Source organism: Natator depressus, chromosome 7, assembly GCF_965152275.1.
Source record: "Natator depressus isolate rNatDep1 chromosome 7, rNatDep2.hap1, whole genome shotgun sequence".
NCBI lineage: Eukaryota > Metazoa > Chordata > Testudines > Cheloniidae > Natator > Natator depressus.
Genome location: NC_134240.1, coordinates 81,751,560 through 82,783,873, shown reverse-complemented (window position 1 = coordinate 82,783,873; position 1,032,314 = coordinate 81,751,560). Strand labels below are relative to the sequence as shown.

The 1,032,314-nt window shown below is 44.6% G+C and overlaps 10 protein-coding genes across 20 annotated transcripts in view; 5 read left to right on the top strand and 5 right to left on the bottom strand.

Annotated features, from left to right (window-relative positions):
* The window catches only part of UNC5B (unc-5 netrin receptor B), a 151,138-nt gene extending 66,278 nt beyond the window's left edge, over window positions 1–84,860 (top strand). The window contains exons 2-17 of one of the 3 annotated variants that reach the window (XM_074958936.1): window positions 40,315–40,536; window positions 50,206–50,349; window positions 54,061–54,164; window positions 57,486–57,666; window positions 58,713–58,880; window positions 59,602–59,763; window positions 64,029–64,061; window positions 66,158–66,358; window positions 67,397–67,786; window positions 68,607–68,694; window positions 69,844–70,012; window positions 70,399–70,632; window positions 73,499–73,648; window positions 74,918–75,082; window positions 76,961–77,139; window positions 78,976–84,860. In XM_074958936.1, coding sequence (XP_074815037.1) covers window positions 40,315–40,536; window positions 50,206–50,349; window positions 54,061–54,164; window positions 57,486–57,666; window positions 58,713–58,880; window positions 59,602–59,763; window positions 64,029–64,061; window positions 66,158–66,358; window positions 67,397–67,786; window positions 68,607–68,694; window positions 69,844–70,012; window positions 70,399–70,632; window positions 73,499–73,648; window positions 74,918–75,082; window positions 76,961–77,139; window positions 78,976–79,141 — 2,756 coding nt within the window. In that variant the 3' untranslated portion in view covers window positions 79,142–84,860. Of the gene's footprint in view, window positions 1–40,314; window positions 40,537–50,205; window positions 50,350–54,060; window positions 54,165–57,485; window positions 57,667–58,712; window positions 58,881–59,598; window positions 59,764–64,028; window positions 64,062–66,157; window positions 66,359–67,396; window positions 67,787–68,606; window positions 68,695–69,843; window positions 70,013–70,398; window positions 70,633–73,498; window positions 73,649–74,917; window positions 75,083–76,960; window positions 77,140–78,975 lie in introns of all 3 variants that reach the window. The other 2 variants (XM_074958935.1, XM_074958937.1) reach the window with 2 other exon arrangements.
* A 13,813-nt stretch (window positions 84,861–98,673) lies between these two features.
* Window positions 98,674–126,356, top strand: SLC29A3 (solute carrier family 29 member 3). Its single transcript, XM_074958930.1, has 6 exons — window positions 98,674–98,794; window positions 100,491–100,792; window positions 116,461–116,543; window positions 120,303–120,529; window positions 122,295–122,457; window positions 124,496–126,356. Coding segments are annotated over exons 1-6 (1,455 nt in total). The 5' UTR covers window positions 98,674–98,793; the 3' UTR covers window positions 125,175–126,356.
* On the top strand, window positions 125,975–678,511 carry CDH23 (cadherin related 23). Of its 2 annotated transcripts, XM_074958929.1 has the most exons (69): window positions 125,975–126,088; window positions 158,051–158,177; window positions 187,936–188,007; window positions 201,801–201,878; window positions 287,132–287,274; window positions 295,422–295,469; window positions 296,043–296,135; window positions 374,215–374,409; window positions 381,513–381,641; window positions 390,327–390,405; window positions 415,799–415,911; window positions 420,625–420,813; window positions 440,876–441,025; window positions 443,277–443,435; window positions 488,797–488,861; window positions 490,424–490,661; window positions 493,435–493,540; window positions 494,431–494,558; window positions 504,087–504,159; window positions 506,492–506,608; window positions 508,774–508,886; window positions 514,155–514,262; window positions 517,924–518,113; window positions 521,786–521,931; window positions 522,832–523,051; window positions 527,172–527,324; window positions 529,959–530,072; window positions 531,597–531,745; window positions 550,557–550,617; window positions 551,632–551,780; window positions 553,374–553,509; window positions 554,167–554,555; window positions 554,657–554,758; window positions 560,880–561,029; window positions 562,485–562,613; window positions 563,650–563,778; window positions 565,765–565,992; window positions 633,610–633,831; window positions 633,936–634,055; window positions 637,651–637,831; window positions 639,855–639,988; window positions 641,161–641,370; window positions 644,041–644,148; window positions 645,607–645,709; window positions 647,009–647,134; window positions 647,349–647,552; window positions 648,612–649,070; window positions 650,281–650,397; window positions 652,777–653,001; window positions 653,597–653,766; window positions 654,525–654,662; window positions 654,982–655,101; window positions 656,624–656,801; window positions 657,843–658,054; window positions 659,576–659,770; window positions 661,813–661,923; window positions 662,540–662,669; window positions 664,871–665,134; window positions 665,846–666,007; window positions 666,582–666,838; window positions 668,088–668,185; window positions 668,901–669,021; window positions 669,463–669,542; window positions 670,145–670,185; window positions 670,639–670,699; window positions 672,701–672,830; window positions 673,473–673,595; window positions 674,122–674,235; window positions 677,124–678,511. In XM_074958929.1, exons 3-69 carry the CDS (start codon window positions 187,941–187,943, stop codon window positions 677,445–677,447), a joined length of 10,074 nt encoding a protein of 3,357 aa, XP_074815030.1. In that variant the 5' UTR covers window positions 125,975–126,088; window positions 158,051–158,177; window positions 187,936–187,940; the 3' UTR covers window positions 677,448–678,511. The 2 variants fall into 2 exon arrangements, with proteins under 2 accessions (XP_074815030.1, XP_074815029.1); XM_074958928.1 differs by lacking the exons at window positions 125,975–126,088; window positions 158,051–158,177; window positions 187,936–188,007; ... (41 more) ...; window positions 647,009–647,134; window positions 674,122–674,235 and having other exon boundaries at window positions 647,435–647,552; window positions 648,629–649,070; window positions 677,124–678,510.
* On the bottom strand, window positions 534,997–545,050 carry C7H10orf105 (chromosome 7 C10orf105 homolog). 4 transcript variants are annotated; one of them, XM_074958927.1, is made up of 4 exons: window positions 544,703–545,050; window positions 544,110–544,268; window positions 541,910–542,009; window positions 534,997–538,136 (listed from the first exon to the last, which is right to left on the bottom strand). In XM_074958927.1, exon 4 carries the CDS (start codon window positions 538,129–538,131, stop codon window positions 537,712–537,714), a length of 420 nt encoding a protein of 139 aa, XP_074815028.1. In that variant the 5' UTR covers window positions 538,132–538,136; window positions 541,910–542,009; window positions 544,110–544,268; window positions 544,703–545,050; the 3' UTR covers window positions 534,997–537,711. The 4 variants fall into 4 exon arrangements, with proteins under 4 accessions (XP_074815028.1, XP_074815026.1, XP_074815023.1 ...); XM_074958925.1 differs by having other exon boundaries at window positions 534,999–538,136; window positions 541,819–542,009; window positions 544,048–544,268; XM_074958922.1 differs by having other exon boundaries at window positions 534,999–538,136; window positions 541,819–542,009.
* VSIR (V-set immunoregulatory receptor) lies at window positions 570,989–623,662 on the bottom strand. Of its 3 annotated transcripts, none has more exons than XM_074958932.1 (7): window positions 623,362–623,662; window positions 608,725–609,180; window positions 607,192–607,248; window positions 602,143–602,250; window positions 585,977–586,004; window positions 578,388–578,575; window positions 570,989–577,213 (listed from the first exon to the last, which is right to left on the bottom strand). In XM_074958932.1, the coding sequence occupies exons 1-7, from the start codon at window positions 623,444–623,446 to the stop codon at window positions 577,176–577,178; spliced, it is 960 nt and encodes a 319-aa protein (XP_074815033.1). In that variant the 5' UTR covers window positions 623,447–623,662; the 3' UTR covers window positions 570,989–577,175. The 3 variants fall into 3 exon arrangements, with proteins under 3 accessions (XP_074815033.1, XP_074815035.1, XP_074815032.1); XM_074958934.1 differs by having other exon boundaries at window positions 570,989–572,765; XM_074958931.1 differs by lacking the exon at window positions 570,989–577,213 and adding an exon at window positions 577,278–577,818.
* A 7,868-nt stretch (window positions 678,512–686,379) lies between the features above and the next one.
* Window positions 686,380–730,576, bottom strand: LOC141991633 (prosaposin-like). The gene is made up of 14 exons (XM_074959964.1): window positions 730,448–730,576; window positions 708,210–708,343; window positions 704,884–704,958; window positions 703,185–703,310; window positions 700,094–700,288; window positions 698,585–698,728; window positions 697,387–697,443; window positions 693,656–693,772; window positions 691,876–691,971; window positions 691,265–691,448; window positions 690,862–691,031; window positions 689,007–689,087; window positions 688,316–688,423; window positions 686,380–686,504 (listed from the first exon to the last, which is right to left on the bottom strand). The coding sequence occupies exons 1-14, from the start codon at window positions 730,506–730,508 to the stop codon at window positions 686,469–686,471; spliced, it is 1,584 nt and encodes a 527-aa protein (XP_074816065.1). The 5' UTR covers window positions 730,509–730,576; the 3' UTR covers window positions 686,380–686,468.
* A 4,098-nt stretch (window positions 730,577–734,674) lies between these two features.
* LOC141990981 (prosaposin-like) lies at window positions 734,675–771,456 on the bottom strand. 2 transcript variants are annotated; one of them, XM_074958921.1, is made up of 14 exons: window positions 771,317–771,456; window positions 754,652–754,785; window positions 753,245–753,319; window positions 752,835–752,960; window positions 752,061–752,255; window positions 750,624–750,767; window positions 749,946–750,002; window positions 745,593–745,709; window positions 743,009–743,110; window positions 742,533–742,716; window positions 742,159–742,322; window positions 738,424–738,504; window positions 737,671–737,778; window positions 734,675–736,971 (listed from the first exon to the last, which is right to left on the bottom strand). In XM_074958921.1, exons 1-14 carry the CDS (start codon window positions 771,351–771,353, stop codon window positions 736,936–736,938), a joined length of 1,560 nt encoding a protein of 519 aa, XP_074815022.1. In that variant the 5' UTR covers window positions 771,354–771,456; the 3' UTR covers window positions 734,675–736,935. The 2 variants fall into 2 exon arrangements, with proteins under 2 accessions (XP_074815022.1, XP_074815021.1); XM_074958920.1 differs by having other exon boundaries at window positions 754,652–754,788; window positions 771,317–771,441.
* Window positions 771,457–825,131: 53,675 nt separating this feature from the next.
* On the top strand, window positions 825,132–870,417 carry CHST3 (carbohydrate sulfotransferase 3). 2 transcript variants are annotated; one of them, XM_074958918.1, is made up of 3 exons: window positions 825,132–825,246; window positions 859,384–859,679; window positions 860,897–870,417. In XM_074958918.1, the coding sequence occupies exons 2-3, from the start codon at window positions 859,543–859,545 to the stop codon at window positions 862,137–862,139; spliced, it is 1,380 nt and encodes a 459-aa protein (XP_074815019.1). In that variant the 5' UTR covers window positions 825,132–825,246; window positions 859,384–859,542; the 3' UTR covers window positions 862,140–870,417. The 2 variants fall into 2 exon arrangements, with proteins under 2 accessions (XP_074815019.1, XP_074815020.1); XM_074958919.1 differs by lacking the exon at window positions 825,132–825,246 and adding an exon at window positions 825,875–826,199.
* A 59,923-nt stretch (window positions 870,418–930,340) lies between these two features.
* AIFM2 (AIF family member 2) lies at window positions 930,341–955,956 on the top strand. Its single transcript, XM_074958914.1, has 9 exons — window positions 930,341–930,433; window positions 931,812–932,006; window positions 934,057–934,172; window positions 936,828–936,947; window positions 947,877–947,969; window positions 948,440–948,548; window positions 950,745–950,897; window positions 953,078–953,278; window positions 954,970–955,956. Exons 2-9 carry the CDS (start codon window positions 931,832–931,834, stop codon window positions 955,122–955,124), a joined length of 1,122 nt encoding a protein of 373 aa, XP_074815015.1. The 5' UTR covers window positions 930,341–930,433; window positions 931,812–931,831; the 3' UTR covers window positions 955,125–955,956.
* A 59-nt stretch (window positions 955,957–956,015) lies between these two features.
* MACROH2A2 (macroH2A.2 histone) lies at window positions 956,016–991,966 on the bottom strand. Its single transcript, XM_074958915.1, has 9 exons — window positions 991,830–991,966; window positions 982,801–983,037; window positions 976,488–976,594; window positions 975,530–975,727; window positions 972,642–972,752; window positions 970,455–970,554; window positions 964,571–964,660; window positions 960,974–961,148; window positions 956,016–956,653 (listed from the first exon to the last, which is right to left on the bottom strand). Exons 2-9 carry the CDS (start codon window positions 982,970–982,972, stop codon window positions 956,488–956,490), a joined length of 1,119 nt encoding a protein of 372 aa, XP_074815016.1. The 5' UTR covers window positions 982,973–983,037; window positions 991,830–991,966; the 3' UTR covers window positions 956,016–956,487.
* Window positions 991,967–1,032,314: the final 40,348 nt, after the last annotated feature.

Sequence of the window (1,032,314 nt, the reverse complement as noted above, 5' to 3'; positions counted from 1 at the left end):
TTTTCAATCTTCCCTCATAGGTCATGTTTTCTAGACCTTTAATCATTTTTTCTTGCTCTTCTCTAGACTCTCCAATTTGTCCACATCCTTCCTGAAATATGGACTCAGAACTGGACACAATACTCCAGTTCAGGCCTAATCAGAGCAGAGTAGAGCGGAAGAATTGCTTCTTGTGTCTTGCTTACAATGCTCCTGCTAATACATCCCAGAATGATGTTCACTTTTTTTGCAACAGTGTTACACTGTTGACTCAGAACTGATCCCTGCAGGACCCCACTCATTATGCCCTTCCAGCATGACTGTGAACCACTGATAACTACTCTCTAGGAATGGTTTTCCAACCAGTTTTGCTCCCACCTTATAGTAGCTCCATCTAGGTTGCATTTCCGTAGTTTGTTTATGAGAAGGTCATGATAGACAGTATCAAAAGCTCTACAAAAGTCAAGATATGCCTCGTCTACCGCTTCCCCCCTATCCACAGGGCTTGTTACCTTGTCAAAGAAAGCTATCCGGTTGGTTTGACATGATTTGTTCTTGACAAATCCATGCTGACTGTTATTTATCACCTTATTGCCTTCTAGATGTTTTCAAATTGATTGCTTAATTATTTGCTCCATTATCTTTCCGGGTATAGAAGTTAAGATGACTGGTCTGTAATTCCCCGGATTGTCCTTATTTCCCTTTTTATAGATGGGCACTATATTGCCCTTTTCCAGTCTTCTGGAATCTCTCCTGTCTTCCATGACTTTTCAAAGATAATCACTAATGGCTCAGATACCTTCTCAGTCAGCTCCTTGAGTATTCTTGGGTGCATTTCATTGGGCCCTGGTGACTTGAAGACATTTAATTTGTCCAAATAAATTTTAACTTGTTCTTTCCCTATTTTAGCCTCTTCTGATCCTACCTCATTTTCACTGGTATTCACTATGTTAGACATCCAATCACCACCAACCTTCTTGATAAAAACCGAAACAAAGACGTCATTAAGCACCTCTGCCATTTCCACATTTTCTTTCTTATTTCCCCCCCTCCCCCCCCCGTCATTGAGTAACTGGCCTACCTTGTCCTTGGTCTTCCTCTTGCTTCTAAAGTATTTGTAGAATGTTTTCTTGTTACCCTTTATGTCTCTAGCTAATTTGAACTTGTTTTGTGCCTTGACCTTTCTAATTTTGTCCATGCATATTTGTGTTTATATTCATCCTTTGTAATTTGACCTAATTTCCACTATTTGTAGGACTGTTTTTTGATTTTTAGATCATTGAAGATCTCCTGGTTAAGCCAGGGTGGTCTCTTGCCATACTTCATATCTTTCCTACACAGTGGGATAGTTTCCTCTTGTGCCCTTAATAATGTCTCTTTGAAAAACTGCCAACTGTCTTCAATTGTTTTTCCCCTCAGAGTTGCTTCCCATGGGATCTTACCTACCAACTCCCTGAGTTTGCTAAAGTCTGCCTTCTTGAAATCCATTGTCTTTATTTTGCTGTTCTCCCTCCTACCATTCCTTCAAATCATAAACTCTATATTTCATGATCACTTTCACCCAGGCTGACTTCCACTTTCAAATTATCAACCAGTTCCTCCCTATTTGTCAAAATCAAATCTAGAACAGCCTCTTCCCTAGTAGCTGTCTCTACCTTCTGAAATAAAAAATGGTCTCCAGTACATTCCAATAAACTTATTGCAGGTGTGAACAAACTACGGCCCACGAGCCGCGTCTAGCCCATCAGGCCTTTTAATCCAGCCCTCAAGCTCCTGCTAGGGAGCAGGGTCGGGGCTTGCCTCACTCCAGCCAGGGAGCAGGGTCAGGGGTTTGCCGCGCAGCTCCCGGAAGCAATGGCATGTCCCCCCTTCAGCTCCTACACGTAGAGGCAGCCAGAGGGCTCTCCACATGCTGCCCCCGCCCCAAGTGCCACCCCCCACAGCTCCCATTGGTCGGAAACTGCGGCCAATGGGAGCTGCAGGGGCGGCGCCTGCGGATGGGGTAGCACGCAGAGCCGCCTGGCTGCACCTCTGCATAGGAGGGAAATGCCGCTGCTTCCGTGAGCTGCTTGAGGTAAGCGCCACCCAGAGCCTGCACCCCTGAGCCACCCCCCTGCGCCCCAATCCCTTAGTCCCAGCCCAGAGCACCCTCCTGCACCCCAAATTCCTCATCCATACCCCAGAGCCCACACCCCCAGCCGTAGCCCTTGCGCGCACAATAACCGCACTTGCTCCACCCTCCTCCCCAGCCTGGGGCCTCCTCCTACACCCTGAACTCCTCATTTCTGGCCCCACCCCAGAGCCGGGATGCCCAGCTGGAGCCCTCACCCCCTCCTGCACCCAAACCCCCAATTTCATGAGCATTCGTGGCCCACCATATAATTTTTATACTCAGATGTGGCCATCAGGCCAAAAAGTTTGCCCACCCCTGATTTATTGGATAATCTGTGCCCTGCTGTGTTTTTTCCCCAACAGATGTCTGGGTAATTGAAGTTCCCCATCACCACCAAGTCCTGTGCTTTGGATGATTTTGTTAGCTGTTTAAAAAAAGCCTCATCCACCTTCTTCCTGGTTAGGTGGTTGGCAGTAGACCCCTACCATGACATCACCCTGGTTTTTGACCCCTTTTATCCTTACCGAGAGACTTTCAACAAGTCTGTCTCCTATTTCCATCTCAATCTCAGTCTAAGTGTATACATTTTTAATATAGAAGGCAACACCTCCTCCCTTTTTTTCCCTGCCGGTCCTTCCTGAGCAAGTTGTACCTTTCTATACCAGTATTCCAGTCATGTGTATTATCCCACCAGGTCTCTGTGATGCCAGCTGTGTCATAGTTGTTTTGCTGTTCTCCTTCCTACCATTCTAATTTACTAATATTTTGAGTTCTTCCTGCTTTATTCCCCATACTTCTTGCATTAGTATACAGACATCTAAAATACTGATTTGATTTCCAACCCCCAGTTCTGTCTTGTCACTCCTTTATCCCTGCTATAACAGCCCATGCTCCCTGCAAATTCCGAACCTTCTCCCAGGTCCCCATGTTCTTGACTTACCTGTGGGCTTTTGTCTCCTGCTCCCTTCGAATCAAGTTTAAAGCCCTCCTCACTATGTTAGCCAGTCTGTATCCAAATATGCTCTTCACCTTCTTCGATAGGTGGACCCCATCTCTGCTTAGTAGTCCTTCCTCCTGGAACATCATCCCGTGGTCAAGGAAGCCGAAGCCCTCCTGGCGTCACCATCCTCGCAACCTGGCATTCACCTCCAGGATGCATTTGTCTCTGCCTGGGCCCCTACCCTTGACCGGAAGGATGGAAGAGAACACCATCTGTGCTCCGACCTCCTTCACACACACTCCCAGAGCCCGGTAGTCACTTCTGATCTGCTGAGGGTCACTAATGTGGGCACTAATGATCCTCACAGTATCATTAGTGCCCACATGGATGAGTAGCATGGGGTAGTAGTCACAGGGTCAGATGATCCTCGACAATCCCTCCGTAACGTCTTGGATACGGGCCCCTGGCAGGCAGCATACCTCCTGAGATGCCATGTCAGGGCAACAGATGGGTGCCTCTGTCCCCCTCAGAAGAGAGTCATCAACCACGTTTCCTCCTGGGAGTGGTGGCTGCAATCCTCCCAGCCTTGGGGGTACATGGCTTCTCCTCCTCTGGGGGTGATTCCTCATCGTTCATTGCCAGGGCAGCATATCTGTTTTCCATCTCCATGGTGGGTGGGTTGGGAGTAGCGATGGAGCACTGCCTGCTGCCAGAAGTAACCAGCTGCCAGTGTCCTCCCTGTGACAGAGCTATATCCTCCTCCTCCGGTGGTCTGACTGCAATCCTCTGTAGTTAGATAGCTTCCTCAGCCTTGGATGTCTCCATGTGAATACTCTCAAGGAATTCCTCATGGGCACAGATGCTCCTCAGCCTAGCCACCTTCTTTTGTAGCTCTCCCACCTGGTTCCTGAGAGATTCCACCAGTAGGTACCTTTAACACTGGATGGTCCCCCTAGCCTGGCTTTCTGAGAGTGGGAAATGCAGGTCACAGTCTCTGCAAATCCACACTAGGATCTAGGTAGAGGCATACATAGTTAGATTGGCTGTCTGGATACAGGCGCAAGTGGAGGGGACAGGAGCAGGGTTGGCACAGGCGATGCAGCCCTTCCTAACCATAGTGATTATATTACGACTCCCTCTTACAAACTCCCCTTCTTTGCTAGCTCCCCTTGGTTGCTTAGCATCTGGCTTTTAAGGCCTTCTCTCCTAGGTCAGCCCTACCCCCTCATTAATCACACAGGGAGAGGGTGGTCACAAGGCTCACTGAGGATGATCAAGGATGATCCTGGAAACAAAGCGGTGTGTGAGCAGAGAATGGGGAGGGAGGTAAGTAAGATGTTGCTCAGATGGCAAAAAGCAATGATTACCTTTCTTTAGTGAAGGTTATAAAATGACTGTTCCCACCCTTGGGCTAGATAAAATGCACACATTTAAAGTTATCCATGCTGTATATGGTATGAAGCACACAGTTGTTCTGCCTCCTGTCTCTCTCAAAATCATTTCAGAGGGGTATTGATTTCTGAAGACTCAAATGCAGATTGTCTCTGGGCCTCACTTTCTAAATATGAATGATCTTCCTCCTCCTCTTCAGCATAACGTTGTTGTCCCAGGGGAACTAACGGACAAGCTCTTCAAGAGTTTTATAAAAAAAGGTGATCTGAATGGGGCTGACTCGTGATTGGAAGCTGAGGTAGAGCAAGTAGGGGATGATAGAACTGCAAGACTTGTATGGTAATGAGAGCAATTACTCAGTGTCTGTGTATTGTACTGTACAGCAGCAGCGTCCTCTCTGGCTATTGGTACATGCCAAATGTCATGCAAATGAGCAGAGTCAGGAAGAGAGGTAGAGATTGAGCTCCATTACTGAAAAAGGGATCTGTTTAGGCAGAGCCTTGCACCTGCGCCAAGTCACACTTGTAGTCAGTAGGGCTCTGCACAGGGAGTGGGGGAAGAGTTTGCTTGATTAGATCACTTTGTAGGATAGGGACATGGTAGATCTTCAGGCTTGGTCATAGCCACTGAATATCACTGTGTGTTAACAGTACAATCTATATGTTTGTGTGCTACAAATGAAGAGAGAGGATCTCCATGATGGCATCTCTTCTAAGGGGAAATGTAAAACTTCTCTAGCACAGCACTAGTCAGCTACACAAGTGAGGCAGAAAGGGCATTTAAAAGGGAGCAGGCTAATGGTAAAGGTAGCAGTTGAACCAGGCTTATTACTAAGGGGTGGTCAGATACTATGGTAATGATAGCCATATATGTTTCTAGACAGACAGGAAGAACCTGGTTGAGTTTCTAGAAAGTTCTAGCAGTTGCACAACATTCAAAATGGCTCCAGGTTGTTTTTGGTTCTCCAGAGCTTTTAGAATAGTTCTAGAGATCTCAAAAGTAACACCCTCCCCCCTTCCTAAATGGAATTCTAGAGCCCAAAGAGCTTTGAATTATGGGTTCCAGGTTGCCCCTCATTTCTGTGTGTAATCGGCTTTATTTGATATTGGATAGGGTACAGCCCACCTTTTGCTCTCTTTGTGTCACAGTAATGCAATCTGATCCTTTGCCATTTGGATCTTGAGCCACTTTCAGCAGGATGCAGAACCCTGACAAGTCTTGAAGCTGTGGGCAAGGTAGGGTGCTGAATTGAGGTTCCTGGAGAAGTGTTGCTAACTTTGGTCTCCCTAGTTTTTCAGCTGAGATCTACAATTCAGATCTACAAGCCTCAGCTTGTAGCGAGATCTACAATTCAGTATCCATCCCCTTTACACATGAAACATTTTTGTTTCAGGTGGTTTAAAAGCATTGGTTACAGCTTTTTAAGACACCTTCCATGCCTTAAACAAAACATGACTGCTGCCTGATTTCCATGTTGAGACAATGCATTGCAAAATAATTGCTTTAAATTATAAACTCAACTGAATGTTTGGGAATTTCAGTTTTTTAATATATGTGTAATTTCCATTAATGTGAGACCACTTTATGTGTATAAAATGGTTCCTTTATTTCCCACATAGTATTTTTAAAAGGTGTTGCTCTTTTGAAAAGAAACCCATTCCTTTTGTCTGAATCATTTACTTCAATGAGATTTCATATTGTGCTTAATTTACTGTATGTTGGACGATAATTAATAATAATGCTTTGGACTTTCTGACATTAACTAGAGCAGTCACTTCCCTTTCTTCTCCTCTTTTTTGTTTTAAAACTGTCATTCATTTCACAACAGAAGTGCAATACCAGTGATGCATGTGAAGAAAGCAGAATATAACTGCATTAGTTACTGCTGGATTTTTTTATATGGCGTAAAGCCCATATAATTATTATATACATTAAAATAATGTTGGGGAGCAATAAACAGAACAAAATATACAAAAGTAAAATGACAATGGAATTAAAACAACACAAAGAGAAGTTTCTTTGTCCATAATAAGAACCAGCGCTAGATTAAATTTTGAGATAGTTTTCAAACATAACTGCCTCCCTAAAGGAAATGTGTAAAATAGTACAAAAGAATCTAGCACAATAGCAAAGTATAATATGGATTTGCTACATATTATTTTTAGTCTCCCTTCACTTGGTATTTATGGAGATTCACAAGGCTCATAGATATGCCCTGTTAAAACCAGAAATAAGGAATGATTTGCTCCAATCTGCCTGTGATGTGTTATAAATCTGTGTAATGAAAAATGAGCAGGTTCATGCCATGACAAATCTCATCTGTTTACACTTCTCTGTCAGTTTCCCCTTTGATTATCATAATCATAAAGATAAACCAAAGAATAGTACTAATAGCTCTATAAATACTAAGACCTAATACATAATAAACAGGCAGTCTTCTCCTAACTCGGAATAGGGCATGGCTCTGGCAATATCTTGTTTTTGTCCTCAGTGCGGGGGTTGGTTTTCCTGATCTCTATCCTTTTGGGGGACAACTTGTATTTGTGGCTATTTAGAGTTGTTCCCTTTTTCATGGTTGAGGTTTTGACTTGTGCACTGGGAGCTTTTGGATTATATGTAGAAGATGGAACTGAAAGGTTGTCACTGAGAATCTTTCTCCCCCTCCTCCATGTGGAGAGCACATGATTAATCATTTTAGTCATACTCTTGGTATTGTCCTTCATTGTAGTTTGGCAGCCCCAGAACAAGAAGCTGCAGACCCAGTGTTGGTAAAGGGTTACCCAAAGAAGCGATTTTTTTTCTTAGGTAATGTGACTTCTCACTTGGGCCATGCCGAGAGGCCATAAAGCCAATCACAGAGATTTTGAAGCAGAAGTAAATTCCAGGTGGTTCCGTTCAGCCTTAGGAGGAGTTAGTGTTAGATACATCAGAACCCTCAAAATGTCTGACTCCTGAGATACTGTTCAAATTCTTGTCACGATCCCTCCTAAGGACCTGTCCATGGATGCTGTTGGGGAGCTAAAGCTCATGTCCCCTCAGAATCCAGAGTGTCATGTTAGAATGGGGCCTCAGAATATGTTGAGGCGCTTGGATGCCATTTTTTTGCAATGAGAGTAAGGGAATTTCTTGGACAAGCCTATTAGCAAGTCCCATATCTGTTGTTATGTGTGCCAGAGGAATCTCTGAGCAGCTGAAAACGCCCTACAGCAGTGTTTCCCAAACTTGGGATGCCGCTTGTGCAGGGAAAGCCCCTGGCGGGCCCGGCCTGTTTGTTTACCTGCCGCTTCCGCAGGTTCGGCCGATTGCCGCTCCCACTGGCCGCGGTTCGCTGTGTCTGGCCAGTGGGGGCTGCGGGAAATGGCGTGGGCCGAGGGACGTACTGGCCACTGCTTCCTGCAGCTCCCATTGGCCGGGCACAGCGAATTGTGGCCAGTGGGAGCCGCGATCGGCCAAACCTGCAGACTCGGCTGGTAAACAAACCGGCCGGGCCCGCCAGGGGCTTTCCCTGCACAAGTGGCGTCCCAAGTTTGTGAAACACTGCCCTAGAGCATCCCCATTGGGCTAATCCTTGAGAGAAGCTGGGCACCTGCAACTCCAGTTGATTTCCAGGAGAATTGCAGGAGCTCAACACCTCGCAGGGTTTGGTCCTCTGTGTGTGTGTGTGTGTGTGTGTGTGTGTGCGCGCGCGCGCACTAAACTTAGTTTTGGAGCAGATTCCTCTGAACTGTTCAGCCGAGGCCCCTTGCTATACCTGACCCATGTGATCAGTGCATGGCATATATAGTGCACATGGTGAATGGTGAGCTCCCTTCTCATGGTAGCCAACTTGTGATTCCTGCTGCAGCTGAAAGTTTATGGACCTCGCCAGAGGTTAATGAGCCAAAGCGTACCATGTTGTAAGTCTGCCAGTGATGTATATTGAACACACAGCTCCAGCATGACGGATGGTGCCGGCTCGAACCTTTAAAATATAAAATAAAATGAATCTGGGCTGCCCCAGTCCTATAGTGCTCCCCAAAGAGATGGAGTGTTGTTTAAAGAGGATGGTGTGACCAGACTGGAGCCCGAACGGAAATTGCCAGGTAGGTGGGGGTGGCACATCCCCATTGGTGTCAGGATGAGTCGTTAGATCCCTTGCTAGAGAGGCTAATAGCTAATGACTTGAGGTGGGAGGGGGAAGGTGAGAGGAAAGGGCATGATGATACCAATCAATATACACCATTCATTAACACAGAGGCTTTCAGGCAGTTTGTCCCCATTCTTCCTGCCTAGGAGAGCAACGCAAGGTCAGTTTCAGCAGATGCTGTTCACCTATTTTATTTTAGTTTTAGAGTGAATGTAGAACTCATAAAAGTGAGAGAATAGCAACATTGGCTAGTGCTGACATACTTCTTGCCGGATTCCCATGCACACAACTCTTCCCTCCCCCCCCCCCGCCACGCCCCAACCCACAACATCTTCAGTTCGTCCAGTCCTGGGACCCACTCCTACCTTTGCTTGTGCACTTTACCATTGCCAGTCATGCTGGGCTGTTCTTGGGCCAGGTTTCTTCCACACAGAATGGCGTTGATGCCGAATTTTGCAATGGTTTATGATATTCGTATAACAGTGGCACCTTCGCCGCAGCTGAAAGCAGGCTCTCATTGTGCTGTACAAACATAGCAAGAGGCAGTCCCTTCCCAAAGTGTTTACACTCTATAGATGACAGGAGAAAGGTGGGGAAGAGGAAGAGTGAACCCTCTTTCACAGATGGAACAAGGCCCAAAGTCACACAGGAAGTCCATACCAGAGCCATTAATTGAACCCAGATCTCCTGAGTCCCTTTCCAGTAGCCTTAACCACAAAACCCTCCTTATTCATTAAGAAGCTGATGTATGTTAACTGTTCTGGAAGACCATCAAAACAATTTTATTTGTGTCCTGAGGCAGGATTTGCATCCAAAGGTGAATGACCATTGCTGTAACTCTCCTTCCAGAAGCAGTAACAAAGCTCTGATTCAGCCAGTCAGAGAAGCAAGGGGCTTTGCATGGAACCTCCACTTAACCTAGTACCTGATGCAGTGGTTTTTGTTTTGTGCTTTATCTTGACAGCGTTAGATTTTAAGTTGTTCAGGGCAGAGGCTGTCTTCTTAATTTTTTTTTTTTTTTTTTTAAGCGTCATGGACATGAACATCATGGACATTTACGGTGCTATAGAAATACTTACTAACACACAGTACATCTGCTCTCCTGTGGGTTGTAATACTTTGGTCGAAGTTCGCTTGTGGGTTTAGTGTGAACTTGATGGGTGTCGTCGGTGGCCTGAAAGACATAGGAGGTCAGACAAGATGATCCTGTGGTCTTTTCTGGTCTTAAACTCTATGACTATTTCCTGTAGAAAGATACTTTTCCCTGCCCCATCAAATGCCTCTGTTATCCTTCCTTCCATCCTCTACCGCCAGATGTGCAGCACCTTGGGAGAAAGTACAGGAGGAAGCAGAATTCCTCCCAAAGTGTAAAGCATTGTACTTACTTTGCCCAGAGGTACATGGCAGAAGTTCAGCCAGCAATGTGGTGAGGAGTCCAGGAGGAAGGGGGTGGAGAGCATAAAGGGGAAAATGCAGGCCTAAGGCAAAGGAGCAGGATGTTGGGGTCACAGCAGTGTTATTGGTTCTTCTCATTAACCGGGCGAAAGTGACATATGCTGGAGGCAGTTACTTAGGAAGAAATCCTGTGCTCTGCCAATCAAGCTGTCACACTGAATGTGGAAGATGGAGAAGAGGAGACAGAGAGGCAAGAAGAAGTGGGTGAATCACTGTAGGGGCTATTTTTGCAAAAGGGCATCAGGCAGCTGAAGCTGGGTCGGGGAAGGACATGCATTGGTAAAGTGTGACAGTGGGGGAGACAGGGATTGCAGCAAACTGTCAGCTAGACCTCTCCTTAGCTCAGCGTTGAACTCTTAAAGTGAAAGGGACCAGTGGGGGAAAGAACTCAACCCAATAAAACAAGAGGCTATTCAGCCAGCACTCCTGAGCGCCAGCACCTCCCTATTTGGTTGCCAGATTTTTTTTTCTCTTTCTTTGTATAAGACATCCCTCTCCTTTTCTCTCGGTGTCCAATCCCCATTTAATAAAGGTGCACAGCAAGGGAGTTCATCTGCAGACTTTTAATTTTGCTTGGAGAAGAATCTGCTTATTTTAAAACTGTATAATTACTGCTGGCTTAAAGCACCCCCTCATTACCGGAGTCTGGAAGGAATGCTCTGTAATTACAGCATTCATCTACTGCAGGGAGAGAAGGAGGGAGGGGGAGAGGAAGGGATCTGCTAACAGGTCTCAGAAGCTGGAGACAATTCATGTGTGGAAAGTGTGTGAGAGCGCACTCTGTTCTCAGCCAATCAGTCAAAGGGAGAGGCTCAGTCAGCCCATGCCTAATACTAGGGAAGTGTTCATATAGATTTATAGATACCAAGGTCAGAAGGGACCATTAAGATCATCTAGTCCGACGACCTGCACAACTCAGGCCACAGAATCTCACCCACCCACTCCTGCAAAAAACCTCTCACCTATGTCTGAGCTATTGAAGTCCTCAAATCGTGGTTTAAAGACTTCAAGAAGCAGAGAATCCTCCAGCATGTGACCCGTGCCCCATGCTACAGAGGAAGGCGAAAAACCTCCAGGGCCTCTTCCAATCTGCCCTGGAGGAAAATTCCTTCCTGACTCCAAATATGGCGATCAGCTAAACCCTAAGCAAGACTCACCAGCCAGATACCCAGGAAAGAATTTTCTGTAGTAACTCAGATCCCACCCCATCTAACATCCCATCACAGGCCATTGGGCCTATTTACCATGAATATATAAAGATCAATTAATTACCAAAATCATGTTATCCCATCAAATCATCTCCTCCATAAACTTATCGAGTTTAATCTTAAAGCCAGAGAGGTCTTTTGCCCCCACTGCTTCCCTTGGAAGGCTATTCCAAAACTTCACTCCTCGGATGGTTAGAAACCTTTGTCTAATTACAAGTCTAAACTTCCCAATGAAGTTTATATCCATTTGTTCTTGTGTCCACATTGGTACTGAGCTTAAATAATTCCTCTCCCTCTCTGGTATTTATCCCTCTGATATATTTATAGAGAGCAATCATATCTCCCCTCAACCTTCTTTTAGTTAGGCTAAACAATCCAAGCTCCTTGAGTCTCCTTTCATAAGACAGGTTTCCATTCCTCGGCTCATCCTAGTAGCCCTTCTCTGTACCTGTTCCAGTTTGAATTCATCCTTCTTAAACATGGGAGACCAGAACTGCACACAGTATTCCAGGTGAGGTCTCACGAGTGCCTTGTATAACGGTACTAAAACCTCGTTATCTCTACTGGAAATACCTCGCCTGATGCATCCCAAGACCGCATTAGCTTTTTTCATGGCCATATCACATTGGCCGCTCATAGTCATCCTATGATCAACCAATACTCCAAGGTCCTTCTCCTCCTCCATTACTTCTAATTGTTCACAGGTTCAGGCTAGCTGGAGGCCCTTGTTGCCCATGAATCTGGTGTAAAATCCTGGCCCTGTTGAAGTCCAGTGGAAGTTTTGCCATTGACTCCGTGGGGACAGGATTTCACCCTTGAAAGTACAGAAAACTCTTGGAATCAAGTAGTACAACAACAGTTGATACTTAGCACTTGTATAATGCTTTCACCTGATGATCTCAAAGCATCTTACCAAGGAGAGCAAGCATTATAATAACCGTGTTACTGGAGCATGGAGGAGTGGAGCGTCTTGCATTCATGGAAAGTGAGTCAGTGTCAGAGCTGGGAATAGAAACCAGGTCTTTTGGCAGTAAGGGGCTGGTGACACAACTCCCCACCTGGCAGGTGGAGGAAGCTACAAGGTTGTGAAATTGAAGGAATTGGGAGGGGAGGTGTTTCTTAAGAGAGATCCTCAGGTTGGAGCTTCCTCATAGTGCGGCGGTGGCTGTGTCAAGACACCATGAGGAAATGGAGAGATGTGACTGCAGTCATCCTCAAGAGGAGGCCCACGTTAAGTGAGGTTCTTTGGGAACCAGCTGACGAACCCTCTGGGTGGCTGGTATCACCTGTTTAATGCGGGCGTTTAAATGGGCTCTAGCCAAAGGAAGAGAAAGGAGGATCACCAAAATGTTTAGGCAAAACAAGTTGCAAGGTGATACACCTTGGGAAACAGGATCTCCCAGGCGCCCCCTAGTCATGAGGGAGACTGTGTGCCTCCTTGCTTAAAGAAAAGAGAAGACTAGGTCGGATGCAGAGGGATTTCACCCTAGCAAGTGATTCCAAGTTTGACAGGAAGGGACACAAAAGGGACTATGAAACTCCAGGAAAAGTGCAATTGGTGGAGGAAAATGAGCCTGTTACTCAGACAGAAATCCTTCTGGGAAAAGGTTAAGTGTTTTTCCTAAAATTAGTTATTAAATAAAAGATTATGTAGAATAGAAAATGTTGTCCATTGTTTTGCATGAGCTAACCTTCGGGAGGAGGGAAAAGTGATATTTTTGGAAAGTGCACTTAGTGTAACAGTGGGTGTGAGACCACAATGCCAAGTGTGTTATACAGAACTACTCATGCTTATGGTTAGCATTACCTTCTGCAATACTAGCTGCTTTTTGTCATATTTAGTATGCACACAATCAAAGGAGTAACAGTGCAAACTGCATTATATTTTGGGGCAGGCTGGAGGGGCATTGGTAACGCTGAGGGGGTCCAAGTGCTATCGTAACAGAGCGTGCCGTAGGCCAGCACTGCCAGAGCTGGCTTGGAGGCCTAAGACTTGACTAGCCAGGACTGTGGCTGGCAAAGAGGGAGATGTGCTGGCAGAGTGCTGTAGGGAGAGGGGAGCTGCGGGTGAAAATGAAACGAATAATAATTGTAGCAGTCTTGCATTTGTATAGCACCATTTGTCTACGGCTCTCAAGGCTTTACAAACAATTCGTCCTCGCAGATATGCTTTGGTCTCTGCAGGCTAAGAGCTGCCAGGGTAAGGAGTGCTGCAGGACAGGGTTGAGGTACGTTGGCAGCGCTGTGTGTAGTAAACCTTCTGCATTAGGACTGTCTCTGCCTAGTGTCACTAATCTTTTATTTCCTAAGCACTGAATTTTACCCCCTGCTCCCCCCCCCCCCCCCCCCCGCACTGCCCCAAATCAATCTAGACAGAAAAAGGGATTTAAATCTGTTTGGCTTCCTGGTACAATTGGTGTGTCACACGGCCTTGGGGGTTCCTAGCTGTCTGCCTAGTTGCGTTTGAAATACCTATCACTTTGGGGGATTGGAGGGATACACAAGAGGGTCATGCCCTGCTTCAAGGCATAAGACCTCACTCCAGTGGTGTTCCCTGGGTCTCTGGCAGTCTGAGAGCAAAGGTACAGTAGATATAGGGCAGGGGTGGGCAAACTACGGCCCGGCTCGCGAGCTGTTTTAAGCCGGCCCAAAAGCTCCCACTGGGGAGCTGGGTCAGGGGCCGCACCATGCAGCTCCCGGAAGCCTCAGCATGGCCCTGCTCTGAGGGTCGGGGGCCACTCCATGCACAGGAGCCAGAGAAGGGACATGCCACTGCTTCCGGGAGCCACTTGAGGTAAGCGCCGCTCGGAGCCTGCACCCCTGAGCCTCTCCCCACGACCTGCCCCAGCCCTGCTCCCCCTCCTGCTCCCCAAACCCCTTGATCCCAGCATGGAGTACCCTCCTGCATCCCAAACCTCTCATCCCCAGCCCCACGCCAGTGCCCGCGCCCCCAGTCAGAACGTGCACCCCTTCACACCCCTGCCCCAGCCCTGATCCTCCTCCTGCTCTCCAAACCCCTCGATCCCAGCACGGAGCACCCTCCTACACCCCAAATTCCTCAGCCCCACCTCAGAGCCCACACCCCCAGCCAGAGCCCTCACACCCTCCCGTGCCCCAACCCCAATTTTGTGAGCATTCATGGCCCATCATACAATTTCTATTCCCCGATGTGGCCCTCAGGCCAAAAAGTTTGCCCACCCCTGATAAAGTGGGTTCCTTCTTCCTTGTGTTTTAGGGCCAGGCTGTGATCTGCCCTTGCACGGGTGCCCAGGAGGAAGGGGGGCTGCAGACGAAAGCTTCCTGCGCTATGCATGGCTAAGCAAGATCTGATCACACTAGCAACCCCTGAGCAGAGACTGCCCAGTCATTGCTCCCAGAGCCAGGTGTGGATGACACAGATTACCCAAGATCTTGCTGGTGCTCCCCCTGGGCAGGGAGGCTCTGCACCACGCCCTGCATAGGGCTCTGTGCGAATCCCTTAGAAAATTCAGGTATGGCTGTGAGCTGAACTAGAGAAATGAATCCCCCTCTCCCTTTGCCAAATCAGTGGGTCATTGGCTCCTAGCTCAGTGGCTTGAGACACACTGTACTCCCTTGGTGCCCGTTCATACATGCTAACAATAAAACAGCAGAAACTGTGGCTCCATATAGACTGATCCTTTTTGTAGAAAGAAATGCAGTATAGCCATATCCAGACAGCCAAAAATCATGAGTCAGTCCTCAGAAATCCATGGGAATTTTAAACATAATAAATGTAGGGGTTCTCTTTATTTCCCTGCTGATTTTTGAGTCTTCAGGGTGCTTTCAGCCAGAAGGGCTAGAAACTTGAGGTGTGTTTTTTGGGAGGGTGGGGTGTTAAGTGACAGTGGGGATTCCCATGTGATAACATGACCTCGGAAGTTGGTGCATCAGGGAAAACACCAAATGCATTAAAGACTAATAGATTTATTTGGGCATAAGCTTTTGTGGGTAAAAAAACACTTCTTCTTGCATCTGAAGAAGTGGCTTTTTACCCACAAAAGCTTATGCCCAAATAAATGTTAGCCTTTAAGGTGCCACCGGACTCCTTGTTGTTTTTGTGGACACAGACGAACATGGCTACCCCTCTGATGCTTGACCCCAAATACATTGAGACTTGGCAACAATGCAACTATGTAGAGCAGCACATTGTATGACTGACCTTTTCAATTTTAGGAACAGATTATGATTTCAGTTATAGGTGTATAGGCCTAGTAACTGTACTGCAATCGGGAGCATTACTCTGCATTTGCACCAGTGTAACTGAGATCAGAATCTGGCCTTTAATGTATAGTGTACCATTTCTTTGTTGCAATTGAAATAACTAAATCATCTTATTACCTCCCTAATACACCCAGATCATAATGTCTCTGATTTTCTTCCTCTCAGTACTTATTTCCTTCTCTACTGAACCCCATTACAAAGCCTATATGCCCTTGAGAGAGAGAGAACTGTCCTGGGGAATGCATTCCTGGTCCAGTCTCCACTGAACTGCCTCTCTGTGACCTAGCTGTCACTATGGCGGTCTCGTGAGCATTGGGAATTTAATTGGCACTTATATAGTGTGTACCAGCATGAGATGTCGGATGCCAAGGGGATAGGAGCCTTGTATAAATACATAGATGGGTAGACATGCACCATGCTTCCAGGTTTCTTACTCATAATTTCAGTCTGTAGCTGAGATGTAAGGTATAAATATTTCCCAACTGTCCTTCCTTCTCTAACTTCTCATCCCTGGGGATCTGCTTCTCCTCCTCAGATTCTCTCCCTCACAGCTCTTTCCTTCAGATGCAGTCTCACATCCCCCACTTGTAATCACATTCCTTTTTTTCCCCTGTCACACAGACACATTTGTTTACCCTGTTGCACTGTCAGTCCTCCATGCCCTCCCACTCCTCACTTAGAAGGAGAGGTTAATGTACTCAGCACTGAGTTAATGAGGACTAGGGATTACATCAGCAAACTGCAAACAACGGCGAGAAAGTAACAGCAGCTCTCCCGGGAGGGTGGTGACAAGGCCCCATTATATCCTCTGTCTCTCTATTTCATCGACTGTTTCCAACTTGCATCAGCCTTTTGCAGCTTCTTGTCGTCAGTGGGTAGGGGAAAGCACATTGCTCACAAACAGCCATGTAGCCATGTCCTGGAAGTTTGACGCAGTCACAGACCCTTAACTTTGCCAAGCAGGATTTCTTAGTATGCAGGCATGGCCTTACCCATAAGCAACCCTAGCAATCGATTGAGGCTCCCCTGTCGGGTGGCACCATGGTCCTGCCCAGCTCAGCTCACAGACTACTCTGGCCACTAGACCAGAGTGAGGCAACTCCCCACACACTCTCCCTGAACCTCAGGGTAGTGGGACCGCAGAGGGAGACAATTTCCAGGCCATTATTTCCCCTGGCATCTTAGAGCTCTGGTCTTGCTTGGATCCCTGCAAATTGCAAAGCCAGCCTTGAAGAAGAGTCTGCAGCTTGCTGTACAAAGGGGTAACAGGCTAGACAAGCGATCTCTGAGCTGGGGCTGTGATGCACAGACTTTATAAGGTGGGGAGATCCCCACAGAATTCTGCTATGGACAAATAGGAGATTCTTGCCTTATAGAGATTTTAAGGAATCAATTGAGCATTGAAGTAGCATTGGAAATGGGCACGGAAGGAGGAATTAGTTTAGCTGATTCAGGTGCTGACACTGCAGGTATCCAAAATAACCACATGCCTTCTACAGACATACACAGACAGAGAAACCGGAAGGAAAGAGTCTTACGCTGCTGCCGACTGCCTGCTTGTTTAGTTAAGGCAGCATGGTATAATGTGGAGATTGTCAGAGCAGCATCTTGCATATATGTCTCTGATTATTACATATAAATATATACACCACCAATGTGGAGATGATAGCCAGGTGATGAATTGGAGAGCCATGTAATAAATAGATTTTATCATGCACTCTTTGAGCACCTCTCCTGCCTTCTGCCCATTAATCCATCTTCCCCCAGAACTTCTCTGACATCCCAAAATCTGACCAGCTCCCTGTCCTTCGCCCCACCCCACCAAATGTGCCACTTTCTCCCTAGAATGACCATCAAGGCCAAGGACCATCAGGATTCATTCCTGCACCATGATTTATTTATGGACCAATACCTTACAGTCCTGCACAGCTAGAAAAAGGTACTTCATACCATTGGGAAGGGGAGAGTCCCAATATCCAGATGGGATCCAGAATTCACTCCCAAGTCATGGCATACATGGAAAAGCTATTTTTAGTCTACCTTTTGGAAACATTTTACAGGCGTTAGTTTTAATTTTAATTCCTCTCTGAGATGCACAGTTGGACTCCTGGTAACCAAGGCAGTTGGATTCATGGGCAGAGGGATACAAAAATAGTCCAAGTACTGTGTAATAACTCTCTAACTCATTGGTAAGAGGTTTTACTAGAGCACATGTGACATGCATTGTTCATGGTGGTGCAATATGGTATGAAAGTTTTAATTACACATACTTGGGAGACCTGCAGAACTCATCTGTAACTTTGCCACATACGAGAAATGTGACCATCCCAAACTCATGCTGGTAAGACCTTTTTACCATGCCACATCAACATGAATTTTCTCTCTCTGTATGTATGTATAAAATCAGCCTTACAAAATTGTCATGAGAATTTACCAGCCTAGGGACAAAATCCACCTATTTCCCCATACAATGTGGAATTGATTTGGGGGTGGGGGTGGGGGAAGGGGAAGGTTCTGGTGAGTGGGTGAGTAGAACTTTACCAGGCTGATATTGTAGGTATGTATGGCTAAGGACTTACAGCACAGAATTTTTCTGTTTGTCCCACTGGATCAATGCAATACAAGATGTTAAAGAGCTCAATTTCCCATACTGGTTACTTTAATGCTGACCTGCAATTCCATTCTCTTGCATCCTCTTTCCCTCCCCTTTCTCCTTCTCTGTGTCTGCAAGTGAGAGTTCCTGGACATCTGTCTCATTTGCCAGCAGAGACTTGTGATTCCTCAGAAAAAAAAGTAATCAGTGCTAGAATATATACTGCTCTGTCTGCTTGTGGGTTATAAAATGCTACCCCTTTTAGGGGCAAGATTTCCCTTGCCACTTATAATCAGCTCAAGAAGGAGAGGAGAGCTGAGGGCAACCAGATCTAAAAGAACGGAAACTAATGGAATAATTACAAATATAATAGTTCCATAAAACCAAACTCAGTAATTGATGATCCTGTAACAGTGAAAGCTGAGACAGAGAGAAGTATGGCTTGAAGTATTTGAGCGCCATGCCAGTTTCAAATCTCCTGTTTGCATGTACCTGTTGTTACATTCCGGGGTGCAATCCAGACCAGTGAGGGGCTGTGTCACCGCTTGCCCTGCAACCTTCAGTGCCTCACAGTGTTGGTAGTGCCCTGGTCCATGGAGTGAAAGGACTCTTTCCTGTCCACACATGTACCTGCACCCCACAAAATCCTGAAGACTGGGCAAGAGTGTAGTTCAAATCCCAGCAATTGCACTTGGCCACAGAAGAAATGAACATGTCCCGATCTTGAAGCTGAGATGGAGCGGGAGAGAAGTTCTCGGGCCTGTGCTATGCAGGAGGTCAGACTAGATGATCACAATGATCCTTTCTGGGCTTGGAATCTATGACTCTATCAGGTCTCATGGAGCAGACTCAGGGGACTTGCTGTCCGTGCTTTATGCCACTAACTGTGCATGCTTTGTTGTCTGCTAGAACCCCATGCCTTGGGGATGCTGTGAGTCACAAGGTCCAAGAGAGTTTCCTTCCGTTGTCCTCTCATATTGGTGACAGAGGCAAGATATGGGGGTGTTCTATGTGTTTACTTCATTTTCAAAGCCTTGCAGGTAAACTAGATCAGTTGCATCATGTGATATAATACAGACATAGCAAAGGGAGGGCAAGGATGTCCTGGAGCCCAGCACTGGGGAGGGAGAACTCCCAAAAGCTGCTACCCTTTCCCTATTCCCTCCTCTTTACCTCTCCATCTAAAACCTGGAAATTTCAGTAGTGGGGATTCTGAAACAACCAGTCCCCCAGCGACTAGATGGCTGTGGCATCACAGGGCAGGAGCATTCTGAGTGGCATCATCTAATAAGAACACTGCAATTCTATAAGGCCTTTCATCTGAGGATTTCAAAGCACGTTCTTACTCATTAAGCCTCACAACATCCCTGTGAGCTAGGTAAGAGATAAGGGGGGAAGCTTCATTAATTAGTTACTGTTTGTAAAGCACTGTAAAGATGAAAACGTGAGTGCTGAGTAGAGATGGGCCAGAACCAGAGCTTCAGATGTAAACATCATCCCGCTATGGGGAAGTTCACATCTGGATCTGATCTTAACAGCTAACTCCTAAGGCTCCGATCCTCAAAGACACTTGGGTGTCTATCTCAATATGAGTTTGGCGCCTAACTACTTTTTAGGATCTGGGCCCTAGCTCTTAAATGGACCAAATCAAAACCTAAGAGCCCAACAACAACCCAGGCTTTAGGGAACTCTGAAGTCAAAATTTGTGTTGCAGGGCCTTCTTACAGTATTACACAGTTTTTTCACTCTTTACTGAAATTCAGCTATCCTTCAGGTGGGACATGGCATTTGCTCATAATAGTGCCTGGTAATACTATAATAATACAACACTGGGCATGAAGGAAGGATACTGTCTCCATTAAAATTTCAGGTAAAATTTAGATTGCCAGCGGTGTGTGGGTGATTTATTAGAGTTAGAATTTGGCCAGTACACCAAGAATTAGATCTCTGCTCTTGTAAAGAGTACCATGAGATTTCAAAATAGGCACAAGGGATCCAGACCTCATATACAGAAGACAGTATGTCTAAAATAAAGTGGAGCATTGATTGAGTACTGAATCCCAAAGAACAGTGCCTCAGCACCTCTTCCCATAGCACCTAGATGGCCCTTGGGGGGGTGGAGGGGACGGGACCAAATGTGTCAGGAGTGCTGATCTGGCCAGAGTTTGCTTAGTGTGTGAGAGCTGATAGGTTCGTGGCAGATGGCAGTGTGACAGCAGGCTGAGAGTCACCTGAATGGAAGAGTAGAATGGGGCTTTCCAGAAAGGGCCACAGAGTTTAGTACAATATCAGTGGCTCGGGCGAAATGATTTGAACAAAGATTGTGCACTGATGCACTGGATCTGAAATGTGTCAGAGCATCAGCCTTCAAACACCTACAATCAGGGACAATCTAAAGCTTCCTTGGAGGTTGCGGTATAGATTTGTCAATCAGAGCATCCGATGGCTGCGCACGTGTCATGTAACAAAGCCTGGTGTGATGCAGAGCTTGATGTCAGTGACTGTTTTGTTTCCATGCTATGTATGTCCCTCATGTATTCCCTCCCCTAGCACTCCTCCGTATCCACTATCCACCTAAGTTCCCTCTAAGCTGCGTGGTCATGCAGACACTCAGGGAACCCGCCCGGGGACTTGCCACGGCCAGGGGAGGGACACCCCTCTGTCCCAGTCCCAACCTAGCCCGGCCACCAACCTGCTGCGGCTGGGGAGCCCCACCCCTGGCCCCAACTCTGCTGTGGCCTGGACCTGCCATGGCTGGGATGCCAGAACCCAGCAGTGGCCAGGGCACCCCAGACCCAGCCTGAACCCTGCTCCAGCCTGGACCTGCTGGGGCCGGGGGAGGGGCACCTATCCTGCAGTCCCAGCCCCGGAGCTGCCCCGGCAGGGAGAGGCACCTCTCCCCCTTCCCCCCAGCCCAGGTACTGCTGTGGGGAATCCTCTCGCCCACCTGTAGCCCCGGAGCACCCTCCTGCATCCCAAACCCCTCATCCACAGCCTGCACCCCTAGCCAGAGCCCTCACACCACTGCAACCCAACCCTCTGCCCTAGCCCTGAACCCCTCATCCCCAGCCACAGCCCTGAGCCCTTCAGCCCCAGCTCTCACCCCGGAACCTGTACTCCCAACCAGAGCTTTCACACCCCTGCATCCTAACCCTCTGTCCCAGCCCTGAGCCCCATTCCACCACATGAATTTTGTTATGTGCACCAATATGGAAGTGATGTGTGACACATCAGCTTCATATTGGTGCACATAACAAAATTCATTCTGCACATGGGAAAAAATAGAGGGAACACTGCTGTCCACCATCTTTTTTTAAAAGGTAACAGGCTTGATTCACCCTAATTTGCATTGGAAGGTGCAAATTGTTTCTCTCATTAAGGGGTTGTGCTGGAGCACCACTTCAGATTACAGTCATTGGGCCATAAGAGGCTGCACTGAAGGTATGCTTGCTCAGCATATATCCAGCTGCCCTAATAACCCCCGGGCCTGGCACCAGCCACTGTCATGGGTGTGACAGCTAAATCAGGGACCTCTTGCAGAGGGGAGTTTGTGGGCCTCTTGCAGACCTTGATGTAATCCAGCAGTGAATTGAGGTCAAATAATTTATTTTAATCACTCACCTCAACTATTAAACTGTACCTGGGGGTCATGGGAGGAAGAAGGGACATTGTCTCTCGTTCCTCTGATTCAGAGACCAGTCTCTGTCCTGCAAGGTTAATTCTGGCCTGGTATAACTGATGGGTTTTGCTGTTTCCTCTCCCCCAACAGTTCATTCATCTCATGCACAGAATAGGGACAGCATCACCAGTTGATACATTAGCTAGGAGGAGGAATCTCTCTCTTCTGTCCTCTGGTAACAGTGGTCTAGCTTGGATGGGGAGAGGGAATGTGAGATGTGTTGTTTTTGCAATGTAATTTGCTTGAGCTGAAATGGCAACAGTACTAATCCTTAAATGTGTGTTTGTTTCCCTGGAGGCAAGAGGGAGGATAGTGGGGAGAAAAAAATTAGGGCTAGAGAGCCAGAGAGTCAGAGTCCTGCTCCGGACTTTCCACAGGTGCCTGGAGGTGCCTTTAGGGTGACCAGATGTCCTGATTTTATTGGGACAGTCCCGATTTTTGGGTCTTTTTCTTATATTGGGTCCTATTACCGCCCCCCCCCCCCGCACCTCCCACCCCAATTTTTCACACTTTGCTGTCTGGTCACCCTAGCTGCCTTCTAAAATAAAACCAATAGCTGAAACAGCGCTAGAAGTCTGGCCTTAAAGAGATAGCGGCCCTGTCAACTGGTACGCAGGGTTTTGAGAGCAAGGTGCCTCTGGTCTCTGTGGTCACACTCAAGTGACATAAGCTATAATAATACTGTAAATTTCTATGACAAATCTGTGTGAGAATCTCAAAGTGCTTTACAGCAATGAGTGAATTTAGCCACTGCCTCACTGGGTACAGTGAGGAATATTGTTATGGTACATGTGGGGAAACTGAGGCACGGCGTTTACATGTCCAAGGCCACATAGGCGATTTAGCGGAGCAGGCCATAGATTTCCTGACTCTTGGCCATGTGCTTAATCCTTAGAGGATGTTCCTTTTCTCCCTGTATGTCTGCATCTGGTGCAGTTGGGGAGGAGAAGAGAGGAAGTTGGGGATGGGCACTGGGTTTCTCAGCCATTAATGCTCCCATAATCTCCCAAATGTTTTGATGGATAACAATTGCAGGAGAGAGGATTTTAACACTTTCCTGCTGATGTTGGCATGTGAGGAGGATGCAATGAACTGTGGGACAACAAGCAGACAGGTGTGGGGAAGTTGTCTTCTGAATCTCTCTTGTTTTGTTTGTTTAAACTGCTTTCCCTTCAGACCCTCCGCCAAAATGCCACCCCCCACGAAAGACTCATTGTGGTATCTCTCCTTGTTGGAGGTTGTCAATCTTTTACAAGTTGAGAGAGCTGGCTGCAAACATCTCCACATAAGTCACTGAGGAACAGATGTTGCGGGTAATCCGGATCAAGTCTGTCAGATTAAAATGTGTGACATGCATCCCATCAAATATGCTGTGTGACAACAGTTCACCTACTGTCAGAGAGAGAGAGAGAGAGAGAGGAATCATCTTCCTGGCTAAAGGAGAAGTCTGTGCTCCTCCCTCTCTCAATCTCTCAGATTCAGTTTACTCATTCTCTGGGCTGTGGTTTTCTGTCTCATACAGTCAGTACGCAGCCACTTTTGTCTCAAAATTCCACTCCCAGGTCATCCTTTTGCATGCAATAATTTCTGTCAACAAGACAGCAGCAAAATGCTTGAGAAAGAGGTAGTGTCCCCTGCCTGGGATTGCCTCCGATTGATCCACGTATAGCAAAGCAGTACACATCAAGTAGAGGGTGGAGTGTCTCATTGCACACCATGCCCCTGACAGGTAATAGCAATTTGATGGATGCAGTGGCCATGGGAAATACGGCAGTGGGTGTGAAACTGACTGGAAGAATGTCCATGGCAAACTGGGCAAAGAGTGAGAGAGAACATGTGGCTAAGAATGCAGTGTTTTACCCAAGGAGCAGTCAGAGCATGGTATGGTGTTGGCGCACACTAAGGCTCCAGTGTCAGTAGATAAGCAAGCTCCCATACGAATATGGTCAAGGGTGCTGATACTCAGGTGAGTGAAAATGACACCTCCTGTTCACATGGTGATTGGATAACAGTAAACAAGCAATGGTGCAGGAAAAGCAGAATCGGAGGCGGATTAAGGTTTTGTGAGGCCCTGGGCCAGAGCAGATGGGGGCCCCTCCCCACCCCTTCCGCCTGCAGTTCCCCCCCCTTCCTCCCAGCGCTCCCACTGGGGAGTGGGGTCAGAGTGCGGGGGCTTCCCCCGCTCCCGGGCAGAGCAGGCCAAGCCCCCGCCTTGACCCCACTCCCTGGCAGGAGCGCTGGGCAGGCAGAGTGGGGCAAGCCCCCAAGCCCCGACCTGCTCCCCAGCAGGAGCACCAGGTAGGCGAAGCGGATCAGGCACCGGGGTGCCCATTTTTTTCAGGGCCCCCCCAGTTGGCTGAGTCCCCTGGGCATGGACCCCTTTGGCCCAGTGACTAATCTACCACTGTCCAGAATGGTTCTGAGTTGGCCTGTTTGTGGCTGCCATGTGCTAACCATGACTGCTGTGCAGCTCTCTGACATTGCAGGGATGGACAGGGTGAGGTGGCTTGTGAACAAGCCATCTTGCATCTGGTATGTTCGTAATGGCTGTCCCCGTCCATCTATGACATAGTGCTCTTCCATAGGTAAGTCCCATGTTGAACGACTGTATTAGCTCTGTGTTGGCTGGTATGCATTTGCGTTTACCCTGATCTGTTTCCTCGTTAGCCTCCAGGTGGCAAGGGGCCTGGCTGTAGTTATAGATACATATTCCAAAATATGTTTGTCCATATACTGCCTGTCTGTCATAGATTGAGCAGCATTAGCAGAGTTGTGTGGAGGACCAGGGCTGGTGTAGCACTGGGGGCCAGTGGTCAGCATTAAGGTTCCTGGACAGAGCAGTACAGAGAAGCCTGCTAACACAATGCCGGGCTCTGTCTGAAATCAGTTTCTCACTTTGGTTACCACCAAATAGGGAAGTTTAATGAACTGTGTAAACCGGTGCAGTGAAACGTTTCTCAGGCTGTGTCTACACGATGCACCTTTCAGCAAAACAGCTGAGCCGCTACAGCCATGCTGCTAAAAGGGGCACGCAGCATAGCTGCTGTTTGTCAGCAGGAGAGAGCTTTCCCGCTGACAAAAAACTTCCACCCCCGGTGAGCAGCAATAGCTTTGTCGGCAGGAAAGCTATCCCCACCCACACTTTTCGTCAGTAAAACTGTTCACACCAGCGCTTTTCATCGGTAAAACTTTTGTCGTTTGGAGGGGGAGGGTGTTTTTTCACACCCCTGAACGACAAAAGTTTTACCGATGAAAGTCCAGTGTAGACAAAGCCTCAATTACCACTTGCTGCTTATCAAGCCATCAGCTGGAGCTCCTTGCACGGGCTACTGCAGTCTTGCAGTAAATGTTGCCTTCTGTTCTGGAGGTTGCGTGGCTCTGAATCGAATCACGGAGTCGACATAATGCTCATCGGGTGGGGCAGAAGTACAGGAGAAATTGCTGGGGTATGTGGGGTTTTGTGGCTCTCATCCTCTTCCATGCTGCCCATCTAGAGCTCTTGAGGATTGCTTGCTCGAGTGAGGTCAGCGAGGTAAAAGGGACTTTGTTTACAGAAGCCAGCCGGCCTTTTGTTGCCACTCAGAAAAAGCCCGCAAATTGCCAAATGTAGCAGAAAGTGCTGAGCGGTGTCTATTGATACGTGTCACGTTCTGAAGCCTTTTCTTCTTTCCTCACTCCCTGCCATCCCCTTCTTTTCTTTCCTTTATTTTGGTTTTTCTCCTCCCCTCTCCTCAAAAATGTCCCATGACAGGACAAAACCCAGCCCCTCCCCTTTTCTCAGTGCCCCTTGCTGAGGGAATTGTCCTGTGGGGTTGAATAGGCTGAAGCAGGCGAAGGGGGAAGGAGGCCTTGACCTGCTGGTACTAGCAAAGCAAAAACACAGTGTAGGGCAAAACAATCAAAACTCCGCCAATACAGAGGACCTTTGTAATCTTTAGTCCCAGCTCAATAGCTTGTGTGTGTGTGTGTGTTCTGTTTTCCTTTCAGAAAAGGGGATGAAGAGACTCTTCCTTTTTTTTTTTTTTTAAACCCACTACCCCTTCACAAAATAAATAAACCTGAAATGGGGGGGGGGGGGAGGATAAATTATTGCACTGTTTGCAAACTTGGAGAAAGGAAATCATTTGGAGTTGGGGGTGTTTGGAAAGCAGAGCATCATTAAGTTCTATATGTTGTTAAGTCCTGGTCAGGGAGACTATAATTGTTTTTCTCTTGAAGGAGGACATGAGGCGAGAACACTCTCCCTTTGATTTAGTTAACACTTTGTTGTCTTGTCAGCTATGATGATTAGCTGTGGTGCCTTATTTCAGGACAGACACAGGAAGAAACTCCTTTGCAGGTGTTGAATGCAGCTGTTTGATTTATTCCTTATACTGATTTTTGCTGGTAAAAGATTTGTTGTAATTAAAGTCAGGATTTAGTTGGAAATCTTTGTCCAAACAAGGAAGAGAAGGGCATTTTCTTTTTTCTAGCTGCACTTTCCGTAACTACTTCAAGTCAAATGTCCTGCTTGGAAACATCATGTACTTATAGCTTGAAAAAAGCAGCCTTCAAAGTACTCCTGCCCCCGCTCCTGCCCCGCCAAATAGAAATGTAGGTGCTGTAGCACCAGACGTATGTGTTTTGAAATGCACCCTTTTTCCTACATGCTGGATTACTTTGGTTTATGATGACTGTCATTTATATAGTACCTTTCATCAAGATCCCAAAGCACTTTGTACACATGAAGAACTTTGTACACATGGTTCTTCACACTCAGTGCTAAATTCAGCCTGACAAAACATTATTTGGCTGGGAGGGTCAGAGGGATCATTTAAAATCCTGTGGCTCTTTCCTTTTTGAAAGCACTGCAAACGTAACCCTTTCACATTATGCCTATGTCCCAATGGTAGCTAGCAACAGAGGGCTTGGACTTGATCCTGTGCTGCCTTGTGTGATGGCCACTGACACACTGGGGATTGAACCATGGACCTCCAGACCTGAAAGGAGGAGTCTCCACAGTTTGAGCTGAAGAGCCAGGCTCTGCATCTTGCACTGTAACTGACTCTCATCCTCTGTGGATCGGGAACAGAGGAGAATGCGTAACACACACTGACCAGGGGGTAACACTTGCACCCTCTGTAATAATCACTTAGAGGTGTGCACCTATTTTGAACAAATGTAACTGCCTACATAGGTGGAAGACTATAGTATAGAGTATCTCAGTTGTTTCTTAGAGCTGGGATATTTTAAAAGGAATTGAGGGAGTTAGGCACCTGGTTCCCATTGAAAGTCACTGACATCAGAACAATGACATCCTCTTTAAAGATCTCAGCCTGAGACAGAGAAATGGACCCCCCACTATAAATGTGTGCAGGAAGTAGTGTGATCACAGTCGGTGCACTACACTCCCAAATATTATTGGTTTTGTTTGTTCAAGTTTTGTTGCCTGTGTGTACGGTATAGTAAATCCACTGCATGTATATGTAGGAGAATCTTTCCCATTCTTACATACGTGTGTGTATCTCTCCCGTGTGTGTGTATGTTTCTGCCATAAGAGAATGTCTCTCTCTCCTTTTATTCTAAGAGCCATAATCTGTTTTCAGTTCCGTAACAGTGGAAATTAGTGAGGTATACACAAGTTGTAACTGAGAGCAGAATTTGGGGTATCTATGTTTTTTAAGTATCTAAATGACTTGGTAGCAAAACTCTCATTGAAAATCAATGGGACTTGTGTTTCTATGTCACTTAGGCACATTTGAAAGTCTCTCCCTTTGTCAGGTTTATTATAATTACTTTTTACCTGCTAATAGCATTAAAAAACTTGTGAGAAAGCGAGAGAGAGAGAGGTGCTTGTATGTTTCACCCTGAAAACAACATAAGTGCCTGGGTTCAGAAAACATCACATTTCTTGTGGGTAACCAAGCCAACCCTGTGCTGCCATGTTTTCCATCTCTCTTTACTTCCACAAACGTTTATAACCTGAATGGATTGTAAAATGACCTGGGATTGTAGTGGAGTTTTCGCAGGGTTAAGGGACACTGTTAAACTACAGTTCTTCCCCTCTATAGTGCAAGACCAACACTCATTTTGACCATGGTTGGAGCTACTGTGCTGTAACCAGGTCCCCCCATAGATTTGAAACCGTATAGACAGGATCTTTAAAACTCCCAGTACCTCTGTGGGGACCATAGTTTGATAAGGGGCAGGAGACACCCTGTGTTAACTTTCAGTCCGCTCTGTTCCAAAGGCCTGGGTTTCAGTGTAGCTAAAAGGTATGTGTGAATTTGCTGGCCTCTGTTTGGCAGATGTTTATTTAAAAGACCAGCATGTAGTTTGATGTGACTGGCAGCGTGGCCTTGGGAGGCCAGAAGGTTGGAATAGCAGGGATATTCCAGGTCCAGACGGAGGTGTGTTGGCATCACTGGGAAGGAGGAGGAGTGCACAGTGCTGGCTTTTCTGCTTGCATCTTGCCAGTGCAATTAGTGCCTCAATACTAGGAGCAATATGAAGCTGATTAAATGGCAAAAGGTTTAAATCTTAACCAAAATTGCATCCAGTTTTGTTTTTGACAAGGCAGAGCAACACATTTGCCTGATGTGCCCGAGGAGAAATTACGGCTCGCATTACGGCTCGCAGGGGGATTGTTAAGAAGGAAGCTGTCCGCTCTGTGTTGTCTGCCATGCTTTGAGAATGACTTTTAAGCTGTGTCTTTGAATTAGTTCAGTAAACTCACCTGGTGAGTGGGGCATGGTGCTGACTGGCCTGGCTCTCTAATAGCCACATTCATTGCCTTGTATCTCTGGACTTTGGGGGACTAGATCTATCCCTGGTGTAACACCTTTGACTTCAGGTCCAAATTCATCCCTGGTGTAATTACACTGTGTTCACAGCAAATATTTCTTCTCTAGAGATGGAAAAGGGGGAGTCAGGAACCCACAGCAATTCAGATATGGAGAGAGGGGGTCTTTCCCAGGCATCACCCTCTGTCATTCTTCACCAGCTTCTTCAGCCATCATTCAGGAGAATGTCCCCTCTACCCCTCCCCCCCCCCCGCCCAACCTTTCTGCCTCCAAGCAGAGGGAGAGGCTCTCTCCTCAACTCTGCTTCCATATTCTGCTAAGTAGCCTTTCTTGGGACCCCTGGCTGCCCAGCAGCAAACTGAGCTTTGCTCAGGATTCCAGCAGGGGAAGTAAAGGCAAAGAGAACAATGGACACTCTTGTTCTCCAGCAGCACTTTCCCCCCACTCCCAGTAATCATGGCTTCCAAGGCAGGTTGTGGAATCCCCACCATTGGAGGTTTTTAAAAACAAATTGTATAAACACCAGTCATGGATGGTCACTGTTTTCTATGCCCTGCTTCAGCACAGGGGGCTGGACTTGGTGGCCTCTTGAGGTCCCTTCCAGCCATAGATTTCTATAATTCTGTGGCTTCTCTGCCTGCATCTGTGGCTGGGTCCTTGTTCCCCTTCCAAGCAGTCTGTTCCCTCTGTAGTCCTCCCTGCCCTTTTACCCTCCCTTTTCTTACTAACACCTCCTTTTTATTTGACCTTTCTTGAAAGGCTAGGGAAGTGACTACTTCGTGCTATGCCAGGTGGAAGTGACAGATCAGGTAAAGGAGCGATAGAAAACTTTTCCTAGGGGAATTTGCCTGTACCAGGAAGAGGGTGCTTCTCCATTGCAAGTAACCCTGCTTTTCCCATACCAGTCAGCTTCTATTTAACAGGTGGTTTTTTTTTTTTAAATTAATGCTCTTAGTGTTTCCCTTTTTATATTAAGAAGAACCAGGATCATCCATCTATTCATCCACAATGAAGCTGGTGTAAAAGGAAAGGGGTTGTTTTGTGTGTGTGCTCTCCCCCCGCAATGGATTTTTTTCCCCATGGAGAGAATGTAAGAGATTTCCCATGCAGTGGGTGGCCAGGGCTGGCTGGAATTAGAAAGTGTCAGGAGGGGATATGAAAAGCTGTTTTGATTGCTTATGATAAACGCGCCCAGCATGGTACTCTTCCTTTTTCCCAACAAAATACCTCACCCTCTCCCCGCATTCGCCGCTGCCATCCCAAGCTCCCATTCTCCCCCTCACCATAGCTGGCTGAAACACCAACTTTTGCAACCTGCCGAAGAAGCAAATGTGCTCTATCCAGCTGTGGGGTCCTTTCTTTACTTATGGCTTCCTTCTCTTTCATCCACTCTGTTTGGGCCACATCCACAGACACAGCAGAGTTGTGCTTGGCACAGCTGGGCAGGCAAGGATGGGAAAGGTAGCCTAAAGCACTTCTCCAATAGCTGGGGCTCACCGGAACCAGTTTGACCTCTGGTGTAAATCAGGGCTGCTAAATTCCACCAGCTGCAATGGCTTCCAAGGGGCTGTAACAGGCTGTGCATCACTGGGCATCAGCCATGCCACGGTGCTGGTGGAAGGAGGTGGCCTTAGGGCAGCTTTATGGCCTGCGTGCGCTGCTAGAGTGGGGCAAAGGGGCAGGAGCCAGGGAGCACTGTGGGGACTGATTTCAACAGACCAGTCCTATGCGAATATGCCACCCAGATCCTGTGCTGCTCATTAGGGCTTCATTTCTGAGCCCAGTCCCCATGGCTCTCCCTGGCCTACATAGGATTCTTCCAGCCATCCCCACTACAGGGGCAAATTCTCAGGTTTGAAACCTGCCCATCTGAGCCAGTGGCAGATGTTATCCATTTTGATATTCACCTTTTTAAAGGTTTTTAGATCTTTCAGTACAAATGTAAAACCAAACAGGATTTGAAAGCCATTAAAACCTAGACTGATTCTCGGTGTGGCCATGGGGAATATACACATGAGAAGTGGCAATGAAAGGGGTTCAAGTAGGGAAAAATGAGGAGTCAGTGCTCCAGAAGGGGCCCTGAGGACCACAGCCACCACATCCTGAGCAAAGAGCCACTAAACTTTTAACAGGGACCATACAGTTGATAGTAACAGCCCAGCTGTTACCTATGGGAAAGTAAGGCCGAAAGAATCCACTCCCAGCTGAGACTTGTTGTTTCACATCTTTTGGTGCTGCAGTGAAATGACTGGAAGCTTCACGTCCGTGCCCAGGCAGGGACAGCCTATTAGATTTGTGGCAGTGAAAGAGGGAAGGTGGAGGTTAATAACACACTCTCCCTTCCTCTGAATTGTGGGCTGACTGGGGGCTGGAGCACTCTGCTGCTTGATGGTTATAAAGATTGCTAGCAGTTATTTCTTTCTTCTCTTCCCCGGCCCCCTCCTTCACTCACTTCAAGTCGGGGAGAAATAAGAGGCACATTACAGGGCCAGGATGCCTGGCTTGAGCTGCTACTTTGTGTATTCTGTCTCTTCACTACTGGCTGCAAGCAACAGCTGAAATGGAGAGAGAGAAAGGGAGCTGTCTACCTGGGAGCTGAACTGATGGTTTATTTTCTCTTCCCTTCTCCTTTTCAGAGGAAAGAGAGGAGCAGTCTCTTAGGGCAAAGTTCAGTCCTGGTGGAAGTAGGTACAGACACGTCAGTGGAGCTGTGCTTTGCTGACACCATGGCTGCTGGTGTCCCTCACGCTTGGGTGGTCTCTCTGGTGAAGAGTTAGTTTGCTGGGTTTAGTGCTGTGCAGGTATTTATGTAAATGAACAAAATGTATGGGAGAACAGGCCGGGAGGGGTGAGGAAATGTAGCTGAAGGGTGAGCACTGCCAGACTCTGGGTGCTGGTGATACTTTGGTGGGGAAACGGCTCTTTGCCTCTTCACATGAGTGATGTACACATGCTTTGTATAAGGAGTGGAGAACTGGCTGCTTTCCCATTGTCCCGTCCTCAGCAGATACTGGGGTTGGATCTGGATGGGGGCTGGACATGCAGGAATCTTTTGCCCCTTTTCCCATGCCGCCTGGTGACAACAGCTGCTTGGAACTCACTGGTATTTCCATGGGGCAGGTTATTCCATATAAGGCTAGTGCGGATAAGAAAGAGGGTTGTGAGATAATATGCTGCTGTCCACATCCCCAACATCAGGAGCCTCTCCTTTTCCCCCCCACAGAAACAAAGGAAGGCCAGCCACCTCAGTAATATCGCTACGGGGCTGGTTCACAGAAGTGAAAGGAGATTTAGGGAATCATGTGATCAAGCGATTAGAACAAAAGACAAGGATAGAGATGGTCCTGTGTTCTAATCCCAGTTGAACTGCCAGCTCTCTACGTGACCCCACTGGGCACGTCACTCAGATTCCCTCCTTGTGCTGTATAACTGGGGTGAGGGGCCTTCCGGAAAATGCTGCCTCTAGGTGGAGCTTCCTGAAGGACATATTTCTTACATCCCAATATTGTGGACTTGTGCCTTAGGCACTATTGGAATTCTGTAAGTACATTAGAAAGGGGAATATGTGTTTTGGACTGTAAGTAGGGCTGTGGTTTTGTCACAGGAGGTCCTGGGAGTCACAGACTCTGACTCTCTGGTTTTGAGGGCTCTTCTTGCTGCTGAGCCCCGTGCCGGGGGCTGATGGGCTATCTGTGCTCTGCTCGTGGGCAGGGATAGTACAGATCATTTTGCAGATAATCAAGGATGAGTCAAATCTGTGATTTTTTTTTTTTTATCCACTTTTGCCGTGACTCATCTGTAACTTCCCCCCCTCCTCCAAAATCCTCTCTGATGACCCAAAGCCCCAGTTATAATCAACAGAGAAGCAAAGTGTCTACTGTGGTAGGGAAAATGTCTGGATTTTGTTTTGGTTAATGCTGAGCCCTCTCACGCACATGAGAAGGATTTGCATGTTATTCTGTAGTATGGAAGAGGGCCTGCCGTTGTACCTAGCCTGGGTTCTGGGACAAAGCAATCACATGGCAGTGCCACAACAGAACATAGAGATGTTTGCATTTGGGGTATTGCCTTGGCATATGGTGATGTGATGTAGCAGCATCCTGTCATGACACAATGTCACTGTGTGAAGATGAAAGGTCTCCAAGCTGTGATGTGTCTCAGCCCCATGGCACTTGAAGTCAATTCATGCCTCTCTGGTCACTGTATGAGCTGGGTTTATATGACATGGGGCGGGCTGGTGAGCATCAGAATACTCCCATGAATTTTGGGTGGGACGTGATGCTATATGTAAGGTCACGAGGCAAGAATGTTATAAACTAGAAGGCAAAGGTCCATTTCCTTCTGCAAGTCAGTGCCCTGCTTGGAGGAAGTTTGTGCTTGTACAGCTTGTAAATCGCAGTGCTGTTAGCCCATGGCATAGGGTTTTAAATCTGACTTAAAAAAAAAAAGTGAAATAAAAAACTAACTGGCACATATGCAGCGGAGAGAAACTTAATCGGTAGCTTCAGGCCTGCATTATAACTCTGGCCAGGGATAATATATCTTTAAGTACTTGTAATCCTTTGAAATTCCCTTCAGCCATGCCTGGGAGAGGACTGGAGATTACCGGGAGGGCCAGGGTGGGGGAGAACTCTGCCAGACGCACTTTAAGAGACTAATGGGTTTCTAATGTTTACATTCGGTATATACAAACCTACTTTATAAATGATCCTGGCATTAGAGTTGTAAAACAAAGTCATAAAAATGGCCTGCAGCTCAGGCAAAGAGCATAAATGGCTCTTTCCGCAGGCAGATGAGGGGGAAGCAGAGCACGTCCCAATCAATATTTATGTGTGTCTCTGCGTTTCTGCAGTACAGGAAGGAGGTGGAGCATATGCACGCTATACGTCGTGAGCCATTATGGTGGGGCTCTGGGATTACTGTTTTTTCCTGGGTGAATGCCGGGTCTCAGGAAAATGAGGGACAGGAAATGCTGTTGGTAGAATCAGTCAGGTGCTGTGCAAGCTTCTCCCACAATGCTGACCTTCAATCTTCTTTTCCTGCCCCCAGCTGTTCCAGTGTTGGTCCAGCTCCACCAGTGCGCCTCGTTCCTGACCTGTAACATACCCAGTCACTCCAGTTTCTTGCTTCTGCTGGGCAGTGGCTGTTAGTGGGGGTGAACTGAGATACCAGCAGCTGTACTGTAGAGACTTGATTGAGGACACCAAATTCATTACACCTGTGATCAAGACTTCTTGTTAGGTCTCTGAGTGAACAGTCAGTGCATCCGTTCTGGGATCAACCACTTCTCTGAGCATAGATGAGTTAGCAGAGGAGACTGGGAGTCTGGAAATCTGGGTTTTCTATTCCTCCCTGTCCACAAGCCAGCTGCTCTGGCACCATGACAAAGTCACTCTCCCACTGTGTGCCTCAATTTCCCCATCTGTATGGGGGCTGGGGGGAGATAACAGCAAGTTATCATTGCAGAGATAGACACTTCGTTAATTTTTTAGTAAGACAGTTTTCAATCCTGGTAGGAGAGTGCTGTCGGAATGCAAAATATTATTTTGAGAGGTTTTCACACTTCATTGGCTGATGCTGGAAAAAGATACTCTTACTCCTCAGCCTCCTTTGCCAGAAAATCTAGATTTGTGGAATCAAAGAGGTTACATTATTTTGCAAAAAAGCCTGGTGATTGAACAGTGGGTAAAACAGGTGAGATTCCCTGTGATCCAGGAGCTCGTAGTGTGTATGAAAGGTGTCCGTTTAAGGAGAGGTGATGTAGCGCTACGGCAGCCACTGTATTGCCACCCCAGAGGTATAGGAGGAAGAAATAACTAGAGGCAATGGTGGCTGAGCACTTAGGCCTGGGAGAGCCTCATGTGAACTCATTAGTGACGATGGCACCTAAATAAGGGTGTGGTGACACGGTGATACATAATGGCATTTTTGCAGCATGCATTGGCTTTTTACGCATGTGCATGTGGTTAAGAATATATTAATTTATGGGACATACTGGAAGCACCCAGGAGTCAGTGGGAATTCAGTCATGAATAACCTGGCACTTCCCATCTGTTTGTATCAGCTGCTCTTACCTGCTGCTTTGCAAAGGTCTCTGCAGTGCTGCACCTGACCATCCCTCTGAATCTCCAGAAAACATGCAGGTTCTGCAATAGGTAGTGTTGGCGATTCAGCGAGAAAGTAATGCTCTTCCTCCTGGGACGGTACTGAATCAATACCACAGCATGGCACTAGGCATGCTGCGGTTTTCAGATGTGAGGTAAACTAGAGGTCTTGACCTCCACTTGAGCTGTTAAGGATTCCACCCCACAAAGTCTCATGCTTAGATTGTGAGGAAGTACAGTGCCCTATGGATTTTATACTCAAAGCCAGGCTCACAGATCTGCTCTTCTCTGTAAACCAGTAAGAGTGTGTTACCAGCGGCACCTGGTCTGGAGAGCACTGAATATGGTGACTAGGGAGGGTGATTATAGTCAAGTAAGTGGTTTGTAACATGGTCGTTTATTTCATACCTTGTATCTTAGGTACAGTGTATGTTCCATTTCACCTGGTTTCTGTTGATCTAATGCACTTCAAATATTCGAAAGTGACACTTTTTGCGATATGAACAGTTTTTAGCCTTGGCGTCTTGGCTAAAATTTCAACTCTAATATAGGGTCTGCTGTTGTGTTGTGTTGCTGTGTAATAGTTGTTTTGTTTCACCCCAGAGGTAGCAGCATTTCAGTGATGTGAGATATAAGATGATGTCTATCTGATGAAAGGTGAAGACTTCTCCTGTACTGCTTCTTTCTGTCCATCTGTATCAGCTGGTCTCTACTCACTGCAGGGCAGAAGCCATTTTGGTCTTGCTCCTGTCCATCATGCTCCATAGTTGGCCAGAACCTTGCTATGTCTATCAATTGTGTTTGGTGTTGTTCGCAAAAGACAATGGTCTAATGCACTCCATTGACAATGTCACCTGCAACATTATCACGGTCAACAGTTTTTACTGTGATTCTTCCCATACCTATTTCCCCCAGTTCTGATAGGCTCTCTCCACTCCCTTGCTCCTTATCTTTGTAACTGGTGGGGTGCTTATGTCACCCCTCAGTGCTGGTTGTCCTCTCAGAAATCCTGCTGAGCTTTGTACTACTGTCTTCTTTTTAAAGGCCAAAACCAGAAAGCTGTGAAAATGCATGTTCTTTAGTCATCACTCCCTGGTGTTTATCTGTGGGATCTTCACTAAAGGACACTTATTCATTAAATCCTTCAATCCTCAAGTATTTGAATGTTCATTGCACTGTGTTCAGTTCTTCACAAAAACATAATGCTCTCCTGCCTGTTTCTTCCCCTCCTACTCTGTGATGGCTTAGAGCACCAGTCAGCAGCCTGGTGTTTGAGTTGGGCCACAGCTCGCAATAGCTCTCCAGGAGGGCATTGTACAGCCTAATTATTCTGTGTCCCAGTGCAATTGGTAGGGTGCTGAGAAAATTACAGACCTGCAAATGAAATTACGGAGGGAATGGCTGGTGGAAGCAGCAGAGAGGGGAAGAGCCCGAAAGAGAGACAGAGAAGCTAGCCTGGAGTTTAATTCATTGTTTCCAAAAGAGCAGTTAATGGATTATGACAAATGTCTTACTGTTCTCCCTTAGTGTTGTGTTAAAATGGAAATGGAAGGTCAATTTTCCTAAATGGATTTTAAATGACTGACCTCCTGTGTTTTTTCACTCACTGCTTTTCACTCAGGAGGCAACTTGGTCATTTTGCTTTCTTGGTCTGCTTGGCTTTTGTTTTCTTTTTACTTCCTATAACACTTTCAGTGTTCTGTGGTCCTATTTTATACCATAGCTTTTTGCTACGGGTGACTGGGGAGTGGGATCACTTCAGCATTGCCAGCTCTCAAGATTTTATCACCAATCTGGCAACATTTACTGTGAAAGTCCTAGTGCCTGGAGCTGAGAATCTCAAATTCCACTCCCCAGTTAAAAAAGGATAAGCTTATAGCCCTCAGGGTTGCAGAGAAAAGCCTGAAAACTTGACCTGAGAGTTACCTAAAGGCTCTGAAACCCAAAAGTCAAATAAAAGAACCTTTGCATTTTAAAATTTCATGATTTTTGCAGGGCCAGATTTCGTGATTCATGAATGCTAGGGGTTTAGTGACTCTTAGTTTAAATGTTAGGGCTCATGAAGGTGAAGGAGTAGACAGCATTGGTTAGAGCTGGACACAGGGCACGCAGACAACTCTGCTCAAGCATCTCAAGCCCAACCTGCTACGTCTTGTGCTGTTTCCTGGGTACATACAGCTCTGCTGTGGTAACTCAGTACTCCCCTACATCACCTCTGTTCTGTGTCACCCCTTGGCCTTGCCTGAACACGAGCTACCAATTGTCCCTTTGTGTCAACTTTTGGTATGTGTATAAATATTCACTAAGATCAAACCTGAGAAACTCACTACACTTGTAACCAGAATGGCATACTGAACTCAGGTTTCTAGAGAGGAGACTAGTGTATTAGATCCTTGCTCTGCTGTCAAGTGATCTAAGATCTTGCTTTCTTTATAGCTTTTGATTCCTAAAGCAAATGGCCTGGCTGGAATAGAAGTAGTCATGTTTATGTGCCAGGGAGATTGTGAGTGTGTGGTGTCCAAGTCCATTACCAATTCAGTGGTTTTAGTCATGGAAAAAAAGTCACTGGTACTTTAGATTATATTTGCAGCTGCTGCAAAACCTCTATTGTTGATCACTCATGAAATATTGTGATCTCTGTGTTGGGGTGTATAATCTTCTGAGAGGGATGAGCAGGGCATGGGCAGGGGTAGTGGAATGTGAGTATAATGTGAAAGAAGCGGGAGAGTTGGCTGGTATGGGGACCACTGGAATCCAAAAAAGAGCTGTGCCTAAAATCTGAAAAGACAGGTCTGTGTGATTTATGTTGTGGTCATGGTCAGCTTTCCCAATGCAAGCCCTGCTGGGGTTTTGTTTGGATCATACCAATGCATTCCTTTAGGCTGTGGGATCGGAGGCCCTGGGGCAGTGCCAGACCCTCTGCTCATTCTCACAGAAGGGAACCTGTGAAAAGAGCTGACATGGAGCAGGAGACTGGGAGGAAGATGCTGTGAACAGCCTCCTTTCCATTTCTACAGCTTGATTTTCTTTAACCCCTTTGGTTCTGATCCATGCTTTGTAGGTACATCCTCCAAGCATCCCCCTTCAGAGCAACCTCAAGTGCCTCACATGTCCTGATAATGCATTCACATTGCTGTTTGGGGAAGTGATGAGGCAGCTCTGACATGAAGTGCGTGCCCCAAGTCCTGGATTTATTGTGTGTTTTCCCTATTGCAAGTACTGCCACCCAGCAAGAACCGCAGGATTAGTGTGATTTTGGAGTGCTAGGGTGCCAGTGACACGCTATGGATGCCCTGGGTCTGGTTAGCAGCAGCACAGCTGTGGGTCAGAGGCACTTGGTGGAGTCATTCATAGGTTGCTCATGGCTTCAGTGAAGGGTGAAAGAGCAGTCTTCTGTTGGAGCACAGAACATGGCAGAAGTACATTTAATTTATAATCTAGTGACGAATGTTCTCTGGATTCTTAATATTTGTTTTTCTTCTCTGACGGCCTCCAATCTCTTTCATAACCCGAGAGATATTCCTCATCCCCTTCCCTTAAGGTCCCACATTGTAGCAGCCTTGCTCCCGGGGGATGAGGTGAATATATACAACTGCTCCTGAGCCCATAAATGTCCCTCTGTGTATTAGCCAGAGGACCTCACTGTAGAGTGATTAAAAGGGCTCCCTTCCCATATAGGCACTCGCCCTCTGTAAGGCTCACAATCTTGAACTGGTCCAGGAGCGAGGCACCCAAGCTTGGGTCTCCTTTGTTGTCTCACAGCTAGTAGGCTGTTGGATTCTGTTTCCACCATTTGTATGTGGCACTGAACATTACTGAGAGCTGCCCCTGTTGTCAGCAGTGAAAATGAGTACTTCCCCACTCACATCATTGCAGGGGAAGGTGTCTGAGAGAGAAGAAAGGGAAAGGCTGCCCAAGAGCAGAGACGCATGAGAGATAAGCAGGGGAAGGACAAAATCTGGAAGAAAATAATCATTTTCAGGCTTCTAAGAGGGTATGGCAAACTGGGTGGAGTGGAAGTAATGGCAGTGAAGTAAAAGCAGCAAAGAGTAAAAGCAGTAAATGTGGCACCTTATAGACTAACAGACATATTGGTGCATAAGCTTTCGTGGGTGTATACCCACTTCGTCAGATGCATGTGAAGTAGCTGGCAGTGATTTTTTTTTACATAAGAACGGCCACACTGGGTCAGACTAATGGTCCGTCTAGCCCAGTATCCTGTGTTCCGACAGTGGTTGGTGCCAGATACTTCAGAGGGAATGAATAGAACAGGGAAATTATCTAGTGGTCCATCCCCGGTTTTCGCTTCTGGCAGTCAGAGGCTTAGAGACACCCAGATCATGGGGTTGCATCCCTGACCATCTTGGCTAATAGCCACTATGAACTTATCTAGTTCTTTTTTAAACCCACTTATACTTTTGGCTTCACAGCATCCTCTGACGATGAATTCCACAGGTTGACTATGCATTATGTGAAAAAGTACTTCCTTATGTTTGTTTTATACCTGTTGCCTTTTAATTTCCTTGGGTGACCCTGGGTTCTTTTGTTATGTGAAGGGGCAAATAACACTTCCTTATTCACTTGTTCCAAACCATTCATGATTTTATAGGCCTCTACCATATCCCCTCTTAGTCATCTCTTTTCAAAGCCAAACTATCCCAGTCTTTTTAATCTCTTCTCACATGGAAGCTGATCCAAACCCCTAATCATTTTTGTTGCCCTTCTCTGTACTTTTTCCAGTTCTAATAAACCTTTTTTGAGATGGAGCGACGAGAACTGCATGTGGTATTTAAGATGTGGGCACACCATAGATTTATATAGTGGCATTATGATATTTTATGTCTTATTATCTATCCCCTTCCTAATGGTTCCTATCCTTCTGTTAGTGGTTTTCGTTTGTTTGTTCATTTGTTTTTACTGCTGCTGCACAATGAGCAGATGTTTTCAGAGAACTATCCACAATGACTGCAAGATCTTCCATGAGTGGAAACAGCTAATTTAGACCTCATCATTTTGTGTGTATAGTTGAGATTATGTTTTCCAATGTGCATTACTTTGCATTTATCAACGTTGAATTTTATCCGTCATTTTCTTGCCCAATCACCCAGTTTTGAGAGATCCTTTTGTAACCTTTCCAGTCTGCTTTGGGCTTAACTACCTTAAGTAATTTTGTATCATCTGCAAACTTTGCCACCTTGCTGTTTTCCCCTTTTTCCAGATCATTTATGAATATGTCGAACAGCACTGGTCCTACTACAGATCCTTGGGGGATCCCACTATTTGCCTCTCTCAGTGTGAAAACTGACGATATATTCCTACACTTTGTTTCCTATCTTTTAGCTTGTTACTGAGCTGTGAGAGGACCTTCCCTCTGATCCCATGACTGCTTACTTTGCTTAAGAGCCTTTGGTGTGGGACCTTGTCAAAGGCTTTCTGAAAGTCCAAGTACACTATATCCACTGGATTACCCTTATCCACATGCTTCTTGACACCCTTAAAGAATTCTCATAGATTGGTGAGCCACGATTTCCCTTTACAAAAGGCATGTTGACTCTTCCCCAACATATTGTGTGTATATATGTGTCTGATAATTCTTCAATAAAAAACTAATTGGTTTAAACTCTGGTTACACTTATGGAAGCATTTGTGGAGCATGCTCAGTAGGAGTAACTGATTCCTGACTCTCTGCCTTTCTTTGCAGGAATTGAGTATGGCGATGTGCTTCCAGATTCCTTCCCGTCAGCCCCTGCAGAGACCCTCCCCCATTTCCTACTGGAGCCACAAGATGCATACATTGTAAAGAACAAACCTGTGGAGCTGATCTGCAGAGCCAACCCAGCCACTCAGATTTACTTCAAGTGCAATGGCGAGTGGGTGAATCAGAATGACCATCTCACTAAGGAGAGCCTGGATGAGGTGACTGGTAAGAAACCACTGCAGACCTGACTCTCATTTTACCCCATTCCTCCCGCCCAATTCTCTTTGCTGACTTTCTCTCTCCTCTGCTACTTCATCTGTCTACTCCCTCTCTCTTTTAAAGGCTCTGTAGTGTGCAACAGAGTGGTATTTAAAGCACATTACTGTGCAGGCATGCCTGAAATGGAGGAATAACTGGATCCCTTTCTGCTCTGGATGAGGAACAGTATTACCGCCTCCTTTCAGCATCGCCTGACAGGATGGATCCCCTTTAAAAGTGTTTTGTAAGCCCCTTCTCTGGTTCCACAGTGAGATTTTGCAAGTTCAAGGAAGACCTTCCCACCACTTAAGAATGAATTTCCTTTCTCTTCTTGTTGCCTACCCCATCCATATATTGGTAAACTGATATAATGCCTCCTCAGTACACCCTATGAGCATTTTACTTTGTCTAATTTTCCTTCAGGCCGTTGATGATTTTTGTTGGTCTTTAGTGAAGTCTGAGACTGAAGTGTCCATGTGTGAATGCAATATTGGAGGAGCATTCACACCAGAGCCAAAGAGAACAGGAGTGTGATCACCCTTCTCTGTGCTGTGAAGTGTCTGCATGTGCCACACAAAATCAGATTGATCTTTTCTGCTGCTAGATCCTCCTGCAAGCTCATGGCTAATTTGTTGTATACTATTGCCCAGAAGTCTGTCTCAGAATTTACCACTTTCTAGTTTTCCTCCTCCCATTGTATATCTGTAATTTGACATTATTTCCCCCCAGATATATTAGCTTGTATTTTTCCAATTCATATGATTATTTCCTGTCCATGTGTCCAAACGGTCTAGGTCACTTTGTGTGATTTCTCTGTCTTCACTGCTATTCACAGCTCCTCTCAATTTTGTATTATTTGTGACTTTCAGTAGAAGAGCTGCCCCTCCAACTTCAGTAGATGAAGATATTAAATAAGACTTTACCTATCAAACTCCCTTGCTGTACCCCACTGAGAAGCAATTTATCAACATGTTAAAACAGTTGCTTTTTGGAACAGCTATTTCTAGAGAACACAAAAGGAGACCGTGTTCCTAACTTAGTTGTAAGTAACCCACAGGAGTTTCAGTCAAGAAGTAGCTATAGTTGAGCCACTTAATAATAGTGACCACAATGTAATTAAGTTCAGTACCCTTGTGGGAGGAATCATACCAGCATGGCTTTTTTAGATGAAAATTGTTCCTCTCCAAGCTACAAAACAGTGTTGATAAAGGAGAACTCTTAGATATAATTTAGTTGGACTTTCAGAAAGCACTTCACAGGAGGTGGTTGAGAAAACTAAGTAGTCAGGCTAAGGTGTAAAATACTGACATGGATTAGAAAGTGGCTGAGACAGAAAACCAAGAGCAGGAATAAATGGTCAGTTTTTAGCACGGCAAAAGGTTAGCAGGATCCATACATGGACCTATTCTGTTTGATCAGAGCAGGATGGAAGATTTTTGGTTGGGATTTTTCAGGGAGCCTCAGAGAAGGCTGCAATGCCCATTCAGTTTCAATGGGATTTGGGTGCTTAACTCCCTTAGTCTCTTTTGAAAATTTCAGCCTTTGGCAAAATGCTTTTCTGATAGAAAAGTAGTGCAAAATTCTCAGCAAAAATGTTTGACAAATGGTTCGTCTTTCTTTATCCAGCTCTATTTAAAGTCTGTCCTAGGTACTTGTATCACGCCATTTCTGTGGTATCTGAGTGCCATACAATCTTTCATATGTTTATCCTCACAATATCCTCTAAAGTAGGGAAGTGCTATTAACCCCATTTGATAGATGGGGAAGTGAGGTACTAAGGGACTTGTCTAAAGTCCGAGAAAGTCTGTGGCAGAGCAGGGAACTGAACCCTGGTCTCCCAAGTCCTGGTCTAATGCTCTAGCCACCAGACATTCCTTCCTCTCTAATTGAATATATCCACTAATGGTCTGGAACAGGCTGAACAAGTAGGTGGCAAACTTTGCAGATGACACAACTTTATTTGCAATAGTCAATCTAGAGAGCTCTGAGGAACTTCAGAAGGACCTAACAAAGCTGAGTGAATGGATGGCATAATGTCCGATGAAATTCACTGTTGACAGAGACAGGGTAATACACATTGGAAGCAACAATGTGAATTACTCACACACTTTGCTGAGCTCTAAATTAAGAGGAATCATACAGGGAAAAGAGCTAGGGGTCAGCTCATTGAAAAGCTTTGTTCCGTGTACAGTGGCAACCAAAAAAGCAAACAGGATGCTTAGAGAATAGGATAGAAAAGAATATTGAGACTTTTCTAATGCCATTATATAAATCCTTGGTATCACCCTCACCTGGAATACTCTATTCAGTTTTGCCAACCCTATATCAAAAAGGGTAAAGCAGAAGTACAAAGGGGTTCAGAGGCTGTCAATGAAAATGACTACAGGCAGGGAAAAAAATTGGATGAGGAGAGATTGGAAAGATCAAGATTTTTGTTTAGAGAGAAAATGAACAAGAAAGGGAGATTATACAAAATGATGGCTCGTCTAAAGAAGGTAGGTCAGGCACTGGCATTTATCTTTCTCATAATCCAGGAATGAGGGGACATTTAATGAAATTGAAAAGCATTTAAAACTGATAAAAAGAAAATACACAACACATAATCATTCCACAGGACTCATTGGTAAAGGGCACCAGAGGCCAAGAGCGTAGTCAGATTCAAAAAACAATTAGATATTTAATGGATAGTGAGAATGGTGACAGGTAGAATTTAAAATATAGATAAGCGATATCATGTCTCTCATGCTCAGAGCATAAATCAACCAGTAGCTGCCTGGACTAGGAAAAATGTATTTTATGGGCATATTATTCTATAATTGTCCATTACAGGATTTCTTGCACTTTTTTCTCTGAAACCCTCATGGTTCTGGTCACTGTCGGAGGTAGGATAATGGACTGGTTGAATCATTGGTCTGATGTAATTAAATGGTTTGCTAAAATGTAAATATTTTACATCTACCCTCTCTATCACTAATTTTGTAACTGTGTCCTAAACAAAAAAGACCAATCAAGTTTCTCTTATAAGTTATGGTTCTGTATAAGCCCATGGATGTGGTGAATTGTTCATCACTTGAAGTCTTTAAATCAAGACGGAATATCTATCTCAAACAGAGGTTATGGTGTTGATGCAGAAGTTATAGGTTGGGGTTCTTTGGCCTGTGTTGTGCAGAGGGTCAGACTAGATGACCATAATGGTCCCTTCTGGCCTTAAAATCTATTAATATTGTCTATTGTTCATGATCCCATTAGCCCCTAGATAATGATTTTCCCCCAATGTTTTTACCAGTACTTTACTAACAGCACAGCAATTACCAGGCTCACTCTTCTTTGCTTTTTAAAATATCAGCATTATAGTTTCTCATCTCCAGGTAATCAGTACCTCCCAAGGTTTCCATCAGTTTTCAGAATCAAATGTCAGTGGTACATGACATCTGGGTCAGCTGATTTGTGCATGTTCACATTTATAAGTATTCATTCACCTGCCTGTTATGAAGAGCTTCCTAATTGTGTCAATGTCTTCCCGTTCCGTCATCCTCATAGCATCACCATCGAGTTTTAACTGGGAGTTCACTCCGTTCTGTGAGTTCTTGCTTGGTTGCCTTTCCAAAACTCTGTAAAGGGAAAACTGTTTATTTAAACCTGAGATATTTGAGCAGTCCCGCATGAAACCACTTTTCCTGTTCTTTGCATTTTTCTTTTCCAGAGGATTTGCAGTCTACTATTCCCTATTTACACTCTTCCTTCAGGATTCCCAAGTCACTTTTCATTCTAGTGAATTTGAATACTCCTTCCAGTCGCACCTTATTCACTGTGTCCCAGATTTTAAAAGGTATTGAGGCATTGCTGCAGTCAGTGCTGTAATGCCTAACTGATTTAGGAGCCTAAATCTCATTTTCAAAAGTGATTTTAGGCACTTAGGAGCCAAAATTCCATTGATAGGCAATGGGATTAGGATACCTAAGGGTGTAAATCACAGTTAGGCATTACAACGCTGCAAGCAAGAATACGCAAATACCTTTAAAAATCTGGGCCTAGATTTCCTAATAAATGCACTCAAGATTCCTTAATTACCTTGCATGCTGAGTTTACAAGTTGCAGGTCAGACCCATAAAAATGAGGATAGTTGTGCAAATTTTGGGATGGGTGGCTGCTCTGAAGGGAGGTACATCACAAGTCAGGCATCTCGTTTAACCCCTCTCCTTCTGGATTCATGCAGGGCAGCTATCTCCCCCAGCTGGGGAGTACCAGGAGAAGGGTGTATGGGGATGAAGTAGAGTTGTTATTCTATCATAGGTGATGAGTGATTGTAGGAAGGAAAAATGTTTGTTCCTGAGCAGTTAGTTTTTGTTCTTGTTTGCGGGGTTCAGTTTTCTATGTAGAATGAATGTATAATTAAAATGTCCATTAAAGAAATGTGTACTGCACTGTTGAACTTCTGCAAAAGTCCATATGAAATGGGTAAATTTATTTAATTACTATCTAAATTACCAGTATGAATATCAAATGAATTCAGGATGGCAGGAGGCTTTACGGTCCCAGGAGGCTAGTTGCTGCGTACTGCTGTAATCCCAGCTGTGTGACCATCATACCAGCTAAAGGAGCCAAATGTCAGGTCAGATGTGATTCAAAGGTGGTGGAGCCAAGGTGAAATGCAAAGGAGTTTAGTGAAGGTAGGGAGATGGGCACCTTATGTGAGCCAGGGTGCGATAATAAAATAAGCCTTCTAATAAAGGTAGCAGTGCATGGGGCTATGTGCAACATTATAGAGCAGCGAATGCTGTAGTAACTATGTGTTTTATACCTGTAACTAGCTGGCAGTGCTTTCTGGGGTTTATAATTCCATCATGGATCTTTGCTCAGAGTTGGAACTCTACATACTACAGAAAATAGAGAAGCTGGTTGTCTCCAGTGATTCTTCTGTGCTCTGCAGTTCAAAAAGGGCTTCGTTTTCTCAAGTGGAAATGTGCAGAGTCTTTAGTTTAGAACGTGGGTGGTTACCTTGGAGAGAAAAATGCAGCTAAAAGGCCCACCAAGAGTGATTTCATTGTAATAAGGTGGTGACTTGTTGTGGCTTCTTGTACCTGCTGGAAGTAATGACACGTGGTGGCTGCATTTAATGGGTACTCCCCACATGTTGCTGAAGTGTAGTGGCCACCTTTACTGAGGACATGAGCAGCTTTCCACAGTTACTGCCAGACTGCACCTTTGACTGCTCCTGGTCTCTCTGAGTGCACTCCCTCTAAATGTCAGGTCTGTAGCAGTCACCTGTCCCTGGGAATGGAATGAACGTGGGGAGCTGGACTAGAGCTCTCGAGGTCCTGTCGACCCCTGTATTTCTCAAAAAGAAAAGGAGTACTTGTGGCACCTTAGAGACTAACCAATTTATTTGAACATAAGCTTTCATGAGCTACAGCTCACTTCATCGGATGCATACTGTGGAAAGTACAGAAGATCCTAATTGGTTAGTCTCTAAGGTGCCACAAGTACTCCTTTTCTTTTTGCGAATACAGACTAACACGGCTGTTACTCTGAACCCTGTATTTCTCTCATTCTCCCACTCTGACTGGGCCCTGGATTGCATTCCCCTGTGCATCAACCGTGAGTTGCCTCAGCAAATCTGACATGTATCCAGACCCTGCAGCTCTATTCCCTCCGGGACAATGACAGTGGTAACCAGTGACCAAACAACCTCCTTAAATCCATATATTTATTTAGAACAAAAGCGTTTTGGAGAAAACCTATCTTAAAAATGATATAGTGGACTATACATATGTCCTAAGCTTACCAGGTGTATAACCATCTTCCACAGGGGGACCTTGGTTGGACTCACTCCATGCAGACTTCTCCCTAGAGCCTCTCAGTTTCAGCCCTATGCCCTGTCAGAGCTCACTGACAACTCCCTGGATAGCCCCTGATAACTTACCCTCCCGCCCCCACTTGGCAGGAATCAAGTCACTTTAACTCTTTATAGCCCTTTGATCTGGTAATTCTGTGCTATGGCAAAACAAGGTTTGCAGCTGGTTGAGACAGGATCTTGAAGTTAACACTTTTCCCCATTGTCTTGCAAGTATGTGCTTAGGCATTCTTATCTGGGAAGCCATTACATGGCCTTCATGCATTGGACCCTATTGAATTTGAGCATTATGGATATATAGTAAACAGTCCACTGCCCCCAATGAAAATTAGATTGATCTGTTACATAGGAAATTCAAATAATGGCCAATATACAATAACTTCCCCCTACTGACTGGTTACCTATAGTGTTCATAAAATTGTTATATCTCAATGTTCGTAACATGGGAAATAGTGGCCATTTTGAGTAAGGGAGTGCTGTTGATATAATGGAAAACGTAGGGAAACATTGCTAATAACTTTGCTTAATTAGAACCTAATTTCTTCAAAGACATATTTGAAGGCGTTTGACAATGAGTTTTCACTATATGAAAAGTCTGAAGGATAAAAATCTTCCATGTATGAGCAAAAGGGGTCTGGAAAATGTTCTCACTTTGGGGAAAAATTTCTTAAAGGCCCCACTTGTAATTAATTTTAACTCCTAAACGCAGTAACAGATTTAGTTGACCGTCCTCAGAAGATTCAGTCTTCACTCACAGATTGTGCTGTAAACTTGGAGAGGAAACATTTTGTTCTTCACTGAGGTTGAATTGCAACTGTAGGTGAAAAACTGAATCCAACTTTCATATAGAGGCAATACTGCACCTCTGTAATAAAACTATAGGCAGCTGGCTTACCTGACCAGCAGCCATACTGAGAAAAGAAGCTAGAATCAAGATGGCCTACTATGCTAACAGTATTCATATCAGGTCCACTATGCATTGATAGAACAACTGCAAAGGGGAGAGGGGTCACAAAATTGCCCATTTCAACTTAACATAGTAAAGTTTGATTCTCTTAACACAATGTCCTTAGCTACAGATCAGAAATATGAGCTTTGAATAATAACTTTTATGGTGAATTTTGTTAAAGTAAACATACTTTATAATGTTTTGTAGCGTATCTTAGTATATTTTATGTGGAAAAAATGAAAATTAGCCAAATCAGAGAATAATAATTCAGACATAAAAACAGCTAACATCTGTACTAGCAGCCGTGCTAGAAAGTAGCTCTCCATTTAAGTGGCCATGGGGAGCAAGACATATGAGTGTTAACTTTACACTGCTAAGATGCATAATGTTCTAACATGGCAGTTTAAAGCTATAACCCCTCTTTATGTGGTTAAACAATTCAGCCAAGATTTTCACAAATGACTAGTGATTTGGGGCTATCTGACTTCTTGGGTGCCCAACTGAGATACTTTGAAGGGCTGATTTTACAGAAAACGCTGAGCACCTCCCTCTGAAAATAAGATCCCTTTAAAATGTGTAAAGACTCTTGACATCCAAAACATGAATCATTGCTGGAAATCTTGGGTGTTTTTTGTTTTTTTTCTTCCCTAAACTTTTTTTTCCATGGGAAATCTTTTTTTGTTTGTTTCAGGTATCTCATTTTTTTCTATAGAAAGGTGATTAAAAATAAAGTAATTTCTAATTGCATTGATGGAAATAAATTAACCAAAATTTGAATTAACAAAATATACAGCTGCACATGGTTTTGAAGTCTGTGCCTTTAAAATGCAAGGCCAGCACATGATCTATTAAGTTACACAGACTTTGATAGATCGCTAAGCAACCCTTCAGGTTTCCATCGTGTTCTGTCAATGCAATAGTAATGTATTAAAAAACAGGGAAAGAGTTATAAAAAGAAGGGCACTGTACATTTTGAACAAAGCATGTTCTTCAGTTCATACTAAAGCCATGTCTACACTACTACTTATGTTGCCAAAACGTATGGCGCTCAGATATATGGAAAAAAACAACAACAATCCCTGAGTGATGTAAGTTTTTGCCAACATAAGCACTCGTGTGCATGGCGCTATTTTGGCAGGAGACACTCTCCTGCCGATATAGTTACCGTCGCTCATTTAGGTGGTTTTATTATGTTGACAGGAGAGCGCTCTCACCTTGGCACAGAGTGGCTACACGAGTGATCTCACAGTGGCACAGCTGTACTGGTACTGGTACAGTTGTGCCGCTGTAAGCTTGCTAATGTAGACATGGCCTGAGCGAGGGATACATGTCTGGAATATGTCGTGAAAATAGGAAATCATTCCCCGTTTTGTTTCTTCAACAATAAATATGAGGACGAGAATGTTCTATATTTTTCTCCATGGGTGGGGCACCTACTAAAATAACACTTTTCCTTTATTTTTTTAATGTGATGTAGATGTGACTAGGTTTGTACAAAAACACAGAAAGGCTAAGGTATCAGTGCCTGGTATTGTTGGGGCAATAAAACAGATTCCTTAGTGTATACAGATAGTAACTGGGGCTTTATTTTAAACAAGACAGAGTCCTGATAGCGGCTCCTCATATAAGTTATCACACCCTGGGATGGCTAAACACAGTCCAGCTGGCTAAGGCATGTTCAGGAAACCAGAAATAGTCTCAGAAGTTGACCCACTTGACCACTTGCCATGACCCTGTTCAATTCAGCTAGATTGTGTTTCTCAGTTTAAGAGACGGAGTCCTCACCTTCTTCTTTCATCTCCTCTCAGCGGCCACTTCTCTCTCGCAGACTGTGAGGGGCTGGCATACTGTTCGTGCCACCTCACTTCACTACCAAATGTGAGCAGTCACGTGATTTATTTCCAAACCATTTTGTGCCTTCAGGGCCTCTCTGCTGGGTGCAGTGGCACCATGTGCATCATCGGAGCTTTAATATGTCCAAGGGTCCTTGTCAGCTGCAGATAGGCACTTTAAAGGGATGTTGTCAGGCTGATTTTGACACAACATTTAGTCTATGTAGAAACAAGATTTAATGGGGCCTAAAGTGAGATCAATAGAAATGTGTATAGATTTAAAAAAAAAAAATTCCAGTGGAAAAAGATTTTTTGTTTGGATTTAAACATTCCCCTGCCTTGTTTTGGAACCCAAACTTTTCAGCATTGTGGTAGTGAATAAAACCCTCGAAGGATACCTGACATGAACCTGGCTAGAAAGAAAAGTGAAATTGACTACTTTACTTTCATTGCCCCGCCTGGGCGAAATGTAAAAAGTAAACAATCAAGAGAGTGGTAAAAAGCAAATGTGATGTTTTTAAATCCTTCAGTTTTAATAGGGTATGGTGGTATTAAGAACTCAGGATATTCAGCTTATTTGTTTTTGAGATGAGATTTTTTTTAAAACCCTCTTAAATGGCAATGCAGCAGTACCACCTGCATATCCAGAAACATGGTGTCATCTTTAAAACACTGTGTGTGGGTGGAGGGGATCCTGGCATGGATCAGAATTTGGATCAAGCCCTTAAAAAGAAGATGGATGGGACAAGAGAAGAAGTGGTTGCAGAGGAAGAGAGGAGATGACTATCTCATGAAGAAGGGTTGTTTCTCTCATCAAATGCATCCCTCTGTCAAGTTCCTTTTTTGAGCTGCAGGACCATCATTTTCCTCCCCTTCAATCAGTGCATGTGTGTGTGAGTACACACATGCGCACACACAGTATACTTCCATATGCAGCTTATTTCATAAAGGTTCAGCATTCTGGCCTCCTTAACCCTCTGTTTTGTTGTCTCTCCTTCCAGGGATCCTGGTGCGGGAGGTCCAGATCGAGGTCTCCCGGCTGCAGGTGGAGGAGCTCTTTGGTTTAGAAGATTACTGGTGTCAGTGTGTGGCATGGAGTTCTGCTGGGACCACGAAAAGCCGAAGGGCCTACGTCCGGATAGCGTGTAGGTGTAATACACACTTATCATTCATCACAGCCCCTGTCCCTATCTCTGTCACTTGCTCCTTCTTGCCAGCCTGTCCCCGCACCCTGCATGGGAAATCCTTTTCATCTGTCCTCATGGGGAATTTTGTGGAGAGGGGTTCTTAACAGGTTTATGCATTTGACAATCTGTGTAGGGTTTTATAATTACTTAAGTTGGCAGGAGCTCCTACTCCCATTCCAGGCATCAGAGCAGGGACAGAATCTCTCCTCCCTTATTCTAGAGCCGGATGGTTTCCTCCCAATATAGTTCCATGACTCCTCCTTTCCCACTGCCTGCCAAGCTCACCCAGGATAACCACTGCAGTAGATGGTAACCCCACTCCCATTTAATGAGCCAGTGGGGTTCACGCAGTGTGGCAGAGCCACATTCCTCCATTACACCACCCTAGCCATGCCTGCTGGATTTAGTGGATAGGATCAGTGCTGTCTAGTGGTTACAAGATTAGGGCCAGGAACTCCTGAGAACTGTTCTCAGCTCTACCATTGACTCACGATGTGACCTTGGGTTAGTCATATACCCTCTCTGTATCTGAGTGTTCACACCTGTAAATGGGGATAAACTTACCTGCCTCACTAGGGTGTTGTGGTAATTAGCTAGTTAATGTTTGTACAGCGCTTTCAACATGCTCAGGACTTACATGGTGCTTCATTATTTTTAAAAAAAGAAAAGGAGTACTTGTGGCACCTTAGAGACTAACAAGTAAGGTGCCACAAGTACTTCTTTTCTTTTTGCAAATACAGACTAACACGGCTGCTACTCTGAAACCTGTCATTATTTTTAGCAGCCTGACAAGTTAGCACCTCAGCCACAGAGGTGATTTGCCTGATTCAGCAACTTTAAATCCTGCATCCTGGATTGACCTCCTGTGTTGTTTCCTTTAGCAAGTGAATAGCTCATGCATTCGTAGGGTGGGAGAAGTCAACAACTGGGCTATTCTGCCACCCAAAGGATGTAAGAGGTGATTCTCTTGACAAGGAGAGAGCTGGGGAAACAGTGCATTGCAGTTCTGCCAATAGGGAAGTTGTTCTGTGATTAAAGATGCTTCCCTATAGAAGCATCATGCTGAACATGGAAAGTCCATAAGGAAACCTACTTTAAGAATATGTTACAGTTGCACTCTGTACAGCTTGCACGAGGGAGCCCCCTTCCCTGTATGCACTAGCTACACAGCTGAGCAAGGCAATATGCACCTTCCCTTTCTGCAGAGCTACTAGGTGCATCTTAGACCATATCTACACTATATGAGAACTATAATGTCCTAGCTATAGCGCCGTAGATCTGCCAGCATAGCCCCATAATGTAGACACAGCCTACACCAATGGAGGGGGTTTTCCGTCGCTATAGGCACACCACCTCCTTGCACGCTGGTAGCTAGGTCGGTGGAAGAATTCTTCCACCGACCTAGCCACATCTATGCTCCGGGTTAGGTCGGCATAGCTGCACCACTCGGGGGTGTGGACATCTCACCCGCTGAGTGCCATAGATATGTCGACCTAAGTTTTAAGTTTAGACCAATCTTAGTGGGCCTCCCTCTTGCACACCTTACAAAGGGCGCAGTAGCCCCTTTGTACCTTTCCACGAGGCAGCTGCGTTAGCTGTGTGTGCACCTGCAGTGCTGCCTTCCCTCCAGAAGACTCGGAGGGACTGAGAGGAGGGTTATTTAGGGTGGAAACTGTTACGTTGTTTTATCTGTAGCAGTTGCTTTTCCCCTGCTACAGCAGCTGAAATGTTCTCAGCCTTCAAGGCTGTTTTGACACGAAGTGATGCTTCCTGCTCTCAGTTGACAGTAAGGCCACAGCTAGGAATAAAGCTGTCTGTTTTCTTAGGAACACAGAGCACTTTTTCTTTAATTTGCCTGCTTTGAGGCTACATAAAAAGCCTTCTCTTTTCTCCTTTCCAAAATGGTTCCCAGCTCAGTGACATTTGCTACTGGACCGCTGAGTTTCACGAAGTCGCCCTGTGGCTTGTCACACACCCCATAAAAGCAGGGGGGGAGGGGGGAGAGAGAGAGAAGAATAGCACAAAAAAAGGTTGGTGCCCAATCGCACTTCGCTCAAGTTGGAGCAATGCTTATTGGAAGCAATTCTTATGGATTGCAGCGCCATCTAGTGACGAAGGGAAGGACTAGTATCAGTTGCTCCTTTTTCCCTGCTAAGTGTGGCCCACGAATGTACAGTAGGCCTGCACGTGGTGGTGTATTGGACTGCTTGTCCTCTTTCTTTTAACATCCCATGTGATCATGAGTAAAGACATATGTGTTCCATGTACATAAGGCCCAGTTCTGCCATCCTTATTCACAATGAGTGGTTCCTTACTATGCAGCTGGTGCCAATGACTTCAGTGGGATTATTCCTGAAGTAAGGTACTGCTTAATGTAATGACGGCAGAATTTGGCCCATGGATAGCATGCTACTTATAGTACATAGTATGAGCACTGTAATATATGGCCACTTTCATATTAGATCCTATATGACTTACTATGTCATTTGCATATTCTGTAATTCCAAATGTTAACACACAATATTTATGTATAATTCACTTAGAATAAGATAAATGCAGTTTACGTGTGATGAAGGCACAGTGCCAGATTTTCAAAAGTGCCCAGCTCCTGGGAGTTACTGGGCAATGGGCCTTTTGAAAATCTGACCACTTCATTTAGGGGCCTAACTGGAAGCAGAGCCCTTCTGAAAATGTTGTCTCATTTAGAATCATAGAATATCAGGGTTGGAAGGGACCTCAGGAGGTCATCTAGTCCAACCCCCTGCTCAAAGCAGGACCAATCCCCAATTTTTGCCCCAGATCCCTAAATGGTCCCCTCAAGGGTTGAGCTCACAACCCTGGGTTTAGCAGGCCAATGCTCAAACCACTGAGCTATTCCCTCCCCCAGGTGCCTCAGATGGAGCTTTTGGGGGCTGAGCTCTTTTGAGAATCTGGCCCATGGATTTCCTTGAAATGCATAGTGCTACTTAATAGACAGCATGAATTCCAGTTCATAATGGTACATCCCCACCCTGACCTAAGCTGCTCCAGCATGCTCTGCCAGATGCTCTGTCTCTCTTTTCACTAGTGCGGCAAAGCAGCAAGCCCATACTTCAGTGGTCCCCTTTCAGAAACACAAGACTTCTTAATTTTGGATGGATTTTGATGAAACAATATGAAGTTTCTAGGCAGGAACATGAAACTCTGGCAACAGCAGACTAGCACATCCCCCCTTCTGCCTGCTCTGAACAGTTCATTTAAGGGAAGGCGAGTGAATCCCATTTCAGGAATGGGAGAGCACTCAAAATCATGTTTTATCCATGGGCAAGTGGATGTCAGCCCTTGTTCTGAGACATCTTTTGGCAGACTTGGCCTTTTTCTGCTGGAATATGATTCCATCCAGAAGACAAGTAAGCACCTGGGAACAATAGTTCTTACATTGGCAAGGATAAACTGGGGTACAAAGAGCCCAGCTAGGTGGGTGGGGCAGGAAAGACGGGTGGAGGTGGTAGACAGGAAATCTCTGGGGATTCTGAGTGGGCTGGTCAGCAGGCCATGTTACACTAAACTCCTGATAGATTTTATCTCGCTGCAGGCTCCTCTGTCCATATATGGTACCCCCAAGGTTTTTTGGGTTGCTCCATTCGAGTCACTGGCTGATAACACTTGGGGCTCATTTTTCTTTCCCAGACCTGAGGAAGAACTTTGACCAGGAGCCTCTAGGGAAAGAGGTTCCGCTGGAACATGAGGTGTTACTGCAGTGCCGCCCCCCAGAGGGGGTGCCAACGGCAGAGGTAAGCCATGCTATCTCTCTCACACCTCCCAACAGCAGAGCTGGCCTGAGGGGCCGCACCAGGTAGCAGGTGCCAGCATGCTGGGGACATATTTTACTCCCACAAGAAAAACTCTGCTCATACATTTTAGCACAGCTATTTTCCCCCTGCGTCTTTGCCCAAATAAATCAGATTTTCTATTGACACTGACCCTGGCAGATGACCCTCAGCATCATAAAGCCCTCTTCATGGTGAGGGATTACTACAGGGAAGACTGCACCATCTCCAGTCCCCTGGGAGCCTTCAGTCGAGCAGCAGCATCCCCAAAATGGGCAAAACGGGCAGGGGATGGGACATGTTCAGATCAGCAGAGGGATGTGCTGATTTACCACAGCCTGTGGCAGTCTGGCTCTTAGGCATCCCTCCACAGATGACTAGAGCTGCTCTCCCTTGGCAGAAAACCCTAGGGAACGCTGCTTGCCCTCGGTTGGCTGTATCCCCCCAGGGATGTAATGGGCTAGACTGGCCCAATAAAGCCGACTTCCCTGCCCCATCGGGAGCGACACCATTTCAGTGCCCAGCTGCCAGCCCCCTCACTATACAGGCTGATGCATGAAAACACTCCTGCAGTCCAGTGGGAAGGAAGGAATGTGAAGCACATTTCCTCTCCCACCTGCAGTCTCTGTTTATGGCTGTCCTGATGGGTGTTAGTCTGGAGAGACTCCACCCTCTTAGATTTGCGGGAGTTGCTGGTTTGTTTCTGAGAGCACCTGTAACTGTTGGAAATTACTTTCCACCTGCCAGAGGCAGATGCTAGAATAGCTTTTACAAGGCTCCTGGCATAGCTTGTATTTTGCCGGTTTTAGCAGACACGCAGCTTTCTGTTATGGATTTTACTGCCCTGCCCCTTTTCCTGCTGTGGTTTTTGTTTATCTTTAATCAGAGGTTATGGGAATTTACTGGTAACCAGCCCCTCCCACCTGCCCTCCCTGCCTCCCTCAGCTGGACGCAGCTGTGGCTTCAATGAGGCCTGATCATGAAGGTGAATAATTGCTAGCCAGCCTTCTACATTCACCATCGTGATCCATTAATAAAACAGCACAAGCTATTTCCAAGCCACCTTTGGGGATGCGGCCTCCCCCAAACTCCGGTCAGCCCCCAGCGCTCGCATCTTATCCATTGTCCCTTGCAACACTTTTACCGTTCCAGCTGGGATTGCTAACACCTCAGCAGTGCGCCAGTTAAGTTCCAGCGAGGAGCAAGGGAGAGAGCATATGAGATAGATTGGGCACATCTTTGCAGATGGATTGGGGCCATGATGGATAGCCTCTTGTAGGCCGTCAGCTTCCATTATTCAGCAAAACTGTTTATTTTGGGCAGTGGAACTGTTATTCTGACATCTAATAACACACTTAACCTCAACACCTGTTCAGCCCACGCCTCCCTCCTGTACATGCTCATCGGCCATTAACCCCTTGCAGGAGTGATCTGGAAGAAAAGAAAGCACAGAATGATTTGTTTAAATGCTATGGGTAAAAACGAGTGAGTGAGGCCTGGAAAGAGCAAAGTTCATGGACTCTCCTAGCAAGGCAGGGCCTTTCCCCAAGGCCAGTCGCCTTTCCTCCTTGCTCCAGTAACTCAGTGCAGTACCATTAGCATCACTGTGAGTGTGCTCTGTGTGTGATAAGCTTCTGACCTGTCATCTCTCATAGAAAAAGCAATTAGATGGACAAACCAGGCTAGTGCCAGCCCAGCTTGTAGGGGAGGTGAGAACAGTTGGGGAGGGGTGGGCTTCTGTCCCCGTTCTTGAGTGGTAAACAAAACTCACATGCCTCATGTTGTCAGCATCTCTCCAAGCAACGCAAGCCTCATTCTTGTATGGAATTTGTTGACCGTTGCAACTTTTTTGATAGTGTGTAAATAAGCTACACCTAAAAGCTGCAGGAAAGGTTATTTTAAATCTTTGGTTTTTTTCTTTTCTCTTTCACACCTGCATCTACTTTAACAAGCCCCTGCACGCTGACTGACACAGAAATACGTACACACATTAGAGAGGCAGTGTTCTCCAGTGGGCAGAGCACTGGACTGGGACTTGGGAGAGATAGGTTCTATTCCTGGTTCCTGGCTCCATCACTGTGCCAGTGACCTGATGTATGGCTATGGGCATGTCACTTTACCACTCTGTGCCTACCTTTTCCCTCCAGCGGTGTTTTGTCAACTTAAATTGGCAGGACATCCGAGTACAGGGAGATGTGCCAACTCATGCTTGGAGTGTGACCACCATGGATGCACAGTCCCAGCAATGGACACACCAAGGAGCTGCATGATGACATCATGCCTCATAGGGCTATATCTTGCTCACTCCTAGTTCTGACTCATAGATTCCAAGGCCAGAAGGGACCATTGTGATCATCTGGTGTGACTTACTGTGTAGCACAGGCCATAGAGCTTCCTCAAAATAACTCCTAGAGCAGATCTTTCAGGCAAACAGCCAATCTTGATGTAAAGATGGTCAGCGATGGAGAATCCACTGTGACCCTTGGTAAATGGGTCCAGTGATTAATTACCCTCACTGTTAACAATGTAGATCTTATTTCCAGTCTGAATATGTCTGCTTCAACTTCAGAGCCCATTTTCCCCTCTTCTTTGAGTCCTATTCCTGCTCATCTCCTTCTGTGTGTCAATCAAATTGCCTTCTACTCTGTAGTTTTTCTTACCACCCCAGTGCAAGGTTCTTCCAGTATAATTAAAGCAACTGGGCCCTGATTTGGTTTACACCCTCCTTACACCATTTGTAAGCCAGCATTGTGGTGGGGACCATATGGCGTTCGGATTTCTTTCCTAGCCCTGGCCCGCACTCCCATTAGCCACATCCCATGTTAATTGTCTCTTCATCCCTGCACCCACTGACCAGCATTCCTTGTGTGCTAGGGGAGCACAGTAGCTCAGGAAAGAGCCAGCATGCGTCACACCTCTTTGGCCACCTGTTAGTATAGCTTCCCCTTCTCTCATCCTGTGCAATGAGCGGGATGGTTAAGGCCACCTTCTCACTCACTCACTCTCAGCTATTTATCGTTTCTTTTCCTGGGAGTGCAATGATGGATTTTGAGTGGTGCTCTCAGAGATTTAGCCAGGTGATTTCTGGTAGTGACAATGTGCGCTGGATTTTTAACTCTGTAATCTTGCTTTCTCGTGATGATACCTAATTGCCTCTGGGTCTTTTTCTCTTTTTTCCTCCTTTCTCTGTTTTCTTTTACTAACTTTCCCAACCCTGTCATCTCTTTCATTCTTCTGTCTTTCCTTTCCTTCCTTTCTTTCTCCCCTTTTTTTCTGCCTATCTAGGTGGAGTGGCTGAGGAACGAGGATGTTATTGACACCACCCGAGACACCAACTTCCTGATAACCATAGATCATAACCTCATAATCAAGCAGGCCAGGCTTTCGGACACCGCCAACTATACCTGCGTGGCCAAGAACATTGTGGCTAAGCGCCGGAGCACCACAGCCACTGTCATCGTCTATGGTACTGACCCTTTGTTCTTAGGAACGCAGGGATTAGCCAAAGTGTGTCCACAAGCCCAGGGGAACCTAATGTGGTTATCTGTGGCTTTATCTGTAGAAGTATCAGCTAACGCACATGCCTGACCTGAGGCATAGAACTCATGCCATACCACACCAGAAACGGACCTCTTGAGCTGAAAGAGACTCTCCATCGGCTTATACCAGTACTAAAGTTTATTCTTAGGCTTTTGAAAGCAAACCTGAAACTAGGGGGAAAAAAACCTTGCCTGGTTGCTAGTTTTGATACAAACCTGGCTGCTTTACTGAAATATATACATGGTGCCTCAAGTGAAGCTGGGCTGCATCGTTTGAGCAAACCTAGACAAGTTTTGCAGGGAAACCAGGTGAAATGCTGGATTTGGCTGAGTTTTCCTTTGAGTTTCACATATGAGAAAGAAAAAGCAAAATTCGGAGGCTGCAAACCACAGTGAACCAACATGAAAGGATAAAAGTCCAAGCAAAACCCACAAATCTGTCTTTGTTCGATTTCTGGAGCAAAATAGTGGCCGTTTTCTGCTCTGTCCCACTAAAAAGCTCTCCAAGTCAATAATATTTGTGAAGTTAAAACTCCTAGGCCAGCAGAGCTGGGATAAATCAGTGCAGCTCCAGTGAGGTGAGAAACCAGGAACATTTCAAAAACGTTCAGGGTTTTTCAACCAGCTGGAGTTGGGAGGTGCTCACTTAGAAGGCGCATGTTTATTTGTTGGAGAGCGTTGTGAATGGGGGTGGTGTCAGATTAAAGGAGCCTGGTGATTGGCTGGTATGGATCAGTCTAGGGAGCTGGAAAAGAGTAGGTACAACCCTGACCTTGTTTAGTGACCCCTCCTGGCGGGTCCATGAAACTGTAGTGTTCACTCCACCAGCAGCTTTCCCTGTTGGCTGTAGTGACGGCCAGGGAGGGAGAGGACGAAAGTGGCTGGACTGGTGCCGGGACACGAATATGATGTTATTCCTGGGCTCTGAGTTTTTAAGCAGCATGTTTTTTCCTGTTTCCTTCTCTGTACACAGTGAATGGTGGCTGGTCCACCTGGTCAGAATGGTCTCAATGCAACAACCGCTGTGGCCGTGGCTGGCAGAAGCGCACCCGGACCTGCACCAACCCAGCACCTCTCAATGGTGGCTCCTTCTGTGAAGGGCAACCCTTCCAGAAAATGGCCTGTACCACGATGTGCCCAGGTAATGGCAATTCATGCAAGAGCCTGAGGCCAGCTGTAATCATGGGTGTGTGCTCCCCTCTTTGGATTGTCCAGTTCAGCACTATCTCTAGCGCTGCCCACGGGCTTGTGGAGATGGTGTGTGTTGTGGAGGGGGATCTGCAGGAGGTCAGGGGGCATGTGTCTCAGAGTAGCCTCCTTCCAACTCGTATGAAGTGACTTTTCCCTGTTGAAAACTCTCGTTGTGGGCTGTGAAAACTGAATGTCCTAGACCTGAGAGCAGCCATGCACCTTACATTCCCCAAGCCACTGCAGGACTGGGCTTGACATACAATGGACCTCCATAAGGACTCCCTCGAGTACCTAGGCTGGTGGAGCTGTCTCTTTTTCCAGATCACCCTTCTCCCAAATGATCTGCCAAAACCCTTCTTTGCCTGCCCTGTCATCTAGAGAACAAGCCACCAGTATGACCTTCCAGTTCTCAGCTGTTTGGGCTTCTAAAGCCAATTCACATCTGCATTTCTGTAATGGCTTAACCTCCCAATTCAGAGGTTGTGCAGCAGCTGCCTCCTCCTAAGGTTTCTTTTGATTGTTATCTGTTAGATTAGAGAAGCCAAATGACTGCTGTGTACACAGTACTGATTCAAATCTCTCTGCTCCTTCCTCCAAGCCTTCAATGAATTTTTTTCTCTGTGTGTGTGCGTGCGTGTGTCTGTGTCTGTGTTTTTCCTGGAACGCAGTAGATGGAGCCTGGACAGAGTGGAGCAAGTGGTCAGCGTGCAGTACGGAGTGCACCCACTGGAGGAGCCGGGAATGCACTTCCCCATCCCCAAAAAACGGAGGCAAGGACTGCAGCGGAGTGTTGCTGGATTCCAAAAACTGCACTGATGGGCTGTGCATGCAAAGTGAGTGAGCCAGTGTGGGGGACAGCGTGGGAGGGAGGGAGAGGGAGGAAAAGGACAACCAGGGGCTAAAAGGGTTTATTAGAAGGGAAGGCATTGCAAGCTGAAGGGTTTATTCTGCCTTTGTCTAGGCAGCAGGCACTATACATGGTCTCCCATTCCAGGTGGGCACAGAACTCCAGCTCAAGATCATTTCTTCCCAGGGGTTGCCCCCACAGCTCATTCCAGTTAGCCCCAGAAGCCCAAACCCACTTTAGAGTTCCTCTTACTGCAAGTGACATTATAGACCAGGGTTGCTGTCTGCCTCTCTGACAATATTGCCAACTTCATAAACTTTTTACATCAGACAACCGCTGGGAAATTCCAGACTGGATATCCAAGCCGATCTAGAATGGATTCTGATTGCAGTGATGTACAGCACACAGCTAACGTGGAGAGGCAGTGACAGCAAGATGCACAAAGCCCTTTAACTATAGGAAATGAAGGTTATTCATGCTCATTTAGGTGGATGTGAGATATGTTCTTAAGCACCATTACTGGACTCCCCACCTGTTGGCGATGCTAGCATAGAATTCTGACACAGCCCCTTCTAGGCCAGTTGGAGCCTTGCTAGACTACTTGCAAACCTGAAGGTTAGATGTTGTTAGGGTGGGCAATTGATTACAGCTCTGAAAGGTTGATGGAAGTTGACTGCATGGGTCACTGGGTGAAGCTCCAGCCTCTTATCTGTGGCACCTGGCTTCAAATCTAGTTGACACCCTAAACCTCATGGTAGCATTATCATTCAGAACACTTGGCAGTCTGCTCCCTGCTATGGAAGGACCTAGGAATGAGTTGTTAAAAGAAAGCAAAATGTTTGTCATCCCTGGCACAGGTGACCTTGCCAGGGCAGGGTGGAGGTCACTGGCTGCATCAAACAGGGTGAATGTGCACAGCGGGTTCCTGGCCTATGCATGATCAATTTCCATCACATCACTACCAAGTCCATTAACCTTAAAAAAGCATGCATGCTCCGTGTATGTTGCCAGAGAAAAGGAAACTGTGGTAGGAGGGATGAAGGAAGGGGAACAGAGGGCCAGCCACTTCTTTTAAATATGCCTCTTCAGGGATAGTTATAGTCCTAAATTTCCCTAGTGACTCCTCTGTATATTTTTCCACTATGTACGCCCACACACCACCTCTTGAGGTACAAGTGTTTAAACACAGGCCTCTCCTGAGCAGACTGAGTGCTGCCTGTCACCCCCAGGCCTGGGAAGGGTTGAATATGCAGCTTGACTTCCCACAGGAGGAAAGTTCCATTTAGTGCCACGGAAAAGGGGACCATTCGGCAGCTGTGAGAGGTTATTTCACCTCTGATCACTGTAATTCACTGACGTGACAGGGCGTGGCAGAGCTCCTGGGTGTTCCCATCCTGAACCTGCCTCTTGCTCTAGCAGAAATTGTCACCCACTCCAAACACTGATCCAGTCCCACAAAGTACGGAGTGCTGAGCACCTGCATCTCTCTTCGGACTTCATTTAAGTTGCAGGTGCTCAGTACCGGATCAGGCTCTGTGCAATGTTTGTGTCATAATGGTGAACGAGACCCAGCAAACTCATTTAATTTATGACCTAAATCCCCAATGAGAAAATTTTAATTATTGTTTTATTTTTTTCTTTAAATCAATTGTTATTAAAAAATCTGTCTCAGGGTCTGGAGTGAAGCCAAAAACCTGAAGTCTTTAAAACACCTCTGCTTTAAACCTTCTCCTCTAGAATTCAGACGGAGTTGAGAAGCGCTTGGATGTTTCCCATTCCCCATTTGGGATCTAAAAAGATCTAGAAAATATTCTGAAATACCAAGCCTAGTCTAGGTCTGAGTGGAAATGAGTGTGATACATTTCATGGGACAATCCAGGTGGAATTGCTTGACCTTAGTTTGGAATTCCTTGGACTCACCTCATTCCTTGGTGTCACTCCTGACCAGCAGCCATGGAATGGTCCCAGTTACAAACATGGGGCTGTGCTACAAGAAAAACCCTCTTTAGAGAGTATTAAAGTGTCCTCCTTACTCTGCTTAACAGCAAGGAATAGTGCCAGTGCTTGTTCTGTAGCAATATCTGCCCTGGTGCCTTGCAGCTCGTTTGCTTAGCATAACCCTGAATGCCCCCTGTGCTGTAATCTGCTTAAAAGAATGAGTTAGGAGTGCATCATAACCCCTACCTCGCTGTATAACTGCCTTCATGTCATGTTAAATAAACTCACCATGTCGATCCATGTTGGCAGTGAGTGGGGGGGGGGGGGGTTGAACCACAGAAGTGGTTTCAAAGGAACATCTTGTAAGCCAGTGCCTTCTGGGCCTGGTAGAAGCTCATGGTTGGGAAAATTAAGGCATCGTGACAGCAGAGGTCGGGTCCAGCTCACAGGCAGAATCAAGCTACGTGTGGTGCCAGCCTGGTGCTGGGTGTTAACACTTAGCAGGCGGAAAGCGCCTCACAGAGAAAAAGGAAATAGTGGAGTATTGAGACCGGCTTCCTGCAGCAGCTAACCTGCAGGGTGTGGAAAGGAGTGGGGAGGGTTGTTTTATATCAACGGCTACAAATAACTGTTCCCATGCTCGGAACTTCCATGCTTTAGACCAAAAACAAAGGAGTGGCCTTACAGAGGGACTTCCATCTTGGATCAGACTTGGACAGTCCAGACATGAAGGAAAAGTATCTGGTGGGTTCCCATGTGAATCTGTCTGATTATTTGCCAACCTTGGCTCTGAACAAGAGCCCTTCTTCCTGACACAGGCCAGCTTGACAGTGGCCATCGCCGTCCACAGTCGCTGAAACTGTTGTGCTGTCCCATCTTGTGCCTCAAGGCTTCAGTCCAAGCTGGAGTTAAATGGGAGGATGGGCCAGGAGGAAGAAGGCTGTTATTACATAAGGCTAATAGCTTTGATAATCAGCAAACCAGACACAGGATAATTTTGACAAAGCCTAACGTAACCAGACAATGCTTTTATGTTTCAACCACTGATTTCCGGGGGGGGCACAAGCCTAGTGTGGGAGAGGAGGGAAGGAGAGAAGTGAAGCAGGAGGGGAGTGTGGGGGGGGAGAGGTTTCAAGAACCCAAATCCTCCTCATTGTGAATGTCCTGCAAGTTGCTCCCCCCTCCCACATGCTCCTTTGGTGGTCCCTAATGCAGATTCCATGAGACAAGCTCACATGTACAGGCTCAGACAGTAGCCTGGCAACCAAGCTTCTCTCTTCTGCACACTCAGCGAACCCCTGAAAGTTCACATGGTGGCTCCCCTGCGCTGCTAGGAATGTGTAGCCATCTGATGAGTGAGAGAAAGGGGTATACTGGGAGTAAAAAAAAACCCCAAGGGAACAAGCAGAAGAATTAGAGTAGAAACCAAACAAAGAGGGAGAAAGTGGGATGAGAGAGAGAGAACAGAGATGGGAGAGAAGGAGAGGTGGCATCACTATGCTAGGGGCATGGTAAGTGGGGAGATGGGCAGAGAATGGGGGCACTCATCTCTCAGCCCATCACAAGGGAGTGCTAACTAAAAGAACAACAGTGGGTGGGAACCACTGGTTTTAACAGAATGAATGGTTCTCCCTGCTGCACTGTACTCATTCAAATAGCACTGAAATTCAGTGGGGCTTTCTCAAGGCTGGGCTGAGCCTAGGGGGATCCTTCCCACTCTCCACCACACCTAAAAGAGGCAGAGGCTGGCCCTGAGAACTGGGCACCGCTTTGTCACTGGGGCCTGAAGTGCCTGGGGCTTTGTCTATTGAACCCCTTGGGAGGTGAGTGAATTTCATTGTCAGACCAGGAAGCTGGGCAGAAGAGAAGCAGATTCTGCTCCCCTAAAACCTCAGGTGAGCAGTGGGTGAAGGGGCTTGGGAAGCTGTCTTCCCCACTCATCCCTTTGAAGTAAATGATTTAGTGGGAAGGGGTCACTGTGCTCTCAGTCTCCGGCAGCCTATTGGAAATGTGGATCAAAATTTGCCATTCTGGTTGTGCAGCTTAGGTCCCTTTGGATGGGCAGCAAGGCCAGCCAGGGTGGGAGAGTGGTCACAAGCCTGCTTCCCTAAAACTACCACAAGGGCAAGGCTTCTGCATGGCTTCAAGGAGCCCAAGGCTCCTTGTTCTCTCTAAACCATTTGCTGTTTTTTATGTCTCATGAAATCCTTCCCCTTGGTGTGCTGGGGCTGATGACTGTGTTTCTTTCCTTCCATTAGCATCATCACCATCATCATTTTCACCTTTTGTTTTTAACTTTGTTTTTCCTAACAGATAAAAGAGTTCTAAGCGAACCCAAAAGTCACTGTAAGTCCTCATTTCATGGCCACTTTATTTCATTGTGATACCTTATTTTGTTTTTAATTTTGTTTGGTCATTGGCACCACTGGTGTCAGGCTGGAACTAGAAAGCTCCATCTCCAAGGCTTCTCTATGGAGTTGCTCCAGTGAGCAAGGGAGGAGAGAGCTGAAATACACCACAAAGGGTTAGCAGATGTTAAAGGGACAGTTACTCCATCAAGCTTGAGAGACCTAAATTTAACTTTTATTCTGCACATCAGTTTCTCTATTTAAATGGGCTAAACTTTATTCTCAGTTACAACAGAATATATCCAAAGTCACCGAAGTCCATGAAGTTATTCCAAATGAATGAGAACAGAATTTGTATGTATACATATAAAAAAAGTTGGAATTTTTGGTTTGTTTTTTTTGCTTCAGAACAAGTGCTTAGATTCCCCCACCCTGAATTAAAACCAGTGCCACCAGTTTGTTCGTTTCCTAGCCCTGTTGTTAATGCACCCAGAGCAACTTAGGAAATAACATAAAGTGCATCCGATGAAGTGAGCTGTAGCTCACGAAAGCTTATGCTCAAATAAATTGATTAGTCTCTAAGGTGCCACAAGTACTCCTTTTCTTTTTAAGAATTTTGGAGTACACTATAGCTCTGAAATACTTGTGTTCTGTGAACATTTTTCAGCTGGGAGACAGATACGAATCATTTCAACTGTAGCTAGTGCTGGGTGGTGTCCTATCTCCCTTGGCAATCTCTGTGAAATCATGCCCCTTCTACAAAAGTTGGAATTGCAAACACTTTGGATCTTTCAGGTTTTTTGTGACTGTAAGTTCCCAGCTATTCCCCTACCATCAAAGTGGAATGTTTTAGCAATCCCCCTGCAGAAGGAATTCCCCTGAGGGCAACTCCTGCTCCCGCGCTCCCCCACACAAATATACCCCAGAAATAAAAACTGGCCTTGGTTCTGATCCATATACCTGGCACAGGCCCTGTACAAGTTAGAAACTATGAAGCTAAATTAAACATAATCTTAGAGCACCTGGAAATCAGGAAAGGAAAGGGGAAAAAAAAGAGGGGGTAAGGTAGAGAGCATGAGTGTTCAGGCCCAGCTGTTTGATGTATCTGGAATAATTTTCCTGGAGGCAATGTTCAAATAAGACACGTGTATGTCTCAGAAACAGCAGCATCTAATTCTCTAATATGGCCTGACTCCAAGCACTTGACACCAGTCAATGGTGGGTGGAGATCCTGTCTTTGACACTAAAATATGCTGGAGGAAAGACACTGATGCTGCAGGATCCTTGAGGAGTTGGAATTCCTTCCCTTGGCAGAGGGGTGTAATCTGAGCTCATGTGAAATCAAGGGAGCAATTACCCTGGATAAAATAGGGTTTAATTTGCTATTGAAGAATGAAAGGAAGGGAGTGAGGGATTTTAACAGCAGTCAGTGACAGAGGCAGAGATTCATGGGCCTGGTTCAAGCTTCCTCAATCCTAACATTTGACATTCCCAGGCTAACGTGACACACATTGTCTTAGGTGTCCTTGTAGGCAGCACCAGCTGACCAAATCACCAGAGCAGCCATTCCAGAGCAGTTGGTACTTTCCTTCTCTGAGCTGACACATCTGCTGGTTTGAGATGGGAGCAGATGGAAGGATGCCCAGTGATCGCTTTATGGCATCTCTCTGTGCACTATCCTATTAGCTCATTGTCATCTCTTCCATGTGCATGCGTATCTTCTTTCAAAGCAGATTTCTTCCTTCTCCCTGGACAGAGGATCCCAAAGATCAAGAGTCACGCTGGGTGTGGGTATGTCTACACACACACACACTGTGACTCTTGATTTTGGGGATACAGATATGTATATGCAACATGTTGCTCTCACTTTTGGACAACACTTTGAGCCCATCTGTTACCTAGTTGTGCCAGCCCAGCCTCCCCTGCCCAGCATTTGCCAAAAGCTTGGGTTAATCCTAGAATTAGTGGTGTCTTTTGTGCAAAGATAGTGGGTTGATCATGCAGGGATCCAGCTGTGGGTGGCACAATTCTGACTGCAGATTCGTGCAAAGCCCCCCTTTCTTCAGTTTCCCTTTTCTCATTTCCTTCTTCTAGTGTTGGAAACCACGGGGGATGTGGCCCTGTACGCCGGTCTGGTTGTAGCCATCTTTGTTTTCATCGTCATCCTGATGGCCATCGGAGTGGTTGTGTACCGGCGCAGCTGCCGGGATTTCGACACTGACATCACAGACTCCTCAGCTGCCCTGACTGGAGGCTTTCACCCAGTCAACTTCAAGACCTCCAGGCCACATCTGGGTATGGAAATTGTATGGCAGGCCATGAATGCTCACAAAATTGGGAGTTGGGGTGCGGGAGAGGGTGAGGGCTCCGGCTGGGGGTACGGGCTCTGAGGTAGGGCTGGAGATGAGGGGATGGGGATGCAGGAAGGTACCCGGGCTGGGACCAAGGGGTTCGGAGGGTGGGAGGGGGATCAGGGTTGGGGCAGGGGTTTGGGGCGTGGGAGGGGGTCAGGGGTGCAGGCTCCAGGCGGTGCTTACCTCAAGCAGCTCCCAGAAGCAGCAGCATGTCCCCTCTCCAGCTCCTATGTGGAGGCACAGCCGGGTGGCTCGGCGCGCTGCCCCATCCGCAGATGCTGCCACTGCAGCTCCCATTGGCCGTGGTTCCAAAGGGAGCTGCGGGGGCAGCTCTTGGGGTGGAGGCAGCGTGCAGAGCCCCCTGGCTGCCCCTACGTGCTTACCTCAGCAGCTGTCCCCCCTCCAGCTCCTATGTGGAGGTACAGCCGGGCGGCTTGGCGCGCTGCCCCATCCGCAAATCAAGCAAGATAATGAGCTCATGTTTATACAGTACCTAGCACAGGAAGGCCTTGACCTTGATTGGGGCCTCTAGGCACAACAGGAAAACAAATAATAAATAATAAGGAAAGGGAACTGGTAGACAGTATAAAGAACACAAAGCATTTCAGCTATTCAGCACGGAATGAAATACCAACTCCTTTGTGAGAGTTACAGGAGAGTCAAACTACTTTCAGATTCTTGTTAAACTTTCTGTACATACACTATGATGCAGCTTGTCCTTCATTCTTGAGGTAGTTTTGATCCTGATTCTCAGTCCAGGCAGTCTCCTTTCAAGTAATTGATAAAAGGGAGACAGGTGTGTTCAAAGTGCATGCTCCAGTCTCTTGCTTTATAACCTGCTTCTCCCAGGGACATGTCTTACACATTCTGAGCCCATTGTTTCACTAAGGCTAGGTTTCCATGTAGGTCTCTTTTGATTTATGTTTAAATTCACACGCTACTGAAGTTTTTGCCTTTTTCATCTTTGTTCATCTTGCAGACAATCCCCAGTTGTTGCACCCTTCAATGCAGCCTGACCTAACAGCCAATGCCGGTGTATATCGTGGCCCAATGTATGCCCTGCAGGACTCCTCTGACAAGATCCCAATGACCAACTCCCCACTGCTTGACCCACTCCCAAACCTAAAGATCAAAGTGTACAACTCCTCCACAGCATCCTCCTCCCCCAGGCTGAATGACGGGGCAGACCTGCTTGGGGCAGTGCCCACGGGCACCTACCCAGGGGACATTGCCAGGGACAATCACTTTATGAACATAAGGAACAAGGCCATGGGCTCTCAGCATCTCCTCACCCTGCCCCGGGAGCATGGGAACAGTGCCACTGGCACATTTGGCTGCTTGGGAGGAAGGCTCACTATCCCGGACACAGGTAAGCGCCAGAGTGAGAGGTGCAGCTGTGGTTGCTGCTGTCCCAGTTGCTCTCTAATGTCAGCTAACTTACAGTTGAGTAGTGAGGCCTTGTGGTGATGGCCTCTGGTTTTGAAGACAGTGTGGTGCTGATTAGAAATGAAAAATGGATCTGAATATCCCTTTCTATAATCACGTCCCCATTAAGCTGCCAGCCTGTGTATCTCCCTAAGATAGAGTTGATGGGAATCAGTCATCATGAGGTGACCATCATTTTGTATTTTTGTTACTCCAGTTATAACCTGTTGGAGAGCACTGGAGGAAAACAAGCACCGCACTTCTTGTGCTAAGGGTTATCCTGTCTCTGAATGCTGCCTGACTGCACAGAGTCTGGCGTGATTTCCATCTTGGCAGGCTAGAAAGTCTCTTAGGCCCTACCACAAATTCAAGGGTGGCTGCTTTCAAATCATATTGGTGAAAGCATCTGTGCCAGTAGCTGAAATAAACCCAACACATGATCATTTCACTGCACTTGCCAAATTACAGCTCATAGACCTTACCCAGCTGCCTATGAAGGTACCCACTTCTGATACAGACAGTTCAGCACAATGATATCTGACTTCCAGCAGCAGCGGTCCCAGATCCTGGGAAGCTTTGGGTTAGAACACCAGGAGGCCGCAAGCTCTCACACCACTGTCTGCACCCAAGGGAGGCCCCCAGTTCAGTTTGCACAGTGTTCCCACCATTTGAAATTAACCGCTGAGGAAACTGGCTGTTCTCAGTGGGGTTTCACTCATTATTTCCTCACTGTGAAGAATCCCCCCCCCTTTTTTCCCCCCCAGGAGTGAGTCTGCTGGTGCCTCATGGAGCAATCCCACAGGGGAAGTTCTACGAAATGTACCTGATCATCAACAAGGCAGAAAACACACTGTAAGTAGAATGTACTGTACAGTGTGCTGCAGTCTGCCATCACTGTAACTACCACTGTAACTACCAAGGAGAAAGCATATCTGAATTCCCTCTGCACCGTCCTGCATCTCAGCTCTCATTTCCTGCTACTCTCTCCCAGGCCCCATGCCTAACCACACTCCATCTGTCTCTTTTCCTATTCTCCTCTTCACAGCTTCTTCAACTATGCCTTTTACACCTTGGACACCCTCCCTTCCTTCCTTTCTTTCTGGGACAAGCATCTACCTTTGCTTCATTCAAATCCGTCCTTAAAGCATTTCTTTCACTAATCTTCTCAATTCTAGCTGCCAAAGAAAGAAGAATTTATTTTTCCCATCATTAACAATTAAAAAGCAGTGCTTCCTTGTGGTAAATTTCACCTGGTGCATTCTGTGTCTGAACTGGATTGATGCGTATATGTGATTGTGAGCACTTGGAGTCAGCTACTATATCTTCCTCTGTGCTTTATAGATCATTGAGCATTTTCTCCGGTGCTCAGTAAATAACAAATAAGGGGTTTTTACTCCGGCACCCAAAAATGCAGAGACTATTGCTGGCGACATAGGGAAGAGGAGAGAAAGCAGTGTGTCTTGCTGTGCAGTTTGCTGATGCTGTGCAGAATGAGTTCTTTTGCCACTTGTATTTGTTTTGTGACCCATTGTCAGGGGATTTCTGTGCACCACCTGGGCCTCTCATGAAGGCCCAGAAGCAGTGGCTACACTACAAACTTGGAATCTTTTAGACACTTGTCTGTCCACTGTTCAGTGTGCGTCCTCTGTCAGACAACTCCCTGGCTAGCTCTTCTACAGTATTTCCATAGGCCAGCCGAACTCCTGGTAATAAACACAGTAGTTCGATTGCCAGTAATTGCTCATTGTCATCTACAGAGGGACCACAGTGTCTTTAACCACAGTAGAGCTGATTCTCCACTCCATGACATGTGGTTGTAACTCTGCTGGTTTCACAGTGTGGGAATCAGGCCCGTTAAGTTTAGGGGATGCCAGGTTGCCCCTCTTCTCAGTTATGAGCAGCACATGTCAGCACTGTGCAGGCTGGCCTTCTTTCTTCAGGTGCATGACTTGGCTGGCATAGGCTAAATATTTCCTGTATGTGTTTATTCATCCCCTCCAGCTTACCTTCAGAAGGCACACAGACAGTATTGAGTCCCATGGTGACCTGCGGACCCACTGGGTTGCTCTTGTGTCGTCCAGTCATTCTCAGCATCCCCCATTGTGCGGACATCAACTCCTCAGACTGGATTTTCCAGCTGAAAACACAATCCCACCAAGGAAACTGGGAGGTAATGTGCACTTTTAATAATACAATGGAAACAAAATGTCGTCACAGAGCTCCTCCTCAGTCAGCAGAAGACCCTGGAGGATATGTGGGAATGCAGGCTGCAGAGCAGGTCACAGCAATTCCAGTCATAGCCTTTTGGGGAATCTTCACTGTCAGGGAAAGGATAGGAGTTCAGATTGGGTGAGGGGGTTGGTTGTCAGGTTTACTGCAGGGATGGAGTGCTGTGTGCGTGGAAATCTCACAGCTGTTCTCATGCTAGCTTGCTGCAGCACTACAAAAAGTGCCACAGTGAATGATGAGCGGAAGCTTTTCAGTGCCTGTGCTGAACAAATTACTTTGGAGCAAAAGGGCTGACCAGGAACCTTCGTTTTTAATCCCTCCCTTTAGGAAGTTGTGACCCTGGATGAGGAGACCCTGAACACTCCCTGCTACTGCCAGCTTGAGCCGAAGTCTTGCCATGTTTTATTAGACCAGCTTGGCACCTACGTTTTTGTGGGAGAGTCCTACTCCAGGTCAGCCATCAAGAGACTCCAGCTGGCTATCTTTGCCCCTACCGCCTGCACCTCATTAGAATACAGCCTCAAAGTGTACTGCTTGGAGGACACACCAGATGCACTGAAGGTAATGCTGCCTGAGAGCTTGGGGTCACGAGTAAGCAACCCCCCACTGTCACATTTTTCTGTCTCCAGCCCCTTTTTAGTACCTGTGGATTCATAAGATTGTATCACCATAGAGCAAATAATGAATAATCACTAAGCTATAAAAATGTTTCTTTTTTGAACACTGACCATCTTGTCACTCTCCAGCTCTTTCTCATCCTAAGACTGCAGGGAAAAAACACTGATTAACTGTGAGCATATTCTGCTCCATGACAGGGGAAAGCAAACTAGCTTAGAGCCTGGCAGTGTCAATGGGCAACAGGCATAAATCCATTTTCATTAGCCTGGCTCTAACGTTAGCCAATATATTCATCAGAGATTTTCAGGTAGGTTTATCTACTGCACTTGATCCAGAGCTGGTATAATCCTGAGGGCTTTGGAATCTTTCCATGAAGCGATCTGTAGCCTGAACTATGCTTTGAGTAGGTCACCAGCCCACAGGTTTGTTAGTCCTTGCACAAATTTCTAATTATGTAGGGCCAGACCACCAGCTGGTATAAATCAGCATGGCTCCATTGACTGTGGTGGTTTATACCAGTTGTGACTCTGTTTCACAGTAGCTGGTTAATATCAACCTTGCTCTGCATGTAAGTTTACTTATGAATACTGCTCTTCCAGCTGCCTCAGTCTCTGTATTTGGGCTACAAATTGCTTCAGCCTGCTCCCGCCATTGCTTCCAAATGTGGTCATGCTGGCACGCAAGATGCTGTGTGGTGTCTCTCGGAAAGATCTGGCTCCAGGGAGCAAACAACCTGATGCAACCCTGTGAAAAATGACCAAAGTTAAATAATAAGCATGTTTACTGTGTTCCCCAGAGATCAGCCATAACATTTTCCATGGCCCTTGGAGGAAATAGCAAGGGGAAGGGAGGATGTTTCATAACCTATATTGTGTGCCGCCTTTCTGCAGAGATTACCCAAGGGCTTATGTCGTTGTCACTGCTGGAAGATTTTTCTCTTCTTCCTGTGCTAATCAACCCTAAGTTGATATACCATGATAATACTCAGTTCACCACAGCTCCCACTGTCCCTGGCTTAGACACATTTCCTTATTCCTACCTGAGGATTCCTTGTCTGTCTGTCTGTCTGGTATATAATAATAATTAATAATATTAAACTTAGTTCTTGTAAATCATCTCTCATTGTGGGTGCCTTGGGACCTTTGTGCTTGTTCCATTTATTTCCTGTTACTTACTTGCCCTTGTTGTGATCTCTCTAGATGGAGTTCCACACTTGACAATCTTATTGGATCTTATTTTTATTATAAAAACAACATTGTCTTACACTGGTAAAATAAAGTTTAAAGTGGTGATGAAAAAAGAACATGGTAGAAACCAGCAGGTTTCTCTTGAACTGAAAATAACTCTTGTGATTTGGGTTGTTGTTGAAGCAGAGCAGTGGTATTAACATTGACAGGCACACACATACTTGTTAAAATGGCCCGCCTGTACATATTAATGAAAAAAGACCTTCAGATTACCTGAAAAACACAGTAGGTTCCAATGTCCAAAGCCAAAACAGAGTTTCTGGCCTCACTGTATTGTGTGCTGTCTTGTTAACTCTTATATTGCAATCAGCATCATTCTGTTTTCAAAAAAGAAAAGGAGGACTTGGGCACCTTAGAGACTAACCATTTTATTTGAGCATAAGCTTTCGTGAGCTACAGCTCACTTCATTGGATGCATTCAGTGGAAAATACAGTGGGGAGGTATGTTTTCCACTGAATGCATCCGATGAAGTGAGCTGTAGCTCACGAAAGCTTATGCTCAAATAAATTGGTTAGTCTCTAAGGTGCCACAAGTCCTCCTTTTCTTTTTGCGAATACAGACTAACACGGCTGCTACTCTGAAACCTGTCATTCTGTTTTCAGTTTCTAAAATATCCACGGGATGATTTATGAGGTTGCACAGACCTTCACATCTAGGTTACTCAAATCCAAATCAGGATGATAATGACTGAAAGTCGTTCCCATCTGATGACTATTTGATGGCCTCTATGAAATGAGTTGGTGGACTCAGTCCAGTTTCTGGTGAACAGGTGTCAGCATCACACAATGTACTATCATAGCTCCTTAGCAGATAGGCTAAGAATGGAATGAGGGAGAAAACTGCATTCCCATCTCTCCCTTAGAGGTGATCCTTTGAGTCAGGGTTTAGTTATATTGCCCAGGCAGTAGCTGGAAGCTTGCACTGTTGTTTTTCTTCTTTGGATAAGTGGAAGAATTTATTCTCCAGGGCTGTCAATATGGCACGTTTCACCAGCAAAAAAATTCATTTTTTAAAAATGTTTATTTATTGGGGTCTAGCTTAGAGAGCATGTGTTCTGTAGAATCCGAGTAACTTTCAAATGATCAGCCCTTCATCAGGGAAGTAACTGACCCTGAAGAAAGCCCTGTGGAAGCACAGCAAGGGCTGTAAGCATTGCCTAGTCTGTTGTGTGTTAAAATATCACTTTAGTGCAGGATGCTGTACTCTTATTTTATCATTGTGCAACTGTTGTAATTCTTAAGAGACATGTCACACCATGAATTTGAATTTCCCTGTGTTTTGCTGATTAATGGGGCTAAACTTGGTGTCATTCTTCTTGTCATTTCAACTCTGGTTGGTTGGCTTGCATTGTGGCACCAACCACTATCCATTATGTCAATATCTTCAGAACATACTAAACTTGAATGTAGTTGTTGTTGTTTTTGTATTTTGTAGTTTTTTGGCAGAGTTCATTGAACAGTGGACCCTGCATTGACATATCTCTGCCTTAAAAACTGACGTGCTCCACTTGATAGCAGTGACCTTTGGTGTCATGGCTTCCCATCCTCTGTCTGCCCCATAGGAAGTGTTCGAACTGGAAAAGACACTGGGTGGCTACCTGATAGAGGAACCCAAGCCACTACTCTTTAAGGACAGTTATCACAACCTACGCCTCTCCATCCATGATATCCCCCACTCGCTGTGGAAGAGCAAGCTGCTGGCTAAATACCAGGTGGGTGGCCAAGTGGTAATACGAGTCGTATGGAATTTTTGTGTGTAGCAGTCCACTGGAACTTTACCTACTAGTGCAGAGGTTACGGGGGGGGGGGGGGGGGGGGGAGAGGACGGACAGGGCGGAGTGATCCAAAGGTGCCCCCAAAAGGGAAACTTTACTAAAATGGTCCCTATAGAAACAACAGCTATGAAGCAATTATTCATCCATCTGTTTGTAGAAAAGAACACCCATTCACACAGGGACCCATGTGTCATGGTCACTCATGCATAATTAAGCAATAACACATGAATGACAGTGTATGTATATTGTGTGTGTAATATATATATGTTTTAAAAAATATTTGAATGCCAGCAGCAATCCAGGCGCTAAAGTACGTTTATGTTTGGATTATGCTTTAAGTGATCTGATATAGATCTGTGATGATGCCTTTGATGGTGATAAGTAAGCAATGTTCACACTGTTGTGATCCAGTAATCCAGCACCTTGCCTACTCACTCTCTAATCTAGTCAAGATTTAGGGCTCACCCATCTACCCGCCATTATCTGCTAAGAGAGTGATATATCTCTCTGCTCTCTCCGGCTGTCTTCTAAGGCAGTGGCTCTCAACCTTTCCAGACTAATATACCCCTTTCAGGAGTCTGATTTGTCGTGTGTACCCCAAGTTTCACCTCACTTAGAAACTACTTGCTTACAAAACCAGACATAACAATATAGTTTGTACTGACTTCGCTCGTGGTTTTTATGTAGTCTGTTGTAAAACTAGACAAATATCTAGATGAGTTGATGTACCCCCTGGAAGACCTCTATGTACCCCCCAGGGGTACACGTACCCCAGGTTGAGAACCACTCTTCTAAGGGAAGGAGAAGGCAGCAGGGGAATTTTCACTCACCATATTTGACTCAGGGTCCCAGAATGACAGCTGGGTCACTGTCTGTTAGCTTTCCCTGTCCCACCCTGCACAGAATGATTCCCATCTCCTGCCAGTCGAAGTAGAAGCTGGGAAACCTAGAATATGACTTAAAAGCAAATCTATATGGTATTTACTGGGCTGCATGGTCATTGTTATGGTTGTTGTACAATTAATTGTCAGGCACCTAGAACCTTTTGGGGAGGCATTTTAAAAATTTACCACTTAAAGAAATAATAAAATAAATAATTTCAAATATGAAAAAAACCAATGGGTTTTAGTCAGGAAGCCCTTCCTGTATTTATGAAAGGTTCTTGCGGTTTGTGTAACATTCTACTGAACTAATCTGCTGTGACAGGAAATCCCCTTTTATCACATCTGGAGTGGCAGCCAGAGGGCTCTGCACTGCACCTTCACTCTTGAGAGATACAGCCTGGCTTCCACAGAGCTCACCTGCAAGATCTGCGTCCGGCAGGTGGAAGGGGAAGGGCAGATATTCCAGCTGCACACTACACTCGGAGAGGTGAGCAAAGAGAAGGGGAAGAGAGCAGGGAGGCTGTGCCACTCATAGTTATAGCTGGGAGGACAGAGGAAGGAGCAGGGTCTGATGATAGCTCTTCTGAGGGTATTGACCTGAACTCCCAGGGCCTGATTCTGAGCTGAGTTTTACACCAGTGTAATTCTGTTGACGTCAATGGAGTTACTCCTTATATGTGTGATGTAAGTGAGACTGGCATCAGGCTCTCAACTGGCTCAAAGAAAGCTGGTGCTGTTGCCTCAGGGGTACACTTCTCTTTTTGCCACTCTTGTTAAATAAAAGAATAATAGCACGCTATTTCTTTAAATGTCCCTTGCCGTGCTGCTGCTGTTGCCATAGATAATAACCTGGGATCACTGAGGCTCAGCTTCAGCCATCTGTGGATGTGTCCACTAGGCTCGTTACCAAGGAGGAAGTCCTCCATCCTCTCTAGTAACAGAGAAGACTAGAAATGGTCCTCAGATGTCCTCCATGAATCCCTGTATTCAGAGAAGGGAGATTTTCTCTATCTAACGTATCTAATTAATATATCTATTTTATCTAATGTAGAGGTTGCCCATCACCAGGGTATCTGAGCCCTGCTCAGTACCCCTCAGTGTTTTACCACTATGGATGCCATGCTACATTAACATCTGTGTTGGCCATGGCCTCCTGTTTCTTAAGTTGGTGGTTCAATCAGAGATTTGTCTCACAGTTGGTGGTAACTAGCTCCCTTTGTGATTCTCAGGACAATGACCAAGGCCTGTAAATTGAACTACCCATTTCTACTCAGCGGTGGCCCCTGGAGAGTCAGTTTGTGGAATGGCAAGGCAGTGTGGGGAAACTGGCACTTTTGCTCTCCCTGCCAGGACTAGATAAATAGTGAACTTTCAGTATCTAGGTCTGTCAACCTGCCACCTTCCAGCACTGCATTCACTTAGAGAGAGAGAAAGAGAGAGAGGTACAGAGAAAAGCCCATTGAACTGAATGACCATCCAGTTACAGCTATTGGTGAGATACCAGTAGACTGTGGCAGTGACAGCAAAGGGACTAAGTTGTGATAAGAATTTGTTACCCTGCTTTTGAAAATATTGATGAGACCTTGATTTTTGGTACATGAGCAACCTCTAGAATATTCACCTGTGGATCACGAAATAATAGCACATAACCTCTATTGTGTACGAGTTCTGTTTCCCAGAGTCTGTTTTGGGGATGGTACTAAAATGCCACTCGGCACTTTCCCCTCTCACAGCCAGGTGAAAGTGTGCGCTAACCAATGAGATGGGAGTGAATGAAGAGGCTGAGGGCTGGGCTTTGGTAGCCAGTGCAGTTGGAAGAGTCACTGGGAATTTCAAGGCTTTAATATTTGTGCAGCCCTGAAAATGTGCTGTGATGCTTCTGGCTCTGCTTCAAATTGTTTAGCCACATGCACTGATATTTGGAGGTTGCTTCCGACTGGGTTCACTGAAGGGACCCTCAGGGGAAGAGCTTGGTGTCACTAAGAACTAGCTGCTTCACTGTTATTCTTTGTGGCATGTTGTCCACCTCTCTCTCTTTTTTTGTTTCTGTTCTTAGGCAACCGTGCCTAATGCATTTTAGTGAATGTTACCATCTTATCTCTCTCTCTCTCTCTCTCTCTTTTTTTTTTTTAATTTGGTCTCTCTGTGATCCCAAGTTATCTTTGCTGCTGGATAGTTTTTGAAAGCACTGCTGAAATTCCACATAAAGAAACACAATCATCCCTGCTCTTGGGCAGGAATGTACAGACCCTCAATTGTGGGCAGGGTATGGCGACAAGGGGACACACAGTGCAGGCTGATAAGGGAGGAGTTCTCCATTGAAATATTTTTTTCTGAAAGCATTCTGAAATGTTTTTTCTCCCAGAATGCCAGCTCCTTTGATGCCTTCTCCTTGCACCATGGCAGTGCTGTGACTACCCAGCTGGGACCCTATGCCTTCAAGATTCCGCTATCCATCCGGCAGAAAATCTGCAACAGCCTTGATGCCCCCAATTCAAGAGGAAATGACTGGAGACTTCTTGCTCAGAAACTTTCCATGGATCGGTGGGTTTCAGTTCATTGTATGGCACTAGATTCTCTGCTCCACCTTCCTGCCTCAAACCTGTCTTTTGGGAAAACAGAGTTTTATATTTCCTTGTTACTCTCTACTCTCCCCACACTCTTGCAGCATTGCTAAGTCTCAAGGGGCAGTTACTGACTCACGGGGCCAGCCTTGGAAAGTGATCAGTTTGCACAAGCCTTGAGGAGAGTGTCTGACTAACAACACAGAAACCTATCAGGGCTTTGCAGCCCACAAGTACAGCACTTCGGGAATCCAGCACTGTGTCTCTGATGACACGAAGCCGGCAAGCATCGAGAATGATAGTGGGCTTATAAGGGAAGGGAGAGGGAAGGAATAGTGTGTGAAAGAAGACGCAAAAATGAAGCACTGGTGACTCAGAAATAACACTGTGTAGCACTAGATATACGGTCAGGAACTACTTTATCTTCGCAACCCCTTTGTGAGGTAGGGCTGTGCTATTATCCCTGCTTTACAGACGGGGAGCTGAGACACAGAGACTGTGAAATGATTTCTATAAGGGCACACAGTGATTCAGTACTTGAGAGAGAATTAGAGCTCATGAGTTTCTGATTCCCAACCCTGTGCTCCTTCTGCTCAGCCACGATGCCTTGAGACCTGGAGGGTGGGGAAGTTGATATTCTCTGATGGGTTTGAATGGTGCTTCCCCCCTTTGATTTGTATTATAGAGCCCTGCGTGACGTGCATCCAGTTAGATCCTGGACTGGCAGAACATTCCTAAAATTCTGTCATGATTGTGCAAAGCAAGTGCCTCAGGCCAGGGACCTTTGATGGCTCTTGAGCTGTTCTGTTTTAGGATCTCACTTTGGGGGCAGGGGTAAAGACAGCATTTGTAATTTTAATAAAATAAAATGTGCCTTGCTTTTCCATGAATGTTTTCTGCATCAGTGCTGTATAATAAATGTAGATGATGCCCTGAGGGGCCCTGCATTTCAATTATGGCATTTCCATCCCAGTGCACATCAGAGAGAATTACCCAGATTTGCTCCAGAGTCTAATACCCTTGCCTCCTTTCCCAACACTCCCTTCTGCTGCCCTCAGACCATACCAATAGGGTAAATATCTTATTGCCCTTATATAAATCCATGGTACGCCCACATCTTGAATACTGCATACAGATGTGGTCCCCTTATCTCAAAAAAAGATATACTGGCATTAGAAAAGGTTCAGAAAAGGGCAACTAAAATGATTAGGGGTTTGGAACGGGTCCCATATGAGGAGAGATTAGAGAGGCTAGGACTTTTCAGCTTGGAAAAGAGGAGGCTAAGGAGGATATGATAGAGGTATATGAAATCATGAGTGGTATGGAGAAAGTGAATAAGGAAAAGTTATTTCCTTGTTCCCATAATATAAGAACTAGGGGCCACCAAATGAAATTAATGGGTAGCAGGTTTAAAACAAATAAAAGGAAGTTCTTCTTCACTCAGCGCACAGTCAACCTGTGGAACTCCTTGCCTGAGGAGGTTGTGAAGGCTAGGACTATAACAGGGTTTAAAAGAGAAATGGATAAATGCATGGAGGTTAAGTCCATTAATGGCTATTAGCTAGGATGGGTAAGGAATGGTGTCCCTAGCCTCTGTTTGTCAGAGGGTGGAGATGGATGTCAGGAGAGAGATTACTTGATCATTACCTGTTAGCTTCACTCCCTCTGGGGCACATGGTATGGGCCACTGTCGGTAGACAGCATACTGGGCTGGATGGACCTTTGGTCTGACCCAATATGGCCTTTCTTATGATGTTCTTATGTTAAATGTGTAAAGTTAGACATCAACTCTCTCTCTCTCTCTCTTCGTTCACAGGTATCTGAACTACTTTGCCACCAAAGCCAGCCCAACAGGGGTGATCCTGGACTTATGGGAAGCCCAGCACCAAGATGATGGTGATCTCAATACCCTGGCTAGTGCCTTGGAAGAGATGGGCAAGAGCGAGATGCTGGTTGTCATGGCAACAGAGGGGGACTGCTGATGTTACTTTCAAGTAGCTGGTAGTCTTCAAGCAATGGATGAGAAGGACAGAGTGGAGGGGGGAGAGAAGGAGGAGGAAGAAAACTAGTGAACAGCCTTTCCTGAACTGGTGGGGAAGGGTTGTGGGGACGGGGCCAATTTCTACTTTGTGTCTGGTGGGTTGCTGATCTGTAGCTAACAAGGAGGCGTAAAGGTAAACTCCTTCTCCCACTCCTCCCTCACCAAGTCACTATCCGCCTTAGAGATCCAACCACACCGTTTACAAGCAATCCAAGTGTTAAACAGGCTCTCTCCTCCTCCTCCTAGCCATCCTCCGGAGTGCGTCACAAGAGCAGTGCATCTTTGTTGACCATGATGACAGCCATTGGTGGAAGTGGGCAGCTGCTTCTGCCACAGCATGCAGGAATATAGGGCTTCTAGAGTCTGGGTTGAGGTTTATTTTTGTTTCATTTATTTGGGTTTTCTTCTCTCCTTTCCCCTCCCCCCCTCCCCTCCCCCCCCGGTTCTTCTACTTTTATGGCATTTATGCTTAGAAGACTCAAGTACAATCTAGCCAAACTGCTTACTTCTCTCAAATGCTTCAGACAGCTTATTAAGGGGAAAAAAGGGAAAAAAACCACAGTTTCTTAGGAAACGCAAATAATTTATTATCCAGATCTTTGGATGAGTCCTTTTTAAAAAAACAAAAACATTAAGTCTTTTGTGTGTGAGCAACAGCATCAGTCCGCTTTGCGTGAGAATGAGAGAGAGAGAGAGAGAGAGAGAGAGAGCTTTAAAGTAAAACACTTGCGAAAATTAGTAATGAAAACACACACACAAAAAGTCAAGAACAACTTGTTTCCATATCTCTGGACCCTTGCTGAAGTCAGATTGGTTCAGTGCCTATAGACCCATGTGGCACAGAAAGGGCAAGCTGAGCCCTCTTTGTAACATCTTGTTTGCAAATTCTCCCTTATGGCTGCAGCACAATGTAAGGAGGCCACTTAAGCAACCAGCTCACAGAAGAACAAACCCATTTCTGGGAACAAGGTTAAAGGGACATTGTCGCTGTTTTCATGGTTTTCTTCAAATGGCAACTGAAGTCCTCAGCATTGTTACAGAAGCTGAAACCTCACACAGCCGTCTCCCCCCCTCTCTTTTCAGGGATGGTTCCCTCCCAACCCCGTCTCATCTCTGTTTGAATCAGAGAGAAGAACGTGGCTTCAGAGCGTTAGCTTCTTTTTGGGTGCACCAGTGTCATCGTTTCAATGGAATGATAATGAACAAAGGAAACTTTCAGCTGCATATCAGGGGAAAATGTGTTCATTGTTGGAGTGTGGAAGTCTCTCCCAGAAGAAGCAGTAGACACCCTCAAATATGAGATGTTTAAAACTAGACTGAAAGGAATACTCCTGCACTGGCAGGAAACTGGACAAGATGAGCACTACTGGCAATAGTGGTAATGGGCCTTTTCCTAGTTCCTATGCAAGCAGTACAGCTCTGGGAGTTTCCTTTGTTAGAAAATTCACTAAACGCACAGCCAGTAAGGGGAGGACAAGAGGCTACAGTAGCGGTTTGTTTGGTTGGTTTTTCTTCTCCTGAGTTAAACCAACCTATGGTTTATGTGGGTTGTTTAGGAGGGAAGGTTAATGCTTTGACACAGTGGTGAATTAATTGAAAGCAAGTTAGGATCTATGGGACAGCCTCCATCAGATTATTACAATTACGGGGTGGGTCACATTTTGGAGCCCAAAGTATTTAAGATCTGTATTTTTAGGGGGAAATTCTTTTAGGACATTTGGGAAAGAATGAAACTTGTTAGGATAAATAGACCTTCATATCAACAATGTAAATACACACACTCACTGATACAGTCGTGCACTAACACACAGCAACATGCCACTATCCATAAGCCAAGACTGTAAAAAATGGGAGCCTAAAGTTAGGCTTCTAAATCTATATTTTGGCACTTTAAACAAGTGGTTCCCACTGGGAGGAGTGTTGAGTAAGAAGGGGTTATTTTTACAAAGCAAGGTCCAGTGGCCTGGGATATAGAGGGCTAGTTTGAGGACCACATCATTTTAAAGTCCTCATAATCAAATCCATCTTTTGACTCAATCTTACTTTGATAAATGGATTGAAATATTCTTGGGCTGAACCCTGGCTGAGAGACCATCACAGTAGTGCAGCAAGTGGGAGAGGAGTTTGGCATGGTCATGCAGTGGTCAATGATCTATAAGAGAGAGTAAACAGCACATTAATGAAATTCACAGATGATACCAAACTAGAATGTGTTGCAAATACCAATGAAGAAAGAACTAATACAAAGAGAACCCAGTGAGATTAGAAACACTGTCTGAAGATAGCAATATGAGATTAAAATTGGAAAATGTAGCTGTTTTATCTGCAGAAAAAGATAGTCTGAAACGCAAACTCATTGGGAAAGAGAAACCTGGCAGGCACTAATGCTAAATGAAATTGTGGGATGGGGGAGATAGGAGAACACTGCAAATTCGACATTTGCAGCACTATGTGGCAGCAAAAATTATCAATGCAACACAATGGCATATGCAGTCAGTATTGAGTCATGAGGTCATAGTGCTTTTTACAGCTTCTGCTGTGGCATATTGCATGCAGTCCTCAGTGTAACAGTTCCAGAAATACATTGACCCAACTGTAAGGAGATAGGAGAAGGGCAATAAAAATGATTAGGCGTTTGATGGAGAGACTGACTGAGAAAAGATTGAGAACTAAGAATCGACTCCTCAGGGCTTCTCTACACTTAATAAAATGAATTTGGAGTAAAGCAGGGTGTGAATTTAAAGTGCAGTAACGATTCCTGAATAACTCCATGTGTAGACAAGCTGGTGTAAATTACCATAACTCCATTGACTGCAGTGGAGCTACATCGATTGAGGATCTGGCCCATAATATGTCAAACTTGACTGAAGGGTGTATACGTCTACACATATTTGAGGGGTGTAATCACCAAGGAGGGGAAGATGAACTATTGAGGGTGGCACAAGCAGATGTAAGTAGGAGTAATGGAGAAATTGAGAAAAGGTGAGGAAAATTCCTAACTAATATCTATTAGGCTGGGGAATTTGTGGATCATTTAAAATTACACTGGACAAATATTAGAATATGTATAGTAGAAAACAGTCTCTCACTGATCTGTGTGGGTAACCTAATTTGTTCTGGAAGGATGGCATGGAGCTCAGTGGTTCTCCCTCTTCAAACTTAGCAGTTCCTTTCTTTCCTTCTTTTCTACATTAAAAGGGCTCTGTTGAAGTGAAGGTTGGTTACATAACAAAGCTGATTTTAATTAAGGGGTATCCATGAACACAACATAAGTTTCATCTCCAGGATGTGGTATTTTAATGAAGGGAAAATATTCTGAAGGGTACTTTGAATAGCCACAAATGGAAATATTTTACTCTGGTTGCTGCCTCTTAAAAGTTTCTCCTCCAGGATAAACACGTTGTGACACAAACAACAACACAGCATCATATTGGTGAAGCTACTGCATCTGCTCTGAAATCCCCAATGCACTTACCACAAGATCTTTGTGGCCAGTAATTTAAAACTGTACAGAATACAGTGAGCTTCCCATCATGCATTACCCCATTCTCCTCCCTCCAGTCCACCATCTGTGGTATGGCTATGTAGCTAAAGAAAAAGTAAACACAAACTCAGGGAGCCAGCGCATAATAAAAGAAGACATTGCCCTTACAAAGTAATTTGGTATTTCCTCAGGATCTAAACCTCCAGTTGCCTCATTCTTTGGCACACAAGTACTTGGAAGCCTGTTTCCATCTCTAATGCTTCCAAATTGACAGCAGACAGTAGGAAAAGGGACCCAGAGGGGAGAACACTGGCAATGTTTGTTCATCTACTTAAACAACCACATTGGGAGTGGATGGGTTCATTGTACAAAGGTACCATACAGTGGCAGAACAAATTAACCCCAGTCTTGAAACTTGCTTGAAAAGGACAGTCTCAGAGCTTGGATGCTGGCCTACATGTAGGAGAGGCTGTACCTTCTTGCCTGATTTGTCAGATGGAAGCAATTCTGGGTTTTTTGTTTTAAAATACTGGGACCATTTTTATGGTGAAAACACAATCTGTTTTCTTCAGAAGTCCTTGTATAAAGAGTTTTTTTTGCCAGCACTTCAGCCATTTTCTCCTAGGTATACACTTGTGTTGTGAATTTGTGTCATTCATGTAATTCAAAAACAGAAACATCTTTTGTTTCACACCCAAAATGTGCATTAAATATTATGTATATTAAATGTCACTTTCCCCTTTTTTAATTGCAAAAAGCCTTTAAAACCTGGAAATCTGTGTATATCTGTAGGTAATATACAGATCTGGATATGTATCCAAAGTTTTGGATGTGTATCTTAATGAAACTTTTAAATCGTCTGAGTCTCAAAACTGACTGCTTGGATAGATCAAATGCTCCAGTGTAGCTGAAAATATTTTTGTGTGGCTGTTTTAAAAAACTTACAAACCAAAAAAACTTCTTAAAGCAAACAGTGTGACTACACGGTACTCAGGAAGTTTGACAAACATGACCTTTCTCTATCACAATCCCATTTCACAATGCTGGGGTCCGTGTTGGGAGGAGAGCTCCAAGCTTATCTGACATTTCATTGTGTTATTACGTCAACAGGGTTTTCAGTGTGTTGTGTTGACTTGGCTAGAAACTGAGGGCCTGATCCAGTTCCCCTTAAAGTCAGTGAATAGACTCCCATTGATTTTGGTGGGAGTTCAATATGGTTGTAATATAGAGAGAGTTCTACCAGTCTGTGTGACTCCATTTCATAATCTGATTTCTTGAAATCTTGCTTGTAATCTGAACAAAATAAGCAAATATGGGAAGTAATGTAGGAGGTGATAAAGCACTCAGCTAATACACGGACATTTTAACATTTTCAAAGCTACCGTAAATAACCTGCCATTGTTTATTTTCTTAGAAATTCAGTGATACCCATGAAATGTATCCTAAATGCTCTGCTCTTGGAAGACAGTTGAAGATTGTCAGTGTGTCTGACCCTCTCTCTCTCTCTCTCTCTGGTTAAAGGATCACAGTGTGTCTGTCTCACTCTCAGCTCAGCATGTGGGTGAGATCAGGAGATCAATGTGTGTTTGTGTCCCCTTTTCTCTGAGTACAGAACCAGAATGTCTGTGTATGTGCTTTTCTCTCTCTCAGATCACTGTGTGTGTGTATATGTGCGTGCGTGTGTTTCTTAGCCTTTCTGATCAAGGGAGCTCTGTGTGTGTGTGTGTATGTATGTATGTATGTATGTGAGGGAGGGGAAGGGAAGGTATTTGCTTCTCTCTGATCAGTGTGTGTTGTGGCCTCCTCTCTGACTTCGTCTCTCTTGGATCATGGGATTATAGTGTATGTGGCGCTCAGATCACTGGGTCAGAGTGTCCAAGTACTGTACATGCTGCCTTCTCCTTTGGTCATCTGTGTGTGTATCTCTATCCCTTGGAGATGACTACACTATGATCACACAAAGCAGGGTAGAAGCTTTGTGATACTGGGCAGGCATTTCATAGTTTCATTGAAAAAAATCAGCTGTTGTTTCTCTTGTTGAGAGCGTCCATTCTCTTGCTCTGCATTCTATTTGCATATTTATATGTCCAGGGGATGAGTTTGACAGTATCCTCAAAACACACATCTGTTTATTCTGTAAACTAAGAACTGTAAATAAAGTTTAGCATTCCTATTGTAACAAAGTAATTTTTATGCAATAAATTATATTTCCTAGTCTAATAAAAAATGAAATGTGGTTTGCTTCTTTATTCCTGTTTCAATTCCAGGTGGGTTTGGCTCCAGCAGGTCTTATTTCTAGGAAAATTTAATCTTGGTTTCACTGCCCAGCACTCTCTTCCTGCCATCTCTACAGCCCCTTTCCAGCCCGCTACTTGGCAATGGCCTTTCCAACACTCCTTCTATCCATCCCCATCTGCAGTTGTCAGTCACTGCTGGGAGAAGACCTCCTCAGGGCTGTTCCAGCTATTAGATGGAAGGGAGAGTTGGACTGGAACTTAACTGTGGGTGGCCAGTGTGGGCTGGTGAGAGCCTGCTACTCAATATCAGTCCAACTCCCTCACTCACCTTCCCTTGTGGTTGAAGCTCTGAGAAGCCGGCTTTATCAGTCTCCTCATTGTCACAGATGGGCAAACTGACTTCTTTCAATTCTGGTTCTAGCGTTCCCCTTGCCATCACACACCATAACCAGACCCTGGCCACCTTACCAATCATTCAACACCCAGGTGCATCCCTGCTCCCCATACCTTTTACAAGGTCCAGTGCTTCACTGGAGCCACTTCCACTTTGTTTCCTTGAACTCTCCACCTTGCCCAGGCTGTATTGCACACCAGATTTGACCCTGAAGGCATCTGGTTCCCAGCAGAGACCTAGCTGGACACAACAGTGCCTTTGAAAAGGGAAATGGCCCATGAAGACCTAGAAAGCAGGGGTTAGCACTGGAACTGGTCAGGATTTTGTTTATTTTTCATCAAAAAATGCCAGTTTATTGAAACCGAAACTGTACATGAAACAGCGTCGGATTTGACAAATTTCCCAACTCAGAAAAAATGTCAGAAAAGTTTTTAAATTATTGAAGCATTTTCTTTTGACATTTTAAAAATGGGGGGAAAATTCATTTTCTGGTTTGAAAATATTTTTGTCTTGAAATGTAAGCTGCTAATTAGACTGGAAATGTTAAAAAGTTTGAAATCAAAACAAGCCATTTCAAAATTATTGTGAAACATTTTGATTGTCCAGAAAGGGGGGGGAAAGGGTTTTGTTTTGTGAGTGCTTTTGACTTTTTGTCCTGAATCAGGATGGAAAAATATTTCAAACTCTCAAATATTCGCAAGAGGGAAAACCGGTAACCAGGAAAACCATCTCTAGTTATCACAAGCCGTGAACTGAGCAGCTTCTCTCCACTTGAGACCTTGACTGAGTGAATGACTGATCTTTGATAAGCGGGTCATCTTACCCACAATTCTCACTGTTAAAGAGAAAACCCATCGTCTACCTTCATTTCAGCCCAAGGCAAAATAATATTTTGCTCTTGAACAACATGCCTTCAGCTGAGATGGAGATAGTGCCTCCCTGAGAAGATTGCATCCTAAACCAGCAGGTAAGATGCCGTACCAACTCCCAGACACAGCACTCCAACTAAGCTTTTTCTATAGGAATATAGTCTCTTGGCAACATTTAGCCTTTTCAACTTCTCCTCTAGCCCAAGGTATATAAGGGACCTGTGTATCCAAGGGGAGGTTTTAGTGGTTATTCCCTGTTGCTCTGTCCTTGCTATCCATAGCCTTTCTGCCATGGAGGAGTAAGTAGGTGACTGTGGGGAGTGTGTTAAACTGTACTTTGGGGTAGAAGTCTCTTAATTTGCCACTAAGTTCTGACCTAAAGAGAGGGAGCTATTCCTAATTTATTTGTATAGAACACTGAACCCTGTGCTTTGGCTGGCTGTGTTCAGGAAGAATTAGCCTACATGGCTTCAATGCTCTGGATTTTTGCACAGGTTCAACTCAACCAGTGGTAGCACCATAGGAAGTGCTTGTGTAGACAAGACGCTGGTGCTCATCAGTGCTTTTCCCACTGGGTCATTTAGACCCCCACTTAGAAGGATTAGATGACACAGTATTTAAAAATGTGGGCAGATGCAGGAACATTGTCTACGTTAGTGCTCCTAATTTTGCTGTCACGCATGGAGGTGAACTAGAGGGAATCTTTGCAAAAAGTCTAGTGTAGACACAGCTCATGGGCCAATATGCTGGTTCATTATTTCACTAACCATTTTAATGCAGCCATCTCAAGGTGGAAAGTGGCAGCTGTTCAACAGTGCAGAGCAACACTATGAATAATTTTGGGCAGGAAGTGAAGGAAGGATTACATAAGGAGGTTGTGCAACACTGGAGATTATTAAGAAGAGGTTAGACAAATAGCTGTCAGGAATGGTGTAAGTATACATAAGCCTGCCTTAGCATGGGGGCTGGATTAGGTGACCGTTTAAGGTATGTTCCAGCCCTACACTTCTATGATTATGTGGATTAATACTGTATCAGATTGAAGGTAAAAGAGAAGGTGCAGATAGGTAGAAGTTATTTAACGGAACTAAAACGTAACCAGGACATCAAGGCCAACATCCCTGGCGGCTGGCTCTACACACAGAGTTAGTGCCTTCCCTATAAACTTTTCACATTTCTGAAGGGGAAGAATGAGATTCTTCTGCATATTTTTGTCAGGGGAGAGAACACAGTGAGCTGCAGAAACTCCAAGGAACGCATCCCACATAATATCCTCACAGAACTGCTTGCCCTTTGAAACATGTGCCCAGTCCAGTGGGCATCATTTCAAATTGCTTATACTCTGTTTCTCCAGGATGCTGCTGGTAAGAGGAGGATTCCTCAATTGGTTAAAGATGCATGCTGCATCCTAGGCTTTCTTTAGGCAGGTACATCAGAGGCTGGATCTTTTTGCTTTCCTCTCCACCTGAGCTGAGAATAGTGTATGTGTCATCTGTGCTCTTACTAAAGCTGTCTGGGTGGTTGTGTGTAGGGGGCATGTTGATTGTTCTGGGCTCACAGGCCACAAGCAAGTGGTGGTGTGTTTTTCTCAAATAAAGTGCAGTTTTCAGTTTGAAAGATCCCAACCACCAAAGAGAGAGAGAGAGAATTGGGGACAGGTGACCACCCCCACCCCCCCATTACCTTTACCGTGTCTATCTTGCGAGGATCCATTTTGTGAATAGAGCTGTGGAAGGTTCATCTGGTGGCTGCTGCTTCCGCCTGGAGCCCTTATGCTAACGTTTTGATTAGTATTTAAAAGAAAAAATGCTGGATCCCAAAGCCTTTCAGAGCGACCAAATGCAATGCGTTTTTAAAAACTTTTCAATTTGCATCATTTTATTCTTTCCACGCTATGGTAATGAGATCTGTTCTGCTCCTTGCCTCAAAGTCTTCCTGTTCACTTTAGCCTATGATTCATTTAAAATCCCACTCCCCCTTCCCTCTCTCCAGATCTTCCTCCTTCCCCTATCCCCTCACTGTCACTAGCCTTCAAGAATATTTAAGTGCATACTTGCTTCTTGTAAATTTCCTCTATTTTTTTTTCTTCTCCGTATCTTATGATGCTTCATAGAAAGGATGGTATGAGAATAAACAGAATGTCCTAATGGGCATCCATTATCTGGAAAGGCACAGGTGCCCTGCTTGCAATGACATAAATGTTCCCTTAGATGGCAACATTGCTCCTCCACCCTGGAGCCAGCGTCTGAAACAGCAAGTCTGATGTTTAGTTAGAGGGATGGGAGATGCATCTATTTTTCCATCACTCTCATATGCTTGATGAAAGGCCAATGTAATAACTAAAACATGGTTATGAAAAATATAGTAAATATGACAAAATGGCCTAATAAGGGATGAACTGATCACCGTTACTACCTGATCAGGCAGGTGCTGCACATTGTCGTCTTAAAGGCAAACGCTGAGAACGGTGCTCCCTTTTTCTTCTTTTAAATCAACTCAAAAAACCCCAGGTGGCCTGGGGCTGAGCGGGAGACCTGCTCACATACAGGCAGGTGCTTTAGTACCATGCATCTAATTATCCAGGCTTCTGGGGAAGAGGAAAACAATAACTCATACTTTTTAAAATGTCCAGATGTGACCTAAACCAGTTTTTCTAAATATAAGAGTGCCTTGCTTTAAAGGTCTAATGCCCTGGGGGTCTTCCAGGACTAGTGCCGTTTGCCCATTGGAAGTCTGGGAATCTCTTTCCAGCAATGTACAGCTCTTGCTTTTAGCACTTAATGCTCATAAAATGTCCAGCTTAAACCTGATGCTGTTTGAGTTCTGTACATTGCCTGTGTAAGGCTTTGGGACAGTGTGATTTTTAGATGGACATCTGACCTGGGAGAGGTGACAGTGTCACCCATGTACATGACCTAAAGTCATGTTAACTGTGTTGAAGGATCAACAGACACACACCTCGTGCCTCCCTTCTCCTCAACCCACCATTCCCTGCCTTCAGATGGGCTGCAGGTCTTTTTTGGGGGGGGGGGGACGGACGAATATGTCAGCCCCCACACTTCTGAGCACGATTGTGTATTGGGTGCCTCCCAGCAGACCAGCTGAGGGTTCTTCTGGCTTCCACCTTGACATCCCCATAGAGAGTCCTGTGTGGACCCCTGCTCCAGGGAATCAGGGTACCCTCTCCTGGGAACTGTTGTTCCTGGAGTTGGGCTGTTGACCCCATCTCCAGCTGCCAGATGATATGTGGTAGCTGCTGGGCCCCCTCCTCCCCGACCACAGGTGGAGAATGACAGTGGCAACCAGCAAGTTCCCCTCCAGCCCCAAGTGCTTAACTGAGCACCTGCGCAGCTGGGGCTTCCCTCCACAGAACAAACTGCCCATGATGCAGCCAGTCTGAGCAACATGTGCTCCTCAGCTGCACAAATGACATTTCCAAGTACAGTGCGAGGGCTTGAAATGATAAACAGAAGGAGTGATAGTCTTCTGAGCACAACCCACAAACCAAGCTCCACCCACTGGGGATGACAAAATGAGACACCGCTCATAGAAGATATGCAGGTGTACAAATTTGGTTCCATCTGCTCCACTGGCCTTCTCAGACTAGGCTCCCTTTCGATGGGGTCAAACACACTCGTGGGCAATTTGGGTTTGGCTCTCCCTTGGTGGAATCTGGAAGCTTCACTGGACTCCTTTCTTCTCCTCCTGATTTCTTGGTTCTATGGATCAGTTTGGGGGATGAGGAGAGGAGGGAAAATAGGTGGTATTCTCCCAAATGCCACCCACTCTTGGCACCAAAATGAATCATTCAATAGTTCATGCAGATCTCCATAATATGATCTTCCTCTTTCTCCCTTACATGCTTTGTTCAGCAGTGAAATATTTCATGTTGATATCATAATTGGACATCTGAGTTTACACCCCATTGGGATGAACAGGGCTGTTCATTCTTCTCAGAGCTATTATTTCAAGATGTTTGCAAACTCACGTAGACATCACTCCATCAGCTTATACGTGGTTCAGCGTTTTTTTTCTTCACAACAATACAGGACAGGGACTTACCTTTGGAAAAGAAAGCTCAGCTTCTGGACCACAAGATGAGACCCAAAACTGGGGGCTGTATGCACAGGCCCAATAGTTAAGATTGCCCTTGCAATATTCCGTCCCAGTTCCCAAATCACTTTAACCTGGTGCTAGAGCAATTATCACCAGAGCTGAGCGTGAAATCCCATAATACCATATATATGGTGGTGATATCCATATGCGAAACTCTTTTATCATGCACCTTTGACCATTTCACCTGCCTTCTGCCCAGACATGCAAAATCCGTAGAAAAAAAAAACGCAGAAATTGGGCTTGTTTTTGGCTTAATTGCCTTATGAGTTGCTTGTTGGCTAGTTTTTGACTTGTTGCTTGTTGGCTTAGAGCTTGTTGCTTCTTTTTTTTGATGGGCTCCCAGCAAGCAGGGGCAAGGGGCAAAGGGGGGAGAGATTCGGGGTGCACAGTGGGCCCACAACAGTCCCAGACCGCTCGCCAGAGGGATCTAGGCACATAGAGTGTTGGGGTTCTTAGGGACTGGCTTGTTTTGGCCTTGATTTTTGGCTTATTGTGAAAGTCGGAGTGTTTGTTTACTGCGTGAAAGTTGGCAACTGAGCTTCTGCCCACTAATCCATCTTCCTCGGGGCTTAGTGTAAAATCCCAAACTTCTGAGCAGCTTCAAATGGCTGGCTATTAATTTCATTTTATTTGGTACCAAAAATAAATGTTTCCTTCTTGGGCCCTACACAGGCAATACACAGAACTCAAACATGGTCAGGTTTAAGTTGGACATTTTTATGAGTCTTAAGTGCTAAAAGCAAGAGCTTTACACCACTAGAAAGAGGAGATTCCCAGACTTCCAATGGACTAACTGTACTAGCCCTGGAAGACCCCCCCAGGACAGTAGACCATTGAGCAAGGCACACTTACATTTACAAAATGTGTTTTAGGTCACATCTAGTGGTTTTTAAATGTATGAGTTATTGTTTTCCTCTCCCTCAGAAGCCTGGACAATTAGATGCAGAGTATTAAGGCGCCTGCCTGTGTAAGAGCAGGGATTTTTAAAAAGTCCCAGTAAACTTATTTCAATCTCTTAAAAATTATATGTATTTTTCTGTGAAATGCATAGCACATACAGAATAGCCAAACGTGTGATACAAAGGTTTTACAAGCATGAGTTTGGGCTGGCTGCATTACAAATGGCATGGCAGCTATGGAGGTTATCCTACAAAAATACCAGTAAAACCTTTGTACCACGTCACAGAGCAATGTACATAAGACCGGCCATACTGGGTCAGACCAATCGGCCATCTAGCCCAGTGTTCTGTCTTCCGATGGTGGCCAATGCCAGGTGCTTCAGAGGGAATGATCAGAACATGTAATCATCAAGTGATCCATCCTCTGTTGCCCATTCCCCACTTCTGGCAAAATGTAGTTTCTATTCATTATGAATATTATTTTACTTTTTATTGGCATTGAGGTAGCACCTGGGATTCCCAGGACCCTATTGTACCCGGTGATGTACAAACAGAACAAAAAAAATGTAGTTATGTCCCAAGAATTCTTTAACTGTCCTCCCCTTTTCTTCTTTGCTTAGAGCTGAACAAAGTTTATTCTCCCATTGCCTTCAGTATCTTTTCATTTCTTTTGCCATCTCCAATAGACTTTGGCAAGTCTGGCGGAAAATCCAACAGGACCTCCTCATATAAGTCCTGACCCAAAGTCCACTGAAGCCAATAGAAAGACTCCCTACTCCGCTGGGCTTTGGAATGTGGCCACAGCTCCTGGGGAAGGCAAGTGATGGGGCTGGAGGAATAGCTGTAGAAAAAACATGTCACAAGAGTAGGAGAGTCTGCAAAATCTGTTCTGGTCCAACATGTAACTGTATTACTGATGGATGTGTCCAATCTTTTGGCTTTTTAAACACTTTAATGGGTACTGTTTACTTGATAGACCACAACAGCTTCAGTTAAATACAGATTTTGTTACCAATACTAATTGTACTGTTTACCCTGGTAGACTGTCACGGTCTCTTGTGCTAATCTGATCAGAGGCACTTTTTAAACAGTGGATTGTTTGACATAGACCATAGCATCTTGGAAATATAAGGCAAATCCTTCTGAGTTGATGGATTACAGATCCAGATAGGCTGTAAGAGCTTCTCGGGTGCTTTCATGGTCTGTCAATGCAGATGAAAATCCCAAGGAAAACTAGGGAGAGAAAGAACAACACTCACAGAGAGTCATTCAGTCTTAGGTACATTCCATTTAGTACGGCACCTCAGGGGTGGCCACATTTCTTTTTCGTTTGCTGGGGAAAAAAATAGAGCCCGGGCTTAATTTTACATCTCGATGACCAAGCCAGTCTGATTTATTTCCCTAAAACGCTATGAAGAAGGTGGTGCAGTTGTGTTAAGGACAACACACTTGTTTCCAGACGGCTGTGGGTTGTTTAATGTATGCATGCAGTGCTGCTGTGGGTAGCTGAGGTGTCTGCATAATATCTATTTTGCAGTAATTGTTTTATTTCTGCCAAAAAACAAAAAATACTAGAATTTCTCAAATCTTTCTGCATGTATGCAGTCCAAGTGGAGGGCTCTGCTGTTTCTTTGCCGGTTTTGATGTGGATGGTGACCTTCAAACTCTGTAGACAGGTAGGAAGTGGCAGGAGCCGTTTGGACCTAGAGACAAGGCAATCATGTGCAGGCTCCTGTGCTCCTGCAGAGACAGGATACTGAACAAGATGGACAATAGGCCTGATCCAATATGATAATTCCTGTGTTCCTCTCCATCCTTACCTGTTTCCATACAGAGACACTCCCTGCCACTAGGGAAAGGAGGCAAAGTGTCTCCCTGCTCCCTCTTCTTCCCGGCCAAGCCTGAACCAGAGGACATAGAGACAGATTCTCAGCTGGTGTAAACTGATGTAGCTCTATTGAAGTCAAGGAGGATATGGGTCTGATTTTCAGAAGTGCTGCTAAGCACCTGCAAGTCCCACAGTGCAGTCAATGAGAGCTGTAGGTTCCCAGCACCTCTGAAAACCAGACACTTTAGAACTTGTGACAGGGTTGAGCCGGATGGCCACAGGAGAGTAATAGAAGGCAGATATATTAGCCCCAGGTTAAGTAGGTCCCTTTTCCCTGGGTAAGGTAACAGGGAAGTTCAAGAACAATCAGGAACCTTCTGGAGACAATTAAGACAGACAGGCTGATTAGAACACCTGCAGCCAATCAAGAAGCTGCGAGAATCAATTAAGGCAGGCTAATCAGGGCACCTGGGTTTAAAAAAGGAGCTCACTTCAGTTTGTGATGCGCATGTAAGGAGCTGGGAGCAAGAGGCGCTAGGAGCTGAGAGTGAGAACGCAGACTGTTGGAGGACCAAGGAGTACAAGCATTATCAGACACCAGGAGGAAGGTCCTATGGTGAGGATAAGGTAGGTGTTGGGAGGAGGCCATGGGGAAGTAGCTCAGGGAGTTGTAGCTGTCACACAGCTGTTCCAGGAGGCACTCTAGACAGCTGCATTCCACACGGCCCTGGGCTGGAACCCGGAGTAGAGGGCAGGCCCAGGTTCCCCCCAAACCTCCCAACTCCTGGTCAGACAAAGTAGGAGTTGACCTGGACTGTGGGTTCACAAAAACGACCAAACTGAGGGCTGCCGTGAAGCTCCAAGGAGAGCAAATCCGCCAATAAGCACAAGACCCACCAAGGTAGAGGAGGAACTTTGTCACAAACTGTAAAGGTTACATGTGATGGGCTGCAATTTTTACTTTCAGTCTAGGACTCTGGTAGGAAGGGGAGCAGCAGGGGAGTAGGAATGCACGGGATGAAAGGACAGTGAATTAACATAGGTTGGTTAGCATGAACAGCTGGAATGGTAGTTGGGAGTAGTCTGTATTTAAATTAATTCAATTTTTAAAAAAATGAAGCTCACAACGAGGTAGAGAAGCATTTGGGCATAGATCTTGTTTTGTTTTTTTAAAGGTGGGCAAGCCTTTAATCTCATATATTTTTAAAAGGCTATGATATAAAAAATAGAAAGAGGCCAGTGTTAAAACAAATATTTTAAACTATGCACATATATATGAGGCAAAGGTTAAGCCAAACCTGAAAAGGGTCGTGTTTACTATAAGCAAAAATAGGACTAAAATTAACACAAAAATATTCAGTAAAATCAACAGTTAAAATTATTTTAGAGATTAAAATATAGGAAATGATCAAATTAATACATAAACAGAAAAAAGGGAAAAAATGAGATGTGTGCCTGATCACTTTGGGCCCGACATTGCAAACATTTACAAACATTAGTAAAAGTACTCACCTGTGTAGTCCCATTAACTTCAGGAGGACTACTCATGCATACAATTAACTATATGTGTAAGAGCTTTAAAGAATCAGGGCTCTGAGAGTCCCACTGACTTCATGTGGGCAAAGTCATTCATCTGCTTAAGTCTTTGCAAAATTGTCCCCCTAGACCAGTGGTTCCCAAACTTGTTCCTCCGCTTGTGCAGGGAAAGCCCCTGGTGGGCTGGTTTGTTTACCTGCCACGTAAGCAGGTTCAGCTGATCGCGGCTTCCATTGGACACGATTCGCTGTTCCAGGCCAATGGGAACCGCTGGAAGCTGCAGCCAGGTGAACCGCGGCCAGTGGGATCCGCGATCCACCGAAACTGTGGATGCGGCAGGTAAACAAACCGGCCCGGCAGGGGCTTTCCCCGCACAAGCGGCGGAACAAGTTCGGGAACCACTGACCTAGATGATAAACTTTTTGAGGCAGGAACCTTTTCTTCTGTATTTTTTCACTACCTTGTACAGTGGGACTCCAATCTTGACTGGTTTGGCTTTTGAGCATTACCACAACAAAAGCTAATAATAATAATAATTAATTAATAATAAATAATGTCTTCAAGTTTTTTTTTTACAGCAGTGGGTGATCTCATAAAACTCACAATCCATTTTTCTGGTGAAGCGTGAAAAACAAATGTGATAATGCTACTGTGACAGACTATGCCCCTATGTTTACACCCTACACACTACTGTAATAATGTTTAGACAAGGTATGCCCGACAGGAGCTTGCAGCCCCACTTCCCAGAGCACTGGTGGCACGGCGATCTGAGGCTGCAGGGGAGGGGGACAGCAAGGGAGGGGCCAGGGTCTAGCCTCCCCAGCCGGGAGCTCAAGGGCTGGGCAGGACGGTCCCTGGGGCCAGATGTGGCCCGAGGGCCGTAATTTGCCCACCTCTGGTGTAGTGAGAAAACCTTGCTTTGAATCGAATATAGTTTGTTAAAGTGGGCACCAGTAAGCATTTTATCTTTATTTTTCTTGTAACCATTTATGACTTTTATGTCTCATTACTTATACTCACTTAAAATCTATCTCTTTGTAGTTAATCAACTTGTTTTACTATTTTATCTAATCCAGTGTGTTTAAATTGAAGTGGCTGGATAGCTATTTAAGGGAATAATATGCCAGATTATTATTTTAAACTAAGGAACAATGGATGTAATATATTTGTATTGTTCAGAAGTAGGCTGGGCAGTACAGGACATACATTTCTGTGAGAAGTTCTATGATGGGGCTGTATTGGGGTCACCCTGCAGCATAACTAAGGCTGGTAAGAGCCAAGGTGTGGCTGGCTGCAGCACACAGAGATACATAGCCGGGAATGACTTGCATGCTGGAGGCTGTTTGTGAGCTGTCCAGGTTGGAAGCTACAGCAGCAAGGCATTGTAAAAGGCACCCCAGGTTAGACGGTAGGGATGACACAGCTCCCCATTAGTCTGGATTGTGCCCCCAGTATGTCATAGCTACCAAGTTACAGTGTTATAGCTTTATGATTTTTAGATGTATTTATTTTCAGGTAAATATGCATTCCAGAGATGAAGGCGAAAAGCTCCCTATAAAAAGAGGAGAGAGAGAGAGAGAGAGGGAATAAAAAAGATAAATTGTGCTTTTATAACTATTTCTCTTTTAAAATTTTTTTTATTGTGTGCACTTTTATTTGACCTGGTCTTAAGTCATTGTAAAGGTAGCCCCTCTCTCCCCCACATACTGGCATCACTTCTCATTGGACTCTCAAGGGGCACTGTAAAGCCTTCATTCACATCTATAATTGGGGAACATGGCCCATTTGCTTGACAAAAATCAAAGAATTGCCTTAAGTGTCTGGCTTAAATTTAATTTAGAGGTAAATCAGTAACTTTACCAAGAAATTTAACTCTCTTATGTGTTCCAGGAAGTGAAGTGAATAACGAGCAGACTCCTAAAACAGAACAGAATACCTTTTCAGCTCACCAGTGTTTGGTAAGTCAGTCTGACAATGAGACTGAACATGGCTTTTTTGGAAACTACAACACAGATTTTTGTAGCTATTCTGCTAGAGCTTATTAATTGCAAATAAAACAGCTGACACATTTAGTTGGGTTTTTTCTGTTCTTGATTTGTTTGTGAGCCAATGTTCCTTTCTGCAAATGTATCCATAAATATTCACCAAAAAGCTGGACCAAAAAAAATCAGTCTTTGCAGACTTCACTTTGATTCTTCATAGTGCAGGGTCACTTATGTCACGATATTGTTTCTGTACTGATTCCTAGTTAGATGGCTGAAACTTTAAACAGAAGACCAACAATAAATGGCAAAAAGTGGATAATAACTAGAGACTACTCTTGCATATGCACAAGTATCCTTGTTAACAAATCTTCATTTTGTCCAGCTCTCGCTTAACAGGAGTGAGTAAAGACTAGCTGAAATTGCTAAGTTCAAAGACAGAAATTTCAGGAAATGGGGAGCAAGATGGGGGAGTTTCACATTGAGTAAGCTTAAAGATTCTTCTTCGAGTGTTTCCTTTGTTGGCTTTGTGTGTGAGTAGTAACAATAAGTAAAGGCAAGCATGTATATAAATTTTTGCAAGCTCATCTCCGTAGAGTGTAAGATCTTTGGGGCAGGGGACTTTCTCATGCTCTGTCTGTATAGTGTTTAGCACACATGAGGCCTTTAAGTGTTAAAGTAAATAAATAATAATGCTCTCTTCCACAAGCAAGGGGGAAGTTCTGCACTGGACAATTATCTTTCTGTAGTTCCCAGCTGTGTGGACAGCAAGTGAAATTTGAAAGAAATAAGATGCTTACCCTGAAAGAGGAAGAAGTAGAAAACTGAAGTAGCAGCAGGAAACAATAACTGGAAATAGGGAAGAAAGTAATAGAAGAAAATGGGAATTTTATTTTTACAAATAATGTTTTTACACTTCTACAGTGCCTTTCCTCTTGAATGAGTCCAAAGAGCACTGTATGATGTACAAACTACCAAGGGATCACTTTGTCCACAACCCTGTGGTGGAATGTAGAATTTCAACCGTTGTGAATAAACAACACTGCACAGTTGGTTAGGCCAGAAAGTGACTAATACCCTGAAATTTCAGTTAGATAGGGTATTCAGAGAGGCAGAATGTAATTACACACACTAGAATTTGGTCAGGACATTAAGGTGAACACCACTATTTTTGCACAAAGTATCCCAGGCATTTTGATGACCACAAGCAATCAGAACTCTGGTTTCCCATTTCACCTGTAAGAGGGTGCTTTGGGTGTTCCCTAACATTGGTTCAGTACCAAGGTATCTACCTACTTTTTGTGGTTATAAAGGACCACTATGAATAGCATAGGACAATGCCTAATTTTAAAGGCCAGCACCACAACATGTTTTATTTGTGGCACAAAAGCATGTGTTCCCCCAGGGTAGAAACCCTGCAAACAAATATTATGATCCCACGCTTATGAATGGCTCTTCAGGGGATAGTGGGTGTCAGGCACCAGATACAAGCATTAAAATACAGGATGGGTAGATACCTTATTTGGGGCTGAATCTGAGGGATGCGTGTCACCTGAGGCTTGTTACACATGGTGTTATTCAGGAATCACTTTTCCGGAATAACTATTCCTGCATAACTCCAGGTGGATGCTCTTATTGCAGGCTGGTTGCACCATGTTCCCATTGGCTTTAATCCAGTAGATTGAACTAAACTGGACAAAACTCAGTCTGCCACATCCACCCAGGGAGTTATTCAGGAACAAGCACTGTGTTGAATCTAGATTCACAATCTACCTTAATCCGAATTGCCTTTCAAGGGTAGACCCCACGGGGCAATGCGCCCCCCCCCCCAGTTTTTAAATAGCGTTGCCCCCTCCCCCAACTACGCCATTGTTAAAAGTGGGGGGCATGGCCCCCTGCTGGCTCCCTCCTCCCCCGGTTTCGGCGCCGGTGGCCCCCACTTCGCCGCTGCGGCCTATCTGCCCGCGGGGCCGGGGGTGAGCGGGGCCGGGCACGGCAAGAGGAAGGAAGGCCAGCCCAGAGCCAGCCAGCCTGCCTGCCTGCGAACCCGCCCCGGGGCAGGGCCCAGCGCCGCATCCCCCGGCCGGGGCGGTGCTGGAGGCCGGGCCTGGGAAGCACGGCCGGGGAGGGGGCGGGCTGTGAGGCGTAGACCCGGCGCGGTGGAGCCGAGCCGGGCCAGGCCCCGCTGCAAACCCCGGTCTCGGAGTCGTTGCTGCCCCGAGCGGGGCTGGAGCCTCACAGCGGCAACAGTGAGTGGCTGCTGCCGGTGACTTCCCTGGGGCCGCCGGGGACCCTGCCCCGCCTCCCCGCTCTCCCTCCCCGCTGCGGCGCCCGGTTCTCGCTGCCGGCCGGTGCGGTTGTCCGGGCGCCGCGGGCAGGAGCGTGGCTGAACGCGGGGAGGGGGCGCAAGTTTGGCGGACAGGCTCAGGGCTGAAAGCAACGTTCGTCGAGCTGAGCAGGCCTCTGCCCCACGCAAGGCGGCTGCTGGAGCTGGCGCGGGGGCGGGGCCGGGGCCGGGGCCGGGGCGGGGGGGGCCAGCCCTAGGGGCCGTTTGCCTTGTGGCGACCTGCGAGGAGCGGTGCCAAACGGGGCCTGGGTCTGTTGAAGGTCTTGGGACTGAAGAGCTATGCCGCACAAAGGCGACTGAAATGCTATGGTCTGGTCTACATTACTGCCGTACATTGGTGTGATGACATCGCTCAGGGGTGTGAAAAATCCACCCTCCTGAGCATCGTAGTTATACCGACCTAACCTCCTGTGTAGACAGCGCTGTGTCGGTGGGAGAGCGTCTCCCACCTCCATAGCTACAGCCTCTCGGGGAGGTGGATTAACTGTGCTGATGGGAGAGTTCTCTCCCGTCAGTGTAGGAGCGTCTTCATTAAAGCGCTACAGGTGCATCAGTGCGGATGCAGCGTTTTAAGTGTAGGATTGCCCTGAGCTACTTTCTTTGTTATCTTTCACTTAAAATGGCCCATCAGATTTCATTTTGAACTTGGTGTAAGAATAGATAGGCGCAGGCTGATACTTTCCTTGTGTAGGGCATGAAAGATGTTTGAGTTACTGTTCTGTGTGATGAGGGTTTATAATGGAAACACTGATGTTAAAGCAATGGGCGTTAAAGCATTGACATTAAAGTAATTATTTATTGGGGCTCCACCCCATTAGAATAAGTACAGTGTTGTACAATCAGACATGCCCCACATACTGCAGTGGGTAGACCTGTCTGACTGCATGACAGTTCGTTAGATACTTCTGTTTGCAGTTAGTGTCATTGGCCCAGTGCTTTTTGTGACTTCCTTTAGCCCTAGGAGGGATCCATCTGCTATTGTGCCAGTGAGCAGAGCATCGTGCCTGTAGCCCCTCGTGCACTGCATCATATCGCTCAGTGTCTCATCTCATTCTTTGCCCCCTTGTTTCCATCATCATCTCACCCTACGTTAAACTCTTCTCGGTCGTGGTGTCTCCATCTTTCGTTGTAGCTCCTGTTCATTGTGTGTGGTCAGTGACTATGTCTCCTCTGTTTCATACTGCCTGACTCTGGAATAACATCTTTGTTCTTTGCAAGCAGTGTACAAACTAACCCGTTAATCCTCAACATCCCTGTGAGGTACGTTTCCCCACTGTATGGGTGGGGAAGTGAACACAGAAATCAAGTGTTTTGCCCAACGCCACTCAGTGAATTTATTGTTGGCTAAACTAAACTGGGATTAGTACTCAGGTGTTCCCAATTCCCAGTCTCATCCTGCTTTCTCTTTGGACCACACTCTGGACCTCTTTCTCTATGGGCTGAAAGAGAACACTGGGATATCTTCCTCTACAAGCTGACAGGAAATGTGTGCCTTGTGTTTCTTGGCTTCCTGAGATATTTCATCCAGCTGGCATATAATTTATGATTACTTTGATCATACACAATAATCTCTCTCTTTTTTTGCTTTACCCTGGAAGTGGCTGTTGATTTGGAAGATGGAGATGACAGATTTCAGCCCAGTGCTAACTCCGCATACAAACCAGTGAATACCTCTTTCCAAGAAGAAGAGCCTCTGATTGAGGAGCCAGTGGGGAACAGATACAGTCTGCAAAAGCCTAAGGATCACTTAAATGGTGCCTATGTTATTTTCTTCATCCTGGGTATTGGCTCTCTGTTGCCTTGGAACTTTTTTATCACAGCAAAACAATACTGGATATATAAACTTCAGAACTGCTCCAATCAGCAGGATCCAAATGGACATGGAGTCTCTGATCTCCGTGTGAGTATGATGGGTTCCCACTTAATGTCAGTGTGTTAGCACTTGTGTCAGCCACTAAGCCCAATGTGTCTGGGTTCTCTGTTCATCTTAGCAATGGTTAACGGGAATACTAGGCACCGGGGTCGAGGCAGCTGACTTCTGATTTCATATTGCTTAAACAGCAGTGGTGTTCTCTAAAATGGGTGTGTTAGTCACTCAGAACGAGAGAGTGACAATAACTCTTCTATAACTAAAGGATGGAACTACCTGTCATTATAAACTTGATTTCTTCCCCTCCATCCCCTTAGCACTTCTGAAAAAAAGAAACAAATCCCTCTGAAGTTTTACATGTTGTACCTCTTGGGATAGAGAGGTTGTTGTTTGTTTTTTAATTTGCTATAAACATAACTTTCAAAACCTTTTTATTTTAGAACTTTTACCTGAAGTTCACTTATGATTTTTTCCTCCTACTTTAAAAGTAATTTTTTGTTTCTTATTCAAGGAATCTATCTCCAATTTTGGCCTACGAATTTAATATGTTTTGACTTTTTCATATATTTTTGTAAATTTTAAGGTGAAGTTAAGGTTGGGAATGTGGTGTAATTCTGATGAGGAAAGAGTTAATGAGAGACAGATCGATATGACATTGGAAAACTCTGGATTTCATAACTATTCCTTTTCAGACCACCCTTTTTAAAAAAAATTTATTAAGGTTAGAATTTTTGTAAAGTGAGTCTAATACTATTTTGGGGTTTTAGCTGGATTCAGATAAAATACACTTTTAGCCTTTACTCTTTTTTAGCTATGCCTTTCATTCACAAATATGTTTTAATATAAACAGAGTTGATTGTGTGCTTCAGCTTCAGTGCAAAAGCTCACATCATAAATTCTGATAGGCACTGATTGTTGTTGGATCTGGAGTTATTCACTACATTGCTCCATTTCCTCCTAAAAGTGAACTTTCATTTCCCTTCTCCTGTAATTTCACTGTGTGTTGCTTTCCAAAAGACAGTTCAGCACAGAAACAATTAAATATAGAACTGGAGGACACCACTTTAGCAATAGTCATGTTCAAAGTTAGGTGCATAGGTCAGACAGGACCTAATAATGCAGCGTTCAGCTACCATTATTTGTTGCTGTACATGGGTCCTACTGAATGGTTGCTGCATCTGTGGACGGTTGCCTTATGGAAACATGTGCGCGCATGCACACACACCACTCCTGTCCAGAAACCAATTTTCATAAATGGTTTCAAAGTGTAAAATAGAAGCTTTCTGGCCAGTCTGTTAGGTTACAAAATACTACCAAAAGGTATGTGTGGAAAAAGAACTCTTGCAGCTGGTGGACTGTAACAAAAAAAGTAAAAATAATTCTTAGTTGTGCGAGGAGACATGGTGGATTATAGAGTTAACTTCCTGCTCTTCTTAAATTCCAGAATCAGGAATGCTGGTGACAGTCTCTTTCCTGATTAGGATGTCACCACAAAATAATGGCACATAAAAGTTGGGAGTATATCTCTCTGATTCACTGACCGGGGGAGGGGTGGGGAATTCCTTTGTACTGGACAGTTTCTTTTCAATGTAGCAAAATCTTTTTGTATGTTGTATTCAGAAATCCAAGGCCAGCTGGCCTTCCTCAGATCAACTTCATCAGATAAAATTACCATCTGTTTGGGCTGCAGTTTGGAGCAGGATTGCTGGTGCACTATGTAGCTTCTGGCCATGTTCAGAATAGACACTTTATAGTCAGTTTGGCTATATCAGATGCTTCACCATGCACAGGGAAGACGGGAGGCACATGGTGTCTGTCTGCTTTGCCAGAGACCAGATAAGTACTAACATGGCCCTCTAAAGAGGCGTTGTGCTGTTTTCGGCATCTTCCCTCTGTGCACCTAGTGATGAAGCATGTACCTTAGAGGCAAAAGGAATCATGACAGCAGGACTTTGCAAATGACAATTATAGCTGAATTTCTATGACACTAAGCCTATTCCAGGTCCCGTTGTTTACAATTCTGCAGGCCAACTTATGATGCAGTACAGCTTTTTTCCAAGTGCTGGCAGTTGTGTACCTGCTCCCATGTAGTACCTACAGCATTAAGCCTCTGGCTTTTGGCGTGTAAGATGAGAAACTTGTCACCTCTCGATTCATGGTCCAAACCTTCAAAAGCAAACTTGCCGTTGGAAGAAGTGGTTTTGTGTTTTACATTGCATTTTTCTTCTCTTCTCATTGCTGCTGGATTCTTGAGTTCCCTGCAAGAGGTGCTACTCTGATGCCTCTATCTGAAAGCTCCTGTGGGTGAACACAAACACACCTGGTATCACAAGCACCTGCAGTCAGATCATTTCTTTACACTAAAAATAATTCATGCCAATTCTGTTTTTGAGTGTTGCTTTCCAAAGTCAATGTTGGCAAGAGAAGCTTCCCTGAGACACAACAATCCTGACAATCTGAAAGTCTTCGTAACCCACTTAAGCAGTTCAGCTTGTAATGGCTTGGGAACTCTTAGGCTGGATGTATTTTGCTGTTCCTTGGTTGCTTCAGGTAGAAAACACATTTCTGTCTACTCCCATTAGTATTTCCATCAATCGCTAAATGTCCTTTAATCATAATGATTTATATGACTTCCATCCCAAAGGGTCACAAACCACTGCCTAAATTTAGCAAACTCATGTAAAAAATTATACATGGATCACCTCACTAACTGCTCAAAGGTAGCAACCTCTAGTTTGAACCATAATTATTTAACAGTGCACAGGAACTCTATGTGACAGTTCCGAGCAGGAAGTGTATATTACCTTTCTAAGGAATTTAGTTGGGTAGAATATAACTTGAGCCTGAAATTTGACCAGGGCACTGAGAGTTAACATTCCCATGGCTTTTAACTCTAGTCCAGCGGTGCTCAAACTTCATTGCACCTTCTGACAACAAAAATTACTACATGACCCCAGGAGGAGGGGACCGAAGACTGGGCCCGTCCGAGCTCCTTCCTCTTATTGTTTGTTGCACTTCATTTTAAATTAGGTCCTGATTCTGCAATCCGATCTATGTGGCCACAGCCCCATTGACTTCATTGGGATTCAATGCAGGAATAAGCTTACTGCATTCAGAAACAAAAAAGACCTATCTCTGTCATGCTTTATTTTCCTACAGTAGTACCCTTATTCATTCATTTGGTCATTTTAAAACACCCTAAGCCTGCTTCTTAGTGGCAGGGAAGTGTTGGGAAAGAGAGAACACTGTCATTTTTAAGTAATGAGAGGTATTTGGTTACAGTGGTTGTGAGGGCCATAGAAGTATCCAGATACTTAGGAAGATCGGGGGATGTCTGTGTAAATCAGATTGCAGGATGAGGGCCTTGGACTGTAAACTCTGAGACAGGGGCTGAGGCTTCCTATGTGGTTTCACAGCACCTAGCACCAACTGGCAGATATATTAGCCTGCATTTGCCCAAGTGAAATCCCATTTTGTTATCTTCTGCCCATGTTTCTAATCTAAAGCCTCCTTTCTAATCTCTCTCCTCAGTAGTATTCGCAACATCTCCCAACTTGGTGTTATCTGTGAATTTCATTAACATGCTGTTTATTCTTGTCTTGCCGTGCATTAATCAAGATGTTAAAAAAAAGATCTGATGTAATATGATCACTATGGTGGCACTCTATATACCTCCCCCCAGCTTATCACATTGCCAATTATTATTAATCTTTGATTATGGTCACTTAGCCAGTTTTCATTCCACATGAGAGTTCCTATCCAAGCCAATTTTAATTAATTTTTCAAGTAAAAAAATATTGCTATATGTTGTGTCTACCTTCCCTCCTTTGCGCTGGAGTTTAGTATTGTGCTGCCGCATGAGGCCCTCGCACACTCCTGTCACTTGGCAAGAGAAGAAATGGATTGAGTAGATGGGGCATTTCAGAAAGTCGATGCTAGGACTTCCCCAAAGGAGAAAAAATGCATTCTGTATTTGTAGCATGGCTCAGAACTTTTCAGCTGAACATCTGTGAGTTCATTTTGGGATACACACCCTTCCGTACTGCCTGTCTTCTCATTTTGGGTGGGTTAGGACAGTGGTTTTCAACCAGGGATACGTGTACTTCTGGGGGGTATGCAGAGGTCTTCCAGGGGATATGTCAGCTCATCTATTCTCAACCTGGGGGTCACGAACCTGAGGGCGGGGGCTGGGGGTAGAGTCACAAGTGCATGGCCGGTGTTAGGGGGTGGCAAACAGGGCAATTGCTATGGGGCCCCCACAAAGCTAAGTTACATGGTTCAGCCCCAGGTGACAAGGCTCGGACTTCAGACTCCTGAAAAGGGTACAGTAATCTGGAAAGGCTGAGAACCACTGGGTTAGGATTTCTCTCAAACTGTTTGGTCTTCTTCCCTACTTTTAAGGGAAGGCTCATCCCTAGAGCACTATTGATTAACTAGTGTCTTTTAATCTTAACTGGAATTATCTTTCTCTCTTTTATACATTTAGTACTCATGAAAAGTGTTATCTTGCCAAGCTTGAAGCCTCTACTTACTCAGACACCAGCTATAGCAAAAGCAGGAGCAGTAGACGCTTTCTCTAGTCTGTGCCCCACCCATAAGATCATATCTTTACCCCTGATTTGGAGGGAAGGGATGAGAGGGTAATGCATATCCATCTGACCCTTGATCTCCCTGCCAATGAAAGAGTAGTTGCATTTTTTCTGAAGTGGACCTCTATCCACTAGGAAATGACTGAAATCACCAACTTATTACCTAGGCCTCTAAATATCCTGAAGTGGAGTCTGGTCATTTTTCCTTACATGGCTTTGGGAAGGGGAAATTGTATCAGTGCTTATGCAGTAGTCAGCCAGTGGCATTCACAGCTTCTCCAATAGAGTCCTCTGCTGATGCCTTCTTGCCCCCAGAAGATGCTGATGCAATGAACTCTCATGGTAAGGCATTCTCATGGAGAGCAGGGATGGAAGGAGAAGCTGAGAGAGGAAATAAAATCACCTTTGGCTTCTTTATAGATATCGATTCATTGGAAATGTAAAGAAAGTAATTCGTCAGAATGAGGAAATGGCCTTGTTTTCTTCTTCCTGAAAACTGTTACCCAGCACTTTTAAGGACCAGAGCATTCCTAATTGAAGGGCACAGCCCACTATTTAGCTTGAAGATCATGTTTTTTGTTTCATATTTACTTTGTTCTTCATATAGGAAATATTGGGTTCCTTCCTCACTCCTGTGTATTCCCTGGTGCAGAAATGAACCTGGTTTTGTTTTGTTTACTTCCTTGATGATGCACCAATATCAGAATTTATATCCTACATTGTGGGGGTCAGAGGTTTTAGTTAACTTGCTGCAGAAGCAATGGGATGCTTAATGCCATTGGGATTCACAAGAACATGAAAAAAAGTCAATTTGTATAATTTCTTTGCAGTGGAGAGATGGGTTCCCAAGCCTTCACATCACAAAGTTGTGCTGCTTCATCACCATGTGTTGGAAATTGAGTCCATTCAAAAATGAATTTCAGACTCACTCCACATTCTGCATTTGTGGAACGTGACACTGACGTTGAGAATTGTGATGGCAGTCAGCTCTTACGTCTTCATCCTCCAAATTAATTTCAGTATTTAAGTCTATAATCTAAATTTAATTTCCAGAAAAACAAATGCCTTTCTTCGTTTTGTACAGCCATTGTACTGAAATGACTTAACATGTTCACACCAGAATAGCAACATTTTTCTCCCTTTCATTCTGTGAACCCATGGGTGCTTGGACACTGTGGGATTAGTGCTATAGATATGCCTATAAGTAAATAAATTAATGTTCAGTCATTTGCAGCTGGCTTTCCTCTGATTCACCCCAGAATACTTTGCACTAGTCCTTGCAGCACTTCAGGAAATAGTGCAGCAATTATGGCGAGTTCTTATGGTGTCTGAGGAGGACCAGTTGCAAAGAGGCTGAGCAAATCCATCTCAGCAGATGCCTGTGCTTAAGGAATGGGAGCAAGTTTGCCACTCACCAATGATGGCTAGCAACCTCTTGGTGTTACAACCTATGTGCTGAGAAGTGGAGCTGAGCTTTGAAAATAGCAGAAAAGACTCCAACCAGTTCTCATGGAAATCTAGCTCTTGCCAGTTTGACTAATTTAATTTTGGTTTTAAGTCCCTGTGTGGTAATTGTTTCGGTTCCTAAAGCTCCTTAAATAACAAACCTTGGGGATCAGAGTGAAGTGCTATGTCATGGTTTATTAGAAGCTCATGGGTGACTAACTCATTCATGTGGGTGTGGATATTTAAGCAAACAGAAATAACTAGGGTCTGATGGTTGCAATACAGTTGCTGACGGCTTGATATTTGCCTGGAAAACCTTCCTCTCTGCTGCATTCAACCACACCAGACTGCAGGAGCATCGAATTCAAACAAGGAAATGGATTTTCTTTTTGAACACGAGTGAGATTTTCAAAACCTCCTAAGTGAATTTGGAGCACAGATTCCCTTTATTCATACACCTAAATCATTTGCCCCCTTGATAAGCAACTGGATTTGTGCTCCTTAGTCACTTTTGAAAATCCCACTCTGAGTGAATTTTGTTAACTGTGAAAAGGTGGTGGCTTGCTAGACCTGAAGGATGAAATCCTCTATCTACAGAATAAATACAGCATAGTCGGCAACAATGCAGGCTTCCAGTATCCCACCTTGTGCTGTTCTCATGACTTGGAGGAGATATCTCTAGGTGTGGAAGGGGTAGTCCAGTCTCCATGCCCATTCTATTCTTGTGTGTCTGCTGAGACTGTAAATGGTGCAAAATATGGTTGCCAGTCCTTGTTGACTATGGAACTAGATTGAGACCATAAAATCTGCCCTACCAAACCACCAACCATCCTCAGATAGTAGTAGCCTTTGGCTACTACCAATCTGCAGCCCTGGAACCTTAATATCCCACCTCTCTTGCAGGAAGGATGTGCCTTTTTACAACTGTCAGGGAGGAATCCCCCTTCTGGACATTTGGGCCAACGTTTTCAAAACTTGGGTGCCTAACGTTAGGCTGCTAAATTTGTATGTAGGCACCTAAACAAATGGGCTGATTTTCAAAAGCACTGAGAATCCAACAATTCCTATAGTTGTCATTTGGGCATCAGAAAATCTTGGCCATTGAATTTTAAGGCACCAAGATTATGGGCTGGAGTCAAGCCGGTAACCCAGAGATAAAAGGCTCTGTTTGGAGTTTAGTGTAAAATATGATGAATTACACTGACCTCCATCTGAGGATTTCAAAGTACTGTGGAAACCTAAATTAAGCCTTTCAACATGCCTGAGAGAGAAGGGAGTATTGTTTTATAGGTGGAGGGACTACGGCACAGAGAGGTTACCTAATTTGCTCAGGAAGTCAGTGGAAAAGATGGGAGGAGAACCCAAGTTTTGTTGACTCCCAGTCTTGTGCTTTAGTCTGAGGACCATCATTGCTTTTTATTAGGATGCTCATTTCTGTATGTCATATTTGAAAGGAGTCTGGTTCTGGTCTCTAGGGGCATGAATCCTCCTCCTGTCAGGCAAGTGGCATGGTGTTGACTCCCTTGCTACAGAGTTTTCCAGTGTTTCCTGCTTTGGAGCTGATACTACCCAGGCTTTTGGGGTAGGAGTAGTGTGCTACTCCTGCAGAGTCATCAGAAACACAACTCTGCTATAGAAAGATGAGTTTACAACTGCAAACTATTCTTGGCTCCAACCTGCTTGCTGCTGCTAATTTCATGCCCTGTGATCCAGGTAACGCTCTAGTGCCTTGAGCTGCCACCCTGGGCCTGAATTGCTTTTCTAGCTCAGCAGGAGCCAGCTGCCTCTGCTGCCAAGTTTAGGCTGTAGCTGAATAAAAACTACTTTGCAGAAGCATTTTGGCAGTACAGAGCAGAGTCTGCTGAAGCTAGTGACTAATTTGCTACTTTGTTTTGTTTTAAAGTAGCCAGTATGCTGTTTGAATAACATCACGCATATGCAGAGATCACAGTATTGTGTTTGAAGATGCTGTAATTAATATTGGTCATCCTCTCCATTATAAACCTCAGTTCTCATAGATTTTAGAATGCGCTGGCGATTGAATTCCTTCTGGGTTGATGTGTACTATATAGGAGATTGGAGAAAAGTTCCCCCACCCCACCCCCCCTTTTATAAATGTGATTGAAATCAGCCCAGCTGGCTGCTTGGCATTCACATTTTGCTTTGAAGAGGAAAAAGCTTGTTTTGTGCTGCATACGTAGTCATTGCGTCATAGAATGGAGAGGTGACAGCCCTCCCCTCCCTCCCCATTCTGGTGACACCATGACTAGAATATTGTATTGGGCTCTGATGTAGACAAACTGAGGGAAGCTCAGAGAAGAGAAACATATATATGGAGGTAACCAGGAAACAATAAGAACTAAATGTATACAGTGTAGCTAAACTAGAAAGCTGGGCAGGGGTGGAGGGACAGAATAGAAGTCTACAGATATGTGAAGAATATAAACATCAATGCTGGGGGAAGGCTTATTTAAGAGTAGAAGCAATCATGACATTTAGAAAAGGAAAATATTAGACTGAATTCTGGGTCATAGAAGATGGTAATTTCCCGACAGCAAAATTTAATAGTCTGGGAAATAGTCTTCTATGGAAAGTCATGGAAGATCCATCCCTGAAGATATTTAACACGAGGCTGGTCAGGGTACTAGCAAATGTTCTGTGAGGTACCATCCTCGTCCTTGGAGCTTGTAATGATGTAATGCTGTAGATCTTTTCTTCTCTAACTTCTGTGATGCTATAGTTTATTATAAGGAGTACTTGTGGCACCTTAGAGACTAACAAATTTATTTGAGCAAAAGCTTTTGTGAGCTACAGCTCACTTCATCGGATGCATCCGATGAAGTGAGCTGTAGCTCACAAAAGCTTTTGCTCAAATAAATTTGTTAGTCTCTAAGGTGCCACAAGTACTCCTTTTTGCAAATACAGACTAACATGGCTGCTACTCTGAAACCTATAGTTTATTATAGTATATTATGTTTTAAATTAACACAGTCAACAATTATGTTAATAACCCCTTAGATTATTCAAAGTGAAAGAATTTGAAGAATTCAATGCACAGTACTTGGTAGTGTTTGTACTCTGCTTTATGTACTTTTTTGGCATGGATGCTAGCAATCAAATTTCTTTTACTATCAGGTTTTTAGGGCCTTGAACAGCACGATCTGGCCCTTAGATGCTTTTGAAAATTTTACTCCACAGCACTAAGTCAATGGCACTTAAGATCCTAAGTCACTTAGGCACTTTGAAAATGTTACCGTGTGTGTGTGTGTGTGTAAAACAGATGAGCGCTTCCCTACAGTGTTGAAATCCAGCTACTTTAATTGGATTTTCTAAAATGTGGAAACATTTCTACTGGTCAAAAGTTTAATAAAGGCTTGTTTTCACAAAACTGAATATGAGAGTGATCGTTATGATGACAGCATCCCTTTAAAAAAATCCACAAATAAGGCTAAATTTTAACAAGTTTACATTTTTCTTGTAATTGTACTCTCTTGTACCACATCCCATTTCCCACAGCTTTGTGTTCGGAGTCTGTTCATTCATACTACAGCTATAGTAGATTCATGTATTTGTGTCTTGCTCTCTGTGTGAAATCGTAAGCAGTGATTATTAGGTTCTTTGCTGCTTACAGTAAAACTCTTTATGGGAAAAAGTAAATGAACATGCACATAAATTGAGTAAAAGACGATGGTTCAAACTCACAGAAATAAGGAGCATTTCAGGTAAAGGGAAAATATGCCAAGTACCTTCTAATTCTTGGCCACCATATGACACCATCTCTGTACATAGGTAACAAAGAATTATATAACCATTTCCACTTCCTGTATATACTTCTCTGTGTGATGACCTACACATAAGACTGTCTATTAACAGAGATGGCAAAGCTGTCAAAATAAAACAATTCTGCGCCCTAAAAAAGGGGAAAGTAATGAATATTTTAACAGCATAGTAACATATAAAATGAATTCAAAATATAAATACTGATGTGTCATGTTGGCACAAAAATCATTGCCTTCATTGTTGTCATTGCTTTCTGTGTCTCTTCTCATTGACATTGTTGCCTGGTATGACCTCTGTATGTCAGACTTGAAAATATTGACCTAAATGTCAGCCAAGTTACTCAGGGCATATCTGCACCAAAAACTTAAGTCAACCTGTATTAGGTTGACTTACAGCCACCACAGTAATTACTGCAGTGGTTCATGTTCACACTACCCTCCTTTGGTTGTTGGTGAGTGTCCTCACCAAGAGCGCTTCCACTGGCCTCAGAGGGGGAATGTGGGGAGCCGAGAGCCCAGGCTGCCTCTGTGTAATGTAGATGAGGGCTTAGGGCGTGAGCAAATATAGTAAAGGTACATTTGAGTCTGAGTCTTTGGCCCTTTCATATAGAGTACATGTGTGTGTGGTGTGTTCTACATGCCTTCTTTCTAGCTGCAGACGCTTTGTGTTGCAGGGTATGTCTTCTGCAGGGCCTAAATAACTGTGGATAGAGAGGGAAGAAACAGGTTTGATTGATCATTACAAACTTTCAGTTTAGTTATTTAACAATAATGCTTTTCTGTAGTACTTCCATATAAACAAATCCTCCAATACACCTGTGAGTCAAGTAAGCGTCATTATTCCCATTTGATAGGTGGGAAAACTGAGGCAAAGTGGTTAAGGATTTGCCCAAGGCCAAAGACATCAGAGGATTAGAAACTCTACAGATTGTGGCTACCAGTCATGTGCTCCAGACAACAGGCCTCATTCGCATCAGTGTTCCTTATTTATTCCCTCATTTGCATCAGTGTTTGTGACAGGAAGGAAGGTAGGTCCAGTGGTTAGTCTAGGACTAAGGATACCCACTTAGTCTCTCTGTGTCTCAGTTCTCCATGTATAAAATAGGGCTAACAGCACTTCCCTACTCACAGGGATGTTGTGGGGATAAATATATTAAAGATGGTAAGGTGCTATGGTAATGGGGGCCACATATGTAGCTGAGATAAATGTCAGATTAGTTCTGAGCTGGGCATGTGTGCTCTCCATGGAGGCCAGTGTGAATAGGTGCAGTGTTGTTGAAAGAAACAATATTTTGATAGATGGCAACCAGCATTCTTTTGGGGATAGAACCAAAGGGGTACATCTGTGACACACTTTAGTTTTTGGGTGAAGACACTTCTTAAACATCCAAGGTTTTAAAAAATGAAGGAATCCCAAGAAAAGGCATCCACTGCTCTTAGGAGAAGGGGGAGAAGGAATGGAAAGTTGAAATTAATTGGGGTCTTGTGTCTGTTTCCACATACTCTTCATTCTGCCTTGAGAATTCTTGCAGTGGAAGTTCAAAGGTCTCCAATTAAAAGCTTAATTTTCTTTCCTATCCACCTTGTCCTTGCCCCTGTCCCCCCGCCGGCAAATAATACAATCCCAGATTAATAGCTGCTAATTCTCATGGATGTGAAAATATACTAGACTATAGACAAGGCTGGACTGAAACACAAAGTGACCTCTGGCAGCCCAGCGTATAATAACAGCTCTGTAAATTGCTCCATACCATAGCTTTGTAGTATTAGCAGGGGAATTGGGGTGGGAGGAAAGTACTTATTGTCCAGGGTTGGATAAAATCAGTGATTTAAAAGAAAAATTAAAAATACACATTTTTAATTTAAATTAAATACAGATTTTTTTAAATTATTTAAAATTAAATTTGAAGTGATGACAACCTAAGTTAAGCCTATGATCTATTAAAATAATTTATATTAAAAACAAAAAATAATATTAAGCGGTATTATATTTGCTACCAAGTTTTAAAGAAAATCACAGCACTGAAGTGGTAGTGTTACCCGGGGTTCTTTCAACCCAAAGCTCCTGGTAACTTTTACTCTGTGCGAGGTGGTGTCAGGAAATAAATCAGGGGAGACACGGCCATCCAACCAACAGATGGCTGGCACAAACCGGACAACACAAGAGTGCTTTCACTTAAAGCTAAAGTTTACTTAGTCTCAAGCACTTATACACGTCCGCAAGAGGTTAGTAAAACACCCCCAACCCTCGATAATTACCGAAGCTGAGTGTGGCTCTCAAGTGACACAGCAGCAGCGTGTCTGCCGGTGGGGAACCCAAGACGCATCCAGAGGGAGAGTCCAGTCCCGAAGAGTCCCACTACCTCTAACATTTCCCCCTTATTTATACATTAGTAATAGAATGACACGTCCCTTAAAGAAAACTTGTTAAGCAAGCAGTTTCAATGGTCAAGTAAGAGGTTCCTTCTATTATTGATTAACCAGGTGTGGGTTTTTCCAGAGTTTGCAGCCTTGAGGCCCCAATAGACATTCCTGGGGCACCTCCTGCTCTTCTAAAATGCATGTAATCAGCAACTTCAACATAATTCTTATCAGGAAGGTCAAGTGGCCCTTTCTGTGGCAACCCCTTCCTCTCCTTCGTTGGTCAAGCTGAGTTTGCTACATGGCACTTTATGGCCTGCTGACACGGCTGCTTTTAGCAATAAGCCATAGTGGTTTCAGGCACTTTACTGGTTTGCTGACATCTCCCTGTACAGTAGAAGTCACTGGCTAAGCACCTGGAACCAGAGTTTGTTGAAGTGCTAAACCAGCTTTGGACAGCAATAACCTCTTCTATAAGTGCAGAGAGAATAATTTCTTCATTTCAATATATTCAACTAGTTCAGTTCAGTGACTAACAATTCTTTTTAAGTTAAGAAACCAATTGGATGTTGAAAAAGCAGGAAAGCTTGTTTTCCTCTTCCAGTTTATGAATAAAAACTAGGTGTGAAAGGATGAGATCTGCTCATTTTAAAATCTTGGAGGACATGGTAACCAGAAACAATCACTTCACTTTGCTAAGTACAGATAATACTTTCTTTGTTTAATAAATCAGTTAGTTTTAAATACACAACATGTTTTAGAAAATTTTTGATAAACTTTTTTTCTGCTGTATCTACCACATTTAAGGTAGTTTTATTGAACTAGTAAAAAAATTAAAATACTGTTTTTGTGCAGTTTAATTGAATTTAAATTTCTATCCAAATAGAGATTGTGACAAATCATAGTAAAAAAGTAGTCACCTAGTCACTAAGAAGTGCATCATTCACCATTTTCTAACATGATAAAATGAAGAATCTGAATAAATGTGTGTTAAGCTCTATATTTTTAAAGTAAATATTTGTATAGCTATAGTATATGGTCCTGTTTATCAAAAAGAACCACCACGTGTAGTGTAAAGCCTATATTTATTTGCAAATCAACACATTTTAATGGTTCCCAACTAATGAGAAGTAAGCTATAGGAAAATAACTAAAAGTACCAGTGCAAAGTATGATTAAAATCAATTTTTTTAAATCAAGGTTTCTTGCTTGGTGATTTTAAACATTATTAAAATTAGTGATTTAAAGCACTTCCGTTTAAAGCAATCCACCCTGTCCTCGTCAGTCCCATTTATGTTCCTGGCCATGGGATTGGAGGATCTGACAAATCACTGCCTGATTGTCTGCATACACACAGGCTTTCCACACAAATACAGAGGTGCTCTAAATCACTAAGACCTCTTAATGAGATGCCCTTGCTGGCTGCTCAGTCAATTAGTCATTCCATTTGCAGTGCAGGAACATTTGGGAATTCCCATACTGGATCAGACCAGTGGTCCATCTAATCCAGTGTCCTGTTCCTGCTGCAGGGGAGAGAGTATAGGAAACTGTGTACTAGGCAGATATGGGATTAATTGCCCAGGAAAACCTTTAGTTTCCTCCTAACCCCCTCTAGTTAGAGGTTGGCTTACGCCCTGAAGCTTGGGGTGTTATAGCTCTTCCACAGCTTTTGTTTGTTTTTATGCGTGATATTATTGTTAGTCACATAAATATCTAATCTTTTTCTGACTCCTACTAAACTCTTGGCCTCAGTAGCATTGGGTGGCAATGAGTTCCACAGCTTCACTGTGTATGTATGTTATATAAACAAGTATTTTTTCAGTTTTGAATTTGCCATCTTTCAGTTTCATTAAATGTCCCCTTGCTCTTGAGTTATGAGACCAGGGAAATGAAAGTTTCCAATCTGCATTTACCATCTAATTTATAAAATGCTTTGGAGCACGTGCTATGATGGAGAGAGAAGTGTATTTGGTGGTTAAATGCCATGCCATATTGTAAGTAATAGAGAGGACATCTATGTTCTGAGTGAACTTTCTTGGGCAGTATATAGTGACAAAGTTGGGATGGAGGAATACAACAGCCATTGCTTGGCCCACCAGGGCTTGGAATGCAGAGTCTAGCCTGTTTAATATACTAGAGGTCAGTGATCAGTTGAGCCATTCTGGAATCTGCCACTCTGTCTTAAAGAATATGAATCTATGTAGTCACTTGTGCTCTGTTTCAGCCTTTGATTAAACCCTTGTTAGATTAGGGGGATCTGACCTGTTGTTTCACTTCCCCAGATGCACCTACCCTGCCAGGGTTGAACAAATCATACAACACACATTCCAGAGGGATACTGTGATAAATGAGAGGGGGGATAGCTCCCTTTTGTGGACACCCAGCCAGCTAGTTGGCTATGGAATCCCTCTTGGTGGTTGTTCTCTACTTGCCTTATCTGTAAAGGATTAACAAGCCCACAGGTAAAAGGAAAGGAGTGGGCACCTGACCAAAAGAGCCAATGGGAGGGCTAGAACTTTTTAAAATTGGGAAAAAACTTCCCTTTGTCTGTCTGTCTGCTCTCAAGGAAAGATGGGAACAGGGAGCAGTTATGCTGTGAGAAGCTTTAAACCAGATATGAAAATTATCAGATCATATCTAGAACTGCTTTTAACAACCCAAATATTTAAGTAGATCAGGAATGTTTAGAAAGATGCGATTAGGTTTATTTCTGTTTATTTCTTATGGCTAGTGGACTCCTCTGTGCTAACCCCAGATGCTTTTTTTGCTTGTAACCTTTAAGCGGAACCCCTAAGAAACCTATTTGGGGTCCTTAATTTTTGGAATTGCTCTTTTAAAATCTAGCAAAAGCCTAAGTTCCAGATGTATTTTCTTTCTTTTTGCTTTTAATAAAATGTACCTTTCTTAAGAAAAGGATTGGATTTTTGGTGTCCTAAGAGGTCTGTGCATATGCTGTTTAATTAGCTGGGGGCAACAGCCAATTTCCTTTGTTTTCTTTCTCAGCTCTTCCCCGGGGGGGGAGGGTGTGAAAGGGCTTGAGGGTACCCCAGAGGAAGGAATTCCCAAGTGCTTCTTCATGGGTTCCAAGGGGTTTGCATTTGGGTGGTGGCATCATCAACCCATCCAAGGTCAGAGAGAAGCTGTAACCTTGGGAGTTTAATACAAGCCTGGAGTGGCCATAACTACTCTTTTGAATCCTTGCGGGCCCCCACTTTCTGCACTCGAAGTGCCAGAGTGGGGAATCAGCCTGGACAGATACTAATGCAGTAATTATTTTAGTAGCTCATACTATTTATGGTACCCAACACAGTAACTAGCTGGAAGATTAAGACAAGTGCATTAGAAATAAGTTTGGTAAATTGCAGCTCAGTCTGTAGGCCCACATTATGATGGTATGGCAGCTGAGAGCTTTATCTTGGTGTTCTTGATTTGCTCACTGCTGCTTGTATAGGAGGTTTCTGAGGTAGTGCGTAGCTAGATTTGTTTCTGATTTTGGTTTTAAATGCCTTTGTTGCTTTTTGCAGGACTATTTTGAAAGTTACATTTCCATTGCCTCAACTGTGCCTTCGGTGCTCTGCCTGATTGGAAACTTTGTGCTAGTCAACAGGTAAGTGCAGTTACATCTCCAGTCTAGGTTGCATTAAGCACCACCATTTCCAGGCTTGCCTGCCCCCTCTGCAGTCCAATCACTCCACTTTTCTCTACTCTTTAGTGCTAGCACAGCAGTGGATTTGAAGTCAAGCTGAAACATCTAATGGGGAACTACATTTAACCAGAAAAAAATGTTAGCTAAAACTGCTTATGAAAGAGACTCACTTGGCTATTCTGTCTCCACAGCAAAGCCCACTCGAGACACCTCTTAGGTATTAGACCAGGCACAAATACATTTCTGTGCACAAACTCATGTATATGTTCTCTTGTGTGATGATAGTTTTTCAGAGAAGTAACAGCCCACTGTAGAAAAAGGTCAAATACAGTATTAAGTTCCTTGTTACATTTCCCTGTGAAATCTGTGTTCTGAATGCTACTGTAGTTTACAACGTAGTACAGGTCCCTGGAATCAGTGATTCTTCTTCGAATGATGGTCCCTATATGTATTCCAAATGTGGGGTGCGCACGCAGGCCATGCACCGGAGCCAGGTGGTTTTCTTAGCAGTGCCCATTGGCCCGCACGTGTGTCGTGCATCCCCTTGTGCTCGCACCCGAGGGTATACTAGGCTGTGTGGTCGATGCCTCTCCAGTCCTTCTTACCGCCACATGGCCTGAGTCAGAACCCTTGTTCTTTCACGCTCTTAGTTTTTACGAAATCTGTGTTCTGAATGCTACCATAGTTTATAACTAGGGCCCTACCAAATTCATGGTCTATTCTGGTCAATTTCATGGCCATAAGATTTGAAAATTAGTCAATTTCACATTTGCAGATGTTTACAGCCAAAATGTCACAGTGTTGTAACCACGGGGGTCCTGACCAAAAAGGAGTTATGGGAAGGTTGCAAAACAGTTGTAGGGGGGTTGTGGGATTGCCACCCTCACTTCTGTGCTGCATTCAGACCTGCCTCTGGGTACCTCTCCCTGCTGCATTGACCAGGTTACCCCCTGCCAAGAGAATCTGAGACACAGGGGGAAGGTTTCCCCACCCACAAGGAGAAAATCTTTTAGCGGGAACTATAGCACTGTACTTGCCTTGACTCCCTGTTGACTGGCAATGATAGCTCTATTTTCTGTACCTGCGGTATTTGCCTGTGTGCCAGTCCCTTTTATCTGCCTTGTTCTGCAAGTTCTAATCACTGAAGAAAGAATGGAAATTAGTCTGAAGATGAGCCATTTCAGTGCACAATGGCAGGAGGTGTGTGTGTGTGTGTGTGTGTGTGTGTGTGTGTGTGTGTGTGTACAGTATATACTTCATATTGAGCAGGTACTTTAATGTTCACCATTAATACCATAGTAATTATTAGCCAAGTGATAAATTCCTAAAATAAGTGCTCAGTTGTTATCTATTTTTGCACGTTGTATGCAAACAGGGGAAAGGGAAAGAAAGCAAAGGAGAACTTCATAAAATAGCTCTTGTTTTTCTTGCATATCCTCCAGACTGCTAATGTATCCATTTCACTAAACTATTATGTATTTAATGCATTACATTTAAATGTAGCATCTATCTCCTGCATATCACAGATTCTTCTGACTGGTGCATCTATAATCAATAAGTGTTTTATTATGTTAAATTTTCAACATCATAAATACTCATGAGGCAGATTAACATTATGAAGAATTCTGAGCAAATCGGTTCCCTGTGGTTCAAATATTATGCAGCATGTCTGGCTAGAACAGCATCTTTGAGAGCTAACCATTATCGCTGTTTTAAAGTAGTGGCACTGTCTGTGGATACCAACACACATGAGATCATGAAAGTTTTTCTTGTACATCATTTGGGAGAGAACAACAGAACCAGGTAGTGCTGACTCCTTGTGGGTGCGCGAATACACTTGTATTCATATCAGTGCTCCTGTTTGACTAGATATCATTTTTGGGGTTTTTAATTGCTTTTCAAAAAGGTGTTCCATGCACACAAGGCATATTTGTCAGGAGTCCTTCCTCCTCCTAAAAATGGGCTAGTCAGACGACAGTATTTGTAGTTTGGATAACTATGTGGCATGATGCACCATATTGTGATCCCTGGGAGACCTGCCTAGAAGAATAAGGTTTAGTACAGGAGACCTTGGATCTGAGGATGAAGGGAATATATTTCAACACTTCATCTCTAGATCTTGATTGCTAGCTTAGCTTTCCTTTTTCTTCCTTTTTCCTTTATCCCTTCTCTGCCCTAAAGGTGAACTGATAAAGTCTTGTGTGTCTGTAATAAGTAACCTTCCTGTTCAAGCAACTAACTATCTTGTAGTGACAAGCATGTGATTGCTTTCACCCAGCCTGCAGTATTCCCCAAGCAGACTTTGTTGCTGCCGCCAGTTGCTCTTCCGAGGGGAATATCTCCTGTTTCTGCTAGAAATAGATATTTACAGGTTGGTCGGGTTTATAGACTTATTGAGTTGAATAAGCACTGATGGAAGATGTGGAAGTCATCAATTTGATATCAAAACGCTTTAAAATAATTACTTTTTATTTCCCCTCTTTTTCTTGGTCCTTCCCGCCCCAGAGGAATTAGTTCATAGCAACTTCTACACTGGCTTCATTCCTCTAGCCACCTGGCTTCCTTTGTGCTCTTGTATTATCTCCCAGCTGGCTGACACATCAGCAGCCTGCCTTAGCCAGAATATGCATTTCTAGGCTGCCGTTTGTGCTTCCAAAGCAACTCCATTGTCAGTCCCCAAGTTCCCATGTTGTGGTGTGGCATCTTGAGTGTGTGCTCTAAAAAGTGGGACAGGGTGGCAGCTACACACTTGCACGCTGCATTTTGACAGCAGTCAGTACTACTAAGCACATGGCACTTCTTAGCTACCTCTAAAGGAAAGGTCCTGAGGTTGGGTTGTGCAGATTACTTAGTTTGTAAAGTACTTTGAAACTCTTGGGTGGAAAAGGGTACAGAAATACAAAGTTACAAAATGATAGCCGTTATTGTATTTGTCTGGAAACTTTTTGTGACTAGGGTTTTTAAAAATGAAATATGTAGAATAGAGTAGATCGTGCCAGCCTGTAGGCATTTAAAGATGAGTCACATGTAAGGAGAGGCAGAGGCAGTATGGTCTAGTCCAGTGGTTCTTAACCTGGGGTCCATGCACCCCCTGGGGGTGCGAGATGCCCTTTTTGGGGGTGCGAGACATGCCAGATTTTTTTAGAAGGTAAATCATCGAAAACACAAACTAAGCACAGGCACATAAGTACAACTACTTTGTTTCATCAGACCTATGTATTTATTAACATTATACATTTTTAAACTATTACTGTAATATACAAACAAAAAAATATATCTAGGTTTAAAGAACTGACCTACTTCAACGATTTTTGATAAGGGGTGCGAGAACAGATTTTGAGAACCAAAGGGGTGCAGGCTGCAGTAAAGGTTAAGAACCACTGGTCTAGTGCATAGGGCACTATACTGGGAGCCAAGAGACCTGGGTTCTTCTGCCAGTTTGTTAACTTGGGGCAAATCACTTCACCTCCCCCAGCTCTGTTTCCCCTCCCTTTCCCCCTAGTCTGTCTGTTTAGATTGTGAGCTCCTCAGGGACTGTCTCTTACTATGTGTGTATACAGCACGTAGTACAATGGGACCCTGATCTCAGCTGGAGCATCTAGGCACTACTGTAATAGAAGTAATGAATAATAATAGATTTTGTGACTAAAATGTGTGTGTGTGTGTGGGAGGGTCTCATTTTAAAAAAAAAAAACCCAAACCATTGCATTTCTTCTCTAGGGTATCTGCCAGCATCCGCATTCTGTCCTCCTTGGCTGTCATGCTGGCTGTCTTCGTGGTGATCACTGTGCTGGTGAAAATGGACACATCCACATGGACACAGTGTTTTTTTGTCGTAACCATAGTTTGCGTAGTCATAGTCAGCAGCGCCTCGACCATCCTCTCCAGCAGCATCTTTGGCCTGACAGGCTGTTTCCCCATGAAGAATTCGCAGGCTTTGATTTCAGGTTAATCTCTCTCTGATATTCAAAATGGAATCGGTGGCAGTAAGTAAATGATTAGCTTTTTCAATGGAAAACTACCCACTCGCTGAGAAACAGACTGACGAGAGAACTTAGAAACTCCTTAGACTCATGGATTTTAGTTTTGTGACCCATGCTTTTGCTTCTGTAGCACATGCTCCATCTTGGTGGAGGTTTTGCTGCATCTTGCATTTAGACATGTGATAATGAGGTCTGCATGTTGGCTGAAGTAACGTGACCTTTCCTTTATTTAAAAAAAAAAAAAAAATCTGTAGACTGAGATAAAGGGAAGTTGCCAAGGAAGAAAAACAGCCAGTCATGTGAGCTGACTCTCTAGCTTCTGTAAATGTTTTGTAGACTGCCATACTTCACTGTATAAAACAGCATTTGTTCTGTCAAAAGAGACCAGGAGAATACCAGATCTTTGTATCCATATCCTGTGGGTGAATTTCCCCTAAAGCAATGTGAGACAAAGGACCACAGACTTGATTTTTCTATAGGGGGAAGAACATTCCTTAGTTCCACATTTGTTTATATCTCAGGAAATATTAAACTTTGCATTGTCTCTCTTTTTATATTCCACGTTTATGCTCATTTCCATAACTGACTAGGGACATGCTGAGAGTTATGAGTGATGAGGTCCCTGGAGGTTTGGATGTTGTTGATACCTACCCTGCAGTGCATTTAGCATGTTAAGAGAGAGATGAGGGGAAGAAATCAAGACAGTGACTTCAGAAATACTTCCTTGGGCCAATGCAGGAATGTTTTAATGATTTTTTTTTTCTCATTGAGGGAAATCAGCTTCTCTCAGATGTGGCTGTTCCTGTTGTAAAAAATGTGTATGTGGTATTAGCAACTTGATTTGCATTTTGGGAGGTAAAAGAGAGAGACTATCAAACTCCCAATTTTAGAAAACCAAGTTTGGGTTTCTGATCTGGTAACTAACACTGTCCTCTGAAACTAGGCATAGGAAATCCTCATTAAAGTCCAGCACGCCAGACCCACCTGGCCCCCACAGTGTGATGTATTTGTATACCCTTGCTGGAGGGCGGAGAAGGATGGATGGAAAGTGCGGCTCCCATTTCACTACACAACTAGTACACAGCAGGGGTTGTGATCCAATAAATAACTGATTTGTAGACCAACATAGAAGTATAGGCAATACCAAACATGCAGATGGGCTTTCCCTTTCAAGGCTGTTGGCTTTGAAGCCTTGTATCTGGGGTAACTAGATGATCCAAAGTGTTAATGCACTGGCTTTTCACCTCTGGAGCCCTAGACTACATGAGGCTTGGGTCAGACGAGATGTGTTTAGAGGTTTCCAGCTAGTCAAATATTTGGTTTTTTCCACATCCCAAAACTACCACACAACTTGCAGCGATTGGCTGCCTTGTGTCGAGAGACCTGGAGCTGGAATTCAAGCCATGTTCATAGGTTAGGATTGAAGTGCGTTGACTAAGCTGTGTGTGAGCACTTGCACAGCACTTTCCAGCTCTGTGTCTGGCTCTGGCCAATGCTATCAGTGGCTCTGTTCCAAGAGCACTGAAGTTTGCCTATACATTCAGTTAAAAATGGTTTCTGAAATTCCTAGATGCAAACCTCTTACCCTCACCTCTTTAATTCCTGCCCTCTATTTCGGCTTTGAAGCTGCTGTCTACCCAAGTGTCTGGGCCTGGCTGATCCAGTATAAACTGGGCATTATTACATGCTTCTTTGACACTGAAGTCTTGCTTTTTCTCCCTCCATGTAGGTCAGGCCATGGGGGGCACAGTCAGTGCTGTGGCATCGGTGGTGGACCTGGCAGCAGCAGCTGATGTTACAGACAGCGCCCTGGCCTACTTCCTGACAGCAGATGTCTTCATCATTGTCTGCATTGTGGTATACCTGATTCTTCCCAAGTTGGAATACTCCAGGTAAAGCCTGTCAAGCCAGCAGGCCATTGACTATGCCAGGGGTTCTCAAACTGGAGGTCGGGACCCGTCAGGGGGTCACAAGGTTATTACATGGCAGGGTTGTGAGCTGTCAACCTCCACCCCAACCTTGCTTTGCCTCCAGCATTTATAATGGTGTTAAATATATTTAAAAGTGTTTTTAATTTATAAGGGGGGGTCGCACTCAGAGGCTTGCTGTGTGAAAGGGGTCACCAGTACAAAAGTTTGAGAACCACTGGACTGTGCAAATACCCTAAGCAGGGTTCACCTGATACAGACTTTGGACATGGTAAATATGCCTCAGGTGCAGGTAGAGAGGTATTTTTCTGCCTAATAAGAGCTACAGAGTACATGACTGTAGTATGTTGAGGTATGAAAAGCCAGCAGTAAGAGCAGCAATGAAAAGGGGTAGCTGGGGACCTACTTTCTCTTTCATTGTGAAGCGTAAAGGGTCAGGAAAATCATAGTCTTATGTGATGCCCATTTCTCCTGTCTCCTGCCATTCGGCAGTCTTGCCTTTTATGTTGTTTGCTCCCATGCTTGTCTGATTGTTGCAAAAATCCCCCTTCTCTCCTACCCTGCTCGGAGGGCCATGCAACGCACCCTGTGCTTTGCTGTCCTGCTGCTTGTGTTCAGTTCCTTTGCTGGGTCTCTTTCATCTGATCTTCCTGATTTGACAGAAACCACAGACAGAAACTGTGGGATTTGCAGCTTGTCTTGAGTTTCTGAAAAGCTACCTCTGTGGGGAAGAGTGGGGGGATGACTGAAACCACATAAGCAGCTCTAGAATTGCTTAATCAGAAGTTAAACTAACTGTTATTCAGATTAACCCCTGAAACATACAGATAACAACCAAACAGGTCCCAGGTTTCAGAGTAGCAGCCGTGTTAGTCTGTATTCGCAAAAAGAAAAGGAGTACTTGTGGCACCTTAGAGACTAACCAATTTATTTGAGCATGAGCTTTCGTGAGCTACAGCTCACTTCATCGGATGCATAAAAGTGGAAGATGCAGTGAGGATGTTTTTATACACACAGATCATGAAAAAATGCGTGTTTATCACATCAAAAGGTTTTCTCTCCCCCCACCCCACTCTCCTGCTGGTAATAGCTTATCTAAAGTGATCACTCTCCTTACAATGTGTATGATAATCAAGGTGGGCCATTTCCAACACAAATCCAGGGTTTAACAAGAACGTCTGAGGAACGGCACGGGGGCGGCGGGGGGTGGGGGGGGATGTAGGAAAAAACAGGTCCCAGTGGTTCATACCAGTATTTTGGACTCCTAAACATCTGGATTCTCCAAGCCTGATCGGTTTGGAGATGTCTGTCGAGCCCTCCTGTGAATAGCTGGGCATCTCTGTGCATCAGAGGCATTTCTTGTTTAATTAGAACACATTCAGGTTGGGAGAAGGGAGTTGGAAAGTCCATGGGATTTGAGTAAATCCTATAGGAAGCAGTAGTTAGAGTGCATTTGTGGTGATGTAGGTAGGTTCATGTGGGAGCAGGAGATAATGTTTTTGTTTTGTTCACAGCCCTCTTTTATTTTGCAATGAAGAGCACAGGAAACTGAAGTGTTTTGTACACGCCCCCATAATATGATTGACATGGGCCCATATTTTGTAGGGAGTGGGATCTTGGCAAGGAGGAGGAATGTGATCTTATGTGTCTTAAATCCTGAGGGCATTGAAGTAGTCTCTGTGTGTAGCCCTTTATTACAGTAGAATCCACTAACAGAAACTGTGGGGATTGCCACAGCTTGTGCTGAATTTCTGTCCTCTGTTTCCCTGTTGACAGGGTTTCAGGGAGTTTGCAGAGATCAATATTCTCTCTGGATTCTGGGCTGGGGAGGGGATCCGTTTCTGATGAGGTGGGCAGTACAAGCTATATAATCTAAATATCGAATTCTTTATTTGTTGGGTGCCAGCGAATTTTCCTGCGCAGCCGACTTCTGTTCTCATTGCAGCTGTTCATGTTGATTTCATTGGGTTGTTGATAGTTTTCCTTCTTCTCTTCCTTTCAGGTACTACATGAGAAGCCACAAGGGTAGCACACACCCAGCTGGTGTGTTGCCTAGCAGTTATTTAGAGGAAGTGGATGAGTCACAAGGCATCACCAACAGCTCATTTCCAGCCAAAGGGACCAGTGACCAAAACATCCCACCCTTACGTCCTATCCTGAAGAAGACCGCTGTCCTGGGCTTCTGTGTCTTCTATGTCTTTTTCATCTCTATCATCATATTTCCTTCCATCTCCTCCAGCATAGAGTCTGTCAACAAGGACTCGGGGAGTTTATGGAGCAATAAGTACTTCATCCCCCTCACCAGTTTCCTTTTGTACAATTTTGCTGACTGGTGTGGACGGCAAATCACTGCCTGGATCCAGGCCCCTGGCCCAAAGAGCAAACTGCTCCCTGCTCTGGTCGTCCTGAGGACTTTGTCACTACCTCTATTCATGTTATGTAACTATCAGCCTCGGAGTCATATCAAAATGGTAATCTTCAACAAAGATGTCTACCCAGCTGTCTTCATTGCACTCTTAGGACTCAGCAATGGTTACCTGGGTACCTTAGCTATCATCTATGGCCCCAAGATCTTGCCAAAAGAGTTGGCAGAGGCAACAGGGGTGGTGATGACATTTTACCTGACATTAGGGTTGGCGCTGGGATCTGCCTGCTCAATTCTTTTGGTCCATCTAATATAGAAGAGAGGTGGAAGGGTGAGGGTGTTACCATCAGCTTGGGCAGCACTAGGTTGAGGCCACCAGCAGTTGGTTGAAGAACCAGCTCCTTTCGCTAGGAAATCTATGAAGTTACATTCCTGAACCTCTGATCCTGATCAGGTCTAGTGGGGCTTGGAAATCGAGCTCCTGAAAAGCAGATGGGCAGGAAAGTTGAGGGAAAGCAGCGGAGTTACTTGCTGAACCTGAAAGTCAGGTGAAATGCATCCCTCATTAAGAAGCTCATAAAAGGGGTGCCTAGCTAGTATGGGGAGAAACAAAGCATCTGCAGAGATTCTCTCGGCTCAAAAAGGAACTTGATATTTACCCTGTTCATTGCTGTCACCGTGTCTGTTATCATTTTGGTCTTATATTAACTATTTGCTGGCTTCCCAAGCATGAAGGCTGACTAAACTGGTTCAAGTTATTGCTAACTCCAGAGGTGAACTAATAATGAGTTTTGTTAAAAAAAAAAAAAAAAAAAAAAAAAAAAACCATGTGGTTTGTGGGGAAGTTCCCACAGGCCGTGCCAAAGGGGGTTCGTCCAGAATGACAGTTTTGATGCTGTGAAAGCTTCATCTCCAGGAACAACGCATTAGGTCAGGTGGATGTGCACCAAATGTTGCTCTTTTCCTTCCACCCACAATTATGTTTTCTTTCTTAGATCTGTCGAACCTAACATTGCTGAACCTAACATTTTCAGATGCTTCAGTAAGCCCCACTATTTTCTGCAGGACAATTTAAAAGGACACTCTTGAAGGATTTATAATTGTTTTATTACTGGATTAATGCTGTGGGACCTTGAAACGGAAATCTGTTTCCCTGTGGAATACTTCCCTCGTATGATGTACATAAACACTGCTTTGTTATTTAGGATTGCTTATTAGAGCTGACCTTGGGTAAGTGTATCCCTTGTAATGTTGTTTGTATGTGTATGATATGGAACGGAGCACTGAAGGGTTATTCTTGGGGGAAAAACCACAGAAAAGTACAATACTTAGATTTTATCCACTTTATTCTAAGACCAGGAAAAACCCTGAATATTGGGCATAACTTCCTAACAATGAGATCTGTCAGACTGGAATAGTTTCCTTAGGGATGGAGTGGAAGCACTGCTGCCTGCATCATTCCAAATTAGACTGGGCAAAACATTGGCAGGGGGATGTCCTCTAGATCTCCTTGCTCTTAACGGCTGATACTATTGGAGAGTGGGGTAATACTTCGTGCTGCACTAGACTTGACAACATCCCTTTACTCTGACTAGCATAGTAGAATGATTAGCGGCTTTGTTGTTGTTGTTGTTGTTGTTAAACTTCCTGTGCTGCTGTTTTTATCTCAGTCTTTGAACTGGGTCATGTTGTGGCAACTTTCACAAATTAAAGTGAATGGGCACTAATGTCTTTTCTCAAACCTACCAATAGCTGGCCCAATTAAATCTTAAACTGAAAAGGATCTAGTGATGATAAATTTTGCTGCTATTTTAAAAGTTCTACAGTGTGTGTTGAAAGGAGGAAATTTTATTAAAAAAAGATTTATTAGCGGGAGCACTTTATGATGTTTACTAAATTCACTGTATGAAAAACATTGAGACCCCGGTTAATTCAAGTGGACTGGCTGTGAGGGAAGGGAAAGATTACACTGGTGATCTGGCATTAGATAAATTTGGCCTATACTGTTATCGGAATGAGGAGATGTTATAAAGCAAAAAGATTGTCTCCAAAGGGGATGGCTTTTTAAATGTATATATGAAATTTAGATGAAGCACAAACTAAACTAAATATGGTTCTGATTATATTTTTACTCTAAAATTGGATGGATAAATGCTGTAAAAGGAGATTAACTGGCAGCCTAATTTTATAATTTGTCATTACAATTGAATGCCTCTGGGGAAAATAACTATGGGAAAATGTTTCCGTCGGGATTTGTTGTCCCAAAGAATTGAAAGAGGAATATCGAAACTTTTGCTGGTAACTCACCCTTAGCTGGTAACTTCTTTAGATTTCAGTCTGTCCTTTGAGTTCCTGATGTGCCGGCGTTCATGTGCCAAAAAAATGCCACCACAACTAGTACTCATGGTGGAGATGCTATGGGATGAATAGTCTTGGGAGTTAGAACTTGCCTAGAGTTAGTGCCAGTAAGTCAAAAGGTTTTGTCAGGATGGCGTGGCCAGATGCCATGCTGCTGCCAATGCAGTGCCTTCTGCGATGATTATTTAAAGGCTTTCAGGATTTGGTATGAATAGTTAGGAATTAAAACTTGAAAGATATATTTTAGTTTTTTACTATTTAACACTGGACAGAATATTAATTGGAAAGTAATCTTGACTAGTTGCTGAAGCCAGTGCCCTGTGTTCTGGAGTCTCTTCCTTTTTTGTGGTCTGTGTGGGCAATAACAGTAGATAAGGTTTTAAAAATTGAAGTTCAGTTTTGATAGCTGAGAGTTTCACAAAGTGTCTACCTACTGCTGGCTTTCATTACTTTATATAGAGAATAATACATGGCTAGCATATAACCTACCATGACTGACAGCAGTTATTGAGACTGAACTAAGTGTTTTTTCAGTATTTAGTCTGGGATCATTGGTAACACACATACAGTTCAGCTTTATAGGTAATTTTAAAACATAAAATCCAGACATGAGTGGAAAATTCACAGGGCATGTGATGCAGAAGGAGAAGCTTTACAGCATGTGACTTTGCATGGCATAGGCATTAAAAAATTGAAATGAATACTGTCATTTCACGAGGAACTAATCCTTTGGCCTTCATTGCGTGGAAATATAGTACAGCCTGGCCAACGCTGCTACATGTTAAATTCCATTTTTGTTTAGATTCTAAAGGGTAGCTAAATGACTAGGTGGTATGGTTTAAATGCACCTCTACCACTGACAACCATTCTGCAGAAGCCCAAGGCGTGGGTGTGTGTGTGTAATATTGTTTTAAACCAAAATAGGACTTGATTCGTACTGGTGCCTGTCACCTCTGCAATGTTGTGAAGATTTAGGAGCCTTTGTGTGGTGTAGCAGGGTACTGCACTAGTCTGTCATCTCGGGAGAGCTGAACTCAAATTCCCTTTAACAGATAAAGGCATAAAGGTGACATTTGTGGTCTTAACTATTTCCCACTAAAATTTTTGCCTATTTCACATAAGCCCCATGCAATATCAGATAATTTTCATTCTCTTTGCAGGAAAAACCGGAGCCTGGAATAAAACTGTGTTGGAATATATATGTATATAACTTCCATTCGGGGTTAGATATTTTTAAAAAGAGACTTAAACCCGGCATCCAGTTTTATACCTGCAGTCAATCGTACAGACACAAACAATGGCATTAGATTTTCTAATTAGCTGATTGCAACTGCAAATCATGTAGATGCCTAAATACAATCTCTTGTGTCTGCAAATTTAGAGCCATAAGTAAAATATTGCCTGTTGACAGCTCTGGGCGGGGCTGAATGTAACTGTGACAAAGTGGGTTTTTTTACGTTGTTATGTTGCATGTGAGTCTTACTGTCCTGTACTAATACTGTGTGTACCTCAGTTTCCCTGTGTACTGCACCAGTGCCTACATGATTGGAATTGGGGGTGTGGCTTTTGCGGAGGCCCTCGGGGCAGATGGCCGATACCTCTCGTAACCTGAGAACCAGGAGGGGGATGCAACCAGGTGACATTTTGCCCAGGAAGCAGGACAAAGAGCGGAGGAGGAGCAACAGGCGTGTCGAAAGGCAGGGTCCAGGGCAGTCTGCTGTGGGGTACTGAAAGAGGGGGAGTCCAAGCCATCTGGCCTGGGGTTCCCCCAAGATAGACTTGGCTAAAACTCACTGATTTCTGTGCTAACAAGTTCTGTTCTATGCTGTGTACCTGTCAACTAATAAACCTTCTGTTTTACAACGCTGGCTGAGAGTCATGGCTGACTGCAGAGTTGGGGTGCAGGGCCCTTTGGTTTCCCCAGGATCCCCGTTCAGGTGGACTCGCTGCGGGGAGCACATGGATGTTGAATGTTCTGAATTTCAGACACAGGAAGGCCGAAGCCATGTAGGCTTCTTGCCCTGGCAACAGTGGCATGCTTTGCCAGAGTCCTGACTGGCTCTTACAGAGCAGTTCCAGAGCATCGGCGCGGTGACTCTGTGACAGTAACAAGGCGCTCTTCCTAATGCTAAAATTTATTTCAGATGCTTAAGACTGAAAGGACTTCAGCTCAAGGGTTGCTTTGCAGTTCTCTGATGTACTTGCTATTGGTGTCTAAAAGTGTTCTCAATGCGTTTTTAAAATATGAAGCCACCTGCTCCATGTTCCTTCTTTTAAATCTTCCTAATTGTGAGTAGGATATATAGTATTAAGAGAGAACATGATCCTTGAGAGGGATTGCTTATTAACTGACTATTTTGCACTTACTCTGATTCTGTCCACAGTTAAAAAGGGAAATGAGTTATTACCTCTTGAAACAGAACCCTAATTGTCTCATAGCATTACTAATAAAATTAATTTGGTACTGGCTAAATGCTGGAGTCTGAAGTACATGAATTTTACTTTGACATAGAGTCTAAGCAAGCTTTCCACTTCCAAGACTGATCAACGGAATGCATTTTCAGCCACGTCTTGTGATTGGTTTCCCCCATTACTACTTATGCATTTGGTGATATCTTTACTGAACCAGAGGATGAGAAGCCAAGAACAAGGATTTATATACACACACAGCCCAAATGTATACTGAACTCTGATTTGAACCCGAGTATTGTCATTGTTTTGTCCTGAGAGAGCTTTTGAAATGCGATTGCTGACCTCTGTAAAGTCTTGGCACTCTCTTACCGTGATTCTCCTGTATCCACTCTCAATTTATCTTCCTTACTATATGTTTATTTTAATGCCTTTATACTTCCATAGCAACTTTTTATAGAAGGATCTCTAAGCTAGAGAGGTTCTACAAGCACTGTTAGCCTTACAAGCATGTTAAGTATTACACCAACAATATATAATTATTATATTGTATTGTATTTATTGTATAATTATATTATCCTTATAATATTGTAATTATTACAATATTGTATAATTATATTGTAATTATAATATATAATTACTACAACTCCTGAGGAAGCTCGTAGAAGGAAGGTAATATGGATGGGGGGTGTTCAGCTGTTGTGACCTGCACTGGATGTGCTATGTTTGTGTTTCTTCCACAGAACAGGTGCGACTTTGTCTGTACAAAGTGCAAGCTGGTCTCCATACTGGAAGAGAAGGTTCAAGGTCTGGAGCAACAGGTATCGACCCTGCGTTGCATAAGAGAAACTGAAGATTTCCTGGACGGATGTCAGGATAGGCTTCTACGGGCACAAGGTTCTGAAGATTCAGAGCAGGCTGCACATCGGGGACAGAAGGATGGTGAAGAAATTTGGCATCATGTGACCTCCAGAAGAAAAAAGGGTAATGTCCATGTACCAGCAGGGCAGATACAGGTAAGTAACCATTTTCATGTTCTCTCCACAGGTACTAATGTGGAGAGTGGACCAGATGATACATCTGAGGGAAGAGAGCAGAAGGAGACTCCACCGATTGGAAGGCATGGGATGCACTGTCCTAGGGTTGGGGGTTCCATGACCACCACTCCCAAGAGAAGGAGGCGGGTGGTGGTGGTCGGGGACTCTCTCCTCAGGGGGACTGAGTCATCTATCTGCCGCCCCGACCGGGAAAACCGAGAAGTCTGCTGCTTGCCAGGAGCTAAGATTCGCAATGTGACGGAGAGACTGCCAAGACTCATCAATTCCTCAGATCGCTACCCCTTCCTGCTTCTTCACGTGGGCACCAATGATACTGCCAAGAATGACCTTGAGCAGATCACTGCGGACTACGTGGCTCTGGGAAGAAGGAAAAAGGAGTTTGAGGTGCAAATGGTGTTCTCGTCCATCCTCCCCGTGGAAGGAAAAGGCCTGGGTAGAGACCGTCGAATCGTGGAAGTCAACGAATGGCTATGCAGGTGGTGTCGGAGAGAAGGCTTTGGATTCTTTGACCATGGGATGGTGTTCCAAGAAGGAGTGCTAGGCAGAGACGGGCTCCACCTAATGAAGAGAGGGAAGAGCATCTTCGCAAGCAGGCTGGCTAACCTAGTAAGGAGGGCTTTAAACTAGGTTCACCGGGGGAAGGAGACCAAAGCCCTGAGGTAAGTGGGAAAACGGGATACCGGGAGGAAGGACAGGCAGGAACGTCGGTGAGGGGAGGGCTCCTGCCTCATACTGAGAAAGAGGGGCGATCAGCAGGTTACCTCAAGTGCCTATATACAAATGCACGAAGCCTGGGAAACAAGCAGAGAGAACTGGAAGTCCTGGCACAGTCAAGGAATTATGATGTGATTGGAATAACAGAGACTTGGTGGGATAACTCACATGACTGGAGTACTGTCATGGATGGATATAAGCTGTTCAGGAAGGACAGGAAGGGCAGAAAAGGTGGGGGAGTTGCACTGTATGTAAGAGAGCAGCATGACTGCTCAGAGCTCAAGTATGAAACTGCAGAAAAACCTGAGAGTCTCTGGATTAAGTTTAGAAGTGTGAGCAACAAGGGTGATGTCGTGGTGGGAGTCTACTATAGACCACCAGACCAGGGGGATGAGGTGGATGAGGCTTTCTTCCGGCAACTTGCAGAAGTTACTAGATCGCAGGCCCTGGTTCTCATGGGAGACTTCAATCACCCTGATATCTGCTGGGAGAGCAATACAGCGGTGCACAGGCAATCCAGGAAGTTTTTGGAAAATGTAGGGGACAATTTCCTGGTGCAAGTGCTGGAGGAACCAACTAGGGGCAGAGCTCTTCTTGACCTGCTGCTCACAAACTGGGAAGAATTAGTAGGGGAAGCAAAAGTGGATGGGAACCTGGGAGGCAGTGACCATGAAATGGTCGAGTTCAGGATCCTAACACAAGGAAGAAAGGAGAGCAGCAGAATACAGACCCTGGACTTCAGAAAAGCAGACTTTGACTCCCTCAGGGAATTGATGGGCAAGATCCCCTGGGAGAATAACATGAGGGGGAAAGGAGTCCAGGAGAGCTGGCTGTATTTTAAAGAATCCTTATTGCGGTTACAGGGACAAACCATCCCGGTGTGTAGAAAGAATAGTAAATATGGCAGGCGACCAGCTTGGCTTAACAGTGAAATCCTTGCTGCTCTTAATTACAAAAAAGAAGCTTACAAGAAGTGGAGGATTGGACAAATGACCAGGGATGAGTATAAAAATATTGCTCGGGCTTGCAGGAGTGAAATCAGGAAGGCCAAATCACACCTGGAGTTGCAGCTAGCAAGAGATGTTAAGAGTAACAAGAAGGGTTTCTTCAGGTATGTTAGCAACAAGAAGAAAGTCAAGGAAAGTGTGGGCCCCTTACTGAGTGAGGGAGGCAACCTAGGGACAGAGGATGTGGAAAAAGCTAATGTACTCAGTGCTTTTTTTGCTTCTGTCTTCACGAACAAGGTCAGTTCCCAGACTACTGCACTGGGCAGCACAGCATGGGGAGAAGGTGACCAGCCCTCTATGGAGAAAGAAGTGGTTCGGGACTATTTAGAAAAACTGGACAAGCACAAGTCCATGGGGCCGGATGCATTGCATCCGAGAGTGCTAAAGGAGTTGGCGGATGTGATTGCAGAGCCATTGGCCATTATCTTTGAAAACTCATGGCGATCAGGGGAGGTCCCAGATTACTGGAAAAAGGCTAATGTAGTGCCCATCTTTAAAAAAGGGAAGAAGGAGGATCCTGGGAACTACAGACCAGTCAGCCTCACCTCAGTCCCTGGAAAAATCATGGAGCAGATCCTCAAGGAATCAATTCTGAAGCACTTAGAGGAGAGGAAAGTGATGAGGAACAGTCAGCAGGGATTCACCAAGGGCAAGTCATGCCTGACTAATCTAATTGCCTTCTATGACGAGATCCATCCATTCTCTGTGGATGAAGGGAAAGCAGTGGACGTGTTGTTCCTTGACTTTAGCAAAGCTTTTGACACGGTCTCCCACAGTATTCTTGCCAGCAAGTTAAAGAAGTATGGGCTGGATGAATGGACTATAAGGTGGATAGAAAGCTGGCTAGATTGTCGGGCTCAACGGGTAGTGATCAATGACTCCATGTCTAGTTGGCAGCCGGTATCAAGTGGAGTGCCCCAGGGGTCGGTCCTGGGTCCAGTTTTGTTCAATATCTTCATAAATGATTTGGAGGATGGTGTGGATTGCACCCTCAGCAAGTTTGCAGATGACACTAAACTGGGAGGAGTGGTAGATACGCTGGAGGGTAGGGATAGGATACAGAGGGACCTAGACAAATCGGAGGATTGGGCCAAAAGAAATCTGATGAGGTTCAACAAGGACAAGTGCAGAGTCCTGCACTTAGGACGGAAGAATCCCATGCACCGCTACAGACTAGGGACCGAATGGCTCGGCAGCAGTTCTGCAGAAAAGGACCTAGGGGTTACAGTGGACAAGAAGTTGGATATGAGTCAACAGTGTGCCCTTGTTGCCATGAAGGCCAATGGCATTTTGGGCTGTATAAGTAGGGGCATTGCCAGCAGATCGAGGGACGTGATCGTTCCCCTCTATTCGACATTGGTGAGGCCTCATCTGGAGTACTGTGTCCAGTTTGGGGCCCCACACTACAAGAAGGATGTGGAAAAATTGGAAAGAGTCCAGCGTAGGGCAACAAAAATTATTAGGGGACTGGAACACATGACTTATGAGGAGAGGCTGAGGGAACTGGGGATGTTTAGTCTTCAGAAGAGAAGAATGAGGGGGGATTTGATAGCTGCTTTCAGCTACCTGAAAGGGGGTTCCAAAGAGAATGGCTCTAGACTGTTCTCAGTAGTAGCAGGTGACAGAACAAGGAGTAATGGTCTCAAGTTGCAGTGGGGGAGATTTAGGTTGGATATTAGGAAAAACTTTTTCACTATGAGGGTGGTGAAACACTGGAATGCGTTACCTAGGGAGGTGGTGGAATCCCCTTCCTTAGAAGTTTTTAAGGTCAGGCTTGACAAAGCCCTGGCTGGGATGATTTAGTCGGGGATTGGTCCTGCTTTGAGCAGGGGGTTGGACTAGATGACCTCCTGAGGTCCCTTCCAACCCTGATATTCTATGATTCCATGATATCAGAGAGATGGAGGGAAAAAATAAGAAGCTTAAACCTGGCCTCTGCTTTTATGCCAGCAATTAATGAGTAGTGTAACTGACATCATTTGCCTGGCTGTTGCAATCAAAACTGTGCTCACAAAATTTGAAGGCAATGTCTGATGGAGTAAAAGAACAGTAAGTAGTAATGGAATCCACAACTTCTGACTATGCCAATCCTCTTCTGATTATTAGACCAGACTGCATCTCAGATAAACACATTGTTGGAGGCTCAGAGTAATTATAGGAAGGGTAGTGAGGTAGGCTCAAAGAGTTTTGGAGCCAGTTATAATGCAATACCTTCACATGAGCTGGAGGAAGATGCAGAGAGACTGCTTACTGAACTTACAGGTGATGCAAACAAGGAGGGATTTCTCTCTTACCTTTTACAGTGTTATTAATCTAAGAGAGTTAGATAAATGAGGGGAGAGGGGAAATCAATAAAGGTTCAGCGTAGGAGACTGAATCAGACATAAATATAAAATGGAAGAATCCTGGTCAGAATATAACACCCCAGAAGATCTAAGGCAATGACAATTTGAGCATGTGCTGTGATGCTGCTGCAAAGAGAGACACATAATTTATAGGGTATTGCAAATAACAGCTGGGAAGTAATTCTTTATGTATACAACATGGGCAAAGCCATGTGATGCATTGTGTGCATTGCTGTGCTGTGCAAGAGAGATCAAACTGAGGAGTATAGAAGAATGGCAACAGAAATACTAAGCAAAAAGTGCCTTTGAAGAAAGGTGGCTTTGCAGAGCAATGCAATGACCTGGCAAACATATTTATACAGCCACTGTTGTTGAAGATATTCCAGGCTAGGCCTGACACCCAGCTCTCAGAAGGAATAATTAGTGAGGGGGCTAGAGGTTCCTTCCAACGCAAATGAATCCAGCGTTGGTAGCACAAACCAAAAGGCTGCAGTTTACTTCAGTTCCTTTAGACGCTCTGAGATGGGGAAAAAGGAATTCATGCTTGTCAAGCGGGGTAGAGAGATTATTTTCAAGCTTCTAAACTGCAAATAACTGAGCATGGAAATCATTACATAAAGAAGATTGCCCTTTTAACAGAAAGATAGAAAAGCTCTGATGAAGAATCCAAGCAAAACCCAAAGCTATATGCATTAAGAGAGGCAGGACAGGGTAGTGGTTAGGGCACCAGCCTGGGACTTGGGAAACCCAAGTTCTGCCACAGACTTCCCGTGTGATCTTGAGCCAAGGCACTTAATTGCTCTGTTCTTCAGTTCTTCACCTGTAAAATGGGGACAATAGCAGTTCCTTACCTTCCAGGGGTGTTGTATCTTAAAAATTAGGAGGTATTCAAATACCATGGTGATACGGGTAGAGGTGGGGCATATAAATTCCAAATATAGAATAATTATGTTCTGTAATGCCAAAGTCATTCTTACAGATGCCTTGGTGGAAATAGTAGTAACAACAATTATGTTCTTGATTTTGTTTAAACAATTTTTTGGCACTTATATATGTGTTTAATGGGGAATTAAATTGTTAAGCCTGGTTTAAAATTCAAGAATTATATTCTCATTGCAATCTACCAGAATAAAGACGAGCGAGCAAATGAACTATCCTGCTTCAATTTAGCATTGATCAGTACTCCAGAAATACTGAGGAAAATTTACCACCTTCAAGTGATTGCTCATGTCCATTCAACTTAGGTGTGTGTGCGCTTGCCACATGCACCCATGCCAGAAGTTTTTCCCTCAGCAGTATCTGTAGGGGACTGGCTCTGGCACCCCCTGGAGTGGCACACGTATGCTGCAGCATATAGGGCACTGCCAGCTCCCTCCACCCTCAGTTCCTTCTTGCCACCAGTGACTGGTGCTGCTTCAGCTAGATGTGTTACTTCTCGTTCATTCAAACTCATTTGCCTCTTGCAAATATTATTGTATATAGTTTCCCTCTAGTTTAGTTCAACCTATTTGTTAAGTTAGAGACCTAGTAGGTCCCTAAAGGGACTTTGCCTCAGGATGGGGCATGCCCCAGTCCCCAGGCTTTAAACCCTGCGATCGCTGTAAAAGGCCCATGCCCATTAGCGAGCCCCATAATAGTTGTTTATTACGGTGCTTGGTCGAAGGTCACATTAGTGAGAAGTGGAAAATCTGCAAGTCCTTCAAGCCCAGGACAAAGAAGGAGCGTGACCTTCGTTTGAAGGTGCTCCTGCTGGAGTCTGCCCTTACCCCGATGCTGGAGCAGCGCTCTGATTCGGCACCGAGCACCGTGATCTCCGTGCACGGCGCCCTGCCAGTCCCATCTATGAGCCGGCACTGGTCTCCAGCCAAGAAGCCCAGGAAGACGGGACAAGGAAGGTCTCCAGCTTCCCGTAAGAAAAAAAACAAGTCTGGGGTGGACCAAGGCCCTGTTTCGGGCACCTTTTCACCCCCTTCAGGATTCGGGGCCCCAGCTCAGGTTGAGCAGTGTAGCCCAGCCCACTCCCCACCGGCTACCCCCGATAGTGGCGGAGGTCCTCCTCAGCTCCAGGTGCTGTCCACACCAGAGGCCTTGCAAGCAGCACAAGACATTATGTGCCTCTCACTCCGCCCCCTGCGGGGTCCCGGGCCCAGGGTAAACCCACGTTGGGATCACCACAGTCTCCACCTCTTTGGCAGCACTTCCCGTCGCAGAAAACGTCCCACCAACGGTCACCCTCTCACAACTGACACGCTTCGGAATATGATAGGCAGAAGCTTCGCAGCCCCATCTGGTCTCTGGACCTCAGACAAGGGTAGAAAGGCTCAAGGCGTGGCTCGCTGGTAACCAGGCACAGACCTCTGGAGACATGCACCCCCCAGCAGGAGTTTCGGAGTCTGCACCCAGAATCTCTGTGGCACTGAGGGACCGCTCTAGGGACAGGTCGAGGGACTGACAGTACCATTCCCCGGATCATCACCGATCCCCCAGGGCAGCATCACCACGTGTGGCTACATCTTCATGACGCCAGGCCCACTCTAGTTCCTGATCCTGCTCCACATCCCAGTACTGCTCATTCAGTGCCATCACGGATCTGCTGAGCGCCACTGGTCACCGAGGCCCTGAGCCAGGTGCTGGTTGAGGTCAGCCAGATCAAATTCTGGGAGGGGGGGGGACCCGTACCAATCGGGACAGAGCCACCAATCAACCCCATCTCGGTCACAGGGACACTACCGCTCGGGCTCTGACTCAGGTTCAGAGCAAGGTTCTCTCGCGGCTGGACAGCCTCTGGCACCTACGGTGCAGACTACATTGGCAGGCCCGTGGCCTCAGACTTTGTGGTCGGCACAGTGGTACCCATGGGGGTTCACTCAGCCCTCTCAGGCTGCCTGCTCGGTATCCGGAGCTTTGGAGAGACCAGCTACTGCCCTTTCCTGCCCCTGTCCAGCCCAAGAGGCCTTGGCTGCCGGGACCCCGCAGGCACAGGAGGAAGTGGGTGGGCGAGCAAGCCACTGGACCACCTATGGTTGCGGAGTACGCCGTGGTACCAGTTTCCTCCTCCTCGTCACCAGACAGGGCCACATTGGGGCCCCTTCCACCGGTGCCCCAGGATGATACTAAGGTGCATCAGGAGCTGTTAAAGAGGATTGCTATCAACCTCGGCCTGCAGGTGGAGGAGTTAGAGGAACCCACAGACTCCCTCTTTAATGTTCTCTGCCCCGTGGCAGCTTTGCCCCTAACATGAGGTGGTTGCTAAAATTACAAATGCCCTCTGGCAAACCCCCTCCTCCTTGTCTCTGATTTCCAAGAGGGGGGAGCACAAGTACTTTGTGCCATCCAAGGGCCATGAGTACCTTTATACCCACCCTGCTCCCAAATCCCTAGTGGTAGAGGCAGTCAACCACAGGGAGAGAGAGGGTCAACGGGGGACTACACCTAAGAATAAAGACTCAAGGAGACTAGACTTGGTTGTGCGTAAAGTTTATTCGTCCTCTAGTCTACAGTTGTGGGTTGCCAATCATCAGGCCTTACTAGGCCACTATGTTTCTAATATGTGGCAGGCCACGACCAAGTTCGAGGGCGCCCTCCCTGAGGCTTCTAGGAAGGAGTTGCGGGTGATCCTGGACGAGGGCACGACTGCAGCCAGAGCAGCTCTCCAGGCAGCATTGGACACTACGGACACCATCACCCATACCATGGCATCAGCCATCTCATTGCGCAGAGCTTCATGGCTGCTCCTTTCTGGTCTTTCCTCGAAGGCTCAATGAAAGACTTCCCTTTTGATGGGCATGCCCTGTTCACAGGACAGACAGACATTAAACTCCATGGCCTGAAAGATTCCCACACGACCCTAAAAATACTGGGCCTGTACATCCCCGGCCCTGCCTGCAAGTGGTTTAAGCCACAGCAGCCTCAGAGCCAGGGGTGCCACCCTCTCCAGGAGCCTCCCCTCAAAAGATCCAGGGGCTACAAAAGGTGTCCTGGCCACGAACCCCCATCTACATCTCAGGCAGGCTCAACCTGCAGTAAGCTGACGGGCAAGCGCCCTTTTTGAGGGTACTCCCAATGGCAACATACCGGACTGTTCCCCGGATCCTTCCTCCCCTCTGTTTGCCAATCACCTTTCTTCCTTCCTCCCTGTATGGGTGTCTATAATATCAGACCAATGGGCCCTCAATACGGGGGTGCAGGATTACACTCTTCAGTTACTTCCAACCCCCCATCCCTCTTCAGGGACTCCTCTCACAAGAATCTTCTCATACAGGAGGTAGAGGGTCTACTACGGTTGGATACAGTGGAGGTAGTTCCTGTGGAGGTTCTATTCCTGATACTTTTTAATCCCCAAATCCAAGGGCGGTCTGCGGCCCATACTAGACCTGCAGGGCTTGAACAGCTACTTATTGAAACTGAAGTTCTGCCTGGTCTCCCTGGCTTCCATCATCCCATCCCTGGATCTGGGAGACTGGTATGCTGCCCTCAATCTGAAAGATGCGTACTTCCACATTGCCATCTTCTAGGGACACAGACGCTTCCTCCAGTTCACGGTAGGTCCTGACCACTATCAGTTTGCGGTCCTTCGTTTGGCCTAGCGACAGCACCACGGGTATTTCCCAAGTGCATGTCGGCGATGGCGGCTTACCTCAGACGTGAGTTATCCAGATCTTCCCGTACTGCAATGACTAGCTTGTCAAGGACAACTCCTGGTTCAAGGGGACATCGTCATGCTGCTAGCCGTGTGCTGACACCTTGGCCTGTTGGTGAATGACAAAAAAATCCACTAATACAGAGGATAGAGTTCATTGGCGCGGTGCTCGACTCGACCACACCAAGGCATTCTTGCTGGTGGAGAAATTCAGGGCACTGACGGACCTCATCGTGGAAGTCTCCACATTGCCCCTGACCACGGCCAGGGTTTGCCTATGCCTACTAGGTGCTCCATGCCGGATGCGACCCCTACAGCAACGGCTGGCGACAGTCTACTTCCAGTCCAGGGACTACCTGGAGAAGGTTGTCACCATCCCTGTGATGGTACTTACCTCGCTGAGATGGTGGACCGACCCCGGGAAAGTTCTGGAAGGAGTTCCCTTTGTCAGCACTCCTCACTCAGTCGACTTAGTTTCTGATGCCTTGGACCTCAGCTGCAGGGTGCACCTCGGCACCCTCCAGACCTAAGGTATGTGGTCCCCAGAGGAATCGACATTATACATAAATGTCAAAGAGCTCAGGGCAGTGTGCAGAGCATGCACGGTCTTCCTACCTCGCCTGTTGGGCAGAGTGATCAGAGTCCTCACTGACAACACAGCCTCGATATTCTATATCAACAGGCAAGGTGGAGCATGATCCTCAGCTCTTTGCCAAGGGGCACTCCATCTCTGGGACTTCTGGATCAACCACAGAATCCTCCCCAAGTGGATTTGTTCGCCACCAGGCAAAACAGGTGGTGCCACAGGTTTTGCTCCAAGCCAAGGCATGGGCTCCCTCTCCAACACCTTCCTCCTGCCATGGGCAGGAAGCCTGATGTATGCATTCCCTCCGATTCCACTCATCAGCAAGGTCCTAGTGAAAATCAGGAGGGACAAAATGCAGGTTATCAAGATTTCCCTGGTGTGGCCTTGCCAGCACTGGTTTGGGACGCTATCAAGCTTGTCAGCGATCCCTCCCTGGCCCCTGCCGAACTGACCGGACCTCCTGGTCCGACAGGATCACGGCCGACTCTTGCACCCCAACCTCGCATCCTTCCACCTCACGGTGTGGATGTTGTGTGGCTGAACCTGGATGAACAGGCCTGTTTGGACAGGCTCTAGAAGGTCCTCCTTGAGAGTAGAAAGCCCTCGACTATGCAGACCTACCTGGCAAAGTGGACGAGGTTCTCCCACTGGGCAGCCGAACGGGGTATCTTGGACTACCTGCTTCATTTAAGGAACTAGGGCCAGGTGCACTCCTATCAGGATACATCTGGCTATTTCAGCCTTTCATCCGCCAATCCAGGGTAGACTGTGTTCTCCCATGACATGACTGTCAGGTTCCTTAGAGGCCTCGAGAGGCTCTTTCTTCAAGTGCAGTCCCCGGCCCCTTAGTGGGATCTCAACTTGGTTCTGTCCAGGCTCCCGGGCCTACCCTTTGAGCCTTTGGCCTCTTGCTCCCTATCTCACCTATCATGAAAGGTACTTTCCTGGTGATGTCAGCGAGGCAAGTCTCCGAGCTGCGACCCCTGACCTCAGAACCGCCGTACATGGTCTTCTATAAGGACAAGGTCCAGCTCCGGCCCCACCCGGCCTTCCTCCCCAAGGTGGTGTCCACTTTCCACATGAACCAGGACAATTTCTTCCGGTCTTCTGCCCTAAGCCCCATGAGATTCATGAAGAGAGGCGCTTTCACGCTTTGGACATAAGAAGGGCTCTGGCTTTCTACCTAGATTGGACAAAACCCTTTCTGTAAGTTGACTTAGCTTTTCATCTCTACAGCTGATGGAATGAAGGGCCTCCCAGTGTCCACACAAAGGATTTCTAACTGGATCACCTCTTGCATTCGGACCTGCTATGAGTTAGCAGGAGTCCCTTTGCCACCAAGCATCAGAGCCCACTCAACTAGAGCACAGGCATCCTCTGTGGCCTTCCTGGTACACATTCCGATCCAGGACATGTGTAAAGCCATGACGCGGTCCTCGGTACACACGTTCATGGCCCACTACGCCATCACTCGGCAGGCCAGGGAGGATGCTGGGTTTGGCAGAGCTATATTGCAATCTACATGTCTGAACTCCTTACCTACCTCCAGGGGTACTGCTGGGAGTCACCTAAGTTTAATGGACATGAGCAATCACTCGAAGAAGAAAAGACAGTTACCTTTTTCCGTAACTGGTGTTCTTTGAGATGCATTACTCATCTCCATTCCATGACCCGCCCTCCTCCCCCGCTGGAGTTTCTGGCAAGAAGGAACTGAGAGTGGAGGGGGCCAGGGGCACCCCTTATACCATGGCATATGCGCACCACTCCAGGGGGCACCAGAGCCAGTTCCCTATGGAAACTGCTGAGGGAAAAACTTCCAGCACCAGAGCATGTGGCAAGCACACACACCTAAGTTGAATGGACACGAGCAACACATCTTGAAGAATACCAGTTATGGAAAAAGGTAACTTTTCCACCATTACCTGTCTTTCCCTGCAAGCAGCAGCCAACAGTACGTTTAACATAGCCATTCCCAGTAAATCTAAGTCTACCACAAAGCAGTTGTAGACTAGTGTCTTTCTAAATAACCTTATCCTTTAGTCATTTAATAAGGACCAGCAGGGGAATTTATCATGTATTGGTTAATCTTTTGTCCACTGCCCTCCTCTGAGGGCAGGCTTATAACAGATTTGCGCAAACTTTTGTCACAAAATCAGATTTTCAAATTTCTAAAATTCCTTTGAATTTTTTTAATGAAACACCCCCCTCATTTTTTGTTTTGGACTAGCTCTATCCCAAATCATATGATGCTATTCCGATGATTGTGTTTCTTTGCCATCTGTGAGCTCAGCCTAGGTTCTTTGTGAGGGTTCAGAATCATGACCCTGTGTCAATTTATGATTTCACAGTGCAACTGGGAAAAGCTGGTCATTTCACATCGTTTTGAGGCAAAACCAGCTGAAGTGCTAGAGTGTTTTGATTTGTTTCACTAACGGATGTAAGACTGGTGAAGGATTCTTACAAAATTCAAGAGTGCGAACCCATGTGAAATGAAACCAAATAAAAGATTCACGTGAACCTTTCCAAACTTCCAGGTGATATAGGCCAGTTTTTGCACAGCACTTATATACGGTGTGGCCAGAGGATACAAGACAAAACAAAGATAAAACTGAAGCTTCTCCACTCCTCTCTGGTGAGGACAAGCCTGGAATGGTAAGGATGCTGAAATAGAAATGGCCTGTCTTTTCAGTTGTGCCCAGCCAGGCAAAAATAAAGGCTTTTACCAGAAAAGTGAAGAGGCTAGTGGGGTACCTGCACTGGGAAGGAAGTTGGCTGAGGTGCTGGTGGGGAGTGGAGGAGACAGACCCACTTACAGCATAATATGCAGGCATATGCCCCAAGCAATGTGCCCCTGTTCCCCTCCCCGACAATTTCCCTACCACTATACTGCCACTCCCAAATGTTCACAAGTCACAAATCATTTCTCTCCTCCCCTCCAAAAAGTAAGATGGTAAAAATAATTTGGTTTTTTTTTATATGCCATCTGTTTTTTGAAGTAGCTTAGGTCCCACTCTGCTCATGTGTTCAAGTATTTCTCTGCAACCATGAGAGCTAAAACTTTTACATGAAAGATGTCTGGTAACTACATGACTCCAGGAGCTGGGGCTCCACATCCATGAGACTGGGCCAGCCTGTTGGAATGGAGTAGAGGGGCGATTTGTCAGAGTTAGTCCTGTGACTTTAGAATAAGGCAAACGTGCAGGGTTGTGCATGTTGTGGCAATTCCTGTTTTGTCTGTGCAGCCTAACCCTAAAGCCAATCTGCAAAGTTCACATGCTGCCTAATGAGCTGTATGTATATTTCTCTCCATCTAGGTCCACAGGCCAGCCAGTCTGACTTCACTCCTAATTACCACTGTCCTGTCAGTTTGATTTGTATGGGAAGGGAGCCCCAAGGGGGAAGCATCAGTGTTTTTCTATCACCACACTGATTCCAGCAGAATGTTAAGAGATTTCCCTATTACAGGTGGGTCTCTCAAGTCATTGCTCTCTGACCTTACTTCAGCAGCTCATCAGTAGCTGCATTTAGAGACTTTGCTACCTTGACCTCTACAGTCAAGGGCAATGCATGCTCCTGGGACAGTCCTACTTGTTTTGGACTATTTAAAACATTGGCCCTATGGTTTTTTGTCCCACTTTTTTAAAGCTATAGTTGCTTGGTAGTTGCACTCCCCCACTGCCACGCCTCAAATTAACTACCTGCTTCCCCCATCCATATATAAACATGCACCTAAACTAAATGTTCTAAAATGCTGCTGGTCTCTTACATGGGCTGAGGGAGCACCAAGACCTGGAAGTGGAGCTTCAACTGTGAAATTAGACTCTCTCAAGGCCTAATCCAAAGCCCACCGAAGACTCCCAGTGTCTTGAATAGGCTTTGCATCAGCCCCCAGCGATGCAGCATTCCAGGGCAGCTGGTCTGATCCCATACCCACTCAGACAGGATCCTTGTATCTTGTAGCATTTCACTCTGGAGAAAAAAAAAAATCGTGCTTTGAAATATAGACTGCCAGCTGCAGGCTCACCCTCTGATTCTCTGCTCCTCCCCTTTTGCAAGTTTTATGGAGTGATTTGTACTCTCTTTACACAATGGTGAGAAACAGTTTTTAAAATGGAACTGAAGAAAATGCAGTTGAATGAATTGCTACAAAAAAGCCCTGTTTACCATTTAAAAAAGAAAAAGTATAAAGATCACCATTATAGGGACATTCTGTCAGTCAGATTTGGGTACTTTTCCGTTGATTTGTGTCTCTAATGTGATGAGAAGAAGCCACAGATGCATGTTGAATTCTGCAGGGAACATATGCATGCATTTAAATCATTTACAGCTTTTTACTGGTGCAATTGTAAAGCACATGGGGTTTTTTTTGCATTTGTAATTAGGTTCTAAACAGATGGTGAAGGACTATAGCTCCCAGTAAGATGGGCTTGTGCTCTGTTGGATTGCATTGGAAGAACTAACTGAGCTAGGAAAGTTTTCTAATTTATTACACCATATTGGGAGGGAGAATATAACTATGTAACGGGTTGGCTAAGTACGAATTCCAGTGTGAGTATATCTATCTGGACAAAATTGAACTAGTCCACCTATAATGTAATCAGTGCATTTCTATGAATACAAACAGTCTTCACCCCCAAGATTTAGCATAGATTCCAGATTTCATAAATATGAGTGATACCCAGTAGCTACTGCATGATTTGTTCTGCACAGCATAGTTATTATGCAACAGCGTAAGACCCAATATCTGCTTTGACAAATGTTTTTAATATAAAGCAGAAGGTTTTGATTTGGAGAGAGACTTTAGAATTAGTGCAAACTTGAAACATGGGATCACATACAAAGGCCAACTGTCCTGTTTATGGTTTTCAGTTTGCTTTTCAACACTACCTTTCCCCTTCAAGCCCAACTTCCCATTCTGTTTGAAGATATGGTGTAAAGTCCTTTTAATCCTCTTCCGAGGACAGCCTTGTAAGCTGCAGCAATATCACAAACTCAGTCTATGGCTTTCATTGCAGGATTAAGAAGAAAGAATACAATGAGCAGTAAGGGAGAAAACCCTGCTTTAAACATCTCTCACTAAGGGCTGAGAAAGATGGTTCTGAAAAAACACATCACATAAGCAGTTAAACCAGGGGTGGGCAAACTTTTTGGCCTGAGGGCCACATCGGGTTTAGAAAATTTTATGGAGGGCCGGTTAGGGGAGGCTGTGCATCCCCAAACAGCCAGGCATGGCCCGGCCCCCAAACCCTATCCAACCCCCTGAGGACTCCTATCCCAACGAACCACCCTTGTCCCTGTCCCCTGACTGGCCCCCACCACCCCATCCAACCACCCCCCTCCTTCCTGACTGCTCCCCCCAGGACCCCTGCCCCCATTCAAACCCCCTGTTCCCCACCCTCTGACTGCCCCCAACCCCTATCCACACCCCCACCCCCTGACCACCACCCCCAAACTCCCCTGTCCTCTATCCAAAGCCCCTGCCCCCGCCCCCTTACTGCGCTTCCTGGAGTGCCGGTGGCTGGTGCTGCCCAGCTGGAGCCAGCCACGCACTGTGCAGCACAGAGCACAGAGTCAGGCCAGGCTCTGCAGCTGCACTACCTCAGGAGCTCACAGCCCCACCACCCAGAGCATTGCGCCGGCGGCACAGTGAGCTGAGGCTGTGGGGGAGAGGGAAGAACAGCAGGGGAGGGGCCGGGAGCTCAGCAGAAGGGTCCCACAGGCCAGATGTGGCCTGCAGTTTGCCCACCTCGGAGTTAAAGGGTTGTGTGTGTAAGCGTAGCGAGGCGAGACTCACCGGCACGGCGCCTCCTGCTAGTTGTCTCGGGAATTAGCTCTTCCAGCCCAGAGCACCCTCTGCAGACCGGTGTCTCACCTCCCGCTGGCCCCCCCCATGTCCCTCCCAGACCCCCATGCCCCTTTACCTTGGGGGTGCTGCCCCGTGGCAGTGCCCCGCACACTCTGGGTCTCACCTCCCAGGGGAACCCACTATCCCCACCTTGCCTCGGGGCTACTTCCAGTCACCCTCTAGCCCCTGCTCACTGGGGCATTCTGCAGTCTGTAAACCACTCATCATCGGCAAGGGGGTTGGACCAGCTGCCGCTGCCCATCTCTGGGCTGTGCCTCCCAGCCCCAATACCTTCATAGGCCTTTAGCAAGGCCTCAGGCTGGAGCTCCCCAGCTCCTCTGGCCTTTCCCCAGCCCTGCTCCACTCCAGGTACCCTTTTCTCCCAGGCAGCCCAGTCCTTCTCTCTCCACAGCTAGAGAGAGTCTGTCTGAGCTCCTGGCTCTCAGCCCTTTTATAGGGCCAGCTGTGGCCTGATGGGGCATGGCCTCAGCTGTGGCTGTTTCCCCAGTCAGCCTAGCCTTTTCTCTCAGCCCTTGCCCTCTCCAAGGGCTGGCTTTTAACCCCTTCTGAGCCCCACTACAGTAAGTATGATCCATTTTAACCTTGCTCCCAGAACTGTACTCCTGCACTAAGTTAATCACAAAGGGTATGTCTACATAGGGATAAAAACCCCACAGCTGGCCTGGGTCAGCTGACTCAGGCTCGTGAGGGTCAAGCTCTGGAGCTGAAAAACTGCTGTGTAGACATTCTAGATCAGGTTGGAGCCTAAGTTCTGGGGCCCTGTGAGGGTGCAGGTCCTAGAGCTTGGGTTCCAGCCCAAGCCTGAACATCTACACAGCAGTGTTTAGTCCTGAAGCCCAAGCCTGTGAGCCCAGTTCAGCGGACCTGGGCCAGCCGCGGCCCTGTTGCAGGGCTTTCGTCCCTGTGTAGACATACTCTTAGAGATAAACTAGCTGGATCTGTAGATATTTGCCTTTATGGAGCAGCAACTGCTCTTTATGGGCTAAGTAAGCATGGGTACCAACCGGATCATTCCGCACCTTATGATTTGCCTCATTTTCATAGATGCTGTTGCTGCCAGGTGACCTCGATGGCCCAGCTGTTGTGTAAAGCAGGCATTCTTAAGATGCATTTCCTTGTATTATGAATATATACAGCTCTATACTTCTGCTGCATCTGGCCTGGTTTATTTTTTGTGGGGAAGAGAAGGAAGGGGAATTAGATGTACACATAGCTAGGACAGCGTGAAAATAGACAAGTGGAAATGCAAGGAAGCAAGAACAAAATAGAACCAGCCTATATCAAGAGCATGCATCAAGGCTGAACCACTAAAATAGACGTGAATGGCTTTATAGGTAAGGCACTGGACTGGGATTCTGGGTTCCATTCCCAGTTCTACCCCAAAGTCCCTGTGTGACCTTGGACAGGTTTTTTAATTTTGCTGCCTGTCACTTCCCCACATGTAAAATGGCAATAATGATACTTCCTTTCTTCCACCCTTGGCCTGGCTTGTATATTTGGATTGTAAACTCTTTGGGGCAAGAGTTGTTGCTGATTATGTGTATGCACCCAGTCTATCTCCGTGGTGCCCTGTGCTTGGTTGGGCCCTCTAGCGCAGCGGGAGCTCTAGTGGAGACAAAGTGCTGGCCGTTTTACCACCATGTCATCTCACCCTGCTCAGAGCATGTCTAAATGACAGTGACAGAAATGCCATTGGCCACCAGCAAGTTATCTACACTCGAGCTTACACTGTTGCTACCCCTGGCAGTAGCGGGAAATCTTAAAGTGCTCAATGTGCCCTGAGTCTGTGGAACATGAGAGGTGCCCAGCTTCTGCTTAGCTCTGTGCTGCTCATTCCCTTTGTCCTTCGCTCCACAGCCAGCTCCTTGGTTGGTGACTCATGGAGGTTCCACTTTCAGTTTGTAGGGCAGCCAAGCAGGCTGAGCCATCACAGCAAGGGAGGATGAGAGAATAGCTAGAAGCAAAGATGCAGGATGCTCTGAACTTGTGAACAGTTCAGCTCCTTGCTGTGGCAGAGGCACTTACTAGTCAAACATTTTAGCATTTAGAGCACACCTCTGGGTCAGGTGTTGCTGGTGCCATTTTAAGCCAGGTGTTTTTGTTCTCCAGTGGTGCCAGTTACTCTTCTCTGTGTTTCTCTCCCTTACCTTCAGCTTAAGAGGCCAATGGTGCCAGTGCAGGTGTTCCGTTACCAAAAGGACTTGCTGGTGGTGAGCCACTTATCTGCCATTCTTTTGTGCAGGAAGCTGGGCTTTATCTTGGTGGCTTTCTGCCTGCTAGAGAGCAGAAGTTGGGATGGGAAAGTGGCAGTTATAGCTTCCAAATGGCAGCCGTGCTCTGGTGACTGGCAAAGAAAGTCTGAGAATTCTGCCCTGGGTCTTGGAGCTCCTGTGGCCCTTATAGGACTAGATTGTACAGCCATGTAGGGACTGTGAGAGGCGAGCGACAGAGATCCAGGCTCCCTCCTGCACCATGCTCACCTGGATGGGAGAGCAGGGGCTACTTGTCCAGTTCTCCCCACTATGGACAAGGGAGGAGGAAGGGGGTGGAGAGGAGAGCAGAGGAGAATGAGGGGAGCCCTGGCCCCATCCTCTTACTTACCAGCCACAGTAGCTGGCTGGGCACACAAAGGGAGGTGTAGCGAAGAGATGACTCACTGTCACAGCACCTCCTGCTGGTCATCTTGGGAATTAGCTCAATTCCAGCCCAGAGCACCCTCTGCAGGCCAATGTCTTGCCTGCCACTGCCCCCATGTCCCTCCCAGACCCCAGTGCCCCTTACCCTGGGGTTCTGCCCTCTGCAGTACCCCCACTCCCAGAGGAGCCCCCAATCCTCTAAACCCACCTTGCCCCAGTGGCTACTGCCAGTCATCATCTAGCCCCCGCTCACTGGGGCAGACTGTAGTGTAATGGCCACTCATCACTGGCAAAAGGTTAGGACCTGCTGCCTTTGCCTATCTCTGAGCTGCCCCTCTGCAGCTCCAGTACTTTTCATAGACCTTCACCAAGGCCTGCAGTCTGAGGGTTTACCAGGCTGGAGCTCTCCAGCTCCCTTTGCCCTTCCCAAGCAGTGCTCCAGTTCAGGGACCTCCTCTCAGGCAGCTAGCCCTTCTCCCTCCAGGGCTGCAGACAGACTCCCCCAGCTCCTGGCCCCCAACCCTCTTATCAGGGCCAGCTGGGCCCTAATTGAGCTGGCCACACCTGTGGTCAGCTACTCACACAGGTGCTTTCACTCCTTTTCCCACCTGCAGCCCTCTCCAAGGCTGCTTTTAACCCCTCTTCTCCAGGAGTGGTGCAGCCACTCCTATACAGGAGGGGAGTAATTTACTTCCCTACCCAGCCCCAGAAAGGGGGGAACAGGGGAGGAAATTGAGACAGTTCATTCTCTGCAAGGCTCCTTAGCTTCATGGGGAACAAATATTTATTAATGGGCTCTTCAATCTAGGAGAGAAAGGTATGACATGATCCAACGACTGAAAGATGAAGCCAGACCGGAATTCAGATTCGGACCAGAATTAACCATGAATGTAATTAACCATTCGAACAATCTACCAAGGGTTGTGGTAGATCCTCTGTCACTGGCGATTTTTGAATTGGACTGAATGTTTTTTTCTAAAAGATCTACTCTAGGAATTATTTTGGGAAAGTTCTTTGGCCCATGTTACACAGGTGGTCAGACTAGATGATCACAAAAACTGGAGGGCAGGTTGTCAAATTCCAGTCTAGCCCACAGCCATCATCTCAGCCACAGTTCCTCACTGATTTCTGGAAGCATGCCCCAACTGCAGATCTCCCCGCCCCCCCGTCTCTGCCTGACGCATCCAGGACAGAGAAATGGCATCAGATGAGCAAATGATCATGACTTTATAATCTGATGCTCCTTTTGGATTCCACTCTCCCGTTCAGAAAGAGAAACTGAACTAGGGACTAAAAGAAACACATTCCTGGTGTTTATGACAGAAAGCCCAGCATACTATATACAATAGGGGCAGTTCTGTTGTGCATGTTAGGCACATACTAAGTGGAATCTAATCTCTCCCTGGCAGGGAATGCTTCATGGACAACTTCAGAAATGAGTCAGAGAAGTCCTGCGCAGGCAGCCCCTGCCAGTGCAGGATGGTTCCCTAAGGTATGTAACCTAGTGTTCTAACCCACCCCTCCATTCTAGGCTGTCCTTTGCCCTGCCCTGGAACCCATCTACCCAGGGGCGACCCGTCCATATAGGCAAACTAGGCGGTCGCCTAGGGTGTCAAGTTAAATGGGGCACCAAATTTGAGGAAAAAAAATAAAATAAAAAAAAAATAAAATGGAAAAAAATGAAAAAGATGAAAAAAATAACAAAGATGTCATTATTTCAATTGCTGTGCATGTATGGCGGGAATATGAATTATAATTAATTTCTCTACATTTCTGAGAATTTATCAATATGTCAGATCTTTTACTTACTACAAAAATAAATAATATTTTAGCAAAAAAAAATTTCAGTTTGCAACGTAGGGTCAATATGACCCACTCCACAATTTTGATAAGCAATAACTCGGCCACAATGAAACACATCCACCAGCGGCAAGAACTGCAATGCTAGTGACACCTAACTCAAATATACATCAAGGTCGCATAGCCGGAAATTCATGTAGAGCAGAGATATTATGAGTTGATACATGTCAAACATTCATTTTAACACACGTTGCAGGTATATGGTTAAGAATCGAGCAAATACTGTGGAAAATTATGTTTCTTGGTGCCAAAGAATAAAGAACATCTTTCAGCATTATAAATCCAAAATGTGAGTATCTTCAAACATTAATAAACCTTAGTGTTATTATCGGGCTATATAATTATGAACTTTTCTTTGTTATAACTGGTTCACATGTAATAAATAAGGTCCATAAAAGAAAAGTAACAGCGTTAACGCTTAATAGACTATGAAAGTGATGACGTCACACTCCAAGCAGGTAACCGTGAGGAAGGGGATTACTTTCCAAACAACTCGTGTTGGGTTATAACGTCGAAAAAGGTCATTTTGTTTCTGTGTAAATGCTGTAACTGTTTTAATAGGGAAGTGAGTGTATGTTACTAATCATTGAACCTTTAAGCAGCGAAAAGACGCATTGGGATGGCTGCAATGTGGTTTAAATTGCCAACCATGTGGTGGGTGTGTCAGCCATCCTTAACGCTATAATGCTTGCAGTCGGGAGCACAGTACATAACAATATTCAAATGCCCCATGGCAGAAAGCAAAGAATAAAACCCTCAGGAGCTGAGTATTGTAAACGAAAGGCTGAGAAGGAAAAGAACCAAGCAAAACAGCAGGGATCCTTCCTGAAATATCTTCTCTTTAATCCAAATAAAGATGGAAACAGTTCACAGCATCCAGATGAAGGAATTTTACTTGGAGAGGAGGGTAGCTCACATCCACAAAAAAGCACTTTGGAAACTCAAGATGATGGACACTTACTTCTAGATGAAGGCAGCTCACAGCATCAGACTGATATGGAAGTGGAGAAAATGTATTCACCTTCAGAGACACATGCAGAAATTGAAGTAAATGAAGTAGAAGGAAAAGAGGATGAGGAAGTTACAAACAAGTTACAGTATGGGGAACCAGATTCATGGCCCAGATGTGATGACAGTATGCGGCAAATTCTTGTGAAACATGGACCCGAACAAGTTCATGAATTTCCCTTCCCTAAGGATGGAAATAAAAGAAAATTCTCTGTTCAGCATTACAAGAGGAAACTCATTAATGGGGAAGAAATTAATTGAAACTGGTTACAGTATTCATGGTCAAAGGACTCTTTTTGCTTTGCTTTTGCTGCAAGTTGTTTAGAAATCAAGCAATTGGTATATCACTTACTGAAAATGGCTCGAAGGACTGGAAAAACATATCTTCAATTCTCTCTTCACATGAAAGAAGTACAGAACATTTGGAATGTTTTTTCAAAATTGGAAAGAACTTGAATTATGATTGAAACAAGGAAAAACTATTGATGAAGAAAATTTACTTGTGATCAAGGAAAAAGAAGAATATTAGCAACAAATATTAGAGCATATGATTGCTTTAGTGAGAGTTCTCGGTGGGCAAAATTTAGCATTCTGCGGCAGAAATGAAAAATTATACACTCCAGGTAATGGAAACTTTTTAAAATTTGTTGAATACCTAGCTTTGTTTGATCCAGTCATGAAGGAGCATTTACGTAAAATAACTGATCATGAAACACACGTTCATTACTTAGGAAAAAATATGCAGAATGACCTGATTCAAATCCTAGCAAATGCCATTAAAAAGAAAATTGTAGAAACTGCCCATTCTGCAAAATACTTTTCAATAATACTGGACTGTACACCAGATGCGAGTCATGTTGAACAAATGACGATGATCATTCGTTTTGTGGATATGGAAAAGTCTGCAGATGAAGATAATGCTGAAGTGCTCGTAAAGGAACATTTTTTGGGTTTCATACCACTGAAGGAGACGACTGGAGCATTTATCACTGAAACTATTCTACAAGAGCTTGAAACATTCCACTCCTGAAGAAGTACTGAAGTTTGTTTGTGAAAATAAACTCACAGACAGTTTTCCAAACATTTTTATAGCTCTATGCATTCTTTTAACTTTGCCAGTTTCTGTAGCTAATGGGGAACATAGCTTCTCAAAGTTAAAATTGATAAAAACATATCTGCATTCAACAATGGTGCAAGAGAGACTTGTTGGACTTGCCACAATGTCAATAGAGCATGAAATAGCTGGAAAACTGGATCTAAAAGAACTAGTGTCTGAATTTTCAAAACTAAAAGCAAAAAAAGTCATGTTTTAAGAGCACAGAGTGTTTTCTGAGTGTTTTGTAAATACAGGTTAAAGTTCATTGAAGAGTTTTCTTATTTCTTTCTATATTGGATGTGGTGGTAATGGCAGTTAAAGCAGGATAGTATAATGGATGATTTTGGATTTGTAATAATTAAAATTATAATTAACATTTTAATGCATTTTTATTTGAAATCGGACTGAAATATCATCTAGTTGTCGTGTACAAATCTATTCAGATAAAATAGAGACATGAAATGTTCAGATCTCAGAAACATTGGTTGGACAGATGGACGGACAAACCGAATAATTAAGCCTCTGTTTTTAAAAAAACTCTTAAACATTAAAAGGAAAAAAGGGGCAAAATGTTTCCTAGTTTACCAAAAACCTCAGCCTAGATGCGCCCTTGCAGTTTGGGGGTGGGGGGGCGCCGATTGCATGGTTTGCCAAGGTGCCAGTTGCTGGCAGCTAGTCTAGGGCCTCCCCTGCATCTACCCCTCAGCTGCTTACTCTAGTCACTTAGCACCTGACTGCACAGACAAGTACTTCGACTGTGAGCTCTTTGGGACAAGGACATCTCTTTGCTATGTTTGTACAGTGCCTAGCACAATGGGGTTGGGGCTGCTAGGAGCTACCACAACACAAATAATAATAATTATTCATAATAATAAGCAATTTATGAGAAGACCTAACTAACCTCCCCCTGGAAATGCTTCTCCTAGTCACTTCCATCACATGCATTTATTATTAGTTAATATTTACATTATTGCTGTGCGTAGAGAGCCCAGTCAGGGTTAGGGCTCCATTGTGATAGGCACTGTGCAAACACATGGAGTCATGGCTTACGAACAATCTGTGCAGTGGAGGATATTCCCATGCTCTGGTATCCAAGTTGTGAGCATCCTTAGATAACAGGGCAGCTCACAGAACTAGGACCTATTATAGGGGGGAAGCTAAAGAGCTAAAAGGCTGTAGTGTCTACAGTCAGCCTGTAGATGGCGCTTTTTACTGTGTCTGTGGTGATGCTGGAAATAAATGGTGAAAAGAACATTGTGCTCTCACAATGTAAGGCTCAAAACTGAGAGGGAGAAGGGAAATGTTAGGACTGTCCTAACGTGGCATGTAATCTAAACTGGAGCAATGGCTCCAGATTCCTGCCATCCAGATCCAAATAAAGGGACTTGGACTCCAAGTCTGCCTTTCCCTGCCCATAACTCCTTCCTCACTTGAGACTTTGAATCATTCAATAGTTGCCTTTCTGTCAATCTCCTAACACTCCCCTTTATAGGAAATTACTACAACTGCTATTTCAGAGGCTAGAGAAAAAAGTCTCTAGCTACTTGGATTGGAGTTGTAAAATTATGCTGGACATAATGTTCTTTAACCCCTCATGTGTTAGTGTATGAGAAATAGACGCTTTTAAACCTAGGAAATTTCTTTAGCTCTATGGAAATGAATGTATCTAATGTAAAGAATGCTGTACAAACCAGCAAAATGTGATAAATGGCTAAAATGGAGATATTATAATCTAAATTAGAGTGTAAACAAAGATTATTCCTTCAGCTTCTCTTCAATTTAGATAAACTGCAGTTAGCCAAATGTTCTCCACTGTCTACTTGGACAAACACCCTTCAGTCTTTGGAGTAAAGTTATGCTTTTGGGTCTGCAGTGGCAGAATGTTCCGAGCTGTACCTGCAAGCACATCCCATGGGGGCCTAGACCTCCTGTCCTAATGCTTATTCCCAGTCAGTTAACGTCTCTATGCCTCTGGTTGCATGACATCATGCTCTGTTACTGATAATGAGGCACATTCCAGAACATCTAACTCCTGTTACCAAGAGACTCTGAGGGATCCCTAAAGCAGTGCAATGCAGATTGTACCATCTGTAGAATGCAAGCCATCCAATCGCTGCCCAAGAATTATGGGATCCATGAGAACAGATAGATATCCCAGCACGAAGGTCTTTTGTGTACCCAGCCTTTAATCTTTCCATTATGTTTAAATAGGTGTAATTTTCACAATGGATACTTTATAAAATTTTAAAGATAGTTATTTTCCTAAAGAATAAAAATATGATCTTTTTCAGTGCAGAAAGATCAGCTTATATATAAGGAATATATACTCCATCTCTTTAATCACCAGAGTGGAGTATCCCTTAACTTTGCACAGGCTTCTTCTTTGCCTCATTCATTTATAATTTCCCAAATAAATAGCATGATTCTAATACTGGTCTTAAAATGCTGCATAAAATTAACCTAGAAATTCATTTCACGCAGGAAGAATGGGTCACTGTCAACCATAACATTCAGATATATTGCATGGACTACCAAATCAAACAAGTTCAATACAAAGTCGTTCACAGCATTTAGTGAACCTGACTTGATTGTATTAAATGGGTTGTCCCAGACATGAGAGGCTGGAGCTGGGGTGGGAAAGATGCCATCACGCACATGCTATCCCCATTTTAAAGTGGTGTTGAATGAAGAATAGCATTAATGCTGGGAATTTCTGTGGATTTTGATCTATCGGCTTTTCTACTGGGTAATGCCAGTTCTGTGCTTTGCTTGACAAGTTGGAAGTAGCTTTCTGGTGCCCTGTGTGGTCTTCAAATGATAGTTCTGATGAACCTGAATGGGTTAATGACCATTTGTGTAGCAGCATGAAATGATGCTTAATTCCATGTTGCTGAGCGCAATGCCCTCCCTTTGTCACCAAAATGAGGGATTATGATGATTACAGATGGTGGAATTATTAATAGCAAATAATTAACTGATCAGTTTCGCTCTTTTCTCTGCTCCTTTTCAAATAGTTCATTCATATACATTTTCACCTATGGCTTTTCTTTACTAACTGGTTGCTTACGAAGTGTTGTTGTTTGTATTGCAGTGGTGCCTAAAAGCCCGAATCAGGACCAAGGCCCCCTTTGTGCTGGGTGTAGTAAAACACATAGGAAGAGACAGTCCCTGAAATGTTTGCAGTTTAAAAAGACAAATACAGATGAAAGGTGGGGGAAAGGGCTACACCATACAAGCAAAAGGATCAGGGAAATGGCAAGGCATGACAGGTGTCCTTAGTTTCACGGCTTTAGTTTCATAGGTTTTATTGATTGAACAAAAACATTTTTGGGGGGATGGGGAGGTGAGTGCTCTGGGTTGGAGAGTGGGTGAGTAAGGGATTGTTGGAGTAAGAGAAATGGGTGGGCAGAAGCGAGGTAAGAAGAATAAAGGAAAAGTGTAGTTGCAGTGTTTTTCAGCAATTATATGTCTCTGTATGCTGCACAGGATTCCAGACAGGATGTCCGGAAACAAGGAAGACAAAGTTGGAACTCCAGCTGTGTGGGAGCATGTTTGTATTTGTAGCTGTTTTCTTTAATATATTCCTCCTGGTAAATACAGACTATGATACCACATTTTATGGCAGGAAGAAGGATGAGAAGCAGGGATAATGAGTTTGGACAGCTGAAGCGTTGCAATGGTAGGAGAGAGGCGATATGAAATGGGCGAGAACCAACTTCAATGCCTAGACAGCAAATGAGAAAAAAATTAGAGTTCAAATTTCAGGGTTGACTGAGTGATTTCAGGAGGCTGTGAAGGTTTTTATTAGCTGCTGCTCTTCTCCATACTGAGGGGAAGCTACTGGGACCATTGCTACCAGGGTCCAGAATGTGGTGGGACATCTGGAAGGTTCCGGTCTATCCCCCTGTACCCTTGGCTGTAGCTTGTGCTCGCTGCTTTGCTTATTTACACTGTAAGACTGGTCACCTAGGTCTCATGGTATAGTTTCTGTTCCCTGTTTGAATGACACGACCAGATGGCATCTCTTCTTTTTTTATTTGCAAATTTTTTTACAAATATTCCATAATTTCAGTGTCTCTCTCATGCCAATAATAAAGAATTTTTCAAAATGGCCATGATGGCACATCCTCCACAAATATTCTGGTGGACATTTTTTCATTATAACATTCACAACGCCTTTGTTTTCTTCAAACCAGAGCTCAAGAACATCAAAAAAGCAAATCAGTCTGATTTGCAAGAATAATGCCAAAATTCCTCTCCCCCCCCATTTTCCTCAGACAGTATGAAGAATTAATTTAGGGTTCATGGTGGGATCTGAACCATGGATAATTATTTCAACTTGGGCCCATACAATCACCTTGGTTACAGTGATGGCATCTGGAGATATAGTTGATCTGAATATGCTTTTATACATAGCAATGCGTTTTTAACAAAATCCCAATGTTAGGCTGTTTAGCAAAAGAAGAGTTGCAGAAAAACAAGGTAAAGGAGCTGTGCATATGATGCAATATTTAGTCATACCACAGTATTGTGGAGTTCCTTAGGATAGTGTTTCCCAAACGGTGGGTCGCAATCCACCACTGGGTTATGGGAAGTCTAGATGGATTGTTGGCCAGTGTGGAGGAGAAGCCTTGTTGGCCAGTGTGGAGGAGAAGCCTTGGGGGAAGTTGGAGAGCAAACCTGCCCTGCACTCACCCAACAGCAGCGGCACCCATCTCACAGGCCTCGGCCAGAGTCCCTAACCCAGCCACTGCAACCTATGCGTGGGGTCACATTACCACATCGTCATGGAGGGGCAGCCTGGCCAATTTTGAATGAGTGGTGCTGTGATCTGGTGCCAAACTTAATTGGCACCGTGACTCTGTACGCCTGGTCGGAATGCGCAGAGCAGGGATCTGGGCTCAGTCCCTCTGTCACTGCACTGTGAGTATGGGTGGGTTTGCTATCCAATACCCCTTCTCCTCAGGCCTCCCCACCACACCTGGCTGGGATTCGGGTTGCGATGCCAGGGTGGAGGGTGCTGCTGCAGGTGGTTGATGGCCTTTTGATGGGGCAAGGAAGAGGCCACTGGTGGAGAAGGACGACACTGCCTCGGAGATGCACCCTCCCTCAAACTGTACCCTGCGTGGGTCACAACAAAATGCAGTTGGCGGGTCACCTTAGGACAAAGTTTGGGAACCACTGACTTTGGAGGATAGTTTAAAAAAAAAAAAAAAAAGACCTGCTGGCTGGCTTAAACAGACCACAGCTCTGCAAACTGGTGTGTATATGACCTGAAACAAGCCAGTCAAGGTTATATGGTGAATGGTGCTCTGTGGTACTGTAGAATACGAACGAGAGGAATACGACAATGATTCTTAAGTGTGAGAGAGCTGCACTTTAAATAGAAACACTGGCCTGAATTTATCATGGCGAGTCATTAAGTGAGCCATCATCTGTGTGAAGTCAGAATGACTGCAAATGGCCAATCCTGAGCCTGGTCTTCAAATAGCTTTGTGTGCATTTTTTTTCTTGATTATTTTGTCTCTTGCTGTTCTCTACTTTAATTATTTGTCTGTGTTCTATGGATGTGACTGAAATCTATCTGTACTGTTTATTTGTATATTCCAGCAGCACTTACCTCGTGTTAAGGGCTGGACCACTCCTGCCCCAAAGAGCTCCTAACCTAAGAGAACAAGCAACATGTGAAGGGTGCAGGAGAGAGACACAATCCAGCATGCAGTTTATGTATATTAAAGTAAGTATCAGCGAGGCCTAAAAGCACCTCACTATATTCATTATTAGTGGGCATTTCTGTTTATTCCAAGTGAATTAAACTCCTCCCTGGTTCTGTGCATGCCCGGCCCCTTTCACAATCAGAGTCTCCACCTTCCAACGTTAAGGGCAAGTAGATGCTTCTCTCTTGGTCCAATCCTAGTGCAGGCTTTGAGTGACCACTTGTCAGCAGCATCACTTCTGGAGTAAGGGACTCTTCCACCTGCTGAACACTAAATGACGCACGAACATCATAACATTACTCCAATCCAAGATGGGCAGTTCTCCCTATGACAAATCTCCTGCTCCTCCCTGCAGTGCATGGTTATAATCTGCTGTTGCAGTACATCTCCTTCTACCAAGGGAGTGACGACTACTACTGCCTCCAACACTACGTTTGTGCTCCAAGCCAAGCACAAAGGAGGTCGATGGGGGTGGGGGGGTTGGGTGAATAATACAAACACCCTTTACTTTCCCCATATCTAAGAGAAGAGGGGACAATCTCCATCCCATTCAGCTTGCCCAGTGCTCCTATAGCCGCTTTTAGGCCTAGTCTACACTTGAAACACTACAGTGGCGCTTCTGTGTAGCTACTCGCTACAGCAGTGGGAGGGGCTGTCCCATCAGCAGAGGTAATCCATCTCCCCAAGGTATAGAGTTTCCCCAGTGTGATACTGTAAGTATTTAAACCCTGAAACCACTGATTGGGGCTAGATCAATGGTGTTTGTTTTGCCCATTAAAATGGATTAGATGATTGTATAGTTATCACTGTAGGGGAGGATCACGAGGGAGGAAGGGAAGCTGGATGGGATGAGCCAGGAAGTCTTGTTCAACCCTGTCACCACTCCTTACCATTGGTGCAAAGAGGAACTTTCTTGCTGCAGACAACTGCTCTTGAGAGGGTGTTTTATAATGCTGTTTTCGTAATTCAAGGTCTAACAGGTCTGGCAACAGAGAGAAGCTTAGATTTACAGTGTGGCTTGCTCTAAGGTACAACACTGGACTCGGAAGGAGTCTGAGAATGGAAGGTTATATATAGGCTCCCCTGTTCACTTCTCCTTCACTTGAACTAATAACACTGGCCACAGAGTCTGAGCCTTCAAGAACCTGCGGAGCCAACAGTTGCATCACAGCAGAGAAGCAGGTTAACCAGAGGCCATTGTAAACAATGGCTTGTGTGATTTCCCTATTAGAGCAGGTATTTCACACATGCACTGTGAAGGCTAAACTGCACAATTAGAGATTATCTAAGTGAATCGCCTTTGATATTTTATACCAGACCTGTTTGAATGGTTGTTGGTGTCAAGCAAACTCTTACTTCATTTACAGTTCTTGGGGGGCTTTGTGATATGCAGATTGCCAAAATCAAACTGGCTTGTGGATTTCAGAGAGTAAATAGTTGATTACTTCTAGTCAGATGCACCATTATTTTGTGCTTTTGAAAAGCATGATTATTCAAAATGCTTAATTAAAAAGATCTCCATGTTGTAGCAAATGAAGGCTCTAGTCTAACCTTTCACCTTCAGTTCAAATTGCTCACAGGCAAAATGATTTACTCACATCAGTTTAGACCACAGTAGCTATTTGTCCACTCCAAATCAATAAACACCACAGAGTTTGGTAATGATATAATTGTCCACAGATGTTCAGGAGAGTCCTAGGATTAATCAATGCTACCAGACCGACTACAATCATCTGTATGAGTCACTCATCCAAAGACGTTCTTAAAGGGTGAGGGTGTGTTTGAGTAACAAAGCATCCAGGAAGAATTCCGTAACAGTATAAAGCTGAATACAGATGTAGATTTACAAAAATTACTCGGGTTTATTGGGTGCTCCACTTGAGACACATGAAAGGTGGGTTGGTGCTCATTGCTTTGTGAAAATCAGTTGTCTTCAAGCTGGGCCCCCCAAAATCACTATTCACTTTTGAAAAATTAGGACATCCTTTTTAGAAAGGAAAGTTAGAATTCTTCTGAATTTAACTAAAAGGCTATGCTATTCCAGGTTTGCTTCCATGATTCTTGAGCCTCTCATGAGCCCAAGTGTGGGGTCAAAGAGATTGAGCTGACAGTCTCTACTGAAAAGAAACTCAGGGCTAGTGCAGTGAGGACATTAAAGGTTCAGACTGAAGTGTGCTAGTAGAGCTTCAAGGTGTGGGAATTCAGTACTGGAATAAAAGAGGCCACACAGAGTTAATAGCAGGCCTAGCTGTTGTGCATTAGGATGGAAGTATATTGTCAGCATGGAGTGGGGAAGGTTGCACTTAAGTGATTAGAGACCTTATCATGGGAAACAAATGAATTCATGGCTGCATTAATTGCATCCAGAAATGCTCCTTCCAGCTTGAGTCCCTTTAGTCACCTGTTGCTTTAGCTTGTGTGATTTAAATTTGGTCCTATGTGCAAGCAGACTGAAAATCCTGTTGTCACATTGTATCCTCGCTCTGCCAACATGCAAGAAAACACATTGATTGAGATGGTTTTACTGTATATTTGGCTAGTCCTCAGACAAGCCATGTTTAGTGGATGCAATTTAGCATCGTTAAGGGAGTAACTTGTCATTAAATGTAAAACTAAATCTCTCTCCATTACTTGTATTGAGAGTTACTGGAAATAACTATCTTTGTGGCATTCATGGAGCAAAACAGGTGCAGAGAAGATTTAATTGCCCTCTTCCTTAGTGGAAGTCAGATGCCAAACTCAAAGTGCCAGTAACAGGCCAGATAGAAATAACAGCCTGTCACAAACGGGGGAGGCATTGCCTATAGAAGCCAGAACCTCAGGCACCAGAGAGCAAGGAGGAGGTGAACTGTACTCTTGCAACATTCCAACTGCATGCCACTGTATGCTAAGTGATGCCAATCCATGCCAGGATCTTCTATTTCATGTTCATCTCTGATTCATGTCAGTCCCAATAATCCAAGTCATTCTATGCCCACTTTCATTTGCTTTTAATATTATGGTTGTAGCAGGGCTTATAAATAGATAATAGTATAAAGGCCAAGACCAACTTTACCTACACGCACAATGACTAGTTTAGAATTATAGGAAGAAGGGTGGTGGCGTGTTAGAGATAATTGTTTTCCAATGCAGTTTATGCTGCTAACAAAACCTAGCCCTTTTCTAGGCGGTTTTTGTTTTAAATGCTGAGCTCTCAGCCAGAGGCCAACCCTAATTATTTTTTTTTAAAAATGTTGGATGCTTTACATTTTCCAGCCTCCATAATTGAAAAACCAAATTTCTATTCAAACATGGTAGTTTAATGGAGACAGAGCTGATTGAGGGAGAAGGAGCCAAGGAAATAGGAAATGACTCTAGAAGCTGATGTTTTTTTAAAATCAGTGTATAGGGCTTAAAAAAAAAATATCCAAAACCTGGGGAAATTTTGCATGTACTCTTCAGACACCAGAGTGACTAAAGTGTTCTAGCGGGAAGGGTGGTCACACTGAAGAGAAGCGGAGTACGGCTGAGAATAGAGGCGGATGCGAGGCAAGGTTGAATTTCATACATGTAGCTCCTCTCCCTGCTAAAATGTGAACTTTGAACCCCACCAGAAAGGCAGCGGCAGCTCGTCTCTTTATTTCTCCCCAAGCATGTTGGGGGATTCTTCAGCCCCGTTTACCAACTGCACGTATGGCCAGGTGCTTTGGGCCAGAGCCTGCTCTCCCTTACAGCCGTGTAAACCCGGAATAGCCCGCGTGGCATTGATGGCGTTGCTCTGGCTTTACCCCGGCCTCTGGAGGGATCCGCACCTGCCCCTTGGGTACCTGGGTTAGTCTCAGGGCTTTGCTCTGCCAGCTGCCTCCGTCGTCCTGCAAACTCCCAGAGCGGCCAGGGGCTCGAGGAAGGGACGGTCGCTTTACAGCGAGCAGCCTTATTTAAATAGCGCCATGCCTGCTCCCTGGGCAGGTAAAAAGCAGCCGCTGCCCGGTGAGTGAGTGAGAGCGGAGACAGCCCGCGCTGCGTCCTTCTCCTTGCGAGGGGAGGCTCAGAGAGGCGGGGAACTCACTGGCAAACAGCCGCCGCAGCCGCCGCTGCACCTGAGTCTGGTTTCTGCGCTCCGCTCGGCTTCCTCTCTGGGGGATTTGTAGAGTCACCAAAGCAGCCACTACCATGACATCAGCGGAGGGCAGTTTAACGCGCACTGAAATATTCATTGCCTGGCACTGAGGCGCTGCCTCCTTGCAAAGTGATCAGCAGCAGCTGTGCTGCCTGCACTCATTCGCGCCCCCCCCCACCCCCTCTCTCGTTTGCATCCGAGGGGCTCAGTTTACTCCTATTGTTTCCAAAGCCGGGGTGCGGTCGAATCCCCGGGAGTCCCTGATGGCGCTGCCCCCGCTGCACCCCCGCCCTCTGCTCCGCGGCTCTCGCAGAGGGAAGCAGTGTAAACGGACCTAAGGGGGAGAGAAAGAAGCTAAAGTTGCCCGCGGACGCCATGGCCTCGGACGGAGGAGTCAGCGAGGCGCTGGGCTACAGCAGGACTCCTCCAGGGTGCGCTGGGCTGTGAGGGCATCGCTCTGCCGCGGCTTGGCTTGCTCCGAATCAAGCCGTGTGAACGTTCCGTACGCGCAGCGGAGACGCTGTCGTTGGTGGGCAATGGAAACGGGCTGGAAGTGGCGGGGAAGGGCTCCGAGCTGGAGTTGATGACGGTTCTCTCCCTGCCGGCCCTGAACTTTCCACCCTTTGCAAGGGACTCGTTAGCCCGGAGGAGGGAAGAATTTCCACCCTTGTAGCCCCCGAAGGGGCAGAGTGAGCCTCCTCCCGCGTCGTTACAGAGCAAGCGGTCCCCAGACGCGGTGCGCTCCCGGGCGTCAGGTAAGGCAAAGTTTTACAGTCTCTATCTCATCCTCCGCTCGGTGGCTGTCGGTGTGATCGTGTCTAATCCGGAGCAGCCGGAGAAACACTTGTTACCTCGCAGCCTGTTTCTCTGGATCGCATCCCTCAGCCCCTCTGTGAAGAGACAAACCCCCCCATTTCGTGTCTTTGTGTTGCGCTGTGTTTTGGTGCGGGGTGGGAGGGAGGCCGCCAGCCTAGCTTGGAAGATCAATATTTTAAATACAAAGTGAAAGCAACAGTCGAACTAATTCCCCACTGTCTCCCCCGCCCCCATCTCGTTTCTCTTCTGTTTTGGGAGGAAACTTTTTTTTTTTTTAATTCTCCCTGTCAAATTGCCCCGGGGATTTCGGGAGGGGTTTTTCCGGAGGGGTTGCCCCTATTTAATTTCTGTGCCTGTGATCATTTAAAAATATCTGTTAAGCCCCCCCCCCCCAGCCCTTCCGGTGCCCTGGTGCCCCGGCAGTATGCTGAGATGGGGCATCCCTCAATGGTTGTAAGTTTCTGACAACTTGTAGCTACCTTCCCAATGCAGCTATCGCTATGGGCATGATCGATATCGCGGCGTGCGGGGTGTGCCAGTCTGGTGCCACGCGGGAGAGCTGCATGAGTTTGGATAGGGATTAGAGGGCCTGGCATTCCTCCTCCCTCCCCCGCTTATGCATGCGGTCCTTCTAGGTAATGGGCAGAAGAAACCCGCTTCCCCCCAAGGACAAGCTGAATCTTGTGTATCTGGTGCCATGGATGCGCATCGCTCTTCAGGTGCCGGGTTCATTCACAACATTGGCAATGCAGAGGCTGTGCGTAGTAACACCCCCGCTCTGGCGAGGGATCACAGCACAGACACCGCCTGTCTGTCCACACACGGGGTGTCTCTGGCCAGCGCCTCGGTTTCCCGCCGAACCTCTCGGCGTGCCAGAGCAGGGGAAATCTTTGCCCGCTCCGCTGGGCTCCCGGCTCTGACGAGCTGAACCGGCGAGCCGCAGGGCAGGGGAAGGGGCGAGCCAGGCGCTGTCAGCTGGCCGAGCGGAGTGTCCCCGGGGCCCGGCGCTGCACAGCCCCTCGCCGGGCGGGCGGGGTTCGCTCGCACGGCGGGCAGCTTGGGGGCACGTTCAGTCTCGGCGGCTCGGCCTCCAAACACCACACGGGGAAGCCTCGACTTACAGACCAGGGATCCTGTAGCGCCTTGCTGCCTGTCCTGCGCTTGAACTAGCTGAAGGGGTGGCTACCTGTTGCAGGCTCGTCTGTGTCCTGGCGTGCGTGTGTTGGACGCAGGGGGTGGTTGGGGTCCCTTTCTTCAGCTCGGGGGTGCTAACGGGGCGCTGCGTGTAGGAGCGGCATCAAACTGGCACCACTCTTCCCCTAGCGCAAACCAGTGGGTGACCCCCCCAGAACCCGCGAGCGGGTCTGTTTAAAAAAAGAATAAGCCATACAGAGGGAAGGCTCTTTGCAAGGCTAGTTTGATAACTGGATTTTATTGCTTAACCTACCACTAGTTCCCGTGTCAATTTCTCCTGTACAAAAAGATTAATATTTATTATTTCTATAGTGCCTGAGGGGTGCATGATGATTTACAGACAGACTCTGTCCTGAGGACAATCTAAGCTAGACAATGGAGGGCAAAGATTAAAACGAAGATGGATGAGGACCAGGAGAGAGGCTCTCATTGTGTATACATTTGGGCCCTGATTCTGCAATGAGAACCACGAAGTGGCCTTCTGCCTGCATGGAACTCATGACAGGATCAGGACCTTGGATGGTTCCTGTTTGTTTGGAGTATCTTTTTTGAGTGGGGGGAGTGAATTTGAATTAATAGGTTAACATACTAACAAATCAAAATAGAAACGATCAATCTGTGAGCACAGTAGGGTAATAAGTAATAGCCACCATGGATTTATTAAGAATAAGTCATGCCAAACCAACCTACTTTCCTTATTTGACAGGGTTGACAGCCTACGGCATAGTAGGGGAGCCATAGTTGTGGTATATCTTTATTTTAGTAAGGCTTTTGACACCATCCCATATGACATTCTCTTAACATTCTCATAAGTATGCAAACTAGTGAAATTACCCAAAGCTGGGTGCATAACTGGTTGAAAGAGCATACTCAAAGAGTATTTATCAATGATTCACTTTCAGACCGGGAGGCTGTATCTAGTGGGGTCCCCATGGGTCTGTCCGGTGTCCACTACTAGTCAATATTTTCATTAATGACTTGGATAATGGAATATAAAGTGTCCTTAAAATTTGCAGATAAGTCCCAAATGGGAGGGTTGCAAGCTCTTTGGAGGACAGGATTAGAATTCAAAATGATCTTGACAGAGTGGAGAAATGGTCTGAGACAAACAAGATGAAATTCAATAAAGAAAATTGCAAAGTACTACAATTAAGAAGGGGAGAAAAATGCACAACTACGAAATAGGGAATAAGTGGCTAGGTAGCAGTACTGCAGTATAGCGGATCACACACTGAATATCAGCCAACAATGTGATGCAGTTGCGAAAAAGGCTAATATCATTCTGGGGTGTATTAACAAGTGTGTCATCTATAAGACAGGCAGGAACTGTCCTGCTCTATTTGGCACTGGTGAAGCCATGGCTGGAGTACTGTGTCCAGTTCTGGAAGCCGCACTTTAAGAAAGATATCGACAAAGTGGAGACAGTCCAGAGGAGAGCGACAAAAACGATAAAAGATTTAGAAAACCGGACCCGTGAGGAAAGATTTAAAAAGAAGTGGGCATGTTTAGTCTTGAGAAAGAAGGCTATGGGTGGGGGGAGTGGAGGGGAACCTGATAGCAGTCTTCAAATATGTTAACGGCTGTTTATAAAGAAGACAGTGATTGATTGTTCTCTGTGTTCACTGAAGATAGGACAAGAAGTAATGGGTTTAATCTACAGTGAGGTAGATTGTGGTTAGATAGTTGGAAAAAACTTTCTAACTATAAGGATAATTAAGTTCTGGAATAGACTTCCAAGCGAGGCTGTGGAATCCCCATCATTTGGAGTTTTTAAAGAACAGGTTAGACAAACAACTGTTAGGGAAGATCCAAATGTACTTAGTCCTGCCTTAGGGCAGGGGACTGGACTAGCTGACCTCTCAAAATCCCTTTCAGTTCAAAATGTCTATGATTCTATTTTTGCTTATATGTTGTATCCACATCCTCCATCCTTTGCTTGTTTGTATCTTTAGACTGTAAATTCTCCAGGACGGGGATTATCTCTTCTTTCTTTGTGCAGCACAATGGGGTCTTGCTCCTCCTCTGAATCTATGGGCACTACCATAACATAAGTACTTACTACTAATAATTAATATTTGAGAGAGAAGCAGGGTCTGGCAAGAGGTCAGCCATGAAAGGATATCTGAATGGAGACCTGTTTGCAAGCTGTGTGGTATGTAGACTCTTGGAGGGTATTCCAGTTCTGAGGGCTCATAATCACCTCTTTAATGTGGTGTTCTCTGCCAGGAGCGGAGTTTCCACAAAGAGCTGCTTCGTGCCACAGGGTCTTACTGAAGTGGAGCTATCATTATTTGTAGATGCACCCAGCGTAGCTGTACCATCACATGAAAAATTCAGGAAGACCAAAATGATCACAAGACAAAGAAGAGTATTTCTTCTTGCCTTGAGATCACCATGACAAAGATGAAGCCATTAAAGCACCTGGAGAAGTTTTAAATTGCAGTATAGAAAAGGAAAAGGAAAGGAGTACTGCCTTCAGGCAGTGGTAGTAATGGAACCATCAATCTATTGTTACTGTTGCATGAGACAACTTCTTTTCTCCTTTAGAAAGACATCAGATAGTTGATTCACTCAAACGGAGGTCCTATAGAGGCCAGTGTTTTCCCAGGACTCAACATCCCTGGTTGGGTGCCAAAAGACATAGCTATAGATTTTTATTTTTAACTGTGAGCTTTTCCTGGGGATTTTCATTATAATGATAAAGGCTAAGTAAAGAAGTCTGTCCTAGTGAGACAGGGTAAGTGCCACCCTCAATCCTTCCTGTGCCATGCGGGTGTAAAACACTACTGCCGGTATGAGAACCAAATTCTGATTTGGGAGAGTCTTACATCCACTTTACACAGTTGTAAATGGCTATACTAGGTGCAGAGAGACTGGCGAATCAGGCCCATAATAGTCAGCTGTGGAATACGAGAAGGCAAACTGAAGTATCTGGGATGTGCATGAGGAAGAGGACAGTCAAGAATCTGGCATGTCTAGTGATTGATATGCCCAGTTCCAGTAATACCTGCTTAGTGAAAGTCTTCAGGAAAGGGACAGAGACTAGGAAGAACACACCTGTCCCAAGGCTGCAGCAAGCTGCCTGGGCCACCACTGAGCAACAGTGACATATTGGTGAGTGGAAGGGATGTTTAGGAAGTACAAGAGCAATAACTTAGTGGAAATGTCAGTGTGAGAACTGCTGTGCATGCCAAGAAATCAGCTGCTCTGATTGCTGGAGTACGTGTTTGCATTTCTTATTACTTAACATTGTGTTTTTTACATATATATTTGCTTCCATATATTTGCTATTGGGAGTGCACGTTTCTTCTGGAGTGAGAATTGAGGTGAGCAAGGCTGCCACTTGAGTAGATGACAGAGACCAAGTTGAAGGGGAGGATGCATAGTGATTACAGAAGAAATGACACAGTGGTTTTGATTTTGACAAATGTTGTTGTCATGTAAATTTTCTTGCATCCACGACTTTGCAAATCAAAGGCCAAATGACTCCTGGTTTTGATTTTGGATGCCAGGCAGGAAGCAGGGAAAGGCTGCTAGTAGAAAAAGGAAGAAGACTGAACGTCCAAAAAAGAGTAAGGTACAGGAATGTGAATGTACCACAGGAGCAAGGGTTTGAATTAGACCTCATCTGCAGTGGTTCCTAAGAACAGTTTAAAAAAATTATAACCAGGCAGAACTGCTTTATAGCTAACGAGAGTTGGGGGTATCTTAAAATGAATAAAATACAACACTGAAATGGAAAATGGCTTTTTTAACAAAGCAATTTTTTACAAATGAGTTTATCAAAAATTATTGGGTTTTCAGGTTGTTTTTTTTTAAATTAGAAACAAACAAACAAATGGACCAAAACAAACAAAAATAATCTTTCACTGAAGTCCTTCAGTGGAAAACAAATCCTTTTCTGACCAGCGCGATTTGTCTGGCCAATGTGGATGGCCCCAAATTATATAAGAACAGTGGCTCTCACTATTTGGTTAGTTTGTTCTTAGTCGGATGGGGACCCGGGTAGGAGCTTTTGTTAGAGTGTCCTCTAGTCTCAAGAGCATTGTTTTGACAAACTCTTGTAACACAATTTGGTCCCTGTTCATACTGGCCAGTCAAAATGTGTTAGCCTCCCATTTGGCTACAGTGGAGTTCAGGCCTAATTTAGATGGTAAACTCATGGGGGCTCTTTGTCTCTTTGCTCTGTGTTTGTACAGCACCCAGCACAATGGGGTCTTGGTCCATGTCAAGGGGTCCTAGGTGCTACCGTAATACAAATAATTAGTAGACCATGCTTAACTGCCATTTTAAACATGGCTGAGGAAAAACAGTTTAGTTATTAACATTCAATTAAAAAATAACCAGAATTCTTGACAGTGTAAGTTTTATTCTTCCTAAGTGTGAAGCAAGAAGGTGATGGGCTGAGGCAGCCTGGTTGATGAGACGAACTAAGAGATGTGAAACAATTTACGGCCTGTGTTAGATTAACAACTGAGCTATCAGAGTAAAAAACAGCAACTTAGAGTTAGCTCTGTGGATACTGAGGGACGAGAGCCCAGAGATGGGTAAAGGCCATTGCATTAATTAGCTCTACCAAGACTCCTTGGGAGTCTGGTGCTGAACAATAAAGAAGGGACAATGTAGCTGAACTCCAAACTGTGTGCAGTGCCTGGGGACTTCCCCGTCTAACTCTTGGGTTCTCTGGCACAACGCAGCATCCCATGTAAACTCTCCAGTTACGTAGTTAGACACAGATTTCTCAATGCAAAATGACAGATTCAGACTCTTCAGAGAAGTCCCAAGTTAAGTGGAGAGGAGAATCCCTTTCTCTTTCTCTCTCACATCCCTCTTATCTCTCCCCTTATCCCCATCTGCCTCCAATTTGTCTGGTGCTGGTGCTCCTCGCCACGCCTTAGCGATGCTGCAGATTTCATGAGTTTTCAGGCCCATGTAAATCAGTTGTTTCTGATCTGGAACCATAACTGTATTTGAGGGGAAGAGGGCGCTTTGGATCTGGGGTCCTCAAAATTAGGATATGGGGAGGTTTGGAGGACCTGCTCTCTAGTAGTGCTGCAGGTAGAGCTTGAGAGGTCATGTGTGTCAGAGAGCGGCCTAGATTTCACTCCAAGTGTAAAATGGGGTGAAATGTCAGGGCCCGTAGCTCCCTGTCATCTGCTCTGTTCCTCAGTTATTCTGGCAGAGGATGTCACCTGCTCTGTTCCTTCCCAACAGATCCCACCTGACATGTTGCCCAGTAACAAGGAGGCTGTGAAGGCAGCATAGTGTAATGAGTAACTACAGCTGGCTGAAAATTTTCCAGTGGCACGTTTTTCCATCAGAAAATGCTGATTCATCTAATCAAAATGTTCTGCTAAGTAACAGTGTGTCCTGCTCCTTTAAGGAGGCCTTGGGTCAGGCAGCCCTATCTAATTATCCCTGCCCCACTACACCTGTGTTGGGTGTAGGATTTAAAAGGGGCCAGAGTAGAAGCCAAGGAAACTCTAGCTAGGTGGGACCAGATGTTCAACACAGGACAGAAGCCTGACAAGCTGCAGCTGGGCTGAGGAAACAACTGTCGGTGCATGCTGTGGGGAGCAGGACTAGCTCCTGCATGGAGGAAAGGAACTGAAACCAGCTCTGAGAAGGAGGACTGGAGGTCTCCTGACTCAAGTATGGGGGAGATGCACTAAACTGGGGCTGGGACCTGGAGGGAAAGAGTGTAAGGACTAAGTAAATTAAACCTCAGAGGGGAGAGTTTTAATTACCATTGGACTGTGAGGTGGAGTCTTGTGAGAGAGGGAAACGGAGGCAAGATGCTGCAGTGTCACCTCTGGCCAGAAGGGGGCATGTGGGAGGCAGCCTGTGGGAATGTGTTGGTTTAGAAGAAATTTTGTTTAGAAAAAAGTATCAGAACATTCCGTTCTGGAACCATTAAAAGGAAAAAAAAAAAGTTGAAATGACTTTTTCATTTTTAAATGTTGTTACCCATTATAATATAAAATAAAGACAACATTGAAATGAAATGTTTTTATTGTAATGAAATGGTTTGTTTTCAATGATTTTTTTCCCCCAAAAAATCATTTTGTGGGAAATGTCAAAATTTGATGTTTCATTCCTATTTGGAATTAAAACAAATTTCAAAAACATGGAATTTCCCATGAAATGGAAATTCTGGTTCCCACACAGCTCTGAGAGTAACTGTGGGGCTTGTTGGATTTGCCCTACATGCCACTAGCCCTGAATGATTTTGGGGAGAGCTGTGTTCAATTGGTTAACAAGGGACCCAAGGCACCGATTGTATTCGGCCACCTTTCTGCTCATGGGAATCCCATTAAAGGGTAAGATTGCTTCACAACACTACACTTCATGTATATTGCTTTTTAAAAAAAATAAAAGCAATGAGATGTTTTGTATATTTTCCCCCCCCCGTCCCCCCCAGCCATGGCCTTAAAGGAGTCCTGAGAACTGTATATCTTAAAATTGATTTAATATGTCAAGTTTTTTAAATGTATTGGCTGCCCTCTGTGCAGATGACTTTAAACACAGATCCCTTTTAAATTTAAATAGTTTAGGATACAAGATTTGCTTGATCCGTGGCTGTGCCTTTCTCTTTCTTTAGAACATAAAGAGTCCCAGCTGTTGCTGCTCCTATTGTCATGAGCATATATGTGCAGGGACAACATATGTCTTGACATCATCACTGTAGAATTTTAAACGTAGTGCTTGCTCTCTGATTACATGTCCTTTTATGCTCGTTGGGCAAACTGACCCCAATTGTTCACAACAGCCACTGGAATTTTTCTCCTGTAAAATTCCCTTCACTGAACTAGTGGCAACTACTATAATAATGCTACTTTGTGTGTTTAGGCCCTGGCCTTGCAAGCATGCAGACCCATGCTTAACTTCAAACACATGTTTGTACAGCACCTAGCACACTGGGATCCTGGTCCATGACCTGTATTTATTTCCCCATTTTTGTTTGTTTAGCATCCAACATGTGCTAGGGGCTTCTCAAACACAGGGTCAAGATTCCTGCTCTAAGGACCTACAGTCCAGATATAATGGGCAGACAAGAGATGGGACTCAGATAAAGCAAAGGACTGAGGAAGTGGTAATTCTCCCCTCTCCCCACACCACCACTTCTGTCTTAGTGTTTAAGTGTTTGTTTTTCTCTATTCTTCTCCCCTCCCCCCTTCCTTACTGATTATCCAGAGGCTGGTGTTGTAACATGATCTTGTGCAGATCCTCTCCCAATTCCTGACCAGGGGTCTGGAACAAGTGAAGAAGAAGGCTATCCCTCTTTTTAAAAAACACAAATGATCCCAAGTTTCATACTGGACCCATTGTATATGGGGTTAGGACTTGGGTAGTCCTTTGCATTGCTTATTGGATGTCCAAAGCTGATCAGACAAGGCAATGGAAATAACGCAGCGTCTGAGACTCATCTTGGGCAAGCACCCGAAGGCTCCGACGTTCATGCAGACTATCAAAATCTCCTCTTGAACCTGAAGAATTGAACAGAAACAAGAATAGCTTTTCTTTTGATTGGAAGGACAGAGCCAGGAATGTAGTGAAAAGCTACCCAATGGCCTTCAAATCTCAACAAAGGCTGAAGTTTCAGGTGTTCTGTTTTTAATCCACATTGATTTGCCCCATTCCTCATCACAGTCTGAGGGTATGACATCACCACCACTTCTGAGAAGTGAATTGTAGTCTCACCTGAGAGTATCATAAATGAAAGAATTGAGGAAGGAATGAGGCTGAGGAGGAAGGGAAAATAATATTTTATACATAAATCTTGGTAAATTGTAATGACGGGAAAGGAAACATGGGGAAAAAATGACTGGACAGCTTAATGGGACCTCAGCAACTGATCAGGAATGATCAGGAATGTTTGCATGAGTGTGTTTGTTGTGGCTGTTAACTACTGAACATCTAATAAGTTGCAAAATAGTTTGTTTCATGGTAGGTATTTTGTTTTTCATTTTGTATCTATCCTCCTTTGAGCAAATGAGGTGTAAGTTTTGGTCTGACTGTTCTAAGTAGCTCCTTCTTCCCTTCCTCTTACTACCCCCAATTTCTAAAAGGTTTCAACAAGCAGGTGATTAGCCGCAGCGTGCCCACAGTGCTACTATCTCAGGCAAAGTGTCAGTTTCATTAGCTTGAACAGCTAGTGGGCCTTGGAAAGGTCTGTAGCAGAAAAGTGCCTCTCCCTGAGAGTTAAGTGAGCTTTGTGCAAAATCAGCAAGGACACTCTCTCTCTTGATTTGGATGAAGAGAAAAATGGGTCGAAAGCTTTTGCAGCTGAGACTGCTTAGAGCGACCTGTGCTTCTGGAGCACCCTTTGGGGTTTTTTGAGATTTGCCCTTTCAGCCCCCCGCTCCACAGTTGCGGGAATGGACAATAGCCACACCGGTTGTTTATTGCAAACACCGGAACTGGAGTAGTTAGAGATGGAAAAGAATGATGAAATCCATGGAGTCTGGTTCATATACCGATACTGAAATGGATTTTAGATGGAGTCTGGGTATTTGGGGTGGGCAGGGAGGAACAGAAATTTGGAAGGGCTTTAAAATATAGCTTGATTTCTGATATTTGTGAATGTCCAGCTTTTAAATCAGTAAGCTTTTTTACTGAACTTGCTGTGTTTAGCTTTTGCATCCAGAATTCTTCACAGGGGAAAGCACAACTTAAGGAAAATAGAGGAGGCTTTTCTTTTTGCTGGGAGAGGGGAAATGTTAAATGTTTGGGCCGAAACAACAGAAAGATGTACTCCAGGCTAGTGTTTCTCAATGTCTGGTGCCAGTCCCTGAGATCTCCCTGACACAGTTTAGGACAGCAGCAAGCTGGCCCCTGGTATCGAAAAGGTTGAGGAACACTGCTCTAGGCAAACGCAGGGCAAATTCACCCCACACAGTGCTGTCAATGCACAGCAATCCTGGCCTGCAGCTCCCTGCTGCTCTTCCAGTGCTGCACCTCAGGCCAGTAACCTACAGACTACAATCCTGAGCGATTAGTGATCTGACTCGTGCATTTGAAACTAAGACAACATTCTTATTCAGTACATAAAAAGTGAAGCTGCTGCCTCTGAATCAAGTCTCCTCTGGGGATGCCTTTGAAAGTTGCAAAATAAATTGTTGTGAGTAGCCAGAATTTCCCAGCCTGGAAAGCTTCCGTGCAGGATATGTGAATGTACAAATACACTGCCACAGGGTGGCAGATTCTCGGCCAATATATGAGCATTCAGGGCTCCTCTTTGAGTCATTCTGATGATCGCTGCTGGAAAGCAGCATGAAAGTGCAGCGTAATTACTGATGAGTCACACTAGCAGGTGGATCTTGTTAGGTCCCACCAGGGTATAAGAGGAAAGGCTGTAGGGTCTGGAACAGAGAAGTCCTGCAGGGAAAATGCTAGGAACAGCTCAGTATAGGGAAGAAATTAGGCTGAAGTCTGTGTGACCTAGTGGATGGGACACTGGACTGGGACTTGAAATCGGAGTCACGGTTGTGTCTCCATTTCCCCAGCTGTGAAAGGGGATGATGATACTGACCTCTTTTTTGTAAAACAATTTGAGCGCTGTGGGGAATTGTGGGTGCACACAGAGCCCGGGCATGGGTGGTGGGGGGAGTGAAGGACAGTGGTATGGAGGCACATGGCGCAGACAGAGTGGCAGAGGAGTGAATGGGAAGGCACAGATGCTGGGGAGAGGCCGCAGGAAAGTCCCTGAGGGATAGAGAGGGATAGGAGAGTGACCCACAGGGAGCTTATGTGGAGGGAATGGAGGGATGCAAAAAGCCGATGGTGTGTGCAATTAGCTTGGTCTACACATGCAACCAAGTGTGTGACACTGTAGTGAAGCCAAAGCCCAGGAAGAGGTGAGTTTGGACTACATGCAGTGTGTGTAAGTATCCAGTTCAGAGCAGGAGGGGGAATCCATGTCCTTACAAACTGCTGTTCAGGTCGGGTTGGATCTTGCTGTCTGTGAGGAAAATAATGAAACTCCCATTGACTTTTATCAGAGCAGATTTAAGCTCTAGGAGCCTGGAGAGTCTCCCATTGACTTCAGCAGCCTTTGGATCTGGATCAGGCCTCAAATGCCTAGCCTTTCCTGAAGCGGTTTGCACCTCATGGGCACTGTGCTGCTGCCATATTTGTGTGTTTTAAATACAGCCCCCTCTGCTGAGTAGAGTCCGCCCGCCATTCAAAACACAAACCAACTCAAACCGCACACACTGACTTCATGTGTGTGTTCATCTTCTGTGTTGCCTGAAGGAAATGTTTGCCTTCCGGAGAGAGTGTGGCCCCCCAAGTGGAGGGTGATTGCTAATGACAGTGGAATTAGATGGTAATTAGCAAATCAACTGCAGAGACACTGTGCAGGCAACTTTGGACTTTAACCAAGGAATTGATCTCCTTTCCCTCTGTATATTGTGCTTGTGTTCACAGCATACACACAAAGACAGAGATGAAAAACAGGAATACTCTTGCTGGAAGGTTGTAACATGACACACTTATTTCTTAGAATTCAAAATCGCACAAGAACCCGCAAGCAGAGAGGGAAAACTGGCTGCTCCCTAGGCTATGAGGCACAACTCACCCCACCTGGCATGAAGAGGGTTCTTTACAGACTGACTCTGCAGGGGCCCTATAGCCTGCAAGCAGGACCAGGACTGTCCCCCTCCCCTTGTCTGCCCCCCCCCCCGACTCCCCCACCCCGACCTCTGCTCTTACAGTGATAGTTTATGATTCCAACAGTCCTCAATACACCACATACTGGGGCAGGGTTGCTCTTTTTTCGTGGTGTGTGTGTGTGTGTGTGTGTGTGTGTGTACAGTGCCTGACACAGTGCAGCTCAGACCCCTGAGTGGGGTCTCTAGCCACTACCACGGTACAAATAATAAATAGCAGTAATAATATCCAATATGGCTGAATGGATGCCTATTAGCAGCCCCTAGCCCAGCAAGGAGGTGGATCTTTCTTACCTCCCTCAGTCTCACATTGTAAATGGGAGGTGGGGTGGGGTGGGGTGGGGGGAAGGAGATGAATCTTACATTTGGCAACTGAGTGTTACAGGAAAAATGGCTTTCTGAACAGACACTGTGCTTCTCAGTGTTAGTACAGTGTTGCAGTTGATTGCATGCCCATCATTGAAGCAGGAGGTCATACACTGCAGATTATACTGAGGACACCCTCTTTTCCCCTTTCTCTTCTGCCAAGATGGGCAGGGGAAAAGTGCAAATGTTGTTTTCCCTCTGCCCACTTTAGTGCATTGGTCAGAAGTAGGGTGACCACGTTTCCCTATGCTGAATGTGGGACACCTGGTAAAATTAATCGTATTCGAGTGAGTTCAGTGGCAATGAATCAGAACTATGCAGTACAAATGTTCAAATTAACGCCAAGTTGACCGAGCCCCTGTTAAAAAGAAATACTGTGTAGCTGGATTCTTTTTATTTGCCACCTTATCTTTAAGGCTTTAGGGAGGGATGACAAACACACACTACCATACACCTCTCTCATACGGGGAGGCAGGGGGTGACCAACTGACCCGACCCTCCCTACCCGGCCCTCTCCACCCTCCATGACTGGCTGGGCCCCTGGGACAAACCCGCCTCTCCTGGTACCTGCCACCATGCCTTCCCAAGTCAACGCGTTGGGCGGGGGCGGCATGCCAGGTCACATGACCCGTCCCGAGATTTCTGCCAGGGTTCACACCAGAATGTGGCCAGCAACAGCCTTTCAGCACTGTGCGGAAGGGAAGGGAGGAGCTTCGAGCCACAGCAGCCGCAGGAGGAGGGACGACCTCGCCTGTGTCTTTGCAGAACTCATCTCTTCCTGCCCCCCGACCCTCTCCTGTGGCTTGAAGCAGCTTGTCCTTTCCTGCCTGCACAGTGTAGAAAGGCAGCTAACACCTCCAGGCTGCTGCTGGTCACCAACATAACCCAGCCTTCTCTTGTAGCCCGGCTACACCGAGGGCAGGAAGGGGTTAAGCCCTAAACCCTAAGGATGCATTGTGTACCAGGGCCCAGGGAACCTGACTGTAGGGGCTTCAGCAAACTGGGCCAGAGAGGTGGGTCAGCAGAGGAGGGTGCCTAGAGAACAGAGCAGCCCTGTGCTCCCTGGGGCAGGAGCCAGGGGGTGGTGGTGAAGAGGGTGTTATGCTCCTGCCCAGGGGGCTGCTGTGGAGCCTGCAGGGTTGGGGCGTGAACAGGCTAGAAATTGCTTCCCCCCACCCCCACACACACACACTCCAGAGCTTAGCTGAGGGGCAAAGAGGCTTCCCCGGGCCAGCCCTGAGTGCGCCAAAGCCCCACACAGCGCTGGGCTCCTCCTGGCCAGTGCCCTGGGCCGGAGGGTTTTGGGCTTTCCTGGGGCACTGGCTCAGCCAGAGGCAGTGGGAGAAGGAAGGAGCCTGCTGGCCAGGCTGTCCGTGAGCTGAGCGCTCCGACCAGGGGCTGGTTCTCTGCTCAGCGCTGGGAGTGGGACGCGCCCTGCTGGGGCGGGATATGGTGAAGTAGAGGGGCCGGGGGTGAAGGGGCAAAGCAGGGAGAGGACAGTGAGAGGGGAAGCACGTAAAGGGCCAATTGGTGGGCAGCAGAGGCAACACACAACCTGCTGGTTCCTGCCCGCACTCACCAAGGGGAGCAGCCGGCCCTGCATGTTGAAGATTTGCCCTGCCACCAGCTTTGCACACCCTCCCCCATCGTCGGCCACTGGATTTCCCCCCCCACCCGCCCAACTGCTGGTGGGTGGGCGGCTGGTGAGCAGGGATCTGGCCGGCAGCAGAGCCCACCAGTAGTGATGTGTGTGTGTTTGTGTGGAGGATGTGTGGGGGGGGGGAGAAGACAGAAAATACGGGACAATTTACCCTTTTTTAAGAAAAGTCAGGACACCTGCAGGAGGGCTTTAATATGGGACTGTCCCTTTAAAAATGGGCCATCTGGTCACCCTAGTCAGGAGGGAAGGAGAGGGAGTTGATTTCATGGAAGGTTTTCAAATGTGCTTTTTCTCCTATGATGCATGGGACTATCTGTCATAGCTACTTGCTCTGACTCTGTTTGGGATATAGATCTTGGGGGTGTGTTTTGTTGTAAGATTTAAGGGTAGATTGCTGCGGCTCTGTTTTGCCAGATACAGTTCAGGAGGGGACTTATTGCAGTATCACCCCCTGGATCAGCTATTCTTTCCCTCCTTTCTTCCCTAGTCATCAGCCATGTTGTGATAATTTTAGAAGCGGGTGTATCTTGGCCATTCAGCCCATGGGGTAACCGGAGGATCCCAATTCTTCTGTGAAATTGCTTGCCTTGTCTTGCTATCCAAGGGAGAGAGATGTTGTGGTGAAGGGTACATAGATGGGAGACAAGACTCTGTATATTAAGCATCCCCCAGCCCCGCCATGGCATTCACAAAAAAATTGTTGTGTTCTTGCCTCCCAAAACACACTGGCCATATTCATGCTCCCTTCTCTCGCATCCCTGTGCCTTGCACCTCCACCAAATGTCTACAGATATGTTGGCCCATATTTATTTAACAAGGGAAGTTTTGTTTTTGTTTTTTTGTTCCCCCCCACCACCACCATCATGGGGTGGGGGGTGGAGAAAGAGGGCAAAATTCTTCACTGGGAACAAATCTCATTTTCAAGAGTCCTGACAAAATGAGCCATAAAATTACAATATTTCAAAGCGCTCTGTAATTCCAGTGCAGATGGCTCTTCATCATGGAATCTGAAAGCTCAGAAAATTTAAAACTCATTAGATTAAAATAAACCACCTACTGCGAGGAAGAAAAGCTTATTTATCAATATCAATTTACTTCTGATTACCTCGCTCTGCGATCTGTTATTTTCAGGAATTATGATTTGTGCATTGCTCATGCCAATGTAATTTTTTTTAAACTTTGGTTTACTTTTCTGTAAAATGTATTTATTTTAAACACCTAGCTAGAAACTAGTGGTAGATTCCTGAGCAGGAGGAGCTACTGGCAAATTGTGACAAAAAGTGAACCATTTGTGTTGCAAAAGAGCCACAAGTTATTGGAGGAAAGGGTGTGTGTGAGTGTGAGTAAGAGCTAGGGCTCTGATGCAAAGTAGTATAATGGGGCAAGGATTTGATCAGGGAGCTGTGAAAGATACATAGTAGAGGTGTGAGAAACATTCCATTCATAGAATTGGTCTTGGTTGGAGCTGGACCTGCATTTATGCAGCAGCAGTGGTTTGTACAAACTTTGCACAAGTTTCTTGTCAAGTTGAATCCAAATGTGTTTGCAGTCTGTAGATACTAGCGAATGTTTGCAAGCTGCAATTTGCTGGTGCTTTTTGGAACACAGCTTGCATTCACAATTAGAGGTCACATGGGGAAACTGGTGTCTTTCAGTCGGACCACTTCTTGGCTCTGTCAAAGCTGACAGGTTCTGTCCCACATGTTCTCACCATGAGGTTAATTCAAAGACTAACAGTTTTAAAAAAAAAAGGAGAACTTGTGGCACCTTAGAGACTAACCAATTTATCTGAGCATAAGCTTTCGTGAGCTACAGCTCACAATTCCCAGCTGGACTTGGTCATGGTTGCATGGTTTTAGTATGCACAGATCTCTGAATTGAGATTCATTATGAGGCCATGTCTACACTGCATAACTATGCTGGCATAGAGTATGTCTACATTGCAGCGGCGGCAGCAGCAGAGCCGTGGCATGTATGTATGTAGCATCCTACGTCAATGGAAGGGTTCTCTCCGTCAGTGTAGGTAATCCACCTCTCTGAGGGCTGGTAGCTAGGTTGATAGAAGAATTCTTCTGTCAACCTCGCTGCATTTATATTGGGGGTTAGGTTGACCTAACTAAGTTGTGTACACAGCATGAAATTGTTCACAGCCTTCAGCAATGTAGTGAGGTCATCTAAGTTTTAGGTGTAGACTAGGCCTTTGATGCAGCCTGTGCCAACATAAAGAGGAGTTCTGCCGATGTAGCTACACTACTTCCCTAGGCAATGTTAGATATGCCAACAAAAGCACTCTTCTGTTGGCATAGGTGTGCCTATGCTGGGGTTTTGCTAGCATAGCAATTCAGCTGGGCCTGGGTGTGCTAGCCAACACAGCTATGCTGGCATAAATTTGTAGTGTAGACATAGCCTGAGGTGCCGTGGGATCACTTGGGATCCAAATTTAGCTCTGCCCTGATTAAACCTGGCAGTATCTTAAGTATTTGTCTTAATGCACTTGATGATTTCCCAGTGATCATCGAGCTCTGGACAAACATTAACTAAGACAAATGTCCACAGAATTGATAGAGATCAAGGGACATCCTTCATTTATGTCTGAAAGAGGTGCTTGAAGTTCAGAACTGGAATCTGATTTGAATCCAAACTTCTCCCAAGTTTGAAGATGTTGAGGTTAATTGTTTTGGCTCAAACCCATTATAGAGAAGCTTGAGTAGCAAGGCAGATTCAAAGCTTGGGGACCAGAGTGAGGGGCTTGTCCTCTCTAAGAGAAGACAGGAGAATAGTACATGCGTACTGAAGATCAGAATTTGGCCTTAAGTGTTTAAATATGGGTTAGAAAGTGTTGAGAAGCTCAATTTAAAGTTGTCTTTTGTCTGTCCATGAGTCCCATGCCGTGGTTCTGTATGTGGCTATCTAATAACAGAGTTTTACAAAAGAAGTTCTCCTCTCATAGCCTACTGATGTCTTTGTATGTGTGTGGGGGTTTTTTTTGGTTCATTTGTTTTTTTTTTAAATCCCTGCTTCATACCATGATTCCCCTGTGGATATTTTGTTGTTGTCATTGCTTATGTGTTTCCCCATTTAGGGGTCTTGCTGTCTACATTTTAAAGACCATAGTCATGTTGAAGTCTCCATGGGTTAGGAAGAGAGACGTGTGTTTTCCACTCCCTTTGTTCCTGAATAATTGGGAGCAGAAGGAAGAGAGAGAGTCAGGTGTGATGGGGAAATCATTGCAATGGTGGCAGTCAGAATGCCACCGCAGAAGAAGCCTCCTTGACAGGTGGATGAATGCCACATGCGTGCACGTGCGCACACACTCATACACACACACAGAGATCCCTATGGGATTGCCAGTGATCTTTTTTATCTTTTCTAAAAGAAGCAAATACCATTAGTGGGTAGCCCCAGCTGTTGTTTTCCAGCTGCAATTATTCTGTGAATGTGGGGAGGGGGAAAGGGCATGGGGCGGAGGCTCGTTAATTGCTTGATGTGTGTCTAGAGAGGTGGTTTGGGGAAGGGGGCTGAGATGGGCTGTGTAGTGAGCAGTTCCTCACACAAAAGCCGTTTGGGAGACACTTTTGATTTATACTTTCATTTCTTCTTTATGCTCTTGGAACAGCATGCAGCAAATAGAAAGACTGACACTGTAAATTAAAGACACAAATATTGTGGTGGTGTTTGGGAAAGAGAAGACCAGGTGGGGGAAAGGGAGGAGGGGATTGTAGGTTTGGGATTATAAAAATGCCAGCAGCAGCCCAAATGTTTCTGCATGGCTGCCAACAGGGCACAGGCAATGCAGAAGCTGCTGCTGTTCTGACGGAGGCAATTAAGGGTACTTTGTATGTATAACAACTCCTTTCGCACGGAAGTGTCCCAACAGTGCATTTAAAATAACCAATACAGGTGCACAGCCCTATAAACTGCCACTTCCCAGCCTGATAACAATACACAGAACATCAAATCCAGACGTGGCGTAAGCGGGTGCATCAAGTCCATAATTCTTCTAGATGAAACGCTGGCAGCTTCTCCACCACTTGTTGCCAATTTCACCTTGATTAATTTACAGTGAGGGCATGGAATGAGGAACTGGAGCGTGCGCCTCCTGGGGTGACTGCAACTTAACATAACAAAGTGAAGACTGAGTCCCTTGAAAGAGCATTTTTATCATTGCAGTCTCTGCCCCATAACGACAGGCTTCTGAACCAAAGGCAGAGGTGACCTATAGTGATTTCTAGGGAGGAACTGAGCCAAGACCATAAACGCAGAAGATGTACTACTACTAATTGCAGCCCCACTCCTGCAGTCTGGTCCATATGGGCAGAAAGTCAGTGCAGCTCTACACTGTGTGAATGCAGATCTGATTACAGGATTGGGGCCTGTTATCTAAAGTGCTGCCCCCACTTCTAGCCAAGGTCATCAGGGTGTTGCATATGTCATGGTAAAACACTCACATTTCTCTATGAAAATATGCAGCACAGAGTCACCACTGTAGACCTAGGAAAGACTAAAAGGAAAAAAGGCTATGTGTAAGGGGCCAATATTGTCTCACTAAAAGTCCCTGTGGGAGCACAGATGAACATGTGTAGCGAAATGGGTGTCACTGGGGAGCGAGTTGTACATCTTCGAAGCACACCATAGTTGGGTGGTCAGAGCACCAAAGTCTGAGCAGAAGTTTCAAGTAGTATGCTGAGCAGGTGTTTCTGTGTCACCCTTTAGTGGCTGGATAGCTTAGCGGCTCGAGGCTGCTACTGCCCCTAAGCTAATAGAGCTTGTCATTTAACTTAAACAGTAGCACCTCATGCTTTAGATCCAGAGGTCCCAGGTTCAGTTCCCTCAGGTGACCCATCCTGAGCCCTTACTAGATTTATATATAAAATAAACTATATTTCTACAGTGAATCCTTTTAGCAAAGAATCTCTTTCAGGGACAAGGCACAATTAAATTTCTCTCCAATGCAGAATTTTAAAGTTTCCCTTGACATTCCGAAATCCACAATATCAAAACAAAACCATCTCTGGAAACCAGTGTGGAGAAATGCAATATTAATGAAGACAGACAATCAAAATGGCATTTCAAGCAATTACTTATGTAATGAAAAAATGACTTAGAATATACAACATTCAGATTATCATTCAATTTAAAAGGGAGGCTGTCAACTGTCTTTATTTCTAAATAATTTGAATGGTTTTTCCACTGCCAGTTGTTTTAGAAACACAGTCTGAGAAGCTGGAAAATAACATTTCACCCTCCCTGGCTTGTGGTGGCCCCAGGTCAAAACCACAAATGCAGTTTTCTCTTCTCGTGAGTCTCATGCAGCAGACAGCAGCAGAACGGGATGTTTTGTTGATGTCTCTGTTTGGGCCACAGCAGCATCCTCTCTGGTGCCAGCAAAACGTGCGCCACTCTGGAATTCGGGTTACTTGATTGTGTGCTGGAAGGGGACACTCATACTTCGGTTATGATGTGTCACCCACAATGGCAATGCTTTAAAGGGGACCTGCAATGGAAGAAAATGGGTTTGTGGGCTTTTTGGATTTTCCTCAGCCCCATAACGTACAGCCTGATAGGTTGTGGGGGGAGGGAGGGAGTAAGAAGGCAATAAGAGGGGCTTGTGACAGAGTGCTGGGCAACAGCAGCTGAGCCAGCACTCTGATCACTGCAGTGCTAATTAATCACTGCAGAGCAGATCTCACTGTGAGCTGTGCTTAACTAATGGGTGAGGAGAACTAAGTGGCTAATTAAGCCATCAGGCAGATGGTACAAAAGGCACAGGAAGGAAGTGGAATGGGAAGAAGCAGATTGCTTTCCCCTGCTTGTCTCAGGAGCTGAGGACTCCCGGGGGCTGTAGGTATAAAGCTCTATAGTGTACCAGGGTCATGGGAATCCACACGGTAAACAAACTGCATGGGGTGTTTTACCAGAAAAAAGGTCTCTGAGCTGTGTGTGTGGACTTGAGCAGAGGCAGGAGTGAGCAGGCCCTGCCACGTGGTTTAAGACTTGTGTGTCGTGGGGTGGTTTGTTATAGGTCTTGTCTAGCTTGTTTTTTTCTGGTTGACTCCATGGGGGCTGCACTGGTAAGAAATACCATGTAAGTGAAACCTGATGAATTGAGAGAAGGAATTTATTTATATTCGAACACTTCAGACTTTTGTTAATATCTATAACTCAGATGACTGAAACATTTGGGGAAAATACTAGTTTATTTAAGATTCAACATCCCTACTCCTTCAGTTAAAGGCTGAGAACTCTCAATTCACATCTGAGACCTCCACCGAGGTTCATGATTTCAAAAGGTTACATTTTAGAAAATAAAAAAGGCAGAATTTACCACAGTTTTTTCCTGAAGAAACCTTTCAGATTTACTTTAAATATCATAACTAAGCACCAATCTCCCCTCCCCCCCCAAACACACATGGATATATCAGTTTCTTTTTCTTTGCAAATCACCTTTAAATATTTCTTAATGATGAAGGAGTTCGGAGATCAAGAGGGCCTCTCCACCAAGAGTATAACAACTTTAATTTTAAGTTCATTCTGACACCTCCCTTACATAAAATAAATAAATAAAATCTAGTTAGTGATTACTGTGAAGAAATATTTGCCTTGTTACCATCAACATAAAATGATCTCCCAACACCGGGCATCTGCCCCCTTCTGCAGAGGTAAGTTTAGAATTGAGATTTATCCCCACAAGGAACGAACAAGGCTATGAGCACACTACCATTATGTCGGTATAACTTGCGTCACTCAGGGGGGTGAATAAGTCTGAGCAGTGTAAGTTACGCTGACCTAAGCACCGGCGTGGACAGCGCTATGGTGGTGAGAGAGCTTCTATCACTGTCCTAGCAACTGCCGCGTGCAGGGGCTGGAGTCATTAAGTCGACAGGAGAGCTCTCTCCTGTCAGTTTACAGCGTCTACATTAGCAGCTCTACAGCACCACAGCTGCGCTGCTGTAAGCTCTGTCGCATCGCCATAGCCTGAGTGGGCCACCCTGGAGAATGTCTAAGGGCTTGATCCCAGTCGGGGCAGTGAAGTTAACAGAGGTCTTTCCATTGACTTTGATGGGATTTGGATCAGGCCCTAATTCTCTTGGGTCATCTGGTCTGGTGCCCAGGAGTCAGTGCAGTGTTGCTGCCTATAGAATATCCTTGAGTGATCTAGTTTTATGAATCAGATAATGGTGTATCCATCACTTCCCTTGGAGGGGAGCTATTCCACTCATTTGTCTGATAGGGAGCACTTCCAGTTCTAATAGTGCTGAGTTGGCCTCACAAGTTTTGGCTTTTCAGATTAGGTTGGATCCTGTAGCAAACTATCTGGACCCTTTTAGTTCTGTTCTGGTGGGCTGGAAATTTCCAAACAATAGCCTCCCAATGGTTTCTCAGCTTCCATTCCCAGCTGGACAGGTGAATGAAAAATGGGAAAATCAATAAATGAATGCTTACATACCTTTCCATTTTTAAATTAATGTTGGTGCCCAAACCTTCCTTCCTACTGGGCGCAAACCATCTCTTGCTCGTTTTCATTGTGTTATTTCTAGTCTCCTTTGGTCTCTGTTGTGATGCAACTTTAGAGAAGGAGAAGGGAGGATGCTCTTTGGCTGAGGGTGTGTGAATATTATCCTGGAAACTTTCATCACAGATGAGGGAAAAGAGCATAAAGGTTGCTCCACAATCAAGAGAGAGCCCCGAGTATGTTCATAACTCTGACTGCTTACAACCTGGGTTGAAGGTGCTGACCATGGAGCTGTTCCTGGCTGAGCTTTAGCAGGTGGCAATTGACAAAGGAGCACATAAGCACATGCTTAACTTTTATGCACACGAGCAGCCCTTGGGAAGTGAGGCATGTGCTTAAGTGAGTTCTTGTACCATGCAGGATTGACTTCAATGACTTGTTGTGTAGGAAATCTTCCCAGAATTCAAGTAGGACGGAGTCTTTTAGGGCCCTCACAGCTTGAGGCACAAGTTATGTCAATTTTGGCAAGAAGGTGGAACCCCCCCCCATAGCAAGTAACTTGATGATGATAATATAGATTCATTTGCACATACACTGAGCTGTTGTTATGAGGTGAGGTGGCACAAACCAAATGCTGATATACAGTCCTGGAGCGAGGTGCGGGGGGGAGAGAGAGAGCGCCTCTATATGATAAGAGGTGCCATCTTACAGATAAGTCATTAAAGTAAGGTCCTGTCTGCCTGTTTGTGGTGGTTGCAGTCCAAGTGGGAGTTCCCCATATCAAAGCACTTCATCCAGGATCCACTGCGTTATTAATCTGCCCCCTGAGCACAACAGGTGTTACACGAAATGAAGTTTAGCGCATTTTAGTAGCTGTATACATGCTTTTGTGTCAAGCTCCAATTATTGGACCAGATCCTCTGCTAGCATAAGCCAGTGTAGCTCTGTTGAAGACAGTGGGGAATGCTGATTTACAACAGCTGAGGATCTTGGCCTTAATTTTACAGCATCAGAAATGTGGTCAGTGATTTACAGATAGTCCCCATATCTGACTGATCTATCCCCAACCACTTAGACTAAGGCCCCCAGTCCCTTTGAGGAGAATCCTACCCATGCTGAATCAGCGGGACTCCATGGAGGCTTGAGTCTGCCTGATCAGATTGTTTGCAGGATGTAAGATACAAGACAAGACACAACAAGAGATCATAACAAAGGAAGGAGTGGTCACCTGGGATGGAGATGAGAATGGTTACAAATAAGATCACTTGATTGTTACATGTACATTTTGTTTTTTTTCTGTTTAAATGTCTATACATACACACATACTCTCTCTGTGTGCATAATACCTGCATAATGTATACTTGCCTCCAGGACAGTATATATTTTACCATCAATCGTATAATTTGATTTTATTTTGATTTCATTTTAAAATACAAATTTTCTGTGGTTTGGAGGTTTTTGAGTTTTTTTTCTCCTTGTCTCTTTTTTATTTAATCATCCAAAAACAATGTAAGCATCTGACTGTTCTAACCATTTCTGTTTGCATTTTTAATTCTGTGGCTTCATTGTAAGAAGCCATGTGCTCTGTTAATACTAGCCTGGGAAATTCTAGAAGCTAAGTGGGGTGCTAGAGTGCTTATTTGCATGCTAATGTATTCAATGTTCTTCCAGCTCATAACTATTTCACAGCAGTGCTGGTGTTTGAGAGCTTTGGATGTGCTCATGTGTTTTCAGTTATTTTCTACATTGTACTTCTAAATTCCTAGTGAATTTTTAGCGATTCCAGTCCTGATCTCCCACGCGGTTCTGCCAGTACAACTTGATAATTCACTGCTATACCAATCCTGGGTTCCCATACCACACTGCCAACACAACTTTAATCCTGACCTCCAGCATTTCACTGCTATCCCAATCATCTCCCTCCTAACAACGTGTCCTGTGCATCTCAGCCCAGACATGCAGCACCCCTGCTGCGCCAGTCCGGAGTCTGGAGAGCTGTCTTCTGAGTAGACACTGCTGATCATGCTGAACTGTGTCATGATTCTTATGATCTGAGTAAACATCCACTGGAGAGTAAGAATAAAACATTGCTCTTGTTTTGATTTGTGACATGAGCAGTCATTTGACCCTGGTTTCCAGCTACGATGGGACAAATTCATCCCTGGTGTAACTCCATTGACTTCATGGAATTAAATTAGGGATGACTCTGACCCAATTATTTTAACCCTTTGATTCCCACACTTGGTTTGTATGTCGATGTGCGAGGCGGGGGAGGAATGAGGTCTGCCATAGACACAGTTGTATGGCATACAGTCATAAGACTACATACCTGTAATACTTCTAGACGTACCCTGATTGGATCAAGACAATTAAGAGTAGTAAAGACATTCTTTTTGTCCTAATGCTATTCAGATGCAGATTGTCAACTGAAATTTGGAATTTGAAAAGTAATGGCTTGTCAATCACAGTGGAATTTTGTAAAGAATGCAGGTTTTGGACTACCTGGAGCAGGAAGGTGCTAATCGCTCTCTTTGGCTCTAGCGAGCCTGTCCCTGGAATACAGGGTTTTGTTCAGGTCACCTCAGTAAACGCTAGAGAGATTCCAATAATTATTATGAATAACTAATGAAGCAAGGTTAAAAGAGCTAAATATAGTTTGGGATACTGAAGGGAGACATGATGACTGTATGTGAAGAATTTAAAACCAAAGAGGGAGAGGAGTGGTTTAGAATAATCCAAAGGGCTATAAATAGGAGTAATGAAATTTAAAATGGGCAAACGAAAATTGTCTGGGCATCAGGAAAGATTTTCCTAACAGCGAGATATCAGATTGGGGGCAGGGGTTGGGGAGAGGGAATCTCCCAAAGGAAATAGCTAAAGTCCCATCTCTTGGGACATGTACAGTTGCTTTTAATGAAATATTAAACTGTAGGGTCCAATCCTGTATAGCCAGAGTTATGGACTAGATAATTTGGCGTAGGTCTCTTGTATCTCTAATTTCCATGAAGCTGTGTAATTTAGCATTATGGACCTGATCAGTACTTACTGTGGCTTATAGATATCTCTGTTCACATCATCTGAATGCCCACCAAGAGGCATCCTTCTGCTTCCTGTGCCCAAACAACATGTCACCACGCAATGCCAGCTTTAACCAGTTTCTTGGGTGAGGTTGGTGATGGCTGCAGGCTGGGCAGCAGTAACTGTCACATGGTATTTTTCATGGACTGACTGTATTTCTCTCTCTGTCTCCCCATACTTGTTGCATGGGGTGAAGGCTGAGGCTTTCAGGGGTTTCCCATCTCCTAATAGAATGACCCTGGTTTATCTCCTTCAGACAATATGTTTTGGACTTGCTGCCTGGGTGTGTGATAATTGTGTTTGCCATGTCATTGCTGTAACCCATGTTGGGAAGGGATTTTGCCCCCCACCTTAGCTGCACAAGTGTGCTTTGGGGGAAAGATGTCACGCACAGAATTGACGAACTTGAAATATTAAATTTGCCTCTCCTCTTCTTTGTCAGCAACCATGAAGTGTCGCTTTGCGGCCAGCAACTTTCTGCACTCCCTCTTGGTCTTGGAGCTCATCTGTTTGAGTAAGTAAAGTTTCTCTCTGTTCAGTTATCCTTTCCTTTTCCCTGACCCATATTTCTATTTCAAGCTTTGTGGTAGCACTGAAACAGCTTAACAGTTGCATGTCTGGGGGTTTATCTCTGGGGGTACAAAGGCTTCATCTTTCTACTGAGTATGTGCTCTCTCTAGCCAGCTATACTGTGATTGAAACTATTGTTAGATAGATGCCTTTGAGAAAAGTCACAGAAGAAACCAGCCACCACTCCAGAAAATGGGGGCTGGGCAGTACGTAGATGCTAAGCGCTGTGGGGCAGGGACTGTCTTATGTGTTTATATGCATAGTATGATGGGGCCCGGCTCTGTGACTGGGGTCCCTAGGCACTACCATAGGAATATAATTGTTATATTGGTGGAGATCAGTTCTGATTGAGTCTGTCAGTTGTTGATAGTTGATGCTTATCTGCCAACAGGGTCTGCTGTCACAGTAGTCCTAAAAGAGAATCAGGACCTCAGTTTCACACTGTGATATGTTAGATTGAGAGAAGGAAATATGTTCCCTTATGTTCCCTTCTCAGTTTCACACTGTGATATGTTAGATTGAGAGAAGGAAATATGTTCCCTTATGAAAATAAGACCTACTTAGAAACTACATGCAGTGTGTACCTTGTTTGTTGCTTATTGTTCTGCTGGAAGGTTTTGGATGAGGGGTCAAAATCCTTGCAGACTTTCACGCATTACAGATGCACGGAGCCCTGAGCAGATGCAAAATTTGTATCCACATCCGATCCGCAAAAATGGTCCATGGCTATAAAGTGGCTACCTGTGGATTTGCAGGGCTCTACAGGTACGTGCCAAACCAGCTGGCAGCTCCTGGGGGCAGTTTTTTGTACCAGTGTTGGTAGTGGGTGTTTTCTCTCTGTTCATGCACTGTGGACCAACTACATCCCAAATACTGTATGCTATTCTGTCACAGCCTCCCGCTGACCCGTTTTCAGATTTAGAGGGCAGCACTAAGGATATGTCTGCACAGGGATAAACAACCTGCGGCCGGCCTGTCTGCTGACTCTGGCTCGTGGGGCTGAAAAATTGCCGTGTGGCTGTTTGGGCTCAGGCTGGAGTCTGAGCTCAGAGATCCTGCCAGGGTGGAGGGGCCCAGAGCTCAGGCTCCAGCAATTTTTAGGCCCTGTGAGCCCGAGTTTACTGTGGGGCTTTAACGCCTAAATGGCACTTGAAAGAACTGTAGGTTAAATCCTTCATCATCTGGCATGTGGGAGGGTGTTAAGTGTATTATACCCATTGCCTGCCAGCGTGAGGCATGATGCAAGACAATCAGCTGAGCTGTTGAACATGGCCATTCATGCTTAAGGAGAGAACTTTGGCTAGGGTGGTGAGAGCTCCCCCATAGATTTCAGTCTGTTTTACCCAGGGGCTGTCGTGCTTCAGCGGGCACACCCTCACTCCGCAGTGGTTCTCCTTGGACACGCCACACACGCTTGGTAGCCAGAGTGTGCTGGCAGCAGAACTCAGGCTGGATGCAGAGCACCTGAGGATCTGGCCCGCTGACTTCCTCTTTTGTGAAACAAACTTGCAAGCGGTTTTACATCTCTAACATTCAACAAACCAAAGTGCTGAGACAAATAAGCGAGGTGACACCCTGCCACAGGGTGATTGGCCCTTTTAAGAGGGAGCAGGGCCTACTGCCCTTGTGGTTCATCCTGACTGTCCCCCAACTAGGCTGACGAGAGTGCACCTAGGTTCTGTCGGAGGAGACTAGGAGAGTCCGAGTCCGAGAGGAGTCCGAGGTAGGAGAGAGCTGTCTGAGTGCAGACCTAGAGAATCAGGAAGTGGTAGGTGAGAGCTGCTGGCGTAGGAAAGGACAGAAGAGCAGCAGAGAGCTGTCAAGAGGTGCTTGGGAGAAAGCTCCAAGGGACCCGAGAGAGGATTTCTGATGAGACCTGGAAAAGAGCTGCTGTTTGCAACTGACCAAACTTGGAACCTGACAAGCAGCAGGCTTGGGCAGTGGCCCTCTGGGAAAAGGAAGATTCAGCTTGGCCAGGAGAAGCTGAGCCCAGAAGCAAGAGGGTTGTTGCTGGAGGATGGATCCCCAGTGCAGGCACAGAAATGACAGGCAGGGAGGCCAGGGTAGTGCAACACTGCAGGAGGGGGAGCCCTCTGGGCGAAGACCTAAGTGGGTACCTGCAGGAAGAGCCTGGGAACAAGAGCTTGGTCTACTAGGGATGTTCCCTGAGCCAGGGTTGGAGACTCAGGCCGGGAGGCCTGGGGAGTGGAGCACTAGGGAGAGCTCATTGCAGGGAGGTAGTGGTAGAAGAGTCAGGCGATTGGTCCCTCTCAGCAGGAAGCCTGGAGCGTGGGGCCCGGGAACAAAGTACTGCTATTGACTCTTGGATGGGCGATTTGGAGGCCATGACTGGGGCGAGGAATGGAAAATCTGCCATGTTTGTATCTGCTTACTGTGGGAGTTGGAGAGTGGTTTTACTATAAGGGAATTACTGCACTCGTGTATCTGAATAAATTATGCCCAGAAGCAGGCTTTGTGTCAAACACAGAGAGACTATGTTCCTTCTGTGGACAGACAAAAAGGGAAACTGAGGCTGGGTGCACATGTCATTCTGCAGCCTGCCTCTATAGGGTGCCCCCAGCAGGGCTGCCCTCCTTAAGGACCCAGACTATAAGATCATGTCCCTCTGACTGCTGTCTTGTTTTTCTCCTGCACTTCAACTCCAGCATGATTTTAGTAGCTCCTCGCCTCACGATTTCCTAGAGTTGGGATTAAAGGGATTACAAACTTTCGGATTGTGCACAGCATGAGTTCTAGCTCTCCATTCTCAAAAGAGTGCCCACTAAAAGCTTCTGAGACCTGAAGGAGCAGTGAGACAAGGAATGTGGAGGAGGAGGCTCAAGAAATACAGGAACTGCTCTCCTACCTCAACCAATTTGAGGAATCTGGAGGTGCACCTCTGGGAGCCTCTCGTTCTGTCCAGTAGAGGGCAGTGGTACACACACCTAGACCTAGAGGGACTGGGCTTTCTCTGGTCTTCTCTTTAATCCCAATGCAGCCAGTTGTGCTAGAATGGTTATCAGTATGATAAGTATCCCTTTAGCCTTGTGTCTCTCAAAAGTTAATATCACTGACTGTGTAGTACATATCTAATACTAAAGCAATATTATCAGGATGGAGGGGCGGCAATACCATTGGCACTGATCACTAAATTGCCTTTCATTTCAGTGTATAGTCTCTGAACATCACATCTTCTACCTTCCTGAATAGCCACATGATCTACCTGCATGCTCCTGCACCGCAGGGTTTGTTAACAATACTGTAAGAAACACATCTCAAAAGGGAGCACGCACAATATGGGAGATTCCCCCATCACCTCCCCCCCCAAATTAAATTCAAGACCATTAATGCTCCCCCACCCTGCTTTTTCGGAAGGGGGCTGGTGGGAGTGGAGGATGATTTAAGTGAGGGAAGGGACGTCTAGCTGAAGCCAGCAGTGGTGGAAATCTCTAACATACTCAAGTAGGAAGGTTAGCTCAAACGTTTCAAATGTGGATACCTAAATACAGGCACTTACCCCTATATGTAAAGACTTAAATATGTGGCATGATTACCAGAGGTGCCCAGCCCCCACAAATTGTCCTAGCAGACAAGCGTTCACATCACAAAAAGACGCTCCTAAAAGGACCAATAAACAGGTTTCCGCCCAGCAAAATTCTCAGCCCCCTTTCCCAGTTTCCTACTGTGACAACCGTCACCTTAATCGTAACTGGGAACCTCCAGAGAAACAAGCAGAACCCTCTACAGCCTGAAGTAACGCACTAAGCCCCAAAGCTGGGACTGTAACAGAGTCCTGTCCTCTGTGGATCAGACCCAGAGGGGAATGTGTGATGCCCAGTGAACATTAGCATGCCTGCTAACTTCTAGAAATTCCAGACTGTCCCTTAGCAGGGCAGAAATGGGAGAGGTTTGGGGGTAGCATTGGCTTTCTCACTTCTGGTCCAGACTGAGAGTTTCTAGCCAGGAAGCCTTTCTTTAATGGTGTTACAAATGGTGTTGTCCCATCTAAACTAGGAAATAATTCATCTTCAACCCCAGTGGAGGAGGGGCTGGAGGAAATCACTCTCCAGTAACAACACTTGTTAGCAACAGAGGAGCGTTTTCCTTGGGTAGATAGAGTCAAAAGCCTTTTCCAGTAAGAGGGGCACAGGGCCTCTCAGTTAGCCATTAGTTCTCATCTGTCCCTGATGATCTTGCGGTAGGTAAACACTGTGCTGAGGGAGTGTGGGTGGAAGGGAAAATACTGTTTCTTCCTTATGATGTTTCTTTGTCTGTACAGCAGGATTAAACGGTGAGTAAATAAAACTTAAAGGAAATTAAAACAAGCAGACAAAAGGCTAATATGTAAAATGGAAGTCAACAGTAGCTACACAAGAGTGGGACCATTACCACTGCGCGTGGCAGCACTTTCTCCTCACTTCAGCAAGAAGATTATTAAACTAATTGTTTAATATATTCCATGCAGTAACATCCATTCCTTAACTGTGAAACAGCTTTATAATCCCAACGGGATATTTACAGGTTGATGTAAACCTCACAGCAAGTAAAGGAGACTGCTCTGCTGTGGACCCCCCTGAAATCCTCCTGTCGCCTGCTAGGCTAATGACGTTAGCAGCAGTTTGGCTCATTTCTCACATGCACAAGAACAGTTAGTGATAAAGTGTCGACAAGATCAGCAGCCGCCCTCTAAAATACCCACCTGGCAAAACTCCCACGTGGCAAGGTAACAATGTAACACAATGCAGATCCCAGGCAACGTGAGAAGGATCCCAAGCGTCACACCAAGGCTTAGCTTTTCAAGCGAGTTATTTTTGTCTGTACTTAAACAGGGCCCATGTGGTAGCCATAAAAGCAGAGTGGTAGTGTCCAACTTTTTGGGAACGCTGATGTGTCGTCAATGCTGGGGATATAGGAGAAGCAGCTCCCTTTCCTCCCTAGTGTAGTGTTGTGTCTGGAGGCTCAGTGGCTCTAATGTTGCTGCCTAGAATAAGCTTGTTGTGATCTCTGTATCGTCATGTCAGGCATGGGTACTGGAACTAGGGGAGCCGAAGGTGCTACTGCACCCCCTGGCTTGTAGTGGTTTCCATTATATACAGCGTTTACAGTTTGGTTCAATGGCTCTCAGCACCCCCACAATACAAATTGTCCCAGCACCTCTGTTGTCATGAGCCTGCTGCAAATGGTACAGGGTCATGTCAGACTCAGATAAGTTTCAAATGGCTGCTTATCTGTTGTAAAAGCGTATCGTGCCACCCCAGAAAAATTGGGATTGGTGCAGGAATAATTGGTGGGGTGGAAACTTTTTGTATGGGGGTTTGTTTGCCTGTATGTGACTCTGAGAAACAACAGCAAGCATGTCTCCCTTTGATAACACTGCACACTTAAAGTAACTGTTGTTTCCCCACTAAGACATAGTAGCAAAAATATGAGCTACATACTTGGCCCAGATTAAGTCCCCTTTGTGCCACTCCAGTGAGGATTTAAAGCTGACCTAAAGGGAAAGACCAGGTTTCCCTCAGGAGCATAAAGCCTGCATAGTTGCCTGACACCTGCTTCCTTTCACATTGGGGACAGGCAAGGGCATGGCCAGGGAAGGGAGAAGGGATGGTCAGGAGTGCAGTCCCTGCCAGCCATCCCTGCTAAGTAGAATGCTCCCTAGATCAGGGGTTCTCAATCTTTTTCTTTCTGAGGCCTCCAACATGCTAGAAAAACTCCACAGCCCACCCATGGCACAACAATTGTTTTTCTGCCTATAAAAACCAGGGCCGACGTTACGGGGTAGCAAGCAGGGCAACTGTCGGTGGCCCCATGCCACAGAGGGCCCCATGAAGTTAAATTCGTCAGGCTTTGGCTTCAGCCCCTGGTGGTGGGGCTTGGGGCCCTGGGCTTCTGCCCCACAAGCAGGGCTTCGACTTTCCACCCTGGGCCCCAGCATGTCTAATGCTGGCCCTGCTTGGCAGACCCCCTGAAATGTGCTCACAGCCGTCCAGAGGCCCGGGAACCCTGGTTGAGAACTGCTGCCCTAGATGGCTCTAACATGCCCTGGGGGCCTGTTTATCTTCTGGCTGGCCCCAGTATTTAGGGGAATGGAAAGGTGCTTTACAGCCACCTTTGTTGCCTTCTCCTGAGCGCTGTGCCTACCATGAGCATCTGAGAATAGTGCCTATATGTATATATTTAAATTGATTCCAAATGGTTTCCAGATGACTCCTGTTCCTCAGGCTCTGTATCTCTGACCTACATTTATTTGTATTCCAAATCCGCCCCCGCCCCTCCCAGCACTTCTTTTTCCTTCTCATCTGAATTTTGACAGCCCATCTTCTTGGGGACAGCCATCATGTCAGAGACACAACTCGCTCTTTACACTGGGATGCACAGAAGAAGAGAGAAGTCATGTTTCAGGACCCCACCTCCTTGCCCCGTCCTGTCTATCCCAGGTGCCTATCCCTGGGGTATCTAAGCACCATAGCTGGATCACGGATGGTCTGTGATCTGACAGATCAAATACATCAAACATCCTGATACAGCTGGTTTAGAAGCTGTAACCATGATTTCTAATGTACTGTATAATATAAATAAGGCATTATGAGAATCAAGACGAATCTGCTCTACAAAGCCAAGGCCGCTCAGTCTTTAGAAAAAACTGCCCACTAGGGGCTTGAAATGAAACGCCTGTTATTCAGAGGTCTGCTTTGTATGTGGCAGGTGATCTCAGAAAGCTGCTGCCCAGCAGGGCGTGCAGAGACTTTAGTGGTCGATTATCGGCAAGTACTTTCAACTACTATTTTAAAAAATTGCCTGGCCACAGAGAAGGTCTTTTTGGTCTTGTCAATTTTATCTTCCACCTCGTAACCTCCCACCCTGGAACACCAATCAGTGCACGCTGACTTCCAACCCTCCGGAAGAGTAATTAGCATTGAATGAACCATTTTGTCTGTGTGTGTTGTTATTTTTCCAGGTGCTTAGTACTGGAGTCCTCAAGGCACTTCACAAGTACTGATCCTGTAACCCTCCCTATGCTCCTGTGAGGTAGCCATGGGAAAAGCATTATCCCTATTTTAGGGAGAGGGTAAGTGACACAGGAGGTGTCTGTGGGAGCCCAGATGAGTGAGTACGTAGGTTTCCCAACTCCATTCCTGTATGCTAAATGCTTGATGCCCCTTAGGTTACTTTTGTTTCCGTATTTCTAGAGGGTGAATTTTGGCACTTTGGAAAGTGTGCATCCAAAAGCACCAGCTAGGACCAGGCACATCAAAGCTTCCAACACAGATCTCTGAGCTGCTGGAACAATTTTTGTAACAGGGGTACTGAGAGCCTTTGGACTAAACTGTAAACCCTGTATATAATGCAAACTACTTCAAGCACCTGTAAGCACCTATAAGATCTCTGCCCCTTCACTTCATTGCAGCCCTTGGCTGGGAGCCTCTCCCAAGCTGTCTGTCTGTCATGCTCACTTGTGCGGGGATGTCAGACACTTGGTAAAAAGAAAAGGAGTACTTGTGGCACCTTAGAGACTAACCAATTTATTTGAGCATGAGCTTTCGTGAGCTACAGCTCACTTCATCGGATGCATACTGTGGAAATTGCAGAAGACATTATTATATACACAGACACCATGAACCAATACCTCCTCCCACCCCACTCTTCTGCTGGGAATAGACTGAAAGCACCAAACTTGTTTTGGCTGGTGTGACAACCTGACTTTGAATCCAGTCTTCAAAGAGGTAAAACACTGATGTTAGCTATTGCCCCCAATCCCTTCTCCACTCTGTATCTTTAATCTGCGAGTGCTAAATCCTCCTCTTTGCCCATTTTTCTTCCCTGTTATAAGTTTGTGACCTTAAGGCTGCTAAGGCTTTTTGTTTTCCTGCCAGTTCTCTCTCACTACAGGTTTTGGCAGCTTGGCAATACATCACTTTCCTGCAGACACATGATTGTGAGCTTTTCTCACTCCAGTTGCCCCTTTGCCCTTTACTTCCAATGCTAGCAATTCACCATTCACTGCTATAAACATCCCCAAACTCAGAAACTGAAATCAGTGCACCTTGTTCAAGCTACTTGGTCCTTCCCAGAATCATTATTTCTGGCTTTCTTTTCCTTTTAGTTTTTGCTGTGTAATGAACCAACAGCAGAAGGCAACAAAAATGATTAGGGGGCTGGAGCACATGATTTATGAGGAGAGGCTGGGGGAACTGGGATTATTTAGTCTGCAGAAGAGAAGAGTGAGCGGGGATTTGATAGCTGCTTTCAACTACCTGAAAGGGGGTTCCAAAGAGGATGGATCTAGACTGTTCTCAGTGGTAGCAGATGACAGAACAAGGAGCAATGGTTTCAAGTTACAGTGCGGGAGGTTTAGGTTGGATATTAGGAAAAACTTTTTCACTAGGAGGGTGGTGAAGCACTGGAATGGGTTACCTAGGGAGGTGATGGAATCTCCTTCCTTAGAGGTTTTTAAGGTCAGGTTGACAAAGCCTTGGCTGGGATGATTTAGTTGGAGATTGGTCCTGCTTTGAGCAGGGGGTTGGACTAGATGACCTCCTGAGGTCCCTTCCAACCCTGATATTCTATGATTCTATGAAACCAGTACTTCTCTCTGGTTAAGTGGCAACCCTTCCCTGCTCCTTCCTATCTTCTCCACCAGGCTAAGGCCAGCATCTGTGTCAGTCAGCCAACCTCTTCTACTGGCAGGACAGAGTACCCAGTGTTTATACCTCCTACTCCTATCAACACTTCATGGATGTTGTTGTAAGCTCACAAACTATGACATCACAACTGATCAGCCAATGGAAAGACTTGATCTAGGGTAGCCACCTGAGGTGAGAACCAAGATACTAGTTGGGGAGAGATAAATGTTTCCTTGTAACTGGTTTCACAGGTATTTTGGGAGCGTGTAGGAGCAGTGTAATGAGGATCCTGTCTCCCTCTGGTGGCTGGCCCTAGTGACTCTATAGTTGCTACTCATAGCTAACGGAGTTCTCAGTGGTAGAGCCCTGTGAGGTGGTGGTTTATTTTGTTTGTTTTTTGGAGTGAGAATGCAGTGCTGATGATCCTAGGTTCAGTCCCCACTGACTGTGGTGGCTGTCAGTGTAGCAGGCATTGTTTGTTGCGAGAGCACCAGGGAACAACAGATACTTCAGCTGTAGAATGTCTCTAGTACAGATCAGCCATCGAGAGGTGGGCCTGTGGAGATAAGGAGCTGGGGTGGTTGGGGGAAATGGAGGCCATGAGCCTTCAAGTTCAGAGGCATGCAAATGTATAAGGGATCTAAGCACACAGCTCTCCTTTCATCCTGTGTGTGCAGGTAGCATAGAGCCTGGAGGTTTCTCCCTTAAGAATGAGTCCTATCAAATTTGAGATGAAATGAATACATTTCTACAGAAACTTATTCGGGTTCCATGGAAAATACTTACAGTAAGGATATTCTTCTCTGTTACTTACATAGGGTTTTTGTAACTGTCCTGTAGAATTTTATAGCAGAGTCACTTCTCTACAGAGTTGTTCAAAAACCCTATAGAAAAGGTATAATTGTTTTATTACCTTCTACTTTTCCCTAAGGGACATCCAGGAGGAAGGTGAAACCAAGAAAAGTGCAGAAAGGTGAATTTGGTGCACAAGCAGGATGCTCTTGTCTCAAAATGAGTGTGGCCTTGCTAGTCCATGCAACTAGAGGGCATTAATGATCCTTGGGTGGCAACTGAGTGTGTTGAAACGTCCCCTGCTGCCAGGATGCTGGGATGCTAGTGAACAGAGTGTTGAGGAAGCAGGCAAGAGCTAGGAAAGCAAGTGTAAGCTGTTGCTAAGCTTTGCAGGAAGACGGTTCTTCACAGCCATTCTCTGCTGAATTAGCAGTTGGCTTGTTGGAGAGTGGAAGTTCTGTTCCTCTTCTCAATTTCATTGTCACTATCACCTGACAATGAAATGCCCAGAATTTCATGGTTTTCTCTCTTGAGTTTTCCAGCAAAGAAATATCAATCCCCAAAGTTGAACTCTCCAGGCCTGGCTTTTTTGGGTGCCTGATGGCTAGGCTCTAGTCTGCAGGCTCCAACATGCTCCTGAGACGTATGCTTCTGTCTATCCACCTGTCTCAGATATACACAGCCAGGATTTGATGGGCTCAGCATGGCTGTCAAGGCACCTCCCTGTTGGTTTCTCTTTAGCCAGCTAGCCCTATGTTCTTCTGAATGCAAGCTCCTGCCTGTGGGGTCCTCCCTAGGAAGGCATGGAGAGCTTGTATTTAACAATACAAAATTATTTTTAGTTAAACCTGATATAAGTTTAACACAGCAGCCACCAGGGCCTGGTGTTTACTGCAGCACCCTGCATTCCAGATCCCTGCCTTGCAGCTCCTTACAGGGTTGCCAACTCTTGTGGTTTTGTCACAAGACTTACCTTCCTTAAAGCCTCAGCTCCTGGAGTCATGTCACTAGTGAGAATTTCAGCTTTCCTTTTTTAAGCCCCCTCCTCCCGCAAAACAACAACAAAAAAAACTTTCTAGCCCTCATGGTCAAGGAGGAGAGTTTGAAAATGTGGACCCCTAAAGGCTCAAACACCAGAAGGCAAATAAAACATCCTTAAATATATTATTTACAAAAATCTCATGATTTTGGGGTGTCTGACTCATGATTTTTGAATACCTGGCATTAGCAATACTGCTTACGCAATGTGGCTACTTCACACATTCACAAATTCATATTTCAGCATGGAATTGACTGGGACCATGCAAAACTAATGGGCCATGGAGCAGAGGACAGTGCAGGAAATTCAAAGGCAGGGGAACTATTCAAAGGCACTATGACCCATCCTCCAGCACTTCCTCACCAGCCTTTAGCTGCTGTTTGATAAGACCTAGTTTCAGTGTGTAAAGTGACTTTGAGGGAAATCTCTATTACTTTGTTTTCCAATAGTGCCTGAAGACCCTAACCAAGAGACAGGCCCTGGTGTGCTAGGTGGCCCTGAAGAGCTTTCAGAATAAACAGGCAAAGTAGTAGAACGAAAGTATAATTGTTCCCGTTTTTAAAGATGGGGAGCTGAGGCACAGAGAGAGTGATGGATAGGAGGTTATACAGGCAGTCTGTGCACAGCCAGGAAATTGAACCCAAACCTGTTCTGTCTCAATCCTGGGCCATGCTCATCCTTCCCCCTGGATGGCATCTGTGGCATTTCCTTGGCTTTTCTAATAGGGTTGGGCTAACACTTGAGGCAATGATCTGAACTGGCTGAGTTGACCCCTGCTGGTTTGGTAATTGCCTCCGGTCAGACTGCACTGTGCTCCAAGAGGCAGCCGGACATTGTATACAGAACCTGACTCCTGCAGTCACTCACCCCTGCTTTCTAGGTGAGCCAGAAACTGGAACCCACAGAAATCAGATGCAAAACACTTCTGACAGGCCAATTAAAATCTCCACTTCCCTTGTTCAATAGTGTTTGCTGTCTGGCAGTTAAACTGCATCTTTTAATAAGTGAGTGTACTGGCTATTTCAGCCCTGGCTGGAAATCAAGGGAAACCCATCTGTCAAATGCACTAGGCCCTCTTGGAAACCTGCTGCACTTCTCTCCTGCCACCTTGCATCCCAACTCTGCCCTTGCTCCCATGATAAATCCGCAATAGTTAATCTTTCCCACTGCTCGGGCAGCAGTTGTTGGTCCACATGGTTTGGCCTGAACTTTCTCAGAGCTAATGAGCCTCAGCCCATGGGGTGGCAACCACTATGGTTCTGGGGACGGGCGCACGGGCTCTCAGCCTCGCTCTCACAAAGTAAACAGGGAGTTGAAATAACTGAGCTTCGTTATTAAAGGCGAAAGAAGGCAGTTATAACGGTGCGAAGGGGGAAAAGTGGTGCTTTGGCAGCATTAAGGCTGACGAGGCAAAAGGCTCTCAGCCATGGGAACAATGTGAGACGTTAATCATGCTCGAAAACAATAATTGCTGTCTCCCACCCCTGTGCTACTGCTCGCGCCGCCTTCACCCTGCAGAAAGGCCCTGGTCACTGGCTGCATTCTGAGTCTCGGCCTCTGCGCCCCTCTTAAAGCAATCTGGTCTGAGTCAGCAGCAGCGCAGTGACAGGTTTGGGCTGCAAGGGTGTTCTTCCCTCTGTTTTGTTCCGGGCTGCTTTAGTGCTTTATCTACTCTGCATCCTCATCCGAGCCCCCGGGGCAGGGGAGAGACGCAACTGAATCAAAAGACTCCTGGCCCACTTCATGTCCTTACCATCCCTACCTCTCCTGTCATTAATTTCCTCTGCATGGTGTCTCAGGTCTATCTACACTCCAAATACTACAACTTCAGCTACATGGCTACAGTGTAGACGCTACAGCGACGGAAGGGTTTTCTCTGCGGCTGTAATAAATCCACCTCTCCGAGAGGCGGCAACTAGGTCTAAGGAAGAATTCTTCCATCGACCTAGCTGCTTCTACAGCAGGAGTTAGGTTGACCTAATTACATTGCACAGGGCATTGACATTTTTCACAGCCCTGAGCAATGTAGCTAGGTCAACGTAAGTTTTAGGTGTAGACTAGGCTTAAGTATCTCTGCAGTTCCCCCTGTTGGGATAGCTGAACGCCCTGTGTGTAAAATGAAGCTTCCCACGTTGTTCAGCAGCTTCTGGTTCAGACATGGAACCATGAAAACTAATTTGTTTCTCAGGAATGAGACAGCGTAACCCTAGAGAGACATGGTGGGTGAGGTCGTGTCTTTTATTGGACCAATTTCTGTTGGTTGAGCTTACACAGGTAGAGTACCCTGTTAATGCCTCTGCAGTCATAGGACAAAACCCATAAATCCAGTGCCTCTGTTCAGCCCATGATTTTTTGTGCCTAGCAGAATAATAAATGTAACCTCCCAGGCTCATCTTTTGAAAGTGTTGTGTCGGTTTCCTTTGAGGATGGGGACTGAGAGGTCAGATATAGAGTGATCTGTGTCCTATGACTGCAGAGGTGTTAACGGGGCACTCTACCATGAATGGTCCCTTACAGTATGTGCTAACTACTTATGCTAAAAGAACAGGAGTATTTGTGGCACCTTAGAGACTAACAAATTTATTTGAGCATAAGCTTTCGTGAGCTACAGCTTATGCTCAAATAAATTTGTTAGTCTCTAAGGTGCCACAAGTACTCCTGTTCTTTTTGCGAATACAGACTAACACGGCTGCTACTCTGAAACCTGTACTTATGCTAAACAATCTGCTTCCCCTTGCATTTAGCATCCGATGAAGTGAGCTGTAGCTCACAAAAGCTTATGCTCAAATAAATTTGCATTTAGCTGTGACTCTGGGGGTACCTTTCCCAGACCTGACCAGAGAGCTCGGCGTAAGCTTGAAAGCTTGTCTCTCTCACCAACAGAAGTTGGTCCAATAAAAGATATTACCTCACCCACCTTTCCTTTCTAATATCCTGGGGCCACCACGGCTACAGCTACACTGCAAATTTGTTAGTCTCTAAGGTACCACAAGTACTCCTCGTTCTTTTTACTGCATACAGTGTGACCCTGTCTGCTATCCAGGCAGTTGGGTGAGGAATGGGACTGGGTGAGGAATGGGACCAGGTGAGTCCCTCAAGCTGTGCTGATTTAAGGCACAGGAAGACTGAATGACTTGCTGCCAGCCTCGAGGAGAGTTAGGGCTGACCCCAGGGCACTGCCAGCTGTTTGTTCCGAGCACTCCTCTACCACAACCTCCTTCCAATCAAATGAAATAGGATAAAATAAATTAAAAACCTTATTTTTCTTCTTCATCCTTTCAGGTCTGAGCAATCGGCTGCCGTATTTCATCAACTATTTCTTTGACACGTACCTGCTGATCAATGAGGATACCCCCGTGGGTGAGTGCGCCTCACTTACGTTAATGAGTAGATTGCATTGTGTTTCCAGGCCTGTTTGGGGTGTGTGAAAGCGACGGGGGAGGGAGGAGGAGGAGGAGCACAGAATGGCTAACAGGCACCCATCACATGGGCTATGAAGTTGCCCAACTGGGGAAAAGATCCAGACCACCTGAGACAATGGAAATTTTTTCAAAAGAAGTGGGGGAAAATATGCAACATTCCCTTGGGAAGTGTGTGATGTCTGTTTGATTAAGCTATCGATGCAGGATACCAAACTGTGTGGCTCATCCTCCACCAGATCCTGTGTGCCTTCTCTCCTGTAGGGAAGCTGGATTGGCTTTATATGCAAACAAGGGAGGAGGGGGATGCCTTTCTGCCCTGAAATCTTCCAGAGCAAGGAACTGATCTTGGAAAAAGTGCTGAATGCCTTCCACTCTCAAAGTGGCATCGCCTAGGGAGAGCTCAGCGCAGCACTCTGACAGGCCAAGCCGCAGCAGCGAGCTCGGGACACTTGGGGGCCCAGTTCTTCGTTGCCCAGCAACATGTTTAGTCACTTGCACCCGTGCACAGTGTAAACTGTTACCAGACCAGAAGGGTAGTGTCTGACACCCACTTTGCACCAGCTTAGGTGGAGGGCAACAGAGGATCGGAGTCCTGGGTGCTAGTGGGAGTTATCTAAAGGCATTAGGGGATGGAAATAGACTCTTAAATAAAATTGTAGCTCATAACTAGAACCGCTCTGAGAGGGGCCAGAGGAGGAAAAATTACCCACGGAAATGGGTTGTAGCCCAGTTGCACTTTATACTAAAATAATGTCGTGTACTATACAAACTGCATGTGTGGTCTCAGATTGCCTCAGTCTCTCTCTCTTATTTTGGCTGGCTTTCCATAAATAGTACAGTAAAATAAATGTGAGTGCCTAGCACAATGGGGTCCTGGTTCATGAGTAAGGATTCTAGGTGTTGTTGTAATACAATCAATTTAAAATTTTTAAGATGATGTTTAAAAAAAGTGAACTGTACAGAGTTTAAGCATAGAAGTTTCTGGTAATCGGGGAATAATGTACAGATTATCAAGGGGTGCAAAGTTTGGTTTAAGATTGGATGGCATAAGGAATACATAGTCTGCAGTATCCCCAATTGGGGGTAAAAAGTTAACGGGTCAAAGTACAGACATTGAGATTTGAGGGTATGTTGTTCATATAATGGCTATGTTCAGGTGTGGAGTATAATGAGTGGATACGATGATGAGGATGGATCTACCCTCATTTGGTGAGATTTAACGTTCAGTGAGTTTATGGTTCCAGTTCATATGGTCCAAAGGAAAAAGTCTCTCGGTCCTTTTCTCATAGTGGATGCACGATGTCGCTCTGGCTCATGCCTCCTGATACTGTTGGTGGCCGGTGATGTGTTCGATGTAGATGTCCCTGGACCACTGGATGGTGTCTGAGACCATGAGGCACCACATGAGCCTTGCGTAGCGTCGACCGATCCTGCAGGTCCGCAGCACACGCTCGTTGCAGGGGTCCCAAGCGCCCAGGGCTCCGACGATCAGGGCATCCATCTGCACCTCGTAGCCCTTCGCTCTCAGGGTGTCGGCCAGGGGGGTGTACTTTTCCAGCTTACGAGCTCGGGCTTCGCAAAAGGCCGGGGTCCTGTTCTCAAAGGAGATTGTGATGTCGACGAGGATGATCTTTTTCTGAGCCTTGTCAGTGACGACGATGTGAGGTTGCAGCTGGCTGTCGGTACTAATAAGCCAATACTTCCCCTGGGCTTCTTGTCACTTGCTGCCTACTTCCCTCTCCTTTCCTGCTTCCCATTGCAGCAAGTAAACAAATCCTAGAAGCTTTCACAGAAGCAGTTACAAGAAATTGAGGTGGGGGAATGAGAGAGACAGACATTAGTTAGGTCAGGGAGGTTAGAAGAAGTGTAAAGTCTGTGAGAGGCTTTTGTTGGACAGTAGTAACTCCCTTCCCCCACTCCCCAAATGTGCACGTGCACACCCAGTCACTCAATCCGGCTGCCAGAGTCAGTCACGAAAGAGGTGAGAGTTTGGGTAGAGAAGAGATTTTTTTTTGTATAGTGCCCTTGGAAAAAACTGGCAATTTTTTGATTGACAGATGTAGCTTTTTATTTTATTTATTTGTTTTGCTAGTGATCAGTTTTAGTAAATGTAGAAATTGATCGGGGCTTTCTTGGCCTCTTTCCAGGCTCTCAGTCCATTAAACTTGTGCTCTTCAATCAGGGCTGGTGGCTGGCTTTTAATGCTGAAGAAATTGATTGTAAGCCCAGTGTGTGCATGACTGTGGGTCTGGGCCTGCATCTGCAGGCTAATAGCTGTGATCTTATCGGGGCCCCATTTACACTGCCTCCTTCCCCTGCCTGTTCCACCCTTCCTTTCACTTATACACTGCAGATTCATGCAGCAGGAACCTAGCAGCTACTGAAACATCAGCAGGGCTTTCAAAATTTATGGGGGACCCCAGTCAAGGGTGCTTGTGTGAAGAGATTAAAACAGCACAGATCACCAGAATCAGGTCTTTCCAACCACCTCAGGGAGAGACATCAGTTTTGTATTCAGTTGTTCTGAGGACCTGTCACGAAGTGGGAATTTTCTGTAATATTTTTACGAATCCTGTGTGCCTCAGTTTCCCTCTGCGCTTTGCACAGTTAAGAGTGTGAGGTCTGCTCTTCAGGGCAGAGCAGGACATGAGGTGAGTGAGGGTGTCACCTTGCTGTTTGGGCCTCAGCGAATAGGGCTGTTCAGGGACTGGCTGGAACATGCTGAAAGTGGCCCATATCGATGCAGAATCCCCAAAAGACAATGGAAAAGTCCCAGTGACGAAAGAGTGACATCTAAAACCCACGGAGCAAGAGGAAGGAGGTTTGCCCCCCACCTCTCAGCAGGAAAACTGAGCAGAGACTCCAGCTTGAGAACAAAAGACTGAGACACAGGCAGGGAATAAGGAGTTGTCTCCTGGAGGAAGCTGGCTGCAAAGGAATCAGAGAGAGAGAGGCAGAGCTGTCAAGTTTCCTTCCCCACTCTGAACTCTAGGGTACAGATGTGGGGACCCGCATGAAAGACCCCGTAAGCTTATTCTTACCAGCTTAGGTTAAAAACTTCCCCACGGCACAAACTTTGCCTTGTCCTTGAACCGTATGCTGCCACCACCAAGCATTTTAAACAAAGAACAGGGAAAGAGCCCACTTGGAGATGTCTTCCCCCAAAATATCCCCCCAAGCCCTACACACCCCCTTTCCTGGGGAGGCTTGAGAATAATATCCTAACCAATTGGTTCCAAAATCATCAAAGACCCAAACCCCTGGATCTTGAAACAATGGAAAAATCAGTCCAGTTCTTAAAAGGAGAATTTTATTTAAAAAAAAAGAAAGGTAAAAATCATCTCTGTAAAATCAGGATGGAAAATACTTTACAGGGTACTCAGATTCAAAACACAGAGGATTTCCCTCTGGGCAAAACCTTAAAGTTACAGAAAACAGGAATAAACCTCCCTCTTAACACAGAGAAAATTCACATAAAACAAAAGATAAACTAATCCCCCTTGCCTGGCTTACCTATACTGGTTGCAATATTGGAGACTTGGATTAGGATGGGTTGGAGGAGATGGATTTCTGTCTGGCCTCTCTCAGTCCCAAGAGAGAACAACCATGTAAACAAAGAGCACAAATAAAAACCTCCCCCACCCCCTCCAAGATTTGAAAGTACTTGTCCCCTTATTGGTCTTTTGGGTCAGGTGCCAGCCAGGTTAGCTGAGCTTCTTAACCCTTTACAGGTAAACTGGATGTTGCCTCTGGCCAGGAGGGATTTTATAGCACTGTATACAGAAAGGTGGTTACCCTTCCCTTTATATTTATGACAGAGCCAAAGACGCGATCCAGTGTAACCTGGCTGGTAGTTTGTGCTGGTTCGGCCAGAATGGACTATACTTCAACCTTTATTTCTCTGTGCTAACCTAGGGACTTCCAGTGCTGTGTGCCAGCTGTCTAATAAATCCTACTCTGTTTTGAAAACACTGCTTGAGTGTCACTGTAAATACCTGCTGAGGTGCATTAGTCACGGAAGAGTGTACAAGTCTCTATCAAGAGTCTATTTCATCTGGACTCGCTGAGCAGAAATCACAGCATGAAACAGAAGTGCTGGAGCCCAGATGCTCACCTGCAAGGCGGTGAGGCTGCCTGGCCTATGCTGAGGGAAGGAGTGGGACCCCTTGGAGGTCTTCCACACTAAAGTGTTTGCTCCAAGAGACTGTTTAAAAGATGGGGAATAGCACAGATCCTGTGGGTCCATGACAGGCCCCTCAAATTGAGTCTTGCCCACAGCCTATGGTGTTGCACTTCATTTATAAATTTTCTGGGACAGTGGCAAAGCCCTCCTGGAATATGCCTAGAGAGCCTATGGACCTGGGACAACCTTGCTTGAGAAGCTCTAAGACAGTGGTGCGCAAACTTTTCCAGTTGCACCCCCCCATTACCATTAACAGAATCTGTCTGCCATGCACCCCTGAACCCTCCCCAATTCTGCACAGCCAAGGTTTCCTCAGCAGCCGAGCTTGGGCTGAAGGCAGAGCTGGACCTGGGGCAGTGTGTGACTTGGCACTGAAGGGGATTGAATGGGGTTGGGGGCAGACCAGGGTTAGAAGCATGGTGCGTCTTCCTTGCCCCCAGTGGGGGCTGGCCCAGGCCTTTCACACACCTCCTCCTAAAGTTCCTTTGTGCCCCTCACAGTTTGGAGACCACTGCTCTAAGATGATCCTTCCCCAAATTCACAGAGGACTGGCCGGATCCAAGTAAAGATGGTCACTTGACTTTTAGCGAATCAGAGCTATGTATTTTAGCAGCAGTTTTAATTTGGTGATGGTCCAGACAAAAGCATGCAGTGGGTGTTGTAGTCTGTCTGAAACATAGCACCTCATGAAACAGAATAGCTGCCTGCTCCCACTGAATGAGGCCTATTTCCAGTCCTCCGTCCGCTCATATATTCGGGTGGAATTCCTGTGGGCAGTGTTCGCTGGCTCCCTTGACACCTTCGAGGAGCAGTGGGCGCTGTCTGGGGTTCTCTGCTCGGTGTCCCTGTCAGGTTCTGTGACCTCACACCCATCCCTGTTATATCTTTAGTTGTCCTCTGTAATTACTTGAGATTCTGGACCTTGTGGATCCTCCCCTTATGCTGGGGGAGGTCCTTTCACAGTGGGTGGGCTTCTGCCTGCCCACTTCCAGGATCCCAACAGGACCACTGAACGAGTCAATACCGTGGAGGAATGTGAGCCCTAGGTGTGATGGTTAGCATCGTCAGTAGCCGTGCCTATCAGTGGTTTGTAATGCAGTGCAACAGAACAGAATTTGGTCTTTGTGATTCTTGGTCTGCCATGAATCTCAAACTTCTTCATATAGTGGATGACCTCTTAAAATGGATATTAATGGGCACCTCCTTTCACAACCTGTGAAAAAGCTAGATGAAGATGGTATAAAGGAAACAAGAAAAAAATCCTTTAAATATGATGATGTCCTGCTGTTTTGTATCTGTGCAGTTCTACTTGCTCTTCTTGTGTAGGACTTGGTTTATTTGCATGTACTTTATCTTCAGCTTCTACTGAAGCACTAATATCTGTAGATCACTTTACAGATTATTTCTATCTTCCTGTGTATTTGCTACCCCTCTAATTTTTATCCCCTTCAAATACAATCACTATGGAATTTGCCCCAGAGAAACTTCTGATGAAGAAAGCAGCTACATGGAGTAAATGGAGCTGGTAGGTGGAGCTGACTGGAAAAACGTTGATGGAATGTTTTCTGATGGAGAATATGGTTCTACTGAAGTTGAAACAGTTTACGAGATTGTGTAGATTTTGCCCAAATTTGTCAGAACTTTTTTCATGTTTTTTCTTCTAATATCAAAACAAGATGTCTTGACAACATCGAAATGAAACATTTTTTCTTCATTTTGAAATGATTTTTCACATCTAAATTTTTATTTTGCATGGTTTTGCAAAGCAAAATCAAAATGAAATTTTTTAATCGGTCCAAAACAACATTTTTTTTTAAATTCTTTTATGGAGAATTTTTTGAAAATTTCAAGTTTTGTTCCTGACTGGAATGAAGACAAATATCTCAATCCTTCATAAAACAGAATTTTGGTTGTCCTCCCTGGTCTAGCAGTTGTTTTCTTTTTTCTCTCACCCCCCCCCACCCCCCCAGCATTCATTTCTCAAATTAAAAAACGTTGTCTGGAAACCATAAACCTCCTGGACTGGGGCACAACTAGCTGGAAGCAGATACTTCACCACAGTGTCAGAAGCACAGCCCCCCAGTAGTGAATGATAAAGTGCACATTATACTCATGGACTCCCAAATGCTATACAAGGAGCTACATAAATAGGGTCTGCAGTGACTATAGACAAACACAGCTGTCATTATATACTTGGCAAGTGTTGACACACCATCTTGGATATTGGAACCTCTATTTCCTGTGGGAATTTTGATCATGGTTACCCCAGCTACTTACTCAGCACTGTCATGGTATCTTTAAATTCTACCAGCAGTGGGCATGAGGGACCTTGCTTTAATGTTGTATGCAAAAGACAGCATAGCAGTGCTGCAATATCCTCTTCTCCCACATTGAGGTGTTACTACTAGACATGAAATTACGGTGTGGGGGATTTGAACCTGTGACGTTGTGACACTCTCAGGCAAGAATGCTACTGATGGAGACTTACTAAAGAATACAGTAATCATTCCAATACCTGCACTCGTGCAACAGAAACCGAACTGTAGGCTGAATCTTTGAATGGATACTTTCTCAGATGTTCAGTTGATTCCAAAGGTAACCCTCTGTCATCAGGACAGTGAATTCAGTCATCCAGAGGCAGGACAAATGTCCGCCAAACTGCACCCAACTTGGAATACCCTAGATGGGGGAGGGAGTGGGGAGGAAGTGCCAAAATATCTGCATCATTCCCTTCTCTTTGTTAACCTCTTCCCTCCCAAAAAAGCCCCCTGTATTCTCGCTTACTTGACTAGAAATTAACAGCCTCCTCTTCCCTCATGTGATGCCTAAAAGAGTCTTAAGCAACAATTAAAGAGATCATTCCCTCTCTAATCACTTACATGAGTAAATTAGTCTTGTCAGGAGCTATTAAGACAGAGAGCTTGGAATTCATTAGGCTAGATTGGGCCTATGGAGCTCCTGGCACTGCCGCCAGTCCAGGCTGATTAATTTCTCTGAAAACACCATCAATGCCCATCTGTTTCATTTAAGTCCAGGGAGAGCAATTTTCAGGTGGACTGATCCCCCTCGTCAGTTATTTCACCCAGAAGTAATGAAACACACACACACGCACTGCAGAACTAGGGAGGGGGAGAATTGGAGGGGGAATATAAAACACAAATATGAAGAATACAAAAGCAATTGCATTTGCTAGGCAGCGGAGAAGAAATTGAAGGACAATAGAGAAATGAGTGAAGTGCAGGAATATTAGGTACTCTATGATGTGCATGACAAGAGGCTGGTTTAAAAAGAGGAAAGGAGGGGGGATCACCCAGCCACAGGGCTGCCGGCCTAAAGCCATGGCAGAGACTTCTTACTGGCAAACAAGAAGTGGGTAGTGGCAGCACAGGGGACAAGGAAGGTCTGTTTTGAAATGGGTGAAGTTGCAGGGGCTATGAACTAGCTGGAGGGACTGGTTGCAGATGTTTGGGCCCCTCAATCCCTGTGATGGAAAGCAGGGAAGACAAAGTAGAAGACAAAACTATGGGGCATAAACCTGGACTCAGATGTTTAATCCTGGTCTCATTGGTTTTACTTTGTGGAAGGCAAGTTGTGGAGAACCAGAATTTCCTGTTCACTGTTCTTATACCCTTTAATGCAAAGTCAGTAGCTAATGAGGTTATCACCATCTATGAATTGATGAAGGACAAGGCCCCTGACTTTGCAAGTATAACTGAGATCCGGTTCAATGATAATGCAGGACAAATATTTGTGCAGCTGTCTGTGATTAGATGTATGGTTCAGCATGAGATTAGGGAGGATTGGGTAGGAGGGGCTGCTGTGTTTGCATCTGCCTCAAAGTGGAATGGAGTTTGTCATACTATGAGTATCCACAAATATAGTGACAATAGTTAGCAGTTGCTTTTACTCTTAAAATCACTTCCAAAACATTTTGCTAATTAATCCTCACAAGAAATAGGTAAGTGGTGTCATCATCCCCATTTTATAGAAGGGAACATGGGGGAATGAGGGCAAGAGGTTAAGGCCAGATTATTAAAGGTACTTAGGTGCCCAAAGCCCCAGATAGACCCTCTTGAAAACCCTCTCAGTAACTGTCTGCAACTTTAGGTGCTTTTAATCCCCCACCACAAAATACTGGCCCTTAAGTGTCTTGCTCAGAACTCCAGAGGGAATCAATGTTATGATGGGATTAGGATCTGGCAGTTCTTGACTCCTTTTTCTCCCATTTTATACAATGAAAAACAAAATGCACAACCCCTGAACCTTCCTTTGCTGTAAGAAATGGGGAACATCACCTCCTGGTATGACATTTGAGGGACCAAATAATCACATGATGCTGCAGCCTGATTATATGACATCTGTGTTTTCACATCATCCTGGAATATCATCACACACTGTCATGCATGATGTGTTCACCTGGTTACAATGTCATCACTGAGAATCAAGACATGACTCTCTAATTGCCCTGCAGGATGGATTTACAGGATGTGAGACAGACCTGAGAAAACTGAGATTGCCTAGCAAATTTCAGGACAGGGAGCAACCTTGTAATTAGCTGTATTGCCTTTGCACACGTTTCTGGGAAAGTTGCATGCTTTGGAGCCTTGCAAATACCCAATGGAAGAGGTAACTCAGGAAAAGAATGTGGTGGTAATACTTTAAATGACTCTGGTTCTGAGTTCTCTTCATCTTGGCTTCTGCATTTAAATGTTATTGGGGATAGTGCCATCTTCAAGTAGTAGTAACTGTTTGCTTATGCTGTCAGGATGGACTCCAACAACATACTTTAGGACTGTTCCATTTTCAGGGTGAAAATGATGAACGTATATTGTGTGTGGGTAACTACAACGTTTGGTATAGGAGCAGAGGATGGGAGGGTTGGCCAAGCAGTGCTACCTGTTGGGTACTCTAGTTTTACACACTCCTTTCACAGGTTGGGAGGGCCTATTCCAAACACAGCTATAAAAACTATGGTTGACGCTGCTACAATTGAATGGCAAATATAGATGAATACTCCAGAGTTTCACTGTGCAGTCTATCTATGGGTAACTTCAACATGAAAAGAGGCCAGGTAACAAAAAAGTATTTTTGTTGTTCTTGCTGGAACTCTCTCTTCAGTTGTGTTTGGCTCTGGATGAGAAACCTGTCTGTTGCTGGGAGATTTGCCCAGGAGAATATAGCACACTTGCTGGCATTTCATACAGGTGGAGAGACCGAGCTTGCCACTGGGGCATCAGCAAAAGGCAGCTCCTACCTAGATATCTGAGTTCATCATATATTTCTGGGCAGGGAAAATGAACACAGCTGATGTTCCCCAGTCCTAGCTTGCTGCATTCATGACGAGACATTGGCTCAATACCTCTAGCTTTACACATCAAGGCTCAGGCCCCTGTGCACTGTTCAGGAGCAAACTAGCTAAGCTGCTTGAGTGTGGTCTGCTGATCTCAAGGGAGAGACAGCTGTGAGGACAGTGGCTCAGCACTTCTAGCTTTCTGGGCAGATTTAGGGGAACAGATATCTAAGAGGCGTCTGCTTCAACATCTGTAGCTTGCTGGGCTGATGTCAGGGCACAGGTCTCTCTGAGCTCACTGACTCGGCATCTCTAGCTTTCTGATCTGATGGGAAAGCATAAGTCTCCACAAAGTTATTGGTTCAACAGTTTTTCAGTGCTGGGCTTGTATCCAAGTAAGAGTCTCTGTGAGATCACTGGAACAGACACACTAGTTTGTTGGAATTATGTGGTGGCCTGGACCTCTATGAACTCTCTGGCTCAGCACCTCTTGCTGGGAAAATGCCAAGGCACTAGACTTTCTATGGGGACTTGTTCAGCACTGCTGGCTTACTGGAATGACCTGAAGCCATGATAGCTTGCTGGTATATGGTTCAGCATCTCTCTGCATGTGAACTGATGGCAAGTTACAGGCCTCTCTGAGTTCACTGGTTCAGCACCTCTAGCTTACTGGTCTGATGTGAAGGCCCAGGTCTCTAGAGGAACTTGGGCATTCAAGTCGCAGTTCTTGAACATTAGTAGCTCAGCATTTGTAGAGTAATGGACCAGTGCAGAGGTGATCTGGCCCAGTAGTCACGTCTGGGCTGAGGTCTGTCCACCAGTGGACAGTAGTAGCTGGGCAGGAGCTGTAGGAATAGCAAGAGACAGGTTCTGTAAGCAAGAGTCAGGGGCATGCGATGGTCAAAGACTGGAGATCAGAGGCAGTACCAGGTATGACGGGTTGGATCACAGAAACCACCCTGGGGTTGCCAACTGATGTGCCAAGACTACTCCTGCCCCTGCTTTCCTGCCCTGGCAGCTTGGGCCTTCAGTGCCCTGCCTGGTTTGAGCCAGACCCACTAGCCTGCTGCAAACCCAGACCCAGGTCTGAACCACGTCCCCTAACAGCTGTAGGCTTAAACTGAAAGCAGCTTAAAAGGTGTTCCTGTCTTTTACACTCAGATGCCCAACTCCCTGTGGGGTCCAAACTCCAAATAAATCTGTTTTACCCTATATAAAGCTTATACGGGTTAAACTCATAAATTGTTCGCCTTCTATAACACCGATAGAGAAATATGCAAAGCTGTTTTCCTCCCCTCCCCCCACAGGTATTAATACATACTCTGGGTTAATTAATAAGTAAAAAGTGATTTTATTAAGTACAGAAAGTAGGATTTAAGTGGTTCCAAGTAGTAACAGACAGAACAAAGTGAATTACCAAGCAAAATAAAATAGAACACGCAAGTCTATGTCTAATACAGTAAGAAAACTGAATGCAGATAAAAACCTCACCCTCAGAAGAATTCCAGTAAGCTTCCTTTTACAGACTAGTCTCCTTCTAGTCTGGGTCCAGTAATCACTCACACCCCCTATAGTTACTGTCCTTTGTTCCAGTTTCTTTCAGGTATCCTTATGGGTGGAGAGGCTATCTCTTGAGCCAGCTGAAGACAAAATGGAGGGGTCTCCCAGGGGTTTAAATAGACTTTCTCTTGTGGGTGGATACCCCCTCCTCTCTCCTACGCAAAGTCCAGCTCCAAGATGGAGTTTTGGAGTCACATGGGCAAGTCACATGTCCATGCATGACTCAGTTTTCACAGGTAGCAGCCATTGTTCACATGCTACCTTGAACGTCCTCATGTAGACTTCTTATGTGGATTAGAGCCTTCCAAGATCCATTGTCCGTTAAGTGCTTCTTGACTGGGCACTTAACTTGCAAGTTCCTTTCTAAAGAAGCTGACCAAATGGCTTTCTAAGGTTATTTAAAATCAAACAAGTATACAGCCAATATTCATAACTCTGAATACAATAATGACACATGCATACAAATAGGACGAATAGATCCAGTGGATCATAACCTTTACAGAGATATGTTACATGGTATGTAGCATAAAACATATTCCAGTTATGTCATATATACACTCATAAGCATGTTTCCATAAAGCCTTATGGGGGCACTGTCACACCAGGTTAGAATTGAGAGGCAGGAATCCGGGTCAGAGTCAGGCTGGGGTCGGATGCTGGAGATCAGGAGCTCAAGCAGGGTCTGGTGTTACAAACAACTTCCTGTGGCAACCCCTGGGATTAAATAGCGCACTTGGCTAATCAGCAGGCTGCAGGGTACTGTCAATCTAAGTCTTTTGGGCAGCACTTCCTGCAGCGCCTACTCTCCATAGTACTCCTTGGCTGTGCCTCTGTATGGCCTCCCAGTGGCATGGTAGGACTACCAGCTGTCCCAGGCTCTACAGACCTGGGTTCTTGTCACAGAGTCCTTGCATGTAGCTTGCTGGATGTCTGACATCTGGGCAAAGCCCTTGTGAGCTCACTAACTCGGCAACTCCAGCTGGCTGGCCTGAAGTTCAGGGATAGGCAACTGTGAGGCCACTAGCTCAGACCCTCAGCTTCACTTAGCTGATGTTGAGGCACAGGCCTTTGTAAGGTTATTGGCTCATCATCTCTAATTTTCTGAGCTTGTCAAGGTATAGGCCTCTGTGAGATCATTGGATCAGCACACGGCTTGCAGGGCTTATGTGAAGGCACAGGCCTGTGGGGTTACTACATCATCAACTTTAGCATGATGTTCTGATGTCAAGGTGTCCGCCTGTGTGAGGTTATTGGCTCAGTAACTATGGTTAAAGTAGATCAAAACTCGAGGATGAGCTCATACATTTTGATATTTACAAGTTTAGATGTTTTTCCAGATAACCTAGAAACCTTCCATCGGACACTGTGACACAAGGACCAGCTACTGATCTTATGGATACATCCCATGGAATTTGAGAGAATTTTAACTTTTCTACAAAAATTTTAAACCAACCTATAGAACTCAATAGTGCAGAGATAATTCTCTACTAAATTCTGTGGGCCAGATCCTGGTCTCCATGATGTCTGCTTTGCACTGCTTGGGCTGCACAAAGGAGACTTTAAAACATACCTAAATGGACATTTGGGGATTCCCCTTGCATAGAGGAATCTTCCTGCTTATGCTGTAAAGCTGGCACAGCCTGACATATAGTGCTTGTTGGTGGCCAGCTGTGACAGCATGAACAGAATGCTGGTGGACTCTGGTGAGCCTTGGCTGCCAGAATAGCTCTTGGGTGGCATTGCATTTCAGCGTAACGTTAGAACTTTATGGGAACCCTGAGTGTTCCCATAAGGAAGGGAATTAGGATTTAAGGTTCCAATCCCACTTTAAGAATAACAGGGACACACTCCTGCACCCACAGAGCCCCATTCAAGCCAATAGCATGCTGCAAAGCAAAGAACTGGGGTCTATGTGTATCCAATTCCACGTCCTGTTCAGGACATGCAAAGGACCCAAAGGTCACATTATTTTACTTTGTTGCTGCCTGTATCACCAGGATTCCTGGCCTAAGACACTATTTCTTCTGGATTCCAACACCTATCTCCACTGCGTCAGGTAGAACAAATGGAATAGGAAACATCATTTGAACCATTTTGATGAGTTTTCAAATTTACCTTAAGAGGTTCTGTTATATGTAAGCTCAGAGAAGAACTGTACAAAATGGAGACCCTGATGCAGTGGGATGGGGTAGGCACCGACCTTCACAGACTGGTTGGTCAGTCAGTCCTCCATGAACACCAGAAGGAGAATGGGCCTACTGCCTGCCCAAGACTCCAGAGCAAGGGAGTAGGCCACTCTATTCTTAAGGGGGTGAGTAGAAAAGAACAATGCCAAACAGGAATGGTGGTAACTATCTGGCCTGATGGAGTCTTTCATAGTTTTGGATAAAGGAGGTATCCAGAACTTTGGAGGCCTAGCTATGTGAACTGAACTCTCAGTCTTTGAAGTTCGCAAAACTTCACTCAGCCTTATCTACGGAGCTGCAACTGTGGCTCCACAACTTAGTAGTGCTATGATGAGGCTACTTTGCTGTGTGTGCTTATGTTTATTTTGGCTAGGTTACTACGAGAGTTGCCAGTTTTGGTTAGATGTATTGTTGGAGATTTTATCACATGACATAATCTTTAATTCCTGGAGACTCCAGGACAATCTTTGGGGGCTGGCAACCCTAGCTGCTGCTTGGTTTTGTAGGATTTTTACTGTATTCCCCTCTTATAGTACAAGAATCAAGGCAAGAATTATTTAATGTGGGAAAAGAGATCAGTTTAGGATTCACAAAGGAGGATGGGAAAACCACAACTAGTGGCTGTGTGGAGTAATGTACCTGACCCTCAGTTTGTACTCTCAATGTGTGTTCAATGCAGCATGTGGCGCTCAGATTTAGCAATGCGTTGGCTACACACCTATGACAATGAGGAGAGATCCTGGATATGGAGCAGACCCAAAGGTCTATGCAGTACAGGGGCAGCTGCCACTGCATTATCCTGAATTTAGTATCTATCTTCCTGTCCATTGTTCGTTAATGGATCATCACTGCTGTGATTCTTTTTGTGCAGAGTTCAGGTCACAAGAGTCATTGGTGCTCCGGGAGCCATGTGGGATCCAGGGGAGCAACAGGCCACTTTATCTGCTGCTTCTGGTGATATCTCCATGTAGTTGTGCATACACTTTCTCATCTACAGTCAGCCTATTTTGTTTCCTTCCCTCCCCCTGTTCTGCCGGCATTTTTTGCTGAGTAATACTGATCTTGGTGTCTGGTCCCACCATGGTGCTCTGCTTAATGCAAAGCTGGGGAAAAACTGGTGGTATTCCGTATTCAGGTGCTATTCCCATTTGTTGACTTTTGGAATCTCTGTGGTAAAACAACTCTCCTCACAATAGACACTTATGAACTAGTTGTTGGACCCTTAGCTACTGTAGGTGTGTGAATGCCCAATGGCAGGGGGGTGGAGCTTTGTGCGATGAAACTTGGAGAGGAGAAAGGGGATCATTAGCAGCATACTTCTTCTTTCTTCTGTCTCTCCCTGCCTCCCTTCTCATCTTCGAGTGCAAAAGTAACATGGCATGTGGCCACTGATATTTCACGAGCACAAAGTTGTAAGTCAAAGGTGTTTTATCTGAATTTTCTCATGTTATTTTGTTTTAGCAGGTATCATATTGAAAAAAGCCAGTGCTCTGAGAGAAGAAAAGCAAAGCTACCTGTTCCTAACACCACCCAAAACAAGATGATGGAAATCAAAGTGAAATTTTGTGAAATGGGTTCCCTGCTGCATAGGTCTAGTCCATAATATCCCAAGTCACCCAATGTAATAGATGCTTTAGGTGAAATACTAGTGACATAACAGGGGAAATCATTATTTGTTTAACTCTTCAGTGACAAAGATGTAGCTTGTACTCCAAGACCTAGCTGTTCTCACCTATAAATCATGGCCTTCTTGCAGGGTATGAGGCTGTAAGAGCTATGGGAACTGTGCCAGTGAGAGGATTTGAATAATAACAACGGATGCACATAGGGGCCTGGGCAAAGTATCCCACAAGGTACTTGCTGAACTGGGTAGATTTCCCTGGAACAGCTGAGGTGTTTAGTAAAGGAAGGTAGTTGTTGGACCTGAAATTGTTTTATAATTGTACAGTGCTGATAAGTAGTAACTGCATGATTGGGCCTAATCCTGCCATGGGATGCCTTCAGATCGCATTGGTGTGGCGGGGAGTTGACAGTGCTCTGCCAGTCGCAGCAACAGGACCAGACTGCACAGTCTTAGAATAAGGTATGTATATGTGGCTGTTGCTAATGGTGCCTAATAAATGTGTGAAAAGGGCTAAAAGCCGCAGCGTAAAGAAAGAAAAAAGAAAAGGAGTACTTGTGGCACCTTAGAGACTAACCAGTTTATTTGAGCATGAGCTTTCGTGAGCTACAGCTCACTTCATCGGATGCATAGCTGTAGCTCACGAAAGCTCATGCTCAAATAAACTGGTTAGTCTCTAAGGTGCCACAAGTACTCCTTTTCTTTTTTCTTTTTACGAATACAGACTAACACGGCTGTTACTCTGAAACCAGCGTAAAGAAAGTGCTTCAGGCACACTGTTAATGAGATACTAATTGGGTACTAACCAGGTGTGAATTAAATGAAGCACAGAGGATGGTTGCAAAGCTGTTGTAAACTCATTGTTGAGACAAGCTGAACTTTTATGTTGGCTGCAGTTCTTGTTACTGTGTGTATTTGTGGGCATGGTGCACACCAAGACCACCCATTTGTGGGCCAGCCAAGTTATGTTCTCCGTACTGTTTCTTTGGTACTTGCTAGGAGGGGCGGAGGGTTTGCTTTGTTAAAAAGAAATGTTTAGCAAAATTTCACAAAATAATTTTGAATTTGCAAAATTTGATGAAACTGGAAGAAAAATTGAGAAGCTTTAGAAAATATGCTTGTTTGTAAGAGGAAATATATAGACGATAATTACCACACAACTTCCATGTACATCAAAGGGCACTTCCTCCATGAGCCTAAATACCTGCATACTGCATTTAAATATTCTCCATTAAGGGACCCAATTGCACTACAAAACAAGCAGATCAGAGGACCCAGTTATTATAGTGTTAAATATGTTGTGTGGACAGGTCCGAAATGAGTTGTAACTTGTTTACAATGTAACTGGGGCAGTTTCACCAGTGCTAACAATTGTGAGAGCCCTAATGTAGACCATCTCCGCTGTTTTCTCTACCCTTGCCCACGGCCGGTCTAGATGACAAGGTGGCTAAAACGTTGCCAGCTGCCAGCGCCTTGGCTGCACTGACAATTTTGTCCCAGCTGCAGCAATTGGTGGCCAGCCACTGGTATAGCTGCACCAGAGCAAGCTCCAACTGTAGATCAGGAAAGCTGTGATTGGCACTGGTGCAGTTTACGCCACTTTCAGCCATGAGGAAAGCAAGCGGCTCTAGATGTTAGGTGTAGGGGGATGGAACTCTCTGCTCCCTCTACACAAGAAAAGGGGAAAGAAAAGCCAGCTGTGGCCAGCCCCAATGCTCCCCTCTGACTACTATGGAGTGTAACTAGACTCGTGAGTAGGGATTTAGGTGAGTGGGGATTGTTGTGCGACTGAGAAAGCTGAAGCTCAACAAGCTGAATGGTGAAGCTGGACTGTGGGGTCAGTGTTCCCTGTCCAAACCCCGTATTTGTTCATTTGGTTGTATGTAAAAATATAGGTTTCTTTTGTTTTTGTTTCTAAGTTTCTTTTGTTTTTTTCCTCTCTTAGCCCTAATATTCCTAGACTCCTGAATGCTTGCAAGGAGGAATGAACCACCTAGAAGAGTGACCAGGGAAGTTACAGTTTAATTGCCATAGACAGAAATAGGAGTGCAGCTCTGGGTGAAACCTTGAGCCATGCTTTTATTTACTGTAGAAAAGGACCACGGAGAGATGGAACCTGGCCCTTGGCTGCTGCCATTGGCACCTAGGAGAAGGGTTACATAGAGCTATAGAATATAAAGTATCTAATGTATATCAGGCCTTTGTGCAAAGTGGTTTGGCTGCCTCAAGTTCTGAGGTTCTCCTTGGGGCTGAGCCAGAAGGCAGAAATGAGCAGTCTGTGCTCCAGTCAAAGGATATGGCTTTCCTATTCCTGAGAAGTGATACCAGTTATGCCAGAGCGTGTATATATGTTCATCACCCCCCACACATGTGTGCCATTACTCTGATTGTGTGTGTATGCATTTAGCAGAATTGATTTGGCATTTACAAAGGGTAATTCAAGATGAATCGGCTGGTCTCTGACTGTGAGAGAGATTGAGGTATTACTGAATATGAAATCTGCTTGGATAGTTTCACAAAATGCTTTTTAGGTATGTCTGAAAAAAGTTATCAATAAGCTGGTGTTTAGCAGGGAATTAGAAGGAACTTAATCCCCCCCTTAGTATTTGTTGTTAGGTCACAGTATTGCCCTCAACCATTATGTTCTGTCTAAAACTACACTGCAAACTCTTTGGGGCAGGGACAGTGCCCTCTTATTTGTTCTGTGAAGTGTCAGGCACACTTGTGAGTGCTATAATGATAATGTATGTGAATACAGTACTATGTAATAGCGTAATACAAGGATATTTCATTTCTGTTCTTGTGACACGAGCTCTTTTCTCATGGTTTCTGATATCATTAGTGGGTTCCTTGATGGCATTGCATTCTTGTTCTTCTATATTTAAAAAAAATCCCTATAGTGTGTACAATATTAAGGTTATGATCAAATATTCAAAAGTCAGGCAATTAAAAATTAATCTTTAAATTTTTGAAATCAGCAATTATGCGTGTGCAGTCTATTTTATAGTCTACTAACAGAGTAATACATTCGTGTTTACATGTAACAAGGAAGAGTGGAATAAAAAATACTATATATGCAACCTGGACCAAATATCAGACTGGAGTAACCTTTATATTTGTAATTCCTGATCTTTGAGTGTTAGATCTTACAACTTCTCACGTTACACTGTGAAATTTTTATATTTATTTTGTCTTTTAAATAAAAATTGAAATAGTTGATTGATAGTAACTGGCTTTTATGCCTTACAAACTCTGCTGACTTCACCAGTTAAACCCTGGAGCCAGCTGCTTGGGTGGCCCGGGGGCCAGCCACCCTGACCGCTGCAGAAGCCATGGAGGTTGCGGAAAGTCATGGAATCCATGACTTCTGCGATCTCTGTGACAGACACAGAGCCCTACGTATAACCTCATTTGTGTACTCTTCCTTCCCCCATCTCTGTGTACTCCTCCTTCCCCCCACTGCTCTTCACGGAAATTGCAGTTGAAATGACAGGTGTGGAAAATGAAAAGTGCTAGGAATAGAAGGTTCAGAGTTGTGCTGATAAATAGTAATTCACAAGATTATAAATTTATCAATGAAATAATGCAAAAATGTGCATCGAGCTTTTTTTGTTACAGTGCAGGAGCGGTAGTGAAAACTACCATTAAGGCTGCAAACTAGTTTTAATTGCACTCATTTTTACACAGTTTTCACGCTCTTAACCTTCTAAAAATTAGTCTTTTAATGAAACTTTTTAATGCTTGTGCTCAGTTGAAATGTGGGTTTTTTTCTTCAATAGCTTAAGCAAAATCCTTTCAGTTGCCTTTTAAGCTGTTTCCTGCTGTTTTAATATATAAAGATCACACTTCTTTTAACACAACTTAAAGATGGCTGAGCTTGAAAACTGGAATGTTACTAGTCCTTGTTGAGGAGAATGGGCTTAATCAGGTAGGAAAATAATTGGGTGAAAATGAACAGTTATGAACACTTGAAATTGTTTTGTACTGAGCCTGTCCACAAAATTTCATGTCTGGGAGTTTATACTCATAAAGACCGGTTTCAGAGTAGCAGCCGTGTTAGTCTGTATCCACAAAAAGAAAAGGAGGACTTGTGGCACCTTAGAGACTAACAAATTTATTTGAGCGTAAGCTTTCGTGAGCTACAGCCGATGAAGTGAGCTGTAGCTCATGAAAGCTTATGCTCAAATACATTTGTTAGTCTCTAAGGAGCCACAAGTCCTTTTCATTATACTCATAAAGTAAACCACAGACATGATTAGTGCATATCTGTAGATATGGACATTATATTCTTAATTCCTTATAGCTGTTAAAGGGTTTATGCTACCTTCAATGCTTAAAGTAGCCTAATGATAAAATATAATCCCTTCCTTGTTTTAAAGAAATAGGGAAATGTAAACTTTTTAATATATGAAAATTTCACAATGTTATTGTACGACCTGGAAATACAGTAAGTGCAATGTGTCCAAGCTAATATTGCTGTATGAGTCATCACTTCCTAACGTTTTAACTGTGCAACCTTAACACAAAACTAACATACTCTTGCATTTAACAGATGAATACGTTTGATTGGCCGTATAAGTTAAAAAATTGGTTCCTTATGTCAGACTACTCATACACACTGATGGCTTTTGCATTAGCTGTAACCATTTGTGGGGAAAGATTGAGACAGAATTGTGAACAATGCAGTAAAAACATCTCCTCAGTTTGCAGCAGCTGTAAAAAAAAAAAAAAAAAAGGTGTGTGGGGGAGTGAATAATCGGTGTATCCATTTCTTAAAGATGTATTAATATTGCATTTTACACAAGGGGAAAAGATTTCAAACACTTGACCTTTAGTGGTTAGTAATTCAATTTTATTCCATTCATCTGTATTGCTTTGTCAAATTATTGCTCTTTTGAGTCTCATGTATTATACTGTGTAGGTTGTCTTTCCGTGTGTGTGCAATTAGGAAGGTAATTCAGTCTTATTTTTCTCTTGTTTGTTTACTACTTGAATATGATCTATTTAAAAAAAAGAATATTCAGCTAAAGGAATATGATGGGATGTGCTCCCCACACAGGCCCTGAAGGGGTTAATGTGGGCCTGAAAGGCCAATTATGGTGCCTGGCTGCACCTGGAGGAGGAGCCAGGCTTAACTGAACATGAAGCCAAGCTGGGCAGGAGCAGGCTGGTTAGTATAAAGCCAGGAAGTTGACAGCAGAAGGAGGCTGCAGGGGCCCAGGGGAGAAGCTGAAGTCACTCTCTGGGAGCGGGGAGGGGGAGGGGAGATGAAAACCCAACAGGGAAAAGAAGCCCTGTAATCCTAACCCTGGAAGAAGGGTTAACCCCAGAGGAGTTGTGGGGAAAGAGAGCCTGATAAGGCAAGGTAGGAAGAAGCCAAAGGAAACAGCAGCAAGGAAAGGGGACTGCATAGACCGCGGCTGCTTGTTATAGGGTCCCTGGTCTGGAATCCAGTGTAGAGAGCAGACCTGGGTTCCTCTGCCACCCACTGGGAAGTGGCACAGTGTTGTTGAAGATGTCAACTGGACAGCTGCCCTGGAAGGAGTTTGATTCCCCAGAAGGAGAGGACCATACAGTGACCTGGCCAAAGGACCGAGTCACAAAGAGGGAGCACCCTGAGTTCAGAGAGCGAGAGAGACCATGGGGTGCAAAACTGAAGGAGGGAGCACCAGATGGGAGAGAGCTAATCCCCAACCCCAGATGAAGCCACAAGGTGGCACCCTGTAGTGGGTGAACAAGGAGATATAGAATATTATGGATTATGCCATAATGCCATTATATAAATCTGCTACAGGCTCATCTTGAATACTGTTGATAAATTTTGGTCAGGTAATTTAAAACAAAACAAAAAACAAAAACAAAAAAACCCCCAGACCTAGCAGAAATGTAAAAGGCTCAGAGGAGGATAACAAATGATCCAGGCCCTGGAAGGGCAGGGCTTTCATACAGGTAGAGACTAATGAGTTTGGAAAGGAGAGGAGAAGGAATAGGTATAGCAGAGAAATATAAAATGACCAGGGGTATACAGAAAATCAATCTGCTTTCTGGAATTTACCTTTTACCGTAATACAAGAGCAATGAAATTTAATTAAATTTTAAACAGTTAAAAATAAGCACTTCTGTTTGCAGAGTTTTAACATGTGGAATTCAATGCGGCAGGATATTAAGGCAAATAGCTGAAAAAAGTAAGCAGTGAGCCTTAAAAAGTATCAAATGTTCCTGACCCTGATTTCAGCAGGGTGTATGGGCATATCATATGCTTAACTTGAAGCATGTGGGTAGTCGTATTGACTTCAAAGCAATCATGTGCTTGTTAATCTTGCTGAGGTTTGGGCATAACAGTATAATAACAACATGCATTTAGCTACACTTTAATGGTTGTTAGTGCATATCCTTCAGAGAATAAACTATTTAGGAAGAAATAGGAAACCAGGACAAAATTTCCTGTTGTACAGTGAGATGCATTATGGGATTTAGACCTTCTTTCGAAATTCCTGACATTGGCTGAAGTCTTGGGCAGTTCCATGTAGCTAAGATCCCTGAGACCTAGCTCCTCAGCTGGTGTAAGTAGGCCTAGTTCCATTGAAGTCACCCATCCAGACAATTAGAAAGTCCATGGACTTTGCAAGACTTCAGTCACTCGGTGTCGCTGACAGTAAGCTGGCAACACACAAAGGAGAAGGTGGTCTATCACTTCTATCTTGGGGTCCAAGATGTTCCCCCTTTTATGCCACTGCTAGCATCTGTGGATCTAACCAGTGAAAGACAAAGATCAGCTTAGAATCGTCTTCCCACCACAATGCCCCATTAAAGCAGCCTGTGTTGTCTGCAAGAGACACTTCTCTTGGCAGATGACTGAGCACAGCTCCCATAGGCCTAGACTAGAAGGGGTGCTCTCTTAAATTCCCCATACAGAGCTGCAATTGGTAGGACCATGAAAGTCAGAGTCTTGGACATGCTGTTGCGCAAACATACAGAGCAAGTTCATCTAGGAGCTGGAGGGACTCAACTCACCAGTGAAACCCATCTGGATTTTCTGCTTGTCCAAATGGTGCATGCAGTAGAGCATGTCAGACTTGAGGTCTGATAATCTTCATAATATCTCAGCTTGACTCTGCTGAATTGCTTAAGGATGCAACTATGCAAGAGATTCCCCATGCAGACAGCACAGTCCTTCTGGTTATCAATTTTTACAACTGTTTACTTGCAGTTTTGCTGGCATGAAAAGAGGGGAAAAATCTCCATGGCAGATATGAATTCTTCACTTTTCTGGAGAAATTGTCCCTGTGATTGGGACATTGTCTGCAGTCCTGTCAGGCACATAGCTGAGAAAGGCAGGTTATAGAAAGCAAATTGGCTAAAAGCTATTACCTTTTTACTTCTGTGGAATTCGAAAAATAGTCATAAATTAATCTTCCATTCCAAAGAGGAGAAGAAAAATAAAACTCCCAAACTGGTAAAGTCATAGCTTCAGAGGGGTAGCCATGTTAGTCTGGATCTGTAAAAGCGGCAAAGAGTCCTGTGGCACCTTATAGACAAATAGACGTATTAGAGCATGAGCTTTCGTGGGTGAATACCCACTTCGTCAGATGCATGTAATGGAAATTTCCAGAGTAAATCTGCTATTGTGAACCGGTGATGGTGTGGCTGATCTGGTTAGGTCCTGTGATGGTGTCGCTGGTGTAGATAGCAGATTTAAAGGTTGCCATCCTGGGAGGCTTCTGGGTACATGTCTGTTGATCAGATCAACAGAGCCAGGCGTGTACCCAGAAGCCTCCTGCTGCAAGACAAGCCCAAGAAAGAAACCAACAGAACTCCACTGGCCATCACATACAGTCCTCAGCTAAAACCACTCCAATGCATCATCACTGATCTACAACCCATCCTGGACAACAGTCCCTCACTTTCACAGGCCTTGGGAGGCAGGCAGGTCCTCGCCCACAGACAACCTGACAACCTGAGGCATATTCTCACCAGCAACTACACACCGTACCATAGTAATTCTAACTCAGGAACCAATCCATGCAACAAACCTCGATGCCAACTCTGCCCACATATCTACGCCAGCGACACCACCACAGGACCTAACCAGATCAGCCACACCATCACCGGTTCATTCACCTGCATGTCCACCAATGTAATATATGCCATCACGTGCCAGCAATGCCCCTCTGCTATGTACATCAGCCAAACTGGACAGTCCCTACGTAAAAGGATAAATGGACACAAATCAGATATTAGAAATGGCAATATACAAAAACCTGTAGGAGAACACTTCAACCTCCCTGGACACACAACAGCAGATTTAAAGGTAACCATCCTGCAGCAAAAAAACTCCCAGGACCAAACTTCAAAGAGAAACTGCTGAGCTTCCGTTCATTTGCAAAGTTGACACCATCAGCTCAGGATTAAACAAAGGCTGTGAATGGCTAGCCAACTACAAAAGCAGTTTCTCCTCCCTTGGTGTTCACACCTCAACTGTTAGAAGAGGGCTTCATCCTCCCTGGTTGAACTAACCTCATTATCCCTAGCCTGATTCTTGCTTGCATATTTATACCTGCCTCTGGAAATTTCCATTACATGCATCCGACAAAGTGGGTATTCAGCCACGAAAGCCTATGCTCCAATACGTCTGTTAGCCTATAAGGTGCCACAGGACTCTTTGCCCCTAGTAAAGTCATAGTTTTCTTTGGGGGAGGAATAGGATGCTCTGATAATAGCTTTAAACTTCTGATGCCTCTTCCAAATTTACATACAGTCCTCTCCATGGGAGGCAGAAAAGGGTGGGGTAGGGATCTACAGAGCATGGGCCACTTCACAGCAGTCTGGCAGACAGCAATGGTGAGAAGAGGTTTCTCCTGGCAGATGGCAAGGGTGTTGTTGATATCTCAATTTTTTTAATAGGTGCTTTGTATTTAAGATTTTTTTCCTCCCCCTTATACCGCCCTTCACATTGCTTGCTTTACACCTAACGGAAGAAGAGAGAATGTATTTTAGTCTGTTGCAGAGCAAGCATTTGACTTATCTTAAATACTTTTTGCTGGTTTGTGTTTCTTGAATAAGAGATGGTATCACAGTTCTGTCAGGTGGATTGTATGAATCTTAAAAGCTTTGGACTGTGGGCAGGTGTTCTAGGCCTGGTCTAATCAAGTGGTGCCAGAATTTATGGTACTTTTTGTGACAATCAGGCCTCAAAAAATCTGGCACTTTTTCTGTTAGGAAAATCTTAATTTGTGCAGATATCCACTGTGTGTGAGAAAGGTGGTAAGTCCTACAGCTTTGCCATTAACCTGCTGTGTGACGTCATCTCTCTATGCTTCTGTTTCCCTTCTCACCCTTTGTCTATCCCATCTGCATAGACTGGAAAACTCTTCATGACAGGGACTGTCTTTTGTTACATGTGTCTGTTGTATGGTGCCTAGTACAATGCGCCCTGATCTTGCCTGGAGTCTATGTGCTACTTGTAACAACTGGGGAAGTTGTTTTTATGACTGTGCAGGCCTTTATGTGTTTGGTTATGATGGGTTATTTGAAATGGAGTTAAATCAAAGAAGGTTGTAGATGGGGAAATCACAGGAATTGGAACAATGGCCAAGATAAGACAGCCTCCGGTATAGTCCTTCAAAGCAACTAAGGGTATGTCTACACTGCAATTAAAAACCTGTAGCTTGTCCATGCCAGTTGACTCAGGCTTGTGGGGCATGGGCTAAAAGGGCTGTTTAAGTGCAGTGTAGACATTTGGGCTTGGGCTGTAGCCTGGATGCTAGGACCCTGTGAGATGGGAGGGTCCCAGAGCTCAGGCTGCAGCCTGAGCCTGATCGTGTACACTACAATTAAACAGCCCATTAGCCTGAGCCCCATGAGCCCGAGCCCGAGCCCGATGGCATGGGGCTAGCTGCGGGTTTTTAATTGCAGCATAGACATACCCTTGTATAACAATGGCTGAGCCACCAATGGGGAAGAAGCTACCTGACAGACTCCAACCAGGCTAGAATAGTTTACTCTTCCCAGGGCTTAGGCCTGATATACACCTAAAACATAGGTTGACCTAGGTACATCATGCAGGGGTGTGAGTGATGTCGTTAAGCTGACCTAAGCCCTGGTGTCGACATTGCTAAGCTGACAGAAGAATTGTTCCATGGACCTAGGGATAACGAGGTTAGTTCAACCAGGGAGGATGGTCCTCCTGAGGTGGTGAATTTACTAATGTGATGGAAAACTCTTCCATTGCTGTAGTGAGTGTCTGCACTACAGTGGTGTAGCTGTGCTGCTGTAGTGCTTGTAATATAGACATACCTAAGCCTGGGATCAAAGGAGACCTACACCTCATAGACCATGTATCGGGGACGAGACATAGGTGTCTGTGTTTAGTGGCTTGAGTAACAGTCTGAGTCAGAGAGTCAAGCCAAGAGTCAGAAACAGATTTGAGGACTAGGGGCCAGGAGCAGGAACTGGGGGCAAGGCAAGAAGGCAGGGACCAGTGTAGCAGCCCAGCAGAGTCCAGTTGTGTGGACAACTTCCTGTGCCTCTCTTTTTAGCTTTAAATAGGAAGTCCTGACCAATCAGAGTTCACAGTGTTCCTCCAGTCAGGCCCAGGGAAGCTCTACTTGATGTAACTTCAGCTTTCATGGTCTCTCCTGCTCAGTTGGTTAGTAACAAGCTGCTGGGTGAGAGCAGGGAGGCAAAAGTCAGCTGGGAACCCTGCAGACCCAGTTTCAAGATCTGCAGGGTCATGCCACAGTGGAAAAGGGAGGGGCTTTGAGTGAGCAAGGAGAGGCTGCCCAGTGTGTGTTGTTAAAACACGGACAGGCTGGCAAAACTCACGTGGACCTAGAGATACAGATGTTGTGAGCAGGGGCAGTCTGTTTCTCCCTGTTAGAGATGGAGTTGGCTGGGCTGAGTGGAATTTACAAAGGTGTAAATAATATCAACACAAGTAGACTGTCTATTGTTTTTACCCTTTGCTCGATATGCTTGTACCTTTTGAGGAAGCAATAAATAATGCTTTGCACGGGCACAGAAACAGCATCTTCGTAACAAACATATGCTGTCACAGGCTGCCAAAGGGAAACTCTTACAACCAAGTTAGACCTGTGTTGTTCACATGGTTGGGAACCATGGCACTGCCGCCCAGAGATCTAGTCTGCGTTCCACCCAGAGCGAAGTGCAGGCAGACAGGCTTATCACATGAGTCATGCACTTAAGAGGGACTAAAAGGGGTCTAAGGCACAGTCCTCCCTGAAGCCATGAAACTACTGTAATACAAATAACTGGCTACTATCCTCTCTTTCTCACTCTTTACTGGTAGTTCAATATAAAACAATATCATTATGAGCCTGAAATAACAGGGATCTGCACAGGCTGCATTTTAGAAGAATACCATCATATGAGAGAAAACTTTGGGGAAACTGCATGGGAACTATTGTGAGAGAAATGGCAATTTCTTGAAAAATCCCTGAAAACCCCTTTTTAATTAAGGTTAAGTAACTTGGAAGTCCATTTATTAAAAATGCAAAGTTTTTATATATTATTGTGGAATTGTGTGTAAGGTCTCTAGGAGGGAGACTTGACCACTATAAACCCAGGTAAGTGTTATGAGCTTCAAGGGACTATTTGAAACAAGGTGCCAGACAAGAATGGACTTCTGGGACAAAGTTAAGTGGGTTTCCCAGGAAATCTGTAGGGGAAGGTGAATGGAAATGTACCACCCAAAGTTGTACAAAAACCCAGCTTTTTGAAGCTACAGCTTGAGGAGAGAACCATTGTCTGGCTGGTTACCTGTTCATGGTCTCTGAAGATCAAAGACCCAGACTGTATAAAGGAAAGGCTAACGTATGCATAGAGGTGCTTGTTCTGAGCTAAACACTGTTACGAACTTATAAACCACAGAAAAAATCCTTGGTGGGAGAGAACTGACTCCTACCAGAGCCCTTGTTGAAGTTGCGTGATCTCTGGTAAGCTTATTAGAATGTGTGTACATTCTTTTATTATTTTTAACGTGTTTTCTCTGTAATGCTTTCACCTTTAAGAATAAATGTGCTTGCTTAGAGAGGGCTGTGTGGTACCATATAACTGTGGCAAATTAAGCTGTTTATAGCCCCTGAAAAGCAAGCAAAGCAGGCCTGCTTTTGCAGTCAGACTTGCTAGGGGAACTCACAATATAGGCAGGGAACTGTGCAGCCTGGAAAAACCCTGGTCTGGAGGGGGAGAGGCACAGGTCTCTGCCCAAGAGATGTGACTACTGAGAATCTGGGACCCTAGCGTGGGTGCCTTTGCTGGACCACAAGAGGGAAATACAGGTGCAGTTGCCCTGAACTGGAACAACTACTTCAGATAACCAAGATACTGTGACAAAGTTCCTCCTCTACCTTGGTGGGTCTTGTGCTTATTGCTGGATTTGCTCGCCTTGGAGCTTCATGGCAGCCCTTAGTTTGGCCGTTTTCGTGAACCCACAGTCCAGGTCAACTCCTCCTGTGTCTGACCAGGAGTTGGGAGGTTTGGGGGGAATCCGGGCCCGCTCTCTACTCCGGGTTCCAGCCCAGGGCTGTGTGGAATGCAGCTGTCTAGAGTGCCTCCTGGAACAGCTGTGTGACAACTACAACTCCCTGAGCTACTTCCCCATAGCCTCCTCCCAACGCTTTCTTTATCCTCACCATAGGACCTGCCTCCTGGTGTCTGATAATGCTTGTACTCCTCAGTCCTCCAACAGTATGCTTTCTTACTCTCAGCTCCTAGCGCCTCTTGCTCCCAGCTTCTCACACGCACATCACAAACTGAAGTGAGCTCCTTTTTAAAACCCAGGTGCCCTGATTAGCCTGCCTTAATTGATTCTCGCAGCTTCTTGATTGGCTACAGGTGTTCTAATCAGCCTGTCTGTCTTAATTGTCTCCAGAAGGTTCCTGATTATTCTGGAACGTTCCCTGTTACCTTACCCAGGGAAAAGGGACCTACTTAGGCTGGGGCTAATATATCTGCCTTCTATTACTCTCCTGTAGCCATCCGGCCCGACCCTGTCACATATCCCCCCGCTCTGCTCAACACTACGGGGTTGGGCAACTTGGGACATCAGGCAGTGTACTAGTGACAAGCCATCTGCATTGCCATGGTGGCTTCCAGCCCGGTGTTGTATGGTGAATTGGAAAGGTTGTAGGAACAGGAACCATCTGGTCATCCTTGCGTTCTTCTCTTTATTTTGCTGCATCCACTGGAGGGGTGCATGGTCGGTCACAAGGGTAAACCGTCGTCCCAGAAGGTAATAACGTAGTGTTTCCATGGCCCATTTCACAGCGAGGCACTCTCTTTCAACCACGGCATACTTTTGCTCTCTTGGGAGGAGTTTCCTGCTGTGGTAGAGGATTAGGTGCTCTTCATCTCCGACCATCTGCGATAGGACAGCTCCCAATCCTACTTCAGATGCATCTGTTTGTAAAATGAATTCTTTGTTGAAGTCTGGGGCTATAAGCATGGGGTTAATGCAGAGGGCTGTCCGTAGATCCATGAATGCTTTCTCTGCAGCATCTGTCCACTTCACCATGTCTGGACCCAGGGCTTTTATCAGGTCTGTCAGGGGACTTGCTCTGGTAGCAAAATGGGGAATAAATCGTTAGTAGTACCCCACCACACCCAGGAATGCCTGGACTTCCTTTTTCCGATTCGGCTGGGGCCAATTTTGGACAGCCTCTAGTTTGTTTAGTTGGGGCTTGACCATGCCCTTTCCTACAATATAGCCAAGGTATTTAGCCTCGGCAAGCCCTATAGCACACTTGGCTGGGTTGGCTGTGAGGCCAGCCCGTCTTAGCGTGTCCAGAACCGCTTCCACCTTTTCTAAGTGGGTTTCCCAGTCGGGGGTGTGAATAATCACATCATCCAGGTATGCCGCTGCATAACTGGTATGGTGCCTTAGGAGCTTGTCCATAAGACGCTGGAAGGTGGCAGGTGCCCCATGCAGTCCAAAAGGAAGAACAGTATATTGAAACAGACCCTCTGGTGTAGAGAATACCGTCTTTTCTTTCGCATCTTTGGCAAGGGGAATCTGCCAGTATCCCTTTGTTAAATCAAGGGTGGTCAAAAATCGGGCATTGCCCAGGCGGTCAACTAACTCATCGATACGGGGTATGGGGTATGCATCGAATTTGGATATCTCATTCAGCCGGCGAAAGTCATTACAAAACTTAGTGGTGCCATCGGGTTTGGGCACCAACACAAGCGGGCTTGACCATTGACTGTGGGACTCTTTGATGACTCCCAGCTCCAACATCCTTTTTACCTCTGCCTTGATCTCCTCCCTTTTTGCCGCTGGGACACAATAGGGCCTCAAAGTTACCTTTGCCCCAGGGTCTGTGATAATGTGGTGATATGCTTTGGTGGTCCGACCTGGTTTGATTGAAAACACATCCTGGTTTTGGTTGATCATCTCAGTTACCTCCTTCTTCTGGTTTGGTGTCAGATCAGTGGATATCCTGATCTCCTCCTGCATGTTATTTCCCTGGATTGAGGTCTCTTGGGCCACTACACATGCTTCTCGTTGGTGCCAAGGCTTTAAGAGGTTAATGTGATAAATTTGTTCTTTTTTCCAGTGTCCTGGCTGCTGCACCTTGTAGGTTACTTCCCCCATGGGTTCAACCACCTCATAGGGCCCCTGCCATTGGGCCAAAAGCTTGCTTTCTGCCATGGGTATCAACACCATCACCCAATCTCCTGGTTGGAACTGTCGGACTTTTGCCTGGTGATTGTAATGGGTTCGCTGGGCCTCCTGCGCCTTTTCCAAATGTTCCCGTACAATAGGGGTGACCCAGGCTCTCCGTTCTCACATCTGCAACACATGGTCAATTATATTTCTCCCCTCATTGGGTTCCTCTTCCCAGATTTCTTTTGCATATCTAGTATACGGGGGTGGCGTCCGTATAATAATTCAAAGGGGGAAAACCCAGTTGAGGCCTGAGGTACCTCCTGGATTGCAAACATAAGGTAGGGTAGTAGGGTGTCCCAATTCTTCCCATCCCGACTTACCACTTTCCTTATCATTGCCTTGAGGGTTCGGTTAAACCTTTCTACCAGCCCATCGGTCTGCGGATGATAGACTGAAATTCTCAGGGTATGTATATGGAGCAGCGTACAGATGTCCTTCCTTAGCTTCGACATAAATGGGGTACCTTGGTCTGTTAATATCTCCTTTGGTAGCCCCACTCGGGCAAAGATCCCCACCAACTCTTTAGCTATCGTTTTAGAGGCCGTGTTCCGCAGGGGGATGGCTTCTGGGTAGCGAGTAGCATAATCCAGAATGACAAGTATATATTGGTGGCCCTGGGCTGTCTTCTCCAGGGGTCCCACTAGGTCCATGGCTATTTGCTCGAAGGGGACCTCTATGATGGAAGGGGTACTAACGGTGCCCTCAAGTGGGGACGGGGACTGTGCAGCTGACACTCCGGGCAGGACGCACAGTACCTCCGCACTTCTTCATGTACTCCGGGCCAGAAGAATTGTCGCAGGACCCGTGCCAGGGCCTTCTCTACCCCCAAATGCCCCCCAAAAAGATGACTATGGGCCAGACTTAACACAGCATTCTGGTGTTTTTGAGGTACTAGGACCTGCTGTACCTTCTGTCCCTGTACTGGTGCAACCCAGTATAAGAGATTCTTCTTCATTATGAAGTAGGGTCCTGGTCCCTGGGCTTTCCCTTCCACGGGGACCCCATCTATTTTGGTCACCTCCTTCCTAATGTTGTCGTACCTTGGGTCTTCAGCCTGGTCCCGTCCAAAATTTCCTCTCCCGGAGCTAATCTGCCCGAGATCTAGGGGGCCAGTCTCTGTTGCCTCTACTGGTTCAGAGGCGTTAGGGTGTGGGTCAGACTCGGGTGCTTCTCCCTCCTGGGTGGCCTCCTTTTCAGCTGCTCGGGTCCGCCTACCTATGAGAGCGACCCTCTGGCTTTGGGCCAGTATTCGGGTTCCCAAGGCCTTAGTGGCCCTTCTTTCCCTTTTCATCTTTCTACGCTGTCTGGGAGTGGAGAACAAATCTGGGGATATTTCAGAGAAGGTTGGGGGTTGACAGTCTACTGTGGATGCCTCACTACTTTCAGGGCTTCCCCCTTTCTCCAATTCCCCTACTGGGAGTAAGTCTCCAAACCCTGGGAAGTCCCTCCCTATGAGAACCGGGTATGGGAGTTAAGGGACTACACCTGCTGCTACCTCAGTAGTGTTCCCCTGAATCTTGATTTTTACTGGGATGGTGGGGTAATAACCAACTGTCCCATGGATGCATGTTATCCCCGTATGCTTAGCCCACAGCAGCTGACTACCCTTCATGAGCTTCCCCGAGACAAGCATGAGAGCACTCCCTGAATCAACCAGTGGTGTGGTCTCTACCCCATTTAGCTTCACTGGTCTGGTGTACATATGTGGGGTTAGTGAGACCCCCACAAGGTGGATTAGGGAGCATGGGTCTGCCCAGTTCCCCAGGTTACACTGCATAGGCTCCTCGGCATTGGGTCACTGTGCAGCTGTATGTCCCCACTCCCCGCAGGCGTAACATCTGTATGGAGCCCTAGGCATTCCCCGGTCTCTTGGTTTGGGCAGTCTAACATCACGATCCTCTTTCCCCTCAGTGCTCCGACACTTTGTGGCTTCTGGTGGGCCTTCAGCCCCTCTCTTTTTCCACCTGGGCTCTCCTGGTGGCCCAGTCACCTGAGCTCTAGGGCTTGGTGCTGCTAGTTTAACCCAGGGTGCTTCTTCCTTAAGTGTTCGGGTCAGCTCCCTCGCCGTCCTTCGCCTTTCTACTAGCGCGACAACCTCGTCGTCGGTGGAGGGTTCGTTCTGGCTTACCCAGGCGCAAAGGTCTGGCGGTAGTCCTCTCATGTACCGGTTGATGACCAGAACCTCTAGTACCTCCTCCGGACTCCAGGACTCAGTTCGTAACCACTTTCATGCGAGATGGATGAGGTCATATAATTGGGACCGCGGGGTTTTGTTTTCCTGGTACCTCCACTCATGATATCGCTGGGCCTGCACTGCAGTTGTTACCCCAGATCTGGCCAGGATCTCTACTTTCAGCTGGGGGTAGTCTGCCGCAGCTCAGGCAAATCATCGTAGGCCTTCTGGGCCTCCCCACACAGGAATGGAGTGAGGATGCCAGACCACTGTTCTCGGGGCCAAGCCTCCCGCAGGGCTGTCCTCTCAAAGGCCAGGAAGTATGCCTCTACATCATCCTCCCGCGTCATTTTCTGCAGCCAATTGCTGGCCCGCATGATCTGCGTCCCATCATGGCTGCGGTTCAGCTCTGTAAGGGCCTTTACCTGGTTTACCAGTTCCCGCAATATAGCCCGGTCTTGAGCAGCCTGGTCCATCAGCAGGCGATTAGTCTCTTGCTGCAGCTGCACTGCCTCCTGTTGGGTAGCTGCCTGGACACGGGTAGCCTCCTGTTGGGCAGCCATGGCTTGTATCAGTGCCCGCACTACCTCCTCCATTGTGGTGAAAAAAAAATAAAAATAGACCCTCTCCTCCCTTTCCCCCCCCCAACACCCTCCTTCTTCCGCCGCGCTGTGGACACCAAATCCCACTTCTTACACCAGTTGTGACAAAGTTCCTCTACCTTGGTGGATCTTGTGCTTATTGCTGGATTTGCTCGCCTTGGAGCTTCACGGCAGCCCTTCGTTTGGCCGTTTTCGTGAACCCACAGTCCAGGTCAACTCCTCCTGTGTCTGACCAGGAGTTGGGAGGTTTGGGGGGAACCCGGGCCTGCCCTCTACTCCGGGTTCCAGCCCAGGGCTGTGTGGAATGCAGCTGTCTAGAGTGCCTCCTGGAACAGCTGTGCGACAGTTACAACTCCCTGAGCTACTTCCCCATGGCCTCCTCCCAACACCTTCTTTATCCTCACCATAGGACCTTCCTCCTGGTGTCTAACAATACTTGTACTCCTCAGTCCTCCAACAGTATGCTTTCTCACTCTCAACTCCTAGCGCTTCTTGCTCCCAGCTTCTCACACGCACACCACAAACTGAAGTGAGCTCCTTTTTAAAACCCAGGTGCCCTGATTAGCCTGCCTTAATTGATTCTTGGAGCTGCTTGATTGGCTGCAGGTGTTCTTATCTGCCTGTCTGTCTTAATTGTCTCCAGAAGGTTCCTGATTGTTCTGGAACCTTCCCTGTTACCTTACCCAGGGAAAAGGGACCTACTTAGGCTGGGGCTAATATATCTGCCTTCTATTACTCTCCTGTAGCCATCTGGCCCGACCCTGTCACAATACTTACTGCTGCATCTTGTCTTGCTGTCGAGTGTGGGAGTACTAGACTGAGTACACCCTATCCTCCTTGTGGAGATAGGATGCAGTGTCTTTGTTTGCTGTATAAATGGTAATTAAATATTAATATGGGGATGCTTCCCATAAACTCCCAGCATAATGTTGGCCCCCCCTTCCAGGGAATTTAAGCAGATCATGTTTCCCTGGAGCCCTCGATTAGCTGGGACAGTGCCAAGTGAGGGGACTGTTTCTTGAACAGGAACACATCTTCCAGCACTTCCTCCTGGGTTCCACTTCCCCTGGCAGCACAGGAGCAGTTGTCCAGAGCCACTGGGGTGATATAATCAGGCACAGCTCCTCAAGAATTCTCCACAAATTATAGGTGTGTTGGATGGAACAGCAGCGGTATTGCTATCTTGATAGGTCACCAATTTAATTTTCTAGGGACTCTTCGACACTGCACAGTAAAACACTAAGGGTTGCCATTTGCTCAGAACTTTAACCCTCCTCCTCTCCATTGTTTGACAGATTTGTGAACAAAGGCACTGTTCCAGTCACCCTGATCTAGAAGAGACTCTTCCTTCCCAAGATTTATCTGATTCTTTCTGTACTTTGCAGCACCCTTTTCACAGGGAATACCAAGATAATCAAATCATCCAGAATTTAGTCCTTGTGGTTTGCATTTTCATGTACTCTCTTATTGAGACTGAGCTGAGAACACCAAACTCTGCCAGCTCAGTGCTTCTGTTGGTTTAATTAGCAATCCAGAGGAGAGAGCTTGCTGTCCAGGTCTTCTCTACAAAATGCCTATTATTTTGGTATCCAAGCACTAAAACCACTATTCTCAGTGGGCACCTGGATGTAAAGCTGACCTGAGAGAATCTCTAAAAATGGATGTTTTTTTGGTTCTCAGAAACTTATGATGACTCTAGATACAGTGATTTAACAATGGCACAAGTGGTTTGATGATTTTCATAGTTATCCACAATGCCTCTTATCGCTGATAATCTCTGAGTCATCCAAACCAAACGAAGAGCCATAAATGGCCTTCAGCCCAACCAGAGCCCCTCCTCCCGACATCAGCTGGAATTCCACATGTAAACAGAGGGTCAGATTGTGTTCCTTGCTGTCTAAAGCAGGCATCTGCTTAGAGACACTTTCCTTAAGTCACTCTCTGAACATCCTCTTAGCTGTGTAATTAAATGTTTTAGTAGTGTGACTCTTTGTGGGAATTGTTTTGAGAAATAACAAAATAAATATTTTGCTGAATTGGCTGGAGAGCGGCAGTTATGATTACAAGTGATGGTTACAAGGGGCTCGGCTGTGCAATCCGCTTCTCCAGTCGTGTTCTCGTCTCTTTATCTATTAAACCCGCTGTGTTATAAAGGCAGAAGTGGCCCCAGGTGGCAGGATAATAGCATCTTTAATTGTGCTCTGAATGAGATTAACTTCTTATCTGGCAGTTTGACATCTTTATTATTATTATTAATGTGTGAATAACATGTTGGTATTTTGATAAACTCTGCGCTGGCAAATATTTTCTCTTTGTTTCAATGTATCAGTTACTTCCTTAGTTATCCCAAGCTGGATTCTAAGCCTGCCTCAGGGAATAGAACTGGGCTTAGCTAACACTTCTCTTTTTCTTTCCTTTTTTTATCTCATGGCTCCTATTGCTCCTGCCATTGTTCCTCAGAGAGGTGGAGGTGCTGGCGTTGAGAGCCCCAGTGGTTGTAGCATAGCAAGGCTAGAATTTCTGAGCCTAAGAAAAGGAAGTCATGGTAAATGTGCTCCTGACTGGCTGAAACATCAGAGAGAGGCGTTAACGCTCCCTGCCGTTAGAGCTGGCTGATCGTTTTAGAACAGTGACGCTGGTGGGACAGCGGATTCAGGGCACCACTGTGGTGGTGACTTGAATGGGATACTGGCTGCAGATCTCCACAGTCACCAGTGGTACAGACGATGCTGGCTGAATCATCACGGCTATCATACATGGTACTTTGGCAGAAATGTGGATAGAACAGCGGAGACTGCAACATCAGCACAATAGCGAATGTCCGAGAAGGGACTGGATAGAGGGAAAGGGGATTGTGCTGTGGCTTGCAATGGGTGGCCAGGCAAGGGCCGTTGGCGTGTGTGCATCCTACTCAAACCAGTGTTGCTACTTAACTAGCTGTTTAATAGAATGACAAGGTCAATAATGCCTTTGCCTCTGTGAGCTTTAGCCAATATCTCAATCAAAACCAACATTAATTTTCAGTAATTAGGAGCTGCTGCTAATGAATGTCACAACTAATTAACTCCTCTGTAACTCAGGCAAGGAGCAGATCACATGCCCAGCATCTGAGAATGAGAATCTGGCTCTTATCTGCGTTTCCTTCATCTCTGCCATGCTTTCATTTATCACTTGCCTGCTCTCTGCGTCCATTCATTCTATGAAGTCAATTCTGTGCCCACGTGTGAACTCTCTGCTCTGTGTATGTGTGCGTGCATTTCTACGTTGCTTCAGTGGCAGGTTTGGGAAAGGTGGGGAGGAACTTCATTGAACCGCTGCATGCTGCAGACTGCAGATGTTGCCTGGTTCAATCTGAAAAGAATTAGTGATTTTGCAGTTGATCAGGTGAAGCAAGAATGGCTGGAGGGCGGAAGGAGCGGGGGAAGCTGTAAAAAGGACTTCATATGTTGCTGCATTTAAGAGAGAGCTGGCCAGCTGTGAATCAACAGTGCTTGACAAAACAAAATTAATGCAAAGGAGATGAGGACAGGCAAGCCTGCTGGATGTCACTGTAACTATAGAGCTAAAAAGTTAGCTCTCTGCAAGTGGTTCAGGGAAGCTTCTCCCCAAAACTGCTACTGCAATAAGAACCATATGGGATGGGGAAAGGATTGGGAGTTCTCAGCAAAAAGCATGGGGGAAAGGTGGAAATGGCTCTGAAGGGGAGTTTTGGCAAAGTAATTTATTCTTCTCCTCACTGGGAGCTCTTGAGGAATATTTTGAAGTCCTGCACTATATATTCTGTGTTGCCCTCCCTAACCTGTGCTCAAACTAGTGTCTGATGAAAAGGCAGAGAAACTGGTTTGGAAAATGTTCAAAGCAGGAGATGACAAAACAGCCTGCCTGTACCTGGGCACATTAGGTGATGGTGGCTTTTACAGGGACTCCTTTTCTCCTTCTAACTCCTTACAATGGCATCTCTATCATGAAATTATATGGCTGGGCTTTTATCTTCTGACAAGAGCAGGGCAACCATTGGCAAGCCATGATGTGGGAATTTTGGATATATTTTTATGATTCCAGTAGGCACCTCAAGTTTCCCTCAGTGCTTGGTGTTGCTGTGCACACGGAGTGTAAAGAGCACCTCATGTTTCCTGCTTTGTCATATAATTGCGTGGGGTGATCTGACTAGATTATTAAGGGCCAACTGGGACCCTACAGTCAATGGAAACCCCAAAGACTGAATAAGTGATACCTATCAATGTGAGGTTCCCAGCTTACCTGGGTGGAGCACACATGAACACTGGCTATGTCTATGCTACAGAGTTTACAGTGGCACAGCTGGGGATTAGGGTTGATATAACTGTATCTTTCAAGGATGTGGATTTTTCACACCCCTGAGAGATGCAGCTATGTTGAGGTAAGTTCCCAGTGTAGATGAGCCCTAAGCCAAGGGGACGGAGACAGAGAAAGAAATCCAAGATGGTCCCTACAGCATCATGACTCAAGGGAATCCATACAGGTCTATGCCGGGGCTACATCTTAACCTTTGCTTCTCTATGATAACCTAAGGACTTCCCGATGATGTACTCTAATTGACTGTGTTAAACCCTACTCTGTTTTGAAAAGGCTGCATGGAGTTGCTGCAAATACTTTCCGACGTTCATTGATCCCTAAAGAGGGTAAAAGACTGTACAGGAGCCTATCTCAGTTGGACTTGCTGGCACAACTCCTGGGGAGAAACAAGAGTGCTGGATCTCAGAGGCTCCGTCTTGGAGGTGCTGAAGCCGTGAGATCTGGCACACTGAAGCACAGGCTGTTAAATAGCACAGATTCTGTAGATCCAAACACACATCCACAAATAGTCTTTGGAATTTGTAGTGAACGAGCTCAACCAGTGTCTGCACCCCGTTTGTGTTTCCTTTCTGCTGAGTATGCTGGCAGGGCCAGTCCATGAATACTGCAGAATATTCATGGAAAGCACATTTCAAATTGATAGTCATAACTATTTGCACTGGAAATCAGTCTCTCTGGTTCATCCACTCAGGGAACAGGACCATACCATATGAATGAATGGTACCAAATTTTGAAATCAACTGCTCCCCAAAGAGATACAGGGGTCAAGAATTATTCAGAGAGTATTTGACAAATAATTCTGACAATATGGTTGAGACAGTTGTAGTCTGTTTGCAGACAGTTTGCCAACAGAGAGACAGAGTCAAAATGAATTGAGTAAATTATTTGTTACAGTTTATTTACCTTGTTCTAACCACTGTACTGCTTCTTAGTCCTCTCCTGTGTCTGAAGGAGGCTGTCCTGGAGCAGAAGGGTGAGCAATACTTGCATTGCCATTACAGTTTGAAATTTACTTTGAGAAGGTTAGCAGAGCTGTACATTGAGTTGTCTGATGAATTTCTGTAACTGACGTCCTTGTACTTGTGCCTCCTCAAAAGCTGGAAAATAGATAGATTTTTCAGTGTGCCTATGCCCTGAATATCACCACATTCAGGCCGTTTTGGACCAAAATGGGGAATGAGTTCTAAACGCAAGAGCCCCTCATGGAAAATGGCCTGCCAAAAGTGGCTTTCTTTTTGCAATCCTAGCCCTTGGGCTCTGGTGGTTTTGTTGGAGTGCTGTGGTCAACGATCTTGGTCCTTGGTATCATGTCACATGTACTTAACCTTGGAATGTGCAGTAGGTTGCTAGGTCCCAAGAAGCAGTATGCCAGTTGCCTCCAACCATCACACTCCTTGTAAGGCCCCCAGACACCTGGCCTTCTTGACCTACTCCTCATCAGCTATCATGCTCCCAGTGACCTAAAACTCTCCTCAGCAGGGAGAAAAGAGCAGCCGCAGGCTGACCTGTAGCAGATCTATCACATTATGCTCTGCTGCCCTAAGACAGCCTCTGAAAACATGAGGCTAATTGCTCTACTGTTCAACACAAATGATGTGATATTGTCTAGGGAGAGAGGCAGGTTCTCACCTGGGCAGGTTCCAAACCATTTAGGCTTTTATAGGTTGAAAGCAACACACTAAATCCACATGAAAATTAAGGTTTCCCTCGAGGGTTGGCCATGGCCAGCGAACATGTTTTTAAATGTGTTCAGTTCTGTCTATGCCTGCCTGTGAAATGTTAGTTAAAATATGTTGACTAACACTTTGAAAACACTGTTTTTCCTTGTCTAGATACGGTCTATGGAGGTGATTAGGAAGCTCAGAGAGCAGCCTAGAATTATGGAGGCATGTCCCTGACTGCTGGGCTTGTGGGTATAAGCTCATGTTTCACAAGCCTGTTCCTTTCCAGAATAAAATCCGCAGGGGTGCCATACTATGGTCTCAGTCCTGAGTGCAAGTGTGTAACCATGTTGCCTGGAGACTAGTGTGAGTCAAACTTGAGTTAGACATGTGCATAGTCTAGGAGCAGAGGGTTTGCCTTACCAGAACAAATCACGGGTCCATCAAGTCTGGGGTCTGCTCTGGCAGAGTCCAACACTGCTTCTTTTAGAAGAAGAAAACCCACTAAAATGCACTTAGCGGATTGTGCTGATCTCTGCAGGTGATCAGCTTCAAGCTCTCAAGTATGAAATCTGAACGCTCTTATCTAGATCAGTTGTTGACCGTGTGATTATGCAGCTTTTTTTTTAAAAAAAGGCAAAAAGAAATCCAGCCACAGGCTGCATCAACACCAAGATTTGTTCCCTAAAATGTCACACTGCTACAGTCACAGTCAGTAGTGATAGCAATAGTGAGGCTACTAATATAGACTGGGCTCCAGGTCACTGCATGTGTTTTAACTACCATGTTGATACACCTTACTTAGAGCAGGTCTAGACAACTTAGTAATTAAAACCCTGCCATCTTGTCTAATCTAGAGCTCCCACTAATGGGAAAATGTAGGAAAAAAAGGCCTAGTGCAGGTCAGGCCACAGTGTGTGATTTGGGGCACAGTTCGGACTATGGGGTGTGTGCAGAGCAGGTACTGTAACTCCCATGTGTGGACACTGAGCACAATCTAAAAGGCACTGACTTTGCATTAATGTAGTCCCGTTTGAAGGGGACCACACTAATGCGAACTAGGAACCTTATAAAAAGAACAGGAGTACTTGTGGCACCTTAGAGACTAACAGATTTATTAGAGCATAAGCTTTCGTGAGCTACAGCTCGTGCCCACAGTGTCCACATGGGGGAGTCACAGCACAGCATGTTAGTGTGTACTGCTATGGGTGCCCCCATAGTCTGACCTGTGGGGCAATGTAGACATGGCTTTGGTTTCCTTTCATGGTGAATTCCTTAGGATGATGTCTTTCCAAAATTCACCTAAGCTTCTATTGCATCTCTTGGTTTTGGGAATCTCAGTGCCAGTCACAAATGCAAAAATTCTGAGATTACAGAGGTGGCAAATAACTAACTACAAGCACCCAATGGTTATGCCATAAAGCTTATGCTCTAATAAATTTGTTAGTCTCTAAGGTGCCAGTCTCCTGTAAATAGTAGCATGTGTGAGCATCCTGCCTGATGCATCAAATGCCCTGTGGAAATCAGTGTCTCATCCCTGGAAATACAGAGTTTGTGAGAACTTACACCAACAGAAGGCAGAGCACAGTAGCTGGCAGCATGCCCCTGCCTTTCCTCCAGCATGCTGACACTCTCTTTGCTTGGGGGAGTGGTGGATGAGAAAGTTTCTTTGCACTTAGTACCCAGGAAAAGTGACCTTCAGGCAGAGTAGTTCTTTGGAAAAACTTCCCCATCCGTGACAGATTTGACTATAAATCTCTAGTATTAATGCCCCGGTTCCCAAGGTCTGTCATCCTGCATGCCAGCTAGGCACGCAAGTTGCTCGAAAACAACATACTGATTCATCAGTCATTTCTGAGATATGTCGGATCCTGTTGCTGCTACCAGGAGGTTGAAGGAAGACTGCAAGCTGTGTTTATCTGTGTGTGCAGGTGAGGTAGAAGGCTGCCTTGGGGTTGCAACCCCAGAGAGAAGAAATAACAAGGTGTACCTGTGCACTGGGAAAATTATAACTGTAAAGCAATAAAATCTGCCTTAATATAAGAAAAGCCAATTTGTACAAGGTTTTGATGCACTCATCTTTCACCTTTGGAGTCCTAGCTCCTCATAATAAGAGGCTAAGGTTTGAAACATTGGAGGAGAGCTTTGTGTGTCTTTCAGAATTGAAGTGGCAGGACTGAGGCACAGCAGTTCTGACGTACACATGCATAACTGCCTGAAGGAAGTTTGTACACCACTTCACGCTATACCCGGCTCTAATCAGTGCTAGTGTCAATCTCTCCCTTTTCAGAGTAACAGCCGTGTTAGTCTGTATTTGCAAAAAGAAAAGGAGTACTTGTGGCACCTTAGAGACTAACCAATTTATTTGAGCATGAGCTTTCGTGAGTTGTTAAAACACTTCAATCTCTCACTTTTGATTTGTCCTCAGAACTTCCAAACCACAGGGATGCTGCTGCTTCCATACATTTGTCTTTTTCTTTGTTGTGTGGTCAATAGGATGCTACATGGGTTTCCTCTTGTGAGGGTCACCATGTTGCATTAGAGGCAGTCATGGGCTGAGTAGCCAGCCAGGCTCCTTCAGTTAAGACTCAATTGTATTTGAACCAGAAAGCTTTTTTTTTTCTTTCAAAAAATGCCTTTGTGAAGAATTTCTCTAAAAAGGAAGAGAGGAATGGAAGCATTTTCCTGTTGAAGATGGAAAGAATAAGGTTGATTGCAAAACAGATGCAGTGAGGGTATCTGTTTTATTTGTACAGGCATTAAGAAAGTTATGAATCTCTTGCAGTTCTTTCTGCTAAGAAAATCCTTTCTTTATTCCCTTCTCATTCACTGCTGGTTAATAGAGCTTATTACTAGTCTTTAATAATGATAGTGATAATCTCAGGCTTCACACCAAATCTGAGAAAATTTCGGAGGTGCCGAGGCAATAGTGCTCTCTTCATTCTCACAAGGACAAGGGCCAGAATCAAGAGGTTTCAACCATTCACCTTTTTGCAGTGCTCCATACCTTAGCTACCTCATACTAAAGTGACTGTCCTTTAATGGCAGGGAGGAAGGAAAAGGGGTGTGTTTCATGTTGATGAAAAGGGAGCGATAACTGGCTAGAATGAGGCACTGTACAGGCAGGCAATGGGTAAGCTTCTTTTACAGTGGGTGAGGCCAATATGCCTCAATCTTCCCTGTTGCGGGGCGACGACTCACTGCTGCGGCGTCTCCTGTTGGTTGTCCAGGGAATTAGCTCTTTTCAGCCAGGAGCGCCCTCCATTGGTCGGTGTCTCGCCTGCCTCTGGCCCTGTGTCCGTCCCGGGCCCCGGTGCCCTTCCAGCTTAGGGCTCTGCCCCCTGGCAGTACCACCTCAGTCTGGGTCCCCCCTTCCCAGGGGAACCCCCAACCCCCTATCCTTCCCTTGCCTCAGTGGCTACTGTCAGTCATCGTCTAGCCCCCGCTCTCTGGCAGAGACTGTAGTCTGTACCACTCATCATCGGCAAGGGGGGTCGGACCAGCTGCCTCTGTCTAAGTCTGGGCTGCTCCTCTGCAGCCTTAGTACCCTTTTGTGGGCCTTTACCTTGGCCTGCAGCCTGGGACTCTGCTAGGCTGGAGCTCCCCAGCTCCCTCTGCCCTTCCCCAGCACCGCTCTGTCCTAGATACCCTCCTCAGCTTCCCAGGCAGCCAGGTCCTCCTCTCTCCATGCAGCTAGAGAGAGTGTCTCTCCTTCTGGCCCACTACCCTCTTATAAGGGCCAGCTGGGCCCTAATTACACAGGCTACAGGTGTGGCTGTTTTCCCAAACAGCCCAGCTTTTTCCCTCTCAGCCCTCTCCCAGGGCTGTTTTAAACCCTTCAAGGCATGGTGGGGGGACCACCCCGCCACACTCCCATGAAGTAGTAACATAAACAGAATACCAGCAGGGGCTATGGACAGGCTGAGCCTCCCATGTTTATTTCACTTGTGATCCTGTCACAATCGTAAGCCCAGGTCTCCAGAGGTGAAAGGTTAGTGCATTAATTTACTGCACCATTTAGTCTCCTGCCAGTGCTTCCTGCCTCCAGCAATAAAAATCCTGAAGGGGACCTGATAACAGTCTTCAAATATGTTGAGGACTGTGATCAATTGTTCTCTATGTCCACTGGAGGTAGGACAAGAAATAGTGGGCTTGGTCTGCAGCAAGGGATATTTAAATTTGATATTAGGAAAAACTTTCTAACTATAAGGGTGGTGGTTGTTGTCCTTTGTGACTGAAGATGGTGCTGATGATGGTATTCCATCTAGAGAATAGTGTGGTTGTTGTGGCTAAAAAGACTGATGCACGAGTGGCGGTCCCTCCCACATGAAGTGTGTAGGTAGCTTGATGCCGAGGAAGGGAGTACGGTCTATGCCTGCTGAGTCTGACACTGTGCCTCAAGATCCATACGGCAGTTAATCTTGAACTGGGTAATCCCAATGTTGACTACTGCTCACCAGCCTGATCTATCTGTGGCTGACTCCCCGCCAGCTGTCAACGTCAAGGTTGCACTCTTTCACATTCTGTTTCAGTGTGTCCTTGAAACATTTCTTCTGACTGCCTCGTATGCAGCTGACCACTTTCAGATCGCCATACAGCAACTGCCATGGTGATCTGATGTTGTCTCTCATGCCTGGAATGAAGTCAGATAGACCTAGTGGCCAGAGCAGGAGTTGGGAGTCAGGCCGAGTCAGGTACTGGGAGGTCAGAGTCCAAGACAGTCCAGAGGGCAAACAGAGAATCAGGCAACAGGAGACAGGCAAGGTCAGTTTACCAGGAGATCAGGGTCAGGCGCTAGGTTGCAGACAGAAATTGAAGAGCAAAGCCAAGGACAAACCGGGGTCAGAAGCTGGAGTCTAGGGTCTGTTGTGAGCAGGGTCTGGAGTGGACACAGGCAGGCAGTCTGTGTTGCTCAGACAGCTTCCCGTCAAGGCTTCCTAGTCTAAGTACTGGTACCAGCCCTACAAGGGCCCACCACTCAGGTCTTGCTGGGCTGTACTTCCTTCCAAGCTGAGCCTCATAGGGTCCTCTCATGGGAATCCAGTCTAAGCCTCTAATAACGATGTGGTGGCATCAGCAGCACAGAATTCCCATGGTCCCAGGTTCTAGCCCTGCAGGTTCTTACATCATCCATCCTCAACACATGACCAGCCTAGCGTAACTGTGATGCGATAAGAATGGTTTCAATCTCTGTGGCATGACTACATTCCAGAACCTCATTATTGGTACTTTTATCCTGCCATTTGATGCAGAGTATGGCATGCAGGTGTCACAAGGGGTAGTTAAGCTCTGGAATAGACTTCCAAAGTAGTCTGTGGAGTTCCCATTACTGGAGGCTTGTAAGCACATGTTGGAAAAACACCTGTTAAGAATGGTCTAGGTTTACTTGGTCCTTCCCCAGCACAGGGAACTAGACTTGATGATTTCTCTAGATCTCTTCCAGCCCTGTGTTTCTATGAACCCCATGCAAACAAAGATTCAGTCCAGTGGAGTATTGTGACATGAACAGGCAAAAACATGAAAATCAACAAACCTTCCCTCCTTCCCCAAGAACTGTGTCCATTTGAGAGAAGTTGTGTGGTTGTTCCTTGGCATGGTACTAGGTAGCTGTGCTTCTAGTTGGAAACTAACTGTTGAATGATGCAGAAAATGTAAAGATGGAATTGAGCCACGTTCTGAGCTGTACCAGATGTGATGTTTCCTGTATGACAGTGCTTGTCTCAGGACAATGCCATGGCCCCATACCACACAGTCCTAGGGCTCCACCTTTAGCCTTAAAATGTTTACTAGGTTCCTTCATCTTATCACTGACTGATTTTTATCTAGGGACAGACAGTCAAGCCAGACCCAGGTCAGGGTTTTATACCAGACTTCAGCTTCTGAGCTCAACTCTATCTTCCAGTTGTTGGGGCTTTTTAACACCTCTGATAACTACGTGAGCAAAATCCCAGAATGCCTATTGGATTGATATTCCCTTCAGTGACCACTTCTACGAACTACTGCAGCCAGTATTCCTGCACTGGAAATCATCATAGGCAATTGTGAAAGAAGCTAGGGCTGGATAGAGTCAGTGAGCTTCTCCATAAGGAATGTGGGCACTGAGTAGGAAAGGACAAAATACTAAATACGGATTTGCACTCTGCAAACCTAGTTGTTAGATTTTTCTCTGAGCTTCAGGAATGGCTAAATAGCATAGGAAGGGTTCAGTTTCCAGCAAACGCATGAGTTTTCAGAATTAAAATCTGTACTCAATAACTTTTCCCTTCCTTTCTGCTCATGTGTCATATAGGAGAACTCATTAATTCAAGTTCCATCTTAAACCTTTTACGGTCGGGAATGGGGCTGGAACATAGCCAGTACAGGGAGTTCATATGGACCCTAGTCCAGGATTCTCACCTCTGTTGGCAATGTACGTGTTGTGCAGTGTTCGTAGTGTGTTAAGGAATTGGCCTTTAGGAGTTCATGAAACAAGACTGGCTTAGCTGAGGGGCACTTCAAGATACAGTAGACTTAGGAGGTGCTGGGAGTGAGCTGGTTTGACACATGAGTCAGCAGTGTTATGGAAGCTGATAGTATTGAATGAGATGGAAAAATACTGAACACAATAGCTATCAGCATGCAGGCTGCTGTGTCTTGCACTTTTCTCCTCTCTGATGTTTACAAGTAGTTGTTGGCAAGCATATGCTGAATTTAGTGGTCAACACCCATCTCTCTCTCTTAACGACAAGCAATTAGGGCTTCAAGGGGGGAAAAAGCTTTACTCTGAGAAACTGAAGAAAAAAAAGTCTAAAACGGTGACTTATTGGATCATTTCCCCCTCCATAGATTTCTACTTTTAGAACAGTCCATGAAACCAGTGTGATTACTCCCCTCCCTCCCCCCCGCCGCCTCCTTCAAACATCTAGACAGCTGGAATTTCATGTGGGTTTTGTTTTTTTACTTTGGGTTTTTAAAATTTTTGGCTGAGGCAGTTTTTATGCGGTGGCTGGGTTGGGCACAGGGGAGAGACACATGCGTAGAATCAAAGCCACCCATTGGAGCTGCAAACCTGAGTGCAGTAGAAGCTGCATGACTGGCTTCTTATCAGTCTGGCTTTTCTAGGTCACCTTGGCCATTCGTTGGTCTGAAGTATCTCACCTTTTCCCAGGCTCGGGATTCCACTGCATGACACATCATTAGTTTATTTCACATTTCGGGCTCGTCTACACTTACAATGCCGTAGCTGCAGCACTTAGTGAAGATGCTACTTACGCTGACAAGAGAGCTTCTCCCATCAGCGTAGGTACAACACCTCCACGCGAGGCGGTGGCTGTGTTGACAGGAGAAGCTCTCCCATTGACGTAATGCTGTCTGCACCGGTTAGTCTAACTATGCTGTTCAGAGGTTTGGAAAATCCACACCCCTGAGTGACATAGTTATACCAGCAGGAGTTTGTAGTGTAGACCAAGCCTCAGTATCATTACAGTCAAACGGCACCAGAGTGTAGTGACTCCTTTACTCCATCCTCTCTGTCTCAACAGGGCTGAGAGAGAACCAGGCAGAGGAAGGTCTAACTAAACCCATAGCTCCTAAGCCCCTATTTCCCCTACATTTAAATGGCTACTTCTCTTCATTCTATAATAGTCACATTCCTACATGGTCTTGGAGGTTTATGTGAACTATGAGATGTTGAGTATGTCCCTAGACATGCTGTTTTGTGAGAAGAAGAACCTGACTGGGTAATACCTATATCCTCCAGGAGGAAAAAGGAATGGAAATGCAAAGTATAGTAGCTCCTGCACTAATGTCTCTAGGGACTGAGCACTGTCCTACTTTTCAAGCCATCTGTCCACCCCCTAACAGTTATTTTTAATGAACTGTTGATGTGCAGCACAGATTTGCTACTTCTAAGTGCTGGACTAGAAAGCTGTGAGCTCCAGTATTGTCAGAGCTTCTCCTGTATTCTCTACAGCTGCTTCTGCAGTGCCTGAAGAAGTAGTAAACTTTCCCTGCAGATGGAGGACACTCCCTAAAAATATTAGGGAAAATTCTGGACCTACTGATGTCAATGGGGCAGGATTTTGCCCACTATCTTTCACTTCCGTAACCCCTTTCTTTCTGAGGTATCTCTACCTCAAGCTTGCAATATTATGCAAATTTACCAGTCCTTGCACAAATCTTTCTCCACCTTTTGCCACAGTGATGAAGATAATGAAAAAGCAAATGATTTCACTTGTGTGTCCTAAAAATAAAACTTACTTGCTCCAGAATAATAATGTTTTTCCAAATCTACTTAGAATGCTTTACAAGCCATACAGGAATAACTTCACCTCCTACTGAAATGCAACTGCATCTGGGGTGAAGCCTGGTAATCAGTTGGGCAGCTGCCACAGAGCAACAACGTACAAAAGGTGCCATGGGTTTAGTTAATATCCAGGTAGAGCTGACACGTAGTCCTATGCACATTACTATAATTTATCTGCTTCGGAGAGTTGAAGGGTTGAGTCAGTCCTGCAGGGGTTAAAACCTGTGGTTTCAATGGAATTAGGTGTTTCAAACCTGATGTTTGTACCATGTAACCATAATACCTAGCAGCAATCTAGCTGGGGGTGGCTGGGACTAGTGTAACTCTCTCCAGGGAGAGTTGGCACATAGATTACTTTACATGGAGATTTGATTACTGTAGAGTTGATGGGGTTCTTCCATGGAGAATCTCTTGGTGTTTTGAGGTTTCTCTTCTGAGTCTTTATTGTTTGCATTCCTGATTTCCTTTCCTATCCCATTGTTGTGCGGTAAATGTATGTTGGGTTGTTGAGACAAAGAGCTGAGAGAACAAGATAGGGAAATCAGAAATGTGTAGCTGGGGTGCTGGGTAAGGAACCACAGATGGAACCAGAGTTGGGTGAATACTTTAGTGAGAAGTTCATGAATGCTCTTCTGAATACAACGAGGAGACTTCATTTTGGTATTTCACAGCTCCTCTTACTCACTTTGTATTCACATTCATGTAAATGACATTTTGTTTTCAAGGAAATTCACAGAAAGACAGTGTTGTTAATACTCCCCATGTTTGCATAGGTGTTCACGTGGCCATCTTGAAAGTTGTTTCTGGATTTAGACATCGTTCAATCCAGAGGCAGAAACAATCCCATGTGCTTTAGCTGACCAATTGTGCAATGTGAATTGCAAATTGCCAGTACTCAGAACAATAGTCATAATGAGCAGTTAGCAAGAAATCCATAGACTGAAATATGTTTTTAATAAACCACTCATTGAATACACTCAGATAACAAATACATTCGTAAGAATCCAAGTCTATTTGCAGATAGCCCTTCTGACTGTTTGTGAGTTAAATTCACTGAGTAAATCATTCACTAGGGATAGTGGCCCAGCTGTAACAAGGACCTCCAGATGTTTGTCTGCAGTAGTATACTCTTTCATGAATAAAATACTTCTGGGTACATTAACTTAGAAGCAGACTTCTGGTGCATACTTGTATGTTCCCACACCCTCACCCGCACCTGAGAAGTTCTACTGTAAGAGAGCCTGTTCCAGCAAAAACTCTTTATTTCCTACTCATCGTTCTTCTGGCCACCTTTGGCATCTGACACATGCAAACTGATGGAAGAGTCCTGTGTAAGCCTTCAATGCTTCAGCTAATTCAGCCCTCCATGGCACATCTCACATTATTAGTACATCAGGAAGGCTTGCTCCCCTAGTGCAGGCCAACTGTTGGGTCTTGACTTTTGTGTTATGTGGTTGGGTTTTCTCGATATAACTGTAGGAGAGAGGGATGATGAACTCCCCAGTCTCTCGGCTTTGAGAGGGCTTGTGTTTGTCCTGCTCTTATGCGTTGAATTTATGAGTGGAATTGTGGTTTCTTATGGGATGTGGGAAGAGGGCTTGAATATGACGTTGTTAGAAAGGTGGAATGTCCAGACTTGAGGTCAGCTGGAGACCAGAACTCTGACCAGCCCCCTCTAAATGAGGAAGGATTTATCAGTTCATTAGTGAATCATCAGTACACTGTAATCCATTCATTTCCCCCAGTTTTATTTTGTTTCTGTTGTTAAGCATCCCAAGCTGGTTTTTAAAGTCCTGTAACTGAACTGCCCCATTACTCACATGTGAGAGGACAATAGAACACCAGGCCGCTCTTAAATGTCTCTCCACATCGGTGTCATTAATAACCGTAATGTTGGCATCACTCGCTCCTAAATAGCCTCATTTATCAACAAGCAATTTACCGTGGAGTGGTGGCAGGGACACAGATAAGCAGTCGTGGCTGAGATACCATGCGCCACCTGCAAAGTCTCTCTCCCCACCTTCTCTTTTTGCACCTCTGTGCTGGAGAGGGGAAGAAAGAGAGAAACGCTGGAAAAAACCGAAAACGTGACTTCCATTGTTGTGAGCAGCCATCTGCTCCCAGCAGCCTTGGAACTAGCTTCTGCTCTGCGCGAGGCCATTTCAGAGCTAGACTTGATAGCTTAGGTGTTCCTGAGTTCCATATGCCACACGCAATAGTAGCATAGAAGCATCCACATGCAAGGTGTGTTTTTTGTTAAAGATGGTGTATGTGCATCTCCCTAGTCCTGTAATGTCCTCAGCCCCTCTTGCCACTGTCTTTGTTAGGTATTCATCTACACTCCAATTTGTTAAATTAACTGTCGAGTGGCTGGTTATTTCTGTTGTTTTTTTGGTGGTTTTGTTTTTGTGGTAGGGGAGGAGAAGGGGATATGGAGAGTATGTAGCTGATTAACCAAGAAGTAACTCTTTAAAAGTGAGTCCTGCCAGCTCCTGGTCTGTTCCCATGGGTCCCACTCATACAACAGCTGTAGCTTGAGGATCGTGGGTTGTAAACTCTCATCTGTGCAGTGGGTAGAGGAAGGATGCAAAGCAGTAAGGTTTTTGTTGTATCTTAAATACATATATACTTATACTTATACTTCATAATAAGTGGATTGAATCATCTAGTGTAAGTTCGGGCCCTGAAACCAGTTCAGTAATGGTCACTACTTGTAAAAGCCCACTTTGGTTAAGGACTCATATAGGACAGCTTTGGCCATTGACCCCATGCTCTTTTGACTTCATAGAATCATAGAATATCAGGGTTGGAAGGGACCTCAGGAGGTCATCTAGTCCAACCCCCTGCTCAAAGCAGGACCAATCCCCAATCAAATCATCAAATCAATCATCATCATCAGACAACCAGCATGACTTTGATTTCTCTAGAGAGCTTTTCCTTCCCCCCAGTGCACTTCACTATTGCACTAGAGTACACTCTGGCCACCAAACCACCATATTGGCAAGCCTAATGATGATGATGCTGATTTTGCTCTAAAATATGGATTTGTAGCTGCCAGTTGAACAGCAGCCACCGGTTGTGGGCAGAAGGGACCTTGTCCAAAGGATAGTATTTCTAACACTATGCCATATGCCTAATAGTAGACTACATCATCCACACTGGATAGGAACCAACATCCTGATTGGGAACACACCACACAGCTTTCTGGCCAGTGGAGCCCCTTTTGAGGCACTCTGACAAATGCCAGGGCATGCCTGTATTGGAGCAGAATATCACAATCTAGACAGAATACACAAGCAGGGTGAAAATGCCACCAGCTAGGTGTGCACTATACTTGTGTGTATGTGTATAAACCAAAGCCCCTTCTCTTGAGCAGTTTGAAGTAGCATAGTGGAGAGGCAGGGCTACAGGTAAGCTCTGCAGCACTGTGACTTTTGGTCTTCTTCCTTCTGGCAGAAGTAGGAACCTTAAGGCCATTTCATCTTCTTGCCAGGCAAAAAATAAGATTTCTGGGAGAGCCCTTGCTTTGGAGCATGTGTAATAAGAGCTGTACACTGCCTCCAGCCAAAGCATCTCCAGAAGGGATCAGCTCGCTTCCTCTTCTTCAGCTCAGGTCACCAGAGTCAAATCTTGGTCAATATTAGGTGAACCTGAGGGTGCCAGATCAGTCTGCTCTTTCCAGAGTCCATTTCACATTGAATGGAAGATTTCAGTGACTGTGACATCCCCCTCCCCTTTTTTTCTCCTTATGCACAGTACTCAAAGCATTGTGATACGAGAGAGGTGACCTCCAGTGAGGAGAACCGGTGTGCCATGCCTGCTGGTTCAGTATGCCAATGGATAGAGTGGGGGATTGGGAATTATATCTCCTGGATTCTACTCCCAATGCTGTCCCTCACTTGTTTGTGTTACAGCAGCACACAGTGTGCTGCTCTGTGTTGTGTAAACAATAGAAAGACAGAGTCCCGGCCCTGAAAAGTTCTGTGCTCAGTTTCTAGGAGGGATAATCACGTACTTACTTTGCAGGAACATTGAAGATAAATTATTTGACTGTAATGCACTTTGAAATGCTCAGGTAGAAGATGCTGTAAACCTGCAAATGATTAATATTCTCCATTGGTTCACCTGGTAAAGCTGCTACCTCCAGTCTGTGAGGATCCTGACTTTGAGTCTTGTTTGCAGATCTTGTAATCAGGAGCCTTTGGGTCCAAGGTCCTCAATTTGCCCCTGAGCGCTTGCTAGTTGGCAATTACAATAATGAGGACAATCTTCCCAGTCTGAATCTAGAAAACCTGTGTCTCACCTCTCCAGTTTCCTCCCTGTACTTTCAAGCTGGAACCCTTCATAAGTACTGCAGTTCTGCCTATTAATAATCTCTGTGATTCCTTGTACAACTAGCCTTGTGGCAATCTGAATAACTTATACAAATCATTCTTGTTTCTGGAAGTTGGTGCATAATGAATCCAAAATAACATCAGCCACTACAAAACCCAAGCCAGTTTGGAAATCCTACTGAGAAATAATCATTTTGCAGTTGCTATTTGATATGAGTTTTTCCAAAGGCAAAACTTGGTGACTGCAAGATGACTTTCTGACATAGTTGGCAAAGCCATGCCATTTAAACACTTGGGGGACTGGATAGCTCAGAGAACCTCCAGTTCAATATGGAAACTCTGTTGAGGCCTGTCACAGGTGGGTTAGGAATGAAAGTCATTTGCTGTCTGGTGCTTGGGAGTGCAAAGTTAGTCTGTGGACTCAATCCAGTTCTCAATGGATTGGTGTGCTTCTTCTGCCTTTGTCTGGCCACCCCACATTTTCCCTCCTTCTTAGTTTTCTTCTCCTCCTACCTACCTACCCTCCAAAGGACAACAAACTCAATAGACCTCCTCCTCCTACCCATTCCTCAACTCTCCAGCCTTCTGCCTTCCTTCCTTTCCTCTCTTCCTCCCGCTCCAGACTTTTGGGTCTGGGCCCAGCTGGCGCTGCTGACCTTCCCACACCTCTCTTCCTGCTGCTGCTCCTTCCCTTCCTTCTGTTGGTGCTGGTGCTTATATTCCTGTGCTGTGTCCACATGTGCCACCCCCATCTCTGCCAGCCACCATCAGCTCTAGAATTAGTTTACCATATGGAAACTATGGGATGTGCATATCCTTAATGGGTAACATGACCTAATTTAGAGAGGAAGAAATGGCTGGCCATGAATACATGATTATGCTAGGACCCAGGACAGAGATCCCCAAGGAAGGAAATAAGGAAGTATGAGGGCTTCTGCAGTGGGAGGGGAGTTGAAACAGTGAGAAGTGCACTTGTTGCATGTTGTGAGCTGCCCTCCGTTGTGTATAAGCAGGAGTAAACCACAAGATCTAATCCTTGCCAATATGGAGAGCCGTCAGTAAGTGCTGGTATGCTGTTCCACACACTGCCCTTTAATGTCCCACTTCAGATCAGGGTTGAGGCACGTTGGTCGGAAAGATCATTCTACCTGTCTTGTAAGCAAATGGGACTTTGTCAGTTTCCAAAGCCGTTCAGTACTCTTCACAAGCACTTTTCACTGATAATTCACCCAATGAGATTAAAATCACCCTAGGCACAGCTTTATGCAAATGATAAAATTGGAATTGGTGCTCTGTGTAACTGCCACAGGGAGATTGTGTGAAAATGAAGATTTTATACAAGTATTTTCTCTTCCCAGTGTTTTGCCCTCCATTGTTTGTAACTTCGACTTAGAAGTCCTGCCCCCCTTTCTCCCACACCCCACACACCCCACGTGGAACAGAAGAAAACTTGATTGAGGATCTGTGTGAAGGAAAGTATAATAGCACGTTTGAGACTCTTCTCTTGGTCTTCCACTCTGTTCCTGGAACTGTCAGCAGTTGGTCACCGCTGCCATTCAGTTTCTTCCTCTTCTTTCAGGTCTCCACTCATCCCCATGAAACTTCACTGAGTAAGTAGAAAGACAAGTTAGTTGTGGAACCAGCCAAGAAAACTGGTGATTAGGCGAAAAACCGTAAATTGGCCCGGATTCCTAATTGAAGTGGGAGAACAAAGAGGACAGCTGTTCAATTCCCTTACCCACCACCTGCTAAATAGCTTATTGAGAAATGTCTATAATTGATTATGTTGCCCTTTGAAGAACTGTTGGTAACAGGAGCTCTCTATCTCCTGCTCATTAAAGAACTGACTAGACAGAATGATGGAGGAAGAGTGTGATGGTTGAAATTTGTGTTCCAAAGGATTGGTAGGGCTTGCTCTCCTGATGCCGTACCTGTATGTCAATAGTAGGGTTGGGGCTTTGATAACTATGCCTGTATCTGTGGTTCTGTTGCTGCTGTGTTTGATATTATGCAAAATAAAGCTCCTAGGAATGATGTCCTGTGTGGTGCTTGAAGATGTATCACTGCTCAGAGGTGCAGGTACTGCATTCTGGGGGCTGTGCAGCTCATAGCTGCTGCCCAGTTCTGTTATGGCAGCAACATCTGATGCCACTTGTCAGTCTGACAGACACTTTTCTTTCAAGCAAAGCTTGTACTTACTGTTCAGGAAAGCCCAGCGTTTCTCCACAGCACTGTCAGCGATACTGTAATGGACTCTGAAGGGGACATTAGTGTCTTTCCAGCAGGGGATCAAGCTGTTATCCTTGGATTGGTCAGGATGTTTTGATAGACCACTAAATCCCTCCATTATCGGAGTCCCATCCCAGAGTAAGGTCCCACCTACACAGAGATGATTCACCGGTCATTGCCCCCTTGTAGCTGGGTATGGGGTTGTTCTGTCTTCCCCTTGGTTTCGTCCTCTTGTTGGTCAGTCATCTGGGTCTACCATAGCCTAATCCTTCGGCCAAGTCACTTAAAAGTTCAGTCGACCTCTGGGATACTCGTACTCCCAAAATAAACACCACCTTCCACAATAATCCCAAGTTAACATAGGTCTTGCACCCCTCCTGTGCTCAACTTGCAGTTCTTCTCAGTCTTATCAGAGCACAGGCTCTGTGGGCTTTTGCTCTGTGGGAGTCCAAGTACAACATAAACCACAATGGTCTTCTGCCCCTCCTGGGCTTCTCTTCAGTTCCCTGTTCCTCTTGCGGAACACTGTGTTACAGTTCAGGGCAACCACACCTGCATTTCCCCTCAGTGGTCCAGCAAGGGTACCCACTTTCAGACCTCCAGCTCCCCAGCCGTTGTCTTGCTTGGGTAAAGACCCGCATCTTGCTCCCTTGTGACCGGGATATTTCCAGGCTGGACTGTTCCTTGCCTTCACTGTGGTGTTCCCAGCAGAGACAGGCTGCCTAAGCACACCTGCTTGCTTTCTCTTCTGAGACTGCTGACCTGGTAATTGTCAACAGTTAGAAGTACCACACAGCACTTCCTATGTACGCCCATTTTATTCTGAAGGTAAAAAGCACTATAGAGAAAATGTATTAAAACCAAGAACCTACATGCATCCTAATAAGCTTGCCAGAGATCACCCCAACCCTATCATGGATTCTGCCAGAGAAGTCCCTCAGACCTCCACCCAAGAGGATTCCTTGTGGTTACTGCTTCAGCTCAGAATAAGTGCCCTCACAACACATTTAGAACACACTTATATGGTTTGGGGTGGGGTAGGGGGCTGATCTGGAGTTTTCCAGCAGTAGGTAACTCACAGACACCCTGAGGAGAAAAACCCTTTGAATCTACCCTTCTGAAGATACAAGTGGGTTATTTGCATTCCCCTTACCCCCGTGTACTTCCTAGGAAATTCCCTTCATGGGTATTGTTCCAAAAAGCCCTTTGAAGTTCCTAATACCTTGCAGAGATTGCATTAGTCAGTCTCCAAGAGCAAGTATATACAATTCCACAATAACACCTACACAATTACATTTTTAATACAATGCACCCCCAAAGGTATTAAAACTAATTCAACAAGGTTTAACTTAATTCAATAAAGCTCATTCAGGTCACTGCAGGATGTTGTTAGTCTGTCGCATACTGGCCTGAGGATTGCTTCTGTGGATCCCACCCCATGTCCAAGGGGACATTCTCAAGTTAGCTCCACTCCTGTAGCTCAGCTCTCCAGCCACAATCTAGGTCAACTCCTCTCCTCCACAACCAGCCCCTAACTGGTGGACTTCCTCCTTTTTTAAGCCCTATGCCCAACATAGGTATGCAGGACACAGCCAATTAAACAGGACTGGCTAGCCCTGGACCACCTGGTCCTTAAAGGGGCAGGCTATCCTGTTATGCCCTCCCTTGCAGCTCCCAGTCAGATTATTTCAGAGGGTGGAACCAGTATCTATCCAGCATTTACAAGGAAAGACCTGAGTTAAACCTGTTTAAGGAGCTTCCTTTCTTGAAAAGTAGGGCAAGCACAAAAAGGATGCTTACAGAACTCCTGTATGAGGTAGTTTTTCCTGGAAGTCTCTGGAGCATCTTAGAGTTAGAATTCAGAGGCAGCTAGAGAGCTGGATTAAGGCTCAGGACTAGAGGAAGGAAGTTTTAGCCCAGGAATGTCAGCAAGTGTTGTTTCAAAGTTCCAGCCTGCAGGAAGCATTGGAAGACCCAGCCCAGAGAATAAGAAGGACAAGGGTAGAATGACATCTGCCTGTTACAGATAAGCCTTGATTTCAGAAGGATGCTTATAACCAACAGCCATGGGTTTTTTTTTTTTTTTTTTCCCCCGGAGGAGCATGTGTTAACAATCAACATTGAATGGACACTGGGGATTAGAACTGATCTGGTCCACAAATGGCCACTGTGAGCCTTTCGTTGTTAGAATTGTGTTTTAAATTTGTTGAGTGTAACCCCTTGAACTACCCTGCATTCTCTCTAACCATGCTGGAGGCACCAATCACCAGCCTGGGACAAACAATCTGCCATACCCAGTTCAGTTTATAGCCCTTGCCTCAAGGCTCAGTTTATTATTATTTATTTATTATTCACTGCATCCGATGAAGTGAGCTGTAGCTCACGAAAGCATATGCTCAAATAAATTGGTTAGTCTCTAAGGTGCCACAAGTACTCCTTTTCTTTTTGCGAATACAGACTAACACGGCTGTTACTCTGAAACCAGTTTATTATTGTCTCTTTACAATCCTCTGCTGTAGCTACAAGAGTGTGCTCATACCTTTCTTTGGGTCCTAGACTTTCGCATGGACCTGGGAGCCTCCTTTATATCCCACACCTGGGACTCATCTGTCCCAATCGCTAGATGCTCTACAGCTGGGTTGGCTGATGCCCAGCACTTGACTGTTGGATTCCTCTCCTTGCTCTTAAAGGGAAAGACCACCCTGTTACATATGACTTTACTGAGTCTCTGTTGGTCTGAGAGTAAAGGTTAATTAAATTACATGACATGGAAGAAAGAGAGAGAGAGATCCCCTCCAGTGATTAGCTGTCCACATAGTGATCAACAGCTCGATGTCTAGTTGGCCGCCGGTATCAAGCGGAGTGCCCCAGGGGTCGGTCCTAGGGCTGGTTTTGTTCAACATCTTTATTAATGATCTGGATAATGGGATGGATTTCACCCTCAGCACGTTCGCAGATATCACTAAGCTGGGGGGAGTGGTAGATATGCTGGAGAGTAGGGATAGGGTTCAGAGTGACCTAGACAAATTGGGCCAAAATAAATCTGATGCGGTTCAACAAGGACAAGTGCAGAGTCCTGCACTTAGGACGGAAGAATCCCATTCATCACTACAGGCGGGGGACTGACTAGCTAAGCAGATGTTCTGCAGAATAGGACCGGGGGATTACAGTGGATGAGAAGCTGGATATGAGTCAGCAGTGTGCCCTTGTTGCCAAGAAGACTAACGGCATATTGGGCTGCATTAGTAGGAGCATTGCCAGCAGATTGGGGGAAGTGATTATTCCCCTCTATTCGGCACTGGTGAGGCCACACCTGGAGTATTGCGTCCAGTTTTGCCCCCCTCTCCTCACTATAGAAGGGATGTGGACAAATTGGAGAGAGTCCAGTGGAGGGCAATGAAAATTATTAGGGGGCTGGGGCAGATGACTTATGAAGAGAGGCTGAGGGAACTGGGCTTATTTAGTCTGCAGAAGAGAAGAGTGAGTGGGGATTTGATAGCAGCTTTCAACTACCTGAAGGGGGGTTCCAAAGAGGATGGAGCTTGGCTGTTCTCAGTGATGGCAGATGATAGAAGCAGCAGCAATGGTCTCAAGTTGCAGTGGGGGAGGTCTAGGTTGGATATTACGAAACACTATTGCACTGGGAGGGTGGTGAAGCAGTGGAATGGGTTACCTAGGCAGGTGGTGAAATCTCCATCCTTGGAGGTTTTTAAGGCCAGGCTTGACAAAGCCCTGGCTGGGATAATTTAGTTGGTGTTGGTCCTGCTTTGAGCAGGGGGTTGGACTAGATGACCTCCTGAGGTCCCTTCCAACCCTGATATTCTATGATTCTATAGCTCTAACAGAAGCAACCATAGTGCTTGCCCTCTGGGGTTGTGATGTGGTTGTCATGGTTACCAGCAGTAGCGTAGCTGGAGGGGAGCGGGGCAGCAGCTGCTCCCTCACCGAGCACAAGTGGCGCCTTTTTAATTTTTACTCACCCGGCGGTCTTCGGTGGCGGGTCAGGCGGCGCTCTGGGTCTTCAGCATCAGGTCCTTCACTCGCTCCGGTCTTCAGTGGCATTTCAGTGGCGAGGGGGGGGGGTCCTTCACTGCCACCGAAGACCGGAGTGAAGGACCCGACGCCCAAGTGCCGCTGAAGACCCGGAGCGCTGCCAGGTGAGTACAAGCGGATGGCGCCTTTTTTATCTCTGCTCCCCTGGTTACCAGCACTCCAAAACAATATATATATTCTGGGAGGAATCTTTTAAATCTCCCTCCTCTGAAGTTTTAGAGATGGCCATGGCTGGAGATGGGACATTGGATGGCGAGGGCCAGGGCTCTGAGGTGGCACTGAGCATTCTGTCTCTTAGGTGCTTGGCTGGCTGGTTCTTACTCATGTGTTATGTTTGGTTGTGAAGTAGTTTCCCCCCAGGGTCAGATTGGCAGTGACCAGGTTTTTGCCTTCCTCTGTAGCGTATCAGTGCAGGTCAGTTGCCAGGATTATCCGGGTATTTCTCACTTAATTAATTCCCTGCCATTGCAGGGGCCTCAGGAATTGGTGCACCTTGGTCCCTCTGTTAGCTACTGGGGGCACATAATAGTCTAGTCTCCTGTGGGCTATAATATTTTGGTCTAATTTGGGTTTAGTGTGTGGGTGCTATACAGGAGGTCAGGCGAGATGATCTGGTGGTCCTTTCTGGCCTTGAACTCTGACTCTCTCTAATAAATCATTCTTTAGATGCTTCCCTCCTGCCCTTATTTATATGCTCCTATCTGACAGTTTCATGCAGGGGGTTACCCCTCATCCATCTATAATCCTGGTTAGCTCCAGCCCAATAAGTCTTTTAAAGGCAGTTTACCTTATCTCTATCTCTGCTCACTCTGAACAGCAAGAAGTCCATGTTGTCCCTGCCTACTGCAGCAAAATGCTCCCTTTTCGTCCAAGCTCTATTTCAAATGTTCTTCCAAGGTACTGTGGATGGACCTTCCCTTGCTGGCTCCCATCCACTCTCCCAAGTTCCCTGTTCCAACAGGCTTTGGACATGAGAAAAATGCATATGACACGCACTTCACATGGATTGACTAATGGAAAAAGGACAGAATAAGACTGTAGAGACTCTGAAAGGACTTGTGCATCTGTTGTCTGCCTGGCTAATGCTCCCCATCCCATAAGTGGTTACATTTCAGCGGTAAAGTAAAATGGGACCATCTCCTAAGGTATTGGTTCAGACTACACTTGGTCAAAACTCCGAATACTATAAAATCTGAGTACTGATGTCAGGCCAAAAAGCTCCCTACAAAAGTAGGTGACTGTTCCTGGTGTTGCCATTCCAGGTGTCCACTTTTCTACATCCTTTTCTGTTGGCCAGGAATCAGCTGCTTTCATGGCACCCAAAGTTTTCTGTATGTTTTAGAGAGACCTTTTGGATCTGCACACCCTCTGACACATGGATCAATTTATCCGAGAATTAGCTGGACACATGTGCATGCTTGTGCACACAAGTGCATGTTTTAAGAGATGACCATGAAGTGTAGTGTTGGAACTTCAGAGAGATGTCACAGAACTTGAGAGGTTTGGAGAGGAAAAATGGCAGGTGCAATTCAGAGGTGCAAACACACAAAGTCTTATAATAATAATTATTAATAATGCCTTGCTCTTCTGTTACACTTTTCATCAGCAGATCTCAAAGTGCTTTACAAAGGAAGTCAATATCATTAACCTCATTTTACAGCTGGGGAAACCGAGGCACAGAATGGGGACCAGAAGTGAAAATGCATGAGCCTTGCAGTAATTCTGAGAGAACATCAACAGGATTGAAAAAGTTGAGGACATGTACCCCCTCTGTCCCTTTCCATGGTTATACCTCTGGGTTCAGTTAATATTTCACCAGCCATCTTGTGTTCTGATTTCCCAATTCACAAAGCATTCTTCTCTGGTTTAGAGATTACAGTCAGACTTCCATAATGTTTGGCAACTGAGTGCACACACTGACAGTAACAATTTATAACCCCTAACATTTGTTTTCCTATATATTTCCACATGGTCTGTGACATTTAAGTGAGGAGAGGGGTGTGTGGTTTTTCCTCTCCACAGTAGCACTTACAGTAAGATTCCCTCATTATATGTTATAAAGCAACTATATACTTAGCGAATTGGATTGCTTGATTAGTTGGAAATTGAAACCTTTTTTGGGGGCGGGGGAAATATTCCTCATCCTTTCTAGCCTATTTTCTTATCTGCAAAATTAAATTTAAAAAAAGGATATTCTGTGGATTTAGGGTTCAAACTTTGAGTCAGAAATGTTAGTCAAGACTTCAAGTAGCTTTGCCAAGAGGAGTGAATGGATGTGTATATCGTGCACTTAAGTAGGCTGTTTATAAGGTTCTGTTGATGTAGGTGCAGGAATATATGTACATATATGTATGTACACATGTACAGAGCTGGGGGAAGGGGAGGGTTGTGTATTCAGAGGAGTAGGATTTGATCTCTGAACCTCTTTTCTTGGCCAGCTGGCCAAAGCCATCTCAAGTAATGCAAATTAGCCCTAAAATTCAATAAATTTCTTTTCCTCCAAAAGAGCATCCAGAGTCAGAGGATTCTCCCCACCATGCTGCGAACAGCCATAGATCACTTGGTTTGAGTCTCTGGTCTGGAGGGTTCAACCAAAAAACAGTGCAAAGTGGCCACTCCATGCCAGGCAAGTTTTCTGATTTGATATTTCCAACAGTAAATAGGGATTTCCACTTCCATGTTAAGTCAGTCCTAGGATTACCAACACCACCCTAACACCTATTCCATAAAGAGGGTGCTGCCACATCTTGAAAAACACACAATCTACTTCAGGCTTGAAACCAGAGGGATTACACTCTCCATACTCATTCAGTCCCCAGGCAAACCCTTCTTTCCCACTGTTTCTTCTCTGGGCACCCCCCCCCCGCCCTCCCACCTTGAGCTGGAGGGGAGGGGACCTCTACTCTCTTAGTATGAGAAAGGGATTTCAATCTCCATGTTGATTTCATTCCTGGATTGTCATTTCTCTCTCTGTCATCCCATCTTCACTGCAATGTTCATAGCATAATAGATATTAGAGATGGAAAAGACGATGCGTCTAATCCATGCATGTGGGGCCAGATCAGGATTGTTCCCAGTGGTGTATACTCGAGATTTTGTCTTTTTTGTTTACGTCCCCCTGCCCCGTTTAGTTTTAAAAGTTCCAAGTGAATAGGGCTTTTCCCACTGCTTCCTGGAGACCCTTCAGCACCCGAATAGATCTTGTTGTGAGGGACTTTCTGCTAATATCCCATCCACATTTTTCCCTTTACTTCTAGTCACTCTTCTCTCCCCAACCTAAATAATTCCTCTTCATGCTTGGTGGAAACACCTTGCAAATAGTTGTATATGGCCATGGTATATCAATAGGATGGCCCCACTGAAGCCAAGCTACATGTACTTGACTGATTTTTTTTTAAAAAAAAAAGAAGACTCTCCCGCCCAGCCCTCTAATCACTTTTGATACTCTTCTCTGCACACTCTCAGTGTTTAATTTGTGCGGGGGCTTGCCAGGGCTGAGGCCAGCAGCTCTGGGCTTGCCACATCAGCTCTGAAAGTAAAAAAATTGCTTGAGCCTTGGCACTTCTTTCATTGCAAATTAAGCACTGTACACTGTCCAATTTGAGATGCCCAGAAACAAATGCAGTCGTCCAACTACAGTTGAATTAGAGATTATCACACCCCCGCTTCGTGGCATGGCACCTTGTCTATGCCCTTCAAAATCACATTTGCCTTTAAGAAACCTTAGGAACTGCTAGAGGTGGGGAGAAGAAGCTTGTGTCCTGTCGTTGTTTGAGTTACCAGTTAAGGTAACCCAAGCTGGGGAGTACATTTGATTTTATACAGCGTGACCAGATTTTACCCAGAACAGAGTGGGAATATCGCCCGCGCACAATGTCCTTCAGTGAGTTTTCATAACTGAGCCACTTTGAATTAATTTTGTAAGACTTTGTAAGACAGTACAACTGATGGTACATCTTGTACATTCCTTTCCTCCACTCATTTTATAGTTCTGTCATAAAAATCAAATTTATCTGGTGTGATTTCTTCCTTTATAACTCCATGATGCTCATTGCTCATGTTTCTTGATACGTTTACATCTTTTTCTCATAATATTTATTCTATTACTTTACCGGGGACTGACTTTAGACTTTCCAGAGGGTAAATATTTGTTTTTTTCCAATTCTCTGGTACCTCTATAGTTCTCCAGCCCTTCTCAAAAGTGGTTTGCTAGCTAATTTCCTTCCGATTAGTTTAAAATGTTCTCTTGAAGTCCCTTGAAATGTTGTTTTTATTAAGGGATCCCAACCTTATCCTAGATGAGCCATCATCCACTTATATGGGGATAGAATTTTTTATGGTTGTTTTGATAGCTAATTTGGGAACTATATGATCACTCTGTGGTGCATACGGAGGTCTAAACTATAGCCACCCTTTGATCCATCATCTTTGCAAGAGACTAAAGGGGCAAGGATGGATATCCATAAAAGTGAATGAGATTGTTTGACGGTGCAGCTTCTGAGACGGAACTTTTTATGGCACAAACAATGGATGGAGCAATATTTGCATAAATCTCATTAGAAAATGTGCAAGTTTCATAAATCTTGTGATAAATTAGTGTGATATCATTCCAAATGTGATGTATTAATTTAAAGGTAAAATATATGGTTCTGTGATCATTGTTGGTAATTAGGCTTCCAGGCAGTATGGAGAGGAAATGATTTTTTTTTTTAAAGGGGCTTTTTAGCATAGGAACTTCTATCGATCTGGAGATGGCCAAATAGACACTGAGACCATCCTTTTACAGTGTTTCATTTTTTCTACTCCTTATTGTTCTGTAATTTGATCTTATTGTTTGTCATACTGTGACAGGTTCCCCCCAGGGTGCTACTTGGAACTGGGGTACAACTGAGCCGTCTGACTCACCAGCCTGGGCTCCCTCTCACGCTGTGCTGCCGTGACAAGCAGTAGACCGCTCCCAGTCCTACCCTCCCACCAACATTCACACAGGCAGAAACACACCCAGCTGCAGTTACATGCAGGTTTTGGTCAGCCACTGCATGGACCAACAATAGAGAGGCTATCATAGGTGCCAACTTCGTGGGTGCTCTGGGGCTAGAGCACCCATGGGGAAAAAATGGTGAGTGCTGAGCAGCCACCAGCAGCCCCCCAATCAGCTCCTCCCTGTCCCCCCAGTGCCTCCCACCCACTGGCGGTCCCCGCCGAACAGTGCCTCCCCCTCACTCCCTGCACCTTCCGCCCGCCACAATCTGCTGTTTTGTGGCGTGCAGGAGGCTGGGAGGGAGGGGGGAGGAGGGAGGCCGCGGCGCGCTCGGGGGAGGGGGCAAAACTGGGTGGGAAGAAGTGGGGTGGGGGTGGAGCGGGGGCAGGAAGAGGTGGGGCATGCGTGGGGCTTTGAGGGAAGGATTGGAATTGGAGTGGGAGTGGGGGTGGGGCCTGGGGCAGAGCCGGGTTGAGCACTCCTCGGCACTTTGGAAAGTTGGCACCTGTGGAAGCTATAGCTAAAATAATCCCCAGCTCCCCAGGCACACCCTACCCACTGGAGTATAAACCCAGAATTATACTGCTGTACATTGCACAGGGATCTGTACAAAGTAAGATAATTAATATACAGTTCGCCCTCCCCTCAATGTGGGAAGGGTATGAAACAGCCTTTGCTCACAGAGCTGAGATTTTTCCCTAGACACTTCACTTAAAGGCATACGGTTTAGATTAAAACATAAAACAAGTTTATTAACTACAAAAATAGATTTTAAGTGATTATAAGTGATAGCAAACTGATCAAACAGATTACTTGGTAAATAAACAAAACCTCAAACTAAGCCTAAAATACTAGAAAGATTGGACATGAATTAGCAATCTCTCATCCTGACTGATGATACAAGCAGGCTTGCAGATTCTCAAGGCACAAGCTGCACTGGTTTTGCAGCTTGGGATCCCCATCCCCATTCCAAGTCCTTTTCGTTTGGCGCTTCTCTCAGGTGTTGAGTTGTGGGGGAGTGAAGAACAACAGATGATGCCACTCCCTGCCTTTTAAAGCTTTTCCATATGGCGGGAACCCTTTGTTTAAAAAACAGTTCCTAGCCCAGTTTATGGAAAAATACAGGTACCCAAAATGGAGTCCAGAGTCATGTGGTCTGGTCAAATGCCCTTGCAGAATCATAGCAGCCATGACTTACAGGCTGTCTGGAGCATTCTCAGGGAGACTCACCAGGTGGGGGATAAGCTTCTCCTAAGGCCTATTGTTTTTTCTAATGGCCCATTACCCTGAATAGGCCCTTCACCACTAGCTGTCTAAGCTGAAAGCACTTTGCCTAGTAGGTGTTACCCAGGTGTACCCACATTTGAAATACAGATACAGTCAATATTCATAACTTCAGATACAAAAATGATACATGAATACAAATAGGATAATCCTATTGAGCAAATCATAACTTTCCAATGACCCCTTACATGATCCATCTTGTACAAAATGCATCATAATTATGCCATAATTATATCATGTAATATTTCTGTGATGAATATGGGTGTAGTTTCACAGTGCCTTCTTTAAAGCTAATAGGTCTTCCAATTTTTTTAAACTTTTTTCAATTTAGCAAAGTGTTTATATTCTCCCGCATCCCACTCCAGCACTCCAGGGTGTTTCTAGTGGAACTGGAATCAATAATGCTACCTCTTACTTACTTCCTTATTTGTGCATCCACATCATTGATAATCTCAGCAGGAATGTGCCAGTTTGGGAAAAGGTTTCAGAGGGGTAGCTGTGTTAGTCTGTATCAGCAAAAACAATGAGGAGTCCTTGTGGCACCCTAGAGACTAACAAATTTATTGGGCATAAGCTTTTGTGGGTTAAAACCCACTTCATCAGATGCATGGAGTAAAAAATACAGTAGGCAGGTATATATATTACAGCCCATGAAAAGATGGGAGTTGCCTTAACAAGTCGGGGGTCAGTGCTAACGAGGCAAATTCAAACAGGGTGGGTGTAGCCTATTCCCTAAAGTTGACAAGAAGGTGTGAATATCAACAAAGGGAAAATTACTTTTTGTAGTGATCCAGCCACTCCCAGTCTTTATTCAGGCCTGATTTGATGGTGTAGAGTTTGCAAATTAATTCCAGTTCTTCAGTTTCTCATTGAAGTCTGTTTTTGAATTTTGTTGTTGTTGAAGAACTACCACTTTTAAGTCTGTTATTGAGTGTCTAGGGAGATTGAAGTGTTCTCCAACTGGTTTTTGAATGTTACAGTTCTTGATGTCTGATTTGTGTCCATTTATTCTTTTGTGTAGAGACTGTCCGGTTTGGCCAATGTACATGGCAGAGGGGCATGGCTGGCATCGGGAAAAGGGTTTCTTAACAAACTGGTACTGCACAACCAGGAAAATGTTAAGGGTTGATTATAAAAAGGACTGTGATCCATTGTTCTTCATGTCCACTGGACCTGGGCTTAATCTGCAGAAAAGGAGATTTAGGTTTGATATTAGGAAATACTTTCTAACTATAATGGTAGCAAAACTCTGGAATAGGTTTCTGAGGGAGGTTGTGGAATCCCCATCATTGGAGGTTTTTAAAAACAGGTTAGACAAACACCTGTCAGGGATGATCTAGGTGTGCTCGGTCCTGCCTTGGAGCAGGGGGCTGGACTTGCTGACTTCTCAAGGTCCCTTCCAACACAATACTTTGATGATTCTATGAAAGGGGGAGCTGACTCGGAGAGAGGACGAATCCATGCAGTTAAAAAAAATGGCAACTTTAGTAAGATTTTTTAGGAAGGGGGGGAGAGATTTTTCCATTTGCTCAGATGTCTGGACCCAGAACAGGAAACGCAATGAAAATAAGAAACTACATAATTCCTCAGTGATATATCTTTTAAACTGAGATAGTCAGTGTAAATAAGGAATCCAGTCTGAAAATGTTTAACATAAGTTTTCATTATGACAATGTCATGGGGGACTGTCAGGTTTTGTTATTAAATATATCAATATCCTTTACCTAGATTTTACCACCCAGTTTATTCAGTTGCATTTGCCTATCTAGTGTATATATTGGGGTGCTAGTTTTTTGTGAGCCTGCTGTGCTGATCCCATATTCCTGATATATTTTTTTCATCTAGAAGGGCAACTCCCATTCTCCATGTATCTGTATCTTCTAGCACCATGCCATTCATCTCTGTGAGCCTCACAAAGAGTAGAATAAATCAATGTACAAATTGTGGGAACATTTCTTGCTTGCTCTGTCATTAGCTGGAAACCAGATTTTTTTCCCCTAAGAGAATTGTTGTCCCCTCCATCCCTCATGGGCACACAGGTTGGCTGTCGTAGAATTGCCCAGTGATGCAGAAATGTTGGCATTAAATTATCTTTAGGGAAAACATCAAAGAAACATTTTTCTTAAATGTGAGGGGAGGAAGCCTTTTTTTTAAAAGGTGTGCTGCGGGGAGGGGGATCAATTACATGGATTTTGCAAACATAGAAGGAAAACGGAACAGGTGAAGAATTAGGAACATAGGATTTGCCTTTCACGATTAGATCCTGCAAACTCAGTCTCCAGGTGTATTAGGAGCCTCCCTGCTATAATGAAGTGGGCTGCTTGTGGAATGGGGATTGCTTCTTTGCCCCTGCAATGATCATCTTATGTCCTAACACCTGAGGTGTGTTTGTCCTGACCACAGCATGCATAACTCATATCTCAGTCCTGCAATCAGAGTCACTCAAGTGAGGGCTCTCATGCCAGGCCTGGATTGCTACTGAAGTCAATGGGGCTCTGCATCAATACACAGGCCCTAAATGATGTTGTTCATTATCTAGTCTAAAAAAAGAAATGTAGAAAAGCCAGCACCAGTGTTTGACTTGCTGATCACCTCCAGCAGAGAATTTCGCTGACTGTGCCACCCCCTTTTAGCTTTGTTTTGACAGGAAGCTTTTACTGGAGCAAGATATTTTATAATAAAATGAAGCCCTGAGACCTGGTGCTGTATGTATTGAGTGCTCCTCAGGATTGCCCTTTGCTGGGGAGGGCCACATAGTGATATTATGTATGTCATGTGTAACACTCTGCAAAAAGATCTGAAGTATCTTGAACTTACACTTACGCTTATCCAGAGTACTCTAATAGCTGTTGTCTTAAAGAGCTCTCAGACAGCCCCCTTGGAAAGCAAATATGGGCAAAGGCCTTGGTACAAAGAGCTTCTTCTGCCTTCTGTCCCCTCCCTCAATGTGCTTTATGCAGTTTGGGAATGAAGTGCTGGTTCCTTCTTTCCCACCCCTCCATTTGGGAGTAGACAGTTTTATTTAGTAAATCATCTTCTCCGTAAGCTGAAGCTTTGCTGAGTTATCTCCAGATTCTGGCGTGCCCATGGTATAAATGACAAGAAGCAGCGGTGTAAAGAAACTATACAGAGACTGTGCTAAAACATTCAGTCATAAGGCCAGGTGGAATGAGACCAATGAAGAAGCCAAGGCTAGGGAAACAAAGTGCCTTTTTAAAATGAGATTTTAAAACATAAATATTAAATGTACTTGGGGTGAGAAGACCTGACCCAAAGCCCACTGAAGTCAGTAGAGAGTCTTACACTGACTCCAATGAGCTTTGGAACAGGCTCGTTGAGAGTGTTTTTTAAACCAAATAACTAAAAATCCAATCTTTGGTATTGGTTCCCAGCATCCTCCCCCGTCTCCATACCAGTGCCCTGTCCCACCTCTTGTACCAGTCCCCAGCATCCTCTCCAGTCTCCATACCAATGCCCAGTGCCCTGTCCCACCTCTTGTACCAGTTCCCAGCATCTTGGTCCTCTCTCTGGTGTAATTCTCCATGTTGTAACCTCTGGTTCTTTCCAGCTTCTGAGGTCCAATGTTTTTGAAAACTCTGCTGCATTTTGAGGATCTTTATTCTTCTCAGGGAATTCACTGTCTCTTCTTTCAAATCACTTTCCTTTTTAAAAAAACAAGTTGTTAATGATGATGCTAGAAAGTCCACTCCAGCAATGTTCCCTCTAATTTTTGACAGGCCATGTGCGCAAAAAATGTGTTCTGTGCAAATTTTTGTGTGCGCAGTGTTTCGCCGTGTGCACGGGGTTTAGGATTGGTGTGCATGCGCAGACGCGCACAGCTTAGAGGGAACAGTGCACTCCAGGCAATTGGACACAAAGCAGCACCTTTTCCTCAAACCTCTGCAGCTCTGATGCAGGTGGAGGGAGGGGAAGTTATAAAAGCATTGAGTTACCAAGCAACCCTCTCTGAAGAGATTCTTAGTTTCCAGGGGGAAGGGGGAGGCAAACTTGGCAACCTTTGAAAGGTCATTCTGTCAATCCCAGCGCTCTGTGGTCCATGATAATCGGTATTTGCTGTGCTAGAAAACCCTAGATTTAGAGATGAAAACAAGACATTGAGATAGGAGTTTTCTACTTGAAAAATTAAAAATCCCCAGAAAAAAAAAATCCCCTGAGGTCAGTGTAAGTTCAAGAATCCGAGAAGAAGAAAGTGAGAGAGAAGCAGCCATGATTGAAAGAAGGAAAGCAAAAGACGACAAGATAAATTGTGATTATCTGGAGAAATCAAGACACTTAACTGCCCTGTCTGATTCCTGAGGGGAAACAAATGGAGCCTATAACTTTTGCACTACAAAAAGATCATTTGTCCTGGTTTCCTTTGTCCTTCTGCTAAAGCAGCTGACACATGTAGACTACTCCGTTCTTCTCAATGTCCAGCACATTACTGGTGAGATGTCATGTTCCTTTTCCTCTCTAGCCCCTGAAAAGTGGGCTCTGCACAGTATTCACCTGTGCACACATGGAGCTGTGTTCAGTCCCTGCGTAGCCCATCTAAGAGGAAATACGGCTCCTTGTAATGAATCCATGTTAAAATTTTCCAGTGATACAGGAACCTTTATCTGATGATCTTGAGCCCTTTCTTAAATATTCATGAATTATGCCTCACAATGCCTCTGTCCAGCAAGGAAATATTAATATCCCTGTATTACAGATGAGGGCTCAGAGGCAGTGCGCATCTTGCCCATAGCCAGACTGGAAGTCTGTGGCACAGTCAGCAGTAACAGCTAGGTTTCCTGAATGGCAGTCCTTTGCCTTGCTTCCCATGGTGGTCCTTCCTCCTCGTATGTAGCACTGATGACTAGTAACCAAACTGGTGGGGTTTGGGGGTTAACTAGGACTTTTTCAGACTGGACAGTGTGTATTATTTGGCATTTGAGCTCACTTACAAAGTGCCAACCTTTGCATTGCTGGTAACGTTCCTGTACTGGGCAGCCTGAGAGTGAACATACCAGCAGGCTAGAGAAGTCCCTACCAGGTATACCAAGGGATGAGTTACAATGATTCCATAATTCAGCTAGAAAAATCCCAGGTTCAGCAGCAGCTCAGAAGGCCTAGAGCTGAGCAGGATTAGATGTTGGGATGGGTGAGAAGACTACCCAGAGTTGATATAGTAATTGTTTTAAAATGCAGCCCCCTTCAGGAACACCCTTGGATAGCAGGAGGGTTAGTATCCCTGATCTTGGCTCTGTGGCCCACCTTGGGACCAGTGGGCCCTGGGTTCTCTGTGCCTTCCTTCCAAGAGCAAGTGAAGGGCTGTCTCTCCCCCCAGTTTTTGGAAGCTGCCTCCTTGAAACCAACTCCTGTCTCCCAAACACTACGTTGATCCGGGCTCAGTTCATGAGTACTAGGTGATCCTATTCTCATGCAGATAATCCAGGGCCTGTAGTTGGCTGGTATGGTATGTCAATCAAGCTCTTTGTCTCACCCCCACAGGCTGGCTGTTTATAACTCGGGAACCTGGGTAGGCATATTTTTGGGGTCCTGGAGGTCTGTCTTCTCCCTGGAGTCTCCACAATAGCAGAAAGTTAGCTTTGGAAAGGAAATGAATTCTCACGCTTCAGGGCATAAATCTATCTCTGGGGTTGGGGATCAGGAGGAAATGTTCCAGGGGGCTGGTTATCCTATTACTGTCAATTGCAGGGTTTCTTGCACATTCACCTGAAGTATCCAGTGGTGGCCACTGTTGGAGACAGAATACTGGATTAGATTGTCCACTGGTCTGATCCCATTTGGCAATTCCTATGTTGTTCCTAAAAAGGAGAGGTGCACAGTGCGCTCTGCAGGCTTGGGGACCATTGGAGGGGAAAAGAGAGGAGTGGTACCTGGTGAGGACAGGAGTGCTGTGTGGCTAATAGAGAGCCCAGAGGAGCACAGCTTTCCATGGGGAAGTTTGCCATGTGATGTGCATTCGTGAGCAAAAAAGTGCGGGCCATGAGAAGCTGTACTGGGAAGAGGAGCAACAAGGGTTCAGAAAGATTATATCTACATTAGCTTAATTTGATCTGGACCCTGTCACCACAGTATCTAGCAGCAGGGGCAAAGGAGTGCAAAAGACTATTGCTTTGCATTCTTGTTTCCTGTGGTCTACAAAGGCAAAAAATGGGGGGAAAATCTCAAGTTACAACTACTGTAGTACAACTGTGCTGAGGGGAGAGGAGGGAGCCCATTGCTAGCATCCCCTCCACCTCAGACCTCGCATGCAGGAGGCAGTGATAATTTGGCTGCATGTGTTCCAGGATGGTACTGGGGTGGCTAATTCATGCTGCTAGGGAAGGTGTGAATTGTGGCAAGGCCATAGCCTTAGTTTTGCCTTCTTGTGCACAAACTGGTAGCTGTGCTAGTGGGAGCATGGACTACACCTGTAGAACAGTTGTCACAGAGGCAGCTGGCGAGTGCCCCTGGAGGTGTTATGACTGCACCTTGCTCTCACAGGCATGATGACCCCAGAGGCAATACCTCCTTCCCCTCTCAGCATAGCTTCCCCTTGTAGCATCCTTTATCTGGCCCTATGCAAAGGAATGGAGCAGGCAGTGTCCTTGTCCACGGGTGACCTTTGATTAGATGAAGTCATTCTCTAGTCTCAGTTGCGGTGAGGATAAGTGCAGCACTATCTCTCTGCAGCTGTCAGAGGCAGTGACTGAGGCAACACTGAGACCGATTTTCATTTGGTGAAACCAAAATGTGAAACCGCTATCTCCACGGACTCTCATATAAAACCAATAAATGCTCTGGGATAGACCTTGCTCTGTAAGAACTGTCCAGGGGTAGCTCAGAATGACAGAGTCTGAGCTTCTTCAGGAAACAGAAATCTTCTGGAGCATTGGTGGGGGTGGGCAGGGGAGTTAGTTTAAAGCTTTTATGTAGATAAAGTTTTTTCCTCCTTTGCTGTATACCACCTCTGTATTCCACACATGCATAACTGTGTAACAGGCTCCTTGCCACCTTGAAGGCCTAGAGGCCTTGGGCTAACCAACCTTGGTTACTATGGAGTCACAGGTGATCAAATGATTTCCCCTATGAGAACAGCAGCAAGCTGGAGAAAGGGGGCTATGATATCCAGGATATTATCCAGACCAGTGAGGGACTGTATTATCACCTGCCCTATAACACCTTGCTGCTGTAGCTCCCAACCTGGAGCGCTGACAAACTGCCACCAGCATGCAGGCGCCCCTCAGTGTCTGTGTATAACTGCAGCCTGTCAGTCATGCTCTTGTCATACTCTGGCTCTCACCTGCCTGGGTTACTACTAAAAGATGACCCCAGCACTCCCCCAGTCCTGGATTCCCGCTCTCCCCATCCCCAGCAAAATGTGCGTTCTGTACTGTCCATCCCTTTCCTGGACAGTCCAGAGACATTAGGTCTATTATCCTTATAAGTGAACAATACACAACAACTTGCCACCTTAAATGGAGCTACCCAGACAATTTAACTTAAACACACTGGATTGGATTAAACAATAAAACAAGTTTATTAACAAAAAAGATGGGTTTGTAAGTGAGTATAAGCATAGGCAATAAGGTCAGAAATGGTTACAAGGGAAATAAAAAGAAAATGCTTTCTGATACTAAAACTTGACAAACTAGAGTTGGATGAAGGTAAGGTTCTTACCACATGCTTCCAACACCATTACTGACCAAACTCTTTAGGTCAGGATCTCTTCCACAAAGTCCAAAGGCTGTTTCTTTTGTCATCTTAGATGCAGAGAGAGAGTGAGAGACAGGGAGAAAGACTTGGGATGTTTCCCCTCACTCTTATAGTTCATTCCCCCTTTGAAATGCAAGCTCTTTCTCTTTTTCTTTTTTTTCTTCCTCCACTCCAAACTGGTTTATTGAGAGATACAGCACTGCAGGCTGCCCAGTAGGTGGAGCCACCACCAGGGCCTTTAATCCTCTTCTTACTCATCCGCCCTGCCGGTGCCGCCCTGCCCCTTCTTGGCGTTCTTCCTCTTGAGAGTGACTCCTAGGTAAAAATTCTTTCCGGCTGAGAGAAAGACAGCATGCAGTCTCCCAGTGAAAGAAATCCCATGCTGTTTTCCCTCCCCTGTTTGCTGATATGCAGATTTTCTTTATCTCCTGCCTTCCCCCTTTCCTTGCCTGCGGACTCTGTTTACAGTTGATATGCAAATATGAGGTGAACACATCCCTTTAAGACCTGCTTGGCCCATTTTGCCTTAATTGGTGCTATGGGAGTTTGAACATGTGCCTTTAATGTTATACAGGGGGGATATTGTAACTTTACACACATTGTTGCTACATACATTTCACCATGATATTGTTGACCAGTGAGTTATTAGGTTTCAAATGATACCTCACAAGGCATGTTTTATACTAAGATTACTACAATAGTGTGCAGGGTGTGAATACAGGAGTGCTTAGCATCACAGGGACCCAGGGAGAGAGAACCAGAGGAAACTGTGGCAGAGATTGCAGAACAGCTGCAGTGAGCAGGAGGCTCTTGCAGGAGACCCTTGACCAAGAAGAAGGGTTTGGACCTAGGAGCCAGAGCCAGAGGGCTGAAGAAGGCTGAGGGCCAGGGAGAGAAGACTCCGTGGGAGTAGAAAAACACTCCCACCAGGACAGGATGGAGTGTCAAGGCAGGGAAGTGCTGCAACGAGCCGATTCGGGGAGAAGAGAAGCCCCCAGACTGAGTTTTGTTTGTGGTCAATAAATTAGACCTGGGACGAAGGGACGTTATTGGACAAAAAACAACTGTGTGAATTTTATTTAAGGAGCCCCTTGAATGGGGAAACCAAGGCTGGCAGCCTGTAGCGTGACCTCAGAACATGTGGGGGCATGCAGGAGGTGGCCAAGCAAATGACACAGTTCTACCATTACAAACAGCTGTAGAGTTACTAACGTTGGGAGGAGGGAAACCTAACTTGGTAGGCCTCATTAGTTCTATCTGAACCAGGCTCCCCTCTTGCAGAACCACTGCTGCTAACTCTCACAATTTTATCAGACTCTCGCTACATTTGGTGTTTTTTCTTAAAGCCCAACCTTCTGGAGTCTTGGGATTACATGAGAAGCTCAGCTTTGAAAGTAAATTTCTAGCTCTCCTGGTTGCAGAGAAGAGTTGGAAACATGACCTCTAGAGGCTCAAAATCAAAAAGTCAAATAAAAAGAACCCTAAAAAATTTTTAAACACAGATGATCATTTGGTGGGTTCTGGCTCAAGATTTTTCTATGCTTGGGGCTGGCAAGGGGCATTTATACATCAAAATAATTTAAATTTTTTGCATGCACTCAAAAAGGGAAAAGGGGAATTAACAAAAAGTTGGATTAAAAAAGAATTAAGGTTGAGTTAGTCTCGTTGGAGTCTAGCTCAAACCTAGGGCCTAATATAACACTTTCTTTAGAAAAAGTTCCATAACTTTTAAAAGAGCAAAATGTGAGAAGGTCTGACAGTAAGCAGTGAAGTTCCCCACCACTCTCTAATCGGTCTTCACTCATTCTTGCCACACCTGATTGACACTGCATACCCAAACTTAACACGGATTCCTAGTAATATTTGCAAAAATATATGCAGAGGTCAAAATAACGACTAAGAATTTATAAAATCCCATTTTTTTATTCAAGGGATCTATTTCTAATAATCTCCTAGTCATTTGTTGTTTTGCCTTTTGTGCAGTTGTGTGTGTGTATGTATATTTGTATGTATGTATTGTGGCAAATTGCTGGTACTACTATGATGGGTCTCGCGCTTTCTCTTCTTGCTGGGGGTGGAGAGGGCGGTTTTCAGGGTACCATTTCTTGCCCCTGAACTGGGGTATTAACTGCCCCACTAGTGTCCTAGACGAGGGGAGTGGAGAGGGAGGGACCCAGGCCCACCCTCTACTCCGGGTCCCAGCCCAGGGGCCCTAGGGATAGCGGTAAACTACGTGAACTAGCAGTTCCTTCCCCTGGGCTACTTCCCTCTCCTGCCCTTCAGCTTGTGGGGCTTCCTGCCCTCTCTCTGCACAAACCAGGTGTCCCTTTACCTAGGGTCTTGGTCGTGTTAGCCCACTGCAGCACTTCTCCAAACTCTCCTCTGCTTCCCTCCAAACTGCTCTCTACTCCAATATTAATCCACTTTGCTTCAACTCCTCCAACTGCTCTCTGCTCCAACACCAAACCACTCTGCTTCAACTCCTCCTCTTGCCTGATTGAAGCAGGGTTTTTTTTTATCAGGTGACTAGCTTCAGGTGCTTTAATTAATCTATAGCAAACTTTCTTCCCTCTACAGGAAATAAGGTTCCCTTCTAACACTCTCCTTGTACTTCCCCATTTACGTCACCCCCCCAAACTGCCCACCCCGCAGCCGTGCCCATCTTGTCGGGCACTCTCAGGAGAGGAATAATCGGTGACACTGGGCGTGGCACTAGGTAACTTGAGAGGGTGCAAGACCATGAGTGTCGAGGAAGCCCCCCCCCCGCTCTAGGCCACCTGGTAACTCAGGAGGGTGGAAGACCACGAGTGTCGAGGAAGCCCCCCCGCTCTGGGCCCAGGCTAGCCTGAACACTTCTCCCTCCTGAAGGCTGCTGTGTTATACCTTGTGTTTGCTTTTGTTTTGTTGCATAGTTTTGCTTTATCCTTTTTGGTGATTCTTTGTAAGTGTTACACAAATAAAATTCTTTTCTGCTTCAAAAAAAAAAAAACCACTCTCCTCGTACTTCTCCATTTACGTCCGCCCCCCCCCAAACTGCCCACCCTGCAGCCGTGCCCATCTTGTCGGGCACTCTCAGGAGAGGAATAATCGGTGACACTGGGCGTGGCACTAGGTAACTCGAGAGGGTGGAAGACCATGAGTGTCGAGGAAGGCCCCCCGCTCTAGGCCACCAGGTAACTCAGGAGGGTGGAAGACCATGAGTGTCGAGGAAGCCCCCCTGCTCTGGGCCCAGGCTAACCTGAACACTTCTCCCTCCTGAAGGCTGCTGTGTTATACCTTGTGTTTGCTTTTGTTTTGTTCCATAGTTTTGTTTTTTCCTTTTTGGTGACTCTTTGTAAGTGTTATGCAAATAAAATTCTTTTCTGCTTTAAAAAAAAAAATTACTCTCCTGTAGCCATCTGGCCCGACCCTGTCACAGCACCTAAATATCTTTAAAAATCTGGTCCCAAATGACTACAGTGACAATAACAATTTATTCTCTTTGAATTTTTTTTAAAGTAGCTATTTCTGCATAAGGCCCAAGTCAAAGGTAACTTATATTTGATGTTTGGTTAATTAAGATTGTTCATGATAAAAATAAGCTTTGCACTTAACTGTTTATTTTATTACTAAATGATAAATGCAGCTTAATTTTTTTTTATTTTAAAAAAGAAGCAATTCATTTATAGGTTTCAGAGTAACAGCCGTGTTAGTCTGTGTTCGCAAAAAGAAAAGGAGTACTTGTGGCACCTTAGAGACTAGCCAATTTATTTGAGCATAAGCTTTCGTGAGCTACAGCTCACTTCATCGGATGCATACTGTGGAAAGTGTAGAAGATCTTTTTATACACACAAAGCATGAAAAAATACCTCCCCCCACCCCACTCTCCTGCTGGTAATAGCTTATCTAAAGTGATCACTCTCCTTACAATGTGTATGATAATCAAGGTGGGCCATTTCCAGCACAAATCCAGGGTTTAACAAGAACGTCTGGGGGTGGTGGGGAGATAGGAAAAAACAAGAGGAAATAGGTTACCTTGCATAATGACTTAGCCACTCCCAGTCTCTATTCAAGCCTAAGTTAATTGTATCCAATTTGCAAATGAATTCCAATTCAACAGTTTCTCGCTGGAGTCTGGATTTGAAGTTTTTTTGTTGTAATATCGCAACTTTCATGTCTGTAATCGCGTGACCAGAGAGATTGACGTGTTCCCCAACCTGAAGCAAATACTCACCAACAGCCACACACCACACAACAGAACCACTAACCCAGGAACCTATCCTTGCAACAAAGCCCGTTGCCAACTGTGCTCACATATCTATTCAGGGGACACCATCACAGGCCTAATAACATCAGCCACACTATCAGAGGCTCGTTCACCTGCACATCCACCAATGTGGTATATGCCATCATGTGCCAGCAATGCCCCTCTGCCATGTACATTGGTCAAACTGGACAGTCTCCACGTAAAAGAATAAATGGACACAAATCAGATGTCAAGAATTATAACATTCATAAACCAGTCGGAGAACACTTCAATCTCTCTGGTCACGCGATTACAGACATGAAAGTTGCGATATTACAACAAAAAAACTTCAAATCCAGACTCCAGCGAGAAACTGTGGAATTGGAATTCATTTGCAAATTGGATACAATTAACTTAGGCTTGAATAGAGATTGGGTGTGGCTAAGTCATTATGCAAGGTAACCTATTTCCCCTTGTTTTTTCCTACCCCCCTCCCCAGACATTCTTGTTAAACCCTGGATTTGTGTTGGAAATGGCCCACCTTGATTATCATACACATTGTAAGGAGAGTGATCACTTTAGATAAGCTATTACCAGCAGGAGAGTGGGGTGGAGGGAGGTATTTTTTCATGCTTTGTGTGTATAAAAAGATCTTCTACACTTTCCACAGTATGCATCTGATGAAGTGAGCTGTAGCTCACGAAAGCTTATGCTCAAATAAATTGGTTAGTCTCTAAGGTGCCACAAGTACTCCTTTTCTTTTTGTGAATTCATTTATAGTCACCTCTGAGATTAGTTCAGTTACAGAACATAGTGCTAGGTGAGCATAGAACTGTATTATTGAGTTCTTTCTTTTTCCCTATCTTATCTTCTTCACAAGAAAATACCAAACAGTCATACTTGTTTATTAACATAATTCCAAGAACCCATGACTCCAGTCCCAAATAAAATGTATTAAATTATAAAACAAAACAAAACAAAACAAAACACTCTCCTGCTACCCTCTGGCCTGCTGTATAACCGTATATATAATTGGGAGAGTTTGTGAAGTTTGGGTGGGTGGTGTGGTGGTGCCCACTGATGAAAGACTTTGGCAGTGGAGTAGGGTGACCAGATGTCCCAATTTTTATAGGGACAGTCCCGGTATTTGGGGCTTTTTCTTATATAGGCTCCTATTACACCCTATACTCTGTCCTGATTTTTCACACTTGCTATCTGGTCACCCTACACTGGGGAAATGGTTCTGCCCCTTAGCTGTTCATTTCCAGGATCTCCCTTTTGAGAGTTTGTCTTTGAGGTAGAATTCTCCTATGGAAACTGACACTGTAATGCATTTTCTGTATTAGGTAGACTTTGAACCTTAACTATTTGTTAATGATGCCTTTTGTTTTCTAGTGCATTTAGAAAAATGAAGAGGGTGTGAATATTGAATTCTCTGCATGTGTTTCTCTATTTTATTTCCCCTGAAAAATCTCTCCCTGTTGCTGAAGATATGCAGGCCCAAGGGCAGACTGAGTTACGCAGGCTGGCGGGCAATTTAGCACAACATGATGCTTTGCAGGGATCTGAGCTTGTCTTCCAGTGGCAGGGGCTAGGAACGCTGAGGAAGCAGCATGTTCAGCCCCTGCAGGGCAAGGAGTGCCTCCTGTTGATCTCCAGGGAATCTCTGGTGGTTTTCAGGACTAAGCAGAATGACAAGCTATGGAAAGAATTGCATCCAGTCTCCTCCTTGTGGAGCAGGGATGTTTGCTCGCAGCTGATATCTCAATCCTGAGGTTAACCAAGGCTGCAAGGGTCCAGCCCCTGCATGCATGTGGCTGCAGACAGAGACTGTATGCTGCTGCCATGGGTGCTGCTATGGTCCCGGCTGAAGTAATTGCTGAGTTACGTGGCAAAGTTTCCTACCGAGGGGAAGAAACAAAGCAGCCCTCCCAAGAAACCTTTGGCAGAGGATTGCAGGTTAATTTTCCTAGAGATCTCTATGGAGGATTCATGGGACATCCCATTCTGCATAAACCAACTTTTCTGCAGAGCCCCCTCTGCCTAGCTGTACAAGGAAATGAGAAGCAGATAGAAACTGTTCCTGTGTTGGTTATTTCACTACCTCTTGTCCCCAGTTAAAAAAAGCAGTACATGACCAGATGTGTCCCTGCAGTACTGAAGCAGAGTAATTACCAGGTTCCCTCCCTTGCACCAGGCTTTGCAGAGCTGGGCTGCTGCTCAAGACTCATAAAGAAGTCCTGGCTTGCCATTCCACTGGATCTCCCTGTTGCCTATCTACCATCCTCCTCTGCCTGCACTTCCTCGTCTAGCACAGCATCCCCTGGGTTCACTCCAGTAGCCAGCGACTCCAGCCCCACCCCACAGTATCCAGGGGGCTCTTGGCAGTAGAAGTGGGGTTGCCTGTATGGATTTTGTGTAGCTCCTTGTAGAAGCAGCACGTCTGCGCTCCGCACCAGAGCATCTATTTGCCTCTCTTGCCTTCTGGTATGCCTGCCTCAGCCCCTTGATTTCCACATGGCACTGCTGGGTGTCCCTGTCATAGCCCTTCTCCACCAGTTCTCAAGGGATCTGGCCATAGATCTCAAAGTTCCTGTTGTTGGAGTGGAGCTGTGACTGCACAGCCTTCTCTCCTCACAGACCCAGGAGATCCACCAGCTCCCCTGTGCTCCGGGCAAGCGCGTTTTTGCCGTGTGGAACTGGCATCATCAACTGGGCAGTTGCTCTCCACGCTGCGCAAACAGGAAAAGCAATTTTAAAACTTCCTGGGGCTTTAAAGAGGGAGGGGCATTCAGCTGTGTACTGGCTGCAGGGCAGCAGAGTTCAAAGCGGTGACCAGAGTGGTCCTGATGGTCATTGTGGGACACCTCCTGGAAGCCACTTAGGGCGATCTAAGCAATGCAGTGTCTACACTGACACTGCACTGCTCTAAGTACGTCACAAAAAGCTCTATGCTTCTCGTCCAGGTGGTTTTATTAAGTCGGTGTAGCAGGTGAGTTATGCGGTGGAAGGAGCATTGCAGTGTGTACACCTCCATAGTTAGGCCAGCGTAAGCTGCCTTACACCAACTTTGTAATGTAGACACGCCCTAAGACTTACCAATGTGTTTAGATTTGTACCAGGAATAGGTAGGAATGGCCTTGCTGTGATACCAAGGAATTTTTGTCCCTCACACTGTACTGCTGGCCAGCTGCGCATTGTTATCAGAATGATTAAAAACTGGCTGTCACTTGTGCTACCTTTCTTTCATATTTAAAAGATAGGTCTGTTAGGGGGCTTATTCCTTCACCCACTTACTTCCCTGGTCCTCCTTGCATGAACAGAGAGCAACAATACCCGAACTCCAAAGGTGCAAACGATTCAATGTTTATTGGGGTGAACTTCCAGCAAGCATGATTCCAGTTTCCTTTCTTAGTGTCCCCCTTCCCAGCTCTGACAACACAGAGCCTTACCTGTGGCCCTGTTCCCATTCCTGCCCTTAGCAGGACATGATTCCAATTCCCCCGCGCCCCCCTCCCCACTTCCTGATTGACTGCAGACTACATAGTAAAACTTGAGTTCTGCTTTGCTATACCTTAACCAATCATTTTACTGAAATTTAACTAACCAATCCTAACATATTGTAACATGATTATTTAACCAGTTATATGCCACCACCTTAATTAGTTTACACCCAGCAAAATTAATTATACAGCAGACAGAAACAATCACAGAACCAGACAGAGATTATACAGACAAACAATAGGGAAATGGGGACTACAGTGATAGAACACCAAAGAAATGAGGATTTCACATCCCCGCTATTGATAAGTGAGTTCTTGCCAGACGGGATGCTATCAAACTAAGTTTCCTTTTACATCTTCTAGGCACTTCCCTTTCTCTGGAGGCGATAGGCATTATCAGGACAGGATTGTATTCCTAACAGCCCAATAGCACCTTATTTCAATGTGACTAGTTTGGAATGTGAGGATGTGACCGTTCGCTTCCCAGTTTATGGCTGCCTCTGCTGCTTAGCCAAAGGCCTTAGCCCAAGAACAAGGCCTCAGACTGTCACAGTAAGAGAAGGCTCTTACACCGGCAGACAGTGATTTTGCTTTTTTCTTTTATACCTCTATAACTAGCTAAGAGATAAGAATACACCTAAATTCTTAGAGTATAGGCCTTTACAGACAGGCCTGAATATCTATATCCTAACAAGGTCCAACTCTTGTAGGTGCTACTATCAGCTCTGATTATTCCTTAGATACACACCCACTAATGCCATTGGCTTCACTGGCAGTTGCAAACAAGCTTCTGAGGGGGCAATCAGGTCCATTAACTATACTCTGAGGTTGTCTTGAGCCATAAGAACATTACTGCTGTGTTCTCTCCTTTTCTGCCTTCCTTGTGTTTACTTGCCTTAATGTCACTCTATGCATATGACTTCCACTCTAGAAACCAAGTTTCACCCCTCCATTGCCTCAAAATCCAGCTCTCCTGAGTGCCAGTACAGAGTGCCAGTGGAGGTGAGCCAAAGAGTACCAGCCTCATGTAGGATCAGGTACTTGCTTTATACAGTGTTGTAAATAGATGTACAGTTTAGGGGAGAAGCAACATCTAAAACCTCACTAGGAAGCAGAGATCTTTCTGCAATGCCTTATGCTAGGGAGGGAGTTTTCTATGCAGGCAAGAATTAGCAAACTCAGCACGTTGGGCACCGGCGGTGCTTGGAGCGTCAGCCTCCACTGAGATATGACCTTCCTGACCTTTCTTCCCATGACTGTGAGGGGGAATCTAAGCTCCCATTTGCACACACAACCCCCACTCTGCTTTCCTTTGGCTGAGAAATGGCCTCTGGCAATATAGGGGGCTTTATGTATGTCACATGGTCTGACTGAGGGCTGGAATTCCTCAGGGCTTCCCTGACTTTGATACAGAAACATACTGTGCATTTTGATCCATTTCATTCCTGCTCCTGATGTTTTCGCTTTCTCTTCACCAAGCATCTGCGGAGGTTTTCTCTCTTGCAGTGATGAAATCAAAGTCATAGCTCTCTTCCTCTTGCTTCCACTCTTTTTTTTGTAAGACTGCTTTATACAAAGCATACCAAACTTTTTTTTTATTCCTAGTTCAGCATCTTGCCTCGAATGCATGAGGAAAAAGGTTTGTAACCCTTCAGCCACACACATGCACACAACTCATATGGATGGTAAAACCATGCACACTTATACTCATATGTGCATTGCACAAGCAACCTTCTATCACACACCTCTGCCCTCAAAAGCAGATATGTACAGACTTTCATACATGACACATTCATGGTGCAAGCGTAAACTCATATGTGCCTGGTGCATGTATAACACTTATGACTCTCTCAGCCATGTTGCCTGCACACACACAAATATCAATAACATTTGACCATAGAGCAAATGCTGGACATTTTTGTTTTTAAGGTGAGGTAGGGTTTTGGCCGGGGGCCAGAGGGTAGGGTATGTTTTTTTTAATAGCGTAAATGAGAAATAAACTCTGTTGCATTCTGTGGAATTACTTTTGTGTACATTTAGTGCAAATAAGGGGCGAATCAGGCCTATTCTCTTTAATTGGTTTTTAAATGTAGGGCATGGGGTTGCACAACTATAACTCAAGGCAGGATTTAGGCCATGTTGTTTGTATTGTACAATATCAACAATATTGATAGGCAAAGTTCTGCGCTAGCAACTGCAGCGTTCCTAGAAAGTGAGTCGTTTGATGGTTACAGAGACTGACATAAAGGGAATCTAGTGAATGAAACTGTAAATTATGTGGAGTGCTTGTTAGCACTTTTGGATAATGCCTCACCAAAGGAACATGATGAGCCTTTCACTGCGCAAGATCTGGGTTATGTGTTGTAGGGGAAAAAATAAAGTCCTGGGTCTAATTCTTAACTTGTCCACATCACAAAACCGCTGCATGATTTGGTCTGACTTCCAGTTCAGAAGGTGACCAAGTCTGGAACAGCAGACCGTACTGAAGTTTGGGATGGAGATGCAATGCAGAAGCTCAGATATAGCTAAGGTCTCGCTCTAACCAGGACTAATTGTCTCTCACGCCGGGCACTAGAATTCCCTCACACTGCCCAGATCTCCCCTCTATTCAACAAAAACACCTCTGTTGCTCTGCTGCTCGCTCACAAACACAATTATGTTATTACCAATGTACCTGAGGAGGAGAAAAGGGCCTGAACGCTCCAGTGCTAACATTTCTGATCCTGTTTGTCTGCACTGGTTCCTGACTCTAGCACTTCCTGTGTGTGGCACTGTTGAGTAACTGTGACATTCCCCAGGGTACAGGGTGGACTGCTGTGTCCTGTTAGGGGCTTTGCCTTCGCCCCTCCCCTGGTTCTTGTCATGCAGACAGAAAGCAGAAGACCAGAAGTCCAAAATGCAGGCAATGCAATGTTTATTGGGGTTAATCAAGCAAGCATATTCATAGCTCTGCATGCCAGTAGAGCCTTTTTCCCAGTGTCCCAGTTTCCCTTTCCTTAGCAGGCATAATTATAACTGTCGTGCATGCCTTTGATCCTACCCCTTACAAATTATAGTCATATTCCGTTTTGGAGGGTCTTGGGTCTGGGGGGCTTCGGTACCACCTCTTTTATACCTTATGGGAGGGGTAGGGAGTGAGGTTGTGTACTGGCCAAAGCCAGGCTTTTCTTTGGCTTGTAGTGTTTCTTATACCTTCCCCCTCCATCCTCCTTGCCCTTCCCAACTGGTTGCTTGACCTTGTCTTGAAATAAGAGTCGAGACAGTCTTCAAGTGTACGTCCATATATTATATTCCCATGCTACCCAGCAACACTTTAACTCTCTTCCTTCTCTCCTTTCATTGTACTAAACCCCTCATCTGGTTGTGGGAAATGCAACACACAGTGTCTTTGTTCTTTGTTCACATGTATTAGTAAGGACATAAGAGTATCAAAAATCAAACCCAAAATGCTATCTCAGACTAACAAACAAGCCTGTATACTAACCTGCCCCCTCAGCTCTCCAGCCTGTGATGCCTTTTACACTGATTTGCTGGTGAACAGCAACCCGTCCGGGCTCTGCTCATTCACATCCACTAGCATGTAAAATCAATCCCAGCTGAATACATGAATGCTATGCCCAGCCATCCCTGAGTTAAATACAGGGTAACACCCGCATATCCCCAGTCCTAGCCTTACTCCCCAGAAATGTGTGGCTTACACTGCTTACTCGCCCCCTGGACAGTACAAACTCATAGATAGTTTGTCATTCGAACACTGGTAATGATTATGCATCAGCCGTGTTTATCAAGTAGAGGTTCCCAACACACTTTAATCGAAACACACATTGGTTAAGATAAAACAATAAGATAAATTTATTAACTATGGAAAGATAGATTTTAAGTGATTACAAGTGATAAGGCATAAAAGTCAGAACTGGTTATAAAAGAAGTAAAAAGATAAAAACATGAGCTAGTCCCTAACTTTACCGAGCCTAATAGGTTTAAAAACAAAAAAGGAGTTTTTCCTCACCAAAAGCTTACAGTTTTCTTTACTAGCTGGAAAATCTTCAGGCCAGGACCACTCCCCCAGTTCAATGATGCTGCTTCTGTCTTTTAAGTGATCCATCTGCCATGAGTACAGATGGAGGGGAAGAGGTGAGGTGGAAGTCACTGTCTTTCATTCTTATATCCCACTACCTTCTTTGAGGATTACTCTCCACTAGGGTACAGACAAACAGTCTCCGGTGTAAGTGAGGGTTGAACCCTTTCTGGGAGGAAATGTAAAAATTTTGTTTATCCGCCATCCTGGCTGGCAAATGGCCGATTAAACAGGTAATGTCCCTTTAGCATCTTGCTGGTGTGCTAGGGTGTCTTTGTCATTGAGAAATTGGTTTGTGGGTATTACACAGAACTATAACATATTTCACTAACAATCATACAGTAAAATCTCATAGCTTTACACACAGCGTTGTTATACACATCTTAACAGGTCAGTCATGTTCAGCAGATTATGAGTTTTCAAATGATATCTCACAAGGCATACTTTGTACAAAATATATCATAACCTTATAAAAGTAGTGAACATGGGGTACAGGGTGTCACAATAGGATATTATATACTTGATGGATGAGGAGACATGCAGGAAGAGCTTGTGTTCCCAACATCCTATGTATCTAACATCAGCAGGAAGTCAGCAGCAACTCCAGGCAGTTAGACCATTTAAAATCTTAAATATAATATTAAACGTCCACCTTCAATTAATGTACTCAGGAAAGGTCACTTGCAATTACATGCACAAAGAGAGGTGTGAGCGGAGGCTCTGAATACTATGCTAAGCTATTCAAGATGCTGAAAAGGATGGCTTCTGTAAGTGGATAATTGCTGGAAAATGGATAAAAGTAATAAAAATTACAGGTTTGGTGACAACTGATGATGGCTCTGTCCTATCTCCCTTCACACTACTGAGGTACCTGGGGTCTAAGTTCTCAAGGAAGATCTGCTCACATTCTGATCATTCCAACAGATGTTTGCATTTATCCCTCTCTAGCCTCCTGTATAAAAACGACGCGCTGTATGCTCATGCTGCAGTGACTAGCGAAGCACCTGAGAAGTGGTTGTGTGTGTACCCCTTGTTTTGTGGTGGTGCTCTTAGTGTGGAATTGTTAACATGTTATCTGTTCTTGTGCTGCTTTCCTTGCAGCCCATGGCAGGGAGGGAGGGAGGGATGGAAGGAGGAGGTGTGTCGGGTGTGGGAGGAATTGTCTCCCTACCGTTGAATGTTAGAGATGCTGGGCTGGTCTGAGCTGTGAGGCAGCCTATGTAAGGCTACTGTAAATTAGAATAGCCCCTAAGGCTGCTGTAGTTTTTTGTGGGGACCACTCTATGTGCTCAGCCAGCCCAGAATCTGAGTGGCACAAAAGTGGTTTAAAAACACCTTTGCTGCCTAACCTCCTGAGCTCCACATTCAGTTTCTTGAGTACTAATTCTGTCTCAAGCATAGTGAAAGTTAGTCTGGTATCCCCATAATCCCTAGTGGCTGTCTGTCCACAAAAAGCACCCTGCAACTACAATTTAGTTGTAGCACAAGTACAATTTAGTGTTATTGGCAGTCTCTGCTCAAGGCCCAGAAATGCCGTGAGAGCATGTTGCCAGTGAAGACTGAGAGAGACATTGGCAGATGGGTGAAATGGGGCTCTAGGATTGAAATGAGAGTGGATGCACTGGTAGAACTGTGTGAAGGAAGCATGCATAGTAGCTGTTCAGTTGTCAGAGTCTAGATATTATTATTATTCCTATCACTTCCATAAGCACTAAAACTCAGTAGCAACAACTTAAACAACATGAAAGTAAAGTGCCTGACAGCTCTGAGGATGGATGTTGTTGGCAGATTTTTACCAAAAAAGATGCATGGATTATCTCTGTTTCTAGTGATTGGCACAGTTGGATGCTGCCACTTTTACTGAACTAATTCGACTTTCCCATATGCAACAATTCCTTCCCTACAAGGGGTGCAGCTTTAGGAAATGTACACTCAGCATGGCAGTAGTAGCTTTGCTGAAGAGAGCAGTAAAGCCATCCTCAATTCCACCCCTGCTACTTAGAGCATGGATTGTTTGTTTGAAAAATTGCAACATACTTAAATATCTTTTGAGGGTAAATTTTTAAAGTGAGCAGAGATGGGGCCATGACACAGACTTTCTAAAGACGAATAATGCCATTTGGCAATAAGAAGCGGATTAGTTCCATGAGTCTGACATTTCCTCCTTTTCTTCCTCTCATCCACTCATCCTTTTTTTCTTGCTTATGTTGTTCTAGGCTCGTCAGTGACCCAGTTGCTTGCCCGGGACCTAGACAATGACCATCTTGTGTTTGGTGTGGTCGGGGAGGAGGCCAGCAGGTTCTTTGCAGTGGAAAGCGTGACTGGAGTTGTATGGCTCAGGCAGCCCTTGGACAGAGAGGTAATGTCATTTGCTGCTAGAAGACAAGCTGCTACACCTTGATGTGTTTTTTGTCAGAAATATTCCCTTTCGAAGGCACCTGGTAACCGGAGGGAAGGGGCAAATGGAGAGGACCTTAACCAAATATCAGAATGGAAATTATTGCTCATTTTTCTGTCTGCCTCTTGTATGGGGTGATCAGGAGCCTTCTCAAAGCCGTACCTGTGAAGAGTGAGCTCTCCCTGTGTGGTAACTTTTGAAGTTTAGGCATTCGGTTTTTTTTTAAATGATCAATTGAAATTTTCCACAGAAAGCCAATGCTGTGTGTGTTGAAAATTCATTGAATTGAAAATCCAATTTTCTGTTGGAAAAAGTTTCAGTGCACAATTTTTGTCCAGCCCTAAATGAGCCTTTCCATAGCAAGGTGGGCACACATCCCCTTCTGGTACTCTGAACCCTTGATCCAGACTTCATGGTAGTGTAAGGAGCTATGTTGATACCCAATTCTGCAAATGTGTGTGTGGACTGGGCTGTGGTTTATATACCAGCATAAGCCAATCAGTGGGCAGTGGGGAGCCACCACTCAGGCCCTGCGTTCTGGTACTTTCTGCAGTGCCTAACTTCACAGGGTTCTCCAGCAGAAACCCAGCCTACGCTTTCAATGGTAATGCAGACGTGTCAGTGGCTCAGAATCCACATGGTCCCAGGTTTTAGTCCCGCAGGTTCTTACATCTACCACTTCAAGTCCCCCTTTGGGGTGGTGCTGGTCCAGGCTTGTCTGGGTGAATCCTGTGGAATTTCTCCAGCAGGTCAAGGGCATGGACATAGGAAGCAGGCTCCCAAGTGTGCTCCTTGGGGCCATAGCGATCAGGTAGTGCAGGTGGCCATGCATCCATTGGAAATCGAGGACAGCATGCACTTTGTACTCTTTATTACTCTGGATTTCAGCTGGTGGAGGCAGTGTGTGCTTTGATTAAGGAAGGGCTTCAAAAAGGAAACATAAAAAATTGGGTGTATTTTGGGAGACTGGGGAAGCTATAGTTTAAAGGTAACTGAGTTAATCTGCTGGCATATCAGGAAAGGTTCCAGGAACTGGTAGACCAATTTCCAGAAGGGTCAACTGGTGTGGAGATGTTTGGTGGTGTGCCACACCTTCTGGCCTAATGCAAATGTTGTAGCTTCTTGTCGCTGATGGTCTGCATGCCTCTTGCAAGCCTTCTGTGCCTCTTCTAGATGGTTCCTGAGCTCCTCCTGAATGACGTGGATCTGTTGGACCCATTGGTGGCAGCTGGATTCAGGGAGGCTGCTGGTAGTGTCTGGTGAAAAAGGGGGTGGAACCTCTAATTAGCCAAGAAGGAGCTCCGACCTGTAGAGGCATGGTCAGTGTTATATGAAAACTCAGCACATGGCAGGAGTCTCCAGGTGCTGAGGGGCTTGGTCCAGGGCATCTTGGTATGTGCACAGGAGTGTATTATAAGCTTGGACTTTGGCCTGCATGTGGGGCCATCATTAAAAAGAGGCAACCATGAGGGAAATCTTAAGGTAGCCAAAGTGACCTGCCAATGAAGCAAAAGGGAAAGGCCATAGCACCTTCAGTTGGGGATGTCCCTGGGGGACATATATGTACTTGTTGAAGTATGTTCTCCTGTCCTGCATGGAACAATGCATCTTAGCCCCTAATGGCATAGACTGTGTTCCTTGGGCAAGCAGGGTCTTCTTTTGAGTAGACCGGATGAGGGAGGGTACATCTTGCTGAATTGTGACTTTGACAAAATTACTCTGTTTGAGGAGGTAGGGAGGTTGAAATGGAGGTTCCTTGTTTTCCAAGTAGTCAGTGTCAGCGATCCCTCAAGGTCGAGGATGATCTCTTTCACAGGTTTTATTTTTCATGGGTCCTTTGGTGACTGAGGCGTCCAGTTCTTGAGCCACAGGCTCATTGGCAGACATTGCAGATGGTGTTGGAAAACAGGGTTGGGCCATGATTGCTGCATGACAGTTGTCTTTCCTTTCTTTTCTGGCATTTTTCTGCAACCAGGGGAAGACGATTTTCCTCTAAAGTGGACGTTGCCTCTCTGACAAGTCTTCACCAGTTATCCCTATCCTGGTCTGCTGTCTTTCAGTGCGTTGTGTTGATGCCACATCTCTTGATGTTTATCTTGAGGGTGTCTTTAAAGTGTTTCTTTTGGCCTCCCCTTTTCCTTTCTCCTTTGGTAAGTTGGGCATACAGCAATTGATGGCAACCTCTTCAACCTTTCTCGTCTCCATTCCAGAACGAAAGTAATATCAGCAACAATAACTGAACTCCAGTACACAAATGATTGTGCTGTAGTTGCACATTCAAAGGAGGATCTTCAAACAGCCCTTAATTGCTTCTCGGAAGCTTACAACAGCTTAGGTTAACTCTGAACATAAGCAAAACAAAAGTTCTCCACCAGCTGGTCCCCGGTCAATCATCAGATCCAGCAAGGAAGATCTACGTTGACAACGAAGAACTGGAAAATGTAGAATACTTTGCCTATCTGGGCATCCATCTCTCACAGAGGGCAGACATAGACGTCGAGATTCAGCACAGAATTCACTATGCCAGCCTAGCCTTTGGCAGACTGTCTTGCTGGGTGTTCAACAATCACAACATCAGAACACATACTAGACTTTTAATTTATAAACCGGTGGTAATCCCACTCTCCTCTATGGCTGTGAGACTCAGGTGACTTACAGAAAACACCTGAAAAACCTGCAATGCCAGCACCAGCACTTTCTTCGATAGATCCTCAACATAAAGTGGGAGGATCATTGCGCTAATGTCAGTTTCCAAGTAGTATTCCTCCTTTCCTAATAGTGTTAGTTTTCCCATTTCAGTTACCCAGGCAGTAGGTAGTTGTAAACTTGAATTGAGAGAACATCAAGGCTCATTTTAACTGCCTCTGGTTCAAAGCGTGGGCCTTATGAAGGTACTCAAGGTACTTGTGCTCTGTAAAAACCTGTACTGGGTGCTGAGTTCCCTCAAAGTGATGACTCCATTCTTCAAATACGGTTTTGATTACAAGCAGCTCCTAGTCCAGTATTTCATAGTCCATCTCTCTGGGGGTGAGTTTTTGAGAGTAGAATGCACAAGAGTACAGAACTGACTGTGGTCCAAATAGCTGTGAGAGTGCTGCCCCAAGACCTAAGTTGGATGCGTCTGCTTCCACTGTAAAAGGGCACATTGGGTCAGGGTGTGCCAGAATCAGGGCCATGGTGAAGGTGATCCAAAAGCAAGCTGGACTTCAGGCAGCCACATGAATTGAATGGCTGTACGAAGGAGGGAAGTCAGTGGGGCTATTTGTTCAGAGAAGTTGGCGATGAATTGCCTAGAAAAATTCAGAAAGCACTGAAATCCTTGGAGGGTCCACCTCTGCTGTCTGGTTGTGGATGGCTTTCACCTTCTTCAGGTCCATTTGAATGCCCTACGAGGAGATGATGTTGCATAGAAATTCAATGGTGGTCTGGTCGAAGGTGGACTTCTGTAGTTTGGCTTACAAACGATGCTTCCATAGTCTCTCAAGGACAGAACAGACATGATGTCCGTGCTGCTCAGGGTTCTCAGAAAACACCATCAAGGTAGATGATCACACACTGGTCCAGGATGTCCCTGAACACGTCACTTAGGAAATGTTGAAATGTTGCAGGGCGGGGTATTGGTTAATCCAAACGGCATTCCTAAGTATTCAAAGTGCCCATATTGGATATGAAAAGCGGTTTTCCATTCATCCCTAGGTCTTATTCACAGTAGATTATATATCCCTCAAATATCTAGTTTAGTGACGATCCTGGTAGTCTTCAGGTGGTCCAACAATTCTGGGATGAGGGGCAGGGAGTTCCGGTTTCAAATAGTCACCTGTGTCAGTGGATGACAGTCTACACAGAGGTATGGTGACCTATCCTTTTTTTTGCACAAAGAGGACTGGTGTCCCCGCTGGAGTGGTGGGTCTCTGAATAAAGCCCCTGAAGAGACTTTCCTGGTTATACGCACATGGTGTCTCTAGCTCTGGTTTAGACACGGTGTATATCTATCCATAGGGCACCTTTCCCCTGGGTTATGGGTCTATTGGACAGTCATAGTCCCTGTGAGGAAATAACAAATCCACATTTTTCTTTCCAAACACATCCAGGTAGTTTTGATACTTGGGGAGCCCGAGGTTCTGGTTTAGAGCTGCTCCCTTCTGGTTAGCCCCTGTTGTCCAGGGTTTCACTTCTGTCATCTGTGGAGGGGCTGGATGGGGTTGGGAGTGGGCAAAGCTGATCTAAGCAAACTTTTAGGACAAGGTAGTGAGTGGCCTAAGTGTCAGTTACCAAGTTGCAGGCAGGAGAATAGTAGAGGGGTTGGGATTGAGTCAGGTCAGGATACCAGGAAGTCAGGGTCAGGGACCAAGTTGCAGACAGCAGGCAGATAGCAGTGTCAGGGCCAAACTATGGTCAGAAGCTGGACTATAGAATCCTCAGCAAGGCAAGGTCTGGAGCAGAAGTCACTGGTTAGTTCTGCCTCATTACCTACCCTGGATTTCACAATCGTGATCTACTGTAATGTTAACAAAAAATTAAATTAACACTAACTGCCAGAGAGCACAGCACTCAGAGGCTCAGGGAAGATTATGTGCTCAGCCTGTCCCCTTTTAAGCCTACACTTCAAGTTCAATTTTCACTTCTAAAGAAAATCTGAACCTGCATTTAGGATCTTATTTAAAGATCAGGATATCACTACTCATATTGACTTCTGCTGTGTGTACACGGCTTCTTCTCTCAAGATCAGGCACTTGGATACTAAAATTGGCATGATCTCATACATAAATGACCATTTTACATACCCCCAGGCAATGCCTATTTGAGTGTCTAAATGCAAGGGATAGATGTCTTATTTAGGTGCCCAATTTATGTGCCCATCTTTGAAAGTTGAGCTTTGCTGGTTCCTTGGCTGCTGCATCTCCCCTGTTTCTGATGAGAGGGAGGATGGTTTCATATGATGAAGTCACTGGTGGAACTCTGGGGATTTTGGATCTCTTCCCGCTCTGCCACAGATTTCCTGTGTGACCTGGGGCGAAGGACTTAATCTTCCCTGTGCCTCATTTCCCTATCTATAAAACAGAGAAAGTACTTCCCTACCTCACAGAGGCATGTGAGGCTAAAATCCACTCATGCTGGTGAGCTGCTCAGATACCATGACCTCACAACTGTTGGCATCAAACTCCCAAATCTTCCCGTATTCAAAGTAGTCACCATCTTCCATTACTTTCAATAGGCCTGAAACCAAACAGTCTTTAGTCAAGGTGGCCATTATTCCATATGGTAAATAGGCCCAATGGCCTGTGATGGGATGTTAGATGGGGTGGGATCTGAGTTACTACCGAGAATTCTTTCCTGGGTATCTGGCTGGTGAATCTTGCCCACATGCTCAGGGTTCAGCTGATCGCCATATTTGGGGTCGGGAAGGAATTTTCCTTCAGGGCAGATTGGAAGAGGCCCTGGAGGTTTTTCGCCTTCCTCTGTAGCATGGGGCACGGGTCACTTTCTGGAGGATTCTCTGCACCTTGAAGTCTTTAAACCATCATCTGAGGACTTCAATAGCTCAGACATAGGTGAGAGGTTTATTGCAGGAGTCGGTGGGTGAGATTCTGTGGCCTGCATTGTGCAGGAGGTCAGACTAGATGATCATAATGGTCCCTTCTGACCTTAATATCTATGAATCTATATGCAAAACTGCAGGGAAAGCAAGGCTGCCCTTAGTGAAGATGACTATCCTCTGCCATTGTCTTCAGTGGAACTGAAGTCAAGGTGCCCTCAGGAAGATGTCTGACATTCTGTGAGTGAGGGGTTGACCAGGAGTTATGAGGAGATGGGGGAATGTGAGAAGCAGGAGGGGACTGAGAAGGTGCAGGGGAGAGTCTAGAAAGTTCAGGGAGATGTGGGGTGCATGAAGGTTTTGAAGAGACCAGGGAAATCCGTGTGCAAGGAGGGAAACTGAGGGCTTGCAGAGGACTGTAAAATGCAGGTGGAGACTGGGAGGAGGGGAGGCTACTTGTGTCAAGGAGTCGGAGTGTTTGTGAATTTTTTGAATTAGCCTTGTAACAAATCCCACGTGGGTTGTGGTTGGGGAGAGCCTGTATGACTGTGTGACTGGATCTGGGGGGAGAGGAGTCTGCATATATGAACTGATCCTGGGGGGGGGGTGTCAACAAGTGTTTATGTATTGGCTTGATTGTGAGGGCAAATCTAGTGTGTGTGTGTGTATGTGAGAGAGAGAGAGAGAGAGAGATTTTGGGGGGTGCAGGCAGGAGTGTGTTTGATTTCTGTAGGCAGGGAAAAAGTGTGTGAGGGTGTTTCTGGTGGGGTAAGCAGGAGTACGTAAGCAGGTGGGGTAAGAGTGTGTAAGAAGATGAAGGTGGGAAGAGTATACAGAACGAGGAAGCATGAGAAAGGAAAAGAGTGTTAGAGGGAGAAAGGAAGAGAGATTACTAAGTGGGAAGAAGAGAAAATCACATAAGAAAAGCAAAGTGGAGGGGCGCAAAGGAAATATATCAATTCTTGCACAATGTAGGAAAATGAGATGGAGGGGCAAAAAGAGGGCAAACTCATACAATAAATAGCAGTAGAAAGGGAACGAACAGTGAGAGGGAAAAGAACAAATGAAAGGGAGACAAAGTAAGCTTTAAAAGATTTACTGAATAGAAAGAATTAGATGCAAAATGATGGACTGAATAACCCAGTCTAAAAAGGGATGTGATTGAAGTGAGCTGTGGGGACAGAAAGTAGGCTGGGGGAAGCCCTGTCTGTCTGTCCTGTCTCTTCCCTGGCTTATCTTTTTTTATGTTCAATGAAATCTGGACTTGGTCACCATTCCCCAACTTTTTTTTCCTGTGGTTGCACTTGTGGGTGGAGAGGGTGGGAGAAGTGGTGATGAAAAAACTGATATGCGAGAGTCTTGCAGCAAGGAAAATGGATCTCTCTCCTGTGTCCTTGGCATTTGGGCTGCTCAGACTGGCTACAGGCATTGCCCTGAGGCCTTCTCAGATTGCATTACCTGAGCCTTCATGGAGGGGAATGTATGCTTTGGTAAACCATCCCTGAAACCCCCTCCAAGGTAAACAACTATCCTGGCATAAGAGAGGTTAAGTTGCAGTTTGGGGAACCAGAGCCTGCTGGCTGTCCCTGAGCTTCCTAACTAAGAATAAATCAACCAAGTCTGTAGCACATAGAATCATTCCAAACTTGCTTTCAGATCGTTCCTATGCAATGCTTCCAGAACACGTGTCACTCCACTCGCGCAGCAGTAGTGGTTAGGGGGGCAGTGAAGTTGTAAAAGGAGGAATCAGAGAAGGAAAGGAATTGTTTGATGGCTGGATGGGACTTGGTTTAAATTAAACCAGATGGTACCCAGGTAACAGACAGTTCTGTTGTAATATTTTATGTCACGCTCCCCAGCCCCACATGATTTCTTTGTCAAGATTTTATGGCCCTCAAATGGGACAGTCCCTGGTGGAAAAGAGGTGGTCTGGAAGGAAAGTTCTTCCCCACCTTCTTCTTAAGCATCCAATGCCAGCCATTGTTTGGAGGCAGGGCACTAGATTGTCCCCCTCACATCTGTGCTGTATCTCTCAGCTGGAACCAAAGAGGACAGGCAGCTCTCTGCAGACCACTAGTGGTCCATGTGCTACAGCCTGGGAACCCCTGTCCTAGAGGAGGTCTGTGTCTCCCTCACTTACTCATCCTCACTGCCATTGCAAACAGCCTTTGTTGCCAGGGTCACATTATATGCTGGAGGGGGTGGGCACAACGAAGGAGGTCAAACAGCAGATTCCTTCGATCTGTATGGCTTTCGTGAAGTGCCCGCCTCTGGTTAGAGTACTCGGCTGCCAGTTGGCAAGCTGGCTGCTTCAGTACCTGCCACCTGTTGACACGGGAAGAGCTGCCTCGTGTGTGCAGATAATGTACAGGAGTCCTATGTGGTTAATATTTCTGAGCAATTGTACTCATATACAGTGTATGTAAGTGGGCTTGGGACCCTTCCCTGTTCTCTTCAAGGCCATGGCAGTATTTTGCATGTAATAATACTCGGCTAAAGTTCAAAGCCTGCCATCCACAGATAAATGTTACAGTACCTGTAATTATATGTTTTTCTTCTCTTTTTATTTCAGACTAAGTCAGAATTCACAGTTGAATTTTCTGTCAGTGACAGCCAGGGGGTAAGTATGACTTTTTTCATTTCATGATCTGAGACCGGAGAAGCATGGAGTGGGACTGGGAGAGCACTGGCTGTTGAGGAGTTCACAGCCACTGCAATCCCAGCCTCTCCCTGAAAGGGGCATTAGAGAGTGAACAGGAGAGCACTGTAGGTCATGATGTAGAAATGCAGATGCAAGTCTTTTTACCATTATATAAAAGCTGTGGAGCTGCAGGGAGTAGTGGAGAAGCACTGGCTCAGGAGATCTTGCAGCTACAATGCTACCATCTCTTAGAAGGAGAGCTGTAAAGAGTGGAGTGGCTGCACTGGTTACTGGGGAATGGAGAAGTACTTTAGTCCCAGCATCTACCAGCAGGGGGCATTGTAAATCCCATTGGACCTCTGGCTGTTGGGGATCTAAAGAGAATGATGTACAGTAGCTGTGGCTCTAGGGGAGTGACAGCTGCTGAAATTTTAGTCTCTTCCTGCCTGGATCTTCAATTCTGCATCTGTCCCTTCTCTGAAATCCTTTGAAAATGAAGAATATACGCAGTAGCCGCATGCCAGCTGTATGTTTTTATTCTTCTGGCCACAGGTGATCAAGGGGACAGTGAATATCCAAGTGGGAGATGTGAATGACAATGCTCCAAGGTTTCACAATCAGCCCTACAGTGTTCGCATTGCAGAGGTAGGAGCCTGGATTTCCTCTGGAGAGACCTTTTTCCTGGACACTTTTTCTTCTTCTGGGCAGAGCTTGCCCATTTGTTTCAGTTAATTGTAAAAAGAGCAGAGCTCTCTATCCAGCTCTATGGTGATGGTAGTGGCCCTCTGGGGTGTTTGGTCTCTTCCACCTGTCCTGTCATTGGGGTTCAGTGAAGGATGAAATCCCTGAAAGTCTAGGCCATTTGTTCCAATGGGTAGTAGCGGAGTGATAACGCTCCATAGGCAGAGTATATCTGTTGGGAAAAGGCAGGTGGAGGAGTGGGCTGTGAGCTCAAAGAAATGTAACACACACTCCATATGGGGCTTTAACTCAGGAGCAAGCTTTGGGAGAGAGTGAAGATTGAAAGCAGCCCAAAATAGGAATCTGTTTTTTGCTTCTGCTTTCTTTTGGGGACAAAGGAAGAGGCGTCTCCATGGAGGATATTTTGTGTAGAAGTAAATGTTCCCTCAAGCCTTTTTAGATTAGTGGCAAACTCTGGGAATGCTCTGCCTGAATGTCTCTGCCCTCTCAGCTATTTGGTCTCCTTGTAGACCTCTCTGTAGTGATGAGATTCTTTTCCCCGGGAGAAGACTGTCGTGCTCCTTCCAGGGTGGCTTGGCCATGCTGACTGCCGGGAAGAAGATAGCTCCTATATATGTCGCTAAACTTGTGTAAAGTTGTGTCAACTCAGTCAAGTAGCATGGTCAAGGAACTTCTCACTCTGGAGATTTCGGGTTGATTTCAGGGTTGTGGGGTACAGCTGAGCAGCCAGTCTTTAGTGAGGGAGAGGATGGAGACCGACAAGCTGCACCATGGCTGGTACTAGTCTTAATCAAATGATTAACAGTTTTGAAATGGAGAAATGACTGATGGAGCCTTCTCCCTGTCTGATTCTGGGCCCTGCTATTCCCAGACTAGGGGAGCCCTCTCCCTGTCTGACCCTGGGCAGGCTCTTGTTATTCCTGAAGCATGCTTCTGTGTGCAGATAAGGGAGTTCATCAGTGTATGTGAAACTGAGCAGTCTTTGATAATTGAGAAGTACAAATTATTGGATTACAAATGGTTGGTTAATATGCTGGCTGCAGGCTCCCTGCTGTGCTGGAGTTTGGATCTTTCACTGTCCCTCTCCTGTGTGGGTGAGTTTCCTTCAGTAGACTGTTCGTGATAAATTGGCCTGGAGTTTGTCTCCTATTTGCTTTGTCTGCTTCTATGTGAAGCAAATAATCTGAAACACCCCGTTGAGAATGACAGTGTGTCAGAGGCATTTCTTTTCCTTTTTAAGTGTAAACTTAAAAAAAAAAAAGTCAGCAATAGTTGTATAACCCATTCGCTGCTCCCTTTTTATGCCCAGACCTCTTGAAATGAATGAGGAGTGACTGGAACTCCGTCCTGCAGATCCTCTGTACGGTGATATGTCTGAAGGGGAGGGTATTTTAGTAGGTCTGCGAAGTGTACTGGCAATCCGTGTGAGAACTTCATGTCCTGTCTCCACAAAGCCACTCTAGGATATGGGAAAGGAGGAAATTGACTTTTAGGTGACTTCACCTAAATCCTTGAACACACAGACCCTTGTTTTCTATTGCTCTCCTTCTCTTTTCAAACTATTTCCCGATCTACAGAAGCAATGTACTTCCCCCTGGAACACAGGTAAGACTAGAAGAGAATGTTCCCTCCTCCTTCTCCATTCCAACGTCACCCCATAAAACCTGTTAAAATATTTTATGATGTGTATTAGAAAGAGGGCTCCCTCCTGGTCATGGAGAAATGAATGGAAACTACATTTCTGTACCCATCTGGAATTGATGCTAGATTAAGCTTCTATATTTATATAATTGGAGCTACCATGCCATTTCTCCTCTCCCTTGTCACCTCCATCTTGAGAACTCAGATCATAAATTCAGATATATGGAAGGCTGGAGATTTAACTTACTGGCATCGAGTATGGGGAGGAAGGAGGGCCAAGGTTCAGGAATGGATGTGAACGTTAAACTTGGTTGGGAAAAAGGCATTGTGGCAGCAGTGCTGGAAGAGACAAAAAAAATAATCTGTCACACTCTTTCTTTGCTGTCCTCTTCTGGATATGAGTCACCTGCTCTGTAGTGAGGTGTCTTTCAGCCCATCTTGCTGGTTTTGGTTGTAGTTAGCATCATGTTACTCACAACAGACCAACATTGAAACTTAGTTTTCAGAGCTCATGCTTTTTTGGAAATTGGCCTAATGTAATTAAGTGTGTTCATGTGCCAATTTGTAATCTCTGTCCATGATCTTTAAGCAAGGACATGGATCAAAGGTAATGAGCCACATACTCATCATCCAGCCAGTGTCCTGAAAGCACTTCTGTTCTTCTATCAGGAGATAATATTTCCATGGTGCCTTTTTAATGTGTGGTAAAGTACTGAGAAAAAGGGAGGGCGTGCTTCTTTGGATCCAATAGGGCCTTCTAAAGTTATCAGTACGCTAGAAAAGTCATCGCTATTGTTTTTCTCTTTTCCTCCATCACACTGCTGGTGGAGTCATTTCTAGCTTATTATACTACAGGTTCTGGTGCCCCTGGGAAGCCACAGTCTGGCTTCAAGCTTACACTTTTTTGTTGAGGGTGTTTTCATTTTGTAGTAACTTTGGGTTGGCAAGAACATGTCCTTCTTCCCACCACAGTATCACTTTACATTTTCTGAAGCCTGTCAGTTCATCCCTGTTCATGTGGGAATCCTGGGGGGAGGAGTCGCATGCCCACCTACTGGCCAGAATAGAGCAAGCAAGAGAGATGATGCCTTCTCCTTTTTAAAGCAGACAGTTGAGTGTGTTGATTAGCTGTGTGCTGCTACAATCACCGGGTGCTTAGTACCTAGAGTTGCCATTGACTTCACAGGGAGGTGTAAGTTCTGTTCACCTTGGAAAATCAGGCCCCTGGCACAAAAAGGTGGCTTTGCTTCATGCAAGGTACATTGCTTTGAAGTGCCCAATGTTCTACTGAAACAACGGTAGTTCCAAGGAATGTGGACACATAGTTGCTATGGGACACAGCTGTGGAGGGTATTAGCAAACTCCTCTCTGTGATAATGCTTTTGATAAACAGTGAGGTTACTACTAGTCAGAGACGAGCCCTGCCCTAAAGAGCTTATGATCCAAGTTTAAGACCAGACATGAACAGACACAATGTACAAATGGGACTGGGAAGTTGGGGAGGAAGACTGGGCTAACAAATGCGAATGCGATTTCCCCTAGATTAGCTATTGGCACACTTCATAGATATTGAGGGTTTTCCCTGGTTCTATTCCTGTATTTATTTTGAGATAAATGAACATCTGGGTAGCAGTAGTCCTAGCTAAGAGATGGAGCAGCAGGGGAAGGGCTATTTAAGCCTACTACCATTGTATGGCAATAGAGAATTCAAAAATAATGTGCATAAATAAATGGAATATGAAAAAAACACCCTTTAAAGGTACTGCTTCTGAATAGGTATACCAGTGCCTTAGAAAGCCCATTTGTTTCAAGAATGTAAATTATTTGGGCATGAGCCATGTAGTGCAGTTTGTGAGTGCATGTGAGTGAGGGAATGTGTGAGTGGGATTAGTGGGGAAGCAAATGCACCCCTTAACATTAAGCTCCGTGTGTTGCTCTGATTATTGGACCGGCAATCACGCCTCTTTGCCTTATGCTTCGGTACGGTGCCTGTGGCATGGTGGTCTTCAGTGCCTGTCATGTCTTAATTACAACACAGTCACCTGTTTGTAATAGCAGAGCAGGTGTGTGTGTTTGTGGAAGAAGGGGGGTCTCTCCCCCAACCCCTAACTATGCTGTTCCAGTGCAATTATCCATTTTATCTGGGCAAAAGGGCCTACAATTCACTTGTCAAACTCTAATGAGGCAGCACGGATGCTTTCAAGTCTGTAAAGAAAGGGGAATCCAGCTAGAATTGGCAACTTAATTCACCAAGCTGGCCTTGACAGACCTCATTAAGTTCCCATGTATTCATTTCAGGCTAATGGCTGTCATGCTGACTGCTGTTTGATTTGCTATAATAGACTTTTATGGTTTTCCAATTTGCTAAAACGTGTTTGCCCATGTCTGTGCCCCGCAGTGCTTTGGTAGTACATTAGTTAGGCACCCACGTGCATGCCACACTGACCTTCAGGGTTTGTTCTCTAAGATGCATTTTTTCACTGTGTTCTCCTTGCCCCTCCTACAGAGAATCATAGGGCTGGAAGGGACCTTGAGAAGTCATCAAGGCCAGCCCATTGTATTGAGGCAGGACCGAATAAACCTAGACTATCCCTGTTAGGTGCTTGTCCAGCTTGTTCATAAAAATCTCCAGTGACAGGGGTTCCGCAACCTCCCCATGAAGCCTATTTCAGAGCTTAGCTACCCTTATAGTTGGAAAGTCTGTCCTAATATCTAACCTAAATCTTCCTTGCTGCAGATTAAGCCCCTTACTTCTTGTCCAACCTTCAGTGGTCATGGAGAACAACTGATCATTGTAGTTTTTTAACAGCTCTGACCATATTTGAAGACTGTTATCAGGTCCCCCTTCCATCGTCTTTTTTCAAGACTAAACATGTGCAGTTTTTTAATCTTTCCTCATAGCTCAGGTTTTCTAAACTTTTTATCATGTTTGCTGCTCTCCTCTGGACTCTCTCCAATTTGTCCAATAATTGTGGCTCCTAGAGTCGGACACAGTACTCCAGATGAGATCTCACTAGTGCTAAGTAGAGCAGGACAGTTACCATCTGTATTTTACATACAACACTCTTGTTAATACACCCCAGAATGATATGAGCCTTTTTCGCAGCTGTGTCACATTATTGATTCATATTAAGTTTGTGATCCTGTATAACCCCCAGATCCTTTTCAACAATACTACTACCAATCAGTTATTCCCTTTTTGTAGTTGTGCATTAGTTTTCCTTCCTAAGTGTAGTACTTTTTACTTGTTTTTATTGAATTTCATCTTGTTGAATTCAGACCAATTATCCAATTTATGAAGATCATTTTGAATTCTAACCTTGTCCTCCAAAGTGCTTGCAACCCCTCCCACTTGGTGTCATGGGCAGATTTTATAAGCATCCTCTCCACTCCATTATTCAAGTCATTAATGAAAATATTGAATAGTACCACCTGCCCCAGGACTGACCCCTGTGGGATCCCATTAGATGCGTCATCCCAGTGAACCATTGATAACTACTCTTTGAGTATGGTCTTTCAACCAGTTGTGCACGCACTTTAGAGAAGTTTCATAATCTCTTCCTTCCCCCCTCTCTGTATTTCTGTTTCCACTTTTCCCAAAATCTGGATTTTAAATAAAAAATGTATAATGCTGAGATCTTCCTCTGCCTATTCTGTGTTGTCTGGAAATAGACGTGGAGCATCAGTAAATGCCAGAAACCCAGTTTCATGCGTGAGATCTAGCCAAGCTTTGGGATTGTCCAGACTCTGGTGGGGAATAGTGGATGTTCCTGGATCTGAAAACTCTTGTGTATCTTTAAATGTAAGCTAGCCATCTATCTCTTCATTGTACATAACATGTAGGAAAATAAGTCTGGTCAGCCAGCCTGACATGGTATAATGATTCTATGTAAAACAAGCTAACAAAGACAGAACAGAACCAACACTTATTTCTAGAGTCTGGTCTAGGTATGGTACAAGGCTAGACACAGAATATTTCCTGTAGGTACATCAAAGTCTCTCCAGTTCAGTCTGCATATACGTAACTTTCAGGGGCAGGTGCCTCCCCATTCACTGGGTTATTTATCACATTCATGATGGGAGCCTCTGGCTTTATAAAATAGTGTGGTTCTGCACACTCAGATTTTGTGGCTATTAGCTCCATATGTATTCATAATCAACAGGATTAAGTCTTCGGTCCTGCAGGTTCCATTCATAACATCTGTAGCTGGTGAGCTAACTGGTTCAGTGGGGAGCATGGTTAAACCACAGTAGGTCTGGTAGCCCTTAGCAGAAGGCATTGGCCTATATTCTGATTTCCTGTAGAGCCAATCAGTGCTCTTAATTTCCCACTGTCCTGAACCACTCTTACCTTGCTAAGCGTGCCATGGCTCTCTATAATCACTGGGGAACTGAGAGTCCTGATTGGATGACAGAAATGTCAGTTGACTGTTTCCTTCCTGGCTGAACCTTCCATGAGGACTTTTCCAACAGGGATTTTCTCTTCTGTAGCAGCAGTTTCCCCATCTTCTTCTTTAACATAAAAACATAAGAATGGCCATACTGGGTCAGACCAAAGGCCCATCTAGCCCAGTATCCTGTCTTCTGACAGTGGCCAGTGTCAGGTGCCCCAGATGGAATGAACAGAGCAGCCATTCCTTGTCGCCCATTCCCTGCTTCTGGCAAACAGAGGCTAGGGACATCATCACTGCCCATCCTAGCTAATAGCCTTTGATGAACCTATCCTCCATGAATTTATCTAGTTCTTTTTTGAACTCTGTTATAGTCTTGGCCTTCACAACATCCTCTAGCAGAGAGTTCCACAGGTTGACTGTGTGTTGTGTGAAAAAAATACTTTCTTTTGTTTGTTTTAAACCTGCTGCCTATTAATTTCATTTGGTGACCCCTAGTTCTTGTGTTATGAGAAGGAGCAAATAACACTTCCTTATTTACTTTCTCCTCACCAGTCATGATTTTATAGACCTCTTTCATATCCCCTCTTAGTCGTCTTTTTTCCAAGCTGAAAAGTCCCAGTCTTATTAATCTCTCTTTATATGGCAGCCGTTCCATACCCATAATCATTGTTGTTGCCCTTTTCTGAACCTTTTCCAATTCTAATATATCTTTTTGAGATGGGGGCAACCACATCTGCATGCAGTAGTCAAGTTGTGGGTGTATCATGGATTTATATAGAGGCAATATAATATTTTCTGTCTTATTACCTATCCCTTTCTTAATGATTCCCAACATTCAGTTCGCTTTTTTGACTGCTGCTGCACATTGAGTGGATGTTTTCAGAGAACTTATCCACAATGACTCCAAGATCTCTTTCTTGAGTGGTAACTGCTAATTTAGACCCCATCATTTTATATGTATAGTTGGGATTATGTTTTCCAATGTGCATTTCTTTGCATTTATTAACATTGAATTTCATCTGCCATTTTGTTGCCCAGTCACCCAGTTTTGAGAAATCCTCTTGTAGCTCTTCACAATCTGCCTGGGACTTAACTATCTTGAGTAGTTTTGTATCATCTTCAAATTTTGCCACCTCACTGTTTACCCCTTTTTCCAGATTATTTATGATATGTTGACTAGGACTGGGCCCAGTACAGACCCTTGGGGGACACCACTAGTTACCTCTCTCCATTCTGAAAACTGACCATTTATTCCTACCCTTTGTTTCTTATCTTTTAACCAGTTACCAATCCATGAGAGGACTTTCCCTCTTATCCCATGACTGCTTACTTTGCTTAAGAGCCTTTGGTGAGGGACTTTGTCAGAGGCTTTCTGAAAATCTAAATACACTATATCCACTGGATCCCCCTTGTCCACGTGCCTGTTGACCCCCTCAAAGAATTCTAGTAGATTGGTGAGGCATGATTTCCCTTTACAAAAAATACGTTGACTCTTCCCCAACAAATTATGTTCATCTATGTGTCTGACAATTTTGTTCTTTACTATAGTTTCAACCAGTTTGCCCAGTACTGAAATCAGGCTTACCAGCCTGTAATTGCCGGAGTCACTTCTGAAGCCCTTTTTAAACATTGGTGCCACATTAGCTATCCTCCAGTAATTTTGGTACAAGGCTGATTTAAGTGATAGGTTACAGACCACAGTTAGTAGCCCTGCAATTTCACATTTGAGTTCCTTCAGAACTCTTAGGTGAATACCATCTATCTGTTCCTGGTGACTTATTACTGTTTAGTTTATCAATTTGTTACAAAACCTCCTCTAATGACACCTCAATCTGGGACATTTCCTCAGATTTGTCACCTAAAAAGAATGGCTCAGGTTTGGGAATCTCTCTCACATCCACAACTGGAAAGACAGATGCAAAGAATTCATTTAGTTTCTCCGTAATGGCCTTATCTTCCTTGAGTGCTCCGTTAGCATCTCGATTGTCCAGTGGCCCTACTGGTTGTTTAGCAGGTGTCAGTCCTTTGTCCATCCCCTCCCACTAATCAAAATTCCTAGAGATTTTGGCCGAGTCTCTCAATGTTGCTAATGGTACCAGCCTCTCTCTCTCTCTCTCTCTCTCTCTCTGTGTGAGCGTGTGTACGTGTGTATGTATGCATAAGTTTATTGTGATGTCATGTGTGACAACAGCAAAGAATGTTCTGCTGCAACATTCTTGCCTTACCTTCTGTCTGCCAACTTGCTTGATTGACAATGGCTGATGAACCAAGGAGCTACTGATAGACGCATACTAACCATCTGTCAACAACTTCTTGAATCAGCTATTTCCACAGGTTTTAGAAAAGAGGATGGGTTTTTATAAAAGGAAATCTGCAGATTCATTTCTTGCTCATTAGATCACACATTATAGGTTGGTGCCTCCTTGTTCTAGAGATTGGTGGGGACTAGCATTGCAACAGTCAGTTCTCAACGTTCCATTTTGATTTGACTGTGGGCATCTTTCAGTTCTTCTTCTGCTTCAGGATTTTAAGTTCCTTAGAGGCAGATGTAGATTATTTTATCTTTTTGCAGACTACTATAAGTCTGCTGTATTCTGTTATATTTAACACAATGGATAATTTTTAGAGTAATGTGTATTATTGGGTTACATCTTCTGGCATAAGACCATCTTCTCGGTCACGCTTTCGGTGCCAGACTGCCACTTAGTACCTCAACCACCCATGAGATGACACACCAAAAGAAGTACCTGTAACTTGACAGGGCATATTAATTTATACTAGGGCTTTGTTTGCAGCACAAGACTGAGGCTTCCACTGCATCTATAACCATCTGCCTATTGATCTGTGAGAGAGAGGAGCAGAGGCCAATAAATCATCTCCACTGCTGGATTGAGCCATTCAGTTGCCAGTGCCTCTGGGCTACAGAATCCAAATATCTCTCATCCACTCCAAAGGGCATTTTGTGGGCTAAGGTTCTTTGACCTTTCCTTCCTGTTAGTATGGTGAGGAGGTAATGAGAAAACTCCTCTAAACATCAGATAGGTGGCATCATTTAGAAATCTGCCACCTTTGGCTTTGTAGCCCCGTGACTTTTGTCTGCAGCAGTTTAGCATATTAAAAAGCATCAGGCATAAGAAGGGATGTGTGTATGTGGTGTGAGCCTGCATGCATATGTGGTTTCCAGTAAAAAAATCCAACAACCCAGTATCTGCATTGTAAGCAGCAAGTCCTTCCACTATCAACTCGCTAGTCTGTATTCTAGCCTTAACTGTACAGACATCTTTGCAGACTTGAACCATCTACTGTATCTGTCTCATTCAAAGCAAATAAATAAGAACAAACTCCAGTATGAGACAGGGCTGGAAGAAAAGGAAAACTCTAGCCTGCTTTTACAGATAGAAACATAGCCGAAGGAAGTTTCTGCAAAGCAGAGCCCTGCCTCTGCAGCCACGGTCCATCTTGTCAGTGTTGTGTCCCCTGACCGTGGTTTTGATTGCCATTTATTTTAGTTGGGAATGTGGTGAGGATACAATCACTTGCCATTTACGGCAGTTATTTCTGTTCAAGCAAAAGCCTCTGGGAATGAAACGTCACAAGCCTGGGGTTACCATTTTCTTTTTTCATGTACTGATGCTGCTGAAGTAGCTCTCTCTCTCTCTCTCTCTCTCTCTTTCTTTTAAAATTGGGTGGAAAGGTGTGCTGCTGCCCAGAGTGGGGGCTGCAGGAAAGGGTCGTCATCACACTGCCTTACCTGGAATGCGATAGTGGTAGGAGCGGGTGGGGAGCAAAAAAAACAAAGCCCCAGATGTAATTAAAATGATTATTTTGTTTTAATGGTAATAATGTTAGTAATTACATCAGTTTCCCAGCCAGTCCTGCCCAGGAGTCTTTGGAGACCCATACAATTCTATTGCAATGGCAACAAAGCCTGATGCTGTGAATATGAAGCAGTTGGACTGAGTGTGAACTTCTAGTTCAGACACATTAGTAATTCTCTTACACACTCCAGGCCACCTTTGATTATTTTTTTCTTTAAATAAAAAACCTTTAAATTGAAGGAGATGATAAAGCTGTGATAGGACAGATATTCCTGCTACTCTTCCAGAGCAGTCAGTAATCAGTGCTGGCCGTTTTCCTCTCTCTTTTCCGTTTTTATCCCTGCTTGCCTTCTTTTTCTCTATCCATTCTTTTGCTTCTGTGTGTTTTTTAGAGCTGCACAAATAACTGGCAGTGAATAATTTATCTGGCAAATCTATCCTCCTCCCCCTGGCCCTGCCCCCCTCACAGGATACCTGTAAGCAGATCAAGATTTCCTTAGATGTACTTAGTATACAAAATTATCTGACGGAGGTTTTTAAAACTTTCTGGATTGATCACCAACAGTGCTGTGGAATATTCACTATTCAGACTGTGAGGGTTAATTACGATTGGTCAGAAATCATATAGTTCTGTTTCTCAGATTAGTATGCAAGCACTTCCAGCACAAATACTCCCTTATGTGAATGTAAACTTTGGTTTATTCAATTACTCATCTTGTAACTTTGTAATTCACTTTCTGCAAACACCAATCCCAGTAACAGTCAATGGCACAAATGTCCATGGGAAGTGAACACCAAAGAAGGATGCAAGCACAGCCTGAGAGAATGAGTTTAAACATTCAAAAAAATTGTCATTGGAAAATATTTTTTGTAGCATCCACCCAACTCTAGCATATTATTTAAAATATAATAATAATCACTGCTCAATCACACAGGGATTTAAAAGCCCAAAGATGAGGGAAAGACATTTGTTCACTGGTCAGGCACGTGAATCTCTCTGTTTTCGTGTCACTTTCTTTATGGGAGAGTGAATTTAGTTCTGGTAATAAGTGCCAGAGTGAAAGCCCTAAAAATTGATTTCCTCCATGACAGCATGTTCTTCAACCCTGACTAGTGCTGAGAGAGGAGGCCTGTTGGTTTACTGCTGAGATTGCAGTTGCAGTGTTGTCTTGTTGGGTATGGACACCTCTCCCCTAGGAACTAAACTGAGCCCTTTGGTTCATTTTACACAAAGGCTACTGAACAGGGGCTGGAAGGTGACAACTTTTGAACTTCAGAACTAGTGCCATCCCACTGAAAGAGCTTGTATCCCTTTACGAGCCCCTGTACCATGCACAAATCCTTGGTGGTCTAGAGACTTGATGAGTTTTTGTATCATTAGCTCTGTTGTGTCATATAACGTACTGAGTCCCTGTATCACTAGAAATTCCAGGTTCAGAGGTTCTGTGACTTGCTAACATTATTGACCAAAAATGTGTCCTCACTGTTGCCTTTAAAATGTTGTTTGAATTTTTAGTGCCCATGGAAATGAGGAACCGCATTAGCTGGACATCCTCTATGCAGGCTTTAGTTTTGACAGCACTTTTTAATCCTGGCCTGCAATTCTTCACACTATTTTAGTTCTAGGAACTCTCAGAGCTCTACAAAAATAGTTCAGTTCTGACCGGCAACACCTCACCACGGTTACTTCAGTCATAAATCTCTCTTTAGCCAAGACCGCCAGCCCTGCCAGATTTTGTCACTGTGAAATGTTTTTGGGATGCAAACATGGGAAAAGTTATAATTTGAGAGGATAATTCTGCATAATAAATACTAGAAAGCGGGACAGTTTGGAGTTTTATAAACTTTACACAGAGAGATGTTGGCACAGGTTGTTATGGAATCATTTATACAGCACGCAGTCTGACACACAAAGTCCCAGAGAGGGCTGGAAGAAATCGGATTGCATGCAGAAATCTAGGGAGATCAGCCACTAGTTCTTGTTCCTTGTGATGGGGTGTTCACCCCACACCAACCCTGAAGGGGTTAAGGTCGTTCACAAGGGGCCAATTAACCTTACAGGCTGCACCTGTGCGGGGTGGGGAGGAGTCAGGCTTGATTGATAAAGTTAATTAATGATGAAGCCCAGATGGGCAACAGCTGGCTGAGCTTGTATAAAACCAGGAAGTTTGCAGCAGAAAGGGGCTGTCGGGAGAGAGTCTGCAGTCACTGTCTTGATCCAGACAGATGGATAGGAATAAACCCAAGGGGGAGCAAAATTCCTGGAATCCTAGCTCTGTGGGAAGGGTTTACTCAGAGGAGTTTGGGGAAGAAAGCCTATGGAAGGCAGAGTCGGAAAAAGCCCAGGGAAAAAGCAGAAAGGTTTGAGACTGTTTAGACCTTGGTTGCTGCTGATCAGGTCCCAGGACTAGAAGTAGCGGGTGTGCCTGGGATCCTTTACCAGCCACTGAGAAAGTGGCACAGACCAGGAAATGCCAAGGAGGACTGCCTGGAATGGCATACAGACAGTTGGTCTGGAGGGACTTTGGTACCCCAAAAGGGAAAACTATATATTGACTAGGCTGGAGGGCTGAGTCAAAAACAGAAAGCACCCCGAATTCTGGAGAGTGAGAGGGCCGTGGGGCAAGCAAGCATTGGAAGGAGGTACTAGACCAGATGAGGGCAGAAATATTTGTGAGCTGCCAGTGCTGTGACACTTGCTCATTGAATCCACTTGTACTGCTGTGTGGGAGCTTTAAGAGTGCAGTCAGCAGAATTTCCCTCTTGTGCCAGAAATGAAGGTAATAGAGCATCCTCTAGGAAGATACTGGATCCCACTAGACCTCCCCATCCCCAGTGCACACTCTAGATATGCGTGTCTTGCAGGGACCTTAAGGGTAACAGTTTGTGCTGCCCCATACAACCACACCTAGAGTCCCCGGGCTTGAGTGCTGAACTCTTATGCTAGTTTTATGCTGGTGAAATGTGAACAATTCCAGTGTGCGTACTCTGGAATAAAGCTCACATAGTGAAGCGAAGAGTAAGACTCTCTAAACTGGATTCAAACTGCTGTCAGTGGGAGAGTCCTTCAACCTAAGTACTGCTCCCTTCCAACTCACAGATTTAGCTTCCAAAAATGTCCTGACACTCTGGTAGGCAGTTTGTAGTTCTGCAGTCTGCTGTGTAGTTCAGATTCATGGTTGACTCCATTTTTGATATTGTCTGACTCCCCTGACACAGCTGGTTTTTGACACTCTAGGCGATTGCCCGTGCCATCCATAGACTGGCCTTAAAGCTCTGTCAGACAGAGTGAGCCTAAAGGAGGCATTGTCTTTAGATGATTTACAGTGCACACCTACAGTGTTAGGGGAATAATTTACTATGTCTGAGGTGTGTGGACTGTATGTGAGAGAGCAAACTGGGAGCTGTGTGCACACAATGTCAGGACAAGGAGTTTATTTAGATTTTAGTGCCCTCAAACCCTCTAGAAAATGCTATTGGTTTGGAAAGTATCTGTTAGTCTTAGTTTTGTGATTGCTGCACTTGGGCTACAGCCCATGGAAAGAATCTCTGCTTATATTTTGTGAAAGGAGGTGGAGAGCACAAAGTATGGCTAAAAGTATATCACACTGTATTGACATACTTTGGGTGTGCTGGGAGGCAAGAGGTTGACTGTTGAGTACACTTGATGGACGTGCGTGTGTGTGAGACAGACAGACAATGTAATTACATGCCCTGGTCCAGCATTATTGTTTTGATAAAATATTTCCACATCTTGCCTAAAGTTCCCTGACCCATGTAGGCTTTTGTGCTTCACAGCTTGGAAACCCTCATCGAGCAGTGCTGCTTCAATCTGGCCAGTTCTGGAAACCCATGGAAGTATCCCACTCTTGGTTGCCTGGGACGCATGTAGGAAGACAGGACAGTGATGGATTCCACTCGTCCTCACAGGAGCTCCACATTGTGCCATGTCCCCATTTCACAGAAGTGTAACAATCCCCTGCAGCAAGTGAATGTTAGACATTGCCAGTGCCATGTGCCATCCATTCAGAATGCGTGTGAATTTTAGACATTTCATGGGTTTAGATTCATTTGAGTATTTTGTTTACACCAGGCCTTGGGGCTTTTTTTATTCTATATACTGCTGCTGTGTTGCTTTTAATTTGTATTTATTTTTGCTGGGTTTAAATTTCAGCTCCTATTAGCTCTGACAGGTTAATTTGGGGGCAAAACAACAGGCTAGATTTACATCTTTTCTCTCAGGCACTGGAAGAGCTGGTCACAATGGGCTCACTTTGATGTGTTTTTTGGGCACCAAGCTCTCCTCCTTCCTAGCTGGTGGAATGGTAATCATTTATTTAATTTCTTAGCAACCTTTAATTACTTCCCAACTTTGTACAGCAAACTAGTGGCAGTGTGAGGCATGCCATGAGAAGGATGCACTTTCCTTTAATAATCTGAAATGGAAGCATCATGTCCATCTGTAAAAAAGCCATCTCTTAGCTAGATAATGTCTTTGAGAGGGTTTCATTTGATCTGTAATCACTAGGTAGAATATAATATCCCAGAAAGAAGCAACATTCACAGCTCCCCTCACCCCACCAGATTGTGTATGATTCATGGAGACTGGTCAATTTCTGTACTGCCCTGATTGTTTGAACACTAAAATGTGTCTTTACATTTGAAAAATTGTAAAAGTCAGAGTTCTGCCAGTCAAGGCAAGGCAAGGTCCCTTTCATAGGTTATTGAGAGATTGTGCTATTGACCATATCCTAGCCCCACTTCTTCCAGGTCTCACAGGCACGCGCACACACACACACTGAAAAAAAGAGCAAACAGAATCCAGCAAGTATAAATAGGGAGCACAGAACCTGAATACTGCAGAAATCAGCAGGCTGAGTTTACTCTGATGTACCTCCTGATTTGGGAAAGGTGTTATACTGAGTGTGCTGGCAGAAAGGGTGACACTTGGCTGTGGAGTTGAACCTTAAATATTCACAAATATCCATTTTCACAACAAACAAATTTCACTGTTAGCATAAGCAAAGAGAAGTTCGTGAGGTGCTTTGGGTTTGCTGACCTCAGGTTGATGGAGGTTCTCCGAGATGAAAGGCTATTGTTCTAAGACCAAATGCTAGCTTTGGCCTTCAATTTCTTCTCCCCTGGCAGATGAACATAAGTAAAAGGGGTTACACAGGTGTAAACAAATGCAGAATTTGGCCCAAAGGATTCTGCCCTGTTCTTGTCAGACACATGTGCACACGCTCAGTTTGCAGTAGGATCCAAATGTCAAAACCTCTGAACTGGGTAAGCAGTTTATTAAAAATGTGGTGAGTTGTGCCACACAGAGAAAAGAATAAATGGGGGAATTTTAGTGATGGGGACAGATACTGGAGGGCAGAAAGATCTTTCACAAGATTCAGAGGTTATCAAATATCCCTGCTCCATCGCTTGAGTCCTGTAGTCTGTATAAGAAGCTCTGGCAAGGCAGAGTGCCTGGCAAGCCTGAGAATTTCTGGCCCCTGAATATTGTTGCCATATAGGTTTTCTGGTCTCTCTTGGTGGTGCATGCTCTAATAAATCATAGCAGAAACTTCAAAACCTTTCTGGAAACTTACCCCTCCCCGAATGAACTATTTCCTCAAAATCAGAGGATAAATATTCTCCACCTCTGGGAGTCCTGCCATTTGTCCCAGTTCACTGGCATATACAAGATCCTGAGTCTTTAAAACATGTGCCCAAGAAGTGAAATGAGAAATGCAACAGAAACTACTGGGGCGGAAAACTCCAAATGGCGTGGAAGTAATGTCTAAAGTGCGCTGGAGATTACAGTCATTTCCATGAGACAACGCTTTGGGTGGGGAGGGATACTGCAGCAAAAGAGGAGGGAAAAACAAGCTAAAAATTAAAAATAATCATTCCATTCCAACCAACGTAGTTCCTCTGGGGTGGATTAAGGGGGACAGAGAAAGAAAGGGGAGAAAACGGCAGATTTGGACGTCAAGGAGAGAAGTATGTGGGGCAGCAGATAATTCTATGCATCTGCGTTGAAGCTGTCACCTTGGGAAAATAAGATTCCTAGAGCCAAAGGAATCATTTCAGGGCAGAATAAGAAAACCTGTACCCAGAAGAATTCTTCAAACAATGCACACCTGAAAGAGAGAGGGGAAAGGTGAGAGCAGAACCTGGATAAACAGGCAGTCATCCATCTAGCATTAGCACAGTGAAGATAAACACACTTTCCAAGCCCCTCATCCCCAGTACATATATAGTCCATATTAATCATTGCACATGAAGCTAGCCCCAATTCTTCCCTCTTATTGGCTTCCAAAGTTGTGACCATTCTTCTTCTCCACTTAATCTTCTTGAGTCATTGCTCACGACTCTGAACACTTTTTTGTTTTTTGGGGGTTGCAGTAAGCAAGAGAGAGGGGAAAAAAGTAGTAGAAAGTTACCCAAAAAAGTCACCCAAAGTATAACTCCTTTCGGTTCCTGGGAAAAACAATGCCTGTCTTTTCAAGACCCACCTGAATTCATGGGAAACCTGTGAGCTTGGCATCACCACTTATTTCTAGCAATGATGGCTTCTCAGTAGCCCTCAGCCCAACTGGAAGCAAAGCATTCTTGTTAAGACCTTGGTTTTGGAGCCTGGTGATAGCCTGTGGTATTGACACTTTCCATGAGTGAATACAGGCTAGTTCAAGCCCATGAGTGAATACAGGCTAGTTCAAGATGTTGCAGACCACACAGCGCCAAGGAGGACGTCTCTAGTCTAGAAAAGGATGGAGATGGAGTGACTAAGTAACGGAGAAGTGCTGTTGGCTGTTAGTTTTGGTTTTACATTTTTGCTCTGCACTGTTTATAGCATGCACCTAGTAGCTTGAAAAATGAAATATCTTTTGCAACCAGTTGTCCTTTTTTTCTAGTCAGTAATCATTAATTCCTTGCACTGCAGTTTCTAATGGACTAGAAATGACATGGTTCCTTTTTGGTTACTTCTCTTTTTGTGTATTGGCATCAGCATTTATGTCCATAGGTGTGTGGCTCCCTCTGGAAATAGGTTTGCTTGTTAACGGTTTGTTGCAAATCAGGCAGCAGGGGGAGCTCTACGCATGGGGTAACTACATGGCGTGGAACACCAAAGAACATTACCAAAAAAAAATCTTTTCCCAGTTATATGATTTATTCTGACAGAAACAGATACTTTGGGGATATCTTTTCAGGCTTGGGGCCTAGATTGGTTGCACATGATATGCATGTGCATACACTCTGACACAGAACTCTGTGAATTAAACAGACACTTGGATATGGAGATCAGTACCTGGTCTATGTACATGCAGATATATGGTTGTCATGGGTCTGTATTTTGCAGGCATAACTTAGGTATCAAGTTTTGAACATTCAACCTTTGAATGAAAAGGACACTTGAAACCATTATTATTAGGCAGATCAAATTTGGGACCATATTGCTTTGAGTGCCCATTCAGCATGCTTTACAGAAGATCCACCACCACCCCTTAAATATGCATCCATCTCCTTTTAAAGCTTTACGTTGTGGTGATCTTCCTTAGGCAAGAGGAGCAAGGTGACTCCTTTTTGTCAACATCACACCTACAAGGGGAAGGAGATTTATTGCAGCACAGCAGCAGGTGATCCCCATCATTTCCAGGGTGAAGTATGATTGATTGTGTGGCGCTCCCATTTGGCTGTCTGAAAAGATGGAGATCTGACCTGAAAACCAAACCTTGAACTAGATTTGCTTGGGCCTGCCCCTCTTTAACACATTTTTACTTAAACTGTTGATTTTGTTTTTAAACACTCCACCTTCTGCTACTTGTCCCTTCAATATTCCCACTATCTAGAGTTCTACCCCTTTAATTATGAATTTTGTGAACATATGTACAGTGCCTTCCATCTTAGGATATCAAAGTTCATTACAAATATTAATGAATTGAGCCTCACAACAGTCTTTTGAGGTGAGTACATATTATCCCCATTATATAGATAGTGAAGTTAAGGCACAGTGAGGTAAAGGACAAAAACTTCTAAAGGACCTATAATTTCAGGGTGCCATAATTCTTAGGTGCCTGACTTGGCACACTTTCCTCACTTTCAGTGGGGCTTAAGCACTCACAACTTAAATTGACTTTAACCAGAGTTGTGGTCAAAATCAGGCTGTGGATCTTTCTGGTTGAGCACCTAAAATTAGAAGTCACATTTGAAAATGTTTGACCTTTAGCCTTGGAGAGGCCAGTCTTGTATGTCCATTTCTCACACATGTGAAACTGTCCTCAGCACTCGTGTTCCCAAATGCCCTCTCACAAATCGCACAGTCACCAGGGAACTTGGTTGGTTGTTACCTATTGCTGCATGTGAAGAATCATTTACTGCCCAGTTCAATCCTGGCCTGTTTGGGTCTCATTTGGCTGAATAATTTGCTGCCTGCACTTAAGGATGAGTAGTCCTGTAATGATATTCAGTGTCACATGAATACTGGACAAAATCTCAAACAGAACCTGGACTTAGAAGCAGAAAACATTTTTTGGACTGGATTCTTTAGATTTGATCTGCCTAGTCTCATCTTATCCGCCCTAGACCCCTAGCCCGGTTCATGCAGCCTCCTCTAGTTTGTGATTCCCTATGCCTCATCTAACTCATCTGTCCTTCCTATTTATAACTAACTAAATAAAAATGACAATGTCAGTCAGTGCCCAGACCAAACCAAAGTGACTGTTCAAGCTTTACCTAAACTGGGTTGCATCTAAGTTCAGGTATTTTGTTTCCTACAAGAAGGCCTGTCTTCATATCACCCCATCCATGGCTTCAAGAAAATTTGATGCTGAGCAGCAGTGCACACACCTCTTTGATCATCTCCAGTGCTGTGGTGCTGATCTCAGACCCATTCCCTTCTGAGCAACAGAACTGGGCAAATGAGCTTTGTAAATATGCTTTTTCAGTTTTCTTTTTTCCCTGTCTCTTTGTTCCTGCTGTGTCTCCCCCACTCTGCCTTGCTCTCCAAATGTCAGACTCTCTTCTTATTTTTCAGCTCCAGTGGTTCCCATTCTATTGGCTCAGTCGCCAGCACCAGCTCTCCCCCCCTTTTGGCTTTTTGCTCTTAGTTTAATAATACACAATGGGCTTTAAAGGTAGCCTTCCACACACACACACACACACACAAAATCTGGCCAAATGGCTATAAGCGAGAGAGACTCAAGACACCAAAAAAGTGCACCTGCACACAAGCTTTGTGTTTTAATACAATCCAAGTAACTGCAGACAGGATTAATGTGTCCTGGTGACATGGGCAGAAGAAGAGAGATGAGGAGCTGGGTCCCTAGTTTATTGCCACTGAAACAAATCCATTATGCCATGTTGAGGTGATAATGGGTTTTTGACTCTAACTTGCAAAATCAGATCACAGGATGGTATTTGGTCCTTTCTGTGCCAGGTGCTTCTGTTCCTTCCTCTAGATGGCATTGAGCAGCACTTCATGGTCTATAGATTGGAGGCTCTGCTTCTGGAGGTAGACCAGAGCAGGGGGATTGTAGTCCGTGGGAACTCTGTAGGACCTGCTGCAAGGATAGTATAAAATGCTGTTGTAAATCAAACTGAGGGAAGCATGGGAGCTAGGGAAGAGAAGCAGAGGTGTAATTAAGTTGGCCACCTTCTGTTCAGTCAGTGTATGAGTGGCTTTTGCTACCTGTACATACTTGCATGCATACTCCATATTGCTAGTGCTCGAGCCTAGACATACTACGTCTAGCTTAAGCCAGTGTTACCATGAGCACTAAATTGACTTTCAGTTTTAGGAAGGGAATAAGAGTTGGTAATGAATGTGCTGATAAACCTATCAGATTAGTGACTCCAGTTCCTGTTTCTCTGCCAGAGTAGACCGTGTGCTAGTAGAAAACACTCGCGTCTTTCTGTTTGGGACGGGTCCAGGATGAAACCCCAGGATCCAAGCCCCTCTGAACTTTGGAAAAGTGTGGCTCCAGAGCAGAATTTTGCAGCTTGGGCCTATCTCTGCTTCATACGATGGCTTGGAATAAGTGAACAAACTGAGTGGCTAACAAAAATTCTGATCTGTGTAATTGTGGGATCTAAGCCCAACATGGGGCAGGAACTACTGAGCCAACACATAAAAATAACTATTATATATGCTAAAGACACATGGCCAGATGTGCGGTTACAGAGTCTCATTTGCTCTTATGTCTCCCTGGAGTGAATGTTACCCACCCTGAGAACTGCATGCCCGTCCTTATTTCTGACAATTGGTGAAGGGAGAACGAGAATGTTAAAGCATAAAGCTGTTCCAGTGCAGTGGCTAGTTTATAGTCCGTGAAGTGTCTCCCCCAGTTTGCAGTTTGCTGGTAGGCTGGGAGGACAGGTGGTTATTCTTTTGCTATGTGTATTTTATGCTTTTGATGAGGGAGATTTTGTAAAAAGGCTGCTACCACAATTAATGAATTCCCAAGGCAATAGGAGATCAAGGAAATTGGTGCAGCTGCATCTCAGAACATCAGAAACGCTGCAATTTATGCGGGGTCTTAGTGGCCCCTAACCATTTAGAAATGTATTATAATGGCTCAGGGCCAGATTATGTCTGCATGGGTGGGTGGGGGGGAGGGAAGGTGAGAGAGAGGAAGCAGAAGGAACCTACCCTCTTCCTTTGTGCCCCTGTGCAGATACAATCTCAGTCCTTGACTGTTGGTGGTTTGTGCCGATAGAAATGCAAGCCTCCTCAGAGAGAGTCCCAGCTCTCAGTGCCAGGAATTGGAGCTGTCCCCATCTCTGGGGAGTAGATACTGCAGTCTTTAGCAGGGTGTAGCAGGAGCTCCCTCAGCCCTTCTGGAGATGCAGCGCCTTCCTTCAGTACAAGGCCTCTAGGATCTCCTTGGGCTGTGCCTTACTGGCTTGACTTCAGTAGGCTCTGGATCAGGCCCTAAAAGCACAGTCTATCTCTAACTGCTCTGAAAATTCTACATTTTTCAACCAGCTTGCACCGCAAGGCTTGTCACACTGGGCATGAATCCTTGTCATGTACTGTTCCGTACGCTGGCTTGTATTTGACCTAGTGTAGGTTTTTAATAAGGACACTTGAAGCTGCCAGTAGGGGGTTAGCACTCATTTAGAAGATGGCAGATCCATTTCCTAGTCGTGCTGTACTTTTCTGAAGCTTTGCCAAGGAGTGAAGGGTCCATGGTGTGTTGGGTTTCCTGGCCAACCCCTTCTGCCAAGGTCTCCACAGTAGAGCATGAGTGGCCGTGCCCTGCTGGAGGGAGCATCCTTGAAACATCCCAGTTGGGGATATAAATCTCTCTGGGATATACGGCCTGTTCAGTGTCAGACGTGTTACCAATACAGTGGGGATAGTGCTTCCTCCTGGCCCTAATCACATGACTTTAACACGTGTTTCTAGAACCTGGTTTTCCCTAGATGGGGTTGGGATCAGGTGGAGGAGCAAAGGCTGGAGTGTAAGTGAAATGATTCCATTCTGGACTCCCCCTGGGGAAGGACAGCTAGCGGGTGGAGGGGAAGAGAAGGGTGAAACTGAGGCAAGAGGGCAAGCTAAAATCTCAGGGCCAGGGAGCAGGCTTGGCGAGCTGGGAGGTCTATTAGTCACGTCCATTCTGCACGTTTGCGCTTCAGTCTGGGCTGCGACAGACATGCTTTTTTTGTTTTTGGTTAAAAAGCCTCATCGGAGCGTTATGGAATTGGAATGTGAAGGGTAATTGAGCTGAAAGTCATTCTCTTCCTGCAGTCGGCGTGATAGGAGTGATTGAAGCTCCCTCAAACACCAGCCTGGGAATCCTGATGGAAGAGCGCGTGGCAGCTGGAGAAGAGGGGAAGGGAGGAGTAGGAACTAGGGAGAGGGAAGCACAGTTCTTTCTGTATAGTGACTGTCTCTGGTTCATCACTGCAGAATGCCACCCAGGGTTTTATGTTACAGTCTATCCTGTCCCCCAAGGTCATGCTGAGTCCCTGGACCCCAAGCTTTTAATTGCACAAGAGATGACCTTTAAGGGAACAGAATTTGGGAGAAGCTGGGTTAGTGACAGATGAAAGTTTTGTGTATAATAAGCACACAAAGGTAAATAGACTCCCTGGACCGTAATCTCCATTTCTGCAGCCACAAGCTTCACAGCATTCTCTGAATTAGTCCCTTCTCCTCTCACTGCATCTTCCTTTGTTCTCTTTTCGGTGATGGTGTCATTGATTCATGATTAAACCCTCCTGTTGTACCCTCTCACCATTTCCAGAGCCTCCCCTTGACATCCTAGTGCTGGTCACACATCCCTTTGGCCACGTACATTCTGTAAAAGGCTGCATAATATTGACTAGATCAGCCAGGTACATTGTATTTTAAATGATTTGAAAGGGTGGAAAAAAAGATGGAATCTGACTGGCCAGGATGGGTGCTGTTATCAGGTATAACTCGTTGAGAATGAATGCGGTAGTCACGTTCCCTGCCTTTAATGCAGGTGAGTAACATGCTGCAGCAAATGAGGTTACGCAGCTACCTGCACTACATCAGAAAACTCCTCTCCTTCAAGCCCACCCACTGATGGGCAAATGCTTGATATGACTGTGCACCTTGCCAGGTGTTATTGATTGCAAAACAGGCAGCATTAAATGTATCTCATTAATATTTGTTTTGGTCCCTTCCCTAAACTCCGATGTGTGGAGAAGATGCTTCTTATCTCTCTCTTGCAGGTTTTCTTTCTAGAGGATTCCACTTGCTGGTGACAAACCCGGTCTTAGTAACAGTTGGGGCACTTTCCCTGATTTCAGAAGGAAGAGTTGTTTCAGAGTAACAGCCGTGTTAGTCTGTATTCGCAAAAAGAAAAGGAGTACTTGTGGCACCTTAGAGACTAACCAATTTATTTGAGCATGAGCTTTCGTGAGCTACAGCTCACTTCAAGTGAGCTGTAGCTCACGAAAGCTCATGCTCAAATAAATTGGTTAGTCTCTAAGGTGCCACAAGTACTCCTTTTCTTTTTAGAAGGAAGAGTGAGCTTGAGAAGCTGACCCAAAATCACAGAAATTCAGTTGAAAGGCCATTAAGGCTATTTTTTAAAGCAATGTTCAATAATGTGCAGCTGAAATATTGACTGCCTTGCTCAGCTAGATTAATAAACCTATCAAAATGGACAATTTGCATGTGCAGTTAACTTGGGGTAAACTTTTGAATCATCATCATCTTAGCATATGCGCACGTGAGCAGGATCCATCACCCAGTTTGGTCCGCTGGTTGGATTATTAGCTTGTCCAGGCCAGGTATTGATGGGGAGTGTGACATCCATGCCCCCCAACTTTTGAATGTATGTGCATGAGCTGGATAGTGGGATATCTGATTACTCAGTCACTCTCTTTCGGTCTGACTTTTTAGACCTGCAGACAGCATTAAGGGACAGTGTTAAGGGTTTTGAAACCCTATGGTCATCCATTTTCTATCTTGTGCCATGGCCAGGCCACTGTCACTTCCAGTTTGCTCTCATTCATTTTTGTTCTCCTATTGTATCTATCTGCAGGAGGCTCAGCTGACCTTTTTACGTACTTCGATGGCCACTGCCTAGCTCCCATTCTGACTTTCTAGTGAGGTCCTTGTCATAGTTACTGAGGTAACTGCACCTCTGACCCATTTGTGGTCTCCTTTAGGGCACCTGCCCAAGTCTCAGGTCTCTGGCCCTCGCTTTCTTGGGGCAGAAACCTGTGTTCCTCTCCCTCTAGACTAGGGAGGGATCCAGCCTGCAATTCTTCCTGCCATTAATTCACTGTGCTCATCTTGGCAGGCCTGACTTGAGTTCAGCCCCCGTAGTCCTGTTTTCTCCTGGGCAATGACAGGGTTAACCAGTGACCAGCCAGGCTTCACAAAGCGGAGGACTATTTATTCAGAACAAAAACATTGCAGAGAAAACATATCATAAACAAGAAACAGCTGATACACATGTTCACCAGGTAGTACTTGTCTACCACATAGGAACCTCATGGGGTTCATAGAATCATAGAATATCAGGGTTGGAAGGGACCCCAGGAGGTCATCTAGTCCAACCCCCTGCTCAAAGCAGGACCAATCCCTGATTAAATCATCTCAGCCAGGGCTTTGTCAAGCCTGACCTTAAAAACCTCTAAGGAAGGAGATTCCACCACTTCTCTATGTAATCCATTCCAGTGCTTCACCACCCTCCTAGTGAAAAAGTTTTTCCTAATATCCAGCCTAAACCTCCCCCACTGTAACTTGAGACCATTACTCCTTGTTCTGTCATCTGCTACCACTGAGAACAGCCTAGCTCCATCCTCTCTGGAACCCCATTTCATCCCCCCTCATTCTTCTCTTCTGCAGACTAAATAATCCCAGTTCCCTCAGCCTCTCCTCATAAATCATGTGCTCCAGCCCCCTAATCATTGTTGTTGCCCTCCGCTGGATGCTTTCCAATTTTTCCACATTCTCCTTGTAGTGTGGGGCCCAAAACTGGACACAGTACTCCAGATGAGGCCTCACCAATGCCGAATAGAGGGGAATGATCACGTCCCTCGATCTGCTGGAAATGTTCCTAGTTATACTGCTCAAAATGCCGTTAGCCTTCTTGGCAACAAGGGCACACTGTTGACTCATATCCAGCTTTTTGTCCACTGTAACCCCTAGGTCCTTTTCTGCAGAACTGCTGCCTAGCCACTCGGTCCCTAGTCTGTAGCGGTGCATGGGATTCTTCTTTCCTAAGTGCAGGACTCTGCACTTGTCCTTGTTGAACCTCATCAGATTTCTTTTGGCCCAATCCTCTAATTTGTCTAGGTCCCTCTGTATCCTATCCCTACCCTCCAGCGTATGTACCACTCCTCCCAGTTTAGAGTCATCTGCAAACTTGCTGAGGGTTCAATCCACGCCATCCTCCGGATCATTAATGAAGCTATTGAACAAAACCAGCCCCAGGACCGACCCTTGGGGCACTCCGCTTGATACCAGCTGCCAGCTAGACATGGAGCCATTGATCACTACCCGTTGAGCCCGATGATCTAGCCAGCTTTCAAAATACCTCAGGCTTTTTCTGTAGAGCCTTACCCTGTAGTCACAGTCTCGTGTCAGCTCTTGCATCAGGTGAGAGCAACCCCATCTCCTGTATCAGGCTAGTCACTTTTTACAGCTTTTCAGTCCTTTGCCAAGTTTCTCTCGCCAGGTAAAACTAGTTTGTGCAATTTCCCCCAGCTGAGTGATGCTTCTCCAGACTTGTTTACCTGCCTAGGGATTTGCATTAATTATCCCCCTAGTCCATACAGACACACACAACACTTTTATCAAGTTGATACAATGATCTTTGGATATAAATTGATACAATGATCCTTGTGTATAATGTGATTCTCTAGTTCATTCATGGTTTACCTGATTTCCCCCAGGCACTGCGTTGCTTGTCTTGTTTTAATCTCTTCATGCCTGGCAGATAACAATACAAGGTGAGAGGGGAAACTAAGTCACACTTTTTACATATGTAACTCTTCTGCCTGTCAGAGTTGGCAGCAACAAGGGCCGGGTTCAGTATCTAGGGGTTCCATTCCAATAACACAGTGCAAAACCGGCTCGAGCCCCCACCCAGTGACCTGGGACAAATATATACTACCCCCGCTGGGCGCCTCCAAGAGGCAATACTTCCCCTCTCGCAAGCACATAGTCTGAGTGTAACAAAAAGCCTTTTAATAACAGAGAGAAACAATGTGGCATTATATTGGGGAAACACCATGAACAGGATTCATAACACAACCCATGAGCAAAAAACCCACCCCAAACAAATTGGGGCATGTCCTTTCCCTTTAGTTCTTGAGTCCAGCAACCCAAAATCACCCAATGACCCAAAAGTCTCTGTCCCTGGTCAGGGCAGCCCCAGAGTCCAAAAGTTTATCTGCAGAGTTTTGCTCCCCAGTCTGGGTAAAAATGTGCCTGTGGAGGGGGGAAAGAGGTGAGGGGCACGTTATGTGACCTGAAGCTGACTACCCCACAGCTCCACAGGGCTCCGCTCCGCTTGCCATCTCACGAATGCCTCCGCTCTGCTCCGCTCCGCTGTCTCACGAACAGCTCCGCTCCACACCGCACTGCTCCGCTCTGCTCCCTCACGAACAGCTCTGCTCGCCGTCCCGCAAACTGCTCCACCATATATTTTCAGGCTCCCCCACTACTTAACACAACACTCAGTGATTTCAGCTCTTAGTAATGGTGCACCATTAGCCCAAAGTGAATTCAGCTCAGTAGCCTGTAACTAGACTCCTAATGGAATCAAAATTAGCTCTGACATTCTACAGAATGGAGAAAGTGCAATTAGCATGTAAGGCCCTTACCAGGGGGCCCATGCCACCAAGTATTAATACCTGTTCCCAGCCTCTCTCAATTAACAGAGTTTTGGAGCCCATGTCCCTTGCCTAGCGAGTGCTACTTAGTGATGGTGAGTCCCTCCATCATAACAAAAGGCCAAGTGCAGTTCCACTGTCCTTGATTCCCATAATCAGGGTAATAACAATTTATTCTTCCTGCCCCAATAACAGAGACACTGGGGATCCCACAGCAGCCAAAGTGACCATTTGGGCAGCTATGGCCTCATTCTAGGCGGGGTGGGTGTGCCTATGCAAATGAGATCAGCCCCTGAAGTTCTTTTCCACAACTTGCCACACCTCACCACCAGATGTCAGGGTGGAGCTCATCCTGACTCTGCTTACACATAAAAATAAATCCAAAGTTTCCCAGTTCTCTCCACAGGCTCATGTTTCAATTTCTTGGCATGGCTAGTTGGATGCATGTCAAGGATATAGATGTGTCAGAAATCACTTGTGTCAATTGTTTCTTATTGTAATGCACCACGATATATTAAATTGTTGGAAATCTTTGTTCAAAGACTTTCACCCCATTTGTTTAGTTTGCATCTTTTAGATGCTAAATAAGAAGTAAAAGAAATGGTTCTACCCGCTGTATCACATTCTATTTCTATGGAAGCTGGTTTATCACATAAACAATAGGTCTACATTTTTCCCTTCCATGCCTACATCTGATCTTCAATGCAGACCCTTTGCTGTACTGCTTGAAGGTGGCTCTGCCATGGTGTCTATAGGAGAAATGCAAAACTAAGCTGCTGTTATAGGCATTGTCACATGGTAACCCCATGTCTCCCTCTTCCCATTTGATGAGGGAGCAAGTACAGTGTTGTATGCAAAAAATTTGCTTTACCACACCTTTTCTGTGTAAACCAAACCCATAAACCTTTCAACCTTGACTGCAGTTTTAACAGGCAAGGTACTAGTCCACCTCTTTATATGTCTTGTGAAACCATGCTTTGTTGTTGGGCTGGAGATGCCTATAGTAACCAAGCAGTCAGCAGAGGGCTGCGTAAACAATTTGCTGTGTGGAACAGTTGTTGATGTCATGAGTGTGAAGTATTTTCAGATATTCTCTAGCTAGGTCAGAATCATTGGTGGTATATCAATAGGATCTTATTTCCCTCTAAGTGTTATCCAATAAGTTTGCTGCATCCACTCCCAGGCTTGGAAATGGTTTCTGAAATGAAAGATGTCCAAAAGCAATGAAAAAAGCTGTTGTAACACAGTTACTTTTCTGGTATTTGAATGGTATTTTGGGTTCAAATTTGCTGTGAAGTGATGTATAGGCTGTGGAGCATGAAAACTGCTTTTTTTCCCCATAGTTTACATTTGAATACCTGTCAAAAACCCTTTTAAGCAGAGTCAGAACTTACTTTTCATGATACATTGAACCTTTCAAAGGCTTCCCATCAAGTCTCAGTTCCTCTCTTCACCCTACTCCCCCTCACACCCCAACTTTACTTCAGTTCTTCCTGGTTTGGAAGGCTATGATCTGGCCTAGGTAGTTATCCCCATTCTCAGCTTCTATGTCTTCCTGTCCACTAGGATCTTTTCCTTATTTGGCATTTATTTTGTGGGCAAGGTTGATATTCACTATGTTTGATCCTGAGTGCACATTCCTCCAAAGCACGTGAAAGTGGGGAAGGAGAGGAATGTGGATAGGAAGGAAACCTGAACCACCCAGACATTAGCAATTTGAGCAACCATTTTGTCATCTGGATCCACAGCTTCCTTTAGGAAAAGATTTGGTTAGCCAATTGGGATCTGGAATTTTTTCTAAGGGTGTATGTGTGTACAAACTCACACTCCATCTCAGAGAGAGACGCACCTCTCTGTCAGAAATAATAGGACATCATTCCTGGACAGAGTCGTTTGCCTAATCAGCATTTCTGATGCCACTGCTTTATTCCTAGAAGTGTTATGAAAACAATGTTAGAAATATGGTGACAGCCTCAGTGGTTAGCTAAACCTGTGCCTTGATTAACCATAGGAATCCACCACAGGTTAGGAAGCTGTGGTGTATACCCTTTCCTCCACACGCATGCCTCTGAAATGTGTTTGTTGCTATGTCTTGTGCAGTTGAAACGTTACTATCTGGCCACCTGTGAGCTCTGATGCATGGCACAGCCTGTCACAAACTACAGAAAGTTGAATGTAGCTACTTTGTCAGAGTTGGTGGGATTGTTTGTTCCTTTTCTCCAATAACTCATCAAATTCCAGATCAGGTATTTTGTTCTCAAAGCGTTTAGGAAAAATTAAAAGTAAGAAATTGTGTCAAATTGTAAAAGGTGCCAGACTGAGAGACCTGGACGCTGACTATACTCCTTTGCCTATTCACACAGTAGGTACAGAAGGTGCCATGGCAAAGAGTCCCAATCTTGATCTGGAGGGACCGCATCTAGTTCAGGCTCAGTGCCCCATCTGATTAGCGTTCTCCATGTGGGGACTGCCTACAAGAGCACCAATTAGGATGGTGATATTAGTTATGTGAGCCCTTGTCCACTGAGAACCAGACTGACACCAGCCAAATAGCCAGCAAGTAATAACAACTTTCCATCACTACCTACCTGAGGGAAATTCAACCTCTCAATCTTCAGTGAAATTTCTACATCTCATTACCAATCCCTCCCATTCCCCCATCTGGAGAAATAAGTAACGACTCCCACTTTAACTGCCAGACACATAAGAAGTTAAGATATAGTGTCATCTTACAAATAACAAGCATACATTTTATTGAAAGAGGAAATGTTCAGTTCCTGCTCCCCCTGCTGCGCAAGATACCCAGAAAAAGAAAAATTCTTCAACTTAAAATTCCCGTGTCCCACTTGGACAAACTGATATTATTTCACCATTCTTCAATTGAACCTTTGTTCTTTTTTTAATTTCTTTGTTTATTGGTGCTAATTGGCAAGGTATATTTGTTACTAGTGTTTTATTGCATCTAACAGTCAGCCTGCTCCTCAGCCATGGGCCAGTGCTTTGATTGTGACACTGCAATTACTTCAGATGATTTCACAAATGCTTGGCTGTGACATCACTGAATGATTCAGGCTTGAGCATGAGACTGAGGAGAGCTAGTCTGTACACAAATACCCTGGCAATTAGCAAGAATGATGATGAAAATACAGGGAAAAGGAAAGGGCAGTTTACTGAAATGTTGGTATTTATTTTAAGTTTGCCTGACTATTGCAATGGAGGAGGAGATGTGGTATGATTGCTCAGGCTTTCTAACACACCAGTGGGAATCTGTTGAATGGAAATTGTTTTGATGACAAGTGCATGTGGTGGCAGAATGCAGACCCCTAAAGATCTGAAGAAAGGATGCCTTAATTCAGTGGTTCTCACCATTGGTACGTACGCAGAGGTCTTCCAGGGGGTACATCAACTCATCTAGATATTTCCCTAGTTTTACAACAGACTACATAAAAAACACTAGCAAAGTCAGCCCAAACTAAAATTTCATACAGACAATGACTTGTTTATACTGGTCTATATTCTATACACTGAAATTTAAGTACAATATTTATATTCCAATTGATTTATTTTATAATTATATGGTAAAAATGACAAAGTAAGCAATTTTTCTGTAATAGTGTGACACTGTTGTATTTTTATAGCAAGTAGCTATAAAAGTGTAGCAAGTATTTGTAAGTAAGTAGTTTTTAAGTGAGGTGAAACTTGCGGGTACGCAAGAGAAATCAGACTCCTGAAAGGGTTACAGTAGTCTGGAAAGGTTGAGAAATACAGCCTTAATTAATTGACCTGTTCTTTTATAAATGTCACACATGTTCAGTTTGCTACAGATTCATCTTGTTCTGGGTATTTTTTTTTTATGCCCTGTTTCCAAATATACAAGAGAAGAGAGCTAATGGGATGTTGCACTTGGTGTGATTGCCTTAGAGAGTATAGTCACAAGAATGGAAAGTCTCCCACCCCTCTTTGTGAGGATGGCGTTTGAGGGAATTAACTTGGTCGTGGATGAGCCAACCTGGTAAAGATAATAGATTATCTATGAGCCTTTCACTACGATAAGCCAGGGTTCAAATATTGCTTTGGCCACAAATAATTTGACTTTTCTGTGGCTGCTGTATACTACACAACCAACATACAGTTAATCCCAATTGCACTTAGAGTTGCTCAGGAGAACTCCAGGACTGAAACTGCAGGAGCTGAATATAAAGCAGAAATGGATGATTATCTGAGCACTTTAACACCACTATATACATGTGCAGACAGGTGAGCTGGGCCTGCCAAAATAGAGAGGACCTAGATGAAATAATGGTAGTTTCGTCTTTGAGATGTGTGTCCCTATGGGTGCTCTGCTGTAGGTGCGCTTGCATCCCTGTGCTGCTGATCTGAGAACTTCGGTAGCAGTGTCCATTTAGCCCACACATAGAATTATAGAACTGGAAGGGAGCTCGAGAGGTCATCTAGTTCAGTTCCCTGCACTCGTCGCGGGACTAGGTATTATCTAGACCATTCCTGACAGGTGTTTGTCTAACCTGCTCTTAAAAATCTCCAAGGATGGAGATTCCACAACCTCCCTAGGCAATTTATTCCAGTGACTAACCACCCTGACAGTTAGGAAGTTTTTCCTAATGTCCAACCTAAACCTCCCTTGCTGCAATTTAAGCCCATTGCTTCTTGTCCTATCCTCAGAGGTTAAGAAAAACGATTGTTCTTCCTTCTCCTTGTAACAACCTTTTACATACTTGAAAACTGTTATCATGTCCCCTCTGTCTTCTCTTTTCCAGACTAAACGAACCCATTTTTTTAAATCTTCTGTCATAGGACATGTTTTCTAGACCTTTAATCATTTTTGTTGCTCTTCTCTGGACTTTCTCCAATTTGTCCACATCTTTCCTGAAATGTGGTGCCCAGACACAATACTCCAGTTGAGACTTAATCAGAGTGGAGTAGAGCAGAAGAATTACTTCTCATGTCTTGCTTACAACACTCCTGCTAATACATCCCAGAACGATGTTTGCTTTTTTTGCAACAGTGTTACACTGTTGACTCATATTTAGTTTGTGGACCCCCAGATCGCTTTCCGCAATACTCCTTCCTAGGCAGTCATTTTCCATTTTGTATGTGTGCGACTGATTTTTCCTTCCTAAATGGAGTACTTTGCATTTGTCCTTATTGAATTTCATCTTATTTACTTCAGACCATTTCTCCAGTTTGTCCAGATCATTTTGAATTTTAATCCTATTCTCCAAAGCACTTGCAACCCCTTCCATCTTCGTATTGTCCACAAACTTACAAAAGTGTACTCTTTATGCGACTATCTAAATCATTGATGAAATTATTGAACAGAACCGGACCCAGAACTGATCCCTGCGGGACCCCACTCGTTATGCCCTTCCAGCATGACTGTGAGCCACTGATAACTGCTTTCTGGGAATGGTTTTCCAACTAGTTTTGCACCCACCTTATAGTAGCTCCATCTAGGTTGCATTTCCCTAGTTTGTTTAGGAGAAGGTCATGTGAGACAGTGTCAAAAGCTCTACAAAAGTCAAGATATGCCATATCTACCGCTTCCCCCTATCCACAAGGCTTGTTACCCTGTCAAAGAAAGCTATCAGGTTGGTTTGACATGATTTGTTTTTGACAAATCTATGCTGACTGTTACTTATCACCTTATTATCTTCTAAATGTTTGCAAATTGATTGCTTAATTATTTGCTCCATTATCTTTCCGGGTACAGAAGTTAAGCTGACTGGTCTGTAATTCCTTGGGTTGTCCTTATTTCCCTTTTTAATAGATTGGCACTATATTTTCCCTTTTCCAGTCTTCTGGAATCTCTCCCGTCTTCCATAACTTCTCAAAGATAATCGCTAATGGCTCAGATATCTCCTCAGTCAGCTCTAGGAGTATTCTAGGATGCAATTCATCAGGCCCTGGTGACTTGAAGACACCTAATTTGTCCAAGTAATTTTTAACTTGTTCTTTCCCTATTTTAGCCTCTTCTGATCCTACCTCATTTTCACTGGCATTCACTACATTAGACGTCCAATCATCACCAACCTTCTTGGTAAAAACCGAAACAAAGAAGTCATTAAGCACCTCTGCCATTTCCACATTTTCTGTAATTATTCCCCTTCACCCCCCTTGAGTAACAGGCCTACCCTGTCCTTGGTCTTCCTCTTGCTTCTAATGTATTTGTAGAATGTTTTCTTGTTACCCTTTATGTCTCTAGCTAGTTTGATCTTATTTTGTGCCTTGGCCTTTCTAATTTTGTCCCTACATACTTGTGTTATTTGTTTATATTCAACCTTTGTAATTTGACCTAGTTTCCACTTTTTGTAGGACATTTTTGATTTTTAGATTATTGAAGATCTCCTGGTTAAGCCAGCGTGGTCTCTTGCCGTACTTTGTACTTTCCTACACAGTGGGATAGTTTCCTCTTGTGCCCTTAATAATGTCTCTTTGAAAAACTGCCAACTGTCTTCAATTGTTTTTTCCCTTAGACTTGCTTCCCATGGGATCTTACCTACCAACTTCCTGAGTTTGCTAAAGTCTGCCTTCTTGAAATCCATTGTCTTTATTTTGCTGTTCTTCCTCCCACCATTCCTTAGAATCATGAACTCTATCATTTCATGATCACTTCCACTTTCAAATTCTCAACCAGTTTTCCTCCCTATTTGTCAAAATCAAATCTAGAACAGCCTCTCCCCTAGTAGTTTTCTCCACCTTCTGAAATAAAAAATTATCTCCAGTACATTCCAAGAACTTATTGGATAATCTGTGCCCTGCTGTGTTATTTTCCCAAGAGATGTCTGGGTAGTTGAAGTCCCCCATACACCCCCCTTTCTTGTGGTGACTAGACAGTGAGCAAGAGGAGAGGTCATCTCACACCAGTCCTCCTATGCTTCCTATGGTGCCTGTTATCAAGAGGCTCATCAGCCATACCCTCAACCTGCTTCTCCATCACCATGGTACAGCCAGCCAGGGGCAACACCACTGGGATCCCTGGGCGGCATATCACCCCCACACTTTTCGGGCTTCCAGCCTGATTCACAGTGAGCCACGAGACATTCTCCCTCAGCTACAGCATCCAGAACCTCAGAACCTCTAGAGGAGATCATGTAGGAACAGGAGGGTGGATTAGAGAAGGAAGTGAAACTGAGAACCAACATCTCTTCATCTCCAAACGAGGCAGGGATGTCCCCGCCACCATCCTTGGCCGACAATTTTTCCAAGACTTGGCTAAGAGGGAAGAAGGCACCCCACAGATACCCTTGGAGGAGGTAAAAGATATCTATCACAAGCTCCTTGACAAATTACATTCTTCCTCGTCCTCCAGAATAGCCCTCCCCATCAATAAAGTCCTTCTGGACCTGGGCAATACTATGTGGCAAACCCCAGTATCGGTGACACCTTTTGCAAACAGGCCGATTAAAAATATTGTGTCTTGGCTAGGGAGACAGAATTCCTTTTTTATGACCCTCCCCATAACTCTATCATTGTGGATGCAGTAAGCTCCCGGGGCTGCCAGTACCAAATGAAATCCATCCCGTATGATAGGGATTGGAAACAACTGGAGCCCTTTGGGAGAAAGGCCTCCATTTGCCACATTGCAATTTAGAATTGCAAATTATCAAGTATTAATAGCAAAATATGACTGTCAATTAGTCAAAGCTCAACACCTTTATTGAGCAGCTCCCAGAGTCACACCATGGCCAGTTCTGATCTATTATTCAAGAGGGACAACTAGTAGCCAAAACAGTGCTCCAGTCAGCCCTCAATGCAGCCAACCCAGCAGCCCAATCTATCTCCTTGGTGGTGATTATGCATTGTGGTTTCACCTATCTGGCTTCCCTAAAGAGGTGCAGAAGACCTTCCCCTTGAAGGCACCAAGTTGTTTGCTGGAAAGACTGACGCACTCCTCCATACCCTTAAAGATTCCAAGGCCACTCCTTCCCTTTTTAAAAACCCCTGCCATCCCCAACAAATATAAAAGAATAGCTTTTACCTAATTCCCATTTGATGGCCTGTACTGGCACACGCTCTCTGCATTTCTTATCCCATTGCCGTTTATTTCCCCTTAAGAGGTGAATTTCTTGCTGTCTCCATGTTCTAATACCAACTTCTTGAACTATTGAAGAATCTCCATAATTGATTACTAAGCTACTGATGTGTTTATATTGATTTCTTCTTTCTGATTACTCTGTCCCAGTTCCTTCAGTGATGTCAAGGTCCACTGTTCGTAATATCACGTTCTCTGCTATAGTGATAAATTGAGATGTCCCAAAGAATGATCTGAGATCTCATTAACTGACCAAGGCAGGAGGAGACAGCTGATGAGAAAAGAGAGAGTTACCCATCAATGCTCTTTATGAACAGGTATGGGGAATTGCACACCACTTGTAATGGTTTTCTTGTGGTAAAATGATTGGAGTTTGCCCATTTTTTTATCCAAGCATTACCAAGAGACTCGTAAAGATGTGATGGAAAAGCCCTGATGAGAGCAGGTCTGTTGGCTCCTCAAGGGGTTGTAGTTGGCCGGTCTGTGAATAGAAGTCTTTGTGCAACAGAACAACAGGTCATCTTTTAAAAGCATCTCTCTGCTCCCCACCACCTTTTACTGCTTGTTATACATTTTACAGCATGAATATCTGGGTTTTTTGAGTCAGAAGAAAGACAGCCATGGTAGTGAGGGAAGGGCAGGCATGTTTTATTGACCTCTCAACGGGATGGAGACACTGTGTAAATTACACCATTTGTGTATGCTTTGTGAGGTCAGAAATGGCAATGTTGCAAGTGCCATCAAGAACCACACTAAACAGATAACCTTGCTGCCCCAAAATACTTTCTTAACTATTTTTTCAGCAGGGGTGTCTCTCAGAGGGCTTCGTTGTTTCATGTCATATATTTTAGTTTGGCGCTTGGAAAGTGCTTTCATTTAACAGATCTTTTATTGGGTCGATTTCCTGTTGCTTTTTTCCTTTGGGCACACTTGGGGGAATGTATTTGTTTAACACGTTTATTCCGGTGTCAGGTATTTTATTTTAAAGGGCGTCTCTGTATTTCTGTGGACAGTTTGATTTTCTGTGTGGAAAATTTATTCTGTTACTGGCTTGCTTCTGTGACAAGGGTACATCTAAGTGGGTTCCATTGTGCTACTAGGCAGCTTGGTGAGTATTTTACAAACCTGCTGACATCGGAAATGGAAGACAATGATGACCTTACATTAGGGCTTTACAGCCTCAGTATTCTCTCCCTAATCACCGGTCGGGTTTGTTCAGTTTGGATAGTTGCAGTGATACCATATATAGGAGAAAGAGTTTAAAGGGACACTGCTAAGTACCTTTTAGACAGCTTTGTAACTGTTATAAAATCACTGGAGAAGCTGGAAAATGCCATTTATTTGTTTTTCTGATTTTTTTCCTCCTTGTGTTTTGCACAGAGTAAATGGCTAATATGTTTGATACATTTCCTTTATTTGGGCATAGAGAAGCAACACCTCATGTGTGGAATTAGGAATCTTCTATGTTCCCCAGGATCTACACTTTTTTTTTTTTTTTTTTACAAAACAAGTTTTTATCCCTTCTGGTTGCAGGGAAGAGGCTTTTGGGGGTGAATGACTCTACTGAGCTTTTATGTCCCAAATTTCCCTCCATTGTTTCTACAGTTCAGCTCTGCTGGTGGCACTAATGCTGGGAACTCTAGTGTAGACAGGGCATCCGATGGCTGCTTTGCACTTTAAGCACTGTGTTCTCCATCTCTGTGCAGAGCAGATCTATATGACCAGGTGGTTTCAGAGTATCAGGAGCTGCTGGTACTGGCTTGTAACTCACATTGTTACCACCAGGGTGGAGCTGAACTGGTGTTATCGACAACGAGCATTGGTGTAGAGATAAACTTAGAGTGGACAAGGCTTTGCAGATGTTTTCTGAATCTGCAGACCGAAAACCGAATATCATCGAGAGAACTTGCCCTTTTCACCTAAACATGGTGTTTACATTGTAAGTTCGTTATCAAGGAAAATGTAAGTAGCAGAGGTGCAGTGTCTTCACATTAGCCATCTTGTTTGGGGTGTAATTTTGTCCCTCATTCAAACTGTATTACACCACTGCAGTTGCATTGCTCTCTGAGTATGTATTCCACAGTTCGTGATAAGCTCCCTAATGCAGTGGCTTGTGGGAGATTTTAAACAGCTTTCTAGGAGCCCAAGAGGACTGTAGGGTAAAAAATCAAATTCCCACAGTTCTCTCAGACACTCCCCTAAATGCCTGTAAACCAGTGTTACTTCCAGGTTGTCTTCTCAAATTGAAGGCCAGGGTGAACACCAACCTACTCCTTGATGAGGAAGAAGTTTGCTGTCTGACCTTTTGAAAAGCAGTCACCAAGTGGCAGAGGTGGTTCTGCGAGGCACCTCAGTTCTGCTACTCAGCACACGGAGTGGGTGCTGCAATGGCCACACACGTCCTCCCCCTGAAGGGTAGCCTGCTTTCTGCAGTACCTGAGGGTGAAGTTCACTAGCTGGAGTGCCACTTTGGGGTCTGGATAACAATGACAAACATGTTGCATTGAGTTCCTCTGAAGACTGAGGATGAGCAGCAATGAATGCAGAACTTCAGAATGAGGAAAGAGTCTCTTTTCCAGTCAGCTAACCCTGACTTTGCAGTGCTAGATTACCAGGATGAGAGGTCTGCTTACTGCCCCCGCCCCCTTTTTTTTTTTGTAATGTGGCAGTTGCTCTGTGGAAGCGGGCTACCCTGAGTTACTTATTGGTTGGGAAGTCCACAGTGGATGGGGGTTGCTGGGGAGGTGTGAAGGACAATATGCAGTATGTTGCAGGGACATGCAGTCAAGGTGGGCAAGAGATAATTGAAGGATTCATACAATTGGGATCTCTTAATTTGTCTAGGAGCTATTGATGGAAACGGTGTCCAGCTCTGTGCCCTTACTCCTCCTCAATAAGTTCTAGAGGACATTAACAGGAAGAGATATTAGCCAACAGTGACAAAGGCCCTAGTGGAGCTTTCTGACAGGTTCATGAAGGGTGGCCAGGTAAAGTACTTGATACTAGAATTTAAATAAAGCTCTTGACTTTTCAAGAGCAGTAGAAGGAAGACTCTCTTCCCACTGCCTGACATTGACATTAATGGCATTTCAGCTCCCACTGTGATTCCCAGAGACCTCTCATACGTGCTTTTGCCATAACTAATGAATCAGAATTACACAGACATGAAGAAACATCTATTCATCTGCCACTCAGCGGGTTCTGGATTAGTGGTGTTCCTTACATAGTGGAGGGAGGAAGCAGCAGGATGTGAAGCAACTTAAAACCTAGCCAAACAGACAACCTGTTGCACCTGAGGTTGGTCTGATTATTAGCAGTCTGAAGGTGTCGTGCTTTGTGCTCATACTCTCAGAATTATGGTGGGGAAATGGGTGATGAATCCTGGGAGGTAATTGTTGCTGTTTCAAAGCATCTCAAAATTATGCAAATGAGCTCCATGGCTTAAACTGTGCTTTTGTTACAGGTAAGTGGCTTCTGGCAGTGGAGTGCAGCAGAGCACAGAAACCAGAGCAGACAGGCCACTTGAGTAGTGACTGGTGCACTGTGGGTTGGTGGTGGGAGGACTGTTTGTATTGTTGGGGCTATTAGATCAGTGATTCCTGTCCAGGATGGCTTTGTGCAATGTAAAATTGGCATGGTGGTAGACAACACTAGGGTTAACCTTTCTTGAAGCAAGTCTTGTGCGAGTGATGACATGATTGACTCCGTGCGCTGTTGGGAACATCTTTGTGCTTGGATGTGGATGGCTTTTTACAGGGGTCTAGGACACCAAGCAGTGATTATTAGGTATTTTTTCCAGTGCCCAGCTTGATGGGTTCCCACTATTGATTGGAGCATGTAGGTGCTGCTGCAATACATAATAATAACTAATAGTGAATTTTGGGTCCCAATTTTGCTAATGTAGACAAGAGCAGACAGAATCCAGCTAGCTAGGCAGGGCATGAATTATGCACCATGGTGCATATGGATTTCCCATTTGGTGCTTTCCTTTTGTTAGGTTACTTACCCTTGGATCAGAAACAGACTGTTTAAAACATCATTGCCAATGAAGCTGCCTGCACTAAGAGGGGATTCGCCCGTGCGATAGAACAAGCAGTATTTACACTTCCACTCTCCCTCAGGAGCTGTGCCATGGGAAGGCAGCTTTTGTTTCCTTCTAGGGTGCCACCAGAGCCTTTCTGGCGGCATGCTGCAATAGGGATGCTGAACTAGGAGCTGCGCTGCCACAGAGTTATCTGTTGCCTGATGTCTCTGGAACTACTTGGAGGGGGGTCCACACAGTGGGAGATGTGCGGCAGTAGAGCTGTGCCGAGATAGAGGAAACCCAGGTTACTTAATGCTGTTGGGGATTTAGATGTGATAAGGTTAAGTGAGGAGGAGGAGGATGCCTGCACAAGAACGTCTGTTTCCAGCTCTGCCATGAACTCAGTGGAGTCTCCCATCTAGAGTTACGGGGCAGTGGAGACAGCAGTTCCTTTTCTGGGCTGTGTTGTCCCTGGTTCCCCCCCCCCCATTATGTTCTTTAGTCTTGGGTTCCTGTGCATGGGAATAGATGGACCTAGGTTTTGGCTTGGTGATTTGGCTAAATGACCAGTGGGGTAAACTGAGACCCATTCTACTCATCTCCCCAGAGACTGAAGGTCAATTTAACCTCTGATTCTAGTGCTTCTTGAAGCTGCTGTGTCTGAAAATGAATTTTGGCACCCAGAAGTTCAGACATTTGTCCTGAGCCAGAAATATACACAGATTTGCTCTCTAATTTAATAAAGTCATCCAAATAATATGATTTCTCCCCTAACCATCGTTTGTTTCAGAGCAAAATGATAATGAGAAAGTCATTAGAAGTAATAAACGAAACAAAACCCACACAGCATTAATCCTTCACTGAGCCTGACTGATGGGGAGAAGGAGAAGAGCACTTGAATCTTAGTTAGCCAGTACAATGTTGGCTGGCTACTGCTGTTTTTTACGCAAATGTAAAATGATGCTTCTAGAAAAAAAAATTTTTTAAGGAATTTTTGGTGCCTCCGCAGATGGAGACAGTGGGGCCAATACTAACTTTCCCTCTTGCAACTAGGTTTTTATTTTTATTTAATACTGTATTGTCACGGCAGTTTCAACATCCCTTCTTTCCCCCTATACGTGTACTGGTACAATAGATAACAAGCTATCATCTGTCACTCCCCAGAAAGCTTTCCTTCTCAGCATTATTTTGTTGACTAGTTTTTTTTCCCAGTTGTGCCAACAACCAGTGCTTTAAGAACCACCCCTGCAGGAATGCCCGGGGGTGTGTACATGCACATGCTTCTCTCATTATCTCTCAGTCTGATTGTGTTAATAAATCCTTGTTTAAGGCTCACTCCTCTTTCCTTTGCTTGACCCATATAACTGTAAAATGACTCTTCCTGTAAGAGTTTGATTTTTTTTCTCTGTAGATATTTAAGGGGGGAAAAATAAATAATACAACAGAAATACAGGAAAACCCCTTGAAGGGGAAGCTGTGTCTCCAAATCTCCAAAAGGTTTTCTCTCTTGCGCACACACTCTTGCCACTCGTGGCTCTGTTTGTTAGACACTTATCAGGCCCGATGAACGAAATGATGCAAAACCAGAGATATAACAGCTCCTTATATCTCCCTCTGAAAAACGCAATTTGTCCCTGCCATCTTTGGGGCAAGCCACTGTAAACTCCTGCCCCCCCCCCCTTTTGTGGCATTTCAAGTATTGCTCTATTTTTCGCTCCTTCCCTAATAGGGGGGACATTTTATCTGTTTTGCACTTCCACTAAATGGTGAACAAGCAGGTGTGCATGCAGCGCAGCTGCTGGCATGGTTGCAGAGAGTTTACCTAACCATCTGGGATTTTTATTTTTAACCCTTCTTCCTCCCAGATGTGCCCTGAGCATATGAGATTCTCAGGTTTAATCCGCTGAGTGGAGAGAACATCCTGTGAGAAAATGTTGTTCTCTACACCCACACCCTCCCTGCCACTTTCTTTCCCTGGAGAAATTGTGATGAAAATACTTAATGCTAAGTTGAACAAAGATTTTCTTCAATGCAAAGGAAAAGCTCTTTGGGTCAAATTTTCCAAAATACCTTTTGTGAGACAGATGACTGCAAGATGCTTAAATCCATGCAAAAGGGATGTACCTTGCTAAGTCTTCCCAGCTCTTTGGGAGCATGGTCTCAAACACTTTGTGGGCCTGATCCTCAGTGGAACTATGCAGACTTCATCAGCTGAGGCTCTGAACCTCAGCCCCCACTTTGAAGTCTGTGCACCTGACACATCTGGAGAGAGAAGGCAACTGTTCTGATCATTAGAGACACTGTAGAAGTGTAGCAGTCAGGATATATTATCAATACATTTTCTATTTATTTTTAAAGATATATTTTAAAGCCACCTGCTGCAGTCCTGAAGGACTGTCTTGGAAGAAGACATTTTTCCTCATGGTGCTTTTTTTCCTCCTTCTGGGACATTTATTTCTTTGATACTAGGTTTCTGGTGGCACCAGAACCCCAGTACTTCACTCAAGGATAATTGGGAAAAGCATGATCTTGTAATTAGTTGTCTTTAAAGTGTATTGTAACATCTCTGTGCCAGACTGAAAGGCTGGAGGCACTACAGTCCCTGGAGAACAGGGGGAAGTGCCTTGTGTGGGCACCAATGACCAGTTGTTGGCCAAAAAAAAAAAAAAAAGAAAGGGGGGGACATCTTTTTATAGATGGAAAGGAGTCCTATGCTGTCTTCCTGAACCAGGATTATGGTGGCTGCAGTATGGGGTTTAAGGACTGAGGGGAAAGTGAGGCGATATGGGGAGATACTCATTCTTCTGTAGGGATATAGAAAGTCCCTGCTCCCTGAACAAAGTGCTTCTTGTACAGTTACCACTTTTGTGATATAAAGAAAATTACGTCTCCAGATAATTCTAAGAGGTTGACCAAACATAAATGGGTCCTTTCAAAGATAATGAACACAGACTATGAATAAGATTTGTTAATGCTTGTATGAAAAATTCAAGTATGTTAATAATGACAAAATAAAAAATATAAAATGTCAACACCACCATCAACAAAAGGGCTCCTTTGGGCACATCTGGGATGATTCCTAACATGCATGCCAGAAAGAGAGCCTAGTTGGATAAGACAAATAGAACTCACAGGGAGGTGTTTTAAGTTGGGGAAAATAGTTTGTTCTATGGAGGGTTAATGTTCTCCAGTGCGCTGAGGTCCTGCAGCAGGGCCGAGGCCTACACCAGTACCGAAGGCGTTAAAGAGCTCCTCTGGGAATCAGCCCCAATCCAGCACCCCAGTGAGGCTTGTCAAGCCTGGAGTCCTTAAAAGGGAGGATCCCTGCACAGCTTGGGGTGGCACTCTGGAGGAGTAGGGCTCCAGAGCTCCCTAGCCCCTGGAAGCAGGGGTTGCTGACTGGGGAAACCACTTGGCAGCCTGTCAGAAAGGAGAGGAGCCTGTTCTTTTTACTTTTCTAAAAGCCCTGGACTCTGCCTTTTGTGGGCCATAGAGGCATCCTGACTTTTTTTGTTTGGACTGCTTTACCCTCTGTACAGGGGCAGGTGCCCTGAGCAGCGCAGCTTGAGGGCTGTGCCCCAGACTCCAAGACAATTGGACACCTATGCTGTGGTGAGGGGAGGGATCTCCAAGATGGCAGGACTGCTCACCTTGTCCCCAAGGGGGTGCCAGAAAGGTCTAACCTACTACAGGCCCACAGTGGGACATTACTTGGCATTGTGGGACATTACTTGGCATCCTTTCAGAGGGTGAGAGAGTAAGAGTTCAATAGTGGTGGTGGCCCAGCTCCTTTTCCACCCAGCTTTTCCAGTACGGCACGGAAATGTGATGGTGGCAGTCATTAGATCTAAAGCCTCAGGAAAGGGCATGCTGGGGAGGGGGACGGTGGCTCCTGTTCTTTTCTCTAGAGATGTGTGACACAGTTCAGCTGTCTTGTCCTGCCTCCTTTACCCAGGAAGGGCTCTGGCACAGCTCTGAAGGCACTTATCATTCAGCTGATGGCTTTTTGGAAATAGTCGGTCATCAGACACTTATGGATCTCTCAAGCCCCTTTTTCTCGCTAATAATCCCACCCCTTGGGAGGTATTGATTCCCCACTGTTGGCTGTCTCTTGGTATTCCATGGCCCATTTTTATCTGTATAAATTGCTGTGCTATTATTTTCATGAAGCAATTACCTGCTTTGATTTCTTTCATCCTGAGTCCTTTGCCAGAAATCTAAACTCTGTGTTGACAAATCACAGTAGCAAAAGAAGGAGGTGGAAGGTGGGAAGAAGTTTAAAGAACAAACTTTGAGAAGAGTTTCCTCCCATGTAAAAGAAGTACATAAAAATTTAAAAATATGTATTCCGTGGATCGGAGTCACAGTGCAGTTCAGTCATGTCACTTTCTCCTTTCACCACTGTGTGGAACCTACATGACCAGTGAAAGAGGAACAGAGAATTGCATGGGGAACAGAGCTCTGGAGAGGCCTGTGAATCAGATTATTGAAACTTTCCTGTTTCCTCTCTGTTCATACTGCAAACATAAGAGATTCTTAACCTCCATGATCACACCATTCTGCACAGGATCTGCCTGGAGACTTTGAGACTGGGATTCTTTGGGGGGTACTCCCAAACTTAATTGACTTATTTTATACTAAAATATGGGGGGAGACTGATCAACGGCAGCCTCCAGCTGCAGAAGGAATGGAACCTGCCTGCTTGTGGTCTGTGCATTGCTGCCACCATCTTGAAATGTTACTCAAGGGGCAGTTATCCAAGCTGTGGTTTTGTGGGTTGCTAGAAGAGCACTTGGAAGATACGTCCCAGAATTCTAGCACATTGCAAACAATCAATCAAAACACCCCTTCAGTGATGGTCTACACTAGGCTTTTTGGCCAACATTTTCCCATCCTTGCTCATGCTGGGTCAGCTCCACAAGAGTAGAAACAGCAGGCTAGTGCGGACAGGACTTCAAGCTGCCACTGGTGTTTTCACCATATCGTCTCACCTTGCTCAGAGAATTCCAGAGATCACATTGGTTGGACTTCTGGGTTTTGCTGGCATGTAGGTAGGAATAGAGGTAGGTTTCTGGTATAGGGTGGTGTTTATGTGCTTCACAGATGGGGAAATAAAGGCAGAAAGATTATGTGACCTGACTATCTCCACAGAGGGTGTCTGTATCAGAGCTGGGATTAGTCTCTTGCTTGAGCCTCTAAACATGCTATTAAGCTACAATACTTTGTGGTTTGAGGTCATACTGGCTGCTCTCAAAGGTGCCAACTTAGCTGCAAGCGGTCTGAGGGAGCTTGCAGCCACCTGGGCAACACTGCCCCCAACAGCTGCAAACTGAAATGAGTTCCAAAGTCAAAAGGACCTCTGAATATGGCTTTTTCAGGCAGGAAGGCCAGCCGTGGGTGTGTGGTTGTGTGGGTGGGAGAGAGGTTAGGAATTTGAATAATCTCTGATAATGAGGAAAATATACTGATATACTTTCAAGCCTTGTGATCTGTTCACGTTGTTACTTCGATTACAAGGAAAAAGGGCTAGAAACTTAACTTCAAAAATAAAAGAAAACTGAGATTAATACTGACTCTTCCAGGTCCCTAAAATCTTGCATGAGAGTGGGGTGGCACAGTCCAGGTTTCATGGGCTTCAGAGGCCTTTTCTGAGGGAAATCATTTGCCCAGGGAAATGAATGCACTTCTAGTCCAAGTCAAAAGATGTACGTGGTTGTGACCAGGAAGAGTTCAGCGTCAGGCCCTTGCACAGCAGATTTGAACTCTTAACCCTTATTGGTAACTGGTATCGAAAGAAGAAAGGAGTTCATGGGGTGTCCTTCCTTTTGTTTCCCAGGAGAGGATGGTCCCTTTTGAGCCGGATTAGCGTCCGGGGGAGAGACTTGAAAGCCTGAGAGAGAATTAATTTGGAATAACTACTATACAGCTCCTATTGAGATGCATCTGTTCAAGATAAATGTAATGGAGGATAGTGAAGTAAATGGAGAAATAAGGCAATGGGTTTTCCTTTATTCTTTGGATTTCCATTCCTGTACTCTGTACTGTATAACTTGCAGCCTTCCAGAAGTGAGAAGAATTTTCCCTAACATGGCACAAAGTTCCACTTCCAAACTTGAAGGCATTTTGTTATTAAAACGGTACGCCTGACCAGTGAGAGTTCTCACTTGAACAGAATCCCCATCCTAGCAGAGAATAAATTAAAACGCCAACTGGCCGAGTCTGCCTCAGGAGTGCAGGGAGCAGAGATAGGGCCAGAAGTCAGATAACAAACAGCGTCCAGAGTTGTGACACCTGGTGCAAGGCGTGAAATTAAAACCTTTTCTCCCTCCCCCTTCTCCCTGTAATAAAACAGTTCCTTCCACAGTCTGGCGATACTGAGAGCAAAGAGGAGAATATTTAAATAATTGGAGATTTTGTTTCTGAAGGAAGGTCTTCCAGGGAAATGTTCCTCCTTCTTGGTCTCTGCTTTGGACACCTGCTGCTAATTTTGCAGCATATCCCTGTGTTACTGCCCCTCTACATAGTATCTTTAATTCAGGCACTAGCCTGTGACAGGATCTGTTTTGCCTCTCAACACAGGGTAGAGAGTGCTCTTAAAGCAGGTAAGCACCTATTTGAGCTCTGCACTTAGTTAACAGGTGTGTTTCTACAGATAGAGGTGCAGGGTACACCAAGCTTTGGAAACAAGGTCCCAAACTCTCCTAAAACAAGCCCAAAGATGTGCACGCATTTTATCAGACTTCATTTCCAAAACCTTTAAGCCTTTTTTCAGAGCTCTGAAAGGACGAACTCCTGTTGCTTCTCTGGGGTTACCACAGAGAAGCAATGAAGCAGGCAGCGCTTTTTAATCAAAGTTACATTAGGTGAAGCCTTATATTAGTCACCCTGCTTTATTACAGCTATTTTTACACAGGGGTTAGAAGTTAAGACTATTCTACAACCCTGGTTTTACTGAACTCTGGCAGCCACTGAAATCCATCAGCAAATCAAGACAGTGGAGGAAAGAGCCAAAGTGGGAAAATAAATTCACCAACTGAACTGAAAGAGCTGTTAAAAACAAACTTTAAAAGACCCTTTAATAATAGAGGGTAGGGACTGAAGTGGCAGGAACAAACTAGTGACATCAGTTCTAATCAGCAGAACTAAGAGGAGCTGCAATCACTGCGGTGTGGGAAACAGGGACTATAATGGGAGTGGTGAAGGGGAGGAGAGGAGAGGGGTTTTCAGTGCTGTTCTGCAGGCAGGTTGCTTTTCATGGGCTGAAAAATGAATCAGAACTCTATTATGGTCCTCAGCTACGCACCTGGTTGAAATGATAAGGTTTCCGCCTGATATTGGCCGTACATCAGAACTCAGGAGACTGAGATGTTGGCTGCAGTTAACTGCTTCGTGCCGGGCATTTTTAGCAAATAAAATATGATGGGGTATATTTTCAAAGCGATGCATAGGATTTCAGCTGTACAACTTCCTTTGACTTCAGTAGGGTACTAACTGGGCTAAGAGCTGCACCATCTTTGGAAAATGAAGGAATCCTTGGGCTGGGAGTGGGAACTGGAAACCCCTCTATATTTTAATAGAGGATCAGAATGCGGCATCCCTTAAACCCAGAGAGCTCTTCCTGGAGCACTTATACTTCCCAAGTCAGTGCTTCAATGCCATCAGTTACAGCCCAGACGCTCCTAGCAGGAGGGGCTATAGCAGTGCTAGAGAATTTTACTTGCCCAGGGTCCAGACTGATTTCTTGGGAAGTTCTGGTGTCCACGTATGTTTTACAGGGAGGGGGGCCACTGTTGCAAATTGAGCACTGTGTAAAAAGAGCCCCAGCCTCACTGTGTCATCAACTGACTGCTTGATGTCCACCTTCAAAATCCGTTCAAAATTAGCTTTTTGGTCTTTTAAAGAACAATCCCTTTAATAACTTGCTAAATGCTTCTGCCCCCATTTTTTTAAAAAAGACCGCTGCTCCCATTTTAAGCCAACTATTTTGTAATAGGTAGCAACGTACATTTGCCAAGGCCTCAGTCAGTCTCCAGCCTTCACTCCCAGAGCTAACTGCTCACTAGGCAGCAGCTCAGGAAGGGTGGGATAATATAGTAACTCCTCGCTTAACATTGTAGTTATGTTCCTGAAAAATGCGACTTTAAGCGAAACGATGTTAAGTGAATCCAATTTCCCATAAGAATTAATGTAAATAGTGGGGGTTAGGTTTCAGGGAAATTTTTTTCTCCAGACAAAAGACTTTATATACATATACAGTATAAGTTTTAAATAATTGTAAACAAACAATGTGATACTGTACTCACCAATGATGATTGTGAAGCTTGGTTGAGGCAGGGGCATAGCGGGGTCGGGGCAAAGGGGCTTGCCCCGTTCCGCCCGCCCGGCACCCCTACCAGGGAGCGGGATCAGGTCAGAGCGGAACAAGCCAAACAACCTTAAAAGGGAACATTGGGCAACTTTAAACAAGTATGTTCTCTAATAGATCAGCAACCTAATAACGAAACGATGTTAACTGGGATGACTTTAAGTGAGGAGTTACTGTATGCTACAATAGCGACACAGAACGGTGGGGAGAGGAAAAAAGGAATGGGTGATTCCAAGGGGGAGCATAGAGGGGACATTATGTGGTGACTATTGGAAAATGTGCTTCCTGGGGGAAGAAATGTGAAGGTGGGTTTCTGGGAGCATGGAACTATGTGGTTTCTGAGGTTCCCTTCTCCCCATCTCATGGCCTTGTCACTCCAACCTGTGTGTACCAAATGGTAAGTGCAGATCTGTAGAAAGATCATGGAGTTGCCCAAGAGAAGTGGAACTCATTAAATTCTGTGGCAGCTAATGCTGCTGCCAAGGCTTTGGAGGGTCTATATCAGCTGACATCAAAGAACAATGAGAGAATATGGCAGTCTGTACCTACTGACAGTCCATATTTGGTGTGCAGTCCACCATTGCAGCAACTTGTTGCTATAGGAACTCTGGCTGCAAAAGTGATCGTAGCTATCACTGCCTCAGCCTCTCGCGGTAGCGTACATTTATAAGAATGCTGCCTGGTTCAAGAATTCATGATTTATTATTAGTATTGCTGCAGCACCTACAAGCCCTAGTCAAGGACCAGGCCATCATGGTGCTAGGGGCACTGTACAAACACAGAACAAACAGATGGTCCCTGACCCCAAAGAGCTTACAATTTAAGTATAAGACAAGAGACAGTTGATGGGTACAGACAGATGGGGGAGTGCAAAGAAAGAATGAGACAGTATTGGTCAGTGTGATAGGCAGTGGTCTCAGCACTCCAAAAGCCTAACTGTGGTCAAGTTTCTGGAGGCATCACAACAAAGGAGAGTCTAAGGAGGGTTTTGAAGAAGGATAATGAGGTAGCTTTGCAGATTTTTGGGGGAAGCTCCTCCCAAGCATGAGAGGTAGCATGGGAGAAAGAACAGAGGTACTTGCTTGAAAGTTTAATGAATGGGCAATGGAAGCTGGCATCATGGACTAATCAGAGGCAGGAGTCGACATCTTGATAATGAATGAAAGGCGATAGGTGTAGTGGGGACAGACTGCTCCAGTACCATCCTCTCCCAGCAGGAGTCAATGGATTGGAATAGGGAGTGGTGTAGGGTTGCTGGCTGTGAGGGAGTTCACAATTACTGTACTCTGGTCCAACTGGTCAGGCCAAGAGTAATGTATAGGGGAGGGTGAGTGTTTGAAGCCCTTAGCTACAAGACTCTACCATCTTCAGTCAGGGATGAGCCTGTACAGAAAGTCCTCTTACTGTAGGTGGAACTGAAAGAGAAATGAATAATTCAAGCTGTTTGTTTGGTTAGGAGCTCGTGCTCATGGCCGTGGCCTGGAAAAGGATAATATGAAAGAGAAAGTGGCTACTTCTTGCTGCTTGTCATTGGCTTTATGAAGAAGTGTCTCTCTCACATGTAATAGATTTTTTCTTAACAGTAGGTGCTAAGTGTCTTGTGCCTGGCATTCAGAACAGAGCAGTGGGCAATGGCAGGCGAGATAAATGCAGGTTGAGATGAGGAGAATCTTTATTTCCTCATTTTAGTCAATGTCTTGGCTTCCAGCTAGCCTGAATAAATACATGTTTACCTGAATCATTACTACTGAAAGCCTGCACAGTCACCTCACCCAGTCCTTGTATTTCATGCCGCTTCATTCTCTCTTGAGGTGGAGACCCTGGGGGGAAAGAGAAATGGTGGGATTGGAAGGAGGAAACTAAGGTATGTTAGCTGGGTGTTGAGAAATGAAATCAAGAAGAAAAGTTTTTCTGCTGTGTGTGTGCAAGCCAAGCCCTACACATTATATTTCAGGTTTCCCTCTGATAAACTAAGATTTTAAATACTGTGGCAGGTTTTGGTGATAGTTACTTAACAAACCAAAATTCAAGCCTTGGAAAGTCCCCAGTATCCAACCATCGTGATTCTGATGTTTCTGGACACTCTCTCCACACTCCTGGTGTGGCTACAGCTGCTTTATTTTAGCTTTAAACTTCCCTAAGGCTTAAAAATTCTCCCAAGCTTCTGGATGGTTTGTGCTCCCGGGACTTGGGATCAATAATAAAAAATCGCTGCTGCTGTTGCTGTAGAAGATGAAGCAGTGCCGCTTTCCTCTGCTGCTCTGAGAGGCAGGGAGGGTGGATTCAGGCGTCCTGTTGTAACAACCCAGAGCTAGACTTTTTCCTTTTAACGTCATTTCTCAGCTCTATAAAACCAAGTACAGCTCACGTTCCTTATTTTCTCTTTCACACCTCATCCCACCCCATAACATTTCCTTCACAGCAGGCACCCGCTCCAATGCGCAGTGAAGGGCCTATGGCAAAGCTCACTTACTTGAACTGTGGGGAAGAACTGAGGAAAATATAATATTTGTAAAGATCAGTTCTCTATGTCCATGTTCACTACTAGATCCAACACCAGTCATCAGTGGGTTACTTGTTTCTCAGTGTAGCGGTGAGAGGGACAGTCAGAGTCTGTGAAGGTGACAATGCACAGCACTACTTTTCTATGAGTTGGGGCAGGTATATGAGGCAAGCATATGGCTGTGAAACTTAGTTTCTCCAGAAATCAGGTTGGCACAGGAACTTCCTACATTCAGGATCAAATGGGCTGAGCACCCAGCAGCTCACATTGAAGTGAGTGAGCCTCAGGGCTTTTTAAAAATAAAGCCACCTATACAAATCCCTGAGTATGGACTTAAGCACCTAACGTTTGTCTCCCATTTTTAAGAAATTATTTCATTCAGTAATAGCCTGTGGTGGGAATTAGCAGCCCCACATGCTCAGTTCAACATTGTTTTGAGAGTAAATGCCCAGAAATATGCTTAATTTGGTCAATGCTCATTAATTGTACCTGCTGCCAACCACAGGACAGACTGCAGGGGGTTGCTGGAATCCTGTCTTGCTCCTCTTGGCAGTATTCTGTTGAAGACTGAGAGGAGTGGGTGAAGACAAGCTTTTATAAACTTTGGCTGGCTTTACTGTTGCATCCACACACACAACATTCCCATCAGACATCAAGAACAATTTTTGACAGTTATGGGAAAGAAAGGGAGAGGGTGGGAGGGGGAAGAGAAAGCAGAGGGGGAAGGTGTGATTTATTTATAATTGTTGTGCCTCTAGGTTTTGTTCCGTTTATAACCTACAATGGGTTTTTTATAGGGCTGTCAAGTGGTTAAAAAAGTAATTGTCATTAATTGCACTGTTAAATAATAATAGAATACCATTTATTTAAATATTTTTGGATATTTTCTACATTTTCAAATATATTGATTTCAATTACAACACAGAATACAGTGTACAGTGCTCACTTTGTATTTATTTTTCATTACAAATATTTGCACTGTAAAAAACAAAAGAAATAGTATATTTCAATTTACCTAATACAAATACTTTAGTGCAATCTCCTTATCATGAAAGTTGAACTTACAAATGTAGAATTATGTACAAAAATAACTGCATTCAAAAATAAAACAATGTAAAACTTTAGAACCTACAAGTCCACTCAGTCCTACTTCAGCCCATCGCTCGGACAAACAAGTTTGGTTACAATTTGCAGGAGATAATGCTGCCCACGTCTTGTTTACAATGGCATTTGCATGGCATTGTTGTAGCTGGCGTCACAAGATATTTACGTGTCAGATGTGCTAAAGATTCATATGTCCCTTCATGCTTCAACCACCATTCCAGAAGACATGCGTCCATGCTGATGGTGGGTTCTGCTCGATAACGATCCAAAGCAGAGCAGACTGACGCATGTTCATTTTCATCATCTGAGTCAGATGCCACCAGCAGAACGTTGATTTTCTTTTTTGGTGATTCGGGTTCTGTAGTTTTCGCATCGGAGTGTTGCTCCTTTAAGACTTCTGAAAGCGTTCTCCACACCTCATCCCTCTCAGATTTTGGAAGGCACTTCAGATTCTTAAACCTTGGGTCGAGTGCTGTATCTATCGTTAGAAATCTCACATTGGTATCTTCTTTGCGTTTTGTCAAATCTGCTGTGAAAGTGTTCTTAAAATGAACATGTGCTGGGTCATCATCCGAGACTTCTATAACATGAAATATATGCAAAAAGAAAAGGAGTACTTGTGGCACCTTAGAGACTAACCAATGTATTTGAGCATAAGCTTTCGTGAGCTACAGCTCACTTCATCGGATGCATACTGTGGGCCACAGTATGCATCCGATGAAGTGAGCTGTAGCTCACGAAAGCTTATGCTCAAATAAATTGGTTAGTCTCTAAGGTGCCACAAGTACTCCTTTTCTTTTTGCAAATACAGACTAACACGGCTGTTACTATGAAATATATGGCAGAATGTGGGTAAAACAGAGCAGGAGACATACAATTCTCCTACAAGGAATTCAGTCAGAAATTTAATTAACACATTATTTATTTAACAAGCATCATCAGCATGGAAGCATGTCCTCTGGAATGGTGGCCGAAGCATGAAGGGGCATATGAATGTTTAGCATATCTGGCACATAAATACCTTGTAGCGCCGGCTCCAAAAGTGCCATGTGAACGCCTGTTCTCACTTTCAGGTAACATTGTAGATAAGAAGCAGTCAGCTTTATCTCCCGTAAATGTAAACAAACTTGTTTGTCTTAGCAATTCGCTGAACAAGAAATAGGACTGAGTGGACTTGTAGGCTCTAAAGTTTTGCATTGTTTTGTTTTTGAGTGCAGTTATGTTACCAAAAAAATCTATATTTGTAAGTTACACTTTTACGATAAAGAGATTGCACTACAGTACTTGTATGAGGTGAATTGAAAAATATTTATTTTGTTTATCATTTTTACGGTGCAAATATTTGTAATAAAAAATAATAATATAAAGTGAGAACTGTACACTTTGTATTCTGTGTTGTAATAGAAATAAATATATTTGAAAATGTAGAAAAACATCCACAAATATTTAATAAATTTCAATTGTTATTCTATTGTTTAACAGTGCAATTAATCGCAATTTTTTTTTAATCTCAGTTAATTTTTTTGTGTTAATCACGTGAGCTAACCGTGATTAATCGACAGCCCTAGTTTTTTGCCTTTTTCACTATCTCTAATGATGAATTATTCTCTGGAGGAATCCCATGTACATTTGACATACAGGTGTCAGCAGGAGCACATCTGGGTAAAGAGGAGAACCTAAATTACCTATCCAAAAAGAGTAGTGTTCACCCTATTTCCTAAATGGGTGCCAGAAGGGATGACACTTAAAACATACCTATTTCCAGCCAGAGACACCCTCCTGAGTCTGGATTTTATTGTTTAAAATGAAATATAGGAATTCCAAAACATTGCTGCTTTAATTCACATATAGGCAGAAATCAATGATTAAGGTTAGAATTCTGTCACAGTTATTTTTGTAAAAGTCAGGGATAGGTCGCAGGCAATAAACAAAAATTCACGGAAGCTTGTGACCTGTCCCTTTTAGTAAAAATACCACCGGGGGGGGGGAGGGGAGGCAAACAGAGCACTTCCAGGACTTTCAGCTGTTCCAGCCCCGCCGCTGCTGCTCATGTAACGGGTTGACTGCTGCTGCTCCATCCCCGGGGCGGCTGATCCAACCCCAGCCACTGCTCCATTAAGCCCGGGACTGCTGCTCTGCTGGGCCCAGGGCTGGCTGCCGGTCAGCTGTTCTGGTGGGCCTGGGGCTGGCTGCCAGTCAGCTGTTCTGGCAGCCCCAGGGCTGGCAGCTGCTCCAGATCTGCTACAGAAGAAGTCACGGAGGTCCCTGAAAGTCACGGAATCTATCATCTCTTTGACAGAATCGTATCCTTCTCAGTAATGTTTAGGCATAAATCAATATGTTGGATCCTCTGGGAAATCCTTTTAAACAGGAATTATGTTAGAGAAATAAGGTCAAATGAACACAAATATCTAAGGTGGTATGTAAGATCCTATTTATGTACTGTTGTTGTACCTGTGTTGGTCCCAAGTTATTGGAGAGACAGGGTGGGTAATATCTTTTATTGGACCAAATTCTGTTGGTGAGAGAGACAACTTTTGAGCTTACACAGAGCTCTTCTTTAGGTCTGGAAAATGTACTGAGTGTCACAGCAAAATACAAGGTGGAATGGATTTTTTTAGCATAAGTAGTTAAGGTGTGGTGGTTAATTAACACATCTCAAGTCAGAGTGGGGAAAGGAGAAAAAAAACTGGGGGTGCTGGTTCGTGGCTGGGTTATAGATTGATGTAATAAGCCATACATCCAGTATCTCTATTCAGTCCATGATTTTTAGTGTCTAGCCAAATTGTGATCTTAAGCTTTCAGGCTCATCTTTTGAAGGTGTTGTGCAGATTTTCGTTGAGGAGGACTGAGAGATCAGTGATTGTTTTGTGAAAAGTGTTCACACACAGTGACATGGTGTTTGTTTTTAATCATTTTTTTCTGTGTGAGTTCATTTGAGAGAGTAGTGATTGTCTCATTTCATCCACTTCATAGTTGTTGGGGCATTTAGTATCCTGGTCTGTGGGGAGCTTGCTTCTGATGGTGAACTTGGAGAGGTTGGGGGTGGTTTGAATGCCAGAAGAGGGGATTCAGGAAAGATTTTTTTCAGAATGTGGTCCCCATTGAGTATGGATTGTAATTGTTTAATGATACCCCATATTGGTTCCAGTGTGGGGTGATAGGTAACAACTGGGGTGGGATCTGAGTTACTGCAGAGAATTCTTTCCTGGGTATCTGGCTGGTGAATCTTGCCCATATGCTCAGGGTTCAGCTGATCGCCAAATTTGGGGTTGGGAAGGAATTTTCCTCCAGGGCAGATTGGAAGAGGCCCTGGGGTTTTTTTTGCCTTCCTCTGTAGCATGGGGCACAGGTCACTTGCTGGAGGATTCTCTGCACCTTGAAGTCTTTAAACCATGATTTGAGGATTTCAATAACTCAACATAGGTGAGAGGTTTTTCGCAGGAGTGGGTGGGTGAGATTCTGTGGACTGCATTGTGCAGGAGGTCAGACTAGATTATCATAATGGTCCCTTCTGACCTTAATATCTATGAATCTATGAACTATGGGTGTGTGGTTGTAAAGGGTTTTATTTTTGTGTTGAAGCAGGTTCTCTTGGAATATTTGGGTGGCCTGTTCCATGGCGTGATCTACTTCTCTGGTGGAGTGTCCTAGCTTGGTGAAGGCAGTTTTAAGTATATTAAGGTGTATATCCTGGACTTTCTCTTTGGAATATATTCTGTGGTATCTGAGTGTCTGGCTGTAGAGAACAGATCTCTTGGTGTGTTTGGGGTGGTCACTGGATCTCTGAAGTAGGTGTGGTGATCTGTCATATGTAGCAGTTGGTAAGGTTTCATTGTTGAAGCTGATCATGGTGTCCAGGAAGCTGATACTTGTGTTTGAGTGTTCTAGAGAGAATATAATGAATGGGTGATGGTTGTTGAAGTTGTGGTGGAAATCTATGCGGGAGTTTAGGTTGTCTGTCCAGAGGATGAAAATATCATTGATGTATCTGAGGTATATAATTGGTTTTGTGGTAAGACCCTAGCCTAGTTAAAAGCCAGAGGTTTGAATCATTCAAAGAGCTTTGTGACCATGAAGGAACTTTCCACTTTCCAAAGAACTGTCAGTCTCAGCCTGAAGGGTTTGGCATTGACCAGGCTGAGGGGAAAAGTCCCAGATGGATTACTTGCCCAGAGGCAGTTAAGATTAGGTGGTCTGATAAGGAAACCTACCCACACCTATTTTCAGGCTGTTGTATTACACACTCAAATGAAAAGGAAACGATGTTCCTGCTGTGGTTGCCTGAGGCATTTCTCTGCATTTTACTTGTTCTGTTGGGCCAGAATCTGGCCTAGTTTGAGGCTCAGCTGGTCACTTTTCCCAAGGCATAATTTATGTGGCTGACATCAATTAGGATGATGAATTTCCCCTCCCCTCTGACTAGCTGCTCAGCTGTGTTGCTCTCTTCAGTCGCTTTTTCTCTCTCACTACTTCTGAGACAGCTCAGGTCCCTTTGCTCCACTTCCACGCAGTCCCTCCGACCACCCTCCTCTTTGACTGATAGCTCATTGTTGTTGTCCCTGATGTCACAAGCCTATGCCCAGTCTTGCCTGGCAGTGGTGTTATCTGAGGTCTTTGACTCTGGCCTTCACAGATGTATGCAGTGCATATCATCTATGGAGCTATATGTTAAGGGGGGAATTTTGTACTCAAATACCCTGGCTGGACACTGGGGATCTCTGTGAAGAAACCTTGCTTCCATGCTGGCTCATCTTCAGCACTGACATGCAGCCCCACCAATCTTCAAGTCCTCTCTTTTGATCCGAATATTTGCTACTCCGATAAATCTGGATATTGGGCACTGAGACGCTGATATACACATGGTAATGTTGTAGTAAAGAGGCTGAAGTCCATGGGCTGCATGGCAGAACTTCCTGAGCCATGCTTTAGTTACGCCTTTTTAGACTGTGTGTATTGCTATTCATAGTGCCATAATTCTCCTTTATATGAACAATTTCTTTGCTTTGTACTGCTGTTTGCGTTATTCTGAATATTAAAGTCCTCCTCCTTTGCACTGACTATATGCTCATTTTTATTCCCCAGTCATCAGTGCCCTATCTTCCTTTCCCTAGATCACCTAAAGACAGTGCCATTAATTAAACATGTGTTTTATAACACTTATTTAAACAAAGCTTGCTAAGGCTCTTGGCAAAACTGGTGGATGTTGTGAATTGGAGTGCATTGGGTGCCAACTCTGTCTCATGCAGACCACTGGCGAGAAGGAACTTATAGAACCCACCTGCTAGTCTGTCAGGATATCCGGAATTTACAAATCTGACAAGGAGTGGGTGTGAAAGTTTGTGAAAGTGTTTACCTGAAATACCCCCTCCTGTCAGTAGGTTTTGAATTTTGATCCTGCTGGGACAGGGTTACGTGTGTGTGTGTGTGTGTGTGTGTGTGTGGCTGAGCTATTGAGGCAGGTGGCTCATTACTCCCTTTAGATATAAGGAGTAGGTAGGAATGTGTCTATTGGAGTAGAGAGAAGGAATAGCCTAGGGTTGACCCTTTCTGAGACAGGCATCTTAGAGCAGCCAAGCCTGGTGAGAAGGCCTGAGCTGAACTTTATTGATAACTTCTTTGTTAATAAAGCCATCCCCAGGAATCTGAGTTTTTTGGCTCTACCCAATGTATGGCTTTTGTTTTAGTTAGAGCATCTTGGAATTGTACCTCTTCACAGTCTTCCAAAGATTTCTCAATTTAAGAGGTTTTCTTCAGACTGGTTTATCAGAATGTACAGGTCCTAAACTTCAAAAAGATTTTCCATCTCTGATCAGAGGTGGAACAGATATTTTGTGCTCATGAAGGTGGAACATTTTTGCACAGCTCTTTGCTAAGGTGAAAGGAAGTTTTAGCCTATGCTACCAGAGCAAAAAATTTATTGGCGGGGGTATGGTTTTTCACTTTTGTGGGTCTGGCAGAAACTTTGGTGAAAGAGAGATGGAAATCATAACTCATCTCCTGCAGTGTTGCTTGTTACGCTCCTTAGTCACTTCTCCTGTTTAGAAAGCTCTTTTAGGAGCCCTCTGGCTTCATTAATCAAGGTACTGCTTTGTCACCTGACCCTTGGAGTATAGCAGCCATTCGGATCTGACAATTCTTCTTGTCCCCTTACACACAGGAACGTATCAGCAAAGTTAGGGCGGCTGCTGGGGTTTGGGGAGGAGGACCTGGGATCCTGTCAGAGGGGCAGCAGTGTGGGGCCTTTGCAGTTTAAGGTCTGGAAAAAAAGAAGTGCAGGTGTTGAGGAGTAATAAAGGCCGTTAGAGGGCTATAACATAGGAATTGTGGGTAGGGAATCCTCATGGGCACTTCCCCTGGAAGGAGACTTTTTTTCTTTTTCTTGTGGATTTGCATTGTGAATAAAATGTATTGTCTGGTCCTATTTTTTAGTTACTACTTCGAGAGTCATGCTCTGCAGGAGACCAGGGTTCAATTTCTCGTCCCAGTCTCTCTCAGCACAGGTTGAAATGTGCCAGGAGTGCTTCAAAGCTTTCAGTGTGCAATCCTTGGTGAAGAGGGAGAAGTACCTTCAGGTTTATTGAGGATGAACTCCGAAGGGAGTCCAAATGCTCCTCAGCCAGGATGGACGGTGGTTGGATCCTTAGGAGTGGGAGGGGGGAAAAGAGGGAATATCCTTTGCTGTCAGAGGCATACAGAGGCACTTTTTCAGGGAAAGCAAATGAGATACCAAACTACTGTGCAAAGGAAAATGTGTTCACAGACAAACATCCTTAGATTTTATGTATATATTTGCAATATGTTGCATAAATGAATGCAGTACCTAATGATTCGTGATTGTTATTTGAAGGGTCCCACTGTTTCAGATTTATTTGTCATTTCTTGTAATAACACAGATGATAATGAATTCATTTGTATTAATGTTAGGTGTCATGTGGACTTCCGCTGAAATTCTGCATTAATTAATGTACCATTAAAATAAAGTGTCACCCAATTAATATCAAGTAGAGGTAATACTTCTAGTGTCCTATCATTAGCGATTCATATGTAAGTTATTGTATTAACACTTTGCTTAATGAAAGACATTTGCAATCCAGAGTATCACCGCATAGGCTTCCATGGGAGTGCCAACATTGAACATGAGCTAATGGACCTATCCAGAAAGGGTTACCCAGATGAATTGATAATGACAGAACACTGTTAAAAGTTATACTCATTATTGCCTCACCTCAAGTCCATGTCAGATTGCTCAGAATTCCAATTCTGTCCTTCTTCCAGCTCAAGAGCTATGCTGAGTGTCCATTTCAGGTGATTAGAGAAAGATGGTCTTGGGTTTGTTTTTTAATTGTCCTTCATTCCTGACCTGTAGCATCTCTGCTTTTTGAGTCCCTGAACTTCACCCATTCTTGCTGAATTGTGCAGCAATATTGGGATTTGTTTACATATCCACTAGTGGCTAGGAATGGGTCTATTCTTTATTTTTTATTTGTGTTGCAGTAGCATCCAGGGCCCCAATCAAGAAACATGGCCCCGCTTGTGCTAGGCGCTGTACAAATGAGTAATAAAGACAGTCCCTGCCACGGAGAACTCACAATCTAGGTATCTGACAACATGCAACAGAGGGAATGGAAAAGACAAAAGAGTGGGGGATGGGACTGTAGGAAGTTGAGCTAACTGTAAAGTGATAAGCAGTAGTTTCACTGGTGTCCTAAATCAACATTTACATTCTGGTCAGATACATTGACGTTACCCACTTTACAGCCAGTAGCCCTTTTCCCTGCCCCATTTTCATAAGGTGCATGTATTCATGAATGTAAGCAGCCACTGTATATAAAATATTACCTAACAAATAGGATCTAGCTGATCATGACACAAAGCCTAGTGCAGGGATCAGTGAAGAAGTTTGTCCTAAAAGCGCTTTGGTCTGTAGGGGGAAATCTTACTGAAGACTTCTTGCCTTTGCTTATTGAATTATGATATTAGAGGAAGGACCGTAGTGAAATTTCATCTGTTGGTACAGGAGGATAGCAGTATCATCCAGTGGTTAGAGCACAATACCAGGCATCAAGAGACCTGGGTTCTATTCCCAGCCCTGCCACTGATTCATTGGGGAAGTCACATTCCTATCTCTCTGTGTCAGTCTTCTGCATCCAAAAACCCAGGTTAATAGTACCTGGGCATGATTCGATTTCAGTGGGAGCTGCAGGTGTTCGTCACCCCAAGTGAACAGGGGTGGGGTAGGGGGAGAATGTGATGCTGCTAGACCAGCCCGTCTTACCACTGACTTTGCCACAGAGCTGACTCTGGGACCTGGTGGTATTACTCAAAGGTTCTTTGTCAGACATTTTATGGCCACACACCGTCTGACTCTGAGGTAGGTTGTCTATGAGGTTAGAAGCTAAACCAGAGACAGGCTCTCTCAAATCTTTCTCTCTCTCAGAACAGCATTCTACCTAGGAAGGGGGGTTGGTTTGTGCATGATTGCATGAATGAGATAAAGCTGTTGTGACATGACTGGAAACCTAAATCTGGAGGCAGAAGCTGAAGGAGGGAGGAGGGCTCCCTTCCCCCATCTGAGCGGAGGGCTTGCTGGGACAGTCAGCATGAGCTCTCAACCAGAGCTCCCTGAAACTGAAAATCCACTACCTCGCTTATAGTAGGGGACAAGAAAGAGCAAATGAATTGCCATTGTGAGGCCCTGAGCTTTGTGACTGACAGGTTTTCACATTCTCAGCATTTGCTTCTGACTTTCAAATGTCTCATTAGGCCAGCCTGGGTTCCCATCTGTCCTGTCCTAAATCAGGGCTGACATTATAGCAACTCAGAACATTAGAACAGGCTACCCTCATAGTCCTTCCGCAGCCCCGCTTCCAGCTTCTCAAGGGCTAGAACCTGTTTATGGACTTCACCTCAGAAAGGATATGCTTCCTCAAATATGCTAAAGATGAGGGCACCGGGAGAGACAGTGAATTAATGAACTTTCCTTTAATCTGTGGAGACTTTGGTCCAACTGAAATGAATCTGGAGACTTCCACCTAGTCCAGAGTGCAGGCTGGCTGCACCAGAATTTCTTGCATCATGTACATCTCTACTGATTATTCAATCCGTCTTCTGGAAAGAAGTCAGACATAGAATAGCAGGGGTTGCTCCCTGTCAGTATTAAGGCTGGCGAAGGCTGGAGTTGGTGAGGCAATATAGAGACTGACACAGAGGGGCATGCAGCAGAGAACTGTATTGGAGGTTGCGGCCTATCCTCCTAGGCCTTCTTCAGTCTGTCACTTTTACTATCCTGAGAATGCATCTTTAATTACAGAAAAATGCTTAAAATTATACCGGTGGGGATGGAGAAAAGGGCATGAAGATTTGATTTAGTAGTTTGATCAAGCATTCTGGATAGCTCCTTTGTAGTATATCTGTAATGTGCTAATTTCTTGTCAAGGGTGCCTGATTACTTACTTTCCAAGGAATCCCACCTGGACTTTGTTCATTCACAAATGTGTCTGATGCTATATCTGCAGATAACCAGAACTATACTGACACTCCAGACAAGTGCCCAGGCCATCCCGATGTACAGTATGTGAGGGGCTTTGTGAGGGTTAATTTCAGATGAGGCTGCCAGTCCAGAATTTTCCTGTGACTATTACAGGTGAGAAATGCTACCAGTGGAAGGCTGTCCTGCTGTCAGAAAGGAGTGGGATCCCCTGGTCTGTTTGCGTGGGGAAAAAGCTAATGTGCTATCTTCACAACTGTCTTAGAAAGAAGAGCTCTTCGCCTCACCTGCTGATGTGAACTCTGCTGATATGCTGTAGACTTATACAGAGACAGCTACAGGGGAAGAGTGTGTTGCGGGGGGGCTGTGGGTAGACTGCGGGAGAGAACAAAAATTCAATTTCATGGGGGATTTTGAGATTTTGAAATTTGTATTCTAATTTGAAACAAAGCCTGAAAATTTTAAAATTCTCCATGAGAGAAAATTCTGGGGAAAAATTATTTTGAGGTAGATCAAAATATTTCTTTTGGACAAAATGAAAACTTTTAGTTGTGATTTTGACTTTTTAAAGTTTATATTATAATACAAAATTTAAACATTTTGAAATGAAAAGTTGTTTTTAAAGGAAAAACTGAAACTTAAAGGAGAAACTGAAACTTTTCAATCTGACATTGTCAAAATGGGACATTTCAAGTCCTCTTTTGACATTGTCGGAACGTCCCCGTTTTTTTCTCCAAAACTAAATTTCAGCAAAATCAACATGATCTTAGATTTTGATGGAACTGTGTTTTCTGATGGAACACTCTTCCATTGAAAGTTTTTTGACGCAGCTCTAACTGTGGGTGTGTTTGTATGTGCTCATGTCTGTTTCTGTGCACAGGTTTATAGGCTCGTGTAAATAGTCAGAGAGCTCTGAGCAACACATTTAGTTTCTGCATAATGGCGGGGGAAAATGAACTTTGACAGACTAAACTGACTGGTCTGCTTAAATGCCCAGGTACAGTGCAGAGGGAGGATATTTTAAAAAGCTGGTACATCACTTTTGACCTTTTCCATTTGATCACAACCAATCATTTTCCCTTTTGTTTCTTATGGTGCTAACACAGCTGCCTTTTGTTTACTTCTTTGTCTTTGCATCAGTTGTTAAACAATGTGTTGTTCATGTTATAGAGCCATCTTGCTCGGGTGCAGAGAGAGATCCAAACACCAAGGAGCAACAAGATTTCAGTGAGAGAGAGGCACACACAAACAAAATAAGTGCTCCTTTTCTCTTTGCTTTGGTTTTTAATGCAAAGAATCTTTAGGGATAAATTTGGTGGTTTGGAAAACTTGTTTGTAGCAGTGACTAGAACCCATATAGGAAGATAATGGGAAATGCTGCAAAACTCTGCGAGCATACTCAGTTTTCACCTCAAACATCCACTGCTATTGGAATCCATCTGGTTCTCCTCTTGCATCCCAGCTCTGCTAATGCACCTTATCCCTTCAGTCATGACCTGCAGCATTCTAGCTACCCCAGTCCTGGGCTCCCACATGTATCTGTCAATGCATCTCTGTCCTGACCTGCAGCACCCTAGCTATTCTGTTCTCTAGCCTGGCTTGAGCAGAGTCTGCCAGTGATGCTGAATTGTTCTTAATAGTGTGAGGTTTGTGTGATGTGGGTGAATTGTGGATGAGACTGAGACTACCATAAGATGCATTTCTTTTGTGACTCAGGCTAGACTTGAACCCAGGCCAGACTTGAACCCAGGCCTATGATGTTGCAAAGCTGATGCATCAACTCACTTCATCTTCTCCCCCACTCTCTCCTTTTCACTTTTAGAATTGTAACTGATCCTGTTACTTTTCCAGACCTCACAAGACTTAAAGCTGGAACTGGCAGGTGCCACGCTTTGTGCCTGGCTGGCAAACTTGCTGCAATCTTGGTCAAACAGAGCCCCTCTTTGAAGTTGCATTGTTGGCAGAGATTTACTTTGCTCCTCCTTCCCCTGGATATCTTTTAAAAATGTAAATAGATTCCAGAGGCGTGCCTGAGCCTCCATGCAGCTTTGATGCTCCCAAGGGTGGAGAGTGGGCAAGTGACAGGTTCCACTTATCATGTCACTTCCTGGGAGGGACGGCAGTGGGAGTTATAAATAAGAGAGACATTTTTATTTCTTTCTCTTCCATCTGCCCTCTTTCTTCTCCCTCTCCTGCACCTATAATATGCCAGACAAACAAATAGATGATGGGTATGGTGTTTGGAGTAGTATTTAACTGCCTTCCCCACAACTAAACCAGTGAGGTGCCAGCAATGGAGACCCACCAGCTACTTGGTGTCATGTGCCTTGTGTACAATAGTGTGGCTTGACAGAGATTACTGTTGCTATATTGGACTTGGTTTATGAAGGATTGCACAGCAGGCTAAGCACTGGAAGTTGTGCCATCAGGGACAAAGATAACTTCCTTTTCCTCCAGGAGAGGATGTGAAGGGGCTGCATAGGATTGAAGAAGAGGGATGTTCTGCCCACACAATAATGGAGCAGTGACCCAAACTAGCTTTCCCCCTGCTTGCCTTTAGTCGCCTACCCTACCTGCTAGGTCCTGCTGCTGTTGGTATCTATGAAGTGTGTGGCAGAGCAGTGCGCAGTTAATGTATTGAGAAGTGCTTTGAGAGTGTTGGGAGACCATTTATCATACTACAGCAATTTTTCCTTTGCCACCCCTTCCACAATGGGATGCCTGTGAGAAGTTATGTGCATGTTACAATATTTCACTGCCTAGGGGACCATTATATCCTTGTAATCCATGACTAATTGCCAGCATGCAGTCAGACGTTCTAGTAATTGCTCTGACCAGTGCACCATAAGCAGCGTTCCCTGACACCAGATGCAGAACAAACTGGCTTCCAGTGTGTCAGATTCCTGCTAAGGCCTGCTCATTATCATGTCTGTTTCTTTAACATTTTGCATTGAATTGGACTGTTTATGTTTTGAATAACAGCACACTGAGATGAGAGCAGTTAACCGGGCTGTAATTCAACCTCGAGTTTTGCTAACGTGTATACTCCAGCTGTGTTTATTATGTTTTCAGAAGCTCCTCAATTGAATTATTGCTCTGTAATGGCTGTTTGCCAATGTCACCCTATAAAGAGAGAGGTCACTTAGCAGAGATAACAGGAGATACATATTAAATAGAGCTGGTGTGAAAAAAGGGGGAAAATTGTCACCAAAATATCTGTCCATTTTCTAAATCAATTTTGTTTTTGAAATTTTGAATTTCTTTGACCAGGTCTACTATTAATGCATGTGGAATAATAATAATAATACAAAAAATCCTTAACAAGTAGATTGGAAATCTCGGAGAAGGTAGGGGAGTGTGTGTGTGTGTGCGCGCGTGCGTACTTTTAATGTACTGTACCTGTATAATGCGTGAGGCAAGAGGCTGCTTCAGTGTGGCAGGCAGGTGCCCTCCAAGACAGAACCAAGGAAGGGAGATGAATCTTCAGATCAGGACTCATTTTTCCTGTCTGCGGAGTTTAGAGAGATGGATCTCAAGGTAGAGGTGATTCAGATTCACAATAAGGCTCTCCCTCTGCTTTTGTTTGCTAAGCCCACCAGGACCAGGGGAAATAGAGATACAGAATGAACGAAATCTGCAAATCTGGGAGCTGGGGTGGATTCTAACATCTCACCAGTCAGCTGGTGTCTTATGTCATATGTCTTGCATCATGAAGCTCTTAAGAAATAAACTAATAATCCCTCTTCCTCCCTCTCTCATCTTCTCTTTGCTTCCCCCACCTTTGCTTCCTTTGCTTTTTTTTTCCTTGCCCCCTCTTTCTCTCTCTCTCTCCCTACTCCAGCTAGTCATCTTAAATTTCTGTTTGGCATGACTGGGGGTGGGTAGGTAGGATTCTGTTGATGATGGAGCAGGAGTGGAGTACCAGGTCACAGTAGAGCACTTGAATTTGGTTATCTGTTGCACCTCATACTGTGCCTTCTAGGAACATGGCCTGTGGTTAAAAGACTCCCTCCTGCCTTGTGATCTGAGATGAGAGAGACTCAACAAGAAAGCCCCCCAGCTGAGCACTGGGAGGCCCAAAGAGTCTTTAAAAATGGTCTATGTCTCCTCCATCCTCTCTGCTCCATAGGAGTCTGGTAAGAAAAGGAAAGGAGTGAAAAGGGATAGTAGGACCAAGAGACGTAAGAAAGGGAAGCTAATCCCCTTTAATTTTAGAAATACAATATTAATAAGTGTGAAATTTATAATCTTTTATAGGAGAGACAGACCCTGGCGAGTGTTTTGAATCAGAGGAACGATCAGCTATCCACCTGATATGTGGGATTGGTCTGGGAGGGGAGAGGAATCCAGTATATGGTGGAACCTGTCTGGCTGAAAGCCTCAGCTGGGCAGAAGCCTGCTTTTGGAAAGAGCAGAGCAAGGCCTGCTTCGTAAGCTGCCTGTTGTCCTAACCCCAATGCCCGTCAGTATGCACCCATCAGTCCGTTTCTATTACTTCCTCTAATTTCATTGACCTTCAGGCAGCTGTTTGGCCAGATTGCCTGCTGTTTTTACACATTATTTGCATTGGAACATTCAATAAATGTTGTGCATTCGCATCCTAATAAATTTTGCCAGCTTCTGTTTCCTCCATGGTTGGGTGACTTTGCCCTGGGTGGTCATATGGTGGTCCTCTGAGTTCCTCTGGTTGCTGGTGGGTGAGGCAAGCCACATTTTACTGGATCCGATTCCTGCTGGCGCGGTAGGCTGAATAAAACACCTGCAGTGACTCTACCACAGGAAGATGGCCATTCTCTTACCCAGTCAGGGAGCTGGCCATTGACCTTGCCATTCACTTTTCAACCTGGTACACATGCAGGTCCTCGCTCCATTCATCAGTCTCCAGAGGAGTCGTGGACATGACCCACAGTTGTGCTAGCAATGAAACCCCCAACCACAGCTGCAGACATCTCCATTTGGGAGGCAGAACAAGGGAATAACATGTCTGAACAGGAGACTGATCTTGAGCAGAACTCTCTCTCCTCCCCAGAGTATATACATGGCATTAAGTATCTTCTCCCTTTCAGCTGCTACATGAACCTGGATCTCATACTGCTTAGGAACTAGATGAGGTACAATTATGCCTCTTCAGAATATGGGTCTGCCTTTCGGGCTCAGTGAGGCAGGGTTGATGCCTGGCCATATGTCTTTACAGACCTGGTGGAAACAAATTTGGTTTTCTTAGTCAACAAGGCACAAGTAGATACCTGCCGGTATGTCAAAACCCCACCACTGTGAGGCACAATAGGGTGTTCTTGTTCAGGAAATATCCAGGATTGGAATAGCACAATACCAGAGCTCCAATAAATATTTTTAAACCCGTGGGGCAGAAGCCCTGAGCCCTGGCGCCTCCTGCAGGACTGGAGCCCTGAAACTCCCCACCCCACAGCTGAAGTCCAGAGCACCGAATGGGGTGAGGAGGGGAGCTCCGGGAAATACTATATTAGAATTTAAGCCCTGTGCAATACAGAGTGCTGAAGTGCAGGATTATGGTACAATCGCAGAGCTGTGTGAGGCACATGACTCCAACAGCAACGAGGTTTTTGAGATCAGGATTCTGGGGCATTAGCAGAGCTGTGTGGAAGAATTTGCAGAATAGTTTCCTGGCATTCTACTTACTTCAAATCGGAACTGCCTCTTCCTCATCTTCATGAACACTATATTTGAATAGAAAAATTATTTTGTGTGTGCGCGTGTTCATGTTTCACAGGGTTGTGGGTTTGTTAGTTCCAAAGCTCTTTCTCTACCCAGAGCTAGAATGCCCTAAAGAGTTTTCAAATGGCTGGCCAAAATTTGCAAGAATTAATTTAAAGCAAAATCTGATTCATATAATCAAGGGGGCAACTGGGAAATATACTTTTCAAAGTCTACCTCCTCTTCCCCTACCTTTATTTGTATCAAATACTGATCCTGTTATAAAAGAATCAACTCTCTCTTTCTCTCCTCTTCACATAGATGGGCAATAGGCCAGTTGGATGAGACCTGGTTGGATCAAGTCACGTTCTAGGTGTTTGTGACTTGTGGCCCGTGAAATGGTTTTGATACGCTGGAAAGATCTTAAAAGCATAGTGTGAATCTATTCCTTTAACATGTTTATTCATTTAGCTGGGCTTCCCTTGTACCTCTCTATCTACCTTAGGTTTTTATAGAGAGTTGGAGCTTTGCCCCTGAGAATGTCTTGGGCCTTGTGAAGGGCTCTTGATGCCAGGTTTATATTGTGAAAGGGTCTCTTGATTTAACCCAGTACCTGCCTGTTGTCAATACACAGCATATGGAATGTTCAGAAGTGGGGGTGGCGGACGCTCAGGACGGAAATTCTGACTCCTCATTCATTTAGTTTGTTTCAGGCTTTCATAACAGAAGAATTCAGCTTCAGCACTAAAGGTGACAAGGTATCTTAAGTATGGTACCCCCATTACCAGAACATCTGAGCACCTCACAGTCTGAAAGCCTGTGTTGTTACATGCGTATAATTTTTAAAGTCATGTGTGTATAAAAAAAAAGACTGAAAATGGCTGAGAACTTAAAAATTGGACAGTAACAGACTGCAAATCCTAGCGATGATTGAACCTGGTGATATTCTGAACAAAAAAGAGCCCTCAATCATGTTTCCACTGCTTCACACTGACTCTGACATTACAGTCTTCAGAGTGATGTTTGGGGTTATTGCATGCACTGGTTTTCTTGTTGGGAGTGGTTGTGTTGATTTGCATGTGGGCTGTTGTGCTGGGAGATTTGTGTTGATACGTATTGGTGATGAATGAGAGGTGTGTGCTGCCATGAGGGGGGCAGTGTGCGTTTGGGGTTATTGTATGTGGTGACTGTGTTGTTGTGTGGGTGGTTTTGAAGAACTGTGGCAGTTAGGCCAAGTAATCCATGATCTGTGTAGTCTCCCTGTAACGGGGTGGCTACCTGGCTCCTAAAATAGAAGCGGTTAAAAGCAGCCCTGGAGAGGGCTGTGGCTGGGGATGGCTGATTGGGGAAGCAGCCACAGCTGGGCCATGCCCCAATCAGGCCCCAGCTGGTCTGTATAAAAAGTCTGTGAGTCAGAGGCCCAATGAGTCTTTGTCCAGGCTGGGAAAGAGCAGGACCAGCCTGCTTGCTAGGGTACTGAGTGTGGTGCAGTGCTGGGGAAGAAGCAGGCTGAGTGGGGGTGCTCCAGGCTGGCAACTCCCCAGGCTGTAGGGCCTGGTCCAAGGCCCATAGAGGTACTGGGAGGCAGAGGAAGGCAACAGGTCCGAACCCCCTTGCCTATGATGAGTGGCCTTTACGCTGCAGTCTGCCCCAGGGAGTGGGGGCTTGGTGATGACTGGCAGTAGCCCAGACTGAGGCAAGGTGGGGACAGTGGGTTGGGGGTTCCCCAGGAAGGGGAGACCCAGAGGCAGAGTGTGGGGGTACTTCCAGGGGGCAGAACCCCACAGAAAGGGGCACTGGGGTCTGTGAGGGACATGGGGGCCAGAGCTGTGCGGATCACAGGCCTGCAGAGGGTGCTCCAGGCTGGAAAAGAGCTAATTCCTAACAACCAGCAGGAGGTGCTGCAGGGGTGAGTCTGGCTCTTTTACACTCCCTTATGCAACCAGTGAAATGATTGCATGTAAATTAGTTGTAGAATAAGGGTGGTGACTGGTTGAGTTACCTCTGATATCACAATGTCTAGGATTCTTTTCATGGCATTTGCTGTTGCATGTGTATAATTTGTAAAGTCAAAATGGCTGAGAACTTAAAAATCGGACAGTGACAGACTGAATCCCAGTGATGACTGAACCTGGTGATATGCTGAACAACAAAAGTTCTCAATCGTGCTTGTACATGTTTCCATCACTTTGCGCTGTGTCTACAGATATTCAGGCTTCAGAGTGACAATCCTGGGATCTTATTATGTAGATCCTCCCTTTTATCCTTATTTTACAGATGGGAAAAACTAAGGCACAGAGAGGCTATGTGACTTGCGCAAGGTCTCACACACAGTCTGTTCTGGAGCAGAGAAACAAGTCCATAGAGAAATGTAAATGGAACTGTTCCTCAAAAAAGACCCAAATTAGTTGCGTTTAGACTGAGTGAGAAGTTAGCTCAACAGACTTAGTGATGCCTTGGGAGAATTGACCTCTGAATTTTCCTTATATTTGCAGTTTCCTCTTTGAAGAATTATTGGCATATTTTGGTGTCCATTTTAGAGTATTCTGGGCTGTTTTTGGAAGGTGGATTTCCCCCTCCCCCTTTTCGCTTTCACCTTTTTCTGAAAAGTGAATTTGTGACACATGATGCTAGGGCTGTCCAGGATAGATCAAAATGTCCCATTGCTGACTTCTCCAGACTTGCCAGATCACTAGGCAGTTTAGCTGTCAGCAAAGATGTCCACTTGGAATGATCTACAGATACAATAAAGCACAACATGGATCAGAGGTGTGTACTGAAGAAAGCTCTGACAGGTGATAGGATGGTGCATGTAGAACAAGAATCCATTCCAGGAAGTCCAGCTCTTCCTCTAGCTTATTTTGAAGGCTGTGCATAATGTGCAAAGCCATATCCTGGTATCTATTCAGTCAGAGGCTGTGAATATTGTAACTTAATATTTGTTAACTCAATGCGTATCTCAGCTTTTGTTGCATTGTAACAGAATCTATGATTAGCCTTTGAGAGATGAGTCAACTTTCAACTTATCTGTGCTTCTAAGTGGTTCGGTGTGCATCATTTCATAATATTCTTGGGCCACTCCAGTCATGGCGTGTCACGTTACACTGCATAGGCGCAGGAACTTCAAGAAAACCCTTATGATCTATCTACATACCCATCCCCGCCAGTTCATCGGCAGACTCAATATAGCTGGTACTTCAGAATGCAAACCACTTATTACTCCTGAATGAATTAGCTCTGGGCAGCTCGGAGATCATAAAGGTAAGTTTTGAGTAAGAAATGATGGATAAAACTTTAGACAGAAATATTGTAAAGATTACCCTGAATCTATTAAATCTGAATTATGTAATCTATCTGGTATTATGGCACATGCATGTTGAAAGGATACCTTTTGTACATGTAGTAACCTGCTATATATTGTTACACCTTGTCAGAATAGCTTCTGTCAAATATTAATTACTAATGCATTTTATAGGAGGCTTTATAATAAGATATTAAACACTGTAGCTGTGTCTCCTGAATGTATCATAAATATTTTAAAAAGGTCTTTATATGTAGTACCTTCATTGAATGTTAGTTTGCAGGTGCCTTTTGTTTAGGATATTGTATAGGGCTTTCATATCCCAGATATTAACATACCTGTGTGTCTGTATGCCTTACAAAATTCAATTTGCTTATTCAAGATATAGATGTACATAAGGGGTGAAATCCTGCCCCAATTGAAGTCAATAGGAGTGGGTCCAGCAGGATTTCGTTTTATATATCTGAGCTTGAGCACGTCACCTAAGCTCTGTCTGTTTCCTCAATTGTAAAATGAGGCTTTATGTCAATTTAGTTTGTTAAAACTTTATTGGCAGTACAAGCTATAATCTGTATTGCTGAAGTGTAAGAGACAAAGCCCAAACCCTGTGCTCTGCCAAAGGAAGGTACAGTCTGCTTGGGATGGGGCTTCACACTGCGTTTGGGATTTGATCTCCTGTGTCCATTTGTCTTTGTAGTCCATTTCTGGTACAGGTGAAGGCTGCTACACAGTGTAATGCCATCTCTGCTGGGCCTCCCCTTTCCCTCAAGGCTAGACACAGCTCTTCCTTATAGCTTCTTGATGAAAACTCTTATTTCTGATCGTTTGAAGGAAAATTATTTTCCTTGTATTTGCAATGTACCCCTGTTGTGTTGGAATGGAAAATCCCAATCTCTCCTGAGTCAAATTTTGTTCCATCACTCTTCTCTGGGTTTGGACTGTTTATGTATGTCTCCCTAGTTCCAGCTCTAGTTTGTGGTCATGGATTCTGTGCTTAATGAGAGTCTATCCTTGCTTTGCATATTTCACTGCAGTGAGGTAGACTGCTAGTGTGATAGTTCTGTTCAGAGATCTGTAGTAGTGTAGCTTGTTGTTTTTGATAGGCCTTCCCAGTGACTTGTCTATTCATGTGTTTCAGTGTGGTTCTAGTCTCTTGATCATTTTTCAGTGTGGAGTGGATTGTGTGCTCTGCTGCCCGGGAGGTTAGGGTTGTTGATGACCGACAAATGGAGCATGCTTTCATCTGTATTTAGTTTTTGATCCTTTAGTGCTCTGCTGTGGAGTGTTTTGCTGCTCCGGTTGAGATGACACCGGAAGGTCAGTGTTCTCTTCTTTGTGTTGATGAAGATGGGGAATGAACCCAGTTTGGCTCTGCAGCCATTGCTGCTGCAGTACCTGTATAAACACAGTTGTGTAAATACTGCAGGTATAGGCTTTCTACTGGGATTTTGTCCTAACTGGTGTAATTGTCGATTACAATCGGACCCCCAGATTTTACTCCCGTGTAGTAAAAGCATTTGAAATATGGCTAAACTATTCTCCGCTGTATGGGTTCAGTGGAAGACTCTCTTCTAGTGGCCCACATAGCTCGCTCTTGTAGTGTGTTCTAGCCATTCTGAAACTCTTGATGTATTTATTCTAAGGCTCAGGCATGTTCAATATAGGTGTGTTCAATTTTGGGCTTTGTACTAAGTTTTGAGTTGGTGGTGGTTAGGGGGCTTTTTCTGCAATACTGTGGTGTGTGGTTTTTTTTTGTTCTTTCCGGGCTGTCCTGTTGCCCTATGTACGGCGATATGGTCCTAGCAGGTGTATGTTTCTTTGGTGACTGTCTTATGTAGGTGAGAATATTGCAAAGAACCTGGTGGCTCATTACTAGGCACAGTATTAACCCCCAGTGCAACATCTAGCCTGTAAAGGACTCCATGACCTCCAGAGCACAGAAGAGGGAAGTACCACTAGAGGCCAGGGGAGACCTGGCTCAGGAGGTTGCTGGAAGCTGAGTGGGAACAAGAGTTGTTGTTACCTGAGGCAAGGGTCTGGGAGCTGGCAGTGGAGAGAAGGTCAGGCAGCTTGGGATCTGGGATTGAAAGGCTGACAGCTGCCCTGGGAAGCAGCTTTTACTGGCAAGGAAGGGAGCTGTAGCTATAGCAGGTGGATCCTCAGAAATAGCCGACAGATGAGGGTTGTGCAGACTGTTCCAAACAATATGGACAAAATTACTGAACTCTGGCCAGGGATCGACAAGCCAGTGTCTGATTGCCTCCAGGATGGAGCATCCCTGGCATTAGGCCAGAGAGACTGCCCTGAGGGGCTCAGTTCGAAGCTGTTCGTTCATCTTCTGCTTGTAACTTAGTCGTTGTGCTCAGGGTTGTTGCAGTGTTTTTCTGACAGCCCTAATAAAACAACCCTTTGTTATTCATCAGACTAAGTGTTCATGGGAGGGCTAAAGCCAATGCTAGATGTGCCTAGTGCACTTGCTTCTAGGTGTTCAGTACACACACCTCTTCCAGACATCTAGGGACTGGTATACCACAGCACTCGGCAACCCTCTTGCAATGGCTCAGTTCAGCAATGACCAGGTCACCAGCATAGAAGAGACATTTTATCTCCAGGTTGTTTAGTGGAAGTCCTAGATTAGGATATTGATGATGTATATGTTGAGGAGGGTCAAGTATAGGATACATTCCCGTTTACACCTCTTAATTGCCCGGAGGAACTGGTTTGCATGTTTGTTTCTATCCTGCATCTGGGGGAATGGTATGTGGTTTTGATGATGATTAATTCCATTTGGTGGTCATTTTAAGGTTCAGTTATCAGTGATGGACTGAGTGGAATTTTTTTTTTTTTAATTTTGTGAAGCAGGCAAATATTGCACCTGTTTTCAGTGAGCATCTGTAGGGTCTAGACTTGGTCAGTGATTCGATTCTTTTTGGAATGCATTTGACATTTTTGCATTTACTTTGAGTTGAGATAAACAACTCTTAAATCAGTGCTGAGGAGGCCAAAAGTTACAAGGGAAACCATGTGAGTGTTTTGTAATGGGGCAGGCACTCAAATGTAGAAACATGACTCATCTCATGTGATTTGCTGATTACAGATACTCTTGTGCCTTCAGCCAGCTAGCTATGGAAAAAATACTAAATCCAGAAAAATACTCCAGAATGTTTACCCAAATGCATCACACCATTGTTTAAACATTGGGATGCCTTTTTGTAGACATAATATGCCATCTCTTGCTGTGGAATATTCCAGTGACCTGTTCCTTTGTCGCTCTTGGGAGGGAACGGAAGAGGATTTTTAACGTTTTGTTTATTTTAAGAAATACTAATGGAAATACCTCGATCTGCCGACATCTCCTTTCTTAGTGGAGTGTTGTCATGTTCTCAGTCTATGCCTCCTAACTGTTTTGGTGTCACCAGAACTGCTCGCTTCAACACACTCTAATATGAAAAGAGACTTTTCCAGGAACATTTATTGCTATAGGTCCAAATCCTTGACCTGCATGCAAGCCTGAGTAAATAGGCTTAGGGCAGGCATTCTCGGCAAAGCATGGGGTGATTTGGAATCATCCTCGAGACTCATGGCCATGGAGTCTTAATAGAGATGCTCCATAATTTCTCTACAATCTCAACAGAAGTAGTAGTGGTGGCTCATATGCTCCCCTTTCCATGAGTTGTTTGGGTCAGTTGGTTCATGTAGTCGTGGACTGTTGGCCATTCTATTGCCCCTACCTTGCTCCCAATAAACATCTCTGTTAGTGTGGCGCACGGTTTTAGGGTTGGCAGGGGCACAGAGTGCCCGGAGGGAAATTTTTTAAAATCTGCCCTCTGCAGCAGAACTTTAATGCTTCTGCTGAACTTTGGGCCAAATCAACATGTTCAGAGGGGAAAGCAGGATTTTACATAACCCTATCCATACCTCTACCCCTTGCATCAAATATGTGGCTGTGTCTGCCTACATCTTAGCAGGTTTCAGAGTAGCAGCTGTGTTAGTCTGTATTCGCAAAAAGAAAAGGAGGACTTGTGGCACCTTAGAGGCTAACCAATTTATTTGAGCATAAGCTTTCGTGAGCTACAGCTCACTTCATTGGATGCATACTGTGGAAAGTGTAGAAGATCTTTTTATACACACAAAGCATGAAAAAAATGGGTGTTTACCATTACAAAAGGTTCTCTCCCCCCACCCCACTCTCCTGCTGGTAATAGCTTATGTAAAGTGATCACTCTCCTTACAATGTGTATGATAAACACCCATTTTTTTCATGCTTTGTGTGTATAAAAAGATCTTCTACACTTTCCACAGTAAGAAAAGGAGTACTTGTGGCACCTTAGAGACTAACCAATTTATTTGAGCATGAGCTTTTGTGAGCTACAGCTCACTTCATCGTATGCATACAATGAAGTGAGCTGTAGCTCACGAAAGCTCATGCTCAAATAAATTGGTTAGTCTCTAAGGTGCCACAAGTACTCCTTTTCTTTTTACATCTTAACAAAGATTTAATAGCACAGCCAGCACCTTAGTACTCAGATTTCGTGCTACTAACATTTTGTTGCTTAACCAAATATTCTGCAGCAAGCCTGTTTTTTATTAGCCTGCACTATGGTATGTAATCAATGGTTAAAATGGCACTAAAAATGTCAAACACAGCATTATCTTCTAATGCCGCATCCTTGACATTTTAAGGATGTGTTCTCGTTCTTTCATAAAATTCATTGATTTGCATTGGGTCTCCAGTCAGTAGTTCTACACTTGAACTGTAGCTGTCCTTCCTGCCCATGAAGGAAGCAGATGCAGAATAGGAAAGCTAACAGAGGTCATATACCAAGGAGAGTGGCTGTACTTTAGCAACAGGATAGTTAGATTTGTAGAGGTTTGATGCCCATCACACTTTCTACAGCATTATCAACTTTTTGGCTTCACAATCCCACATCCTTCCTGCTGCCTAGCTTGAACAATAAGGCATATGAAATAACTTGAGGAGCCTGAGTAATGAATGACATTGTGATGCGAGGCCACGATTAGAACTGGGCAATTCATGTTGGATTCAGAGAATTGTCTCAGTAGTACACGCCTTCATCCAAAAAACAAACAAGCCCAAGACGTTTGGTTTCAGCTTTTTTTTTTAAACAAAACATTTCAAATCAAAACAACTTTTTGTGTCAAAATATACTTCAATTTTTTTAAATGTGAAGCTTTTTTGTTTTAAAATTTTGGGTCACTTTTTTTGGTTCACAAAAAATTTTGAGAAAATTTTCTTTCTGATTGACCCAAAACAATTTCCTCCAGATATGGAGTGGCCAGCAAACAAAAAAATATTTTCACAGCTCTAGTCATCATGTGGTGGTGGTTTGTGCAATGTGATATTTTGACACCATCGTTGCAGTGCAACATGTGGTGGTGATAAATGTCAATGCAACTTGAAGCAAATTGCAGAAACTGAATAAGCAGCATTGTTGGTCTGTTTCAGTCTGCAGCTCTGCTATTCCACTTGTCTTTTAGTCCTATATATCTCTTTCTAAAACTTCACCAGCACGGTTTACCTCTCTCCTACCTGTAGCTGCATGTCTCCTTGAAGTATTTATAGCTTTAGCACAGATGCACAGGGCCCCCTTCCTTGTGGGTAACATCAAATAAAAATACAAACTCTGAAGCCCTGTTCATGTGTCTCTTTCTATAGAGACCAAGTACAAGAGGGAGAGCTGGCCAGTGAATTTCTGAGATAAGGGAAATTTTTTTTTTTATCCCTAACCAGAATCCAGGCTTCATAGCTGTCTTGATTCCAAACTCCTTTTCATGTCGTCTGGTGCTTTAGATGACAAGACCAAAACTTATCACTCCCATAACCCTGAATCCTCAGTGTGGGTTGTCTTTTGGAGCAACTGTGCTGCCTTGGGGGCTAGAGAATGAATTCTCTTCAAAGCCTGTTTTTGGCTATTGTATGAAATACAATACTGGCTAAATCAAACTCTCCTTTTTCACAGCCAGCCATGCAGCCCGATAATTATTGGTGACCAGAGCAGATTTGCATGTTAAAAGGAGTGACTGGAGACACTCAAAGAGGAAACCTATTCATCAAGGCTAGCTTAATCCTTATGAATATTATTATTCCCAGGGACTATACCCCCAGACCTCATCAGAGCAGGCCTGCGTTTAGACTCTTTTTTTTTTTCCATTAATGATTAATTTGTAATGGTTTGAGTCTTAACCCTAATACTGTGCAGCTCACCAGAAGGAATTAAAGAAGGAGCCTGTAAGGCGCGCTCTGACAGTAGCATACTGCATCGGAAGGGTAGCTGGCTTTGAAAGGATGCTGTTAAGGGGAGGAGCAGGTGGTGGGATAATGTATTGGAGTGCTGCTGTTTGGAAGCTCATAATATGAGAATTATTAAGGACCCTGTTCTTGGGAAGTGTATAATATTGGAGTCGCAGCTGATGCAGCTATGACTCTATTGAACCGATGGAATCCTAGGTGGTGGCGGTTAGGCATTGCTAGCAGGCAGCTTACACTGCTGGAGTCCCACCTGGTACTAATTTAAGGGGACTAGATTCCCAAAATAGAAAGTGGGGGCACTCTGACTCCCTGTCAAAGGGGGTGGTGCAGCAGGGTTTTGGTAGGTGGGAGGGTGGGGTTGGAATGGAGGCTCTTTTTATGATGGTGAGTGAGCGGTTCCTGCTTAATAATCATTGCTCCCCACCCTTTTCCCAGTCTGTGCATCCAGCAATTTCTTCTTCTCTTACACTGCAACTCTCATTCCTGCATTCAGGGATAAATCTGGGGCCTAGGTATACCAGTGTTTGGGGGTAACATGGGATCTCCTCCCTGAGTTGCTGCACACTCAGGTACTAGCAAAAAAAAAAGGAGGACTTGTGGCACCTTAGAGACTAACCAATTTATTTGAGCATAAGCTTTCGTGAGCTACAGCTCACTTCATCGGATGTATACTATGGAAAATACAGAAGATGGTTTTTATACACACAGACCATGAAAAAATGGGTGTTATCACTAAAAAGGTTTTCTCTTCCCCCCCCCCACACCCCACTCTCCTCTGGTACTAAGGTTGCCACCCATCCAGTTTTCACCCAGACAGTTTGGGTTTCAGCTTTTGTGTATGGGTGCCATTTGACAAGCCTTGATGTGTGGTGGGTTTTTTTTTTTTTTTTAAATCTATGGAAAAGGTGGTAACCTTAAGCGGAAGGAAGGAGGCAGAACAGCAGCAGCTGCCACCTCTGGGGCCAGACTGCTCATGCAGCTCCTAGTGGCCTCAGCTGTGCTGGTGAAGACCCTGCGAGCGACAGAGGCAGGGCCTTGTGGAGAAGAAGCAGATCGGGGGCAGGGGGAGGGGAGCCTTGGGGAGGGGGGGGGGGTGTCTCCTTACCAGCCATTAGAAAGGTAGCTACACAGTATGGTACAGAAAGGAGTTGGGAAAGCTGCAAATCCCAGAATGCATGGGACCATGATACAGAGTATATGTTCCAGAGGCACAACACTGTCCAGACATATCTGGGCCCAAAATTCATGTTGATGGATGGGTCTCTGGCCAAAGGAAACTAGCTGATCTGGCTGATTCATACTGCAGTTATGATGAAACACCATTCAATCAGCCAGGATTGCCTTCACAAATCCTGGATGGTCCCAGAAAACCAGGCCATGACTTATAAGACCACCTTCTTTGGTATTTTGATATTAAAGAAAATAGATTTTTATTTTTTTTGCTTTTATCTGCAACTCCTCTCACCTCCAGAAGTGAGACTGTAGCAGAAAACTCTAGCATTTTGTTTGAACCTGAGGCAAATTAATGTGTCAAGACACTTACTGTAATGTTGTTGTATTACCTTTTTATGCTTATCCTCCCGACCCTCCAAAAAAAGCAGATATGGTGTATTTGTGTTAGCACCTTGCTAACTGACATTGTGTTTCTTGCTCATGTAACAAGAGCCCACGCTCCCAATGTAAATGATAGGTAGTGTCCTAAAGTACCACTCTCAACTGACCAGGTCTGTATGAAACTTTGTGGGTTTTGATGGGTATGAATTCACATGCCTGAATTCTTTTTTCCTGAGTTGTTGTTCTGAACCCACCCAAGAACTAAAGTAAAGCTCAGCTGAACCTCTCAGTTTTGCCTGATTTAGGGCAAATCAGAATTACTGTTATGTGCAATCTGGTATGTGAAAATGTCTCATGTTTTCAGTCAAAACATATGACTCTAACCAGGGTTGCTGGAAACTTTTTGGCTCTGATTCATTGGGTGGCTTGTGAACATAAATCCTGGCCTGAGGAGGAGATTTGACATGGAATGTGACCATGGGCAGGCTTGTTACAAAGCTCTTGCAAATCTGCACGTGAACAAAGGACCAGTATCAACTCGGGTTCAGAATTAAACCCCAGACTCTGCAGTCATTTGTACTTTGCAGTACCTACATTAAATCATTCCTCCTCCATCCAAATGCAAGTGAGGTAACAGTAAAATAGGGAGCCTTTAGAAGGGTTTTGAAGTAATTTGTATTATCCAAGCTGGTCATAATCAGCCACTAATAAGCCTGTTTATGTTATGACCTTTGCTGTCCCCTTTCAAGTGTTAGATCAATGTTAATCCTGCCCATTGTTCATTTCCTAACACAGTTAAGAATGCTGTATAAATATGTGCCTACCTCACTTGGATTCTGTGGTCTCAAAGTAGCTTTAAATTAGCCCTCTTGCACGTATATAGCATTTTTGATTGCTGCATATTGTATAACTTTTCTGCCTTTAAAGATCCACTTTCAAGAATGTGCATCTAAGTTGCATGTGTACAAAATGCAGTAGTTCTGCCCAAAATGGATAATTGTGCTCCTACTGCTAATTAACAAAAGGAAATACCAAACTGTGTTTGCTGATTTTGTATGCTCAGCTGTATATATGCAGATTAGTTACTCATTTATAAAAATGAAGACTTTAATACACATGTAATCTGGCCAGGTTTCAGTTGCTGTGGGAACTATAACTCTGAATTTCATGTAAAATTCCAACTATAGTGTTACATTTAATACAATTCTTTTGGCTTTTTTTAAAATGCCAGAGGTGAAAAATAGAGTGGTTTAATGTTGAAATAAATGTGCCTTTTAGCTGAAACTTCTCTCGTTTCTTCTCAGCCCAAAAGAGTGACTTTTCTGGAAAGTCATAAGTGTCTGAAAATAGGCGTTTTTAGAATGAAAGTGTCTTTTCGACCACAACTGTATAATTATTATTATAACTATATTTGAACTATTATAGCTACGGCAATGCTGTAATAAAAGTAAGCAACTGTATACCATATAAACATTCTGAAAACAGAGCTTGTTTATTGTATTCACTTTCTTTCTTTCCAGAACACACCAGTGGGAACTCCAATTTTCATAGTGAATGCCACAGACCCAGACCAGGGGGCAGGAGGCAGTGTGCTTTACTCCTTTCAGCCTCCATCCAGCTTCTTTGCCATTGACAGTGGCCGCGGCATTGTGTCGGTAATACGAGGGCTGGATTATGAAATCACTCAAGCCTACCAGCTCCAGGTCAATGCAACGGTGAGTCAGGCCATCTGCTTCATTTAATTCTTTGCTTGGCATTTAAGACTCGTCAGCTGCAGGGGAAAGAATCTATTATTGCCTTGTTTTATCTCTCCTCATTCTACTTTCCCTTTGGAATCCTAGTTTCCTGTGGATTGCAACAGTCTAAAATAGAATTTGAATATTTTTGGTGGTCCCATAGGCATGGGCTTGACTGCCAAGTGCCTGCAGTATTTTCAGTGTGTACATAACACTAAAAGCATACATTTCTTTCAAATATTTTATGTTGTAAATTCATTATTTTACCAATTGACTGATGGCTTCCAACTCATGTTGGACTTGAGTCTCCAAATAGTGTCTTTCAGAATCTTTTGCTTGCACTTAGATAACTCTCTTAATCCAGGAAACCCTGTATCAAGGTGGTTTGTCACCTTTGGGTATGTCTACAGTGCAGTTAGACGCCCATGGCTGGCCTATGCCATGGGACTCTGGCCAAGTGGCTGTTTAATTGTGGTGCGAACTTTCAGGTGAGGCCCTGTTTTCATGGGAGACTTCAATCACCCTGATATCTGCTGGGAGAGCAATACAGTGATGCACAGACAATCCAAGCACTTTTTGGAAAGTGTAGGGGACAATTTCCTGGTGCAAGTGCTGAAGGAACCAAATAGGGGCAGAGCTCCTCTTGAGCTGTTGCTCACAAACTGGGAAGAACTAGTAGGGGAAGCAAAATGGAGGGGAACCTGGGAGGCAGTGACCATGAGATGGTAGAGGTCAGGATCCTGACACAAGGAAGAAAGGGGAGCAGCAGAATATGGACCCTGGACTTCAGTTTCCCTGAGGGAGTCAAAGTCTGCTTTTCTGATCGGCAGGATCCCCTGGGAGAATAACATGAGGGGGAAAGGAGTCCAGGAGAGTGGCTGTATTTTAAAGAATCCTTATTGTTTTTTACAGGAACAAACCATCCCACTGTATAGAAAGAATAGTAAATATGGCAGGTGACCAGATTGGCTTAACAGTGAAATCCTTGCTGATCTTAAACACATGACCAGGGAGGAGTAAAAAATATTGCTCAGGCATGCAGGAGTGAAATCAGGAAGGCCAAATAATACCTGGAGTTGCAGCTAGCAAGAGATGTTAAGAGTAACAAGAAGGGTTTCTTCAGGTATCTTAGCAACAAGAAGGAAGTCAAGGAAAGTGTGGGCCCCTTACTGAATGAAGGAGGCAACCTAGTGACTGAGGATGTGGAAAAAGCTAATATACTCAGTGCGTGTGGTTTTTCTTCTTCCCCTCTGTCCTCACGAACAAGGTCAGCTCCCAGGCTACTGCACTGGGCAGCACAGCATGGGGAGGAGGCAACCAGCCCTCTGTGGAGAAAAGTGGTTCGGGACGATTTAGAAAAGATGGACAAGTCCATGGGGCCAGATGCGCTGCATCTGGGAGTGCTAAAGGAGTTGGCGGATGTGATTGCAGAGCCATTGGCCATTATCTCTGAAAACTCATGGCGATCGGGGGAGGTCCCGGATGACTGGAAAAAGGCTAATGTAGTGCCCATCTTTAAAAAAGGGAAGAAGGAGGATCCTGGGAACTACAGGCCAGTCAGCCTCACCTCAGTCCCTGGAAAAATCATGGAGCAGATCCTCAAGGAATCAATTCTGAAGCACTTAGAGGAGAGGAAAGTGATCAGGAACAGTCAGCATGGATTCACCAAGTGCAAGTCATGCCTGACTAATCTACTTGCCTTCTATGATGATTGGCTCTGTGGATGAGGGGAAAGCAGTGGACATGTTCCTTGACTTTAGCAGAGCTTTTGATACAGTCTCCCACAGTATTCTTGTCAGCAAGTTAAAGAAGTATGGGCTGGATGAATGGACTATAAGGTGGATAGAAAGCTGGCTAGATCGTCGGGCTCAACGGGTAGTGATCAATGGCTCCATGTCCAGTTGGCAGCCGGTATCAAGCAGAGTGCCCCAAGTCCTGGGGCCAGTTTTGTTCAATATCTTCATTAATGATCTGGAGGAAGGCGTGGACTGCACCCTCAGCAAGCTTGCAGATGACACTAAACTGGGAGGAGTGGTAGATACGTGGAGGGTAGGGATAGGATACAGAGGGACCTAGACAAATTAGAGGATTGGGCCAAAAGAAATCTGAGGTTCAACAAGGACAAGTGCAGAGTCCTGCACTTAGGACAGAAGAATCCCATGCACCGCTACAGACGAGGGACCGAATGGCTCGGCAGCAGTCCTGCAGAGAAGGACCTAGGGGTTACAGTGGACAAGAAGCTGGATATGAGTCAGCAGTGTGCCCTTGTTGCCAAGAAGGCTAACAGCATTTTGGGCTGTATAAGTAGGGGCATTGCCAGCAGATTGAGGAACATGATTATTCCCCTCTATTCAACATTGGTGAGGCCTCATCTGGAGTACTGTCTAGTTTTGGGCCCCACACTACAAGAAGGATGTGGAAAAATTGGAAAGCATCTAGTGGAGGGCAACAAATTATTAGGGGACTGGAACACATGATTTATGAGGATGTTTAATCTGCAGAAGAGAAGAATGAGGGGGGATTTGATAGCTGCTTTCAACTACCTGAAAGGGGGTTCCAAAGAGGATGGATCTAGACTGTTCTCAGTGGTAGCAGATGACAGAACAAGGAGTAATGGTCTCAAGTTGCAGTGGGGGAGGTTTAGGTTGGATATTAAGAAACTTTTTCACTAGGAGGGTGGTGATACACTGAAATGGATTACCTAGAGGCTTTTAAGGTCAAGCTTGACAAAACGCTGGCTGGGATGATTTAGTTAGGGATTGGTCCTGCTTTGAGCAGGGGGTTCAACTACATGACCTCCTGAGGTCCCTTCCAAGCCTGATATTCTATGGAGCCAGGCTCTGGGATACCTGCAAGGAGGGAGGGTCCCTGAGCCTGAATGTCTAGGCTGCAATTAAACAGCCCATTTGCCTGAGTCAGCTGGCATGGGCCAGCCATGTGTGGTGTATGTTTGTGGGGTTTTTTTTAAATTGCAGTGAAGACATATTCTTTAAGGGCAGTGGGGCCCAGACCAGCCAATCCTTGGTCCAAGGCATGATCCTTTAAAGAAAGGTGTTCCATGAGAGGATCAGTGGTCCAGCTGGGAATGGGGACCAGGTGTCTTAGTCAGGGGACTATAGTACTCCACAGGTAAAGAGACTGTGGAGCTCAGTGAGGGGAACCTACAGTCTGGAGAGGAGTGGAGGGGGAAGACTTGCTGAAGCAGAATATGAACCCTGACGAGGGAGAGCTAGGGATGTTAGTGAGGACTATAGCACAATCAAAGAAAGCAGGGCTGTGGGTACCCTGTCCCAAGGGAGAAGATGTTTGAGCCCCAGAGTGAAGGCAGCAAGCAGTGGAAGAGGCCCTAGAAAGAGAAGCAGGGTAGTTTGCAGCTATGTGGGGCAGAGGTTTTTTTGCCAAGAGCAGTTCATCTAAGCTGGATGTCTGGGAGCCATCAGCTTCCCCCTCTCCCTCCCCCTCCCCCCCCACAAGCTGCTGGAGAGTTATGTGCAGGAGCTAGTTGTTTTCCTGGAGGGGAAGGGACTGAAGAGACATTGACCAGTTCCCCAAGACAAGTGTTGAATACCTGGGACCATTTCAGCTAAACTGGGACTGTTAGCAGGTATGGAAGAGTTGAGCTGCTTGGGTCCTCCCAGCAGGTACCCATAGCTGGAGGGAGGGCAGAGAAGGGAAGAGTTGCAGAGACACTAAATAATTAGTTTGGCATCCTGATTCTGTCTCGATCTCTGCCTTGGGATGTGTCAATCAATGATGCTGCAAGTCATGAGGATACAATGCCATGAAGTAAACATTGCAATTCAATGTCAAAGTCCTGCTTTGATTCCATTGTGACTTCTTACAACTCCATTCATTAATGACTTGGCTTTCCAACTCCTTAAGGACAAAAAGAAAAGGAATACTTGTGGCACCTTAGAGACTAACCAATTTATTTGTGCATGAGCTTTCGTGAGCTACAGCTCACTTCATTGGATGCATAGCATATCGTGGAAACTGCAGAAGACATTATATACACACAGAGACCATGAAACACAACTTCCTCCCACCCCACTCTCCTGCTGGTAATAGCTTATCTAAAGTGATCATCAAGTAGGGCCTCTACTTAAAAATGAACAGTCAGTTATTTTTAGAAGACCTTCTTCACTTGGAAATCTTTGAAGGAGATGCATCCGATGAAGTGAGCTGTAGCTCACGAAAGCTCATGCTCAGATAAATTGGTTAGTCTCTAAGGTGCCACAAGTACTCCTTTTCTTTTTGCGAATACAGACTAACACAGCTGTTACTCTGAAACCTGTCCTTAAGGACAGGTGCCACTGCCCACACATCCCATATCTAGACACAAGTGAAGTGAGTTCGGTGATCTCATCCTCAGTTTGAGTGCCTATTTGCCATATTACAAAACCACATGTGCTACAACAGAATTGTCTGTGTGTGCTCAGGAGAGGCCCAGAACTTCAGTACAACAATGCTGTAGATTCACTTTGAGCTGTACAGGCAGAGCTGTGTGTAAGTCAAGGTTTGGGATAGACAGGAGCACTGAGGTGGGGGTCTGGGCTTCTGTTTGACAGAACTGAGGTTGCACAGGCAGAGTCCGTTCAGATGCAGACACCTGGGCCATGCCAGCCTGCACTGTGCAGGCCACCAGGCCTTAGTATCAGTCCAACTTCACCAGACTTAAAAGCAAAACCAAAAAAGTTTTTATCTGAAGAAAATAAAATCCTCAAGCCCAGTAGTGATGATGCCAGAGTAGCAAGAGAGTGTGAGTCAGAAACAAGCATCTAGCAAAGCCGTAAACACTGAGGCCTGTGTGTTGAGGGTAATGTGCAAGCTGTGTTGAATGAAGTTTAAATTAACACGAATCTCCTGGCAATCAGCCCTTGCTGCTGCTCAAAACCATTTGCGGAAGCGTGTAGTAACCTCTGTTTGCCTTTCACCACTGTGCCTGATGGTAGGGTATCAAGAGACTTGTTTATCTCCCTTCATATGTCACTATGCTGCTTCTCTTTTTGGTAGAATATGTAACACGGCATTAGTACTTTATCTGGCAAAGGGCTACATGAGCTAGCACAGCCTTGGGGCTCCCGTTGTGGAGGGACTAGTGCAAGAGAGCTCCCAGTACAGCAGACTTCACCTGATGCAGAGCAGTGCTGTGAGGAAGCTCAGATGGATGTAGTCCCAACTATTGCTCACAAGACACTGTAGCTAGGAAGTTCACATTTGTGGCATTTCAGGCACTGCAGCTGTAATAAAGTGCATACTGTGGCAGTCCTGGTTGGCAGTAAGAGGACTCGGTAGTAAAGGTGCCTACTTCACTATCTTGAGACCATTGAGGTTATTTCTCTTGCAAGCTAAGCCATGTTTGAACCCAGACTTCCAGTAGAGAAAAGCATACAATAGCCCAATCACCCTCCAGCCCCCTGGCTTGAAATATTCCAAGGTTGTTGCTTTAAAAGGCTTTCATAATAATACCTCCTGCATACTTGTTCCAAGCACTCACCTCACGACAACACAGGAAGCAATTTGCCTTACATAGAGAGCTGCAGTTGAACTAATCTTGCCCAACTTTTTTTTAATATAGAATAAAGGTGGGTGACTTGACTTATTTAGGCTAAAAGTGTAACCTACTTGCAAATGATTTTAATATCATGAGGGTATGTTCTTCCATGGTTAAATGTTTTGTGTTTATTTTTAACCATTATTCCAATTGTAGAAATTTAAAATCAAGGGTTGCTATTTGTGGAGCCCAATAAATGACTGTTTCAGAGTAACAGCCATGTTAGTCTGTATTCGCAAAAAGAAAAGGAGGACTTGTGGCACCTTAGAGACTAACCAATTTATTTGAGCATAAGCTTTCGTGAGCTACAGCTCACTTCATCAGATGCATACTGTGGAAAGTGTAGAAGATCTTATTATATACACAGAAAGCATGAAAAAATACCTCCTCCCACCCCACTCTCCTGCTGGTAGTAGCTTATCTAAAGTGATCACTCTCCTTAAAATGTGTATGATAATCGAGGTGGGCCATTTCCAGCACAAATCCAGGGTTTAACAAGAACGTCTGAGGAAGGGGGGGGGGGTGGTGTAGGAAAAAACAAGTAGAAATAGGCTACCTTGCATAATGACTAAGCCACTCCCAGTCTCTATTCAAGCCTAAGTTAATTGTATCCAATTTGCAAATGAATTCCAATTCAGCAGTTTCTTGCTGGAGTCTGGATTTGAAGTTTTTTTGTTGTAAAATAGCGACTTTCATGTCTGTAATCGCGTGACCAGAGAGATTGAAGTGTTCTCCGACTGGTTTATGAATGTTATAATTGACATCTGATTTGTGTCCATTTATTCTTTTACGTAGAGACTGTCCAGTTTGACCAATGTACATGGCAGAGGGGCAGGAGAGCGAGTTTGTGTGTGTGGGGCGGGGGGGCAGGGTGTGAGAGAACCTGGATTTGTTGGAAATGGCCCACCTTGATTATCATACACATTGTAAGGAGAGTGGTCACTTTAGATAAGCTATTACCAGCAGGAGAGTGGGGTGGGAGGAGGTATTTTTTCATGCTTTCTGTGTATAAAAAGATCTTCTACACTTTCCACAGTATGCATCCAATGAAGTGAGCTGTAGCTCACGAAAGCTTATGCTCAAATAAATTGGTTAGTCTCTAAGGTGCCACAAGTACTCCATTTCTTTTTATAAATGACTGTTATGAGCCCTTGTTAGCCACTGGCTGGCGCTGCAGCAGCAGTTAACAAAATATATAGCCTTAGTTTTAACTAAGACATTTCAATATAAGAAAACAAACTATGGATTGAAATATTTGTCAAACAAAGACTCAAAACACAGTGAAAAATACATGATGCCTACTAAACTGTAAAAGGGCGAATCTTGGAGAAACATATTTTCCAGCTCAGAGATATGTAGTTCAGGAAATCACTTTTTCTTAAAACTGTCTTGTGAAATTGTCTGGAGTATTTATAGATCCTGACCCGATGGTGGGTGAGATCTGAGACACTTGACCATTGTGTGGGATGAACTATTCTGGGTATTTCTCTTCCTGTCATAAATGATTTTTTCCTCTCTGGGTTTCAAGGACCAAGATAAAAGCAAGCCCCTGTCCACTTTGGCTAACCTGGCAATCACCATCACAGATGTGCAAGACATGGATCCAGTCTTCATCAACCTGCCTTACAGCACAAACATCTATGAGAACTCACCTCCGGTAAGGGCCTCTCTTTCTTGCAGTGGGAAGGGAAGGGAGGTATGGCTAAGGGGAATAAAGAACACTACACATCTTAATGCTAGGGATGGAGAATCCTCTCCTGTCAAGTACCGTGGCTTCCTCCTCTCAGGATGGTTTCTTTGGTTCCTCTGTCCCAGTTTTCAGGTGTTGAATCCAGGCTGGGAAGGAACACTGTCTTCTTTGCAGCTTCATGATATCCAAATGCAAACACCATAGCATAGTGTTTGTTCTGCAGGAAAAAAATAGGGGAAATGGCAGATAGCCCTTGGTCTGAGGTTTGGTAAAGGTGTGAGTTATGACAGTAGCAAGGTATTTGCTCACTCTGGGGAAGGGTAGCTTGACATATGGTAACATTTTCAAAAACCTCTATACTCTAAATACCACTGAGAGTCAATGGTACTTACATTCCAAAGTAACTTCTGAAGATTTTACCCGTAGAGCATGTGTTCTCTACACTTGGAAAACTACATTCTGTCCTAAAATCATCATGTGCTAGAGTTCCATGCACTCACACATCACTTCTGGAATCCTGCATTCAAATACCTGATTAGATCACAGTTTAATTCATTCATCTCATCCAGCTACACAAGTTAACATAAACATGCTCAAGAACGACCAAGGACTAGAATAAAATGTAGTGCAGGATTGGAGTGCAATGTCCAAGCTGTATAAGGGCTCATTACTGGAATAGGAGCAGTGGCTGCAAATCAAAGTTAAAGTGGATTGGTGATATTGGAGGAGGTTCATCCAATGCCAGGCTCCACTCTCCTTAACTGAGGCTTGGGTCACATGTGCCTCACTTTCATCATTCTACATTCATCTACATATGTTCTCAATCCTCCCCACTCCCAAGTAATTTTCTTCTGCATTCATTGTATGCTCATACTGAGGAATTTCCAAAATACTACATACTAACTAGAACATTTCAAGTCTGTATGGATGGGCCTTGTAGTCCTGCACACTGGGCAGGAAATGCAGAGTGGACACATTTTTTTGCATTCTCTGAGTGGATGGTGGGATTGTCTAATGCCATCGGAAAAAGCACAGAGGAAAGGCTGAGAAGTGATTCAAGAGGGAAGATGCAGTTGATAGATACAAATCGCTACATGAATTACACTCCCAGGAAATCCTGTCTTGTTTATATTAAGCATTTCCCCAGCACTTGACAGTGAGCACAGTGAAGAAGAATAATTCCTACTTAGAGTGTTGGCAAAAAAAGAATGAAATGAAAATTCCCACTATTCTCAAAGATTATAGACCGAATCATCCTCAGAGTGACCTTGTATCCATGAAAGGAGACTCTCTCTTAAATTAAATGACAGTATAGTAAGACTGGAGCTAAATGGTCCCTTCATGTTGTTCCTTACTCTAACGTACATAACAATTACTTTCTGAAAGTATAGTATGCAGCCTGGATAAAATAACCAAAAAATCCATGTCTAAGGTGAAATATGAAATCACCCCCAAACTACTAAGCCATAATCTATAAACAAACTGGAAATCTGTTAGATTTAGTTTCTCTTCTATTGCATCTGAAAAAAGCATATAATAGAATTAAAGAGTAAAAGTGGGGGAAACAAAATTCTGATTCATCAAACTGTCCTCATGCTCCATAGAAAATGTGAGTGTATTGTGTGATTTCCCCCTTCGCTTTCTCCATCACTGGGGTTTGTGCAATAGATGGGAGTTTGGAGAGGATCCGTATTTGATTGAATGATGGAGTGTAAAGACAGGTGTGTTTCGCTTCAGGGAACAACTTCTGAAGCCTGTAAAGAGCATAAGAACACAAATCTTTGTGCACATGCTGAAGTTTGGCTGTGCCACTTTTGCAAGACAAGAAAATGGCTCCTCAAAGCACCAGCCAGGCGCTGCTGTTGTTGACACCACCTCTGACTATATTTTTCTTTTCCTTTCACATCTCCAAGCTGTCTCCCTGTAGGTCTGGTTTGGAGATTTTGTGACCTAGTCTCCCTGTATATGTGATCAGGAGACTAGTGTGAAGTGAATTCTGATGTAATCATGGAAAAACTCTAGAGGTTCCACTAGAATTTTCTCTTGCAAGAATGGTGATTATGGTTAACAGTGAAGTGATTTTAAAAAAAAAAAAGTACCAGTACAATAGCTTGCCACTTACTTCTACTTAGTCACTTTTGAACCTCATGAAATCCAGCACCAATATAGTGTCGAACAATGGTTCTCAACCTGCAGCCCAATCAGCACACAGCTGTGGCCCACGTGACATCCTCAGTGTAATACAGGTGGTACTAGATGTAGCCCACAGTGGTAAATAGATTCTAGAGAGGTGGTTCTCAACCTATTATGGTGTGTACATGGACTGTGACAGCCTCCCAAACGCACCTCCGTCCTGACCTAGAACACCCTTTGTTTTTGTTCGGCACATCCATAACTGAATACCGTCAAACTGTGTGGTGGTTTTGTTATGTGAAAAAAGAAGTTGACTAGGGATTTTGATGAGACATCTGGGCTTATTTCATTTCTGCCACAAAGTAGGCTTCAATTTGACCTGGACACTGGTCTCTGTACCATGCAAACTGACCTGATATAGCCATCCCTCTTCAGGCACATTGGGCTAATATATGCACAAGCTGTTTCTGCTGTTGTAGACATACGGGTGCATACGAGGTTTGGACAAGGTTCCTGATAGTTCCTCAGCCTCTCTGCCTCTGTCTGTCTCTCTTGCTTTCTTTTTATCTGTGGTGCACAGCATGACTGTGTTTCTGTATCTACGTATCGGGCAAGAGTAACTAGTCTAAAGTGTATGTGTTACCTAATAAAATCTTATTTGGTATTACTGCAACAAATTTTAATTTCCTCATTCAAGTAACAGCATGTCAGCCAGCCTGTCGGTGAAGAGCCGATAGAAGGTGAAAAGAGTGGATAAACTGCAGCAAATTACTGAAAACAGATCCCTATCAGCCCTTTGACTAGAATTGACTGGAAATAAGGAGAAATAGGGTTGTGGGGTTTTTTGTGGTGGTTTTTTTTCCCCCTCCCCTCCCTCAGATTCTGCCATGGCAGCTTTCTGAAGTGCTCCCCCTGGCTCCTCCTATCTTGACATGGGGTTAAGGTTCACCTTTCAAGTCCTTAATCCTGTGACAGAAGAAGGAAGAGAGGAGAAGAGTTCTGCTGTGGTTCTTATTTTTCTGAGCTCAGGATGCTGTACCAGAATTCAAAATCATTTTACAAATGCTTATTCAGACTCAGGGAAGAAAGAAATCCCATCCTCCCCCTGCCTCCACCTCCACTTAGAATTCATTAGCGGGCAAAGAGGGGGAGAGCATTTGTCTTCTCGTTAAGCATTGCATAATCTTTCTTGATGCAGTGTGTATTCTCAAAGGGGATAGTACAAATTTCCCCTGGTTCCTGGACAAACCAAAACAGAATACTTGCAGTTACAGTAATGCTCAGCACTTGTGGTATAGAGTTCTTCTTCCAAATGCTTTGTAGATGTTAATCCTCACAGCCTGTATCAGTTGGTAAGTATTGTGGCCGTTTTACAGACAGGTAAATGGTGGCATAGAGGCATTTACCCCCAGTCATAAAGAGGACTGACTCACTGTCTGATAACCCAGGACTTCCAGGCTCCTAGTTTTGTGTTCAGACCATAGCTCACTTTTGTCCAAGAACTTTAAATCAAGAAACCATCAGCTTCTTTTCCAGAGGGGACATGGGAACGATCCACCCAGCAAAAGGTAAGCCGAGGCACACCTGAATGCATTCCATGCTGGCATCCCAGACAGGAAACTGCAACAGTGAGAGATGCTGAGGCCCAGTAATTTTCAGTCCCTGACTGGGTTTTCCAAGGTGAGTGAATGTGTTCCTTATTGCAGCGTGGCATTTATTTCCCCCCCCCCTTAAAATAGAATTAAAATACTTTCTTTGTCACCTCCAAACTCCCTCCCACCCCCAAATCAGTAAGTCGAAGAAATAATGCAGAAGCAGTACCACCTTGGCTCCAGAGTATCAATAGCACTCAGTTAATTCCTTCTTAGAATACCTCCAGCCCATCAGTGGGAACACTTGATTAAAAGCTCAGGGTTTTATTAAAAAAGGATTTATTTACCCTCCCCCAAACCCCTCAAACTTTATTTGGCTAATGTAAAATCTCCTCCTTTTTTCTGGTTTTTAAGCAAGGGGCTGTTTCAGATTATTGCTTTTTAAATCTTCTCCTCCCATCCATGTGGGAGTGGGTTATTCTGTATTCCAGCACTCTGCTTCCCTCTATGTTGGGGCCTTACGTTATGGCCTCACCCCTCCTTGACAGTCAGATGAGGAGGTGTTAATCCCTGTAAGAATATTGGGAGCTTTCAGGAGTAGCTGCAGCCACCAGTTTACTTGACAGATACATGGATGATTACCACCTGTAGACATGAACTTCATGATTCACCTTAGGAACCTCACTAGTATATAACAACAAGGACTTCTCCCAGGTGACAGTGGCAGAGTTACCTCTGATTTAGAGATGGAGGTAACTGCCTGCCTGCTATTGGAGTTTCCTGGACAGTAGGCTTTCATCTTGTGGTGATCCAACAGACCAAGTTAGGGTGTCTTGTAAGAAGAGCCAGGGAAGAAACTAGCTGCCAATCCAAGAGGAGTTAAGAGAGACAGAGTAAGTGAGGAGGAAGCTTACGAATTACTTAGTTTCTTCATATGAGGGAGCACTTAACAAGGATGGAGCTGTCAGGACTTTCACTTTCACTCTGTACAGCTACCCTGGATTGCCTTTGTATTTAACATACTGAGGATGTTTCTGCATGGGGGCCCCAAAAGTATTTTTTGATTTCCCATTTGATCTTTGCAGTAAGTGGAGAAATTGCATCAATTTGCATTTCTACTCCCGCTACATGCACTCTGAGACACAGCAGAACATAGACTGGCATAAACAGAACCTGCTTCAAGTTGGTGCCAAGTTTCTATTGGAGCATCAGAAATTGGCTATCGTGATTTCAGATGTCTGTCATTCCTGAAACTTGCCCACTAAACATGGGACAGATTAGGGCACGTTTTGGGGGGGATGGATTTCTTGGCTTTTTCAGGACATCACAATATGTAATAAGCCTGGTACATGAGGATGCCTAAAGAAAATATAGGGTGTAAAGAGGCCTTTCTTAGGTCCACATAGATCCAGCTCTCTTCCAACCCTCTGCTGCTTGGCTCTGTAAGTGCTTTTCTGCGGATAGTGGATAAGTGCTCTGCATTTGAGTCTGTTATCCAGGCTCTCAGCTATGAGAGTAGGTCATGACTATATTGTCATATTTCATTTCACACGAAGCAATTAATTGAAGATGGACATTTAGGACCTGATACTTTGAATTCAGTGGAAAGACTTTCATGACTTTGGGTTTTGGATCAGGCTGTTAGTGGGAGACCTACAAACTGCTGGGAGTTTCATTCCACTAGTCACATTAGGATGCTCCAACATCATAAACAGGACTGCACGAATGATAGTCACAGCCTGGTAGGCCATAAAGGGAAGTGTAGCGGGTAGCAATTGCTGTCTGTTCTGTGCTTTCAGGCAATGGATGTCTGAGCAGTGGAGGTGAGGCACTCATATCCACTATACTGTGTGTTTCACTGCCATGGATAAAGTGTGAATCATTTTCAGCAGGGCATGAGGAAGGGCTTGTAAACGGGAGTGGGGAGATGTAGAGAGGATTGACCCGCAGTTGCAAAAACAACTCTCCAGAGCCAGCCAAAGCCCTAGTTTCCAGTGCTGCCAGTCCTTTAATCCTCATGACCAGATGGTGAAATACCATCTATCTTGTGGGTTACCCCCTGTCTCTTGCAGGTGGGTTTTCTTAAAAAATCTCTAAACCCTGATAGCAGCATCACTACTCTTAGCTTCTGCCTCTGGCCACAATCATCCCACTTGGCACCCACAGAAGATGGCTTTTCATAGGATAAACCTGCCCCAACATAAACGGCCATTACTATTCCTGTACCATCACTAGCGCCCCTTCCCCAGCAGTTGCTTTCCCTTTGAAATGTACGGCACAGCTTGTGACACTTATCATTCTGAGTGGCTCCTTCTCTTTTGACAGGCGATGAGTGAACTGTCAGATAGGCCAGTGCCGAACCCAGTGTCTTTGGAATGGAGAAGCACTTTAGTTTGCCGTTGAGCAACTGGAGGCTCCTCTCCCATGGGAATAGTAAATTGAAGTGTACCATATTTGGGAAGTGAGCACTGAATTGTGTGCATTAAAGTCTCTCTCCCTTCCTCTTTTCTACTTTCTTCCCTCTCCTCTCTAAATCCCAGCTCTTAGCTCCCACCTGCCTCAGTTTCCCTCCCCCCCCCCTCCCCCCCCCCCAGCTGCTAAATACCCTTTTTGTTGTTGTTGTGTTGTACTTGCTGATTTGGAAATCACAATTACTCCTGGTGATTTAAAGGTGCTCTAATGGCTGCTGGATCCCAGCAGCTGAGTGCTGCTCAAAGGTCAGTGACCTAGGAGTTATGCTTAATGATATCAAATTGCAGATTTACATGGAGTTTGTTGAAATGCCATGGGAGGTTGAGGAGAGAAATATACATGGCCCAAAGAACTTCACTTTTATTACAGCCGGTTCCATATATTCTCCACTGAGTCCCTCTGTGCTTCATTGAGTCAGACTGCTGCCCTGAAAGGGGGGGACTGAAAGTCTGAATTTCTGTGGGAGACGCGCTCTAAGTGGTTTCTCCAAGGTAGCTCAAGGCTGTTTTTAATTTCTAAATGAGATTATTTTGATGTCATGGGATCACTTCCATCTCCTGCTCTGTCAACGAGGTTCCCCTCTGTTTGGCTTGTGTACTTTGATTTGTGCACACACACAGACGCTGACAGGTATTGCATTTTTCCATGCTTAAATATTTTCACATGCTTAGGCAGGCATGCACAGAAACTCTCATATATGTAAGCACATACACAGGACCAAGTATGCATACACCTAGACACCTCACACCTGGGGACCTCATTATACCAATAGGGATCCAAATATGCGTGCACATATACTGCGCACACACTGTCATGCATGCACAGGGGCAAGATTTTTTTATATATTCAGCGCAGTTCATAAAAAAAAAAAGCTGTAGTTGTAAAGAAAAACTGAACCAGTAAGGTTAGTTAAATAAATGGTGGAAACTCAAGGGCTCCAACCTTCGGCCTTCAGCTGATGAATTGTGACATTGGAGGAATGCAGCCAATGCCAGTGTGTTGCGCTTCCTCATTAGACATGCAAATGTCACTGACATTTTCTCTCAGGGTGAAATAAATGCCTCTTTTCCTGCTCTCAATAAACGAATGAAAATGGAGCAGCTTAAAGTCATAAATGTGTTCACACTACATTAATTACTGTTTTGTGCATATGCGATGTGCCCATGCATGGACTCACTGCAGCCTCATAAGTGAAGCCAAAGCTAGAGAAGCCAGATAGCGAATTCACATACATGAATAACATTTCTGGTCCTAAAACTAATCCTTGGTCAGTCTTTGTCCATTTACTGTTTACTTGGGGCTCTTAGGCTTGTCCATGCTTTTGGCTTTTCACGGGACTGCCTGTCATGTGACATTTCTGAAGGAGCTTGTGTAAGTGGCTGTCTGACAGAGGCAGGCAACCATCCATAGACTGACCCCTGTTCTGAGCTTTGTTCTGACCCTCGTTCTGTCTATAGCTTTCAAATAAAATGTAACAAATCTTTGACTGGAAGAACTACAATCAGATAGCTGGCCAGCCCTGATTAGTATCTCTGTTTGCCAAGAGAGCCTCATTCAAAAAACAATGAAGTAAAAAACCAAAAGAAATCCGAACTGAAAATCTCAGGGCAGGTAGAATCCATGTATCAACCATTGTTGAGATGTAGGGTGGAAGAACAATTCTCTTCTGGGATGTGAGGCCTGAAGCCCCAAGCTGAGGAAGTTATTGCTCAATGGAAGCTATTTTTCTAAAATTAAAGTCTGTTTCATTATAAACTAAAAACTCCAGTTCGTGTATCTGTTATAGTTGTAGTCTTTTTGCCTTGAATGTGCCACAGCTTCTTTTACCCTCTGCTGAGATTTCTCTGTTTTGGCTCCCAATGTTAAGTGACCCTCTCAGCTCAAGCATTTAATTGCAACATTCACCTTGGTGACCTAGCTTCAAATTTGTCTACTATAGGTAGGTGGCAAGTGACAGTGAAATGAGTTTGTTGGTGTCATAGTTCCTGGTGGACATTTGCTCACTTCACAAAACTACCACATGATTTGTCTCAATCTGCTCAGATGACCTTGTGTGTTACAGATCTAGTTCTGCCTTGGGTATTACAGGTCAAGACCAAGGTATGTTGGCACGGTTTTGTTGGGGGGGCACAGGATTTGAATGGCAAAGGGTGTTGCAGGACAGAAATAAGCTGCTTTGGTGGAGCTGTGTGCAGGAAACTTTTATAGGGCCTTTCTGCACCGTGCCTTGTCCTGTTCATGGGCAGCTCCTGATTCTCACAAATACTTAGAACGCTATTTAAAAAAAAAAAAATTACATTAGCAATGTACTTACTTGCTTTGTCATGAAGTTCTTCTCATCCCCTCAGTGCATATGAGAAGTCTTGCACATCCTGCAGCCTAATAAAACACAGGAAAACGATGCAATGGAAAGTCTACAGGGCCTGGAATGTTGACATCTTCCTTTCCTTCCTAGGGTACAACTGTGCGTATGATAACGGCAATTGACCAGGACAAAGGACGGCCCAGGGGTATTGGGTACACCATTGTCTCGGGTAAGTCATATGGAGACCGCATCATGAGCCCATGGTTGGCATATGTTGGAGGTGAGGGAAGAATTGGCCTTTTAAAGCGCTGTCACCTACTCTGTCCAAACTTGAAAAACTATTTTTATTTAACTACTTACTTGTGATTTTATTGGTCTGTAGTCAGTTCTTTAATGCCAAACATGCTGATTACCAAAGTCTACTGGAATAACTAAAATCTCTCAGTTTTCTGATGAGCCTCTTTTGCCTTCAGTGACGTCACAATCCATTGTTAGTGACGTCTCAATTCTCTTGAGTGGAAATGGTTATTTTACCTACTTTTTTGCCACTGTTCTATATTGTGACCTTTCAGAGTTTAGTAACATGCAAGGTACATGCAGCATGACTGCTATATGCATGTCCCCAGCACCAACTGTGCATTGCTTGCTTTGTGCACATTTGGATGCATCTAGCTCGGGTGGGCCGCATCAGCTTTCTGAAATTGTATGAAGGGCCGGTTAGGGGAGGCGCTGCCTCCCCAAACAGCCAGGCATGACTACCCCTATCCAACCCCCTTCCTGACTGCCCCTCCCCCCCGGGACTCCTGCCCTCTATTTCCCTTCCCCCTTACCGTGCTGCTTGGAGCACCAGTGGCTGGCAGCGCGGCTGCACCAGGATGGGCAGCCTCGCCCTGCAGCACAGAGCACTGGGTCAGGCTGGGCTCTGCAGCCCTTCTGCTCGCTGTGTTGCACTGCATGGCAGCATGGCTGCAGGGGATGGGGAGCAGCCTCCCAGGCCAGGAGCTCAGGGGCAGGACAGTCCTATGGGCCAGATGTGGCCCGTGGGCCGTAGTTTGCCCACCTCTGGTCTAGCTCATATCGGAATGCTTTGGATGTATTCCACTGGCTCAAGGCTGTATGCAGTTCACCTTATATAAAGTAGCAGGTCTGCAAGGGGATTAGGAGAGCCTTTAGGCATTTGGCCATGATAGTGTTGCTTTTAGAAAAAGAATATATGTAATGGTGGACAATATATAGTACACGGTTATTTTCATGAGTTAAGGATCACGGCATAACTTACAAGTGGTGGAGTAAAACAAAAGTTTAAGTATGGTCATCACTAAGGAATAGTTCCATTTCATACTGCACCAAAGAGGATGTCTGCAGATGGCTAGGCATAAGCATTTTGTTGATACAGTTGTCATGTTATTGATATAGTTATGGAAATAGTGTGATTTACTACCTGCTGAATTACTGAGACCATTTTCTGTAGCTCCTAAGTGTTCCCTACTTATCTCCCATTAACGTATTGGCCTGGCCTGACTCTGCTTAACTTGTGAGATTACAGCACAAGTTGGTATGGCTACATGCTATTTTTTTAATGAATTTTTAGTTCTGGTGAAAAGCTGAATTAATTGTGTAAGAACTGGCTTTCACCTCCCATCACCAGTCTCTCTTAACCCTACCTGCATGTACCACCTCAAAGAGTGAGGGAGTAATTCACTCCCTTGTACGTATTCTTCCTTTTCCTGGGGCTGCCATCACATTATGCCCTCAGTTCTTCTTGGTCAGTAGGCATTTCCCATGCTCCACTGGGACAATGGGCCAGAAAACAACTCCTTGTGGGAGAGGTTTGCTTAGTCTATGCCCTTTAATTGCTTCTTTGGAGTGATCTGTGTGAAATTCCCAAGCACCCGAGTTATAAAACCAAAACCACCCGAGTTATAGTAAAACTTGATTAAGATAGAATCTGACTTCAGAAAAAACCTGAATGCAATTCTCCTCCTTTTTGCATGGATTCCACTAGCTCAAGGCTAAGATACATAGAAATAAGATAGATACCATGCTGGTCGTTACAAGGAAATAAGCATTATCTTCTATTTCCCATACATACATCCTTTCTCTTCAGCTTGACACTGACCCCTTTTGCAGGCCTCTATTTGAGGGACATGGCCTTGCATCTCAGGTGTCCCATGTTGCCCTTCCTTTCTCTTGTTCTCTGGGATCCCAGCCATTCAAAGTTTGTGATGCCTCTTACTAATGGTGGTTTGGACAGAATCCAGTGGCATATCAAGTATGCAGAGCTAGGTTACAGCGGCATTTCAGCAATGGAGTGTTTGAGCAGGTGTCTCCTCTTTGAAGTGTAACAATCTGTGTCCTCCATGCAATGACTATTGTACCCTGTGTCTGCTCACTATTCCCACCCTCTCCTCCACATCTCACTCTGGAGTTACTTCAGAGCTTTCTGTTTCAAATATGTCTTTGATATTGCCTGCACCTCAATAAGCCTGAAGTGTCAGAGCAGCTTGATCCTGGCTTTCACGTCCATTGTCCCTGGCTGGAAGTTTTAGTCTGAATCCAGCTCAATCTGTCTTTAAAAATACTGAGATTATACATTTGTATAATTCCCTTTTAACGTTTTTTTTCTGATATACATACAGTATGTATTAAGTGACCGATTTGCTGACCTGTTACACAGGGATATCAATCAGAGCAAATTGCAGTGGTGGGTTTTTTGTGATGTAGACACTGATTCACTGGGAACTAGACATGGACCATAATCCGTTTCACAGAGGCCGTCAAGCAACCTTCAGATGGTAAAGACTTTCTGCAACTGCTGACCTGTGCTGCATTCAAACCCATGACCTAGAAGTGAAAGGCTCTGTTATCCAATTACTCCTCTCCCAAGATCCATTCTGTAGGCTAATCCTCTGGAATGTCCTTTTCTGAGTGCTGCTCAGTATATAGCTATCACCTTTACATTTCTGCATTGGCATGGCTGTTGAATTTGTCTTGGGATAAATGTGTATTCCCATTAATAATGACACTTGCAAAATTGTAGCTTTTGCCTGTGTTCCTAAATGATGGCTTTGCTGCTCCTATCCCTTTCATCCGTTCCTATGTGGCCGGCATGAGGCCCGGAGATGTCAGGGAAAGGGGCAGGTTCCTCCTCGGCCTTCTATGCACTAGACTTTTAGGGAAAATTTCCCCCTAGTGTTGGCAATGCTGGGAACATAAGAGTAAACAAAGCGCCAATGATCACAAGCATTTTTACCCATTTGATCTGTAGGCCTAATCTAAGGAGAATTAGACTATGCGGTAGTAATATCCCTGATGCCCTGCCTACATTAGTGCTACTGCCTACATTAGGAGTCTCAATGGTAATAATGGAACAGTAGGAGATTTCCCAATAAATCGAGTGTAGATTCAGCCCTTATGTGATACTGCATGTTTTCATTGCTTTCAGCAACCTGTTAAGCTCAGCTACCTCATGCGTGAGCAGAATGTCCAACAACATTTCTCTCTCAACACAGGTTGCCTTGTGCTTCTAAAATCAAGTTCCCTGAAGCATAGCCCTGGATTGGCCTTGAAAAATGTTTAGGGTTGAGGGAAATTTTGTGGTGTGAACATGGCCTTTCTCATCCCTTTGACTTTTGGGGAGTATTCTGTAATTGCTGTCAGCTTAGAGGTCACCCTTCTTGCCAAAAGGCTGTACACTGGAACATTTTAGCCATGAACCCCACTTGGCCTGTTCCCTCTGCTCCTACAGATTCCCAAGTGATCTCAAGTTCTTTGTTGTGGCCTGATTGTCTCACCTCCATTCTTTACTTTGAATTTTGATTTTTTTTATGTCACAGAAGAATTCTTAATAGCTTATTCCCCCACCCCCTCAAGTGGATGATCCTTTTAAAACAATACCACATGATATTAAAACACTGATTTAATTGTTAACCAATCTAAGTTATTAACCAGTTAGGATGCTTTAACTATGTTGTTGGCCAATTGCTGTTGATAAAATAATACTTAGTCAGTTATTTTGCTGTGAGAATTATATAAATAAATATTTCCCCTGTTATACTGTTTAAATATGAATCTACAGTAAATGGAAAAATGAATTCACACTACTGTGGCTCTTTTGGGTAATCACTAATTTGGCTCCTCAACCACTGAGGTCTCAGTATCACTGCTCTAGTTGGTGCGAAAGGGAACTAAGAACAGTATTACAGATCTATATGGGAAGTCTAAGTTTTAGCTTCTAAGAAATGTGATTTTTTTTTTTTCTTTTAGGTATTTTCTTTTAGCTTGTCAACTGCTATACAAAACAGACTGTGGCTAGACTTGAAATATTTTTGTCTGCTGGCCCAAATCTGCAAAACAAATGAGCGTGCATGCATTTTACAGGTCAGCTCAGTTTGCTCATGTTCATATCAGGCTCTCTACTCTATTAAAACCCCATGGCTGATTTTTAAAAGCAAACAGCCCCCAAATTTCAGCTTAACGTATGCTATGTTTATACTTTTTGTTTTGTTCCTTTCTTACAAAGTAGCCATTAACCTGTTTTGTGAATGTGTCCCATGACCTGGCTAGCATCAGTCTTGTCTGTGCTGGTCCAACCCTTACCCAGTCAAGATATAGTGGGGAATAAACCAAAAATGTGTGTTTTGCCGGGGGGGGAGAGGAGAAGTGTTGTGAATTGACAGTCACAGTCAGACATACACAAAGACACTTGGATTTGCTTGACTATGCCAATAACTTAATCACTACCCCTGGATCTAGCCTTGTGGGGTGAGGGGGTGGGCAGCTATTGTAGGAGACAGTCAATCCTTAAGAACACATCAAAGCCACAAGCAATTAAACTGTTTTGCATTTTTTGGGAAAGCCAAAAACACAAGAAGTTAAAAAGAAAAGGAGGACTTGTGGCACCTTAGAGACTGACCAATTTATTTGAGCATAAGCTTTCGTGAGCTACAGCTCACTTCATCAGATGCATACTGTGGAAAGTATAGAAGATCTTATTATATACACACAAAGCATGGAAAAAGTACCTCCTCCCACCCCACTCTCCTGCTGGTAATAGCTTATCTAAAGTGATCACTCTCCTTACAATGTGTATGACAACCTGGATTTGTGCTGGAAATGGCCCAACTTGATCATCATACACATTGTAAGGAGAGTGGTCACTTTCCTGCTGGTAATAGCTTATCTAAAGTGACCACTCTCCTTACAATGTGTATGATGATCAAGTTGGGCCATTTCCAGCACAAATCCAGGTTGTCATACACATTGTAAGGAGAGTGATCACTTTAGATAAGCTATTACCAGCAGGAGAGTGGGATGGGAGGAGGTACTTTTTATATACACACAAAGCATGAAAAAGATCTTCTATACTTTCCACAGAATGCATCCGATGAAGTGAGCTGTAGCTCACGAAAGCTTATGCTCAAATTGGTCAGTCTCTAAGGTGCCACAAGTCCTCCTTTTCTTTTTGCGAATACAGACTAACACGGCTGTTACTCAGGAAGTTAAAAAATTTTTTGAAACTGTCCATCTGTCATCCCTCCTGATAACCTAACTACTTTCCAGTATGGTAGTGTTGCTGAGGTCTGAGGAGTAGCACATTCATGGACAGATTTAAGTGTCCAGAAAAAGAGAAGGATTTGAATTTAAAGGTAGGTATGGAGCACCGAGTGAATGGACTGCCTAATGTATGCCAGAGTGTAAATTTGAAGCATATTGGGCCTAATTCTAATCTCATTTATGCCAGTTTCAAATAGCATAACTTTAATTTTTGCTCCTCATTTACCCCAGCACAAGAGCAGAATCAGGTGTACCAGGTTGAAACACAAAGCAGTGAAGACTTACAGTAATCTGTGTCCTGAGATGGGATAAAGGAATGTTGCTCCCTCACGGAGTCCCTCACTCTGCCTTTGGCTTACACCAAAAGTTTCCTGTAAACTCTATTCTGGGATAAAACCTCCTGGTTCCCAGCTTCTGCTTTTAACAGAGTTGTAACCCATTATTGACATGGTTTTGTGTCCACAAACAACATCATGACTGAAGCTTGGTTAGTAACCTCATCTGCTAAGTGTTTCAGTCGTCATACCAGGGACCAAGGTTAAGCTCATGGGAATCTATATTACCAGCACAGCATGCTCTAGTTGTGGACATCCTAACAGTGCCTATGGAATGGGATTGGCCAGATTGTGACACCCCAGAGTGCATCGCCCACTGTGTTGCTGGTACTGCTCTACAGTCATGTCTTTGGGGCACTCTATCCACTGCTGAAACATGTAAGGGGTAGTTCCCTGTTATGTCTGCAGGATGCACTAATACAAATCTAGTCAGGAAGTATGGCATGTGGGGATGCACACGTTCAGTTTTAATGGCAGAAAAGTGATGTGTCCACAGTCTGAACAGTTACTTGTAACTTGTTAAGAGGATGCTTCCTTGAGTCAGTTACAAAATCCCTGTTGCAGATGACTAGCCCTCTGTCTGTTCTGCTTAAGAGAAAGGTGCTTTAAATTCATGATTCATTAAACTCATGCTGGCAGGTCAATTTAGGCTCAAAATTTAAATGTTATAAAAATAAGCATGAACAGAAATGACTGACTTCTTTGAATCAAGTCTCTTTTAAAATTTCCATGCCGTGTGTGTGTGTTGGGTTGTGTGTTGTGTGTTTGTTTTTTTTGTGTGTGTTTTTTTTTAAGGAATACATTACCGTCTCATGTGTTATATTCCAAACATTGAAACATTCTGTTAATGCAGCCTTGCAAAATTCTACTCACACAAGGCGAATAGTTTTCTGGCAGTCAAATAAAACATCATTAATTTGTCATTATCCTTAATCATTATAGTAAAAGTCAATGAGTAGATTTTGTGCCTAGGCAGGTAACTTTTCATGACCATTTTGCAAAGCTGTATAACATATGGGTATCAGGAAGTTAATTGAATTAGCAAGTGACTGTAAGCAACAGTGAAAATGAAGAATAAGAATAATAATAGCTAGCTAGCTCTTATACAGCACATCTCATCAGTAGATCTCAAGGTGCTTTACAAAGGAAGATAAACCTCGCTATCTCCACTTGACAGATGGGGAAACCAAGGCAAAGGGATGAGAAGTGACCTGTCCCAGGTCAACCAGAAGACCACTGGCAGAGCTGGGAATAGAACCCAGGTCTCCAGAGTTTGCCAGTGCTAGTGTCTAGGCAACGCTATCTTTTATCTACTAATTTAGTCTATTTTGTATTGTCCACTGTGAAAGTACAACAACAAGTAAATTGGATGTTTATCATTCTTTCCATTTTAATAAGTTATGGTGTTAATATCACTGGGAAGGACATTTTAAAAAAAAATTCTGAATCATATGTTGACATTGTCCATTTCAGCCCCCCACCTCTCTTAGATGTGCATTAGATTGTGTCTTCAGGATATACTGCAGACGTTCTTATTTATGCAGCTATCTACAAGCACAAGGTTCTCATGACAGAAAAACAATAACACTACAAGATTAACCATATAAAATAAGTCTTAAGGTATAATCACATACTGTTTTGGTTACAAAGATATTGCAGTCTGAAATCATACAGAATCCAATGTTCTCATCCGGAGGCTTGCTTTTTTTTTTTTTTTGGTTGGCATAGCTGAGGAGTCCACTGTTTCCAGCTATCTGGCTGGCTTGTCTACATGCTAACTTAAAGATTTCTTCCCTCAATGAAGAAATCCTTTTTTAAATTTTGTTTTTCCTGAGTTAATTAATATGCTTCTCTCCATGTAAACATTTAACTATTTTGACAATTTTTTTGAAATTTGAATTTTAATGAGTAATTTCATTGAAAAATCCACACTTTAAAACTTTCTCTAAACTCTACACTTAACCGGTATGGAGATAGTAATATCAGAAGCCACCAGAGGCTTGTCTACACTAGGGCTTCCATTAGTGCAGCAGAACTATTGATAGCAATGATGGGAATTTTTTCTGCAAGTTTCCCTAGAGAGGTCGTGTCTGTAGAAGCAATATAATGAAAAAAAATGTTGGAGAGGGGTAAGGAGGCAGGCTGTTTTCCTTGAATTTCTGAATTCTGCATGTGGGGCTACACCTGTGCAGTATAAGCTTTACTGATGATTTTTGGTTATAGCCAACGTTGTTCAAGGTAATAGGGATCCCTGTGCATACTGTAAGTGAAATTCAATTAGGAAAAGACTGTCCTTGATCTAAGTCCACTCATTTCTCACCTAACAAGCAATTAACATACTCAAACTCCGTCAAAACCTTCCTTGATTCCTCACAAAGCGGGTCAGCAATACTAAAAGAAAGAGAAAATAAATAACATCTGAGCCTGAAAGAACAAGAGCAAGGCCCTAGTAGGGAGCAGTAGTGAAAATAATGATGGTTGTGGGGGTACATGCTAGTTAATACTGAACACCATCCAAAAATCAGACTGCAAGCAGCCTTCTCTCACACTGCTGTACAGAATCATCGAAGTTCACTAGCTGCCTTGGCAGGTTGGTGATGCTCAGCCGTTGAGGTCAGGGCTCCATTTGAAGGACAGATCATTAATTCAGCAAAGTAATCCACGACTCTTTTTGTGGCAGATTTATGGAGATAGCCTCTGTCCCGAGGACTCTGCCTCATCATCTTTCATTTTCCAGGCAAAGCAAGTGACTTGTTATATAACATGACATGTTCTAGATAAGACTTTTCATTTAGGGGAGCTCTCTGGGCTAAGGGAGATTGATTTCCTGGAACCATCCAGGGTGCACCAGGTGATGGGAAGACAGCAAAACTAGTGTTGGGTGTTCAGGACCTCATTAGCCTCAAGAAAGAGAGAAACTAAAGCTGGCTGGACGTTAGCTGCTACATTTTACAACTCTCAGAACCCCTTTGTGCCATTTTAACTATTGTTCCTCCCCTCCTCACCCTGTTTACAGCATCCTGCCCCCTTGGGGGAAGTGGGAGCAAGCAGCCCCAGTGTTCCAGACTGCAAGGCACGCAGTGACTGCTGCTGTCCATGGCTGTGCAAGGGCCATACAAGTTGGGGAAAGCTTTTTACTTGCCCCCCTGTCTCAGGCACAGAGTGACCACCGATGTATTAGGGGAAATGCTACTAGTGTGTGAGAACCAGAGCTTTCATTGTTTGGGTAACCTGAGGCATGTGGTGGGCAAGGTGAGAGATTCAGGATATGCCAGCTGAGGATCTGGCCCTATATTCTTGGTGTTTGACTCCAGGCTGTTCTACATCTTTACCCCGGTACCTATCACGAGCTGACTACTTTTTCCCTAATGTTTCACATTGGCTTCTCTCTCCCACTGCCCCGGTAACTGGACTCAGCTTTCACCCATAGAACTTACCCCTCTTACCCCTGCCCCCCCACCCTGGGGATTGGTTGAGAGTTTCTGCTCATTCAATTCTGAGCTTCCTCATTTGCTGTTCCGCCAATGGGGGGAGTCCCTTAACCTGCAGCTCCTGGAAGGACACAGTAACTCAGGTGACATATTGAGATGAAAAATGTCTATGGGTTTGCTAATGAGAAACTGGGGCTGTTAGCAGAGCTGTGTAAGGAAATGCTCAGCACTGACGCAGCTGGAGAATAATCCTGGGGTTTGGGACTTTAACAAAAAGCCAAACACTTTCATTTTCACCCAGTGTCCTTCTGGAAAAGGAAAGGCAGATTTTGCAGGTGGAGAACTATCATCTTGCCTCAGAAAATGGTTTTTGCTATGGAAATAGTGAAATTTCTCCGAAAAAAGTGGTTTCACGCAACTCTGACTTTATGTACTTGTACAGAACACTGAAAACTGAAGCTCAGGGAAAGAGGAGCTGCATTTCGAACAGAACCTCACCTACCAGTTCCTTAGCTGGGAACCAATTGTATGGTGCTGGGCACCCCTTGTTAGATATGGAGTACCTTTAACTCCTCTTGAAGTCCGTGGGAATTGAGGTTGCTTAGTACTTTGCAGGAACAGGTCATTGGAGAGCAGCATGTTTTCATACTAGCAGCTACCGAATCTACCTAAGATACAGTGATTTTAATGGCATTTTAACAGCAGGATTTTCATAATTAAGTAGACACCAAAGGAACTTTGATGGTAGTCAAGCCATGATAGGGCAAACTTAATAGTGCCCCGATATGTAAAACCCAAATCCAATGACTTACCCATCAGTGGGCGTCTGTTTCAAATCGGGGTTTTTCCCCACATCCCCTGGCCTGCCATGTGATGCCATGTGTATTTACAAGGGGTGAGAACTACAAAATGGTTCCATTCTGCTACCCTAAAAGCCTGTGGGATGGTAAATGCAAAAGTGCAGAGGCACAAGCATGTGTATGCTTGAACACCGTAAATCAGAACTAGGAAAGCATGTTCCTTCACCTGTATAGAATAACTTCCAGCGATTGTGGGGGTAATATCTAAATGGTGTATTTGATAAAAGTGCCACTAGTTTTTTGTGAAATCAGGTAAAGTGAAAAACGTACAGAACTGGGGACTAATCCATATCCAATGGAGAAAGACTTGGACAGTTGTGGTTTGGTGTATGCAAAACTCAATCACGTTTCACTTTTTCAAGAGGCATAAACAAATCATTCTGGTTTCGATGTTTCATTCATGGGCCTGCATCCTGAGTTGTGACTTGGAACAACTGAGGAGGATGTGGGTGCTCCCCTGGGGCTGTTCTGTGCTGGGCCAGTCCCCCACCACAGATGAGAGCAGCCTGTGGACTGCTGTAGCTTACATTGGTTGCCAGGGACCCCAAATAGTTGTTACAGCAATCTGGGGTGCAGGGATGAGTCGGCCAAGTCGCTCTTTCCCCCAGCCACATCCCCTGTATTGGCTGTAGGGGAAAGGGTAGCATAGAAGCCAGTATGGCAGCTCAGTGCTACCTGAGAATCCTTTTATACAGGGCAGATCCTCCTCTGGCTGGTGAAGTGGGCTTTAGGGCAGCTTTGTGCTGGTAGAACAGTTGAGGGGAGGATCCAGTCTATGGTCTGTAGTGATATGATATGTTTTGTTCTTCATCCTCCTTTGTAACATTATTAAGCTAAAATAATAACCTCCTTTTTCCCTTTAAATTTGCTTGTGTTCTAAAGTGGAGGGGTATGAAATAAATATGCAGAACACAGACTGCTAATGTTCATAGTGCATAGAAGAATGCAGTAAACCAGCTCTCACCCCTCCAACATCTGCCTTTCAGCTAGCCAGCCTCCCGGCTTGCTAAAATCAGGGATGGGTCCAGGTGACAATGTTTTGGCTCTAGACACTCCCTGCAAAAGGTTAATATTCAGGATTTGGGTCCCCCTCTGAGACATAGCCCTATTCAGGATCTGGATTGGAGCATCAGATCCAAACTGGTAGAAATCTCACAAGAATATTTCCCTCTCTTCTCTACATGCTTGGGTTCCTCCCTCACATCGTCCCATTTACCAGCTCCTTATACATTCCCTCTTCTCCTGAGATCTTCTGGGATATCACATAACTGCTCTAGAACTTCATGAGGTCTTTGGGAGTGGGGGTTGTAAGGTGCTCCTGACCCCTCCTCAAATTGGCTGGATGTGATTGTGATTGCTAAGAAATTATAGAAGAGATGGGGGTGGGGGAGCTGTAATAGGAATTGGGACTGTGCCAATCTCTGCTGGACTATTGGGAGGACACCTACCACACACTCAGGAAACAGCTTGGAATGGTGCCCCTGTTTAGTAGTCTCCCCCTGTTTGGTAGTCTCAAAGGAGTAGCCAATTGTCTCCCCACATCAGAGAGTAGAAGGAGGGGCAGAGGAATAAAGACTTCTATACCCCATCTCACTGATGATTATGTGGCGTGGAGGAAATCCAGGTCTGTGGTGTGATGGCAGAGGGAGGTGGCCTTAGGGGCAAAGGAAGGATATGTTGGGAACCAAAAAAATTGAACCTGCCCAGTTGAGACTTGGTTTTAAACAGAGTCAAAGCCTTACAGTTGGGCTTGATTCCAATTACCCAAATCAAACTCCTTTTCACAGGTTACTCAAGGCTTGAGTTTTTACCCAGGTCTCCACAGGTGAAAGTAAGTCCAACCCTGTCTGTTCCTAATTAATCCATCCCTTTTGCTCCTCCCTAGAAAAAAACCCTTTCACTTTGTTTTCAAGTTGATCTTAAAATAAAAAAAACCTGCACAAAACTTTCCCCTTAATATTGTATAGAGATGCAGGATTCTTGATGCACATACATGGGACTAGCTTGTACCATAAGCATGGACACCAAAGAGTTAAATCAGACAGAAGGATTCATAGGCTCTGGAAAAGCAGCGGCTACCACTGATGTCAAAATGTCAATCTCCATGTGATTGACAAATTTCAGGTTCAGTGATGGATGGACAGCAGGGAGATTACACAAGGACAATCAATATGCCTTTTCCTGTACTTGAAGAGCCTTTGTAAAAGACAGTAGAAGAACGAGGCCCGGGGCTGCAGGGAGCTGGAGGGGCTCAGAGGTTTTGTGAAACCTCTAGAACACTTTTTTTAAATGATTTTTTTTGTGAAACTTGCTAAATTTTGAAGAGGTGGGGAAAAAAATTCCTCCCTCCCACCCCTCCCCCCTTAATTAAAGCCGTTGTACTCCAAGGGAAATGTGAATTAAAAAATGTGATGTTGTGTTTGTCCAACTAAATAGGAGCCTTTGATACAGAAGCAGTGTGAATATTGCTTGAAAGTAGTGCTTCCCCTGCTGCTTGTACTATGGGAGAATAATAGTTTTAAAATCCTGCAGTAGCTCCTGGAGCACCTTTCTCCAAAGGCAAATGGAACTCATGCCCCCTTATTTTCCAGTTGTTTAAGTCAGTCATTTGGCCAAATGAGATCTCACATCCCCAAATTAGGAGGTTGTTTAGCCTTCCCTTGGTAAATCCCACGAGGCACCCATCTGCATCTTTCGGTGTCTCAATACCTTTAAAAATCTGCCCCCACGTCCCTAAACTGGACTTTAGAAGAGACAGCATGTCCTGGAAATAAGACCAATTAGTTTAATATATCCATTGCTGGTTGGCCTAAATTGTGCTGGCTTTTTCCCCATATACAAATCACTCCGAACTACCAGTGTGTTAAAGTCTTCTCAAATTCTACCCGCTGGGGGAGGACTTCCTATGTGATTTGTGTGATCAGAGCAGAACCTTTTTGTAGGAAGACCTGCTGATGGGTAGAAATACACCTCAGACCAAATTATTGATGGAAGGCTGTTTTTCCACACTGCCAAAGCAAGGGAATGCGAGTGAGGGTGAGGTGGCGGCAGATGCTCTGGCTCTAGTTTACTAGGCAGCTTGGGTGTTTCTCTGGTGCTGTGAACCAACAGGCTGTGTTGTTACTTTGGCATCTTGCTTTGGCCTGCTGTCAATCCAGGAACAATCATAGTAAATACAGCTTCTATAATAGCTGCTTTCATTTCAAAGTGCTTCCCTGGCAAATGGGCTTCAGTAATTAAAACTATAAGTCAGCATCAGTTTGGGAAATGACTGAAAAGTGTGTGAAAGAGGCTGGCAGGCTTTTCTGGAGGGAGAAGTGGGGCTGAAGTCTGCATCTAGAAAGGGGTTTGGTGTTCGTATGGGGCCAGTTGAGTACAAGTTTAGTGGGAAATAATACCAATCTGGATTGGAGAGAGATTGCACTTTTTCAGTAACCAAGGCAGAGAGCTACATTAAAGTGTTTGTTTTTTCCCCTTCCCTAAAGAATTTTGAGTCTAAATTGTGTGAAGTTATATTGTACTGGGTGGGCAAGATGCAAATAATTATACAGTGACCCAAATAGAAATAATCATCATTCCATCTGACGTTTTAAAAGTCAGATCCCTCAGTAGAGAGTTTTTCTTTAAAAACAATACACATGCAGGAAAAAAAATTTAAATATTGAAGACTGAATCATAGTGGGATTGCAATGTCTGTCTGTGTTTCAGGGGACTAGGAAAAATAGAAGAGTTCTTATGTTTTTACTCAGGCCTTGACTGGAAGAGTTTCCAGAAAGGTAGGAAGGAAGAGGATTTATTTATGTTAAAAATGTATCAAAGAAGCAATGACAAAGGTAGAAATGCCATTTGGGGGTTATGTTGAGTCAGATGGCCCCCTGTATGGCTTCTGATGTCAGCAGGAAACAGCTGTTGGATATGTGGAAGCGCAACCCATCCATAAGTCCCTGTATGAGTATGTTTGCTGCCAGAGGAGGGGAATGAGGGATATTTTGTGAACCTCAGAAGTCCAGTGCAGAAACAATCTGCATAAAAATCCCCTTAGCAGTTTAATGTGTGTGTTTCTTTTGTATGCGGGGTTGTGAAAATTCATTCTATAAACTCCAGTCGAGCAATAAATGCATGAAAATCCAAATGTACAAGGAACATACTCTCTTTGGGACTATATTTGCCTTCTGCTCCCTGTTTACTTGGATGAAGCCCTCTGCAAGTTAAACAGGAGGCTAAATAAAAGGGTGAAATGAACATTTAGGAGTTATGTCATCCTTTGGGAATGAGAGAAAATAGTGTTGTACTGAGAGGGAAACAGAACTGAATGGAATCTTGTGTTGTATCACAATGAATTGGTGTGAATATTTCTCATTACATTTTTTTCTTCCTGTTAAAATGTGGTTGAAACGGGTTCGGTCTGGTTAATACGTTCTTATACCACACTGGTGTACTCATTCATAATCCCTTATATTAGTGTCACACACATCATGGTGACTGCCACCGGCAGAAGACACAAACTGCCCATTGTAAAAGGTAATATTTTATTTGTACATGAATTCTGCAAGTTTATTCATGATGATAATTTCTCAGGGAACTTTCAGGCTTCTGGGTTGAGCAAACGAGTATAGTTTTCCGGCAATAGGTTTTCATTGCATTCAGTTCATGGAATCATGGAGAAGAAAGACCTATTGGTCTTGATTCTTAAAATCTTTTAGGTGCATATAAGCCTACCACATTGAACTATGCATCTAATGAAATGCTACCCATTAAGGTGTTGTTTCAAAACAATGATGTCACAACCATAGTCAATCCATGACTGCAATGTCGTTATCTCTCCCAGAAGTACCACTTTGAGGGGTTGTACCATACTTATCATGCTGTTATGTGTACCCATGTTGGGGAGGAAGAGTGGATACCTCCATATAGAGTTGTCCAGAAATGTCACAAACCTATCTCCAGATAAAGCAAAAGTGACTACAGGAAAAGGCAAAAAAGCAGGTCCAGGGTCCAAAGCTGTGCTGGTTATTTACTTTCAATTTTAGACATCTGCTGAATTCTAAACTGTGCTTGTAAAAGAATATTGTGGTTTGGGATTCAGAATCCTTGAATATGATTGCCACAGGGTGGCTGGCCTGTTTAAATGAAGTAGCTCCTGTGCAAGAACAGGTGCTCTCAGTTTTGCCAATTAAGAGAGCGGGGAAACACATGGGACTATAAAGAGCCAGACTGTCAATAAAGGAGGGGGGGGGAGCAACAGGAGCTTCCTAGGAGAGGCCGTGAGAGTTCCCAGGGAGGCAAGACAGTGGGAACCCACTGAGGAAAAAGGGCCTCCAGGGATAAAACCCTGGGATGTGATGTTTAGTGAAAAAGGCAAGGAAGAACCTGCACCAGGCCCTGAAGCAGGAAGGACTGAGAGAGGCAAAGGGGAAAATTCCCTGAGAGCTGTAGCTTAAGGAGGGTTGTTTTTTTTCCCTACATTTTGGAAAATAAAACTCTGCCTGAAACGAGACCCTGGGTGAGTCACTAGGCCCTTTGTGGGCTATGGAACACCCAGCACCTTACAGTGATAAACTAGGGTTGGGACTACAATTTTGTCACAGAGGTTATAGTGGTCATGGAAATTTGTAAATTTGAATAAAGTCCATGAAATTGGACTCCCACTGCCTTGGAAATGGCTGGGAAAATGCGTTTGATTAGGATTCCAAACTGAGTGTAATTGCAACCTTGTGAATGGGGTCACAGTGCCACTCAGGCTTGGCCCTTTGTCTCCATCTATGGAGTGATGGCAGGCCCAATCTGAGTGGCACTGTGACCTTGTGTGCCAGGTTGCAATGCCCAGAGTGGGGAGCTGCTGCTGCTGGGTGAGTGTGGGGGTGGGCTCACTCTCCCTCCACATCCCTGGACTCACCTTTCAGCACCCCCACTCGTCTCTTGTGTATGTTGAGGTAGTGAAAACTACATTATTTGGTGATTTTTCTGTGACTTAGGTTTTTTCCTCCACACCTCTGCTGTGAAATTTGTTTAAAACGTCCATGCCAAAATCATAGCCTCAACTATGATTAGCTCAGAAATCCAATATCTTTAGAATCTGTGGACTTTATCCTTCTCTCCAATACATGACTGCATCTCCTATTAACTTTAATGGGAATTGTGTCAGTATATCAGATGGTAGAATTGGTCCTTGTGTGTACCCGTGACTCTGCACAAGGTAAATTTTACATGTGCTTGTTGCAAGGAAGGGTTATTCTTTTTAGAAACCATAAGAGTAGAAATTATGGATCTGTTGTGCTAAACAGGTGAGTTAACTCTTTCTCAGACAAGGTACCAAAATTCCTGGTTCTAGAAATGTGTGTGTCGCGGGGGGTTCTACAGAATTCCCAATCTAGATTTGAGTGCCATGGCAGGAATCAGTGTTTCTAGAAACAAGCAGTAATCTGATTCTAGATCAGGGAGAACACATGCCTTTTTTCTAGAACTGGAGATGATGAACTTGTAATCTCTGTTCCTGAGGGTGTAGTTTATGAAATAAAGAACATGATGTAATCCTCTGCCCTTCGGAAATGTCTTGTTCCCTTCAAAACTGAGTAGGGGTAGAGACTGAGGAATGCTCTTACTGATCAGTTATGGATGTGTTGATGAATACAGAAGAGAAGCTGCCCTGAAACACTTGTCTCCATATTGCGTGGGGGCAAAAACTCAAGGTGAAAACCAGCGAGGTGGTCAAAGCAACTGATGGACTATTTATATAATAACTGTATCTGTTGCCGACTCTATGAACCACGTCCAACAGCATCTATTTCAGTGCAGAGGAGCCCTGACGGAGCACATTTTGATTAATAAATTATCCAGCACAAGGAGTGTGATGGGTTCCCCTTTCACATCTCATGAAAGTCATTCACAGCCAAGTTCAGTGGCTCGGCAAGTCCCCACCATTCTGACAATGCATCTCTCAGCCACAAACGTCCCTTCACAGGGGGACTATTGGAGCGTTCACCTAGGCATAGAGGGTTGGACAGTGCTGGCTGAGAGACAGTCCTTAATTAAAGATGGAGAGTAGCCAAATCTTTCTCTTTGTGCATAATTTGAAAAGTAATGAGCTACCAATAGCAAAGGAGGCAGGGAGGAGATTTCAATATCTATCTTCCTTTTCTGGAGTCAGTCCAGTACTTTTAAATAGCATCTTTAAACTGAGAGAGTCAGCAGAAGGTATTAAGAATGATGGTCCTACAAAATCCCACTTTATATCTTTGTTTCTCCAAAATGGCATCTCCACCAAGACCCATTCTTCACAATGAGACTAGAAGAAAACTGAAATTTTGCTATTGTGATATAGCCCTACTGCTCCTGATCTGGCTTCCTTTCTGCTCTTTTCCCTTCATCTTACTTTTCTTCACCCCAGCTGATAAAAGGAACTCATGAGTTGGACAGATTTATAACTGACAGTTCCCAAAGGTGACTTATATTTTAGCCAGATTGACCTGATCCTTGTTCTTGTTGCTGACTTTTTAAATCTCAATACCCTACTGAAAAAATCCTTATAGACCAAGAAAAACAAAATGGTACATGAAGGATTTAGCAGAAATGGTGCTGATTACATATATCTGTCTAAGGTATTATGTGTTGTAGCTGTGTTGGTCCCAGGATATCAGAGAGACAAGGAGGGTGAGGTAATATCTTTTATTGGACCAACTTCTGTTGGTGAGGGAGACAAGCTTTTGAGCTACACAGTCCTGAAGAGGAGTTCTGTTGGTGAAAGAGACAAGCTTTTAAGCTACACAGAAGTTGGTCCAATAAAAGATATTACCTCACCCACCTTGCCTCTCTAAGGTACTATATGGCTCCCATTACCATTGTATTTGTGTGCCTCTTAGTCTTTTAATGTATTTATCCTCACATCTGCCTGGTGAGGTAGGGAAGTACTATCCTCCCCATTGTACAGATGGGGAACCGATGCAGAGAGAGAATAAATGACTTGCTCCAGATCACACAGGAAGTCGGTGCCAGAGCAGGGGGCTGAACTGGTTCTTGTGAAGATCATTCGAACTAAAATGTGTATGTTACAAAGTTAGCATGTGGTCTGGGTTTTGGAAAAGTGGGCAGGGATCACCCTAGGTTTTGAAGGTCCTCTTGTTAAATGTTGTGTCATGCCTCAGACAGACTGCCACGAAATCCATGGAGAGATTTAGTACGGTTTTATTTGCTGTGGATGTCTGTCTCTTGTATTCACACACTTCCCTTTTTCTTCTATAACTTAGTGCATCTTTTCTTCCCTGTCTTTCAGTGTCTCTATTTGCCTATTTTACTCTTTTCAAATTTAATATATTATTTTCTGTAACCATTTTATTTTTCAGATTCTTCCTTCCACCCTGAGCTATTTTACCATCACTTTTTCCTCTGTTTTTTAAAATATATATATTTTAAATCTTGCACTCCATTTTAATTCTTGCTCCAAGCTCTTTGACCACCCTGTCTTTTCCTGCTATGATTCCTCTTTGCCTCTTACCTCAACTGGATCTCCTAGGTTTCCTCTCACTGCTCTGCTCTCCCCTCGGAGCCATTCAGTCTGCCCTCCAGGGCTGTACTCTGCTCCACCCCGGACCTCTTCCAGGTCAGCGGGTTTTCATTTGTGTTTCAGTGTAGGGGAGGAAGAAAGGGAGATGCCCTTCCCAGGAGAGGTAAGGATCTCTGTTGCCCACCAGGAGTATAAGAATCCCTTTCAGTCGTTGGCTGAAGGACCCATCAGTTCCTGAAATTTGCCTGCTCAGTCTGACTGAGCCGGAAGAGCTCCTGCCTATGATAGATGCTCTGCTCACAGGCAGAATGAGCAGTTTCTTATTACAGTCATGAGCTCTCCAGGCGCTTTGCAGGGAAAGCAGCTGGGTGGCTGTCTGGCTCGTTTCAAAGTGCTCATGGTACAGGGATTTTTGGTCCTTCTCAGGTTTCATTTCCTCCTGTTTCTGTTTAGTCCAGAGTTAGACCGAGGCCAGCACTCCTGATTCATTCCTAGGTGGAGCCATGGGAGAGCACAAGGCCCTGGCATAGCACAAGTCAGAGTGTGGGTTTGAAGACCCCTTGCAGAACTGATGTGTCAGAGATTAGATAAAAAGAACAGGAGTATTTGTGGCACCTTAGAGACTAACGAATTTATTAGAGCATAAGCTTCCATGGGCTACAGCCCACTTCATCGGATGCATAGAATGGAACATATAGTAAGAAGAAATATATATACATACAGATAAGTTGGAAGTTGCCATACAAACTGTGAGAGGCTAATTAGTTAAGAGAAAAGGAGGACTTGTGGCACCTTCGAGACTAACAAATTTATTTGAGCATAAGCTACAGCTCACTTCATCAGATGCATTCAGGTATTTACCACTGAATGCATCTGATGAAGTGAGCTGTAGCTCACGAAAGTTTATGCTCAAATAAATTTGTTCGTCTCTAAGGTGCCACAAGTACTCCTTTTCTTTTTGCAGATACAGACTAACAGGCAGCTACTCTGAAATCTATGCAAACTAGATACCATTAACTTGGGTTTGAAGAGAGACTGGGAGTGGCTGGGTCATTACACATATTGAATCTATTTCCCCATGTTAAGTATCCTCACACCTTCTTGTCAACTGTCTCAATGGGCCATCTTGATTATCACTACAAAAGTTTTTTTCTCCTGTTGATAATAGCTCATCTTAACTAATTAGCGTCTCAGTTTGTATGGCAACTTCCAACTTATCTGTATGAATATATATTTCTTCTTACTATATGTCCCATTCTATGCATCCAATGAAGTGGGCTGTAGCCCACGAAAGCTTATGCTCTAATAAATTTGTTGGTCTCTAAGGTGCCACAAGTACTCCTGTTCTTTTTGCGGATACAGACTAACACGGCTGCTACTCTGAAACCAGGTTTATTCTGTTGCTTGGAGACTGTAAGATGGAGCAGGCTTTTCACTCTGTGTTATTGCTATCTTAGAGTGCAGTACACAAAGCCTTTGTGACCCAGACAGAGAATATCAGCACCTAAAACTGAAACCTGATACAGAATGATCATATGAATATTTGACAGCAAAGTGTTCAAAGTGGACTTCCCTTCAGGGGGAAATTGTACCATTCAAAGCCTCTCTTCACAGCCCTCTCTGCTATATTTCTCTTAACATTTTGTGCTACAACCATCACACAACACACTCACTTCTAAACAAAAATTCCAGTACCATTTAATGTACCAGCCAGAGCTAGCTTTTCCCTACTCCAACCAGGTAATTAAGTCCTCGCAAATAGGTTCAGGAATCACTAACAGGCAGCAGGTTCACTATTAACACATTTCCACGAGCTACGAGAGAGTCTGTTCCAAAGCTATGAGGAACTTTTGGAAAAAGAGCTGCTATCTAATCTCTGGTTTCAGAGTAGCAGCCGTGTGAGTCTGTATCCGCAAAAAGAACAGGAGTACTTGTGGCACCTTAGAGACTAACAAGTGAGCTGTAGCTCACGAAAGCTTATGCTCAAATAAATTTGTTAGTCTCTAAGATGCCACAAGTCCTCCTTTTCTTTTTGAGAATAAACTTGGTAGATCTGCTCCGTTTAAAATACACCAGAGAGGAGTCTGTGTATCCACTATGTTCTCTCTCATGTCTGGGTATTACAGTGCTGCTTCAACAATACAGTCATCAGAGGAACAGCAATTCATTGTATTGGCACACCCATTAGACAGGGTCAGGGAGGCAGGATAGGATGAGTAGCACTAGCAGCATCAGTCAGACAATACCAGGGTCAGAAGGGCGTGACGGTACAGGTAGCATAATATGGGTAGCTAACACTGGTCTGAGCAGCAAGGCAGGGCCAAAAGAACCAGGGATCTTTGGACAGGCAGGCAGCACTGAGAGCAGCAGACAGGATCAGAGTTCAGAAACAGGCTCCGGATGTCTCTGTCAGGCATTGTTAGATTGAGATAGTGGGATAGAGCAACGCAAAGAACACTGGCACCAGATCTACAACTGTGTCTGAATATGGCACTATATATATGAGTCACTTGCCAGCTTTATGTAACAGAGAGAAAACCCTTACTAACTCATAAGATTTCATTGGCTAGTAGTTATCTGCTTCAGAGGCCATTGGAGTAACAGACTTATCTGCGGGTGAATGTCCAGCAGCTAGTGATCGGAGTCCGAGCAGCAACATGCCAGACTGTCATCCATGCTCCTCAGCATCTCCACATTGTGTGGCTCTGTTGCATCCATGGAATCCCTCTGCCTCTGAGTGGGTTGATGCAGAGACCTAGTGGTTTGGAATGGTTTCTTTGTCTTTCCAGACAGAGGGAAAGGAGAAAGAGGAGTGAAAGTAATTGCTGTTAGAGCAGTGGAGCAGACAAACCAATTGAAAGCCATCAGCCTGTGTTGCAGTACGCACAGTCAGCCACACACTAAACTGCAGTTAACCCAGGCTGGGACTTTTTACTGGGTCAAAAGACTGACAGATAACGAGAGGACAAAGGATGAAGGAGAGATTTTATAGCGAGAAGGGGTGGAGAGAGTGGAAGGCTGAGTGACAGCAAATGGGGAGTGAAAAGCAAAGATGGCTATTTTCCCCCCATGAAAAAGATGAAGAAATTGAAAATATAAAGATAACAAGAGAGCTTCCAAAGAGAAGCACCGAGCAGGAATTTGCATTGTTCAATAGTGCAGTACTTCATGGAGGACCATTGGTCAGAGGACGAATGAATTGGTGGTTGAAGAGGCTTTGTAGAGAAAATTATGAAAAGACTTCGAATGACAGATTTGGAGACATGTCTTTCCTATTCAAAGGCTGTTTTTAGAGCCAACCAACTCTGTGTAAGCAAAAAGGCTCTCAAAAGTACATCAGATGCATGTCTTTAGCTCAGCCTCCCAAATATTGTTCACACTAAAGGAAAACCTCTGATGTGCACAGCTGAAGAGCATTTGGGTCCTTAAGTTGTTCCCTTTCTTCTTAAAAATCACCTTACATTTGCTCAGATTCTGGTTGTGAGCCGAATTCATGGTGACTCTTAGAATGAGGGGTCCAGTGCTCAAACTGTAGGGCTTTGTTAGGTCCTTCATGCTCTGGCCAAATTCAGAATAAGCCCCATCGACCCACTTCCACTAGCACATATTGGTCTGAGGTTGAAGTTGGCAATAGCACCGGTTGGCAGATTTGTTAGTGGCAGGACAATGTTTTTTTATTAAAATATATATTTATGGCATGTAATGTTGGAGGACTGTACAAAGGCTGCCCCAAAATATAATTTACCAAGGCAATATGCAGCCAAGGAAATGGCTGGCATCTTAGGACAGTTAAACTTGTTGCAGTACGATACAATATATTTTTATACATTGTTCTTCAAATGTGGAATCACAAAATGACTTTAGTTATGTCTGACTCAAAGAGAAAAAACTTGACAATATAATTTCAAAGAGAGGAAATGATTCTGTGTCTGGGGAAGAAGGTCAAAATGTTCCTTGGGGGGCAGTACAAAGTGAAAACATGAGCGCTCCTGACTTAACCTCCTTACCCTGCTGTTAGAGAGGGAATGGGGGAGGAACCGCAGACTGGAGAAGCATAGTGAGTGCAGGGAGTTGGTGGATATGAAATTGGAGAGGTAGCATGAAGTATGTGAAGACCTTGAAAATCAGGAGGAAAGTTTTGGATTAGATTTGGAGATGAATAGGAATCCATGATGAGGGGGGCCACTGGCATGGACAAGATGACTTAATAATGTAGGTCTTTTCTATCTATAATTATGATTGGTTGATCCTGGTGAGCAGGGAGAAATTTGAAGATTTCCAAGGCTCCCAAAACATTAGAGAGAGAGAAATCTAGGAAGGTAGGTGGTGTGTTACTTCAGTAGTTCTAGATAGGAAGTGATTTAAGGCATGAAGAAGGATTTCAACAGTGCTAAGGACAAATTTAGAAATGTTTTGAAATGTGTGCTGTAATATTTCATGATCCTGAACTTTTTCTCCTCCCACATCTTTCTTGGCTAAAATTATAACATTTCTAGCCTAGGTAACAAAGTTCTGGCTTGACATAGGAGGTCAGTGAGTTAAGTAGGTCATAGTTTAAATAGGATCAATGATGTGGGGCAAGGGTGTTTTCTCTCTCCGTCAATTCTGAAAGAGGATTTAATCAACCATGCAGTAGCCAGGAACTGACAATCAAGACAGACAAGTAGATGTTAGTTAGAAAGGTCTGAGAATAAGCTCCAAAAGAAAGATTGTAGAGTTGGGTGACCACCACATCGAGGTAAAGTCCAAGGTGGAAACTATTGGTACCTTTTATGATTTGCTACTGAACATCACTTAATATTGGTAAGTAGATCCTTAACAGTTCATTAAGCTGTGAACTCTGTCACTGAAGCAATCAATGGGCCATTTCAGATGGAATAGAGAAGAGGACCCAAGGACAAAATCATAAGGCACTCTGTAATTGGAGGCCTGAGGGAAAATATAAGCCCTCCGCTATAAAGGAGAAATGTACAAGTATAGAGTTAGGACTCTGTCCAGGACAAGGAGGGGAGACCCTGGTTTCTCTTCGCTCCTGGTGCTCCTGGAGGGTAAAATGTCTGAGAGGATTGAAAGCTACACTGCAACCAAGTCACATGAGAAGACAGCTGTAACTAGAAGCAAGAAATGGGTCATTAATCACCCAATGTAAGGGAATATCAATATGATGAAAGTGGCTAAGTCAGGCAGGCAGAGGTACAGGATCAGAATAGAGCAAATTGGTCAAGAGCTAAGGAAAGTATACTTTTGTAATGGCAAATTTTCTTGAAATGCATTTCCAGAAAATTGGCAAATAGTTTTTAACATAAAAGACACCCAACTTCTCAGTATCTTTCTCTCTTCTCTCCCCTGCCCCCCCTCAGCTGGATGGAATGTAACAATCCCCCACCTCCTCCTTTGTCTTGGTGTTTGGGATCAGGAATTCTTACACACTGTGAGAGTGTAGGGTGTAGAGTGTAAGGGTGTGTGTGTGTTTGCAGGAGTGTATGTATGTGCAAGCCCCTGATCATTAATTCAGTAGCCTCCTTCTTGGATATCACACAAGGCAAGCATCAGATTGCCAAGGCTCCAAGTGACAACTGGTTTCTTTGTCTCAGTTGACAAAGGTAAAGGAGATGAGATTATTATGAGGGTAGCCCCAGTCCCGTGAGATTCAGCTTATTAATATCTGCTGGCAAATAGGCTGTACGACTCAGCAATACCGAGTTAACCTTCTGCCAGTGTCTATTTCTAAAGAAGGAGAAAACTGACCCAGGTTGCCATGAGAGCAGGACCGGCTCTTCTGGATGAAGCACAAAATAGTGAGGCATTGAGGACGGCATCGCGTGTGGCTGGTCGCACATGTAACCTTTGGGGATATCAGATTTACAAGCTCATAGAAAGGCACCCAAAGGCACGGAATAAAGAGCATCTACAAACTAGATGGGAGCAAATGAGAGGGTCCAGCCCACTCCCAAAGGGCAGTGGGGACTCTTAGAAGGGGCAGTCTGCCATCCAGGGGACATAGCGGCAATGGCAGCGTTCAGTCGAGGGGATGTGGAGGAAATGAGAATGCTGAAGGCAGCCGTCTAAACCAAAGCCTGTTCAGTTTAGGAACTGGATTTTGCCTTTTTGTTGTGCTGCTTTAGCTCTGTCCTAAAACCACATGGGGCTAGACCATGAAGATACTATATCACAAGCCTTAAGTCAAGGGCAGCATGAAATGTGTTCTTGTTCTAGGAGCAGGCCAGGTCCCAGTTGGGTCCCTGCTTCCCCTTCGCTTCAGGGGAGAAACAACCTGCACCAGCTCAGCATACTTCCCATTCTGCACCACCTTAGCTCTGCAGCTGGTGCATGAGGGTGGGGATGGAGCTAAGGCTCTGCTTACTCCCAGCCCAGTCCAACCATTTCCCTCCCACCTTCATGTGATGGGAGTAGCTGCCCCACTACGGCTGCTCTCTCTTTGTGCTCAGACTTCAACACTTGCTAAGAGGTAAACTGCAAGGTGGCGGTCTGTATACGCTGTCTGAGATCCCAAGTCAGTAACAGAGTAGATGTGGAGATAAAAACGATGAATGCGTTTACATTTTAGCAGAAACTCTTTGAAATTCCTACACTGCCTGAAGTGTTTGTGATGCTATCAGCTCTTGCAAGGAAAGCACGGTTCTGAGCCCGGTATTGGGTAGGTAAGTGAAGGAGGAACTGATTTACAGCCATTTAATTTTAAAATGCATTTATAATGCTTTAAGTCTGCACATACTAGTATAATCTGTTACCCGGCTGGGGGTCTTAAACCAGACTACAGTTCTGAATTCTAAAATCGCTTTTTGCCTGACCTGGTCATGCATGGAGGGTAGGGAGAAGAGGCTTGTCTCATCAGGCTTTCCTCTGTGTTAAGTCCATAGTTTCTGTGTCTTCAGCAATATGGGCTGCTTGTGCTCATCCTGTTTGTTTTCATTGCCAGGTAACACCAACAGCATCTTTGCACTGGACTACATCAGTGGAGCTTTAACCCTGAATGGGCCACTGGACCGTGAAAACCCTTTCTACAGCACTGGATTCATTCTCACAGTGAAGGTGAGACACTGAGAGCAATATCCCCTTGGGGAGACAAGGGGAAGGATCAGCATAGCTGAAGGGACAGGAAAGGCACTTCAGTCAGAGGATCATCTGTGAATGTGTTGCTGCTCTGTGCTGCTTAATACTGACTTATTTCAAGTGAAGAAGCACACTGGCAGTACTCTTTCCCTATCTGGCACCAGGGCAGACCTCTGCTATTCCCAGTGCAGGACCCCTCTCTCTCCCCCTGTCTGGCATCAGGGACAGACCCCATTATCCCTAGATTGGGGAGTGGGCTGTAGAATTAACCTATTCTATTTCTTGTGATTCACCCTGACTGCTGCTAGCTCAGTTAGCTCTTCCAAAGCTCTGTGAACTTCTGCTCTGGGGTACTCCTCTTTTGGTGGTTTCTATCTTCTGTAGTGTATGTGCTGCTCTGTTCTGGCTCAGTGGTACTCCTCGGGGTGGGAGGAGGCTAGACACACATGCTGCATGCCAGAACCCCTTTGAGCAGCAGGATGAACAGTGTCCTGTGGATTAATGAAGGGGGAACGTACTGGTGGAGCTAGTAGGGACTGTGAGATGCAACAGAATTAGAAGGGCAGAGACAGATGCTGCCATGACAAAAATGGGTCTTCCCCCCCCACCCCACCCCCAATCTCACTGGGCACCTGTATTTTTGGTGTCCAGCAGATCCTTCAGCTGCATCTATGTCTGTGTTGCATGGTACAAGGATTAAAAAGAAAAGGCTAAAAGTCACTTCATCATGAAAATACATCGAAGCATAACGTTCCGACGCCATGAGGCCCCACCAGAGAACTGCTCTCCCAACTCCGATTTCCGCTCTTTAATCAAAATCAATACCAAGCCAGCCAGTGGGTTGGAAACACATTTAGAAGTGTGGATTCCACTGGGCTGGAGGAAAGAATCAGCATGTTAGAGAAGTCATTGACTGGGAGGATGGCAGCCAGCACTGGAAGAGTAGAATCATAGAATATCAGGGTTGGAAGGGACCTCAGGAGGTCATCTAGTCCAACCCCCTGCTCAAAGCAGGAACGATCCCCAATTAAATCATCCCAGCCAGGGCTTTGTCAAGCCTGACCTTAAAAACGTCTAAGGAAGGAGATTCCACCACCTCCCTAGGTAACGCATTCCAGTGTTTCACCACCCTCCTAGTGAAAAAGTTTTTCCTAAGATCCAACCTAAATCTCCCCCACTGCAACTTGAGACCATTACGCCTTGTTCTGTCATCTGCTACCACTGAGAACAGTCTAGAGCCATCCTCTTTGGAACCCCCTTTCAGGTAGTTGAAAGCAGCTATCAAATCCCCCCTCACTCTTCTCTTCTGCAGACTAAACAATCCCAGTTCCCTCAGCCTCTCCTCATAAGTCATGTGTTCCAGTCCCCAAATAATTTTTGTTGCCCTCCGCTGGACGCTTTCCAATTTTTCCACATCCTTCTTGTAGCGTGGGGCCCAAAACTGGACACAGTACTCCAGATGGCACCTTAGAGACTAACCAATTTACTTGAGCATAAGCTTTCGTGAGCTACAGCTCACTTCATCGGATGCATACTGTGGAAAGTTTAGAAGATCTTATTATATAAACACAAAGCATGAAAAAATACCTCCTCCCACACCACTCTCCTGCTGGTAATAGCTTATCTAAAGTGATCACTCTCCTTACAATGTGTATGATAATCAAGTTGGGCCATTTCCAGCACAAATCCAGGGTTTAACAAGAACGTCTGGGCGGGGGGGGGGGTAGGAAAAAACAAGGGGAAACAGGCTACCTTGCATAATGACTAAGCCACTCCCAGGCTCTATTCAAGCCTAAGTTAATTGTATCCAATTTGCAAATGAATTCCAATTCAGCAGTTTCTCGCTGGAGTCTGGATTTGAAGTTTTTTTGTTGTAAAATAGCGACTTTCATGTCTGTAATCGCGTGACCAGAGAGATTGAAGTGTTCTCCGACTGGTTTATGAATGTTATAATTCTTGACATCTGATTTGTGTCCATTTACTCTTTTACGTAGAGACTGTCCAGTTTGACCAATGTACATGGCAGAGGGGCATTGCTGGCACATGATGGCATATATCACATTGGTGGATGTGCAGGTGAACGAGCCTCTGATAGTGTGGCTGATGTTATTAGGGCCTGTGATGGTGTCCCCTGAATAGATATGTGGGCACAGTTGGCCACGGGCTTTGTTGCAAGGATAGGTTCCTGGGTTAGTGATTCTGTTGTGTGGTATGTGGTTGCTGGTGAGTATTTGCTTCAGGTTGGGGGGCTGTCTGTAAGCAAGGACTGGCCTGTCTCCCAAGATTTGTGAGAGTGTTGGGTCATCCTTCAGGATAGGTTGTAGATCCTTAATAATGCGTTGGAGGGGTTTTAGTTGGGGGCTGAAGGTGACGGCTAGTGGCGTTCTGTTATTGTCTTTGTTAGGCCTGTCCTGTAGTAGGTGACTTCTGGGAACTCTTCTGGCTCTATCAATCTGTTTCTTCACTTCCGCAGGTGGGTATTGTAGTTGTAAGAATGTTTGATAGAGATCTTGTAGGTGTTTGTCTCTGTCTGAGGGGTTGGAGCAAATGCGGTTGTATCGCAGAGCTTGGCTGTAGACGATGGATCGTGTGGTGTAGTCAGGGTGAAAGCTGGAGGCATGTAGGTAGGACTAGCGGTCAGTAGGTTTCCGGTATAGGGTGGTGTTTATGTGACCATCGTTTATTAGCACTGTAGTGTCCAGGAAGTGGATCTCTTGTGTGGACTGGACCAGGCTGAGGTTGATGGTGGGATGGAAATTGTTGAAATCATGGTGGAATTCCTCAAGGGCTTCTTTTCCATGGGTCCAGATGATGAAGATGTCATCAATATAGCACAAGTAGTTTAGGGGCGTTAGGGGACGAGAGCTGAGGAAGCGTTGTTCTAAATCAGCCATAAAAATGTTGGCATACTGTGGGGCCATGCGGGTACCCATAGCAGTGCCGCTGATCTGAAGGTATACATTTACTTTACATACATATACATATACACTTTAGATAAGTTATTGCCAGCAGGAGAGTGGGGTGGGAGGAGGTATTTTTTCATGCTTTGTGTGTATATAATAAGATCTTCTAAACTTTCCACAGTATGCATCCGATGAAGTGAGCTGTAGCTCGCGAAAGCTTATGCTCAAATAAATTGGTTAGTCTCTAAGGTGCCACAAGTACTCCTTTTCTTTTTGCGAATACAGACTAACACGGCTGTTACTCTGAAAGTACTCCAGATGAGGCCTCACCAGTGTCGAATAGAGGGGAACGATCACGTCCCTCAATCTGCTGGCAATACCCCTGAGTACAGCTCACCTCCTTGCTGTGGTAGGGGCAGCGCTTTGTCAGGGAGAGAAAATGACATGTAATTACTCGGCTTGACCTGTGGTGTGGGTCTTTCTGTGGAGTTCTACACGGTCAATATACTATTATCATCCCTTGGAATCCTGCTTCTTTCCCTTGATTCTCGGCGGGGAGGGAGCAGGGTTGATTTTGGGGTCAAAAACGTGTGTGTGTGTGTGTGTGTGTGTGTGTGTGTGTAAGTAAAATAGATTAGGCCCAAATGCGAACCTGTGGAAATGCTGAATTTTACGAACTCCACAATCAGCCTCAGGGTGATCTTTAGCAGCCCCATCTGCCTGCCCTCCAGTGTTCCATGGAGCTGCAGGGGGCTCTTTCCTCCCCTTGTGGTCTTGTTTCCATTTTTTTAGATTATACAAAATACAAGAGGAAGAACTCTATTTTCAAATGTCCTTCACCACCCTCGTTTCTGTGACAATAAGGTTCATCCTCCAGCCACCCACCTCCCTTCTCTCCTCCTTCCCCCCACCAAAAAACCCTGTATAAGTTAAGATGTCTGGTGGGAATTTATCACATAGAGTGCCAGTGCACTGGCCCTTCATGTCTAGTAATTTGCAGCCAAACCTATTTTAAGTCCCAAGTAAAATGAGTTTGCTGGTCTTGTCTTATTTTTCTAGTGGATGTTTGTCTCCATCACATCACAGCATGATTTTCACTGCTGCTAATCTCAGTTCAGGCAAGGCCCAGGAGTAAACCTGATGTCACCACCTCCCTCAGATGTCCTGGGAAAACCCTGGTTTTGAGGAGTGTCTCCCATGTCCTGCCAGGCTATTTTGCAAGATGTTAACAATCTTGACATTAATGCTAGTGGAGAAAACCGTCTCCTGTATGCATCATACTGTTATGAGTTTGTGTCATTACAGTGCATAGTATCATAATGAGAGACAACAGTTTTGGTCCCACAAGGCAAATCTCTAAAGGTGGCAGTCCAGATGACAGGCAGATTTGTAGGTCAGTAGTAACGAGTATAATCAGAGCGATAGGTACTGGAGTAGTAGAGGTGGTGTAGGTAAAAATTCAGTGTGCCCATCCTTGGCAGACCTAAGAGGTGAGGGAGCTTGCATAGCTCCTAACTATGTTGTGCTGGACTAAAGCCACAGTTATCAGTCTTTCACTTTGAACACTAAACTTGCACCACAAATGCACATTTAAAGCCTCGGTCAAATCATGCTGCATCCATGATGTAAACGACAAGGGAAGGCTATTACTGTGCCATTGACTTTGTCTCAATGACAGCAGTCAACTGCACTGCCTGTATGCAATTTCTGTATGATGGGCCGCAATCTTCTGCATTTCTCTTATGCTTGTTCTTTGAAATAAAGGCCACACTGATATTTTCTCTTGCAGGGTACGGAGTTGAATGATGACCGCACTCCCTCCAACGCTACAGTGATCACCACTTTCAACATCCTTGTCATAGACCTAAATGACAATGCCCCCGAGTTCAATAGTTCTGAGTACAGTGTTGGAATCCCGGAGCTGGCCCAGGTGGGCTTTGCCCTTCCCCTTTTCATCCAGGTGCAGGATAAAGACGAGGTAAGACATCAGAATAAATATCAATGGCCACTTGCTGCAGATACACCCTCCGGGCACTCCAGGTGATTTCATGAATCCTCTGTCTTGTACCTCTGATGCCTTCTGTTTCTGTATATTGCACATTCTACTTAGAATAATACATGGACCATGGAGAGAGAAGTGAGCACTAATATGTGCATGGTTATACCCATGATACCTGTATGCCTTGGGTATTGTTCAGTACCTTCTACAGCCATCACTCTAGCCCATCAGTCTCTGAAGTACAGACACTTTCATGAGGTCTCTTGTTGCTTTTGTAAAATAAGGATAATGTGACTGATGAGTTCCAACAAATATGGCTGTGCCACATACCAGTTCTTGTGTACTTCAGAGCACCTGTCAGGTAATCAGATAGCTTCCTTTCTCCAACCTGTCTTATAAATGGAGAAGATTCCAGGGAGGGATTCTGGTGGTGACATAAACTGCGATGGGGGGAGAGAGACACAACTCTGTCATCAGAACCCTACCGAACAGTTATCTGTGCATAAAAGATCTACTAATACAGTATGATCAATGAACATTTAAATGAACAAGAATTGTGAAAGTTGAAGATATGCTTCCTATGGCAATATGTACTCATCCCCATGTGTCCGTCTGGTCTTTTTTTTTTTTATTTTTTAAATAAATAGACAAGTAAAGGGCCTATTTTGTATCAGTGCAGGGAAGAGTCTAACCCCTGTAATATGGAACAAGTCTTGTGACAGTAGTACAGTCTCTGTTGGAAGAAAAAGGGAGAAGAAGTCCCACTAGGTGCTGTTGTAGGAGGTGTATGGATAGAGGTAGTGATTCTCAGAATATTACTAAAAAATTTAGAGTTAGAATTTCAGCCAAGATACACGGGCTCTTCTAGAAATGATAATGAACAGACAAGCTTCCAACCCCTTTATCAAACCTCTTTCAGTTCCCATTGTAAAGAAGAGGTGAAGTTAAAATAAATATGGAGCAAAGAAAGTTCATCAGTAACCAGAGAACTTCAACAAATGAATAGTTATAGAAGGAAATCAGTGCAGACCCTCTGACTCTTGTTTCGTTTCGTGCATCCCACCTGCCCTGTGTAAGCAGCTTTATCCAGGAGAGAGACCACAGACTTTAACAACAGAGATTCCAGAAGCAGCTACAAGCAGGTATCTGTGTACCCCATCCTCCACCCTATTAAACCTTTAATCCTAAATGACGATTACTTGATGATTTGACAGCAAGGGGGATTGGGATACTTATTTTCTTACTACTCTTCAGTGGCTGCAGTTACCCCTCGTAACATTTGCCTGCAGCATCAGTGGCTTGTTCTTTGCTGCTGTTAATGGACCTTCTATTTATTATAGCACTGAACCATTTCACTTAGGAATTCCATTAGGTTTTCCAGCCCTAGGGTTACACTCTTCAATTACTCCTCATATTTGACTCATGCAATTCAATTCTTTTTTTTTCTTTACTATCCTAACCTACAACCATGCCACAGTCTACAATGCCTCCTTAAAAGAAAAAAAAAAAAAAAAAAGAAAAAAAACTGCTGGCACCACACAGAGAAATTTCTAAAATATCTAAAAACAATCCTGCTGCTGTAGTCATAGGGTATCTATATTTTTCTTCTCTTGTTTTTTGTTTGGTCACAGTATAAAGAATTTCAGGAAAATGGGATCTTTATTTCTTTGAAATTATTCTGTTCCTAGCATTTATTCCATTTACTATATTAGAGTATTGGAGGGGGGGAAATTAGATGACTGCTTAAAATGTACAATGTCTCTTTAAAAATAGAAAATTTTCACTTGTGGCAAAAGGATGGAGATTTAAACTTTTTTTTGTTCTGAGGACGTAACTCCAGCATTGTTTATCTCAAAAACTGTGTTTGCTGGTAGAAATGGAAGATTCTCTCCCGCCCCCTCCTCCCCCCCCACTCCCCCGAGCCTTCATGAAATTCACAGGTTCTTTCAAGACCTTGCCAAAATATTTGTTTTCATGTGTGAAACAATTATGACAAAGCACTAATCAGAATAGTCTACGTGTGACGTAAATCGCAAACAGAGTTATGACTTCAGCTGGGAGACATGCAGGTGAGAACTTAAACAGCTAACAAGAGCATGTTTTCTTGCAAATGTCCTTAGCAAACAAAGAACAGAATTACAAATAAGATGACAGGTAGTCAGGATTGTTTCTAAATTGAATATTTGTCATAGTGTTCCATGAAGTGTCAGCAGCTCTTTAATTGAAGGACATTATGGTAAGGCTGTTTGTGTCAATAGAGTGAAGGCTCTGTCATTGTTTCTGCTTCAAAGCTCTGTTTATAGGAGTCCCAAAATTCACTCCAGTCTTTCAACCTCACTAATTTAAAAAAAAAAAAAAGGGGGGGGGGGAGATTCATGCATCCATTTAAGTAATGAGAGCAGAAAATAAACTAGTTTTGCGGTTTGCAATGAAGTTTCTTTAAGCTTCTGTAACTCCCAAACAGATTGGTTGCAGTTGTCAAAATCATTTGGCCCTGGCCTAACTCTTCTTCCATTGAAGCTGGTGAGATTCTTACCATTGATTTTAATAAAACCAGTGGAGTTTCTGTGTGTAGAAATGGCATGATATGTCTCTGCACTCATCACGTTTTCCAAAAGTAGTCACTCACATGCTTACCTGCACATATGCAGCAACTAGATAGATTAACCAGGAAGTTGGTGCTCTAAAAATCTATTGGGGCAACAGTCTGGGAAGTGAGATGGCTTTAAACGGTGTGGAGACTGTGTGGAACACTCAGGTCAGTTCATGCTTTCTAACATGGCCGTAAATAGGTGCTTGAACTGGGTGAACATGTGACCAACCTGCGCAAGATGGGGGCACCCAAATATGGGATGGCAGAATACCTCTTTGACAAGCACACCCTGGGGGACAGTGACAGTGAGACCTAAAGCCTCAGCATAGGCCACCCATGGGTTTCAGTAGGTCTCCTCGCCTGCTGCCCAGCAGTGCATGCATCTACTGTTGGATAATGTCATTCTGTACCAAAAAATCACACCTTTGTTTCTTTGTGTTTGTAACACCTTACATCCAATAAAGTGACCTGCAGTACTGCAGTGTTGTAAAGGGTAAATTACACAGGCTTTCATCTATGATTCTATGCTTCTATGATGGGCATGCATTTGAAATGGCAAGATTACTCATCTGAACAGCCTTCTTGGGGAATTAGACTCATTTTAGACTCTTTCATGAACAGTTTGTTTACTCTGCTAAAAAGCCCCCAAACCCCCAAACCTTTTTTTTGCATTAAAAGTCGAATATTTAAAGTTCTGATTTATATGAACACAATATTCTTGCCAGCAGGTTAAAGAAGTATGGGCTGGATGAATGGATTATAAAATGGATAGAAAGCTGGCTAGATCGTCGGGCTCAACGGGTAGTGATCAATGGCTCCATGTCTAGTTGGCAGCCGGTATCAAGCGGAGTGCCCCAAGGGTCGGTCCTGGGGCCGGTTTTATTCAATATCTTCATTAATGATCTGGAGGATGGTGTGGACTGCACCCTCAGCAAGTTTGCAGATGACACTAAACTGGGAGGAATGGTAGATACGTGGAGGGTAGGGATAGGATACAGAGGGACCTAGACAAATTAGAGGATTGAGCCAAAAGAAATCTGATGAGGTTCAACAAGGACAAGTGCAGAGTCCTGCACTTAGGATGGAAGTATCCCATGCACCGCTACAGACTAGGGACTGAATGGCTAGGCAGCAGTTCTGCAGAAAAGGACCTAGGGGTTACAGTGGACGAGAAGTTGGATATGAGTCAACAGTGTGCCCTTGTTGCCAAGAAGGCCAATGGCATTTTGGGATGTATAAGTAGGAGCATTGCCAGCAGATCGAGGAACATGATCATTCCCCTCTATTCAACATTGGTGAGGCCTCATCTGGAGTACTGTGTCCAGTTTTGGGCCCCACACTACAAGAAGGATGTGGACAAATTGGAAAGCATCCAGCGGAGGGCAACAAAAATGATTAGGGGCCTGGAACACATGACTTATGAGGAGAGGCTGAGGGAACTGGGATTGTTTAGTCTGCAGAGGAGAAGAATGAGGGGGGATTTGATAGCTGCTTTCAACTACCTGAAAGGGGGTTCCAAAGAGGATGGATCTAGACAGTTCTCAGTGGTAGCTGATGACAGAACAAGGAGTAATGGTCTCAAGTTGCAGTGGGGGAGGTTTAGGTTGGATATTAGGAAAAACTTTTTCACTAGGAGGGTGGTGACACACTGGAATGTGTTACCTGGGTGGGGTGGGGGGTGGAATCTCCTTCCTTAGAGGTTTTTAAGGTCAGGCTTGACAAAGCCTTGGCTGGGATGATTTAGTTGGGGATTGATCCTGCTTTGAGCAGGGGATTGGACTAGATGGCCGCCTGAAATCCCTTCCAACCCTGACATTCTGTGATTCTATGAGTATTTTCAAGGTACTGTACCAATAAACCTGCTGGCTTTGAGTATTTCCCCCCACATAAGTCTGTGAGTTCAGAGCCTTAGCTTTGTCTTACAGAGTGAAATTCTGGCCCTGTTGAAGTCAACGGAAAATTTCCCATTGCTTTCAAGGGTCAGGATTTTACCCCCAGTCTCTTGGCCTGTGACAATTCTGTCACAGCTATAATGATAGCGAAATGTAATTGTTTGCAAAATATTAAGGTCCAAATCATGACTTTCTCCTGTCTCTTCTTGTTTTCTTGTTAATTCTTTCTTTCCATTTCCCTTTTTTCTTCTCCTGTGTTTGCCTCCTTACTGTCTGAATATGTCCACACGTGTCCTCTTTGGGAGCTTCTGATGGAGAAATGGAGTACCCTTCTTTTAGCTGGTCAGATGGCTCCTAGACATGACTGAACTACATGCCCCATAACCAAGGGTAGGGACAGTAGTTTCCACTAAGGGCTTATCAACACAAACGTTTACTTCCTAGCAAGCAGGGCCATGAATCTACTCCACGCTAGCATGCTGTGCACTAACTGTCCAGATGGACCCTGCTGATGTGCATTAACAGTTTGTTAATGTGCTTTCATCCAGAGCCATTTCAAGGAGGACTAGATCAAAGCATAGTAACAAACTGTTAATGCGTGTCAGCAGGGTCCACACAGACAATTAGTGCTAAGCGATTTAGTGTGGGGTAGATTCACACCCCAGCTTGCCAGCAACTCATTGTCAACAAGCCCTAAGAGAGCCCCACTGTCCCTTGTCTCCGATGTTATCATTAGCAATGGGGATTTCAAATGGGAATGGGGGGAGCAGGAGGGGAAGAGATCTTTAGGCACAGAGGTGAATGAGTGCATCTGACAGAAGCTATTGTAGCACCGTGACCTTCATGCAGGAGATGACACGCTTCATTTGTATGAGAAGCAAAGGGAAATGAAAAGAGAATTCTTCAACTCACTGGGGAAAGTGTCTAAATAAATAAGTATAGACAGAGACAGACAAAATCAAGGCAAGATTTTTTTAACAGATTTAGAAAGACCAATTCTACCCCTTATTTTATGCCCCATTACCTACCCCACGTTATAATTCCAGTCCCTTAATTGTTGTTTAAATAAACTATAGATAGGTGGATTTTTTCATTCTTTTCTCACATCTCTGGCCCCTTTGTGATTTTTGTTCCGGGTCTTGGAATTCCCTGCAGTTTGTTGGCATCTTTCTGTCACTGAGGTGCCCAGAGATGTGTCATCAAGTTGCAGTCTCACTAGAGTATGTAGAGGGGAGGGAGAATTACCCTCTGATCTGTGACGTGGCCGTGTAGGCAGCTCTAAATCACATTGGCTCATTTTTATTTTATTTTTTTTTGGTGCCACGCTGGTACTTACTCTGAGCAAGGCTAGGCAGCATCATAATAAAAACTCCAGGAATCCATCCCACCATTGCTAATGCCAGTGCAACTATACTAATACTGGACCACTGGTGAGAGAATTGTCTATTATTCTACATCTCTCTTCCCCTATCCTACAGAAAGACAGGGACAACCAGTGCTATTTCTCCCCCTACATGGAAGTAAGGACACAAAGGACTGATGAAAGAAAGAGCTCCCTATCTCCTAGTCAGCCCCTTCCTTCTTCCATTTTAAAAACAAACCCCAACCCTGTCACTGAAACCAAACTGGGTCATTGCTGTCTGCAAACACATTTAGCCCTTGATTCAAATCAGTCCCACACTCCTGCTTGTAGGCTCCCTCGCTTTGTGTGCGGCCTTTGAGCACTTGTAGAAGGGGCGGTTCTGGGTGGGGGTTGCCCCTTTTAAAATGTTTTAGGTGCTATTATAAGCAAGAAAGATTTTAATATGTTGTCGTATTTCATAACTAGAACTGTGTGACATTTTAAAAAAATTGGTGGAATTTTGCTTGTTCCACTCCTTCCATCTGATTTTGCACACATAATGTTGATAAAATGATTATGATCCTAATTCAACAAAACACTTACGTGTGTGCCTAAGTTCTACTGAAGTTAGGGACTTAAGCATGTGCATAAAAGTTAAGCACGTGCTTAAGTGCTTTGCTGAATTGGGGTTTCCATTAGCACCAAAAACACAAACAAAGAGAAAATCTGGATGTTTTGAATCCAAAACCACCTCCATTAAAACATCAGCACCTTGCCATATTGAAAATCCATCTACTATCACTCAAAAATATGGGCACAGTTTAGCTTGAAAAAAGCTTGTTCCTTAGCAAAATTTTCACAAGTGGCCTCTTTGCATGTGCACAACTCCACATGGAGGATAGGATTAAAATGATCTGGACAAACTGGAAAAATGGTCTGAAGTAATAGGATGAAACTCAAGAAGGACAAATGCAAAGTATTCTGTTTAGGAAGGAACAATCAGTTGCACACGTACAAAATGGGAAATGACTGCCTACGAAACAGTACTGAAGAGAGAGATCTGGGGGTCATAGTGACTAAAACCTCTCCAACGCATCATCTAGTTGGGGGCTGAAGGTGATGGCTAGTGCCGTTCTGTTATTTTCTTTGTTGGGCCTGTCCTGTAGTAGGTAACTTCTGGGTACTCTTCTGGCTCTGTCAATCTGTCTCTACGTAAAAGAATAAATGGACACAAATCAGACGTCAAGAATTATAACATTCAAAAACCAGTCCGAGAATACTTCAATCTCTTTGGTCACTCGATTACAGACCTAAAAGTGGCAATTCTTCAACAAAAAATACTTCAAAAACAGACTCCAACGAAAGACTGCTGAATTGGAATTAATTTGCAAAGTGGATACAATTAACTTAGGCTTGAATAAAGACTGGGAGTGTCATTACACAAAGTAAAACTATTTCCCCATGTTTATTCTCCCCCTCCCCCACTGTTCCTCACACATTCTGTTCAACTGCTGGAAGTGGCCCACTTTGATTATCACTACAAAAGGTTCCCCGCTCTCCTGCTGGTAATAGCTCACCTTACCTGATCACTCTTGTTACAGTGTGTATGGTAACACCCATTGTTTCATGTTCTCTGTGTATATAAAATCTCCCCATTGTATTTTCCACTGCATGCAACCGATGAAGTGAGCTGTAGCTCACGAAAGCTTATGCTTAAATAAATTTGTTAGTCTCTAAGGTGCCACAAGTACTCCTTTTCCTTTTGCGGATACAGACTAACACGGCTGCTACTTTGAAACCTGTCAGAGAGGAAAATCTGTTAGAGAATTGAGAATGACCTCAGACATGGATTCCGGGTACAGCCATGTGGTGTTAATTGAGTTGGCCTGTTTTCACTGCACAAAGCAAAGGCGGGAAGGAGATTGGCATCTGATGAGATTCCTGTAGTAGCATGGCTCAACCTCTGCCCATACGATGGATTTTTCTTCTGGAGGAGTAATTAGCTAGGGGTTTCCATGTGTGTTAACACTCCCCTGTGCTATCTTAATTCAATTGGCCCTTTTTGCTTTTCCACTGATAGTGCAAGTTCAGCCATCAAATCATTTATGCAGCCTCCAGTGTGGTCTAGCAGTTAGAATAGGGGCCTAAGCATCAGGAGACCTGTATTTTGTTCTTGACTTTGCCACTTGCTCACTAAGGGCCAGATCCAAAGCACATTAAATTTAATTGCAGTCTTTTCACTGACTTCAGTTTTCTTTGGGTCAAGCCTATGTGAACTTGGGAAAATGAGTTAACCTATCTGTGACTCAGTTTCTCCATCTGCAAAACGGGGAATGATCTATTTGAATATGTTTTCTAAAGCTGACTGAGTGCCTCTTCTGAAGGACAATGGAAGTCATTCCCACCAGCACTGTACTACGCACTTTACAGAAGAGTAATCATTATATACATCAAATATAAGCCTTCGGCTGGCTTCTCCTGTCACATACTGCTGTAGATCAGGATTGATTCACCGAAAGAGTAAAACCTGTGTGAATGAGAGGGGATTCAGGCCTAATATTATTTATTATTACAGAAAGGTTTGTTTCAGTTCTGAGACCAGGAATCATTCTGGGTGGATCAGGTTCCAGTTAGTTTATAGAGTCATTCAGCCAGCCACTAGTCCCTGGTGAAGATGAGAAGGAAGAAGACACCTTTTAATACTGTATCGTTCGTATTAAAGAGTATCATTTTGTGTGACACTTTACAGAGATTAAAAAGGTAAAATCACTGCCTCAAAGAACTTTGTCTAAACTAGGCAAACCTAAAATGTGACAATAACAGAAAAAAGAGGGGGTTAGGGAAAGAGAGATGAGGGTTACAATACATGGAATAAAGAGAGGCTTGTAGCATGTAAAGTTCTGATATTGTAAAACTGAGGTAAGACAGAAGGGGGATGAGTACAGAGCAAAGGGGTGGGAGTCAATTTTGGAAAGAAAGATGAAGTTGGTTTTGAGGAAGGTGCCCCCAGGACTTCTCGTTGTTTTTGCTGATACAGATGTACACGGCTACCCCTCTGAAAGAAGAAGAGTGAGGATGTTTGGCACATTGGAAGAGGGATGTTGTTCCAGGTGTAGGGAGCAGTGTGAAAGAGTGGGCAGAGGAAACAGAAGGGCAGAGGGTGAGCAAAGAGATTGGCAGGGCTGAGCTGTGAGACAATGTGGACAAAGGGCTCAAACTTTTATGTGGGGAGAAAGAGGGAGGCAAGTAAAAATGCTTGAGATGGGGAAGGGACCCAGGCAGACCAAGGGGGCAAAGGGGATTATTTTAGCTGCTGAATGCTGGCTAGGTTGAAGAAAGGAGTATGCACAATTAGGGAAGCTAGAGATGAGGGAGTCTCAGTGGTCTGGATGAGAGGAACTGAACTATGGCTTTGGCAGTGAGGATGTAAACAACAAGATTTGGCCAGAATCCAGCGTGAGGAGAGAAGGGAAAGGAGGAGAAAGGCATGTAATCTTTGACGGTGTAATAATTGGCAGGTATAACCCAATCTTTATATCTAGCCATTTCCCCCATGTATTTTGTACAACATTTATTTGAACTACACATTTTTCTTATTGTTTTTCTTATGAAGTGGTAGCTCAGGGGACTTCTGAGGAGATTTTGCTGACTGAAGTAACTGAAATTCTTATTAAACAGATAGGGTGGGATTTTCAAAAATTGGCTTAACTTTGCCCCATCAAAGTGTTCCAGTTGCATTACCAACTCCCGTAATAATCTGTTTGACACTTGCAGCATCCCTCATCTAGCTGTAAACCCTTCTTCCCAGCAAATTTTATTCTGTCCAGATTCTTAAACTGCCTTCATCACCCTAGTATCTGCAGAAGTACATTAAGTAAAACAGAGGATGTCCTAAACAGAAGGTGGAATCAGGTATGAAGAGAAACAAACTTTTCTATTCTGGCTTTGATTTTATTTACTGATCATGGTTGAGTGCAGAGGGAGGGGGAGAGAGAGAATGTATCTAGCACATGAACCACTGCAAGTATGTTGATTTGATATTTTTAAATATTCCTTATTTAAAAGATTGAAAAAAACCTATCGGAATCTAAAAATATACAATGCATAAAGTAGCCTCAGACACCATTGTGTTATGTGTATGTGGATATGAATATATGCATGTAATGTATGAATCTTATATATACTGTATATGTGCATATAGGCAGACACACACTATAAATATGATATACATATTGCATAATTATAAAGGAAAATTGACAGCTCTCCAGTATTCCTTCCCAAAAGTGCCAGCTGCCAATTGGATTGAATTAGATTTCATAGGGTTTTTTGCAATACATGGAATTCACCAGCAAATTACCCTTAAAGAGGGAGAATCAATCATTTGGAGCAGAGATAAAGTGAAGGCGAGTCAGTCTCAGATTGATCCCGTCTGTGCAAGCGTGTGTGGAATTCAGCAGATAACTGGGGGAAAGCAGGAAAGGAGGGAGGGAAGAAAGGCAAGGAGTGTGGAAAGAGGCACTTGAAGCAAGCAAAAGGCTACAGAAAAAGGTGTGTGGGAGTGTTGAGCAGCTGGAAGGATTAGCAGGGGCTCAGAGTGAGGGGAGCGGAAGTAAAAGGCTGAGTGAAGCCCAATGCACGCCGGATGTGGGGAATGTTCCCTTTTGGGAACTTTGGGCTCTGGGAATAAATGCGGATTCTTTTGGTCTCTGACAACAGCCAGATGACTACAGGTACCAGCCAGTGCAGACTGTTTTTCTTCCAAACCTCAGGCTGACCAGCCTTTGGAGAGATAGTCTCCATTCCCTTCTTATTGGCCTCTGTGGTCAGGACAGTGACTGGGAGGGAGAAATGTGAAAATGCCTTTCTGGTGCTGAGGGGAAAGCAATGAACTTAATTTGTAATGTTTGTTGGAAAACTGGAAGAGAAGACGAGGGCAGTGGAGGGGAGGAGCTCTAAATAGGAGAGCGAGGGTGAGGAGAAATGAAGGAGAGTGTGGAAATACTGGATTGAATAGGACATGGTGGTAGAAGAAGGGAGTGGGGGAGAGTGGAGGGAAAGCGGGAGACTACAGTATGACAGGGAATTGAAAAGGCACCAAAATGTGCTTTGGCCACCCACTCTGGTTAGTTGTGAGAGGCACTGTGATACAATGCTGGGTGCCACAGGAATGCCTATGGAAACTAAAAAAGCAAACCATGAAGTGCTACGCTGGAGGATGGGCATTTTCTGTGGGGGAAGAGGGAATGTCCTGTTCTGTCAAAGGAAAGGGTTGTGATGATATTCCAGAGCCCCTTCTCTGCCTCCTGTGATGCTGACTGAGAAGGGGTTTTGCAAAGACATACATGCAGGGCAAAAAGAGATGAAGGCAGCAGAGCAAGAGAAATGTAGGTGTATGCAAAAAGCCACATAAGCACAAGAGAGTGGTAGTGATGGCAAGAAGAGAGGAACCTAAATGATACACTCCCCTGAAAAATTCACCACCTCTGGAACTGCATCACCACCAACCCTACCCTTTACCCCCCATCCTCTCCAGTCAGAGACATCAGACAAATAGATTAACAGCTTTTCCCAGCTTGTGCCCCTCTCTCTCTCTGGCACACAGCTATACAGAGGTTAATAGACCATCTCCCTTCCTCATCGCCATCTCTCCCTCTCAATCCTGACTCTTAGTGCCTTCACCTATGCCCTGTCTGTAGTTCAGTGCGGATGCACTGCCATTGTTGCTTGGGAAGGCTAGTTCAAGAAGACACTCAGGTCGGGTGTAGCTGTCCTGCCATCCGCTACTGGATGAACACTGAGTGAATAGGCCAAATTGTTGCCAGCAGCCCTTCCTGTAAGCCAGTCAGTCACATTTCCGGTGTTAACCCTTTGTGGTCTAAATATACCTTGAAGGAGTGCCAAAGGATTTGAATATTAGGAGGGGGAGGGATATTCTCACGCAGAGGGGCAGCTGTTTTCTTAAACATTTTGTTCAGAGGTCTAATCATCTTTCTCCCTTACCAAAATATCCTTAGCAAACTCGTAAAGACAGCTAGACAATTTGTTTGCGAGCCTTGGCATCTCCTCTGCCTCTTGCTGGAGACTGCCCTCCTTGCAATTGTCTTGTGCCTATGATATGCACATCACCATCATAAGGCTGTGATAGGATGAGGAGTATGAACTGACCTTGGGCTCCGAAGACTTGGGGCTCTGACCCTGTGAGCTGAAGTGACAGCTTAGTTAGTGTAGAAAGAACTTAAGAGAGTTACACTGAATCAGTATGTGTGTGTACGTCTTTTGAAGGAAATGTAAACCTGAGTCCTGATTATGGTAATTAAAGATCCCATGCTGTTTTCCCCAAGAGCGGGGTGCTGCTCCTGTGTCCTGGCCATATTTTGGTGTGGTTGATTAGTCTGCCTCCCTAAATTTCCCAGTAATTTCAGTTGGATACAGGGTGGTTGTATTATTTTTTTATTTACATTAAATTCTTGTGTAGCAATTGCTATGTGCTGTTAGTCTGCTGCATTTTACCCAGAAGTGGCTGCATTTTGCTGGCAAATAATCAGTTTGTAAATCATTTCCCAATCCTTTGGAGAAGTATAAGATATCATATAGGCTTTGTTCAACATGCACTGGGATGCTGAAGCAGGGTATGGGTAGCAATTGGAGCACAAGGGTTATCTCCTACTTATGCGTTAAAGACAGAATTAAGTTAGCAAGCAAATTTTGAACACATTCAGTGTTCAAGGGCAATCTGTACAAAAACGGTCAGAGCAATATTCCCTTCTCAGATCAAAATGGAATGGTGGAACACGACTGACTTTCTGTGCTGCCTTCTTGAGCACAGGCCCTGTTGTCAGGGGAAGTTCCATGCACTGAGAGAGTGGAATACTAGAGCCAGGATCTATCTAGAGCAGAAATTTGTCCATGACTCATAGTGGGAACAGTTATATTAACTAGTCTCTCATTCTGCTACAGAGCACTTGTGTACACTTGTATACACACATGCACATGTCAATGTGTCACAGCCGGAGTGCCTGATCTGAATCCCTTCCTCTCTTTTTCTTAGGAACAACAGGGACTTTCTATAAGCTAATCACCTCTGCTTTGTTATTGAACAAAAGGAAAAAATAGCTAGTCAGTAGTTTTTGGAGAATAAAATGCTGCTTATGCAATGAAGTGCTCTAAAATGTCGTCTAATCCATTCTTTGTTTGCCTAAGATCCCTCTCACCTCCTCTTCCAAGGCAAGATGGCTTCTTATTTTTCAACTCTGTGTGTGGTCACTCTGGGTGTTTGATTGGGCTTTAATTAAATGAAGCAGAGATTGGAGTGATGAAGAGCAGAAATACTGTATAGTTTGATTTTTCTGTCACTCTGCACAATAGATTAGGAAGGTAGAAAGTTGTTAAGCAAGTAATGAGCACCATACAGATACATAAAAAGAAAAGGAGTACTTGTGGCACCTTAGAGACTAACAAATTTATTTGAGCATAAGCTTTTGTGAGCTACAGCTCACTTCATCAGATACATGTAGACATCCTTACTCCCCCCCAGCACACTCACATTTTAGACACTCAGGGCTTGTCTACACTGGCACTTTACAGTGCTGCAACTTTCTCATTCAGGGGTGTGAAAAACCACACCCCTGAGTGCTGCAAGTTTCAGCGCTGTAAAACACCTGTATAGACAGTGCACTAGCGCTGGGAGCCATTCTGGTAGCTACGGCCCTCATGGAGGTGGATTTTTAGAGCGCTGGGAGAGCTCTCTCCCCTCGCTGTGCCACAATTACACAAGCCATGTTAAAGTGCTGCCATGGCAGTGTAGACAAGCCCTTAGAGGTGGCCGCTGCATTCCTGGTCATTTGTGATCTAGGCCCAGAATTTTGAACCCAAGGCTCACGTTCAGAGACAGCATGTAGCTTAGACCCCCTTGTGTTCAATTAGACTTCTAGATTTACTTGTGCCCACACTACACATGTCTAAGGGAGGCTGTGTTGGCATAATGTACACACTGAGGGGAGCACAAGAAAGAGTAAGCCCCCAGTATGCCAGCTAGACTCACCTCTGGATTTAGTGCAAGGCCTCCAGAGTGACAAGGCCCATTCATTGTTCCCTGGCCTAGTGGAGCCCTAAGTGGTTTGAGTTGTCTCCCTTCATGCCATACTGCAAGAGAGGCAGTCAAGTTGGACCCTCTTGCTGTAAGAGGGAGGGGGCTGCTGGTGGATGTTCTCTATGAAGGTGTATCTGACGCTGGAACTCATTTGCCCCATTGGTCCACCAGAGTCTTGTTCTCTTACTGTCTGCACACATGGCAAAGCTCATCTTTCCCCCCCAGGAATTTGAGGAGCGGACTTTCTGAGGGGGATTTTTCATTGGTTATTGGCATAGGGTAGCTAGTTATCTCTTTTGATGGAAAGAGTGGTTAATTTTTGGATACAGATACGAGACTGATAACTGTAACTATTGCAAAGGCCCCTAGAGTACAAGGTGGCTACAATATAATGCTCAGATGAATCCTCACCAAAAGAATGAACTAATGCAGGGTCCCCAACCTGTAGTTCTTAAGCTTGACGATCTTCCATTCCCTTCACAACAACTTTGAAGAGGGTGGTATGTGAATCAAGAAAGTTTGGTAGCCACTGTACTAATAAATATGCACTACTAAAGCTATGTACATTTTACTTAAATAAATAGGAAGATCTTACTACAGCTGGATTTATGCAAAGGGAATGCTAATTGCTGCAACAGCTGCTGCAGCCCTTGGATGCCCATTGTGCTCCTTGACCCCAATGAATTTCAATCGGAGGTGGCAAGTTCAGGTACCAGGTTGTGACAGAAAAAGTCTATGCAAGAGGAAAGTCTATGAGGCAGTTGTTTGTAGCTGCTTCCCTGGCTTGTACCTATCCTATTGCCTTTTTCAATTTTTAACATTCTTTAGTGGGGGAAAGGGAGTACCGAGAATGACCTCTGTCTTCTATGAATGGTTGGTATCTTGAATTAGGCGGTCCAGGGACAGATACCCTGCCTCCTTGTTTGTTCAGGGCATGTGAAAGTCATGGTCTTCCTAGAGCAGGACAAGAAAGCCCAAGAACCCTGTGCTCTGTATAGTGAGTGGAGTGCTTCACAGTTTAAACTAATTGTAATTCTTAATTTTGCATTAGAACCTACCACAGATACTAAAGTGGTTGAGTGCATTATTAAAATAAATACTAATTGCATTTTCTAGCTTTTTATTGTTAATAATAAGCTCATTTCTGAGCTCTGTTTCTTTCTGGAATGATTTGTTTCCTCCATAGAATGTACACAGGCTGGTTTATTATTATAGGGTTACACGCAAGTGCTGGGCTATGCACGCTGGTTCATTATTTTACAGTCGTTTATGAGCTGACCTCGACTTCTTTTTTTCTTTAAGCATTTACTTTGCAGGAGTGAAAAAAAATCTAAAGCATTGGTCTTTGAAAACAGATCAAGTACAAAGAAGGGAAAATGGCAGAAAGAGGTTGGGCCTCCAATGTAAACAGCATTCCTTTACAGCCAGAGGCATGGGCTAAACCCAAGTGTATGCAGGTCACAAGCAATTGATGCTTCTAATACCCATGTATCCTTTACTGATCTTATCAAGCATAAGTAAGTTTGTCTGCCAGAGCTGATTCATTTGTGAACCTGCCTTTATGAGAGAGAATCTTTACACAGTCCAAAGAGACCGTGTTTATTTCTGCTCGTCTCCCCACGTTTCGCAGGTCCTCTCTTTGCTTCATATGTAGGATGGGGTAGGGAAGGAGGAAGAGGTCTTTTTTTAAAAACACAATAGAGAAAAATCTCCCTCTTTTCCTGTAGGGTAATGTGTGTACTGGGAGGAGACAGCTGTGTGCCAGTCTAAGCCCTCCCCTTCTGGTGGGCAGCTGATAGTAAATCCAAAATATTCAAATTGTTATCAGCCATCTGCAGGGGGTTCAAAGGCTCCAGTAACTAGGAGCAAGGAAAGCAGCATGGGGGCAGAAACAAAAAATAAATAACTAAATAAATAAATAATTGAAAATTATAGCAACTTTCCCAAAAGGCAGATGAATTCCAGTCCTCAAGACTTCATGTGGGGAGGCTCAGGCATTGGAGTGGTTGGTAATTAGGGATGGCAAATATCAACAGACTGATCTGCTTTCCCAGCTGGAGGGGAACTAATCCACCCAGCTCCTTTTCACACATGCTGGGATTCCTTTTGATGTTCAACTTTATCTCGCATCCCAACAAAATCACTCTTCTTCAGTTCCAAGAAAATCCACAGCATTTTACAGTGATGAAAGGTATCTTGGCACACAAGGATGCTGGTACAAGATACCAGAGAGAGGCTCCAGCTAGGTGTGGGGAGAGGGCTTTCTTTGACACTGTCCTGGCTGCCATGGCCTCCACATTAAAGGACAGCTGCAGAGTTTAGAGGGAAAATTGGAGGATGCAGATCTGGATCCTCTTGATTTCTCCAAGTCTCCAGGTTGGGACACTGCAGACTCGGGTATGGCTTGTTTGTAGGTACTCAGTTGCTATGCTGCTAAGCACTATAGAATTGCCAATAAATAAATACACTCTTTATGTAAGTGTTCAGGGCAAATGAGGGGTTACTGCGAAAAACATCTGAGAGCCCGATTCGGATACCCTAGCCCGTGCTGGATGGTACACAGCTCCACATGTAGCTCTACTAAAGGTAAGGGAACCACTTGTGGAATAAGGTGCCACTAAGTGTAAGGCAGGATATCAAAATCTAGCTCTCTGAGTCATGCTGGGGTAGGCAAATCATGGCTGTTGCTCTGGGTTAGTAATCCCTTTCTGACCTGAAAAAAGGACCTTTGCTCAAATGTGTTAAGACTGAATGTGCTCTAATGCAGAGAATATAAACTGACATAACATATATGTATCTTCTTAAACAGGTGCCCACTTTTACTGCTTCATTACTAACCTTCTACCTGTCTCGACCACCTCCTCTAAAAAGCTGTCCTGAAAGGCAGGGTTCAGAACCAGTGTGTCTAGAATGTCCTAGCTGTGTTGGTAGGTGTATATTCAGCATTCACTATGCGGGGATGAGTGTCTGCAGGAGCACCTCCAGACATTCACTTACCTGCACTGGCACAATTTAGAAGTTGGTCGTGGTTGTTAATGTGTTTGTTTCACAGTAAGTATGGAAATTAATCCCTTGTCTGCCCCTGGCAGGCTGCACAGTCTATTCGGTGAGATGCTAGAATGTGACAAATGGTATGCAAGGAGGCGTATGTGATGTATGAGTTTGCTGGGCATGTGCCCTCTGTGCCAGGGATGCTGAAGGGGTTAAAGGCAAACAAGCAAAGGGTATTAAGCACTAAATTCCTATATTAAGATAGGATTGAAAATTGCATGGAGGGGCAGAAAAAAAGCCCCTCGGCATTTGTCAGGAAGCTATAGAAATAGGAAAAGTACTCTTATTTAAATGTAACCTGCAAAGGAATTGTTTGGTTTTTTTTCAGTTTGTGCCCTTTTTGCTGCTTTATGATGTATCTAGAAGGCTGAAAGAAAGGTATCAACATACCCATACATTCTTCGTAAGCTGCCTGCGCAAAGGAAACCGCAGAAGCCAAGCAAATCTTGTTTTACGCTAGTCACTCTTGCTGCAAGAGTTAGTGTCTGATTTGGTCTCCCTTCCTTGTCTTCATCTCCCTTCCTGCCTCCCCCTCAACTCCCCAGAGTGGGAAATATAAAGCTCATCATATGGAGGCACATTGCAGATTCCTTCTTAGGACTCAATAGAATCAATAAGCCCATCGAATGAGACTAGTGATGCTTGTGTTTTACTGAGAACTGACAGCGGACACCATACATACCATAGCTGCCACAGAAGTGGGCAGCTCCCGATGATCCAACTCCATGTGCTTTCAAAACATTTTCAAATTCCTAGGCCAACAGAAAAGGAGGGGTCAGTCACCTGTTGGGTTACACTGCAGCCTCTCTCATTCTGAAGTATCCGTTCCCCTCCAACGTAATTGCACAGTTGTCTTCACCTTATGTAGGGGCAGAGATGCTGTAGGCGTAGCTGCATTAGTAGAATTGACTCTGATACGAGGTCTGCAAGGCATCTCTTTTCTGGATGCAGCTTCCAACTCAAGTGAGAAGACCTCGGAGCAAGGAATCTGTTAATAACTTTTCTTTGTTCTTGCTAAAAGCCTGGCCTCCATTTGGGTTATACATGAACTTCTTCCTACTTCTCCCCACTTCCTCCATATAATCCAGTTCTGCCAAACCCAGTTTTGGGGGCCTTTACCTCATCGTCCTCATTCTAAGGAAGTCCAGTGGCATTCAGTTGTTCCAGCCAGTGAAAAATGCTCTCTCATCCTCACTTCTTCCAGCTCACCATCCTTCACTAATCTGTACTCCAGCACAATCACATCTCCTCTCCCTGAGAATGTATTCTAAAAAAATTCCAATGGGGCATCTCTAGTGTACGTGAAAGTAGGAGCACTCGAAAGTGCAGTACTACAACCTCTAACCAGAGCTTTGCTAAGAGCAGACTGCCTCATGTTTTCTTTATTGTTGTGTACATTCCCATCAACTGTCATAGTTTTTGGTCTCATTTAGCTTGTTGGCTCCTTGGGGCAGAGAGCTTGTCTTCTTAATTTGTCCATGAAGTGCCATGCATGGCACGCATACCTCTGGTACTATAGAAGTATCAGGAATACTCAGCTCTCTCCCCCCTTCTTCATGGGAATATCTTTTATTTTTTTGGTAGGGGGAGGGGAAAACAGAGAGGGGACTTTCTGGCATGTCACCTGCTTTCAGCAGTCACGCTCAGCCAGCTTTTGCTATTAGTGCCCCTTCGTGCATTTAATTGGTCCCTCCTTCTAACATCCCGGAGACCATGCGGGGGAAAATTGGAAATTCGGCTCTGGCAGTTTCTGAACTTTATTGTAATGTGCTCTGCTGGGTTGCACCGAGGGAAGGAGCTTGTTGCTTGGTTGGAAGGGCCTGAAGTGTCACTATCAGTATTTGGGAAAAGGCTCCTGCTTGCCTCCCAAGAAAGCTTGGGGAGAGGGGAGCCCTTGAGTCCCCAGTTTCAGCTGTGCCTGAGGAAAGTGCAGCTTTGTCTATAGAAATAACTGTTTAGAATCAATATTTGCGTTTCTGGAGGTTAAAGGATCCCCTCAGTGATGTAGTTGGCGGTGTTTTGAGGTGCAGCATGCAGGCTCTGCACTGGATATGTGTAGGCAGCAGTCTGGACATGTGACATCTATGATCTCTGCATGCATGTAGTATGTTGGACATGTGGTGTCTGTGGGCCTGGCACACGAGTGGTATACTAGATGTGTGCCATCTATGGGTTTATCCTGAGCACAGCATACTGTACATGCACTGTCTGTGGCTCAGCATACGGGTGGCACACTTTAATGTGTGCTGTCTATTTGCCATCAGGCTTGTATTTTCCCTGGCATCCTGCCACCATGGCAGTAAAGGGTAGGACTGGTAATGCAGATCCAGGCTGAAATGATGAAGGCTGGTCGGATCATGCAGAGGCTGAGTCGTGGAGAACAGTAGTGTTCCTTGGAAGGGCGCACAAGTCTCCAACTACAGATAAAACATGTGGGGAAGCACATCTGCTATACTTACCATAACATGGTGTATGTAGGCAAAATATGTGTGGTGTGTACAGAATCATCCTGTATCTTTAAATATGGCAAACTTCATTTCTTACATGTATATACTGTGCAATAAGGTCAGGATTATACCAACCACATATTTTGCATCCTGCATATGTACAATGGGACTGATGAAATATTATTATTTTAATGTGTATTACCAAAGGGGCTAGTCATGGATCAGGACCCCATTGTGCTAATTGCTGTACAAATGCAGAACAAAAAGACACAGGAAAATAGAGAGGAAATGGTATGTTTCTTCCAGGTAGACATACCTTTCTCTGGCTGTGTGACTTCTCCCCATTAACTGTGTCTTTCCATTCTCCTCTCTTGTGTCTGGCAGGCTCCTCCATGCCTCTCTTCCTATTTGTCTGTCTGTCTCTTCTCTCTACCTGTCTCTTGATTTCATTTCCCTTCACCTTTTATTCATATGTATTGTTGGATTTGCCAGCACTGGATTATTTTTCAGCCTATCATGCATTTAGCCTGGGCTGTTTATCCCTGCATTGAGCTGGTGACCTAGGTACATCTTGCATTTATCATTGTTAATGTTTCTCTCTTTATTATTTTGAAATGTTGTTCTTAGGGACTCAACAGTGTTTTTGAGGTCTACCTGGTGGGAAACAACTCCAGTCACTTCATCATCTCTCCAACCTCGATCCAGGGAAAGGCAGACATCCGCATTCGAGTTGCAGTGCCGCTGGACTTTGAGACAATTCCTCGCTATGAATTTTCTGTAAGAACTCTCCCAAATATGAAGTGAATGGGCAGTGGGAAGAGAGGCTGGAGATGGGAGGACCCCAGGGCTACATTATGCAGTAAGATAATGCATTAGCCCACAAGTGGCATACTCACTCAGTGAGAAACCATCAGCCTAAAGTACAAAGCTCACTGGCAAGAGTGTAATTTGCAGTTGTGTCCAATTGCAGAATAGGCCTCTTCATCCAGCAAAGTTAAATACTGCATTTAAAGACGATTTAAGACATCTTATTTCTCCCTCTGAGCATCCTCCCATGACCAGTCACACACCCCATCACTCTTTTGTGTGTCTGTCACCCGCTCACACACACTCACTCTCTCTCACACACATACACACACTTGGACCTTCATCCCTTTCATTGCATCCCTCCCTTTGGATAGCCCCTTCCTCCCACTTCTCCTACTGCCCCCCACTTTGGGGAATTCTCTCCACTTGGGGACTGTCCCTGCTCTCCTTTTTTTCCCTTCCACCCTTGGAGAGCTATCCCTTTTCCCTTCTCTTTTTCTTCCCCCATCTCTGTTTTCTCTTCCCCCTTGGCGATTCCCACCCTCCATTGTGGGGATTCTTTCTACGGGTCTTGTTCTCTGGAAGAGGAGAGGAAGTGGAGAAGGAGCTGCTTCCCTGAAGCTGGTCCTGTGAGGTTAACAGCAGAGTGGGGAAGGGAGCTCTTCTGAGCACAGGGCATGGATCACTGAGGGCTCTACAAAGGGCTGCTGTGGGGTAAGGAGGAGGAAGGGGAGGGATGAGGGCCTCCATTGCGTGTCCCCAAGCAGGCATAATTTCCCACCTCTCACTCTGTCTCCAGGGCCTTCCTGCCTTCTTTGAGCAGCATTATCCAGCAGCTGCCAACTCTGTATCTTGTAGAGGAATCTGTGGGCCAGACAAACTGGTCCTGAGAATGAGATCCTGCCTACAGGCTGTATATTTGACACCCCTGCCTTGCCTGTCACCTCTGGGGAGCCAAGTCTGACACCTGACTTAAGTGATATGATTTTGATTGTGTCAGTCGTTCTGGCTGGTAGTGGACATTGGTTGATCTCACAAACCTACCATACTGTTTGGCAGCATAGAGATGGAGTGGCCGGGCTGTGGAGGCAGCCCAGGATTAGACCGTCAGACCTGCCAAAACTCAGGGATGGAGGGCCCTAGTAGAGTTGCGTATGCAAGCTTTTATAATACCTGCCCAATCTGCTCCTGCCTCTAGTCAGAGCTGTCGGATTCAAAAGCATTAAAATTTACCCGGCCACCTCCCAAAAAGGGAAGAAGAAAAATATATTTGCTCTGAGTCTTCCCTCTTCTTTCAAAATTTAGAGCCTCAGCTACTAGAGCTTAAACAAAACATGTGTTTTCCCCCACCACCACCCTCGCGCTGTGGGACCATAAAAGCTTTATAGAGCATAAAACTTTGTTTTAAATGCACCTATCAGCCAGCAAAACTCTTTCCAGCAGCCTGCTTGAGCTGCATCCCACTGTCTGGTTCAGCTATAAATTCTGGCAGGAAAAGCAGCTTCCTGATCATGTCAGCAGCTCCTCTTGCTATTAGTCCTGGCAGAGGGGCTTTCATACACCAGTAAAGAAGCATAAATAAAAACTTGCCTTCCTTGAGCAGTGCAAAGTGTAAACCAGAAACTCCAATGCTCCAGTCCCATTCAGCTCACTGGTTCGATGGTGAAATAGTGGCAGCTCCTAATGCCATGACCCTGGGGCTTGAAGCTTAGATATATCACGCTCAGGGTGTCTTTAGAGGGCGGAGGAGACAGTAGCGGTGCTATCATGCCCATAGAACAGATGTTTGCCACAACTTGTGTGCATACCACTACTGTATTCTGTGGTACGTGACTGGTTATTCTAAACTCCTTACCATTGGTCTCACCTGCAGTGGAGCTTGGTGTATTCTCAGGATTGCAAGACTGAGGCTTGGGTTGTGCACTCTAATTGCTAGTTAGAGTGCACAAAAGAATGTGGGGAGAGTATTTGACTCTGACTAGTATAACAAAGATCTTCCAGTCTGGTAAACGGGCATGGTTGCCTGGAATGGTTGGGAGCAATTTGCCTTGAACCCCCTCCAGCATCATGTTTAGCATTGAGTTAGCTGCGTGGCCTACCACCAGAGACATGCTGCTGTAGTAACAGAGCATCAGAGGAGATCACTGATGCTTTTTTTGCTTTTAAAAAGAGACACAAATGAAGCCGCCGACTGTGTTGCTTGCCTCCTGTCTCTGCTCAGCTGTTCGCAAACGAGAGCGTGCCAGACCACGTTGGCTTTGCTCGTGTGAAGATTAACCTCATCAATGAGAATGACAACCGCCCCATTTTCAGCCAAGTCCTGTACAACATCAGCCTGTTTGAGAACGTCACAGTGGGAACCACAGTCTTGAGGGTCCATGTAAGTAGAAACAACCTTGAATTTTCTGAAGTTACAATATGCATTTTATTACACCTTGTCCTCAAAGCTGTGATACGTTGACCCCACCGAATGCATCGCCAATGAAAATGAAAGCTCTGTGCATTGTACCATCAGAACAAATGGGTCATGGACTGGTCACATCCTGGGTGCAGGATGCTTTTTATCTAGCTATTCCTGAGAATTGATTATCCCCATTGTGGGTGCCACATTCACAACAAGGCAGTCTGAAAAACTGCCTAAACATAGTAGGCCTGGCTGTCACAAAGGAGCCACAGGGCAGGCACAAGGGCCCCTAGGGAACAGCCCTGCCAGCTCTGCAGAAACCCCAGGCACAAGAGTAGTTTGGGGGCACGCTATTGGTAGAGCAAGGGTGGGGATAGGTGGGCCAGATGAGGGGTGGGCATATCAAAGCCTGGAGGGGGAGCAGGGAGGGCTGAGATAGACCTGAAATTATATGGCCCTACAAAGCCCTGTAGGGGCCTTTGTGGCAGAACCAGCTATTCTAGCCTGTGCTAAATCAGGAGAGGTGCAAGATGCCTTCCGTCATCCCTACCCGGACACCTGCGTCATTGTAGAGATGAGTCTGGTTCCTGCTCCCCAGTGTGTGGTGCAATACCTAGACAAAACAGGTGAAGCTAGAGACTGAGAGAAAAGGTATGTGTATGCCCCTCCTGTTGGGTTTCAGAACTAGCTAACAAATATCATTGCCAGAGCAAGGCATGTTCCGAATGACCTCTTGGCTGGTGCTGGTGCACAAAGGATATGTCTACGTTTTGAGCCAGGGGTGAGATTCCCAGCTTGAGGAGACTTTTTGGGCTAGCTCCTACCAATGTAGTGTGCTAAACAAGAGTGTAGCCACAGCAGTGTGGGGAGTGGGTAGGGCTAGCCACCCCACATATATGCGTAGGATGTGCGGTGGGCACGTCCTTGGGGTGGCTAGCCCTTCCCATTCCTTGAACTGTCGCAGCTACCTTCTATTTTTAGCACACTAGATTGATGTGAGCTAGTGCGAGTATGTCTCCTCAAGCTAGAAATCAGACTCCCAGCCAGAAGGGCAGATGTACCCAAGCAGAAAAGTAACTGAAAGGCAGGGAACTGGGTTCTATGCTTCATTTCACCAAATGGGCAATGAGAAAATTAGAAAAGCAAGAAAATGCATTTTCTAGCTTCTAAGAAGGAATTATTGATGGCACAGAGTAAATCGGCAAACCAGAAACCAAACCCCATCTTAAAAATTATTTGAAACAGATGTTAATTGCCATTTAGGAAGAATAACTTCACTGGAAACTCAAAGTATTTCTGGTTGGTGAGTGCTCCTGTGCTGCTTTAGTTAAATATACGTGAATTCATTCTCTCACATGTGTTGAGTTCTCCCTCATTCCACAATACATGTTCTCTCCCATCAGCCCCTGAACAGACATACTCCCCGAACACACACACGCACAGAGATAAGAGAATGAAAGCTTCAACAAAATGATTTGGGGTGTGTAAGTGTGTTTACTCTACAAACAGATGGTGTGAAACTGTACAGAGCCCCTGAGCAGTTCCCATCTGACAGTTATTAATATTTCAAACAGATGTTTAGCTAGTCAGGCCATCAGACACTAAACAATGAGATTGTTACAGCATCTTTTTTCCAACTTCCAGCTATGCCAGCATTTTGGAGCAAACACAAAATGCCAGGAGTTGAATCTTCTATGATAAATCATAGAATGTATGCAATTAGCGTTGAAATCCAGATTGTCCTCCCAGCTGATCCCCAAACTTCTAACAACCCTCATAAAATACTACTACTTCTTGTATATGAGATGCAGCGCTCTGTATGTGTCAGAAATACTGTTCGCTTAACATGATTGTTCCACCAACTGTCCCACGCTCCACAAACAAAATGAACCACGCAAGGAGGGCTGCCTTTGGTAATGATAAACTAAGTTTTTTCAAAGAGTTTCCTGGGTACCTGAAGTGGGTGATTATTAAGGACAAATTTTTAAAAACTAGCCATCTAAATTTAGTGCACATTCTTTACACCTCCCCCAAAAGTGCAGAAAGTGGATTAAATGTGCAAAAGGCCACTTATGTCTATTATTCCCCATTCTGTGTTGAAAAATGCTCTTTTGCACAAATGAGACACTATTCTATGCAGTAAAATACCTTGTTCACCTCAGCAGGCTCAGTCCTTTTTAGCCTTGGAGACTCAGATTTGGGGCAAGGCAAATCCTTATAGGTGGCACAGGGTCCTGCTACTCCTCTCCTCTCCTCTCCTCTCCTCAGTCAGTCCCTTGTTCTTGTTCGCCTTCCCTTCTGGGGAGGGAGTGCAGCCTCCCTACTGGGAAGGTTTGGTGTCTTGCTGCAAACAACCTACTGGCAGCTTCCCTGCTCCCCTCTCTCCCCACCTCCTTCCAGGCGGGGCTGGGGGGGGGGGTGTTAAAAAGGTCTCAAGTAGTTGGAGTCAGCTGAACCTCATTGGTTCCCTAGCAACCCCTTTTCCAGCTGAACCTTATTGCCCTGTGGTTATTTCTCCTCAGTGGATAGGGAGGGGCCTTTTAACCTTGGAGCTAATTACTAACCCCACCTTTGTAGCTGTTTGTCTTGGGTTTACCACATCTATATTTGCAGTGGATGTGTGCTCAGATTTTGTGGGTGCATTTTAGACAGCTACTTTGAAGATGTAATTTCTCTAAACTTAAACTCCCCTGTACTTGGAAAGGTAGAGGGAAAACACTTATAAAAATGTTCTGGAGAGTAGAAAAAACTGGTCTCCAGGGGATTAGCCCTATAGCAGAGATAGATGCTGGGACTGAGTTTCCAAAGGGATTACCTTCCATCCCAGATACAGCAGCACTGAGCAGTGGTTTCTGGAGGATTAATCTTCAATCATAGATGGTCTTTCACTGAGGGTAATAGTCCCATTGGCATTATCCCACTGTCACAGACAGTCCAGCACCAGGACAGTGGTTTCAGAGGGCTTGGCCGTTTGTCACAGAGGCCTTGTCTACACTAGCATTTTCCCCTCACGTTCTCCACCTTTGCACTACCACTACTGCAGCTGGTAGCAAGAGCGGGAACACTAGTGTAGATCAGCCACCAGAATTTAAACCACCGAGCTATCTAACCCTGCTCAGCTGAGATTTGGTTCAGGGTGTCGAGGGAGCAGAAAGGGATGATTTCAAAATTAGCCCTCATCCCATCAGAGAGCAGAACATTCATACATTTCAGAGGAATAACAGAAGTCTAGACGGATACAAACCTAATACAGAAAGCAAGCCACATGTTAAAGAATCAATGTGAACAAGAATTCTTTGTCTCTCCTCCTATCCTCCCAAATTCTGAGGTGATCACCTGATTCAAATAGCTCTGTGTGTCCTCTGTGTATGGGCTTCTAAGAGTGAACATAGTAACAGTTCCTCTGTTCACTGCAGCATCCATTGTGTTTGGTGAGTGCATATTCCCTGCCTTGAATAATGGAGGGCAGTCTCCAGGACCCCAGCGTACGTGTGTCAGCCTTTTTCTGGAGACGGCAGAATGGCAGCTGGCACTGCAGCGCCTAAAGCTTGTTCCAGGCAGAGACATGGATGGCTCAAAAATAGGGGAGGTCTGGGGAACAGGAAATCTCTGATCTTCTGCATGATATAATAGTGATTAAAAGCCACTTTTCTCTACTGCATGATATAATAGTGATTAAAAGCCACTTTTCTCTACTTCCTGAGGAGGGGAAGTGTTTACTCCCAACTGCCCTGAAATTCTGGGCTTTCAGCCCACTTTCCCAAGTCCCCAGCCTGACACACCTCCCATCACTGTTATTTAGCTATTTGGGAGTAGGGGAGGGAAAAGAGGAGTCCCTAGTGAGCCAGTAAGAAAATTGAGCCTTCCAATCAAAATGTGCACATGCACAAGTTCCCTACCGCAATTCCCCCTTTCCCTGTAACTCCTCCCTAGGCTTGAACATCTGAAAATGGAGAAGAAAGAGACTTCACTTGTGATGACAGATGGCCATTCGGTGCTGCAGCGTTTGACCTCCTACTGTCCCTGACAGCGGGGTAACACTGTCTATTACCCTTATAAATCACCAGTAGGTACAAGCAGCAGAGTCAGAGCCTCCTTTTATTCCCGCTCCCTGCTTTCCTCCATCCCTTTCCTGCACAGAGTATGTGCAGGTTCAAATACACGTCTCCACATAAGGCTCTTGGTGAAAGTCTAGCTGCTTTTGCAGAGCGCCCAACCTCCTCCCCAGTCACCATGTAACGTTGTGTGGTCTTCTAATATTTTGTTCACGTGTGCTGCACTCTTTCTATTTCACGTTCTCGGACTTCCCTTCCTTCTCCCATCCATCTGTTTAATTCTGTCCATATGATACACGTAGCATATAAATTCAGGGAATGATTTGCCTGCATGTGAACAGCTGGAAAATACAGGCTTCCTGGAAGCACAGTGTGCACACGAACCTTAAACATGCTGGAAGGCATGTCCCTCGGGGCACGAAAAAGATTTTCTTTCAAGAGACCCATTCATTTATGGAGCTATATTTAAGCATGGAGAGAGATTGGGCCAAATTCAGCCCTGATGGAGCGTGTTGCAACCCACTTAAGTCAAGGGAGTTTGTTTCCTCTTACAGTAGGGCTGAATTTAGCCTATCTTATGAATAGTGCCTGGCTTGAAGGGCAATAATAATAATTATATATAGTGATTTTCATCCAAAGGTTTAAAAGTGCTTTTAAAAAGTTGGAGAAGAAGTATGGTCCAAGAAGAAGGCACTGGACTGGGAACCAGGGATTCTATTCCACACTCGGCCACTGGCTTGCTGTGCAACCTTGGCCAAGCCATTCCATCTCTGTGCCAGTTTCCCCTGTTGCCCTTTGTCTTGTCTGTTTAGACTGTAAACCTATTGGGTGAGGGATTATCTCTCACTATGTATTTGTACAGTTCCCACTACGAAGGGGCCCTGATTTTAGTTGAGGGTTTAGATGCTATTGTAATAGAACACCAAAGTATTGTTTATATTTGTAACTGTGCTTCAGTGGGGATCACAACTGAGAATGCCAAATTCAGGATGAACTGCAGAGAAAGAGGGCAGATACATCCCAAGACTGGTGGCTAATCTCCCCTGGGATATACCAAACCAGCAACAAAGGTAAACTTCTGTTTCACCACACTGGCTAACAAGAAGACATAAAGGCAGTTTTCTCAGGCATTGCAGTTCTTATATCACCACCACCAAAAACACTGGATTCAGAGATGAGTGGTTCTTTACAACCGCTCTCATGAAATAATATGTTCTTCTGATACCAAAGGACCAGCCACACACCCAGGTCAATATATAACTTAGATCTTACCCAAAAATCTCACTGATGCTAATCCTTTAGTATCTAAAATCTAAAGGTTTATTCATAAAAAGAAAGGAAGGTGAGAGTTAAAATTGGTTAAAGGAATTAATTACACACAGTAATGGCAAAGTTCTTGGTTCAGGCTTGTAGCAGTGATGGAATAAACTGCTGGCTTAAGTAAAGTCTCTGGAGTACATCCACAGCTTGGATGGGTCCTTCAGTGCTTTGTTCAGAGCTTCAGTTTGTTGCAAAGTTCCTCCAGAGGTAAGAAGCAGGATTGAATACCAACTGGAGGTGTTTCCAGGGCCTTTTATAGCGTTTGCCATGTGGAGGGCATCCCCTTGTTCTTACTATGGAAAATTACAGCAAGAAGATGGAGTTTGGCATCACATGGGAAGTCACATGTTCATGCCCAATTTCGCTCAGTCATTGCAGGAAGCCATTACCTATATTCCAGACAGCACAGGACAGCCCACTCAGTGTAGATGGGCGTCTCCCATCGTCCATTATGAGTTGTGCCCTTTTGATGGGCCACTCAATTTGAATAATCCCTCCAAGATGTGCTGGCTAACTACCTCATGGATGTTACCCCAGGAGCAAACATTTGAAATCCAGGTATAGAGCCAATATTCATAACTTCAAATACAAAAATGTTACGTGCATATACATAGCATAATCATAACCAGCAAATCATAATCTTTTCATAGACACCTCACTTGACAACCTTTGTACAAGATTTGTTACAAATATATAACAGTGGTTGCAACAAAGATCAACATGGTTATATTTTAATTAGATAACGTCACAATATTCATTATACAAATGGGGAAACTGAGGCACAAAAAAGTTAAGTGTGTTGGCCAAGGCTACAAAGTGGCAGAGCGAGGAAGAGAGCCCAGTGAATTATCAGGGAATTATCCCCTGGACCATGCTGCCTCTTACAAACTTGGGAGACTGAGCCTCAGCCATTTACAATAATAATGTATTTTTGAACTAGACCTACTTTGAGCATGTAATTTTTCATCTGCACATTTGTTCTTGCATCTTCTTGGCCATTCAATACATGTGTAAATTTATTGCAAGTAACAGATTGCACTTGCAAAAATGGAGGCTTTGCTTGAAAGAGAAACTCAAAATCTCCTTAGCCCTTTTGCATTAAAATATTTAACAAAGGGCACAATTTGCTGTGATGAGCTATGTTGTAAGAGATGAGACTGGAAGCCAAAGTGTTCTGCTCTCCCCACTGAGGGCTGCAATTATTCCTGTCCATCCTTCCCACTAACTAAAAGTTTGGAGACCAGTTTTCTTCAGAGGTTCTGAGCACCCAGAGCTCTTATTGACTTCAACTAAACTGCTCAGCCCTTCTGAAAATAAGACTCTCAGGGTTTCAGAGGTTAGTGGGACAACAGAGACTGCCCTGGCATGGTTTCTCAGGATACCTGCATGATGAACGTGTACATGTGTATGAGAGAGAGAAAGTAAAATCCATTTCCCACTCCATCGTTTTTCCATTTTAAACTCTATTCTTTTTAAAAATCTATTTTTAAAGGTCTCCGTGTTTGAAAAGAAAATTAGTTTCCTTTGTTACAGTAGATTTAGCTTTTTTGTTTGTTTGTTTTGGTAACTCCCCTGCCAGGCTCTGCTCAAACAGCCCTACCTCTGGGGAGAAGTTTACAGCTGAAAATGTCAACAGTGCAGAAATAGCAATGTGCCCTGTCTCATTTGCACATGATTTCTGAGTGTATATCTTCCCTCCTTACCACCTTCATAACACCTGAAATACTTTACAAACACCAGCCACAAAACAAAGCGGGAGATTGGCCAAACAATTCCTAGCACTTGGTCCTGGGTGTGAAAGGACCCCCACTGATTTAGGGAACTGTATGTGTTCTCCGCACCTCTTGCTTCTTGAGGGCATGAAGTTATACCAGACCAGCTTGCTCAAGATGTGTGAAATTCCTGCTCTGACCTTTTCTGTTATGTTATTAAAAGGTTTCACGGCTAGTTGTTTCAGAAAAAAAAACACTTCAATATCTGCTGGTAGCTGGGGCAGAACCTACCAATCCCTCCAGCCTAGGGCCCGGACAGCCGACTCTGCTCACACCCTTTGCTTTGCTCCTTCATCGCTGGATGTAGCATTGCATTTCAGTCTAACTCATTGTCCCCATGGACCACCTTTCACAAAGGGGCACAGTTCAGGGGCAGACAGACAAAGAAGTCTGTATGCTGGGTAGAGAGACTTCCTGGAACGTGCAGTGGGAGAAACCATCCCGGTGGGATGAATGGAAGCATGCACTTTAAAATAGGTTTCAGAGTAGCAAAATAGTGGCTGAGAGTGAGCCTGGTGACTCTGCTGTGAATGAGTGAGAGCACCAGGTTACAGGCATTAGACAGCACCAGCTTGGGAATAGTTTTGCTCCATATAGAGGGTTCTGCAGAAGCAGTGAAGAAAGCTCTCTAGTTGTAGTCCTCCTGTGAGGTAAGGACAAGGGGAAACAGACTGAGCTACTGGTTTCTGCTTGCTCTATGTCATGTGAGAACCAGCTGTATAGGCTATGTGAATATCATAAGATAGGCTTGTACAATGACCAGAAGTTGCATGTGGGTCTATGTCCCTCAGGCTGCAAACAGGGTATTACCTATAGTCCAGGGACCAAATCATTGAAATATCCCCAGAACAACTACAAGGCCCATAGCCATCAATGCAGAAGAGGGCATGTGTGAGTACTGTACTGCTATTGTGACCACCCTCAAAGCAATTCCCAGTCTTTTGTTGTCTTTACCGCTGTGCGTGTGTATAGCAAGAAGCAGGGCAGGGGAATCTCTTCCAAGCCCTGCCTTTCCCAGCTATGAATCTGTGAATGGATAGACTAGAGGGGGTGGGAGGAGATGAATTGATAGGCTAGAAAAAATTCCCAAGACATGAGCAGCTGTAACATCAAAGAGAGGCACATAGATAGACCTTAGACCAGACAGGAGGATAAATCCACTGAAGAGAGGAACAGCTCAATAGACAGAGGAAAGAGGGGTAGGTAAAACTGAATGTCCAAAAATCCAAAACTCCATCAAATATCAGCCCAAGCCCTACAGAAAACAAGTTTTATAGCACAAATGGCAAATTTCCCCCATCATATACTGTATGTAGTAGAGGACCCCCAGTGTATGGAAGAAGGGAGAGAATCAGAATCAGCAGATGATGGAGCACAGCAGCCCTTAGAGGAGCAGAATGACAAGTCTTGGTAGTATGGAATGTAAGATCCCAGAATCCTTGATGGGCTCCCAGTGGGAAGAGAAGTGACACTGTGAACATATTCCTACCTACATGCCTCCAGCTTTCACCCTGACCACACCACACGATCCATCGTCTACAGCCAAGCTCTGCGATACAACCGCATTTGCTCCAACCCCTCAGACAGAGACAAACACCTACAAGATCTCTATCAAGCATTCTTACAACTACAATACCCACCTGCAGAAGTGAAGAAACAGATTGATAGAGCCAGAAGAGTTCCCAGAAGTCACCTACTACAGGACAGGCCTAACAAAGAAAATAACAGAACGCCACTAGCCGTCACCTTCAGCCCCCAACTAAAACCCCTCCATAGTCTCTAAGGTGCCACAAGTACTCCTTTTCTTTTTACTGTGAACATGGGCATTAGATGAGAATTGAGCTCTTGTCCCTTGATGCTCCTCCCTCTGCCTTTTGTAGAAGCTACCTCCAGAAGGTGCAGTGAAGGGGCTGTTTAGGATAAACTATGGAGTAAAGTGTCTGGAGGTATCTAATGGTAAAGCACAGATCCCTTTCTGATCCATCCAGGATTTGGGGAAGGGGGGAGGAGAAGTGTTTTGCCACCAGATGGCATTATCTGAAGGAGGCCCTTTTCAGTGGGGAAAGGGGGAACTAGAGCTTCTGGCAAAGATGAGGATATGGTGAGGGGAAGTCATAGAAGAAAATGACATATCTCTGTTTCAATTAACCCACACTGTCTAGACAATTCCTACAGACAATTCTCTTGCATGTAAGCAAAAATAAAATATGTGAAAGAGCAGAGGAGGGTGGTAACAGTGCGGGACTGTCAGACTGGTGCTGCTGGATGCAAAGTCCAGGAGTTCAAACAGCAGCCAGCAATCCATTGCCAATCTGATCAGACTGCAGTGCTGTCATGTTGTGCTAAGTGGCAGAGCTGTCTAGGTCTCAGCGAAGGACACTGATAAATTGCTCCTGCCATTGTGTGAGGGTCCGAGTGTATGTCCACACTTAAAACATGACCGTGGCACACCTGCAGCGTTGCAACTGTGCCACTGTCACACTTCCCTGTCGACACTACAGAGACGGGAACGGTTCTCCCACAGCTGTAGTTAATCCACTCCCTGAGAGGCTGTAGCTAGGCCAACAGAAGAATTATTCCATTGACCTAGCCCTGTCTACACTGGGACTTACGTCAGCATAGCTTCGTCTCTGAGAGGTGTGGATTTTTTACACCCTGGAGCGATGTAGCTATGCTGATGTAAGTTTTCCACGTAGACCAGCCCAGATCACTATTCCAGCATAGCAGGAGTACAGTGCCCCTCAGAGTTTCTTTTCCTTTTTGTTTTTTTCACTCCTATTGCTGATCTTTTTGAGCTTGAAGCTGCAGATCCAAATTTTAGTGTGAAGAAAAACTAGGCAGTTTTAATCCGTTCTGCTCAGAAACTGGATCGTACCACTAGTGCCCTGCTGTATGGATAGTGCTGCTCTCGGAGGCTGAGAGCCTGATTCCTGGTATGTGAATGCTTCCAAGTTTCTATCCAGCTGCCTAGACCTTTGCCTTGCTGTACCACTGCTTTCAGTCACTGAGGTTGTTTGCAGTAGCCTTTGTCCCGACAATTTTCCTCTGTTGCTCCCACTGGTTCAGCTCTGCACATGGGAGCAATGATGGGAGTGCTAGTGTAGCACACCCACTGGCATTTTAACCACCATATGGTCCCAGAGCACGTCTAGATGAGACAGGTTTCAGAGTAACAGCCGTGTTAGTCTGTATTCGCAAAAAGAAAAGGAGTACTTGTGGCACCTTAGAGACTAACCAATTTATTTGAGCATGAGCTTTCGTGAGCTACAGCTCACTTCATCGAAAGCTCATGCTCAAATAAATTGGTTAGTCTCTAAGGTGCCACAAGTACTCCTTTTCTTTCTAGATGAGACAGTAGCTAGAGTTCCAGTCACCAATCTGTATTAGTGCTATCCCTGTTGCTACCATTGTTGGAGCTGCACAGGTAGCAACAGTGGGGAGTAAGGGGTTTGTGTATACAAGCCCCGTCCCAGCACTAGTACCCTGGTGTGAATAGGAGTACGAACCTTCCTCTGTATGATTATTTCTACTTTAATGGATTTCCTATTCTTCTCTCTCATTGAGGCCACAGTTGTCCCTTTTGTATGATCAAGAACTCTAGGCCATTCCTCTCTGGTCCATGGCTCTTATACATGGGACAGAGAAAGTGGAAACACAGATAAAATTCCAGTCCTGGTAAGTGCAGTTTCACTACATCCATCCTGTCCCTCTTGTTTCATGAATGAGAAGAGCTTTGGGCAGAAAATAGTCACGCAACAAACCTGTCTTCGGTGCACTCATGTAGGACATCATTATTCAGTCAGTCAGGGTTGCCAGGAGCTGGGGCCAATCAGGCATTTCCTCTCTAAGGGTATCTCTACACTACACACCAGATTGGCAGGCAGCAATCGATCCAGCAGGGGTCAATTTATCGCATCTAGACTAGACTAGGCGCAATAAATCGATGCCCAAGCGTTCTCCTGTCAACTCCTGTACTCCACCGCTGCGAGAGATGCAGGTGGAGTCGACGGGGGAGCGTTAGCAGTCAACTCACCACGGTGAAGACACCACAGTAAGTCGATCTAAGTACGTTGACGTCAGCTACGTTATTTACGTAGCTGAAGTCGCATAACTTAGATCGACCCCCTCCCTCCCGCCAGTGTAGACCAGGGCTAAGATTAGGGATGTACAGAATGGCCTAATTAGCATCTTGTTAGGGTTTGGCAATAGCATTAGCAAAGCCTACAGGGATGGGGAATGGATGTAAGAAAGCCTATAGGAGATGAGAATTAATGGGTAGGGAGGTGGTCTTAAGACTCTCATTTCTTTAAGGTCTGCACAGTTGAATCTATCTGAAAAATGCTGATAACTGAAATATTTAAAACTGAGATGAACCAATGAAGTTTTGTTTTTAACTCAACATACATTCAATTTGCCTAGCCTTAAAGAGTCTGCAGAGAAATGATTCCACAGGAAAGCGTTATTTTATATGGTAGCATTGACTCCAGGATCTCTCGCTACGATTTTTAGGCTGTTTAGGCTCAGATCAGTTGCTTTAGGATGCCTGAATCAGCTGATACCAGAGTAAGTCAGCTGACTTGCTCTTTAAGCCTCCAGGAACTCTGCTGTGTATTCCCCACTGAGCCCATATTTTCTTCTTAGTCAAAAAATAATGACAAGTAGAGAGAAATTACTCTGGAAAAAAGTCAGAAGATATGTTTCAGTTACAGATAAGGAGCTTCAGTGCCCCTCCTCCTTCACTTCAGTTCGGTACTGCTCTTGTTGAAACAATACACAAGAGTCTTACAGTCACGGCCCAAAACTGTACATTTTACAATAGAGACACTACGGTGTTTTGGACTATTCCTATAGAGAAAACTAATATATAGAAACATAGGAATTGCCATACCAGATCAGACCAGCATTCAGACCAGTAATCCATCCGATCATTTAGGTTGTCTCTGACACTGGCCAGAACCAGATGCTTCAGAGGAAGATGCAAGTCACTTCACAGAGAATAATTATGGAATGATCTGTCCTTGGGGAAAGTTTAGTTTTAGTCCTTTCAGTTAGAGGTTGGTTTATGTCCCGAAGCATGAAAGCTCACCCTTCCAAACTTTTAGGGATTTTTTTACAATGAGGCTTCACTAATGTAACATTTATCCATATAAATGACCAGTAACTTTTTGAATTCTGCTAATGTCTTGGCCTCAAGGATATCTTGTGGCAATGAATTCCAAAGGCTAATTCTCAGAGATGTTTTAGTTATTGGACTTGATGTATAAAAGACATTTTGTAGCCTGTGTTAAACAGGAAGTCAGACTTAATGATCATAATGGTCCCTTCTGGTCTTAAAACCTATGAATCTAGAATAATGTTTTATGTTTAACCAAAAAAAGTCATTCCTTTTTTCAGTTTTAAATGTACTGTCTTTCAGTATAAACTGTTGCCTTGCTCTTGTATTACGACAATGGATAAACAGAAATGCCAGATAAACCTTCTTTATTCCATTCATTATTTTGTATACTTTCATCATAGCCCTTCAGATTCAATCCTTCTCCAAATAGTCCCAAGTTTTTAAATCTCTCTTCATGAAAAAGTTTTCCATGTATCCAATTATTCTTCCACTTATCACCGGAACCATTCTATTTCAGTTCTATCTCATTTGAAGCACAGTGGCCAGAATGGAACTTTAGTGCTCCATGGGAGGGCATCTATTGATTCATAGAATGGCATTCTAATATTTTCAGTATTCTTTTCTGACCCATTCCTCCTGCGTCCCAACATTTCACTGATTTTTGACAGCTACTGCACGTCCAGCAGAGGTTTTCATTGAGCTGTCCCCAGTGATGCCCAGATCCTTTCTTGAGTCTTGCAGTTAATAGAAGCCAATGAAGCGTATGAACAGTTCAAGGTATTCTCTTCAATTCACATTGCCTTGAATTTGCCAACATTGAACTTCCTTGGCCATTATGCTGCTTATTCACACCATCTTCCTCTGAAAGTTCCTCACCGTCCTTCCGACTCAGAGAAACCTAAATAATTTTGTGCTACCTGAAACTTTTGCTACCTCACTGCTCAAATTAATAACTGCATTAAACAGCTCTGGTCCTAGTGCAGAGCTTTGCGGTACCTCAGTCTTGTTATTTTACTCCTTGCTTAGACCCACCTCCCTTAATGTGCTCCAGATCCTTCTAGCACGCAGGCATGTAATCTGCTACACCCTCCCTCATACCAGTGTCTGAATGTACACACGATTACACAGTACCTGGACTCATGTTTACATATACACCTTTCTCCATGTTCACACTCCTATTCGCTCTCTCATACGTGTATGTTCCCCCATACTTGAAATACACAACTGCTCAGCTGCCCATATCTCTCATTTCGCCCCCCCCCCCGCCCCACACAAACACAACCCTCTCCCAATATCTGTGTATAGTTGGGAGACGCCTTGTTAGAAAGATCCTAGTGCAGTAAATGTGCTAATTAACCTTTAATTGCTTCTCTCATTATGGCATCTTTAATTCAGTTGATAAAGTCTCTCCCTTTTACCATTTCGGCCATCACTTTTCTTCTGCCTCTTCGATCTCCCCTTGGCCTCCCACCAGGGACAAGGAAATTGATCCCAGTCCAATTTTTTTCTGTTCTTTCCAGCCAGCCGTAAAAGCCAGTCAACAAAAAAGTAATAATGTAGTTGTCCCACACTGGGAAAGAGAGCACCAGACATCAATAAACTCATATTTAAAATGCAAATCACTTTCTCAATCAGCTGTCAGTCTGCTATCGGCTCTTACTTCCTGACAGCTGCATAAGGGGCTTCTGTGACTTGGTGCTGGGGTCTGCAGGGGGCAGGCACAGTCTTAAACCCCTGTAAATACCTTCCCCAGGGATTTGTTCTGTCCAGCAATCTCAGCTTGGTGACTGAAAAGTAAATAAGGCATAGTTTAGCAAATGGGAACATGTCTGCTGGATGTCAGCTATTCCTGCAAGTGGGCTTGTTACAATGGACTTTTCTTGTTATGTTTTTGCTGCTACTCCATCTCCTGTCATCCCAGATTCTGATCCAGGGTTTCATCTGTTCTCAAGCAAACACAGGAACATAGACTTCCAGGGCTACTGCCAGTCCCACTCTGCACTCCAAACCTGAGGCCTTTGCTAATCAGGTTCACCACCCTTAATCTCCCTTTGCCTACACTGGTTCTCTCCAGCTTCCTTTCATTCAGGGAGGGGGAATCACACCTCCCTTTCTGATATCACATGCATCTCCACTGTCTTTGTTCAACATGACTCCCAAAAACGCATGTAAGGACAATCCCTGGTTGGTATGAGCTGGCGATTATATCTTAAGAAGTTGTGAGTTATAGCAGGTAGAAATAGTATAGGATGCTAAGTACTAAACATAACAATACCATTCTGCAGGTAAAAGTCTTAGCAGGTGGGCTAGGTGTAGTCTGTCTGCTTCTGAGTTGAGCCTGTGGTCTGGGGTGTCGCTAAGGTTTCATTGAAAGAAAAGGAGTACTTGTGGCACCTTAGAGACTAACAAATTTATTAGAGCATAAGCTTTCGTGAGCTACAGCTCACTTCATCGGATGCATACAGTGGAAAATATAGTGGGGAGGTTTTATATACACAGAGAACATGAAACAATGGGTGTTACCATACAGACAGGGTTTCATTGGATCCTTTCCACTGTGCTGTTCTTCCCTCGTTTTTTTTTCCCCTCATCAAGGTTTGCTCCTGTCTCACAGGACAATAATGTGGCGTATTGGTCCTTTGAGACCTTAAGAAAAGCTTCAGGGGCCAGCACTACTCCATTCCATGATTTTGTGAAAGATTACTGTGGAATGAAGAATATGTCACTGAGGGAGAAGTGTTTTCAGGAGGGCAGTGGGAATTTGGGAAGAAATCCCGCACGGCTGTTTCTCTTCAGGGCCTGAGACCGCAGTTCTCATGCACAGAGTGGTGGGCTGGAGTTCTTTTCACTGCTGAGGGCCTTCTGGGAGCTGTAGTTCCTAGGCCTGCTGGGACTGTAATTAAGTGTTTGGCAAAGCATGCTGGGAAAGGGCGGAGTATTTAAGAAGCTCCCTCTGCTCAGAATAGGGAGAGACTTGCAGAGAGCTTAGAGGTTTCTCCCAAAAGAAGGGAATGTAACTCGTTTGGTTTTCTTGTTTGATGTATTATTATTCTTGTTTGGGGAGAAAGGAACTGTTCAGCAAACCCTTTAGGGCAAGACCTGCCAACTCAGAAGGGCTAGAATAGAAAAACCTTGACAGGGAAGTTCTGTTTTATCTTTGGGAGACAACCCCGGGGATATGGTCTCTTTGTTTGCTTGGGCCTGCTTGACTCTCCAGCAAGGAACAGCCTCAGCCTTTTTCACAGCAGCTTGTGCCTCCACAGCATCTTGTCACCAGGGGGCCGGATGCTGTTCCTTGCTACTTCCACTTGTGTGCTACTCTCTGCTGCTGTTGACTCAGCACTGAGCTTGAGATGAAACTTGGCTCTCTTGCTCATAGCCATCAGGGAGCGAGGCTCCCCCATATCCAGTGCTGTTGATAAGATCACTGCATTGAGTACGTTTTGGGAAGTTGCTTGGCATACTCTGTTTCCAGGCTATGGAACTTCCACTCCTTTTTTGTGTTCACCAATTTTTTTTTGCCTAAAAACCAGGTTATTTGTGCCTCTTGGGTGCATCACAGCTTCAAGACTCTTAATCTCTGGGTACCTGAGCACTAGGATTACTGAAGTGACTGAGTCATTCTCTGGGAGGATAGCTAGCTCGCCTTTCCTAGAGTTTGCAGGTGAATATTCAACTCTAGAAGTTACAGAAAGTAGAGAGAATCAGTAGTATGATGGAAAAAAACCTCACTCAGTAAATGGGTGGGTGAAAAACAAAGGAAAGTGCAGAAAGGCTTTGTAATCGTGAGTCTCTGCTTTAGGGAAATGAGTGCTCTTTTGGCATTTGTGTGGAAGAATGGAAATTGGGATGGGAGAGAACCTATTGTCTGACTCCCCTACCACTTAGGAGCAGAGCCGTCCTTACCCATACGCAAAGTACACAGCTGCGCAGGGCACCAGGAAATTTGGGGCAATTTCCTGATGCCCTGCGCAGCTGTGTGCTGCTCCAGCCCCTGCCCTGCCCCGCCCCTTCTCTGCCCCAGCCCCACCCCCCCTCCCCTGAGGGGTGCAGCAGGGCTGGGCCTGCACTCACCGGTGGTGGGAAGTGCAGCGACCCGGCCGCAGCCGTGCCGCCAGTGAGTGCTGGGGGGTGATTTTTCCCTGCCCCCCAAGCCAGCCCCCCCTCCTGTGGAGGCTTGGGGCCAACCCCCCCCCCGCTCCTCCCCCGCAGAGGCCTGGGGCCAGCCCCCTGCTCCCACCCTGCAGAGGCCTGCCCCTCCCCCCCAGGGGGGGCTGCATAGGGCCCCAGAATTCCTGGAGACGGCCCTGCCAAGGAGGCTTTCTTAATATTTAGAACTGAAGTGTAGTACAACCCCTCCTATCCACAAAGGTAATGGTATCTATTTGCGCAGCATTCCCTGACACCATGATAGCATGTAAGATGGTGATGCTGATGAAAGATCAGGTATAAGGGATGGCACCTTCAGCTGTATAGTGACCCAAACATCATGCCTAAGAGTTGGAAGACGGAATTTGTCTTGTTCCTTTTTTTACTATAGGCAAACAAGGAATTTATTCATATTCAGTGGGAATTGGTAGGGGGTGTGGATGTGAAGAACATGATTGGTAAGGGGATGGGAGACTAACTATCAGGGGTGAGGGTGGGTGCTTTAGGTGTGAAGCTTGGGGTAGCCAGGACTGGGGTGAAGGGGTGTGTGATTAGGGACCGTAGCATATAATTTAGAACCCAATGGGGGATGATAAAGAAATCCTGATATGTTATGGAAGGTGGCTGGATTACCTGTAACAGGATAGAGAGGAGAAGGATGAGGATGTGTGATTGCAGACTAGAGATAGGGTGCAATGGGTATAATAGACTAGCTTTCAGGTAGCATCTGAAGGCTCAGGTATGTAAACTGGTTGTAAATGTTTTTCTCCTGTCAGAGTGAACCCCTGGAAACCTCTTGGATAGGGCAGCGTGACTCCTCTGCTGCAAACAGGAAAAATGGAGGTGTGGGAATGGTCGGGAGGAGCTGTTCTGTTCAGATGTCCTCTGAGCCCTGTTCTTCCCCCTCCCACCACCTCTTCTATCCTTTCTGCCCAGCTCTCTTCTCCACTGGCATCTTAATTGATCTCATTGTTCTCAATCCCCCTGAGTCCTGAGACTCCAGCTGTGCTTAAACAGAACAAAATCTCTTCCAATTTCCCCACCATTTAAAAGAAAATTGAATTCTTTATCTGCGATAGGAGAGAGAAACCGCAAACACGTGAAACAGTAAATAGTTAAATAATCAAAGAAGAGATTCCAAATTGTCTGGAAAGTTAAATGCAATTTTTTTTAATTGTTATTTGGTCAAGCCCCTTGTTCTTTTAAAATATTCTTATCAATTCATCTTGGTAAATAAAGCGAAAGGGGGGAGAGAGAGAGAGGGAAAAAGAGGAATTACTAGGTAGCAAGATGATTGACGGATCTGAAGTTCTCGTCTGTCTGTCAGGGCCCAGTGCTCTTTGGTTGTGTTTATCTCTTTAATCTAAATATCAATCCGTAAAACCGAAATGGGATGGAATAGGAATCATGACAGCCCAAGCGCTAAAGAGAGAGACGCTTATTGCAGCCTTTGCAGCCGCCGTGTGTCCTGATGGAGCTGTCAGGATAAATACACATTTTCACAGTGCATAGGCAGAAAAAAAATGAGAAGGGAAAAGGAATGAAACAAACCAACAAACACACATTTGTACCTGTCCAAATTATATCCTTTAAAAAACAAACAAGTGAACAGGAGTCACTCATTGAGTATTGTGATTTGGAGTTTGCTCCCCATTATTATTTTTTGCTGTGCTGGTAGTTTGGGAGTGACTGAGAGTTGAAAGGAGTTCTTGTTCAAGGAGAGGTGTTGCTCTGTTTTAGGCTGTTGGTGGGCTAAAAGTTTCCAAAAGCCAGGCTTCACAAATACAAGTAACAGTCCTATATGGCAGTAATAATCTTTCAATAGATTTTCCTCATCCAGACTTATCTGTCCCTTTGCCCTGCACCAGGCCTACTGTATGATCCCCAACACACACACACACACACGGCCCCAAAAATACCAGTCATTATTCATGTATTGTTTGTATTGGTTCAAAGGGCAGGCAGCTCTCCTTAGAGGCAGGCACAATGCAGGGTTTTGCAGGATTTCCCCTTCACTCTGCCAGTGCATCTTAGTTCTGACCTGCAACAACTCTTTGCTATGAGACCTCCCATAGGCAGTCTACCAGGTGTGCTGTGTATTTGTGATGTGGACAGGTGCTCACTACTGAGAAGGCTGATCCCACAAAACTCATTTACATTGGACAGGGCCGGCTCTACAGTTTTTGCTGCCCCAAGCAGTGAAGAAAACTGCTGCCGCAGCCGGCAAAGGGGAGAAGCTGCCGCCGCGGCCGGCAGGATTGAGGGGCTGCTGTCGAATTGCCGCCACCGCGGAAACACTGCTGCCCCTTGCTAACTGCCTCCCCGATCACCTGCTTGGAACGCCAGTGCCTGGAGCCGGCCCTGACATTGGAGGCCTAATCATAACTTGCATCCAAATCTCTATGGGTTCAGTTAGTACATTTAATATCCTTGAGAGAAACAGATTTATTCAGTAATCCATGGCGCACCATGCCCCCAGACGCAATTTTTTTCTGTTTCTGGATTCTGCTGCTCTTGTCCACTAGTAGAAAAGCAAATCGTATCTTTGTTTTAAATGAGTTCCTTCAGATAAACACACTGAGAAGTCCTGAGGCTACTGCATGTTGTGTTCAGTTAACAACATTGAGATGCGCCAACTACCAGCACAAATAACCACCTGCCCCATTGGACTTGGGAAAGGAGGTTTTTCCCTCCAAAGATTAAAAGTACTCAGGGACCCTATCTCTCTTTCCCTGGGATTTAGACCCTTCCCTGCCCAAAAATCCCATCCGGAATTCCTCCACAGCGCCCGATGTAAGTGTGTTGTAGGGCAAGACTGACTTAATTGGCCTCAAGTGAAAAAGTCACCTGTGAAACTGATCTCCAGGAATAGATCACATACAAATGCAGAAGTGATGCCAAAGGTGCTGTAACTTAGGCCTTGTCTACACTACAAAGTCTTGTTGACAAAAGGCAGCTTTTGTCGACAAAACAGTGAATGCATACACACTGCAATGTGACTTTTGGCAGCAAAAATGCCCTGTTTTGGCAACAAAATAATACCACCCTGACAAGAGACATAAGGCTTTTTGCACAACATTTTTGTCCACAAAGTGCCAGTATAAACACTGCACTTGATTTCATCGCTTTAATTGGCCTCCAGGAGGTATCCCACAATGCCCATCGTGACCACTCTGTTCAGCTGTTTGAACTCCACAGCCCTGCAGCCAGGTAAACCACCATCTGTCCCTGCCCCTTAGAAGCCACAGACATTTTTAAAATTCCATTTCCTGTTTGCTTGGCATGGAGAGATCTCATTGCATCTTCCCAGGTGACCATGGCAGGTTATCGCAGCAACGTTCTCCTACTTGGACCACTGTGGAACTGTTGGATCTGCTCAGTATATGGGGAGAGGAGGCTGTACAGTCCCAGCTGCACTTGAGCCATAGGAATTGGGATGCTTATGGGCAGATTTCTCAAGGCTTGTGCAAAAAGGGCTATGATCAGGACATGCTGCAGTGCAGAGCGAAGATAAAAGAGCCAAGGCAGGAATACCATAAGGCGAGGGAGGCAAACCGTCACTCTGGTGTTGCACCTAAGACCTGCCAGTTCTATAAGGAGCTGGACACTATCCTCTGTGGTGACCACACCACCACCACCAAGAGCCTCGTGGATACTTTGGTGGGCCTAGAGGTGGCAGAAAGAGGTATCTAACCCGGAGGACAAAGTTATTGATGAAGAGGTGGAGTTAGATGATGTGGAGCTCCCAGTGGGGTCGCCTGGTGGGGCAGGCAGCCAGGATCTGTTCACCACTCCAGAGGTGTCTAGCCATTCTCAGCAGTTGCTGTCTGGCGAGCAGGAAGCAGGAGAGGAGACGCCTGGTAAGTGGCTGTGGTTTGTGTAGTGCAGAGGTGGGTTCAGGGTATAGAAATGTACAAGGGTGGCTGTGTTTCTGTGTGCTGGACATTTCCCTGTGTAGCTAATCAGTACAGTGGAACAGGGTGTTGATGCACAGTGAGATCTCTAGGAAAGTTTCCTGGAGGTACTCGGTAATCTTCTGCCGAAGGTTCCTTGGCAGAGCTGCTTTGTTCCTTCTCCCATTGTACGAAACTTTCCATGTCATTCGGCAGTCACTTGTGTGGGGGCAAAAGCGGCACAGAGGCAAGTAGCATAGGCACCAGGGCAGAAGCCACAAGCGTGTAGTAGATATACCCTCAGTTCATCAGCATATCATCAGCAGTGAGATATCTGCTACAATGACCCCCTCCTGTGGAAAAGTGCAGGAGAATTTTAGAATTTTTTCCCTAGTCTGCTACACTGCAACCCTTATAAAATGCTCTTTTCCCCATGTAGAGCACACACACACACCCCCAAGCCAACACTCGTCATGCTTTGGGTGTTCGCAGAGATGTGCGCTTGCCAAGGGTCAGTGAGAAAGAGATTATGTTACAAAAGGTGTATTTTACTGAAATGTTTCAATGCTGTGTGTGAATTTAGCATCAGTGCATTGTTCCTTCTGCTTCGGCAGATGTGGCCTTCAGGAACACCACATGTACCTCGGCTAAGCATCTCTGCCAGATAAGAAAGCGCCCAAGACAGAGCAAAGAGGACACGTTCCGGGAGGTACTGCCCTTCTCCAATCAGAGAAAAGGGAATGTAAGGAGTAGAGGGAAGCCAAAAGGCAGGCCAGAAAAGAAAATCAAGAGTTTATTAAGGACAACACTGAGCGGATGATTAAAGTCATGGAGGAGCAAATGCAGATGCTGAAGTCCTTAATAATGCTGCAGTACGAGCAGATTTGTGCCTGTCCTCTCCTGCAGCACATTCAGAACTCTTTTCCATGCCCCCCCCCCAAAAAAAAACTCCACCCGCACATTCCTTTCCACTCTCTGGGACTTCTCAGTTTCCCCTTCACTCCACCCCCTTGGACAACTTTCAAAATGATAGCTGGACCCTCACACAGCAGTGAAAGTCTGCCCTTCCCTGATACCTCCTTTCCCACCAAGCATCTTTGTGTGTGTTGTTTCTTGTGCAATAAAAGCAAAGGTTTTGAATGGTAACTCATCTTTATTTGTTTCCTACAAATTGAGATAGCCGGCACTACCAATACCTACACAGGCAGTTTAATCATTTGCTTACTGGAATATAAGGCCCCAAATGTCACCCTTGCTTCCTAGGAAAACTACATGTAATGTAACATTGCAGCACCAATCACACAGGTATACATTACTGGTTCTCATTTTCAGAGTGTTGCCTCAAAGCCTCCCTGATTTGAATTGCCCCCCTCTGGCCCCCTCTGATAGCCCTGGTATCTGGCTGTTCAAAATCAGCAACCAAGCAGTCTGCCTCAACACTCCACCCCTAAACAAACCTTTCACCCTTAGCTTCACAAAGATTATGCAACATACAGCACACGGCTATGACCATTGGAATATTATCCTCATTGAGGTCTCACCTGCCATAAAAGCATCACCAGCGCGCCTTTAATCTGCCAAACACACATTCAACTGTCATCTGGCACCTACTCAGCCTGTTGTTGAACCGCTCCTTACTGCTGTCCAGGTTTGCCTTTTAAGGTTTCATGAGCCACAGCTGTAAGGGGTACGCCAGATCTCCCAGGATAACTATGGGCATTTCAACATCCCCCACTGTAATCTTCTGGTTTGGAAAGAAAGTCCCCACTTATAGCTTTCTATACAGGCCAGTGTTCCTGAAGATGCAGGCGTCATGCACCTTCCTGGACACCCCACGTTGATATCAGTGAAATGCCCATGGTGATCCACAAGCGCCTGCAACACCATGGAGAAGCACCCCTTCCTATTGATGTACTCCATTGAAAGGTGGTCTGGTGCCAAAATTGGAATGTGTGTGCCATATATTGCCCCTCCACAGTTAGGGAAACCCATTTCTGCCAAGCTGTCCACTATTTTATGCACATTTCCCAGAGTCACAGTCCTTCGTAGCAGGATGCGATTTATTGCCCTGCACACTTGCATTAACACAACCCCAATGGTCGAATTCCTGACCCTAAATTGATTTGCGACTGACCAATAGCAGTCTGGAGTTGCCAGCTTCCACAGAGTGATTGCCACATGCTTCTCTACTAATAGGGCAGCTCTTGTTCTGGTGTCCTTGCACCACAGTGCTGGGGCAAGCTCCGCACGCAGTTCCAGGGAGGTGGCTTTCCGCATACAAAAGGTTCTGTAGCCACTGCTCGTCATCCCACACCTGCATGACGTACGCTCCCACCATTCAGTGCTTGTTTCCCAAGCCCAAAAGCAATGATCTACCCTATGCAGCTGTTCAGTGAATGCCAAAAGCCATCTAAAGTTGCTCATATCCATATCACACAGCATGTCAGGCAACTTCTTCAGTTAGGAACTTTGCAATTAACTGCACTGTCGTCCGTGATGTCTTCATGACAGTTATCAGAGCATAGGAGAGCAGTGTGGGATCCATCCCTTCTCACAAAGATGCCGGAGTGCACGCAAAAAAGGGCCGTTGAACAGTGCAGCAAGTCCATGGAATGCTGGGACAGAAAGCAGTGCAGCATGGGACATTGAGCCCAGTCCCAAGATGTGCCGCGATTTGCTCCACCTTCCCACAAGACCTAGTGGCAGAAGGTGTCGAGTTCGACTGTGGGATAGGTACCCACAGTGCACTGCTCACATTGTCGATGCTAGTGCCCCAAGTGTGGACGTGCTCTGCTGACAGAGGGAGTGAGTGTGAACATGCAATACTGATTTTTATTATAGCACTTTTTGAGTTTCGACATAACTTCTGTTGACAAAACTCTGTACTGTAGACAAGGCCTTAGACACCACCCCCAACCCCCACATGCTTGCTCACCTACTCTCTGAGACCTGCTACACACTCTGTGGTTGTGTAAGGGAATCTAAATTAGTGCACACTGAGGAACTCAGAAGAAGCATTCATTAAGGGGGGGTGGGGGTGGGGAGACGCACTATAACTTGCACCTTCTTCCAGCTCCTCGATGTAGAAGTTACACCTACTTAAACTACTTTATACTTCTGAGATTGATTCAAGGACATTATCCACCTGTCAGTTCCAGGTTGGTATGTCCAATAACTAGGCTCAGGCTGCTTTTTGGGGAGGTGCCCAATCATGGGAACAAACCTGAAACTGACCCCACACCTGAGTGACACTGAAAAGTGTTGGGGGGAGAGAGGGGCAACAGGAAGTCTGTTCCCTTCCCTCCATTCTCTTCCTCTCAGAGAGTTTGATACTGCCTCCTCTGCTGCTTCTGCCGTTTCTCCATCTCCGCGAGTGCAATGAGCTGTGCCTGGCCTTGCCTGCTCCATACACCCGACCCGCCATCGGGGCCAGCTCAGACAATGCTGGCAAATCTACAACTGCTGGTGCCCCCACCCCACCACTGAGAGGTTGAAATGTCTATGGTGAAGTTGATCCTTACTGTGCATACTCCAGTGCTGCTTGGTGTGCAGTTCAGGCTGCTCGTGTACAACTGAGACCTCTGTGTGGGTAGTAATTTCAGGCCCTTGGGGAATCAGGGGATGTCACCTCAGTGCATTAGCTGGATGAAATCACAAGTGCCTCCTCACCCCTTCCTGTTTATCGTTAAACTTCCATCCATTGTCTCTCTAACTCCAGAAATGCACACTCCAGTTCTGAACATACTTCCTGTTGCCCCTCTCTCCACTCCCTATGCAGTTGGCTTGGCGGGTGGCTGCCCATTGACTCTTGGGCTTCCTCATCTATGTCTGTGCAGGGAAATTGAATTGCTTTGTAAGAACCCCTAGCTTTGCGTGAAGCAGCCCTGGCCATAATATCACTTTTTCTGCTTCTCTGACAGCAGAACCTTAAATGATAAAATTCCTGTCACAAATTATACCTACGTGCTGCTTAACATTAAGAGGGATTATTAGTTGTAGATGATACCAGGCTGAATTACCTTCATTCCTTTTGGACAACGATTGGGCCATGCTGTCCCATTCCTCCCCACTGGGATCTGACCTGTTCACACCCACCTTCAGATTAGGACTGGTTCTAGGTCTCTGCTCCTCTAGGTGGGATCTTGTTGTAATTTCACTCCTGCTCCAAAATGGGTTGCCTCTCCCACTCCTCAGGCCAAGACAAAACTCCTGATTCTTAGTGCTTTATCAGCTCTGTTCTTTGGATAAGGTGGAGTTGCTAATGGCGGCAAAGGGGAGAGAGGCAAGTGAAGAATTATATGTATGAGCGCTTGTGAATATCTCAAAGATTGTTGGTGATTTATATTTCCTGCATCGGACTTTGACCTTAATTTCTTTCGTTTTGCTGGGCTGTAAAATTCATTAGAGACCTAACAGCAGAGTGATTGAGATGTCAGCCAGGCAATTGTGTGGTTATTTAATCTATCAGATGTGCTGCTTGCCATTTAGGTGGACAACAAGAGAATATGAAATCAATACGGTTCATTAGCAGAGAACTTGTGCCTGGCCCAATCACAGAGCTCCAATAAAACCTGGTGAGGCGAATGTCTAAATTGTATTGGTGTCACCTTGGGGAATAAAATAAAAGGGGGGGGAGAATGAGTGTATGTGGAACCCCATAGTAAATGTCTACTTCTCTACGAAACGGCTGCCTTCATATAGCACGACTATTGAATAAATTTTAGACCATAATCTCCAACTGCTAACAGCCTGACTGCAGTAAATTACTCCGTGCTAAATCGAGGCGGCTCCTGCATGGATAACAGTACTAACTGGTCTAGTGGCTGGCTGATGTTGAGGGGACTGCTGTTATAAAATACAATCAAGGGAAGCTGTTGTTTTTTCTAACAGCTGGGAGAGGAGGTGGAAGAAGCTTTGTAATTCCCAGGGTGGTTGATTGGCCTTTTTCCCCATGCCAGTCTCAGCAAGAGGTCTCTGGGGTTGTTAGTTTACTTTTAACCCCCCACATCCTTTCAGACTCTGCACTCTCAGGCTGCTCAAGTACCACTTTAAATTTTCACAGTGTCCTGCTCTTAGCAGCCTTCCATCTCCTCGATTCCCTGCTTCTTTCCTCTCCTCCTCCCTCTCCCCCAACCAATCACCTTTACACTTCTCCAGCTCACTAATTCTGATCAGCAGGTCATCTCTGGTAGCTCCTGATTATAATCTCCTGCCCAGGTTCCACTCTTTAGATGACACAGAGAGAGAGAGGTTCCTGAAAGTGATACTGGGGAAGATGTCGTTTTCATTTGCGGAATTTATAATAGTTTAAGTGGAATTCCTACCAGATATTGATCTGTTTGTGTATCCAAATGATTATTCCCCCGGTTAACTATTCAGTCTCTCTCTTTCCAAATATCCAGTTGTGTTACAATCAGTGTGTATGCTGCTTTTCAGGGAGTACAATATTCAGTGAATATCACTAGAGCTATTTGCTAGTACACCAACTTCCGACAGATATTTTACGGAAGAGCTATTTGTTCGCTAACATTCTAGAAACAGTGATGAAGTTTGGGTGATGCTGGAGCCTGGTAGCAGTACATAGAAGAACTAACCATCACTAGATCCTGGTTCAGCTGTGGCCAAGATGGGGGAAATGGGTGTCTGGGGAACAAACGGTGACATCTGTAACCTTTTTAACTCTAGGATGTTGGTCTGAGTCTGGTCAGTTATGATCATAAGTTGCCACGTAAAATGTTTCACCTCTCGAATATTGCTTTGAAGTTGCCCAGTGGTGTGGGATTGGATGGCTTGGCAAGCTCATATGGGAATTCAGAGCTTTTCATTTCTAAGTCACTTTCATGAATTTGGCTTTGATCAGTAATGCAAGGTATTACTACCTGATGATGGGTCATTCATTGGTCAGTGTGACTCTCAAATCTAGTTCCTAGTGGAAAAATGTCCACGAAACTCCTGTTGGAACTGGTACTGATTGCCCCTTTGTCAGCAGTCTGAAGAGAGTTAACTACTCTTTCATCTCTGGAAATGGTTCCTCAGATCAGTATTGAGGCACAGAGCAAAGTGGCTGTGGTACAGAGCACAGCTAACTGTGTTGTACAACTGAGTGAATATAAGACAATGCCTTTGCCCAAATTACTTCCTAAAAAAGCCTACAAAAGGGGCGAGGGGGAATCTTCCTTTTGCTGCCTCCTTTTCATGGCTAAGGCCCAACATTCCATGTTAAAGATTAAGACTCTGTGAGAGGTGGACTGGAGTATTTTCAGCCAGGCAGGCAATTTGGCATACTGTAGACAGACCTCGTTCCTTTTTCATGGTCCCATTTCGCTGCTGCTCACCCCACAGAGTATCACCAGGAGGCTGGCAGGGCACACTGATGCTTTGACAGGTTTTTGACGTTAGGTAATTGCTTTCTTGCTACAACTCTTTTAAGCAGAGAGCTTCTGGCCAAAGCAATTTGCTCCCCATCAATTTTTATTTCCTGGTTTTTAAATAAAAAAGAGACTAAAACCCCCCCAACAATAACAAACAAACCTGGGAACTCCTTTATCTAACAGCCCTAGTGTCAGGCTTCATTCCTTTTGCCTGGGCAGGCCTGCAGAGTGACATCTTAAATGGAAAAGGAGGACTTGTGGCACCTTAGAGACTAACCAATTTATTTGAGCATAAGCTTTCGTGAGCTACAGTTCACTTCATCGGAGCTGTAGCTCATGAAAGCTTATGCTCAAATAAATTGGTTAGTCTCTAAGGTGCCACAAGTCCTCCTTTTCTTTTTGCGAATACAGACTAACACGGCTGTTACTCTGAAACCTATCTTAAATGGAATTCTCTCATCAGCTGGGGTTGTTGTGGCTGCTGTCTCATTCCTTTCTCTCCCTAGCCCTACTCCTTGTAGCCTCCAGTTGTAGCATGAACAGAATCCCCCTTTTTTTAAACAAATATCATGGCCATACTCTCAGCAGCTGTGGACTTTCATGGGAAGGGTTATTTTTAGTTGATATGTATTGCTTAGAATTGCTATTGATTAGGAGGTTTCAGAGTAGCAGTCGTGTTAGTCTGTATTCGCAAAAAGAACAGGAGGACTTGTGGCACCTTAGAGACTAATAAATTTATTTGAGCATAAGCTTTCGTGAGCTACAGCTCACTTCATCGGATGCAACCAATGATGAGGAGGAGAGGCAGGAAGGAGAATAAAGACACACACACACACACACACACTGTAAAGATCACCCCTGCCAGGGTCATTTGTCACGCCTGCAATGCGGGCTGCACAGGAGAGGCCACAAGTGTCATTAATTTGTTGTCTGTGTCTAGCAGGGTTCACCAGGTATGACAGTGCCGGCTTTTCCTCCTCCATGCAGACTCTCTGTCTCTCTTGCTCCCTGGACAAAGCTTGAACCAAGCCTCCCCAAAGGCAGTGACAAAAGAGTAGATTTTCTTTGACTGTCAATGGGACATAGGCTCCTGAGTAACTCATGCCCTTTTGAAAATTTTACCCTTAACATTTCTCGGTGATATACCTAAGGCTTTATGCACCTCATTCCTCTTGGGACATCTTTTCCCCAGATAATCCAGCCCCTCCTCCACATCTGCCTAGCAGCTGTGATCATCATTTCAACCTTCTTATTATGACATTCTTGATGTATCGTTTATTATTAGTTGGTTTGTTTGTTTGAGTATTCCAGTAGCACTCAGAGTCCCAGACTGAGTCCCCATCATGCTGGACAGAACACTGATCTGGAGTCAACCAGCAGGCACTAGCCATGCTGACAGGCAAATCTCTGTGTTTTGCAATTAGAAGTGAGAGTCCTCACGTGATTACTCAGACGTGGTTTTTCCTGTGCAACATTTTCTGATGTGTATAACCCGATAATGTCAACGTGAAGGGAGACTCCAAGATGATTTCAGAAGTGGAAAGGTTGGGAGATCCTCACCCCCCAAAAAAGATGCCCAAACCCTTTTCCTCCAGTCTCAGTATTTTTCTGTCATCTTTCTTCCAGCAGTTTCTGAAAGGCAAATGAACAGAGGGCTGGTGTAAGGATGCCAAGTCACAATGTCAAAGGACTATGCTCTTCTATAACAACAGCCTGTGTCAGGCGACGTGGTAGGCTACAAAAGGTTATACCCTACTAGGTTACATGATCCATATCCATTGACTGGTGGCTACTGTTACATCTGGTGGGTGAAGCCCGTGTGGGTTATGCTCAGGTAGCAGGCAGTGGAGGAGAAGTGCGAGGGAGGGATTGGGGTTTGACTTTTGTCATTCAGCCTTCCCCATTTCCTTAAGCTAGAGTCAGCTATGACCATGCCCCATGCGGTGACAGAGAAGAGAGACACCAAACTCCTCATACTTTCAAACATGAGAGATTCAGTTGGTGGGAAGGGGGTTTTCCCATCGGACGGAGCTGCAATGAATGAAGGTAATTCATTCCTCTGAGTCTCCCAGTCCATCCTGTCTTTTCCGTGTCTCTCTGCTAGATTGCAAGCTCTCCAGGGTGCAGACTGACGTGATATCTGTCTCTTGTACAGCACTGAGCACTTTGACAGCAATTATTAATAACAATAATATCTGAAACTGGACCCTTTCCCTCAAGAGTGTGTGCGCCACAAAGGGAAAGGGTGGGCTGGTCACCTTCCCTCTCAGAAAAACATGCATTCTTTTTTTAAATGACCTGGTCAAGGAACTGCATGTGAGGGGTTAAATTTCATTTGATTTGCTGAATTAAATCTCCCCAAGGGATGATTTTATTTATGGCTTCATTATACAGTATGTGCTGTGTTCCAGATTTGGTGAGATGGTTTTTAGGATTAAATTGCAAACCCGCAGCAACTCCCTCCCACTTCTATTCCCTGGCATTTCTTCTCTCACTGTCCCATCCTCTCTGTCTTCCTTTCCTTCCTCTCCTCTCACCTCTTCCGTTTCCTCCCATTAGTCCATCCTTTGCCCTCTCCTACTCCTTACCCTACCCCACACACTTCCAGCTTGTGGCTATCCTTCTCCCCAGTCCCAATAATGGGGATTCAATAGGAATGGGAACATTATTGTCCTAGATAACAACATTTTCTCCTTCCACCTCTTCAGGGCTTTTTTCATTTCTAATTATGAGAACATCTTGTAGCAGGATCCTACAAGTTCACATCCACTCCATAGTGTGTTCCTCCAAGTCAAAGGGAATTAATTATTCTTCCACTGTGTTTTTGCTAGCCAATCACCTCAAAGATCCATTTCCATGGCAAACCATGTTTAACTTGGGGTGGGGGAGGGAAGAGTTTCCATCTCATTCCAGAAAAAGTGAGCTGGGGAAGGTTTCCCTCTAGGTTATAGGTGAAATCTATCAGCAGAAATGGGGAGCCCAGACCAAATGAGCAGTGAGGCTGAATTCTCTCACTTTGGGGCAGGTTGGTTCAGGTAGATCATCTGTTAGATCAATGAAGTTATCACAGGAGGTTCAGCAAAGCTGCAAGGAAGTATCTGCCCAGTATGCCTCAAACACAGTGGTACTCACAAGCACAGTGTGCCCTCTGGGACTCGAACCCCTACGAGGGGGTAGGGTCCCAGAACGCAGGCTCCAACCTGAGCCCAAATGACGACATTGCAATTTTACAGCCTGAGCCCCAAAACCTGAGCCCCAGTCAGCTGACAAAGGCCAGCCGCAGGTATTTAATCAGTGTAGACCAGGGGTCGGCAACCTGTGGCACGCGTGCCAAAGGCAGCAGGTGAGCTGAATTTTAGTGGCACTCTGCTGCCAGCCGGGGTCCTGGCCGCTGGCCCCGCTCATCCCGCTGCCGGCCTGGATGGACAGAACCCCGGGCCGGCAGCAGGCTGAGCAGGGCTGGTGGCCGGGACCCCGGCTGGCAGGGGCCAGCAGACGGAAGCCCAGACTGGCAGCACGGGCGGCAGAGGGAACCTCAGACCAGCAGCACTCAGCCCGCTACCAGTCTGGGGTTCCGTTGGGGGGCCCCTGTAAATGTAAAATTTATTTCTGGCATGTGAAACCTTTAATTAACGAAGACTTGGCATGCCACTTCTCAAAGGTTGCCGACCCCTGGTGTAGACATTGTGATGCACACTACACTGGTTGCAGCAGAGGATTGTGCATACGTGTGTCTGTCTGCATTTTTGTTTCTTATACTGAGGTACGTTCAGTGTTCCACCCCTCCCCTTCCCCATGCAGGCATGTTTCTGAGGATTGGGGGACCTCAGGATATAGATGTTCCATAAGAGATCCTGCAGATGTCTTTAGAGAGTTGGTCACAGGAGATTCAGTCAGGGGCAGCGAATAGAAGGCCGCGTAGTCTAGCGGATTCAACATAGGGCAATCCTGGGTTTTAATCCCCACTCTGTGGCCTTGGGTACATTACTTGAGCTTTTTTCCTGAGCTATAAAGTGGGTGTGGGGTAATATTCCCTCTCTCACAGGGATGCAGCGAAGATGAATTGATATCTGGGCAGTACTTCGAAAACATCCAGTGCTGCACATTATGACCACATAAGGGTTAAGTGTTCATTAGAAGACTGCTAGTCTAACCTTTTAATTGGGAGGGTCCCTCCATATTGATGATGGGTGAACATGGCAGTGGAGGAAGCATTCAAGAAGCACTGTCAGAGCTTAGAAGGTGTATTTTAAAGGGCTCTCACAGTCTAGACATTCTTCTGCTCCCATTGTTTGTAGAAAATGCTTCTGTATCTTTAAATTCTTTCCTTCCTCATCTCTTTGTGCCTCCCTGAAGCTTCTGTGAGTAGAGTTAATCTTATGTCCTTTAAGGAGTTAGTGGGGCTCAGTGAATGATGAATGTTGAAACCATTACCGGCAAAACACCAGGGCTCCGTGGAGCTGTTTAAAAATGCATTCTCCCATGTAAATTTCTGCTCCATCAATCCTTATGAGATGTCAAACATTGCTATTGTTTCCTGAACAAATTGTACGACATGCCTTTTTCTGCAGATTTGCGCACAAGAGCAGAACTGCTCTACAGCTTTGGCTTCCACTTTTGTCTTGTAGCAGGTCTAGAGTAGCAGCTGCTCTCATGCTGATTCCCATCACAAGCTTCCTGCTGGTGTGTATGGGTGATAGGTGCCTAGGAATGGAGGGGGGAAAGTATATGCATGTGTGACAGGTGTAAGGTGTTGCGAGAACGCACATGTGTGCAAGATAGGTATGTTTGTTTGTGCATTGGCTGGGGGGTGTGAATGTGTGAGGAGGTATTTTTGAATATGTGTATCACTGTGTGTGTGGTCTGTGGGAGAGTACAAGAGATATTTATATATTTATAAAACTACCCAGAAGAGAAGGGGATGTGCCTCTGTGTGTATATTTGTATAGATGTATGCTTTATACACATATACATGTAAAATGTGTTTGTATTATGGTAGCACCCACAATATGCTAGTCTCTATCCACAAATATAACTCACAGTACACACATGTAACACAGTGTAGCTGCACAGTGTCTCATGAGCATATTAATTCACTGCAGTGTGGTTCAGGGAATTACTCCTTTGTCTTCTTTAGATCTTGTCTTTCTGGCACTCTTCTGGAGTTTGACTGTACATAAATGGTCTCTAGAAATGGACTGCAGCGGTGACAGCTCATAAAAGTACAGATATAGACCCATGTTTTCAGTTTGACCTTTGCAGGTGACACTGGGCAGACCCTACAGTGGAGTCGCATCTTATGCGGGGGTTAGGTTCTAAAGTCAGTGTGTAAGGTGAAAATCACGTATAGTCAAAATTACCCTTGAAAATCCCTTAAATCGCCCATAAAGTACAGTATACTGTACATTGTTTTGTGTATACAACCCTGTACAGTAATATGTATAAATGTATAATGTATACAGCAATGTACAGTATATAATAAAGAGTACATATGCAAACTATAATTTTACAGTACTGTATTTTTAATTACAGGGGGGTAATTACAGGGGGTCGTCAGGGCTTGATGTCGATCCAGGAGATGGAGGTGACAGAGAGCTTGGGTGATGGAGAGTGAGTCATAGACAAAGTGGTTGACTCTGGTTCAGCTCGAGAAGTTGATTGCATACGCTTATCTGCTGCTGGTTGTTTTTCCTTGAAAAACATGGTGATCAGCAGCTATCACTGTTGTCTCTTGAGCCGCTCAAACATTTCTTGATACGGTCTCAAATCGTCCATAAGACTACGTGTGATTTTGAGGCTTCATTCCATAGAGGGATCGTATTCAGAAATTAAATCATTCAAGTGTTTTGCTGCTTGGAACACTTCAGCAAATTTATGAAGATTCCAATTTGCTGGTTCTTCCTGTTCGTCGTTGTCATCTTTGTCTTCTGTAGACAATTTTATCAGTTCCTCTAACTCTTCGTTAGTCAGTGTTTCTCTGTGGCTCTCAATTAATTCTTCAATTTCTTCCTCAAGGATGTTGACGAAGCCATCACCACCCACTTGCCTGGCCACCTGAACAATGCGTTTCACTTGCGTTTCACTTCTTTGTCAATGGTTGGGAAACCCTTTAAATCATTCACACATTCTTTCCATAGGGTTCGCCAACATGCATTGACTGTTTCCGGCTTGATTGCATCCATTTCCTGTTTAACATAAGTGATGTCATCAGCAATGTTGAAGGACTTCCAACACTCCATCATATTAAGATTGGGATCAGCATCCATAGCGCTACGTATCCATGAGAACGTAAGCCTCATGTATGTGGCCTTGAAACAGCGAATCATGCCTTGGTCGAGAGGTTGGAGGATGGAGGTGGTATTTGGGGGGAGAAAGACGATTTCAACATTGGTATGCGCAAACTGGAGTGCCGCAGGGTGGCCAGGAACATTGTCTATGATCAGCAACACTTTAAAGTCAAGCCCTTTCTCTTCGAGGTACTGCTTGACCTCCGGAATGAAACACTTGTGGAACCAATCCAGAAATAATGCTGCTGTCACCCAAGCCTTTTTATTTGATTGCCAGAATACAGGCAGGAGATTTTTGTTCTTGCCTTTTAGGGCACGGGGATTTGCAGCCCTGTAGAGCAAGCCCATCTTTATTAAATGCCCAGCCACATTGCCACAAAATAACACAGTCACACAGTCTTTAGCTGCTTTGAAGCCAGGGGCTTGTCTTTCTGATTTCGAAGTGTAAGTGTGGTTGGGCATTTTTTTCCAGAAGAGCCCAGTCTCGTCAGCATTAAAAACTTGTTCCAGAAGATAGCGCTTTTCTTCTATGATTTTCTTTAATTGTTCGGGGCAGGCTTTTGCTGCCTCTTCATTGGCAGATGCAGCTTCACCAGTAGTCTGCACGTTTTTGAGGTTGAAGCAGTTCCTAAAACTATGAAGCCAACCTTGGCTGGCTTTGAATTCCTTCTCAACAGAAGGCTGTCCCTCTTTGGCGGGAGGTTTGAACAGCGCTTAGAGGCTAAGAGCCTTTTCTCGCAATGTGTTGCCATCGATAGGCACACGTTTTTCGATTCATGTCTTCCAGCCATAAGTTTAATCCCTTTTCAGTCTTCACTAAAGTCTTATCACACACCTGGCTCGTCACCTTAGCAGTTATTGGAGCACTTGATGCCACGGCTTGACGAATTTCTCTCTCTCAAATCTTGATGGCATGGATGCTAGATTCTTTGCGGCCATATTTACGCACCACGTTGAAGACTGACATACTGTCTCTCAATAAGTCTAACACAGCCAGTTTTTCCTCCAGCATTGGAACAGATCGCTATTTCTTCAGTTGAGCACCAGATGAAGTAGTTGGCTTGCGTTTAGGGGCCATGTTGTACGAAAAATATGTATCTTTAAACACTAGAATCACATTCAGTGAGGCAAGATGCTCACACTATGAGAGGCACGCGGGAACTGAGACCAACTGAGGAAACAGCAGATTCACGTCTCCCATCTCACGCTCACTCTGGGGCATCCTCTCACTGAGTGGAATGGTGAGTGGAACCGCCTGCACTATTTACAGGTATCTTCTTGTTTTTTCTTTTTTTTTTTTTTTTGTCAAGCACGTGTAGTTGAATTCATGTACATTAAATGTGCGTATGATGCAACTCGCCTGTATTTGAATATTTTGTGCAGGAAATGAACAGTCATAAAAACATTTGATTGATTCTTGATGTGGACCCCCTAGAATCATCCACCCAGCTGCTTTTCTTTTCCTCTTGTATCTGGCATCCGATTGTTAGGGCTGTGTGTGTGTTGGGAGGTGCGGGGGAGGCAGGGGAAATGGGGCAGAGCTGAAGCCCAGGAATCATGTAGGGGTATGTAAACCCAGTAAGTGGTTCTCTGTGTGTTTGCATGTCCTCCAGTGTGAGTGTGTGGGTTTCTTATTCAGTCCTTGTGGTAACTTTGCTAATCAGATTTAGAATCCCCAGTAGTTCTGTGTCCTTCCCTGTGGGTTAGGAACCACTAAGGAACTTCATCCTTAAAACTAAAAGGTTCTGTAAGGTAAACATTATGACAACAACAAAAATTAAATATGTCCAAAGTGTGTGTTCTTCCTTTTCATGTCTCCTGTCACACACAGCAGGAACCTGTATTATTTCCCTGGTTGCCTCTGTGTGAGATAGGAGTGTGCACACCACATGACATGGGCCTATCATCACCAGAACATCCACTGAGCCTGATTCTCCTCTCATTTACACTGGTGTAAATCAGAAGTAATGCTACTGACGTTACTCTGGAAAACTCGTTTAAGGGAAAAGAGAATTGGGCTCATTGTATCCATTAGAAACAATTACAACTGAAAGTGCCAAGTGTTGTTTACCTCAGCAGCTTGCTGGTATTTTAGCATGGCAATAACATGCTAGCACTGTCCTGGAGTAGCTAGCACATGTAACATAAGCCGTTTCTGAGCCAGCAGGCTGGGTGCATCAGAGCTACTACCTGGCCTTGCATTTCTGCCACTCAAGTGTGTGGAAAATGCTGGAGAAGGAGAAGGGTTTTTTTCAGAAGGAAGGAAATCAGCCATGAAAATTGCCAACGACTCTTTCTGTGCAATTTGTTAGTAGTTTTGTTTTACATGCTGGGAAATCACAGAATTAAGCTCTGCACAGAGCATGGTTTTGATATCTCTAGGGGCTGCCAAAGTTCACATTCAACATGCCGCGGCCCCGTGGAGCAGCTCTTCTCACCTTGTACTACACTAACCTTCTTTTAACCTTCTTTTTTCCCCTGGTTGGTTTTTTGTCAGCAGAAAAAAATTACACTTCCCCAGCATTGTCCATCACTGAAATAAGCACTTACAAATGCAATTATAAAGGGCCAAATGAGGGAATTAGTTTTGCTGGTAATGCCAGCCCTCAGTAGCATTGTCAAGCCTGTTATAAATCATTACCTCATCACCGGCCAATCCAAGCATTCTGAAAAGCCTTCTTATCTGACTGTTACTGTCCTTTTACGCTGCACTTGGGGTTTAGGAAACAAAGTGATGGTTGGTTAAACACTGGGCTCCGACAGGCAAAAAAAAACCCTCCTCTTTCATTGTTTTTAAGAGTTTATGGAATGTTCCATTTCCTAATTCCTGAGGGGAAGCTCTGGGGAAAAAGAAATGGTCTATACTTTATTTTTTGAAAGATTTTATCATAGCAAGTTGTAAATAAAGAACACCTTGTAAATTAATATCTAAAAGTTCATGCCCCCTCATATCAGACTTCAGTGTCACTTGATTGGCAGGCTGGATGTCAGGGCTGTTCAGCTTGGTTCTGTAATTTTCTCACCTAAACAGCTGCCAAGATGACTCTCACACATCTGATGAGTCTCCCACAAAGCAAGTCATTAATGAATATAATACATCTAAAGATCATGGCAGGATGAGGGGAACACACCAAGCATTGCAACTGGAGAGCAAAAGTATTTGAAGAAGATGGGCACCCACAGTGAATATCCTTTGAAAATCCTTGGCATGGCATACATAGGGAAAATCCTTTTCCTGGATAGGCATGATCAAGGGTGAAAGTAAGTTAGAGGACTTACCGGTACGCTGGAGTCCTGAGCAGGGAGGTGTGGCCTCAACTGGAAGAGGCGTGGCCTTAACCAGAAGAGTCAGGGCCTTAAATCCCCGGGCCCTTTAAATCTTGATTTAAAGGGCCTGGGGCTCCAGCTGCGGTAGTGGTGGCTGGGAACCTGGGGCCCTTTAAATCACGCCCAGGTTACCAGCTCGGGGCGATTTAAAGGGCCCAGGGCTCCAGATGCTCCTACCGCAGCTGGAGCCCCAGGCCATTTAAATCACTGAGGAGCTCTGGGGGCTCCCGGCTGCCACCGCTACCCTGGGGTTCTGGCGGAGTTTTAAAGGGCCTGGGGCTGCCACCGCTACCCCAGGGCTTCAGCAGCAGGGCTCTGGCGGGGATTTAAAGGGCCGGGGCGATAGCGGCGGCTGGAGCTCCAGGGCCCTTTAAATCCCTGCCAGAACCCTGCTGCAGTTACCCCAGGTCTTTAAATTGCTGTCTGGGAAAGCCAGTCCCGGTACGGCCCACCGGCTCTTACCAGTACAGTACCGGGATGTACCGGCTTACTTTCACCTCTGGGCATGATATTATTGATGTGCACATGGAAAACTAGAGTGGATCAGGTTTTCAGACCCTGTAAAGTCAAAGAGTGTTCAGATCCTAGGCTTTGGTGTAATCTCATGTCTGTTGAAAATGACAAGCAGTACCTATGTGTATATGGTAACTTTTTAATAATAATGGTCTGATCTTTTCACAGTAAAATATAGATGTTGTTATAGCAATGATAATATTTGTCCTATAGATGTCAGAGTGCAAAGATTCAGTTGCATCAAGCTGTTTTATTACTAACAAAAAAATGTTTGATACCAAAATGTTTTTAAGAGTGTGATTTTTCTAAAGCACCTGAAACTAACAGGAACACAGGTCCTATTAGGTGCTTTTGAAAATTCCACCCTTAAAAGCATTTTGGTACCTAATATAACTGTGTTTAAAAGGACCCTTTTCATTATGCAGCTAAATTAGCCCCCCCCCATACATAAACAAACTGCTGTCTAGGTTGGTTCACCTGACAAGTTGAGTGACAAAATCCCATTCTAATGGTGCTTCACATGTGCAAAGTGTGAGTTGTCACTGGATCCTAATGTGGTGAATTTAAACCCTGTTGTCACAAGAAACGCTCCCAAGGCATTCATGCTTAGCACTGAATTTTATTTCCCAAATTTAATCTTTCTACCCCATCATTTCAGCTGTAGAGCTCTTAAAAACAAAACAAAGCAAAAAATTTAACAGCAAGATTTGAATTTGCTGGGGGGGGCGGGGGCAGAAAAAAAACGAGGAGTCCTTGTGGCACCTTAGAGACTAACAAATTTATTTGGGCATAAGCTTTTGTGGGCTAGAACCCACTTCATCAGATGTATGAAGTAAAAGATACAGGAGCAGGTATAAATACATGAAAGGATGTGGGTTGCTTTAGCAAGTGTTAGGTCGGTCTAACAAGACAATTCAATTAACAGCAGGATACCAAGGGAGGAAAAAATCACTTTTGTAGTGGTAATGAGTGTGGCCCATTACAGACAGTTGACAAGAAGGTGTGAGTAACAGTAGGCAGAAATTAGTATTGGGGAAATTAAGTTTATGTTTTGTAATGACCCAACCACTCCCAGTCTTTATTCAGGCCTAATCTGATGGTATCTAGTTTGCAAATTAATTCCAGTTCTGCAGCTTCACGTTGGAGTCTGTTTTTGAAGTTATTTTTGTTGAAGAATTGCCACTTTGAGATCTGTTTATTGAGTGACCAGAGAGATTGAAGTGTTCTCCTACTGGTTTTTGAATGTTATGATTGCTGATGTCAGATTTATGTCCATTTATTTTTTTGTGAAGAGACTGTCCGGTTTGGCTAATGTACATGGCAGAGGGGCACTGCTGACACATGATGGCATATATCACATTGGTAGATGTGCAAGTGAACGAGCCCTGGATGGTGTGGTTGATGTGGTTAGGTCCTATGATGGTGTCCCTTTTTGTTAAGAATGAGTAAAGGGTAATTTTTCACTCTTTGTTTTTAAATAAAGGGTAACTGATTTTTGTGCAGATTTATCTTTGAGCAGTGACAACCCTTAGAAAATTTCAGTGTATTATGTGGAAGTTTGGGAAAGTAATAAGCAAATGGAAGATGGTGCAATTAAAATGGAAAAGAACATGCAACTTAGCTGTAGCAGTCTCTACCACTTAAAATGAAGACTTGAACATGCATGGTAAAAATGTATAGATGTGTGCATGCATTATAAAGTGCAGTTTTCCCCAGAAGGGATCTGATTCTGATCTCAGTTTCACCAGTGTAACTCCATTTACTTCAATTAAGTTACTCCTGATTTACATCAGTGTAAGATAAGAATTGCGCCCCATGAATCCACTCTACAAGTGTAGTATGATTGGCGGTCTCTGCTCAGGAGAGGCCTAGGGCGGGACTATTAGAGTGCTAAAGATTGATGTGCACTGGCAGAGCTGTGTGGGAGCCCAGGACTGAAATAATAAGGGGTATTGCATGTCAAAATTGAGGTGTAATATCCGAGCAATGTGTGTGAAGCTTGCACAACATTTGCCTGCTCTCTATGCTTAGTGCTATTACTTTTTCACGCTCAACAGCAGTAAAAATCCTCCAACCTAACCCCAGAAAGAGAAGAGAAATAATGAAGATTTCTGCTGAACATGTGCAATTTCAGATGTACTCTTTTCCTTTTCTTAACACCAGCAGAGTGATATTTTTCCTGACCCAGGAACTAGAGCTGGTGCCTCAAACTGAATTGCACTGTTTATCAAAACGGGGGACTGTGTCTGCGATAATGGGGATCTTGAGGGCCTAACATAAAAGATGAACTCTCTCTGAGTCGGATGGCTGCTGTGTGGTTATAGAGTCACCATAACACAGGATGTTTTCAGTAACTGTACAACATGCAGATTTCTGAGGTCTGCATTGATTCATCCTGAATTCACCATCCGTGGGCCCACAACAAATATGGCTGGATCACCTTCCCATTTAATCCAATTTAGCAAAAATAGATCCACTGAGGCACATGGTATGCTGCTGAAACTCCATTGTTTTCAGTGGCATGAATTGATACAATAGGCATGAATTTAGCTTTTATTTTTAACTTATTTTAAGTTTTGAAAATATTTATTTATTAGACACTTTGTAACAGCAACGACCAAAGTGTGCCTGGCATTTACAAGCTTGGCCTAAATAAACTCTGAAACTGAAAGCAACATAATAATTCATGGAGAATTTCTTGTCCCTGGAGTTACAGAAGCCTGTGTTTTTGGAGCAGAAGGTCCAGGTTCTGTTCATTCCCCATGCCACATTTGTGTAATATAGCTAGCAATCATGGTGGATTTGTTAGAGAAACTGACCGGAAATGAATTTGAACAGAGCAAGAGACAGGAGCAACAAGAACTGAAGAAGGGATCTTTGATTAAAACAATAATACTAATAGTATATAAAGGGAACCTGGAATGCACAGAATTTGTCACCTTGTGCTATTTCATTTGTGAACAGCCTGCTAAAGTGGGTATTAATGTGCTGTATAAAGGTGTAGCCAAAAATCCATTCCCTCTCAGTGAACAGTTGGGGCTCTGAGAACCATTTGGCTGAAGGGCCATCTGGACACATGTGGATAGATGTACTGGCCACATTAACTCAGGGCAGCCTGAAAGCTCTCTGTGCAAAGATGAGGTTGGATCAAAAATGAGGAATCTGCTGTTTGTGTGACTGCTCATTAGCCTTCTCCCTAATGGGGTGGAATGCATTTGGTCTGAGGCTTTAGGGAACCCTTTCTCAAAGCCAAGTTCTGAGCCAAGAAAAACTGAAGCCTGAGGCTGAAAGACCATGCGGGACGATTACCCCAGCAGGAAATTGCAACCTCTCAGCTTCCAGCTGGCAGAGGAGGATAAACACCTGGAAGGCTTGCTGGGGGGAGCTGAGCTGTCACAAATTGATAGGTATGTGGGTTTCCTACTGGGCAATCCGGGCCAGACCAAACAGCAGTTCTACTGAATGCAGTAACTCCTCACTTAGTCGTCCTGGTTAACATTGTTTAGTTATTAGGTTGCTGATCTCTTAGAGAACATACTCGTGTAAAGTCGCGCAATGTTCTGTTATAAGGTTGTTTGGCTTGCCCTGCTCCGCCCAGCAGGCCCCCAACCCCGCTCCCTGGCTGGAATGCCGGGCGGGCGAAGCGGGGCAAGCTCCCACGCCCCCACCCTGCTACGCCCCTGCCTCAACCAAGCTTCATAATCATCATTGGTGAGTATAGTATTAAATTGTTTGTTTAAAATTATTTAAAATGTATACTGTATATGTATATAATGTCTTTTGTCTGGCGAAAAAAAAATTCTTGGAACCTAACCCTACCCCCCTACCCCCCGTTTACATTAATTCTTATGGGGAAATTGGATTCACTTAACATTGTTTTGCTTAAAGTAGCATTTTTCAGGAACATAACTACGTTAAGTGAGGAGTTACTGTAGATGGATGGGAGGTTGAATGAAGAAAAGGGAAAGAAGGAACAGGGAGTCAAGAAGTAATTACTTTTGTTTGTCCTCCTTCCTGTCTGACAAAGCTCTGATCCTCTGCATTGAGGGTGCCTCTTTAATGCAGAATGATTAGGGACATGGATGGAGCACTGTGATGTGCCCTTCAAGAAGGGTGCTGTGAATTAGAACAAAACCAGAGACATTTCCTGCAAAGGTTTCCCTTTTGTTTCTTCATACTCCTCCTCTAGGACTTTCATTCATAGGAGGGAAAAATATGTAGGTAGTCTGGTAAGGAACCTCTCCTTGCTTATTGTGGCGGGAGCTGTGCTTGTAAGAGAAATAAATGTTTTGTGTCAGCTACTCCCCACTGTGAGGGGAAAATGAAGTGAGACATGTGCTTGGACTAAGGAAGGGGAGAATGATTGCAACACCGTCCCCTGTTACATTTAGGGGTCTGGTTCCCTTGCCTCAACTAAGTGGAACTTAATGCAACAAAGAACCCACTTCAGAGGCATTTTCCATCACAGCTTCAGTGTAAATGCTACATCTTGCAGCACCAACTGCAAACAAAGCAGCCAGGACCGCACAGTTCCCCAGGACATCCAGTTCCCCATGCAGTATTTGCTGAGTGCAATTGAAAGCTTCCCGCTTCTTTCTAGAGGCAGGCTCTGTGTGTAGTAAGAGGCCTCCTCAGTGATTTCAGCCTGAATTGAGAGAGAGAGACCCTTTCAGAATCATCAGTCTCCTGGTGGGATTCTCCCTGGCTACTGGGTGGTAATTAAAGGCAGGGGGTGGTTTGCTTAATGAAATTATAATGTACAGAATAAATAAATCAAACATTACAGCATTTAGTAGGCAGAAGGCTGTTCAGCTAAATGTACTAGCAGGTGTTAAAGGTGTGCACTGCTGGAGTGTCACTCAACTAGCATTAGGCATTAAGAACTTACTGGCTGAGTTGGGAAGGCATTTGAGAAATATATGATTTCTCTCCAGTTAATTTTCACACTTTCTCCTCCTCTTCCTTCTCTCTCTCTCTGTTCATACCCCTTTCTTCCTCCCCACTCCCATAACTGTTAGGCAAGCTAAGCACCGTTAAAGGGGTTTCCTCCTTCTGTGATACTCTTGGACATCTGTTCTATCAAGGATAATCAAGGGCATATAAATCATGAAGGTTGCAGGAGAGGGTTCTATTCCATGCCAGCCCTAAAATACAGCCCTTTGATGGCATTATGAAATGAAATGTGTTTCTGCCCCTGCCTTTCCCCGTTCCAGTGGAACCAAAGAAACCCAGACAAGGGCTCAATTTAGAAAAGACATTAAAAAAAAAAAGATAGTTTGGGATTTTTATTCCACTTTTCTCATTTTAAAATAAAATTTTCTGGTCCTTTTCCTTTGCTGCCATTCATACATATTTTATATATTCATTAGAGAAAAGACTTTAAAACATCCACAAATCTTGCCTTGCTCACCCAGAGTGACACTTTGAGTTTTACACATTTTGCTGGGAAGGTTGTTATTATTTTGCCATGGTCAGCCTGCAAAACCTGTCACAGCTCCAAACGATTTACCTGGATGGGCTGCTGATGGTGAAAGGCCTCAGATTCTGCTAGCAGCTAAAAGTACAGTAACAGCGGCTCAGCCCCTCTTTCCCCCTTGTGTCCTAACCAAACTGCTTCTTACATAAAGAAAATTTACCTTTCTAAACAAAGAGGCATTTGCAACATTGCATAATTTTCCTTTCAGAACACTGTGTGGCTCTAAAAGAGGTTGTGTTGATGTGTGTCTCTCATACAGCCAGTATCCCTCTCTCTCAAGGAATGTGTCAGAATTCCAGGATAATTAAAAACTATGTTTTTTGGGTAGTTGGTGCATGCACTTCATAGTGACATTTTACATTTTGTCCCCATATATCTTCTTATGTATTTATGAGCTACCATATGCATGAGCATGATTGCAGTGCAGATCCCTCTGGGGGCACTTGGCACATCAGTGGAAAAGGGGAGACTTTGGAATAAGGACAACAGGGCATATCCCTCCTCTTACTAAAAGTACTTTGGGATCTTTAATATCCAGGGTGAGGTTTTTTTATTGTTAAGGTTTCACTTGACGGGCCCCACACACAAAGAATTACATGTCACTCGTGTTAGCTACCTTGGAAGGGTAAAGAGCTGAGTTGACCCTACTGTGATTTGAATCTTTTGTTGTAACGAGATTGAGTTTTCCAACCTGACCTATAGACCATGAAGCTGTCCGTTTCAGAGTCTGCATTTTATTGTTATGGTGAAATATTGACAGTGAATGGTGTCTACTGTTGTTTGGATAATTCAGGAACATAAGAGTGCAGAAAAAGTGATCATGGGGGTATTGAAGTAGGACAGTTTTTGCAAAGGTTTTCTTATTACGTGTCTGTTGCTACTACAAAAAGGGAACCTTAAGTATCCAGTTAGGATTCTATCTGTGCACCTTTGATACTTACTTGGCTCCCATTATCATGGTATCTCAGTGCTTTTGATGTATTTATCCTCACAACACTCCAGTGAGGTAGGTGAGTGCTAATAGTGTCTTTTCAGAGAAGGGGAACTGAGGCAGTGAGAGACTAAGTGGTTTGCCCAACATCTCATGGTTCCTTGCTCTGCCACAGAATTCCTGCGTGTAGAGTGTGCAGAGTCCCAGGCCCTAACCATTGGAGCCATCCTTTTTTTCCAGGAAAATACTTTTCAGAATTGGGTTCTTACTTATCTGAGAACTGGTATTTTGGATCCTCTAATTTAAAAAAACCAACACCATGAAAATTGTGGGCTGGGGTGAGTATCTAGCATTGACCACTGGTGACTTGTCCAGAAGTTTAAGGGAGAAAATTGACTGTCTAATCCTCCTCAGTCATGGAGAGAGAGATTGGTTGTTAAGGGAGTGTGGAGGGTAAGCGTGGAAGTTACAATTATGGGAGCTTTCTCTGGCCTCCAGCAGGAATCAGAAGAGCCCCTGAGTGGGAAAGCAGGATATGATTTCATATTTCAGATGAATGAATAGGTTTTGTTTCTTTCCTTCATACTGCAGCATGTTCTACTAGATATTTGTATTGAATGATAAACCGCAGTGACTCCACTTGCTATCAAGGAAAAATAAAACAATGTGACAATGGACTAGTCCCAAAAGACATTGAGTGCCAGATCTGTTGTGAAGATCCAGGATGAGTGAAAACCAGTTTTCATGTGTTTGACCTATCTCCCAGGTCACATTTGAACAGGGAATAGAAAATGTAAATGAGATTATACAAAATGATGCAATCTGCTGTGGAACATGCCTGTTGGTATTTTCCCTCTACTTTTGTCCTTGTAAGGCCACATAAAGTGAGTTGGCATAAAAATCAAAGCTTTAAATTGTTCCCTTCTCTGGCTTGCCTAGAGTATCTGTATTTTGGACTGGAAGAGCTTTGGGGCAGGATCTGTCTCCATGTCTGTGTTTTGTAAGGCCCCAAGTACATTGTCAACACTGAGTAAATAATAAAAATGTGCCTCACTCTCAGTTTCAGTACTTCTGCATCTTCACGTAATTGAGACTGGCATCAATGTGTGTTGCCATTGAACATGAGAAATGAGAACAGTAAATGGCCCAATCTATGGGAATGCCCTTTTACCTACTTTTAATTGAGGATTACTTGACCCCAGTTACATGGACTATGACTCCCCTCTGTAAACACCATACTTTTATGTCTTATTTCCTTTCCTTGGCAAATCAGGCCTTGCAATATTCTCTGGAATCATCACCCACCCCCACCGCATGTTAGTGTAACTGCCCCTCATTATTGTGTGGATTTTTGTAATGCTTTTTTTCTGCAGGATTTTATCATGGACCATTCAAGCAGTTTGTCTTTCATAATTATTGTATTAATGTTCTTTTCAATTTTCTGTGTCTTTTATTATGTCCCATTGTTCACAGGTATATTTTTGTGTGTACTGTTTACTCTGCCAGCTGCTCTTCGTATGTAAGTTAGAGTATATGAAAAGTTTCCTACTGCTAAAGTTTTGTGGAAGTGGTGTAAAGAGGATTTGATGGAATGTTGTTGTCTAGGGCAGACTATGAATCAGGGACATGCACAGAATACGTTTCAGGAAAGCAAAAACATCTGAGTCCCAGATTTACCAGATGAAAAATGTCAGCTAACAAAACCTGCACTGGTGTTAGCCTATTAATTCACTTGTAAGGAGAAGGGGCAGAAAGCAGCACTGGATTTGTATACTCACTTTGAATGGATTTTGGGTGCAGCTCATGCTGTAGGTAGTCATGGCAGGTTGGAGGATCAGAAAAGCAGAGATAAATAGTTATCCCCTCAGAGGAAGTCCTGAGGGAAGTGTAACAACCCCGTACCCCCACCCTTTCTGCAAGAAATCCTAGACAACAGGGAGCACATAGGTAACCTAGAAGGATGTCAAAGGAACCATCTGACCAATGCAGCAGCCATAGGAAGGAGAGGTTGAATTAAAATTCCTATAGATTTTTTAATGTTTTCCTAATCAAGAATTTACTTTTTAAGTTGAAATTCTTATAAACATCTTTCTTATTAATATTCCCTTTGTACTTAAACTTTTTTAGGCAACTGACAATGATGTGGGCACTTATGGGAAAGTCAGCTATTTTTTCAGTGATGATCCTGACAGGTAAGTGCGACAAACCTTCTCAGATAGTTTCATTTCCTTAAAATCCCCTTTCAATCTTGCCATGAATTTACAAAATTGGAATGTTGGTAACTTTAATCTGTGAAGTCTCTCTTGAGAGAAAGGCTACCATAAACTGTCTCAGGGAGGGCAAATTGACCCCAATAGAAGGCCTAGTCCAGTTTTTACATGGCTTGTTTTCTATTTAAATTTCTTGTGTGATTTGGGTGCTCATAAATTGAGGGACAGACAGGGCTGGATCACACCAGAAGGCTTAATCCTACTCCTATTGAGGTGAATAGCAAAACTTCCATTGACTTCAATGGGATCAGCCCTATACTAAGTGCAGATACTGTTCAAGCCACCCCCAGCCATCTCTGCCAGTTCATAACAGTCCAGATCTGTATCTGGTTTTGGTGTCCATACTTGGAAAAAGGATAGTGAAAAATTGGAGAGGGTTCAGAAAAAAACTACAAGAACGGTTTCAGGTTTGGCAGGCACAGCTTAAAATGAGAGATTTATAGAACTCAATCTACTTAATTTATCAAAGAGAAGACTCAAGCAGTCTATAAGTACCTGCACAGAGAGAAATTTTCTGATACTAGACTGAGCTTTAATATATCAGAGAAAGGTGTAATATCATCTATGGCTTGACATATTCAAACTGGAAATAAAGTGCAAATTTTAACAGTGAGGATAGTTAACTTTTGGAACAATTTACCAAGGGATGTGCGGGATCATTCCATCACTTGGAGTCTTTAAATCTGGGCTGGGTGTTTTTTGAAAGATAGGCTCTTGTTCAGCCACAAGTTATTGGGCTCAGTACAGGAATTACTAGATGAAGGTTTTTATGGCTTGCTAAAGCAACAGGACTTAAACCTGTGCTTAAACAGAAACATGCTTAATTGCTTTGCTTAATCAGGACCTAGCTGCACAAATATGTAACTTGAGGCCAACACCTACACTTAATAACAACTTCTATGATAGTATTAGAGCTACACATGGGACTCACTTCTGCTGTGGGTGAGTGACCGGGAGTCCTTTGCTACAATGGAAGGAATATGGTATTGACAATAAGGCTTAAAAGGGGCAAAATTTATCCTGGGTGTGATTCCATTGACTTCAATGGGAGCTGCAGCTGCTCAGCCCCTTTGAAAATCAGGTTGCTTATTTAAGTGTTTAAATGTGGATTTGGGTGGCAGAGTTAGAAAATTTTGTCTTTGACCTCTTCGTGCCTCAGTTTCTTCAGGAGTTTGGCTTTAACTTTCCTGGTGCCTCATTTGCTCTGTCTGTAAAATGGGGTAAATAACACCTACCACCCAGAGGTTGAGGGTGCATCAGTGTCTGAAAAGTACAATGAGATCCTCAGTTGGAAGAGGCTATAGAACTGTGAAATGTTACGGTCAGGAGGAACCTATGACATGATTTGCACAGCATCAAACCTTTTCCAGTTTCCCTCTATGCCTCTTTCTTATGGTGTTGTTTCAGGCTGCTGTTTCCTGTCTGCCTGAAAAGAGGGTTTGACTTGGTAACTCCTCTGCTCCCCCTCTTTTTTTGCTTGGCAGGTTCTCCCTGGATAAAGACACAGGCATGATCACGCTGATCGCCCGGTTAGACTTTGAAACGATGCAGCGCTACACGCTGACTGTGATTGCCAGGGACGGGGGTGGGGAAGAGACTACAGGGCGAGTGAGGATTAACGTTCTGGATGTCAACGATAATGTCCCCACCTTCCAGAAAGAATCCTATTTGGGGGCTCTCCGGGAAAATGAGCCTTCAGTCACTCAAGTGGTCCGTCTCAGGGTAAGAAATGGGAGCCCCAATTCACTTTCTACTATACTTCCCTTTCTCCGGATCCACAATGGTCAGTGTTATTAGGGGGACCCGTGATCCAGGATTTCTCCAGCTAGGGTAAGTCTCAGATGAGCCGGGAAGAGGAGAGAAACAGCATAAAGTGCATTTTAAGTCTTTTTTTTCCTCTTCACTCTTTTAATTTCTCTTTTACTTGTCATTGCTCCCTGTCATCCCCTCCTGTTTGAAAGCAGTCTGAAGCCAGGGTGATGCTACTGTACCTCAGTGAAGCCCCATGGAGAGAGCTAGCCACTGTAATTAAACCCTTTATGGATGCAATTAAACAGGAGTATTACTGGTCAGGAATATGGGTGGGGGGGAAGAAGGAGAAGGAATTGCAGACCATCTGCTCCTTTGAATGCTTTAATTACTCCTTATTGTGAAATGCAACTGACTCTGCTTCTCTAGCTGCCTAGACTTTCACCATGTCCCTTTCCTCCCCTCCTCCCCCCCGGCTTTCTTGGATGTGTTCAGGATTTACTGTATCAGACTTTATTACACTGAGTGATTGGGACTTCCCTGAAGGTGCTCTGGATTTTGTGACAGGATTGGAAAGATGCTAATGAATTCAGCTAAGTAAAGAGAAGAAAGTGTGTGAGGTTGGGAGAGATGAATTTCCATTATGAGTGTCTGTATAATCATTGCTCAGGAGTTCCTGTGAAATGCAGGGCTATAGAAGGACAAGAATGTACTGTTAAAGGGAAATATAGAATTACTGAAGGCAGTGGAATTTCCATTTTGATAGGTTTGAAATTCGAGACAAGCTTATTCAATTTCAAAATTCATCATTGGCATGACAAGCTGTACACAGGTGGACAAGCTCCACCAATGTAGACAAGCCATGCTTAGCAAAGAGGAGGAGAGTCACAAGAATTTCCCATCCCAGCTGTATCATTGCCAGAGCTACCTCTGGAGTGTACCATACCCACTAGCAAAGCTTTCTCCAGAATGCAAACTCATCTTCATTATCATCGGATCCCTTCCTGATGAAATCAGTGTTTACCTGTGGGAGTTGAGCAGTTTGTTGCTGATCAAATTGTAAGCTTTTTCTGTTTGAAAAAAGAGATGATGGAACCCACTTGTCTCCTTGAGCATGACAATAATAAACTAGGCCTTTTGCAGTTTTCTTCAAGCTGGTATCTGTCTTCAGTAAACTCAGGCTGTGTGAGTACTGTAAGAGTAATGTGGTCATCTCTTAGATATTTTAGATCTAAGTTTCTATTCTTTATAGGTGTGAGGGACTGGAGAGCAGGCGTTTAAGACACAGTGACTCTTCTCTCTGAGGTGGGATGTGAAGAGAGATGATGATTCCAAAACCCTGTCAGCTATTGCTGCTCACCAATTCACAGAGCAAGGTGGTGTCTATCATTAGTGAATATTTCTGTCTTGCCCTCACAAACTCTGTCAAGCAATCCAGAAGGAAGGAAGACGCCTTATCCAAGGCACACATAAGTGAGAGGAGGAAAAGATATTTGGCATAAGCATGAGGATGAAAGGGTAGTCCAGAAGAAACCAGCAAGTGGAAACCAAGCCTTTCTGTTCCTTACAATGTAAGGGATCCTCTGATGCAGTATATAAACTCCTCCCTAGCATGGAAGGGGTTAAGAAGCTGCTTTGGGCTGGAGGGGCCCTGTCTTGCCACACTTGCAAATCATGCCAGGACTGGAGGAAGAGTTAAAAAGAGGGAACTCCACTTAGACTGGGCAGGCCTGGAGAGAGCACTGACAGCTGCGGAGCCCTGCCCTTGAAGAAGGAGGGTGCAGAACCCCTGAGTTGAAGGGGAAAAGAACTGAGGCTTGCACGCCCAGAGAACTCTGAAGTGGACATTGATTTTCCCAGGCCCCTCTGAAGTAAGAGAGGTCCCACTCCTGGAGGGAGCTGCCTGCAGGTTTTTCTTTGCCTTTCTTTTGTTTAACCCCATTTGCTGACTACGGGCTGTTTGGTGGCATCACTGCAGACACAGAGAAGGAATGAGGGACCCCAGCCTGAAGGTGAGCACCAGCCTGCTGAAAGACATCCTGCAGCACCCGCTGGGGTGAAGATGGAATAATTGGACATGTGCATGCACTTTCCACGTAGCCTAAAGGGGGTACCCTGCCACAGACCGCCACACTCACCACCTAGAGCAGAGATCGGCAATGTTTGGCATGCAGCCCGCCAGGGTAAGCCCTCCGGTGGGCCGGGCCAGTTTGTTTACCTGCTGCATCCGCAGGTTCGGCCGATTGCGGCTCCCATTGGCCACGGTTCACCAATGCAGGCCAATGGGGGCTGCGGGAAGCGGCGCGGGCTGTGGGATGTGCTGTCTGCTGCTTCCTGCAGCCCCCACTGGCCTGCATCGGCGAACTGCGGTCAGTGGGAGCCACGATCGGCGGAACCTGTGAACACGGCAGGTAAACAAACAGGCCTGGCCCGCTAGGGGGCTTACCCTGGCGCGCTGCAGGCCAAACGTTGCCGATCCCTGCTCGATAGTTAGTTATGACCATATTTAGGCTAGGGCAAAGGCTGGTATAAACTGTAGGAATGTCCATTTACAGATATCCATTCCCTTACCACTACTGCCTCCCCCCATCCCGCGACTGTTCATTTTCCCCCTAGCCTCTTTCCCTCCCATCTTTTCCCCAAAATTGTTTGCCTTCTTTTCTCTGCTTATTAGGCTGCAGCATTTCTCAGAGATGGCGTCTGTGTTTATATGGTAACACTGGGGCTTTTTTCCGCTTCAACCTAGGCAGCTGACGAAGATTCCTCTCCAAATAACCAGATCACTTACAGCATCGTGCAAGCGTCAGCCTTCCGCCGTTCGTTTGACATTAGTGTCTCTGAAGGGTATGGAGGTAAGCGCTGTTGGGGCACTGGTAGGGTGCTCCATGAGTGGAGGGGCAAGGGGCCGAGTGGCACTCATGGGGGAGTGGTGGCTTGGTTATCCACATTACACTTCTGCTTGGGTGTGGGCTAGAGCCTGCAGCAGTGGCTGCATTCGGAAGGTGGTGTGTGGAAATGCCATTCGGCGCTGGTCTCCTGACTCCTGGGATCAGGAGAGGAATCAACCAAGATTTTCAAAAGTGACTAGTGATTTTGAGTGCTTCAGGTGTTGGGTTCCCAACTCGGGCCACTTTACTGGGAGCTGATTTTCAGAAAAGTTTGGGTCCCTGCCTCCCCCAAAAGGTGCAAATCAGGCCCCTTTAAGGTGTCTCAGTTTGGGCGTTCAAAATTGAGACCTCCCCCCAACATTTGTTACTTTTGAAAATCTTGGCCTTAATCAAGGCAATTCTGCTAAGAAATGCAATTGCTTTACTGGGAGGGGTGGGAACTGGTGCTCGCTCTGAAGAGTGGCTGGCTATAACTCCACTGAGTGACAGAGGCTGACTCAGAGTAAATGCTTCTGTAGATTACTAAGGGTGCATCGACCCTGGAAACATTTGTGGTTATCTGCACTGGAGCAACTGCCCCAGTGCTAGCCATGGTGGGTTCTCTCATTGTAAGCACTGTGACCAGCTGCTGCCAGTGGTAGCACAAGTGCAGTTATATCAGTGAGGAATAAAAACTCACAGATTTTCCTAGTATAGATAAGATCTCAATGGGTTGTTCCAGGAGTGTACCAGACAGATTTGTTCTGCTGCTGTTCAATGCGTGCATGCATATGTGTGCGCGTTTGGGTATGTGTGTTAGCTGTTAAGTGGGCTAGTACCAGCTGCATTTACTCCAATGCTTTATGCCATTTCAGTGATAAGTGTGACTCGTCCTCTGGATTATGAGCAAGTCTCCAATGGAGTTATTTATCTGACTGTGATGGCCAAGGATGCCGGTGTCCCATCACTTAACAGCACTGTTCCCATCACCATCGAGGTGTTTGTAAGTACCAGCCGTGCCTGCCATTGCAGTCTTCCCCTCCCCACAAAGTCCTACCCCAAGCAGGAAATTCTCATCATGGCGTACTAATGGCTAGTAGCATAGGCACTGCCAGATGAGTATGTCCGCATGCTTGATGTCAGTGCCCCAGCCGTTTTTCTACTTTAGTAAAAATATTTACTCCTGAGGGCATTCTGCACCAAAAAAATAAAAATTCTGCACACAATATTTTAAAATTCTGAAAAAATTCTTCAAATTTTATTTGTCAAATAAATGTGGAGGCTCCAGCATGGCATTGGGGAGCACAGGCCACTGGCTGCACGGAGGTGGGAGATCGCTGTGCAGCTTCCCCCTGCGACACAGACTCAGCGATGAGGCTGCATCCAACCCTGTCACAGAGCAAGGACATGACCTGCCCCAGAAACACCCCAGGGCCCTGCCCTCCATGCCAGGTACACCAGATGTGGGCAGGCAGGCTTAGCAAGGCAGGATCCAAGTGTGGAGGGGCTTATTGTGGGGAGATCCAAGTGTGGTTGAGAGGGTTCTGTGTGGGGCAATCTGGGTGCAGGTGGCTCAGAGGGGGATCTGGATGCAGGGTGGATCTGGATGCACAGGGGCTTGTTGGGAGGTTCTGGGTGCAACAGTAATGGGACTCTGCAGGGGGGGGTCCAGGTGAAGGTGGTGGGGCTTGGGGGGGTGGGGAGATAAAGTTTGGCAGGGAGGTCTTGGTGTGGGGGACTCAGTGTGGGGTCCAGATGCTGGGGGAGTGGGAATTAGGTGTAGCTGCTTGGAGCTCAGTAGGATGGGGATCCAGGTGCAGCTGGCTCACTGGGGTGGTCCAGGTGCAGGGTGAGTGGGCTTGTCGGGTGGGTTCTGGATGCAAGGGAGGTGAGGCTCGGCAGGAATGTCTGAGCATGAGGGTGTCTGGATGCATGGGGGTTGGGCAGATAGGGGAGCAGCTCCCTGTACAGTGATCCCTCCCCTTGCAGCTGAGGAGCGATGGGTGCAGGAAGCGTGAGGGGTGGGAGAGTTTGCAGAGCTTCTTACAGCTGGGGGAGAAATCTGGGGGTGGGTCTGAAATGGCCCTGGATGCCGTGCAGGGGAAGAGGAAGTCCTGTCCTCCCCAGGCCAGCTGGGACTAGCAGCTGAGCCTGGCGCAGAGTAGGAGCTACCAGCTGGGTCTTCCCCAGTCCCATCCCCTGCCCCAAAGTGATTTACCTCTGCCGGCTGCCCTGGGCACACAAAAAATACTGCTGGAAGGGTCACATGTGGCTTCCCTTTGCTTCCCCATCAGAAAGTCATTTTTCTGTAGGGAAGCAAAGAAATCTGCAGGGGACATATATTCTGCACGTGCGCAGTGGCACAGAATTCCTCCAGGAGTAAATACTGCTTTGCATTTACATAGCACCTTTCATCCAAGGATCTTAAAGAGCTTTACAAGCCCTGTGAGGTAGATAGGTACCATTCTGCTCATGCTTTAGATATGTAAAATAATACACAGAGAAGTTAAGTGACCTGCCAAAGCCAACGGACTATATAAGTGGCAGAACCAGAGTAACGCTCCTGTTTTGCAGTTTCCTGTTGTAAACATCAGATGTTGCCTTTGCATCATAGAGGGAGATCACCCAGCACCTGTGGGTATATACGTAATATATCGTGTGCAACGATATGGTACATGTGTTGTATTTATATGTACAAACGTAAATATATATGCACGCACATACACTCTTCTCTCCATTATTTTGAAATTCCCTCTTAATAGCAACCTAAAGAAATAGCATTCCTTTCCCTCTCAAATGAGGGGTTTTTTTAAAATAAAACCCACCTTACCCCACTCTGTGTGTTTCTAATTGAGAATTAGCTTTGTATGAGTACTGGCATCATCGGTGATGTTAACAGGTACATGCACATCTCAGGAATAATTTTTGTTCATAATCTTCTCTGCAGAGCTAGCGGAAGCAGCTCATAAACTGATTTTGGTGTGAGCCTCAAGCAGAGTGAAAAAAATTCTTGTGGAGAGTTCCTTTACAAAAATAAAATTAGTAATTTAGGGCTGGATTTACAAAGTGTCTAAAGGAGTTAGGAATCCTGTTCATTGAAAGGTAGAGCACCTAACTCCCTTAGATGCTTTGCAAACCCAAGCCTTTGGGGCCTACAAGATACTGTCCAATACATTATAGTAGTTTTGAGGAGAGAGTTGAAATCTGGTGGCTAAATAAACTCAGGCTGTCTCTAACATTTGTTATGTCTGAGCGACAGAGGGTGATTCAGTCGAGAGACCTAGCTGCTCTCTGAGGTCTCATGGAAACAGTCAAACAGAACAGTCAATCATCAGGACCCCATTCCCCTGTTCTCCTCTCCTTTCACTGTGTGAAAGCCATTGGAAACCAGGCATGCAAATCTAATTGTAAAGGGCTTGAGCTTATAGCAGGGTGAGGAGCACAATAGGCAGGGGTGGTTAGGGATGTAAGGATAATACTTAGCAGTTATAAAGTGCTTTCTGTCTTCAGACAGCTGAACAACAAGAATTACTATGTATATTTTACAAAAAGAGAAACTAAACATTTAAGTAAACTAGCCCAAGTCTACAGAAAGAGTCTGTGATCACTCAGGGTTAGACCATAGTTCCTGCTCGGAGTCTGTTCTCCGCCCACTAGACTCCTGGCATAGTCTCTATAGGTTATGTGTATTCAGCACCTGATAACGATTGCTTTGGGAATCTGACTCTTCTTCATGGAAACTGCTAGGTCTCCCCAAGGTGTTATCAGCTCATCATCCTGGATCTTACTGTAACTCTCTTAACTCATGCTGTGGGCACTTGGTGTCACAAAGGAACAGAAGATGTACGTTCAGCAGAGTGTAGTATAGATGGATTCACCTGATATGGAATTGATATTGGTAATACCCCAGGAGCTGACTGGTAAGAGTGATGTCATCCTTTTCTCCTTCTTATGCCAACTAACCTGACAGGAAGCCTTGGGAGATTCCTCCACTGAGTTGCTTGCAAAGCAGTGGAACACGGGGATCAGAATGGGGTGAAGAGAGCAGATGCCTGACAGGAGAGTGACTTCATTCATTTCCATCTTTGCAAAGTTCAAGAGGATTAATAGAGGCTCTTTTCCTTTTTCTTCCCCCCATTTTCCTCATTTTTAAAGAGCTAAAGGTTCCTGAAACCAAACAGCACAGAGTCTGACATGAATATCAAATGCACATTAGCACTTCCAGTGTCTGAAATTATCAGTCACTGAATCAGTCACAGCCAGTTGTTTATTTTTTCAAATGCTAGCTGTCCTGGCTGGATAAGGTTTGGGTTGCTGCATTGTACCAGATGCTTTCCTTTGCCTTCTGCACCCTGATACAGGTGTTCTTATCAGAGATGGTATGTGTGTGCTGATGGGGAAATTAGCTTGTAAATGTTGCTCCGCAGGATTAGATCAGATTGTCCATTTGCAACATACTGTGATTTGACAAAGGCTCAAGGAAGGTATCAGCAATGGAGTCTGTTTACTTGATAACCTTTCAGTCTTATGATCTGATCTGATCTTGCTTGTAAGTGGCATCAGTGCACGGACCAGAAGATGGAAGAACTCATTGCTATAAGAATTGAGTGATTTCTTCTTCCCTCTTCCCCCTCCCCCCATCTCTTTTTATAATATTATGGGGGGAATAAGAGGAAGAAATAAGGGAATTTAGTAGTGGCTGAACACTTCCTCCCCTGGCTGTTCTATGGACAGTGTAATCACATCTGTCTAAAGACCACACTTGAAAAGGTCATCTCCTTCTGGCTGATTTTGTACATTGGTGATTTTTAAGTAGCTGTCACTTTCTCCACTTGCAACCAAAGGGATTTTCTCTCAACTGAAAAAAAGAAAAAAAAGAAAAAAAAAAGATGATGATGATGATGAAGTGGCTCACAATGGCACTTAAAGCAAAAAAAGACAGAACAAGAGAGTGACTGAGAGTGTGGAGGGAGGTGATTTTTTTTCATCCTTTGCTTGTTGGTTTTTAATAAAGAAGTCAAACTCGCTTTGTAGATTTCCCATTAGGGGACAATAAGCTTTTGTAGAGGGAGCCGCTGAATTAGAACTAATAGCAAGTATGATGCCAGGATCCCAGGAAATATCACCACTAATAAGTTTCTGCCTAGCTTTCCGTCACTGACATTCTAGACGCTATTTTGTGCAGTGAGCCAGTAACTGTAACTATATAGAAGTATATAATAAAAGAGGTGCTGGTGATTGACAAAGTCTCCCCTTAAGAGAGGATGCTAGCACTGGCTGTTTGCTTTGAGAAAGGGATTAGAGCCTTTGGCGAGGAAGGTGGAGTGGTGGGGAAACATTTTAAATCAGTTTCTCTGAAGCCAATGAGTCAAATATAATGAGCCTGGGAGCAGGGTTGGTGGTGGGCAGAAAGTGAGGCTCTTACTACTCCGTTTGGGTGAATCAATTCTCTTGAAGGAGCTTAGGTGTTGCCATACTGCTCAAACCAGTGGCTATCTAGGCCAGTATCCTGTCTCCAACAGTGGCCAGCACTAGACGATTTGGGGAAAAGTGAAAAAAAAACCTAGTAGTGAAAAATGACAGAATAAATTTTACCAGAGTTGGTGGGAATTTATTCCATAATCTCTCATTTATTCACTTGTTTTCACCATCCTCAGACATCCTCCCGCCACCTCACAATATGCAAGTTTGTTCCGGAGTTCCCATAATTAAACACTAAATGCAACACTAATAAGTTTGATACGGTTTCCCAATAGCCATGCCCTCCAAGAATGAGAGTATAAATCAGAGGTACAAAGTGGAGGGGATTTCCACATTTAGGTTCATACGCTGTGTGGAGGACAATGTGCAAAACTGAGCATCACAGAAGTGATGCAAAGGCGGATTAAAGATCACCTGCTGCCAGCAAAGCAGCGCATGGCAATTTAATTAGAGTGTGATGAGCATCACTGGCATGTGAAATGGCCTCAAATATCAAGTTCAATGGCAAAAGCATCAGTCAAGGCTACAGGGCTATCAGAGGCCTCTGGAAGCTCATCCTTGACATAGGGACTCAAGCAAATGGGGTATTTTATTTTCTGGCAGTTTCCATCTTTAACTCCTTTGTGTTGTTGGGTTTGGTCAGTTTAACATTATTTGAATGGCATTTAAAACACCTTTAAGCTGATCCTTCCATTTTTAGGAATATTTTAAACCAAGTGTTGTTGATCTAGTTCACCAGGACAGCAGTTGTCTCTGTCTCCCAGCAGAGACAAGCTTAAAAGGACACCATCAACAAGAAAATCACATTTCTTGTCTGAACCTTTTTGTATCTACTAGTAGAGATAGGATCGCTTAACATTATCATAGGTGAACATGGTGGTGGCAATCGTCTGTCTTGAAAGACTATGGTGTAAGCGCAAAAGCTGTTCACTTACTGTATGTCATGCTGCAGCATCACAAGTGGCTAAAAAGTCCAGTTCTCGTGTGACAGTCCTTGCCACCAGTAGTGTAGGCATATGGTGCAGGGTCAGAGGATGAAACTAGTGTACTACTAGCACTTGGGGCCTGCTGTTCTTCCCTCTTCTCTCTCTCTGCTTTTCTTTCTCTCAGCCACCTCTCTTCAGCCTCTTTTGGAGGGCTGCACTGCACCAGGGAGTCAATGTAGCCTGTTACTAGCTGCTTCTCCCCAGCTTGTGGTGTTGATGTTGACAGTTTTCAAGTCCCTTTTGCAGACATCCTTGAACCTGAACCAAGGTCGTACCGGTGGCCGTGGAGCATCTGCAGGTTCTCTGTACAGAAGATCCTTCATACATCTGATGCAGATGACTGAGCCAACGGAGACATCTGTGTTTGAGCATAGATTAAATTGGACAATTTTGCTTTCTCAAATGCTTCAGTGTCGGGAACTCTGGTTTCCCACTTGATGTTTAGAGTACAACAAAAACAGCAGGTGTCGAAGGTGTTTAGCCTTCCATCATGCCTGCTGTATGGGGTCCAGATCTTGCCACCATATAGCAACATGCTGAAAACATACATCTGGTAGCCCAGTATCTTGGTGTTCAGTGTTAGTTTCCTGTTATCCCACACATTCTTGGCTAGTTGGCCAAATGCAGTAGCTGCCTTTCGGATGTGAGAATCAGTTGAAGAAAATGAGCAAAAAACCTGTTTTTTTGAGTTTATTTATTAGGTATATTTGCTAGCACTTTGTGTGAAGTAAGCTTCTCTGCTTCTCCTGCAGAGTCAGCTAGTTGGGTTCTCTCTTGCTTAATGCCCCCCCCATCTCATAACCACCAAGAAATGAGCAGAAATTCCTTTATGAAAATGTTTATAGGGATTTTGTGTTTAATTTGGTTCCATTATGTATAGGGGGCTCACTGAGAAATGGAAATCTTTTAAAATTAGTCAGTTTAAAGCTGTCAGTAGACTGTGCTGGCTGCCTCTTACTGCATCTGGCAAAGTCATCGCTTGTGAATCATGAACCCAATTCACCGTTGTCCAGTGGCCCCTTTATGGTGGCTGAGATGGCTCTAACTTGCAACTGCCATCGAACCACTCCCTGGTTGGACCCAGAATAAGGGAATCACAAAGGCTGTAAAAGAACAGGAGGACTTGTGGCACCTTAAAGACTAACAAATTTATTTGAGCATAAGCTTTCGTGGGCTACAGCCCACTTCATCAGATGCATAGAATGGAACATATAGTAAGAAGCTACATATATACATACAGAGAACATGAAAAGGTGGAAGTTGCCATACCAACTCTAAGAGGCTAATTAATTAAGATGAGCTATTATCAGCAGGAGAAATAAAACAAACTTCTGTAGTGATAATCAAGGTGGTCCATTTCAGACAGTTGACAAGAAGGTGTGAGGATACTTAACGTGGGGAAATAGATTCAATTTTTGTAATGACCCAGCCACTCCCAGTCTCTATTCAAGCCCAAGTTAATGGTATCTAGTTTGCAAATTAATTCCAGTTCAGCAATTTCTTGTTGGAGTCTGTTTTTGAAGCTTTTCTGTTGCAAAATTGCCACCTTTAAGTCTGTTACTGAGTGACCAGAGAGGTTGAAGTGTTCTCCTACCGGTTTTTTAGTGTTATGATTCCTGATGTCAGATTTGTGTCCATTTATTTTTTTGGTTAGAGACTGTCTGGTTTGGCCAATGTACAGGGCAGAGAGGCATTGCTGGCACATGATGGCATATATCACATTGGTAGATGTGCAGGTGAATAAGCCCCTGATGGTGTGGCTGATATGATTAGGCCCTATGATGGTGTCCCTTGAATAGATATGTGGACAGAGTTGGCTTCGGGCTTTGTTGCAAGAATAGGTTCCTGGGTTAGTGTTTTTGTTCTGTGGTGTGGGTTGCTGGTGAGTACTTGCTTCAGTTTGGGGGTCTGTCTGTAAGCGAGGACTGGCTTGCCTCCCAAAGCTGTATAAAGTCACTTCCCCTCATCCCCTCTGCTGTAGGCCCTGCACTGAGCAGAGCTCATGCACATCAGTATCACATCTTGTCTATGCTGGAAGCCCTACATCCACACAGCTGCAGCCTCACAGCAGAATTCTTCTGTCAACAGGGCACAGTCCACAATGGGGGTTAGGTCAGCTTAACTGTGTCACTCAGCGGCGTGCATGTTTCGGGTGGAGGGGAAGGTAATTTAATTTAAATACATTGCAAAATGTATACAGGATTGAATGACACAACTATACATTGCAAGAAATATTGGTAGTCATTAAATGTGTATTGCTCACATCCATTTTATTTCAAAAAGACATCAGCAGGATGGGCACCTTAGATACTGTGACTTCCAGGATCATGTGTCATTGGCCAGTGTGATCCTGAATGATAAAATCTCTGTGTGCAGCTCTGAGGAAGAAGAGGGAGGAGGAGATGTTGCTTGTATTTGGTTCTGGCTTTTGTAATGTTTTGCTTTCTTCTAAAACTGTGTGCTGGAGGAGGAGGAGGAGATGCTCACAAGACATTCTCTGATGAATACCAGAAAGAAAGCAGTTTATAGTACCAGACTTAATTAATTGAAAATGTTTAAATCAGAGAAGGAATCTCCTTGGGATTCTGTACATCAGTTTCCCACTCCATCCCTCCCAGAAACTGTAAGCTCGATCAGTAGCAAAACAAAAGAGAGAATCCACCACTTTTCTAGAATTATAGTGGCTCTGCAGAGGCAGATAAGTAATAGACATTCCTGTTAACATCTTTACTGGTACTTGGGGACATGCAGAGAAGCTAACGAAAGGAAGCCACTATGGCTTCTGCTCCATTTGAAATGTCTATAGATGAAGGATGTGAGTGATGGAGGCACAGGAGCTGGCTTTCTCATTTCCCTGGGAGTGCTCGATCCCTGCTCTGCCCCAGGCCCCACCTCCACTCAACCTCCCCGCAAGGTCCCGCCTCTTCCTGCCCTCGCCCCATGTCTTCCCACCCTGTTCTGCCCCCTCCCCGAGCATGCCCTGCCCTCACTCGCCCCCTCCCCCCAGTGCCTCCTGCACACTGCTGAACAGCTGAGCCACGGTAGGCGCTGGGAGGGAGAGGAGGAGCTGATCATGGGGCCCACCAATGGGTGCTGAGCACCCACTATTTTTTTCCCGTGGGTGTTCCAGTCCCCAAACACCCATGGAGTCAGTGCCTATGGGTGGAGGGAATTGGTGTTTATCAGATGTGTTTATTTTAAAAAATTAGTAGGGAAAGACACTTTTGGCCAGAGTCTCATTTCCACTCCAGCCACTTTGAACCATTGAGTCAGAGTGGACAGATCAGGCCAAAGTGGCAAGAAGAAATTCCCTTCGGGGGAGGTAAGCTGTCTGCAGGCATAAAGCTGGGAAAGCTGGCTCCTTTGCCAGCTGTGCACTCCCTACTCATAGTGCGAAGAACCTGGGGAGGGAAGGAGCATTGTTGGAGCTATGTTTTGCCATGTCGATGCTTTTTGTTTGACTGGCATACGGTCCCAAACAAAACAGAATCAGGGCGCCGTAAGTGGCTCCCTTATGCCTGCCCGCTCCTTTTGTGCTGACCACAATTTGGAAACAGAGAGGAGGTGAGCCCTTTGTTTTCAAGCTTTCAAGAGAGTAGTAGAGAAAATGGAGTAGAAAAGAAATGTACAAAATAAGGTGCCTTTCCTTTCCCAGTGTTTGCATGACCCCTAGACAGTGTTAGCAGGTAATAATGCCTACCCTTTACATAGCACTCTCATCTCCAAACAACTTTCCTATTGTAGCTAATTAACCTTCACAACACCCCCAGGGAGAGAGATGTTATTGTTCCCATCCTATGGATTAAAAAACTAAGGCACTGAAAGACAAAGTATCATAACTTGACCAGAGTTGCAGTGGAAGTCTGCGAACAGATCTTCCCGGTTGTAGACTTGTGTCTTAACCACAAGACAATCCTCCCCCTTTTTGTACTGTTCTCGTCCAAATGGGGCAGCAAGTCAATAGGAAGTAGACATTTCCATGTCCTATCATACCAGAGTTTTGTCATTATTCTGTTGTCTTTTTCCAAGTCAGTGTCTTCCAACGTCTCTTATTTTTTCTTTAGGATGAAAATGATAATCCACCCACGTTCAGCCGGCCATCCTATGTCATTACTGTCATGGAGGACATCATGGCAGGTATGGACAAGTGTGCTCCCACTCTCTTTATGTAGCTTCCCATTTGTGGTGTCTTACTTGTAATATTTTATATGGCCGCCTACTCAGCCAATAGGGAGGTGGCACTAGATTCCAAAAGAGCCCAACTACCTGGCAGAGGGTGTCAGCATCCGAAGAGAAGCAAGTCTGCACAGAGAGAGAATTAACTGCCTAATGCCCAGACCTCCTGATTTCAATACATACATAATGCATTGTACACACATGAGATGTGTACAGTCATGCACATTGCCTCTCTCCACACATACCATTGTAGCAGCTTAACCCGCTTGGGTGTTTTAGCATCAGACAGGGATGGAGGGAGTTGAAGGAAGGGCATTCTGAGGAAAAGCCATTGGTTCTGGGTCTTGTTTGCCCTGCTGATTCAACAGATTCAAACTGTTAGGCCTTCCACTGAGCCATGAAGAGTATCTTTTTGCTCTGGCATTTGCCTAGTGGGTGAGATTTGGGACGGCGTATAGCTCAATGATGGATGACACTTATGAGCACATTACCAAGTGTATATGTGACAGCCTCCATCTCAGCCAGCACTGGGGATTGAACCAGAGAGCTCCAGAGCTGAAAGCTTGCATCTCAACAGCTTGAGCTAAAGAGCCAGCCTCTGCAGCTGGAACTGTAATGCTCACATCCTCTGGACCAGGCACAAAGGGGGAGACACAACACATGCTGACCAGTGGGTTACATATATTTGTTCACGTTGTTCGCCATCCAGAGTTTGTGTGATGGTCCCTTTTTTAAGTTGAAAATTAAAATACATCCCTTGCATATAACTCAGACAAAACTATTGCAAATCCCACCCTGTGCATGTCTAAAGCGCTCTCTGGTGGTGGTGTTATTTATTATTTGTTTTGCTGTAGTGTCTAGGAGCCCTAGACTAGGAGTCAGGGACCAGGGCTCCCCATTGTGCTAGCACTGTTCAAAGACAGTCCCTGTTGGCCTAACTCTGCTCCCACTGGAGTCAATGGTAAAACTCCCATAGAGTTCACTGGAAGCAGATATAGGCAACTCTGAGTGCTTTTGAAATCCCACTCACAAATAGATTATGTACTTACATCCATACAGGGTTCAATGAAGGTGCCTATAGGTAGAGTGGCATAAGGGTTGGGAGAGGAGCTGTGCTATCCAAGCAGTGCCATTGTGCCTGCCTAGGGCAGAATCTGTGATCATACCTCCAGGAACACTGGTAGGGGGGCACATGTTTACTGACCTACATTGCTGCATTGTTGGAAAAAAGCATTGCTTGTATTTCTCCCAGTGCCTTCCCAGGCTGGCCAATGCATGGGTAGGGGCAGTCTATCCACACGTTTCCTCTTGGATGCTCAGCCATGCTACTGGGCCTCCATCCTTATAACTGGTGAATATTGAATGCAGAATTATTGCTCCCGCCTGCATGGTAGCATGAGGCTGACAAGCTCCCAAAGCACCTGTGCTTGGTACAATCCTAATTTTCCACACTGTGTGTCCGTGCGTACTGTACCCAGGGGGTAACAGGGCTTCTGCTCTCACCAGGCAGTTGCATTAGGAAGCAGCATCACCCTGTTCGTAGCTCTGCTGGTAAATATCAAGTAAAGCATGTACGTGATTTGTGCTTATATGGTGAAAACCAGAAGAGCTAGAGTAAACCTGTAAAAGGCAAAAATGACTTTCTATCCAATTAGAGCTCAAGCTCCCGCACTCTCCACCTTCCCATACAGTTCACACCCTCGTCTTACTGAGAAAGAAACTTGTGAAAGAAACAGCCTCCCAGCTTCCTCCTAGCTATGCAACCAAAGGTCCTCACCGTGGCACTTAAATTCCTTCAACATTAAATACCTTTTTGTTAAAGAGTTTATCCTTGTCAGCTTTCCTGGGGCATGTAAGTAGCAAACCCATCGTGAACTGCTCGCTGGTCATGACCGAGCTGGTGGTGGTAGTGATTACACATCCGACCAGAGCTGGCTCATGCAGCCTCATTCCCCTGGATTAACATTAAAATGCCACTAACATGGCACTTAAAATCCCTGAGGGCCTGTGTACTTTCTTTAAGAGTTGCCAAGTGATTGTCTCTCACTTTGGGATTCCTGGACACAGTGACAAGTTTGAATTGGGTGTTAGAGCTGCTGATAATACAGCAGTCAGTTTGGAGGGATGGACCAGTTAGCAGGATAGAAGACCATAGACCTATTAAAAGAACAGCCGGCAATAGATATGAAAGTGCTTCCTGGTTTGGGGGTGCTGTGCTTTCTGACCCAGCCCTTGTCCATCAGTTTGCTAACAAATATGCATCTTTGATTCCTCATTTCTGGTGTTTTCCAAGGAGCCACAGTGCTATTTTTAAATGCCACTGATTTGGACCGGTCCAGAGAATATGGTCAAGAGTCAATTATCTACTCCCTGGAAGGTTCCTCTCACTTCCGGATCAACGCTCGCTCAGGTGACCTTGCCCATGTGATCTTTCTCTTTCCCCTCACCTCTCTTCCTCCTTCCAGCATCTTTCATATTCTCTCCTTTTCTACCTCTCTCGCGTCTTTCTTTCTTCCTTCCATCCATCCTTTTATTCTTGTCATTTTCCTCCCTCCATTCCTCCCCCTCTCCACGATCTTTCTCGTGTTCCCCACTGTGTTTATTGTAGGAGAAACTCAGCCTAAGGGAGTATAAAGTGCCCCTGGTCCCAGGACTTCAGGCACAATTACCCGTCCTGCCACTATAGTACAGGGTTCCCAAATCCACAGCCATTTTCAAGAAGGAAGTGAGAGAGTGACTAGCAAACAAAGGGCCCTGGTCCAAGGGGAAATCTAATCAACATTCTACTCTGTTATCCAGTCTAGGAGAAGAGAAAGGGGGTTATTTCCCAGGGCTGCTTTGGGATTAGTGTAGATGGCATAACTGGCCATGATTATGAAGAAGCTCACATCACATTGTTCTAAGCTGTTGCTGACCTAGCAATGCTGGGAGGAAGCTCTCTGGAAAAATCTGAGTATCCAGTGCAATCCAAGACCTCCTTTCACTCACAGCCTCACTGCAAATCAAGGTACATTGTAGCGTATATTGGTACATAAGGGCATTTAAGAAACAGTGGAAAAGAAAGATACTGCAGAACTGTGTCTGCCTGCTCAGTGCCTTCAAGGTGTATGCACTTTCTAGAGATGTTCCTGATTCAAATGAGCTGAACCTGCTCTGTAAAGGTGCGCTTAATTAGATGCAATTTTGTGGACAGGCGGAATGATCCATCATTGCGACACATTCATATTTAAAACTTTTTTACTGATTAATTTTTTCAGCCCGTGAATTAATTGATGCCACAAAACTTTTGAAGCAAATATATTTTAAGAAGACCTTTTAACTTTTTAAATTTCTCTCATCTAGATTAATATTTCCTCTCCTCCTGCTTCCTTCTATTGCTGCCCTGGACAGCCCCTCACATAAAATCTCCTCCATAGTGGAGCACAGTCCTCCGTGCTGAGCTCCTTTCAACAACTGGAATGCGGAGTAGAGGAAGAAGAGGAGGTGATGGGCAGGAAGGTGACTTGGTATTGAAAGGCGATTACAGATGGTTGAGGAGATAACAGAAATAATGTCATTGTGATCTGACACAGCGTGGAAAATGCTGTCCAAATCAAACTAAGGCTTGGCTCCTTCCCGTGAGCTGCTATTACCTTGGTAATATCAGCTGTCAGATTCCTGTGTTATTTTTTCTACATGTTCGTTAAGAGACAGTGATGTCCTCACAAGGCTGTGAAGTCACTGAGCTCAAGCCAGGTAACATTACAGTGATGTCACAGATTACCTGTCATCTAGGTTAATATATCTGAACTTTGAGAGCAACAAAGCAGAGCCTGAATTCATCCAGATTATTTCCAGACTTTGCTGAAGCTGTTTCACAAGCTTTGCACAGCCTGAGTCTGCAATCCCAGCAAAAAGACGGACAAGTGCATTGCAGAGTGGATCTGTTTGTACAAGTGTTCCATCACAGAACACACTACTACACAACCACATCACTGATCTGGTCCTCACCACGGCTGTTTCAAGGGGATCGTTAGTGTCACCATGACACATTGTCCCTAGGTCATGGCTGGAATCTCAAGTTCCAATAGCTAATTACAAATATAGACAGGTCACTCATCTAGTGTCACTGAAGTGACCGAGTACTCTAATGCCCTCACACAAATCTTAAAACATGGCCTTTACTAGGAATACTTAAATGTATCGAGAGTGGGAGGATACCAGTCCTCTTAAGTACCCTGACATTGCTGGGGGAAGGGATGGAGTGGACCCCTCTGAGGATTTACAAAGATTGCCCTAGAAAATTATAGGTGTCTGTTTTAAACAGAATCATGGAATTGACATTGCTTCTCTTTCAGTGTCCATGTCTCTCAGCTCTCTGCGTGTGCTCATTTGTGGAAGACACTGATCACGTTTCCAAATGGGAACTTTTCACCCCTTCACAATGATCTCTCTCTTTGTACTCATATATTCAGGCTTGTGTACGCTTTTGTGCTTTAGTATTTCCAAATGCTCATGCCACTCTCTTCATCCCATCTGGGCAAGTGCCCAGGAATCACTATTATCCTATGTCTCTCCCATTTCCCCTTTCTGCAGGTGAAATCACCACAACCTCTTTGCTGGACCGGGAGGCCAAATCAGAATACATACTCATTGTCCGGGCCGTGGATGGTGGCGTGGGTCACAACCAGAAAACAGGCATTGCCACTGTGAGTTCAAATGCTTTTGTCTCAGCCAAACTGCTCCTTGCTCTGATAGTACAAGAGATGTTATGAGCAGCCGGTACTAATATAAGGATGACAGTCCTTCTTGAATCTGTTCTTCCACTTGCGAGTCGCTGGAAGTGTCTTTGCAGTGCTAAAGGGGAGAGCTCTCTGAGGTAGTTCTCGCTGGTGCTGGGTACAGTGGCCCCTTGATAGCTTGATGTTTCCTGTTAAATCTGGGGCAGGCAGGTTACAGTCCTGCTGAGTCTAAGGGTATGTCTACACTACGAAATTAGGTCGAATTTATAGAAGTCGGTTTTTTAGAAATCTGTTTTATATATTCGAGTGTGTGTGTCCCCACAGAAAATGCTCTAAGTGCATTAAGTGCATTAACTCGGCGGAGTGCTTCCACAGTACCGAGGCTAGAGTCGGCTTCCGGAGTGTTGCACTGTGGGTAGCTATCCCACAGTTCCCGCAGTCTCCGCTGCCCATTGGAATTCTGGGTTGAGATCCCAATGCCTGATGGGGCTAAAACATTGTCGCGGGTGGTTCTGGGTACATATCGTCAGGCCCCCGTTCCCTCCCTCCCTCCGTGAAAGCAAGGGCAGACAATCGTTTCGTGCCTTTTTTCCTGAGTTACCTGTGCAGACACCATACCACGGCAAGCATAGAGCCCGCTCAGTTCACTGTCACCGTATGTCTCCTGGGTGCTGGCAGACGCGGTACTGCATTGCTACACAGCAGCAGCAACCCATTCCCTTGTGGCAGCAGACGGTGCAATAGGACTGGTAGCCGTCATCGTCATGTCCGAGGTGCTCCTGGTCGCCTCTGTGAGGTCGATCAGGAGCGCCTGGGCAGACATGGGCACAGGGACTAAATCTGGAGTGACTTGATCAGGTCATTCTCTTTAGTCCTGCAGTCAGTGCTATTGAACCATCTTATGGTGAGCAGGCAGGTGATACGGATTGCTAGCAGTCCTATTGCATCATCTTCTGCCGGGCAGGCAAAAGATGAGGATGGCTAGCAGTCCTATTGTACCATCTTCTGCCGAGCAGCCATGAGATGTGGATGGCATGCAGTCCTTCTGCACCATCTGCTGCCAGCCAAAGATGTAAAAGATAGATGGAGTGGATCAAAACAAGAAATAGACCAGATTTGTTTTGTACTCATTTGCAAACCCCCTCCCCCCCCCCCCGGCCCCCGTCTAGGGGACTCATTCCTCTAGGTCACACTGCAGTCACTCACAGAGAAGGTGCAGCGAGGTAGATCTAGCCCTGTATCAATTAGAGCCAGACTAACCTCCTTGTTCCAATAAGAATAATAACTTAGGTGCACCATTTCTTATTGGAACCCTCCGCGAAGTCCTGCCTGAAATACTCCTTGATGTAAAGCCACCCCCTTTGTTGATTTTAACTCCCTGTAAGCTGTGTCGTCAGTCGCCCCTCCCTGCGTCAGAGCAATGGCAAACAGTCGTGTATCTGAATTGAGAGTGCTCTCCAGAGCAGTCACAATGGAGCACTCTTGGATAGCTCCCAGAGGCCAATACCCTCGAATTGTGTCCACAGTACCCCAAATTCGACCCGGCAAGGCTGATTTAAGCGCTAATCCACTTGTCAGGGGTGGAGTAAGGAAATCGATTTTAAGAGCCCTTTAAGTCGAAATAAAGGGCTTCATCATGTGGACGGGTGCAGGTTTACATCGATTTAACGCTGCTAAATTCGACCTAAAGTCCTAGTGTAGACCAGGGCTCAGTGGCTGGCATGTCTGCTGCTGTGTCCTCTTTGAGGCTACATGGGAGAGGACCAGTCTCCTAATAAATTCATTAAAAGGCAAAGACAGTTTCTGGAATGGAATACCTTAACGTATTTCCTAAAAGTATCTGTAATTAGAGAACCTGAAAACTTAGTGGGAAGTTGGTGTCTGATTAAAGTTTGACTATTGCATTTAGCTGGAATATGCAGCCAGGATTCACCAGCCACTGCAGCACCTTTTGAATAGGAAAGAAGAGCCCAAAAACCCAGTGCTCCTGGGATCTTCATAGGACATACATGCCTGGGGTTCCCTAACAAACCATGCTAATGCCCTTTAAATAGCAAACATTGCCTGTGATAACCCTAGAGAATGAACACGTTGGGATTCACACCAGCTGACCAGCAGCTACTGCCCCACCTTTACACGCCCGCAGAAATCCACACAGTGAATGCATGCACACCCCGGAATAAGTTGACATGCCACTCCAGTGTCTTGAAATAGAACAGCACCTGGGAGAAAGGGAACAGTTTAGCTGTGGGTTAATATTCCAAGGGAAGCAGTGTAAGCTTGGGGCCTTAAAATGGGACTGGAAAGCACATGAAAGAGAGAGACTGTGCTGTAGAGAACAATCCTGCATCTGCCCCTAGGTAATGGAGCAGTTGATCTGCTAGGTCTTTTCTTTCTCAGATGTTATGAAACAGCCCTAAAGAGCCTATGCTTGTGATTCAGCATACCATCAGCAGGCCCTATGTGCAAATCCTCCGGGATATCCATTGGGAATACACATCTGAGCTTCACCTAATAAACCTCTTCTGTGCCTTAAATAGAAAACAGTGCCTGGGATAGCCCGGGAGACCACAAACTTGAGAGTCTCCTGACCTACCACTGGATGGCACCCATGTTCCACCTGCATGTGGCTGAACGAATGTGCATCTCTCTGAATTGCGTGATCTGACCCTCAGTCTCCTTTTGAGCTAAATAGACACATGCACGGTTTGCTTTGGTTTGTTTTAGGAGAATAGTTGCTAATCTTAAAACCCTGATCTTGACTTAGCGTCTCTTCGAGCTTTGGAGTGATATTGTAGAAGCAACCAGCAGCTGGGGACAGCTATCTGAGCCCCGAATGCTGGGACAGGCATGATAGGGTTCCTGCATCCCCACTGTGCATTCTCTTGCACATGAACGATAATAGAGCTTGTAAGAGCTGGTTAAAACTCTTAAAGCTGTTACAGTCAACAGCTGGTTTACAGTCAGTGTATATGTATGTATGCTTGCTTTAGGTGTGCGTGAGGACTAAAAGAGTGGGATTTGGCATTAAGGAAAAATGTACTGGAAATGTTAGGAGGGTTTGTGTTTAAAAAGAAAGGTGCCCCATGAACCAGGGCTTGAAATTCAATAAAAGTGGTTACCTGACAGTGTTTTGCTCTGTGCCTGCCCAGTTAGCCTAGTCACCCTCCCAAAGCTAAACTACACTTTGATTCAGATTTCCTCAGCAGCAACCTTCTGCCATCACCTCCATCCCTCACAGATTAGCAGAAACATGAGACCTTTCCACACAGCCCCAGGGTGAAGCTGGAAGCAGAACGTTCACATAAATGTATAGATGTACTTTCACTAACCCAAGCGCTGGGCAGGCCTTTTCTTGTCATCCCTCCTCCCCTTTTATTTATTCTTCCCCTCTGAGACTTTTTATTTTGATCGCTCTTGACTTGGCCTGGATTTAAACCGGAGAGCTAGCGTGTGAAAGGCTCTGCATCCCACCGCCAATCCCATGAGCCATCTGGACCCTGTGGACCCACCCCCAGCCACCTCCTTTTCTTACATTGGAAAAAAAAGTTAACACTTCAGAGTGCCATTCTCTTCCTGCTTTGTATTCTGTACCCTTTTCTGCTTCTCTGTTGCTCCCTGCTCTGCACCCACCATCCATGTTCTCTTACCCCTTGCCTATCCCTTGCTCATTCCCTTCTTGCTTCTTTCACTTAATGGTCTTGTTCTTTGCTTTTTCCTCCCTTTCCTAACATTCTTCCCCTGTGATCCCTACATCCTGCCACAATGACTGAGTTAGGTGCCTTGCTGGAAAGAGAACTTTCAGAAATACAGTAAAATGCCCTGTTCAATAAGCAGCAGCCCCAGGCCGCTAAATTAATGGGAATTTCAAACTCTGTAAATAATTTATCAGGGTAGTGAGAGATCAAGGAAATTGCTCAGACTGCATCTTGTAGTGTCTCTGATTAGAGTTTATGAGGGAAGCAGCTGCTCTCAGCCCTGCCAAAACTTTTTCAAATGGAGAATGGCTAACTTTGCTACAATGCAACTCTAATAGGGCAGTTGTAATGAACAATGGCACCCCAGCTACAGCCCTTACCAGCATTGGCTATCTTGCATTGCACTGCCTGCCATGGGAAATCAGGCAGCTCCCCTTGGCCTCCCGCAAACTGCAACATCTGGAGGTCCAGTTTAGGTTTACATCCTGTTGGCCTTACTTGTGGAATTAGTGCCATTGATTTACTGGGGCTGTTCATGTAAGGTGACCAGGATTTGTTTGGTTCTGGGCCATAGCAGGGAGTATGTGGACCAGAGCCCAGGAAAGGCTGAGAATTTGGGGAAGAGTGTAGAAAATGTCCTGCAAATATTTGTTTGCATGTTCAAACAAATTCCCTTTCCCTGTGCCTTCAGTGTCCATTTTCCATGAGTCTGCTTGTGTGTGGTTCTTAACCCAACGATCACAAGAACCCTCCCTTTATGACTAGGCATTAGAAATTCTGCAGTTTTCTTCTGTTGTAACATGGGGTCCCAGTATGGAAAATGCCCAAACTACTGTCCTACTCAGTGAGTTCACAGATAGGAATGTTTGTGGAAACAGCAACTTTTAAGGGAATGTAGAAGAATATTCATGTAAAACTCACTCTGAATTCATCAGTGCAAGGATTCTCTCTAAACCTGAATCAAAGTGTTATGCTTGTCCAGTCAAGGAAAGGAAACCGCGCCATTCGACCTATATATCCATACAGAACGAACCAACTTTCTTCAGATTTCAGATATGGAACATGCCACCCAACATACAGACTGAGACTATTCAGCAAATAAGTTCAAATAATGAAAACATCAGAGATTGGCCGAATTGGTCAAATTTCTGTATTTGTGGTGACTGTTTCACTTGGCTCTAGACAGCAGTGTTTATGGAGAAGCTCTCATGGCACTCAGCACAGTGCTCCTGAAACGGTGCATGGTGAGAAGCACCTTCTCGTCTGGTAGAGACAATGAATTGGCTTTAAGAAGATATCCTTTTAATTACACTCATCATTTCGGAGCCACCCACAGGGACAGCCATCTTGCTAAAATGACCTCATTTGTGACACTGGCTCAGAGGGAAAGGTGAAGGGACCAGGGTCAGATATTGTAAGCCCAACCCTATCTGACATGAATATGCAGAAGCAGTGAGGTAGATTTGCTGCTACTCTAGGGTCATACCGTGCTGCTTACTGGATAGGAGAGTCCATATTCACACTTATCATTTTGCAGGTGAACATCACTTTGCTGGACATTAACGATAACTATCCCGTGTGGAAAGATGATCCGTACTTCATTAACCTGGTGGAAATGACCCCTCCAGACTCCGATGTCACAACGGTATGTGCCATGACAGCCAACAGAATGCACCCTCTGAATCCAGAAGCACAAAGAAACTAGTTTTAATCTTTGTGCTGTCTGGACTGACTTTTAGCATATGTACTATTGAAGGGCTGATGCCTTTAACTGGAGACAAAGATCTGTGCATGCTTCTGCCTCGCAGAGCTGCCAGGGTACCTCAGTCCTGCTATACCAGCCCTGAGCCCTGCAGCACCATTGTGTATATATATCTCTCCATCCTGACCTGCCATCTCCGGTCCCCTCCATCATGCCAGCCCTGGCACTCTCCCAGGCAGGATTTGGCACACTGTGCCAAATTCATTTTCGCCACATTCACTGTGTTTGGCACAATGCAGAGAATAGTTATTCTAAGAAGTCTGTTCCTTTAATCCAGTGGTGTTCACATGGCCAGAAAGTGGGATACAGGAAGGCAATCCTGGTGCTTAAAGTCATGGAGTTAACAGGCCTTTGTTGAAAGAAAAACTGCACATTGATTGTAAAAATGCAATAACCACATCATCTGGTTGGATAAATCACCAATAAGGTTAAATTGTTATTAACTATAATAAATGAAACAGCCACCATCTTGCACATCTGCTGAGAAAGTTTGTACTGCTGTTTAGCAGATGAATACAGGAACAAGGCTAGAGGCTTTCCTGGCTGATTAAAGCCAAATTCTGCTGTCTATTAAAGGATTTTCTTGTTTAATTTAACAATGGTTTAAATGTCTCCACAATGTTTTGTACCATTTTCTAATAAATATCATTATTGACCTTAAAACAGAAGTCCCCAGCCATTTCACTCATTTATCTACTAAATAGCAGTTGCTTTGTCTCAAGCTACTTGACGTCAGTGGGACTCCATGTGGGCGAGAGGGTCTGCGTGAGTAGATTCCACTGCAGAAGAGATTGGCTGATTGGCTTTCCTGCTGCAAAGTGCCAGTGAAATGGCAGCTCCCATTCAGGGACCCCAGCGCGGTTTAAAATTATGAAGATCTCAGCACCATGGCAGATACTTCTCATTTTAAAAAAATGAAAATTGAAAAGTGGGTCCTTAGCTGGTATAAATCAGTGTAACTCCACTGCCCTAGGTGGATTTGTCCATTTGCACCAGCTGAGGATCTAGCCTAGAGTTATCCCATGTACCTGCTTCCTCTAGTAAATATTAATTTAGCAATCTAAAGCCCTGATTTTGCCAAGACTTATACACGTGCTTAGCTTTATGTTCAGTAGGTAATCTCATTGAAGCTAATAGGACTGTTGTTACAGTGCAGAAAGTTAAGTCTTTGAAGGATCAGAGTTTAACATGTTGAGACTACAGCAATCACTGCAGTTTCCTTAGAGATACTGCAGGCTCTCTACAGCATGAGACTGGAATCTGATCCATGTGCAATATGGGACTTGAACTTTGTGTCCTCCACTGTGCATCTGGGCCCTGATATGATTATAAAGGCATGAAAGTCCATTTGGAGAACACAGTCCTTGAACTGCAGCCATGCTTCCCACCCCAAGCATGTTGCAGTCTTTCCTCTGTGTGTGTGTGTGTGTGTGTCTTTAAAACAATGTTTTTGGCTAACTTCTGCTTTCCTAGCCTCGCCTGTGACCTCCCTCAAGGACCTCTCTGAAAGGCATTGATTTAAAGTCTTTCAAATCTCTTCAGCAAAATAAAAGAAAGGAGGAGAGAGAATTATTTTCCATCACGCTGGGAGAAAAATGATGGGCGTGAAACAGAAAATAAATGAGGGAAAAGTGAAGAGAATCCACAAAATCATCAAACAGGAAAGACTGGGGAAAAAATCCTGTAGTGAAACATTAATCTTGGAGCGGGAGGGGGAATAGACTCCATTCCAAGCCCACCTTGCAGAAATTAACTCTGCATCACCTTAGCTGGCCTATCTGCTTCCCCTTCCCCATGGGGGAGCAAGCTATGCTTTCTGAGTGCACGATTCACTTGGACACATGGCTGTGGCTCCTTCTGCATCTGTTCCTATTGGGAAGAATGTGTCGGCAGCAGGATAAGGGAAAGCAGAGGGGATTAATAATGTGTTAAATTATTATTATTTATGCTGAGCAAATATAATTTATTCCTGTGTAATTAAAATGAAGCACTGTGGCTGATAAAGGCAAACGGAGGTGGTGATTCCTATGGCATATTGCTTTGTAACCCTTTGCTCTGCCACTGGATCTCTGCACTTGTAAGTACACGCCTGAAGGAGTTAGAACAGACACTTAGATCACGTGGACAGACATTAACTGGGCAGGGGCTGGATGGGCTTCCTTCCATCTCTAAATATTCTTGTGCTCTTTGTTACTATGAAGCTTCCATCAGTGGTGATCCTCAGAGACAGGGTACTGGACTTGTTGACCATTGGTCTATTTGGGTGCGGCAGTTTGTATGGAGCTTGAGGCCTGGTAAAAGCTATGATGTTCAGAGTTGCAATTTCCACTCTGCCCATAATCCCACCTATTTTACCTACATTGTATAGTATAGTACAGTACTAAGGTACACTTCATTACTATTTGCATACATATTTTGGTGCATTACAGTGGTGCTCAGGAGCCCCAATCAGGGCCTTATTGTGCTAGGTGCACCATTGTAAAGCACCTAGCATGTTTTGGGGCACAATACAAATAATAAATCTCTGCCATTGCTATTGCTGTGGTATCCGGGCAATGTTATCTGCCATTTGTGCGATGATTTCTGTGTAAAATGGGGTGAGTTGAGCAGAAAGATTCAGGGTTTAGAGGTTTCAGGGCTGGGCCACTGGTTCCTAAAGATCAACTGTTGCCAGTTGGCAAATGCTCCAGCTTCTATATCCCAACACAGATGAGCTGTAAGACCAAGGCCCTGCTCCCTTGTGGCAATTAAAACTCTGATGGAACTCTTTGTAAATTAGCCCCAGTGTCCATATCAAATTCTGTGGGGGTAATTTGTCTGTCTGAATTCCCCTTGCAGTTTGAGTTGGATGCTGTATTCTTCTCTATTTACTCTCCTAAATTGTTGTATGAGGTTGCTGTTACAGCACCCACCATCCACCCAAGAAAGAGGCTGCACTTAAGTACTGGGCAAATAATCCTCGTCTACTTCACAGGGATACTGTGCAGGTTGATTAGTCTCAGTAAAATGCTGTGATGGAAGGTGCCATATAAGGGTTCCATATTTCTCTTCCATTATTTTTGATCTGTAGGGATGTCTTGTATGAAACACAATCTGTATTTCTTCAGCATGCCACTGCTCCTGCTGCTTATTCCCCACTGAAAGTCATCTTGCATTTGACATCACAATTAGTTGCTGGAAAAATAATAATTATATCACCAACATAATACTAATTCAGGTGAGGGACAAGCCACAGGAGCAGTGAAGTCCTAAGTAACAAAGTTCTTATTTTTATGTAAGTATCCCTGAGAATTAAAAACTCCAAGGGAGAAAAATAAAACAGAAAATGTATGACACAGAAGAGAATGATGCTTAAAGAGGGTGATTTTTGAAATCATGTGGCAACACAAGCTCTTTAGTGCACTTAATTTTTTATTCCTTTTTGGTTTGCTTTAATTTCCTTTTCAGTTTTTCATCTCAGATCCAAGAGTTGGCTGCGTGGATGCACTGCACTGAACAGGGTTCCCCGATTTAGCAAACTGACATCTGCACTTGGTCTCTTCAGGTGGTTGCTATTGACCCTGACCTGGCTGAGAATGGCTCCCTTGTGTACAGCATCAGGCCACCGAATAAATTCTACAGTCTCAACAGCACCACGGGGAAGATCCGGACCACGGGGGTCGTGTTGGATAGAGAGAACCCAAACCCCCAAGAAGCTGAACTGATGAGAAAGATCGTGGTCTCCGTCACTGACCGTAAGCTCCAGCTCAGTTATTCTGCGCCATGCTGCTTCTCTTCGCTTACTGTATGCCTTTGCCATTTGTCTCTCCTGTTGCTCCAAATATAGGATCTATCTATTTTTGCATTCTGTTTTTTTCTCTTTGTACCGTTATCAAGCAGAGTGTAAGGTACTGGAGTGGCATGATAGAATTCCCTTAAATTATCATGTTGCATAATTGTTTTTGACATAGCAGGACTGGTAGCAACCACTGTGGCTAAGGTTACATAAACATTTCCATTCTAACCTTCTGTTTTCACTTGCATGTACTTTTCTGAAACTTTCTCATATCAGGCTAAAATTTTCCAAGTCTGGTCTCTGCTTAAAGGCAATTTAGGGTTTTTTGTTTTTTGTTGTTTTTTTTTTTTTGAACAAAATAGATGAGTCATTTCTGAGGAGAAGAATGGGGAGGGAGGGGAAATACTTGCCCAATTATATAAAAAAAATACAATTTTTGTGATTTCGTTTAATAGCGCAGACAGATTAGATGAGAGAGGTGAAATTGGCCTAAAATTAACCCTTCCTGAGGAGAAGTGCTTTTGAGTGTTATGGTGAAAACTGAGTTTGCTTTCATTGAGTTATGACCAGATTGCACTTTGTGCATGTACAGTGTGTTTCGGAAGGATTTGCTCACTCAGCGTGTAGAGTGTGCAGCTGGCGAAGGCTGTGGTGTTTGCACACGTGGTTAATTTAACTGGGTCCTACAAAGTAAAAGTTAGGGAAACTTTAAGAGCCTTTGCCCCAACCCAGGCATTCTCTGTAAGGGTTTGCAGCAGGGCTTTTACAAACCTCCTCCCACCCATAAGAAGGATATGAGAGGAGCTCCTCTTCTGCAGACTGAAGGAGGTCAGCAGGAGGGGACCTCTGCTACTGCACGCCATTCAAGGGGAGCTGCTGTCATGTGCAAGAGGGAAACCCTGCTTCTGTGTTCTATATCACGAGGGCTGCAGCCCCAGGCTGGTGTCTCTTCTGTGAGGCTTGTAAGGTCCCTGGGGCACAGGGGACTGCTCTGAAGTCAAGCATACCACAGCACGTAAGGTCTGCAGGAGAGGGGGCTCCCTCCTGCAGGATTTGCAGGATACATGGGGCATGACATTCCAGTGATATCTAGCTAAATAGTCATTTAGGGGAAAAGGGCTGCTGAGTGATTAAAAATAAATAAATCTTTTTCTCTGAAAAGAAGATCCTATGAGGACCGTTGTTTTTTTAGTTGCACAGCTAAGTACTCAAAAGTCAGGAAATGACAAAGTAAGGTTGTATGTAAGCCTTAATCCTGTCCCTTCCATGTTTGCATTACTACTGCACAGTGTTAATTTCACCAGCACACATTTTTCAGGTGCGCTGTATGATGGGGATCATTTAAGAACATAAAAGTGGCAAAGAGTCCTGTGGCACCTTATAGACTAACAGTGGTATTGGAGCATAAGCTTTCATGGGTGAATACCCACTTCATCGGATGCATGTGAACATAGACATTTTTTGTTCTGCAACCACATACACATATTGTCATCATGTTGTCCTCTTCTCAGGGGATTATTTTAAACTGTCAACTAGCTCTGACATTAGTTTCCAGCATGGAGACCCAGTATCTGAAGTCTGGATGATCGAGATGCTAAAGGAGCTCTCAAAGATAAGGACATTGTGGAGAAACTAAATGAATTCTTTTCATCAGTCTTCACTGTTGAGGATGTGAGGGAGATTCCCAAACCTGAACCATTCTTTTTGGGTAACGGATCTGAGGAACTGTCCATAATTGAGGTGTCATTAGAGGAGGTTTTTGGAACAAATTGATAAACTAAACAGTAATAAGTCTCCAGGACCTGATGGTATTCACCCAAGAGTTCTGAAGGAACTCAAATGTGAAATTGCAGGACTACTAACTGTCATCTGTAACCTATCATTTAAATCAGCTTCTGTACCAAATGAATGGAGGATAGCTAATGTGATGTCAATTTTTAAAAAGGGCTCCAGAGGTGACCCTGGCAACTACAGGCCAGTAAGCCTCACTTCAGTACCGGGCAAATTGGTTGAAACTATAGGTAAGAACAAAATTGTCAGACACATAGATGAACATAATGTGTTGGGGAAGAGTCAACATGGTTTTTGTAAAGGAAAATCATGCCTCACCAATCTACTAGAATTCTTTGAAGGGGTCAACAAGCATGTGGACAAAGGAGATCCAGTGGATATAGTGTATTTAGATTTTCAGAAAGCCTTTGACAAAGTCCCTCACCAAAGTCTCTTATCCCATGACTGCTTATTTTGCTTAAGAGGGAACGTTCTCACATGGATTGGTAACTGGTTAAAAGATAGGAAACAAAGGATAGGAGTAAATGGTCAGTTTTCAGAATGGGGAGAGGTAAATAGTGGTGTCCCCCAGGGATTTGTACTAGGTCCAGTACTATTTAACATATTCATAAACGATCTGGAAAAAGGGGTAAACAGTGAGGTGGCAAAATTTGTAGATGATACAAAACTACTCAAGATAGTTAAATCCCAGGCAGACTGCGAAGAGCTACAAAAGGATCTCACAAAAATGGGTGACTGGGCAACAAAATGGCAGATGAAATTTAATGTTGATAAATGCAAAGTAATGCACATCGGAAAACATAATCCTAACTATACATATACAATGATGGGGTCTAAATTAGCTGTTACCACTCAAGAAAGAGATCTTGGAGTCATTGTGGATAGTTCTCTGAAATCATCCACTCAATGTGCAGCAGCAGTCAAAAAAGTGAACAGAATTTTGGGAATCATTAAGAAAGGGATAAATAATAAGACAGAAAATATCATATTGCCTCTATATAAATCCATGGTATGCCCACACCTTGAATACTGCGTGCAGATGTGGTCACCCATCTCAAAAAAGATATATTGGAATTGGAAAAGGTTCAGAAAAGGGCAACAAAAATGATTAGGGGTATAGAACGGCTTCCGTATGAGGAGAGATTAATAAGACTGGGACTTTTCAGCTTGGAAAAGAGGCAGCTAAGGGGGGATATGATAGAGGTCCATAAAATCATGAGTGGTATAGAGAAAGTAAATAAGGAAGTGTTATTTACTCCTTCTCATAATACAAGAACAAGGGGCCACCAAAGGAAATTAATAGGTAGCAGGTTTAAAACAAACACAAGAAAGTATTTTTTCACACAGCGTACTGTCAACTTCTGGAGCTCCTTGCCAGAGGGTGTTGTGAAGGCCAGTACTATAATGGGGTTCAAAAGGGAGCTAGATAGATTCATGGAAGATAGGTCCATCAATGGCTATTAGCCAGGATGGGCAGGAATGGTGTCCCTAGCCTCTGTTTGCCAGAAGCTGGGATTGGGTGACAGGGCATGGATCACTTGATGATAACCTGTCTGTTCATTCCCTTTCGGGCACCTGCCATTGGCCACGGTCAGAGGACAGGATACTGGGCTTGATGGACCTTTGGTCTGACCCAATATGGCCGTTCTTATGCTCTTATGTGTGGCCTGCCAATTCTAGTCCTAGTGGTATCTCTGCTAGATCCAGCCAGGGGAGAATCATCCTACATCACTCTCCTTCTAGAAAGAAAGGTGACCCTGTAGAACTGTCAGTGACATTTGTTCTGGAGGATTTCTGCCATTAACCTTGCTTGTCGATTGAAGTTGTGCCTTTCCTGCAGGTGGGAGACCGCCTTTACGGGCTACTGGTAGTGCCACGGTTTTTGTGAATTTGCTGGACCTCAATGACAATGATCCCACCTTCCAGAACCTGCCTTTCGTTGCTGAGATTCCTGAAGGCCTTCCAGCAGGTTCCTCTGTCTTCCAGGTGAATCTGCTGCTTTCATCATTTCTGTTTCAACCTGTATTTTGCAGTGGTGGTGTAGCCATGTTAACCTGTATTAACCACCACCGTTTGTAAAAGTGCTATGGAAGTGCCAGTGCTATGGAACTGTTTAGTATGATTATCGTCGCTATATTTTGGTGAGAGCCTTCTGTGAAGTCAGTACTCTCCCGCAGATAAATATGGCCAGAGTCAACAGCCAGCATTGTATAAAATGGGGATACAGTAAATGATTGTTCATTTCTGAGCCCCAGACTCCATAAGACAGGCAATATTAGGGACCTAACCAAATGCCAGGAACCTGGCTCAGGTTAATTTACATACGATTGTGATGGTGATAAAGGGGTTGTTTTCTCCTCACCCAACCTCTGTCTCTCACTAACCCCTTTCTCTGTGAGAGAGGTGTGTGTACAGTTGTTTAAGCACAGGGCTAAAAATGGGGAACTCCTGAGCTCAGGTCCTGGCTCTGTCACTGACTCATGCTGTGGCTTGGGGCAGGTCACTTGCCGTCTCTGTACTTTCATTTCTCCACCTGCAGAAATGAAATGTCAGTACTGGCCATCTAAGAGCTGTGCAGGGGTTAAGTAATGTTTGCCAAGCACTCTCTGTAAGTACTAAGTAGCAGAACTCCCACTCCTGAAACCTCTCCCCACAGATGTGACACACCATGGGTTCTGTGTACTGTAACCACTAGCAGATGTGACAGTCAAAGTACCCTTTGTGTTTAACTCGAAGACTGTGGGAAATGGACTCTCTCGCTCTCTGGGTCTAAAGTTTATGTATATTTATTTTATTTTGACCAAGGCAACACATTCAGGGCTCTAATATGAGAAGTGTGATGTCAGTTTCTTTCTCATGCTCGCTTTTCCCCTCCATCCTCACTAGGTGGTGGCCATAGACCTGGATGAGGGTCTGAATGGGCAGGTGACCTACCTCATGCAGGTGGGCATGCCCCGAATGGACTTCCTCATCAACAGCAGCAGTGGGCTCATCAACTCCACGGCAGTGCTGGACAGGGAGAGGATCTCCGAGTATTACCTCAGGGTGGTAGCAAGTGATGCTGGAGTGCCGTCCAAGAGCTCCACCAGCACCCTGACTGTCAGAGGTGACTGCAGGGCTGGGCATCCCAAGGCCGTTACACTCACGCCAACACTTGGCATTCTTTCCTAGACCTGACTGGCAGGGCAGGACTTGTTTTCATACCCCTAGTCCCAGAATCCCCACTGCCATGCATCGGGAGGGGGCTATCCTCGTACTGCTGTCCCCACACGGTTTGGGAGTATGTCTTCCTCATAAGTGAGATCAGCTGGGGTGCTCATGCTAGCAGTGCCCAGACATGAGCACTGAGAAAATGAAGGCATGGCACTGTCAGTGGAGGTGGGGAGAACCTAGATTTGTGGATTTGTTTCCTCCATTGCTCTGACTGCCCTGGCATTTCTGTTCCTTTCAGGGTGTGTTGCAAGGACAGTCTGTCTACCTGGATCTTTGCCTGAAGGGGACTGAGTTTCTGTGTTGCTTGGGGGTTGGGTTCTCAGAGCTGACCTTTTGTTCTCAGAGCTGACCTAGTGTTTTAATTCATGTAAGTTTACTTAATAGCCATACATAAGCCTAAGAACAGCCATATTGGGTCAGACCAATAGTCCATCTAGCCCCATATCCTGTCTCTGACAGTGGCCAGTGCCAGGTGCTTCAGCAGGAATGAGCAGAACAGGGCAATTATCGACTGATTCATCCCCTGTCATTCAGTCCCAGCTTCTGGCAGTTGGAGGTTTAGACATACCCTGAGCATGAGATTGCAACCCTGATCGTCCTAGCTAATTGCCATTGCTGGACATATCCTCCATGAACTTATCTAATTCTTTTTTTAACCCAGTTATGTTTTTGGCCTGCACAACATCCTATGGCAATGAGTTCCACAGGTGGACTGTGCATTATGTGAAGAACTACTTCCTTTTGTGTGTGTGTTTTAAACCTTCTGCCTATTAATTTCATTGGGTGACCCCTAGTTCTTATGTTATATAAGGGGGGGAAATAACACTTCCCAATTCACTTTCGTCACACCATTTATGATTTTATAGACATCTATCATATCCCCCCTTAGTCCTCTCTTCTCTAAAATGAACAGTTCCAACCTTTTTAATCTCTTCTCACATGGAAGTTGTTCCTACTCCTAATCATTTTCATTGCCCATCTTTGTACCTTTGTCAGTTCTAATATATCTTTTTTGAGATGGGGCAACCAGAACTGCATGCAGTATTTAAGGTGTGGTTGTACCATGGATTTATATAGCGGCATTATGATGTTTATTATCTATCCCTTTCCTACTAGTTCCTAACATTCTGTTAGCTTCTTTGACTGCTGCACATTGAGTGGATGTTCGCAGGGTGTTCTCCCACAGTGACACCAAGATCTCTTTCTTGAGTGGTAACAGCTAATTTAGATCCCTTTATTTTGTATTGTGACAAAGTTCCTGCTCTACCTTGGTAGGTCTTGCGCTTATTGGAGGATTTGCTCGCCTTGGAGCTTCACGGCAGCCCTCAGCTTGGCCGTTTTTCTGAACCCATAGTCCAGGTCTACGACTCCTGTGTCTGACCAGGAGTTGAGAGGATCTGGGGGGAACCTGGGCCCGCCCTCTACTCCGGGTTCCAGCCCAGGGCCCTGTGGAATGCAGCTGTCTAGAGTGCCTCCTGGAACAGCTGTGCGACAGCTACAACTCCCTGGGCTACTTCCCCATGGCCTCCTCCCAACACCTTCTTTATCCTATCCATAGGACCTTCCTCCTGGTGTCTGATAATGCTTGTACGCCTCAGTCCTCCAACAGTCCGCGTTCTCACTCTCAGCTCCTAGTGCCTCTTGCTCCCAGCTCCTCACACGCACACCACAAACTGAAGTGAGCTCCTTTGTAAAACCCAGGTGCCCTGATTAGCCTTCCTTAATTGATTCTAGGAGCTTCTTGATTGGCTGCAGGTGTTCTAATCAGCCTGTCTTAATTGTCTCCAGAAGGTTCCTGATTGTTCTGGAACTTCCCTGTTACCTTACCCAGGGAAAAGGGACCTACTTAGGCTGGGGCTAATATATCTGCCTTCTATTACTCTCCTGTAGCCATCTGGCCCGACCCTGTCACAGTATGTATAATTGGGGTTATGTTTTCCAATGTGCACTATTTTCCACTTACCACCATTGAATTTCATCTTCCATTTTGTCACCAAGTGACCCAGTTTTGTGAGATCCCTTTCTAGCTCTTCACAATCTGCTCTGGACTTAACAATCTTGAGTTATTTTGTATCATCTGCAAATTCTGCCACCTCACTGTTCCACCACTTTTTTCGAATCATTTATGAATATGTTGAACAGCACTGATCCCAGTACAGATCCTTGGGAACCCTGCTATTTACTTCTCTTCATTGTGGAAATTGTCCATTTATTCATATCCTTTATTTCCTACTTTTTAACCAGTTACTGATCCATGAGAGGACCTTCCCTCTTATATCATGACTGCTTGGTTTCCTTAGAAGCCTTTGGTGCAAGACCCTGTTAAAGGCTTTCTAAAAGTCCAAGTACGCTATATCTACTGGATAACTCTTGTCCACATATTTGTGGTCTCCTTCAAAGAATTCTAATAGATTCGTGAGGCATGATTTCCCTTTACAAAAGCAGTGTTGACTCTTCCCCAGCATATTGTGTTTGTCTCTATGTCTGATAATTCTGATCTTTACTATAGTTTCAACCAATTTGTCTGGTTGACAAAAGTTAGGCTTAACAGGCTGAAATTGCCAGGATCGCCTATGGAGCCTTTTTTAAAAACAAGTGTTACATTAGCTACCCTCCAGTCATCTGGCACAGAGGCTGATTTAAGTGATAGGTTACATTCAACACTTAGCAGTTCTGCAGTTTCATATCTGAGGTCCTTGAAAACTCTTGGGTGAATACCATCTGGTCCTCGTGACTTATTACTGTTTAATGTATCAGTTTGTTCCAAAACCACCTCTGTTGCCACCTCGGTATGGAACAGTTCCTCAGATTTGTCACCTAAAAAGAATAGCTCACCTGTGGGAATCTCCCCCATATCCTCTGCAGGGAAAACCGATGCAAAGAATTAGTTTAGCTTCTCTTCAATTACCTTGTCTTCTTTGAGTGCTCGCTTAGCACCTCGAGCATCCAGTGGCCCCACTGACGGTTCAGCAGCCTTTCTGCTGCAGATGTACCTTAAAAACAAAATTGCTGTTAGTTGTTGTGTCCTTAGATAGTTGCTCTTCAAATTCTTTCTTGGCCTTCCTCGTTATACTTCTGACTTGCCAGAGTTTATGCTCCTTTCTATTTTCCTTACTAGTATTTGACTTCCAATTTTTAAAGGATGCCTTTTTACCTCTAACTGCCTGGTTCACTCTGCTGTTTCGCCATGGTGGCATTTTTAGTTTTTTTAGTTTTTTGGTCCTCTTACAGTTTGATGTATTTTTGCTTGTTTATTTTAATCTGGTGCATAGGTTTAGTATGAACCTCTATTAAGGTGTTTTTAAATAGTCTCCATGTAATTTGCAGACATTTCACCCTTGTGACTCTTCCTTCTCATTTCCATTTAACTAGCCTCCTCATTTTTGTATGGCTCCCCTTTTTGAAGTTAAATTCTATGGTGGTGAGTCTATTTGGCATTTTTCTCCCTACAAGGATGTTACATTTAATTACATTGTGGTGCCTAGAGCCTACGATAAACATGATTAAGAGATGAGAAAAGAAATAACCCCACAGTTCCTCCAGTCCAGTGTGTGGCAGGATCTTTGTCTGCACCTATAGCCCCAGCATCCTCTCTGCCATGCACCAGGAGCTGGCTAGGCCATCTACCTCTAGGCCCCAGATTCTCTTCCCTCCTGCCCTGGGAAGCAATGGGGACTGTCTCTGTATGTCTGTCCCTCAGAATGTCTCCTGCCCTGTGCTGATTGAGAATCTACTTGTACTGTAAACTCTTGTATGCCTTTCAGGGCAGGAATGGTATTTTCATTCTGTGTTTGTACAGCACCTAACACAATGGGGCCCTGATCCTGAGTGGCACCTCTAGGCAACCCCTCAATACAAATAATAAATAACAATAAAGGAATTGTAAAAATGGAAAGTTCAGGACAATCACCAGTGAAGGGATGAGTTTGAGAGGTTGGTAGTTGGCAGTGGCCAACAGACTCGACTGGGTGCATAGGCAAGGGGCATACTTGACCCTCCGCTGTCTGTTACAGTTCTGGATGTGAATGACGAGAACCCCACCTTCTTCCCAGCTGTCTACAACGTCTCCCTACCTGAGAACATACGCCGGGACTTCAAAGTGGTCCGTCTGAACTGCACTGATGCTGATGTGGGTCTGAATGCTGAGCTCAGTTACTTCATCACTGGTACCAAATATTTCTACGCTTTCTTATCTCTGATATATCTTGGCTGTGCCGTTAATCTCTGTGCAGTGGAGAACACCAGTCCATCCTTAGACCTGTTCCAGAGTCATGATGCAAAGCACTGTGGGTAAAACATATGCAAATCAGTCACCCAAAAGGGCTTTTCATCCTGCTGTTGCTTTGCAAGGCTGATTTGCTTACATTTTCCTATGATGCTTTGCAAATGACTGAAAAACTGTTTGAGGCTGAGAATTATCTATGCTTCATCAACCTGAAAGCGTAATCAGCTGTGTGTGTCTGCGCAACATGAGCATGAGGGCTTGAAGCAGGAATTGTTGGTCTCCTTTGCAAGGTCAGGTAAAGCATTGCCAAGGGAGCTGTATTCAGGCAGGCATGGAAGATGACATCTCTTACTCCACCTTTTCATGTTCTCTGTATGTATATATATTTCTTCTTACTATATGTTCCATTCTATGCATCCGATGAAGTGAGCTGTAGGCTACGAAAGCTTATCCTCTAATAAATTTGTTAGTCTCTAAGGTGCCACAAGTCCTCCTGTTCTTTTTGACATGAAAATGTGCCGCCTCCTATCTCGTAGGGCACGGTTGATATAGCTGTTAGATTCAGGTCCCTTTCCACTCCCATTTTTCTGGAATACTCCGGTCATAACTCCAACTATACCTAGCACAGAGTAGACCCAACCCTCTGGAGGGGAGGCACAAGCTGCAGCTGGTCACAACATCCAGTGACACCCAGGGATGGGGAAATAGACATTTGAGACTCCTTATTAAGATGGCTCCACCCCCATGGAGTAGTGGGAATGCTGGCAATGGCATGGGGACAGAGGAGCTAGAGGGAGTGTGAATGTGCTGATGTGTTCTGTATGGGAGAGGTGGAGAAGGATGTTTTGGTTTGCAGAGGTGGCACGTGTCTATTTGATGGCAATGTTTTTGTGGTGTTTGTAGATGTTATTGGAGATGGTGCTCTCTGAGGAGTTTGCTGTGTGGTTTTGATATACAAGACAGAAAGTTTGTTGTTCATGCTTCTGAAAAGCTTTGGAATGATGTTCCACACATAAGCTCTGCTCTCTCCAGAGGTTCCAAACGTTGTGCATTATCGCCCTCTTCTGTACAGAAGTGAGGATGATGCCCCAAATTTGTATTAGCTTTAGCTGTTAAGTAGTCCCATCCTCTAGCTGGGATAGAAGTGCTGTACCTGCATTACTTCTCTACATTCTTCTTATACATTCTGATTCTCACTCATATGTTTTTGGTTGAAATCAGAACCAGAACTCTTTCCAGGTCTCCCCCGCCACATCTTGCCTCTCAGCATCATGAAAGCAAGAGGATTGGCTGAGTGCAGCTGTGAGATATGCGACTAAGTCATAAGGCACAATTCATTTAAAGTGCATTTATGGTTGGAAGCATGTCTGTAAAAATAGCACTTTCTTATACAAAATACCGTATCCCCCCCTCTGAGGCTGTATCCACTCCCATTACTGAAACACATGCTTTTGTTTCTGTTAATACTGCAGAGCCAACAGTGTGATGGGAGAGCAAACTGGATTCATCACCAAAATAGTCAGTTGAGTTCTAGTTGCAGAATCTCTAATACTGAAAGTGAAGAAAAAGGCCAAAAATAAACTCCACAACTTGGTCTTCACATCCCAAGCTGAGTTTTCTGCACCTGCAGTTAAAAAAAAAATCCCTTCCAGTACTTTGACTTGCAAAGTGAGCACATGTGACTTGGACATGAAGAGGGAAACACAGAGAAACCAGTAACATCACATTATGATCACTCTTCTTACTATAGCTGCACTGTGTTTTGTCCCACAGTCCCTATGGTCCAGCAAGAAAAAAAAATACATATGTATTTCCCCATGGACACTATGAAAATTGTATGAAATGACCCACTTTTCTTCAGAGGCAGAAAGTGTCCATTTGGGCTTTCTTTACTTAGCACAGCATTTCCCATAACCTGTGTTGGGCTGTAACCTGTCTAATAAAGGCCCTGGGCCAGTAGTTGGAGGGATGGGGAAAAGGGAGCCATTTACTTCAGCAGTCATTGGCCTGTTCATTCTTTACCATGTAAAACATTCCCATCCTCTTCGAAAGAGTGCAGATATGGAGTTGTTCTGGTGTATCTGACTGAGTTGCAGATCAGGACATGCTATGTTGGTTTGCACTGATTAACCCATAGCATTGTGACATTTGGTTTGTTACTTGGGTAGCAATGTTTTGCGCTGAGTAGTGTGAGGGATTGAGCTAATTGCATTACATTGGGCAGTCGTGAGGGTTGTGGGAAACGTGCTATGTTTCTTTCAGTTGACATAATTTGGTTGTGTTACCTTATCCAGTATCCTGGAGATTGCTTTCTTCATGTGATCTGGCAGAGCAGGTACAAGACAATGTTGTGCAATAATGATTTTAAAAACATGTCTTCCCAACAGCTCTCAAGAGCCAAACAGCATAATAATTGTGTTGTCATCCATTAGATGGAGCCATAACTAGAAAGCCCTTCTTGGTTTTACTGTGGTGTTTTCCCAATAGAATATACTGGTTAGGTTTCCAGTCACTGTTTAATTTGTATCTGTTTTCTCGCTCTGTCTTTGAAACGTTTTCATTTGCTTTTCTGCAGGTGGAAATCAGGATGGTAAGTTCAGTGTTGGCTTCAGAGATGGTGTGGTCAGAACAGTAGTGAATCTCGACAGAGAAACTATGGCATCATATACCCTAGTCCTGGAGGCCATAGGTAAGGATTTCCCTCAGTTTTTGTTATTCAAGCAATCAATTTAGGTTATATACAAGCCTTCCTTGGGGTGCATTGGAGAGAGAGAGAACTGTCTGTAAGCACCGTGTAAATCAATGTCAGTAGATGTGTTTTAATAATAATGATTCCTGTCCCACTTCTGTTAATATATCTCAGCCCCAGTGTGGAGGGACCTGCCTTTACTGGGTGGCAGGGGGATTCTTTATTTGTGTTCATTCAGTCCAGGGCTTTCCCTGCACTGCTCTACTGTGATCTGGGGGGGAAAGCCCTCCTTCGAGTAAGGAAGCAGTTCAGTCTCTTGTTACTGTATATCCCACTATGAAAATATTCACTATGGAATTATGGTGAAAAAAGATCAGTCTGAAAGTGCCATGCCAAAACCTGATTCACTTACTGCCAGTTAACACTGTGGAGCCAGCTGGCATGATCAAAGGAACTCAGTGCCAACTATTTTCTGGCCATTATCACCAAGGGCTTACAGTGCTGTGTTAGTTTATAGGAGCCTTGGCATTCTTTGGAAGGGGAGATAAATGGCAAGGTAGGAATTTTCTATAGACCACAAAACTGTTGGAATGCATGTGAAAACCAGATGATATAGGGGGCGGAACAATATTGGGAGACCAGCAGTTCCCAGTGTTTGCAGCTATGGATAATATTATCTCCCTCTTAAGGATTTTGGCCCTCTTTTAGCTACAGAAGCAGAGGGAACTCCTCTGTCTCCTTCCATCTCCAAAGAACCCCATGCAGGGTTACGTTGGCATTTGGTAATACAAGTCAGCTGGATATTTGGTGACCATTTTTGAAATAACAAAGGATAAGCACTGATCCTCAGGCAGTTATCAGAATGTCTGTCTTTCTAAGTTGCCAGGTCTCCTGGCCCCCAGTTTGCTGTATTTAAAACTGATAAGTGTTAAGGTATGTTTTTAAAAATATGTTAAATTCTTATTTCTCATTGCTCATGGTAACCCCTTGGAGTCTTGAAACCAAACTGCATTTTCATGCCATCATTTTGTTTCCTGCATTGTCATGCATATTGATTTATGCTGCTGCATCAGAGCTGGGCATCTGATGCTGTTTTCCTATTTTTCTTTTGGTTAATTGAAAAAGAACATTTGCTTTAAAAAGGAAAAATAATTGCATGGATTTTGAAATTGCACAGAAGATGAAGAAGAAAAGAGAGTTTGGGGGCAGAGAGAGAGAAAATGTGGGCCTCTTTCTCTTCACAGTTTCTGTTTAATGGATGATTAATTGGCCATTCCGTGTAGAATATAGGTGTGCATGCATTTTTTATGATGCCATAGTCTGTTTCCCTGTGGAAGGTGTGGCAGAACTGGAGCTCCCTCATTTGTGGCCCACCTCTTGGCGTAAGAAGAGGAAAGGCCTTTTCATCTTGTAGAAATGTAATCCTCAATGAATAGTCAACAGCCAACAAGAGAAGTATGTGCTTCCTATCTGTGAGAAGGAAAGAGGTGAGATGGATCACCTTGTGTTTTCTATTCTTCACAGACAATGGCCCCACAGGGAACAGGCGGACTGGGACAGCCACCGTGCATATCACTGTACTAGATGTCAATGACAATCGGCCTATCTTCCTTCAGAGCAGTTACGAGGCCAGTGTACCTGAGAACATCCCAGACTCCAGCAGCATAGTGCAGGCATGTATCCCTCCTGCCCTCAGGCTCCAAAGGAAGAGTGTTACTGTGTGAAAGAGAATCTCACCTCCCTTCCCTCTTGCCACGTTCTGACTGTTAGCTGGAAAGACAAAGATTTACAGAACTTAACAGGTCTTTCCACCTCTGGCTATGATCCATCTCCCTGCTAGTCTAGGGTTATTCCATACTGTACACTCACTAGCCAGACCTTCCTCTCCTTTGATGGACTAAAAACACCAGAGAGAGGTTGGGAGAGAGTAAGCTGGGCAAGTGAAGTCATTCATTTTTTGGATGCTGAGCAAGGCAGGGAATGGAAGGGTACCCTGGAAGAGAAAAAACAGGAAACTGCTTTACCCCACTTCTTGAGGGGAAAAAAAAACTCTGCTTGTGAAAGCCTCTTCTTTTCTCTTTCTTTGGCCTTTCTTCTCTTTCCCGCCCAGCTGGTATATGTGGCTACGGACATAGCAGCAGTAGAGCTGCACTCTGCAAGTTTCCATTCTGCTTGGGTAAAGTAACATTTTCCATGGTGAGATAGGAAATGAGACAGGCCTCAATAGCAGGCAGCTAGTGCCACAGTACAGAGCCGCTTTCATTGCAACACTGGCTGAGGCTGCAGTGTCTTTTCTCTCCTCCCAGTGAGCTAACAGGCTGAGAGGATATAGAAATCTTCAGAGAGAGAGAGAGAGAAGGGTTTGGAGTCTCATTTTTATTTTTGTTTCCCCTTTGGAACTAGCCATCAGTAGAGCTGAATGGCTGAATGAGCTGGGGAATGAATGCATGTATTCACTCAGCCTCTGAGGGTTTCCAACCTCACTTCAAATCCAAATGTTTTCTGGAGCGGGCACCAAGGAGCCTTTGCAGTATGCTCTTTGAGGCCTTCTTATGCCTTTAACGCATCTCTTAGTGCTGGAAAAGGGGCAGTGAGGTGACAGGGCTTTGTCCCTGTCACGTGGAGGAGAAGGAGATGGCAAATTGATTCACTGGGGAAAAAAATAGTGGAGCCTTTCACCTGTTGGTCACTAGTTGAATCCCACCCAGGTTGGTAGTAACTGAAAGTCACTATCATCTGATGGCCCTTATCAAAGGTGCCATCTGTGAAAGGAGTTCCGTCTGAGTAGTTCCTAGTGGACATGTAACCCTACAGAAAAAAAAATCACCACAAATGGTGCTCTTGTTTGTCTGAATTTTAGCTTTTTATGTGCCTGGTTCTGGGTTATGCTGAATGGCTTTGCTGTGCCTTAGCTATGCTGCAGTATTATTTCTGATGTGTGGGTCGTTTTTAAATTATGCCAGTGTGTTCAGAGCATAACAGTTGGTTCCCTTTTTATTCTGTGCATATACATCTAAATACATAGGTAGAGAATCCGAGGGTTGAATAGGCCTGGAGACTAAGTTGCTCTTTTACCCGAGAGCTGATCCCTCTAGATCAGTGCCAAGTCACGTTACCAGGGCAGCGTGGGAAGAAGTACTGGGCTCTGTTGCTGCCCATGTTGTGCCTGATCTCTGAATTCATATGGGACCCTGCTCTCTAGGCTGTCAATTCAGCTCCACATCCAGAAGCAAACTATTTTAAAAGATATAATCAGTAAAAAATGGATGACTCCAGCCTTTACCCCCCGTGGACAAAGGGGAAGAGATTGCAAAGCATGTCTGATTGCCTTGAGGGAATAATGAAGACACCCTTAGTTATGGGGCTGGTAACCAGTCTGTACTTGGACACCTGTAACACCCAGGTTCTTATGGGTAAGGGTGGAAACATCCCTCTCTCAAGTGTGTGTTCACATACACCTGCAGACTCCTCTTCGACCTCCCATTTCCAGGCAAAGGCCAAGAATTATAATGCTGCACTCAAGCCCCATGAAGCTCTCTCGTAATGCATTTTCTTTCCACCTGTCCTGATCTTAGGGTTGGCTAGGAGGCAAACCAGCTCCGGTGAAGTTAGAGCAGCCTCTAACTTCCAGGGACTGCGGACTGTTCTGCTGGCCCAGGATTGCTGAAGTACATTGTACTCCATCTCTGCCCCTGCTGCACTGGCCACACCCTCTGTACCAGGAAGTGAGGAGCAAGTGGTGTAAAGCTCCCTGTGCAAGTTTTTCAGGGCTGAGCGTTCTCCCATACAAGGGGAATCCTCAGTTTCCCACATAGACCTGACTACAGGCTTCTTTTGTGCCACTCTGGAAGCACAAAGGAATCTTGGTGGGTGCCAAGGACTTTCCCCCCATCTTTGTAACCAGCCCTCTCCCTTCTAGAGGAGCAGCCACAGCATTAACTTTCTGCTTTGGGGTAATGTAGTGATGCTGTTCAGACCCCCTACGGGAATTCATGTAGTCTGCGCAATCCCATAGCTTAACCCTATTTTCATTCATTTGATGGATTTGATCTGGATGAGCATAGACTGGCCATACTTTACCTTCAAAATGTGTTTTACTTTGTTTTTCCTTATCAAACTTGCCAGGCCCCTGTCTCATCACGCAGATTAGCCCCTTTTGATGAGTTTGAAACAAAAAAATGATTGCAAATCAAAAGATGTTTTTAAACAGAAAGAACATACATGCTTGACAATTGCCCTGTGTTTATGCAGAAACTGTTCTGATTGCCTGTCTTTTGATAATAACATATTGTGGAGCAACGCAATAATAACTAGGAGATGAAACTGAACCTGGTAGTCACGGCTTTCCTACAGAAGACAATACAATGTTTTCTAAAATACTCCCTGAAATGAAATGCACATAAAAGTCTGGAAAGGAAAGAAGGTGGTAATCCCAGAGAATTTGCCTGTAAAACAGGCTTTAATGACCTTCCAGGAAAGCTTGTTTTCCCTGAAACAAAACCAAAGGGAAATGAAATACATTAAACTGGGTTTAAATGATGTCAGAGTGATGATATAAACAAACCCAGGAAACAAATAATTTTGTGGGTTTAGTTTAAAATAAATGTTCACAGCTGAGTAAGTTAAAGAAGATGCATTCTCCTTTCCCTTAATGTTTCCCCGTGTTTTAAATTGTGTGTCATGAACCCTTCGGGCTAAATGAGAACCTAGCAGTTCTCATTGTTCTCAAGATGCTAGGTAGAAAGAGCGCGTCTCCATTGCTAGGCACTGAGCACTTTTGAAAATATGGCCACTTCATTTAAGTAGCTAAATGGGAGCTGCCGGGTGTGGAGCTTTTTGGAAAACCTGTCCCTAAGATACAAACGTGCTATTTTTATTTATACTGCTCTTTTTAGAGAGCTTCTTTGGGAAAGGGAAGGTAGATTACCGTGCTAGTCATATGTCCTTTACAGCAGAAATGAGGGGCTCATCCTTGCACAGCCAACTTGCCAGTGGTTGAAACCCTCCAGAGTCCCTTTTAATGCATTCACAAGCATGTTTACCTGAACCTGCTGCTTATTTATTGAAGCGGTTTTTCAGTAGACATTTGTGGAGTCCATGATTACATATAAACGTATAACAACCTACAGATTGTATCACGGGGATGAGTACATAGACATTACATGGTGAACAGAGAGTGAGTACAGTGGAGCTTATTTAGCACACACCTGCTTAGGAATAGGCCAGCTGAGAGAAGACGTTTTCCATGCACAAACTCCAAACCATTACAGAATTATAATGAGGCCCCAGTTCCAGAATAAACCAGCTAAAAGAATAAGCTTATAAGGACACAAAAATGTAAAATACAATAGAAAACATAAAGGAAAACATCTGCTTAAAAGGACTACACGTCAATTCAGGAAATACACTTCTGTAATAGATTTACCCTGGGTCACTCATCTTAGACGCAGTGTTTGTTAGCCAGTGAGATTGTTGCTCTCTTGCCCAAGTCATTTGATACAGATGTTACATGACTTACCCAATGTTCTTCAAAAGAAACCAAGCAGCACCTTCTAACCAGGGAGGGATAGCTCAGTGGTTTGACCATTGGCCCGCTAAACCCAGGGTTGTGAGTTCAATTCTTGAGGGGGCCATTTAGGGATCTGAGGCAAAAATTGGGGATTGGTCCTGCTTTGAGCAGGGGGTTGGACTACATTACCTCCTGAGGTCCCTTCTAACGCTGATATTCTATGATTCTAAGCTATCTGTGAAATCTTCCCATGGGTGTCATTTGGACCTACCCCTTTCAGACCAGAAAACAGCAACCCTGAATATTTTAATTGCAATATTCAAGACACATATTAAAACTGAAGTAACACCATTTCACATCCTCTTCCACCCATCCTCAAGCTCCATTTCTCAGTGCGTCCCAGAAAGGGGCATCGTTAGTGGTTAAAAGACAAAAGATCCCAGAGACACCCGTGTTAGAAATTCTCAAGGCTTCCAGCAGAAATGCTTAGAATAGCATGTATTTCACTTTCCTTACTAGTATTAAAGGCTAGTGCTTAATGCAGATGATGCAAATAAGTGAGCCCTCAAGAAAATGTTTGAATTTGGTGACTATGGGGGGAGGATGGGGGTTAATGAACTCCCTATTCTCTGTGACCTAGAGAGGGATCCAGTATCCCCACTAGTTTTTTCCCTTCGTCTTCTCCCTCACAACGCGCAGGGGCCCTCCACCACAAAGTGTGCTCAAACAGCACCATTTGGAGCCCAGCTTGTATGTCCTTGTTTTAAAATGGCACACGTGTTGCAAGTGAGGATTGAAGGACATTATTGTTTCCTAGAAAACATCCAGACTGACACAATGTCAGCATGTTATGTTTTTACGCAAGGTGGCAGTGATGTATCACAGCATTGTGGGGTGGCATGGGTGGGGGGATGTGACACGGTGGCTCAGCATCAGGCCATGACCTGTTTGTCCCAGAGAACAAACTTTAAAATGGTGGCAGCCCAAGTGCCACTCCTGAATCAGCCATTGCTGAATATTTGAAGGGAGATCTGGTCTGAATGCAACACCTGCAAGGCACTTCCTCCCATCACCTCCTTGCAAATTCAACACAGTGCCTTGCACTGGGTCTGCTTCCCTCCACCTGTACTGGCTCAGGGTATATACAGTGAACTGAACAGGGCCACTTAGCCACAGTCCCACACCTGACTTACAGGACCATGTGCTGCTTCATAAGTAAAAGAGTTGTGTTTGGGGTCTTTATCTGACTTTGGCAAAACCTTTGAGAGCTTCTATTCTCCATGAACTAAGAGCTGTAACGGCTAAGGCCTGGTCTGCACTAGGAAATTAGGTCGTTATAACTATGTTGCTCAGGGGTGTGAAAAATCCATACCCCTGAGTGACACAGTTAAGCCGATATATAAGCCGATATACCCACCCTGACTCTAGACAGCACTGGGTCAATGGGAGAATTCTCCCATCGACCTAGCTACTGCCACTCTGGGAGGCATAGTACCTATGCCAATGGGAGAACCCCTCCTGTTGTTGTATGTTGTGTCTTCACTGAAGCCCTATAGGAATGCAACTGCAGAGGTGCAGCTGTGCCACTGTTGTGGTTTACATGTAGACATACCCTAATGCTTCTGTTAGTGAACAGAGGGCAGATATTTTAACATCAGCATGTGCACCCCTGGGTCTTTATAGTAAAGGAGATGGAGGAAAAACTTCAAACTACCAAAACTTGGAGAAATAGACTCCTTAACCCCAGGGAGACACTTTGCAAGGAGCCTTAGAATTAGTGATGCCTTCTGTCAAATGCTTTCCCTAGCAGATGTTGCTGGTCTTATGTCGCTCACTGCTGGTTAGTTCCAGATTGTAGGGTCCCAAGAAACAGTACCACATTGGTGTAATCTGGTTCCATCAGCTGGTCTTTACAAACTTCATGCTCCCACATTGTGGGCTGTGGGACTCCTTTAGAGATTTCCATAGGTACGGGAATTGCTGCCACTCTGCTCTCCCAAGGTCTCTGCCCTGACTCTGTGCTCTGCAAAGTGGTATTGGATGATTTGAGATCTCATTGATAGCAGTGAATGGGGTGTTTGTGTAATGAGATGAGTTGGTGTTTGCAGCAGAATGGTGGAGAAACAGCTGTCACATTTTAGTGGACTCCATGAAGTCCCAGTCCTGGGTGGCTGGTGGCATTCTTGAGCAGGTCTGATGGTGCTGAGAGACAGGCTGGGTTCGCCTGAAGCTGTTTATGGAACGCCTTAGGGAGCCCAGTCGCTTCCAGAACCTTAGCTGTGGTTCACTGGCATCCTCTGGGTGATAGGGCATGCACTCATGTGGCCCATAGCGGGCCTGGTCGAGTGCTGCTGGTTTGCAGAGAGTGACAAAGATAAGACAGGTAGCCAGGAGGAGAAAGATGCAGATGAGTGCGATGATAATAGGCAAAGGGTCTGGCTTCTCCCCTGGGGGCACGGGACTTAGTGGGACCAACTTGGTGGTGGTTACAAGGAATCCAAGGATACTAGGTGTTGGAGAGGTCTCATTCCCAACATCCTCTGTGTTCATCTTTCCTGCAATGCAGAACATGAACAGAAATTAGGTGATTTAAACTATTACCATCTAGAAGCGGTTCCATAGCTGTTGTAAAATTGACTGATGGCCTCAGGCCACAGAGGTGTGCACATCACCAACACCACCCTCATGACTGGTGCCAGTTGGCACTGACATGGGTAACGTCAGCAAGGAGGACTACGACGACTTGGGATTAGAAGTGGAATGACCTTCTTATCCTTAGAGGATGGTTCCTCCAGAACTGGGCTGAGGCACATCAGTACGCCAGTGTGTGAGATTCATGTCATATATGTGTTCCTTGGATAAAGAGAAGACTTCAGTTTGCCAGGCTGCCAGCCCAGCACCTTTCATCAGTACTAAAATGCACCTAAAAACATGATGCAGGAAGCTTCCACTGGCCCCAGTAAAAGTGAGGGTAGGTGAAGTTTCCATGAGGCCCATCATCACACGGGCAAAGTGCACGTCTTCTCATTCCACTCGTAACTCTGACACCTTCTAACAAGCAGCTGGCTTTTTATTTTTAGTCAATTAAATGACCCTGGCTGATAGTCCAGAGTTTGGACTCTCTAGAAATGGAAGTACAGGGCTGCAAGCCTGTGTCATAAGGTTATGGAACTGTTTGTTCCAAGACACCAGTAAGGACAGTGCAACAAAAGGTGGGATTTAGATCTATTAAATACAGTTTCTGTGCACTGAACTAAAATACAGATCTATAAAACAACAGAGCCCCCTGACAGGAATATCTGTTAAAGGGAATATATAGCCACATATTGGTACGTGGAGCAAAACACACCCCTCCCGCATTGCCCTGGGTAATTAGCGTGTCACATCTCTAGTGCTGCTATTCCAGTGGAACTCCATTATATAAAGCTCAGCAGCGAAGTGTAAGTAAGGGAATACTAGAGCTGGTCGAAACATTTCCATCAAAACATTTTTAAACAGAGAATGTCTTTTTGATTCATCAGAATTTTTCACCAAATATAGTTGGGGGGAGGTTTGGACAATTTTGGGATTTTTTTCAGTGAAACTCCAGAAAATGTTGCTACCAAGGCCATTCTAAAGGCATTTAGTACAACCATGCAGCTATGTGAACTCATTCTCAAACACTCATTTTAACATTCAGATGTATTTCTTTTCATCACTGAGCTGCTTGGATTTTCAAGAAATATAAGGGCTGGGTAAATATTTTTTAAATTATTATTAATTGGTTTATTATAATTATATTACAGAAGCCCTGAGAAGCCCCAACACAGTCAGTAATACATGAGGCCACATGGTGAACAAGGAGGAGAAAACAAAATCTTGAATAAGCAGTTCATTAAGTGAGGACTGTCTATCCTGTGCACTGAATGGGGCAGGGTTGCTGTGGAAAAAAAAAGTTTGTGATCATGTCATTTAAGACTCTCAATAATGCATATACACAGGCAACCTTAATTCTGGCATTTCTTGATTTTGAGTGCTAGACTTTGCAAACTTAGTAATGTTATTTTAATGTAGTTTTATGGATAATGTCCTTGTTTTTTTAAAAAAAAACCACAAACTGAAAAAACAGAAATTCCATCATGTGGCATCAAAATGACACCCACATGCATTGTCAGCAGGGGTGGATCAACCGTGTGGACCTGAAGTAACTGATAGCAATAGTAGGTTGTCATTCAATATGTGGACGAGCAGAAGAGGGAGATGGGACTCTTTGACAGGGGGTTTCATCGCTATTACTGCGATTTTTTGAAAGGCTTATAACATGGCCAAATCAAGACAGATTTCCATAGGGATGGCATGGCACAATCCCTGACAGAAAGGCCATCTCCTGCCAAATTTCAAGTCCCTGCTCCAAACGGGAGCTAGAGCTTTTCAAAGAAAAGGTCTCAAGAATTTAACATGAGCAAAACAATGTACTTTTCCATAGCCTCATTCCCAGAAATGGCTGATCCATTTTGGCTGAAATTTTCCAAACAAATTCAGTCTGAGGCAGACATCCAGTATGGAAAATGTCAGCCCAGATGGTTGAAGTTTGACAAAGTTATAAGTAAGTGAAAACAGCAACTTATAATGCAAAATGCCTGGTACACTTAATAATAGGCAATGCTGCCCCCTGCCTATAATAAGCAAGACAGACAAAGGAAGTACTGTTATCCCCATTTTACAGATGGGGAACTGAGGGACAGAGAGATTCTGTGGTTGTCCAAGGTCACACAGGAAATCTGTGGCAGAGTAAGGAATTGTACCTAGATCTCCTGATCCCGTTCAATGCCTTAGCCACAAGACTATCTTTTTCTCTCTTTATCTTTAGCCTGATATGAAAAACAGGGTTCTAATGAGTTAGTTTCCTTCAAAATTTTTACACCTTAGCCAGCTTATAAAAAAAAAAAAAAAATTTCCCCAGTCATGCCCCCTACACTGAGGACCAGTAAAGAAGTTAGCTTAGGGGCAACTACAGCAGCTCGGTATCACTCAGGAAATCCCCCATGCTAGTGGGATCCTTCACCAGCCATCTAAGCCAGCATTATTGTGGCGTTGCATTGCCAGAGCAGTGCAAAGCAGGCAAAACTGGGCCAACGTCTGACCCACAGCTAAGAGTTAGGCTGCAGTTGGTGGTTTTCAGTGGAATTGCTGGTATCCATTGATAAAGAGGCAACTCCCAGGTGTACAAGTCAGTGGAGAAACTTAACTATATAATGAATTTATTCAAATGAAAGCTGAATCAAGCAACATGCACAGAATGATATAGGATATTTCCCACATATATCCTTGATGGTTTATCTATGAAGCTAACATTTAAATGGCTGTTTTTATAGAAGCTTGAGGCTTGTACTGTTGAAACAATCATGGTGGACAGTTATCAAGGTGGCTGTAGAGGAGCTATCCAACTCACAGTCTAACTCCCCATTTCTATGAGAGAAGCAGGAAAAGGTGACTATGCTAAGTCATGCTTACTTGCAGCTTTTAGCTTAATCCCTACATCCAATATAGCAAATCCATTCTGCGTGTGAACTACACTATATCCTGACACCAGTGACACTGAGAGTTGGAAAAATATTCTGCTGCATATTTCTACAAAGATTAAATCACGATTGCAGAATGTTTGCTATGCAAATACTCTAGAATGGCACAATATGCAGTCCTAACATTTTTAAACATGTGAAAATATAAAAATCCACAATTTTTTAAATTTTCTATAAAGTTTTAAGGCATATCTATTAATTATAATAAAAAGACAACAGCATTTTACATACATACACTCTCTCTCTCTCTCAATCATTAAGCAATCACATCATATTCCAGCATTAATAATGACTTAACCAACCAGTCCCTCCCTAAAAATACTTGTGGCTGACGGTGTCTATTTAGTATGATGAAGAACATATGGAGAGTGACCAGACTTAAGATTCAATGTACACAGCTATAATGCAGTCCCCCTGTGACACTGTCAGAATCTCATTCCCCTGGATCGCTTCTTAGGCCCATTTATCTTACTAAATGTCATGTCAGATCTGAGGCGGTCCCTTCCCCCATCAATGGAATCCTTTTTTCAGGTTGGTAAGATATGTGTTTGCTTTTGTTTCAGCCTCTGCCCTTCCCGCACCTTCTGGTGGTGGTTCTCATGAAAGGGGTTTATTCACAATTATTTCAGATGGAGAAACTGCCCTCAGTACATGTAGGGAAAAGCCACCACATTACCTGTAGTTTCCAAAGCTGCCCTGCTGCAGCCAAAACAGCTCAGACTTCACTTGGAGAGCTCCAAGAAAACCACATGAACCGAATTACCTACACAAGATCAGATTATTTCCTTTAGCACGCGGCAAAGTTGAAAGGTCAGAAGTCCTCTTCACAAAGTTCAGATGTGCTTCTGGAGGTTTCCAGCTGCCTACCTTCAGTGGAAAGATTTTTCATGTTAAAAAAATGCAAACTTTCCAGACTTCACACCCCCTCACCCTGGCATCACTGCAGTGCTACCACAACTCCATTGGAGAAGTGGCTGAGGGCTCCCCAGGGATACCACCAGCATTATTGTCAGTGTTCACCGGAGAGTGACCCAAAGCACTCCTTTCACATGGCCTCAGTGGCAATTCCATTCCCAGCCATCCACGGGGGTGAGGGAGGTTTTGAGTCATGTCCTCCTTCCACTGACTGAGTCAGTTGGGAATCCTTTTGATTTCCAGAGTGGTATTCTCAGCATGATTCACAGGGTTCTGGCTCACGTGAACACTACCAGAGATTAGTCTTGCCAGCTCTTGTGATTCTGTTTCAAATCTTGCAATATTTGCTATTTTTTCTTAAGGACCCAGTCCCTGGATTCAAGTCATTACATGAGAATCTCAGCTTTCAAAAGGAAGGAAGGAAGAAAAAGAAAATTCCTAGCCTTCACGGTTGCAGAGCCAAGCTTGAAAACATGAACCCTTGTACAGCACAGAGGTTCAAAAACCAGAAGGCAAAGAAAAAGAAACCAAAATGTTTTAGATTTTAAGCCAATTTCATTTGTGGAGACCTGTCTCAAGAGCTTTGAATTCTTGCGCTTGACAGTATAGAGTGCTGCACAGCCAATATCCAGTACCTCAGGCTGAGAATACCCGAAGAGATTTGCAAACATAAGTCACTTGTGCTAGCAGCTGTAGGCCATATCTGCTCATGGTTACAACCAGTGTCCTTGCAACTCCACTGACTTAAATGGAGATGCTCCAAATTTACACTGCTGTAATTGAGTGCATTTGGCCCCTGAGCTCTGAACTGAAGAATGGAATCTCTCTGATAAATCGGACAACTTTGTGCACAGTCTGTATTGCCATTATGTCTGTTTTCCTCCACTTTAATGTCCACTCCCAATTTAATGTCCACTGTTATTTTCCTGAGACGGTGTATTGATTTCCCTTCTCCCATCAAAGCCTGCTGAGTGTTCATCCTAATCCACAGGTAAACTAAAACAGACTCGCAGGTATGGGAAGAAATATTCCTGCTCTCTTTCTGCAGATCCTTCCTATATCTCATCGCTTCCTCCCTTAGTTGCTTGTACCTCTCTCATCCCTTCCCCAGTTGCATGCCCTTCTCTCTCTCTCTCTCTCTCTCTCTCTCTCTCTGAGATGGTGTTGCCAGAGCCTGGACCCCAAAGCAAGCTAGTGCTGGGAACTGTTGTGTGGTACTCACTAGTGTGAAGGACTTTCCATATTAATGGCTTTCAGAGCAGGAAGGGGAACCTCCCCCATATACCACATACTAAGCGGGACACTTTGCTACCACACAAAGTCAAAGGCCTTCATCAGTTCACTGTTCCGTACAGGAGGAAATGGCTGCTCTGGGTAACAGACAGATTCAGGCCAGCGCTGCAGCTAGCAATTTGAAATTAGTTTTGTACTACTGCTGAGCAACTTGTGCCTGGTATATATAAAATTGGCATGTATTCATTTGAATTGAAAGTGGAATTCAATCCAGCCACTTATGCAACTAGAGGTGGCAAATAATTTAGAATTTAATTTCTTTTTTGTAAAATCTCATGGAAATTAATTGGATAAATTATTCTGTAAATATGTTAACAACGTATTTGCCCAGCAGTATTTTTAAAAATACTAGCCACTCCATTTCCTCCCAGCCCTGCCTACACACCAGAGTTGCCATTCTGTGATTGCTCCCACAGCAGGCACAATTAGCTAGTGAAATCCAGCAGTATTAATAAAAGGCCTGTTGAAGAGCAAACAATCTGCCAGTCACCATACAAAACATTGCCCCTATCTGATTAAATATAGTATGAAGTGACTGGCATATGCCCATGATTCAGATTCAGATCACATCTTTGTAGCACGCAGATGAAGGTTGTGAAGGGTTTCATTTTGTAAAATGTTCGCAACAAAAGTGAAAAAGTCATAGTTTTGGAACATCATAAAAAATGGAACAAAAAGTTCCTCTCCTCGGTCTCACCAAATAGCAGGTCTGGGGTGGGTTTGTGCATTTTTGCAGTCGTTTTCACAAGTTCTCATCACCTTTTCTGATCTTTTGCTAGAAGAAAGTCGTTTTCAGTGGCTTGTGCACTTGTGACACAGTGCTGATGGAAAAGGGCTTTCCTCTTCCCTTCTCATTGTATCTTGAAATTGGTGAACGCTAGGAAAGTGTCCCCGGCTCTCCTTAATATGGAAAAGAAACTGCAAAAAACCCAAACAAAAAACCACCTTTTACCTATCTGGAGAAGGATGTAAAATTCAGTGGCTCAGTTTTATACTACCAAATACAAAGTTTCAGAAAACTCAGTATTTTAGTACCTAATCAATGCAGCACAATCACTTAAAATATGTTTCCCTTTGACTAATCTCCTCAGCCCACTGCCCCAAAACCCTACCTGCAGACCAGTAAGTGATACATTCACAGAGCTGTTTCCCTCCCGGACGGAGACCGTGATCATGAATGATCAGGTTTGACTGTGATCACCTTATTTTAGCAGCATCCGAGACCATCTCACATCCTCATGCCCTGGCTGCTTTAAAGCCTTTTGCTTTTCTCCAGATCTTTGTGAAATCAAACTTGAAAGACTGGAAGAGGGGATAGGCTGCCCAGATTAGAAGGACCTGAGAGCACTGACCTTTCCCTTAGAAGCTGTCAAGAAATGCTGCAAAACACAGGCTGCAGGATAGCTCTTCAGAGTTAGCGCAGATCATTGATTGATCATTTTCCCCCTTGTGTGCTCCTACAGCTGCTGTTATCTTTTCAGGACAATCCCATGAGGCTGCAGCCGGTCCCCTGGCTTTGTACTAATACTCTCACTAATACTCAAGCTGCACAGGGGTGTCTACCTTCTCCTGTCTTTTCCCTCTTGCTGCTTGCCCTTCCATAGCTCTCTGTTGTCTTCCAGTCCCTTACTTCTTGGGGGAGGGAAGAAGGGGGTAAGGTAGGATGCGGGGAGAGATGGCAGCTAGGATGGGAATAGCAGGAACAGACAAAGCCAAAACAACTTAAATGAACCAGCCAAACCTACAGAGCTCCGCACTTTAGAATCAACAAACTCGTTTGGTCATTCCTTAGGATTGTATTGTTTTTGGAGGTTTGGATGTAGTCCCTTTAGGGAAGGGATATCAGACTAAATTGTAATTCTTTGAGCAGCTCTCACCTTCCCCTGTGGAAAGTTTGAATGGTACAGTCTGGTGGCTAGATGCTATTCACTGAATGTCAGTTAGGTTACTCTGGGAGCCAATTTGGGATCAGCAGCTGGGGGAGGGGGAGGAGTGGAAGCAGGCCTCTTTCCTTTGCACTCTCTTCTTCTCTCTCAAACACACTTTCTCTTCTACTCTTTTCATTCTTCTATTTTCCTTTCCTCAAAATAATTCCCTAATCTTTCTTTGCTTTTTCTTTCTCCTGCTTAGCTCTCTCTCCTTTTACTACCTGTTTTTGGCCTTTCTCTTCTGTCCTGTATCTATTGGTCCCTCTTTTAAAGGTAACCTGCAAAAGGGAAATTCTTTGTGTATTCTTTCTGCTTTTTGATATACAAAGAAGCCCTGACAGTTTTTTTTTAAAGGCGTTTTTTTAAAGGTTTTTTTTTCCCTGCTATCTACTTTAGAAATACCGAGAGTATCTCATCTTGTCTTGTCAGTTTGTTCTGGAGCACTCACCACAGAACTGGCTGCAAAAGAAGGAATGTTGTATCTTTCAAAAGAGATCATTTCTCCCAAGTGTTTCCACCCTTTTGAATTAAATGGATTTTAACATTTAAGCAGTCCAACTAAATAGCCCTGCCCCTCTCAGCTTTGTATGTTGTGACTTGTGATGTCCTAATCCTGCTGCTTCTCCAGTCAGCAACAGAATCTTTCAGGAGAGAACAGGGAAGACTAGATCTAAATTTCTCATGTAGAAAACAGGCAGAAAAAGTCACAAATAGTTGTTGGCAAGTTCCCTTTAACAGCTTTAAAGCAGGATTTTCATACTGTAGAAAATTTTAAAAATCTATCATATTAGGAAAGTGGATTTTGGTTTGTGCCTTTCCTACATTTTGAGAAGTATCAAATTTATTTGGGCCAGATTGTTCCACCTTCACTCCCTAGGAGTAGTAGCTTACTGCACAAGTAGCTTTTGTTGAAATCAATGGGACTATTTGAAGAGTAAGTTACTACTCACCATGAATAAGGATATTTGAATCTGACTCTTTGTTTAACCAAATATTTCCCCCTGCCCACCTTCCATTCTCCTTATTCCTCTGCTTAAAGTCCATAATGCTGGATTTGTTGCTTCACAGTCATTTTAGTGGCATTGCAAGCACCTGATTGCGATTTCACCAGAAGTTCCAGCAGAGGGAGAAGCTGGGCAGTGCAGCCGAACAAGTTTATTGAAAACAAATAGCTTAACAAATGCAGATGGAAGCCAATCACTGTAGAGCCAAAACTGTCTCTTTTCACCTGCTGACCCATTTTGCACATCTCCCAGCAGGGCATACCTGCCCTTGTGGCTTTATCAAATAACCTGGGATGAGCTGTGAAAAAACATCCTGTGCAGAAGGTGGATGAAGAAATCTTTCTGGGTGGGATTTTCACCTTGGCCTAGGAGATCTGGATGCCCAATTCCCCTTAATTTCTATGGGCTCTGAAAATCCCTCCTTTTTGTCTTCGCTGTAAAACTGAAATCTTTTTCTCGTTAAACACACCCACTGCATGGCAGCCAAGGAACTGCATTAAACTCTGCTAAGAATCTTTCTCTTCTTCCCTTTCCTCTGGTTTTCCTCACCACTGCCTCTTCTGACTCCTCTCCTTCGGTCAGCTTTTCTGAGAAGGGAGCTCCAGCATCTTAGAAGGCAAGTTGATATCACCACATAGACATTCTGGATATGCTTAAGAATTATCAGCCAGCGGACATAGATCTCTGATCCATACTGCCCTCTATTTTATCTGGTTTGTAATATCCAGGCATGGTAACAGAGAGCCAATGCAATCCTGTCCCAGAAATGAGCTCACAGACTCAAAGCCTGATGGCACAGGCATGTTAAATAGTTTGCTTGGCAGGAACGTCAAAGCTGCTTGAAATGTGAGCTTTTCCCCCATGTCATTACTAATTTGAAAATAGTTTCAGGTCACCCCAAAGTATGCTATATTTTACACACTTTTCACTAGAAAATAGGTCCCCTTTTCAGACCAAATGAGCTCAGGGGTAAGTAAAAATGGACCCAGACCAAGCTAAGGTGTGCTTTGAAAATTAGACCATGCAAGGGGAGCTGAAAAGGCAGCAGAGTGCATTGGCCAGCCCTTTGCCAGCAGAAAAACTAGCTTTGTGCTTGCAGCTAGAAATGTCTAATAATCGTATTTTTCTCGGCATGGAGGAGAGGGAATGGGGGCACTTTGAGTTGTGCTATAAGGTGCGTGTCTGTGGGATATTGACTGGACAGGCGCTGAAGAGGAGACATGGGTCTGAGTGTGACACAGGAAGGATGCTGGATGATTTGAGGTTGTGGGGTCAACATTTGCAAAAGTGACCACTAACTTGGGCTGTCTTCACTTTTTGGATGTCCCATTGAAGGCACCTAGGACCCAACTTTCAGAGGTTCTGAGCCTGTGCTTCCCATTAATGTCATTTAGAATTGGGGCTGCTTTGAAAGCCAGCCCAAAGGTGTCTGAAGATGGACACCCATGAATTGAGGCACCCCAGTGCAGTGACTGCTTCTGATCATTTGGGCCTTACATCTGTTTTGCAACAAGGCAAAATAAAGCCCTTTGTGTAATGCCATTTTTGGAGTTTTTGTTGCAAATCCCCTTTCTGCTTTGTTAAACCAGAATATTCAGTAACATTTTCAGCCAAAACATACAGTCTTGGCAGAATAAAACCTTTATACCTACATGGCAAAACAGCCCATGAAAAATACTTGAGAAATTCCCCAAATTCCTGTGCATTCATGCATTTTTTTCACTTCAGTCATTTTGCAAAGCAATAGCCACAATTTACATTTGTTTTTCCTCTGCATTTTGGGAGAAGAGGGGCATTTGTTTCTCTTCTTGAAAGGAAATTAGAAAATTTTGATTCATCTGGGGCATTAGACAATCATGCACTCCACCCCCTCAGTATCCTGCTTGAAGGCTGCGAATAGCTGTGGTGTGGGCAGATTTGCTGTAGCAGCTCTGCAGGTCAGGCAGAGGCGGGGCAAGAAGGATGCTTGGGGGTGGGTTCCTGGAAAGTGCTCATGAGGAGGGGAAACCCTGCAGTGTTCCATAGAAACACCAGGTGGACCCATTATGTAAAGTCTCCCCAAGTGCTTGGCAACATTTCATTCAATACTGTATATCTAGGACATAGGAATTATCCTCCCGTGATACATCCAGTCCAGTAACTTGTCTCCGATACTGGCCAGAGCCAGATGCTTCAGAGCATGATGCGAAAAAACCCCATAATGGACAATTATGGAATAACCTGCCAAAAAAGGACATTTCTTCACAATCCCCTCAACTAGGGTTTGTTTTTGCCCTAAACCATAAAGGTTTAGGGCAAACTATTTAACATATAGCATAATATATATAATATATCCTACCTAATGTAACTGTGGATGGTCTCATCATCTACATGAAGCTTTAATGATAGCTCTATGATTTGAGTCCAAAGGTTGCTGGCTCTATTGCATAAATAATATTTCTTTCTATCAGTTTTAAATTTTCTGCCATTTAAGTTAATTTAATGTCACCTTTATTTTGCATTATGGGAAAGGTCAGGTGAGTGCTCCTATTTACCCTTTTCTATACCATTCACTGCTGTATACTTCATTCATTCCCCCTCTTATTCATCCCCAGTCTAAACTAAGCAGCCCCGGTCTCTCTCCATCTGGAAGTCATTCTATGCTGATTGTCATTTTTGTCACCCACCTGAGCACCTTCTCTGTTTCTGCTGTATCTGTTTAGAGATAGGTTGACCAGAACTGAACTCAGTACTGCAGGTGATGGCATACCATAGCCATATATTATGTCATTATAACATTTTCAGTGTTATCTTCTATCCTATTGTTTATGTATATCCTAACATTCTGTCTGTTCCTTGACAGCAGCTGCTGCACATTGAGCAGAGGTTTTCATTGCGCTGTCTGTAGTGACACTCAGGTCTTTTTCCCAAATCATTAGAGCAATGTGTTGGAGAAATTCAACTTATTTCTTCCAGTGTGCATTTCCTCGCATGTGTCAAGAATAAATTTCATCTGTTGTCATGCTGCCAGTTCCCCAAGCTTTATTAGGTCCCTCTGAAGTTCTTTGGCATCTTCCCTAGTCTTAGCTAACCTAAATTACTTTGTGTTATCTATAGATGTTTACCCCTTTTCCAGATAATTAACAAATGTGTTAATGAACATCAGTCGTGTGGAACCTTGGGGTATCCAATTAGCTTAGGCTAATTATATATATCCTAGGACTGGAAGGGACCTCCAGGGGTCATCTAGTCCAGTCTTCTGCACTCATGGCAGGACTAAGTATTAGATCATCCCTGACAGGTGTTTGTCTAACCTGCTCATAAAAATCTCCAATGATGGAGATTCCACAACCTCCCTTCTCAATTTATTCCAGTACTTAACCACCTTGACGGTTGGGAAGATTTTCCTAAGGTTCAACTAAACCTGCAGTTTAGCCCACTGCTTCTTGTCCTGTCCTCAGAGGTTAAGAACAATTTTTCTCCCTCCTCCTTGTAACAACCTTTTATGTACTTGAAAACTTATCATGTCCCCTCTGTTTTCTCTTTTCCAGACTAAACAAACCCAATTTTTTCAATCTTCCCTTATAGGTCATGTTTTCTAGACCTTTAATCATTTCTGTTGCTCTTCTCTGGACTTTCTCCAATTTGTCCACATCTTTCCTGAAATGTGGCTCCCAGAACTGGACACAATACTCCAGTTGAGGCCTAATCAGCGTGGAGTAAAGAGGAAGAATTACTTCTCGTGTCTTGCTTATCACACTCCTGCTGATACATCCCAGAATGATTGCTTTTTTTGCAACAGTGTTACACTGTTGAGTCATTTACCTTGTGATCCACTAGGACACCCAGATTCCTTTCTGCAGTATTCCTTCTTAGGCAGTCATTTCCCATTTTGTATGTGTGCAGCTGAATGTTCCTTCCTAAGTGCAGTACTTTGCATTTGTCCTTATTGAATTTCATATATTTACTTTCTGCCGCAGGCAGAGCAGACCAAGGAGCAATGCTTCCTCACTGCCAGTACAGAGCAACAGAAAAGTCTATCCATACACTTAAAACTTAAACCATAGTTGAGCTGAGATTTGTAGATGGGACGGGCACCTCTGATTCTGAACCCATTGGGAAACAGGGACATTTAAAGATGTGCCCCTGTGACCCAGAGGATTTGGGGAAACAAGACAATCCTGTGTATCTGAGGACTTTTGCTTTTGGCCTTGCATAAGAGCAGGAGAAGGAGAGAGCTTCTGGTACAATCTGAAAATCACTGGCCTTTACTGGCTTCTTTTTTCTTTTTGAAGGTGAAAGCCACAGATGCGGATGAAGGTGTTAATGGGAGAGTGTGGTACAGGATTGTCAGGGGTAAGTCTAGGTGCCTGTTTGCAACAGGGAATTGTGTGTCCATGTGATTTGGTTAACTGAAGTTTTGCTATCACCTTTTGGCCAGATAAGCACACTGGCAAACTTGCATGATGTAACTATTTCATCACATTTTGGCCTTCTTTGGCCTGCCCTACAACTACAGAAACATCTCTTTCCCTATGTATTAAACTTCATCATTCTCTCCCCCATCCATTTTAATACTTATGGTTGGAAGAGATAAGTCCTTGACAATTTGGACTATGCTATGGTAACTGTAGTTAGACTGCAATTACACTCTAGTTGCATTGTCGTTTTGGTTTTTGATACCTGCAATAGCTATAAGATAGACATTTTTACCTATATCACTGAGATGGGTGACCACATAATAATGTAATTAATGCACCTAAATTCTAACAACATGTGTTTTAAATATGAATCCAAAGGAGTAAGGATAAGTAATTGCATGTTGATGTAAAACTTCCCGATATATGAATTAGTGGGAGTTAGCTCTCAAAAAGCACTACTCCAGTATAATTACCCTGCATTTACACTGACCCATTACAGCCTGCTCCACATTACTACCTCTTAAGCCGTTTTAGGGAATTACTGTGATATGCAGCCACACAACATATTTTTTTTAACTTGTCACAACCACATTTTAGAGCCTTGATTGGGCCCTGCAAAGGGAAAGGAAGTCTCCTGAGCACATTTTGTTGAAAATGGTTTCATTAGTACAGTTTCTCTGTAGTGTGGATGGGGATTAAATTCTTCTCGTTAAACCAGCTTTAAAAGTTGTTCTGAGTTGTGCTTAGTATGGATGAGGCTTGGTTATCAAGGGCAATGAACAAATGCTATGGGGATGTATGCCCATTCCAGTAATTAACTACACAAGTATCACCACTGAGTCACTTTTCCACAATTCTACTTTGCTGTGTGTGGGGATCCCATGATGTTTGTTCCACTTGGAGAACTGATTGATATGTACTTTGTTATGTTTTGTTTGTTTACTGATAGGAAACAATTACAACCACTTTCGGATCAACCCCAGCAGTGGGCTGGTCATGCGGGGCTTACGGCACCTGGACAGAGAGAACAATTCCTCCCATGTCCTTGAGGTGGAAGCCTACAACAGTGAACAAGGATCAATGAGGAGCTCCGTTAGGGTAAGGACATCACTGAGGTTAAGGTGGAGGGGTGCTGCAGAACCAGTGAGGAGCTACATCAGAGTAAGGTTGGCACTGGGTGAGTGTGGGGGATCAGCAGAATTGATGAAGAGCTCATGCCTGGGCCTAGAGTAACAAGAGGGTAAAGGTAAAACCAGACAAAACTTTGTGAAACGTTTTTTAGTGCAAAATATTACAGTGGTTTCATCAAATGTTGGTAATTTCCACTCATTGCGGTGCAATGTCAGCAGAGGTGGAAACGTCAGCAAAGTGCTGCAGAAATGACTGATGGAAATTCTATGGGTACTGCTTTTGGGTGGAGGATATTTTTCTGTGCCATTTCATAACGTAATTAGGCTGAAAATTGACAAGAGAATCCTCAGCAAAGGGAATTTTTTTCAAGCAATTAGAAATGTGTTATGCTGAATTTATTTAGTTACAAGTTAAATAAAAGAAGATACATAATCACTTCAGAACACAATATGCATACACAGACAACATGATATTGAAAAAGTGTTTAACTGTATGGTTACATTTGCCCAATATTTGTCCAGGTATGGAAATTTCCCTCCTCCTTTTTGAATGTACAGTCTTGCTTACTTAGCTTCCTTTTTCTATTTTCACATTGTAGCTTTGTAAGGTAGCTGTACTCTTGATCTGTCTGAAAATACAGGTGTGTGGCCAGTGACATATTTAAATAAAACAGACCTCAGTAGTAGTAATATTCGTTATTGGTACAACTCCATTCTTCTTGAAGGATCCCAAAGAACTTCATGATCCAAGCCCCAATCCTGCAGTCGGATCCATGAAGGTGAACCTCTGTAGCATGCAGACCCACTGACTTCAGCAGAGTTCTGCATGGATGCAGGAATCTGCCTATGTGGATGCAATTATAGGATTGAGGCCTATATACAAACACCACCATTCAGCTGTGGAAGAGGAGGCCAGGAACAAGCTATCAGATAGCGAGTCTGCAGCACACCTTTCGTGGAGAAAGTATATTTTGGTCTACACACTGGAGTGGACCGCAACACTTACAAAATTTAACACAGGATCATTAATGCCTATGTGGCACAAACAGGATCTCACTTTTTAAGGTCTCGTCCCGCTGACTCTCACACAGTAAAGTGCCTAGAATTGAAATTGTGTCTACCTCAGAAGGAGGCAGGGCCGAGTCAACTCTACCAGGGTTTGAACTAGTGGTTGCCATCTCCCCAGCAAATAAAGTAAACTCACGTAATTCACAAATGTGGCAACGAGTTGGCGAAAAAACCCACAAAATTGGGCAACCACTTTATTGCTATTATTAACTTCCCAGCTATATTTTATTTCTTTTTATTGGAATTACGTGAGATGGACTCATGGGGGAATGTCACGATTTGTATTTGTAACTTCTCCGAGTGGTGCCCACTGAAGCGGGGAGTGCTTGTGTATCTATGTTCTAATAGTACTGGTCTGTGGAGAGGCTCACAGTCCTTGAAATGCAAGAGAGCAGCTCCTTCTGCCAGGGAAGCGTCTTCCTCATTGTTTTCTTCAGGACAAATTCCAGGCAGTGTGCAGTACACTAATGGTTTGTTTTGGGGATTCCCCCAGGTGATAGTGTATGTGGAAGATGTAAACGATGAGGTGCCTGTGTTTACCCAACGGCAGTACAACCGTCTGGGGCTGCGAGAGACGGCAGGGATTGGAACTTCTGTCGCAGTTGTCCGGGCAACAGATCGAGACACAGGTAAGGACATTGTGGTGAGCTGCAAAAATCTGCCACCACGGCTCCCCAGCCTCTTGTGGGATCACACCATCTGTCTCTGGTTGTGTGAGTGGATTCTTGCCTCTCTTTCCCCACTCTTGATGTGGGAGTGCAAAGGATGCAGATTAGTGCCTGAAATAAGAGAGAGGTTAGGGAGACTAAAGCCTGCAGCTTCTGACCAGTCCAGTTCCTCTGATTTGGGATTCTTTTACTCCAGACAGCAGAGAGGCCAGTCCATTGATAGATGGACATTTAGCCATTGCTTTGTCCCAAGCCTTCTCAGGAAAGGGAGGAGGTCTGTCATACCATCTCATTAGTACCTTTGGGCAGCTTAGAGGGAAAAGTCACTGAAACAGTAAAAGAAATGATAAAACCAGCTGTGCTGTGTGTGGGGTTAACCTGTCTTGGCTTAAAGTGCTTTGGCTAACTCAGATTAAGATGGAACATTACATTCTGGGACTCAGGCTGCACTTGCATATTAGATATAAGAATATCTGTAACCTCTTTCATTTTAAATAGATTAGGGGCACCCCTCAGGCTTTCAGCAAGTTGACCTGCTGGGCAAAGTTAGGGGTCCTGTGGCCTTGTCTGCTTCTCTGTGAAGTCCAGTCTAACTATGATCATTTGTTCCTCCCCCAGGGAATGGAGGTCTGGTGAATTATAAAATCCTGTCTGGCTCTGAGGGGAAGTTTGAAATTGATGAGAGCACTGGCCTCATCACCACCATCGACTACCTGGACTATGAGACAAAAACCAGTTACCTGATGAATGTCTCTGCCACAGACCAGGCACCCCCCAACAACCAAGGTTTCTGCAGCATCTATGTCAGCCTGTTGAATGAAATGGATGAGGCTGTGCAGTTCTCAAACCTCACCTATGAGGCAGTGATCACAGAGAACATTCCCCCAGGCTCAGAGGTGCTGCGCGTCCTCGCACGCTCCATTGACAACCTGAACCAGATCACCTACAAGTTTGACCCCAACACCAATACTCAGGCACTATCCCTGTTCAAGATCAATGGAATCACTGTACGTAGCTAACAATGGCCGATCCGGCCAAGGCTTTAGGTGCTTGAGCAGTAAGCACGACATGGGTATTCATGATCTTTGTCGTTGTTTGTCCCTGGTAGGGTGTCATCACAGTCAAAAGCCAGGTGGATCGAGAGAAGGGGGATTTCTACACTTTAACAGTAGTGGCAGATGATGGGGGACCAAAGGTTGACTCTACTGTGGTGAGTGGATTTTAGCTGTTTTCTCAGTAGTCCTTTATCCTAGACCTGCTACAAGCCAAACAAGAGCTGGCTACACGAGAACATCCTCTTATTTCTCTTGTTTGGGAGGGAATACCCCAGCCAGCCATCACCACCTCTTCTTTTGAAGGGTTTCCTTTTGTTTCTTACTTCTGACCCGCTTAATCTTTATCCATCTCCCCAGAGTGCAGCTGCCCTGCTGGGCAGGGCCGCCCAGAAGGGGTGGGGGCAATTTGCCCCAGGCCCCGCAGACAGAGCGGGGGCAATTTTGGCAACAATTTGGTAGTAGGTCTTTCAGTCCCTCTCTTCCTCGTCAGCAGCACTTCGGCAGCAACTCAATCGCTCCGCTTCAGTCTTCTGCAGCAATTCAGCGGCGGGTCCTCCTGTCCTCTGCTTTCTTCGGCGGCACGACTTGGGTTTTTCTTTTTTTCTTCACCGCTTGGGGTGGCAAAACGAACTTTTTTTATGGAAGGGGGCCCCCGAATTTGCTTTGCCTCAGGCCCCCTGAATCCTCTGGGCGGCGCTGCTGGGAGGACAGACTACAGTGGCTTCCTTGGAGGCTTGCAACTACAGCTCCCTGAGGAGCTAGCACTCTAGTAGTTTTGCAACTCACAATCTCACCTCTCTTCCTCTCCACTTCCCCAAGGGCCAGGTGAATCTCCACTGTAATGTGCCTGGTCTGCATCCACCCAGGTACTTTCAGATGTGCATTTTCTACTAAACACGAATCATTTTTGTGGTCGTGCCCCTCTTCTAACAGTACTAAGACTGGGGGCTCTGCCGTGGCAGCATCATGCCCACCACACCACCATAATTGGGGTCTCCACCATGCCAGCACAGTGCTCACCACGCTTCATGCCCACCACACCACCATAATTGAGGTCTCCACCATGCCAGCACAGTGCTCACCACGCTTCCAAGAGTTTTCCCCCATATCAACAGAATGCCCACAAACTATAAGGATGGTCACAGAACCTTCTTTTTTTCCCTTTTCTCTTTGCACACGCCTTCCTCTCTCTCTCTTCCTGGCAACTCTCTGCAGTGCTATCTCCTGAACTCCTAACTCATGGGGTGTATGGTGAGGTGATTGTCAACCTGAAGTTTCCTTGAATAACCTCCGTGAGGTCTCTTGGTTGGGACCTAGGCATATGGTTTTGATCTCACTCCCAAACCAAGCAATGCACTCTTGCCAAGCCCTCCAGAAAATTAGCGAGTGCAAGAGCCCTGTATTATAGGGCCTTGTACATAAACATGGGATGTGGTGTTTTAATTTCTACATAACAGAGTGCTGGGCTTTTCAAAAAGGAAATATTTAGAGTTTGGAGGAGATTCCTCACCAGATTAAAACAGTTTTCAGGTAGGTAAAATTTGGGGTCTAAAATATTTGATAGTATAACTGTGTAGTTGGCACTCCTTCCTGAATACCACCATTGTCCTTGGGGTTGCAAAGATTTATGATCTGCGAGCAACTTGTAGGTCATATATGCTACAACATCTGACACAAAAGGTCTACTAAGGATTGGAACTACAGGTCAGATCCTTAGTGTAAAGGTAATGGAGTTATACTGATTTACACCAGCTAAGGATCTGATCTAGAGATTTTAACTCTTAATTTTCTTCTTTTTGATTTAAATCAGACACTGAATGTCATTTGAGGATAGTATGCTGTGGTTTAAAGGACTCCAATAGCTTGAATTTTGGTACATCTGTTGCCTTTAAAAATTATGTGTGCTCAGGCAATTGATACTGGCCTCCAGCAGTCAGGGTGCCAGCTTCTTTTCTCTCTTGACACTCTCATGGTAATTTCTGGGTTAATTCTGTAGTCCAAAGATTGAGGTTTTAGAGCAGGTGGCCAGGGGTGGGGTGAAGCGAATTACCTATGGAATGTGCATTGGCTTGCAGAAAGTGTTGGGGGCAGGGGAGGGAGGGTTCACACCAATAAAATCATCTGAATTTTGATAGAAGTGTTTGCCTTTCCCCTCGGGGGTCCTGCCTCCACATCACAAAGCTGCTCAAGAAAAAGGAACCTCACACAGCGCAATCTGCCTGGCAGTGCCTGCTCAGGAGAGGCTCCGAGCTGGAATAGCAATTGGGTGCTCTGGGCGTGGATTAAGGTGCACTTGCAAAGCTATGGAGGGGAAGTTTGCACAGCACCTGCCTGCACTGTCCTGGTTCCACCAACCTCCCCTTCCCTTCCCTTTCTAAAGCACTTAACTTATGCCATGTTTTTAAAAGAGAAGGGAAAGATCTGTTAACTGTATTTTTTTCTTTTTCTTTCCCATTCTGCTCCCCTCCAACAGAAGGTAAGAGTGTTTGTTCCTAGTTCTGTATACCTCCCTTCCTTCCTCCTGCCTGCCTTCCCCTCTGATAGTCACTGCATAGGTAGCTGTGCAAAACTTGTGTCTGGTCCTGAATAGGGGGCAGCTCCAGGAGAACTGGGCACCACACAGAGTGGTAGCATCTACTCTATCTTTTAGCAGGGCACAGCATGCACTCCCCAGTGCCCTTGCCCAGCTCCACCAGCCAAGGCTGGGGTGAAGGAGAGCTAGAGCTTTGGCCCTTTTGTCTCCACTCCTGTGAGGTTTCTAGTGCTGCTGCTGGTAGTAGGGTTCCCCAGTCCTTGTGCTTTGGGAATTCAAGGACTATAATCAATCCTGGCCTCTGTGCAGAGGTGGGGGAGGCTCTTTGAACCCTCTTTACTCTTCCCCCACCCTTGTAGCCTCAACTTTGCTGTCTCCTGACTCATGACTACTCAGCAACACAGCCTTCGTGTTCACTTCATCTGGGTTTTTTGATGGAGTATTTTAAAAAAACACATCTGGGGCCGGATTCTCAGCTGGCATAAATCAGCATTGCTGCACTGAAGTCCAGGAACTCTCCTGATTTCTACCAGCTGAGCATCTGGCCCCTCTGTGGCCATCCAAGTAGGTGTACCAGGAAGGTAGACTGAGTTTACTACAGGGTCTGGAAAGAAGGTAAGCCCGCTTCCAAGAAACATACCCTCCCTTGTGTAGTGGCACTCATTCCAAACCGAAAGGTTTGGCTGCTGTGAGTGGCAGTTTGCCTCAGCAGCTGCAGATTTTCTTCTTGGGCTGACTGCGTTTTCCCCTCTCCTGCCTTCTTTTTTAGCTACAACAATAGCAGTCACCCAAACTCAAAAAAAAAACCCTACAGGTTTCCTCCAGGACGTAATCACATTGACGAGCTCTGCACCTGGGGACTGTTAGCACCCATAAATAGAGCCTCGAGAACAAAAATGTTCTTCCTCTCTTTCTCTCCGATTATATATAGTGAATATGTTTTTAATTTTGAACATGATGACAGCATTTCCTCTGGCTCGTCACAGAAGAGGCAGACGCTTGTCTCCTCTTTGAGTCGTTGACCACAGCTGAGCAACATCTGTATCTAACACTTCTCTTTCTTGCTGGTGTTGCTACTACTGTTGCATCTTAGTGCTGTATCTATAATTATGAATGCTGAATCACAACTGATTTTATTTTTGGAGCTCTGTGTATTTGGTTTCTCTGTATCCATCCCTCCTGCCTCTCTGCATTGCCATTTACCTGGCACAGCTGAATGGTACACAGATTGCAGCTTAGGCATGGAACCCATCTGTCCATAGAATTTTGGATCCATCCTGTGTGGACCAGAGTATCATCCCCTCTAACTGGGAAGAAATGTATCCATCATTCTGGGAAGAAACTCTGGGCTTGTTCACACCCAAAACTTGCCCAGGTTGCAGCAGTTTAGTTAAATGGATGCAGACTTGTGTGTGAAAACTCAGGCCAGTTTATAAATGGCTTCTGTCGATTTAGTCTATAGCAAATCCTTCCCAATGTAAATGAAATCAAAATAAGCCAGTGCAAGCTTGTGTGTAGACAAGGCCTATGAATTCTCATGAGTTTAATAGCAAAGGCCTGGGCCTGCACAATACTAGCAGAGCATCCCCTGCCGGGATGGGTCTGTACCAGGGGTGGGCAAACTTTTTGGCCCAAGGGCCACATTGGGGTTGCAAAATTGTATGGAGGGCCGGGTAGGGCAGGCTGTGCCTCCCTAAACCGCCTGGCCCCCGCCCCCTATCCTCCCCCTATCCAGTGATGAACTACCAAAATCTTAACAACCGGTTCCCTCCTCACCCCACGAGGGGGTCGTGGCCCACCCCACCCCCCCGTGGACTCCTGCCCCATCCAACCCCCCACGTTCCTTGAGGTCCCCCTCCCGACCCCTGACCCATCCACCCCCCTCCCCTGTCCCCTGACTGGGCAGGAGGGTCTTGTGGGCCACCGTAGTGGGTGCCCACCTCTCTCCTAAGAGCCAGAGGGACCTGCCGGGGGTCGAGATGGGGAGTTCCGGCGGTGCTTACCTAGGGCAGCTCCCAGGAAGCATCCGGCAGGTCCCTCTGGCTCCTAGGGGCGGGGGAGCGTAGCTGGGGGGAAGCAGGAGGAGCAGCCGCTTCCCACACGAATCACATCAAAAGTGGCGCCTTAGGTGCTGACTCCATGGGTGCTCCGGGGCTGAAGCACCCACGGGGAAAATTTGGTGGGTGCAGAGCACCCACTGGCAGCTCCCCGCCCCGAGCCCGGCCCCAGCTCACCTCACCTTTGCTCTGCCTCCTCCCCTCGCAAGACAACCAGTTCTAAAAGGGCTTTTAAATTTAACAACCGGGTCTAACGAACCAGTGCGAACCGGCTCCAGCTCACCACTGCCCCTATCCGCCCCCTCCCACTTCCCACCCCCTGACTGCCCCCCTCAGAATCCCTGACCCATCCAACCCCCCCTGCTCCTTGTCCCCTGACCGCCCTATCCTGGGACCCCCCACCCCTAACCAACCCCCCATGTTCCCTGTCCCCTAACTACTCAGACCTCCTATCCACACCCCCGCCCCCTGACAGGCCCCATGGGACTCCCACGTCTATCCAACCCCACCTGGTCCCCATCCCCTGATCGCCCCCCACCCAGAACTTCCACCCCATCCAACCGCTTCCTGCTCCCTGTCCCCTGACTGCTCCCTGGACCCCCTGCCCCTTATCCAACCCTCCTACCCCCCCCACTCCCCACACCCTTACCATGCCAGAGCCAGACACGCCGCCGCGCTGCCTGGCAGGAGCAGCAGGCCAGAGCGCTGACAGTACAGCAAGGTGAGGCTGCAGGGGAGGGGGGACAGCGGGGGAAGGGCCGGGGGCTAGCCTCCTAGGCCGGGAGCTCAAGACGATCCCGCAGGTCGCAGTTTGCCCACCTCTGGTCTATACAATTTCTAATTAGCCAGTTAAAACTGAGAACTCTGAGTGGAGGGGACCCCCTCAAGTGCCACACTGTCTTCCCCTCTCACGCCAGTCTTCACCCCTCCCTTGTCTACCTTACATGCATATGCAGAAGAGTCCTACATTATAGGTTATAAGGCCAGAAGGGACCAGCGTAATCCTCTAATTTGACCTCCAGTATAACACAGGCCATAGGACTTCCCTCAATTAATTCCTGTTTGAATTAGACATCTTCACTAAGTTTGGAGGAGTTAGTGCAGCAGCCATTCAACTCTTGAGACCTTGGCCTCAAAAAATAAAGTGAGCGTCCTTCGTCCCATCCTTATCCCTCACGACGCGGACGTGTGTCCAGACTCCTCAATAACAGTGACGTGATCACGGTTGTTCATCCCTTCTCAGGTGAGTCCCTGAACTGCAGCAGCCCCCTCAGTGAGTCAAGCCTGAGATCCATCAGCAGCACCAAGTGAGGAAGGCGTGCATATGGCCTGCTGTCACCAGTGCGCCTGTCCCTCCCTTCCAGGAGCTCTCAAATGCGCTTAACACTAACCGCATGCCAAAGATTGTGAAAAGGGAGTCCCCAGCCACTCAGCAGGACCTGGGTTTCCAAGCCTTTCATTGAAATCTTTGGTTCTTCTGACATTGTCAGCACACCTGGGCCTGAGTTGTGAGATTTAATACAACAGGATGGGAAGGCAACACTGAAATGATCTTTAAGATATTCTACATGTATCTCAGTTTCACCTGAAAGGCTATCCCATCCAGCATGGTTGCCTTCAGGAAAATTAGCAAGAGCCATGCTCCTGATAAAGCCTCTTGTTAATCTCTACACTCACTTTCAACAGGTAACCATCACCGTTCTGGATGAGAATGACAACAGCCCACAGTTTGACATCACCTCCGATTCTGCGGTGAACGTAGCAGAGGACAGTGCCATTGGAAGGCGAATTGCTGTAGTCTTGGCCAGAGACCCAGATGCAGGAAGCAATGGGCAGGTACCAATGCTTTTGCAGCTACAAACTATACTGGGACCTACAAAAAGGAAGATGGGTGAGTGGGTGGGATGGAGGAGACAGATTTTGCTTATTCCAATTTATGAGGGAATATGTCCATTCAAGCTATGAGGCACTGTGAGCTGTTGGTCTGAGCACATGACTGACAGACAGGAACTCCTGAATTCAGATATGTGCTTTGACACTGACTCAGGCCCAACCGTGGAACAAGCTTCATGAAGAGAGGGGGAGGATGGAATTCCTAATTTATACCTCAGCATGTCTGCTTCCTGCACACCTTGCCCATATTCCCAAAGAGCAAAACCTTCTTATGGCAATCCTACAAGGCCCCACTAGTGTTTCTCAAGCCAGATTTATCTAGAGCCTCAGCAAGCTCCTTTCCAGTTACTCCCTGCTCTGGGTCTCTAAAATCAGGGTCTTGAACTCTGATCCTTATGAACACGAACACCGTAATCTTTGGCAATAGGGCTGCTCTTTAGTGTGGGATGGATAGTGCCAAAAATACTAGCGGTAGGGGCTGGTTTGGTGACTGAAGGGTGTCAGAGGAAGGACATATTAAACATTCCCTTCAGAGCCAAGACGCTGTGACAGCTGCCGTGTGCAACAGTGGGCCTAAAAATGGGGGTGGCGGAGAAGATGTTGTTTTTTCTACCTTCACAATGGACAGCAGGGGATTTCTAGCCAGATTAAAACAGGAAGCTCTGTCCTCTTCGTTACTTCCTTTAATCTGCTGGAAGAATTAATTAGATGCTGTGAGATTCCAGTGAGTTTCTTACTCAAAATGAATCAGCCCATATCCTTCGCAGTGTATTTCCAGAATAACTCTGCTGAATTCAGATGTTACTTCACATTTACCACATTCTAAGCCTACTGAAGTCAGAGAGTTCCTTTCCTGAGACTGAGGTCTTCCAAGGAGTGACCATCTTTCTTTAGTGTTTGGAAAACATGTAGCACACACTGGGTGCTACTGTTAATAAATAAATAAATGTATTTATTATTATCATTACCTAATAATATCAATTTGGTCCTGTGTCTGTATGCCTCAGTGACAGCCTCAATTATACAGAAACCTGGAACATCTGGTCAAACAGAATAGAGATGAGCAAATCAATTCACATAGAATAAAAACTTTCCCAAATTGAGAACTCTCACAGCATCTGAACTGGAACCTGGATTGGAGTTAGAAGTTTGGTTAATGTTTTTAAGAGCTATTTTTCTGAACTTTTTCTGGTTCCACCCGAAACCAGCAGCGCGTGTACGAAATACTCTGAGAGAGACTGTTGTGTTGGATTTTCAGCACAAGGGCAAGAAGGAGCCAGGTTTAATAAGAACTGGTCACTTTGTAATGACTGTTTCTCTCTCCCTTTTCTTCCCCCTTCCCTAACCTCACTGCTCCTCACTTCCCCACACTTCCCATTATTTATTTCCTTCTTGCAGGTGACGTTTTCTCTGACATCAGGAAATATAGGCACTGTCTTTGAGATCCGCACCACAAACAATACCTATGGAGAGGTGTTTGTGGGAAGGCCATTGGATAGAGAACTGCTGGACCACTACACCTTAAAGGTAACCTGGAGTTTTCCACCATCCTAGCTGCATTTTCTGCAACATGCACCATTCACTGGGCAAGGCAAACAGTCAAGATGCAGAAACTCATTACCCATCTAGATGGTACTCCAAATGTTGCCTTTAGTGGGTGAAATTTGACTGTCTAAAACTGTAGTTTCTGACTGTCATTCATGTGGTGCTGCAGGTATTTTTGTGGCTGGTTGAACTAATCATTGGGAAGTTTTCCACACCAAAAATATTATAGTTTTCCTGTATGTGCTGCTTATTTCATGCAAAGTATTGCACATCTGTGTCTGTGTGTATGTAAGTGTAATGACATAATGCTGTGCATTGCTGAATAGCTGGTGTTATGGCACATATTTTAATTTGTCACAAAATTGGATGGTTTGTAATATATAGTTATTTGCAGCTCAGTGTTTTAACAGCTGATGCTCCAGGTAGAGGTGCAAAATTGTACTGCAGCAGCAATTTTAACATTCTATTCTCATTTGTATGGGTTCTTATAATGCCCGTATCATCACAATATCTGAGTGCCTTCCAGTGCATTAAGAAATGACATCTGTCATGCGTTTGTTCTCTCATCCTCTCCCCAGGTGATAGCCATGGTACCTCTGCTCGGACCTAGCTAGAGAGGGCTGTACATTAGAAACAAAAATATATAGACACATTTGATAGCCTTTCAAGGTGGCTCTCAAAGTATTTTAAGGAGCATTTTTTTTATGCTGAACAGAGACAGCCGTAATGGTTTGTTGGTTTGTTTGTTGGTGGAATGGAAGAAGAGTTCTTAAAAATTGTATAATTTTAAAAATTCAGTTTCTTTTTCATTGGTTACACTGTTTTTATTGCTGTTAGATTTTGTTAAAACTTTTTCTTTTAATGCAAAACTTAAATTTTGGATCTGACCTATTGGGCAGTTTCTATTTATGGAATATTTTTTGGTTTTGTAGCACTATAGGTGTCTGGTTTTTTTTCAACGAGATTTGACCAAAACAAAAAGCTTCTGCCCAGATGTAACCATTATGCTTCACTGCAGATCCAGGCATCTGACAGCGGAGTCCCGCCTCGGAGAAAGGAACACACTCTAAGAGTCAATATCCTGGATGTCAACGATAACCCACCAATCATTGGGAATCCCTTTGGATACAATGTTAGTGTTAATGAGGTAAGTAGTTCTGCTGCCTTATATAACAAAGTCTCAGTTGTCCCCCAAAATGAAACATGCGTGCACATAGGACCCGCTGCAGCGCTGTATGCTGATTTCCTGGGAATCCAGCCTAGGGGCTGTAAAGCCAGTGGATCTTCTCACTGGGGAATATTGTCCGTATCAGTAGGATTCCTCAGTGGTATAGGGCCAGCTGTATGGCTCTACCTCTCTTGAAATCCTCAGCATAGGTACTTATCAGAGGAGACATGGTCCCAGCACAATGCACTCTTCTTGTTCTGGGCTAATGGACAGCTCCACAGGGAGCCATTTGGGGGCAGCATAAATTATAGAGCAGTCTTTGGGGTGGCTCTAACTTACCACAGGAACTTGTCAGTCCCTAGCCAAATCCAGGAGGCAAAAAGGTCTTCACAGCCTTCTTCACTCCTCTCAGATGTAACTCTGAGCTTAGCCATAGCCTGGAATCGGACTCTCAGACTCTCGTCCTGGTGTATGCTGAGATCCATGCTGATCTGCCAAGAGCGACCATGTTTTCAAACAATTTCCTCCAGAAAACAGCATGCCAATTCCTGATTCCTCTGAACAAGAGACATGGATAACTTCATTTGGAACACAATTCTTTGGAGGATGTTTTGAATCCATTGTTCTGCTCATTAAATAGCATCATACAACTGCCAGGAAAAAGTGAATGTCCTAATGGGCTGATGAAACTTCCAGAAAATCACATGTAATTAAAGAGAATTGCCTCCTCAGAATATGAATTGCTATTGGGAAACAGTCTCTGAAAGTTTGGTAATTAAGCAGTATATCACAACCAAGCAGGAAAAAGGAAACTTTTATTTCCTGAACTGGGATCTCTCAATGTGATAATGAAAAATAAAATACAAATAATGTGTGTGTAGCCTGTGACACCTTGTTATATCTGCATGGTGTATATGATTGATAGCTTTGAATTAAACATAATAGCTTATCCAAACACTCTTCTCTATTTAATTTGTATCTGAATCATTTGTACCACTGGCCCTGGGAAATCAGCTGCTTGGCTTTGCCTTTTGTTTGGCTTGAGCTACACTAGAAGAGTTACCCATTGCTGACCACAGGCTCAACATCTGTTCAGCTGCACATGGCTTCAGTGCAAGTGTGGGCCAGAACAAAATGCATTCAGCACTATTCCAGCCAGCTGAAGCCATTCTGTGTGATTGGTGGGACGCTCCTAGGCTGTCCTCTATGCACTGTCCTTACAGGCTGGTTTGTTTTGTAAGTGGCGCAAGTTATGAAATGACACCGTGTGAAATTTCATTTTAAAAGTTACTTTTTAGTTAGAATCGTACAAAGGTGAGGATTTGTAACAAGGTACGAAGCTTTCCCTGCCAGCTCAGCGGTTTAACTCTCACCTGAACAGATAGTGGCAAAATGTTGTTTCCATCTGACAGCTCTTCAGGCCTGTGAGAAATGAGCTGGTAGTCTTGGTCTCACTTCCTAAAATAACGGTGTCTACACTGGAAAAACCACAATCATGAGTGGCGGTAAAGTAATTATCACCTTTGCTGGCATGTCTCAGCAGCAGGCCTGGATTGATCTGGTAACTGAACTAATCTTTCAGCCCTAGAGATAATCCTTGCAAGTTGAGGTTGAAGCACATAGGCAGAGTGGTGTTGGGAGGACTGTACTTCACCTGCTCATGCTCTATCTTCCCCAGAGAGCTTTGAGCTCCAGGCCTGGTAGGTGCCATGGAAAAATACTGAGAGCATTGTCCAATTTCCCTCAAGCTGACTCTCTGTTGGTCAAGTTTTCACCTAGCGTAGAGCTGTGCAGCTGAGGTACCTGGAGATTTATAATGAAAATGCTGGAGGAGCCTTCCCCCATTCACTGTGTTGGAGGGCACTGCTGAGAGCTGTTTTGCTGTGAACCTTTTTGTTCAGATGAGTCTGTGCCAGAAGCTGACTTTTCTTTCTTTCCGTTCTCTTTCCCCCCATGGATCTCCAGAATGTTGGTGGAGGCAGTGCTGTGGCTCAGGTGCGGGCAACTGACAGGGACGTTGGGCTCAACAGCGTCCTTTCCTACTACATCACTCAGGGGAATGAAGATCTCATCTTCCGCATGGACCGAGTCACTGGGGAAATCGCCACCCGCCCGTCTCCCCCAGACCGTGAGCAGCAGAAGTTCTACCGGCTGGTTGTCACTGTGGAGGATGAGGGAAACCCATCCCTTTCAGTAAGTGCTGGTGGAGGGGCTCTTACAGTTGTGTATGGAAATGCGCTTGGAATTGATTGGGAAGTGCTGTTTGTTCACAAGGTTACCCCTGAGAAGCTGTATGGGTAAGAGGGTGCATATCTGTATTCAGGTCTGAAAACAGGAGCTTATTTTGTGGATATTGATCAGTGTGGGTAAATCCAAGTTTAAGTGTAAATAGTCCTTCCATACCTAATAGCTGGCTACCCCTAATAGCCCACAGCGCACCCACTTCATGGTGGTTATTTTCATTTCCGTGATTTACCCAGTCAATATACAGGGAGTTAAAGCGTTCAGTAAAGATTCACTTCACCAGTAATGATATGCATATTAGAACTCAGGCCAGGAGCAAAATGAGGTCTCCCTCCTACGCAGGCCTGAGTCACAACAACCTTTTGTTTCCTATATGTGTGACTATTAGAGAAGGGGTGGAGTGTGGGGGGGTGTGAGTTGACGTTATTATTCAAGCTCAGGATCTGCCAGGTGAGCCGTCTGACTCAGAGACCCCAAAAGCCCTCTAGGTGTCCTTTCTGGAGAAGCACAATGATGAACCTCTTGACAAAGGTAAATGCTTTCTGCACTGTATTTGCAGTGGGGAGTTTCAGCTCATCTCATCTCGGGGAGAGCAGCAGTTCTGTGTGTGTGTTCAGGGTCCTCATGCAAGTTACTCCTCATTTGGAGCTTTCAAAACCGAATCTAAGACTACTGTCAGCACACAGCTGCAACATCATTATTCAGTCTCCCAGCATGCCCTGGTGTCGCTGCTTTTTACCTTTTATAAATCTGTTCTGCATGGTACCAGAATAAGCCTTGAATAGTTTACCTCATCCTTGTGAGTACTAAAAACACAAGCAAAGTCCCCGACTTGCCAGCCGCTACAGGGGTCATCCTGCTCCACAAGCACTGTTTGTGTTCTGTCAGACATGCAGGGCTCTATCTACCTAGAGCTTTTTGCCTTGCTTGTCTCCACTGTGCAGAACCACTAGGGACAGGCGTGGGCATTGGAGACTCTTAAAAAACATATAGTTTGTCTGCCTCACAGACTGCAACACATAATTCAGAATCAGTAACCCAGCAGCTGACAGCCGTGATCTATTAGCAGAGCTATCCTGATGCCATTTTGTTCATAAGTCTCATTTTTGCCTGGTAGTAGGAAGCAAGTTACCAAGTCTGGAGACCACCATAAGCAGTGGGAGTGGAACAACAGCCGTTTGCAGCTGCTGTCCCATTTTTATAGCAACGTGAGAATCAAGAGCAGGAGAGAGTTAAGAACTGTTATTTTATTTATTTCAGTTTAGACGTACAGGGTATTTCCCTACCTCCAGGTGCTTGTATGGTGGTTAAAATACATGCAGAATAATAATCATCCTGATGCAAATAAATATACATTAAGTTTCCCAAGCTATCATAACCCCAACCCAGGAGGCACTCTCTAAAGGATTAACACACACTAGCTGTGGTTATTCTACATGCCAAGTCATATTTTTACATTCCAGTGTCCAGATTGTTGCAGAATGTTTACATGTCTGTCTCATACCTGTCCATTCCCAGAGCACATATATAAGAGTACTCATTGGTGGCTTGTAAGAAAATCTAATTCCATTTGTTTCTAGCAAAAGGGAGGCTGCCAGGTTGTGGGAATCAAGAAAATATACTACCGGTGACAAATTTTAAATCCCAAAGCCACTTTTACCATTTGCAGCTCCTGAAGTTTTGATTGGTGCATGCCCAGTTGTGTGTTTGTATGCGTGTGTGCGCATGCATGTATCTGATACTTCCCCCTTGTGGAAGAAACATTAGATGAGCCCAGATTGTTAGACCACAATATCAAATGGACATACTAAAACACATTGATAAACTAATATTTGTCAATTGGAAATAAAAACATGATTTTACTGTAAATATTTTCCCTTTCCTTCCTTCTCTGGACCTGATCATTAAGAGTGGGCTGTCACATGGTATCTCTTCCTCTGGCTGATCACTCTGGTTTTTAGCTGTTTATACTGAAATCATTCACTCAGACACTTTTAATAAACAAGTATTCCTCAGGATCACACCTTCAAACCCACAGAGGAAAAGCTGACAAGCTTTTTGCTTTCTGTGGCCGCATCTCCTGCTATCTCATACCATCTCTCTCAGGTATTTGTGAAGCTCTTGGAGGTGCAGAAGCCTGTTCTACTTTTGGAGGAAATGTTGTAACAAGCATGAACATTGTGAATTTGCAACACTTGCACAGTGACTTGCATTTACACCAGCTATCAATCCCAGGCATTTGAAAAGTCAGTCAATCTATCAAACCCATTATCAAATATCTGAGCTGCTAATGAGGGCTGTATCAAATGGTTGCAATGTCTGGAAGAAGGTCGTTAGCTTAAGTTCAGGTGAATTTGTACTTTGTGAAGAAGGGACAGGATGCCTAAAGCACTGCATGCCAAAGCACAGCAACTATGTTGAGCCCTGTGGGATAGATGCTTCAGGAGTCCCAGAATGCACTGGTACACGCATTTATAATGAGGAATGCTGTGCATGGAGGTACCAAAACAGTTCTGGCAGAAACAGTGTTGCTATGGGGATGTGCTAAGGACAAGTGAGACAACAAATTATTTCACACAGTAAGGGCTTCCCAGGACATACCCAAGGAGAATAATCACAGCAGCCATCCGTCTCTTTGTATAGCATTGGATGATGATTTTGACTGGTGACCCTAGGGCATGGGACAGCAGTGGCCTTAATTTAACCTTCTGAATGCGTAAAAAAATAGAAATAAAAAGATCTTGTGAGGCCAAGGATCTGCCTGCTCGAGTTTTCATTCTCTGCCCAACCTACACCCTTTCCTGGTCAAGTCGGAGATAAAATAATGAGTGGAGCTGTACTTCTTTCACTTTTCATTTCAGTAGCTTCAATTTCAGAAGCCAACTTGCAGCAAGTCTCCAGTGAATCTGGGTTAGAATCTTGGCTTGGAACCTAGTAAACGTGTTCAGGCAACAAAGTAAAGAAACCTTGTGGATCCGAGTCAGATGATTTGTATGTGGATGGTCGGGGGGTTGGGCTGAAACTGAGTCTGAGCCCAGGTTTACAATGCAATGTAGACATACCTGTAGAGGCCAAGGACTGTGATAGCAAACATCGCTGCAAGGCATACTGGACAGCAAGAGCTGTTGCATGTGACCAATTTTTCCCCTTCTTTATTTCTCATTTGCCCCCTTTCTATTTGCAAGTGCATTGTTTGTTCCCATGGGGATGGTGGACTGTGTAAGCAACTTCCTGCTGCCCCTTTCTGGGTGGATTTTCCTTACAATCACGGAGTGCAGAAATCAGAGAGTCAAACTTCTATCCTATCCCATGCTTCCACTTTCTTAAATTGCCGAGTAACAGCTTCATTTTTTAAAAATGCCTTGAAAGCAACCTTTGATATCAAATCACATCTAGTGCTTTAGCGCTGGTATTAATAACTTAATGCCTCATTCATGTTCTCTATAATCTGCTTGCTCCTTTTATTTGTGTGGAGAAGCAGCCTCTATTTGTTTGCACAGTTTTCCCAGGTCATTGCTTATGCTGCTAATGTCCTGAAAGTAGAATGTGTGCAAGCAATGGTTAAAGTGTAGTTGGTGCTGGTGGAAGCAGGAACCTGGTGTGGGGAAAGCAGGGACTCAGAGGGGCAAGTAGGTGGATGGGGGACGAAGCAGAAACCTGTAATGTAATGGAGGTATAGGGCAGTGGTGGTGATGAGGGAGGCAGGAACCAGGGGGCGGGGAGTGGGTGGATTGGTGGACATGGAAGCAGGGACCTGGAGTGGGGGCAGGGGAAAACAGGGACCAGGGGGAGGGGGAGATCAGGGACCCATAGCAGGGGAAAGTGGTGCTGGGAAAGAGGGAATTACAGAGGGGGAGGGAGAACTGATACCATGCCATAGAAGGGAGTAGGGGTAACACAGAGCCCCTGCCATGGGAGGGTTAGGGAGACACGGGGGACAAATGGGAAGCTCTTTCTTTGATGTCATTTCCCACATTGGGAAAGTGAGGTGTTCGTATCTATGCTCCATTGCCACTCGGATGGAGGGGCACAGTGCTGGTGCCATCTTAATGCAATACCACTTGCTAGAAGTACAGGATCTCTGTGCCCCAGCAACAGTCGCGGGAAGGGCTCATGGCTGTTGCCACTTTCATTAGTCTCCCTTACTACAAAAATGGGCTGTGCCCTTTGCCAGTCACAGGAAGAGCACATTGCTGTTGCCATTGTGCTGAAGTCTTCCTTAGTGGAGCATTGAGATATTGCCAGCCATGCAGGGCTGGCCTTAGGGGAAGATGGTGCCCTGGACAAACTTGGTGCCCTTTCTTTGAGTTTGATAACAGCAATGCGGGGCGCAGGGTGCAAGGACCAGCTCCTGGCTCCGGAGCCTGGTCAGGCTGCACAGGGAGGAGTTTCTGAGCCTGCGGGCTCCCCCAATCATACAACCCCTGATCACCTCGCAGGAGGAGAGTGGGTATGCAGCCACCACCCATGCCCGTGGGAAGGGGGGAACTAGGGGCTGGCTCACTGGCTCTGCAGGGGTGAACCCTGCTGCCTGAGACTCCCTGACAGGCTGGCAGCTCCAGGCGGCATCACTTGCCCTCTTCCCACTGGCCAGGAGCTCCAGCCCCGGGCTCACCCACACTCACCCCTGCTCCAGCAGCCCAAGCCAACCATTTTGCGGCACTCGGATGGCGCCCCCCCGGATGGTTGCCCACCCGTAAGGCCAGTCCTGAGGCCATGTCCCTGTGCAGCAGAGAGAAGGGGATACTGTCGGTGCCACCTTTCTGAAGTCTCCACTCCTCGTCCGAGTGATCGCAGAAGGGAAAATGGCTGGAGACTAGTCAGGGCTACAAAGAAGACGTAGCAGGCTGAAAACAGGAAAACCACAATGCAAAAACATGTTCAAAGACAAAAGAGGAAACAGAATAAAGGAAGTATGGCAGCACTTCTCTTCCGCTCTCCTCCCTAAACACTTAACACGGTAGTTGCAGAATCAGGGCAGTGGATGTTTAAGTTAAAACAGATGTCGGTTGAGGTGTGGTGTGGAAAGGGGTGGTTCCATTAGAGGAGATTATTCCACTTACTCTGCTGTCCTGGTTGTAACATGGTTTGTAGCACCCCAGCACAAGTCTGCAACAGAACCCCATACAGATTCAGAAAGTAGGGGACAGTCTTGTACAGTTCTGGCTAAAGATTTGTCATTTCTGGAAATGATCTAAGATGATAAAGAAAAACTATTCCAGCAAAAGAATTCTGGTTTTGCCATGCAGACCACTGTGCCCTGGCAACTTGGAGCTTGTCTCTTCATGGTTCCCCACTCCATTCTTCCTTCTGCTTGCCCAGCTTACATAGCATCATCCTAGTGCTGTTAATAACCTCGCCATTATCTTCATAGCCACTGATATTTGATGTCATTAGCCCCTTCTTCCCTGTAGCTGGCTAGATTTTGAGCTATTGTTTGTGGATTCCTTTCTGTTACATAAGAGAATAATATTTCCAATAAAACTTTATTGTATCATCAATCAGTATTTTTATAAACAAATGCATACAAATCTGGAGAAAATGTCACAGCAATCAGAATGTACAAATAGTCCAAAGCAGTTGATTATCTCCTATACCATTCCCGTAGTTTTACTCGCGTCACCGCCCTTCAATCTCTAAACATGCCACCCTGCTGTCAGTGGTCTCAGGAGACACACAATGTGAGCATTTTATGCTGGCCATGGAGAGAAGGTGGTTGGGGGGGTTTTTTGTTTGTTTTTTTAAAATAGAATATCAACATTAAAACTAAAAAGCAGTATCGAGAGCCACTTTTCCAGATCTGATACATAGTTCTTTAGTCGTGCATCGTTCCCATCAGGTTCATGTCTTCCTTTTGAAGGCAGAGACATTATCATGCCTTTGCACGCTTCCCACATGCTCAGGGAGGAGAGTTGGGAATTTAGATAGCTAGTGAAGCCTTTGAACAGAAACTTGAGTGGGAGCAAGTCAGTGGGTGGAAGCACACAGCTGGGTACCTTCTGCAACCAGGAGGTTATTTTGTAACTTTTGGGACCAGTGGTAGCTGGTTTGTGCAAGGCCTCCATGCTCCCAAGGCTTCTCATTTGCTTCTTTTTTAAATCTCTAGCCATGCAAGGGCTTGTTTCTCAGAATTATCCAGTGCACTGCTCAGCAGGGAAGCAGTTAACAGCTGACACAGGAATGGACCCATTAAACAAATAGATCCCCGAATCAGATATTTAAACACTTGTCATGCTGATGTCCCCATGCTGTGGGATCCACAAGACTGGTAACGATCATGCAGAGAATTTTGCTAATCAACAGAAGATTTCAGCTTTCACACAGATTTTCAGGTTTTCTCAATGGGCATCTTTATATGAGGTACCTCTAAAACGAGCCCACTAAAGGAATTAGCAGATTTTGCCCCTAGCCATGTACCATCAAGTATCACCCTGTTAACAAAGAGAAGGACTGTGGAAGTTCTGAAAGGCTGCAGCTTCTCAGATGGACACAGACAGACAATGTGATTCAGGAGCATCTTTTTGCTGTGGTGTACCATGATGTACTAGTAACAGGCCTTATAGTTTCAGTCTATTTAAATAATCTGAGATTTTTTTCCTGAAATTAATCAAACCCTTAGGTAGCAGTTTCTGCCGCAAGATTTTATCCTGTCATCTGTTTGGAGTGTTGAAGAGTCGTTTTGCTCATCCCAGGTTGTTATGATGACTGCCAGGCTGTGATGGCTGCATAGATAAGGTAGTCAGTTACACGGGGTGCTAGTCGGGATCATCTCAGGATGGTTATCTAACATAAGGTGAGATAAAACACAGCTGGCACAGTAGCTGGATTCCTAATGGCCTGAAGCCAGCCCACACACGATGACAACCAATGAGTCACAATAATGACACAATCATCACAACAAGTAGCTTTCAGGTCTAAACTTTTCCAGACTTGTCAGTAGGCTGGAAATCTACCCAGGAGCATATTTCTCTTCTCTGACTTTTTAGATTTTTTTTATTTTTAACGTCTGCTGGTAAGCCGTAGCTGTGCGACTCTGACATGGCAGTCAGCTGGGCATGACATCAGACACTGTGGGAGTCATGTTGCTGATTTTGGAATCATTTCAGGAACACTATTTGTGTTCTGTGTTTTGGTGGTGGTTTGTGTAAGTTACATGTTACGATCTTACTGGAACTCCATTTTCCCTCTGGTCATCTTCAGCCCAGCCTATAGATGGCACCTGAGGGTGTCAGGGAGCAGAGACTCCTAGAAAGTTTCCCTCCTGTGACTTGCTTCTCTGTGCTAGGTGGCAGGGAGGATAGCGTCTAGGTGGGAGACGGAGACTCGCTGGCATTCCTCTGGACTGGGGAACACTGAGGAAACCTGCTGAGGGGAATCTCTTGGCAACAAAATGTAAAATATGCTTTTAAACAGATGGTTCCCACTCTACTTTTCCACCTTCCTCATAGTATGAAAGGTATAGGGGGCAGCTCAGATCCAAGCTGCATGTCCTTCTCCACAGTTGAAAGAAGTTTCTAAACTTTACAAAGTACCAAATGGGCCCCTTCTCGCCTCCCATCAGCCTTTGCCATGAGACCTATCACCTGGAAAGGGTTCTTTTTTTTTTTTTTTTAATGTTTTTATATTACAGCTGGGGGGGGTGTTTTTTAAAGCATCAAAATCTTGATTATTTTTCATCAATGCCTATGATTTTTTTTAAAAAGTAGGAAAATGAAATATTCTGCTCCCAGGCTGAGACTGAAGCTGCCAGCTGGAATGACTCTCTAATAGAGATGGATGGGTTCTAATCCAGCTTAAAAACTGGCCACAGAATGAAAGCATCAAAAGTTCTTGGCTACACTGAAAAAGTGTTGGTGTGATTCCCACAGTAGGACGAGACCCTTTTCCGTTCCCTTCTGCCCACCCCTCCCCTGCTGCCTCAATCTACTGATGGTGTGACTCTTTGGTTGCATAGTTCCAGGCTGGCATCATTAACATGTGATAGAATAACTGACATGCCGTCCCATCTGAGGGAATATGAGAGGGACAATGGGAGAGGATTGGATCAGGATCTGTCCCTTATCTGTGAGCCATCATGGCCCAGCACTCAAACTCAGGTCTTCATTCATGCTTGGCAGTGTATATTTTTTTCCATGACCAGTCTATACCACACCTGAAACTCTCACAAAGCTGGGTCATTTACAGAAAGGTTATGTTATGGTTTCGTTGAGACTCATGCATTCCTATTGTACATCTACGCCAAACAGGGTAGGTGACCCTTAGACAAAAACCGTTTTCTCCGTAGTGTTCTCTCTGTTTCTCAAATCTCCTTAGCCCTTTCCACGTTGCACCTTTTTCAGCCATGTTAAGGAACTCAGAGTAACAAATCTGAAAATGGTTATCACCATGATCATGACTGCAGCTTTTAAAATTATTTTATGACCTGCCAATAGTCATCTGACCCCCTCCATGAGACCTCTGCTGAACACACATTACTTTAATTCAAGCTGGTTCTCATGTGTGCGCCTCTAACTGGAGTCTATTATTGAACAGTGTGTGTTAGTTCTCCTAGCAATCCCAGAGGAGACAATTCCAAAACATTAAATGCTTGCAGAGTTTCTGAGGTACTCTGCCTATGAGTATTTGGTGTGGTCACTCACATAGTCCCAGATGAAAACAGAGGAACATAACACAGATTAAACCATGCTAATAAGTTAAACCACTTGAAATGTTTACTGGTGTGGTTGGTCTCTCTCTGACTCAGGCTGTCTGTGAGATGTTTGCCACATTTCTAATCGAGATGGGCTCAGACTGGAAAACCAGATTCCTACCCACTTGGACTTCAGGCAAGTTGGAATCTGAATCTAGGTCCAAACTCCACAGCTCAGGTCCATCTCTACAATAGGATTGAATCAGAGCAGTGATTCCCCACGCACTCCTGAACTTTTGAAAAATTTGGATCTCGATTTGAATCCAGATCCAAACTCCATGACTTAAGCCAGTCTTTTATTTCTGAATGACTTCTTATCCTTTAGATATTGTAGCTGGCAGCTGATATCATTTTTCTTACAAATCTTCCTGTCATACATCTTTTCAGACAGGGACACAAGTTATAAACACACCATACAGTTTCTATGCAATGGCATCACACACACACACACACACACATCTCTAAGGAAGTAGGTAGCAAAAATCTAAACCCATTGAAGAAGGACTTGTTTTCCTCTTCAGAAATTTCCATTGGGGTGGGGCATATAGAACGTGGAGAGTGGTTCTCACACTCCAGTTCAGTTTGTAAGGCTTCTTTTTTTGTTCAGCCTCTCCCTCCAGTTTAATAAGTTATCTTCTTATTTCTGCTCTAGGTGCCAGTGTTGTAAGTAAGCATGGTGTGGGGAACTGCACATCAACAGTGAGTTTAGCAATGTATTGGTTATTAAATTGTAAGCTTCCTTGTGCAGTGAAGAAAAAACAGCAAGAGTTTCAATAGTTGTGGTGATCTTTTTTTCTTTCTTTCTTGTTTTTTTTCTTAAGAAACTTTCTAAGGAAGAAGAAAAGGAGTACTTGTGGCACCTTAGAGACTAACAAATTTATTTGAGCATAAGCTTTCGTGAGCTACAGCTCACTTCATCGGATGCATTCAGTGGAAAATACAGTAGGGAGATTTATATACATAGAGAACATGAAACAATGGGTGTTACCATACACACTGTAACAAGAGAGTGATCACTTAAGGTGAGCTATTACCAGCAGGAGGAAAAAAACCTTTTGTAGTGATAATCAAGGTGGGCCATTTCCAGCAGTTGACAAGAATGTCTGAGGAACAGTGGTGGATGGAGGGGGGGAATAAACATGGGGAAATAGTTTTACTTTGTATAATGACCCATCCACTCCCAGTCTCTATTCAAGCCTAAGTTAATTGTATCCAGTTTGCAAATTAATTCCAATTCAGCAGTCTCTTGTTGGATTCTGTTTTTGAAGTTTCCATCCCACCATCAACCTCAGCCTGGACCAGTCCACACAAAAGATCCACTTCCTGGACGCTATGGTGCTAATAAGCGATGGTCACATAAACACCACCCTATACCGCTATTCCTACCTACATTCCTCCAGCTTTCATCCAGACCACACCACAGGATCCATTGTGTACAGCCAAGCTCTACGATACAACGACATTTGCTCCAACCCCTCAGACAGAGACAAACACCTACAAGATCTCTATCAAGCATTCTTACAACTACAATACCTACCTGCTGAAATGAAGAAACAGATTGACAGAGCCAGAAGAGTACCCAGCAGTCACCTACTACAGGACAGGCCCAACAAAGAAAATAACAGAACGCCACTAGCCATCACCTTCAGCCCCCAACTAAAACCAACGCATCATCAAGGATCTACAACCTATCCTGAAGGACGACCCATCACTCTCACAGATCTTGGGAGACAGGCCAGTCCTTGCTTACAGACAGCCCCCCAACCTGAAGCAAATACTCACCAGAAACCACACACCACACAACAGAACCACTAACCCAGGAACCTATCCTTGCAACAAAGCCCATTGCCAACGGCATCCACATATCTATTCAGGGGACACCATCATAGGGCCTAATCACATCAGCCACACTATCAGAGGCTCGTTCACCTGCACATCTACCAATGTGATATATACCATCATGTGCCAGCAATGCCCCTCTATCATGTACATTGGTCAAACTGGACAGTCTCTACATAAAAGAATAAATGGACACAAATCAGACATCAAGAATTATAACATTCAAAAACCAGTTGGAGAACACTTCAATCTCTTTGGTCACTCGATTACAGACGTAAAAGTTGCAATTCTTCAACAAAAAAACTTCAAAAACAGACTCCAACGAGAGACTTATGCTCAAATGAATTTGTTAGGTGCCACAAGTACTCCTATTCTTTTTGCGAATACAGACTAACACGGCTGCTACTCTGAAACCTTTCTAAGGAAGATGAGCGCAGCGATGAATTTGAGGTGCCAGGGGAAGCAGTGAATGCTAGAGAAAGTGTCTGTCATTTTTCCCCCTCAAAAGTGGCCTTGCCTTTAAAGCCTTTGCTTCAGCAATAGCCAAAGCTTCTTCCATATTGCTGACAACAAATTCAGTGAAAGTTGTTGTTCTTCAGTAATTTTATACTTTCATGGAATTTGGAGAATCAGGAACAGGCTCTGAAAAGGAGAGACAAGTCTGTTAATTTTTGGAGGTTATTTATGGATGTGGAGCTCACTGGGCACTTCTGTAGCTGTGGTTTTATGTGCTTAACAGAAAATTCTTCCCCCATTATAGACAAGTCTCTAGAAGATCCAAGTTGCTGGGGGTATACATTGCCGTTTGCAGGCACCTTTAGCAGAATGATTCAGCCAAATGTCACCAGGTGCAAAGGTGGCAGGGAAAGGGAACTAAGGACCTGACCCAAAGCACATTGTTGGAGTTAATGGAAAGACTTCCATTGACTCCACTGGGCTTTGGGTCAGTCCCTAATGTTCCATGGCTCACAATTTAAAATCTCCTAGAGGCAACATTTCTTAGGGAAACTGGCAGGATTTTTTTTTCTCTAGCAGGTATTGAGTTGAGTTAGCTTTCCCTATGTGTAACAGCATCTACTATATTGTTAGTAACAGGGTGTGAAATGTCAGGCCGGCTCTGGGAGATTAATATGGGGATACTCTGGGGGCAGGGATAATGGACTGACGAGTATGTCCACCAGTTTGACATTGCTAGTCCACACCTGGAACTCGAGCACTGCAGAGACTCACTGGCTGGTGAGAACCCCCTGTATGAAAGAAGAGCAAACCTCATCATTACCCCATGCTGCAGGACAAACAAAAAGAGCCAATTGTGCCACAGCTGTGTTTCTTTCCCCAAAAACCTGAGATCTTGTCAAGTTCCCCTGTTTACCTCCAAGCCATAGATTTATTATTTTTTGGTTTGTATCAGAATTTCTCTTGAGACACCAAATAACTATGAGTAAAGGTCAGTGGGCCAAATTCAGGTTTCATTGACATCAGCGTAAATCTGGAATAACTTCATTGGATTAAGTGGAATCACTCCAGGTCTATGCTTGTGTAACTGAGACCAAAATTAGGCGCAGTAGGTCTAAAATGAGACACTACGGCAGAGATGCAGTGTTTTTTCCCCTCCCCAAAGTCACAAGAGTGTACATTTCATGTTAAGAGAGAGGTTAGATTCAAACTGAATATTTAACAGGTGATCACTCCCCTCCCTTTCTGCCTCTTTTTCCTTTCTAATGTCCCTCTTCAATGGCTGGCTGCTTGGTGCCTCTGTCACGACAGCTTTAGCCCGGGTTAACCAAGGAAATCATTTTGTAAAATGGACACTTACCCAGTGTTGGGAAGAAACAATCCCCTGTGCCTGGAGGAGACAGCGGAGTGTTTGGTTCTGAGAGAAGGTGCCGGCCTGATTCTGACTGCTGGCGGCTGGCAATGTATGTCATCTGCGGCTTGGGCCTGGACTCTGTATTTGTGGATGAAACAGCCTCAAAGACAGGGTTTTCGATGCCTTGAGCATTACTGCAGGAGAAAATACAGTGTCAGTCCTCACTCTCCCTCTTTCTCTCTCACCCATGGAGAACTCCAGAATTATAGACTTTCTTCCATTCTAACAGTAGCACTTATTGTTCTTAGTATGGAAGTTCCTATGTATCTGACTTAAACATAAGCTGGTGGGTCTCTCTTGTGTTTGTCCTTTATCGTTTTTCTAGGGCTTGCTTCCTAGCACCTGGTCTTTCCCCTGTAATGCCACCATTGTTTTGTACAGCAAACAACTCTGATGTGATACAAGCACAGGCATGGGATCTTGCTGGTGGAAAACACAGATTCTGAAGGAGGCAGGATCTCAGTAAAAACATTATAATGAGAAGTGGTATAACCCTTGTCATGGGATCACTGGCCCCTTTAAGGGGAATCCGGGTCCAGGTTACCATGATAATCAAATTTAAAGGAAACGAGTCCATATAGGAATTTAATTGAATAATGAGCACCTGGGCCTGATAAAAGGCTATCAGGGCTCAGTTCCAGTGAGGTGCTTTTAGAGAAATTCTCTGAATGGACAGGAGCTTCCAGAGACCACAAGTCCCAAGGAGGAGGGCTGTGTACACACCCCTGAGTCCAAAGAGAGAGACAAGGGGCCAGGACTGATGCAATGAGTACTTGCAGCACTAGGTCAGCAGGGGGTGCTACAGGGCAGGCCCTACAACAATAGGCGCCAGAGTGGGATTCCGAGACATCCTTCCTTCCCCCTCCTTCTCCCCCCCAATCAATGAGGGATGACTGAGCAGCACGGTGTAAACATCTGCCTTGGCTGTGAGATTTTGATCCTCCCATGTCAGCATATAGAGGGGCTGCCACAGCTGTTCCAGATCCAGTTTTTGGGAGTGCTCAAGCAGCAGCAGAGGCCTGTCAAGGAGGTTCCATGATGGGAAAGAGTCAATCATCCTAAACACCAAAAGGGACGGAGGCACAGGCTCGACCGGCTATATGTTTTGACTGCAGGATGAGTTTTCTCCTATATGAACAATGATTATAAGGCTGGCGTGGTTGCTCTGAGCACCAGAGGAACCAGGGAGAGCCAGGCTATCAAAGATACCCTGACAGGAACTGCTGGGACCAGGACTATTGTGGCATCTGAACAAAGGACTGTGGGGACCCAGTTGGGGCAAGGAAGAGTAATGCCCCAGGGTCAGTCTGTTTTGGCTGTGGGGAGAACAGGCACACAGAATGGTGTTGCCCTGCTAAAAATGTCTACTTTGGGTAGATGGACTATAATTCTGAGGAAGCAAGACCCTATAAAAATAGGCAAATGGATGTAAAATTAAAGGTGGGAGGCTGTGGGTTTCACCGTTACCCATTAGTTAGGGGAAATACCCTTACATGACTCTTAGCCCCAGAGTATTAGAGCTTGAGGAACTTGAATAAAAGAACCAGGGCAGACCCAGGAAGCCGAAGGAGATCCAATCAAGGGCGGGTCCACCAGCTGCCCTAAAGGATGACAGGATTCTGGGTTTGAGCAGGCCAGAAAAAATATGGAACTTGACTCAAATGATCGGGAGGGCCAGGGAAATGGAGGCACAAGAGCCATGATGTGACCGTTAAACAATTCAATAAACTACAGGTGCAGCTGGTAGATTTCTACCAGGAATTGGATGGCTGTACAAAGAGTTAGGAGGCCCAAATTCAAGAAATGAGGTGGGAAACACTCTCAAGCTACAGATGGGGTTGATCATACAGTAGAAACAAACCAGGCCAATAGAAGCAGAGTTTGAAAGGGCAAAGCAACCGTGGCAGAGCAAATGGGAATGGCTGACCAGTGAGAGAAAGATTCCTCTCCCTGGCAAAGGAAACACTTGGCACTCGCGGAAGGAAGTAACAGGGTTCTAAGTCATCTTGAAAAGTGACTCTGGACAGCCAAACCCATTGGAGAGCAAGTAATTTAAGCCAGTGGATAAACTGGCAGACCTGGGAGCTCAACTATGTATTATGTAGGAGTTACTGCAGGAAGCCAAACACCAGAAACTGAGTCTCCATATCCAGGTGGAACAGATGGAGGATGAGAAGATATGTGAAGGTGCCGAGCTAAATCAAAACCTTGAAAAAGAGGTCTTCAACCTAAAAGACAGAACAACAGGAGCTGGAAGATCTGCTTGTTTTGGAGAAGGAATGCTCTATGTACTACAGAGACAAGTGGAAAACATATTGAAATAGAAATACAGGAACAGGTGAGACCGACCCTCTCTTTGAGCAGAGCAATGGGCGAACACTTGAAACAGAAGCTGGAGCTAGAGAATGGCAAGCATACCTTGGAGCAGCAGGTTACTAAGATGGAAAAGGAGCTGGAGACTGACTAGTGAGCTCCAGGAACTGGCCATTGAGGAAGTAGCCTTACACACCCTGGCAGCTGGTTTGCAAGGAAAACTGGCTGGGGATTGTGTAGGAGTGCAGGACCAGGGTGCTGAAGCCCATATAGAGACATGCAATAGGACGCAGAGCTCAGAAATCAATTCTAGGGAGACTTGTGTTGATACAAAGGGCCTGACTGAGAAGCAGGGCCTCCAGAAAGACCTTCCAAGAGGAGCAGTCAACTGTTTGACAATGGATTGGGTGTTCTGTGGCACAAACCCTGAGATCCAAAACACAACAGAAGCTTCAGTAATGCCAGTTGCCCTCTCAGCTACACAGCAGACCTCTCTAGTAGAGGACTGGAGTGAGCTGGAGGAGAAGGCTGCTACTGCTGATAGGAATCCTCAAACTGCAGGTGCAGAGAGCTGAAGAATGGGAGGCACTGGAACAGATGTGCTCCTCGGGGGGAAGGATCATAGTGCAAGCTGTGAAGCGGGAGCAGCAGCAGCTGATCTGCCTCAAAGTTGAAAACAAGACTACCAAGCAGCAGTGTTTGCTGCTGCAGAGGCAGTTGACTAAGCTCCAGAACCTGCTTAAGATCCAGCTGGGGTTGAGCTCCAACTTGACTAAGGATAAAGAGCTGGAATCCTGTGGCGTGAGGCCACTACTAGAGGAAAATGTATTGAGCAAGAAGGTACAGCAGCCTTCTGAAGCTAAGAACTGCCCTGTCATGGCATGACGAAGCTGCAAGGCCAACTCCCAGCCAAACCCCTGCTTAAAAAAAAAAAGAGTCCACCCCAAGAAAAAAGGGAGACCCAGATAGTGCTAGGGTTCAGAACATCATTCAAAAGGTACTGTAAGTCCAGGAATATCAGAAATGCGTGCTGCTGAATGGATTGTTAAGAATGGTAGGAAAAAGGGTCCAGTCCTTAGAGGCTGGAAGCCCTGAAAGGAAGACAGGCTTGGATAGGGCTATTTTTAATCCCGATGGCTATGCTTATGTTTGTATCCAGGGAGGCTCCTCCCCCAGAGACCAAGTAGTAGCCTTAAGTCAGTTCAACTGTGGTGAAAGCTTTGTGGTGTTGACCATACCAGAAGTAGCTGGGGAACTAGGCTTTCAGGGGATACAGCATGTGGTGAACTATGACATGCCGAGAACTATGAAGGAATATGATCACCGCATGAGGTGCTTACAAGATAGTGGGACCCAAGTCCTGATCATGTCATATTTTACAGAGGGGGACAAAAATATTGTCAAGGATTTAATAGGTTTCCTAGTTGCTCCTAAACAGGAAGTTTCCCCTGGCTTGAGAACATGACAAAACATTAGCCATTGTTGAGCCTACATTTCGGTATAGGTTGGCTTTGCTGGGGGGAAGGTATGTCACAGGGTTGCTGACCCCCTGTTTGCTGGTGCCTATAGAGAAAGAAACTCTCCTAAGGGAGAGGATCTTCCAGAGATACAGGCTGAGCATGCCCCTGAGACCAATGGGAAAGACTTTATTTCAAGTTTATTTGTATTTAATAAAGTAGAACCCCAGCAGGAGAATGTTGTCTTACCCTTTTTTGGACTGTGTGGAATTGTGACCTTGAGAGAAGGGAAACTGAGGCAGGGAGTGCCTGTAGCGCCACACTAGTTAGCAGGCAGTGCTACAGTGTAGGTACATCCTGAGATAGCCTACCCCGGCTGGCTGGAATTTAAACACTATTTTGTGTGTGTCATGGACCCAACACTGCTAATAGGTAAAGGAGATTTTTCTTTAGCTCAAGTTGTGGGACCCTGAGTCTTTGGAGCACCAGGATATGAATTCTAATTCCACTGATAATGAAAAGTTCCAAATGACCATAGCATGCAGCATAATCACAATCACGAAGCTCTAGTTGGCCCTAGATTAGGTATAATATATTTATAAGTGCTCAGGTGCCTCTTTCTAGCAATATAAAGTGCTAACACAAGCTACCTGAACACCATCCACAACCAGGAAATGCAATTGAGCAGTTCTTGCAATTACTGGTATTATAAATGAGGGGAGTTTATAATACCTGAAAGAGAGAGGCAGGGGAGCCCCTACAAATACAGTGTAATAAAGCACTGAAACACGGGGAGAAATTTTGTAAATAAATTAATTTTCTTTTGCAGACCAGTAGAGAAGGAAAATAGTAATTTTAACCCTCCCTTGCAGTTACTGACCAAATGGAATGTCACATTTCGTCAGTTCCAATTTGCATCTCTTTTCATCACGCTTGTGATTGCTAAAAGTACCCCCAATATCAACCTCAACCCTAAGCTGCTTTTCAGTTCCTTCCGCATGAGATGCTATCCCTTTGGAAGAAAGAAAGCATGTAGCTCCCTAGAGTGTCTTGTGCTGTGATCAGCTGACTGAATTTCAGCACTTATTAACAATCAAGACAGCTGCAGAGGATTACAGGCCAACTAAGTATAACACCAACAGATCCCGATTGTCAGCGGGCGGGATCGAACCTGGGAATTCTGGAGCTTAGTGCATGAGCCCCTACCAAGTGAGCTAAAAGTCAACTGGCTGTTAGCCAAGGCTGTCAAGCAGACTTTTTTCTTGCTTTCTTTCTCTGTCTCTTGTCTTGGTGCCACTAGATAGGACAGAACACCACACCCAGGAGGTGTGTGGGTTACATACGTGTTTAATTTTTGTTTAACTGTTTCTTCCTGATGTTTCCTCCACTATGAGAGGTGTTGTTTATTTTAAGGCCAAAGTGGCCAGATGTCCTTTGAGGTTCCATCAATGTCAATAAACAAAACCAAGGTTAATTTGCATTCTCATTTCAGTTTCTGTTTTATCCTGCCAGTTTCAGTTACTGCTTGAAACAGCTCAATAGGGCAGGCAACAGGTTTAGCCTTTTAGTCAAGGCCTGTCTGACCCAAGTTGATGAGATTTTAAAATGAAAAAGTAGGAAATCTGTCACAGGGCCAGATGAGGGGTAGTTGGAGAGTTATGCATGTAGGAGAGTGGGGATGGAGAATGCCGTCCGCAGGCTACCAGAGTTCAAAATGAAAAGCCAGGAAGCAAGCATTAAAATAAAAGGTAGTGTGGGTGGATACTGTATTTACTCCTCTTGTAGATCAAGACATCAACCACACTTTCTATAATAGGTGATGAATATAGTTTGGCTTAGTCTGTATTAACAGATCAAGAGGAAGACACAACTGATATCTGTTGTCAACAATGCCTCTGATTAGTCACTGTGACCCCAGGTCCTTGTCCTTCTTTCTTCCCACAGCCTAATGCAGTATTGCCAAACACAAGAGATAAAAAATCTCAAGTCGGAGCACCCAAAACCATGATTTTTTTTTTAAATCAAATAATATTTTAGAGTTTGTCTTTTTAATTCCTCTGCCAGTGTGTGTGTGTTGTTATTTCAGGTTGAAAAGTCAACCTTTGATGAACACACAAATGGACTCCTATCCCCATTGCTCAGATGTACTCCCCTCACTCGCTCCTCACCCCTAAGACAGGGGAACTGCTATCAAATTCCTATTGCTGATCCAGCAGCAATGCTTCCCTGACTCCTGCTGCCCCAGACTTCTCCAGCTAGGACTCAGCAGTACCTGACTGCTCTCCTCCCCTGCCCCTTGGTTTCTCCTCTGCCTGGTTCCCAGCAGCACTACTTCCCTGCCTCCCACTGCCCCAGGTCCCTCACTCTGCTATAAGGCCATACCTGAAGGCAGGTCCCAGTGGTGGAGCAGATCCGTGTCCCCAGTCCTGAGGCTCTTGCACAGAGCTCTGCCCACATGCCCAGCCCTGAAAATTGAAGGATTGGGGGGGAGGAGGGGGCCTTCTCGGGTCACTGCAAGAGCTCCTCCTGCAGGTGCCAAAATCCTATGACTCCAGATCAGTCCACAAGACTTGGCAACACTGCCTTCCCCTGGCTGCTCGATGGGACTCCCCTTCCCCACCACTGCCCCCAGGCTGGGGAGCTGCAAGTCTATCCCCTCCATTCCCATGCCCATCACTATCCTCTGCATCTCCAAGGCTTCCCTCCTGCCCCTCGCATCCTCCTGCATCCCCTAAATCCGCTTACTGCTCCCCCAGCACCTTGCTCCTCCTCACTTTCCCCATTCACCTTTCACAGGGTCTTTTCTGCTCCTTATATTCCCTGTGTCCTGGCCAGCTCCCTGAACTAGGGAGTGGTAGCCATTTTGCCTGTGGGCATGGCTTAAGTTCAGTCTCACTGGAAGAAACAATGGGAGTAGAGTGACCAGATGTCCCGATTTTTATAGGGACAGTCCCAATTTTGGGGTCTTTTTCTCACATAGGCACCTATTACCCCCCCACCACCACCACCTGCTGTCCCGATTTGTGACACTTGCTATCAGGTCAGCCTAAATGGGAGGTGGAAGCCAATGTTATGAAGGGCAGCCTAGCTGCCACATGCAGATAGACTGTAGGGAAATGGTGGTCATCTTGCTGGCTTCAGCAATAGGAAATGGGGGCCATTTTGAGCAAGGGAAAATAAGTCAGTTGGCAGCCTTGTTTAAAAAGAAAAAACAAAACCCCAAAATCATCAGAGACTCGATGAAATTGTGAGAGTCAGCACTACTTCTAATGCTGTTCACATGCTGTGGCTCCCCCTCTGTCCTCATTTCCCCCCTCCCGCCCCCCGCCTCCTCCTTTTCTCCCTTCTGTTTGGTCCAGGAGCCAAGCCATTGTACCATTCTAGAGCCTGGAGGCCTCACACATGTCCTTGACATCTCATTCTCATACCTTGAAGCCTTAGCAGTGGGGATTTGGGAGCCTCCATGGTGCAGGGAGATTCTGACTCTCACATGACAGGGTTACAAAAGAAGTAGGTAGTTTCCATTTGGGAAGAGGGAGGAGAAGTTTGTGGTAGTGGGGCAGTTATCTAAATGTGGATTCTCCATCATCCCTACCACTATGCTAAGGATGTCAGTACAACCCAGTGTCACCGGCAGTCTGCCAACCTAGAGTTTAGGTCATTATCAGAGGAAGCAGAGGAAAAGCAGGACATTTCCAGGGTCACAAGGAGGGAAGGGAGCATGAACAGGCTAGTGGAAAATGGAAAGACTTAAGATTTCCTCACCTCTCCATTCTTACAAGTTCATGAGCACCTGCAAAAAGACAAAAAAATGCTTTTATTATAGTAATAAAAAACAACTGTTGCTATTTACAATCAGATTTCACGGCAAAAATGTTAACGCTGCAAATTCAGAAATCTGTCTGCATAGTTTCCTTCTAAAGGTGAGCACTCTTGCTGCTTTGTAACTGAGACAGTTGCCCAGGGCTCTCATGTAAGGTGTCAGATATACAGTTCTATGTTACACACAAAAGGCTGGGACATGGGCACGTTCCATCAGCAGTGAAAGGATTATGTGTGGGGACGTATTCCAGCCCTAGCCATGGTGACCAGAATGCATTGCTGAAACTGAAGCACTAGGCAATGCAATACAATAGAAATGAGGTGCTCCCAAGTGCAGCACATGAGTGGTTAAGTCCTCAAGTTCCTTTCCTTTCCTCTTCACTGATTAGCTTGTTTTTTGTTTTCCTGCGCAACTTTTACTGTTCTCATAAATCTGTGATTTGGTGGTTTGGACTAGGGGAACGGAAACTGCCAGTTCATCTGGAAAATGGATACCAAATCGAGTGCTCTGGAGCTTGCCAGGAGCTGTTTCCTGTTTCCTCTTTCATTTCCTTCTTCATTAAAATGTTTTAAAGATGAATAAAAGTGGAAGCAGTCATAGCACTAGCCTTTTTATCCCACTGACACAACACTGACCTGCAGCTCCTCCTGCATCCTCCTACAGCTGTACTAATGGACCTTGAGTCTGACTTGCAGAGCTCTCTTGGATTTCAACTCTGCATTGTCATGAGGTGGAGGAACCCTGTCAACTTGTAAAAGCAACAGATACTTGCTATGGAGCAGCCTGAGATCGCCAAGCTCTCATTCTGCTTCTGATCTCATTCATGTTTTGAACATGCGACTCCAGAGGAGAAGAGGGGCTCATAATGCATGAACCCTGTCTCCAAAGCTTGCTGGTGCCCTTTTCAGAAGGCATGAACTCTCTGCTATCCAGGCACAGACAGGTATAAACAGCTGAGTTTCTTTGGTGTTAACCTTTGAACACAGCACTTTCTATGGGCAGTGTAACAAGGTTGTCCTAATGGAAAGCATCCAGATAAGGAGAGTGACCCCCGTGATGATTCTTGTGTGGACGTTCTAAGTAGTGGGGGGCTTTCTGGCATTTTGTTTTGGATTTGATTTCTGTAGTATGCTCATATTTCTTTGGGTGGGTGTATGCAGTTCATGCTCCGTGCAAACACAACACAGCTGCTGATTTCCTTAGGAAAACTAAATCAAAGCAAATTCTGATTCAGCGGCACTGGCACTCAACTGTACCAATTAGAGCCATCTTTTCAAGGAAATTGCATTTTACAGTATTCTTCCATTAGGGCTTATTGGTGAGAGAGTCTCACAATTTGGCCATGCTCTCAACAGGCTCATGGCATCAACAGGAATTTTGTCTGAGCTTGGACTACAGGATTGACCCAATTTTAGTAATGTCAGTATTAGTGTTAATAAAGTTGACTTCAACATCAATTATTTCAGCACCATCCCTATTAATAGTAGTAATATTAGGACTAGTGACATCACTATTACTACTGTTTAGTCTCCAGATCATAGTAACATCAACAGAGCAGATGCTTGGCCTACTCTGCCAGTTTTATGGGAGAATTCACACTCTGTGCCCCTTGCGTGTCACATCTGTATAGGCTCTGTGCATTGTGGCCATGTAGGTGTGCAAGGCAAGCTGTACAAACTCTGCAGAGAGCTCCCTTGGGACTGAGGGGAACGTTCACTTCACTGACACACAGCTGCCTTCTGAAGCAGCATTCACTCCCTCAGAAGGTTTTTGTCACAAATGTACTGCTGCTTTTGGACATTACTTTCAATCCCTGTGTCAAAGCCCCAACAAAAGGTCTCTTTTCCATAAAGACATGAGTAGAGGAGCTCCTCTGTTTTAAACTAGCATGACCTTTACACCTGGTTAATTGTCCGCAATAAATATAGAGCAGGAGTGATGTTTGGCTGTTCTGCAGATTATTTCATGACTGGAATTTCTTAGTGCAATGAAAATGGAGTGGATATCATTATACATCAAGTGTAACAACTATACTACTTTGTCATAAGAGCAATCAGTATTTCTCTCAGTTTCTCCTCTTGAGTTTCTCTCTCTTACTATGTCTCCTTTTGTCTACCTTTCTGTGCCTCTTCCCTGTTCATTTCTCATTGCTCTTATCCTTCCCTTTCTCCCATCTGTCGATCCATTCTTCCCTCTCTCAGTTTAAGTGGGCTGAGTCCTGAGCCCCATCCTGCCCATTCCATTTCAGTCCCTGATCTTCCATTCAGTGAGCGTTCTGCAGGCTTGTAGGATTGGATTGTGGCAGGCATATTTCCTAGTATTAACCCTGAAAGTTTTGTGCTCTAATTCCATGATGCAAGATTCATCACATTAACTATTGTTTTCACCAGCTCTCAAGAATCCCAACTCCAGTGGGTTAATTTAAAGTGCAGCTGTTGCCGTATTTTCACCTGCTAGAACAATAGCATGACTCTGCAGCAGTGCCATTGATGGGAAGATCTATGTTCAGGAGTGACCTGAAACATCTACCACTCCCCCTCACCTTGCCCTAGCATAGAGGAGTGTACTCATTGCTGACGTGTGACCCCTTCTGGCTCTGGGATTAGTGGCAGCTTTGTAAGAGAATTTGAGCCACACTTGTTGAGAAAGACACGATGCTGTGCTAAGTATCAATCTGGCTAGAAGGAAACCCTGCTCAATGAAAGCCTGGAATAAAGAGAGTGATAGGAAGGGACAAGTTGAAATGCAGGTCCAAGAATGAAGGAGTAGATTACATTTGCTAGGATCCAATTTAATATCCTGATTTTCTGCACTGAGGTGGAGGGGGAATCTTTGCATACAGAATGGGTTGGAGGTGTGTGGAACGGGCCTTGCACACACTTTACGCACAAATAAACAAACTGCTTGGAGCACTGCCCAGCCTTGCAGATTCTTCCCCTCCGAGGAAGGCAACTCATGTCCTGATCTTCCTCCCCTCACTCAGTAACCTGGAGTCTCAAATTGCTTGGAGCTCCACAGGACATAAAACCAGCTTAGGAGGGGGAGAAGAGGAGGGATATTCTGCATTATAGTATTCGTGGGTTTTTTTGTTTTTTTTTTTGTTTTGTTCATTGATATCTTCAGATGTTAAAGTCTCCAGTGTTCAACTGCCACCTCTTGAACTCAAAGGAAATGAGAGGCCCTGATGTTTGTGGTTTACTGTGTTGTTAGTTCTGAAGAGTGGGGCCTTCTGTTTCTGAAGTTAGCACAGTGTGAAACAAGATTGCAGCTGGGCTACTGCAGTCTTGTTTGTACCTGGGTGCATGCTCTATACCAGCAGTTCTCAAACTTTAGCAACTCGAGGACCCCCATTTTTATATACAATTTTTCACAGACCCTCAAGTCCTCTGCTCAGCCCCAGACCCCACCCAAACTCCACCCCTTCCCCCAAGGCCCTACCCCACCTCTTCCTGCCACTGCTCCACCCCTGCTCCTCCTCTTTCCTACCTCTTTCCACCCTCTCCCCCAAGCACGCCCCGTCCCCGCTCCTCCCCCTCCCTCACAGCGCCTCCTGCACGCCACTGAACAACTGTTCCCCAGCATGCAGGAGGCGCTGGGAGGAAAGGGGAGGAGTTGGTCAGCAGGGCCTGCAGACCCCCTGGAGTACTCTCGCAGACCCCAGTTTGAGAAATAATGCTCTATATAATGTATTTATCCACGGCCAACTTTACAGGTGGGCGATAGGGCCGGGGGTGCCTTCCAAGTGCCACAAGCTGGCAGGCCTGGGCTGCTGGGGCAGGGGTGAGTGCAGGCGGGCCAGGAGCTGGAGCCAAGGGCCAGCTGGGCAAGGGGCAGGCGATGCTACCTGCAGTTGCCAGCCTGGTGGGAAGGGGCAGGCAGCAGGGCTTGCCCCTGGGGAGGCAGCGGGCCAGACACTGGTCCCCCTGCCCTTGCCCACGCACCTGCTCTCCTCCTGTTAGGTGACCGGGGGTGTATGACCAGGGCAGCCCCCAGGCTCAGAAATTCCTCCCTGTGCAGCCTGGCCGAGCTCCGGGGCCAGGAGCTGATCCTTGCTCCCTGTGCTCCACACTGCTGTTCTCAAACTCAAAGAAATGGCACCAAAATATAAATTCTTCCAGAGTGCCATTTTCCCTAAGAAAAGGAGTACTTGTGGCACCTTAGAGACTAACCAATTTATTTGAGCATAAGCTTTCGTGAGCTACAGCTCACTTCATCCAATGAAGTGAGCTGTAGCTCACGAAAGCTTATGCTCAAATAAATTGGTTAGTCTCTAAGGTGCCACAAGTACTCCTTTTCTTTTTGCGAATACAGACTAACACGGCTGTTACTCTGAAACCTGTCATTTTCCCTAAGGCCAGCCATGCATTTATCTGTGCACATGCAGGTAATATTTTAATAAGGGGGGCCCTAAAATATTTATGCCCTTAGCCTGTGGTAAACTTCATGTCCCCTGGTTGCATGGCCATGCAAAAAATAGTGGTGCCAGACAGGGAACTCTATTTGTTTTCCCATTTTAAAAAAAACACAAAACACTTCCTCATGACCACATTGAAAATGCAATACCTCTTGACAAGCACACTTTATATTAAATGCACATACTACAAATATTCGTATTCTGCTCCTGAGCAATGTATTCGTAATAAAGGTGGGACTAAAGGCCTAATGAGATATCAGGGGGCTATCATCTCTGAGATTAAAAAAAAAATTAAAAAAAATATTTGAGACTTGGTGCAGTCTGGTGTATTCCAGTTTCAAAATACTTGCTCTTCAGAAGTACTTTTATAACCCCCAGGAATTAGTGACCTCTGGCAGGGATGGTGAACTCATTCACAGACAGCGAAATCATCTCACTCTTCCCTTTAAATGGGCAGGGGGGAGGATTTTAACAAAGGTTTCCAGAGAGCCTCATCCAGTAAAACTCTTTGTTCAGACACTTGTATATATGCACAAGTTCATACAACTCCAGTAGGTATTGTGCATACAAGTATGTACATAATTATTGCATGTGTGAACTGGCTGTGTATGAGTACAGATGTATATGCTGCACATGCACGTGTGAAGGTCTGTGTGCAAATGTTTTCATGCCTGTAGGCATGCGATCATGTATGTTCAGTGTGTTTTGTGTAAGAGTGTGGTGGAGGTGGAAAAAGCTGGGCAAATACTGTGATAACAATTCCAGATGACTCATTTGGATTTTAGAACATTTGGCTTTGGCTCTATGTACACACCCCTCTGTGCTCTCTTCTCACGAGTATTCCCGCAATGAAACTCACTGGCAGGAGCTGCCTGAGTCATTCTTTCTATCTATTTGTTGTGGCACCATTGCTAGCTACAGGAGAGCAGCATTGAGGCTGTGTGGTAGCCATGGCATGCACCTTAACTTTGTTGGATGAAATATTTTCTTTTATTTCCAGAGTTTCAGTATAGGTGCATTTGATGTTCTGGAAGGGTACAAGATATTGCCAGTCAAACTTAAGTCTGTATTAATGAAGCTTTTGGGCAGTGAATTTCTGTTGTTTTTGTTTTGGGTTTTTTAAGAAAGTGGTGCTAGTGAAGGGGTGTAATTGTGGGTCACCTGTGTATAGAGCTATGAGATTTTTTTCAATTTGTCAACCATACTGAAAAATAGTTTCAGGCTGACCCAAAATGATTTTTTTTTGACATTTTTAGCAAACTGAAAAGTTGGGGGGCAAATATTGTTTTGAGTCAAACAAAATATTCTCAGAATGCTGCCAAAGGCATGATTCATCCTTACAGTACATGAATGCAGTTCAGGTTCAGTGGCCACAGCACATCACCTTCAGCCACCAACAGAGCACCAGACCTGCTGCATATGCACAAATGACTTTCTCTGGCTCTTCAGCTTGACTTGAGCCACACTGTTGAGCCAACTTTTACCTTGAATAACTTTTATAATTTTGTGGGGCAGTGGGCCCCAGGCACTAATTGAGATCAAACCTGAACAGGAGATATCATTTTGGGAGCCATAGTTTGAGCTCCAGGTGTGTGCAAGCTGTAATAACTGTAAATTTTTGATGCCTTTATTTTTCTTTTTAAAGAAGAGCTGTATCTCTGGAGCCCCTTGCCCAAATGACCCCAAACTTTGAACACTAACTCTACCCAAAACCCTGAAGAAGCATAGCAAATTTCAAAGAAATCTGGGTGTGCATGTGGATTTTAGGCCACTGAAAAAAATTGTCTGTCAGACAGTAAATAGTCTCACCCTTAACTAGAGTGGCGCTACCACCTTGATATAATCCCATAGGGCCTGTCATCCTGGTATCGGTGCCCCTACGTATTAATTCAAAACAAAAAGGATTTTGAACAACAAATTCTCACAGAACATACTTGAGAACAAGAGCTAAGTTTTACCATTTCGGGGAAAACTGCCATGCATGGGGGACTGTGCGGAGCCACACTCTCTCAAAGGACAGTTGCGGAGGCATGTTTCTACTCCAGACTCATAGGTGCACAGAGGGACCTTGTAGGCAACTATCTCCCTTTAGCATGGTGCTAGTCTGAAGTTTTTTGATATAGCATCTTAGCTGTAGGCCATTGGCTATAATACAATGAATAATAAAAATTTTAAATTGGCGCAGCTCCAAAAAAGATACAAATTTTAAAAACACAAGATTAACACTTCCTTAAAATCAATTACACCTTTAAAATCACCAGCCCTAAAACGATATACAAAAGTAAGATTTAAATTAATATTAGGACTGGAGTACATTACTTCATTGAGGTCAAAAGTAGCCTTTCATCGATATACCTTCTTATTTTTATGGCCAACCAGGCAAATAGAGTAACAGCATGTATGATTGAAACACTTGCACTACATAGGAAGAATTCTAATATCTGAGGTGATGTTGTAGAAGGCATCTGGGCCAGGAGTAGAGATAACCATTTGTTTCTCAGGTAGCAGTATAGGTTACAAGTCAATAAATAGTGTGGTAAGTCTTCGACGTGGACAGACCCACATGGACAAAGACAATTATGTCTCTCAGTGTCAACATACCTCCCTTCCAAATAGGCTATCTGCATAGTTTGGAAACAGAAAACTGTAAGGCCCTCCTTAACTTACTGTAGTTCCAAATATTCCTCAAAACTATGGCTACGGGGGAGGGATAGCTCAGTGGTTTGAGCATTGGCCTGCTAAACCCAGCATTGTGAGTTCAATCCTTGATGGGTCCATTTAGGGATCTGGGCCAAAAATTGGTGATTAGTCCTGTTTTGAGCAGGGGGTTGGACTAGATGACCTCCTGAGGTCCCTTCCAACCCTGATATTCTATGATTCATTAAGTGAGAATGCCAAGAAAACATATTTGCTGTATGAACAACTGCCATGTCCAGTTGTTGGCAGATATCTTCTGCTCTGAGCTTAATTAAGGTGTTCATGCTTTTGCTTACAGTCCTAACTCCAAGTCAGGTTCAGGAAAGTCCAAAGAATGGAAGGAACAGTGAATTTGCAAAACCCAAGAGAACTTTAGAGAATTTATCTTGTTGAACTGTTCCTCCAGACATGACTTGGGAAGCTGCTGTTGTGGATTCACATTCCCCTACCCCTGCCCTGAGTAAGACGCTGATATGTTATTTGGGAGGCAGAGCATTCTCCTTATTAATTTGTTTTGTACAACCTCTAACTTGCTAAGATTCTTTCAGCCCCAAATTTCCTCAAGATGGTAGTAGCTAGTTTTCGCAGTTCAGTGAGAGTGCACGTTCCTGGCCCTGCCTCCTTTCTGCCTTCCCGTGCTCCCTTTGGGATGCTGCATCTCCCTGGGAGCACACAGAAGACGCAGTCCTTCTGATTCCTGCCAAAGGCAGGGACTGTAATTGTGTGGGAGTGGGAAGGATCCAGGTGCCCTCCCCCTGTCATGCACCCACACAAGGGCAATGGGCTATCGGGCCCTGAGAATTCTGTTCACTAATGTTGAGTAATTGGGAGATTGCACTGCGTTTTGTGGACAATACGCATACAGGAAAGGGGGCAACATTTGTCTAGTGACCAGTTATGAAATGTTTGCCCCTCTTTAGCCTGCAGCATACATGCATGTCCATTACATTCTGCCTTTGTATGCTACATGTGTGGATGAGCATTCATACTACCTTGTTTTGTGAGGGGTGTTTATGCTGCACCCATCACAAGACCCCTTCCCCAGTCAGTTTGTTCTGTCATTGCTTCATACCCTTTCTCCTGGACCTCTGCTTAAAGGTGGCTTGCAAAGCAAAAGTTGACCCAAATTAAATTCAGATTTCAGTCCCAAATGGAGCAGAGTTGTGGGGGAGCATTCAGCAAAGAAATAAATTTAAGCAGGGATTTGGCGCAATCAAATTTTTGAATTGCTCCGCTCCAGCTCCGCTCCGGCACGAATAGTGCCTGCTCCAGCTCCACTCCAATTCCACTCCGCGCTCTGACTCAAATTAATTTTTAACTAAATAAAAAAGTGCATACTGTAATTTTGAAAAAACATTATTTTTATTCAGACTTTTAAAACAATTTAAATGTCAGCAACAATTATACAAACTAGAATCATTCATAATTCATTCTGTAAAAAATTATTGCAGGAATCAAGTAATCTTTCATAGCCTGCTGCAAATCATTTAAAATTAACTTTAAAGCCGAAAATAGTCGCTCTACACTAGCTTGAGTTGTTGGCATGCTCAAAGCAATTCTACAGGCAGCCTGAATGCTGGGTGGGTAGCTGTGAATGGCCTCAAAAACAGACTTAACTTTTAGCCTACCAATAGACTCCATCGCCTCACAATCTTCCCGAAAGTTTCTCTTGAATAATGCTTCATTACAATTATGAATCGTAGAAACTCGCCGATGTCTTTCTTGTTTATCCAATTCCTTTTCAAAGGCATCATCTCCTGAAGAATTGGTGCTTGAATTATCTCCATTTCCCTGTGATGGTTGAAGACATCTCAGGGATGGACGCTCGAACAAGTTCAGAGTGGAGACGAAAGTTTGAGAACAGCCTGCTATTTCTGAAGGATGTGAACTTTCTGATACCGCATATTCGATTGTTGATGACTCCTTTTGTTGTGTTTTGTTTTCTTCAACCTCTTTCACCGAGTTCAAATGTAGCAATAGATTTTGTTTTTCGAGTCGTTGAGCAATATCAAGGAGCCCTTCCTTTGCCTTTGGTATTTCCTTTGAGGTAAAAAGAATCTGATACCGTGGGTCAACATAAATTCCAGCAAGGAAATTAATATTGTCAAAAAGCTTCTCTTTGCGTTTCTGCATGGAGGATAGAATTCCTTCTGCAATTTGTCCACCATTTTCTTGCAAGAATTTTGACAGTTTTCGCCATTCCTTCATTAAAACTCTTGGGGTTACATTGACAGTTTGAAGATTCACAGTTGTTTGATTTGGCTTTGCCAAGAGGTCTCGCAGGTTCTTCACTTCGTCCCATTCAGCTTTTGTTAACTTGAGTTCTCTTGTTCCAGCAGCAGCCACTTGTTCACAGTCAGATTGAAAAACGAGAAGCCGATCAATCATTGCAAATGTTGAACCCCAGCAAGTCACAGTGTCCAATGATTGAGTTACCCCATGTAGATCAAGCGGAACATTTCAAATACTTGGGGTTCGTAGTTTGACAACGACTTGTCGAATTTTTGCCAGAAATTTCTTCGCATATTCTTTGTTCAGTCCATCCCAGATTGCCAACTGAAGAGTGGGAATACCACACCTCATCAGTTGGACTTTTGAGTCGTCCTCATGAAGCCATGTTGGAAGTATGAGGCTAGGATCATTAACCCATTGCGCAGCAGTATCCATGTTGAGTTCGATTTCATCCATTCCTTTAGTTCCTTCGTCAGGCAAAATAGCTTCAGTTCTGTCCACATCCCTGTTCTCAGAGGTAGAAATGGTTTCATTGTCCTCGCTGAAATTTTTGACAGCACACGTCATGTTTGCTGCATTGTCAACGCAGATGCTCAGCACTTGCATTTCACTGATCCCAATTTTTTCTAAAATAGCTTTTACTTGACTTTTCATGCATGAAGAATTGTGACGCTTCAGTGTCAGTTATGTCCAAGGTTTTTACCACAGCTTTATCTTTTCCTTCTTCGTAGTACTGAGCATTGATTGCAAGGAAATTTCTGTTTCCACGGGTTGCCGCATCCATTTTCAGGTAGCACAGTTTTTGCTCCAAAGCTTTCTTTGAGCTCTTCGCGACCAGACTCAGCTGTGCTGACAACTAAATGACGAACCACATCGTGCCCTGTTGAAATGCCAAGCTGCCGACCCATTTCACCTGCAATTTTTTGGAATCCTTTGTTCTTTAGCCTGAAGGTAGTGAGCGGTGTTGAACTCAAGCAAACCATTTCCATCAGCCCTTCACGGAAAATATTGGCATCCATGGTGAATGTAACCTTTGAGGACTTCAAATACGAGTCAAGTTTTGTTTGCTCAATTTTGGGTTTCTTTTCAGACGAAGCTCCGCAAAAAAATCTTTTCTCCAGGAGTTTTCAAAGAGCCAGATGAATGTCGTTTAGCCGCATCAGCTTTCTGTTTCGCCTCATCTTCCTGGTCCTTTTTTGTAACAGAGCCGCATAGTTTTCAGGATGGTTATCTTTTACATGCCGCCAAAGGTTGAAACTTTTCATGGCACTTGTTTCACTTGTCTTGAAGCTACATGGTTTGAGCTCGCCATTCACTTCCTTTTCCACCTTGCACGTTGCCAATTTCTTCTTTGCTTTTCCCAAAAGCCCAAATTTGGGCTTTTCAAATGCAAAATTCATTGAGATCCTTTTCCGTAAATCAGCTATCAATCATGGGGAGCAGATTTGATTTTTTTGTTGAAGCCGTAGCCAAATCTTCTTGTGCTGCTACCGCGTCCAAATGTTTCTTGTTATGATCTTCGAACAGCAATGAACAAAAGCATTACATTTTTTTATAATGTACCTGCTTGTGATATCTTAACCACTTAAGGTACTTAGAATTTATTTTGGATTTTCTGGACAAAAATGATCGCATTTTCTTTTTACACAAAATTATTATTAAAGTATATTTTAATATTTTAACATGTTTCTTGCTGTTTTAATGAAGTAAGAAGTATTTTTAATATACATAATTAATATAAATTTTTATTTATAAATTACAAATTAGTTTTTCTTATGAAATTTTGCAGTAAAAATATTTGAAATATTTTCCAAGTTTTTAATTAATATCTCAAAAACGCTTTACTATAGATATATCAATGAAATGTGGTATGTGCCGTAGTGTTAGTACGTGCTATCGCTGTTCTACAACATTAATTGTTGGGAAGTAACGAGGCTACACGTTACAAGGTTGAAAATAAACTTTAACGGGAAAGCGGATTCAAATTGCAAGCACAGTCCTTTTAGTAAAGAGAGCAAATTTTCGGAAATATGTTTTTGCTTCATCAGCCTGAATAGATTATACAAGACAGAGCAAATAACAGGTTCTGTCTTGTATAATGTTTCCAGCCTGATGAAGGAAAAACATATTTCCGAAAATTTGCTCTCTTTACTAAAAGGACTGTGATTGCAATTTGAATCCACTTTCCCGTTAAAGTTTATTTGCAAAGTTTTATCATACAACATCATTCAAATAAAATTATTTAAACTACAGGCGTCATGAACTGGGGCGCCTGGGCCAATTTTATTTAATATTTTTTAAATCTTCGACTATTTAACAGATACGGCCCTGGAATATGATTTAATGCTAAAATATACATTAAAATGGTACTCTTAATTTATTTGTATAATTAACTGTTTCCAAGAAAACTGTTTAAAAATTTTAATCTGCTTAGATGCTTAGAATGATACAAACAATTTTACTTATTACTTATTTTTCAACTTTGGAACTATAAATTTTAAACATAATAAGCCAAAATTATCAACTTATTATGGAACATAATCATAGAATCATAGAATCATAGAATATCAGGGTTGGAAGGGACCCCAGAAGGTCATCTAGTCCAACCCCCTGCTCGAAGCAGGACCAATTCCCAGTTAAATCATCCCAGCCAGGGCTTTGTCAAGCCTGACCTTAAAAACCTCTAAGGAAGGAGATTCTACCACCTCCCTAGGTAACGCATTCCAGTGTTTCACCACCCTCTTAGTGAAAAAGTTTTTCCTAATATCCAATCTAAACCTCCCCCATTGCAACTTGAGACCATTACTCCTCGTTCTGTCATCTGCTACCATTGAGAACAGTCTAGAGCCATCCTCTTTGGAACCCCCTTTCAGGTAGTTGAAAGCAGCTATCAAATCCCCCCTCATTCTTCTCTTCTGCAGACTAAACAATCCCAGCTCCCTCAGCCTCTCCTCATAAGTCATGTGCTCTAGACCCCTAATCATTTTTGTTGCCCTTCGCTGGACTCTCTCCAATTTATCCACATCCTTCTTGTAGTGTGGGGCCCAAAACTGGACACAGTACTCCAGATGAGGCCTCACCAGTGTCGAATAGAGGGGAACGATCACATCCCTCGATCTGCTGGCTATGCCCCTACTTATACATCCCAAAATGCCATTGGCCTTCTTGGCAACAAGGGCACACTGTTGACTCATATCCAGCTTCTCGTCCACTGTCACCCCTAGGTCCTTTTCCGCAGAACTGCTGCCTAGCCATTCGGTCCCTAGTCTGTAGCGGTGCATTGGATTCTTCCATCCTAAGTGCAGGACCCTGCACTTATCCTTATTGAACCTCATCAGATTTCTTTTGGCCCAATCCTCCAATTTGTCTAGGTCCTTCTGTATCCTATCCCTCCCCTCCAGCGTATCTACCACTCCTCCCAGTTTAGTATCATCTGCAAATGATGATAATATTACTGCTCGTAGCCAGGGGCAGTCAACGACAAGCCTTTCTTGAAATATGAAATAAAAATGACCAACCGCCAGTTTGGGACGCCTATGGTTTAAATAATTTTGGATAATGTAATATGGTAGCACATACTAACACTAAGACACAGACATAATTTCATTACTTTATATTAAAGCGTTTTTGAGATATTAATCAGAAATTAACTTTTCATCACCTCCTTGAAGGGACTGTAGCTCCCTTAGGAAGAATTTTAGGACACGTGTTCACAGAAACGTTCTTTCTTAAAATGACCTAAGGATTCACCCCCAAAGTTGTGTTGGACATTTTCCAGTCACTCTGGATATATCACAAAAATCATGCCTAATTTATGCAAAAATGTTTACTGTATATTTATATGCCTGCTGCACGCAACTTTTTCAGTAAATTTAAAATTACAAACAACACTACCAAAAGACCATTGAACAGATGACATATAAAATAAGTCTGCCAGAGTGATACAGGAGCATGTACAAATGAACAAATGTACTGGTAACAGGAGCCCATGTGAGGAATGAGCTTAAGTGGTTAATATCTCTTGCGAAATCTTAATATATCAATAAACAAGAACATTATTTTTTTGCAATATACCAGTTTGTGATATCTTAAATGTTCCATCTTGCGTCACACTTTTCCGTAATCGCAGCACTCAGTGCGTCTCGTTGATCAACCCTTACAAAAGAAGTATCAACACATACTAATCTATCTAACTAATCTACGCGAGTACATACTCACCTAACCTTGGCACAAGGGTGGGAGCAGTCTGCAGTGTTGCCGGATGTCTGAGAATTATCTGATTCTTTAATAAAACATATCTCCAAAAAACTTTGTAATTTTGTATCTGTACATTAAATTTTGATTTCGGCCGAAGTGAGAATAACTGTGACATATTGCGTAAAGTGGTAAAGTAGACGTTAATGTCAATTGTTATACAATCTGAAGCTTTTTGGCACCTTTAGGACTTTCTTGCTAAATATCATTCATTTTGGATTGAAAATTTAAAAAAACAACTGGAGCAGTGGAGCAGTCAAGATTTTCTGTGCTCCGGCTCCGCTCCATTCCAGGCAAAAACCTGCAGCTCCACTGCTCCGCGCTCCAGCTCTGGGCTCCGCTCCAAAGCCCTGAATTTAAGCTAATCTTTTCAAATTCATTTCTTCCCCATCCCACCCCTATCAAATCCTAATAATATTTCTTGATTCAATGACTATATCCCCGAATGCATTGTTCTGTGACATCATAACAACCATGGCTGGCGTCGATTTCAGTCAGACTTCTGGTATTTGTTGATGTCACATTTTGGGGCATATGTCCAGTGACTCAGGATCTTTCAGAAACAGGAGAAAAGATACTGAAATAGATAAAACTTACTTCTATACCGAACACTCCCTACAGCCTGGTTAGCTGGGACATCCAGCAAGTCAGTCTCTGTTAACTCAATGTTAATTTTTGCTTTGCCATTCACTTTAAAACAACCCCAAGTTGTGCACAGGGCAGTATTCCGTGTGGCAGGCAGTAACTCCTGTACCCAGGGTTATTGACGTAGTGGCACAGAAGCACCAAGACAGGCCCTTCCTTTCAGCTGGAGATCGATGTTGAAACTCGCTGCTATATTTCACTAATTACAGTTCACCAGATTGTGCAACATAAATCACTTCTCTAATTTATTGTAGTCAGAGCTACATAGTTACCCACTGGCTCAGTCAGAGAAACTATACAGCTTCGCAGCTTGCCAAGGACTGATGAAATGTCACCACAACCAGGGTTTAAATTCTCATAAACTATTTCTCAAAGTCCCCACCCCCCTCTCACACCTTTTGGGGCTCAGGGCTTCAGCCTTCAGGTTGAATTTAAGCCTGGACCACTACAAAAGGTGATGTCTCTTTCTGTTCGCTCATTAAAATGAGTGATAGCCCTAGAAGAGTCTGAGCAAGGTCCTGCCTGGTCCCAACTCCCCCCTGGAGCTACATGCTTTCCTAGGGCTGGAGGGGGCGAGAGGGAGGAAGCATTCCTCTAGGATTCTGTTGCCATAGAAATGTGGAATATAGGGAGTGTTTTTTTAAAAAGAAAGTTAAAGTAGTAACTAATTTTTTCAATCACTTGAGTAGAAGAAAAGCAGAATAGAAAAGCTATTTCTGTCACATAATGAAAGTCAAATTAGGTAGTAAGAAGATGAACACTATATTTCAGCAAATGTTGATGCAAAAGTGTGAGAGATCTGATGTGATCAAGAATTGGTGTCATGTAATCAAAATACCCCGCCACACCCAGGCACACTTTAAAACATGCTGTTGCATATTTAGTTTTATTAAACTGCCCTGCCCTCAATCTTTGTTCCCCACCCCATCACTAATCCCCAAGAGATTTACATAAACTAGTTGTTTTCTCCATGCTAGACAGCCGCCACCTCATATCTGTTAGCTTGCTAAGACCCAGATGTGAAATGCTGGCCTTTAGGATGCTTAACAAAGTTACATAATGAAGGCCACAGCATAGAGCTGTAAAGGAGAAAGCTGAAACTGATGAGCTGTAGTTCTTTAATATACAGTATGTGCAGCTTTCCATAACCACAGTTGCAAATTAGCATTTCTTTTGCACAAATGCAACCACTGGGAGATGTGAGGATGTGTTCCCCTCCCCCAGGTTTTATTGGTTTCCCATCATTTTTAATTTGCTTCCGCTTACATTCTGATGTAAAATTACAGTAAGAAGCAGTAAGAATACACAAGCCTGTATGGAACAGAGATAAATATGGGTCTAGGATGAGTGACATCCATTGCGAATAACGTAGTGACCAGAATTATCTTCCTGATGCCCAAGTGATTCGGTGTGTCACAGTCAGCATCTCAGTACATCACTGTGGAGTTGGTAATGAGCCTTTGCCTGTTCTAGCCCTGCATGCCTCCTATGGGCAATACAAAAATGGTTTCAGAAGGCCTGGTTGTGTATGCACACAGGTGGCTAATGGATACATTTTCACTGGGGGGAGAAGGGGGTGTTTAGCCACACAGCACACTTTAATATTGACAGGGATCATTCGGCTAACTTCAGTTCAACCCCTGACAGGCTCAGTGACAGAGCAGACTTATTTCTGCATTGGTGCAGATATTAGGGCTTTCAGAGTGTAGTGTCCTCTTCATGAAAGGTCCTAGTAATAACCAATTAAGAGAGAGAACCGAGGAAGACATAATCCCAACATCAGTTAATGCTAATCCTGTCAGTGAGATATTGAAATAAAAGTGACAAAGGGAAGGAGTGAGAGAACGGGAACATTTTGATACATACGCCTGCTGTTGACTGCTTGTCTCTGCTTGTAAATGAGAATCAGGATGAGGGGCAAGCAGAGAATGCCCACAATGCATGCCCCTGTTGCCAGCGCAGCTGCTGTGATGTCTGAAACAGAACAAAGAAGCCAGAGGTGAAATACATGAGCCAGTGAGAGCTGTTTCAAACTGCATGGCCTAAAGTCAGACCCTCTTCTCAATGAACAATTAAAAACTCCTAGGTCTAATTCTCAGGAATCTCTCATCTGCTGAGGCATTCAGAAGTAAAAAGGAAAAGGTTCTGTGGGTTCAGGCCTCCCTTCATACATGAAGTGCAAAGCGAGAATGAAAAGCAAGCAATGTGCAAAACATTGTACTGAATACCCATTAAACAGGCCAATGAGGGAATTCAGCACTGAAATAAGATTTAACTTACCGTTTCCTGTCAGTGAAATCCTCCAGAATTTACTGGTTTTCTCTAGATACCCCAGAAACATTCTGTAATACTGATGCTCCCAGAAGTCTCATGCAAGCGTGCTACCATTACTCCTGTGAAACCTGGGTAACCCATCAAACTTCTCATAACAGAAGGCTTGACATTGCTTTGGAGGAGTAGAGAGTGGCATTATTTCTTCTGCCTATAGAATTGAGCTGGGTCTAAGCCATGAAGTTCGGTTCCCAAACCAAGCTTCTCCAAGTTCTGGGAGTGCTTAGATACATGGGTTTTGTTCAGTCCCAGCTGTGCTACAGATACAAGTAGAAAATTATTTAACAAGTGATAAGACACCTGATCCAAAGTCCACTGACGCCTGTGGAAAGACTCCCATTGACTTCAATGAGCATGGGATCATACCCCCAGTCAGCTAATAAAAATTAGTCACTCTTTGTCTTCACTAGCCAGATCATCCTAGGGCTATCGTTTTCAGTGACGACTTCATTTTTCAGACAAAATTCTGAGCCCACAAATAACTGCACCAGCAATGAATTCTGAGCACAGATATTACTAATTAGACACCTACTTACAAAGTTGTAGTTGCAAATCAGATAGGTACACATACAAATATTAGTATTTGCTTGTGGGATCACAATTGTGGTATAATTACTTACAGACAAATAACTGTGCCTGCAAAATCAAAGGCCAGGTTCAGACTTGCCTACAATGGGTGTCTTCCTGTGTACCTAGAGAAGAAAACTTCTTGGATAACTTAACTCTCTGAACAAAAAGGGAAAATTTTATCATTCAACTGGATTAGGAAGGAAATTGTATGTACAGTATGTCAACATATTGTGGTGGAAAAATTTCTTCAGTCATATAGCTTGGTGCTGTTTTTAATATGGAGAAGAGGTTCAGGACCACGAGCAATAGTTACAATTATGGGCAGTAATAAGTAAACTGACTATGTACTGGAAAGAACTTTATAACTCAGATCCAGCTAAGGAATTTTCTTGATTATCTGTGGAAAGCTAAAGATTTGATCTCTGGCCTTTGTAATTTTTTAATGAAATTTACTGTAAGTTCAGCAAATGTAATGGGAGTAAGTCAGGACAGACATGTGAGCTGCAGAATTGATAGGCAGAGATTGTGCAAAAATATTAAGTAATTAGATTGGGATGTGGGTTTGGAGTTAATTCAGCAAAAGATTCTTTCAGGACTGGCTAGTGACCCAGCAAGTTGCATATGATTCAGAATCAGTCAGTGTCTGATTGGACCTGCAGAAAAGTGAGAGCAGATTTGATGCATCTTCTCTGGGAATGCCCAGAGATTCAGAAGAAGGGAGGAGGATCATGCTGATGGTGATATTCCAAGTGATCTACAGTGTGGGAGGCTAGCTGCAGAAAACAATGTATTGCAAGATGTAGAAAGCAATGCATTTTCAAGCTGTGCAGACCATTCTTGCTAAGAACATCTCTTATAACAAAGAGGAACATATTGAGCAAGTGAACATCAGCATTTGGGCTAAATATACCTGAGTGATATAGTGGTATGAATGCTCTGGCAAATTTAGAACTGATTTCGTGCAGTGTGACAGACAGGAAATTTTTGATGAAGTTGGTGTATATTTTTGAGCTTTCTTGATTATGTTATCCTTATTTATAATACAGAATATATTTAATTCTAAATGTACCATATTCAGCTCTTGTGCAAGGGTAAAAGTTCTACTGAAATCAGTAGATTTCCTTCCATTTTCTCTAGGTCTGAATTTGGCTCATGATCTTTGAGCCTGACTCATGGTTTTTGAATGCCTGGAGTTGGCAGTACTCTAAATTCATAGAATATTATATAATATATTCTGTGAATTTACAGTACTGCCGACTCCCAGCATTCAAAAACCATGAGTCAGGCCCAAAGATCATGAGTGTGGCTTAAAAATAAAAAATGAAGTTATTTTTATTAGCATTCTGGTTCTTGAGCCTTTACGGGTCAGGTTTGAAAACCATTCTCCACAATCATGAGGGCTAGAAATTAATTAATTTCAAAAAAAATGAAAAAAGGATCTCATATTGTCACTGGGGTCCCTTCCCTGACTCCTCTTCCTGAGAAGTCAGGTTTATTTTAAAATGGGTCAGAACAGGATTTTGATAGACGATATTATCAATATGCGGCCAAATGTATTACTGGTGCATGATTCGTTGAATTCAGTGTAAACAGATTTTCAGTAGGACAGTGATTTCCCCAATTTCTTTCTATAGCATCTGGTTCAGAATTAGCATCATCTTGCAGATTTAAGAATTCTGGGTGGGGGCGGGGGTGGTGCTGCAGAATACAGTTTAGTTTTACATAGCATCTTCCAGTCTCAAGGTATCTTCAAAAAAAAAAAAAAAAAAAGTTAGATACCTGGAGTTCAGTGTCTGCATGGACAAACAGATGAACTATTTTGGGCCCAGCAACAGCTCAAACCCACAGGACATTAGATCCCTGTTGAGAGAGAGAATGTTGGCTAGGGTGCATTGGTGCTTATTCCCCATCTCTTCTGGAAAGTGCCATGAGATATTTTATATCCATTTCCACAACCACTAGAGACAAGTAGCAGAGACTTTTATTTGCAATCTCTCAATCTAAAGGATGACAGGTGAAGGCATCAGGCCTGTTACTGAAGTAATTGCAAGGCACATGGTGGCTCAACCCCGAGAATGACATGATAGCATGAAAAAAAAGGTCTGAAAAGTACAAGGAGTAAGTGAAGCTTTCCTTGGAACTGCTCTATGCATCCAACTTGATGCTTTTTCCCCCTGCAGGATGCTGGACTGTGCTTGAATGCATTCTGCCTGATAGTGGGGTTTTAAAGTCAAATTCAAACAGGTAGTCCCTTGGCTGCCATTAGCCTTTTGATGCTTGATATTGGAATTTGCCCAGTGTTAAACACTGCAGCAAAGTCTGATGGTGTCCTTTAGCATAAGAGCCAGTTCCGCAATGTTCTAGGGCACGAGACTAAAACAGGAAGGAGAAGTAACTTGTACCAGAGGGGGAAGCCATCTGTATTAACACAGAGGCTTCATTTTTGAATGTGGATATCCTTTTTAGGACACCACATTTGAGGGTTCAAATTGGCATTTAGGTGCATAAATAAGTTATTTACTAATGTGAGGTATTGGTCTGATCACTCATGTGAGATTTGGATTTCCTCTTTAGATACTTATGTTTTCAAATTAAAATAGTTTCTGTGTCAGAAAGGAGATGACTCAGTCTCAGAATAGTAACAGAGTTTTCGTGGTGTCACACAGGAAAAGGTTTCTCTTTGACTCTCTAAATTAATTCGCTGCTCAATTCTCTGCTTGTGTCAGTAGCAGTTAAATCTCAGACTGGTGTTCTGTGTTTCCCTGAACTGGACTCTCGTATTTACTCCATCCAGGCCTTTTGTGTGTTTGCGCTGCATAGGATGGTTCACAGGGTAGCACGCTGCAGAATTCCTCTTTCTAATGGCTCACTTCCTATTTTCACGGCTTGCACAGTTTGGGATCTGGACCAGCAATCACAGATCACTGGGTTATGGTAAACCAGTCTAGCAAGTCACCACAATGAGTTACTCCCAAGATGGTTCCAGCTCTTTTGTATCATAAGCTCCTCAATAAAGGGCCTTTGTATTTTATTTCTCTGTAAAGCACCATGTACATCTCTGGTGCTGCAGAAATACTAACCACTACGCATGAATAAGTGAGCATCTAAAAAACACTCCATAATACACTGATGTGGAGGAAGGGGCAAAACAGAAAATAGCTGGAGGGCCACCAAGTAGAATAGCTACAGCATTTTCACATTCGACTCAACTAGCCATGTGGGGCCTTACCCTGCCATTGATCCACAGACAGAAATCTCCATGAAATAAATGAGGGAGTTCTGTGTGAAAATAAATGGCTGGATATGGCTTCAGGTGTGGGGTTAGGGAATGCCGACCAGGGGTTAGAATAGACATGATGGGATACTGACAGGAACACAGCAAAGGGGGAAAGCGCAGCTGTCCTATCTGTTGTTCTGGGAAGACCCCTCTCCACATTCTTCACTAGGACTTTGCAACAACAGGCAAGACCACCCCCAAATAATTTATCCCAGGTTTTATGTGCGTGCTGGGACACAGCTTTGAGAGATTAGTTAGCACTGTGTGTAAAATCATACAGTGAAAGCCAGCAATTGTATACTGCCACAATAAAGCCTCAGGGCAAAATGCTCAGTTAGTGTAGATTGGTGTAGTCAATGGAATTATACTTAGTTACACCAGCAGAGAATTTGGCACAGCATGCTTTGTTTCTTAACCCTAATTCTCTCGGTATGTGCTATGAGTAATTTCCATTGAGTTCAGTGGGAATTATTTGTAGTCTGCATGGAGAGTCTGGGCCTGACGAGATTCCAGGAACCTATGACACAACTGTCCTGTAGATTACACAATGTCCCAATAGCTATTACTGTGTAGAAGCTAGGGAATAAACCTCCCAGGAATTTAACTGGAGTTTGTTTCTTGCAGGCGGATTATTTTGTCCAGGTTTTGACTGAAATGCAAATGTGTAAAACGAACACCTGTGCCTAGGAAAATACATAGAACAGAATAATAAGCAGGGCATCATAGAGAACACTTACTTTCTTTCTGTTTGCTGGCACCAGGATGAACTGTGCAGTTTGGAAATGCTTCTCTGGCTGTGGAATTAAAGAGAAGAATTGGTTAAATCTCCTGGGATTCAGTTCTCATTCAGTAATTAGTCAGATAGAAAATCCTACTTAAAATTTAAACAAGGAATTTCATTTAACTTTGCTTCAATTGTCTTTCTTTTTGACATAAAGAAAATCAGCTAGGGTTTAAAAATGGCAATGACAATTAGTTATGGCTGCTATTTCTGACCTGCCCTCCATCTAATCCACCTACAGCGCAGAGAGAAGATGTGGTCTAAAGGATTTATTGACACACATTTGGAATATGACATTACAAATTGCTAGTGGCAAAGGTACCAATGTGTCATTTGCAACTAGCACTACACATTTGCCACTAGCAATGTGTACAAGTGCCAGTTAAACTAATTGTACCAGGGATTCTCAAATGATTTTGCCATGAGGCCCACATCTTAATGCAGGGATTGTCTAGTGACAGCCAGCTTCCCTCTCAGTTGTGATCACATGGATCATTGCACCCATTCTTGACCACCCAGACCTCTTAACCGCCCATTTGCACTTGCGTAACGTCCCTGCGGCAATGACAGTAATTGTTTGCATGGAAAAGTAATACTGATATTTAGTTTTCTCTGAAAGCAGTTACATAAGTGATAAAGAGAACGCGCACCATGGGCCCAGCCAGTTCTCTGCATACCTAAAGCATAGTATTCCACGGACCACTGTTTGAGACTTGCTTTTTTTATGCTCCACCACTCTCACTCCTATTGTGCTTATAAACCCAAATTATTTCAGTTGCCAGGAATCACAGTAATTAAAGCAAACGGTTAACTATTTTTTTCTTAAATCCAAAAAGAAATGATAAATCCATTATTGCAATTCTAAAGATGGCGATGCTTTCTACCATTGGAATGTTAGGCCTTCTAGCTGTCCAATAAGATACAGCTTTAATTTCTAGGTCTTGATGCTTGCAAGATATTGGACAATCAAACTGTCACTGGTCCAGGACTAAAAATAAATTTTGCATCCAAAAACTGTCTGGTATTTCTGTTATTTTTGGCCTGAAAGTAAACTTTTTTTTCCAGAAAGAGGTTGAAGAAAATCATTGTAACTATGTAATTTTGTTTTTATTATCTAAGCGTGGGGGAAAAGTGTTTTCCAGCTGCTTATTTTTTTTTAAAGTTATGATCTTTTTTTCCTTTAACATCTGTTGCTCTTCCAGGCTTGGGCCCCAAATAGTTTTGCAAATGCACCTGGATTCTGATTACAGCACCCCCTGGCCTGCCAGCCCTGAATGCTAAATAAACTGAGCCTGTGCTCTTCAATTCTGACCTACAGCACCATCTTTATCTATTGACTTTGAGCCCAGTCCAGTTCCCACTAAAGTCAGTGGGAGTCTTTCTACTGATTTCAGTGTGAGTTGAAGTTGCACAGGAATTTAGCTGCTATTTTTTCTTTGTAAAGGCCTCTCCCACACATATTCTGCGCATGTTTCCCAGTTACATCTACCTTTCTGTATGCGGAGTTCCATGAAGCCATGAGCCACTTGCTTGGTATACTGTTTGCCATGTTCCTTTTTAGTCTCTACCACGTAACAGCAGTAATTGCCACTGTCCTGCAGAGTCAGATTCATCATGATGATATGAAATGTCCCGTGGTGGTCCGAGGTGGTCTCCAGCCCATGGTGGTTTGCTTGTTCTCCATGGAAGTACCTTTCTGTGACATTGCTGTGTGTCCCATGATGCTTCCCTGGCTCATGATGCAGGTCCCTTTCGGTTACATTGCGGATATGTTGCTTCTCAGAGCAGCTTTGGTCTCCGTTGCTGCTGAAGTACCAAATTTTGTAAAGTAAGTCATGCTGAGCAGAGAGTGGCCCAGAGAGCTTGCATGTCAAGGTAACATTCTGTCCTTCTGGGCAGACGTAGAGTGAGTAAGGAGTGGTGATCATGAAAGCTGTTGTCTGTTCTACATGGAGAAAAGAAACACTAGGCAATTAAAATGTAAGATAAATGGCAAGGTGTTTAAGAATAACAACTCTTTGTGCTGCTTTGAAGATAGAATTAAACAAACACCTGCAACAGCCCTGTGTGGTAGATAAGCACTATAACCATTTTACAGATGAGTAAACTGAAACACACAGCGGTTAGTTAAGCAATTCACACAAGGTTACACAGGGTGTCATTGCAGCTGATCTATTAGAATCTAGGAGTCCTGATTCCCAGTCCTGTGCTCTAACCACTAGTTTTAAGTGCATTAGATTGGGAAAACATTGCCTTTGGTCAGGCAAACACGCTATACAGGACATCACCAATGTTTGAAAATCATCTTTCCCCTAAGAATTAGTCCTGAGGTCTCACTGTGTATCTTGTCGTTCCACTGTGCTGTAATCCCTTTATATGAGTGACCAAACTATTCCACATTATAGCCTCCCTCATTCCATGCAGCTACTACTGCTCTTTGGTTGAAACTATTAAAGAAGTTCTTTTAAAAAAAAAAACTCACAAGACAAATTTCACCAAGAGGAGCTAAAACTTTAAGGTATCTTCAATGCTGGCTAACTCTACTCTGTTACCCGCCTGATTGTTTAGGATATTTTTTCTCCATATTAATGCTGGCAAGTTAATATGCTTTATACATTTCTCTGTGTGTGTGTGTGTGTATGTATCCTTTATACATTTGGAGAAGGGAGGTAGAGAGAGAGTGTTATGCAGGTCACTCATTTACTGGAACTAGGGCTGTGGGATGCAGTTGTGTGATGTCTTAGCACTGTAAAATTTGCTGCGAGAGATCAAAGTGGATCAGCAGCCTCTATGTTTGTGAAGGAAGGATGATGGGAGGGGGAGTACATGGTTCTCAAATGAGGAAATTTCACAATGCCTATGATTCAGTTACAAATCCTCATCATTGGCATTATATTCAGTTCCTTCTACCCCTCAACCAAGGCTCTGTTAATGCCTGTTAAAAAAAAGAAATAGCAACAGTTTATGTCCCCACCCCCACCCAAAGATCAGACTGGTTTTTAACCCCACCCTGTTTACACAAGACTGCTTGTGTTTTTCATTTTCTCTAAAGGCAGAGGTGGCACCAGCTGACACTCAAATTCCGTAATGGGAGAAGTTGTTCTCTGCAGAGTTTGGAAATCCCTCATCATTGTTTACTGAAAATTGTGCTCAGAAGAGGCCCAGCAAAGGAACAGCAGGAAATGTTTGTAGCTCCAAACTGAGGTGTATAAGCAGAGCTTCTTTCTGGGGCTTGCAAGGTGATACAAATCAGGATTAAGGTATATGAGCAAAGTTGGGTGGGGACCCAGGACTGGAATATCTGGGGTGCTGCCGGTCAGGTAGTGGTAAACTGGCAAATCTGTGAGGTACCAGGACTGACATGGCGAGGCTGGGTACTGCAGGTCAATACTGCAGTGCGTGTGCAAATGTTTGGAGGAAGACTGGAACAGTGTCCACCTAGGTTCTGCCTAACTGAGCCTCTAGCCAGCCTACTGTCCCAGAAGCACTAATATCCCCAGGAGCTCCTTCAAAAACTGGAGAGAGGAAAAAGAGGGGATTTCTTTATTGTATTTTTGAAACTATAGATAAAGGGGGACCACTTGGTGAGATGTCTCTGGGGTTTAATTTGTTACAACTATGATGGTGTTGTGTGGACAAGATGTTCTCTCACTGCAGTTACATCCTGTTGTTCTGTTGGTTCCACCTTTATTTGATTTGAGGTTTTTCATTTGATGTACTTCGCAGGAGCCAACGAAACACATTGCTCCGAACTACCACAAAAGTATTTCAGGATTGAAACAGGCTCAAGTTCACTTGGTTTACATACTACCTAGTCCCCCAGAAGACAGACAAACCTTGTTCAAATAGTTTGAAAATTATGTTCTAGACTAGGCCCTTACATTGACAAGAACTTAATTTCTAATGCAGAACTAATGTTAACCTATGCAGGGTCATGTGACTTTCTTAGCCAATAACAGACCTCCAGCTCAAATAGCAGAGTTGATTTTGGACAAATGGAAGTGAAAAATGTCCTTAAAGTCTTTCAGTTTCTGTCCTTTACTTGTTGTATTTAGAACATTGTTGGACTAGGAACCTCCTGGTGCATCTGAATCATTGAAGTGTATTATTTACTTTTATTTTCATACTGTTTTTTCTAAATTTCAGCAGACAATGCAGGGAATGGGGGAAATAAAGTTAGAAGGGCTCTGATACAGTGAAATTCCTGGGTTGGTCTCTGCATGCCGATCTCAGTACCTTGGGCACCCTGGATATTTTTGTGCAAACATCAAAGAGTGGTTCTTAATCCTGATTCCATGAGGTCTGAATACAAAAAGGGGCCTTCAGGGAATGAGGGGAAGGTAAGGTAGGAATCTATTGGAGGAAACTGCATTTGCAACACCTTTGACAAGTGTCCATGGGATTCTTTGTGTTTCTTACCTCCCTAATGAGGTCCCCTGAAAATCAGAGGAGTCTCGCACATCCCCACCAATTTTCCCCCTTTAAAGCTGGACCATCAAACTGAAGCCCCACATCAGAGGGACTCGTGTCATGGCTTTCTCTCTTTGCACACAGTGGATACAGCCATAATATCATGATTGGGTTTGCACTGAACAGCAGTTCCTAGAGGCTGAGAAATGGATGGCCATTCCACATAGAAGGGTCAGCCCTGTGACAGAGCACTCTGCATTGCCAGAATGTGGAATGGACTGGATGACGGCCTAGCAAGGATTTTCCGTCCTTCTCCCTGTGAATCTGTGATCACAGTTGCAATCTTTGGTGTGAGTAGCTCTCACCTCTGGACTGGGAAGCTGAGTCCAGCAGCTGGGCTTATATCTCATATGGACATTGCATTACAGCACTACTGGGGTGCTGCACTGTTTGAGGTTCCATCCTGTAGATGAGGCAATATCTCGTCTGCCTATCTGTTAATCTAGGTGGGCATTACAGATCTTGTGGCATTTTATTTTAAGGAGTGGATGTTTGCCCCAGTGCCCTGCCCAAGGCTCCCTTACCGAATAAGAAAAGTTATAATGTCCAAGGCTAGGTCTGAGCTATTGTTGAGTATGTTTAAGTTGATGTTTTTACCTATACAGTCACTGCACTGCTAGGATCTGCCTAACCACTTTGACACTTGTAGGGAAGTCCACGTAGTGTGTGGGGGGGGAGGTTGGTTTGTTTATTTTTAAATACGGAAAAGAAAGTACATACTTTTGCCTACTCTGCATCTTAAAACAGCTCTTGCTTCACCCACAGGATTTCATGGAACCCATCTACAGTGGAAAATAAACACAACCCACATATTTGGTAAGCGATCCTATGCCAGCAGTCATGCGGGGCAAAGGTTACCATATATGTGAAGTGTTTGGCATGGGTGGTGGGTATAATAGGCCTTCCCTGGCTGCAGGAGCTGCCACAGGACGCTGGGCTGAAGCTGGTCTGGTCGACCAGAGGCTAGGGCTGCTGCTCTGGCCCTCCAGCCTGGGGCTGGGGCTGGGGCTGGGGCTGCTTGGGCCAACCTGCCAGCATGACTGGGGTCGGCTGGCTGGCCCAGGGGTCCTCTGGTGGCGGGGTGGGGTGGGGTGGGGTGGCGTGGGGGCTCAGGGCTCCTGCCACAGAGGGCGTGGCTCATGCAAAAAGGGTGGGGCTGCGGAGCTAGTCTCTTCTAAGGGGGGGTTCAACTGCCGCCCACGGTGTTTGGCTTTATGTGTTTTCCTTCTGTTTTCTAAGCTCAAAGGGGAGTTCTTTAAAGCTATCTAATAGTTGTGTGCCTTCTGTAGATAAGACTTGGGGAGGGGAAAATGGCAGCTGGTAGCACTGATACTCTTTGCATTCTGCTTGTACCAGTAGCACAAGGCGTAGTCTTTGGGAAACTCTACTGTGAATTGGTGTCCTCTCCCCAAAATGATGCCTGGCCTCGCTAATGAGGTGAATTCCCTTTACAATTCAACTGATTAACAAATGTCATCCCCACTGTACAGATAAACAGTCTTTTATCACACTTCTCTCTTCCATGTGGCATCAAAGGTTCATGTATATTCAAACATCCAATCACTCTCCCCTTCTGTCTCTATTATAGCCCCCTATAAGTGTATATTTGGTACCTTAATATTTCAGACAATCCTAAGTGACTGGTGGAACAATTCCTGTTTGCCTCCATCCAAGGCAAGCGCTTCTCATTGCCCTGACTCTTCTCCTGCCTTTCCCCCCTCATTTGGAGTTAAAGGCCCCATGCAAACACAAAGGACGTAGCCTAGCACCTGAAAGTATATATACATCCACAGTCGTATCCATCACACTGAACAGATTAGACAGTGAAAAGACACCAAGGGAGCCACTGCTCAAATTTTTTCGTACAAAAAGGGTTTTTATTTAAAATTGTCTTTTCTAAAATTAATTTTTCACAAAAAAGTTTATCAATGTTATAAAATGTTCCATTTTGTCAATGTTTTAAACAATTTTTTAAATTAAAATAATTTTAAAATGTTTTGTTTACTAAAAACTGTGTTTTCTCACTGAAAAATGGGGTTTTGGTAAACAAAGCTATAAAGATTTTGATTAAAATGCCAGTAAAATAAAATCATGCACAATTTTCACAAAATGGAAAATTGGTCCATTTTTAACTTTATAACATGGAAATAACTTGGAAATTTCAACTTTTTTTGATAAATCATTTTACTGTTTTTCAACTGTTCTTGTTGACTGAACGAATAGAAAAATCTACAAATAGAAACTAGTCCCACCTTGGTGGCCTGCCACTTATCAGACATCATCCTTCTGAACTAAATTGTCTTGACATAGATTTCATAGATTCCAAGGCCAGAAAAGACTATTGTAATCATCTAGTCCGACCTCCTGTATAGCACAGGCCATTTAACTTCTCCAAAATAATTCCTAGAACATATATTTGAGAAAAACATCCAATCTTGATTTAAAAATTGTCAGTGATGTAGAATCCACCACAACCCTTGGTAAATTGTTTCAAAAGTTAATTACTCTCACCATTAAAAATGTATGCCTTACTTCCCAGTCTGAATTTGTCTAGCTTCAACTTCCAGCCATTGGATCTTGTTGTACCTTTTTCTGCTCGACTGAACAGCCCATAGTTAAATAGGTTTCCTCATGTAGATTCTTATAGTCTTTAATCAAGTTACCCCTTAACCTTCTTTTTGTTAAATTAAATATATTGAGCTCTTTGAGTCCATCACTAATCTTCTAATCATTTAATCATTCTTGTGGCTCTTCTTTGAACCCTCTCCAGTTTGTCAACATTCTCCTTTAACTGTGGGCACCAGAACTGAACACAGTATTCCCACAGCAGTTGCACCCGTGGCAAATTTAGAGCTAAAATAACCTATCTATCCCTACTCGAGATTCTCCTGTTTGTGAATCCAAGGATTGCATTAGTTCTTTGGGGCACAAAATAAAACTGGGATCTCTTGTTCATCTGATTATCCCACACACAAATCATTTTCAGAGTCACTGCTTCCCAAGATAGAATCCCTTATCCTGTAAGTATGGCCTGCATTCTTTGTTACTAGATGTATACATTTACATTTAGCCATATTAAAACACACATTGTTGGCTTGCACCCCGTTTACCAAGCGATCCAGATTGCTCTGAGTCAGTGACCTATCCTTTTCATTATTTACCTCTCTCCCAATTTTTGTGTCATCTGCAAACCTTATCAGTGATGGTTTTATGTTTTCTTCCAGGTCATCGATAAAAATATTGAATAGTGTAGGGTCAAGAATCAATCCTGCAAACCCCTCTGGAAACACACCCGCTCGATGAGAATTCTCCGTTTGCAATTACATTTTGAGACCTATCAGTTAGCCAGTTTTTAATCCATCTAATATGTGCCATGTTAATTTTATATTGTTCTAGTTTTTCCTAATCAAAGTGTCATGTGGTACCAAATCATGTTGTGACATCTTGACATGGTATTGGCCTCTCAGCAATTTCAGGAGGTTTTCATGGCGCAGAGGGCCTGACTGACAGAGTGTTGTGCTGCCCCATCCTAATCAGGACTTTCCCACCGGAATCAGTGCAGGTGGTAGATCTGACACAAACATAGTGAGGCAGATCTGTGGCTTTCACTAACCCCTACTCAGACCTAGTTTTAGAAGTAAGGGCACAAAATGACCTTTGCTTTTGTATACCCTCAGGGAGCCCTTCTCTTAGCAGATAACTAGCCCAATACAAATCTGGAAAAAACAGCTTGTAGAGTAAGTATGCGAGTAGTGTCTAGCTGAGAGAAATATCCTGCTAGCTTAGACAGTAATGTGGGGGTCCTTCTGCACAGTTGACAGAGCTGCTGCCTAGAATTCACAGTAGCCCTTGTTCTCAGAGGGAGGGGTGCAGGTCATATATTGAGCCTGTTTAGCCCTGGGAATACAGTGAGGCTGCTGGAGTCTCTGGTAGCTGGTTGGGGGTATTCAGGAGCATCTGGCCTACAGTTGGAAGAGACGAGTGTCTCAGTGCATCCCACCTCACCTCTAGCATTTCGGTCCAAACAGTTTTGCCTCAGCCCAACCAACACACAGCTTTGTGGCATTGGTTGTGAAATCCAGTTCTATGATCCTGCAATCTGTGGTGAGCCCGTGCAACAGAGAATGATGCAAGCAGGGCCGGCTCTAGGTTTTTTGCCTCCCCAAGCAAAAAATTGGCCGCTCCCAGAGCACAACTGCCCAAGCAAAAAAATGGCCGGAATGCCGCACCTGGAATTGTGCCACCCCAAGCATGTGCTTGCTTTGCTGGTGCCTAGAGCCGGTCCTGGATGCAAACATCCTGGGGACATCAAGGAAGGCATGATTTCTCATCACCATTGAGGTCTAAATTTTCAGAATGCTTTTAAGACAATAAGCAAAATGCAGAGGAAAACACTAAGGTCACTTAATTAACTTTGTATCACCATTGAATTTCTTAAAATAAAATTTCATCTAGAATTTTGTTTAAACAAATGAAAGCTCCTCCCCTCATTTATCTGAGAATTTCTGTGCCCTCTGAGAAATCTTTCAAAGCTCTTCCCTTTTCAGTCCCCCTTGTTTTTTGTTATTCCCTTCTCTCCCAGTATCGGCATAGCAACATTCTGCTCACTCACTTTCCGAGGGCGGGTAAATACAATATTTTATTTATTTATTTTTGTAACAATTGAGTAAAACATCAGTTTTTTCATTATCATCTTCTCCATGACCAGTGGTTGAAGTAGATGTTAACAAGAGGATCGAGATCCCTTAGCCCACCAGCCATGGAGGAGGGGGAACCGTGAGGAAGCAGTGCTTCGCCTCACCAGGGAGAGGAGAGGTGCTCTCTCTCTGCTGTTAGTGGGGGAGGGGAAACTATTATGGGCCTCCTGATCATAACAGTAAGGGTAGGCAGGTAGATTTTGTCCCCAGGCTGTACATTTTCATGAATGTTGCAAGACTGTCTTAATTTGTTATCACTGGGCTTCAGAGTTTTCACCCTGGTTAGATAAATGTGGGGAGTTCATACTTCTGTTAGGACACATCTACATTGGGAAAAGCATCTTGTATTGACAGTGCCTCTCCTGGCCTCCTCTCAGTTGTGTTGAATACAGATCAGCTGCCAGTGTAGATTGGCTCAAATCATTACAGCAAGTGAGATTGTGTTGATAGGCTTAACCCACCTACACTAGCAGCCAAACGGTTTTCAAAATTGGTTGGAAGGGCCAGGGAGGAACCATTGTTGACACCATTGTCAACTATTAGTCATTTTCACAATGCAGATGGTCACTTTAGATCTATTCTTTCAAACTGTCTATTGATTCATAGGCTTTAAGACCAGAAGAGGCCAACATGATCACCTAGTCTGACCTCCTGCACATTGCAGGCCACAGAACCTCACTCACCACTCCTGTAGAATCTTACCCATACATTCCTTCACTGCATCAATCCAATTTCAGAAGAAACCCTGCAACCAAAACTTAGAATCCTGTTTAAATTCTTCAATGGAAATACACCAAATCCACAAAGATGCTCTCTGTGACCTAGCATAGAATTTTCCAGGGGCTGTCTCTCTGGTGGCCTCGTCTTTTAGTTTTGCTTTGTTTCAGGTTCCAAGAAAAAATTCAGAGCGAAACTCTGCTGAAACTACATGTGAAACCACTCACTTTCTCATTTGTTTCTACCTGAAGTGCTGCCTTCACTCACAATGCTGCCCAGGCTTGGCCTGCTGAAAGGTTAATGAGCCATAGCAAACGTGACCTGATGTTCAAGCCTGTGAAGACATATTTAGAAATCACGTGTTGCTTCTTTTGGGGTTTCACAAAGAAAATCACGTGAGCTCTAGATGGAATCTAATTGACTTTGTGTGACAGAAAAAGAGATGGGCAAAATTTTGTGACCAACCCTATTTTTTCAGCAAAAAGTGCAGATTCAGTTACATGAAAATGTTTTGTGAATTTCATGTTGGCTTTACCAAATTATTCAAGTAAAAAACCCTAAAAAAGATCCCCCAAAATCTAAATGTCTCGTTTTGAAATTTTTGAAACAAACCTGTAATTTTTTGGTTTGACACTAGCTTTTCTTTCAAAATTTCCAGTAATTTTATTTTTTTAAATGTCAAACATTTAAAAATCTCTAAAATGAAACAAAATATTTCATTTCAGGCAGACAAAATGTTCCATTTCATCTGAATTACATTTTTAAAACTTTTCAATTAATTTCATTTTCTGTCCACCCTGAAATTTTTTGGACATTTTTAAATTGCCAGCAAACCAAAAAAATATATTCTTTGCTTGGCTCTAGACAGAGATTCCTTTTCCATTAGAATATAAGAATGGCCAGGCTGGGTCAGACCAGTGGTTCACTGAGCCCAGTATTCTGTCTCTGACAGTGGCCAGTGCTAGACGCTTCAGAGAGAAGGAACAGAACAGGCCAATTTTGAGTGATCCATCCCTTGTCGTCCACTCCCATTTTCTGGCAGTTGGAGGTTTAGGGACACCCGGAGCATAGGGTTGCATCGCTGGCCATCTTGGCCCTTCCTCTAAGCTCTGTCTGTTCTTATGGCTTGTCTGTATGAAATTAAGGCACAGCAAACTAGGGTGTAAATCTACCTTGTTCTAGCATACCGTGCACTGACTGCCTTTGGGAATTCTGCTGCCACACACTAAAAGTTCTGTCGTGTGCTTTAATCTATCCCACTTTGAAACACGAGTCAAATAAAGTGCACTATGGAAGTTTTAGTGCATGGCAGCAGAGTCCACAAGGGCACTCACTTACTGTGTGGCAGGCTGGGTCAGGGTAGATTGCTGCTTGCTGTGCACTGTTTGTATAAACAAGTAAAGCCCTGCACAGATACAAAATTTGTATCCACATGTGATCTGCAAATATGGTCCACAGATATCTGCAGATTTGCAGGGCTCTATAAACAAGCCCTTAGACTGGCATCCCCTCAGGACAGGGACTGTCTCTTCTCATCTGTCTGAAAAGCATCCAGCCCATCATGAGCACTACCAAAGACAAATAATAATAAACTTGAATTAGCATATTACCTTAAACGCAACCTGATGTTTAGCTCCAATATCCTAGATGGCTAACAAAAGTGAATCCCTCACTTAGAGCTTAATCCAAAACCCACTGAAGACATTTGAAATATTCTCCTTGATTTCAGTGAGCTTTGGACCAGGCCCACAGTAAAGTGCATTTTAATCTACACAAGACACTATAAGCAGAGCTTCACTACCCTGGAGACCCTCCCACTCTTTGCCCCTTGTGTAGTGCTATCTTCACCCCCTTTAGTAGCACAGGGTACCATCAGTTGGGTGGTCTCTCTCGGTTCCCCCTATTCTCACCCACAGAGCGATGGACACTCCAGGTCCATTCCTGTCCCAACCAATGCTCTGCAACCTGCCCTTCCACTAATCTGTTCTGTGCAGAATGCCTGAATGCCTGGCAGGGCGCTACTAATACTGGATTGCAGGAGGCCTGACTGTTGGCATGACACACCTTTGAAAGAACAGTGTTTGCAGGGGCCTCCCAAGCACCTGAGCCCAAGATAGGATGTCTGTGCTCTGAAGGGCCATGCCCAGGGTGTGAACAGCAGAAAGGTTGCCTTAGAGCCGTGGTTTTCAACCTGTGGCCTAATCAGCACACAGCTGTGGCCCATGTGACATCCTCAGGGCCATACAGATAGTATATAAATATTGTATGGATGTGGCCCACATATCACGGAGAGAGCTACATATGCAGCCCACAATGGTAATTAGGTTGAGAACCACTGCCTTAGGGGTACAGGTAAGAAATGTTATGTTGGAATCAAGGGCTAGTTTTAATTTTTGTTGAGCTTTGAAAATCTTTGTTTGATTGCTTAACTATCCATGTAAATGTGTTCAGAGGAAGGTGCAATTGGCAATTTGCACAAGGGCAACCATCCCTCTTTCACCAGGGTAACATTATTACTGGTACTATATTAACACCCAGAATCCCCAATCAGAAACAGGTCCCAAGCATGCTGGGCACTGTACAGACTGCTCAGCTTATTGGCTGAGCAAAGGGAGGTCTAACACTCAACTCAGTGGCACTTGTCTGTCTGTAATGAGAAAAGTTTTAAAGGAAAAGTCCCATTAATTCCAAAATGTCAGGGAACATTCTAGGTGTCATTGGGGGAGAAGCCCATTGATTTTTGGTAACAATGAGGAAACCGGAACACGGAAAACATCTGATTTCCACACAGTGCCCATTTGGTGCTGCGTTGTGACCTCGATGGTAACTCAGTCTGTCATTAAGCACTCCTTCCAGGTTATTTACATGCTTCAGTCCCATTAGTTGAAATGAGTCAGCAAATGAAACTGCAGGCCAGGACTGAAGTGCTTTGACATGAGTGTTGGAGAGCGCAGGTCCTGAAGACTGAACTAGCTTTTGGCTGCTTCAAATCAGGAGCAATATTGGCTGAGTTGGAGTGAGGATGGAGATTTCCACACCATTCTTGGCTGGCTCCGACAAATTCTTTTATCTTTGCCCAGTCAAAAATGTTTTATTTCATCTATAGAGATTCCTCTGCCTGCAGCACTAGGGGTTGCCAGGCATCCAGTTTTCAACCGGAACGCCTAGTCGAAAAGAGACCCCGGCTGCTTCGATCAGCACCACTGATCGGGCCATTTAAAGTCCGGTCGTCGCCACAGCAGGGCTAAGGCAGGCTCCCTGCCTGCCCTGGCCCTGCATAGCTCCCTGGAAGCAGCCAGCATGTCCAGCCCCTAGGCACAGGGAAAATCAGGGAAGTGCTGCATGCTGCCCCCACCCGCAGCACCAGGAACTGCAGCCAATGGGAGCTGCGGGGGTGGGCCATGGGCAGCGCGTACCGCGCAGAGCCACCTGGCCGTGCCTCCAGCCAAGGGGCCGGACATGCCGGCTGCTTCCAAGAGCCAGGGCAGGCAGGGAGCCTGCCTTAACCCTGCTGTGCCACCAACCGGGAGTTGGCTGAGGTAAGCGCTGCCCAGCCGGAGCCCGCACCCTGAACCCCCTGCCCCAGGTCAGAACCCCCTCCCGCACCCTAACTCCCTCCCAAACCCTGCACCCTGAACCCCCTGCCCCAGATCAGAACCCCCTCCCACACCCAAACTCCCTCCCAGACCTCGCACCCACACCCCAACCCTGTGCCCCAGGTCGGAATCCCCCTCGCACTCAAATTTTCTCCCACACCCTGCACTCTCTCCTGCTCCCCAACCCCCTGCCCCAGCCTGGAGTCCCTTCCCATACTCTAAACCCCTTGGCCACATCCCAGAGCCCCCTCCTGCACCCCTAACCCATCATCCCCAGCCCATCCCAGAGCCCACACTCCCAGCCAGAGCCTGCACCCCGTCCCACATGACAACCCCCTGCCCCAATGTGGAGCCCCCTCCTGAATCCCTAATTTCTGGCCCTACCCCAGAGCCCGCACCCACTGCTGGAGCCCTCACCCCCTCCCATACCACAACCCCCTGCCCCAGCCCAATGAAAGTGAGTGAGGGTTGGGGGGAGCAAGCGATGGAGGGAGTGGGGCAGGAGTGAGTCAGGGCAGGGCATCAGGGAAGGAGTGGGGCATGGGGGAGGGGCAAGGGTGTTCAGTTTTGTGCAATTAGAAAGTTGGCTAGAGATCGTGTTCCTGACCTTTCTGACATCTGCCAGCTCTACTCCTGAATCCCAGTCTCCTGCATGTTCTGTGTTACACTCCCATCCACATCCCAGCACTCCACTGGTCTGACTGGCATAGTTTGGAGCTAAAAAGCATGGCAACTCTGTGGCCTGATCTTGCATTTACTGATGTGTGCCAGTATCTGATCAATTTCCAGCCAGCTGCATGAAGTTTCTGGATTTTGACATTTTTGGCTGAGCAAAGCAAAGTCTTGCACTCAACTCAGTGTCATTTCTCAGTTTGTCTGTAGATCAAAGAACCAGCTGATGGCAGATTTTAACACCTCCCAGCATAAAAGTACCCCATCTCAGCTCTGCCCTTCTTTCCAATACAGTTTTAAAATGTTGACTCTCTGAATGACTTATCTCCCAGAAAGAAAGAAAAGAAATAAGGGGGTGGGGGGAAGAGAATACACACAGAGTTCCTGGAAGGAAAATTGGGGACCCTGGTATGGCAGGGAGAGGAGAATTGGGGGACAGACAGAGTCCCTAGCATAAGAGAAGGGGTGACAGTGCAGAGATCCCTTGAAATAGAGGGGGATGGGAGGGTGGCACAGAGAGTTTACAGAGGGGTATGAGAGGGATACAAGGGGGCTCTGGTGTGTGGCATGCAGAAACAACAATAACAGTTATTTATCATCCTAAACCATAGGAGTTTTTCTTAGCAATTATTGTCTGACTAAAAAGACCTATTTTGTGGCAGATTTCTCCCTTCACACACCACAGCCATCAGTCAATCTGCTAACCAGTAACCAGGAAATGGGAGATGAGCTGTGTGTTGCGGGGGGAACACGAGGTTTTTTTCTTCTTTATATTAAACAAACATTTGTGGCTGCCCAGTGTTAAGCTGATTGCCAGATTTGGAGTCAGGATGGATTTTTCCTTAGGTTACATTGGCAGCAACAGACCAGGGAGCGTGTGTTAGGATCAGAGCATCATGTCCCACATAATCATTTCCCCGCAGTTTCAGGCATCATTATAGAACCCCACTCCTTCCCACTTTCAGCTTCTAGCCCTTTATTTGTTAACCTGTTCTGTCTTTAATTTTCACTGACCAACTTTTACTTGCCAACATCAGAAGCCCCAATTACAAAACTCTTCTCTGTATTCAGCAAAGGCCGTGAGACATCACGCATGAGATAAGTGACCCTGATTCGAGGCCAGCTGAGGGCACCAAAGCACCAGCTGAAGGCTGGCAGCTTGGCTGGTAACCAACTTATCTGGAAATACTCAAGACTATTGGAGTAGGGAAAACTTCAGAGCCCGAGAGTGATCTCTCGACAGCTCAGTTTCTGAAAACTGGGGAGCACCCAGTTAATAGATCAATGCAAAGTCTATCCTGGTTGGTGTCCTATATGCCCAGAGAAGCAGGCAGAAGTGACAGCTTCGTAGTGTGTGCACACAAACACATGCACAGTCTTGACAGCAAAGATGAGCATCTCTATAGACTACAAAGATGGTCTTCTTTGAACTCAAACAAACTGCCTCTATCTGCCACTCTGTTAATAATGAAAGACTCTATTCACCTAGAACCCAGGACAAATGTGCTGTGCTTACACCTCCAAAAGAGCTGGGGTTAAGCAGCAAATAGAAAATAATCTAGCCCTGCATCTCTGCACATTCTCGATATCCCTTTATGGGACCAGTGCTGCTGTTTCGTTTATGACTTGGCTTTGTTCTGACGCACAAATTAGTTCACAGTGAAGGAAAAGGGAGGACAATAATTGCAGGAAAGCAGAATTTAAAAAACACAGCAGGTCCTCTTCTTACTCCCACACAAACAGCACTCTTTAGCCATCCCCAGAAGAGAGCCCCTTCCTTAAGAGTCTTTGAGAAATCTCCCTTGAACCTTAACGCAGGGAGGAAGGTGAGAAAGTAAATAACACATATCTACCTAAGCTGAAATTCTTTTGACTTCTGATCAAACAAAAAGAGGGTGAATACAAAAAGTGGATAGCAAATTAGGTTTTCCTTTCCTCTCCTTTTTGGGGAGAGAAAAACCAACCTGACTTTACCTTGGTAGAAAGCCAAGTAGAGAGCGATTGGCAGCACCCAGCCCTTCCACACACTGTCCGTTGAATGACTGTGGTAAACATCCATCTTCACTCACTGAAATTGGAGCTAGCCCTTCTCCAGGATTTTTCTCTCCTGTGTCTTACACGCGTACTCAGAGCAACCCTGAGACAGAAGGAGCAAAAGAGTTGCATACACAGGAAATTTCACTGAGATAATGCCTACTGTAATTTGAGAGAGAGGAGCTGAGAGCACCCCCATGAGGTTAGAGAAAGAAAAAAGAAAAGGAGCACCTTAGAGACTAACCAGTTTATTTGAGCATAAGCTTTCGTGAGCTACAGCTCACTTCATCGGATGCATCTGATGAAGTGAGCTGTAGCTCACAAAAGCTTATGCTCAAATAAATTGGTTAGTCTCTAAGGTGCCACAAGTACTCCTTTTCTTTTTGCGAATACAGACTAACACGGCTGCTACTCTGAAACCTGAGAGAAAGAAAAGAAACTTTGTGCTGCTCAACACAATGGTCCAATCCCTGCAGGTTTCCTGAAATCAGCAGAGGACTGTGACTGGGTGGGACTGCCAAAGTCAGCTGTCTACTTCCATGGCACACAAAACACATGCACTGAGATTAGGTGGCCACATGCGCACACACACAATTGTGAAATGCAGCAGTTCATTCTGTTTTCCATTTATAGGTTACTAGTTTTAAAATAAGTGGATTAGGGTGGCAGGAGGCTGATTTGTTACATTTGGAGGTAGCCAGTTAGACACTTCAAATTATGCTTTTCCTCACAAGAAAGTACAACTCAGATGCACTATCCAGGTTTCAGTGACGTTTGTGCTTTTTTAAAAAACCCAATTTCTAGTTGGGTTGATCGCAGCACAAGTTGTGTGAGGGGCTCATTCAGGATCAGAATCCAGAGTCCACCATTTTTCCTGGTACGTGACTCTTTCCTAGCATAATCATGTTTTTTTCCCCTCAGGAGATACTGTATGATCCTGTAAGGGTCCTGTGTCTCAGGGTTAGGGATGGCCCCCTTTGGCAGCCGTGGAGAATCGTGCCAGGTTGGTCTATCAGGCACCCGTGCTTGCAGTCAAGTCACTGAGCAAGTGGTAGCTCAGGTTACATGGATAGGGGAGAGGGGGACACGCAGAGCAGACAGTCAGTGGATCAGTCCTTCAGGCTTAAGGATTGAGTATTCGAGCAGTCAATGGCTCAGGCCTTTGGGCCTAGGGTTAGTGCTCATCCAGCTCCGAGTGGGGGGCCAGAGGTAGGGAGACCCAGGCCACCCTGCTCCACTGCGACCCACCCCAGTGCCCTGGAAGTGACAGGTTATCCCATCACAGGGTTGGCACGGAAGTGTGGGGTCCCTGCCTTGCTTCCAAGCACCACAGCTGAGTCAATGTCTCGTTTCCCTGTGTTACTTCTTACCGTCGTCTGGTGGGCCTGTTCCGCCGCATCAGGGGCCTTGTTCCTTGTCTCTGCACCAAGCAGCTCACTCTCCACTTCCTCTCTGGGTCTCTCCATCTCTTGGGGCAGCAGCTGGCTCAAAGGAGTCATCACGCGTCACAGCCGGTCATGGGCTGTGGTGGTGGTTCGGCTCCCTGAGAAGGACATCTGGCTCCAACAGAACTGCAGGGCCCTGCTCTTATACTTCTGTCCCCATCCCCATGTTTCCAGCGAGGGTTTAGCTAAGCCCAACAGGGTGAGTTAGCCCCCTCTGTGTGAGAATGAGGCCATTTCGCCTCATTATACACACACACACACACCCATAAGTCCATCTCCGAGGAACTGAGATTCACCTTCTCCCACCCGGGAAAGGAAATCCATGTTTGTGTGCCTTAATGGCTCACTGTTGAACTCAGAAGACATATGGTAAGAGAATCAGATGCCACCTCATTAACCACGGTTTGGTCTTCTTTGCAGTATGCAGTGATCAGTCACTAGAGGAAAGGGGGCTCTATTGCAGGGCTTCTGCGGTCCACTTGATAGTGAGGGCCTCCTTTTCAATAATGGAGTAGTTGCGCTTGTGTGGAAACAGCTTCCAACTGATGTAAATCACGGGGTGCTATTCTCCCTTGACTTCTCAGGGGAGGACTGCTCCCAGAGACACTTCTGAGGCATTAGTTTGAAGGATGAACTCCTGAGAGAAGTCAGTGCTGAACAGCATGGGTTGTTGGCACAGGAGGCCCATAAGTGTCTGGAAGGCTCGAGCGCAGTCTGCTGTCCAGCGAACTCATCAGGGTTGTCCTTCAGAAGTTCTGTCAAAGGGGCCAGGATCAATGAGAAGTTGGGTACAAAGTGGCAGTAATAGCCTGCTAACCCCAGGAACCTTTCTTGGTTGCAGCAGTGGATAGGTCTGAAGGGCCTGGACTTTACCCACAAGGGGTGGACTTGACCATGCTCCAGAATGTATCCTAGATAGGTGGCCTCCTCCCAGCCTAGTCTGCATTTGCTGGGATTCACCATGAGTCCGGCTGTGTGTAAGGCTCGAAAGATGGCCGCCACTTGTTGAGATGGTCCTCCAAATTACTGCTATACATGACCACGTTGTCCAAGTAGATGGTGGCAGAGGTGCCATGGAGCCATAAGATGTGGTCCATCAACTGCTGGAAGGTGGAGGGAGCCCCATGGAGCCAGAAGGGCATCCTGATAAATTAGTATAGTCTCACTGGGTTGGCAAAGGCTCTCTTCTCCTTGGAAGCTGGAGCCAGCGGAATGTGCCAGTACCCTTTTGTGAGGGTCTAGCAAGATTTGCTGAGCTAGTCAAGCAATTCATTGACTTGGGGCATTGGGTATGTATCGAACTTTGATATGGCATTCACCCTCCTAAAGTCTCTACAGAACCTGAGGGACCAGAACACTGGAGCTACGCCACTCAGTCTGGGACTCCGCAATCACCCCCAGTTCTATCATTGCTCGGACCTCTTTCTCCACCGTCTCTCACATTCACCACGTCAGGGGCCAAGTGTTCTCTCGGACGATCTCCCCCGGGGTTCTCAGGATCACGTGCTGCACAAGGGTGGTTTGTCCTGGCCGAGCCATAAAGGTCTTGGGGAATGCTTTGAATAGACTCCTGACTTGCTTCCTTTGTTTGGGAATCAGGGTGTCACCAATTTGAGGTTCCTCAGAGACTGTCAGGACTGGGGCCTGTGGGCCCAACTCTGGCTCAGGGTTATACTGAGCAATCAGCGACCCCTCTCGATCCCATCAGGGCTTCAAATGATACATCTTTAGTTTCTTTCTCTTGTCTGGCTGCCAGATTTTGTAGTTAACAGGCCCCACTTGGGCGATAACATTGTAGGGCCCCGCTCTCAGGCAAGCAGTTTTGATGCTTCAGAGGGAAGCAACAGGAGAATCCTACTCTGGGTTCAAAGGCCCTTTCCCCAGGCTTCCTGGTTATAAGCCTGCTCCTGTGACTTTTGTGCATTGTGGAGATTCTCGCATGCTAAGGTTCACACCTTCTCAAGTTGATCCCACAGTCAGAGGACATACTGCAGGAGACCTTGCGACAGGGAAGGTGCCTTCTCCCACTTCTCACAAACCAGGTTCAGGATTCCCCATGGCTGCTTCCCATAAAGCAGCTCAAATGAAGAGCGCTTGGTTAACAATTGGGGAACTCCCTGGACTGTGAGTAGCAGAGGGGGGATGAACTGGTCCCAGTAGTGGAGCTCCCTTGGGGAGAATCTCCAAAGCATGCCCTTGAGGGTTTGATTGAGTGTTTGACTAAGCCATCCATCTGAGAGTGATAAACAGATATCCAAATCATCTCAATGCCCAACAGGTTGCAGATTTATTTAAGCAGCTTTCATGTGAAGTTCATCCCCTGGTCTGTCAAGATTTCTCAAGGAAGGCCCACTCAAGCAAAGACCTTGAGTATCTTCACAGCAATGGTCCAGGCTGTGGTGTTAGAGTGGCATTGCTTCAGGGAAGCAGGTAGCATACTCCAGGATCATCAGAATGAACCTGAAACCGACCATGCTTCTCTCACGGATTCCCACCACCTCCATGGCAAGCCTCTCAAAGGGAACTCCCACTATGGGTAGTGGGAGAAGCAGAGCCTTCAGTGCTCCCTGTGGAGTGACAAGCTGGCACTCTGGGCAGGAGCTGCAAAAGTCTTTGACTTCCCAATGGATTCCTGGCCAAAAAAAACAGGCCAAAATTTGGACCAACATCCTTTTGTGGCCCAAATGCCCAGCAGTGGGGATGTCATGGGCGAGCTTCAAGACAGTTTGCCTGTGGCATCAGGGTAGTACCAGCTGCGTCTGGGCCTCTTGCATCTGCGGGTCGTGGTCCACTCGGTATAGGCAGGTCCCTTTTAGCTCAACCTAGGGGTACTGCATTTCTCATTGGGGCTCCATGACCCTCCCATTTACACTAGCCAGTTGCTCATACTCCCAACTGAGCATAGGGTCTTCTCACTGATCTCAGCCAAAGTCAGCTCCCGGGTTTGGTGGATCCTCCCCATGCTGGTGAACAGGGCCTGCCTTCTTGTCAGGGATGTCAAGCTTACCATCCCAGGCTCCCTCGATGTCAGTGTCTGGATTACTGGATGTCTCCCCTGTTTCCTTGAGGAGGTCCCCCTTGAATGTGGGCTCCAATGTGCCTGGTTTGAGGTTCACAGTGCACAGAACCTTCATAAATCCCGTCCAGCTCCAGACGAGGATGACCAGGTAGGCCAGTCTCAAGGCCAGGCCTACTGTCATGGTTCTGGTCTCACCGTTCAATGTCATGATGGCCCAGACACTGGGGTACAGCTTCACATCCTGATGGATATATTGTAAGCAGATGACTTCCCACTGCAGATTTGGGGTGGTGAGGAGGTCTCGTCGGATGAGTCTCGGCACCCCAAGTCCACGAGCCTGGGGACCCATACCCCATCGATTTCCACAAGGATCGTCAGTTTGCTGGAGGGCTGTTTCCAAGCACGAGCCTCACTGGTCCAGACTTGCCCGAAGTCACAGTCCATCACGGGGCACTCTCAGCAGAGACGGTCGAGGCAGCTGCAGGTGAAACATGGGCTGATTTCTGACCTCTTGGGCCGGTCTCTGGGACTAGTCGAGAAGGTGGGGCTTCCAGGTATCCAGGTTTCCCTTACTAGGTCAGTGGACCCTGTGGCCTTCCTTGACACTCCAGGTGACCGCCGCCAATACCTGGGATCCTGTCTGTTGGTATGACTCTCACTCAATCTTAGCCAACAGCTTGGGAGGTTCCTTGATTTGGGGGTTGTTCCTCTTTTGGCTGCAAAGTCTGTGGGTTGGGCTCTCAGAGTAAGGGCAGACTGGGCTTTCGGTGGCCACATAGTTTTCCATTAAGATGATTGCTTTGCTCAGGGTCTCTAGCTGGAGGCAGAGGACCAGTGCCCTTCCTTGTGGCAGTAGGATGTGATTGATTGCTCCAGGACCACCCGTTTGGTGACCTTGACCCTGGTGTGCTGCTCGGGCTAGACCCACCACCAACAGGTGTCCTTCAGCTGCTGCGTGACCATCTGCAGTCTGGCCCCCAGTGAGTATATCTATCCACAGAACTGTTGCCAGAATGTATCAGATGTAATGTCAAGGGTGGCGAGGATTGTGATTTTCAGTTGCCTGTCAAATACGGTGCTAGGAGGCTGGCTCACTGTTCAGGGAGCCACTGAGGCAACCCACTCAAATGTGACCAGAAAGGCATCCGGGTCATCATCAGGCCCCATTTTGGTCAGGCACACAAGAATGGGGAGGGCTGTCTGGATTGCCCGTCCCACAGGGCCTGGTCTCACAGCTAGGAGCATGGCAGCCATCTGTTGCAGGCATTGCTGCTGTTGATCTCGATGCTGGGCCCCCAATTCCCGAATCAGCTGTTGCTGTTGGTTGCCCAGCTGTTGGAGGAGCTGCTGTTGCTGCTGGAGCTGGACTGCCTGTTGCTGTTGCTAGCTCTTGGAGAGCCACTTTATCAACTTCTCCATTTCCATCAGACTGGGAGGGGAACTGAGGCCTACACAAATAAGCAGTCAATGACCCAGGCCTCCCAAACAGCAGTCAATGGGTCAGGCCTTAGGGTCTAGGGGTTAGTGCTCATTCAGCCCCAAGGAGAGCTGGACAGTGAAAGTCAATGGAGGCTCTGGCAGGAGACATTGGGCAAAGACTCTATGAGTGCGGCATTGCAATACTGATGTTGTCTCATCACACTGTAATGCATCATATGGCACTATTCCAAAAGCAGGCCCATAGTGCCGATTGTGGGTGATGTTACAATGCAGATGTCACCCTGCTCAGTTTAGGAGATATGACTGGGCTGTGTGACACAGTGAACTGGTGAGTGGTAAAGGAGAGATCATCCCCCATGCCAGGCAAGCTTCTAAATGCATTTGGAATGAAACTGTGCCAAGATGCTGGGGGGTTGGGGGGGGAATATAATGAATCCTGTCCCTTGTTTTTTGCCTGGAGAGAAATCTTGTACCCTACTGAGAATGGGCCTAACTCATGCATGGTTTGAGATGGCGAGCAGAAATGGGAAAATATACACAACAGCAGATGAATCTTGACTAATCAACCTCCCCTTCCTCCTCCTCCAACCTTCACTACTTTTAACAGTAGTGTCAAGAACACATGTCCTATTATGTGTAGTATTTGCATTTAAAAATCTCTGTTGTCCAACCACTTACAGAATCCCCCCTTCAGTGTAGATAACTTGAGTTTTGTAGATGTTGTGAGGGTCAGAGAGGGTCAGTTTCTTTTCTCCCCCTTCCCACTCCAAGAGTTCTGTAAGGTTTCTCTTTAGCTGTCTGAAAACAGTAGCTGCACAGTCACTGTGTGCTGGTGCGCAGCACTTTATAACCTAATTCTCCCCTCAAAGAACTACTTCTATATCACATCCCCCAGTGGTAGCAAAGTACTCATAACAGGAAGCACCATCCTCCCAGCTCTGCCTGGGATCCTGATCTGCTGGGTTGGTTGGTATGTTTGGAATGTTTGTTTGTTTGTTTTTTCTTTAGACTGTTCATGACGTACCCTTGTGAAGAGCCTTACACAGGCAGAGCAAATCTCTGCTTCAAAGGACAGAGCATCCTAAATCCTTCTCTTTTATTAGAATTTTTGTATTCCACATGTTGACTTATCCATCAGATAAAAGCTATATTATTACAGGCCATGGCTTCAGTTCCTACCTCATCCTACAAGGTGGAGATTGGGGAAACTGCCTTCTTTGCACATCATTGCATACGCAAGTCACATTTTCACTTTTTTTTTAACCTAATGTCTTCTTTCTGTTTAAGTATATGGAGTAAGATAAAGTGATCTCTCTGAGGGGCCCTGCTGTTTTTCCCCTCACCCAGTTACCATTCCATTTTTGTAGAGTAAAAAGGGCCTGCACCTTGTTCCCAGTCTGAGCAAAAGTTTTGCACTCGCTGCTTTTGCTTCACGGCGTGTCAAGAAAACATTTGATTTTGATCCACTTAAATTTGCAATTTCCCCATCTATTGTCTGAGTTTCATTTTGAATTACAGGTTCAAACAAGCTCAAAATCTCAAAGTAAAATATAGCCAAAATTGATGAGTTCCACTTGTTTCATATCAAAATTATGTCTAGAGTAATCAGCTGGAGTTACCTAGAAACTGGGCCCAAGGATCAAACAAGGTTAGCGAAGCTAATTGGCCAAGCAAAGTGGAGCCTAACACTTAATTCCTTGGCATTTCTCCCTTAGTCTGTCTGTAATGCAATAACTTTAGAAGACCAGGGATGACTCAACTCTAAAATGCCAGGGAATGCAGTCTAGGCATCAGTGGGAAGAATCCCTTTGATTTTGGTGGCAAGTCAGAAAACTGGAAGAGCAGAAAAGCCTGCTTTCCACACACTGTTAGTTGGGGCTCCAGGCAGAGGAACACTATGGCATCAGAGCTACTTGTCTCTCACTCCTTCCAGTTACTTTGTATACTTCAATCCCATTTGGTTGAAATGAGTCAGCAAATGACAGTTCAGGTCAGGGCCGAGGTGCTTTGAGAAAGTTGGGGATATGTAGCGGGTCAGGACTGGAATGGTAGGGGCTGCTTCTGATCAGAAGCAATATTGGCTGGAGATTTGCACTGTGGCTCTCTCCACACAATGGCTTCCTCAGGCAAGATCATTTACCTATGCCTGGTCAAAACGGGTTAGGTTCATCTAAACAGTGCCTACCTGGCTACAGCACCGAACGGGCTCTGTCAAGAGGAGAGGTGACCAAGGCAGGCAGTAGGGTTGGGGCTTAAGGTTAGTGTTTGTGCAGCATTAGGGTCACTGGAGGAAGAGAGTAATGACTCGCTGAGGCCTTGTCTACACTAAAGGGAAAAGTCGATCTAGGCTACACAATTTGAGTTACGTGAATAGCGTAACTCAAATCGATATAGCTTAGATCTACTTACCGCGGGGTCCACACTACGCGACGTCGATGGGAGATGGTCTCCCGTCGACTCCCCTTACTCTTCTCAATCAGGTGGAGTACAGGAGTCGACGGAAGAGCGATTGGCGGTCGATTTAGCGGGTCTTCACGAGACCCACTAAATCAATCACCGATGCATCGATCGCCACAGCATCGATCCTCTGGTAAGTGTAGACAAGCCCTTAGTCACAGAGCTCCTCTGCCTGCAGCACCAGACAGGCACTGTCAAGGGGAAGTTGTTTATGAACCTGCTGAAAGAACAAAGAGAAGAGGAGGAGTGGTTGAGATATCTTAACAATAAAATGTAGGTTTAGTGGCAGTGTCCTGTAAAACTGCAACAGGTTATTGGGTAGAGACTGTGTTCCTGCCCCTCCCGCTGCCTGCCAGCTCGGTGTGCATAACCAACAAAGTGTAAAAAGAAAAGGAGTACATGTGTGACCCAGTAGAGAAACTCTCCAACTCACTTGCTCCGAATTTTGAGTCTGTAATGGAAAGAGGAAACCACCTGACTATTGTGTGGTTTGAGGTTTTGTTGCAAAATTTTTGCAGAGCTCTTGTGAAAACTATTCCCTTAGAGGCTTCTGATTAGAGAGAGATTTAGTACAAAGTCAAGTGTTTTTTGCAACTAAAATCTGGTCAGAGGGACCCACAACTATCCCATTTTAATTTACCCTAACTCCTTCCTGTGTCACGTGCACAGCTGGGGTGCTAATGTCACTGCGCCCACCCTCTCATTGACCTGTGCCAGGGTGAGATTGGCATGTTCCGCTTTCATGCCTTTCTTACAGAGTGAGATTTCCTGTGGCAGGTGACAAGACAGAGTAAAAATGTCTCTCCAGCCTTCTCCTCTCGCTCAGAGAACTGGGACCGGTGAGGACAGGAGCATTCCATTGAGACGTAGGAGAAAAGTCAGCCACCCTGCCAGGTGTCCCACCTGAGAAATGTTTTTGTCCATCACCAGCCAATGGAATAAGAGAAACTCATCTCTGCATGACTTACGGTGCATTTGCCATTTGTCGAATGTTTCTCCTGTTAAAAGAGGAAAGGGCATAATTAAGAAGACTGATGGATTTACAGTTCTTATCCTGACAGTCCTTGTGCACTTCAGTTATCATCTACCATTGAGATGCGACTGGAAGAACTTGCAGTGATTCACTGACCACAAAGACTATGCAATAAAAATTTCCAGACACTTGGTCACTGTTATTAGAAGTTGGAAGGGTTCTAAAAACACTCTGTTTAAACAGTGGACGACTATGGCTTAGTGGTTAGAACATGTGACTGGAAATCCATCATCCTGTTTCTAGCTCTTCCCCTGATTTGCTCTGGCAGTGCCAACATTAGACTTTTTTTTTCTATCTATTGTTGCTGCCATCCCTGGTAACAACAATAGAAGCTCTGGTGCAGAGTCAGGGCCTCCTTTTTAACCACAGTGTCCTGTAGGCCTGTTCTGAGCAGGGTTAGGCAGCAGCCAGTTTCCAGTACAACTCCCAGTGTTGCTACCAGCAACAGTAAAACAGTAGAAGAAACCAAACTAGGCAAGGTCTGTGCGACAACAGGCATGTCACTTAGCCTCTTTGGCCTCAGTTTACCGATTTGTTAAATGCTTATCTATTGTGAGACTTACTTAGCTACTGTTTGTAGGGTGCTTTGAGATCCTCAGATGAAAAGTGCAACAGATATGAAAAGCATAGTTTTTTGTTGGCAATAATTCACATGTACCATTATTATCTCTAGAAGAAGTCTCCATCCTGTGATCATTGCACCACCAACCCCTAGCCAGATCATTGATCTGCAGCCAGAACTTGTACATTTCTTTTAGCACATGACGCTAACTGTGTTAGTTCTTTGCCTGCAGGCCACTACCACAGTGTGCGTCACTATCCTGGATGAGAATGATAACGCTCCAGTGTTCCAGCAACAGCAGTATGAAGTCACGCTGGATGAGGGCCCTGCCACCCTCAACGCCACCCTCATTACCATCAAGGCACTGGATCGGGATGAAGGGCCCAACGGCACAGTTGCATACGCCATCACAGAGGGGAATATCGTGGGCACCTTTCACATAAACAGCACCACAGTTAGTAACAACTTCATCTCTTCATGCCGTTACCCTATTTCTCCCATTTGTTTGGTTAGTTTCCCTCACACTAGACAACCCACCGCTCTTGTGCGTCTTTTCAGGGGCAGATCTGCACTGTGAAGGAGCTGGACTATGAGATCAGCCATGGACGCTACACCCTGGTTGTCACTGCCACAGACCAGTGTCCAATCCCATCACGCCGTCTCACAACCACTACAACGGTATGTAGCTGCTATGGGAGCAGTGTTCCACAATTACTCTAGACCATTAGAGAGAGGGATGTTGTGGGAAGCTGGAGGGGTGGGGCTTGCAACATTCTGTGCAGTAGTGCCCCTTTAAGAAGTTTCATATCCCCCTTCTATGGAGTGCAAATAGTTCTACACATCGGGGGTGATTAGGTCATTTTGTCGAGTAGTCCTTGCTCAACAATGTGTGGCAGCTGCACGCTATTATCCTAAATGTTGTTGCAAAATATGGAAGAGAACAGGAAGGGGGTGAGTTCATTGCGATGATCCCCCCCCAAAGGGAGCAGCAGATTCACACTGAATAAATGGGCTGAGACATGAGCCATTTCTGTTCCATCATCAGAGCACCCCACATTTTCTAATATTATCCGCCACCCATATTACTTTGTAGCCCCTGGTTATAGCCATCAAAATTCCCCCAGACTTTTCAACTAACACGCTCATTCTCCATCACTTCCTGATCTAAGCTGTTGTGCAGGATTGTTGTGTCCTGTTAAACAGCTGCTGTGTTTCCTTAATGAAAGGAAGAATGTTTTTACATGTCTAATTAACCTGATTATATGTGTGTTGTTGTGTTTAGAAAAAAAACGATTTCCTTTGATCCTTTTTAAATTGCTCCTTTTCTTTTCTTTGGGTGTCCCCTTATTCTTGTATTTGGGGAGGAGAAATAGCAGAGCCTGGCTGAGCTTTTCTACATCATCTGTTACTTTACATACCTCTATCAAGTCACCTTTTTATTCATCTCCTTTCTAAACCTACCATTCCCATTCCTTCTAATCTCCCCATGTGAAAGTCTGTCCAGGCCTCCAATCATTTGTTGCCTTTGTCTGGATCGTTTCCATTTGTGCTATATCCTTATTGACCGAAATTGGACACGGTTGTCAAGGTGAGGGTATAAAGGGGCAACTTAAGGTGAGAATGTTTCTTTACTGGAATTGAATAGACCAGTGGTTCTCAAAGGTAGTTGTTTGTACCCCCCTTCTTTGTGTCTGTAGTCGTTTGTACCCTGCCTCCACAAGTACATATGCTGTCCCCAGGTCTGAAGGCAGAGCAGAGAGCAGCGACTGCTGCCTGGGCACCCAGCTCTAAAGGCAGCACCACACCAGCAGCAGCACAGAAGTAATGATGGTGATGTGAAAAGTGAAATTCGTCCATATTGCTTTTCACAGGAGACTTAGTGCCCCATTGCCACCCTTACTTCTACCAGAGGGCTGACAGCTGGAGCCCCGCCACCTCCAGGTGAAGGATTGTTGGGAGGGGAGAGGAAAGCCCAAGCTCGGGGGTGGGGCTCCGGCTGTCCCCTTGATCCTCGCCTCTCGGATATGCACAGCCCTTCTGCACGATCCCCAACCACCCGGGGCTGACAGCCAGAGTTCTTTAATTAAAAAAATTAAAACACAAAGCTCATGCCTCCCTTAACACATTCCCACTCGTCCCTTGGGATGCCTGCTCCATAGTTTGAGAACCACTGGAATAGTCTATCCAACTTTCTTTTGCAACTTAAAACAAAACTCAAGGAGTCAAATGGCAACATCTCTCCATGTCCAGAATGATATCACATCTCCGAACTTCAACCATAATTCTTAAACTGGCTTCATCGCTGTTTTTACCTTGTGCAATTGGAATATCTGTTTATGTATATTTCAGTATGTACTAAATTATAAGCTGTTTGGGGCAGAGGCCATCTTTTTGCTTTGCCTTTGTACAGTGCCTAACACAGTCCTGATCCATGTCTATGGCTCCTAAGTGCTACCACAATGGAAGTAATAAATCACAATAATAAGTAATAGCAATGGGAAAGCCCAGCCATCCAGTCTCAGACTTCCATTTCCCTAATACTATGTTAAAGTGCTAGAACATTGTTAGGCTTTGAATCTAACAAGGGCTGAGTATCTACTGTGAACGACTTTGTATAAATATTCACCTGTAGTTTGTAAATCTCTTGTCTTCAGCTATGTTCCCTCGCCCATAGGGTTCACTTTCTGTGAATATTCTGGTGAATAATTTACTGGCAAGAAGGTTTGTGCAAACAGTGAATTTTAAGTGTATTCTTTGCCAAATATTTGTAGAAAGTGAATCTCAAATTTGTTACCTTGAACTTTCGCACGAGAAACCTGATTGTAAGAATAAGGGTGGGCTTCTGGTGAAGGCACTGGACTGAGACTAGGGAAATCTGGGCTCCACTACCAGCCCTGCCTACAAGCTCCCTGTGTGAGCACAGACAAGTCATTTAATCTCTCTGTGCATTGGTCATCTGTTTAAAAAAAAAAAAATCCAACAGGGATAATAATACTTCCTTTCTGCAATCCTTTGCAAGTCTTGTCTGTAAGTTCTTCATGGCAGAAACTCCCTCTTGCTATACCACTTAGCACAATGGCGGCTGATCTTGGCTGAGGCCCATAGACTCTGCTGTAATATTAGTAAATAAGAATAATAAAAATAATTCATCTAGTCAGGAAAAAGGAAATGCACAGCACCAAGAGATTTCACGTAGTGAGATACGCTTCAGCAAAGTATCCATGCCTTTCGGTTTGTTTTGGATAAGCACCCAAACTCCAGAGGTTTTAAGGTTTGCACACTGCTAGAAACAACTCTTGAGTGTATGATGCATAAAGGAGAAGTAAAGCAACGGGCTACTAAAAAGACAGCTGCATGCAAACTCATATGGGGACCTGGTCTTCCACATCAAGCTGATGATTGTTGTGGTCAGAGGAGTTTTTGAGATTGTTACTGTCTGTCTGTAAGGCCTAGGATTCCGCATTACACATCCATTTCTCAGCATAACTCAGGTAGTCAGTTTGTCCAGCTTTATATCTGTATATGTTGCAGAAAACGTGTAAATCATCTGATTTTTGCTTTAATTTGCTCCAACATTTACAATGGAATAGTGGTGTCTGTTTTTAAAGTACCAGAATAACGTCAGTGATCAGAAGGAGGTTGGTGCTGTTTTTCTCTCAGCCTGTCAAGCTGCAGAGCCAATCAGACAGCAGGGCAATGATTTACTTGGACTTTGCTAAACAGCAAAAGCTTCAGGGACATCACAAATCTGTGAGATCCACAGATTCTTTGCCTATCCATACAAACTTTGTTTTCTTCATACTATATTTAGTTTGGCTAAGAACACAGCCATAATATGACCAGCATGCTCAGGGTCAAACCACCATGTTAATTTTAAACTTAGTGACTCTGCTGAATTTTGGATGGTTCAGTAAACCAGAAAGAGAGGAAGATAATTTGCTGTCTCCTTGGTCAGTATGTTCTGAAAACAGCAAATCCAGAAGTGTTTTGCTTATGCTTCAGACTGAATATGACCTAGACAACCTGGAGTGTTTTAAACAAACATACAGAGACCTTTAATAAAGTGAGAAGACAAAGGAGATGCCACCACTTTAGTCTAAGAAAACAATTTGGGGAAGAATGTTCCCTGACTCCTCTGTCACGGTGCCTGCTTCACACCCTCTGCCCAGGATATTAGATACCACAGGCTGGGACTGAGGAAAAAAGGTGGGCTCTGCTTCCACTGTTCTCCCTGGTTTCTCCTTCACTGTATACATTCTTGTCTTAACTGCAGGTGTTGGTGAACCTGAATGATATCAATGACAACCAGCCGACTTTTCCAAGAGCCTACGAGGGACCCTTTGACATCACAGAAGGTCAGCCTGGCCCAAGGGTGTGGACTTTCCTGGCCCATGATGGGGACTCAGGGCCCAGTGGACAAGTGGAGTACAGCATCATAGGAGGGGACCCTCTTGGTGAGTTGGGATGGAGGGGAGAAGCAGAAGCTAATATCCGGGATTCCTTTGGATTACTCCCACACCCATCGAACACACATGCCTTTGCACTACTTCTTGCCCACATATGCACAAACAGGTAAGTACAGGTTGAGGAAGAAGGATGCTCTTGCGGGTAAGGGGCAGGATGGGTACTCAGAAACTGTCTGGATTTTATACCTGGCTCTGCCTCAGACTTCCTTAGGCAGGTCACTTCAAGTGTCCTTGCCTCAGTATATAAATGAATAACATTTCCCTACTTCCCAGGGGTGTTATGAGGGGGACGTCATTATTATGTGTGAAGTGCTCAGCTACTGATAAGTGCTGTAGACATGCCTGTAAGTAAATGAAATGCATATACACACTTCTTGTTGCATACGCCCATTTGTGTATATCCCTGGGTCCACTCACACAGCTCCCTGTGTATACACAACTGTTTGCTGACAAACACCTCTCTGCACATACACTCTCTCTTGTCCACTGAACCTGCACCTATATGTTTGGATACAGGCCCAACTCCATGTATAAGACCAGTAGAGAGTCCAGCTGCACAATCTGATCATTGAATAAAGGGGGTCAGGCTAAAAGTCCAGATCACAGCTTTGTGTGGACAGATGCAGGCAAAGGGAGGGTGTAAAGGAGAATGACTTTTCCTAGAGATCCAGATCAGACCAAGTGCAATAGGCGAAAGCATCCATGATTTCTTCCCCCTCCTCATTCAGATGACCCCGTTACCCTGGAAAGAGAGAGCCCCACACTAGCACTTTCATTAAAAATATACTTTTTTTTTTTCCAAACACAGACCTTTCAGAGAGCAGGGAAGAGAGTGGAAAAGGTTGCAATGGTTTAGGAAAGCTCAGGAAGCATTTCAAAAACTGTCTTCTCAACTTGTTTCTCTGAGAAATTGGAGTTTCTACATCAGGAAATCCTGTTACGAGAAGCATCCGCTTTGCAAGGAACCATTTCAACCTGTTATTGCCTATTCATAGGGGACTTGGGCTTGGGTTTAATCCAGGGAACAAAAAGAGGGAAAATGAGAGTCTGTTGGCCCTGGCTCCAACCAGGCCTGCTGCAAGCTGCCTTTGTGCAGGTTTCCCACAGATATACACAGTTCTGCCGATACACCTCAAACCAGAACTGCAGGACCCCTGGTATCCCAGTCCTGGGCCGTTGCTCAGCACAGACTCCTAATCAAGCCAGACTGTGTGTGCAGCAATATGTACTAACAAACATCAGGGAATAGATTTACACCACCATTTTCATGGTTACTTAAGTCAGGTTTCTGGAAGGCAGGACAGCCCGAGTGCCAGCTGGCCCACATTTCAGAGTCCCCTAAATAGCCTGGGCACAGTACACTTGCCCTGAGAGGTGATTGTGCCACTTGCTAATCTCTTGGGAAATGTCCTATAGATCAGAACACAATAACTAAGTCATTGTCACAGAAATGGCTTTGATTCATGAAAGGCTCAGGAGACTGGTATTGACACCTCTTGCTCACCCCAGTATCTACACAAGTCCTGGAGGGGGGTACCTAGCACATCAGAGTGCCCAGCCACTCCCACAATCAGGTTCACTGTCTGGGGAGAGTCACAGCAGTAGCCATTGCCCAAAGTGACCACTTGGGGAAAGAGTATGGTGTCTGCTCGCTGCCTGCAGAGATCAGTGTGGATAGGAGGTTGCTGGGAAGTGACCCTCTCCCCTTTATTGACGCTTTCGTTGGCTGAAATAAAATAGGACAAGGGAGGCAATATTTTCTTTAATTTCACAGACCCAACCCAACTGTGTGTGTGGTTGAAACCCTTTCATGGCCAGAGCCTAAACTGACTGGTGATAATCAAGGGAGCTACATGCCCCAGAGCCCTACCCACTCCCACTAGAGAAGCCAATGCAAGGCCTTGCCTTTTTGTCTTGATGTGAGTGCCTCATTCCTCACTGCTTGGTGCTAGCAAACCTCCTTTGGAAAATATCCTGAACCCCCTTTTTCTCCCCCCTCTCTCTCTTATAGGAGAATTTGTGATCTCTCCAGTGGAGGGGGAGCTGCGAGTTCGGAAGGACGCCGAGCTAGATCGAGAGAACATTGTATTCTATAATCTCACCATTGCTGCCAAGGATAGAGGGACACCTCCTCTCAGCTCCACAGTGAGTCCCGTTGGCAGGTCATGAGGCTGGAATAGTTGGGCCTCCCTGACATATCTCACTCCCAGCATGCTTTGTACACCAAATAGGAAAAGTGAGGGGCCAGAGAACAAAAAGGAATCCCTGATCCTCTCTCCTGTCCCTCCTTTCCCCCCCTCCCACCTTTTCCATTCTTTTCCTGTTATGTAAGAACCACCACCCCTTTCTTTTCCTCCGCTAGGCCTCAAATTGGAGCTTGAAGAGGTTCTTCCTCCTTGAACCTACGTCACCTAATAAAGTGCTGACGTGTAGTGAAGTCAGGCACAGGAAGCCCACCAGTCAGTGAACTAGAGGTTGTTGAGGCTTGTGTTTCGGGGCATGCCAGTAGCTTCATAATTATGGCATCAGTCTTGTCATTGCATTGCAGGAGACCGCTCCTCCCACATCACAAGAGACATGCCCTGTCCCAAGCAGGACTCAGGAGGCCACATTTGTAGAGCTGGGTTCACCACCTGATTACTCTCTTCCTATTTAGGTTTAGCCTTTGGTGCTCTGCTGTTTCTATTATATGTCATTAGGCCAAATCCCAGGTCCTCAGCTACAGTCCAGGAGTATACGAAGGAGATGAAGGAAGCTATCAGGAGAGAACCTTAGACAGAGTCTGAGATGGAAGAGTTTTGAAGGAGATTAGAACAGAGATGTTGGTGGGGCAGAGTTATGGATGCTTTCAAATGGAGGAGAAGCAGTTTTGTCATTATTTATTGAATGCCCTCCATGTACTAGGCAAAAATAGATAAATATGGAGGCAAGGTCGCTGATCCGAAGAGCTTGCAATCCAACTAGCGAAAGGGTTAAGGGGATGTGCTACCGCTATGACTAAGTGGTAGGGTTAGCACATTCCTTGTAAATTCTATGATTTTTATTTAGAGATTGATTTCTGTTTTATTTATTTGTGTATTCCATTTTCTCTCACTGTCCTTGTGTGTTAAGGAGTGACTTGAAGCAGGTGAGGGAGGAGATCATGGCAGGTCATGTAGCAAATTTCTGTCATATGAGACTACGTGGAAGGAAGCACAAAGCTTGAATGTGATATGGAAGAAGAATGAGAGTCCATTCAGGAATTCAAAGAGTGAGGAGACTTTGAAATGCAGATGGTGTTTGCCTTGCTACCCAGAATCCTCTTCTCCATATTTCAGGTCATGGTGGGAGTGTGTGTTTTGGACATTAACGATAATGATCCTGTGCTTGTCAACCTGCCGATGAATCTCACACTCAGCGAGAACACCCCCGTCTCCAGTTTTGTGACCCGCATTCTTGCCCACGATGCCGACAGTGGGCGGAACGCTCTCCTGACCTTTAACATAACAGCTGGCAATGCAGAAAACACCTTTTACATCAATGGCACTGTAAGTCTCCTGGTCTCATTCAATCTACACATAGCAACACACATGACTGTGTATAGGCCTTCCCACACTACGTGTTCGGGTACAAACATGAACTATGCAAAGGGCTTTATTCACTACATACAGTGACAGGTGTTCCCACATGCTGTGACATACGCCCTACGGGCAGCGGTGCAAACATAACTGCATACAGAATACAGATGCAGATACTGCCACGCATTGGCTAAAGAAACATGTACCAACCCAAATCATGCAGATCTACATGTTAACTGCATGACACACCAGCAGTTCATTCAGAGCTTGATTCTGCATAGCACGGGGTTTGAGTGTTGCCTGTATGAGTGCAAGGCAAAAAGTGATTAGCAAGACAGGGTGTGTGAGTGACCCAGGTCCTGTGTTCCTGAGAGTGACACTACACATACACCAAGGAAGGTACTCCTTCCCAGTAGCAGCTGAGAGGCCTAGGAGGGGAGAGAATAGCTAAACAACTCATCTGCATGCCAATGATGGCACTTCCTCTAGTTTCTCCCCAGAAATGCTCACACCTGTTTCTTTTTTACCTTGACCTCTTCTAAGTAAGGGAGTTAGTGAGCAAGGGCTTGAGACTGACTTCCACTCTGTGCAGGGGACTGGCACATTATCTGCACCAATTTGCACTGGAGCACAACAAACTGGTGCTTCCTGCTTTGCACTGCACAAGAAGTGGCATGTTTTAAACATTAACAAGCTACAGATTACACTCATAGTGTGCACTGCATGCCAGTCATCACATGCTGTGGCTGGAGAGAGACACAACTCTCTGACACAGGCCTCCATCTCTTAATTATTTATAACAAGAATATTTAAGAGGCACATCACATAATAATGCCCTCCCAAATAGGAAACAAACTACTTCTCTAGACCAGTGATTCTCAACCTTTCCAGATTACTGTACCCCTCTCGGGAGTCTGATTTGCCTTGCATACCCCAATTTTCACCTCACCTAAAAACTCAGACTTCGGCTTCAGCCCTGTGCAGCGAGGCTCGGGCTTTGGATTTCTGCCCTGGGCCCCAGCGAGTCCAAAGCTGGCTCTGGCGACCCCATTAAAATGAAATCACGGTTTGAGAACCACTGATATAGTATATAGAACAGTATAAACAGGCCATGTTTACACTAGCACTTATGTCGGCAAAACTTTTGTCACTCCGGTGTGAAAAAACACCCCCCTGAGCGGCATAAGTACTCATGTGTGCCATGCTGTGTCAGCGGGAGACACTCTCCAGCTGACATAGCAACCGCCACTCATTGAGCTGCTTTTATTATGTTGATGAGAGAACTCTCTCCCGTGTCAGTATAGCTGTGCTGCTGAAAGCTTGTAAGTGTAGACGTGGCCTTCATTTGTACTGACTTAGCTAGTGCTTTTTATGTGCCTATTGTAAAACTAGGCAAATATCTGGATGAGTGGATGTACCCCCTGGAAGACTTCTGTGTACCCTCAGAAGTACATGTCCCCCTGGTTGAGGACCACTACTCTAGAGTCGAGACCATACCCTACCCTCCCTGCAGAAAAATTCCTCAAAAGACTGTCAGTATGAAAATGCCCAAAGGGGGGAGAGAAAGCATGTACCCACCATGGTAACAGTAGCAACACACACAATCAGGGCAAGGCCTGACCACAGAGAAACTTACTGCATGAAAATTCAAACCTTGCATGGTCATTTACGGCTAGGGTTGCCAACAGTCCCTTATTTCTTCATCTCTGTACAACAAGATCGGGAGTTGCTGAGTGCTGCAAAAAGCAGCAAGAAATACCCCTGATGAATGCAGGTGAGTACTGCTTATTATTAATAATAATAATTAATAATTTCGAGAGGAGGGATGGGTCGGGGGTGCTAAGAAGAAAGTCCCTTATTTTTGAAATACAATGTTGGCAACCCTATTAAGGGCCAAATTTTCCAAGCCTCTCATCATTCAGGGTGCCTCAATTATTGGTCTTAAGGCATGGTTTTCCCAAGGCAACGAGCATCCACAATTCTAGCTTCAGTCAGTGCAAGTGGCAGTGTTCAGTACCTCTGAAAATAAGGCTCTGTTGGGACCCAAAAGTAGAGTGTTTCATGAAAATGTTGGCCTTGTTACCATTCACACACAAACAGTTCCACTTTTGCACCTGCATTATTTACAAAGGGCCAGATTCCAGCTTGTGTGGGTGCACAACAGGGGGTAGACAGAGCATAGAGCAGTTTTCCCCATCTCTTGCTGCTGCATAGGCCAGCTCTAGTCACACTAGAGGGTGCAGGACAGTGTGACTGTCTAGCACCACTGCTGGCAGTAGATTCCTGCTCCTGAGAGGGGCAGTGCTGAAGTCATGATACATCAAACCTCTGTGCACACTGGTCAGCACAGCTGGACTGGTATGGAGGGGAGCGTGCATTGTGTCTTTTCAAAAGGTGACACAGCTCCAGCACTCCTCTTGTGGAATTTCAGCTGAGTCAGCCAGAAGTCCTCTGGGGAGTCCCACTAACTGCTCTGTGGCCTGACCATGCGGCAAGTCACTTAGAGACTCACTGTGGCCCACGTACTGAGCCTGTGGAGCGCCAGGTTCTCTGCTCCTCACCAGTAGCTGGTTCTTCTCATCATTTGGCATGGGGAGGCCCATTTCTATTTGAACTTTCTCCTTCCTTTTTTCTCACCAGACTGGCATCGTCTATGTAAGCCGTCCCTTGGACAGGGAGCAGGTGGCTGAGTACAGGCTGACTGTCACAGTGAAGGACAATCCTGAGAACACGCGCAATGCCAGGCGGGTAATTATGGACAATGCTGGGGTTCTCCATTGAAGCAGCAGGGGTGGAGGCTTCTTTTTTTATCAGGGGATGGGGTGGACTGTTCACTGAAAACACTTCTAGGGCAACCTTCTCCCCCAAATTAACTTCTGAATTCCAGAGGCGGATGACCCAAGCCCAAGCATTTCTCTGTCAGTTCCCACCCGGGTCAGAAAACCATTCCAACATTTTTTTCATGCAGGTTAGAATTTTCTTAATAGATCTTTACCCAGCCTTTACTTTAGTAATGGTCTCCCAGCGACAACTCGCTTCACCTGGCCTTTCTGAAATACAGTGAGATACAGCAGTACAAGAGAGAACAAGGTGGTGTGTTGCTAGAAGAGATAATGCAGCATTTCTGTGCTATGAATTCCTGGGCATCATTCTGGAACATGGGGCAGATGATATACTAGCGTGTGGCTCTATAGTTCTAGGATTCTGTGTTGTAACATACTGGGGGTATTGCAATTGTGGCTGAGTAACATGGTTTACTGGACCCACTATTGTGTTATAACAGAACAGACATGCTATGGCCTGTGTGTCCAGGTTCTCCTGTAGAGAACCTGGAGGCTTCTGGGGGCCAGCCCCCTCTCCTTTCTAGAGATAGAAGGAGTAGAAACTGCAAGTGGCCTGCTGCCATCTCTGGAAGCAGCACTTCTTCCACCTGATTGACTTCACAATCTCCCAGCCGCCCTTAAAGAGGCACAATGTATAATTCTGCTCTGATTGTTTAAGTGGAGGAATATATTGTTACATAAGAGTATCTGTCTGAAGGTAGCAAGGCTGTGTCTTTGCATTGTATGTAGACTACGTTATGCAGTACTGCAGTACGGCAGCAGTAATGCAGTCAGACCAAATGGAGTGGTCTAATAGGATTGCAGATGGCATCCATTTGCTGCCTGCAGAGCTGAGTGTGGGTAGGAGGTTGCTGGGAAGTCACACTTTCCCCTTTATTAACTCTTTAACTGCCTGAAATAAAACAGGACATGGGAGACAATATTTTCTTTAATTCCTCAGACTCTGTGTGTATGGTTTCAACCCTTTCATGGTGAAAGCCTAAATTCCCTGGTGCAAAGCCTATATTCCAAATGGCATGGTATAATAGTAATGCAGCATCTGGCCTGGCCATGTTCAGCCCTGGAACTGCATTTACAGAATGATACCCAAGGATGTGTAATTCCCCTAATTCTGTAATTCTGCTGTCCCAGACCTCATATTGCTATATGATATTGGGAATGAAGCCCAGGCATCCGGGTAGAGGCATTACAGATCCTATGTTATGTTCTGATGATGCAGTTCCATGGTTGCACATGGCCTAGGTTCTCCATGGTGCTGAACTGAATGAGGTGGTACATGTCAGACACTGATTCAGGAAGTGAGTTGAGGAGCAGGTATCGTAGTCACTATCCCCTTTTCTTTGTTTTATTCATACACCCTTAGGATTTTGACCTGCTGGTGATTTCAATAGCAGATGAAAATGATAACCGGCCACTTTTCACTCAGAGCTCTTATCAGGCAGAGGTGATGGAGAACTCCCCAGCAGGTGCGTCTGTCCTCCCTTTAATATATGATTCTAAACTTGCAGGAATTTTCTTTGATTCCCAACCCATCCCAGTTACCTCCAGCCAGATGAAGGGGATGGCCACTGGGGAAGAAAGTCCCTCCTCCATGGGCTGTCCTATAGAACCGCGTTAACTGAATCCCGACAATGTCAGTGAGCAATGAAACGTTTTAGATTGTTCAGAGGGGGTATTGATGTGGGCTAGGATGATGGTACAGGGTGATAAAGATAAACATGGAGAGAAGGCTGGCTCAATTTATGCAAGTGGATGTTTTTTCGACCAAAGTAACACTCTAGCCAGCTGCTTGTCCCACAACAAGACAATCCCTTTAGAAATAAAACATCTGGGTGGCATTAGGCAAATGTGCTGTTCTGTTATCTAGCCGATGAACAACATGTCCTGAAGTCATAGACTGTGGTGCAAAGCCTGCTGTGTGATCTGAACTGAAGCTAATTGCTCTAGGACAACCGAACTGCCCAACTGTCTATTGTCATGTTTTGCTGAAATATGGCAGCATTTTGTTGTTGTTATTTCAGACTAAGTGAGTTCTGTCTGCCATAAAGCAGGACAAGTCGAGCAGCTATATGTTTCATTAGTGTAGGGAATAGCCTTCGGTAACTCTCGCTGCTGGAACTGTTTGCTTTTAGAGGTAGTATAGTAAAATGTCTGGCTTCTGCACTCTATACCAGATAACTACTTTGTTCAGCTCCCCCAGTCACGAGTAATATTCCCCCTTTTTCCCCTTAAAATAACTCCCACTCTGAGATCACAAGTGTCTTTGTTTGGCTTGGAACATAAACTCCTTAAAGGCTCTCGGACACTGGTAACAACTTGGCTGATCAGTGCATTTGCAAAAATACTCTTTGAGACTAACGTGCATCCAAAATAGCTAGCAAACTCCCACACACCCTGATCCATGTCCCTGCCACACATGCTCACACACAGACATACATATTAGGGTGAGTTCAGGGACAAATCAGGAAAGCAAGACTCTGCTGCAAAGCATGCTGGGAAGTACCTTTCACGTCACCATGGTTGGTTCAAAGGGTCTGATGGCTCTGTTTGTTTGTTTTTAGCAGGGTGTTAGAATTCTCCCTACGGGCTTCCTGAGTCAGTCTGCCAAGGCTGCAACAGCCATTATTTCACTGTCTCATGTCACCTCACTCTGTTTGCCTCATTCATTTGTTGCTGTCAGTCACAGGTCACTGGGCGGGGGAGGAATAGAGGAGGTGTCCATGAAGGTCTTGCCATCAGTTGCTAACACTTCTTGTTTGATTCAGGAACTCCCATCACAGTGCTCAATGGTCCAGTTCTAGCTTTGGACAATGATCAGGGCATCAATGCACTGGTGAGGTACCAGCTGCTGGGGATGCCAATGGACCTCTTCATTGTCAACAACAGAACAGGTAAGCTAGCCACGCTCACCCTGGTTATAAGGCGCCCTGTCAAAACAGGCTCTGCCTGAAATATAGAGCTACAGGGTAGCATTGTCCCTTCCAAGGCATCGATGTTTCCAGCGCTTGAAAGCTGTTGGATTGCACCTGAATCCAGTCTGCACCCTCTCTTGAAGTTGCCTCTTGGTGGTTGTTTTTTCACTGGCTGACTTTTACTATCCTCCAGGTGTCATTTTGGTAAAACCTGGCAGAGTGATTGACAGGGAAGCCTTCCTGAACCCACACCTTGAGCTCACACTGGTGGCAGAGGATGTTGGCAAGCTGAACAGCACAGCTAGGCTCACTGTGACCATCCTGGATGATAATGACAACAGGCCATCATTTAACCCGGCAGTGGTGACAGTGCAACTGCAGGAAAACAGCCCCCCAGGTCAGGCTGATACCACTGTATGGGAAGGAAATGGGACAGAGATGGAGACGGGGACTGGGATGGAGAAACCACCCGTGGGGAAAGCAAAAGGACAGAAGATATCAGGGCTGGGAGGATCCGGGGTTTCAGTTAGTGAGGATGAAGGCATTTTGCATAAAGGGAGTTTGGGGACTTGGGGGCTATGTTTGCAGTGCCCTGCCAGTAGCATGACAGCTTATAGGTGAGGGAGCAGGTGGCTGAGGAAGTCTCTTCTGTCCATAGGAATAATCATGGGCTACAACTCCATCAAGGAGCTAACCTACCGGAGTGAAGCTCAATTTCATTTTTTTCACAGGGTTGCACGTTTCCTCTTTTCATAATGTAGGTGTGATGTGTTTGCATTGTGCACAGTCTGATTTCACAGTCCAGACCACTGATGTCGCCATTGGCATAGTGCGGTTGTGCACAGTAGGGCACTTCTCCATACTTCCAGTGACACCGAGAACATGATGTTCCTGTTGCCATCTGGCTAATGTGGATTTGTACAGATAGTTCTGGTACTGCATATCAAATGTGTACGTACATGTATGTTGCTCAGTTTTCTCTCAATTTCATGGGTCGGACTCAGTAAAGAGAATTTGCCAATCATCTTTACAAAGTTGTCTGGGTTTTTCTCTTGTTTGAATTACACCAGAAAACTGTGATTTCCCCTCTGCACTTTCCTCTGACGCCTGATGAATAAGCCAGACACCAGTTTGATTTTATCTATGCCTTTATTTGCTTTGCTTGCAGCTGTCTGTTGGTTTTCATCTGTGTGCTTGCAAGGGCTGTCACTCCCCATGCTTAGGGCATAGCTTGGGGAGGCGGAAATTTCCGTGTGTTGTAAAGTGTTACACAGTTAGTTTAGTTATAGAGGTACTAGAGCTTCATTTGCAGCCTCCAACATTGGCCACTCGCAGCGAGAGGATGGTGGACTAGATGAACCACTGGACTGTTCCAGCCTGGCGGTTCACTTGCTGAAAGTGACCTAGGGGAATGAAAAAGCCTCAAATGTCAGAGTATGGGTTTCCTCCCCCCCAGGTTTTTCTGTCCTTCAGGTAATGGCTACAGATGCAGACAGCGGCCTCAACCAGCAGTTGAGCTACCGGATCGAGGGTGGAGCTCAGGATAAGTTCCTGATCAGTGCCAACTCCGGAGTAATCCGTGTGGCCAACATCACCATAGATAGGGAAGAAAGGGACACCTACAGGCTGACAGTGGTGGCTGTGGATCGAGGCATGCCCCCTCTCTCTGGCACTGCCACCGTCAACATCCTTGTTGATGACGTCAATGATTATCGGCCAGAGTTCATCAGCCCAATCCAGACGGTCAGCGTGCTCGAGTCAGCAGTGCCTGGCACCGTCATCGCTGAGGTCACAGCAATAGACAGAGATCTCAACCCCCGTCTAGAATATTACATCATTGAGATTCTGGCCAAGGATGACACCAATGCTCTAGTGCTGGGCCAGCAAGGAGCATTTGCTGTGGATTTTAAAACAGGTACAAGAACAAGAGAAACTGTTTGTATGGCTGGGCCTTTCTCTTCCCCCTTCTACTTCTTCCCATCCCTGTCTGCTCTCTGTCTCTCTCCCTCCCCTCCCTTTGTCATGCTTTCTCTCTCTTTGTCTTTCTTTAGCCCTTTCTTGCTCTTGCCACCCTTCTTTGTCTGTTTCTTCCTTTCTCTTAAGTCTTCCTCACTCTCCTTGTCCGCTCTCTCAGCTGCACTTTGACAGCACTACACTGCCAACTAACTAACTAACTAACTAACTAATCCTTTTCTTTTCCTTATGGCTCTCAGCCTGGCAGGTTTGATCTCTCTGTTTTTGTGTCAATCTCAATCAGTCCTCTGTCCGCTTCATCCATTGTCTCCCTTCCATCTCAGTCATAACCATGATCACTCTCATCACTGGCTGGGTGCTTGGCTGCCTCACGCTATGAGGGAGCAGCCCTGACACGTGCAGCTGGCTGTTGTTTAGCCTTCGCAGACTGAATGCAGACACCCCCTCAGCAGCGTCTCACTGGTGGGTGGGGGGAATCTTTCGGGTAAGTGATCTCTTGCTCTCCATGTTTTGGTGTATGGAGAGGTGGGCGTAAGGAACATATCACTTGCCGGGGAGACCGCAGTCCCAGATCGCATGCCTCCGGTCTCTTTGTGATGCAGGGCCTTGTGCTGTGGAACAACAGGACTGATTTAGTGCAAGCTCAGGTGTGGAAAGCTGACTCATAAAAAAAGGCTGAAGAGACCTGCACGTCTCACCCCCATGGCTATGACGAGGACTTCGAGTGAAATAAAAGGCTAGATCCCCATCAGTGTGAAGCAGTTGCTCTGATGGCTTCAGTGGAGCTACACAGTTAACACCAGCTGAAGATCTGGCCCCAAAGTTCAGAATTCACTTCCTGTCCCCAGCACAAACACAGACAGTTGCTAAAGCAGACTGATGTCTACTTAGCTCCGTCATGAGGCAGGGTGGTGTGGGGGTGCTTTTAGCTGAGAGCTGAATTTTTGCCCGTTGACTTTTTTCCTTTTAATCTATAAATGACATAGGGAAAGGCAGGAGGCCACCACACAGGGGCAGAGAGGCTTATGGGGTAATAGAGGGGTTCCTGGGGTTGGTGCTCTGTGCCCCTCTGTCTAGAGGAATCAGGCAGGGCAGCTGTGGAGTTTACAATCTATGTAAGTGGTGGTTTTCTTTCCTTTTCTGCTTTGCAGGAGCTGTGAAGGTTAAGTCCTCCCTAAACAGGGAGCAAGTGGCAACATATGAAGTCACCATCTCTGTCCATGATAATGCCAGCGATGTTGTTGACCGTTCCGTCAGCGTGCCAAATGGTAAGAGAGCTCCTGCTGCAGACAAGCCCAGACAGCTCACATTCCAGTGTGAGAGTCAGGCTTGGGCCGCAGATCAGTTGGGGCTGTGGCATTTTATGGCTAAGGATCTGGCTTCAAACCCTGTTGGTGGTTACACCTGAAGGAAGTGATGAATTCTCAGGCAAGGCCCCCAATGGCTGTATTTTCACATTATCAAACCATGCTGCAGTTTGACATGATTGCAGCCTCTGCTAAGGGGGATGCCAGGAATAGAGTAAAAGCGGGTGTGGAGGTCAGGACAAAGCAGGGACCCAGAACTAGAAAAGCAGTGAATGCTGCATGAAGGAGATGATCTGATGGAGAGCAGGATGGGGACCAAAACCTGGAATAGCAGGGATGCTTCCTCCACTTTATAGCTGCATTATTCCTCCTGCTGATCCCCGTGGGTTTATTTTTAAAATCTATTTTTTTCCCTAACAAAACAGCCCCCTGCTATATTGCAGGCCCCGGGCCGAAAGAAAGCTCATATGTGCTGTAACAGCAGTAGGTGTTTTGTGACTAAGAGAAAAGTGCTGTTAGGCACGAGGGTATATTGTGACCCGAGGGTATGCTTCATTGCGTCTCTATTTCTACAGGCTGCTGGTAGGTCTGCAACTGGAAAGATATGTGCTTATAACTGACCAAGCCGGGTATCCTACCCCATTCTAGCACCGCCTTAACCATGGCATTCTTAGATTTTGCGTAGGACTGAACTGATATTTAATTTTGTATAAATAATGTATTCCAGCTAGTAATGCCCATTACTGAGGTCACTGGTCCTGAGTTCTTGGATGCCTTGATAACTTACTACCTGTCAAGTAGGAAGAGTCAGGCTCACTAACGTGGGGGGGGGGGAAAGGGGGGCAATTGCCCAGTGGACCAGGTGATTTTAAAGGGTCTGGGGGCCCCTGGCCACCGCAGGCAGCACAGCAGGGCTAAGGCAGGCTTCCTGCCCACCCTGGCTCTGCGCTGCTCACAGAAGCGGCCGGCACGGCATGTCCCTGCAGCCCCTGGTGGGGGGGTTTTCCACGCACTGCCCCCACCCCAAGTACCCACTCTGCAGCTCCCATTGGCCAGGAACTGTTGCCAATGGGAGCTGCAGGAGCAGTGTCTGTGGGCAGCAGCACATGGAGCCCTCCTGTCCCCCCACCTAGGAGCTGCTGCCAGAGGGGTGTGCCAGTCACTTTCGGGAACCGCCCGAGGTAAGCGCCAACCCCCTGACTCCCTTCTGCACCCCAGCCTAGAGTCTGCACCCTGCACCCCCTATCGCATCCCAGCCCAGAGCCCGTACCCCCCACCCAAACTCCCTCCCAGAGCCCAACCCCTCACCCCCCTCCCACACCCAAACTCCCTCCTAGAGCCTGCACCCCCTCCCAACCCCCTGCCCCAGCCTGGTGAAAGTGAGTGAGGGTGGGGGAGAGCGAGCAACAGAGGGAGGGGGGTTGGAGTGAGTAGGAGTGGGGTCTCGGAGAAGGGGCAGAACAGGGCATGGCCTCAGGGAAGGGGCAGGGCAGGGGCGGGGCAAGGGTCTTTGGGTTTGCACAATTAGACAGTTGGCAACCATACCGGGCAGGCATGTGGAAAACCTGGCCGTACCAGCAGCTCACTGGTCACCAGCAGCGCAGCCGGCAGCTCACTGGGCACCAGCCAACGCAGGTGCAGCACCGCCCAAATATCAGGCGGCCCACGTTGACTGGCCCATTGACTGTTCTGACCTGGGGCCTGGAATTGCGGTGAGAGGGCCTGGGAAGACTCCAGTGTTCTGTCTAACTGACTACAGCTCTTTGAGAAAGCTATAAGTGGTGGCAGCCTTGCAAAACTCCTGCAAGAGTTCACCAGCCCAGGCCCAGGTGCCTTTACCAGGATCAAGGTGATGGAAAAACTACTCATCTTTTATTTTCCCATCAGAGAAAATGACTTGCCCTGTGGGCATGTGAATGACTAGAATTTTTCAAGTCTGCTGGAGGGTCATTGAATAAGTCAGGCCTATCTTAGTTCTGGAAGCAGCTGGTGGAACTTCACTTCCCTTCTCCCAGCAATGAGCTAGGCATCAAAACCAGACAAAGCGAGGGCTTCAGGCTGTGGGTAGAGCAGCTTCTGCACAAGCCCAGAGCTCTCCTTGAAGGAATGAAAATAAACTTAAACTTTCCGGCCAGATCCTCAAATCAACTGAGCTCCGTTGACTTTAGTGGAGCTGCATAATTCCATCAGCTGAGGATCTGACACACCTCTTACTTACCTTCTCTCCTTTCTTTCTCTCTCTCCCATTCTCCACTTGCATCTCTTTCATCCTGTCTCTTTTTCATCTGGTCCCCATCCATCTACTCTCACCCTCCATCTCCGCCTCCCCTGCCCTGACAGCTAAGCTGACAGTGAACGTGCTGGACGTCAATGACAACACTCCCCGATTCCGTCCATTTGGGGCCACCTATTTCACTGAGAGGATTGTGGAAGGGGCCACGCCGGGGACCACCCTGATTTCTGTGTCTGCAGTGGACCCAGACAAAGGTGCCAATGGACACATCACCTATGAGTTGCTGAACCTTTCACCTGAAGGGTATGCCCGACTTGAAGACCTCCAAGCAGGTAGGTGGGGGAATTTAGGAGTTCCTGTTCTCACCTGTGAACCTCTAAATCCTATCAAAGGGACAGTGGGGAGGGGATGAATGCAGATGCTGAGGTGAGGACTAATCTGTTGGTGACCTTTGTACAATCCTTACACAGCCCGATTCACAGAGGAGCAGATCACAGCCATCCTTACTCACATTGAACGGTTCCTTATTTCACATGCCAAGAGATCACTGAAGGCATGATGCTGATCACCAAGGCTGTCTCCTTACAGCTGTCAGCACCAGCATTGAACAGCTAGCACATTCTTAGACCAACTCTCCCTGTTCTCCCCCACCCCGGCCCCCACAGCGGCACTGCTCAGAGAGTCCTGGTCAACTTTGTTGATCCTGATCCCAGTGGTGTTGAGGAAGTGATTGTCTCAAGCAGTGGAACCCATCCTATGGAAGTTTTCATGATCCATGCATATGTAGAACTATAAGAACGTCCTCTCCCTCCCTCCATAATGGACATTATAGAAATGAGATGACCGTTATCGGCCTGTGTCTTGTATGGCAAGGCCAGCGGTGAAAGGGCTCAGAGGGGTTCTCATTTCAGAGTCTGCTCTCTCTAGGGAAGATCATTGCAAATAGCACTGTGGACTATGAAGAGGTGCAATGGCTGAACTTCACTGTCCGGGCTTCAGACAATGGCTCTCCCCGGAGATCAGCTGAGATCCCAGTGTATCTCCAGATTGTGGATATTAATGACAACAATCCCATTTTCAGCCAGACGTCTTACCAGGTGAATGGGATTTAACAGTCAGAATGTGTAGCTGACGTGATGGGAGGGACACATACCTGGCCACTGTGGCAGGCTGGATGTGTGCAGGCCAAAATATTGTGTACTACACAGTGCTTACTAGTTAAAATCCCATGAGAACCATACACAGGGGAGATCAAAACACTGATAAAACCAAGGGCAAAGCTGCTGATTTGACACTTCTTAAGGGGTCTTGGTGCAAATGACAACCAGGCCCTGAATGTTTAGCTAAGATTCGATTGCAAGAATGTTAACTGTATGCTTCTGCTAAAATGGTAAGCAGTGAGGTAGATAATAATGTTGATATTTACCTTGTCATCATTAGGTTCCAGAGTGAGCACCCAGTGTGGTGTGTATTCCATTTCCCACCTATCTCAGAGCCATTATTTCAGGCTCTCTCTCTGCAGAGTCAGGATTAATAGGAGCTACACTGAGTTCAGTTCTGGGGATATTGTTCCCATCCAGAAGGGTTAAATGTTCATAGAATTTAAATGAAAGCTTAAAATTTTAAATGAAAGCTTTAAATTTGCAGAATCTGGTGGTTAAAATTTGGAGAGCGTTTTAGTCCCCACCCTCATGCCCCAGAGCAAAACCTCCCCTGCATAAAAAGAGTAGAGACCACTCACTCATCCTCCAAACACAATTTTTTCTGAATGCTTTGTTGGTTCTAGTGGTGGGTGGGTGGGTCAAACCCTCAACCACCTGCCCTCTCTCTCTTCCTTTTCTTTCTGCACTTGCAGAAGCCAGTCTTTGAGGATGTCCCACTGGGTATGGTCATCCTGAGGGTCAGGGCCACTGATGCGGACTCCGGGCGCTTTGCTCTCATCCAGTACAGCCTGGGAGATGGAGAGGGCAAGTTTGGGATAAACCCCAACACGGTAAGAGGTGAAGAATGGAGCTGTACTGCACTAACAACAGGGATATGGGACAGGAGTACTTTAAATGGGAGGGGACTGCTGCTGACAGAATGCCCTCTGGGGTCAAAATCTCATTATATGTTGTGGGAAATTGTGGGGGAGGAGAAGGAACTCTTAAAGTCCCCCTCCCCTTTCAAGCCTGAAGAAGGGGATTCTCCCCCTCCCTTCTGACCTTCTCCTATTTCTGTTACACTAATCACCTGATACTAGCCAGCAGTCAATTTACCACAGAAATGGCATGCCAACAGCCACTCGCTTTCTGAAGGTCTGTGTGTTGCAGGGTGATATCTATGTCCTGTCGGCCCTGGACCGAGAGAAGAAGGATCACTACACGCTGACTGCTGTAGCAAGGGACAACCCTGGGGACATGTCTAGTAACCGTCGAGAGAACTCTGTGCAGGTACCATGCCACAACACTGGGGTGGGTTTAAGACACATCTTTATGCCATGGGTATAAAGCTCCATGGGTTTGTGAGCATTCTTCGGACTGTAGAAAGGCCTTTGCAGAGTACAGAGTATAGGAAAAGAGAGCAGCAATGTGTATGTGAGAGAGAGAGAGAGAGAGAGAGAGCAAGCATCTGAGTCCAAGAAGGAAGTGGCAAAAGAAAATTCAGAGAGCAAGTGAATGAGGGAAATAGCAGAGAAGCCCGAGAAAAAAACCAGTATAAAAAAGGGAGCGCCCACAAGAACGTGCCAGCAGTTCAAGATGAAATCTCTTGGTGTTACCTTGGGGGAGAGTCATTGGTATGTTATGCTGTAAGGGGACAATGTAGTATTTGAAGTGGTTACATGCCAGTGTCCAGACAACCCAACAGTGCAACTGTGGGATTAATGGATGCAGCTGTGATCATATCACATCTATTCTCTAGCAATATGACTTTGCAAGTTTACTGCACTCTTTATTTTAAACAACCCCAGAAAATACAGTGTGGCCAAGAGATAGGAGCATGCAGAGTGCAGATCCCACTGGGCTATGTAGTGAGTGTAGTAAGATACAGGTCTCGGCTGTAATGAATATAAAGAGGATTTATTTATTTTTTTGAGGCTACTGGACACTGACAGACCCTGTAGTTCTCTCTGGATCTCTAGCTCCCAGAACTGAACACAGCCAGAGCTGCCTAGAGTCACTGCACAGACTATCTCTAAGTCCTGACCTGGATCATGGAAGGGACGGCTGAACATGCTACAGCTTCGTGGAAGTCAGGCTTGGTAGAAAAGAAACTCAGTGGCTCTGAGCTCTCCGTTCTGTCCTTTCACGCCAGTGCCAGAGCACTTGCCACAATATGTGGCTCTAGCTTCTTTACCCTCTCCTGCTCACATGTCTGCCTGCAAATCAGTGTTATGTGCAGCAGTTTCAGCTGGTTATAGGGACAAGGCAGTTTCTGAAGAACCTGTAAGGAGCAATGGATTTCGAGTTTTCTGGGCAGGGACGTCTGACAAGGCCCCCTGCTTTTCTATGAACTAGTAAAATTATCTCGCCTGGTTGTCCCTGAGCAATAACCACCTGACCCCCACCACTGGAGAAGTCTGTCATGCCTCCTACACCATTGCCAAAGCCCAGGTTTCCATAGTGCGAGTAGAGAGGCTGCTGCTCAGCTTGGGGAGAAGTCCCTGATGTGGGGCTGGGCTGTCTGGTAACTAGCAGGGAGCTTCTGTTGAAACAGCTATTTCCCTTCCTGCTAGGTGCGGGCTGCTGTAGTCATTGTTCCTAGTGGTGCTTGGAGACATGGCAATGGCCATTGTTATTGCTGGAGTCAGTCAGCATTTTGTTTACCAAAATTAAAGAGAGAGCAAGAAGGGGGATAAAAGTATTATGGAAGAGGAGCCAATTGTCTGATAGGATCACTGCAGCCGTCTGGTTCTCTGGCCCCTGTAGGATCACCTCTGCCTTTATCCACATGACCAGTTTGCTTTTGCTTAAGGTGTTGATTACAGTTCTGGACATCAATGACTTCAGGCCCCAGTTTGCCAAGCGACAGTTCAGCACCAGTATGTATGAAAATGAGCCAGCAGGGACGTCTGTGATCACCATGACAGCCATGGACCTCGATGAGGGTGACAACGGAGTGGTGACCTACAGCATTGAGGGTCCTGGAGTGGGTATGTGTCCCCACTAGCAAAGCTAGGCATTTAGGGGATGGGAGAGACACACAGGATGTTTCCAGAGAGATATGGAAAACACAGAAACAGAGTTAAAACTGGAGAGATCTAAGAGGACACAAAGTCCAAATCATTTTTCCCATTTCACATGCTAATAAGTTAGCATTGGGGCCATATGCACACACAATGGCTGCACCACAGAATATTCTGTTCCCTTCTAGGTCATGCATTGCAGCCCTGCAGACCTTTCCACTTCTGCTCAGTCTCCGATTCTCTCTTGACTACCACACCCAAGGCTGCCACTTCCCAGACTTCCTAGTTACACAAATGTAAACTGTTTCCTGAGTTCCTGCTCCTGGAATGGGCCCGCTACACATCCTCTTACATAAATAAAAGCCAGGAAAGGGTGGAGGGCAGGTTGTTTTTTGAGGTGGATACTGACAGTGCATGAATTACAGAGTATTAAGTCACACTGAGGGGTGGTAGGGACAAGGTCAGAGCCCACATATGTATATAGAAAAGGGAGGGAAAACCCCACTTTTCTGAAACCTGTGAGTTCACCTCCAATTTGCCACAATATCAAGAGGGCTGCAGGTGGAATAGAGGAAGAACTGAAAATAACATGAGAACACCTGTGAGCTTTAAATCATTCAGTGAGATCAGCCACAGCCTCTCTGTGGCTTTAAGGAATTCTCTGAAACTCCAGTATGCCACTGGGATATCAGCACTTCAGAGAATATGTACCTGGAACAGGGATAGCAGTGGGAAGTGTGTTGTGCCCCATAAACAATATACTCATGGTTGTAGGGTCCTGAATCCTACAGCGATTCAGATTTAGTGTGTTGATATGACCGAGGGTGCTGCATCCAATGATTTTCAACCAGTGAATTATGGTGTATTCAGCTGTCTGCCAGAATCCCTTAGCTGGCTAGACTGCTCCATTCTCTCAGCCTGGTTTCTAATTTATACCATACAATAATTTATAATACTCTCTTTCCTGCAGAGGGCCCAGAGTGATAGATTTGTCTCTTCTGTCCCCAGAGGCCTTCAAGATTGATAAAGACTCCGGGCTCATCACATCCCGAAGACACCTGCAGTCTTACGAAAGGTTCAACCTGACAGTGGTAGCAACAGACAAAGGCAGGCCACCTCTGTGGGGAACCACCATGCTCCAGGTGGAGGTCATTGACATCAATGATAACCGACCAGTGTTTGTCCGGCCACCCAATGGCACCATCCTGCATATTAAAGAGGTAAACTCTGCTAATATGGTGCAGTGGTGTAGATGCCTGAACGGGTGATTACTGCCCTGTGTCATTAAGGTGTCAACAGAACGGCTTGTACTGGAAGATGCTAAACCAGGAGAAGCCATCTGTGTCCCCACTAACTTGGACAGCAATGTCATGTTACAAACCAGATTTCCAAAGGAGGAATCTATTAGCTATTGTGGTCCTACTTTTGACTGACTCTTTGATCAAATATCTCACTCCCTGGTCTGGCTAGCACTGGGCATGATGCCAAGGTAGCTCTCTAGCCCAGATGAGGCACTGGAAAAAAAAATTGGAGAGAATCCACTCACCTCACTCAGCAACACCCCCAAAGGCTAATCAGTGCACAGCATAAACAGGTTTTCAAGGAAGCCCTGCCCCGTCCTTCTTAGCCTGGAATTGGTGTCTATGTCTGTGTCTGTGGCACTCCTGGATTGTACTTTTGAAAGTTGCAGTTTTGCACAATAGACAAAGGAATGAGAGAGGGAGATGATGGCTGCCAGCCTAAGGAAAAGAGGAGACTGAAAAGTCCTGTTTGTCAACACCAGGATGCCCTTCTCTACCTCAGGCTGTTAGTCACTGCTGTGGGGGTGGCCTCATGCAAGAGCACCCAGAAGCACTGGAGCACTGCCAAGCCTTCATTCTTGCCCCTGATGAACTGCTGGTACTCACCTTAAGCAAAGGGGCTTCTTCCTTTAGTCAGAAGAAGTCTACACTCAGCCATCTTGAGAGGCTCCACTGTTAATGACCCAAACGTGCCTTTGGCCTATACCTCCCCTAAGAATGGGGTCCTCCTTTCTTTAAAGACCTTTACTTGAAATATTGGGAAAATACATCACTGTAGCCTGCTAGAACCTGTCCCTATCACAGGATCTCATGAGGAGTTCAAGGAGAGCAAATTAATGGGGACTCTCAGGGTAGCTTTAGGGAACAGAAACTTCAGGAGACAAGCAAAATAAGGAAACCACTGATCAGTCGGTGCCAAGTGTATTTATAAATGAGGTCTTCAATCTGGGGACTGAAACACTGATATTTTAAACAGTTTCTTGTCTACGTGAAGCTCTGCTTAGCTCATACAGAGCCCAGATAGGCAATGAGGCTGTTTTTCAGGTATAGAAAATGATGCCTTTGTTTGTGTTTCTTTGGAAGCTGTCCCATATACTCCTGCATGTCTGAAGCTGTAACAGCAGCCGTGGCCACCAGATAGCAGCATTGCAAACAGACAAGAGACCTAGGGACATTGTCAGCAGTGCAGCTGTACAGTGGAGATGTGCATGAATTTTACTGATGTGATTTAAGTCAGTATTTTGTCCTGGATCACCTTACAGGACATAGCAGGGACACTCTTGAAATGTTTGTGGGTGCTTACAGAAACGGACAGGGCTCCCATTAAGTACTTTGCAGGTCACTTTTCTTGTCATAGTCTGTAGAGAGGGGAGTTGGGAGATTAATTGGTGTGTGTTCCCCCTGTATGTGGATTGATATTCTGCTTGTGTGTGTGAATAGGAAATACCTCTCCGGTCCAATGTGTATGAAGTCTACGCCACAGACAAGGATGATGGTCTCAATGGAGCTGTACAGTACAACTTATTGAAAACCGGAGCAGGGAATAAAGACTGGGAGTACTTCAGCATTGACTCCAGCAGTGGACTCATCCAGACAGCAAGGAGGCTCGATCGAGAGAAACAAGCAGTGTACAGTGTAAGTCTGGGAAAAGGAGTGGTGGCTGGGACTTGGATTTAGTCCACATGCTTGTTTGTCCATATCACAAAACTGTTACCAAGTTTGTCCTTCTCTGTCTCAGACCTGGCATCACAGGGAATGAAACATATTATGATTGAGGGGGAGTTGTATGGAGGCTCAGGACTGGTCATGCAGCAGAAAAGGACGGGGTACACTGGCAGATCTGTGGGTGGAGACAGGACTACAATAGCTGGGGTTGTTAGCAGGTCAGGATTGAAACCTTGCCCCAGAGTGGTATGGCTGAGTCCTGCACAGTGGCTGATCTCACTGTGTTAGGCTCTGTCCCTGCATTTCCCACTTTCATGATTAAAACCTCACCTCTCAAATAATAAGAATAGCAGGAAGCAGTAACTCAGAAACTGCAAGTCCTGATGATTAACTGTTTCTCTTACACTTTGGTGTATTCCTCCCAATCCTAGTCCCTGTCCAACTGTGGTCATGAGCTGCTGTTTGCCATTGCAACTTCCCCCAAAGAAATCATCTGTCCCAGAGCAATCCAGCTACCTTTAGGGTGATACGCACGCTGAACTCAGACCTTGGGGGATGGGGTGTAAATGTTGGGGCTGTATGTTTTTCAACTTGTAGTAATTTTAGGCCTTCAGCTCACCCCAGGCTGCTGAGCACAAACCTCCCTAGTTTATCAAATGTATCAAAAGATTTACCAGCCTGACGGCTGAGGGGAACATGATATTAATACATTCTCCGATTCTACTCCGTTTGCTCTAAGACATAGGGTCACAGTTATCTTTCATACCTAACCCAGAAAAAAAACGCTTCTATCAGCCTTCACCCTTTTCTCAATCCCTAACTGTCACCATGCCTCAGTGGGTAACAGCTGGGAAAGCCAAATTCAGGACAAAGTGCTGAGAAACAGGGCAGACTCATCCCAAAGTGGTGGCTATTCTATCATGGGGTTACACCAAGCCAGTAACAAAAATGAACTTCTGTCTCACCACACTGGTTAGCAAGAAGCCAAAGATGCAGTCTTCTTAGGCATTCCAGCCCTTGTTTCACCACACAGACACTGGACTCTATGAGTAGTAGTTACTGAAAACGAATTTCATCAAATATAGGGTCCTTCTAATCCCAAGAGATCAGCCACTTAACCAGGTCAATATATAACTCAGATCTTACTCAGTAATCATGCTGATGCCAATCCTTTTAGTAACTAAAACTAAAGGTTTAATAATAAAAGAAAAGAAGGAGAGTTAATAATGGCTCACAGATCATCTACATACAAATAGTTGCAAAGTCCTTACATCAGGTTTGTAGCAGTGATGGAATAAATTGCTGGCTTGTAAAGTCTGTCTGGTAATTTCCAGAAGATTGGAAGATCCTCAGTCCATAGTTCAAAATGCTCCTTTTAGTTGTAAGTCCACAGAATCAGGGAAGGAAAGAGGCAAAATGGAGATATCTCAGAGATCTTTTATACCATGTGCCTGGAAATTTATTGTCTCAAGATGGAGTCCAGGGTCACCTGACCATACCACATGTCCTTACAGGGCTTGATGACTCACAGGGTGTAGCCATTGCCCGTACTCTTGCTGAGGCGTCCACAGGAAGATCTGTCTGGGCAGAATGAGTTTCTTTTATGGCCCATTGTGAGGGTCAAGTGTCTTTGATGGGCCATCAATACATTACTCTCTGGCCTTAATATAAATTTTACCTGGTGGGTGTTACCCAGGAATACAACACATATATATGATGCCACTACATAGCCAATATTCATAACTTCAGATACAAAAATGATACATATAAACAGGATAATCATACTTCACAAACCATAACTTTTCCATTGACACCTTACATGACATACTTTGTACAAGATTTGTTGCAATTGTCTAACAGTGACAATATCAATGATATAAATGTTCATATTCAATCATACAGCATAACACTAACCTCTTGGCTTGCAGTAGGGCCCACCCATTTGCTAGTGTTTTGCAGAGTCTTAAAAGGTAAGTTGTGTGACTAAAGTTGCGTGTGTGTTTCTCCTGCAGCTGATCATCGTGGCATGTGACCAGGGCCAGCCCGCATATGAGACCATGCAGCCTCTCCAGGTGGCACTGGATGACATTGATGACAATGAACCCATCTTCCTGAGACCACCTGTAAGCAGAGCTATCTTGTCCCCTTGCAGTGGACAGTTCTAGGTGAAGGGATATGGACTATCAGAGTACGTCTACACAGGGATAAAAGACCGGCAGCACAGCCTCGGCTGGCCTGGGTCAGCTGACTTGGGCTCGGGCTGCAGAGCTAAAAATTGCTATGTAGACATTCAGGATCAGGCTGGAGCCCAAGCTCTAAGACTCTCCACTTCAAAGGGTCCCAGAGCTCAGGCTCCACCCCAAGCCTGAGCATCTACACAGCGGTTTTTCACCCCCGGAGCCCAAGTCCCGCAAGCCCAAGTCAGCTGACTCAGGCCAGCCGTGGGTTTTTAATCCCTGTGTAGACATAGGACACACTGGAGTTAGTGAGACAGCAGACAGTTAATGTGCTAAGTGAAAATGAACATTAGCCACAAAAACAAAAATTCTCATCTCAATCCAGCTGCCAATCCTGAGCCTTCCCTGTGGTGCCTTTAGCATTTTAAAGCAAAGAGAGAAAAAGTCTCCCATTCGTGAGGTCAGAGTGAGCTCTATAACCTTGTGATCATTGTTTATTCTTACTACTCTACTGCTTTCCCCTGTAACCCTCCTTCTCTTCTCCCTGGGCCCACACTGGCAGAGAGGTAGCCCTCAGTATCAAGCTCTGTCTGTTCCTGAACATTCCCGCCCTGGTACCATTGTGGGGAATGTCACTGGTGCTATGGATGCAGATGAGGGATCCAATGCTATCGTCTATTACTTCATAGCAGGTAGGGTTGCTTCCCTTCTCAGTTTCTCTGCGGGGTTGTTTGTTTTGTGCTGCTGCTTTAATTTTGGATGAATTAAGGGTGTCTACACGTAAAATGCTATCATGGCATAGCTGCACCACTGCAGCAGTTCAGTGTAGATGTTACTTATACCGATAGGAGGGGTTCTCCCATCTGCGTAGGTAATTCATCTCCCCAAGAGGCGATAGCTAGGTCAATGGAAAAATTGTTCTGTTGACCTAGCACTGCCTACACGGGGACTTAGGTCGGTTTAACAAGGCTGCTCAGGGGTGTGGATTTTTTACACCCCGACCGACATAGTTAAACCGACCAAATTTTCTAGTGTAGACCAGGCCTCAGTGTTGGTGAAGGTGCAGGACAGAGAGCAATGCCTAGAGCCAGGTATAATGACAGCTGCTGTGCAAGCTTCCTCAACACATCTCTGTCCCAGCACCTAAATCCTGACCTTCATCAGTCCCTGGCTATTCCAGCCTTGCGCCCCCTAAACTCTGCTATTGCATCTCAATCTTGGCTGGGAGCAAAGCTGCTATTCTAGCCCTTGGACCATCACACAGCCCTGAAGATACTCCTTGATCTTAACTTGCAACCTGCTGCTATTCCAGGGGTGACTTAAAATGGCTTAAAATCCAGGTGGATGGGCAATCATGTCAACTCACTGCCTTTAGAAACTTACAGCATGTGTGTCCATTTTTCTTCCTAGAACTCTTCAGATGTCCCCCACAGACTCCCCTCCAAGCCCATCTCCTGCCTGAGGGGGCTGTGCTGTTATTTTAGCTATTGCAGAGGGCATCCATTGTCCTAAAATAAAATCCATAAGGTATTGCTTTACCCTGGCATGAACACAATATTGCTTCTGTAAATGCAGTAGTGGCAGTGCCTGCTCTCCGCACCCTGTGAAAAATGCAGCTGTCACACAGAGCAGGTTGCTAGCGGCAGAATCACATTCCATCTGGCAATGTGACACGCCGTATCAAGGACCCCAACACATCTTACCAGGCATGAAGTATGAAGCTACATCGCTAAGCCAGAGAAACACCATCCAGCTGTTACACAGGTTAATTAGGAGCTGAAAAAAAGGGATGTCAGGAAAGTTGCTTGTAGCAGGGTGCCATAATAAGGCAACCGGCGTGTGTTTGTGCATTGACAGCTGTTTAAACCTTTGGTAGGGAGATGTCAGTCCTTACATGAACTCAGTGATGTTTCACACAGTGACAACCTATTCTGGTGAGCACACTTCTTGGTGGATAATTTTTAAACCTCTTTCATAACATGAGAAACTCAGCTCATGAGTTGAATTAAAGAAAATGAAACAATTAAACTGAAAGGCCAGTTCAGCTGGGAGGAAGGAGAAGAAAGGGACAGGGAAAGTCAGGTGGGAGAAAGAGACACAGACATCCACTTTGTAGGCTTGGCATTCATGGAATAGACACAGACACACACACACACTTGCACAGCTTGTGAGCCCTTACCCAGTACCCTCCATGCCACACAGGAGCATCCCAGGTGAGAGCTGTGATATCAGTTGTGTGGCTTTCATGTGTGCATCCCATGGGGGACTTGTTCACCCCTCCCATCTGCTTTTTCCTAGCAGGTTTAGAGGTATATATGCAGAGGACTATTCATACATAAAAGGCTATCCAAAGAGGGGAGTTACCAGTGGATGTGAGGTCGCATGGTAAGGGGACTGTGAGGAGCCATTGTCATGGCATCAGTGGGGCTAATTCTAGGAGATACCGAAATGGATCCAGAGTGTTCTATTTATAGCCTGTCGTGTGTTTAAAATATCACATGATTTCTCAAGAACTGGTGATGTTATAGAGCTCATGATTCCCTGGTGGTAGCAGAACCAGAATCAGGATTCATGAGCAGACTCAGTGAGCTGTTCAGGGCAGGGAATGTATCTTACTTGGTGTTTGTAAAAGATCTGTAAATGTATGGAACTAGATATATTATTTTGAAATGTTTTTCTGTGAGGACAAGGAGACCTGGACACCATTTCTGGGCCTGCCTGGAGTAGACCCAATGTAATCCTGTGGGAAGGGAGGACAATCGGGAGAAAGGCCAGGTTTAGGGTCTGAACTGGAGTTCTGTGCCCATCTGTTCTCCTCATCCATGTTCCAGATCCAGAAGGGAAATTTTAGGGCACAGGTAAGACTGACTTGCATTCCATTTACCTTTCCTAGCTGGTAACAGGGAGAACAATTTCAAGTTAAGCCAGGATGGGAAGCTGCAGGTGCTACGAGACCTGGATCGAGAGACAGAGACCTATTACTCCATCATTGTCAAAGCCTCCAGTAACAGGAACTGGACACCTCCTCGGGGTCACAGGGCAGCCAGAATCCAGGCCTTGGACCCCAGCACAGACACCACTCTGCAAGAAGTCCGGATCTTTCTGGATGATATTAATGATCAGCCTCCCCGGTTCTCTAAGTCAGACTACACGGCAGGTAAAGGGTGGTGTTACTAGAAGTTGGCCAGCTGGTTGGGTGACTGTTTTCCCTGGGGTAAAAACAGAGGCTGCCATTCAGGGATACAAGTTCAGGTCCTGAGCATCCTGGGCTGACGAGGGCTGAGATCACCGTGGCCTGGGATGGGGACTATTGAAAGGAAAACTGTACGAGAGGAGAAACCCAAACTTCTCCAAGGAGATAGTGGAGGGGACTTGGATTAACCCACCAAGCTAAGATCCATTCCCAAGAACTGCCATATTGCACAGCCAATCACAATCTACCAGCAAAGCCCTGGACAGCCGCAGGCAGTTACACAGTCAGCTGCAAGCTTCCCAGGGAGGTTCACTTGCTGATGAAGACTATTTGACACAGGAGTCAGGCTGTACAGCTCCATAATAGCCCTGGCTTCTCTCCCTCTTTGAGAAGGGTTACTGGCAAAGCTAGGCAAACTGAATTGGCTCGGGGTCAAATGGGCATATTGTCCGTTCTTCCATATGGGACATACAGGACTGGTAAGGAAACTTCCTGGTGAGGAGTTATTTTGGGGGGTGGCAGGGGTGGAGGATCCCTCTTTGCCACAATGGCAATTGGCATTTTCAGGGGAAACTCTTCCTTACAGTACTTCCTCACTCTGGGGTGTGTGGCCCGAGATTCATGTTACATACCCTACTCCATTTCCTTCTCTTCCTTTCTTGCCACCCCCAAAAGGGGTTGCGACGGATGCCAAGGTGGGTTCAGAGCTGATCAAGGTAGTGGCACTGGACTCCGATGTGGGGAACAATAGCCTGGTCTTGTACAACATCCTGGGGATCCATTACATCAAGCAGCACTCCAACGACTCAGAGGAGGTGGCCAGTGTCTTCAGTATTGGTAAGTACCCATGTGTCACCACACGAGCCTCTAGCAGAGATGTCTCATTAGACAGCACAGAGATCCAAAGGTTCTCATTCCCCTCCTTCCCACCCATAGGCAGGGACCGAAATTACAGTTAGCTAGTCCGAGTGGGAAAGTTTAAGGGTGCCATATGTTTACAGCCAGACCTCCATTCTCAGATTTCTTTGGTCCCATGTGTGATCCTCCCATAGCAGTGGCTGAAATTGATGCACTGTTTCTGTGGCTCAGAGTGGGTATGCAGTGCTGTCCACCACACAGATGAGGAGCACCTTTTCCTTTATTCTCATTTCTTCTGCTATGGCTTCAACAGTCCCTTGCTGGGGAACCATTTGAAGTAGGAGTGGGTTTGTGTGAGGAGGCAATAGCCTTCAAGGCACGAGGAGAGGAATAACGTTCACACCGGAGATGACGATAGGGGCCAGGTTGTCTGCTATGGATAAATCCCCACCCAGCCTGAACAGCACAAAGGAAGCTGGGAGTCTGTTTATTTACTGATGGTCATCTAAAATTATTGGGCTAATTCTTGACTTGTAACTGGCTCTCCCCAAAGGTAACTTGGATGGGATCCTGCGAACCTTTGACCTTTTCACAGCCTACAACCCTGGCTACTTTGTGGTGGACATCATGGCTTCAGACCTAGCAGGGCATAATGACACTGCCGTTGTCGGAATCTACATTTTGCGGGATGACCAGCGGGTGAAAATCATCATCAACGAGATCCCAGACAAGGTGCGGCAGTTTGAGGAAGAGTTCATCAGTCTGTTGTCCAACATCACAGGAGCCATTGTCAACTCAGATGATGTGCAGGTAATAACAGCTCCTGGGCCATGCACACACCCTGATGTGCCATAGCATGGCTCACACGGCTCAGAATCTGGGACTAGATGATGGGGGATGGGTCACTTGAAATTGCCCTGTTCTGTTCATTCCCTCTGAGGAATCTGGCCAGTGTCGAAAGACAGGATACTGGGCTAGATGGACCATTGGTCTGACCCAGTGTGGCTGTTCTTATGACTTACAACAGAAATCCAGCCACAAAATGATTGATCTACCACAGATGGTTCAAGACCCCCCCTCCCCCTTATTTTATTTTTAACTGGTCTCCCCTGAAACAGGAGCAAAATATGTGCATCTAATGTCTCTGTATAGACAAGTTAGCATGTTGGGATATAGCCAGACTGGAGACATTGTGATTTTTTAGAATGTATCAGCTCAGTGGGAACACTGCAGGATAGAGCCAACAAAAATATCATCTTATCATTGTTCTGGAAAGAGGAGAGTGCTTATGTGAGAGGTTACATGTTTCCCCTCCCCCACACACACACACTTCTCTGCTGGTCTATTATATGAATAATTCTTCGCAGTTACATAAAGTATGGGCATCTTCAAAGTGCCTTACAGACTAATTCAGTCTCCTAGCACAGCTGTATGGGAAGTAAGTAATATTGTCCCCATTTTACACATGGAGAAACTGATACGCGGAGGGGTTGTGACTAGTCCAAGCTCACACAAGAAGTCAGTGGAAGATCTGGGATTAGAACTCAACAGCTCCTGGCTTCCTCCTCAACCCAAATGTCTGTGCTGCCCCTGCATGCATGGGCAATGACAGCAGCCCTTTCTGGGACAGCAGTTTGTCTCTTTGTGGAGCAGGAAAGGAGGCATAACAGCTGAATCAAGGAAGAGGGCCTCAGCCATTTATTTCAAACCCAGAATGGCCTTAATTTGCTGGCTAATGGTGTAGGACCGCCTGACTGAGGTGAATGGTCAAAGCAGTAGGCGAGCAAACTGCAGAGGTGGGCCCAAAATGAAAATTTTAAAAAGACTAATGGGGCATCGCAAGAAGCCCTGGCTTACAATCTCCTATTAGTGAGAACCTTTCTGGAATGTGTTCTGAACTGGGGTTTCAGCCCCATCTCTGAATTCCTGACGAACTGTGCCATGAAAGAACAGATAGCATGCACAAAGTCCTTTGGTGTGCTAGAACCTGGGGTGGCTGCCCTAGAAGGTGACATGTTCCCTGTGGCTATATCATGAGCATCTGTTTTCTCTCTCTTAGTTCCATGTGGACAAAAAGGGCCGCGTGAACTCTGCCCAGACAGAGTTGCTGATTCACGTGGTGAATAGAGAAACCAATAGGATTCTGGATGTAGAGCGGTAAGCCACTGCCTCTCTGTATGCATAGATGGGAGAGGGAAGGAAGCAGGAGGAGGGGAATTCATGCTTTTGGAATCAATAAGGAAGTTTTATACCTCAGCGTGCTTCATTTCAATGCATCAGAAGGTTGATGCCAGTAACACTGGGTCTAATGCATTTTTCTGTATGGATGGGCTTGTCCTCCCAAGGAAATCTTACTGTGTTTAAACATGCATTAGTGACACAAGTCTGATCATGACTGACTGGTCAGTGTAAACAAGGTGAAGTCGTATTTGGCATTGTTCCCAACTTAGGCATCCTGTCCCCATCTCTAGAGCAGTGAGGGCAGTGAAATAACACCTGCACATACCCCACTTTGCCCCAACTGTTCATGACTGCTGCTTCAGCTCCACCAGCAAAGCTTATTGCCAGCACCAGAACAAGTGGCCATCAGACTCCAATACTGACTTTTTAAGAAACATCTGCTAGCCCTGAAATCTGGTTAGCTTGCTACACAGCCAGGCACTTGCTGATCACCTCATTTTTAAAGACTCTTCTGGTACCATCCAAGCTGCCCAAAGCAACATGCACTTCTGCCTCCCAATGCCATTGTGCCCTGGACTATATGGAGGAGGTTTCAGGATCTCCTGGGATAAACTCTTAAAGGGTATTTTTGGTGGTCAGGAAATGAGAGGAGCCCCTATTCAAACTTCTGCTCTCTTTTCTTTCTTCCTAGAGTGATCCAGATGATTGATGATAATAAGGAGCAGCTGCGGAATCTCTTCAGGAATTACAACGTGTTGGACGTGCAGCCTGCCATCACTGCCAGGGCCCCAGATGACCTCTCAGCGCTGCAGGTAAAGGAGAGGGGCATCCTTGATTCCTTGCCTGCCTGTGCCATCCACCATTTCACATCCCTGCAAATCACTTGGCATGGCTGTCCAGCCCACCCACTGGGTGACACTAAAGGAAAGTGCCTCTTGCACTTGCAAATTGCCTCCAAATTGCCTTTTTTTTAAAAAGAGGAAAGTGGTATTTACAGCTGCTGACATGTAGCAGAAGGAATTATTTCTCCAGGAATTATGTCACCCAGTGGAGTGGGATGGGTTGTTGCTTTACTGCATCCACTAGCAGGTGATGGACTGTCCCTTCTCTACAGTATGTACTTTCTTCCTTTGGGCTGCTAGTGGGCCTAAAACTTGGAAATATTTCTTCTTGTATTAATATCCTGCTTGTTTGCTCGCCATCTGCAGGTTTAAAATTGCTCACATCTGTTACAAATAATTTATCTTTTCTAGATGGCAATTATCATCCTGGCTATTCTCCTCTTCCTGGCTGCCATGCTCTTCATCCTCATGAACTGGTACTACAGAACAGTGTGAGTAACCCTAAGCACCTGGGACTGCAGGACAATGCAAGTATATGAATAAACCTAAATGTTTGGATATTATAGAGCAGAATAAATGACAACAATAACCTGAAATGACAGAACATCATGAGTAACCCATGCAACCTGGGAATGATAGGCCAGAATGACTAATTTAAGACCCTTGGTAATGCAGGGTGAAATGATGGGCACCAATTTTAAATGCACCTAGTCTTTCAATGGAATTCAGGCTCCTAGCTCACATATTGCTGAAAATATTACCTAGGAGCCCAAGAAGCACAATCCTTTGAGTAATCCTGATGTAAAGGATCTTTCTGCAGTGACTGGAATAATATACCTACAGCGAGAGACTACAAATGTTAGAGCTCCAGCCAAGAGAAGAAGGCACCATCTGAGCTAATAGATTGTTTTTGAGAACGTCCTGAAACCATAGGCCATGTCCTTGCTGTCTAGCAACCTATGACTGTACGTGGGAAGAGAATTGCAAGCACTGTCCCATTTCACATGATTGTTCCTCACACTTCTCTCCATTAAGTCTTTCTTTCTTTCTTTCTTTCATCAATTGACTTAATTTTTTTCCTTTTTTTCCCCAGACATAAAAGGAAATTAAAAGCTATCGTGGCTGGCTCAACAGGTGGGAGACTTTGGGGTTTTTTTGTTGATATAACAATATGAGATTCTTCCTGAAGACATGCAGGCTAATAAATATGCGGGAAATAGTGTGAAACATAGATATTGGGCAGTGGGGAGAAACCCAGGAATCTGTTGAGAGAGACTTTGGGCTGCTAGTGGGCAATAAATTAGAAATGAGTTTGCCTCTTTATTGGTAATAGATGGATAGATATGACATTGGGAGAATTTTTTTAGTTGCCAGAGCTTTGTGTTATCAGCCCCATAATATCTCCCCCATTGGCATTGTTGTTTCCTTCAAGATCTAGGGTGCTGGGTGTTGTTTTCTTCACGATCTAGGGTGCTTTCCCATCTCTCCCTCAAAATAGAAGTGTGGATTTGTGCCCACAGCCATGCTGTTTTCTTTTAATTAGCCTACATAAAAGTCAGTCTAACCTATACCTGCTGCCTTCCACAGGGAACCGAGGCTTCATGGACATCATGGACATGCCAAACACAAATAAATATTCCTTTGATGGGTGAGTTCACAATACTTTTCTTGCTTTTCACAGTTCACTCCACATGACACAGCAGGAGGAATCTCTGGAATTCCATGGGCAGAACAAGTGTTTTAGTACCACCACTGGCTTCTGCTAGCACAGAGGTCGGCAACCTATGGCACGCCTGCCAAAGGCAGCACGCGGAGCCGATTTTTACTGGCACGGAACCCCAGACTGGCAGCAGGCTGAGCGGGGCTGGCGGCCGGGACCCAGGCTGGCAGGAGCTGGCGGACGGAACCCCAGACCGGCAACGGGCTGAGCCGCTCAGCCTACCGCTGGTCTGGGGCTCTGTCCGCAGGTGTAGTGTATTAAATTTCCCCCCGTAGGAATGTGCTACTTGCAGAGCACCAGGACTGGCAGCTGTAAGTAGTACACTGTAAGTAGCACATTCCTACGGGGAGAAATTTAATACATTACACCATGGTAGGGAAGGCTGTGCTTCCCCAAACAGCTGGTCCACTTCCCACCCCCCTCATAACTCCTGACCCATCCAACCCCCTCCCCCACACACACACACCCCCTCGTCCCCTGACCACCCCCTCCAGGGACCCCCTACCTGCCCCCTCTCGAACCCTCCACTCATCCAACCCCCCCTGCTCCTTGTCTCCTGACCACCCCCTCCCGGGACCCCCCCGCCCTTTACCACCCCCCCGTGACCCCACCCCCCATCCAAGTCCCTTGACTGTCCTGACCCCTATCCACACCCCCGACCCCTGACAGGCCCCCTGGGACTCCCACGCCTATCCAACCACCTCTGTTCCCCGTCCCCTGACCGTGCCGCTCAGAGCACTGGGACTGGCAGCCATAAGTAGTACACTGGAAGTAGCATACTCCTATGGGGAGCAATTTAATACACTACACCTGGCCCCGCTCAGCCCGCTGATGGTCTGGAATTCTCAAAATGTGTTCTCTCACCCCGTATCAAAAATTACACTACAATTAGCTTAAAAACTTGAAAACTTAAAAACTTTGTATATTACAGTAATCGTTAAAAAATGTATAATGTTAATAAAAACATAGGTCTGATGCAACAAAGTAGTTGTACTTATGTGCCTGTGCTTAGTTTGTGTTTTCGATGACTTACCTTCTAAAAAAATCTCGCATGTCTCGCACCCCCAGAAACGGCATCTCACACCCCCAAGGGGTGCATGCACCCCAGGTTAAGAACGACTGCACTAAACTGATAAGATCTGCATTTTAATTTAATTTTAAATGAAGCTTCATAAACATTTTTAAAACCTTGTTTACTTTACATACAACAATAGTTTAGTTACATAATATAGACTTATAGAGAGAGCCCTTCTACAAACGTTCAAATGTATTTCTGGCACGCGAAACCTTAAATTAGAGTGAATAAATGAAGACTCGGCACACCACTTCTGAAAGGGTGCCGACCCCTGTGCTACCACTTTCAACACAAATCATCTCACTTGCCACTGAAAGCTAGGATTCCACAGCCTGGTAGTATCAGGAAACACCGTAACATTACTTAGACCTGGACCTCTCTTGCAAGTCATCCTTCGTATTAATCCAGCACCATCAGCACCAAAGCAGTGCAGACTTGTGGCACCTACTGATGAACGGCAGACACAACGGAACTTTGAAAATCACTTGCAGGCAGATGTTACAATTCTACAGTTTATCACCTATAGATTCTTACAGGAAGGGGTCTGGGCCAGGTGGTTTTTGCTTGAAGTTGTTGTTTAAATGCCTAATCCAGGCTTTTAGAATTAATCGTACAGAAATGCCTCCTAATTTAACTACAGCTTGAAGGCAAATGGAGGATTGAAGCGAATTCATATTTTGTGTGTGATGGAAGGAGGAAATATGACCTTGTCAGAATCTGTTTTTTGGAAGGGGTGATTACAGTGCATAAAACCCCTAGAGTAGAGCAATGTGTTATTTTCAGAGAAGCAGCAATAGTGGGCCCCATCTCAATGTCTCCCTTCATTCACCTCGGCCCTTTGTGTGCCTGTGTAGGGCTAACCCTGTGTGGCTAGATCCTTTCTGCAGGAATATGGAGCTAGCCGCGCAGGCAGAGCATGAAGACAACCTGCCTGAGAACCTGAGTGAAATCACAGACCTATGGAACAGCCCAGCCAGGACTCACGTGAGATACTGCCAGCTTATTCTTACTTTCGGCAGGGGAGTGACAGCTCAGTCAGATTCAGATGGCCTGAGTTCGCATCTCACTAATACCAGTGCAAATCAGGAGTAATTCCATTGTAGTTAATAGAGCTACCCCAGCCCGCCCCTTCTGCCTGTGGCCCCGCCCCTTCTGCCCGAGGCCCTGCCCTTCCTGCCCCTCTTCCCCCACCACAGCCCAGAGGGCACACACACCCCTAGGCCGCCCGAGCATCCCTGGCCCTGACTGTGCGGTGTGGCCCCCCAGCCCCGGAGCGCAGGGAGAGTGGGCAGCGTGGCCCCCAGCCCCGGAGCGCAGGGAGGGTGGGCAGTGTGGCCCCCAGCCCCGGAGCGCAGGGAGGGCGGGTGGGCGGCGCGAGCACGGCTCCAGCCGCCCGGAGTCCCTGACCATAGGCCGGCCCCAGCCCACGGCTCTGGGGGAAAGAGCCGGCCCACAGCCCCGCAGAGCACCAGTGGGAAGCAGGAGGGGGCCTGAGGGTGGAGTGTGGGCAGGACCACACAGGGCTGTTTGGGAAGGCACAGACTCCCCAGCCTTTGATACCCACCGCCTATGGTTCTGGCCCATTTTTGCTGAGGTTTTGTTTTCAGAAACTCCTGTCCATTGTAGGGAACATTTGGAAGAGAGCCCTCTGCTGCCAAACCTGATGATGACCGTTACCTGCGAGCAGCCATCCAGGAATATGACAACATTGCCAAACTAGGTCAGATCATGCGGGAAGGACCCATCAAGGTGAGTGGTGTTGTCTTCCTCCATTTTCGTCCAATAGCCTTCACATTTCAGTCCTATGCCATCTTAGTCATTGTCCTTCTTTGTGAAAGGAGCAGGAGACAGTAAGGTTTCCAAATAGCTCCAGATTCGCCACAGCTGAGAGGAACGTTGCCCTGACACAATCCAGTGCAGACTAGTCTTTGCTGCATGTACCTATTGGGAAACTAACAGGAACGCAGCTCTGAAATTCACCCATCTAGACACAGCACAATCTTTGAGCAGAAAACCAGCCTTGGCATCTAACTGTTGTGACAGCCATAGCAAATGCACTATGGCAAATCCCATGTTTAAAACGTGATGGCACTGGATTGACGTAAAGCACATAGTTTCTTTTGAGATCATTTTTTGTTTAGGGGAAAGTGCCTGCCTGGTTCCTCTTGGATGGAGTTAGGTTCACACCTGGACTTCCTCACTGAGATTGTTTCAGAGTTTGGGGCTGGCAGGGAGGAGCCCCTGTATAATCTCTCCTGTTGCCCCCTCCATCCAGGGCTCTCTCTTGAAGGTGGTCTTGGACGACTACATGCGGCTGAAAAAACTGCTTGCCCAGAGGATGGTGCATAAAGCCACCACCAGTCAGGGGGACCAGTCCTCGGTTACCGAGGTAGAAAGTGTGTGCATGGACATGAGAGGAAATGCTTGCTGTGCCCTCTGGAATGGAGTGTCTGTTTCCATGCCTTTGACCTGCTCTAAACTCTGCTGGGTGACCCTTTTGCCCCCTAAAGTTGTGTGAGCTCATGGCTGCCAGTTTAACCAGATGCAGGGGAGGGGGCTCCCTCCTCCTTTTACTGGAGACCATACTCACAAAAACACTCTGACTTGGCACAAAGAGAGATTCCAGCCACAGCCACATTCCTGCCCATGTCATCACCAAGGTGCAGAATGGAATGGTGCTGGAATACAGTGGAGTTGATGGCATGCCACTCACCAGAGTGTGTTTCCCCCAGGATGGGTCTGACAGCGAGACAGTGTCTTTCTTTCCTCTCTAAATGTCCACACTGACCCTTCTTTTCATCCCCCGGTTAATGTGACATCCCACCATTAACCAGTTCCCCTTTATCCTGTTTGCTTGGACCATTTGCTCTTTGGAACAAGCCTTTAGAATATATCATTCCAATAATAATAGTTAGCTGATCAGCCTCTCCGTTTCTACAGCGCTCTGTTCTCCTGGTTCTCTGACATTGCTGCCTGCTCATTCAGCATCTCATTTGGCGGCTCTCCTCCTCTTGGCCCCACACATACTAGTGTGAATCAGAATTTTGTCCTCTTCTCTCGTGGCAGCATCTTCTACTCTCTCAACTTCAAGCTCTGTCTCTGTGAGGGATTCCCAGGCCAGCGTCTCTCTGGGTCCAGTCTCACATCTTCTCCTGCACTTCCAACCAAAATCTCAAACTCTCTCTCCAAAGCACAGGTTTTTATTTTTCCTCCCCATTCATGGCCATTTCATTTCCTGTGCCCCCTATGCTCCCGTCTTCCAGGCTTGCCACCTCTCTCATTCAGCTCCTCTTCTTCCACCCTCAGGCCAGATTTCTACTCCTCCCTGGTGTTTGTTCTGTAGAATATTGTCAAATATCCATCCTTCCTTCTTTATGCTCACAGCTAAACCGCGGACAGTGGCAGCTAGTGCCTCCTGTTAATGCTGGGGCTGCAGGGAGCAGAGCCCACTCCCCTGCTTTTTTCTATCCCCTCACCAGCCCCCCACCATTGTAGGTTAAGCAGGTTTTCAAAGTGGAAAAGCTGAGACCTGGCTGTGGAGGTTATGGGGAAGGGTTTGGCAGATGGGGGTTGATGGAGAGGTGAGAGGAAAAAAGGCGCCTCTTCTACCACCTTCCCCCTTTCAGAATGAAAATCTGAGAGACCTTACTATACAGGGCGAGGTGGGAGACAACAGGAGTTAGCCTCCTGCTCTCCCTCCCCACAAACCCCCAGCTCAGAGCCAGTTCTTACTTTCCTAGCTCCCTTTAATCTCTTTCCCCACAACTCTGAACCCTCATTCACACACAGCCCCATTCCCTCCACTCACCTTCCCTCAGAATCCCACTCACTTGTCCTCAGTCATGCTGGCAAACCCACCCGTCCCACTTAAGCCTCCTCCATTCCCAAAGTCTCCTCAGCTCCCTTCAACCCAACCCCAGATTGTGCAAAAAGCTCCTTCCTCCTGGCCTCTCCTGCCTACGTTGGCCTTCGCTCCCACCGTCTGCCCCAGAACCCCCAGCCCTGGCACTCAAAAACCAGTGGAGTCTCTTTCAGGCCTGTCAGAAGGAAAAGTGTCTGAAAATCTACTGTTGAAATCTCCCACTTGAACTCACCCCATTTGCACTCTCCACTGCACAGTATTTTGCTCCAAGACCAACACAGCTCAGAAACCAATTCCATGAGCCTACTGTAATACAAATAATAAATACTTCATCATTTAGATTGCAAGCTCCTTGGGGGCAGGGACAGTCTCAGTCTATATTTCTGTACAGCCTCTAGCACAACTTAGCCCTGGTCCCAGCTGAGGCCTCTGGGTGCCACTGAGGAGGAGTGGAGGAGTTCATAGTTACAGATTTTGTGTTAATGCTCATAGACCATATAAGATCTACCTCGGATTCCAGTTTAGCTTTAAGACGTAGCAAAGAAAACACTCCCTACAAATATAGCTAGTGGAACCTGCTCCTCCTGCGGACCCATAGAATCATAGAATCATAGAATATCAGGGTTGGAAGGGACCCCAGAAGGTCATCTAGTCCAACCCCCTGCTCAAAGCAGGACCAATTCCCAGTTAAATCATCCCAGCCAGGGCTTTGTCAAGCCTGACCTTAAAAACCTCTAAGGAAGGAGATTCTACCACCTCCCTAGGTAACGCATTCCAGTGTTTCACCACCCTCTTAGTGAAAAAGTTTTTCCTAATATCCAATCTAAACCTCCCCCATTGCAACTTGAGACCATTACTCCTCGTTCTGTCATCTGCTACCATTGAGAACAGTCTAGAGCCATCCTCTTTGGAACCCCCTTTCAGGTAGTTGAAAGCAGCTATCAAATCCCCCCTCATTCTTCTCTTCTGCAGACTAAACAATCCCAGCTCCCTCAGCCTCTCTTCATAAGTCATGTGCTCTAGACCCCTAATCATTTTTGTTGCCCTTCGCTGGACTCTCTCCAATTTATCCACATCCTTCTTGTAGTGGGGGGCCCAAAACTGGACACAGTACTCCAGATGAGGCCTCACCAGTGTCGAATGGAGGGGAACGATCACATCCCTCGATCTGCTCGCTATGCCCCTACTTATACATCCCAAAATGCCATTGGCCTTCTTGGCAACAAGGGCACACTGTTGACTCATATCCAGCTTCTCGTCCACTGTCACCCCATGTTTCCATGCTTCAGGAAAAGTGGTCTAGGGCCTTCAGGGAGACAACTGGTAACCAGCAATGATGCTAAGGGAGGCAGGGGAGGGAAAGGGACACAAGTATTGGAACCCATGTTGTTGATTTGTGCTTGGGCTTCTTACAGCTGATCCAGAATGACCTGGATGAAGAGGAGGAGCAGAGCCCGAGCCAGGGGAGCCTTCGGTTCCGGCACAAGCAACCTGTTGAGCTCAAAGGCCCAGATGGTATCCATGTGGTGCATGGCAGCACGGGCACTCTGCTAACTTCTGATCTCAACAGCCTGCCGGAGGATGACCAGAAAGTGCTGGGTCGGTCCCTGGAGACACTGAACACGGACTGTGGAAGCTATAACGACCGCAATGCTCGCACCGAGTCTGCCAAATCCACCCCCATGCACAAGATGAGGGAGGTGATTATGGAGAGCCCACTGGAGATCACAGAGTTATGACTAGAAGTGTCGTCACTCGTCTAGCATTCCAAGAAAGTGTGGCCAAGCAGACCGTCACTGCAAAAAGAAAACACAGACTCGGGGCAAGAGAGTAAAAGAGAACCTGGTGGCCTAATCACTGCCCCCGTAGTCCCCAAAACTAATCCCACAGAGATCGCCAACTGTTTTGTTTTGATACAGCAGCCTTGGGGAGCCTTACCGTGGTGGAGGGCTCTCGGGACTGTGCTTTACTAGACGCGCACATCATTTGATCATTAAATTCATATTTTTTTATTTTTTTTTAAAATATGAAAGATTAAAAGTTTCAAAACAGAAGAAGGGAAGCCCTGTGGAATCAAGACATGAACTACAAATGTTTAGGGTTGCAAAAAGACCTGCACCCAGTGGGTACAAAGACTCAAGACATGCATGTTTCCTAGCTCCTCAACTCGCCCATGGCTGCATCCTCCTACTATGCATGGGACAGGAGCACATCACACCAGGGTGGGAGAAGAAGGTTCTGGGGCTGGTGTGGCATTCCAGGAAGCCTATAAAGGGAGTCTGAATCTGTTTGTGTCATCACCTTTACAGGAAGAGAAAACAAACCGAAGACATTTCTCCATTTTGCTGGCTTACCAAATCGTATATGACGTCAACCGGAAACAGACTGACATTAACTTGGGTTTTGAATGTAGAGTGTTCGTGTGTAATTTTTTTTTGTTTGTTTGTTTGTTCCGTTTCTAATAGTAACTTGTTGAGAGTTTTGGGAATGGTCTGTTAAATGAACCAGAAATACAATATGGATTTGGTTAACCTGTCCATTGTTATTTCTTTCTCACTACCAAGGGGCACTTCACTGGGGAAGGTGTTGAGTTTACATACCTCTGAGTGCTCACTCATCTGTGTATATCAGCAGAGAACTATTATGACTGAATTTCTTGTTGTGGATTAAACACAGAATAGTGTGTGGCCTCACTCCGTTACTCTGCTCACACTTATATAGTGTCTAAATTCCCAATCTGCAACCCTACAGGAAGTGGCAAGAATACTTTAATCTCTACCCCCACAGAACCCTAACAATACTACCCAAAAGAGACTCCTTTCTAACAGACTTCTAGCAAAGGAATGTAATCCCTTTGTTATTCCACAGTCCTGCAGGCATGCTGCTGAGCAATAGCATGCACCTGGTACACACAGGAGCCAGCAGTGTAGCATGGCATTGGGTTTGATGTGGGAATCACCTGGTGAAGTTCTATGGCCCATGTTATGCAGGAGGTCAGACTCGATTATCATAATGGTCCTTTCTGACCGTCAAAATCTCTGAACACATTATTAATCTGTAGGACACATGATAAGATTCAGCTTTAGCTGAAGTCAGGCCATAATGGGGACATCTAGCAGAAGAATATGGTGATCACAGTAGATGCAAGCCAGAAAGAACTTCAACTACTACTGCGTGTGCCTTGGAGGGGAACGCAAAGCTTGTCCCACTTGTAGGAAGTTTTTATTATTAGAGAAGTTTTAGTGCAAAATCAAAACACTGTAGAAAGCAACTGCATCTCCTTCTCCACTTCCAGGCCCCCCATATCTACAGCTGGGCAGCAGCAACTGTAAATGGCTGATCTTGAAGGGTCCTGACTTTTGAGTTAAAGTGCATCAGCTCACAAATAAGTTCTGAATCCACCTAAGGTGCACCTCACTGTAGCATCTGAGCGCCACGGGTGTGGTACCCCGGCACAAAGCGAATGTCATTCAAAGAAGGCAGGAAAATTGAAACCTCCCCTCAGGATGTAGGGTCCCTTACAAAATGGCTATTTGATATGACTGACCATTGGCATGGATTGGTCACAGCTGCCCAATCTCTCTCTGTTACACGGATTCTGCATTGTCATATGGCGCTCCTCTTCCCCAACTTCTCTGCTAATACAGCACCTCCTCCCAGGAAGCAGGAGATGAGTTGTTAGCCCTAAAGAGATTGAGGCTGAGCTCACTATCTTTCACCCTGGGTAGCATGGCTGCAGCATGCGCTTTTTCTTTCTGTTTCTCTGCATAAAGAACGAAAGAGACATGAGGACAGGAACACAGCAAAACCCTTAGAAAAGGCCAGGGGAGCTTGCAAGCCTGGGGACAATTAGCTGCTTCATCGCAGGGCTAAGTGATGCTCCATCAGCCTTGCTTTCCTGTCCACATAGGATAAGGAGCTGTCACTAGTGCTGTCTGTCTGGCCTCATAGGTTCCTCCTTGCCTCACAGTGGGGCCTCTTTTATGTACACGCCGAGAGGCCTTCCTCCTGGCCCCCCCCGAGCAGATTGTCCTATTTTCCAGCCATCCTTTTGACCACTCAGAGACTGCGTTTTCCCTCAGGAGAACACGCATCTACTGTACTTTTTGTGTCCTGAGTGGACCTTGTCTTTCATAGACTATCAGGGTTGGAAGGGACCTCAGGAGGTCATCTAGTCCAACCCACTGCTCAAAGCAGGACCAATCCCCAATTTTTGCCTCAGATCCCTAAAGGATTGAACTCACAATCCTGGGTTTAGCAGGCCAATGCTCAAACCCCTGAGCTATCCCTCCCCGTTTAGAAGGTGCTGCTTGGTTTCTTTTGAAGAACATTGGGTAAGTCATGTAACATCTGTATCAAATGACTTGGGCAAGAGAGCAACTGGTTTACAAAAGCCCTGGGCCCTTTAAAGCGTCCCGGGTGCTCCCCGCAGCGGCTGGAGCCTCCAGGCCCTTTAAAGCGTCCCCCTGAGCCTTACTGCTGGAGCCCTGGGGTAGCGGCGGCAGGGCTCCAGGGCTGATTTAAAGGGTCAGGGGCTCCGGCCGCTGCAGGGAGCCCCGTGCCCCTTACAGCACCCCTCCCCCAAACCCCTGGGGCTCCCCACAGCAGCCAGAGCCCCAAGGTATCGGCAGCAGGGCTCCAGCGGTGATTTAAAGGGCCTGGAGCTCCATTGCAGTAACAGCGGCCAGAGCCCGGGGCCCTATAAATCGCCCGTGAGCCCCATGGCTCCTAGCTGCCTCTGCAGCTGGTAGCTCTAGGGGTGATTTAAAGGCCCCAGGGCTCCCATCCTCAAATGCGATTCACCCATCCAGGGGTGCACTGGCCACCTCCTGCATGTGCCTCCAGCCTCAGTGTTCACTGTCTGGCTGAGACACATTTATTGTTCTTTGAGACCTTTTAAAAATGGACACTGTAATATTGAAACATGAGGTTATGTTCTCCAGCAGGCTGGGTGTGAACACTGCAGACACCTCATGGGTAAAGCAGAGCAGGGCATCAGAGAGTAAAAGAGATGGCGCGGGACGTCAGAGAGGAAAAGAAGTTCAGAGGGCTGACTGGGAAGCTGAAAATACTGTGTTAAGCACTGGAATAAAATTGTGACCTAGAGCGTGATTTGAGTGGTTAGTCCTGTCTAAGGCCAGATAGGACAGGTTTAAGGCGAGCTCTGGGAGGCATAGCCACTGTTATGGTTAAATCTAAGCACATGGATGAGTCTTCTTTGTGACATGGGTGATTGGTATGTCCTGTTATTAGCCGGTTTAAGCAACACTTCTGGCATGGGTGCCAAGGTGAAGGATTCGGCCATGGGGGTGGGTGTGTGAACCACAGCCAAGCCCTTTACAAACTCCAAGATGCTGAAGTCATTCATATTATAAATAGAACTTGTCAAAAAAATGGGGTGGCCCTCTCCCCCAGACAAGGTCAATTTTCAGCAAAAATTCAAAAATATTAAGGCTGAAAAGCAACCGCATTTGATTTGGAAAGGCTGGTGTGGTGCCCCGTGTTCCTAGTCTCTTCTGGAGGCAGGGCTCCCTTGTTAGACTACATCACCTATGACCAAACATGATTTCCTCTGTTTGTGAGGGGATGCAGTTCATCAGCAGAGACCCTTGCCCCAGTGCATTATGGGAGAACTAGTCCATCCAGGACCCCCCCCCATAGAGGAAAATGAGGCTACAAGACAACTGAACGATACTTCTCAAGGAACTGCAGCAGCCATGGTTTTGGCCAAAATATTTTGACCAAAAAATTGAATTGTTCTGTGGGAAGCAGATATTTTTGTAAAAAGTTTAAATGAATCAAAAACCCCAGTTCTCCACGAAAAAACATCCCGGAATATAAACCTCTTGGGACCCCAGCACCTCAGACCTCATGTGGGAGTGAGTCTACCACTCAGTGGGAATAACCTGCTTCAGCAGAATAAAGGCTGCAAGAGGAAATGGCCAACAGCAGGTTTTCACTGTAATGAGGCAGGCGTGACAGCCCCTTCCCTACCACGGACAGGCCCACAGAAGCTCCTTGAAATGGAACAAAAAAAAAAAAAATGATTTTTTCAAGTTGCAAACCTATATCTAGGTCTTGCAGTGTCAGGGCCTGGACCACTAGCATTAGGGACATTGGCAAGATGCTCCTCACCAGAATAGTCATACTGGGGCAGATCAGTGGTCCATCTAGCCCAATATTCTGTCTTCTAACAGTGGCCAATGCTAGATGCCTCGTAGGGAATGAGCAGAACAGGACAATTATCAAGTCATCCATCCCCTGTCATCCACTCCCAGCTTCTGGCAGTCAGCAGTTTAGGAACACACACCCCACCCCCAGAGAATGAGGTTGCATCCTTGATCATCTTGGCTAATAGCCATCGGTGGACCTGTCCTCCATGAATGTATTTAATTCTTTTTTGAAACCAGTATGGCCTTCACAACACCCCCTGGCTGATTGTTGACTGTTCAGAAAACTTTTCACGATGACACCAAGATCTTTTTTTTTTCCAGTGGTAACAGCTAATTTAGATCCCATCGTTTGGTATGTACAGTGGGGGATTATGTTTTCCAATGTGCATTACTTTGCATTTAGCAACACTGAATTTCATCTGCCAGCCTCATCGCTGCCTCCTATAGGAGGCCAGGGTGAGGGAGAGGCCACTAGAGCAGGTGTCGGCAACCTATGGCACACGTGCCAAACACGGCACACGAGCCAATTTTTAATGGCACGCTGCTGCCTGCCGGACCTGGGCAGACAGCAGCGTGCCATTAAAATTCCTGCCCAGCCCGGCCTGCTCTTTTCCGCCCCCCCCCCCCCGCCCACTCCTTGCAGGGTAGGCAAGCTTCACCCTCCCCCCGCCTCTTCCACCAGCATGCTGGGTTCCTGCCCCTCCCTGCGGCCGATCAGCTGACAGCCCTTGCTACGGAGGGGGAGAGGGAAAAGCAGAACCGCAGCACCTCTCTCTGCTCTGGGGACCTTGGGGAGGGGGGCGGAATCAGGGCACATCCCCTCCAGCCCCCTGCTGTGAGCCTCTCAGGGCTGGGAGCACCCCCACAACCCCAACCCACACCCCCAGCCCTCTGCCCTGACTCCTGAACCCTCCTCACACACACCCAGCCCTCTGCCCTCACCCCTGCACCCTCCCTCACACCCCAGCCCCTGCACACCCTATGACCTGACTCTTGCACCCCCCACATCCCCACTCCCAGCCTGAGCACCAAACGGGAGCTCCTGCACCCCTCGCACCAAATGGGAGCTGCCCAGGTAAATGCTCCACACCCAAACCTCTTGCCCCAACCCTAAGCCCCCTCCCTCATTCTAGCTCCTGGGCAGACCCTACACCCCAACCCCCAGCCTGCTCCTTTACCCCCAGCCCTGTGCTCAGCACACTCCCGCCCTCATCTCAGTGCAGCAAGAGAGGAAGAGAATGGCTAGAACCAGGGAGAAGGTAGGTACCCACTCTATGTGGGCAGGGCCGGGATCCCAGACCGGCAGCAGGCTGAGCGTGGCCGGCAGCCAGGACCCTGGCTGGCAGGAGCTGGAGACTGGCAGCGGGCTGAGCCGCTCAGCCCGCTGTTGGTCTGGGGTCCCCGCCACCGGCCCCGCTCAGCCTGCTGCCGGTGAACGGAACCCCAGGCCGGCAACGGGCTGAGCGGGCTGGTGGCATAAGATCAGCATTTTAATTTAATTTTAAATGAAGCTTCTTAAACATTTTGAAAACCTTGTTTACTTTACATACGACAATAGTTTAGTTATATAATATATAGACTTATAGAGAGAGACCTTCTAAAAAGGTTAAAATGTATTACTGGCACGCGAAATCCTTGCCATGTAAATATCAAAACTGAAACAAGAGTCATTACAACACTTGGCTTCTGTTTAAAGAGCCATTATACAGGAATATAATCATTAGATCTCTCTATTTAACAGGGTGTAACCATTTAACAGAGTAAGCATCATCACAACACCTGTTGCGTGTCACTTCTAGTGATCTTATTAAATTGAGTGAAATCTCAGATTACACATTTAACAGACCAGACATGTCAATCAAATGTTAATATTCAAAAAAAAAATGACCAGGTGAATGTATTTTGAGTATTGACTAAAAGGTAACCAAATATCTATGTATTTGTTTGTCCTTTGTCCATTTTGCTATTAATTTTTCCATAGCAATAATCTCCAATATTTTTAACCATTCCTCTACAGCTGGATTATTTTTCTTTTTTCCAGCAAGAGGTTACCAATAACCAAGAAGTTACTACCAGGTGAGGAACTAATTCTTTATTTCACTTTGTGTGACAATTTCCTCAAGGAACCCCTAGGAGGATTACCAAAGGGTCATTTGGTAATAACTGTCCAACAATTTATGGTATTTGGTTACAAATTGCATCCCAATGCTTTCTAATGACTGAACATGTCTACCATATATGCACAAAATCTCCTCTTTCATCCGATGAAGTGAGCTGTAGCTCACGAAAGCTTACGCTCCAATAAATGTGTTAGTCTCTAAGGTGCCACAAGTCCTCCTTTTCTTCTTTCACCACAGTTTCTCCAACTTTTATTCCCATTCAGTCTCTCTTTATATACTGTATGTTTAATCTGACTGCTATGAGACACCAGTGAAACAGTTGCTGGTCCTCTTTTCCAGATCAAACCCCATTCCTCTGGGATAATTTGTCTATCCAGGACATTTTCCCAGCATGCCATGTATGGACATGTCTTGGTTAAGAAAGTTGTCTGCAAAGATTGATAGCAATTAGTTATAAGTTTTTTGTTTCCTAATTGCCAAGACGCCATCACTTCTATTCAAGTTAGCTTTCGGTATGAAACCAGTTTTTCTAGAAAGTTGAGAAACATAATGCCTGACTTGAACATACTGGTACCATAGCTGAGTGGGCCAGTTAAAGTTAGTTTTGATCTCTAAATAAATTAGAAAAGTTTCTTTACTGAATTGCTGGCCAACTGTATGTATTCAACAGTCTACCCTTTTCTGAGCAACACCCTGGGGTCAGGGCTACCCTATGTTCATGCAGATTTGCTGCCAAGCAGTAGAAAACACACCCTTCATGTTCAAGCCACCTCTATAACATGTTCAGCTCTTCAGAGTTTATCTAAATTCAGGCGATAATGAGGACTTGCAGCAGAAAGTGTATAATGGATGGATCACCCACACATGAAAGCCAGTGAGAGGCTTCAAGAACCACTATGTACAAAGGGAAAGAGCACAAAGATGTCAGGTTTACAGGAAGTCTTTATTTTTAATTACAGACGCTTTTGTGCACCATTAAGACATGTTCTATTGAAAGCAGCTGCCCGTTTCCCCCTCACATCTATAGCAGGGCCGAAGGGATGATCAAGAGTTCTGCCTGCTGAGTTAAAATGGCTCCTCTCACAAATAAGCTCTACATAGGTATTTATACTGAGCTTGCATAATAGAATCTGAATTACTTGAAGGAGCATCCTTGCCCAAGTTTTTTATGCCAATCATTCCTGACAAGAAGGAGGAACATTTTAAAAACTCACTAGGATTGGGGCTTGGATCTAGTTTAATAGACATGGGGCTGCGCTATCAGGATAAATGTCATGCAGCCAGTAAGGCTAAGGGAAAGATGCTACAGCTAAGGAGAGCTGGATGTTCTCCTCACTGATGCACAGGGAAAAACCTCATATAAGGCATATCCTTTGATAGCCACTACACAAACTTTCATCACATGGAGTGAAAAACTGCAGCTGCTTTGTATCTTTCTATGCTTTTGAACATGAAGTACTTTCAGATCCTGTACTAATTCCAACAGAAAAGCTATACGTCATGGTTTTGTATCTCATTCAACTTAAAAAACCCCCAGTATTGAGGCTGTACTACTGGAGAAAGTAATGGAAAGGTAAGAATTACAGTTAAATTTAATCAAGTTAGTTTCCTAAGATGTCTACCCAAAAGCATCCCCAACAAAACACGAACATGTCCACATTGAGACAGCTCCCGCAGCTCTTGCCACACAAGCTGTGCTTTTAGATTGCCCTTTTCTTTGCTACAATGACGAGGCACTTAGGACCAGATCCTCAGCTGGTATAAATCAACATCACTCCACTAACTTCAGCTGAGCGATACTGATTTACACCAGATGAGGATCTGGCTCTTAAAAAACTTACTTCCAGTTGTAAGTGGAGTCAAACCCCAAACCTTCCTTCTTTGGATTATACAAGAAACATTTCAAAAAGGTAGTTTTACTCTTCACTTACAAGTCAGTAAAATTTAGGATGGGATGTTTAAATAAACCCAAGGGATTGAGAGGCGCAGGTCACATTCACTTGCAATCCCTAAATCTCTCAGACGGCTTTAAGAATCTGAGCCTTTATTGTCTTGTCCCAAGTAAGGGCAGAGTGCTCAAGAACACTGCAGTAAAGTCAAAACCAACCAACCATGGAATTTCAATTTAGTCAGCCTATTCTGGTTTATTTATTTTACAAGTAGACACAAGGCTGTTAATTCACAATGGAACAAACTCCACGCTACACCACTCCCCACCCAACAACCCCTCTGCTCCAAATGCACAAAGAACAGTACAGTTTTAAGGCTTTTGTTGAGTCACCATTGCAGAGGAGTTCCCTAAATGGCAGCAGCACTGTGAACAAACCTGAAGTCACAGGACCTTCAGAAGGGAGAGGAGAGAGAGAGTTCTTGAACCGACCTGGACATCTCCCCCGTCCCCACCCAAACAAATCTCAGGATGCTTAATCAAAACCATGGCAAATATTTTCAGCTGGAAAGGTTTCTTCTAGTACCATATATGACGTTTGCAGTGCTCAACGGCCTAGGAGAAAGAGGAAGAGAGGTGTGAAAGAGAGGCCTGCATTGACATATTATAACATAGCCAGTGTCAATTTGCACGAATAGCTTGGAGCACCAGCACCATTCAGGATTTCAGAGCAAACTGATATTAAATCAAACTCTCCTGCTTTTCTTTAGTGGTCCTAATTAGCACTGTATGAGATGCTTCACCAGGAAAGACTGGGGCAAAGGAAGCCATAAATACAGGAAAGCCCTGGTTTGATGTATGATTCTGACCACTCCATTGCCACGGGCTAAGGAGGACTGCATCCCACCACAGGAAACAACTCACAGCTCATTGACCTGCTCTGGTTCTTGCACTGCTCTTGTCACCATGGTACCTGAGCATCTCTTATCAGTTAACAACAATCCCTTCAGCTCATCAACTGGCTCCATCAGCTGGAAGGACAGATAGCCAAACAAGCTAAGGCTCCATTTATACCTTAAATAGGGAACCTGAACTATTGACAAAGGGATCCGGGAGTGGGAAATTAAGGCCTCTCCCATATGAACACAGTTAAATGTTAACAGAGCTAAAATTGGGTATTGTTTATTCCCAAGCTGAACTTCTGCTTTACGCAACTCACCCCTCTGTACTACTGGGTAAAAGCCACTAAGTGCTTATGTTGCTGTGCTAACCCTTTGTGCTGGTATTAGTGAGTCAATGGAGTTTTCTACAGGAAGCTGTGTTGAAATTAGCAGCTTGTATACACATCTGTATATGCACCAGCAACCATTCTGTGACTGAAACAGTCATCCAATATGAGGATGGAGCATGGGAAAAGAGTAAAGAGACTTGATCATACAAGTATTCAGCAACTGAAAGATTTTCTACCTAGCTAGTGAAGAAGAGAGGCTCATGGATCTGCAGCATTAACTTGCCATGTTATCTCACCCAGTACTCCTGACCCTGGTTGGGGCAGGGCAAATATTTGTTCTCCATAAAACCTCCACCCTTGCTTTTTCCTGGGCAGAGCCAGACAATTGTCACAGGTCATGAAGATGCTTTGTACTATGGTAACTTTGGACAGGTAAGAGTGCAAGGTCCAGAGGAAATGGCCAAGCCAGATGTGGGCTAAGGTAGCTCCTTCTATTTCATCTATCGATGTGACCAACCTTTTTCCCAGATGATCTCATTCCTTTAGGATGTATTTTTAGTCCCATAGTCAAAACTTTAATCTAACTCCTCTGTATTAGCATTTGTGGATTTCTCCAAAATAATCTCAGATTCCTGGCACCCAAGGGGTTAAAAAGCATTCGAGTGAGCTGGTTACACCTTCTGAGCCTCTCAGCTCTGAGTCAACTGTTCAAAATTGCACCAGTGAATTATTGACAGTGAAGCCTCAGGTTTTAGAAGCAGAAGAGTCCCATTAGGTCAATCCCACTGCCAGCACAGGATGGTCACTCCAACAGAACATCTAATCCTTTGGCCAGCGTAATAGGAAGTGTTCTAGGAGTGGCACATTTACACTTCTTCTGAAAGGGCCTGAGCAGTAAGCAAGAGCTGACAAGCCTCTAGTCTATTCCCACCAGGTGAACCTCCCTTTCCCGACAACCAGAGACCAGGCATTTGTAGTTCTCTCTCACAAATGTGGCCTCATTCTCCTCTCATTTACACCAACATTACAATGATGATAATCCATTTAATTCAATGGAGTTACTCCTCATTTAGGCCAGTGTACGTGAAAGGAGAATCAGGTTCAATATTTTTAAAGTACTGGTACTTTAGTTTGTTGCCCATTAATTTAACGGCATCTCAGACTCTCCCCTCTGGGGGAATCTCTGGTGACTTACATTGCATTTAGCTGCAGTCTCCATGTTCTTACACCAGTAGCTTGGGCCCCACACACATGGATCTTCACCCAGGAGATCCTCTTTGGATGATACACAAGCTCCTATTTTCTGTGCAGTGAAAGGAGAGAGAGAATGAAAGGTGCAGTTATGTCTTCCTGTTACCATGGGCATCAGTGATCTCACTTCTTCCCCGCCATGATTCAGTGCCGCCTGCACAGTAATGACTATTTCCAGTGGGGGTTCGAGTGTGTAGACAAAGCAGAGGCAGTGCCAGGAGTTTCCAACACCATAGTGCTAGACTGCTATAGCCAGTTGGGTCTGTAGCTGAATGAACAGACTTGTGAGAAGCCCCTTGAGAGGACACCAAATTTCAGACTTTAGATAATTTCAGCTTCTATGCTGGCTGCAGATTTGTTGATCTAATATTGAAGATTGCATTTGAAGCAGGGACATGCACTTCACACTGCATTACATGACCGTTACATTTCCTGCAATTGAATCACAGGGCAGGGAGGAGAATAACGATTTGCATGTTTAATCTTTGCAAAAGGTAAATACTGTAAATCTATTTCTTCTTTCCTGGCAAAAAAACAATAGTCTATGAACAGCTGCCCCTTCACGAGTCCATGCAATTGGACAGCTAAACTTATAGTGTACTTCCCCCAGAGCATATGCCAGCGGAACTACTTACAGTGCACACAAAAGAAGGATCCATTATCTGTACCAGGAGTCGTAGGGCTTCTGGTTCATACTGCAGCACAATCTCATCACACTGTAACAAGAAGAGATGGCATGAGGCTGAATGCTCTGCTAGACCATGACGAGATGAAGACAAAGTACCCTGATTCAAACAGAGGAACCCCAGATTGTCTTGTGATTTACAGATGAACACGTTTCCATTGCGATTGGGGAGGAAGTGCTTAGGGAGAGTCGTTCAGCCCTTTAGAAGTGTGCAGTGCATCACTACAGATCAGGAAGATTGTACAGGCTATTGCTTTCCTTCCTTCCTCACCCCACACTCTGTATGCAGTGAGGCAGGTAGGAGAAAGGGAGGAAGAGAGGGAGCTCTTATGACCCTCTGTTGAAACACAAAACTTGCACTCCTGTGCAGGAGCTGGCCAGAAGGTGGCCCTGCCCTGCACTCACATGCTATAAATGTGTCAGTTATTTTCAGCAGCCCAGTGCCAAAGTACTGAGACAACCAAATGCTCTTAGGCAGCTAGTCTGTAGTTCTGTTATGACCTTTTCCCCCCCAAGATGCAAAAGTGCGGCACCAAGACTGCAGCCATGACAGCTTTTACCTAGACAGCAAAAGGATCCACAAACTCATATTGCTACATAAAGGTGGATTTTTAGACTGACAGCTCAGGATAGGTGCCAACTCCTTTTACCCTCCTCCACACGTCCCTCTGACTGTTATTGCAATGACTGAACAGCTCAGATACGGTGCAATGACAATAAAGGACAGTGTAGGATACATTTCCTGGGCATGACGATGTACACCCGAGTTACCACATGAGGCACCTATCTCTAGAACAGTTCTGCAGTGATGCTGGACTAGGTGGCTTTATACATTTGTCCATTTTGTATTGTGCTCAGATTCTGATTGGGAGGCAGGCTGCCACATATCTAGGGACAGGTGCTGCCATCTGATCTGCCAGAGATCAACTTGCTCTGTACCCACGCAGTTTATTTTGAACAAAAAGAAAGTCTATATTATTTGGTGCTGAGTAAGAGGAGAGAGATCCCAGCAGGGATTTAGAACTAATACACATTCCAGAGTCTCAGCTGCACTGTGGCCAGTTTCAAAGCAGAGTCACCAGCCCATGAACCTTTTCATGATTCTCCAAATTATCATCTGCTGGAGATGGAGGCAGTCAGCCATTTCAAGCACAGAAGCCACTGCGAAGACTGTGATCTTAATGCCCAGCCTCAGTGCACGTGAATTTGTTCTCAGTTGGATTTTACAAAGGATAATCTAAAATATATAGGTGTAAAGCATTAAGAGGCGGGGGAAGCAGCAGGTAGGTGACAGGCACTGTGGATGGGGTACAACAGTGGTTCTCAACCAGCGGTACAAGTACTCCTGAGGGTATGCAAAGGTCTTCCAGGGGGTACATCAACTCATCGAGATATTTGCCTAGTGTTACAACAGGCTACATAAAAAGCACGAGCCAAGTCAGTACACACTAAAATTTCATGCAGACAATGACTAGTTTATACTGCTCTATATACCATACACTGAAACGTAAATACAAAATTTATATTCCAATTGATTTATTTTATAATTATATGGCAAAAAATGAGAAAGGAAGCAATTTTTCAGTCACAGCGTGCTGTGACACTTCTGTATTTTTATGCCCATAGTTTTTTGCAAACAGGTTTAAGTGAGGTGAACCTTAGGGATACACAAGACAAATCAGACTCCTGAAAGGGGTACAGTAGTCTGGAAAGGTTAAGAGCCACTGGGGTACAAGACATATGTTTTAGCCAGATGGGTAGGGGACATCAGATCTTCCATCCCCACAATAGCTACTTGCAGTTACCTTGTCTGTCAAGGGTTTTGGCAGTAAATGACAGCCCTTCACAAGCAGAGTCCCAATTTCAGCCTGTGTCTCATTCTCCTCCAGCTCATTGTCAATATAAGTTACAACAATCTGACACACATTGCAGAACTCGCCAGCATTTACCGGTAACGGCTCCAGAGCACTTCTCTCTAGCAGACACACAGAACATTAGAATGTTAGATATCCACCTTTCTAGTGAGAGTTCTCAGCAGCTTAGTGTGCTCTAGGCCTAGATCTAGGAACCAGTGAAAGGCTCCTTTCCTCCAACCCCAGCAAGGGGCCTCAGATGAATACCGCACTAGTGCCATATATATCCGGAGATTGGACTCTTCACAAGTAAACAAGCATGCTTTGGACAGGATACTGGTCACCCAGTGCTTACCAATGTATGAAGGGCTACTCTTGGGGCAGCATTTCAGCATGATGCATACAACTTCGGGATTAGTCGCTTCCAACAACATGACGACGACAGCCTTGCCATAGGAGTCCACAAAGTCCTTACACTGCCCTAAGACACCATGAGGTAGCATGTAGCAGACCTTCTCCATTTCTTGGACTATTTGCTTCTGGAACACAAAAGCAGCAGGTGTCAGGAGAAGAGAGAATAAATCTATGCAATCTATCCTCTATAGTACCTCTGTAAGGGGCAGATAGATCTCAATCGTCTGTGCAATTCTTCCCTCTGCTGCAGACAAAAGTTTTACTGTGTTGATTCACCCACTAAGCCTAAAAAGTGTCCAAGCCAAGGCCTCTCCTGCACCAAGCCTTGGGAGGAGCTTGCAAGGAGCATTTAGCCTTTCACACAATTCCCTCTCCCCCTAAAAACCCCTAAGCGACGGAAATGAGAATACAGGACACAGCTAGGGCTATTGCCAGGGCTACATACCAGCTTTCTTACACCCCCATAGCAGCAGCAGGACATACTCTAAGCTGGGAGCTGCACCCATAATTAGCCTCTGCAAGTTCTGCATCACTGAACAAAAGGCCACATACCTCGGTCATGTTGTTGCTCAGCAGGCTCTCTGCTGCCTTTACTGCAATCTCACATATACCGCACAGGGGAGTTTTATTTTCTGGTCCCAGGTTTTCCTGCTTATTACAGCACAACAGAAAGTTCATGTAAAACAATAATCACATGGGGTAGGGGATACAGTCGTTTCTAGAGAACCCTATTGCTTTCATCCCTATTAAAGTCCATGTGGTGTTTTCCCCAGTGATCTGAAAGACACTGCTTTTGCACTGAAATCTCTCAAAAGATAAATTGGAGAACTGGTCTTGCATCAATGGGATGAAATTCAATACAGACAAGTGCAAAGTACTACATGTAGGAGGGAAAAATCAAATGTACAACTACAAAGTGGGAAACAACTGGGTAGGCGGTACAGCTGAAACGGATCGGGGATGACAGTTGATCACAAACTGAATATGATTCAACAATGTGATGCAGCTGTGAAAAAGGCTAATAGCATACTGGGGTGTGTTAACAGGAGTGTCATCTCTAAGACATGGGAGGTAATTGTCCTACTCTACTCAGCCCTAGTGAGGTCTCAGGGGGAGTACTGTGTCCAGTTTTGGGCCCCACAGTTCAGGAAAGATGTGGACAAATAGGCGAGAGTCCAGAGGACAGTAACAAAAATGATAAAAGCTTTAGAAAACCTGGTCAATGAGGAAAGGTTAAAAAAACTGGGAACTTTTAATCTAGAGAAGAGAAGGCTCAGGAGATGTGATAACAATCTTCAATTATGTTAAGGGCTGTTACAAAGAGAACTGTGATCAATTGTTCTCCATGTTGACTAAGGGTAGAACAAGAAGTAATGGGCTTAATCTTCAAGGGAGATTTAGGTTAGATATTAGGGAAAACTTTCTAGCTATAAGGATAGTTAAGTACTGGAAGAGTCTTCCAAGGGAGGTTATGGAATCCCCGTCATTGGGATGTCAGGGATGGTTTAGGTTACTTGGCCATGCCTCATTGCAGGGGCCTGGGCCAGAGGACTTCTCAAGGTTCCTTCCAGCCCTATTTTTCTATTATTCTAAAATATAAGCTGATCTGACTGAGTTATGTGCATGTGAACACTGTACATTTCAAAAAAGGCGCTTTTGGGATTCTGACAACTGAAAACTCAGACTAAACTTCAACCGTACAAGAGATTAGCCCTCACTAAGGGCTAGTTCCTCTGATGAGGAGATAGAATTGTGTATCACAGATAACGTTTGAAGCAACTGAAAGCGATGTCCTGACTAGAGCTGGGGAAGGAGGGGTGGGGGAGGGGTTAAGTGAAAACATTTTGGCAAAACAAATCAAAGATCAAAATTTGAAAGTTTTGATCAGTGCTAATCCTGACCAGGCCCTAGTTCTGTACTGCATTTCATACCACCTCTACGAAGGGAAGCCGTTTCACAATCTAACCCCAGAATAGTGAGATCGGTACTTTATACCAGAGATTCAGGCTGTTCAGTACACAAGGAAGTCTGTATTTATTGCCTGACTTTGACCCTTCCTCCAGCTCAGTGGCTCTCAATTTTTTTGTATTGGTGACCCCTTTCACACCGCAAACGTTTTTTATATTTAACACTATTACAAATGCTGGAGTTAAAGCAGGATTTGGGGGTGGAGGCTGACAGATTGTGAGCCCCCACATAATAACCTCACGACCTCCTGAGAGGTCAGGACCCCCCCCAGCTTGAGAACCCCTGCTCCAGCTCATGTGAGTAATATGCAAGCCTTGCTCTTTCTTCAGCAAAACAACAGAGGGTGCTGAAAGACTCATTTTACCTCCACAGGCTTCTTCATATTGGACATATGCATCACTTTAGCTGGACTCAGAGACTGGAGGGGCACAGATTTCAGGGAAGGACAGAATCCAACTCTGCCACAAATATCCTTCGGGTGCTGGAGAGAGATACACAAATCAAGTAAGGACAAGCTCTATGCAGTTATATCCGCTCTATGAAGAATTCCCTAAAGAGGGAGGAGACAACCCAAACCAGTGTTATAAAGGTTTCAATACACCTGGCAACTGTAGTTTCTATACATTCTTGGAGGAATTGGGTGGTTGAAGGTAGGTTACCAGGCCAGTGGTCTGATCAGATTTCCTTTGTAATATACTGTCAAGATGACACTGGATCTGTAGATAGTCTGGATTTAAGGCTAGCTCTTAGGTACTATGTGCAGCTTTGTAAAATGTCTTGTTTTCAGTACCCCACACGAGTGCACCAGCAGAGCTGTGTAATCCCTGCTGCATCCTCCCAATTAATACCTTATTTCTCAAAGTATAAGACATCCTTGACATAGAGAAGCTTGTGCAACCTCAGATAAATAATAGACAAGTTACCCAGACTCCATAGACTGTGCATAGAGAGAAGCAATGCCTCCAAGATGTAGCCAAATTTCTGACTACATGGCCACACGCTGTCTTTCCCTGGGTCACACACTGGGATAAGCATTTCAAGAATTAATTCTGCAACAGCCGCACCATGTCCCTGCAACATGATCTCACGCTGCACCATGACAGACACAGGATGCATAATGCTAATCTCACCCTGGTTTTACCCTAGTGTAACCCCATTAATTTCCATGGAGTTATTCCTCATTTAGTCATTGTAAGTGAGAGCAGAACAAGCCCAAGGTCTCCCAGGAAATGACTAGTTATAAAACAGAAAGGTACTGGGAAAGCTGGAACCTGAAGGCCCCATTTTTAATTCCCAATTCAGATTCTCATGCTACCCATTTTAGTGCTCTGACCCATAAAAGTTACCCTAGAGGAGAGCTGGTCAGAGCTTTCAAACATGAAAATAAAACAAAAATGTCAACTCCAAACCAAACAAAAAATCATGTTTCATTTCAAATATTTTTCACTGAAAAGTCAAAGTAGAACTGTATTTGCAAAACATTTCAGTTTCAGGAAAACAGCACTTTTCATCCAAAAAAAAAAAAAAAAAAAAAAAAAAAGAGTGAGTTGGAAAATTTCAATCAGATATAGTTTAGGCCCTTCTTGACTTCAGAGTTAAAGCAAGGAACTGATAGGGTAATCTCCCTGCTGGCTCCAATGTCCTCACCTTTATCATAGGAAGGCCTTCATACCTGCTTCCCAGCTCACCTCCTCACCATTAGGTTGAAATCTTAACTGACATCTGAGCTAGGAGCAGACGCTGGGAGCAGGAACCAAGATCTACTCATAGGAGATCTCTCCCTAACCTCCAAACATCCCTTGTATCTGTCAAAGCTGACTGCAAGCCACACCACACCTACAACTAATTAGCAAGAGTTGAACTACACTTAGGAAGGAAAAATCAAATGCACAACTACAAAATGGGGAATAACTGGCTAGGTGGTCGTACTGCTGGAGAGGATCTAGGGTTTAATAGTGGGCCATAAATTGAGTCTGAGTCAACAATGTGATGCAGTTGCGAAAAAAGGTAATATCATTCTGGGGTGTATTAACAGCAATGTTCTATGTAAGACACAGGAGGTAATTGTCTTCCTCTACTCAGCACTGCTGAGGCCTCATTTGGAGTACTGTGTCCTATCCTCGGCGGCACACTTTCAGAAAGATGTGGACAAGTTGGTGAGAGTCCAGAGGACAGCAATAAAACTGATAAAAGGTTTAGAAAACCTGACCTGTGAGGAAAGGTTAAAAAACTGGGTATATGTTTAGTGTTGAGAAAAGAAGATGGTGGGGGACCTGATAAGTCTTCAAATATGTTGAGAGGTGTTATAAACAGGATGGGGATCAATTGTTCTCCATGTCCGCTGAAGGTAGGACAAGAAGTAATGGGCTTATTTTGCAGCAAGAGCAATTTAGGTTAGATATTAGGAAAAGTTTTCTAACTATAAGGGGTAGTTAAGCTCTGGAATAGGGGGGTTGTGGAATCCCCCTCATTGGAGGTTTTTAGAATAGGTTGGACAAACCCCTGTCAGGGATGGTCTAGGTTTATTTGGTCCTGCCTCAGCACAGGGGGCTGCACTTCATGACCTCTCCAGGTCCCTTCCAATCCTACATTTCTATGAATCTTTTAGATGAAAAGCAAAAGAAATGCACCACTGCCGGCAAGTTTAATAAATAACTTATTGTTCTGCTGGTGAAGAAGCAGGGTTGTTGAAAGAAAAGATGAAACAACAATTAGAATTAAGAAGAAACCAATCAAGTAGTCACAATATTAACAGAAATTCCATAAATAAAATGGGAACCTGCTAAGGAAGACACCCCCTCACCACCAGTCCACCTCGATCCCAGTCATCTTTATTAGAAACATAAAGCAATGGTTTCATTGGCATTGTCCATTCCAGATTAGTGCCCAACACGCTAACAGCCAATTTTCATGCGATTAAAACAGGGACATCCCTCAGTCAGACTAACTCAGGACAGAAGTTGAGCACTGCCAAGGGCAAACCCAAAATTTTCCGTGTGTTCTTTTCCTCACCTTAAAATATTACCCCCAAGTACTAGCTACAACCCACATTTAATTAGATCAAATATATAAATATTTGAATGTTCTTGTTACTATATAAAATAATGTTTCCACATCCCCAAATGGCACTGAAAGAACAAATCCCAAACAGGACCTCATAACATCCCTTCGAATTTGAAAAGGGTTATGTTCAAGTAAATTTAAAATCTGGATTATTCTTTAAAAAAAATAAGATTCGTTACTTTAAAGGCAGCATTGCTGTCTAGCAGTTAGAGCTGGAATGAAAGTCAAAGTGGGATTTTGTTCCCCACTGATTCAAAGTGACACTGGGCAAGTCAACCACCGTGCCTCAGTTTCCCCAAGTCTACAATGGGTATAATAATGCTTAGCCACCTTTCTGGAGCGCTTTGAGACGTTGGATGAAAAGTGCTGTGTAAGTGCAAAGTGCTACTTTGAACAATGATTTTCATCTCGCAGCAGACGGCAGGGCCTCACCATCACTGCCATGGACATGTTTCTCTTCTTTTCTCCATAGCTTTCAATCCAACCCACACCACCCACATACAAATTTCAGCTGCCTCAAAGCCTCCACAGCTGTGAAGTATTTTTGGGGATGTACCACAGCAGCTCCATTTTTCATTTGTTCCATTGGGAGGGACTTACTCAGGGACTTGTGTGAAACTCTCTGTTTGCCTAGAGAGCTGAAAGTGTGTAAAATATAGGAGAAGAAATCTACAGAGTGGGAAAATTTAAGAGCCACACTAGATGGAACTCTGACAGGGCCTTCTGCACCCAGAGTGACAGAGCTACCTAGAATTGAGACCATGGCAAAACTAGACTTTTTTTTAAAAAAGCCTAAATAAAAAACTTTCAGCTGTTATTCTTTCCAAAATTCACTATCATTCCTGCATGGCCTAAAAGGATCTGTAGGACATTAACCATGTAGTTTTCACACTGCCTTAGGATTCCTCAAGGTTCATTCTGAAGGCTTAAAGGTAATAAGGTAACTTTTTCCAGAACGAGCTCTGATGAAGAACCAGCACCAAGAATAGAAAAGATCGAAAGAAGATGTATTTAACATCATATTCAGCTTACCATGTGCTTCATAAACTGGATGGCAAACTCTGAATATTCAAAAACATAGCTTTTGCACTGTGGGAGAGACAAACATCCCAGTAAATACCAACAAACCATTTTTGCCACACATCACTGTTAATGCCACATTAGGAAGGTGATTATACCAGTGTCAGAAAATTCAAAGCAATGGTTCCCACAGATGTTAGCATGACCTCAGTGCACATTTTTTTGAATTATTCTATGTGTTACCTTTCAAACCTTATCAGAAGTGTGCAGTGTGGAAGACGCACAGTCACCGGGGGGGGGGAGGAATCAGAAATGAAGTGCTGGACTTCTGCATATAATGTTGCATTTTTGGGCCTAGCTTTTTAAAGAATCCCTAGCGTTACCTCACCTGGCTCTGGAATTAATTGCCACTCCCCTCTAAAAGGTATCCAGCATTTTGGATGCTTTCCATGTACAGAAATTATGATAAATTAGGAGTGGGGAGAGAGAAGGAAGAAGAAATTAAGACCTCTAAGAGCCTACGGGAGTCAGGTGACCAAAACTGACAGTGTTGACCTCTTACCAAGGACCAAAGGAGTTGGGCACTAGCTCCCCCAGATGCCTTTGAAGAGCCCAGTCTTACCCATTTAGAACCCAAAGCCTTGTGTTTGATAAGTTGGCTCAGTAAATAAAATGGTATCATGTTACCTACACTCTCAACAGCATTATTATTTATTTGTATTTCAGTAGGACCTTGTGCAAGGCACTGTCCTCACCCACGAAGACACAGCCTCTACCCCAGAGAGCCCCAATCTATGAACATAAGCAAGTAGGCAGGACAGTGGAGAGGGATAACACACAGTGTATCCACAATTTCTTTAAAACCAATCATTTTTGTCTCTCCCCAGTTCGTCTTCAGCCTAGCTAACGTTAATTGGTGAACTTCTTGTCAGGATCTTGGCAGAAGTGGGTGGAGGAAGAATTTGAAGGAGGAGAGGACAGAGGCCTTACAGACGTTTCATCAGGAACACTGTTCAGCATTTTCATTAAGGACAAATCCAGCCACAAACATTCTGTCCACATGGAAGAGCAGGAAGCGAATGGATGCAGACTGTGAAGAAAGATTCCACAGCAGAGCACTTATGGCCTCTACCAAGCAAACAACTGTTCAGTACCCTGAACCACCCTGGCCACCAGTTCAATTATCTTAGTTAAATCAAAATTCTGTTACCCCATCAGCCATGTTAGGTCCCAGGTGTTCACACAGCTGCTTGGCGGTAGCAACTAAGGACTCAGTGAAGAAAGGCCCGGTTCTCACTTTTTCCTGAATGTCAACGACCAGCTGAACACAGTCTCCACACAAGTGTCCTCCCTCCTGATGAAAGATAAGGGGAGAGCCAAAAATTAAAATACACGGCCATACACTAGTGGTGCTGCTATGTCCTCACTACTAACAGAGGAAGCATTCACAGCAGCTCTGTCATCAACACTCTTTCTAACGTAGCTAATCTTCACAGCACTACAAGGAGGCAGGTATTATCCCATTTGACAAGTGAAGAAAGCCAGGCAGAGAGGTTAAGTCATTTGTCCAGGAAACAGAGAGAGGCCCTGTCAGAGCATTAAGGCTGTGTCTACACTGCCACTTTCAGTGCTAAAACTTTAGTGGTTCAGGGGTGTGAAAAAAAACACCCCCGAGTGACAAATGAAAAGCGCCAGCATAGACAGCGCTTTATTGCTGGGAGCCGCGCTCCCGTCGATAAAAAAATAGAGGTATGTGCAACACAAAAGAGCTAGTAAAAGGTACTGTGTAATTGTACACTGGGAGGGAATAAAAGTCAGAGACAGAAAGCAGGGTACAAGTTCTAGCAGTGGAGGAGAAAGAATAAAAACACATTAGCATAAGCCAGGAATGGTCCCATATCTAATCAAACTGTCCCTTGTTACTTGCTAATCTGTACATGGTTACTGTTTAACATTGATATCGTGGCAGCACGTAGAGACCAACTATTGTGCTAGGCCCTGCATAAACATATAGTAAATGACAATCCCCGCTCCAGTGAACATTACTCTCCCAAATATAAAGCTGTTTCACTTAATGATGTAATCCGCTCATACACACGACACTTTGAATTTTATTGCCAAGGTCTTAATATTGGTTGTTTGCCACTGCTTCTCACTTAGCTCTACTAGACTCTTAGATAATTCTTGTTGTTTACATGTGATGAAAAATTCAGAAACAATCCAAATTATTGTATGACCAACAATGTTAATTTTCTCTATTATTGACACCACCTTAGTTGTTGATTTTATTTATTTTTAAATACCCATTAACATGCGTTTTAAAGTGTATTTACCATACTCTACCGCTGGTCACCGCAAAGGGAAGGGAAGAGACCCCATTAATTCAAAGGGCTGCCGTTCATTCTAAATGGAAACTGGAACAGTATTTCAGCCAATGTCAATCAGTGTGGCTCCACTGCCTTCAGTGAGACTATGCCAATGTACAGCAGCTCAGGAACTGGCCCAATATATTTCTGAAGTCCAATTGGCAACTTGAAACCTGAGTGGGCTTCCTGCTGTCTTGCATTCTAAAGCCATGTGTTTGTGCTCCCAAGTGTAATCAGATTGGTATGTGTTATTGAGAAGCATTGTGACACTGAAACAGACCAGAACACAGCATGCTTCCTTTGTGTGCAGCTGATTAACTGAGGAAGGTAATCTGCCCATATTGCATCCTCACCAAGCTCTCTTGCTGGGGTTTGTCCTGGGGGTAAAGGAGAAGAGGGACATTAGCAAGGAAGGGAGACATCATTTCAGGGAAGTCCATCACAGGTATCTCATTGGACTGCACTGGCTTCTGAATCTTCAGAGCATCCTCATGAGTCTCCATGGATTTGCACAAGGTGATGGCACGGCATACCACGTCAGGGTTGGACTAAAAAGAACAAAGGAAGGCCAAGTCATCGCTCTGTTGACATCCTCAGTCCTAATCAAAGTTACACCTTGGGGGAGGAGATAGATACAAATAAAAAGCAGCACCCATCCCAGCTACTTAGTGCCCTCAGAGCAGCGAAGTGAACAAAGCAACAGTTGCTAAGATACCCAGCAAGGAAATTGTTTACAGAATGGAAAGGTTTATTTTCCCCTGGCAATCCTCCTCCCCCCACCCCACTTTTGTACACTGGAACCTGTGTCATTATTCCATTGTAGTGCTGGTGCAGTCCCATACAACCCTCTAGCTTTCTTCTGTATAAAAAGTGACAACTAGAAGATATGCAGCCAGCCAAGCTAAGTGCTTTAAAGATGAACGGAAATGAAATTTTAAACACCATACAATGGGAGAAGGCTGGTGCAAGCATCAAATTGCTGTGCAGAAACAAACATTGGAGACAGAGGGAAAATTAAGTTAAAGACTTATCACTAGACCCTGAGTCAGGATATCTGGTCTCTGTGTTGCTCTTGCAGTGGGCTGGTAGAAAAATGGCAAGTATTTTCTATGGAAATTTTTGAACCAAAAAATTGATTTCAACTGAAACTTTACTAAACGTTCTAGTGGCTTTTTGTTTAACTAAACAAAATGAAAATGTTAATTATGTTTCATATTGAATTTTTTTGTTTCTGGGGTTTTTGTTTTGGGTTTTTTGGGGCGGGCAGGCTGGGAAATAAAAAAAGAAAATTTTCAAATTGAAATTAAACTAAACAAACATTTTTGTTTCACTGGAGAAAAAAAATGAAGGATTTTGAAGGAATCAGAAATATCCATTTCCTACGAAAGGTCATTTTTCATCACAAAACTTTTTGACCAGCTCTAATGGTAAGTAACCTCACTAACACATAAAGGGAACCTGCAAGGAGGGAAAGGAGGCATTTGTGCCCCTTTTTGCTTCATTATAACTTATGAAGAGGCCTGGGAAGTTTGTTTTTTAATATTAGAAATGCTGGTGTTGTCTACCCTGGAAGTCTCCATGGTAGCTGGAGAACATAGTGATATCAGAAGTAACGAGGACATGAAACCTGACTAACTGAGAGGGGGAGTTTCTTCAGAGTGTTAAAAAATTTAAATGACTGAGAAGCCCTTTGAGAAGGAAGTTTGGAAAACTCAAAACCCCCCTACCCTCCAGCTAAGGTCCAAGAGAGTTCTACATCTACACAGGGCCGGCTCTAGGATTTTTGCCGCCCCAAGCTCTGAGAGTGCAACTGCCCAAGCAATAAAAAATAAAATAAAATAAAATAAAAAAAGGTGGCCGGAATGCCGCCCCTGGAATTGTGCACCCCAAGCATGTGCTTGCTTTGCTGGTGCCTAGAGCTGGTCCTGCATCTACATTCCTGAGACCTCCAACATGTCTTCCTGCAAAATCAGAGAAGGCCTTGACACTCCTCATATTTCTAGTGTTAAAAAAAGCAGAAATTATTTTGTTTTAAGGCTCCATTCCTTAAATAATTTTGGTTTTAATGGTGTCATCAATTGCTGCAGGTCAAATAGGGCCCTGAATTCAAATCTTGGCAGGTAAATGAAGAATTTGTTTATCAGCTATCTAAAGATTTTGGTTTTTTATTACAGAAATTAATGTATTGGTCTGGAATCTGCTTATATGCTCTTTCAGAAGCCTATTACCGTATTATACATTATTATTGTCCGAAAAGGGACAAAAAATGCAGAAAGTCAACCTAGAATAGAATATCAGGGTTGGAAGGGACCTCAGGAGGTCATCTAGTCCAACCCCCTGCTCAAAGCAGGGCCAATCCCCAACTAAATCATCCCAACCAGGGCTTTGTCAAGCCTGACCTTAACAATATCTAAGGAAGGAGATTCCACCACCTCCCTAGGTAACGCATTCCAGTGTTTCACCACCCTCCTAGTGAAAAAGTTTTTCCTAATATCCAACCAAAACCACCCCCACTGCAACATGAGACCATTACTCATTGTTCTATCATCAGCTACCACTGACAACAGTCTAGATCCATCCTCTTTGGAACCCCCTTTCAGGTAGTTGAAAGCAGCTATCAAATCCCCCCTCATTCTTCTCTTCTGCAGACTAAACAATCCCAGTTCCCTCAGCCTCTCCTCATAAAAGTCATGTGTTCTAATCCCCTAATCATTTTTGTTGCCCTCCTCTGGACTCTTTCCAATTTTTCCACATCCTTCTTGTAGTGTGGGGCCCAAAACTGGACACAGCACTCCAGATGAGGCCTTACCAATGTCTAATAGAGGGGAATGATCACGTCCCTCAATCTGCTGGCAATGCCCCTACATATACATCCCAAAATGCCATTGACCTTTTTGGCAACAAGGGCACACTGTTGACTCATATCCAGCTTCTCGTCCACTGTAACCCCTAGGTCCTTTTCTGCAGAACTGCTGCCGAGCCATTCGGTCCCTAGTCTGTAGCGGTGCATGGGATTCTTCCTTCCTAAGTGCAGGACTCTGCACTTGTCCTTGTTGAACCTCATCAGATTTCTTTTGGCCCAACCCTCCAATTTGTCTAGGGCCCTCTGTATCCTATCCTTACCCTCCAGCGTATCTACCTCTCCTCCCAGTTTAGTGTCATCTGCAAACTTGCTGAGGGTGCAATCCACACCATCCTCCAGATCATTAATGAAGATATTGAACAAAACCGGCCCGAGGACCGACCCTTGGGGCACTCCACTTGATACCGGCTACCAGCTAGACATGAAGCCATTGATCACTACCCGTTGAGCCCGACAATCTAGCCAACTATCTATCCACCTTATAGTCCATTCATCCAGCCCATACTTCTTTAACTTGCTGTAACTTAACTAGTAGTTTTACATCATAAATCTGTATCATTGTTTTTCCCCCAAACAATTACCAATACTTGTTTGCTCAGCTCTACGATCATTATCATGCCAGTGTCCACCATCTTCTTGCATTTGACTGACCAGTCCTGGAAAGGAAGGTGCTGGCATGACTTATCCAAGAAAGCACGGATCCTTTCCTAGGAGACAAGAGAAGAGGGGAGTGTTATGGGTTGTGTTCACATACACCATGACAAAAAGATGTGTAAGTTCTTCACATTCTTAGGAGAAAATCTGGGCAAATTCTTAAGCTCCACAGTGGGGGAAGACAGACTTTCAGCGGAACTGGAGTATGGATGGATGAAATATGTTTATTTCTCCAGTCCCAAATTTAAAAACAGACAATCCCAGATCTTCTGGGGGATGAAAGAATACCAGTGCTGGCACCTACTACATTGTGGTAAGAGAAAGATTTCTTGCAAGACCTGTCACTGTGAGAAAGAATTCCTATAGGTTTAAAGGCTTCATAAGAAGTAAGCTCTCTAGCTTATAAAATACAATCCAGGAGATCCACTATCTGTTCTCTCTGTTTCATAGACACCCAAATTCCAAATAGAGATAAGAAAGGAGGCTAAAAAAACCTGACTACGTGGATGGACTGCTGACCAGATGGAATGGCACTTGCATCAAAGGGAAAGAGGGGAGAGAGATGCATAGCTGCTCCAGAATCCCCTTGCCATATCACACACCAGATCTTTGCAGCTTCTTCAGAGACTGCATGGTAACCCACTTTCCTACCCAAGAGGGTAAGGGAGGAAAGCACAAAAACATTCAAATGACAGTGTTTTACAGCAGGTCAGTGGCATATCAGAAGTAAGTAGGAGCTCTGAATCTCCCCATGGGAGAGGCAGGGAAAGAGACCCCCTTTGCTAGAGATGCTGAAGCCCAACCCCTCCCCGTATCCCATGATTCTCACTTACACCAATTCCCTTTTTAGGCACCTTTGCACTGCAGGTAACCATTTGCACTGCCAGAGACAGCACAGTGTAAAAGGGCCTTAACGTACATGACACTCTCGACCAACCTCTGCAAGGAAATTCCTGACTAGCAGGTAGGTAATAATAGTGTTAATCTACTTCCAAACCCCAAGTCAGTCTCAGGTTTTGTGAACATCCTGATCTTACACCAGACAGAAGATCTTACAGTTGCTTTCCTTTTCCTCCCTTTGTGAAACTCAGGTAACAGAAAGAACAGGAGTACCTGTGGCACCTTAGAGACTAACAAATTTATTTGAGCATAAGCTTTCGTGGGCTACAGCCCACTTCATCGGATGCATGCAGTGAAAAATACAGTAGGACGATTTTATATACACAGAGAACATGAAACGATGGATATTACCATACACACTATAACGAGAGTGGTCAGTTAAGGTGAGTTATTACCAGCAGGAGAGGAAAAAAAACCTTTTCTAGTGATAATCAAGATGGGCCATTTCCAGCAGTTGACGAGAACATGTGAGGAACAGTAAGGGGTGGAAATAAACAAGGGGAAATAGTTTTCCTTTGTGTAATGACACATCCATTCCCAGTCTTTATTCAAGCCATATTTAATGGTGTCCAGTTTGCAAATTAATTCCAATTCAGCAGTCTTTCATAACAAAAGCCACTCATGATATTCTCCCCCTTCCTTGCCCCTCCCTGGGTCACCACTATAGTTGTAAAGGCATCTGGTGCCCAAAGCCCAAAAGGTTGCTGGGTTCTTCAAGCTACTTACAGCTGTGCGATTGTCCTGCAAGATCTTCCCAACCATTGATACCACCATTTTACACATAGAGCAAGGGATGCTTTTCTGGGGGATAGAAAAGAGAAAAAAAAGTTACTTGAGAGGGACCTAAATGTTGGTATATAAATGAAAAATTTCCCTTCCCTTTCTTGTCTCTGTATCATATAGTGAAGGAGGAAACTAGCTTCATATAAGCCCAAGTTTCAACCTCTGTTCCCCCAAACTTCTAAAAAACCCCATTCCCCTGAAATCTCACATGCCCCATCTCATCCCAGGATAGAATTATTCTGGGAAGGTTTGTTTTGTGGGTATGTGGGGGGGGACGGGACGGGGGGGACGGACAGAAAAGGAGTTTTAAAGCTACTGTGCTTCCAAAAATTCCTGTTATCATTTATTCCAAGAAAGTTTTCTTAACACTTTTTTGTCCTCCAATCTCCAAACTCATGTTTACTTTGCCTGTTAGTGGGGTCTTTGGAGTAGGGGTCCAGTGGGTGGGCAGGGGGGAAGAAATGACAAGAACTGGTTTTTGAACAGAGATGAATGTTATATAACATGAAAATTTATAAATATAAAACCCTTTACAGTACACTCACCTGCTGCTGCTGGCAGAGGTAGGCATGGGGAGAGGAGAAAGGGTAAATAAGAAGGGGCAGGAGATTGGCTGGGGTAATGAGATGGAAGCACAGAGTAGGGAGATTGGGGACTGGAGATAGATGGGTGGCATGTGGAGCCATGTTTCTCGATCTCAGAATGGGGTATGGGCGGGGAAGAGGAGCTTCGTGGAGATGGGACAGAAGACTGAAAGGGGGGAAATATAAGGGGGTATAAGGTACCTGGTGATGGGGCTAGGAGAGGGAGCATGAAACAAAGGCAGAAAACAAGTGGCATGGAGTGGTCCTAGGTGACTGCAGGAGACAGAATGATGGAGTCTTATCCCGTTAAACACTTTGAATTCCTAGACATTTTAGCAAAAAGAAAAGGAGTGCTTGTGGCACCTTTGAGACTAACAAATTTATTTGAGCATAAGCTTTCCTGAGCTACAGCTCACTTCATCGGTTGCAAGCAGTGGAAAACGCAGTGGGGAGATTTTATATACACAGAGAACATGAAACAATAGGTGTTACCATACACACTGTAACAAGAGTGATCAGGTAAGGTGAGCTATTACCAGCAGGAGAGCGGGGGGGGGGGGGGGGGGGGCAGGGAAACCTTTTGTAGTGATAATCAAGGTGGGCCATTTCCAGCAGTTGACAAGAACATGTGAGGAACAGTGGGGGGGGGGGGGGGGAATAAACATGGGGAAATAGTTTTACTTTGTGTAATGTCTTGCTTGCATCTGATGAAGTGAGCTGTAGCTCATGAAAGCTTATGCTCAAATAAATTTGTTAGTCTCTAAGGTACCACAAGTCTTCCTTTTCTTTTTGCGGATACAGCTACTCTGAAACTAGACATTTTAGATGTAGAAAACTTAAGTTTTATAGAATGGATCTCATCTCATCTGCCATCTCAATGCTCCCAGCTTTCTACCACTCCCAGACCCCACCCAGGTGTCACACCACCACCACCCCTCTCCACATAACTTCCCGGGACCAGCTAACACCTGCAAGGGGGAGCCTCTCTAATGGGCCTTGTGAAATCTGTCAGAACAGGGATCCTGCCGGCAGACTTTATACACCAACCTTACTTGCACTTCTGGCACTAATACAAAAAACCCCCAACACACAGAGAAACTCTGAATCAAAAAGGCTCATTATTTAAAAAGAGCAAAGGACGAAAGCGCACCTCAAAAGAAGCATGCTAACCCTCCAAAATGGTATCAGACTTCTTTTACTAAAGTCCTACACCTTCACAAAATACAGCCCAATACGTTAACAAGTCTAGCAATGACCAGGTAAGGGCTCCAGCCAGTGCTAACTGCGTCTATGGGAGAATTTGGGGGGGGTAGTGCATTTCCCATTTAGGAAGGAAGTGGAAAAGAAATTGTCTCTTGGCCTGACTGATTGGTGTGCAACGTGACATAGGGCATGGAAAGAGGAAGGAGGGAATTAAACACAAGGTCGGGATGAGTCATGAGGTCATAGAAAAGCAGATTTTCCCCACACCAGGCTGAGGGAAGAGAACACCTGGTGTGGGAGGGTCATCATTCTTTGCAAACCAGTTTTTATAGTTCAAAGTGACCTTTACACTTGTTGCCTGTTTCCCCATCCTTAGCCAGCTGGTGTCCCCCTTCCTCTTTAACCGGCTGACGTACACAGGGCCCAATTCCCACTTACACCAAGGCCTCTCGACACTACTCTAGCAGCAGAAAGAGACTTTAAAGGAGTCAGGAGACTGACAGACAGGGGCTCCCCACTGACAGAACTGGTCTAACGACTCTTTGCCAGCCCTGTTCCCAGCCCCCAGTGTAGGGGAACTTTGGGGGCATGTCAGTGCAGGCCGGGGGAATGACTGGAGTGTACTGCTTTTCAGATAATCTTTGGGAGGCAGAGAAAAGGGGCCATGGGAAGCAGAGTGTAACTTAGAGCAGCCCCAAGGCTAACTCTAGCTTACACCAGAGACTGAGCAGTGCCCTGAACATCCCCACAATATGGAGGACATACAAGTAGCTTAAAAGACACCTTAACCATCCACCCTGTTCCTGTCCCAAGTGCAAGGATGGAGCAACGGAGAATCAGACCCCCACTCGTTATGTGCACAGAAGCCAATAAGTTTTATTGGCCATAGCAAGTTGCAGTTTTCCAGTACACACAGTGATAATTGTGTAGTTAGAGAGATCTAGGCAAGTCCAACAATTATCTTCAGTTTCTACAGAAAAGTTCTATACAGGGGAACTCTTGGGAAAATGCATAGGCATCTATACATACTCACAAGCTTTTTATTTTTATTGGAAGGCCTGCAAATTCTCCAGCATAAGTTTTACAGTGGCCTAATGTGACCTCTGGAATTATGCATTGTTTCTGATAGGTGTGAGAGTTACATGTTCATTCCTGTAAACTTCAAAGAAATAGGGCTGTCTGTTAGATTGGTGGCAGCCTGTCGTAGAAAGGGTATGAACCATGCAAGGCAAAGGGACTGAAAGAGAGAGAAGTCAGCCAGTCACTCTCTCCCTTTAGTTCATTCACCTCGTGCAGTCCTATTGGTATCAAAGAAAGACATGATACAAAATTTTTGGAGGACACAAACAAACAGTTACAGAAAAGTGCAATTCAGATTTCAGCTCATTCCTGTAAGTAGGGCCTGAACTTTCCAGAGAGCTGCACGTGAGAATACAAGGGCTATGGCAGAAGATAACAAGCCTATTCAGACTACACACTCACCACGGGAAGCTTGTTCCAAACAGTCTGCTGGCAGTGCTCCACAGCCCCACACCGCAAAGCCGTCTGCAAATCCTGACACCAGTTCTCAGGACCCTCTGTGCACTCTTTCTGCCAGGAGACGGGGCTCGCCACAGCTGCCAATGAGAGAGAGTGTCCATTTTCAAACTGCATAATTAAGAGGATATTCAACCTTTGAAGAGGAGTTACCACACATTGTTCCATGTGGCGGCCTTGCCCATATGTCTCCATTCTAAGACATCTGTATTACATTTTACCCTGAGGTGTTAGACGGCAGTATAGGCCAATTCAGCATGTATTACATAGGCTGCCCCACATAACTCTGTAGGTCCTATTAACCCCCCACCCCAAACACTGATTTGTTTCCTTCTCCAATTACTATGTTAAATTATACCTCCAGCATACAAGAAACCCCTGGTTCTAATATGCTAAAAACCATGTAAGAGTCTACCCAAAAGAATTTGGAAGCATCAAAGATAAATTAGATGAACTTTAGGAAGAGGATTCCAGAAACTTAAGTCCCAACATTCCTCCATTAGATCTGAGTTTCCCAGAATTCCCTGCCACTGCCTTCCTTCACGCAAAGTATGCCTTGAAAAGGAAGAATATTAAAGTGTTTTCACTATTATTGAAGGGCTAACATTCCTGGCTGGTATGCATTTCAGCACTGAACTAGCTAACTAGAGTACTAGTACTAGAGTAACTTCAGGGAAGTTTCCCTGATATTTTCCTGTGCGATGTAGAATATTCTCATAAGGGGAGAATTAAATCAATGCAGGCTAGTTCATTTCAGGACAAAGTGCACATTGCACGTGGATAGCATCTGAACAGCAGTGTGTGAAACTCAGCCATTGTATAAGATACAAATTTGAGCACTTGCCTTCAGAAACTGCTCTTTAACCTCTTTAGGGTTTAGCCAAAGCCCATGAGCAATCAAACCCTACCAGACAAGACTTCCACTCCCTCAGGGTGACTTGAAATCAAGTTTTGCTGTGGGAAGCAGTTCAGGACTCTGGATAAGCATGTTAGCAGGAAGTTTCACATACGCGATCAGCGGTGAAACTGTGACAAAATTTCATTTAAATAGGCATCTTTAAGCTTCTGGGCGATCACCCTCTCGGAGCTCTTGGTTCAGACTTTCTGCAGACTCGGGAAGACATAACCAGAACAAAGGCCTCATTTACTGCAGTAAGATGTTTCCCCTGTACGCAGAATCTTAACCTCTGAGTCCTACCTGCTAAGGAAAACCCGCACTTTGATGCGTCAAACTTACTTCTTACCTTCCCTTCTAGTTAAAAAAACCCACCTCCTCTCACTCACAATTAGTACCTTAATGTGTTATTCACAAAAGGCTAGTGAGGAATGTTTATTAACAATTGGCCCATTTAGGGTGTCTCTCATTAAGTCTGCTGAGGAATTACCAAACCAGTTTTAACACAAATACCAAAAGTGTGTACCAAATGCTGTGGTGGGATCTCTAGGTCCTACGCACTCTGCTGCAGCACACTGGCAAATCTATTAAAGTTTCATTTTAAAAAGGAGTTTTTTAATTAAATTAAATGAATAATGAGATCCAGGCCACGGTCCCTGAGTTATTCATTTGATTGCATCTAGCATACTTTATGCTCTCCAGACATTTTTGTATTGGCAATCTATAGCTGCATTGCAGAAGTTGTTGGGGAGAGACAGAAGATTTTCACAGCTAGGTAGAGGACAGAACAGTTGGAGCTTTTTGCAGCCAAGATGCAGTGGGAAGCAGTTCAGGACAGTGGAATAAGTCTGTGAGCTGGAAGTTTTGGATAAGTGATCAGCAGTGAAACCGTGAATAATTTTTCATTTAAATAGTCATCTTGAAGCTTCAGGGTGATCATCTTCTCGGAGCTCTTGGTTCAGACTTTCTGCAGACACAGGAAGACATCACGGCATCCAGTTTTGCAAATTTTTACCTTAATCTCACTGTGCCTCAGGTCCCAATCTGTAAATTGAGAATAACAACTCCTAGCTCGCAGGAGTGTTGTGAAGATAAATCCATTAATGTTTGTGAAGTATTCCTGGACAACGGTGATCAAACACCACAGAAAAGCCCATGAAGAAATTAATAATTACATATTCAGTGTATCCTGTGGATAGTGTCTAGTAAGTAACACATGGGGCCATTCATTGAATGAGGATAAAAGAAAATATTTAAACTACCTCATTTTCTGAGCACTGTCCATCCTGTGCACTGAATTAGGCAGGGCTCCTGTAGGTAAAAACACTATATGATCATGAAGACTCTTATAATATATATACGCAAGGGGGCAGAACTAAGGTTGTGTAGGCAACCACAAATCTGGCAATTCCTAACTTGAGTGATTGCCTTTCCAACCTTAAAAATGTTCTTGTAATATACTTTATTTGTATGGAACATGTGCATAGAACAATGGAAGTGCTCGGTAGATGAGCTGTACTAAGTCGGTAGCATAGGCTTTGATCTAGGCTTTGCCACAGGCAAAGAACAGGAACTGGAAAATCAGAAGTGACAGGAAATTGGAGAATTTAAGCACATTTGCTACTATGCTTCCCAGACTCTCCCATACTCCAAGAAGAGGAGGTGATGGAGGACAGAAGACACCTCCCATCCTGCCTCTTAGCTCTTCTGGGGTGGTATAATAAATAATTGTCAAATAAACTACTCAACTAGCTTGTTACTCCTCTTAGTCACATCTTGTTTTCCTGGGCCCTCTCAACATTCATGACATGTTTTAATATTTCAACTCAACCTATGCTGTTGGCGAAGAACAGGAAGTCCAGAATATACAAAGTGAGGTTTGCTAAAGCCAGAGTGGGACTGGCACATAGCAAATTTCATGTTAAACACAACAGTGACAACAAGTCAAGAAGAAAATTCCACTTGACCCAAATATATGCTAGAGTTCAATTACCAGGGTTTAGTCCACACCGCACCTTCCTTGAGGAAAGCGAAGAGGGTCAGAGCTATTGACACATTAGTGAGCCCTGACCAGAGCAGTAATTCATACAGGTGAGTTCTAGATGAGCTAGGTATTATTATTATAACTACTACTCCTGCTTTTATTAGATATAATGGGAGGAACAGAATTGTGAGTTTATTCCAAAATGGAGGGTATGATAAGCTATAAATCTTCCAGGCTAGAGTGAATGACAGTCTAGTTATTGTTTTATTCCTTTATTTTAGGAGTGCAGGACAATGACTTAAATCCTTAGGTACCAGATTTTGTAGGTATCTAATGGAGAGTCTTCTTGATCTACTGTGACAGTAGCTGTAGCACGAGTCCCTGTTCCCCAGATCAGTCCAGGTATGGTAGACATACAAGATACCCCATTGCACATCACTGAATAATCTGTTCAGAGGGCATTGCTGTCTAAAGCAAGATTAAGTGGACTGTGGAGAACCAAGTTAAAAATCCTGGCCCCACTGAAGTCAAGGGCAAAACTCCCAGTGACTTCATTTGGCCTAGACTGTCACACCAAATGTGCTGCTGGTTACTTCTGGTTTCAGTCTCATACTTATACCAACTCCACCCTCTCTAGTTTGTCTGCCCAAGTACCAGTGATGTTTGCTGGTTAGCTTCCTATCTTAGAGACTGGATGCTGAATCTACTTTAAAAGCCAAAGTAAGTGTTAACTTCTGCCTAGAAATAGCCCGATTCATTTAGGCCCAGTGAGAAAGTTAAATGCGAGTTGGGACAAAGACAAAAAATTAGGTACAGAAGGAAGATTTAGAGAGTGAAACTGAGAGGAAACAAATTGATATCACAAGCCAACACAACCAGGTCCAGGGTTCAGAGAACTATGGGAAGCAAGTCGTGTTTAATGTCGATAATGGGCATCAGTCACTGGTTCACCCCATTGGAATTGCTGCCAGTTTAGCACCATCCCTAGGGATTCCTCTGTGTCCTACCCACATTCACATAAACAAGACAGAAATTGAAAACATGGCATGAAGTCCCGGGCCCATTGAAAACAATGGGAATTTTGTCATTGACTTCGTAGTGGCCAAGAATTTATTTCATTGGGGCCAGAATTTCACCCCTTGTACTGTATTTGCTCTGACAGGGTGCTCAGTGCTGTACAGAATGGGAAGGAGACAAAGACCCTGCCCTCAGAGTTTACAATCCAGTGAGCACGTAAAAGGTTCTGTGTGAAGAAAACATACTTCCCGCATCTAGCTTTAATTAAATCCACCCAATGTGCATTACTATCCCAGGCAGTGGAAAGTCAGGAGACAAGTAGTGGGGGGGGGAGGGGGGCAATCCCACAATTTTAATGTCTGCAGCAATTTTTGCTTCTTTCCACAGGATCTATTCTAAGTTATTAAAATCTCTGCTCTCCAGAGATCACCTTCCCAGTTTAAGCCATTACCGTGCTAACATAGCCTACAATAAAACCATATTGATCTGCACAGCAGCAGGAAAAGCATCAGTTCTACTCCCTACACTCAGCAGGTCCTTTGCCTCAATAAGGTGTCACCTCACAGGCCTAGTTAGGACCCTTGCAACGTGCTACTGCATGGAACTTTAACGGCCTCCCGGCTCTTTTCCATACCCTTGTGTTTTGCTCAGCGGGAGGCATTTTTTTGGTGACTCATTCTCCGTAGTAAATCATTTCCTTTCACAATGGCAATGCTGGCAAAGAGATTACAGGCCTGCGCCTGTTTATGTCATTTGCCCCACCTCAGTTTTCCAATCTCCTGTGTAGCAACTGGAGTGAAGGCTGGGCACACAGCCAGCCCCTGCATCTGAACCCAAAGACTCAGTGAAATTGGTACTGCTTCCCAGGTCTTCAGGAATGGACATAGCGGGGCCTCACTCTTTACGGCCTGATGACGCTTCCTCTAACTGCTGCTTGTGCTGATCTGATGTAGGGACTGCATATGCCATTTTGAAGAGAGAGGGTCATGGAAGTAACCCTCATAAGGCCAAATTCATCCCTGGTTTCACTCTGCTGACTCCAATGGGCTTCCACGAAGGATAAATTTGGCCTGCAACATTTAACCTGCCTCCTTAGTTATTCCACTGGCACCAGCAACACAAGCACCTGAAACAGCGGCACCAACTGCCTGAGAAGACGACTCAGAGCAGAGACGTAACAGAGCATTTGGAAAGTAGCTCCAGTACTCTTTGCAGAACCCAGCTCTCCACAGTGTCAGGAAAAGAGAGATTCGGGAATTCAGGTCAGAGCTAGTCCCAGGCTGTCTCCTTTGCTGTGATCTCTACAAAAGACTTGACAATGGTTAAGGCAGCTGGTGTGCTGAGACCACTGCCCATCATGCTGATCAGTAACGTCTCATTGTTTTCCTTGGCTCCCCACATCTGCCTGCTGTATCCACTCAATGCCTCGTATCTTTTACTTAGTTGGTAAGCTTGTTGGGACAGGGACTCTCTTTTTGCTCTGTGTTTGTGCATCGCCTAACACAATGATGCCCCTGTCTCTGGCTGGGTCCCTAGGTGCTACCACATTACAAGTAAATAAATAGTAAGTATAGCTGTGCGCTAAATTCTCTCTGACAGCACGGGGCAGAACGCACTGAGCATATGATTGTAAACTGACCTTTAAGAAGGTCATGTCACATTCCCAACCAAATCTCACCAGCCGGCTCTGTTGTGATAGCCCATAGGCATTTTTGTGATGCCAGGCTACTGTGAAGTCTAATGCAGCAGTAGTTGACCAAAGGGGCCAGAGGTGGTTTTTAGTTTACAGTGTAGTTTGAAAAAGAGATTTAATTATGTTGTTCCCATGAGTGAAATATGAAAAAAAAAAAAATCTTAAAACAAAAACTCCTGTGAAATGAACCTTTTCCCTGGAGCCTCTGTGGGCCATTACCATGGCTCCAGCAGAGTTCCTAGTAATTGCGACAACAGCAACAGACGGCCAAGCCAGTGCATAGGGTGACAAAATTTACTTATTTGTTTACTTATTTACTCGGTGACCTCCACCTTTTGCTTTCAGGGGCTCTCAGCATACAATTCACAGCTGTCATTTCTCCACCAAGACATTATGGAGATCCCCTGTTGTGTACCATACACAGTTAACTGTCTATAACTAGATCAAAAGCTACACAAGTCAGTGAGCCTGTTCACAAAGATCTCAGGGAATCAACTGTGCTGTGTACACAACACATGCCTCTGTGTAGAACAACCAGCCTGTTCCTGGGAAACATTTACTCTCCTGAGACTTCAGCATCAAGTGGTCAATTGCCTATTATCGATGCCATCCCCATAAACCTCTCAGAAAGATGAGGCTCAGATCAACCAATAATTGGAAACAAAAATGCTGTGAAGTAAAGACTATGTCCTTCCATAGGTCTTGAAATTAAAGCATGCTAAAAGTAATCTAAAAGGAATGCTGTAAGAATGCTACCATAGGCCTCCAGGTCTCTCCCAATAGCTTCCTTATAAAATATGTGCAATGTATAGTAAATATATATTGTTTCTGTTGGTCTTGCCAACTCATGCTGGGCTCTGAAAGTCAAGCTGGGTTCTTCTCATCGCTCACATTTTATCTATCACCATTACTAAAAGAGTCTGCAGGCCAAGCAATACCGGCAGTTACACTTATGCAAACCTATTGCCTGCATTTGGTTTACACAGGTTGGCCCTGTAACTGGTACTTAGTAAATAATTCTGTTGATGACACACAAAGATGAGAAAAGTCCAGATCACTCTGCATTAGGTGGGCTGATAGCAGATATGTTGAGTCAGATGGTGGTGTTTTTATATGGCCACTTCTCATAGTAAACTGCAGTAAAGTGCCATTAACACTCTGCCATCACCTCCTCTCTCCCCCACAGGGTTGCCAAGAATTTGCCAGAAATGCTGTTTGATTCATTTTAGGACCTGATTTTCATTTACAGACACTGCCTTGGTTTAAGTTTCATTCATCTCTTGCTCACTCCTATAAGTCTCCCTCAGTCTCTTACTGAGGGAGCAGCAACCCCTCCTGTTTGTTTCTCTCCTGAATGCCCCTCTTCTCTTCCATGATCCCCCATAGCTCCCCTTCCATTCCTGTGATTTTCATCTGTGTCCTCCACTGCTCTCTCTGCTCTGTCACCTCTCAATCTGTTCTGCTTTTTGGATACTTCAAAGAGAAACCTACCACTGACATTCATAAAGCAGAACAGGGGCAGGAGAGAGAGCAGAAGAAAATCTCAGCAGAGCTGCAAGAGTAATTCTGTACATGAGGTAGAGGACAAATGTACTGAGTTAGGTACCCTACTGATAATATTTTAAGAGCATCAATATTTGCATTGCAGACCTGCCCTGGGACATGCAATAGGAATTTCAAGCCTTGCTCTAATTTTATTTGGTTCTCTTTAAAATGGCTGGTGTGCACCCAGGGATTGCAGTATGTGTAGTTCAGTCTGCCCGATTACTTTACAGTCCACCACCAGGGTCATTAAATAATCTTCCAAGTAAACAGCAGATGCAACATTTTTTAAAAGCCATCACCCAACACCACCCAGAGGAGTAGGCAGACTGTCAGGGACTGCCTATCAGATGTTGCAACAATGAACTAAGCCCAGAGGGATCTATCCAGGACAGGATGGTGCAGATTGCAATTAATGGCTTCAGCAAGACTCATGTGTTAGCCTAGAGCTCTGACTGATACTGACATGCTACAACCTGGAGAAAAACAGGTTTAGCAACAAGACTCCCTTGCTGTCCTAGATGGGAGCATACGCCCTGAGCTTTTAGAGTCAGCCACTGGTCTAGTTACAAAGGGGCACCATACAAACATGGATTTATCTGTAGTTGTCTGAGGGCTGCAAAGTGACAGAAACCCTCAAAAATGAGTTTCAGAGGGGTAGCTGTGTTAGTCTCTAATGTACCACAAGGACTCCTCATTTTTGCTGATGCAGACTAACAAATTTATTAGGGCATAAGCTTTTGTGGACCCACTCCATCCGATGCATGGAGTGGAAAATACAGTAGCAGGTATGACAGGTTTCAGAGTAACAGCCGTGTTAGTCTGTATTCGCAAAAAGAAAAGGAGTACTTGTGGCACCTTAGAGACTAACCAATTTATTTGAGCATAAGCTTTCGTGAGCTACGGCTTATGCTCAAATATATTGGTTAGTCTCTAAGGTGCCACAAGTACTCCTTTTCTAGTAGCAGGTATAAATACACAGCACATGAAAAGATGCTAGTCGCCTTGACAAGTGTTAGGTCAGTCTAACGAGACAATTCAATTAACAGCAGGATACCAAGGGAGGAAAAAAATCACTTCTGTAGTGGTAATGAGAGTGGCCCATTTCAAACAGTTGACAAGAAGGTGTGAGTAACAGTAGGGGGAAATTAGGTTTTGTAACGACCTAATCACTCCCAGTCTTTATTCAGGCCTAATTTGATGGTGTCCGGTTTGCAAATTAATTTCAGTTCTGCAGTTTCACGTTGGAGTCTGTTTTTGAAGTTTTTTGTTGAAGAATTGCCACTTTTCAGTCTGTTATTGTGTACACATCTACCAATGTGATGTATGCCATTATGTGCCAGCGATGCCCCTCTGCCATGTACATTGGCCAAACCAGACAGTCTCTATACAAAAGAATAAAAATGTACACATCTGACATCAGGAATTTTAACATTCAAAAACCAGTAGGAGAACCCCTCAATCTCTCTGGATTTCAAATATTCATGCCGCCTATAATTTTTTACACACACAAAAGATATAAAAAAGTTTCCTTAGAAATAGCTCTCTTCTGCTCTTAATGTATTATTTAGCTTCTCAAAAACAAATCAGAAGACAAATCCAAAAACAGAAAAAGTCAAGAGTGGAGAAGGAGGGAGAAAAAACTCCCAATAGCAATTTAAAAGCTTCCCAGTGTTTATGTTCAAAATGCTGCATTGTGGAAATTGGCTTTGGATTAGTTTTAACAATGCCTAGCACAATGAGACCTGGGTTCTGGGATGAAGCCTCAAGATACTACTGTAAATACAATTAAAATAGTTTGATATTAACAATAAACCACAAGCTACAAATTCTAGCCAAAATGTTCAGGCTTCGGATGCCAAAAGTGAGGTGCCCTGAATCCAGATTTAGGAATCTACATTTGTGACTTGATCTTTAAGAGGTGCTGAACACCCACAAGCCCTATAGAAGTCAGATTTGTAGTCAGTGAGCACCTTTGAAAAACCAAGCCATTTACCAGGCCTGTAAGCACCTAACTTTAGTACCCATGTTGTAAATTGTTTCTTCACTACTTTTATTCTCTAACCTCTGGTAGATTTTAAATCAGAATGAATTGCACCATAGCTCATACTGAAGCATCAATGGTAGGATTAAGGCTCCAGGCTGGAATTAGTAATTCAGGTTTCCCACAGAAAGCCTCCCACACACTTTTCCTAAGAGTGGTGTATTTAAGACTAATCAACTGAGCCTTCTGCCAGGGCCCTAGTGCTGGGGTGGAAAATCGGCAGTAACAGTGAAAAGGTTAACTATTTTAGAACACCTGGACGAAAAAAAAGTAAACAGCAGGAGGGAGGAGAGGGGAAAGAGCCACCATTCATTTTTTAATTGAGGTCTCAGACTGATCAGTGAACTATACCACTGTTCAGTCTGGTTACAAATATTCATCTGCAAGGTTGACACCCTTATTCATCTCTTTCTCCATCAGTTATACAAGAGAAGGGCAAAGCAGCTAATCATTGTTGTCCATTTGTTTTCAGCCCAGCCAGTCCTACAAGCTGGGTGCTGCAATCTGTCCCATGATCAAGTTGTCCTCCTTAAAAAGCCTAATCACAAGTCTGCCCTGGGTTACCTAAGCAGTCCATGTTTTCAAAATGCACTCAGTCACCTGCTCACTGTGTATTCTTAGTGGGGCTCATTTTCCCTACAACAGCCAAGGTTTCTAGCTGGGATGGAGACAGTAATCCAGGTCTAGTCCTATGGTCATAGGCTCAGACTTTAAGGCCAGAATGGACCACCATGATCATCTAGTCTGACTTCCTGCACATCACAGGCCACAGAACCTCACCCACTCACTCTGGTCATAGACCCCTAGCCTCTGGCTCTCATCTTGTATTTTGTCTGGAAGTACCTGTGCCATTTGACAGTTCCACAACAGATAATACAACAAGCTCTGTATTAGTACCAATGGTCTGTTACTTTTACAGATGGAGGGCCAGACCCTTAGCCGTGTCAGAGCCACGGTTGGGGGAAGAGGGTTGAGCAAAGGCCAGTTTAAGCCACCTTTGTGCTTTCTTGGTCACCAGGGCCAGTTTGGCCTCCGAGTTACTTAGAGCAACTCTACAGGCCCTTAAGCCAGCTGAGTATCGCCAGAGCACTGCACTCTCCAGGCACATCCCCTTTGCTTTGGGTTGGGGTCAGGAGGAAGCTGAGGGGTGGCTTTATAGCAGCTGGGATTCCCGCACACCAGGGGAATCCTCAACCTGCCCTGCTAGGGCACTTTTCCAGCCATCCTTGCATTAGCAAAGTAGCAGCCAGAATCTGGCCTTAGATCATGCTTTTGTTACACTTCTATGGAGCATCCATGTCTGCCTTTGTGGGAGTGAGTCATTTTTAAGATCTGTAGGGTGGTATTCTGATTCCACTGAGGTCAGTGACAAAACTCCAATGGACTTTAAAGGGGCTATTATTTCACCCATACTATGTATGTTCTATGGCTTCTAATGGTTTAGGGCTTCGTGCTTCAAACGCTGCTCTGATTGTTGTGCTTCCTACCTGTCAGAGGTCCTAGACCTGGAAATGCCTTACTCATGGGGGCAACCCTGAGTAAATTTAGTAGGAAGTGTCTGCAGGAAGGGGCGGTTATTTCCATTCCATTTGTTAAAGACACAGGTTAATGTTAGAGCTAGTCAAAATACAGAAGAACCTTTCTGCAAAAGTTTTAGAAACAAGCAGCTCCAATTTCACAGGCTATGGAATGGACCCATTTTTCATGAAATTTTCCGAGATTGATTTGTTTAAAATTTCTCTTTTACTTGGAAACTCAATTTTTGTGAGAAAATGCAGCTGTTGGTAAACAAAATATTGAGCATGAATGCAGTAAAAATGATAGAAGAATTCCCAAAACACATTTCACTAGTGCTGGCAATTTTCCCCACAAAGAGTTGTATTGGAAAAGGCAGGTTTCTACGAAAATCCTGTGCAAAAAAAACCTGACCAGCTCTCGTTAATATTCTGCAAGAGGCTGAAAGATGGCTCACGATGGATACGGACATGATCCTTGTCAATCTAGTGCCCAGGGGAAGGCCCTGAGCTACACAGCAGAGACACTGGGGAAACTTCGCTGTGGAGCAGGATCCAAAATATGGAGGCTGGGGAGTAACCGAAACCTCAGGGTGAGGGAGGCAATGAGAACAGAGAGAAATAGTCCAGTGGCCAAATGCAAGTTTTCAACAATATCTTGTTTTAGCGTTCACAGAATTTTCTTTGTAGATTCTGAATGTCAAGACCATAAATTCAGAGAAACTGCCCGACACCTTGTTACTGCTGAACATTTTGAAATATGTGCCAATTACCAACCCCATTCAGATTTTTAAGTGAAGTGACAGTGAAAGCAATTTCACTGAATTTCAATTATATTTTAATGAAAGCTTTATGCTAATATTTTGTTAGGGAACATAACTAGCTAGGAAGTATATATGTTAGGTTTGTATTAGCAGTATACCCTGCTAGTACCCCCTCTCATCTTCCCCTCCCACCTCTCCCAAACCAAGACACACGGTATATTTTTCTTATACTCTCAGAGCATGCTTATGACAAATTCTTACATATTCACTCATGAGAATTAATTTTCAAATATTGGACAATTATAGACAGTAACAGATTATAAACCACATACATGGACAACAGTGTTTTTACCTTTTATTTTCTTTTTATGCTTCTCATTGCTTACTTTCCATGCCAGCTATCACTACCTGCTTGCAGTTTGCAGCTTGTTTACGCCTCACTTGGTATGTGTGTTTGGTTTATCTTTGACAAGAATTTGATTAGCATAATACGGGCATGTTGAATCTGTTTTTGATATATTTTTACAAAAATATGATCTAGTGTGTACGGAGATGCGCTTTCAAATCCTGTGATTGATTTTTTTCCGAAACATAGAAGAGTGGTTTTCCAAATGGATATTCAACTGCCAGCCTGATCCACAAAACATGACTGACACCGGTACGGTGAGAAGAAAGACAATCATCAAATGTAAGGACTTTGGTGATGGTATATGTGAGCAACTCCAAGCATGACTTGATGCAGAAAGAGATCACTCTCACAATATGAGGTCACAGAAAACGGGTCTACTGACACATCTCCCTTAAAAGTAGAGAGACACCTCAAAAGACAGGGACAAGAAGAGTCCCATTCCACCAAACAAGCAATGACGTTCTGTCATTTCTGACTTCATCTTCCTACAGCACTGCCTCTTGACATCAAGAATATTTTGGTTGACATCAAGAATACTGGTAGTCTGATAAGTTGACATCAAAAATATTTTGCCACACGTTGGCTCTTGTACCAGCCACAGTGTTCACTGACTCTGGTGACATGAGGATTGCCAAGGCAACAGCTGCAGACAGAGGTATCAACTCGAGATACTTCACAGAAAGTCATCTGCACAGTCATTGATGGTTCCACAGTTCTTTGGGTAGTACGCTAGCCAACAAATGATAAAGGACTTTGTGACCAATTTCAGAGAGTCTACACGGAACACAAGTTAGCAGCACGTGATGTATTCCTTGTCAGACAGGTACAAAGCCTTAGCACAAAGAGTGCCACAATATCTAGCAGAGCTACAATGGCAAGCAGAGTGCATCAGTTGAAGATATCTTGTAATAGATACGTACACAAAACAGTTTTACGATTGATGTCATTTGTCCAGCACTCATTCAAGGCAAGAAGTTTCCCTATCAGACACTAAAGCACTGACCACACACAGACAACACCCCAGCTGAAACAAACCTGAGAGATGTGGTGATCAAAGATATGGCCACCTCGCATGAGCAAGCCAACATCCTTGTACCGTAAATGGTGATGGTTACAAAATAGAAACCGGTCGGAGTATCAGTATTATCAGACAACACTGACATTAGTCTTACTCTTGCACCATTACCTTGAACACGGCTTAACATCTTTAGCGATTATAGAAGCCTCAGTGCGAGAGAGAATTGTAATAGACATCACGCTGCTGCAGAGCAGCACAAGAACCGTGTACCAGGACCGTTAGCTGCCCCTGGACTCTCAGGCTGGGATACAGTAGCCTCCCATTTTGGCCTCCGCAAAGACACAGTGTTGAGGATTCTGTTAGCTGGAAACTGCCTCTCTGCCAGGTGACATCAATGCAGCAATGCCTGATGTCACTGAAAAGGCAACCAAATTCATGGCTGCATCGATGAACAATTTTTAATTGTTCCACCAAGTCAGAAGCACAGCAGAAATCATAGCCAGCAAAAAATGGCAAAGGGGCCACATCAACACCAAAGGTCAGTTCTTACCACCACCAGCTGAAGCACTTCTAGCAAATGTAAAATGAGCACATCTTCAGATGCGTGTGTGGAAAAAGTGCTTTGGATCCAGACACACCCCCAGTTGATCAACTGCAGTATGAATGGATACACAATGACAGTTCCAAGTCTCCCTTTCCAAAAAATTTACCAGACAATGTCATACTTGCTCCTCCAGATATTTGGAAGTTAATCAAGTGCTCTTGCAATACACCTTGTAAATCTATGAGCTGTGAATGTAAGACTGTATTACAAGAGTGCCAAACTGCCATGTACCATATTGTGTGCATGCTAAGGTGTGGTGTTGCAATGACGTGACAAAAATCAGCTTTAGCATTTGCAGATGAAAACAGCAATGACAAGCAGTAACTTGTATTACTCATATAGTAAGACACTCAACTGAGTTTGAATGGAAAAAAAAACACTAGTAATCATTTATAATGATTCCAGAATGAAGCATTTTGTTAAAAATTATATCTTTGTTGAATACATATACTTATGATTTGTTGAATTATTTCACATTAAAAATAATGGTCACTATCAAATAAAAATTGAGGTCCATGCTGTACCCCAAACCCCCCTCCTCATATACCCCTATTCAAATATGTATCATTTTGATTGATTGATGTTGCAAACCTTTAATACATGCATTTCATGTATTAGAACTCTTATGCCTTGATTTTGGTTGCCCCAAATCATGCAAACTCTTACTGATTATGGGTGGGAGTGGTGAAGGTGCAATGAAATTTCAACATGCTCAACAGTGGTAACGTGATCAGGCTGATTTTTAAAGTATATGGCCTTGCAATACAGAATCCACACAAAAAATACAACCTCACATGGACTCTAAAGCAAGGTTGATCTGAGTAGCTGCTGAACTAAAAGCCCCTTGTCCCTTACAGTAGGCAGGGTGAAGTCTTACATCGATCAGATATCTAGTAGCCAGAGATGGATATGAAAGATTGAATCTGATCTGGGGATAAGGACAGCACCATTGCTGGAATGCCAGTATCCTCACCTTCCAGCAGATGGAGAAGGTAGTGGAGATGGGATTCTCACCACAGCATTACTAGTGGGGCCTTTTCCTCATCTTTTACCTTGACCTCAGCAGAGTTACCCCTCAGTTTTGTAGGTGTCATACCTTTTTTGAAGCCTTGGCTTTGAATTTCATGCTGTACACCCACTCTCTCAATAAAGCAATTGTCCGTGTTGCTACATTACAGGGAAGGATGTATTGCATCTTACACGTAGGGAAGCTATACAAGTCTCATTCTAAAACTGATGCCTTTGTTCTAGTTTCAAAGCCTTGTCCTGGCATCAAGCTATCACATACTAGCCTACGGCAAGGCCATAGAAATTCAGGGCCATTTCCTTGATGAGAAACCTGCCCCTCAACCCACTTCAGCTGCTGGGAAGGATGAGGGTGCTGGGATTCCTGCCAGGCAGGGTGGATAAAAATCCATGATTTAAAAAAACAAAAAATTGGATGTTTTATTTAAATGGGTTTTATTTAAATTAAACTTTAAAAATAAAAATATTTAAAATTAAATTCAAAATGACAACCTATGTTAAAGCCTAAACTTACTACAATCCATTAAAATCACTTAAATGCAAAAACTAATATTGAGAAGAACAGGTTTCAGAGTAACAGCCGTGTTAGTCTGTGTTCGCAAAAAGAAAAGGAGGACTTGTGGCACCTTAGAGACTAACCAATTTATTTGAGCATAAGCTTTCGTGAGCTACGATGAAGTGAGCTGTAGCTCACGAAAGCTTATGCTCAAATAAATTGGTTAGTCTCTAAGGTGCCACAAGTCCTCCTTTTCTTTTTACTGAGAAGAACATTTGGCACCAAGTTTTAAAGCTAGTCAGACCACTGAACTGGCGGAAGTCACTGGCTAAGCTCCTGGAATCAGAGTTTGTTGAAGTGCTAACCAAGCTTTGGACAGCAGTAGCCTCTTCTGTAGATGCAGAGAGAATATTTCCTTCGTTTGAGTTTATTTAATTAGTTCAGTGACTTCTTAGTTCAATGATAAGACCCCAATTGGGAGCTGAAAAAGCTGCAAAGCTTGTTTTCCTCTTCCAGTCTAGGAATAAAAACTAGGTAAAAGGATGAGATCTGCTCGTTCTAAAATCTTGAAGGACAGTGACCAGAAATAATCAGTTCAATTCACTAACTACAGATAATATTCCTTTTGTCTAGTAAATGTTAATTTTAAATGCTGAACCGGTTTTGGGGAACTATTTGATAAACTTTTTTCTTATGTATCCAGCACATTTAAGATAGTTTTAATAAAAAATTAAAATGCTGGTTTTGTGCATTTTAACAATTTAAATTTCTACCCAAATAGAGCTTGACAGAAATCACAAGTAAAAATTAATCTAGTAAATAAGTCTCATTCACCATTTTCTCACATAAGAGAAAACAAAAAATTAGGTTAAACTATATAATTGCTTAAGTAAATGCATATAGCTGTGGTGTATCCTCATGGTTAAAAAGCAGCACCACATTTAGTGTAAAGATTATATTTAGTTGCAAATCAACAATAAGAATCAACCACCTTTCTTTAGGAAAATAAGGAGAAAGTATGAATGCAACACACCATTAAAACTGCTGATTTTAATCAATGTTTCCTGCTTGCTGATTTAAATTGCTTTGATTCAAATTAATCCACCCTCCTGCCTGGGTAATGATCCTGACACCTGCTAAAGAGCTAACATCTTGCACATCAGCCTCTTGTTGGTGAGTGACACTTGATTTCCCTTCTCTTCCAAGCTGCCAGGAAGGAAGGACTGATCTCTCTCTCGCACACCCTTTACTCCTACTTCCTTACCTAGAGTCCCCTGGCAGTTCACAGGTCTTTGCTACTCTACCCCTTCTGCTACCAGAGGGGAATCTCCAGTGCTCTATCCCTCGCCTCTATTTGTTGGGACTTCCTCTGCTATGACTAGGTCCAGCACTGGAAGAGAGTATAGCCTCAGTTACACAGCTAAGTGTGCTGAGTCCACTGCTTATAATGCTACTCATAACCCTCTCCCTGTTCCCGTGTGCTCCCTGTTTATCATATCCACCTGTTGTCTCTCCGTGTAACTTTATTACACACAAACAAGAGATACGGCTCTTGGTCAGGAACCATTTTTTCCATTATTTAGGTGCATAGCACCTAGCACAAGGAGGCCCTGCCGCTTAGCGGCCCCAGTACAAATAATGCTGAAGTTCCCATTGGGAAGGTTCTCTTTGCGGTCATAAAGCCTATATACCTTTTTTTTTTTTAAATGAAATTTCAATTCCTCAGTTCAGCAGTTTTCCCTGCACTCACCAGGGAAAGTTCCCACTCGTGAATGGATTTTCCAGGCCTTGTCTATAGATTTGTTATAAAGCCAATGGTCTGTAGTCAAAATGTGGAAGTAGCAAGTACCAACTTTTTTGTGTGTGTGGTTTTTTGAAAAAAAAAAAAGGGGGGGGGTGAGAAAACCTGGATTTGTGCTTGAAATGGCCCAACTTGATTATCACACACATTGTAAGGAAAGTGTAAGCTTTCGTGAGCTACAGCTCACTTCTGCAAGTTTCCACAGTATGCATCCGATGAAGTGAGCTGTAGCTCATGAAAGCTTATGCTCAAATAAATTGGTTAGTCTCTAAGGTGCCACAAGTCCTCCTTTTCTTTTTGCGAATACAGACTAACACGGCTGTTACTCTGAAGCATATCATTGTATTCCTCCCCATGTACTGTGGGGAGATCTAATACACTGTTCCTATCCTAACCAGGCCTAATACATGGTGCCTAGCATAAGCCTAACTTTCCTTTAATAGTGGAGATTCCAGTCTCCACTGGCAGTTTGTTCCTTTGTTTAACTGTCCTCACAACATATCCCCCTGGTATTTAACACTACATGCCAAGGAGGATTTAGGCAGACAGCCGACCTCCTTAGTCATTCCCAGATTTCTGGGCACTGACTTTCAGATTTGCCAGCTATTCATAGCTGCCATTCACGTCCAGTGGAGTCGTAGGTACTCAGTAATTCTGAAAGTCAGGCCCATGGCTCCTCCTTGCCTGTTGGAGATAGGCAATCACTGTAGCCTTAGCCAACAAAGCCTTAACCACTGTCTCTTCAATGGAGACAAACACCATGAACAACCTGGTAATTTATTTTATCCAGTGGAAACTGTAGTTAATAGCAACTGGGTGTGTGCTATTACAGATTTAATCATGTGATTGGTGAGCAAACCAAGCCTCCTTACCCTAGTTCAAATAAATTGAGCACTCCCCTACTCTGATATTACTGTGCATTTAAGTGGGATGCCTTAAGCAACACCCTGCTTCTTCAGTATTAGCCAACATGGACAAATTGGTCGTACACCAACAACAGAGCACAGCCCAGTTTGTCAGGCTACATGATCCATCAGCAACATTATTGGGGAGAACATGCTCTGCCACCAGGAATTTGTATTGCCCCCCTCCCACATCATCCTCCCACCAGTCTGTGGGTTCATCGGTACTTTTTTCCTCCCCTCCCACCACACCTATGACACTTAGGCCTAGTCTGCACTTGAAAGACTTACCCTGTAACAAATAAAAAAAAAAATCACACCAGTAAAAAATTTTTTTAAAACCAAAAATAGTTATATTGGTACAAGTCCTAGTGTGGACGCAGTTAGATCAGTATGAAGACGACATACTAGTGTAGCTTATTCTCACATGGGACCAGCTATACCAGTATTAGAACCTTTATGCTGGCCAGGGGCACCGGGCAGCATGGCCCTAACTTTTCACAGGCCATAAAGATGAGTGACAGGAGGGAGGGGGCGGAGAGGAGCAAGTGGAGGGTGGGGTCTTGGGCCGGGGGGGGGGGGGGGGGGAAGGAGGGGAGAAAAGCAGCAGCATGGCAAGGGCAGGGCCACAATTCAGGCGCCATTGACACCCCCACTTTTAGGGAGCTTCCGGCCACTCCTGCTGCAGGCATAAACTGCATCCACATTAGTAGTTAAAGCAGTGTAGCTTTCTAGAGTCGCTTAGACAAGCCCTTAGCATTTGGTAGCCAAAGTAGTTTTACAATCCTGCATCAGTCCTAGCAGTGAGTCTGCATTTTGTTGTCAGTAAATCAATGGAGCTGTGTCAATTTACATCAGCCAAGGATCTGGCCCTTCCAAAAAAAAGTATTTGCTATGAAAGATTTGAGAAGGTGACTAATACAATCCACAACCACCCTCAAACTAAGGGATCCGAAATAAAGCATTTCAGAGGGATGACAAAAGCCAAAGCTATTTTCAGTCAAAGCAGTGAGGGCAAAATTCAGCTCCCTGAATAAGACAGGCGCTCAGAGCAGCATTCAGACATGACTAAGGCTGTGTCCGCACCAGGACTGCTTTACCAGGATAGGAATGCCAGTAGTCCATACCAGCAAAGTGTTCCTAGTGTGGGCATAGCAAGACCAGCAAAGCTATGCTTTGTACTGGTCTAGCAAAACCTCAGCTCACGAGCAGAGTAAGCTACATTGGGAAAGGTGCAGTTTTGCTATTATAGCTGCATCTACACTAGGGACGTCTGCCCGCACAGCTATGACGGTTGGGGATCACACCCATTCACACCCCTGACCCACATACCTATGCTGGCAGAAGTCTGTAGTGCAGACCTGACCCGAGTCTATGCTTCCGCCACACACCATGGGTGCCTGGAACAACACTGCAGTTATATCAACCCATACAATTGTGCTTTGAGAGCAGTTTTGATTAGTGAGGTCTCAACACTGCTCTTTTGATCTTGTGTTTGGTGTTGTATTTGACTAAATAATACTAGGTTCCTGGAGGCAAGGACGCGTCTGTTCAGCTTGCAAAATCGTGGGCATGTATGATGCAATCTCGTGTAAGAGGTGGTGTGGTTTATGCAGTTCGGAATCTTCAGCTAATCTCAAAACGAACCTTCAGCCTTATAGACTCAAGGAGCTCAATATATTTAGCTTTTCCAAGAGATGTTCAAGGGGTGGCTTAATTACAGTCTAAACCAGGGGTCTCAAACTCAGTTTACGTTAGGGCCAGTGCCAGTCCTCAAATCCTCCCCGTGGGCTAATAATGTCACTGAAGATGGTGTTCAGAAGAGAAAAATGTTTATAGTGTCTAAGAAATAAAACTGTCATACAACTTTATACAATTTTTCACCTGCCAGAGAGTTTTCAGTGTTTGCCGGCACCTGGCAATGCTTCAGTTCTGTCAGTTTGTTGATGTTTTGCCTCAGTGACTGAGCAGTTGAAACCTTCAGGATTGCAGCAAGGTGGGCATCAGATAGTTGTGTTCAGTGTTTTGACTTGTTTATATTCATTGTGGAAAAAAGTGATGCTGTCTCCGTGGCTGACTCTGCCCAGCAACTAATGATGCTGTCTCCGTGGCTGACTCTGCCCAGCAACTAATGATGGTATCTCTGTCCCTCTCCCCCAGCCAATGCGGGGGAAGAGTCCTAAGGGCTGTGTAACACAGGAGGTCAGACTAGATGATCACAGTGGTTCCCTCTGGCCTTAGAATCTATGCATATGGATAATCAGATCACACCCCACAGATAGCTCTGTATAAACTCCCTCCACAGACACCCATCCCAAATCAATCTGTGCACCTTGAGCCATGCTTCCCGTTATCCCAGCTACATGTTGTAAAAATGATCCCAAAATAGCCCCATATGGGGGTGATGTTGGGGGCAAAGATGGGAGGTTTAGGTTCTCTCACCTAACAGGAGTAAGCCTGACTCCCTGCTACAAGAGCTAGGTGGGAGGGCGCAGCTGATCAGGCTATCAGACCTCAAACTACAGAGAACTCAAAGTTCATCTATCTTACCTTAAATGGCAGATCAGTGCAAATTCCTACAGTACTGAATAAACCTGTGAGCTCAGATTTCTTTGGGTTACAGACCTGATGCTTAGGATCTAATAGAGACACCAGGTACCCAAACATAAGGTATACCCAATACCTTGTCTGACCTACCACTATCTCATAGTCTGACATTTACCCAGTATATGGAGGTGGGAGCTCAAGAGCACAGATAAATCCACAAGGAGTTCCAGGGGAATCAAACACCTCCCTCTTTCCTTAATTCCATGTCTGGCATTTACACTGCACCAAGTGCCTAGCTCCCCAATCTTCTTTATGTCAGCACTCAGAAAGAGCTGCACATGCAGATAACCTAATCTACCTATGAGTTTGTAAAGGTGCCAGCTAAGTCTTGTCCACACAAATTCTTGAGTAAGATAGGGTGTAAATTCAAAGTGCAATAGCTATTGTGCAATATCTTCCTGTGAGAACTTATGGAACTGGTCTTCACATGGACAACCAAAAAAATAAAAAAAAACTAACTAAAATGAGTGATTTTAAAGTGGATTAGTTAAACTGAATTAAAACACCTGTGTAGATCCTCTCATTCAGAATTAGAATGGCCTTAATTTGGTTTAGCTTAACTCACTTCCTGATTCAGCATATCCTGCATAGTTGTGCATTACACATCCTGCCGCCTTGCATCACCTCACTGGCCAGACTAGCACAGGAGGTTGAACAGCACTCTAGCTCTGGCTGTTGGCTTTGCAGGCGCTGACATGCTAGCTGCTGACAAACTTTCCTGAATTTCCCAGCTAGCTACTTCTCAGTCTGCTTTGGATATTTTTAGTCCCGGTTCTTCAAACCAGGGGGAGGTGCTCTTGGCACTTGTCCTGCTCTAAAGGTCAGTGTTTTGGCAGATCACCACGCCCAACAGCACACCCCAGAGACCAGGCAAACTGACAGGCAGAAACAAGGTAGTTGGAGGTGGGCTGGGAAAGGATTTTCATCTCCATTTTAAACAAGTATTTCTGCCTACACAGAGTAAAACCGATTGCCAGCTTTGGGACTGCATGCGATTTTCCCTTGGGGAATTTGGTGTTTCTTTGCCTCTCCCTAATGCTGCAACAGGGATCACACTTATCTGATCTGAACATCTCACAATCAGTTTTCTAGTATTACAAGGGGTATGGTGGACTTGGGGTTCTCATAGTCCAAATCTATTTACTGGTAAGTCACAGCTTTAATTTTCAGTGCATGACTTGACTAGCAAATATCCAAAGCTGCAGTTGTGAGATTTCTCTATAGCCAGTGAAGTTCTGGAGATGCTACATGAGACAGTAACCCTAACAAGAACTCACCCAAAGACCCGCTGAAGTTTGGCACCATGACCAGCATTAGCGTATATGCAAGTATTCAGAACCTGATCAGAAAAGCTTCAGAGCTGATCATTCAGCATCTTTTGTTTTTTTTAAAATAAAAACTAGGGAGCAGACTGTTCACAGATCAAGGCACAGGCAACTCTAAATGGTGTTCTACCCACTCACAGAATCAATCTAAACACTCCTATGTACACACCACCTCTGCAGGAAAGAGGTACAAATCGAGCATCTCTCTAGACTGCAGGGAAAGTCTGCTATGACCTCAGATGCAATTGTCCCTGCTCTGCTGCATGGGAACAAACCAAGTACATCCTTCCCCTAGAACGCAGGGCAAATGTGCTGTGCTCACTTCCTAGCTGGGCAAGGGTTAACCCACAAATAAAAGCTATAGAATATTGCACATCCTCAATATCTCAGCACATGATTGGCGGGGGGCGGGGGGGGGGCTGGGGAGGGGCCAGAAAGCAAACAAACACTCTTCTTCTAAGAGCTGACAACAGCAGATACAAAAAGAGGGGAGGTTGTTTTGGTGCTCTCTTTTAAGGAGAGGAAAAACCAGCCTGACCTTACCTTGGTAGGAAGCCAAGTAGAGAGCGATTAGCAGCACCCAGCCCTTCCACATGCGGTCCATGCTGTTTCTTGGTTAAGAATCCTTCAGTGGCTGGAAATCAGAGCTAACTCTTCTCCAGGGCTTTACCCTCTGCTGTGCCTCTCCAACACTGAGCAACTCCGAGACAGGCAGCGAGGAGTGAGCTGACACCCACAAGATCATTGCCACACCCATCGCCCTGTACATCATTGTAATAATTACCAAAATTATGCTGAGGAAGGAGCGAGAACTGAGCGCATCCCCAGGAGACCTGAAGAACAACCTGATGCTGCTCAGCACAATGGCCTGTTCCCAGCAGGTGGAAGGAGACAGTCCTACTCCTGTCTTGGTTCCTGCAATCAGTGGGGGTGTGGAGGAGTGGTGGCTAAAACCAACTGGCTATTTCATACTGAACACAGCAGCACACAAGCCTCCCCTCACATTGATATGTCACTTTCCATACTATTTTTGTTGTGGGTATAGAGCAAGCAGATTCTTGGTGGTGAAATGTTATGCTTAGAGGCAGCCAACTTGCTACTTCCCAGATGACTAAAGACATTTCCCCTCCCCCACCACCTATGAAAACCCAGTTCAAATGTTTGAGACTAAGATCATCCCTCTGACCAGGACACATCCAGGTAAGAGACAGCAAGGGTGGAGAACAGAGAGGGAAGTCATTTGAAATGCAAGTCAAGCTTGTAGATGGATATTGCCTTGTATCTCCAGCAGACTCCCCCACTCCACCCCCAGAGCATAGCAATAGCATTGCACCACCTTAATGTTGCTTTGGGGTCCTGTGACACAACATGCACTAGCCCAGAGAGGGGGCCTGTGTTGGCAATAATGGTTGAGCCTGCTAATCTACAGGCTTCTCCTGCTCAGTACGGAAGAGCTGACTGAGCCATGTGACACAGTGGACTCCTGCCAGCCGATTGCAATGCCTGGAATCCTGGAGCACAGAGGAAAGGCCAGCATATATGGACTCCTCACTACTTTTGTCCCTGGAGAATAGGTTCAAAGTTCGAGATCTCAAGAACATGATTTATACCAAGGGGTTGGCAACCTGCGGCAGGTGTGCTGCTGATTTTTACTGGCACGCTGCTGCCAGCCGGGGGGCTGGCCACTGCCCCCACTCAACCTGCTACTAGCCTGAGTGAACAGAACCCCAGGCTAGCAGCAGGTTGAACGGGGCTGGTGGCTGGGACCCCGGCTGGCAGGAGCCGGACAGAACCCCAGACCGGCAGCAGGCTGGCCTGCTGCCAGTCTGGGGTTCTGTCTGCTGGTGTAGTGTATTAAATCCCCCCCCCACACACACACACACACACACACACCCCCCGTAGGAATGTGCTACTTGCAGAGCACCAGGACTGGCAGCAGTAAGTAGCACATCTCTACAGGGAGAAATTTAACACACTACACCATGGTAGGGAAGGCTGTGCTTCTCCAAACAGCTGGTCCACTTCCCACCCCCCTCATAACCCCTGACCCATCCAACCCTCCCCCCCACACACACCCCCCTCGTCCCCTGACCACCCCCTCCCGGGACACCCCTACCTGCCCCCTCTCAGAACCCTCCACTCAGCCAACCCTCCCTGCTCCTTGTCTCCTGACTGCCCCCTCCTGGGATCCCCCCACCCCTATCTGCTCCCCCAGAACTCCACCTCCCCTATCCAAGCCCCCCTGCTCCCTGTCCCAACTGCCCTAACCCCTATCCACACCCACAACCGGCCCCCTGGGACTCCCACGCCTATCCAATCACCCCTGTTCCCTGACCATGCCACTCAGAGCATCAGGACTGGCAGCGGCCCATTCCTATGGGGAGCAATTTTATACACTACACCCAACCCTGCTCTGCCCACTGACTATCTGGAGTTCTCAAAATATGTTCTCTCCCCTTATCAAAAATTACACTACAATTAGCTTTAAAACTTTGTATATTACAGTAATCGTTAAAAAAACCACAAGTACAGCTACTTTGTTTCATCAAGCCCATATGCCCATGCTCAATTTGCATTTTCGATATTTACCTTCTAAAAAAAATAAAGACTTGCATGTCTCACACCCCCAGAAAGGGCATCTCACACCCCCCCAGGGGTGCATGCACTCCAGGTTAAGAACCACTGCACTAAACTGATAAGATCTGCATTTTAATTTTAAAATGAAGCTTCTTAAACCATTTAAAAACCTTGTTTACTTTACATACAATAGTTTAGTTACATAATAGACTTGTAGAGAGAGACCTTCTAAAAATGTTAAAATGTATTACTGGCATGTGAAACCTTAAATTAGAGTGAATAAATGAAGACTTGGCACACCACTTCTGAAACACTGCTGACCCAATTTATACCATAAATACATCCCACCCAAGATTTGGGCTCAGTTTCTGTCCTTCCTCTCCCTACCTCAGTGCCCTATGTCTCTCAAGCTGAATTAAGACAGTGACTGGATAGTTGGCAATTGTACTGGTGCACATCAGTTACTGTGTCAGGTCTCCTCTTAGAAAATACTTCTATCACTGGGAGATGTGACCTCTGTAGCTGTGCTCTACATCACAACAGGAAGCATCATGCCCCCAGGTCTGATTGCTCACTGGCATGGTAGATATGCTTGGAATAGTTAAGCTACCATGGCCATGTGACCTTTCTTTAATATTGCCACATGGTACTCCAGCAGGGAAGGTGTGGAATTTACATGGCTCTCAATCCTTTGTTGTCCAAGTATACGATGCTTAGTTACTAAAGAACCAGACTCAGTGGCTTTAAGGTCCAAGGTATTAGGTAATCAGTTGAAACAAAGTCCAGCCACACTGAATTCCTCCACTCACAGTGCATAAATTCCCATTCCACAGGCCTTGTGTTCCACATCAAGTCACAAGAAAACTTTGATCTCTAAACCATGAGACCACTCAAATAGGTCGATATGTATCCTCCTTCTGACAAGGATGGAAACCCCATCAAAAAGTCAATGCTGTTCTATGTTCCAACAGTTTTGTGAGAAGCTATTGCATGAAGGGGAGTACATGCTAAGGGAGCTCTAGCAAGACATCTAACCCTTAGGGGCATATGTGAAGATCTCTAAATCCAGGCCCTCCTGGAAACTGCCAGCAGAGGAACATGCACAATGTTTGGATCATCAACAGACCAAAGCTAGTAAAAGATTTCAGGAACTACTATGTACTAGGAAAGCAAAAAAGCACAAAGATGTCAGGTTTTCAGGAAGTCTTTATTGTTAATTACAGAAGCTTTAGTGCAAAATCAAGACAATGTTCTACAGAAAGCAACTGCATGTTTTTCTCCTCTAGACTAGAGGAAGACAATGCTATTGTTCTACAGGAGAAAGAAAAAAGTAAGTTCTGAACACCAGTATTGAAACACTACACAGAACAGCTCCCAATTCACCTTGCACCAAATGTGACTATGTTAATCATTTGCTTCCCCAAAAAAGCAAGACAATTAAAACCTTGTCACCTATAGAAAACTAACATGTTATCCCCCCGCCACAATAAAAAGGATGCCATGTAGTTTAAAAGATTTAAGGTTGCAGTATCACACATCCTATAGTTCTAGGGCAGAGATACTACCGTTAAGGAGAGCTCACTATTTCCTGAAAACATCTCTCCCCCAGTTCTGGGTAGGGAACCCCCCTGATGAGAGAGAAGCCACTGCACAAACCTGCAATCACGTAGAAAAACTGCAAATGCTTAGTATTTGTACAGTTTTTTTTTTTAAATAAGAACTTCCAGAGTTGTATACAAACAAAAATACATAAAATCACTGATCTCAGTCAACTAGGATGTACAGCTAGAGAAAGTAAAGCTGCAACTGAGTGGTTTTAAGTCAAGTCAAAAGCATTAGTTTGCTTGTTCCTGAAGTGTGCTGCTCGAACTGCCCTCCACTCCACACTCCCACCCCAAAAGAGTGCCCAGACAGAGAAGCAGACTACCACGGGCAGCTCTCTCAATAAGCGGAAACTGGAATTTTCAAAGTTCTAGCTATGCCTACTTTGAGAGTTATGTGCTCAGCAGTACATATTCTCTTCTCCAGACATTTTTAATGTTTATTTTAGGTGCTTTTTTTCCCCCCCCCCTCTTTTAACAAATTCTGTTCAGAACTATGCACTCAAATCTGGTAATTAGTTGTGTGGTACAAAGCCAGTTTGGGGAGCCAGTCGATGTCCATGTAAGTGGGATTTTGCCAATGGTTTGACAGCTTTCTAGTCTCTAGAAAGACAGAAGGCTGAGGTGTTCTGTGCCTGTTTGTTCCTCACTGCGTGCTAAGGGAGCGTATGCCATTGGGTTTATGTGCTCTGAAGAAATGAATATGAAAAAATGCTCATGAAAGGTTACAAATAAAGGAATGTATTACCACATTTTGCTAGGGTTTAATGTACCTTGACATTCTTGAAATGTCTTTTCCATTATTCTAATGCTCAGGCTATAGAAAGGACCCCATTTCTTTAGTGTGCAAAGAACCACTACTCTAATATGGTACTATGAGATTATCCAGGCTTGGTGTTGCATGAATCCAGGCAGGGATGTGGTCTGCTGCATAGGCTCAGCATTAAACACAAGATTTCCGCCCCCCCTCCCCTTGCAGGCTAACACAGCTGCCAGAAACAGATCTCTAGTACAAGCAGCTATTATTTTCAGTGTGCCTTCCACAAGCAGAGCACTTCTGTATATTAACGGGTGTCCTGCAGGGTTTCTCCTGAAGCACTGGTGATGTGACAGATTGAGGGGTGGATGAAAGTGGGTGGCAGCTCTGGGCAAAGCCAGGGAGCCTGGTGGCTCTTCTGGAGTCCTGGATCACTGAAGAACATATCTTAACACCAGCTGTCTGGGTGAACCTCAAAACAAGATCAGTGCCCTTCTGAAATAAAACACCTTGAGCCACTCTGTTCCCACCCTTTAGATTAATCACTGCCCTCTTTCACACACTCCCTTGACCAAAATGTGCTAGATCCACTGATTTAGCTTACTGGGACCATTTTGTACCTCGATATGGGTGCTATGAGGCTGGTGAAAAGCAGCTGCAGCAAACTAGTTTAGGGTCTTTCAGTGGGAGTGGGATGACCTGTGCCTTAAATGTTTGCCTATTGCCTGTGGCGTGGGACACTCTGGACTGGATCCTCTAGAATGAGGTCCAGAGGAAATGGCCAGGATGCTCCAAGCTCCTGCAGTGTGGATTTTCCACCCACACAGGGGCCAGCACCTCACCATCAGGCAGCTTGGAGGGGATACAAAGGAGGCAGACATGTACGTGCTCCTGAGTAGGGCAGCAAGTCCTCCTCTTGGTAGTGATGGCACCACAATGCTCCAGATCATTACCATTTCCAGACTTCATGGAGGTGAGCAGACACCTCTGGTTGCCCAGCAGATGAGGAGAGCTTCTTAGGTCACCAAGGCCCACATCATGGATCCAAGGAAGCAAACGTGAGCACTGCTCATCCACAGGGCATTTGTGTGTGTGGAGACCTAACCTCAATCCCTCCTCTTTCTTCCCTCACACATTTTTAGCTAGAGCTCACTTTCATAGCACACAGCTTTGCTTTTGTTGTCTCACATTAACCCTCCCCCAACAGATAAGATATATTTGAAATTCCCCACAGGTAGTCTCTTTAGCACTGGCCAGGTCCAAGGAGAACCCACTGCCCAGGCATGCTCTGGGATTTCTAACTTTTCACTTCATAAAGCCTTTTATGTGGCCCATCCCACTCCCACAACTTGTTTGGATCAGGCCCAAAGTCTACTGAAATCAACGATCTATTTACACTGGATCACATCTTTAAATCTTGGCCATGAGCTCAACACAAAAGCTGCCCCATCCCACACAAAGACCTTTACACACACACACACACACACACCCACCCCCCTCTAAATATTTTTTAGGTGCATATTCTTTACATAACTATAAAGCTTTGAAAATTCCAGCCCAAGGGATTTGTGGACTTATTTACCTTAACACTGTTCCATCTGCAGACTACACAAGGAAAAAAAAACAACTTTACAATTACTGTACAATTTAATATTCTTGCCAGATGTTTATGCAGAGCACTCGAGAGCATAGGGAGGTCTTCCCAACCAGTGACTATAAAAACATTTAAAGTTTAGACACTATCCTGATCCTTTTTAGAATTGACACAAGAAGGTTGTGTCTTCATTTCACTTTCACTGTATGCCACTCCTTCCAGGACTGTAATACTCCACCCTACTGGTCAAAATCCACAGTATAATGCATATTCTTTTAGCGTAAAATCAACTAAACTGTATGATCAGAAATAGCCTGTTATGTCAATGTTGCAGATCAGAACCTTCTGCAGCACTACTATAAAAGAATGACAACAAAGGAACTTCAGGATTGGGAAGTTAAGAAGGCAAGGAGAGGAGGGAGATTCAGCTCTCCCGCCAACTGTACCCCACAATTTAAAAACACACAAACACCCTGCACATTTTCAGAATTAAAGATTTCTTCTAGTTCCACACGTGACGTTTGCAGTGCTCGACAGCCTAGGAGAGAGAGAAAGGAGTAGTAGTAGAAGGGCAAAAGACAGCTTGCTAGCTTTAAGTGAAACCACCACCAGCGTGCACTTGCATGAACAGCTTGTGGCCTCTCCACAACCCCCAGGACTCCGTGGGCAAAGATGGCTTTTTATTGAATCAAATTCATTGTGAGGGGCTTCACAAGGAAAGACGAGGGGACAGGAACTCAAACATCAGAAGCCTCTGAATCAGCAGCTGAAATCTGTCATTTTCTCATCAGGGCCTAGAGATTGCACCCTGCCAGAGGAAACTCCCCCCACCAATTAACTGCAATTCCTCCCGCCTGTTTTTGTTGCCAGTTGAATTCATCCATTAAGGAGCCATGTTAAATCCTCCTTGGCTAAAAGAATACATGGCTAAATACAAGGCTTGTTTTGTACCATATGAAGGGTTGGGGGTGAGAAATTAAGGTGATGGAAACATTCCTGCTGTAAGTCAACAGGTAAGAAAGAGCCTATAATTAATCCCAGGACACCCTTGTCTAATGGGACCCACTTGTTTGCTTTCTGAAACTGGAATTTAAGATTTGAAGGACGTTACAGAAGCCAGCACATAGTATTTGTAGGAGTTCTAACAAAAGCTGTTGTATTTCTCTTCAACTTTGAGCATTAGTTTTGCAGCACCACCTCAGAGTGGTTATTGAAGAGGAAATCCCTAGTGACTTACATTGCACTGAGCTGCAGTCTCCATGTTCTTACACCAGTAGCCTGGGCCCCACACACATTCTTCTGACCCTAAGAGATGCTGTTTAGTCGACACACAGACTCCTAGTTTCTGAGCAGTGAAAGAGGGGAGAGAAAGGTGAGTGGTGTCTTCCATTTACATTCAGTGATCTCACTTCCTCCCTCGTGATTCAGTCCCTCCTGTACAGCTATGACTGTTGCCAACAGGGGTTGGAAGATGTAGCCAAAGCAGAGGCAGTGCTAGGAGCTTCCACACCTGCAGTGCCAGACTGCTACTGACAATTCAGTCTGTAGCTGAATTAACAGACTTCTGAGACACCCCTTGAGAGGACACCAGGTCTCAGACATTAGACAATTTCAGCTTCTATGCTCTTTTCTGGTCTCTTGACTTAATACACAAGATCCTACCAGAAGCAGGAGACCTCACATGAGAGAGTCTGAGTCAGTCACTAAAGGTAAAAATTCTTGTACTTAAGATTTTGGAAACATAGATCTGATCATTTCACTTATGCAAAGGAAAGATACCGTAAACCCCCTGCTCTTCAGCCTTGCCGAAGACCAGACGACTAGTCTTGCAAGGCCCAGTGCACTCTGCTGATTGTATACTTATTACGTGTATTAGAGCGGAGCCTGTGCACGCTCGGCACTGTGTACATACACACGAAGCTCCAGCCCAGTCCCTGTCTTGAAGAGCTTATTCCACACAGAAATTTTGTTCGCTGCATGCATTACTTACAGTGCATACAAAAGTTGGGTCCATTATCTCTGTCAAGATTGTCAGAAGCATTGGCTCATATTGGTCCACAAACTGAACACACTGTAACAAGACACAGGTGATTGAGACATTTTGTATTAGTTTAGATGGAATATGTGGGCTAAAGGTGTTAAGACCCTGTCACTGTAACCTTCAGTTGTGTTAAACAAGATCTGGGGTTTGATATAGAGACTTTAGCCCAATGGTTCTCAAACTTTTGTACTGGTGACCCCTTTCACATAGCAAGCCTCTAAGTATGACCACCCCTTATCAATTAAAAGCACTTTTTATATATAATACCATGATAACTGCTGGAGGCAAAGCAGGGTTTGGGGTGGAGGCTGACAGCTCACAACCCCCTCCCCCCCGGCAATGTAAGAACCTCAACCCCCAGTTTGAGAACCCTTGTTTTAGCCTGTTTAGTACCATGGTAAATAACTTAAGTTACAGAAAAGAAGGAAAAAATGCTTAAAGCATTTGAAATGCAAAGTATTAAAGTAAGGCTTTTATTGTAACATTGCTGGTTGTTCCCTTTCCCTTCAGCTGGAGAGAGTTTACAGAAGGAAGACTCCACTTAGTACTCTAAACGATAGTCGAACAAGATGGCAATAACTGTCCTTTTGAGGAAAGGGGAAAAAATTAGCAACAGCTCCAGCCCATCTTGACTAAAGTCCAATCCACTCCCTTTAAGACAAAGCCAAAAGGGGAGAGAAAAGAACAAAGAAAATGCAGCTTGTATCTGATGTTAACCTTCAGCCTCACTGCTGAAAGACACATACAGCAGTCTTATCAGTCACCCTGAGACCTGACAAACTCATACCGGCATCAGGCTGTTTGGGGCATTGCATTTTATCTTTTTTGTTTAGAGGCCTAAAGCCAGACTTATTAGACAGAAGGAAAAAAGGAGAGAGACAGGAAACAGAAGAAACAAGGCAGGGAAGGAAAAGGATACATGGGGACAGTGGAAAGACACAAAAGGTTACATCTACATTACAAAGATAAGTTGACCTATTTACAGCCACTGCATTAATTACTGCAGTAGCTGATGTGCACTCTACCCTCCAAGGGTCAGTGGTGTGCGTCCTCACCAGGAGCGCTTCAACTGACCCAAGAGGGGCAGTGTGGGAGCCTGGTCTCAGCTCTGCTGGCAGCTCCTTACCAGGAGCTTGGCTGCTCTTCCAGAGCCACAAAATTGACAAGACAACCAACATCCCCCTCTAGGGGCGGGATCCAGCAACCCTGGGGCTCCCCATTGGGAGCAGAGGGCTGCTGGACTCTAGCCGCCCGGCTTTCTTGTCAATTTCACAGTGAGCAGTGGAACTGACAAGAATGACAGCCAACAGCCAATGTAGGGAACATTGTGTCTACACAGACACTGCATTGCCCTAACTATACAGACATAAGCCCTATGCCTATTATTGAGGGCGTTTTAGGATGTTGGCATAACAGGGGAGTTACATCGGCATTTCAGCATGTACACCTCCACTGTTTTGCCAATGAAAGCTGACCTGTCGATAAAAAACAAACAGCGCAGTTGAGACAAAGCCAAAAGTGTCATATCCCAGGTGGCATTCATGAGCCAGCCACAGTTGGTGGAGGCAGCAATGTGATCTGGTCCCTCACTTTGACCTGGTCTGGGCAGGACACCTCTTGGGATTGGAGCAACAAATGCTGGGGGTCTAGGAGACAGTGGCAGAGGCAACCAGGATGGTGAAGCTTGCACCTGTAGCCAAATTTTCCTCCCAAAAGCTTTTTCTTTAGGACCCAAATGTGGAGTGATGTGCAGATTAGCTCATCCTTTTGGCATTCTGTCTACCAATCAGGCCTCATTTGACACACCAATGTTAGTGTGTTAATTTCTGCTTGATTTTTATTAATTGTGATTTTAACACAGTCCTTGTGTTATATTAACAGGCCTTTATTTTTGGTCTAATTTAAAATCTTCCCCCACCCCCAACCTCTTTTTTTTTTTTTACACTAACATTTGTTATCTTAGATTGTGATATGTGAAGGGATTTATTGAAAAAAATTTAAGACACTCCTTCCCCTCCTCCAAACAGTATTCACTGAGGCAATAAGTTTTACCATCATAGTGTTTGCCATTAGATATCTGTTATTTCGAAGGAGCACCAAATCAGACCCGCCACTGAAGCCAAAACTCAGAGCAGTAGCTTAGAAGACAATCACAAGCATGAGAGAACTGAGCGGGGTGGAGGAGAGGCAGAGTACATACAAGTATTCTAAGGACAATCACAGCACTATGGAGAGGAAAAAAGTCCACTCAACATTTTTAAAAGCGAAGTTTAGTGAAATTGATGAGATTATGCCAGTATCTGAAATGGAAACTCAACAGCTTGAACACAGGCAGCAGCAGGGCAAATACCCCTCAGCCCTCTACTGGAGAGAGTATCTTTAAAGGAGAGAAGATGGTCAGTCTCCATGACCATTAAGTCTAGGATTTCCGCTGAGGAATTCCAACAAGATTGCCAATTGTGACATGGGCTGATTACCAGCTCACTTTACAGGCTGTCCAGTGACTCCAACTTATAACTGCTTTTAGTTGGGTTACCAGTCTAAATCCAATACAGGGTCTATGCATTGGAAGTGGGGTTTTTTTTACCCACAAAAGCTTATGGCCAAATAAATCTGTTAGTCTTTAAGGTGCCATCAGACTCCTTGTTTTTATAGCCCATTACCACTCTTCAGCCACCCAATCAAGGTTTACCAGAATATCTTCAGCTGTGTACTACCACATTGCCTTTTGCTAACTCACGAGCCAGTATACTACAGACAGCTTTGTTAATCCCCTAAACCGTACCAAAGGGCTGCAGCAGTCTAACATGTGATCTGTTCCAACCCCTCCACCTCAGATATGGGGCATCACAAGTTTCCCAAGAAAGCTAAGAGAAACAATCCAGCAACTTGTGCCTCAATATAAAAGGTGGATTTTTAAACTGCGCTCAGTTCAGGATGGGACAGCAGCCCAGCTCCTTTACTGTCCAGAAAAAGGGACAAATTCCTTCACTGTGACCATTATACTTACTGCAATTGACTGATCAATAATTGCTTTAGCATGACAATGGACAGTATTTTCATACTAGTCAATGTGTGAATTCTGTCTTTCTACTGTTTTGCTAGGCAAGTTGGTTTTATACATTTATCCAATTTGTATTGCTCTCTTTCTGATTGTAAGGCAGGCTGCCACACATGCAGAGGCAGGTGCTGCCATCTGATCTTCCAGAGATCAAGTTTCCTCCTCACTCGTGCAGTTTACTGTGAACAAAAAGGAAGCTTATATCCTTTGAACCAAGCATCAGAGAAATCCCAACAAGGATCAGGCTGCCAATTTGGGGCAATTTAGAACCACACACACTCACTCCAGAGTCTCAGTTGTACTGTGGCTAGTTTCAAAGTAGTCAGCAGCCCATGAGCCCTTCCATAATACTTTAAATATCACCTGCCACAGATGGAGGCATCTCAAGCACAGAAGAAGTCACTGTGAAGACTTGGATGTTAATATCCAGGCACAGGGCACAAGTATTTGGTCCCAGCTAGGTTTTAGAAAGGATAATCTATTGAAGGGTAAAGGATCAGGGTAGAGAAAAAGCACTCTGATAGGTGACAGGGTATAGATTTTAGCCCTCAGATCTTCTAGCCTCATAATGGCTAAATCACCACTTTTATGTCTATTCACCCTCCCCGCATGAGGTACTTTACCTCCTCCTGGATAGATTTTGGTAGGAAGTGACAGACTTTTTCAAGTACAGCCTCAATTTCAGCTCCTGTAGCATTCGTCTCCAGGTGCTTCTCTAAGTAATCTACAACCAGCTTGCACGCGTCACAGAAGCCACCAGCCTGTAACGGCTCCGGAGCAATTCTCACTGATCAAAAATAGAGAGACTGACAATTAGCATTTTTTGTTAGAGTGATTATGTTGAAAACCTCTATCTTGCAGCTGGTCCAGTTCTTAGACTAAAGAGTAGCCAAGAGGCTAACAATTAAAGTCCAGGTAAATAGTCCCTACAGGGGAATCCGATCACACATTAAACAAGTGTGTGTTTTATACTCAATACTGGTTACCCAGTGCTTACCTTCATGAGAAGGCTTGCGGCTTATGCAGCATTTCAGCATGATGCATACAGTTTTGGGACTAGTTGCCTCCAACAACATATCAATGACAGCTTTGCCATAGGTTTCCACAAAGTCCTTACACTGGTCTTTGATACTTTGAGGGAACACAGAGCAGATCTTCTCCATTTCATACACCATTTCCTCCTGGAATGAGGGAGTGGGAGACATGGGGAGAAGGAAGAATGCATGGAATCAATCCCATTAGTACCCATTTATGCCCGTGATCCCACTTAGGAGGGGGACAGATCTCACTGTTCCAGGAGCATGAGGAACCCAGAGAGTACTATTAGGGCAATACAAAGTTACCACATATCAACTCTCCCTCCACCCCTAACACAGCAGTGGTACATGTTCCAAGCAAGGAGCTGCATCATTCCAGCAAATTCTATTTCAAAACGTCACAGTACAAGAGTTGTCCTTTGGACCAAATCCACACCTCTGTCCTGTTGTTCTCCAGCAGGTTGGTCACCTCTTTCACCATTGTCTCACATATATCGCAGACAGATATGTGTTCCGCTTGCACCAGGTTTTTCTGCATCTGAGTTAAGGCAATATTTATAAAAGATGATTATGGTATCAATATTTTAAAGTTAAATGGATCCAGAAAAGACTAACATCACCCACCAAATATGAAATTTGTTCAGGTGCAGCATGACAGCTTGCTTCCCACATTAGACTTAGAATCATAGAATATGAGGGTTGGAAGGGACCTCGGGAGGTCATCTAGTACAGCGCCCTGCTCAAAGCAGGACCAATCCCCAACTAAATCATCCCAGCCAGGGCTTTGTCAAGCCTGACCTTAAAAACCTCAAAGGAAGGAGATTCCACCACCTCCCTAGGTAATGCATTCCAGTGCTTCACCACCCTCCTAGTGAAAGTTTTTCCTAATATCCAACCCTAAACCTGCCCCACTGCAACTTGAGACCATTGCTCCTTGTTCTGTCATCTGCTACCACTGAGAACAGTCTAGATCAGGGGTCAGCAACCTTTCAGAAGTGGTGTGCTGTTTTCATTTAAGGTTTCGTGTACCAGTAATACATTGCAACATTTTTAGAAGGTCTCTTTCTAGAAGTCTAATATATAACTAAACTATTGTATGTAAACTAAATAAGCTTCATTTAAAGTTAAAATGCAGAGCCCCCTGGACCGATGGCAAGGACCCAGGCAGTGTGAGTGCCACTGAAAAAAATCAGCTCGTGTGCTGCCTTTGGCATGTGCGCCATAGGTTGCCTACCCCTGGTCTAGATCCATCCTCTTTGGAACCCCCTTTCAGGTAGCTGAAAGCGGCTATCAAATCCCCCCTCATTCTCTTCTGCAGACTAAATAATCCCAGTTCCCTCAGACTCTCCTCACAAGTCATGTGTTTCAGCCCCTAATCATTTTTGCTGCCCTCCACTGGACGCTTTCCAATTTTTCCACATCCTTCTTGTAGTGTGGGGCCCAAAACTGGACATAGTACTCCAGATGAGGCCTCACCAGTGTCGAACAGAGAGGAAGGATCACGTCCCTCAATCTGCTGGCAATGCTCCTACTTATACAGCCCAAAATGCTGTTAGCCTTCTTGGCAACAAGGGCACACTGCTGACTCATGAGCTGACAAAGTAAATCACTACAAATGGAAGTTAACACTAATTATCACTGTAAATTGCTGGAAAGTGAGTTGCATATGATGGAGCTAGTATGGACAAAGAGCCATGGGTGAACTGAAATTAAAGTCTATTCGTAAGTCCCAAAAAGGTCTTCAAAAAGAAAGGAATGGCTCTTGGAAAGGTCACTTCTTGCCCAGTTTAACACTGGATGAAAAGCTTATGTGAAGTGGACAGACTTGCAAAGGCAGGGGAATATATGTCTGTATCTAGTGATGGGGTTCTCAAACTTAATCGCGCTGTGATCCCCTCTTCCTGAGGACAAAACTACTACTACATTACCGGGGGGGGGGGGGGGGGGGAGCCTGAGCTGATCCAAGCCCTGCTGCCCTTCGGGGGGGGGGGGGCAAAGCCAGAGCCCCACTGCTCCAGTGTGTGGGGGGGTGGCACAGGCATGGGCAGGAGGGCTATAACCTGAGCCCTGCCAACCAGGGCTGAGGACCTCAGGCTTCAGCCCTGGGCAGTGGGGCTGGGGCTTCAGCCTGGGGCACCAGCAAGTCTAAGCCAGTCCAGGCAACCCCATTAAAATGTGGTCCTGACCCACTTTGGGGTCCTGACCCACAGTTTGAGAACCACTGATTGGAATGGGGAAAAATCGCCTCAATTACTTGGATTCTATTATCTGCATTGATTTTTAAAAAGCTACAGAGCTCACTAGGATCTTCAGGACCAAATCAATTTGAGCTACAAGCATCCTCCAGTTTCCTGTACCAGAGAGAGAGTCTACTGTAAAAAGACATTCTTCTTAAAGTGCCTATTTCCAGTGCATTGTAACTATCTGAAAAGACTTCTCTTTTGGGCTAAAGTTTCTCATCCTTCACCTCAGACAAAATGTGATGGGGAACTGATTTTCAGGAAGTTTGAACAAAATAAATATAAACTGAGCTGATTGAGTTACATGTATGAATACGGTCTTTTTAAAAAAAGGTAAAAACATCAAAAGCATCCAACACCAAACACAGGCTAAACTTCAGTTTTATCAAAGATTTAGCCCTCAATACGGCCTAGTGCCTCTAATAATGCTTGAAAAAAGTTGTTCAAAATTTGAGCTATGAGCAACTGAAAGACGTCCTGGCCATAGTCTAGTACTGGACTACAATTCATACTTGACTGAAGATTAAAATGGTTCCTCAGAGTTTTGTTCTGTGCCTGCCCCAAAATGCAACTCTCCAAAAGGAAGCAGCTTCTTAAACTAAACACACTAACCAGTGATGGTCAATAGTTTAATATGCTAGGAGACGCGTTATTCTGTGCACTGAAATGGAAATCTGAAAGTCTGCATTCATCTATATAGCTTTACTTCATCATCTAGCTCAAGTAGCCTTGGTCCTTTTACAAAAAAAAGCAGCAGGTGTGTTGAAAGCCATATCTTACCTCCTCCACAGACTCCATCTTCACTTCATGCATCACTTTTGCCGGCACCAGAGTCAGGAGGGGCACAGATTTCAGGGAAGGACAGAATCCAACCAAGACACAGATATCCTTTGGTTGCTGGGAGAGAGAGACAGACACATCAGCTAAAGAGAGAATTTAAGAGATTCCACATAGATTCTATTTAACCTCAGACTCCATAAAAGGGGGGGGGAAAAAAAAAAAAAAAGATAGGCCAGAATTGAAAAACCAGTAATACAACAAAAGGAGCTTTAAAAGTGCAAGAAGATTGTTCTCAAAATTCAAGTACTGTGGAAGGAAACGAAAGTTTTGGCCATTACTGTTAGTCAGGACAAACAGATCAGGCTTAGTAATTTTTAATCTGAAACTACTGGGGTTTTAGGGCTTCTTGGGCATTTGAAAATGCCTAACCCCTTAAAAAGACATGCATCTTCTTCAGTGGCCAATGTGACCACAGTAGAGAGGATATTCTTATTTCCCCATTATCTTATGAAGGTTTGAGTGAAGAACATATTTTATCTGGACTCTGGAGTTTGTGCAAGATCCAAGAAATGCTGGGAAGCTCAATATTGATTGACATCCAGGAAAATCAACTATTTTCTGTAAAAGTATCTGTCACTTTCACTAGATGCCATGTTATGCGATTAATTCTGTAAATAAAGTGTTGGCATGAAGAGATGCTTCCAACAAGATCACTTTTATGCAGTTATAATATACTATCCCTACAGTAGAAGGGAACTTAGCCCATACTTCTCTAATTTATCAAGAAACGCAAAAGACAAAAAAGCGAGGCAGAAACCAGTTATTTGTACATAAGGCTTTGAGTATCTGCAAGATTATACTATAAAACCCAAGTTACTAATCAAATCATAAAGAGGAAGGAGCAAACCAAATAGAAGCAAAAGCTCTTGATCATTGGCAAACATGGCTCTGCAAATGTAGGTTCTCGTATTGAGCCCCTCCCTGTGGTACAAGAGGCATTCTGCTACAGCTCTTTGCAACAGTGCAACTATTCCAGCTCAGCAATCCCTATGACGGTGAATGGATTACAGCAATCTGCTCCAGTCTTGCTGCAGCACAGGGCAGCAAAGGTATTCAGATGGGTACACCAACAACTCCCCTACCTAAACGTTAGTTAGGTATTATAGTGGACACTTAATATTCCTACACCAAAGATTGGGGGGGGGGGGGGGGGATTTCTTCTGTTTATTTTGTGCATTTTACAACTCTTACCAACATCCCATTTGTGTTGATTCTTCACAAAGCAATAAAGGACAACATTCTCTCTTTACACTGACTAAATTTCAAAGTGATGCTGCCCGCTTAAGCACTTGTGCCTACATGACAGTAACCAAGTGAATGAACATAGTTTAGCTGATTCTGTGATCTTCGTGCTCAGACCACCACTGGTGGAGAACAAGTCAGCAAGACTGGAGCTATTGTATCTGTAGTTCTACCCACCACGGGCAATGAACTAATACACACCAGAACTGGAGAGCTTACTGTGTAAAAGGGACTGCATTCTCTCCCACCCACACCCTTCATGGGCATTTCCCACATACCTGGAATCCAGAAAGAAGAGTTTGTGAAGGGTTGGGAGAGGGAGCAGTGAGATGAGAGGGGAAGAAGGATGGAGGGGGCCTCTTAGGCCGATGTCCATAATGATCTGGGCTGAAATTCTTAAAGACTAGTTTATTCTCTGAACTAAGACACCTCCTGCCCCACTCTTCTCCCAAGTTAGGTTTACTACTGTTTGCTCCATCCTGTGTATGGTTAAGAGGACTAGAGAAGGGTCGGAGGAAGTGCTATCTAAACTTTAGTAGAACCCAGGACCCTACAACCTGCAGTACTCGAACACTCATAGCCGTAAATGCACTTTATGATGCCATAAGTGTTTAGAAACATGTCCAAAATATTTTCTCCCTTTAGAACGGGAGGTTTTTATAAGCTAATTTCCTGTTTGACACCCACAGATGTCACTAGAAGTCCTTTGAAACAGGCGGTACTACTAACTATTAAAAAAGACTAAGGCCAGACATGTGAAACAGGGAACAATTGTTCAAATAGGATACCTCATGCCAACACAGTGAAAACAGAGCACTTACAACAACAACATAGGGTACTAAGCGAGAGGGTTTTGTTTCCAAATAGGTTTTTGGCAAACTCTCATCAGCACTATAGGCTTGCAGAAAAAGCAGCAGATGTGGTCACACTCACAGACTGCCCCTCTTCCCCCCGCTACACAGGCAGTCTGACTATCAAGTAGTAATAGAAAGGGAGATAAAGTGTTTTGCCATCTTTATCCTCTAACAAGAGAAACAACTTCAGACAAGGGAGGTTTACTGCTTCAATGCCATACAGTTTTATTTATCATGCCCCTCGCCCATAAGACGTCCATGCATGGGTAGAAGCAATACCTCAGACAGAGAGCACCACTTCAGATTGCACAGATTCAGGTCAGCCCAGCACTGCTTTTAGTTGAGTTCCCTGGTTCATGCACTGTAAGCAGCGTTTCAAGGTATTAATGCTACAGCATCACCACATACATGCAACATGTTCTCGTTGAAACATGACAGACACAAGGTCTCCACCAGGACTTTTCTAAATAGGAAACTAAGGCACTGGAGGAGTGGAAATATGAAGGCCCCCCGTATCTTCTTCCCAATGCACATACTGTGGCTCTCTTCAACTATTGCCCTGACCTATAAAGGTTATCGTAGAAGAAAACCAGTCACAGCGCTGACTTCATCTTAGCGCTCAAGGACTCTAGAGTGAAACCAGAAACTGATTAGAGGCAGCATCAAGATTTTCCTGCATCTTCACCTCTACCCCAGGAAAAGCAATCCACTCCACTGGTGGTTCCACCATTAGGTTGGAATCTTAATGAAGAGCTGATATCAGAAGCAGGAACCATGACCTATTCATTGGCTCTCTCTCCCCCTTCTCTTTTTCACTCCACCCCCAAACATCCCTTGTATCTGTCAAAGCTGACTGCAGTCACACCACATATACAACTAATTAGCAAGAGGAACTACAGCCCTATAGCTGAAAAGCAAGGAAACACCATAGGCAAGTTTCTCACATACCTGGTCCTGCTGTTGATAGAGATTGGAGACAGAAAAAAAAGAAATGAAAGACATAACAGTTTGATTAAAGCAGTTGAGCAGTGTATATGGTTTTTTACAAAATCTTGCTAGTGCCCCTACCTCTACGCATGAGGTAGGCGGTGCAAGGACGACCCTTCATTTAGTTAATTGCTCACTCCAGAATAGCTTGTAGCACATTGACTTTCAAGCTATCACATTTATAAAGCACCCTGGGAAAGACTACATCCAGACAAAATGTAAACACTGCTCTGGGCAAACCAGAATGTTAAATGCATTCATGTTCCAATTTTGAATTGAAAATTTGAAGCCAACTCTAATTGGAACGAGCATTTTAATTTTCTTTCTTGCATAGAGTGTGTGCGCCCTTAACTCCTGAAAGTCACTTTTAACTGACAAACTCCAAAATAAGAGGCCCACAATATATACTCTTGAGACACGCTGAACACAATTTAAGGTTATTTAAAGCGAGATAGCATGTCTATTGCTTAGAACAAGTGTTCAAGTCAGTCATGGGCTCCATTTAGAGATCTACTTTGCCAGTGAATGTATCACTTTGGACACATCCCAGTATGTCGGTTCCTCTATTTTTAAAACAGAGATAATAAGGCTTACCACTCTTTGTAAAGTGCTATGTAAGCTGTTGCAAACAAAAAAAAATGTGTTTTTGTACACAATACCCATATCAACAACAAATTTCTTCTCCACTGCACACACCCCAATCTCAGATGCATTAGAACTTCAGCTATCTGAAGCCCCACTCTTCTCACAATGCTTACTACTGTGTAGATGTGCCACATCCATTCCAACCACCAGGTTTTGTTATCGAGTCAGGCCCCTGGGAAGGACCAGCTCTGGTATCGGTAAGAAGCATTTTTGGCATAGAGGAGAAAAGAGTATACACAATGGAAGATTTAAAAGCCACTTATTACATGCACTCTGAGGTCTGCAAGAACAAAGATGTCTATGTATCCTGAGAATGGCCGAGACAGATACATAGGGGAAACAGCTAAAGAATGAATTCAGACTTTAGTCACCAAGTATACTAATATGCCTTGATTAAGGATCTCAAGACATCAGCTATGATGTTTATGCACTTCAGAATGAATCTGGAGTCCTGATGACATTTAGCAGGCTTAGGGTATTAACATTCTCCAGAATAATGTAAGTGGAAGCTACACAAAACAGAAGAAGTTATACCAAGAGGAGGTTTGAGGTCATATGCTCTTACCATGTGCATCATCATTTGAATAGCCAAGTCTGAATACTGGGAGATGTAGTCCTTGCACTGTGGGAGAGAAATACAGGCTAGTAAACAAAACCACTTTACCCATGCATGCAACTGTAATGCCACATTAGGGTGAGATGACATACATCTTGGAAAATCCAAAGCAATGTTTCCGACAAAAATTAATTTGTCCCCAACATATTTTGCCACATGTTAAGTAAGCAGTTGTCTTTCAAGAAACTGTAAGCACACAATGTGGCACTTTTGGACATAGTCAAACAAAATTTCTTGACTTGTGTACATCACGTGTTCCCCATCACCCCATTTTGTTATTTAAATGAAAGAAAAATATATTTACTATTGCAGCATTACCTCACCTGGTAATTGCTATTAGCTCCGAGATTACTTGCCACAGTCCTCTAGGCTTTTCAAAACATTAAGATGCTTACCTTAGTGAGGATTTAATTTTGGGAGGAGGAAGGAAGTAAAGCTTTTTTGGATCAGAAAGCTTATGGTTTGTAAGTGCTGGGCCAGCAAATTAAATCCAAGAGCTGCACCTAACATTATCTACCTTGTTTCTACCAAATATAAATCCCATTGAAAACTGACATTTACAGAGGCCATTTCATGTCTCCACTATGGACAGTTTCCTTAAATCAACCAACAAGATTATTTTGTTACCAGGTCAGCTGCGGCAGGTCCCAAGCGTTCACACTCCTGCTTGGCATGAGCAATTAAGGAATTCACAAAGGATGAGTTGGTCCTCACAGCTTCCTGAACATCAGTGACTAGCTGAACACAGTCTTTGCACACATCCCCAGCCCCCTGAAAAGGGAGAAAAGGAAAATACTACCTTAAAGCTGGTTATGCAGGAACATCTGCCAGACTTGTGTTGCTGGTATCAATTATCACTTCTATGATAAGAACTTTAACACTTCTTCTAGAAAGTACTTTATAAAATCATAAATTCTACTAATACACTTCAGCTAATGGAGTAACTGACAGGAATAGTCTGTCATCACTGTGTGTGCCAGCCATTTGAGGAGAGATAAGGTATACACTGTCAGCAGGTGTCATAGCTATTTGCTGACAGCACAGGAATATTGACACTCTTGGCTCTGGAGGGGAATGTTTGGATAGTCACAGGCCATTCTGCCTCAGGTCCTTCCAGTCTGTCCTCTGCAGCAACTTGTCTTGGTCTACTCCCTATACAACATACCTCGTTCCTTCGCTGCAAGCCAGTTCTTGTTGCCCCAGCACTGGACTGAGATTGCTTCCTCTTCCACAAGAGATCAGCAGGGAGATTCTCTCCTGGGGTCTAAGTAATCTCCTTCCTTTCAGGTCTAGTGCCACTTGGAGAAGCAGTTGCAGGGAAAGTCCTGCTCAGCCCCTCCAGCCCTAGGCTGCAGCATGCTCAGTACAGACAGAACCTTCAGCAAATTTAGTTGCTAAACTCTAATGAGTTTCTACTGAGCATTGCAAACTTAAGATTTTTCAGGGGCTTATAACTTGGCCAGGTATGGGTGTTTTTTCACTAACAGCAAAAAAGCACTTCCCTGCCAAATTTCGAGCTTTTGTTTGAAAACCTGAAGAGGTACTAAAACTTCAAAAAAAAAAAAAAAAAAAAAAAAAGCCTCCAAACTTTCAATTTTTAGTGGTTTGTGTTTTTTAAAGTGGGCAAAACGTTTTTCCCCCTCATCCCATTCTCTGAAACAGCTGGGCCTTTTTTGTTGAAATTTTCAAAGAACAATTCTGCTGGAGGCAGACACCTGGCCTGGAAGAGTTTCATCTCAAAGTTCAGCAAAGTTATAAGCAGCTACAAAGCAGGATCCTATAATGGAAAGTGTCAGGCAATCCTAATTATAGGCAGTATCATTACCTCGGACTATAACAATGCAGAAGACAAATCATAACAAATATTGCATAGCCAGCAAAAGGGCTATTTCACCCTCATATGTATAACAGAATTTGTAGTGTGGCATCCACTTAGTTAAATGCATGTTGGTTTCCAAACTCCTAAAGTTGCCTGTTAACCCAAATCAACAAACTGTTAAAGACCACTGATACTTGAATGGAACATTCACTTTTCCTGTGCCTAGAGATACTCTGCATCCTTACCTGAGATTCTTGCTTGGGCTTGTCTTGAGGGTAAAGGAGAAGAGGCACATTAGCCATGAAGGGAGATGCCAGTTCTGAGAAGTCCAGTTCAGGTATCTTGTTGGACTGGAGTGATTTCTGAAGTTTCATTGCAGCAAGGTGCTTCTGAAGGGATTGGCACAAGCAGAGGGCACTGCACACTACTTCAGGATTATCCTGAATATGAGAGAGAAAAAACTTAGAAAGACAAAGCACCAGTCTGATGCCATATTCAATCTCACTGGTTGCATGCACCTCAAAAGTGAGCTAAGATTCACTGCAAGAAAGTGGTTTTAGGATTTAAACCTGTTTCCTTGTAATCCCTAATCTGCACCTTCATGAAATGGAAACTCTTCCATTGGATTATAATGCGACATTGTCTAGGCAAGTGAATACAGCCGGAAAAGTTCTAATTTCTATTATTGTATTAACCCAATTTATATCAGACATTTCAGAACATTGGGAACATTTATATTATCAGCAGCAGCGAAATTATGAGATATTGAGCACAAAATTTAAGAACAGGGAGTTTTGGATAACAGGGGTTCAAAGACAAGATCTGAACCTACACCACTACTTAGATTTATTTTCTTTTATTGTAATGACTTAACTGTCTGCACATTTGGGGAGTCCATAAATCTCATTCATATTTGCTTAAAGGATTAAACCCACTCACCCTACAAGGGACAAAACACTCAGGGACATGGCATAATTTTTCAATTTAAGGTTTTCAAAAATTATTTACAGTCAACTTACTAACTCTTCTTTGATCAGGTCCATGACAGTTGGTAGGTAGGCATCCACGGTCTCCTTGCACTCAGATACCAGGCCTTGGTCAGGAAGGAACTCACATATCTTCTCGATATAAGAACGGATCTCACCCTATGAGATAAGAGGAGGGTTATTGGCTATGTTCATGCATGCAGCAGAGAGTGAGCCAGTTCTTCATTCTCTGAGAATGACTATACACGATCTGGAAACACTTGAACTCCAAAGTGGGGTGGGGTGTGATGGTAGAGGTCTTAGAGATGCCAGTGTTGACACTCACTGCACTAACTTCTTTCAACACTAGTCTTTAAAAGCGTTAAGTCCCATTTGGAGATCACTCCCCCTCCCTGGAGCATCACCTCTACTAAAAGGAAGTCACATAGTGCCCTTAAGCTTACCTCTGTGCTATTGTCCTTCAAGAGATTCCCAGCCACTGTTACAACGTCTTTACATAAGTCACATGGGATGCTTTTCTGAGGAAGAGTAAACAAAATATACTAAGCTTTCCTTGCACATCACATTTTTCAAGCCTTTTGTGCTTTATTTCCTCTTCCAAAAACCGTCCAATTCTCTTTGTTTGATCCCAAAGTTAAGGCCATTTCAAAATGTGTCAAGTTCCAGTTTCTAGGATAGACTGATGTCAGATACAAAACCAACATACATGGGTGGAAGAAAGCAAAACAATAGCACATCTACTGCAGTAAGAAATATCACTAATACAACATGTTCTCTTTCACAGACGATTGTGTGAAAATTTGCTTTTGATATGCCCATCTTAGAGGGACTTTCCTGTTCCACCTTCTCCTTCAAGACATTCAGTCTCTTGAGATTGTTTTTGACTGCTCTGTTTAGGAATTAGGTGGAAAGCGTAACATCATTTGATTTTAATGCTTTGTGTTGAGGAAGGAGACTAGAAATAAGATCAGGGGGACACAAAAACTGTAGGCCAAAACTAGTGAGAGTGGGGATCAGATGGACAAATTTTCCCATATCCATTTTTTTTTTAATCAACCTAATATGCTGCCTCTGGGGGCACGGTAGTCAATCAATTTTTGGTCCTGTCTGTAGCAATGAGTAAAACAAGTGGGTAGGAGGTGGGAACATATGGTCTAGTAAAACTAGACCGTCTTGTACCCAACACATTTCCTGATGCATTTATACACAAATATTAACCAATTAAGACACTCTCTCAAGCATACAGATTTGGAAGCATACTGATTGTGCCATTATGAAGATGAAGGCCATGGCCACAATATAAGATTCCACAGAAAATGCAGTACATGGTAAGTTTTAGGACACACTGCAGGCATATATACAATTATACTTATTTTTCCATTGTGACAGCATTAAATTTAGTGTGGCTCAAGGTGATCTCTGCAGCCATATTGGATGTTAGACAGGCGTTAAGTTTATAGGATTCACTCCTGGAAGCATAAAAGGAATTAAGTTTACATAGCTCATTTGGTCTCTGTCCCAGGATGGTCTCTAGGTTATTCTTCCCCATCCTGCTACCTTACAAAACAGTGATTGGACTGACATAGGCAGAAGTTAGCAGAGTGGTCTTCCTTTCCCTCCATAGCTTTCATAAAAGACAATCCTATTTCTTTTTAAGATCTGAGTTAACACATTGTAACCAAGTCTTTGATGCAACAATTTTGGATGGCCTGAACATCTGGAAAAAAAAGTGTGATTCAAATGGCACCTTCCTCCTTCAAGTCAGACACAAACTTTAGAAACAGTTAAGCAGCACATGAAAATACCGATGAACTGAACAGTAGAGTGGAACAAGTCTCAATTACACTCACCACAGAAGGCTTGTTCCAGACAGTTTGCTGACAGTGTTTCACAGCTCCACATTGTGACGCAGTCCGCAAATTCTGACACCATATCTCAGGACCCTTCACGCAGTTTTTCTCCCACAAGAGGGGGCTTGCCACAGCTGCTGAAGAGAAGTAAATTTTCAAAATTGCACATCTGAAGGTCTCTCATACCCTAAGTAAATAGTTACTCCACATGAACTTCTAGAGAAGTTCAATTTGCTTTTTAAAATAGATTTAAGACACTGATACCCTTACATTTTAGGGTAGGAACTTATGCAGATTATAGTCAGGTTTATACACAGATATCACCCCCCACTTCCCACCTACTACCAATCCCTACCCATACCTTCAACACAAAATAAATGCCAAGTTCTAATGCATACATATTTTTGTATGTTTAATATGCCATCAGATCAAACAAACACTTCTTGAACCAGCTTTCTAAAGTGTGGGTTTCTGAAGAACCACAATGCTCTGACTGGGCTGCTTTATTTCCCCTACCTTTCCTCAAAGTGAATTAAACTTGGAAAACTGGTATGGAAAAGCGATGATCCTTTTGAACACTGAACTAGTTAGGGGCAGTATTAACATTTGGGCAGCTGCCCCAATACTTAACCTGTGAGATTATAGTCTTCCCATCAGGAGACCATGACACCAATGCAAACAAGCTAGTTTCATACTAAGGCAATGGCTACATTACCACTTACGATGGCAAAACTTAGGTCACTCAGCAGTGTGAAAACACCATTTCCCGCCCAAACGACAGTTTTGCCGGCATAAGGGATACGGTGCACAGTGCTGGGTCGGTAGGAGAGCTTCTGCCACCCACATAAAGTGGCGGCTACATGAGGAATGTTACAGAATCTCAGCTGCATCTGTACCACAGTGCTGCTGTAAGGTCTCTAGTGTAGACATAGCCTAAGACAGTGTTTCTCAAATGGTGCCACAGTGCCATCAGGGACTAGAATTTGTGGACTTTTCTTGCGGCCACAGCCTTTTGGGCTGTGATATTGCAACTGTGATTTTTTAACACAATGTTTGCATTAGATTTCAGAATGGACATTCCCTTGAGTAGAATGGGGAACAGTTCACACTATCAGCTATAGTTTGAGGCTCTCTACAGACTCAGAAAAACAATTTTAAATAACTTTACACCAATGACTGTCTGGAAGATTACGTTTACAACCATAAAATCTTTAAAAAAAAACAAGTTTTTGGAAAAACAAAAGCTTATATTCAGAGTATGATTCTGCAGAATTTCATAGCACTATGTAATCCATCCACAGGCCCTTGCTTATAGGCAAAGTATTTGGATCAGAGCATCTTTAAGACCAGTAAGAAAGTCTTGTGAAGCTGCTTGCTCCACATGTCAGGAGATTCATATTGTTGAGATTTGGGAATAAGAGTGGATTACGTTTTTGGTTGGAATTTACTTTGATTCACTAGTGGATAGTTACTGATGTTTACAGATGAGATATCAGAAGCTGAATGTTCTTTTCTGCCCACTGATTAGTAAAGGAAGTGGTCCTCATTTTGCTCTGGAGTCATTGTTTCTAAAGCCCCTGTGTATATTTGTTTATAGAATGCTACGTGTCAAATTTCTATTTGCGTTTAGTCAAATTGGCATAATGGGCTATTAAAACTCAGGCCCCGGACTGCTCCCATCTAGTCAAACTATACTCTCAAATAGATACAACCTTCTGCTAAAGCTCCAGCCTTTTCTTTGACACAGACCTGACTAGTTTTCCCTGTAATGATTTTATGAACAGTCAGATGTTCCCGTATTCATTTATTATGAGTCAGGTTTAGCATATGGTGTCCAATTTACGTGTCTAATGAAATTTTGATTGAACTTTACTGACTGACAAAAAGAAAATCATTCAACTGCAGTATACTTCTACTAAGCATGTTTCCTTGGGAGACCATCTCAGGTGGTTTATAGGATAATCTACGGAGGCATTTTTTCTCCTCCCATTTGCTTAGTAAAACCTTTGATTTGGCAGCTGCTTTGGTAGAGGCATCAGCTCCTGAATGTGGATATATTGCAAGGGAATGGTTAATTATGACATCCCTCTTCCTTTCTTGTGCTGTTTATGTTTGAGGAAGTCAGTCTTAGTACAAGGTAAAGCATAGCAACTGCTGCTATGGAGCATGACAAGACAAGTGATATCTGTTACAGATATTTTACTAATTCTTCATTTTGATGGATGTAGGTTTTGTGAGGAAAATATGAGGAGGGTAGTATGAAGATGGGTAGGAGACCAGCACCCTTCAGAGTAGCTTCAGGAACTATTAGATGGCATGCTATTTTAATGGCAGAATCACCTTTTGCGATATTATAAAGTTATTACTAGATACATTAATGGACGATAGGTCCATCAATGGCTATCAGCCAGGATGGGTAGGGACAGCGTCATTAGCCTCTGTTTGCCAGAAGCTGGGAATAGGCAACAGGGGATGGATCACTTGACGATTACCTGTTCTGTTCATCCCCTCTGGGACACCTGCCATTGGCCACTGTTGGAAGACAGGACACTGGGCTTGATGGACCTTTGGTCTGACCCAGTACGGCTGTTTTTATTCTTTTCTGACAATCCTGATTCCCTAAGCTTTAGCTGGCCCTAACCATTATTGCATTTACCAAGTCTCAGCCACAGACATTGCAAAAAGCCTCCCCTAATCCTATGGAACTGAAGTACAACTTGTATCTGGGGATCCTTTCATAGCAAGAAAAACCCAGTTCAAGCAGAAGCTGGGTGACAAACAAGGCCGTCTACTGGCCCATACTACTGAAATGTTTGAAGTAATGAATTCAGAAGTTTTTTGAAAAAGCACAAGTGTAGCAGTGGATCAGTTTAACTAGATAGGGATGATGGCAATACAGTGAATAAGAGCACTAGATTAAGGGGGGTATTAAACCTATTGTGTTATGTCAGTGCAATCTTCTGTGCAGATTTATATTTAAAACCAGGCTTTTGATTTTTTTTTTATTTTTAAACTGAAGTGCAATGAGCCTGCTTTAAACCAAAAATAAGTCAGAGGGGTTTGCACTGGTTTAACAGGTTTGTTTTTTTAAAGCCACCTTTTGTTAAACCAGGATAATTGTGTTTAGATAAGAACTTAAGCATAACTCAGAGAGAAGTCCATCAGCTCTTTTCCACAAACTTCTTTCTACAGGATGGTTAAGAGTCAGTCCTATTCTTTTTGTGCCTAGTTGTTTATGTGGCCACTACAACCTTTTGACAGAACAAACATTTGTTAACCACACACGAATCATCAGCTTTCAGCTGCATGCCTTTAATACAAATTTCTGCTCCTTGGCTCTATATTTGGACAAGGATTCATAAAACAGGAGCAGCCATGGATTGCTCTATTTGCCAGCAAGGCATGCAAGTAATGAGCATCCTTTGATTAGAAAGAGTGCGAACAAGCAGCTTTTTTCAGGTTACCAGGCTGATATAAAGAATGCTAACAGAGTGATGCAAGTCTCTCATACTTCTTACAGTAAGCAAGACCCAGTTGTAATAAGATTTAAGGAACACCATCCAATAATTTTATGGTGCAAGTAAAAACGGAAGACTTACACTGAAAACCATATTTTCTATTATTGTATCCCTATGCATTTGACAGCACTACTTCCTTTTTAGCGAGTTCCCCTGTTTGCTTGGAAAGGCCCAAAATTTGGAAATATGATCGTAAAAACCACAGAAACTGGTTGGTAAAGTACCCAAAAATACATTTAGCTCATTTTCGGAAGTTGTGTAGATTATGAGTTTGCTGCAGTGCTTTTAACAATAGTCTGTATGGACACTCAGATTGAGCCTCTGGGTCACAAAGCATCCCCACGCAGCTTTTCACCAGTAGCTTTAAAAGAAGTGAACTTGGTTTAGTATCTGCTCTTCACTCCTGAATTCAGCAGCAGAGCAATGCAATGCAAGAGGGGGTATATCAAGTGCCCATCAAGTCAATCATGGCACACAGGACTTTTCTGCTGAGGATTGTTCTTCTGTCAGGTATCAGGAGAAGCCACAAGCTTTAGAAGGTGAATGAACAAGACATTCATGTGGGGAAGCTGAGGCAGGCGGACAGTCAGCTGCCAACAGTATCCTTTCAGCTGTAAAGAACCAAGAAACAGGAAAGCACAGGATGGGAGGCAAGATTAATAATGAAGATATGAACTATAGAATCAGTTGCTCGCAGTGGCTATAGTGATGGTGACTAACCAAATGAGTTTTGTGGGCACAGGTCATTGGTTTATTCTAGTTCTACCAATCAGCCTTTAGCTGGTAGCAATGACTACCTCATCTAGCCAAACTCACATTCCCCAACTCTACACTACAGAATAGCCATCTGCAGAATTTCTGTGCTTGGACGTACATTCTATATACTCATACCATCCCTTGCAGAACAACCTGAAATGTTAACTATTACCTTCATCATCACCAGCCATCATCCTGGCACCTCCCAAGGGCTACATCTCTCTCCCCTCCTGCCCACAAGCAGGGATGCAACTTTTATAATACGTTCCGCTGACACCACTATGTCTAATGCCTATTCAGTAGGGGGTTTCTCCCCTCTTCCTTATTTATATTTCCTCACCTTACTAATGTTGGGGGTGCCCTTCTCCTTTAGATAAGTTGAAATAATTAATATACTAATCATATATGTCAATTTGTTGCCATGGCACTCTTGCCGTCAGACATCTGCAGATGTTCCCATCCTAAAATGTCCAAAAGCTGGTGTTAGCTCACGTTCCTGTGGTTGCCTGGTGTCGTTATGGACAAACTTCCCCCTTAAACATTCTATTCCCAATTCCCCAAAAGTCAGGGGTGGCCATTGCACCATTTAAGTGTGGCAAAGTTCAGCCTCAAGCCTTATGCCAACAGCTGAAGTCAATGTCTTACAGGATACAGGCCTGTAGGTTTCCTTGCATTATTGCTAATATAAATGCTACAGCTAGCTCGATGAGCTACAAGTTCCCCCACTGTACTTCTGTTTCTACAGCTACCAGTTTCAGGATTTTTCTCCCTCTATGTAAGTCTTGTGTTGTAATTGACTATTATATAAAATGCAAGAAGGAAACCCCCAACAGCAAGATCTCTGCGCCTTTTAAGACTTATTTAATTGGGGATGATAGCCAGGAGAAATTTAAAGTTTGTAGTTTATAGCCCTGAAAAGAGTTGCCCCTCTCAAATCCCTATTCTCTCATAATAGCATCTTTCACATGAAAGGAGGAGTGAATCCTCATGGTGACAGCACTAGGTTTGTTACCAGCACTGGACAGGACTGGGGAGAAGTGAGGACAAAGTGCTGTCTGTTACAATCACACAGCTTTTAGTACTTGCTGGATAAACCAAATGAAATTAACCTTTTAGTTATCCAGTGTATTATTTTTGTCGTCATCCACTTTTAGATTTTAATTTTATTTTTTTTTACAGCTTTCATTCTTCTCTTTACAAGAGCTCCTACAACAGTTCCCCTTCCCCACCTGAAACTTTTACAATCTGCTACTTTTTACAACCAGTGGTTTACAGCAAAGCTGTGAGGGATTATGAACTGGGTCAATAAGTAGGTATTATATTTAATTTTGTGTGGACTGGCTCTTCTCTCCTCTGTCTGCACAGGAGGCCTAGGTGCCATATTTAAGCTCTGCTTTTAAAAGGCAGTTCCCTGCTCTCTCAATTGCTTCAGATAGATAGATATGGAACAGAGGGAGCAGCAGGTGTGGACAGGAAAGAGTTCAAGCCTTATGAGATTCCACATCTGAGGTCTTTGGAAGTTGAGGAACAGCTACACATCATCTTGGATCAAACCCCAACGGTTAAGGTCCAGAGCCATTTCAGGGTATTTCCATTTACACCTGCAGGTTCCTAAAGCTACTACGGAAGTGTTAGAGGTCAGCCAGGTGAAGTATGGAAGAACTTCCTTTGTTGATGGACAAAAGGTCATCTACCAGAACAAGTTCAGTTTTAGTACCACACACTGCAGCTTGACTGGAAAGAATCTAGAACTCTGGAAGAGGTGCAGGGGGTTGGCTTTGGGAGGGTGTTTGGGTGTAGGCTCTGGGGTGGGGGCCAGGGATGATGAGCTTGGGGTACAGACAGGCTGCCCTGGGGTTAGGGCCAGAGAGAACTCTTCCCTCCTCCTCAGTCCTCTCCCCACCAGCAGCAGCAAGCTCCAGGGGAGGGGCCCCCCTCCTTCCAGCAGCACACTCACCCTGCACCACTGTCACTGCATGTGCTCCTCCTCAGGCCCCCCTCAGGTCCAGGAAGCCCCCTAGCCTCTCCTGTGGTGGGTGCCAGGGGAAGGGGGGGCTGCCACCACATGTGGCTTCCTCCCCTGCTGCCCCTCACCATAGCCTCATGGGGGATAGGGCTGCCCCTTGCCCAGCGTGGGGCAGGAGCGGTGACTGCAGGCGTGGATCACAGGGTCAGACACTCATCGAAGCCCCAGCAGCTGCTTAGGTGAGTGAGGCCCAGAGGTATCCCGCCGGAAGCCCCCTTGGCATCACCTCCCAATCATGTGTGCACCTCCTCCCCTCCTCTGGTGCAGAGGTAACCAGCTGCCTCAGCCTGCTCTTGTGCTGTAGCCTAGCCTTCAGCAGCAGCAGCCGGCAGACCTGGCTCCAAAACACTGGTGGAGCCAGGCCCCAGCCCTGAATATTCCTGGAGCCCGGGCAACACGGGCCCATATAACTCGCCACCCCTGGGTCCAGACACAGGAATGTTAGTGAAACATTACCACTTCAACTTTACCACCCAACCACCATCTTCCACCTTATTGCCCAGGAGCACTGTTTTGTATTACCTGATCACCATGTTCTAGCACTCTTATTTCCATCCTTCAAAACATACCAGACTGCATCTCAGGAGTCAGTGTCCTCCATTCGGTTTTGAAAGGTTACAGGACACAGAGCAAGCAGAAGTGACTGCTGAAATGTCTAACTAGAATATGTTGCACTTTGGCCATGCCTCCTTCTTCCCCCACTCCACCTCCCCAAAAAGCAGAGGCTGCAGGAGAAAGATATTTGAACACAAAGCATTTGGATTTCCCTTGCATCAAGACTAGTCACCGATTCACAGGAGAGCGGATATTTTAGGCCAGTAACTGCAGACTAAGAGAGTCCTAGTGTGGCAAGTTGAGCACTAGGGATCCACCACCTCTGTGTTCCCAGAACCACAGAGCAGGGCACATACTCTAGCTATGAGCACAGAAAGAAGGGAGAGCAGATGGAACCCCAGTAGTGCAGCTCCCCTTTTCACACTGCCACCACAAGAGCAGCTTCCCCCTACACGGTAGGCAGACACGCTGAAACCTGCCATAGGGGAAGAATAGCAGAGGCCTGGGAGCAGGGTCAGGAATACAGCATGCCAAGGGAAGAGGAAAAGACTGGAGAGGGGAGTAGTGGGGTGGGGGAGAAAATACCTATAGGAAGAGGAATGAGACTAGGGCAAATTGCTGGAGACTACCAAGTAATGTGGACTAAGGAGTGAGAATGAGAGAATGTTATGCCATGGGAGTGGGGAGAGGGTAGGTGAAGTATCCCATAACAGGAGGAAGGAAATTTGTGTGCACATTTAAGAGAGTTTTCATCCTAACTCTGAAAGCGTCAGGAGACTTACAATGATAAAAGTTTTTCTCTCTTTTAAAAGAAAAAGAAATGGACTCCCAAAAATCTGAGGCTGGTAGTTCTCCAAGCCTGCTAGTTCTCCAGTTATGCATGATCTTCTAGAGAAGATGTGGGTATCAGAGACCAGAATTCCTAATGCAAAACAAAAATCAGGAAGAGATTTAAAAAAGTTAAAGGAGCAAAAAGCGCAAACACTCAAGTGTCCCTTCATACTGGGATGAAAGGATGTTACCTTTAAGCTGCTATCTGATGCAGAAAGTTAAGCTTCGCTCTTTGGCCTTACCTACACATAAGAACTGCTTCAATTTAGCAATGTTTAGAAACTCTTTACTACACTGGTTTCTAAACAGATAGTTAACTACAAAAATGTTCTGGAAGAATCAACCCTCACAGTAAAATGATGAGGCAAACTACACCCCATCACCTATGGGGGAACGCTTTCCACAAGGTGACCACTCCACGTCTCACCTCAGTCCTCCGCCTCAAAGGAAACACCACCTTCAAAACATGAGCTTGGGACCTTCAATTCAGAGCTCTGTCTGTCAGACACCAAATATCAGGGCCTTAATAAAGACTAGATTTATGAATCATTAGAACCATCTGTCCTCAGATGGTAGAGGTGTTAACTGCTGCTTCACCCTGAATGGTCTCCTGCAATGTGTGTTAACTCCTTATCTGTTCCACCTTGTACTGAGCAGTGACATTCATAGGCCTGGTCTACACCACAGAGCGAGGCTGACATAAGGCAGCTTACGTTGACCTAATGGTGTGAGCATCTACACTATAATGTTCCTCCCACACATTTAATTTGTGATGGCTGTAGGTTGAACTAACTTACGTTGACTTGATTTTGTCATGTAGACATGCCCTGGGTACGTTTCCCAGACCTGAAGAAGAGCTCTGTGTAAGTTTGAAAAATCATCTTTTATTGGCCCAACTTTTGTTAGTAAAAGAGACATCACCTCACCCACCTTGTCTCTAGAAGAAAAAAAAGACAGTTGTACAGTAATGTGTTAACTGTTCCCTAACCAGGAAGGAGCAGAATGGACTGAGAAACTAATTGTAAATTGACCTTTTCAGAATTCCTGTCCATCATACCCTCTGATTCTACTGCAAGTGTTCAAAATATATATATATAGTGTGTCACAGCTAGTATAAAATTTGCTGAAGCAGGAACAGCCCATGGGACCAAAGACAGGCTGTAGCACCAGTTCATCTATCCCAATGGGTAAAGCAAGAACTTTCAACATACACATGCTAAAAACCCTCATTATCTGAGCCACCACAGACCAGACTCCACTGTTCTTAGAGAGTTCTTGCTAACTATAATATCAAAGAGGTCAACGCTACCTGATGGAGGAAGACAAGCTTTTTGTTAAGCTTCTAATCAGTTGTTTGCTTAATGCTCCCGCCCCTTGTGCTTTAGGAGTACTCAGCACAAGTTTATAAAACTGTTATTTTAATTCAATGTACACAACTTCAGCTGGCTTTTGTATAAACCAAGCATTAGAGCCTAGAGAGTCAAGTAGCTCTGTACAAATGGCAACTGTTTACTACACATAAGCAGCCAACAAGTTGCAGGGCAACTTTGCTCTCCAGGAACTCAACACGTATTGTTTAATTTCATATTTCTGAGCTACCCTCAGAAAGAACAGTTCTTTAGCCCTAGACCTACCATTTTAAGAGACATTTTGAAGGCTTGTCTACACACAAGTTGTACCATTTTAATTATGCCAGTATGAATTGAGTACATCCCCTCCCTGCACAGATGCTGTTATCCTGGTATAAGGTGCTTATACCAGTACAGTTTACTCCCCTTTCCCTTATGGAACTATGTGACACATTAGGTATATGACATCTTTTTAAGAAGATAACTGCATCTAGCCTAAGGGGCGGGATTGTATCAGTACAACTATTTTGTTAAAAGAAGTCACACCCTGACCAAAATAGAGGAATCTGTACAAAAGCCTGTTTATACCAGGCCTAAGTACCTGAAGTGTGACTTAAGAGCAACACCCTCCAACAGATTATTACTAGGGCCCTAACAAATTCACAACCATGAAAAACAGGTCATGGACCATGAAATCTCTCTTATGTGCATTTACCTATACTATACAGATGTCGGGGGGGGAAAGAGATCAGTGTTTCTCAAATTGGGGATCCTTACCCAAAAAAGTTGCAGGGGGTCACAAGGTTTGGGGGGGGGGTCACAGTATTCCCACCCTTACTTCTGTGCTGCCTTCAGAGCTGGGCAGCTGAGAGTGGTGGCTATTGGCCAGGCACTCAGCTGCGAAGGCCGCGCCCTGCCAGCAGCAGCGCAGAAGTAAGGGTGGCAATACCATCCCATGCCACCCTTAATTCTGCGCTGCTGCCTTCAGAGCCGGGCAGCTAGAGAGTGGCAGCTGCTAACTGAGGGCCCGGCTCTGCAGGCAGCAGTGGAGAAGTAAGGGTGCAATGCCATCCCATCCCGGCCTTACTTCTGTGCTGCCGCTGGTGGTGGTTCTGCCTTCAGAGCTGGACTCCTGGGCAGCAGCCACCGCTCTCCAGCTCCGAAGGCTGGGCCGCCACCGAAGGCTGGGCCGCCACCAGCAGAAGAACAGAAGTAAGGGTAGCTGTACCCCAATCCCCCCTACAATAACCTTGTGATACCCCCCCCCCACACACACACACGTGTCCTTTTTGTGTCAGGACCCCTACAATCACAACATGTGAAATTTCAGATTTAAGTAGCTGAAATCATAAAATTTGCAATTTTTAAAATCCTAGGACCATGAAATTGACCAAAATAGACCATGCATTTGGTAGAGTCCTAATTATTACATTGGAAAGAATGCTCAGGACCCATTATGTTGTCTTCAACTATTGCCCCTTTCCTTCCTCCCACAAATGAATTCACTTGTACTGTTTGATAATTCATGTATTACGTGAGAATCTAGAGGAAGTACAGCCTGTGTAGACCAGGGATGGGCAAACTATAGCCTGTGGGCCACATCCAGCCCATCAGCCAATTTAATATGGCCCCCGAGCTCCTGCTGGGGAGTGGGATCTGGGGCTTGCCCTGCTTCCATGCTACAGCCAGGAAACGGCGTTGGAGGCCACTCCACACATGTGCGCTGCGGCTCCTATGTATACATGCTGCACCACCCCAAGCACTGTCCCCGGGAACTGCAGTCAATAGGAGCTGCAGGGGCAGTGCCTGAAGATAGGCAGCATGCAAAGCCACCCAGACATGCCTCCGCATAGGAGCTGGAGGCAGGACATGCTACTGTTTCTGAGAGCTGCTTGAGGCAAGCGTTGCCTGGAGCCTGAACCCATGAGCTCCTTCCTGCTCCAGCCCTGATCCCCTCCCACTCCAAACCCCTAGATCCCAGCCCAGAGCATCCTCCTGCATCCCAAACCCATCCCCCCAGAGCCTCCTCCTCCCTCTCTGGCACCCCAACCCCTTGCTCAGAGCCCCCTCCCACACCCTGAACTCCTCATTTCTGGCCCCATCCCATAGCCTGCACCCCCCAGCCAAAGCCCTCACCCCCTGCTGCACCGCAACCCCAATTTTGTGAGCATTCATGGCCCACCATACAATGGCCTGCGCAGATATGGCCCTCAGGCCAAAAGGTTTGCCCAACCCTGGTCTAAACAGTCTTAAAGCTTCTTCACTCTACATTACCTGCCATTTTATCTTGTTGAGTAAAAGTCCTATAGGCAAAGCAACTTACATTTGTTATGCCTCACTCACATGCCCAGTTCTTCAGGGCTTGTCTTCACATACAGCTCTTCAGCTACAGCAGTGCAGCTACACCGGTATGGCACTTTAATAAAGATACTACTATGCAGACGAACTTAATCCACCTTCCTATGGTGCCTATGTCAACTGGAGACGCCCTCCCTCGACATAGTGCTGTCTACAGGAGGGTTTAGGTCAGTATAACTACATTGCTCAGGAGGGTGCATTTTTCACACCCCCATGCAACATAATTATACCAATATAGGTCTATAGTGTAGACTTGGTCTCAGTCTTCTGACTCTTCAGTTATAGGTCCATCTCATATACTCCATACGAACTGATACCTACCAACTGCATCCAAAAAAAACACAGCAGAAAGGGGTAGCTCAAGGATTGAGGAAGAAAAGCAGCAGCTGTCAGAGCTACACAATGAAAGACCAAGATGATTAGTGGGGCACCCAATTTAGCAAGTATATTTTAAAAAGGCATCTGTACCTGAGAAGAGTACTTGCTTTGTAATATAAGCAGGTCTTAAAATTCCTGTTGGATTTCTATAGCGTCTTCTTTAAAATTAAAGGTGATGAATGCATGGGTACGAATAACGGAATGTAAAAATTTGAGGCCATCAGCCACATTAAAATGAGCTTCCAAACAATTCCTTTGAGACATGACAACCAAAGCTAGACTTTAATAAAACTAGCTCATGAAGTCAAACTATGCTGCAACATTTGAATCTGCATGATTCTGTCATGGAGAAGTCAATTAGTGACCATTGCAAGACTCACGTGAGCAAGCACAGAGCACTGAATGGTGTCAGAACAACAAACAGGTCTAACAAAAGTCCCCTGTTGTGCTCAATTGTTTCACACAGAGGCAGCAGTACCAGGCAGGGCCCACTGCAGCACACCTCCCCCACCACCCCAATTGAAGTATGGGAGGCTGATCTACATTCCTCCCCTGAAAAAAACATTTTCCAGCCCCACAGTGGCTCAGAGGAGAACAGGACACAGCAATGTTTTTATATAACACACACAGCTGGAGTGGCCAGCAGAGCTTGACATCAAATAGGCCGGCTACTGGGGAGCAGGTTGAAACAGCTCTCCTCTCCCCACGTTCCAGCCACTGTAGTCAGACACCCAACCCAGGGGAAGGGCAGGAGCATACACGAAGGTGGGGGAAAGGGCACCAGAACCTTGATGTACCAAGAAATGGCAACAGGAACTAACAAGCTGCCCCTTCCCAGCCTATAGCAGCCCCCTCACCCGCCCCACACACACACACCCACCCACCCCCTTTTATAACCAGACTAATTCACCCTCACTATCATAGTTTACCTAAATACTGTACATAAAGTCTGAAACTTTTCTGAAAGCATTTCTCAGAACATAGTTACATATTAAAACAAAAAAGCTGTCTCATACCACTGGCCAACTGTGCACTATCTTTTCAGCATGACTTGCTGCGGTCTCCTAATCAGTTATTTCTATGGCTTTCTAAACAGCCAGAAAGTCACCTAAAGAACAATTTGTGACTGAGTTCTGGCTTAAAACCTCCTTTGTACTCAAGGGTTAAAAATCCATTTGCTCATTTACAAGGGAGAAGCTTTTGGCTATGTGGGGGGGACCAATGCCATCAGTTTCTGCAGACTATAGTTTAGGAGAGTTGTCATAAATACGAAGGGAAGGGTAACCACCTTTGTGTATACAGTGCTATAAAATCCCTCCTGGCCAGAGGCAAAACCCGTTCACCTGTAAAGGGTTAAGAAGCTAAGTTAACCTCGCTGGCACCTCACCCAAAAATCACCAATGAGGGGACAAGATGCTTTCAAATCTGTGGGGGGGGGGGGAAGAGGAGGAGGGAGGGAGACAGACAAAGGGTTGTCTGTGCGATGCTTTTGCTGGGAACAGATCAGGAATGCAGTCTCAGAAACTCTGTTAAGTTAGTAAGTAATCCAGCTAGAAATGCGTTAGATTTCCTTTTGTTTAATGGCTGGTAAAATAAGCTGTGCTGGAATGTATATTCCTGTTTGTGTGTCTTTTTGTAACTTAAGGTTTTGCCTAGAGGGATTCTCTATGTTTTGAATCTGATTACCCTGTAAGGTATTTACCATCCTGATTTTACAGAAGTGATTTTTATCTTTTCTTTAATTAAAATTCTTCTTCTAAGAACCTGCTTGATTTTTCATTGTTCTTAAGATCCAAGGGTTTGGGTCTGTGTTCACCTGTACAAATTGGTGAGGATTCTTATCAAGCCTTCCCTAGGAAAGGGGGTGTAGGGCTTGGGGGAAGACGTCTCCACGTGGGCTCTTTCCCTGTTTTGTTTAAAACGCTTGGTGGTGGCAGCATATGGTTCAAGGACAAGGCAAAGTTTGTACTTTGGGAAAGTTTTAACCTAAGCTGGTAAGAATAAGCTTAGGGGGTCTTGCATGCAGGTCCCCATATCTGTACCCTAGAATTCAGAGTGGGGAAGGAACCTTGACAAGAGTTTTTAGCTATTGACCACAAAAATACTTTTCCACTCAGAGTGATGCTGTGCTGTGCTTCCCTAGTTAGTCTACAGACAACTGCAATATTTCTGCTGCTGTTCAGAGCTACAGAGTGAGGATTCCCTGAGTATTGTCAATTTTCACTTGACCATTCATAACCCTGTGAGTAGCTATGAAACTGACAAAATAATGTCATTTTCACTTTCCCCAACACTTGGCAAGGCTATGAACAGTAGCAGACAAAGGCATCAGAGCTCCTCACTGAGGGGGGGAAAACAAAAAAACAAAAACTAAGCCACAGAGACCCACTGAAGGGTAGACTAGAAACACCTCATCATCTGCAGCAAAGAGGCTGACAGAGGAACAGAGTAATGGACACAGCCATTAGCAGAAGTCTGGGTTGGCAAGTGGAAGAATAAAGAAGGGTTCTTTGCCTTTACAGTTAGGGGAAAAAAGTTGGTAGGATTTCCAAACTTCAAGTATATCTGCTTCCAGCCAGTAGCATAGAATCCCTGATGAGATACAGTATCCTGCTAGAAGTCTTAGCACAATCCTATTTTTCAGTTACTGGTGTGGAGGTAAAGTATCAGAGGTAGCCGTGCTGTTTTTGTAGATACAGACTAACAAGGAGTCCGGTGGCACTTTAAAGACTAACAGATTTATTTGGGCATAAGCTTTCGGGGGCTAGAACCCACTTCATTGGATGCATGGGGTAGAAGTTACAGATGCAGGCATTATTATACTAACACATGAAGAGAAGGGAGTTACGTCACAAGTGGAAAACCAGTGCTGACAGGGCCGATTCAATCGGGATGGATGTAGTCCACACCCAATCACTGACGAGGAGGTGTCAATTCCAGGAGAGGCAAAGCTGCTTTTGTAATGAGTCAGCCACTCCCAGTCCCTATTCAGGCCCAAATTAATGGTGTGAAATTTGCAAATGAATTTTAGTTCTGTGGTTTCTCTTTGAAGTCTGTTTCTGAAGTTTTGTTTTGTTCAAGTATAACTACTTTTAAATCTGTTATAGAATATCCAGGAAGATGGAAGTGTTCTCCTACTGGCTTTTGTATGGTTTCAGAGGAACAGCCATGTTAGTCTGTATTCGCAAAAAAAAAAAAAAAAAAAAAAAAAAAAAAAAGGAGTACTTGTGGCACCTTAGGGACTAACCAATTTATTTGAGCATAAGCTTTCGTGAGCTAGAGCTCACTGCATCGGATGCATACTGTGGAAAATACAGAAGATGTTTTTATACACACAGACCATGAAAAAATAGGTGTTTATCACTACAAAAGATTCTCTCCCCCCACCCCACTCTCCTGCTGGTAATAGCTTATCTAAAGTGATCACTCTCCTTACAATGTATGTTACCATTCCTGATGTCCGATTTGTGTCCATTTATTCTTTTACATAGGGACTGTCCTATTTGGCCAATGTACATGGCAGAGGGGCATTGCTGGCACATGATGGCATACATAACATTAGTAGACGTGCAGGCGAATTAGCCTCTGATGGTATGGCTGATGTGGTTGAGTCCTGTGATGGTGTCGCTTGACTAGATAGGGGGACAGAGCAGGCAACGAGGTTTGCCACAGGGATTGGTTCCTGAGTTAGTGTTTCTGTGGTGTGTAGTTGCTGGTGAGTATTTGCTTCAGATTGGTGTGGAGGTTGGCCTCTCCTCATCTGCACTTTGTCCCTAGACAGTGCTCTCCTATTTAGGGTATGTGTTTTTGAATTAGGTACCAGGTTAATTTTTCAAGATCTGTTAGTTTTTTTGGTAGATTTAAGATATGACTTTATGAAGGACCTGTGATGAACACTACGCCTCAAGAAACCACCCCCAAAAGTCTTTGTTTATTCCTTTCTTCATCTATCACCTTGTCTGTCAACTCCCCCAATATTCTGTTGTATTAAAAATACAGCCTATCTGGGGCACAGAACACTTGCTTGCTTGCTAAGTAAAATACTAAACCCATAGCACTATGGAAGCACCGAGTATCAAACTAAATTACATCATGGTGAGTAATGCAGTGTCATTAGTACAATAGTAAGGCTCCAGGCAAGATTTATTTTCTCCCAACCCTCCACCTACAACATTCTCTTCTATGCTTTTTTCTTTTCTTCAGGGTTTTGGCAGTCAACATTGCTATAAATGACACAGCATTGTAAAACTATGAGTCAGCATTATCTTTTGAAGAATGTGCCCATAAACTTGATACCAAAAATTTGTGTAAACAAAAGAACCTTTGAACATTTAAGATATAAAGCTAAAGAGTCTAGTGTTAGACGGGGGACACTGACTGTGCCTACTCACGGCTCTCACTCTACGGCAGGTCTGATTAGTTAGCTCCAGTCTCTGGCATTTACGGGGTCACGACCCAGGCTGTATTTGCTGAATCTGACGAAGCTCCGAGGACGGTATTTACTTAATCTCTTTGTGTAGCACCGACTGCACACAGAGTGCAAAGGACAGCGCAGGCTTTGGCCTGGATCACACACCTCTGAGCCCGCCCCCGACCCACTCGCACCGCGGCGGGAAGGGGACCTGGCCCAGCGCTCCCGGGCGCCAGGCCAGAGTGTCTCTGCTCAGCCCCCTCTACAAACACACACCAGCCCCGCCGCCCCTGGGCAGCGCCCGGTGCTGGAGCCGCTCCCCGCCCTTCCTCCAACCGCAAGGCTGCCCCGCTCCCTCCGCCCGCAGGGGCGAGCCCCGGCCAGCCCGGGCACCAAGGGAACTGGGGACACCCCAACCCAGAGTCCACCCGCAGCTACCGCCACCCCGTGAGCGGCTCCCAACAGTGGCCCGTCCCCGCTTACCAGCGGCCAGCAGACACGCGAGAAGCAGTAGCTGCATAACTGCGCCACCGGAACTCCACCTTCTGCAATGCGGAGCCGATCAGCTGATCGCAGCCTATATAAGGCCACCCCGAGGCCACTGCGCACGCTCTGCCCACCCTGCTCGGGAGACCCCCCCCCTTCCACCATTACGCATGCGCTCATGACTCCACAGCGGACCCCCCCCCCAGCGTCTTCACCATTGCGCATGCTCCTTTTGTCCGGGTCGTCTGACACTGAATCATCTCGCCTGGGGCGGGGAGGAGGCGCGCGCGCAGGAGGGAGCAGTGTGCGGGGATGGTTGGCGGGGGGGTGGTCAGACACCACGTGACGGGCAAGCCGAGGGGCGTAGGCAGGGACTGTTGGCTCAGGCCGCGCTGGGCCCGTTATCTCTGTGCAGGGACGTGCCCTGGGGCTGCAGGAGGCCGGCTGGGAGCACCCACCCCCGGACGACTCCTGCCCGGTGGCGCCTGGCCCCGCAGCCAGTAGCGGCCGCCGGCGCGGCGGGAGGGAGCCGCGCCGGAGCGTTCAACGGCCGCGTGACGCGTGCGGCGGGGCTAGCTCGGGCGGGGCTAGCGAGGGCCGAGTCCCACGCGAAGGGAGAGGGGGTGCCGGCCTGTCATCATCCCGCATCAGCCCCTAAGGGCTGCTGAGCCCGGCCTCCCTCCCGCCTCTGAGGGGGGGCAGCCCGGAGCCGTCACCCGGGGGCCCTTTTGCCCCACCAGGCGCTGCGGTCCTGCCGTGGGGAAGGAGACCTCAAGACGAGCAAGTGGAGTCGCTGGAAAACAGACGTTGGTCCAGTAAATGCTGTTCCTCCCCACCTTGGCTCTCCGCCTGTGTCTGCGCTCAGGCACCCCACACCTCGCCCCTGCAGCTGACTCCGGCTAAGGGGCTCTTTCATGGCTGGGTAAACGTTGGGGCTCAAGCTGGAGCCTGAGCTCTGGGACCCTCCCTAGAGCCCAGACTCACATCATCTACCCTGCAATTAAACAGCCCCATAAGGCCAGTCAACTGACAGAAGCCAGCCCTGCAATGTAGACCTACTTCTAAGGTTAAGAGGAGGAAGTTTTCTAAGTTTGACTACCTCTACTGTTGTAGTTGACCATGCTTGTCTATAGGTTTCAGTAAGTACTAATGTGGCCCCCATCGCTAGCATCCAAATGCCTCCTACAGAAATATACCACCACAAGCCTCTCTCTTCACTCCATGGAGAAAGAAAGAAGAGGGGTTGTTTTGTTCCAGATATGCATAAGATCAAGTAGTGAGCTGCTTATGGGAAAGGTAAATCCAAGATCAGTTCAGCATTTGGTTCTGAACAGTCAGAGGTCCATGCTCATTCTTACTTCTTTCATGGGCTGGCTCCTTTGAAAGTTCTGCCTCCCTCCTGTCCTTCTAAATCTCTGCCTGTGAGTCATCAGTTTCATTGTATTAGCAGCATATAACTGCCATGGGAGTATAGGCAGGCAGACAACCTTGTAGAGGCTCTGAATATTAAACAGAAACCTTGAAAAACATCTAGGCAGAATCCAAAATTGTGTCAGCCCTCTTTTTTGCTCCCATCCCCAAATACAGTGGCTTAAAAATAGAGATTTCAAAAAATAAAATTGGGTTGTATGTGTCTTCTCTTTCTTGAGCCTAAGAGCTATGTTTTCAACCTTTACTCTGCAACATTTTAAAACAAAACTGACCTGAGATTTAAACACATTGAGGGGGGGAGGTTTAAGAAAAAAACCTCCCTTCAATAAAAAATAACCACTAAATGTGGTAGTACTGTAGTTCCAGGGGAAGCCAGTAGCCAGAGCAGAGCAGCAGGTCAACATGTTTACAGCAGCTCATGTTGCTGAGGAAGCAAGCAGATGCTGAACCAGCTGATGCTTCCTTAGGCTGTCTGGCTTCATTCCCGGAACCTGGATTTGTGCTGGAAATGGCCCAACTTGATGATCACTTTAGATAAGCTATTACCAGCAGGAGAGTGGGGTGGGAGGAGGTATTGTCTCATGGTGTCTGTGTATATAATGTCTTCTGCAATTTCCACAGTATGCATCCGATGAAGTGAGCTGTAGCTCACGAAAGCTCATGCTCAAATAAAGTGGTTAGTCTCTAAGGTGCCACAAGTACTCCTTTTCTTTTTGCGAATACAGACTAACACGGCTGTTACTCTGATTCCCGGATATGGGAGTTGCAGTTATTAAGTCAAAATTGTGGATCACTGATGCTAGCTCTGTGTCTGAGATAAGGGAGCAAAGTCTGCTGACCCAGTGCAAGTGGAAATGAGTGTGTTTAGGCTCCACACTCGGGAGCCTGAGGCTGTGAAATTACAATGAATAGGCAGATGCCTTCAACTGATCGGGTAGCTATGTAGGAGACAAGTTTCTCAAACTGCTTCCCTTTCCCAAGTATCACTTCTCTCTTGGCTGGGTTCAATTTCAACTACATGCTCCTCAGGTAGGCACTGATCTTTTCTGTGTATTAGAATTACAAAATGGTGTTATTTATATCTTTTATATCAGATGTAGAGCTGTGTTACCTGCACATTGCTGACAACCCAGCCTATTTAACCAGCTTATGTAAGGGCTTCACATAGATACAGGACAGCTGAGAACCACAACCACCTACAAAGGGCAGTGGGATCATAGGCTGGTGTCCTAAACAGTGCTGCATTGATTTTAGAAGTGGCCAAGGAGTAGTGGTTCTGCTTTCTAGTTCTTCCACTGCTAGGTTACTTGGTTTGATAAAGTTTGTTCCCACGCAATTTCAGAATTTGGTTGAATCCATTTGTGGGGGTTGAATCATGGTGATGGTTTGTGGTCTGAGTATGAGAGGGAGTAATTTGTGTGTTTTGTATAGCCATATCCAATCCCAGAACCCAGTAGTGGGGACTAGAGTCTTCTAAGGAAAAACCTAAAAAGGAGGAAAGATTAGCTAAGATTTCAGGTAGCTGAAGCAAAGGTATTGATTTTCTTGGGAGACTTTACTGTCCAGACTATCAGCTATGTACATTTTATCATCATGGACACCATCTTAGATCCTCTTGGAAGCCTTTTGCATGGGGAGTTTTGTAGATAAATAGGATAGCTAGGTTAGTCTTATTTTGATTCACAGTATTAAATGGATGTGTTTGAAGAATATGCCTCTCTAGCTTTTGAGTTAAGGGGCTTTCCTGCTCAAATCAGCTGAATTTTTGCTGTGTTTTGCTCTGAAATTTCCGAGGAAGTAGTGTGTGTTTTGTTTAATTATTAACACCAAAACAAAAGGTATAAAGTAAAAAGCAACACAAACACATACCTAATGTCCTCAAACTAAAAATCCTGCACTCTCCCAAACTGTTCGATCGCTCCCTCCCCCCACCCCATATTATTGGGAGAAACAAGGATCATTCCACCATATTTGTCAGTTTGTTCAGATGAACTACCTCTGGTTCTGAACCACATTTATGGAAACCCCCCACAGCCCACATCACAGGAATATACTGTTATCAGCTAACGAGAAGAGATAAAAGTATGTACCATGTCATTAAGCACCTCAATTGAACACTCAAAAGAATATCTGGTAGTCAAAGAATACCTTATTTTCAAGAACTTTCCCTTCATATGAATAAAGTATTAGAACGTTTGTCACCATTGCATTAGATTATTAGGTAGATGTTCTTGATGCAAGAGTCAGCAGCAAAATGGTTAACAATATTATTTAAGTTGTGAGTTTAAAATACACTTCAAGAGTAAATCCTTGAGACAAACAGAAAAGTAAATTTCCCATTTAACTTTCATTTTGTCTGGATAGAGACCAGGGTGGATAAAAATACATATTTTTTTATTTAAATCTTATTTTGATTGTTAAGTTTTTCTGTTTAAATGAAATCTGAATTTAATCCAAAATATGTTAAAGCCTAAATTTATTATGCTCATAACATTTAAGTAAAAAATATATATACTGAATCCATGAGCCTCTATCAAAATGCTTGAGTTAAAGTTGGTTTTCTATATAAAGATATTTCCCCATGATTCTAACTTTTGAGGTCAAGCTTTATAAATATGGCTCAATAAATCAGCCTAAGTAATTTAGGAGAGTATCATTTTCAAGAGACTTAAGTTAGTAAGAACTTAAGCTCCAAGACACTTTCACTTATGCATATTTGAATATCTTCCCAGGATGACCTGAAATAATCAATTTAATTCACAACTACAGTTAAAGGAACTCTGGGATTAATAAGACAATTCTGAATGTGAAACATGTTTTGATAAGAAGTCTGTTTCCAAAACATTTAAGGTTGTTTTGTTTAACAAAAATAAATTGTATATGGTGGTGTGTAATTAAATTCCAGTTACTATCCTAATGCAGATTGACAGTAATTCATGAGCAAAATGTTATCTACTTAAGCAATATATCATTCACCATTTTCTAACCTTCTAAAAGTGTACAGTTAATAATCTGAAAATATTTAGCTATATAATTGCTTAAATAAATGTATATAGTTATAGTGTACCCGCCTACATATCAAAAAGATATGTACAAAATTTAATATAAAGGCTCTATTTGTTAATCAACCAATGAGAATGCACCTTTCTTTAGAAAATAGGGTAAATGAAGATGGAAAAGTTGATTAAAATCAATTATTTAAATTGAGGCTTTCCACTTGCTGATTTAAAAATCACCTTGATTTAAAATCAGTCCACCCTGAAGCAAACTCACAAGGTCAACACTACACATGTCTGCATTGTGAAAGTTCTCTTCAGCTAGTGTCTATTCTAATAAAGGAAACCCTTGCAGGGATATTAGTTGCAGAAATAGGTGGCTGCCTTCCTTATCTTTGCAGGATATAGCAAGTCCACAAAGCAACTCTGGTTTTGACAAAAACATTTTGATGCATTCACATACATTTCCGCTTGCAATTGTTGAGAATGAAGAAGCACATTATCTTCCTGTGACGTTATTAATATAACCTGTGACTGTATAGATCATTGGTGCAACCACTGTTATAAATTTGCAGCAAATATTGTACAAAGGTTGTCATGTAAGGTGTCTATGGAAAGGTTATGATTTACTAATTATGATTATGCTATCTGTGTGTGTGTATCATCTTTGTAGTTGAAGCTATGAATATTGGCTATGTACTTGTATATCAGTGTGTTTTGATTCTGAAGCAGCCTTAGTAAAGCATTTGGTCAGCTTCTTGAGAAAGGAATTTGCAAGTTAAGTGCCCAATCAAGAAACATTTAACGGACAATGGACCTTGGGAGACTCCAATCCACATAAGAAGTTTTCCTGGGGAGTTCAAGATAACATGTGGGCAATGGCTGCCACAGGGGTAAAGAACTGAGCCATGCATGGACATATGACTTGCCCATGTAACTCCAAACTCCATTTTGCTGTAATTTTCCACTGTAAGAACAAAGAGGTGTCCTTACACCTGGAAGAGACTATAAAAGGCAGCTGCCTCATCTCCATCTTGTCTTCATTCCTGCTTCTTGCCTCTGAAGGAACTTTGCTACAAACTGAAGCTCTGAACAAAGGACTGAATGACCCATCCCAGTTATGGATGTACTCTAGAGACTTGATTTGAACCTGCAGTTTATTCCACCACTGCTACAGGCCTGAACCAAGAACTTTGCCATTACTGTATGTAATTGATTCCATTTAATCAATTCTAGCTCTCATCTATATTTCTTTCTTTTTATGAATAAACCTTTAGATTTTAGATTATAAAGGATTGGCAACAGTGTGATTTGTGGGTAAGATCTAATTTGTATAGTGATCTAGGTCTGGGGCTTGGCCCTTTGGGGTTGGGAGAACCTTTTTTCTTTTACTGGGGTATTGGTTTTCATAACCATTCATCCCCATAATCAGTGATACTGGGAAAGTGGAGTTTCTAAGGGAATTGCTTGTGTGATTCGTGGTTAGCCACTAGGGTAAAACTGAAGTCTTCTCTGTTTGACTGGTTTGGGTTTCCCTTAGTGTGCAAAAGAACCACGGCCTTGGGCTGTAACTGCTCTGCTTTAAGCAATTTCTCCTGAATTGGCACTCACAGTTGTGTCCCAACAAGGGCAGCATCGTTACACTTCCATTGTGCTCACCTGTTGCTGGAAGCAGACCCCCCCCAGGAATTCAATAGATGTTGCTGAGAGCAGGAGCTTTTAGGTGCTTTCCAAACCCAAGGCACTGCAATGTGAGTTAGATCTTGCTGAACAGGTGCAATCACATACTTGTAAATTCTTGTCTACAAAGGGGCAAAACCATTGCAGACTGCATGGGTTTAGCCAGACTAAACAAAAGACCTCCATCTTGGCATTACAGCACTCTAATACAGCCAATGCTTGTAAAAGGCCAAAGACAGCTGATGTGTGTGGACACAGTGTGGTATATAGATGTTGCTGATTAAAATACCTTGAACTTGCAATTTGTTACAAAGCCATTTTCCCCAGCTAATACAGAAAAGAGAAGAAAGAGGTTTTGGGAAGAATTTGAAGGAAGACAGTGTTTGGAACACAGAAAGTAGGATATTCTAGGAGGCAACCTGAGAAATGATACAAAGTCAACAGTATGGTAAGTTTATGTGGTGTTTACTATACTTGCTGCTTTTGGAATCTAAGAATATCTTGTTCCCTATCGTACATCAGGACAGAGCTACCCAGTGCAGTTCCATAATTTCATAGTCCAGGGTCAGCAATAAGAATGAGGTGACCAATGATAGTGAAGATGACTTGGAACTATGCCAATTCAAGCAAATTTCTGCCCCTCCTGCATTCCTTTTAAAAAAAAGAAGAAGAAAATCAGCTGGAGATACCCTGTGCTATTGTCCTTCTCTATCTTGCAGTTATCCTGGACTTGTTGCTTTATTTTTTATTTATTTTAAAATAAAACCAGAACGGTCTTCCAAAGCCTAGCAATGTCCCTTTATCACCCTTACAGGAACATCTACAAACATCAGGTTCCATGATGTAAGTTGCCTCATCGGTCACTTAAAATCACAAACATGTATCCAGCCAGCCTTACAAACAACACACACAAATCAAAAGTATGTTCTTAAGATATTCTCTAACTTGGAACTAAGTTGTGCTTTAGTTTGTGTGTTTATTGGTCAGATGGTACTTCATGAAAGTGACTACGTATATGGTTTGACTCAACACACACAAGTTTTGGAGCAGGCATCTAGAGAATTACTCTGCACCCATCACTGAAGCATGGTACCTGAGCCCTTACCAATTTATCAAACTAGCCATACGGTGATCTTCTGTGCCACCACTACAGCAAAGGACAGCCTGAGGGCTTGTCCTCACAGGGACAAATTTAGCAACCCGCTGCTGAAGCATCAGTTGGCCTCTTGACCCACACCAAGATTTCTCTCCCTCCTGGCCTCTCTTTCACATCCCTCAAGTGTAAGGGCCTGCTTTGATCTCTCTGACTTGAGGCCAGACTTGCAGATGGTGGGATGCTCTCCATGGGACATTTCCTTTTCCAGATAAAGCAGCAAAATAACACTCTCAACTAGTCTTTAGAGAAGAGATGCAAGTGAAACACCTCACAGGCTGAGAAGCCTTGCAGCAAAACAGGAGGAGCCCTTGTTTTGATCCAAAGCTCCTTTTCCAACTGTAGGCTGGTGGATGAGTGTCAAGGGAGTCCCCAGTTTGGAACATGACTCATTCTCATGGGATGAATTCAGCAGCACAGCTTCTGAAGTAATTTCCTACCTAGACTGACAGATCCAATACAAGAGATCCCAGCTGGCATGAGAAAGTAAAGAGAGTATGCTCTGTGCTGAGACTTCATGTGCTGCCCTAGGGCACACAAATTGCCTTTTTTGCCTCCTCAAGCTCCTCCTGGTGATCTCCTACACTTGCATATGCAGCATGCATGACACAGCAATTTGGAAACGCTGGGAACCCATCCAAGGGCCCTTGCAGCCTCCGGTGTTGCAGCCTGCCTGAACAAGCTCTATGCTGTAAGCGCTTTAAAAAGCACCTTCACTTAATGCAATGGACTGGCTTTTCTAACGACACTAACAAGTAAGTGTTCTTTGGTGACCACACTGAGCCAGCGGGGGAGAGCGTGAAAGAACTGCAAAACTAGAAGCTGATTCCTCAGAAGCATTTGAGGCTTTATCTAAGAAGGGAAGTATGATTTCCCTTTTTTACAGATGGGGAAACAGAGGCAAGGTGAAGTGGCTTACCCACTCTCATGTATCTGGTCAGTGGGAGAGCCTGTAGCAGAATAGAGGTCTCAACTCCCGGCCAAGTGCTGTGTCCGCTGGACCACACTGCTTCCCCGTTAACATTATGCACAAACAAGAAATCAAGGTTTAACAACTGGAAGGGTCACCATTAATGCAGAACCATTTTAGTACTGAACTTTCAAACATGAGTAAACAATATCAAAGTAAATATGCTAAACTAGCAATATTTTCATCTCTAGTGATTAGATTTGGCAACTGATGTCAGAATAGTGGAGTTTTACATGTTACCTAGAGGGTAACAATAGTGTCAGCAAAATGCTGGGTGAATCCTATTCCAGCTCAAAGCATTTTGCTGTTTAAGCAAGAGGAAGATAGCTTGGAACCAATACACCCTTGACAAGTTCAGGAGCATATTGTACAAAGTTTTCCCCCTCCCCCCCCCCCCTTTTTTTTTTTTTTTCAATCTTGCATTACTGTGGCTCTTTGGCAATGTACATTGGTAAATTCTGGCTCCTTCTCAGGCTCAGGTTGGCTGCCCCTGGTATATAAAATCTATTTTTTATTTATTTATTTTTTTAAAGTCCTTTTTCAAATGGCTGGTTTTGCAGTGCAGCAGGGCTCCTTCACTTTCAAAAGGAACTGTCTGCTAGTTACATTTCTGCTTGGCCTGGCCTTTCATAATTATTTGCTGATAACTGTCATTTATGGAAGAAGTACTACTTAATCAATATCTCAGGACACGGAGTACATTAAAGGGCCCTTAATGCATACTACCGCTGTGTTTTGAGGCACAGAGCCAAAACTGAAAGAGCTTGGAACTGCCCCAGAAAGGTATTAATAGAGTATTAACATGCGCCCCAGAGAACATTGTGGCTAACAGAATATGTGTATTTTGTATTTTAAAAAGTTTTACAAATGAAATTAAAAAGAATCAGTCCTGCAGTCTCTCTCATTAACTCCCATGGGAATTTCAAGAGAGTAAAGCCTACATGATCGGACCAAGTTGGGGGTGGGGAGGAAGAAGGGTATATGTGCTTCTTTTCTACACTGTTCCACTTTTGCGGCGGGGGGGAATTCATAGCTGAAAGACAGCAGGAAACAGCAGAAGAGAGAAATTAAAAGCTTTTTCTGTGGCATGTGTGTGTCTGTTTTGGTGGAAACCTAGTGGAAAGTTCTCTATGCAGGAGAACTTCATTCTTCCTGAAGGCTCTGTTGTCATTCTTTGGATGAGTAGGGCTGCAGGGGTCTCTCTTCAGAGCTAATCAATAATGCTTCTGGATCAGCGCAGAGCAATTTATTTGAGGCACTCCCAACCTCCAGGGGATTTGTCCCATTATGTATTTCACCTTGAAGGAAATCTGTTTTAAAAACAAGTTGTTTTATCTCCACAGGCCTCTCTACCCAGTGGATGAGAGACTGAATCTTGGATTTTTGTGTGACGGAGCAGAGGATTAACCACAATCACCAGCCCAATATTCTCCATCCCTTTGTTCCTCCTCGTAAAAGTACATCAGACATACAAGTTTATTTTTTTTTAATATTGCTTCTGCTGTCACCTTTTAGTGCCCTCCTCTGGCACTGCCCTCATTTACAGCTTTTGACAATGTATCACCTGCCACAGTACTGCTTTGCACTATCAGTCCTGCCAACCCCAGCTTTCAAAAATTGAGAGTCAGACACAGCCCCCTACCTCAATTAAAAATATATCTTTTTATTTTCCTTCTGGCGTGGGAGCCTTTTGGGGTTACGTTGTTGCAAGTGTCTCAAATCTTGACAATGTAGGCTAAAAACTCACTTTTTAAAATAATGAAAATTAAGTTAACATAAGACTTTCACCTGACTCTAGGAACTGAGGCTTTCCAAAAAAATACCAAGACAAATACTGGAAGATTTGCAATAAAAATCAAAAAAAGAGTTGGGAACACTGCTGGAAAAAGCTATGATCAGTAGTGTCTTTACCAAGACCATCTAAAGGACAGAAGCTAACGCTGCTCTCCTTTCATCCATGTGAGTTGCCTCCCCCGCAGAAACCTTTGCTTTCTGCTTCCCCATTGCCAAGAAAGGAAGGGTAAGAAATTCTGCTATGAAGAGGATGATCCAAACCAGGGGACCTGAGAGAGCCTAATTCCTATGTCTTTACTAGCACGTTTGTTGGTAGAACTTATGCTGCTCAGGGGGGGAACCCCGAGTGACAGTTTCACCAGCACAAGGGGTAGTGGGCACAGTGTTATGGCGGTAGGAGAGCTTCTCCCGCCGACATAGCTATTGCCACTTGTTGGGGGTGGTTTAATTATGCCAGCAGGAGAGCTCTCTCCTGTCTGCATAAAGCAGCTACATGGGAGACCTGACAGCAGCTACAGCGGTACAGCTGTACTGCGGTAAAGTCTTTTGGTTTTATTTTAAAGGCTATGACTATACTAAATAATTCCCCTGTATCCCTAAAACAAAAGAGCAAAAAAACAAACAAACAAGTATAGCGAATTGAGCTGGTTTGCAGGGATAGGACAAGGTAATCATATGGTCTGAGATTTTAAAAATAAGAGGTCCCAATGAAGGAGTGGGAGGTCAAACAAATTCCTTTTTGGCTCTTAGACTTGTGAAACCTGCAATCAATTAGTCAGGGTTAAGCAAAGATGTAAGCAGGAGTTACTCAGAAAAGCAATGCCATGCTATCAAACCATACTCAAACATTGTAAATCAAAGACTTTGATCCAGATAACAATGTCCACTGGAGCCTATGAAAATAAATTGATTGACTCAAAGCTACATGGGTAAAATGGAGGAACTGATGAGTCTAGATACTCACCACAAACTTTAACATATTTTCTCGCTGATAATTATTTCACCATGTCACATGACAGAATATACACTGCTGTGATCTATGGGGCTTAAGGGTCTGAGGAGTCAAGCTCAGCATTTCTGTAGGAAAGTCTAAAAATACAAATGTGTCAGAAGCCAAGATTGTCACAATTGAATCTGGCCTTTTAGGCTAGAGAGCTCAACACCCCTCCCCCGCAAATTCTTCTGGAATTGGAACAGAGCTCAAATAAGTCTATCTGCTTTGTCCAGTACTGTGTTTCAAGGAAATCCATTTTAAAAACAAGTAGGACCACACAACATTGTGGGGGTTTTCCCTCAAAATCTGTAACATAGAAACACCCCACCAGGTTGATTTTCAATTTTCTGTTCTGCGGTGCAAAAACAAAGTTAAAATCAGAAAGAAAGTTGCTCAGTTGCACCACAAATAAGGAAGCCAGACAGTTATAATTCAATACCCTTCTGTTTGCATTTCATATGAGAATGTCCAATAATACAGCAACTGGACGTGCAATAGCTGTAAAGCCACATACGCTCTGCAAGCCAAGTCCTTAGTATGTAGATTTACACTTTAACCAAATGTTGGTATTCAGCTGGCAGAATTCAAAGGGGTCTTTTTTCATTTAGTCTGACAGTGACTCAGGAGAGGTACCAAGGCACCTTCTTATATTAAGACCATCAGACTTGGTGCTAACTCAATATAGATTCACACCAGAAATGCAAGTGTTATGGCTGATGAGATGAGACAATACCATCCTAAGATCTTCTTTTCAATAGCTGTAGTAACTTTCCAAAGAGATGTTCTGGGAAGAGATGAAGGATGAAAAAAACTGTCCCAAAAAGTGAATGTATGTGGAGAATATGTATGGTTAAAATATATAAATACAAATAAAAATCAGATCTGAGAAAACTCATCATACACCACCCAGGAAACATTAGTTTATACTCAGTAAATATTCAGGTATTCACCACCAGGAAAGAATATCAGAAAGGAAACTTGAAAGCTCTGTCCATCCTTGGTACAGGGACAGAGGTGTAGAGAGTCACATTGCCAGCTCCAGACACTGTGGTCCCACCCCAACAAAAACTTTTGCAGGATAAAGGCCTAAAACGGAAACAGATAAACACAAGAAGGTGCAACTTGACAAATCATAAATATCAATCTTGGCAATAAAACACTACATTTTTCTATCTGATCATCTGGATGCATTAAGCCAAAGTTGCTGCTAATGCAACTATAGTGAGATAAAAATGGCCCAGTATTTCAAATCAGACTGGTACCAAACACGTGGAAAACAGAGCACCCTCTGTCAGTGACCTCTGTTTGTTGCACTGAATCTACTCTGTAAATCAGGGGTTCTCAAACTGGGGGTTGGGACCCCTCCCAGGGTCACGAGGTTATTACATGGGGGGGGTGTCCTGAGCTGTCAGCCTCCACCCTAAACCCTGCTTTGCCTCCAGCATTTATAATGGTGTTAAATATACAAAAAAGTGTTTTTAATTTATAAGGGGGGGGTCGCACTCAGAGGCTTGCTATGTGAAAGGGGTCACCAGTACAAAAGTTTGAGAACCACTGCTGTAAATCTTCCCCCAGTCTGTACCTTGGATTATCCATCTGCAAAAGCTCTCTCTTCATATGCTTTATTAGATAAGGTGCAGCAGAGTCTCGACCCCTCCTCATTACCAGATCTGCAGGTGGGGGTTAATGAGTGATTTAGGGAAACACTTTTCCATAGAAACAAACATTATTGGGCTGAGTCTCTGCTGTTTAGTGGGCACCCTCAGAATGCAAGTGTATTCTGCCCTGATTTGGTTCTCCTGACACTGTATAGCAGTTGGAAAGTTCCTTGGAACATTTCACCAATTTTAAATGCATCGGATTCTACAGACATTTATAGATTTTTCTCCCATGCTCCATTTTATCTATTTTGTGTGTGTGATTAATTTTCATAAAGACAGTAAAAAGTACAAAGGTAAATTATTTACAGCTTGTATACATTTCTCCAATAAAATTACAGTTTTACAACTTGTCAAAGCTGCAAGACCAGACAATACTACATACACATAACATGTTAGGGTGAGGGTAACCAATAAAGCAAGACCTACGTGAACAGGGAGAGGAGGAGGGGTTAGGGGGAATAGAGGTCTGCTATTCTTTGAGCCAGCTCAACATTTTGTATCCAAGTGTATCTAGAAATGGGGACTAAATTTCTTGTAATTGCTCTATAAGTCAATAAGCTAGTCTTTCTTTGCTAACTCGGACAGGTCTGAATACCAGTGCCCTATTCCGGGGACAAGCCAACCCTTCCCCCACCAGCACTTAGTGATCATTGCAAAAAAAAAAATCTTCCCCCACCACCACTTAGTGATCATCGCAGCCCTCAAAAACCAAAGTCTTTGCAGCAGAGTTATACCCAGGTTAGCAGGTAAATAACCTAGGATATAATTTCTGGCTGATGTTTGGCTGCTGAGGCTGAACACTGTTTTAATTCTTGTGCCCACCTCTTTCCACTGCTGTCTGACCATTAGCCAGTCCCATAGCATACACATCAGGGTACCTTTTCCTTTGTTGCAAGGCCAACAAACTTCGGAGGGTAAAGCCCAGCTTTTGTGCAACCTCTGTGGCACCCAACGCATTTTGAATACAATCTTTTGGTGTATCAAGCAAAGCCTGAGATCCAGAAAAGAACTTTTAACATTACGGAATATGTTCTGCCACTGGGATTCTATTAGGGATTGTGATGAACTCCAAACTAATGGAGCTCTTCTTCATTAGCAAAGTATACGTAATGGACATAGGCCTGCAGAGTTTATGAAGCATTTCTAAGGTGCCCAGGAGTTCTGGGTCCTCTGGCATTCCTAGGGAATCCAGATTAAACTGGTATGTTAGCTTAGCAATGTCTTAGGGCTTGTCTACACTGGCAAGTTTTGTCAATGAAACTAATGTCGACAAGGAAAAATCGACAAAAGCAAAGTCGCCAAAGCATGTCTACATCTGCTCCCTCTGTCGACAGCTTGTGTCCACATTCGGGGCACCATTGTCGACAGCGACAGCAATGGACTGTGGGAATGCAGAAATGGAGCGCGGCGCACGCTGAGACATGCAAAATGTACTGTCACGCACCACTTTGTGTCCCAGCCCTCCAATGGTTTCTGGCTTCCTTTCGTGCCATTTTTCCAAGCGTCAGTCTTTTGTAGTGTGCACCAGCATCTGCAGTGAGAGAGGATAGATCCTGCACTTCTCTCCTGTGCGCTGTTAACTGTCATGAGGACATTGCACATGGCAGCACAGTTCCTCTCAGAGTTACTCGTGAAGTTACTGACAGAGGATGAATCACAGGCACCTGAGTGTGATATGGACAGCAGCTACTTATCAGTGCTTTGTGCATTCACAGGGCAGCTGCATATGGTAGTCGGTCACTTTTGGGCTAGGGAAACAAGCACGGATTGGTGGGATCACATTGTCATGCAGGTGTGGGATGAAGACCAGTGGGTACAGAACATTACAGGATGTGTAAAGCACCCTTCATGAAGCTATGTGCTGAGCTGGCCCCAACCTGCGGCGCAAGGACACCAGATTGAGAGCTGTTCTTTCAGTAGAGAAGCCTGTTGCAATCAGTGTGTGAAAGATGGTGAATCTAGACTGCTGCCGGTCAGTTGCAAATCAGTTTGGAGTAGGGAAGTCCCCTGTTGGGGCTGTATTACTCCAAGTGTGCAGGGCAATAAATCGCATCCTGCTGCGGAGGACCATGACTCTGGGAAATGTGCATGAAATAGTGGATGGCTTTGCAGAGATGGGTTTCCCTAACGGGGGGGTGGGGGTGATTGATGGCACACACATTTTAGTGCCAGACCACCTTGTCTCTGAATACATCAATAGGAAGGGGTACTTCTCCATGGTGTTGCAGGCACTTGTGGATCACTGGGGACTTTTCACAGACATCAATGCAGGCTGGTCTGGAAAGGTGCATGACGCACGCATCTTCAGGAACAGTGGCCTGCACAGAAAGCTGCAGGTGAGGACTTTTTTTCCAGACCACAAGATCACAGTGGAGGATGTGAAAATGACCATAGTAATCCTGGGAGACCCAGCTTACCCCTTACAGCCCTGGCTTATGAAACCTTACACAGGGCACCTGGACAGCAGTAAGGAGCATTTTAACAACAGGCTGAGCAGGTGCCACATGGCAGTAGAATGTGGCTTTGACCGTTTGAAAGGTCGCTGGAGGTGTCTGAATGGCAGGCTAGACCTTACAGAGGATAATATTCCTGTGGTCATAGCTGCGTGCTGTACTTTGCATAATCTGTGTGAATCTAAGGGTGAAATGTTTGCTCAGGCGTGGAGCACTGAGGCAGAGCGCTTGGCTGCACAGTTTGAACAGCCAGATGCTAGGGCTCTCAGAGGAGCCCAGAGGGCTGCTATTAACATCAGAGAGGCTTTGAGGAACCACTTTGACAATGAGGGGCAGTAATACATGTCTGCTTTGGAGTTGCTTCCCTGGTGCATCCATGTACAATTTTGGGGCCCAAGATCCATGCAACAAAATGCTTTAGAAGCCTGTTCCCGAGAGTGAATTGATGGCTATACGCTTTTGTAGAGCACAGAATAAAAACGGTGTACCATTAAATACCTTAGCCTTTATTTATTGATAAAAAGGGTAAAACCTCACAACGGTGTGTAGCTCCAGCTATCATTGTGCAAGCTGTGAGAGGGGTGGAGTGATGGGGAAACTCAGGAGGGCTGTGAAGTGAAAAGGAAGGTGTGGGCATAGAGGGGGTGGGGTTGGCAAAGAATTGTTCATGTGCCGGTGCTGCCGTGGAGGTTGACCACGGATCTGCTCAGTCTGCAGCTGTATCAAAGACTTGAGCAGCTCTGTCTGATCCTCCATCACTTTTATTATCCGCTCTGTCGCTTGCCTAGCAAATGCTGCATTCTCTTTTCTGTCCTGCCTTTTGGCTTCCCAGCACTCTTTGCATACCCTGGTCTGTCTCTCATCGTGCTACAGCACCTCCCGGAACATGTCTTCTTTGCTGCGCCTAGGGTTCCTCCTTATCTGCTGAAGCCGGTCGGCAGGGGTGTGTTCCTCAAGGTCTGTGCTGAACAGAAGAGGGATTGTTACATTCCAGCAAACAACTGAAACATTTTAGTAACAAGGGCCTTTTATTAGTAGAAATCACTTTCCCTCTGAGACTCTAGGCAGGCACGCAGCTCAGCGAGCACCCCAGTCATGGTGAGTTCTGGGAGTGGGGAGAAGGCGGTTGTGTGTATGGACAAAAGAGTCACGGCTTGCAGGGCAGCTTTGCAGGGAACTCATTCTAAAATGATCACACACTTTTTCCACAGGCAGCCAACCTGCTGGCGGACATCTCGCTGCTGCGGATAATCAGGATAAACCAGGGCACAACTACTGCATGCTTGCGGCTTTCACCTAGGGTCTATATGCAGCTCAGCTATGTGCTGCTTTGATCCCAGCTCCAGTGATTGCTAAATAGCATGGTACAGTTTCCTACAATGTGGGAACTAACAAGGCTGCAATCCCTTGGAATCTGCAGCAGAGGATTAACAAGTACCTCTTAGAAACTTTCCAGAGCCTCTCTCTGGAGGATTCCCTGCAGGTCTTGATGTCCATCAACATCCTGCTTGGCCATGCAGATTAGCTACACAGGGCAATGTCCAGCTCACAGAAAACACTACCTGCCTTCCACTTTTCGATTCCCTACACAAGCCACAGCAATTTACCGGGAATCTCATCTGCTTCCTGCTCCCCGTTGATCATTTCTGAAGTGGAGTAAAGTTCCTGGCTGCCTGCCCCACCGGGTGACCCGGCTGGAAGCTCCACATCCTCTTCTAGCTCGACTTCTTCATCCAGAATTTCAGCCTTCAGGTTACTCCTTTTTTCTGCTGCCTGCGAAGTAACCATGGGGCTATTGGTGATGGAGGCGGGGTCACCACCGAGGATAGCATTCAGCTCTTTATAGAAGCGGCAGGTCTTAGGTGCACCATCGGGGCAATTGTTTGCCTCCCATGCCTTAGGGTACGCCTGCCTCAGCTCTTTTATCTTCGCTCTGCACTGCTGTGTGTCCTGATCATAGCCCTTTTCGCACAAGCCTCGAGAAATTTGCCCATATGTGTCCCGATTCCTACGGGTCAATCACAGCTGCGACTGAACAGGCTCCTCTCCCCGTATACTGATCAGGTCTAACAACTCAGCGGTGGTCCAAGCGGGAGCGCATTTGGTGCGATAGCCAGCCATGCTCACCTGGGAAGCTCATCAGGGAAGCCAGCAAGCAGGAAATGAGATTTAAAATTCCCAGGGCTTGCAAGGGGGAGGGGGCGGGTTGGCTACAGGGCAGCAGAGTTCTAGAGTGGCAGCAGGGGAATTGTGGGACACTTTCTGGAGGCCAATAAAATCAAAAAGAAAAAAGCTGTGGTGTCTATACTGGCTGTTTGTCAACAATAAAGGGAGGGGGAAAGACAAAAGTCTCTCTCAGGGGTGGAAGTTTTTTGTTGCCAAAACTGGGCTTTTTTAAAAAAATAAGTCACACTGCAGTGTGCACGCTATTACTATTTTGTCGCCAAAAGGTGGTTTTTGGCAACAAAACTTGCCAGTGTAGACAAGCCCTTAGTTGTTAAGTACTGCTACTCTGCTCAGGATGGCAGGTCATAGCATTGCTTCGGTGTTAGAAAAGGGACCAAGTTCTCCCAAATTACAGGTTTGTTCCCAATTTGCAAGTCTGGGTTGCCCCACATAGGTGCTTGTGCATGACAGTAAGGATGGAATTGGTACCTCTTAGCTAGGATAACCCAGACTCTTCACACAGCAGCCACGATTAGCACTTTATTTTTCCCCTTTGGCCAATAAAGGAACTGTGGAGACACACTCTTTTCTCTTTCAAACCTCTGTTCTAGGTGTTCCGTGTTCACTTAAAATTAACTTCCTTCACCTCCATCAATTCCCGTCTTTCTAGTACTACATTCAGGGATCGTAGCAGACTGACATTTCCCCCATACCTCAAATGGCTTACCTGTGATGACCACATGCCCCTGTTTTCAAGTCCTGTCCCAGTGGACCATCAGTTTTATAAGCCAACAGTCTTGTCCCATGTCATGGTTAGCTGTACCTGTGACCCCTAAGTCTCTGGAGAGTGCACTCTTTCAAGGGACAAATATTGTGCCATCATTCCTCTTAGGGCGGAATCCCATAATACTCCCACTCACAAGACAGGTTTGACGAATTTCCTATGAACCACAGGCTGGTTTTCAGGGGAACCTGGCTGGTTTTCTGTCAGCTCACCTGGCAGGCTGCTGGGGAGCCTGGGCTTCCAGGATCCGCAGCTCTGTGGCAGCCCCACCATGCAGACAGCCCCAAGGTCAGGGATTGGACACCAGTCCTGGAAACCGTGGGAGGCCCAGTTGGAGCTGGGCTGCCCCCAATTCTAAGAGAATGCCTCAGCTGCCCCTGGGGATTTGGGAGCAGCCAGCTGCTCCATTTTGTTTGGCGGGGGAATGGGGGTGTCAAAGTGGAAGAGTTCAATTTTTCCCAAAATGAAAAATTTTGGAGTTTCCTTTCTGTGAGAAATTTGTTTCAGCTTTCTTGCCTGCAGGCCACCGCCCCTGTCCCAAGCCAAGGATGTTGGCCCAGCATTGCCTGACATAATGCTTTAATGGCATTGTCTTTTAAGTACTGGGTTATCTAAAGTCAGTGCCTGCCTTCCAGCACTGGAGTGCTGCAACCCAAGAACCTTGCTGCAACATTTAGGTCCTGTGGTGCTTGCTTCCCTGTCCGCAGGGCTTTGGACATAGCATGCTAGAGACAACTGCACCCATAGTTCATGACTCTGGTTTGATGATCATAGCCATGTGCCTCGTTAGGACTATATGGTTGTATCTGAAGCAGAGACCATGTTTTAGACACCTTTCTGCTCAATATGAGGAATGGAGCATCACAGAGAAGCAACAAAGACTATCCTTTGTACTGTCTATTGCTGAACTGTGCTCCTGGATGCCAGCCCAACTCCAATTAAAGGAAACAGGAAAACTTCCACTGATGTTAATGATCCTCGGAGCAGGTCTCGGGTCTCACACAACTCCACTGAGGAGATCTTCAGAAACAAAGATATTTGTGTATTTGACAATCTGAGGGCACACGCAGTCAGTATATGAAAAAATATCTTGGTTCTTCTAGCTTTTCCCACTGACCCACATGACAGCGGGGGCATCAAGGGACATTTTACCCAGATTGATTTATCCTAACCTTTACAAATCCAGTTCTTCATATTTTCTGTGTTAAAAGACTCCAGCAGGGAAAGGTCAAAGAGAAAAAGCAAGTTGTGTAGGAGGCATTGCCTTTGTCCTTGTATTCTTGCATAGTTTCCAATTTTTCTTCTCAGCTGTGGTTTGGGGAATGTGTGTTGTGAAAGACGAAAAAGTGGTGCAGTGACTTCTTTATTTTCCCGCAGCAGCCTTAAAGAAGCAGAAATGAAAACGGAACAGAAACTCTATTGCTGAGTTATTTCAAGAGCATGCATGTGAGTGTGTGTTTGTGTACAGCTAGGAGAGGACAATTTGCAAGGTTCGTTAGAGACACGGTTAATGTTGATCACACACGTTGAAGCTATCCTACCCTAAAATGTACATTTAAAAAAAATTTTTTTTAAAAAAAGCAAGACTTGCTGAAAAATATCAACTGAAAATCTTGCTGATGAACTGGAGATGATGGGATTTGTTGGGATTGCAGATATGGATGGCAATCAGCATGGCATGCAAGAAAAATAATAACCAGAGACTGGATATAGGATATCCCAGCCTGACTGCACTGTGGACAGCAGCTATTATTTACTTGTTTCATATTCTGAAGAGAGGGAAGCTGACCTGAACAAGTGTCCTGGTGAAAATACTGTCTTTTGTATGAGACATAAAATCAAGGCCCTGAGAACTCAAGGTAATCAAGCATCCCACTGAGCTTTTCACAATAGTGTGGGTATTAGCCCTGAACTGTGGCACATATGTTAGCTGCACCTTTGACCCCCCTCTCAGTTTGTATGAGTGCAAGTTCCTCCAGGTGACTGGTCTCCTGCCTTCACCTCTCAGGGTGGATTCTCCCTAGGGATCCCAACTTTCTAATTGCACAAAACTGAACACCCTTGCCCTGCCCCTTCCCTTCTCTGAGACCCCAACCCCCACTCACTGCAGCCCCCATCCCTCTGTCACTCGCTCTCCCCAAACCTCACTCACTTTCACCAGGCTGGGGCAAGGGGTTGGGATGCAGGAGGGGCTGAGGGCTCTAGCTGGAGATGCAGGCTCTGGGGTGGGGCCAGAAATGAAGGGTTCAAGGTGCAGGAGGGGGCTCCAGGCTGGGGCAGGGGCTCGGGATGCAGGAAGGGGCTCAGGGCTGGGGCAGGGGGTTGGGGTGTGGGCTCTGGGAGGGAGTTGGAGTGTGGGAGGGGGTTCCGACCTGGGGCAGGCGGTTCAGGGTGCGGGCTCCAGCCGGGCGGCGCTTACCTCAGCAGGCTTAGAGTCTGGGGCTCAGCGGGGGCGTGACATTATCTGATTAAAATATAACCATATAGATCATTGTTGCAACCACTGTTACATATTTGCAATAAATCTTGTACAAAATGTGACATGTAAGATATCTATGGAAAGATTATGATTTGCTGAATATGATTATGCTATTTGTATACATGTATCATTTTTGAATTTAAGTTAGACGTATTGGCTCTATACCTGTATTTCAAATGTTTGCTCCTGGGGTAATGCCCACAAGGTATTTAGCCTGCACATCTTGGAGGGACTATTCAAATTAAGAGGCTCATCAAAAAACACTTAACTAACAATGGACCATAGGAGATACCCATCTACACTGAATGGGCTGTCCTGCAAATACTGTCTTGGGGTATAGGTAATGATTTCCTGCTGTGACTAAGCAAAATTATGCATGGAAATGGGACTTGCCCATGTGATTCCCACCCCCATCTTTTACCTGTAATTTTCCACTAGCTGGGCTGAGGGCTTTGTTTGCAACAATGGGCTTCCCTCCACATGGCAGAAGCTATAAGAGGCCCTGGAAACACCTCAATTTTACCTCTTTCCTGCTCAAACCTCTGGACTATGGACTTATACTAATGGGAGCATTCTAACCCAGAGACTGAGGCCCTTCCAGTGATTGGGAAGCAACCAGAGACTGATTAAACCAGACTGATTATTCCATCACTGCTACAAACCTGAACCAAGAACTTTGCATTTAATTGTATGTATTTGATTCCTTTAACCAATTTTAACTCTCACCTTTCTTTCTTTTTATGAATAAACCTTTAGATTTTAGATACTAAAGGGTTGGCATCAGTGTGATTTTTTGGTAATATCTAAGTTATATATTGACCTGGGTGTGTGGCTGGTCCTTTGGAATCAGAAGAACCTTTTATTTGATGAGAGTGGTTGTAAAGAACTACTCGTCTTTAAATCCAGTGTTTTTGCGGGTGATACAAGGACTGGAATACTTAAGGAAACTGCTTTTATGACTTCTCGTTAGCTAGTGTGGTGAGACAGAAGTTTAATTTTGTTGCTGGTTTGGTATATCTTATGAAGAAATAACCACCAGTTTAGGGTGTGTCTGCCCTATTTCTCAGCAGTTTGTCCTGAATTTTATTTTTCTCAGTTGTAATCCACAAAGGCAGTTACAAGGGGTAAGGCAGGCTCGCTGCCTGCCCTGGCTCCACACTACTCGTGGAAGAAGCTGGCATGTCTTGCTCCTAGGTGGAAGCGTGGCCAGGTGGCTCTGCCGCAGGCGCACCCCCTCAGCTCCCATTGGCCATGGTTCCCAGCCAATAGGAGCTGTGGAGATGGCACTGGGGGTGGAGACAGTATGCAGATCTTCCCTGATCATACCTGTATCTAGGGGCTGCAGGGACATGCTGGTCACTTCCAGGAGCTGCACTGAGCCAGGGCAGGCAGGCAGTGCCAACCGGACTTTTAACGGCCCGATCTGTGGTGCTGACCAGAGCCACCAGGATCCCTTTTTGACTGGGCGTTCCGCTCGAAAGCCAGATGCCTGGCAACCCTAATTCTCCACTCTTCAGTCTGGGTCCCAGGGTACCCTGTGTACTAACTGTGATGGGTTGGATCACAGAAATCCCCTTGAGACTGCCAAGTGATGTGCCAAGACTACCTCTGAGCCTGTCTTCCCTGGCAGCTTGGGACTTCAGAACCTTGCCCAGTTTGAGCCAGACACACTAGCCTGCTACAAATCCAGACCCAGGTCTGATCAACATCCCCCAAAAGCCATAGGCTTAACTGAAAACAGCTTAAGTGTTCCTATCTCCAACACTCAGATGCCCAGCTCCCAATGGGGTCCATACATTAATAAGCATATTTCCATAAAGCATTATGGGATGCAATGTCACACTAACTATGTTAAGCATGATTACTCAGCAGGCCCAACTAGATTGGGCTGCCGTTCAGGTTTTTGGGAGTGTAGCAAGGCAACAACTCACCGGTACAGCGCCTCCTGCTGGTCATCTGGGAATTAGCTCTTTCCAGCCTTCAGAGCACCCTCTGCAGGCCAGTGTCTTGCCTGCTGCTAGCCCCATGTCCCTCCCAGATCCCAGTGCCCTTTACCCCAGGGTTCTACCCCAGTAGTACCCCCACACTCTGGGTCTCCCCTCCCAGGGGAACCCACAACCCTCTAAACCCACCTTGCCTCAGTGGCTACTGCCAGTCAGCATCTAGCCCCCGCTCACTGGGGCAGATCGCAGTCTGTAATGGCCACTCATCACAGGCAAAGGGGTAGAACCAGCTGTCTGTGCCTATTCCCAGGCTGCCCCTCTGCAGCCCCAGTGCCTTTCTGGGCCTTTACCAAGGCCTGCAGCCTGGGGGGTTTACCAGGCTGGAGCTCCCCAGCTCCCTTTGCCCTTCCCCAGCACTGCTCCGACTCAGGTACCTTGCTCCCAGGCAGCTAGCCCTTCCCACTCCAGGGCTAGAGTGAGACTCCTCCCCCCTTCTGGCCCCCAGCCCTCTTATAGGGCCAGCTGGGCCCTAATTGAGCTGGTCACAGCTGTGGTCAGCTACACCATCAGCTTCCCCCAGCTGTTCTCACTCCCCTTATTTCCAGCAGCAGCCCTTTTTCTGTGGGAGTGGGGCAGCCGCCCCACTACAGGGAGCTATGAGCAGTGGTGAATACAGTGACATAAAAACAGCCAAACAAAATATTATTTGGTCTTGCAAGTAGGAATAAAGCCCACAAGAAAAAGGGGGTTCAGCACAAACAGTATAAACTAGGGATGTCAAGTGAGTAAAAAAACTTTAATAGCACAATGAATCGCACTGTTAAATAATAGAATACCATTTATTTAAATATTTTTGGATGTTTTCTACATTTTCAAATATATTGATTTCAATTACAACACAGAATACAAAGTGTACAGTGCTCACTTTATATTTATTTTTGATTACAAGTATTTGCTCTGTAAAAAAATAGTATTTTTCAATTCACCTAATACAATGCAATCTCTTTATTACTGTAGTGCAATCTCTTTATTAAGAAAGTTGAACTTACAAATGTAGAATTATGTACAAAAAAAACCCTGCATTCAAAAATAAAACAATGTAAAATTTTAACGCCTGCAAGTCCACTCAGTCCTACTTCTTGTTCAGCCAATCGCTCAGACAAACAAGTTTGTTTTCATTTGCAGGAGATAATGCTGCCCACTTCTTGTTTACAATGTCATCTGAAAGTGAGAACAGATGTTCGCATGGCACTGTTGTAGCTGGTGTTGCAAGATATTTACTTGCCAGATGCACTAAAGATTCATATGTCCCTTCATGCTTCAACCAGCATTCCAGGGGACGTGCATCCATGCTGATGGTGGGTTCTACTCGATAATGCTCCAAAGCAGTGCGGACAGACGCATGTTCATTTTCATTATCTGAGTCAGATGCCACCAGCAGAAGGTTGATTTTCTTTTTTGGTGGTTCCGGTTCTCTCTTTTAAGACTTACTTCTGAAAGCAAGCTCCACACCTCATCCCGATCAGATTTTGGAAGGCACTTCTGACTCTTAAACCTTGGGTCAAGTACTGTATCTATCTTAAGAAATCTCACATTGGTACCTTCTTTGTGTTTTGTCAAATCTGCAATGAATATGCTGGGTCATCATCCATGACTGCTATAACATGAAATATATGGCAGAATGCAGGTAAAACAGAGATGGGGACATACAACTCTCCCCAAAGGAATTCAGTCACAAATTTAATTAATGCATTATTTTTTTAATGAGCGTCATCAGCATGGAAGCATGTCCTCTAGAATGGTGGCTGAAGCATGAACAGGCATATGACTGTTTAGTATATCTGGAACGTAAATACCTTGCAGTGCTGGCTACAAAAGTGCCATGCAAATGCCTGTTCTCACTTTCTGGTGACATTGTAAATAAGAAGAGGGCAGCATTATCTCCTGTAAATGTAAACGAACTTGTTTGTCTGAGCAATTGGCTGAACAAGAAGTAGGACTGAGTGGACTTGTAGGCTCTAAGTTTTACATTGTTTAGATTCTGAGTGCAGTTAGGTAACAAAAAAAATCTACATTTGTAAGTTGCACTTTCACAACAAAGAGATTGCACTACAGTACTTGTATAAGGTGAATTGAAAAATACTATTTTTCATTTTTACAGTGCAAATATTTGTAATCAAAATATACTCTTTGATTTCAGTTATCAGTTGATTTCAGTTGAGTTAGTTACAGAATACAATATATATGAAAATATAGAAAAACATCCAAAATATTTAATAAATTTCTATTAGTATTCTATTGTTTAACAGTGTGATTAATCACAATTAATTTTTTAATTATTATTAATTTTTTGAGTTAATTGTGTGAGTTAACTGCGATTAATCGACAACCTGGTCTAAACACATCTGTCTGACCTAAAGCTTAGGCAGGTTTACCCAGATCCACCCCCTTTTGGGCTGTATTCAGCTTCCCCACAGTCCATGTCCCTCTCTGACCATCCCCTCTAGGAAGTATGTCCCCTAATATCCACTCCCAAACTACTTTATCTCCCTATATCACTTCAGCCTGTTCTCAAACTGGTTTATGCACCCCACTGGGGGTTGGGAGAGAGACTTCACAGCCATTGTTCTCTATATTGTCTTTTAAGTATTGTTAAGTAGGGGGCTATCAGAGGTATTTGTCTGCTTTCCTGTATGGGCTGTGTGCCCCTCTTGGAATTAACCCCTTTGTAATCAACCCCCTCACAGCAGCCAAACAAAAAGAGAAGAACATACAGTAGTATTCATAAAATAATACAGGCAGCTTCAATGCCCTTCACAATAGGTGTCCTGACCAAATTGGGTAATTACATTCTTCCCTGAATTCCTTCTACATTTCCCCATCTACACAGTTTTCTTTCTTCTCCTGGCCTAAAGTTCTGTACAGAATTATAAATAGCTACTGCAATCCACCCCAAATGTGGGTGCATAGAAACAGGAATCACTTCATTCACAATTTTAAAAGGGCTTTTTGTAACCCAGAAGAAGGAGAGTCAGTGAATCCTTCAGCAGAGGCTCAGAATCAAGGAATTAAAAGCCACACTGTGGAATGTGGAGGAGCTTGTAAATTCTTTGATCTGGACCTATTATTTAGCTTAGAAATTTTACAAACTCCAGGTATCTCCCCCGCTGCCCACCCCTTTTGATTTTCTTACCACTCTCCCACTTGTTTCTTTAAGCAAACAAACAAAGAAACTATATGCAAAACATTAGAATTAATACAACATCAAGCAGCTAAAAGTGAGGTTATTCCAAAAGTTTAGTTGCCTTCCACAACATTAATTCAGCTGCTTTGCACATATTTAGCATTTTGTATTCCTGTTTATTTTAAAATGTAAACTTTAATCTATTGTTGTTCCCTACTGAGGTACGTCTACCATTAAAATATACTGTATGGTGAAAGGCTCCTGTTGACCTTAGATCAGGACTTACACTGTAGCAAAAAACCGAGTTTGCATGAAAAGAACATCTGGCTTCTAATTTCTCCTTGTGAAGTTTCTCCTGGATTGATGAGTGAAGCAGCTCTGAGCAGCTGCCCTACAGCAACCATTCAACACACAGCAATGGGAAGTTACAGAGACAGCTAGAGATTAATCCTTCTGCTAGCTTCAGCTTCTGGCTGGGCTGCTGCAGTTAAGGGTAGGAAGTGAAACAGGGAAGTGTTGCCAAACTGAAAGTTCCTGTCCAGCCCTTTGTACCCAAAGGTGGCACTTTTATTACTCTATTTTTGTTGTGCTGGATAAGGCTGCGCAATGCTTTACCATAGCTAAAATGCAAAAAGAAAAGGAGGACTTGTGGCACCTTAGAGACTAACCAATTTATTTGAGCATGAGCTTTCGTGAGCTACAGCTCACTTCATCGGATGCTAAAATGTGCTAGACAATGTCCGTGCCCCAAAGTGCTTAGATACAAAGGGCCCGCACAAACAGTGCAACACAACACAATTCATGCAGCACAAAAATTAGATTGCAGAGTGCTATATGGTCATAGCTGGAGTGCGACAGGGAACACATGATCTGGAGGAGGAAAGAGGAGGATTAAGGAAAGAGGAGACTAAGACAGTACTTGGGAGAGATGCTTGGGCAGTGTGTAGAGAGAGGAAGGCATTGTAGGATGAGTTGAAGTCACAATTATTCCTACCTCATTCTATTAATCGATTTGCATTCATATAGCACTTATCACAGGTAAGCTCTGCAGAAGGGTTAAACCACAGTAAGGTGCAGGCCTGGGCAGCATTAGCAACAGTTTTGGAAATAAGGAAGGGGCTCCCGAACTTTACATGGGAAAAAATGAAGCAAGAGAGAATAGGTGGTGACATGGTTAAAGACAATAATGGCCAGAATCCAGGAGGTTTCAGATTCAGGGATTTTTTTTAAAAAAAGGGAGTAAGATTGAAAAAAGGTGAGGTGAATTCTGTGCACCTTAACTTTACACTTGGAACCTCTGTGGCATCAAGGGAGAAGGGGTCAGAGCACAGAAACATTCAGAATCAAGGAAAAGGAGAATTTTGTGGGGCATCTGGGAGGAGAGAAGGAGTCAAAACAAGATTCTACCACCCTTCAGGGAGAATTCCTTTTGGATACCCTCAGTACCAGCCCTTAAATCAGCCAGCAGTGTTCACTAGAAATGGTGTGATCTCCACCCCCAGCACTCAGGGCTGAATATACTGACCCACTTCATAACACATTGAATACAGGCTGTAACAAGTTATATTAGACTAGGTCAAGCTGTAGGAAATTGAATCTTGCTGCATCAGGCTTCACTGGACTATACCAGACTGCATGAAGCTGGATGAAGTATTAAACCTACACAGCTGAGGGGAAGTTCACTTGGAAGAACAGGCTGCCTCAAGAGCAGTGGTTCCCAAACTTTAACAGCCCTCGAACCCCTTCCACTAAATTGTGAAATCTCGTGACCCCCTTCCTAAAAATGAATATTTCCAGGGATTTAAGTTTAAATTTCCTCAGTGTGATGGATGCGCTTGCTTTGTTCTGCATAGCTCTTGGAAGTCCGGAACCACGGGAGAAAGAGAAGGTCTCAGGTCTGGTTTGGCATCAAGCCTGTTTCTGTATTTGGTTTTCAGATGTGCATAGGAGGAAAATGCTTTCTTGCATAAGTATGTTGTTGAAAATGGTAACAAAACTTCAGCAACTTTTTCTGCCAGAAGGGGGTATTAGTTTCTTAAACTCAGCCAAAAGTTGATCAATGACAGATTTCTGAAACTCCTTTTCAGTTCGTAATCACAGGAGATCTCAATCAATTTCTCTTTTTCCTCAGTGTTCAATATCTGTGTTGAGAAAGTGGTATCATCAAAAGGGTTGCGAATCCAGTCATTATCGCCTGACATAGCTGGAAAGTATTCCCTGAAAGGTGTGCAAAGTCCTTTTAGGTGTGCAGTTATATTGGTTTTAGTGCACTGATCCAACTGAAGTTTGTGTTTTGCCAGGAAGTCATGAAGATTACTGAAACACTCAGTTTGATTGTTTTCCAAACAATTTCCCCAGAACTGCAACTTATTTATCATGGATTCAGCTCGCTCTTGCACATTGAAAACTGTTATACTGAGGCCTTGAAGAGATAAATTTAGGTCATTAATTCTTGAGAAAATATCTGATGAATAAGCTAGGCTCTGGAGCCAGACATTACCGCCCCGTATGCATCCGATGAAGTGAGCTGTAGCTCACGAAAGCTTATGCTCAAATAAATTGGTTAGTCTCTAAGGTGCCACAAGTACTCCTTTTCTTTTTTAAGGTGGAAAAGGTGGCTGTTGAAAAAAACTAGGATTTCATTCTAAGCTCAAACAAGCGCACAAGGATTTTGCCCCGTGAGAGCCATTTAACTTCAGTATGGGTCAACAGACAATTGTGTACACTACCCATTTCTTCACCAAGTATGTGAAATATTCTGGAATTTGTTGGCTGTGATTTCATGAAATTCACTATTTTCACTGCATTGTCCAGCACTTCCTTCAGTCCCTCAGGCATGCGTTTTGTTGCGAGGGCTTGTCTATGGATGCTGCAATGAGTCCAAGAGACTTTTGATGCAACCTTTTTTGTTCCCAGCTACAAATCCAGTATACTTCCCCGTCACTGATGTGGCCCCATCAGTGCAAATGCCTAGGCAACGAGACCAATCTATTTCTTTTACTTGAAAATATGCATTAGTCAGATTGAAGATATCTTCTCCAGTTGTACGTTCTTCCAATGGTTGGCAAAACAACAAGTCTTCTTCAACCATACCTTCATTCACATAATGTACAAACAGTAGCAAAATAGCTAGATTAGCTACATCAGTTGATTCATCCAACTGTATAGCATAATATAGACTATTTTTCACTCTATGTACAATTGTGGTCTCTACATTATTTGACATGTCATTAATTCTTCGTGACAACATATTATTGGACAAAGGTATCATGTCAATCCTTTTTGCAGCCTTTTCTTTGAGCATGCAATGAACTACGTCTTTTATACATGGACCAATCAAGCTCTCTGCCATGGTATGGACTTCTGATGCTTTTGCTACTCGGTAGCTCATGCGATATGATGCTTCAAGTGCATTTTCATTATCAGTACTTGCTTTGGATATAAAACTAGTCATGTCACTTTTCCTCTCAGCTAATTTTCGCTTGAAAAAATCAACAGGCTTGTCGAGTTGTGCAGGATGCCTAGTTTCTAAATGGCGCCGAAGTAGAGAAGGTTTGAGGCTGCTGTCTGCTAGAACATCACCACAAATCACACACAGTGGTTTTGGACGTTCTTGATCACCAGTGCATGTAAAGCCATATTTTATATAATCATCATCATATTTTCTTTTCTTTGTAAGTGACTTTCCAGGACCATCATGATCATTAGACTTAGATTTTCCACAGTGTGGACTTGAGGAAACCCTAGCTGATTCTTGCGTCTCTACACTTTCCTTTTTCCGCCACTTATCCATTGAACTTGTGTACCAAAATTTTAATAAAAATAACCCTGCTAACAACCAACAAACTAGAAAACGAGAAGATTCACTCAAATCTCACTGAGGCAAAACAGCACTCCAGAGAGAATGACAATTACTGAGGCATCTTGAACACTGCTACACTGGCTACAATGTGCTTCTGGCTGGGTTGGCTCACAAGCAGCTTTTCTTCCGCCAAGAGGTCCGTCCCTACGAGGGTGCCCTGCGTGGGACAAATTAGCTTGGACCACCCCCACGTACAGCGCGGCCCCAGCTCACTCTGCCCTCGATGCCCACTTCCCCTGTCTGACAGGGACAGGGGTCCGAGCTGCGACCTGCGCAGCTGGGGTCTCAGCTGCCGCCCTGCCCACCACAGGGCTAAGGCGACTGGCCTCGCGCGAGGATCTAGGCTGCCGGCTCCGCACTCCGTGCGGCTCCTGCTGCTGGACCCCGTTGACCGCCCCGGTCAATGGAGCTCCACTGAGCTCGGGCTGCAGGTCTTGCTGACCGGCGGGGCTCGGGCTGCCAGTCCCAACTGCCCGGCCCCGCTCTCCCTGGGGCTCAGGCTGCTAGTCCCACGTGGAGCGCTGGGGTTCGGGCTGCTGGCTACCCTGCTGACGGGGGCAGGGCTCAGGCTGCCAGCCCCAACTGCCCGGCCCCCCTCTTCCTGGGGCTTGGGCTGCCAGCTCCGTGCAGAGCGCTGGGGTTCGGGCTGCCGGCTCTGCCGCTGACGGGGACAGGGCTTGGGCTGCCAGCCCCAAGTGCCCTGCCCCGCTCTCCCTGAGGCTCAGGCTGTCTGCCCTGCAACCAGATCCCACCTACTGCCTCCAATGCCTGGGGTCCTCTGGCCGCCATTAGTGAAATTTTTCTGGCGAGCCCCCTGTTCAGGAACCCGAGTTTGGGAACCACTGCTCAAGAGATTGCATTTTTGATACAGTTCCAGCCCCTACAGTAAAAAAAAAAAAAAAAAAAAATGCAGCCCGAATCCTCTCTGTACTACCCCCAGTTCTCAGTCACTGCAGATTTCCTATGAGCCCCTAACATTATTAGCAGCAGCAAGGCAGCCAGGTCTAGGGGCCACAATACTGGTGCAGCTCAAGAATGGCCCACTGCACCCCACACAGCCAGGATTGCTCCCTTTCCTTATTAGGGGTGGGGCATTTTGTATGGAAGGCTTTTGCATCTTGTCCTTGGTCATGCTAGCACCTAGCTTTGGGCACTGTATCCCAAAATGGTGGCTCTGGAGGCCCAGCGGGGGAAGAGTTGTGAGGGCTTGTGTTCCTTGGTCCCTCTGGAAACAGGCATGGAAGACAGGTGGGTGGAAGTCAGTGGTTTGGCACAAATCAGTGTAGTCGTAGGATTTTATGTTTGTATTTTATGTAATTTAGAATAAAAAATAATGTAGCATGTATGAATATAATTTAAAATAAAAAATAAAGAATAATAATGTAGCATGTATTATATGTATTGGTGTACGATTTGATCATATCCTGCCAGCCTTTCTGTTTTTGAATAACAGAAAGGAATGGCCTAATGGGCCAGTGGGTAGAGACATCAGTCAGAATCTGTGTCTGGATTGATTTCAGAGCAGTAACAGACCTTTGAGGGTCACCAATTTGTTGTAGGTTTAGCATTTTAAAATAAGTAAAAGAATGCCATGATTGTTTTCTTTTGCATTGCAATTTGATGTTCCTGTTCAAAATGTTCTGTGTAAATTAATTCTGTTTTGTGTCTGAATTTGGAATGTATGTGTTAAGAGATAAGTGTGAAGGCGATTGCTGAATCAGATGTACGAGGAACCGAAACAGATGCAATGGTGCCAGGAGGCTGCAACATGCCTGTAGCGAGGAGAGACTCACCTCCGTGGCGCCTCCTGCTGGTCGTCCAGGGAATTAGCTCACCAGCCTCCAGAGCGCCCCCTGCCGGCCGATGTCTCGCCTGTTGCTGGCCCCCGTGTCCCTTCCGGACCCAGGTGCCCCTTTATCTGGAGGTTCTGCCCCAGCAGTGTCCCCCCCAGTCTGTGGGTCTCCCCTCCACGGAGAACCCCCAAACCCCCTAATCCCACCTTGCCTCAGCCTGTGGGCTACTGACAGAATATGGACCCTGGACTTCAGAAAAGCAGACTTTGACTCCCTCAGGGAACTGATGGGCAGGATCCCCTGGGAGAATAACATGAGGGGAAAAGGAGTCCAGGAGAGCTGGCTGTATTTTAAAGAATCCTTATTGAGGTTACAGGGACAAACCATCCCAATGTGTAGAAAGAATAGTAAATATGGCAGGCGACCAGCTTGGCTTAACAGTGAAATCCTTGCTGATCTTAAACACAAAAAAGAAGCTTACAAGAAGTGGAAGATTGGACAAATGACCAGGGAAGAGTATAAAAATATTGCTCAGGCATGCAGGAGTGAAATCAGGAAGGCCAAATCGCACTTGGAGTTGCAGCTAGCCAGAGATGTTACAAGTAGGGTTTCTTCAGGTATGTTATCAACAAGAAGAAAGTCAAGGAAAGTGTGAGCCCCTTACTGAATGAGGGAGGCAGCCTAGTGACAGAGGATGTGGAAAAAGCTAATGTACTCAGTGCTTTTTTGCCTCTGTCTTCACGAACAAGGTTAGCTCCCAGACTACTGCACTGGGCAGCACAGCATGGGGAGGAGGTGACCAGCCCTCTGTGGAGAAAGAAGTGAAAATTTAGAAAAGCTGGGCGAGCACAAGTTCATGGGGCGGGATGCGCTGCCTCCAAGAGTGCTAAAGGAGTTGGTGGAGCCATTGGCCATTATCTCTGAAAACTCATGGCAATTGGGGGAGGTCCCGGAAGACTGGAAAAAGGCTAATGTAGTGCCTATCTTTAAAAAAGGGAAGAAGGAGGATCTGGGGAACCACAGGCCAGTCAGCCTCACCTCAGTCCCTGGAAAAATCATGGAGCAGGTCCTCAAGGAATCCATTCTGAAGCACTTAGAGGAAAGTGATCAGGAACAATCAGCATGGATTCACCAAGGGCAAGTCATGCCTGACTAATCTAATTGCCTTCTCTGACAAGATAACTGGCTCTGTGGATGAGGGGAAAGCAGTGGACTTGTTATTCCTTGACTTTAGCAAAGCTTTTGACACGGTCTCCCACAGTATTCTTGCCAGCAAGTTAAAGAAGTATGGGCTGGATGAATGGACTATAAAGTGGATAGAAAGCTGGCTAGATTGTCGGGCTCAACGGGGATCAATGGCTCCAAGTCTAGTTGGCAGCCGGTATCAAGTGGAGTGCCCCAAGGGTCAGTCCTGGGGCCAGTTTTGTTCAATATCTTCATTAATGATCTGGAGGATGGTGTGGATTGCACCCTCAGCAAGTTTGCAGATGACACTAAACTGGGAGGAGAGGTAGACACACTGGAGAGTAGGGATAGGATACAGAGGGACCTAGACAAATTAGAGGATTGGACCAAAAGAAATCTGATGAGGTTCAACAAGGACAAGTGCAGAGTCCTGCACTTAGGATGGAAGAATCCCATGCACTGCTACAGACGAGGGACCGAATGGCTAGGCAGCGGTTCTGCAGAAAAAGACCTAGGGGTACAGTGGACGAGAAGCTGGATATGAGTCAGCAGTGTGCCCTTGTTGCCAAGAAGGCTAACAGCATTTTGGGCTGTATAAGTAAGGGCATTGCCAGCAGATTAAGGGACGTGATCATTCCCCTCTATTCAACATTGGTGAGGCCTCATCTGGAGTACTGGGTCCAGTTTTGGGCCCCACGCTACAAGAAGGATGTGGAAAAATTGGAAAACGTCCAGCGGAGGGCAACAAAAATGATTAAGGGACTGGAACACATGACTTATGAGGAGAGGCTGAGGGAACTGGGATTGTTTAGTCTGCAGAAGAGAAGAATGAGGGGGGATTTGATAGCTGCTTTCAACTACCTGAAAGGGGGTTCCAAAGAAGATGGATCTAGACTGTTCTCAGTGGTAGCAGATGACAGAAAAAGGAGTAATGGTCTCAAGTTGCAGTGGGTGGGGGGGCTGAGGTTGGATATTAGCAAAAACTTTTTCACTAGGAGGGTGGTGAAGCACTGGAATGTGTTACCTAGGGAGGTGGTGGAATCTCCTTCCTTTGAGGTTTTTAAGGTCAGGCTTGACAAAGCCCTGGCTGGGATGATTTAGTTGGGGATTGGTCCTGCTTTGAGCAGGGGGTTGGACTAGATGACCTCCAGAGGTCCCTTCCAATCCTGATATTCTATGATTCTATGATTCAGTCACCATCTAGCCCCCTTTCACTGCAGCCGACTGCAGTCTGTATAAGCCAGTCATCATAGGCAAGGGGGGGGTAGGACCTACTGCCTCTTCCCAGCCTCAGGCTGCCCCTTTGCAGCCCCAGAACCTGTTTAGGCCATGCACAAAGCCCTGCAGCCTGGGGGGTTTCCAGGCGGGAACTCCCCAGCTCCTCTCGCCTTCCCCCAGTGCTGCCCCACCTCAGGTTCCTGTTTAGCTCCCAGGCAGCCAGGTCCTTTCCTCTCTGCAGTCAGAGAGAGACGGCCTGCTCCTGGCCCACCACCTTCTTATAAGGGCCAGCTGAGCCCTGATTGAGCTGGCCACAGCTGCGGTTGCTCCCTTAATCAGCCTGGGCTTTTCTCCCAGCCCCTAGCCCTCTCCCAGGGCTGGCTTTAACCCTGTCAGGGCTTGAGCGGGTGACCACCCTGCTACAATGCCCCTATTGAAATGTCAGAGGAGGGCAGATTGAGGGTTCTAAAAAGAGACAGGCACCTATCAATGGGGACAAAATAGCTGTGATCAAAACCAGCATGGGCTAATTCCCTGAGGAACTTAATAAAAGAACAAGATAAAAGATGAGAAGTACAATTTAAGAAAACAAGCACTCATCAAACAACAATTAATTACAGCACAACAGTGCAAAACTCATTGGTCCCAATGAAGGAAAATCACTATATAAACAGGGTGCCTTGCCATGAAACTTTGGGTTCGTCCTGCCAAGACTTCCCTGGAGCATCGTGTCGCAACCGATGGAACCCTGCTCCTCCCTACCTGTGATCAACCTAGCTGGTCACTAGATTGATCCGGACTCTGAACTGGTAACTATAACATTGACTGGCGGGACAGTGTCTGTGTGTGTGTGGTGTAATTGAATGGATATGCTAATTGTTGTATCTTCAATAAATGCAGCGTATTGCCTTTTCCCCTGAAAAAGACCCTGTGTGCTTCTTATAAGCATAACATCAGAACTGACCTGCATAATCTCACAACCACTGGTTTTGGCCTGTAGAGTAAACTCAAGAGTTTGGGTGTTACCTGAGAAGATCACAGTTTTGGGCTCACACTATTAAATGTAATATCATTGGTAAATAATGTTCCAGTTGCCCATGATCTATTTAAGGGCAAGGCCCTGGACCTTGCATATAAAACCTGATGGGATGATTTCACTGGGTCAGTTTTGGCACAGTTGATACTGACAGGGTATTCAGTGCAACATGACCCCCAGAGAGCGTGGTGGGGTAGAGGGGAGGTAATGTGGCTGTTTCCATCTAACCTGAAATGTGGGAGGTTGCCCCCACCCCAGCTAGACTGAACACAGTGCATCCATTTACTGTCACAGTTATAAATGAGTGGAGGTAACGTCAGTGATCAGGATGTGGACAGTCATTCTGAGTGGTCAGAGCAGAAGTCAGCAGCCAGGAACTGGAACGCACAGTCAGACGCTGGCTGCCAGAGCCAGGCTACGTGGAGTGAGGTAAAGCAGGAGCAGGGCTGGGAACACACAGACAGGAGTTATCACAGCCATGGGCATGTGTTTTGAGCAGCCACTGAACTGCTGCTGGGCCTAAGAGCCCGTCTGCTGATTCTTCCAACCAACCAGGCAGCCTATTCCAGGCCAAGTGTTCTCAGTAGGGTACCTGGAGACTGGCTCTGCTGCCAGCCCTGCTTTCTGACAAGCTGGAGATCCTTTGATTAAACAGAGGGTCATCTCTCAGCAGGGCATTCTTTGTGAGGCGCTTTGGAATCTCCTCCTTTCCCCCCAGGTCCAAGATAGCCCTAATGTATTTCCCCTTGAGATGCACTGCAATGCCTCTCTGTCTACCAAGACTGCTGAGGAGGGAGGGCCCTGACGAGTGTTCTTTGTGAGGGGAGGTGGGGTTCAGGGTCTCTCATGCCTGGTTATATTTCGGGAGGGGTATGTGGAAGCTCCTGGTCTTTACTTTTGTTCTGATTATACTGTTAACTTTTGGCAAAGACTACAAGAGTCCTGGAGAGGCACTTTTTATTCATACTGGATTGATTTTTTTATTTATTTTTAAATACAATAAGCATGTTCTAGTTGACCAATCCATTATGGACAAACGCACTCCGGGTAATTTCTTCTGTTAGCCTCTGTACAGTGATAGAAACGGAGAAGAAGCCTGTGTTCAAAACAAGGGCGGCCCCAGTACCAGAAGATGGACATTGAAACCTCCTGGGCAGCCTCACTTTATTTATACCCTAAGTCAAGAATTGTGTCATTTCCTGGTGCCTGCATCAGCCACCAGACGGCAGCAGAGCACAATTTTATTCGATAACTGGGACTGATTTTATGCTCAGCGTGGAACTGCAGTTCCCCCCTCAGTAGGAAGATTTGATTAGGTTTGGGAAGCAGTAGTCTAGTGGTTAAAGCCTGGCACTGGGAGTCATGGCTGCTGCTGCTATTTTAGCGTTACCAACTGACTGTGAAAGAGCATCATGCTAGGTAGAACCTGCCTCCAGATCAGGCCTGGATGACAATAATAAAAGGACATAGGGGATAAGTCCCCAACCAAGCCCCCCCAGAGCCTATCCTGGGCAGATTGTATCTATCGTTGACATACACCTGAGCATTCCCCCTGTCTTTTCACGTTTGCTTGCCATGCCAATAACATAGTCCAAGCTCACAATTCAGTACAAGTCACCGCATCCTGGAGCCTCAGCTGAGGGATAATACCAGCAGGAGAGTGGGGTGGGAGGAGGTATTGTTTCATGGTGTCTGTGTATATAATGTTTTCTGCAATTTCCACAGTATGCATCCGATGAAGTGAGCTGTAGCTCACGAAAGCTCATGCTCAAATAAATTGGTTAGTCTCTAAGGTGCCACAAGTCCTCCTTTTCTTTTTACAACTTCTCTGTCTCACAGGGGTGTTGTGAGGCTTCATTCATTACTGTCTGTAAAGCACTTGGAGATCCTTAGAGCAAAAGCACTTATGTAAGTGCAAGGTATTATTAAAGATTGTTGTTCTAGTCCAGAGAATGGTGTACCAGCTCTGGCTGTAGCCTGTAAGAAGAGACCAGCCACCCACCCCCCGGCCTTCCCCAGCAGCAGTCACTGAAGGAAGTGGGCTGTGCACTGTGGTGGGGTGGAGGGCAGAGGTCATTGCTGCCTTTCCTCCCGCAGCAGGAGCCACTGTGGAGAATGATGAAGGAACACTTGCTCTCCAGTCTTTCCATACTAGTCACATCAGAAGTCAGTCTTCTGAGGTGTAGGAGCAACAGCAGTCCCAGCAGGAGTCAACCTAGACAATCATCTAGCCAGGCTGGCTATGGGAGCTTCTCAGCTATTGGACTCTGATAGACCTTAGCTAAGGCACACTATTTATTTTTCCCACCCCAGCCAAGACAGCAGCTTACAATGTGTATCCATAAAGAATCACAAGGCATTGTTTCCTTGCATTCAGCTTTCTGCAGACACCACAACTTCCCCCCGGTGTCAGATGACAGCCTGGCGGAAGCAGCAGGGCTAGCCAAAGAGTAAATGGATCCTAAAGAAGTGGGTCTCCAGTAGTGGAGTCACAAGCCTGGAGATAGGAATAAGAGTGCAGACATGTGGAAGGACAATGTAATGAGTCAGGGGAGCTGTCCCCAGTGATCAGCATACAAGGATGAGCCAGCTATCAAATGATTATCTGCCTTGTCACTAACTCACATAGCTTGGAGTTAGAGATGGATCAAAACGCCATTGTTTGTGCCAAAATGTTATTGCTGGCATTTTTTACTTCTGGGAGGCACCCAGATACTGTAACAGGCATCTGGATGGATGGAAGCCAACAAGAGTCACTACCCACCTCACTCCCCAAGCTTTTGGGGGGTCCAGATAAAATGAAACCTGTATCTGGCACCCTTGTGGGTTTTGCAAACACAAAACTGTAGGATTCATACAAGGTTCATGCGCTTGGCAACATTCAGGGCACACCCGGAGTGTTGTGCAGGAGCTGCGCACACACAGCTCCTCTCAAGGGCATGAACCTTGGAATCTCGCCCAGATGACATGAACTGTGGGAAGCCTCTCAGGACTGGGCTCAAGGCCCGAGAGCAAGGAATGCGGTAGATAGAAATTGGTAAATAAGAATGTTAAACAAAGCCAGTGTATTCCTTTTATCTGTTGGAGAATGTAATGCGCGGGGGGAGAGAGAGAATAAAGGGGACGGTGGAAAGCTGACAGGCAGAAGCCCGTTAGCAGACCAGCCGCTTGCTTGCTAAAAGCTGTGTTCCGTCTTGTCATTGAACCGCCACACAAAACTCTAGTTTTGCAAAAGCTCATCACTTGAGTCACCTGTTGTGACTTGTCATCTCTGCTTGGAGTATCTGACTTGTGTTTATCCCTCACATCATCCCCCACACTTGTGCAGTTACATACCCACAGGGCAAATAAAAACCTGTATATTTTGTATGAGTGGCTCATATTTACAGTGTTACATCGCTGGCTAATTTCAATGTAGCCAAAATAAATGTTAAAATCAAACAGGGTAAATATATTTCAAGAGACATATTTCAAGTGTCTTGCTACACATCTTACTTTTGGAACAAATCCTGCTCACAATACTCAAGCAAATGGTCCCACTGATCTAAGTGCAATTATTATTCCTCTGGTGAAATTCGCCCCATGCAGAGTCCAGCACCAGGCCCAAGCACCATTTGAGTCCCCAAAATCATATGTGAGACATAGGTGGTACATAGACCTTATACTGGACCCTGAAGCACAGGGGTGAATTCCCCCTCCCCTACAGATAAAGGCAAGCAAGTTTTGCCCATTTAATCTGACAGTGGCCAGTTTGGCAACGTTGCAGTGGGGGAAGTGGTTGTGACTATTTCCATTCTTATCCCATATTCCAGTTGGTCCTAACATCTGAAATATTTCTCCTTTGGAGCGGATGTTTTCCATGCTTGGTCTCTGCATGAGAGTGAGTTGATTTAGAAACATTAGTTGAACTGGCAATAACTGCCGCTCTGCAGAGAGGCTATGGACTAACGGGCCACGGAGACTCAACTCTTCTTTGACCAACAGGTGGCCCCTCCTGCACAGAGTTAAGGCACACTGACAGCACTGTATAAGGAAGCCTGCACTGCTGTAGCACGTACTGTGCTTCATTTGTGGACTAGCTGTTTACTCTGGGGCCACCAGCAAGGCACTTTCAAAAGCACTAAATTAGTTTATGGTTTTAAGGGAACGTTCTTCAGGTGCATTTCATACCATTGATCGTAAAGTCAAATGGTAGCTTTTGGAATCTCTTGGTGTGACAGGAGCTGCACTTGCTTGATTTCAGTCTTATCTCTCCGATTAGGCACAGCCTGTCACTGCAATTTCAGTCTTGCACCCAGCCTAGTTTCTTCTGTTGTCTGTTTTAGTCCTTTACTATTCAGCCTTTCTATGCGGCTTTGGATGAAGTGGTCCATAGGTGAGAGGCCACATCTCATCCCCAATACAGCCCCGTGTGCTATTTTGCCTGTGCAATGTGGCCATGAAGCTCCCTTAACCAAGCAGCTGAGAACTCCCCTACTGTGGTGTAAAAGCCAGCATAGCCAACTCTGTCACCCTGACACAGTGTGGCCACTTACAGAGCACCCCCTCATGGTCAGGGATCATTTTACAGGCACCCTACCCCTGTTAGCCCTCTCTTCCACACCGGTATAATAACCCCTTGAGGCACATTATCAGCTGGCAGAATTTAGAGCAACCCTGAGGCTTTTTTAAATTGCACGAGAGGGCATGAAAAACTGGTCCCTAGAAACTGTAGGGATCAAGTGAGCACAGAGATGGCAGCCAGCCATCTTTGTCCGGTTCCCCACCATCATTGCCACTAGTTGTGCCAAGCATAACTCTGTTGGTCCCCAGGACTAGGCCCATGCAGGAGATTTGCATTCTTAAAGTGGTGGCATAATAGATCTATTTTAGGGTCATGATGAGTTGTTGTAAAAGTTTAAGTTTATATTTCTATACTAGATTGGCAAGTAGACTACCATTGGCAAATGAGGCAAAACAACCATGTGATATGGGAAAGAACCTTCCAAGACGAATTCTCTCAGGACAATTGAGCTCATGTTTTGAATAAAGTATGAAATATGGCATTGTGGCCTGCAATCTAACAAAATGATATTTTCAGATTTTATCTCAGCTGTATAATCCCCCAGATAGAGTCAGTCATATTGACTGTCTTAAATAAACTTCCACAATTGCCTTCTTCCGGAGTGCTAAGTATAGATAATAGACAGGTGAAGGAGACTGGACTAGGTGGAAAAGTATCTTTTCAGTCAGAGGTTTCTCCATCAGTCTCTGGTGAGATAATCCAAACCAACTTTTCTGGATCATTAAGAACACTTATTAATGACTTCCTCCTGGTGGTTAGACTCAGTATGCTATAAATCACAATATGAAAACAACTCTTCCACTATAGAGAAAGTCTGGTGATGGCAAGTATGGTTAGTGGTGGTGGTGGTGGTGAAGAGATTGGAAAAATTCTACTGAGATATTCTGGACAAATATATGGCCTTTTATAGCATTTATACGCTTTTGATGTTCTTAAATATTTGCTATTAATAGAGAATTCTTCATGTTCTTAGAGACAGAAAAGCTCAAGAATGGCATAGGGGGTGTGACGGGTTGGATCACAGTAAACCCCTTGGGAACTGCCAACTGATGTGCTGAGACTACCCCTGAGCCTGTTTCCCTAGGCAGCTTGGGACTTCACTGCCTTGCCTGGTTTGAGCCAGACACGCTTGCCTGCTGCAAACCCATACCCAGGTCTGAACCATGTCCCCTAACAGCTGCAGACTTAACTGAAAATGGCTTAAGAAGTGTTCCTGTCTCCAACACTCAGATGCCCAGCTCCCAATGGGGCCCAAACCCCAAATAAATCCATTTTACCCTGTATAAAGCTTATACAGGATAAACTCTTAAATTGTTCGTCCTCTCTAACACTGATAGAGAGATATGTACAGCTGTTTATCCCCCCGCCCGCCCCCCCAAACACAGACATGAATATGTACTCTGGGTTAATTAATGAGTAAAAAATGATTTTATTAAATACAAAAAGTAGGATTTAAGTGGTTCCAAGTAGTAACAGACAGAATAAAAGTGAATTACCAAGCAAAATAAAACAAAACATGCAAGCCTATGCCTAATACAATAAGAAAGTGATTACAGATGAAACCTCACCCTCAGAGATGTTCCAGTAAGCTTCCTTTTATAGACTAGTCTCCTTCTAGTCTGGGTCCAGCAATCACTCACTCCCCTGTGGTTACTGTCCTTTGTCCCAGTTTCTTTCAGGTATCCTTTGAGGGTGGAGAGGCTATCTCTTGAGCCAGCTGAAGACAAAATGGAGGGGTCTCCCAGGGGTTTAAATAGACTTTCTCTTGTGGGTGGACACCCCTCCCTCCCCCTGTATAGAATCCCAGCTCCAAGATGGAGTTTTGGAGTCACATGGGCAAGTCACATGTCCATGCATGACTCAGAATTTACAGGTAGCAGCCATTGTTCACATGCTACCTTGAATGAACTCAGGTAGACTTCTTATGTAGATTGGAGCCTTCCAAGATCCATTGTCCGTTAAGTGTTTCTTGATTGGGCACTTAACTTGCAAATTCCTTTCTAAAGAAGCTGTGCAAATGCCTTACTAAGGCTACTTAAAATCAACCAAGTACACAGCCAATATTCATAACTTTGAATACAAAAATGATACATGCATACAAATAGGATGAATATATTCAGTAGATCATAGCCTTTGCAGAGATATGTTACATGGCATATGTAGCATAAAACATATTCCAGTTATGTCATATTTACATTCATAAGCATATTTCCATAAAGCATTATGGGGTACAACATCGCAGGGGTTATAGCAGCTTCAAAATTGGTTCTAATTTTCCCACACTGTTGGCATCTTATTGTTAGAGATGAGAAGAATGAGCAGGGGGACCCAGAGATGGATTGAGTAAACGGGCTTCTTTATTGTGGTACTTGTTCCCCTAGACCCAATTGTCAAGTAAGCACTGAGTTAATCACATCATGCTCTTTTATCTAAGTTAATATGTAAATACCCACATTTACTACAACATCCCCAAAACTCTTATTTAGTAATATAAACACCCATATAATGAATATTAATAGCTATATACTGAATATAATTATACCCTCCCCTGTTTATTGTTTACAGTATTATGCATATTATACAGGCATTTTTACCTTGAAGATACATTTCTTTGCAGTGATTGTAGCTACAAGTTCCCTTAATCAGTAGTTCACAGGGGAGGGAGGAAGGGGCCATGACCCTGAGCTCGTTTATGTAGCTGGGAAAGGAAGGGAGGGGGGAGATAACACTTCTTCACTTAAGGGTATCCCTCAGACAACCACATTCCTTATGCAGCTGCAACGCTCATCTATCCTTAACATGCGGGCGGCGGGGTTGGGGGAGAAGGGTAGCAACTTTGTGAAGTGAAGAGACCGTGCCTGCCTGTGCCTTCCTTTCCTCCCTATAGCAGTTCCCCAGGTTTCTACTTAACCCTTACATACCCCAACACTATATATATTTATATATATATATATGGCTATAGCTATACCTATGACTATAATATATACACACATTAAATATTTGAAAATACATACATTTAAAGTGTGTATTTAAGAATATGTATGAAAAGTGTATTTTCATATGCTGAATATAAATATCGGGGCAAAGTATACTATATGCTTCCATAGCAAGTATTAGGATTTAGTAGCGATTTAAAAATAAATGTATATTATTAGTAGTATAATAGCAGCTAGAGTCCCAGCTGAGATCAAAACCCCATTGTGCTAGGCACAGTACATACATACTGCAAGAAACAGCTCTGCCTCAAGAGTCTTCAAAACTAAATGGACAAGACAGACAAAGGAGGATTAACACCATTTCGCCAATGTAAAACTGAGCAAGATTAAGTGACTTGCCTGAGGTCATTCAGAAATTTTGGCATAGTTAGGAACCAAACCCAGATTTCTCTAGTCTCCAGTCCAGGGCCTTAAACATATGACTATCGTTCCTCTTAATTTAGCTTGAAAATATATACTTAGCCATACATACATGAGACAGGCCTTCTAATATACCAATATATATTAAACTAAGTAAAAATAACAACTGATCTGTTAGACTTTTTAAATGCAAAACTGCTGTGACTTCAATGGAAACTGTACACATAAGGACTAAATGGATGATATTAACTTTCTTTAGAAAAAAAGCAAAGAAACTGAATCTAATAACAATACCTTCTTGTCTATAATGCATTTCATCTCAAAGATTTCCAAAGTGCTTTACAAACTATGGCAAACATTTTCAGAGGCCGAGGCCTAAGGTTTGGCACCTAAATCTATAGGGAAGTACCTAAGTGTGAGGCCTGATTTTCAGGGCTTGGGCATTCACAGATCCAGCTGAAACCTAAGTTTAGGAACTCGGGTCTGAAATATTGGGCTGTGAACATCCAGAACCACTGAAATGCAGACATCTCTGGTATAGAAGGTATTAGACAATAGTATAACGCACAACAGTGAAGAAAGAAGACAATTTAGGCAAAAACACCTGGGCAAACTTCTACTCTTACAAAAAGTGCTGTGGGATCTTTAATATCGACACACAGCAGACAGGACCTGAGTCTTAAGACTCTCATCCCGAAGAACCTCTCACAGTAAACTGGGTGGCACTCATTTTGTCTACACTGAAAGGATAGGTTCCAGAGAGCTCACCCTGCTAGACTATCTGTGAAACAGAGATCCCTTGGCAAAGGGTCCCCTGTTCCTTGCACACAGCTCTCATCTAAGACCTGATATACTCACTACACCAAACACACGTCTTACAAGATACTTATCCATAAAGAGTAACACATAAGGTATCTACAGAAAGCTCAGAATTATTCAAGACTCATAATCGTTGTGAGATATATGTATGGATAATATTTAAGAAATAATGTATTTATATTAAAAGCATGCTTTATGGACTTGCAGTAGAAATTAGTCACTAGGAGATGATGTGCCTCTGTGATGACCAATTCAAGCAAAAGTCCATTGTCACCCCTCCCAAATCAGCTGGAGAGGTAATGCAAGATTCTATTGTCTACTCTTGCCACAGCTAAGGGAAAACCATCAGAGAAAATGTGAAACAATCCCAACCACTTAAAGGTAGGAAAGAAACTCTACAACAAGGCAGGTGTTCTCCCTGTCTGTGAATAGAAATAAAAACCTGTTTTCAGTATAACAGAGCATACGGAAAGGCACTCTGGGTGCATTCACTGAGAAAAGCCCCGGTTGAATGGGGTGCTTTCCTGAACATTTGGCTCCTTGTTCTCGAGAAACCAGCCAGCTTGGCCACAGATTGAACTTTGGGGGGAAAATCTATTTATTAGACAGGAAAGATAACGCTTGATAAGTGTAGACCCAGGTTCCTGTTTTATGTTTTTGATTTGTATTGTAACTACTTGTTTCCACCGCTCTCCCATTACTTTTTATTCTTTCTTAAATAAACCTTCTTTTTTTTTATTTTAAGTGCTCACAAGTGCTGTGTGGTTTACAGGAATGCGGATTTAAGGTAAAACTGGTGACCTGGGGTATGCTGCACCTTTGGGTGTAGAGGTTCTGTAAGCAGCCAATTTCAGGGGCTGCACATCACAGGGGAGCTATTCAAAGGGATTCAAGGATTGGCATGCACCTAGTGTTAACCTCCCTGACAAAGAAAGGGCTGGCATAAGCCCAGAGGAGGGTGCTTGAGTGGCCAAAGCACTGGCAGTGTCAGGGAGCTGACACCCAAATACCACAGGAAAGACTCACTCTCATTGGAGATAGGGGGTAACGTTGTGACTCACAGTCCTGGGTGCCCCAACAACTGATACACTACCCTTCCTGTGGTGTGTGAACAATCCTCAAATTACACACATGACTTTACTCTGAAAATGGTACCTCTTTACTCACTGAATCTGATCCTTGTGTGTCAATTCAAAGTCATATCTGCTGATTCTAGTGTCAAACGTACATTTTTAGTACCTTTAGTTAGCCCTGCAGAGCCAATATAGCTAAGAAGGAGTGATCTGGATTCTGTTCCATCTGTGCATCATCAACAAAACTGGCTGCTAAATTCCAGTTACAGATATAAACAGTTATCCTGGTGCAGCTCCAAAGAAGGCAAACAGAGATTGCACAGTTCTCTGTGAAGGTATAATCTAAAGATAATGGGGTTGCATAGATATCAGTTGGCCTCCAAAACCTTTATTACTGGTAATGATATATAAGAATAAAAGAAGCTGCTTGGCTCTCAGATCCCAGGGTGAGTTTGTAGGGTTGGCAATTATAAAAGGAAATGTATTTTATTGTAAACTGAGAACATTTGATATGGAAATTATTGAAAGACAGTAAACCTGGAACCCCATGATGGTACTTTTAATGAGTTGCTTTTCAGAGCAGAACTGCACTTTAAACTTCAACTTCAACATGTTAAGTTCTTCTTTTCCTTCATTCTGACCAGAATTGAAATTGGATGTCTATCATTTCCCTATCCATAAGCTTCTACACATACACAAAAAAAACAAGTCTTCATCATATTACTGAGAACTGATCAGCATTCAGAGATAGCTATCATGGGCTGTGCACAACCATGTACTTGTCTAGTTTGTTCCTGCCATTATCACAGTTATGCACACAAATGGTGAATTAGGTATCTAATTGGTCATTTGCACATGGATTTGTGGTAATCAGCTCTTTGCTGCTGAACTTATGAAATCCAGTATGGCTGATGTGTCCTGGTTAAGCCACTAATGAATTTCAGTTTTCAGTGCATATTATGAAAGGCTATAAATCAGAAGAAAATTGACATATTTGTACCATTTGGTCCCAGTTATTTTTTCCATCACCAATTTGTCCTAAACTCTGACACACCACTCTGCGATGTTTGCTGCAGACACCTGTGTCCATGACGAGGAACATTGCACTGTTTCATCCGAACTGTGTATGCATCTACCTTTGGTTGGTGTGGTAGCCATCCTTCTGAACTGCTGTGAGCCTATGATGTATGAGTCTCATACTTTCTTCTGTGTGAATGCCACAAATTCCGTTGTGTGTGTGGAATGCAAGCAAACCTTGCTCACAAAATTAAGTTTCAGAAACACAGGTTTAGTGTTATTTTTACTCACCTAAATCATCAGGTTGTTTTCAACCATGTAATTTTGAGCCTAGCTGAGTTTTTCCCCACGGACTGACTCACAGCCATGGTGGGTTTGCTTCTGTGTCACATGACTTTCCAGTGTTCCTGATGAGCTGTTAAACTGTCAACCACTGATGCAAACTAGGGGAGCGGATACGGAGTAAAAAAATTCAATGAATTTCAGTGAATATATTGAAAACATTAAGTACCCAACTGGCAGCTCTGAAATCCTCTATTTATCCACCAAAATGTATAGTACAGGGAGCGACCATGGAGCATGATCCTACACTTCAAGTCTTCAAACCTGCTTCAGCCCTGATCTGGACAGAACTCCCCTAAGGATAAGACAATAGTTCCCTCCTGTCTTCATTCACTTTTTGACCTCTTTACTGAAACTGCCAATAAGGCAGCCAGCTGTGATGTGGACACCTCTCGAGTAGGAGAAGAACGAAGACCACCAACTAATTTTAAACAGGCCACTGAGCAGCCATGAAATGCTAAATGATTTGCCGTCACTACTAATTTGGGCTGAGTTTGGACTAGTGACAGGTCCTATAGCTCATTACCAAATCCCAGCTATCTGGCCTGACTTCCTCCAAGTGGCTGTCTCCACATCTAGACTACCATCCACCATAAATATAAAAGCCAGAAGTGACCACGTGCTCAGGACAACCATAAACTTTAGTGACAGAAGCCAGGAGGGAAGCTGGGTGGATTACTCCAACTGCCCTGTTCTGTACACTACCCTGAAGTTCTGGCATTGCCCACTGTCGGAGACAGGATACTGGGCTAGATGGATCATTGGTCTGACCCAGTGTGGCCATTCTTATGTTCTTATGACTTTAAAGTGAATGAAAAAGTGGGAAAAAAACAAATTTAATCTATACTGCATTTTTATGTATACATTATTTACAAATGCAATATATTAACCCTTGTCAAGTTTCTTTCCCCACTCTGAACTCTAGGGTACAGATGTGGGGACCTGCATGCAAGACCCCCCTAAGCTTATTCTTACCAGCTTAGGTTAAAAACTTCCCCAAGGTACAAACTTTGCCTTGTCCTTGAACCGTATGCTGCCACCACCAAGCGTGTTAAACGAAGAACAGGGAAAGAGCCCACTTGGAGATGTCTTCCCCCAAAATATCCCCCCAAGCCCTACACCCCCTTTCCTGGGGAAGGCTTGATAAAAATCCTCACCAATTTGTACAGGTGAACACAGACCCAAACCCTTGGATCTTAAGAACAATGAAAAATCAATCAGGTTCTTAAAAGAAGAATTTTAATTAAAGAAAAGATAAAAGAATCACCTCTGTAAAATCAGGATGGTAAATACCTTACAGGGTAATCAGATTCAAAACATAGAGAATCCCTCTAGGCAAAACCTTAAGTTACAAAAAGACACAAAAACAGGAATATACATTCCATTCAGCACAGCTTATTTTATCAGCCATTAAACGAAAGGAAATCTAACGCATTTCTAGCTGGATTACTTACTAACTTAACAGAGTTTCTGAGACTGCATTCCTGATCTGTTTCTGGCAAAAGCATCACACAGACAGACAGACCCTTTGGCCCCCTCCTCCCCACAGCTTTGAAAGTATCTTGTCTCCACATTGGTCATTTTGGTCAGGTGCCAGCGAGGTTATCTTAGCTTCTTCACCCTTTATAGATGAAAGGGTTTTGTCTCTGGCCACGAGGGATTTTATAGCGCTGTATACAGAAAGGTGGTTACCCTTCCCTTTTTATGACAACCCTGTACTATCATGTGACACCAAAACGTCTTTTAAGGAAAGTACAGAGTGAAGACTATTTGGATGTTTATAATCTATTGTGCTATCCTATGCAATCGGTAGGGAATACAGGTTCCTGTATCTGGATAAATTCGTGCAGTAGCTTTGATAGGATTAAATACCAATTGGGTAAGGGTTAATTTAAGAACGGCCAGCACTTTTTAAAATAAAACTGAGTGATGTTGCAGACACATCATCAGCTTGGACTAAGTGCAGGTATCCAGAGCTCCAGCTAGATAATTGGAATCAGATGGGGTTCCTCCCCCAACAAGACCCAAGCATTCTGGTTGCTGTAACAACTTGTTCCCCATGCTTCTCTTCTGATGTCATTCTTGGAGGGCATTGCTTTGGAATGTAGTAGGGACAGTAGCTGGGATAAGGAGGTGTGATGCCTGGAAATACAGACCATAAACCTGCTCTCTGGGCTTTGGGGAGATATTATGTTTGAATCCAGACTCCAAGAAAGCAATTCCTGCAGGAACTCAAAGGTGATCACTTTCTCAGGGACACTGAACGCTTGTCCAGCGGAGTGGAGAGCTGTTGTTGTCATCTGGAGGCTGAGTAGTTTAGGAAAGGAGTATGACGTAGTGGCTAGAATAGGACAGTAGAAAGCCAAACTCCTGGGCTCTTTTCCCAGCACTAGCCTTAATCTACTTTTTGGAAAAACCACTTAAGCCTCCTGGGCTTCAGTTTACTCATCAGTAAAATGGGTGAAATTATCCTTATGTCACAGGGGGGATTGTTAGACTTAATACACGTTTGTAAAGTATTATGAGATCCTCAGAAGGAGGGTTCTATAAATGGGAAGATAATTGTTGTTATTTTTGTGACTGAAAATATATTGAGAAGAGGCTTGCTCTCGGTATTTCCATGTTAAGTGAGTTGAAATCTGGCAAGGATCATGCAGATTTAAAAGTGAAATAAAGCAAGGGCACACATTCTGACTTTACAGAACCTGAGCGCCAAAAGATTTTGGCTCTTCTTCAACTCCCCAAGTATACTGCTACTCCTGTTGATAGTGTACTAAAAGCCTACACAGGTCATCACTCTCAGATAACACGCGTAGCCAATTACAGACCCTCTTCCTTCTGCATTCATTTCAACATTATAATAATTTTAAAGTACAGGTATATATTTTGATTAGAATCTTCTTTAACCACAACATATATGACACAGCCCCTTGTTACAATGGACACAATAAGTGAGAAGTTCAAAAATCCTGCAAGCTTAACTATGTCTAGAAATCACATATAAATCCCAATGGTGTGCAATCAATCCAGATAACCATCATTTTTCACATATGTCTAATCTCATTATCTACATAGACCCAATCCTGCAAGCCCTCTGCATAACTCCCACTTGCTTCAATGGGAACACTATACATAAAAGGCTTACAGGATCAGGCAACAAATGTCTTTCATTCTTTAAATATAAACCCATAGAGATATAGTCCATCTCTCTCACCCTCCCCACCCTATACAAGACTCTCCTGACTGCATAGTGTCCAGCCACACCATTACAGTACCAGAATTTTATCTGGGCCACCATATCTAACTGCTATGTCATTCAATACCAACATTTTGGCTCCTTGGTATGAACTGAAGATGAAGGAAGCCAAACAATACAACCAGTAGTAGGTTCACTGCTCCAGCAAGGTGGGTGTGACATGAATGAAGAGGCAGGGTCTAATAAAACAGCACTGGCTGTAATGTAGACAGGAAGGGTAAACAAGCCAAGCTAAGTAGCACCCGGTGGTTGTTGGAGGATGTGGAAATATCTTGATGCTTTCCACCTAATACAACAAGCCCTTTTCCTAACATGCACCCTGAATCCACTAAACAGCCTTCTTTGTAGAAGACAAGGGTAGTGAGCTGCTAATAACCAACCAGCATTGATAGGTGGAGGCTGTAACCTGACACACAGTATGCTGAGGCTGTCATATACACACACTCACATTCATGTGTATGCACTCACCAACCCTTTATACAGACACCCATGTACACCTCCATGTACAAACAAACACATACCTAAAGACAAACCTTCATATGCAAGGACTCCTCATTGTTTTTGCTGATACAGACTAACACGGCTACCACTCTGAAAACTGTTCCTAAAGGCACACATGCTTACATTAAACAAACACACATATATAGATTTTATATAAAAGATTTTATCAGCCTGAGTTTGGGATGGGTGATTTACCCAGGAGTAGCACAGCCACTTGTAAATTATGCTGGTCATCCCAAATGAATGCCAGTAAAACCCAATGTGTGTTACAGAAAAAAATATTTTGGGAATGTTAAAGAGTGCTTAAACTTTTTATTGGGACTATTTGTTGTATCCCTCTCTCTATAAAGCCAGATGCCTTAGTTACCATAAGTCCAACCATACAGGGCTCAGAGGGAGCTCGTTAAACAAGATCTAAAATGCCTTTTTTATATAGAGAAACATTGCAGCTTTAAAGTCTGATACTTTGTGGCTCTGCAAGGCTAGAAATGAGTGCTGTGCCCCTCATTAGTACTCTGGGAATCTCCCTTTCACAGAGATAAATAGCTCACATTTCAAGCCCTGTGGGGCTGCAACATTTTTATGTACAGAAAAGCTGTCACTGGCTCAGGCCTTAATCTAGCCTGTCCTAGGCCTCAGGCTGGAGTACTTTGGGTGGAGGAAGCAGAGAACATTCTTGTGGCACATGGATGTTTTTAAAAAAGAAGTTGTTGGCAACTGTTCAAGGGGTTGGATGTTAGAATAAATCATGGGGAGAGAGATAGCAGGTAATGCAGCCCTAGGTGAATGATAACTACATTTATCACATCTATGCTGTTTATCACATGGAGGGCATCTTCACATTTATGGTAGATATTGTACCAAAAACACACATTCACAATCCTTGCAACAAAGCCCGTTGCCAGTTGTGTCCACATATCTATTCAGGGGACACCAAAATAGGGCCTAATCACATCAGCCACACTATCAGAGGCTCGTTCATCTGCGCATCTACCAATGTGATATATGCCATCATGTGCCAGCAATGCCCCTCTGCCATGTACATTGGTCAAACTGGACAGTCTCTACGTAAAAGAATCAATGGACACAAATCAGATGTCAAGAATTATAACATTCAAAAACCAGTCGGAGAACACTTCAATCTCTTTGGTCACTCGATTACAGACCTAAAAGTGGCAATTCTTCAACAAAAAAAACTTCAAAAACAGACTCCAACAAGAGATTGCTGAACTGGAATTAATTTGCAAACCGGATACAATTAATTTAGGCTTGAATAAAGACTGGGAGTGGATGTGTCATTACACAAAGTAAAACTATTTCCCCTTATTTCCCCTCCTACTGTGCTTGTCAACTGCTGGAAATGGCCCACCTTGATTATGACTACAAAAGGTTCCCCCCACCACCACCCCCACTCTCCGGCTGGTAATAGCTCACCTTTCCTGATCACTCTTGTTACAGTCTGTATGGTAACACCCATTGTTTCATGTTCTCTGTGTATATAAAATCTCCCCACTATATTTTCCACTGTATGCATCCGATGAAGTGAGCTGTAGCTCACGAAAGCTTATGCTCTAATAAATTTGTTAGTCTCTAAGGTGCCACAAGTACTCCTTTTCTTTTTACGAATACACACACTTGCATACTCATGCACACATACATATGTGGTTACAAACTCGCTTATGTACACGCACACACACACACACCATAACACAAACATATGCTCACACATACATTCACACACATTCCATGTGCATAACTGTGAACATATACAAAGTGGTGTACACATATAAAGCTGCATATGCATTAATGCCCACACAAATCCTCACACTATCTCATTTACAGTGAGAAACTGATACAACAATTTTAGAAAAAACATTACCATTACAATGTTTCAGCAGCTTGCTTAGCTTCTGCATTTGGAGTCAGAAGCCAATTTAAATAGGAGCTTTAGGGGGAGAAATTGAATTTCCTGACCTCCTGGTGGAGCAGTTTTCCACATGGTTTATTTATTATTTATTTGAGGATCTCACCTCATTGTGGGCTTGCAGACTCAGGTTTACAGTGAAAGGAGGGGAGAGTGGGAGCAAGTTTACAAGCTCTGAAGGGTTTTTACAAAAAAATACAAGGATCTGAGGCTCATGTGTTTGCTGTTCCAAAATAACTGACTTGCTGCTCTGTCACACAAATAAATTCCATCTCACAGGTTCTGGTGATCTGAATGCTGCTTTGTGGTTTATAATGTAATCTGAATGCTCAAGTGGAATTAAAGTTGTGTATACATGGTTATATACCTATTACCGTTATCCCCTAAAGTCTTTCAATAAATGGGGTGCATATACACCTTATAGTGCTAGAAGTATAATGTGACAATGCAGGATATTTTTAATAACGGCAGGTTTTGGGTCACCATATCAGTAACAACTAAAAATGGCCCCAAATCTAACCCTGTCTCTAAATATCCATAAACTCTGGGATGTTTGAAATTCAGATCTGCATCCTGCATCTGCTTCATCCAGGTATTACACTAAAACCACAACACCTGAGTGCAAGGAAGTGTCCTCTCCCAAGAGCAGCTGCTGATCTGAGATCAACACCCTCCACTGGAAAAAAGCTTTCACAGTACTCAGAGTAACAGCCCTGTTAGTCTGTATTCGCAAAAAGAAAAGGAGTACTTGTGGCACCTTAGAGACTAACCAATTTATTTGAGCATGAGCTTTCGTGAGCTACAGCTCACTTCATCCGATGAAGTGAGCTGTAGCTCACGAAAGCTCATCCGATGAAGTGAGCTGTAGCTCACGAAAGCTCATGCTCAAATAAATTGGTTGGTCTCTAAGGTGCCACAAGTCCTCCTTTTCTTTTTTCACAGTACTGTGTCAGATCCCCTCGCTCTGGAATGGAAAACAGTGGAAGCATTATTGCCACGAATTGCCAAAAGCTGAGCAAGAAGGGCTACAAATTTAGTTCATCGTCTATAATCAAAAGAGCCCTGAAGCAACAGAAAATACACAATAATGAAAATATGAAATACAATCCAGCCACACTAATATGGAAACTGTTTAGTTACAAAGGCACTTTCCTTAAAAAAGAGATATGATATGCACACTTCCCCGCTTTTACTTCTGTGTAACCTCTTCCCTTTGTGCATACTACAGCGAGAAGGGCGTCATATCCCACCCATGATCCATGTGCAAAATTACCATTGATACAATTGTAATAAACGGGGTCGACAACGGCCTTGGAATATTCCGATTGAAAAGGAGCTTGAAATCCCTCCTACTAAAGTGGGAAGTCACGATCCGAGTGACTTCAGAGCTTTGGCTCTCAGAGACGTGCGATTCCCTCCTAAGTTATTTCCTCGCTTGCAGAGGGGAGGGATAACGCAATCAGAAGTGCGGAGATAACACAGATGAAGTGTGTCCTGTCCTTTCGCTCCATCCCCCCACCGCCCCGCACACACACACCTTGTCTCACAGCCCTCCCCCGCCCCGGCCAAGTTTTCTTTTCCTGCAGCCACTGCACCCCCCTGCACGCCTGGCCAGATGAGCACTCGGCCACCTCCGCCAGCAGCTTTGCGCCTCGAGAGCCGGCCAGCGGCGGAGACGCGAAGGGCGGCGTGGCGCGGAGTGTCTCGAACAAAGCCAACAGAAGGGTCCTTGTTAGCGGGCTGCTCCCAGGAGGGGGCGAGCGGCGAGGGGAGGGGCGGGGCAGGCGGCTCTCCCTCCGCCTGTCTCCTCCTCTAGCCCGGGGCCCCCCGCCCGCCGCAGGGGGACCCGCTGGTGACTTCGGCTCACTTGAGAACTCTCCTGCGCCGCCCGTCGCGGGCTCGCCCGCTGCCTCCGGCCCAGCAGCGAGTTTCCGAGGGGCCGGGAGCCGCGCCGGGCTCCAGGCGGCGGCTTGAGGCTCGTGTGCCTGCGCCTGGGGGAGGCCAGCTCGCTCCTCCGCCCCCGGGGGCTGCTCTGAAACCGACCCGACGCACTCGTCCATTGCAACCCCCCCTCCCCCCAGGCCAGGCATCCAGCCCGGGGCGAGAGCCCGGCCGCCGGCTGCGGGAGGGAGCGAGCCCCAGCCTGGCACGGGGAAGCCGCGGCGCTTTCCCAGGAGCAGGGCGCTGCACCGCTGGAGGAGCGAGCGCGGATGGTCCCCCGGCCGCAGCCCGTCCCGCCGGGCAGAGCTCCCCGCGGCCGTCCCCGGGAGGAGCGCGGCGGGTCGCGGGCCGGGTAAGGCAGCCGGTCGCGTGCACGGTCCCGGCGCCTCGCCGCCGCCGCTGCTTTTGTTCCTTGGTGGGGCGGGGGGGACCCTTCGTGCGCGGATGCCCGCGGCGCGCTCAGCCTGAGCGGGGACCGTGCGCGGGGGAGGCGCCGTCCAGCTGCTCCCTGAGGAGGGCAGGGAACGTGCCCCGAGGAGCGCGGCTGGGACCCCTGCCCCCCCCCGGACACGCCCGAGGGTTGTGAGAAGAGCGAGCACAGGCCGGGCGCGGTGGGGCGGGGAGAGCCGGGCTGCGCCGGCTGGGGGCAATCCGGGGGGGCGCGCGGCCCCTGGTCGGTCTGTCTGTCCGTCCCGCAGCACTCAGCGTGCTCCTAGCGCTCCCGCAGGGACGAACCGGGACTGCCAGAAGGCAGGGAGACAACAGAGTCCAAGAGCAAGCTAGACACGGTGGGTCCCTGGGAGCAACTAGCCGGATTTTGGCTTTGCGAAGGCCACGCTGCAAAAAGGAATAAGCGGCATGAAACAGAAAGAGGAGAAGATAAAAAGCCGTTCAGCCCAAAGCCAGGCTGCGAGGTGGAGGGTCAGGCTCTCCTGCAAAGCCGGGAGCAGCGCTTGCAACCCTCCCCGGGCAGGAATCATTGCACTGATTGTCCTTCCAACTTTGGGATACAATTCGGGAAAACTTGTGTGTGTGCTGTGCAACGCGGCCTGTTCAGATGGAAGTTTTAGGGAATAATTCATGGAACCTCCTTCCAGAATGTAAATTGCCAGCAGATTTAAAATGAAGCAGCATTGCTGGGAGTGAAAGGCAGTTCAATGCACAGGCTAAAATGCTTGCCTTGAATACGCTGGGCCAGCACAGAGTTATGCTAGTTACACCAGCTGAGGATCTGGCCAGTTAACTATATTTAACCTACTAAATAAAAATATATTCATTGGAATTAAGGAAGACTCTCACATCCAGGTAGGTGGAAACAAAAGGACCGGTGCTAGGTATGGTTTCTTTTTCCATGACATGAAGAATAGGGAAGTGCAACTATATCAGAAACCTGGCAGTCCCTTTCTCTACAGTAGTACAATATCCTGTTTTTGACAATGGTCATATGCTTTAGAGGAAGGTGTAAAACCTCCTTAATGCACCGCATAGTGCTATACATGGAGAGGAAGGAGGGATTTCTTCCTGATCCCAGCTGATGATCAGTATCGACTCTGAAGCAGAAAGGTTGATGATCTTTGTAACTGTATCCTAGCTAGGGTAGCTGCAGATGCTATTCCTGTTTAATATCGATAGCTAAAATGTTCTATGTTCCCCCTTAGCTCTTTACTTTCTTCAGTTTTTATCATGGGCTTACGCACCCACCTCTGCCAATTGACTCCAGTCTTTAGTTGCAGCATCTTTCCTGGCCTTGGCTACTATAGACAGCTTTGAGAATCCACCTCTGACAATCCACCTCAGGCAGGCCTGGCATGCAGCACCCTCTGATAATTCCTGGGCTTCTCATGGGCAGAGAATGTCAACTACGCTAAACCACGTCTTGGTTTTGGGGACAAATGCCCATTGAGGACTTCATTTCACTATTGGAGTTAGCTAGATCTGAATGCAGTTCTTCAGGAGAGAAGATCCTGTTAGCAATGGAACCTCCCACACCATGTAGTTCTTTTGGTTACTTTGTTAAAAATTAAGGACAGACAGTCCAGCTCTAACTGTGAGCTTCTGTCCAAAAAGAGCAATGTGTCTGGCTCTAGAAAAGGGAACTTACTCATAAGTATCTTGGAATTGCATCATCTTTCTTGTCAACCCTGTTTTCTTGCTCAGAGGTGTGGAAAATTCTCCTCACTTCTCTTTCTCCCTGGTGCAGACTGGGGCTAAGCACCAGTCCATGTCTGAAAGTTCCATCCGGAGAGTTCTGATGCAGAGTGGGCATTGGCAGGTCCACCGCAAATCTTGCTAATTCCTCCATTTTAGACTTCAGCCACAGTTATCAGAAGCACTGACTCCTGTTGACTTAGCTGATTGCTGTAGCCAAACTCTGAGATGGAGAAACAGACACATGGGTATATTCTTCTGTCAGAGCACGTGAGGCTTTCTGTGAATAATTCCTGTTAATATTCAGAGAACTTATCCACATAAATCCCTCATTCATCAGTGGGAGAATAGATCCCTATATGTATAAACCACAGGATTTCATCTTGACTTACCTCTTTTCCCCAAGGGATCTAAGTCCCTTTTTGCATTATTTGTCCTTTTCCACTACTAAGTGGGGTGATTTATGGATCCAGAGCAGGGTGATGAAGAGATAATGATGTTAGTCAGTAACACACACACCTGACTTGTTGCTTTTGGGGGGACACTATGTTTCCTGGAAATGTGCTATATGCACACAGATGCATTCTGGGATATTCACTCCAATTCCCTAGGAGCACAACAACAGATTTATTTATTAGCTGGAATGCTCTATTTCTTAATACTACTTCTTGCTTCCTGTCCTATCTGCAGGAGCTTGGATAGTGGGATCAGGCTAACATACTGCTTTGTTTACACAATAAAACTGGAGCAATGCAGGTCTCAGACTAGCCTATTGAACAGGCACAGTGCTCAGCACTTTCTCTGTTCCCTTAGTGCAGGAATGGGTCAGGGGGATTATGAGAAATAGAAAAGGACATTCCATTCCCATAGAAGCTGGGCGACTGTTCCAAATGTGCTCTGGGGACGGAGCGGGAAGAGCGTGCACACACCAGTCAGCATTGTATCTTGTGCTACAGAGAAACAGCAGCAGCAGCCAGGCACAACTCATTCCCTCTTTACCTGCACCTATGCGGGGTGTAAACCAGTAGTTCTCTGGCCTGCCTACTCATGGCTTAGCAGTGCCCCTCTTAGCCCTTCTTGGCGGTCTGCAGAGTGAACCACTTTGGGAACCAAGGAGGCAGTGATTGGGGGTTGGGCTGGGAGGGGAGATGGGTCCAGGAGATGATCTCTCTTACTAAGTAGTCTACAGAATAACTAGCAAATTATATGCTGTATCGCTCTTTCCCCTTCCCAAACCATTTCCTGTATCATGCCTTTTTAGAGAAATCACATACCTGCATAATTTCTTCAAGGGCATATGGCCCAAGAGGTGATCAGGAGAAGCAGCCTCCTGCTACCCTTGCTTTCTAATAGATAGAAGAGTAGAAATTGAAACGTTCATCAAGACTCCCAACAACTCGCCATCTCATTCCCAGTCCGCCCCTACTGTTCCATCTGCCCCACAAAGACCTCACAGTTGTAGGGAGTTACATTCTCTGTTACTTGTGTGGTTTTCATTTCTCCTGCTTAAAAGCTGTCTGATGGCAGAACCCTTAGCTTGAATGTGTCCAGGGCACTGAAGAGGTGAGGTAGGGTCTAGCCTTTCATATTTGTAAAACAAGCGGAACCCGAAGCCCCTAACTCTGTCTCCCTCATCACTTTTTCTCCTATTAAAATTGTTTCCCAGCCCTCCTTACTCCTCTTCTGAGTAAAGGGTTTCTGAGGGCATTATTACATTGCCTGGACTTGTAATGTTATAACATGAAATTACATGGCCAATGCATATAATGAGCTGGTATGGCACACTGTGTTTTAGTGTTTCGTTTGTTCTGGAGTGGATTTGAGACATTGCAAGCTCTTCCACAATTGCAGTTCTTTGTCAGAGCTTCCTGAACATGAGGCACTTGGCCACTACATTTTTAGTTCCCCTTTATACCAGGGTTATAACTTAGCAACATAGTGTATGTCTACACCAGAGGATTTTTAACTCCAATTGGTTGATTATATCAGTTAGCTTAAGTTAGCTACCAGTCTGGACACGCCCCAAACCTTTGTTCCAGGACACAAACATTTGTTCTAGGATAAACCGCAAATATTTGTGGTGTCCAGGCTGACATGCACAAATGTGTTAGCTAACTTGAGTTAATTAGTAATGCTGATGAAGACAAAATTAGAGCACAATCTGCTAAGGGCTTCCGCCTTTACAAGACACCAGTTGGAAGGTATTTACGGAGCCATGAGCGGGATGGAGGATTGGAGAGCAGCTATCTAAATGCTACCTGGAACAAGCCCTCTGTCCAGTGTTGATGTCTTTCCCTGAAAAGTCCATCTTCATTTAACTGTGATTGAGTCAATGGAGTATTTTTGGAGGCAGCAAAAATATCCAGTGAGGCACTTTTCACTTATAGTCAGATCCAGCAAACAATAACAGGGTTCTGCTTCATTTCAACAGACTTCCCTGGCAAAAAGCCCAGTGGAGGCAACCAGAAAGGCGGGGGGGGGGGGGGGGGGCGCAGATGACAAGTCAAACAAAATTGCTAGAGAAAGGCAAAACTGCTAGAGAAAGAAAGGAGAGACAATTCTCCTTCTCAGGTGTGCACTATGGGATGTCAACACAGCATTTTGGAGCAAGCCTGCCAGCCCAGGTTAACAGACTTAGTGGGGCTCTTACTAGTGTTTAGAGCTGTATAGACAGCGCTTTGAACTTGTGGTTTGGGCTGGAGGCAGGGCTTGGAAGCCCACCCCCTTCCTTAGTCTTCAGAGCCTGAGCTCCAGCCCCAGCTGCAACTTCACAGTGCTGTCTACGCAGCTTTTTTTACAGTGTTAGTTCGAGCCCTGCTAGCCCAGGTCTGTTATCCATGGAGAAAGGGCCAGCATCCTGCCATAGCACAGCACCTTATCAGGCTGGTGTGCTTCTGCTGTAGAGAAAAGAGAACACACTGATCCATCTGAACTACAGAGTCATGGCAGCACTACCATTATTAATAAAGCCCCTCATGCCCAAGTCATTGCTTAGTAAAGCCCTTTGGGATTCCATGAGTATAAAAGGCGTGACAGAAAAGCAAATCCCATTCTGGTTATCAACGATCAGTTCCTATTTCAAGGCAGACACAATAATAAATAATGGGCCTAGAAAGTCCATCTGTATCCAGAATTTTTAAGTAAATACATAAAAAGATTTTTATAAAAATACCAGTACAGATCTGCTGGCTTTTACCAGCACTTTTTCCTGTTTCCCCAGCCTGGGCTGGGTTGGGAGCCAGAATGCAGCTTCTTTTCTTACAAATGTTCATCTCACTAGCTTTTCTTTTCCGAGTGGATGCTACTGTACCCAGCACACTTAGTCAGTTTAACAGGGCAGTGGAAAACCTATCCAGAGTGGTCTGGAGGAGGACTGTGAGGCAAAGTGAGGAAGGATAAATAAGGAAGTCCCCAGCTTGACCTCCCATGAACCCCAGTGAGTAAACAGGCTGAGAAGAAAACTACTGACATCTATTTTAAACTTAAGTATAACCCTTGCATGTTCTCTCTCTCTTTACACACATACACACACACGAGACACAGAAATTCTGGAGTCCTTACTTAGGCACTGAAGTCAATAGGAGTTTTACCTGCAGGATTTGATTCTTTATGTAACCCACAACATAAAATAAATAATAATAATAATAACTAGCTCTTAAATAGCAGTTTTCATCAGTAGGTCTCAAAGGGATTTACAAAGAAGGTCAATATCATTATCCCTGAGTTTTACAGATGGAGAAACTAAGCCACAAAGAGGGAGGAATTGACTTGCCCCAGGTCACCCAGCAGGCCAGTGGCAGAGCTGGAAATAGAACCCAGGCCTCCTGAGTCCCAGTCCAGTGCTCTATCCTGAAATTTTGGTATGTGAGTCAGAAACAAGTCCTTCCTTTTCTCTTTCTAAACTCACCAGGGCCAGACGTGTTAGAATTGAGGGAGGGAGGAAGTGGGATGAGGAATGAGCCACAGAATGCCCATGCAGTTTTCTGGGAAAACTGCAAAGAGTCAGACGTTGTTATAGCATATGGTTGGTTCATGGTTTTATTTGTGAGCTTCATTTCTTGCGGTATGAAAGGTACAATTGGATTATTTTAGTTCTGAGGAACCTTGGAATGTGTGCTCCCTCTCTCTCTCTCTCTGCGGAGTAATATCAACTTTCTCTTCAAACAGCAGTTGATAGGGGTTGGGAGCTTAACAAAGACAGGAAAATATTTCATTTTTCTTTCTTGACATGTCTCTAAGCCCTTCTCCAGTCCTGTTGGGAGGGGATTTCCACTGCAAACGTAAAGCTGCTGAGAGTGGGACTTGTGATGTTCTTTTGTCAGTATTTTCCATAGGCTTTTAAGAAGTCTGCAGTCTCTGTAAGGGCAAGGGAGGTGCTGGACTGGCTCATGTACTGTAATAGGGGAGAGGAGTGGACAGTTTCTCCTGGTAGTACTGCTAGCATAGCTACTGAAGAAAAGAGCAGCTATCAGAGAGGAGTGGGTGGGTAATGAAGACTCTGATGGTGCCTGTCGCCTTTGGCCTGGCGTGGGGTGCAACTGGAAGGAGAAGATGTCAGTAGCAAATGAGTGAGTGAAGAGCCTGGGCAAGGCCATAGCTAACAAGGGGGAGTGGGCCAGAATTTTTCTGTTCTTTTACCATCATAGAGTTTAAGGCCTGAATGGACCATCAGATCCTCTAGTCTGACCTCCTGTATAGCACAGGCCACCAACCCCACTCAGCAGCCACACACTAACCCAGCAACTGACATGAGACCAAAGTTTTACTGCTGCCAGGAGAATAGACAATTATATCCCATCAGCAGAGAATAGGGTGGACCAAGGTGCATCAGGGCCTGAGGCTCCCACAATGGCAGGGAAACAATTAAGCAAGATACACCCAGATAATCCTGGCAAATGAGCAGCATGCTGCAGAGACTGGTGAAAAGACCCCAAGGTCTCTGCCAATCTGACTTGGGGGGAAATTTCTTTTTGACCCCACATAAGGCGATCAAGTTAGACCCTGAGCACATGACCAAGAACCAGCCAGCCAAGCACCCGAGAGAGAGCGAAAGCTCAGTGCCGCCTCAAAGGCTTGGCCCACCCCACCCAGTGTCCCATCTCCTGCCATTGCCATCTCTGATGTTTCAGAAGAATCCATTACAGAACTCACGAGCAAAGAGTTTCCACTTGGAAGGCTCTCTCCAAAAGCAGAAGTGTTAGAAACGTACTGAAAACTAACAAAGAAAGCTTAAGTCTGCACCAGTCAACTGATAGCCCTTTACATTCTGCTGGAGCCTGACACCTCATGCTGATGGTCCTTATTTTGCCAGTGAATATCTTACAAATATGCCTTTCCCTGTGTCAGATTTGGTCACGCACACTAGACCTTGCCCAAAGCTTCTCAGTAAACTTCATCTGAAGTTTCTAGAAGAAGCTGTTTCTGAGATAAGATATGGGGGAGGGGGACGGAGGGGAGTTAGACAAATTTTTAAAAGCAGAATTAAAAATTGATTGTCTGAGTTCTGTATCTCAAAAACTAATTGCTTAAATCATCTCAAGTTTGGACAGAAATTGTCTGCTGGCCACAGACCATGTACCAAGATATAGGATGTAAAAACCCCTACCATGGAGTTTTAAATCAACTAATTACTATAAATTGATAGAAGAAAAAGAAGAATAGACATGAATATTGGACTGGTCTGGGCCTCAGGAGATCAGGGTTCAATCCCCAGCTCTGCTAGAGACTTCCTGCCTGACCCTGGGCAAATCCCAATCTCTCTGGGCCTCAGCAACCACCTGTGAAACAAAAGCCAGAACACGCCCCTTCTCTCACTTGCATTTTTCTTTTAACAATGGCTGCTGCAGTGTCCAGCACATTTAGTTTAACAGGGCTGTGGAAAACCTATTCAAAGTAGTCTTCGTGTAAGGTCTGTGGGGCATGGACTGTCTTTTCATGTGTGTACGTATGGGTTCTAGCACAGCGGGGCTCTGATCTCAACAGGGGCCTCTAGCTGTTACCATAATACAAATAATAATATTTGATATATTTACCCTAGCAAAATAATGAAACAAATATTAAAAGAGAGAGAAACAGCTGTTAGCCTGTAGTGGCTGATGGGAAAATGAGCAAATGAGAAGAACAGGGCAAGCAATATCAAGGAATTAGTAGCTTTTAAAAAAATCTAATTACAAAATGTATGAATAAATAGACTGCAACATGAATGACTTGTAGAGCAGTCAATGTTCTGTCTCCATAGGTTGCTTCTGTCCTCCAGAGTACTACAGAGAACAAAGAGGAAGCAATGGTCCATTCTTCTCTTTATGGCCTTGCATGGACTACTTTTATTTGAAAACAAAATCTAAAACAATGAAAGAAAGAAAAAACCTGAACTGCCCCAGATGACAGAGAACCTAGAACTCAGGAGAATTGTTAAGCTTTAAGAAAATTAGCCGCATAGACAGGGGAAGGCAGACTGGTGTAGGAAACATAGGGAGGGAAGAAGGAGTTTTAAAGGTTCAGTTTCTTTTTCTGAACTTGCGAATAACAGTTCAGAAGTGACAAAAGTCTGCCCATATCGGACATCTGCTGTGCTCTCAACACTGGGTGCACATATGCTGTCACTTATATATTTCTACTAACAAGACTGCCTTTGATCATCCTTTATGCAAGGCCACTGCCATGTGGCAGCATCCACACAACTTGTACATTTCCACTCAAACCCATCCCATCCACATATATACCCACCTATGTACTCCTTCCCTATATTCCTCTCCTACACATACACGTTGCCATCCAACCCTCTAGAGGGCTGGCAGCTAGGGAGATCCAAGTTTAACTCATGCCAAAGCTGTGTCAAAACAGAGGAGTCATTGAGAGTCTGAGGACCTACTCAGACTGGATTCCCTGACTCTTTGCTTACTGGAATCAATGCTGTAAATAATGTGTGGAAGAGGTGTGGGGGAGTCTTGTTTGCTTGCACTGGCCGAAACAGAGAGACGCCAGAATTCTTTTTTGCTCAGAGGAGAGATGGTATAAATCCATCCAGTTTCTCTTCCTTGCATCAAGAGACTGCATCAGAACCACGTAGGAGAGAGAGTAAAAATGCTCTTAACCTAAAGTTACGGAGTTCTGGGAGTTTTCTAGGGATGCCACCTTGAAAATCACTGAAAGTCAGTCCCCTATATCCATGCTAAAGAGTCATAGGTAGGGTGGTGCAGCAGTTACTTGTACACTCACTAACTCCAACCTTTCTGCTCTGACTGAGGCTTTCCAGGTGGCTGCTTAATTTGGATGGGAGTTGGTCCTATTTCAGGAAGCTTTAAAAATGTACAGTGCGACAATTTTTTTACTCACACAGATACTCTTTGATTTTAATTTTTAAATAAAATTCTGCTTGGCCATCATCTTAAACAAAACAAAACGGCTTTGTCAGTCAAACCCAGCCCAAGGCTTTCACCCTGTGATCAAGCAACACTGGTCCCATATTCATGCTGCTTCATGTTATGCATTTCCTAATGGGACTCCTTGTTGCATGGCTGCTCCCAGCTTAACTGGCAAGATGATGGCTACAGAATAGTAGATTGTCTGCCTAACAGTGAGAATGGCCTAGTGAATATAAATTCACACACACCACCCTCTTTATCTAGTGTTCCTATTTTGGGGGCATGTAGCCACATTTACATGCTTAGAATCCCTAAGTCAAGCTGATATTTCCGAGGATATGTTTTAAAAACAAGCTGTGCAATCCACCCAGACTTTATTTTATTTTTACATTAGTAACATCATAACTTGAGAAAGTCCAGAGGCAGCATGAAAGTTTCACTTAGAGAAAGGGAGCAGGAAGAATTTGTCATACATTTCCGAAGGAGGTGTAAGAGTTTGAACAACCACTATAGTGGTTAATACAATGTAGTCTGAAGAGGCAGTCAGGTTAGAAGCAACTTGTAGGCTACAAGGTTTTCTTCATACTGTGAACAAAAATAGCATCAGAAACCACAACTAAGACTACACTTCTTATCCCACTGCTATTTTCACAGTGTTTTTTCCTCATTAGCTCTCAGTTATTTTTTTAAGCTGATCAAGTAAAAAGATGAAATATGTATATTATAAGCAACTGAAAACAGAGTATTATAGTGGAAGGAGTTGGTCAGCCTTAACTATTGCAGTGCTACCTGCAGCACTTATAATGTACAGCCAGGAATTAGAAACAAAGCAACTCCTACTTGGCAGGAATATCCTAATCTATGGATTCTGTTCCATACGATTCTCTGAAGTGGGAATAAGTAGCACAGTGCATTAGTGTGTAAGACTTTCCTGTTGGTGTGCAAGGTTTGAATCCTGTTGAGGCTTACAAATTCAATGTTTGCTGATTTCAATGAATGTTTGCTCACATCACAAAACTACCATCTAGTTAAGCACTGTACATCAGGTCTGGTGGTCTGTTTGGTGGAGGCCCAGGCATGAAATAGCACGAATGCTGGAAAAAGGATTGAGCTACATGGGAGTTACTTGCATTCTGCCTGGCTCTGGCTGCCACTAAGTCCTGTAGTAGCCCCCTCAAAAACTACATGCTGAAGGGAAGACCTTTGGGCTGGGGCATCAGTTCCCTTTGTGATTGGGTATGTGTCCTAGTAAGCCCTCCAGTATACTCCTATTTAAGGATATTCTTGCTTCAGGTCTTTGTTCTAGGCAATGAATCACATGCAGTCCACACAAGTATAAATAGTCCACAGCCAATCCATCCATTAAGAGGACTGCTTTTTTGCCATTTATTGCATTAGGAGAGCCTCTCAAGCGAACTATGCTCTTGCAGTCACTCCAGATTGTCTGTGAACTTATATATACTGTAAATATTTCCAGGAGCTGTAGTCACAGTTCCAGTTTGACTGACGGGATGAAATTCAGAGTTGGTTAAAGCAGGCTGCAGTTTCTCTGGAGTTACACCCTCTTACATGGGTCTGAATTTGGCCAATGTAGTCTGTAGTCAGCCAGTTCAGGTGTGGTTTGAAGAAACATCTCTACCCTGCACTAATCAAGCTATAAAACATCATTGACTATTTAGCCATTGAGTGCCGCTTATCCCTGGAGAGTGAGTATGAGAGGAGTGCTGGGGATGGAGACAGAAGGATGGCGATATGCACAGCAGAGGAGATACAAAGTCTATGCAAAATGAACACATAGAAACCCGTTCAAGATTTCTTATGCTAGATGAATTTCCATACTAAGGTGATCCTCGTCCCAACTGACACCAAAGCAGACTCCATTACTCCGAGACAAGGGGAGCCTTTGCCCTGTCTGACACTGGAGTACTCTGATTCTAGAACATTAATACTCTACGGCAGCATTAACTAGCTGGTACCCCAATAAAGTTCAAAGAAGTAGCACCAGGGCATTGGAGAGGAGTAATTAGTGCTACAAGTTCATTTCCACTGAGATTTTTGTCTCCGAGTACAGTCATAAAAGCAGGGGTTGGAGGTGAAAGAAAGGATGGATGAATGAAGGAAGGAATCCCAGAAAGAAGGGGATGGGACCTAGAACTAGATGCTCACAGTTCACAGTCCAGGAGCTCTTTCGCTGACCATTGAGTCATTTGGGGAAAACGTCACTCCATTTATTCACACCTTGCACTGGTTTGCCGTAGTAATCTGAACTGTTAAATTTATTTCCTTTCCTGTATGATGTCTCCCATTTATTGCTGCCCATGGTTTGCAACATGGAGGAATGGATGGACATGAGCAAACTCCCTTTGACTGACTTTGGCAGGTGGCTGGCCCACCTAGTCTCTCGTTCCATACTTTTCTCCTTGACAACTTCATTTCCCTCCCTTTCCTGATATAAGACAGCAATTCCATCTGTGCGTTTTGTGCTTACAGAGAATTGCAAGTGATGCTAGTATATAATTACGCTTAGTTAGGTGAGATGGTGCCAGCAGACAGCTTCAGGAAAGAAGAAATGAATTCCTCAGGGCTCTAATTGTACTATTGATGCAACCATTTGCAGTTCTGGCTGTAGGAAGAACAGCAGATGGGCCTTGCTGGAAAGTGCTGCTTTGAACCATCAAGAGAGCTGGGAGAACTCACCAAACTGTTCTGACTGCTTGGTTTGGGGACTTTTTATTTACTGTTTTACTTCGCCTCCCACCTACCCACCCCCTGAGATACTCAGAACAGGGGAAGTTACGAGTGAGCTGACGCTGATGGGTGCACAGACAGGGTCTGTAGTGCTGCTGGCTTGTTTCCCCAGCCCAGGAAGGACTAACCACACCAGTCTCTTTCAGGCACAGTTTATTAATTCACACACAAAACTAGTAAAATAACCCAAACCAAAGCTATTCCCCTGACCGACACAGATTACAGGGGCCTTTCATTCTGTTCCCCTTTCTCACAGGTGCCAACCTTCCTCCTCAGCTCTCTCAGCCATTTACAGGCATCACCTGACCCCTTCAAAGTGGGGTCTGACACTCCAGCAGGGCTGGTTGGCCCCAGGCCCCTCAAGGGGCAAACCATGCTATTCCAGGTCCATCAGCTAGGGTAGATGGAGTATGTGACGGTGAGTGTGCAGCTGCAGAGTAGTAAGTGAGATGTGTGAATGTGTACACAACTGGGAGAGAGAAGGCAGAGAATCCTCTCCTGGAGCCCTGCTGCAATTCCTATCCAGGGCAGCCCACACACCTCAGTCCTTTGTTTGTTGCATGCCACTGTTCCAGTTCTGGCCTCTGCTGCTCAACTGTACCAGTGCACCTCAGTCCTGACTTGCAGCATGCCCTGCAGTCCGGTGTCCCTCCTCAGTTGTACAAAATCATTTGCCACCTTCTGTGATGGGACAGCCGTGCACTGGGGACTCATTTTCACTTCTGACCAAAACGTGGTGCATCCCAGGTGATGCCAGTACATTCAGTATCCTTCTGCCAGTTCTTCCTGGGCCTTCCTCGCTTTCTCTTTCCTCCTTTGAGTATCCAGTCAGTGCTTGCTTAGCAAGTCTCCCACCTTCAATAGGGTGTACATGTCCCAGCCACCTGAGCCTGCTTTCTTTGATGATCTTTTCTAACATGTCCTGCTCTTGTCAGCTCCTTTACTCTCACATTTGTTATTGTCTTTCCATTAAACGTCTAGTGTCTTCCTCAGCCAACTGTCACAGGCAGCCTCCAATCTCTTTTTTATTAGCCACTGTCATTGGCCAAGTCTCTGCTCTATACAATAACCTGCTCAGTATAATCACATGGTATAGTCTGACCTTTAGTCTGATGTGGAGATCTCTGTTTGTTCATCCTTCCAAATGTGGTGTTTGCTTTCCTTAATCTTGTATGAATATCTGTATCACAGTCACCTTCAAATGTCATCACGCTCCCAAGAGAGCAGCACTCTTCTACCTGTTTCCTTTGTTTTCCATCCATGTAGACCTTTGCATCGGTTGTCCAGTTTCCTACCTTATCTTGGGTTTCTTTGCATTTACTTTCAATCCAGTTTTTGCTGCTTCCTGTTCTCCAGTGTAAGAGCAGTGATTCTGTTTCAGGTCATACTTAGTAAAGCAGTTTCATCAGCAAAGTCAATCTTGTGTAACTTGTCTCCACTAACCCATTTTACAGTGTCCATTATACCTTTTGTTGCCTGCTTCATCACCCTGTCTATTGCTAATCCAAAGAGGATTGGTGGTAACACAACACGTGTCTAACTCCAGTCCCAATATTGAACCACTCACCCAGGCCTGTATCTGATCTTACTGTGCATCTGTTTCCATCATATACTCCTTATTTTGTTGATCAGCTTGTTTGGTGTCTCATAGTGTTTAGCAGTATTCCACAGTGTGCATCTGTGGATATTATCGAACGCTTTCATAAAGTCAATAAAGTTAATTAAGATAGGATTTTGCCAAGCAGTAGCTATTTCAATGATCTGTTAAAGAGTGAATACCTGTCCACAATGTGATCTACCTGGACAGAACCCAGCCTGTTCTTGTAATATTCCATCCATTGCCTTCTTCATTCTATTCAGTATAATGGTAGCCAACACTTTGCCTGGGATTGATAGCAGTACGGTGTCTCTCTAGTTCACGCACTGATGATGTCACCCTTTTTTGGCAATGCCATGATGATACCATCTTTCCAGTCTTGTGACACTTGTTCTTTCACTCTTTTTTTTTTTTTACAGAGTTTTATTAGCTACTCAATTAGAATTTTGCCTCCTGCATTTAGTACCTGTGCTTGAATTCTGTCAACCCAAGGAGCTTTTCCCCTGTTTAAGGCCGCTAATGGCTGCTTTCATTTCATTGGTATTATTGGTGCCTCTTCTGTTTCTACCTTAGTGTTGTAATTTCTCTCAAACCAGTGCATAAGTGTCAGCTCTAGACAGTTTAATGTGGAATGGAAATGTTCTTTTCATTGTCTGGCTTGTTCTTCATGTGTTTTCGACATCTGTTTGTGAGAGTCCCTGATGGGGATCACCTGTGACAGTCAGGTTCTTCCTGAGAGGTCTTTCATTATTCTGTAGGATTGCTTGTAATTTCCCCTCTGTTCTGCTGCTTCTGCCTCTGCAGCCTTCTCCTGAACTCAGGCATTTCTATCTGGCCTGCATTCCTTCTTTATTTCTTTGTCCTTTTCTCTGTATCTTGCATCCCCCTCTAATTGTTCTGCCTTCATCATGCTCTGTTCCTTTTTTGCCTTCAGAGCTTTCCACTCATCAGTCACTGCTTATGTTCCACATATAATCCATGTCCAAGCATCTTTCTTCTGCCCTCAGTCGTGGCCGTCTCAACTACTGTCTTCTTCTAGTTTGACCTGCTGTCCTCTAGACTTTCATCAACCTGGCCCTGTAAATCACTGGAATGGTTGCTAAGTGCAATCTGGAATCTGATCTGGATTTCTTTGTCCTTGAACATCTCTATTGCTATAAATACTCTTTTTGTCTGTCTTTGTGATCTTTTTAAGTTTAAATTGTAACATGGCCACTAAAAGAAAATGATTGGAGGCAACATCTACTCCTCTGCTGACTCTGATGTCTCTCAAAGAAGATGCCCATCTCTTAGTCTGTGTGTATACCTATCTTGTTGAGAGTTGCATTGTCTGGTGATGAGCTTGTGAGTCCTCTTGTGCTGGAAGAGCCTTTCTCCTATCTCTGGGGTGCTTGCGTCACAGAGATTCAAGAACCGTTTGCCATTATCAGCTTGGACGCCTTCCACTACTGTGCCCATGACTCCTTCCCAGCTAGTAGAGTTGTTGACGATTTGTGCATTGAAGACTCCTGGTTAGGCATGTCATTCAGTACTTGCTGCACCTGCTCATAGAATGTATCCTTTTCACTGTCACCTGCTGCACTTGTTGGTGCATATACTTGAACTATTGTACACTTGTCATGTCTTGTTTACAGCATGACTTATGATTCCGTTGTTCATTGGCTCCTAAGCCAGCAGGGTCTTGATTGTGACGTTATCCAATATAGTCCCTTCACTTCTTTCATGCATTGTTCCACCTGAGTGTAAGATTGTAGCACCATCAGACATCACCATGCCACTCCCTGCCCATTTTGTATCACCGACACCAAATATATTAAGATGGTATTTTTTCATTTCTTGTGTAACCTGTGCTGGCTTTCGTGTACTATACAAAGTGTGTACATTCCCTGTGCCTACTCTTGTTACAAATTTGGTTGCCAGGATACTTGGTTTTGTGCTCCATCTGCACCTACCACCCTCAAGTTTGGGTTGCAATATGGTTTTACCCGAGCAGGTTGCAGACACAACTGCAGAATCCTTCTCTTTTATCCAGGCTTGGGACTGGCACAGCATAACTATTTTAAAAGAAATAAAAAGTAGACAAAAAAAGAATCTCTACATATCATTACTCTGTGTAGGCTGCTCAGAACAGCCTACACAGGCCTGTCTGCAAAACTAAACTCTTCTCAGCCGTGTTGATTCAGTGGAGTGGGGACCAGTGTAGACATTGCAGTTAGGGCTGGAGCTCGGGTTGTGAACCCCCCCAGGCTACAGAACCCAAGCTCCAGCCCACGCTTGAATGTATACACAGTTTTAGCACCGTAGCGTGAGCCCCACAAACCCAACTCTGTAGAACTGCACTTTGAGACTTGCTGCCATGGGTTTTAAAATGCAGTGTAGACATACCCTTAGATGCCCTATCATGCAGATGCCATTCTCTCTGGAGGAAGTTTCCCCTAATACGGTGGCAGGAATTCTCAGCTGGTACCATTTTGGCTTTTGGCTTCATGTTCCCATATCAGGAATTCAGCTTACTCCTAGTGTAAACACGGCAATGAAGTATAAGGCTGGGGTCTGGACAAGCGGGGTGTGGACAAGTTGGAGGTTTGGTCGTTCAGATCAAATGTTTGGCAAACCTTTTCTCAAGACATTGGCTCTAGCTGCAGTGCAGGTGGAACTTGAAGAATTGCCAGCACTTTTCAGAAAGTAGAGGCATAATCTTTGTGGGCAGCCTGGCCAAAATTCTCTCTTGTTAAGGGCCTGCACAGCTAAGCATCTCTGGGCACCTCTCAGGATCAGTCCCTTAAACTAGTTTTCATACTCAAGGCAGCACGTGAGCTACTGCTGAGCACATAATAATGGGCACTGGTTGTGCCTGTACAGTCGCTGCATGCCCGGTATCGTTGTAAGATATTTGGAGATATAAGAGGTGATCTAGGGGGGAAAAAGGGTTTCATTCTAACATTCTTTCTCCTCCCCCCCCCCCCCCCCCCGATGTGGCTAAAACCAGTTACATCTGTTTCTTACTATCATCAGTGTTATGTTCAATGTCAGCTCTGGCCGACAGCTTTCTAAACCCCAGAGACCTATGAAAGATTGTATGTTCTGGTTCCTGACGTAACCCTTCTCACGCCAACTCCTAGTAACCCATTTCATGGGCTTTTGTGATGATTTTGTTACATCTTTAGTAGCAAGTGTCAGTAATTTTCCACAATGCCTCTGTATCAGCCTGTCCTTTTTGCCTGGGGATATATAGCTGTGTATGTCCCTATCCGCAGATTTGCTTTTAAGAACTGCATTTCTTTAACTAGTATTTATTAACCCTTTTTTATCTGGAAGTGTAAGTCTTGACTTTCTTGTCAGTGTCAGTTGTAACAACCTGGGCCATAACTGAAAAACATTTCCAGCTCTAGTTGTGGAGAGAGCAGTAGTCAGTAGATGGGTCAAGCACAGGACCATCACAAGCACGGGGAAAGCTCACCAAACCACCTGTACTTAGTGTTAGGGGTTTTCTTTCTATTTCTAATGTTCTATGTTCCTTTTGTTTGCTCTGAGACACCTCGAACAACATAGTATGCGGCTGAGGAAAGCTAACAATCGCTGGATATTTGAGCTATTGAAATAAAAACTGTCCAGAGGTGTAGGTGATGTGGCAGAAGCATTTAACAGGGCTAGACAATGCTAGTTATTTCTGTTACCTTCCAGGAGCGTGAATACACATTTACTTCTGTTTTCAAAACATGAAAAATTTCTGTCATCTGCTTGTACAGAATACGGAGTCCATGTGTAGTTTGTTGCCTAGGGTTTTTGAAATCTCTGCTCTCAGCGGCAACAGGGCCAAATACAAGGTGAAGAAATAAGTTTGTTTGCTGAAATCAGTTCATCTTGCCATCTGCCAGAATATCCAGTGAGCTCAAGGTAGTATTAAAAATGGCCTCTTTTCTGTGCAAGCAGATGATAGCAATTTTTCATGTATTTTTAATATAGCAACAAATAGAAGTACATTCATGCCTCTTGGAAGATGATGAAAATAGTTTAGAAACTGGGTACACTGAGATCAGTTTGTACCTTGAAAAAGAAGAAAAGCACAATTCATCCCATTTATTTCCCCTTTTGGGTGCAGTTTGATATCTCTCAGACAGATTTGGGTTAACAACAGAAGCATTTAATCAGGTTAGATACAGCCATGCTGGTGCCCATCATTTTCCTTTTCCTGTGATCCCAGGCTAGCCAGCACTGGGTTTTTAGAGATTCACAGGTCTGTTGCATCAGACCTCCAATCTGATTGAGCTACCAAGCCTGCCGCCCCCACTCCTGAAGTACCAAATCCAAAACCTTCATCAGCAACACGAACTGAGTTTGATTTGCAAGAAAACACAATCCTCCTCCACCCAGAAAACTTAAGTCTCATGGATAAAACTAACTGAGTTAGGAGGTTGAATGTCAGCTGGAGTAATTTATCCAAGAGGGAAGTGTTAAATGTGCACAGAGACCCTCTCTGTTTCAGCTAACAATGGGCCATTTATGACTTTTCATTCTGTTTCGTCACCCAGCCGGCAGGCGGGCACACATGCTCAGGATTTACTTCCAGTACTGAAGAAGAGGAAATAAAAAGTGGGAGGGACAGAGTTGGGCCTTGAATTCTCTACTGAGGATGACTGTTAGGGAGACCATCTGTCCCTTTTACCTAGAATTTCCTCTTGTCCCCAGGTCCTCTGCTCTGTAATGAGGTCCCGGTATGCCAGCAATGAGCACATACTTCTTTTCACCAGTTTTTCCCCCCTGACTACATACTCATGTGTTGCCCAGTCAGAATTTCACTCTCCTTTGCCTGCCCTTTGCATACTATCTACATAGGTATTTTTGCTATGCTGATTAGGGGAGAAGAGCAGGGAGCAAATTGTTACTCTTCTGCCTCTCCCCTGCAATCACCAGAACAGCAAGGCTCAGTTTCTGAATGATCATCACTGTGGTGATAGAGGGCTGACCTCTCTGTGCCTTGTGGCTGTGGCTGTCAGTAGAGACTTGTGGTGCATTAGGGCTCAAATCTCACATACTTTGACATACAATTTTCAGTTTCCTAGAAATAGGTGATGATGTAGACATATTATACGATACCATTCTTTCCATTCCACTAGTGTCTCAGAATGATATTAAACAGTGGCTACTACCATTAGATATTTTAAAAATCAGTAGGCCCAGATAACTTGCATCCAAGAGTTTTAAAAGAGGTGGCCATGGAGCTCGCTGGACTGTTAATGTTGATTTTCAAAAAGTCTTGGAACACTGGGGAATTTCCAGAAGACTGGAAAAAAGCTAATGTTGTATTAATATTTTTAAAAGGGTAAATGGGATGACCTGGGTCATTACAGACCTGTCAGTCTGACATCAGTCCTGGTCAAGATAATGGAAAAACTGATACGGGACTCAATTAATAACAAATTAAAAGAAGGTAATATAATTAATGCCAGTCAATGTGGATTAATGGAAATAGATCTTGTCAAACTGACTTGAGATTTTTTTTTTATGAAGTTACAAATTTGATTGATAACAGGTAATAATGTCAACATAATAGACTTATGTATGGTGTATGACTTGGTGCTGTAGGACATTTTGATTTAAAAACCGAAAAGATAAAATTAACATGTCATACATACAATTTATTAAAAGCTGGCTAACTGATAGGTCTCAAAATGTCATTGCAAATGGGGAATTATCATCTAATGGGTATGTTTCTAGTGAGGTGCCACAGCATCAGTTCTTGACCTTTTGCTATTTAACATTGGTATTTATGCTCTGGAAGAAAACATAAGACCATCACTGATAAAGTTTGCAGATGACGCAAAAATTGAGGGAGCGGTAAATAATGAAGAGGACAGATCACCGATACAGAGCAATCTAGATCACTCGGTATGCTGGGCTCAAGCAAAAAATATGCTTTTAATATGACTAAATGTAAATGTGTACATCTAGAAACAGAGACTGTAAGTCATACTTACATGATGGGGCACTCTATCCTGGGAAGCAGTGATTCTGAAGAAGATTTGGGGATTGTGGTGGACAATCAGCTGAACATGAGCTCCCAATGTGATGCTATGGCCAAAAGGGCTAATGTGACATGCTGGATCAGAAAGAACACAGCCTGTTTATGCTAAAAGCTCTTTGTCTGTTGGTCTCTGGACAGTCCAGTTTGAACCAGTTCTTCAGTTCCTTTAGGAACTGTGGTAGCCCTCCCCCATAGAGTAGAACACAATCATACATAAACCATTCATAAGCTATACACAGTATGGTCCCCAAAGATACATTGCATGCAGTTTCAATATCTGTCACAATCCCTACTCCTGGCAGAAGTGACGCGGGAGCTAAATGAATACAAGAAGTCACGACTTTCACTTTACATCTCATCTGGAAGAAGGTGGCTCAACTGTCACTTAATATTTTGCACACAAAGTATAAAATGGTCTCATCCATCAAAATTACACACACACACCCCCACCCACCAGAATGCTACCAGTCACTATATACTCTACTTTACTAGATCATTGGCCCATCCAAGCTTATAGCCTGTCTCCAGAAGTGGTGGACATCTCATGTTTCAGGGTCAGGCATAAACCATAATGCACTTGGACGGCTGTGTAAGTGAGGGATTGAGAATGGGGATTTCTTCCTGAAAACAAGCTCTGTGTGTGTCTGCAATGGCCTGAGCTTCAAAAACTTCTTTTGCTGCATATACAGAAAATGAGAGGGTCAACAGTCCCATTCTAGAGTGAAGTGAGGTTGGTCCGGAGGCATAGCACTGCTTCCTGTTCTGTCTAATCATCAACTATCTCACATTTCTCTGTACAGTTAAAGCGAGAGGGCAATAGTCTACATAACTTTTCTCCCCCACAATAGCTGAAGACTTATTCCTTTTCTGGGGTATCAGCATAATCTTCCTGCCGATGGATAGAACTGGGTGCATATTTTGTAACAAATAATTTAATTACTGTTGCCTCTTTTTCAGTTTGTGACTTGTCTGTGAATAGATCAGTTTTCTCAAACATAGTCATTATATGAAATAATTCACTGAATAATTCCTGTGAATAATTTCTGGCAGTGCCTTATTTGCAGGGAGATTGCTGTGAGTATCAGAAGTTGAAGCATCATTAATTAGTTTTGACCAGCCACCCAGGATTTATAGTAATATTCAGTTCCCTGACTGGATGAGTTTGACCCTTAGAATCAAGTTTCTGGTGCAGATATCTGTGATTATGAGTTTGAAATTCATTTTCTTTAAATACTCTCCCATATACAGTTAGAATGCCCACAAAAACAGTGAATTCTCCGCCAATAAACGCATTTGCAGCAATATCCTCCACAAGCAAACAAAAAAGTACCATAAACACAGTCACGGCAAATTTGATTATTTATTTGAGCAACTATTTGCAAAAAATGCTTTTGTATTTGCTCAGCTCAACTAATGTGATGCTCCCCACTCTGCCCTTTGGCCTGCCCATCCAACCCTACATGAGAAAGACAGAAGGAATAAAGCACAGTGCACTTTTGCCCTGTCTTCTTGACTGCATTGAGCTTCTTAACTCCACAATGAGCTATTTTTATTTTTAATAACGTAATGGAAGGGAAAACAACATTTCTCTCACAACAAAAAAATCAGAGGCTCAGAAGAGATTTTTACGCCTTACTACATTTAGGAGCAAAAATGGAGTTGAGGGGATATTTAGAGGGGTTTTATATATTTTATTTCTTTTTTACTTGCTCAAATATTCTGACAAGCTCTGTCATCACTCCACACTGAGCAGAACATTGAAAGTTTTACTGTCTGGCTGAAACTGACTGGTGGCAACCCTAGGGTCTAGTAAGCCAAAAGGCAGCTGTCCCAAACACACATTCCCTCTGAACGGTTTGCTGACAAATTAAACTAACAAAAGCTTTAAATATATAAACTGATGCATGATTCTTTCACTACTGATCACTACAAAGGTAAAGCAACCAAAATTTCAGAAACTAAGTGGCAGACATGCACTAAGCTTCTCAATAGGCTGCTTTATACACATGGAGCCAGGAAGTGGAAGCACTCGAACAACCTTTGGATCCAGTTGTGTTCAATTGACTAGTATGACCCAAAGTGAAATAACTGTGTATAGTTGTTTCTACTGCCGCTCTTAAATGAAGTGTTTCTTGAAAGGGCCATGTATCACACTTGGCCAAGATTTGTGGATTTATTATTGGGTAGTTGTGCTGTAGTCTTACATTTGAAAACTATAATGTGATTTCCATAAATCATGTGGGTGTATGGCGATCCTGTGCCTATATCGGGTGCCTATATACTAAGAATTAGAGCCACAAGGGCAGATTTGCACTTCAAACAAAAGTAATTGAATTAATGGACTTTTACCACCAATGGAAATAGTTCCTTTGTCAGTGATAGTATAAAACTTTGCACACATATACACATCCTTGTCAAATCTGCAAAGCTCCCAGAATATCTCCAAAATATGTGTGTATAAAGCTAAATATATTTGTGCCAAGCTCATTCCATTAACTGAAATACACTGAACCCAGTTATAGCTCTGATGCACAGCAAAAATCCTGAATTGTTCCCATGCATTGCAATGTGTAAAACTACAATTGCAGTACACGGATCCTCCACTTACAGCAGTTTTGTTTTTACACTAATCTGAGCATAATATAAGCAAGCAACTCCCTCTGAGCCAATTGATATTCAAAAGTCTGTATGTAAATATAAACTTTAAACCCAGTAACAACCATCTGTGCAGTTCAGGTAGTTACAGAATACCCATCAGTCAATTTTCCCAAAGGTTACAAAATACATTGTGTGTACTACTCCTTTCTTTGGAACAGCCAGACTTTCCATGGCATTAGAGCATCAGTTCATGATGACGCTGATTCACTGATTGATTTTGCGCCTTTCAGTCACGAGTGACAGCTATTGAAAGAGAAACAGAAAGCAAGGAATGGGCTGGGAATCCAAGGGGTCAATTCTCCTTTCACCTGCACCAGTGACTTCAGTGGAGTTATGCCTGTTTTACACTGGCACAAGAAGAGAATGGTTTTGGAACTGGGTAGAAAGACAGTTACTTGGCTCTGCTTCCACAGGATATTATGCCTTGTGCATAGAACTGGACAGTGATGGGAAAAGGATGGGGCGAAACTTGTTGGACCAGGTGGGAAAAAATGTCCACAAAAATAGTTATTTGCCTTCCCCTAAGTTATTTAATAGACAATCCTTTTGCACAATGGAAAACAAATACTTTACCAGGCATCACACATCTGGTTTGAGAAAAGTTGCCTCTCAGAAGGGGGAACTTCTTATCTCACTTGCCATGCAAATCTTTTTCTTTTGACTAAAAGGCAGACTGACTATTATGATGTGAATTTTCTTATGTTACAAAGGGCTTTTCTACCACTGACCTTATTTTGAGAGGAAAGCAGCTATGTGTTTTTGTTTTGTTCTACTTACCATCCTCAGGTTTCTGTTTACTTCTTCATTACTGAGTGGGGGCCTGCTCCTGCTTTCTATTCAGTTCAGTGGGAAATCTCCCATTGACTTCACTCATGCTGAACTGAGGCTCTGACACAGTAAATCCTCATGTCTGTCTTTGAAGGTTCTTCTGCAGAGAACAAGGAACCTCCACTGTTCTGGAGAATTGCAATTGGTGAATGAACCTTTGTTCTTTCTCCAGCAGCTCAAAACATATCTGTCTTTCTGTTGCCTTTTTTGTGACCTTAAAAAACTACTGCTGTCTTCTAGGAATAACTCTTTTGCACCAGTCCCTAACCTAAGGGCATGTCTTCACTACCAACGTTAAAATGCTGCTGTGGCAGTCGCGGCACCAGACTGTCAGTCGCGGCGGTAAAAAAACGACCCCCATGAGGGTAGTAGCTCACCAATGCTGGGAGCTGCGCTGGTGAGCTTTACAGTGCTGAAACTTGTAGCACTCGGGGGGGGGGGGGTCACACCCCAGAGCGAGACAGTTTCAGCGCTGTAAAGTGGCAGTGTGGACAAGGCCTGAGTCAGTTTTCGCTCTCTTCTTACATCCCTCTCCATCTGACCCTTTGCTCTTTGTTCTCTGCATTGTTTTCTTTCTCTGTTGTTTCTCCTTCACAGCAGGAAGGGTATATAGCGAGCGACAGCTGATATACAACACCAGAAATGTATTTTTTGGCTTTAAAACCAAGTACAAGAATTTTCTGGCCTGATGCAATGTCTAGTAGAGTTTTTTAGTTCACATTCTGCTGCAGGACACAGTCAAACAATAACTACCAGACAGGCTTGTTCCTTCCCCTGCTAGACAAAGGGAATAACTTCTATCCAACTGCACTGTTTCATCAGTGGTGACCATATAAACCACAGGGTAAAGCTCAAATCATCGGAACCTTGAGATGAAATTGAAGCCACGTGTTACATTCAGTTTGTGTGTGTCACTTTGTTTATGATATTTTGGGGCAAACAAAAAACAGACACAAAGTAAAATGTAATTTGTTTTTTATTTAGAGAAGTTAAGGGAAGATTTTCAAACGTAACAGGAGCGCAAAGTCCCATTACAAATCATTGGGACTTAAGCACTTAAGGGAGTTAGGAGCACTAGAAAATCCCACCATTTATATAATATGGTATCTTAGCGTATTTATACTTATTTGCTCATCTACACATCTTTCCCCTCCCCTCCCCCCAATCTGTCCTCCCCCTCTTGAGAAAAAGTGCTAAATCTGGAGATATTCAAAGATGTTTTATAAAAACTAACACTGCACACATATATAGCACTTTTAATATCAGCGATCCGAAAGCACTTTACAAACCAGAAACAAAGCATCAGTGAACTCCACCTGCCTCTGGGGTGGGAGGGGATATTTTACTGCTGCAGAGTGATTGAAATTAGTAACTATTAATATCCTTAGGAAAGACCTGTTGCTTGGGACATTTGAAACTAGACTGAACAGAGCACTACAAGTACAGTAGGGAGAAATCCTGCCTTGGAAAAGGATGAAATAGATGGTCTTTCCCATTTCTAGAATTTCCGATTCTCATGTAGAATACTGTTCAGAACTACATGATGTGCTAATTATGACATCCTTTTCTGTAACAATTTGTTGCTCTGTTGCAGTTTGTGACATCAAGCTGCAAGAGTGTCACTTAAATCTACTTAGATATAGATACTAATAGATATAGATTTCATGGGGTTTTGTAGTAATAGAAACTGGACTCTGTAAATAACTTCTTGGATATGTGTTAGATTGTCACAGTGTATGATTTTACTGTGTATTGCTGAAGTCCTGCCTGATAAATCAGTTCCTCATTATTTTGCAACAATTGCTATTTTGCTTCACACGTCGTCTTGATTGTTAGCTGAGACTTAGCTTTGTCCCACCTGGCAGCAGCTGCTGTATTTCATCTGCATCTCTTCAAAACAGTCAGATTGTGATACAGAGAAGCATGGTTAATCAGGGGAGTACAGAGATACAGTATCTCCTTCTGGGCATGTAGGGGGAGATACATTGGTGGAGTGGTGAAAAGGAACTGGAAAATCTGTGTGCAGACTCCTCCCAGAAAGGGAAAGTTAAAGTTCAGGGCTATTGGAGGAGCAATGTGAACAGAGCTGAATGAACATGGAAAATGAATCTCCTCTGACCACAGCAGAGGATAGCTATTGAAGTGAGCTGTAGCTCACGAAAGCTTATGCTCAAATAAATTTGTTAGTCTCTAAGGTGCCACAAGTACTCCTTTTCTTTTTGCAAATACAGACTAACATGGCTGCTACTCTGAAACCTATTGAATTGTGGGGTCCCTGGCTAGGACAATGAAAAGACACTTGGGATTCTCAGAGTCAACGCTGGAATTTGCCTATTTGGGGAGCATAGGAATTCTGGACACAGAACTGCTGACAGAACTGGGAATTTTTTCAGCTGCCACTCCTCTCTGACTCCAAATATTTTAAGATACAGTCAGAGGAACAAGGGCCTACGGAAGGTTCTGTCTGGTCACTGGCCCTTGACTTTCTCTTTTTCCTGGGAGAAAAGCTGTTTGGAGGCACATCCTCAAGCAGAGCATCAAATTGAACTGCAGATCATGTTGCTTTGTGAGCCACTGCAGACATTTAACGATCCACAGTAAAGCTCATAAACAGAAATATGACTTTTAAAAGGAGGCCTGTGGTGAGACAGAGGTCAGGGAGGCTGCTTGTCTGTGAAACCCTGCCCTGGAACAACAGACCAGGCCAGAAGGATGTGGGGGTAGAGAGGCTAGTCCAATTTAAAAGCTTTGGCAAGGTGAGGGGTAGCTGATTTCCTCACGATGTATTCTCTGCTCTCTGGAGCTCAGTACTTCACTTCCAACTTGCAAACGTTGCAGCTAATCACAGCTATTGCTTTCCCAAACTGAGTAAGATATTTGTTATCTATCTGATTGTGAAGGAGACTGAGTTTGGAATTAATCTTCTAGCCATGGCACTTTTTATATGTTACCTGGGTTAGACTTTTTATAGGCTACCCACGTTAGACATGTTCCGGCAAGATTGTGAATGGAAAGAAGCAAAACACTCTTGCTGGTTTGTTTTTTGTTCCATCCTTAGAGCTGTTCCTCTGAAGCAAAGCAGAAGGCCAGAGTTAATTAAAATCAAACTCACCATGAACAACCTGTCTCACCTTAAATTTGTCCTCATTTCAACCCTGGCACATGGGCACTAGCCCCTCTACCTGCATTAGAGGGAAATTGAGTCTCCATGTTCATTCAGTCCTGGAGTTCTCCCCAGCTCCCGCTGGTGGGGATTTGATCTTTACCGTAACATATCCCTGAACTTCTCATGCTACAACCAAGCCACTGTCCTCTGAGCCTTTCCCCACCTCTCTCTGTCACAAAACACTTCTCTCTGAAACTCAGCACAGTCAAGGCAAACAGTGACTGTCACACTTTTCTAGTCTTTTTGGTTGATCTCTTGCAATAAGCTGTTTACCAGGTCAGTGTTAGGATAAATGAAGGACAATATTTTTATTGATTCATTAGATATTTTGAGTGAACCTGGAGAGTATTGAAAAAGGGGATGCGTTCATGAGAGAGAGAGAGATGGGGCACTAGGGAAACTTGCTCTCTATTTTTCTGTGATAAATGGCGGAACACAGGGCAACACAGAGCATGTTGTATGAGTGAAGATCTGAAATAAGAAACGTAACAATTGAGTCTCTCTCTTTTGCTTTTTAAATGACTTTGTATTCATGGCTATTGTGTGTAACATTGTCTCTGAGACACAAGACAGTGCAAAGCGAAGCAAGTCGCCAAAAGAGACTGCTGAATTTGATGTCTCTGTGCTGCTTCCTAGATGTTTGTTCTAGGGCCAGGCTGTGTCATGTTACCAAAAGCAAAAGCTCAGCCCAGGAGAGGGAGTACCAGCACAATGTACAGGACATGTGTGAGCATAATTAGTAAGGAGGGACTATGCATTGTATGGGTGAAGATTGCAAATGTAATGTTCATTGTCAGCGTGAAAAAGATAATGACGGGATTAAAAGACAAAGACCTCTTTCTAGACAGTTCAGGACGGTTGAGACACCCTCTTAAGAGTTTTACTCTCCTGTAGAAGTTCCTATTTTAGAGATGGAATTATACCCATTATGCTTGTGATTCCAAATAGTGGGTTTTGACTTCATTGTGGATTTCATCTGGGTTTGTTTTGCCTTTTCCTCAGGAACACCTGGAATTCATTTAAAGTTCATGCACAAAACTGTTACCACAACATTAAGGTTGAGATCTTAGTAGCACAATAGCCAGCATAGTCAGAGCCATGGTTTTCACAGCAAGTGGAACTCTGCATCCTTGCTTATGTTCTATACAACAGGCTCTTTCACTACTGGAGTTGGTTATGTCATCAGTCACAGGCCGGGTGACTAGTTGGAAAGCTAAAAGTTGGTTCTCATTGAAAGTCATGCTTAGCAGAATACAGAGGAGCCTCTAGGCTAACACCCCATTGTTTTTTTGTTTTTGTTTTTTAAATAAGTACCTTTATTTTAGCTTGAAAATGAATTTCCCAGCCCTATCTCTGCTTGATGGTTGAGGCAGAGGCTGGAATAATACAGTTCTGATTATACCTGGGGCAGGAGATCAGAGTAGCATCCAGGAGGGGAAAGGCAGCGTCCGGCCTCTGATGACAACCAGTGTCCGGTGTGGGAAGAGGCAGACAAGGCTGCTTTAAACATTAGCAATTTCAGCCTAAAGATAAGTTTCTGAGAAAGTTGTCGGTGACTGGAAAGATGGGATTTAGAATGGAAGTGCCATTGCACTCATAACTATAGCACAGCTCCTGAGATGCTGTAATAGCAAGTGTAGCATTCACTTACTTTTTAGCTGTAGCAGAAATAACTATGCATTAGTAATCAGGTGCCTTGCTCCAGAATTTCAGTCACTTACAAGCAGACCCTTCAGCTTTTAAGTAAACCAGCCTTGGCTCTATCTCAGCCCATGTTCAGCCCTTACTGAAAAGGGCTGTAGAATGTAATAGGCATAAAAATCAATAATGCAATATAGACGTTAATAGAGAACAATATTCTTCCCATAGGTTTTTAAACCATCTTGTATAACATTTTATAGCAGGGATGTAATTCTCTGTTAAATTCTATCAGATTAATAGAGAGTGATAAACTTTCTGTAGGTTTGGGAATAAATTCCTGATGAGTGTTACCAAAAACAGTGTGCAGCAGTTTACAGAATCCAAACAGACGGAAAAATGTCTTCATTATAGAGAAGGTGCTACCAGCCTCCTTGCCATTTTAATTAATATATAGTTCATTTGAAAAAATAATTGAAATGAAATAATTTAAACCTCACAGAATCATAGCTGAAATGGTTAGAAGGAATTTCTTTTATTATCTACTGCAACCCCCTGCCTCAGAACATATGTAAGGGTTTTTTTGCCTTCCTCTGCAGCATAGGGTGTAGGCCACTTGCACGTTTAAACAAGTGTAAATGGTGGATTTGCTATAACTTGAAGTCTTTAAACCATGATTTGAGGACTTCAGTAACTCAGTCAGAGGTTGTGGGTCTATTACAGGAGTGGATGGGTGAGGTTCTGTGGCCGGTGATGTGCAGGTCAGACTAGATGATCATGAATAGTCCCTTCTGACCTTAAAGTCTATGAATATGTGTCATTTTCTCGAACAAACATATCTAACTTATTTAAAGATAGCTAGTGATTGACTCTCTTAGGCAAACTGTTCCACTCTCTGGCCCTGACACACTGACTCCTTTTCTTTTGGTTTTAAATACTGAGTGTGTGATTCTCAGTTGCTCTGTGCAGGCATTTACACCAGTGCAAAGGTGGGTGCAAAATACCGACCATTCCAATATGACAACATTTTATATCCACTTTTCATTTATGTGGCACTGGTGTGAACAACTGCACAAGATGCAGGGCAATGGAGAATCAAGCCAAAAAAAGAAAAGAAAAAAAAATCTAGGTGAAGTTTGCCCCCAGTACATACAGAGGGGCAAGTGGTTTTTCCATGTACTGTCCATAATTATTTTATTAATTATTTATGGAGTAGAAAAGGGGAATAAAAATACTATGTGAAAAACGGTACCAAATAAAATGTAGTGTGAGATTTTGAATCCATCTATACCCCTCCTCCACCACAACCAAAGCTGCTGCAAAAAACTAAGTGCCTTTGCTCTTAGACATTACTCAAATAGAAACATTTCCTGTGACTGAGGTTTCTCATTACAGCCACACAATCTGAGAAACTGACAGAAATCTTTCAGAGTAGCAGCCGTGTTAGTCTGTATTCGCAAAAAGAAAAGGAGTACTTGTGGCACCTTAGAGACTAACCAATTTATTTGAGCATAAGCTTTCATGAGCTACAGCTCACTTCATCGGATGCAACACGCTGTAACCAGAGTGATCACTTAAGGTGAGCTATTACCAGCAGGAGAGTGGGGGCGGGGGAACCTTTTGTAGTGATAATCAAGGTGGGCCATTTCCAGCAGTTGACAAGAACGTCTGAGGAACAGTGGGGGGTGGGATAAACATGGGGAAATAGTTTTACTTTGTATAATGACCCATTCACTCCCAGTCTCTATTCAAGCCTAAGTTAATTGTATCCCGTTTGCAAATTAATTCCAATTCAGCAGTCTCTCCTTGGAGTCTGTTTTTGATGTTTTTTTGTTGAAGAATTGCCACATTTAGGTCTGTAATCGAGTGACCAGAGAGATTGAAGTGTTCTCCAACAGGTTTTTGAATGTTATAATTCTTGACGTCTGATTTGTGTCCATTGATTCTTTTACGTAGAGACTGTCCAGTTTGACCAATGTACATGGCAGAGGGGCATTGCTGGCACATGATGGCATATATCACATTGGTAGATGCGCAGGTGAACAAGCCTCTGATAGTGTGGGTGATGTGATTAGGCCCTATAATGGTGTCCTCTGAATAGATATGTGGACACAGTTGGCAACGGGCTTTGTTGCAAGGATAGGTTCCTGGGTTAGTGGTTCTGTTGTGTGGTGTGTGGTTGCTGGTGAGTATTTGCTTCAGGGTGGGGGGCTGTCTGTAAGCAAGGACTGGCCTGTCTCCCAAGATCTGTGAGAGTGATGGGTCATCCTTCGGGATAGGTTGTAGATCCTTGATGATGCGTTGGAGAGGTTTTAGTTGGGGGCTGAAGATGACGGCTAGTGGCGTTCTGTTATTTTCTTTGTTGGGCCTGTCCTGTAGTAGGTAACTTCTGGGTACTCTTTTGGCTCTGTCAATCTGTTTCTTCACTTCAGCAGGTGGGTATTGTAGTTGTAAGAATGCTTGATAGAGATCTTGTAGGTGTTTGTCTCTGTCTGAGGGGTTGGAGCAAATGCGGTTGTATCGTAGAGCTTGGCTGTAGACAATGGATCGTGTGGTGTGGTCTGGATGAAAACTGGAGGCATGTAGGTAGGAATAGCGGTATAGGGTGGTGTTTATATGACCATCGCTTATTAGCACCATAGTGTCCAGGAAGTGGATCTCTTGTGTGGACTGGTCCAGGCTGAGGTTGATGGTGGGATGGAAATTGTTGAAATCATGGTGGAATTCCTCAAGGGCTTCTTTTCCATGAGTCCAGATAATGAAGATGTCATCAATGTAGCGCAAGTAGAGTAGGGGCATTAGGGGACGAGAGCTGAGGAAGCGTTGTTCTAAGTCAGCCATAAAAATGTTGGCATACTGTGGGGCCATGCGGGTACCCATAGCAGTGCCGCTGATTTGAAGGTATACATAAATCTATAGCACTCTATGTGTGTGTGTGCGGGGGGGGGAGCAGTGCTCTAACTAGTGGGGAATTGAAAGAGTGTTGCTGGCAGACAGTTTGTACTGTGGAAACAGGCACCCATATATAAATAAAAAGAAACAAAATGATTTTCAAAGACCAACAGCAAAACAAAAGTTTTGTGATCACCTTAAAAGGCATGGCCCTTTTTAAGAAGTACTTTTAATCCAAAGCAGGAACCATGTACTGTGTAACTTCATACTTGTGATCATATGGATCTGTAGCTTGGAATCACAACTGGAGCTGCGCACACATTTGTACTGAAACCCGTTAAACCCAAGCCAAATCTGCCAAGTATGGGGGTTTCATTACTAAACCAGTACTTGGTCCAGCGTTCACTGAAAAGTTTGCTGCGTCTCACAGACCTCTTTGTGAGCCTAGTCAGAGTGAAGCCATAGAAAAGGTCTCTGAAGTCTTGGCAACAGAGAAAAGTCATACGCAGCTCTTCAAAACAGTATGCATTTGGACACGTGTATGAATTACAGCCCCTGTGCAGGTACTGAGTTCTAAATTAGCAACAAAGCATTTTTAAATGATCACTTAAAAACCCAAAAGGAACTTGTCTATACAACAGGCAAAGAACTGGTGAAATTTCTTGGGAAATGAGAATGCTGTTTGTGTTCTAGGAAATCAAGTGGGAAGGATAGGAGAACAGAAAACTTTGATTCTCCACACTGTTTCCTTTTAATAGCTGAAAATCTGTAAAACTCCCTCCCAAAAATATCTTGCCCCCAGGCTGGGGCTTGAGCATAAAACAACAGCATCAGGCTGGAATGGTGACTAATGTAACAGGAATTCCATTTGCACCAAGCCTGTCAAGAGATGGCACTTTCAGGTGCTCTCTCTTTCCCAGGGCTAGTCCTGACAGGCAAGTGTGAAAGGAACAGGGCCTTTACTCAAACACAGAATTTGTTGGATCTGGAACTGTTCCAACAAATCAGAATGAGTAAAGGCTGTTGTCCATTGGCAGGATGAAGGAGAACAGGGCTGCCTTCCTTTGCCTGTTCCATTCTGGGATTCCCCTTTTGTGTCATCCTGCCCCCCTTCTCCAGCCCCTCATTGGTGGTTCACAAGGAAGCCTATAGGGCACAGCAAATGAACAGCTGGAGGGGTGGAAAGCTGTGCTCCTAAAATGTAGGTGGTTGTATTCAGTTCTGGGAACTGAGACTCTGATGGGGGCAGGGGAGGGATGCTGCCAGAGGGGAAGTGCAGCAAGGGGTCTCTTCCACAAGATTTATTTTGGGAACGGAGATATGAGGGGCAGAGGTTCCTCCCAAGCAGGATGGAGGCTATAAAGAGAAGGAGGCCCCTCGCGTTTTTATTGCTCTCATTGTTAGTTGAAATTTTGTTCATCCAGCAGAAGGGAATTGTTTACAGGCCCTTAACACCAACTCTCCAGATGTTGAGAACAGCAGATGTTTTCATGGTTGTAGGAGCAGCTCTCTCCAGGGACTAAACAGAGTAGTATGTTTCCAAAACATCAAGTCCTGACATTTTTGATTCACTTATAATTAGGGAATCCCCCTCCCCACCTTCCTCTCTTACCACAGTATGATAGTCATCAGGTGACAGGAAGCATTATCGGTGCACTGCAATGCTGTCTCTGCTTCCCCATATCTGAGGCCCAGAGATGCTTTTCATTTCCCTGACCTCTGCTTTCTATCTGTCTACGTGAGATGTGTAGACTACTTCAACCAATCCATCCCTGCAATTCAGTGAAGGTACAGCAAGGGTTAATTTGGCCCCTTGCTTTTAAGGTCTGTGTTTAGAGAAAGGCCAGTCCCTAGAGGGAAAAGATGAGGATCCCCTACGGCTGCATTTGATAAATGCCCAACTGCAAAAGTAAAGTAAATCCACTGGGAACAAGCATTACAGTTGCCCTGGAAGGACTTGATGTTTCTCAGGAAAGGTGCCATGGCTAGAGGCACTGCATAGCCCCAGTAGTACAAGCTGTCACTCATGGGTTTGCCAAGGTGCCTCAAACCTGACCTGAAAGGCCTGTGTTCAGGCCTGAGAGAGTGGCCATGGGGGGTGAATTATTCAGAATCCTTGGCTTCTCATAGACTATCAGAGTTGGAAGGGACCTCAGGAGATCATCTAGTCCAACCCCCTGCTCAAAGCAGGCACAATCCCCAATTTTTTTTGCCCCAGATCCCTAAATGGCCCCCTCAAGGATTGAACTCACAACCCTGGGTTTAGAAGGCCAATTCTCAAACCACTGAGCTATCCCTGCTGAGACTGTCCGGATGTGTGCTACTTAGTGCAAGCTGTGTTGGGGGAGGGTCTGCATCGATAACCCACCCTCACTGATGGGATACTGCCAGCTGTTATCCAGAAAAGCTAAGCAGCTGCGCTGGTGCCGTGATTTCTGACATTACTGACCTGATCCAAATTTGTCCCCAGGTGGATCCTCAGTCACCTGGGCCAGCTAGTCCTACTTCTATTTAAAACTACTGAGAAACAGTCAGGGCAGGAGAGATGAAAGTGAGGACAAGAGCTCTAATAGCTAAAGGCTGTATCTTGGAATTGACAGCTTGATGCCAGGCAAAGCTTCTAGAGATCGTGAATATGAATCCTGTGCCCCTCTTGACTATCTAAAGTGTATTACATTTTATCATTATGCCTAAGCACTGACCATTTGCTTACCGCTCTACAAGACACAGAAGATGACATGTTGGCCTGATTCTGACCTCACCCCTGTTCATTGACTTCAGTGGAATTGCTCCTGATTTACACAAGTGTAAGATCAGAATCAAGCCCACAGTTGCTGTCCTGAGGAGCACACAGTCTACTGTAAACAGAGAGGAACAACATTAGGGATGCTTTACTGCCTTGGGGAGGGGTGTGAGACTATTTTTGACTGCAGTGGGTAGCATTTGTGGGCTTGGCAGGAGTGAGTTTTGATTTAAATTGAGAATTGCCAATTATTATCATCAGTGTTACTTGAAATCCTATTCTTACAGTGCAATGGGATCCTGACCAGGCCCGTGATATAGAGCCCTGCTCTCTCGCTCTTAAATTCCCGAGAAAGTAAAGAGATGCTTTATTGACTCTCTGAGTCAGCAGTGGGTGAGAGGGAGGAAAAGTGCTTTGTGTTTGTGTGGTGCAGTCCTATTAAAGCCTCTGAGCAGATACTGGAGAAAATATCACACTGATTCGGGGTGGGGGGGGAGGGGAGGAGGGGCAATCTCGATGGAGATTTCCCTGGGCCGGCATTTTGTGTAACTCTTGAAATCTAACTAAAGCATCCATCATATGAAAGGTGCTGACCCTGCAATAGTTAAGTTCTTAAATTGTTTTTATTCAGGCAACTCATCTTTTCATTCCCAGCATTAACACTTCCCCTTTTCTCTCTCAGTGCAGGGCAAGGGTGTCACCTGCCTGATCAGGAAGTATTAAAACTGGATGATGCCTTCTAGATAGCTGCAGAGCACTAGGAGCCAGGGAGGTGCTCCTTTATTCTCCTTGGAGGGGGAGAGACTTTGAGGCAAAACCTTGGACTCCCCCGTCTCTCCCCATGGATAAAGGACACGCTTTACCCCAGGATATCCGGGACCTGCGGCACTGCCTGAGAATGAAGAGCAAGTATGCCATTCTCCTGGTGTTTGTTGTAGCTCTTGTCATTATCGAGAAGGAAAACAACATCATATCAAGGTAGGAAAAAAGGGAGAGCAAGCTCTTGCTATACTGGGAGGGGATTTCTCTTCATCCTTGATGTAGCCTTCACCTCACCTTTCTGCAGCCAGCCTTCCAGCCATTTACAACTAGATACATTTCTCTCTCCTGGAACGTGAAGCCCATTAATGCCTATCACTTCTTTCCATTACAATCTCAGTCAGTCACTAAAACTGCCCACAGTGAAAGGCCTTCTTCCCAGCAGTGCTTCACATTGGTTCCTCCAGGTCTTTCCTCACTTTCAGTAAAAAGCCTGCCCCCATCAACTCAAACATTTTTATGCCTTAGTTTCCTGGTTATCTCCAGTGACCCCCAGGATAGTTAGATTACTCATGCTTTGAGAATGCGCAAGACAAATACACTGGAGATGGGCATCATAGAAGATCATAGCCAGGTAGACTATGGCAAGTGAGGAGGTGCCAAAGTGTCTAGCTGAAGTGACCAACTTGCCCATACTGAGGGAATGGGGAGGGTTTTTATTTAGGCTGTGTCTACACTTAAAATGCTACCGTGGCACACCTGCAGTGGTGCAGCTGCAGCAGCGTTTCAGTGCAGACACTCACTATAGTGATAGGAGGGTTCTCCCTTCACTCCAGTTAATCCACGTTCCTGAGAGGCAGTAGCTAGGTCAATGGAAGACTTTTTCTGGCCACAGTGCTGTCTATACTGTGTTAGGTCAGCTTAACTACATCTCTCAGAGGTGTGGATTTTTCTCACCCAGGAGAGATGTTGCTATGCCGATGTAAGTTTCCAGTTTAGACCTGCCTTAGGGCTTTTCTTTCTTAAAAGCTGATAAATGTTAGCAGTTGAGAAAACGAAGGATGAATAGAGGGGACGTATGCTGTGCAAACTTCCCTTAAGCAGTTACACCAAAAGTACCTCAGTCCTGACCTGCAGCATGTCCTGCTGTTCTATTCCTGGGTTCCCTTACAGCTCTGCCACTGCCCATTAATCCCGACCTGCAGCTCGTACTGCTACTCCAAAACTGTACCTCTCCTGAAGAGCCTGCCAGTTGTGCCAGTCTGTGTTGGCTTTGCAATATGGACAGAGGGGCACAAGAGAGTAAATTGAAACTACTGAACGCGTTAGGCCTCAGGTGAAATAAGGTGAATTCAGGTGCTTAGAGGTGAAAATCTAAATGTCCCCCTTTTTAACCACTGCCTCATTGTTTGTGGTTTTGTTCTCTTTGTTGGCAGGGTATCAGACAAGCTGAAGCAAGCCCCACAATCTCTGATGGAGGTCAACAGCACAGACCCTGGCCTAGTGCTGTCAGAAAATGGGTCCCTCTTGTCCCTCAGCGAGCTGGACTCTGCCTTCTCTCAACTCAAGAGCCGGCTTCAGAATGTCACCCTGCAGCTGGGAGGGACCAGGGAGCCTGCTGTGGCTCAGGGACCCCGGAGACATGTGCTCCTGATGGCCACCACCCGCACAGGTTCCTCCTTCGTGGGAGAGTTCTTCAACCAACAGGGCAACATTTTCTATCTCTTCGAGCCACTGTGGCACATAGAGAGGACAGTGTCATTCGAGCCAGGCGGAGCAAATGCAGTGGGGTCGGCCCTCGTCTACCGAGATGTCTTGAAGCAGCTGTTCCTCTGTGACCTCTACATCCTGGAGAACTTCATCACCCCGCTCCCTGATGACCACCTGACCCCGTATATGTTCCGGCGGGGCTCAAGCCGCTCCCTGTGCGAGGACCCTGTTTGCACCCCTTTCGTCAAGAAGGTCTTTGAGAAGTACCATTGCAAAAACCGCCGCTGTGGCCCCCTCAACATGACCCTCGCTGCAGAAGCCTGCCTGCACAAGAATCACATGGCACTCAAGACAGTGCGAATTCGGCAGCTGGAGTTCTTACGACCCCTGGTCGAAGACCCTCGTCTAGACATGAGGATCATCCAGCTGGTGCGGGACCCCCGGGCAGTGCTGGCCTCTCGCATTGTGGCCTTCTCAGGCAAATATGAAACCTGGAAAAAATGGGCTTCAGAAGGAGCAGCTCCCCTCAACGAGGATGAGGTGCAGAGGCTGCGGGGGAACTGCGAGAGCATCCGCCTCTCCGCTGAACTTGGCCTGAGGCAGCCAGCGTGGCTGCGGGGCCGCTACATGCTGATCCGCTATGAGGATATTGCTAGGTCACCCCTCCAAAACGCCAAGGAGATGTACAAGTTTGCTGGCATCAGCCTCACCCAACAGGTGGAGGACTGGATCCAGAAGAACACCCAGGCACCTCAGGACAGCAGTGGCATCTACTCCACCCAGAAGAACTCCTCGGAGCAGTTCGAGAAGTGGCGCTTCAGCATCCCCTTCAAGTTGGCCCAGGTAGTGCAGAGTGTCTGCGGCCCAGCCATGCGTCTGTTTGGCTACAAGCTGGCCAGCGACCAAGAGACCCTCACAAACAGATCCATCAGTTTGCTAGAGGAAAGGAGGGCCTTCTGGATCACGTAAGATCCCTCATTGCTGGGTTTCCATACGGAAACATACGGTTAGACTGAAAAAAGAAAAACCTGAGCACAAGAACAGCTGGGGAAGCAGGAAAAGGGCAAGTGGAAAGGGGCCACTGTCCCTTGCTGACACGTATCACATCCTCGTTTATAAGGCTTGTGTTTGCCATGCACTCCTCATCCTAGCGAGGTGCTTTCTGATTCTCCGTGGACAGCAGGGGAACGCAGTAATATCCAGGAGCTCTGGCTCGTCTAGATGGATTATAATGTGGCCACCCTTTGAAACTAAATGGAGCTCAGAAGCTGGCAGTGGGGAGAACCAAAGCAATAGGTACTAGCTTCCATACCTCACCTCTTAGCTTTCTTCTCTGCACAAGCACCACCCTTCTTTCAAAGGGCATTTCTGCACTAAACATCCAAAGAGAGAATTGTATGTTTTAAAAATATTCGTACACTTTAAAATCCCTCATCTCGCCAAGCATGAGCGAGGAGGTGAGAGGAGCCGAGGGTTGCACTGATACTGCCTTGGGCAAACTTAAAGACCTCACTAAGCTGTGTTTGGTTGGGTTGACGGAACTGTCAGAAAGGGACTTGGTTGGGGTTTGTTGCCAAGAAACCTCTTAGTAAATCCCCAGGGAGAGGAGTCGGGGGAACTCTCTTCTCCCATTCTGACTGCTGCCGCCTTACGCTGACAAACACTCATGTCTAGGACACTTTGTGCATGTCTACGGACCTTTAAATATACCAACAGCCTGTTAAACCTTGAGAGATGTGACTGAGTCATACAAGGGTGAGCACACTCCCTCAGACCATGCTCTCGGAAGAGCAAAATGCCAGGACATTGGGAAAACATATAGCAGAGCCAGCAAACAGCCACACCGTGATCACTGGCACTGGTGCAGCATTTTCCACCTCAGCTGCTTGTTATCAGGTACACCAAAACCAGCAGCTGAGAGATGGCAGGGAGACAATGAAAACATTATTTAAGAGAGAGAGAGAGAAAGTGAAAGCAACGCTCTCTATCCCTGGGGATTCAACTGGTCTCCTTCCAAGGTGCCATCAGCTGTTTTGTCTTCCACCACAGAGGCTGGGTTCCTCAATGATCATTTGCTGGTGTCTAGAGATCGATACTGAAAGATTTCTTGGCTGGGGGCGGCAAGGTGTTTCTGTAATTGTATTTATATTTTGTCCTTGCTATTGTTTGTATATCTTTGGAAGTGCTGGTTGGAGGCTGCCAGCAATTCTCCTGCCCAAAGCAGAGGGAAATAGTTTGTACCAATTAGCTTTTTATGGTAGGAGAGTGGGGAGAAGAGAGACTGGGATGCAGGCAAGTAGGAACTCCTCCAAAATTAGGCAATAGAAATAGTTTCCATAACAGAAAGAGATGGTCTCAGATTGCAACAGACGAATTCCTAGCCTGTTTCACCCCTTGTCCAATCCACAGTTAGGTTTGGTTTTTGCTTTCTGGAGTTTGATCTCTTCCTGGGGCAACACGGAGACTACTCCAGAAGAGGTCTTCAGACTCCTTTTCAGCCCCATCATTATTCTGATGCCCCCATTGAGTCCCCTCATCCTTAAATACATCCTCAGGGAAGAAACATGGAACAAGATCTGAGCTGGAAGTGATTTTTTTTTTTAAAGTAATTTTTCAAGGGGCAGCATCAGGGTTTTGTTTTAAATCACATTTAAAGGGATACTGTCAACACACAAACTTCTCTCTGAACTTATCTTTACTTCCTATTGTCACAAATGATTCAAATTTAGAGAGATTGCAAGAGACATTTCTCTGTTTTTCAGTGTGTTTATCTTGTGCATTTATCAATACTTTAGGCAGTCAGTTTCATCCGTGGTCGGATTCACTTCCTAATCTCATGCACTAGCATGAGAGAATATCAGAATTCTCATGCACAAGGGTGGGGGCGGGCACAGCTGGGCAGGCGAGCAGTCCCCCTAATCTCCCATGGATCCATGGACATGGCCTGGGAGCACTGGTAAACTGGAGCTGGACAGCAGGTAGACGGAGTAAGCTGTTGCTGACATGGGTGATCAGCATAGGGGAGACGCTAATGCAGGAGGGGGATCCAGGCACATCCCGTTTATGGCCATTGTTGTGCCAGAGCACACCCCTGTTTGAGCAACCGATATGAAATCAGCAAGGGAAAGAAAAACATGCAAAAATAAATGCAGGGTAATGGCTGAAATTCTCAGTCCTCAGTGTACTTTAACATAGTGTATGCCCCTAACCTTCACCCATGTAAAAAAAGAAAAAATGGACAGTGTCCCTGTCACAGGGAGAGCTAGGTGGCACCTCCTCCTGGTCACTTTGGGGGAACAGCTCTGTCCAACTCCAGTGCCCCCTTCCACTGCTCACTGCATGCCCTGCTGTCTCTCACTCTCTGACTCAAGGGGCTCTGTTTTTGTGGTTTGGCCCTTCGGCCAGATCACTATAGTCCTCCCCTTCCAGGGTAACAAAATAAATCTCCAAACCAGCTGTCTAGAGCTCCTCTCCAGTGCTTCCATGCTGCTTCCAGGTGGCTGGTAGGAGAACCCAGGCCTGCTCTCTACACTGAGTTCCAGCCTAGGAACCCTGTAACAAGTGGCCATGGTCTGCATGGTCCTACCCCTTGCTGCTGTTTTCCCTGGGCTTCTTCCCACCTAGCTCTCTCGGGCTTCCTCACCCCACAACTCCTCTGGGGTTAACCATTGTTTTAGGGTTAGAACCCTGGTGCTTATTCTCCCTCTTGGGTTTTCACCTCCCCTCCTCTCTGCTCCCAGAGAGAAACCTCAGACAGTCTCCCTGCAGTCCCGTTAGGCAGCAAACTTCCTGGCTTTATAATTTATCCTGCTCCAGCCCAGCTGAGTCCTGTGTGGAGTACACACCACATCACAGTTCTCTTTTTAAAAAAAGCAACAATCCACATCTCCCTCCCAGGGTTACTAACAACACCTTATATTGTTAAACTAAAATAGTTTTTTAAAGATATGAATTTATTTTACACTAGTTATGCAGTTTGTCCAAACTGTGATGCAGAAAGTAACCAGTGAAAACAGACCAGGCAGCAGGGGTGCTGGAACAATTTTTATAATGGGGCTGCTGAAAGCCATTGAACCAAACTGTAAATGATGGAAACCTCTTCAAGCCAGGAGGTGCAGCAGCACCCCCAGTTCCAGCACCTATGCCAGGCAGTTTCACTTTTCAGCTCCCTTGTACTAGCACAATTCTGCAGTGTTTGGGTTGCAGATATTGCAAAGAGAATGTTGCTACAAAAAGTGGAAACTGTTTCCAATGGAGTTTAAAAATAATCATGAAAACATTGACTAATAGCAGGTTTTGTAAAAAAATAAAAATAAAAAAATTTCTATCCCTAAATTTTGGGCCTAAACTACCTTTACATCTTTACAGTTTTTCAAGGAATTACTTATGGCTAAATGAAGCTTAGAGAAGTGAAAAGAAATTAACAAATACATGCTTCAGTGGGGGCTTTTCTGTGTATGCCCTTGCAACTCACAGGTGGAGTTGTTTGTGAAACCCAAACTCTGCACCCACTGAAGAGCACATTTAAATTACTATCTATAGGTATATAAACCATAAAGGGCAAATATACAATAGCTTCCTCCTTCAAGCTCACAGACCCTCTGGTGCACACAATCAGTTTTGATTTCTCTTTCTTTAATATTCACAATCTGTCCTCTAACTGCCACATCTTGTATTATAATTTGTTTATCTTTGGAGAGGTAGCAGACTTAGGCCTCAATTCAGGAAAGCACTTAAGCATGGCATAACTTTAAGCACACCTTAATATTAAGCATGTGCATAAGAGCTGGCCTGAATAGAGGTGCTTTCCAGCAAAAGGGCCTTAATGCATACTGAAGCATTTCTTCAATATACTCAAGACAACAAGAGCTATAGGTACAGCACAAGGGGCCCAATTTGCAGTTGCCCGCTACCTTGTGTCATAATTTGCATCAGTATAAAGTGGCTGTAAAAGGTCCCCAAAACAAAATGGTTATGATTTACGCAATATGACCACCCAGTGGACCTGAGCCAAGGCCCATTTAAATCAATGGAAAGACTCCCACTGATTTTGGCAGGTTTTGGATCAGCACCAAGGTGCAGGGTAACCACGGATCAGATCCACATCACTTCTTGATCAAACTTACTTTGCCAGCTCCAGGAGGGAGCCCCCAGTGGAAACGGTCCTGGTGCAGTCGGTAGGAAAGAGTGTGTTTACTTGGAGCTCCAACCAGCACTTTGGTTCTGATGAAATGAGGCGTTATTCTTGCTATTGTTTGTTTTGTTTGTGCTTTTCAAAGTTTATTTTTATTTTTTTTTGTTTACAAGGGCTGCAATCTGGCAGGAAAGAGGCTGCCACTTCCTGCAACATGTAGAACCGTTCAGAGAATGGAGGGTTTAATATTGTAAACTGCAAGGGGAATTTATTTATTTATTATATGAAAAAGAGGGGAAATATTTTATTAGCAGGGAGTCTGAGCTACACCCAAAAACAGGCAGACAAGAAATATCCCAAGAAATGGAAAAAAGGTAAACAAACTCAGAGCAGCACAGTTACGATTTCAAACAAAATGCTGTTGTTTTGAGATGTCTGTTTTCTTAACACTCAGAAACAAACAAAAATCACACTTCTGTCTCGAAACGGCTAACTGCTGTTGTTACAAGTTAACACCTACACACTCTGTAACTGAACCGGATTAGGTTCACTGTTCCCTGTTGTTGGGGGAGTCAGGGGGCTTCACACAGCAACAGGAGGGAGGAAAATAGCTCTTATTTTTTAAGGAAAGCATGGTTGAAAAAAAATCTCAAAAATTGGTGAACTCAGGCTGTATAAGACATGAAACTATTTGTAGCACTTTTAAAATGACAGCCTTTCAGATGGCCCATTTCACAAGCTGAGAGCTTGTTGACACTGCGTTATGTCGGTATATGTTGCTCAGGGGTGTGAATAAGCCACCCCACCCCCGCATGACATAACTTCCACTGACCTAAGCGCCGGTGTGGACAGCGCTGGGTCGACATAGGTACCACCCCTTGTGGAGAGGGTTTTATTGTGCTGACGGGAGAGCATCTTCACCAGACACGCTACAGCGGCACAGCTGCGTCAGTGCAGCTGTAGCGTTCTAGTGTAGACTAGCCCTGAGACACACAATAAATCCCAGACAGGACAAAGGCTTTGGATATAATTTTATGGCCTGGGAAAACACAGAAATGCACAGGAAGTGAAAGGATACATGCCTCAGTGGCATAAAAGAGTGGCTGTTGGCCTCTGGGGAGCCCATCTGGAATCAGACCTGTACATAATGAGAAGTAAATATGGGGGTTTATCCATTCCCCCCCTCCCCCCACAGGTGGGAGCTGATACCAGGTCCTCTCATCCTAAGAAATGGGGAGGAAGGTTGCAATAGAGCTGAGGTTATTTGGTAGATGAATGTGGGATATATGACTAGATATGGAAGGCCAAATCCTGCCATGATTTACACCTATTGCAATCCCACTTGACTTCAGTGGTTCTTAAATCCGGGTAGGATTTGGCCTAGAGACAGGAATTCTGTCTCATTGCAGGAGCAGTCCCTCAGGGCCGGGCTGAATTCATTAGCAGCTCATGGGAATCACGCTGGATGTCCACCTTCTCTGTACATAGCCCTGGGATAGACAGAGGGAATCAGTTCTCTGCTCAGCCAGTCACTTGACCTTCCCAAGCACAAGAGAGTCATTCACCAGTTATTTGTTTATTTAAAGGTTTTTTCTCTCTAACTCCATGAACATATCTTCAGGCTGGGGGAGAGAGACAGAGGAATAGTCCTTTTATGTGCCAAGGTCAGAGACTGTGTTCCAGTTATTAGATACGGAAAGGGAAGTTTCTAACACCACATTCTTTCTCTGCTGTGTTCCATAGAGCTACACATTCTCTCCCCTTCTCTGTCCTATAGGACAGGGACCAGGATCAGATGCTAGAAGAAAGCACTGCATGCAGCCAGCCTGTCGTACTCTCCTGAACCCCAGCTCCCTTGCCCTACTGCAGCATTGCAACCTCCAGCTATCAGGCTAGTTCATGGGGGGAGGGCCCTTCACTCACTAACATTTCGGGTGGGAAGAGGCATGGAGAAAGAGAAGGAGCTGGCAGCAGGGTCTGAATGGAGCCTTTGACTTGCTGCTATGCTGCGTGTCACCCCAGCAGGGCAGTGAGAGGAAGGCTCACAACTGCCATCTGTGCTCCTAAGGCTGTAAAATGGAGAGCAGCTTTGTTACTTCAGCTGTTTTCTTCCTTCCCTTCTTCCTCCTCTCATCCGTCTTTGCTTTTCAGCTCAGAGGGAGGAATCTCGGGCGCCTGGCCCTCTCCAGTGGCTGACATCACACAGCCCAGGAGAGCTGTTCCATGTGTTTAAATCAGAACGCCTTCCTCCGGGAAAGCAGACGTAACTTTAGCGGCAGGGGCTGTCCACATTGTGGGGAGGAATCCAAGGGGACAGGAGGCAAGGGAGGGTCAGCCAGGGCATCAGATAGGCTTCAAAGGGAAATGCACTGGGATGGGGTTCCTTGGGCAGCTGGAAGTGTGCACCTAAGGGAGTCCAGCATCCCTCCTTTATTTATTTCCATGCGAAGAACTCTGTGCTGCCACCTAGGGGTTTTTACAAAACTAACAGCTAAACCAATGTCCAGCTATTTTCTTACTGGCCCTGTGTCGAGGGTTTAGCTTAAAGGCCTGCCTGGCTCCATGGCAGTGATGTTACACAGGGTTTGTTACACTCCTGGAGCCACTGTGGTCTGCCAGCCGCTGGAAGCGCTGACACACACATCCTCTGAGGAGAGTACTCAGTACTCTAGTTTGAATCTTCTGTGCACAGAAATGAATGTGAACCCTGTAACCGGTTAGAAGGTGGTTGACTTGACTTATTTAATTAAAAACACAATGGAGCAGAATCCAAAAAGGCATCTCCTGTGTCTGGCATTTATTCACTTGTTATTTTTGGCAGCGGGAGAAGTGTAGACATTAACAGCAGCAGATGCAGCAGCTGGTAAGAGTCTCTGTGTAACATGCTCCCCTGGGGCAGTGACTTGCTCTCCTTATCCGTGTAGCAGTAGCAACAATGCTCAGAGTCAACACATTGGAAGACACTTGGGAAAATAAGATCTGGGGATGAAAATAGAAACTGCTCTGCTGACAAGAATTTAAACACGAGCTAGTCGCCCTCCTCAACCCCAGTGGTACTGAGCACTCAACTGCCATTCACTCCAATGGAAGTTGCAGGTGCTCATTTCCAGTCAGGAGAGCTGTGCGGCAGCTGTTTAGCAAACCTTGGTAGCAGAGCTGTGTGCACAAGGGCTGGTGCTATCTCCAATACTGCAGAGTTGGAGAGAAAAGTTGGTTTCAAATCCATCAGAAATATAGAGAGGAATGTTACCACCCATCAAAGGGAAAAGAAAAGGCTAAAATGAATATGGGAAATATCATCAGGTACCCAAGAGGACTTTACAAACCAGAGAGAATCATTGTGCTCCACCCTGTTTCTTTTCCTCACCCATAATCAAGCATCTATGGTGGGACTAGCTGCAGCTCAGAGGCAGTGGGAGGAAGGCAGCCTGGGTTATTCTGGGTAATTGATGGAATGGAGACAGCCACTCGCTCTGTCTCACTTTGCTCAGGGCCTTGCATACCTATGGCCAGCCCTGGAACCAGTGAAGGAAGATGCTGCAGTGAAGTGTTGGAACCTACCCATCCCCAGCAAGCATCTAGCTCACACCTGGTCAACTGTTGAGAATGGGCCACATCTACCATGATTGAATTGGCCTTGTTAGCACTACAAAAAGTAATTTTCCCTCTGTTGATATTCACCCCTTCTTGTCAACTGTTGGAAATGGGGCACATCCACCCGAACTGAATTGGCCCCGTTAGCACTGATCCCCCCACTCAGTGATGCAACTCCCGTCTTTTCACGTGCTGTGTATTTATACCTGCCTACTGTATTTTCCACTCCATGCATCTGATGAAGTCGGTTCTAGGCCACAAAAGCTTATGCCCAAATAAATTTGTTAGTCTCTAAGGTGCCACAAGGACTCCTCGTTAGGGGTCAGCTGAAAGGGTAACAAGGGCTCTTGCCTCCAGCGTACTTTGTCTTCACTTCATGAATGCAACAGCAAACACAACAGAAATGGACCTGTTTTTTAGAGAAAGGGTGATTTTGCCCAGAGAATGGGAAAATTTACATGTTCCTGTCTTTCCATTGCTAAAATAGCCACTTTACAAACATTGTCAATAAAATTCAGCCACAAGGAGACACCAGTGAAAGTGTTTGTGCCAAACTTTGTGAAACAACAATTGTGAATTTCACACAGATCTATTAATGAGCTTGTATACAAATGCTCGTAAAGGGTATAAATTTCAAAATTGCTGGACACAGACTCCAAATAGTAAACAGGTCCCCTGGAGGTGTAATCTTTTAATAGCTAGTAAAAGACTTGCTAAATGCAGCCCTGCAGTTTATTGAGAGAACAGGCAGGTAGTAAAAGCTCAGCAGGACAAGGTTTACCCAAGTGCTCGGAGCTTGGAGAAGAAAGGACGAGCAGGTCTCATTCACTGGGACAGGTGGACAAGGGATGGCTATGTATGGCTGTACTCCTTGAACGGTAAAGTAGGTATGGACTTGCTCGTTTGTTCAGGTGCATGCATGCCTGTTTGTGTCTGTCTTTGTATGAAAGTGTATGTATGTGTCTGTGAACATGTATGCATATCTGCAGGCAGATGTATGTCAGTATGTGCGTCTGCAAATATGCAAATCCATGATCGTGTGTATGTGCATGCACATAAGTCTGTGTGTATATCTGTGTGTGACTGCGAGCAATTGGGAATATGCATAAACAAGCAAATGGCAGGGCACATGTACACATTATGGGCCCTCGCAACAGAAAAAATGTCTGCAGTGATTCACACATATCCTATACACTGGGGCACTATGAATTCCTTCCACTGTGATAAAGGAAGATGTCTGCAGTGTGAACACTAACACTTCATTCAACACTTCGCTCCAAAAATCACAAACTGATCCTACAGGCCATCTCCCCGCTGCCTGGTAATGCCACAGCTAAGCAGCAAAAGTAACTTGTCATGTGATCCAAAAAGCTGCAGAAGACTGGTGTTAGCAGGCCAAATGGTTCAGTCAGGGCATAGGGCAAGTAATTCTCCCCATTAAGACAGGTCAGACCAGCAAGGAGTGGCAGAGCAGTTGATGATGGCTGAGAAAATGCCAGTGTGTCTAGAACTATCATTTACAATTCCTACAAAGGCTTTCTTGCCCAATTTCACTAAAGCCCCAATCCTGATTGGGGTCTGTCTGCATGGGGCTCCCCACAGGAGGATCAGGTGCTAAGCTTGACCTCATGTGTTCACCGAAAAGTATGATTCCCTGGTAATACCTGGAAGGAAATGTTGCATTACCATTCAACTGGACATGAACCCTCTATACAGGCAGGTTATGCAGCACAGCTTCCAAACAGCTGAATATTATCCTCCTCACTGTCTATATAGCATATATGATCCAGGCAAGACCTTGGCCATCACAATATTAAGCTAGCTGCAGTTCAAGAAATACATGCCAGCTGGCCCTTGTGCTAGATCCCAGGCTTTACAGGTGTATAATGCTGTGCACCTTCTCTTTTTCTCACCCACTCAAAGACCTCAATCCTCTCCCAGCATCCTCCTGCCTTCCATCCCAGAATGACGTGTCAGGCACCCCTGGAGAGGCTGTGGGGGTCAGCAGGAACAGTTCAGGCCACATTGAAAGGAGACCAGAACAGTGCCACGAATAAAACCAATACCTGAAACAAGATCCACGGAATTCTTACAAAGCCTGGGCTGGCTCCTGCACTGAGGCTGGCCACCACTCACTCCTAAGAACAGCGAGACCCGTCCTTGAGCAGTTCAGGCTCGTGGCCCCCTAATCAAGGCCAGTCTGATCAAAAAGCCCCTCTGAATCCCTTCCACCCTTTCTCCTGAAACACGGTATCTAAAACTAGGAACAGCCACCAGTGCGGCATCTGGGGACAGTCAGGCAGCCTGAAAAATGGAGCCGGGGCAGCAGCATGGGGGTTGGGTTTCCACTGGGTTGCCCACAAAGCCCTCCATGCCACAAAGGGACCTCAGAAAGAGAACGAGAGGGCATTTACTCCGAGGGGTGAAGGAAACACATTAATGTCCATTAGCGAGAGAGGTTTTACTGACTGCCTAATGGAGGGCTAACATAAGCAGCAGCCAAGAGAAGACGCCGAGGAGGAGAGAGGGGCAAAAATAACACTATTACCAGAAAGTGTGAAAATACATGACTGGGAAGTGGGAACCAGGCCTGGGTTTTAACCGCTCACATGCTGCTGTTTCTCTCGTGTAAGCCAGAGCTCCTGCATTGCTCATATTCCCCACTACCCAGTCTGAATCCCTCCTGGGGATCTCCATGTTATTTTCTGAATGTCGAAATTGTAGATGCTATATGCAACGGGGCTGAGATTTTCAGGAATGAACCTCGCCCACATGGAGAGCTGCCAGTAGAGTTTGAAACATTTTTACAAGGGCAATTTTCCAAATAAGCTTGAGTGTCCTCAGTCTCTCGGATGCTGGATAGGTCTTGGCTCCAGTCGGGTGACTTTTTGATGATTGTTATACAAATGCAGGGCTGCCAACTCTTGCAATTTTATACTGAGTCTCACACTATTTGGTGTTTTTCTTAAAGCCCCACCTTCTGGATCCATGTGACTGCGACAGAATCTCAGCTTTCATTGAAAATAAACCCCAACAGTTCCTAGTAGAGAACTCTGCACACTTGCAGCGCAAAGCTGGAAAACATGAGCTGAGTGCACACTACAATTTCAAAAAACAGAAGGGAAATAAAAAACACCCAACTTTTTGTTTTTTAAATCCCATGATTTTTAAGCCAGCCTCCTGATTTCTGGGGCCCTGATTCATGGTTTGACTGCTTTGGGCATTGGCAATACGGTGACTTTCTCAACTTGCAGGGCCTCACAGCTGGTGTGGTTTTCAGGCTTTTAAAAACAATTAATTTTCTTCCCAACTAATATGTTCTGCAGATTGCACTGGGAATGGTGTTTGTTCACAACAAGGAGAGTTGCAAAAATATATAAAAACAAAGAGCCAAACATTAATTAGCATGGCAAACATCCAGTCTGCCAGCTGTGACAGGAGAGCCCCGAAGGTGTGGAGACCCATCCTGACACCTGTTTCAATGCATGGAGACCCCCAGCAGCCCACACCGCCTTTAGCCATGCACCCTCCACCTCCCACACAACAGAGCTTGACTTCCCCTTCTCCCTCCCCCCCTTGCCTTCCTGTGGGGACTGGCCTCATGGCCAGCTAGTTTCCTTCAGTGCAGCTGGGGCAGCACCCGGCACCTTCAGCTCCAGCCTCTCCAGCGGGCGGATGGCAACCCCATTCAGGCACCCTAATGTCTCCCCCTTCCTGTCACTCTTTCCTTCATCCCCTCTCCTCTGGAGCATCCTCCCTAGGGCAGCTGCCTTTCCTCTGCAGGGTGCATCAGCCAAAGGCAAGTTCAGCTGCTTCACCCTGAAGTGTATTGAACTCAGAGCAAGGAAGCCATCAGACTGGTAGCAAATGGGGCACAAACTCTGGGTCCCCAGCAGCAGGGCAATGGTCAGAGAGGAGAACTGCAGGCACAGCCCCCCGAAGCCTTTCTCTTCCCTTGTCCAAGCCGCCCAGGACAGAGAGGGAACACATGACTGATTAACAACACAGTCTTGCCCCAACTGAATCAGGACACCTGACAAACATGGCCCAGCATGGCAGCTGATGAGCCTGAGGTGGCTGTGACCACCTGTGATAGGGTGAACTGGCCCCGCACTGGAGCAGAAGGGGTTAAAGCAGCACTCTTAGCATCTGAAGCCACGCCCCCTCCACTCTGCTGGGCAGTCTCCAACTGCTGCTGCAGTATAAAAGGGAGCAGCATAGCTCAGTCTGGGTGGACTGCCAAGGAGGAAGGATGCTTAGTAGAGGCTCCAGCCCTTATCTCTAGGAGCCTGAGACCTGGACCAGAGCCCTGCTGCTATTGGAACCCCAGGGAGTGTCTGGTGCTGGAGAGCCTGGAGTCCCTGATGCCCTATGGACTGCTGCTGCAGAAAAGCCATTAGGAAGTGACCCAGGGTGGGTGAGGGAGTGGTACCTCCCACCCTTATGAGGTCAGTGTGTTTCAGGGGGATTCCCTGCTGACACAGTGGTGGACCACTCTGCCACTGTCACCACCTTGGGTTGGGGCCTGGTGGAGTTGGGTGGGCCTGGGCCCCCCTACTGGGGCTGCCATCCCCTGGTGATGGCCTCCAGGCACTTGGCCACCCTACAGTCGAAGGTGGCTGTATTGACTCTGGCCATTGGGTTGTGCTCCCCTGCAGTCAAGGAGTCCTGTTGACTCAGGCCATTGGACTATGCAGCCTGGTGGCTGAGTGCAACCATATTGACTTAACTGTGGGGCTACCACACATGTACCTGACCCCAAGATGATGGGGGGAGGGGGGTACTGGCACTGCAACACCACCATATGGTGTGTGTTACCTGCTCAGGCTTGTTCACACTACAGAACTAGCAGGTGGGGACTGGAGACACTATGGAAAGCCTCATAATCTTGAGGAAGGGGAAGAGCATGAGAGGTGCCACTGGGTGTCCCCTTCCCTGGGCTAACGGATGGGCTGTGTGCAGCTACTAACATTCTGCAAAGAGATGGCTGTAGCTGCAGAGACCAGAGATCTGAGAACTCTTGGTGGCAGCTACCCACTCTGATTTCTGGATTGTGCACATAAGTGATATTGTTAAACCCAGACTCTCATTGCTTTCATGCAGAGAAAAACACAGGGTGTCTGGGAGAACCTCAGAGCAGTGAACCTCAGCCAGCACCCCACTGGATCCCCAGGGGAGGAGGTCCAGAGCTGGAATCAAAGGGGAGCAATAGGTGGCAATCAGCACAATGCTGGAATAGCACAGCCGTTGACTACCAGATATTTCTGGGACCACACGAAAATTCCTGTGACAGTGAAGAAAGCCCTTAATCCTCTCAGTACCCCACAGACCTGTGCTGGAGATCTCTATGCTCTGTCACAATTTATGTGCTAAGGGACCAGGCAGGTCAGAGTGATGAGTGGTACAGGCCTGAGCAAGAAATACCAACACAGGTGTGATTACAACAGTGGTAGAGCACTGATTAGTAATAACCCAGGAGCGATGCAGGTAGTCAGCACTGCCGCAGGTGTGGGGGGACCTCCAATGTTCACCCCAGTGCAGAGAGCCACTGCAAATCCTCACCATAAGCCCATCAAAGAGAATCCTTTTAACATGGTATGTGGGTGTAGACATGCACACATCGCATTAGAGTGACTGTGACCATGAGTGAACATTTTGGTTTGATGCTCTAGGGGTTAGACAACACCAGTCCAAACCAGGTGATTCAGTAGCACAGATTGCTCAGAGCAGGGGAGACTGTCTGCTCACGGGTGGGGGGAAAGCATCTTTGACCTCCATGAGATCTGCCTGCAGGATGCAAAGTTCAGTAGAAACCTGCAAGGAATAACTGGGAGTAACTGGAACTTGCAGTCTCAGCTGCAGGCCAGGAACAGCTGCTGAGGCTTTCTGTGCAGGTCATGGAATACCAACAAGGTGATATTGACCTTGATCCAGCACAGAGTCCCAGGAGTTTTCTGGGTCCCTAGCTGTAAAAATACAACACATTAAAGAGGCATTAAAGTGCATAATGGTGTGCCAGAGCACAAGGTATTTGCTGGTTGGCTGCTGTTTTGTCCTCTAGGGCCCAGTCCTACAGATCTTTACTCATTAAGTCCCCTTGAAATAATTGTATGAGAAGGTTTTGCAGGATCAGCTCCTTAGTGGTTCATTTTGAAAATACACCTAATAATTCATTTTGTCTAGCATCAAGGCCCCTGCAACATTACTGATTATTATTAGGTTTCATTTCACCTTGGAGAAACTATGAAAAAAGGAGCAGAGAGGTGACAGAGAAACCTAAAATCCAATGGAAAAACAGATCAGTGAACAGGCAGAATGCAAAACAAATCAAGAGACTGAAAGGAAGAGCAGAGAAGGGGAGGCGAGAACAATGCAATGGAAAAGTTGATCCAGTGGGGGTCAGATATTTCTAAAGGGCTCAACTCCCAGTAAGATACCTAAATGAAGGCTAGATTTTCATGCTGAGCTCTTGGACACCTGGCCCTGGAGACACCATAGATACGTCGCTCACATGTGGCCTTTTTACCCCTATCAAGCAACACAGGCTTCCCTTTAGCAGAGGTGCTGAACAACTCCAGCAACCTCTGGGAATCTCTGAAGATCAGACCACTTCTTGCTAGGTGACTAGACATGGATTTAGGAGGCAGTTTTAGGCACCTAGGTTTGAACCTCTTGGCCTTTATTTCTTCAGAGCTTATTGGCTCTTGCTGTTTATTCCACACCTCAAATAATCCCCTCTTTGTGACTGCATGAACATTTCTCAGAAGCTAATTGTGACAAAGGCTTTAATTAAGGAAAGCCACAGGAAAAGTTGAACTGTCAAGAGCACACTGTCTATTTACACTGATGAATGAAAGAAGAGAAAAATCTCATATGCTCTATATATGAACGTCCTATCCAAATCACTGGACCCCCTCTTCCATGCTGACTATAGTAAACTGCTTAATGATGCTGACTTGGCAGGTGGCCAGTTAGTGATTCATTAATCTTTTCCACCTAACTTATAAGAAACAAACATTTGTGCCTCCAATCTGTGCACTTAGCTAAGAACGTATTCAACCTTGTGTTCCTCTTGCAATCACCTTTGTCTCCCCTCTTTCTCCGTCTATTGTATTCTATTCTTCTTGTTGCCTCTTGACTGTATTTAGGCCCTGATCTTGCAAATACTTGCACACATGCTTCACTTTAAGGACTTCAATGAGACTATTCACATGCTTTAAATTAGATATGGGCATAACTTTCCAGGCTCATGGCTTTTGATTGCAAACTTCTTGGGACAGGGATTGTCTTTTATTCCATATTTGTACAGCACCCAGCACAATGAGGCTTCGATCCTGACTGGGACCTTTGGGCACTACTGTGGGACAAATAATACATTTCAATAATGCGAAGGGTTGTTTCTCTATATTTCAATTTACTACAAGGCATCTTTAAGCAACCACATCTTTAGCACTCTCCTTCCAGTCCTTGCCCGCTCCTCCTGCCATGCAGCTGTAAGACATGCACTTAAGGTCACTGCTCGATGGTGTTTTTCACTCCAAGATGCAAGCAGCTCAGTTTCAAACTTCCAGAGGGTCATTAAATTCAAAATTTGTACACACTCCACATCCCATATTTTCTGAATACTCCATATCCACTCCAAGGAAAAGGAATGTGTTCTCACAGCATAGGCTTCTGTAGTGAGCTGGGGTTTGAGTGAGACCTGGAAGTTTACAAAACTGTATTTTAGAAAAGTTAATGGTTAAGCAGGAAGAACCGAAGAGGTACTGAAGAGGTTTAGGGAGAACTGGGTGGGAAAAGCAAGCCAAAATATATAGAAGGCTATCCTGCCAGGCCTCTTAGATTTTCTCTTCCCCATTTTTAACTATGACCACCTCAGTTGTTGTGGAGCATCTGGTCTCAATATGTGACTGACTTTAACAAATTCAAGACTTCATCTTTAATCTGGAAGATTTGGAAGATATTACAGAGAGAGGTTTCTCTTTGTATTTAACTCTGTGAGAGTTAACCTCTTCTCTGTCTAGGTTTCTATCTTAGGTACTTATATCGTTCCTATTATCACAGTATCTGAGCACCGAACAATCATTAATATATTTATCCTCACAATACCCCTGTTGTTGTTCTCATGTTACAGATGGGGAACTGGGACACTGCGAGGCTAAATGACTCACCCAGCATCACATAGGAAGTCTGTAACAGAGCAGGGAACTGAAATCACACCTCCTAAACTCTAAGTGATTCTCAACCTATTTACCATTGTGGGCTGCATCCAATACTACTTGTATGGCCCTCAGTATGTCACTTGGGCTGCAGCTGTTTGCTGATTGGGCCGCAAGCAGCCTGCGGGCCACAGGTTGAGAACCACTACTGTAAGCTAACACTCGAGTCACTGGATCATCCTTCCTCTTCTCACTCTTCTGGAAGACTACACCGGCTCCTCAGCTGATGTCAATAAGCATAATATCCCTGAAGTAAATGGACCTACGTTGATTTAGGCTCTAGGTCTTCGAATCTGTAGAAATATTTTCTTTTAGAATTGTGAAAGATCTCGGATACCACGCTGATGAAGGCAGTAACAATGGATAGATAAATACATATCTCTTAGAATCATAGAATATCAGGGTTGGAAGGGACCTCAGGAGATCATCTAGTCCAACCCCCTGCTCAAAGCAGGGCCAATCCCCAATTTTATTTTGCCCCAGATCCCTAAATGGCCCCCTCAAGGATTGAACTCACAACCCTGGCTTTAGCAGGCCAATGCTCAAACCACTGAGCTATCCCCCCCCCCTCCTCCCTATCTTGTGCCCTGGTCTTGGATTGTTCAAGTTAACTGCTTTTGTTGTTTGATTTGATTGTTCATTTTGTTTGCACAATGATTCTTCTGCACTCACACACACAGCCTTGAATTCTTCCTGAAATGACAAGCAGCCTTTCCCAAGCACAGCTTGTTTCCCAAGTGCATTCGTTTGTTTTTAACTATCCTACTAGGGAAGCGGAAATGTCATTGAATTCAGCTGGATATCCCACAGATGTGTTCAGGGATGGGAAGAACTTGTAACTATGTCATTTGAAATCTCTTTAGCTATCATGAGGGGGGAAACACTGCTAACCCCAGAACAATACTTGTGGGAAATACAGGATATGAATCAGATACAAAGAATGGAAAAAAAAAAGAAAAGAGGGACACATTCCCCAGAAACAAGAAACTGATATAAATCCCAGTTATAAAAGCAAAGAAATAGGGTACTACATCTCAAGTAAAAGACTAATAATTGGCAGCATAACTTCTCAAAACAATGCCTAAAAAATGTGGCTAAATCCTCCAAGTTGTAAAGGATGTGTATAAACAAATCCCAAAACAACAAAGGCATCGATCTTCTACGCTCCGGCTGCCCAGCAAGAAGCTGGAAGGCCAGTTTAACTGGTCCACAGAAGATTCGAGGGCAGCTCTTCCAGGCATACAAGGCACGGTCAGCGTGTTCCTGCCCTGTCGAACTCCAGCCACCAGAATTGCTCTTGTGGGTTGAACTTAGAGCAGCCCTGACTATGGGTGCCTGAACCCCAGTGCAGAAATGTCAATACCAGTCCAAGAGCAACAGAAAGAAGAGGAACACACTCCCAAACCCTGAGGTAAAAGCAGTGATCAAACTCCTCCTTGTTCAGAGCAGGCCTGATGATAAAAGCGGCCTGGCATTGCCTTGTTTTTTACACATTGTTTGAGGGGGCTTTAGAGGCCACAGTTGCCAAGTGTTGCCCTTTGCAATCCATATATGCTGATAGTTAGAAGATGTAGTCAGCACATACTGCTTAGCCGTGTTATTGGGGGGCACCACCTTCCACACGTTGTGATGGACCACTCAGTTCCAGAGGCAGGCTTTCCAAAGGCCTGGTTGGATTTTTTTATAGCAGGGGCCCCCACTTTTTTTATGGGACCAAAGGCTGTGAAGGAGCAGGCTATGCCTGTGCACTTTCAGTTAGTGAGCCTTCAGAAATTGCGAAAAGGCCATTGCTCCCGGAGAATCCCTGAGTGGGAATGGATTTCTCTGGGCCGGGCTTCATGGAGTACATTCTTTTGGATGCTACAGACTTGTTGGGTTAAATATTGTTGAAGCTGGGAGCACACAAAATTTTATGCTAGTTGGTTTTTGGCCTTAATTATGGTTTTAATTAGTTTTGCAAGTTATTTTGCGTGTGGAGGGCCAATTTGGCAGTATGTTTAAGGGTGGCGGTGGCCACTGTAAGGTGGGTGAGATTCGCACTTCTGACCAGTTTTATGGCCTTTTTAAATTGTTTTAACCATTTGTTTTTTATGGCCCCTTGCTGAATATTTTAAATACTAGCTGCCGTATTGGCCCACAAGGAGCCCACTAAGGTTCACCTTTTTCGGGGGGACAAAGACAACGTTTGCCTGAGGAGGGCAAGTTGGAGAGTGGTGCCCCGGTACAATTGGGAAGGAAGGCAGGGACCTGAAAGTATGTCTGTTAGGGGGCTTATTCCTTCACCCACTTACTTCCCTGGTCCTTCTTGCATGAACAGAGAGCAACAATACCCGAAGTCCAAAGGTGCAAACAATTCGATGTTTATTGGGGTGAACTTCCAGCGAGCATGATTCCAGTTTCCTTCCTTAGTATCCTCCTTCCCAGCTCTGACACCACAAAGCCTTATACCTGTGTCCCTGTTCCCATTCCTGCCCTTAGCCAAACATGATTCCAATTTCCTTACCCCCATTCCCTGTTCCCATTTCCCCCTTTAGCAAAACATGATTCCAATTTCCTTACCCCCATTCCCTGTTCCCATCTCTCCCACCCACACCCACTCACTTCCTGATTGACTACAGATTATATAGTAAAACTTGAGTTCTGCTTAGCTATACCTTAACCAATCATTTTCCTGAAATTTAACTAACCAATCCTAACATATTGTAACATGATTATGTAACCAATTATATCCCACCACCTTCATTAGTTTACACCCAGCAAAATTAATTATACAGCAGACAGAAACAATCACAGAACCAGACAGAGACCATGCAAACAAACAATAGTAAAGTGGGAACTATAATGACAAAACAATACAGAAGTGAGGATTTCACATCCCAGCTATTGATAAGTGAGTTCTTGCCAGACAGGATGCTATCAAACTAAGTTTCCTTTTACATCTTCTAGGCACTTCCCTTTCTCTGGAGGCGATAGGCATTATCAGGACAGGATTGTAGTCCTAACAGCCCAATAGCACCTTCTTTCAATGTGACTAGTTTGGAATGTGAGGATGTGACTGGTCCCTTCCCAGTTTATGGCTGCCTCTGCTGCTTAGCCAAAGGCCTTAGCCTAAGAACAGGGCCTCAGACTGTCACAGTAAGAGAAGGCCCTTACACCGGCAGACAGTGATTTTGATTCTTTCTTTTATACCTCTATAACTAGCTAAGTGATAAGAATACACCTAAATTCTTTGAACACAGGCCTTTACTGACAGGCTTGAATATCTATATCCTAACAATGTTAGGGGCAGGTAAATGTCTAAAGCTTTCAAGGTGGCACTTAGGAGGATTTAGCACTGAGTGGCAGCCTTCCAGTTGGTGGCAGGTAACATTTGCCACCACCGCTGGTGGTGGGAGATGTGGAGGTGCTTTTCTAGAATTGTTTTTTGAAGACTAGGGGTTGAGCAGAGGAGGCTACAGTTTAGAAGGGATGCTGGAAATTGCTTGGGGCATGTACTATTTACCTCCCCACACTGGCGGGTCATGTGTGCAGATGCGTGAGATACCAAGATTTGGAGCTGTGGGGGTTAGATTGAACCCTACACCATTCGGGGACTAATACTGCAACCGCATTTTGATGCCAGCTGTCACTGTGGAGCATTGACTCGGGTGGCATATTGAACTTTGTGACACTGAACACCTTTCCATGTACCCTCCCACTGGTGGTTTACTTGAGCAATTTTTTTTAGCTTTTTCCTTTTTTTGTGGAACCGTAAGTGTTGGCAGTATGGATGGAGATTTTTCTTTTTCAGAGGTAGGGGCCGTTGTTTTTAGGTAGACCCAGACTTTTTGGGAGGGAGGTTTAGGTAGCGATGGGACGTGGTGTTGCCAGGCAAGGGGGCCCTTTTGGGTTAATCCCGTCTGGGATTCAACTGGGGAGGGCTACGCAGGGCCAGGGGACCTGGAGCTCTTGGCAGGGGGCCGCCCCTGGAAAAATACCCAGGTAATACGTCATGCCACATTTTTACGATGCTAAGCCACAATTGCCCCCCTGCCAATGGATAATTGACCTTTTTTTTTTTCCCACCATGGCCAATTTTGAACAGTGGTAAAGTTAACAAAGGATGACAAAGGTGTCAGATACCTGAGGATTTTTACAGCTGTGGACCACCAGACATACATTGTATTACACTGGCGAATTTTGCAGGCCTGAAGAAGCAAGAGTGGTTTCACCACTTCTGTTTAGCGTGTTTTGGGGCTCTTGCTATTCCTGCCTGTTTTGTTAACAAAGCAAAACAGAAAGAAAAAGAACGTAAATGCATTTATTGGGGAAACTGAGGCACAAACACTTTTAAAGTTATTAGTAGTTTTGTTACAGCCCTTTCTGGTTTTTGTCGTGGAGGTTGTTTGCCTGGTTTAGGAGGTTACAAAGGCAATATTTTGTCCAGGGATTATGGACTGTTATTGCTCGCCAAAGGGCTTTTCATTTCGCTCGAGGCCACCACATAAGGAACAGGGTTTGTTTTTTGGGGGATTTATGGAAGGTTTGGGGCCACCCACAAGGTATTTTGCTGTGGCCCTATGGCGTTTATTTGGACTATGCATTGCCCCCATGGCTTCTTTTATTCCGCCTTGAGCCACACTGTGGCTTGGGCCCCGTCGGTAGCTTGAACCATGGAGAGCCTTTGGAGGTAATTTCCCTCTCCGTAATTATCCAGATAATTTCATTGACAGATGGAAACCTGGATGGTCCAGGCAGGTGGCTGGTTCGCAACTGTGGCCCATGATGCCACAACCAGAAACCTAGGAAGAAACATATGTTTTGAGCTGATTGGGATGCGCCCATTTTAGTTTACTGGGTAGCTGAAGCTGGTACACTACTGGGGAGATGCAGTTTACAGTGGAGTACGGACCCACCCACTTAATGTTTAGGGTGTGGGCCGCCTTTCCCAGTTTTTGCAACATTACCTTGTTTTTAATTTTCCATCCCCAGGTGTCTTTAACGATGAGCCCTTTGCATTTGGCCTTTTTCTTATTTAAAGCAGCCTTTACGGCTTTGTGAGTTTTACAGAGCTTTCTCCTTAGCTGGGCGATATACCGACCGTTTGGTGAATTGGCAAGTAAATTTCCCTCCCATTTTCACAGATTACCCCACATTATTGGATGAGCAAAAAGGATATGGTAGGGGGTGTATCCGGTACCTAGGAGGCTAGAATTGCATAAGGCTGCCAAAATAGTCAGCAGCTTTTGGGGCCAATTCATTCCCGAAGCAGAGCACATTTTACAGAGGGCATTTTTAAGGTTTTGGTTTTGCCTTTTCACAGTGCCGCTGCTTTGTGGCCGATAACTGATGTGTATTTGTTGCTTGATGTTTAGGGCAGGATTTAAGAACTTCTTCCAAAAAAACCCACCCCCGGCCCAAGCCAATAATTTGGGCTGTGCCATATTGGCAGAAGATTTTTTTATAGAGTTTTTTGGCCGCCACGACCGCCGTATTAACCCGGGTTGGGAACGCTTTTGTTAGGTTGAAAACACATTAATGATTAGTAGGAGGTATTTATACCCTTTTTCTGTTGTTTGTAGCAGATTAATAAAATTTATTTGCAGATGGTGCCATACCCCTTGGGTTTTTTGCCTCTGTAAAATGGGGAACTGAGCTCCTCGTTTTACCTGGGTGCACTGAAGACATTCCTTCACGATTTGTTGCATTATTTATTTTTGTTTTGGCCACTGTGCCACCTGCTTCACTTTGAACAGGGTTTTTTTAACCCCCTTATGTGCCCACTTATGCAATTTTTGAACAATATTTTTCTGCTTGGTGGTGGCTAGTTTTGTGACCAATGCCGCTACCTTACTTGAAAGATTTTGAAAGATTGATTTAGTTTGTTTTATTTATGGAGTAATTTATTGTTTTGATGGGCATGCGATTTTACCCAAGCAATGTAGACCTCCCCCTTTTGTGCTTTATACAACGCCATTATTTTTTGCCACTTTTTTGATGTTTGATGGGCTTACGGTTCGCAGTGTTTTAATTATTTTTTTAATAGAACATGTACGTTGATACCCCCTGTACCACACACTTATTGTTTGCTACTAGATATTTCATGAAGTTCTTCCCCAGCTGACTTTTATATTTTAGAACCTGGAGCACTGCCTTTATTTTGGCATTTTGTGCTGAACCATGCGCCAAGTTTTTGGTGAGGCTTACTTCCCCCCCCCACTCAAGGCTGCCCATTGGACATACCGATTTTCTTGGTGGAAAAAGCAGGATTTATCTGTAAACCATAAGTGGTTAGTCTGGGTTTGGTTTTGAAGGATTAAAAGGAGGTCCCATTCTCAGGCAGCTGTGCGTTTCCGCTCTGCTACCTTACAGGAATGCTTGGCGCCGTGCTGAGCAGGTCCAGGAACTGCAGAGTCTTCGATGCCACCACCCTTTGGGCGAGGAACAGTGTTCACTGTGCCAAGCAGGTGTTCGAGACTGAACTTATTTTGGACCCGGCTAAGATATATTTTAGGGGGGCGGTGTGGGGTTTGCAGTATTATTGGTGGCCCTTCGGTGTATGCTTGGAAAGCCTGCACCTCCCACACCGCCGCCAAGCACTCCTTTTTACAGGGGATATATTTTACCTCCGGCTGTTGCAGCACTTGGGAATTATATGCAACTGGGATTAGCCAGCCCTTTGCATTTTTTTGGAGGAGGACGGCCCCAAGCGCCTCCAGACCACATGACAGCCGAAGGTAAAAGGGCTTGGCAGTGTCTGGAAAAGCAAGGGCCAGGGCTCGCAAGGCCGCTCGCTTCAATGCTTTAAAGGTGGTTTTTTTGTGGCTTTTTCCAGCATCACCGCACCTCTTCTTTGAGCAACACCCATAAGGGGTGAGCAAGGGTGGCCAAGCTGGGAGTGTGATTTTTGAATAAAATTAAAGCCCCCCAAGATGGCGTGCAATTGTTTTTAATTGGTGGGCTTTTTCATCTAACACCATGCACGACCCTGTTTGCCTATGAACATTTACTAGCCTACACTTTTCCCCCAGGGTGATACCCAAGGTGATGACTGACCGCTGGACCAATTGCGCCTTTCTTAACGACACCCCGAACCCAGTCTTTTTAATTTCAGTGAGAACCGTCCTGGTGATATTTTGCACCTGGGGTTCTGGTTCCCCGTGCACCAACAAATTATCCACGTACGAAATGACGTGGCAACGAACCTTGGGGGCAATTTGTCCATCATGGCCACCACATGCTTGTGGCCAATGGAGGGGGCACTGTGAAATTCCATGGGGACTTGCGTGAAGGTGAACTGCTTTCCCCTAAACTGAAACGCAAAGCGGTCCTGAGAGGCAGGGATAAGGGGCAAGGCAAAAAAGCAATTAGCCAGGTTAATAACCAAAAACGATTTGTTTTGTGGCTGTACATGGAGCAAGAGCTCTGGCATCAAGGTGACCACTGGTGCCATTATGGGGTGCTTTGGTCTTCGGGGAGCATGACTGCAGAGACCTACAGTAGACACAAATGGAAAGGGGTGCAGGGAAAAGCTACATTTGGTTTCACTTTTTTTTTTTTAATAGGATGGGGGTGGAGGTTTCCTCACCTTTGCCGGTTCTCCTCCTCTTCCCCATGCCCTAAGTGCTGCCAACATGAAAAGACCCTGTTGTGATACCTCACAGTCCTCTCTTGACTGCCTCACCTGAAACCTGGAGCCCTCCACGCCAGATCTGCCAAACAGAACTAGAAAGCTGCTCTTGCCACTGATTGTCCTGGTATCAGAAAGGCTGAGAAACACTGTTCTAAAGCACTTGTGCCCTATTAAAGAGGAAACGCTTCATAACTGGGAGCTTTCACTGCACTTTGGTCTGTTCCAAGAAAGACTAAATTCCCTGGGGTCTGACTTAAGAATTCTAATACATGACTCCATTTCACTTTCAGTCAAGAGAACGGGGAATTATTTCCTTTGCTTCTCAAGACAGAGGCTTTTGCCATGGGCAATTACACGATAGTATTGTTACATTTACAGCTGGGCGTAGGAACAGTCCAATTAGAACAGTTAAAAAGTGCGACTCTATCCGTAGAATTCTTCTTTCCCAGAAAGCTCACTAACTTCTTTGGTTTCCAAAGTAACAGATCATTCTGAAGATCTCTCTCCTCATATGGAGATTAGGGAGAAGGACCCTATATTTTCCAGGTAATTTGAAATGCATGGTGGGCAGGAAAATGGAGGATTGGATGTCTGAGTTGATTGATATAGTTAGGCCATTGACACAAAAGACTAAACAAACCACCCAACAGTAAAGACGAGGAAAAGGATGTTTAGGCTGAAGAACACCACCTTCTCCGTGCTAGTGTGTCTCGCTCAGGAATTCCTGTTTTGGTTTGTATTATGTTCAACAAGGAAATGGAAAGATTAAACTAAACATTAATATAAATCTGATATTAACCCAAGCTGCACATCCTTGCTTGCAGAGGAAGGAGTGCATTGCACTAATTCCAGTCATGTGATGAACCAAGCATAGAATAAAATTTTAACTTATCTAGTTCGATATTGCGGTGTATCTAAAATTCCTGGAGACTAAATGCTTAAGCAAAGTCCTGCTCTCTGCCATGATCCTTGCAACATGGAGATTCTGGGTCTGACATGCCATTGCCTCCGGGCTGGATTACCCAATAGGCAGACTAAGCACGTGCTTGGGGCACCAGCAAAGCAGGGGGCACCAAAAAACCTGAGATTTTTTTTTGAAAAAATTTGATATTTGATATTTCAAAAAAAGCATCGAAGTAGTCATGGAAAAAATCAGAATTTTGTAAGACTTCCTTACACTCCACTACACACACTTTCCTTGTTTTTCTGTTCTCTTTTTATTACTTTTCCCCACCTAAACCAGGGGGGCATCCTACTAACATAGATCAAAATAATGCGAGGAAATCAGATTCTGTCATGTATTGCAATAAATTTGTTTTATTATTGATATATTCTTCCGAGTTATGTACTTGATTCATTTTTTTTCTTATGACAACGCTGCCAACATGTCAGGGCATTATCAAGGAATGCAGAAGAAGCTTTTAGAACAGAACAAATATGCCATATTCATACCTTGTGCTGCACACTCTCAATCTGGTTGGCCTCAGTGCTGTTGATTGTTGTCCGGTGGCAGTAAGTTTTTTCTCTACAGTCCAGTTACTTTATACATTTTTCTCTGCCTCAACACACCGATGGGCAGTTCTTAAAACATATTTGGGCAATGATCGTGTGTTGAAATCTCTTTCTAATACTCGCTGGCAGGCACATGCAGTGGCAACAAGTGCAATTCTGGAGTCCTACTCAAAGATTGTGGATGCATTAGAAAGTATAGCTGAAGACCAATCACAAAAGGGAGAAACTATACGAGAGGCAGAGAACGTTGCAAACAAGATGCAAGAACTAGAGTTTGTATTCATGTTGACCATGTGGCATGAAATTTTACAAACACTTTTACCACACAAGTCAAGCCCTCCAAGAAAAAGAATTGGATTTGAAAACACGTGCAGACCTCTGTCAATCATTAGCAGACCACTAACACACTTTGAGGAATGATGTCGAAAGATCTGAAGACATATCAAAAGATATTTTGCCTGATACTAACTACAAAGAAGCCCAGTCCCACAAGCGAATCAGGAAAAACAAGCAAATGATAGCAGTGCAACAGAAACAGCACTAGAGACAAATTTTGCGTATATACTTACTACGCTTACTACTCCCTCCTCAGGCCCTACGCTACCAGCACTCCCAGCTATCTTTGAGACACCACTGACTTCCTGAGGAAACTACAATCCATCGGTGATTTTCCTGAAAACACCATCCTGGCCACTATGGATATAGAAGCCCTCTACACCAACATTCCACACAAAGATGGACTACAAGCCGTCAGGAACAGTATCCCAGATAATGTCATGGCAAACCTGGTGGCTGAACTTTGTGTCTTTGTCCTCACCCATAACTATTTCACATTTGGGGACAATGTATACCTTCAAACCAGCGGCACACCTATGGGTACCCGCATGGCCCCACAGTATGCCAACATTTTCATGGCTGACTTAGAACAACGCTTCCTCAGCTCTCATCCCCTAATGCCCCTACTCCACTTGCGCTATATTGATGACATCTTCATCATCTGGACCCATGGAAAAGAAGCCCTTGAGGAATTCCACCATGATTTCAACAATTTCCATCCCACCATCAACCTCAGCCTGGACTAGTCCACACAAGAGATCCACTTCCTGGACACTACGGTGCTAATAAGCGATGGTGACATAAACACGACCCTATACCGGAAACCTACTGACCACTATTCCTACTTACATGCCTCCAGCTTACATCCAGACCACACCACACAATCCATTGTCTACAGCCAAGCTCTACGATACAACCGCATTTGCTCCAACCCCTCAGACAGAGACAAACACCTACAAGATCTCTATCTTACAACTACAATACCCACCTGCTGAAGTGAAGAAACAGATTGACAGAGCCAAAAGAGTACCCAGAAGTCACCTACTACAGGACAGGCCCAACAAAGAAAATAACAGAACGACACTAGCCATCACCTTCAGCCCCCCAACTAAAATCTCTCCAACGCATCATCAAGGATCTACAGCCTATCCTGAAGGACGACCCATCACTTTCACAGATCTTGGGAGACAGGCCAGTCCTTGCTTACAGACAGCCCCCCAACCTGAAGCAAATATTCACCAGCAACCACACACCACACGACGGAACCACGAACCCAGGAACCTATCCTTGCAACAAAGCCCATTGCCAACTGTGTCCACATATCTATTCAGGGGACACCATCATAGGGCCTAATCACATCAGCCACACTATCAGAGGCTCGTTCACTTGCACATCTACCAATGTGATATGCCATCATGTGCCAGCAATGCCCCTCTGCCATGTACGTTGGTCAAACTGGACAGTCTCTACGTAAAAGAATCAATGAACACAAATCAGACGTCAAGAATTATAACATTCATAAACCAGTCGGAGAACACTTCCATCTCTCTGGTGACTCAATTACAGACCTAAAAGTTGCAATATTACAACAAAAAGACTTCAAAAACAGACTCCAATGAGAGACTGCTGAATTGGAATTAATATGCAAACTGGATACAATTAACTTAGTTTTACTTTGTGTAATGATCCATCCACTCCCAATCTCTATTCAAGCCTATTTCCCCATGTTTATCCCCTCCCACTGTTCCTCAGACGTTCTTGTCAACTGCTGGAAATGGCCCACCTTGATTATCACTAGAAAAGGTTTTCTCCCCACCCGCCCCCCCACTCTCCTGCTGGTATTAGCTCATCTTAAGTGATCACTCTCCTTACAGTGTGTATGATAACACCCATTGTTTCATGTACTCTGTGTATATAAATCTCCCCACTGTATTTTCCACTGAATGCATCCGATGAAGTGAGCTGTAGCTCACGAAAGCTTATGCTCAAATAAATTGGTTAGTCTCTAAGGTGCCACAAGTACTCCTTTTCTTTTTGCGAATACAAACTAACATGGCTGCTACTCTGAAACCTACGCTATAATTGATACACTTGAAGCTCATATGAAGAGAGGTGAAGTGTACAAAGAAGTATCAAGTAGATTTTCTTTTCTAAACGATATGGACCTATCTGACTGACAATATTCACAAGGGTCCCAAAAGCTAGTTGACTCATACCCTGTTGACTTGAACATGAATCTCTGTGGAGAAGTATGGCAGTTCCACTGTTATATGGCGCAAAGTTTAATGAAACAGGAAAAATGAAATTCAGTCACATTGATCTTCATGACACAATATTGAAAGACGGAATACAATGTGTATTTCCAAATGTAGAGATCGCACTACGTATTTTTCTAACATTGATTACTAACTGCTCCGCAGAATGCTCTTTTTCTCAGCTGGAAAGAATAAAAAACCCTCAGAACAACAATGTGTCAGGACAGACTTGATTCACTTTCCCTCTTGTGTATGGAAGCGGACATGCTTCGTTGAGTCAGCTTCGATGAACTTATCCAGAATTTTGCAATCAGAAAATCTAGAAAGAAGCTATTTTAATATCAGCATATATGTAAGTTTTGTGTCATTTCGAAAAATAAAATTTTATTTTTACGGTATAGTATTGTTTTTATTTTGAATTACATCTGGGGGGGCACCATAATCTTTTCAGTGCTTAGGGCCTCTAAAAGTCTAAATCCAGCCCCGCATTGCCTTGCATCATGGCACCTGTGCAAAATGAGGGCAAAATCCCACCAAAACATATGGCAGCATTTTATACCCACTTTTCACTTATATAAATGAGTGAACAATGTACCCTGTGACCCTACTGCCACATGAGCGGGGGCAACTCACTTTCAAGTTGTGGAAGATTTGACTGCTGACACTATGCCAAATTCACCCTTGGGATATTTCCCATAAGACTTGCTAGTCATGCCAGTGATTCCAATTCCACTGACATTCTTTACTGAAAAGCCAAGCGCAGCTTTGTCACTCTGTTCAAAATGCTGGGAATTGACAGTGTGTCCCACTGTCCCTAAATCTGTAGCCTGAAACCGAGGGCTAGTCTACACTAGAAGCACTACATTGGTGCAGCTGCACCAGTGCAGCTGTAGCGCATCTGGTGAAGACGCTCTATGCCGACGGGAGAGAGCTCTCCCACTGGCATCATTACTCCACCTCCGTGAGAGGCGGCAGTGACTGGGCTGTGTAACTGTAATGTAAAAAGAACAGGAGTGCTTGTGGCACCTTAGAGACTAACAATTTTATTAGAGAATAAGCTTTCGTGGGCTACAGCCCACTTCATGAGATGCATAGAATGGAACATATAGTAAGAAGATATATATACATACAGAGAAGGTGGAAGTTGCCATACAAACTGTAAGAGGCTAATTAAGATGAGCTATTATCAGCAGGAGAAAAAAACTTTTGTAGTGATAATCAAGATGGCCCATTTAGACAGTTGACAAGAAGGTGTGAGGATACTTAACATAGGGTAATAGATTCAACATGTGTAATGGCCCAGCCACTCCCAGTCTCTATTCAAACCCAAGTTAATGGTATCTAATTTGCAAATTAATTCAAGCTCAGCAGTTTCTCGCTGGAGTCTGTTTTTGAAGCTTTTCTGTTGCAAAATTGCCACCCGTAAATCTTTTACTGAGTGGCCAGACAGGTTGAAGTGTTCTCCTACCAGTTTTTGAATGTTATGATTCCTGATGTCAGATTTGTGTCCATTTATTCTTTTGCTTAGAGACTGTCCGATTTGGCCAATGTACATGGCAGAGGGGCATTGCTGGCACATGATGGCATATATCACATTGGTAGATGTGCCGGTGAATGAGCCCCTGATGGCGTGGCTGATGTGATTAGGTCCTACGATGGTGTCACTCGAATAAATATGTGGACAGAGTTGGCATCGGGCTTTGTTGTAAGGATAGGTAGTGTAAAGGTACAGCGTAGTATCTCTTTAAATAGTGCCCTCTAGTGTGCTGACTGTGTTCTAGAAGCCACTAGAAACTAGTTGGAGCAGCAATATATATGTGGCTAGGCCTTGTGTATTTGTGTACATTTAGGAAACAGTTATTTGGGGCCCTGTTGTACCCATGGGGTTTTGACATATTCTTTATTGTTCTAAGAGTAAAAGGCATGATGGGGAGTAAAAGGGGAAGGAATCCCAGGCTGTGGCATACCATTAGAGCCACTTGAACATCCACAGGGAAATGGATCAGGGTCAGCTGCTCTCCCTTCCATGAAGGGAATGATTGCTTCGCTCCCAACCACAGGGTTAGGCACAGATCCACAGCCACATCTCACCCCTGCTCCACACTGAGACACAGGGAGCCCACACAGACCTGTGCTCCACATTGCAGACATCACTAGCAGCCGCTTTTAAAATAAGGGGAAATTCTCACAGGTGCTGTAACATTTGCGAACTGTGATAATGCAACAATACTGTGTGCATTCCAGAGCCCCTTCCATCCACAGACCGTAAAGCACTTTACACACACACTAATGAATTGAGCCTCACGATCCCCTCTGAGAATGGGAAGTATCATTTTCCTAACCTTACACATGGAGAAACTGAGGCACAGACAGATTCATTGACTTGCCCAAGGTCTGTGGAAGAGCCAAGGACAAACCCAGATCACCTGAATCCCAGTCCTGCACTTACCCCACCAGACACTACTTCCTTTAATAAATTAAGTATTGCAATCCTCGGTGCTGTTACAACTGCCACTACACATAGTATTTACAGCAATGGCCCCAAACACTGTAGTGACACTTACACACTTTTGTGGGCTGTTGTGGTTTGAATCATTACTGTGGCCTCTCTCTATGCTGGTAATTAGCAAAGCAAAACGTATCGACTGACATCGTGATCAACCTCCTCTGTGCACCAGGCTATAGGATTTCATTGTGAAAAGCATCTCTGACTAGCATATAGCAATGGTTCTCAACCAGGGGTATCCGTATCCTTGGGGTACCCAGAGATCTTCCAGGGGGGTACTCATCTAGATATTTGCCTAGTTTTACAACAGTCTATGTAAAAATCACTAGCGAAGTCAGTACAAACTAAAATTTCATACAGACAATGACTTGTTTATACTGCTCTATATACTATACACTGAAATGTAAGTACAATATTTATATTCCAGTTGATTTGTTTTATAATTATATGGCAAAAATGAGAAAGTAAGCAATTTTTCTGTAACAGTGTGCTGTGACACTCCTGTATTTTTATGTCTGATTTTTGTGATCAAGTAGTTTATAAGTGAGGTGAAACTTGGGGGTACACAAGACAACTCAGACTCCTGAAAGGGGTAGAGACTAGTCTGGAAAGATTGAGAGCCACTGCAGTACAGCAAATGCTTTATTTGTATTCTTTTACAGTGTGGAGCTTGGGTAATTGAGTCTATTGTTCTAATTTTTCCAAGATATAGCAAACCAGGGGTTAATTCTGGGCCATGTTCCTTACAGCCACTTTTTAGAAGCGTTTAGCATAGAGTTTCATATAATTATCCCCTTTTCTGATAATGCAGCACTTCAGCTCTGTGACGGGGTGGGACTCACCCCCTGGGGCGCCTCCTGCTGGTTGTTCAGGGAATTAGTGTTTCCAGCCTCCGGAGCGCCCTCTGCAGGCCAGTGTCCTGCTTGCCACTGGACCCCGAGTCCCTCCTGGACCCCGGTGTCCTTTTCATGCCGGGGTGCTACCCCCTGGCAGTATCCCCACAGATCTGGGTCTCCCCCCCCCCCCCAGGGACCCCCACCCTCTATCCCCGCCTTGCCCCAGTCTTTGGCTACTGCCAGTCACCATCTAGCCCCTGCTCCCTGGGGCAGACTGCAGTATAATTGCCACTCAACATCGGCAAGGAGGGTCTGGACCTGCTGCTTCTGCCTACCCTTGGGCTGCCCTCTGCAACCCCAGTACCCTTCTCCTAGGCCTTCATCAAGGCCTGCAGCCTGGGGGTTTCTCAGGCCAGAGCTCCCCAGCTTCTCAGGCCAGAGCTCCCCAGCCCTGCTCCACTTTAGGTACCCTGCTTAGCTTCCAGCAGTCAGGTCCCTCTCTCTCAACGTCGAGAGAGAGAGAGAGAGACAGACAGACAGACACTCTGTGTCCTGGCCCACTGCCCTCTTATAAAGACCAGCTGGGCCCTGACTGGGGCATGGCCGCAGCTGTGGTTGTTTCCCTAATCAGCCATGGCTCACTGCTTTCCCTAGCAGCAGCCCTCTGGCAGCCTCAGCCCTCTTCCAGGGCTGATTTCAAGCCCTATCAGGGCTGGAGCAGGTAACCACCCCACTACAGGAAGGAGAGGTCAGTCTGTTCAGGGTGCCCTGCTGGCTGGAGCTCTCTCCCTTCCTGGACTGCTACTGCTGTTTGGAGCTCCCTCCCTGGGCTGTTGCTGCTGGCTGGCGCTCCTCTCCCTCCTCTCGCTCCATGCTTGCCCCTCTGTGCAGGCCACAAAGATCTTTTAGGGGCCTCACTGGAGGACGGCAGCGGGTTGGCTGCCACCTCCCCCTCTGCGCTGAGTGAAGAGTTGCGCCGTTTCCTGCTGGACACCCGTGGCTCAAAGGGCAAGGTGCAGCTCACTGGGGGGACTTCCACCGCATCCTCCGGGCCAAGTAGGGCCTTTTGGGGGAGGGGAGAGGGACCGGGAGGCAGGGCCTCGTGGCCTAAGTTCCGTGACTCCCTGATGACCTTTGCAGTTGAACATGGGTTGTTGCGAGGCCTGCTAGAGGCCATCGATCACCCTGCCCATGAGGATTCGCCCCAGCCCTCTCTATGAAGGACACCATCTTTGCTATGCTGAACACCAGGGGCTGTAGCGTGGGTCTCCGCAGGAGCCAGGTGCTCTCCTTCCTTCGGGGGGGGGGGTACTCTGATCTTCCTGCAGGAGACTCACATGGCTCCAGCCATCAAGGCTAGCTGGCGGCTGGAGTGGGGGGACGAGGTCTACTTTAGCCACCTCGGCACCCGTTTGGCTGGGGTGGCCACCTGTTCTCCCCCGAGCTACGGCCCGAGGTGCTGAGGGTAACCGAGGTCGTGCCGGGTTGCCTGTTGCACGTCCGGGCCTGCGTGGAGGGGCTGAGATTAAACCTGGTCAACATTTATGCCCCGAACGCAGGCCAGAAACAAGTGCGTTTCTATCGGCAGGCATCGGCCTTCCTCGGCACTCTGGATCCTCACGAGTGCCTGGTCCTGGGCGGGGACTTCAACACCACCCTTGAAGACCAGGACTGCTCAGGAATCGAGACATCCCAGGCAGCCGCTGGCGTCCTCAGGGAGATCGTGGACCATCACTCTCTGGTGGATGTCTGGTGCGACCACCACCTGGACGACGACGTTACCTTTACTTATGTCCGGGTGAAGGAGGATCGGTCGCGCCACTCCCGGTTGGACCGCATTTATATTTCACGTTTCCATCTGGCACGAGCCCACGCGCCACGTCCGGCCGGCCCCATTCTCAGATCACCACTTGGTGACCGTGACAGCCTCTCTCAGTTCGGAGAGGCCGGGGCCAGCCTATTGGCATTTCAGTAACAGCTTGCTGGAGGACGTGGGCTTCGTGGCGTCCTTCTGGGAGTTCTGGCTGGCCTGGCAGGGGCAGCGGCATGCCTTTCCCTTGGCGAGGTGGTGGTGGGATGTGGGGAAGGTGCGCGCATGGCTCTTCTGCTGCGACTACACCTGGGGCGCCACCCGGCAGAGGGATGCAGTGATAGGGCAGTTGGAGCAGGAGGTGTCTCGCCTCCGGCCCCGAAGATCCACTCCTCCGCGCAGTGTACCTGGAGAAGCGGGAGGAGCTCCGGGCCCTGGAGGACCATCGAGCCCGGGGTGCTTTTGTTCGATCCCACATCCATCTTCCAAAGGAGGCGGATCGCGACTCCCACTTCTTCTAGACCCTGGAGAAAAGGAGGGGGGCCAAAAAGCATATCACCTGCCTCTTGGCGGAGGACGGGACCCCCCTCACAGATCTGGAGGTGGTGCGTGGAAGGGCCAGGGCCTTCTACGCTAGCCTTTTCTCCTGGGATCCGACTGATGCCGATGCCTGCAGGGTGCTCTGGACCAAACTCCCGACGGTCAGCGCAGGCGACCGAGACCTGCTGGAGCTGCCTCTCTCTCTGGCCGAGCTCTCGGAAGCCCTCCGTCACATGCCCACTAATAAATCTCTGGGCATGGACGGGCTGACCTTGGAGTTCTACCGCGTGTTCTGGGACGTCCTTGGCCCGGACCTCGTTATCGTCTGGGCCGAGTCTTTGCAAAGCCGGGTCCTCCCTCTCTCGTGCAGGCGAGCTGTGCTCGCCTTATTGCCGAAGAAGGGGGACCTCCATGACCTACGGAATTGGCGTCCCGTCTCGCTCCTCAGCACTGACCATAAGGTCGTAGCAAAGGCCATCTCGCTGCGGCTGGGGTCCGTGCTGGCGGACGTGGTCCATCCCGACCAGACCTACACCATCCTGGGCTGGACCATCTTTGACAGCTTGTATTTGGTCTGGGACCTCTTGGAGCTGGGGCGTAGAGATGGTCTGTTTTTTGCCCTCCTGTCCCTGGACTAGGAGAAGGCGTTCAACAGGGTGGACCACGGGTATCTCCTGGGCATCCTGCAGGTGTTTGGCTTTGGGCCCTAGTTTGTGGGCTTTCTCCAGGTGCTGCACGCTGACACGGAGTGTCTGGTCAGGCTCAACTGGACTCTGACCGAGCCAGTCAGCTTCGGGCGGGGAGTATGGCAGGGGTGCCCCCTCTCGGACCAGCTGTATGCTCTGGCGATCGAGCCCTTCCTCCTTCTCCTCCGCTGGAGGTTGACGGGTTTGGTGCTTTGGGAGCCGGAGCTGTGGCTGGTCCTGTCGGCGTACGCTGACAACATGCTCCTCGTGGTCCAGGACCCAGACGACCTGGTGTCGGTGGAGGTCTGCCAACCCGTTTACTCGGTGGCCTACTCCGCCCGGGTCAACTGGGTCAAGAGCTCTGGCCTGGTGGTCAGGGACAGGTGGCAGGTGAACTCCCTCCCACCCGCGCTTCAAGCCATCCAGTAGAGCGCGGGTCAGCTGCTCTATCTTGGCATTTATCTATCCGCCACACATCCTTCTCCACCGGAGAACTGGCAGGATTTGGAGGCCGGTGGGTGAGTGGCTCCGGAGATGGACAGGACTGTTCCGGTGTCTCTCCCTGCGAGGGAGGGTGCTGGTGCTGAACCAACTGGTCCTGTCCATGCTCTGGCACTGACTCAACACCCTGAGCCCTGCCCTGAGGATCCTGGCCAGGCTCCCAGAGGATGGCTCTGGAGTTCTTCTGGTCTGGGCTGCACTGGGTCTCTGCAGGGGTTTTGAGTCTTCCCCGGGAGGAGGAAGGACAGGGCCTGGTTTGCTTGCACAGCCAGGCCCATGTCTTCCACCTCCAGGCCCTGCAGAGGCTCCTTTACAGTGCAGATAGTTCGACGTGGAGCACGTTGGTGCACGCCTTCCTCCGCCGCCTCCGAGGGCGCTGATATGACCGGCAGCTTTTTTTTCTCCATCTGAGAGGCCTTCCGCGAGACCTCGTCGAGCTGCCGGTCTTCTACCAGGACCTCCTCCGGACCTGGAAGCTTTTTTCATCTACCAGGTCATTAGTGGCCACTGAGGGAGCGGACCTCCTCGCGGAGCCCCTGCTACACAACGTCGATCTCCGTGTGCAGGTGGCAGAGTCCCCCTTGGTGTGTCGGAGGTTGATCCTCGCAGAAACCACCAGAGTCGGAGACCTCCTGGACTACGACAGGGGGGATTGGGTGGAGCCCCACGCACTCGGATGACTCATGGGGCTTTCCACCCTTCCGACCCCCTAGGCGTGTACTCCAGAGGTGAAGGCCGCCTTGTCACCTGATTCTCTCGCTTTCCTGCGGCAAGCCTGCAAGAGGGCGTTCCCCACTCACCCCTGGCCCTCTGGACATTTTTCTTGGGCCCCTGTTCTGTGAGCCCCCCCCAGCCTCCCCGCTCCCTGCAGCCAGTCCGGTTTCGAACCGTACCCAGAAACCAGCTGTACACGCTCGTGCTCCATACATCCTCACCCTCATGTCCCGCCCCGACACCAAATGGCGGGACTATCTTCCACCTAAAGAGGGTGAGGAGCCCCAGTGGGCCAGCCTTTATTCCACCTTGGTCCCACGGCCCACCAGGGACATTAGTTGGCGGCTCCTTCATGGAGCCGTGAGCATGGGCGTGCACCTCGCACGGTTCACCCCTATACCTGAGGCCTGCCCCTTTTGCGGCGTGAGGGAGAACCTGGCGCATGCTTATCTCGAATGCGCCAGGTTGCAGCCTCTATTCCAGCTCCTCCAGAACTTCTTGTTGAGGTTCTGGCTGCACTTTTCCCCATACTTGTTCCTCTTTGCACACCCTATCCGTGGCCCCACAAAGTCGCGAGACCTCCTTGTCAACCTCCTCCTGGCTCTGGCCAAAGTCTCCATCTATAATATCCCAGGAGGAGGATGTCAGATGAGGTGGTGCTCTGCGACTGCAGGGCCTATTTCCGTTCCTCCCTAGTTTCACGCATCCGGGCAGAGTTCCACTGGGCAGCGTCCGATGGCTCCCTCGAAAGCTTTGAGGAGCAGTGGGTGCTGTCCAGGGTTCTCTGCTTGGTGTCCCCATCCGGCATCCTCATTTTGAACCTCTGACCTTCACTCCGGTCCCTGTTTTTCATTAGTTGTCCCCCGTAATCAGTTGGTCCCTGGGTCCAGTGGTCCCTCCTGCTAGGCTGGGGGAGGGGCCTTTAGCAGTGGGTGGGCTTGGGCCCGCTCACTTCCCGGGTTTTTCAATACGACCCCGCTACAAGCTCTTATATTAAGAGACACCTTCTGGTCTGGAACTGTGCTGCAGCTTTTCTATTAAATGCATTTTTGTCCATGCTTTCGTCATGATCACATTGTGATGATAAACCACAGCCCATCTGGATTCTGCTCGCTAACAGATTTTTTTAAATATTAATGATATCACAAAAAGACTGCAAACTAATATATGTTCTTTAAAGGCAACACTTTTTCGAGTTTTTATTCCAAACTGGAGGCTCTTCAGAGAGCTAGGTCTGCATTTTTATTTCATTTATATCTGCTCTCTCGGCCTATTGAATATGGAGAGTGGCAAACTATTTATTTTGCAGGACTGGAAGGCTCTGGAGTTAGTCTTTGTGGGCTAGATTGTAACTTTACAACCTGTCTGGGGTAAGGAGTAGTGCATAGCTGCACTGCCATAGGAACTGTCTGGGCTCCAGACCAGAGAAGGCATTCTGACTTACCAAGTCACCTGTCCACCCTTGCTTTACGGGAGGACTAAGTTATATCCCCATTTTTTGTGGAGCAGCTTATTCCCTCATGTGCCAAGCCAGCTTTTTTGGCCACCCAATTCCCTGCCCTCTCCTACCATGTCCCTGTGCACCTGTCCACAGCAGGGAGTACTGGGTGAGTAGACTCTACAGTCCTCGCTGCCCCAGACTCTCCGTCTGAGGAAGGCTAAGCAGGAGGGGCAAAATGGACAAAGAAGGGGCATGATAATTTCACCCTGTAGACATAATTAAAGTCTTATAACTGACTTTCTCGGGAACCTTGTGACCTTCTGTGCTTGGGGGAAACTAGCTTCTGAGTATACTATATACTACGACTAGCCAATGTTAGTGTGATACTGTCTTACTCCATTTATAAATTTACAAATTTGTTGCTGTTTCTGAAGGGAGAATAATACATGTATGGACTATAATTAATTTCCTTTTATTGTCTAACAACACACTTTGGGCCCAATCTCACATTGAAGTCAGTGGCAAAATTCCCATTGTTTTCCAATATAAGCAGGCTCAAATCTTGGCTGGTTTGTGGGGAGGAAGGATGGGGAAGGTCTGAGAGTAGTAGGATACCTGGGTTCTGCTCTTGACTCTGCTCCCTACTTGGTATGTGGCTTTGAGCGAGTCATTTAACCACTTGAAGAGTGACACTTCCCTTATCTCACAGAGGATGTTCACAGCTTGCATTAAATCGATGTTTGCAAAGCACGCTGAGATCCTGCCATGTGCTGTATAAAAACAAACTTGTATTACAATGGACCGTATGATCATATTTATGTAACCTTGTCCAATCCCTCCGCTTTCTGTTCTCTCCCTCACTTAGTATTTCGAATCTGAGACTGTCAGATATAAAGACCATGTCTAACTATCTGTTCTACAAGGTCCCTATCAGATCTCTGGGAACTGTAAATAATAGTAACACTATTAAAGGAAGAGCTAATATTTTGCTGATCAGGACACACTGATCAATGGCATCGCCTTAGTTTAACTTCAGTCATGCTGGGGGGGGAGTGGCACTATATGTGAAAGAAAGCATAGAGTCAAACATAGTAAAAATCTTAAATGAATCAAACTGTACCATAGCACCTCTATGGATAGAAATGCTATATTTGAATAATAAGAGTATGGCAGTAGGAAATACACTACCAATCACCTGACCAGGATGGATATGGTGATTGTGAAATGCTCAGAGAGATTACAGAAGCTATAAAAATAGAAAACTCCATAATAATGTGGGATTTCAACTATCCCCATATTGACTGGGTGCATGTCCCCTCAGGATGGGATGCAGACGTAAAGTTCCTAGAACAGTGGTTCTCAAACTTTTGTACTGGTGACCCCTTTCACATAGCAAGCCTCTGAGTGTGACCCCCCTAATAAATTAAAAACACTTTTTTATATATTTAACACCATTATAAATGCTGGAGGCAAAGCGGGGTTTGGGGTGGAGGCTGACAGCTCACAACCCCCCCAGGTAATAACCTCATGACCCCCTGAGGGGTCCAGATCCCCTGTTCTAGACACCATTAATGATACTACTTGGAGCAGCTAGTCCTGGAACCCACAGGGGAAGACACAATTCTTGATTTAGTCCAAAGTGGAGCACAGAATCTGGTCCAAGAGGTGAGCATAGCTGAACCACTTGGTATTGGTGACCATAATGGATGTTAAATTTAACATCCTTGTGTTGGGGGGTGGGGAGGGGGGGAATACCAAAGAAGCCCAACACAGTAGCATTTAACATCAAAAAGGGAACTACACAAAAATGAGGAAGCTAGCTAAATAGACGTTAAAAGAAACAGTCTGTGATACAGCAAGATCAGGGAGAGTGGGAGAGAGGAGATATATAATCCCTAGGCTAATTAAGGCGTGGTTCCCTGTAGACTAGGGAAGGTTACTACAGGTTAATTGGAGCACCTGTAGCCACTTAAGGACCAGCAGGAACCTAATAAAACCCCCCTGCTTCAGGCAGACAGGGTGGGAAAGAGAGAGGACTTTGAGTTTGAAGGTGTGTTGCTGAGAATTGAAAGACTAGAGAACCAGAGGATGTGAGACCCTGCCCCAGCAGAGCAGGGAGACTCCCTCCCCCAGCCTCAGGGGTAACCCTACCCAAGGGGGAAGAGGGCAAGAATCCTGCAGGGGTTGAGAGTGGCTGGGGCTCAGAGTGAGGAGCAAACCCAGACCCTTTCCCCTCTCTACCATCTTCCTGGGCCACTAGTGGGGCCCTTGGTGCCCCAAGAGCAGGGGCAAAGGGTGGTGTCTTAGCCCCCACCCACCCACCCACCAAGAAAAGTGTGGAACCCACCATACCAACATTGGCCATTTTGTCACAAGTTATAAGAGTTAAATGCCTGCAAGCTGCATGGAAACATTTTAACACCATAAAAGAGACTCAAATTAAATGTATACCCCACATATTAAAAAAATAAATAAAAAATTAGAGGACCAAAAAATGCCACCATGGCTAAACAGAGTAAAACAGGCTGTAAGAGGCAAAAACACTTCCTTTAAAGTGGAAGTTATATCCTACTGAAGAAAATAGAAAGGAACATAAACTCTGGCAAGTCACGGGTAAAAGTATAATTGGCAGGCCGAAAAGAATTTGAAGAGCAACTAGTAAAAGACTCAGAAACTAACAGCAAAAAAAAAATTTAAGTACATCAGAAGCAGGAAGCCTACCAAACAATCAGTGGGGCCAAGGACAATCGGGAAGGAAGAAAAGGCCATTGTGGAAAACCTAAATGAATTCTATGCTTTGATCCTCACTGCAGAGGATGTGAGGGAACTTCCCACACCTGAGCCATTCTTTTTAGTTGACAAATCGAAGGAACTGTCCCTATTGCGGTGTCACTAGGGGAGGTTTGGGAACAAATTGATAAATTAAACCATAATGAATCACTAATACCAGATGGTATTTACCCAAGAGTTCTGAAGGAACTCAAATATGAAATAGGTTACATACCAAAGTTAGTATTTGTGCTATCATTTAAATCCAATTCTGTAACAGATGACTGGAGGATAGCTAATGTGATGCTAATTTTTAAAAAAGGCCCAATAGGCAAGCCTGGCAATTACAGGCTGGTAAGCCTAACTTCAGTACCAGGCAAATTGGTTGACACTATAGTAAGGAACATAATTATCAGATACATAAGTGAACATGATGTGTTGGAGAAGAGACAACATGGGTTTTGTAAAGGGAAATAATGCCTCACCAATCTATTAGAATTCTTTGAGGGGGCCAAACAACATGTGGCAGTAATAGGAGGCTTGGAAGGCCAGGTGACCTAGTCGTTGGAGTACTTCACTTCTAGTCCCCTGGTCGAGATACCTCAGCCTTTAAGGCAGGGAGGGTAGGGGACCCAGGCCCTTCCATTCCACCGTGTCCCAGCCCAGGGCCCTGAGTAAGCCAACCTCTGGGTAGGGGACCTTCCAGCGGCAAGTCTATGCCCACTGCCCTGGGCTACTTCCTACCGTTGTCCCTTCAGTTTGGGGCATGGCCACTATAGTCCAAGTTGCTGTCTCTAGTAGTGGGCCCTGGGCAGCATCCTGCTGCGGTCCCAGATTCCTCCAGCCGTAAGTCTGACAGTGTTGGAACCCCCATAAGGTCTCTGCACTTCTGTCACCCAGGTTCCTCTTAGGCCGGGTGCTCCTAAGAATCTTTCTCAGTCTCTGTTGTCCAGGAAGACATGGTTTGTTTCCTGGTGGCTTCCTTGGCTAGGCTGGTGATCCATTCCTCAGGTAGGGAGGCAGCTAGCTCCTGCCTCTTTGCCAGTCAGCCTCATACTGAGCCAGGCTCCATACTTTTCTCTCCCATCCAGATCTGGCATTGCTGCTGTCAAGGTTCCTTCCCCACTCTGAACTCTAGGGTACAGATGTGGGGACCTGCATGCAAGACCCCCTAAGCTTATTCTTACCAGCTTAGGTTAAAACTTTCGCAAAGTACAAACTTTGCCTTGTCCTTGAACCATATGCTGCCACCACCAACCGTTTTAAACAAAGAACAGGGAAAGAGCCCACTTGGAGATGTCTTTCCCCCAAAATATCCCCTCAAGCCCTACACACCCTTTCCTGGGGAAGGCTTGATAAAAATCCTCACCAATTTGTACAGGTGAACACAGACCCAAACCCTTGGATCTTAAGAACAATGAAAAATCAATCAGGTTTTTAAAAGAAGAATTTTAATTAAAGAAAAGATAAAAGAATCACCTCTGTAAAATCAGGATGGTAAATACCTTACAGGGTAATCAGATTCAAAACATAGAGAATCCCTCTAGGCAAAACCTTAAGTTACAAAAAGACACAAAAACAGGAATATACATTCCCTCCAGCATAGCTTATTTTACCAGCCATTAAACAAAAGAAAATCTAATGCATTTTCTAGCTAGATTACTTACTAACTTTACAGGAGTTGTAAGGCTGCATTCCTGATCTTTTCCCTGCAAAAGCATCACACAGACAGACCAAACCCTTTGTCCCCCCCCCTCCAGATTTGAAAGTATCTTGTCCCCTCATTGGTCATTTTGGGTCAGATACCAGCGAGGTTACCTTAGCTTCGTAACCCTTTACAGGTGAAAGGGTTTTGCCTCTGGCCAGGAGGGATTTTATAGCACCGTACACAGGAAGGTGGTTACCCCTCCCTTTACATTTATGACAGCTGCAAATATAAGGTTGGGCTAGCTGGGCCCACAGGCTCTCTTTAACCACTAGTGTGCTGGCAGGCAGTTTCTCTGCTTCACGACAGTGGATAAGGGTGATGCCAAGGATATAGTGTACTTGGTCTTTCAGAAAGCCTTTGACAAGGTCCCTCACCAAAGGCTCTTAAGCAAACTAAGCAGTCATGGAACGAGAGGGAAGGTCCTCTCGTGGATCAATAACTGGTTAAAATACAGGAAACAAAGGATAGGAATAAATGATCTGTTTTTAGTATGGAGAAGTAAATAGCAGCATCCCCCAGCAATCTGTACTGGGACCTGTGGTGCTGTTCACCATATTCATAAATGATCTGGAAAAAAGGTGAGGTGGCAAAGGTAAACAGTGAGGTGGCAAAGTTTGCAGATGATACAAAATTACTCAAGATAGTTAAGTTCAAAGCAGACTGGGAAGCGTTACAAAGGGATCTCACAAAACTGGGTGCCTGGTCAACAAAATGGCAAATGAAATTCAATGTTGATAAATGCAAAGTAATGCACATTGGAAAACAATCGCAACTATACATATAAAATGATAGGATTTAAATTAGCTGTTACCTCTCAAGAAAGAGATCTTGGAGTCCTTGTGCATAGTTTTCTGAAAACATCCACTCGATGTGCAGCAGCTGTCAAAAAAGTGAACAGAATGTTAGGAATCATTAGGAAAGGGATTGATAATAAGACATTAAATATCATAATGCCATTATACAAATCTATGATACACCACAGCTGGAATACTGTGTGCAGTTCTGGTCACCCCATCTAAAAAAAAGATATTTTAAATGGAAAAAGTACAGAGAAGGGCAATAAAAATGATTAAGGGTATGGAACAGCTTCCATATAAACACAAATTAAAAAGACTGGAACCATTCAGAGATGACTAAGGGGGGATATGCTAGAAGTCTGTGTGACAGGTTGGATCACAGAAACCGCCTTGGGAGCTGCCACCTGATGTGCCAAGACTACTTCTACTACTGCTTTCCTGCCCTGGTAGCTTAGGATTTCAGTGCCCTGCCTGGTTTGAGCCAGACCCACTAGCCTGCTGCAAACCCAGACCCAGGTCTGAACCACATCCCCTCACAGCTGTGGGCTTAACTGAAAGCAGCTTACAGAAGTGTTCCTGTCTTCAACACTCAGATGTCCAACTCCCAATGGGGTCCAAACCCTAAATAAATCCGTTTTACCCTTTATAAGCTTTATACAGGGTAAACTCATAAATTGTTTGCCCTCTATAACTCTGATATAGAGGTATGCACAGCTGTTTCTCCCCCCCGGTATTAATACATAGTCAGGGTTAATTAATAAATAAAAAGTGATTTTATTAAATACAGAAAGTAGGATTTAAGTGGTTCCAAGTAGTAACAGAAAGAACAAAGTGAATTACCAAGCAAAATAAAATCAAACGCGCAAGTCTATGTCTAATCAAATTAAATACAAATAAAAACTTCACCAGTTCTAGTAAGCTCTCTTTTACAGACTAGTCTGCTTCTAGTCTGGGTCCAGCAAGCACTCACACCCCCTGTGGTTACTGTCCTTTGGTCCAGTTTCTTTCTGGTATCCTTGGGGGGTGGAGATGCTATTTCCTTAGCCAGCTGAAGACAAAATGGAGGGGTCTCCCACGGGCTTAAATAGACTTTCTCTTGTGGATGGAGACACCCTCCTCTCTCCTATGCAAAGTCCAGCTCCAAGATGGAGTTCTGGAGTCACCTGGGCAAGTCACATGTCCATGCATGACTCACAGTTTTTACAGGCAGAAGCCATTGCTGACATGGCATCTTGAATGTCTCCAGGAAGACTTCTAATGTGGATTGGAGCATTCCAAGATGCATTGTTTCTTAAGTGCTTCTTGATTGGGCACTTAACTTTGCAAATTCCTTTCTCCAGGAACTGATCAAATGCTCTACCAAGGTTATTTAGAAATCAAGCCAGTACAGGGCCAATATTTATAACTTCGAATACAAAAATGATACATGCATACAAATAGGATTAATAGATTCAGTAGATCATAACCTTTACATAGATATGTTACATGGCATATGTAGCATTGAACATATTCCAGTTATGTTATATATATTCATAAGCATATTTCCATAAAGCCTTATGGGGGGCACCGTCACAGTCTATAAAATCATGAATAAGGTAGAGCAAGGAAATAAGGAATTGTTATTTACCACATCGCAACACAAGAATCAGGGGGTCACCCAATGAAATTAATAGGCAGCAGGTTAAAACAAACATAAGGAAATACTTCTTTGCACAATGTACAATCAATCTATGGCACTCATTGCCAGGGGATGTTGTGAATGCCAAAAGCTATAATTTGGTTCCAAAAAGAATTAGATAAGTTCCTGAAGGATAGGTTTATCAATGGCTATTACCCAGAGATACCCTGTGACTGTCAATAGTGGGGGGACAGAGTGAGGGCAGCCAACTGCATCAGTGTTCACGAGCATGCTCAGTCCATGTTAGCATGCTCGATACAAGCCAAGCTGCAAATCTGGTGGGATGTGTGACACTCTCTGCATGTCCCCCCACAGGTAACCTCTGCTGTTAGTCAGCAGCCCCATGCTCTGTGTTTTCCTAAGCCTCTGACTGCCAGATGCTGGGACTGGACAACAGGGGATGAATCATTTGATAATTGCCCTGTTCTATTTATTCCATTCAAAGCATCTGGAATTGATCAGTGGGGAAAGACAGGACACTGAGCTAGATGGACCATAGGTCTGACCCAGTATGGCCATTCTTGTGTTCTTTTGTTATTTCAGAATGAAATTGAAACTGCAGCTTCTGCATATGATGGAGAGAGAAAGAGAGAGATTAGCAGAAGGTGAGGGTTTTCTGTGAGGCAATCAAGAGGTAAATTGCCAGTGTGTGGTACAATCACTAAAGGCTTCCAAGGTCAGTTCTCACTGGACAGAACAGAAGTTGCTAATAGATGTGTAATGAGCCATCAAAAGTGAATTCCAGCTGTCAGTGTCCCATAGCGAGAGCAGCAGTGGTATGTGCCTGATCTCATGGCTAATATAATGAAGCGTTATTCGGCATACTTATGGTTTTTATACATTAGAAAGGGATACGACAGGTGTCTAAACCAAAAAAATATATAGCCTTCATTACAATTCAGGCTGAGTGATTTGCACTAGGAACTTAAAAGGAAGTTGGAAGCCTTCAAAGGGAGCCCAGGCCCAGCAGTCCAGGGAAAACAAGCCAGGTTCCATCTAGCTTTACTATCATATTCACAATCGCAAGAACTACAGCCCTAATACAATACAAAACTGTTTGCTTAAACAGTGACAGTAAAACAGTTCTTGGGAGTCAGCAGTAAGGTCAAAGAGAAACTGATTTAAAATGAAAAGGAGGACTTGTGGCACCTTAGAGACTAACAAATTTATTTGAGCATAAGCTGAAGTGAGCTACAGCTCACTTCATCGGATGAGCTGTAGCTCACAAAAGCTTATGCTCAAATAAATTTGTTAGTCTCTAAGGTGCCACAAGTCCTCCTTTTCTTTTTGCGGATACAGACTAACACAGCTGCTACTCTGACACCTGATTTAAAATGGAGATGTCACAAAGGGTGTAATTTTTCAGCAAGATGGAAACTGCCAACAGAGTGTGCAAGAACTCCAGTCCTGTTTGTTTTGTTGGCAGTTTCCATTCACACTCCACCCAGGGCATGAAGCATTTTTCACTTGTACCTTCTGATCTTTCCAAATGCTGGGTTCAAATCAAAGGGCAGAGCTGTCTTAGAAGAAAGCTTAAGACATCTTAAAACTATAATACTGAGCAGCAAGAATTTTTAGTAACACAATCTCCACTGTCATGTATGTGAATAAGAAGCAGTAGCTTGTTTTTCTGAGATGGCTGCAACCTGCCCAAGCATACACGTTTGGAGGACGAAGATTATATCCAACATCAACAATGATTATATTAGTTACCTGGAGAGGAGCAACAGAGGGCTGCTTTCATATGGTGAATTACAAAAGCCACAGCAAGAGGCAGCGATCCCAGGATGAAGAAGGCACACGGATGTTTAGTCTCCTCCAAACCATTGGTCATTGTTCAGATGAGTATTTTCACTAATAACGTGTGATTAGAGCTTCTAAGGACACTTGGTATTTATTTTAACTGCGGCAAAAAGAAAAAACACCCAAGAAAATGATAAAACAGCTGCTCTCAAACTGAAATACACACTTTGACAGAGAATTTGACAGAGTCCAGCATGGTATCCAGGGTTAAGGAAATACTTTGCACTTATACAGCACCTTTCATAGGCCTAATCCTATACCACTTTAATGGGAGCAGAATCAGAATCTAGCTGAGGAACTTCATGCATTTTTACACACATTAATGGATTAAGCCTTACAATACCACCAGTAGGGCAGGACAGTATTATCACCCAAAAAGAGGGATGAAACAAAGGCTGAGTGACTTGTCCAAGGTTGCACAGAATGTCTCTGGGAGAAGTGGGAACAGAACCCAGATCTCCTGACTCCTAGGCCTGTGCTTCAACCAGAAAATCTTTTGTCCCCTGCAGTGATTTTTTGTGATGAGACTATGTACATCAGATATGTTAGGCTTGTCTTAGCATATCAGTCTCACTCAGATAATCATTATTACTGTATATGCTATGCTACTCATTGCTATGGTAAGGAATGCCAGACAGTGCAGAAGAGGTTGAAATGGAAGTGTTGGTGTTTGCTGGGAAGTAAATAAACTACAACAGATGGCAGGATGGTTGAATGGGAAATACACCACAACAGATGGCAGGATGCATAGGCGCCAACTCTATGGGTGCTCCGGGGCTGGAGCACCCATGGGGAAAAATTGGTGGGTGTTCTGCACCCACCGGCAGTTCCCCACCCCAGCTCACCTCCGCTCCACCTCTGTCTCCTCCCCTGAGCGCACCGCTTCTCCCTCTAGCTCCCAGTGCTTCCCGCCGCGAAACAGCTGTTTCACAGCGGCAAGCGCTGGGAGGGAGGGGGGAGAAGGGGGAACACAGCGTGCTCAGGGAAGACACGGGGTCAGGGTGGGGATTTGGGGAAGGAGTCCAATAGGGGCAGGGGTGGGAGTTGGAGCGGGGACTTGGGGGAAGGGGTTGGAATGGGGGCGGGACAGGGGCAGGGACGGGGTGGAGTTGGGTTGGGGCCGGGGGGCACAAACACCCACAGGTGCCAGGAAAAGTTGGCGCCTATGGCAGGATGGGTGAATGATACTATGATGGGGTATACAGGCCCTGTACGGGAGATGAAGGGGTTAAGGCAGCACTCTTGACAGCGGAAGCCACGCCCTCTCATCCCTGCTGAGCATGCACCAACTGCTCTAGCAGTATAAAAGGGAGAAACCCAGTTAGGGCTGACTGCTGAGGAGGAAAGATGCACCTCACTGGCTCCAGCTGAGGAACAGCAGGAAGCCTGGATTGCAAGAGCCAGAGGTGCCGCGCCCCAGACTGATGCCCCAGTGTCAGCAGATGCCAGGGAGGTTGCAGTCACCAGGAGCAGTGCAGCTGGCTGAGCCCAGAGACACAGACACCCTAATCATGATGACAGGACTCATGGTAGAAAGTAGCCATGGGGAGACTAGGCACTGTCCCCTGAGGAGCTGGTGTGTTTTGGTCAGACCCTCCCGCCGACTCAGTAGCGAACCCATTCACCACTATCTGGGCCCTGGGAGTTGGTGGAGCTGGATGGGCCTGTGTTCCTCTATCCCTTCTAACCCCACCCCTGGGGGTGGCAGTTCCCCCATCTGAGGCTGAGATGCCTGCATTGGTCTGCCACCCCTCAGAGATAGGATGGTAGGCTGTTTGCATTGTGCCCCGCCAGAGAATTGATCTCCCTAGATGGATTATGGTTCTGCCCGGACCGCAGGCCAGGTCTTTTCACCCCTGTCCCCCCAGACTGTTTGGGGTGGCAGCCCACCAAAGCCCTATTGACTCTGGCCACTAGGACCCGCAGCCTTCAGGCTAAAGACAGCCCTAGTGATGTGATCGTGGGGCCCGAATGCCCTTCCCCCCAGCCCCCACCCGAAAGGGTGACAGAGTATATGGGCCCCACAACAGATACACACGCACATGTTAGAAGCAGATATAATTAGGCTGTAAGATAGAGGCAGATAGTTAAGGCAATGGACATGGATTCTCCAAACATCTGAATGCAAATAGCATATCTCCATGATATCATTTACCTCACTGTTCCGCTCACAGAGTTTTGCCTAATAAAGGAAACTATTTATGTCAATAAGAAGTTAGTTTTTTACTGTTAGGAATAATGCAGAAGTGCTGACTGTGGGGAAGCTATACGGAGAGGTATAGGAGCATTGGGGAAGCTATACACAATGGTATAGGAGCACTGGCTATGGGGAGCTGTAGGGAATCATTTAAGAGCATAGGCTCTGAGGGGGGCTGTACAGGATGGTATAGGAGCTCTGGGGGAAATGTTCAGGATAGTATGGGAGTACCGATTGTGGAGGAGCTGTGGAGGATGGTACATGAGCATTAGCGGTGGGGAAGGAGTAGGTATAGGTGCAATCTAAAAAGAAATTGTTTGGGGTGGGTGAATATGAGAATTCATGAGTGCTTCAGCCAATACTTCAACAAGACAGTCCAAAGCTAGAGAACCATGTTCCCTTTATCACCCCTTAGGGGGTGGTATAAGAGCAGTGGCTGTGCTGCAACTGTAGAAGATTTAGGGGGGGCTGTATGCAGCTACGCAAGTCCTAATGTCTCCTAACTGGAATCTATGTAATAGGAGCGATGGTGTTCACTATTATTCCAGTGCCATCCCTGTCCAGAAGGAGTCTCTGTAGGAGATGGTGTAGGTTTGCTAGCTGAGGGGAGTTTACAAATACCCTCGTTCCAGACTAAATGTAACCTGTCTGACTGATGTTTTCCTCTTACCAGTCTAATTCAAACTTGACATTGGAACAGCAAATATGCCCTGCCTTTTCCCTCCCTCCTTCTTTCTCTAAGACACTCAGGGTTTGTTCCGGAGCTGTCCTGGCTTTGCTAGGTTTGCCATAAAGTGGACTATTCTTGTTTAAGTTGGCTCCAACAGCAGGTTCTGGAGAAAATTCCAAGGATCCTTCACCTGCAGGAAAAATATCAACAGCCATTTAAAAAAAAACCCTCGTTAAACAATTTAACGAGACCAAGAAGCTTGGAGAACATTAGCATTTTCTTTTCAAATCCAAGTCCAGTTTCCTCCCGGCTTGAAACTAGGAGGATATTTATTTCACTCATGTTATTGTTTGAATCCCTTTCCTACAAGGGTCTGAAACGAATAAGATGAGCGAGGACTCCAATCGACACACTCAGGTAAAGTAAGTACAAGGTAGGGAGATCAGCAGGCACAGAGACAAACAGTGAGTCAGCCAGACAACTGTCTAGGCACATATAAAAATACAGAATACAAATGTATACAAAGACATACCAGTAAATGGACAGAAAGAAAAAGAAGTGGAGACAGGCATATTGTGTACAGTTTGGGGATTCTTATCAAGGGAAGGATATTGGAGAACTGAAAGGTACAGCTTATATTACAGGTGATTCAGGAGCTTGGGGGCGATAGTCATGGTGAGAAGTTAGAAAAAGTCAGGCTTTTCTGTCTTTTAGACTAGAGGAGCTGAAAAGAACAGTCTGGGAGATTCTGAGCTGTATCGGGAAGGTGGCTGATGAACAACACTGTGAGAGGGGAACATGGTCAGAACCAAAACAGTTTAGGGAAAAGCTAAGTAAGCCTTGATCAGGAAAGGAAGTCAGGACAAGCTTCTTTAGACAGAGGGCAAATAATGTGTGGGATGCATTCTGCCAAAGGCAACAACTGTGCATAAAAGAGTTATGCAAGCGCATAGGGAAAAAAACATTAGAAGGTGCCAACATTAACTATTACATTAACTATGTAAGATGAGAGACCTACATGGACCACTCTAGGTCAACAGGTATAGAGACATATTGTCCGGACAATGGGTCAAAATAGCTAGTTGACTCAGTTATACTGGATTATTAATGGTATCACTTCAAAAAAGGGAGATGTCATGGTTCATAGGGATTTGTGCTGTGGATATTATTCACCACAGCGTGGAGGAGTACGTAAATACAACAGTGATTGCATGTGCTGATGATATACGAAGATGCATGGCAAATGCTGAAGAAGATTATTTCATTGAAGGTGTGGTAAAGTTTTTAACTTTTAAATGATGTATTTTTACAATTAAGTCTTTGTGTGTTTGACATACTACAAGGTCAAAAAGAGGCTGATCTGGACAAGTGGGGGATTTCGCCAAACTTCTACGAGATAAGCTTTCAGAGAAAGAAGCACTCCGCTTCCCACCCCACCAGCACCCCCACCCCCTCACTCCCACTTGATTAAGAAGGATGGCCTAGTTTAATTCTAGGTCCCTCTCAACATTATCAAGGTGGGTTTCTATATCGGGCAGTTTAATAAACACTTCTGAGAAGCAATTTATTTATTAGCATCTGCCTGAAGCAATGGACATGTCAGATCCATATACAAATCCAGTCCTGAGGACCTCAGCTGAAGTGCTGGCATGAGGCCAGGGGAAGATGGAGGTTTAGACCGAGCCTTTTCATTTCCAACACTCATCCTGCTTTGGCTGCCACACACAGGAAGTGACCTCGGAGGCACAAGAAGTAAGGAATATTGAACTCCATGTGATGAGAGAAAACTGTTTGCCCAACTTCAGTGCCAACTGTTCCTAGTTAACAAGTCAAGGTCTATCTGGGCTGGAGTATCTCTTTGTTTCCCATCCAGTCCACAGAGAAATCACTTTTTCCCCACTACTCAGTGTAGGAACAAGGAGAAGAACCATTGTATGTTGGCACTTGGGACACTCACTGCCCTACCGAGCTATATTTTCTATTCCTTTTGGATTAGAAACATAAAAAGCATGTAAGCAATGCCTGAAAGAGGAGCATAAATTGCCTCATTCACTCTTGGGAATAGCTAGGCATTTAAATATGCATTATCCCTGACTAGAGTTCATTTATTTATATAGTAACACCTAACCCACTGGACTTTTGCTTCCTCCTGTGGGCCAGAGATAGGACCTTTGGGCCAAAGAGAGACTTGTGGCTGCAGCACACAGGAATATGCTAGAATTAAATAGAAAATGTATCTATTTAAAAAGACTGCATGCCTCACCAGACCATGCTTCTTGGTCAGCATCCCATATTTATCCTGTAATTACACCTTCAGACAAAGGCCATCTGTCTGTGTGGCTGACTTTTTTTTTTTTTTTTTTTTTTTTAGGACACAGTTTTATTATATGCCCTGTTTTCACTGTAATGAAATGCTGAAAAAAAAGAGATCCCCTAACAGGGGAGTGAAACTTGCTCTCATTGGAAACTTTCCGCATGTGGAGAAGAAAGTGCAGCAGGTATCCCAGTCCCACCTCCTCCCACTTCTCTATTCCTTAGAGAAAAGCACCCCCCACCACACCTTCTAGCTCTCTAATTCTTAAGGATAATTAATGGCCAATATTATCTTGCAACCCCAGTCTGTTCTCTGTCCCTTAAGGAGAAACATCAGCTAACTAGTCTACCTTCTAGTTCTTCACTCCTTAAGTAGAACCATGGTCAGAATTTCTTCCCACCCCCACTCTCAACCCTGCTCCTAGTCCTTAACCCCATAAGGAAAATTGGCTCACCTCCCTGTGTATCCCAGTCATATGGGGCCTGATGTTCAGCCATGTCAAGCACCAAAACTCCATTTGAAGTCAATGGGAACTGCAGGGGATCAGCACTTTTGAAAATCATTGTATTTGGGTAAAGAAGATTCCGTAGGATTGTGGGTGTGTGCACATACACATGCAGTATGTTGACACTGTGTCCCTCCTCTGTGCTCTCCATCTGCATGAGTTATGCCATGTCCTTCTGCATCTTAAAGCACAAGCTGCTCCCCCTGAACTAAAAGACCCAGGTCTGTTTGCCAAAGCTGTAGCAGGCTCATCAACTTATATACGAGTTCAGCAGCACCATTAGAGGGAGACAGAACACCACATGGCGTGGGTGTGGGTACATATGACCTACTCACGTTTTGCAGGCCCCTGAAATTATTTCCTCCCTTCCATACCATGCAGTGTAGGACCACAATAAGTACTGGGCTTCATCTGCAGGAAGGGAATTGAGGTTAGATATTAGGAAAAACTTTCTAACTCTAAGGGTAGTTAAGCTCTGGACTAGGCTTCCAGGGGAGGTTGTAGAATCCCCGTCACTGGACATTTCTAACAGGTTGGACAAACGCCTGTCGGGGTCGCCTAGGTTTATGTGATCTGCCTCAGTGCAGGAGCTGGACCTGAGGATTTCTCGAGGTTTCTTTCCAGCCCTACGTTTTTATTATTCTGTGAAATTGTATGTTGCTGCAGTAAGCTCTGGGAATGTTCCCACAGAGGATGTGTCCTTCTCATACATGTGAGGGAAATTCTACTCCATGGTTTTATACTTCTGGGTTTCCTTAGCATGATACTTTAACGAAAGCCAGTCTTGACATGGAGAAACCAGCTCTTGCTGGAGTGACAATGGGATTCACGCTCCAATCTCCATGTTCATTCCATCTTCAGCTTCCTCACTTTTTCAGCTCTTTTCAGAAACACCAGCCTTTCTTTGGGGGCTGGGAAGGACTAGGCATCTGCTTTGATTCAGCATAATATCAGGATATAAACCAAAGAGGGCAGTCCTATTTGGTTCTAATGCAGATGGCCACACACATAGGGTTCAGCTGAGTTCGGAAAACTCATCACATTTGTAACAGTGGTTGGATTAGAACTCAGATGCTCAGTCACAGCACAAGGAAAGTTAATACCCATAAAACAGCTATCTGGTCTCTCCTGTTTTATGTAGGGGAAACAGAAAAGAGGAGCTGAAGGGCCAGGCTAGGGAGGGGTGTTTGACTTTATAGTATGTGTTTTGCAATATAGAGTGGGGTGGGGGAGGCAGAAAAAGTGGAGGGACTTCTTAAGAGCCCTTCTGTCTCAGCAGTCTAGGCCAGCCACAGAGTGTACAGTGAGCTCCTTCCTACATCCATCCTGCTGCACAAAGCCTTTTTCATAGCACTGGAACAGAGAGAATAGTCTTGTGGTAAAACTGAGGACAAACCAGGCCCCCTGTTGGCAAATAACCCAGGCCATTTTTTTTCACTGCATATTAGACACAAAGATTAGTTCAATATTTTAGAAGGGGCTTTGGGTTTTTCTGTGTCAGAATCCCTTTTCCAGTGGGATTTCTGCAACCCCGTATGATCTCACACAGACACACATGCTATCTATAAATAGATGTACCATTCCTAACCTCACCCAACAAATATAGGATGATTTTGGCCTAGGAGTGTGGGATGTGGAAATGAGACGATGACTCGGGCTCTCTGGTTGATGTCATAGAAAAAATGGAAATGAGAAGTGAGTTGTTTGGAAAAAGAATAAATAAATGAAGTTAGTTGGTTTTTCTTAAAAGTGGGATTTATTTATAAAGTTAAAATAGCCAGTGTTGATTCTGAGAGAACAATCAGAAACTAGGCTGAACTTGTTTTTTTCCAGAGACTTTTCTGTCCTGCTTTAACCTGATTTGATCCCCCAGAATATGAGCACAGATGCCAGGGATAGCAAAGACCTATTAGAGCATCACTTCTATTCCCAGGCAAAAGCAGGATATAGTCACCTGACAGTTGTATCAGACATTATCTGTGATCATAGCTAACAGGCCAAGAAAAAACAATGCAGTTGGTCAAACAAAATTAATCACTACTTGGTTGATCTCCATCCCCAGACACATAAACACTCCTTGCTCCACTTCCCCAAAGGAATCTACATGCCACAAAATACATCGCTAGACTGTCACACAGTCTCCTGTTGTGATGAACCTGACATTGCAGTTCATTAACGAATTGATCCCTAGAAAAAGGTCAAATATTTGTACTCTATACTGGTGAGTGGGCTTTTTTTCCTTTCCTTCTTCGAGACTGGAATTGATGTCCATTTGAAGAAGAACCTTTTGTATTTGCTGCAGTGAGGTCTATAGGTCACCAAGCATGGATTGTGATGGGTTCAGTCTTAGCCAATCCTAGGATGTGGCATTATAGGGATGCAGGCTGTGAGGGAGCCCAATCCCTTGAACATTGTTAACAATGCCATACAAAAGTGGTAGCTCATTTCAACACTAGGAAAAGAATCATAGAAACATAAGGCTGGAAGGGACCTTGAAAAGCCATCTAGTCCATCCCCTTGAGTGGAGGCAGGACCAAATAAACCTCGAGACCATCCCTGACAGGTATTTGTCCAAAATGTTCTTAAAACCCTCCAGTGATGAGGATTCCACAACTTCCCCAGTATTTAGAAATATTTTTTTAGAAATAATATCTAAATGAAGAACATTTGATCACCATCCTCTTTATAACAGCCCTTAACATATTTGAAGACTGTTATAAGGTCCCCACTCAGTCTTCTCAAAACTAAACATACCCATTTTTTAATAAAAACCTTTCCTAGTCAGTCAAGTTTTCTAAACCTTTTATCATTTTTGTTACTCTCCTCTGAACTCTCACCATTTTGTCCCCATCTTTCCTAAAGTGTGGTGCCCAAAACTGGACATGGTACTCCAGTTGAGGCCTCACCAGTGCTAAGTAGAGTAGAACAAGTACCTCCCATGTCTTACATGCAACACTTTTGTAAATACATTCCAGACTGATATTAGCCTTTTTCACAATTGCATCACATTGTTGACTGATACGCAATTTGTGATCCAGATCCTTTTCTGAAGTACTACTGCCTAGCCAGTTATTCCCTATTTTATAGTTGTGCATTTGATTTTTTTTCTTCCTAAATGTAGTACTTTGCACTTCTCATTATTGAATTTCATTTTGTTGATTTCAGACCAACTCTGCAATTTATCAAGTCATTTTTAATTCTAATCCTGTCCTCCAAAGTGCTTGCAACTGCACTCAGCTTGGTGTCATCCTCAGATTTTATAAGCATACTCTCCAGTCCTTTATCCCAGTCATTTATGAAAATATTGAATAGTACTAGACCCAGGACAGAGCCCTGTGGGATCCCACAAGATACATCCTCCCAGTTTGACAGAAAATCATTGACAACTACTCTGAGTATGGTTTTACAACTAGTTGTGCACCTACTTTATTGTCATTACATTTAGACCTCATTTCCCTAGTTTGCTTATGAGACTGTCATCTGGAACTGTGTCAAAAGCTTTATTAAAATCAAGATATTACATCTACTTCTTCCCTACATCCATTAGGCCAGTAACCCTATGGAAGATGGAAATTAGGCTGGTTTGTCACAATTTGTTCTTGACAAATCTGTGTTGACTATTCCTTATCACCCTACTATCCTCTAGGTGCTTACAAATTGATTGTTTAATCATTTGTTCCAGTATCTTTCCAGGTATCTAAGTTAAGATGATGGGTCTATAATTCCCCAGGTCCTCTTTGTTCCCCATTTTTAAAAGGTAGGTACTATGTTGTTGTTGTTATTAATAGTAATAATAATAATTAATAATAGTAACACCTAGCTTTCATAGAGCACTTTTCATCAGTAGATCTCAAAGATCTATACAAAGGAATTCAGCATCATTATCCCCATTTTACAGATGGAGTTTGTGTAAAAGAAACAGATAGAAATATGTTTATCTAACAATGAGCAGATACGGAAAATATGGCGTTTCGCAACCAGAGTGAAAACAAGGATGAGTGGGACAGAAAAGGGCGGGAAGTGAGGTAACCATCCTACTATACCAGCTACAGTATATTCCTGTGTGTGCATGTTCATACGTCACCAGGGCTGAACCTTGTAAAGAGAATGAAGCAGACACTGCTTGCTGCAGCATATGCTATTTTATTAGATTGCTAGTCAGATATTTTCATTGATTTATAGATTATAAAAACAGAAGAGACCACTAAAATAACATAATCTGAACTCTTGTATATCACAGTAACTCACCCAGTAATTTCTGCATCAAGCTCATAACACAGGCATCATTTGCATGTCTACTGGTTTGGTGCCAGTTCATAAATTCAGGCTATGGTTAAACTGGAGCTGGCTTGGGAATCTGGAGTAGGGTTAGTGCCAGTTCATGGGCTTGGGCTAGTTTGAGGGACAGATCTAATCATAGAGTGGGGACAGGATTGTGGGTCTGGCTAAATTGGAGCTAGTCTGAAAGCCCAAGGTAGGGTGAAGATTGAGACTATCTTGTGTGGTCAGGCTAAGATAAGGGTTGGCCAGTTTGAAAGGCAGGGCAAGGAATAGAGTTGGGATCAGATTGTTAGCTTAGGTGACTTTTAGGGTTGGGTCTCACTCGTGGACTCAGGCGAGGGTGATGGTGGGGTCAATTTGTGCCTCCAGGCTTGCGTTTGAACCAGTTGTGGGCATTGGCTGTGGTTAGAGTTGGCGCCCATTTGTGGTCCTGGGCAAGTGTTAGCACTGGGCCTGGCTGGAGAGCCCGGCTAGCGTTTAGGGTTATCACTCAGGTGAGGGTTGAGGCTGGGGCCAGTTCACTGTCCCAGGTTAAGTTAATGGTTGGGGCCAGCTCATGGTCTCATACAGTGTTCACACTCCAGCATACATCATACGCTTGTACTCTCAGCAATCTGCATCATGCTTACAGCTTGAAGGGAGTGGGGTGGCACAACATTCTTTCTCCTTTCACCTGCATGGAAGCAGAGGTGCTATGCAGCCCCGTTGCACCAGTGCTCTCAATGTCAACAAAGAAGGGGACAGGAGTGCTCCAGATATAGCCTTTCCCTTTACCCCGCTCTTTATCTCTGGTTCGCAACAGTGCAATGGGGAGCAGGGGGGAGAGGAAGCAGGGATTCCCATATTTTACTTTGTGGGTGTGACCAGTCTGGAATTCTGGGATTCTGAGCATAGCAAATGTGAGTCAAAAATAGATGGTGACCCATTTCCCCCAGACTGTTCCTGATCTCACTTGAAGTCCAAAAATGTATTTTTGCAGTACTATAGACCATTGAAATAAGACAAATCTCTCTCTGAAGCAGACTGGTCATTACTTATCGTGTCTTGTTTGCCAACTGTAGGAAAAATAACATCAAAACAAGGAGGTATGCAACAATATTTGAAAAGCATGGAAACACACCTGCAGAGTGCACATAAGTCTCCAATCCGACCACACTGATTTCTGCATTCTGAGTTTCTTACCATTTTTCTGTAGTTTGATGCTTTGCCTCAGAATCTGGGGTTCCTATTCCTTTCATAAAGGCTCCTTTTACATCAGCTGCTGTGTTTGGGCTCATTTTTTGACATTGGCCCTGTCTCCCTTGTTGGTTGTGCTCCAGACCTACAGCATGCAAGTTTCATAAGGTTGTTTTGATGCAGCAAAAGTTGACCTTTGCCAAGTGCTGAAAAGGTGCACTGTTGAGTAGTTTTGGTTTAAAATTTGATCTACCTTAAAAATATTTATTATCTAGTTGGAGAAATGCCTTCTGGGTGCTAAGGATTTATTTATTTTCACTTATATTGTATTGACTTTAAAGGTAGGTTAAGAAAAAAGCATTGTCAATACACAAGCACATTTTTGCCTTAGTGAGAGTTGATTATTGGCTTGCATAAGTGTTCCCAGGTTGGAGAAGTCTGCCATGAGTTTAGTTAATAGGATTACAGGGATACAATTGAATTAGATTTGAAAACTCTGTGGGGCAGGGATTATATCTTCATGTAAAGTCAGATCCTCTTAGCTAGTGTACGTTGTCATATGGAACTATGATAATTTAAACCAGCTGAAGATCTGCCCTGTAAAGTGCCATGCCACACATGGAGCTATATAAATATTAAGATCAAAGTCTCTAAAGTAGCCAGTGAGTTGGCATACCTCAATTTGTAGGTGCCCTTCTCGAGCAGGAGAGCCATTAGCAGAATTCGGAACTGTACTCGTTTCGGTATTCCTGCCAGGAAAATGGACATAACGACAAGTGCTGAGCGTGTGGGCACAGGAGTATTAGGATAAGGGGAATAGTTAGCTGTCAAGAAACTGCAGCTTCTTCCCTAACCCTGTCATCCTTACTGACCAAGCTTTAGGATGTCATGACCTAACCAGTTTCCCCAGCCTGGAAAGATTACAGCAGGGTGAAATGTTAGATGTGTGTTTTGAGGGTAAAGGACAAACCTATTGTTAAAAGGGATAGGTTAAAAAACACAGGGTGGAAAAACAAATGTATTTAGTCTCTTTGCAGGAAATGACTACATCATGTGTAAGATGTTAAGCTACTCTTTCAAAGCCCTGAAATGCTTCAAAAATAGTTAGTGGTGGGTTTTTTCAATTATTCAGTAAAAATCAGAACCGAATCTTTGCTTTCAGCGCTTCTTGACATTTGAGCTGTAGCTCATGAAAGCTTATGCTCAAACAAATTTGTTAGTCTCTAAGGTGCCACAAGTACTCGTTTTCTTTTTGCAAATACAGACTAACACGGCTGCTACTCTGAAACCTGTTGTATACCAGTATTTTTTAAGACTACAGTACTCCAAAAGCCTCCCTTCACAGAAACCATGGATCATACTAAACAGATAGACAGATAATAGAGGTATTTGAAGCGGTGTTTTCCTGGTCATGTCAAATCCCTTTTGCACTCAGGGGAAATTCTAGGATGAATCTGTTATTGCCAATTGTAGCAGGGTGGCATGCTCCATGGCCTGAGGCTAAGCCAGCCCTGATTACACCAAGAGCCCCCCTTGAAGGGAATACGGTAATTCAAATATAAAAGGCTGCAGAAAACTATGGGGAGGGTGTGGTTGAGAGAAGCTCAGGAATTGGAAGATAGAGGAGAAGGAAGCAAGGTCAGACAGCTGAGCTCTCTAGCCAGAAAGGGCTGGGGACTCACAGCTTCAGGCAGAGCAGACTGATGGAGAAAGAGCTCTGGGTGTGGCTGAAGAACTGGAGTTAGCTCTGAACTGTTGAATTATGATTATGGACTTTATGCTGAGGACTCATTGAGGATTTGTTGGATTATTTTTTGACTCAGGACTCTGAGGTTAGAGCTTTATTTGATATTAAACCAGCCCCAGCATGGAATGCTGTGAGCAACAAAAACTATATGGAGCCTCCAAGAGTGGGCTAACAGGGGCAGGGTACTTGTTAAGCGACCCTTAGCCATGAGGAGCACTCACTTAATGGCCACAGTGCTAAACCTGGGAGCTCCCACCAGCAGTGACTCCCCTCTGAGACACAGCACAGCCCACTCATGCAAATACCCTTGCTTACAGAAAGCACAACCCATCTCCCTCCATATGGGAACACGCTGCCCCAGGGCCCAAGGGCTTTGTTGAGAGAGGGAGGAAGTGGACGGAGTGGTGGAATATTTCCAAAGCAACCTTGTTCCTATAAAGCCTGCTCTTGGTGGCTCAGGAATGCCAATGATGAACCAAGACCATGCACTTACAAAGGGGGGGGTATCGCACAGCAGGGCAGGGAAGAATACAGGGGAAAGATAAGGAGAGGGAAAGGGAAAGTGGGGAGAGGAGAGGGCTTGAGGTGCCTTCTCACTCAGTGGCTAACAAGGAGATTTGGGAAGTTGAATTCAAAGGCTTTCATTTGCTCTGAAGTTCTAACACAGGCATTGCCTCCAGTTCTACATCTTTGAATTTAAAAAACAACTCCACTGAGCCTGGACACCAGATATACACCCTAGGGTAACCAGACAGCAAGTTTGAAAAATCAGGACGGGGGTGGGGGATAATAGGAGCCTATATAAGAAAAAGACCCAAAAATAAGGACTGTCCCTATAAAATCAGGACATCTGGCCACCCTATTTACACCAGATTTTTATTTTTGACTGACAAACACAGACCTGAGCTGCCCTCAACTCTCCTTCCCAGGCTGGACCTGCCAAGAGTGTGATGACTCTGCTACTGGTGGGTCAGTTATGCCCCCTGGTGGCCATGTTCCTACAGCTTTCCTGACAGCATAAGCCTCCCTGTATTGTGTCTGGCATTTTCTCTTGTTATTCTCCCCTTCCCCCTCCCCCAACTGCTAGGGACTCTTGTGATACTCAGTTTCCTCCTCTGCAGTAGAACTCACTTCTCCTTGAGCAGTAGCTGTCAGAAGAGGGCTGCAGAACTCCCAAGAGCCATACTCCCAAGGGACCATATGCGGCTATGACCTTGTACAGAGGCACTGGGTCTCCATGTGACTGGCGTTGGCCTCCAATATATTCCCCCAATATCCATGGGAGTCTTATGGTTTGGGGAAGGGGGGAAGTGAACTCTGTTACACCGAGGATGCAGGGTCAACCCTATCCCCTGACAGAATGAGGTGCAAGCTTAGTTGCCGCCAGCCCTTTATACAGGTGCAGCCCACGTAAGGGAACATAGGAACCTAAAGAAAGACATTACTCCTGTCACCTCTCCAGAAGGAAAGGAGCAAGTCAGGATCCACAGTTTCACTAGCTGACTTTTGATTCTGGACTTTGATTCTGGATTTCATAAGCCCAGAAAACAAACTGCTCTCTGGCTAAAAGGGGCCCCCTAACAATAGGGTTGAGGTAGGAAGCTTCTTCCACACTGTCCCTTCTCTGTGGCAAAAGAACTTCTGTTCCAAGGGCCTTATCAATCCACTGCCGCGCTTCAAAAATGAGGAGGAAGGGGACAGAAAAGAGGAGAAATAGGAGCAGGAGGAACAGCCAAATTCTGTACTGACTTAGACTTTGTGCAGCTTTCTTGAAGATAAAGGGTCAAATCCTAGCCCCATTGTAATCTATGAGAATTTTGCTGTTGCCTCAATGGTGACCAGTTGGCCCAAAGTTAGTGGGTTTGCACAAGGTGTAAGAGCAGAATTTGGCTCTTAGAAATGGGAGAAAGAGTGCCTCTGTAGAGTGATTCATATAGAATTATCAGCCCACAATAACTGCAGTGTGGAGGAAAGCTATGTTTATCCAAGTGACTGGTTACATTCAGGTGAGGCTCTACCAATTTTGCAGCCCCAAGCAGTTGTTGCCGAATTGCCGCCACAGCAACAGCGGCATAGCTGCCGCCGAATTACTGCCGCACCCGGAAGAGCGGCGGAGCTGCCTCCCAAAAGCCGCCATGGCGGGAAGAGCAGCGGAGCTGCCACCGAATTGCCGCTGCGGGACACGGACTGCCGCCCCATTCTGAATGCCCCCCCCCCAAGCACCTGCTTGGAAAGCTTGTGCCTGGAGCCGGCCCTGGTTACATTTATCTGGAATGCCACAGGACCTGGATCTCTTAGGGATAATTTCTGTGCTGCAGAACAATATCGAAGACTCACATTTACCACTTCAGGATCTGACTATGCCCTTTTATTGTAAATTTCTCTTTCTGCTCCTGCCACCTCCTCTCCAGAGGACTGAGTTCCCTGTCAACACTGAATGCCTTCAAGGCCCTGCAGAACTCTGGCCTTTCCTCCTTATCTACCCTTGTTTCTTATTGTAAAACCACATCCCCTCCATTCTGTCAATGTTACCAGCCTCACTGCCCTGTTTGCCAGTTTCTTCCACAACCCTCTCTCTGCTTTCTTCCCTAACTCCCCTATGCTTGACAGGCCTTTCCTGAGCTGGTCCACAAAGGCTCTCTCTTCTCCTCATTTAAATCCCTCCTGATGCCCCAATTCTTCCAGGATGCCTGCAAGGAACGAGTCTGATCCAACTCTCATTGAAGTCAATGGGAAGACTCGTATAATGTCAGGGGAAGTTAGAACAAGCCTCCAGTTCTTTATATATCTGAAGTGAACTGTTTCTCTGTGTGGAGAAAGGAGGCTGAAGTAGGGAATTAGTGTGAGAGAAAGATGAGAGCTGAATTATGGGGGGAAGCCAACCCCAAGATCAAAAAACCTATCATACCCTGATTGCTTTGCTTGTCCATTGCAACCCTAGCCCCAACCTCTGCCTGCCTTTCTGTTTTGCTCCTCAGGATGTGATGTCTCCATGGTTGGAACAAATTTAGCACCCAAAATTGTGCTACCACAATCTAAATAACAAATTATTATAACAGGATTGGGACTGGTAGGGCTCACCTCACTAAAAAGAGGTTCACAACTTCCCCATCACAGAGCTGAAGTCTATATCAGAGTTAGCCATGCAGTGGGGTCCCTCTGACAGTTCGTTCCCTCCCTCAGAATAACTTTCCAGCTAAATAGCAATCCCCATTCAATCTGGCCTTAGAGTTCTGTGTTTCTTGTCACGTGCAATGGCCTCTGGCAAAATCCTTGGTGGTGGTTGACACAGCTAAATGAGAATTCCCCCAGGAGCTCAGCACATCCTTCTCAAGGTACACATGACTTGCAGGTGTGGTGCCTGATCCAACTGCATCAGGAATTTACTTGTGTTCTCTAGGTTCTGAAGAAAGCCTTGCCCCTCCCCCATAGTTTTCCAAAAGTATTATTCTTCACATGGACTCTGAGCAATCCACATGACTCCAGTATGAATAAAGCATGTTGTTTCTTCCCTCACCCCCCCAGCCAACGTAGAGTTTTGGGCAGAAAGTGAAGTAGCTGCCCATTGCGCAGCAGGACAGAAAAACAAAGACATGGCTCTGGTCAGCAATTGTGCTGAGTTAGCAATCTCTCCTGCTGGGCAATTAGAACGCAGAAAGCTTCAAAGCCAGCAGCATCTGGGGACTACTACTGGTATTTGCCAATTGGCTTTTAACTACAGTGCTTAGTTTTTAGGATGCCTCAGTAGGACATCAGGCTGCTTGTCCTTGGATGTTCACATTGTCACTCATGTAAGGTGGGCACTTCCCAGCTAGGTCCTGATTTGAATGTCCCAGCTGTGAGACATCCTATTAAAGATCATTTGGAAAGGTACAGAAACTGTTTGTGCCCTTTTAGTTTATTTATGCTGCATAAAGAGGACCTGAAAGGCCTTAACATTTCTGACTTGTCTCTTACATCAGGAGTTCAGATCTTACCTATGCTGTCTTTCCTGAAAGACTCGATGAGTGCAGCTACACTAGTAAAATGACAGGTTTCAGAGTAGCAGCCGTGTTAGTCTGTATCCGCAAAAAGAAAAGGAGGACTTGTGGCACCTTAGAGACTAACCAATTTATTTGAGCATAAGCTTTCGTGAGAAGTGAGCTGTAGCTCACAAAAGCTTATGCTCAAATAAATTGGTTAGTCTCTAAGGTGCCACAAGTCCTCCTTTTCTTTTTACTAGTAAAATGAGTGTCCATCTTACAAAAGAGCTGGCATTGATGCAGCTTCAGCAGCATTAAGGTGCTACTGTAGAAAGGAATCTAACAAACTGTTGGTTTTCATCACCTGGTAGAAAAAACATTGGAGCCCTGTCTATGCTAACACTTACAGCTTTGTTCCACTGGTGCTGCTGCTGCACTGTGGGGGACAGGTGCTGTGACACAAATACTAATTTCTGTTGTGTATGTAGACAAAGGCTTATGCAGGATTGGCAAACTAGCAGGTTTAAGACCTCACAAATACCATGGAACTGAACTCTGATTAACTGAGAGAGGAAAGGATAGTTAGTCAGGCTAGCCCTCTTTGCTTTGGGTTTGCTTTTGTTTAACTCAAAGGCCTGAGCGAACAGATGGAAGGAGAGTTATTCTATTAAAGTTTCAGCACCCTCATCCTCCAGTTAAGGGTTGAGAGGGCTCCCAAGCCACTTCTCTAGGTCCTCCAAGAAAGACCTCTTGCACACCAGGGAGACATGTCCTGACTTTTCTGATATTTCTAAAGGGGGAGGAACCTTATCTTTTGAAAAAAGAAATCTTCAGGTCTCTTTTGTTTGTGTTGCTACTCTGGTGCTGACTCTAAGCATAGACAAGGGAAAGTCAGGGCTGGCAGTAATTGAGTTAATCTTGGTTAATTAGCTCGGCTGATGCACGCCTTTGCATGCCCTTGTCTATACTAAGGGGCCAGCAGTGCACCAGTGCAGCTACAGTGATTGCTGAGTCAGGGCTGCTCCTAATTGGCTGTCTACATTTAAGCAAAAAAGGTCACAAACCCAAGCTTGCCTCTTTAGATTAACTTTAAGGAGCTCAAATAGCCTAATGACTCTACTATAGAGGAGATGGCAGAGCCCAAAGCAGTATGATTTGGCCTCTCTAACATGCTAGCATTTTAAAAAGCAGAGATTGTGAGATAAAGATTCCACTCAGGGTATCCTGAAAGGCCATTACATGGGGCAGCCTGTTCACTTTCTATTTTCCCCAGGGCCTTTCCAGAGGGGACTCAAAAAGGCCAAACTGTCTGGAGAAATATTCGCCAGATGGTTTTGTTTTCACTGAAAGCAAGAACGAAGCATCTGTTAAAGTTCCTTATCTCAGGTTATCCTGTCTTCCTTGATAGAGGTCAGTTTCTCTTTGAAGGCCAGCCTCACAGCTGGAGAATTAAGTCTGCTCTAGCCTTTAGCATTGTAAAAGAACTGCCGTGCCAGCTGGCTAACCCTGGGAATGTGACAATAGCACAAGATGTGGTAAATACAACGTGGGAAAGAAAAACCAACAAATCCAATCAAATACAATTAATCTGTACAGAGCTGTGGTGGGAAGTGCATGAGCTGGCTTGCTGTTTGACCAGCTGCCTTCCTAGGCAGGCCCTGAGCTCTTCCTGCCTACCTGTTAGACAGGATGCCATTCAGAAGACTGTATGTGTGTCATGTAACAACTGCTCTTCTGGAATAGCTTGTTTTGCCAAAGCCCAAATTACCTGCACTTAAATACAAGTGCTAACTGCACAAATGGCCTCTGTGCGCTGCCTCTGTCAAAGGAAACTTAGGGGCCCAATTCAGCCCTGGTGGTGGTGGTTTTACAACTCACAATTGAAGTTTACTTTCCAGCTGCTCACCAAGATCTATTAAAAAGGCAGCTGTTTGGTGTTTTAAAATGTTTATTATGGTCCCTGAAGTCTTCCAATATATTCTTCTTGCACTTTTGCCTACTAGAAGTATCATTAGTGTGATACAGATCAGAATGCTGATGGACACCAAATACCTCCCAGTGGTTTGGGCCAAATGCTTTCCACACACAGGCAGTTTAACCTGCGGACATTCTGAATGCTGAGTTTTGGGGAGTGGTTTATCAGGGCAAAGCTAAAACTTGGGCATGGTAACAGGCAAAAGTCACACATTCAGAGTAAATTACCATTAGTCACTGACTGAATTATTTGAATGAAAATATCCTTTATTTGCAATGAAACAGCACAGCATAAATGCATGTACTGGCATCCAGTTAGTGGCATAAAATCACTTCAGACTGGTGCCAATGGATTTAGCCCCCAGCAGCTATGCAGGAGATGGAGGCAGCTGCTTTTGCTTCAGCGCTACTTTCCTGCCTCAGTGGCCTTGCAAGGTGCAAGGCCATGCTGCACGAGCCTTGTGAGCACTGTGACTTCCCCCTTGAACCCAAAGAGTGTACAGCCTAATCCCACTGACGTGACAAACCACCAGCTGGACTCAGACACCCCCACATAGCTATAATTCAGCAGCTGGTTCAGTTGTTTGCTACCTCATCCCCTCAAAAGCTGCTACCTCAAAAGTAACCAGCTAGCTTAGACTAGTGACCAGATAGCAAATGTGAAAAATTGGGACAGGATGGGGGGTAATAGGTGCCTATATAAGAAAAAGACCCCAAAATAGGGACTCTCCCTATAAAATCAGGACATCTGGTCACCCTACCTTAGACTAGTGTTGGCTAACCAAGCAGCCCACGAATAATCCTGGGTGGAACCCATGACTCTCACATGCCTGACCAACAGGCAGTCAGGGGCAGAGCAACTCAGCTGAACGCTATGTCTTTTGTGTGTGTAGGAGGAGGGTTGGTCTCCCTCAGGGCCTCTAACACAGGAGACTGTATCAGGGGGTAGCCGTTTTAGTCTGTATCCACAAAAACAACAAGGAGTCCGGTGGCACCTTGAAGACTAACACATTTATTTGAGCATAAGCTTTCATGGGTAAAAACCCCACTTCTTCAGATGCAGACATAAATATACTGACACATGAAGAGAGGGGAGTTACCTCACAAGTGGAGAACCCGTGCTGACAGGGCCAATTCGATCCAGGTGGATGTAGTCCCCTCCCAATAATAGATGAGGAGGTGTCAATTCCGGGAGAGGCAAAACTGCTTTTGTAATGAGCCAGCCACTCCCAAGCCCTATTCAAGCCCAAATTAATGGTGTTAAATTTGCAAATGAATTTTAGTTATGCTGTTTCCCTTTGAAGTCTGTTTGTGAAGTTTTTTTGTTCAAGTATTGCTACTTTTAAATCTGTTATAGAACGTCCAGGAAGATTGAAGTGTTCTCCTACTGGCTTTTGTATGTTACCATTCCTGATGTCCGATTTTTGTCCGTTTATTCTTTTACGTAGGGACTGTCCGGTTTGGCCAATGTACATGGCAGAGGGGCATTGCTGGCACATGATGGCATATATAACATTAGTAGACGTGCAGGTGAATGAGCCTCTGATGGTGTGGCTGATGTGGTTGGGTCCTCTGATGGTGTCGCTAGAGTAGATATGGGGACAGAGTAGGCAACGAGGTTTGCTACAGGGATTGGTTCCTGGATTAGTGTTTCTGTGGTGTGGTGTATAGTTGCTGGTGAGTATTTGCCTCAGGTTGGGGGGCTGTCTGTAAGCGAGGACTGGCCTGCCTCCCAAGGTCTGGGAGAGTGAGGGATCGTTTTCCAGGATAGGTTGCAGATAGTTGATAATGTGCTGGAGAGGTTTTAGCTGGGGGCTGTACGTGATGGCCAGTGGTGTTCTGTTATTTTTCTTGTTGGGCCTGTCCTGTAGTAGGTGATTTCTGGGTACCCGTCTCGCTCTGTCAGTCTGTTTCTTCACTTCCCCAGGTGGGTATTGTAGTTTTAAGAATGCTTGATAAAGATCTTGTAGGTGTTTGGGGGATTGGAGCAAATTCAGTTGTATTTTAGGGCTTGGCTATAGACAATGGATCGTGTGATGTGTCCTGGATGGACGCTGGAGGCATGTAGGTAAGTATGTAGATTTGTTCCCGTGCTGTAGCAGGGAGTTTCTTGAGCAAATGGTGTAGTTTCTTTTGGTACTCCTCAGTGGGATCGGAGAATAGTTGCCTGGCAGCCTCCTTTTCATAATCCAACCTGTTCATTATGACTACAGCACCTCCTTTGTCAGCCCCTTTGATTATAATGCCAGAGTTGTTTCTGAGGCTGTGGATGGCGTTGCGTTCTGTAAGGCTGAAGTTATAGGGCAGGTGATGCTGTTTGTTCACAATTTCAGCCTATGCACGTCGGCGGAAGCACTCTATGTAGAAGTCCAGTCTGTCATTTCGACTGTCAGGAGGAGTCCACGCAGAATTCTTCTTCTTGTAGTGTTGGTAGGAGGGTTCCTGTGGGTCAGTGCACTGTTCAGTGGTGTGTTGAAAATATTCCTTAAGTCAGAGATGACGGAAGTAGGCTTCCAGATCACCGACAGAATTATATCATGTTCGTGGGGGTGGTGGGGCAGAAAGAGAGTCCCCGAGATAGGACAGACTTTTCCGCCAGGCTAAGTGTGTGGTTGGATAAATTAACAATATTGTTAGGTGAGTTGAGGGTACCACTGTTGTAGCTCCCTCTGGCATGTTAGAGTTTAGATACTTTACTGTCCTTTTTCCTCTGTAGAGAAGTGAAGTATGCATTGTAAATGGCTTGTCTCGTTTTTGTAAAGTCCAGCCACGTGGAAGTTTGTGTGGAAGGTTGGTTTTGTATGAGAGTCTCCAGTTTTGAGAGCTCATTCTTGATCTTTTCCTGTCTGCTGTACAGGATGCTGATCAGGTGGTTCCTCAGTTTCTTTGAGAGTGTGTGGCACAGTCTCTCACCATAGTCAGTGCAGTATGTTGATTGCAATGAGTTTTTTTACCTTCAGTCCATTTGGTATGATGTCTGTCTGTATCTGTTAGAAAAACTAATCCAGGAACCAATCCCTGTAGCAAACCTCATTGCCTACTCTGTCCCCATATCTACTCTAGCGACGCCATCAGAGGACCCAACCACATCAGCCACACCATCAGGGGCTCATTCACCTACACATCTACTAATGTTATATATGCCATCATGTGCCAGCAATGCCCCTCAATGTACACTGGTCAAACCAGACAGTCCCTACGTAAAAGAACATCAGGATTGGGTAACATACAAAAGCCAGTAGGAGAACACTTCAATCTTCCTGGACAGTCTATAACAGATTTGAAAGTAGCCATACTTGAACAAAAAAACTTCACAAACAGACTTCAAAGGGAAACAGCATAACTAAAATTCATTTGCAAATTTCACACCATTAATTTGGGCTTGAATAGGGACTGGGAGCGGCTGGCTCATTACAAAAGCAGCTTTGCCTCTCCCGGAATTGACACCTCCTCATCTATTATTGGGAGGGGACTACATCCACCTGGATCGAATTGGCCCTATCAACAGGGGTTCTCCACTTGTGCGGTAACTCCCCTCTCTTCATGTGTCAGTATATTTACATCTGCAGCTGTCATTTTCACTCCATGCACCCGAAGAAGTGGGGTTTTTACCCACGAAAGCTTATGCTCAAATAAATGTGTTAGTCTTTAAGGTGCCACCAGACTCCTTGTTGTTTTTACAGGAGACTGTGAGCATCTGCGGCCTCAGCTGTCCCCTAAGGCCCTGCAACGCGCCGGGGGCTCCAGTAGAGGGCGGCAGGAGTCGGCTCAGCAGGGGACGGAGCGGATCTTCCCTCCGGAGCGTCCGAGCCGCGTTTGCGGAGTCGCCACGAGAGGTCTCAGACCACGCCTGCCTCCTTCCCACGGAGGCTGCGCCCTAGCCCAGCTATCCCTGCGCTCGCCCCAGCCGTGGGGACGCGCATGCGCGGACACTCGCTGGGTTTCCTCCATCGCCCACCGCGGGTCTGCAGTGGTGCGAGGAGGGGGTGAGTGGAGCAGACGGATGCTGGAGCCAGCCTGGCTCTGCACGCCGGGCTCCAGCAGGCGGCGGGCCGGGGAGGCTCCGCTCCCCTCGCTTGCTACAAGCGGAGGCAGGGAGTCCGGTGGAGACAGACACTGCACTTTGGTGCTGGCCCGCGTACTCGTTGTGCTCCAAAGGGCTTTCCGTGACCCCCCCCCCCACCCCGCTGCCCCCGGGATTTTGTGCCGGGGTCTGGAGTTCGGTTTGACGCTGAATTCGGTGCTGGCCGAGCAATGCCTTCTCCAGTATACTCTGCAGAGAAAGGGAAGGGATGGCAGCCAAGCTGGCATGTTTTTAAAAAAAAAAGTCTCCTCCAGCTCCTAAAGGTGTGCGGACCCCCACATTTTGACTGGAGATGCAGATCCCTTGGGAAGCTTAGACATAGTCTGAGCTCCCCCCCCCGGGGGGGGGGGTCTGTGGACCACAGGTTGAAAACCACTGACATAGACAGTTAGGAAACAGGACCTGCTCTTCTAGGGCAGTGGTTCTGAAGCAGGGGTCTGCAGCCCCCTGTGGGGCTACGAGCAGGTTTCAGGGGGTCCGCCAAGCATAGCTGGTGCTAGACTTGCTAGGACCCAGGGCAGAAAGCCAAAGCCCCCGCCTCACAGGATTGCAGCCCTGGGACCCTCAAGCCCCACCACCCAGGGTTAAAGCCAAAGCCTGAGCAACTTAGCTTCGTAGTGGCATGGGGCCCTGGGCAATTGCTCTCCTTGCTACCCTCTAATGCCAGTTGTTGTGGCACTGCCGGGCCGTGGAGTTTTTATAGCCTGTTTGCGGCTCAGAAACAAAAAGGTTGAGAACCCCTGTTGTAGAAGATATTGGTACATTCAATTAAAATATTTTCTACAAACATGGTATCCCTCTCAAAACAGATTTCTGTTGACAACAAAACTCTAGCATGTCGGGCCTGATTCCCCTCTGCCTTTTCACAATGTGCAAAGTGATGACTTTTTGGAGGAAGAATAAAACTCCGTATCTCAAGCAACTATTCCTGTTGCTTAAAATGTCTGTGTTGCTGTTTCCACCTGCATGTTCCTTGCTGCACTCCTGTCAGCTATCTGGGAGGCAAGAGAGAGCCTGTAAGAAGCTGAGCTGTAGTAGTGCCTGCTTCAAACTGTTCTGAAATTTAGTCTTCAGACCATATATATCCTGGCTTTTATTTTACTCATTGTTAGTACTTTAAGTACGTGATTTGTCACAGTGACTTCAGTGGGACTACTTAAGTCTTTGCAGGATCAAGTCCTTACTTTCCACAGGTAAGGCACTCTTGTGACACCCTTATTGTTTCCCTTCTTCTTAGTGTGGTGTTTTTTTTGTTTTTTTTTTTTCTTTTTTTCCTGAAGAAGCAGCTCTGCCATCTAGGATGGGATCCAAGCTTTCAGTGGACGACTCGGTGCGTGTTGTGATCGTTGGAGGAGGTTTCGGGGGAATTGCAGCTGCCAGACAACTAAAGTCCTGGGGAATCCCCTTTGTTCTTGTGGACATGAGAGATGCATTCCACCACAATGTGGGTGCTCTCCGGGCCTCTGTAGAGACCGGTAACTTACGTGCTTTTTCCTAAAGTCTGTGGACCATCTCTGGTCCCTTGTGATCTGTTTACCCCACTGGGGTATGTGGAGCTTCTTTCTGAAAGAGGAACTGCACAGGTTTTAAAAAACTCTTGTAAGATTCCAAAATAGAAAAATGTCTCTAGCTGTGGTTAAACTAAATTATTTCTGTATTCTGATAAAACTTGAGACCACTACTGCCTTCTGAGAAACCTGAGCTGCAGACTTCTGATTCACTTACCCAGTGACAGCACAAATGCAGTTGTTCCCACAAAATAGTTATCTGCAAAGGCAAATTTGTAAAGTTATGCCAGCTGTGAGTTTCCCCAGGAATAGGGAACACTGTTTGCACAGGCATTTGTGAAGATTTAAAGATGATCACTCTACCATAAGCAAGAACTTGAAAGATGACTGCTACTCTGAATTGCTATCTTAAGCCTCTTTGATACTTAGAATGTTACTCTAACAGCAGGGGCATGAGCCCTGTAGCTGAGATTCCTCAGGATCTTAGGGCTCATCTGCACTGAGGTTTTAGTGACATGGTTTTGCTGAGGGCCTTGCATATTATGTTTTTTCCTTTAGAGCCCCAGCTCCAGTAGTAATGGAATTACTTGAGAATCTCAGCTTTAATTACATTGAGTTTTAGTCCTTAAGGTTGGAGAGAGGCTTGACAGTGTGACACCAAAAGCTCAACGGCCTGAAGGCAAATAAGAACTTTCAGCGTCTAAAAAAATCAAATGATTTAAAAGCCATTCATCTTTAGTTGGTTTTTTTTTGAGGGGGGGGGAAGGGGAGGAAGGAGAGGGTAGGGTGGCAGCTGACTTGTTTCAGAGTAACAGCCGTGTTAGTCCGTATTCGCAAAAAGAAAAGGAGTACTTGTGGCACCTTAGAGACTAACCAGTTTATTTGAGCATAAGCTATTGTGAGCTACAGCTCACTTCATCGGATGCATACAGCCTTAGAGTTGCTCATGCCAAGCCACTGGCCAGGTGGCCTGGACATGAGGATGGAGCAGGGCCTTGTCAGATGCACATCTGATGCTCCTGGAAGTTGGTTTGCAAAATCTTTGTGTGAGTGAGTGTGAGAGAATGCTTGGGGCTGGCAATATTGATATAGCTACGCCAGTTCAATCCCCTACTGAAGACATGCTGCCCGGGTGTGAAATATTACTGGTAATTTACTGACTTTCTCTTCTCAGTAGTGATTAGTTAGTTTAAAAAAACCTCCCTTCCTCTCAGCCTGCCTCAGTGTTCCAGTACATATCCTGGTCCTGGACTTAATGTAAAAAGTCATAAAAGAAATGCTCTCAAATAGCATGAGACCAGATTTAGATCTACATTAAAATAGTATGCCTCCTGACATCTAATATCTTTGTCTAATACATGCAGCTGAGACAGTTTAAGGGAAAATAGCTCCTGTTGTGGCCCATGATTACCCTGCAAGGAATAGCATGGTGGTTCTCCAACTCTTTCATTCTAAATCCGACTTCATACCTTGAGAGAGACTTTCAGTGACCCACCTCCCCTCCAGCCCCATAACCCTCCAGTGGTCTGGTGTCAATATTCATTCTGTGTTTCACTGCACAGGGCTCTACTCGAGGTCCATGGACCATAGTCTGAAAATTGCTGACCTATCCCTAAAGTTAAGATGGCTTTGCCTTGTTGGCTTAAGTTGTGGTTTTCTTATGAAACACTTCTTCCCTCAATCACTTGATTCCAAATGAGGTTTCTGGCTTGGCTACATGAGGACTTCCAGGAAAACTAATGCATACACCCTTAATTGTATGCCTGCCTTTTTCAGTTCTTGTCAACTGAAGCAAAAACTTTCTGGGTCCTACTGTGTGGCAGAGAGAATAGATGTCAGGACACTAGTCATGGAGCAGGTCTTTATTCTGTGTAACAAGAAAGCAAATTCTTATAACCAAAGGAGGGCCATTTGAATAGGACTTCTGGAAACACAGTGGAAAATTGGCTTTCTAGTCCCCCTACTTTCCTTTTTTCTTAACCAGTATATAGGTGGCATTAACCTTCTTTCATTGCAGGATTTGCCAAGAAAACCTTCATATCTTACTCTGTGACCTTTGAGGAGAGCTTCCGACAAGCTAAGGTGGTTGGAATAGACTTACTGAGGCAGAAAGTCTTGCTGAATGATAATGAGGTGAGTGCATTGGGGACAGGCTGACTTAATGACTTCCGATGAATAATTTTACCCTGCAAATGCAGCAGTGAGCAGATGATTTTCTTCTCACTCTCATGTTCAGATTTACTCTGTTTCTTTAGTAGGGTGACCAGACATCCCGATATTAAGACATTTGTCCCGCGTCCCGACCGCACATCGGTCGGGACGCCCTTTGTCCCGATATCGGGGACCGCTCACCATGAGTCACTGCGCGCACCAAAGTCCTGGGGCTGGTGGCGCTACCTGGGGCAGCTCCTGGCACCTGCCCGCTGGCAGGAGCCCACAGTGCGGGTGGCCCCTAGGCACAGAGGCGGAGGGGGGCTTTGTGTGCTGCACCGGCTCCCTCCTTCCCAATCAGAGCTGCGGGGGCGGGGCTTGCAGGCACTGACAGTGGGCAGAGAGCCCTCCGCCCCCCCTGACCTGACCCAACCCTAGGAACTAGAGGGACCTGCCAGATGCTTCCTAGGAGCAGCCACAGGTAAGCACCGCCGGGACTCCCCACCTCGCCCCCTGGCAGGTCCCTCTGGCTCTTAGGGGCAGGGCACTCTCTGCGCTCTGCCAGTGCCTCCAAGCCCCGCTCCGCGGCTCCAGCAGCTCCCATTGGCACTTTTCCCAACCAGTGCGAGCCACAGAGCTCGCGCTTGTGGCAGGAGCAGCACGTGGAGAGTCTGGAGACCCCCCCTTGCCGCTCTGACCATAGGAGCCAGGGACCTCCCAGCAGGGCTGGTGAGTGCGGCCAGGGAAGGGGGCAGGGTGTGATGGAGTGAGTGTCTGGGAGGTACGCATGGGGTGCTGGGCTGTGAGGGTGTGGAGGGCGCTGGGCAGTGGGGGAGGTTTGTGTGTTTTGGGGTGCTAGGCAGTGGGGGCCTGTTGGGGGTGCTGGACAGTGGGGGAGATCTGTGTGTGTCAGGGCACTGGGGGTTTGTGTGGGGCATTGTTTAGCTGTGGTGGTGGGGCTGTGGGGAAGGGCACTGGGAGGGAGGGAGGAGAATTCTGTGTGTATTGGGAAACTAGCGAGTGGGGGGTTCTGTGTGGGGTGCTGGGCAGCTGTGGTGCGGGGGGGGCGCTGGGCAGGGGTGGTGGTGTGCATAGCACTGTGCATTTGTGCTGGAAATGTGGGAGGGTTTGGGGGGGGCTCTGGGCATAGTGGGTTCAGGGGGTACAGAGCATAGTGAATCCGTTGTGCTGGGCAGGGAGCAGTGTGGCGCAGCATGGGCCCACCCCCAACAGGAAGGGGCATGCTGGTAGCACAGGGCCAGGCGGACCAGTGTACCCCATTGCCCCTGGCCGGCCCCGCCCTTCCCACTGTTCACCTCCTCAACTGAAGGCGGGGGTAGGGGGTGCTGGGGTGGGGCAGCAGCGTGCAGCACCGGCAGGAGAGGGACATGACCAGGCGGACGGACACCGAACCAGAGTCAGGAGTCACAGCCTGTGGATTCGGGGGGCTCCGGCCCCGATTTGGGTGGGCCTGGTTGGATGCTAAGTGGGTAGGCTGCGGCCCCCTCATGGTTATGCCCCTCCACCTCTTTACACCCCCACTACTCCCCTTCTTCCCCAGTGCCTCTTACATACCGCAGAACAGCTGTTCCGGGGCAGGCGGGGGGCGGACAGGGAGGTGCTGACCTGCAGGGCTGCCAGTGGATGTTGAGCACCCACTGTTTTTTTTTGTGTAGGTGCTCCAGCCCCAGAACACCCATGGAGTCAGAGCCTATGAGTCCTCAGATGTTCAAGCTAAAAACTCACTTTATGTGAGTCTCCGCAAATAACTCACTTGTTGTGCAAAGTGACCATACAAAAGAGGGCAGGGCATGACCCAAGCAAACTCAGTTTACAACTCAAGCCAATGATTACAGAAGAGTTCAGAGTAGCTGCCCAGCTTTAATTGTAGTGTTTCACCAGGGAGACCTCTGCATCCCTTCATTCCCAAAACACGCCTCATGTGGCAGCTTCCTACTTATCAAAGTGACAGGGCGTAGGGTTGAGCTGGGAAGCGGAGCCCAGCAACTACGCAGTAAGCCAGGACTGAATGCTGCACCACAGGTCCAGTCAGGCCCTCAGACAAGCTGTTCCCTTCCTTGTTGCTGGTAAGAACTGCTAAATTAATAGTCCAGAAGTCTCTCAATCACAGGATAAATGTATGGACAACAACAGTGTAACCTTACCAGGACTGCCCTGCCAAAGCTTTTTAACCCTGTTCTGGAGGGACCACCTTTAAAAGGAGAGTGTAGCTATGTCTGCACCATTTCCATTCAGTGTCTAGACTCTGTAGAGATGGCCAGTATAAGGGCCAGCTCTGCTGGTAACTTGTCATGTACATATTTGTCTGTCACAACTTGGACTGAAGCCACAATACCCATTTTGCATAGCGATTGCACCTAGAAAAGAGGCTGTGATATCCCATTACAAACTCAGACTCACCAAGTCCCCATTAATATCTTCAGATTGAATGCAGGTAAACAATTATATGAATCATTTAGTTCTGCAAAAGATGTTTGTTTTTGAATTGAGTGTTGCTATTTAGTTCCAGGGCAGGGGGAGGTGTCAGAGCACCACCTGCAAAGCGACTTCAGTGTTCGGTATCCTTTACCTTGGACTTCTCAAAGTGATGTCTGATCCCACTCTCTCCCCTTGTAGGAGCTTTTCTACTCTCACCTTATCCTTGCTACAGGCAGTGATGGGCCTTTCCCTGGAAAGTTTAACCAGATCATTGACATGGAAACTGCCATTCAGACGTATGAAGACATGGTCAAGGAGGTGAGATTGAAAACCATCAGTGGAAAAAGTGGTGGGTGGCTCTGTCCTTTTGAGAAAGATATAAGAAATTATAGTTATGGTGAGCGCTCTTATTGGTATCCAGATGAGGGAGGATGAAACTAACAAGAGTGCTGGCAACATCCAAATTCGGAGTTCAGGGGTGAGTGGGGTGTTATAGTGCAGTGGTGCTTGGATCAGAGAGAGGGCTAGCAAAATGGATACATTTTATTTAAATCAAATTGAAGGGTTTTTTTTCTTTTTAAAAATGAAATTTGAATTATTATAATTTTAGACCTTAGCACATTTTGCATTAATCTCAACTTTTAAATAAATGCTAAATCCATGAGGCTCCATCAAAAATTGAGTTAAAAGCTGCTTTTCTAGAGGGAATCAGGGGGAAAACATTCTAACTTTTGAGATCAAACTATAAATATGGCACAGTGGTCCATATAGTATATTAAGGGATCGATCTTGTGAGGGACCTTGTGGCTGTGCTGAGGGTGTGAGAGACTGGTGAAGTCATCACAGCTTGCCTCACTCACTCTCCAGGAGATGCCATCATGTATCTCATCAGGATCATCAGCTGAGCCCACCTGGGCGGTCGTCTACTCTTATTTATAGTGTCTCCCTACCTCAGTGCTGATAAGATGCGATCTCAAATTAGGAATGCTTATGACTCCACCAACCATCAAAACTTTCCAGCTTATGGAAAAACATGGATTTGCCCAGTAACTACCAGCCCTTGCTTCTGCATGGTTCTGGGCACTTCAAGTAAATGGGCTTATTCAGTCTCCTTGCTTATATATGCAGACAGATATAAATCCATTAATTTCTCAACTGCCTCCTTCTGTCTCTAAACAAATAAAATATTGGAGTGTAAAAGATATATGGGTTACACAAGCAGAAGTCTCGGATTGTAAGTTCTTTGGTTTGTATGGGGATGGGGCCAGAGTGTGGCAGAATGCACCCCTGCATTCACACCCTACACGCTATTGTAGTAATCTTTGTACAAAATATGCCTTCTGAGGGTATGTCTACACTACAAAATTAGGTGGATATTATAGAAGTTGATTTTTAGAAATCGATTTTATACAGCGATTGCGTAGGTCCGCACTAAGCGCGTTAAGTCGGGGGAATGCATCCTCACTACTGTGGCTAGCATGAACTTACGGAGTGGTGCACTGTGGGTAGCTATCCCACAGTCTCCGCCTCCCATTGGAATTCTGGGTTAAGCTCCCAATGCCCGATGGGGCAAAAACATTGTCGCAGGTGGTTTTGGATACATTTCGTCAGTCGCCCCTCCCTCTGTGAAAGCAATGGCAGACAATCGTTTCGCGCCTTTTTTCCGTGTGGACGCCATACTGCTTTCAGCAGACGGTGCAGTAGGACTGCTAACCGTTGTCATCCACCGCTTCCGCTGCAACTCTGCTCTGCTGCTATTGTCTCAATAGCAAATTTCTCCATGTTATCTGTCATGGGCTCCCGGTACGTGTGTTCTTCCACGGGAAATGTGCTCGGTGCTAACTGTCATCCTCCACTGCTTCTGCTGCAACTCTGCTCTCCTGCTCTCATGAATCCATCTCGCAGGTCCTCTCGTCGTTCTCTATAAATATCTATTCTCGTGGCATCCGTTGTCAGCCACCGCTTCCGCTGCAACTCTGCTCTCCTGCAGATGCCATACCACTGCAAGCATGGAGCCCGCTCAGATCACCGCGGCAGTTAAGAGCATTGTAAACACCTCATGCATTATCCTGCAGTATATGCAGAATCAGAACCTGTAAAAGCAGGCGAGGAGGCGACGGTAGCACGGTGATGAGAATGATGAGGACATGGACACAGACTTCTCTCAAAGTATGGGCCCCGGCAGTTTGGACATCCTGGTGGCAGTGGGGCAGGCTAATGCCGTGGAACGCTGATTCTGGGCCCGGGAGACAAGCACAGACTGGTGGGACTGCATAGTGTTGCAGGTCTGGGATGATTCCCAGTGGCTGAGACACTTTTGGATGCATAAGGGCACTTTCATGGAACTTCGTGACTTGCTTTCCTTTGCCCTGAAGCACAAGAATACCAAGATGAGAGCAGCCCTCACAGTTCACAAGTGAGTGGCGATAGCCCTGTGGAAGCTTGCAACGCCAGACAGCTACTGGTCAGTCGGGAATCAATTTGGAGTGGGCAAATCTACTGTGGGGGCTGCTGTGATCCAAGTAGCCAATGCAATCACTGAGCTGCTGCTATCAAGGGTAGTGACTCTGGGAAACGTGCAGGTCATAGTGGATGGCTTTGGGATTCCCTAACTGGTGGGGCGATAGAACGCATATCCCAATCTTGGGACCAGACCACCTTGGCAGCCAGTACGTAAACCATAAGGAGTACTTTACAATGGTGCTGCAAGCACTGGTGGATCACAAGGGACGCTTCACCGACATCAGCGTGGGATGGCTGGGAAAGGTACATGATGCTCGCATCTTCAGGAACTCTGGTCTGTTTGAATAGCTGCAGAAAGGGACTTACTTCCCAGACCAGAAAATAACTGTTGGGGATGTTGAAATGCCTATAGTTATCCTTGGGGACCCAGCCTACCACTTAATGCCATGGCTCATGAAGCCATACACAGGCACCCTGGACAGTAGTCAGGAGCTGTTCAACCATAGGCTGAGCAAGTGCAGAATGGTGGTAGAATGTGCATTTGGACCTTTAAAAGCGCGCTGGTGCAGTTTACTGACTCCGGTTAGACCTCAGTGAAACCAATATTCCCATTGTTATTGCTGCTTGCTGTGTGCTCCACGATATCTGTGAGAGTAAGGGGGAGACGTTTATGGCGGGGTGGGAGGTTGAGGCAAATTGCCTGGCTGATGATTACGCGCAGCCAGACACCAGGGTGATTAGAAGAGCACAGCAGGGCGAGCTGCGCATCAGAGAAGCTTTGAAAACCAGTTTCATGACTGGCCAGGCTACGGTGTGACCGTTCTGTTTGTTTCTCCTTGATGAAAACCTGCCCCCTTGGTTCACTCTACTTTCCTGTAAGCCAACCGCCCTCCCCCCTTCCATCACCGCTTGCAGAGGCGATAAAGTCATTGTTGTTTCAAAATCATGCATTCTTTATTAATTCATCACACAAATAATGGAATAACTGCCAAGGTAGCCCAGGAGGGGTAGGGGAGGAGGGAAGCACCAGATAGGGTGGTGGATGAGGGGAGGAGGGAAGGACAAGGCCACACTGCACTTCAAAACTTATTGAATGCCAGCCTTCTGTTGCTTCGGCAGTCCTCTGGGGTGGAGTGGCTGGGTGCCCGGAGGGGAGGGGCCCCCCCACGTTCTTGGGCGTCTGGGTGAGGAGGCTATGGAACTTGGGGAGAAGGGCAGGCGGTTACACAGGGGCTGCAGCAGTGGTCTGTGCTCCTGCTGCCTTTCCTGCATCTCCACCAGATGCCGGAGCATATAAGTTTGATCCCCAGTAGCCTCAGCATTGCATCCTGCCTCCTCTCATCACGTTGCCGCCACCTCTCCTTTTGCTCCCGCAACCTCTCATCTTGCTCGTCCCTCCTGTCCTCGCATTCATTTTCTTCTTTCTGGACTCTGCCATTGTTTGCCTCCACGCATTCTGCTGAGCTCTTTCAGTGCGGGAGGACTGCATGAGCTCAGAGAACATTTCATCGCAAGTGCAGTTTTTTTGCCGCCTTATCTGCGGTAGCCTCTGGGACGGAGATGATAGGGGAAGTGTTGAAACATTTGCAGCTGCAGGAGGAAAAAAAGGGAAAGTAGTATTTAAAAAGACACATTTTAGAGAACAATGGGTAGGCTCTTTCACTGTGAACCAAGCTGTTAACATTACATAGCACGTGCTTTCGATACAAGGTTGCATTTTGCCTCTTATACTGAGGGCCTGCCAGTTTGGTGTGTGAGATCAAACACGCAGGGCCGGGCAACAGAATTTGGCTTGCAGGCAGCCATGGTAAGCCACAATCTTTCGGCTTCTTCAATCTTCATAACATGTGGGAATGGTTTCAAAAAGCAGCGCCCTCCTTTCCCATACCAAGCACCTGTTGGGTTGGCCATTTAAAAGGAGGGGCTGCGGTTTTCGGGTTAACGTGCAGCACAAACCCAACTAACCCCCCCCCACCCCCCACACACCCAATTCTCTGGGATGATCGCTTCACCCCTCCTCCCACCGCATGACTAGCATCAGGGAAGATCCCTGCCAGCCAAATGCGAACAGCTCAGCGTGAACGGTCTCTCCCCCCCCCCCCGCACCACGTGGCTAAAAGCGGGGATGATTTCTTTTCAGCCACAGGCAAACAGCCCAGCAGGGACGACCACATCTGAATGTCCCCTTAATAATGTCCTTGGAGGATTTCCGCTCCATCCCCAGACATGTTAACAGACTTCCAGTAGCTGTACTGGCCGCGAATGCATCCCAAGTCTGCAGGGCAAATTAATCATTAGACACGCTTGCTTTTAAACCATGTATTATATGTACAAAAATACACTCACCAGAGGTACCTTCTCCGGCTTCATGGTCCGGGAGCCTGCCTTGGGAGGGTATTGGCTCCAGGGCGATAAACAGTTCCTGGCTGTCGGGGAGAACAGTTTCTCCGCTTGCCTGTTGTGCGCTATCCTCCTCCTCATCCCCAAAATCCTCATGCCTGTTGCGTGAGACTACCCCCTTGCAGGTGTCCACGGACAGGGGTGGGGTAGTGGTAGGGGCACTCCCTAGAATTGCGTGCAGCTCATCATAGAAGCAGCATGTCTGGGGCTCTGACCCGGAGCGGCCATTTGCCTCTTTGGTTTTTTGGTAGGCTTGCCTGAGCTCCTTAATTTTCACGTGGCACTGCTGCGGGTCCCTGTCCATCATGCCCTTGGAGATTTTTTCAAATATTTTGGCATTTCATCTTTTGGAACGGAGTTCTGATAGCACGGATTCGTCTCCCCATACAGTGATCAGATCCAGTACCTCCCGTTTGGTCCATGCTGGAGCTCTTTTGCGATTCTGGGACTGCATGGTCACCTCTGCTGATGAGCTCGCCATGCTGGCCAACCAGGAAATGAAATTCAAAAGTTCCCAGTGCTTTTCCTGTGTACCTGGCTAGTGCATCTGAGTTGAAAGTGCTGTCCAGAACAGTCACAATGGAGCACTCTGGGATAGCTCCCAGAGGCCAATACTGTCGAATTGTGTCCACACTACCCCAAATTTGACCCGGCGATGTCGATTTCAGCGTTAATCCCCTTGTCAGGCAGGAGTACAGAAATTGATTTTAAGAGCCCTTTAAGTCGACAAAAATGGCTTTGTCGTGTGGATGGGTGCAGGGTTAAATCGGTCTAATGCTGCTAAATTTGACCTAAACTCGTAGTGTAGACCAGGGCTGAGTATCATCTGAACTAACTCACTCAACTTCGGTGGTAATATGATGAAATATGTGTAGTAACGAACTGAAATAAGGTTTGAAATGTATTTACCAGACAAGTTTGGGTAAACCAGTTTCTCAAAGACAAAGGACAAGCTGATGACTCTAGATGAGTGTCAAAGTTGATGTGCAATCTTGTGACAAGTGGCCATTGTATGGCAAGAAAGGGGAAGCAGGAACAAACAGATCTGCATCTTAGAAAACAGCATGAAACCTTTCACCACGAGACTCCATAACTCCAGCCCCACAGCAGTAATGAACTTTATCTAGGGGTAAACCTCAGGAAAATGCATTTCAGAGGGGAACAGGACTACAAAGTGAGGGGCAAAACACCCCAAGGTATCTTTTCCTATAAATCTCTTTTTCACTTAAGACAACAAAAGAAACAGCCTTTGGGAGCAGATGCAGGCCTGAGAATTTGATCAGCAGTGTTACTGGGAACATGTGGTAAGGGACTTCACCTTGAACCAAGCCTAGTTTAAGTTTTAGTACTAGGAAGTGTTTTATGTTGTACCCATTTGAGTTTGCTCCCTTATACTTGTACTAAAAACTTCTCATTGTAGTTAAATTTGTTTTATTCTTTAATTAAACTAATCCAGTATTGTCTAAACTGAACTGTGTGGGTAACTCCATTTATGGTAGCAAATTGTTGAAAATTGATCCCTTTAGGGGGGCAACAGATCTAGTATCTGGGCTGTTCAGGATAAAGACAAAGGACAGGGCAGAACATACATTTTGGGGGAAAATTCAGGACTGGGATTGTGCTGGGGTCACTCTGCAAGTGGAACCAAGGCTGGTGGAAGCCAGAGTGTGACTGGTGTGTGGCTGGCAGGCTGCAACTACACACAGATGCTCGGGGTGTAACCTGCATGCTAGAAGGCTGTTTGTGAGTGGCTCAGGTGGGAGTGCTACAGGGGTAGAACACTGTGAGGCACCCAAGTTTGAAGGGCAGGGGTGACATAGCCCCTCGCTGGTCTGGACTGTACCCTGGAATGTCATAAGGGGAGTTCTGTAACAAGGGAGAAGGAGCAGAGTGTGCAGCCAGAAAGGAGCAACACTGGTGTCTAAACAGGATGGTGTGGGGAGGGATAGCATTCTTCAGAGTGCAGCCTCTAGTGTTGATTTCAACACTGAGGAACTGTGGGGGGTGGGGAGAATAGGGAAGGCCTGCCATGGCTGCGGATCATAGAGACCCTATCTGGGAATATTTTCAAGAAATTCCTGTACCTCTGAGTAAAAAAGAACATGTGCCAAATGTAAACAGTGCAACAGAGCTGCAAGGCCTGATTGTCAGAACAAGACACTGTGAAAAATGCTCTTCAGAAGGCAGTGACTTTGTTCGGCATGTCTACATCAGTCTGGATCAACTGGTTAGCAAACTTTATTTTTGCTCCAATCTTATGGACTGCCCACCATTTCTTACTGTGCTAGTAAAGAACTTAGATGGTTATAAGCTTACCTTTTGAATGGATTACTTATGCATTTCAAAACATTAGCATTCAAAATATAATTGGTATGGTAGTTTTTTGTGGGAGTATATCAATTTCACTTTTACTATTACTGCTGGACTTTTGAAATGATCTCTCATTGCTCATCCTAGTTTAACTATTCCTGTTTAAAGTTTTATTAGGCATTTATGAATTTAAACATTTAAACTCAAGATGTTTTATGTTGCTAGGGTTAAGGGTTTAAATAGACAGATAATCCTTTATTTAATTTCCCTATAAAACTGGGTTTAGACTAAATCATCATTTAAACAGTGGTACACACAGCTGCAGTAGGAGGGATCTCCATTTTTTTTTTTTTTTTTAAAGCTGTGCACTGAGTAATACTCAGTGACTGACTTTACCATTTTGTTTCAGAGTCTAGCATAGCTATACAGTAAGAGGTTATGAATTTCCATCATTTGCTGGTATCACTAGTAGTGCTGCAATTAAACATACAGTCGGTTTCCTGTACCAGATTTTCTTCATCCAATAAACCCATGGTAATCAGGACCAGCAAATTCCAGCAAGACCATGTAAGTGAAAAGATTACTTGATTCATTTATGCAACAAGTTCTCCTTTTCATCTAGTTCAGAACAAACACTTCATTAGCCTGGTCCATAATGATTGAATCATGTCACTCTCCACCCCGCAAGCAGACATTGCTAGAAGACTGCTGGATACAGTGTATGAGAAGGAAACTAAACAGTGTGCAAAAATTTGACAGGAAGCTTGTTAATCTGAGTCTTGATGGGTGGAACAGTGTATACAATAGTCCTGTAATATGTGCTTGAGACAACCCCATCTTCTGTTGTCAAACTTACAGAAACAATTAGACACTGCCCATAGAGCAGAATACTTAAAAGTAGCAGTAAAAACAACAACTGAACAAAAATTCAAGTGTCAAGTCCATAGTTTTGTCACAGACAATACTGCAAATGTAACACAGATGAAATCTAGAAGATAATGAAGGGACCCTGAAACTTATAATGTGTGCCGTACTCATTTGATGCACCTTTTAACCAAAGACTAAAGTACAACTCCAGGAATTAAGGAAAATGTTGAAATTGCAAAATACTTCCCATAATCACTTTGCTTCAGCCTCACTGAAGAGAGCAGGAAGATTCAAACTAATTCTCCAAGATGCACAATGACATTCAATGGTTGGCTGTTTTGAGCTACTTATTATGGCCTGGCCTATTCTGATAACTTGTGAAGAATCATGGCAAAATAGATGGAGCCACAGTAGTCTACACTGGACTAAAGAGAAATGTAGAGGATGTGCTGAATATACTGAAACTTTTTTCTATAGCCTTGGACAGACTACAGAAAGACTGCTGATATGGTTGATATTTGGAAAGAATTTCAAGAGACATTGAAGAAATACCAAACAACAGTTAGATTGCAGGCAGTGAAGAAATGGGATGGATCAATCACTTTCTATAGCCTTGGACAGACTACAGAAAGACTGCTGATATGGTTGATATTTGGAAAGAATTTCAAGAGACATTGAAGAAATACCAAACAACAGTTAGATTGCAGGCAGTGAAGAAATGGGATGGATCAATCACTTACTAAACCTTGTTTTCTTGCCAACATTCTCTACCCAAAGTACCAAGGTAGATGCTTAACTGCAGAAGAAGATGGTGGTATGACATGGGCATCTTATCACCCATCAGTCATTCCCAACCAGAACAAATTTCAGGACTGGAGGTGAACCATTCAAGCAATATGTTTGATCTTTTAAAAGTCACAGCTGAACTGAAAGTCACTAGCTAAGCGCCTGGAACCAGAACTGAATGTGCAAAACTAGCTTTTGACAGCAGTAGCCTCTTCTGCAGGCACAGAAGATACTTTCTGAATTTGGACTAATTCATTCAAAGCTGAGAAATAAATTGGGAATTGAAAAAGCAGGAATACTTGTCTCTTCCAGTCTATGAACAAAAATGAGGGAGAGATGAGAGCTACTTATTGTAAAAGTTTAAAGGACAGCCTAAGTAACTGTCTCATTTTCAAAAGACTTAAGCAGTAAGGAACTTTCACTTAAGCATATTTGAAAACTTCTCCAGGCTGAATTGAAATCTGTTTAGTTCCATGACTGTAGTTAATGCCTTTGTTTAATAAATCATTTAGTTGTAAATATGAAACGTGTTTTGTTCAAGTTATGTATCTAAAACATTTAAGATGGCTTTGTTTAATAAACTTTGCTTGATGGATTAAATTCAGTTACCATTCTACTGCACCTTGATACAAGATGGTGAATGATATTGCTTATTTACTAGATAACCTCATTTGTGCTCATCTGTTACAGACTAAGTGTACAAATAAGGATCTGAAACTATTAAGCTTTATAATTGCTTAAATGTGTATAGTTAATACATCAAAGTTAGAGTAAATTCTCTATTTAGTTGTAAATCAACCACTAAAACATGTTTTAATCTCAATCACTGAGATAGCAGTTTTCTTTAGAAAAGTACAAATGGAAAATCAGGGCTTTCTACACGGTGATTAAATCAACAGTGGAGTCTGGACCAAGGGATGAGGGTTAATAGGGAATATTTCCTGTAGCATCCTATATATCACAACTGAAGAATTGTGGGTCGGAGCTCCGATGCCTGTATCAGTAGTGAAATAGGCCTCCTTGTAATATACGCTAGTGTATGGGTGGGGATGCTGACCATACAAAGCTATGGGCAGATTAGACCATTGGACCTTGTAACAGAGCAGCTGCCAACAGCACTGTCCCTCATGGCCAGCGGTCATGCTGCAGCACCGTCCCTCTGTTTCCTCCTCTTCAGGGGCCTCTTTAAGAACTGCACATACATTCTGCCCTTCCATGCCCTATGCCAGTTCAGTGTGTCCCTCTTCCTTAGGGAGGGAATCCCTCCACCCCCTCTCCTCAGAGCTATTGAGTCACCACTCCCAGGCTTTACCTGGCTGGAGCTCAGGTCTCAGGCTCTGACTGCCAAACTCCCCTGGTATCAGGGTCTTGCTCCTGCCTTAGCAGGCTACTCTCCATTCTCCTACCTAGGGCAACTCCCCAGTCTCAGTCTTCTCTGAGGAGCCTGGCCTCTGCCACAACTACCTCAGTCTCCTGCTGCTCTTATAATGGTGTGACCCCTTTACAATAGTTGTCTGGCACCAGACCTTCCAATCCTAATGGGCCAGCCACCCTGCTAAACACCTCTTTGGTGATATCACAGTCATGCATCAGGCCAGCCGGCACAGTTGGGATCTCATCCCGAAAGAAGAAAATTCCTCTGCCCATTATGTTAAAAAGGTGCGATGATTTTTAAAGTAGGACATGTAAAATGCTGGACCCACCTGATCCCATAGCAGCCACTTCCCTTTTGACTACTAATTGATCATCCTCCAAGTACTATTTTTCATAACGGAAAGACATTGCACAACATGTCTGCAGCCCTTCCTTCCCCCTGCCCCCAAGTTATTTTTCTTTTTAGATCTAAATGAATGGGCCTTGGATTCTGATGGTAGTAAACCACTCTAAGGTCAGCATTAATAGGTGATAGGTGCACTTCTTGGGTAGATGAAGGCACACCACCTCATGCCTTATAACAGGCTGCAATGCTACCCTTCTAATGCGCACCTTGGAGTGGCTTATTGTTATAGTAAAAATTCACCTGAAATCTGGTGAACAAGTTGCATTTGACAGTTGCCAGCCCTTCCCTAGGACTCAGGTATCCTAATCAATGCTTCCCATTGAAATACAAGATTATTATTATTTTTTTTTTTGAGGGCCAAATCTGCCAAGGGTGTTTCAAGGTTAGGATGGGATTTAAAAGGTGCTTTTGGTGGGACAGCTCCACCTCTCATTCCAGAGGGTAGAAGACAAAGGGTGTTCTATTGATAACAGTTTCTGTGTGGACTCTGCTTTAATAAGAAGGTCTTCCTACAAGTTGGGAAGGTGCATGGCTGGTGCTGCCAGAATGAGTGTTCTGGCTGAATGCCTCACTCTAGGTTACTGTATTTATGAAATAATGCAACAAGGAGATACAATTTTGTTTTCTTTTGGCTTTGCAAGCTCCAGAAATCTCCACGTATTGTGATAGTAGGTGGTGGTGCTGCTGGAGTGGAGATGGCTGCAGAGATCAAAACAGAATATCCAGCCAAAGAGGTACAAGAAACTACTTACACAATAATTAATGCTCCACCAGCTGCTTCCTTCATCTGGTGACTTAAATGTGTTCTTCCACAATGCCCCTGCTAGAGCAGTTTGGGTTTGCTGTAGCTAAACTCCTTCACAACCATTTTCCATAGAGCCTCATATCCAGCAAGGCTGGAAGTGAACATTTGTGAACGCCCTCACAGCCAGCATTCCTGCAGTGCATCCTGGTGCTGGGGTTGGCTGGAAGCAGAATAGCTTCCCAAGATCTTCCGCTCACCCATCCACCCTACTCTGCCTTTGTTGCCAAGAAATGCATGCTGAAAGCCAGAAGCCTCAGGCTTGGCTATTGCTTTTGCATGCTTGCTGGGACAGCAGTCAGACGCAATGCTGTTTAAGTAGTATTTGTTCCTGGCTGACTCAGGTTTGTTTTTGTTTTCTTTTCCCCCAGTTGGCTGTAGTTCTTTTGCATTTGTCCACAGGTCACCCTCATTCACTCAAAAATCGCACTGGCTGATGTGGAGCTCCTACCAAGTGTCCGGCAGGTGGTGAAGGAGATTCTTCTCAGGAAAGAAGTGCATCTCTTGTTAAGTATGTTCTTAACAAGTTTCATTTAATATTTCTCTAACTCAGATTGAGTCTCTACAAATCCTCAAAGCTTCCTGCCCCACTTCCCCATCTCTAACTCCTTCTCCTATAAGGAACCTTTGTCTCTAATGCTTGTTTCTGGTGAGAAAGACTAACTAGGGCTCTCTTCAATACCTGCTAGAAGGTAGCTGCTGAGTGAAGCAGGGTTCACTGGACTTTCCCCTGCTTTCCCAGGGCAAAGCAGAAGACCCATCAATTGCTCCTGTAATGGGATACAATACACATTCCCTTTGATAGCTTTTCTAGAGTCACATTAGGTAAACCAGCATAAAATGCCTTTCTAGAGTGATTTCATGCTCATGAGAAGTGAGGGCCTGAACATGCCATGTCAGTTGGAAAAAACTAGCAGTATGGAAACAAAATGTAGAGCTGAAGTGTATGTGCCTACTCCCAGTGTAGACCAGGGCTCAGCCTATTCTTGGGGATGAGAAGCAGCTAAGGTAGTGGATAAACACCTCCAAAATACCTGAGAGATCTTATGTTGGAAAAAGGAGTTGTTGCCACAGGCAGTGCAGGAGAGAACCATTTTTGCACTGGCAGAACTGGTCCTGTGAGCCATGCATGCCTTCCCCATTTCTCATCTCTCTGCATTCAAATCCTCTGCTTCGTCCTCCTTTTGCTTTCTGCCTGGACTCTAGCAGAAGAATTGAGAGCACGGGAGGGACAGTCTCCTTGCTAAGTTTCTGTCTGGCACCACAGTATCCCATGACAGCTGGGAGGAGCAATTACAGGAGAGTCCTGCTCAGCCCCTGCAGGCCTGGAATGGAGCATGCCCAGAGCAGATGCATTTTCAGAGAATTTAGCTGACAACTCTTAAGGCTCTACTGAACATATGCAAACTGAGTTTTTCAGAGGCTTATAACTTGGATACATTTCAATGGATGTACACAGGAATGGCAAAAGGTATATCTGACAAAAAGCCAGCCCTCCTGCCTAATTTCATGTCTTTGCGTCAAAGCATGGAGGGTCTAGAGTGTCTCAACAAAACAGGTTGAGAAATTTGTTTTTAACACTGACAAAACAATGTCGTTGCCCCCCCCCCCCAGTCTTATTTTCTGAAATTGCATGAACAATTTTAGCTGATCAGTTTGATGGAGGCACCTGGCATGGAAAATTTCAGCCTAAACAGTTTGGCAAAGCTATATATAAGGAATTGAAAAGAGGGTCTTAAAACGGTCAGGCTACCAGCTCTGCCTGTAGTATATATTGGCCAATATTTTTAAACGTTAGGTCCTAAAGTTAGGTTCTGAAATTCACATTTCGACACCAAAGTGATTTTCAGAGGTTCTGAGCATTGGCAGCTTTCATTGACTTCAATGGAAAGGAAGGGCACTCAGCATCACCCAAGAGGTAGTCAGCATGCTACAGGATCAGGCTTTTCTGGGCAATGGAAAAGTGACTGGACTATCTGCAGAGACAAGAGGCTTTGCCATTGGATGTCAAGGCACTTCACAGAAGATAAAAGGGATAGTGGGAATTCAGGATGAAAACATGGTAAACTCCAGGAAAGGAACAAATGGAGGAAACTAAACATGATTATCTGAAACTTCAGGAGATATTTTAGTATGTCTTGCGTAGAACAGATATTGTAATCTGTGTTCTAAATGTACAATCTTTATAAAAGTATTTTTGTTAAAAATAACACACTTTGCACTCCTTAGGCTTCGGTGCCCAAGAAAGCACCTTATGCTGCTTAGAACAGTGGTTCTCAACCAGAGGTACACGTACCCCTAGGGTACACAGGTTTTCCAAGGAGTATATCAGCTCATCTAGATATTTGCCTAGTTTTACAAGCTACATAAAAAGCACTAGCAAAGTCAGTACAAACTAAAATTTCATGCAGACAATGACTTGTTTATACTGCTCTATATACTATACACTGAAATGTAAGTAAAATATTCCAATTGATTTATAATTATATGGTAAAAATGAGAAGGTAAGCAATTTTTCAGTAAGTGTGCTGTGATCCTTTTGTATTTTTATATCTGACTTTGTAAGCAAGTAGTTTTTAAGCGAGGTGAAACTTGGGGATATGCAAGACAAACCAGACTCCTGAAAGGGGTACAGTAGTCACTGGCTTAGAGGGTAGCAGCATCCCTGCTAATGATCACAAAGACCTCTTGCTGCTTCTTATGACAGGTGACAGAGTCAGCAACCTGCATATGCTGACTTTAAACCGATTCCAAGAGAATATGGCAGTCAAGACAGAAAAGGGCATGGAGGTTGCTGCTGACATGGTGATTCTCTGCACTGGTATAAAGATCAATTCATCGGCATACAGCAGTGCATTTGGTAAGTTAAAACCATAGGACAGGGTGGGGCTAAGATTCTTCAGCACAGGCAATAAAATGTTTTAAATTTTATTCCAATTCAGTATTTTAGAGACCGTATGCAAGTGGTATTGACATTTAACTTGGTATAGTTAGAGCACATTTAATCTCTGTGGTTAAAGCTTACACTTCAAAAAAAGAAAGTGGCCCTTCGGTGGAAGTTTGTGGAAGAGGGCATATATTTATGCACTAAGTGGCTTGTATTATTTCTTCACCTTCCCCTACCATTAACTTTAGGTAGACTCCCAATACATCCTACTGTTGTGGTCCTGGGTGAAATCCTGGCCTCATTGAAGTCAACGGCAAAACTCCCACTGACTTCAGTGAGGCCAGGATTTCACTCCTGCTGCTAAACTCATCTGTCAGTGCACTACGGTAACTGAGCCCGCACACCCGTTGTTCCAATCCTGGAGCGATCCTATATAGAGAGTGCCAAATGTGCTAAATTGTGATTGGTAGCGTAAGAACAAGTATTCTCTATGAGTGTGATGAATCATTCGATGTGCTGGTAATACAGTGCTCTAGAGACAAAGCATTTGGAGGCGAATGGGGGAAATTAGGAAGGAACTTTAGTAGCTGGTGCACTTAGCAGTGGGCCTGTAACACTTTTAGGACTCTCCACCTAAATGTGAAGGGTTAACCCCTTTTAAAATGCCTGGGTGCAGATCCTCCACTGTTGTAACACTGTCACTGAAGTCAGTGGAGCTAGGACACTTTACGCCATTTGAGGATCTGCGCCCTGGTGTTCAGCTAATTCTACTTGGTGAATTATTTAAAAACCTATGCAACAAAATATTTCCCACGATATTATATTTCAATTAAAGTATTTTACATTTTAAAATTAAAAGCCAATTATATTCTATAGTAAATATCACTCATCTGTCTTCCAAGTTTTCGAGGGGAAGACAAATAAAATGTGAGAATTAATGCGAGAATTAATGCAAGAAATTTGCAATTAGTTCAAAATGTGAGAATTAGTGAATGAGCATTTTCTTAAACGTGTGATTTAACAAGTGCACATCTAATTCAAATTTTGCATGCCCTTAACCCCCTCTTCCTTTAGACAGCATTAGAAAGGGCGTAGTCATTTTATATTGTACCAGTTGCACATTCAAATTATCACCTTCTAATAGAAATGGTAAAAGGGATTTGAGGCCAGCAAATGAAGGGAGCATAGTCTGGCTCAAACTCAGTTTCACTTGTGTATCTGCAGAATTGTATCCTATGTGGTTAAAATAGAAACTAGTGTACTGTACACATACAATGAACAACTTTCAAAGGAAATACCTTCAAGCATCTGAAAGGCACTAGTCCTCAGAGGATGAAAACCATGCATTATCTACTGTTTTAAAAGGGTAATTGAGTCATCCAGGTGGGAAAAAATTCAGATTTTTTTTTTTTTTTTAAACCAGTGAAAATCACCATTTGTTCATGGAAAAGATACTAAAATTTCCACCAAAACTTACTTTCAGCTGAGAAAATTCATAAAAAAATTTCAAGTCCAAAGTGTAACTTATCACCCAGAATAAAATATAAGTGCCTGAAAATCGGAGCAGGGATGTGCGTGTGTGTTAGAATTAATGTGCTACAATATAGATTTGAAATTCTGTAATTCTCACTAGAATCACTTGTTACCATTTAACAAAGCTGGGAGTGTTGTTATTTCTCAACAACCAAATCTATTCAGGCCACCCTTTGACTCTAGCCCTTAAAGTCAATTCAGAGAGCCTGATACTGAGAACTAAGTTAGCATTTTTAGATCAGGTTGTTGACTTGTATAAATTGCCATAGCTCCACTGAAGTCAGTGGAGCTATAACTGTTTACGGTAGCTGAAGATTTGGCCCATTCTTTTCCTGGTTTACATACACTGTTGGCTCTCGGATGATAGTACCAGCTGAAGTCATTAAATCATTAAACATGATTTATCATGCATCACGTAGCAGTGACTTCTTGCAAGGCAAGTGTCATTCTCTTGCAGTGGCAAACGTAAGCTACACAACTACTCTACTGAATAGTTAATGATATAGCTGTTGGTAGTGATTCACCTGAGTGCTTTGTGTCACTGGATATGCATTGTTGTTCAACTCCTCAGGCCTTGGGTGATGCACTCTTTTTTTTTTTTTTTTTTTTTTTTTAAACAGGGGACAAGCTGGCGGGTAATGGTGCTTTAAAGGTCAACCAGTACCTCCAGGTGGAAGGGTATGATAATATCTATGCTATTGGTGATTGTGCTGATGTGAAGGAACCGAAGATGGCATACCATGCTGGGCTCCATGCCAATATTGTGGTGACAAACATCATCAACAGTCTGACACAGAAACCTCTTAAAACCTACCAGCCAGGTAAAACTGGGCTCTGCTCATAACAAGTCTTAGCTGATGAGATCCTTTCTTCATCTCTATATAGAATTACTTTGTAAGAAATCCATAACTTGCACAGGACTGTAATTAGAGCTGAAGGAAATAATTTGGATTTGAATATTATATATCTGACATTATTCTTACTTTCTTCCTCTTAAAAAAATATTCTTGCCAACTCTTCAGCAATCCTTTTGACACACAAACAAAACAAGCACACAATTTGATTATTCTGTACTTAGAAATGTTCTTCCCCTTTGCTGCTGATTGATTACTGTTATATTGGTGGGAGGATATGGTGGTTACAGTTTATAAAGGAAACCATTATCTTAATGAGTTGTTTATCAAACTATGATATTAAATCCTTGGAACAGCAAAATATCATGACTTAAAACTCTTACGACCTGAACCTGAAAAATCTTAATCACATGCATAGTCTTTTATTGTGCAATTAGTTCCATTTAAGTCAGTACCTTTCCTTGCTAGTTGCTGTAGCAGTGGGATAATAGGACATCCAGAGTGCATTTCCCATTTGCTTTTGATACCAGTCTGTGTACATATTTCTCCAGGCACTCTGGAGTAGCTTTCCAGATCTTCTTAAATTACATTTCAGGGGATTGGATTGACCCACTCTAATGCCAAGGTTTAAGACAAGAGGTGCATACATGTCACAATGCCATGAGCCTAATTTTCCTCTGATTTATATTACTCTAAATCAGGAATAATTCCACTGAGTTCATGGAGTTACCGCAGCATAAAAGATAAGAATCAGTCCTCTATAAATGGAAACATCTGTTACCTGGTTAACTGTGGTTTAGGAGAGAGTGAGAAAACAAGGTTCTCTTGTTTCACCTCCCACCCTTATTTCCAAATTATAAGAATAAAGGATATAGCTGTGCAAAAGCATCATCAGAGTCCTGGGTATTCTGTGGTTCCTTGGCATTTGCAGCAGAATTTTCCCTTTGTTGGAGAACTATGCTCCAGAATCTCAGCTTTCATAATAATAATAATAATAATAAAAATAGGTGTCTACCCCCTGTGGTTGCAAAAACGTTAAAAATGTGAATCGAGTGCAACTGATGCCCATTTAAGTCTGAAAGGAGCCTGAGACTCTGATTGTGAGGTTGTGAATTGACCAATTTAGCTAGTGCAGGGCTCCATGGCGTTTGTGATTCCACAGCTGTGGAATTTAGCATTTGTCCAAGATACTACAGAATTAATTCATTTTGCTGGAACCTGGTACCAAACATTTTGTTTTCTCTCTCCTGGCCCTGAAGGACCTGTTTGGAAGTCCTTCTTGCTCTGTAAAAGCGGGAAGTAACTGGATAGCAGTGCATGCTTCATTGTTATGTAGAACCAGCTTGCGCGGGGTCTGGGAGCCAGAAATGCTGGCTGGACAGCTAGACTGAGGTGAGAAGATAAACTGCTGAAGCTGACAAGCTTCCCACTTTCCTGGCATACATGGAGGGAGGAGATTCTAAGCCAGGCTGCACAGAAAACACTATGACTGAATCCCAAAGAGCTGGGCATTCTAGAGAATCAGCAAAAAAAAAAAATCTTTTATTTCTTGCCATGTAATTTGGTCCCATTGTGCTGTGAAGCACACAGGTGCTGATCATGCTGTTTGATCACATTTGCAACTTTGACGGCTAACTGTGTATGTTTCTCACTTCTAGGATCACTAACCTTCCTGCTGTCGATGGGCCGGAATGATGGGGTAGGCCAGATTAATGGATGCTACGTGGGACGTCTGTTAGTGACTATTGCAAAGAGCCGGGACCTTTTTGTTTCTAAGAGCTGGGAGACTATGGGACAGACTATGCCCTGCTAGATAGAAAGGACAATGATGAAGTAGCAAGGGAATACATGTATCGACTGGCATTAACAAAGCTGGAAAAGAATAAAAGGTTCATCATTACCAAAATGACACAAGCTATATGGCTTTTTGACTGATAGCAATACTGCACCAAAACATCATGTATTACGAATCCCATTCTTTAGCATGGTGCATTATAATAACATAAAGCACACTCTCTTTAAAGTGGCTCTGTTATGTGGATCTGCACAGAAACTGTATTTCTTGCTGAAACTTTTTCAACACTCAGTTCACATGCTAAGATGGAGCTGAGACAGCAATTCAATTTAAATGGATTTTAAAATAAAATAAGTAGCAGAATATGCTGTTTTCAAAAGTCCATTCATTTTTGTCTACCAGTCCTCTTTTTGAGTGAAATGTGTGATACGTTATCTCTGCAAGTTCACTGCCCTCATTTGCTATTTTTGCTCAGTTTGGTTCAGACCAACAGCAAATCCTATCTCTTCGCAACATAGAGAGCTGCTTTTGAAGAATTTACAGTTCAAGTGAAGGCCTTGGTTTGCCTAAGTCTTCAAGACAGTAATACTCTGAGTCTGGCCCTGAGACACACTCAGAGCGGATGGCTGCCATCCTGAATCGATCCACAGCATTGCATCCATTACCTGGCAAAAATTCCACATAGGGTCTAATTCAGTGTCTTTTATATGGAAGTATGTTGTGACCACAGATTTGGTACTATCTGTACCCTAAGTATTCATATGTCAAATACTTCTACACTCTGGGGTATTGTTGACTTTCATTTAAAGGCAAAAGTGTCTGTAATTAGGGTACAGTTTATAATAAATACGCTGGACACATTTTCTTTTCTTTTTTCTTATAAAACAAAAAACAAAGATGAAATATTCTCAGTAATTACAGAGATTATTATGGGGTAAAACAAAATAGAAGGTCCTAGTACATCTTTAAAATTCTCTCTCCAACATGGAATGTAGACAAAAAAATTAACATTTTGCCATCCACCCTCAAAAAAAGAAAGGGGAACAAAGAATTGTGTGTGTGTAAAATTCAAAGCTACAAATCTAAAATGAGTCCTAAACTAAAAAAGCAAGACATATTTAAACAAACTTTTGAAGAGAGCTGGCAAATTAACTACTCAAGATTTCTTTAAGGTGATATAAAATGGTAGGGGGTATCTATTAGCAAGAATTAATCACAGACTAAACCCTCTCCTCCATAGCAAAGCTCTCCATTAAGTCACAAAACATCAAACTACTAACATTCCCCCTCTTCACCACATTTTAAAAATAAAACCCACCTCTAATTCTTTAATGCTACTCAAATTTATGTTGAAAAATAAAGCTTCATTTGGCTGTCATAGCTACTTGGTGTCTAGCTTGGCCATTTCTTGCACGTAGATTCCGATGCTCTCACTGTCAAAGAGCAGAAAGTAAATGTTCTTCAAGGAGGAAGAACTAGCGTCATCAAAATGGGTGGAAATGGCTTTGAGAGTCACCTGGGCTGCGGTCTGTTTTGGGAAGCAGTTTCTATGCAGCAGAAGCAAAGGAAAAGGTGGAAGTTAGTCTCAAATTCAGTCATTCTAATTGTGCATGGAAACACTGTACTCATGACACTGAAAGGAACAAAATGCATTTTCAAAATGAGTGTTTATATACTATTACATGAGAAATCCTGCATTAAGGCAACACTAGTTGCAAGTATAAAACACACAAGTGAAGAAATAAAACTCTAGGTTCTCATCGCAACATGAACTCAATTACACTATTATGCTCGCCAGCAGCAGTTACTATAATGTTGCAAAACAGTTTCAATTCTCACTTGTTTTCATACATCTTTCTGAAATGTTCATTTTTAGGGTTGACCTTTTCCATCAATGGTCTATGCCTACATTTTTTTTTTTCCAGGCACAGAAGTTCAAGCAACTTTTCCTCTCCCACTCAAAGGGGAGTGGAAAAAATATTTTCTCGCTGTAAAACAACAAACCCAAACACCCCCTCTCTCCTCCTCTAAAAAAAATGCCAGCAAAAATCCCTAACATTCCTTTGAACAAAACTACAGCAAAAATGTTTGAAATCTGGGACTTGGTATGGATATAATTCTCAGGACTAGTTCCTTTGCTTGTTTAGCAGGATGTATTCTCAAATTTAAGAGTAAATGAAAGTAAAAGTTACTTACCTTTTTCAGTAACTGAAGTTCATTTGAGATGGTTTGTCCATATATATTCCACTCTTGGTGTGCATGCTCCCTATGCAGGTGAGATTGGTGTCTTGGCCAGCAGTGTCTGTGGGGGCTGCGCCTGTGCCCTGCATGTTCTCATGCTCCCATACGGAGGACATAAAGGATGGTGTGGGCCCAACCGTCACTCAGTTCCTTCGCCACTGAGTTCCTTCACCACTGCAGAATCCCAGTGCAATAGGACTCCATAGTAGTGGGAAAGGAGGGTGGGTCAGGCAATATACATATGAATAATACATCTTGAACTCCAGTTACCTGTAAAGGTAAGTAACTTTTCTTCTTCGAATGCTTGTCCATGTATATTCCATTCTTGTTGACTTCCAAGCAGTGATCTGATGCGTGGAGGTGGGTGCTCAGAGTCCATTTAAATAAAGATTGCAGCACAGCTCTGCCAAAGGAAGCATGAGACCTCAATGCTTCCACTATGGAGTAATGGTTGGTAAAATTATGTACTAAATCCCAAGTAGCTGCCTTAAAGATGTCCAAAGTGAGAATGATTTACAAGGAATTGCAGAGGCTGGCTGTGCCCTAGTAGAGTGGGCTCTAATATAATTGGGAGTTCTAAACTAGTTAACTCATAACAAAGCTTAATACACCCTGAAACCCATACACTGGCCTGAAATCAGTTGACCTTTTCATTCTTTCAGCTAATGCTATAAATGATTTTGGGAAAGCTCTGAAGGCCGTGGTCCTTTGAAAGCAAATTGCTGAGGACATGCAAACGTGTAAAGTGTGCAACCTAGACACTCCTTGATTAGAATGCGGTTTGGGAAAGAATACTGGCAGACAGATCATTTGATTCAAATGGAAGTCTGAAACTACCTTGGGTGGGAACTCAGGAACTTGTTTTCTCTTAGTACCAGGTATATGAACCCTAAGACAGTGAAGTGTGATTTGGGAATCTCTTCATGTGTGGAGCACATCGACAGCCTTAAAGCTAAGAAGGTCTGAGCCCTCAAAAAGAAGATTCTCCACAGTTGTCTGCCAGAACTTTGGAGCCAGGGTGCCCATCCCATAATTTCTGGTGTTGCTGTGGATTGCAAAGCAGGGTCAGAAGCGCCTAGAGGTGCCTGTAAGGATGTTCTAGCTATTAAGTCTCCTTTTGTAACTAAAGATTTAAATTCCTCTCTGCTTTCCTGACGTAGTTTATCAGTAAAATCCAAAAAAATTGTTTTAGTTCAAAAAACCATAACCAACAATGCTTGATAATTCAAATTTCTGAATTGTAAGATGGTAGAGAAACACTCATGACCAAATAAGTCAAGGAATTTTGGGTCCTTTTCACTTGGAGCAATTCTCGGTTGACACTCGGTGCTCAAGTAACCTCTGATGCTCTAGTCTGAGTACCTGAGGCAGCTAACTTTGGGCTGCCATACAATACCAAAGTCTCACACCATTCTCCCTCTAAGCTCCCACAGTACCCAATTTGGGCTATGGAGCCTCTTCTGAATGGGAGCAGTACGTAGACTTAGACATCTTTTTAGAAGTTCCCGGAGCGGATCTACCTTTTACTTTAGCAAAGCAGCAATGCTCCTTTTCCTCTGAGGACTTAATAATCATCCTACTGGAATCTGAAGATGGAGCCTCGAATCTAGTGGATCCATAATTCACTGGAGCACTTCTGGATTATGGTGGAACTTGTCCAGCTGTGCCCAGATCAGAGGCTGGTCCCATGTAGCAGTCTAATAAAATCATTTTTAGATTTGCCTCCCTAGATTTTAAAGTCCTTTTAGAAAAAGATTTGTACACGAAGCATTTACTGGAGATATGGGATTCCCCAAACAAAAAAGACATCAGCAGAGACAGGAATTGCTGTCTCACAAAAGAGGCAATATTTAAAATCATGTGATTTAGGATGAGACATCCCTAAGTGCCACTAACAGGAAAAAGATGTCAGTGAGGAAAATAATAAAGAAGGAACATAAAAACTTCCTAAACTATCAACAAAAGAAAGCCTATTCAGAATGTTCCAGTAGGTAATTATCCAACTAACATTAACTATCCTAATGAACACTAATAAATATCTATTACATTTAGAGATTATGAGACAAGTGATACATTGAGAGGGAGACACTGGGGGCTCCGTCTCACAGCCATGAATGGTGAGAAGTGGCAGTTGGGCCCTTCCGCCCCTTATGTCTTTAGGACAGAAACACAAGGACAGTCGGCACATGTGCAGCCCCAATGGACACTACTGGCCAAAAACTCCAATCTTGAGTGCATGGGGTGCATGTGCACCAAGCATGGAATATAATGAACAAGCACTCTAAAGAAGAGGGTCACAATGGAGATTACACTATTTTGAAAACTATAAATCAAATTTATTTTAAAACCTACAATTTAATAATAAAAAGGAGAGAACACTATTGACCTATCAAACCTGACTCTGACTAAAACACAGTCAAACCAAGGACGGAAACAGCGAATGAAACAACACATGCATTAAAATTTTATTCCATTTCCATTTACTCTTATATCCTGAGCCCTTAAAAATATGATCCTAGTTTGAAAAGTGATTATGTAAAAATAGCATATTACTTATCAGATCAGCTCTTTCTGTCCATTCAGAGACACATCTGCTCATTTTAGGAGTAAAAATAAGGTTTTCTTTACTTTTTTTTATTCCTATTAACACAGTAGAGCCAACACAATAAGAAAGAGTAGGGTAATGTCTACTCCTTCTTGTAAGTAACCAACAAAATAGTTTACTTCAGTCCAATCATTTAAAACTCTACAAACTGAAACATAAAAGATGGTGCAAGTGTAACTAAGGGCATCTGCTGTAGCCAGCAGCGTTGCATAAGTGTAAATGAAGGCTTAAATCGGCTTGCATAAGCTTTGTTACTGACAGACTCCAAAGTGGGTTAGTGGGCAGGCAGTTAAAAAAATAACAAAACACTGTTTTTTACTTGTCAACCAAGCATATTTGATCTACAAATTTTTGGGAAACAAACCTGCAATCCCACAATGATTTTTATAGTTGCTTTTCAGAGCAGAATCACACTCTAAACACAAAACAATTTTTATCTAAAAGAAAAGATTTTGAACCACTATCTGGTTTAATGGGTGCTCTTGGGAAAACCTATATAAACAAACCAAAATTTACCTTCTTCTATCAAACTGCTCAGGCATAGGATGCTCAAGCAGACTAGGTGCTTGGTTCACTATTATTTATGTCTAATGTTATGCTGGCATTGAAGCTAACAGTTTTATAGTGAGAAACACCATTGTGAGATTAGGTAGCATAAAACTGAAGTAACGCAGTCATAAATTAGGCCCAGAGAGTAAGAATTATTCACCAACAACACAAAGCATAGTTGGTAGGCCCAATTTTTGATCTACTAGATTTGAATCTCCTTTTTATTAGATTATGTTCTACATAATTTATTATAAAAAATTTTTTATTGATAACTTCATGCCAAAATGACACTTCATACCATTTTACTCAAGAAGAGCACTTTGTGCCTGCACCTGCACCACTGAAGTCAACTGGAATTTTGCCACTGACTTCAATGGAAGTAGAATCTGGCCTCTATAATAATCCCCCTTCCTGCCACAGATGCTGTCAATTTGCAATAATATATCAGCCTCTTCTGGGTAAAGATTCATACCTGCCACTGGGGAGAGGGGGGAAAGCCACAGACTTCAACTTCTTGTCTTCTGCAGCTGTTAAGCAGTTCTTAATAGTCTCCTCAAGTTGCTCTTCACATTTGTCTGAACCCCACTGTGGGATGTGACAATGGATCACAAACTTTGCTGCTAGTCCACTGGACTGGCTGAGGGCAGCTAATACATAAAGAAAAGGCGATGATTAGTTTCTAATACAGAGGTGGGCAAACTATGGCCTGCGGGACCATCGTGCCTGGCCTTTGAGCTCCCGGCCGGGTAGGATAGTCCCTGGCCCCTCCCCCGCTGTCCCCGCTCCCCCACAGCCTCAGCTTGCTGCGCCGCCAGCACTCTGGCCTGCTGCTCCTGCCAGGGAGTGCGGCGGTGTGGCTGTGAGCTCCTGCCTCTCTGAGCAGCATGGTAAGGGGGCGGGGAGGTTGGATTAGGGGCAGTGGGTTCCAGGGGGCAGTCAGTGGATAGGGAGCAGGGGGCGGTTGGATGGGGCGGGGTGGTCAGGAGATGGGGAGGTTGGATAGGGGGTGGGGGTGTGTATAGGGGGTTGGGGCAGTCAGGGGACAGGGAGCAGGGGGGTTGGATGGGGATGGAGTCCCAGGGCATGGTTTGGGGCAGGGGTCCCAGGAGGGGGCAGTCAGGGGAAAAGGAGCAGGGGGGGTTGGATGGGTTGGGGGTCTGATGGGGACAGTCAGGGGGCGGAAAGTGGGAGGGGACGGATAGGGAGCAGGGGCCAGGCTGTTTGGGGAGGCACAGCCTGCCCTACCCGGCCCTCCATACAGTTTTGCCAAAAAGTTTGCCCACCCCTGTTCTAATATAATCATTTTATAATTATCACACCTTCCATCCCAAAGCACTTCACTCACAACACTAATTATTGTTCACTCCAGAAAACTGTTACAAGAACATTAAGGCTGCAAAATCAAGCACTCAAAAATCAGGATATGTTCCAGAATTAAGGTTGCACTTGCAACCTTAATTGCCCCCCTTGTGCTATACGTTAAGATACAGTTGTTTAATTACATGATCAGATACTTTTCCCACAGGATCTGGGCCTCATTCAGTGAATGGTTAGTTATTTAATATTTGTCTTTATCCTCATTCAGTCTGTGGTCTCAGGCCTTATTTAACACACATCACTCAAACTCTGTACTGAATACAGTATTACTAATTTTCTGATGGGCATTTCTATGGTGCTCTCTCAATTATATCTGAATGCTTCACAGATTTTTAATGAATTTATCTTCACAGCATCCCTCTGAGATTAGATAGTTTTTTTATTCCCATTTCACATATGGGAAATAGAGGCACAAAGAGATTAAGGCCAAAAGTGTCCAACAGTTTTGAATGTCCAACTTGAGACACTAGGAGGTGATTTTTCAGAGTACTTAACATTTTAATAGCACTTTATATGTTGAAAGTACAGTTCCAATCAACTTCAGTTGCAGTTGTGAGTGCTTAGCACTTCTTCAAATCTGTCACCAGGTGTCTCACATTGGCCACCCAGAAAACGAGGAACATACAATTAGTGCCCAACTATGAAAAGTCTGGTTTAAGTGACTCGCCCAGGATCACATAGGAACTTCGTGGCAGAGGCTGCAATAGAATCCAATTCTCCAGGGTCCCACTCAACTTCAAGGAAATGGATAAAGTTTGGCAAAGTTGTAAGCAACTGAAAACAGAGTCTTATTTGTAGATCAGAAGGCCAGATGAAACCATTGTTATCATCTAGTCTGATCTCCTTTATAACACAGGCTATGAATCTTTCCCAAAATAATTCCTTGACTATATTTTAGAAAAACATCCAATCTGGATTTAAAAATGGTCAGTGATGGAGAATCCACAAGTATCCTTGGTAAGATGTTTCAATGGTTAATTACTCTCACTGTTAAAAATGTACACGTTATTTCCAGTCTGAATTTGTACAGCTTCAACTTCAAGCCATTGGATTGTGTTATTCCCATCTCTGCTAGATTAGAGATCCCATTATTAAATATTTGTTCCCCATGCAGGTACTTATCCACTGTAATCAAGTCACCCCCTAACTTTCTCTTTGTTAAGCTAAATACATTGAGCTCCTTGAGTGTATCAGTATAAGGCACATTTGCTAATCTTTTAATTATTCTCATGGCTCTTCTCTAACCCTCCAATTTATCGACATCCTTGAATTGCAGACACCAGAACTAGACACAGTATTCACAACAGTGCCAAAAACAGAGGTAAAATAACATCTCTACTCCTTACTCATATTATAATGGAAAATGTTGAGAAACGTTACCTATGAGTGGTGCTACTTAAAATATACACAAAAATTTTCTGATCTACCACTTAACAAACAGTCAGTCACCTTTGGGATGGAGCACAGTATTTACAGGAGCGCTCCAGCCATTTTAAAAACTTTTAGTATCATACATTAGCATCTAAAATAATGAAAGTGGCAATTTTAAAAATACCAGCATAGCATGTGACAACACAAATGGTAAAATACATTCATTTCATTGGGGTTGTTATCTTCCCTGGCAACAGATTACCTGAATGAAGACCATTTATTTTCCATTGATGCTAATGGGTAAAAAAGTAGTTTACTCCAAAAGTGTTTAAGACTCAGTGTGACAGTGAGGTAAAATAAATTGTAGCAAGTCTCTCAAGGGTAGTTGTGGATGGCCCTTTGCTTGGGACTTTTAAAACTAGGCTATTTATTTGGGGGATTTTTAAAATGAGACTATTTAAAGCATCCAGTCTCTGTGGTTTTGAGACACTAGACTGGACAATGTATTAGAAAATGTATTGTAGGGAACATTGTATATAATCTTTTTTCCATCTTCAACCCTTATAAATCAGTTAATTTTGTTCACAAGTAAGATGCAACCTCCACAAAGTAAGCTCAGAGCTATACATTGCCACAGATATTTTAAAATTTCCACAAGTATTTCTTTCAGAATTATATATTTTATAATATAGCTGTTGTGCCAGGGATAGGAGAATAGCAATTTAAGGAAAAAGATAATCACAAGATTTACATCTATATTATATTCAAAGAATTAAAGTACAGTAAGGGAAAACTTCTGCTTTGATTATTAGTTCTAATAAAATTGGTTTAATACAAGGTAACTTGTGAACTACTGCTCTTTTTATACTTAATATATTATACTGAGAGCTAGATCCTTAGCTATGGCTGAGGAACACACAATGTGCAAGTCTGGGGGTGCAGGATAGGTCAAAGGTCATAAAGCTCACCTTTGCATTCCCCCAATCTTGGGGCTGACATGGGCAGAAATGGTCCTCTGGTGTAAATTAAGGCAGCCTAACTACTGCCACGGGGCTAAAAAACAAAGCCATATGATGGGCACAGAACAGGGGCATCCTAGCCCCCTCCCTTTCATCCAGGTATGTCCCCTATACTAGCACCAGTTAGAAAGAAGGCATAGGAGCCTCTACATTACCAGAGAGATTTTTTAAAAAATATTTCCTAGTGTAGACAAAGCCCTAGATTAGCCCAAGAACAGATCAGAGTGGCAGGAGAAAGGAATGAGTATTTGGGAGGAGGAAAAGCTGATATATACAAAAAGATGATATAGCACCCTTTTTACCTTCAGCAACTTCCAAAGGTCCTTGTGATTTGCGGAGCTCCTTTACTGTTTCTAAAAATTCTTTCCCTCCAGCCTTTTCCAAGGCCTTGCCTGCAAGGAAACAAAGCAAAAGGCTTTTATTTGAAACAAACAAAACAAACTGTATTTCTTTTAAAAATAAAATACAACTGCAAATTGTTTCAAGAACAAAAATTATACATGTATTATCTTGATTCACTCTTAATCAACAGGACTTATTTATTAATCCTATACTGCCTGTTTTTATTAATACTTATTTTTATTAACATTTATGCATTTTACAAGAACCAAATGAATAAATGTTTGTTAACATGTGTGAACTAAAAATGTATGAAATAAACACTGTATGTTTAAACCATGTGGAATGATCATGTATTCTTCACCTTGAACAAACTAAAACATTTCCTCTTTCCTACTTCACTCAGCAAAAAGAGGTTGGTATATAAACAAGCAAGAGGAAATAATGTTGTATTTAATTTTTTAAAAATGCATTTTTGTAAGTGAAGCCTGTTCACTTGGATATATGGATATATCTGGATATATTGTAAAAATGAGATTCTGACATCACAAACAGAAAGCCATCTCTATTTTTTTCCTGGTATTATGATAAAGAAAAAGTGAGAGGATACGTGAATGGAAAATTTAAAAGGTTTAAATGTGCTAAATTTTTCTAAATGCCAGTTACATTTGACCATCATTGTTCTTAATATGCATAATTAAATTAAATCATCTCCCGATAATATGAGATACCAGCAGAATGACCTTATTGTTAAAATCTTGAAGTTAAGGTATGCTTTTTTGTACTGGTTTCAGAGTAGCAGCCGTATTAGTCTGTATCCGCAAAAAGAAAAGGAGTACTTGTGGCACCATAGTCTCTCTCTAAGGTGTCACAAGTCCTCCTTTTCTTTTTTTGTACTGTCCAACATGGCTGCTTATTATTTGAGTTCTTGAAAATAACACAGCATGTAACACTTTTTTTTTACTGGTTTTGGTACAGTGAGTTAGTATTTCATTATTTGAAGTACCTGAACTTTAGTTCTCTATAAAATATGCCATCTTTTTTGTAGTAGAGGTTTAAAGAAAAGTGTATAGTAGAGTTTGCAGTACTTGCTCCTCAGATAGCCCTGAGAAGGATGAAAGCATGGGAACCAGATCTCTCATGCTAGAAACTATCATAAATAAGATGTGCACAGTATATGAAAAAATTCTAACAAAATACAAAATGTGCCTTGCAAGAATTTTCCAAGAATACCCCAAAACTGCTAACCTAAAAGTCAGGTTCAGTAATTTAGAAGATGATACAGTGGTTACTGGCAGAGATATCTCTACTGTGTAACTTCACTTCAGTTCCCTGGTGGAGAAAGTGGACAATCAGGAAAACTGTGCCAGCAGAAATTATATTTTATTGGACTTCCAGAATAAGCTGAGGTAACTGATCCAATTACTTTTCTGCAATAATTTATAAAATAAACAAACAGTTGAGATGACAGTGGGGATGAAATCCTTGCTGAATGATTATATGAAGCCCTGACCCTGTGCCTATTTCTGGGATCCTGACTGCAACTGATCTCGGGCAAGTAACTTCACTGCCCTGTGCCTCAGATTCCGCACTTATAAAATGGTACCTCCTTATCTCACAGGAGTGGTGTAAGGCTTAAGACACTGATGTTTATAAAGCATGTGAGATCTACAGTGAAAGACATGATAAGAAGTATTATGAATACATTTCATTTCCTTCTGAGTTTTTTCAAATGCAAATACAAAATAATTGTAACACAGAAAGGGATATATGAAGAGATTACTCACCTTGTGCAGTAACTGCGGTTCTTCAAGATGCGTGTCCTTATGGGTGTTTCACTTCAGGTGCTCATGCCCTTGATCGGAGATTTATAGTTAACAGCATCCGTTCAGCATACATATGCACCCAATGTGTCCTCGTGCTGAACACCAAGGCTATATAGGAGTGTGCAGGCAAACCACGCTGAATTCTTTCTCCACCCAAACACCCCTTAAGGAACAGTCTGAAGAAGAGAGGGCGGAGGGCAGGCAGTGGAGCATTCATAGGGGGACATATCTTGAAGAACCGCAGTTACTGCACAAGGTGAGTAACCTCATCCTCAAGTAATGTCCCTATCGGTCCTCCACTTCTGAACAGTATTCCCAAATGGAGGAGGGAATTTCAGAATAGAGTCCAGAACTGAAGACAGGACTGCAGAACCAAGTGCTGTCTCGAATCTGACAGGGCCTAATGTTTCAAAAATGTATGTACTGAAGCCTGTGTAGTGGCTCTACATATTTCAGATATTGGTATATTCTTCAGTAGTGCCACAGAAGTTGCTTGTGATCTGGTTGAATGTGCTATAACCCTCTGGGGGGATGAACACCAGTAACCTTATAACAAGCAATAATACATCCAGAAATCCACTTCAGTAGTCCTTGACTAGAAATTGAGGATTCCTTGGAGCTATCTCCAAAGGAAACGATGACTTTCTAAATTGCTTGGTCCTATCTAAGTAAAACACCAATGCCCTTCTAACGTCCAGGTATGTAAGCAGGATTCCTATAGGGAACTATGTGGCTTCGGGAAAAACACAGGCAGATGAATGGACTGATGGAGATGGAACTCCAGTAGAACTTCAGGCAAGAATTTATAGACATGAAGAGACCTTGTCCTTAAAGAACGCCATGAGATGGCAGGGGGCCTGCCATCAAAACTCCAATCTCCCTGACCCTTCAGGCCAACGTGATGGCTACTAAAAAGACCGTCTTCATAGACAAATGCAAGAGCGAACAGGTTGCCATAGGTTCAAATGGAGATCTCATAAGGTATTTAAGTACCAGGTTGAGGTCCCATGTTGGGATGGGGTCTCGAATCTGGGAATAGAAATTCCCCAAACCCTTACAAACTTAGATGACACAGGATGAGCAAATATGGAGAACTCTTCTACTGGAGGTTAAAAGGCTGATATTAAGGCCAAATGGTCCTTAATTGAGCTAACTGATAACCCTGATTTATTTAGATCCAGCTGGTAATCCAGGATGACTGAAACTGACACAGATTCAAGCAGAAGGCAGTGACTACATAAATGGAAGAGTGTCTTCCATTTCTGCAGGTAAGTAGTACAGATTAATGTCTTTCTACTATTCAGTAATACCTGCTGTACTTCTGAAGAGCAGGAGGATTATAACCCTGTGAACCATCGAGGAGCCATGCTCTGAGGCAGAGAACCTCTAGGGTGGGAAGAAGCACGCGACCCACATCCTGTGACAGGAGATGAGGAATGGGTGGGAGCTTGAATGACAGCTGAGCACATGGGTGAAGCAGGTAAGAGTACCAAGCTTGTCTCAGCCAGGTCAGCACTGTAAGGATAACCCTGTCCTATCTGATCTTGTTCATCACCCTTAATATCAGTGGCATTGGAGGGAATGCACAGAACAGTCCCCTCCTCCAAAATAGAAGAAAAACATCTCCCAAGGACTGGTGGCCTCGTCAAGGGACAAGGACGAAATATATGTTTGAGGGGTAACCTCCTTATTCACCTTAGCCTCCTGTTCCTCAATTGTCTCTTCCTGTGTGTGTGGGGGGGGGGGGGGAACAGGTTGGGGATGGGAGAGCTGAACAACTCTGGCCTCTGTATCAGATGGTACCAGTGGTCTGGCAAATTGCTGTTAATAGACAGCCCAATATTCCCCACTGCGGAGCCCATATAGAAGTGGGTGTGGCATGCAGGATTGGTTCTACCACCCTTGATAGCAAGCGCGATCCTCTCTGTAACTATCAGACAAAGGCTTCCTGGAGAGACATGTCTGAGAATCCTGAACAGAAATAGAAGAGACCGACTGAAAGTCTTCCTTATCTTCCTCCATCAAGTCCTATGGGGTAACACCCACAGAAAATGGTGTAAAGTCTTGCAGTACTGGAGGTGGTAATCCAGAGATCAGGGTCTCAGCACCTACAGGTGCTCAGTACCCATGAGGAGTGGGGACTCTCGCTCATCCATTATTGAGAGGTCCCTTGTATACCTCCTCCTGTGGTACTGAGTAAGAGATCAGTACCAATGCAGTAGCTGCATTGACAGAGCTGCTAATGGTACCATTGGTGGGCGTACAAAAGTTGATGCTAATGATACCTGACTCTATATTACATGCTTGGTGCCAAGGGTGTCGAATGCATAGGTACCAAAGGCTGGACAGAATACACAGATAACAGCTGGGATGAACGCAAAGGTACCAATGGCTGGGACCAAACCCAGTGGTTCCCGTCCCAAGTGTCTGTGCTCGCCCTCCTTGCTCAAAGATGGTAATGAGGTCTTCTCAGAACAATGTCTTGTTCCTTGGAGGTCCAGGACTTCACGGACCCGCTGGTACCAGAGGAGGAGTCCTTTGAGTCAATGGTACCAAGCCAAGAAGCTGAGGCTTCAGAGACTGTAGATCTCTCCAGAGACCTGGTCTTTTTCAGAGCTGGCTCCTTAAGATGAGAGTCTATGCTCCTGTTTTTGGAAGTTTTCCCTGACACTTCCAACATCTCCCCTTTCTTAGGAGAAGGTTGTGCCAAATTAGAAGAGGCACTGGATGATCTAGGTGCCGAGGGGGAGGGGTTGGGAGTCTCCTGACCTGGCTCAGACAGTGGTTGAAGGGAGCACTCCATGATAAACAGTCTGATCTTAATCTCCCTGTTCTTCCTTGCCCTGGGCTTGAGGGCAAGATGGAAGTTGCACTTCTTGGCAATGTAGGACTCCCCCAAGCAATGGAAGTATTTAGAGGGGCTGTCGCTCACCGGTATGGACTCTGAGCAGGAGATGCAGCGTTTGAAGCCCAGAGAAGCCAGGAATGCCCTGCCAGGAGGAAACAAGTCCCCTAGAGGGAAAGAGAGGGAGAGGGGATCCTCTCCCTACTTAACTGTACTAACTGATTATAACAACACAGAAACTAACAACTAACTACACTAAGTATTCTAAGAAAGATAAACTGAGGCATGTTCAAGGGGGACACATCAAGGCTACATCTCAGACCAAGGCAGTTGAGAAGGAACTGAGGGCAGTTCATCCGCGCACTCCTTTATAGCCTCGTTGTCAGCATGAGGAGGCATAGGGTGCATGGGCTGGACAGGCACGGCTAACTGAAAATCTCTGATCAAGGGCTACAGAGGTGCATGCACACCTGAGGTGGAGCACCCATAGGAAAAATACTTGAAGAACAATTGATTATTTAACTGCGTTAGCGGCCATGGATTCTAAAAAGATGAAAACTTTTAAAAGGCAGTAATAAAAGAGAAAGAAAGGCAGTAATAAAGGACCAGCTAGGCTGTCTATACTACAGCCTGTGTTGGCATAACTTATGTCGCTCAGGGGTGTAAATATTCCACCCCCTTGAGCGACATAAGTTACACCAACATAAGCATTTATGTGCACAGCCCTATGCTGGTGGAAGAGCTTCTCTTGCCAATGTAGCTTACACCACTCGCAGAGGTGGGTTTTTTATGCCAATGGGAGAGCTCTCTCCCGTCAGCATAGAGCGTCTTCACCAGACGCGATACACCTGCACCGCTACAGCGCTGTATGTATAGACATACCCTTAGTCTTAATACTACGAACCACAGAAGATTTAACAAGCCTTGACTTGGAAGGGAGAATGATAAGATATCACACCTATACTATTTTGATCATGGCATTTGTCATCTCATCTGTATGTAGGCTATTATTAGCAAGTCACAGATTAGCTGCAAATAGGTACCAACAAATATCTGCTCAGTTCAGCCTGGTTTTCAGGACAGAAATGAAAGAGTATTCAATTCCAGTAGTCAGCCAGTAGACCAGATATCAGTCCAATGCTAGATTTACCTTTGCTGCTTCGAACTGAGCCTTACCTATTTCCTCCTTGAGGTCTATTTCAGCAGTTGTTGGGTGAACAATGCCTTCTACTTTCATGGAGCCAATATGGCTGACGTCACTTTGTGTCAGAGAAAGCTGCAAGATGAGAATGAGAATGTAGAAAGATTTTAGAGTAACAGCCGTGTTAGTCTGTATTTGCAAAAAGAAAAGGAGTACTTGTGGCACCTTAGAGACTAACCAATTTATTTGAGCATAAGCTTTCGTGAGCTACAGCTCACTTCATCGGTATGTAGCTCACGAAAGCTTATGCTCAAATAAATTGGTTAGTCTCTAAGGTGCCACAAGTACTCCTTTTCTTTTAATGTAGAAAGAATTAAACTAATAATTTTAACTGTGAAATCATTTTCATACCAAATTACTACAAGAGAAGCCAGATGACTATTCATGGGTCATTCATTTTACTGTAGTCAAGTTGTCTGATTCCAACTTTTAAACTTTACTTTTATATGCTCTTAGAGTAGACCAGGCCTAATTCCCACCCACACATCAATCACAGAACTGGAAACAACCAATAATTGAAGCCTTAATGAGAGTTTAAAAAGCCCTTCTACAGATTCTACAGTCTCATTTCTCTCTTTGTTCAATCTCAAACAACAAAAAAGAGGACAGAAATATTGAGATTATCACACAAAAAATGACATCACAGCTCTATAAGCTTTGGAAACTCACCATTTGCACATGTTAAGTAGAGTTTGCTGGAGACTTGCTCTTAAATTCTGTGACTACTTCATTTGCAATGAGCATGCTCCCTAACCTCACTGAGTCTCCCTACTTCATTCTGAAGCAGAAACACAGACCTGAACTTCTAGATGATACACAATGGATTCTTCTTCTGTTGAAAATGTCCTTTGGTCTGCGGAAGATATGCGGGGCTGGTAGCCAGAAAACAGTAACTTTTACCAATTCCACTGAATGGACTTCTATGCACTTCACAACTGTTATTATTGAGCAAGGCCTAATAACTCTACTCTAGTAGCAGGGTAAGTATCAGACCTCCCGATTTTACAGAAGTAAATGGGAGGCTGCACAAAGTCACATCTGGTGGAATTGGGAACAGGACCCATATGTCAAACAGAGCAGACCCAAGGCTCATCCACTTAGCTACACTATTGCTCCAAAAGAACCTGCCAGATTTACGTGCTGTGGTATGCAATCTGTAAATTGGGGCTACCCCTTCATATGCTAAAGCACTGGATTAGCAGGAACTGACGAATCTGAAGGAGTGGGAGCCAACATGTCCAGTTTCTGGTGAATCAAACCAAATTGACACTGGAATACTGAAACCTGGGAGAGGTGCTATTGGCTTGGTGCCAATGCACGAGACTTGCATATGGTCCCTGTGCCTAAGGGGTCCAGGTCAACAGCCGTAGGTGCTGATCTCAAATGGAGTCAGTGCCAAAGAGGGCCTGACAAAGCATACATATGGCTCCAATGATTGAAAATTTTTAAAAGGTTCTGAGATTCATAAGGCAGACATGCAACTCCTTCGGGGGGGGGGATTTGCAGAAGAAATTTCATGAAATATATTTTTCTTTGAAAGATCATACCCTTTAAAATGAAAAAGCTTGAAGGATATCTCCATAGTTAAGTCTGTAAGAAATTATGCAGTATCTTTCAAATAGAATGATAATAAGAAGTTAAGGAAGCTAAAAAAAATCCTGACCACTATGCGAAAAAAAGAGGAAGGAGAGAGTTTTGTTAGACAGTTTAGCTGGACAATGTGGACATGGTAAAATCCTGTTAGAAACATTTTAGAATTCTGGGCAGCCAAACTGTTAGAAATAATTTTAGCTGGAAGATTAAACATGGTTTGTTAACACAACCAGAAGCAACGTAGCCAGGCCTTAACTAAACATGGCCCCCCTCTTCCCCCATAGCTATACTGGGAGACCCAAATCATCATTTCACTCTCACCAGGAAGAAAGAATATCCAGTCTTGATCTTGTAATCCTTCAGTCTGCAGACAAATCTTATAAGGGCCTAATCCAAAACCGACTGACTTCAGTGGGGTTTGGATCCATCTTTAAATCCCAAACAACTGAGCCAGAATGCTGGGCGAGAGCTTGTGTTCATGCAGGATGGGAAATATACTTCTGTTGATTTTAGACTCCATGGTGCCATCATATTTTACTATATAACATCTGTTCTCTGACTTCTATTACCTTCTGTCCTGGAACGAGGCTCTTAGAAGACAGGATGGTGAATCCATCCCCAGGTCCATCCTCAGATGTTGAATTTGAGGCCCCTTCTTTTTCATTCTCCTTCTGCTTGCTCTATTGGGGGACAGAAGGCAAAATGAAGCAATAACAGTCAGGAAAAAGAAGTCTGTGATTATAATCTTTCAAAAGATAAAAGCAACAGCCTTTTCATCTAAACTTCACAGGATGACAACTAAACCATAGCTTTTTACTACCCAAAAGTTATGTATTAGAAGAGTTCCCTACTATTTACTAAACACAGTAAAAGTTAAACGTGGCGCACAGTGGAGGTTTGTGGTACTGTAAGGTTTAGTAGTACATACATATGTCTGCAGCATATTGAGGATTTTTGTTTTTGTTATTTTACTTATGCTGCATTAATTTATGAGTATTCAAACTAAATAACATAGCTAAATGCTCTAATTTATATGGAAAAACAAACTGGGAGCAGCCACTAGAATTTGAAAATAAATCATAATCCCATGGCACTTCTATCACACAATTACCCATCACACAACCGATGACCTAGATGAAAAATTACTCACCAGTAACTGTAGTTTTTGAGGAGTGTTGCACCTGCAAATTCACACTTGTGGGATGCACCCCTTGGTGCAGCCTAGCTTCAGGAGTCTTCTAGGAAAAAAACCATGCCCTTCATGGCTCTGAACATTCAGACCAAGGGATGTAAGAGGCCAAGTAGATCAACACCTAACTCCTCCTGCTAAACCCCAGAGTTTTGAGAATGTAGAATTTAGAGTAAGAGGGGAAGGTGGCTAGTGATGTGAATATGTAGAGGTATTACTCTCAGAGACCTACAATTATTGTTAAGTAATTCTATTTTCTTCTTAGAGGTGGTCGCTGCATGTTCCCAGCTCTGGCAGTATGGCAAGCAGTACAAACCCAAAGATGAGCTGAGCAATCCTAATTAAACAAGGATTGCAAAGTAAGTATTGGATCTAAGTGCCAAGTCAAGAACACAGTGCTGCATAAAGGTGTGAACAGAACTCCAGGGAGCAGCTCTAGTAGTTTTCTATGATGAAAACATAAAAGAAGGATGAACTGATACCACTGTAGCCTTTGTAGAGGGAGCCCTAAAGTTCTCAGGTACTGTTACTCTGGCTAAGATGTAAGTGCATAATCTCATCCATTTCAACGGATGATGTACGGAAATGGCATTATCTTTACATTTATCCCCCAAGGCTTCAAAAAGTCTAAGTAATGATCTAAATGACTTAGTCCTATCCAAACAAAATCTCAAACACCTCTGAACGTGCAGAGTATGTAGTCTCATTAGGTTTTGGAAAGAAAAACCAAATGAGACTGCAAGAGTAATGTTTTGAGTTAGGTGGAACTCAGAATCCCCTTCAGCTGCTACCGATGGGGAAAAATACCCAATTAAATACGTGCTCCGCTTGTGGGGTGATTGACTGAAGGCCTCCTGCTAGACAGGGACAGAGGTAGGTGATGATCCACTAGATACCTGGACCTTATAAGCAGACTAAGGAAGCTCAAGAGGGGAGAGACTGCAGAGAAGGCAGGACTCTCCTGCAGGCTGCGAGACATACAGGAAGCAGGGTAGGCTCCTGTTGTGGAGACACTTAAACTAGGGCCTTGGCAGGGAGATCCTTAAGGGAAGCAACTACAGTCCCCAGAGAGGGGAGTCAGTGGAGGGAAAAACTTGCTAGACAAAAAGCAAAAAAGACAAAACTCTGCAGAAGCAGATTAGGGTTCTGTGGGGGAGGCCCTGAGGTAGGTCCAATAAGAGCACTTCAGTGGACCCTGAAAGGGGAGGAAAAGTTATTAGTTTAAAGATTTACTTGGCCTTTGTTGCACCCTTTTGCTACCCTGGAATGGGTTTTAAACTTCTAAGTGACTTGACGAGAAGACCAAGCCAAAGAAGACCCTAGAGGTGACCAGTGTGCAAAGACTAGTGGTCTGCAAGGAGTGTTAGAAATAAGCATCTCTGGCAGCACTGCACTCTAACACAAAGGGGTGCACTCATGGTGACTACTTTGGTAAAAACTTTGGGTGGGGATACAGGACAGCTTTGTCCCCATGGCCTAGAGAGTGAAGGAAAGTTTAGCAGTCTAACCTCCAACCCATTCATTCTTCTCACAGATGTAATTGCAATTAAAAATATATTTTTTTTTTAAAAAAGCATTGAAATCGTGTCTCCAGCAAGAGACCAAAAGAGGAGGAGATGGAGAAGATGGAGACTGATGTGAATACGCAGAGACATTACTCAGAGAATTACAAAAGGCTGAAATAATGCATCCTGTTCAGCACCAAGTATAGACCCCATGTCAGGACAAGTTCTCTGACCATTGGAAATCTTAACCAGAAATCCTGTCATGGTAGTATGGTTGAAAACTTTACAGTTGTCAGCTAGAGGGTAGTGCTTTGTTGTTGGGCTTCTTGGGAAGGAGGGTGGAAAAAATAAGGGTGGGGGATGAGGAAGTGTATTTTACATGCTAGAGTATCCTTTCCACAAAGCTGTTGCAGGATCCTAGTGACTGTATAGGTTTTTGTGAAGGCATCATAGAAGGTAATGTGAATGTACCTGAAAAGTATCCTCTGAACACTGTCTGCCACGATTCTGGAAGCTCATTACAGAAATAACCTGATGGCTCATTTCTCCACTCACTTTTGCTATTTTGAGAGAAAATCCTGGACCATGTACTTCTCACCCATTATCAACCCCTACCTCCCACTTCCAGTTGTCACAAACAAGATACCAATCAACTAATAAGCAATGGGAAGGAAACCATCTAATTTCTCCTATTCCCCTGTATCATTCTTCATTCAACCAGTCTCTCCCACCTCCCAAAACACCAAACCTAGTTCCTGCTTACCTTTTTGGGTGCCCTGGCTTTGGTAGCCTTTGCTTTCTTTCCACTCTTCTTGCTCACCAAGGATTTCCTCCCTCTCTTTTCAGGAGACGGGGAAAGGATAGTTTCAGATTTTCCTTTGGCACCTCGTTTTTTGGCAAGAAGCTCTGGTTGAATTCTGGGCAGGACCCCTCCACTTGCAATGGTCACTCCTTTTAGCAACTGCAGGGAGAGGCAGTGTAAAGAAGCATGACTTATCTGATTAAAATCCCTCATTCTTGACTAGAACTGTCCTCATAAACTACACTGCACTGTACACAAGCAGAGTATACAATATTTAAAACACGCATTTGATTCTGTTTGTTGAATTTGTACTGTAATAATGCTCATACAAAAGTAACAATGCACTTCACAATAATTATTTAATAGCAAAGGTAAACAGCCTGAAATTAAAGGATGCTGGCTAGGGATACAGAATTACAGACATAAAAGCAATTAAGGAATTCTCCATCTGGCAAGCCTAGTATAAAAAATAACTCAGCTATGGATCAGATTAATAAACTAGAGATAGGATACTGCTGAAACTCTAAGTGACAATGATAGATTCTGGCATTATTTATGGGACCACTGAATGAATGGGGTCCTGAAGTACACCCAATAAAATCTCGCCCATAAAGTCAACTACGCATTCATATATTGCTGGCAAAACACTTGACAGAACATGCAGGCGGCCATTTAAGACATAAAGAACAAGGGATTAGCTACAGTGTCCTTTTCCATTCCTTACACAAATAAGAGTCCACAGCATAAAAGTCATTTTTGTTCTTATGTTGGCGGACAGATTCTTGTTTCATTTTCTGTTGTGGGAACCATCATGGACTCATCTGAATACCACACTGGACTGTTTCTAAACTTTAAGTATGGCAGCTGTACTTGAGCTACAGTGTACAGACAACCATACACTAAAATACTGAAAGCATACCTGGTTCAGTTCCTCATCATTAGCAACTGCCAGGAGGATGTGTCTGGGGGCAATTCTTCCCTTTTTGTTATCTCTTGCTGCATTCCCTGCTAGCTCTAGTATTTCAGCTGCAAACACATTGGGGGTAAAAATCAGCAACAGAAAAGCAACAAATCTAGCAAAATTGCAGTGCAAGCTTTCTTCAGAGAATAATCAAGCATCTTGTTCCCCACCCCAGAATCTGATGTGCAGTATCACAGCATCTTTCTGACCAACTTTTCCTGTAAGGTATCATTTCCAGATGTGGGGCGGGGGAGGGGGGTTGGCTTTAAAGGTACAATAGCAAATAACTGAAATCCTAGGTTTGATCTACTTAGAAATTATCCTATTATGGTGGCAAATGTTCTCAAGATAAAAACAGCCTGACTTTCATTTACACTAATGCCACTTTACATTGCCAAAGCAGTGTAAAGTTGCCTTAGTGTAAAGGAAAATCGGGCTAAAAATCTTTTTATTAAAAATTCACCACTCCTTACTGAAAAACATAGAAACAAAACAATAGTCAATGTTTATGTAAAATTACAAAAAATATTTTGTGATCCTTTCCTACTTCTCTAAACAGACACTGTAAAAAGCTAGGGTGCTAAAAATTGGTTCATGTAATTCTAAATTGCTTTCTTCAAATCTCAAGTTAAAATGCTCTTTCAAAAAATGTCAGCAGCCCAAAATTCACAAGTAATCCTACAACAATAAAGCAGTGTGAACATCCAATGGAAAAAACAAAAGTATAGTAAAGAGAGTCTTGATAGTGAGGATTCTTAGGACTAGACAAGTAAAAGTGCTGCTGGCAAGGACTGAGATGCATTGATAGAATTATGTTGAAGGCCAGTAGAATAGAACAGAAAGGAAATACTACAAGTCTAGATTGAGGGGCACTGACAAAGCTGTGTAAAGATTCATTTTACATAAGGAAGAGTTTTGGTTGGGATGCAAGTAGGTAACTTAGAGATTCGGACTGCATGAACTGTTGGTTGCGAATCCCTTCCTGAAACTTCAGGGATTGATGGTTATGCCACAATTCATGTGAAAAGTAGTTTCTCTAGATTTGCAATAAGGTTTCAGCTGTGACCTACAACCTCAGTTACCTTTTTTGTGATTTATCTAGATGTAACACACAGGCAGATGTGATTTTTCTTTATTTGCTACAATTTTTATAAAATGATGTTCAACTCAATCAGTGGGACTCATTATCTTCTCAAATTTAACCTTGTATATAGTGAAAAACAGGAAGAACCTGTTCCTTGGGCAGGTACCTCTACTAGTATATTAATGGGGGGGTTGTTTGGTTGGGTATCTTTTTGCATTAAGCAAGCATAAAAATATTGGAGCACTGATTCATTTTAAGAATGTCCAATGTCCCACTCTTCTCTTGCTTTTTTTTCTTTTGTTAACTGGGGTTCAAGTCTCAATTGCATCAGTCCTTCATTTGTGACATTGTACTTTTTTCTCATAGAAAAAAAAATAACTGCAAGAGGTACAAATACAAAAATCTCCAAGGCAAACTCATTGGAAATCTATAGAAAACTAGTTGTTTTATAATCCAGGAACAACAGCAGAAAGCATAGGTGCTGGAACTAGGGGTGCTGCCACACCTCCTGGCTTTAAGTGGTTTCCATCATATACAGGTTTACTGTTTCGGTGAATGGCTCTCAGCACCCCACTATAAAAATTATTCCAGCACCTCTGACAGGAGGTTTAACTCCAAAGGAGGAAAAGAGGCCTTCAATACTGCAAGCCTGTCCTCCAGTTTTTACTACTTCTTAGTATACAAAATAAACCCTAAGCAGCAAAATATGAATGTTAAAGCTCTAAAAGTTGTTTGGAATTATTAGTAATGAGTTATGTGAAACATTATTAGCAGCTGTTTAATATATAAACTATTAAACACACCCTATGTTAAAAGAACATTATTAAAATTGCAGAATCAAGCACTCAAGAATTAGATGCTAGAATTAAGACTGCTGGTGCGACCTTAATCTGGCCCCCTTATGCATATACATTCATCCCAGTGCAGGTTCATCCTGTGGATGGAAGGAGGCAGGGGACCTGTGGAATGTTTAGTTTGCACAGGCAACCTTCATTCTGGTGTTTCCTAACTTCTGATTGCTTGACTTTGCAACTTTAATAATGTTCTTTTAAACACTGGCTGCCAGTCTCTCTCACCGGCCTCCTCATCCAATCCCAATCTCCCCCTGGCTCCTTGTCCCAAACTGCCCCCCATACTTCTAGTTCATCTCCAGGCTCAACCAGTCCAAACCTCCCTTCCCGCAACTTCCAGTCCCAATCTTTTTGCCCAGCTATTCCCAGTCTGCCTTCACTCTCCCGGCTCCTAGTCTCCTATCCTAACCAGTCCCAATCTCCCCCCACAGTCCCAATCTCACCAGATTGCTTGTCCCAATATACAGTAGAACCCCATTTATCCAACCTTCCATTATCCGGCTCTCCTTATTAACTGAACAACTGGTGCACACAGGTCCAGAAGTGGGAGATCTCTCCTGTGGCTGCTAGACGGTGCTGCAGCCTCGCACTTTCCCATTCTCTGGATTATCTGAATTTTTTATTATCTGATCTGGCTCTGGTACCAATTGGATCAGATAGACAGGGTTCTGCTTTACTTCTTCCCCCTCCTTCCTTCAGTCCAGCTTTTGTCCCTTCTGTATTCAGCTCAGATGACTTTCTCCTCCACAGCCTGGGTACCAGCAGAGGGATCATTGTGAGCACAGGAGAGACAGGCTCCTTGTTCTCAGTTCCAGTACCCAGCTTCACCCTGGTCAGGAGCAGCAATTACAGGGAAAGTCCTTCTGAGCCACTATTGCCCTGGGCAGTAGCAGGCTCAGGGACAGTGTGGGGATGATGCATGCGCAGTACAGTCACATGCAGGAGCTGTGAGACTGGAGCATGCTCAGTAAGGATGGACTCTACAAAGATTTTAACTGTTAAAAATCAAAGACCTTTCTACTGAGTACATGCAAACTTCAGTTTTTTCAAAGGCTTACAACTTGGCCAAATTTGGACAAATTTTCACAGGGAGAGCAAAAGGCACATTCCTGACATAAAGGTCATCCTCTGCCAAATCTCAAGTACCTGCCGCAAAGCACTAGAGCATTTAAAAAAAAAGGTCTCATGATTTTTAACATGGGCAAAACAACACTTTTTTCCCCCCTTGGAAATGGATAAATTATTTTGGCTGAAATAAAAAAAACAATTCAGTTAGAGGCAGCAGCCAGCATGGAAAACTTCATCCTAAACAGATAGTTTCCTGTTAGAAATCCTTGTTTTCATTTGCTTATAACTTTGGGAAGTATCAGACAGTCTTAATAATAATACCAGCCCCATCTATAATTACTTATTTCATGACAGGTTCATGGAGAAGTATCTAGTTTCCAAAGACATCCTGAAAACATAGATAGGATTTCATGTCTGAGTATTAGGAGTTACCACAATAACAGCATTAGAAATTATAGTATCCTTTTTCAACTAAACTACCCCTTTTCATAAGACTGTCTAATAAAACTCCCTAACAGTGTGTGCAGGAATTTAGGTTTGGAAATGCCAGTATCAATAAAGAGTAGATGTTTGTTTAATGCCCTAAACAACATGCTGAAATGCTACTCCTCTCTGTTTGACAGATATATTATCTCTCAATTACTGTTTATTTAATCTCAGTCTAATCAACCTTCTGAAAACGTTCCTTTGTATATTTTTGAGTATCAAATAAATTATAATCTATCGATTTACTTGACTAATTGATTATAATGTTTTCCAAAATGTGATAGACCCATGTATATCAACCACTCTCAAGTGAATATTTAAAATTATAGGTTTCAGAGTAGCAGCCATGTTAGTTTGTATTCGCAAAAAGAAAAGGAGTACTTGTGGCACCTTAGAGACTAACAAATTTATTTGAGCATAAGCTTTCGTGAAGTGAGCTGTAGTTCACAAAAGCTTATGCTCAAATAAATTTGTTAGTCTCTAAGGTGCCACAAGTACTCCTTTTCTTTTTATTTAAAATTATGTTGAGCTTACTAGCCATCAACAGAGCCAATATGTCAATTGCTCTAGCTCAAAGGACAAGTAAACAGTACTTAGTAGTACATGATCACAGCTCACCATAAACCACTCTGCCTTGCAAGGCTGGAAGCCCCTTGTGCAAGGTATGTCGCACTCCTACTTCCTTGTAAAGGCTGCCACAGATCAGGGCAGGATTAAGTCTTTAGGAGAAAATCCCCAAGTGCCAAGCCAAAAAACTAATCTGAGTCTTGGGGATCTCTATGGAGAAGGGGATGGTGAAGGAATCCTTCCCGGGCTGTAGGGAGTCAGCAGAGCCACTGTGGAGCAGTTATTCCAGCCTAAAGACTACAGCAACTTCAGAAGGCCCAAGGCAGCCGCTGGGGGGCGGGGGGGGGGGGGAAGAGATTGGAGGCTCCATGTAACAATGGATCCTCTTGGCTTCACTCTTCCCAATCCCCCTCTCAGCCATGCAAGTATCCCTTTAGAGCCATGCTCCGTGCCACAGAGGGCTAAATACACTCTGCAAGGTCTTCCCAAATCATGCCCCTGCCCTTGTATAGCATAACTGCACCAGCTCCTTTGAAGAGGGATTTCGGCACCTACAATGGTCAGGGAAATGATGTTCCCTTAATATATAAAATAGGATTGTGTAAGTATGGGTTTATTTACGTATGCACACTCGAAAGTCTACACTAAAGAGATTTTGGAACAAACAACTTAATTGATAATATGTTAGAAAATGAAAGAGAGGAAGGCACAACCACCATTTCAGACTTTGAGTCTGTTTCTCTAGAGGTTGAATCCTCTACCTGTGGTATTTCATTCTTAACTTATTTTTCTGGATTTATTATTTCTTGCAGTTGGATGAGCCAAAGGTGAACAGAAATGCTTTATTTAAGCTTAATTGTATTTGTATCATATAAACGATATTTTTCCTTCTAACTTCAAAAACGGTGTTAGATAAAGGTGAATTCTGATTCCACAATTGCTTTATGGCGAATACGTAAGTGTCACCAGCACTTTGCTCCCTCTTGTTATACATAATCAAAAACCTGAAATCTAGACTTACTTATTTCTTCAATGTCTCAAAATAATCCTTCTGTATTATGCATTGAAAAGGAAACTTATTCCTTATGATTTTTTTGACAAATAGAGGAGTTGTAACAGAGGGTGCATCAAATATGTGTAAAAGGAACTAGATAGCCATTGCTACAGACACATATGCTGTTATGTGGGAGGGCAGGCTTCATGCAAGTTTCCCCCATGCAGCTCTTGCAATAAACTGTAATTGTGAATTGCAGCACACTCAACTAGTCCAGGCCTCAGACTCCTCACAGATCTCCGAATACACCTCAGTCTTCAACTGTGACATCCCTGTAATTCCAACCTGAGAACCTCCCCACAATAGGTACAATGACATTATGCTGAGGGGCTATTTTGTGATGTGGGCAAATTTATATTATGGTGAAACTGAGGCTAAATTCTTTTAGGTCTTAATAAGAATATGAACTTGAATGTCTTCATAGGGGAAACCTAGTGCAGCAACAGCGACCTGTGTCACCTGCCCCACCCCCACCCTTGGTGCATTATGTTCAATTTCATGGCACGACATAAAGCTTAGTTATTTACTAAAGTTAAAACATATTCTCTAACATCATTAAAGATGGTGATGATGGTGGTGGGTGGTAGGGGTGGTGGTGGTAGTTGGGTTTTTGTTTGTTTTCTGGCAATGTAATCAAGCAGAAACTGTTTCATAACAAAGTTGAACCACAACCAAATTTCACAGTCACTTTAACAAGTTCTTTGTGTTTGTGGCTTTTTTTTTTTGTAAGGGTAGATGGAGTTAAAGAGAATGTAGTTTAATTTAACTAGAACATGCTATTAGAGTAACATGTGAAATATTTTTTCTCTTCTGTTATACTCATCCAACTCTCTCAAAGTCCTATATCATCATATTGGTCTCTCTTTTGTGAAAAAAGTACTGAATGCAACTCCCTTTATGGCCCATCACACTTTTAGATCAGGCAAAGAGATCATTGCAGAACAGTAACACAATCCTTCCACATAGAGATCAAGCATGCTGCCCCTGCTGCTCCAATATGTGAAGGAATCCACCTCAACCCATTAAATGCATTTTGGTATATCTATACTGTTTTAGAGCTTGTTTGCCCCCACCTCCCCCACCCCCGAAGTGTGCATAGCCCATTAACTTCACTTGGCTCTGTACATGATCAGCACTTCTAAAATGAGGCTCTTAATTTACCTGCTAGGTATTCTATGACAGCTGCCATGTAGACTGGCGCTCCAACACCTATCCGGTACTTGTATGTTCCTTTCCTCAAGTAGCGCATCATCCTCCCCACAGGGAAAATAACACCTGCCCTGCTTGAGCGTGACATTTTGGACATTTTCTTTTTCCCACTTCGGGCAGACATCTTGCTGCTATATTCCTTTCAATTTGCTGACAGAGAGTTTTTATTTACTTGCACCTACACAAAAGCTGCAAGGGAAAAGAGATGGATTGATGGTGAGTATAGCAGAAACTTCTACAGAACAGTATCAATATAGACTTGCTTGTGCCTTCTCATAGAGCCATTGATCTGGCCACAATAAATACAGATATTAAAGCAGAAGCATCACTTATCAAACAGCATACAATCTGAGCACTCAAAACACTATAATCTGTGTTCTTTTGAATACTGTATATTAAGACAGAAATAGATCAGAAAGAGCAGTTTGGGGAATAGAAGAAAATTGAATGCACATTAACTAATTATAATATAGAAAAAAATTGTTGCTATTCAATATATCTGTAAACATCTCTTTGTTGTGTATAGCAGGTGATGATGCATCTGCAGTGGAAGGATTTCATTCTTGCTAAATGTCTTAAAATCAATTTACAAAGCGAGAGGGATATTTTCAGCATACCGTGATGGGACATAGGCATGTAACACTCATCATTATTTAAGAAAGTTTCATTTGGTTCTGTTTGTTATGGTAAATAAAACTACATAAAAATAAACTACATTAAAAGAATGTTATGGTTGCAAAGTAAAACACTCAAAAATTAGGGAATGCCAGAAGTGAGGTTGCCCATGCAACCTTAATTCAGCTGCCTTATGTGGATACATTCTTATACAGTCTTGCATTAAATGGCCACATACTTTTATTTTTTTTCCTTTAGGGCCCCTGTCTCATTAGTACACAAAAAAGGCAATGCTTACTGAATGGGTAGCTATTAATATTTCTTTTTATCCTCACCATTTAGTGTATGAATACATGCTTTAATTACTGTATACCATTCAAAACCTCTGTACGGGCTTTTTTATGGCACTTGTCATTGCATCTGAGTGATTCACAAACATTAATGAATTTTTTTATAACACATATCAGATGGAGTGGTAATATTCCCATTTAACAGATGGGGAACTGAGAGATTAATGCCGATGTTGTCAAATATGTCCACTAATTTTGGTGCCCAAATTTAGATGCTTAAAATCTGATTTTTTCAGAGTAGTTGGTATTTTTATAGTACTTCATATGTTCAAAGCATAGATCCCATTAACTTTACTTGCAGTTGTCAGTGCTCAGCACTTCTGCAAATGAGGCCCCAGTGTCTCAATCAAGTTGGGCACTCAGATAGCGAGGAACACACAAGTGGCCACCTGTGGAAAATTTTAATTTTAGTGACCTGCCCTGCATTCCATAGGAACTCCGGCAGATACAGATAAAACCCAGTTCTCAAAAATGGCATTCAACTATCTTAACCATGAAACCATCCTTCCTCTTCTTGCAATTCCCTGCTTCACTCACTACACACCTTCCCACTATGACAACAAATGAGGCCGGGTCCTACAGACAACAGCCTCATTCACTACTCAACCCTGATTCATTCCTTGAACTCCATCTACCTTGTGCACTAAATCAGGCAGGGTTCGGTCAAAGTTGAGTGGATATTCAAAGGTCTCCTGGCACCACAGCAATCCTCCTGCCATACCTCAAAGCATGGAGGAACTAGAGTTTCTCAATTAAAAGGCTGTAAGCATTTTTTTAACAAGCGCAAAGCAACATATTTCTCCCCTAACCTCATTCTCTAAAATGGCTGAACCATTTTTGTTAAAAACCCAGCCTGAGGTAGACACCAGCATGGAAAATTGCAGCCACAGTGATTAAGTTTGGCAGTTAAAGGCAAACAAAAGCAGGGTGTTAGGGTGGAAGGCAAGCTGAACTACAGGCATCACTGTCTGTTCTGCCTATAATAACTACAGGGAGCTGGATCATCCCTTGTGAATGTCTACATAGTTAAATTTGAAAGGATTCGATTTTTATCAGTGAATGTTGGCAAACATTGATTTCAACATACATATGCAAACCAATGAAAAATATTACCATCCATAATTTACAGATAGGCAAAGTAAAAAATATGATGCTGAGAACATATTAGTTTCATTTAAGGATATTTACCGTGTATGTTTTGACATGTGATATTGACAATTTGTCTTTTAACAGTTATAAAGCTATAACCTTTTGTATCTCAACGTCTACTGTCACTTCATAAATATTGCCTGACACCTCCCCCCATAATTTCCTGCAACTGTGAAAATTGAAATTGATAAAAATAAGTTATAAATAAGCATTGATTTTTATCCACTGAAATGATATAAAAAAATCAAATTGTGCCAAGGCTATATTTAGCGTTCCTCCCTTATATGTGGCAGAGAGTGAGAGCAACCTCTGTAAACTATCCTTCTTGCTGTGTCTTATGTGAATGGAGGTCCATTAAGTTCAGGAGGTAGAACTGAGGTGAGATAGGGAGAAAGAGGGAACAGGCTGTACTCCACAGAACCACCCCTCCTTGTTCTGCTGCTGCTTTTTCAGCTGGGAACTCTGGGAGGCAAATTATATGGGTCAGAGGTGTATTAACACCCTCCTCTGGGTCGCCTTCACATCTGCTACTGAGCAGCCACAGGAGCCAACCTCCATGGAGCTGGGAGGAGGTCCCTCATCTCTTGCCCTAAAGGGAACGATTACCAGTTTTTCTGCCCCTCTGGCTTCCTTCTGCAGAAGTTTTCCATGGGAAGAGCCAATCTAGGCTAGGCTTAGGAGCAAAGAAAATAAAATCTAGCTCCCTCCTTGCTTCTTCCTGTTTTGTGGAAACAATAAACAAGTTTCACACAGGTAAATGTTATGACAGTTCTGGAGTCAGCCATTTTACTTAAAACAGTATAAAAGGCTTTTAGCCACAGATACAGCTTCAGCTTTTAGTCAAGTAATTGCTACATTTTAATTTTGTAAAGATAGCTGTCCACCTTACTGCCTAAGGCTATGTCTACACTACCGCGGTAAGTCGACCTACGCTATGCAACTCCAGCTACATGATTAACGTAGCTGGAGTCGACGTACCTTAGGTCGAGTTACCGTGGGGTCTACACCTCAGGGGGTCAATGGGAGAAAATCTCCCGTTGACTTACCTTACTCTTCTTGTCGGGAGTAGAGTACAGGGATCGGCTGGAGAGCAATCTGCAGTCGATTTGGCGGGTCTTTACTAGACCCGCTAAATCGACCGCTGGTGGATCGATCTCAGAGCGTCGATCCCTGCTGTAGTGTAGACCTGCCCTAAGTCTGATCCCAGTTATACCGCAGTAAGTGCAGTGCCACTCTACTGAAGTATATGAAGAATTTGGCTGCAACACCTGATGCTTCTGCTGATGAAGGCATATGCACAGAATTTCTCTTATATGCATTCACAACAATGGAACAAGAAAAAAGTTAAGTTGAAAAGGATTGTGGTGACATGAAGTGAGGCACTGTGGGAAATCTATTCCATGGCTGGAGATAAGAGCATTTCTGAGTTCCAAAGCATGATGAAGGCACAACACAGAACTCTCTCCCCACTCCCTTCAAATCTTTTTACCTTTTAACATCCACATTTTTCAGCCTGCTTTCAGTTTTTATGTCCTAAAAGGGGGTTGCCACAGACACACTGATCTTTTCCAATTTTACATGTGTAATTTAAGGTTCTACATTGTCATGACCAAACTTGCTGAGGAGGGCTGCATATGAAACCCCAGACCTCTTGAATTGAGGAGAGGGCACTGCTTTGCAACATGTGCTGTTCACTCATTGCCAGAGCTAAGCTTGTTGCCTCAACAGCTCTTGCAGTCCCTGACAGATTGGGAGTGAAGGACAAAACTGTAATCGGAAATAACAACATAATATATTGTGCTACTGTGATCAGGATCTTAACAGCCTTTGATATCACTGCACCACAAAGACACATTTAAAATCCATTTGAGAACACTGAAATCCAGGTCTAGTTCTTCTGTTTATTCCAAGCGAATAACTATAGGAAAAAGTCCACCCGTCCAATACTAGTCTAGATGTTGAAAAAAACTGCTCATCAGGAAATCAAGTACACTTTCTTTGAGAATCTAAATTGAATTCTAGCTACACTTATACCACATTTAAGAAAGAAAAACACCAGTCAACAGTGGTCTAAAATACTCCCAGTTTGTCCTTGTCCACCATACTGCTGATTTTTCTTTCTGAATGTGTTTATTATATAGGTAGAGTAACGAAAACTAAGGGAGAATAAACTAATAGCCTGGTAGACAGACATACTAAGAATTCAAGATACACATGACCTCATTATGAGTTCCTAAATAATTACCAATTTTGAATCAAGTGCTGTAGTTTGGGATCTAATAAAATTGCCATTTGATCTAAAATCTAATTACTGGATATTTGCACTAAAAAGTCAGTAGAGGGGCTACAAAATGAAAAAATAACCCCTCCACCCCCACAACAATGCTATTTTATTATGTCATTAACTGATTTTTCCCCCTCCTGCCCCCTTTTTAATTCTGTGGCTGAATTTAACACTCTGGCAGCAAAGGATGAATTGCATTAGGGATATCTTGGTGACGGATGCAATACTGTGATAAACACTATGCCAGGCTTCAGGAAACATCCATACACTGCCACACAACATCCATACACTGCCACTGCACCTCAATCCTGAACTTTAGCAGTGCTGCACAAAGGTTTGCAATTTTATTTCACAACATTTTAACAGAATTTCCCCTCGGTAATTGTTCTGTGTTTTCAGGTCCAGAGACTGTTCAGTAAACTTTTGCTTTTTACAAAATAATGATAAAAGCAAGTTCCCCGACAAGATGGAAGGAGTATTACATAAGCTACTTTACAAATTATGTTGCCCAAAAGAGGACATGAGATAGCATACTGCAATAAAAACTAAAAAGAAACTGCCAAATTTATTTAATTTGTGACAAGCCAATCTTAAACTCAGCACTTTATTTTATAACATTGAATAATCTCTCTAACTCATCCTTTTAGTTCTTGTGATAATTGTCATTCAAATGGCTACAGCTGCTACTCTGAAACCTATCTATCTAGTTCAAACTCACATTACATTAATCTCTCTTTCATTGTTTTTGCAGGACAAAATCCTGCTTCTTTCTAAGTCAATGACAAAATTGCAATAGGAGCAGGATTTGGCCCACCAGAAATGTGGTTGCATTCAGCATCTGTGTTAAAAGATCAAAGCACATTGGTAGAGCTGTGGATATGAAAAAGTACTTGACTACAAAGTAATGAGAGAAATTATTACATTATATATGTTCTCTCATTGTGCAATTAAATCATTTTCCTGACTCCCTCTTCCCTCACTGTGTCTAATTTTCCATCTTCTCCCTTTACCTGATCATTCTTTTTCCTAATTCTCCCACAACTGTCATATACTTCTGTGCAACTGTTCCTTGCACTTCTCCCCAACTGCTGTTTCCCAACTGTCAAGGAACTTTCGGATTACAACACTCTTTCCTTCTTATTCTAAAGAATTTTTTTCATGTGAGAACCTGAACATGAAAGAGGTGTTAGAATAGGTCAGGATTGAGGTTCATTGGCCAAATGGAGTAAAGAAAGTTTAAACATATCTACCTGTACCATGCCTGGCTCTAGCTAGTGATGTTACCCCTCAACACCATGATCACTAAAACAAATCAACCTGATTTGCATGTGTGTGCACATATGTTTGTGGCACCAAAGCTTCAGTTATAAAAGTAGGACTTCCCTTTATTTCATCCAGTCCCAATCAAAGTATATTAATTTAAGTGAGCTCTGAGTTGCTGTTTCTCAAGCTGTTTTGCCAGCATGAGCTGAGTTTATAGGACTCTTACCCGCCTCATCCCAAAAGAGGCATTTTCCCATTACATTCCTCTCTCTGCATATGCTATTCATGCATTGCTGCATCCAACATCACAGCCAAAAGTTGCCTCTAAGAATGTATTGCCATATTTCATCTACTTAGGGATAGATATGAAAAACATTAGAATCACAGAATATCAGGGTTAAAAGGGACCGCAGGAGGTCATCTAGTCCAACCCCTTGCTCAAAGCAGGACCAATCCCCAACTAAATCAAGAAGTCATTCAAGAAGTCAAACTGGGTATAGAAAGGTTGTCCCAGACAGTGATTACAGTGTCAAATGAGGATGTAGACACCAATCCACAAAGGGACTCAGGCGTCTAAATCTACGACTTAGGCTATGTCTACACTAGCACTTTTGTTAGGAAAACTTTTGTCAGTTAGGGTGTGAAAAAACCAAGTAAACATATTAAGCAAAATGAAAACAATATTTTTGAATCACTTTTAGATATGGTAATCTTGGCTGTTATGTGAAGCAGTAGTAGGTAAACATTTTTTCAGACAAATAATGGTTTTAGTTGTCCTAGCTTTCCAAGCCCCTGCCTGTACATTCAATAACTTTTTTTTCTTACTGGTGCCTACAAAAAGGAAAATATCTTCCCTTTCTGTTAAATTTTCACAGGTTTCTTGTCTGTTGTAGAATCTACTACAAAATCTCACTCCTATTCAGATACACTTTGAACTTTTCCCCTTCTCCACTTTACTTTTTCCTATTCTCCAATTTTTTATGCTATTCCAGATATCTTTTCGTTCCACTTAATAATTTTTAGAGTTGGCAGTATGGCCCGGATGCACAAAGGGACCTAGGGTTTGCAACACTTAGTGTCGCGCTCAGTGTCGCCATGCCTGACTTTTAGGTACCTAGGCTCCCTATGCAATGAATGGGGAGAGACAGATGCCTAAAAATGTAATACACAAAAGCCACCACAGTAGCTAAGCTAGCTAATGTGAGATACTGAGGAGAAGGGTGTCTCCTAAGCACCTTACTTCTCATGGAGATAGGCGTCTGAGTCTAGGCTGCAGGGAGGCATTTGCTGTGAGAATAAGTAAAGCCACAGAAAATGGCCAGAGAAGATGGGCACTGGCACCTCCACCTAACTTTTATCCCAGTGGTTAGAGCACTCACCTGGAATGTGGGAGACCCAGATTCAATTCCCACCTCAGACTTGGGGGCAGAAAGGATTTGAACAGGAGTCTGAATCAAATATTCTGATGTGTGGCTCCCTCAGTCTCTCCTGTGGAACCTGTTCCACTGTGGATAAATATAGGGACATTTTGCCACCAGGAGAGAAGGCCTCCGTAGCCTGGTAGTTAGGGCACTCACCTGGGAGGTGGGAGACCTGGGTCCAGTCCCACTGCTCTCATAACTCATTATTTATTCGCAGTGGAATAAATATTTGTGTTTAATATTATTTCTGTGACATTATTTGTGGCCAAAAATGAGAGTAATGATAAGAAAATATGGAGTCAGTAGGAGCTTCAGCACAAGAGTAACTGTGACTGTTTGAGATGTTTTGAAGTTGGTGGCAGGCAAATTTCTGACCCCAATGATGAAGATGAAGCAAAATGTGGGAGTTGAGGGGTTGTGGAAGAGAAATAGGAGTTGATGAATGTGGTTGACCAGAGGATAGATAATCAGCAGCCAGCAATGAGGCCTCCCTTTCCCCAGGTGAGTTTGTAGGAGGCTGGCAGCAGTTTGTGACATACGCTAATATAGACATTAGACAAGAGAGCAGCTGCCGCAGCTCTGCCACAAAGGGCAACTGAATAGGGGGATCGTTTTCAGCCCACGCGGCCGCCCCACACGCTGCCCTGGTGGAAAGGGCAGCCCAGCGCAGGCAGATCCTTGGGGTGTTCTCTCGGCGCGGCTCCGAATATGCCTCTGCACAGGACATGTTTCGATTAGCTACCCCACGCAGGGTCCGAGCTCAGCGCAGGCGGGGACCCGGCCCAGCGAACTCGAGCAGGCCCTGCCGTCTCCCCGCCGCAGCGTCGGGCTGAGATTGTTTTGTTTTCCCCGCGGTAGCCTCTGCGACGCTTGTCTCTTTAAGGGGCCGGGCTTCTAGTCCAACAGCAGCCTTTTGTCAAATCTGAACCCGCCTTTTTTTTCAAATGCAAACTGCCAAGGCCCCTTCCCCGGCACCTCCCGCGCGACTCGGCTGCCTGCGTTCTTCGCCAGACAACAGACCCGCCCCCCCAACGCATGGTGCGCGCGCTCATTGGCCGAGCCTGAGATTAAAGCACCGGCGCGCACCGCGGGAGAACTAGGGGGTCGTGAAGTGATTGGCCGGAGTGCTAGTGTCTCGGACAGGCGAAGGACATCTTCTCTGACGTGGGTGGTGAAAGTCGCGCGCCGACTAGGGCATAAGGGGGCCCTGGGTATGAGGCGCGCTCCGAACGGCTCGGGGCTGTACAAGCGACCCACTGGGGCGCGCTCCAGAGGAGAGGGAGCTGGAAAAGGGCGCGCGCCCTCCGGAGGGAAGGACTCTTCCCGCGTAAACCCCCAAAGATCGAGTCTCCGGTGCCGGTCGGCTGCCAGCCCCGCCCCCAAAGCACCGCTCCGGGGGGGGACTGTAAGCTTCGCTCGATGGAGGCTGCCATTAACCGGGCTCTGACCGAAAGGGCGTCCCGGAAAGGGAAGCGGAGGGGGAGTGCCCTCGCCTCGCCCCACTCCCCCGGGGAGAGTCACACAGGGAGGGAGCGAGAGAGCACACCCCCTCCGGACCGCGCCGCTGGGAACCGCTCCTGGCGCCGCACAGCGCAGCCTGCAGAACGCCGGCTCCGCGTCCCCGGGGTCCGGTCACCATCCTGCGCCCAGACCTCCCACAGCTGGGACCCGCCTCGGCCCTCCGTGCCCCCGGCCAGGCCTTTCCCTCGGGTCGGCCCCCGGCTGGTGCCGGCCCCCGCGCCGGCCTGCCCCCGGGGCTCGGAGGATTCCTTCCCCCCCGGGCTAGCGCGTTGGGGCAGCCGCCCTGCCTCAGCCGCGGATGGCGAGCCTGGGTAGACGGAGCGCCCGATCGTTCGCTCTCCTCGCCATGCTCCGCACCCGCCGGGCCTCTCTCCTCACCTGCCCGGAGGTCGCCGCCGCCTTCCCCGCCTCGGGAAGCTCCTGCTGCCGCTGACTCCCCTGGGCTGCTCTCGCCTGCCGCTAGCTTTCTCTTGTATTGTATGTTTCAATGGCGGCGGCAGCTCTGGAGGGGGACGGAGGGGGGGGCTCCTTCTTCTCCACATACCGCCTCTAGGAGGAGTCACTGCAGCTTGCCTGCAACAGCCCCTGCCGCCCTCACACAGCGCGCTGCCTCTCCCCTCTCCCTGGCCAGGCCCGCTGGCTCCTGCCTTCCAAAACCGACCAGCTGATGATGAAAGGGCTCCCCGGCCTTGGCTGCGGGAGTGCCGGGGGTCAGCGCATCAGTAAAAGCGGCTTTCCTGGGTGCAGGAACAGTCTGACCTGGCAAGGGGAGGGGGGCAGGGAGAGTTGGCGCCATTGTGAGGTTTAGGGGTCCTTTAAATGACATCTTTGGTTCGACGCTAAATCATATCCAGGGCTGGTTCATAGCACCCAGATCCAGGGATGGGTTTGGTGCCCCAATTGGCATTAATGGAGCCACTCATCCCAAAATGTGGGGGAGAGTGATCATCCAGCTAGTAGAGTATTTTGGGCATTGCATGAGGTCAGTATGCAGTATTGTCAACCCTAAATGTTCAAATATCACAAAATTGGCTTTAAAATCATGATGGCTTTTAAAAATAACTCTTTGGGGTTCTTTTTATTTGTCCTATGGTGTTGGAAGTGTTTAGGATTTAGTATTTTCAAGCTTGTTGCTATAACCACGAAAGCTACAGGCTTGCCTTTTTTCAAAATGAAAGCGGAGCTGTTCAGTCACACCAATTGAGGAGTTGGTGCTTTCAAAAAGCAACAAATATTGTGAGACCTGTGGTGCACTCACAAGAGTTGGCAGCATTGTTTAACCATAATACAATACACACCTTTTGTAAATAAACAAGATGGGTTATAAAATACTATTTTGAGACAAGAAAATATAACAACATTTGAAAATGTTTCCTAACGGCTCTAGATTAACAGCAGGCAGGTGCTATGCAGTAACAATGCAAAAAGAGGGGGAGACTGGAACAGAAAAATCTAGGGCTCCTATGTAGCACCAGAAACTTCTGTAATTAGGCTGAGCCATTTTATTTGTATCAATAAATTTTCTCCACCTTATTTCATTTATATACATATTTTTGTATTTTGAATTATATACAAACTATAGATGCAGTGTATGCTATCAAAAATGCCATTCAAATGGATTATATAAAACAAAAATCATGCTGGATTGCAGTTATAATTATTAGTGTTTGTCTTTGCATGAATATGGAGTCACCAGTAGTATTTCCATATATAAGATTTAAAGGAGCATAATTGGGGATAATTGAACAAACTATTTTTGAGTTAAAGGGTTGTGGAAAATGGAGTTCTTCTCAACTCAAGAAACTGCTTGTTCTGTCATGGACACCTTCATGAGAACAAGGGCACAGGACAGGTTTTATTGAGTTTGAGAAATTGTCAATTGCTTAATGTTTGAACAGCACTGTGAATATATAAAGCATCATATAAGAAGTAATGGTGAAATTATGATCCTATTGAAGTAAATGATAACACTCCCATTAACTTCAGTAGGGGCAGAATTTCACCCAAAGATTTATAGTCTCCTGTGTGCGAATTGGGGATAGCAGAGATTAGTTTGTTAGGCATTTATGAATGTTACATATCTAGAAGCAGTTTCCAAGCTCCTCTGGTATCAGCTAACAAATATTACAGCAGAAACCTGGAATAATATAGTATAATATTTGCAAGTGTCTTTCGAGAAGAGCTGGCAACCTCTCTGAGAAGCCTGGTTCTTTCCTTTTTATGAAAAGGGATAATGCAGGCCCTAGCATAGTATAGGAATCTGGGGAGGGTATGAAATTGAAGAGCTTTACAGTGTGTTCCTGGTATTCTTGAACTTGTCCTAGGTGTAGAAATCTTAATTGAGAATTTCTTGCCTTTTTAGTGTTTAAATTATCAACTACTGGACCACACTGTAGTAAGTTTAGATTTTTGTAGGTAGAACCCATTCTCATCCTTAAATGTGCATTAACAAAGTTACAACTGTTACATCCCTGAATGCCTTCCAGAAATGCATTCAGATACTACAGTGATGAGTGTGGTATAAAAACACGAATAGAATAGAGTGACTAGAAAAGTTATTAGTGGATAAACAACTGAGTTAAAAGCAAACTGCATTTCATTATACAGCAGCAATAGGGAAAATGACATTTGATGGCTTATTAGTATTATTTGGTGATGGATTGCTCTAGGCAATGATCCTGGAGTCTTGGCATATATTTTCACATTTGCTATTATGCAGAGTGTTATCAAGCATCCAGGGTTTTCATGACACAACAGCTATAGTACAAGGAAGAGAGGCAGACAAAACACATTTGGCTCTCCACCCAAACAAATGTTCCTTGTGAGTTATCTCTGTCTTAGGGAAAGATGGTATTACTGTTTAGCAATCTTTTAAGATTAAAACTTACAAATTTTGGATAATAGAAAATTATTCACACAAATGGAGTCAGTCCTGTTTGTTTCTACAAAGACCATCTGCCAGTTGACTTCCTAGTACAAAATAGATTATTTTCTTTGTAAAATAAATAACATATCTATTGAAGGGGGTTTATGAATTGCTGATTGCCTAGCTCCTAAGCTATTGGAGTCACAGTGTTTGTATATGGCACACTTACTGGTGAATAGAAATTGTAACTCCTAAAGAATTGTAATGACTATTTCATAACTTCAGAGTCTTATTAACAGTATTAAAATTACTTCATTATTATGTGGTGGTTTTTTCCTTTTAAAACCCAGTACAATTTTTTGTAGACTTTAAAATGTAGTTGACTTTTCAATTAAACTACAATTTTGATCATCACAGTGGATTTATGATAGCTTGGTGCACTGTTATGCAGGAAATGCAAGTTGGTATCTGAATTTGGTGACTTAGATCCAGATCCTCAATGGTATTTAAGCCCCTAACTCCCATTGAAATAAATGGGAGTTAGGGGCTTAAATACCATTGAGGATCTGGGCCTCTCTCCTTTACGGGGGAGGGAGCACGGTACATGACTTGAATGACACTGTTCAGCTGTTCCAAGGGTACTGTTAACACTCTCCTGAGGGAGTTCTGTTATAGCCTTTCTCAACCAAAAGGGTAGGTGAACTTTATGCTTGACCTTATAAGGTAAAGAATAAAAGAGGCAAATGAAATATAGCTCACCCAAAAAAAGAATACTCGGATATGGCCAGCCTAAAAATCAGACTACCTTGGAGATCTGACCTGAAGTTTTAATCTTTTTTTTTCTTTAATTTATGGCAACAATAGAAATTATAAAGGGAAGGCAGAAGGGGTAGCACATCTGGTTTCGGTATATTTCAGTATAATCAAATCTCTATCAGCACACATGAACTATCTAGATCCAAATATAATGTAGTTAAGTGCTGTGTTATCAATATACCCAACAAAAGTATGCTAATGCACTTAAGTTCTGACTTGTAACACCACTCCTTTTCCCAGGACTTTCCTGAGCACAGACTGCCAGCTTTTGGATGAGGCCCAGTTTTAGTTTTCTGTTGAGGCCAAAATACTAATTTTGTTCCCTGGCTCTGATTAAGATCAGAAATTCAGAGGAGTCTTGTCTTCCATCCTCCTCTTCCTCGTGGTCAGCTGGCTTTCCCTTGTTCCTACTATCTGCATCTGATATTGGGTTCATTTCTTGGTGAAGGTTGAGTCAACTGACTGGTCAAGACAAGGGACTGTTTTCTTCCCAACTGCCTCTCATAAATGGTCCTAACAACACATACTGCAGTCAGGGGCACCAGAACAGGGGAGACCGGGAGGTATGGCCCTCCCACTTTTTAGAGGTTGTAATGGTGAGTGACTGGGGGAGGGGTTGGAGAGGAGCAAGCAAGGGGCGGGGAAGAGGGGCATGGGACAGGGTGGGGCCACTGTTTGGGCAACTGCACCTCCTCCCCGCACACACTTATAGGTTGCTTCTGCCTCTGAGTGCAGTGACCATACCTCAAAGCAATCTAAGACTCAAATGGTCTACTTAAAAATAGAATTTATTAGCAATAGCATGTTTGTGTAAAATATCTAGTCATAAACTACAAGAGCTCAACTAGATAGGTTCAGGAGGGCTAGCTGCAGTAAAGAAACCAAAGCCTTATGTTTCTAGAGAATATATTCTTTCCCCCAGCTGGTTATAGGAATATAGGAAATCCCATACTGGATTTGGATTAGACCAGTGGTCCATCTAGTTCAGTGGCTGACAGTGGCTAATACCAGATAGTTCAGAGAAAGTTGTAAGAAACCCTGCAGTAGGCAGTAATTCCATAACTTTCCTGTCCAGTATCAGAGGGTAGCCGTGTTAGTCTGTATCCACAAAAACAACAAGGAGTCCGGTGGCACCTTAAAGACTAACACATTTATGTGAGCATAACCTTTCGTAGGTAAAAAAACACTTCTTCAGATGCATGGAGTAAAAATTACAGATGCAGGCATTATATACTGACACATGAAGAGAAGGGAGTTGCCTCACAAGTGGAGAACCAGTGTTGACAGGGCCAATTCGATTAGGGTGGGTGTAGTCCACTCCCACTAATTGAGGAGGAGGTGTCAATTCTAGGAGAGGCAAAGCTGCTTTTGTAGTGAGCCAGCCGCTCCCAGTCCCTATTCAAGCCCAAATTAATGGTATGAAATTTGCAAATGAATTTTAGTTCTGCTGTTTCTCTTTGAGGTCTGTTTCTGAAATTTTTTTGTTCAAGTATTGCTACTTTTAAATCTGTTATAGAACGTCCAGGAAGATTGAAGTGTTCCCCTACTGGCTTTTGTATGTTACCATTCCTGATGTCCGATTTGTGTCCATTTATTCTTTTACATAGAGACTGTCTAGTTTGGCCAGTGTACATGGCAGAGGGGCATTGCTGGCACATGATGACATTAGTAGATGTGCAGGTGAATAAGCCCCGGATGGTGTGGCTGATGTGGTTGGATCCTCTGATGGTGTCGCTAGAGTAGATATGGTGGCAGAGTAGGCAATGAGGTTTGCTACAGGGATTGGTTCCTGGGTTAGTGTTTCTTTGGTGTGGTGTGTAGTTGCTGGTGAGTATTTGACTTTCCTGTGTTTCCTAACACCCAGTGGTTAAAGAGCCCTGAAGCATGAGTGGTTATATCTTTTCCAAAAGTTGTTCATTTTTTTTTGTTTTTGTTTTTAGTATTATTCATATACATATCTAATCTTTTGAACCCTACTAAGATGTTGGCTACAATGATATATTGTGGCAATGAATTCCATACCTTATGCAAAAAAGGTATTTCCTTTTATCAGTTTAAATTTGAATCCTTTTCTTCCCTGATTCTTTTTGCACTAAACATATAAGAGACAGACCTCTCAGTTTGTTATCCCTCTCCCCTCTGACCCAGCTTGTAGCACTGTTACACTTTTCATGTTTTTGATTTTCCTAGCTTATTAATTTACCAGCATCCCCAAATGTTTTTGCAGAGGGCCGTCCTAGTCTGCTTCACATGCTTTTATCAAAGTCATTCATCACTGTAATTTTCATGTTAACAAACAATTTAGAATCCTCTTTTTCTGTACAAATTCCATAACTGAAAATGTTCCTTGAAGGTATGTGCCCATAAGAGTTGTTTCCCAGTCCACTTTTTTGCATCTTTTTACCTTTTTCACCCCCTCCAAGTACTATCTGCACTTTCTCATTTTGCGAGTTTTGGTGTTGGTTGGAATGTCAACGTGAAGCCAGTTGAAGCCTTACCTATGCTTGGGTCAGCGGCGCCACTGCAAGTCATGGTTTACACTGGCATGGTATGTTTATATGAGGGGTTTGCACTGGTGCAGCTACATCAGTATAACTACATCAGTGCAATGCCCTCACCTGCCCACAGTGTTTACAGGGTCTGTTTGTTTTTAAAGATAATGGGTTTATATAATTCTGATAATTCATTCTTGATATATACTGCTTTTATATCAAGTTTGAATTGAGGACAGATTAAAACCAACCTATCACAAAGTCAAAGGTGCTCCCCAGAGCATTTCAAGATACATAGAGTAAGATTTTGCCGCTCCTCTCAGGGTACATCTACACTGTCGCTGTGAGTATGCTTCCCAGCTCAGGTAGACAGATGTGTTAGCTCTTCTTGTGCTAGCACTATAAACATAGAAGAGTAGCTGGGGTTAGCACTGGCAGTGGCTCAGGCTAGGTGCCTGAGTACAAACCTGCCCTCACCCATTGGGTACATACTCAGGCTGCTAGCCCAAGCCACTGCCTGTGCTTCCCCCAGCTACACTGCTGTTTTTAGTGCACTAGCTGAAGCTGACCTAGTGTGTGTCTGTCTCTGAGCTGGGAAGTATGCTTCCAGCTTCGGTATAGACGTACCTAAAAAGAGGCATAGCACACAGAACTCACAGCCCAGGAGAGTGGGTGCTAAGGTGGATTTAAGCCACTTTTGCATCCTCCCAAATCTTGGGTGCCCAAGCCCCTGGTTTTATATAGACAGCCCTGGGACTTCCCTATTGGTAGCAGCACTACCAACGTAACGTGCCTTTTACCTTGAGCCACATCTCAGTGCATAGTGTATATGCTAGGGCTTGCATGGGGGTCCTTTGAAGGCAGCCTGTGGCTGTCATCGGTTCTTGTGTTCGAGTAATTCATTCTCTCTTGAGTGGATCAGGAAGTTTTAGAGCCCCTTTATGCAACTCCTGCCCTTTTAGCCAGCGTAAAGGGGTTAGAGAGGGGTGAAAAAATCTCATCTATAATTATTTGTATGCATATATGGGATCATTTCTATACTATTCATGGCTGATACATACATAATGTCTTGGATCATTTTCTGTCCATCTTTTTGTATATCCTTGATTGCTGTTGGAACAATGGCTTTAATTATACATGACAAAATGCATCAGAGGGGTAATATTTGTGGTTAGCTAGAGGAAAGTGGCACAGTTTAGAATTTGCTTAAGAACTTTTGGAAACCTATATCTGTTCAAAGCAGATGCTATGACCACTGCTCAGCAAGAAAGGAAATCAAAGACGTAGGACAGGTGTGAATAGTAGAGTGCTTTTGAATACCAGTTCATCTATTTTCTTTCCTGCTAAACAATGGCTGCTCTAATCAGCATTGTCAGGGTTCCCTCCCCACTGTGAACTCTAGGGTACAGATGTGGGGACCCGCATGAAAGACCCCCTAAGCTTATTTCTACCAGCTTAGGTTAAAAACTTCCCCAAGGCACAAATCCTTCCTTGTCCTTGGATGGGTACTGCTGCCACCACCAAGTGAGTTAGACAAAGATTCAGGAAACGGACCACTTGGAGTTCCTGTTTCCCTAAAATATCCCCCCAAGCCCCTTCACCCCCTTTCCTGGGAGGCTTGAGAATATACCAACCAATTAGGTAAACAAGATGAGCACAGACCAACCCCTTGGGTTTTTAGGACACTAAAAACCAATCAGGTTCTTAAAAACAGAATTTTATTATAAAAAACAAAATAAAAGAAGCATGTCTATAAAATCAGGATGGAAGGTAATTTTACAGGGTAATCAGATTCAAAACACAGAGGATTCCCCTCTAGGCAAAACTTTAAAGTTACAAAAAAAAAACAACAACCAGGAATAAACCTCCCTCTTAGCACAGGGAAAATTCACAAGCTAAAACAAAAGATAAGCTAGTGCATTTCCTTCCTATTACTTACAATTTGTAATCTTAGATGCTTAGTTCAGATATGGCTTTAGGAGAGTATTTTCCCTGCCCTGGTTCCTCGCTGACCTGGAGAGAAAACAAAGAAAACACAAAACAAAAACCTTCCCCCACAGATTTGAAAGTATCTTCTCCCCTTATTGGTCCTTTTGATCAGGTGCCAACCAGGTTATATGAGCTTCTTAACCCTTTACAGGTAAAGGAGGGATTTTATGCAACCCTTAGCTGTATATTTATGACAAGCATTAAGAAAAATTCTTTTATATATGAATTTGTGGGATACTAGACACTACATATAATTTCTTATGGCTGTAGAAGGTTCTTGATTGTGGGGGTATGTGGATAGTTAGCTAGATACTACTTCCAGAGAGTATCCTTATATACTTCTCCTCTCAAGATAGCCAAGACATGTAAATACGTCAGCTATTTCATTTGGTACTATCTACCATTTCTACAGAAATTGGTCATAGAAATCACAATGTTTTTATATATGTTTTTATTATGACTTCTTAAAGGAAGTGACGCCACAATTGGTTCCTGTGGCTTGTTGCCCTATGCTGCTGCAAAAGGAGTTCCTAGTCTGCAATAAAAACATTATATAAATTGTGGATTTAAAAAACTGAATAACAAAACATGCATCCCTAATGAAAGGACAAGCTGGCTCAAGCAAAGTTAATTGGATAAAATGGCTGATTTGTGAGTGATACATGTGATCATGTGGATTAGATGAACAGCCATTGCCACTCAGAGGCAGAGGTCTAGATCTACAAAAGTACTTAGGTGCCTAAGTTTCAGGTTTAGACACACAGTCCGAATTTTGGCTCCACTGTGATCAACGAAACTCTCACTTGAACCCTGTAGGTGCCTAAACTCATTCAGCACATATGTTTTGAGGGTAAAAGTTCCCATGGCACCAATGTTCCTGGCACTCTGATCATGCACACTGCTGCCTCCCAGTAGGCATCCAAATGCCTATCTCCCACTTAAGCCCCAGTGTGATTCATGAACCAGGAAAAATATGTGTTCGGCAGCCTAAGTTGCATGCAGGGCCTGATCTGGTAGGTGGTCTTAGAATATGCCCTGGTTAAATTTCTTCCCTGTCTCTCCCCTCCTCCTCTCCCCCAGTCTGAGGGCAAGAATGGATTTAGAAAAGGGTTTCCCACCTCTCAGGAGAGTGTTCTAACCACTGAGTTAGGGGATATTCTGATGTGGGGTTTCCTCAGTGTTTCCTTTTGGAGCTGTTCCACTGTGGATAAATAATCAAAGTGATTGGAGCAGGGTGTTGGACCCAGGGTCTTCCATTTCCCAGGTGGTACCCTAACCGCTCGATACAGAGTCATAGTCTTTCTTTCATTGGCCCAATGTCTGATCCACTGTGGATAAATACTTAAATAGTCACTGACACAGAATGACTAATCCAGTGTCTAGGTCACCCACCTCGCTGGTTGGTGGGAGCCTGTGGGTCCAGTCCCCCTGCTCCAACTACTCATTATTTATTCACCATGGAATGGCTTCAACAGGAAAGACTGAGGGAGCCCCACATCAGAATGTCCCATAGCTCAGTGTTTAGAGCACTCTCTTGAGAGGATTTCATCAGCGATCTCCCTATCTTTCTCCCCTCTGTCAGAGACGGGGAATTGAACCTGTGTGTTCCACATCCCAGGTAAGTGAACTAACCACTGGGATAAAAAAGGAGGTGGGCATGTTCTCCTTTGGCCATTTTGTGTAGAATGAGACAGGCACCTAACTCATTCCTGTAAGAAATTATTTAGGTGCCTCAACCACCTGACTCCAGGAGATGAATTCCCGTTCATGGACTGCTAAACAGTTAGGTGCCTCCCTGTAGTTTGGTCATAGGTGAATATCTTCGAGAGGGGCAGGGCATAGAACATAACCCTCTTGTTGGCATCTCCCATTTGCTAGCTTAGGTGCCTCTGGACCTGCCATGCTGGCTTTGTGGATCGTATTCTAAGGTTCCTGTTGTTCCCCATTCATTGTATAGGGATTTAGGTCTCTAAATCAAGTCTTTGTGGCTCATAGTGTGTTCATGTAATTTTTCTAGTTGCTAAAAGTTAGGTGCAGTGAAATGATACTCAGCATTACATCATCTACATCCCTGTATGGAGCTGTGCCAGAGAATCCAACCAACCCTTTCTCAACAAGCTACCTGAGCCTGCCCTTCCGCTGGGGAACTCTAGGTGTTTTCAGTACAGATTGGAGAGCATATGGGGAGTGATGCAGAGTCCTGCGCATCCAAACTGTGTCTCTTGGGTCTTCTGGTACAGGACAAGTGCTTTATTGCTCTGCCATTGGGAGGGGAGAAGATGATGGGTAACTTTTTTTTTTTTCAGTTTACATCCCTCTTAGGCCTGGTCTAAACTAAAAAGTTAGATAGACTCAGCTATGTCACTCGGGTGTGAAAAATCCACACCCCTGAGTGATGTAATTACGCAGACCTATGTCCCTGTGTAGAAAGCGCTAGGTTGACGGAAACATTCTTCCATCAGCCTATCTACTGCCTGTCAGGGAGGTGAATAACCTACGCTTATGGGAGAATTCCTCCTGTTGGCGTAGGTAGTGTCCACATTTAAGCTCTACAATGCCATTGTAGCGGTTCAAGTGTAGATGAGTCTGTAGCATGCGTGGTACTGGTTTCACTCACTCCCTCTGAAACTATATTTTAATGTTCTTGCTTTTTTTTTTTTTTTTTTTCTTCTTGGTAAAGTCTCTGCATGGTGTTAGTTATTTGACAGTCACTCTCTGTAGTTGCACTTGTTATATTCTGGTACTGCTGATGCAGTGATGTTTTTTCTCTGATGAAATTTACAGGCACATTACCTTGCCTGAAAGGAACAGTGTGCCATAAAGATTTCCTGCAGAGGAACTTTGCCATGCAGTGTGTTGACCGCTCTGATTTTCCAGCTATAATAATTACACCATCCCTGTGATACGCAATTACTAATTAATCAAATATCCTGCATTAAAATCCATGAAGGCTTTATTTCAGAGAAATAATTGTGATCTTTAAATAAATCAAGGAATAATCAGATAATAATGCATACTGCCGATTTTATTAATTTGTGGTAGCATCCACCGATGCTAGATGCTCTCCAAACACTTTTCCCTTTATGCCCAATGCACAAATGCAAACATTTTTTGAGAATAGGGGAGATGCTCAGTTCTTGACAGACGTGTTTCTCCTCAGTTGGGGAATAGATTTGATGGATGCTTTACAGCCTTCAATATTAACAGAAAAAGTGGGAAAGAAAATCAGGCAGGACTCTGCCAAAATACTTGTTACTGTAGCATGGTAGAGGGAGCAAGAGAACCCAGGACTTGCTTCTCTTCTCCAAGGGGAAATTCGAGCTGTGACTGAGGTCCCAGGGGGCCACACTGACATTACTTAATTAGGGTAAACTGCAAGGAATGGGGCAGACCATCCCCAAAGCTGGTGGTCATTCCAATACTTAGATCTATCAGGCTAGCCACAAAACAGCTTCTATAATACCTTACTGGTTACCCAGAAGCCAAAACACAGTTCCCTTAAAGTAGCCCAGCCTTGGGCTTCAACCCAGATAACCCAGTCAAATATGACAAGGATTACTGAAAATCTTGTTCATCATATAAAAAAGTCCTACCAATCCCAAAGGATTGGACACATTACCGCCCAGGTTAATGAATATTTCAGATCTTACCCAAATACACATTTACAGCCAATTCTTATTAAACTTAAATTTATTAAAAAAGAAAAGAGAATTGGTTAAAGAATACAGTTTGGAGGTCAATTTCGTAGTAGAGATGGTGAGCTTTCATGTTGCAAAGAGTTCTTGGATCAGACTTGAAGCAGTGATGGCACAAACTAACTGGTTAAGTCTCTGGTTGCTCCCAATTAATTGGAAGGTCCTCAGTCCCTTGGTTAGAATGCTCCCATTAATATAAGCTCATAGTCCAGAGATCAGAGCAGGAAAGAGGCAAAATGGAGATGTTTCCAGGGCCTTTTAGCCCTCAGCCCAGTTTGTGGAAGAATACAGGTAACAAGATGGAGTTTAGGGTCACATGATCGGGTCACATGCCCTTGCATGCTTCGCTAAATCATAGCAGAGGCCATTACCCATACCTCTAGTTAGGAGGTTCACAGGAAAGTCCATCAGGTGTGGATAAGCCTCTTCTATGGTCCATTGTGAGTTAAGTGTTCTTTAATAAGCCATTCAGCTTGAACAGTCCCTTCACAATGTGCTGGTCAGACTGAATGCAAATTACCCTAGGGGTGATACCACTGGAGCAAACGAATTTGAAATACAGGTACATAGCAATCTTCAGAACTTCAAATAAAAAACAATACATGCCTACAAATAGGATAATCATATTCAGCAAACCATAACTTTTGCAGTGACACCTTACTTGACACACTTTGTACAAGATTTGTTGTGATTATATAACAGTGGTAGCAATAATGATCTACATGTTCACATTTTAATCATATAACATCACACAAATGCTTACTTCTATCACCAGATCTACTATCATAACAAGGGGAACAAGTGTACCATCCAGACTCTCATTCACTGCACCTTATGGCATGAGTGGTAGGACTCTCAGATCCTGAGAACTCTTTTTCTCTTGAAATGCAGCATGTATTGATTAATTCTAAAAAACAATCTACTAGAAAATACTGATTAAACATGGAGGCAATTTCTACTGTGAGTATCAGATAAGGGTTTTGATCCAGTATCCACTCGTATGCAAGTGTTTTTTTTAGAGTACTTGCTGTTTCTAAAGAATAAGAGATTTTTTGATTCCTTACAGCCCATATAGCTACAATGGAGTCTTTTCATAGTCCTGTGGAGGAGGTCATGGGGTCCCATGAGAGTCTTTTCCAGCCTCTGTAAATGACCACCAAAACTCCAGGTGTTCTTAACCATCATACTTTATTATATCACTTCAGCAGGCCACAGCTATTATTTACTGTCAGTATCCAGCTTCCCCTACATGTTTCTGGGGAAGGGTACAGTAGTAGTGGCCACCAGTCATGTCAATGCTTCCCTTCCTTCAGGCTCCCTACTCTCCTCTCTAGCACTTCCTTCCTGTCTGCTTATATAGTACCAGCTGCTGGGGGGTTACTTCCACTCAGTTAGCCCTTCAGTTGTATCTCCACTCAGTTAATAGGCAACTTCTGCCCACTGCCTGTCTTTCAATCATGTCCCAATTAACGTATACCAGTAGGAATTTGAGTGACAAGGCACTGAGTCAGCTCCTGACTTAGCAAACCCTATTCAAAGGGGAAATCTTTTTTCCTCTCATTATATTGTAGAAAGGTTTTTAAGAGGTCTGTTAAACCGTTACTTGTCCATAAGGGATCCAGTTTCTCTAGGGGACTTTAACGTAGTATTAACACAATTCATGTCTCTGCCATTCAAACTTTTATTAACTAGCTCTTTATTTCATCTTTCTGTTAAAACAGCTTTTATTATAACAATTACATCAGCTAGAAGGATTAGCAAACTGTATGCTTTACTGGCAGACCCTCCCTTTATAGTCTTTTATACAGACAAAATAGTGCTCTCACTGCACCCTTAGTTTTTACCTAAAGTAATTTTTGATTTTCATGTTAATCAATGTACCAACTTAACCTTCCAGTATTCTTTCCAAAACTTCATACTCAAGAGTGAATCAAAGTTACATTGTTTGTATACGAAAAGAGTTTTATCTTATGTTGTAGTAGCCAGGCAAGGTACTAACAAACTTCAACAGGACTTTATTTTTTAAAGTGGAAACCTCTTTTCCAAGCTGCTGCTTGCACCCTCAGTAGCTCTCCCCCAGCCTCTTCAACTCCTCCCCCCTCCTTCCTGTTTCCTGTCCTTTCAGACTCCCAACAGCCAGTGCTCCCAATTCTAATAATTACAAGCAACATCTAAACACCACATTCCCTCCTCTCTTAAGAAACTCTCCCAATTACAATAAATGTTGTTCTAACCACAGGAACAAATAGGAAACAAGGCACTATACTGTTGACAGAATTATTACACTAAAAACACTATAGATACTACATAACATAGTCTCTAGTCCAGACAGGTGGTTGTCTGGGTCTGACAGGTCATCTCTCAAGCCCCGGTTCCAGTGCAATGTCTTATTGTGTTGATACTACGGTGAAGTCATCCAATGCAGACTGGGTGTTGGCATAATCTCCGCTTGGTGCATAGGCAGGTGCAAGGTAAGAAGCATTCCATACCCGCCCATCAGAAAGTCAATAGGTGTACGGTCCCTTCTTCTCTATGATTTTAAGAGGAGCTGTGACTTTATGGTCCCCTTTGTGTAAATTCCAGGTTTTCGTATTCTAACAAAAGAACCACACTGAAACTTTGGTTCCTTAGCACCCCGCTGCTTGTCTGTGAAAGCCTTATACTTTACTTGGTTCTGTTCAACTGGTTTTCTCACATCATCCTCGGCTGGGGCCTCAGGTCATGCCTTTAACAATCCAGCAAGGTTCAGTTTAGTATTCATCTGTTTCCCATGCAGTAACTCTGCAGGTGATCTTTGCGTTGTGGCATGTCATGTAGCCTGGTATTCTTGCAAGAGATCAGTAGTGAAGGTTATCCACAATTGCCCTTCCAGTTTAGCCATTTGCAAACTCTCTTTCAAACTTCTGTTAAACCATTTGGTTTCCCCATTGGCTTGAGGGTAGTATAGGGATGACCTTCTGTGTAAAATGTTCCTCTCTGCTAGAAAAGTTTCAAACTCCAGGGAAGTAAATTGACTACCATTATCTGAATCCAGTTCTTTGGGATTACCTTCCCTGCTAAAAACTGAAGACAGGAACTTAATTACTGTAGCAGAAGAGATTTGCGATGTAAACGCTACCTCAGGCCATTTACTGAAATAGTCTATTAAGGTGATGGAATAACAACAGTCAATTGGAGCAGTATCAAAGGGTCCTACAATGTCAATCGCCACTTTTTCCCATGCAGATTCAGGAAGAGGAACAGGCTGTAATGGAGGGGTACATGTCACTGCTGTCTTATCATGCATTTGGCAAGTGACACAGGATTTTATGAGTGCTTCAGTTTGAGAGTCCATCCCTGGCCACCAATACAGATCCCGTAGTCATTGTTTGGTTCTGACAATTCCTTGATGAGTATTGTGTGCCAGGTGTATGAGTTTTTGACTGTAATTCTTCTGGCACAAGTAGCCGGTGTGTACCCCGTAGCACACAGCCGTCAAGCAAAGAAAGTTCATCCCGAACTCTAAAATAACCCAGCAAAACTGGGTCAAGGTTTTTAGGGTTACTGGGCCATCTCTTTGTCAGAAATTCCTGTAGTTTTTGTTGAATTGGACATGCTGAACAAGCAGCTTGAAATTGTTCTCTTGTAACTGCAGTAAGAGTGCTTGTAATAAGCGCAACTACTACATCCTCATCCTCCAGTGGACCATCTGGTGAAGGCAAAGGCAGGCAAGAAAGGCAATCAGCTACCACATTTTGATTTCCAGGCTTATATTCCAGTTCATAATTGAAAGGGAGTAGTCTTACAGACCATCTAGCAATACGATATCATGCTCTTCCCAGTCCTTTTGTGGTGAGCAACATCGTCAAAGGGCTGTGGTCTGTGCGCAACTTGAACGTGTGGCCCCACAGGTAAGTTCTCCATTTTTCAGTAGCCCAGACACAAGCAAGTTCTTCTTTTTCGACTGTAGAATATTTTCTCTCAGCATTGCTTAGTGTCCTTGAAGCAAATGCAACAGTCCTCTCTGTGTTGTCCTCATGAAGTTGTGTGAGGACAGCCCCAAGTCCATAATCAGAAGCATCAGTAGTTACAATTGTGGGCAATGCAGGACTGAATAGTGCAAGTATTGGACTATGTACAATCAAGTCTTTCACCATTTCGAAACTAGCTTATGTATCCGTTGTCCACGCTAAGGTTGAACTTCCCCATAGTAATTCTCGTAACGGTTCAATGACAGAAGCATAATTGGGAATGAATTTTGCATACCAGGAGGTAAGACCCAAGAAGGAACGTGAGGTTTGCCAATCTGTTGGAGAAGGAGCATTTGAAATTGCTAGGATATGAGTCGGATCAGGTTTTAGTCCAACCTGTGAAATTGTATGCCCCAGAAAGGAGAGTTCAGTTTGTCTAAATTTGCATTTGGACCTATTGAGCATGAGGCCTGCTTTGCTGATGCAGATTAGTATAGACTGCAGGTTATTGTCATGCTCCTCTGAAGTATTTCCAAACACAATAATATCATCCAAATAGCACTAAACTCCATGTTGATTCTTCAAAATCAATGACATTTTTTGGAAGGCACTTGGGGCTGATGTGAGACCGTATGGAACACGTTTAAAATGGAATAGTTCCTCATGTGTAATAAATGCTGTGAGGTCTCTGCTATCTTCATGTAACATAACCTGGTGGTATGTGCTCTGCAAATCAAGAGTAGAAAACATCTTTGCTCCACGGAGTTCTGCAAATACTTCTCCTATGTGAGGAAGAGGATGGCTATCAATCACAATAGCTTTATTTGGCTCCCTTAAGTCCACACAAAGGCGAATGCCTCTGCCCTTCTTCTGTGTCACTACTATAGGTGAAACCATTCCAAGGAGTCAGTCTCTTCAATAATGTCCTCTTGAACAAGTTTTCTAAGTTCCTCTGAAACAACTTCCCTGACTGAAAATGGTAAGCGCTGTAATTTCTGTCGTACAGGCATCACATTATTCCTCATTTTAACTTTATGCAGAAACCCATAAGCACAGCCGAGTTTCTCCTCAACCTGGTGTTGGGTCACAGCTGAAACTGGTGTGTGTACCGCAAGAGTGCTTTGCTGAGGAAGATCAATTCGTCCATTAATTACCCTGAGATTTAAAGCAGCCAATAAATCTCTGCCAAGGATAGGGGTGCCTTTGTGGACAATGTAGAACTCTACAGTTACACAGCAATCACCAAAAGTAACTATTGCTGGCAGGCAGCCACGTACTGGAATATGATTTTGCAAATAGCACACCAAGTGAAGCTTGGGCTCAGTAAGAGGCACATCTTTAAAGTAATGCAAATAGATGGAATCAGGTAGTATAGATACTGCTGAGCCAGTGTCCAACATTAACTGAATAGAGTGTGATTTGCCTGAGGGTATGGCGGAAACATTTACCATGCACTTTATTTGTTCTGGAATATGTGCAGTAGTGATTTTGTCCACGCTCAGCACAGTAACATCTGGTATTGTAACTGCATGCACCTGTTGATTAAACTGGCTGCTGCGACATACTTTAGCAAAATGCCCAATCTTTTTGCAATGATTGCACTGAGCTACTTTTGCCGGACATCCTGTGTAGCTTGCAAGGTGTTGTGGGGATCCACAGCCAAAGCATGCTTTTACTGTATTTTGAATTTGCTGATTTGGTGGGTTTCCATTAGTTTTCGTCTTGTAATTGTTTGTCTGCAGTGATAGTGAACTTTTCTGCAAAGGACTCACAGCCTGGATTGTGCCTCCTGTATCCATGCTCATTATTTTGGCTTCAGCTGTAGCTGACTCAATCTGGTTAGCAATGGTTATTGCTTTTTCTAGTGTAAGTTGTGGTTCTAGAAGTAAATGTTCTCTTACATGAAGCATGGTTGTTTTCTCAATGAGCTGGTCTCTAATCATCTCATCTCCCATATTCCCAAAGTCACAAGTTACAATCAGACTCCTCAGGGAAGCAATATACTGCATTATGGTCTCCCCTGATTTCTGCTCACGCTGGCAAAATCTGTAACGATTAACTACTACATTCACTTTTGGTACAAAAAAGTTCTTTAATGCAGTGAGTGCAGTCTCATATTTATCGTCTACAAGGGCAAAAGTGTAAAATATACACTGCCCTTCTGCTCCAATCAGTGGATTAGCAGAGCACACTTTCTTACTTCAGAAATCTCTGTAGCACTGATTGTAAGCAGATAAGTCTCAAACATATGGATCCAGGCAGTAAAAGCAATTGGAGGCTCACCTGGGCTTTGTAGAAAGGGTGCAGGTGGGTTCAGAGGCAGAAGATCCATCGTCATCACCAATATGTTGTAGTAGCCAGGCAAGGTACTAACAAACTTCAACGGGACTTTATTTTTTAAAGTGGAAACCTCTTTTCCAAGCTGCTGCTGCACCCTCAGTAGCTCTCCCTCAGCCTCTTCAACTCCTCCTCCTCCTTCCTGTTTTCTGTCCTTTCAGACTCCCAACAGCCAGTGCTCCCAATTCTAATAATTACAAGCAACATCTGAACACAACATCTTATTACTTAGATAGATCTGAAATATTCAAGACCTCACAAACTATTTGTTTCCTATGCAGATAATTGTAAAGGAAAAGGTGTTTCTGCTCAGACTTTATCTGAGATGGGTCAGACAGTGCATAGGAGAGAGAGAGATAAGAATGTTTGAAACAATCCTCGTGCATTAAAACACATTCTACCAGGACAGTCGGTGTCTTCAGCAGCATGCTTTAGACATGTTCCATTAATTGAAATCTAAAACAACCACATGGAGCTCGATACTTACAGGGCCATCCTTAGGATTTATGGGGCCTTACGCGGTATTATTAAACTGGTGCCCCTATGCCCTTCTTGCTCTTAGCAACACCAAACATAAGCTTACAGTAATGGAAAACTTGCCACATGCACTTTATTAAAAACAGTTTAATTGTGCCGCCTTCACCCCTAACCTCTGCACAGTGCCGCCTTCACCCCTAACCCCTACACTTACCTCCCACCTGCACCTCCAACCCCAGCCCTGCACTGCCAGCATGCCCCGCCACACCACCCACTATCCCCACCCCCTTTATGCCCAGTGGCTCCTCACCCAGAGATTTCCACCACCCATCCCTATGCCCAGCGATCTCCCACCTGCAGACCCCCTCTATTGCCCAGCACCCCTCTCACAGCTCCGACTGCCCGGCACCCCATATTCCTGAGGGAATTCAGCACCAAAAGATTAAATTCTACGCACAATATTTTAAAATTCTGCAAATTTTGTCAATAAATAAATGTGGAGGCTCTAGCATGGCTGTGGCAAACATAGGCCGCTGGCTGCATGGAAGTAGGAGATCACCCTGCAGCCCTCCCCTGCTAGGATAGGGACTTGGCAGTGAGATTCCTCTGTGTGCACTTCAAAAGGCCACAGGGAAGCATTTTACATGATGGCTGGGATGTCAGCTATGACCCAAAATCCATTTGAATGACAAAAAGGAAATAGCTGATACCAATTGCTGAGTCCCGCCCTCATCCAGGCCCTTGCCTGCCACCGCTCTGGGCCATCAACTCCCAAATGGCCTTTTATTCTCCCTAAAATAGAGCATTTCCCTCTAATCCAGAAAAGTAAAGAGGTGCTTGGGATGTGCAGTTTAATAAGAAAAGGAATTATATTCAGGCACCAGTCTTTTTTTCTGCCCTGATTTACATTCCTGGTTGCCACACATGGCTCAGTGGGATTGTACTGCGTATAACTCAGCACGCTGTTTCAACAGTGGGGCTGGAGCCATAACCAGCCAAGTCTCATTTGAACAGTGGCTCTTGTTTTGGATTATTTAAGGCAGTTTTTAAAGGTCTTTCCCATGGGTGAGGAAGAAGGTGCTGCATTCTTGAAGGGACCTTTAAAATCCCATTCAACTCTGCACTGTTTACAACTCTCCCTCGTTCAAAATGCTACCAGCTTGAGAGACAGCCCTGGAGTGGATCCACAAGAAAAAAAATCATGTCCCTTTTCCCTAAATAAAAGTTTTCAGCTACTCCAGCCTTGTCAAGTGCGAGTTCTTCTTCCTCCCCAGCTAAGAGGTCACTCCCTCCCTTGCATTCTGCAGCCCTGATTGCTGCTTTTCTGCTCCAGGTACACCCCCCTCCTCCTTTTTGTTTTAGTGTCAGTTTCCTCCTGTTGACACCAGAATATTGTGAATGGGCAGGAAAAGCAAAGGCCACCTTCTTTTATTTTCCTTTAACTTTCCCTCCTCCCCAGCCAGGTTGTGTGTGTGCCTCTCCCTCCTCCCAGCCCCATCTGCTGCTGATCCCGGCTGGGGAAGGGAGGAGAGGTAAAGGTGACTGTCCAAAGGGGATCCTTGGCATCTGGGCTTAACCTTCAGAGAAGAGGGAGGCAAAGGGAAAAGGAGATTAGGAGAGAGATTGCAGGGAGTTGCTGGCGGGGCAGGGCACATGGGCAGAAGAGGGGAGAGGCAAAGGTACAGTGTGGGGCTGCTCGGAACAGCTGCTCCCCCCCGGGGCCACCAGCTTGCTCCCCAGGAGGCCCTAGCGCGTTCGCTGCTCGCTCACTAAGCCAGACAAAGAATCCCCCTGCTCTTTTCCCTTCCCATCCTGGCTCCCCACAGCCAACCCCAGCCCAGTTCCTTTTCCACCTCCCCGCCCCACAAAGTCCTGTACCTGGCTCTACCTCCCCAAGCTTGGCTCCCCCTCTCTCTTCCCAGCCTCCGGGTATCCCCCAGCTCTGTTCCCAGCCTTGCCTGGCTCCCCCTGCTCACTCACATGCAAACTTTCATTCCTGGCCCCGCCCAAGCTGGGGGCCTTATCCAGCTGCCTGAGGAGTGAGTGGGCGGAGGGGAGGGGCCAGGGCGTCGTGTTGGGGAGAAGCCTGTGGGCCCAGCGTGGGGAGGGGTCGGAGAGGAGAGGAGTTCACACCACAGCTAGCGAGGGTGGTGCCCCAAATTTTCGGATGCCGTACGCAGCCGCGTATGCCTAACAACGGCCCTGGATACATACTTTTACTAAAAATTATGCATTAGACACAACTACTAGGTCTAATGCACAGTTTGGCAGGGCTGTTCTCCAGTATCTGTTTAACTAGGGTACCATGTCAGTATATGGTTGACCAAACTGTCGCAAGAGTGGGAATATGCAGAGGACACTCGAAGAAGAAGAAGGTTACCTCAAGACGGACTCTGCATATTCACGCTCCCAGTGTGCCTTCCCCTCTTCTGCAGAGTCCAAATTAAGCCAGGCTCCACATTAGTGGTGGAAGGAACTGAGGCAGTAACCACTGTCGCACGCTCTGAATGTGCTGGAACGCTGAGGGGAGGGACAGAAAGCGGCACTCAAGTACTAAGGCTATTAACAGGCATTGCTTACAGCAGTTCCACCGTTCAGCTGCGCCAGTCAGCACATATGCCAAGAGATTAAACGTGCTCAGTCCATCTTGAAGAACCTCAGTTACAAGTAAAAGCGGCAAAGAGTCCTGTGGCACCTTTTAGACCAGGGGTCGGCACCCTTTCAGAAGTGGTGTGCCAAGTCTTCATTTATTCGCTTTAATTTAAGGTTTTGCATGCCAGTAATGCATTTTAACATTTTTAGAAGGTGTCTCTCTATAAGTCTGTATATTATATAACTTAACTATTGTCGTATGTAAAGTAAACAAGGTTTTTAAAATGTTTAAGAAGCTTCATTTAAAATTAAATTAAAATGCTGATCTTATGCTGCCAGCCTGCTCAGCCCGCTGCCAGTCTGGGGTTCCGTTCACCCAGGCCGGCAGCAGGCTGAGTGGGGCCTGCGGCCAGGACCCTGGCTGGCAAGGGGCCGGCAGCCAGAACCCCAGACCAGCAGTGGGCTGGGCGGCTCAGCCTGCTGCCACTCAGCCCGCTGTTGTTCTGGGGCTCTGTCCGTTGGCTCCTGCCAGGCAGGGTTCCGGCTGCCGGCCCCGCTCAGACTGCTGTCGGTCTGGGATCCTGGCTCTGCCCACATAGAGTGGGTACTTACCTTCTCCCTGGTTCTAGCCCATTCTCTTCCTCTCTGCACTGAGCTGAGGGTAGGAGTGCACTGAGCACAGGGCTGGGGGTGAAGGAGCAGGCTGGGGTATGGGGTGTAGGGTTTGGCCAGGAGCTAGAATGAGGGAGGGGGCTCAGCGTTGGGGCAGGAGGTTTGGGTGTGGAGTGCTTACCAGGGCAGCTCCCATTTGGTGCGAGGGGTGCTGGTGGGAATGGGGGGGGGTGCAGGAGCTCCCGTTTGGTGCTTAGGGTGGGGGTGGGAATGTGGGGGGTGCAAAAATCAGGGCATGGGGCGTGGGGGGGCTGGGGGTGTGTGAGGAGGGTGCAAGAGTCAGGGCTGGGGGCATGTGAGGGGGGTGCAGGGGGCTGGGGTGTGTGGGGGGTGTAGGGGTCAGGGGAGAGGGCTGGGGGTGTGGGCTAGGGTCGTGGGGGTGCTTTTGTAGTTGGCTAGCCATTCAGTCTTTGTTGAATCCTGAGCTGATGGTGTCAACTTTGCAAATGAACTGAAGCTCAGCAAAAAGAAAAAAGAAAAGGAGTACTTGTGGCACCTTAGAGACTAACCAGTTTATTTGAGCATGAGCTTTCGTGAGCTACAGCTCACTTCATCGGATGCATAGCATATATATAAGGTGCCACACGTACTCCTTTTCTTTTTTCTTTTTACGAATACAGACTAACACGGCTGTTACTCTGAAACCTGAAGCTCAGCAGCTTCTCTTTGAAGTCTGGTCCTGAAGTTTTTTTTGCTGCAGGATGGCTACCTTTAAATCTGCTATTGTGTGTCCAGGGAGATTGAAGTGTTCTCCTACAGGTTTTTGTATATTGCCATTCCTAATATCTGATTTGTGTCCATTTTATCCTTTTACGTAGGGACTTTCCAGTTTGGCCGATGTACATAGCAGAGGGGCATTCCAGACTAACACGGCTACCCTTCTGATAGTTACAAGTAAGTAACCTTTATTTCACGTACTTAAAATGCACCTCTCATCCCTTTATAGGTTCAACAACATCATTTTCATTATAGCAGTCCCAGGATGCTGGCTCTAGCAACATGTAAGCTGAGAAAAGAGGGCATGTCACTCTTTCTCCAAGCACAGCTGGAGAGCAAGGAAAGCCCACATGAAGCTGTTCCTCCTCTGGAGACCAAGCAAGCCTTCTTCTCATACAGAGAGGAAGGCTGTAGCCAGGTCTCAGCCCTCTGGTCAGTCTCTCTCTATTAGTGCCCCAGTGAGTCACGATTTCACCCCAAGCTCCGGAGCTACATTTATTCAAAGGCCCCATTTGCCTGCCACTACATTGGTGCTGACCTCTTCTGACAGGGGCAGAAAGGAGCACTTGGTGTAGTCCTAAATCTGAAGGTACCAGAATGCCACTGACTAAAAGGGGCAGAATGCTGGGGATGAGGCTGGGCGGGACAGAGGGAAGAAGGGGAGATTATACGTCTGAGGCATAGAGACTTAGGGTCTGCCTAGGTCTTAGGCTACCAGAGTCTGGTGCAGGGGGCTAAAGGCTAGGACGGAGCTGGAAGGCGGAGAGCAGGTACAATTAACTCAGACTGGTCCAGGTCATGTCTCCCCAGGGTATTTACCCAGCGTGACTCAGAATCCTGGGGAAGTTTCTCCTGTTTGCCCCAGCTCCTGGCTCCAATTTCAGCTGGTGTCCAGAGAGATTCCCCCTACCTTCAGTGGCAGAACAACTCAGCAAGCAGTTCTCAGACAATCACAAAATGGTCTGTCAAAGACCCGGTCCTATCCAGTCTTTTGCAAGTAGGAATTCCCAGAAATAGACCTGTCAGAGGCCAGAACAAGAAGTGCTGGATATGTTGCTCCAGAGGGTTTCTACCCAGACTCCCTGACAGATGTCTTCCTCCTTCCCTGGACACCAGGACTGATGTATGTCTTTCCGCCAATTCCCATGATACTAAGGAAACTGAGACAAGATGTAGGACTGGTAATTATGATAGCCCCAGCATGAGCCAGACAGTTCTGGTATTCGAATCTGATAGATCACTCAGCCCCCCTATCACCCTACTGGCCCTGCCTGACATAGTTTGACAGAAAAATGGTCAGATTCAACACCCAGACCAAGCTTTGTTACATGTAACAGCCTGGATGATGTATACCAAACAAAGCTATTCAGTTGAGGTTCAGACATTCCGTTCTAAAGCAGGAAATCTTCTGGCAGACTGACTTAAAAGGCTAAATTGAAGAGGTTTCCTATTTGGGCATCTTAGCACCAGACTTCTCCCTGGTGTAAGCATGAAAGGGGGTCAATTTTTATGCATTTGCTGAGGTGCCAGTTAGATTTTAAAACTGAAATCTAACAAACTAGGTTTGCCAATTGAATAAGAGTTTATAGCCAATATAGAATGGAATCTAATAGGATAATCCCTTTTTACTGAGTTCAGGGAGCATTGCTTTCTAATTCTAACTCTGGGTTCTTTTCAGGTCAGCTTTTATCTTGAACAGTATATCTCAGATCAGGACGCTTTCTTATTCTTAACCAACCAACAATTTATTAATACACCCAGAACCACATTAGTATATAATCAACAGTTCACCACTCCAGTATAGACACAACCAATGTTCTAGGTATGTACTGCAAAGCAATTATCACAGAATGGAGTTGAGGCTTAGTAGTTATACTAAAGAACAATGCAAATTACCAAGATTTTGTATGACATTTACTTATGATCATCAGTTTTTTAGTACCTAACACATCTATCACATTTCCAAGGATGCACTTGTCTTTAAGGCACTTTTAAGAGTGTGGTTACTATTGTTTGAATGGATTGGTCCAAAAGAGACAAATTGAGAATTTCAAAGCCAATTGCTTAAAGATGTTGTTTTCAAGCTCTGTTAGGTCAATTTGCTTGGATTTATAAAGGAGTTAAAATCTAAAATATGGCTATGTAAAGTCTCACTGGAAGGTGTAGACTTAGCAAGGTAACCTATAGTTATTTGTATTAAAGAATAGAAGGTGAAATAAAATATTTAAATGAAATCTCCCCCAACCTAGGATTAAGAGGATAAGATGTGGGGAGAGTCCTTTTCACATGGATAGTCCTGGTGATGGTCACACTTAGGATTCTGCAGCTGGTTGCTGAATTCAGTCAGCTCTCAAGTTGCACGTGGTTATCTCAGTTTTATCTCAGGGCTTATTGCAGGGGACCACTCTCTGATTTCTATAGGACACTTGTCAAGTGAGCGCTCAGATTTCAGCTCAGTTTCTCTGCTGCTTCCATTGGTGTCCAGTAGATGGCGATGGTGTATAACCAATTTCTTTTTCTTATCGGAGGCTTTTTATGCTTGATTCATTTCAAGGATTGCATTTCATTATTAACGCTACTAACAATTTACGCATTTTCGCTTATTCCAAAGTTATATACTGGTTTATATCTTTCTACATTCCTTTTTTCTTGCGCTGGACAATTCCTATTATTTCCAGAGCACAACAATTATTTACAATGAAAATCAGCAAACTCCCTTGTATTTTTTAAATTTGGCAGGCATACGTCATACATTTTTTGATTGTACTGTACATAAGCATTTCACATTATTTGGGACTTACAATAGAACAAGAGACATTATCCTTATATAGAAGGATGTAGAGCTGACTCGCAAAGCAAAGAAATGGCAGCTTCTCATTTGGGGTGAAAGAAGAAAAGCTATCCACTTGGTATATTTGATTTACACAAAAAACAATGTATAGTTAATAATTTGGGGGTGAAAACATGTGACTTATTTCTTGGGGTAGCAGGTAGTTTGCCCAATTTAACCTTCAATTTTAAGCCAGTCATTTCAAGTTTGCTTAACTTGCAGCTTGCCCACCCATCAGGAGCGGCAGAAGCTCCCCAAAATTGGAGGGGTCACTGGTGCCTGAACCATGCCTCCCCCGCCCCGCACTGCCTCTTCTCCCCGAGCCCCCACCTTTGCGCTGCCTCTTCTCTCCATGCCACTGCCCTTGCATCTCCTCTTCCCCCCCCCAAGACCCCACTCCCCACTCGTTCCTCTCCACCCCTTCTTCCCCCATTGCTTGCCCTTATGAACAGTAAAAAGTGATGGGCCATGGCTGATTTGTGGGTGCTTAGCACATCGACTCTGTGGATGCTCCGGGGATGGAGCACCCATGGAAAAAAAATAGTGGGTGCTCAGTACCTACCAGCAGCCCTGCGCATCAGCTTCTCCCTCTTCCCCCCTCCCCCAGGGGCCCCGCAAAGCAGCTGCTCCTCCTCCTTCCCAGCACCTCCCGCCTGCCGCAATCAGCTGTTCAACAGCGTGCAGGAGGCGCTGGGAGAGGGGTGTGCTCGGGGGAGGGAGTAGAACAGGGCAGAGCAGGGGTGAGGGCTTGGGGGGAAAGGGTGGAGTGGGGGCAGGGTCTGGGGTGGAGCAGGGGGGGGGTCACGTACCCCCGTGGCAAATAACAAAGTTGGCGCCTCTGGTCCTTAGACAAAGTGTCTCACATGATGTGAATGTTTTCTTATTGTCTTTACTTCCTAGGTGTATCTTATTTTGGGATAAACAGAAGTGGATAGCTTTTCTTATTTTGAGGGCCAGAAGGAATCAGTAGTTATTAATCATTTTTTAAGGCATATCTGTTCTATATATCTCTTACACTTGTCATCATCACCAATTTTAGCAACACTGGATTATTTGCTCACCCTGAAAGAATTTAGGCTTTCAATCGACTCCATAAGGGTCAATCTAGCGCTGTTATCTGTGCAAGCCCATACTGTTTTTTTCCCACTCTAGAGTGGCAAGATTTCTTTAGGGCCTTATTCTTGGGTCTTCCTTTGGTTCAGGAGCCCCTTCCCTTTGGAAACTCCATACAATATCAATATCAATGGATCCTGCCTCTTTGAGCCCGTAGCCACCTGTACCCTATACTACCTTCTCCATACCACCGATCAGGGAAGACTGCCTTTTTAATATCCTTTACATCAACTTGAAGGATAGGGGAGATTTAGGCCCTCATGGCAGGTCCCCCTTAAACAGTGTGTCATAAGGATAGGGTCACTCTCAGACCTCACCCCAAGTTTGTGCCCACGGTTGTCTTAGAATTCTGTATAAACCAAAGCATTCACCTCCTGGTTTTCTTTCCCAAGCCTCACTCAATCCTTTGGGAAGCTGAACTGAAAAAGTTACCATCTTTTTACATCAACCGGAAACAGTCATTCAAGAACATGCCCAGGCTATTTGTGGCCTTTGCTGACAGAGTTAAGGGGCAAGCCATATCTTCACAGAGGTTATCTAAGTGGGTCTCCAATTGTGTAAGGACATGTTATGAGTTAGTCAGGTTAGATTCACCTAGATTCATTCCAGTAGACCTCGGCCTCTGCGGCCCATTTAAGGAATGTCGCTATACCTGAAATTTGTAGGGCAGTTATGTGGCGCTTGCCAAGACACTATTCTTTAATAGAGACTTCCAGACTGGGTGCCTGTTTAGATAGGGCTGTCCTGCAGTCCTTGTTTAAGTAGGGCTCCTTGTACCTGCCTCCAAGCAAATAGGCAACTGCACAGTAGAGTGGAATCCATGTGGACAATCATTTGAAGAAAAGAGAATGGTCACGTACCCTGCAGTAACTGTGGTTCTGTGAGATGTGTTGCTCACACAGATTCCATGACCCACCCTCCTTCTCTGTGACTACAGAGTTCTACCCTGCTGAGGTTCTGTATTGATAAAGGAACTGAGGGACAGTTGGGCCCCTTTTGCTCTTTATACCCTCAGATATGGGGGACAGGAGGACTGTTAGGGCACAAGTGTGGCCCAACGGACACTGTTGGCCAAAAGAACCTGATCTTGCATGCATGGGGAGCATGTACCAAGAGTGGAATTCATGTGGATAACATATCTCAAAAAACCACCGTTACTGTAAGGTAAGTAATCGGTCTTTATTTTACCTATTTGTTTTTAATGAAGTTGAAATTAAAATGGTCCTGTAAAAGGGTGGTATACGTCTTCTGTGGAGCCATCCAGGTATTGGAACCCCGCTGAGAGATACTAATGAAGTCCTGCTGATTCACTAGGGCAGGTGTGGTTTGTTAAACTTCACCCTGGATATAACAGAGTTGGGAATTGTCCTCTGGACAGAGAAATGTAGAATCTGGAGCAGAGAAATCAGAAGGGAGGAATCCTAGGAACACCCAAAGGGAGACAAAATTGTCTGGCAGATAGGGCATTGGACTGCAACTCTAGGTTCTTTTCCTGACGAGGTTGCTGACTTGCTTTCTGATCTTCACTACATCTCTCTGTGCCTCTGTTACCCCTGCCGCTCTGTCTGTCTGATCTACCTGGGTTGTAAACTGTTCAGGGCAGAGATTGTCTCTTGCTATGTGTTTGTCAGTACGTAACCCAATGAAGTCCTGATATCAGGCAGAGTCTTTAGGTCCTACTTTAATACAAATAATCCAACAAGTCTTGAACATGAGTTTATTTTAATACCTCTTTATTAAAGCTAGAGCCCAGGAAGAGGTGAATTTTGACTCTGGACAATGTGTACTGCCTTTGTTTTGGAGCAGAATGGGAATACCAAATGATTTATGGCTTTTTGGTTTTTTTACTTTCTATTTCTGCACCAGCTTCACCAATGATATAAGCACCGCTTGGGCAAGTGTTAGTTACCTGAACTTCTGCGGATGAGACAGCAGTAGACAATCATGTGATTTATTTATTTGTTTCTTGCAAAATGGTTTATTTTAAAAAATTTCTTGGAGTGCTGAATCTTTAATTTTTTTTAAAAAAAACTTAGTTATTTACAATATAGAGAGCATTTCCCACAATCTCATAACATTTGTAAGGTATGCCAGTGACATTTGGGTCCTGAACTACTTGAAAGTCCTTCTAAACAACATATAATAATTACATAATTTAAAAAGTAATTAAAAAGAAAAACTCGTCCCAAACTTGAAACAAGACATGTAAATGGTTTTATGATTTATTAGTTAGATCAGCTGCTGTTTACAAATGGTAGGAAAAAATATGAGTAAACATTTACATTTACTTTATAAAAGGAAAAAGGAAAGTATTTACAACATATGTAACAAACACAAATAGTACAGGAATACATACAGGGCACTAATTGAAATGGAAATCCCCACTGCTGCTCTGATACTTGGCAGTAAAGTTTCAGCATGATGCATGGGAATTAATTGGACTTCTCCAGGTATGAAGTCATAGTCATGGCTCCATATTTAAGGCTGCAACCAGCAATCCATTCTAAGTCCTGTTTTTGACACCTTGTACTGAAAATTTTCAGAAAAATCTCCTTTGTCCTGAAAATTCTCATATTTATTCTTAAAATTAAGTGAAATGGCCAAGCCATTTATAATAATAATAATAATATATCTAGCTCTTATATAGTACTTTTCATTCATAGATCCCATAGCATCTTACAAGGAGGTAAGTACCATTATCCCCACTTCATGGATGGAAGTCCTTTGACTAAATCTTTATTCCCCCATACATGCTGAATATTTAAACCTTTAGTCTCTAATTTTTACTATACATCATCTAGTAGATGGACTACTGGATTGTGACTCTGGGTTCTTTTCCTGACTAGGTTACTGACTTTGTTAAATGTGAATCGGTAAGAAACGTATCTAGTTATTAAAAAACAAACAAACCCTGTCTTACATATCAACACTTAAATATACTGGGAGATTTTAAAAATACGATATTTCAAATTCCATGGCCAAGGTCAACTCCTAGAGGTGTAGTTCAGTGTCTATTCCTTCAAAATGTCATCTGTACTAGTCTAGAAAGCACTCTTAAAAATGTTCAGACTGACATAATAATAATTCTGAATAATGTTCTGAATTATTGAGATTAAAAGCAAAACATAAATCAGTGCTCTTACATCATCAAGAAGAAAAACAAAGGCTTGATTTGTCTGAAAAAGCACATCATAAGGTAGTAAAGGATATAGAAAAAAATAAACTTTTGCTCTCCTCCTACTAGCTATAATTTAAGTAAAGAATCTATATTAAAGTTTAGACATTTCTAGCTATCTGAACTAATTCAAAAGACCGAAAAACACCTCTCTAAATCATCATAATTATAATAAAGATTATTAATAAAAAGTATATTACAGCACTTACAATGCCAGTGTATTCCAAGTAATTATATTGAACATCTAACATACAAGCTGAAAACTTCAGCGTACCAAATGTAAAAAGTATATAAAGATTTAAATGTCTTAGAAATCAATTGATGTGTACAGGAAATGTGTAGAAGCAATGCCCCATCACAACATATCCATAATTCATCATTTTAATACAGGTACATTTAAATATTGTACATTCTATTAAAAAAAAGGTGAAACATCTCTTGTAAGAGTCAAGAAAACTAGATATATAACAACAAATTGCTTCAATAAATAATTCTCCTGCACAGATTAATTCCATAATTAACATTTGACTGACATTAGTGGGTTGAAAGGAAATCACTGACTTTTAACTGCAAGGTACCCAAATTAGATGAATTTGGCACCCAAAAGATATAGAAGAAATAAACTGCAGCAATGCAAATGGTGTGAATATAATCTATACTACTGAAAAATAGTGTTTTTTTTTCTATTGCTTCTGGGACTGTAAAGACTAAAGTATGTCATTAGGTGAATGAGACCTTAAAAACCAAGGCCCTGTCGGTTCTGCATGGACATTAAAAATTCCATGGCAGGTGGATTTTTCCCATTTTTCTTGGCCAAAATATCCCGTCCTTACACTATTGTGCAGAGTCTTGTCTACCAGTTGCCAATCTGAGGGTTCATTCTGCACCATTGAAGTCAATGAGAATTTTGCTGGATCAGGCCACTGGTTCCTATTCTTCATCACAGAGGTGGCTACATTATTTCTTTGTGTATAGGACAAAGATCTGTCTTAACTTACCCTGTTTAAACATGGCAATTTAAATTCAAAGTAAATGGTGGGGCAAGGTGAAACAACATCCCATTTGGCTAGACAAATGAGAAGAATGATGGAAAGAATCTGTCATTCTGTAATACATGTTACATAGGGCTCAATCCTGCAAGGTGTTGGGCACTCTGGGGCACTTTGGCTGCAGTCCATAGTTATCCTTAAGCATGTGCTTAGTTCTTTGATGGAATGGGGCCAGAGTGCTCAGCACCTTGAAGGACTGAGCTCCAAACGTGCCTCAAATTTTCATCTTCATTGATTTAGCATTGCTACATACTAGTTCTGAAGGTCCATAATATTATGGCATGCGTGTACTCCAAAAGGAGTCAAAAATGACTGAGAGACCAGGGGCGAAATTCTCACACCCACTCCAGCACCTTTACGCAGGATAAACTGGCCAGAGTGGCATAAAAGAGCTCTAATAGCCCTGCAAGCTGTCTTCTGAGGACCCTCTCACCAGCCTTGGCATAGCGGTATGCTGGGGTCGGGCTGAGGCAGGAGTGGGGTGGCTGCAGAGCTACAAGCTGGGCAAAAGAGTGCAAAGGTGACCGAAAATCACCATAACCATTCCCCCAGAGAGTCTCAAGTTCTGTAATACGTTCGTTAGACATGAAGCACAGACTCTTACCCTGTTATCAGTGACTGGGATGGCAAAAGTACATTCTATTTGTGGTCTCGGGAACATTGTCATAGTAAGACTAGACACTTGTCCCATACTGAAGATAGGGAGGCAATAGATAATCTAGCAATTGCAGTAAGGGCTATGGATTTTAAGTAAAAATGTGCTTTGTTTTGAAAGTCTCATCACATGAGAAGGATACACTGCTCGGTTATTGCTCTGTTCATTATATGTAACAGCAGGGAAAACATGAGCACTTGCAGGAGAGGGGAGGATTTATTGAAGCAGTTGTTGAGATGTTACTGTGAGAAAACAATGGAATTATTGCAAAATGGAATTCCACACTCCCCAGCATGCCCCAAGCCAGGGACACTGTATTTGCACACAGAGCCATGCAAAAGAAAGGAAAAATCCAATATAATCTCTAGAAGTTTCACCACCAAGCTGTCACATATACCACCGCCATCTGACCTACTGAAATCTCAAAATGACATAAATTAAAAAATATAATGATCTGTGGTGAAAGTACTTTTCAAGTGAAATTTTAAATGATTCTAAGCAAGTCTGTTTCACAAAGAACCAAATTTGTACAATTATTTAATTGTGACCAACAACAACAAAAATCATAAACTAGTTGTAAAACTAAACTGGTCTTTGTTCTCTAGTATTTTAAATACTAAATTAAAAAAGACTATATAAACTGTACCATCTTTATTGATGTTTTGGTTTGATACTTTCATCAGATCAAAATATCTGATTATAGAGAGGTAATGGTTGGAAAACAATGTAGCAGAAAGGATAAGGTAATAAAGGGGGGAATAAAACAATGAACAAGATGTTGCAAGAAAAGATGGTATGAATGATGAAATGGAAAGAAAGAAGCAAAGAAAGAAAATCATGAGAGACAAACAGAAGGAAACAGTAAGGGACAATATAGGAAAATGATTCAGAGAACAAAGAAATAGAAAAGAGACAGAGTCCCTGATCCAGCAAAGCATGTAACCATGCGCTTGACTTTAAACTTGTGAGTCGACCCACTGGATTAAAGTTAAGCATCAATTTAAGTGCTTTGCTTTATTGGGGCCAGGGAGAACCAGGGGAGAAAACAGGATAATTTTGGAAGGTAACTACCAACATCCTACTGTTTTCAAGTCATAACTGAAAATTTGTTTCTTTTTAATCAGCATTTCAGATATTCCTAATGAGTCTGAGATTCCATAGAACACTAGCAAAAATAACACAGAGAAACTTTCAAGACCACCTTCTTTAAGATAGACCACCTGGTATGAGAGGAGACCACTTTTTGTCATCTGGTCCCTAATATATTCTTGTTTTTATTTTTGAAAATGTAAATACAGTGTTTTAGAGAGACCATATGTATGAGAGGTCACTGTTACCTGGTCCCCATGGGTGGCCTGTGTGGATATATTTCTTTGCACTGAAAATTAACATGTCAGTAAAAAGCACCAGTTTGCTAATGAACTGGGGAAAAACAGGGCAAAAATGTCCTTAGGAACTTTGGGGTGGGGAGTATTTATAATCCTTATATTCCAAAGTTCCACGTAAAGTACTCCTAAAAGAAAATACAATGAAATAAAAAAGAGCAAATGTATTGCCATAATAATATTAATAACAGAAAGAAAAGTGATATTAACATTATCAAACTATAAATATAACTTTTTTCATTAAAAAACAAAAGGCACACCGCCTGCAGTTCTGGTCAGGTTCTTACACCCCGAAAAGTAAAAATTACAAATAAAAGAAATTAACCCCTTCATTAACCTGAAGATATTTCTCCCCTTTGCTAATACATTTATTGCATAATCTGTGTGTCTGATATACTTCTTAAGGGAATTTTGCATCCCATATTCTTTAAATGAAGATATTTCCTGTCCCCTTCATCCTTGAATTATTTTGAAAGTAGACTTTCTCTGAAAAGGTTCTGCATAAGGATGAGAAGAGGTGGATACTGTATAAGGTATCATCTGTTTAAAGCTTTTGCTGCCTGATAAAGGCTCTTCATCAGGATGGGTTTAATGCACTGGGAGTGCCTAGAGGCAAATTAGGATAATCACAAGTGTGACTTTCCTGTGGGCATTCCAGTATCCCATATAATTTCTCCTACAATGACAAACTTTGATAGGTTTGTGTTCTCATTAGTTATTTCAGGGCCTGGTCTCTGTTCAGACTAATATTGCCATATTTGGTACACAGCAATGATCATAGAATATCCGAGTTGGAAGGGACCTCAGGAGGTCATCTAGTCCAACCCCCTGCTCAAAGCAGGACCTATCCCCAGTTTTTGCCCCAGATGCCTAAATGGCCCCCTCAAGGATTGAACTCACAACCCTGGGCTTAGCAGGGCCAATGCTCCAACGACTGAGCTATCCCTCCTACATCCCTACATAAATGTTTATGAAGCTACCCTGATACATAGCAGTTAGAGTTAGGACCAAAGCAGAAAGCGTCGTCTTCTACCCTTCAAATTACAAGTAAGTGTTCTGTATTCCCCTTATTGAAAAAGCACTGGAACATTGCTTTCAAAATATCCTGGATCATTTAGTAACTTGAAGTCTCAGCAACTCCAAAATGCTGTACTGCCACGTTTGTAAGAGTAGTGCCACTAGATTATGGAACTCTGAAGTGGGTTTTTTAACACTAATCGTGATTCCTAAACCTGTGTAATGGGATCATTCATTTTCCTGGTGAATTAGAGTCCACCACATCTCTCAACGTCTGGTCTTAGCAACCAATCACAAGCTTGTTCATGGAGATAGATGATAACAAAAGGTGCATTTTAGCTGAAAAGCAGTTAGTAAAACACTGATTAAAAACATATAAACCCCAAACTAGGCATGGTAGTGCCAGTTGAAGTGAGAGATGCTTAATATGGGTGTATATATAAAAGTATCTTATTTCTGGGATTTGTTCTGATAAAAAATAAATCACGTTGGATTTGATTTCTGAAGATAAGCCCTCTGAGCTGAATTACAACATGAATTGCTAGCCCATTATCCAAATAAGCCTGATTTCTCTAGTGATTAAAATAATGTAATGCATTCAGCAAAGCACTCAAGAACATGCTTAACTTTAAGCATATGAGTAATCCCATTGAGTTTAATTGGATACTCATATGTAAGTGCTTTACTGAATTGGGGCATTAGTGCACTCAGTGCAATATTTCTACTTATTTTATAAATTGTAGCTGCATTGTTTTATTGCAAGAACTCTATAGTAGAGATACTCCATACAAATATATATTATTAGAGTTTCTTTCACTCTCAGTAATAGGAAGAAAATAGGGGATGCCGTATTTGTGTGGTATGTGTTGTGAGGCATCTGAGGTTCCGGTGTTGTACACTCAGACTTTCATATGAAGAGGGAAATGTAGTTTGTGACATGTAACTCCTTGCCTAATCTTTTCTTCCCTCCAGTAAATCTGCTTAAAACCCTTAGTATCTCATAACTGTTAGAAATTGTACCACTGTGATCCTCCCTTTCAATCTTGGAATACTTCTGTTGAAATGTACCCACAGAAAAGTTTACTTAAGTGCTTTATCAGGACATCAGAAACATTTCTGGAGATCTAAAGACATCATAAACATTATTTTGTTCTGGTGTGTAGTGCCAACTAATACTTCCAATTTGCATCATGGAAGACTGAAACTGAATGGAACTCCAGTATCCAAAGCAACTTCTTAATGAAAACAGACTTTCATCAAACAGCAGAATTTTTGTCTATTATGCCAGGATATAATGTGACTGTACAAATTTGATAGAACTTTTGTTTGTGTGTGTGCAAAAGATTCATTAATGTATTGCTTGTGGGGAGAACAAAGGTTATGAAAGGATTAAAGATGGAATCATCAAAGGGAATAGATGGAAGTTTGTCATCTTGTAACCAGGAAAGGTAGCAAAGCTTTTACCGTGTCCTCTTGGAGCTGCTCTCCAAATGAATATACACGTTTTTCTTTAAAGAGATGATTGTTCAAGAGAGAGAGTTTCCTTCTTGTACTGAGAGTCCGACAGAATTATTGTCTGTATCTATGTTACACTTACTTTACATATTGGCTGCTGGAAAACAAACCTAATTCTTCATGCGAAGAGTCTGATGACGAAAATAGAATTTGGGGAAATGATCCAAAAAAAAATATGTAATTTTCTAGCTCTGCTGCTGGCCTCTGGAAGGAGGGGTCAAAAAAAAAAAACAAAGCAAAAACTGTTGGTATGCCCATCTCCAGTAGCCACACCATGCATGTTGGTCAAGGACAATACTCTGGTGTGCATGACTGAAGAATTCCTTCAAACTCCTGGATGGTAATTTGCAAACATCTTCAGCAAATCTTCAGGCAGGATGTTCTTCTCCTTTCATTGTTGCAGTCATCCCCCAAGCTTGTCTCACTTTTTGGCTATCAACCAAGGAGTTTGACCCTTGAAGTGGTAGACAAATGATTTAATATGAAAATGGCCTATCAAAGGTAATACCTAATACCAGCACTGCTTTTTATTGCTCTAGGTTTTAGTAGAAATAGACCAAAATCTGAACCTTGAATCCAAACCTTCAAATTTCAGGGTGGTTCAAATTTGATTCCACTGATGACAAAATGCCTCTATGATCTGAGTTCTAGTTCTAATCCAAAACTGTAAGGGTCTGAAATCTTGTGAGAATAGCTGTTCAACCAAAATTTTAGACTAAGATGGTGGAAATACCATGTACCCGATATCTTGATCATGGCTGGCCCTTTGTTGGTGCACAAGGAGAGCACAGGGGGTGGACCACAATACCAGTTTCTGCAATTCCTGAATGCAAAGGCAGCAGGAGGGTTAGTGCTGCCAGCAATGTGAAGTACTCTGAATGGAGTTAGACCATGCTCTGTACCTTTCCATCAGCTGCTAGCCACCCAAGAGGAAGGAGGCCTAGGAACTGAGAGAAGGCGTGTTCAGGAACTTCCAGTAGTGCAGTGTGGCCCTTTGAATCTTCCCCTCATCACCAGCAGAGCTTTATCTTGTGAAGCCACAATAGCATTTTTAAGTTTCTGTTGACTGGCCCAAATTTTTCTAGGGTAACCAAAGGAGCAAATTCAATTTTTTTTTTCCTTAACAGAAGTCAATTCCCCTTTTTTACTTAGTGAATTGCCTGCTATCTAGGTATCATTGCCTCCTCCTCTTGAAAAGAACACTCGCTTCTCGCACTCTCAGATTTGTGTATACCTTGTAACATTCTTCTACTTTTCCTGTAGCTTCTTTGTTGTTAACTCTGTCAGACTCTAAGGGACAGATTTGCAAAGGTGTTATGGCTTCTTAAAGAACCTAAGTGAGTTAGGTGCCGAACTCCCTTAAAATAAGTATTTAGTATTTAAGAGCCAAGTTTTCTTTTAAACTGAAGTCTACAAATCCCCTTTGCCTCGAAGTATTTGATATTTTTCAGGTAAAGATAAAAATAAAACTAATTCGTAAAGTCGGTGGAATCTACTCAGAGCAAAACCACGCCCACTCTACACTACGGAATTACTTTGGTATAAATACATTGCTATGGGGTATGAAAAATCCCAACCCCGAGCGATGTAGTTATACCAACCTAAGCACCAGTGTAGACAGCGCTGTGTCGCCAGGAGAGCTGCTTCTGTCAGCGTAGAGCGTCTTCACTAAAGCACTACAGCGGTGCAGCCAAAGCAGCATTTTAAGTGTAGACCTGCCCTCAGGCTTGAAAAATACATGCTTTTAGATTTAAAATGCTTGGGCCTGAATGTATGCTTTCAGAGGATGTTTATGTGTTGCAGGGGGAACATAGTGGGGAAGAAGGAAAACTGAACTATACCAGGGAATAGAGGACTGAACTGAGGAGGTCCTGATATGGAGGAGGAGCACATAAAGTTAGTTTCCAAATGGGCAGGGAAGGAAGGCTAAAGGTGGGGCAGATCAGTAGAAAAAACAGAAATCCCAAACCACTCTCTGCATAGGGCTAGAGGCATTACTAGGAAGGAGACTAATTGTTACTATTGGAGGGAACCAATAGGGGGAGACTAATTGTTACTACTGGAAAATAATTATTTGGGGGGACCCCTTCAGTGCATGGGACCTGGATGTGCTGATCTCTTTGATATTTTACCCCATCACTGCCACTGAAGATGGGTGCGGGTCAAACTGCAACACAAAAACTGCATTGACATTTTTAAAATGTGCAGTGACTTTTTTAGGAAACCACAGAGGGAATGTTAAACAAACCCCTGAAAAGCCTAAGATCTGATATCCAGACTCGGCAATTCACAGCCCAGTGATATACTGGAAATTATTTAGAGAACAGGCCAACCCAAAGCTCTGAATGGAATTGTTCAAAGTAAAGCTGAACAAAGTGGTGAGAGGAGCATGAACTGATACTTGCTAGGTGTGTACTTGCACATTGCTGACAAAAAGGAAGTGGGTTCTAGCTGCAGCTATTGGTCTTTGATTCACCTTTCATTTACACTGGTGTAAAGCAGTAGCAACTCTACTGAAGCCACTGGAATTATACTGGTGTAATAAAGGAGTAAGTAACAGGAACATCAAGCCCATTTTGTCTAGTGCTCCCAAAACCTCTCTCTTTTTCTGTAGGGTTGCCAGGTGTCCAGTTTTTGTCCGGAACGCCCAGTCGAAAAGGGACCCGGCGGCTTCAGTCAACACTGCTGACCGGGCTGTTAAAAGCCCGGTCGGTGGCGCAGCAGGCCTAAGGCAGGCTCCTTGCCTGCCATGGCTCTGCGCAGCTCCCAGAAGCAGCAGCATGTTCCTCCTCTGGCTCCTGCACGTAGGGGAAGCCAAGGGCTCCGCACGCTGCGCCCACCCCAAGCCCCAGCTCTGCAGCTCCTACTGGCTGGGAACCATGGCCAATAGGAGCTGTGGGGGTGGCATCTGTGGACGGGGCAACAAGCAGAGCCACCACATAGGAGCCGGAGGGGGGACATGCTGCTGCTTCCGGGAGCTGCTTGAGGTAAGTGCCGCCTGGAGCCTGCACTCCTGATCCCCTCCACTCCCCAACCCCCTGCCCCAGCCCTGATCCCACTCCCATCCTCCAAACTCCTTGATCCCAGCCTGGAGCACCCTCCTGCACCCCAAACCCCTCATTCCCAGGCACATCCCAGAGCCTGCACCCCCAGCCAGAGCCCTCACATCCCCTGTACCTCAACCCTGGCCCCACACCAGAGCCCGCACCCCCAGCCAGAGCCCTCACCCCCTTCCGCACCCCAACCCCCTGCCTCAGCACGGAGCCCCCTCCTGAACCCCAACACCCTGAGCCAGCCCGGTGAAAATGAGCGAGTGAATGAGGGTGGGGAGAGTGAGTGACAGAGAGAGGGGGGATGGAGTGAACAGGGGGCTGGGCCTTGAAGAAGGGGTAAGGTGGGGGTGGCGCCTCGGAGGAAGGGCGGGGTAGGGGGTGGGGTTTGGTTTTGTGCGAGTAGAAAGTTGGCAACCCTATTTCACTGTCATGATTTAGTGGCTTCCAAGAGCTCTGGTAACTGTTTCAAGGTCCCTGATGCCTCAAACAACAGCTTCCTTCCCCATAAATTTATCAGCTGAAAAACAGCCTGAGAAATAATAAATGAATATCATACTCCTCTGAGCACATGCATTAACTTTCAATTGCCATGTAAAGCAATGTTACAGATGTACGTTTTGTTTTGTTTTCTTTTAGATAAAAAAAAATTCTTACTTGTGACAAATCCATGCCATGCAACAAAGAAGAACGCATTCAGAAAACAGGAAAGGGGCAGACAAAAAGCAGACAGTTGTGAATTTTCTTAGGAGTTTGTCAATGCCTGCTGTTTAAGTACAGCCACCATTTTTAGAAAGGGTTGGACTGATTCATCTTGGTTGTTTCTTGGTATGAGGTTAGCAAAAGAATTCCTCTCTAATGCTGTAACAACCCTACAAGGACTCAGTTAGAGGGTTACTACTAGGACAGGGATTTATTTTGACTTTTGTACTTGCTGACCTTTTTGTGTCTGATCCAATTATAAGACTAGAATTGGGTAGTATCAGTTTGTGTTCAGATAACTGCTGCCCATACCAGCCACGCTCCACAACCTTGTAACCGGTAGCTGGATCTGATATCAAAGTTTTTATGAAAAAATAGTGCTATACAGTTGTCAGTTCAGTTCTCATGCTACACCGTTTCAGACAAAGTGCTCTTAACCCAGGGCAATGGCAGTTCTGTTTATATTGTAGCTCCATTTGGCAACAAAGAGGAATCTGTTGGCTAAGATAACAAATTGGGAGCCCTCTGGATACGAAACATACTGTATACTGGGGCTTTTTTAACTTGCAGTTTGTCAAACCTCCTTATACTGCATAGATATGAGATTCTTTTTATGTAAGACTGATACATACAGTACTGCAGGTACATTGGAGGTAGGGAATATATAGCACAATTGTGAAAGAGACCTGCAGTATTGCATTAAGCAGCTTGATTTCAGTGCCTCTGTTTAGTTTAATTGATGGAGTACTCTTTGTTCATCTCCACTGTGATTTTTTTGACACTATTAGCTTCCCTTCTATCCCCTGAGAATTCTGGATGGCAAACTTTACTCCTAGTGTTTCACCTTTCAGACATGGCCTACAAAAGGTGCACAAGTTTTAGGAATTACACATCATCCCTTTCTTTCCAACACATAATACACACAGTGGGCAAAATTCAACCAAGGCATAAATGGATTTATTTCAGTGGGAATTGCAATTATGTCGTGACTGAATTTAGTCTGTTGTGTACAACGTGAAATGCACATTGGAATGGAGTTTCTATGTTATTAAAAAGAAAAGGAATACTTGTGGCATCTTAGAGACTAACAAATTTATTTGAGCATAAGCTTTCATGAACTGCAGCTCACTTCATCCGATGCATTCAGTGGATGCATCGGATGAAGTGAGCTGTAGCTCACGAAAGCTTATGCTCAAATAAATTTGTTAGTCTCTAAGGTGCCACAACTACTCCTTTTCTTTTTGCGAATACAGACTAACACGGCTGCTACTCTGAAATCTATGTTATTAGAATCACAGTTTGTCTTGTGCGTAATTATATCAAATTGAGATTTATGGTTTAGCAATCTCTTTCAAGTGGTCTTTACATATGGAGGTCAGTTGCTACACTAGTGTGGCACCCATTGTGTTCTTTTAGAATCATAGAATATCAGGGTTGGAAGGGACCTCAGGAGGTCATCTAGTCCAACCCCCTGCTCAAAGCAGGACCAACCCCCAACTAAATCATCCCAGCCAGGGCTTTGTCAAGCCTGACCTTAAAAACCTCAAAGGAAGGAGATTCCACCACCTCCCTAGGTAATGCATTCCAGTGCTTCACCACCCTCCTAGTGAAAATGTTTTTCCTAATATCCAGCCTAAACCTCCCCCACTGCAACTTGAGACCATTACTCCTTGTTCTGTCATCAGCTACCACTGAGAACAGTCTAGATCCACCCTCTTTGGAACCCCCTTTCAGGTAGTTGAAAGCAGCTATCAAATCCCCCCTCACTC

Excerpts from the sequence above, each read along its gene's own strand:
- C7H10orf105 (XM_074958927.1), bottom strand. The coding sequence starts at position 538,131 with ATGAACACAGAGGATGTTGGGAATGAGACCTCTCCAACACCTAGTATC.
- MACROH2A2 (XM_074958915.1), bottom strand. The coding sequence starts at position 982,972 with ATGTCTGCCCGAAGTGGGAAAAAGAAAATGTCCAAAATGTCACGCTCA. Across the intron at positions 970,555-972,641 it reads GCCTCGTTCCAGGACAGAAG|CTTTCTCTGACACAAAGTGA; the intron begins GTAATAGAAGTC and ends CTCATCTTGCAG. Across the intron at positions 964,661-970,454 it reads AGACCTCAAGGAGGAAATAG|GCAAGGCCTTGGAAAAGGCT; the intron begins GTAAGGCTCAGT and ends GTTTCCTTGCAG.
- CHST3 (XM_074958918.1), top strand. The coding sequence starts at position 859,543 with ATGGATAAAGGACACGCTTTACCCCAGGATATCCGGGACCTGCGGCAC. Across the intron at positions 859,680-860,896 it reads GAAAACAACATCATATCAAG|GGTATCAGACAAGCTGAAGC; the intron begins GTAGGAAAAAAG and ends CTTTGTTGGCAG.
- SLC29A3 (XM_074958930.1), top strand. Across the intron at positions 120,530-122,294 it reads TTCGCAGGCTTTGATTTCAG|GTCAGGCCATGGGGGGCACA; the intron begins GTTAATCTCTCT and ends CCCTCCATGTAG. Across the intron at positions 122,458-124,495 it reads CCCAAGTTGGAATACTCCAG|GTACTACATGAGAAGCCACA; the intron begins GTAAAGCCTGTC and ends TCTTCCTTTCAG.
- VSIR (XM_074958931.1), bottom strand. The coding sequence starts at position 623,446 with ATGGATGTTTACCACAGTCATTCAACGGACAGTGTGTGGAAGGGCTGG. Across the intron at positions 609,181-623,361 it reads CTACTTGGCTTTCTACCAAG|AACAGACAACAGCTTTCATG; the intron begins GTAAAGTCAGGT and ends TTCTCCATGTAG. Across the intron at positions 578,576-585,976 it reads GAACTTGTAAGAATGGAGAG|TAATGCTCAAGGCATCGAAA; the intron begins GTGAGGAAATCT and ends TTTCTCCTGCAG.
- AIFM2 (XM_074958914.1), top strand. The coding sequence starts at position 931,832 with ATGGGATCCAAGCTTTCAGTGGACGACTCGGTGCGTGTTGTGATCGTT. Across the intron at positions 934,173-936,827 it reads TCTTGCTGAATGATAATGAG|GAGCTTTTCTACTCTCACCT; the intron begins GTGAGTGCATTG and ends CTCCCCTTGTAG. Across the intron at positions 936,948-947,876 it reads ATGAAGACATGGTCAAGGAG|CTCCAGAAATCTCCACGTAT; the intron begins GTGAGATTGAAA and ends TGGCTTTGCAAG.
- LOC141990981 (XM_074958920.1), bottom strand. The coding sequence starts at position 771,353 with ATGCAGCTACTGCTTCTCGCGTGTCTGCTGGCCGCTG. Across the intron at positions 753,320-754,651 it reads TCTGGAACAAGCCTTCTGTG|AAAAGCATCCCATGTGACTT; the intron begins GTGAGTGTAATT and ends ACTCTTCCTCAG. Across the intron at positions 743,111-745,592 it reads AGATGGAGTCTGTGGAGGAG|ATGCAGAAAAACCTGGTGCA; the intron begins GTAAGATATGGC and ends GCCTTAACTCAG.
- CDH23 (XM_074958929.1), top strand. The coding sequence starts at position 187,941 with ATGAAGTGTCGCTTTGCGGCCAGCAACTTTCTGCACTCCCTCTTGGTC. Across the intron at positions 201,879-287,131 it reads CAATGAGGATACCCCCGTGG|GCTCGTCAGTGACCCAGTTG; the intron begins GTGAGTGCGCCT and ends ATGTTGTTCTAG. Across the intron at positions 661,924-662,539 it reads CCATCTTCCTGAGACCACCT|AGAGGTAGCCCTCAGTATCA; the intron begins GTAAGCAGAGCT and ends CCACACTGGCAG.
- LOC141991633 (XM_074959964.1), bottom strand. The coding sequence starts at position 730,508 with ATGGACCGCATGTGGAAGGGCTGGGTGCTGCTAATCGCTCTCTACTTG. Across the intron at positions 708,344-730,447 it reads CTACTTGGCTTCCTACCAAG|CTGTGGCGAGCCCCGTCTCC; the intron begins GTAAGGTCAGGC and ends TCTCATTGGCAG. Across the intron at positions 697,444-698,584 it reads GACCTAACATGGCTGATGGG|TGCAAAAGCTATGTTTTTGA; the intron begins GTAACAGAATTT and ends TCTCTCCCACAG.